The sequence below is a fragment of the Hemitrygon akajei genome, chromosome 1, assembly GCF_048418815.1.
Source record: "Hemitrygon akajei chromosome 1, sHemAka1.3, whole genome shotgun sequence".
In the NCBI taxonomy this organism is placed as follows: Eukaryota; Metazoa; Chordata; class Chondrichthyes; order Myliobatiformes; family Dasyatidae; genus Hemitrygon; species Hemitrygon akajei.
In genome coordinates, this window is record NC_133124.1 from 101,119,152 (window position 1) to 102,272,584 (window position 1,153,433).

Here is a 1,153,433-nt window from a genome sequence, read left to right on the forward strand (position 1 = left end):
TTGCCTCCCTAACAGTTTTAATTGCTCTAGTACGTGGATGTGCTCCACAGCACATACGCCATCGCAACTAGTTCGAGATTATATTAAAAAATACAAGTACAACTTCGGTACATTCAGTTTATAGATCATTTTTATTTGTTTTTCAAACTGTCTGTGTTGTAAATAAATTATCTTGTTTACTAAATAAAGGCTTTAAAATTGAAACGTTTTCCTTCGCTAATGAAAAACACGTGTCTGCGAGACGAAAAAAATAGTGGGCAGGGCTGTAACCGAAGCTTTATAAAACCTCCCACATCTGCTCGTACCAAAACGGTAACAGGCAGAGGGAAAATATACAGAACGTTACAAAAGATAGGTTTGAAAACAAACGGGCTGCGTTTGCCAGCAGGCTCGGCTTTAGTGCAGATCTTTCTTTAACTCGAGGTAAGTTTTTAACAACTTTATTTGACAACTCTTGTTTCTTACAGCGTGTCAATTTTGATTTGTTTTGGGTACATGGCTTTCAACGGACGATGCCAAAAGCGATGACATTCTTTTCAAAGCCGTTAGTATTTATCAAGAGTAAAAGAAGTTCTGAGTATAGTAATCGTGATTTTTCAGGGAAGTCAGCAACGCAATATTTAGGAAACGAGAATGAGATTTGGGGGTGGAGCGAATAAGTTGTTTGTATTTCTTGATGTTGCCACAAGAAGGGTGGTCAGTCACGCTGGGACCTTTTCCAACTTGGTTTTCTTGTTTTAATTAATAAAATTGTAAATGTGGTTTTTAAATAACTCGTGCTTTTCGCCACCTCATTTCTTTAAACACTGCAAAACTCCACACAACTCCTGGTATCTGATCCACCCACGCTCCCAGTAGCACATTACACGGAATGAATATAAATATTGTATATGATTATATAAGCCTTGAAACGTGAAACAAATCTCGCGACTTGTTGCTGCAGAGCGCGTCTTCCCGAAACTTTTATGAGGTGTAATATCCAAGTTATCCTACAAAAGACAAAATAAATCTGAGGGCACGTCATTAATGTCACATGTACAAATAATGGTATATGCTCCGTCATTGATGCTAAACGTAATTTACATGCCGTGGTTTATACAGCACTATATTTTTGTGTACGTGGCTAGTTGGAGAAGGAAGAGATCAATTGATAATACCAGATGAAGAAAAAGCAGATGGCTGCGAATTGATTGCACAGTGCTTCCTAAAGTTTAGACAGATTTCTGGTTCGCTGAAGTTTCAACTGTTAAAAGTCTCAAGGTGTTTTAAAACTCCCCAGAAGCGATAGCTTCAAGTGTTGGTGTTCAGGTATTCGTCGCTGATGATTTATTTTATTATAATGGCATTCATGTTATCGAAAACTGAAATAAGACGTTTATTTTATGGCGAATTATAGTTTCAGTAAGTGTATATATAGTTTCTACCCAGAGATACTTGTAATGGTTGTTTCGCTTCAAGTAGCCTTGCAAACCAGCTGTTGCGCAAATGCCGAGGGTTTGTTTTTGTCGTGCGTAGACGATGCTGACTTCCAGAAAGTTTACCTGCGAACCACTTTTCCCAGCCGGATCTGTTCAATACATGAAAGATTTTTTAGATCTGCAGTTGCTGGAAACTTGAATCGGTTGTGCAATTGCCTCCAATAACAAACTGGTTTCTCCCGCCCATCTTTCCGAACGTTTATTTTGGGGGGGAAAGAAGGTTCTGGTGAAGGGTCTCGGCCCGAAACGCCAACTATTTACTCTTTCCATTGATGCTGCCTGGCCTGCTGATTCCTCCAACATTTTCTGTGTTTGTGAATAACATGTTTTAATAGCATTTACTGTTAGAGACCCGTGCTCCGAGGACCCTGTTGCCTCGGCCTCTTAGTTTCCCACGCCAGTTTGTAACTGATGTTATGTGCGTGTGTGCAGACCTCAGATTTTACAGAAGAGGCAGTTTAACGCTATCGTTGGCAATTTCTCTCTCCCATTAAGGCAACACAATCGTGGACGAAAGCCTTACAAAAAACCACAGTGCTGGGCAATGCGTAGTTTATCAATAAAAGCGTCTATTGTGACTTTCGAATCGGGGGTTGTACTTTGAATGGGTAATTCAGTTCGGGGACGTGCGTGGATCTGGTTTTGTTTTTGAAGGAGCGAGACGTCACTCAAATCCCAGACGCCAATCGGCGTCGTCCGATTCCAACCGTCCTAACCGTGTCGGGTGTCCGGGCTCGCGCACCCGGCCTGTCAGTTAAGCGACAGTCCCGCCCACTGCTCCGTGCCAATTGGTTGCAGGAGGAGCGCCCGCCCGCCCGCCCTCTCTGTCCAGGTGGCAATGCCTATGGCGAGCAACTGGCTTACCTGAGTCCGACGAGAGGGGCAGCAGAGCGGGGCACGTTCCGTGCGAATTGCAGAGTTAGTTGTCACACTTAATCATCACCTATTTCTGACTTTAAAGTACAATTTGAATGAGGCATCATATTAGGTCAAAACAATTTAAAATTTTAACTATTACAACTGGTGTGTTGAGTCCCTATAATTGAAGTTTATAGTACAGGAGGCGGCCATTTGAGGATTGAATCTGCCCTGATTCCATGTAAGTGTTATCCGGATCGTAATACTTCCAGTATTCTGTTTTCTGGGTTTTGATTTGTTTTACTTTTAAATATCTCATTTAGATCTGTCTCCAATAATCTTCCTGCACTTTTTCCCCTTGAATAAACCACTTGCTGGGTTTTTTTGTATAAAATTCACCTTTTCTTATTTAGTTCTTTTTAAACTAACTTGCAAAATCCAGCAGTTAAAACTTTATTAGTTTGTTTATTATTTTTGTTTGTTAATTTATTTGTTTTCAATTGTTACTTGGTGTCCCCTTGTTCTTCTTTCTTCTGCCAGTGGGAACAATTTCTATTGGCAAATATAGACATGCCCCAGAGATTTGTCTGCTTTCATGTGTTTTAAGATGTCCAGCACTTTGTCTGCTGTAAGTGGACTATCCCTAAGGCATCACCTTTAGAAGTTTTGAAGTCTTCAGGTCTTCATCCATGGTATAAACAGGAGCAATATTCACTGAGGACTTTGACAATGTCTTGTGGCTCCACATACAGATATCCACTTTGGTCTTTGAGAGGCCCCATTCTCTCTCTAGTTATTCTTTCTCCTTGATATACTTAAAATCTTATTGCATTCTGTCAATCATCTCTATGAAAGTTATCAAGAGGACTTCTGATTTTCTAATTGGGTTTACTCCTACATCCTTAACTGTTTGCTCATCCTGCCCTGGTACATTCAGAAAGCAGTCGATTCTCATAAAATAGGGGTCAAATGTATCATTGCTTCAATATTGTCTGTACCTAATTGCAGAAAGAGCTGGGAAATTTCCCTTTTCCAAGAGATGGGAAGGGAACTGAAGCATAATACTCACGACTGGCTCTTGCTGTGTATAAAGGTATTAGGCATTTGACAGTGTCCTGAAGACTTTCTGAAATGGTTGACTTGGAAACCATGTTATGTTGGGTGTGATTCCAACTATGTTTTCCATTGACCTCAATTTGACTGGGCTCCTGGTTTGGGGATAGTCATTTTCTAGTCTTCCACATTTTTTGGTATTCATAATACTTATGGAAGCTATATCTGTCATATTTGAACAAGTTAATTATTGATAGCATTACCCAAAACATCACTTATGATTGAGAGTGACTGGATGTATTGATTTAATCCAGTATATTCAGGCTACTAGAACAGCTGGATTGAATGTATGGCTAATTATGAAATACATCTTGCATCAATTCTGTCAAAATTCCCTCAGGCTTAGTCTGGAAGCTTTGTCCTGGTCCCTTTCATCCAATTTTTTCAGCACCAATGTTACCAAGTCAAGATAGAAAATTTTAGCATCCAGAGTATTCTTGTTTCCACTGTGCTTCACTTCTTTTGAGTGATGTTCTACATAGATTACTGATTAATTAACTGAGGAATAGTAGTGGTGGTGATCAGATTTTCTTTCCTCGTATTTGATCCTTGATGCAGTTTTTAGTCAATATTGGAACAATGTTCAAGTGTGCCTCAGAGGTGAGGCAGAATGTACAACAATTGAGATACTGGTTGAAAGATGTGAATCAACTTTGTTCAACTGAACTATCTCAGCTCACAAGAATTTTGGTGTTCATGCGCACTCAACTCAGTGACTTGTTTGAATCTGATATCTGCATAGTCTGTAGGTTTTTTTTGGCAAAGTGAGTGCCCTTTCAATCCATTTTTAGAGCAATTAAAGAGCCACTTTGTTCTGGATCTGAAGTTGCATGTGGCACACAGGGTAAGAATGTCCCTATTTCTTTACTTTAGGACAGCAGCAAAGTAGTTGGGTTAATTCAGTAATTTGGTAATTTCATCATACACTAGATTTTTTGTGAAGTTATTTTTGTGTAAGTCAATTTTTCAGTCACTAGTGGATTTTATTTCAGACCAATAATCATTACTACAGGTCTACTGGATAACTATTCATATCTTAACTGACTGGTTTATTCCTCTCTATGACCATTCCTCAATGGTATGAAAATGAGAAGCAAAAGATGTCCTAAAGCACAGAACTGAAATCTGGTACACATTTACAAGGCTGATAGAATGAGGAACTTTTGCTTCCTCAGGAAATTATCAAGTCAGACAACTTGGGTCATTTTGAATGGAAAATGGTCTTAAGGAAGATGTGTTGAAAATGAAGCAGATAATTTGTAATGTAATTAATGTGCAGTGGTGTAAACAACACTGACAGACTGATGAACTTTCAAGATGGGAGAGGGGAGAATTAAAATGTTAGAGACAACCTTCCTCACTGCATCAAAAAGAGTTTAAAAAAATGACTTGAGAGTAAACTGCTAGTACACACTTATAAACAATGAAATGTTATAAACTTGTGTTAACTTAGATAGTGTAGAAACCTTGAAAGTTAATCTTAATTGGATGTTTAAAATGAATTGCAGTATTTAATCAGTACTTGGAGATCCAAGATGAGGGCAGGACAGAATGTAGATTTGAAAGCAGTGAAACAGTCTTAGTAGTTTTGAGCATTATGGCTTTGAATGATGAAATGCACTCAACCTACTCTGTTAAAGGAAGAGTTGTAGACAATGCTAAATTACCAACACAGCAAGTCCTTTTGCTGCAAGACCAAATAACATCAAAAAGTCACCTTTTAGAAATTTAGGTTTGATACCATGGTATATGTCTTGTAGCCTTGTGCTTTAGTTGACATCAAAAATAGGCAATAGACACATTGGTAATCCAGCAAATGTTTATGAATCAACAGACCGAGTACAAAATTGACTTATTTTATTTATTGTCGACTCTTTTATTTTGCAAAGAGAATTCAGTGACCCAAACTCAACTCTTAACATGATTTTATCAACACTGGTTGTTGTTTACAATGTTTAATATGCACGTGCAAATCTCTAGCAATGCAATTTATTACAGCAGTACAAATGAAATGTTGGACTTGCTCATGAACTCTTGTGAGTGTGGATAACTAGCATACTCATCAGATACCTGAATGAACAATAAACCAACCCAGGAACAGTACACATTTTTTTTAACTACCTAATGTATATATTTCTTATTGTAATTCATTGTATTTTTATGTATTGCTCTGTACTGCTACCAGAAAACAAATTTCATGACGTAAGTATTAAACTTGATTGATTTTGGGCTTTAATTTAGCTGAACCTGATGAACTGGTACATTTGCTGGTGAAAGTTGTAGACACCCATCTTGTGCTCTTTTGCGTCTTTGTAACTAATTATTCGTTACGTGATCCCTTTTGGCAGGAAATGCAAGAACATCTGCAGGGGAAGTTTGACCTCACAAGCACAAAAACAGCTCTGGAAGTATCTGGTTGGGCAGTATCTGTGAAGAGAATGGGTCAATGACACTCAACTTTTCAAATTCTTTTAGTTGCTGTTGACATGGAAGTGTTAACTGCTGTCTTCCCACAAAAAAAAACACATGGGAGTTTACGGAATTTTGTATTTTAATTTTGACAGAAGACCAATATGATATTGAACAATAGAATGTGTCATTTACTGCCAACTTCAACAGCAGTCATGAGTAATTCAGCCTAGTTTCTTTGCCCCACCTGATCCAATTATCTTTGTATCTCTTGACAGCTGGAGAATAGGGAAACAGTTATCTTATTGTCTTCTGTTACAATATTAAATTGTGCACTTGTGTTGGAGCCCAGAAGGTGAGTATCAGCAAGTTAGGGGCGGAGTTTACAAAATTGCAACTGATTATGCCTGGATTGCCTTTATAAACATTTGGCAGATGTTGCTGCATGATGTACTGTATGTCCATAACAATAACACTGGATGAAATTTTTCTCCAGTCTTTACTACAAATGTTAAAGGCCAGTTTCACTTGTTTTATTTATCTACTAATAATAAAATAAAAGCTCCACGTACCTATCCAAAAGTCTCTTAAAAGACCCTATCGTATCTGCTTCCACCACCGTTGCAGGCAGTCCATTCCACACACTCACCACTCTCTGAGTAAAAAAACTTACCCCTGACATCTCCTCTGTACCTAATCCCCAGCACCTTAAACCTGTGTCCTCTTGTGGCAACCATTTCAGCCCTGGGAAAAAGCCTCTGACTATCCACATGATCAATGCCTCTCATCATCTTGTACATTTTGAGCATCTAAGGAATAGAGAAAAATGTTTACTGTTGTTCAGAGATAGTTTCTTTTTCACAATTAATCTTTTTGCATCCAAAACAAAGCTTTTGGTATTCATTTTCATAGAGCTTAGAATATTCCAGCCCAGTAAAGTCCATTCTACATAGTCCTCTTTTTTTTTAACATCTTCATGGCTCTAAAGCAGAGGTCACCAACCTTTTTTGCACTGCGGACCGGTTTAATATTGACAACATTCTTGTGGACCGGGTTGGGGGGGGTATGCGGTGGGGGTGTTAATCACGACTGGAATATAGGTGATAGGTCAACTATAAATCACTTACAAGTGGCTAATACACGCAATTTTGTTTCTAAGAGGGTTTATCTAACAAATTTAATATTAAGCACACAGCACATATTTTCCTCGAATGAACATATAAAATCATTGCAACACACTAATGTTGCTTAATCAGTGGGAGCCCTGGGCTTGTTTCCCTACAGCAATACTTGAAGTGGGTTCCTTATGTCCAGTCTATTCTGCAATTTAGTTTTCATGGCTCTCAGCACTTGCTTCTGTCCAGCTTGCTCACGTTTTTTCTGCTCAAAAAACTCAACAGGTTTGTCTTTAAGTGCAGGGTGCCTGGACTCAAGGTACCAAAGCAGTTTTGAGGGCTTCATTGCCTCATTAGACAACCTCCGGGCCCAAACTCCAGCCTCCTGCCTGCCCGCCACCAGACTCCTTGGCCAGGTGCGGCTGGTCGTGGGTGGGGTGAGAGGACAAGGTAAGGGCTGGAGGTCCCCGTGCCGGGGCCGCGGCGGTCACAGTCCAGAGAGAGTGAGTGAGGAGGAGTGCGACAGGCTGCGTGCCCGCCCACCCTTGTAGGTAGTAGATCTATCAGCCGACAAAAGTTTGACTTGAGGGATGACTTTCAGTAGATCACAGCGAAGTAGCTGCTCTACTTACGAAACCCTGAGCCCGAATTAGGTGATCTGCGAATATTTTAGCACCGGGTTCCCCATGAACATTCGGTGTGCTAAGCAGGTTTAGAGGCAACGCCCATCTGTCCGCGCTCCAGGCCAGTAGCAACGGCACTTATTGCTGGCCGTGCAAGGCGGCCGGTTACCCAAGACCAACCGGTGATCCCTGGCGCTAGGGTATCACTGCATTTATGCGACTGATGACCTCGCGTGCGTTCAACAGTGGGCGTACAGTGAATGAGGAAAGGTGCAGCTGACTTATTTCATATTGCCAAATCATATTGTTTCCTCACGGCCCGGTAGCACATGCTTTGCGGCCCGGTACTGGTCCGTGGCCCTGTGGGAACCACTGCTCTAAAGTACCGGACTCTACAGCCATCCCTGCCAGTGTGTTCTATGCACTTAATGCTGTTTTTTTAATAGAAAATGTAACTCTGAAATCCCCCTATATTTTCCCCCAGTCATCTTAAAATCATGCCCACCCCCCCCTTTATTAGCCATTTCCACCATGTTATTTTCTCTGGTTGTAAATGAGCAACAAGCAGTTTGATAATTCAATGAGGAATATGTTTCTAAAACTGAATTACATTGCGAGGATGGATGGGGAGAATGTTTCTTGTTAAAGCCTCTTAATATTTTGCATCATGTAGGGTTTATAATTTGTTCTTGATACTGCAGTATTTTGGAGTTAACATTATTTTGACATTGAATTGACTTTATTACTTATATCCTTCATATACATGAGGAGTAAAAATCTTTACATTATGTCTTACTGGATTTCTTTTTGAACTCTAGGTTTCTATTTTAATTTTCCTTGAATTCAGAATTGTATCTTCCTCAGTTCAGTTGCCCTAATGTCATTCCCTGTTGTGACTCAGTACCTTTCCTCACAAATTGTGGTCAATGATTAAAAGCCCTTAACTATCCTGCTTGCTTTTTAATGCAAGACATAGTTGTAAAAAAGATTCATAAACAGCCAGTAAAACTCTTGGTGTAGATGGGAATCTCAGCTTTCATGTGCTTTTTTTTTGGCGGGGGCGGGGGAAAATTCAAATGGAAGCACATATTCTTCGTAGACCATTGCAGCTCAGCACTGGTCATCGTTCCATAACTTGTTACTCTGTGAAAAAGGGTAGATTGGGGTAAGGTTTGAGGATTTTAATCTTGCCTTGCATTTTAAATTTCTTTGCAAAATCTTTGTTAGTCCATTTTCCAAGTTACATGGAATCCAAATACGAATATAGATGTTTGAGACTAAACAGTAGTTGCAAGAAAAAGTTTGTGAGCCCTTTGCATTTACCTGGTTTTCTGTATTAATAACTCAAAATGTGGTCTGATCTTCATTTAAGTCACAATAATAAACAAACACAATCTGCCTAAACTAAACACACAAACAATTGTACACCATTTAAGCAATCAGTCTAGGTTCAATAAAGTATGTGAAGCTCTGGGCTAATGCCTTCTACAAAAGCTATTTGGAGTCAGGTGTTCCAGTCAATGAGTTGAGATTGGAGGCGTGGGTTTTAGAGGAGCCAGGCTCTATATATTAGAAAAAAGGCATAGGTTACTGACTGACAGAACCTGCTCTTTAGGAAGATCTGTTTATGTGCAACATGCCTCGATCACAACAACTTTCAGAGGACCTTAGAAGGATTGTAGAGATCCTTGAAGCCGGAAAAGGCTACACTGGCGACCCACTTCCTAGCGCACTTGAACCGGCTCACAAATAGCCAGTGTGCCGGCATAAAGGCCAGTCCCAAAAGGGCGCCAGGTCTGCTTCACCAACAAAGGGAAAAGCTCGCGCGGGACTGTGAGTACGTGCCCCCTACAGCATCCGCGCCCGGGGAGGGCGGGATCAGGGAAGCTTTAAAGCGAAGCTGCGAAGTTCGAATAAAATCTTCTTTAACTGCAGTTTACCAACTCCGTGTCGTTATTTCAGCGCTGCGTGTAGCACACCACTACAACACAAGCATTTCTGAAGACCTGTCACATTAATGGCTAGAAGATCTATCCTATTGAACTGGAAAAAAATTAATCCTCCAACTATATTTCAGTGGTTTTCTTAAACTATTTCTTGTTGGAGTTTAGAAAAAATTAGAAGTGTTGTCGTCGACCCTTCAGTTAAATTTGAAGAAACTTGGAGACCATTTATTCAACATTTACATATGAGCTAAACTGACTTCCTAAACATTATTCTTATCATCTTTAATTATTTGGATAGAGGTGCGGAGTTATTGACGCTACTGTGTATATTTGATAATAATGCAATAGCCTATGTTGGTTAGATTTTTTTTCTTGTTTTTTGGGTTTTTTTTTTATTTTTTCCATTTCCTGTAACCACTATGAGTTTGGGAGGTTATTATATATGGATTATCATCTATTTGTATTTATACCTTACCCTATTAATTATGTACTCTCAAGCTCTTTGTACTCAATGTTGTGGCGACCCACTTACTAGCACACTCGAACCGGCTCACAATTAGCCAACACAAAGGCTAGGTCCACAACAAAGGGAGAAAGCCTGAGGGGGTGTCAGAACGTGCCTCTCGAAGCATCCGCGCGGGGGAGGGCGGATGGAGGGGGGCTTTAAAAGCAAGGCTGTGAAGTTCGAATAAACTTTAACTTTGACTGCAGTTTACCGACTCCGTGTTGTTATTTTCGCGCTGCGTGTAGCACACCGCTACTATTGGTGACCCTGACGGTCCAAACGATTTTGGACCGGAGATGACCGATGCCGCATCTGTTCATGTGGTTTCGTTGACACTGCCAAGCTTCTGGACGCTACGACCCCACCTATGGTTCCAGCAAGCAGAAGCCCAATTCCACATTCAGCAGATAACCTCAGGGGACACCCGTTACTACTACGTGGTGAGCTCCCTCGACCAGGACACAGCGGCCCAGGTTGCGGAGTTCGTACAGTCTCCCCCGGCGGACGGCAAGTACACGGAATTCAAAGCCCTGCTCCTAGAGACTTTTGGACTCTCATGCTGCGAGCGAGCTGCCCATTTACTGCACCTGGATGGTTTGGGAGACAGGCCTCCAGCAGCTTTAATGAATGAGATGTTGTCTCTGGCCGACGGACACACACCCTCCCTCATGTTTGAGCAGGCATTCCTAGAGCAGCTGCCTGAGGACATACGCCTGCTGCTGTCCGACGCGGATTTCAGCGACCACCGGAAGGTGGCAGCCCGGGCGGACTTGCTGTGGAACGCCAAGAAGGTGAGTGGGGCGTCCATCTCACTGATCACCCGGCCACGCTCCCAGCAGCAGACCAGTCCAGGCCCGGTCGCAGAGCCCGCTAACCCCAGAGGCAAGGGTGTGGAGCCCAACGAGCAATGGTGTTTCTACCACCAGCGGTGGGGCGCAGAAGCCCGCAGTTGTCGCCCGCCCTGCCAGTTCCCGGGAAACGCCAGGGCCAGCCGTCGCTGATGGCTACAGCGGCTGGCCATCGGGATAGCCTCCTGTATGTGTGGGACAGCAGGTCGGGACGCCGGTTTTTGGTCGACACCGGTGCCGAGATCAGCGCCTTACCTCCGACGAGTTACGACACCCGCAACAGGGCACCGGGTCTCCCCCCCCCCCGAGGGCCGTGAACGGCAGCACAGTAAGGACCTACGGCACCCGTACAGTGTGGCTACAGTTCGGCTCCAGCCGGTTCACGTGGGACTTCACACTGGCTGCCGTAGCCCAACCGCTTCTGGGTGCGGATTTTTTGCGGTCCCACAGCCTACTGGTCGACCTGCCCAGGAAGAGACTGGTTCACGCCGAGACCTTTCAGACGTTCTCCCTGGGCCAAATGCCAGTTTGGGCTCGACACCATTGACTTCCTGGGCCACAGGATTACTGCAGACGGGGCAACCCCTCGGCCTGCTAAGGTAGATGCGGTCCGCCATTTCCCCTGACCCACCACGATCAAAGGCCTTCAGGAATTCATAGGTATGGTCAATTTCTACCACCACTTCCTCCCTTCAGCTGCCCAGATCATGCGCCCCCTGTTCGCCCTGCTGTCGGGTCCGGGCAAGGACGTTACCTGGGACGAGGAGTCCGCCGCCGCTTTCATTCAAACGAAGGAAGCCTTGGCGAACGCCGCGATGCTAGTGCACCCCAGAATGGACGTCCCTACCGCCCTCACAGTGGACGCATCTAACACGGCAGTCGGTGGGGTACTGGAGCAGCTCATCGCGGGCCGCTGGCAACCCCTGGTGTTTTTCAGCAAACACCTGCGGCCACCCGAGCTCAAATACAGTGCTTTCGACCGGGAACTGTTGGCGCTATACCTGGCAATCCAGCATTTCAGGTACTTCTTAGAAGGTAGACCCTTCACCGCGTTCACGGACCACAAACCGCTTACCTTTACGTTCACAAAGGTGTCCGATCCCTGGTCGTCCCGCCAGCAGCGCCATCTGTCCTACATCTCTGAATACACGACGGACGTCTGGCACGTCTTGGGTACGGACAGTGTCATGGCGGACGCGCTCTCTCGCCCTAACATTCACGCCCTTTCCCAAGGGGTAGACTTTGAGGCGCTGGCAGAGGCACAGCAGGCAGACGAGGAGATCCCGAGTTACAGAACCGCAGTCTCTGGTTTGCAGCTCCAGGACCTCCCCGTAGGCCCAGGTGAGAGGACCCTACTCTGTGACGTCGCCACCGGCCAGCCCCGTCCCGTCGTCCCAGCACCTTGGCGACGACGTGTTTTCGACTCCATTCATAATTTGGCCGACCCTCCATCCGCACTACTGTCCGGATGGTCTCCAGCAGGTTTGTTTGGCACAGACTCCGCAAGCAGGTCCGTGAATGGGCCAGAACGTGCATGCACTGCCAGACGGCCAAGGTGCAGCGGCACACCAAAGCCCTGCCACAGCAGTTCCACCCCTCCCACCGGCGTTTCGACCACATTCATGTGGATATCGTGGGCCCCCTGCCAGTGTCATGCAGGGCGTGGCACTTCCTGACTATCGTGGACCGGTTCACAAGACGGCCAGAGGCGGTCCCGCTCACCGACACCACCTCTGAATCTTGCGCCCGGGCACTGATCGCCACCTGGGTGTCCCGCTTTGGTGTACCGGCCCACATTACCTCCGACAGAGGCGCCCAGTTCACCTCCAGCCTGTGGTCAGCGATGGCCAGCCTGTTGGGGACACAGCTGCACCACACCACTGCCTACCACCCACAGTTGAACGGACTGGTGGAGCGTTTCCACCGTCACCTGAAGTCGGCTCTCATGGCCCGCCAGCGAGGAGCTAACTGGGCGGATGAGCTTCCCTGGGTCCTACTCGGCATCCGCACAGCGCCCAAAGACGATCTGCATGCTTCGTAGGCCGAGTTGGTGTACGGCGCACCCCTGGTCGTCCCCGGGGAGTTCATACCAGCCCCAAGGGGGCGAGAGGAAGAACCTGCAGCAGTCCTGGGCAGACTACGTGAGAGGCTCGGTGCCCTGGCCCCCATACCCACTTTGCAGCATGGGCAGAACCCGACCTGCGTACCCAAGACTTGCAGAACTGTACGTTTGTGTTTGTATGAAAGGGCGGGCATCAGCCACTGCTGCAACGGCCCTACGAGGGGCCGTTCACGGTGCTCAGGAACAACGGGTCCACGTTCGTGCTGGACTTTGGGGGGGGAGAGGAGGTTATCACGGTGGACCGACTCAAACTGGCCCATGTGGACTTGGCGCAACCGGTCGAGTTTCCGGCACCGCGGCGCAGAGGTCGACCTCCCAAACAGGGTCCGGCCCAGACTGTGGACATTGGGGGGTGTATCGCCAGTTCTGGGGGGGGGGGGGGTTATGTGGCGACCCAATTACTAGCACTCTCGAACCGACTCACAATTAGCCAACACAAAGGCTAGGTCCGCAACAAAGGGAGAAAGCCTGAGGGGGTGTCAGAACGTGCCTCTCGAAGCATCCGCGTGGGGGAGGGCGGTTTGAGGGAGGTGTTAAAAGCAAGGCTGTGAAGTTCGAATAAACTTTAACTTTGACTGCAGTTTACAGACTCCGTGTCGTTATTTTAGCGCTGCGTGTAGCACACCGCTACAATGTTTCATTTATGTTTGTTTAAAATCAATAAAAAGATTTAAAAGGAGCATTTCTAAAGACCTAAGTGTGAGTCCACAGAATGAGAAATTATCTGCAAATGGAGGAAACTCGGTACTGTTGCTACTCTCCGTAGGAGTGAGCATCCTGCAAAGATTACACCAAGAGCACAACGTGGAATGCTGAAGGAGGTGAAAAAGAACCCAAGGTTAACAGCAAAAGGCTTGCAGAAATCTCTAACACTTGTTAAACTCTCTTCACGTGTCCACTATAAGAAGAACACTGAATAAGAATGGTGTTCATGGAAGGACACCACGGAGGAAACCACTGATCTCAAACAAAAAAACGTTGATGCATGTCTCAAGTTTGCAAAAGACCCCCTGGATGTTCCACAATGCTTCTGGGACAATGCTCTCTCTGTGGACAGATGAGACAAAAGTGGAATTTCTGGCAGAAATGCATAGTGCTATGTTTGGAGGAAAAAGGGCACTGCACACCAACACCGAAACCCCAACCCAACTGTGAAGCATGTTGTAGCTGCTTTGCTGCTTCAGTGTCTGGGCAGCTTACACTTGCTGAGGGAAGAATAATTCAAAATTTGTATCAACACATTTTACATGAGAAGGTTATGGCAGCGGTCCACCATTTGAAGATTAACAGGAGTTGCATGATGCAGGAAGACATTGATCTGAAACACGAGCAAATCAACAACAAAATGGTTTAAAAAGAAAAGAAAATTGTGTTTTGGAATGGAGAAGTTGGATTCCACACCTTAACTGAATTGAGATGCTCTGGCATAAACTAAAGAAGGCTGTTCATTCAAGGTATCCCAGAAATATTTATGAAATGAAGCAGTTTTGTATGGAGGAATGGTCTAATATTCCTCTGTGCCGTTGTGCACATCTGATCAGCAGCTACAGGAGACGTTTGGTGGAGGTTGTTGCTGCGAGAGGAGGTTCTATCGGTTAGTGAATAAAAGGATTCACATACCTTTTTCTGTCTTGGACTGTGAATGATTACATTATGTTAAATAAGAACATGAAAAGTACAGTTGTTTGTTACTAGTTTAGGCAATTGTGTTTGTCTATTATTGTGACTTGGATGAAGATTAGACCATGTTTTATGAGTAATGCAGAAAACCAGGTTCTTGCAGCTGTAGCTATCTGAGAAAGGGTATGGAATTACAATCAAAATTATCTTTGTATTATACAGTCTATTCCTCCACGATACGGTCTTCATATCTCTCCCCTTTATTCAGAATTGGATTTTTTAAAATAAATTATGTTGTAATTTATGTTACGACATAACTTGTTTTGCAACCACAGTTTAATGCAAAGGCAAAATTACCATAATTTACTAAATAAATAGTGTAAAGAGCAAGGGAATATTGAGGTAATGTTCAGAAATCTTAACAAGGGAGGAAGCTCTTCCTGAATTACGTGGGTCTTTGGGCACCTGCACCTCCACCTTGATAATAATAACAAGAAGTCATCTTGACAGTGAGAGTCCTTAAGGATGAATGCAGCCTTTTTGAGGCACTACGTCTTGAAGGTGTCCTCAATGGTGGAGAATACATCCAGACAGAATGCTATTCTGTATAAGGTATAAGAGCAGAATTAGGCCCTTGTGCCTGTAATAGAGCTAGCTGTGATAGAGCAACCCTCTGTCTCCAGCAATGCTGTGCATTGAAGCCTCCATTCTAGGCTTTAATGCAACCAGTAAGAACACTAGCTATAAAACATAGTCACCAAAACAACCAGCAAGTTAATAAGACCCTTTTGGAATTTGATGAGTTGGGAGCAAGGGGAAATTTTCTGCTACTGAATTATTAAGGTGTGCCTAATGGAGGGGCTAGTGCTGAATCATTATCTCGGACACACTAAGCCAAGTCAACATGCAGTAACGTTATAAAAGCTGTGAGGGACACTTTGTTAATCAGATATGTTGCATAAGCATATTTCAAATATAGTTTTCAAACCAGTAGCATGTATTGGTTTGGTATAATGTTTGCTTGTAGAGATTTGATACCCACATGATTTGTGTTCAGTTAATCTAAACTGCAGATAATCTATTTGGAATACAGTGAAGTCCAAATTTTTATTTGTGTTAGAGCAGTTGTGCTTTGTGTGCAGTGTACTTCGTGTTTATGTGCTGTGTTTTGAAATAATTTCCTTGCCTTCAGAAAGGAGAAAATTAAAAACTATTTTAAGGGGCAATGTGGGTATCTGAAGCTTCATTCAATAAGATCATGAACCTTCTTGAAAGCACTTCCTCCAAGATCTATAGCAAACTTTTCACAAGGAAATTGCAGATTTACGGACATAACTCAGCACATCAAGGAAACAAGTCTTGCCTCCATGAATTCTGAATACAATTCTTCCTTTCACTGTAAAGTAACCAACATAATCAAAGACACCACCCACAATGGACTTTCTCTCTTCTCACCTCCCATCAGGTAAATGATTAAAAAAACCTGAATGCATATGCCTCCAGGATCAAAGCTGTTGTCTATTCCATTGTTATATGACTATTGAATGGTCCCCCACTATAATAAGATAAACTCTTGGCATCAAACTCTACCTTGTTGTGGCCTTGCACCTGATTGAGTGCCTGTACTGTCTTTGTAACAGTAACACATTATTCTGTGTTCTGTTAATTGTTTCCCGTGTGTTACCTCAGTGCCCTGTTGTAATAAAGTTAACTGATGGTATGCAAAAGTTATTTGCCGCACTTTGGTACTGTGACAACAACAAATCAATTTACCAAACATGCCCCTTTACACTAACAATTTTGCTTCTCCATCTTAAAATATGGATGAATGAAAAGTATGTTACATGACTTGTCACAACCTAAATTGTCAGGACATAGCTAAAATTGAAGTACTTTAAATATGTTACATGCTTTAAATTTCTGAACAAGTTTTTTTGGGGAGAACTGGGACCTTGATTCTTTTGTGCCAAGAAAATCCATTAAAACAATGTTATCTGGGTAGTTAGTGCCTGTAGCGTTCTCACTCGGGTGTAACGGAACCCGAGTTAAATGCCGAGGTAAACCGTCGTTAATGAGAGCAGGGTCGCAGTAAGATTAACCATTTACTGTTCACTCTTCCACATTAACGTATGGTGAAAACTGTTGATAAAACAATACAAGATTTGTACAGTATTTGTTTCCTTCTAGATATCACATTTACATCGTGAATACTTGCAAAGGTAAAACTACAACAACTACATTACATTAAAGTGCAGCATACAGTCAGAATCTACCTACGCCATTGACTGCTTTAAATACACTTCAACACAAACTATCCCGCAACTCTTTAACTAACAAAAACATAAACCTTATCGACTCGTTACTTTTAACAGAATCAGCGTTAACATTTTAATTCAACATATCGATTATCTATGACTTGCAGCGTTGCTTTCACTATGTTTCTGGTGCGTAGAAAGAAAACTTTTCTGCGCTGGACTGGCACATGTCTGGCCCCCATCTTCCCGTTTCTCCAAACCGGTATTTTCCCACAGGACGCGGCGAAACCGGATGTGACGTCATCGCATGCCGCAATATATTACAGACAACTAATTTACTTAAACAATCCTAACTTTAACTAAAAAATGCTAACACACGAATTACTAAGAGAAAATATTATAAACTAAATAACTGCCATAAAGGCAGCACAGTGCCATATCCAGATCCAAGGAGATTCGTACAATTGAATGTTTTTAATTTGAAAACCTCAAAGCCCTGTCTATAGCTGTAGCCGTTTAGGAAGGCAGTTGGGCAAATTACCAAGAGGGAGTAGAAGCTCTGTGTCTGGAGTTGGATAAATGGAAGGATCATCTTCTGTTTGTTGTTGGCAAGGGGTGTGATTAGATGTTGAGGGTAGTATGTTGTAACAACGTCAGTGGAGGTGGGAAGCAAGCAAATTGCCATTAGGACTATTGTAGGATATTATAATTCCTCTGACTTGCAGAATCAGGTTTATTATCACCAGCACGTGTCGTGAAATTTGTTAACTTAGCAGCAGTTCAATGCAATACATAATACAGAAAAAAAAATAATTACAGTATGCATGTATTGAATAGATTAAAGATCGTGCAAAAATAGAAATAATATATATAAAAAAATGGAGGTAGAGTTCAAGGGTTCAATGTCTATTTAGGAATTGGATGGCAGAAGGGAAGAATCGTTGAGTGTGTGCCTTCAGGCTTTTATATTTCCTACCTAATGGTAATAGTGAGAAAAGGGCATGCCCTGGGTGCTGGAGGTACTTAATAATGGATGCTACCTTTCTGAGGCACTGCTCCTTGAAGATGTCATGGGTACTTTGTAGGCTAGTGCCCAAGATGGAGCCGACTGAATTTATAACCGTCTGCAGCTTTTTTTGGTCCTGTGCAATAGCCCCCCCCCCCCCCCCCCCCCACCAGACTGTGATGCATAACCAAGTAATTATGGGCTATTTTACTCCTGAAGCAGGCCTTTATAGAATTCTGCTATCAGATCAGAGTCTGATGGGACTAGTCAGAACCTACCTCCGTCAGATTAAGCAGGCTATTGAGTTGGTTGGAGTTTGATTATGGTATAATGTTTTAATGTCTCGGTTGGTAAATACCCTTTATTGGTACTGTGCTTTTCTTATAAAAGGACAGTTGTAAATCTGATTTATTGGTTAACTGGTGTGGCCATCCCAGTGCTTCCAAGTTTAAATATAATTTGAAGGTGCTTTGTGGCTTTATTTCTCATAATTTCAGTCTAAGTTGCCTGTCCTAACTTCATGTACACCTCTATGCTCTACATTGGTCAGATGAGCTTGATGATAATTTATGCATTAAGCTGATTAAACCAGCAATATTACTTTAACTTTTTAAAGTTAATAACCTAAAATTTAATGACATTTTTTATACCGTCTCATTATATTGTACTAACTTTCAAACAATCTTGTAGCTAGATGTATGTAGCAGTGGTTAAAGTACAAATTATGAATGGTTGCATTTTGAGTTGATAAATTTATATCTGGGTATTGATTTCTCTAACTTCATGAAGTAATTTTTATAGGAATGTAAATACTGTAGAAATTCAATTTCATTTAATTGCCATCCATCTTATTCTTCTGTAGTTTCTCTAGAAAGTGTGCACGATGGCTCTACAAGATGTCGCCCTCTCTGAAGTCAGACAGCTCCTAGTGGAAAATTCTGGTTTCTCTGAAATGGTAAGCAAGTGCTCTTCTGATGGCCTTTTTGGGTAAATAAAATCTTGCAGATGACAACTGAAGTAGTTTGAAGTTTCTCCAGTGCCTCTGTGTTAATGGAAGCATGTACCAAGTACAATATGCTGTGTTATTATCCAAGGTTTAAGATAGAAGCTCAAATTGCAAAGCATTAAAAAAAAATTAGTCTTGATGGGGAAAAATGTATAGAGTCTTGTGCTCATGCAGCACGAGGGCATTTGGACCATGCCATCTTAGAAGTGAACTTTTAAGACTAATACTGCCTTTCAGATCTTGGACACAGCATTACAATACCTCTAATGCTCATTTGGGGGTATTTTAAATATGGTGTTTTCACCTAATGCTTTTTTAACAAATTATAAATTCTAGAGCTTTGCTTGTACTGTAACCCTTCCCCCTTGTTCCTTTAAATTTCTGCTGCTCAATCATTGACTTCTCTGCGAAAGGAAATAATCTTAATTTTGTGATATCCAGGGCACTTGTATTTATGCACCTTAATTCAGACTCCTATTAGCCTCAATTTCTGAAGAAGATAAATTCTACCTAGCTCTCCTTTGCTGTGATAACTAAACTTTTCTGACATTAAATAATCTCAAAGCAACATTCTCAGATTAGCTCTTTACCCTCCTTGTAATTTGACATCTTTCCTATAATGTGGTGACCAGAACAGTACAGTGTACAATGGTGATCTAACCACATTTTCCTCCACTTGAGGTTAGTGATCTTGTATTCTTTGCTTTTTCATACAAGGACAAATCCTTTATTCTGTAAGCACCTCCCTGTCTTGGCTATCATCATTGATTTGTTGATGATTTGTTGATTCTGATTTTGCAGATTCTCCCAACCTGGAAATCGAAGACAAAAATATTGAATATTTTGTGTCTTTTCCCCACTGGAGCTTGTCCGTAGAGATCCTTTGGGTGCTTGCTTATACACCTGTATGTTGAAGTGCAGAAGTCAAAGTCTGTTTGGAGATTATACAGTATATTTGTGGAAGTGAGCTGAGGAGCCAAATGTACTTTATGCTCCTTGACTTTATGCTATGGTTAGCCAGCATTAGTAATGTGAACCTATTCCTTTGGGTAGGATTTTGATTTTTTGTTTGAGATTTATTACATAGGGGCATTGGTCAGCTTACACCTAGGGTATTGTGTGCAATTTTGTCTCCTTGCCCAAAAGAAGGATATATTTGCCAAGGAGAGTGCAGAATGAAAGTGCACCAAACTTAACTACTGTTGAACCAGGAGAAGGTGCAATAAGTAGGCCTCTTGAGTCAGGATATTTAGAAGAAATAACCAAGAAGATTGAATTATCCTTTTAAGTAAACTTTCAACAGGAATTTTGATGACACGCCTTCAAGTGTTTCTGCATCTTGCTCACAACCTTATTTCTGGAACCTGTGTATTGAAATAAACCTTAAGTATCAACAAGGTTTGCTCTTTTCTTCAAATTCAATATTGCTTCTCACAATATTGTTGAGTTAATTTTATAAGTTTAACTGATCACGATGCTAATTTGTACTTTGTGTAAGTGGTGATTAAATTGAAATCCTGGTACTTATCTGAACTGCTTTAGAAGATTGCAGTCAAACATAATTCCAAGTATGTAATTTGAATGTGGATCAACCCCAGAATTCTACATATCCGAGAAATCAGTGCAATCATTCTCTCAGGTCTTTTAAAGCTTGCACTGTGCCAGACATGTTTTGTCTTAACGTGGAAGTTCACGTGTTTTGTAATTAAAATCTCAAATGTTGGATTTGCTGATCATTTATGAATGGCAAATGACTCCAGTTATCTAAAAGCTTTCTGTTGAAAACCCTTGATCTATTTGAAGAATGGATTTGTACTTTACAACAAAGCAATATTTGAAAGAATCACAAATGGGAGAAAATTTCAATCAAGAAGTAATGTTTTCATGCAGAAAAGGCTAAAGAGCTCTCTAGCTGTTTTGATATTCCAGAGAATAAATTTCTAGTAGAAAAATGTGAATTTCAACACTTGGATTCTGAGAGAAGATTATGTAGAACATCATATTTAAAGATCAGAAGATGCAAGAATCTTTGGAAGCTCTAATGATAAAATAAGCAGACTAAGATGTTGGCGGAAAAAAGAATAGAGCAAAGAGCTAGGTGTTTATATTTTGCTTCCCTCATCTTCGTACTGAATGGAAATTTCTAGGCTGGGAATAGACTTTCAAATTGTATTACTACTAAATCCTACTTGAATTTGTGCTGAGAGTGAGCAAGTGTTCTTGACAGAATCTTTAGAGTTGGGATTCATTCTTTTAAGGATGGATAAATAGCAAGGCCAAGAATGTTCTTCTTTGAATTACTTTGTTGAATTTCTTTCAGTGTGAATTGATGATTTTGAATACTTCCAAGGCATCGGTAGATTGATTCCTAATTCTCCAGCTGATTGCAAGTTACGAGAGAGAGAGAGTGCGAGCATAAGTGGGAATATGTTGAGGTTGCAGTCAGATCAACTGTGAACTTACGAATCATAATGAGGGGTCTGTTGTTTGCTCCCTTTCTCCTGCTCCAAATGTGTATGTTTATTTAAGTCATCAAAAGAACAAATTGAAAGAAACCAGTTCTTTCTTTGAACAGAGCAAGCCATTGTGATTCTATTATTATTGGCGAAAGAAGCTGTCATGAACATGGAGAACAAATAATCGAATGAAAGTTTTATCTTAAATAGAAAAATATCAACAGCAAAAGGATGAATATTTCTTGAAAGCAAATGAGGAAGGTTTTACTTTGAAGAGTAGGGGAGAGTAACCGAACACATTGCACTGGACCAAATGTCAGAACTATTTACATTGTGGATGACCAGGACAAATCAAGATTGATCCTGGGACTGTAGGTTCTCATAACCAAATCACTTCATCCAGGAGCTTTGTTCCTTGTCTCTTATGAATTCTCCATTATTTTTTTCTTTTGCAACAGGCAAATACTAACAGCTTCTACGCACATGATATTAAGGTAACTTTATATTTGAAGTACATGTGGCATTTGAATCAGATAATTATGTGTATGTAAAAATCAAAAAAAAATTCAGATGCTGTAAATCTGGAATAAAAATGAAAATATTGCAAGTACTCTAAGCCTAGCAAGAATCTGTGCAGAGTAAAACTAAATTAATGTTTTTTATCGGAAGATCTTGCTGAGTATTTCTAATATTTTCTTTTTTATATTAAAGTTTTGCTGATTGCTTATAGTGAATATGATATTTTTAAAACCTCGGCTGCTGTAGAACAAATCAGTAGTTTGTGATCATTAGACCATTAGTGAAATTTACTTTTGCACATACTTTGGTTGCATGGATATGTGGTTTTATTCAGTATCTCATTCAAAGCAACTGTACGTCATATTAACCCATGTTGAATATCAGCTATGAATGAAAACCAAAGAACTGTTGATGCTGGAAATCTGACATGGTAACAGAAAATGCTGTAAACATTTAATATGTCACACACATCAGTGGAAGGAGCATCAGTTTGTCATTTTGGTTAAAGATTGCATCAGGTATTGTTTCTAGTACTGGAGAATCATAGAACAATATATTACAGATACAGGCCTCTTGGCCCAATGAATCCATGCTAACCACAATGCCCACCCAGCAAGGCCTAATTTTCCAAGCTCTGCCCATATCCATCTAAGCCCAGCCCCACAAGTATCTATCGTACCTGTCTCAAGCACTTCCTCTGGCAGCTCGTTCATATACTCACCACTCTGTGTGGAAAATGTTGTCCCTTAATCTTTACTCTCTCACTCTAAATCTGTGCCCCAAGTTTTACCTGATCCAAATGTCCAACTTTTTGTAGGTCCCTATTCTTGGCCAGTGGCACACAACTAGTTTGTTTTTGTCTTGAAATCAATTTTTGTGTTATCAGGTATTTTTTTGGGAGAGATTTTATCTTCCCTTCTGCAGTTCTGAAGTAAAATTGTTCCTGCCTAATTTTAAATGCTGAGAAAGGCATCTGTTTCATGAAGCAGCATGAAGGCAACTAGCTGCATTTTCATGATGAACTTTGCCAGGCTGACATGGGATTGTTGTATAGAAATGATGAAAAAACATTAACCATAAATTAACCGTGAAAGATGGTAGAGCAAAAATTATCTATATTGGCAGCTTCACTGCTGATCCCAAGCTGACAACAAATACTTAATTTGCAAAAATTTTGCTTTAATTTTGGATATGGATTTGGCTATTCTGATTTCCATTTCTTGCTGAACTGGAATCCATTTAGCATTCCATTTGGGTCTCATTTGAAATTCTTTGCCGGCATATCAGTCTAGATTGCACTTTTTATCTTTGAGGATTTTTGGGAACAGATGGAAGTGAGTTTCCTTTCTTTACATTGGATTGTTGCCCTTAACACTTCCTACTCCCAAGATAATGCTGATAGTGATTAGTGTGGTAAACAGCCTAACATAAATGACATTTGGAAGCTGCCACCACATGTTCACCCTTCTTTGTGTATACAATTTGGTAGTCTGTAATTGAATAATGAGATTGGGTAGTATAAACTGATTTTACAGGCTGGTTAGTTGGGAGCGGAATTGGGAAGCAAAAGCTACAGATCCTTAATTGACCCAGACAGTCAACACTTGGTATTTGTGATTAAGTGGCTTAAGATGTTTATCATATATTTAGCAGGACATGCTAACTACAACTCTTTATTTTCATTTGAATATTCTACAATCTTTTTGAATTGGCAAAATAGTAGACACGGGAGACAGTGACTAAAGCCATTTAAAGTGGAGGTGAGAATAACAAGTGTTACAGCAGCTTATTCCATCAGAATGGTCCTGAAGCAGAAGAACAAATGATTGAGAATGGGAAGGATGATGAAAGGTTGGAGCAAAAGCTGCAGAATCTGATGGGATGTCATGAAATGAAAGCTGAGAGCAACATCGAATATGGGTGATATGAAGAGTCAACGCAGAACAAATTTTGCTCAAGATTGTTAAAGCAGAGTAAAGCACTGGCAATCTTTATCACAAAAACATCAAATTTTGTAAAAAAAAATTTAAAACAGACTAAAAATTTTGTTATGCAGTCTTTTGACATGCTGTTACAAAGCATTTCTATCAGTTCACTGATCACTGACATATGATTTTTGTTTTGTGGCAGCAGTTTCAAGAACTTGAAACTGTTCACTCTTTCTGCTGCATATTCCTCATTGAGGACAGGTGTGTGTTTCCTTGATTCCCCTTCCTGAAGTCCAGTGGCATTGTTGTGACACTACTCAGCCAGCCAATCTTTCACATTCCTACACCTCATCATCTGAGATTTTGCTGACAATTGTTGTATCATAGCAAATTTATGTGTGGTGTTTGTATAGTGCCTATGCACACAGTCATAGGTGTAGAGAGAGTAGAGCAGCAGGCTAAGCACACATCCTTGAGGTGTACCTATGTTGTTAGTCAGGTAGAAGATGTTAGTTTCGATCTGCATTGATTGTGTGGTCTCCCAAAGGAAGTCAGTTGCAGAGGGAGGTACAAACACCCAGGTTTTGAAGCTGATGGAAATACAGAAGCAATGAATACTGAGCTAGAATCGATAAGCAGCAGCCTGACATCAGGTATTGCTGTTTTTCTAGGTCGTCCAAAGCCAAGTGGAGAGCCAGTAAGATTGTATCTGACATGGGCCTATTGTGGCATAGGCAAACTGCAGTGGATCCAGGTTTTTGGGAAGGAGTTGATTTCTCGCCATGTTAAATTCTCAGAGCACTTCACAATAGATGTGAGTGCATCTGCATGATAGTTGTTGAGGCAGCTTGTCCTGCTCTTGGTATGATTGATTATGGTAGTAACGACTCTTATTGCTTATGTGTCTACTTCCTTTAGCACATTAACATCGTGGTTAGTTCCAGTTGTAAGATTGGGGTTCAGTTCCTGCCGCTACTTGTAAGGAGTTTGTACATTCTGCCTGTGACTGCATGAGTTTCCTCTGGGTGTTCCAGTTTCCTCCCATATTCCAAAGACTTATCATAAGACCATAGGGCCCCATCAATTCTGCTCTGCCATTTCACCAGTCTCCTGCCTTCCCTCCTGTATCCCTTCATGCCCTGACCAATCAAGAATGTACTAACCTCTGCCTTAAATATACGTAAAGACTTGGCCTCCATAGCTGCGTATGGGAATGAATTCCACAGATTCACAACTCTATGGCGAAAGGAATTCTTTATCTCTATTCTAGAAGGACACCCCTCTATTCTGAGGCTGTCTCCTCTGATTTTAGACTCTCCCACCATAGGAAACATCCTCTCCATATCCACTCTGTTAGGGCCTTTCACCATTCAATAGGTTTCAATGAAGTCACCCCTCATTCTTCTGAATCCTAGTGAATGCAGGCCCTGAGCCATCAGATGTTCTTCATATGAGAAGCTATTCAATCCTGAAATCATTTTCGTGAACCTCCTTCTGTGGACATGCTATGTTGGTGCTGGAAACATGGCAGCAATTTCTGCACAGCACAATCCTAGCTGATTTGATTTGATGCAAGTTAATACATTTCATTGTATGTTTCATTGTACATGTGACAAAGCTAATCTTTACCATTTTTTAATCTTTAATTAATACTGTTAATTATTTTGTCCATGTTGATGACTGCTTAGGAATTCAGGTACACCCGGACTATATAGAAACATCAGATTCAGTTTTGTTGGGCAGGAGAGTGGCATATTTTTGCATTTGAAAGCGTGTTTCCCAATCCTTTCTGACCTGGCTTAGTAGGTGGAAGGCATTGTATTTGAGAGGCAGTGGGCAGCTGGTGAAAGCCAGGAGATTTATCCCACTTCCTAATATGCAGATAGTGGAGGTTGGGAAGAGAGAACTGAGGACTGGCAGCCCACACTGAGCATGGGTGTAAGCTCAGATTAGTAAAATCAGGGAACAGATGGAAATCGAGTGTTCGGTGAATTCCAGAGCACGGCTGGTTGAATTCTGAGGATGTAGAGGTACATCTTCCATGTTCCTGTCTAAAAATCTCTGAAATGTCCCTAATTCATGTGTCTCTACAACCAGTCCTAGCAGTGTGTGCCATGCCCACTTCTGTATGTGTGTGTGTCTCTGCTCCCCAGCCTATACTTTCCAATTCTTATAAATTATGCCCTCTCATATTACCCATCCCCACGCTGGGGGCTGGGAGGTGTTGGCTCACTGCTCCATTTATGCTTTTTCAATCAGCTCTAGCTATACTAGATGTCAGATGGAAGAAGTTATTCAAAGTACATTTTGTTATCAAATTATACTATATGCAAACTCAAGATTCCCCTCTTTACAGACAGCCACAAAGCAAATAAACCAAAGAGAACCAATTTTTTTAAAAAAACTCTCGATGTGCAGAAGAAACAAAAAATTGTGCAAACAATAAAAAGTAAGCAAATAACATTAGAACTAAGTTCACAAGAGTTCACAGCCATAAAGTCAGTCATCACTGCAGCCAGGAGTCTGTTAGTGGCAGGCCACAGCCTTAGTTCAGCTTAAATGTTGCTGAACAGTGAACTGAATAATGGCCCCAGCACCCCACCATCTTCTCTCTGGTCTGGCACTTAATCTGGCCAAACTTTAATTCAATCCTCCCTCTGACCCAGGGCCTCTCACTTGAATATGTTCTCAGGCCCGGGGTCTGCTGCCTCACCTTGGATCTTCCGCTTTGAATTGGCTCCAAGTCTGCTCCAACAATGGTTTGTTTTTTGCTCACTGGTCTGGGCCCCGCCACCTCAATTCGGCCCATACATGCTGTGCCACAACTATTGTGCACCTTTGAGACTTCAGTTCACACCATAAAAATGACAGGTCATACAAGTAGTTCAAAAGCTCAACTCTGAAAATGGAAGGTCTTGATTGTATGCTCATTCTTCAAAACAAATATTGACCTCTTGGCCAAATTGAACAATTCTCAATATAGTGATATATTAACAATTGAGTTTTATTCATTTTGGGATATTTCAGAATTTTATGGACTTTAGTAAAAGTAATGATTGGCAGCTATGTATATTTCTTTCACAGGAGCATGACGTTAAAACATCATTTGGTATTATTCGTGTTGCAGTGCGTGGTGCATCTAAAGGAGTTAGGCCAGTCCTATTCACTCTTCATGACATTGGGATGAATCGTAAGTAGTGTAAACAGTTTCTACCCATTCAAGTAGTTCTTCCAGACTTTCGAAAATTTAGCAGTTGCAGGTGAAAACTGTAACAAGCTTTTTGCCAAATTGGGTTTGGTCTTATTCTGAGACTTGAATGAACCAGTTTTAATTGTGCCTATCCAAACAACATGAATTTCTTGCTGCAGATACTTTTCAGTAGGTTGCTTAAAATTTTTGATATATTAGAAATAATGGGATTTTTTTCTAAATGATATATTTCAGATCTGTCCACTGATATTAATGAAACTTGTAGGTCACATTTCTGAGTTTGCGAATCTGTTAAGAATGAAAGCTCTGAATATATATCATATTTGAGCTGTCTTAAACTTTACAGAATTCAAGTTCTTTGCAATAAATTGTATCTGTATCTATAGTCCAAATTACCTAAGGATGAAAAGTCAAAAACTTTAAACTATACATTCTTGCTATTTAGTCTTCCCACAAGAAACCTAGAACATCATGGGATAGAATCTGGTTCTTTGGTCCAACATATCCACAGTGACCATGATACAATTTTAACTAATTTCAGTTACCTGCACATGGTGCATATCACTCTGCTCCCTGTCTGTTTATTTGTCTCTGTAAATGCCTCTAAACATTGTTATTGCATCTGATTCTATCACTTCTCCTAGCAGTGTGTTCCAGGCAGGCTCTTGTGTTTCTTTTAAAAAAACAAAAATCGTGCCTCTCAAATCTTGTTAAACTCTCTCTTTCTTTCTTTAAACTTCTAGTTTTTCTGGTATTTAACACTTCTATTCTGGGGAAAAGATTATTTACACAATACGTGTCTCATAATGTTATTCACTTCTATCAAGTTGCCCCTTTAGCTTCTAACACTTGAGAAAACAGCAAAAGATTGTGCAGCACCATATCCAGTTAACATCCTAGTACAAACAAGAGCCTACCAGTGACCTTTTCAGAGCATTAATAGGTACAGATCTACAGTCAGAAAAATTACTCTCTACCTCTTCCCTCTTTTTTTTTGAATTAGCCAAATTTGAATTAGAGTTTGCCAACTCACTGTTGATTCCATGTGACTTAATCTTTAGTCCATGTAGACAACATCTACAGTCCAGACTTTGTCATTCATCACTTCAAAAAGTACAGGGCTTTCCCTGTGCAAAGCTATGCTGTTAATTAGTTAGTATGCATCAAGTTAGTCACACTTTTCTAAATGCAAATAAATCCTGCTCCTAAGAATCTTAATGATATCCCTCCCACTATCAGGCTCACCAGCCTATATTTCCTGGTTTGTTCTTGTTCTTGACTATTCTCCAGTCTCCTGGGAAGTTGCCTACAGCTAAACTCCCAGCAATCCTTTGCTTCCCTCAGTATCCTGGGATAAATCCCATCTGACTTGAGGGTCTTGTCCACATTTAATGTTTTGCAAGATGCCCGACTCCTGTTCCTTAATGTTGGCATTGCCTTTAAAATATCAGCATACCCCTCACTAATTCTGCCACTATCGATTTCCTTCTCCTTGGTGAATGAAGATGTGAAGGAGTGGGTTATTAAGTCAACATTTGATTGGTGCATGGGTTTCTAATATTATTGCAGAAGACTGGTTGCAAAACCATGCGCCAGGTCAATCCTTGCAGGTCAATCCAGAGTGCCAGCAGATTGAAGATGGGATAGCTGATGTTGGTGTAGTTATGCATCATCTAGACTGACTTTCAGAGCTAATCGTTAAATGTTTAGTGTTTATCTGGCATTAAGGTTTCTGAAGCAGCTTATGTGTTTTTTATAAACTGACAACAAATTGTTGGCCGAGTTACTATTTCAAATAGGAGTAAATGGGTCACATTAAGATCAATCTAATAGTTTTATTAGCACACTAATCTGTGATTAATCTGTAATCTTAAACAGATGCTGCTGTTAAGTCCCACATTTTTGGCTTTTCAGTTAACTGTTTAACAGTTTTGATTTGATGCTGAACTCGGAGCTGCAGATGGAACAGGATTTAAGACTCATTCAATGTAGAATGATAGAAAGGAGAGGTCATAGAGTTATAAAGAATGGAAATAGTATTTTTGCCCTAATTTGTCTGTACTTACCTGAGCTAGTCCTGTTAGCCTACATTTGGCCCATATCCCTCTCCTTTCCTACACATGTATCTATCTAAATTAAAATTTTCGGATGTTCCCAGCTCTACTTTTTTGTGACAGCAAATTCCACATACACACCACTCTTAAGTGGAAAAAGATTTTCCTCAATTCCTATAAAAACTTTCTCCTCTCATTTTAAAGGAAAGCCTTTTAAATTTAGACTCCCCTACACTGGCCATTCATCTTATCTATGCCCCTCATTAATTTGTGTCTAATTAGGTCACCTCTGTCTCCTAAGTCCTGGGGGGGGGGGGGGGGGGGGGAGGAGGAGGCGAAAAATACAGCCTGTCTAATCTCCCTTTATAACTCAAACCCTCCAGTACTAGTAACATCCCTGTGAATATTTTCTGCACCCTTTTCACCTTGATGATTTCCTATAACTAGGTGACCACAACAGCACACAATACTCCTAATGTAGTTTCATTGCTTTGGAGAGTTGTAACATCACACTCCATCTGATCCATTTGCAGGAACAGTTATTATCCTACAGCCATCAGGTTCCTTAAACAGTGTAGATAACTCATTCACCACTACTTGGAACTGATTCTACAGTTGTTATGAAACCAGTAACTGGTTTCACTTACCAGCAAAGATAGATATGTCAGTTGAAGTCCAATGGTACTATTTTCAAACGTTTTATTCAATAAGGGCACAAACGTATGGTTAATACAAAACATTCAAATCGTCAAAACTCAATCTAAAACACCGGTGTAACCATAATCAATCAGAAATAAGCTCTTTCGTTGTCTAGGGTATATAATACTGAGTCCAATTGGAAATATAAAGAGTCACTCTGAAGTCTGCAGGCTTTTCTCTTTTGGTTTCACGTGTTGGAGAGAGAGAGAGATAAAACGGAAAAACTTGCCGTTTACATCCGTGGAATCAGGGGAGCGATCTTCCCCGTTGTTAGTTAAAAGCGATCTTCCGTTGGTTCCAGCCACAAACCCCGCATTCGGAATTTAACGCACGTGGCTTATTTCAAAATGGCTTCCCGTTCCCACGGGAAGCGTTATCGTGCTTCTTGATGTCTCCTTGGTGCGTCTGAGGGTCGTCCTCTTTCAGACCCTTCTTTATACTGCCTCACGGGATCTCAGGTGTCAATCAGGTTGCAGGTGATGCAATCTCTCTCTCAACCAGCCCACTTTGCCCGAGGGCTTTACAATGTCCCTGCGAGTTGGCACGTCTGCAGTTCCCAGGTGTCTCCTGAGAACAATGCCACAGTCACCAGCTTTTGTCCCAGTGGAATGTCTTTCCATTTCCTGTGTCCATTCAGCCTGTCTCTCTCTCTCTCTTTTGGGTCATTGACCCCCCTTTTACTAGGGCTCTTGCAATTCTCACAAAGGAGGGGGCTGGTATCATAACACCTCCCCTCTTAAAAAGGTTTTTACCAGCGGTTAAAACCCAGAGTGGTACAGTCTTACAGAAATTTTGAATCTAACACAATACAGAAGCTTTTCTTTTCACTACAGAGTAATACAGTTATACATTCAAGTCAGCATCTAAACAGTTAACAAGTACAGTGCCCCTTTAGTTAATATCTTAACATCTTAATATCTTAAAGTCTTGTAGCATCAGACTTCAATTCAATAACCACCTATTTATTTATTGTTTTCAGCAACAAAACTGCGGAGGTGTGATCTTAGCTTAGGTGCATCTACAAAAGTTTATGCGAATACTAATTGTTTCGGTCGGTTTACTTCGCCGGCAGGTCTCCAAAGGTCTGTCTTTATTATTCACAGGCTTTGGCGCAACCCGTAAAACCTGCTTTGCTGTTTAAAAAAAATGGCATCCCCATTAACCGTCACCTCTTTTCTGGCGAGAACTCCCGCCCGCCTCGTTCATCAGGGCTATTTTTTTCAACACCATGCCCCAAACTGTCAAGACCCTTCAGGCTATTTGTTTTTAATTCCAACTCCTCTTTCAGGTAGCATTTCGAATGCAACCTCTTCACACCCCACCCTGGCGTAACAATAGAGTGGGGGGCCCCGCTATTTCCCGACTCACTCTGTGAGCGATCTGCCAGGTTTAAAATTTCTTCCTTCGACTTGGGAACTACAGACTTCCCGTTTCCTTCAATAACAATCCTCATTCCCCCCTTAAATTCGGCATTAACCTTGGCCCCACTCTCGAATACAAACACCGTGGAACTCACACTTCCCACGGTTACCAAGGTTAACCCTTTTCCTACTGAACCAACCCTATCTGATCCACAAAGACGGCCGCCCCGTCCCCCTGAATCAAACACCTCAGACTTCCCCTGAGCTCTGTTACCAGGTTCAGCACCACGTGCGCCCCCATCTTGGACACACTCAAACGGGACATTGGCCCCTTCCAGGCTTTCAATACCCGTACCTTTTTCAAATTCTAACGTCCACCGATCCTTCCAGTTACTCTCTAGGCAGCCCCCCGTTGGGGAAGGCGCAACCCTGCGAGCTGAAACAACCTCCTCGGCCATTTCAGCTGACTTCTCCACAGCAAGGACACCCTTCCTCTCTAAGACTGCCCTCATTTCACTCTCGAGACCATCGAGAACACCTTTAGAACTCTGAACTTCTTCAAACAATTCTGCCAAACCAGACAGATTAACCATGTCCAACTCTGGACATTTTAACAACTTTATCCGTTTCTCAACTTTAGTTCCTACCTCTAGGACCTTTCTCTTCACTAAGGGCAGGGCTATTTCCTCTCCCTTACCCCCTTTTACTTTACTGCTTTCTGTTTTACCACCCTCGGAACCCTCATGGTACAGGGTCGGTAAAAACATCTTGGCCAGATCACCGCTGGCTTCATTTAAACTGTCCTCTTTCTCAGCCGCTTTTTCCGACAGGCTGCGAGTGACCGCGCATGCGCGATAGCTTTGGTACTCCAGGGGCGGGGCCACCGCACTCGCCGGTCGGCGGGTCGGCATCATGGCTGCCCAAATCCTCCCTCCTGCTAACACACTTTGTAACAACGCGACCCACTGCTCTTGTGGCCACTTCTGGTTCACTGCCACCTTTTCAAAAAGCAAGAAATAACTATCAACATCCGTCTCTTCGAACGGAGGTACTACTCTCAGCTCCCGACTAACATTAAACCGCTCTCTCCTTAGCTCCTCCCTCTCTCTTTCTCTCCCCGCTGCCAACTCTCTGATCCGAATTTCATGCTGTCTTTGCCTCTCAGCTTGATTCTGCTCGTTTTCCATCTCTAACCCCTTCGCCAAATTTAACAAGTCTGATTTGGTGCTCACCTCTAGCACCGCCACAGTCGCGTTTTTCATAAATTCACACACGTCCATCTTTGCTGGTTTTTCTGTCTGGCTACCTGCGTACCAGATCCAAATTATTTTTTTTTTTGACTTACAATCCCAATTGACTGACCTCCCCCTTTTTGGTGTCAAATCCCGGACGAGCCCCCACTTGTTATGAAACCAGTAACTGGTTTCACTTACCAGCAAAGATAGATATGTCAGTTGAAGTCCAATGGTACTATTTTCAAACGTTTTATTCAATAAGGGCACAAACGTATGGTTAATACAAAACATTCAAATCGTCAAAACTCAATCTAAAACACCGGTGTAACCATAATCAATCAGAAATAAGCTCTTTCGTTGTCTAGGGTATATAATACTGAGTCCAATTGGAAATATAAAGAGTCACTCTGAAGTCTGCAGGCTTTTCTCTTTTGGTTTCACGTGTTGGAGAGAGAGAGAGATAAAACGGAAAAACTTGCCGTTTACATCCGTGGAATCAGGGGAGCGATCTTCCCCGTTGTTAGTTAAAAGCGATCTTCCGTTGGTTCCAGCCACAAACCCCGCATTCGGAATTTAACGCACGTGGCTTATTTCAAAATGGCTTCCCGTTCCCACGGGAAGCGTTATCGTGCTTCTTGATGTCTCCTTGGTGCGTCTGAGGGTCGTCCTCTTTCAGACCCTTCTTTATACTGCCTCACGGGATCTCAGGTGTCAATCAGGTTGCAGGTGATGCAATCTCTCTCTCAACCAGCCCACTTTGCCCGAGGGCTTTACAATGTCCCTGCGAGTTGGCACGTCTGCAGTTCCCAGGTGTCTCCTGAGAACAATGCCACAGTCACCAGCTTTTGTCCCAGTGGAATGTCTTTCCATTTCCTGTGTCCATTCAGCCTGTCTCTCTCTCTCTCTTTTGGGTCATTGACCCCCCTTTTACTAGGGCTCTTGCAATTCTCACAAAGGAGGGGGCTGGTATCATAACACAGTCTACAGACTCCTTAAAGGACTTGTGTTCTCAGTATTAATTTTATTTGCAGTTTTTTGTCTTTTACACATTGGTTGTTTGCCAGCCTCTGAATATTTTTTTGTAGAATTATATTGCATTTCCTTTTCCTGTAAATGTCTGCAAGAAAATGAATTGGCAAGTCCACAGAACACCTTTACCACTGTCTGCTTGTGTTGCAACTCTTGGGGATCTAGGTACTTGTATCCTTTGAATCTCTCTGTGCAACACTCTGCAGAGTGCTAGAATCTCTGTACCAATTTTACACTGGTTTAATTTCCCAAGCTGCAACACGTGGCTCTTGATAAAGTTAAATTCCATTTGCTATTTCTTGACCCATTTTCCCAGTTGAGCTAACTCCCCGATTTAATTTTGGATAACCTTATTCCTGGTCATGGCAACCACATTTTCATCCAAATTGATAACATAGATTCGAAAGATAGTGTTGTCCTAGGAGTGTGCAATGTATGTGTTCCAGAACATCAAAAGCACATGTCCGTCTCTGATGCTGCAGGGCATTATTGTATACAGGATCATGTGAGAATTGCATCAGAGTCAAAAGCCTAATACATGCTTGGTTAAATATTCAGAGTGTATAGAAAGATGCAAATAGTCTTATTTCCTGTGGTGTGTGAAGAGGATGAATGGAAAAAGGTTTAATGCTGAAAACAGATATATGATTATTTTGAATTTCTTGGCATTGTTGTTTAATAGCTACAGTGAAGTGGAAAGTAAACTGTATAATTTGGAAACTTCTTGAGCTTTATGAAGTTTCATGAAAGTAGCCGTCTTGTTTTTACTTTTGATAGTTTGTTCCCAATCAGCCCTGCATTTAGGAAAATTTGAGGTACTAAGTATTTTGAGGGTTTTCTTTGAATGGGAGGTCATTTGTGGCTTTCTACCCAAATTTTGTGGGTAGATACTAAATGATGTTCCCTAGCAATTGGTCTTTGTAAATTTAACTGCAATATCTGAACCACCTTATGTAACCATTGAAGTATGGTGTTCTTTTTACAGATAAATCATGTTTTGACACTCTTTTCAACTCCGAGGACATGCAGGAAATAATATTACATTTTGCAATTTACCATATTGATTTACCAGGACAGCATGAAGGAGCTCCATCTTTTCCATCTGGGTAAGGATGACTACTCATGAGTAAATAATGACTGTTTTATGAATTTGTTACTGTTGGTGCTATGCAGCACAGAGCACATGCATTGACCAGGCACAGCCATGATCACGGTACTGGCAGACTTTTCCATAGGTAAGAGAATATCTTAGAGGGATTGTCCAGTTAAGTCATGAAGGTACAAAAGAGGGGCAAGCATTATAGTGTAGGTCTCCCAATAATCAGCAGGAGTTAGAAGAACCAATATAAGAAAATTTCAGAAAGGTTAAGATCAATACAATTATAGTGGGGGGGATTTTAACATTCCCAATATTGAACAGTGATTTCTTTAGTACAAGAATTTGAATGCTTCCACAAGGGATTCTTTAAGTCAATTTGGGAGTCTCAAGATGGCGCTTATAGAGTGAAGCGGTTTTAGGCTTCGCTCCAATCCTTTTACTTTTTTCTACCTACAAGCACCCCCTAATTGACCTGTTTATACCTATTCTAAAGGGGTTTAGACGTATGAAGTCTTTTTCAACTGTTTGAATCATTTCCTACTCGTTGAAATGTCTAAAGCAAAGGAATTGAAACAGACGAAAGAACCATTAACTTTGGAAGCAATTGCGAAACTTATGGACGACAGACTTGAAAAACTGGAGAATAAATTAACCTCAAAGCTTTCTATGTTCGATTAAATTTTAAAGACACGACGCAAAACTTCAAACACACACTGAATTCACAACAACAAGCAAGTATTTTAGTTCTTGAAGATGCCGCTCGCCAGAGAGATCGCATAATTGAAACTTTGCAACAACAGCAAGCTTCGACTTCTCAACTGCTGGATTGTTATAAATCTAAAATCACTGATCTTGAAAACCACTCTCGAAGACAAAATCTCCGGTAATTGGGCTTCCGGAAAATTTTGAGAACGGTGATCTCACTGTATTTTTCTCCAAATTTTTAATGGATGTCTTCGGCTCAGAAGTACAATCAGCTTCAGGTTTGAAACCACAACAAGTAATTCTCCAGATCCATTATCCTCATACCAAAGAACGTTTGATTCGGGCTGCCCGGAAAAAGGGTATGATCAACTTTCAAAATTTTAAATTCCGTATTCTGGAAGACTATAGTCCCGAAGTTTTAAGGGCAAGAATGGCTTTTAAATCAACCATGTCTGAAATTCATCAGGAAGGCTACAAGCAAGCACTGTTATTTCCAGCACAATTGAGAGTTACTCTCAAAGATGGGACATCGGCTGATCAAACCTCTAGCGGATGCTCAAAGATTCCTTGAAGAATAATACTTTTTTTTACTACGGGTTGACTAATGTAATAATTAGTTTATAGATTTGGATCTTTTATAAAATGATGATTTTTTTTTACATGATGGCTTACACGTATTTCTTACACATGGTAAAAGTCCATTTTTGGTTTATCCTGAGTTCGTTCTTTTTATATTATTATTCTGTTAGTTCTGAAAGTAACTCATTAGGGTTTTCTTTTAAGTTCATATACACTTTTTTATATTTTTAACGTTTAAATATTAAGATTTTTTAAAAATAAAAAACTTTTCTAAGATGTCGTTTCTTTTCCCCCAAAGACCTTAGTGCTTGGATACGTCACATCTGTTTTGATGTGTCTGAATAAGTTTAAGGATTTTCTTTTAAAACACTAATACAATATTATCCATTTATGGGTTTTATCGTTTTAATTTTTAAAAAAAATCCTTTTATATACATATATATATACTAATTTTATACTTTAATCTTTGTTATACTAACCCTTTCTTATAATATGGATGGTTTGTATCTTTTTTTTTGTTTGAGTTGCCGTCTTGAGACATGGGGGTATTAGATCGCTTGCTTGCCTCTTTTTGGCTTTTTTCCTGGGTTTTGAGGGTGGAGGAAGGGAGATTTTCTTTTTGCTTGCTTCACGCTTAGTTTTACTTCATGGGCTGACTCGAAACTACAAAAATGGTTGCAGTGTCATGACTTCCGGTTCCTCCTTGAACTTACTTCCCTCTTCCGGAGTCATGAGTTCATCTTTTTTTAAACCTTGTGTGTTAATTGTAATAAATATTGGCAATATGGATAAGATTATTAATTTTGTTTCTTGGAATACTAATGATTTAAATCATCCGATCAAACGGAAAAAAATATTCAAAGTATTCCACAGAATGAATGCTAATATTATCTTTGTACAAGATACTCATGTGAGGAAGGTGGATAGTCAACGTTTTTTTTAGGTTTTGGTAAGGCCAACAGTATCACTCGAATTCCCAAGCCAAAGTAAGAGGCGTTATCATTTTTATAGATTCTTCAACCTCCTTTATACACTATGAAACAATTTAAGACCCACAAGGTAGATTTTTGCTTATTACTGGTTTACTTTTTAATCAAAAAGTTGTTTTAGTTAATGTTTATGCTCCAAACACTGATTGTCCTGAATTTTTTAAGTGTCTATTTACATCCTTTCCTAATTTGAATCAGTACATGCTGATAATGGGTGGGGATTTTAACTGTTGCTTAAGCCCTTCGATGGATAGATCTAAGCCCACCCAAGCTCTTCCGAATAAATCGGCCTCTCTTATTAATTCCTTTATGACTGATTCTGGAATTTCCGAAATTTGGCGTTTTTTACACCCCAGTGACAAAGAGTTTTCATACTTTTCTCATATTTATCTTAATTATTCAGGAATTGATTACTTTTTTATTGATCACTGTTTACTTACAGATGTTATTGATTGTAAATATGACTCCATTACCATTTCTGACCATTCACCTTTGGAGCTATCTGTTAAGACAATGGACTCATCTTCTAATGCTAAATCTTGGAGGTTCAACTCTATTTTATTGCAGGACTTAGACTTAATTTTATTAAACAACAAATTGATTTGTTTTTCTCAACAAATTCTACAGCAGAGATCTCTAGTGGGATTTTATGGGACACTTTTAAAGCATTTATTCGTGGACAGAATATTTCATACTCTGCTGGAGTTAGGAAACGAACTAATTCTAAAATATTAACATTGGTTGATAAAATCAAAGCAATTGATAAGATTTATTCAGTGACCCCCAGCAAAGAACTTTATAAAGGAAGAGTTGAACTTCAAATGGAGCATAGTTTGTTATTATCCTCTTCGATTGAAAATCAGTTAATTAAATCTAGAACCCAGTTTTATGTACATGGAGATAAGTCTGGCAAATTATTGGCTAATCAATTGAAAACTGCTTCGGTTAAACGACAAATTACTAGTATTCGTAAACGAGTTGGCACTCTGACGATCGACCATAAAGAAATAAATAAAGCCTTTCAAAATTTTTATAATTCTTTATATCAATCAGAATTTGTTGAGGATTCTTCTATAATAGATGAATTTTTAAGAAAATTGAATATCCCAAAATTAACAGAAGATAGTGTATTCCTAGATGCACCTATTACGGAAACTGAAATAAAAGAGGCTACTTTTTCAATGAATTCCAGTAAAGCTCCTGGTCCAGATGGCTATACTGTAGAATTTTTTAAATCCTTTTCCTCTATACTCCTTCGCGTTGTAAAATTTTTAAAGATGCGTTAACTATAGGTAAATTGCCACAATCTTTTTATGAAGCCTCTATTTCTTTAATTCTTAAAAAAGATGAAGACCCCACTGAATGTGCAACCTATCGGCCTATATCCTTGCTGAATACGGATTTTAAGATTTTTAGTAAAATTTTGGCCACTAGATTAGAAAATATATTACCTCGAATTATTTCTGAAGATCAGACTGGATTTATTAAAAACCGTTACTCATCTTTTAACATTAGAAAATTAATTAATATTATTTATACTCCTTCATCCAAAATACCAGAATGTGTCATTTCCTTAGATGCTGAAAAAGCATTTGATAGAGTTGAATGTCCATATTTATTTAATACTTTGCAGCATTTTAATTTTAGTTTGAAATTTATATCATGGATTAAATTAATATACTATAAACCCTTGGCTTCGGTTTTTACCAATAATCAAAGATCTCTTTTTTTTCAGTTATTCCGTGGTACAAGGCAAGGCTTGTCCTTTAAGTCCTTTACTATTTGACATTGTTTTGGAACCTTTAGCTATAGCTATTCGTGAATCACCTAATATTTTGGGTATTACTCGTGGGGAAGGGACGTATAAGTTATCATTATATGCTGATGATTTGTTACTATACATATCTGACCCTGGGAGATCTATCCCTGCTGTTTCGTCCTTGCTTGCTCAGTTTAGTAACTTTTCTGGTTACAAATTGAATTTTAATAAGAGCGAATTATTTCCATTAAATATGCAAGTTCCAATTTATAAACATTTACCATTTAAAGTTGTCACAGATTATTTTACTTATTTGGGTATTAAAATTACCAAAAAACATAAAGATTTATTTAAAGTTAATTGTTTACCTTTAATTGACCAAATTAAGCAACTTGTTACCAGGTGGTCTCCATTATCTTTATCATTGGTTGGTCGAATTAATGCTATTAAGATGATGGTATTACCCAAATTCTTATATTTATTTCAAGTATTACCAATTTTTATTCCTAAATCTTTTTTTGATATTATTGACTCCAAAATATCTTCCTGTGTGTGGCAGAATAAAAATCCTAGACTAAGCAAAAAATATTTACAGAAGCCTAAGAAGGAGGGTGGTTTGGCTTTGCCAAACCTGAGATTTTACTATTAAATATACGATATTTAATATTTTGGACACAAGAATCGACTATAGCAGCTTGCCCACAATGGGTAAATTTGGAATGTAAATCTGTACAAGACTTTTAATTGTTTTCAATTTTAGGATTTTCACTTCCTTTTTCTTTATCTGAATTGAATAAACAAATAACTAATCCTGTAGTTAAACATACATTGCGAATATGGTTTCAATTTTGTAAATTTTTTGGTTTGAATAAGTTTATCTTATCAAGCCCTATAATATCTAACTTTCTTTTTCGGCCCTCTTTTATGGATCAAGCCTTTGTTTTATGGAAAACAAAAGGTATAACATGTTTTCGTGATCTATTTTTAGATAAATAGTTTTATGTCCTTTGAACTGCTATCTAATAAATATAATTTACCTAAAATTCATTTTTTTAAGATATTTGCAAGTTAGAAATTTCTTGAATAATAAGTTAGTCTTTTCCGAAATTATGTCCATCGGACATTATGGAAATTTTTTTAGCTCTGAATCCTTGTCAGAAGGGTTTAGTAGCCACCATTTATAATATGATCATGAAAATACAGCCAGAAGTATCAGAAAAAATTAAGAAGGAATGGGAAAAAGAACTTCATTGTCTTATACCCACTGAGCAGTGGGAGAAAATTTTACAATTAGTCAATTCTTCTATTTGTGCTAAACATGCCCTAATACAATTTAAGGTTGTACATAGAGCTCATATGTCTAAGGATAAACTTGCTCGATTTTATTGTTATGTTTATCCAACCTGTGACAGATGTCATTCTGAAGTTGCTTCATTGACCCACATGTTTTGGTCTTGCCCTTGTTTGCAAAATTTACTGGAAAGATATTTTTGGTATTATTTCAACAGTTCTGAATATCAATTTCCAACTGCATCCTATTACTGCAATTTTCAGTTTACCAATGGCAGATAATAGTCATTTATCCCCCTCAGCTCGACGGATGATTGCATTTGTTACATTAATGGCTAGAAAATCTATTCTATTGAATTGGAAAGAAATTAATCCTCCAACTATATTTCAGTGGTTTTCTCAAACTATCTCTTGTTTGAGCTTAGAAAAAATTAGAAGTGTTGTCTTTGATCCTTCAGTTAAATTTGAAGAAACTTGGAGACCATTTAACCATATAACCATATAACAATCACAGCACGGAAACAGGCCATTCTGGCCCTCCTAGTCCGTGCCGAACTCTTAATCTCACCTAGTCCCACCTACCTGCACTCAGCCCATAACCCTCCACTCCTTTCCTGTCCATATACCTATCCAGTTTTACCTTAAATGACACAACTGAACTGGCCTCTACTACTTCTACAGGAAGCTCATTCCACACAGCTATCACTCTCTGAGTAAAGAAATACTCCCTCGTGTTTCCCTTAAACTTTTGCCCCCTAACTCTCAAATCATGTCCTCTCGTTTGAATCTCCCCTACTCTCAATGGAAACAGCCTATTCACGTCAACTCTATCTATCCCTCTCAAAATTTTAAATACCTCGATCAAATCCCCCCTCAACCTTCTACGCTCCAATGAATAGAGACCTAACTTGTTCAACCTTTCTCTGTAACTTAAGTGCTGAAACCCAGGTAACATCTTAGTAAATCGTCTCTGCACTCTCTCTAATTTATTGATATCTTTCCTATAATTCAGCGACCAGAACTGTACGCAATATTCCAAATTTGGCCTTACCAATGCCTTGTACAATTTTAACATTACATCCCAACTTCTGTACTCAATGCTCTGATTTATAAAGGCCAACGTTCCAAAAGCCTTCTTCACCACCCTATCTACATGAGACTCCACATTCAGGGAACTATGCACTGTTATTCCTAGATCTCTCTGTTCCACTGCATTCCTCAATGCCCTACCATTTACCCTGTATGTTCTATTTGGATTATTCCTGCCAAAATGTAGAACCTCACACTTCTCAGCATTAAACTCCATCTGCCAACGTTCAGCCCATTCTTCTAACCGGCATAAATCTCCCTGCAAGCTTTGAAAACCCACCTCATTATCCACAACACCTCCTACCTTAGTATCATCGGCATACTTACTAATCCAATTTACCACCCCATCATCCAGATCATTTATGTATATTACAAACAACATTGGGCCCAAAACAGAACCCTGAGGCACCCCACTAGTCACCGGCCTCCATCCCGATAAACAATTATCCACCACTACTCTCTGGCATCTCCCATCTAGCCACTGTTGAATCCATTTTATTACTCCAGCATTAATACCTAACGACTGAACCTTCTTAACTAACCTTCCATGTGGAACTTTGTCAAAGGCCTTGCTGAAGTCCATATAAACTACATCCACTGCCTTACCCTCATCAACATTCCTCGTAACTTCTTCAAAAAATTCAATAATGTTTGTTAAACATGACCTTCCACACACAAATCCATAATGGCTACTCCTAATCAGATCCTGTCTATCCAGATAATTATAAATACTATCTCTAAGAATACTTTCCATTAATTTGCCCACCACTGATGTCAAACTGACAGGTCTATAATTGCCAGGCTTACTTCTAGAACCCTTTTTAAACAATGGAACCACATGAGCAATACGCCAATCCTCCGGCACAATCCCCGTTTCTAATGAGATCTGAAAGATCTCCGTCAGAGCTCCTGCTATCTGTACACAAACTTCCCTCAAGGCTATTCAACATTTTCATATGAGTTAAACTGTCTTTTCCTAAACCTCACTTTTATTATCCTTAATTATTTGGATGGAGCTATGGAGTTATTGGCACTACTGTATATATTTGACATAATGCAATGGCCCATGTTGGTTAGTTTTTTTCTCTTTTGGGTTTTTTTTTACTTTTGTTCGTAATTACTAGTGAGTTTGGGAGGTTATTATATATGGATTATCATCTATTTGAATGTTTATTTTAACTATTAACTATGTACTCTCAATCTCTGTGTATTCATGTTTCATTTATATTTGTTTAAAAATTAATAAAAAGATTTAAAAGGAAAGAAAGGAAGTCAATTTGCAGGTAATCCAGCTGGAGACTTGTTAGTAAATGAAACTAGCCAGGTGGAAGAAGTGTTGATGGGCAAGCACATTGAGAATGCAAGTTCCAAAGTGGTTACAGATAAAGATGATCCTCAAGTTAAGATTCTAGATCATTGAAAGGCCAACTTCAATAGTATAAAAATAGCAAAGTAAGTTGTATCTGGACAAAACAATATCTGACAAATGGGATTCTTAAAGTCAATAAAGAGTTTAGGGCCAGTGTGTTCCAGTAAGGGTAAAAGGCAAAGGTGAACGATAGAGGAAGCAATGATAATAAAAGATAGTGAAAGTTCGATCGGGATGGGAGGTGGTTGAGTGAGGTCCTTGAGGAACATAAGAGAGTGTTGGATAATAAAGAAATTAGAAGGCAAAAATGGGCCTATGAAAATTTAAGATTTTAAGATTTAAAGGGACATTCTAGTCGGAGCAAGAGTAGCAGTGGAGGAATAGATCACTTTAGTAATCAAGTGGGTTATCTATCTATGGAATCAGGATCTGTGGGTGAAGGCCTAAATGAATATGTATTACTTGTGTTCACCAAAGAGAAAACATGAGAGGTAATGAGTTGATGGGAGGTGTAAGTTGATTGTGTGGTATTGGAATGTCCATGTGTAGATAAATCCCCAGAGCTGAATGAGATCCTTTGCAGGAAACAAGGGAGAAGATTGGATCCCTGACAGAGATCTTTCCACCTTTGTTATCCACAGGTGAGGAACCAAAAGAGTGGAAGATAGCAAATTTTTTTCCTTCCTTATGAAGGGCAGCAGGGATAAGCCAGCTTCCTGCACACCAGTGACCCTTGCATCAATGTTCGGCAAATTGATGGAGAAATTCTGAAGCATACGATTTAGTACATTTGGAAAGGCAGAGGCTGTTTAGGAATAGTCTGTCTTAATTTTGCCTTTTTTTTTTGGAGGAGGTTACTAAAGCGACTGAAGGCTGAGCAATAAATGTTGTCTATATGGACTTTAATAGGCATTTGACGGTATCCCGTATGGTAGAATGGTCCAGAAAGTTCAGTCACATGATATCCAACATGAGCTGGAAAACTGGATTCAAAATGTGGCTTGGTGTAAAGGAGATGACCTTTACCGATGACCAGTATAACCAGTGGTGTAATGCAAGAATCAGAGATGGGACCTTGGATCTTTTTTAATAAATATGACCATCTTGGATGTAAATGTTTCAAAGGTTTCAAAGATACATTTAATATCAGACAGATGTAGACAATATACATCCTGAAATGCTTTTTCTTCGCAACCATTCACAAAAACAGAAGAGTGCCCCCAAAGAATAAATGACTGTGAAATGTTAGAACCCCAAAGTCCCCCACAACTCCCTTCCCTCCTGCGTGTAAACAGCAAGTAACAATCCCCTCCTCCCCCACCGGCAAAAAAAGCATCGGCACCCGCTACCGAGCACTCAAACGTGAGCAAGGCAACAGCAAAGACACAGACTGGCAGTACTCCAGAGACTATGTTGCTCACCTGGCATTCGACATACCACAGGCTCTGTCCCTTCCTAATAAGAGAGAAAGAGGTGTCTCCATTTGTGGAAGGTACAATTAGTAAACTTCTGAATGACATGACAATAGGTGGATTTTAGCATGGTCAAGAACACTTTCCAAAGCTACAGCAGGATATGATCCACTGGAATGTTGGGAGGAGCACTGGAAAATGAGGTTTAATCCTGACAAGTGCAAGGCCTCCAAACAGTAACCAGGATATGCGGTACAAATTACAACGAGAGATAGAAAAGGCAGGTAAAAAGGGCAATGTTACAGTCATGGGGGATTTCAATATTTAGGTGGATTGGGGGTAATCAGCTTGGTGCTGGATCCCAAGGGAAGGAATTTGTACTAAATGGCTTTTTTTTTTAAAAAAGAGTAGCCAGTGGAGGTGTAGATATTGTTTACTTAGGTTTTCATAAGGCTTTTGTTAAGGTTCCACACAGGAAACTGCTGAACAATATGAAAGCACATTTTAAAATTTTTTTTGAGATATAACATGCTAACAGGCCGTTCTGGCCCAACGAACCCTTGCTGGCTAATTACATGCATATGACTGATTAAGTATACGTCTTTGGGATGTGGGAGTACCTGGAGAAAGTGCAAGCTCCTTACAGGGAATTGCTGGAATTGAACCCAGGTCACTGGTGCTATGAAGCAATGAGGTAACTGCTATGTGCTGTGCTGCCTGCGTATTACAGGAAGGATGCTAACGTGGATAAAATCTTGCTGACTTGCAGGAAGCAGACTGGAAATCGAGGGGTCTTTTCAGCTTGACTGCAAATTATTTGTGTTCCTAGGGGTCAGTGTTGGGTCCATGACTCTTCACATTGTACGTTAATGATCGGGATGACAGGATTGATGACTTTGTGACCAAGAATGCAGATGATACAAAAATAGTTGGAAAGGCAGGTAATGTTTGAGGAAACAGGGAGTCTGTAGGGGAATTTAGACAGGTTAGGAGCGTGGGCAAAGTAGTGGCAGATGGAATATAGTGTAAGGAAGTGTTTTGTCTAGCAATTGGGTAGAAGGAATAAAGGCCTAGACTATTTTCTAAATGGTGAACAAATTCAGAAATCAGAGGTATGACTTTGGAGTCCTTGTTCAGGATTCCCTAAAGGTTAACTTGCAGGTTGATTTGGTTGTAAGGAAGGTTGTATTCATTTTAGTATTCAATGTTAGTATTCATTTCGAGAGGACTGGAATATAAAAGCAAGAATGTAATGTTGAAGCTTAATAAGGCATTGGTCAGTCTGCTGCACTGAGTATTCTGAGCAGTTTTTGGACCCTCTAAGTAAGGATGTGCTGGCATTGGAGATGGTCCATAAGTAATTGATGCAAACAATCCCAGAAATGAAAGGGTTATCTTATGAGTATTTGGCTCTGGGCTTGTACTCGCTGGTATTTAGAATAATGAGGGAGGGGAACTCATGGAAACCAATTGAATATTGAACGGTCTGGCTACAGTGGATGCAGAGAAGATGTTTATAATTGTGAATCTTGAACGCAAAGACACAGCCTCAAAATAGGATGTCCTTTTAGAACAGATGAGGAATTTCTTTCGTGAGGGGGTGAATTTGTGGAATTCATTGTCACAGATGGCTGTGGAGACCACGTCATTTGGTATATTTAAAGTGGGGGTTGATGGTGTTGTTTATTATTGAGAGATAGTATAGAACAAACCAGGATGCCAACATGCAGGATACTCAGCTGAACTTTATTGACAACCCTGCTTGTGCAGGATGTGAACTCCTCCCACGTGGGAGTGACTGACTGAGTAGCATATGAATAACTCTATTGACTACCGCTATAGCTTCCCTTCTTTAAAAATGAGGTATGTACCGTAGATGCCGGATTATAAGCCGCTACTTTTTTCCCACGCTTTGAACAGCTTTGAACACTGCGGCTTTTACTACGGTGCGGCTAATGCATGGTTTTTTTTCATGCCACCAAAAACATTTTGCCTCGTAACAGTAGACCAATAAAATTGATGAGTAGTTCACAGAGGTCCAGTGAAATTGTACGATAAATCAAGCGCACTTTCACAATTAAATTATTGTAAATCAGTCATTTGTACTCACCCTCATCAGCATGGAAAACACTCGAAGAAAAGCAATGTGCTGCCTTTATGGCAGTTATTTAGTTTATAATATTTTCGCTTAGTAATTCATTTGTTAGTATTTTCTAGTTAAAGTTAGAAGTGTTTTAAGTATATTTGTTTTCTGTACTACATCCCGGGATGCTATGACGTCACATCCGGTTTCGCCGCGTCTTGTGGGAAAATACCGGTTTGCGATAAACGGAAAGGTGGGGGCGAGCGCATTAGACCCGCGCGAGAACGCTGCTTTTAAGTTAAAGGCGATCAATAACTTTTCCTGGTAGGCTGCAGTATATATTTTTTTACCAATCGTTAGGAGATATTGGAATGTTGTTCGTGCACTGCTCAGTAAAAAAGTATACGCAACGTAATTTGTGTGTTACCGATACGTATGTATATTTAAAAGTTGCCGTGTTACAGGCACGGTTTGAAAAAAAGCATTTGCAAAATGTATTTGTTTATGTTACCATACGGATTTAATTAAAAGTTAAAAAATCCTCACGTGTAATATCTTTCTGTGTAAATATCTCATATTACAACGTGGGACACCTGCGGCTTAAAATCCGGTGCGGCTTATACAAGTACAAAATTGATTTTCTTTCTAAAATTAGAGCCTGCGGCTTTTAATCAGGTGCACTCTGTAGTACGGAATCTACGGTACTCTCTTTACTCCTTTTTTTCCAATAATTACTTTTTTTTTAAAGAACAGTCTCATTTTGTGAAATGTTTTCAACATTAGAACGTATTTTATTAAAAACACTTTTAAAAAAAATGGAGGTCAGGGTAGACTAACTGAATGCTCTGACAACGTAAGAGTGTTATTCTGCCTCTTTAGTCACACTCTAAGCTTTTAGGCTATGGAGTATATCTCTGGTGGGATAAATAGTCTGGTTTAGCTTCCTGGAAGTGTTGGAGCTGATGGAGATTCTTGAACAGATTTGTCCACCTTGGATATGTGGTTCTCATTATTAGGATCAGGTCACTCTGTTTCTTTCTCTAACTTTTGTGGACTTGAAAACGCACAAGAGCACACTTATTTTGTCTGATTTCACCTTCTGATGTTTTGATCACCAGCAATTGACGTGCATGTTGCTAAATCCAAACAGTTTCATCACTCCTGAGCAGTGACGAAGATTTCCTGTGAAATATTGTTGGAATCTGTCCTGCACTGTTTTGTACTCCTTTTTCTGAGCATTTGTCAGTCTTAATCCACCCATAATGTCATCTGCTTTGTCACCCATGCAACATGAAGTGTACTTACTAGATGCTCTTCTGAAGCTGGAGTGAGAGTGCTTGCAATCCTAAATCTCGAAGTTCCCTCATTTAGAGAAATCACATAACTCGGGTGGGGTGGGGGGCTTTATTAGAAAAGTAGATGTAGGTGCTGCAATTATTTGCACCATTTTACTGTTTATCATCTTTTTTGGACTACAAAGATAATCTTTTCTCTCTCCTGAGAGTTTGACTGACTTCTCTGCTGTGTCTGTGTCTCTGCATACTTTCCCAGCCTCATGGCCCACTGATTATTACATGTGTCCACTTTCGATGTAGCTTGAAGGTTGTTGCCTAGCGACCCTGGCCCTTTCTCAGCTCATGCCTGATGGTGCAAACAATTAGCAACTAGCATAGGCAGTTTAGGTTGATTAGTCTCTAAATATTTTAAATAGATGTATGCGAATCAAGAACAGTCTTGTAAATCTTTCTTGATGGGGTCTCACGTGGTCTGTACCACCAATTCATCAATGATCAACCACTTCTGGCACCATGTTCTGTTCATTATTGAGAGATAATGCAGAGCACATCAGGACACCAGCATGCAGACGACTCAACTGAACTTTATTGCCAATCCTGCTTGTACTGTATGTGAACTCCTTCCATGTGGGAGTGCCTAAGTGACTAGCATAGGAATAACACTATTAACTACCACTACAGATTGATTCTTGATTGGTAAGCGCATCAAAAGGTTATGTGGAGAAAACAGGAAAATGGGATTGAAGGAGGAATATAAATCCATCATGATTGATGAAACAGACTTGATGGGCCAAATGACGTAATTCTGATATTAATGTCTTAGCCTTATGGAGGTGATGTATTTTGAGACATAAAATAGAAGTAGCACATGGTGGTTCTGCATTAATGAATGCTGATGAACAAAGAGACCTTGGAGTTGAAGTTCCCTAAGTGTACACTGTGGGTGAATAGTATGATGAAGAAGGCATGAGGTTTGCCTGCCCTCATAGGTTGGAGCACCGAACTTAAAAGTGGGTCATTTATTGCAACTTTACAAAAAAAAAACTTAAGTCCAAACTTGGCATATTATGTGCTTTTCTGTTTGGCACTCAATGGGAAGGATAGTAGTGCTGGAGATGCTGAGATTCAGCACCTAGATTGGAGGGCTTTATCTGTGGGGAGAAATCATATAGGCTGGTGCTTGTTCTCCTTGGACTGAGGGATGCTGTGGGTTGTCCTGATCAAAGTGTATAAAACTATGACAGGCATAGATAGGGTAGGTGGTCAGAATCTTCTATGAGAAGAGTCAAGAGGCTGTAATATTAAGATGATAGTAAGGACTTTTACAGAGTGACTGTGTATCTAGAATATGCTGCCAGAGGCAGTGGTGAAATAAGATAATTTACTGTGTTTAAGAGACAGTTTGGGCACATGAATTGGCAAGGCATGTAATAATACAGAACAGATGTGAGCTCATGTAAGGTAGGTAAAGCTGTCATCATGAATGAGGCAAGCTGGTGTGTCCATTTATGTGCTGTATGCCTCTTCACTTCAGTCTTGTGTCCTCTTCCCATTGTAATATTTTTTAAAAAAACTGGTTTGCTTTCTGTTTTTCCTAATTCTGAAGTGTATTTTGCTTTACTTGAGAAAAGGTTATTTAGCTAGCATGACAGTTTGCTTCATCTCTAAAGTAGCAAAGCCATTGGTGCAAGTTCAGGTTTAATTGTCATTCAATTATACATGAATCCCTCTGGGGCCAAGGTGTAAAACACAGTACTAACAGTAATACACAGCACAAGGCACATACAGCACATATAAGATAGCAGTTAACAAGCAGTCATGCAAAAATATATACTATAGCCTCAGTTCCTGAGTGTCATGTCCTGTAGATTGATGCTGCATGGATGTTTGCAAGAACAAGCCTGTAGCAGTCCAATCATCACGCACTGCTGCAGCCACAGGTGAACACTGTCCTGCCGAGAGAACACTGGAGGGCAGCACCAATGGGAGGGGCCAACCCTGGACTCCAGCGCACCTGTACCGTGTCTGCTGTCTCCCACACATTCTCCAGTGTTTCTCTGCTGGGCGGTTACAACAAGCGACTCAGCAACATTGGGGTCTGGTCTGCACTAAAATCAAGGCCACATAGCTCCCCTGCCGTTTGGTCTTGCAATGAACCAGTGAACTGGGCTTGCAGTTTCCTGCATTACCAATGTCCAACAGAGTCTTCTGATCACAAAATAATGTCCGAGGCAATCACTCACTCTGTTAGACTACACACCTCCTCCATGCACTATGTGTGTTATATATTCAAGATGAAAACTTCTCATGTAGACAGGCAATGCCCAGGTACAATAGGATTCTAATCCTAAGAACTGTTCATAAACAACTATTCATAAGTTGGAATGTACAAAATGTGTGTGTGGGTGGATCAAAGAAAAAGCTGTTACGGAAGAGCAGATGCTGTTAGCCCCAGTGAATGACTGAGTGGGTTTGCTCTGCATGTCTGGTTCTATTCGGTTTGACCCATCTCCCATTTTGGGTGCAGTGGATGATAATGAACAGGTAGAGAAAGGACATGGAATTGCTTAGTTCCCACCCAGTAAAAGATTACTGTGGGCTCAGGGCTGTTAGCAAATCTATCCCGGTGGTCTCCCAAATGTTTGTATGTATAGGATGTCCATATGTCAGCAATTTGTAACCTTGGAAGGATCTGTAAGTATTTCCTAAAATCAGCTAATTTTATTTCACAACATTCTAATAAGCGTGCTTATTGCTGTTTTCACTTCAATTTTGCCTAGTATAAAGAGGCTTGTCTGTTAGATGAAGAATAATGCTATTTTGAGTAATGATTGAATGCTTGAAACATTGTATAAGGCATGTAGCTTGCATATTTATTGTGCAAAATCTATTTATTTCATATCATTTTACTGTAAGATGTAGTTCCAGTCCAATTTCTAGATGTATTCACCTGCTCTCCAGTGATCTCTTAGCAGCTCATTGTAACTTGAAGCAGATTTCATATTTGACACATTCAAGGCAAATTACTATATAATTTCTGATAATATTGTTTCATAATCCTGGTTTTATATGAGAGTAGATATTTAACAGCTGTTCACAAATAATTTCCAACTTTGCATCTGGTTTACAGATATGAATACCCATCAATGGACCAAATGGCAGAGTTAATTCCAGCTGTTTTAAAACATTTTGGGTAAGATTATACGCCTACAATATCTATAATGCATTTAATCAATAATACAATTAGCAACAACCTAGTTATACGCTGCAGTTTTTGCCCGTCACTGATTTAGAAACATAGAAAATCTACAGCACAGTACAGGCCCTTTGGCTCACAAGGTCGTGCTGAACATACCCCTACCCTAGAAATTACTAGGCCTACCCATAGCCCTCTATTTTTCTAAGCTCCATGTACCTATCCAAAAGTCTCTTAAAAGACCCTATCGTATCTGCCTCCACCATCCCATTCCATGCAGTCACCACTCTCTGAGTAAAAAAAAAACTTACCCTTGACATCTCCCCTGTACCTACTCCCCAGCACCTTAAACCTGTGTCCTCTTGTGGCAACTATTTCAGTCCTGGGAAAAAGCCTCTGACTATCCTCACGATCAACACCTCTCACCTCTATCAGGTCACCTCTCATCCTCCGTCGCTCCAAGGAGAAAAGGCCAAGTTCACTCAACCTATCCTCATAAGACATGTTCCCCAATCCAGGCAATATCCTTGTAAATCTCCCCTGCATCCTTTCAATGACTTCCACATCCTTCCTGTAGTGAGGCGACTAAAATTGAGCACGTTACTCCAAGTGGGGCCTGACTAGGGTCCTATATAGTTGCAACGTTACCTCTCAGCTCCTAAATTCAATTTCACGATTGATGAAGGCCAATACACCGTACACCGCCTTAACCACTGAGTCAACCTGTACAGCTGCTTTGAGTTCCCTATGGACTCAGACCCCAAGATCCCTCTGATCCTCCACACTGCCAAGAGTTTTACCATTGATACTATATTCTGCCATCGTATTTGACCTACCAAAATGAACCACTTCTTACTTAGCAAACACAAGGAAATCTGCAGATGCTGAAAATTTAAGCAACACACACAAAATGCTGGTGGAACGCAGCAGGCCAGGCAGCATCTATAGGAAGAAGCACTGACGACGTTTTAGGCTCTTTTGCCAATCAACTTTCAGGCTCTCAGCTTCACTCTACCCCCTCCGGTCTTCTATCATTTCGCATTTTCCCCTCTCCCTCCTACTGTCACATCTCTTATTATCTTTCCTTTCAGTTAGTCCTGACCAAGGGTCTCGGCCCGAAATGTCGACAGTGCTTCTTCCTATAGATGCTGTCTGGCCTGCTGCATTCCACCAGTATTTTGTGTGTGTGGCACTTCTTACTTATCTGGGTTGAACCCTATCTGCCACTTCTCAGCCCAGTTTTGCATCCTATCAATGTCCTGCTGTAATCTCTGACAGCCCTCCACACTATCCACAAAACCTCCAACCTTAGTGTCATCAGCAAACTTACTAACCCATCCCTCCACTTCCTCATCCAGGTCATTTATAAAAATCACGAAGAATAAAGGTCCCAGAACAGATCCCTGAGGCACTCCACTGGTGACCGATCTCCATGCAGTATATGACCCGTCTACAACCACTCTTTGCCTTCTGTGGGCAAGCCAGTTCTGGATCCACAGAGCAATGTCCCCTTGGATCCCATGCCTCCTTATTTCTCAATAAGCCTTGCAATGGCGTACCTTATCAAATGCCGTGCTGAAATCCATATACATGACATCTACTGCTCTTCCTTCATCAATGTGTTTAGTCACATCCTCAAAAAATTCAATCAGGCTTATAAGGCATGACCTGCCCTTGACAAAAGCCATGCTGACTATTCCTAATCATATCTCTCCAAATGTTCATAAATCCTGCCTCTCAGGATCTTCTCCATCAACTTACCAAACACTGAGATAAGATTCCCTGGTCTATCTCTGCTCCGTTTCTTGAATAAAGGAAAAACATTCGCAACCTTCCAATCCTCCGGAACCTCTCCCATCCCTATTGATGATGCAAAGATCATCGCCAAAGGCTCAGCAATCTGCTCCCTCACCTCCCACAGTAGTCTGGGGTACATCTCATCCGGTCCCGGCGACTTACTCAACTTGGTGCTTTTGAAAAGCTCCAGCACATCCTCTTTCTTAATATCTACATGATTTGATTATTAAAATACTGATGCATGATTTTGCAATTTTCTTAATGTACTTTTTTATTTGAATTGAGTAGTGATATTAATGTTGGTATTTATTGAGAAAGTATTGTGTTGGATAGAATTTAAAATTCAGTGATGAAGGAATGGTGATATATTTACAAGTCCAATACCGTTATTCTTTGAAGTTCTGCAATCTTGATTTGCAATTAGTACTAACTTTGCAAATTTTAGTCTTTTAAAGCAATATTCAAGAGAATAGTGTTTAAAAGCTAGAGAAGTAGTTGACTAATTTCTCGGCGAATGTACACATTGAATTATTCCATTAACAACAATGTGGCCATAATTCAGAATAATTTCATTCTGAAATGTCCTTAATAAAAACAAAGTACATTCTAGCTAACTGTTAAAACCTTGTTTATATTGTGTGTTCTTACTATGCTGCAATAGAAGTACTTTCATTTCTTTACAACACTGTGATGTATTTTAACTAATTCTTTGTATAGAGCAAGAAGAATGTTGACCAATTTTAGGAGCCAACATCTTTCAGCTGTTGCCTAAAACAGCCTAATTTCTCTTTCAGTTTGAGGAGCATTATTGGATTAGGAGTTGGAGCTGGTGCTTATATCCTGACCAAATTAGCTGTAAGTTTGACACCACTTCCCTAATAGTAACTTCATGGGTGTTGTCAGCTATAGTCTTGTGCGCTCTCATTAAAACTTGTGTTTGAATAGGATTATTTATTTGATTCTCATTTCATTGAGAATAAAACAAAAATGCAAAAACTTCAACTTTTTTCTTTTCCAGTTGGCTTATCCTGAACTTGTTGAAGGCCTCTGTCTCATTAATATTAATTGCAATGCTGAAGGATGGATGGACTGGGCAGCAACTAAGGTAATACAAGACCGGAGGCTTTAGGCAGTAAATTCTAACTTCATGAACCACTTGTATTATACCAAATATTTTAATGAAAGCATGTGATCTGGTACAATTTGTGTGTGTTGTGACTACACAAATAGAACACGACACCAAGTATAGAACGTCATTAATAGTTGTAATTCTATTAGCAGCACTTCCTGAAATAGTTTTAAATTTTTAGAAAAATGTACAAATGTATGAAACCCTGAAATAGATTGTCTCAACGTGTTTAAAAGTTGAAGATTTAGAGCTCTTCTTTCATTCAACCTTTATATTAAGGTCAAATTGGAAGTGGAGTGATGGTGGAGGTAGGAATGGTCATGACTATTTTAAACTGAGGCTTTTGTTTAATAATCTGTATAATTATCAGAGCTGCCAGGGTCCAGGAAAGATAGCATTATACATTCTGTCTCCTTCCATCAATTAAAAAGCATGGTAGAGGAAGAGATACTGATAATAAATAGGGCACTAGAGAAAAGGACATTGAGCTAAATAAATAAAATGTTATCCAAACATGACAGAAGATGGGTAATAATCTGCTGACTATATTAGATCCTTAAAGGATGTTTGTATTAGTTTGGTTTTAGTCGTAGTCACAGACACTATAGCACAGAAACAGATCCTTCAGCCCATTGTCCATGCTGAACTATTAATCTGTCAGTCCCATCGACCTGCACACAGGCCATAGCCCTTCATACCCCCTCCTATCCATGTACTTATCCAAATATCTTAAATGTAGAAATCAAAGCCCGCATCCACAATTTCTGCTGGCAGCTTGTTCCATCTCTGAAGAAGTTCCCCTTAATATGATTGAGTTCAACTTGAAATTTGGCAGGGAGAAAGTAAAGTCTGATGTTGCAGTATTTCAGTGGAGTAAGGGAAATTATACTGGTATGAGAGAGGAGTTGGCCAAAGTAAATTGAAAGAAGCTGCTGGCAGGGATGTCAGCAGAGCAGCAATGGCGTGTGTTTCTGGGAAAAATGAGGAAGATGCAGTACATGTGTATTCCAAAAGTGAAGAAATACTCAAATAGCAAAATAGTACAACGGTGGCTGGCAAGGGAAGTCAAAGTTAATGTAAAAACAAAAGAGGGCATGCAACAAAGCAAAAAGATAGAGGATTGGGAAGTTTTTTAAAACCTATAGAGAGCAACTAAAAGAATCAGAAGGGAAAAGATGAAATATGAAAGCAGGTTAGCAAATAATATCAAAGTGGGTAGTAAAAGCTTTTTCAAGTATACAAATAAATAAATGAGAGATGAGAGTGGATATAGGACTGCTAGAAAATGAGGCAGAAGAAATAATAATGGGGGACAAAGAGATAGCAGATGAACTAACTTAAGTATTTTGCACAGTTCTTCACTGTGGAAGACACTAGCAGTGTGCCAGATATTGTAGTGTGTGAAAGAAGAGAAGTGGGTGCAGTTACTATTCCAAAGGAGAAGATGCTCAAAAAGCTGAAAGACCTAAAAGTACACAAGTCACCCGGACCAGATGAACTGCACCCTAGGGTTCTAAAAAGGGTAGCATTAGAGATTGTGGTGGCATTAGAAATGATCTTTCAAAAATCATTGGACTGGAAAACTGCAAGTGTCACTCCACTCTTTAAGAAAAGGAGGAAGGCAGCAGAAAAGAAATTATAGACCAATTAACCTGACCTTAGTGGCTGGGAAGATGTTGGAGTCAATTATTAAGGACGAGGTGATGGAGTACTTGGTGACACAGGACAAGATAGCACAAAGTCAGCATGGTTTCCTTCAGGGAAAATCCTGCCTGACGAACCTGTTGGAATTCTTTGATGAGATTACAAATAGGATAGATAAAGGGGATGCAGTGGATTTTGTATATTTGGGCTTTCAGAAAGCTTTTGACAAGGTGCCGACATGAGGCTGCTTACCAAGTTAAGAACCCATGGTATTACAGGAAAGTTACTAAGATGGTTAGATCATTGGCTGATTAGAAGGAGGCAGCGAGTGGGAATAAAAGGATCCTTGTCTGGTTGGCTTAAATTGGTTATTGGTATTCCGCAGGGGTCAGTATTGGGATCACTTCTATTTATGCTGATTTTGAGACAGATAGCTTTGTCGCCAAGTTTGCAGATGATATGATTGGTGGAGGGGCAGGTAGTGTTGAGGAAACAGGTAGGATGCAGAAGGGCTTAGGAGAATGGACAAGAAAGTGGCAACTGAAATATAATGTTGGAAAATGCACAGTCATGCACTTTGGTAGTAGAAATACAGTTGGCCTCCTTATCCACGAGGGATTGGTTCTGGGACCTCCCGCGGATACCAAAAAACGCAGATGCTCAAATCCCTTATATAAAATGGCGTAGTATTTGCATATAATCTACGTACATCCTCATGTATACTATAAATCATCTCTAGATTACTTATAATACCTAATCCTATGTAAATAGCTGTTATACTGTAATGTTTAGGGAATATTGACAAGAAAAAATAACTACTTGTTCCTCTCGCTCTCAACACAAGCAGCGAACGAACGAGACGCGAAGCGAACAATGATCAAACAACGAGTAAAACTTGTAATACCTGTACGGTAGTTGTTACACTGTCTTGTTTAGGGAATAAGGACGCTTTGGAGGAGGCTCAATGATACTAAAGTCAGGAAATGTGGAAGTTGAGGGCTGAGGATCTTCAAGCATTGAACGTCTGGACTTCAGAATTGCAGCTCCTCTGGGAAAACTGCTGCGGCCTCAGCATTAGCCGATGCCGATTCTCCCGTGATCTTTACATTTTTGAGGCTGTAGCTTTACATAGCCAGCCAGCTAGCCATCCCTTACTAGCCTTAAACAATGCTCGAACAACAAGTGCTGGAAGAGCACTTCCAGGTTTTCTCAATTCACGGTTGGTTGAATTCGCGCATGCAGAACTCACGGATAAGGAGGGCCGACTGTAAATGTGCGGACTATTTTCTAAACGAGGACAAAATCCAAAATTCTGAGATGCAAAGGGACTTGGGAGTCCTTGTGCACCCTGAAGGTTAACTTGCAGGTTGAGTTTGTGGTCAGGAAGGCAAATGGAATATAGTATTCATTTCAAGAGGTCTAGAATACAAGTGCAGGAATGTGATGCTAAGGCTTTATAAGGCACTGGTGAGGCCTCACCTTGAGTATTGTGAACAGTTTTGGGCTCCTCATCTTAGAAGAGATGTGCTGGCATTGGAGAGGGTCTAGAGGAGGTTCGCAAGGATGATTCCAGGAATGAAAGGGTTATTATAGAAGGAATGTCCGATGGCTCTGGGTCACTACTGGCTGGAATTTAGAAGGATGAGGGGCATCTCATTGAGACCTTTCGAATGTTTAAAGGACTAGACAGAGTAGATGTGGAAAGGATGTTTCCCATGGTTGGAGAGTCTATGATAAGAGGGCAGAGCCTCAAGATAGAGGGCTTCCATTCAAAACAGATTCAGAGAAATTTTAGCTAGAGGGTGGTGTATTTGTGGAATTTGTTACCACATGCATCTGTGTAGGCCGGGTCATTGGGTGTATGTAAGGCAGAGACTGATGGGTTCTTGATTGGACATGGCATCAAAGATTATGGGGAAAAGGCCAGTAAATGGGGTTGAGGAGGAGTAAAAAAGGATTAGCCATGATTGAATGGCGAAGCAAACTCGATGGGCCAAATGGCTAACTCTGCTCCTATGTCTTATGGTTTTAACCATTTCACCTTTTATTCTTAACCCATGACATATTGTTCTAGTCTTACCCAACCTCAGTGGGAAAAGCCTGCTTGTATTTACCCTAGTTATACCCCTTATAATTTTGTATTCTTCTATCAAGTTTCCCCTCATTCTTCTATGCTCTAAGAAATAACGTACTAACCTATTCATCTTTTCCCTATAACTCAGTTCCTAGAGTCCTGCAACATCTCTGGAAATTTTCTCTGCACTCTTCCAATCTTACTGATATCATTCCTGTAGTTAGGTGACAGAAATTGCACTCTGTACTCCAAATTAGGCCTCGCCAACTTTTTTTTTTACAACTTCATAACATCCCAACTATTGTATTCAGTACTTTGACTTAAAAGGCCAATGTGCCAAAAGCTTTCTTTACAACACTAACTACCTGTGACACCACTTTCAAAGAATTATGGATCTGCATTCACAGATACCTCTATTCTACTGCATTCTTCAGTGCCCTACCACAAACCATGCAAGTAAATCATACCCTTGTTTTTATTTCCAAAGTGCAACACCTTACATTTGTCTGTATTAAATTCTATCTGCCATTTTTTTTCAGCCCATGTTCCAGCTGCTCCAGATCCCCCTTGCAAGCTTTGATAGTCTTCCACGTTGTCCACTACACCTCTAAACTTGGTGCAAATTTACAAATCCAGTTTACCACATTATCTTCTAGCTTGTTAATATAGATGACGAACTACAACAGACCCAACACTGATCTGATCCCTGTGGCACATCACTAGCCACAGGCCTTCAGTCAGACAGGCAACCATCTACTGCTACTCTCTGGCTTCTCTTGTGAAATCAATGTCTAATCAAATATACTATCTCATCTTGAATGCCAAGTGACTGAACCTTGTTGACGTTCCTTCCAAGCAAGACCCTCTCAAAAGCCTTGCTAAAGTCCATGTAAACAACATCCACTGTCTTGCCTTCATCCTCTTGATAATGTCCTTGGAAAAACTCTTAAGATTGGTAAGACAAGACCTATCATGCACAAAGCCATGTTGATTATCCCTTATCAGTCTCTACCTATCCAAATACTTGTATATCTGGTCCCTCAGAATACCTTCCAATAACTTTCTCACTACCTGATGTCAGGCTCTATAATTGATAATTTTCTGGCTTATTCCTAGAGCTTTTCTTAAACATGGAACAATATTAGCTATTTTCCAATATTCTGACACTTCACACATGGTTAAGGATATTTTAAATATCTCTGCTAGGGTACCTGCAATTTCTGCACTAGCCTTAAGGTCTGAGGGAACATCTTGTCAAGCTCCAGGAATTATCCACCCTAATTTTCCTCAAAACAGCAAACAACACCTCTAATATCTATATGGTCCATGACCTCACTGCTACTTTGCCCCACTTCTATAGATGCTGTGTCTGTCTCCCGAGTAAATACAGATAGAAAAATTCCATTTAAGTTCTCCCCCATATCTTTAGGCTCCATACATAGATGACTGCTCTAATCTTCTAGTGGACCAATCTTGTGCCTTACTATCTATCATACCTTGCTATCAGGTATGGGTAAGCATGCCTGAATAGGGTCACCAGTTGGGAAAAAAAAGATGGTAAGCCACAACAGCGTATTAGTGCAAGGGGTTTTATTTGGTGCCAGGTGAAAAAAATACAAAATCTGACCAAAAGTTGTGAAGAAAAATGTATTTACAAATAGACAAATGAAAACAAACATGTACATACCAATATACAGAGGCTTTCTCCACGACACACTCTTTAAGTTTCTAATTTAACTATTAACCATTAAATCCAACCTCCTACACCTCTCATAAAGCCCGATTAAGCGTTTAAATCTGCCTCCACCTGGCCTAGAACGGACAGGAAGTTCTACTGCTGTTCTGGTGTTGTTGGGGTGGTGGGGGGTGGGGGGGGGAATCACATGACCAGATCATAATAATTAATTCAGATGCAGATTTAGGCGAATCTAACATCCTACAGTTTTATTACACAACAAATGCCTTAGTTAAACCCATGGATCAGTGTTCACATGCTCCAATGAATATAAAAGAATAATGCCTCCCCACCAGTAGTGTTGCCTGTCCCACTAACCCAGGCATTATTTCAGGACACCCCAAACTGTCCTTCGGGGGTTAACAGTGTGAGTGAAAATAAAAACTGTTTGGAATGCCTGTGTCTAGAATCCTTATTTTTGAGTTGCAAATCAGTAGAGCACCTTAACTGAAGGGATTGTTTTGATTAGTTGAGATAGCTATTGGTAGGTGTGTAAATAGTGAACTCCCAAGAACTGCAGAACGGGAAGGCAAATTGTGTGCACTACTGGGGAAACTAGACCAAGGGCAGAATGAGGAAGAGTGACTAACTGGGCAAAGAGGCAAAGTTAGTTGAATTAGCATTGCCAATGTTCTGTCACACTATCCTTATGCTTTTAATGCATCTGTAAAAGCCTTTGGGATTCTCATTCACCTTGGCTGCTCATCCTTTGTAGCCTTCCTGATTTCAAGTGTTTTTTTTTGGATTTCTTATGCTCCTCAAGTACCATATTTGTTCCTTGCTGTTTGTTTCTTCTATGTGTCTCCTTAAAATAGTATTTTTTTCTTCAAAAAAATTACATGCAAAGCCAGAAGATGACAACAGTGTTCAGTAGCAAAGCAATCGATCATGTTTTGAGTAATTTTTAAAAAATGGCATTCTAATCTACACAGATCCAATATTTTTAACATGTATAAATAAGATGGGACCACTGGAAGGACAGTGATCTAATTTTCTGTGTGTAAAACAACAAAATTAATTATGCATTGGTGAAAGGATCAAACAGCAAGGCAGCGATCTGCCCAGTCTGATGTAGGTGTACTTTGTAGTGGATCATGTTGCCAGTTTACAGTAGGTATATTTAACTGTCTAATTCTATGGAAATTCCCTGGATGACTGAAAACTCCCATATTTGCCATGGTAAATCATTTTGTCTCCAAGACTTGATAATTTTCTGAAGTGTGGTGCTGAGAAATGAAAAAATAGCAAATTAGGTGACATGTATGCTGTATTTTGTAATGATCATAGTTCAGAAGTATATCTAGTAGTTTAGTGAGTTGCCCTCTTAACATTGTCATGTATCACCAGTGTCATCTTGACACTGAAGGATGAAAAGAAACCTTGATAACAAATTTGAACTTTGAATGTTTTAGGCCATATAGATGAGCTTTTAAAAATCTGTGTCACTGTTTATCAAGCCTTATAAGATTTGGTTTTAATAACTTCAAGAATTTGCTCTTTATTCCCTTACTATTGCCTTCCTCGTGTGTATTGTTTTATGATTGCTATAGGGTGTTGCAAAACATCTTAGTGAGTGGTTGGTTTTCAGAGGGAAAAGTAATAGGTGTAAAGTTGAGAATTCAGTTCTTCTTGATTTTAATTTCAATTTTCTCCTAGTTGACTGGCTGGACCTCTAATTTGACAGATGTTTTGATCAGTCATCTCTTCAGTAAGGTAAGTTCAATATTCACATTTCATTTGCATCAAGGTATTCTCCTTTAGGTAGAGTGGAAGTTAACATAATTTAAATCCTCTGGTGGGAATCCTTATTTTCTTTGGATATCCTGCAGATATTAGTTGGGTGTATTAGCCATTTACTGAAGGATATAACTGACCCTGCACATGAAGTTATTAATGATCTCATCAATATATTTGTTGCATACTAGACTGTCTAATGGATTTAGCAGAAATGACTGCAGCAGTTCTTGTGAATATTGCCTTCAGTTTGTTCACTGTTACTGGTGCTTGTGTCAAATACTGCAGGTGAGAACATTTGTGTACCAGCACCATCCATCATTTTGCTCTTCATCAACAGTAATGTGATCATTGTTCTGCCAATCGGTTTGCCATTAATTGCCTTGGCATACCTAAACTGATGTGCCAACCTAATAAAGCTACAGTGCCAGACCCTCTGTGTGCTACAATTTTTATGAAAGTAGAAGGCCCAGTGGTTTTGAGCAAATCTCTAGCTTGACTGACACATTCAGTGGAGAACTTGAGTGAACTAGTAGAAGAATGTTCAAATGAAGCACCTTTTCAGAAGCTTCTGTAAGAAATCAGAATGACATGACTAATGACATCAGCTACAAATGCCAGCTTGATTTCCATTCATGAAAAGTGTAATCAAGTTACTAGCAGCCAGTCCAGCCAGAGTAGTTGTGCTCCAGAGCAAGTCCTTGCATTGATCAAAGTACAATTGCAATGTTAGTAACTTTGCTCCGAAGTTTTTATAAAAATACTTTGTGCCTCGAAGTGTGCAGTGCAACAGTTTTAAAATTGACAGTAATGGAGAGGCAGGTATCTTTCTGTTAACTGGTGATCTGGGTCCCTGAGAGCAGTTTTGAACTAGCAGATACTATTATTATATCTTATATTATATATATATATATATTATATTATTATACAGTTATTATATCCTAGCAGATACAATAACTTTAGTCCCTTGGCTGATGGGTCCCACCTTAGAACATAATGATAACTCTGAGGCCTTTCCCTCAAACAACTGGAAAATGATACATTGTCTGTACTTATGATGCTAATTTAACAAATCCAGTCTGCCTGCACAAGGTCTCTATCCCTCTATTTCCTACCCATTTGTGTGGTTGTCTGTCTGCCTCCTAAATGTTGCTGTCATATCTGCTTTTGTCACTTCCCCTGCATTAAGTTTCAGGACCTACTGTTCTGTGTACAAAATAAAACTTGCCCTGTGCTTGTCCTTTATTTCTGTGACCATGCTCTTTAGTATCTTGTCAGTGTTAACCCCTGTGATATTATCAATGGATAGTAATTCTATTGAATACCAAAGGCAGATGACTAGACTTCCATTCACTGGAGATAATCACTTCTTGGGATATTTGTGGCATGTATTGCCACTTATCAGTCCTGCCTGAGTGCTGCCTGTCTAGCTGTGTACTAGAATGCTTGCTTGCTTTCTTTGAGGTCTAGTGAGTGCAATTGAATATGGGTGATTGCTTTTTAACTATCTCCTCTTCTGACTCTGATGAAGGGAAGATCATTGTAACAGCTGAATATTGTTTGGCTGAGGGCATTACACCAGAATTCCTGCAGTGATGTCTTTGGATTAGAGGATTTATTTCACAGTATTGTATAACACTAAAGTAGGCCCCTTCAGTCAATATCATTTATGTCCTCTCTCGACAACCATAACTGACTTTGTTTTTGCAAGATATGACTTCAACCTCCATTTCAGCCTCTGTTTTATCAATTTTTTTGAATGCCATACTTGGTAAAATGCCCTCTCTTAAAGTTGAAGAACACTCCGTCCTTCCCTCTGGAATTCAGCTTTTTTTAAAATCCAGATTTGATTGTACTGATGACAACTTGTATCACTGTAGTGATCTGAACATTCAGTGCTATTGCTCAATGTAACTAACATCAGCTAACCATGTGACCATGCACACCAGAAATCTGTTGTCAGCATTTCTCCAGTGTCAAAGTTGCCTTTTCCCTATTTAAATTTGGATGGACCATAATGGTTGAGTGAATCTTATGCTTCATACTTTATTGCCTGCATCCAACCTCTTGAGCATTTTGAATTATTTGACGAATTCAAAATCGCTTTGATTCAGTGATTTAAGATGAAGAACCATGTCCAGCGATCAGTTTTTCTCCTCCAAGGGGAATGACTTTTTGTCATAGTACAGTCAAGCCAGGGAATTCGCCATACATTTTCCCCATTGAGAGTATCACCAAAGCTAAATGGAATTTTTTTTATCAGATATGGCTGCACAGCAACCATGTTTGCTGCTGACAGCAAATATTTGTCCAAATTTATTTTCTCATTTGTGAATTCTTAAACCTTTGTGACCACTCCTCTCTCTTTCTAGCTTATGTGCAAAGTAATAACATTATCAGTGATTAGGACCATTATGATTATAGTTTGCATTTGTCTAACAACAAACATGTATGTAATCCAACTTTAGGATGAAATAAATTCTAATCCTGAATTGATCCAGACATACCGTAATCACATCTCTGCTGGGCTTAATCAACACAATCTGCAGCTTTTTGTTGACTCATACAACAGGTAAAGTAACACTGGATCTCTCTTTACATTACTCTTTAAATAATTATGTTTGTTTTGGATCGTTTCAATCAATTACAGGGCAATTCATCAAAGGAAAAATTAGGGAAAACGGAATTATAGATTGATTAATGTGACATCTGTGGTGCAGAAAATGCTAGTCAGTTATAAAAGATGTAATAGTACAGTACATAGGGAAGAGTGATAGGGTCAGACAGTTGACAAGGACTTGTCAAAGGAAAACATGTTTGACAAGCCTAATTTTTTTTGGGCTGTAACCAACAGAATTGCTCAGGGAGAACCAGTAAATATGATGTATTTTGACGTCCAAAAAGCTTTTACATTCAGTGTAAGAATGGCATGCAAAATTAAAACAAATGGGATTGAAGGCAAGATACTGGTTTATGGATAGACAGCTGGTTGGATGACAGGAAACAAAATACAAGTAAATAATCTAGCTTGAAGACAGCTTGGAATATCACCACTAGGATCAATGCTTGGTCCACTGCTCATGTTAGTGGTTTTCAGGAGCAAATTGTTAAGTGTAATATCCCAAGGGTTTGTGGATGGCATCAAAGCTGAGTGGAAAGGTGTACCTGAAGAGGATGCAGAGAAGCTTCAGCTTGACGTTTTGGCCAGATGCCCGGCAGATAGAGTATAATGTGGATAAATATGAGGTTATCCACAGGAAGGCAAATTATTCACAAGAACAGAAGACAAAGGAGCAGAAGTAGGCCATTTGGCCCATTGAGTCTGCTCCACCATTCCACCATGAGCTAAACTATTCTCCCATCTAGTTCCAATTTCCAGCTTTTTCCCCATATCCCTTGATACCCTGACTAATTAGATACCTATCAATCTCCACCTTAAACACCCTCAATGACCGGGCCTCCACAGCTATATGTGACAACGAATTCCATAAATCCACGAGCCTCGGGCTAAAAATATTTCTCCTCATCTCTTTTAAATGGGTACCCTCTAATTCTAAGACTGTGGCTTCTTGTCCTGGACTCACCCACCAAGGGAAACGGCCTTTCCACATCTATTCTGTCCAACCCTTTCAACATTCAAAATGTTTCTATGAGATCCCCTCTCATTCTTCTATACTCTAATGAATACAGTCCAAGAGCTGACAAACGCTCCTCATATGTTAGCCCCTGCATTCCAGGAATCATCTTTGTAAATCTTCTCTGTACTCTCTCCATCAGTACATCCCTTCTAAGATAGGGGCCCCAAAACTGCGCACAGTATCCCAAATGAGGTCTCACCAGTGCCTCATCAACACCTCCTTACTCTTATACACTATTCCTCTTGAAATAAATGCCAACATAGCATTCGCTTTCCTTACTGCCGATCCAACCTGGTGGTTAACCTTTAGGGGATACTGCACAAGGACCCCCAAGTCCCTTTGCACTTTCAATTTTTGAATTTTCTCCCCATCTGAATAATAATCTGCCTGATAATTTCTTCCAAAATGTACAACCGTACATTTCTCAACATTGTATCTGCCATTTCTTTGCCCACTCTCCCAAACTGACCAAGTCTCTTTGCAACCTTTCCGTTTCTTCAACACTTCCTGCTCCTCCACCTATGTTGGTGTCATCCGCAAACTTAGCCACAAAACCATTTAATCCATAATCTAAATCATCGATATACAGTGTTAAAAGTAGCAGCCCCAACACCGACCCTTGCGGAACACCACTAGTAACGGGCAACCAACCAGAATAGGGTCCCTTTATTCCCACCCTTTGCCTTGTGCCTATCAGCCAATGTTCTACCCATTCCAATATCTTTCCTGTAATTCCACGGGCTTTCATCTTATTAAGCAGCCTCTTAAGCGGCACCTTATTGAAGGCCTTTCGAAAATCCAAATACACAACATCCACAGTCTCTCCCTTGTCAATCTTATTTGAGATTACCTCAAAAAATTCCAATAGGTTGGTGAGGCAGGATCTTCCCTTCATGAAACCATGCTGGCTTGGGCCTATCTTGTCTTGCACCTCAAGATATTTCATAACCTCGTCCTTGAGGATTGACTCCAATAACTTTACAACTACCGATGTCAGACTAATAGGTCTGTAATTTTCTTTTTGCTGCTTTCCTTGCTTAAACAGCGGAACTACATTTGCGACCTTCCAGTCCTCCGGAAACCATGCCAGAGTCTGTTGATTCCTGGAAGATCATTTCCAATGCCTCCACAATCTCCAAAGCCACCTCCTTCAGAGTGATATCTTATTATTAGAATGACAATAGATTGGGAAAGATAGGAGCAGCAAAACTGAGGTTAAGAAGATAAATTTTATGCTGGTTGTTGTAACGAGAATTTGAGTAAGGAGCAGGATGTCTTGCTGCATGAGTATTGTGTGCAAGTGCTGATTTCCTTTAACTGAAGAAGGATGGTCGTGCATTGGAAGGCATTCACTTAACTGATTCCTGGGATAAAAGGACTGAACAAAGATTGTATTAATCAGTAGGCTTATTCATTAGAGCGTGGAAGATTGATAGGGTCTTGTAGAAACCTACAGAATTTTAATGGGATTTGAAGATGACATCCAGGAAATGTATTCCTGATTGCCAGATTGTGCAGGACCGTGGGTACTGTCTAAGAACAAGGAAATTAGAGCTTCTATGGTGAAAGAAACTGATAATGTTTTGGGGTCAGTGGTCTTGTTGCAATTCTGCAAGATTTCATATTTCTTGGCTACAAAGATAAAATAAAATGTGAATTGAAATATGTCTCAGCAACATCTGAAAATGTAGCATTGTACATAAAACAGCATCATTAGTGTATTAAGTACCATTGTGCACATTTCTGAGAGTTTACACTGGTGGTTAATGTTCTATAGATTTATGCTGCAAAAGATTTCTGTTTTACACTCCCTGCACCCTCCCCCAGTGTTTAGCATGCCCAAATATGTCATGATTCATGTCATGTCCAACCTTTGGCTCTGAGTTTGTCAATGATTGGAGCTGTTCACGCATGAAATACAACATTTACTTAAGATGTTTCCAAGGCAGCTTAATTTAAAGGGTTGGATATGTTGCTGACATTTAGTGGAAGAGTCCTGCTCAACTTGTCTCAAAGAGATTTCAGACTTCCCAAGCTAGGCTTCCATTTGCCACACTCAGATGATTTAAATAGCTTGCTTCAGGATTGTGCTCTTATTCGGAGCCTTGCAAGACTTGAGGTCGGATAGGAATTCAAGACACAACAGTGTGTAGAGTGGTCAGAGGGTTTCACTGCACCAGTTTAAGGTTAACTGTGCAGTTGCAGGAAAGTTTGTTCATCTTTTATTTCATTTGCCTCAAGTTAACTCCACTAATTTTGTTAGCTGCTCTTCTCTCTTGTAACAGTTTCTTACAAACTGGTTGCTGTATGTTTGTGAAGTGAGTTACAGAGATCAGTTTGCCAAACAGTAGCAGCACCCTAGTCAGCAGATTTGATGACAATATCAATATTGATCTTTTGGAGCTGAGAGCTGTAGGTTAGAATCAGTAAGGTTGTTAGAGGTTTTTGCAGTAAATGTCACTGAAGCAAATAGCAGTGAATAAGTGTAGGAAAGGTGAGAGGCCACAGAAGGGGTCCAGCTAGGTCAGGATTTCTGAACACCTGCAGCTGCAAAGAAAGCAACACACGCTCATCTTACCATACAAGTAGCCACATCCCACACCAAAATTCCTTAGGCAGCACCTTCCAGACCCATGACCACTACCATCAAGAAGGACAAGAGCCAGTAGGTACCTGGGAACACCACCCCTTTGTCACTCACTATCCAAGTCTCCGTCCAAGTCGCTCACCATCCTGACTTGCAAATATATTGCCATTCCTTCATTGTCACTCGGTCAAAATCATGGAATTCCCTCCTAACAGCATAGTGGGTGTACCTACACCTCGGGGACTACAGCAGTTCAAGAAGGCAGCTTCACTTTAACCATCTTCACAAGGGCAACTAGGGATGCGCGATAAATGCTAGCTTAGCTGGTGATGCCCACATCCTGTAAAAGAATATGCTACATAGTCTTTCCATGTGAGATGCTGCTTCACGTTTATATTTAATTTGGCGCTCAGTGAAATGTACAAGATCTTCTGGGGTAGTGCTGGTCTTGATAGGTTGGATGGGAGAATGGGGTAGAATGTTTTTGTTCTTGTGGGATTCCAGAACCTATTTACTTTAGATGAGGCTAAACTTCTGAGAAGTGCAAACTTTTGGAACTTTAGTTGAAAGAGCAGTGGAAGAGTGATTAAATACTTCTAAGGCAAGAGTAACTACTTTAAGCATTAGGGTGAAAGGTGACTGAGAAAAGACAATGTGGACTTGAGGCTACAGTTAGGTCAGTCATATTATTAAATGGTAGAGCAGCTTGCAGCACTTCATGTTATTCACTTCAGGTTCATCCATGTTCCAAATTTTTATGTCCATTATGTGATCCTTTTTTCATATTTATTTGAAAAAAGATCGAATGTTCGCTGAGTAACTGCTCTGCAGTAAAGGTGATCCCAACTTTCCAGTTTCCTGCCATTTTAGTTCTCCATCCCACTCCCTGTCTGATCCCTGTCTTTTGCTGTTTGTTTTCCATCAAAGTGCAGCATGTGGTCAGAACAGTAATCTCTTACATTAAGACATGCAGGGCTTGAAATAATCTATACAGTTTCAGAAAAACCAACCTTTCTAGTTCAGAGCTGCCCAGTTCTGATCTGATAAAAGGTTATCAACTAAATTTACTCTCTTTCCTCAGCAGTTGTTTAATATACAGAATGTTCATAGTAGTGTCATTTCATATTTGCAGTACCTGCCGTGTTTTCTCTCAGTTCTAATGTTGCTTTGTCTCCTTTGATCTGTTGTCTCTTCTTGAGAGATTACCTGTAATTGAGAAAACCTTCACCACTCTTTAACAACCAAGATTGACGCTGTTTCTCTTGATCCTCATGCTATTACAGATTTTATTTATTTATTGAGATGCAGTGTGAAGTAGGCCCTTTGAGTCACACTGCCCAGCAATGCCCCAGTTTAATCCTAGCCTAATCATGGGGCAATTTACAACAACCCACTAACCTACCAACCGGTAGGTCTTTGGATTGTGGCAGGCCACCCACAGTATATTGCTTGTTCCCGCCACCCATCCACCTCTGTAATTCAAAACGCTTACAACTTTTCCTAGTTTTAATCATAGGTCATGGACCTAGCAGTTCAGCTGTTTTTTTCTCTCCACAGCTGCTGCTTGACCCACTAGTATTTCCAGCAGTTTTGTTATAAATTCAGATTTCTAGCATTTTTATGGCTTGATGCTTTTCGAATGATTTCATGGTTTTGGTTACAGACGTTACAGTAATGGTCAGCAGTGTCTCTTCATGGAATTTGAGGACCTGGAGACATGTTCTCCTGACCCTCATCTGAGCCATTTCCATTTCATCTTATTTTTCAAATGTAAACAACATTCACTGATAGTGATTAGCTGTCATGTTGAATAGTTGTCTATACCTAAACTAAGGTGTAGGTGTCATATTTGCAGTTGTTTCAAATACAAGAATGACGTAAAGAACACGACACCAGACTGAAGATGCTGGAATATGGAGCAGCACCTGCATGGGGAGCCGGTGGGGGTGGGAGGGCAGAGGCAGGTCAAAAGTCACACTCATTGAAGAAACTGACTGACTTAGAGCTTTGTGATCATCGCCAACTCTAGACATTGTATGCTTCCTCTTCCTGATGATGTCTTGTTCTGCCCTACTTTTTCTCCCAAGGTCTGTGAATTGTCTGAAACTATTATTTATATTAACTTTGTTAGCCTCTTGAAGAGTCCAGAGCACAAACTATTTGTAAAGAATTACATTAGTCATAACAGAAATAGAGCTAAAATTGTGAGTGATAAGTACCAGTTAAAGCCAGACATTGGAAAATGCAGTTTGTGGTTGAATGGATTCTGTGATTCTAGAAATAATAAAGCAGGTAAAGTCTGTTTACTACTCAGTGGGAAGAAACCTACACGTATTTTTGGTGGTCTTTGTGTGTGACGGGGGGGTGGTTTGTGGGATAAACCATCAAATGTTCCACCAAATGCTCTATAATTAACTCAGTTTGTTTTTCTGCAGTCGAAGAGACTTGGAAATTGGACGACCTCTTCCTGGACAGCATCATCAAAGAACTACTTTAAAGTAAGTTGAAGTCAATTTATAACATCTCGTGCTAAGCTTAAAAAAATTCTGGATGAAAGTTTATGTATGTTTTGATTTATAATAGTGTTGGATATTTGGGATTGTCAGTGGTAGAAATGAACATGGGATCCAGCTAGATATTTCTGTATCCTGCTTTTCATGCTATGACCAAAATAACTGTCATTTAGAAGTCCACTCTATTGGAAGTGGTTAGGGGATGCTTAAGGCTGCTAGTTGACTTAGTGGTGAACATCCCATTCTATTGCTAAAATTAGAAAAGCCTATATGTCCAAGTCCAGTGGGGGTTTAGGATTTCCCCAACAATGCCCTAAAAGGAGCATTACACAGTAATGTCATCCCATGGGTCTGATGTGGAAAATGTATAAGAAGAACATGGGTGAATTGTGGCTTATGTTTTCTCCATTAAGATGAGAATAACAATGAGAAAATTCGGCATCACCATGATGTAGGGTTTCAACCTGAAATGCCGTCACTTTCTTTCCTCCCACAGATGCTGCATGTCCAGCTGAGTTCCTCCAGAGCATTGTTTGTTGCTTCAAATTTTAGCACCTGCAGTCTCTTGGCACATCAGCACTGAAAAAATATTGCTGTCATGTTGTGGTCTGTTTGGGGATTGGTGAAGCAGTGTGAGGAAATCAGTAATATGCAGTTAAATTTCAGGACACAGGTTTTAGAGTTTAATCAGGATTTTTGTTGGTATTCTTTAAGACGTCAAATAATAGTGAAATGATGATCTTGGCATTTATTGGTCTCAGTGAAATAATTAACAATTTATCTTGTAGATGTCCCACATTATTGGTGGTTGGAGACAGTTCACCTGCAGTAGATGCTGTGGTATGTTTGTATTCTGCCTGTATTTAATTAAGAAACAAAATGGAGTACATTCATACTTCATTCAAGTTATATTTAAAGGACTATCCAGAATTGTGAACCACTTTAATTTAAATAGTCTTATTAACTTCTTACTCATTAGATCATTTAAATACAGTGGCTCAAATATTGTGGTATTCTTAGAGATTAAAATGATTGTCGAAATGTGCATTATATTAAAATTCATGCTTGGGAATCTTGGAATTCTGTGGCCATATAATGAATAGGTTTAGTGGTGCAGCACTTATCTGTTACTATTTTATTGTTCCAGAACCCCAGGATTGATCCTGAACTTTATGTGGTTTTATGCAATCTGCTTAGGACTGTCTGGGTTTCCCCCGCACATTTTGGTTTTCTATCATACTGTTTGTTTAAAGAATCTGGAATTAATGAGTAATGGGGAACTGAGATCGCTCTGAGACTAACAGATGACAGATTGTGAAGCTGACAGAGACTCAATGGGCCAGATAGACCCCAATATAAGACCATAAGTCATCGGAGCAGAATTGGGCCGTTCAGCCCATCAAGTCTGCTCCCAGATTCCACTCAACCCCATATACTTGCCTTCTCACCATATCATTGATTCCTTCCCTGACTAATCAGGAAACAATCACGTTCTGCCTTAAATATCTTGTAAGAGAATGAATAAACATACATTTGCAATTTTAAAGAGCTGAAAGCATGCAGGGTTTTTTTCTCTCCACCAGTCATGTCTTGAGCCATGTGTTAAATATCAAACATTGGTTCACCAAACACAGTGGAAGTAATTTTGTTCACTTAATCTAGAGGCCAAGAACGTCTCCCATGGAGGGAAGTAGATTTGACCCAATACTGTATTGGCACTCACTAAACCCCCCCCCCCCCCCCCCCAATCTCTGGGTTGCTCATTTCAATAGTCCAATGGGCCAAGGAGGTCCCAGTTAAGTATGTGATTGTGAATTGAGTTGAGTAAAGAGACATCTGCATGCTCAAGAGTCAGTTGTGCTCCACAAGGATGGATCCTTTGACTTGTCCATGTTGACTAAGTTGCCTATCTGGGCTTGTCCATTTGCATCTGTTCCGCTCATATCCCTTTAAACTTTTAGTTCCATGCCACTTGTCCAATAGTCTTTTAGATGTTTTCTATCAGTCTCTACCTTTTCCTCTGGGGATTTGTTGCATATACCCACCACCATCTTTGTGGCAAAAGTTGCCCTTCACATCACTTTAAATTTTTTTCCTTCCCCAATCTATTCCTGTAGCTTTAACCCAGAGGTTAAAGACTGACTTCATTTTAGCTGGGCCCCTCTGGATATATCCTACTTAGCAAAATAGTGTAATCCCTCTGTGTTCATTTTTCAGTGCTGTTATTTTCATCTCTTGAGATTGGACAAAATACTTTTAAATATCTTTCCTTTTTAAATATCAAGCTCGCTTTCCTGCATGCTTGTAATACTGTTCATTTTATAAGTGCTAAATGTTGAAATGCTTTGTTTTCAGGTTGACTGTAATACTAAGCTTGATCCAACAAAAACTACTCTGCTAAAGGTAACAGACAGTATTACTGACTTCACACAAAAAGTATTGCATTTAGACAAATAGTTTGAACTAAGGGAAGCTTTCCTTGCTGCAAAACTTAAGTTTACAGAAAGCCATTGTCGTATCTATTTGAACCAAAGTGCACAAAACCTATTCTTTTGAAGAGAAGTTCTAATGCTAATGCTCTCTTTAATATAGAAATCTTGAGCTTATTTCAAAATTATATCTATTAGTTTTGGACTTCCAGGTGAACAAAATAGTACAGGCTGTCTTCGGGTAATGAAAGCATTCCATTTACACAGATGTCCTTAAGTTAGTTTTTTTTCCACAGGTCTCAAAAATCACTCAAATGTACTTGTCTAGTAAGCATACTTGTGTACTTCTGAGGCCATTCATGAAGACCAATGAGAACAATACTAAAAGTAGGGAGAGAGAAGAAACTAGTTCTGCAGACTATTGAATTTAATAATATTATGGGATCTCATTCAAATCATTCTTTTAGGTTTGATAGTGATTCTCAAAAGTCAATCCTCCAGGTGGAATTGTTTTGAATCTAAAAATGAATGACATGTTTCCAGCAAAATATTAGATTATAGGATTTTCCAGGACTGGCAAATTAAGCAAATGTACAGATTTTCACTGACAAATCCAGCTCTTGTCATAATTCAGTAATAATGTAACCTAATTGAGCTATATAGGCCATTAATTTTAGTGTGCCATTTTGACTTAACTATTTTCTTTATTTAAAATAGATGTCTGATTGTGGAGGACTGCCACAAGTTGTTCAGGTGTGTTTGCAATTCTCTGTAAAATAAGTGTTTACCCATAATTGCTCTAATATCTGTTCTCTCAGCTTACAAACTCTCAACTTGTGTACAGCTTAAACATAGGAATAAGTGTTTGGTGGAATGGATTTGCTAGCTGTTGCAGGACAGCAGTCAGAAAATCCATATGGCAGCTCACTTCGCAGCCACGTTTGTGACTTGCCAATTAGACCATGAGACATAGGAGCAGAATTAAGTCATCTGGCTTATCGAGTCTGTGCTGCCATTCAATCATGGCTGATCCTTTTTTTTAATCTCCTCAACCCCGGTTCCTGGCCTTCTCCCTATAACCTTTGTTGCCTGGGTTACAAACATTTTGCTGCTTTGCCCCCTCCATAGGGTTGCACTCATTATGGATTTGCATCCTTGTTTTCTCCAAGGGAGAAAAATGGATAGTTGCAAGTGCATTAATACTCTTACTTAGCACAACCATGCAGAGTGTTGATTTATTACAGTATTCTTAGTCCTGGAATTTGAACGTTTAGATGGAGATGTATACTCGTATTTTAAAAAGATACCTGTTTTAGTAGTGCATTAATATGCTGGGAGCCCAGCTTGGACCCCTGCTCTTACATGCTCCTGCAGTAATTAAATGATGCCCTCATTGCCACATGGTTTGATTCCTTAGTGGTTCACTTAAATTCTACAGAACTACTTCTTGAGGACTGGTTGTATTGGGTATCTTGAGGTGACTGGTGCTGCTCAGATTGAGGACTTGGGCTGCAATTTGTGGGGCAGTGGCCACCATTGATATTTTTACCATAGAGAAATCTCAGGGGTGTAGCCAAATGGAAGGGTGAGACAGCATAAGACATAGGAGCAAAATTAGGCCATTTGGGCCCTCCAGTTCTGTTCTGCTATTCAATCAAGGCTGATTTATTTTCTCTCTCACCACCATTTTCCTGTTCCTTCCTGTACCTTTTGATGCCCTTACTAATCAGGAACCTATCAATCTCCACTTTAAATGTACTGAATGACTTGGCTTCAACAGCTGCCCTTGGCAATGAATGCCACAGATTCACCATCCTCTCTCTGGCTTAAGAAATCCCTCAATCTCTGTTCTAAACTGACATAGTTCCATTCTGAGGCTGTGCCGCCTTGTCCTCGACTCTTTCACTATTGGAAACTTCCTTTTGCGTTTCTACTCTATCTAGGCCTTTCAATATTCTGTAGTTTTGATGTGATTTTTTTTTTTCCCCCTAATCATTCTACTAAACTCCAGCAAGTACAGGCCCGGAGCCATCAAATGCCCCTTATACGTTAACCCTTTCATTAAAGGATTGCTCTCGTGATCCTCTTCTGTAACCTTAACAATACCAGTACACCCTTTCTTGTATGCGATTCCCAATGTGTCGAACAGGAGCTAATAGAAAGACTTAGTTCAGTATGTCAACGCATTGCTTCCTGAACAGTGGTTCACTCTCACTGCATTCAAGAAGCACTTCTGAGCCCTGCACCTCCTCATTGAGCGGTGGCACTGTAAACACCAGCCTATTTAATCTTGATGCAGTCTCTGTACCTTGCCTCGGTGTTTTGTTCCACTCAGCTTGGTACTGGCACTTTTCTGTAGCAAAGAAAATGTTATCACAGCTTCTTTGCCACAATAAAGTGCCATGCACAGCTGTGCACTCAAATAGGACCCCGGCTTAGCTGTGTGCAATAGAAGGGAGGCCAATGATTCATGTCAGGTTTTTGGCATATAATGATCTGTTTGCATTCATTTTTTAGTACTGTTATTTCTAGAAACATGTCCTCGGTGCTAAAGTATTCAGATTCACACCCTGTCCCCGAAATTTAAACTTGGCAGCATTATGGAAATATTCAATCTATGATCATGATGGATTATTTTTTAAATACATAATTTACTCTCTCACAGCCAGCAAAACTTACAGAAGCTCTGAAGTATTTTGTGCAAGGAATGGGCTATAGTAAGTAGAATGAATATGCCTTTTCCATATGGTACAACAGTGCTGTACTGTAATATACCTAATGCTATTTCTTTGCTGTCGCCAATTAATAGTGCCTGCAGCCAGCATGACCCGACTAATGAGATCCCGTTCAGCATCAGGATCCAGTGTAACATCTGGAGAGGGTAACAGAAGCCGAACTCACACTGGCGAGGCTGCGAAGTTTTATACTCATCCCACGGGTGGACTGCACCATAACACAAATGCTAATGCAAACCCAAATGCTAATGTGGGAAGTGTCGAACACTCTGGCCCTCAGTCGACAGAGATTTCATGTTGAAGCCTTTCTCACTACCACCCTAAAAAAAACTGAATGTGTTATAAAGTTACCCTCAATGCATTCAATGGGCACGTTGTAGAGGGCATGTGGAAAAAATGTAGAAATTAAAACTTTTGTGCATACTTTCCTGTTTGGGACATTTCAATTGGTGCCATATTTGAATACCAGGGTTCCAAAATTGCATGATATAACAAAATCAAACTTTCTTTGAAAGCAGTGCATTCTGGGTAACTATTCTCCAAACATGCCCATTAGTCTCATGTCATGTGAAGAAGTTAAATGTTAAGATGTGTATATAGTTCAATTAATATCTTAATTAAGAAATGTTAAATCTTAGGTGCTGTAACTTTTTGTAAAACTTTAATTGTCTGTTGACTTTCCACTTTGATGTGCTGTTGCTTTTTAAGCCCTAAATATAAACATTGCTTTTTTAATGATGCTGTTACTTCCTGCTGCAAACTTGCCTTTAGTCTGCTTATATTTGTAACTAGGCAAGTAAAATTTTGATTTTTTAAAAAAAATTGTGTTTAGAATATTACTTCATAGTTTCAGATTATTCTAAAGAGTTTGTATTACAGTAACTTTGTACTTTTCGATTCCCTTGCAAGAATCCTTTTGAATGACATTGTGATTTCTAGCAAATTTTTGATGCTTTGAGTTCTAAAAGTTGCAGCCAAAATATGAATTCTGATTGAGTGCTCAGTAATATGGTGTATATTTTCATATTCCAAGGTTTTTCTTCAACTGGAATTTTTTTCTGAGCATGTTTCAGTTTACAGTATCCTAAAATCTGTGGACAAATAGGAATGCCAAGATAAATGATATAACCTGAAAATGTTATACAATACTTGCATTTATTTGCCCAGAAATGTATCATGCTTTCCCTGCTACTTATGATCCTGTTTTCTAAGCACAGCAGGTTATGCATATTACATGAAGCTTATTAGCCAAAAGGCTCACTTAACATGCTGTAAAATTTCATGCCTAAAATTGTATTAAAAATTCTGAAGAAAATGGCTAACATTTCATTTTGATAATATTCCTCTTCAGTGATGTGACCTGTGTCATTTTTAGACTTCCATTTTATTTGTTTTAAGGTTCCAACATTGGCAATCTATGGATATGTTGTCCATACAAAAGCATTGTGTCCATCAATGTGAAAGTTGAATGTAAGAGTAGAAGAAACAATACAAAGGTGTGAAATTGTCATTTAAACACTAAACAGTTACTTAATTAGATATGTATGTTCTTTAAATGCACACTTTTTCCTGTACTACTGCTCTTCAACTAAATTTTACCATTTTATGTGATCTAAGTTGTATCTAAGTCAGCCTAGTGTGACTACTTGTGTCATAAAAAGAACATACTAGAGGCCTGTTTAAACACTTGCGTTGAGGAAGGTTGTTCATTCTATTCACAGAACTATACACTTTCTTTTGCATAGTATGTTTGGTTCTAACAGCAAGCTTAGCTGGAAGTAGTATTACTGAATTCCAACAGCATTGCACCAAAGTGGTGAAACTCTTGGGGGGGGGGGGAAGAAGGGAATAAGTGCTGCAGAATGTTAATTTTAAAGTGTAGTGATATCAAAGATAAATTACAATTATTATTCATTGGTTTTGGCGTTTCACTTTTAGCTACAAGATAGATGGGTCTCATCATATTTAGTAATGTTATTGTTCAGTCTTTAAATTGGGTATTAACTGCTGAAATTTTGGGTGGCAAGTACGGTATCCTTTCACCTCTATTTGCATCATTGAAGTTTGAAGGCATTATCAGGTATGAAATGCTGTTTCTGACCTTGTAGTTTCTGGGGCTGTATTTGCTATCTATATTGAATTAAAATGGTTTTCTAGCTTTTTTTGTCACCATCTATATTGGTATGTACAATTTATAAACAGATTTTGGCTTGAAAGATTGTGATCCTTTTTGATTTCACAAAGGGCAGCCTGGAACGATTTTGAATAGTTAAACTGACAATGACTTGCACATGTGTATTTATTTTGAAATTAAATTCTTAAAACTGAAATTTATTTTCTATGATTTTTAAATTCTAATATTCTTTCTTTGCTGTTTTCTGAGTTATAAATAGATTTTGAATAATCCAGAAATGATTTATAGCATTTGTTGATGACTTTGGAATAATGCGTTCAGATTGGATTGTGAAAAGCAAGCTTCAACATATCAGGGGTTGATGAAATCATAATTCTGACTGAGCTCAATTGGGTTTTAAGTGACATCTACTTATCAGCAAGATATCAGGATTTCTACATTATCTGTTTGGTGAAAAACAACAAAATAAATCTTCACTATGAATGCTATACACTTCATTGAATTCAAGTTGTCTGGAGTATACATTCTGCATAAGATTTTAGTTTTAAGTTGGGGACCCTGCTAACATCAATGTTAGTCAGTACACATGGAAATAAATCCAAGCATGGTTTAAGAATGCTGTTACTATCTACTCTAGACTCCTACAGTTACTGAAGTGATGTGAAGTTGATTCTGATTATACTAAAAGAAAAATACGAGTTGGTGGGCAGCCTTACCAAAATTTGAAAGGTACCAAAGGAGCTTGATCAAGTTGAGGTGGCACATCTGGTAAAATAAATACCTCAGATACCCAGAGGATAGCTAAAAGGTGATGGGTGAAGCCAGATGAGGTGGAAAGGTAAAGGGTTAGAGATAAATGAATCTGGTACGAGAGGAGAGTGGACCATAAGAGGAGGGATACTGGAGGAAGTGATAAGCAGTTGAGAGGTTAAGAGGTCAGAGTGGGGCATAGAAGAGGGGAGTGGGCAGGAAGTTTTTTTTAAACAGAGAAATCAGTATTCATGCCATCAGGTTGAATACAAGGTGTTGCTACTTCACCCTGAGGTAGTGAGGGTTAAGGATACTTGGATAGATTTTTAATGCAGAGGGTGGTGGGTACATTGAAAATGCTTTCAGAGGAAGTGGTTGAGGTGGATACAGTCAGATACATGAGAGCTTTAGAGGGCAATAGGTCAAATGCAGGCAAATGGGACTAGCTCAGCCAGGCATCTTGATCTTTGTGGACAGGTTGGGTTGTAAAGCCTGTTTCCATGTTGTATAAATGTATGAGTGACTGATGATTAACTTCGGACACTTCCAATGCTCCAAAAAGAATATTGTATAAGAGGACTGGTGACACACACGAGAAATTGACACTGAAACCATGTTGTCTTTGAAAGGGTAAATAATCTGCAATATTACTTGAAATAAAATTGTAGTCACGTTTCACTTAAAATGCTATAACTGTTGGCTAGAGCAGCTTTTTATCACCCAAGAAGCAGGTTGACGGCTATTATGAAATGGATTTGGTGTTACTTTTTGCCATTGGTATTTGGCATAAAGAAAATTAGTTGTCAGAATTTAAGCCTAGGTGTTGTAAACTCAAAAGGTGTTTGGAACAATTATTGGATCATTTCCATTCATCTTAAGCTGTTTCAATGACTTCTCCCATTTCAAGGGTACACATTTTGCTGTACACATCTGTCACAATGGGATTTTATCTAAATACAGGTAGGGACTATCAACAGGCAGCATGATAAATCTGCAGTCTCAACTAAAAAGTGTTTTTAGTACCACATCCACAAAACATTGACTTTGATTAAAGGATTTGTTTTGGTTTCATTCTCTAAAATTAGTTTCTACATCAATGTATCATCAATCAGGAGCTGAATAGGTCTAACTATATGGGGGGAATACTGTGAGAAAGGTCTGCCAGAATTTAGAATGGCATGGTGGACTAACTGGAATAGTCAACATAAGTTCATGAAAGGAAAATTGTCTCCAACATGGGGGCAACAAGGTTGAGGAGCAGTTAAGAAATGCTATTGCAGCGCCAGCAATCTGGGTTCAATTCTGCAGCTGACTCTAATGTTATGACCTCGGCCCCCTCCTTTGTGAGAATCGCAAGAGCCCTAGCCGAGGGGGGGGGGGGGGGGGTCAACTGACCCAAGAGAGAAAGAGAAGTGCTGAATAGACACGGGAAAATGGGAGAGAGAGAGAGAGAGAGACGTGCGGAAGACCACGTTCTCCCAAGGAGCAGAATAAAGGCGACATTGACTATTGTCTCATGGAGACCACGTGAAAAGCCCTCGGGCAAAGTGGGCTGGTTGAGAGAGAGATCGCATTACCTGCAACCTGATTGACACCTGCGATCCCGTGAAGAAGTATAAAGGAGGGTCTGGGGGGGGGGGGGGGGGAACCCTCAGACGCACCAAGGAAGCACGATACCGATTCCCGTGGGAGCGGGAAGCCATCTTGAAGGAAGCCACGTGCGTTAGATTCCAAATGTTGAATCTGTGGCTGGAACCAACGGAAGACTGCTTTTAACTAACAACGGGGAAGCCTGCTTCCCTGATTCCAAGGATTTGCTCTGTAAAGACAACGGGCAAGTGTTTATCCTTTCTAAATCATCTCTTTCTCTCTACAACGTGAAAACCCCAGCGGTTCCCAAAAGGGAAAAGCCTGCAAACTTCTGAATGACTCTTTATATTTCAATTGGACTCAGTATTACCCCCTAGACAACTATAGAGCTTATCTCTGATTGATTATTATTACACCGGTGTTTTAGATTGAGTTTTGACGATGTATATGATCTGAAGGTTTTGTATTAACCATACGTTTGTGCCCTTTTTGAATAAAACGTTTGAAAATAGTAGCATCCGACGCAGCTGATCCCGCTATCTTTGCTGGTAAGTTACCTGGTTATGGGGTTTCGTAACACTAAGGAGTATGTACATTCTACCCCATGACCGCATGGGTTTCTTCTGAGTGCTCAGGTTTCCCTTCACATTCCAAATATGTGTGGGTTAATTGGTCACGAGGTGTAATTGGGCAGTACAGGCTGTTTTTTGAAGAAATGAAGATGGGTGAGGGTAGAATCGTAGACATCTATGTGGATTTAGCAAGATCTTTGACAAGGTGATAGGTGAATCTAAAATATTAGATCATAAGCAGTCCAGGGTGAACTAGTCAATTGGACTTAGTGGCCCACACTCCCAATGATGTTATTCACTAACGTCCAATAGCTGGAAAATAAGATGGATTACCTGTATCTGTCCCTGGACCAGTAGGAGGTGAAGGACTGCTGCACAGTTGCCCTGACAAAATCGTGGCTCCAGGGCACCACTCCAGACTCAGCCATCTTGCTGGAAAGCCTGATGTTTTCTGGGTGGACAAAAATATTGTGCTCTCTGGGGAGAAAGGAGTGTGTCCTCAGAAAATCAGATATAGATAGGCCAAGCAGGCGTCTGGCAGGTGGAGTACCATGTTGGTGAATGTGAGGTCTTCCACTTTGGAAGGAAAAACAAAAGAGCAGATTATTTAAATGGTAAAAAAAAAATTGCAGCATGCTGCTGTGCAGAGGGACTTGAGAGTATGAATCACAAAAGGTTGGTTTGCAGATGCAGCAGGTTATCAAGAAGGCAAATATGTTGGCCTTCATTGCTGGAGGGATTCAATTTAAGAGCAGAGAGGTCATGCTCTTTGTGTGCCATACTCTGCCAGAGCCTCGCAGACCACATTTTTCAAAGTGGTTGTCTTGGAGTAAAGATTCTGTGAGTGGTCCCCCACGTCCTTCTCACAGTGCAGTTTTTTTTAAACGAGGCTGAGTTGCGAGATTGACACTCAAGCTAGCACAGATGGAAAACGTGTCTGGGAGCGGCCCAACTGGATTCGAACTCAGGAACCTTTGCTCCAGAGTCCGGCGCTGATGTCACTGCACCACCAGCCGGCACCTGGAGTACTGCATGCAATTCTGGTATCCTTACTTGAGGAAGGATATAGTGGCTTTGGAGACGGTGCAGAGGAGGTTCACCAGGTTGATTCCAGAGAGTTAGACTGTGAGGAGAGATTGAGTTGCCTGGGACTGTACTCACTGGAATTCAAAAGAATGAGAGGAAATCTCATAGAAACATATATAATTATGAAAGGAATAGATGAAATGGGCAGGAATGTTGTTCCACTGGTAGGTGAGACTAGAACTAGAGGACATAGCGTTGAGTCAGGGGAATAGATTTAGGATGGAGATGCGAGGGAACTGCTTTTACCAGAGATTGGTGTATCTGTGGAATTCTCTGCCCAATGAAGCAGTGGAGGCTACTTCAGTAAATAAACTTAAGACCAGGTTGGATAGATTTTTGCATTGTAGTAGAATTAAAGGCAATGGGGTAAAAGCAGGTAGCGGGAGATGAGCCTATGGCCAGATCAGCCATGATCTTATTGAATGGTGGAGCAGGCTTGACAGGCCAAATGGCCTACTCCAGCTCCTAATTTTTATGTTCTTATGCAAGCCCTGCCACAACTTTAAATTCCTCAGTGTTATCATTTCAGAGGACCTTTCCTAGGCCCAGCACATAAGTGTGATTACAAAGAAAGTACTGGAGCTCCTCTATTTACAACTTTGCAAATATTTGCCATGAGATCTAAGACTTTGACAAACTTCTATTGACATGTGAAGGAAAGTATGTTGGCTAGCTGCATCACAGCCTGGTATGGAAATTTCCCTTGAATGGCAATCCTTCAAAAATTAGTGGATATGGCCCAGTCCATCACAGGTAAAGCCCTTCCAACCATTGAGCACATCTCCACAGAGCGTTGTTGCAGGAAAACAGCATCCATCATCAGAGACATTCCTCTAACCAGGTCATGTTATCACGAGGAAGGTATAGGAGCCTCAGGGCTCATACCACCAGGTTCAGGAGCAGTAATTACCCCTCAACCATTTGGCTTGTGAACTAGTGGGGATAACTTCATTCACCCCATCACTGGAATATTCCCACAACCTATCGATTGACTTTCGAGGACTCCTCATCTCATGTTGTTGATATTTATTGCTAATTTATTTAACATTATTTCTTTTTGTACTTGCACAGTTTGTTCTTTTTTGCATACTGGTTGAATGCCCAGTTGGTGTAGATTTTTATCAATTCTATTAAGGTTATTATTCCATTATTGGTTTGAGTATGCCCACATGTAAATGAATCTCAGGGTTGTATATGGTGACATATATGTATTTTGATTATAAATTTACTTTCAACCTTGAAGACCACCAGAGGAGGTCTGTGTGTCTACATAATGAGTACTGGAGTATGAATGCCTTGGTAGTAATGGTCCACTGCTCACCGCTGATAGAGTTTTTACTGGTGAAGTGTAGGCCCTTCTGCTTACCGAGGGAGTTACTGCCATTGTGATAATTGCTGTTTACATCTCCCCACATCCCCCCCATCCAACGTCAGTGCTGGGGGGAAACTACGGTGTCATTTGTGACTTCAAAGGCACTTGTTCCGATGGTTCCTTCATTGTTGCTGGTGACTTCAATCACGCCACTCACAAACCCCACCCCACCATCACCTAAGACCACATATCCATTTTGCTACTCCCTGCATACAGACCACTGGTTAAACGAATCCAATCCATTTGCAGGATCATCAGGACCTGGGCAGAAGGTGCCACCTCAGTGCTGCAGGACTGTTTTGAAAGCACGGACTGGAGCGTATTCAGGGAGCCGGCTACCTACGATTATCATGTCAACATTGTGACACTAGGGACAGATGGCGCATGTGGCAAGGTATACAAATGGCAGAGGCAACTCCCTTCCTGATGGGCTGACTGATTTCTTTGCACGATTTGGTGCCACAAATGGACATCAAGGAAAGACCCCTGTCCCCTGAGTTTGTATGTTCTCTCCATAACCACGTGGACTTCTTCTGGGTGCTCTGAGTGGTAGGGGTAGGTACAATTATATCTAAAAGATACTTGGGCAGGTTGAAAATCAGGAAAGGTTTAGAGGGATATGGGCTAATGCAAGCAAATCGGAATAGCTTGGAGGGCACTTGGTTGGCATGGATGAATTTGCCTAAAGAACGTTTCCATGTTATAATTGTGACTATGAAGTAAGTCTGTTAGATGAAATATCATGATTAGATCTAATGGTGGGACGAGTATGACCAAATGACCCAAGTTTCTTTTCCTCATCTCTGTTCTTATTCATTTTTAGTATCATAAGAACTCATACTGTAGATTTAAATACATTTTTGTTACTAAAGCTTTCCTGTAATGCATTCCTGATAAATTGTACATATTTCATTTTGAGCAAGGCAACTTATTCTTATTGTCTATAAGGAGAAGTTAACATTGGGGAATGGAAGAAACACCACAATTTAAAACTTTCACCCATAGCTCAGGTGTATTACAATATTTCCAATTATCTTTGTTTAACAAGCTTCTACAGATGTGCTGTTGAAGTTATCATGACTGCTTGTATCAGGCTCTGGTACTGCAAATTCGGGCTTGCAGGAATATAGGAAGCTGCAGAGAGAAGTAGATCCTGCCCAATACATCACAGGTGGCATCTACAGGGGCACGTTGCCTCAGGAAGGCAATATCCATCATCAATGATCCCCACCATTCGAACCATGCAACCTGCTTGCAGTTACCATAAGTTGGTGGTGAGGAAGGCAAATGTGATGTTAGCATTCATTTCAAGGGGACTGGAATATAAAAGCAAAGATGTAATGTTGAAGCTTTATAAAGGACTGATGAGGCCTCACTTGGCGTATTATTAGCTGCTTTGGGCCCCTTAGAAAGGATGTGCTGACACTGGAGAGGGTTCAAAGGAGGTTCACAAAAATGATTCCAGGATTGAATGGCTTGTCACATGAAGAGTGCTTGATGGTTCTGGGCCTATATTCACTGGAATTCAGAAGAATGCACATCTTAGACCATGAGACTGTAAGATATAGGAGCAGAACTAGAACATTTGGCCCATTGACTCTGCTCTGTCATTTCATCATGGCTGATCCATTTTCGCTCTCAGTCCTAATCTCCTGCCTTCTCCCTGTATCCCTTCATGCCCTGACCAATCAAGAATCTATCAACCTCTGCCTTAAGTATATGAAGAATGAGGGGTGATCTCATTGAAACCTATTGAATGGCGTGAAAGGCCTTGATAGAGTGGATGTGGAGAGGATATTTCCCATGGTGTGAGAGTATAAGACCAGAAGACACAGTCTCAGAATAGAGGGGCGTCCTTTTAGAGTAGAGATAAGATGGAATTTCTTTAGCGAGAGGGTGATGAATCTGTGGAATTCTTAGTCAGCGGCAGCTGTGGAGGTCAAGTATATTTAAGACAGAGGTTGATCAGGGCATGAAGGGATATGGGGAGAAGGCAAGAGATTGGGGCTGCAAGAGAATATGGATCAGCCTCGATGAAATGGCAGAGCATAGTCAATGATCCAAATGTCCTAGTTCTGCTCCTATACCTTATTGTCAAAGGTGCAGAAGCGTGAATTCCCACACTACCATGTTTGAAAATACACACAAAATGCTGGTGGAACACAGCAGGCCAAGCAGCATCTATAAGGAGAAGCACTGTCGATGTCCAAGACATCGAGTGCTTCTTCTTATAGATGCTGCCTGGCCTGCTGTGTTCCACCAGCATTTTGTGTGTGTTGTTTGAATTTCCAGCATCTGCAGATTTCCTCGTGTTTGAAGTCTGAAAATAGCTACTTTCCATCAACCATTTGGTTTCTGAACAACTACCATAAGATCACTAGAGTTTAGCAACACTTTGATCACGTTGCACTAAAATTGACTTTCTTTTGCTCTATTGTTTTCTTCTAAAATTTGTCTTTGTTTGTTTTTCTTGTGATTTTCTTCTTACATGATGCTGTGCAACTGTCAAGTTTTTCATTACGCCTGTGCATGTGACATGAAACCTGACTAATTTTTTTTACAAATTAAAATTGTGTGCATATAATACCTCTGCTGTCAGAATTGCAATGTACATCACTATTCTTTTACAGGAGACACAGCTTCAACCTTATGCATTTCAATTATTTATTATTCCATACTGTCTTTGACCTCACACAAGAACAACCCTGATAATGGATTGGTTTGGCCAGGTAATAGATAACTAGTTCAAGAAATTTTCATTTCAAGGGAAGAAGTGCTTTGTGATGTGAGTATTGCAGTAAGTGATATAACCCATTTCTTCCCACTCCCTGCCTGTCAGATGTCACAAATGAAGCTCTTACACTTGTCTTTTTTCATTCTTTGTTTCGTAGTGACTACGTCAGTAACAGTAAGATCTCCATAACTCTCTTGAAACATTTCCATCCTGTACTCTATATGATTCACAAGCACAATTCATGGTACATTGACAATATTTATTCTGCCTCCGTTTTCCTTTCACTTTTCAAATTGATGATTACAAAGTTGTGGCTGATCCTGAAACAATATCAACCAGGACATGCATCAAATGGCTTGATGACTTTATCCTTTTGTTCGACTTGAGAAAACCTGTCAACATATGACAAATTTTCATAAAGTTAAGACAGCTGATTTAAAAAATGTCAGGAAAGGAAGAAGTTACTTCTTACTTTCAGTGACAGTTCACTGTGACAATGTGTCAGGCAGACTCCCATAAATCATTAAAGTCCTAAACAACTCTACATGTCAATGACAAGGCTAATGTGCAATTTCCTTTAATTGTCCTTGAGGATGAGATGGTGAGCTTGAATCAACTGATCTATGTGAACTAGAGAGGATAGGTTTTTGGATGCTTCAATAAATGCTTTTATAAGTTATTTGTAAACATCTACAAATTAATGAAGTTACAAGAGACTGCGTGTAAGAAAATGTAAACTGCTGGAATAACTCAGCAGGTTCAAGCAGCATCTGTGGAGGGAGAGGAGTAATTGATGTTTTAGGCTGTGACTCAGAATCAGGACCAATTAATACTAGACATTGAATGTATTACAGAGATGAATGTGACAGCAAGGTACACCACACTGTTGAATGCATGGCAATGAAATGAGCGGCCAAATAATACTGGGATATTTTTATGTTGATTGAGGGAAGAATGTTGGCAGGGACATCGAGATAATTTCTTTGTCCTCTTACAAATAATTGCAATTGCACAGTACATTTTAGTACTTTGGAGGATCTCAAATAATCAACAGTCAATGGAGTACTTTTAAAGTGCAGTCGCTTTATCTGAGATAATTCAATTTGCAGACCGCAATAATAGGAAAATTTGTATTTAAGTGTTGAGGCATATATTTCTCTGGGACTATCTTTGGACTTCTACAGAGTAGTAGAATATGGTCTTTGATGTCCTAAAGGTTGGATTTTTCACAAGAGAAATAGCACTTCTACAGCGTTCTTGTCCATCGTTCTCTCAGTGAAGTGGCAAGCTGGAGTGCACACTACAGCAGGTGTGGCAAACATTTTAGATACTGTATGCCCAAATGGCGATATTCTTCTGAAAGCTTGTGTGCCGTGGTAATTTAATGCATACAGTATCGCTGATTACTGAATAAAAAAATGATTATGAGCTTTTTTGAAGGAAAAGTAATGTCCTTTTTTATGTATATCAGTTGTTTTAATATTAATAAAAGTATAGCCGACAGCTAGAAATAAATGAAGCACTTTAGAAAACCTATTAAAATTATTATTATTAATCTAAGGAGTATTGTTATTCTAACCATTTACCATCCAAATGCTGATGTATATATCAGGTTTGCGAGGATTTCAAAGTGTATTATCCAGTGTCCTGTGTTCTTGCAACCATCCAGCTGGTACCAAACCAGTTTGAGAAGTTTACTGTGAAAATGTTTCACTGTTCTTATGTTGTTAAAAATATTTGCTGCTTCGTTTGGCAGTAAAGATAATTATGCATTTTTTATGGGTGGGTTGTAAAGAATCAAGAGATAGCACCGCATGCCGCATGCTAACAGATTTTTGCGTGTGTCTTAGATTTGCTGCAGCTACGTTAGAGTGCTGCTTGAAACACATGATACCTTGGAGACAGAGGTGGAATGAGCAAACCACAAAAAACACTATTGGAAACTAATATTGCCATTGGATCTTAATCTTTTGTTTGACAAGAAGAAAACAAATCAGTTTAAATTCAATGTAAAAGGAATGAAGTTGCTTTGATGATGCTTGAATTTTTTTCCCCTGACTTTTGTATCTTTTTGTGATACTCAGATTGGTATCAAATGAGAAAACCTGAAAAAGAGGCTTTAAAACACCAGCTATCTAATTATCACTCTAAATGGTGGAATGCACATTTTCGGTACTGTCATGAAAAGTAGTATCGACTGACTGAACTTCCAACACCTCAGTAAATAATAGCTTTTAATATTCTATTGAATATTTTAATTCACTAAATAAATTTATTTTATTTTGTCAAAAAATGATAATTCCTCAAAGCTGAGATACGGAACATGTATCTTTCTGGCAATTGATGACAGGTACATGATTTGCATTGTTACTTCAGGCCAAAATCGTACTTATTCTCCAGTATTCTTGCCATTCTCGTCAGCAGTTAGTCAAAAGGATGTACTTTTTAGCACTTAGTTTGCGATTTCAGAGTAGTCAGGATAATACAACAGATCTGCAAAGATGTCGTTTAGTTTCTTGCACTTTAGGTTGCAGAAACAGGAGTTTATCCACATCATGTTCTTGGAGAAGCCCAGACCATCAGGGCAGTCAAAATTCACCTTAATGGTCTTTGATTTCTGGGGAGTGCAGCATCGGTCATCTGTGCAGATGCCACAGTATTTGGGTCGATATGTGCGTTGGCTCACACACCCAGACAAGGTAAAGTTTACGGGTTCCACCTGCTTCAGGACACTGAGGCACTTTTTCCCCTCCTGCAAGGAGAACAAACAAGAAATGTTCAACTTGGTCATTCTACTCACAACTCCAAACCTGAGATCATTTTAATGCTTTCCATGAGGCCATTTCCTGTATCCACTGCTCTGGCATTGCGGCATGTTTTATAAACTAAACTGATGAGGTTAGTCGGTCTCAAAGTAATGGGTCTTTGGAAACAGTTGGGGAGTCTCTGTTTTTATATTTGCATGTTACTGTATTACAAGTACACTCTAGTATGGTGATTTTTAATTCTGTTGCGTTTCTGTTTGTGAATGCACATATATTCAGATCAGGTTATTAATGGATGCAAGATGACCTCTTTTTAGTTCAAAATTAGATCAATAAAGCAGTGGTTAGGAACTGTGCCACAGGCAAACTTATGTCCAGTTAACTGCTGAAGGCTTTCTATTCCATTTGAAAAACTAAGATAGCTTCTGTATGTCTACACAGTAAACTAAAGTTACAGCACTGAAATGTCACCAACTGTCCTCTGTACATGCAAACACTTCACTTCAGAGGCATTCTGAAGGCAGCTATGTTTTGTTAAAATAAGCACCTCCTCTCTCCACTCACAAATATCCTCATTAACATTCCATCTTTTTTCATTCTGATCATGTTCCTCCAATTACCACTGGACACAAAAAACAAGCTCATGATTTTCTTACAAATTGTGATTGAAGGAAACAATCCAACATTGTTAAATGACCAGCTGAGCTGCCTAGAAGGTCAAGCATTATGGAGAATTTTTATGTACTTCGCAAACAACATACTTCACACACAAAAGCAGAGAAAGTAAGTATTAAAAGTCTAGCATAACAAAATTAACAATTCCATTATAACTGATGCCACATGAGCTGTCTTCCTGTCACGGTTTGGAGCCCACAAGAAGGTTGTGCAATCCAGGATTCAGCACTATGTGTTGACGCTTGATGCCCTTGGTATTTGGAGGGGATGAACATTAAGCAGACTTTATATCCAATTATAAATCAGAAATCAAACTTGACTTTAATTCCCTGTCAAGATCACCTACTCCTTTCACATTGAACCCAATCACCAAGGTGATGGGTATGCTTCTTTACTTTAGGGGGTCACCCTGAGTGCCCCGGAATAAGAATTTAATAAACGTACTAAAGACCAAGATTACCTTGATATGCTTGGTAATGTCAACGTTGCACGGCCTTAAGTAACAAAGGCGTCTTTCGTTCACTATCTTACACTGGCGATTTTCATTTGAAATCCTGGTTGAAATCCCCATTCCACAGGATTTGGAACATTCACTCCATTGTGTAGTTTGCACTAAGCAGTTCTGGTGCCACACTTCCGATTCCCCTTGGAACGCTAAAACAATGACGAAGCAATGGTTAGTCCAAGTAATCGCCATTCTTTCCAAATCAGCAAAAACTTAGGAACAAGTATTCTCCTAGGGTCAAAATGTTGTGCAATTGATAGCACTAAGTTTTGTACCTTATCTGGAGAAATACTGCCTCTAGTTTTAGCATTATGAGGTACAAAATAATTTTGCTAATTCAGCACCAATTGTTCATGGGTTAGAATTATACATTACAGAAGGAGGCTTTTTGGGCCTTTTTCTTGCGGTGGTTTTGATAAAGTTGCGCAGTTAGCCCTACTCCCTTCCCTTTCCCACAATCCCTAATTAGAATAGAACATAGAATAGTACAGCACATTCTTGCTCTTAATTTTACCCAGTTCAACAAAGCATTTTTCTGGAGGGACTCAGCATGTCAAGCAGCATCTGTGAGGGCTGTGAAACTCTAAAAATTTCAGGTCAAAACTCTGCATCAATGCTTCCCTCCTCCCACCAGTGAGCTCTTCCAGCATTTTGTTTGTTGCTCCAGATTCCAGCATCTACAGGGTCTTGTGTCTCCAATTACCCAATTCATTTATGAGTGAAGAGGAAAAATCCAAGGTATTTTCTCAACTGAGGACTTCAAGAATCATTGGTGACTAATGAAGAACAAGATAAAAGTGAGTTTGTGGAATCTTCCACAACATTTGAGGCCAAAGTGACTAAAGGAGACATCGATAAATGGGAAATTCAAAGCAACAGAAGAAGGGGTTGAATGAGAATAGGCTTCTTCAATGTTCACGTCTGCTTCTTTCACACTTCACTGCAGAAACAAACCAATTATTGATCCTCCACTATTTCCAAACCTACAGTCTAAAGTTGAATAAAGTTATACTAACATTGCTGTCATTCTCAGAATCTGCTTTTGACAAGAATTGTTCCAGACCTTCCAAAAGGCATTAGTTGATAGGGCCTGAATGAATTAACAGGGAATATATTCCACACGTTTGCCATTGACTTCATTTTAACCACAAGGACTTTACATCCCAAGTTAGTGGCTGTAGTCCAATGAATTCAAACTGTGGTACACAAACTGGGAAGATGTGGGTTCAGTATCAAGTCTTTGATAAATTAGCTGACCTCACCTGAATGAAGAAATAAATGACAAAACTAGTCCATGTGCACTTGGTTGGAGTTATTTTCATTTAACATTTCTAATCAGTAACGAGTAACAGATATTGATATGCTTGCTTGCAAGGTTTGCAGTTATGCCCAACTTGGCTAGAATTACCCCAGCACTACTCATGTTGTCAATTAGTGTGCTGAGAAATTTGTTGTACTTCACAAATGAAGGCCTGAACAAGGTCTGTCATTGGGAGAGCCCTCAGGAGAGAAGAGGAGGAGAATATGGGACAAAGGATCACAGAAAGATGCATCCTGAAGTACAAAGGCAGCTTGTTTGAAACAGTTATCTAATGAGTCACTGCTCAGTCCTACAAATCTGCAAGCTTTCTCCTTTCAGTTATTAAATTGATATCCTTTTGAAGATTATTATTGCAAGTGCTTCGCTTACCATTTCAGGCAGTGGCTCAGTTTACAGGGTTCTGTAGGACCTCCAGACCATGAGAACTGCCCTTTACGGTCAAGTTGCCCTACCTGACATGGACACATGGCGAGGTGCAGCCTTCCTCAGCTTTGAGTCATCACATATCCACTGCTCGCAGCACTTTCCTGGTATTTTTATACGTTTGGGATTCTGACACCAGATGAGTGGAGGACGGGATTCCCTGCACACTGGAACGCAGCCGATTGCACCATTCATACATGTACACTTGTACTTGCAGCTGGGTTGAAAACTTTGGCCATTGTAGTACCTGGCTCCATTGAGTTCACAACCAATTCCACCCATATCTAAAAACATTAAATATTAAAGATTTGTTCATATTTCAAATATTATCTAATATATGTAAAAAGCTAGTTTATTTGACATGATACTATTCAAAGGTCATTTGAACAATAATAATCCCTGCTATTCTTACTTTATCCACGGGATGGCACTGCTGCCAAGATATCCAGCATTCCTTAAATGCTGGAAACACTAACCACGCAGAAAAACAGAGTTAATGTTTCAACTCTGAGAATTTCATGAGAACTAGTAAGAGTTCTCTTTCCTAGTTCTGAACAAATTTCCCAGACCTGACACCATAACTATTTCCCTAAATGGAGCAATTCTTGATTTTATTTCAGATTTCCAGCATTTACCATTGTTTATTTTCGATTTGCACGACCAGAATAACATCATCCTTTGTCACTGCATAGGTGGCGCTGAAATCCCTTTCATTTTCTTGCTATGGAAACACCTAACGCATTGCTACTGATATTTCATTCTGTCCCTCAACATTTCCATTTTTCCCTCACATTATCTGATCAAAGTATCCAGAACTAGCCCAATTATTTGTAGATTCAATTCAATGTGCCTCTGGCTGCATGGATATCTGGACGCATAGAAGGGGAGTAGAAAGTCAGTTGCTAATAAGATTTTAACAAAAGTCACAGTGTAAAGAACTCCTGCAAAATACATTAATCCTATATTGGAAAAAGAGATGTTCATCCCTTGTTTTCCCACCTGCCCTTCTTTGCTTCTCCTCCCTGAAGGAAGTCAAAGAACTTAAAAGCTGCCTAATTGATAGAACACACATAATTATAGAGGAACTCGGCTGGTCTGGCAGCACCTATGCAGGGAAAAAACAATCAAAGTTTGTGCTGAAGAAGGGTCCCAGCCTGAAATGTTGACAGCTTATTCCCCTCGACAGATGCTACCTGACTTGCTGAGTTCCTGTGGTATTTTGTGTGCGCTGCTCAAGGTTTCCAACATCTGCAGAATCTCTTGTGTCTAAAGTTGTTGAGAAAACGTTTCTACCCATGGGGAAACCAATCCCAAATCTGGGGTTGTCACTAGTAAATCTACTAAAGGAGTTCAGGAGATACGTCCTTACCCAAAGTAGAGTAATGATTAAGAAGCCATGACCACAGGAAGTAGTAAGATGGAGACAAAAAGAACCACTGATACAGGTTTTTGAACTGCGATGTCAACATCTTCTTTCCATGCACAGATGCTATTTGTCCTGCTGAATTCCTCCAGCAGACTATTTGCTACCACATGAAAAACATGAGAATATAAGAAATATGCGCAGAACTAAGCATGAGCATGCTCAGCCATTCAGTAAGATCATGGCTGATCTGGCCATCGACTCAGTTTCACCTACCTGCCTTTTTCCCATAATCTTTAATCCTCCTTCCATGCAAAAATTAATCCGTTTGTGTCGTAACTACATCTAATCAGGCATCCTCTCCTGCTTCCCTGGGCAGAAAATTCTACAGATTCACTACTTTCTGGCAAAAGCAGTTCCTCATCATCTCCATCCTAAATCTACTCCTCCAAATCTTGAAGCTATGTCCCTTGTTCTAGTCTCACCTATGAATGGAAGCAACTTTCCTGCCTCTTGTCTTATCTATCCCTTTCATCATTTTAAATATTTTTTATAAAATCCCCTCCCATTCTTCTGAAATCTAGTGAGTATAGTCCCAGGTGACTCATTCTCATCTCTGGAATCAATCTAGTGAACCTCCTCACAATACCTTGAAAGCCAGTATATCTTTTCTCAAGCAACACACACAAAATGCTAGAGGAACTCAGCAAGTTAGGCATTATCTATGGAAAAGAGTAAACAGTCGACATTTCGGGCTAGCACCCTTCTTCAGGTCTTCGGTTCTGATGAAGGGTCTCGGCCCAAAACGTCGATTGTTTACTACACTTTCCCATAGATGCTGCCTGGCCTGCTGAGTTCCTCTAGCATTTTGTGTGTATTGCTTTGGATTTACACTATCTGGAGATTTTGTTGTGTTTACAGTATCTTTTCTCAAGTAAGGAGACCAGAACTGCATCCAGTACTCCGGATGTGGTTGAGATGAAATTGACCAGCTGAGGTGAAAAGCATTCGTGCATTAAAGGGAGAAGTTGGATAACCAAAATATAAATGTATATAAGGTAGGGTTAGACGAAGAAGAGTGCAGGTTAGGCTCTGAGGACTAGATGGGCCAAATGGCCCACTTTTGTGAAGAATATTCTATGGTCAATGCATGGTTTTTGATTGTTCTGACTCTCCTAACATCAGTCACTTCAGTCTCTTCAGTGGTTTATTGAACATTAATCATCAAGTCAATTTTTCCTTCCAATGTGTTTCTAAGACCTAATTGTATTCAGATTCCAGACATAACCTCTCCATGAGAATATCTCTTCTGCCAGAATTTACACCATCTTCCTCCTTCTTCCTCTCCTTCAATTAATTCCTAATATATTGACAATAATGTAGCAAGTCTTTCATTTGGCATTCATTGAATACTTTTAGAAAGTTAGATGGTAATTTAAAGTTGTCACAGCCTTTCCCTTGAATCCATTAATTGAGTGAGCAAACCTTGCCCCTCCCCGTCACTCAACTTCTCACAAATGCATTTAATTTGTGCAAATTGCCAAAATATGTATGTCACTTACATGCACATATTCCTACTTCGTACCTAGGGGCATCCCCACTATAGTCGCAGTACAGTCCTCTGTGGTAATCACAGGTGTCTGCCTCCGTGCAGTTCTCTCTCAGCTGCTTGGCACATGACTTGCAGCATTCACAGCCATCCATCACCAGGCTAATGCCAGGTGGGCACCTGGGCAACCGCTTTGGACACTGGCAGGGCCAGTGGCAGTACTGGGTGCGGTTATTCGGGTGGACAAAATCCATCAAATTCCCGTCCTCCTTTGCAGATTCCTTGGAGTCCTGGGTGAGGGTCTGTGAGGAAAACATAACAGATTTACAAAAGAGGGCAGTGGTGAACCCTTGCAAAGAAGTCAGAGGTGTTTCGGCTGATAAAATAGAGTCAGGCAGCACAGAAATAGCCCGAGCCCTTGCAATTGACCCCTCATTTGCACCAATCCCATGTTATTCCCTTCCCTTTTTATTCTCCACACATTCCCATCAACTACCTGTAGTTCCTATCACTCCCCAACACAGTAGGGGCAGTTTACAATGGTGAATTAACTTGCCAACCTGCAAGGTTTTGGAACATTGAAGAAAACTGTAACACCCAAGGGAAACCCGCATGTGCAAACTCTGCATGGTCAACAACAGAGGTCAGGATTGAGCCTGGTTCTCTGGTGCTGTGAGGGAGCGGCACCTGTGATAGCAGGGGACGTTCCAGGTTGCATTTGTGGTTTTCTTGCTATGTTTACTAATATCAATATTATCAATTCAGTACATTTTGTAAACTATAACTTTGAATGTAAATTTTAAAAGACAGCTGGACAGTTAGATCCCTCAGATTCCAAGGAGTGGAAGTTAATGGTAATTTGTGGTCAGAATTCAAGGAACTCCTTTGGAAAGTGAGGACATTGGAGAAGCAATGGGTTCAGATTCTGCTGTGACTCATTCACAACCAATTAGTCCGCTGTGGCTCAAAATAAGAATGATCATTTGACTAAGGTATCAAAAATACGGTCATCTTCTCCTGCTGGAGAGGAAGGGACAACACTTTAACAGGAGTGAAAATGAAACAGAGTATCTAAGTCAGAAAGGGCCAGTACTCAGCATTGGTTGGTGGGTGACACTCTGAGTTTAGTGTCAAATAGCTGTATGTTCAAGTCCAATTGAAGCAGTGAGAATCCACATCACCAACGATCTCCACCACCTGGACCAGGCCATCTTCTTACAGCTTTGGTCAGGAGATAGGTTTAGAACCCTCAAGTCCCACCCCACTTGGGCTCCACCGTTCTGTTCTTGAACTGGCAGAATCAAGATCACTACACTTTGTCAACATTATGATCACTTTGTAATAAAATTTGTTTTTTCCTTCTCCTAAATGTGTTTACTTGTTAAAATTATGCATGATTTATCTTTATGTTTTTCCTGTGAATGCTAGTTATATGATGGGGCTGCAAGAAAGTTTTTCATTGCACCTGTGCATCCATGCAATTATGTTTATGACAATGAATTTGATTTTGACTTTGAAGGCAAACATGCACAGTCAGGGATGCAAATTCTTCAGGTAAGACATTTTACTGAGACTCTAGTAATCCAATTTGATTTCAAAGAAATGGTGAAATCACCACAGTTTCCTGTCCAATATTTACTTTCCTAGCAGCATGTATGAGCCTTTACTTTTGGGAGGGAGAGGGAGACATACTGGGCTAATATATTGCACTTTCACCTTAGAGTTCAAAATCTAACCCTTACATTTTCTACCCATCCTATATTAAATAACTGCAATCTCTATGCAATCTTAATATCATAAAACTGTCCTAAATTTGACAATTTTGCTATTTCAGAGGATTATATAACTTCAGGTGACCATACCGTTTTGCATAATTGATGTATAACTTATGTTCTGACTGTTGTAAGAATCTACATGCCAATGATGCCACTACAAGCAAGTTTTCTCATTGTGTCTGCACATCACCGTACTCAAGCATAGGACAATAAACTCAACTTGACCCTTTTGTTCAAATATCATTTCATAATATTCCCTGGGTCATTTTTGACTCACACAACTTCAGGAAATGTACAGCTAGTTTAAAGCTTCATTTATTACTTACTTCCGGTAAGAAGACAGCACACTCAGATGCAGTGGCATCTATGGGGTCAACCAAAGGTTTTGTTGTCTTTTTTAAACATACTTTTTATGATCACAAGACCCCGCTGGACATTAAGAACTTAAAGTACTGCAGGTCTCCCTCATCAGTGTGTTGCTCGTTGGTGGAGAAACTGAAGGAGCTAGATCTGGTGCAGACCGTGGTGCTGCCTGCAGCAGAGATGTGACGGTGAGCGAAAGAGATGTGCAGTTTAACTGCCAGCGATCATCTAAGTTGCTTTTCTTATGATTGATTGTAAGAAACTGTTGGGTATTAGTGGTGTGAAATGTTACAAGTCGAATTCATGTGTTTATTGGTGAATGGCGGGAAAGCTGCATGATCTTGGTTGTTGTGATTTCAAGGCCTCAAGCCATGGTATCGCCTGTTTGCAGCTGCCCAGGGGAGCCATTGGAGGCGATGTGGCACGGTGTCCATGCTGGAATTAGTGCTGCCCCCCAGTGTTCACTCAGCAGAAGGCAAGCTGTATTGTGTTTGCAGGCATTCAAGACTGATGCTGTTTTGTTTGGCTGCATTCGTGGGTATGGTTGAATGACAACTAAACTTGAACTTGAACTCATATAGATACTGTACATCTACTGGATGGAATTCTAAACACTAAATTGTTCTGGTGAACTTTGTATTCTTCGCAGTAAAGATGTTGGAAAACGTTTTTTTAAGTTCTACCGCAAGTGGTATTTAGTGTTAGAACTAAACCCTCTGAACAAATGCTTCTCAACTTTATTCTAAACCATGAACTCAGAAGATCTCTTCTTGCAGTAATTGATAATTTCCCTGATTAACGCAACAGTGTTCCAAGCTATTCAGACTTGTGAAATTAGTGGTAAAATATTTCAATAAAATGCAATTACCTTTCAGCACAACTCTGAAGCCATCAGTCCACAATGAGTTACATTACTACTTTAGTCTAATTGACTCCAATAGTTCTATACACTTACACCTCAAAGGGGATGAATATGGAATGTTAAATCACTCATTTTTGGCATCACTAGGCACAAACTGAGATCTCTGTCATGAAGGACAGCAAACAATCTGCTGGAGGAACTCAGTGGGTTCAGCAGCATCGGTGGGAGGAAAGGAATTGTTCATGTTTTGTGTAAAAACTCTGTCTTTGCATCCCTTTCCTCCTACAGATACTGTTTGACCCACTGAGTTCCTCCAGCAGGTTGCCTGCGGCTCCAGATTCTAGCATCTGCAGTCTCTTGTGCCTTGACATCACGAGGGAAGCAAAATCATACTCTCACTGCAGTAGGCAATGTATTACGGGCACCATGGTAGCATAGTGGTTAACGCAGCACTATTACAGCTCAGGGAGTCGAAGTTCAGAGGTCAATTCCAGCACCTTTCTGTATGGAGGCTCTATACGTCCTCCCCGAGTAATGTGTGGGTTTCCCCTGGGTCCTCTGGTTTCCTCCCACAGTTCAAACATATATCGGTTAGTAGGTTAATTGGTCATTGCAAATTGTCACATGATTAGGCCAGGGCTCATCGGGGTTGTTTTAAGGGGTGGAAGGGTCTGCTCCATCTTGCTTCGCTAAATAAATAAACAAACAAACAAATAAATAAATAGGGTTTCAATTAATCCTGGTAGTTATATTTGGCCAGGGAATGGTTGCCAAAGACACTGAGTTATCAAAGAGGAAAGAATTCCATTCCTTGGCATCTACATTCATAATGATTCCAACAAAAAAGTGCTTGGTTGTTTTTTTTTGGAAAATTTATTGCTGTAATTCTACTCTCCCTGTTTATAATAAATTTATGTCAACAACAATTTTGTACATCATTTATTTCACCAGACAGAAAAGCGAAGACAATAGTGTATGAAGATAAAAAAAATAGGAGTGAAGGAAAGTTGAGAGTAATGTATTTTGCTTGTGTCCTCTGGCAATGCTGTCTTGTGATTGGATATAAAATCATTATTATAACCCACTTGGAGTTCTGTAATTGACCTATTAGCTCCTTATACCATGAAAAACATGCACTCATTTGTTTGTTATCCACAGACCAAACTTGCACATGGTTAGCCCAAATGCCCAGCAAGCAGAGCCTGGTGAGCGTAAAAACTGAGGGATGATTGAAGAGGGAGAAGGAGAAAACAGAGACCCAACACCCACAAGGACTCAGGCCTAATTCCTATTATGCAGGCACTTATGCAAATGGAATTCTGCCAGATAGACATTCGGCTCCAGGCAGTTGTGTGATAAGGTGACATTGGAATGCACATCAGGACTCAGCAAATTTAGATGGGCAGTAACCTGATATTTCTCTTCATTGTGCTGTCCAAAAGAAGTTTGAGAAATAAAGGCAGAAAAAAAACAGGTGACCTGCAACCAAATAAAACTTAGAATATACTTGCTAGGAAAATGTTGGAATATTAATTTAAATTGTTGGATGACCTCACTAATGGTTTGTTTTCAAATTAGAACTTACATAGATGTTGAAACTTCAAACTCCTCTACTGACCTAGAATTCCATTCATTGTTATAATACTATAAAGTCCACACCAGTTCAAACATTCAGGACTTGGTATTGCAAGACAGACAGATTTTCTAGTCTACTGCATGCTATTTTCATAAATACACCAACACACACTCAATTCATTATCTTTATTACAATAAATCTTCCAGTTGTTGGTTCTGGTGATATTAATCCAGAGGTTCTTTGGACATCAAGAATGAGGCATGAAGCTTGGTGGTTACGGCCATTCTATTAAATGTTAAAAGAACAAAGAAAAACAAGTCATGGTCATCTCATGCTGAAACTAGAGTAAAAGAACATTCCGTTGATAAGGTGCAACTTATGAAATAGCCAGATTCAAGTGACATGATACCTGCTACTGAAAAACTGAGAAGCCTCTAGAAAATAAGGAATCAGCTATACTACAATTGCTAGAAAATTTACTGAACAATTACACATATATAGGTAATTATATAAAAATTATAAGAAAGTATTGGAAAGTTAAACTAGAAGGAAAATGTAAGAAAAAAATACAATTCTACACTCTTGTCCAACACAATGAACCTGAAAATGTAAAGGGAGCCCCAGTGATCTGAAAGCTCAGCATCTGGGGCTCTGGTAGGCTGAAAAAGAATGAGGTCCTGGTGGTTTGAAAGTGAGCAGGGTGAACTTCACCTGGTGAGCCAGGTGCCTAGTTTTGATTTATGACTGGAACTAATTACGGAAAAAAGAACAGTGAGATGGAAGATTTTTTTTTAACAGCAAATATTTATGAGCACTGTCAAGAAGTTTGATTCCATACTTATCTTTGAAAGATCAATTACCACTGGGGCTTTTAGGACCAATTACTGTTGGCACTACAAACTCCATTTATACCTGGTGCATGTCAATATAATTGAATTTTCTGTGAATAACATCTTTATATAGTCAACACATTGCTAAAATTCTACATAATGTATAACAAGCTATGCCATAAATTCCTACTACTTTGGATATTCATGTCTGTCGATCCAGATTCGGTGATTTCCACACCAAGAGATGGTATGAAGTTTGCATTTCTTAATTTATGTCTATGTTCATTTATGTCTATCTCATCTACATCAACCTGTATTTAATTAAATGGCAAAAATGCACAGATTTAAATATTGGAATGATACCACCTCTTGGAATACAGCATGTGCATCATTGCCAGCAATGTCATCAGTATTATTTATTGTCCACTGCAAATCAAATTGTGATGTCCTTTCTCCTTGAAATAATCCAAAGAAATCAGTGAGTTGTTCCTTGAAAACTTCTTTCTGGTGTGACTTCCATCTTACCTCATCCTCTATAATTTCCCTTTTACCTTTCATATCAACCACATTATGCATGTTCTCATCCTCTTGCACTTACTAACACATTGCTGTTTGAGATCTCCAAGATATCTACCACTTCAAAATATCTGTCATAGTCGTGGGTTTGGAAAATCCATGGCAGGGACTGCATTAGAGAGCTACTTTTCAATCAGGATGGCGATTGAGATTTTAAAGGCAGAGTTTTCTGACAATTTACAAAAAAAAGCTTTGACCAGTGACCATTCGGTGTTTGGGATTGATAATTGAAGGCAGTGGCAAGCACAGTGGCCATCGTTAGAGCGGATAGAGTCAGAGTGGTCATCTTCAGACGTTAGCTCTTCAAGGCTTCATTGAAGAGAGGCTTCAGTCAGAGAAAGCAAAAGAAAAGCTCAAGCCTAAGTTTATTTTTCTCTTCTTCCCTTCTTTAGTCAGCATGGCTTTGTCAAAGGCAGGTCGTGCCTTACGAGCCTGATTAAATTTATTGAGGATGTGACTAAACACATTGATGAAGGTAGAGCCGCAGATGTAATGTATATGGATTTCAGCAAGGCATTGATAAGGTACCCCATGCAAGGTTTATTGAGAAAGTAAGGAGGCATGGGATCCAAGGGAACATTGCTTTGTGGATCCAGAACTGGCTTGTCCACAGAAGGCAAAGAGTGGTTGTAGACAGGTCATATTCTGCATGGAGGTTGGTGACCAGTGGTGTGCCTTAGGGATCTGTTCTGGGACCCCTACTCTTTGTAATTTTTATAAATGACCTGGATGAGGGAGTGGAGGGATGGGTTAGTAAATTCGCAGATGACACAAAGGTTGGGGGTGTTGTGGATAGTGTGGAGGGCTGTCAGAGTTTAGAACGGGACATTGATAGGATGCAAAACTGGTCTGAGAAGTGGCAGATGGAGTTTAACCCAGATAAGTGTGAGGTGGTTCATTTTGGTAGGTCAAATATGATGGCAGAATATAGCATTAATGATCAGACTCCTGGCAGTGTGGAGGATCAGAGGGATCTTGGGGTCTGAGTCCATAGGACACTCAAACTGCTATGCAAGTTGAATCTTTGGTTAAGAAGGCTTACGGTGCATTGCCTTCATCAACCATGGGATTGAGTTTAAGAGCCGAGAGGTAATGTTGCAGCTATATAGGACCCTGGTCAGACCACACTTGGAGTGCTGTGCTCAGTTCTGGTCACCTCACTACAGGAAGAATGTGGAAACCAATGAAAGGGTGCAGAGGAGACTTACAAGGATGTTGCCTGGATTGGAGAGCATGCCCTATGAGAATAGGTTGAGTGAACTCGGCCTTTTCTTCTTCGAGCGACGGAGGATGAGAGGTGACCTGATAGACGTGTTCAAGATAATGAGAGGCATTGATCATGTGGATAGTCAGAGGCTTTTCCCCTGGGCTGAAATGGCTGACACAAGAGGGCATAGTTTTAAGGTGTTTGGAAGTAGATACAGAGGAGAAGGAATGACTTGATCAAAGTTTTTGAGTTATTAAACAGAAATGATAAGACAGGTCGATAGAGAAAGGACAAATTGCTAGAATTACAGCTTATAATCTGGAGCTATGTCTTTCAGATTTTTAATTAGCACATGCTTCTGGTTTTCATCTGTTCTGTGTAAAAACTGTGCAAGTTGGAACTGTCATCTGTAAATGTAAATTAATATTAGGTCTGCTGTTGACTCTAAATTTGTGGTTGAAAGATTTTTTTAACTTTATATATTAAGGGATCTGGATAAAAGATGGGCATGGGGTTAGTGAATAGGTTCATTATTATCTCAATGCTGGAACTAAATGTTCTAATCCAGTGGTTCCCACCGGGCTGTGAGGAAACAACATGATTTGGCGATATGAAATGATATGAGTAAGCTGCACTTTTCCTCATTTCCTGTCACATCCACTGTTGAACTTGAACGCTCGTGAGGTCATTACCCACGCAAGGTCATCAGTCGGTCATTAACCTACAACTACTTGATGAGTAAAAAACAAATGTCGCTTGAGAGTTTATTTGGAAGAGGCGGTAGGTGACATAAAAGGCCTAACCATGATGATATCGCAGAGACAGCTGAGGCCGAGACTGCAAAATAAAAGAAAGTTTCCTTCAACAGAAAATACGATGAGTCATACATAAAATATGGCTTTAATGCAACCGTTGACTTGCATGCTCCAAGCCCCCTGTGTGAGATATGTGGAGACAAGCTGTCTAATGAGGCAATGAAACCCTCAAAACTGCTTTGGAATCTTGAGTCCAAGCATCCTTCCCTTAAAGACAAACCTGTTGAGATTTTTGAGCAGAAAAAACGTGAGCAAGCGGGACAGAAGCAAGTGCTGAGAGCCACCACCTCCACAAATGCTGCTGCTCTGAGAGCGTCGTACTTAGTGGCTAGCCGTATTGCTAAGGCTAAGAAGCCTTTCACTGTTGGTGAAGAATTGATTCTGCCTGCTGAAGGACATATGCCATGAACTGTTAGGAGAAGCTGCAGCTAACAAGATGGCACAGGTTTCTCTTTCAGCTACCACAGTTTCAAGGAGATAGTGGAAGACATCGAAGCACAGCTGTTGAGTCACCATGGTTTTCTATCCAGGTCAATGTCGACAACAAGGCAATACTGCTGGTTTATGTGCGATATATATTTCAAGACGATGTGCACGAGGATATGTTGTGTGCACTGTCACTGCCAGCTAACACAACTGGGGCAGAACTATTCAAGTCTTTGAATGACTACATGTCAGGCAAACCGGATTGGTCATTCTGTGTTGGAACGTGCACGGACAGGGCGGCCACTATGACTGGACGGCTACCTGAGTCAAAGAGGTTGCTCCTGAATGCCAGTCTACACACTGTGTCATACACAGGGAAATGCTGGCTAGCCGAAAAATGTCACCTGATCTTAACAGTGTATTGAGTGACGTTGTTGAAGTTATCAGTCACATCAAAGCAAAAGCCCTTGTCTCACGTCTGTTTGAGCAGCCTTGTGAAGAAATGGATGCAGAGCACAAAGGCCTTCTCTTACACACTGAAGTCAGGTGGCTATCAAGAGGGAGAGCCCTGGCCAGGGTTTTTGAGTTAAGAGAGCAGCTACAGAGATTTCTTTCAGAAAAAAAGTCACCACTGGCAGCACACTTCAGTGACGAGGAGTGGATAGCAAAACTCGCTTATCTGTGTGACATCGTCAACCTGCTCAATGAATTCAATCTGTCACTTCAGGGGAGAATGACAACTGTCTTCCAAGTTGGCAGATAAAGTGTCTGCTTTCAAAGCCAAACTGGAACTGTGGGGATGGCGAGTGGACAGAGGCATATTTGACGTGTTCCCAACATTAGCTGGGATTTTGGGAGAGACTGAGGCTGCACCTTCCTTCTCACAGCTGGTGCGCGATCACCTATCTTTGTTGTCAACAGAATTCGAGTGCTACTTCAATGACCCAAGACATGCAAAGGAATGGGTCTGTGATCCATTTGTGAATGTCCCCGGTGAATCATCCATGTCAGCGCGGGATGAATATCAACTCCACAAACTTGCAAATGACGGTGGGCTGAAAAGTATGTTTGACATAACATCTTTACTAGCATCCTGGATCAAAGTCAAGGCTGAATATCCTGAGATACCCACAAAAGCACTGAAAACATTGCTTCCATTTCCAACATCATATCTCTGCAAAGCGGGGTATTCTGCAATAAATGCAACAAAAACTAAATTGCGGAATAGACTGGACATAAGGAACCCCCTTCGAGTATCGCTGTCTCCCGTCACCCCTCGATGGGACCGTTTTGTTGCAGGGAAACAAGCCCAGGACTCCCACTGATTCAGCGATATTGGTGTGTTGCAGTGATTTTATATGTTCATACGAGGAAAATATGCGCTGTGTGTTTAATATTAAATTTGTCAGATAACCCTTTTAGAAACGAAATTGAGTGTATTAGCCACTTAAAAGTGACTTATAGTTGACTTATCACCTAAAATCCTGTTGTGATTAACACTCCCCCTCCCCACCCCCCCCACCCGGTCAGCCAGTCCGCAAGAATATTGCCAATATTAAACCGGTCCACGGTGCAAAAAAGGTTGGTGTCCCCTGTACTAATCTTTGTGTTACAGAGCTCAGAAAAGGCTCAGAAGCTGTAGTATAATTCCATACCAGAGGCAAGGAGAACCAGCCTAAAGGCAACCTCCCCTTCCCTACACGCCCCCCCTCCCGAGGAGGAAATTCTATTTGGCAGGTTTGGAGAGCAGAATGGAACAAAATTAAACACAGACGGTAACTGCTAGTAAAGCACAGCATTGATGGTAAGGGTAGAGAATTAGAAAAGTGAAACCTATTAGCAGCTGGTTAAACTCAGATGTCTGTGCAATTTTTTTTGGTAGCATCAGCACAAAATTTCAACCACATGGGAAGATTAATCATGAGCAAAGGTAGTACTCCTATTGTATATCCGAGCAGGCTGGTAACAGCTCAGAACAGTCCAGTGTAGTTTTCCATTCAGTTATTTCTTATGCCCACAAAGACAAGTGGCAAGAGATGGAAGACTTTGAGTAATCCATACACTGGAATAATGGCTGAAAGGTATCAAAGCCAGTGAAACAATCACAACAACTTGTATTCCGACAATGCAGACAGAAAAACTTTGACTTCAGGTGACTGATAAAAATAGATGGAAAAATTAGCCGTTGATCCAGTATCAAGATATTAAGTGGAAAGAAAATTTTGGATGTAGCATCAGGTTTTGGGAGGAGGATCTTGAAAAAAATTAGTGAAATGGAAAGATAAACATTTAGGGGAATTCAAAAGCATAGAACTGAAGAAAAAACAGCTAACAATGGACTGAAGGGATTAAGGAACAGAGTGGGTTAGGGTGATGGTGATATGTAATGGGCAAGAGTCCATGGAATAGAGTGTTCAGTACGAGTAAATTAGTAAAGCTGAATAAGAGTTTGGTAGAGGTGAGTCCAGGAAGAGCTTAAATATGAGCAGGGTTTTTAAACGAAGCCAGTTGTGGAGTAGGAATTCAGGAACAGAGCCCAGCAGAAATTGGTGTGGGTAGGATACAAGCTGGAGAATTTTAAGAGAAGACAAAAGACTGGAAAGAATACAGAGAGGAGAATATGCCAATTGTTAAACCTCATGAATGCTGCTTACAGTTCCTGACAGACTAAAGCAAAAGCGGCAGTAGGATTTGTTAATAAACAAGAAGCAATATTTAACAAAACCTCAAGCACTTCTTAAATTATAAAACCAATATAAAACTATAATGATGAAACTATTAAAACATCAGTTCAGATGTTATTATGGTGACAAAACCACTCAACGCCAATACTAAAATAGCAAGATCACTTAACCTGCTGACTTCTCAAATATTTAAGTAACAGACATTAGGAAGAACAATTTTTAAATTAACATTGACTTTATGAAACGCACAGATGATCATATTAAAACTATGGTCAATGCTGACATTTATTGTTACTTTACTTTCTTGTGCCCACCATCCTCATGAAATTCTGCTTTTAATTGTCATATTAATTTAAATTATTTACTATTTTCATTGCTTTTGAACCATGTTAGTTTTTATCTTTCTTCACTCCCGTCCCACTATTTTTTTTTCAGAAGTTATAGCATGTTCTTTGACACATGGCTTTTCGGATAACTACATTTGAAAGCTAATTTTCCAATTCTGATAGTCTTGAAAACTGAGCTTTACTGCTGACTTTCAAGATTGATATGAATGTTTGCCTTTATCAGTCTTTAATTCAGCTAAAATCCTCACTGGTGTTCATCATTAAGTACAAGACTCACCAGGCCACGCAGCTCATTACTGACTGAATTCACCCTTTGTTAACAACTTAATCTTTATTTTCTTCACTGCCCTGTATAATTGTGCAACGTGCACATAATTGTTGTTCTGAGTGTTGTTCCCTCAATCTACGAGCTATTGGTGCTGGTGCAAGCAAGTATTTCATTATACTTGTACCTCGCTGTACAATAAACTTCCCTCTCTCTATATTTCTCATACTCCAAGTATTTTCTCTAGCTGTAGTTGGCTCTGAGATTCCTCAATTTGATGTGCCTTGGTTTCTCATTTTGTAAAGTGCTATAGCACATCGCAAATAGCAATGACACTGTAAAAACCTTGAAAATTCATGTAGGCCTTTAGATTCATGCCTGTGTGACTTGGGTAGTTTTCATGTCAATTTGTTTTCCTCATGGGAGCCCTCCACCCACAGAATATCCCATTCCTGCTGTATGGAATGCCACAAAGGAAAATGATGGAATGTGCTTTGCAAATAAAGATGCTGCAGCTATGGACAAACAAGGAACTAAAAATCATTTTATGTATATTTCATATTTCATACCAACATTAGAGATCATTCAGCCCATTGAGTTAATGCAACATCTCAGAGTACTCAAAGCAAATTTATTATCAAAGTACATGTATGTCACTATATACCATGTTAAGATTCATTTTCTTCCAGGGATTTACAGGAAACAAATGGAAATACAACAGAATTTATGAAAATTTATACATAAATAAATACTGATAAACTACCAATGTGCTAAAGAACATGAATTGTGCAAATAAATAAAATAATACTGAGAACGTACCCCATTCATTGCTGGGGTATTTGATAAGGCACCCCATGCAAGGCTTATTGAGAAAGTAAGGAGGCATGGGATCCAAGGGGACATTGCTTTGTGTATCCTGAACTGGCTTGCCCACAGAAGGCAAACAGTGGTTGTAGACAGGTCATATTCTGCATGGAGGCCGGCGACCAGTGGTGTGCCTCGGGGATCTGTTCTGGGACCCCTACTCTTGTGATTTTTATAAATGACCTGGATGAGGAAGTAGAGGGTTGGGTTAGTAAATGTGCTGATGACACAAAGGTTGTGGGTGTTGTGGACAGAGTGGAGGACTGTCAGAGGTAACAACGGGACGTTGATAGAATGCAAAACTGGGCTGAGAAGTGGCAAATGGAGCTCAACCCAGGTAAGTGTGAAATGGTTCATTTTGGTAGGTCAAATATGATGGTAGAATATAGCATTAATGGTAAAACTATTGGCAGTGTGGAGGATCAGAGGGATCTTGGGGTCCGAGTCCATAGGACACTCAAAGCTGCTACGCAGGTTGACTCTGTGGTTAAGAAGGCGTATGGTGTATTGGCCTTCATCAACCGTGGGATTGAGTTTAAGAGCCAAGAGGTAATGTTGCAGCTATATAGGACCCTGGTCAGAACCCACTTGGAGTACTGTGCTCAGTTCTGATCGCCTTACTATAGGAAGGGCATGGAAACAATAGAAAGGGTGCAGAGGAGATTTACAAGGATGTTGCCTGGATTGGGGAGCATGCCTTATGAGAATAGGTTGAGTGAACTTGGTCTTTTCTCCTTGGAGCGACGGAGGATGAGAGGTGACCTGATAGAGGTGTATAAGATGACGAGAAGAATTGGTCGTGTGGACAGTCAGAAGCTTTTTCTCAGGGCTGAAATGCTAGCATGAGACAGCATAGTTTTAAGGTGCTTGGAAGTAGGTACAGGGGAGATGACAGGGGTAAGTTGTTCTTTTTTAAAAAACAGAATGTGGTGACTGCATGGAATGGGCTGCCGGCAGCGGTGACGGAGGCAGGAACGATAGGGTCTTTTAAGAGACTCCTGGATGGCTACATAGAGCTTAGAAAAATAGAGGGCTATGGGTAAAGCCTAAGTAGTTCTAAGGTAGGGACATGTTCGGCACAGCTTTGTGGGCCGTAGGGTTTCTGTATTGTACTGTAGTTTTCTATGTTCTATGTTTCTAACATGAGGTGTAGCATCCTACACAATAAGTCGGTAGCTGTAGAATCACTTCAGAGGAGTATTAAGATATCCACGCCAGTTTGGGAGCCTGATTATTGTTCCAATACCCAGTAGTGTGGGACCAAAGGCTCCTGTACGTCCTTCCTGATGATAGTTGAGAGAAGGATAGTTATTCTGGATGATGGGGGTTCTTGATGGTGAATGGTCTTTCTTGTGGCAATGCTCTTTGTAAATGTGATCAATGGTGCGGAGGTCTCTTTCTCCACCGATTTTCCTGTAACCTATTCTCAAATCCCCGTCAAATTATAGTTCTCAATCCACCCACAGTAGCGACAATTCAGAATAGCCAATTAACCTGCAAGTAAATTACTGGGACATGACAGAAACCCTCCAATAATGAGAGAGAATTTGCAATCTTCACTTAAACATTACTGCAATCAAGATTGTACCTAGGTAGCTGGAGTTGTGCAGCACAGTTATAACACTGCAGCTGATGGTGGGAAAGGAACATGCACTTGAGATCGTCGTCAGCAAGGCAAGAGTCCACCATGTGGCAGTGATCTTCCTCATCAAATAGAGGTATGTTATCTTAACCATGAAGGAAAAATCCTTCTCAATCAGCTAGTTGAAACCTGAACCAGTCATCACCAATGTTGGAGTCTATCCCTGATGTCTAGATATGCATTCATGGCAATTCTTCTCAGCAGATATGTGCCTTTCAAGTGTTCATCAACACAGCTTTTCCTGATTTTGACTTTTGCTGGGAACAATTACTATATTTATAAGGAATTTAGACAGGTATGTGGACAGTTTTAGAAGGATTTGAGCCAAACACAAGCAAACAGAATTAGCTCAGGTAGGCAACTTGGTTGCTATCGACAAATTGGACCAGAGGACCTGTTTCTGTGCTGTATGACTCTATGACTTTGGAAAAAGTGGCAGAAGTTCCAACCCCATGGAACTATATTGAGTTTCTCTGCTGTGTATTGAATTGCTAATTTCTTGTTGCTCCATCACTTGATTCTTATATTTGATTGACAAGGAATTTGACATCTCATGACCTGTTGTAGAATCTCCTGCAGAATACGTGTTTTTGTTTGGTCTAAAATAAAAGGCTTCCAAGAAAAAAGCCAGTTCTAAATGAAAATGTATGCTTTCACATGTAAAGTATGATGTGTAAAATATTCCTACCAATATTCCTCCATCTCTAAAGTGAATATGCCTCCTGGCAAAGTGGTTCTTCAGGAGCTGGGCATTGCTTTGCAGAGAGATACTGTGGAGAGTGAATCTCAACAAGAAATACAATAGTGGGAGCAAGCTACCTCCCTGCATAAGAACCCAAGACCATTGCAGCTTTCCGCTTGCTAACGCAGAATGTTTAACCTCTGTGGATGAAAAACGAAACCTTAACAGAGACTAGTCAGTTGATCTAACCACTTCACTAAGCAACCTCAGTGAACAACTGATCGATTAGAGCAGCTCTATTTTAACAAGACTGTCATCTCTGCACCGTCACTTTCCACTTCCTGTGGAACAACACATGGTCATCATTTGGGTGACTGATAAGACTGAATTGTCCGTGATCAAAAGCTCTGTATTTAGAATACGCTAAAATATCTATCATTCCATGACACATATGCTAAGGTACCTTAATTTCAGAGGTCATAATATGCAAGGCACTTTACTTTTTTCTGATTTTCTAGTAGTCTTGCCTCAGATTCATTTTAATATATAAATCTGTGATTCCCTACGAGTAAAAGTGCAATTCATGATCGTTGAGTCACCGTTGATATTTGCCCTTGGAAAATGTGACAATGTACATTTGCTGAAATCTGTAATATCAGCAGTCAAATTGTATGCATATTTTACTTGGTCAAATTAACTTAAAAGGACTAGGCATCTGCAATTTAGAAGTTAATGCCTTGGTATTATAGAAGAAAATTTGACAAGTGTCCAAGTTAAACAGATGTTTAAATATTCACAGTAATTTAAGTAATTCAGAAGTTTTGCCAAATTCCTAGAATCAGTAGAACATATAAATCTTGTTGTGTAAAACACACTCACAGTCAGAAAAAAAAATCACTGTATTTAGTAGCACAAGACATATTTGCCAGGTTATGATAAATAAATTCTAGTTTTAATAGTTGGAAAAATGAGCTGGTTTCTGATTCTAATTGTTCTATTGAATGCTTGCTTGCTCTGTTTTTGAAGTTCCACTCTGACAGATCATTGCCTGGGAGCTATTTTGCTTTGACTAAGGGCATCCCTGTGTTCTGCAGATTCATGCTCGTTAGAGAATGATTTCAAATTTCCTCAAAAAGCCCCAAAGCCATCATAGGAGAGTTTTATTCGATGAGTTTAGTATTAATTCACATTCGATTTCATGAATGAAAGGATAGTAAAAACAGTTTCCTCGGTAACTAAATGTTTATAAAGCAGCTAGAAAGTCTTGTGGATTTGTGACCTCCAAAACTGTTGGTAAGGTCAACCAGTTCTCTTCAGTCACATGTGAAACAGAGTTTTAAAGCAGTTCATTTTGTAATTCATTGCTGCCTAATTCAATAATAAAACAAAATCATTCTGGCTCAGGCATTATGTCAGAATATGTCCTTTTCATTGACCTGCTACTGAAGTGTGCCCCTGGGAGTTCTCAACCTTCATACCAGACAGATAAAATGTTTTGGTCTTGGTGGGCTAGGAGTGAATGTTGTTGGAGTTGTTGGGATAATTTTCCTGGATTTTTTTTCAGCAATCATTTAAGTCCAACTTATTTTCACAACATCTGTAGGAAAAAAACTGTCTGTCCAACAGTATTCTGCCAATGTGTAACCCAGGTTATGCACTCTTGTTCCTGATGGGGAGCTCGAGCCTACAGCTCTGACAGAGAAAAAGGTACTATTACTGAGCTATAGCAGATGAATGCATGATTGCTATAGCTCCTGGACACCACAGTAAGCATAATCAACACAGCTTTCTACAGCCACTTTGTGTCTTAATATATATGGGAGCTGCTTACTTAAAGAAATTGAATTGTCTTTATTACTTACAATCTTCACATGCATGAGGAGCAAAAGTCTTTATGTTACACTTCCATCTAAATATGGAATGTGCAATTTATAGTAATTTGTAATAAATAGTACGTACAACAGGACAGTCAACATAGCATAGAAATATAAATGTATCAGCGTGAATTAATCAGTCTGATGGACTGGTGGAAGAAGCTGTCCCGGAGCCTGTTGGTCCTGGCTTTTATGCTGCGGTACCGTTTCCTGGATGGTAGCAGCAGGAACAATTTGTGGTTGGGGTGACTCAGGTCCCCAATGATCCTCCTGGCCCTTTTTACACACCTGTCTCTGTAAACGTCCTGAATAGTGGGAAGTTCACATCTACAGATGTGCTGGGCTGTCCGCACCACTCTCTGCAGAGTACAGCAATTAAGGGAGGTACAGTTCCCATACCAGGCAATGATGCAGCCAGTCAGGATGCTCTCAATTGTGCCCCTGTAGAAAGTCCTTAGGATTTGGGAAACCATACCAAACTTCCTCAACCATCTGAGAGGTACTGTTGTGCTATTTTCACCAAGCAGTTGGTATGTACAGACCACATGAGATCCTCGATGATCTCGATGCTGAGGAACTTAAAGCTGTTCACCCTCTCAACCCCAGATCCACTGATGTCTATAGGGGTTAGCCTGTCTCCATTCCTCCTGTAGTCCACAACCAGCTTCTTTGTTTTTGTGACATTGAGGGAGAGGTTGTCTTCTTGACACCATTGTGTCAAAGTGATGACTGCTTCTGCCTCATTATTTGAGATAAGGCCGATCAATTAAATATTGTCAGCAAATTTAATTAGCAGATTGGAGCTGTGGTTGGCGACACAGTCATGGGTATATAGAATAAAGGAGGTGGCTTAGGACACAGCCCTGACAAGCATGTGTTGAGGGTCAGAGGTGAGGGAGCCCACTTTTACCATGTGCCAGTGATCTGAGAGGAAACCCAGGATCCAGCTGCACAAGGTGGGATCAAGGCCAAGGTCTTTGAGCTTCTTGTCAACCCTGGAGGGAATTATGGTGTTGAATTCTGAACTGTAGACCAATAACAGCATTTTTCTCCAGATGTGTAAGGGTGGTATTTTGATCTGTGGCTATTGCATTATCTGTCGATCAGTTGTGCCAGTTGGGGAATTGTAGGGGGTCCAGATGTAGGCCTTCACCAACCTTCTCAAAGCATTTGCTTGTTATTGAGGTGAGTGCAACAGGACACCAGTTGATGCCAGACATGTTACCTTGGTCTTTTTAGGAACAGGGACAATGGCGGATGTTTTGAAGCCAAAGGGTACTCTACACTGGGAGAGGGAGAGATTAAAAATGTCTGTAAACACACCGCCCAGGTGTGCTGCACACATCCTGAGTACCCGCCTTTGGATGCCATCCGGTCCCACAGTCTTGCAACTGTCTACTCATTGGAAACACCTGTGTACTTCAGCCTCAGAGATGACAAAGGTGCAGGTCGCTTTGACAGCTCTCCTCGGGGGCTCAGTGTTGGCGATATTGAACCAAGTGTAAAAAAGATTTAGCTCATCTGGGAGAGAGGCAGTGATGTTAGCAGCACCACTGTGCTTAGCTTTGAAGTCTGTGATGGTGTGCAGTCTTTACCATAAGCTGTGTGTGTTGTTAGTGGAGAGTTGTGTCTGGATCTTGTCTCTGTATTCTTTTTTTGCTTCCTTGATGACCTTGCCCAGATTGTAACTGCATTTCTTGAGTTCCTATCAGTTACGGACAATATAAGTTCTATGTCGTGTGATAAGTGCTGCTCACATGGAACTGTTGATCCAGAGTTTCTGGTTTGGGGTAGGCCCCAACCGCTTTCTGGGGGACAACATCTTCGATGGATGAAGCTTGTGACCCCTTCCTTGAACTCAGAGACATCCTCATCATGAAAGACATTATAGTTGACATAATCAAGGAGGTTCTGTAGCATGGAGACCAATTGGTCGGACCAACAGTGAATGGTTTTCAGCTATGGCCGCCTCTTGTTTCAGCTTCTACCTGTACTTCGGCAGAAGAAGGATGGAGGAGTGATCTGACTTTCCAAATGGTGGACAGAGAAGCACTTGTAAACATTGTGGAAACAGGAGCAGTTTTGCAGAAAGTGAAAAGTACCAGAAAGGCACCTCCCAATCTAAAAGTAATTTGAATCTAACAGCTATTCTTTTTTTTAAGGCAAATTCTGTCTCCTTCTGGTTGTCAAACTTGAGAAATGGGCCAAGGAATACAATGAAACTTTTTAAGTTATAACACACAAGTACATCCAAATTTAAAGTATTAGATAGCTATTTAATATTGCCACAAAAAACTTGCTGATGGAAGCTAGGAAGTTCAGTTATCAGAGAAAAGTTCCTTACAACATAAAGACCCATCCCACTGCCTCATACTAACTGGCATATAGAACACATCTACAGCTTGCTGGAAGTAAAGATAATTTTGTGCTGTTCTGATGCAGTTGCGACACTTTGTCATCCTCACCACAGTTGGCTAAAATGTATCTCAAAAGTTCAAAGTACATATATGCCACCATATACCACCCTGAAATTCATTTTCTTGTGGGCTGTCACAGTAAATACAAGAGACACAATGGAATCCATGGAAGACTGCACCAAACAGGATGGACAAACAAACAATGTGCAAAAAAAAGACAAAGTGTGAAATAACAAAAAGAAAGAAAGAAAGAAAGAAAGAAAGAAATAGATAGATAGATCGATTAATAAATAAATAAATAAATAAATAAACAAGCAAGCAAGCAAGCAAGCAAGCAAGGAATAAATATCAAACACATGAGATGAAGTTACCTTGAAAGTGAATCCATGGTTTTTTGGAAACATTCAGTGATGGTGCATGTGAAGTTGTGTGAAGTTAGCCCCTCTGGTTCAAGAGCCTAATGGTTAAGGGGTAATAACTATTTCAGAACCCGGTGGTGTGGATCCTGAGGCTCCTGTGCTTCTTCCTGATGGTAGCAGCAAGAATAAAGCATGGCCTAGATGGTGGGGATCCTTAATAATGGATGTGGCTTTCCTGAGACAGCGTTCTCAGTGCTCAGTGGTGGCGAGGGCTTTACCTGTGATGGTCTGGACCATATCCACAACTTTATGTAGGCTTTTCCATTCAAAGGCATTGGTACTACCATATCAGGCCATGATGCAACCAGTTATACTCTCCACCACATATCTATAGATGTTTGTCAACGTTTTACTTGGCACGCCGAAACTTTTCAAACTTCTAAGAAAGTCGATGTGCTGCCATGCTTTCTTTGTAATGGCATTTATGTGCTGGACGTACAACAGATCATCAGAAATGATGACACTGAGGACTTTAAAGTTGCTAACCCTCTCCACCTCTGATCTCCCAATGAGGACTTCATGGACCTCTGGTTTCTTCTTCCTGAAGTCAATAATCAGTTCTTTTGTCTTGCCGACGTTGAGTAAGAGTGTGTTGTGGCGCCACCCAGGCAGATTTTCAATCTCTCTCCTTTCTGCTGCTTTGTCACCACCTTTGATTTGCCAAATGACAGTGGTGTCATCAACAAACAAATATGTCATTGGAGCTGTGCTTAGCCTCACAGTCCTAAGTGTAAAGCGAGTGGAGCAGGGGGCTAAGCACACAGCCTTGAGGTGCTCCTGTGCTGATGGAGATTGTGGAGGAGGTGTTGTAGCCAATCCAAACTAACTGTGAGGAAGTGAGAAAATCCAGTTGCACAAGGAGGCCAATGTCTTGAAGCTCGTTGATTATTTTTGAGTGGATGATAGTATTGAATGCCCAACTCTAGTCAATGAAGAGCATCCTGAGGTATGCATCTTCACTGTCCAGATGATCCAGGGTTGAAATGGCACCTGCTGCTGAAACTGTTGTGAGGGTAGGCAAAGTGGAGCGGATCCAAGTCACTTCTCAGGCAGGAGTTGATATTCCTCTGAATGCACTTCATCACATTTCACCTGAAGAATAATCCATGTTTATGAGGTTCCAGCATGTCACAGGCTATGCCCCTGTGATTTTGCTCTAAATAAGTTTTCATTGTGCCTGTACATAAAAGAACTTGTGCATCTGACAATTAATTTGACTCTGACTTTTGATTTAAGTAGTGGTCAATAATGTTGCTGTTACATTCTGTAGCCACCAGATGATGCCACAATGCAGATTTCTACAGCCGTGATCTCATTGCCCACTCCTGATCAGCGTGAATTGTATTCCTTTAATTCTTTCAAAGTGGGGCTTTAGTTCTTGGACAGTTCATGGATTGTTTAAGTAGGATGCTATCTACATACCTTTAAATAAATGGTGGTTCATAGACCAGACAATTTATTATTATTTGGCAACATGTGTGAACCATGTAGTTAACGCATGCTTCATGGGCGCCACCGTAGTGCAGTGGCTAGTGTGATACTATTACAGATTGGGGCATCAGAGCTCAGAGTTCAATCCTGGCATCCACTGTAAAGAGTCCGTATGTCCTCCCAGTAGAATGCATGGGTTTGCCCAGGTACTCCATTTCCCTCCCACAGTCCAAAGGCGTACTGGTAGATTAACTGATCAATGTAAATTTTCCTGTGATTAGGTTAGGATTAAATTGGGCTTGTCGGGTGTTGCTAAAATGGCATGGCTCAAAGAGCCAGAAAGGCCTACTCTGCGATATATCACTAATTACACAAATTAATTAATTGAAGTGAGTTGCCTGATGACCTAAATCGTACACGGACTTATTACACAATGATCATCATGTGCAAGTTACTTGTGCCTCTGCATGCTGGATTATCTTCCTGATCTTTCTGCCCTAATCCTAACTCTTGCTCTCTCAGTGCCCTTTACTCCCACTGCATGCTGTGCTAGCAACACAGGTACACTGAGGTCTGGACCCAACCCATTCTATGGGCTGTACATGCTCCTAACAGGCTGAAGGAAAACAGAGAAACATATTCAGTACAAAAAAAGCTCAAATAACATTTAACACAGGATGTTGCTTTCTGATTTAACCTACAGTACATTAGGGAAGAGTCTGTGAATCCAAGGGCTGAATATACTTGAGAAAATGAAAAAGAAAAGCAACATTCTTTCTTAATTCTGCTTTTCTGAATTCAAGCCATACACCATTCCCAATTTTCTCTACCCCACCCAGAAATAGTGCATAAAGAACAAGACTTCTGTAGTTCTTAGAACATAAAGGCAGCCTTGAGAATATCTTGATAAACAGGAGGGCAAAACAGTCAGGAAACAAACTAACCAAAATCTATATATATATATAGGGAAAACAAAAGTGCACATTAAAGAAGGAAATCAATTTACAAAAGTAGGACAAGGTATCTCATCCTGTCCCTCTAACCTGCACAGAAGATCTTCCTCAGCTGCTTTTATATAGCAGCTGAAATTCTTAGTTTCAGCCTGGTTCACTTGTTGGATGGTCCTTTCAAAAGATCAGTGCAGCAGTGCATAATTCATATCACAGCTGTGTTCTGCCACATTGGAGGGAAAGGGTTAATTTACCTCTAATTAAACACTGTAAAATCTAGACAAGATGACCTTTCTAATCACTAGTTTTGGAATGGAGTCTGAAGAGCTGAATTTTTGCAACATCTTCAGCAAATACATTTTTAGATTTATCTGCGAGGGTGTCATTTTCTTTAAAAGCGGAGATGTTGTCATTGTTGAATATTGTGATTTGGATGAAAGATTTCCCAAGTAATGGTCTCCCTTCTTGCTCCAATTGCAACACAACTTTTCAGGTCAAGATGGAGCCTGCACAATGTTTCTTTGATCTCTCATGATGCACAACAGCAAGTGGCCAGAAGCCTGTCAACAGCACCTCCTAACACCCAGTAGGACATTGTAAGCAGACACATATGATAGTCTCCACCTACAAGTTCCTCTGCAAATCTCACACCATCACTTCTTGAACATACATCCCTGATCATCATCAACAGGCTGAAATCGTTGAGCTCCTCCATGCCAGCATTATCAGAATACCTTCACCATGTGTACTTCAAGAGGAATGCCCATCAACCTCTTGGCCATTTAGGGTGCTCAATAAGAGCCTGAAGTGCTGGCAACACCTATGTTCTGAGAATGAATCTGAGGAAGTGCAATGGTCATGCTCTCTTCTCACTGCTGCCATCAGGAAGGGGGTATGGAGCTTTAGGTCCCACATCACCAGGTTCAGGAACAGTAATTACACTTCAACCATCAAACTCCTGAATGAGCATGGACAACTTCATTCATCACAGCACGGAACTGTTTCATAGCCTATGGAATCTCTTTCACGGACTCTACAGCTCATGCCATCTATTTATTATTTATCTGTTTATTTATTTATCTATTTATTTATTTTAGTACTTTTTTTGTATTTGCACTGTGAACTTTGAGCTGGCTAACCTGGATAGTGGGAGCATTAAAAACAGAAGATTAATGAGCTGCACCAGTGGTTTTACCATAAGCGAAGCTGCTTGTTGCTGGTAATCTAAGGTTCAATGGTTCAAAGGTTCATTTATTATCAAAGTGGACAACTCTGAAATTCTCCAATTCTCCAGGGAACCATGAAACCAAGAAAGAAAAGAAAGGCAGCATAATCATCATCCCCAGATCTCATCCCCTGCACAAAAAGATGAACAAAATAGATCAGGCACATCAACCCCTAAATTCCTCCTCCTGAACGAAAGAAATGAACAAAACGGATCAGATGAAAAAGATCAGGCAAAAAATAACACAGAATATACAAAACCGGAAGACTGAAAAAAGTCCATAGTACAAAGTTCAAATCCAAAATGTAGAAAAAGCTGGACAACACTCTCCAAGTGCAGGGGCAGGCTCTCCCCTCTCCGGTACAGAGCAATCAATCATAAGGCAAGTAGCCAGTGCTCACCCTCTGCACTCCCTTCAATGCTTCAATCTCCCTCGTCACTCGGAGAACAGTGAAATCTATATTCGGCGAAATGGAGCCAAACATCGGCTATCGCTCTGTCCCGCAGCCCACCCGCTACAAGGTTCACACACGCTGCTTCTGCCTCAGCCTCTTGGAATCCTCTCAGAGACCGCAGAGCAATGGAACACCCAAACGATCTCCAAACAGCAAAACACAGGCTCCAGCAGTTTCAGAATTACATTCCGCACAAAACAACAAACGTAAAAGACATAAAATAAGTGAAATATACAGTTTCATGATCTATCCAGTGGAGAATTTGGCAATTTAAGGTGATGGTTGGTCACAATGAAGCACGATAGGTGCTTCTGAAAGTGCTTCTTGCACGTGATCTGTCCTCACTAAGATGAAAATCCTTATATACAAAAACTCCACCCCTGAGCAACATGTCATGAATACCAGTAGTATGAAAAATGGAATATGTAACAGTAAAAAATTACCAGGGTTTCATAAAGAGCATGAGCAACCTGGAGGCCTTCTCTTTGCATATTTCCTTGTAGTTTTTCACACATTGACAGATACATGTCTATAGTTCTTTTGTTGCTTGTTATGTTCTGTTTTGTCATGTCTGTGTTGTTCTGGGCATACTACGTAAGCGCTAGGATGTGCAGCGACACTTGCGGGCTGCCTCCAGCAGATCCTTGGGTGTGTAGGTTGTTAACACAAACGAGGCATTTCACTGTGTGTTTCAATGTACGTGTTGATAAGTAAATTGGAATTTTTGAATCCATTAATATTTCACCAACAATTGAAACATAGAATCATACAACACAGCACAGAAACAGGTCTATTCGACCTACCTTGTCCATGGTGCCTTTCTATGCTAAACTATTTTCCTGCATTAGGGAATGACTAGGTTTGAGGCTGGCTTTCTTCATTTTCCTTTAATTTTTACAGATGATCAATAAGAAATTCTCATGCATCAGTCTGAAATAATGATCATAAGAAGCCTTTTGACTCTGTGGCACCTTGCCCATACAAATCCAAGAGTCTGGTGTTTTGTTCCAGATTCTTGCCACACATGGTTTTAATGTTACAGAAGAAACAAACAGAAGTCAAGGCAGATTTGAAAAATTGAAGAAAAACACATGAAGGAAGCTTGATTTAAATCCAACATGCTGGTGTGATAAAAAGGTTCTTGGAAATACAAGTTATTGAGTTTGGGAACAGAAAGGCCCCAGCTTACAAATATTTCATAACTGAACAATTTAACAATATATAATTTTTCAATATATACACAATGCTGGAGGAACTCAGCTGGCCAGGCAGCATCTATGGAAAAGATAATGTTTTGGGCTGAGACCTTCAGCAGATCCTGATTTAATTTTGCAATATACTTTGTTAGGAATTTGAGATTTGGTACAGCACCAAAGATATTTGCAAATTTTTATAGAGAGCAATGGAAAGCATGGTTCTATCACAATGTGGTATAGAGGCTCCAATGTACAGGACTCAGCCATTTCCACGGCAGACACCACTCTCTCTGCCATCAAGAACATCTTCAAGAAGACATGCATCAAGGCGGCAGTATCCATCATTAAGGACCCTCACCATCTGGAACATGCCCTCTTCTCATTACTGTCATTGGGGAGAAGGTACTGGAGCCTGAAGACCCCACTTAACAATTTAGTAATAGCTTCTTCCCCTCTGCGATCAGATTTCTGAATGGTCCATGAATAGAAACACGTATGACATAGGAGCAGGATTAGGTTATTCAGCTTGTTGAGTCTGCTCTGATGATTTTATTTTTCCCTCAACCTCGTTCTCATGCCTTCTCTCTGTAACCTTTGACACCCTTACTAATCAACCTCCACTTTAAATATACAGCGCATTGTAAAAGTATTCAGACTCAACCCATTGTTCACATAAATGAGTATTACAACCCGTGATTTTGATCAATTTAACTGAGAATTTTCACAGTAGGGCAAAAAAAAACTGGGAAAATTGTAAAGTGTGAAGAACTAAAAATTCAAAAACTGATGTGTCAGCAGTTCAAAAATATTCAAAAATATTCATCCCCCTTTGCTCAGTACTTAGCTGAACCACCTCTCTCAGCTATTACAGCAATTAGTCTTTTTATATAAGCCTCTGTGCTTTGCACAATATGATGGAACAAGACTTGGCCATTCCTCCTTGCAAAATTGCTCAAGCTGGACCATGTTATTTGGGGAGCGGCAGTGGACAGCAGTCTTGAGGTCTTGTCAGAGATTCTGACCAGGCCACTCAAGGACTTCAGTTTTCTTCATTTGAAGCCACTCCATCGTTGCTCTGGCAGTGTACTGATGAAAAATGAACTTCCTCCACAGTTTATGCTTTCTGGCAGAGGCAAGCAGGTTTTAATCCAGGAGCTCTCTGTATTTAGCAGCATTCATCTTCCCATCAATCCTGACCAGACTGTCAGTCCCAGCTGCTGAAAATCATCTCCGGAGCATGATGCTCCCTCCACCATGATGGTGTGACCTGGCTGATGTGCAGTATTAGATTTACACCATAGTGTTGAGGCCAAAAAATTCCACCTTAGTCTCATCCGACCACAAGACATTCTTCCACATCCTTACAGTATCTTGAAAGTAATGCTCTGCGAAGTCCTTAGGGGAAAGGATATGCTTTTTATTTTAACCAGGGCTTCTTACTTTGCCACTCTTCCATTAAAAAAGCATATTTGTGCAAGGCCTTAAAGATTGTTGGGCCTTGAATTTCTTCCCCAGTTGCAGCCACTGACTTCTGCAGCTCACTGAGAATGGCTGTTGGCGTCACAGTAACTTCTCTTACAAATGCCACTCTTACCCAGCAACTAAGTTTAGAGGGGCAGCCTGACCTTGGCAGAGTTGCTGTGGTTTCATACTCTTTCCACTTTTTCATGATGGAAAGCACTGAGCTCCAAGGTAGATTCAATGACTTTGAGATGGTATTTTTCACCCTTCCCCAGATCTGTGCTTCTTTATTATCATTTCCCTGACTTGTCATGAATGCTCTTTTGTCTTCAATTTGGTTTGGTCTGTTGAAAATCTGCCATACTGTTAGATCTTAACGGGGGTGGGGGGGGGGGGGAGGTATATATTCTTATGAATTTATTGAAAACAAGTGATCCTCCAGTTTTCTACATAAACACATGGGGTGAGTGGCTATGGTAATACAGTGTATCGCACATGATGAACATTAGGGGATGAGTACTTTCTCAGACTCACAATTTTGGGTTTTAAAGTTTAGTAACATGTTGACAGGTTTTGAATTTTTCTTTGGATTTGATATGATGCACAATATTTGGTAGAATGGCTCAAAAGTCCTACTTCAATATATTTTTAATTTAGAAAAAAAAAACAGTAAAATATAAAAATAGTTGTTGGGGCTGAATGCTTTTCAAGGCACTGTACCTAATGAATGGGTTGCGGGTTGGAGATACGTCTCTACCAAAGGAGGTGTTAGGCCATCCTTCCCTCCACTAGCCTGCATGTCACCCTTCATTAAGGTGTAGCATCTGCTTATCCCCTCCCATCAGCCAAGGGAGCAGGTAGTGGATGGTTGTATAACCATCTGGTGCATATCGTAAGTACTGGTTATGCAACCAGTGACACTGAGCAGATAACTTCTGAAGAGTATTGAGAATGGCCAGGCTCACTCATCTTATAAAGACACTGCCTAGAAGAAGGCAATGGTAAACCACTTCTGAAGAAAAATTTGCCAAGGACAATCATCATGGAAAGACCATGGCTGCTCACATCATATGACACGGCACATAATGAACGAATGCACAAACAAATGTAAGCAAAGACCCTCCACAGCCATCTATGCCAATGAATTCCACAAATTCACCATACTCTGGCTAAAAAAAAACTGCATTTTTTTCTTTTCAATTTTTGCACCATAATTTATTATAATTTAATGTCTTTGTACTATACTGCTGACAACAAATTTCACATACAGTATACACTGTATGACAGAATCCCGAGTTATTACAATATTTGTAATTTTGCAACATATTGTAATATATGTACAACAATGTTCAGTATTACTCTTCTATATAATTTCAGCTAGGTAAACAAGAAAATTAAAGGGAATGAAATTACTTCAAGAACGAAAGTCTGTTTTGCTTATAAAGTCTAATTCACGATATTGTGGGAAAATAAATTCTTGAAAATTAGGAAGAATGCAGAATTATTAGCAAACTGTTAATTCTACAACTTTCTTTTTCATTTTTATTAAAGAAAGAGTTTTACTCCTGTGTATCTATTGTAAAGGTGCATTTGATTATGCTTGGGGCTTTGTTGTGTGCTGTTGGAAGCTGGGGTTTCACATTTTCCGATTAACACTATTTCACACAAATGTTAATATCTGGAACAAATACTGCAAAGAAACAAACAATGTTATAAATCTCCTAGAGGTGATGGTATATTTTTGGCAGATGATTTTATTAATAATATGCAAGGATAGGAAATATAATACTTTTGAAGTGGGAATATTGGATTGCACAAACATTTCCTTATTCATAGAAGTGTTTTCTTCCTAAGAACAATGTGAAGCAGTGGTGGACAAAACTTCTGTGGAACGAACACAGTACTATGAAACCTGGCTCTTTTGAAACTGTTTTGCATTTTAGGTCAATGCATTCCAGAGAGAAAATAGGAATAAAGGGAAAAACTATGGCAAATTAATACTTTAGAAGGATTTGTTGCCCTGCGCATTATATTGAAATATTTTTTAATTTGCTGAAGTTCACTTTTCCATTTAGTTGGATCTTCCTATCATTCCCTAGCACTTAGAATCTTCTCCCACTGAGCTGGAGCCTTGATGCACCATCAATAACTCTCGGAGATGGGAGGCAAACGATAGGCTTTTATTAGCTGCAAGAGACCACGATTAGTGGCAAGAGACCACCACACAACATCCTGGAGACTGAGGGAGGAGCAGTGCCTCCAACCACCTTTATACAGGGGTCAGTGGGAGGAGTCACAGGAGCAGTCAGCAGAGGGGCGTGTCCAGACAGGTATATGTAGTTCACCACAAGCCTCATGAATGTAAAGCAGCTGGAGAGTCATCTGACGGTCCCTATGGGTTAGTGAGGTTTCAGTTAGAACTGAGTCATAAAAATATCGCAAGTTGGAGTGATGAAAAGAAGATCTCCTTCGAGGAAATGGAAATAACCATGAATACTTCAAATGTCAACTTTATGAATGAAAGGATGATTTTGAAATTGGTCAATATCTTGTGATAGAGAGAAAAATATAGTCCTCAGTGAAAGAAACAGCCTTTGATTTTGTTTGGAAATGAACTCGGATATCCTGATGTAGCCACTATCGATAAATATGTACACTAAAATAACTTGCTATTTTCCGTGTTACCCTCAGCAAATTCATTTAAATATAATTTAATATATTAAAAATAAGTGAAATAGGTTTGGATACCTGGCTGCATTGAATGCATTACTTTTAGATGGAAGCATTAGGGTTACAATTGGTTTTAACTCTCCAGACTTGGAGATAACAAAATAATTGTCACATGACACTTCATCACTTCTCCAAATAACACTTTATGTAGAAGTGCAACTAAGCTAGAATTTACTGCACTTTAAAATAATCTCTATACTCTCTCTCCCTCTCTTTCTCCCTATCTCACTCTCTCTCTGTGGACCATTTCAAACTCTACTGCATTGAATGGAGCCATATTTGGTTCAGAGTAAAATAGAAACCAGAAAAGGCCATGATTGTCCTTGGTAAATTTTTCTTCAGAAGTGGTTTCCCATTGCTTTCTTCTGGGCAGTGTCTTGACAAGATGAGTGAGCCTGGCCATTATCAGCACTCTCCAGAGATTATCTGCTCAGTATCTGTGGTCACATAACCAGTACTTTTGATACGTACCAGCTGGTCCCATGGCTTCACATGACACTGATTGAGGGGTGGGGTTTAAGCAGATGCTACATATTAATCAGAGATGTATCTCTACCCCGTCACCCATTCATTGGGTACAGTGCCTTGATAAGGTAGTCATCCTCCACAACTATTTCACATCTTACTGCCTCCTTTTCTAAATGTAAAATATATTGAAGTAGGATTTTTTGAGCTAACCTGCAAAATATTGTGCATAATTTGAAAAGCAATGATCTGATGGGCTATTACTTAATCAGATGGATTTCTTTTTATAAACAATCTGGTAACTTTACAGTCATCACTATCAAGAATCTTTTTTTTTAAATTCTTGATTTTGATCTGAATTTAAATTCCACAGCTCCCATGGTGGGATTTGAACAGTTGTCTAGATTGTTAGTCTGGACCTCTGATCCAATGCTTAACCCGCCCATTAAAAATGTACCGAAGTGAATGGAATCTGAGACCCAAAAGCCCCACAGTGGCTGTTGAATAATGGCTTAGAAAATTTAATCAGGCAAAGTTTTAGTGGCATGAATTTGATTTCCAAGGTAGGACATCAATTCCTTCATACACCCTGCACAACTATCATTCAGTAGCCAGCCCCCAGTTTCAGTACTGAGTTGTGCAGGGCAGTCCCATTGCTGAAGTGTCCTTTGATGGAAGTGTATGACCCCGCAGATGTTGCCTGACCAGCTGAGTGTTTCCAACATTCTCTGTTTTGAGTCCATCTCTTGTAATGCAGTTTCTGCCTTTTGAAAGGAACACATGCATCCCGTAATGTCATTGCCTAAACCCAGCAATACAGGTTTATAAAACAAGTGCCTTTCCTCCTTGTTGTAGGTTTCTATACTTGGTACTGGTTTTAGGGCTTAATTGTTTGCATTCCTAACTTTAATTCAGAATACAAGTGGTGCTGGTGCTGGTTGTGAGACAAAAATCTAGATTAATGTTTTAGTACCATCTTTCATATAGCACCTCAAACTGAACCCGTCACATTTATCTGATGGATGCAAGAGATTCTGTGACATCACTTCAAGGGGACGAAAGGATTCCTTCCTGGATCCCTTTACATTAATCAACAACAAATCACCACGCTGTGTCATGGTCTCTTCTGGCAATCCCCCACCTTGCTATTTACCTCAGGAATTGGGCCTCAATCTCCTCGTTTAGTTTCCAATCATTCCCAGGTTCCACTAACTACACACACCTACTTTCCATCAGAAAATGCAGGATAAAGACCCTGTGATCACAGCAAGGAGTTGGTTGACTCTGGTGTGAGTAACTTTGTTTCATGGTTCTTAGGACTGCCAGTTCTAGCATTGCTCCTGGATACTGATTCCATGCTTGCTATGTCAAGAATGCCCCCTGACTCTGCCTCCATGCCTATGTTCTGCATCTGGGTTTGTCCACTGCCTCACTTGTGTAACAACTTGGTCATTTTTATGGTGCAATTGGTGGGATGCTGCTGTGTACAAAAAGCTCTGGAGGAACTCAGGGTGTTAGGCAGCACTTAGGGTAAGAAATGGATGTTTCAGGCTGAGACCCTCTATCTGGGCTTACCCAAGGTACAACTGAACCTGTCTTGACATGAAACATTGACTGTTCACTTCCCTCCAGTAGATGCTGCAGAAACTGTTGTGTTCCTCCAGAGCCTTCTATGCGGCCCCAGATTCCAGCATCTGCAGTCTCTAGAGTCTCCAGTTGGCTGCTGAATCAGCTACTTTATGACAATTTGCTGATGGAATACTTGCTCTTATTAGTTGAGGCACTGAGTTCAAATGTCATGAGGTTATATTGCAACTTTATAATAGGCCACATCTGGGGTATTGTGAAAGTTCTGATTGGATGTTGGGGCTTTGGAGAAGGTGGAGAAGAGGTTCATCAGGATGCTGCCTGGTTTAGAGAGGGAATGTGCTATTGCAAGAGGTTGGATAAGCTTGAGTTGTTTTCTCTGGAGTGTCTGAGGTTCAGGGGAGATCTAATAGAGGTTTACATGATTATGAAGCATAGATAGATTGGGGAGAGTGTGTCTGTTTCCCAGGATTGAAATGTCTAATGCTAAAGGGAATGCATTGCAGGTGAGAGGGGGCAAGTTCATCAGGGGGATGTGAGGGGTAAGTTTTTCACTCAGAGGGTCATGGATGCCTGGAATGTGCTGCCTTGTATGGTAGTAGAGGCAAATGCATTAAAGGCTTTTAAGAGACATTAAGCACATGGAAGTAAGGAAGATGGAGGGATATGGGCATTGTGTAGGTAGGAAGGATTAGTGTTTGGATGTTTTTGATTTGCTTTTTAGCTGGCTCGGCACAACGTTATGGGCTGAATTGCCCTGCTTTCTATGTTGTACTGTTCTATGTTCTAATTTGGAACATAATTCACTAAGAGAGTCAGTCTGCTATTCAAGTTCCAACAAAGATGGGATCAAGATTAATATTCAAATGTAGATTGAGAACTAGTGATTGATTGGGAAGCAAAGAATGAGAATAAATGAACCCACAGGTTGGGTTCCTACAAGAATCAATGCTTGAGCCCCAGCTGTTCACTCTCTATGTCAATGATTGACTGAAGACGAATGCTATATTGTCAGTTTTGCTGGCAACACTGAATTTGACATGCCTAAGGGGTTGAATGTAAAGAAGCTTCAGGGTATGTGGATAGGCTGAGTGTCTGGGAAGGATGTGATAGAGAAGTGTGGGAAAAATGTGAGGTGACTCACTTTGGTAAACAATGGAAAGGAAGAGTATTTGTTAAATGGTGAGAAATTGGGTAAATATGATGCTCAATTGGACCGGCCTGTACTTAAATGTGAGTCACTGACTGCTGACATTGAAGTGCTGCAGGGGACCATGAAGGCAAATGCTATACTGTATTGTTCTCATATATTAGGAAATTACATCTTCTTGCCATGATAACACCATACAGTTTTAACCTTTCCAAAGAGAATAATGTACTTGCCATGGAGGGAGTGCAGTAAGAGTCACTGTGATGGTTCCAGGAAAGGAAGGTCTGGCATATGAGGAGAGATCGGATAGACTGGGCCTGTTTAGAAGTATGGGAGGAGATCTCATTGAAACTCCCATATAATAAAACTCCCAATAATAAAAGGGCTTCACTGGCTAAATGCAGGGAGGATCATTTCCTTGACCAAAGAAATTAGAAACTAGGATACACAGCACAGATTGAAAATAAGGGGCAGGCCATTTGGATCTAAGGTGAAGAGAAATTTGTTTACTATATGTGGTGAGCTATTGGAATTCTCAACCCAAAGAATAGTTCATGAAGTATATGGCTGAGATACTGGGATGGAAACTGCTGTTTCTTGGAGTAGATGAGAGAAGTTGGGAAGTCTATGATAAGACACCAACAGAATCAACAAACTTATTCGTAAGGTCAGTGATGTTGTGGGGGTGGAACTGGACTCTCTGACGGTGGTGTCTGAAAAGAGGATGCTGTCCAAGTTGCTTGCCATCTTGGACAATGACTCCCATCCACTCCATAATGTACTGGTTAGGCACAGGAGTACATTCAGCCAGAGACTCATTCCACCGAGATGCAACACTGAGCGTCATAGGAAGTCATTCCTACCGGTGGCCATCAAACTTTACAACTCCTCCCTGAGAGTATCAGACACCCTGAGCCAATAGGCTGGTCCTGGACTTATTCCACTGGGCATGATTAACATTATTATTGAATTATTTATGGTTTTATATTGTTATATTTCTTCGCTATTCTTGGTTGGTGCAGCTGTAACGAAACCCAATTTCCCTCAGGATCAATAAAGTATGTCTGTCTGTCTGATCACATGTAAATTCTGAATGGGGTGGCTTTGATGTCTTGAATAATCACTGTTCAAGCATTCTCACTCACATCATTCATACTTCAGCGCAAAGCAGTGTGTTGCAGAATGGAACATCACACTCACCCTTTAACAGAATGAATACATTTCCGAAATGTGGTCTTTCTTTCTAACTTTGAATAAATTACTAATGACCATAAGTAAACGCAAAGAAAAAGGTGTAGTTATAACCTCAGAAGTTCTGTCACTGACTTCTAAAGTACACATATACTGCTTTATAGTGCATAAAATAAACCTCTGTGCTCTTGGATGAATGAAAAGCTTTTTGTAATCGGCAAACACCTTGGCTTTGGTTCAGATTAACAAAAGTATCTCCATAGAGCCAACAAGAAAGTACTGAAAATACTGGATAAATAATAAACTGCCTACTGAGAGAGGTTATGGAATAGTTTCCTTCTCATCCTAGTAGGCTGGTTTTTACTTTAGGGACTGCAGATACAACTGTATTCTTAAAATTGCACAACCTTGACCAGCTGTGAAGGACTCACCAGCTCCAATTTCAGAACGTGGAAGGCAACTGCTGACTCAGCTTGTGCTTTCACTCCCAGGACCTCGCTCCAGATTTAATTTTGTCCAGGATGTGGAAATACTCCTCAGCCTGATAGCTATCTTGATTTAATGCTGAATCAGGTTTTTGAAACTCAGTATAGTTCCTGGTGGCATAAACTTTTTATGTTTCTGTATCAAATGGCAATATTGTCGAGAGAAATTACATTGGCTGGTGAGGCAAATAAATTGCCACTAAGTGTTCAATATGCACTAAGCAATGCTAATGAATTTTAACATGTTAGATAATTCATGTGTTTCATTCTTGTCTTAACAGGTTGAATTTCAATCACCAGGAAAGCATAAGTTCTCCCTGCATTCATTCTACACTAACAGAGAATTGTTAATATTTTTTCTTCTTTCAAAAAGCTACAGCACATGTAACATATTAGCTAGAATTTTTCATTCTCTACATTACTTTGTTTTCCCATTTGGATAAAGGAGAGCCAAGTGGTAGTATGGATTTGGTATGTCTAAATGAGAGAAATACATCTATTATTTTACTGTTGAAACAAAGATTTGGATCCTGTTTGGATCAGTCTTTTCACAGAGTTACTTACAGCAGATAACTATATTAACATGTCAAATTTTGCCAACTAGAGGAGTGATGCCCATTTCAAGCACCTGAAGAACAGCCCTGCCGCACCCCCCCTCCCCCCCCCCATTAACAATGCGCTCTGAAATTCGTGCAACGCCTCCATTGTAAAGGTGTTGACAAAAGCAGGAGTTCTCAGGGAACACTAATGAAAGATCATAAACATTGGCATTGCCAGTGACACTCATGCACTGAAAATGGATAAAGCAAAATACCAACGGGATCCTTACATCTGTTGTAAGAACATTGCAAGCAAAATGTATGAGCACACTGATAAATAATGCAAAGCACATATCCAGAAAAAGGGCAATATACATCTGAGTTCACAGTAGATGGAAATGTTGAAATAAATTGTGCAGCACCCACTCTACATCACTCAATTGTTAGTCATTGTTCATGATGTTTCATGTCTTGGAGCTTCCTAGCTGATAAATTTTGTTGCATAAAAATTGAGCTCATTCAGCACTGCTAACTGATGTATTGACAAGAAGCAACTGGACGTGGTGGCACCTGGTAAAAATTCAGATGTTATCACTTGTTACGTTTTGATTTAAAATTGAATGCAGGTTTATTTAACTTTCTGAAGGTTAACTGTATTGAGTTATTTTACAAAAGTAAATTTCTCAATAACAGATGGGTCTCATTAGGTCAGTAGTCGTAAGTAAATCCACTTCACAACTCATTGGGCAATCCTTCATGTTAACACCAAATATTAAACAATTACACCAAAAATCCCTTGCGTCATAAAAATAAAATGAAATGATAAAGATCATCTTCCAAGCTTTAAAAGAAATATAAATGGTTTAAAGAAATTAATGAAATTAGGCAATAATGGGAGATCATGTGTACTGGCCATAATAATTGTTATGTTGAAAATTATCACTATAACATTGAACTGTACTGGCCCTTCAGTCCACAATGTTGTGCTGACCTTTTTATCCTACTCTACCCTCCCCCCCTACCTACCCCTCCATTTTTTCTATCATCCAAGTGACTACCTAAGAATTTCTTAAATGCCTCTATCACCACTCCTGGCAGGCATTCCACACAATCACCACTCATTGTGTAAAAAAAACATACTTCTGACAACCCCACTAAATGTTCCCCCAATCATCTTTAAACTTATGCCCCCTGTTATTAGCCATTTCACCCTAGGAAAAAGACTCTGGCTATCCACTCAGTCTATGCATCTTTATCGTCTTGTACATCTCTATCAAGTCACCTGCTCTACAAATAAAAAGCTTGAGCTCACTCAACTGATCTTCATAAAAAATGTTCTCTAATCTAGGCAGCATCCTAGTAAATCTCCCCTGCACCTTCTTCAAAGCTTCTACATCCTTCCCATAATGAGGCAATCAGAAATGAATGCAATATTCCAAGTGTGGTCAAAGCAGGGTTTTATAGAGCTGCTCTTGAACGCAATCCCTCAACTAATGAAGGCAAACTCACCACAACCCTCTTTACCACCCTACCGACTTGTGTGGCAACCCAAAAATCAAAATATTTGCATTGATTGACAGAAGGAATACAAGGTTAAACTTCTTTTCAATTAAGTTACCACATTCTGCATGCTTCTTGATTTTCCATTTGTCATGTTAATACAAAACAATTAAGCCAGAATGTTGATTTAGATTGACGTGACAACATTTCTAACACAGGTCAAACAAAGCAAAGCTTGCTTCATCTTTGGTTACAATATTTACTTGCTGGTTACTTAGAACTGTAAATAATTTATGAGCAAATAGGCGGAAGAAACATGGATCATGAAAACCAGATGAAAATGTGATATTTCATTTAAGAAATGACAAGAGAATTGCTCATCATCAGTATCTATTTAAAAAAAACAAGTCACTGTCTCTCCCATTATTATACAAGTTTCCATCCAATAGTCTATTAGGTTTTCAATATGGCAGCCAATTCTTTTGTTGTGCAGCTGCATTGGTATGGCTTTATTTAGAAATCTAATTACAGCAATAATGAAAAGGAATTCTCCCTTTAGTAGTTTTTTTAAAATAAAATTAATTCCTTAAATAGAGCATCTGAAAACAGATGTACAGTCTGATGTTTAGAAGAATAAAAGGTAAGTTCACAAAATCATATCAGATTCTGACAGGATAGATGCAATGTGGATGTTTCCTCTTGAGGGGGAGTTTTAACTAGGAAGGATGCTATCACAGTAAAAAATCAACTTCGTTATAACTGAGTTGAGGAGGGGTTTCTGTGATTGCCCTCCTATGACAATTTTCTTACTCGCTCCAGGGGTGGTGAACCTATGGCACATGAAAAATATTTTGAAGGCCCACAGCATGCAGTGAAGCCCCTCAACTTTTAAACTTCACCCTTAATAAAAAGACACATAATGATTATCTTTGCTGCTAAATGAAGGAGGGAATGATTTGTTAACAAGCCGAGAGCAGTGAGATGGTTTGGCGCCAACTGGGTGATTGTGAGAACATGTGATGTTGGATCATACATTTGGAAATCCTTACAGACCTGGTGTACACAGCAACATTTAGACAGTTGGGTACATTGCATTTGGTTTATCTCTGCTCATATTTCTCTTGTTGTTTGTGAGTGAACACTGGGCTTTCAATGATAATAATGGTAAATTCTGCATATCATTTAGTGTCTGCAAGAACATATTTTAAACTATGAGTTTATCAGTGTGCTAGCTTTAAATTGTGTTTATCCTTTTCAGTTTGTTCAGAATAGGAATGCATTTTCCAATAGATGATCTTTATAACCTCTAATAGTAAAGTAGATCCATTCTGCTCAGAATTAACATGGCACACTGGAGAATTTTTTAGGTTATTGTAAGGTTGGGTATACACTCTCAAAAAGGTTCACCACCTGTTCCTGACTTAAACTAAAGGAGCTATACAAATGCAGTGATTTGACTTCATCATGTAGCTCACTAGCAAATATATATTTACGTCAATTTCCTTTGCGAGCTGCTTCAATCAAGAATATTTCATAGCCATAGATATTTCAAAGCCACTTTTAGTTGTTTCTGCATCTAAATAAAGGGCAGCTATTTATTTATTTATAGATATACAGTGTGAAATAGGCCCTTTCGACCCTTCGAGCTGCTACGCCCAGCAGCGCCCTGATTTAATTCTAACCCAAATAACCTATCAACTGGTACGTATTTGGATTGTGGGAGGGAAGTGGAGCACCCGGAGGAAATGCATGCGGTCACCAGGGGAACATACAATCTCCTCACAGGAGGCAGCGGGAATTGAACCTTGGTCGCTGGTACTGTAAAGCGAATAGGTTCTTCACGTTTGGACCACGCCCACTTGGTAGGTCTAGACTTTTTTTCGGAGGATTATTATCCTGTAAATAGAAAGGGGGACCCAATTTATTTGCATAAAGGCCTGCCTTGTAAACGGGCCTTTATAACCCATATTTCACAAATTTTGGTATCTAAGTAGCACAGCAGAATACAGTATTAGCATAATCGGTTGGGAGACTGTAGGTCTGACACGGTGGTCAGCAGCACAGGGGCGCCGCAGGGAACCGTACTCTCTCCGGTCCTGTTCACCCTGTACACATCAGACTTCCAATATAACTCAGAGTCCTGCCATGTGCAGAAGTTCGCTGATGACACAGCCATAGTGGGGTGTGTCAGGAATGGACAGGAGGAGGAGTATAGGAAACTGATACAGGACTTTGTGATATGGTGCAACTCAAACTACCTGCGTCTCAATATCACCAAGACCAAGGAGATGGTGGTGGACTTTAGGAGATCTAGGCCTCATATGGAGCCAGTGATCATTAATGGAGAATGTGTGGAGCAGGTTAAGACCTACAAGTATCTGGGAGTACAGTTAGACGAGAAGCTAGACTGGACTGCCAACACAGATGCCTTGTGCAGGAAGGCACAGAGTCGAATGTACTTCCTAAGAAGGTTGGCGTCATTCAATGTCTGTAGTGAGATGCTGAAGATGTTCTATAGGTCAGTTGTGGAGAGCGCCCTCTTCTTTGTGGTGGCGTGTTGGGGAGGAAGCATTAAGAAGAAGGACGCCTCACGTCTTAATAAGCTGGTAAGGAAGGCGGGCTCTGTCGTGGGCAAAGTACTGGAGAGTTTAACATCGGTAGCTGAGCGAAGGGCGCTGAGTAGGCTACGGTCAATTATGGATAACTCTGAACATCCTCTACATAGCACCATCCAGAGACAGAGAAGCAGTTTCAGCGACAGGTTACTATCGATGCAATGCTCCTCAGACAGGATGAAGAGGTCAATACTCCCCAATGCCATTAGGCTTTACAATTCTACCGCCAGGACTTAAGAACTTTTTAAAGCTATTATTAATGCTTTTTGAGATGGTGATTTAGATGCATATCATATTTTTTTTACTGAGTTAAGTATTGTATGTAATTAGTTTTGCTACAACAAGTGTATGGGACATTGGAAAAAAGTTGAATTTCCCCATGGGGATGAATAAAGTATCTATCTATCTATCTATCTATCTATCTATCTATCTATCTAATCTTCCAGTTGCATATTGCTCAATGCTCCTCCTTAGGCATGTTAAATAAAGCACCTTCCCATTATCACATTGGATGTTAAACTCAAGAGTGATGTTGAAATTAGCTTGTCACGTGGCGCTACCGAATAGGTACCGGACAATACGTTTGCACAACCCGTATCGCTTCACATTTAACGGCAGGTTCCACGGCAGCTGGGATAAGCAACATTGTCCACGTGAAGTTGCTTTTAAGTTACAGATGTTGAGAATTTTTTATTGATACAAGTTCCCAGCAGCAAGAATATACCAGTAAACCGGGTGTGGGCGGTGTCAGACCAAATATTAATCCCACGATTAATATCGCAAAATAGATTATCTGCTCCTCACATTGCGTTTGTAAGAGTTCACTGTATTTAAATTGGCGATGCTTCCTACCTTACGATAGTGATCGCACTTTTACTTCAAAGGACACTACTAAACCTCCTTTGCTACCTTACACGGTTTATTGGGATAGTAATGAGCCAGAAATTGGAGAGCTCAGAGTGAGACAGTTTTGGCCGGAGCTCTGATTCCGAATTATGGAATGCATCCAGCGGGATTTTACCGCTTACTGAATCTGAATGAATCACTCGCCATCGTCCCGTCCGTAGAAACCCAATAAGCCTCCAGTCACAAACTGCTCACTGCTCTATCGGCAACGCACCGGTAACCACATCCACGAAAGCAGCGACATCACAGACTTTCACACCTTTTCCAAAAGTGTGACGTGAAAGATTAAAACAAAATCATAAAGTTTGACAAAAAGATAATATAGACGAACCTCATGCCAAAGTGTCAATTATTAGCTAATATACTGATGACACGTGTTGAAGGACTACATACGTACGCTTTGCCTCAAGAAGGACCCAAGAAACCAATTATTTTGACGTGCCTCAATGCCCTTCCCCCTTTTACATCCTCAATCTTGCAATCTGCGCTGTTACCAGTAGCAACACCCCTGTCAGTAGCAGCGAGCTAACACGAATTTGCTGCGCATCTGCTTTAAAGAGGCGAAGCGTTTGTGGAAAAGTACCTCACGAAGACCTTTCAGCGCTCTTTACAAACAGTTGGCATCGTTCTTAAAACCTATTTGTTCTGGGAATGGTGGACCAAGCTGTCAAGGTCCAGCCTATCACTAAATAAACCGTCTCACAGCAAACAACACATCGTGACAAAAAAACATACAATTTTTGTCCCCACCAGAAAGATCTTTGCCACTCATTTCACTTTGCCCTCGGAGTTAATAGACCTCCGGAGTGCATCAACCGCACTCTCTTCTGGTTTTAATTCATCTGCTGAACATTTAAAATCCATATCCCCAGGCTCCCCCTCCCCTCCCCCCCGCCCCCCGCGGCATCTTCTATTATTAATTTAAAGTCAGTCTTGTTTGAAACTTTAGGCATTAAATCATTCCTATTTCAACAGCAGGAAGGCGGGTTCAAGTTTTCAAATTTAGCGTATTAACAGATGTAAGTGTTACCGCCTGGCACATCGGAGGAATCTTCACACATCTTTCCGATACACTTGTTCAAGTTCTCCCAAATCCCTTCCTTCCCCCACTTTCCATTCGCCCTCCAACCCACACCATCAACACTCGTTCCAGTGTCAAACATTCCACATTCGTAGAGCGACATCTCAATCAGAAATACAAGAATAATTTGCTATAATTAATATTTCAGTTACGCCTTCCCAAATAACTTTGCCACGTATTTAGTCTAATTGAAGCAATTCTCCAATACCGCCCGTTCTAACACAACACCTTCCCGTGTACTACACAAATGTCAGATTCACCCAGTGACGTTAACTTCCTTAGCTCTTTCCCTGCTTTCATCGCCTTCCCCCAAAACATGCTGCCTTTCCCTTCTCTCCGTAATCCCCTATTACCTGCCTGAAAATATGTTCTTATTCATAAAAATGCGCTTTTTAAATTTATGCTCTTTCGCATCCCTCCTTGTTTTCAGCCTAGCTCCTCACCGGTTCCCTTTTAACTCCGGGTTGTCCTTTCTCAATCATTACTTCAGCAAACTTTTCCTCTCTCTCTCTCTCTCTCTCTGGCAGAGAAGTTTAAAAAAAACGAACCGACACTCTTCACCTGAGTTGTGATGCCTGCCACGAGAATCCAAAGCAGCAGCTTCTTCATCTCTGTAAAACCGTTGAAAATTCATTTAACCTTGAAGTTGAGGGGTTTGCAGATTCACAGGCTAAGGATTCCACCAGTCTGCATTCCTGAACACGTAATCCCAGCTAGTTCCATGCCGTCCTCCCTAAATTTCCCCTCAGTAAATCTAGCCTCTATAATTTCTCCTGTGACGTCAGGATAACTGACAATTATAACGCCCCCCCCCTCCCCAAACTCTATCTCTCCCTGGGTGTTTGTCCCAGTGTAAGCATCCACTGTGGCATTGCTCAGCAGGAAGTTTTTAAAGGCACAGAACACTCTCCAAAACGTGAGTGGATTTGGAAGCCAAAATATCTCTCTATTTTACATGTTCACCCTGATTGAAGAGACAGGAATTGCTGTAAGAGTTTCATCATAGAAATAATGCTGCCAGCTGCAAAAAGGATTAAAAAATAAAAACGGTTCTCTGTTGACAAACCAATGTCTCTAGGGAATCTGCACTTAAAATACATCAGGTGAAGGTATACCAACATGTGTAATTTCTGAATACAGGTGTCCCCCGTTTACGAATGTTCGATTTACGCCACTTCACTTTTACAAAAGACCTACATTAGTAACTTGTTTTCGCATTACAAAGAGGATTTTCGCTTTTACGAAAACTTTTCCTCTATAAATTAACAGTTCTTCGCTTTACGCCATTTCGGCTTAAGAAAGGTTTCATAGGAACGCTCTACCTTTGTAAGGGGCGGGGGGAACACCTGGTAGTTAAAATATGAACTTAAAGAAAGAGCAGAAATTCTCTACATTCACAGTGAATCCTGTAAACGCCAGCCGACCTAAGTCCCAGGTCATCTTTGACCCCCGTAAGCTGTGACCTGACCTTCCTTATGGGTTTGTGGATGGTATTAATCCAGTATTTCCTCAGGATCCTTGTGATCCTTCCAGAAACTGTGGAAATATAGGAGATGTAATTGGTGTCAAAATGTTTTTTGTGATGCGTCTAGTGTGGTAGGTTGTGCTTGTCGCTCTTACAGCTTCCACCACTGCTAGCAGTTTTGTGAAAAGGAGAGCTGAGTGTGTAAGTCTCTCCCTGGCAGTACACAGCCTCTCCAACAGCAAGCCTCACGTAGTGCCTCCTCACTGGCGACACATGGAAACTGAACCCCTTTCGGACTCAGGCTGAACTACAGAGGACGGGGAGGAGGTCTGGTCCCTGCACACAGAGCACACAGGCCCACCAGTGTGGACACGCTCTGGTGCTTGTGAACCAGATCCCCAGCTATGGGTAAGTAGCCCCATTATCTTGTGGGCAGCCTTGGGAGAGATGAAGGCTTTGGGAGTAAACCCAGACAGAAAATCCAGAGCGGAGCCCCTGAGGTGGTTGGACGTCATTGAACATCCTTCCGGGAGCTTCTGCAGCCAAGTTAGCGCCAAACGTATTGCTCCATAAGCTTTTCTTTGGACTACATTGGTGAGGCAGAGAGGGAGATCTTGGCGACTGGGCAGCTCAGGATCTCATACCTTCTGCCCAGCCTTGAGATGATGATCATCACCACCCATTGTCCTTTGAGACAGGTGGATGCCCAACAGTGAATTAGGGTATTGATACGGTTTTGATTATTTCTCCAAAAGGTCGACAGGGTTTTGCAGAGATATGATGATGTGCTGATATGATGTGCTGCTCTCTGGTGCTTCGAGGTGCCTGCTGTACTCCTTAGAAGGACACAGGAAGGCAGAGATCGCTGCTGTGCGGTAAACCACAAGGTTTTGATCTTTATACACCCTATTCCGAAGACAGTCAAAGGCTTTGTCTGTACAATGGAGAGTTTCATCAACAAAGTTCAAAGTTCAAAGCTGAATCATTGGCAGCTCAACATATTTAGGCAAAGGAGATGGTGATGGACTTTAGGAAGACCAAGCCTGCACTGCTCCCTGTTACTATTGATGCTGAGGACGTGTATGTGGTGTGGACCTACAAGTGGATGACAGACTTGAGTGGAGCACCAACACAGAGGCTGTGTACAAGAAGGGCTAGGCTAACCTCTACTTCTTGAGGAGACTGAGATCTTTTGGAGTATGCTGGCCTCTCCTTCGTATTTTCTACCAGTCTGTTTTTGCCAGTACAATCCACGGTGGTGTGCTGGGGCAATGGTATCAACGTCTGTGATGCCAACAGGCTCAATAAACTGATTAGAAAGGCTGGCTCTACTATAGGAATCAATCTGGACATACCGGAGGCTGTGATAGAACGAAGGACCCTACAGAAAATCCTGGCAATTCTAGACGCTGTTTCTCACCCTCTGCATGCCACTTTGGCTGAACAGAGGAGAACTTTCAGTAAGAAACTAAGTCAACAGTGCTGCTCCAAAGATGGCTATATGAGATCATTTTTACCCTCAGCCATTAGACTCTATAATGAATCAACCTACAGCTGGGGAAGTGACGAACCCCTCCGGTTTGGTGAAGATCTGGGCTAATGGTGATTCTACTAAGTCCATGGTAGTCGCTGCAGGGACAATGATTCCCAGCTTTCTTTTCCACAGAGAAGAATCCTGCAACAGCTGGGGACCAGGATGGATGAATGAAGCTGTGCTTTAGCACTTCTGTGATATAATTCATGACTTGGGTCTCAGGAGGAGAGAGAGAGAACAGACAGCCTCAGGATGTGATGATACCTGGGAGGAGGTCAAGTCATGTGGACTGTGAGATGGTAGGCTACTGGCTTCCCTTTTACTGAAGGCGATGGCTAAGTCATGCTATCCCTGTGGGAACTTGATAGGGCTAAGGATTTATGGGGGGAGTGGAAAGTCAACTGAGGTTGATGGCAGATGGTCCTGCAGGTGGAATCTCAACTCAGCAGTGAACAGGATGACCAGGCAAACAAGGATCATGATTGCAGGCCCATAACCAAACATGAGAGGAGTGTTGCGTTGAGTCGGTCAGGAGGAATTGGATGGACTTGTGGTGCTTCCTGATGCTCATGTGTGCAGGTCGTGTGCATGCTCGGACTAGCCCAGACCCCAAGGGATGTCTGTCAATGGCTATGATGATGAAGGGGTGAGAGATAAGTTTGGTAGGAGGTCTGAGCTGCACATAGAATCCGATCCTGAAAGTTATATGCTGTAGGGGAATCCACCAGACCCTTTTGTGTGTGCAGAGCTGATGGGGTGTAGAATGAGATGGCCTGTAGTGCTGAAAAGAGGGGATGGGGAGAGCTTCTCTGGAGGAAGGCCCCTCTTCTCTAGCCGGCATTGGTTTCTCCACTGATGCTCACGCTCGTGGAGGGTTACCCCTAACAGTGGGAGCTCTGGTGGCATTGGTGGTGGGGGAGGGGATTTGCAGTCTAAAATAGTTCTGGGAACTCAATCGGAGTTCTGGCTGATAATCTGGAGGGTCATTCCATATGATGCTCGTCAATATGATGGGCCAGAACGATGAAGCTTTCGAGGTCAGTGGACAACTCCAGAGCAGACAGTTCATCCATCAAGTGCTCCGACAGGCTGTGACGGTTATGGGCCAGCAGTGCTTCTGCACGGGCATCCGGGACTCAGAGGGAGGAAGTGTACCAAGGTGGAGAGTTGCAAGAGTCTGGCAGATTTCCTGCAGCTTTGCAATCATGTCCTCCTGTCGGCGGACAATGTTCCTCAGGTGAGCATACTCTGTTGGGTGAATTGTTGGTTTCACTCATCCTGTCAGGAAACCTGGAGGAAGTGTTTTGACACAAAAGCAGAGCAGTAAATTTGCTGATCCAGTTTACCACATTATCATCTAGATCATTGATATGGATGATAAACAACAGAGACAGCACCGATCTCTGCGACACACCACCAGTCACAGGCCTCCAGGCAGAGAAGCAACCATCTGCTTCCACGCTCTGTCTTCTCCCATGAAGACTCTAAAAAATCAAATTTACTGCCTCATCTTGAATGCCACTCTCCCATGTGAGACCTTGTCAAGGCCTTACTAAAGTCCATGTAGACAACATCCACTGCATTGCCTTCATCAACTTTCCTGGTAACTTCCTCGAAAAGCTCTACAAGGTTGGTTAGGCATGATCTACCACACACAAAGCCATGTTGTCTATCCAAATACTCATATATCTGGTCCCCTAGGATAGTTTCCAATAGCTTTCCCACTACTGATGCCAGGCTTACTGACCTGTAATTTCCTGGCTAATTCTTAGATCCTTTCTTAAACAACAGAACAACATTAGCTATGCTCCATTTCTCCAGCACCTCACCCATAGTGAAGGATGTTTTAATTATCTCTGCTAGGGCCCTGCAATTTCTGCACTTGCCTCCCACAGGGTCTGAAGGAACACCCTGGGGATTTGTCTACCCTAATTTGCCTCAAGACAGCAAAGCCCTCCTTCTCTGTATAGTGTTCATGGCCTCTCTGCTGCTTTACCTCACTTCTAGAGACTGTCTGTCTCCTGAGTAAATATACGGATGCAAAAAAAATCAGTTTAAGGTCTCTCCTGTCTCCTTTGGCTCCATGACTAGATTATCATTCTGATCTTCCAGTGGACCAATTTTGTCCCTTGCTATCCTTTTGTTCCTAGTATATCTGTAGAAGTGCTTAGAATTCTTCTTCACTAAGAGCAACCTCTTGCCTTCTTATAGCCTTCCTGATTTCCTTCTTAAGTGTTCTCTTGCATTTCTAATGCTCCTCTAGTACCTCATTTGTTCCTGCCTGCCTATGCCTGCAATGCACCTCCTTCTTTTTCTTAACCAGGGCCTCAAAATCTCATGAAGGCCACGGTTCCCTAAAACTGTTATTCTTGCCTTTTACTCTGACAGGAACACACAAGCTTTGTACTTCCAAAATTTCTCTTTGAAGACCTCCCACTTAACAAGTGCAAATTTGCAGAAAACAGCCTGTTCCAATCCACATTTGCCAGATCCTTTCTGATACCATCAAAACTGGCCTTTCTCCAATTTAGAATCTCAACCTGTGGACCAGACCTATCCTTTTCCTTATTTATCTTGAAACTAATGGCATTATTGTCACTAGATGGAAAGATTTCCCTACAGAAACTTCTGTCACCTGCCCTGTCTCATTCCCTAATTGGAGATGTACTTTTATGTACTGATTAAGGAAACTTTTATGAACACATTTGGCTACTCTTTTTCATCCTGTCCTTTTACAATATGTGAATCCCAGTCAATACATGGAATGTTAAAATCACCTCTTGATTCTTGCAACAATCTGTAATCTCTCTACAAGTTTGCTCCTCTAAATGCTGCCGACTGATGGGTGGTGTATATTATAATCCCAATATCATGGTCATATTTTTCTCTGTTCTATTCATAAAGCCTCATGAGATGAGCTCTCCAGTTTGTCCAGTCTGAGCACTGCTGTGACGTTTTCCCCGACTAGTGATGACAGCCCACCCTCTGCTCTATCACATCTAAAGCAATAAAACCCCAGAACATTGAGCTGTCAGTCCTGGCCCTCATGCAACCAAGTCTCACAAATGGCTATAATGTCATTCTATGGCTATAAGGTCCTTCATGTGAGACACATCCAGAAAGTCATGAGGCCATGGGATAAGTGGAACCTTGTCTGTTTGGATAAAAAATTGGTTTAAAGGAAGAAAGCAGAGGGTAGTCGTGGAAGGAAAGTATTCTGCCTGGAGGTTGGTGACTAGTGGAGTGCTGCAGGGATCTGTCCTGGGACCCCTGCTATTTGTGATTTTTATAAATGACCGGGATGTAGAGGTGGAAGGATGGGTGAGTAAGTTTGCGGATGACACGAAGATTGAAGGAGTTGTGGATGGAGCTGTAGGTGGTCGAAGGTTACAAGAGGATATAGACAGGCTGCAGAGTTGAGCAGAAAAATGGCAGATAGAGTTCAATCTGGACAAGTGTGAGGTGATACATTTTGGAAGGACAAACCAGAAGACTCAGTACAGGATTAATGGTCAATTACTTAAGAGTGTGGATGAACAAAGGGACCTTGGGGTTCAAATCCATACATCCCTCAAGGTCGCTGCACAGGTTGATAGGGTAGTTAAGAAGGCCTGTGGGATGCTAGGCTTAATTAACAGGGGGATTGAGTTCAAGAGTAGAGAGGTCATGTTGCAACTCTACAAATCTCTGGTGAGACCGCACTTAGAGTATTGTGTTCAGTTCTGGTCACCTCATTATAGGAAGGATGTGGAAGCTATGGAGAGGGTGCAGAGGAGATTTACCAGGATGTTGCCTGGATTGGAGAACAAGTAATATGAAGCAAGGTTAGCACAGCTGGGACTTTTCTCTTTGGAGCGTAGAAGAATGAGAGGGGACTTGATAGAGGTCTACAAGATTATGAGAGGCATAGACAGGGTGGATAGTCAGTACCTGTTTCCCGGGGCACAAATAGCAAACACCAGAGGGCATATGTACAACATTAAGGGAGGGTAGTTTAGGGGAGACATCAGGGGTAAGTTTTTTTACACAGAGGGTTGTGAGTGCCTGGAATGACTTGCCAGGGATGGTGGTGGAGGCTAAAACATTAGGGGTATTTAAGAGCCTCTTGGACAGGCACATGGATGAAAGAAAAATGGAAGGTTTTGGGTAGAGTGGGTGTAGTACTTTTTTTAAGGATTATATGGGTCAGCACAACACGGAGGGCTGAAGGGCCTGTACTGTGCTGTAGTGTTCTATGGTTCATAATTCTACATGCTGATCGATGCCCTAAGCTCATCAGCTTGTGGAGCACTCAATACAAGGAGTACAATACTCCTTGCATTGAAATATACAGAACATTAGTCCTACCATGCTCAACCTTTTGATTTTTGACTTTGTATGTAGGCTTAACAACATCATTCTCCTCAACCACTCCACTATCTGTTCAGATGATTTGGTTCCCCCCCCCCCCCCATAACTCTAGTTTAAACCCCCTCCCCTCTCCTTGCAACACTAGTAAAACTTCCCGCTTGGATATTAGTCCCCCTCCAGTTCACAAACCATCCCTTCTGCACAGGTCCCACCATCCCAGGAAGAGAATCAATGATCCAAAAGTCTGAAGCCCTCTCTCCTGCATCATCTTGCTAGCTTCATGTTAAACTGTATGATTTTCCTAATCTGTTATCACTACCACATGACACAGATAATAATAGAGATCACAACCCTGGGAGGTCCCGTCCTTGAACTTAACACCTAGCTCCCTGAACTTACTTTGCAGGAGCTTGACACCCCTCTTACCCCTGTCATTGGTACTGATGTGGAGCACAACCTCTGGCTGCTCACCCTCCCATTTCAGAATTCTGTGGACTCGATCCTAGATTTCCCTGACCTTGACACCTGGGAGGCAACACCTCATTCTTGTCCTTTCTGTTCACCTAACCAATGAATTCCCTATCACTACAGATCACCTCTTCTCTCCCCCCTCCCCACCTTCCCTTATGAGTCACAGAGGCAAACTCAGTGCCAGAGACCTGACTGCTGTGGCTTTCCTCTGCTAGGTCATACCCCTAACAGTATCCAGGGGTATTCTACACTGGCTGCCTGTCCCCTTCCCCTTCCTGCCAGTCACACAGTTAGCCATGTCCTGTAGATTGGGTGTAACTACCTCCCAGTATAGCCTGTCTATTAACCCGCAGCATTCCAAATGATCCAGAGTTCATTCTGTTCCAGCTCCAACTCCTGAACACAGTCTGTTAGAAGCTGCAGCCAGAAAAAGACTCTTGTTTGAAAGTGAAAACAAATCTCTACAAAGTGATCTAAATTGATAACAAATATAAAACACAAAATAATTGATTGTTTAATTGTTCACCCCCTTTTATATGACACAGTAAATCATCACTGGTTCAGCCAATTGGTTTTAGAAGTCACATAATTAGTTAAATAGAGATCACCTGTGTGTAGTCATGGTGTTTCAATTGATTGTGGTAAAACTACACCTGCATCTGGAAAGTCTAACTGCTGGTGAGTCAGCATCCTGTGACAACAGAAGAATATTCCAAGCAGCTATACAAAAGGGTTATTGAAAAGCACAAGTCAGGAGATGGATACAAGAAAATTTCCAAGTCACTGAATATCCTTTGGAGTACAGTTAAGTCAATCATCCAGAAATGGAAAGAATATGGTACAGCTGTAAATCTGCCTAGGACAGGCTGTCCTCAAAAACTGAGTGACTGTAAAAGAAGGAGACTATTGAGAGACCCATGACAGCTCTGGAGGAGTTACAAGTTTCAGTGGCTGAGATGGGAGAGACTGTACTTACAACAACCATTGCCCTGGTGGTTCTCCAGTTACAGCTTTATGGGAGAGTGGCAAAGAGAAAGCCACTGTTGGAAAAAAACTTCACATGAAATCTGAACTAGAGTTTGCCAGAAGGCATGTTGGAGACTCTGAAGTCAGCTGGAAGAAGGTTCTATGGCCTGATGAAACCAAAATTGAGTTTTCTGGCCATTAGACTAAATGCTATGTTTGGCATGAGCCAAACAATGCACATCATTAAAAACTCACTATTCTTACTGTCAAACCTGGTGGTGACTGCATCATGCTGTGGGGATGCCTCACTGCAGCAGGCCCTGGAAGGCTTATGAAGGTAAAGGGTAAAATGAATGCAACAAAATACAGGGAAATTCTGAAGAAAAACCTGATGCAGTCTGAAAGTCAGCTGTGACTTGGGAGAAGATTTGTTTTCCAGCAAGACAATGGCACCAAGCATAAAGCCAAAGCTATAAAGGAATGGCTTACAACAGCAAAGCTAATGTCCTGGAGTCACCAAGTCAGAGTCCAGGCCTCAATCCAATTGAGAATTTATGGCTAGGCTTGAAAAGGGCTGTTCACTCAAGATCCCCATACAATCTGAAGGAGTTTGAGCAGTTTTGTAAAGAAGAATGGGGAAAAATTGCAGTGCCCGGATGTGCAAAGCTGATAGAGACCGATCCACACAGACTCAAGGCTATAATTGCTGCTGAGGGTGCATCATCTAAAAACTGACCTGAAGGAGGTGAGTAATTAAGCAATCAATTATTTTGTGTTTAATAATCACAATACATTTAGACCAATTTGTAGAAATTTGTTTTCATTTTGACACAAAAGAGTCTCTTCTGTTGATCAGTGTCAAAAAAGCCAAATTAAATCCATTGTGATTCAATGTTGGAAAACAACGCAACATGAAAACTTCCGGGGGGTGGGGGGTGATTACTTCTTATGGGCACTATATATGTTTTTCTTATCTCAGTTTCCTGGTCACTGTCCCATTAGAGGAAGTTGTTTGATGCTGAATCAGGTAATTTACAGATTCAAAGCACTTGATACGGTATTGAGCATTTGGTCATATATTTTTGCCATGAATAGGACTTATTTAGGACCTCCCCAAAGCAACAGGTGTCAGCACTGCTTCAGCACATTTATGGTTAAACTCATTGCTTTGTTATCTATACATTCTTATTCTGATAGGCTAGCCTCTTGACTTGTACCTAACATAATGCATACAGTCCTAAAACACCACTGTACCTTAACCTTCTCATTGCTGTCAAAGTTCCATATAAATGTAAGTTTCTGTTGTCTCCAAGCAAAGTATGGTGCTTTGTAGAAATAACTACAATCTCTTGGGTTGTTAATTGTTCTTTTAAATAAAGGATATATATTATATATAGCACATTTTTTAATGATAAAATGCTGCTGTTTTGCTTTAATCGTAAATTATTCATATTTTGTGGGCCAGATCAGGTATCAGCCCCTAGTCACTATTTTACCACACTCTGAGAAAGGGAGGAATGCTGTGATACAGTTCAGATAACAGTTTATAAATGTTTTCTGAATATTAACAATGAAAACTGAACATACGAAAAATTAATCCTTTTATTCCTGGTCAAGAATGCATATCCAATTTGATTATTTGCCTGTCATAATCTCATATTTACAGAATACTGCTGAACTATTGCAATATCTGGTTGCGTTCTAACAAAGCCAACTCAGCAAGTTCAGTTGAAATAAGTTGTCATTGCTACAGTGTGTTTAGATTGTATCCACATACTGCATAATTATGGTCGGTGAGACATACTCCAGTCTGAGGGCAAACCAGAGAGTATAATTCTTAAAATCAAAGGATTAAGGTACAAAGATGATTAAAATCCTGAAAAACCCTTGTTCCTTAAAAACAGTGCCTGAACTGCATTAAGACATGTAGCAATAGAGCAAGCTGGGGAGGGAGGTGACATGTTTCAACTAGATGAGAGACAAGAAATTTTTCATATGGAAGGATGTCCACAGCTGAAATGTAGTCTTCGAAACTGAGATGAATCAAAAACATTAGAATTTACGTCTGTATTTATTACAAGTGGTTGGTGACCCATTGTTCTTTTCTGGATGGGTGAGACCAGTTAGGTAAAATAACATTGCATATTCCTGAAGTTGTATCCCAGTTGCAAAATAATCTAATACACTATTATAAATCATTTGAATATTTTGATTGGATTACAGTTTGGAACTAAACTCCATTATTACTTATAGTCACACAAACGTCTCTTAGGATGAGAAAAGGAAATCTGTATGGGCCTTGGTGTTTAAGTTCAAGTTTATGGTCATCTGACTATATATACATAAAATCAAACATAACAATGTTCCTCCAGACCAGGGTGCACCACAAGATATATATATATCACATAAAACAAAATATTGTCATATTTAATTTAATAAAATATAATTCAAAATGCATATAGTGCACAGCACAAGTAAGCAGTTCACTGTCTCAGTGATGAGACCTTGGTGGTAGCAGGGTATTCATTAGTCTCATAACCTGAGGGAAGAAGCTGTTACCTAGTCTGGTAGTCCGAGTCCTGATGCTTCAGTAGCTTTTTTCTGATGGTACTGGGAAGGTTTTGTTTATTAACTTTGGGAAAATCATAAACAACTTCATTACTCAAAGCTAGAAAATGTGGAAAAATGAGTATTTAGGCCATGAAGTTCTGCTAGATGGTCGCCCAAGTTTCTCTGTCATCATGGTATAATTTTGCTTGGCCTGCAGGTTTGTGAATATAATAAACTAAACTATAGGTATATTACACAATAGGAACAGTATAAGATGAAAAGAAATTCATCCAGACATTAGTTAAATATTCTATATTAGTTGAACCTGTATGGATGTGCCTCAAGTTCACTCACTCTCAGAAGAGTACTTTTCCCCAGAGATTTTAATGGATTCTGTAAGTCAGGGCAACCCTCCAGGCCAAGATTATACTGGATATTTGGTTTTCTCCAGGCAATAGTTGAATAAAAATATCTTCTCCAAGTCTGTTCAAAGAAATGGAAACACAAGGGACTGAAGATTGTAGAATTTAATCGGAATGTCAGGTCCTCTTATCTACACTCAGTGGCTACTTTATTAGGTACAGGAGTGAATCCGCTGTGTTTTTCTGCTACCACAAGCCCACCCACTTCAAGGTTTGACGTGTGTTGCCAGCACGTAAATGCAATCAAAAAGAAAGCACAGCAGCTCTACTTAGAAATTTGCAAAGATTTGACATGACATCTAAAACTTAGACAAACTTTTACAGATGTGTGGTGGAGAGTATATTTATTGGTGTTTCTAAACCAGGCTGCGAGGTAGCCAATGTCCTTGAGTGGAAAATCCTACAAAATGTAGTGGATACAGCCCAGTCTATCACAGGTAAAGCCCTCCCTATCATTAAACACATCTACACGGAGCATTACTCAGGAAAGCAGCATCCATCATCAAGGACTCCCACCACCCAGGACATGCTCTCTTCTTGCTGCTGCCATCAGGAAGGTACAGGAGTCTCAGAATCACACCACTAGGTTCAGGCGCAGTTATTGCCCCTCAGTCATCAGGCTCTTGAACCAAAGGGGATAATTTCACTCAACTTCTCTTTCCCCATAACTGAAATGTTCCCATAAGCAATGGATGCGCTGTCAAGGCCTCTTCATCTCAAGTCCTTGACACTTATTCCTTTTTATTTATTATTATTTATTTATTTTTGTAATTTGCAGTTCATTGTCTTTTGCACACTAGTTGGTTGCCCAAGTTGTTGTGGCGTTTCATGGATTCTATTATGGTTATTGGATTTATTGAGTATGTCTGCAAGAAAATGAATCTCAGGGTTGTATGTGGTGACATATATGCATTTTGATAATAAACTTACTATGTTAATGATGTTACTTTGAAATTTTCAGAAATGCTCACCACTGTTATAACTCATGGTTTTTTTCAGTGACTGTCAGTCTGACTAGTTTCCTCTGACCTCTTTCATTAACAAGACATTTTCAGAAAAAGAACTATTACTCACTGATTTTTTAAAAATTTGTTTTTTACATCATTCTCTGGAAACTCTAGAGACTGTTCTGCATGAAAATCTCAAGAAATCAGCAGTTTTTCAGATACTTAATCCACCGCATCAGCAATCAAATTCACCTGGATCACATTTCTTCCCCATTTTAATATTTGGTCTGAACAACAACTGAACTTCTTGACTGTATCTACATGCTTTTATCCATTGAGTTGCTGCCACATGATTGGCTGATTAGAAGTTTGCATTAATGACAGGTGGCATTTAATAAAGTGGCCACTGAGTGTATATTGCTGAAGTAGATTAAGAGCACTGATACTCACATTCCTGACTGAGTTCTTACAACATTTTGTGTATATCCCTGACTGGTTACTGCTTCCTATAGATAAGTTCGTCGACAATTCCTTTCCTCCCACAGATGCTGGCTCAGCCCATTGAGTTCTTCTAACAAACTGTTACTGCTCAACAAAGCTGCTAAATTTACCTCTTTAGTTAATGTACTTTGGAAAAAGGTTGAAGCTAAGTTGACTCTCAACCATCATAATCAATGTTGTAAAAAAACAAACTATCATTGTTTATTACAGCATAGATTATAAATGATTTCCACAGACTGAAAGGTAGCAATATATCCCTGCTGTTAAAGGCTATTAAACTATACTACATCACAAGGAATAGGAAGAAACATGCAGGTCTGGATTGGGAATTGGTGGATGTGCAGATAAGAGAGTGGGAATAAACTGATCATTTTCAGGTTGGGAAGCTGTTTCCAGTCAGGGAAGAAAGGATCGGTGCTGGGCTCTGCTGCTTATAACCTACTTCAGCAATTTAGATGAGAGGATTAGTTATTCCAATGACACAAAACTAGGTGCCATTGTGGACAGTGTGGAGGTTGCAGAAAGGTTTAATTACAAGTGACTGGGAATTTAATGGGCATATAGTCAGGCTGAAGGAAGAGAAAGCGATGGAAGATGAAATAGCAAGTGAAAAAAAAATGTGATGTCCCACACAAAGTAGTAAAGCAGTTTTTTTTTAAAAAAATGGTACGTGATTGTTAAGAGACTGGTTGTCCTCGTACCCAGAAGATTAACATACAAGCACAGCAAACAATGAGGAAGAGAAATGGAATGTTGGATTTTATTGTATATGTCCAACCTGAATACAGGAATAGAATGATAGTGATCGAATTATAAAGAGCTCTTGTGAAACTGCATCTGGAATATTGTGTATAGGTCTGACTTGAGTAAGGATATGCTTGGGAAAGTAACACACAAAATGCTGGATGCACTCAGCAGACCAGGAAGCGTCTTTGGAAAAGAGTGAACAGTTGACAATTCAGGCAGAGATCCTTCATCAGGACTGGGAGAGAAAAAGAGATAGGGTCGGAGTAAGAAGGTAGGTGGAGGGGAGGAAGCAGTACAAGAAGGTATCACAGGTGGGGATCAGTGAGAGAGAGTATCTCTGAACTCCTGTTGAAGGGAAGATTTAAACTTCTTTAAAGTAGGCATCCCTCAGAGAGACTTTGCTGTGTTGTAGTAGAATCACAAACACGAGAAAATCTGAATTTTCAGCATCTTTGGGGAAAAAAGTAAACAGTCAGCGTTTTGGGCTGAGATCCTTCATCAGAATGGGAAAAAAAAAGAGTGGAAGTCAGAGTAAAAAGATGAGGTGGGTTGGAGGGGAGGAAGAAATACAAGGTGGTATCACAGCAGGAGCAGATTATCACACTGAAAAATGGAGTGTAACAAATCTTTCCCAAAAGAGTAAGAGATGATTAAGTTGAAATTTGTCAAGTTGCTATGAAGTTTGACAGGCTGGATAGAGAAGGATGCTTTCCCTGTCCGGAGTACCCAGAACTAGGTTTCAAAGTTTCAAAACAATAGGCACACTATTTAGGTTAACCAGGTGTCCTTCACTCTTTAGAATTCACTACACAAGAGGTTTAAGTGTTGAGTGTATTCAGGACATGGATTTAGAGATTTCTGGATAATAGTGGAGCGCAGTGAAATGGCTTTCAGAGCTGGTTAAGTTAACTAACAGTAATCCAGAAGCCAGAATTCATAACTACCTTGTCAGTTGTGGAATTTGAATGAAATTAATTGGAATTTTAAAAAAAATTGAAACTACTGGATAATTGTAAGCCCTATGTTAAAAGACCTGGTACATGTGCACTTGTGTGTGATTATCAGCTGTAAGCATGAGAATCAACTGCTTGACACAACTATTGTTTCTGTTTGCTTTAAAACTGCATTTTGCCCACGTCTGGAGTCAATGGAAGCAGCAATTGAAAATACTTCATAACCCTGAGCAGTTCTGACCTGTGCAATCACCCAAATTCAGTTGTTTACTAATGTTGACAACTTGGCTTCCTTACAGGCTAAGAATATTTTTGTAGTTTCAAGTGTTTTATTTACCCTGCGTGCAATTCTTACATTAACTAATATATACAAGAGACTGTGCAGATGCTGGAAATCCAAATCAACGCATACAAAATGCTGGAGGAACACAGCAGATCAGTCAGCATCCATAGAAATGAAAAAATAGTCAACATTTCAGGCCGAGGCCCTTTTTCAACGTTGGGGGAGTCCTGCAATCCTGAAGAAGGATCTTGGCCCAAAGCATGCTGCGTGACCTGCTGAGTTCCTCCAGCATTTTGGGTGTTTAACTAATAAATATCCACATCTGTGGAATTAATTTTTTTTAGGTCCAGTGGTGTGGAGCCCAGTTCAGTACTGTGTATGATTTTTCCAGTCCATTACAGGAAATGCCCTCCCACCATTGAACATATCTATAAAGACCCCTGCCACAGAAAGCAGCTTTGATCATCGAGGACGCCATTCCCTCCCCCAACCCCCCACACCCAAATCCAGGCCATGCTTTCTTCTCACTGCTGCCATTAAGGAGGTGTAGGAGTCTTGGGTCGCACAGCAGGTTCAGGAACAGTAATTACCTTTCAACCATCAGGCTCCTTCACTCAGCTCAACACTGAATAATTCTACAACCTATGACTTCACTTTCAAGGACTCTACAACTCGTGTTCTCAATGTATTTTATTGTTTTTTTTGTATTTGCACAGTCTGTCTTTAACACATTGCTTATTCACCTATGCATGTTGATTTTCATGATTTTATTGTATTTTCGTGAATCTACTGCAAATGTCTGCAAAAATCTTGGTAGTACAAGGTGACGTATATGTACTTTGATTAATAAATCTACTTTGAACTGTTTTCATGTGGACTGTATGTTTATCAAGGTGTGTCATTAATGTTAGAGTACTGTCAGTGTGTGGCCTCATTCTTGGATTGTGGATTTCCAAAGTGCAGGTGATTGGCAATGGGTGAGACCTGATTTGTGACATGGGGAAATGATGTAGAAGGAATTGATTTGGATTGCTCTGTCAAGGACAAACGTATTTGGGATGTATCAAGTGCCCTATATCTGTGCTGTAAGGATATTGGTTTCTGGAGCCTTTGAGCAGCTTAAGGACTAATCTTCAGAGTTCACAGCACAGATTAGGTGAAGCATAGTAGGGATATTTAATGGAAATCTATCAAAAATGACTTGTACAGCATTTGTAGAAAACATAATCAATTTAAAACCGTTTTTATCAAGTATTTCCAGATCAGTTGGGATGTTAGTGTTATATTGACATCTCCGGTACAATTTGTTTTAATATTGTAATTACCTCAGTTTTAAATTGCGTATGAACATTGATATGTATGCCCTGGAAATTAGATAAATCTTTATTGCTATTGCAGAAAAGCCTTATTTTAGCTAGGAAAAAGATACAGACAGCAGTTTACTCTATGCTGCTTAAGAGTCAGTGTAATTTGGGATGGGACATCTATCTGCTATCCAACACCACTGTGACTCCAGCAGCTTAATTTGCGTGCATGATTTCCCATAGACACAGACTGAAGGGAACCTACGCTCAGTAGGAACTTCACTAATAAAATGGCTAATTAAGCATGTGTAATAATGTTGTCCATGGTCTTCTGCCGCTGTCGCACATCCACTTCAAGGTTCAACATGTGCATTCCGATATGTTCTTCTGTACCCCACTGTTGTAACACATGGTTTTTTCAGAATCAGGTTTAATATCACCGGCATACATGAAATTTGTTAACTTTTGGCAGCAGTACAATGAAATACACGATAAATGCAGAGGAGAAAACTGAGTTACGGTAAGTATATATGCCTATTAAGTAGTTAAGTTAAAAATAAGTAGTGCAAAAAAACCCAGAAATAAAAGTAGTGAGGAAGTGTTCATGGGTTCAATGTCTGTTTAGAAATTGGGTGGCAGAGGGGAAGAAGCTGTTCCCGAATCAGAGTGATTTGAATTAATGCTGCTTTCTTGTCAGCTTGACCAGCCTGACTATTCTCCTCAACCTTTCTCATTAGAAAGGTGTTTTGCCCATTGAACTGCTGCTCACTCGATGTTTTTGTTTTTCGCACCATTCTCTGTAAACTCTAGAGACTGTTGTGTGTGAAAATCCCAGGAGATCAGCAGTTTCTGAGATACTCAAACCATCCTGTCTGGCATGAACAATCAGACTGTGGTTAAACTCACTGAAATCACAGTTCTTCCCCCATCCTGATGTTTAGTCTGACAACAAATGAACCACTTGAGCATGTCTGCATTCTCTGTGCTGAGTTGCTGCCACATGATCGGCTGATTTGTATTAACGAGCAGGTGTACCTAATAAGGTGGCTATCCTTGACATGCACCAACAGGTAGTTTCCAAATTGATCTAAGAAATTGCAGAATTGTGACCTACGATTATATAGGACTTTATTATAAAGTATGCCAAAGGGCTTTTAAACTGTAAATTGCAAAAAGTGATATTAGAATAAATGGATCAACCATTATCAGATTAACCCCATCATCTGAAACTGACGTGCAGTCTGCCTTCAGGAGGGCAAATCCAAGGAAGGCATCCAGCCCAGACGGAGTACCTGGCCATGTACTAAAGACCTGTGCTGACCAACTGGCTGGAGTGTTCACTGAGTTCTTTAATCTCTTACATCCATGGTGATGAAATGCTTTGAGAGGTTGGTGATGGAACTTATCAGTTCCTGCCTGATTGACAACTTGGATCCACTCCAACTTGCCTAGCAGAACCTCAGCAGATGCAATCTCATTGGTTCTTTACTCAATCCTGAAACATCTGGACAAAGATGCATACATCAGGATGCTCTTCATCAACTACAACTCAGCATTTAATACCACCATCCCCTCAAAACTAATCAATAATCTCCATGCCCTTGGGCTCAATGCCTCCTTGTGCAATTGGATCCTGGATTTCCTCACTTGTAGGTTCCAATCCGTTTGGAAAGGCAACAACATCTCCTCCACGATCTCCATCAGCACAGGAGCACCATAGGGATGTGTGCTTAGCCCCCTGCTCTACTCACTTTATACCGGTGACTGTGGGGCTAAGAACAGCTCCAACACTGTATAAAAGTTTGCTGATGACACCACTGTTGTGGGCTGTATCAAAGGTGGTGATCAATCAGCACACAGAAGGGAGATTGAAAATTTGGCTGAGTAATTTCAAAACGACAACCTCTCACTCAATGTCAGCAAGACCAAGGAATTGATTGTAGGCCAGGAGAGGAAAACCAGAGGCCCATGAGCCAGTCCTCATCAGAAGATCAAAAATGGAGAGGGTTATCAATTTTAAATTCCTGGGTGTTGCTGTTTCAGAGGACATAAATGCAATTGTAAAAAAGCATGACTGTACCTATACTTAAAAGTCTGCGGAGATATGGCATGACATATGAAACATTGACAAACTTCTATTGATATGTAATGGAGAGAATATTGACTGGCCACGTCACAGCCTGGTGTGGAAACCAATGCCTTTGAACAGAAAATCCTTCAAAATGTAATGGCTTTGGCCCAGCACATCATGGATAAAGCCCCCACCCCTCCCCCAATCACTGAGCACATCTGCATGGAACAGTATTGTAGAAAGCAGCACTCCTCATTAGAGATCTCTATGTCATGCTCTTTTCTCACTGCTGCCGTCAGAAGGTACAAAAGCCTCAGGACTTGCACCACCAGGTTCAAGAACAGTTAGTACTCCACAACCATCAGGCTCTTGAACAAAGGGGGTAACTATATTCACTTGTCCAGCCATTGAGATGTTCCCTCAACCATTGATCTCACTTTAAGGGCTTTATTTTATTATCTCATGTTCTCATTATATTGTTTGGCTTGCCGTGTAGGAGGTCACTTGCATATATGGCCTCTCCTACACTATCGTGCCCATAGCAACGCCTTCATTTGGTGTCCCTGTTCTTACTGAGTTTGCTAAGTCATGGCATGACCGAGGGTCCAGTGGTATAACTGGGCAGGCAGGCTGGGCTCACTAGCCTTAGCTGGCAGCCAGCTTAGGAGAAGGACAACTCTGATTCCAAACCCAGGTAGTTGGAACTTGTTAACCTTGCCAGGGAGTCTGTCTAGGAGAAGGAAATCTCCGATCCTCAACCTACAGATTTGTGGTTATCACAGTCGTAGCAGCTCTCTGTATCATTGTAGAACATCCCCCAGCCTTGAGAATGCAATCTGTCTGTGCACAATGATCCTCGCTATATAGAAGAAAAGTCCTACAGCAATGGACAATGGGTGAATATGCTGTCCCTCCTGAGGACTCTTCCCTCCTGATCTTCACAAGTGAAGAACTGGCCATCATCATTTGAACTTTGACCTGAATAATGAGGAAGGATTAAAGGAAAAATTTGAAAAAAAAAGTTAGGAAGCGAGGAGACTTGAGGAGTTTAGGGCCTTCAGAGCCAAAAGCACAGTCAATATCAGTGAAGTACCTGGATTCAGAAAGGTGTACCTGGAGTTTGGAGATAGTAGGGTTGCTGGGATGGATAGGATGAGGGTAAGATATACAAGGAATTGAAGCCAAAGATCAGAATTTTAAACTGAAGCATCATTGAACTGTGAATTAATGTAGGTCTGAAAAATTGGTGACAGAAGATTGAAACTTCATGAGTTAGAAAACAGTAGCAATGTTGCTGAGGAGACCAGTTGCAGAAACAGGCAGAAGTGACATTTGAGCAGGAGATAATCTGAGACCACGTGGAGTCGGGTAAAATTACTGGGGTGGAATTAGTGGCAGCGAGGACAGCTTTTTTTAATGAGATCATTGAGGATGGATATCAGGGACCAGGATAAAGTCAGTTACAAGGGTTTGGGCTGAAGATGAGTGGGGGAAAAATCAGGAAAAAATGATAGATAAGTAGTGTGATTGATCAAAGGTGAGTTTATGCCATACAACTAGATGTCACCATCTTACCTTGGCATTTTGGTTTCTTTAGCTTAAGACTGCTTCAGTAGAGTCATGGAGCAAAACTGCATGGATACAGATCATTCGGCCCATTGAATCCATGCTGTCCACAGTGCTCACTCAGCTAGTCCCAATTTCCTGAAATAAGCCCATATCCCTCTAAATCCCATCCCTCCATACACCTATCCAAGTGCCTCATAAGTGACATGATGTACCTGTCCCAAACTGGCAGCTTGTTCCGTATACTCTCTACCCTCTGTCAAAATGGAGCTCCTTAGAAATATTTCCCCTCTGAGCCCTAATTTTGGACTCCCCTACCCTGGGAAAAGACTGCTACCATCCATCTCATCTACGCCTCTCATAGTTTAAAACATTTCTATAACGTCGCCTCTCATTCTCCTGTCAATAAAGATTAGCCTGGCAAGCCTTTCCCTATAACTGGGGCCCTTCAGTCCTGGCAACATTTTCTGCACTCTTTTCAGTTTACCACATCTTTCTTGTATCAGGATAACCAAAACTGTACACCGTGTGGTCTCACTAACAACTTGTACAATGACAGCATAATTTCACAACTCCTATGTTCAGTGCCCTGACTAATGAAGGCCAGTGTGCCAAATGCTTTTTTTCACTCCCCTGTCTACCTGTGACTCTGCTTTCAATGACGATGCATTTAAACTCCTGGGTCCCTCTGTTTCATTACACTCCCTAGTGCCCTACCATTCATAGTACGTCCTAGTATAACCGGTTTGACTTTCCAATTATTTTAACACTTGGTAATTAAAATAATTGCTGCTCTAGCTGTTTCCTCATGTTATTATTCTACATGTTTTAACAATGTTTTATTCATTGACCTTTCTGCAATTAAATTATTTGTGGGATACAGTTTACAGCAATTGCTTATCCAGCTTTCAGTTATCTATTTTTAACTATTAAAATAATCCAAGGGCAGATTTCAGCACCCACCTCAAAACCTCATCACCAGCTCTGCAATACTGTCTTAAACTGAAGTAGGAGGAGGTTTCTCATTCAGTGTCCTATTTAACCCCCAGATGAATTTCTAAACCCATGTCCTTTCCATTTGGTCTGAGAGGAAGAAAGTGACAAAAAGTCCAGGTATGATTTCTGGAAAGCCAGATCACAGGTGAAATGGACTAAACTTGCATCAATGAAGGATGCTCAATAGCTGTGGCAGGGCTTGAATGCCAATTCCTCTTATGAAGTGAAATCAAGCAACATGGGTGACAACAGAGCTTCACTTCCAGCCGAGCGCAATGCTTTCTATGCTCGCCTTGACTGTCAAAACATGGAGGAACCATCATAAACTCCCACTGCGCCCTGTGATTTCAGCCTCTGAGGCCGCTGTGAGGGCCTCTTTCATGGGGGGTGAACCCTCAGAAAGCATCTGGCCAAGTACTAAAGATCTGTGCTGATCAGCTGGCAGGAGTGTTCACTGAGATCGTTAACCTCTTGCTTTACTAGTCTGAGGTACCCACCTGCTTCAAACAGGCTTCAATTATACCTAAGAAGGATGTGGAAACCGGCCTCGATGACTATTGTCCAGTAGAACTTGCATTCACAGTGATGAAATGATTTGAGAGGTTGCTGATGAGGCATATCAACTCCTGCCTGAATTTCGATTCCGATCTGCTCCAACTTGCCTACTGGCATATCAAGTCCACCGCAGATGCCATTTCATTGGCTCTTCACTCAACCCTGGAACATCTGGGCAGCAAAGATGCCTACACCAGGATGCTGTTTATAGACCACAACTTGGCATTCACTACTATCATCCCCTCAAATGCCAATTTTCCTTCATTCTGTTCACCTCAACCACTGGCAATAAAAGTATTGTCACCATTTAATTTATGGAGTTTTTCCTTCTTCAGTTTTCTTTGTGTCAAATGGTTTTTGTGATAGGTGTAGTGTGGTGGATAGTGCCTGTCAGTCTAGTTTTCAGCTTCCAATAAATACTGGCTAGCAGTTTTGTGAAAAGGAGAGCAGAATGCGTAAGTCTCTCCCTGCCAATAAAAAGCCTCTCCAACAGCAAGCTCCGTGTGCTCTTGAACCGGATCCCCAGCTATGGGCAAATAGCCCCACTTCCTTGTGGGTGGCCTCGGGACTGCTGAAGACTACAGGAGTAAACCCAGACAGGAAAATCCGGAGGGGAGCCCCAAAAGCAGCTGGACGTCACTGCGCATCCTTACGGCAGCTCCTGCAGCCAAACTGGCTCCAAACATATTGTTTAACTTTCCTTTGGACTACACTGGTGAAGCTGAGAGGGAATCTTGATGGGCATCCCAGCATCTCCACCCAGGCTTGAACCATAGCGCACACCCATTGTCCTTCGAGAAAGACGGGAGCCATCGTCGTCATCATTTTTCTCTCCTTTCAATTTACTGTGGATGTAATGCATTCCCAAAAAGCATTACTGGTTTATGTCAGTGACTGTGCTGCACCTGCAGGTTAGCAAATCTCTAACATTCATCCTTACAGAAATGGTCCCTTTTGTCCACCATCAAATATTAATCCTGTTTCACAGCATTTGACCTGTGGCCTTCACTGCCTTGGTGACTCTTTAGTGCTTTTGAAATATTGCTAGAGACTCTGCCCTCATTAATATATTTCAGAATATACCACATGGATGGCTGATTTTAAATTCTTGTCACTGCACAGTCCAAAGGTGTAGGTTAACGGGTCATTGTAAATTGTCCCGTGATTAGGCTAGATTAAATTGGGGTATTGCTGGGTGGCCTGGCTTGAAATAAATTGTTGTCTTTAATGAATATTCAGAAAGCCTTCCTTGATTGCTCATCACCGTCCTCCCAGTGGAACGAATTGAATGAGGCTAATCTAACATTTTGGGCATAATTTAAGAGACTATGATGATGTAATAGCGATCAATTGCCAACTTGTGTAAAGCATTATTTGCCTTGCTGAAGCTGAAATTTCTGATTGACCGTGAATGCCTCCTGTATGCATCATGGCCTATGGTCTCAGATTGGTAGGGCATGCAAAACTTACACTTGTATCGTTTATCTTGACTGATCCTAGTAGGCCAAGGAGATTTTTTTTGGGGGGGTGGTCAAATATAAACTGAATTTAACTTAGTTTTATCATAAAAGTAAATGATTGGTCATAAAATCAAAAATCCCAAATTGTGACAATTTCCATGGATGTTTTTTCCTGTGAAGCACAATGGTCGGTTTACTATCTGGTTGAACAGAACTAAGGCAAAACAGTAATAGGGCAAACTTGTGAAATTAGTATTAGCCAGATCCAGCATTGAAGTATCTTAAGAGAAGTGCTCTCTTGTGACACGTGAAACAGTACTGAGATTCCGAATAGAGTTGGATTCCAACAATGGGTCCTAATGATGAGGAATGTTGAGATTTGTGAGGTGTTTATCGTTGCTTGAACACTAACTCTTAAAGACTTCGAGTCTAATTTGAGAAGGAGGTAATACAAGTTGCATGTTCCCTGAGATGTGGAATTCTGAATCATCATGCTTAGTTATGTTTCTGTTCTTGTCTCCAACTAGCCACAATGGAATATTTCTCATTCTTTTCTCAGCTTTAGCTATGAGTAACTGAGACAGATGAGGCCCTGTTGTAGTACAGGAATTTGGACTAGCAGTGACCTCATTCTTGGTTTGAACTCTTGCAGACTTGTAAGCCAGCTTCCCTGCCAGATTTTAAACGCAGAATAAATGAGGCCAGTCCACATAAACATACAAGACAAAAAATGTGAATTCCACTTCAATCGGATATTTATCAAATCTGTTGGAACTTGTATTTATATGCAAAAAGTTTAAGAAAAGGAGAACTTTGTTAAGGGAAGATGTGTCTTATTTGAGATATTCAAGCATGTAAAGACAATTAACAAAACTGATGTAAACAAATTACTCACGTTGAATAAGCTAATTGAATTGGCTTATTAAATTATTTATTATTGTCACATATCAAGGTCCAGTGTAACATTTGTTTTGATGCCTCCCATACAGACCATTTCATTAGAATAGTGTATTGAAGAAGTACGAGGGAAAATAACAGCAGAATGCAGAATAAAGTGTTGTCGTTACAGAAAAAGTGCAATAAGGTACAAGACAAAGGGGTAGATTGTGAAGCCAAGAGTCCATTTTATTGTGCCGGGGACCATTGAATGGTCTCTTGACAGAGGGATATAAACTGGTTCAAGCTTTTGTATCACCTGCCTGAAGGGAGTGAGGAGGTGAAAAGAGAATGTCTTGGGGTGGGTGGTTGGTAAGCTCTTTGGTTACGTTGGCTACAGTGAGAAATTTGAGGTAGACAAAGTCCATGCAGGGGAGGCTGGTTTCCATGGTCTGCTGAGCTGTGTCTACAACTCTGTAGTTTCTTGTGGTCATGTACAGAGCAGTTGCCATACCAAGTTGTAATGCATCTGGATAATGCTATCTATCCTGCATCAGTAAAAAATTGGTGAAGGTCAACCTGGACATACCAAATTTCTTTTGCCTTCTGAGGAAGTAGAGGCACAGGGAAGCTTCCTTAGCTATGATATCATAGGTGCTGTCCTCCCTAAAAACCTGAAGCTTTCAACCCCTTTGACTTCAGCACGATTGATATAAACAGATGGACACCACCCCTTCTCTAAAATTGGAAACTTCTACGACGCAATTTCTCTGAATGAAGCAGATTGTCACCATACTGCACCTGTCATGACAGTGTTGTAGATAAAACTGAAGCATTTCTTTGCATTGACGTCATCCTCCCAAATCACCAAGAAAATAACAGGTAGTAATTTTAAATAACCTGACTGATCTATAGTGGTGTCTAGAATAAAGCGCACACAAGCTACTTTTCCACTGCATGACTTCCAAAAAGTTTGTTTCCTTACTGCCGTTGCTTGTGTGGCTTCCTTACTATGTCATTCTGAAACCTGTTATTGGTGCTTCAAACCATATATCTAATACCAGTGTGTGGGTATATGAGTTACACCCACGTAATTGACCAACAGATATGTTGCTGGGAAGCAAGCATGCGTCATTAAAGATTAACATTGTGAATGTAAAACAGCTTCTTCGGCGACTGCTGGTACAGATGACATCTGCTCAATGTCGGCAAATGACCAATACTGAAACCATCAGAATAAAAAGGCTTTGAATAGTGCTAGGTTTTCTGTTCTTCCTGTTGAAGGTTGATTTCCTCTTAGACACTTTGTCCTTCTTGTGTCTTTGGTATGTTGAGCTAATAGCCAAAAGCTAAAGTTGTGGGTAAAGCGATCTTTTTTTAAAAAAAAAATCAACTTGAAAGGCAAGATTTTATTAAAAAAATTAGAGGGAGGAGGAGATAAATGGAGAGAGAATGGAGGAAATATGAAAACTGAGGTCATCCTGTGGTAAGGTGAATTTCTAGTCACACACTTTACTTCAACTATATTAAGTCAATTAATCTTTTAGATACAGTCACAGAGTTTTAGAGTCATACAGCATTGGAAAGGGTCTTTCGGGCTATCTAGTCCATGCTGACCAAGGTGCCTATCTAAGCTAGTCCCTTTTATATGCAGTTGGCCCATATACCACTAAACTCTTGTTATTTATGTACTTGTCTAAGTACTGGTTGTGTTATTAATGTACCTGCCTCAACCATTTCCTCTGGCAGTTCACCCTCAAAAGGGTGAAAAGTTGCCCTTCAAGCTTCTATTGAATCACCCCTTTCTCACCTTAACCCCATGTCCTACACATCAGAATGCAGGATGGATGCAGATGATGGATCCCTGATCAACCCCACATCAATAATGACTGCTAAAAGAAAGAGGGTAAGAAGTGAGTTCTGATCTATTTTACTACATGGACACTCATTTCCTGCCCTAAAATCCACTCTCTTCAGTTTGCACCCCGACCCTACACACTTCCTGGCTTTTCTTCCAACCTTCCATTTTATGATGCTGAAACATACAGTCCAGGGATCTACTCAGTAATTTGAATCTGCTGCCTTTTGGACAATCATGTGCATATCTCCTTAAGGTTGTGTAGTCCAAGCCCGGCATTCTGCATGTTATCTCTGGCAGTTAGTCAGGTGGAGTTGCTGTGCTCCTGCAGATGCCCTAACTCCCCTCAACCTGCCTATGATAAACCCTGCATCAGAAAATTTGGGTTTACCCGCAGCATTGACATAGAAATAACGGTTATTTGTCCAGGTGTTGGATATTATTCAAAATCTCCAGTCATGGAGGCAGAGAAAAAGAAAATAGGCACGGGAAAAACTGTGAATAAATAAAGTGCTGTATTATTACAGCTTTAGTTTGAAGGTTCAATTCTATCAATTTCCAAATCAAACATCTACATAAGAACATAACAAAATAGAAGGCAGGAAAAGAATGTGTAAATAATTTTTTTTTCCCTCTGCACTTGTGGCTACATTATGTGGTTCTGGAGATGTGGCAGATGCACAGAGAGGAACAGTAAACTGAACTGTTACCAAGATCAGCAAAACTTGAGCTATAAGAATTTGAAGAGGTGGGATTGTTCACTCTGAGGAAGTGAAGCTATCAAACTCTAAAGAGCATGAGATTTGCTTCGGGCCCATACCCTTTGTCAGGACTAACTGAAAGAAAAGATAGTAAGTTCTTTCAGTTAGTCCTGATGAAGGGTCTCAGCCCGAAATGTCAACAGTGCTTCTCCCTATAGAAGCTGCCTGGCCTGCTGTGTTCCACCAGCATTTTGTGGGTGTTGCTTGAATTTCCAGCATCTGCAGATTTCCTCATGTTTGAGATTTGCTTGTTGGTTTATTGTCACTTGTGTCAAGATTTGGACAGACATAATTACATTGAGGTAGAAGGAAGAAAACGAAATGCAGAAGTGTTCTAGTTACACAGAACGTACAATGCAAGTAGAAAAATAAAGTGCAAGGCCTACGATGAGTTAGACTGGGAGCCCAGGAGGTCATGAGTTCATTCTTTAGCATACAAGAGGTCAATTCCAAAGTCTAATTAACAATGGACTAGAAATTGTTATTGAGTCTGGTGGTTCATGATCTCAGGCTTTTGCATCTTTTGCCCAAAGGTAAAGGGGAGAAAAGAAAGCAGCTGGGATGTGAAGGGTTCTTGATTACACTGGCTGCAAAGTAGCTGGAAGCAATGGATGGAGTCGATGAAAAGGAGGTTGATTTGTGTGTTGGTTTACACTGAGGATGTGGACTTATAAGAACTTAGTGTCTGGGATTATTTGCTCTGAGGAAGGGAAGACTCGTGCTAGATTGTATTTGTGATTAAGAAAGTCAGTGGAGGTTTCAGTTACATTAAGAAATGTTAGGCCACAGCTGAATCTATGTGCCCAGTTTGGTCTGCTCACATGGAGGCTTGGAAAAGATGCTGAGAAGGATCACTAAGGTTAGTTTCCACGTCACAGCATCAAGGAATAATTTGTTTCACTTAACATTGAATTATGGATGATTTAGCTGACAATTTTTCAAAGATGATTGCATTTGATTGTGTGTGTGTTACAAGCTGCCCCAAATAAATGTTGGGAAGGCCAAGAAACACAATTTCAAGTTGTAAGGAAGCAGAGTTAGGTTTAATTGCTAGGAAGCGCCTCTTTCTACAGAGAATAATGCAACTCTGAAATCCTGCAGTATACTTGACTATGTTGAGTACCTATTAATGAAAGCTGGATGCCTGTCCAGAGATAGTAGTGCAAGAGGTGCTATCTCCAAATAGTTTTAAGAGCTTATACATTGTTACCTTAAATAACAACCTGAGTCTCAACATGGAGAAGACAAAAGAGATTATTGTGAACTTCAGGAGGTCGTAGGTCAAACGCTCTCCATTGCACACCAGTGGTTCTGCAATAGAGAGAGTGAAGAGCACAGAGTTCCTTAGTGTGTTCATAATGGACAGTCTAACATGGATTCATAACACTTCCTTACCAGTCAAGAAGGCACAGCAGTGTCTACGTTTTCTGAGGAGATTGAGGCATGCAAGGCTCTCTAACCCCATTCTAGCAACTTTCTACAGGGGCACCATCGAGATTGTTCTGTCTGGCTGCATCATTGTGTGGTGTGGTACGGAGGCTGCATGGCATCAGACTGAAAGAGTCTACAGAGGATAGTAAAAACTATCAAGAGGATCATAGCATTCTCCCTCCCCCTCCCCCCCCATGTGTGACATTTATTGGGAGAGTCGTATATGAATGGCCCAAAACATTGTGAGGATCTCTCCCACCCATCTCACAATCTGACCCACTACCATCAGGAAGGAGGCACAGGAGCATCAGGACTAGGACTGCTGGACTGAGTAACAGCTTCTTCCCTTGGACTGCTTGAGCATTTAGATATTACGAAAGGGGATGTGCTGGAGCTTTTGGAAAGCATCAAGTTGGGTAAATCACTGGGAATGGACAAACTGTACCCCAGGCTACAGTGGGAGGCGAGGGAGGAGATTGCTGATCCTCTGGCGATGATCTTTGCATCATCAATAGGGATAAGAGAGGTTCTGGAGGATTGGAAGGTTGCGAATGTTTTTCCTTTATTCAAGAAACTGAGCAGAGATAGACCAGGAAGTTATAGACCAGTGACTCTTACCTCAGTGGTTGGTAAGTTGATGGAGAAGATTCTGAGAGGCAGGATTTATGAACATTTGGAGAGGTATAATATGATTAGCAGTAGTCAGCATGGCTTTGTCAAGGGTAGGTTGTGCCTTATGAGCCTGACTGAATTTTTTGAGGATGTGACTAAACACATTGATGAATAAAGAACAATAGATGTAGTGTATATGGATTTCAGCAAGGCATTTGATAAGGTACGCCATGCAAGGCTTATTGAGAAAGTAAGGAGGCATGGGATCCAAGGGGACATTGCTTTGTGGATCTAGAACTGGCTTGCCCACAGAAGGCAAAGAGTGGTTGTAGACGGGTTATATTTGGCGTGGAGATCAGTCACCAGTGGAATGCCTCAGAGATCTGTTCTGGGACCCTTACTCTTCGTGATTTTTATAAATGACATGGATGAGGAAGTGGAGGGATGAGTTAGTAAGTTTGCTGATGACACAAAGGTTAGAGGTGTTGTGGATAGTGTGGAGGGGTGTCAGAGGTTAAGACGGAACATTGATAGGATGCAAAACTGGGCTGAGAAGTGGCAGATGGAGTTCAACCCAGATAAGTGTGAAATGGTTCATTTTGGTAGGTCAAGTATAATGGCAGAATATAATATTAATGGTAAGACTCTTGGCAGTGTGGAGGGTCAGAGGGATCTTGGGGTCCGAGTCCATAGGATGCTCAAAGCAGCTGCGCAGGTTGACTCTGTGGTTAAGAAGGCATATGGTGTATTGGCCTTCATCAATCGTGGAATTGAATTTAGGAGCCAAGAGGTAATGTTGCAGCTTTCTAGGACCCTGGTCAGACCCCACTTGGAACACTGTGCTCAGTTCTGGTCACCTCACTACAGGAAGGATGTGGAAGCCATAGAAAGGGTGCAGAGGAGATTTACAAGGAAGTTTCCCATATTGGGGAGCATACCTTATGAGAATAGGTTGAGTGAACTTGGCCTTTTCTCCTTGGAGTAAAGGAGGATGAGAGGTGACCTGATAGAGGTGTATAAGATGATGAGAGGCATTGTTGTGTGGATAGTCAGAGGCTTTTTCCCAGGACTGAAATGGTTGCCACATGAGGACACAGGTTTAAGGTGCTGGAGAATAGGTACAGAGGAGAGGTTAGGGGCAAGTTTTTTACTCAGAGTGTGGTGAGTGCGTGGAATGGGCTGCCGGCAACCGTGGTGGAGGCGGATATGATAGGGTCTTTTAAGAGGCTTTTAGACAGGTACCTAGAGCTTAGTAAAATAGAGGGCTATAGGTAAGCCTAGTAATTTCTAAGGTAGGGACTTGTTTGGCATAACTTTGTGGGCTAAAGGGCCTGTAATGTGCTGTAGGTTTTCTATGTTTCTATGACTGAGACTAATGGATACTTTGCCTCCACTGAGCTCTCGTCACTAGGACATTGAGTTGTTCACTGTTTAGTTGTGCTGCACTTCACATGCATTTTGAATTATATTTCATTAAATTATTTGTGGTAGTATTTTGCTTTTATGTGCTGTGATTATACAGTATGTATTGTGGGTATACTGTGGTCCAGAGGAATGCTGTTTCATTTGGTTGTATATATGGATAGTCAGATGACAATGAACTTGAACTTTAATTCCAACGGCATGTTCCTAGTTGCTCCAGATCCCAGCCTCTGCAGTATCTGGGGTAGGGTGAGACAGAATGACCTCGGGTGGAAGTTATGGGCAGTTAAAACCAGTTGAGTCCTCTTTGTAATACAAAGTTAATCATTAGGCTGTGGGGGCTGCACAGTAGGTTTGACTGTATAAGGAAAAAAAAACAAAAAAACATTATCCATGTCTCGTCATTCAGCTTGTGTTGGGGAGTTTGGACAGGGGTAAAGAAATGACCAGTAGCAAAGAGTCTTCTTTCAGTCTTCAAAGATGTCACATCTTATCCGGACCTGTCTGACGAAGAATGCATGGTTGCTCAGGTTATCACTGAAATATGTGATATTTTTATTGATGTGCCATAGAAAGCATTCTATCTTGATGCAATACAACTTGTTATGACAATGGATCTGCCTTTGATCCCAAGAAACTTCAGAGTTGTGGATGCAGCTCAGTACATCACAGAAACCAGCCTTTCCTCCATGGACTCTGGGTACACTTCTCATTGCCTCAGTAAAGTATCCAGCACTATCGAAGACCCCACCCATTCTGGACATTCTCTTTTCTGCCCACTCCCATCAAGCAGAATATATAAGAGCCTGAAAGTACATATCACCAGGCCATTTCTATCCCCTTGTTATAAGTCTACCAAACCGTTCTCTAATATGAAAAGATGGACTCTTGACCACATCATCTACCTTGTTGTGTCCTTGCACCTTGGCGTCAACCTGCACGACACTTTCTCTGTAATTGTAACACTTTATTCTGCACTCTGTTTTTGTTTTACCTTGTATTACTGCAATGCACCATTGTAAGATTGATCTGTATAAGCAAGAGCAGTTTTTCACTGTACCTTGGTGCCGTAATATAAACATTTATTTACCAATATTCTATGTGAATATATTCCTCCACATATTTGTGCCTAGTTGCTCTTTCTGTGGAGGTCAAAGCACTGTGACTCAACTTTTTTGTTCCTGGATCATTCCATGCGGCTGAAACAGTTTCTAGCCTTGCCTCACAAATTTCTGCTCACAGGTGCAGCAGGGAAGTTACTCAACTCTGTTATCTTGGGCAACATTTCACTGCCTTAACTTTCATTGAGAATCAGGTGGCTTTTTGGTAATGGAATTTGCCTCTACTCTGAGAAGTTTTTGTAGAGTCCACATTACCAGATATTTTCAGTGTCAGACACGATGGAGATGGATGGATTTTTAGGGGTTTTTTCCTCTTGTGCTTTCTGTAGTTTCTGATTTTATTTATGTTGTCCTATCTACACGGAAGTTAAGCAATGTCTTTTAACTAACACCACCCCCACAGTTTGTGCCATTTACAATGAAATTACAAGAGATGCAAAACCTTACTTACTCCCTTCCTGTAAGCTGGGGACCCAAAAACTTCCTTTAGGTCAAAGAGCAATCTAATTGTATTTTTTCTAAATTGACTTACTGTATTCCATATACCCTCATCTTCACTCCTGGTTTTATCAGTTACTTAAAGCATGCTTCACTGCCAATAATTCGCAAATCTAACTAAGAGCCACTTTGATATGCAAAGTATCCTGTTTCTCTCCTCCAAGATGCCACTCCACCTGCTGAGTATTTTAAGTCTCTTAATTTCTTCCTATCCGTAAGTACAACATGTATCGGAAAGCTGCTTTTCACAGACTTCAAACAATTCTGTTCTTATCTGTTTACAACTGTTAAATTCACTTGTTTTTGGCTATCGGCTGAACAGTAAAATTAACAAATACTACGCACAGTGTTGGAGGAACTCAGCAGGTCAGGCAGCATCTATGGAAAAGAGTACAGTTGATGTTTCTGGACGAAACCCTTCAACATTTTGTGTGTGTTGCTTGGATTTCCATCATCTATAGATTTTTCTCTTGTTTAAAATATACACATTTTACAAAATAATCTAAGGAAATTATGACTTGTATACTAGTCAGTTGTGGATTTTTCTCTTGGTAACATAACGTACGTTCGAATAATGCTGATGGTTAGGCAAAGGAACCACACAGGAATAACATTTTTCCTTGATTATTTTATTTCATTACTTTCTATTCTCTCAAGTTATATTAATTTTCTTCCAAGGTTAATCAGAAAGAATGGGTTTGTCATTGAAGACTTCAAACATTACATGTTATTGATAAGATTCTCCTTGCGTTGGTTGTCTTTGTGTAACTAGCAGTTGGAATACAGGCTCATGTTGAACTATGCTTGTTTTATTCGCGGAGGCACCGCCTGAAATACAAAACGTGGATGAAAGTCTCAGGCACAGTGCAGATGCATAACATGGATAACAGTCTAAGTTTGTATGAAATTTAGATCAGGTAAGATTAGAAATTCTAACTGACAACAGTGATAGAAAACGCTGGTTAATATTAAAACTGAACATGGGAAAATCATTGTAAGTGGTATGACACGTGTGCACACAGCTGCCAGAATTACAATTATTCATTACAGTCAGACAGTGCCCCACAATGATACCTCTTAACTAAATCCAAACTTTTCTTTCCTCCTTTTACAAGCATCAATTATTCATAGTGAAAATCAAATGTTAGTCGAATATGTGCTTTTTTTTTGAAAAAACCATCTTCACAAAGTTCTTCCTATAAAAGGTGTGAGCTGGAATTTGAACCTGTCCCCACTGAAGGGGCACATATACACATAAAAATGTCTTTAATTTTTTACTGATCCCAGGAAAAACAAATACCCTGACCCCCCCTTGTCACATACTGAGTTCCAGATAATGAATAAGAAAAGGCCATTTAGTCCTTGAGTTCATCCCTTTCACAATCCAGCTTTAAACTTGCATGTCACAGATTCTGCCTGACTAATTATAATCTACTGAAGGAAACCACTGCATAAACAATTCCTTGTGGACTACAATTTTCCAGCAAACTTTTCATCAGCAACTGGCTTGAGGATATAGAACCTTGAACATAGAAGAGTAGGAACAGGCCCTTCGGCCCACAATGTTGTGCTGAACCAATTAAATTAGTAATCAAATGGCTAACTAAAATTTCTCTTCTGCCTACACAATGTCTATATCCTTCCATTGTTCTCACATTCACATATCAGAAAAGTGGCAGATGGTGTTCAATCCAGATAAGTGTGAAGTGGTGCATTTTGGAAGGGCAAACCAGAAGGCTGAGTACAGCGTTAATGGTCGGTTACTTAAGAGTGTGGATGAACAGAGGGTCCTTGGGGTTCAAATCCATACATCCCTCAAGGTCACTGCACAGGTTGATAGGGTAGTTAAGAAGGCCAATGTGATGCTAGGCTTCATTAATAGGGGGATTGAGTTCAAGGGTAGAGAGGTGATGTTGCAACTCTACAAATCTCTGGTGAGACTGCACAGAGTATTGTGTTCAATTCTGGTCACCTCTCTATAGGAAGGATGTGGAAGCTATGGAGAGGCTGCAGAGGAGATTTACCAGGATGTTGCCTGTATTGGAAAACAAGTCTCATGAGGCAAGGTTAGCAGAGCTGGGACTTTTCTCTTTGGAGCGTAGAAGGATGAGAGGGGACTTGATAGAGGTCTACAGGACTATGAGAGGCATAGACAGGGTGGATAGTCAGTACCTGTTTCCCAGGGCACCAATAGCAAACACCAGAGGGCATATGTACAACATTAAGGGAGGGAAGTTTAGGGGAGACATCAGGGGTAAGTTTTTTTTTTACACAGAGGGTTGTGGGTGCCTGGAATGACTTGCCAGGGATGGTGGTAGAGGCTAAAACATTAGGGGTATTTAAGAGCCTCTTGGATAGGCACATAGATGAAAGAAAAATGGAGGGTTATGGGGTAGTGTGGGTTTAGTACTGTTTTTTAAGGATTATATGGGTCGGCACAACATGGAGGGCTGAAGGGCCTGTACTGTGCTGTAGTATTCTAGTGTCTAGTAATGCTCCCATAATTTTTCCTACTCCAATTTAATACTTGCCCACAAGGTCCATACTTATCCTGATTTATAGCTCTTTTAAAACTTGAGGAGTTGTGTTCACTGTTCCATGACTGTTCACCCACTGAAATAGCCTTCAGAATCAGAATTTTTCACAAAGTTAAATTTGAGGTTTCTTGCCCTTTGACTTGACAATCTATATGCAAAATCTGTAAAATGTTGGCCTGAATATTGGCCCGAATATTGGCCCAAGTTACGTTTCAAATCAGTAAGAACATAACAGGAAATTATAGGCTAGTGAACTTTGAGGAATTTATTGGAGACTATAGTCAGAGATAGGATCTACTTGCATCAGGAAAAACAAAGACATTTAGAATAATTAACATAGCTTTGTGTAGGGGAGCTCCTGTTTTACAAACTTTGAGATTTTTGTAGAGATGATGAAGAGGAGTGATGAGAGCAGGACAGTGGATTTGTATACATGAACTTCAGTAAAGTATTGATAAATCTCTCATCATAGGCTGATCCAGAAGATTAAACACATGGGACTCATGGAGACATGTTAGACTGGATTCAGCATGGGCATAGTGGAGGACTGTTATTTAGACTAATATCTGTGACCAGTGATGTTCTGCAGGGGTCATTGCTAGTAGAATTGTTGTTTTTAAATGAATTGGACTAAAGCTTAGGCTGGCTGATTAGTATATTTGCAGAGAACACAAAAATTCAAGGAGTTTGATTAGTGAGGAAGGATTCAGCAGAATAGAGTCCAGTTGGCAATACCATTTGAGAATTGGCAGATGGAGTTCAATGTGGACAAATATAAGTTGCTGCACTCTTTGTGAGGAAAGTATGCAGTAAATAGCAGGGCCCTTAGAAGCACTGAAGTACAGATGGTCTTCTGGTCCAACACCATAGCTTCCAGAAAATGACAACGTAAGTGGATAAGGTGCCAAAAAAAAAAGCATATGACATCCTTGTCTTTATCAGTCAGGATGCTGCATATAAAAGTTGGGAAACATAACTTTTACACCTGGCATATTGTGTGCGTTTCAGATCAATATATTATAGGAAGAACGTTGACACTTTGGAGAGGGTACAGAAGTAGTTCACCAGGAGGTTGCCTGGATTAGGGGATTCGCTACAAGGGGAGATTGGATAAACCTAAATTGCTTTATCTCGAGCATCTAAAGACAAGGGGCAATTTGATCAGAGTGTATTAAACTTTATGAGAGGCATAGTGAGGGTAAACAGTCAGAGCTTTTTCTCCAGGATGGAAATGGCATTTTATTCTCACACGTCAATGAATCTGTTGTTTTTAAAAAAAATCACTCCCTACTTGTACATAGTTCTTTCCTTTGACTTTTTTTTTCTTTCCACTCTTTTCTATAAGTTTATACCTCAGATAAATACTACGTGGAGATTTGTGATATATGATTATATGATATATATGTACAATGTTTGAAATACATCTTATGGAAATGTTTGTTTGATGATGAACTTCAATAAAAAAATTACAAAAAAAAAGGAAATGGCATATCGAGGCCATGGGTTTCAGGTGATGGAGGGCAGATTTGAAGGAGATTTGTGAACATGTTTAAGTAGTGATTGGTAGGTGCCAGGGTAGATGGTGGAAACAACATTTAGGAGGCATTTAGACAGACACATGAACAGACAGAGGAGGGAGAAATATAGATCATATGGTAATACCAGTTGATAGACTCTTAACTGGTCAGAGCACGAGTGGGTACAGGGGAAAGGCAGGAAATTGGGGCTGAGAGGAAAATTGGATCAGCCATGATGAAATGGCAGAGCAGACATGATGGGCCAATTGGCCTAATTCTGCTTTTATATCATCTGGTCTTATGACCTTACCTTGTATGTAGGCAGATGGGGTTAGTTTGCATTGGCATCAATGTTGGCACATGGATTGTAGCCCAAAGGGCCTGTTTCTGTACTGTATTTTATGTTCTATAGGAATGTAAGATGTGGTAGATGATTGGACTTCCAGATAAACGACCCCAGTTTCTGTTCCTCCTGGTTCCAGATCCTGCAGTCTCTTGTTTCTCCAATAATGGAGTAAACTTCTATAGCAGAACCAGAATACAGGATGTGGTGGAAATATTTGTGAACTAGTAGTTCGTGGGCACCCATTGCTTGTTCAGCTTGCTGCTCTTACTGGAGTTCATATCTAAAATTTCTTGGGCTGATTGCACAATATTTTTTCATAGATGTTTTACATTAAGTTGAACAAGACAGTGGTAAATTCTTCCATTATCTTCAAGAGGGGTTTGCTTCAAAGTTAACCACTTGCTCCCTGATATGAATTCAAAGTTGGCTTTTCATAGAGCAGGATTTAGATAAATTGGAGCAATGGTTGAGCAAATGTGAGGAGTTGCACTTTTTACATCAAATTGCAAGGGAAAAGTAGATAGTACGTGACAGGACCCTTAACATCATTGAGGAATTTTAGGGTCCAAGTCCACTGTCCTCTGAAAGTGGAACACAGATTGAGAGGATGGCAAAGAAGGCGTAATTCCCCAACCAATGAAGGCAAATGAGTACATGTGTCAGGAAGTTGTTGTACAGTTATATAAACTGATGGCTAGGCTGTGCTTGGAGCATTGTGCGCTGTGCTGGTCAACAGGATATTGCCTGGGTTAGCGAAGATTATGTTCTATGAGCATCAACTCTACATGGATTAGGCTAACAAAGTCTCCTTTTGAAATTTCTGTTCCCATCTTCGTAGACGTATGAATCAGGCAAGAAAAGAGTTGTCTTTTGAGAGAATTGGATAAGATATGAATGGGTTAGGGTGATGCCTAGCTTGTTTGAATAGCCTATTGATATTCGCATTCTGCACTTGTATGTGAAAGTTTGGCACATTGAAATATCTCGCAGCATGAATCAAAGATGAGAAAGGAAAGTAAAATCTGGTATGAGGAAAGGTGGGAAGGAGAAGGAGCAACCTGATCCATCTGTCTTTTGACAGAACAGTGAAGCCTCTGAAGTTCTGAGGATGATTATTCCTTTGGTTTCTAAATATACATCCAAACAGCCCAGAGTGAACAAAAGGCAGCTGTTTGCTCCTTAAATATTCTAGATCTTTTGTAATCTGACATCCGTAAGAATCCTCAATAAAAACATGTGGTACATTTTTTTTTCAACAGGATGTGTGGGGAACTGAATAGATGCAGTCTTTCTGAAGAAGTGAGTTAAGCGCAGGAATTGTGTTCTACTCTGATTCATTTCATCTACTAAATAACTGCATAGATTAAATGAGTACCCTAACTTTCTACATTTTAAGCAGGATATTTTCAGCTCTCTCTTCCTTTCCAGCCATTATTGATTCCTTAAATAACAAACCATTTTGAGAGTTTTAGAACTCGTCAAAATGAATGCGTTCTAACACTCAAAGGATAGTAGGCTTTATAAACATATTTGGCTTCCTGATTGAGACTGCTTCTGTCTGTGTACATTATGAGTTTACACATACAAGAGGAATGTAAACACAGGATGGACATTTTCATTCCCTACTCAGAAGGGATAAACAACATTTTGGCATTTGTAGCTATCAATGCATTCAAATAATTATCAATTTTACTATTGGGTAGAATGGACTTTCTTAACTACATGATCGGTTTTATTTGGTTTCATTTTAAAGCAAATGCAACTTCATGTGAATTCCTTGCAGTGTGGAAGCAAGGAGAGGTGACCAATAATGTTTTGAATGGAAAAACTGCAAGGCAGAAAAATGGATGAATACAACTTCACTTCTGTGAGTTCCTGACCTCATTCAGGATAACTGAGAAAAGCAACCTATCAGATAAAATGAAAGAACTGTGAAGACCACACCACCAACAACAATAGAATAGTTCTTTACGTACTATCATTCTGAATCACATTGGCACTGTGCTGGAAGCAGGGAAGGATAATAATAAGATTGGAAGGAGACAGTAATAATCATGGGGCACAAAGATTGGACTTTGATTTAACAACACACACAAAATGCTGGAGGAACTCAGCTTGTTATTCAATATTTTGGGCCAAGACTCTTCATTTGGTCTAAAAAGAAATGGGGCATGGTCTATTGACATCTCCTATGAGATTCCTTTGACTTCAGCCCTTTTCATCTTTCATCTGTTATCTCCTAATTTCTCACATCATTCACTCCTGCCATGCCCTCAACTTCCTACCATCCACCAATTCATTCTCCCCCACCCCCATCCTTTCATTTTGGCTTCTGACCTTTCTTTCCAGTCCTGATTTTAAAAAAAAATCATGGCCCAAATCTCAACTGTTCACTTCTCTTCATTGATGCTGCCTGACCTGTTGAGTTCCTCCAATGCTTTGTGTGTATTACATCAGATTTCCAGGATTTGCAGTCTCTCTAGTGCCTCTGCTTTGGTTGAATACCTACAATTTCAAATCTCACTTGTATTCACCTGTGGATGGCTGGAGCATCGGAACATAGTCAGACCAGAATGAGCACTCCGCTTTCTTCAGACCTTTTTTATTTTCCAGGGAATTTGCAAATTCTTTATAGTTGCTGCCATCCATATTATCAAAAAAATTGAGCCACAGTGGCAGAGTCTCATCAGCAGATTTTCTGGAGAAGGTGAAGGGGTAGTTGGGATTGCTGATAAAACAGAAATAAATAAGTACATTTAAAAATACAATACAGGGTTAATTTGTTGACCTTAAACTACTCTGGGGATCCTTGCCCATGAAGTGTACATGCAGAATTTGAAGAAAGATCATCTCATGTTTATGAAATATTATCTGCGTTCAGCATTGTAACTAAGACTATACACAGGAGATCAAAGTTACCGATTAAACAAGTGGAATTTGTGATTGAATGATTTGCATATTCAGTAGTTGGTACTAAAGTAATATGGGCCTGAAGAGAGTGTAGATTGTTTGATCCAACTGATTGAGTTCTAAAATGGACATTATCTTCTATACTACTTAATCTCCTGTTAGATTACAAATGTGAAGTCAACAGGAAAAGCTTCTCTAAAATTCTTATGCCAAGTTAAACTGAGGAATTACTGAATCACGACTGCTAATTAGAGCCACCCAATTTTACAGTGGAGTTTCCATTTTAACTTTTGGCATATTGTTTTTATATTGGATGAAAGTCAATTAAAAATAACATGGCGAATAAGCCACTGAATTTAAGGTGGGGGTTATAAAGGAGGCAGGGTTTAAGGGTTGGCACAACATTGTGGGCCAAAGGGCCTATACTGTGCTGTATTGTTCTATGTTTGTTAAATTCTAAACAATAACAACAACTGGTTAAATGTAATAGATTTAATGCAGCAAATCTTCACTGAAGTGCTTTTAGAAAGAATTAGTATCTAATCCATAAAAACTGATATTAGGACAGAAGAGCCAAAACTTGCTCACAGAGATGGGTTTTAATGGTTTTCTTAAAGTGGGGGGGGGGGGGGGGGAGAGTGAGAGATGTTTAAAAGAAGTAGGGAGGGAATAATGGAATCTAGGGCTTTGGTAATTAAAGGCAAGGCTAGCAAAAGAAGAATAATTACATTTAAGAACGTTCAAGGGACCAGAATAATACAAATTTCAGATACACAGCGTAAAACAAAAATGTCTTTACATTTAACATAATAGTCCGCAAAGGCAATTCAGTGGGGAGATGCGATAGATGAAAACATAAGTAGAGGATGGATTTTAGAGTACTAAATTGGTCTACTTCTTTAAAATGTAAAATAAAACACATGACTGCATTGTTTGTTACTAACAGCAGTGTAACAAGAAGTTTGAAAGTCACTGCATTAATGCTGATGTCCTGTTATGAAGAGTATCAAAACTTCACACTTTTTTCCCCACTTTTTCTCTCTTATTTTCCTTTTTATTCTAGAACTTTGTATCTCTCTCTCAATGTCTTTCATGATTCATGGTCCCCTTTAGTCCTCATGGTATTTATCCCAGGAGTGGGGTTGTAAGATAAAGAATCACTACTTACCCTGATTTGACAAAGTTGGCAATGTACTGGATTATAGTGAGTGACAAGCTTTGCTCTTGTACCGTGAACATCTGTTCTGAGTCAGGATGGAGAGGCAACCCAAAAACAAACTGAACCTCTGAGGAAAGACTTGCACTGAAACAGGAAGAGAAGACAACCTCATGAGTAGAGATTAAAAGTTGACTCTACTGTCTATTATGGAAGTAAACCAAATAGTTATTCTTTGGTGAACCATTAATTTACCTTGGTACCTTAACACCATAAGGGAGAAGACACTTCTAATCATGTGTTTCTGTACAAGGAAAATTCAGAGTGAATTGATTATCTTGAACCCATTCATTGGAAGCGTGTAGAAGCCAAACATAAATAACAGAAAGAACTCACTCACTCCCCATCTCACCAAACATCTACTGCACCAGCTGTGGCAGAGGGCTGCAGGTCTCAAATTACTCAGTCACCTCAGAACTGCATTTGGGAAAGGAGAAGACTGGGCCGAGTCATCAGTAACACATGGTTCTAGAGCTTCATGAAAGCTCTTGAATATTAAACACATTCACTGTTTAATGTTACACAACAGATACTGGATTGTGGCTGTGGAATATTAGATGTACTGTCATTTTCCATACCCTGGACAAGGAGGATGAATCAGCAGTCTGGTAAAACACCAAGGAAAAAAAAGTCAGTGATTAAATAATTCATGTTAAAATCATGGAACTTTATAAAAAGGGTTTCAGATTGATAGCACAAGTGAAAAGAATTAATCCTGAGACTGAAAGTACAAACTGTTGAGGTAATAAATAGAACTTAAATCCCGCCCTGCCACCCACTCCCACACCTGTTTGTAGAACTAGTGCGGAAGTGGACAAACTACTATAAGAGATGGTTGCTAACAGCTTGTCCTCTGTGATTTAAGACCACTGTTTGCTAAAGACGGAGGAGAATGGGCTCTGATTTCAGGCAGCACTGGTGGACAGATGACTCGCGTTAAGGATTTTTGCACGGCAAGTAACAATACCACATGCCAGACACATAGTATTTGTCACAAGGAATAACCAATCAACCTGCATCAGATTTACCATTCACACTACGACATCTGCACAGCCTTTCTTAATCTTTTAGGCACAGAATCATAAAGCCATACAGCATGAAAACAGGCGCTTTGAACCACATCCGAAGGAAGCCCACATCATCGCAAGCTGCACATAGACATCAGTAGAGGACAAGACCAAACCCAGACTGCTAGAGCTGTAAGCATGTCTGATTCTCAGGAACAGACTGACTTGAGATTGATACCTCAGAGTTCAGGTCTTGACAATGTGGCATTGATAGTGTCTTCCTTGGTGAATGTGATCATGTGTCTATTGGGTAAATAACGTCCAAAGAATTCCATGGGAAAGGAGCTGCTTATAGCTCAGTTTGACCAATATATCAGATCCCATTATGGTGAAAATATAACTGTTATTGTCTGAGGCAGTCCCTAAGGTTCAACGATGACCTGATTCCGTTTCTCTTCTGTGGATTCTGTGGTTCACAAAAAAAGAAACCAGGATGTTGTGTTGGTTCCCAGATGCTAGGGTTCAGGATGTCTCAGAATGGGTGCAGAACATTCTCAAGAGGGTGGGTGAGCAGCCAGAACATGTGGTGCACGATAGAACCAATGATACAGATAGAAAGGGGCAAGAGGTCCTGTGCAATGAGTATAGGGATCTAGGGAAAAGGCTGAAGAACAGAACCTGCAAGGTAGTAATCTTTGAAATACTCCCAGTGTAACATGCTAGTCAGGGCAGGAATAGGATGATGGCACAGATGAATGAGTGGCTGAGGAAGTGGTGCAGAGGGCAGAGTTTCAGATTTCTGGATCTTTGTGATCTCATCTGGGAAAGATCTAACCTGTACAAAAAGAATGGGTTACACCCGAACCTGAGGGCGACCAAGATTCCTGCAGACAGGTTTGCTAGAGCTGCTGGGGAGGGTTTAAACTAATTTGGCAGGGAAATGGGAACCAGAGTGATTTTGCTGAGGATGGGGCAGTTGGTACACAAGTTAATGCAGTGTGTAATTAGAGTGTGAGGATGGAAAGACCAATGATACTGCAAAATTGCAGTTAGTGGGGTGAAATGTAACATCAGGGCAAAATCAAACTGGGTGATGAATACAGGACTGAAGGTGTTATATCTGAATGCACACAGTATGAAGAATAAAGTAGATCTTGTAGTGCATTTAGAGATTGGCAGGTATGACATTGTGGACATCACTGAGAACTAGCTGAAAAAAGATCATAGTTGAGAGCTTAACACCCAAAGATACACCATCTAACTAAAGAACAGGCAGGTAGGCAGAGGGGAGTGGTGTGGCTCTAATGGTTAAAAAATGAAATCAAATCCTAAGAAAAAGTTGACATGGAATTAGATAACGCAGAATCCTACAATGTGGGATATACATCTCAACAGGAAATAGAAAAGGAATGCAATAAGGGCAATGGAGATAGACACGGGGGATTTCAATATGCAGGTAAATTAGGAAAATCTGGTTGGTACTGGATTCCAAGAGGGGGAACTTGTAGAATGCCTCTGAGATAGCTTTTTAGAGCAGCTTGTGGTTGAGCCCACTAAGGGAGGGGCAATTCTGGATTGGCCGTTGTGTAATGAATCAGATTTAATTAGGAACCCTTGGGAGACAGAGATCATAATATGATATCATTCACTCTGCAGTTTGAGAGGAAGGAGATAAAGTCAGCTACATCAACATTACAGTGTAGTAACGGGAATTACAGAGGAATAAGAAAGTAGCTGGCCAAAGTTGATTGGAAGGAACACTAGTAGGGATGATGGTAAAACAGCAATGTCTTGAGTTTCTGGGGCAAATTGGAAGGCACATGATAGATGCATCCCAAAGATGAAGTATTCTATAGGAAGGATGGTGTAATTGTGGGTGACAAGGGAAGTCAAAGACAACATTAAAGTAAAAGTGAGGGTATATAATACAGCCAAAATTAGTGGGAAGTTAGAGGATTAGGAAGCTTTTAAAAACAGCCAGAAGGCAACTAAAAAGAAACATAAGGAGAGCAAAAGATAAATGTAAATTAGTTAAAAAATCAAAAAGGATACCAAAAGTTTTTTTTTCATATTTATAAAGAGTAAAAGAGAGGTAAGTGGATATTGGACCACTGGAAAATGATACAGGAGAGGTAGTAAGGAAAGAAATAGTAAATGAACTAATATGTATTCTGCATCAGTCTGCACTGTGGAAGACGCTGGCAGTATGCCAGAAATTTGAGAGTGTCAGGGAGTAGAAGTGAGCATCATTGCTATTACTAAGGAGGTGCTTGGGAAGCAGAAAGTTCTGAAGGTAAATGAGTCACCTGGATGAGATAGACTACACCCCAGGGTTCTGAAAGGGGTATCTGAAGAGATTGTGGAGGTATTAGTAATGATCTTTCAAGAATCACTAGATTCGGGAATGGTTCCCGGAGGACTAGAAAATTGTGAATGTCACTCCACTCTTTAAGAAGGGAGGGAGGCAAAAGAAAGGAAATTATTGAACAGTTAGCCTGACGATTTCTAAACAAGAAGAAAATTCAAAAATCAGGGGTGCAAAGGAACTTGGGAGGTTCTAGTGCCAGATTCCCTAAAGGTTAATTTGCTGGTTGAGTCGGTGGTGCGGAAGACAAATGCAATGTTAGCATTCATTTCAAGAGGACTGGAATACAAGAGAAAGGATGTGATGCAGAGGCTTTATCAGGCATTAGTCAGATTTCAGAGTATTATGATCAGGTTTGGGACCCTTATCCAAAAGATGTACTGACATTGGAGAGGGTCCTGAGGAGATTCATGAGAATGATTCCAGGAATGAAAGTGTTAACATATAAGCAGCATTTGATGGCTCTGGGCCTGTAGTTACAGGAGTTTAGAAGAATGAGGGGGGAACCTCTTTGAAACCTATCAAATTTTGAAAGGCCTAGACAGAATGGATGTGGAGAGAATATTTCCTATAGTGGGTGAGTCTCAGACCAGAAAGTACAGCCTTCCAATAGAGGGACATCCATTTAGAACAGATATGAGAAAGAATTTCTTTATCCAAAAGGTAATGAATTGTGTAATTCGTTGACATGCATGGCTGTGGAGGCCAAGTCATTGAGTATATTTAAAGCAGAGGTGGATAGGTTTTCGGTTATCAGACCTTCAGCAGTTACAGGGGAAGGCAGGTAGAAGGTGAAGGAAATCCATTGGGTTCTTAACAGGGCTGATAGAAAAACCAGGAAACCTAACAATGCAGAGGAACCTGTCGCTACACCTGTCTTCCCTATATTTCCACTGTTTCTGGAAGGATCGTCAGGATCCTGAAGAAACACCAGTTTAATACTATCTATAAACTCTTAAGGAAGCTTATATCACAGCTTATGCGGGTTAAAGATGACCCGGGACTCGAGTTGGCTGTCACTTACAGGATTCCCTGTGAATACGGAGTGGTGTATATCGGTCAAATGGGATGTACAGTGGAAACCTACATCAAGAAGCACAGGAGGTGTATCTATTTAGCTTACCCAAAGTAATCAGTGGCAGAAAAACACTGCATTTGCAATAGTCATAGAATTGACTTCAATGGTATAAAACTACTGTGCCATGCCAATAGATTTTGGGACCACTGGTAGTAACCTAGAGAAAAATAATTTTAATAAAGATGAAGGTTTCATTTTAAGAAAGAACTGGAAATCAATTGTAAATTAGGATGGAGAGCAGAAACCTGATTGGATTAGGACTAGCCAATCAGGAGGGATTGTCTAGGGGGGGGGGAGAAGAGAGGGGGGTATAAATACCACCAAACTAGACATACCCAAGCATCATCCTGATGAAGATGGCAGAGTTTGTCATCGAAATGTTGGCTATAATCAATACCTGCACCAGGCTAGAAATCTGAGAAACCTGAGAATCATAACTTCTACAACCATGTCCAGATCATTAATATATACAATAAACCAGGGTCTCATCAGTAATCTCTGTGAAGTACCACAAGCTTCAAATCACAAAAAAAAAAACCTTCAACTGTCTTCCTTTGCCTTCTATTACCAGTCCTCACTGAGGTGTCTACCTTGGAAAGGATGAGCTGATTAAGTTCCTCTGTCAACATCAGGAGGATCTGTCCTGGGTGTGACACGTTGATTCAATCACAAAGAAGGCATGCCAGCAGCTCTAGTTCATTACAATTTTGAGGAAATTTGACATGTCACCAAAAATGTCTGCAAGTTTCTATAGACATACGGTGGAGAGCTTTCTAACTGGTTGCATGAGAGCCTGATATGGAGGTTCTAATGTACAGGACCACAGGAGACTGCAGAGGATTGGAGAGTTAACCAGTTCCCTCAGGAACAGCCATCTGCACCATCGAGGGCAGCTTCAAGGAGATGGCATCCATAATTAAGAGCCCTCATCCACAATTAAGGGCCATTGCCAACTGTGATATGCCCTCTTTAGTTATTGCCATTAGGAAAGTAAAGTAGCCTAAAGACTCTTACACAATGTTTCAGGATCAGCTTCTTTCCCTGTCAGATTTCTGAATGGCCAATGAACACCACTTTACTATTCCTTTTATTATACAATTTTTGTAATTTATAGTAATTTTATTTCATTGTACTGGTGCAAAATAACACATTTCACGTCAAAAGACAATGAGAATAAACCTAATTCTGAGTTTGATTCAGTTTATGTTGCCAAATTGTCCTCAGTCTATGGGGTCTTAACTTTTGGAGCTATGTCCCATGTGTGGCCTTGTAAAATACTTTACTGAAGTCCCTAAAGGTACTTCGACTGCACTCTTTGAAAAAATCAGTTGAATAGATGGATAAAATCTCCTCAAAGTCCTATCGGTATTCCCTGATCGACCCCTACTTTTCCAAGTGGAAAATAACCCCGTTCTTGAGAACCCTTCATGGGTAATGATGTTTGACAGATGGGCCTAATGTCACCTAGCTTATCCTTGTTGTTCTTGAATAAAGATACCCCATTCACTGGTATTTTTGATAATATTCTCTAGAATTCCATCAAGCTGTTCCTGAATTCTTCAAAAGTGCAATGTTCTTCTCAAAAGTGAACATAGTAGATGAGAAGTATTGTTTAAGACCTTGCCCTTGTCCTTATGGCTTAGCATATAGTTTAACTATTTTGTCCTAAATGGGCTCTTCTCTTTACTTTATATGCTAACAAAATTGCTTTTAAACATTCCGTAAACATGCCAGACTTTTTTTTCCCTCGTCTTCGTAACTGCTTTTTAAGTACCACCCTACAAATTTCGTACTCCCATAGGACCTCTTGATTTTGATCTCTAAGTGTACCACAAGGGACCCCTTTTTTTATGGGACTCACAATATCCCTTGACATCCAACATTCCTTGGACTTGTTTAAATATACTTTTCATCATCACTAAACCACACCAGCTCTGAACTTTCCCTAATTCTACTTTTGACTGGCCTTCTGGTCATATGTGGACCTATCTGCAAGTAGGAACTTGCATCAACTTTTGGTAGGTCTTGCCATTTGAAATCAGTCTTTCCCACACTGTACCTTTAATTATTTTCTATTCCTCTCCATAACAAGCTTAAAGACTGATTGATTTGAACTTTTTCTTTTGAAAAGTTATTGGGAAGGGCTGCTAATACAGGTTAATAGAAATAACAATGTCAGAAATTACACGTAAGAACCAAAGGAAAATAGGAGCAGGAGTAGTCTTTGCCATCACTTGGTTTTCAAACATTTCTCTCATGGCAAAGTTCTCAAAATAGCGAAGTTCAAAAACATATTAGAAAAATACATTTGTCACCATGTACTACTCCAAGAATCATTTTCTTGCAGGCATTCACAGTAGAACAAAGCAATACAATAGAATCAATGAAAAACTACACACAAAGACAGACAAACAACCAATGTGTAAAGGAAGACAAACTGCGCAAATACCACATAATAATAATAATAATAATAAATTAAATAAAAAAATACGAGTTGTAGATCCCTTAAAAGTGAGTCTGAATGTTGTGGAAATTAGTTCAGTGTTGAAGTAAGTGAAGTTCTTGAAACTGGTTTAGGAGCCTGATGGTTGAAGGGTAACAACAGTTTCTGAACCTAGTAGTGTGTTCTGTGCAGGTCAGTGTCTGACATGATTAGTGGTTGACTCAACCTCCTGCCATTCAGTAACAGAACTATTGAAGTACATGATACTTTCTTTACATTGTTGTAAAGCAAAGTCACTAGTACTTCATTGTCTTTTCTACCAATTACTGGGGATCTGCTTTACCATTTTTCCTCCTTATAAATTATCACACTCAACACCATCCTTGAATGGTAAAGATGGGTTATTGCATTCCACCATTCTGTTCCAATAGGAGTATTTCTCTAAAATATCTTCCCTCATGAAAAATCATAGCCATCCATGCTAATATGAATGTTCAAATTGGCACCTTGGCCCTGAGTGAAAATAGAATGGCCTTGGCACCATCCTAATTTCAATCGACTTAAAACATATATTTACCATTATCTATTCTTCCAGACTTTTATATCATTAGGATTTTTCTGAAAGTCATATACTGATGGCTCTGCCACCTTGGAGCTTCTTATCCTTGGACCATCATACTACTTATCTGTTCAAACAAGTGATTTTCATCCTTCACAATTTCAGCTTCAACCTCAACTCTTTGCTTCTTGACCCCCATTATACCCCATTCACATACTTCACCAGTGTGAACTACTTCTTTCACATAAATGCTCTCTTCCATGCTTATGGTTATCTTCTAAGGAAGGTAAATGAAATGTTAGCATTCATTTAAAGAGACTAGAATAAAAAAGCAAGAATATTGTGAGCTGTTTTGTGCCCCTTATCTAAGAAAAGAAGTGCTAGCATTGGAGAAGGTCCAGATGAGGTTCACAAGAATGATTCTGGACATGAAAGGGTTAATGTATGAGGCGCATTTGATGGCTCTGGGCCTGTGAATACTGGAGTTTAGAAGAATGAGTGGGTATCTCATTGAAACCTGATGAATATTGAAAGGCCTAGATAGAGTGGACTTGGAGATGATGTTTCCCGTAGTGTGAGTGTCTAGGACCAGATGGCATAGCCTCAATAGAAGAATGTCTATTTATAACAAAGATGAGAAGCAATTTTGTTAGCCAGTGGGTGGTGTATCTGTGGAATTCATTGCCACAGATAGCTGTGGAGGCCTAGTTATTGAGCATATTTAAAGTGGATTGATAAAGAGTTTGATGGGTTCTGGCTTAGTAAGTGTGTCAAAGTTTATGGGGAGAAGGCAGAAGAATGGCATTGGGAGTGATAATAAATCAGCCATGATTGAATGGCAGTGCAGACTCAAATAGCCCAGTTCTGCTCCTATGTCTTACAGTTTTATGGTTGTATTCCTGTGGCATCAAATGTTAACCTGCCTGCTGCTGTTCAGTTCTTTGTACTCGCCACTGAGATCACACACAAAATGCTGGTGCAACACAGCAGGCCAGGCAGCATCTATAAGGAGAAGCACTGTCAACGTTTCGGGCCGAGACCCTTGGTCCGACACGTCAACAGTGCTTCTCCTTATAGATGCTGCCTGTCCTGCTGTGTTTCACCAGCATTTTGTGTGTGTGTTGTTTGAATTTCCAGCATCTGCAGATTTCCTCGTGTTTGCTGTTTATTTCTGAGATTCTCTCTGGGGGAAAAATATCCTCTCTGAAGTCAATTCAATTAGTCTCTGAAAGTCTTCATAGGTTGGCCTTTGACACTTCATTCACTTCAGCACTTGAATGCTCAAGGCATCCGTCCATTATACATTCCATCCAGTTAAAATCTGCATCATTCCTTGTAATTACCCCTTGCACAAGAGGCATTAACAATGGACTATCTAGCTAACTTTTTTTCTTGGTGGGACCTGAGCTGCTGGTATTCTCTGTCTATCACTGAGCATAATTTTGTATGAATGTTGCCATTTCTCCAACACTCTCAACACTAATGAAAAGTGAAATGGTCTTCCCCAGTCCAATTTTCAAATCTTGCTCTCAAGCCTGACACTTTCTACTTTTTACTTGCCTTCTGTTCTGTTAGTTTCAGCTAATTTTATCCTGGATCATCACCTATTCCTTTAATCACATTTCTATCAAACATTTGCCTCCTGTAAACTGATGTTATAAAAATGTCTTGATCATGCATTCCTTTTAAAATTGCCACATCATCCTTTTTTTTTGAAGTAAAGTGTTGACTAAAGTCTTTTTACAAAATACTTGACTCTCTCCACTCTCATTGTCCTCCTGTAAGACAGGTATATAATGAGTTCTGCTGCTCAATGATAAGAAGAGATGCTTCAGAAGCATTTTTAACTGAGAAGTTATAGTTCAATCATCACATCAGTTAGCTTGTCATATCCAACAGCATTGCAGGAATTTAAAGCAGATACATGCTCAGACCCATCCAGACTCAGTAAGGATCAAGAGTGGGGAATAGAAGAGGGGAGGGTGAAAGAGTATTTTTTAACAGGAAAGAGAAATTGATATTCATGCCATTAGGTCGGAGAGGACCCAGATGGAATATCAGGTTTTGCTCCTCCACCCTGAAGGTGGCCTCATTGTGGCAGAAGCAGAGGCCATGGACTGATATGTCAGAACAATTACTGCACAATTGCAACTCGTCATATAAACATTCTATACTATCCTGATACAACATAAATAGCCCTAATAGTGTTTCTTCTTTCAGTTCCATGTTAATTCCTCCCAGATAGGATCATTCAAAGCAGATGTTACCCCACCCATAGTATTAAAAGACCCAAACTAAAGTCATAGACAAAATTCTCTAAGGACATCAACATAGGGCATTTTCCCTCCCTTTTTGCTTGTTCTTTGTAATGTTTAAGGCTGTCTGCCGTACATACCTCCTCTAATACTATACTGCAGCTTAATGGGACTGCCCTAATTTAGGCTCTCATTTATACACCCAGTGCAACTGTCGCTATTCAAGTCCATCTCCGAGAATCTTCTTTGATCCACTTTCCCTATGCGTTACACCCGCACTGACATTGCACCACAGAAATGAAATGATTTATTTTCTTCATGCCCTTTTTCACTCTATAATCCCATACAACACATACAAAATGCTGGAGGAACTCAGCAGATTAGGTAGCATCTATGGAAATAAACATGCAGTGGATGAAGACCCTCCTTCAGGACTGGAAAAGAAGGTGGGGGGGGGATGCCAGAGTAAAAAGGTGGAAGGGGGAGGGGAAGAAGGATAGCTGGAAAATGATAGGTGAAGCTAAATGGGTGGGAATGGTAAAGGGCTGGAATCTGATAGGAGAAAAAGGTGGACAATAGGAGATAGAGATGGAGTGGCACCGGGGGGGGGGGGGTGGGGGGGGTTGATCAGAAGGTAAAAAGAGGTAAGGGACAAGAGTGGGGAATAGAAGGGGAGGGCGAGATAATCTTTTTTTTAAAACGGGAAAGAGAAATTGATAATCATGCCATGGGGTTGGAGGCTACCCAGACAGAATTTGAGGTGTTGCTCCTGAAGGTGGTCTCATTGTGGCACAAGAAGAAGCCATAAACTGACATGCCAGAACAGTTACCGTACAAGTGAAACTAGTCATATCCCATGAATAGTTTCAGTTACGCAGTAATTTCCTTCAGTTAAACACTGAAGACTACCCAACAGTCCTAGGGATTTAGAGGAACAAATTTGTAAAGACATCACAGACTGTTGCAAGAAACAAAGTTGTTACAGTAGGTGATTTAAACTTTTCATGTGTTGACTAGGAATCCTGTACTGTAAAAGGACTATATGGGTAGAGTTTGTCAAATCTGTTCAGGAGTTTCCTTCAGTACATTTAAGTTCCAATGAGAAAGCATGTAATACTGGATGAGACAGAGCAGTTGACAAAAGTTTGTGTAGGGGAACACTTTTTGCATCTAGTGACCATAATACCATTAGTTTTAAAGTAAATATGCAAAAAGATGAGTCTGGTCCGCAGGCTGAGATTCTAAATTGAAGAAAGGCCAATTTTGATGGTATCAGAAATGATCTGGCAAGTGTGGATTGGGAGAGGCTGTTTTTTGGTAATGGTGTAGTTGGTGAGTGGGAGGCCTAAAAAAAAAATGAAATTTTGAGAGTACAAAGTTTGTATGTGTCTTTCAGAACAAAAGTTAAAGATAACAAGTGTAGGGAACCTTGGTTTTCAAGAGATATTGAGGCCCTGGTTTAAAGAAAAAAGGTGCATAACGGGTATAGGCAGTTGGGACCAAATGAGGTGTTATGGACTACAGGAATTGCAAGAGAACGCTTAAGAAAGAAATCAGGAATGCTAAAAGAAGGCATAAAGCTGCTCTAGCCGACAAGGTAAAAAAGAATAGTACTGGATTCTACAGATACGTTAAGAGCAAAAGGATTGTAGGACACAAAATTGGTCCTCTGGCTGACCAATCCATGTGTGGAGCCAAAACAGAGAGGGTAGATCTTAAATGCATTCTTTGCATCTGTATTACTTGGGAGATGGATAGAAGTCAGTAAAGTGGCAACAAAGTCATGGACCCTGTACAAATTACACTGGAGGAGATGTTTGCTACCCTGAAGTAAATCAGGGTGGATAAATCCCCAGGGCTTGACAAAATGTTCTCTTGAACCTTACGGGAGGCAAGTACAGAAATTTCCAGGGCCCTGGCAAAGATATTTAAAACATCCTTAGCAACAGGAGAGAGGTACCAGAGTATTGGAGGACAGCCAACATTGTTCTGTTTAAGAAAGGCTCTTAAACATAAACCAGAAAATTATAGGCTGGTGAGTCTGACATCAGTTGTGGGAAAGTTATTGGAAAGTATTCTAAGATTGGTTATATAAACATTTGGATAGACGTAGTCTGATTAAGGATAGTCACCATGGCTTTGTGCATGGTAGGCCATGTCTAACCAATTTTAGTTTTTTGAGGAAGTTACCAGGAAAGTGGATGAAGACAAGGCAGTCTACGTGGACTTTAGTAAGGTATTTGACAAAGTCCTGCATGGGGGGCTGGTCAGGAAGATTTAGTCACTTGGTATTCAAGATGAGGTGGTAAATTGGATTAGACATTGGCTTTGTGGGAGAAGGCAGAGAGTATATGGTGGCCTTTCTGTTTGGAGGGTTGTGACTAGTCATGTGCCATAGGGACTGGTGCTGAATCCTTTGTTATTTGTCATCTATATCAATGATCTTGATGAGAATGTGGTTATCTGGATCAGTAAATGTGGTCAGCAAATCTGCGGATGACACCAAGATTGGGGGTGTAGTGGACAGTGAGGAAGGCGATTATGGCTTGCAGAGGCACTTGCGTCAGCTGGAAAAATGGGCTGAAAATGGCAGATGGCGTTTAATGCAGACAAGTGTGAAGTTTTGCACTTCAGTAGGACCAACCAGGATAGTTCTTGCACAGTGAATGGCAGGGCACTAACGAGTGTGGTAGAACAAAGGGAACTGGGAATACAGGTACATAATTTGTTGAAAGTGGCACCACAGGTAGATAGAGTCATAAAGAAAGCTTTTGGTACATTGGGCTTCATAAATCAATGTACTGAGTAGAGGAGATGGGTTGTTATGTTGTACAAGACATTGGTAAGGCCTACTTTAGAGTATTGTGTGCAATGTTGGTCACCTGCCTACAGGGAAGTTGTAAGCAAGATTGAAAGAGTGCAAAAAAAATGGCTAGGATGTTGCCAGCTCTGGAGGACCTGAGGTATAAGTAGATTGAATTGGTTAGGACTGTATTTTTTGCAACATAGAAGATTGAGAGGAGATTTGATAGATGTATACAAAATTATGATGGGTACAGAAAGGGTAAATGCAAGTATGCTTTTTCCACTGAGGTTGGGTGGGACTACAACCAGAGGTTATGGGTTAAGTGTGAAAGGTGAGAAGTTTAAGGGGAACATGAGGGGAAACTTCTTCACTCAGAGGATCATGAGAGAGTAGAATGAACTGCCTGCTTGAGTGGTGCATGTAAGCTTGATTTCAATGGTTTAGAGAAGTTTGGATGAGTACATGAGTAGTATGAGTATGGAGGGCTATGGCCCCAGCACAGGTCGATGGGAGTAGGCAGTTTAAATGGTTTTGGCATTGGGTCAATGGGTCTGTTTCTATGACTCTATTGATGAGGTTGAAGTCACTTCCCATTAAATATCTATGTTCACCATTAACTTTATAAAACTTTTAAACAACAGATGCAGGATGAATACCACTTTCTTGTCTGTTTTCCTTCTTTTGAAACACTCTATCCTTTTGAGAAAGCTTTTGATCACATTTCTTATTTTTACATTCACTGTCTCATAGGAGACAGAAAAAGTAATGGAAGTTGGAGAAATGGATGTTAAGCTATCAGGTTGGAGGCTACCCAGAGACAATATGAAGTGTTGCTTCTTCAACCTGTTGCCCCATCATGGAAGTACAGAGAGTGAGAGATAGAGATTCCTGCAGAAAGCAAAGAGTTGGGGGAAGGTAAATATGTGTTTAGTGATAGGAACATTTTGAAGATTGATCCATCTAAGTTCCTCCAGCATTTTGTAAGTGTTACTCTGGATTTCCAACATCTGCAGAATCTCTTATGTTTATGGCCCCATTTCCTGAAGCCCAACCCTCTGCTGAGTCATCTCAGACACTGCAATCCTTTGAAGCTCCCAGTGCAGACCTTGAAACATAAAACAGCCATTAGTTGCACTTTGGCCAATTATTTGGGCACCATGTAGCGTAGTGGTTATTGCAATGATGTTACAACCCTGGCAATTGGAGTTCAGAGTTCAATTCCAGCACTATCTGTAAGGAGCCTCAATGTGTCCTCCCCATGGAAGATGTGGGTTTTCATTGGGTGCTCCAGTTTCCTCCCATGGTCCAAAATGTACTGTGTAGGTTAATTGGTCATTGTAAATTGTCCTGTGATTAGGTTAGGATTAAATCGGGGTAATCTGGGGTTGCTGAGGCAGCATGGATCAAAGTGCTAGGAGGGCCTACTCCATGCTGAATCTCTGATTTTGGACACATCTTCCTGATCCTTGGCTATTAGCCCTCTTCACCCATTCAGTTCAAACAAATCACACTCTTCCTCTCCCTCCCAATGTTTGTTTGAAGTACTTGATAAGATTTTTTGTGTTTCAGCTTCACTATGGGAAACACTAGCAATATGCCAGAAATTCAGGATTGTCAGGGGACAGTAATGAGTTTAGTTGCTATTACTAATGCCAAGGTGCTTGGGAGCTGAAAGGTCTGAAGATAGTTAAGCTACATCGCCCAGCTGGTCTACACCCCAGGGTTCTGAAGGGGGTGGCTGAACAGATTGTGGAGGCATTAGTAATGATCTTTCAAGAATCACTAGGTTCTGGAGGACTGGAAAATTGCAAATGTCACTCTACTCTTTAAGGAGGGAGGGAGGCAGAAGGAGGGCAATTATAGGCCAGTTAGCATGACTTCAGTGGTTGGAAGATGTTGAAGTCCCTTATTAAGGATGAGGTTTTCATATACTTGGAGGCACATGATAAAATAGGCCAAAGTCAGCATGGTTTCCTTTAGGGGAAATCTTGCCTGACAGATCTGTTGCAATTCTTTTGGGAAATATCAGGCAGGAGAGACAAAGGAGAGTCAGTGGTGTGATCAACTTGGAAGGCCTTCAACAAGGTGCTGCACGTGAAACTGTTTAACAAAATAGAAGCCCATGGTACAATAGAAATGATAATACCATAGATGGATGATTGGTGTACTGGCAGGAGGCAAAGAGTGGGAATAAAGGGGGCCTTTTCTGGTTGGCAGCCAGTGACTAGTGGTGTTCCGTAGGTGTTGTTATTGGGACCACTGCTTTCATACTATATGGCAATTACTTGAGAGATGGAATTGATGGCTTTGTGGCCAAGTTTGCAGATGATATAAAGATAAGTGGAGGAACACATAAGCAGGGAATCTGCAGAAGTGCTTGCATAGATTAGGGGAAAAAAGGGCAAAGAAATGGCAGATGGAATATAGCATAGGGAAGTGTATGGTCATGCACGTCGGTAGAAGGAATAAAGATGTAAACTGTTTTCTACATGGGGAGAAAATTCAAAGCAGAGGTACAAAGGGAATTGAGAGTCCTTGAACAGGATTCTGTAAAGGTTAACTTGCAGGTTGTGTTGATGGTAAGGAAGGCAAATACAATATTAGCATTCATTTTAAGAGGACTAGAATATAAAAACAAAGATATAATGCAGAGGCTTTATAAGGCATCCATCAGACCACATGTAGTGTATTGTGTGCAGCTTTGGAAAGTATGTTATGGCATTGGAGAGGGTCCAGAGGAGGTTTATGAGAATGATTCCAAGTTAGAGAGCTAATGTATGAGGAGCATTTGATAGCTATGGGCTGTTCTCACTGGAGTTTAGAAGAATGATGTGGGGGGGATCTCATTGAAACCTCTTGAATAGTCTAGAGAGTGGATGTGTAGAAGATTTTCCTATAGTAGGTGAGTCTAGGACCAGAGGGCACAGGTTCAGAAAAGAGGGATGTCTATTTACAACAGAACTGAGCAGGAATCTGTCTGGCCAGAGGGTGGTGAATCTGTGGAATTCATTGCCATGGATGGCTGTGGGGGAGCCAAGTCATTGAGAATATTTAAAGCAGAAGTTGATAGGTTCCTGATGAGTCAGGGCATCAAATGTTACAGGGAGAAAGCAGGAGAATGTGATTGAAAGGGATAGTAAATCAGCCATGGTGGAATGGCGGAGCAGACTCGATGGGTCAAATGGCCTAATTCTGCTCCTATGCTTTATGCTTTTCTAACTAAACAGTAATTGTTAGAAACAGTTAAAGTGCTGAAATTGTGGTTTTATGAGCGACCACTGCATGGCTAAAATTTATTTTGTCAGGGATGTTAACTGCATGATCAGATCTTAAAAGTTATTTCAGTACAAATCCATCATCCTTTAGAAGCCGCAGTTCCAAGCACATCCATCCAACCTCATAAGGAAAATACTAATTAACTTTACTTATGGTTACTCTTTAGATATATTTAGATATCCTTTCACCATCCTTTATGGCAGGAATAGATCTTGTTGAAATTTGCCCCCAAATAATATTTACTTTCTGGCTTTCTTTCAATGGCTGCTCACTCATTAGGTTAGATATTCCCTGTTAATGGAATATTCTTTCTGATAAAGTAAGATATAATAATAATAAACGGTGCTAGCTGGCTGTGGACAGTACTAGATGCCAGCCAACCTGGAAGTGCTATCTAGAACTGAGAAACTGAAAATGAGAGAAGAAATATTCTATGAAGTAGAGCAAAAGAAAACTTTCTTTCAGCTTAATATCTGACTAATATTTATCTCTCAACCAACATACTTAAAATAAGTTGACCGGTTATCAGATTTTGATGTATAAATTAGTTGTGGTTTTTCATGCAGAAGAAGTTTGATCCATGTTACACCATTCATCTACTTCTTTATAAAGAATAGTATTATCTCTGTCACCTGTTCATTGATATAGTGAAATGTGTTATTCGTGTCAAATTAAATTAGCGACGATTGTACTGGGCAGCCCACAAGTGTTGTTACACTTCAGACACTAACATAGCATGTCCACATAACTCGGTAACTCTAACTGCAAGGAAACTGGAGCACCTGAAGAAACTCGGTGATCATGGGAAGTATGCATGAACTCCTTATAAAAAGCAGTGGCAATTGAACTTCAATCGGAGATGGCTGGCACTATAATATCGTTATGCTAATATCTACCCTACTTAATAGATACCCTACTATATCTACCCTACCCTAATATCACCCTTATTTGGTGAACTTCCACTAAGTCTAAATCCCACTTGTTGATCAGAAAAAAATAGAAGATGAAAGTCTAACAATTGCATTTTGAAATCATTAATGGACTCTAAATTTGCTGCTGTTTGCCAAGAACATTTAGATTTCCTCTAGCTTTTAGATTTATTTTAAAAAAGACATTGTCTTGTCTGGATTTCCATTCAGGTGACATATCATGTATTTGAACTCCAGGAATTCATTTATTATTAAGAATACTTTGACTTGCATATAGAGTATAATTTTGCAGCACACCAAGATTTTCACCTGGAGTAGCTCTAGAACAGTTCTGGATAAGGACCACAATGAACCCAGGACATTACCTTTCCACTCCTGATAGAGAACTGGAAGGGTTTCGGCCCTAAATGTCGACTGTACTCTTTTCCATAGATGCTGCCTGGCCTGCTGAGTTCCTCCAGCATTGTGTGTGTTGCTCAGACTTCCGGCATCTGCAGATTTTCTCTTGTTTGTAAATGATTTGCAGGTTTCTTTATCTACCAAAATAGCTTGTAATTAAAACAAAAGATTCAAGTCCTGACCTGTTCCCAATTCCCTTCCTCTTCCCCTGTCCATTGTTGCTACAACACCTTACTAAAGTTAAACCATGAACTCTCCTCTTCAGCTCAGCTTCTATGTAAGTTCCTGACCGCTCAATCCTACTGTATGGGCAATGCAGAAAGAGACGGAGTGTTTGTTTTAAATTGTCACATTTGCCAAAAAAAGAAATGTTTCCGAAGTGCTTATTTATAAAAGAAAAACCTGTGGAGTCAGTTCTGTCAACAACACAACTTGGGCCACAAGTTGAATATTTTAGTCAGAGTCATAGAACACTACAGCACAGAAAAGACCCTTCAGCCCAATTGGTCCATGTTTTGTCCCATCAAGCTGCACCTGGACAGTAGCCCTCTGTACCCATCTCATACATGTACCTAACCAAATTTCTCTTAAATATTGAAATGAAATCTGCATCCACCACTTTCGCTGGCAGGTCATTCCAGACTTTCACTACCCTGAGTGAAGAAGTTTCCTTCATGTTCCCCATAAACATTTCACCATTAACCCATGATCTTTAGTTTTGCTCTCAGCCAACCTCAGTGGAAAAAGCCTGCTTGCACTTACTGTATCCATACTTTTCATAATATTGTATAACTCTATCAAATCTCCCCTTATTCTTCTATGCTCCAGGGAATAAAGTCCAAACCCATTCCACCTTTCCCTATAATTCCAATCTTCAAGTCCTGGCAACATCCTTGTAAATCTTCTCCACACTCTTTCAATCTTATTGAAAGAATTCCTGTAGGTCGTCATCATTATCATTATGTGCCATGTCGTATAACGCGGGCCATCATGTCTTCCATCTGTCTTTAATCTGTTTATTCCTTTCCCTATCCATGACCATAGTTGTTCTTGGCAAATATTTCTACATAAGTGGTTTGGCATTGCCTTCTGGGCAGTGCCTTCACAAGACAGATGACCCCTGCCTTTATAAACTTGATAGACTGTCTCACTGGTGTTAGTGGTTGTATAACTAGGACTTTTGCTCATATAACCATCCACCACCTATTCCCATAGTTTTGCATGAGGTGCTAAGCAGATGCTACACCATGTCCAAGGGTGACCTGCAGGCTAGCAGGTGGAAGGAGTGCCTTACATCTTTTAGCAGAGACATATCTCCACTCAGCACCTGCACACAATACTCCAAATCATATGCATTTTTAACATTGCATCCCAACTCCTATACATAATACCTTGATTTATGAAGGCCAATGTGCTAAAAGCTATCTGCCTGTGATGCCACTTTCTAGGAATTATGAATCTGCATTTCTAGATCCCTTTGTTCTACCACTCTCCTCAGTGCCCTACCACTCATTGTGTAAGACCTCCCCTGGTTGGTCCTCCCAATGTGCAACATTTTCTACTTGTCTGCATTAAATTCCGCCTGCCATTACTCAACCCATTTTTTCCAGCTGGTCCAGATCCTGCTGCAAGATATGGTAGCTTTCCTTGCTGTCCACGACACCTACAGTCTTGTAATCCACAAGATTTGCTTATCCATTTTACCACATTATCATCCAGGTCATTGATACAGATGACAGAAAACATTGGACCTAGCTTTGACCCCTGGGTCACACCACTAGTTACAGACCTCCAGTCAGAGAGGCAACCACCTACCACCACTCTTTGGCTTATTCCACAAAGCCTTTGTTTAATCCAGTTTGCTACTTCATCTTGAATGATAAGTGACTAATCCTTCTTGACCAACCTTCTGAGTGGGACTTTGTCAAAGGCCTTGCTAAAGTCCATATTGACAACATCCACTGCCTTGTGTTTGCATATATATACCTACTGTAATTCATAGTTTTTATTATTATGTATTGCAATGTACAGCTGCTGCCATTAAACAACAAATTTCACAATATATCCCAGTGATATTAAATCTGATTCTGATTTAGTGTCACACTTTCTAGCTGAGATCCCTTGTGTATAGCTTAAGGACACTTTGCTGAACATATGTGACAAACCCCATCCCAACGAGTTTTTACAAAATGGGTGTCAGTCAATTGGTTAAAAGTTAAAATCACCTACTATCACAACATTGTTTCTTGCAACAGTCTGCAATCTCTCTTCAAATTTGCTTCTCTAAATTCTGCCAGCTATTGGGTAGTCTATAATACAATCCCATTAACGTAGTCATCCATTTCTTATTCCTCACTTCCACCGATTGGAGATCTTATCTACTGAGGTTCAGTCTGTCCTGTTTGAGCACTGCCATGACCTCTTGCCTGACTAGTAATGCCATCCTTCCTCCTCTAATCCCTCCTGCTATATCATGTCTAAAACACCAGAACCCTGGAATATTTAGCTGCCAGTCCTGTCCCTCCTGAAACCATGTCACACTATTGGCTACAATGTCATAATTCCACATGCTGATCCCTGCCCTTGGCTTATCTGCTTTTCCTATAATGCTCCTTGCATTGAAATATATGCAACTCAGAACATTAATTTCACCATGTTCAACTTTTTGATTCCTCATTTTGTATGTAGGCTTAACAACATCTTTCCCCGCAACCTCTCCTCTAGTGGCTCTAGCACTCTATTCCCAGACGGAATAGAAGGCGTTGCTCTACCACCCTGAAGGACTGACATGTTAGAATGGAAATGGGAATCAGAATTAAAATGTTTGGCTAACAGGAAGTTTTGCTTTTGGCAGATAGAGCAAAGGTGCTCAATGAAGCATTCCCCCAATTTACGAAGGGTCTCACCAATGTAGAGGAGAGCATGTCGGGAACACTGGACACAACAGATGATCCCATCAAATTCTCAGGTGAAGTGTGACCTCACCTTGAGGGACTGTTTGGAGCCCTGAGTGGAGATGATGGAGGAGGTGAATGAGCAGGTGTAGCACTTCATCCACTTGCAGGGGGTAAAGATGGAAGGTTATGTTCCCTAAATGACAACCTACCAGAACTGTAAGCTGAATTCATATTTTCCATCTGCTATGTTAGGATTTGAACAATGTACACTGGCCCTAATCCAATAACATAACTAAGCATGTGCTAGTTTGCCTTGCTGTTCCAGCCAACACAGCACAGACTTGGCACTGCACCAGAGATTGTGTGTTCTGCAGGTTGTCGTTTTATCCAAGACGAGTGCACTTACACAATGAACTGAAGGGTATATCCAACCATGTAACACCCCCTGCTCACGTGAACATGCCTGGAATTCACAGGACAGTTTAGTAGCAATCAGCCATGAAGTAGGTATCGCCTAAGTGCTTTTTAAATGAAAGGACAGAGTTGCTGTGTTGCTCAATAAAGCAGGAGTCTGAATAGGTATCAACAGAAAGGAAACTCACCATTTGAAAGGTTTATATAGAATGAAGAATAGACATGTTACACCAACAATATGATTTTTAAAAAAATGCAATCTATAGATCTTTAAGGATATCTAATTCATGGCTGTGTTTCTACAGTAGATAAATCCATTAAATGATTACTCCAAAGATAATAAAGTTAAATTATTGGCAATGGGTTTATAGAAGCCTTTTCAGGCATTTTTTGAATTGTATCTTTTCATAGAAACTTCCTGTTTCAGGAACTTGAATGGGTACAGTTTACAGTTGGAAGAACTTTGTGTCCAAGAAAAGGCTTTGTTTATTTGAGCATTTTGTTCTATGATTTATTATTTTACACAAGATTATGTTTCTCTTCAATTATTGAATGCCTTATTGTACTCTCTATTCAGAGCCGGAAACATCCAACCAAATCTGTTGAGCTTGTCAGTGAGCTTCCTGCAGTCTTTTGCATCGGGGCAAAGGGAGCTAGTTAACATTGGGAAGATGTTAAAGGGTACAGCTGAAGTCAGAAGTTTACATACACTTAGGTTGAAGTCATTAAAACTCATTGTTTAACCACTCCACAGATTTCATATTAACAAACTACAGTATAGTTTTGGCAAGACATTGAGGACATCTACTTTGTGCATGACACAAGTAATTTTTCTAACAATTGTTTACAGACAGATTATTTCACTTTTAATTGACTATATCACAATTCCAGAGGGTCAGGAGTTTACAAAAAAAATCAAAAGAAATCAACCAAGACCTCAGGAAAAAAAAATTGTGGACCTCCACAAGTCTGGTTCATCCTTGGGAGCAATTTTCAAATGCCTGAAGGTACCACGTTCATCTGTACAAACAATAGTACACAAGTATAAACACCATGGCACCACACAGCCATCATACCGCTCAGGAAGGAGATGCATTCTGTCTCCTAGAGATGAACGTACTTTGGCACGAGGAGTGCAAATCAATCCCAGAACAACAGCAAAGGACCTTGTGAAGATGCTGGAGGAAACAGGTAGACAAGTATCTATAGCCACAGTAAAATGAGTCCTATATCAACATAACCTGAAAGGCTGCTCAGCAAGGAAGAAGCCACTGCTCCAAAACCGCCATAAAAAAGCCAGACTACAGTTTGCAAGTGGACATGGGGACAAAGATCTTACTTTTTGGAGAAATGTCCTCTGGTCTGATGAAAAAAAAAATGGAACTGTTTGGTCATAATGACCATCGTTATGTTTGGAGGAAAAAGGGTGAAGCTTGCAAGCCAAAGAACACCATCCCAACTGTGAAGCATGGGGGTGGCAGCATCATGTTGTGGGGGTGCTTTGCTGCAGGAGAGACTGGGGCACTTCACAAAATAGATGGCATCATGAGGAAGGAAAATCATGTGGATATATGAAGCAACGTCTCAAGACATCAGCCAGAAAATTAAAGCTCGGTTGCAAATGGGTCTTCCAAATGGACAATGACCCCAAGCATGCCTCCAAAATTGTGGCAAAATTGCTTAAGGACAACAAAATCAAGGTATTGGAGTGGCCATCACGAAGCCCTGACCTCAATCCGATAGAACATTTGTGGGCAGAACTGAAAAAGTGTGTGTGAGCAAGGAGGCCTACAAACCTGCCTCAGTCACATCAGTTCTGTCTGGAGGAATGGAACAAAATTCCAGCAACTTCTTGTGAGAAGCTTGTGGAAGGCTACCCAAACGTTTGACCTATGTTAAACAATTTAAAGGCAACGCTACCAAACACCTAACAAAGTGTATGTAAACTTCTAACCCACTGGGAATGTGATGAAAGAAATAAAAGCTGAAATAAATCATTCTCTATTATTATTCTGACATTTCACATTCTTAAAGTAAAGTAGTGATCCTAACTGACCTAAGACGGGCAATGTTTTCTAGGATTAAATGTCAGGAATTGTGAAAAACTGAGTTTAAATGTATTTGGCTAAGGTGTATGTAAACTTCTGACTTCAACTGTACATCACAGAGACATAATTCCTGGAGTAATTATCTGGAGTGCAATTTTAGTTATAGCTAAACTGCAAGCTTGGAGGAAACAAAGAGTTTTACACTGGAGATGCTCAAAATACAAGGCTATCCAGATCAGAAGTTAGCATATTATGAAATGCTGGAATATAAACTGCAAAGAGGAAACTGGAAGAACTTTGGGTGCAGAAATCTCATGTAATGGAACTTTGGTCTTTCTGCTTTGCTGTCAGTTAGGCATAACCAGTTGCAAAATCTGTCCTGATGTGGAACCACTCCGGAAATCAGAGAGCTGCATTCCGAAGGTGAATGAAGGAGGTCTGTATGCGATTACAGCTCGCCAAGGGGAAGGGATGAGTTAACCATGTAGTGTCTTTTTTATACTGCATAACCGCAGTGAAGTTCAGCTATGAAGGGCAGTTTAGAGGGTAGCATTTTATTCATGGCAATAAACAATCTGCTAGAGAAACTCAGCAGGTCAAGCAGCATCTGTGGAAGTAGAAGAATTGTTGGTGTTTTGGGTTAAAACCATATAGAGAGTGCAGAGGGGAAGATGGGCAGTGTAAAGGGAAGAGGGTGAGTGGAGAGCCATGGCCGGAGATAATTGGTGGACTGTGCTGCTGGTATTCAAGCCACATAGATGAGGGGGAGGGTGGAGTTGGGGACTGAGGCGGGTAGATGATAGATGGAGGCAGACAATAACAAAGAGGAATATGGAGCTAAGTAGAGTGAGGGATGATTAAGATGGAGACATCTGCTGGAGTCCTTCCTCCCCACCCCCACCCATAGGTGCTGCTTCACCTACATCAGATTATCTGTTGCTCCAGATTCCAGCATCTGCATTCACGTGATTCGGCCTCTCATTTATCCTTGGGTTCCTAATGAAACAATTGTGTGCTCACATTGATATTCAGCATCATAGCTCCTTTACTGGGTAAGGTGCGTAAGCATGCAAACATAGATAATCTACAACTCGTGCATTGTCACTGATACGGACAGCATGTATCTCCTGGGCTCAAGACCTGTATACAGCATCTCATAAACACACTACTGAATTGAAAATTCATTGCTGTTTGTGAAAAACACAGGGACTGTGAGATATAAATACCTCTGCTTAGGACGTGATGTTGCACAAAATGTATGGGTGTGACGCAGCCACAGATTGCCAAATAACTGTTTACTCTGCTCAAAGAGAACAAAAATATATTGGAGGGTTTTGCTATTACAAACTGCATGGCTCAGTCAGGCTGAAAAAGGAGCAGTTATATCATCTGTCTGGATAGATCTCACCACCTGTTTGGTTTGTGCAAACCGTCTGTCTCACTCATCATTCGTTTCAGTCGAGGGCATAGATTTAAAAAAAAAATCTGTTTATTTCATTGCAAATTAACTGAAGATGCTCTGATCCTGTAAACAGACATTAGGTTATGTTTATAGTTCTATAAATGTTGCATGGTTTGTTTTGTGAGTGGCCAGATTTTGACTGAGACTTCTTTGGGCTTACAAAGGGCAGTACTGATGAGATTCTTTAAGGTTTATGACTCTTCATTATACCATTCGTCTCATGTAATATCCAGCTTTGTTTACTTATATGCACTTTGCTATCATTTACTGAGAATTAGATTTTTGTCTGTCCTGCTGATCAATATTTATGGAAATAGAATATATATATCCAGATCATACCACCTAGGGATTGCAAAATTCACTACTGAAAGAAGAGGTTACTGAAGAGCTCCCAGTTCAGCAGTAGCGATCTGACTCAATAGATGCCTTTTAATACAAAACGCAATGGTATAGGAGCAAGAGGAGACCATCAAGACTGGTCTACCATTTAATATGATCCCGGGTAATCTACGCTGAATGTAATTCTTCTGTGCACTTCTATTCCTCGATCCAACAAATATATATTCACATCCACTTTAAATAATTTTGATGATCCAGTTTCCACCACTGTCAGTCCTAGGAGCTATCTATATTAATGACTCATTGATTGCAGATGACAAACATACTACTCACACTATACAAGTACTATTAAGTCCCTATCATCAGGGACCCTTGCCACCCAGGTCATGCACTCTTCTCACTGTTGCCATCAGGAAGGAGGTACAGGAGCCTCAGGACTACACCACCAGGTTCAGGAATACTTATTAGACCTCAAGCTTCAAGCTCTTCAACCGGAGAGGATAACTTCACTCAACTTCATGATTGAAATGCCCCACATTTCATGCCCCATGATTGAAATGTTCCCACAACCAGCAAACTCACTTTCAAGGACTTTTCATCTCATATCCTCAATATTTTATTGCCTATTTATTCATTTTTGTGTTGCACAATTTGTTCTCTTTTGCACACTGGTTGAACATCCAAGTTGGTGTGGTCTTTCATTGATTCTATTATGGAGTTATTGACTATGCCTGCAAGAAAATGAATCTCAAAGTTGCTTATGGTGATAAATATGTACTTTGATAATAGGTTTGCTTTGAGCTTTGAAATTTAAGTCCTATCTCCACCTCAGGCAGCACCTTCCTACCATGGTTGTGAATTCATCTCTCTACCCACCAATCTGTTCACTGTTGTCCAATACCACCTCTCCACAAATACTGGTCTACTCCAACAACAAACTTCTTCATCTCTAAATCAGCCCCCATGAACTACAATCCCAAGCCATAAGTACTAATTCTTCCACCAATACAACCTATTGCTTCATCACAGCCTTTAATCTTTCCTCCAAGGATCCTTGGCCCCCTTATCTTCACACACATTCCCCACTAACTTAAATCTGAACCTTCTATTTATGAATTGGTTTCTATCCCTACCCTTCCAAAATCAGTCACAATCACTATCCTTCTCTCCTGTACTACCCACTTGGGACCAAAACTGCCTAAGTCCCATACAGGAGCATAACCAGAGGGAGAGGGGGAGAGAGGGAAAGAAGAGAGGGAAGGGGGGAGAGAGAGGAGGGGAAGAGAGAGAGGGGGAGGGGAAGAGAGGAAAAGAGAGAGGGAGATAGATAAGACAGAAGGGGAGAGTGGGAAGACAGATGAAAGAGAAAGATAATATGAATAATGCATGTGTGGAGACAACAGATCAGTGTGCATGTGTAGACTCCAATCCATACGTGGGGGGTGGGTCATTTAAAAGAATAGATCTATACATTACACTTCCTCCCCCTTTAATACAATATAAAACTGTATATGTACAAAGCAGTCAATGTCCCTTTCATAAACACAAATTCCAAATAAACATGCTTTCCCTATAACAGTCCATAACTAACTTCACTGATTTCTAAAGAAATCAGTCTTTTGGGTTGTGCTGTGTTTCTTTCAGGACAGCGCCTCTGGACCTGTGGGGTGGCATCAGTTTTGGTAGGTGTCTTGTCTAAGACAAAGTTCTCAGTCTCTGGTGTAATGTTGCTGTCAGTGACATCATCACTGAGAGCCAATTCCAGCGACTACAGTGTTGGTCTTGTTGGATGCAGTTGACTCAGGTGTGTTCTTCAGTTGAGCATCCATTATCTGGTCCGCATGTCTGATTGTAATGTCTAGGTTGTTGACTTCATTGGTATATCCTCCAGCCACTTCGAATGAGCATTCACATCAATCAGAAACATGGAGTCCATGAATGACCCAACAAAGTCGATATGTACTCTTTGTCGTGGAGACAATGGCACCCCCATGGGTGTAATTGTGCCTGTGGGGGAAGAAAGGGGTGCATTTTGATCTTTTTAGCATCCTGAATAACTTTTGGTGAAGTGTTCAATCTGTTTATCTATTCCTAGCCACCACATGTAGCTCTGGGTGAGACTTGTCATCTTGACGGCAATCTGGTGTCCTTCATGCAGATTTTTTAACACTCTGGTGCTCTATTTAGAGTGAACCTCAGCACAAGATCCACACATCACTATTCTTTGACAAACTAGCAGTTTTTGTCTTGCTGAGAACTCTGGAAACACAGGCTTACCATGAGCTGGCCATCCTTGCATGGTGATGTCATAGACTTTTGACAAAGTTGGTCATTCTTTGTTTCCCCTTGTATTTTGGAATTTGTTACCGGCAACTGGTCCACCAATATGGTGTGGAACACTTCTATTCGGTCACAGTATGAAGCCTTTTCTTCTGTTGCCAATAGTGGAATTCATGACAAGCCATCAGCAACGTTCTGTTGTTTGGTACCCTTGAACTGTCATAAGAGTGGGCTCCTAGGAATAGTGCCCAGCGTTGTAACCAGGTAGCTGTCATCACTGGAATTCCCTTCCTGGGATTGAAATTGACACAAGGGGCTGGTGATCTAGTTGCATTTTTCGCTCCTCCGTGATCTTAAAGCAACTGCATTCAGATCCGTCTTTCATAATGTGTGACAAAACTGCTCCAATTCCATAAGGGGACTCATTGCATGCCTGTCTGATGGGCAGCGATGGGTCATAATGGGCGAGCAGTTCATCGTGTGTTATTAGTCTCTTTGTTTCCTTGAATTATTTTTCCATTCCCACTTTGTTGCTGTTTTTAACAGTGTGTTCAATGGGTGCAGCACTATAGCAATGTTTGGGAGAAACCAGTGGTGGTAGTTTATAAGGCCCAAATATGACCTGAGTTGTGACACATTTTCTAGTTTGGGTCCCTGCAGCACTGCTTCAATCTTCTCTTGTGACTTAAATAAGCCATGCTTGTCAATGACATGTCCACAATGAGATTTGATTCTTGAAAATCCCACATTTCTCTCTTGTTGCACGCAGACCATATTCATTCAGCCTGGTAAGCACTTTACCAAGGTTCAGGAGGTGTTCTTCATCATTTTGCCAGTCACAATAATATCATCAAGGCCAAATTGCTGGAGCTGGTGTGATGTTAAAGACGAGCCAATAATACTGGAAAAGCCCCTTGTCCTTTGAGTGTTGATTGTGAGTAACTTCCTGCTTGACCCCTCAATCTCCAAAGATAAACTTGTGATAAGTCAATCTTTGAAAACCTCTTCCCACCTGTTAAACATATCTTCTATTTGTGGCAGGGGATACTCCACGGTACGCATCACCAGGCTGATGCTCACCTTGAAATCCTCACGTATGCGAACTGCTCCAGCCCTCCCTTTCATGATAATCAGGACAATGGGCACGGCCCAATCACTTCACTCAACCTTGGAGAAAATACCAGACGCCTCCAAGCTCTGCAGTTCAGCATCCACTTCAGAACGTAGTACGCAAGGCACTGGACGTGCCTTATGGAATCTTGGTGTTGCTGCTTCATCCACTTCAATTCTGGCCTTCATGGCTTTGAGTTTACCAATCCCTTTCTCAAACACCTTCTCATCAGCATTAAGCAGCTGTGACAGTCTCTGGTTAGTGCTACTATTTGGACTGCCATTGTTTGTTGATGACGCACTGATTGAGTGCCAATCTAGATGAATGATCAAGAAAAATCCATGTCTGAAAAGTGCCGGCCCACCACTTTACGATACAAAGTTCTATCCTCTTTATCTGTGTAGGTCTTTAGCATCACTGAGGTCTTCTCTAATGGAATCTTAGAAAACAGTCTGTTGTCAGCCTCTGGAATTATGGACAAAGCTGACCCTGCATCCAGCTCTATTTTTAGTTTTACACCAGATACGTTTATTGTGATCCAGATGATTTTGTGTTCTGCCTCAGTTCTAGGCATGACAGTTCACCTTTGTCAGACTCTGTTGTCTGATTCTGTTGTACATTTGGTAACTTTAAGCATTTGCTTAGTTTTGTGTTTGAGACTTTTCACTCAATTGTGTTTTTTGTCTGCCTTGCATAATCTCTCCATGTGACCTTGTCTGTGACACTTTCTGCAGATCTTTGAACCAACAGTTATTTGCATCATGGGAGGATTTGCCACATCAATAACATCTTTTGGCTTTTTGCACCATTCAGGGACTCTTTGTGCATTTCACATTCTAACCTTTTCTGTAGTTCTGCTACATCTTTTGCTGCAGTCTAACGATACTGCAATGGTCTACATCCATTCTAAGGTTAGGTCTCTTTCTGCCAGTAGCCTCAAGTGCTTTGACTATGCATGCCACATACAAGACTGTCCCTTAATGCATCAGAAAGCCCATCTCTGAAAGTCACAGTACTGGGAAATTTTAAGCAATTCTGCAATATATTCAGAATGGCTTTCAATTTAACAGATTCCTTTTGTAAAATCTGACTGTCTCAGCTATTACCAGCAGTTTAGGGCTCAAGTGATTTTGTAAAATTGTAGCAATTTCATTGAACGTCTTGCTAGCTTTTCAGGGGTTACTAAGTTGCATAAGAGATTGAATGTCCTAGGAGCCATTAAACAAAGAAGTGTAGGGGCTTTCTTTTGCCCCTCCACATTGTACAGTCTCTCTCAATATACAGCTCCCAGCCTTCTCGTGCTGTCAAATTCTTCAATTTTCCAGATTGAAGCCATAATCACATTATTTTCACTTTAAATTCAAAGTGTCTTTCACTGTTACCCACGTATTCCTTTTTTAGTGTCTGTGACAGCAGAGAGGGATAATTTAATGGAGGGAGCTGTATCTAATAATGCAAATTTTCATTTGATTCATGGTTGGACCACATTAAAGTAGGTCGACAAACACAGAATTCTTAGAAGAGCAATACTTAATGGTGAGTGAAAAGACTTTGCTGCTTCTTTAAGTAATTAATTAATATAAAGTGTGAAATTATACTCCTAGTAAGTCAAATGCAAAGTATGCCCATCAACTTGGCAGTAATCATTGAAGTGATAGGATTCATGTAAAGCAAAACCTCCCTATCACTATGCAGGATCACAAATGGTATGACTGAAGGAAGAAAAAATTGCAGAAACATCCACATGAAAGATCACAAGTTCTACTCCTTTCCCTTCGAGAACTCATGAAGGGTCTCAGCCCAAAATATCAACTACACTAGACAACAAAAATTTTGCTTCCTAAATATCTTTGGGTGCATCTTATAGATTTTGGGCTGCTGATCATGAAAATTACTGAGATTTCCCTATCACATACCATTTTTTGAAATTGTCTATATGTTAGTTCAATTCATAATTCAAGCCAAGATTGCATTTTACTTGTCTACAAATCAAACAGATCATCAATGAAAGGCAAATCAAAGAACTTCTAGTGGGACCAGAGAAGAACACATGGGAGGCAATCAAGGATATAATTGAAAATTTTCTTGGCAGCTACTGAGCATCAAACTATATGCTGACAACATGCTTCAAACATACAAACCCACGAAGTGCAACATGTCAATAGATTTTTTTTCTGCTTTCCCATTTAGACTTCTTTCCTGCAAATCTTGGTACTGTCAGTGATGAGCAAGGTTTCACCAGGACAATGCAGTCATGGAGAAATGGTATCAGGGCAACTGGAATCCATCAATGCTGGCAGATTATTGTTGGACACTTAAGCGAGAAGCTTCAGACACTGAGTACAAATGAAAATCATCAACAAAACATATTTAACTTATTTGAACTGTTGGAAATTGTCGGTACCATTATGCAATTAAACACATTATGATCAATAAAAGTTAATTTCTTGTTTCATCAAATTCCTACGATACGCAAGAGTTTGAACTTATATTTGTGTTCAGTTTCAAGCTGTGTATCATAAACAAAACGAAGTACGGAAGATGCAATGCTTTCGAAAAAAATTGTTGTCTTCCCAAATGACTGGCAAACTACTCAAAGGAGTCAATTTATTCATTTCAGTTCTTCTTTACTAAAGTCACTCTGTTGATTAAAACAGCTGTTTCAAGAGAAAGACATTCCATGGTCTTAACTAGGAATTAGGTAATGAATACCAGACTAAAAATGTTCTCATCTCTTAAATTAATAATAATAAAAAAAAGAGTTTGGCAGATTCTTTAAAAGTCTTGCCATAGATTTCTTACCCAGGCTGAGAAAAACTTCTTGGAATGTGGTACATGAAGACATTGGCTTGTGTGCTATTAGACATCCGAGTAGCCATCTTTATCACGGGACAGATGATGAAAGAGTCCCTGAGAAGAAACAACAGAAAGATTAGATCCCAAGCCTTAGAACTGTATAGGAATATAAACATTATTGTCACAGAAATTAAAAAAAAACATACATTAATTACAGAGAATACAGAGTAACAAAAGGGAAAGAGATTAAGAGAAAAGTTAAAATTAAATCAAATAAAATATTTTTGTTTTATAGGCACGTAAATAAAATGAATGAAGTAAAAGAGTGGCGATGAAGGCACTTGGAGTGAAGGGGTTTAAATAATAGGGAAGGTTACAAAGATGGAATAATTACTTTGATCAGTGAGGGTCTGTAGGCTAACATGACATCAGATGAGTTTAGAAATAATAAAAATATTTTACAAAGTGACTTTGTTTAGAATAATAGAAGGCAGTGGTAATTAAAATCTATGTTCAGACAGATTATATCTATACTTCTAAAGAATGTATATGACAGAGGTACATAATTAGTAATTCTAAGATGAAAGTGTATGATCAGTGAATGCCTGATAGTATATCCATACTTAAGAAGAAAAATGTCTATGAAAAACAACTAAAAACTAAAACATAATAAAAAGAATAATCAACATGGATTTCACAAGGAAAAGTCTTGCTTGACCAATTGCAAGAAATTCTAAAAAATGTAGAGATGAAAAATGTGGCCATAGGGTTCAACAGTATGGAGATAGGCACTTCAGAACAACTCATCAAGGCACCTACCTGAGCTTGTTCCATTTGCCTGTGTTAGGCCCATATCCTCCTAAACTTTTCCTATCCATGTACCTGTCCAGTTGTCTTTTTAACATTATAACTGTACCTACCTCTACCAATTCCTTTGGCAGATTGCTCCAGAAACTCACCACCCCTTGTGTGATCAACTTGTCCCTCAGGTTTCCTATAAATCTTTCCTCTCTCATCTGAAATCAATACCCTCTAGCTTTAGACTCCCTACACTGCGAAAAAGACTGCATCTACCTATCTGATCAAGGTTTGTCACGATTCTATAAACCTTCAGCCTCCTTTGCTCCAAAGAAAAAAGTCACAGTCTATCCTGACTCTCCTTAAAAGTCAAGCCCTCCTGATGCATTCTCTGTATGGACTTTGATAAGATTTAACATACAGTAAGACTTTGATAAGCCATCCATTTGTAAACCCTGACATGTCATTGTGGAAGATTCCTGTTCACAAAGTAACTATGACCCTTTCATTCACTGTGGAGCTAAGCAGACAAACATAGCGTCACCTGGCTCCACATTAAATCCACAGGTTACTTGCTCCCCTTCTGTTCTGTCCCAAGGCTTGGTCAGTGTCTAAACCTCCTAATCTTTCTGCCCCTATATGATTGCAAACTGCGTCAGGAGCTGCAAAAGTACTACGTATATTGAATTGTAAACTTTATGGGAGGTAAGTTTGGCTGGGGAAGTTATTTTTAATACCATCATCAAGTAAGCAAAACATTATATATAATCCTGGAAAACAGTTCCTTCATTGACTTTAAACAAATTGTCTTTCGCATAAGACACAGGACTGATTACAGTCAAGGAGAGAGGGGCAAATGGCCCCCAGGTCACATTATAATTGCCACTAATCTCTACAATTAAACCTATTTTGCTTTTCAGTGACAAAAATGAAGAGAAATATTTGTATTTATTCTAATATATTTGCTTTCTGTAATCTTTCAGCACAAAGTTGGCACAAACAGCTGTACAATAATGAACTAGTTCTTTGATATTTCTCTTTGAGAGAGGAATGCTGATACAACCATTTGTAAAATTCATTGGTTTCCTCTGTTCTACAGACCTCTTACATTCACCTGGACGCTGAATTAATTGTAAACAAAAATGAATCATTGTTTAACCAATAACTAACAATGCTGTCAGTCTGGAGCATCAACCTAGATTGAGGTAAATACCAAAACCCAGCAAGGTAATCTCTAACATGATAGGATGTTGAGTTATGGATGAGATGTTTATTTCAGCAATTTATCCTGGATAATCTATGATTGGAACTCTTCAATAGTTATTAGATTTATACATTGAATCTCAATGACATGGGATGAAATTGCATTTGTATTCCTTGATAGCACATACAACAGATACTGAACCAGACAAACTTCTATTATCTGCAATGACTTTACATTCTAGGTTACTCTCATCCAAATTTTAATATTTATGAAGTGTCCTTTTGTTAAAGATGAAAGATCTTTTATTCCCCGAGCACCCTTTAAACTTGCAATTCAAATAGGCATAGTAAGTATAAATGAAACACAAGGATGGAAATATCATGGTAATGAGGATGCATGCTGCTTCTGATTACAGCAGCACTGGGTTTGGCACAACTACAGAGGGTAACTGGGGCGAGGCATAAATAGTTCCAGCTGAATGGTCCTAGTGATCACCGGTCTTCTATGGCAGTGATTTGACACTAAATGCAAACACTGGAGAAGCATGGATTTCAAGGTTTTTTAAAAAAAAGCACAGGTAATGGACAAACAATATTACTGAATTATACACACAAATGTTCCAACAATGACTTGAAAATTGATCAACAGGTTAAGGTTGCTTGAGCAACTTCAGGGTGGATACATGAGGAAATCTGCAGATGCCGGACATTCAAACAACAACACACACAAAATGCTGGTGGAACACAGCAGGCCAGGCAGCATCTAAGGCCAGATGTTGCTGTTCAGGGTGGATAGTTACTTTTACTGTCTGATTGATCTGCTATATGCAGGGATCAACATCAATTCCACTATCAAACCCAAAGCCATTGTCCCCTCCAGCACTACTGCCCTACCCCATAATTATTGCACAGGACTACTCTGTGCCCAGCTCCAACTCCGGACCTAAACTGAGTAATCAGTAAGCAAGCCATTAATAAATAAATGCCACTTGATAACATTGTTAATGACACCTTCCAGCACTTCAGTGATCAAGAGCAGGACTGACTTGGTGGTGTAAGATCTGGAGATGACATTGTCCAGAAGGTTCTCTGGAAGCCAAGAAAGAGGCCCAAATCTTGTGGTTACAGCCATTCTATCAGATGTTCATAACAAAATAACAATAATACAAAGAGTAGGGATTAACGGGTCCTTTTCAGAATGGCAGGCAGTGACTAGCGGGGTACCACAAGGCTCTGTGCTGGGACCACAGCTATTTACAATATACATTAATGATTTAGATGAAGTGATTAAAAATATTAGCAAATTTGCAGATGACACAAAGCTGGGTAGCAGTGTGAAATATGAGGAAGATGTTAGGAGAATGCAGGGTGACTTGGGTGAGTGGGCAGATGCAGTTTAATGTGGATAAATGTGAGGTTAACCACTTTGGTGGCAAGAACAGGAAGGCAGATTACTATCTGAATGGTGTCAAGTTAGGAAAAGGGGAAGTACAACGAGATCTAGGTACAGCAGGCAGTGAAGAAAGCTAATGGCATGTTCGCCTTCATAACAAGGGGAGTTGAGTATAGGAGCAAAGAGGTCCTTCTGCAGTTATACAGGGCCCTGGTGAGACCACACCTGAGGTATTGTGTTCAGTTTTGGTCTCCAAATTTGAGGAAGGACATTCTTGCTATTGAGGGAGTGCAGCATAAGTTCACGAGGTTAATTCCCAGGATGGCGGGACTGTCATATGTTGAAAGATTGGAGCGACTGGGCTTGTATACACTGGAATTTAGAAAGATGAGAGGGGATCTCATTGAAACATGTAAGATTTCAATTCTTTGTGGTGGCGTGTTGGGGAGGAAGCATTAAGAAGAAGGACGCCTCACGTCTTAATAAGCTGATAAGGAAGGCGGGCTCTGTCATGGGCAAAGTACTGGAGAGTTTAACATCGGTAGCTGAGCGAAGGGCGCTGAGTAGGCTACGGTCAATTATGGAAAACCCTGAACATCCTCTACATAGCACCATCCAGAGACAGAGAAGCAGTTTCAGCGACAGGTTACTGTCGATGCAATGCTCCTCAGACAGGATGAAGTGGTCAATACTCCCCAATGCCATTAGGCTTTACAATTCAACTGCCAGGACTTAAGAACTTTTTTTAAAGCTATTATTAATGCTTTTTGAGTTAGTGATTTAGATGCATATCATATTATTACTGAGTTAAGTATTGTATGTAATGAGTTTTTGCTACAACAAGTGTATGGGACATTGGAAAAAATGTTGAATTTCCCCATGGGGATGAATAAAGTATCTATCTATCTATCTATCTATCTATCTACTCAGCATCATGATAGTGTCAGAGAAAATGAGGATGAATGGATACAGGTCTTTGTCTCCACTAACCCTATCATAGGTAGAATAACCTGCAACGAGTAGATTGACAAGGATTAGATCAAGGAGGTTTATGGTTCATGTTTCATTTCAGCTCATTTTTTACCATCTGCTCACATGATGAGATAGCTTTGCCCTTTAGGTTTCACAGCTTAGTCAATTGTGCTCCCAACAGACTGCTCTTGGTTTTGTGCATTGAAGTCCCCACCTTGAGACTATTTTGTACTGTTGCTGCTGTCGACTCATTTTTCAAGCAGAAGAGGTATAATACTTGCTGTGCTGTTCAAGGTGTTGTGAAATTTTCATAACTTATTTATCTCTTTATCTTCAGCTCTTTATTTCCTTTTTTTTAAACTTCTCTCTCTTCTTGAGACTTAATATTTATTTACACCCTGTGCATGTGTGTGTGTGTAAGTGTATGTATGTTTGTAGCCTTGAACAGAATGTTCAAATCACTAAGCTTCGGTTCTAGGTTATCCTTAGAATCTCTGACTACCCTTGAAGACAACAAAGTACACTTTTTAGCAACAGGCTTTAGAATGTTGGGCCTTATTATATTCACAACACTATCCCTCTGTGGTAAACTGTAAACTTGCTTAAACTCAAATTTCTTTAATCTATTATGAAGTTACCTTTTTACCATGATATTTCCAGTTTTACTTGCATATGATTCTGCAAAATTTAGTAAGATTAAATAGGATGAACTCAACCGACATAAACATCATGAGCTTCCACAGCCTCCAATGACCCTGTAATTTCAGTCGCTGAGGCTGGAGTGAGACCAACCATCAGCAGGGTAAACCGAATGAAAGCATCTGGCCCAAATGGGGTACCTATTCGAGTACTAAAGACCTGTCCCAATCAACTGACTGAAGTGTTCACCAATATCTTCAACTTTTGCTGTCTGATATACGCCCCTGCTTCAAGCAAGTTTCAATTATGCCAGTGTCTTAGAAGACAATAGTAACCTGCCTCAATGACTGTCATCCAGTAGCACTTACATCCACTGTAATGAAATGCTTTCATAGGCTGGTGATGAAACATACAATTCCTGTCTGAAAGTCAACTTGGATACGCTACATTTTGCCACAAATTCACAGGAGAAGCCATTTCATTGGCTCTTCACTCAACCCTGGAACATCTGGACAGTGAAGATGGAATATATCAGGATATTCTTCATTAACTGCAGCTTGACATTCAATACTATTATCTCCTCAAAGATAATCAATACGCTTCAAGACCTTGGCTTCAGTAACTCCTTATGCAATTGGATTTTCAACTTCCTCACTTGCAGACCCCAGTCAGTTTGTATTGGCAACAACATCTCCTCCACGATCTCCATCAGTACAGATGCACCACAAGGTTGTGTGCGCACCCCTGTTCTCCTCACTTTGTACTTATTATGAGGCTAAGCAGAGTTCCAATGCCATATGTAAGTTTGCTGATAACACCACTGTCATTGGCCAAATCAAAGATGGCAATGAATCAGCATATAGGAGGGAGATTAAAAATCTAGCTGAGTGGTACCATAACAACAACCTCTCACTCAATGTCAGCAAGACCAAGGAGCTGATTATTGACTTCAAGAAGAAGAAATTGGAGGCCCATAAGCCAGTCCTCGTCGGGAGATTGAGATGAAGAGGGTCAGCAACTTTAAATTCCTCGGTGTTATCATTTCAGAGGACTGGTCCTGGACCCAGTATGCAAGTGATATTATGAAGAGGGCACAGCAGTGCCTCTACTTCCTTAGAAGTTTGCATGACATCTAAAATTTTGACAAACTTCTATAGATGTGTGTTTCTATTGACTGCTTGCATCACAGCGTAGTATGGAAACACCAATGCCCTTGTATGGAAAATCCTACAAAAAAATAATAGATACAGCTCAGTCCATCACGGGTAAAGCTCTCCTCACCATTGAGTACATCTACAAATTGCATTGTCACAGGAAAGCAGCACCCATCATAAAAGACCCGTCCCACCCAAGTCAAGCTCTCTTCTCACTGCTGCTATCAGGATGAGGGTACATGAGTCTTGGGCCTCACACTACCAGGTTCAGGAAAAGTCATTACCCCTCAACTATCAGATTTTTGAACCAGAAAGTATAAATTCTCTCAATTCCATGGCCCATCACTGAAATGTTCCTACAACCTATGAACTCACTTTTAAGGACACTTCAGCTCATGTTCTCAATATTTATTGCTTACTTATTTTTATCTATTGTATTTGCACAGTTTATTGTCTTTTGCACTTTGTCCTATTGAGTGTGGTCTTTCATTTATTCTATTGTGTTTCTTGGATTTACTGTGGATACCACAAGGAGAGTCTCTGGGTTGTATTGGTGACAGATATATACTTCGATAATAAATTTATTTTGAACAAATTTACACTAAGGAAGTGATGCAATGGAATTAATAACCAAGTGATATCAATCTTTTCTATAATGATAATAAGCTTTGATCTGCAAAAAGTGAAACTGATTTTATTTTTGACAAGTAAACCACAGCAAAAAGCTATTCTAAGTATAGCTATAACATTTCTCATAAACGGATGCAATTTTGGTAGCTTTTCTGCTGGAAAATTTTTCAAATGACTGTTTTCCAGTTTTCATTTCACTGAAGTGTTTCCTAGAAAGAACATGATGGCATTGTTAGCAAAGATCATTGGCTGTTGCTCATCCATCAATGTGCCTGAGGGGTAATGGTCAGTGAGCTGATTTTGAGCGCAGTTTATTAGTTTTACTTTCAGATAGTGGAGTTAGGAAGAGAGTTCTTGGATTTTGACCGAATGATCAGTCTCCAGCTCAAAATGATGTGTGATTTGGGTTGAACTTGGAATTTCAGTGTCCCTAACACTCCCTAATAACACTACTTATTAGTAGCAGAAACTGCAGGTTTGGAAGGTGATATACAAGAAAATTTAGCAAGGTACTATGGCACATACTGTAGATGTTATATTCTGCAGCCATTTTGCTACATCTGCATAAAATGTGAATGGCAATTACCACTTAGCAATTTATGTCTGAGTTTTAACCAGATCTTGGACAAAGAACTTGGGCAAAGAATTGTGTCACAATCCGGAGAGCTGTGATTGAATTGAAGCACAATGCAGTCAATAGTCAGCAAATTCCACATATAATGGAAAGAGTCTTGTAGCAATAGCCTGGGTCAAAGTGAATAACACCCAATGATCACAGCCATCTTCCTTTATCTGATTACGTTGTAGAGTCATTGAGCATAGAAACAGTCCTTTGAGTCCACAAAGCACACATTTACACTAATCTCATTTTATTTTCCAGTCAGTCCTATCAGATCCTCCTACATTCTGCTATTTGACTACACAGTAGGGATAATTTATAGTGGCCAATTAACCTAAAAATCTATAAGTCTGTGAGATTTGGGAGAAGATTGGTGCCCTGTGCAACCACAGTGGAGAAATGTTGTCCTGGTTTTCACTGACTTTACCTTCATGATTTCACACATGGCTAAATTCTCCTTTGATGTCAAGGGAAAACCCTCTCAATTCGCTTCCGAAATTAAACTCTGTTGTTCAAGTTTAGAAAAATATATTTATATGCTGGCCAGCAACTTTTCAACTCTTCGTCAATAGCATTTCCAAGTCGCAACCAACGAGTAAATTCACAATTGCAAACCCATATAAACAGAACCATTAAAAGCACTTAGCCAGGTAGGACTTCATCCAATTTGTGGAATTTGTTGCCTTAGGCAGCTGTGGAGGCCAAGTCATTGAGTATATTTAAGGGCAAATTCCTGAGTAGACAAGGCATGAAGGGATGGTGCATGTTGACAGGAGTAGGCAGTTTAAATGGTTCAGCACAGACTAGATGGGCTGAAGGATGTATTTCTGTGCTGTGGTTTTCTATGACTCTGCAGCCATCAATTTCATCAAGGAAATCTTTGACATAGAAACATACAGCACAATACAGGCCCTTCGGCCCACAAAGCTGTGCCGATCATGTCCTTACCATAGTACTACCTAGGCTTTACCCATAGCCCTCTTTTCTAAGCTCTATGTAGCCACCCAGCAGTCTCTTAAAAGACCCTACCGTTTCTGACTCCACCATCGCCGCTGGCAGCCCATTCCATGCAGTCACCACATTCTGTTTTTTAAAAAAGAACAACTTACCCCTGACATCTCCTCTGTACCTACTTCCAAGCACCTTAAAACTATGTCCTCTCATGCTAGCCATTTCAGCCCTGGGGAAAAGCCTCTGACTATCCACATGATCAATGCCTCTCATTATCTTGTACACCTCTATCAAGTCACCTCTAATCCTCCGTTGCTTCAAGGAGAAAAGGCTGAGTTTACTCAACCTATTTTCATAAGGCATGCTCCCCAATCCAGGCAACATCCTTGTAAATCTCCTCTGCACCCTTTCTATGATTTCCACATCCTTCCTATAGTGAGGTGACCAGAACTGAGCACAGTACTCCGTGGGGTCTGACCAGGGTCTTGTATAGCTGTAACATTACCTCTCAGCTCTTAAACTCAGTCCCAGGATTGATGAAGGCCAATGCACCATATGCCTTCTTAACCACAGAGTCAACTTGCGTAGCAGCTTTGAGTGTCCTATGGACTCGGACCCCAAGATCACTCTGATCCTCCACACTGCCAAGAGTCTTACCATTAATACTATATTCTACCATCATATTTGACCTACCAAAATGAACTACCTCACACTTATCTGGGTTGAACTCCATCTGCCACTTCTCAGCCCAATTTTGCATCCTATCAATGTCCCGCCGTAACCTCTGACAGCCCTCCACTACTATCCACAACACCCCCAACCTTTGTGCATCAGTAAATTTACTAACTTATTCCTCCACTTCCTCATCCAGGTCATTTATAAAAATCACAAAGAACTGGGGTCCCGAACAGATCCCCGAGGCACACTACTGTCACCGGCCTCCTTGCAGAATATGACCCATCTACAGCCACTTGCCGATGTGGGCAAGCCAGTTCTGGATCCACAAAGCAATGTCCCCTTGGATCCCATGCCTGCTTACCTTCTCAAGAAGCCTTGCATGGGGTACCTTATCAAATGCCTTGCTAAAATCCATATACACTACATCTACTGCTCTTCCTTCATCAACGTGCAGGCTCGTAAGGCATGATCTGCCTTTGACCAGGGCATGCTGACTATTCCTAATCATATTATGCCTCTCCAAATGTTCATAAATTCTGCCTCTCAGGATCTTCTCCGTCAACTTACCAACCACTGACGTAAGACTCACTGGTCTATAAATTCCTCTACTCCCTTTCTTGAATAAGGGAAAAACATCCACAATCCTCCAATCCCCCGGAACCTCCCCATCCTCATTGATGATGCAAAGATCATTGCCAGAGGCTCAGCAATCTCCTCCCTCACTTCCCACAGTAGCCTGGGGTACATCCCATCCAGTCCCGGTGACTTATCCAACTTGATGCTTTCCAAAAGCTCCAGCACATCCTCTTTCTTAATATCTACATTCTCAAGCTTTTCAGTCCACTGCAAGTCATCCCTACAATCGTCAAGATCCTTTTCCATAGTAAATACTGAAGCAAAGCATTCATTAAGTACCTCCACTATTTCCTCCGGTTGCAAACACACTTTTCCACTGTCACACTTGATTGGTCCTATTCTCTCATGTCTTATCCTCTTACTCTTCACATACTTGTAGAATGTCATGGGGGTTTTCTTTCATCCTGTCCACCAAGGCCTTCACGTGGCCCCTTCTGGCTCTCCTAATTTCATTTTTAAGCTCCTTCCTGCTAGCCTTATAATCTTCTAGATTCCTATCATCACCTAGTTTTTTGAAAGTTTTGTAAGCACTTCTTTTCTTCTTGACTAGATTTACAACAGCCTTTGTTCACCATGGATTTTGTACTCTACCATCCTTTCCCTGTCTCATTGGAACGTACCATCTCAGAACCCCACGCAAATATCCCCTGAATTTCTTCGGTACATTTCCCTGAGAACATCTGTTTCCAATTTATGCTTCCTAGTTCCTGCCTGATAGCCTCATATTTCCCCTTACTCCAATTAAACGTTTCCCTAACTTGTCTGTTCCTATCTCTCTCCAATGCTATGGTAAAGGAGAGAGTTATGATCACTATCTGCAAAATGCTCTCACACTGAGAGACCTGACACCTGACCAGGTTCATTTCCCAATACCAGATCAAGTACAGCCTCTCCTCATGTAGGCTTATCTACATATTGTGTCAAGGAATCTTCCTGAACACACCTAACAAACTCCACCCCAACTAAACCCCTCACTCTAGGGAGATGCCAATCAATATTTGGGAAATTAATATCTCCCACCACAACAACCCTATTATTATTACTCCTTTCTAGAATCTGTCTCCCTATCTGCGCCTCGATGTCCCTGTTAATATTGGGTGGTCTATAAAAAACAACCAGTAGAGTTATTGACCCCTTCCTATTCCTAACTTCCACCCACAGAGACTCCATTGAGAACTCCTCCATGGCTTCCTCCTTTTCTGCAGCTGTGACACTATCTCTGATCAACAGTGCCACGTCCCCACCTCTTTTGCCTTCCTCCCTGTCCTTTCTGAAACATCTAAAGCCTGGCACTTGAAATAGCCATTCCGGCCCCTGAGCCATCCAAGTCTCTCTAATAGCCACAACATCATAGCACCAAGTGTCGATCCACGCTCTAAGCTCGCCAGCTTTATTCATGATACTCCTCACATTAAAATAGACATATAATGTGAAAAGAAGTGATCTCTGTGGAACACCATTAGTTACCAGTAGCCAAAACAGAATAGCCGCCCCCCTTATTCTGACACTTTGCCTCCTGCCAGTCAGCCAGTTTTCTGACCATACTAGTATTCATGAAACATTATTGCGTTATCTGCTGAAAATGAGAATAGGAGCCACATTTCAACGTGTAGAAACTTCAGCACAGTACCTTCTACAACCATGTACGTTATGTGTTACTGTTAAACATCAGATGTTACATATCTATTGTCCTTATTACCCTTTGGAAAGGCTTTTTTTCTTGAAGTAATGCAGTCCATGTGCTAACAAAAATCAATAAACTTTTAGCTGTTTGATACTTAGAGATGAATTGAAGAACCAGTGTGGTAGAGTATGGCATCCCAATATCCACTATGATAAATTTGTAAAGATGCTCAGATGTCAGTCCATAGGGTCATATTATGTTAAATCTGGGATCTCACTATGGTACTAAATTTTCTAATTTAAGTTCATGATTCTACTGTGTCTAAAATAGCACCTGAATAACATCATTCATTTCATTTATGTGTAATTTGTAAAACATTTTGGAAATCCATTTCTTTTTTTAAGCTTGGGGTAAGTTTAAGGCATACACGTGTCAGGATCGTTTGTTGGAATGCAGAAGGATTATGTCAAACCATGTTCCTGATGTTTGATACTGACAGTATTCTCGTATTTACAACATTCATGCTGTGCATGTCATTTACATTTGGAAACACTAATTAATGATCACTTTGCCTGAGTACCATGCAAGATAAAGCCAGGAATGGGGAAAATTTCTATGATATCATACTTGCTTCCAAGTGGAAAATTGTTATGTTTACTGCAACTTTGTAAAGGTTTCCATTTTTAGTTTCCATTCCTTCTCAGCTAATAAACCACTAATAGTTGCTACTCTAGCAAATCAGAGACCTGCATTAATAATCCACAGAATTAACATTTAAAGCCCCACACAGCCTGTGTCAGAAGGTTCTCATTCTTTCCAGGAACCAAGAAAAGGCAACCTGATCCACTGGTCCTTTGTTTTCTTTGGTTAGTGACAGCTTCACAATCTTAAGCAACTATTAACAGAATATGATGTCAAAAAAATTCTCCCCCCCAAAAAAATCAGAAATTTAACATCATAGGACACAGAACAGTACAGCACAGGAATAGGCCATTCAGCCCACAATGTAGTGCCGAACCAGCTAAAAAGAAAATCTAAAACACCCAAACACTATCCTTCCTACCTACATCACACCCATATCCCTCCATCTTCCTTATATCCATTGCTTATCTAAATGTCTCTTAAAAGCCTCCAGTGTATTTTCCCCTACCTCCATACTAGACAGTGCATTCCAGACATCCATAACTTTCTGAGTAAAAAAAAACTTACCCCTCACATCCCCCTTGAACCTGCCCCCTCTCACCTTCAATGCATGTCCTCTGATATTAGATATTTCAAACCTGGGAAACAGATGCTCTCTGTCCACTCTATCTATGCCTCTCATAATATTGTAAACCTCTATCAGATCTCCCCTCATCCTCCAGTGCAAACAACCCAAGTTTATTCAGCCTGCTTATGATAGCTCATGCCCTCTGAACCAAGCAGCATCCTGGTAAACCTCTTCTGCACCCTCTCCAAAGCCTCAACATCATTCCTATAGTGGGGCAACCAGATCTGTATGTAATATTTCAGATGTGGCCTAAGCAGAGTTTTATAAAGTTGCAACATAACCTCTTGACTTTTGAACTCAATGCCTTGACTAATAAAAGCAAGCATTTCATAAGCCTTCTTAACCACCTTATCAACCTGGATAGTCGCTTTCAAGGAGCTATGAACCTGGATCCCAAGATCTCTGTGCTCAGAGAAACTGTAAAGGATCTTCTCCTTAACAGTGTAGTGTCTCCTTGCATTTGCCCTACCAAGGTGCAATACTTCACATTTATCTGGGTTAAATGCCATCTGCCATTTCTTTGCCCAAATCTGGAACTGATCCATATCATACTGTATTCTTTGCCAGTCTTCTATACTATACACAACTCCACCAATCTTGCTATCAGTCTTCAAACTTACTAACCTACCCATCTACATTTTCATCCAGGTCAGTTACATACATCACAGACAGCAGAGGCCCCAGCACAGATCCTTGTGGATGATTGATTACAGATCTCCAGCTCGAATAAATTCCTTCAACCACCACCCTGTTTTCTATGCTCTAGCCAGTTCTGAATCCAAACAGCCAATCTGCTGTGGATCCTATGTATCTTAATCTACTGAATTATCCTTCCATGAGGGACTTTGTCAAATGTGTTACTAAAATCCATTTACACAATGTTCACTGCCCTACCTTCATCCATCTCTCTCATCACCTTGTCAAAAAACTCTTTCAAGTTGGTAAGGCACAACCTGCCACACACAAAGGCATGCTGGATCTCCCTAATTAGACCATGGGTTTCCAAATGCCTATATATCCTATCCCTAAGAATTGTCTCCAGCAATTCCCCTATGACAGATGTGAAACTTACTGGCCTATAGTTCCCAGGATTTTTCCTCGTCCCTTCTAAATAAAAGTACAACATTAATCACTCACCAGTACTCCAGAACCACGCCCATGGCTCAAGAGGACTCAAAAGTAGTCATCTCTCATCTCCTGCCTCCCTCAGTAACCTGGGGTAAATCCCATGAGGCCCTAGGGACCTTAATACTCATTAGGAAGCCCAACACTTCCTCTTTGACCTCTAAATGTCATTATGTATTTATACACTCAGCACTGATCTCCTGGTCCTCCATATCCATTTCCTTGGTAAATACTGAAACAAAATACTCACTAAGTACCTCACTCACACTCTCAGCATCCAAGCCAAATGTTTCCCCCTTTATTATTAAGTGGTCCCAGCCTCTCCCTAGTTACCCCCTCAATCTTGATGTATGTACAGAATGCTTGGGATTCACCTTAAACCTCCTCACCAAGGAGTTTTCATGGCCCCCTCCTGGCATTCCCAATTCCCTCTTTTAGTTCTTTTCGGGCTTCTTTATACTCTCATGTGCTTTGGCTGATTGTTACTTCCAAAGCTTTACATACTTTTCCTCTCTCTTCTTGACTAAACTCATCACTTCTCTGGACATTCAAGGTTCCCTTAGCTTTCTATTCCCATCCTTCCTTTTAACAGGGTCATAACTTATCTGTACTCTGTACAATTTATCTTTCAGTACCTTCCATGTGTCTGATGTGGACTTGCCAGAGAAAAGGTGTTCTTAATTAAAGCTTCTTGTCTGCCTAATGCCCTCATAATTTTCCCTGCTCCAATTTAAAACTCTCCCACAAGGACCATGCCTATCCTTATTTATAACTATCCTGAAAGTTAAGGAATTGTGATTACTGTCCCCTAACGGTTCACCAACTGAAAGATCTGTCACCCAGCCAGGCTCATTATCCAACACCAGGTCCAGTATGACCTCTCCTCTCATTGGACTTGTCCACACATCGATTGAAGAAACCTCCCGGATACATTTAACAAATTAAGCCACATTTAAACCCCTTGCACTAAGAAGGTCCCAGTTTCAATAGATAGATATTATATTGATCCAGAAGGAAATTACAGTGTTTCAGTAGCATTACAAGTGCACAGATACACAAATATTACAAGAGAAGTAAAAAAGAATAAAAAGTAAATTACCTGAAACAGACTAACAGGTGGGGGAATCATCACTTCCCTGGCTAAAGGTTGACTCATTATAGAACCTAATGGCTGAGGGTAAGAATGACCTCATATAGCGCTCTGCATTTGGTGCATCACTCAAGTCTGTCATCCATGTGCAATCCCTGGTACTTGTAGGTCCCCACCATCTTCACATCCTCACCATCAATAATAACAGGGAGCAGTCCTCCACTGTCCTCTTGTGTTTGCTTTATACACCCAACAATTGCTGAGTCATCAGAGAATTTCTGCAGATGACACGAATCAGTATTGTAGCTAAAGTCCGAGATATACAGGGTAAACAGGAAGGGAGCCAATACAGTCCGGTGTGAGGCCCCAGTGCTGCTTATAGCCATGTCTGACACACAGCTCTAAAGCCATACAAACTGTGGTCTGCCAGTCAGGTTGTCCATTATTCAGGATACAATGGAAGTGCCAACCTGCAATGAATGGAGCTTTTTCCCCGGCGATGAGGGCTGTATGGTATTGAAGGCACCTGAGAGATCAAAAAACATGATTCTCACAGTACTGCCCTGCTTATCCAAATGGGAGTAGGCTCTGTTCCGTAGGTAGATGATGGCATCACCAACACCACTGTTCTTCTTGTAGGCAAACTGCAGAGGATCAAAGGTTCATCTGACCAGGGGTCAGAGGTGCACCAGGACCAGCCTCTCTAGGGTCTTCATGATGTGGGAGGAGGGGGCTACTGGATGGTAGTTATTCAAGACTTTCAGTTGGCCCTTTTTGGGTACTGGGACACGTGATGTTTTCCACGCAGTCGGGACCCTTTTCAGACTGAGGCTTGGATTGAGAATGAACTGGAGAACTCCACACAGATGCTCAGCACCCTCCCTCAGGACCTTGGGTTCACGCCATTTGGTTCCAATGCTTTACCGCGTCTGGGTTTCCCCAGAGCACTTCTCTCCCATGAAGATGAAATATATTAGGGAAGTTGAAGACCCCCATGACAACAACCCTGTTATTTTTACACATTTTCTTATATATCTGTTCCTCAATGTCCCAGTGGCTATTTGGGGGGAGGCGTCATCAGTGTGATTGCACTCTTCCTATTCCTGAGTTCTACCCAAACTGACTCAGTGTCTGATTCCTCCATTATGCCTCCCCAGATATTGTTTCTGATTAGTTGGGCAACTCCCCACTCCCCCGGCCTCTTTTACCTCCTCCTCTATCATTTCTGAAACTTCGAAAACCTGGGACATTAATCACCTATTCCTGTCCCTCTCACAACCAAGATTCGGTAATGGCTACAACATCACAGTTCCATGTATTAATCCATGCTTGAAGTTCATTACTCTTCCCAAAAATACTCCTAGCATTAAAATATACAGACTTCAAACTGTCTGATCCAGCAAACCTGTTATTTTGATTTTTCCTTTCAGTATTTTCCCTGACATCTACCTTCTGGTCCAATCCTTCCCTTACTGACCTGGGACTCCAATTCACAGCCCCCTGTGAAACCAGTTTAAACTCTCCCAAGTAGCATCAGCAAACCTCCAAGCCAGGATATTGGTTCCCCTCCAGTTCTGGTGCAAACTGTCCCTCTTGAACAGGTCACCCTTTCCCCAGAAAAGGTTCCAATGATCCAAGAACTTGAAACCCTGTCCCCTGCACCATCTCCTCAGCCACTTATTTATCTGTGCTATTGTCCCACTCCTACCTGCACTAGCCTGTGGCACAGGCAGTATTCGAAGATTACTAGCTTGGAGATCCTTCTTTTCAGCCTCTTCCCTAACTGCATAGGACCTCTTCCCCTTTACTACCTATGTCATTGGTGCTAATATGCACCACGAACTTCGGCGGTTCCCACTCCCCCTTGAGAATACCCTGTAGCCGCTCCAATACATCATGGACTGTAGCATCCAGGAGGCAACACAGAATCCTGGTGTCTTTGTATTTATCATTAAAACTAATAATATCAACTGATGAGAGATACAAATAGGATAGAAAGTCTAGAGTCTATTTCTCAGGATGGAAATATCAAATACTAGAGGGTATAGGTTTAAGGTAAGAAGGGGAAAGCTTAATAGAGACTTAAGAGGCAAGCTTTTGCATTGAGAGTGGTAGGTGTCATAGCAAGCTGCCAGAGAATTGGGAGGCAGCAGATACAATAGCAAAGTTTCAAGATGCATTTAGACCATGTGCCAGACACATGAACAGGCAAGGAACAGAGGGCGTGGCGTTTGCCACAGATGATGTGGTCTGAAGAGCCTGTTGCTGAGACCAAGAGGAGTAGGTACACTAAACCTTTACTCTTCTCTGAAAGAGCTGCCAACTAGTTCTATTAATTTACTCCTGACAAATAATTCTTCAAGTGTTTCCTTTTCAAGGGTATGTCTCATTCTTTGTTGATGAATGGCTCACAACATCTTGCAGCAATGCATTCCGAATTTTCAGAACTTGTGCAGTAAAAATAAGTTTCTCCTTTTGGCAATTACAAGTCCTCTAGTGATTAGCGTTGCTCATGCTCAAAGCAGTTTCTCCTACCTAATTTTAATTTTTTTTTTATTATTACATCATCAACTTTATACCATGTATAAATTCACTAACTAAACCACTGTTAAACAAACCCTTCTCGGGTTGGGTACGGATATCGATTATAACCGATGATTCGATGACTAACTCTGCCATCTTCTTCACGGATGATGCCTGGGTACGTCTAGCCCAGAGGTATTTATACACCCGTTGTCCATCCCTCCTGATTGGTTAGTCCTCATCCAATCCTCATCCAAGCTCTCCCACCTTGTTTACAATCAAATTCCAGTTCTTTCTTAGAGTGAGACCTTCGTCTTTGTTAAAATTCTTTACTTGTAGTTTTATTTCAATAGATTTCTTTACCAGGTGGTCCAAAAGCCATTGGTGTGGCACAATAGTTTTGTACCATTGAAGTCAATCCTATGGCTACTGCGAATGCAATGTTCTCCAGGTAACCCAAATGGATACATCTTCGTGCTCCTTGATGTGGGTTTCCACTATGTATCCCATCCGGCCAATACATGTTGCTCCACATTCACAGGGAATCCTGTAAACACCAGATGACTTCTGCCCCAGGTAATCTTTGGATCCTCCCCATCCCATAAACTGTGACTTGAGCTTCCATACAGATTTGTGGATGACATTAATCCAGTATTCCTGGTGATTCTTCTACGGGAAGAACTATGGGAATATAAGGAAGACAGGTGGTAGCGATGGGTTCCTCTTCGTTGTTAGGTTCCTGGTTTTTCTGTCAGCCCTTTTAAGCACCCGATTGATTTCCTTCACCTTGTAGCCATTGTGTAGGAATGTTGTTCTTATGCACGCTTGTTTCCTTAGGGAAACTCCCCGGGTCCAAAGAAGTTTTTGCACAGTTAATCAAAGCAAAAGGACCACTCTATGTTGGAAGACGTGATGGTTGCCATTATCATTTGGGTGGGGTGGAGTGGAATAAGCAGTTTCAAATTCCTGGGAGTTAATATTTTGAATGAAGTAGCTGAGCACGTAGAGGCAATCACGGAGAAGGCGCTCTAGCACCTCTCCTTTCTTAGAAGCTTAAGGAAATTTGCTATGTCGCTAAATATTCTGACAAACTCCCACAAGTGCACAGTTTTCATAACTACCATCGGACAGGAAATACAGAAGCCTATCCCACATCACCAGGCTCCAACCTTTCCTTCAACCATTCAGTTCTTGAACAAACTGATACAACCCTATTCATTACAGTGACCGCTTTGATCTCTTTGCACTAAAATGCTTTTTTAAAAAATTTTAATTGCATTTTTTCTTGTAAAGATTGTGTACAATTTATATTTGAACTTATGGCTTTATTGTGAATGCTGATTATATAATGCCTTGTGCGTGTGATGCTGCTGCAAGTATATTTTTCGTTGCAAATGTGCATGCATGCACTTATGTATATGACAATAACCTGTACTGTACTTTGGGGCAGCATTGTAGTGTAGTGTTTAGCACAATGCTTTACAGTACCAGCGAACCAGGTTCAATTCCTACCACTGCCTGTAACACCGCTGTATGTTCTTCCCCATGACTGCGTGGGTTCCCTCCGGGTGTTCCAGTTTCCTCCCACAGTCCAAAGACATACCAGTTGGTAGGTTAATTAGTCATCGTAAATTGTCCTGTGATTAAGCTCGGATTAAATCCAGGGTTACTGGTTAGTGCAACTCAAAGGGCCAGAAGGGTCTACTCTACGTTGTAGCTTAATAAATAAATAAAATAAAAATAAATTTGAATTTTAGTGTTGAAATCATCCTGACTGGTTGATCATGGAATAGCAATTTCAATGCACAGGAGTTTAGCAGAATAAGGAAGGATCTCACTGAAACCTATCAAATATTGAAAAGCCTAAATAGAGTAGATTTAGAGAAGATATTTCCTATAGTGGGGGAGTCCGGGATCAGAGAGCACAACCTCAGAACAGAAGGATGTCCCTTTAAAACAGAGATGTGGAGATTTTTTTTTTAGCCAGAGGGTGGTGAATCAGTGGAATTAATTGCCACAAACATTTGTGGAGGCCAAAGCATTGGATACATTTGCAATGGAGATTAATAGGTTCTCGATTTGTAAGAGTGTAAAAGGTTATGCAGAGAAGGCAGGAGAAAGGGGTTTAAAGCAAGGGTTTCCAAACTTTTTTATGTCATGGACCAATACTATTAAGCAAAAACCAGGTTGGAGACCCCTGGCTTAGAGGAATAATAAATCTGCCATGATGGAAAGGTGGAGCAGACTCAATGGGCTGAAAGGTCTAATTCTGCTCCTATATGTTATAAACACAAGAGACTGCAGAGAGTAGTCCATCACAGCTCTCCCCACCTTTAACAGAATCTACAGGCAATACTGCCTCAAGAAGGCAGCATGTATCATCAAGAATCTAGGGTAATACCCATTTCTCACTGTTACCCTCAGCCAGGAGCTATAGAAGCCTCAAGTCTCACACCACTAGGCTCAGGAACAGCTATTTTCCTACAACTCTCAGGTTCTTGAATTGACCTGCACAACCCTATCCTTGCCTCAGCAATGGAACATTATAGATCTCCTTTTGAACTACCATGGACTTGTCTCTGATTGTGTCTTTTTTCCATAAAGTTCTTTCTTTCCTAGCCTTTTTTTCCTCTCTCTTCACTGTCTTGTACAATATATGTATAAGACACATGTTGTCTACAGTACATGCCCATGATACTGCTGCAAGCAGGTTTTCCATTACACCTGTCTCTCGCCCTATTTGAGCGTATGACAATAAACTCGATCTCACTTGACACCGGATGCTAAAATGGGTCAAGTATCACAACTTTACGTTCTATGAGCAATGACCTGAACTCAGCACAGCTAAAAATAAATGCAATCATACATGTCATATAGGTACAAAAAATAAGTAATTTCAGTTTCAGAAGTTTTAAATACATCTGTGATGAGTTTAAGCACAGTACTTAATGTTGGTGCATCTGAGTCTTTAAACTAATTCCACACTCAGATCCCAGCTGAAAAGACTTGGCCAGCATTGCGTCGATCATAATGTGATCTCAGCCTAAAATAACACGTTGGCAATTGCACAAAATTGTCCTGGATCCATGATCTAGATTTTCAGGTGAGGTGACACTTGCAGGCGAGCTCAATTCCTGGAAAAATGTGGCAAGAAAAAAGCTCTTCCTGTAGATTTGCTGGCACAGATCCACTGATTCCACGGCACAGATATTAAAACTTTTTCTCTTTGCAAATCCTCGGGAATCACAAAATATTTAAATCTAAACCTTTTTAAATTTGCAATTATCTGTGTTTAAAAAAATCTTCTGTTCCCAAACATGGTATATAATTTTATTGCACTTAGAGCCACTAACTCTGAATCTCCCATGTAGAAACATTCTCCCTGTATTTAACAGCTTTGAAAACTAACTGATGCCTTTACTGAAGGGAAAAGTTGCATTATTTCAAAGTTTTCAGCTGTAGATAATCCCTGTAAATGATTTCCATACCCTCACATGGGCTTCTACTGTATGTACTTTTACTAATATGGAGATTAAAAGGCAGGTGTAGCCTGTCAAAGATACTACGGAAGTAAAGTTCAAAACTTCTCTTTTTGGGCATAGAAGCTGGGAGCTGCTGGAGAACACTCAATGGGTCAGGCAGCATCTGTGTGAAGAAATGGGCAGCTGATGTTTCAGACAGAAACATTTCATCTGGATTGAACAATGCAGGAGAGAGAGCCAATATAAATAAGTGATAGGAAGGGGTGAAGCAAGAGCTGGCAAATGATAGGTTGATCCACATGATGAGAGGTGACAGTCAGATGGAGGAGAAAAGAATAGAAATAGCAACAGAGGCTGAGAGTTGGTAGGTGGAGACAAGGAAGGTCTGTAGGTGATGGACTGTAATAGACAGGAAGGTGGAACATGGACCCAATAGGGAAAGTGGAGTGGGAGGATAGGGACAGTAGAAAGAGGGCATCCAGTGGGTAGAATGTGTGATTGATGAGCTGAGAGTGGGTGGAGATAGGGAAAGAAACAGGGTGTGGGGCTCTGGGCAGATCTGGAGGTGAGAGAGGGAGGAGGCTGAAGACAGACAAGTCTCTGTGGGGATGGGGAGGGGAATTAAGATAACTTAAAATGAGGAATTTCAGATGGCCATTATGGACAGAGTGCAGGTACTTAGTATGCCTACTCTCTATTTGTTCATTGACGCAGAGGAGGCCATATCAATGTACCAAATACACAAACTAGATTGGAGGAGGTGTATGTGAATGTCTGACAAACTTAGAATGGTTGTTTAGGTGAAGGGTCTTGACCTGAAACACCAAATATCCATTTCTTTCCACTGATGTTGACTGACCTGCTGAGTTTCTCCAGCGGTTTACCTTTGCTTCAGATTCCACCATCTGCAGTCCCTTGCGTCTCTAGCAAAAATGGCCATTTCATTTTCCTTTGGTGGAGTTTTGAATGAGTAAGAAGACAGAGCATCCTTATATTACTTCAAATAGTACCACGATAAATTTTGCAATTAACAGATTGGAGGAATTTTGTTCTGTGTTCAATTAAGAGATTGGGGGCTCCCTGATGACCCTCTTTATGTCACTGTGACGTAATTCAAGCTCAGGAAGCATTGAAAATGAAAGACTTTCAAACATTGCCTTTCGGGATCCTAGATTGTCTTGGATTAGAAGACCATGAGAAATTGCAGAGAGTTGTGCATGTGACCCAGTCTGTCAGAAAAACCAGCTTCCTCTCCATGGACCTGTCTACACTTCTTGCAGCCTCAGAAAATAAAGACCCCTCACACCCGAGACATTCTCTCTTCTTGCCTCTTTCATCGGGCAGAAAATACAAAAGTCTTACAAAAAAGCTGGATAAACTCAGCAGGTCGGGCAGCATCCGTTGAAAGGAGCAGTCAAAATACAAAAGTCTGAAAGCACATTCCTCCAGGCTCAAAGACAGCTTCTCTCCTGTTGTTGTAAGACCATTGTACAGACCTCTCATATGCTAAAGATGAATTCCTGATCTCACAACCTGCCTTATCGTGGCTCTTGTACCATATTCTCTATCTGCACTACACCTTTTCTGTAACTGTAATATTCCATATTCTGCCATTGTATTTATGTTTTGAAATTATCTGAATGGATGGCTTGAAAAGTTAGTTTTTCCACTGTAATCAGCACGTGTGACAATAATAAACCATTGCCAATATCAATGCCCAGTGTGGTTCATGTACAAGGAAACAAATATTGGCCAGGACTGGGGAGAATTTGATGTTCTTTTTTCAAAGCAGTGCCCTTGGATCTTTTGTATTCCAAGTAAGCAAACACAATTCATGACAGAGATTATCACACACTGTTCACTTACCGTGTTGCATTCTCCAAAGCCCTTGAAAAAGCGGAGTAGTCAACCAGAGATTGCTGTAGTGAGTAGAACCAGGATGCTGCATCCTTGATGAGTGAATTAGAAGCTTCTCCTCCCAGTGCATTTTCAAGAGCTTGATAGAAAGCTGTCTTACTTTCTGATTTTCCAGAAGTTTCTTCAAATTTCTGAATAGTGAATCAATAACAAACAATGAATGGCTGTACAATACTTCTATCATGTGAAAATAAATGTGGAGGTTTCTAAGTTCGAAAATAACCTTGTTATTAATCAACTGAGAAATGTCAAGTTAAAACAAAATTAAGTCATATGAGCCAGATAGAAAAAAATAGCAAGAAATAAGATCCATTCATGGACAATTTTCAGATGAAAATTTTTATGGAGATCAGATTATCAACAGAGAAGAAGGTGAATGACTGGAAATAAGCAGCCAGAGGAAGTGGAGGCAGACAAAATTACAATATTAAAAGGCATTTGGATGGGTACTTGGATAGAAAGGGAACATGGGCTAAATGTAGGCAAATGGGATTAGTGTACTTAGGCAGCAAGATTGACATAAACGAACTGGGCCAAAAGGACTTGCTTCTATGAAAACTGGACATAAAATATTTTGCTGTCAAGCAATTAGGAAATCCAACAAGTTATTTGCCTTTATTGTAAGGTCATTTGAGTACAAAAGCGAAGATATTTCACTGAACTTATGCAAGGCTCTAGTGTGACCACATCTGGTACAGATCAATTCTTCCCTTCCGAGATTTACTTGCAATAGAAGAGGTGAAATAATTTCAGAGAAAACATCCTCCCTGTTTCATCCCTTTGGAATTCTCAGATAATTTTGAGAGAAATCCTGAAAAATAAATACTTGTGGATGGCAGATGAGAATAGAGTCAGAGACAGTTCATACATTTATCTTAGGAAGATTCTTTGGATGAGTTATGAATCAGTGATTCAGCAAAAGAGTAAGGAGCAGCAGTAAATAAGTTATTTCCCCTCAGTGCCTTTGAGGAATAGAAGGAGGATATCTTGGTCACCAAGGAACTGACAAACAAGCAATTGTGACACTGAGCGAGGAGAAAAAGATACCATGGCTAAAATTTTCTCAGCAACTCTCAAGACCAGCCCATGTATACCTGTGGCACATTGCAACAGAAGTCCCAAAATAGTCATCTCAGTTGCAGGCAGCTTTTCATCAAGGAAATCAAATTAAATAACTAAAGAACCAAAGTAAGATAACTATCATCTACCTGTGAAAGGCACATGTCATTAAAATGTTATGCTTTCAATAAAACTTTTGAACATCCTAATATAATCATATTTCACACTGAATTTACAGTAGATATTGCAACTAACACACCAAATTAAAAATAACTGGTGCTTTTTCTCCAGTTTTTCTCCTGTTTCTCCCTTTGCATCCTCTGACCTTATCTTGCCAATGGTTTACACATTTTCTTCCCTCAATATTCTACCTTACCAACCGCAACCTCCTTCAAATCTGTCAAGATAAATTCTCAATACCTTAAAGAGTTTAATTTTTTCACTAATGGCAATACCAATACCAAGGAAACCAAAGTTCCTTCCAAAACTTCTCTACAACTCTTTCTTGACAGGTTCTGAGATACTCCTGATGTCTCAGGGGTCTCTGGATTCATTTAGTATAAAACTTAAGCACTGTCAGAATCTGGTTTATTATCACTGACATATGTTGTGAAATTGTTTTACGACAGCAGTACAGTGCAATGCATACTATAGGTTACACAAAAATAAATAAATAAATAGCGTAAAGGAGAGCTAAATAGTGTTCATGGGTTCCTGGACTGTTCAGAAATCAAATGATGGAGGAGAATAAGCTGTTCCTAGAATGTTGATTGTGTCTTCAGGCTCCTGTATTTCCTTCCAGATGGTAGTAATGAGAAGAACACATGTCCTGGATTTTGAGGGTTCTTAATGAACCCTTATTGAGCCACCATCTTTTGTGGCATCAAAACAATAGTCATAAAAACACACTAACCATCTGTGGTGTGTTCTTGTATATTTTGATCTTTAGGGGTTGCTGTTAAGCTTCCCTTGTACTGAACACAATGTGAAAGGGCTTTCTGGATAGATGGCTTACAAGTAAAATAACCAGCTGCACATTTGTTCCTCATCTCTACATCTCTCGTTTGTGTTATTCATGGCCACTTGGCTTCCCAGTACCACAAAATAACAACTAGAGATGAGGTGACAAGTTCTTACAAGATATCTATTGTGTTGTTCCCTTGGGCCCGTAAAGTCCGTGTGCAACAGTGGTGGGGTTCCACAGTGTAATGTGAGTGAGATAAAGGAAAACGGCCCACAGGAAGCAGAGTGAGTGGAGAATCTGAGGGGAAAAAGCAGAAACGGGATAGCTAAATAAAGCCAATTTAGAGGGTTACATTTCATAAAAGGAATCAAGAGGAAGGCTAGTCGATTTCACAGTTTGTGGTGGTGCTGAAGCAATTGTCTGAACAGAGTAAGGTATTGGAACCAGTGTGTGTAAGTAAATGGGCAAATCCACTAGTACCTGCCCTAAAAAGGGATGAGTCTTTAAGGCTTTGTGGAGACTCAAAGGCAATCATTAACAGGGTTTTTATGGCTGCTTTTGGGCAGTCGTTGAATGGCATGTTATGTGAGACTCATATGCAACCTCCGTAGTGTGGCGATTAGAGATGTTTACTTACAGAATACAGACTAATATAACAGAAGGCAATGGAGATGAGTAAATCTATGGAGATGGCAGCTAAAGTAGTACAGCAATTAGGCACATCTTCCCAAGCTAATGAAGTTTCTCCTGACTTTTAACAATAAGATATTTATTGGCAATCAATATTACTGTTCTGGCAAAACTGGGAATTCAGCAAAAGAATGCCTGTATAAGGACTTAGATTGCTGAATTTGTAACATAAACCTTAAGTCCATAAGACTATATGATATAGAGCAGAATTAGGCCATTTGGCCCTTTAAGTCTGCTCTGCCCTTTCATCATGGCTGATCTAATTTTCCTCTCTGCCTCAATCTCTTGCTTTCTCCCTTTATCCCTTCATGCCCTGACCAATCAAGAAGCTATTAACCTCTGCCTTCAGTATTCACAAAGACTTGGCCTCCACAGCTGCCTGTGGCAAAGAATTTCACAGATTCACCACTCTCTGGCTAAAGATATTCCTCCTCATCTTTGTTTTAAAAGGATGCTCCTCTATTCTGAGGCTTTGTCCTCTGGTCTTACACTCTCCCACCATAGGAAACATCCTCTCTGCATCCACTCTATCAAGGCCTTTCTCTTTTTGATAGGTTTCAATGATATCACCCCACATTCTTCCAAATTCTAGTCAATACAAGCCCAGAGCCATTAAACACTCTTCATATGACAAGCCATTAAATCCCGGAATCATTTTTGTGAACCTCCTTCGTACGGTCTCCAGTTTCAGCACATTGTTTCTAAGATAAGGCGCCCAAAACTGTTCACAATATTCCAAGTGAGGCCTCATCAGTGCTTTATAAAGTCTCACCGTTACATCCCTGCTTTTAAATTCTAGTCTTCTTGAAATCCCTGACTCAAACCTGCATAGTAACCTTTATGAAATCCTGCACAAGGACTCCCAAGTCCCTTTGTGCCTCAGCTTTTTGTACTTTCTCTCCATTTAGAAAATAGTCAACACTTTCATTTCTTCTACCGAAGTGCATGACCATGTATCCAAAGGATAGGCAGAAAGGCAGAGGGGGCAGCTTTGTTCAGCTGGTGAACAATGAAATTAAATCATTAAAAGAGGTTACATAGGGTTGGAAGTTATTGAATCATTGTGGATAGAACTAAGGAACTACAAGGGTAAAAGGACCCTGATGGAAGTTGTTTACAGACCCCCAAATAGTAGTTAGAATGTTGCCTACAAATTACAATGGGAGACAGAAAATGCATGCCAAAAGGGCAATGTTACAATAGTCATGCGGGACTTCAATAGGCAGGAAGATTGGGAAACTCGGGTTGGTGCTAGATTCCAGAAGGGGAAATTTCCAGAGTGCCTACAAGATGGTTTTTTAGAGCAACTCATGGTTGAGCCCACTAGAAGATCAGCTATTCTGGATTTGGTGGTGTGCAATGAGCTGGAATTGATTAGAGAGGTTAAGGTAAAGAAACCCTTAGGGGAGTGATCATATATGATTGAATTAGAAACATAGAAACATAGAAAACCTACTGCACAATACAGACCCTCCAGTCCACAATACTGTGCACTTACTTTAGAAATTACCTAGGGTTACCCATAGTCCTCTATTTTTCCAAGTCCCATGTACCTATCCATGAATCTCTTAAAAGACCCTATTGTATCCGCCTCCACCACAGTCACCAGCAGCCCATTCCATACGTTCACCACTCTTTGTGCAAAAAAACTTACCCCCTGACATCCCCTCTGTACCTACTTCCAAGCACCTTAAAACTGTGTCCTCTCGTGTTAGCCATTTCAGCCCCGGGAAAAAGCCTCTGACTATCCACATGATCAATGCCTCTCATCATCTTATACACTTAATTCATCCTGAAATTTGAGGAGGAGAATTTAAAGTCAGATGTATTAGTATTACAGTGGAGTAAATGGAATTACAGAGCCATGTAAGAGGAGTTAGCCAGAAATGATTGGAAAAGAACACTGGCAAGGATGGTGGCAGAGCTGCAATGGCTGGAATTTCTGAAAGCAATTTGGAAGGCACAGAATATATACATCCCGATGAAGAATAAGTATTCTAAAGGCATGATGACACAACCATGGCTAACAAGGGAAGCCAATGCCAACATAAAAGCAAAGAGAGGGCATATAATAGAGCAAAGATTAGTGAGAAGTTAGAGATTTGGGAGCATTTAAAAACCAACAGAAAGCAACAAAAAAACGACATTAAGAAGGCAAAGATGGAATACAGTACAAAAGGAAGCGAACCAATAATATTAAGAAGGACCCCAAAAGTTTCTTCAGGTACATAAAGTGTAAAAGAAAGCAAGAGTGGATATTGGACTGCTGGAAAACAATTCTGGGGAACAATGTTTTAATGGGGAACAATAAACCAGCAAACTGAATAAGTATTTTACATTTTATTGTGGAAGTTACTAGCAGTATGGTGGAAGTTCCAGCTGTCAGGGGCATGAAGTTACCATAAGTAGAGAGAAGTTTCTTGCGGAACTAAAAGGTTTGAAAGTAGTTAAGTCACCTGGACCAGATGGTGTAGACCACAGAGTTTTGAAAGAGGTGGCTGAAGAGATTGTGGAAGCATTAGTAATGATCTTTCAAGAATCACTAGATTCTGGAACGGTTCCAGAAGAGTGGAAAATTGCAAATGTCACTCCACTCTTCAAGAAGGAGGGAGGCCAAAGAAAGGAAACTACAGTATAGGCCAGTTAGTTTAACCTCAGTGGTTGGGAAGTTGTTGGAGTCAACTATTAAGGTTGAGATCTCAGAGTATTTGGAGGCACATGATAAAATAGGCCATGGTCAGCATGGTTTCCTCAAGGGAAAATCTTGCCTGACATATCTATTGGAATTCTTTAAAGAAATAACAAGCAGGATAGATAAAGGAAAATTGGTTGATGTTGTGTATTTGGATTTTCAGAAGGCCTTTGAGAAGGCGCAACACATGAGGCTGCTTAACAAGCTATGAGCCCATGATCTTGGGAGGCAAAGTGGGGGAATAAGGGGAGCCATTTCTGACTGGCTGTCAGTTTCTAGTGGTGTTCCACAGGGGTCTGTGTTGGGATCGATTTTTACGTTGTATGTCAAGGATTTGGGTGATGGAATCGATGGCTTTGTGGCAAAGTTTGCAGACATTATGAAGATAGGTGGAGGGGCAGGTAGTTTTGAGGAAGTAGAGACGCTACAGAAGGACTTTGACAGATTGGGAGAATGGGCAAGAAAATTGCAGATGGAATACTGTGTCGGGAAGTGTATGGTCATGCTCTTCGGTAGAAGAAATGAAAGGTTAACTATTTTCTAAATGGTGAGAAAATACAAAAAAACTGAGGCACAAAGGGACTTGGGGGTCCTTGCACAGGATTTCTTAAAGGTTAATTTGCAGGTTGAGTCAGTGGTGAGGAAGGCAAATGCATTATTAGCATTAGTTTCAAGAGGACTAGAATATGAAAGCAAGGACATAATGTTGAAACATTATAAAGCCCTGGTGAGGCCTCACTTGGAGTACTGAGAGCAGGTTTGGGTCCCTTCTCTTAGAAAGGATGTGCTGAAACTGGAAAGTATTCAATGGAGGCTCACAAAGATGATTATAGGATTGATTGGCTTGTCGTATGAAGAGTGTCTGATTGCTCTGGGCCTGTATTCACTAGAATTCAGAAGAATGAGGGGTGATCTCATTGAAACCTATCGAATGGTGAAAGGCCTTGATAGAGTGGATGTGGAGAGAATATTTCCTATGGTAGGAGAGTGCAAGACCAGAGGACACAGCTTCAGAATAGAGGGGTGTCCTTCTAAGACGGAGATGAGGAGGAATTTCTTCAGCCAGAGGGTGGTGAATCTGTGGAATTCTTTGCCACAGACAGCTGTGGAGGCTTAGCCTCTGTGTATGTTTAAGGCAGAGGTTGATAGATTCCTGATTGGTCAGGTGATGAAGAGATAACGGGGAGAAGGCAGAAGACTGGGACAAAGAGGAAAATTGGATCAGCCATGATGAAATGGCAGAGCAGACTCAATGGGGCCAAATGACCCAAATCTGCTCCTGTATCTTATGGTCATACTGTATTCCACCTTCCATTTCTTTGCTCATTCTCCTACCTGTCTAAGTCCTCCACAGCATCTCTACTTCCTCAAAACCACCTGCCCCCCTTCATGCCTTCTGCAAACTTTGCAACAAAGACATCAATTCCATCAACTAAATTATTAACATGTAACGTAAAAAGAATTGTTCCCAATACAGACCCTTGTGGAACACCACTAGACACTAGCAGCCAAACAGAAAAGTCTCCCTTTATTCCCACTCTCTGCCTCCTGCCAATCAGCTACTGCTCTATCCATGCTAGAATATTTCCTGTAGTACAATGGGCTCGTAGCTTGTTAAGCAGCCTCATGTCTGGCACCTTATCAAATCCAAGTACACAACATTAACCGATTCTCCATTGCCTATCCTGCTTGTTGTTCATTCTTGAAGAGCAGAATGATATTTGCAATTTTGCAAAAAGGGACATACAGAACCTGCCTGTAAAAGTAAAGGGACACTGAAAACCAAAACTGCTGTACTAAAGAAAAATGACTTCTGGGAAAGCAAAAGAATAATTGTGAACACGATGGAGCAAACTGAGAACAGACTGAGTGACTCTCAGACTGCGGTTGAAGAAGCTTTGCGTGTCTTATCTATTTCGGGACACAATAATGGCTATTGGGGTGACCGACGGTTGGATGGGGCCACAGTGAGGATGCAGTGGACATGGGTGCTGCAGTATCGCTGGTGTTGGAGTTAGTTTACAAGGAGAAATTGCAGTATGTCACCTCAGAATGGGCAAGGTTGATTTTAAAGCCTTACACAGGTGAGGTTGTTTCAGTAAGAGGAGTAGTACATCTTACACGCGAGATTAACAAACAGAGAAAGAGACTTCCGCGGAAAATTGTTAAAGATTGTTATCCTGCGCTTCTGGGCTGCTTGTGGTTGGAGCAGCTGAAACACAACTGGTACTAACATGCAGATGTATTGAATGGAGGACTGGGCAGTATGAAAGGAATTACTGTTAAGCCCAACACAACACCCAAGTGCCTGAAAGCAAGGCTTATTCCATATATCATCAAACTAAATCTACAGGTTGAATTAGAAAAACTGGTCCAGAGTAAGGTATTGAAACCAGTGATTGTAAGTAAATGGGCAACTCCAGTAGTTCTTGTCCTACAAAGCGATGGGTTTTTAAGGTTTTGTGGAGATAGTTTTTATGGCTGAACAATAAATTTTTCCCCTCATTGACCTTTTAAGAATATTAAGCAAGGCCTAAAGCCACTATACCCAGATTGGATGGGAAGCACTCAGAGTTGTCTTAGGAGTTAACAAATTCCGCTAATTCTTCTTTGGTCAACGATTTACACTACTGACAGGTCATCGCCCCTTGACATCAATTTTTGATCCTTACGTGGGCACTCCTTCACTGGTGAATGCAATGTTGGGCTGTGTTATTATCTGCACATCAGTATGATATAAAATAGAGGAAGTCTGAGTATCATGTGAATGCTCCTGGACAATCCAGATTCTGTTACAGCTCCAGACCCATCTCTGGAAGAATCCTTTTGCTTCAAGAAAGTACCTACAGCTCCGATAACTACAGTGTAAATCCGCGCTGACCCTGTTCTATCTGAAGTGGTGGACATGGTAATTAACTCATGAATGGCAAGGAAAGCCAACCATAGAACTGAAACCTTACTAGGCTTGATGCAAGGAGATCATAGTTGAAGCAGAATGCTTGCTATGGGGCTACCATGTTGCCATTCCTCCACCATTAGAAAGCAAATGCTTGACGAACTACATGCTGGACCCTGTGGCGTAATTATGTGTGAAAGAAATCACATGCAGCTACAGGTGATGGCCAGGACTATACGTAACCATTGAAGAGAAAACCAAAGCATGCCATATTGTCAGCAAGTGAAAAAATTTCTTCAACTTGCTCCTTTGCATCCATGGGAATGGTCTGAAGAACCGTGGCAGAGGATTCACATAGATCTTACTGGACCCGTGGAAGATCACATTTCTTGGTTGTAGTGGATGTACACAGCAAATGTGATGAGCACTACATCTAACAATATGCAATGAGGAGCAACATTCCGGCTTTAGCCGCTTTGGACATCCTCATCAGCTTGTGAGTGACAATGATCCACAGGTCCTGTCTGAAGAGTCCAAGGCATTTATGGAAGCAAACGGTATTCAGCACATCAAATCAGCCACTAAAGGTCTTGCTGAATGATTCGTACAAACAATGAAACAAAGCCTCAAGACATCAGTGGGATGTGGATTCCTCAACAGCATCTTAGCTCCTTCTTGCCGACACACCACAACACACGTCACACTACCACCAAAATAGATCCAGCCGCAGAACTGATAAAAAGACAGCTCAGCAACCAGTTTGACCCAATTAGACCTCCAAACACAAAACAGATCGTGCTCAATGAACAGGAAACCAAAGCAGAGAGATGTGCCAAAGTGAGGTATAAACATTTCACAGCAGGAGAGAGAGTACTTGCCCAGAACTACATCTCTGAAACAAAGTGGATACCTGGAATGCTGGTGGCACAAGCTGGTCCTGTGTCATACAGTGTGGAAACTAGTAACCATGACATCTGCATGTTGATCGGCTGTTGCCTACTTCTGAGGCTACTGAAAACCAACTCAAACTGACCAATCCAGATCTAGCTGTAGAAATGGGACAGGGTTCTGAAACATCGACTGCAGAATGTCCCTTAAGATCAAACGACACAGCCAGCGCTCCTCTATCACCTGTGCTTTCTGAGGTGCCCCCCCAATGACAATGCAGTATCCAAGCCAAGATCTATACATACACCACAAAGCGATAAAATGACTTTGGCGTCATCCCCATGCCGTCTGTACCCTCACAGGAAAAGGCGGCCCCCAGACAGATTAAATCTCTGGTTTAGTGACTAACTCTCAGTACATGGGGAAGAATAATCCCAGAGTTATGTCTGGCAATAGAGACAGTCTACCTTCTTTCACTAGTGTAGGAAAAAATGTTTTTTTGTTATTGGTTGAATTTGATGATTACTCCATTGAATTTTATTAGTTCAACAGCTGGTCTGTGTGTAGGAAGGGGGAGAAACCTTTAAAATAAGGGGGGAGGGATATTTTATGTATTCTTGTATATTTTGACCCTTACGCATTGCTGTCAAGCTTCCCTGTGTGTTACGTATTGAACCTAAAGTGAGAGTGCATTCCGGGTAGATGGCTTACAAACAAAATAAACAGCTGCACATGTGTGTTATTCACAGCCACCCGGCTTCCCAGTACGACAAACACAACACCGTCGTTATGTTACTAAATTAATGAGTACTAAATTAATTATATGAACTTGAGAAACATCAACTTTGAATAAAAATAACAATTAGATAACTGATATATTTTAATGCTATATCAGTTTTTTTTGTTACCGAGAATGTCTGCTTAACTGTTCTGTTTTTATTGGAGATGGAGTCATTTCAGTTTTTAATAATCTGAACTAGATTTAGATCCTTGAACCTCTTGCCATGGTTTAATTGTGAATCATGAAGCTACTTATTGAAGAGGGCTGTTAAGAGAAGGGGTGGGAGGAGATCCATTGCAGGCATTCTCTCTATGTTTTCTGCATTGGTATGAGGCTGCAGCTCAAATGGAACAGCTTTAGTGCTACAATGCAACCACGTGATGGGGAGTGTCTTTTCTGGTGGAGAAACACTGAGAAATCACCCGAGTGAGAGATCTAATGACCACATAGAGACTAAGTATGATGTAGAGTAAGAGCCCAGCTGAAGAAATGCAGGTTGAAGAAACAAATTAGAGCAAGAAGTGTACTAGAGAACATGATAGTCTGATTCAGAGTCAGTAAAAGATAGTTAATCTTCAATGGCCAGAATCAACAGTATGACCTGAAGAGTGACTTGGTAATTTCAAAACAATGAGACTATTTGCAAAGCTGAAAGGTAGGCAGTTTGGAGGAAGAGTGTAACATTGCCCTTTGCCATTTGTAATTGTATGGCAACGAACGTAGCCAGTGGTTCATAAAATTTAATAATTTATTTGCGAATCTGTATATGGCAATCAATTAACCCCTCATTCAGTCTGTCTGAACAAAACGTACTTCCCATCAAAGGGATCTGATATATCTTGTTTAAAGTTAAACACTAATAAGGCATTATTGAATACCAGGTTATTTTACTTATTATTAAATACAATATTGTAGATATTGGAAGTAAATAATTTGTCACTTGGTCTAACAAAATGTTTGTGCAAATCAGCTGAACATAGATCTACTGAACCTATAACTCCATGGAAAGCCACACTGAAAATGGGCACAGGCTGTGAAATCAGCACCATTATGCTTGAATGTCACCTCTTCAATTGTATAGAAAGATTATAGTGATAAAGCCTATTCTGTGCTATGTACACTGTGTGCACACTAAATTCAGCAGTATAACTTTTAGCAACTTTTTAGAGAGCTTGAAATTGAAAAGCATTTTGTTTCATTAAGCTAATCACCCACATTATTCCCAAGTAAATCTGTTCCATAAACTAGCAATGGCATGACAGAGGCTTTGTGTTTTGTCAATTATTGGCTGTACTTGACCTATCTGACTCCAACAACAATAGTTTGCAGCTATATATATATTTAATAAACTTTCCTGAAGCACATGTATGTTTTTAAAAATTCTAAAACAATACCACAGAAATAACTATCCACGAACCTCAGTCAAAGGGGAAAATATTAATGATTATCCTAAAGGTGTAAGGAAAATGGAACCAAAGGGTGAATCCCAGAGCTTGGGACCAAGTCAGCTGAAAGCATTGTTGGAAAAGAGTAGCAAGTTAAATCAAGAGTTTGCAAAATGCCAAAGAAACTTGGCAATTTCAAAGGTTTATGTGGCTGAAGGATGATACAGAGATCAGGAGGAATGAGGGTATAGAAGAGGGGTTCCAACCAAGGGTCCACAGAACCCTCAGTTGATGGTAAGGGTTCCTGGCATAAAAGTTGGGAGCCCCTTGGATAGAAGGATTGAGAACAAGAATAAGCATTTTCAAACTGAGTTTTGTAAAATCCAGTCTGCACAGGGTGTCAGCTGAAGGAGACTTGCTGGGAAGGGTAAAACACAGGAAGCAAAATGCTGATAGAGAAAAAAATTATGTAGGAAGGAAGAAGAGAGAAAAGCCAGGAAAAGGTTGCAATCGTCAAGCCAAAAATACCCAAGCCAAGCATGGGTAAGGCAAAAATAGGTGAACTGTGACAAGGGAACCAATACACAAGTCTTGGCAACAAAGAATATATGAAGCTGTGTACTGTCTGGTTCTGCTTCATTAGGTTGCAAAGGAGAATGATGGACATAGTGGTCATTGAACTTACAGGAAGAAATAGACCATTCACCTCAAAGTGTTTAAATTTGAGCTCTGAAAAAAGTTAACATCTGAAATATAAACTCTGCTTCTTCCTTCATATGTCCAATATTGCCTGGGGAATTCTGTACCTAAAGTTCCAAGTGGACTTTAACAAACTTCTCAATATTTTTCTAAACTTACCACCTGCTTTTTGATAATATTCTTCTGAAAGTGTATAAAAACCTCGTTAGTTTACATTGCTACTAGTAATAACATCAGAATCCAAAGTGTTGATGTTCTTTTCAAATGAGCTTTAAAAAGGAGAGTTTGCTGACTTTCAGTGATTTTCCAGCAGCCCAATCGAATTGGGAGGAAGAGAGAAGGCAACTCACAGTTCCGTGAGTAAGATTTAAAAAGACGCACGTGTGGGCTTTCAGCGTCGAATTGGGAGCAAGAGAGGAGGCAGCTCACAGGTCAGTGAGTGAGATTTAAAAAGGAGCACTGGTGGCCTTTCACATTCTTCTGGTGGCCCAATGAAATCGCGATTCATTAGCAAGGGCAAATAAAAATAAGGCAGGGACAAATGGAGCGGCCATTGTGTCAGTGGGCCAGTGTTGGAGTGGGGAGGCTTTGGCTCTTCAGGCTTTGGCGATGAATCCGATAAGTTTCTTTCTTCCTTCTTTTATAGTTATTGCATGGCTAGTGCAGTGAGGATGTGTTGCGTTCTTTGTGTGAGATGTGAGAATTCTAACCTCCCAGGTATCCACATCTGCACCAGGTGCACCAAGTTGCAGATCCTCAAAGAACATGTTAAGGAACTAGAGATGCAGCTTGATGACCTTTGACTCACACAGGAAACTGAGGTGGTGATACTGGGAGGGAGTCGGTCCTAATCTGAAGGGGGCAGGTAATTGGGTGACTGTCAGGAGAGGGAAAGGAAATAGGCAACCAGTGCAGACTCCCCTGTAGCTATTTCCCTCTGTATTTTGAGAACTGTTGGTGGGGGCAACCTATTAGAGATAAACCATAGTGATCAGGTCTCCAACAGTGTCTGGTGCTGTGGCTCAGAAGGGAAGGGGGAAGAAGAGGACTGCAGCAGCATTAGGGGAGACCATTGTTAGAGAAATAGACACGTGATTCTGTGGAGATGTAAAGTTCTCAAATAGGCAACTGTGGCTGACAAGGGAAGTTAGGGACAGCATAAAAGCCAAGAAAAGGGCATATAAGGTAGCAAAAGTGAATGGGAAGTTGAATGGTTGGGTAGATTTTAAAATCCAACAAAAGGCAACTCAAAAAACTATAAGAAAGGAAAAGATGAAATATGAGGGCAAACTAGCCAATAATGTAAAGCAAAAGAGAAAAAGGGAGTTGAGAGCTGATATTGGATCACTGGAAAATGATGCTGGTGAGGTAGTAATGGGGGACAAAGAAATGGCAGATGAATTTAATGGGTACTTTGCCTCAGACTTCACTGTGGAAGACACTTAGAAGTGTGCCAGAGGTCCATGAGTGTCAGGGAGCAGGAGTGAATGCCATTGCTATTACAAGGAAAAAAGCGCCAGGCAAACTCAAAGATCTTATGGTGGATAAGACACCTGGATCAGATGCACTACATCCCAGAGTCCAGAGAGGTTGCTGAAGAGATAATGGATGCATTGGTCATGATCTTTCAGGAATTACTTGATTCAGGCATGGTCCTGAAGGACTGGAAGATTGCAAATGTCACTCCACTCTTTAAGAAAGGAGGAAGGCAAAAGAAAGGAAATTATAGGCCAGTTAGCCTAACCTCAGTGGTTGGGAATATGTTGGAGTCTATTATTAAGGATGAGGTTTTGGGGTACTTGGAGACTAATGATAAAATAAGTCAAACTCAGCATGGTTTCTGTGAGGGGAAATCTTGCTTGACAAATCTGTTAGAGTTCTTTGAGGAAGTAACACGCAGGGCGGATAAAGGAGAGGCAGAGGATGTCATTTACTTGGATTTTCAGAAGGCATTTGATAAGGTGCTATGCATGAAGCTTTTAAATAATATAAAATCCTATGGAATTACAGGAAAAATACTGGCCTAGATAGAGGGTGACAGGCAGAAGGCAGCAAGTAAGAATTAAAGGGGGCCTTTTCCGCTTGGCTACCAGTGACTAGTGGTGTTCCTCAGAGGATCAGTATCAGGACCACTACTTTTCACATTTTCAATTATTTGGATAATGGCATTGATAGCAAAGTTTGTGGATGATATGAAGATAGGTGGAGGGGTAGATAGTGCTGAGGAAGCAATGTGATTGCAGCAGAAGAGATAAGTTAGAAGAACGGGCAAAACAGTGGCAGATAGAATACAGTGTTGGAAAATGTACGATAAAGCATTTTGGTAAAAGGAACAATAGTGCGGATTATTATCTAAATGGGGAGAAGGTTCAAACCTTCAAGAAGGTTCTTGTGCAAGACTCCCAAAGGTTAATTTACAGGTTGAGTCTGTGGTAAAGAAGGCAAATATAATGTTGGCATTTATTTCAAGTGCAAAGGAACATAAAGGCAAGGAAATAATGCTGAGGTTTTATAAGATACTAGTCAGGTTGCACGTAGAGTATTGTTAACAGTTTTGGGCCCCATTTCTCTGAAAGGATGTGTTGTCACTGGGGAGGGTCCAAAGGAGGTTCATGAGACTGATTCTGGGAATGAAGGGGTTAACATATGAGGAGCGTTTCGCGGCTTTGGGCCTGTACTCGCTGGAAATTAGAAGAACACATGGGGATCTCATTGAAACCTACCAAACGTTGAAAGGGCTCTATAAGATGGATGTGGAGAGGATGTTTCGTATGGTGGTGGTATCCAGATCTAGAGGGCACAACCTCAAAATCGAGGGGCGGCCATTTAGAATGGAAGTAAGAAGGAATTCTTTTAGCCAAAGAGTGGTGAATCTGTGGAATGTGGTTGAGGCCAAGTCCATGGGTATATTTAAAGTGGAAGTTGATAGATTCCTGATTGGTAGGGTCATCAAAGGATATGGCAAGAAGGCAGGTGTATGGGTTTGAGTGGGATCCGGGATCAGCCGTAATGGAATGGTGGAGTAGACTCGATGGGCCGAATGGCCTAATTCTTCTCCTGTACCTTATGGTCTTATGGACACTCAGACAGTATTTTGCCTCCCAAGTCAGGGTCAGGGACATCTTGGATTTGGTCCACAGCGTTCTAAAGGGGGAGAGTGAGCAGCCAGAAATGTTGGTACATATTGGCACCAATGACAAAAGCCACCAGGTTCTAAATAAGACCCCCAGGGCAGACCAGTCTGGATTTCTGCCTGTGCCACTCCCCATTAAGAGTAAGAACAGGATGATTTTGCAGATGAATGTGTTGCTGAGGAACTGGTGCAGGGAACGTGGTTTTAGATTCTGGATCATTGGGAGCTCTTCTGGGGAAGTTACATCTGAACACAAGGGGGACCTGTATCCTTGCAGGCAAGTTTGCTGGAACTACTGGGGAAGCTTTAATCTAACTCTGCAGGGGATCAGAAACTGAGTGATAGGGCTGAGGATGGGGCAGTCGGTATATATATATAGGCAGTGTGCATTGAGACTGTCAGGAAGGACAGGCTGATCTTAGGGCAAAATTAAAGTCAGTGGGATGAGTTGCAGTGTAACGGGGACAAAATCGAAAAGTGTGATGAATACATGACTGAAGGGGTTACATTTGAATGCACAAAGTATGCTGAATAAGGTAGCTGATCTTGTAATGCAGTTAAAGATTGGCAGATATGAAGTGGGCATCACTGAGTCATGGCTGAAAGAAGATTTTACTTGGGAGCTTAATATTCAATGATACATGTTGTATTGAAAGGATAGGCAGGTAGGCAGAAGGGGTGGGCATGGCTCTGTTGCTAAAAATGAAACCAAACCCTTATAAAAAGGCGATATAGGATCAGAAGATGTAGAATCATTGTGGTAGAGCTAAGTAATTGCAAGAGTATAATGACAATGATAGGGCTACAGGCCTCTGACCAGTAGCAAGGAAGTGAGCTATATATTACAACAGTAGATAGAAAATGCATGTCAAAAGGGCAATGCTACCATGGTAATAGGGCATTTCAAAATGCAGATAGATTGGGAAAATCAGGTTGGTGCTGACTGTGGATCATAAGAGAGAGAATTTGTAGAATGCCTACAAGCTGGAAGGAAATGATGGGTGAACTGTTTAAGTATTTTGCAACAGTCTTCACTGTGGGAGACACTAGCAGTATGTCAGAAGCTGTAGAGTGTCAGGGGACAGTAGCTAGTGTAGGTGCTTGGGAAGCTGAAAGGTCTGAAGATAGATAAGTCACCTGGACCCCTAAGGGGTCTGAAAGAGCTTGTGGAGGTATTAGTAATGATCTTTCAAGGATCACTGGATTCTGGCATGATTCCAAAGGAATGGAAAATTACAGATGTCACTCTACTCTTCAAGAAGGGCGAGGCAGATGAAAGAGAAGTATAGGCCAGTTAGTCTGACCTCAGTGGTTTGGAAGATGTTGGAGTTGATTATCAAGGATGAGATCTCAGGGTACTTGACAGCACATGATAAAATAGGCCATAGTCAGCATAGTTTCCTCTAGGGAAAACCTTGCCTGATAAATCTGTTGGAATTCTTTGAATAAACAAAAAGCAGGACAGACGAAGGAAAATTGGTTGATGTGTAATTGGATTTTCAAAAGGTTTTTGTAAAGGTGCCATACATAGGGGTGTAACAAGTTAAGAGCCCATGGCATTACAGGAAAGATACTAGCATGGATAAAGCAGTGGCTGATTGGCATGAAGCAGAGTGGGAATAAAGAGAGCCTTTTCCGATCGGCTGCCGGTGACTAGTGGTTTTAGGCAGGGATCGGTGCTGGGACCGATACTTTTTACATTATATCTCAATGATTTGCATGATGGAATTGATGGCTTTGTGGCCAAGTTTGCAGGTGATGCAAAGATAAGTGGAAGAGCTGGTACTGCTGAGGAAGCAGGAAGGCTGCAGAAGAACTGAGACAGATCAGGAGAATAGACAAAGAAGTGACAGATGGAATACAGCGAAAGGACATATATAGCCATGCACTTTGGTGGAAGGAATAAAAGCACAAACTATTTTCTAAACAGGGAGAAAATTCAAAAATCTGAGGTGCAAAGGGACTTGAGTGTCCTTGTGCAGGATTCCCTAAAGGTTAACTTGCAAGTTGAGTCACTGCTGAAGAAGGCAAATGTGAGGGGACTAGAATATAAAAGCAAGGATGTAATGCTGAGGCTTTATGAGGCACTGGTGAGGCTGCACTTGGAGTACCGTGAGCAGTTTTGGGCACCTTATCTGAGAAAGGATGTGACAAAGAAGTAGAGAGGGTTCAAAGCAGGTTCACAAAAATGATTCTGGGATTGAATGATATGAGGAGCGTTTGATGGCTCTGGGCCTGTACTCATTGGAATTTAGAAGAATGGGGGGGGATCTCATTAAATCTATCGAATGTTGAAAGGCCCAGATAGAGTGGATGTTGAGATGTTTCCTGTACTGGGGCATCTAGGATTAGAGGGCAAAACAGAATAGAGGGATTCCATTTAGAACCAAGATAAGAAGGAATTTTCTTTTAGTCGGAGGTTGTGAACCTGTGGAATTCATTGCCACAGGCGTCTGCAGAGGCCGGGTAATTGGGTGTATTTAAGGTAGAGATTGAGAAATTCTTGATAAGTCAGAGCGTGAAAGGATATGGGGAGAAGGCAAGAAAATAGGATCGAGAGAAATGTGGGTCAGTCATGATCAAATGGCAGAGCAGACGTGATAGGCCGAATGACCTAATTCTGCTCCACTGCCTTATGGTCTTTTTCATTGTTGTAAATGTGTTATATATCAATTAAAATTAAAATTATATATCAATTAAAGAGCATGAACGATAAGATATCATCTTCCTATTAACGTAGTAAGTTTCACATCCTGTTTCTACAAACGTAATTAGATGCCCTCCATTACTTAAGAAAATTCTCATATAAGCTACTTCTAAAACTGTCACTAACACTACTAACCCAATTGAAAGAGGATAAGTAAGAAAATACCACGTTGATTCGTCTCCACTTCAGATAGAGCAAGGTCCTTACTTGGCATGTTTTCTTGAAAACATGGGAAAATAGCTTGTTGCATAACTTTATAATGCCAAAGGCACAATATCAGCATTGCATTCTTTCCATGACCACTATCTTGATTTATTGTATGATAACAGAGACTATTTAAAACTTTCCTGTTCCAAATTTACTACTTACTGCCAGCTCACCAGAACATAACATATTGCTTATGATTATCTCTGGCAGGAAGGAGTTTATCGGCACCTTGCTGAGCAAGCATCTGTGTATCTTAATTTATAAAGCATCAAAGCCTTCCTGTAATGAGCAAGTCTAATGTCTCAGCTTTGTTAATAAGCAATACACATGTTTCTCCACAGGATCTAAAAGCCAACATTTACAGTGTGCCAAATTGACAAAAAAAGCTAATTGAGGAGACTTTTCCAATGGAGTATAGTACACTTGGAGCTGTTGTTAGGCAACCGGCACAGCATGTGGGCTAGAGCTACCCCTCAAGTGGAAATGGGAAAAACAAGATGAGCAGTAAACTTCTTCAAGTGGAAAGAACACGCGTTTTCCAAAGATATTGGCAAACAGCACAAGACAGATGGAAATATATATCTAAAAAATATATATGCATGATGACATTCAATATAGAGAAACTTTTGATTAGAATTTATTAAAATCTTGCCTTGTAATTAATTGGCTACAGTTTTTTCAAATTATTTAGTATTCAAATTAGCCTGGAATCAGATAAATTTGCTGGCTGACGATCAGGAGAATTCTATGGAGATAAAGCAGAAATGCTGCTTGACAGATTCACATTTAATTATAATTGAGAATAACAGATTTGCTGGATAGGATGAGATTATAGGGCAAGTCTGGTCTTCCCATGAAAACCATAGTTTCAGAGAGGAAATATGCAGACCAGATCACCCAGCTTGCATCCTTTGGGACAGAGTTCCTTTTTGGGGCTACGAGAGGTCTGACATTTAAGGCACTATGAAAAACAAAAATGAAACTGAGTACAACAGAATAAATGGAAGTTCAGCAAACTGAGGCTTTGACTTTCTTCCTATCCCTATAGATGCTCTTTGGCTTGTTGTGTTTTCCTGGTGCTTTCTTTTTGTATTGCATTTAAAGACTGAAACAAAAGAGCATAGATTAGTTGAAGGAAAGGAATGAAATTTTAAAAAGTTGGATGGAAAAAAGGGAGTGTAACAGATATCACTGGATGCTCTAATGTGCCTTTAATATTGTTGGAAGTAAATTTGTCATTGCACCTGTGCGTATATGTACTTATGCTTTTGATAATAAAGTCACCTTTGACTTTGAATTTGATTGTATAGTTATTCTACAAATCATTGGAATTATCTTTAGATTAGTGAGAAAATGGACAGATTGTTCAATGAATAGGCCTTTCACTTAGTGCTAAGTTCTGACTTTTGGAAGGACTGGCACGGGTTGGGTCCTGAAGAAGGGTCTCGTCCCTAAACATTGACTGTTTATTCATTTCCATAAATGCTGTCTGACCTGCTGAGTTCCTCCAGCACTGAACTGTACAACTGTTTTTTACCAAATACTCTGATTCTCATTGTGTTCTGCTTCAGAACTCTCCCATACCTTGCCAAGACGTGAACAACTTTGACTCTGATGGAGGTGAAAGTGGTAACTTTTTCTTTGTTGTCAGCTGATGTCTGCACATGGCACAAATATTTCAAGTGCAAGCAAATATTCACGCACACGCTTTATATCTGTGATTCACTGGACAAAATAGTCAAACACAAGAACTTGGTTGATTTACAGCAGGGGTTCCCAACCTGGGGTGCCTGCACCCTCAGGGTGTGTGAGATGGAATTTCAGGGGGTGCGACAAAGAGTAGCTTGTGTGCTTGAGTGACAAGTCATGAGTCATCACTCAGCCAGCTGCCAGTGTGCCTTGAGAAGTGGTAGTGACGTTTGTCCCAAGCACATTCCAGTCTCCCGCTGCCCGAGTTGAGAGAGATGTAAACTCACTCCAGTCTCCCGCTGCCCGAGTCAGCATTGAAGATTCTCATCAGTGTTACCTGGGAAGTTACACCTCAGAGTTGAGGAGTCTCATCAATTTACTGTTTACAATTTTTTTCTGAATAAATTAGAATCTAATTGCTCAATTTATATTTGCATTTTATGCACTGAGTTAAAAGCTTATTTTTTAAGTTTAATTTGTTCACCTGCAGTATTGTATGTGGTTCAAAAATTAGAAATTAGACTTCAGCTTCAAATGTGATATTACTTTTGTAGGGGGTGCGAACATTAATCAAACATTTCCTAGGGGTGTGGGGCATAGAAAAGGTTGGGAACCACTGATTAACAGTATGGTATACCCGAAGTAACAATGTGTCCAAACAGAAAGTGAGGACTTCAAATTGTCACTTTATTTCTGTCCCACTACCATGTGGAATGCTCTACTGTCCCGATGAGGCCAAGTGTAAACTTCAGGAATTATATTTCATTTTCTGCCTGGGCGCATCAGAGTTTTCAGGATTCAATATCAAACTCAAAAATATCAAGTAATTTGCTTTCATAGTTTGATCCAGAAATGGTTCTTCATCAGTAATATTAATACTTTATTTCTTCTTTCTGATAACACTGATTTGCTGGCCATTTCTTACAGCAGTGACGACATTCCACAGTTTTTACACGTTCCTCTGTCCTCTCTCTCTCACCGCCTTTATAATCCAACAGCCAGATAGCTTCAGCAGCCTATTATCACCGTGGTAAACCTATCATCATCCCCTTTCCCTATCGGTACCTTCCCCACTCTCTATGCAACTTAAAATTTTCTTATTTTTCATTCTATCCCAGTTCTTCACCCTGAAACATTAACTCCCTTTCTCATTCTACTGAAGTAGACCAACCTACATAGTGCTTCCATTGCATTCTGGTTGTTTCCAGACTCAGATAAATACAGTTACATTTCTGAATACTTCACATATAAGATCCCGAGGATGAATGACGAGATGGATGGAAAGAGGGTACTTCCCCTGTGCCCCCTAATCCCCTCCAATCTGGAATTAGAGGACATAGTTTCAGAATATGTGACCACACACTCCTGACAGAGATAAAGGAGAAATTTACTCTCTCAGTTTCATGAGCTTGTGGTACTTTTATTTTACCCCATAGAGTGGAGAAGGCAAAACCACTGAATATATTCAAGGTAAAGATTGTCAGACATCTAAACCCTATGGAGGATAATATATTTGGGAGAGTGCAATAAAGTGGCTTTGAGATGAAGACTTATTGAATGGCAGAGCAGACTCAAAGAACTACGGCCTACTCTTGCTTCTGGTTCTTATGTTAGTAGAAAAGAATACTGGTGGCACTTCTTAAACCAAGATTCATCTTACCATAATTGCTTTCGACCTTCTGACAAGCCCGTCCTCCTCTGCACTCCCAATCATTAAGTCCACTGCATGGAATCGTCTGCTAGGGAAGGCTGTGAGAGGGCTTTCTCGTAGGTATATCCCATCAACTATTGGGCCCCATGCTTGGAATGGACCACTGATTGATAACAGCTGTGGAATCAAACAGAAAGAAATGTGCAGGTGAAAACTTTGCCTGAGCATATTACCTTGTGAAACACTGAAACAGTGTGGAGTAGGCCCTTCTTGCCCTTTGAACCACACAGCCGGCAATAACCAAATTTAATCCCAGCCTAATCAGGGGACAATTTACAATGACCAATTAACCTACCAACTTGCATGTCTTTTGGCTGTGGGAGGAAACCAAAGGACCCAGATGAAACCCATGTGGTCACGGGGAGAACATACAAACTGCTTACAGAAAGCAGCAGGAATTGAGCCAGGGTTGTAAAGTGTTGATTTCACAGGAACCACTGGATGACAAAAGGTAACAGTCTTTATTCTCCTTCATCAGACTGTTAGTCAGTCACGTAATGCAACATAAAAATCTCGTGGTACCTATGAGTCAATGCCTAAGTGATCCAATCAATCTTTACTATGCATCCAATTATCTGTAAGGAAAATTCCAGAAGAAACTTTGGGAAAAGGAGACTTAAAGCTATCTTTACCCTAAAATAAACTAGATTCAGGACATTAATGATATATTGTTTCTTATACTGTTAGGTTTTTCAAGAATGCATTAAGTTTACATTTGAATGTATCAATACTCTTTCAAGGGACTATGGATATTTAGAAAACCTACAGATGAAAATCATCCTTCAATATACTCAAATAAAACAAAAAGGTAAGTGAACAATTCTGTGCTTCCGCGATTGCGGCATGACATCAAGATTTATAAATTCTCATTTACTCCAAACGCAGTTTGATTCATAAGCTTGTGGTATTTTAAACTTCAGGTAAGTCCAACATTGCTTCTTCTCAGGAAGTAGGATAGTTTGCTTCCATGACAGATCTGTGGGCTGAGGCGGGATGTGTCATGAACCTGAAACATCAACAATTTGTTTCTTCCCACAAATGGTGCTACACTGGTTGATTTCCTCCAGAAGATTGGAATCTCCAGATTCCAGCATTTGCAGTCTTCATGCAGCAAGATGGGTCCAATATGGGATCTGTAAACTCTGCCATAGGTTGGACAGGTAGAAGTAGACAGGCCAGTTGAAAGGATTGATAGTTTCTTACATGGTGCTTCCTTTGCTATGGTGCCCACATGTTCTAACCTTCGTGTGTTTCCATCCTAGATAACTGAAATACCTGGAATCTTTCTGGAAGCTCCATCACTTTAAATGGCCCAGTGACTCCCATGAGCTGATGGGGTGCTTTTCTTTATCAGTAAGGCATTGAGGATGTTCTTGAAGCAATTCTTTGTTTATTTTGAAATCTCTTGCTGTTAGACAGATTGGAGTAGAGTGCTTTCTTAGGGAATCTGATATCAGGAGCATTAATGATGTGGCTTGGCCACTGAAGCTGCTTCACCATGATTAGAGACTTCATTAAAGCTTCAATGCTGCGAATATTGCCTTGAGATGATGCCAGTGATAGTCCCCAAATCCTGCACTCATACCCCTTCTCAGTGCTTAAGCTTCTTACTGTTTGTTGTCCATACCATATCTCTAGGAAAGCCATGATCACTGCTAGTTGGTAGGCCATGAACTTGGTGTCAGGCCTCTGGCCTTGGTTCTTACCTTTTCTACAATGGCTGAAGACCATGCTAGAACACTGGAGGTGGTTGTAAACTTTGTCACTGATGATTGCCTTTACTGAGAGGTGGCTCCTGAGATAAACAAAGTTATCCACATAGACTTTCCTGCCTCTATCTTATCTGTCGCTTTCATAATTTTATATGTTTCTATAAGATCTCCTCTCATTCTTCAGAATTCCTGCGAGTACAGTCCCAGGCAACTCAATCTCTCCTCATAGTCTAACCCCCTCATCTCTGGAATCAACCTGGTGAACCTCCTTTGCACCACCTCCAAAGCCAGTTTATCCTTCCTCAAGTAAGGAGACCAGAACTACATGCAGTACTTCAGGTGCATCCTCACCAGTACACTGTACAGTTGCAACGTAATGTCCCTGTTCTTAAATTCAATCTCTTTAGCGATGAAGGCCAATACTCCACTTGCCTTCTTGATAGCCTGCTGCACCTGCAAACCAACCTTTTGTGATTAATGCACAAGTACTCCCAAGTCCTTCTGCACAGCAGTATTCTATGACTTTTTTTATCATTTAAGTAATAAACTGATATTCCATTTTTCCTTCCAAAGTCAATTACCTCGCATTTACCAACATTATATCCATCTACCAGACCCTTGCCCACTTATTTAACCTATCTATATGTCTCAGCAGACTCTCTGTATCTTCTACACAATTTGCTTTGAGTATCATCAACAAAATTAGATACACTACACTTGGTCCCCTATTCCAGATCGTTAATGTATATCATGAACAATTGCAGGACCAGCACTGACCCCTGCAGCACACCACTCACTACTGATTGCCAACCAGAGTAACACCCATGTATTCCAACTCTCTGATTTCTATTAGTTAACCAATTCTCTATCCATGCTAATATGTCACTCCCAACTCTGTGCATCCTTATCTTATGGGTAAGTCTTTCATGTGGCACCTTATCGAACACCTTCTGGAAATCCAAGTAAATAATATCCATCTGTTCCCCTCTATCCACTGCACTCGTTGTATCTTCAAAGAACTCCAGTAAGTGTGTCAAACAGGACCTGCCTTTGCTGAATCCATGCTGCGTCTGCCTGATGGATCCCATTTCTTTCTTGATGCCTTACGATTTCTTCTTTAATGCTAGCTTCAAGAATTTTCCCCACTACAGATGTTAAACTAACTGGCCTATAGTTATCTGTTGTTTGCCTACATCTTGTTTTGTACAGTGGCATGACATTCACCATCTTCCAATCCACCGAGACCTTCCCAGAGTCCAGAGAATTTTGGTAAATTACCACGAAAGCCTCTACTATAAAATCTGCCATTTCTTTCAGTACCTTGTGATGCATTTCATCAGGACCAGGGGACTTGTCCATCTTCAGGGCCACAAGTTTGCTCAGCACTACCACTTTAGTGATAACTATTTATATCGAGGTCCTCACCTCCTATTGCATCCACAATATTTCTCATTGTCATGTTAGACATGTCCTCCACCATGAAGACCCACACAACATAGTCATTCAAAGCCTCGGCCATTTTCTCATTGCTCAATATCAATTCTCCCTTCTTGTCCTCCAAGGGACCTACATTCACTTCAGTCACCCTTTTCAGCTTTATATAATTGTAAAAACTTTTACTATCTATTATATTTTGATGTAGTTTATTTTCATACTCTATCTTCCCTTCTTTTTCTGCTCACTTAGTGGTTCTTTGTTGCTTTTTAAAGTTTCCCCAGTTTCCCACTGCTCTTGCCGACCCTTAGCGACTTTGTGCGCATAAACTTTTAGTTTGATGCCTTCTTTTATTTCCTTAGTTATCCAAGGCTGGCCCTCCCCACCCTTACTGTCCTTGCTTTTAACTGGAATATACTTTTGTTGAGCACTGTGAAAAATCTCCTACTGTTCCTCAACCATCCCACCATATAGCCTGTGTTCCCCAGTCAAATCCTCCCTCATCCCATTGTAATCACTATTGTTTACACACCAACACACTGGCTTTAGATTGAACTATTGCACCCTCCATTTGTATGATAACTCAATCATACTGTAATCACTCTTTCCAAAAGGATTCCTAACTACAAGATCACTAATTTTACCTGTCTCATTGCACAGGACCAGATCTTATGTATCATTTGCACATAATACATATTAGGATATTAACTGTCAGGGGTAGTGTTCTGATTGTGAGGAAGGGAAGGGAGGCGGTTGTTAGTTGGGTGAAGGATCAAGATCATCAGATATTTATAATCCAGTAAAGAATTCAACAACAGTTTAGAGCTCATTCGCTAATAATTCAGTAATTGAAGTCCATCTGATGTTGGTTCCGGAGAGAAGGCAACAAAGGAGGAATGATTTTCTGCATATTCTGCAGATTTGCTCCACTGCAGAACTCAGTTTGTTGGAGTGGAGGTAATGGTGCGATGATAGAGCCTTGCTTGACTGGACGTCACAGATCCAAATCACAAAAGCTCCCTTACTCTCTTCTCCTTAGCTCATAATACACCATTGTCTACATTCCACCCAATTATGCTGACACGTCCTTGGCTCTCCCACAGCACAGTTTGCTCCAACTGTTTCTCCCTGTGCCCTCTCTGCTGATCGCAGCTTATGTGATCTTAAAACCCAAATGCTGATGTCCAGATTAGTCATTGGCGCATATGCAGTGGAGTGTTTCAAGGCACATAAATCATTTTAATTTTTCTTCCACTAATTTGTAAGAGATATCACTGCTTGGTATGAATTCCTTATGAATGAGATTAAGCCAATCCAGGTGCAGTTTGGTTTGACAGAATCTCTCCCATGTAAACAAAGAACTAGATGGATTGAATGCCCTTTTTATTCCTTTCTAATGTTCTTAATACTCAGTCCAAAAGCATACCTTAAGCTCAAAGCATTGCAAAGGCACTCAAGAGTGATCATATGTTTTTTTTTAATAATTCCAAGAGCTTAGATGCAAGCTTTATGTTTTGGCACAGAGCTTTGCATGACAGAAGCATTAAATTGTAAAACTGAGAAGTTTAGTGTGCTGATTTTTACATAAGTTATGAGTTCTTTTAATGCTATTTTCTGGAATCTGATTGAGACTGTCCAGACTCACTTTCCTTAAAAAGCTTCCATTTGGCAGTTTTGCATCCTATAAGTTTGTTTTGGATTTGGATGCAGTAATCAGAAGTGAAAGGTTACTGCTCTTTCTCTAATCATCCAGTCAGAATCAAAATAAAACTTAGGATGACTCTTTGCCTCCCATGGTTTTGTTTTTTCCTTTTCAACATTGAGCATTCTTTCTCCCTCAGAACGATGATACTGGAACTTGTAGCCATTCTCTTCTGCAAGCAATTAATATTTGAGCAAAAGCTAGCTGTGTGATCAACCCTGGCACCTTGTCAATGGGATTATTTAGTTACCAAATGCCTTGCATCAAAGTTTCATAGAATCATACAACATGAAAGACCCAATTTTGGCTATTTGAAAACTATCTATTATTGCACAGCCCTGCCTTTTTCCAGAACTCTACAAAATTTTCCTATTCAATTTCTAATCCAATCTCCTCATGAAATTTATTATTGAACCTATTTCCACAGGTGTTGCAGACAGTGCATTTTGGGTCATAAGAATTTCAATGGGCAAGGAATATATTTCTCAGCATGTTGCCTTCTGCTTGGCTGTTTGCACACACGACTGTTGGAAAAATTTTCATATCTTTGAGACAGATGTCTATGCAAAATATAACTAACGGGAAGTGTTTTGCATGGGAGATTCTATGAATGATTGATGCTATACAGTAATATATCTTCAAATATTATTTAATGAATGATTACCAACCTTAGTTTGTGCTGTGTTCAGAGTCAATGCAGGAATACCACGAAGGCAAGACAAAAGGGTGGTCTTGTTATCAGTTGGACAGCCAACCTCTTTAGCCAAGTTGATTACTTGTTCCTGTGCTCTCTTCTTACTCATCACTGTACTTGGAGAGAGGGCTGATCCTCCCTTGAAAACAATGAAGAAATTTAAAAATGTGAGTTAGTGTTGAAAGTGAATTGTTATCAGTATGTTAATTTTCATCAACTACCTTCCTAACAATTTGCTCAGGAGATGCAGAATCCATAAGAATACTGTGTTACAGTAGCTGCATTGGAGGTCTCCAAGCTGCAATTGCAGAAACTTTAATAATTTGGAAAATGGACAGAGAAACCTCAGCAGGTTAGGCAACAATGGTGAAAAGAAAAAGGAATTAATTTTTCAGGTGTGTGCTCTTTCACCTGCTAAATTATCCTAGGTAAGTTTGCTGCACGGTATGCATAATATCCTAGCAGTAGAAGGAGTGAACATTTAAAGTGCTTTAGTTTGAATAATGTTAAATATCTTTGGCAATACTACAGATTGTCTGAGTGAGTGCATTTCCAACTACATTCAAAAAACTTGGCAACATCCAAAACAAAATAGCTCTCATGTAAGACATAGAATTTGTGACCTCAAACTTCCATACACTCCATTATTGATTGAGAGAAAGATCATACTTCTGAGAAGCAACAACCAAATTTAATCCATCATAATGTCAGCAGTTTCAGGAAAATAGTGCAGTGCTTTGTTTCTGAGTTAAATACCCAGGTCATTCATTGATCTGACCATATTAGCATGTGAAAAGTCCTACAGGCTCACGGACTCTGGAATACTCAATGTGTCAATTAGAATGCCCTCCATTTCAAGGCAGCTTCTGTATTTCTAAATCATATTCCCAAATAATGTAGCATTGTTTTATTGAAGTTTTGAATGAGATATTTAGCCTACAGGAACACACCACTTCAAATCACAGTTTCTATGCCTTTGTAAAACAGCACTAGCCGATCTCAAACACCACATATTCGGGGACAGTATAATTATACAGAATGCCAAATGAGCTGGTTATTGACTTCAGAAAGAGGAACAATGCGTATGCTCATGTCTACATCAATGATGCTGAGGTTGAGATCTTCAAGTTCATACATGTGACTATCACCAATATCCTGTTCTGGACCAACCATGTAGACTTCATGGCCAAGGAAGCTCACCAGTGCCTCTACTTCCTCAGGAGACTAAAGAAATTCAGCAAGTCTCTATTGATTCTTAGCAATATTCATGGATGCACCATAGATAACATTCTGTCTGAATGCATATCAGCTTTATATGGTAACTGTTCTGCATATGACTGCAAGACACTACAGACAGATGAAGACACAGCTCAGCGCATCACAGGAACCAACCTTCTCTTGATAAAATCTGTCCATACTGCTTCACTAAAGCAGCCAGCATAATCAAAGACCCCACCCACCACAAGAATTCTCTTTTCTCCCTTCTCCCATTGGGCATAAGGTACAAAAGCCTGAAAGCATGTATCTCCAGGCTGAAGGATTGCTTCTATCCCACTGTTATCAGACTCTTCAACAGACCTCTTGTAAGATAAGATAGACTCTTAGCCTCACATATACATTGTTATGATTTTGCACTTTATCATTTACTTGCACTGCTCTCCTTTGGTAGTTTGTCTACACTTTCTTCTGCATTGTTATTGTTTTACCTTATTCTAGCTCAATGAGCTGTGCATGGCTTTGATCTGTGTTAACAGTATGTAAGACAGGTTTTTTGCTGTATCTCAGTACAGTACATGTGACAATAATAAAACAATACCACAACCAATACCCTCAAATATTATGCAAGGTACATGGTAGGTGTGGACTGGTTGATGGTAGGCTGGGACTAATCTGTATTTAACTGACCAGCAGATGAACTGGGGGTTCCTGATCAAGTTGCCCACACACTTGATGCCAAACACATATATAGAGAAGAGTTAACTTATCTTCTACCTTTGCCCAACTCCGAATGCTTCTATAGTCATAATCTCCAAGACTACTCTCACTTTGAATTATCAGTTGACTTTATATCCTCTCTCATTCATTGAAATTTCCCAGATGAGGAACGACCGCTCCAGTTGGATGCCTACTTGAAAGTTTCATCCTTGCCCTTCTGCTCCAACACAAGTCGAGGCATACAACCATCCTCATTAATCACTGTTTTTGTATTCAGATTAAAACATAATTAACAACTTCATCTGTGGTCAGGCCTAATCCATTCAGGAGTATCTTCAATTTGAAATGTTAATGGCTTCTATTACCTAACTGCTAAGCTTTCCCAATATTTTCTGTTTTATCTCAGATTTCCAGAATCTGTGTTTCTTTTTAATTTTTACCTTTGGTCTGCTGTGCAATATTGTTGCTATATTGTCACATTAGCACATTGTAATTTGCATTTACTATTCATTCTGTCAAAGTAGGGAAAGGAGTTTTTGAAACAAGAACACAATATACTGATGTGACTGTATCATGTGTCTAGCAAGACCAAATGGGGTGAAACTTCTAAGCAATTAACTCTATTACTCACCTCAATGAATGCCTGACAGCATTTTTTTTCATCATTAACAATCCTGGAACTAATTTTAACCCTGAAACCCCAGTTGAAATCAATCAACCATAACATCTGTAATAGTTATATCCTAAGTAAACTAATTGTAAGATAAATTTATTGAAGTCTCAGTAGAATAATGGTTCTGTATGAGATAAATGTGTTTTACTACAGAGTAAAGATAACTCATTACAATAATAAAGGGCATGGCTGTGACCTTACTTGAAGTACTGACAGTTCCTGCATTATGGGGATATTGCATTCATAGAAATGTGTCAGTCTAATGATTTTCCATAATGGAAAGCCACATCATCTACACATACTTTAAGAAACATGAGCTGAAAAATAAGTTAAATTTATTCTTTTTCACATTAGTTACACAAGAGCAAATCTTAATCCATATCTCAAATTTTGGGTACCAATTTGTGAATTCCATAAGGGGAAATTCCCACAACTAAAAAGCCCATAACCCAGGGGCTGCCTATGATACGTACGGTTTTGGTTTCCTTGCCTGAAGGGTACACTTACTGTAGAGGAAGTGCAGTAAAGCTTCCTGCGATGACAAAAAAAAATCTATGAGAGATTGAGTAGGTTAGACCCTTAATTCTTCAGAATTTAGAACAATGAAATTTAGATAGCTTTACAGTAAAAATTTAGGGAGGATGTTTTCCTTGGATATTGGGTCTGGAGTTAAAGGTCATACTCTCAAAATAAAGATAGACTATCTAGGATTGAAGTAAGAAGAATTTCTTCGCTTGTAAGGTGGTGAATTTAAAAAATTTTCTAACCTAGAGGCTATAGATGCTTAGTCATTGGGTTCATTCAGACCATTGGTATAAACATTTCAGAACATTAAACACATTGATGACGGAAGAGCAGTGGATGTAGTGTATATGGATTTCAGCAAGGCATTTGATCAGGTACGCCATGCAAGGCTTATTGAGAAAGTAAGGAGGCATGGGATCCAAGGGGACATTGCTTTGTGGATCCAGAACTGGCTTGCCCACAGAAGGCAAAGCGTGGTTGTAGACGGGTCATATTCTGCATGGAGGTCAATGACCAGTGGTTTGCCTCAGGTTTGCCTCTGTTCTGGGACCCTTACTCTTCGTGATTTTTATAAATGACCTGGACGAGGAAGTGGAGAGATGGGTTAGTAAGTTTGCTGATGACACAAAGGTTGAAAGTGCTGTGGATAGTGTGGAGGGCTGTCAGAGGTTACAGCGAGACACTGATAGGATACCAAACTGGGCTGAGAAGTGGCAGATGGAGTTCAACCCAGATAAGTGGGAAGTGGTTCATTTTGGTAGGTCAGATATGATGGCAGAATATAGTATTAATGGTAAGACCCTTGACAGTGTGGAAGGATCAGAGGGATCTTGGGGTCCGAGTCCATAGGACACTCAAAGCAGCTGCACAGTTTGACTCTGTGGTTAAGAAGGTGTATGGTGTATTGGCCTTCATCAATCCTGGAATTGAATTTGGAAGCGAGAGGTAATGTTGCAGCTATATAGGACCCTGGTCAGACCCCACTTGGAGTACTGTGCTCAGTTCTGGTCATCTCACTACAGGAAGGATGTAGAAACCATAGAAAGGGTACAAAGGAAATTTACAAGGATGTTGCCTGGATTGGGGAGCATGCCTTATGAGAACATGTTGAATAAACTCGGTCTTTTCTCGTTGGAGTGAAGGAGGATGAGAGGTGACCTGACAGAGGTGTATAAGGTGATGAGAGGCATTGATCATGTGGATAGTCAGAGGCTTTTTCCCAGGGCTGAAATGGCTGCCACAAGGGGGCACAGGTTTAAGATGTAGGTACAGAGGAGATGTCAGAGGTAAGTTTTTTTTACTCAGAGTGGTGAGTGCGTGGAATGGGCTGCTGGCAACGGTGGCGAAGGCAGATACGATAGGGTCTTTTAAGAGACTTTTGGATAGGTACATGGAGCTTAGAAAAATAGAGGGTTATGGGCAACCCTAGTAATTTCTAAGGTAGGGACATGGTCGGCACAACTTTGTGGACCAAAGGGTCTGTATTGTGCTGTAGGTTTTCTATTTTTCTATTAAAGGCACCAAGGGATATTGGATAGAGCATAAATCTTAGAGTGGTATGTGATGACATATACATATTTAGTTAATTACTTTGAACTTGAACTTCAAATGACATTTGAGGAAAATGATCTTGGTCAGTGGCAAAGCAAGCACAAGGGGTTGAATCAACAACACACACAAAATGCTGGTGGAACACAGCAGGCCAGGCAGCATCTATAGGGAGAAGCGCTGTCGATGTTTCGGGCCGAGACCCTTCGTCAGGACTAACCGAAAGGAAAGATAGTAAGAAATTTGAAAGTAGTGGGGGGAGGAGGAAATGCGAAATGATAGGAGAAGACCGGAGGGGGTGGGATGAAGCTAAGAGCTGGAAAGGTGATTGGCGAAAGTGATACAGAGCTGGAGAAGGGAAAGGATCATGGGACGGGAGGCCTCAGGAGAAAGGGGGGGAAACGGGGGGGGGGGGGGGTTGAATACATGCTTATACTCTTACTTCTTAAATTACTATAGTTTCTCTTTAAAATGAGTTGAGCACATTCGTTTTGATAGCTCTCATTTCCCTGCCCTTTTCTGTACAACTGGTTCTAGCAGAGGATCTCCAAATATTTAGAGCTGCTTTAATATTTGCACAGTACATCAAATTTCAAGATGATTAGTGAAGCAAGGTTTAATATAATCTCATTTATTTCATTTAATAGAGCTATCCTCATGTTGCAATGATTGCCAGCTGCAGAAATAAGTGACCTAAAGAAATCAAAAGATTCAACACCCTCCTTATCTACATGGAAAAAATATGCTGTTTATGTAAAGGTGTACCTTCTAAAGTCACTTCATTCTAATAATAGTTATTAACTGAATGTAACAGCCTCAGTCAAAATTTGATTACTGAGGTAAGATTTACACTCAATTAAAGAACTTTGCATCAAATACTTCCTCTGTAATCTGTTTCTTCCTTTGCCAGTCACCATCACATTCCTGTCAATCAAATTCTCTCCAAAGTGTAAGAGAAATTATAAAGGAGGCTTGTGAGAATTCAGTGAAATAAATTGCTAGCATTTAGTGCTCCTGTTTGTATTGTGCATTTAAACTCTGTTTGAGAAAATGGAAAACAATTTTCCATTGGCAGAAGGTAAGAACAGGGAGAGGTCTACGCCAGATTGCAAATTATTCTGCTTCATTTCATACTCAAAACTGAAAATTCATTTAGTTTAGAAAGTTCTGGGCAAGCAGTTTTTATAGAGGGTTACAAGTTGAGCAAAATCTTACTTCCTCTATTTCTGCTGTATGCGTCTCGACCATTTTCTGTTTTCATTTTTTTTTTAAATGTCATGTTCTGGATGCTGATATTTATAGCCTAGCACTAGTTAGAAAACAAAGGTGATGGTGCTCTTTGACACACTGCTGGAACAGTTTTGCTGGACTAATTTAGAGGGAAGTTAAGAGTCAAGCAACAGAGCAGAACTTGCATTTTGACCAGTATGAATAGGGATGCTGGACTTCCTTCCTAAAATTATTTTAGCAAATCATTCAAGTTTTCTATTTAACAGATTCATAGACACTTTACCTTAAGTAGTTTTTTATCTTCCATTTTTTAAAACTGAACTCAAATTTTCTCAGTAAAGTTTTTAGTTGTGTTCTTTGATTATTAGTCCATTGATATTAGGTTGGACTAAACAGGGTAAATGTCATTTTCTCAAAGCAGCCTGTATTCGTCAGGCTCTACTTGTGTAATCTCTTATCTTTCTTCCTCTAGGTCCATCAGTACAACCCTCCATTACCTGACAAGTTTCCTTTCATATGTGTGCCGTTTGCTCAAATGGCAGTGAACTTCCATTTAGGAAAATACATTTCTTCTTAATTCCTGATTGGATACATTGGTGATGATCTTACATTAGTATATTATACCGTTGTCAAGAATTCCAACAGATTCGTCAGGCAAGATTTCTCCTGCTGACTTTGAGACCTCTTTTGTCGTGTGCCTCCAAGTTGCTTAAAACCTCATGCTTAATAATGGACTCCAACATCCTCCCAACCACTGAAGTTAGGCTAACTGACCTATAATTTCCTGTCTGTTGTCTCCTTCCCTTCCTTAAAGAGTGCAGTGACATTTGCAATTTTCCAGTCCTCCAGAACAGGAACTTAATGTAGCAGTTCAGAGAAGATTTACAAGACAAATAGCTCGAAAATGTGGATTGTCTTACAGGACATGACTTGTATCCATTGAAGTTTAGAATATTGAAAGAGGACTTGATTGAACTGAATCAGAATGAGATTAAATATTACTGGCTTATTTAACATGAAATGTGATGTTTTGTAACAGCAGTACAGTGCAAAGACATAAAAATTACAATAAATTAAAAAATGAATAAATAATACAAAACAAATATGTATAAGTGGTTATGACAGGCTGGAGCAGAAAATCATGCCTCATTCTATCAGAGAATTTAAATCACGCTGTCAAAGTAAGCAGTTGCTCATTTAAAATGGGGGGGGGGGGGAGGCTGGTAAAACATTTTTTTTCTGTCAGAGAGTCATCAGTCTTCAGAACTCTTTTCCATAAATGGAAAGGTGGGTTATTGTTAGGAAACAGCATTAAAAGTTACCATGCACAGATGGAAATGAATTGAAGATGTTACAATCACATCAACTATGATCTCGGTGTATGGCAGAGCAGGTTCAGCTTGGAGGGCTGAGCGGGGGTCCAATCTTGGTCACATTTCATATGTTCATTGAGAAAATTCTCTCTCATCTCCGAATTAAATGGAGAATCTCTCATTCTGAAAGTATACCTTTAACTTCCAGTATTATTTCCTGTGAGAGTCTAAGTATCATGGTATCTGCATTGATAAGTACTCTCTGAAGCTTGTATGCTTCGATTTCTTCAAAACTACATACATTAATTGCTGACACAATCTGCTAAACTATTCTTGTAAAGTATCTCTTTAATCCCAGGAAAGAAACTAGTAAACCTTCCCTGAATCACTTTTGATTCGTGTATACTCCCCCTCAAGTAAGGAGAACATAACTGAATGCAGGACTCTCAATTTGCCCAGCCATGTATATTTTTTTAACTTTTGTCGTTTCTGCAATAAAATACAAATGTGCCCCAGAAGTAACATCAAGACAGTACATTTGAAACCACACTACACTGCTGAGAGATGATGCCTAAAAGTGGATGCTCTAACAAATCAAGTGCGTTCTGATGTGGATTTTATCAAAGCAGGTCTTGAAGATATCGCACCCATGGTTGAAAGTAGCATGGATGAACAGACGGGACTGAAATAAATACACATTGCCAACACCATAAAGACTTTATCAACATAACACACAGATGAATATGTGGTCATTGTTTTTGTTTTTACACAGAATGGGGAAATTAGAAGGCAAAAACCACCAGCTTCTAAATAAGAGGAAGCAGATGAAAATACAACCTCTGGATATATTCCAGTGGCTCTCAAAGAAAAGCTTGAGCCAGTTTGATCAGGATGACTAAAACATAAATCGTGGTCATGCTAGACACATCTGGTATCCTGCTTGGAGAAATCAAGCTACAAAGCTAATTCTCCAGTACTCCAGTTTCCTCCCACAGTCCAAAGACATATTGGTTGGTGGGTTAATAGGTCATTGTACATTGTCCCATGATTAGACCAGGATTAAGCCAGGGGATTGATGGGTGGCATGGATTGAAGGGTGGAATAAAATAAATAAATTGCCGTAAAATGCTGAACAAAACAGGAAGAATTTCTAAGTTCTACAGCAGTTTTCACAGCTTCAGATCATCTGACACAGTCAGTAATTCTGAAAATAAGGGAAATAAGATAAAAATGACTGGTCATTATGTATCTTCAGACTATTTTTACCAGGATGAGACTCAAAGTCTGGTCTAATTGGGTGGCAATTAGTTTCTATCAATATTCTGAGATTGTGAACCCTGGTAACCTCATTTCCTTTCCTGTGATAGGGAACAGGCTGAATAAATGTTCTATTCCACACACCATCTATCCGTATATCCTCTGCTTGGCCTGTTTTTGAGTTTACCAGATTGCAAATGCTGGTTCCCACTTCACAACAATGGCACTGAAGCATGTATCACACCCTTCGTTCATCTGTTAAACTCAAGGCTTTAGTCACAGCTACTTCCAAAGTGGTTACATTTTAAATTGTGTATAATTAAACTACTATCATGGCAGTCAGTTGTTTGACTGAGGCAGTCAGATTTTTTTTTGTCTATTAGTGAGAGTGGGTGCAAGGTTAGTAGCATGTTTCTGTGAGATCAACGAATTTGAGAAACACCCAGTTTTCCTGATAACTACATCTGCACAAAATGCACTGAGCTGCATCTCCTTAGATATCATGTTAAGGAAATGGAACCTTTGGCTTATATGGAAAAATGGATCTACAGGGTGGTTAGTTAACCCAAAGCCACAGTAGACAGGTTCCTGGGTGACTATCAGGAGAGGGAAAGGGAATAGGCAGCCAATGCAGAGTGTAGATGTAGCTGTTCACTTCAATGATGAGCATATCCCTTGCATATCTAAGGAGCTGCAGCACAAGTCATTTCGTGCAGATGTAGCTATCAGGAAAAACTGGGTGTTTCTCAAAAACTGGGAGAAGCCACAGCAGTTGGGTCTCTGGCACTGAGTTGGTCTCTGTGGCACAGGGGAGAAGGGGAGTGCAGCACTGATAGGGGACTCCACAGTTAGAGGAACAGGCAGGAGGTTCCATGGATGTGAAAAAGACACCCAGATGGTATGTGGCCTTGCAGGTGCCAGGGTCAGGAATGTCTGAGATCGAGTCCACAACATTCTAAAGGGGGAGTGAGCAGCCAGAAGTCATGATAATATTGGTACCAAAGACACAAGCAGGAAAAGGGAGGTGTTCCTGAAGATAGAATATAGGGTGTTAGGCAGAAAGTTGAAAAGCAGGACCTCCAGGGTAGTAACAGATTGTTGCCTGTACCACTCATGAGTGCGGGTGTTGACAGAAGAACGAGTGGCTGAAGAATTGGTACAAGAGGCAGAATTTCAGAATTCTGTAATTCTTCTGGAGAAGGTATGACCTGTACAAAAAGGAGGACTAATATCCTTGCTGGCATGTTTGCTAACCCTGTTGGGGAGGTTTTAAACAAATTTGGCAGGGAATTGGGAACCGAAGTGATTGGGATGAGAATGGTGCAATGGGTATACAGTTTGATGCAGTGACTAGTGCAGTGAGGCTGCGAGGAAGGACAGGCAGACGATAGGGCAAAATTGCAGTCAGTGGGATGAGTTGCAGTGTAACATGGGGACAAAATTGACAAGGGTAATGAATACAGGACTGAAGGTGTTATATTTGAATGCACACAGTATATTGAATAAGGTAGATGATTTTGTAGCGCAGCTAGCAATTGGCGGGTAATGTGTTGTTGGCATCACTGAGTCGTGGCTGAAAGAAGGTTATAGTTGAGGGCTTAACATCCAAAGATACACATTGTATCGAAAAGACAGGCAGGAAGGCAGAGGAAGTGATGTGACTCTGTTAGTAAAAATCGAAATCACATCCTTAGAAAGAGGTGACATAGAATCAGAAGATGCAGAATCCTTGTGAGTAGAGTTAAGAAGTTTCAAGAGTAAGGCAGCCCTGCTGGGAGTTATATACAGGCCTCCGAACAGTAGCCAGGGTGTGGCACAAATTACATCTGGAGGTACAAAAGATGTTACAATAGTCATGGTGGATTTCAATATGGAGGCATATTTGGAAAATCAGGTTAGTGTTGGTTCCCAAGAGAGGGGAATTATAGAGTGCATAGGACTTGGCTGCCCTAGTTGACCCACTAGGGAAAAGATAATTCTGGATTAGGTACAGAACCAGATTTGATTAGGGAGTTTAAGGTAAAAGAACCCTTAGGATGCAGTAACCATAATATGGTAGAATTCACCCTGCAGTTTCAGAAGGAGAAGATAAAGTCAGATGTATCAGTATTAAACTGGAGTAAAAAGAATTACAGGTGCATTGGAGACAAGGTGGCCAAAGTTGATTAGAAGGAGGCACTAGCAGGGATGACAGCAGAATAGGAATGGCTGGAGTTTCTGGGGGTAATTCAGAAGGTGCAGTATAGATACATCCCAAAGATGAAGCAGTATTCTAAAGGGAGATGATACAAACATGGGTGATAAGAGAAGTCAAAGACAGCATAAAAGCAAAAGAGGGGAAATAAAATGTAGCAAAAATTAATAGGATTCGGAAACTTTTAAAAACCAACAGAAGGCAACTAAACGTCATAAGGAGAGAAAAGATGAAACATGAAAGTAAGCTAGCCAAAAATATAACAGAGGATACAAAGAAGTTATTTCTGATATATAAAGAGTACAAGAGAGGCAAAAAGGAATATTGGACTGCAGGAAAATGCCACTGGAGAGGTAGGAGTAGAGGACAAAAAAAAAGGTGGACAAACTTAACTATTTTGTGCCAGTCTTCACTGTGGAAGACACTAGAATGTCAGGGGGCAGAAGTGAGCGTAGTTGCTATTACTAAGGAGAAGATGCTGAAAGGTCTGAAGGTAGATAAGTCACCTGAACCAGATGGTGTACACCCCAGGGTTCTGAAAGAGGTAGCTGAAGAGATTGTGGAGGCATTATTAATGATCTTTCAGTAATCACTAGATTGTAGAATGGTTCTGTAGATCTGGAAGAGTGCAAATGTCACTCCACTCTAAGAATGGAGGAAGGCAGATGAAAGGAAATTATAGGTTAGTTAGCCTGACCACAGTAATTGGGAATATGTTGGAGTCCATTATTAAGGATGAAGTTTTGGGGTACTTGGAAGCGCAGGATAAAGAGACCAATGTCAGCATAGATTCTTTAAGGGGAAATCTTGCCTTACAATCTAGTGGAATTCTTTGAAGAAATAACAAGAACAGATAAAGGAGAGTTAGTGGATTTTGCTTATTTAGATTTTCAGAAGGCCTTTGACAAGGTGCCGTACATGAAGCTGCTCAACAAGGTAAGAGCCAGTGGTATTACAGGAAAGATGCTAGCATGGATAGCAGACTGGCTGACTGCAAGAGGCAAAGATTGGGAACAAAGGGGTCATTCCTGATTGGCTGCCAGTGACTAGTGGTATTCTATAGGGACAACTTCTTTTCGTGTTGTATGTCAATGATTTGGATGAGGGAATTGATGGCTTTGTGGCCAAGTTTATGGATGGTTTGAAGATTGAGGAGAATCAGATAGTGTTGATGAAGCAGGGATACTAAAGAAGGACTTAGACAGATTGGAAGAATGAGCAAAGATGTGGCAGATAGAATATAGTGTAGGGAAGTGGTCATGCACTTTGATAGAAGGATTAAAAGCATAGACTATTCTCTAAATGGGGAGAAAATTAAAAAATCAGAGTTGCAAAGGAACTTAGGAGTCCTCATGCAGAATTCTCCAAAGGTTAACTTGCCGGTTGAGTTGGTGGTAAAGAAGGTAATGTTAGCACTCATGTTGAAAGGACTGGAATATAAAAGCAAGGATGTAATGCTGAGAGTTTAAACGGCATTGGTTAGAATGCACTTTGTTGTGAGCAGTTCTATGCCACATATTTAAGAAAAGATTTGCTGGCTTTGGAGAGGTTCCAGGAATGATAGGTTTAACATATGAGGAGCATCTGATGGCTCTGGGCCTGTATCTGCTGGAGTTTAGAAGAATGAGAAGGAATCCCATTGAAACCTATTGAATATTAAAAGGCCTAGATAGAGTGGATGTGGAGAGGATATTTCTTCTAGTGGGGGAGTCCTAGAACCATCGGGCACAGCCTCAGAATAGAGGAACATCCCTTTAGAACAGAGATGAGGAGGAATTCCTTTAGCCAGAGGGTAGTGAATCTGTGGAATTCATTGCTACAGACAGCTGCGAAGGACAAGGTATTGAATATATTTAAAGTGCATATTGATAGGTTCTTGATTTGTCAGGGCATCAAAGGTTACGGGGAGAAGAATGCTGTTGAGTGGGATAATAAATCAGCCATGATGGAATGGCAGAGCAGACTTAATGGGCTGAATGTCAAAATTCTGTCTCTATGCCTTATGATATTAATGGAGAATCTGGCAGTTCATTAATATTAGGATGGCATGGTGACACGGCTGCCTACTCACGCCAGAAACATGGGTTCAGTCCTGATGACAGCTGCTATCTGGATAGGGTTTGTATGTTCTTCAAGTGACTGTGAGAGTTTCCTCCACATGTTCCACATCCCAAAGTCATGCTGATTGGTTAATTACAAACCAGAGAAAATCAGCAGATGCTGGAAATCGAAGCAACACACACAAAATGCTGGAGGAACTCAGCAGACCAGGCAGCATCTATGGAAAAGCATACAGTCAACATTTCGGGCCGAAACCCTTTGGCAGGACTGGAGAAAGGAAGCTGAGGAGTAGATTTAAGAGGTGGGAGGAGGGGAGAAAGGAACACCAGGTGATAGGTGAAACCTGGAGGGGAGGGATGAAGTAAAGAGCTGGGAAGTTGATTGGTGAAAGAGACAGAAGCCATGGAAGAAAGAAAAAGGGGGGAGGAGTACCAGAGGGAGGCAATGGGCGGGCAAGAAGATGAGGTGAGAGAGGGAAAAGGGGATGGGAAATGGAGAAGGGGGGGCACAGGTTGGGGGCATTACCAGAAGTTTGAGAAATCGATGTTCATACAGGTACATTACTGGTGGCGGAGAGGGAATCCTGGAATTGTGGAAGTGACTGGGATAGGGACACCAGGATCCTCATCAGTTAACCTCCTGGTTAATTAGTTGGCCATTGTAAGTCGCCCCTGGTGTGCTGGTAGGTGTTAGATCTTTTTGGGAATTGATGTAAAGCTTGGGAAAGTAAAAAAGATGATTAGTGTAGGCTTGGTGCCCAGCATGGATTCAATTGTAAATCTGGTGAAATATTCATGGAGAGAATAGAGAAAATGTTAAAGAAATGAAGGGAAGTGATACAGGGATGGTGCATGAAAATTGTGCTTGAGGTAGATGATCAGCAATTTGCAGTGGAAGACTACTTCTGCTTCTTTTCTTATTTTCAAAGTTCCTCTTCTATCTTATTGAAACAGAAAATTTTTATGATGTTCGAGAGAGCAGATGTAGGCTGAGGTAGTTAGTGTAGGTTGGGGGAGTAGGGTAGGGAAGGAACTCAGAATAAATGGCCAGCCATTTAGTACCGGAGAGAATAGGTTTCTTCCAAGGCTCTATCCTTGAAAACATTCACGTAAGCTATTTACGCTTACTTAACTACATTATTTGTGAAAGCACTATATTTGCACATGGGAAAGTGCATTCAATGGCCACTTTATTAGGTATACACGTACACCTGCTTGTTAATAAAAATATCTAATCAGCTGATCAGCCAAACTGAATGCATAAAAACCTGTCGACGTTGTCAAGTGGCTCAATTATTGTTCAGACCAAACATCAGAACGGGGAAGTAATGTGATCTAAGTGACATTGACCACGGAATGATTATTGGTGGCAGACAAATTGGTTTGAGCACCTCAGAAACTGCTGACTTCTCGGGATTTTCATACCAAACAGTCGCTAGAGTTTACAAAGAATGTGCAAAAAAAAAACAGCCTGTGAGCAGCAGTTCTGTGGGTGAAAATCCCTTGCAAATAAGAGAGCTCAGAGGAGAATAGCCAGACTGGTTCAAGCTGACAGGAGGGTGGCAGTAACTCATTCGACCACACATTACAACAGCTGAAGAACATCTCTGAACGCACAACACATCAAACCTTACAGAGGATGGGCTACGGCAGCAGAAGACCACAAACATACACTCAGTAGCTACCTTATCAGATACAGGAGGTACCCAATTAAGTGGCTACTGAAAGCACAAAGCTTACATTCAACAGATAGACATAATGTTATCCATAGGCTTCTATATACAAATGTAATAAAGAAACTTACTCTTGGGAACAAGATCGAACATAGAATAGTTTAAACTTTGATGTTTTAGAAAAAAGCAGAAAAATATTGAGAATTGTCTCTTAAAAAGGAATTTAAAAATATTTGACATATTTCTACATGTATCTTTGTTAGTGTAAAAAGATGTCTGAATTGAAGAAGTCTACTGGATTATGCAATTAATTCCTTGTATCTATAAAGCGGTTTTGTTGGAGTAATCTAAAACCATTCTTGGTGTTTGCAAGATCCTCTTTCAAAATGGAGCCCCTTTAGCCAATTCTGCTTCTCTGTCCATGTGAAAAATGTTGACTTTTATCCTTCCATCCACAAACATTTTCATCTTCTCAGCTTAAAATTACTCCTTCCTATAATAGCTCTTGTTAGTTTATCCCCCTGCTTTAACTCTGTGTTATTCTTGCACATAAACCTGAAACCATGCACAATGGCAGTGGAACAAGCTATTTATTCTTTATCATTGACATTACCTCCACAGTGGATTTCTGTCTCACTCTGAGGTAAAACAACAAGATGTTCACCTGAAGTGAGCATCTCAGTAATAGAACAGTAAGCGATTAGGTAGTGCAAGGCTCATAAAAAGATAAAGTAGAACTATAATCCATTCTTTCCATTAATTTGACAGGTAATTTTTCATGAAATATGAAATTTTCCATGCAATAATGACAACATTCGTCTGTGTCAGCTCCTTGAAACAGTTATTCCGTTTGTTCCACCTAGTTGCTTCTTTCACAGATGAAAGCAAACATTGCCTTTCTAATTCTCCTTCAAAAGTGGGTGCTGATTTTTGTCTCCATTGCCCTTACAGACTTTATATTCCAGATTATAAATAACAGGTTCTACATTTTCCTCATCTCTTCCTTTGTGCTTCTATTTGTCATCAACTCTCCTGCCAATGTTTACCCCAGCTACAACAAACCTGATAATTTTGGGCACTTCCACATAATCTCCCTGTAATATCCCTCTCTTATCCAAGGGGAGCAATAATTGATGTCTACTTGCTGAGTATTACTAAGTTCATTATTTTAGCTGCTGTTCCTAAATGTTTATTCTACACAAACTCCAAGCCCTTTTGAGCCACAGCCAAAGAATTATAAAAGTTTAACAAAACATTCTTTTGTTTCTGCTCTATCCTTGTAGCCAAGATTTCCAAATGGTTTTTAACAGGTTCAGCAACCTGTCCAACTACTTTCAAAGCTTAATGTATGTTAACTTCACGTTCAATTGTTCTTCAAAACCAAGCCACCGACCTAGTAATTCAACTGTGCTGCACACATTTTAAATGGAATGTGATTGCCTTTTAGTAAAACATCTATTATGAAATGTCATTGTAACCATATAATCCATTCAGCAGGTAATAAAACTTATAATTGTATGCTTGGGGGAGAGATACACCCACACAAGCATGGAGTGATGTCAATCCAAGTGCAACTGGCAGGCTACCTGCAAAATTAAATTGTAAATATGTAAACTTGGACCATGCACAGGAAAATAACTGAAGACTATTTGACACACCCCACTGAATCCCTAATGATGTTAACAATTATTAAAAAGTAAGAGAGAAAAGGCACATGGACGATGGAAAGAAAGTCAAGATCTATCTGGGAGGGAAGGGTTAGGTTGATCTTCGAGTAGATTAAAGATTCATCACCAGACCCTGGGCCTATGATTCTTTTCTGTGTTGATGTGTTCTATGTTGTATGTTCTAAATGAATAAAACTGAAAAGTGACAAATTCTAGACCCAATGACTTTGGAAGAGGTCAACATACTGATCTAGTATCTCAAGTCCATTATTGGTCAGTATGATTCAGTTCTATTTGCCTTTATGTCATTTCATTCATATATAGACAACACTAAATTTTGAGGTGATGTCTTCTCTTACAGACTTTCTCCTTCTAATCAAAACCTCAGAAACATTAAGTCCAGAACAGGCTATTTAAGTATAAATTGCTTGATCTCTGCAGCCATTCAACATCACAGTTATCTCTCTAAATTGCACCGTGCTTTGACTTTAACACACATCGTGAACAAGACAATTAGAAATACGATAAATTCTATTGAAAACAACAATACCAATGATTACAAGTCACTGACAAATGGAGAATTGATACTCTCAATCAAAATCTGCATTAAATGTCTAGCTACTAATAAGTTATAGCAAAAAGTGGAGGAGTGTTGATGAAGATCCAAAATAGCGACAAGAATAAAAAGCAAAGAAATTCTGCAATGCTTGTGTAACAGTAACATGTACTGTACATCATGTACCCTAGACCTAGACTGGGGCTTGATTCTACAATATTTAATTGCCCAATGTTGAAAATAAGGAAGAAAAACACTTCCTTATAATTTAAAGTTATTTAATTATTCTATTTTTTTTTCAATGCAATAGATTCCCATTTTCCTGAACTGATTTGCAGCAAGGTTAATTTCTGAGGGGTGAAGAACATCCTCAAAAACATTAACTATTTGGTAACTGAAGTGTAAAGGGAAGTCTGCTTTTTATTATAGTTGCCTTCCTCCTTCACTTGTGCAATTTCATTATGAGTAAACGGTTGCAATCTGATTCAAGCACATATATGTTTTGCTGAAACTATAACACAACCAACTGTTGCTTTGAACTTCCAGTATCTGCAGGTTTTCTTGTTTGTTACACAAGCAGGACTATTAGTACTATGTCTCAGAGGAATCAATAATGCAAAACACTAATTAAATTTACATAACCATAGAGAACTAAGCCCTTCTACCCTACTCATCCATGTTGACCAAATTTCTGACCTGAGCAAGTGGCCTGAATTTAGTCCATAACCCTCTTAATCTTTCCCATATATATACCTAGTTACATGCTTCAGATGTTATAGTTGTACCCAGTTCTACCAGTTACTCTGGCAGCTCATTCCACAGACTCGCCCCCTTCTGTGTGTAAAAAAAAAATCGTGAAAAATTGATTAGGACATATTTGTTTCCCCTGAAGAAAAGGAGTTTGAGAGGTGACATGATAGACGTATATAAAAATACAAGAGGCATAGACAGAGATTCAGAAACAAGAGGGAATAGTGTAGTTTTAAAGTGAGAGCAAGGAGTTTAAAGGGGAATTTGTGGGTAATTTTTTTTAATATAGTAAGTTGTCTGGAATTTGCTGCCAGTCGAGTCAGTGGAGTTAGTTACAATGACTACATTTAAGAGACATTTAGGCAGGCAAATAAAAGGCAAGGCACAAAGGATGTGGACTTCATATGGGCAAATGGGGTTGAAGTAGTTGGCTGAAAAGGTTAGCACAGATATGATGTAGTGAGCGGTATATTATAAATATAGATACACACATGAATACCTTGGTTTTCCTGCTGTGTGCATATCAGTATGCTCGTCCATTTCATATATACATACTACGGTGCATAAGTCAGGAACCTTCTGTAGGTCAGATTTGTGTGCACCTGACTTCCTGCTTCACCCATAAAGTCACTGTGAGTTCAGGAACATGTCATAGGTTGTTGTACAGGGAGGGGAGGGCACAGAGTGTTTCCAGAATTTCTGTTTTTATTTCAGAAGTTCAGCATCAACACTTCTTTTGATGTACATATTTGATTTGATTTGTACATGTAGTATTGGATAAATGTTCCTTAATTTTACTGTCAGTTTATGCTTTTAACTAATTATTGGTAGTTTCATGGCTCTTTTATAGTTTGTTTTTAACTTTTCATCTATTATTTAACAGTTTTGACCAAGATGGACATTATAAAGCAGTGAAAAACTCCACTGAAGCGTGAGCCAGTTGCACTTCATAAAGACCCACTCACGAGGAAATCTGCAGGTGCTGGAAATTCAAGCAACACACACAAAATGCTGATGGAACACAGCAGGCCAGGCAGCATCTATAGGAGGAAGCACTGTCGACGTTTCAGGCCCAAACCCATAGTAAAGACTCACTACTCACTTCTTAAACCATAAGACATAGGAGCAGAATTAGGCCATTCGGCCCATCAAGGTTCTTTGCTATTCAGTCATGATTGATTTATTATCCCTCTCAACATCATCCTCCTACCTTCTCTCGGTAAACTTTAGTGCCCTTACTAATCATTCTTGCAGCCCACTATGATTAAACAAAATGGCTATGGAGATACGATGTCATGGCTATTGGGAACTACTCATCCAAAAAGAATAGTGTAGCTTTGGAACATACAGAGGCAGAGCTAAGGGTGGAAGTATTACTGGGCTTTGGACAACACAACCCAGGAGAAAAGGAAGCTTGCAGACAGCAGTAATTATGGCTCATGTCCCTCTAGAATAGATCAAATAGAACTGAGTGGCAAGTGGAAGTAAAATAAAAAACTGCTGATGCCATAAAAAGTTTCTGCTCTGAAATGTAATCTCTATTTCTCTTCCCACAAATGCTGCTTTGACTTAATGGAGTGCTTCTAGCATTTTCTGTTTTAGAATCAAAGAGAAGGCCAAATGGATGCAGTTCCCCTATAAAGTAACAATGTTTTGTTGTGTTTGTGTTTTTTTTTAAATTTACATATGACATCTGAATTGCACCAGTATTGGAGAAAGCAATTTCTGCACCATAAGCCATCACCTTCAGGCAGAAGAGCATCAGGGAAGAGATCTCAGAATCAGATTTATTACCACAGTTTTATAGGGCAGGAATTTTATTGCTTTGCAGCAATAGTAAAGTTGTAAGACATAAAATCACTATAAATTACAAAATAAATAAACAGTGCAAAAGGAAAAGAATAATCCTGATGGAGGGTCTGAGCCCGAAACGTCAACTGTTTACTCTTTTCCATAGATACTGCCTGTCAACACTGGTGCAGCTCAGGGGTGTGTGCTTAGCCCACTGCTCTACTCTCTCTATACCCATGACTGTGTGACTAGGCATAGCTCAAATGCCATCTATAAATTTGCTGATGATACAACCATTGTTGGTAGAATCTCAGATGGAGACAAAAGGGTGTACAGGAGTGAGATATACCAACTAGTGGAGTGGTGTCACAGCCAACAACCTGGCACTCAACATCAGTAAGATGAAAGAGCTGATTGTGGACTTCAGGAAGGGTAAGACGAAGGAACACATACCGATCCTCAGAGAGATCCAGAAGTGGAGAGAGTGAGCAGTTTCAAGTTCCTGAGTGACAAGGTTTCTGAGGATCTAACCTGGTCCCGATATATCGATGCAGTTATAAAGAAGGCAAAACAGTGACTATACTTCATTAGGAGTTGGAAGAGATTTGGTATGTCAACAAATCTTCTATAAATGTTGCATGAAGAGCATTCTGACAGGCTGAATCACTGTCTGGTATGGAGGTGGGGGGGGGGGGGGGGAGGCGGGGGGTGCAGATGCTACTGCACAGGACCGAAAGAAGCTGCAGAGGGTTGTAAATTTAGTTGGTTCCATCTTGGGTACTAGCCTACAAAGTACCCAGGACATCTTCAAAGAGCGGTGTCTCAGAAAGGCAGTGTCCTTTATTAAAGACCTCCAGCACCCAAGGCATGCCATTTTCTCATTGTTACCATCAGGCAGAAGGTACAGAAGCCTGAAGGCACACACTCAGCGATTCAGGAACAGCTTCTTCCCCTCTGCTATCCGATTCCTAAATGGACTTTGGACTCCTGAACACTACCTCACTTTTAAAAAATGTTACTTCTGTTTTTTGCACGATGTTTAATCCATTCAATATATGTATACTGTAATTGATTTACTTATTTATGTTGTGTATGTGGCTGTTTATGCAACAATATCATTAATAAAAAGCGCTGGTGACTGGAGCTACATTAACAGAGTTCTTTACTAACTAAAACCGAACTGAACACATATATACAGATCAATACGTGCCCAATAGCGCATGCTCAATAACATCTTATACAGTAGGCTATATGATACACTCCTCCCCTTCTATTTAAAAAGTGTATCAACTTTTTTTTAAGGTTAAACAAATACTGTATGTGTACTCTTAATATGCAAATGCCCACCAATGTTCACTTAATAACTTAATGATATGAAATTATAACAAAGTAACGTAATAATAATAATAATTATAACTTAAGTCTTTGGGGGAGGTCTTCTCAGCCTCTCCGGGTAACGTCTCCCCTGCAACGTTTGCTTTGGGGAATTAGTCTCCACAGGTACATCAGGTGGGTCCTCAGCACGGATGACAGGCTTATCTGTGGGCGAGGCTGATCGATGTGGTCGCATCAGGAGTGTTTGCTTCTATGTCTGGGGAGTCCAGGCAAGGTGTTGTTGAGTTTTTCACCTGAGCATTCAGGATTTGATCCGCATGACGTCTCCATACGTTCTCTCCACCTGTACTCTATACATCAGTGGCCCGTCAATGATGGAAATTATACCCAGCTGCCGCTTTCAGTCCGGTGATCCTGTGCAAGAACTGACAGTCCCACATTGAAGCTCCATGTGGACTTAGCATTCAAGTGTTTGAACTGTCTGTTCTCTACATCAGGCCGTACATTTGGTTTGAGAAGATCTATGCGGGACCTCAGGTTCCTGTTCAGAAACATCATCACTGGAGTCTAGTTAGTGGTTGCATGTACTGCATTATGATAGGCAAGGAGGAAGTTGTCTATCTTGTGTTGTAGTGGTCAATTTTCAAGGTCCCTTGCCTTGAGGTCCCTTTCTTGAATGTCTGTACAAATCTTTCTGCCAAGCCATTTGTGGATGGATGGTAAGGAGATGATGTAAAGTGCTTGATTCCATTGTTCTTCACAAAACTTTGGAATCCTTCAGACAAATTGTCATACATTGTCTGTGTCTATTTGCTCTGGTATGCCATTCCTGGTGAACACGGCCCTCAGAATTGTAATGGTCTTTTCCGATGTGATTGTCTTCATTTTGATGACCCCTGGCCATTTGGAATGTGCACCAACGGCGATTAGAAACATAGAGTCCATGAATGGTCCAGCAAAGTCGATGGGCACTCGTTGCCATGCTGTTGAGGGCCACTCCCACGAATGGAGAGGGGCTTGTGGTGGTTTGTTCTGGATCTTTTGACATCCAGCGCAGTTCTTGGTCATGTCCTCAATTTGTTTATCAATTCCTGGCCACCACACATCGGCACGGGCAAGACCTTTTATCTTCACAGTACCCAGGTGCCCCTCGTGCAGTTCTTCCAGCACTCTGGTGTGTAGTTTGGGAGGAATTACAACTCGTGAACCACCCATTAGTGTTCCCCGACACACTGACAACTGCTCCTTCCTCACTGAGAAGGCTGGAAACTGTGTTACCCCGCGCTGGTCATCCCTTTACTGTGATGTCATACACTTTTGACAACGTAGGGTCATTACTCGTTTCCCTTTCAATGAGGCTGTTTGTTACTGGTAATTGTTCAACTATTGTTGTGTGAAAGCTCTCTGCTGGATCCATTTGCGTACTTACCTCGGAAGTGGGCAGTGGTAAACGTGACAAACCATCTGCGTTACCGTGTTGCTTGGTCCCCTTGTGTTCAATGTCATACCTGTGACCTCCTGAGAAAAGGGACCATCGCTGCAGCCTTTGTGCTGTCATCACTGGAACGCCTTTCCTTGGGATGAAGATTAACATGAGCAGCTGATGGTCAGTCAACAGAGTAAACTTTTGGTCATACAGCCAGTAACTGAATTTCTTGACTCCCCACACAAGACTTAGGGCCTTTCTGTCAATTTGTGCGTAGTTGCATTCAGTTGAAGTTAGCGTTCTTGAGGGAAAGTTTGTTGGTCTTTCTGAGCCCTCTGGAAACTTGTGCAATAACACAGCTTCTATCCCATGGGACAAGGCATCACAAGCTAGTCGGATAGGTAAGGAGGGGTCAAAGTGCACGAGCATCCCGTCTGAAGTTATGAGTCTTTTAGTTTCCTGAAACGCTTCCTCACAGCTCTCAATCCACTTCCATTGTGTCCCTGCCTGTAATAGTGCATTTAGTGGGTGTAGGACTGTGGATAGGTTAGGCAAGAGCTTGTGGTAGTAGTTCACTAGACCAAGATATGCTCTCAGCTGAGACACATTTTCAGGTGGTGGTGCCTTAAGCACTGCTTCTAGCTTGTCTTGAGACATGTGTAAGCTATCTTCATTGATCACATGCCCACAGTATGAAATTTCCTTTTTGAAAAACTCACATTTCTGTTGATTAGCTCTGAGTCCATATTCTCGTAACCTGGTGAGCATTTGTTTTAGATTAGAAAGATGTTTGTCGTCATCCAGGTAACACTGAGTGCTTGGAATCCTCTGCAGGACCTGGTCCATTGCCCTTTACCAGATTTCAGGTGCTGATGCTATCCCAAACGCCAACCTGTGGTACTGATAAAGTCCTTGGTCTGTATTTATTGTCAGGTATTTCTTAGATGCTTCCTCGATTTCCATTTGGAGGTAAGCCTGGGTCAAATCAATTTTTGTGAAATGTTTCCCTCCTGACAGGGAGGCAAAAACATCCTCAATATGGGGTAGGGGGTACTGTACTGTGCGGAGCACTGGGTTAACAGTCACTTTATGCGCACCTTGCTTGGTTTTCCTGGTTTTGTGCTGGAGGTTTTCTTCACCACTAGAACAATGGGCATGGCCCATTCACTCCAATCCACCTTTGACAGGACCCCAGGCTGCTCCAAATTTTTCAGCTCAGCCTCTACTGTAGGACAGATTGCATATGGCTCTGGTCTGGCTTTGTAAAATTTTGGACATGCATTTCCCTCAACTTCAATCTTTGCCTTCATGCCCTGAAGTGTTCCTATTCTTTTCATGAATACTTCCTCAGAGTCAGCAAGTATTTGTGACAGTCTCTCAGATGTGGCCTGCACATGTGGATGTGTATCCCATCCTCGTCGTGAAATTGTTGTGTATGCCCCCATTTACACAACAATATCATTAATAAAAAATGCTGGAGACTGGAGCTACATTAACAGGGTTCTTTACTAACTAAAACTGAACACATATTTACAGATCAATACATGCCCAATTGCGCATGCTCAATAACGTGTTACTACGGCATAACATAGTCCCATATTATATAGTAGACTATATGGTACACTTTATAACTAGTATTATATATTTTTTCTTCTATATTATGTATTGCATTGAACTGCTGCTGCTAAGTTAACAAATTTCACGTCACATGCCGGTGATAATAAACCTGAATCTGATTCTGGCCTGCTGAGTTCCTCTAGCACTTTGTGTGTGTTAGTTTGATTTCTGGCCAATCTGGAGATTTTCTCTTATTTGTGAAAAGAATAATGAGGTAGTGTTCATGGACCATTCAGAAATCTGATGGTGGAGGGGAGGAAGTGGAGTGTAGATCATCAGTTTTCTGTACCTCCTCCCTAATGGTAGCAATGAGAAGAGTGTATGCCCCAGATAGTGAGAGTCCTTAATAATGGATGCCTCCTTCTTCAGGCTCTACCACTTGAAGATGTCCTTGACGGTAGGGAAGGTTGTGCCCACAATGGAACTGGCTGAGTCCATAACCCTCTGCAGCCTCTTGTAATTCTGTTCATTGGAGCCTACATACCAGGCCTGGTGCAGCCAGCCAGAATGATCTGCACCATACATATATAGAAATTTACAAGAGTCTTTCGTGATATACCAAATCTCCTCTTAATGAAGTAGAGCTGCTGGCATTCCTCTTTCATGATTGCATCAATGCGTTGAGTCTAGGACAGGTCCTACGACATGTTAATATCCAGAAAATTAAAGTTGTTCACCCTTTGCACCAGTGGGCCTCAACGGACTTCTGAAGTCCACAATCAATTCCTTGGTCTTGCTGATGTTGAGTGCCAGGATGTTTTAGCAAAACCACTCAACCAGTCAATCTATCTCACTGCATAACAACTCATCACCATATTACATTTTACCAATAGTGGTGTCATCTGCAAATTTATAGATGGCTTTTAAGCTGTGGTCAGTCACGTGTGTAAAGGGCAACAATTTATCAAGGCATCAAGTAGTGCCTTGGAGACTTATTATTCAAGTCAGAGGATCTAGGTTTTAAAACACAGCTGAACACAGCACATTGACCAGCATCACCATTAATCTCAAGCAATGGCCCTACACTAAGGTTTATGTCTTTGAGCGGGTTTTGAACTAGCTTGGAGGCCATTTCTGCTTGGGTTTTACAAACACACAGTGTTCATAACAACATCACTGGACTTAAATAAGGTATGAGCATGCTTAGAAGGATGGCAGATATTTCCTGTCCTTAGGTGACTTAAAGTGAAACATCTTTTTACTGTGCTTAGAGAACAAGGTTCATCACCACATTCTCAAGAAAATCTAAGGACAAGTAATAAATGCCATCTTTCTCTTTAAGACCTGAAATTAATTAAAAGATGTCAAAACACAAATCAGGAAGAGAAAAAAAATAGATGGTGAACGTAACTCATTGTCTGGCTGTTTGCTAACATGCTTCCTGTTACATTTCTATTTCTGCCTTTCCAGAAAAACTGAGGAGAGGAACTATTAAAACTATCAAGTGTGGTTAATTTGCACAAGCTGCACTGCATCCCATGACATGCAAGTTTTATTATATTGAATAGGCTCAGTATATTTAATACTGACAAGTGTGTTGCTGTAAGAGCTGTTCCAAGCACCTGATCCTCTAAACCACATTATAGACTTTTTGGAATTTAATTTTATAGGATGGATGTGTTGGCAGTGTTTATTGTCCATTCCAAATTGTCAAAAAACTGGAAGGGAGGTCCATTTTCAAACTGCTGTACTTGCTGTAAAACTACCTTGAGTGGAAGTTTCAGTATAAAAAAGACAGATGTACTTCCATGTAGGAAAGGGAAAGTGTGTAAGCGGAACCTTTTTAAATGCCTGCTGCCTTTGTCTTTCTAGTTAACAAAGATCACAGGTTTCGGTGGTGTTTTGAAAGAAGAAATTATTCTAATGCATTTTACAACTGATGCTCACTGGAACACAGTGCTCTGAAGGAGGAGGGAATGAATGTTAATGGTAGCAGACCTGTTAACATTGAAGAGGACTGACTTGCCCTGGATGATGTCAAGGCCCTTGAGTAATGTTGAAGCTGCCCTCATCCAAACCAGTAGAGAATCATAGTCATATAGGACAAGAAAAAAGTCTCTCAGCCCAGCAAGTCCATGCCAATCATTAAGAACTTATTCATATTAATCCCATTTACCAGTATGTTGTTGGTTGACTTCTATGCCTTGGCAATTTAAGTGCATGTCTAGATACTTCTTAACTGTGATAGGATCTTGATTCACCACCCACTTAGAGGGTCCCAGATACCAGTCACCCTAGAGTAAAAAGGTTTCTCATTTGGTTCTTCTAACCTGTTACCCTATCCTAAAGCCAAGTCCTCCAGTTTTAAGCACCTATGCCATGACAATATGTTCCTGTATACTATCCTCCTATGCTCTTCCCCCTCAGGCTTCCTCGTTTCCAAGAAGAAACAGCTTGTTTTGTTTCTTCTTGTTGTGGAAATACTCCAGCCAAGATAATGTCCTGATGAATTTGCACTGCTCCCTCACCGGTACAATCCTATTCTTCTGATAATATGGTGGCCACTGCAGTACATAGTACCCATCTGTGGCCTTACCAATACTTCGCGAAGTGGCTTCATAGCCTTCCTACTCATATATTCTGTCCACTGACTGATGCTGACAGGTATCCCATCCTCCATCATATCAATCTCAGAATTTACACTGGGGTCCCTCTCTTTCCCAGAGCTCCCTAGGAACCTGAGATTCATTGTGTATGTCCAACCCTCATATCTGCCCCCCCACAAAGGGTGTCATCTGCCACATCTTCCATTGCTCTGCCAGTGTTATCCAACTGATCAATATCCTCCAACTATCCTCCTTGCAGTCAACAACTCCATAGGTTTCATGTTTTCTGACAAGTTTACTTTTCGCACCTTCTATGTTCATAGACATTTTGACAAGTCCCAGCACCAATTCCTGTGGACACGAAAGCAACAGCTCACCATCATCCTCAGCCTTTAGCATCAAGTCAATTTTGAATTCAATTTGCTAACATACCGTGAATTCAATGAGCTCTAACCTCTAATCTTACCAAAATTGTAGATAACATTGAGTGCACTACTCTCAACATTAATCTTTGTTCCTCCTTTGAGAAGTTCAATCAGATTGGTCAGACCAGATATCACCAAACAGAGTTGTTCTATTTTTCCATTAATCCCTGACTTTCTGGTATGGATCAGTTCTGTTACTCCCATTTTATTTCAATAACTTCCCCATCACTGTTTCCTTTTTTTGAATAAAGGTACCATATTTGCTGCCATCCATCCCCCTTGTACCTCACTTGCTATGTTCCCTCTAAGCTGTGCGTGTGTGCGCGTGCACACATTTTTCAACCAACGCACAAAGGAAATTAATGTGCGCACAAAAGGTTAGTTATCTAAAATAATGTAGTAATTAAGCTTATTGAAAATAATATTTTAGCTAAATGTTTCCGTTAACTAGTTAGTCAGTTTTTCAAATACCACAATGCACATCACTAATTGACGTCACCTCACCTTTCCTGTTCTGGTTTGTACAGCTGCATTGTGGCTGCAACCATCTTTGGCGGACAGTGTTCATATCGTAAAGTTTACAAAGATCTGTTTCAAATCCTGTAGATAGCTTACTAAGTTTTTATTGAAAAAAATATTTATTCACTATGTCGAATTCAAAAGAAGCAAAGGGCGTGAAGCGCAAAAGAACTGCAAATTTGTTTAAAGTTGAATGGCTTAACAAAATAGTAGAAACTGCTACACCGAAAACATCGCAATAGATAAAAGTTCGCTGTTGACTTTTATAAATCATCTTTATGTTCATTTAGAAGAAAGGTTTCCTGAAGATGAGGCACAAAAATTGTCAGCTTTTGATTTCTCCGCAATTGCAGATTGTGACTTCACATTTGGCGATGAACACGTTAATCCCTTATGTCTAAAATATCATGATTTTCTAGGTGAAAATATTGTAATAGTTAGACAGTTTAATGATTTCAAATGTTCCGTGCAAGAAAAAATTAAATCCAAACTGATTTCAAATTTTGCTCAAATACTGGCTTTTGTACTTCAGAATAAACATTTCTGAGACCTTGCACAGTTGATAGACATTGGGGGAACCTTTCTTGCATCTAGTGCGGACTGTGAGCGAGGTTTTAGCCTAATGAATCAACTCAAAAACAAGCTGAGAAACTGTTTAGGTGAATGTCATTTGGATATGTTAATAAGAATCAAAAGCTATCAATTGGATGGAAGTTCTATTGGTCTAGATAGAGTTTACAAAGAATGGGTAAATGCCAAAGACAGGAGAGAGAAAAAAAACATAACTGAGTGACTTAAATATGTATGTTATTTTATTGTTATTCTGTGCAGTTTTATGTCAAATATTTTGTAAACCTACATAAACTGCCATGTGTGCATTCAGTGCGCACATACTTTTGTCACAGGAAAACAATTTGCACAACACTGACTACTAAAAGTTAGAGGGAACATTTCTCACCCATGGCCAGTGAAGAATTAAATAAGAAAACCTACAATCTCCTTCCCTCCAATTCCCTCTCCAATCTTGGAGATCTACAATCTCCAATTTCCCTTGGGATCAATAAAGTATGTCTGTTTGTCTGTCTTACTTCCCACAGCAGCCTACAATGCATCTCATCCAAGTCCTTGAAATTTATCCACTTCTAAGCCTGTGAAGCCACCCAATGCCTCCTCCTAAAATGTTCTAGTGTTTCACCTATCAGCTCCATAAATTCTCCAACTACCACATCATTTGCCTTAGTGAATACAGATGGGAAGTATTTTAAGGCTCATCTGTATTCTCGCCACTTTGTCACTAATGGTTCTTTATTTCCAAGTTAGTTATCCTTGTATCCTTTGTACATGTGATATGTTTTGGAAATTTCCTCAACCGGGGCCACCAGTGATATCTTATGTCTCTTATTTGCCCTCCTAACTTTGTGGGTTTTTTTTTTTAACTTATGCCCCTCTCTACACTTTCCCAAGGGACTTCCTTAGTTTGCTGACACATTCCTGCCTTGCCTTGTCAATGGTGACAAGACTTGAGGATGAGTTGAGCACTGTAGGATACACAATCTCTGATGTGCTTTTAATGTTTACTTAAGTTTGTGTCACTGAGGGTTGAGGAGCAAAGCAAGTTTCTCTTTTTGCAGATAATGAAGAACTGCTTGTTCATTAATCTTGACAATCTTCACCACAATACACAGACATGTATCGGGGTGTACAATCTGGAAACTCTCTAGAGTTACAATATTTTGTTAGGTGATTGAGTGTGATGATATAGCACCCATGCTTTCTTCAATCTTTTTTATGTCTGTGCCAAACTAACGGTATATCTCACCTCTATCTTAAACAAATTTTGCTTGAAGCATTTTCTAACCTCACAATTACCTATTCAAATCTTTAGTTTTCTGTTAAGTTGATAAACATCTGAAGTACCTTGGAGCCAACTTTCATGCAAGTACAAACACGAGAAATTCTGCAGATGCTGGAAATCTAAAGCAGAAAACACACAAAATGCTGGAGGAAATTATCTCGGCCTGAAATGTCAACTGTTTATTAATTTCTGTAGATACTGCCTGACATGCTGAGTTCCCCCAGCATTTTATGCAGGTATGATTATTTTATGTTCCCACAGTGTAGCTTCCAACAGAGTTCTGTTCAACTCAAGAATATTACTGACCATATAAACATTTTAATACTCTCCATATAACATAAGAACATAAGAAATAGGAGCAGGAGTAGGCCATCTGGCCCATCAACCCTGCTCCACCATTCAGCATGATCATGGCTAATCTGGCCATGGACTCATCTTCACCTACCTCCCTTTTCCCCCATAGCCCTTAATTCCCCTAGTATGCAAATATCTATCCAACCTTGTCTTAAATATATCTACTGAGGTAGCCTCCACTGCTTCATTGGGCAGATAATTCCATAGATTTACCACTCTCGGGGAAAAGCAGTTCCTCCTCATCTCCTCATCTACTCCCCCAAATCTTAAAGCTATGTCCCTAATTCTAGTCTCACCTACCAGTGGAAACAACTGTTCTGCCTCTATCTTATCTACCCCTTTCATAATTCATGAATCAACACCAGACTGCCTTAGGGGTTCAGACGCCAGATTGCTTCCTCGTGGTTTACTCCCGAAGCCTTTCCCATAAGTGGGTATAGCCTCAGGGCAGCGGAGGTTTTAAATCAGAGTTTTCCCTTCTCCTAGGTGAGCTGCCTTCCCAGGCTAATGAGCCCCACTTGGTTTTAAGGTGCCAGTGACCTGCCTTCGCCCCTTTTCCTGTCAGTGTAAACAGTTCTGCCGTGTAAAGGCCAGGAGTTGGACTTGGTTATCAGAGGCTAATTTGAGACACGCCATTGGGAGCTCTTTGTAGGGAGTGGGGGCTTACCCCCACTACCACCCCAGATATGACAGGTTAATAATGGGCAACGGAGTGTTCCACAAAGCTTGCCAGCCTCGTGACCAACAGAAGCTGCTTCGCATTCACAATTCATGTGGAAATTTCAAAGCTGTACAGATCTTCTTTGAAAATCTTCTGGTCACCTCATTATAGGAAGGATGTGGAAGCTATGGAGAGGGTGCAGAGGAGATTTACCAGGATGTTGCCTGCTTTGGAGAACAAGTCATATGAAGCAAGATTAGCAGAGCTGGGACTTTTCTCTTCGGAGCGTAGAAGAATGAGGGGGGTCTTGATAGAGGTCTACAAGATTATGAGAGGCATAGATAGGGTGGCTAGTCAGTACCTGTTTCCCAGGGCACCAATAGCAAACACCAGAGGGCATATGTACAAAATTAAGGGAGGGAAGTTTAGGGGAGACATCAGGCATAAGTTTTTTTTACACAGAGGGTTGTGAGTGCCTAGATTGACTTGCCAGGGAATGTGGTGGAGGCTAAAACATTAGGGGTATTTAAGAGCCTCTTGGACAGGCACATGGATGAAAGAAAAATGGAGGGTTATGGGGTAGTGTGGGTTTAGTACTTTTTTTTAAAAAAAGGATTATATGGGTCAGCACAACATGGAGGGCTGAAGGGCCTGTACTGTGCTGTAGTGTTCTATGGTTCTATGGTTAATGTCTCATTTGTCAGAGCTCTGAGTTTGTGTTTTGGCTATATAATGCAAAACAAATATCAAGACTGAGAAATGGAGTCGTAAAGATATAGACAAAGATACTGCCCTTGCGAGACTCCAGACTCAACTGGAGGCTACTGACTGGAATGTGCTTTGTGAACCAGATGGGGAGGACATTAATGGACTTACTGATTGCATCACTGGCTACATCAACTTCTGTGTGGACACTGTAATACCACCAAGGACTGTTAACTGTTTCCCTAACAACAAATCATGGGTCACCAGTGACCTAAAGGCTCTTCTCAACCACAAAAAGAGAGCCTTTAGATCAGGAGATGGGAGGAACTGAAAAATAATCAGAGGGAGATAAAGGAGAAGATCAAGGTGGCTAAAGAGGAATACAGGAGAGAGATGGAGAACAAGCTTGCATGGAGTAGCACATGGGAGGTGTAGAAAGGCATGAATTACATCAATGGATTCAATCAGCCTATCCGTAGAGCCTTGGAATGCAGCCATGAATGGGTAAATGAGTTAAATCAATTCTTCAATTGATTTGACAATTTCCCTCCCGTTCAGACCCTGCTCAGCACAGCAGTTTGGGTGCTGAGGTACCCATTGCTCCTTAGCACCAGTGCCTCCCCTCCTCCCTCCCCCACTCATCATGCAGTTGAACAACACAGGCTACCACTGTCTACTTTCCCTCCTTGCCCTGCACCTACCTCCACATGGCAACTGCTATTGTCCCAATCTTCAACCCCACTGCCCTCCACAGCACCCTGGACTCACTTTCACTACTAAGCAGATGAGAAAGGACATCTGGGGAAACCCAGACGCGGCAAAGCATTGAGACCAAATGGCGTGAACCCAAGGCCCTGAGGGAGTGTGCTGAGCAGCTGTGTGGAGTTCTCCAGTTCATTCTCAATCCGAGTCTCAGCCAGGAAAGGGTCTCGACTGTGTGGAAAACGTCATGTGTGGTCCCAGTACTCAAAAAGCGTCAACCAAAAGTCTTGAATAGCTACCGTCCAGTGGCCCTGACCTCACACATCAAGACGACCGTAAAAAGGCTGTTCCTGGCTCACCTCCGATCCCTGGTCAGATCAGCCTTCAATACCCTGCAGTTTGCCTACCAGGAGCACATTAGAGTCGACGATGCTGTAATCTACCTACGGATCAGAGCCTACTCCCATTTGGATAAGCAGGGCAGCAATGTGAGGATCGTGCTTTTGATTTCTCAAGTGCCTTCAATACCATACAGCCCTCATCGCCGGGGAAAAAGCTCCATTCATTGCAGGTTGGCACTTCCATTGTATCCTGAATAATGGACAACCTGACTGGCAGACCACAGTTTGTATGGCTTTAGAGCTGTGTGTCAGACATGGCTATAAGCAGCACTGGGGCCTCACACCGGACTGTATTGGCTCCCTTCCTGTTTACCCTGTAAACCTCGGACTTTAGAAACAACACTGAGTGATGTCATCTGCAGAAGGTCTCTCATCAATCAGCAATAGCTGTGTGTGTTAAGGGAGGATGAATACAGGGCTCTGGTGGAGGACTTTTCAAATGGTGCAAGCTGAGTCATCTGTAGCTCAACATCAGCAAGACAAAGGAGATGGTGATGGACTTTAGGAAGAGTAACCCTGCATTGCTCCCTGTTACTACTGATGGTGATGGTGAGGTCGTGGATGTGGTGAGGACCTACAAGTACTTGGGGGTGCATCTGGATGACAGACTTGAGTGGGGCATCAACACAGAGGCTGTGTACAAGAGGGCCAGAGTTGCCTCTACTTCCAGAGGAGACTGAGATCTTTTGGAGAATGCAGGCTTCTTCTTCACCAGTCTGCTGTCGCCAGTAACGTGCTGGGGCAATGGCATCAACACAGGTGATGCCACAGGCTCAATAAACTGCTTAGAAAGGCTGTCCCTGTTATAGGAGTCAAACTGGACCCACTGGAGGCTGTGGTCGAACAAAAGACCCTACAGAAAATCCTGGCAATTCTGGACAATGTTTCTTACCCTCTGCATGCCACCTGGGCTGAACAGAGGAGCATTTTTAGTAATAGACTAAGGCAACTGCACTGCACCAAAGAGCGCTATATGAGGTCATTCTTACCCTTGGCCATTAGGCTCTATAATGAGTCAACCTATAGCCGGGTAAGTGATGACCCCTCCTGTTAGACTGTTTGAGGTAGGTTATTTTTTTTTAATTCTTTCTTACTTCCCTTCTAATATTTATATCTGTGCACTTATAATGCTACCATGACACTGTAATTTCCTTTGGGATCAATAAAGTGTATCTATATCCAAGTTATAGCCCATATATTTCAACAGCCTCTTAGTTTCAAGATGTATTATTACAGAGTGATTATGCACAAGGGAGTTAATTTGACTGATCAAGTCCTTGCTGGTTTTCTGAGCAGTTTAATCAGTGACATTGCCCAATTCTAATCTTGTAAGTGTAATTCCTTCAAAGACCTTTCAAATTTCCCTTTGCAATTTTTGCTTACTTCTGCTTCTTTTGCAGACATTAGGTTTCAGCTAATTCCACTTATTATTATATAGTTCTTCTTCACTTCCTTTCTTCATCTCTTGCCCAAAGTGTTAAATCTTTGTTCCCTAGTCCTTCTATCAGTGAAAATGGAAACAGCTTTTGTGTATCTATTTGATCTCACTGATATATATTCACATTGAATACTTCCTTCTCAAACTCTTGCACCAGGAAGAATAATCATAGCTTCTCCAAACTAACATTCTGCCTATAAGCCATCATCTCTGGACCCATTCTAGAAAATGTCCTCAACACCTTCTCAAGGACATTCATGTACTTCCAAAGTTGTGTTAACCAGAAAGTTATAAGATTAACTTTATTTGTTACATGCACATCGAATCATACTGTGAAATGCATCATTCTGCATGAAAGCAAATCAATGAAGATTGTACTGGACAGCTTGCAAATGTCGCCACCCTTCCAGCACAAACATCATATGCCCACAACTCACTTACCCTAATCACAGATCTCTGGAATGAAGGAGGATACTGGAGAACAGAGAAAACCCACACAGTCACGGGAAAACATACAATCCTTTACAGTCAGTGGCGAAAATTGAACCCCGATCAGTGATCACTGGCACTGTCATGCCACCCCTTGGATGCAGTTCTCTGGTTATGACTGTACATAGCCTTATTAAAGTTCAGCAGCATGATTTCCCTGATTTTGTAATCATTCTCTCCATGTATAAAGCCCAAGATCCCATATATTTTGCCAACAAGCTTTCTCACCATGTCTTACCACATCCGGAGGTCTATACACACTGTACTCACACACCCCTGCATTCCTGAACACTCTCTTCAGGATGATATCATTAAGTCCACAGTGTCTCTTCCCACCCCTTCCATCTTCTATTCTGTCCTATATAAAATTCCACCTTCCTCTTTTCAGCTCCAGTGCAGTTCATTGGCATCAATGTTTTTTGCCATATCCCTGAGATTTTTTTTATGATCATCAAATTTCAAAATTTTATGCTGTATCCTAAGAACTAGTCATTTATGACAAAAAATACTAAACACATACAGAGCACCACTGTTGAACATCAAGAGTGCAAAAGAATTACTCATTAAAGATTACTTTTTGCCCTGCTTGTCAGACCCTATCATGCTAGAAGCCTCAAATTTGTTAACCAGCCTTTTATGTGGTACTACATCAACCTGATTGTTGAGATCCATGTGGAGCAACATTCCAATATTTGATCAAGAGATTCAACTGAGTCATGTAAACATGATGTGCCTTTCATGCTTCCTCTCCTCAAAGCTCTTCTTGTGCCCATTTTTTTTTCTCCCCAGACTATTGCTACTACAACAGGGAGAATATAGAAAGCCCCTTTGTCCTGCCTAGATCAAGAGTGTTACAATTCCATTTTCTAATCCTCTGGCACTTCCAATGTATCAGTGGGCTGCAATCAATGTGAAAGATCATTCTCTGGTGATGCAGTGCGGGGTTTAATAAGAGCTCAGGTGCTTTCAGGGCTTTTTGGTGGGCTGCAATCATAACAATCTATTAGTCAATTAGGCAGGAGTAAATAGGAGGCAAGATGTGGGCAGAGCAACCATTGTGTGAGTGGACAGTGTTGGAGTTGTCAGGCTTTGGTTCAATAGGCTTAGGTGAGAACTGGATTGGGCAAGCACAGGCTGTGGTTATAAGTCAGTTTCTAATAAGTTTTTTTTCCTGTTAGTACACAGCTAGTGTGCTGAGAACTGGCTTAGAATTAGTGGTATGTTCCTTGACTGAGATGTGGGAATTTTGGGAGACCTCCAGTGTCCCTGATAACTACACCTGCACAAAGTACACTATGCTGCAGCTCCTCAGATTCCGTATTAAGGGACTGGAGCTACAGCTGGATGACCTTCGGCTCATACAGGAAAATGAGGAGGTGAGAGGTAGGTGGTCACCCCCAAGTTGCAGGAGGCAGGTCCCTGGGTGACTGTTGGGAGAAAGAAAGGGAATAGAGAGCCAGTGCAGAGTGCCCCTGTGGTCGTTCCTCTTAATAATAAGGAGATCACTTAGGATTTTGTAGTGGAGTGGGGGAGACAACCAACTAGGGAGAGCCATAACAACCTGATCTCTGGCACTGATTCTGTCTCTGTGGCTCAGGGGGAAGGAGGGAGAAGAGGAGGGCGGTAGTGATAGGGGTTTCTATAATTAGTGGAGCAGACAGCCGATTCCGGAGGCGTGAAAGTATACCTGGATGATCTGATTCCTCCCAGGTGCTAGGATCAGGGATGTCTCAGGTCTGGTTTGCAGCACTCTGAAGGAGGAAAGTGAAGAGCCGGCAGGGGGAGGGGTCAGTGTGTGTGTGTGTGTGTGGTTTGATTAAGCAGTATTGGTTGTTTAAGTAATTTATTACAGGTTTATATGTAAAATATGTTAATTGCATATGTTATCATGCGACTATGTGATGCGTGTGTGCTTCACTTAAAGCAAAGACCAACTCAGACCCTCATTCCTGGACTCCAATGTTTACCTTTGAATTACTTTAATGTTTTCAAGTTACAAAACATAAAACACTACACACCCAGTCTCGGGGTCAGCCGCTAATTTGTTGATGCAATTTACAACATTATTATCCAGATCAGTGATGTAGATGACGAACAACAACAAACCCACCAATGATCCCTGTGGCACATCACTAGTCACAGTCCTCCCATCAGAGGGGCAAATATCAGTTACTACTGTCTGGTTTCTCCTACGAATGAAGGATTGGGATGATAAGATTATTGGAACTTCAGACTTTGAGAATGTGGTGAATTTAGACAAGAAGCGAAAGAAAGCTTATCAAGTTAAAATCTAGCAGAGCACCGGAGGGTTATAGAGAATCCAGAAAAAAAAAACTTACGAAGGATATCAGCAAAGTCAGGGGAAGTGCATGAAAAGTCCTTGGCAAGTAGGATTAAAACAGAATCTATACATTCATCTAAACAAGACAATAACTCAGGACCACGTAGGACAAGGATAAAGGAGGGAGCATGTGCTTGGGGGTGAAGAACGTAGCACTCTGCATCAGTATTTACCAAGGAGAAGAAATTAGATGATAGGGAGAGCAGTGTGGAGCATTCTAATATGCTAGAGTATTTGGAGGTGCTGTAAAGGAGCAGGTAATGTTGGGTCTCTGAAAGAACATTAAGGTTGACAAGACTACAGGGCCGAATAGAGATTTCCCAGGTTACAAGGTTACTGAGAGAGGCAGATGAGATGAGATTCCTGGGACCAATATCTAGCCACAGGCATAATTTATTATTGTCACATGTACTGAGATACAACAAAATACATTGTTCTACATACATTGTTGTGTATTTAATATTTGAGTAATATTGTAGATATATTATTTGATTAAGCATTCCATGCTTAAATAATTCATTATGGTTTATATGTATAATTATGTGAATGGCATACATCACCCCATCATATTTGTAGTGTAAACAAAGTAAGGTAAAAACAAAACAAAGACATGCATCCCTGGCTCCACGTCTTTGCTTTCAATTGGTTTTATGTTTTGGATTTACAAAATATAACACTGGCAATGAAGAAGTTTTAAAACTAACCTGAGATGACTACCTATTTGTTGAAGCGCAGCGATACATTTGAGTAAAAAAACAGCACAGTATGTGCTTCTTGGGAAGGAACAGAGACAGTCAAATTTTTTAAAATGCAGAAAATGGACAGATTCACAGGTTCATAACAGTGAGTACTGAGCGACAATAATAATAACTTTTTAAGACAACAGAAATGGCTAGCTACACTGGAAAGATGGATGCATTCAATTGCACATAAGATAACTGGCTACTGTATATGAAACAAATGGAACAGTATTTGAAGCTAATGAAATAGCCAATGAGAAGGGAGTGCCAGTTGTGCTTCGTGCATTGGGTGGAAGAGCTTATAGTTTGCTTAGAAGCAAACTCTTCCAACCAAACCAGTTGAAATAGGCTTTGCTGATATCATGAAAGAAATGAAGGAACATTTAGAACCTAAATCACTCATTGCAGAACCCTTTAGATTTGTCAAGCAGAATGAAAAGGATGGACAATTGTTTAATTTGTGGAATCTTCCAAGAACGTATTCAAAAATAGCTCCTAACTGAAGGAAAATTTACATTTAAAAGAGCAGTTGAAATAGCTGTGTCAATGGAAATAGTGGGCAGAGATGCAATTGAGTTGCAGTCAGGAATGAAACTGAGCATGAAAAAAATTGCAACATCTAAACAGAATCCTGCATGGCTGAACAAATTGTGTTACTGTTGGGGCAGGGGCTCAGATACACCAGACCAATTCAGATTTAAAGGCATAACTTGCAGAAAATGCAACAAAATAGGACACATACAAAAACCATGTCAGGCAGACAAAATAAATGCACTGTACAGGGAAGAGAATAATCTAAAAAGTCAAGTTGCAGTTTCAAAAAGAGCACCAATCTGTATGCTGTTAAGTAATCTGATAATGATGAGAATGACACAGGATCGAGTAGCCTTAAGATTTAGAATGTGAAAACTCACAATACACAAAAAATATGGCTTACAGCAGAGGTGAATGGTAAATTAATGAAAATAAAACTGGACACTGGCTCAGGCATATCAGTCATTCCACAAAATAAGTTTGAATGACATATCAAAGATACTGAACTAAAGTCCAAAGATATCCAGCTAAGAACTTATACAGGAGAAAAGATAACTCCTGTGGGAATGACATTCATAACAGTGAAATACAACAGCCAATAAGCTACATTGGTAAAAACAGAGAGCCAGCATTGTGGAGACATAAGTGGCTGAGAACGACTACAACTTGATTTGAGATCGATCCACCATTTTTATGCCACATCCCCTACAAAAGAGTCAACTGAAAGTGAATTAAGAAAGGTACTGGATGAAACCACAGTAGCTAGTGAGCTAGGTTGCATGGAGATTGAAGAAATTCTTTCCAAGGCTGAGTAGAGTCCATGGGCAATGCCAATGGTTCCAGTAGCCGAGAAGAATGGGTCTACCTCGATCTGTGATTTTAAGGTCACCATCAACCCCAGCTCTGAAAGTAGAATAATACCCACTGCCCAGGATAGAGCATATCTTTGCAAATATTTCTGGAGGAAGCTACTTCAATAAAATGGACTTAGCCGAGGACTACCTACAGACAGAGATGGAAAAAGAATCCAAAGTATTCATCACCATAAACACCTCATAAAGGCCTTAACTGCTGTAATAGTCTTAGGCTACATCCACACTAGACCGGATAATTTTGAAAACGCCGGTTTTGCGTAAAAACAATAGGTGTCCACACTATGCGTTTTTGAAAATATCTCTATCCATATTGAAACGGAGATTTCAGCAAATCTCCTTCTACTGGGCATGCGCAGGACACATCTACCGAAAACAAGCGACATGTTTGGTGTTGAATCTCACCATAATAGTGTGTGTTTGTGCAGTTACAGACTAGAAAAACTTAAAACGACAGACAGCTGTTGGCTCTCGTGCAGGAGAACGTAAAAGTAAAAAAAAAACAAATACTGGAGAGTACGGAGGCAACGGACAGGGAGTTCACGGACAGATTGACCCGGCTGACGACGAACATTGAAAAACTGACCAACTCCATTGCATTAATAAAGCACCTTGTTAAATGTGTAAAACATGTCTGCATCAGTGTTATCTTGTATTTCCATACAATGTTACATTAGGCTGTTGCACATCTATTGTCAGAGAAGTACTTGCATAAATAGGTAAACCACCTTCATATGAGCAAGGACAGAAAACAGGGCAAAGTGAGTATACTTATTTATTCAGTAAGTTATGGGTCAAAGTATTTGGTGAGTACATTTCTAACTCTTCTGGCTTCAGTCTCGTTGCCGTCTGTTCTGAAATTGTTAGGTTGCATTCAAGAAAACAATGAAATAGCGCGCTGCCGTCTGATAGCGTTTTCAGAAGTCTCCGGCTACCTGGTCCACACGGATCTGCCCAAGCAGCGTTTTCAAAAACACCCGCCCTGGAAAGCGTTTCTGAAAAGCTCCGGTTTCGGGGGATGAAAACGCCGTTTTAGTGTGGACGGAGGGTAAAAACGAAGAGAAAAAGCTTCGGTTACGGATTTATCCGGCGTAGTGTGGACGTAGCCTTATTTTTGAAGTAGCATTTGCACATGTACTGTGGCAGAAAGCTATGGACCAGGTACTGCAAGGCTGTCATGACACTCATTATTATCTGAATGACATCATTATTACTGGTAATGATGACAAGAAACATTTCCAAACTCTCAAGACATTGTTACAAAGAAACTAACCATCACTTGCTATGGTCACACCAATGTCCAAAGATTACACAAGTGTGCTGATAGAATTCAAGCAGTGGTGTGTGCCTTAAGGCCAAAGGATGCATCACAGTCGTACTCCTCTTTAGGACTTGTCAATTAGTACAGTAGCTTCCTGTCGAACCTGGCTACTGTGTTCTACCCCTGGAGCTCATTACTGCAGATCAGAAAGCAACGGCAGTGGAGAAAGCACTATGAGGTGGCTTTCCAAAAGGTAAAGAAAATGGCGATGTTGGACCCTGTACTCAGGTGTTTATGATCCGCATCATCTAGTAAAGCTTGCCTGTGACTGCTTGCCTTATGGTACATGTGCAGTAATATCACATGTTTTGAATGATGAAAGTGATCTTACAGCCTTTGCATCGCATTCCCTTGCCACTGCAGAGAAAAATTACAGACTTTGACAGAGAGACCCTGAGTCTGGTTTGTGGTGTAAGATGCTTTAACCAGTGGTTCTATGGGAGAGAGCTTACCCTCATTACTGATTGTCAAACACTAGTGTCTATATTCAATCTACAGGAGGGTGTTCCACCTACAGCAGCAGCATGAATGTAGAGATGGGCTCATTTTCTTGGAGGACACAATTAAAAGATTAAATTCAAAAGGATGCCCAATCATGGAAATGCTGATCGACTGTTGTGTTTACCCTTGGAAGAGGAAATACTGGAAAAATTTACAAAAGAGGCACACCTCTCGATGTATTCTCCCGAACGCAAACTACAAATCTCCTTATTATGGTAGAGATGATCCAAAGGGAAACCAGAAACAACCCCACACTGTTTCAAGTCTACATGGCTACTGAAAATTGCTGGAATGTGCAGCAGAAACTCCAGTTTCCCTACTTTTAACAGCACCAGGGTGAAGCTGCCCTTGACAGAGGTTGCCTGATGGGGGAATTGAGAATTGTTGTACCATCTAAGTTGGGAGCTAAAGTGATGGAGGAGCTACACGCTGATCCTCTAGGCATGGTGTAATTGAAAACATTGGCTCAAAGTTTTGTCTGGTCCAGGATAGATCAGCAGATGGAGCAACTTGCTATGCACTATCAGGATGCCAACATATCCAGAAGAAAAGTAATCAGGGGTGCCAGAACCACTTCCTACATTCCCAGAGTCAACTCCTACAACCACCATGGAGGAAGCCCCAGAACCTGAGATTGTTTCATAGCCACAAGTTTCCCCTACCAAGCAGAGTGACAGCTCTGGTCAGGAAAGATATTACCCCACAAGAGTAAGAAACCTCTCCACAGCAATTAAATCTTTAGGCCTGAATGGGACAATTAAAATTTACTAAGCAAGAGCAATATGTTACATATTTTTGAGTTGGAGTTTATAGCTAAGCAGGGAGAAGTGTTGCATATTTAACATTTCAGTAATATTTGAGTAATATTCTAGATATATTGACTGATTAGTCATTCTTTGTTGTTTAAATAATTCATCGTGGGTTATATGTAAAAGTACATACGTGCATAGCATATGTCGTCACACCAATGTGTCATATTTGCTTGTCTCGCTAAAGTAAATGCAAGTTTAAAGCACGCATTCCCTGCTGCATGCTTTTGCCTTCAATTAGTTTTTCATGTTTTATGGAGTTAGTTTTCAATTAGTTTGGAGTTAGTTAGTTTTCAATTAGTTTTTATGTTTTGGAGTTACAAAACATAACAAGTACCACATCAGATTATTTCATCATATCAGTGCGTTGAGGTAGTACATGGGAAAAAAACAGCAGAATACAAAATGAAGTGTCACAGTGTCAGAGAAAATATAGTGCAGGCAGACAAGCAAGTGCAAGGGCATATCAAAGTAAATAGTGAGGTCAACAACTTAACTGCTGCTGTTGTTTTTTCACAGGTTCCTCCTTTTGGTTGGTTGAAGGGTCCATCAGTTCCCTGTGGCAATCTCTGAATATGTTAATCAGGGTTCCTACAGTGTTAGAAATGTCTCATAAATGTCATCTGAGGTGTAATTTTTCCTGAAGTAAAGGTGAATTTTCTGAATTATGATATCTTGGGATCATCTTTCTATACCTAAGGTGATGGAAAATCTCAATTTAATAAAATATCTGTAGTGAGCTCATCTTTCCCGGAATCATCAGAGTCATATCAGCTTTAGTTATTCATAAAGCTTCTCCAGTTGCTCCAAGGAAATAGAGCTGACAACTATATATGAATACTTTGGTAAAGTGAAACCCCATAGATGCTGAAAGAACTCAGATGGTTAGAAATCATTTGTAGAAAGAGAACCCAGTTAACATATTGGGTCAGGAACCCTTACTATATGGATCCTGTTTTGGCAAATCAGATACCGGTTATGATTCCTATCACTTGAAACAAGCAGCAGTAACGCTGTGTAGATTGCGAACAGCAAAACAAAATTTAATGAAAAAACTATTTTTAATTGGTTGCACTGGCACAAAGAAGCATGAAGAATGACCTACAGATATTGAAAAGACGTGGCGAAACTCAGAGTTATCAACACATGCACCAACGAAAACCACCAAAAAAAACCCACTAATTAAACTAAATACATAGAAGTATGCTATTTAGTGCAGCACCTAAATTCAGAAAGTCCTCGAGCTAAAAAAAAAGGAAAAGGAACCGACTGAGAGCTTCTGCTATCTGCAACAGGAAACACGTGGAAAACAAAATAACCACCAACCAATCTGACATCACAACTTCAAATAGTACTAGCTGTTCTGCAGCAGCTTGCACTGACTGTTGTTACAAACTTCGTCAGTCAAAGAAGGCTCACGCCATCAAGTATCTCGTCAGGAGTTTAGTTTTACTTCGGGAAATTTGGCTACAAAACTAAAGCCAGCAGGATAAAATCTCCCTCATGAAGAAAGCAAAACACCTGTAATGACACAAGAAGGTGAACTACTTAGAAAGTAAGTAATTTTTTTTGTTGCCTAAAGAATATATTAAAACATTATAAAATTACTTGCAAAAATATCAGTTGTATCTTCATCTATAAACCAGGAGAGATTTTTTTAAGAATAGATATTTGGTTTGGATTCATTTTCAAATCCCTTCAACGTCTCACCTCTCCCAGACTCTACCACCTCCTCCTGTCTGCTTCCCTCCACTCCCAAACATGAGCAATTTCAAATCTCAAGCTCAGGCTCTCATATTACCTCCCTAAACACCTCTACCTCACTATCTTTCAAGATGATCCTTATAGATTGGATTCTTTTATCAAACGATGTGCCCTGAACTGCTTGTCCTGTAGCTTGTTTTATTGACCATCTTTCCATTTAATGTCATGAGACACTCAATCCAAACTTTTGTTATTGTTTCCTGCTTTTATCCAAAAGATGCCGACAGCTTCTGGGGTGCAGCTCCATGGCTACCAGCTGTATACACTTTTACACCAAACAACAGTTGCAATCCCCAATATAAGGTATTATTTTCCATTTGTGTCATACAGAGTAATAAAAAGATGAAGGCTTTCTTTGGTTCATTGTGCAGGGTTAGAGCTGGCAGCTTGCTGCAAGGTAAGCAACCATCTTTCCCAGCTTCTGCCTCTTAGCACACTCTTGATGCTCTTAGCCGAGGATCCTGGGATCCGAAACATTTACTTTGCAATAAAAAAGGAAAAATTATGAATAGAAATCCCATCAAACAAAAATCCCATTTGGATTAAGAACTTATGATTCCTATTTTGTACAAAAATCCTTGCTCATTTATTCTGTGTTCCAAATCATTCAATTTGTAAATTCTCAACTTTGTTTTCAAATGCTTTCAAGACCTCTCCTCTCCTCTCCTCTCCCCTTCCAGCCATCTGAGATAACTCTGCTCCTAAATTTCTTGCGCGCATTGCCAGTTCTAGTCTTTTTACCACTGGTGGCCCAAACTTCACCTACAAACCTTTAAACTTTCAAATTCCTCCAGTAAATATTTCCACTTTTAATCTTTTATTTTGCCCTTTAAGGCAATACTTAATTCTACTTCATTAGCCATTTTCCAAATAGCCTGTCGATGTGTTTTGGTATCCAAATATGCCACATAATGTTCTAATGATGTCCCATGGATTACTGTATAATGGTAATGAGATTGAAAATTGTCTTGTAGTTTCTATAGAGTCAACAAGGTGGTCTGGATGGCATTATTAGTGCATTGGCCAATACATAATTGTTGGCTTAAATTGTTTTTATAGCGTCGCATAGTTTTTGGTTTTAGTTTATTCTGGCAGTGCTGGAGTAGTTTTCAAAGTAACTTCTGAACTTTTACTCTAGGGCTAATTTAATAGATTATAAAAACATTTTCCAATTGGCAATTGACCAGAAGCATTGACTTCTTTTGATTCTCCACAGATACTGGCTGAACTGTTAAACATCCAGAATTTTCTGTTTTTATTTCAGATCTCCAGCATTTTGTTTGTCCAGTGAAGTGCACTACAAAAATTGACATTTCTTTGTAGCACTCATAACCGATATATCTAAGCATCTGAATCAGATTCTACATTTTACTAAATAATGAGTCTCTTTCCAATCCTTCCAAAAACTGGTAGCAAATAGAATTTTGATTGAAAATACAGTTAAAATATAACTTTTTATCTGAGTTTATTTCTTTACCGCTCTCCTGTCGCTGGTATTAGCAGACAAGAGAAGATTTATTTTAAACTATAAGAGCATGCCAGGACATACTCTCTTCATATTCTGTTCTGCAAAACAACAAATTTCACCACATTGTCAGTGATATTAAATCTGATTCCTATTCTGAAGTTTCCAAATAACATTTCAAACTTATTCTGCAATGAAACTTATTTAAAAGGAAAGGTTCGGCTAAATTCATCACGACTTTTAATAGTTCCCTCCTTAAAGACAAAGAATCTCTTTACCAAAGACATCTTCATGATTTCAACATGCATCTGAATTTATGTTCATCTCTGAACTTTATTCACAATGCTAGAATTTATTGACCATCCCCAACTGTCCTTGATTGGTGGTTGAATTTCTTGTTGAACTGCTATAGTTGATGTGGTACAAAATTCTCCCATTGTGCTATCAGGGAGCATATTATGAATTTTGACTGGCATCGCTGGAGTAGCATTAATATAACAAAATCCAGCTGCGGATCAACAAACTGCAGGAAGAACTCGGTGCATCAAGCATCATCTGTTGAGGCCAAGGGGCCGTGGACTTTTTGGGTGATGTCTTGGCATCAGGACTAAGATTAACAAGTGAGAGGGAGCTGAAGCAGATGTCAATGGGTGATAAGTAGGAACAAATAAGGAAAAAAAATAGATGGAGGAGATGGGGATGAGAGAGACAGCGTCTGGAAATTGATAAGTACCCAAGTGGAATCTGAGATGTTGTTCTGCAAGTATCTGTTTGGCCTCACCTGGGCGGAGAGAAGGTCAATGACAGACAGGTGACAGTAAAGGTCAGGAGGGGAACATGTGACTAATGGTGGAATTCCTTTTCACCTGGAGGAAATTGTGAAGGATCGTATGCAGGATGTGGAGGCTAGTGGGGTGAAAGGTGAAGACCAAGAGAATTCTATCTCTATTCTGTCTTGGGGGAGAGAGATAGAGCAGTTTGTTTTATGCTCTAGATTCTAGTATCTGCAGCCCCTTGGGCATCCAACTAAGAATTATATACTTTGTAAATTATATACTTTTTAAAAAAAACACAAAAACACAAAAAAGCTTCCTTTGAAAAATGGCATCATCTAAATGGGTGCCGTGGTAGCGAGGCAGTTAGCATGACACTCCTACAGCTGGAGGCATTGGAGTTCAGAGTTCAATTCCAACATCATCTGTAAGGAGTTTGCACATTCTCCCCATGAACGGCATGGGTTTCCTCCCTCAATCCAAAAACATACCACTTAGTAAGTTAATTGGCCATCGTAAGTTCTCCCATGATTAGGCTTGAGTTAATCCGGGGCTCGAGTTCGAATCGAAGGGCTGGAAGGGCCTAGTCTGCCCTGTATCACTAAATAAATTAACAGACATTTTCCTAAATATTTGTGACTCATTATCTGGATCACACTGAGACAGTTCCCCACCTACATATCCACTTTGACCTTAATTATTTGTCCTTCCTTTTCTTTATTTGCAAGACTCTTTATCAAATACCTTCGTTACATTTAGATATCCATTTCTATGTCCTTCACACAGTATTACCAGCTGAGGGATCTTCAGTAGGTAGATCGGACTGCAGTTTTAGTTCCCCATTCAGCCCTAGTGCAGTGCCCCGTTCACATCAGATTAGAAAAAAAAAACATTCCAAGCACTGGATATCAGAGAAGATTTGCAATCACATCCTTCTAAAATTAGACAAAAATTCCTCAATCTATCTGCATTTTAGCACAGTCTTTTTTCACCAAGAGATCTGTTACTGATAATCTTGTATGCTTAGAGTTTATGAGGAAAGTTGTTGAGGATGATTGCTGTCTTTCTATGGCACCAACATCGACATCTTCAAGGAGCGGTACCTCAGGAAGCCAGTGTTCATCATTAAGGACCCTAGGACATGCCCTCTTCACACTGTTACCATCGGGAAGGAAGTACTGAAGCCTGAAGACACACACTTAGTGATTCAGAAACAGCTTTTTCCCCTTCTGCCATCTAACTTCAAAATGGTCATTGAACCCGTGAACACTACATTTTATATTTTTGTTTTTTTGCGCTACTTATTTTAACTTAATCTACTTAATAGACAGTAACCATCTTCTTTTCCTCTGGATTTATCATGTATTTCACTGTACTGCTGCTGTAAAGTTAATAAATTTCATGACATCTGCCACTGATATTAAACCGGATTCTCAAAGTTCGTGACATAAAAAAATGTCGGCTGATCTGCGTAAATAAATTTAGCTTTATGCAGTTTGAAGAGCGTAACCAGCATCAATATATTGTTTTGTGACAGGAAAACAGGCCAGTGTCAATATTAACTGTCTCATAAAATTATCATTAGTCCTTCCTTTGTCCAAACATTATTGCACTAAAACCCCTTGTAAAGATGAAATTCTCACTAAATTCTTTATAAAATGAGTTATTCCAATACAATCCAACAGCACCACGAGGTCCTTGACAATTGTGCTTGTGCCTAGTTCTCAAAGAACTATTGAAATCAACCCTTTCTTCTGTTCTTTTTTCCTCACACTGGAACTCTGCGATGTTTTTCCCCTTTCAATTACTGTATATGTTCAATTCTGTTTTGAAAGCTGTTGATGAAATAGATGGTGAATTTTAGTAAATTCAGGAAATTCATAGGAATTTGCTGCTTAACTGAATTTCACCTGACCTCATTTCTGGTAAAGATTAATCTTGTTCTTTGTTCATCAGCTCTTCTACCAGTGTGAATTGTTTCCGTTTATTTATTCATTAAAAATTCCACAATTTTCCACTCCACTATTCAAAACTTGTTTGGTCTTAAAACAACCAACAAAAGCCCCCAAAAGTCCTGCACCATTGACGTATTAACAATACATTTTGTCTGTGTCCTACACTCAAAACCAGAAAATCTACTACCGTGGGCTTGATTATGTTGGAGTACCAACTCCAACATAATCAACACCTGGACTTGTAAATATATTTTTTCGCCTTCAATAGAGTGTTGTTTGATTTGGAGCTCACTATTTAAAGCACTACTTTGAAGGTTTTATAGATTGGGCTGGCACAGTAGTGTAATAGTAGGTGTATTACTAATACAACATCAGCAACCCTGGTTGACTACTGCTGCTATTTATACGCGGCTTATACGTTATCTTTGTGACTGTGTCAGTCTCCCCGAATGTTTTGTTTTCCTTGTATGTTCCAAAGACGTATGTATGTTAATTGGTCACAATGGTCTAGGTGGTCCATGGGCTTGTTTGACTGGAGAGGCCTGTTACCATGCTGTGTCTTTAAATACAAATCAATAAATAGAGATTTATTATTTCAAGTTTGCCATTATTTTCTTAGGGTAATTAGGAATGGGCAACATTGGTTTGTCAACACTGAATGCATTTGGCAAATCAGGTTCTTGGTCTGTGATTTATCGGCAGTTAGCATGCCTTTGGTCTGACCACACTTGGAGTATTGGGAGCAGTTTTGAGATTTTATTCAAGAAAAGATGTGTTGGCATAGGAGAGGGGCCAGAGGAGGTTCGTGAGAAGGATTCCAGGAATGAAAGGGTTAATGTGTGAGGACCATTTGCTGGCTCTGGGCCGATACTTGCTGCAGTTCAGCAGAATGAGGGGGGGATCTCATTGAAACCTATCAAATATGGAAAGGTCTTGCTAGTGTGGATATGGAGAGGATATTTCCTCTAGTGGGGGAGTGTAGAATCATAGGGCACAGCCTCAGAACAGAGAGATGTGCATTTAGAACAGAGATGAGGAGAAATTTCTTTAGGCAGAGTGTGGTGAATCTGTGGAATTCATTTCCACTAATGGCCATGGAAACCAATACAATGGATATATTTAAAGCAAAAGTTGTAAGGTTCCTGAGTTCTTGATTTGTGAGGGTGTCAAACGACAGTGACATTTCACTTCCTGATAGGCTGAATGCCTTTTATGCGAGTTTCATGCATGGAATCATGTGCCAATGAGGATGTCCGGATGGTGGGGGCCACCTTAAAGCCTGAAGGCACAGTGGGCTGTTCCAGAGAGATATTGATGATATCTGTTTGAACCTCTTAACTGGGCTGCACAGTTCATCTGCATCCAACAGGTACGCTCTCAGACACCACAGCTTTACATGGGTTACTCAGGCTAGGGGCTTCCTCACATCAGCTGCTGGCAGATAGACAGCCTTCTCTAAGGGGGGAAAAGGGGAGGTATATAAAATTATAAAGGGTATATATAGGGTAGATTGCAGCAAACCACATTGGAGGCAGGTGATGCACCATCAATTACTCTCTGAGATGTGAGGCGAGAGATAGGCTTTTATTATCTGGAAGAGAGCACTATCAGCAGCAAGAGACCATCACACAACATCCTGGAGACTGAGGGAGGAGCAGTGCCTCCAATCACCTTTATACAGGGGTCTGTGGGAGGAGCCACAAGAGCAGTCAGCAGGGGGGGGGGGGCGTCAGACAGGTATATGTAGTTCACCACAGCAGGTAATCCAGGAGGACACAAATTTAGGATAAAGGGTAGGAGTTTTAGAGGAGGTCTGAGTGCAATCTTTTCTCACCCAGAATGTAGTGAATACCTGCAATGTACAGCTATAGAGCTTAGTGGAATCTGAGTCACCGACAACATTTAAGAATTGTACAGTTGAACACTTGAGCCTCCTGTACACTGAAGGCTATTGGCCAAGTGATGGGAGATGGAATTAATTATGTGTGGGTGCCTACTGGTCAGCATAGATGAGGTTGGCCAAGTGACTCCAGAACCCTGCTAACATTGCAATGTGCCTTTTTTGCTATGACCATCCACATCCGGGGCCCTAGTCTGACTGTGAACAGCCAATAGTCAATCACAACCACAGGCACTACCCCAATTCAACACACTAACTCTGACCCTCCTAACTGCTCACAAGATAGAAGCAATCAAATTTAACAGAGGCAAGGTTAAATACTGGGTGCTTCTTAAGACATCAGAATCTATTGCTGTTGAATAAGAGCTGAATTAACATGTGAAGTGACAACAACTGGAACAAATGCAAAAGGTTGGAGTTAGAAATTGCATTACACAATGGAAATGGGAGGCTTATGCACTGTGTCACACAAGTCATGTGGATGAAACACTAAATCCCATATGGGAGGTTACGGAAAGTAGCCTCCTCGGTATTACACAGGGGAACTTCTCAAATAGAGAACACTGAAGCAGAACCACCTCAGAGCAAAACATTATGTGCCTCTTTTTTTGTCTTTTAGAAATGCAAGCACACTAGTAGTTGGCTCCCACACCCACAGATATCATAGATTTTCCATTTCCGTTTGAGCTTAATTTACATCCTTAAGACGAGCACAAAGAATTTATGTTATGAATAACGTATCACCAAGCACAAGATGGGTGGGACACTTTGAAATTTTGCATCTTCATTCTCTGCTGGAAGATAGAAGCATTTTGCTGAAAACATACAAATGAGACTCTGCTGACAGCATGGGCCCCCAAATGAATTTTTAACCATAGGTTCCGCCAAAGAAAATTGTGCGACTTCCCCAACAAACCACACTGGTGGAAAACAGCATTTCAGTCAAAAACTTGAAATTGTTTCCCACTTTTCTCTGGGTACAAAACAGATGAAGAAATACTTTCTGAGTGGGGAAAGCAAACTTCTGAGAATTGCCATCTGGCACTTCCCAACCCATCTGCCCACTTTTCACTAACATCATTCCTTCCTCAAATCAACAATTAGGATGTAAAATCTTGACATAAATGTGGTCACGTGAGATTGCTCTAGTACCTTGCACATGTGATTACAGAAAAGGAAGAAAGTATGGGTGATTAGAAGTGACAGAATTGTACAAGGTTGTGAAGGATTTAGATATATTTAAAGTTTGAAGTAATATTTGATACCAAGTACATGATGCCTATACTACCTCGTGATTCATTTTCTTGCATGCATTTACAGAAAAAAATGTAATACTTGAAAACTTATACATAAGCAGACAATGACTGACAAACAAACAATGTGCAAAAATAGATAAACTGTACACATAAAAAGTACTGAGAACATAAGTTGTAAAGAGTCCTGGAAAGTGAATCTGTTGGCCATTAGCATAGGGAGTTTCTATTAGCAAATAGTGCAGATTTAAAGGGCAAGTTATTTAGGAGAATTAAGAGACAAATCAATTTTACACAAAAAGTGGGTATAGCCTGAAACTTCAAGCTAAAATGGTTGGAACAGAGTCAACTAGGCTTTCCAAAATGTAGCAGGACAGTCATGTGCAGAAACAGTCCAGGGTGGTAGGGAAAACAATTGCTCCGTAAGATCATTTCAATACCTCTCCCACATTCTCACACTGATCTGTCTATTCTTAGCCTTATCTACTGCCAGGATGAAGCCCAATGCAAACTGAAGGAGCATCACCTTATATTCCATCTGGGTAGCCTATAACCCTCTGACATGAATATTGAGTTTTCCAATTTCACTCAACTCCCTCCAACTTTTTCCTTTTTCTGACATCTCCCTTCCGTTTTCCAGTATACCTATGTTTTGCTCCCCTTTCAACCCCCCAAACCTCCTTTCCCCAATCCATCAAGTGACTTCATACACAAGCTCCTCCACACTGTACCACCAACCTCCCATCTAGTTCCAACCACCACTTACCTTTCCTTCTCCCTGAATGGTTCCCATTCTCACCTCTTTTATATATTGGATTCCAGCATGACTTTCCTGCTCATCTCCCCCCAACATTTTGTGTGTGTTGCTCTGGATTTCTGGACGACCAGTATCTGCAGAATCTCTGGCTTTCCTGCTTAGCTCTCTCTGACAGCCGCCTCACATCTTCACACACTCCTCTACCCCCCACTTTGCTCCCTCTATTCTTTGTTCCCCCTTTGTCTGACCCCTACAACTCTATCCCTGCTCACCTCCCCTACCTGCTTGTCATCTTACAGCCCTCCTCAGTCCACCACTAGCCCTGGATGACTCCTCATCACTCCCTTCTCCATTTTCTGCTGGCCACCTCTCCTTCGCACTCTCAATCTGGATACAGGGCTCCAGCCTGAAATATTGACAAATTCTTTCCTCCCGCTGATGCCACTTGACCCCTGAGTTCCTCCAGCAGATTGTGTTTTGCTCTGTAAGGAGTTGTCATAGGCTTGATAGGCCAACTGGTCTCCTTCTATGCTATACAATGAGTGTCAGATGGAGAGGTATAAGAACTGAGAGACTTAAATCAGTGTTAGAATCAGTTTAATATTTGAGTTACAAGTATAAACAGAATGGTGCTTTTAAATGAGACTTGGATCAAGGTCCACCCTGGGAGATTAACCAGGGAATAGGGAAGCATTTAGACTAATTAGGTAGTGTGAGGAGTATTAGAATTGCAGTACTTGAGAGAAAAGACAAGCTACACTGAAAATAAGAAAAGATTAGAAGAATACTGAATTGTTCAGGTAAAACAAGAAGATGAAACCAAACAGCCAATTAGCACAAATGCATATTATTAATGAATGAGGAACTCAGCAGGCCAGGCAACATCATGGCCAGCTGAGTTTCTCCAGCATTCTGGATTTTTTTGCATCTGTAGATTTTCTCATTTGTTATTAATGAATGAATTACATTGATGAAAGGACAATTACAGATAATCTTGATGTTTAAACCATTGAAGGCAGTCTACAACACAGTGAATACAATAAATGCCTGGCATTAGCATGGAGAGAAATGGAGTGGAGGATGAGGGGTGGGGAGAGATGAAGAAATACCCGGATATAGTGTATTTGGGGAGGGTAAGGCAAAATTATTAGTGGTGTTGCACTGATGCTCAAGGATAATTTCTGCTGGACAACATTTTAGAGTTATTCTTGAAGAGCGGCACTGTAGTGTAGTGGTTAGCGCAACACATTTCAATACCTGCGATTAGCATTTGAGGTTCAATTCCCACTGTTGCCTGTAAATGATTTGTACATTCTCCCCGTGACCTCACGGGCTTCCTCCATGTGCTCCAGATTCCTCCTACATTCCAAAAACGTAGGATTAGACTAAGTTGTTGGCATGCTATGTTGGAGCAGGAAGCACGGTGCCACTTTCTGACTGCGTCAGCACACTCTCGGACTGTGTTGGTCATTGATGCAAATGATGCACGTTTTGATGTTTCAATGTACATGTGACAAATAAAGGTAATCTTGAAGAGATATTTACTAGAGTTAAGGAGCAGAGTGGAGCTGAATATTTTTCATGAAAAAAGTGAGAAGTTGGGGAAACAAGTTGTTGGCAACTGTCAGGAAAAATACAAAATGGGTAAATATACAAAAATAGAAATATAAACAAAAATATCCTATGGCAAAGTGGTAATTTCATTGATTATCAGAAGGATTTTGATTAGAAACAAGTATTATCCAAAGTCACAGCAGTTAAGTAAGATCAATCCTTAGAGATGGGAACAGTTCAGATAAATAACAAACATACATTCACAGTTTAAAAAAAATGGACTATACTGGAAATTTCCAACAAGTCAGGCATTGCCTGTAAACTAAAAAGAAACAATTGAAACTTAAGGTCATAGCCTCTCATCGGAACTAGGTACAGACAGAAATTGCAGGAAGTCAATATTTGAATTTTTAAAAATTTATTTAATAAATACTACATAAAAGACTTGTTATAGAAACAACATCAATGTGTTTACCCAACGGGTGATGATGATTTGTGGTGAATATGTAAGAGGGAAAGACACTTTGCTGGATACCCCACACTGGGAACTACAACAGTGCTTTGCAGAAGTTACTCGGAAATGAGGGAGCTCAGCCATGTGGACAGATTGCAAAGGATAAGGTGGTAAAGCAGAGAATATTAAAAGTGGTATTCAGTATTATCAGTGGTCTTGAAATGGGAAGTATAGAGAAATGGTTTCCATTACTCTGGATCATGCGATTAGTTACCCACTCTTACTTGAGGGAGATGAAGAAAAATAGAGGACTGTTCAGATTTTCAAATACAATGCATCCATCATTGAAAGGAATTTTCAACAATTCCAATCATCACTGTTCTACACTGCAGTCATTGAGTCTGTCCTGTGCACCTCCATCGTTGTGTGGTGCCGAGCACATTATTGGAGCCTCCCTGCCCTCTATTGTGGACCTGTACTCTTCCAGGTTGAAGAAGAGGGCGGGGAACATCATAAAGGACTCCTCCCATCCTGCGCATGGACTGTTTGATCTGCTTCTGTCTGGTAGGCACTTCAGATCCCTCCAGACTAAGACTAATAGGCACTGGAGAAGTTTTTTCCCTACTGCGGTCACTTTGCTGAACAGTTAACTGCCGGTTAACTGTCGGCTAACTATTACTTGGATTGCACTACCTGTATGTATAATCTATATTTTCATTTATATTTATCATTATTATTGTTATGAGCAGAGAGACAACATCTGCCGGAAGTAAATTCCTTGTATGTGCATAGGTACTTGGCGATTAAAGTCTGATTCTGATTCTGATTCTGATCTGTAGGGTGATCTGTAGATGCAATGCGAGATTAAAGAGTCACCATACTCAAGATGTATTATTTGGACTCCTTTATGCCTTGAGATTAAATAGGGTAGAAATTAATCCTTGATTGTTTGGGCTTTCAGAAATATATCATAGCAATATATTTTCTCCACTTAACAACATTCCTTCCATAGAAACCAGTGGAGCTGAATTTCAGAAGCAAGGCATGCCACAGAGTATAACTGCTACTTGACATACATTTGTAATATACATGTCACTGTGGGTGAATTTCCACTAGTGATTCTTCTTCTGAGACTAATGAATACCCTGCCACCATTGAGGTCTCATCACTTAGAAAAATGGAAAGCCTCCAGCACAATACAGGCCCTTTGGCCCACAAAGTTGTGCCAAACATGTCCATACTATTAAAATTACCTAGGGTTACCCATAGCCCTCTATTTTTCTAAACCTCATATAGCAAGGAGGGGAGGACTATGGCTTTATAGACCCAAAGCTTAGTGTTGGTCTTGATATCCCGGTCTTCAAAAACTCTTGTTCTCAGCCTGGCAAAAGCTCCACTCACACCGCCTGTTCTGCAATTAATTTCAAGGTCAATATTGGCCCTTAAAGAAAGAAGGCTGCCAAGATATGGGAAATGATCAATGTTCTCCAAATGGATGTTGTCAACTTGGATGGTTGGAGGTTTAGGAGCTTGATCTGGAGAAGGTTGGTGCAGGACTGGGTTTTCTTGATGTTTAGATCAAGTCCCAGGAGCTTGCATACTCTGGCAAAAGCATCCATTATGCACTGCAGATCCTCCTCAGTGAGCTACAATAGCATTCTCGTCCACATGTTGGAGCTCTGCGATGGAAATAGTTGACACCTTGCTCTTTGCCTTGAACATGTTAAGGTTAAGGAGCCCCATCTGTCCTATAGAGTATCTGGACTTCTTGCAGGTGGTCTTGACTTGTGTTGTGAAGAATTGTTGTAATGAAAATGGCAAACAGAGTTGGGGCAATGATGCACCCGTGTCACCCCAGTCTCAACCATAAAGGTGCTGTTTCAGAGCCAATGTTGCTGATAACCATTGCACTCATATTTTTCTGGGCATCCAATTTTGGATCGTACCTGTCAAAGGGCAGGACGATTTACAGAGTCAAATGCTTTTGTAAGTTCTACGATGGCCATATAAAGTGGGTGATTTTGGTAAATTAGTGTCTCCGGAATCTCAGAACTATGAGGACCACCACAACAGCTGTGAAGGCGGAGGAAGGTTGTAGCAGAAGAGGGCCCCCAATCATTTTGGTTTCCATGCCATTTGATCCTAGCCCTTTGTCTGTCTTGGACCATGTGGTGCATGCTTGCACATCAGTCTCCCCACATTAAAAGAACTCACATATAGGCATTTCTCCTGGTTTGATAATCCGCTCAACCAATTTGGAAAAATCCTATGGCCATGAAGAAGTGGTGACAGGAGCAGGACAGTGAAATCTGGGGGCACCCAGCCACAACCTGGCACAAAGGTGGTGGATGTTAAATACAATTGTCTTGCTCTTGGACTGAGGCAGATGGAGCTTTTCGGCAGCTACACCCGTGGCTGAGGAGCCTATTCAGGACCTGCTCTGCTCACCCCACATGGGGAAGGGGCTAGAAAAGGTGCCCTAAAATTAGCCTGCCTCCTCACTCCTAACTGGATTATCACGTCCAATGGGATCAGCAAACTGTGGTCTGAAACAAATGTATATGCATTTTGGAGTCTGGAAAGTGTGGACACTTGCAGACAGCGAAACCAACGCTCGCCCTGAAAGATATACTGCAAATCTTCGCAAGAGAGCTGAGAAGATTCCAAATTGAATTGCCACTCTCCCTGAAACGTGATTGGCTGAGGAAGAACAATTGAAGGAGGGGAAGGGTGGATACAACTTTTTCTGGAAGGGGAAAATCAGCAGATGAATCCAGAATCCATGGAGTTGGATTCGCCATAATGAACAGCATCATCAGTCACCTCACCGAATTGCCTGTTTGTATCAATGAATGCCTCAAACCATGCAATTAAACTCACTAATAACCAAATGGCTACAGCTGTGAGTGCCTACGTTCCAACCCTAGATTCACTAGACGATGTTAAAGAGACCTTCTACGACGAGCTAGACCACATACTATTAGATATTCCCAAGGAAGATGAGGTCTTCTTCTTAAAGACTTCACTGCTCGAGTTGGCAGGGTCAGGGATTTCTGGAAAGGCACAATTGGGAAGTGTTGGCAACATCAACTCCAGTGGAGTGCTCTTACTTTCCAAGTGTACTAAACATGACCTGATCATCAGCAATACCTTGTTCCACTAGAGAAATAAGGTGAAAACATCGTGGATGCATCTCCGTTCAAAGACTTGACTTCCTATAGATTATGTCACTGTTCGGAGGAGGGATCACAGAGACGTAAAGAATACAAGAGTCATGATTAGTGCTGATGATAGCTGGACAGACCATTGGCTTATTCACTCACAAATGACCATCAAAATCATCTGGAAGAACAGAGTGCCAAAGAAGCTGAGCCATCCGAGATTCAACATCAAGAATCTAAAAGACAACAAAGGTACAGCATCTCTGGGGTGCTCTTTCCGTAAGACTCCCAAAGCAGTATAGAGGACAATAAAGCACACTAGACCACACTGAAGACCACCATCCTTGATAATTGTAAAACCATCATCGAATACAAGACCAGGAAAAACAAAGATTGGTTTGATGAAAATGACAATGAATTTGAAGAGCTAATCAACAACAAAAGGAAAACTTTCTGTGCTTGGCAGAAGGACACCAACTGCAAGGCAAAATGAGAAGCCCACTCCAAAGCTAAAGCTATAGTCCAGCATAGAGTAAGGAAAATAAAGAATCAGTGGTGGACCGAGAGGGCCCTAGAAATACAGCAACCTGCTGACTCTGGTGATATCAGGGGGCAAAAGCTGCTAAAGGACAATGATACCATCAATTCTCGATGGAAGGAACACTTTCAGGATCTACTTAAACATAACACCACCGCAGACATCATCAACCAGCCCCCACAATGACCCGTGAAAAGGACATGAGTAAGCCTCCTAGTATCAACGAGGTGCAGATGGCTTGCAAGAAATTGCAGAACAACAAGACCACTGGGCTTGATGGAATTCCAGCAGAAATCCTCAAGGAAGGTGGCATGGAACTTTTAAATCATATTCAGGACCTGCTTGTCGAGATCTGACAACAGGAGAAGATTCCAACTGAGCTCAGGAAAGCCCTGATTGTCACACTCTTCAAAAGGGGTGACAAAGCTGACTGTGAAAATTATAGCGACATCTCCCTCCTCTCTACAACAGGAAATGTACTCATCCGAATTTTATGTGACCAGCTTTTACATCCGGCAGAAGATCTCTTGCAGCTCAGTGTGACATCCATCCAGTCAAAGGAATATCTGACATTGAGGTCATACAAAGTAAAACAGTAAAAGAGTGCAGAATAAATTGCAATAGCTAGAGGAAGTGCTGATGAAGCGTCTCTGCCCGAAACACCAACTGTTTTGTCATTACCAGAGATGCTGCCTGACCTGCTGAGTTCCTCCAGCATTTTGTGTGCTTTGCCTTGGATCTCCAGCATTTGCAGCTTTTTTCATGCTTGAGAAAGTGCAATGCAAGTTTGGGGGCGGGGATCAGGGTTGTTTATAATTAGGCAGTAAGCATTCAGGGAGCCAGGCAATTGCAGTCAGGGAAGTTCATTTGTATCAAGTCTAGAAGTGAGTTAGGTCATGTTGCTGGGAGTGTGAAAATGGAGGTGCTGTTGAAGAAATAAAGTAAATAACATGACTGATTTTAGTGATATTATATTCATGCAGTGTGGAAACAAGCCCGCAAGATCTGTATTAATCCTGTCTGGTTGTCCTGGTTCTTCCTACATTGACCAATGAAGGTTAGCCCTCAGGCAAATCAGTCTTACACTCGCAGGCCACTTTATGAGGTACACCTATGCACCCGCTCATTAATGAATATATCTAATCAGCAAATCATGGGGTGGCACAGTAGCGTAGTGATTGGCACAATGCTTTACAGTACTAGTGACCCATGTTCAATTCCGACCACTGTCTGTAACAAGTTTGTACAGTATGCTCTCCCCATTAATTGTCTATTGTAAATTGTTCCATGAGTAGGCTAGCGTTAAACCGGGGGTTACTGGGTGGCACAGCTCAAGGGCTGGAAGGGCCTATTCCACGCTGTATCTCAATAAATTAAATAAATGTGGCAGCATTTCAATGCATAAAAACACACATAAAGGTTCAATTGTTGTTCAGATCAAACATCTGAATGGGGAAAAGTGATCTAAGTGACTTTGACCATTGAATGATTGTTAGTGCCAGGCAAGATGGCTTGAGTATATTAGAACAGCTGATCTCCTGGGATTTTCATGCCCAACATGCTCTAGGATTTACAGAGAGTGACAGTTCTGATGGCAAAAGAACCTTGTTAATGGGAGAGGCCGGAGAAGAACCAACAGACTAGTTCAAGCTGACAGAGAAGCCATATTAACTGAAATAACCATCATAACAGTGGTGTGCAGAGGAACATCTGTACATTAATCACATCGAACTTTGAAGTTGATGGTTGACGACAGTAAAAGACCACAAGCATACACTCAGTGGCTACTTTATTAGTACAGCGAGGAACTTAATAAACTAGCCGCTGATTGTACATGAAATCAAAATGCCAAATGTGATTTAAACCAAGAAGAGTAAGAGAAAAATTAGGAAATAGGTAGCTATTGAGCTTTACTCTGGAAAAGGCCGTTTGCAATATCGTATTGCTAAATAAATGCCGATTGTGAAATTGAATTTTTAAATGTATGGCTTTACTCATTAGGAAATTTGGGAGTGATGTTCCTTGCTCCTCTCTGTATTGAGAAAGTAGGTGCCATCTGCAAATTGTTCTCACATATTGTCAGCATTTAGTCTCACATGTATTTTGAAATAGAACCCAACCGAAATAACAAATTGTGAAACATTTTGCCAGGAAACCCATGTTCCTCAAAGCAGATTCTATTTTAGTGAGCAGGCAGACTGACCTTAACATTCTGTAACTCTTTCACATGTTCTCTGTTGCTCTAACTGACTGGTGGCTCTAATCTTTTTTTCTGTAATTTGCATCTTCATGAATCATTTTGTACAACAAAACTGATTGTATAACACGCAGAAAAGGACACTTGGGAAACTCAAGGTCACCTACAATCTGAAAGTTGATTAATAAATGATTTGCATACATCTCAGTGTTAGGAGTTAATGACACATGAAAAATGCAAAGCTGAATTCCCTGCCACCACGCAAGGCTCATCACATATGAAGTGCCAATAGCTTTATAGTGTTTACTTTTTAAACTTATGTCGTAAATGCAAAGTATTATTTGTTAAGTTGTTTGTGGTAATATTACTTTATGTGTTGTTTATGAGTTATATGTACTGTGCTGTGCACATTGATCCGGAGGAAAGTGGCTTTGTTTGGCAGTATACATGTATATGTTTGTATGACAATAAACTTGAACTTGAATTAAAGAAAGGTAATAGCTTAATATCGTATTTACCATTGCAAAGTTCATAGATACATAGGTACCAGTAATATTGTAGTTAGGTTACTTGCCCTACAAGGAACCTGCTGGAGGAACTCAGTGGATCGAGCTGCATCTGTGGAGGAGAGGAATTGCTCATCGTCTGGTTGAAACCCTACAACAGGAATATTACATTCCTCCCACAAATGCTGCTTGGCCTGGTGAATTCCTCCAGACTCCAGCACCTGTAGTCTCGCATCGAGGTACCATTTGCTTGACGCTGACAGTGTTAATCAATGAAAATAGAAATTCAATTATTTTGTACTTTGAAATAATTTCAAATGTGTAATAAGTGTACAACTGATAACAGTCACCATGAAGCTGCTGGATTGTCACAGAAGTCCAAATGCTCAGTGTCTGGAGGACCTGAGTTATAAGGAAAGATTGAACAGGTTAGGATTTTATTCCTTGGAACGTAAAAGATTGAGGGGAAATTTGATCAAGGTATACAAAATTATGAGGGGCATAGCTTGGGTATACGCAAACAGGCTTTTTTCCACCGAGGTTGGGTGGGACTACAACTAGATTAAGGATGAAGGGTGAAAGGTTTAAGGGGAACTTGAGGGGAAACTTCTTCATTCAGAGGGTCATGAGAGTGTGGAATGAGCTGTCAATGCATGGTACATATGAGCTTGATCTCAACATTTAAGAGAAGTTTGGATAGATGCATGGATGGTAGCGGTATGGAGGGCTATGGTCCTGGTGCCGGTCGATGCGAGTACACAGTTCAAGTGGTTCGGCACAGACTAGATGAGATGAAGTCCTTTTTCTGTGCTGTACTTTTCTATGACTCCATGACTTCAGCAAATGTGGTTAGGTTTAGCTGGCAATATGGCCTATGCATGTTGCTAATCTGAATCAACGTGGCTAGCTTGTAACTCGTTCTGAAGTTATACAGCAAGCCCCTTTAACTCTTCCATTATTACCACAACTACCATGAGCTAGATAAGAAACACATTGTGTTCTCCTCTAAAAGCCAAATACAGATCGGGTGATTGTTTGCAATGCATCTTGTTCCAACCACAAGACTGACCCTGAGCTTCCAGTTGTCTCTCACTTAATTCCCACTCCCACTGTGGTCACTCTATTGTTAGCTTCTTGCATTTTTTAAAAAACGAACCTAATGTAAGCCTAACCATCAGCATCTGATCTTCTGATAAGGTATAGGATGCTCACAGAACTCAACACTGAACTTAAAAAGTTCAGTTAAGCCAAGACCTCTGGTCTGAATGAGAACTGTTGAGCTCTGATGAATAGTCATCACCCTATAACATTCTCTTTGTCACTTGTTCCACAAGTACAAAATGTTCATGAGATAAAGACTAGTGATCAGATATAACCAAAAGATTTCTCAAGACTGTGCAGGGTTTAGAACAAATTCTGTTAGAGTACAAAGAAATGCTCATAACATCTTTACACAAAACAACCAGGGGAACAGTATGGCAGGGGAGGATGGCGGGGAATTCACTCTACAAAGCAGCCATGTTTGACACTGACACCAAATGTACCAAACACAAAATGGTTGTTCCTCAATATTAATATTTGATTGTTCATTTTAAGCTTATATTCTGCTTATGGAACCAAACAAATTCAAAATTATTATTATTTTTTTAAAATAAAGAGAAACAATGCCCCTGCGATGTAACAGCCGATTTAAAATCTTCTTGTCACAAGTTTACAAGCAAAGCACGATGATCGTATCCCCAAAAGATAATGTAATATTTGCCATTACTTTGAAATCTTCATGAAAATAAGATTTTGGTATCTGAAGTTTGCATGTGTGGATTAGCAAGATGTTTTTGTAAGAGCTGAGCTAATGGAAACTTTGGTCTGAATTTCAACCCCAACTTCCCTATTTTGAGGTTCAGTTGATCAATCTAATAGCACACGATTTGGTTGGAAAACCGTCATGAACTTTATTTTTAAAAACAAACATTCCTACAACTTCAGAATTTTCTTAAATGTATTTTTTGTCTGTTGTTTATTTTAACAGAATTTTTTATTCACTGTTAGTAAGGTCATGGTGGTTGCTCTGGTGGCTAATTAGTTGGTCACTGGCATTTATATACAGTAACAGCTTTCACAATCTTAGGGTAGACCAAAGTGCTTTATAGCCAATTAGGTGTTTAAGAAGTCTTGTTGTAACTAACATGGGGAACGCAGAGTAAATTTGTACATTGCAATGCTCCATAATCTGCAATGAAGATGAACTTCTTTTTTCAGTCGTGCTGGATGAGGTAAGAAGAATGAGTCGGATAACAGCGAAAAATCTCTTGCTATTCTGTGGAATAGTCTTGCAGGAACTTAAAGGAGGATATGGGTATATGGTTATGGCTGAAAGACTAAGCTCCTGATTGTCATGCACTTCCTTGGTGCTGTACTATGAGGTTGGCCAAAGTTAATATAATTAAGAAGCTGAAGGGGACCACGACCCCTTCTAATTCAAAGAGAAGAGTGTTGTCATTGGCCTAAGGCTCAAAAAGAATATTTGTAAATGAGCTGGCCAAAAAACATGAAAGAAAGTGGCTTTATAAGATTTAAATAAAATACGCTTACAATTTCCGGGGTGCATCTGAAATTATACTTTGGAACTGAAAGTATTGTATTTAACTGTGTCTGACATAAAAATGGTGATCACACAGAAATTCACAATGCCGTCTCCTTGACACTGGAGAAAAGAAACTCACATTGGGTGGCAGCTCTATGAAACACATACTCAGTCCTCAGTCCATAGGGTCCTTCGGAGTTCCCTGTTGGTTGCTGTTTCACTCCCACACTGTCTCAACCACCTACATCCTCCTTTACTGCTATAATGGTGCCAGAAATAAACCTGAGGAACAGTATCTCATCCTCCACCTCTGCACATTACAGCCTTCCAGAAGCAATAATGAATTCTACAACTCAGAGTTACCTGCTTTGTCTGTTTATATCATGCTGAACAGAGCATGTAAAACATCCATTTGTGATATTGCCTCAGTTTTTCTTCCTGCGTTAACAGAAGCTGAGCGTGAACTATAGCTTTGTGTTTCACATTCTCTCTCTGTATTCTCACATTCTTGTTATCTTCCGAAAGGGGTTGGTGCTTGTTCGCTATCTCTAATTGCACATATAACATCATTAATGGGAGAACCTCTAACATATCCCCATAGCAATCTTAGCCTTGTCAAAACTCCCTTTTCCTATCAATCTCTTCCCAACTCACTCTGCAACTTAAAACTAATTCATTTTCTCTTTCTCATCACTGGCAAAGAGTCTTCATCCTGAAAGGTTCATCCAGTTTCTTTTCACTGCGAAGTATTTCCGGTATTTTCAATTTCCATTTCAAGCACACCAGTTCAAATACAGCACAATTAGATGTTGAGTAAGGCTTAAATTCGGGGTCCTCTTCAACCAAAGAAATTGGAATTTTTGATACCCAAGTCTATTGCACAAAGAGTGGTGTATACATTTTGAAAGTTCTTAATTTTGAAAAAAAAAATAACCGAGGGACAGATAAATGTTCCTCATCACTTTTTTATTCAATGTGTTGATTCAGCCTAACTGTGTTAAGGAATGTTAACATAGTGAAATGGAATATTTAGTCGTTGAGTACTCCAGCATGGAAACAGGCCCTTTGGCCCATCTGGAATTTGTCAAACTATTATTCTTGCTAGTCCCATCGACTGGCACCTGAACCATAGCCCTCCACAACCTTCTCATCCATGTACTTATCCAAATTTTTTCTGAATAGTGAAATCAAACTTGCATCCACCACTTCCACTGGTAGCTCATTCCACAGTCTCACCACCCTCTGAGTGAAGTAGTTACCCCTCAGCTTCCTCTTTCATCCTTAACCAATGTCCTCTAGTTCTGGTCTCATCCAACCTTTGTGGAAAAAAGAATGCCTGCATTTACCCTATCTATACCCCACAAGAACTCACTGTAAGTTCTGTGTGTTTAAAGATCAGGAGCAACACATATTGAAAGCAGGATAGTCTGAAGAATGTAAGATAATCCCTCAAATCTACCCAACATTCATACTACATCTGCATGACATTTTCACTTTCTACACTTTTGTACAGCAACTCTTAGGACTTCAGAATATCTCAACCTGCTCTACAGCTAATATACTTTTGAAGTGTAGTCACTGTTTTAGCATAGGGATGTGTGACTCCAGTTTGTCCCCAGAAAGCCTTGACTATGCATATTGATGTATACCACTCTGCTTCTGTATTCATCTAGAGTGATGGATAAGTATTGTTCAGGCCACGCACTTCTTTTCAGATGGTGCCATAGGACGGCTTATGTTCACCTGATAGATTAACCACAGATTATTCTGTAAATTATAACCTCTGACAATGAAGTGCTTATTCAGCCAAGGTCTTACTCATTTGTTTCTGTACTAGACTTGAATCCACAACTTCCTGATTCAAACATGAGAACATTGCCATCAATAAAAGTAACTTTCTCCTATGAGCACAAAATGGTTTATAACTATCATAATTCATAAAAGAATAGCATTCTGTAGAGAAGAATAATTTCTCCTTAAGCATCATATAACATGGGATCAAGCTCTTCAGCTCAACATAACTTTTGCCTGGTGCCGTTCCAATCTGCTCTAATCTAACTTTTTCAGCATGGCCAGTAGCCTTCTGTTGCAAATCCTTCAGATGCTCATCCAGATACTTACAGTCATAGAGTTATGGAATGAAGCAACACAGAAATGGCCTTTCAGTTCACTATACCAATCATCAAGTGCTTAACTCTACTAGCATTTATCAGCACTTCATTGCCTTGGCAATTCAAATACTTGTCCAGGTGCTTCTAAATGTTATGAGAGTATCTTCCTTACCATTTTCTCACGTAGATTATTCCAGACTTCAACCACCATCTGTGTCAAAAAACACATTTTCCTCTAGTTTCCTGTAAAGCATTAACGCGTGACCTTAAACCTACATTCTCTGACTTACACGCTTCAGCCTTGGGGAAGGACTTTTTGAAGTCCACCCTATTTATGCCCTTTTAAAGAGGATGTTTAAAATATGTCTCCATTATCCCCCTGGCCTGATTTCACAAACCTCCTCTAAGTCTCCCACTTCTTAAGTGAATTCCAGTCAAGAGCATTCCTGCTTAGGGAGAAAGTTTATGGCAGGTTTACCATACTTGTACCACACTTAATTTTATATACTTCTTTCAAAAACTCTGTCTCTTCCTTTCCAAAGCAAAACTATCCATTCTCTCCTTCCTACTAAAGTGCTCCATTCTAGGCAACACCCTGAAGAAACTCTTCTGCAGATGGATGCAATCACATCTTTCCTATAGTGCGATGACCAGAATAGCACACAATACTCCATTGTAGCCTAGCTAATGTCTGAAATAGTGGGACCATAATCTCATTTTCTATGCCTGGGTTAGTGAAGACCATTATCTCAAATGCCTCTTTAATCGTTTTATCTACCTGCACAAAATTAAAAAAAAAAATGCAGAACCTGAAAATCAAATTAGAACAGAAAATGCTGAAAAGACTCAGCAGACTGGACAGCATCAGTGGAAAGAGAGTTAGCTAACATTTCAGTTCTAAGTCCCTTTGGCCATTTTAATTCACCACCCTACTCCACATTTGCCATTGCTGTTGGTAACTTCTTGCACAGCTTCAGCAAGCCCAAAGGCAACTTAAGGAACAACACCTCTTCTTCCATCTGGACCCATTGTGGGACTCAGGACTGAATCCACAAATTCAGTCCTTCTGGATGTTACAGAAAGGGGCAGCACAGTACAGTAGTGATTACCATAATGCAACCTCAGCGCCAGCAACCCAGGCTTAAATCTGCTTCCATCTGTGAGGAGTTTATATATCCTCCCTGTGGCTATGCAGGTTTCTACCGGGTGCTCCAGTTTCCTCCTGCACTCCAAAGATGTACAGGTTCGTAGGTTAATATGTCACGTGGGTGTTATTGATTATTGCAGGCTTGTTTGGCCCTAAGGGACTATTACCGTGCTGTATATAAAAAAGTGGCCAATTCTCCTTGTCATCACTTTGGTTCTGACCATCTTTACCCCATCTTCTCTGCTACTGAACTTGAACTTGCTTTTCTCTGTTTCCCAGTTCAACGACCTGAAATATTAACAGTTTTTCTTTCTACGTATGCAGAGTGTTTTGAGCATGTTTGTTTCATCTACCAGCTTCATCTATGTCTTCAGGCTTTGTAGAATCATACAGCATGCAAAGATGAGTGACCTTCCATGCTGACAGTCAGACGCCCATTTACACTAATCCTGCTGATCCTGTTTTATTCTCCTCATGCTCCCTTCAGATCTTCCCAGATTCTACCAGTCAGCCACACATGTCAGGCACATTTTATAACCAACCAACCTGCACATTTTTTGGGATGTGGGAAGAAACTGGTGTCCAGGGAGGGAGGTACCTCACAGCATGACAGGGACAACATGCAAGGCCTATATGGAAGTCAGGATTGAACCCAGGTTGTCGGTGTAGTGAGGCAGCAGGTCATACCACATTGCCTTATCTTGGGGAAGCTTGCAATCCCAGAAAATCCTTTATCTACTCATACTCTGGGCCAAAGAGAAGATAGAGTGTACTTTTACCCTTGAGAGTAGATCTTGACTATCTTGTGAGATGTGGCAGAGATCAGTGTTAGGAGCCTGGAATGATCATGAGGGTAGGAAGTTGAGAGTGATGGAAACCTTGTTTTCTGTTAGAAAACTTGCTGCATATGTGTGCCTGTATTTGACTTTGCAAAATAGCATAAAGTAAAATGATGAAACAGTGTTGAAGAGTCTGTTGAGAGGTGCGTCTTCTGAAGAAAGACCATGGGTGAAACCTGGGTAGCTAAGGTCTTGGTTACCCTTCTGCGTTTTCTCTCAAGTAGACCCTATAGCTGCCTGTGGTGCCTGTTGTACAGATTCATGTCATACAGCAAGAGGAATTTTAAGTGTAGACCAATAGCCATTGTCGGTAAGCTTTAAAGACAAGTAGGGTTAGAGGTGTAAGAAAGTATCAGTCTTAGGTGTGAGCAGTTTATAGAGAAAGCAATGAGGTTGGGAGTTCTGCTGGAAAGGCTGGTAAAGAACATTGTTTGAATTTGATTGTCACTGCTTTAAAGGGAAAATAGCATTCGTCAAAGTTGATGTTCACTGAATAAACAAAGACATTTCTTTTACAGATCAGTGAGGTAGAGAATCAAAATGCAAAAACACAGTTGTTGCACTGTGGCTGACATCACTGAGAGAATTTCACAATAGAATTGCGTTTCTGGTGCTAAAGAAATTTCCATCAAAACATCAGAGGTTGAATTTCATGCCAGCACTGAATGGCTATGTTGGGTGCAATTTTACTTTATACTCTGAGTTAAACCCGTTTTTAACTGCTTACATTTATACTTTTCAGTTCTGTGAGAACAAATATTTCACACGTACAAACAAGCTGGATGAATTCAGCAGGTCAGGCAGCATCCAGTGAAATGAGCAGTCAACGTCTCGGGCCAAGACCCTTCATCAGGACTGTGTTAGCAGCCCTGGGGAAGGGTCTCAGCCCAAAACGTTGACTGCTCATTTCAACGGATGCTGCCTGACCTGCTGAATTCATCCAGCTTGTTTTTACGTGTTGATTTGACCACAGCATCTGCAGTGTACTTTGTGTTAAATATTTCACACATTGTTCCCGATGTTTCCATCTCGAGGTCGTCAGACGCAAATTGATTGCACAAGCTTCCAGCTCCACTTAGGTTGCAGCATAAAACTACCAGAAATTTAGAAGGCAAACTTCATTTAATTTAGTCCAGCAATTTCAATGCTCATAGTCTACTATTTTCAAAAGACTATGTGAACCTAAGGCCCAGGCCATCACCATCCAGGCTCACAAATATCATCGTCTTGTGTGAAACAACAATGGATTGCAATTTGAAAAATGCCAGCTTCATTCAGCACCATTATTGAATATAGCATGTTTTCTTATCCACAGTTTTTATACATAAATGCTAAGGATAACATCATGGGCAACACTCTTAAATCTGCACCAGCTGAGTCAGCAACTGCTCCAGACTCCAATACAGGTAAGATGTGTTTCTGTGGTATAAACGAATGCTGATGAGGAACGTTACAAGTTACCAATAGAAAAGTGAAACAAAGTTGTCTAATACAATCTGATTACACCGGGGCTGATCAATTGTATCTGCAAACTTCAATATGACAAATGAATTAATGAAATATCTTCAATCAGAAATTTTTTAAAAACTTTAGCATCCTCTCCCTCAGCACAGATAATCCAAAACGAGAAATTATCAGGAAGAAAATAAAACCAAAAATAAAAGCAGGTTTGGTGGTAATGGTTTTGCTTGTTTTGCTTTTTTTTGATCATTTTCAATAGTTATCTGATATTATATTTATGCAATTTTTGTTTCTGTAGGCACTGGAGAGAAATTTGCTTTTGGTTGCCATTGCTAAACACAATTAACTATCAGTACTTAATCTCACATATTTACAGTAGTTCTATTATACAGCAATCTGCTTGCAATGCTTATCCATTCTTGAGCCAACATTTACAATTCATCTCTTTCAAAACTATTCAAATATTTTGAGCTTATTTAATTCCTCTTTCGTCTTCAAGGTCCCTGCTTCTTTAGTTTTTCCAGCTAACTATCCCTGGGATTCTTCCAGCAAATCTCCCTTATACCTTGTTCAAGGCCTCAACATGCTTCCTGAAACATAGTCCCCAGATTTTTTTTTCATAATTTTAGGCAATTCTCTCGTTATAAAACCAAAAAATTTAGTGATTATTTGATCAAACAATGATGCAGCCTTCAAGGTAATTCTCAGCTTTTTCCTTAATTGAGCTGCTTAAAAACTGACTTGTTTGGTTTAGTTTGGCTTTCTTTTTCCAATACATTTTATCACCCTTTACAGCATTAACCTCCGGCTGTCTTTCAGCCTATTTCACTGTGTCTACATCACCAATACTTCTCAAACTTCTTTAGTTTTGTATTATCCACTAATTCTGATATACATTAGCTTTGTCAATGTATATTAAAAAGAGCAGGGTTTAATAAGATCATAGACAGAACCTCACTTACTGTTCAGATAGAAAAAACAAAAGTTCACTACTTTGATTTGCCTTTCCATCTTTTAGCCAATGTATCTTGGCTGTAATCCCCTCCTGGTAATTCCATGAATTGTAACTGATCTGCAGAACTTTATCCACTCTCGTGCTTTGGTTGCAGTACCAATTGCATCTTTCAGATGAAAAATAGGAAAGATCTTGCCTGTCCTTTCAGGTCCCATTACACCATTCTTAGAATTGCAAGAGACTTCTATAGTACATAGAAACAAGAGAAGGAACAGTCCCCTCAGACTCTTCAAGCCTGCTCTGTCAATCATTTCAATCATGGCTGAACAATGAAATTCATTATTTTCTTCTTGATTTCTCCCATTTCTTAAACTGTAAGTACATGCAACTCAGTACAGTCGTAGTGTCAAAGAGTTATATAAAAAAACTGCACAGGAACAGGCCCTTCAATTCAGCTAGTCCATGCCAAAACTATTTGGATTTCCTTCTCCCATCGACCGGCACAAGGACCATCGCCCTCCATGCCCTTACAATCTGTGTATCTAACAGAACTTCTTTTAAACGTTGAAATTGAGCTCACAAACACCACTTAAGCTGGAAATTCATTCTGCACTCTTGTGACCCCCTATGTAAAGAAGCTTCCCCTGATGTTCCCCCTAAACTATTCATCTTTCATCCTTAGCCCACGACCTCTGGTTGTAGTCCCACCCAACCTCAGTGGAAAAAGCATGCTTGCATTTACCCTATCTATACCCCTCACAATTTTGTACACACTCTCTCAATCTTCTACGGTCCAAGGAATAAAGTACTAACCTAATCTATCTTTCCTTGTAATTCAGGTCCTCCAGTCCTGGAAACATCATGGTAAATTTCCTCTGTACTCTTCCAACCTTATTTACATTCTTCCTGTAGGTTGGTGACCAAAACTGCTCACAATACTCCAAATGAGGCCTCACCAACATCTTACACAACTTCAACACAACTTCCTGTATTCAATACTTTAATTTATGAAGGTCAACATGCCAAAAGCTTTCTTTATAACCCTCTCTACCTGTGATACCACTTTCAATGAACTATGAACCTGTATTTCTTTTGTTCTATAGCACTCCTGAGTGCTCTACCTACCCGGTAAACCACATTATCATCCAGCTCATTGATACAAACAACAACAAACCCAGCACCGATCCCTATAGTACTTCACTAGCCACAGGCCTCCAGTCAGAGAGGCAACCATCTACTACCTTTCTCTGGCTTCTCCCACAAAGTCAATGTCTAATTCAATTTACTACCTCATCTGGAATGCTGAGAAACTGAGCCTTCTTGACCAACCACACATGCAGGACCTTGCCAAATGCCTTCCTAATGTCCATGTAAACAATATACACTGACTTGCCATCAGCAACTTTCCTGGTACCAAGGAAGGTGAATCTTTCCTCATTGAATCTCTTTAATAAGTTAGCCTTAAATGGTTTCTTTGGTAGAGAATTCTTCAGGTGCATTGCTCTTTGAATGAAGATTTTTCTCCTCATATTGGTCCTAAATGGTTTTCCTCATATACTTAGGGTATAATCCCTGGAGCTGGTAACTCCCACCATTATCCTTCACCATCTGGAACATTTTGTATATTCTGTTCAGTCTGAAAATGGAATGAGTTATTTTCTTATTCTTCCAAATCCTAGAGAACATGAGACCAATATTCAAAATCTCCCTTTATGCATCAATCCTCCCATTCCAAGAACACTCTAGTGAACCTTCAGTTTACTCTTAGCAAGAAAATCCTTCCTCAGAAAACAAGATAACAACTGCACATGATCTTCTAGCTGTAGTCTCACTATGGTCTTGTACAAATGCAATAAGACATCTCCACTCCTGTATTCAAATTTCCTATGAAGGCCAACCTACCACTTACCTCCTGCAAGATTACTTTCATCAACTGCTATGCAAAGACAGCCATGTATCAGTGCACATCCCCCAATTTGTCACCATTCAGATAATAATCTACCATTTTGAAAATAATCTGCTTTCTTGCCCTTACCTAGGTATTTCGGACAAAAGACATGTATTTCCTAAAATCTTCACAAAAACAGATAATACAAGCATATTCTTACAACTGATTGTGGGATCTACCTATTTAAAAATTGGTTGTCATGAATTATTGGAATACAACAACGACAACATTTCAAAATGGGTACGAAGTTGACAGTAAATTAACTTGGAATAGCATTAAATCACAAAAAGCAACTGATAAAAGCAAGTATCTTTTCACTTTAATTATGTTGAATATCAAGTCCATCACAAGTTTGATACAGGTTTTCTATTTATCAAACAGCAAACAGCAATGATGTGTTGGTTGTAATTTATGATTACCCACCACCAACGATAAGCCAACCAGTCTTCAAAATGGGGGAGAAGCTGCGCATTATAGCTGAGTAAGTCAATTCTTGTCAGCTTGATACTTAAATATTACTGGGAATATTCAGCAATGCCGGGGGGAGGGACACAAAGCCAACATTTCAGATTAACAATTTCACAACATAACTGGTTAAGGGAGTAAACAAGTGACGTTTACATTAAGAGGTAGCAGATACTTTGATCGAGGGAATGTCTGTGATAAGTTACTGACCACAATGATCAAGATAACAAGCAATTAAAAACATCATAGTTAGAGGCGAAGCAGCAAAGTGAAACAGAGAAGTACAACCACTTCTGTCGATAGAAGTAAAAAAAGTTGTGTCAAAGAATTATAGTTATATAGCATTGAAACAGGCCCTTCAGCCCAGCTGATCCATGCTAACCAAGATGCCACAAACCAACTAGTCCCACTTACCAGCAATTAGCCTATAATCTTCTAATCCTTTCCAATCTATGTCCCCCCCACAAATATTTATTACAAGTTTTTATTGTACCTGTCTCAACCATTATTTCTGCCAAATCAATCCAGATACCACTCATGTAAAAAAAAATCATGAAGTTCCTATTAAATCTTCCACCTCTCACCTTAAATATATACCCTCTAGTTCTTGACTCCCCAAAACTGGGAAAAAGACTGAATGCATCTATCCCACCTCTTTAAGATTACCTCTCAGTCTCCTACACTCCAAGAAATAAAGCAACCTCTTCAGCTTCCCCCTATGACTCATTTGGTAACATCGCATTCCAGTTTTCTGCATTCTTTCCCATTTAATGACATCTTTTCTATAACAGGGTGACAGAACTGAGTGGGGTACTTTCCTGAGCTGCAACATACACAAATACAAGATGTTCTGCTGTTCAGCAGGTCTATTTTGGGCCTCATTAGAGTAACATAGGAAAAGTGGAAGACAGTGAGATCAGAATATGAGTGAGATAAAGAGCTTAAGTGACAGGTGACTGGAAGTTCAAAGTTAACCTTAGTGAACTGCAAAACAGTTGATTGAATCAAAAATAAATCACACCATTAAGCATTAAATGGTCCACAAAATAAGTTGACCAAATTAATTATGGTGAGCTGTGATCATTTTGAGCTGTGACACTCTGCACCAATTGAAAAAGTCCAGACCTGGTATGAACACACTAATTAGAGTTGGGGCAAGGAGAAGATGTGGAACAAGGGCAGAGGACATTATGCATAGACAGCCCCAATCAGTGGTTGGAGAGATCAAGTCCAGTATCAGGAAAGGGCTTGAATATGACAATGGCTGGTTTCAAAGGATTGTTATTGAGAAGGATCAAGGAGTTGGTGTTTGGGGTAGTCACTAAATAGAAGAAATGGACTGGTGTGGGTGTTTGGGATGGATGATTGGTGATCCATGAGGTGAGGTGGTGGGGAATAGTGAACAATGTGGAAGCAATTGGTCAATGGTGTGGTGTAAGCGAGGAGCTTTCTGTCAGTGGGCAAGACACTGGGATGGAGGCATTGCTCTCAGAACATGGTGAGAATAGTAGGGGCAGTCACAGGGTTATGGTGGAGGGCAGCATGCTGTAATGATGGGAAGCAGGTAGGGGAATTATCACAGGAGAGCTGAGCACATTACTTAAAGGGAACACCTGAAGCAGATTGCCAAGGGTGAACTGGAACTTGTTCAAGGAAGTGCACTTTAAGGCCACATGTGCTTTAAGGTCACATATGCATGAGGAGGGTCAATCAAGTTTGCATGCTTCTACAATGCGTAGTGTAGATGATGAACACTGAAGCTGGAGTGCAGTGACAAGGAGGAAGGCAACTTTCATGATTATGGCCACTTTAAAGTAATATTCATCCTAGCAAATCATGAAAATTCCATCATATTCTTAAGTTGTACCTTGTAGATGGTAGAAAGTCTTTGGGAAGTCAGGAGTTAAATCATGTATCACTGAAAAACACTTTTGTTCTGCTCTCACACCCATAATATTTATGTGGCTTCTCTAGATGTCAATATCTCTGGCACCAGAGGACATGGAAGGAAAATCATTGAAAAAGCTGATTTCCAGTTCAAAGTAGACCTCAATTTTCCATCGTTTTATTTTGTATTGAAACTGAATCAAAAAATACACGAAACATGATGACATGCTCCAAACCCGAGCTAATGGATACTAAAGTGGCTAGGATTGTTCACGAGCAGGTTAGGGTTATAGAGCTCAAAGATGGTACACATATAGAAAAGGCAAGACCGTGGTGAAATTGGACGTATTGCATAATTCATGTCAGCGGTATGGGTGTGATAGGTAAATAGAGTCTTGTGCAAGGCAAGGGTTGTACAGTTTTGTAAGGCCTCAGGTTTTCAGAAGGTATAAACTGGGAAGTCAGAATTGGAATTATGTTTGAAAACAACAAAGGCATGGATGTGGGTTTCAGCAACATCAGGCTGAGGCAGGGCACTAGGTTGTTACAGAGATATTAACTTCCCTTAATAAAGTGGATGCCCTCTCATTTCAACACTTTACCTTTCCCAGAGAAGGTGATTGGTGGAGAGCAAGGTCCATTGCTGAGGGACATGAGAACTACATCCCTCGTACCTGTGTAGCTCGAGTTTACCATGGGTAAGTTTGTTAAATGCAGTTCAATTTTTGAGTTTCTCTTTCTCGGGGTTTCCTTCTTAAATAATTTATATGAAGAATTCATTGTAGAAAAAGGGTGCCACTAAATAAAATTTGAGGCAGAGCCACATAAATTTAGCCAGTTAATGAACATTTGCTCATAGAAGCAGACCCAATGAAGAGGTAATAGTAGAATGATAGATTTGGGAAGGGAATTCTAGAATCTGAAGACAAGGGAACTGTAGGCAAAGCTGCCAGTCATGGATTATTCAACATTGGGAATACAAAAGTATCCAGACTAGGAGGAACACAGAATCTTAGGATGAATTCATTTAGAAAGTATGGAGAAGTCATACAGCTCTACTTTCATTATGGTGGGTAGCGGTTAGACAATTGGTTTTGGAGGAGCACAGATCCCATCACATGTATCGGCTCCTCAGATGTAAGAAGACCTAAATCTTCAGCCTTGAATCAAGGACTGATCTCAAGAGATGTTGAATTGAGGAAGGTTGAAATCTAGCCTAGACCTTCAGTGAGGGATGAGCAAAACTTAAAGTGAACCTACCTTAAAAAAAAGTGGCTCCTTATTTTGAACTCCTGTGCCTCAGAAATAGTTATAGGTCTAGTTCAGAATGTCTCTCGAAAGCCTTGCTGAAGTAGGTCTGTATCTACATGTGCAAAACAACGTCGCTATCTTGGCATCTAGCCATGTGTTAAACACACATATTTTATGCATGGAGTAATTTAGTGTCAGTTGTGAAACAGTAAATGCTAATATGGTTTTAACAATGGGGTTCCTGGTAATTTATTTTTACATTGCAGCAAGACTTTCTTACGTCTGTACTCTAAATCCCTTACTAAAAAGCTTCCCATACTTGCGTGCTAACTTTCTGCATGTCATGAACTAGCACACCATGATCATTTTCTGAACCATTTTCAATGTGCTCACCATTTAAAAACAACTTGTTTTTCTCTTACCATCAAAATGAATAACCACACATATCCTCTATCATACTGCATCTGCTGTCTTCTTGCCCACTTGCTTAACACGTCTGCATTCCTTTGCATTTTCCCCGTGTTCTAACAGCAAATGTATATGATACAGTTAGTTATTTCGTGCAAGTCATAATACAGACTGTAAACAGATGGGAGCAAACAATTTATTTCTATGGTACCATAGTGATAACAATATGCCAACTTGAAAAAAGTAATATTTATTCTGATTTGCTCTTATCTCTCCTGTAACCAACTTGTTATCTGCACTAATGTTTCCCATTGAGACCCTTACTTTATGTAACAGAGTTTCAAGAGGTACTTTGAACAAATAAATTTTGAAAATCCATATTGACTCTGTTCTTCCTTATTTATCCTCTGAGATATACTATCAGCAATATCTGTTAGATTTGCTGAACATAGATTTCCATATATAAATCCATGTTGCTTCTGTCTAATGTCATTAATATTTTACAAGTGTCCTAACACCACTTCCTTGTAACAAATATGTATAGGTTCTTTTCAAAACAATGCTAACTGCTCTTCCAAGATAGTTTGATCATGTCGCACGGCACTTCCAGTAATTGAAAGACTTTCAAATCATAACTTAAAATGCTCCTTCAGGTGATGAAATACTGGTATTTTATAATTTTTTCTGAAATAATAAATGAAACTAATTGAGCATGAAACACTTCCTGGCCCCAGTTATCTCGTAAGTGATCTCTGATACTGTGTTCTGTACACAGCTGGCTCTTTGAAGGAATCGGAAGAGGAAAGGCAGAAGAGTTGCTGCAGATGCCAGGCAACCGAGTGGGTTCCTTCTTGATAAGGCAAAGTGAAAGCCGAAAAGGTAAATGTTTCTGTACAATGATATGCAAAAATAAAACACATACAAAATCAGCAACACTTTAGCCAGATATTAAGCTATTAACTCTGAATAGATTTCTACTGGTGATTTCCAAGGCATAACTCACCTAATCTGTTTGGACTTTGCTTTATTTCAACCAATCAGATCTTGAAAGAACCTGCACACTTCAGTATAGCAACACTATGTCCACTTTGCATTACAATGGACTTTACTTTTTATTTGTTCTAAACATGCTCTTTCCTGTATCATTTATATTTAGCTAATGTTTTTCTTGTGAGTGGTGCTTATATGACGCTACATATCTATGATGCTACAACAAGCAAGTTTTCCATGCCCTTGTGCATATGGTGATAAACTCCACTTGATCACGCTCTCAATTTTCATTTCGATAATTTTTGTTTGTCTTCTGCTTCAACTCTAGATTATGACGGAAATGACACATTTTTACCAAACATACTGTATGCTCATTATTATATTAAGTTTGTGCCATATTTCACACATGTGGGTACGATCAATCATGATTAATGATACCCTTTTATCTTTTTGTATTTGTCTAAGAGAATACTAATGCATTTTTATCAAGTAGGATTATTGACAGAAAATTTATAACACACTTTTAGGTTTATGTGTGAAGACATCTGTTATAAAATTCTGCTCACACCCAGACCCAAAATTATCCAGAAGCACAAGACTTTCTCATTAGTTTATTTCTGCAGATATTCTGTCAATTTCTACTGACACAAGCATAATAGCTTGAAATAGACCTTATTGAAATTCAGGGTCTGAATCATCAAATTATCAAAGGCTACTCTGCTCAAGTTAGTGTTTGATGCAACTTTCAGAACATAATGTATAAGAGCAAAGAGATGGAGATAGATAGATAGATTCTTTATTGATCCCAAAGGAAACTGCAGTATCACAGAAGCATTACAAGTGCACAGATATAAATATTAGGAGAGAAGTAGAAAGAATAAAAATGTTACCACAAACATTTTAACAGGAGTGGGTCATCACTTCCCTGGCTATTGCTCGACTCATTAGAGAGCATAATGGCCAAGGGTAACAATGACTTCCTACAGCGCTCTTTGGAGCAGCTCAGTTGTCTGAATCTATTACCAGAAGTGCTCCTCTGTTCAGCCAAGGTGGCATGCAGAGGGTAAGAAATATTGTCCAGAATTGCCGGGAACTTCTGTAGGGTCCTTTGTTCTACCACAGCCTCCACTTTGTCCAGTTTGACTCCTATAACAGAGCCAGCCTTTCTAATCAGTTTATCGAGTCATTTGGCATCACCCATGTTGATGCCATTTTCTCAGCACATCACCACATAGAAGATTGCAATGGTGATAACAGACTGGTAGAACATGTGAAGGAGAGGCCTGCATACTCCAAAGGACCTTAGTCTCCTCAGGAAGTCAACTCTAGCCTTTCTTGTACACAGCCTCTGTGTTGGTGCTCCACTCCAGTCTGTCATCCAGGAGCACCCCCTCACCACATCCACATCTTTATCATCATTAGTAACAGGAAGCAGTGCAGGTTTACTCTTCCTAAAGTCTATCACCATCACATTTGTCTTACTGATGTTGAGCTGCAGATGATAAAGCTCACATTGTAAACATCTCAACAAACTTAAAACTACCTGGTAGCACCAAGTTTACCTCCTCTCCCATTGGTTCGAACACAGCCATTGGATGTAAAACAGACCCTGTTTCCTGATGGTATTTTACTAGTGGAATATTTTTCTCTGTTGCTCACCAACACATTATATTTATCATGGGTTAAATGAAGTTTTTTTTGTAACTGTGTGCTGGTTCTTGCAGGTACATATTGCCTCTCTGTCAGGCACTACAGTACTCTACATCAGAAATATGTGAAGCATTACCGGATCTTCCGTTTGCCAAATAGATGGTATTATATCCAGGAACGCCTCACCTTTCAGTGTCTAGAAGATCTGGTAAACCATTATTCTGGTGAGTATCACAATTTCCAGTGCACTTACATCCATTTTTGGAAAGTGTTACATCAAATGGGTGAACAATCCAGAATTTGCAATTTCAAAGATGGCTACAATGTGAATTAGAAACATGCTCTATCAGAAGACGGTGGGAAGATAATTCATTATTGTTAGGAATTAAACATTCTAACATAACATTCACTCTATTAGTCAGTCTGTTAAAGATCTTCTTTAAAATGATCAATTGGAATTGCAGGCAACAGTGCTGATGATTCATTTGTCTCTCATTTCAGAGGTAGCAGATGGTTTGTGCTGTTTGCTGACCCACCCTTGTCTCGCACAGCTCAACCCTGAAAGCCCTCCTCAAGAGCCAGTTGTCCTACGTAATAGTAACTTCAGCTGGAGAAATGTCAACAGGTAACTGAACTAAAGCATTCATTAACTCCTCTTCCGCAGATTCTCTGAAACTGGGGGTTTTCAAAGACAAAACAATTTAAAGACAAGACACAAAACACGGCAGTTGCTGGTATCTGGAACAGCACACAAAAACTGAAGGAACTTAGGCAGCATCCAAGGAGCAAAAGAACAGTTGCCATTTCAGGTCTAACACCAGATGAAGGGTCACAGCTCAAAAACATTTATTGTCAATTTCTCTCCTTAGATACTGCCTGATCCATAAAACAAATTAATTCTGGAGCATTCAACGCATTAACTCATTTGATAGGAGTTTCCTACAAATTAAACCAAACTGGCTTTGTAACTTAGATATCCCAGTTTCCATTTTAAGCATACATGTTCTACCTAAAAAAGACTTCCAATACTATTGACCTCTGTATCTTTGAAAGTTTAATATCCTGCAGGGGCCATTCACCCATTCTTGATATGATATGTGACCTATACAGTATACAAGTGCTTCCAAATTTTAATCCCTCTCATGGTCTTAGTCACCAATATAAATTATAAACAAGCATGGCAAATGGATAAATGTTGCACAATAATATACATATTAATTTAAAAGTTTAAAAGTATAAGTGCAGTGTGCAAGACAGATGAGAAGAGGCCTTACCAAAACTTTATAGAACTATTTATAAATTCTTTCATATTCAGTTACATCCTTAAAATAAAGTTTTCATTTTCACAGCAAATTTAATTACTTCTTTGTATCAACCATTTTTTAACAACATTTGTACGCAAGTATCTAAACTGCATTACTTGACCATAATTCCTACAACTATAATGAAGATGTTCTGATGTGCCTTTCTCTGAAACTAATTTGTTGGTCTCTTTTTTTTCTTCAATTCATTCTTGCTTCAATATTTTGCCCTATGCACGTGGTCTAGTTACATATTTCAGTAAACACTTAGCCCAATTAGTTAATAGAAAACAGAAAAAAAAGGGTCATTTAAACTAATATGTATTTCATGATGCCTTCCCTTCCATCACTGGAACATCGTGCAGTCATTGTGGGGTAGCTTCCATTGCATTCTCTATCCATTAATGGGACACTTAACATAGACATAAACACAAAAGCAGAATTAAGCCATGCTGCCCATCAAGTCTGCTCCACCATTCAGTCATGTCTGATTTACCATCTGTCTTCTCCCAATAATCTTTGACACCCTTACTAATCAAACACCCATCAAGTTTCACTTTAATATACAAAACGGTCTCCAAAGTCATCTGTGGCAATAAATTCCACAGATTCACCTCCCCATGGCTAAAGTAGTACACTGGTTAATGGTCATATGCCAGTAATCTGGAATACATTCAAGCCTCCTCACCTCACATTCTCTCACCAAGTCTTTTACAAGTGATCTGAAAATCTTCTGAAGAAAATAGCAACCTTTTTAGGCAATCTTTTTAGTCATCTCACACATTTTCTAACCTATTGCCAACAAATATCAGCTATATCTCACTGTTAACAATAACTTTCATGAGAAATTTTACCACTAAATGAGCACAAAATAGTATTGGATAACTAATGACTGGAAATCAATTACAGGATACATAATAATTTGAAGAAATTCGTGTCTGAAGGGGTAGTAATTCTTTTTTTTCTTCTGGTTCCCTGATAGAGCTGAACTGCTGAACGACAATTTATCAGCAAAAAATGATACGTTCCTCAGTTATGGGCTGCGACACAGTATTGCATCGTACATGAGCTTATCACAGTTTGAGGACAACTCAATTGACGGTAGCAACAAGAAGAGATGGCATCAATCTATCAAAGCCAATGCTCAGGCCCGGCACAGCTGCCTGCTTACTTCACCAATGGGAGATATATACGAGGATGACTTTGAATAATGTGTGCTCCCTACCCACTTGTGAATTACTCATCCTTAAGTGAGCCATTAAGTGTTGTGCCAGAGACTTTTGCCATTCATCATAAAGCACAGTGTTGTGCACCAGGAGATGTGACTGCTCTCTATATCTTTTCACTAATCTTTACAACAGCTTATTTGCATCTTCAGGTAATTGTGCACAAGTGTTCACACAAGACCTCTCCTCTTGTATACTGAGATATCTGCTTTGTAAATATGATTATTTAAGTTGCATAACATAATATGTTTTCCATGTCAAGATCTTATTTGAGGAGGGGCATCCTGTTCAATGGGAATAATTCCATGAAAGTTTTGAGACAGTGCAGAATCTTGTGCCTCACCTTTATTAAATGCTGAATCTTACAGCTATCCCGAGGAGTTGTGCAGTATGTGATGTTTCCTGTCCTCTTCTGAAGGGGCTTATCCAAATTTTAGACTAGAAAATCAGCTATGGTCACATATAAATTCTAGTGAAATCTTTATATTCTTCTAACATTCGATGGGTGAAAACTTAAATTATTTAGATATTGGAAAGAATGTTCTACTGTCAAATGCTCCACTGTCAATTAGCTTGATGACACACATTCTGAGCATTGTCAGAGGCCAAGTTGGACGTAAGGGACCTTGTCGAACAAACAATGCAAATTTTCACATTAATTCTTCAGACCTTTATCCATTAAGGCAACTACAAAAACAGACAAGGATGTAACCGTATACATGGGAAACACCAAGTCCAAAAAATTAAAACTTCTTTTTAAAATGTGGTCAATAAAAAAGTATTGGACGATGGAAGCATTGCTTACACATTGGAGTCTGACCATACCATCCAAACTAGTTTCAGTTTAGATACTTAAAAGTGATTGGCTGTCATTCTTGTGGTATTCAGTTTTTTCATCAGCCTACTTCATCCAATCAGGCTCTTACTTCACCATCCATGAGTCATGGGCATACAAGCACAAGGACCCACATCAATACTAATAAATGTCTACACACACGAATAGATTAAGATACAGCAACAAGTATACTGATACACAATGTGCACATACTGCGTACATTGTCCTCAGATGAACTGTAGTATCAATGTGTGTTTCAATAATAGAATTAATGGGTTGCACTCTGCTTCCAAAAGGAAGTTCCATGGCCTAAATTTGTTTCTAGAAAAGGGGGTGATGTGCTTATCAGCAAATGATTGACAAGGTAACAAAAAGGTCAATATTCTTAATTTAAATATATGTGTTCACAAACACATGAAAAAAACTATATTGAATTGTTGTTGTTTATATTGCTCAGTTTCTACCTTGTAATATTGTAAAATAATTAAAATTCTAAACATTGTGAATTGGTTCTAGATTCAGAGATGTGCTAATTGACTGGAGGTTGAATGCATAACACACTATACATAAAACTCATACTTCAATAGTCCTGATTATTTACCAAAGATCACTCTTTGTTGTTGTAGTGGTAAGAACATCTTAAAGAAATTATTGTATTCATATTTGAGTACAATCAAGGTGTACAAGATAAAGAGAGGCATTGATCATGTGGATAGTCAGAGGCAATTTCCCAGGGCTGAAATGGCTAGAACAAGAGGGCATAATTTTAAGGTGCTTGGAAGCAGGTACAGAGAAGATATCAGGGGCAAGTTTTAAAAAAAAATGCAGAGAGTGGTGAGTGCGTGGGATGGGCTGCCGGCGGCAGTGGAGGTGGAAACAATAGGGTCTTTTAAGAGACTCCTGGATGGATACATGGAGCTTAGAAAAGTAGAGGGCTATGCGTAAGCCTAGGTAGTTCTAAGGTAGGGACATGTTCAGCACAGCTTTTTGGGCTGCAGGGCCTGTATTATGCTGTAGGTTTTCTATGTTTTTATTTGACCACCTTCTCTCAGAAAAATATCACAATATTGCCTGGAAGTCAGTATTTCTCTAGATTTAAGTCCATGATTTCTTTTAGAGTGATACTTTTGCCAGCAACTCTATTAAATATCCATCTTTAAATGTGTTTCTTGGGTTAATTCTCTAGCATTTCCACTTTGATGCTTCATTTATAGTTTCATATGTATGAAATATCATTTTTTGAAATCCACCTTTGACAACGCATCCAACAAAGGAAAAACAAGAGCAGTTCCAGCAATTTTGCAGCCTTGATGACTTCCACCTTTGATTTTGTCGAAGAGGCTTTGTTGTGACTAACCATCTTAAACAAAAAATCTCATGGAAGCAACTATTTTGTTACAAAAATCAAGAAGTCCATTTTAAGCAGAAGATTATTCCAGCCTTCCTCAAGACCCCAATAAAATGGTCTCTTACCAGAAGCAAAGCTCGATGGAAAAGTTTGTTGCCGGTCACTGCGATAAGGTTCATGCTGGTGATATCAGCATCACTGCGGTCCCCAGCGATCGTGACACTTGATGGAGATCCACCGAAGTAACCAATGTTCCTCTGCAGCCACTGCAACGCAGACATCTGATCCAAAAGGCCCCAATTACCAGTGATCGCATCAGTACCTGCATTCATCAAAATCATTTTAATTTTTACTTCCCCCGTTATCTCTTCACATTTCTCTTCTAAAGCTGCAGCAGGGAATGGGGGAAACTGTTTCCTCATACTAGTGGCACTTTTGCACAATATCCCACTCCATAAATTTGCTTTTGTCTGTGTGCAGGTGTGTGCGCGCATCAGGTGATGAGATTGCACCTATGTAGCAGTTTGACAAATGATAATGTCCCGAGATCCATCTCTGTGCTGTTAAGGCCTCACCTGAAGCTCAAACCCATACTTAACATGTGGAAGAGGTTTTTGGTCAGGTGAGTTTGGCTCAATGGCTTGTATGGGTGCTATATTAGGGAAGACCCCTAAACACCCACCAGAACACCCACCAAGTTGGATGTTCATTGGGCTTTGTATACAACCCCAATGTCCCTGATAATATAGATTAACTCCCACACTCACACCGAGTAATTGCTGCTGCAAGGCAATTAGCTCTGAGAACCTTGCAGATACTTATCTTCTCCTGAATTTAAAGCTTGGCACTTTGAGATAAAACTGATAGTCAGAATATATAGATCTGACCTTGAGACAGCTTTGGCAGAATGAGCCCTTCTGTATTGAAATGTTTGTCGTTTGTGCAGTACCATTGTGACAGATAAAGAATGAAAGTGTTAAGAGAGTTCAATTTTCGATTAGAAAAGATTGCTAGCCATATATTTCATATACAGTGGTAAACAAAAGTTTGGGCACCCCTGGTCAAAATTTCTGTTACTGAGAACAGTTAAGTGAGTAGATGATGAACTGATCTCCAAAAGTCATAAAGTTAAAGATGAAACATTCTTTTCAACATTTTAAACAAGATTAGTGTATTATTTTTGTTTTGTACAATTTTAGAGTGAAAAAAAGGAAAGGAGCACCATTCAAAAGTTTGAGCACCCCAGGAGATTTGAGCTCTCAGATAACTTTTACCAAAGTCTCAGACTTCAATTAGCTTGTCAGGGCTATGGCTTGTTCACAATCATCATTAGGAAAGGCCAGGTGATGCAAATTTCAAAACTTTATAAATACCCTGACTCCTCAAACCTTGTCCCAACAATCAGCAGCCATGGGCTCCTCTAAGCAGCTGCCTAGCATTCTGAAAATTAAAATAAATGATGCCCACAAAACAGGAAAAGACTAGAAGAAGATATCAAAGCGTTTTCAGGTAGCCGTTTCCTCAGTTCGTAATGTAATTAAGAAATGGCAGTTAACAGGAATGGTGGAGGTCAAGTTGAGGTCTGGAAGATGAAGAAAACTTTCTGAGAGAACTGCTCGTAGGATTGCTAGAAAGGCAAATTAAAACCCCTGTTTGACTGCAAAAGACCTTCAGGAAGATTTAACAGACTCTGGAGTGGTGGTGCACTGTTCCACTGTGCAACGACACCTGCACAAATATGACCTTCATGGAAAAGTCTTCAGAAGAAAACCTTTCTTGATCCTCGCCACAAAATTCAGTGTCAGAAGTTTGTAAAGGAATATCTAAACAAGCCTGATGCATTTTGGAAACAAGTCCTGTGGACTGATGAAGTTAAAATAGAACTTTTTGGCCACAATGTGCAAAGGTATGTTTGGAGAAAAAAGTGTGCAGAATTTCATGAAAAGAACACCTTTCCAACAGGGAACATTTCACTGGTAGAGGGAAGAATGAATTCAATTAAATACCAGCAAATTCTGGAAGCAAGCATCACACCATCTGTAAAAAAGCTGAAGATGAAAAGAGGATGGCTTCTACAATAGGATAATGATCCTAAACACACCTCAAAATCCACAATGAACTACATCAAGAGCGCAAGCTGAAGGTTTTAACATGGCCCTCACAGTCCCCCGAACTGAACATCATCGAACATCTGTGAGTAGGCTTTAAAAGAGCAGTGCATGCAAGACGGCCCAAGAATCTCACAGAACTAGAAGCCTTTTGCAATGAAGAATGGGTGAAAATCCCCCAAAGAATAACTGAAATACTCTTAGCTGGCTACAGAAAGCATTTACAAGCTGTGATACTTGCCAAAGGGGGTGTTACTAAGTACTGATCATGCAGGGTGCCCAAACTTTTGCTTCAGGCCCTTTTCCTTTTTTGTTGTTTTGAAACTGTAGAAGATGGAAATAAAAAAGTAATCTTGCTTAAAATATTAAAGAAATGTGTCATCTTTCACTTTATGCCTTTTGGAAATCAGGTCACCTTTTACTCACTTAGCTATTCACAGTAACAGAAATTTTGACCGGGGTGCCCGAACTTTTGCATACCACTGTATCTCCATTTTGAAAATTTACTGTCATGTCCTTCCATCTGGACTCCCAGTGCATACTCTTAAGGTACATGGAGGTTTTCACCTATAAACCCACACAGCAATGTTTTCAGCAAAAAAATGTGCCACTTTTCTTCTCCACTCAGGGGTATAAAACAGCTAGGTCAGAATGGCTCACCATCACTTAAGAATCCAAAGACTCCAACCCTATAGTTTGCTGTCACAACGACAATGTTTCCAGCCGATGCAAGGTAGGATCCATCGATGTTGCTTTGTCTCCCGTCTTTGTAATCTGCTGCACTGTTGTGGAAGAAGATCAAGACCGGGATGTTCCCCACCTGTCACACAAACAGTATCAGGGTTATGATGTTGACAAGTGTTGATGGGTCTTCAGCAACATGGCAACAACCTTTCTTGAGGATCAGAGTGATTTAACCACCTACTCATATAATTGGGTGTGAACACGAGGGCTGGAAGTTTAAAGGTCCTTTGGTCAACAAACAGCTGACAAATCATCACAAGAGATTTATCCCTTGCAGAATGCATTCCTCTCCTGTGGACACATTATATTTACACAGGGGTGCATGTTGCCACAGGAGAAGACAGAGGGCCAAGGAAAGCACAGGAGTTAACCAGATGAAACTTAAGGATGAGATCAGGGCGATTGTGAGAGATGATACAAGATCTACGGAGCAGAATGCTGAGTCCATCTGGGTAGAGATTAAGAATAGTAAAGGGGGAAAAAAAAATCACTGGTGGGAGTTGTCTATAGGCCACCTAATAAAAAATTTTGCTGTGGCAGAGGAGATTAACCAATAGCTGAGGCTTATAAGAACGGAACAGCAGTTGTCATGGGGGATTTTAACTTCCACATTGATTGGGTGAATCAAGTTGGTCAAGTCTTGAGGAGATCTTAACAGAATGCATCTATGATGGCTTTCTTGAGCAGCATGTTAGTGAACCTACAAGGGAAAATGCTTTCTTAGATCTAGTCCTGTGCAATGAGACAGATAAGATTAACGATCTTGTAGTCAGAGATCCTCTTGGAAAGACTGATCATAGTATGATTGAATTTTGCATACAGATGGAGATGAAATAGTTAGATCTAAATCTAGTGTACTATGCTTCAACAAGGGAGACTACAATGGGATGAGGGAGGAGTTGGCTAATGTGGATTAGGAGCACAGGCTATTTGGTAGGACAGTTGAGAAACAGTGGAATACTTGCAAAGAGATTTTTCGCAGTGCTCAACATTGTATTCCAGTCAAAAGTAAGAACAGTAAGAGTGGGGAGAGCCAGCTTTGAATAACTAAGGAAATAAAAGATAGTATCAAATTAAAAGCTCATGTGTACAAAGTCGCAAAGAGTAGTGGCAGACTGGAGGATTGGGAAAACTTTAAAAGGCAACAAACTAAACAAGAAATAAGGAAAGGGAAGATAAGGAAAGAGTACGAAAGTAAATTAGCACAAAATATAAATGCAGATAGCAGAAGATTTTATAAATATATAAAGTGGAAGAGGGTGGCTAAAGTCATCATCGGTTCTTGGAAGATGATAAGGGGAAATTGATATTGTGTGATAAGGAAATGGCTGAGGAATTGAATGACTATTTTGTGTCGGTCTTCATGGTGGAGGACACATCTAATATGCCAAAGAATGATGTTATGAACGAAATGGGAGGTGAGGACCTCGATAAAATAACTGTCATTAAATAGATAGTGATGAGCAAACTAGAGAACCTGAAGGTAGATAAGTCCCCTGGTCCTGATGGGATGCATCCCAGGGTGCTGAGGGAATTGGCAGAGGTTATAGTAGACGTGTTGGTAATCATTTGTCAAAACTCTCTAGACTCTGGGCAGGTCCCGGCGATTGGCAGACAGTAGATATCATGCCACTTTTTTAAAAAGGATGTAGGCAAATCATGGGCAACTATAGGCTTAACATCTGTAGTCAGGAAAATACTCAAAGCTGTCATTAAGGAAGAAATAGTGAAACATTTAGAAAGGAGTGGTTCCATTAGACAGACGCAAAATGGATTCAGAAAGGGCAGGTCCTGTTTGACAAACTCACTGGAGTTCTTTGAGGACATAATGAGTGCAGTGGATAGAGGGGAACAAGTGGATGTCATTGGATTTCCAGAAGGCGTTCAATAAGGTGCTGCACAAGAGACTTATAAATAAGATATGGATGTGTGGAGTCAGAGGAAGTGTATTGGCCTGGATAATGGATTGGTAACCAATAGGAGGCAGACAGTTGGTATAAATGGGTGTTTCTCCAGTTGGCAGTCTGTGGTGAGTGGGGTACCACAAGGGGTCGGTGCTGGGCCCACAGCTGCTTACCATTTACATTGATGATTTGGAAGAAGGGACTGAGAGTGGCGTAGCAAAATTAGCTGACGACACTAAACTGAGTGGCAAAGCAAATTGTACAGAGGATGTGGAGAGTCTACAGAGGGATATAGATAGGTTAAGTGAGTGGGTCAAGGTCTGGCAGATGGAATACAACATTGGTAAATGCTAAATCATCCACTTTGGAAGGAGTAATAGAAGAGCAGATTATTACTTAAATGGTGAAAAATTGCAGCATGCTGTTGTGAAGAGGGACTTCAGAGAACTTGTTCATGAATTGCGAAAAGTTGGCTTACAGGTACAACAGGTTATTAAGAAGGCAAATGGAACATTGGCCTTCATTGCTAGAGGGATTGAATTCAAGAGCAGGGAGGTCATGCTGCAACTATACAGGGTACTGGTGAGGCCGCACCTGGAGTACTGTGTGCAGTTCTGGTCTCCATACTTGAGGAAGGATACACTGGCTTCGGAGGCGGTGCAGAGGAAGTTCACCAGGTTGATTTCAGGGATGAAGGGATTAACCTATGAGGAGAGATTGAGTTGCCTGGGACTATACTCTCTGGAATTCAGAAGAATGAGAGGGAATCGTATAGAAACATACAAAATTTTGAAAGGGATAAATAAGATAGAAGTAGGAAAGTTGTTTCCATTGGTAGGTGAGACTAGAACTAGGGGACATTGCCTCAAGATTCAAGGGAGAAGATTTAGGACGGAGATGAGGAGAAACTGTTTTTCACAGAGAGTGGTGAATCTGTGGAATTCTCTGCCCAGGGAAGCAGTTGAGGCTTCTCCACTAAATATATTTAGGATACAGTTAGATAGATTTTTACATAGTAGGGGAATTAAGGGTTATGGGGAAAAGGCAGGCAGATGGAGCTGAGTTTACGGACAGATCAACCATGATCATATTGAATGGCGGGTCAGGCTTGATGGGCCGGATGGCCGACTCCTGCTCCTATATCTTATGAAACTGCTGAGTCTATAAGATGTTCATATTGATTGGACTAATGGGGCTGACCTGTTCTTCATCTGTATTATCAAGGACACTAGGATCATATATGAAGGCAAATGAAAATTCAACTTGGTGGGTGGCCTGGTGGGTGTTTAGGGTCTTCCATAATGCAGCTTCCATAAGAGCTTTTGGGCCAAAATCATCTGACCCAATACCTCTCCTACAAGTTCAAGTTGAATTGTCATCCAACCATACGTGAATTTCCATAAATACCACCAAAGGAAACTGTGTTGTTCTTAAGTCCCTTACAGTGGCCTCCGAATCAATTCATCTCCATGCTGGGTAGCTACTTTCAGTCATTTTTGATAAACTGTTTTAACCATTGCATTGATATTTTGAAAGGCCAGATTAGTTCCAAACAGACTCAAATGTTCAACAGAGAAATAGGAAGAGGATGGCATAGAAGTGATATTTGACAACTCTGGATAAAAACTTGCAAGAAAAACAGTCATTTTGCTTAAGGCCATTTCGTTGCTGTGGTAGGAGATTCAACCATGGAGTCTTAGGAAAGACAGGCATGGATTGGTAAAGAAATTTGATCTATCTGTAAACCTAGGTTGTGGCTTTATATTCCAAAGTGAAAATAATCAGTTGAATAGCATTTCTGACCACTGGAGATTATATCATCTGTTGTATGTAAGAGATGAAAAGATCTCCCTGATTTACATCCACTATGTCATACTTTATGCTCTTGCAGATTCCAGTGTATGTTGATGGGAAAACAATGGCTTACAGAATTCTTAAAGTTTATCAACATTCAGTTTACAATTTTTTTTTCCTATAATGCCATCTATTCTCTGGTGAACATTTTCAATTCACAAAGAATTCCTTCACATAGCACTTCACTATCACTTCAGTCTTCATGCAAAGACCAGAGTAGTTATGATGCATTTTGCCAAGAAAATTTCACAAAGATCCCCCCCCCCCCCCCCCCCAGGAATGCTTTGAGGCATTGAAGGATTGAGTAATTGCTATACATCTTAATTTTCCTTTTGTGGAATTGTCTGTTTTTTGCTCCTTGCCATTCTCTGCTCACACTGCTGAAAAATATCAATACAAGTCCGCATTGTTCTATCCTCATTCAAAAGGCTCCTACCTAACTGATGTTAACATCATCTCCAGCAGCCTCGCAAGTCATTTAGTATATTACCAATTCCAAAGAGTCAATAATTCAAGAAGGTAATCCTCCACCATCTTGAGGACAAGTGGGAAAGGGTAGTAAATTTTGGCGTTGCCAGCTATAACTACAGTCCATGAAATAAATGTGCTTCTCTGCTTCTGAGAATAAAAATAGATGGTCTGTTTTTCAACATCCATACTTACCATCCATTTTGAACAAACTAAAACTATCTACAAACTAGTATCTACCTACCCAGGAAAGGAGCATTAGTTTTCGTGCATGATTTTACACTTGCTGATACAACTGAAATTTATAATTTTGTGCACAAACTCACCATGAAATGACACAACAACCCCTTTGTATAGCCAGATTATCACTACTTACACTGCTTTTTGGGACAAAAATGTTCAGATAGAGGCAGTCTTCATCCACAGTGGAGTAAACTGCTTTTGCATTCCCTGGCTGCAGGCAACTGGGCCTGAAACAAAAGAGGAATGAATATCGTCTTTTATTAGAAATATTTTGGAGTTAATTTTAACTTTAAATCAGTGTAAAAATAATAGATGTTTAATTGGCTTCCTGTTGTACAATTGCCTGATTTTCTATTTTCTACCTGGACTATTCGTCTTCCCACCCTGTCTCTTATAAAAATGCTATCCCCTTCTCACAATTCCTCCATCTCCACCGCATCTGCTCTCAGGATGAGGCTTTTCATTCCAGGACGAAGGAGATATCTTCCTTTTTTAAACAAAGGGGCTTCCCTTCTTCCACCATCAACTCCACTCTCAAACACATCTCTCCCATTTCCCACACATCTGCCCTCACCCCATCCGCTCACCACCCCACTCGGGATAGGGTTCTCCTTGTCCTCACCTACCACCCCACCAGCCTCCAGATCCAACGTATAATTCTCCGTAACTTCCGCCACCTCCAACGGGATCCCACTACCAAGCACATCTTTCCCTCCCCCCCTTTCTGCTTTTCGCAGGGATCGCTCCCTACGCGACTCCCTTGTCCACTCGTCCCCTCCATCCCTTCCCACCAATCTCCCTCCTGGCACTTATCCTTGTAAGCGGAACAAGTGCTACACCTGCCCTTACACTTCCTCCCTCACCACCATTCAGGGCCCCAGACAGTCCTTCCAGGTGAGGTGACACTTCACCTGTGAGTCGGCTGGTGTGGTATACTGCGTCCGGTGCTCCCGGTGTGGCCTTTTATATATTGGTGAGACCCGACGCAGACTGGGAGACTGTTTTGCTGGACACCTATGCTCAGTCCGCCAGAGAAAGCCACACATTTTAATTCCACGTCCCATTCCCATTCTGGCCTCCTCTACTGTCAAGATGAATCCACACTCAGGTTGGAGGAACAACGCCTTGTATACCGGCTGGGTAGCCTCCAACCTGATGGCATGAACATTGACTTCTCTAACTTCCATTAATGCCCCTCCTCTCCTTCTTACCCCATCCCTGACATATTTAGTTGTTTGCTTTTTTCTCTCTCTCTCTCTCTGCCCATCACCCTGCCTGTTCCCCATCTCCCTCTGGTGCTCACCCCTCCCCCTTTCTTTCTCCCGAGACCCCCCGTCCCATGATCCTTTCCCTTCTCCAGTTCTGTATCACTTTCGCCAATCACCTTTCCAGCTCTTATCTTCATCCCACCCCCTCCGGTCTTCTCCTATCATTTTGCATTTCCCCTCCCCCCACTACTTTCAAATCTCTTAGTCTCTCTCCTTTCAGTTAGTCCTGATGAAGGGTCTCAGCCTGAAATGTCGATAGTGCTTCTCCCTATAGATGCTGCCTGGCCTGCTGTGTTCCACCAGCATTTTGTGTGTGTTGTTTGAATTTCCAGCATCTGCAGATTTCCTCATGTTTGCCTGATTTTCCAATTGCTTTGGCTTATTTTTTGTACATTGTGTTAAATATACCTATTGTCTAGTAAGTAGCCAGACAAATGTCTAATGGAGACACATGAAACTACAGGTGCTGGAATCTGAAGCAAAAACAAAATAACACAAGAGATAGAAGAACTAAATGGGTCAGGCAGCACCTGTGGAGGAAAAAGGACAGTCAAGGTTTTGGGTTGAGATACTTCATCTGGACTGAAAGATAGAGAGGAAATAAACAGTATATAAAGGTGAAGGAAAAGGGTCATGTGCACAAGCTAGCAAGAATTTTTTTGTCAAAAAGCGGGCCCTCCCTCTCCCCTATTGTTACTGATAGAGTCCTCATCTGTATCTTCTCTACTCCCCCGCACTTCTGCTTTTATTTCATCTCCCAAGACAAAATAGGGATAGAAATGCCCTGGTCCTTACCTATGACCACACCAGACTACGCATCCAGCACATCATTCATTGCAACATCCACCAGTTACAATGTGATTCCTCCACCAGACAAATCTTCCCTTCCCAGCCCCTTCTACTTTTTCAGCCCTCATCCCATCCATCGCTCCCCATCCCTAGGCATTTTACCCTGTAACTGTAGGTGTAAAACTGTCCCTGCACCTCCTCCCTCACAAGTATCCAGAGCCTTCAACAGCTTTTCCAAGTAAATTAAAGAATGGCATGCAATTCAGTTGGCTTGGTTATTGCATCCAGTGCTCCTGACACGTCCCTATTTTGATGAGACCATGCACAAACCAGCTGATCGCTTCGCTGAACATCTGCACTTGAACTGCATGGCCATATGGAGTTCCTTGTTGCTAGCAATTTAATTCTTCTCCCTGTTCCCACACCAACCCGTCTATTCTCAGGTTCCTCCACTGCCAGGGTAAAGTGGGAGGAATGACGCCTCATATTCTGCCTAGGTAATCTACAATGTGACAGCAGGAACAAGAAATTCAGCTTCCAGTAAACCTCTAACCCTCTTCACAGCTGCCATGATCAAATCAGTATCCCGACACCCACTCCAGTGCCACCAGTGTGTCTCTTACCCACCTTGTACTCACTTCATCTGTCCTTCTCCAAAACACTAATCCCACTGGTTCTCCTCCTTCAATGTTCCCATCCGCCCTCCCCATGATTCCATGTTCAATCTTCCTCTCCTATTAGATTCCATTATTTTCAGCCCTTTGTCGCTCCCACCTATCACTTCCCAGTTTTTGTCACTATTTCCACTCTTTTCTCTCCATCTACGTATCACCATTCCTCACAGGACCACCCATTGCTTTTTACTTCTTCTTCACCTCTTCCCTTCACCTTTTTATGCTGAAGAGTCTTGACCTGAAATGTTGCATTTCTATTTCCCTCCATAGATCTGCCCGAATGATTGAGTTACTCCAGAAAATTGTTTTGGGTGATTTTTTGCAGACAGATGACTGAACCTAGTATTAATACATTTTGATAGTCTTCCCTGGTAATTTATCACATTACCACATTACCCTTTGCATGTAACAAATCAACCTTTTCTCTTGCCTTCATTTACTCAATGAGTTGTCTGGCTCATTTTTTTTTTCCAAACTTCAACATTACAAATTTATAATTTTCCAGAGAAGCTCAGCATTTTGTATCAATTCCTCATATTCGGCTAACTGCCTCTCAAGGGCAAAATTATCCTTTAGAAGATTAATCATCAGAACTAGACAAAATTCAAGCAATATTGCTGCCAGCTGTATTGTTGATAAAGTAATGTTCAATCCACAAATGAAATAACCAACAGGTAAGGCTTTGCTCACCTGTAGAAAGTTGCATTCCATTGTCCTGTCCAGTTAAAGGATGCTGGGGCCTTAAATCGGCCTTCGCCAGTGGGCGGAGCTGCATATGGAACCCCCAGGAAACGATTTACAGCCTTCCATTCCACACCAACACGGGTATCTTGAGATTCTCCAAACAGAATTCCGTGACCAGGAATTAATATGGAAGTCAACTGCGGCTGCGTTTCTAATAACAAAGTATCTGAATTGGCAAGAAATAATTATCTGTCAGTACAGGTGGAAATGTGTGTTAGGAAATAGAACTGACGAGCATTAAGAGCATAACCTTCACAGAACATTTGTGAGAGGAATGCTTTTGACAAGCCAGGTAATTCTTGTAATGGGTTCTCACTTACTGCCGGAATTCTCATGAAATTTGTTTGTTCACTCACCAGTACAGGTATGAATGTCGGGACAGCAATCTGCATAATCCTCACACTTTAAGTTACACTGACAGGCCTCGTCAGGTTGATAGTTCCCACATCGACCTGCACATGACCCTCCTAAAGCTGGGAAAAATCAAACAATATTTAACTTGCTTAAAAAGTAAAACTGAACATATGGCCGCCTATTGTGCTTATATTTTTAATCACAACTCAGCATTCTATGGTTCTTAGTGAGTTTGCTTTTCGCTAAAATAACCAGATAAGTTATCCAAAAGCAAACTACTACAGCTGATTGAAAGCTGAAATAAAAACTGAAAATTCCAGAGATATTCAGCAGATCAGGCAGCATCTGCAGTGAAGAGAGAAAGAAAGTTTTTGGCTTAGGCCAATGACCTTTCCTCAGAATTGGAAATTTGAGAAAACAAGCAAATTTTAAGGACAAGAGAAAAGAAAGGGCGTGTCTGTGCTAAAGTGAAGCAAAAAGGAATCTTAGGGGCACAAATACTGTCTGTCCATCTAAGGGAGGGTGATGAATGTTAATCATAGTGCTCTGTTTGGAGAAGTAGAGGTGAAATGAATGAGGATATCAAGAGACAGAATAAACTAACTGCTGGAACTGGCAGATTCAGAACACAGATGCTGCTGGAAATTTGAAACAAAAGAAAATGTTGAAAATGCTCAGCTGGTCAAGTAGTTACTGTACAGTTCCTGGGCAGTTATAAAAGCCAATTCTGAAATTGTGAAATTCAACGTTGTGGTCTGAGGTCCAGAATGTCTTTTTAAGGAAGATACACTTCTAGTACTTGAGTTTGTAATGCTCTTACTGCAGAAGGCCAAGGATTGGGACATCAGAGTGGGAGTGGAATGGAGATTTAAAGGTACAAGCAGCTGGAAGCTCAGGATTAACCTTATGGTCCATTTGGGAGTCTTCTGTAAAGAAGGCACCCAACCTGTGCTTACTTTCTCCCATGTAGAAGGGATCACATGGTGAACACCGAATCTGGTACACCACATTGGAAGAAATTCAGGTAAGTTGCCATTTTATTTGGAAGGACCGCTTGGATCATAGGAAGGGAAATGGTAAAAAGGCAAGTGATACATTGCCTGCAGATACATGGTAAGGTGCAAGGGGAGTGTGTATTAGTGGACATGAAAGAGTGAACAAGGGAGTTGCAGAGGAGATAGACCTTGCCCAATCCTGAATGGAGAGGGAAGTTGAGACTGGTGATGGCATGTGATCAAAGGCGGCAGAAATTCCAGAAGATGATATGTTGAATGGGAATGGTGTTAGGGTCCATGTTGAAGACAAGGGGAATCCAATCCTTGCTGTGAGAGGAAGGAGAACAATGGAGAGCAAATGAGAACAGAAGTTCAGGAAATGGGCCAGAACTAGTTGAGAGGTCCATAAACATTGGTAGAAGAAAGCCAGAGTCAAGGGGAAAAGGAGACATTTCAGAAGCAGCAGTGTCATCAGAACAAGATCTGGATAGAACTGGAGAATTGGAAAATTCCTTCAATAGAGTGGGAGAAAGTGTAGTCAGACAAGCAGTCCTCATTTCTGATTGGCAGCTTCCCTTCTCACGCTTTGTTACCAACACTGATTCCTCAGCACTTTAATTACTCTGCACACTACTAATGTGCCATTCAGATCAGGAGAGACTGCCAAACCTTAACCTAAGGTTGCGTTAGTTACTTGCAGAAAGCAATCATGATAAGAGTGCAATGGTTATCTTCAGCATCAGTATACTACGGAAAAAAAGCTTAACTATTTTTAACCAAGAACTAATCACTTGTTGTTAAAAACTGCCTGGGTTTCAAAATGTGCAGACTGAGACTATTTTTGATAAATGATCAATTTGCAAGTTCCAGTTAGTTGCTTACATCAGTGACACTGTACACAGCATGAGTATGCACATGCTTAGAAGGAAGATGTATGCATCTTGGGTTGGGGACATATATAAAATAATTATACAAACCAAATCTCGAGAACTTTGCTAATACTCACGTTTCCTGAGATAAACCACATCTGCAGCTTCCTTAAGCAGTGTTCGACAGCGATGGCCTCGTAGTCTGAGTTGACAGCTGTGTGTGTCAGGATAAAAGATACATCTGATCCCTGATGACTGACGATGAAGAGAAACTGTGGCACAAGTACGATTGGAGGCACAAGCTATATGAGAAAGAAGCATAAACAGGTGCCCAATTAATATCCCCCCTTCATGGAAACAGTAATTGGGGCTTCTACACCTGCTGGAGCATCACTGAGCAAATCAGCAAGAGTGGCAAGTCATCTACACTTGCATGAAAACTAAAATTACTCTTTTTGGTTAGTAATATAAGAATCAAAGTAACCTAAACATTTAGTAGATAACAATGGTAGGCAAACAAAAATCATTCTCTCTGGACCAGAACAACATCAGAATAATTTAACTATTTCCAGGGTCCAGTCACACCATTCCAGGAACACCATAAAACACAGGAGCAAAATTAGGCCATTTGGCCCATCAAGTCTGCTCTGCCATTCAATCATGGCTGATCCATTTTCTCCCTCCTCAGCCCCACTCCCCAGCCTTCTCTCCATAACTTTTGATGTCATGTCCAGTCAAGAACCTATCAATGTCTGCCCTAAATACACCTAATGATCTGCCTTCCATAGCGACCTGTGGTAACAAATTCCATAAATTCACCACCCTTTGGCTAAAGAAATTTCTCTTTAAATGGATACCCCACTATCCTGAAGCTATGCCCTCTTGTCCTAGACTCCCCCACCATCCTTAACACATCCATTGTCTAGGCCTTTCAACATTTAAAAGGCTTCAATGAAATCCACCACCCCTCCCCCACCCAGCCTTCTGAATTCCAGTGAGTACAGATCCAGAGCCATCAAACGTTCCTCATATAATAACCCTTTCATTCCCAAAATCATCCTTGTGAATCTCCTCTGAACCCTCTCCAATGCCACACATCTTGCCTTAGATGAGGAGCCCAGAACTATTCACAATACTCAAGGTGAGGCCTCACCAGTGCCTTATAAATCCTCAGCATCACATCCCTGCTATTGTATTCAAGACCTCTTGAAATGAATGCTAACATTGCATTTGCCTTCCTCATTACCAACTCTACCTGCAAGTTAACTTTTCGGCCTTTGCATCTCAGATTTTTGGATTTTCTCACTCTTTACAAAATAGTCTGAACATTTATTTCTACTACCAAAGTGTATGACCATACATTTTCCAAAATTATATTTCATTTACCATTCTCTAGCCCATTCTCCTAATTTGTCTAAGACCTTCTGCAGCCTACTTGTTTCCTCAACACTACCTGCCCCTCCACGAATCTTTGTATCATCAGCAAACTTGGCAACAAAGCCATCTATTCCATCATCCAAGTCATTGGATATACAGCATGAAAAGAAGCGGTCCAAACACCATCCCCTGTGTAACACCACTAGCCACTGGCAGCCAACCAGACAAGGATCCTTTTATTCCCACTCACTGCCTCCTACCAATAAGCCAAAGCTCTAACCATGCCAGAAACTTTCCTGTATTACCATGGGTACTTAATATAATGGGCCTTGAATATTCCTTGCTTATAGTTCTTTGGGCTTGTTTCTGTCCCATTGCTTCTCTTCTTTCCTTTGAATCAAAACCCAATCCACCTACCAGTTTCAAACCACTTTTCCCTCAGTTAGCTTGAACCATGAAGCTAAATATCTTAATGCTTAATTGTTCTGACTCCACAGTCAAGGCCTGATCCTCCCTCAGCATAAAGTAGCGATCTCTGGCAATCCATGGAGTAAATAGTGCAACATTAATTCAGTAACACCCGAGGCTTTGAGTTTACTAAATATTGAAGGTTGCAATAGCATGCCCATGGCAATAGTACTGAACCGCTCCCTTTGTAGTACAAGGTCAAGTAATTTTGGAGACAAGTGGGGTCATTGTTATAATATCTTGCTGCAGTTACATAAGACTTTGGTCAAATGAGAGTCAGCATAATTGGTGAAACTTTCACCTTCATATCTAAGGAAGAGTATACCTACCTTAGAGGGGTGCAACATAAATCACTAATTGATTCCTCTCATGAAAGAATTATCCTTCAGGAGTACGTAGAATGAGAATATGCTTTGTGGAATTTAATAGAATGAAATGATAAATGCCCAACTGAGCTGCTTTGCCCTAGATGGTATCAATCCACTGGAGAGTTATTGGAGATATATAGAACCCATCCAGGCACGTGGGGGCATTCCATCTAACTCCACAGGTGTGTGCTTGTTGAGGTTGTCTGAGTCTATATGTTGCCGAAGACTCATTATATTAGGGCCCGGACTACTTTATTGGCTGAGGAGATTCACATGGAATTGTATAGCATGAGTAAACATCCATACTTCTGACCTTGGGAAGGTCAATGATGGTTGAGCCCAGGACACTGCTATGAGGGACACCAGCAGTAATGTTCTGGGGCTAAGATAATTATTCTTCAATATCTACTGTATAACCATCTTCCTTGATTTGAGAAACATTTCCAACAATTGGAATATGTTTCCATGATGCCCATTGAATTCAATCTTTCCAAGGCTCCTTTCTGCTACCCTGGGCCCAAATCATGGCTTGCTGTCAAAGGCAGTTAGGGTATTAGATTCATAAAGCACAGAAATGCAACGTTTGGCCTATCATGTCAAAACCTATCATTTTGCCTGTCTATGCTTCCATGTCATGCCTATTTAAGAATCTGTTTGAATAGCTCTTCAGCATAATATTTTAGATGATTCAAACATCACCTCTGAAAGCATGTTCCAAAATTCACTCATTGTGTAAAATAACTAATCCTTCAGATTCCTGGCAAAACTTCATCTTCTCATCTTTAACTTATTGATGCACCATCAATAACTCTCTGAGACGGGAGGTGAAATATCGGCTTTTATTGACTGGAAGAAAGAACAAGCAGTAATTGACCATCATACTACATCCTGGAGACTGAGGGCAGGGCTCAGGCCTCAATCGCCTTTATACCGGGGTCTGTGGGAGGAGCCACAGGAGCAGTCAGCAGGGGGGCGTGTCCAGACAGGTATATGTAGTTTACCACATTTATGCCCTCTTATTTTTGATATTTAAAACATGAGATATCTACTTGATCTGTACCTCTCCTACCCTTTTATATTTCTGGAGAGAGTTGTGGCCAAAGCTCAAAACATCACAGAAAACAATGTCCCTTTCTAGGGATTCTGTCTAAACTTCTCGCTGCCTCAGTGAAGCAGCTAACGTAATCCGTCCCAGCCTGGGACATATGAACAGTAGGCCAGACAAGCTTTTCACTGTACCTTGGAACATGTTTCAATAATAAACCAATTCCACTTCCAGTTCTTCAGGTCACTCCTCAGTCACTTTTGCCTCAGGAAAATAAGCCTAGTCATTCCAATTTCTTCCCATAACTCTAATTTATCTAAATCGGGCAACATGCTGGTAAATCTCCTCTGCACCCATCCATCCATCTGGCCCCACACAGTTTCTTGTGTCTGCGTTGTTGAAGACTATTACTTGCTATAACATTTGATGGAAATCTGTGGACACATTAAAGACAGCCCTGCTGGAAGTCTACATGCATTTAGGGCTACAATGCTCTACTCATTAAATCATTTTAGTGAATTCAGTAATAGACTGTATTGTAAGTGTTTTGGATGCTCTGTATTTCAGCAGCATGGTGTGTTTACCTGACAGGCACCAGTCTCTGGCATTGTTCATGAAGTTTTCAGTCACTACAGGAGTATAGCTGCTGATGTGTAAAATATCAAAGGAGGTCATTGCCGAGTCAAGAACTGGAGACACCTTCAGCATTTGCCAATGATTCAGTGAAACTGCAACCAAAATATAGTCATAATAAAAATAGCAATAATGATAACAACAGCAAACGTCAACATCATGATGTGGAAACATATAGTCACTTCACTCACAATGTCTTAAGTGATCTGAGTGAGAATAGTATTGAGTGTGTGTTCCCTTGTCCTAATTAATTCTTAAGTTCTGAAATGCAATACCTCTACTTCCTCGGGAGGCTAAAGAAATTTGGCACATCACTGTCGACCCTTGACAATTTTCTGGATAAGATGGGGTATGCATATTCCAATTCCAAGAATGTTGTGACAAAAAGGTGAAATGAAAGATAGAGAGCAGGGGAAAAGAAAGGGAGATGAATAAAAAGAGAAGTTTTTAAAGAAATATATCTTCCTGCCTAAAATACCCATAGCTTGCATTACTGTACACAATAAAATTAACATTTCTAGCTATGTCAGCCATGGTTCAGTAGTAATCAAAATTGAATCTGAGCCTGATGGCTGTGGGTATGTGTTTTGCTCTGGAAAATTGAGCATAAAGATCTAGACTGGAACTCTAGTGAGAGTGCTGTGTTGCTAGAAGCTCTTTTGGTTAAAATGTTAAAATCAAACTCCATCTGGTCTCTCAGACTGATATAAAAATCATTTGAAAACATCTCAGAGAAGTCAAATTACAGTCCACCCCCTGACCCATATTGATCCTTCGATCAACATTACATTATCTAAGCATATCGGGCTCCCATTGCTGCTTATGGAAGCCCAGTATGTTTAAATTTGCTTATTTCCTTCATTGCAATTAGTCTACAAGATAGCTTCACTGACTGCACATTGTGACCTCCTGAAAGGGATGGGAAGATTGCTATTGAAATGCAAGTCTTTCTATTTAGTTAACTCAGCTGGTAAACCACTCAGACAGGAAGGCTGTCTGATGGCAATTGTTACCTCTGGCAACTAAAGGCCAAATGTGTTGATGCAGGAAAGGCTAGGATTGTATGCTCCAATAATTCGTCTGAGGGGTTTCAGCAATACTTCGGGTAAGGTGGTAAAACCTACAGTGCTTCCCATGCCAGGAAGCTGAGACCATCTGAAATAGTTAACATTTCATAAAATAATGGCATACAATTGGCAACAATTAGATATGGCTGTAGTCATCCACCAGAGCTTTATTACATAGCTGCAATGCTACAGACTGATGATTTGGGAGATTATGAAACAGTCATAAAAGATGGAATCGAGCCATTCTTCCCACCAAATCTTTGCTGACCAGTGGGCATCTATTTGTATTAATCCCTCACACAGAACTTGGCCTGTAGTCTTCTAAGCCTAAGTGATTCAAGTGCTCATCTAAACACTTCATAAATACTGTCATCGATTCCGCTTCCATCACTCTTTCAGTCAATGTATCAGGGCTTATCAACACTTTTGGGTGGAAAAGGTTCCCCTCCCCGATCCCCTCTAAATCCCTCACCCCTTCCTCTACTTGTATCTACCTCTGGTAGAAAGAATTTTCCACAGTCTATCCCATCTGTATCCTTCATAATTTTAAATTCCTCAATTACCTTCACTCCAGGGGAAAATGACCCTCCATGCTTTCCTCATAACTGAAATGCTCAATCCCAGGTAAGATCCTGGTGAATCTCCCCCACACCACCTCCAGCAATGTAACACTTCCCATACTGTGGTGATCAGAACTGTACACAGTACTCCAGCTGAAGTCCAACTAACGATTCATAAAGTCAGAGTAAAACCTCCCTGATCTTGTATTCACTGCCCAAAGTAATGAATGGTAGTAACTCAGAGGAAGCCACCCTGTTGTTTCACCTTTTCCTTATTAAATAGACACTACCAGATGGTCATCAGTACCATTTTGGTGGAGTCTGCAGTGGGAGTGAACCACCATTTCAGGGTTGTATCAGGAGATAGCTGGGGCTCACTTGTAGCACTTTTACTTCTAAATTAAAAGTTACGAGTCCAAGCAATTATTAATTTCAGAGACAGACACATAATAAATACCAAGGCATATGCATTGCTGCTCTGCCAAAGGTCTCACTTTTCCTTGTGGAAGTTAAATTAAGGTTTTTTTTAAAACCACCATCTCACGTGGTCCTAAATAATCATAATGGTATTCTCTGAAAAGTGAAATGATTCTGCTGTGCTGCTGGTGAATAATTGCCTCTTAGTTCACATCACTGAAACACATAATGATCTCCTTACCATCTGCAAATTGGAGACATTCCAAAAAACGCACCTTAGAAGATAATTTATTAGTTCTAAACTGCTTTGGAAGTTCTAAGGAATTGAAATTAATTTCTTCTCTTTTATACATTATTCAATATTGTAGATGTCAGACCAGAAAGATTACCTTTAACTTAACTTTGGGATTGACTTTGGGATCTTAGCTCATATACAGTATTTAAAATTCAGAGAACTATTTAACAACCCAAATAGACAAAAGAAATTAATGGTGACCATTCAGATCAGAGCAGCAAATGCTAGACTTCACTCTTGTGGTTTTGCTATGTACCTCATGGTATTATGGTGGAACCTTTACCAGAAAGCGGTGGTTTTCTTTTGTGAAGGTAGATAATGTACGCATTGTCTGTGGTATATCAGATTGTTACAGTGGGTAGGAACTATTGTTTCATGTGGTTTCTCTAAGAAAGGTGGAGCCATAATCAAAATGAAAGCTGGCAAAGTCTATAGAGTATAACTGGGAGGCTTCTGACTTTCTTTCAGAAAATGTTTCATTTCCTTTATGCACTTCATTTCATAAAATGAATGTATTCAAACAATTATCTGATGGCATAAATTCATTGCTACATTCATTGCGCTCATGTTTAGAAGGTGCTTGTGAAATTTCTTGCAACAATTCTCTCACGATGCTGCTGCGAATCGAATTTCAGAATTTTGGCTTAATGATAATGACAAACAACAGCGTCCCTTAAAGTTGGAATGCTCTGTAATTCAAAGTGAAATCTACATCTGGATGCTGAGAAGTTGTTTAACCAGTGTGGCTGGTCATTGGTATCAACCATAAATAGAAAACCAACACCTTGATTTAAGGTCTCCCACCTGAAGTAACTGTCAAATCATATTTACTTGTAATGTTTCTGTCTGTCTAATTTGGAGTGCAGACTCCTTTATAAATACTTTTTGTTCACCCTTATGCTATGGAGCTTGTAATGGGAGTAGCTAACAGGGACCAGAAGTTCACTATAGATCATCATCCCACAGTAAGCAAAGCATTGCCCAGAAAAAGAAATCGTGCAGCAACACCATGAACCACATTGTCTAAATAACGGGATTAGACCAGATTGTGCATCATGTATAACATTTCTTTCTCTCTGACTTTAATTTTCTTTATCCCTCAAATCTTTACATCAATTGTGTAGTTGAGCAAGGAAAGTTGGCAAATATAAAAGTTTTTGAGTGTACCTTTTTGAGGAAGTGGTGGAAGGCTAACTTCAGGGCACATGTTGAGCACAGGATTCCATTGACTTACTGCAAATAAAAAATTGGAGGCAAATTAATGCATTGTTCATAACCCAAGAGACTGATCTTTACAACTCTGATTTTATTCCCCTCCCCACCATGAAGTCACCAGCTATTTTGAAGATGCTATATGCAATGCTCACCCATGCAATTATTTGGCTTTCATGGATTCAACAGTGAGTGCCAACAGATAACACTTCTGTAGTTGTAGAAGCATAATTACTACCATTTTGGATTCTCAACCAAATTCCTCTTGGATGCATTTTCTAACAGAGCAATAGACAAAAAATGGAACTCTGGCTGATTTTACTCTTGTATCTCTTTACCTTTCACTCAAATTCCCACTTAGCTGAAGTTGAACATACAGTTCAAACTTCACCTTTCCTGATCAATGTGGAATAGTTCCATTGTGCAAGATTCCTTCAGCAGTCTTTTTCACCATAATTCAGGAAAAAAACAGTTTTCCAAGTGTAGGACACATTGCCAAACTTGTGGCACATTTAGCAGTAGACAGCTGAGTTGAAGGTGCATTCTAATATTGTAGTTTAATTCAGAGTTCTATCAAAAGTGGTTCATTCCTTTGACCAAATTTTGGACCTCTGTTATGGTATCAATGGAAACACAATTGGACATACTGAAGTTTTCCAGATCTATAAATCGTAAATATTGTCCCTTTCAAAGTGGTGATGTAAGAGCTGTCAAGAACAGATGGAGTAGCCAGTAAATACAGAGTATCTCTGCTTCACAGTGAATGCAAAACACTACCAGATGCTCCTGTCAGATCAGTCAAGATGAGCATTAAAAGATACGAAAGGATGGAATTTCCTGTGTTTGCCACCAGCAGAGTGCTATTAAGGATGTAAAATATATCATCAAAATTAGAGTAAAAATCAGACAAGCTTTCTTTGCTGTTTGGCAGCTATTAATCCTTGTAGTGAATACAATATCCCCAAATTACAAAACACATTAGAATTTCTTAAATTTACTTTGGTTCAAATAAATTATAAAGCTTAGAATTAGGAATAATGTCAATGTGTTGGAGTTTTCACACATCTTTGAACCATTCATAGAAAATTAATCTGTGTTGGGATTTGCTCTGTAATTTCTACTTCCTTAAATTCAATCTCTCTTCAGTAAAGGACAAAATGAAAATACAGTGGGTTCCTGCTAATTGGGCCATCAATTATTCAGGGCAGCAGTTTATTTGGGACAACTCTTATAGAGCAAAGACTAATCAAGAAACTAGCCAGAATTTACTTTGTTTATTTGGGACAGTATGCAGCTTTACTGAGACTGGAGACTGTTGCCAAACAGTTTCTAACTAACATTGCACTTCTGTGGATGTTGGACACTACTCCATGCTTAGAGTGAACAATTTTTAAATAATGTCAATTGCGGGCGTTTTTATTCAAAAAGCAGATATCTTTTTCACTGATAGTTGGCAAGAAATAAGCATAAAGACAATTCTGAACAGTTTTGCTCACTGGGATTTCAGGTATTCAGGCTTGGAGATGCCAGAAATGGCCGGGAGTAAAAATGAAACGATTTCATTAGTTCAGCAAGATAGAAGATATGAAGATTTTGAAGGTATCGACAATCATCAAAGAAAAAGATTTGGAGGATGCAGTTGCCAAAAACATTGCATGAAGGCAGTGATTTTGTTCATTTACAATTACTCAAAAGAACACAGTAGCCGACAGTAAATGAATTCCTCCATCGGGAACTATTAGGAACTAATACCCTGTAGTATTGGTAGTATTCTAATTTGTACTGTGTTTCATTCAAGTATATAATTTGTTACTCAGTTAAATGGTAGTTTGCATTTTTAATATCTTTATATCTATTTCTGTGAAATTTTGACTAATTGGGACAGCAGCTTAATTGGGCCAAAATTTTCTAGTCCCAATGTGTCCTAATTAACCAGAATCCACTGTATATAGGCTTCCAGAAAGGTTTGTTTTCGTAAAGGTTGGATCTAATAGTAGTTGATAGGCTGAACATTTTAATTTTTTACTTAAAGGGGGAAAAAGGTGCAGTTATTTCCACTAACTTGTGCTCATGCACATGCCAATTAGATTGCAGAAAGTGTACATGTACGTGTTGAATATAAGTTACCATACAGATTTGTTTTATGATCTCATTTTAAATGTCACTCCTTGAAGCTAAATTGTATATGCTGAAAGAGAAAAAGCATTCTTATTATTATACCAACATAGGGGATTGAAGGGGAATTGTGGCTGATTTGATACATATGGATTTTCAAATGATGATTAGCAAGGTGCCATCATTTAGACTTGTTATCAACATTGAAGGGTATGGAATAAATGGATAAAAATTGGCTAAGTAATATGAAGTACAAAGTAAAAGTGATAGATTGTCTTTTGGACGGGTGGTGGGGACAGAGGAGTTCCCCTGAGTTCTGTACTAGAACAAATGTTTCTCTTAATATGTATTAATGAGATAACTTTGAGTGTTCTGGGAACAATGCGCAGATAGATGATAAAATTTTGAAGCACTTGAACTGTGAAGAGAATAGTAATAGCCAGGTGGCTAGAATGGGAAAATACAAAACAGATGAATTTCATGCTTAGAAATCTAAAGCTTTACAGTTTGGGATGAAGCACAAGGAGAGACAATAAAAATTAGAGGACACAATTTTGAATGAATACAGGAACTGAATGGTCTGAGATTATACAGGATATGCAATTTTCTTTGAAGGCTGCAGGGCAGGTTAAAAAATGATTAAAAAACATCACGGAATCCTGGTTTTCATAAGGAGCACTGAGCGAGGAAGCTATGATAAAACTATTAAACACATTTTTGAACAGAATTGGAATATTTTAATCCCACCCTTGGTATCCGTCTGCAACCTCTCCAAAGCGTTTGCATCTTCTAGGAGATTAGTTAAAGTATTTCCAGCATTTAGGGACTTTATTTATAAGGATGGGTTGAGTATCTTCTAATAGAGGCGTTTAAAATGATAGATTACACAGAGAAATAAAGAGGGAATTTCCCCATTGACTGGGGGTGGGGTGTCAAAAACCAGGAATCATAGGATGAAAGTGATTGGCAAATTGACAAAAACTAATAAAAGGACTTTTTTTATTGCAACCAGTGGCTAGTTCTGGAATTCATTGCCAGGCATTGCCAAGGAAACAAATTTGATTGCAGCACTTAAAAGGGAGCTGGATAAGTATCTGAAAGGATTGCAGAGCAATGGGAGAGGGGTCACATAACTTGCTTCTGTACTGTAATCATTCTGCGATTTGGCTATTTCATGTATTTTAAATTTTTTGGAGTGATGTGATTTTTAGCCCAGACTTGAGGGGGTGAATGGCCTTCAATGCTGAAACCACTCTGTAATACGGTGGCTTAATTTTAATTATTTTTGGTGGCATGTTTGGATTGAGTATCATAGTCATCAAGAAGAAGGATGTTAGGACAAGAGGATGGAACACTTGCTCACGTTTGGGAACCCAATGTCAGCTCCAGGTACGTTCAAGTTCCACAAACAGATCAAAAATTAAAATGCAGTGAGGATTGCCAAATAATATATTGGTCTCCCATCTGTGGGACATGAAATTGTAGTAAGATGAATGTAAATCCTTTTTAAAAATGAAGTGATGAATCTGGAAATGGAATACTTACCAGGCTTTTGGTACCATCCAAATGGATAGATTAGAGGGTCCACGTCAGCTGATTCACATTCCAGGATATTCCAGCTCTGTACTTCCTCACTGCAGTATTGCACTCCAAAACTATTCAGTGTAAGGCAAGTAATCTCTGAATCTATCACAAGTGTTTAATGAGAAAATAAATATCGATAAAGTCCTCCTCATTCACTTTTGCCAATTATAGAGGCAATAATCACATTCATTATTATCAGAAAGCCAAAACAAGCAATGCCTATTAGTCAGCTGACAACCAATCCCAGGCTGAATTTCACTAATTGATCATTTTTCCAATCAATGTTTTAAATTTTCTTTGGTTAAACCATTTAAATAGTCCTGCTATGGGAAATACAATTGAGTTTAGAGTTTGAGATTTGGTAGTTGTGTGGTTTTACTGAATAAAGGAATATTTTGATTTTCCAGCTTTGTCCTTTCTCGTAGCTTCAGGCTCATCAGTAGTTGTAGGCGAGCAAACACAACAATTCTATTACCATGAAGGTAATCATTCCTACAGTAACACAGACATACAAAGCTTTCCATCTACAAATTATCCACCATAATTATGCAAGTACATGCACACACAAACACACGCGCACACACAGACATTTCTTGCAGATATTGCTAGCAATACTCAAGAACATTGAGTAAACATTTAGCACACACTGCTAAAGTCAGTCAGTCAACAAGTCCTGGGATTTTCCAGATCTTCTTGGTGAATAATATCTGTACATACTTGCTTTACAGGGAGTGGAACAAAATTCACTGGAAAGATTCCTGACATGGCGGAATTTAGGTTGAGTAGGTTTGTATTCACTAGAGTAGAGAAGCATGAGAGGGCCTCTAATTGATACCAGCAGATATCTACTGATTAGATGTGGGAAGTATATTTCTCCAGTTGCAGTATCTAAAATGAGGGGTCACAGTATCAGATTACAGCACAAGGGATTTCAGCGAGGTAAGATCCTGCTCTCAGGGGATGGGAGGGGATAAGTTTAAGGGAGATATGTGGGAAAAGATTTGTTGATACCTGGAATGGGCTACCAGGGATAGTGGTGGAGACAAGTATGATGGAGGTGTGTAAGAAACTTTTAGATAGACACATGAATATGCGCGATATGGAGTGATATGGATCTTGTGCAGGCTGAAGACGTGTAATTTAATTTTGCACCATGCTCAATACAAAATTCATTGGCTGAAAAGCCTGTTCCTGCACTGTCCTATTCTGTATTCTATGTTGTAACAGTTCATGTAGTGCAGTGAGGCAAAATGGATTAAATAGCTTAACAGGAGTTTAACCTGTGAGGTGACTGATGAGGGTGCATATTTAAAAGCATAAATTTAAGGATTTGTGATTCATCTAATCTGTTTTAGGATTACTGTGTTGGAAGGCAAGATGGAACACTTGACTTCATCTGCTTTGGGAGTTAAGTGTCTGCAGAAATTTGAACACTCCTAACAAACAGGACTAATTCAAATTAAAACAACTGAAACAAAGTTCTTTCTGCTCTTGAATAGCAACTTACAATTGCTCAGCCCTAAATGTCTAATAATTAATTTTGTTTTTGATATCTATAGGTCAATTTCTGATGATATATTGCTTATCAATTTCTAGTACCAGTCAATGAATTTGGTCAGGTGACAGATCTCTCAGTGGGAGAGCATTTCAGAGACAGTGATCATAACTCCCTGACTCTTAGCAAAGCCTTGGACAAGGATCGGACAGTTAGCATGGAAAGAAGTTAATTGGAGGAAGGCTGATTATGATGCTATTAGACAGAAACTTGGAAGTGCAAATTGGAAACAAATGCTCTCAGGGAAATATACAACACAAGTGTGGAGGCTGTTTAGGAAGCACTTGCATGGGGTTCTGGTTAAGTTTATCCCATTGAGGCAGGGAAAGGCTGATATAGGTAAGTCACAGATAGAATGGACAGCCAGCACCTTATTCCCAGTGTAGCACTGGCCAATATGAGAGGACATAAGAGCTTTGGCTTCTTCTAATCTTTATGCCACAACAGTTTTCCAGGTCTGGTATCTTCTGCCATATTTTAAATAACCACTACCCAAGTGTCTATGATCAGGTGAAGCAGGGGGGCTAGGAATTTATATTTTAGCTATTCACTGTATTTACACAACCTCTTCTGCCCCTTTATCATTTATTCAATGGCTTCTTCCCTTCTCTCCACAAAATGTGCCACACTGTTCTCATTCATTCACCATTAACTAATACCTGGTGCCTGCTGGCCTTTCAGAAATCCAAAGCCCTTGCAGCAAGAATCTTCATCACATAACCGTTCACATTCAAAAAACCTTAAGTTAAAAGAAGCAAAAAATTATTAAACAATATTCTTTAGAGCAATATTTATCAAACTTTTTGCTCAGAGGTTCAAAATCCAAGCCAATTGTTTACACCCAGAAGATGGGAGGGAGAAGCACGCAGCCTGGAGAACCTCACAGGGAGCTCTTAGATTTCATTACAGCTCCATGACTATTGTTTGAAAAAAATACAGACATGCAGGAAATGGATAGTTTTAACTTATTGAGTCAGCTTCAGTTGTTAACTGCATCAGATATATCACTCTTTCCTAAATTATAGTTTATTCACTTTTCTTTTGCAGAAGATTAATAAACAGTGGGGAAAATTACTCAAAGTCTGAACGTTGGTTACTATTCCACAGCTGTGCTTGGAGGCTTGAGATAGAAGGTTTGATGAGCCCCATCAATGAGAGGGGTATTGATATGTATTGTGAATTCTTCTAAGTTGCTCTTGACAACTGAAGATCACCGTCTCTGTTTCACTCACTGAATCATGGGGATCAAAAAAACTCCCGATGCATACAATGTAAGAATAATTAGTCATGTATGCAATTCTGTAAAATCAATGTGATCCAACAATCTTAAAGGAACATCTATACACAACACTAGTATAAATATACAATAAAGTGGAACACAATTGACCCACAGCTTATACTATTTTATGACGTAGGGATTGATCAAAGATCTTGCAAAGTTCCTGGACTGTTACCAGAGCCTTAACATTGACCAAGTGAACAGGGAGGTGATGGGAGGTGGAGGATAATGGAAGGAAGTGTTTTCTGCACTCGTGTACTGCTGGGGTTGGTTCTATATATGACTTAAAGGAAATAAACGACTAAAGGAAATAATGACTAATTTAGCAGATGAAAATAATTGGTGGAGTTGCAGGCATTGAAGAAGGGTGTCTAATGGCACAATGGGTAGATCAGTTGAAAAGTTGAGCAGAGTGATAACAGATGGAATTCTATTCCAGTCAAGGATGAGGTAATGCACTTTGGGTGGTCAAAATCTGGTTGGGTATAAGAGTACATGTCAGGAACAGAGACAGCACAATTGGCAGGGACAAGGTGGGGCAAAAGGGCCTCTTTATATGTTCTATTTTTCCTTGAACAAAATCAAACCAAATACTAACTCAAGAAGCGTGGCTTTAATCGAGACTGAACCCAACTACAGTACTGCACTAAGCTCTTAAGATTGGACTGCAGCTGGGTTTGCTTTCCTTTTATGGTAATGTCACACAGATTTAGCAAATTGATACCAGTACTTAAAAAATTTAACATGAAGACAGATTGTGAAAATGGCCTGTGCATAAAAAAAACCTGATTGGGAAATATAATATTAGAAAGTTACTTTCTTTGGTGGAAAAACCTTATAAAACTTTAAAATTAGAGCTTGCTTTCTGCAGTGAAATCAGGGGCAAGTTTTGTACAGAAAGGGTCTTAGAATTTGAAAGTTTGCTTCTCAAAATACTTTTGCTACCAAAACAATTGGAGCATTCATGACTGGGACAGGTAGGCTGTTGTTAGGTAATGTCATGAAGCTGTATAAACGAAGGCAGGTGAATGAAGTTAATCAGAAATGGTGGAGAAATCTCAAGGAAATAAGAAAACAAAGTGTGAACCCAAAGAGTGCTAGCTCTTCAATATAAAAGTGACTCAGAGGCTGAATACTTACCCAGCTTGGACTCCTTGTCTCATATTCAACCATTTTCTTACTGAGAACCCCTGCAGCTGTCGAAATGGCAAGCGGGTGTAGAAGTTTTTCACTGCGCCTTTTAGCACATCTATAGGATAGAAAGTGTTATTCAAATCCACTGCTGATTGTTAATCTGTAGCATGGTGTGAAGTAAAGCACTTCCCTGAAGAGCTTAGGGACTCTTTTGCCATCTCACATTATGAAAATTATGACCATTGCAAGTTATTAAACCATATCACTGTGTCTTCTCAAAGTGCCAATTATTTCATTCCAGTCAGTGTCTAGGTAATAGTGCTAGAAAATACAGGCCAAGACAGAAGATCAAGTGCATTAAAATCTTCTAAGGTAATCAAAGAAAACTAGCTTTTGTTCACATTATAAAACATAATTTTTTTTGCATCTGCTTCAAGTATAATTGATCACTTAGCTAAAACTCTGTCAGCAGTGGATCACTGGCCTTAACATCATGTCAAATTCTACTTCAGACACCATTTTAGATTGTGATATATTATCCAGACTGGTGATACAGAAGAAGTGCTTCACAGTTGGAGGCACACTCTTTTGGATACGATGTGAAGCAAAACATCTGTTTGTACTCTCAGCCACAACCTCAAAGAAAACTTAGAACCCTCTCTGTGACTTGCTTATGTCCGAACTTAAACAACACGACACACACGTGTTGTTTTCTCGTTGCTATTCACGTAGCCTTATTAGGCACAGGCCTACATTTCTGACTGTACTTCGGGGAAAAACACAAATTTTTTTAAATCTGCAGTACAAGATCTCCTTTCTGAGACTAGTGTATATTATCTTTCATGGATGTACGCGCATGGAAAAATTGTCATTGCCAATCTCTACGTTCCATGAGAAGGTACTGTATGGTTTCTTTGTGGGTGCAAGATTTTCAGAATGCACTGAGGCACAGCAGAGAGCAATCCCAAGGAGGAAATTTTTACTTTACATCCAGCTCACACATTACAGATACATTGAGCTTCTGAGCTGTGGCCATAACCTGAATGCCTGTGAAAGTTTCATTATTGGGAAGCTGGAATACTATGTGACATCACTGTCTGATCAGTTCATACCAGAGGGTCAGGAAAAGCAATACGTCCCATTCCTTAGGAGTCATTACATGGGGGAAAATTACGAGTTGCCTGAAATTGCAAGTCTGGAGTCATATGCAGTAATACCAGGAAACAAAAGAAAACTTCCTTCCTAACAGAAATTATAAAATATATTTTTATTTACTTAGAGATACTGCATGGGACAGGTCCTTCTGACCCAATAAACCACACCACCTAGCAACCCACCCATTTAACATCAGCCTAATCACAGGAAAAGTGACATTGACCAATTAACCTATAAACCAGTTTATCTATGGAATATGAGGAGAAACCAGAGCACCTGGAGGAAATCCACACCGCCTTGGGGAGAACATAACAAACTCCTTACAAATGCTGCCAGAATTGAACCCTGAACTCCCCAATCTGTAATAACACTGCGCTAACCAGTACGCTACTCTGGTGCCACAATTTATTCTATCCCAAGATTCTCCAGGACAGCAAATCATAAATTTAAATTGTAAATATATCTGCACTCAAATTTTCTAGATTATTAAACCAGCCTCTATTAATTAAATATCCTGCACCATTACTTTTCTACTGTCTGAAATTTTACTGTCTATTAAAAGTCTAACAGTAAGAAATCCCAGACACAATGTACTTGAATCTTAGCATAATGTTGATGATGAAAACTGCCTGATACGTTGATAGTTCAGATGTTTCACTAATATCCCTTTGGAAGAGGACCCCGCTGTTCCTACTTAATATGGCAATCACAGGCCAACAGTGCATCGTTCAATGTTCTGTACATGTGCCTGGGCTTGGGCGTGCAAAGTCAAAGTGAATTTATTATCAAAATGCATACATGTTACCGTATACTTCCTTGAGATTCATTGTCTTGCAGGCATTTGCAGGGAAATAAAGAAATGCTGTAAAATAGAATTTATCTAAAACTATGCATAAATAAAGACTGATAAACAACGTGCAATGGACAGACTGTGCAAATGAAAAAAAAGAGATTGTGAGAGTTCTTGGAAGTGAGTCTGTAGCTTGTGGAATCAGTTCAGTGTCGTGATGAGTATAGTTATCCACATTGGTTCAGGAGCCCGATGGCTGCCGGATAATAACTGCTCCTGAATCTGGTGGTGTGTGACCAAAGGCTTCTGTACATCTCGCTTGATGGTAGTAGCGAGATTAGACCACGGGCTGATTGGTGGGGGTCCATGATGATTGAAGGAGCTTTCCCGGATGTTCTCAAAGGTGGGGAGGGACTGGGCTGTATCCACCACCTTTCCATTCCTGGGCATTGGTGTTTTGTAAGGTACATTTTCCAGTTTTGACTGTGATGTCAGTGAGAATTCAGTGAAGGGCTGGTGGAAAGGTCAGTTTGGTGAAGATGAAAGATAATACTGAGAAATGTAAAGTGTCGCATTTTTAGGAATAAAGAGAAATGGAAACAAACTTTGAGATCAATTCTATATGATGCAAAAGCAGAACGAACTGTAGCTATATGTGCATAGTTTGTTGACAGTTGAGAAAAGTGGTGAAAATTACTTTTGTTGCTTTTTTTTTACTTTGTATATTGCACGATGAAATCATGTTGGAATTGTATAAAGTTGTGGCTAGTTCATAAGTGGGGTAATTTCTGTGTGCATTGCTTGGCAACGATGCAAGGGCTTTGGAAAGGAAGCAGAAGCAAACAGAAATGAAATTGGCTTTGATGTAAAATGACACAATCAGAATCAGGTTGAATATCATTTGCATTTGTCATGAAATTTGTTATTATGTGCCATCTGTGAATTACCATACATAAAAATAAAAATTGTAAATTACAGCAAACATATATACTTACTGTAATTCAGTGTATATATAATGTGAATATAACTTTATATAGAAAGTTAAATAAGTAGCGCAAAAAGAGAAAAAATGTAGTGCGGTAGTGCTCGTAGATTCAATGTCCATTCAGAAACATGAAGACAGAAGAAATAAAGCTATTTCTGAATCACCGAGTGTGTGCCTTCAGGCTCCTGTACCTTTTTCCCGATGGCAGCTATGAGAAGGGGGCATGCCCTGGGTAACGAGGATCCTTAGTGTTGGATGCCACCTTTTTGAGACATTGCTCCTTGAAAATGTCCTGGATAAAGGGAAGGCTGGTGCGCATGATGGAGCTGAATACTTTTACAAATTTATGCAGCTTTTTTCAATCCTGTACAGATCCCCCCCACCCCACCCCCTGCCACCATACCAGACGGTGTTACAGCCAGTTAGAATTCTCTCCAGGGTACACAGTTCACAGTGATTCAATATGAGCCCGTTTCAATTATATCAGCTAGAATCGATTTCCTGCCTCATAACAAATTATACAAAAGTATACCAAGTGCAATTCTTTAAAAAATTTCTGTTTTTTTTTACAATTCTACAGTCCATAAGTAGTTACTATAATTTAAGCAACTTTACTACTGTGTGGTATGGAGAATTCAAAGACCTTGATAAAAGAAAACTTTGAAAAGTGGGATTCACCTCAGGCAGTCTCTCGGACAGACTTTGCTGCATTTTTTCCATCCCCTCTAATGTGACCCAACTCTTTAACCTGAAACTCACAGATGGAGGAATCAACTGTTGTAAAGTGTTATGTATCATAAAACCTCAGATGACGGCAACTGAAATGTAGATTGTTATCAGACCTTTCCTGAGTTACATGCCTCTGGTTTAATGATACCAAACTCTTGTGTTTGGGGGAGGGGAGGAGAAGTGGTTAGAGCCTGTGATTTGCAACCTTGGAATCCAAATTTTACCCAAGTCATCAACAATGAGCAACTGACTCAAAATTGGCAGAATGCAAAGGGGTTTTTTTTTTAGTCATCACTTCAGCCCAGGAGATTTACTGAAGTATCTACTTAAAAATGTGGCAAGAAAAGTTTTAAACACAAGAGATGCTGTAAATCTTGAGCAACAAATAAAGAACTCTACAAGTCAGTCATCATCTATGGAGAGGAATCAACATTCAACATTTTGACTGAGGTTCTTCATCCCAGTCCTAATGAAAGGTCTCAGCCTGAAACATTAGCTGTTCATTCCCATCCTCAATAAGGAAAGTTTATACAGATTTCCAAATGTACTATATTAATATCAGCAGTGCAGTGACAATTGTTAATGCAATGTCAGTAACAGTTTGATCCAGAAGTCCCAATTGTACAGGCAATAAATTATCATGAGAAATCTTTGCATTGCTAACTTGTAAACTATTTATACAATTCTTTTTTTCCTTTCTATCCTTTTTTCTTTTTTTAAAAAAATCCACTTTTCAGTCTCATTCAACTTATTTCGCTTTTTCCCTCCCTTAAAATGTCTGAGATGACAAGAAATGCAGTACTATGGGACAGTCAAACACCTACTGTATCAGCATTTCAGTTCCTTTGAGAACTGATGGTAGCAGAGGAACTATCTGCTCTCTCAGTCGGCACTATTCTGAAGGAGTCTGAACCTATAGGTATTTCTTAACCAATATCACTATAATAGATAGCTGTGTCATCATCATTTCAATCTTGAAAGTGATTATTTTATTTCTCTTTTGCAGCATTGATTGTAACTAATCAGATTCACTGGCTGTAACACACTATTAACTCCCAGAAGTTTTAGATACAAGTATTCCTTCAGTTTCTGTGACTTGACATAGTTATAACCTAAAGCAACTTCCTTCTCAATGGTTTTCTATTTCTTCATGAATCCTTAAACCTTATAGAACAGGGGTTCCTAACCTGGGGTCTACAGACCCCTCAGAGGTTCATGGATAGATGCCAGGGCATCCATGAACGTGGATGGGAAAAACTTTACCTCTTTATTTTCACTAACTTCTAACTGAGATTTAGCATTTCCTTCAGTTATGAATGTGGGCAACAAACCACAATAGTACATGTTAGCAGTACGTGGGAGTTTACATTGCAATTGCTCACAGCACGTTCATCACTACTTCAAAATTACGGTAGTTTTGTCAAAGACCACTCCGCCGTTTAATGTTCTTCTTCAAGCTAAGCATCAACAGCTTTCACAATGATATGACTTTAAAAAAATAAAATTTAATTGTAACTTGCCTGTATTTTAGATGTAATGTAGTCTTGTTAGTTAATGCATTAAAGAGGCACATATTATTATATCACAAATTTGATTTTTTAATATTTTGATAACTATTTCAATATAATTGTTTTTTGTAAGAGTTCGGCACGGACTAGGAGGGCCGGAATGGCCTGTTTCCGTGCTGTGATTGTTATATGGTTATATGGTTATATGGTAATCCTATGTATTTGATTTTATATATGTAACTACATTATTCTGAGAAGGGGTCCAAAGGTTTCTTCAGACTGCCAAAGGCATCCCTGGCATTGTAAAACATGAAGTGTCCCTATCGTAGATTGAGGAGATATACTGTTGATCCCCTCATAGTGCCAGATGCAATTGTAAGCAAAAAGTGGATGACAATCCAAAAACAAACTGGATGAAATCTACATAAAATAGCTAATCCTCTTTCTCAAGAAGAGAGGTCAAGCTCTCTTCTTGCTGCTGCCATCAGCAAGGTGGTTCAGGGGCCCCAGGACCTGCACCGTCAGGTTCAAGAACAGTTATTACCCCTCATCCATCAGGCTCTTGAACCAGACTACTTTCAAGAACTCTGCATTTCATGTTTTTTTAGATTTATTGCTTATTTATTTATTATCATTTATTTTTTGCTTTTTCTTTTTGTACTTGCACAGTTAGTTGTGTTTTTTTTGCACATTAGTTGTATGTCCAACCCACTGGGCATTGTCTTTCATCGATTCTATTGTGTTTCTTGTATGCACAGTGAATACCCGCAAGAAGATTAATCTCAGGGTTGTATATGGTGGCATATGTATGTACTTCAATAATAAATTCACTTTGAACTTTAATCAAATTTATCAATATTCAGCTCACAGTCAGTAGTAAACACAGAGATAAGATACATTAGCTGAAATCTTTATTTTTCATTTGTGCAGCTCACGGGATTTTCAAGCTGAAGAGTACCTGCTGCTAGCATCTAACTAACGATTATTCCAAGAAAACTGGTTCCAGCTGTTAAAATAGAAATGAAATGCCTCTCTGTCTCCATGGGCAATGCACTAAAATGAAAGTTTGAGTTGAATCCAAAGGGCAGGGATTCCTTTCATCATTGATCAGCTTGTTTAATTTGCAACAACACAGCACGAGAGAGATTATAATGACGGAAATATAAATTTTTAACCTTGTCCAGTAACGTTCCAATTAGACAAATGGTAAGTGAAAAGAAGGGGAGAACATTGGGATGGTAATAATAATCTTCAAACATTTTATGGCCGTTTTTAAGATTTGAGGGCTCAGAAGCTGGAATGGGCATAAAACCATGCTCCATATGATATTCACCTCAAAGGCCATTAAATTTAGGAATTTAATTTATGAAGTTCAACCAAGAAAAATAATAAATTAGTTTTAAGTTTTGTCCATTGTGCTTTAAAGGAGCAGCATATTCACAGGAGAGAAGTATTTGGCATAAATTGTAGGCCTGGCTCACTGATACAAAGCCTTAAAACACCTGTAGGTGTGTTACTGAATCGCACTCATTCTAACTGATGAAATTCTGAAGGTGCATAACCTGTAGCTCCTAAAATACTAACAATGGTAACAGACACAATAATATGCAAGTCTCTGAAACCTTGCTTCATTTCTTGGTTCTTGGAAATGCTCATTTCCTGTTGACCTTCCTTTCTCGCCTCCTTCTGCACTGGGATGACTTCTCTTTCTAAAACATCTCCATCTGCTTCAATTTCCAATATGCATTGATTTTGTGTTAGCTAGTCTAAGACTTGTCTTCACATTCTGCATAACTTAACATCTTCAATGCCAACACTCTGCCTTTCTGATCCGAGATGTTGCTTGCAATTCTCAGTTGTAGGAAGTAGGTTCATCAGTAATCATAAACACAAGAGATCCTGTAGATGCTGGAAATCCAAAGCAACATACACAAAATGCTGGAGGAACTCAACAGGTCAGGCGACATCTCTGGAAGTGAATAAATTGTCGCTGAATTCCTCCGGCATTTTGTGTGGATAGATATCAGCTGATTGTTCATTTTATTACAAGGATAAAAGGGAAAGCAGCCAAAGTCTGTGCATTACAGATGCTGAACAATTCTCTTAATCCATTAGAAAATCAAATACATTTTACCACCTTTGTCCCATATTGTTTCTTACCCATGCCTAATTTTCAGAGCACAGAATGTGGTGCTACTTAGAATAATATATAAATGCCCTTTCTTTCTGTGTATCTTTAGAGCAGAGGAATTGCTAGACTGAAGTATATCCAGTCTGCCTTCTATACCATACAATGCAATAATAATATTACTATTATGGCAATCAATTTACACTGATGGGGGAACTACACGAAAAATGTCCCCAGAATTGGAAAAGTCAAGTCTAATTGGAAAACACCAAGTCTAATGCCATGTTTATAGTTAGATCACACGACATCTCTAATAATAAATAATGTATCCAACACTTCCACAGCAGTCTATTTCATGGCACTGCCACTCAATGAATGAACTATTGTTTCCATAGCAACTTCTGAACACCTTCCTGTCCTGTACACTCCACTACTGCAAGTGCAGTTCATATCCATCAGTTCTACTGCTTCATAGCTGTGCAGCACGTTTACATCATATAGTTAATTAGACCCAGAAAACAATGATAATTTCTTTAAATTTTTAAAATATTTTTCAACCTTCTTCAGCGAGGTTCATTCTTTATTTGATTTGACTATTAATATTTTGTAAAGCACCAGTGAGCTGTCTCTGTTACTTCATTCCAAAGGAAAATATTTGTGCCCAATTTCAAAATCAACTTTATTTTTCTATCTTTTTGATGGTTTAGTTCTTTAAACTGTTTTTAATCAATAACTTTTAAAAAAGTGTTCTTTCCTTTGAAATAAAAAGACAGCTTCAACAGAGACATTATTCTTGACAGAGAATAGTATGCAAAATGCCATTAGAACAAAATTAGCCAAAATACAAATTAGCAGGGATTTCCTTTCCCCACATTGTGAGTAAACACGTGGAAAAGAAGGCAGAAACTCTTCTGACAATAAGTTTTAAGAATTTAGCACATTTTCCCAGAGAGGGAATGGATCATATCTATCACATGCAAAGTATCTGTGTACAGCTGTTTATACTGAGGAAAGAGAATTTGAAATGAGAATTATTCAGCAGCAATAGTCAAAATTGACATAAAGCATTGTGAAAATTCAAAGGAAAGGCATTTCACACAAAAACAAACATACACCTAGTTCTTGTTCAATATATTTCCTTTTGGATCAACATCTCTGGGCTGAAGTGGACTCAGGAACCAACAATTGTCCAGTAATGTGAGTGATAGCACATCCCTGCAGTGCTCTTTGTGATTTTTTTTTACTGCAGTGCTGCTGGGGATTTCTAGAAGCATTTTAATCTGAAACAGCCTCTTGACCCTGACTCAGCAAGCCCTAACTCAAAGACCGGTGAAGTTGAAATCTCAGGGAAGAGGAGAGATGGAAGTACGTGGCACATGTGAATGGTGAGAAACCTCCCTTAAGGCCTCCACAGTTTTATGTGCTCTTTTAAGTGACCAGTTATTATCCCTTTGAATGATTTGTAAAGAGTACAGTTTTCTGCATGATTTTTAGATTTAAAATATTGAAAAATGTTGCTGAACAAAGCTGCAGAAACATAATGAAAATTAGTTTATTGCAATGTACAGGGAATGAAAGAATAGAGTCAGTCTTCCTGCTAAGTAAGTTATCACAATATACCTGCTATATCTTTTCTAATTGCAATCTGGGTTATGGAAGCACATTATAGTTTAATACTCTGTCATGTCATATCCAGACACAGCATCATCCAGCAAGAGTCACTGGAAAATAGCTGAGTGAGAGAACTTTCACTAATTTAATTGGTTCTACCACATCTTCTTAGCCCAAGGACAGATTAACAATTGCACTGCACCTGCCGGCTGAGATGAGCACAGCCAATTTAGCATCAATGGAATTACACAGAAATTAAATAGAATTACATGTAATTACAAACAATAACATAGAATTATAAACTGATTCCATACAATTTCAACCTGTAAACAGGTCTTTTGGGTCATTGAGACTGTGTTGATATTTATCTTCAGGCAACCAGTTTTCTAAATCCTATCAGCTTGAGTATCTCTTCATTTCATTTTTCTTTAACTATCTAGTCATGGGTGCCGACAATAATTCATGCCCTTTGTCTTAAATAGAAACAAAGTCTTGTAGATATTTTCCCTTATTCTAACAACCTAAACTTCCTACATATGTCTACGTCTGGACTACCCTTTTAATTATCATTTCTATGATTTTCTCTATAAAAGTGCTGTCATCTTTGTCCAGAACTGAATTACTCACCTTTCTTTCTATATACTGCTTGTGGTTCCTCAGACAGAACAAGGCTACAGTTCACTGCAGATGATTCAGGATCAGAACTGGGTTGGCAAAGCTGTGTATCTGGGTAAAGCGTGCACTCATAATGCAAGGCACCACTGTCCTGAAAAGAAATCACTTTGCAAAAGTTCTCTTCTGTGCAGCCTGGAAAACAAAAAGGTGGCAGCTCTGTCATAAATAAAGTAACTTGTTTGCTCAATTCCACCACCTTAGACACTCAAAAGAGCACCTCATAACCTAGCTCAAAGAAGAGCAACCTTGAGTCATGTTACATTGCTCCATCTAGTGTGTCACTTTCAATTGTGGAGAACATTGACCTTTGAGTCCTCGAACTGAGTAGTTTTCCTAGTGATCTGGACAATATTTATTCTCCAACCAGTATCAAAGAAACAAATCTAATTATTAGTGTACACAAGAGATACTGTTTTATTTCTCTACATTGATGCTGGCAGACCTGTTAAGTTCCTCTAGCACTTTGTATGTTGACCCTAATTAACTGGACGTTGTCTCAGCATTATTTATGGGATCTTGCCTGTATTCAAACTGGCTGTTTATTGATCAAGTGAAAACAGTGATTGTACTTCAAAGATACTTCACTGGCTATAAAAAATGTTTCAGGATAACAAAAAATTCTGGAAAAAATGTTATATAAAATGGAAGTATTTGTTAAAGTTTTTCCTTTATCATTGCCAGTTTTACAACAATGTTTCGGCTTTGAATAAAGACACAGAGACAATGGAATTAATCAATTAAACAGGGTTACTTACGCTCCAAGCACCACAGCTCAGCCTGTGCAATTGGAAACTGATGCTTGAAGAGCTGGTAGTGTTGGTTCAGAACCGACTTCTTCTGATCTACTTGGACAAGCTTTGAGTCCACCCATGAGAAAAATTCTTTGGTGGTTTCTAATCAACACAGAACACAAGTTTGAAATCTGCACTGACCTATAAACCAATCAACAAAAGCACATAAATTGGGAATGACCCATCTTTTTCATAATCATAAACAGTTTCATTTATGTGAATAAAACAAAAAATTCAAAGCCAGAACTATATCTAAGGACAGCTATATTTTTGGGGTTTCTAAGATCTCTTTGGAGCTCATTCCTATGCTTCCTCACAAATTCATAAATGCTGGGATGTATTTATTTACTATTCCAGTGAAGATATTAATTGATTCCTTTCCTAAACCTTCAATATCAAACATTTGCAGTCACAAGATTCAAAGTTCACACATTCATAAAGGATATAAATAATGTTAATAAGCAAAAAAAATCCATTTGTTGTTGTATGTAACAGAAGAGACAAATGTGGATATGACAACACTTCTAAAGTTGAGATGTTGGATCAGATTCTATGAATCCATGCATCACTATGATATCCCATTATACTCAGAGGCCAGTTTTTTTAAGTGCACCTGCACACCTGCTTATTAATGCTAATATCTAATCAGCCAATCATGTGACAGCAATTCAATACACAAAAGCATGCAGACAGAGCCAAGAGGTTCCATTGTTGTTCAGACCAACCATCAGAATGGGGAAGAAATCTGATCTAAGAGACTGACTGTGGAATGATTGTTGGTGACACAGCCATTGAATCATGGCTAACGGATGGTTGTAATTGGGAGCTGAATTTCCAAGGTTACATGTTGAATCGGTTGGATAGGAAGGTAGGCAGAGAGGATTGTGTGGCTCTGCAGGTTAAAAATGGCATCAAATCAGTAGAAAGATGCAACATAGGATTAGAAGGTGTTGAATCCTTGTGCGTTGAGTTAAGAAACTGCAAGGGTAAAATAGAAGTTATATACAGGCCTCCCAACATAAGCTGGAATGTGGACCACAGATTTCAATGGGAAGTAGAAAGGGCATATCAAAAGGGCAAAGTTATTTTAGTAATGCAAAATTCCAACATGCAGGTCAATTGGGAAAAATAGGTTGGTAATGGGTCTCAAGAAAGAGAGTTTATTGAATGTCTATGAGATGGCTTTTTAGTGCAGTTTGTCATTGAGCCTACTAGGGGATCAGCAATAATAGACCAGGCTTTCTGTAATGAACTGGAGGAAATTAGGGAGCTTAAGATAAAAGAACCTTCAGGAGGCAGTGATTGCAATATGATTAAGTTCAACTTGAAATTTGATAGGCTGCTGGACCAGACAACATCCCTAGTAGAGTGCTCAGAGGATGTGCAGACTAGCTAGCAGATGTTCTCACTGACATCTTCAACATCTCCCTGAGCAGCACCACCATTCCAACTTGTTTCAAGGCCGCCACCATCGTCCCCGTGCTGAAGAAGTCTTCAGTGTCCTGCCTAAATGACTACTGTCCCGTTGCACTCACATCCATCATCATGAAGTGTTTTGAGAGGCTCGTCATGAGGCATATCAAGACCCTGCTGCCCCCCTCACTGGACCCCCTGCAGTTTGCGTACCGTCCCAACTGCTCAACAGATGACGCCATTGCCACCACCCTCCACCTGGCCCAGACCCACCTGGACAAAAAAAAGACACATACGTTCGGATGCTGTTCATAGACTTTAGTTCAGCATTCAACACAATCATCCATCAGAAACTGATTGGAAGGCTGAGCCTATTGGGCCTGAACACCTCCCTCTGCAACTGGATCCTAGACTTCCTGACTGGGAGACCTCAGTCAGTCTGGATTGGGAGCAGCATCTCCAACACCATCACACTGAGCACAGGGGCTCCCCAGGGTTGCGTGCTCAGTCCATTGCTGTTCACTCTGCTGACCCACGACTGTGCTGCAACACACAGCTCGAACCATATCATCAAGTTTGCCGATGACACCACCGTGGTGGGTCTCATCAGCAAGAACGACGAGTCAGCTTACAGAGAGGAGGTGCAGTGACTAACGGACTGGTGCAGAGCCAACAACCTGTCTCTTAATGTGAACAAAACAAGAGAGATGGTTGTTGGCTTCAGGAGGGCACGGAGCGACCACTCCCCGCTGAACATCGATGGCTCCTCGGCAGAGATCGTAAAGAGCACCAAATTTCTTGGTGTTCACCTGACAGAGAATCTCACCTGGTCCCTCAACACCAGCTCCATAGCAAAGAAAGCCCAGCAGCGTCTCTACTTTTTGCGAAGGCTGAGGCAAGTCCATCTCCCACCCCCCCCCCCCCACCTCATCACATTCTACAGGGGTTGTATTGAGAGCATCTTGTGAAGCTGCATCACTACCTGGTTCAGAAATTGCACCATCTCGGATCGCAAGACCCTACAGCGGCTAGTGAGGTCAGCTGAGAAGATCATTGGAGTCTTTCTTCCCACCATCACGGACATTTACACTATCCGTAAAGGAAACAGCATTATGAAGGACCCCATGCACCCCTCATACAATCTCCTCTCCCTCCTGCCGTCTGGGAAAAGGCCCCGAAGCATTCGGGCTCTCAAGACCAGACTATGTAACAGTTTCTTCCCCCAAGCTCTCAGACTCTTCAATACCCGAAGCCTGGATTGACACCTTGCCCTACTGCCCTGTTTATTATTTATTGTAATGCCTGCACTGTTTTTGTGCACTTTATGCAGTCCAGTGTAGGTCTGTAGTCTAGTGTAGCTTTCTCTATGTTGTTTTTATTACGTAGTTCAGTCTAGTTTTTTTGTACTGTGTCACTTAACACCATGGTCCTGAAAAACGTTGTCTCATTTTTACTATGTACTATACCAGCAGTTATGGTCGAAATGACAATAAAAGTTGACTTGATTTGACTTGAGAGAAAGTTAAGTCTGATGTAGCAGTATTTCAGTGAAGTAAAGGAAAGGACAGTTTGAGAGAGGAGTTTGCTAAAGTAAATTGGAAGGAGATGCTGACAGGGATGACAGCAGAGCAGCAATGGCTTGAGTTTCTGGGAAAAATGAGGAAGGTGCAGGATAGATGTATTCCAAACACAAAAAAACACTCAAATGGCAAAATAGTAAAACTGTGACTGACAAGGGAAATCAAAGCTAATGTAAAAGCAAAAGAGAGGGCATACAACAACACAAAAATTAGTGGTAAGACAGAGGATTGGGAGGGTTTTAAAAACCTACAGAGAGCAACTTGAAGAATCATTAGGAGGGAAAAACATGAAATATAAAATCAAGTTAGCAAACAATATCAAAGTGGATAGTGAAAGCTTTTTCAAGTATGTAAAAAATAATAGAAATGAGAGTGGATATAATGAGGCTGGAGAAATAATAACAGGGCCAAGGAGATGGCAGGTGAACTAATAGAGTATTTTGCATCAGTCTTCACTGTGGAAGACACTAGCAGTGTGCCAGATGTTGAAGGGTGCAAAGGAAGAAAAGTGTGTATGGCTACTATTATGAGGGAGAAGGTGCTCAAAAAGCTAAAAGACTTAAGGGTACATAAGTCACCTGGATGAACTGTACCCTATGGTTTTGAAAGAGGTAGCAGTAGAGATTGGAGGCATTAGTAATGATCTTCAACAAATCATTGTATTCTGGCATGGTGCCAGAGTCAGGAAGATTGTAAATGTTACTCCACTCTAAGAAAGGGGGAAGGCAGCAGAAAGAGAATTATAGACCAGTTAGCCTTGACTCAGTGTTTGGGAAGATATTGGAGTCAATTGTTAAGGATGAGGTTATGGATATTTGGTGACACAGGACAAGATAGGACAAAGTCAGCATGGTTTCCTTAAGGGAAAATCTTGCATCATGAACCTGTTGGAATTCTTTGAGGAGATTAAAAGGTTAGATAAAGGGGATGTTGTGGATGTTGTATATTTGGACTTTCAGAAGACCTTTGACAAGGTGCCACATGTGAGGCTGCTTATCAAGTTAAAAACCCATGGTATTACAGGAAACTTACTGGCATAATTAGAGCATTGGCTGATTGGCAGGATGCCGTGAGTGGGAATAAAAGGATCCTGTTCTGGTTGGCTGTCAGTGACTAGTGGCGTTCTGCAGATGTTGAAATTAGGACAGCTCCCCTTTATGCTGTCTATCAATGATTTAGATATTTGAATAGATGGCTTTGTTGCCAAGTTTGCAGATGATGTGAAGATTGGTGGAGAGGCAGTTAGTGTTGCAGAAACAGGTAGGCTGCAGAAGGACTTAGACAGATTAAGAGAAAGGATAAGAAAGTGGAAAATCAATTATAATGTTGAAAAAATGCATGGTCATGCATTTTGGTAGAAATAAAGGTACAGACTATTTTCTAAATGGGGAGAAAAACCCAAAAATCTTACAAGCAAAGGGACGTGGGAGTCCTTGTGCAGAACACCCTACAGATTAGCTTGAGGAAAGCAAATGCAATGTTAACATACATTTCAAGAGGTCTGGAATACTAGAGGGCCTGAAGGTAGTTAACTCCCCTGGTCCTGATGGGATGCATCCCAGGGTGCTGAAGGAATTGGCAGAGGTTATATTAGACACGTTGGTAATCATTTATCAAAACTCTCTAGACTCTGGGCAGGTCCCAGCGGATTGGAAGACAGCAAATGTCACGCCACTTTTTAAAAAAAGGACGTAGGCAAAAGACAGGCAACTATCGGCCAGTTAGCTTAACATCTGTAGTCGGGAAAATGCTCAAAACTGTCATTAAGGAAGAAATAGTGAAACATTTAGAAAGGAGTGGTTCCATTAGACAGATGCAGCGTGAATTCAGAAAGGGCAGGTCCTGTTTGACAAACTTACTGGAGTTCTTTGAGGACATAGTGAGTGCAGCGGATAGAGGGGAACAGGTGGATGTCGTATACTTGGATTTCCAGAAGACGTTCAATAAGGTACCACACAAGAGACTTATAAATAAGATATGGATGCATGCAGTTGGAGGAAGTGTATTGGTATAGATAGTGGATTGGCTAACCAATAGAAGGCAGAGAGCTGGTATAAATGGGTGTTACTCTGCTTGGCAGTCAGTGGTGAGTGGGGTGCTGCAGGGGTCGGTGCTGGGCCCACAGCTGTTTACCATTTACATTGATGATATGAAAGAGGGGACTGAGTGTAGCGTAGCAAAATTTGCTGATGACACTAAACTGAGTGGAAAAGCAAATTGTACAGAGGATGTGGAGAGTCTGCAGAGGGATATAGATAGGTTAAGTGAGTGGGCCAAGGTCTGGCAGATGGAATATAACATTGGGAAATGCAAGATCATCCTCTTTGGAAGGAATAATAGAAGAGGAGTTTATTATTTAAATGGTGAAACATTGTAGCATGCCATTGTGCAGAGGGACTTGGGAGTGCTTGTTCATGAATCACGAAAAGTTGGCTTGCAGGTACAACAGGTTATTAAGGCAAACAGAATGTTGGCCTTCATTGCTAGAGGGATTGAATTCAAGAGCAGGGAGGTCATGCTGCAACTATACAGAGTACTGGTGAGGCCGCACCTGGAGTACTGTGTGCAGTTCTGGTCTCCATACTTGAGGAAGGATACACTGGCTTTGGAGGCAGTACAGAGGAGGTTCACCAGGTTGATTCCAGGGACGAAGGGGTTAACTTATGAGGAGAGATCGAGTCGCCTGGGACTATACTGTCTGGAGTTCAGAAGAATGAGAGGGAATCTTATAGAAACATACAAAATTTTGAAAGGGATAGATAAGATAGAAGTAGGACAATTGCTTCCATTGGTAGGTGAGACTAGAACTAGGGAACATTGCCTCAAGATTCAGGGGAGAAGATTTAGGATGGAGATGAGGAGAAACTGTTTTTCCCAGAGAATCTGTGGAATTCTCTGCCCAGGGAAGCAGTTGAGGCTTCCTCACTAAATATATTTAAGAAACAGTTTGATAGGTTTTTACATGGTAAGGGAATTAAGGGTTATGGGGAAAAGGCAGGTAGATGGAGCTGAGTTTACAGACAGATCAGCCATGACCTTATTGAATGGCAGGGCAGGCTCGACGGGCTAGATGGCTTACTCCTGCACCTATTTCTTATGTTCTTATGTATAAGAGCAGGGATGAGATGCTGAGGCTTTATAAAGCACTGGTGAGCCCTCACATTGAATATTGTGAACAGTTCTGGGCTGCTCATCTAAGAAAAGATGTGTTTGCCTCAGGAAGGGTTCAGAGGAGGCTCACAAGGATGATTCCGGATATGAAAGGGTTATCATACGAGGAATGTTTTCTCTGTGTCTGTTGTCACTAGAATTTCGAAGGATGAGGGGGATCTCATTGAATCCTTTCAATTGTTGAAAGGCCTAGACAGGGTACGTGTGGAAAGAATGTTTCCCATGGTGGGAAAGTCTTGGACAAGTGTACACCGCCTCAGGATAGATAGATGTTCCTTTAAAACAGAGATGCAGAGAAATTTCTTTAGCCAAAGGGTGGTGAATTTGTGGAATTTATTACCACAAGAGCAGTGGAGGCCAGGTCGTTGGATTTATTTAAGGCAGAGAATGATAGGTTCTTGAATGCACACGGCATCAAAGGTTACAGGGAGAAGACTGAGGAATGGGGTTGAGGAGAGAAAAAATATGATCAGCCATGATTAAGAAGCAGAATAGACTCAATGGGCTATGTCTTATGGTGTCTGACAGGTAGGTTTGAGTATCTCAGAAACAGATGAACTCCTGGGATTTTCATGCACAACCATCTCCAGAGTTTTTGGAGAATGGTGCCAAAAAGAATAAAACACCCAGAGAGTGGCATTTCTGAGGAGAAAAATGTCTTATTAACAAAAGAGGGCAGAGAAGAATGGCCAGAATGTCTGAAGCTGACAGGAAGGTGACCGTAACTCAGATAACCACAACAGTGGTGAGCAACTCTGAATGAATAACATGTCAAACCTTGAAGTGAATGGGCTACAGCTGCAGTAGACCATGAATATATAATCAGTGGCCACTGTATTAGATACCACCTGTACCTAATAAATTGGCCAGTGTATATGCATCTAAATGCAACTATAAAGCGCAATTTCCAGAGCAAAATGTACTGGGAAGACAATGATTGCTTGGATGGTCGGATAACCAATTGCATTATACAAAACACCTTCTCTATACAAAATGCTTTAAGATGTAAAGTGGAACCTAGTACAGCCCAAGTGCTCCCTCACCAGGAGACAAAGGAGAAAAAGTAGAGGCCTTGTCAAAGCAAGATTCAAGTTAATCATGCTTTGTCTACCATTGTTGGGATGTTCTCATTAAGAAAAGAAAAATCACTTACACAATTTAGGAATCAAAGGATTATGCAAAAAAACTGTAAAAAATTAAGCGTTCCTTAAAAGTGTCCCTGGAACCTTTTTTTCCTTGGACAAGATCACAGTCCAAAGGACCCAAGATAAGTTGGAAAAGTGAATCCAATGAATATTTGACTTGGTAATAGGAGATGGAGGTACAGGATTGTTTTCATGACTGGAAGCCTGTGACCAGTTGTATACCAAGATGTAGGTGGTAAGCCGAGGCTCTTATTATTTGTCTTATACAGGAATGATTTAGATATGAACACAGGAAGTACGATTAGTAAATGCAGAAGACACAAAATTGACCATGTTGTTGATAGTGAGGATAACACTAGGTTACAGAACCATATTAATTCACTGATAGGTTGGATGAGGCAATGGTAAAAGGAATTCAATGCCAAAAGACTAAGGCATAGGAGTGTAAATAGGCCATTTGGCCCATCGAGTCTACTCCACCATTCCATTGTGGCTGATGTATTATCCCTCTCCATCCCATTCTCCTGTCTTCTTCCTCACTAAGAACTTATCAACCTCCATTTTAATTATACCCAATGATTCAGCCTCCATAGAATCCATCATATAATCCTTGCTTCTGCATTCTAGTCCTCTCAAAATTCCCTGTTTAGAAAATATTCTTCTACCAAAGTGCATGACCATACACTTTCCTACACAGCATTCCATCTGCCATTCCCCTAATCCATTGAAGTCCTTCTGCAGACTCTCTGCTTCCTCTTCACTACCTGCTGCTCCATCTGCCTGTGCATCATCGCAAACTTAGCCACAAAACCATCAATTCTAACATCCTAATCATTGACATATAACGTGAAAAGAGCAGTCCCAAAACTTCATAAAACTCTGATTTGAGCATGGCTGGAATAAGATGTGCAGTTTTGATCACCCTACCACTGGAAGAAAGTGATTTTTCTGGAGAGGGGCAGAGAAAACTTATCATAGTGCTGCTTGGGAATCAGTTATGAGTAGTGGCTGTATTGACTGTGTTTGTTTATACTTGAGAAAGCTGAATAGGGAATTGACAAAGGTATACCAAATGTGAGAGAGAGACAGTGTAATAGTGAACCATTTTCCCCCCTATAATGAAAACTTCTAAAATCAAAAGGACACAGGCTTAAAGTGAAAAGTAAGAGGATCAGAGGGAGCTGAGGGAAATATAATCATCTAGAGGGTGGCTGCAATCTGGAACACAGGGTGATGGAAGAAAGCACTTTCATAACATTTTAACTATCTGTACTAGTATACAAATTGCCAAGGCATAGAAGGCTGTGGACCAAGTGGTAGTAAATCAGATTAGCACAGATGGGTACTCGCCGATGGCCTTGGATATAATGGGCTGGAGGGCCTGTTTCTGTAATTTCAGACACAAAATATAGAACGGTACAGGATAGGAAGACTTTAGCCCAGAAAGTCTGTGCCAAACATGATGCCAAATTAAACTAAATCTCTTCTGCATGTATACAATCTATATCCCTTCATTCTCTGCGTATTCATGTGTCTATCAAACATCCTCTTAAACACCACCATCCTATCTGCCCCCACCTCTACTTCTGGCAGCCCATTCCAGACATTCTCTGTGTAAAAAAAACCTGCTCCACACATTTCCTTTAAACTTTCTCCCTCTGACTTTAAATCTCCTTGGCATTTTTACTTTGCAAAATGATTCTGACTATCTACCTTATCTATGCCTCTCATAATTTATAAACTAATATCAGGTTTCCCCTCAGCCTCCAAAGAAAGCAACACAAATTTGGCAAACCCCCTCCTCGAGCTCATACTCTATAAGCAGGGCAGTGTGCTTATAAAAGGTTTTGCTAATTCTGCTCCTATCATTATGGTCTGAACCTCTTCTGCATTTTTTCCAAAGCCTCCACATTCTTCCTGTAAGATTGATGACCAAAACAGCACACAGTACTCCACCTGTGGCTCAACTAGCTTTATATAGCACAGCTCATACTTTCAATGCCCTGACCAATTAAAGCAATTATGCCATGTGAATCTGTACTAACTCATCTCCTTGCATATGGACTTGGATCCCCAGATCACTCTGTAAATCAATGTTGTTAAGGCTCCTACCAAAAACTTGATACATTTCCCTTACACTTGCTCAGATTAAACTCAATCTGCCATTCCAATGTCCATATCTGTAATAGATCTATTTCCTGCTTTTTTTTTCAGCCCACCACTCTTGGCACTCCATCAATCATTGTGTCATTGCAAACTTAATAACTTGTCCATTTTTATCCAAGTCGTGTGTAAATACTGTATCACAAAGAACAGGGTCCATAACACTGATACCACTGGCCACAGATTCCCTCCTCCCTTCCACCATTACTCTCTATGGGCAAGCCTATACTGAATCATGAGGGAGGACTACTCTTAACTATCCTCTGAAATATCCTGACATGCTATTCAGTTTTAGCAAGCTTCTCAGGTCATCTAGGATTGGAGAATTTATGTCAATTTGATGAAAGTTGCACAATCATATTAGGAACAGAAATCATAATTTCAGTTTATCAGACCTAATTGTTGAATTGATATTCCATTTCATTTATCAACCATTACCTGATAAGAAATGATTAATCTCAGTATTAAAAACTTCAGTTACACCATCCACAATCTGCAATTTGTATAATGATTTGTAAGTACCTGGTAGTTTGGGAATCCACTGGTCCTGTGGAGTTTGACCAGAACATTTAGATTTGGAGTTGGTGGAATTTAGCCTTTTGTTCATGTCAGAATCTGAAAATCAATTGAAACAAAAAATTTAGTTCAAACATCAAAGAAAAACCTGCCCGATAGAAAAAGTCAATGTTGTAAATACAATTGATATGTCGTGAAGGAATGCCAAGCCTTTTATCATTATTATCCCATAGATTGATATTCTTTGTGATATCTGATATCTACAAACGTTTGTAGTTCTTTGTACAATTAAACAGAATTTCTATCTCCTTAAGAGACCATCAGTTATTGTCCTACTCCCATTAGGGAAGAGATTGCACAGCATCCATGCCAAGACCACCAGATTCAAAAACAGTTTCTTTCCCCATGCCATCGGACTGATCAGTGCCTTCACCCATTAACCCACCCCACCACCACTACTTTATTATATCCTGTCAGTCACCTTATGTTCAGATACTCAAGTACCTACCATAATTTTTATATATGTAAATCAGTCAATGAACATAACATAATCTGACGTATTTAGGTGTATTGTGATTTTTATTGTGTTCTTTATATACTGTGTGTTTTTTATATACTGCAGAGGATCCAGAGTAACAATCATTTAATTTTCCTTCACACCTTGTACTGGAAAATGACAATAAACAATCTTGAACGTTGAATCTTCTCATTGGCCCAGGTGCAAGCTTTCAACCGGAAAACCTCAACTCCTTTCCTCCACAGGTGCTGCTCAACCCACTGATCATAGATCAGAACCTTTTGACCCAATTTTTGTCAGCAAGCGAGAAACACGTACCATGATTTTAGGAGACATCATCATTTGCAAAATATGACAGAAAATTGAGTCACAGTAGGAATTATACATACATTTTCCTAAAGGGCTGGACATTGATAGAAGAGGATCTAAAATTATACTTGGATGATTTCTGAACAAAGTAATTCTACACAAGAAATTCTGCAGATGCTGAAAACACAAAGCAACACACAAAATGCTGGAGGAAGTCAGCAGAAAGGGAAACTTCTTTTGAAAATCAAGAAAAAAAATATAAAAATTAATGTCACCAGGTTGTAGTCTACCCAAATGAAATACAAAGTTTTGCTCCTTAACCTTGAGCATGGCATCATTGTGGCACAAGAGGTCGTCAAGGACTGACAACTCAGAACAGGACTGGGAATAGGAATCAGAATTAAAATGTTTGGCATCCAGGGAGTTCCTGGATGCGATTGGAGATTGGCGATTGGAGTGGAGGTGCTCAACAAAGCGGTCCCCAATTTATGATGGGTCTTACTAACATAGAAGAAGCCACATCTGGAGCATCGGACACAATAGATGACCCCAGCAGATTCACAGGTGAAGTGTTGCTTCACCAGTGGCCCTGACTGGAGGTGAGGGAGGAGCTGAACGGGCAGGTAAAGCACTTTGGCTGCTTGCGGGGATGAATGCTGGGAGGGAGGTTAGTGTGGAGGGATGAATGGACAAGGGAATCAGAGGGCGCGATCCCTGGGGAAAGTGAGGGAGGGGGGAGGTAAAGATGGTTGTAGGATTCCATTGGAGATGGCAGAAATTGCGGCGAATATGTTGGATGTGGAGGCTCGTGGAGTGATGGATAAAGACAAGAGGAACTCTATCATCGTTAAGGAAGAGGGAAGACATTTGGGAAATGCCAGAAGTGCAGACGAGAGCAGCATCATTGAGGAAGGGAAACCCCATTCTTTGGAGGAGGACGACATCTCAGATGCCCTGAAAAGGAAGACGGCATCCTTGGTACATATACAGTGGTGACAAGGAAATGAGAAATGAGATTAGTATTTTTTTTAAATTTTTTTTTAAAACAGGAAACAGGGTGGCAAGAGTTATAGTCAAGATAACTGTGGAATAGGTAGATTTATAAAAGATGTTGGTTGACAGTTGGTCTCCAGAAGTGGAGACAGTTCAAGAAAGGGAAGGAAGGTGTCAGAAATGGACTAAGTGAATTTAAGGGCAGGATAAGAATTGGAGGCAAAGTTGATGAAATTGATGAGCACAGCATGAGTGCATGAAGCATTACCAACACAGTCATCAGTGCAGCAAAGGAAGAGTTGGGGAGTATTACCAGGGAGGTCTTGGAACATGGACTGTTCTACTTAGCCAGTGAAAAGGTAAGCATAGCTGGGGCCCATGTGGGACCCATGGCTTGTCCCCAAGCCTGAGGAAAGCGGGAGGGTCGGAAAGCAAAATTGCTGAGGGTGAGAATCAGTTCTGCCAGACAAAGGAGAGTGATGGTGGAGGGGAGCTGATTGGTTCTTTTATTGAGAAAAAATTGTAAGGTTTTGTTTTTATACCAACCTCCAGACTATGGAATTGTCAATCCTAAAAGGGGGCCACTAACTGACCTCTTAATGAATAAACATTACGTGGGGAAGAGAAGGGGAGAAATTTGAATCTTAACACAGATTGCATTCAATGCACACGAAATGCTGGAAGAACTCAGCATTCAACACCATAGTTCCATACAGGCTCGACAAGAAGCTCAGAGACCTCAGCCTTGACCCTGCCTTTTGCAACTGGATCCTGGACTTCCTGTCAGGTCACCAGCAGGTTATAAGAGTGGGCTCCCTCACCTCCAATCCTATGACTCTCAAACAAAGGAGCACTTCAGGGCTGCGTACTGAGTGCCCTCCTTTACTCCCGGTATACCCATGACTGTGTCTCCACCCACAGCTCTAATCTGCTAATTAAATTTGCCGACGACACTACATTGATTGGCCTTATCTCGAACAATAACAAGGAGACCTATGGGGAGCAAGTCATCTCTCTGACACAGAGGTGTCAAGAAAACAACCTGTCCCTCAATGTCACAAAAACAAAGGAGCTGGTTGTGGATTACAGGAAGAATGAAGATGGGCTAACCCCTATTGACATCAATGGATCTGACATTGAGAGGGTAAACAGCTTCAAGTTCCTTGGCATTCACATCACAGAGGACCTCACGTGGTCTGTACACACCAGCTGTATGGTGAAAAATGCACAACAGCGTCTCTTTCACCTCAGATGTTTGAGGAAGTTTGGTGTGGGCCCCCAAGTCCTAAGAACTTCCTACAGGGGCAGAATTGAGAGCATCCTGACAGGCTGCATCACTGCCTGGTATGAAAACTGTACCTCCCTTAATCGCAGGACTCTGCAGAGAGTGGTGTGGACACCCAGAGCATCTGTAGTTGTGAACTTCCCATGATTCAGGACATTTACAAGGACAGGTGTGTAATAAGGGCCCGTGGGATCATTGGGGACCCAAGTCATCCCAACCACAATCTATTCCAGCTGCTACCATCCGGGAAATGGTACCACAGCATAAAAGCCAGGACCAGCAGGTTCCGGGACATCTCCTTCCATCAAGCTATCAGACTGATGAACTCACACTGACTTGAGTGTACTCTATATTACACTGACTGTTCTATTTATTATAAATTACTATGATTACACATGGCATATTTAGATGAAGACATAAAGATTTTTACTCCTCATGTATGTGAAGGATGTAAGAAATAAAGTCAATTCAGGCCAGACAGCATCTATGGAAAACAGTAAACAGTTGATATTTCAGGACGAGACCCTTCATCAAGTCTGGACATAAATTGCATTGCGTTTTCTTTTACACTTGAAGTGGTGCTTAATAAAAATCAACATTGCTGCAAAAGTAAATTCAGGATCAATGATCATTACTTCTTAATTAACTAGTAGCTCAACTTCAGTTTAAATAAAAAATAGCTAGCCAAAATGATTTGGTGCTGGGGTATACATACAGGATATGCCAGAAGGCTCTTTTAATTCAGTTTATCTCAGATGTTAATGCAAGAGTTTCACCTTTACCCAAAGAATACACAGATATAGAAATATAGAAGCATAACCAGTGCCTCCAACTTTTCAGGTCACTAAGGAAAAATAAAATGTTCCTTTTGACCCTCACCAGCTTTTAAACAGATTGCCATAGAAAGCATTAGATCCAGATGCACCAGAGCTTGTTATTCTGGGTTGAGATCAAGGCAATTCTGGACTGGATCTTGTGTAATGTACCAGATTTGATTAGGTAAAGGAACCCTTAGGAGGCAATTATCAAACTATGCAGATTAAGAGAGAACGTATAAAGTCAGATGTAACAGTATCACAATGGAGCAAAGGGAATTACAGAGACATGAGAGTGGAGCTGGCCAGAGTTGATTGGAAGGGGACATGATCAGGGATGGTGGTAGCAGAGTAGAGTTTTGAGGGGCAATTTGGAAAGCACAGGATCATGATTTATGTCCAGATACATCATCACTAAGATGATGTATTCTAAAGGAAAGACGAGGCAACTGAGGATGACAAGGGAAGTCAAAGACAGCATAAAAGGAAAAGAGAGGGTACATAATATAGGAAAAATTAGTGGGAAGCTAGAGGATTGGGAACTTTTAAAAACCAACAGAAGGCAACAAATAAAGCCAGTGGGAAAGAAAAGATGAAATATAAAGGTAAGTTAGCTAATAAAATAAAAGACAACACCAAAAGTTTTTCAAATATATAAAGAGAAAAAGGGAATCAAGAGTAGATATTATATTACAGGAAAATGACACTGAAGAGTTAGTAATGGGGACAATGAAATGGCCGATGAACTTAATAAGTATTGTGTATCAGTCTTCACTATCAGAATGCTTTTGTCAGGGGACAGAACTGAGTGAGGTTGCTATTACTAAGGAGAAGGTGCTTGAGAAGCTGAAAGCTCTGAAGTTAGAAAAGTCACATGGACCAGATGGACAACACCTCAGGGTTTTGAAAAAGGAAGTTGAAGTGATTGTGGAGGCATTAAAGATCTTTCAAGAATCACCAGATTCTGGAGAACTGGAAAATTGCAGATATCACTTCAATCTTTAAGAAGGGGGAGAGGCAGAGGAAAGGAAATCATAAGCCAGTTAGCTTGACTTTAGTGGTTGGGAAGGTTTTGGAGTCTATTATTAAGGATGAGGTTTTTGAATACCTGGAGGCACATGATAAAATAGGCCAAAGTCACTAATACTTCATTAAGGGAAAATTGTGTCTGACAAATCTGTTGGAATTCTTTGAGGAAGTAAGAAGCAGAATGGACAAAAGAGAGTTAGTGAATGCTGTTTACTTGAATTTTCAAAAGACCTTTGACTAGGTCTGTGCATGAGGCTGCTAAGCAAGATTAGAGCCAATGGTATTCCAGGAAAGATACTAGCATGGATAGAAGATTGGCAGAAGCAAAGAATAAGAATAAAGGATGCCTTTTCTGGTTAGCTGCCAGAGACCAGTGGTGTTCTGCAGGGGTCAGTATTTGGACTGCATCTTCTCACATTATACGTGATTTGGATGATGGATTTGACGGCATTGTGGCCAAGCTTGCAGATGATACAAAGATAGATGGAGGAGCAGGTAGTGTTGAAGAAGCAGGGAGTGTGCAGAAGGATTTAGATTGGGAGAAACGGCAAAGAAGTGGCAGATGGAATATAGTGTGGGGAAATGCATGGTCATGCACTTTGGTAGAAGGATTAAAGGTGTACACTATTTTTTAAAATGTGGACAAAATTCAAAAATCAGATGAGGAAGACAAATACAATGCTAGCATTCTTTTTGAAAGGACTACAATATAAGTGCAATTACTGCATGTAATGCTAAGGTTTTATAAGGTAGTGGTCAAACCACATTTGGAGTATTGAGAGCCAGTTTTGGGCCCTTTATCTAAGGAAAACTGTGCTGGCACACGAGAGGATCCAGAGGAGGTTCACAAGAATAATTCCAAGAATATAAAAGTTAATATATGAGGAGTATTTGATAGAATTTAGAAGAATGAGGGGGTATCTCATTGAAACTTATTGAATATTGAAAGGCCTAGATAGAGTAGAAGGACGTTCATTTAGAACAGAGATGAGGAGAAATTTCTTTAGCCAGAGGGTTGTGAATCTGTGGAATTCATTGCCATGGATGGTTGGAAAGACAATGTCATTGAGTACATTTAAAGCAGAGGTTGATAGGTTCTTGTTTGGTCAGGGTATCAAAGGTTATGGGGAGAGGAAGCAGAATGGGGTTGAGGGGGATAATAAATCTGCCATAATGGAATGGTGGAGCAGACTTGATGGGCTGAATGGCCCAATTCTGTTCTATGTCTTATGGTACGGCAACTGCTGTGCCCAATTGGCAACTCTGTCTACATTTTCTGCTGCCTAGGGAAAGCCACAAATATAAAGAATCATTTGACTTCTGATCATTCTCACTGCTCTCTCCTCCTGCTGGGCAGAAGATACACAAGCTTGAAAACATTTACCACTAGGCTCAAAGACCGCTTTCGTCCTGCTAAGTAGTGTATGATAAAGAACTCTTCATTTCACAATCTACCCCATCATGGCCCCTGCACATTAATGTTTATTTGCACTGGATTTGCTCTGAAAATGTAATATAACACAATATTCCACATTCAGTTTTTTCCCCTCGGTGCTACCTCATTTTTATGTACATTTTAAATGATTAGGAAGACAACATGCAAAACAAAGTTTTTCACTGTTTCTCAGTGCACATGATAATAATGAACCAACTACCTTTGGAATAGACATACCAGAGAACTACTGGCATTCAGAAACCAGATCAATGTGATATGCAAATTGTTTGAGTCACAGAAAAGATGTTGGATGTCAATGAAGGTGGGCAATGGTGGAAAAAAAACATGATAGCTGTAAAATTAAACATTAACAACAGGATATAAAACTCACCTTGCCAGAGGTAGACATGCTGGAAACTATTAAACGTTCTCTGAAAAATTTCCTTCAAATCTGGCGTCAGTTCATTTGAGTATTGAGCATCTTTAAAGCTTTCTACTAGCAATGCGTAAGCTGCATGAAAATAAAAAAATAAAATTCCTTTCATGTTACACTTGCTCATTTCAAACTTTCTGTACGAGATAAAGACAACAATAATCTTTCGGTGTCCTGATTTAGACTTGCATAAGCACAGAGAATGCAATGAAACATTAGAGAAAAAAGAAGGAACTTGAGGATGTCCTAAAAACTACTAAGTGCTCTGAAATAGCCTTGGGAAAGAATTATGAAATAACTCACACCCTTCTATTTTATCAGTATGACACAGAAAATGAAGGGCGTGATAATCCTTTAATTAACTTCCCTTCTCACTCTTTCTTGCATCTCTATTGTATATAATGTACCCTAAACTTCTTGCCTGTATGGGTGATTTGGTGACACTGCCACATATCTCCTATGGGTTTAACCCTGACCCTCAATGCTGCCTATGCTGTGTTTGCCCAATCTCCCTGTGATGCATAGCTTTCCCCTGAGTGCCATGATTTTCTCCCATATCCCAAAGCTGTACAGATCTGCAGATTATTTTGCTCATGTACATTGCCTTGTGGAATCAAGGCAAAATTCATGGTTTGTGAGTGAGAATAGGTAAAAGGGAAATAACCAGGGATTTCCTTAGAGTTGATGGAAATGCTATGTACTAGCATAGTACATGATGGGTCAAATGGCCTTAAAAGCAAAGTTTTTAATTCAAAATCTTTTGTTTATCTGAAGCTTAAATATTCCTTTCTTCTTGACTTGCTTCATTCTGCATAACCGAAGTCGCAAAACATGGGCACAATGGTGCAGAACCTGAAGTGTGTTTACATTTATGCATGGGAGACATAGGAAGCTCAGACAAGGTATATGTGACTCTGGCACTCTCAGCATGCATTGCTGCAAGTTACATGGCACATTATCCTTAAAGGGAAGTAGCAGCCTTAAAATAAGTTATTCCGATAATTTTCTCGGTTTTAAGTGTAAATTGAATTCACTTATTTACAAATTTAACCAAGTTCCAGTCTGTCTGAGATTTCTAAGTCGCAGTCCAAGATTCATCAGATGCTGTTGGAATATTATCCATTCCTGGAAGCAAATAACAAAGTCTCTAATTGAATTTCATCATAAACATTACATGTTGCTTCTTCTTTAAAAAAGGCCGTGGGATTCATTTCAGGAGATTTTTTTGATATTGCTGTCTTCTGCTCTCCTCACTCTTTGTCTGATCCAGGCCAAAAGACAATTCTAATAGTCACTTTCTATATTCATTACATTCAACCCTAATGCATAGAATTTCTTTACATAACTTTGCTTTATAATTCTTTCAGTAGCATTAACTTGTGTCCCTATTTTATGCTACATAGTTGGTAGATAACACATGGCCTCTAGTGTTCTATTTATAGCCTCATTTCAACCTGAATGGGATCCACCAATCCACTTAATCTTGCTCAGTGACTTGCTTCAAAATCAGGCCTTTGTATTTTTAGTAGCTTCAGCTGGTTTACTGTTCTGACCAGAAAATTTCCTTCTCTTGCCTGTAATTTTCATTCTTTATGTCTTTTTCATTTTAAATGTTCTTTCTTCAAATGCTAGAGTTGTATTGAGATAGTAGGATAGCCCATCTCAGCTTTGCTGATGCTGCCATTGTAAGAATAGTGGGTTTTGGTACCATATAGTATGCAACAGTGGCTTGTAGCCAGTAAATAGAGGGAATGGCCTTCTGAGAAAGAACTAGTGAAACATGGCAGCTCCAGTTATAATGTCAAAAATTCCTTCTCCATTCAGTATTTTCACTGTATTTTTGGTCAGTGTGTGAACAATATGTAAGAAATGGTCTTCTCATTTATTCACAGACCTAAAACAAATAAATTATTTCAAATTTCTTAGTGGGAAAGGAGACCATTTGGTCAATAAAGTCTTAAAGTAAAATGTAAGCTTACACAATTATTGCATAAAATATATTAATCTGAGATATTGAATCAGTAAGGGAAAATTAATATAAACATATAACAATTACAGCACGGAAACAGGCCATGTTGGCCCTTCTAGTCTGTGCCGAATGCTTACTCTCACCTAGTCCCACTGACCTGCACTCAGCCCATAACTCTGCATTCCTTTCCTGTCCATATACCTATCCAATTTTACTTTAAATGACAATAATGAAATCTATAATATGACCATCTGGGATAATGAGAAGTTTGGTAGTGAAAACCCATTAAGGTTTAAGGTTTACCTTCTAAACTTTTTCCTCTGCAAATGGTCTACTGATCAAATGAAAGTTAGTGCAACACTTTCATTGAACTGAATCTACTAGAGAATGAAGCAGAGCTAATTCTGCACGGACTAGAAGGGCCGAGATGGCCTGTTTCCATGCTGTAATTGTTATATGGTTAATCATATAACAAGTGATATTCCAATGCTGTGTAGCTGTGAACTAGAAAGTTTTCAAACTTCATCCAAATCTCTATGAAAACTGAATTGTTTTTTTAATTGATAAGTGTTTGCATCTATCTTTTTGCCAACATATTTTTTCTGAAAGATCCACAAGAATTTATCAGGAAAATTGCTATTTCCAATATTTTGTCTTGCTGTAAGAAGTATGACAATGTGCATGTACTGCTGTTCATTGTGACGTATTCAACAATGGAAATATATCCAACATTTGGAAATTCAAAAATGTATGATATTATAAATGCAGCCTCATACTAAATCACTGTATCTCACACTGGATTGATGCCTCAATTCATCCAATAAGAGCCTGGCTATGATATTCTTCTTGATCAGGTCTGGACAGAGACAGGCTATTCAGTAAGATAGAGGCTAGGTCATGTGGTCAGCTTACTGGTTTCTAACCCAAGAGCTGAGATAAGAACTGTCCTAATTTTATACATCGCATATGAATTCTTGGAAGTTTCAAGTCCTAATTTCAAACCTGGCATTGTTTCTGCTTGAAGACCAGGGTGATGACCCTAGTACGAGTTAGTATTAATCTCTCAATCAGCTTATCATTAGTTAATTGCTGCTAATAGAATTTAATGTGTTTATTTTGGCTAATGCTTTCACAAAATTCTAATGAAACTCAAGTACTAAAGTAAATTCTGTGAATAAAGTTTGGTGCTTTGTTGAAGTATGAATTTCAAAACTGTCATCTTTCAAACCCTGCTTTCCTTTATTTAAAACTGAACAACTGAATGTGGCCGAGTAAATAGTAGATCAGGAACTTACAGCCACCAAACTCCTGCCCTCCAATGTTGAACATGAATGTCTTCTTTTGTTTGTTGGACTTCACACCTCTACAAGTGCCATCTCCAAGCGTCGACGTCATCTGCCAGGCTTCAACATTACACAGCTGTATATTTGGAAAACTGACCTGACCACAGAGAAGGGTGCCTGAAAACCAATCGTACAATGTTCTATCAAAAATGTACAGTGAATGTCCTGCTGCCCCACAAAATGGCAAAACAGTTCCCAAACAACAGATCAGTAACACTTAAGGACAGAAAACATTGGAAGGGTCTCTTCTTCACCTTTGTACATTTGATTCCCATCACAAGTTTAATTTCATTGTGAAAAGCAAGCAAGAAGCACAGAAACTGTAAGCACATTATTATAAGTAAAACTATACAATTAAAGAACTTAATTCAATAAGCACACCTATTTATTTTATCTATGCACAATGTCAATGGGTATTTATGCTATGGTTTTCTTGCCTTTGGAAAAGCATGGAAATATTGGAAATAGCAAGCGTAGATTTGTATTGGTGAGGTCCTTGTTCACAAATTTGATAGAGTTCTTTGATGAAGCGATTAAGATCATTGATCAAAGTAGGGCAATAGACGTTGCTTTCTGGACTTAAGCAAACCATTTGACAAAATCACTCCTGGTAGGTTGATCCAGAGATTAGGTCACATAGGATTCACGTTGAGTTGACAAATTGGATCCAAATTTGGTTTGATCGTAAGATAGAGTGTAACAGTGGAGGAGTGTTTTTCTAATTGAAGGTCTGTGACCAGTGATATTCTCCAAGGATTAGTGCTGGGACCTTTGCTGTGAGTAACATACGTTAATGATTTTGATAAGTATGTAAATATGCTGACAGAAGATTTGGATATAACATGAAAATTAGTGGATAACATGAAAACAGCTCCTATCACACTAACAGCAAGTGGGCTGATTTGGGGTTGGGAATCTTACCAGTTGTCAAAGGGATTCTATAAAAGCAATTAGCTGTCTGTGCTGAAGGATCCTCTTTGCTGTGCTGGGCAACACTAAGCAGATAGAAGCTGAGATGCCAGCGGAGAACTGCACCGGGAAATGAACTGAATCAAATAGTTTAAAAAGATAGAGACTACAGAATGTTGCTGACTAGATGATCTGGAAGAACTCACAAATGAGACATAGAAATTTATCCTGTGGTTAAAGCAAAGACAAAAGGAATGTTGATCTTAATAAATAAATAAATAAATAAATAAATCTGGCATATAAGTGTTTCTACCTCTGAAATAGATGTTGTTAAATACACAGCTGAACTGTAGCCTATAGTTTTGCTCTTTTTCAGATGGGATAATCTTGATACTGGACACAGCTCAGAGAAGATTCACAAGGCTGACTTTTGGGGTGAAGGGATGGTATTTGACCTAGTGAACATTTGGAAGATGGCGGTGTGATGCAGCGTGCAGCGGCCACTCCAGGAATGAATATCTGTTATCTGTAAGTAGGGGCCGTGTACAATCCTGATTTGATGGAGATGGACGTGTGAAGCACAGAGGAACATCTGGTGAAATTTTTGAAATGCCTGTTTCGCTGCCGCTGCTACAGTGCGATCGGAAAAATCTCCGGGAGGAAGGCCCCGAATCCTCGGCTTTGCCTGTTGCTTGGCAGCTGGTGCCAGGGTTGAAGTGCTCGGCAGAGATGGTGCTCGGTGTCGGAGGCTCGAAGTTTTCAGACGGACTCGGAGTTGGCTGTGGTCGAAGCTCCCAAAGTGCTGTATCGGCAAGCTGCGATGCTGGAGGTTCATGGCAGGAAGAGTTTTTCTTCCTTCTACCATCTGCGTGAGATGATGGGCTGTTGGGACTTTGAGACTTTCCTTTAAACCGTGCCATGGACTGCTCTTTATCAGATTATGGTATTGCTTTGCAGTTGAAACTATGTGTTATAATTATGTGGTCTTTGTCAGTTAGTCTTTTATCAATTATGGTATTGTCTGCACTGTTGAAACTATATGCTAACTATAACTATATGTAACTATGTGGTTTTGTGTAGGTCTTGTAGCTTTAGGTTTGTCTGATGGGTTTGTAGTTCCTTTCCAGGGAACATGCTAAGACGGTAGCGTGATATCAATATGCAGCAGCCTCTCCGGACTCTGGATTGGGGATTGCCAAACGTTATGTGGTTTTTCTTGTGTGGTCTGTTTTGTGCTTTTTCGTGATATCATTCCGGAGAACGTTGTCTCATTTTTTAAACTGCATTGCATTTGTGGTTTATAAATGACAATAAACTGAATCTGGATCTGAAATTAAGAAGAGTGACTAAGTGATTGGGTGTAAAACCATTGAAGTTGAGAAGAATGGAAGGTGATCTAACTAAAATGTTAGCTTCTGAGGGTGTTTGATAGTGTAGATGATGAAAAGCTTTTTCATTTAGCTAATCATTCTAGATCATCTAGAATTACAGTGTTATTTCAGAGTAAGAGGTCACACAGATAAATTGGGAGTATTTTTTTCTTTGTTGGTTATAAATGCTAGGAACTCCTCATTCCAGAAAAGTGAAAATTTAATCATTGTTTTTGTCGATGATTGCAGTAGACAAATTCTTGAACCATCAGAGCCAATGGTTGCAGGAAACAACCAGGGAAGTAAAACTGAGGGCAAGTTCAGATCAGCTCAAGAGTCTATATGTTTTAGTCCTTCTATCTTGTGCTTATATACTTTGTATTTTCATACTGCCATTGTTTAAAATTTATGAAAATGCAACATAAATAAAATGTCATTCCAAAAATATTCACATGATTATTTTCTTAATGGCAAATTACTCCAATGCATCTTATGCTAAAAGTCAATCTTTTAGAAAAATATTATTTGTTAATTTATTTATGGTAAAATTACATTATGTATTGTTGCCTGAGTTAAATGTACTGTATTGTGCACCTTTGTCCAGAGGAACATTATTTCGTTTGGCAGTGTACATGTATACAGCTCAATGAGGATAAACTTGAACTTAGACTTGAACAGTGAGCTGCTAGATATCAAATGCAACAGCCACTGATCCATTGGATAAAAGCTGGTGCCACACTTTTACTGAACTGTAACTTCATGAGAATGAAGCAGATCTGATTACATAAATCAAACTGTTCAGTGCAACTGAGAGCTGGAAAGTTTTCAGAATCATCCAAAACCCTATGAAAACTGAGCACTGACTTAATTAATTTTCACATTCAAGCTATTAAAGCTCAGTTGACTTTTCACTGAATCTGTCTTCACTGATTTTTTTGCCAACATATGCTTCTAAAAGGATCCACAAGTGTATATCAGGAACAATGCTTTTCCAACATTTTGTCCTCGCTTAAGGGATGTGACAGTGAGCACATACTGTTCTTCATTGTGATATATTCAGATGTGGAATTCAATGATGTGTGGAATTATAAATGCAAACTCATGCCAAACCACTGCACTGTTGTTCCATGTCGTCCTCAGAATATTGGCTTTGCTGTCTCCTTGTCTGTGACTATACCGTGATAGACTGTTCAATAAGATAGAGGCAACGTCCTCTCGCCAGCTAATCCTTGGTCAGCTTTCCTGAAAGGCCCATTTCTAGAGCTGAGATAATAACTGTTTTAAGAAATTACATCTCCTGCTAGACTAAGAACCAATTCTTGAATATTCCTAGTTCCAGTTTCAGACTTGGCACTGTGAGTATTGTGCCAACCATTCTGCTGTTTCTATCTGGATCATAGAAAGTGAGCTGGCCCCAGTCTGGTAGGTAGTGTTAATCTCTCATCTATCTGTTCATATTTTATTGTTGCTAATGGAAACTTACTGCGTGTCTTTTAGCTAAGCCTCTCCTATATTCTAATATGGTTACAGTTTAAAAGTTAATTGTGTGTAAACTGTTTGATACATCTTGAGGTGATGAAATGGAAAACAGTAATCCTTCATCCTTTCCTTTACTTTACTTGAAACTGAACATTGCTGAGTAATTAATAGATCAGGAAGTAATCACACCAACAAATTGTTTACTTACAGCCACTGAACTCCTGTCCCCCAATATTCGACGTGAGGATCTTCTTTTGTGTGTTTGAATTAACACCACCACAAACACCATCATTGAGTGCAGTTGCTGTCTGCCAGTCATCAACGTTACAAAGTAGTACATCTGGATAACTGATCAGACCACAGAGGAGGGTACCTGAAAACCAATCATTCACAATTAAATGCTATAAATACCATGCTATCCCTTTTAACCATATAACAATTACAGCACGGAAACAGGCCATCTCGGCCCTTCTAGTCCATGCCGAACACTTACCCTCACCTACTCCCACTGACCCGCACTCAGCCCATAACCCTCCATTCCTTTCCTGTCCATATACTTATCCAATTTTGCTTTAAGTGACAATACCGAACCTGCCTCTACCACTTCTACTGGAAGCTCATTCCACACAGCTACCACTCTGAGTAAAGAAATTCCCCCTCATGTTACCGTTAAACTTTTGCCCCCTAAGTCTCAACTCGTCCTCTTGTTTGAATCTCCCCTACTCTCAATGGAAAAAGCCTATCCATGTCAACTCTATCTATACCCCTCATAATTTTAAATACCTCTATCAAGTCCCCCCTCAACCTTCTATGCTCCAAAGAATAAAGACCTAGCTTGTTCAATCTTTCCCTGTAACTTAGGTGCTGAAACCCAGGTAACATTCTAGTAAATCTTCTCTGTACTCTCTCTATTTTGTTGACATCCTTCCTATAATTCTGTGACCAGAACTGTACACAATACTCCAAATTCGGCCTTACCAATGCCTTGTACAATTCATCTGACCCAGTGTAACAGCAAAACAATTCCTGAACAATGGATGAAAGGGTAACGCTATTAGCATAGAACAGACATTAGAAGGGTCTCTTCTGTGTCATTGGAGCTTTCATTCCCATCATTGGAAGTGTATTTTCAATGCAAAAAGGAAATATGTAGAAGCACAGAAACTGGATGTGTAGTATTACAAATTAAACCATTCAAAGAAATGAACCTAATTCAATAAGCACGCCTATTTATGTTATCTACACTAAATGACAATAGTTATTCATGCAAAGTAACAGGAAACTAAGAGTGAGGATAAATCATTTTCAAGTTGGCAAGCTATAACAGTTTATATGGTTCAGGATCAATGCTGAAGCTTCAAATCACTTATTATGATGTAGATGGATGGAAAAGCTAATTGTGAGGGAACAGCTTTGGTAAGGTGAATAGATGAATCGTGTAGATGGAATATAATGCTGAAAAATGTAAGGATCTCTACATCAGCTGGAAGAATAGTAAAGCAGAACTTTGGGCAGATCTAATCTTCACAGAATTTCAGTTTCCAAAGCTGGTTCCTGTACAATCATTTTCTTCCATACAACTTATGCAACCAGCTGCCCGATATAATTCTTCCTGCAGCCCAATAGGGCATAGCGATTTTCCACATATTGTCCTACACGTAGCTGCAGCCTTTGCTTGCACACCTATATTGCATTAAACAGTCCAAGCCTGGCAGTCTTTATTCAAAAACATGGAAGAAATCAGTTCTTGGGGGAAAGTTAAGTAATTGTCTTTTCTTTATTTATGTCAGACTTTTATTTTTGATTGATTTTTTGGTATGCCTTCCGGTTCTGAAAAGAAAAAGAATATTCTAATTTTTTGAATGATATTTTATGTTTATTTTACCGGCCAGGAAATTATAGGCTGGTAAGGCTTCTATGGAGAGATGGTTAGGGGCAGTATTTACATGCATTTGGAAAAGCATGGAAACATAGGGATAGTCAACTTGGCATTCTGCTGGGGAAGTCCTCTCTCACAAATTTGATTGTGATTTTTCAGAAAATAATGAAGATGATTATGAGGGTAGGGCAACAGATACTGCTATATGGACTTTAGGAAAACATTTGAGAAGGTCTGTCATGGTGGCATGGTCCAGAAGATGAGGTCACATAAGATCCAAGGTGAGTTGGAACACTTGAGGAACTCAGCGGATCAGGCAGCATTAATAAAGAGAAACCGAGTCACTGATTTGGGTTGAGTCTCTTTACAGAACTGGAAAGATAGAGGCTCCTCCCCTCCATGTTCCTATCCAATCGATCCTTAAGTGATACTACTGTACTTGCTAATTGTGGCATCTCATTCTGCATATTTACCAACTTCTGCATGAAAAGATTCTCCTTCAGGTACATTTTAAATTTTTTGACCCCACCCTAAATCTATGTCTTCTAATTTTGGACTCCTTACCCTGCAGAAAAGGCCTTATATATTCCTCTCACAATGTTAAACACTACTATGAAGGCTGCCCCTCATTCTCCTTTGTTCCAAGGAATAAACACCTATACTGGCCAACCTCTACCTATAACTCAGGGCCTCTCATCCTGGCAATATCCTTGTAAATCTTTTCTGCAATCTTTCCAGTTTAACAACAAAGTGATCAAAACTCTATACAGTACAGCTTCATCAACAACTTATAACCTTCAACATAATGTCCTATAATAACTCCTGTACTCTGTGCCCTGACTGATGAACGCCAACGTGCTAAACAACATCTTCGCCACTATATCTACCTGTGATGAACATACTTCAATGAACTCCAATGAACAACATACTGCTACTCCCAAGTCACTCTTTACATTACATTCCTCTATGCCCTACCTTTATAAATAGAAGTCTTACTCTGGTTTGATTTTCCAAAATACATCACCTCACAATTAAGCTGAAATCCATTTGCCACTCTTCGACCCACTTCTGTAAGTGATGAACTTAGAACATGGATCAGTACATGGAACTATGATGGAACCATTACAGAGACTTGGTTTAAGAGAGGATGCTTAATGTCAAGTGTCTCAATGTTTTAGAAAAAGATAGAGAGGGAGTTAAAAGAGGGAAAGAAAGTTGCACTTCCAAGAAGATAAACTGGAAGGCACATCCACTATATAGATAGAACTCAGAAATAAGAAGAGTGATTGCACTGCAGACACCCAACAGAAAAACAGACATGCAGGCAGATTAAGGAAAGGTTTCAAAACAATCAGGCTGTTGTCATGGGGGACATCAACTTTCCTAATATAAATTGAGACCTTCTGAGTGCAAGAGGATTGGATGAGGCAGAATTTTAGGTGCATCCAAGAGCATTTCTTGAATCAGTCTGTACTGTAGATGATGCAACAAGTAGAGGGGCTGTACTGGGACCTGGTGTTGGGTAATAAGCCTATTAAGGAGATTGATCATTCAGTAAGTGAGCAGTTAGGGAATAGTGACCACTACTCCTTAAGCTTTAAGATAGCTATAGATAAGGATTGGGTAGCAGGTTGGAGATACATCTCTACCAAAGGAGGTGTAAGGGGCTCATTCACTCTGCTCACCTGCAGGTCACCCTCGGGAAGGTGCTTTTCCCCCCGATCAGGGTCATATGAAGCCATGGGAGCTGATGATGGATGGTTATATGAGCAGCTGGTGCATATCACAAGTCCTGGTTACGCAACCACTGACATCAGGCAGACATTCTCAGACATATTGATAACGGCTGGGAACAATGCTAATGCCCAGAAGGCGGCAATGGCAAAGCATTTCTGTAGAAAACTTTACCAAGAACAATCATGGTCAAGTGACATGGCATGTGATGATGAATAAATATGGACCTTGCAGGAAAATATTAAATTAAAGCAGGGAAAATTACAAGAGCATTAGGCAGGAACTAGGGAGAGTTAATTGGGAACAGATAGCTTTTGAGCAATTCCATATCTGACATATGGAGGGTGTTTAAAGACCAAATGCACAGAGTACAGAATAGGTATATTCCAGTCAGAAGGAAGAACAAGTATGGCAATGTAACAGAACCAGGATGTCAAGAGATGTGATGAATTTAGTCAAGAAAAAGGAACATTAAGTAAAGCTTAGGAAGCTAGATTCAAATAGAACCCTTGAGGATTATAAAGAAGCCAGAAAAGAACGCAAAATGGGAATTAGGAAAACTACAGGGGGGCATAAAAAACTTTGGCAAGTAGGATTAAAAAGAATCCCAAGGCATTCTATACGTATATCAAGAGCAAGAGGAGAACCAGGCAGATTGAGACTACAGAATGTTGCTGCATAGAGACATCTGGAAAACCTCACAAATGAGAAATAGAAATTTATTCTGAAGTTACTGCAGAAAGCAATCTTGACATCAACTCAAAAGAGTTTGTGTACAAATGTATTTTCTACCTCTGAAATAGGCATTGATAAATACATTCCTGGACTACAGTATATAGTTTTGTTCTTTTTCAGCAGAGATAATCTTGATACTGGACACAGCTCAAATAAGATTCACAAGGCTGAATACTGGGATGAAGGGATAGTATTAAGAGTGATTAAATGGTTGAACTTAAACCCATTGGAGTTTAGAAAAATGAAAGGTAATCTTATTAAAACATGTTGGATTCTGAATGTGTTTAATAATGTAGATGAAAAAAATATTTTTCCTCAAGTGAAGTTAGCTACAAACGTAATAAAAAACACAAAATGCTGGCAGAACTCAGCAGGCCAGACAGCATCTATGGGAGGAGGTAGTGACGACATTCCGGGCCGAAACGTCATCACTACCTCCTCCCATAGATGCTGTCTGGCCTGCTGAGTTCTGCCAGCATTTTGTGTTTTTTATTTATTTCCAGCATCTGCTGATTCACTCGTGTTATCTACAAATGTAGATGTATGAAGTATAATATCAGAATTAGAAGTAACACATAGAAATGAGGAGGATTTTCTTCTCTCAGATGGAACTCCTCATCCCAGAAAACAGTTGAAGTTCAATTTAAGAGAGTCAAGAGTTACGGGTGACTGGTAGGAAAGCAAAGCTGAGGTCAAGATCAGAATGGCTGTAAACTTAATGAATGCAGAACAGGCACAAAAGGTCATAAGTTTTCATCCTTCTCCTGTTTACTATGCTTTTCCATTTTCATACTCCCTTTCAAAAATATTTTTTTTAAAGCATCAGGAATAGTATGTTATTCCAAGAATAATCCCACAATTATTTTCTTGATGTTACAGACTATGACAAATTACTTCAGTGACATGAGCAGCCAGAAATTTTCTGTACAATTATTAAGTACTAGACCACATTCTTTCAGCATGCCTGTATTTTCTTGGAATAAATAAGCTGCAAGTTAATGCTTTAAACTAGCAACTCTGAACTTCACTATCATTTGACTCTAATGCTCCTAGAATAGCTGATGACTTGAGCTGATGGCTGATTGTCGTATGAAACTGTGTATTGAGTCATTGAATGTAGCATTAATACAGGCCTTTCGCCACAACTTGTCATATTGACCATGCTAGTCCCATTTGCCCATGCTTGACCCATATCGCTCTATGCCCCTCCTATCCATGTACTTATCCAGGAGATTTTGACTCTTGTTATTGAACCTGCCTCATCCACTTTCACTGGCTGCTCATTCCATATATGCAACCTCTTCATGAAGAAGTTGTACCTCAGGACTATTTAAGTCTTTCACCTCTTATCTTAAACCTATGACCTCTAGCTTTTAGACTCCTTTCCATAGAAACAAAGACTGTGTTTACCCTATTTATCCCTCACGTGATTTTATGCATCTCTAAGGTCACACCTCTGCCTCCTATTCTGCCTAATCTTGCCCTATAATTCAATCCTTTGAGTTTTGGCATCATCCATACAAATCTTTCCTGCACTTTTTCTAGTTTAATGATGTCATTCCTACGACAGGATGACCAAAACTGTACCCAATTATCCAAATGCAGTCTCAACAACATTTGGGATAACTACAATACAATGTCCCAAATCCTGTGCTTCATGTCCTGACCAATGAAGGCTATGCCTTCTAATCTTCCAGGCTAGCCTGCCATACAGAACCTTATCAAAGGCCTTTCTAAAATCCATAGAGATAGTTCCTACTATCCCACCCTCATCTATCTCTGTCACAACTGTAGCATCTGTATCCTGGAACATCAAACTGTCAGTCCTGTCCTTCTCTCAGCCATGTTTTCGTTAATGCAATAATATCCCAATCCCCAGAGCCAGTCTACAACTTGCATTCATCCATTTTAGCCAATAAGCCTCTTGCATGGTAATAAATGCAGATTAAACCATCAGTATTTCCTCTTCTTTTACCATCCTCCTAGCTAGCCTGATTTTTAAAACTCGCTGTTGTGGGCTACAATATTTTTCCAGTCTTCTCAACTTTTCTACTCCACAGGGTCCGATATGCCTGCCAATCTAGTTTAAAGCTTCTCAAGTAGAACTTGTAAATTTCTCTACCTGGATATTGGTTCCCCTCCTGTTCAGGTGCAGAGGTTACCCCCTCCCAGAAGCACAGGGATCCAAGAACCCGAATCCCTACATTAGCTCCTCAGACAAGGATTCAGCTTGCCTATCATTCTATTCCTGCCTGCACTAGAATATTGCACTGGAAGTAATGAAGATATCACTTCCTTTTAGTTCCTGCTTTTTAACTTCTTTCCTAACTCTCTATACTCAGTCCATAGGACCTTGTCACTTTTTCTAAATCATTTGTACCAATGTGTAAAATATCCTCTAGTTATTTGACCCCTCTCTTGAGAATATTCTGTATCCACTCAAAAATATCCTTGACCTTGGCATCCATGAGGCAACATATCATCCTGGTGTTTCTTCTGTGGCCTCAGGATCTCCTGTCTGCCCCTTAACTAAGCAGTCTCCTGTCACTGGTGCTCTGACAGCACCCATTCCTGCTGAGCTTCACAGGAAGTCACACATCCACAGACCTGAATACTGCTGCTACCCACTGAAGGATAACACCCCACCCACCCCCCAGCAGTATTCAGAAAGGTGGACCTGCTTGTGAGGGCAATGGACACGGAAAAATCTTGCTGTATCTGCCTCATCCCCTTGCTTCTTTTTAATTTTATCCCAACTATTGACAGTACCTTAAGCGTGACCACCTCACTAACATTCTTATCCATGTTTATCTTAGCATGCTAAATGATCCTGAATGCATCCGGCTCCAACTCCAGTTCCTTAATATGGTCAGTCAAAATCTGCACCTGGGTGCATTTCACACAATTTAGTCTTCAGGAATGCTACATCCTACATCCCATATCCCACAGGAGGAGCATACCTACCCTAATATTAAGCTGATCTTACCAGCCTTACCTGTATCTCTGATCAGTGTCATCCCAGGAGTCAAAGCAGCACTCCCACTTAAATGTTGGCCTCACTCACAAAAAGATGCTCCAAAATGGTCACTCAGCTAGAAGACTTCCTTCCTTTGACTGATGTGCCTCACAATTACTCAATTGGAGAAGCTTCTTCAGCCCTGTTCTACCTTGGCTTTCTTTTCAATCATCCAGTTATGGATTGAGCTAAGAAATCACAAGGGTAAAAGGACCCTGATGGCAGTTGTATAGAAGCCTCCTAACAGCTGTAGTGATGTGGACTACAAATTACAACAGGAAATAGAAAAGGCTTGCCAGAAGGGCAGTGTTATGATAATTGTGGGGGATCTTTACATGCCAGTGGATTAAGAAAATCAGGTCAGCACTGGATCTCAAGAGAGAGAATTTGTAGAATGTCTATGAGATGGTTTTTTAAAATAGCTTGTTGTTGAGCCCACTAGGGGATCGGCTGTACTGGATTGGGTATTGGGCTATGAACCAGAGGTGATTAGCGAGATTGAGGTGAAGAAACCCTTAGGAAGCAGTGATCATAACACAATTGAGTTCACTGTGAAATTTGAGAAAGAGAAGCAGAAATCTGATGCATCAGTATTTCAGTAGAGTAAAGGAAATTTCAGTGGCATGAGGGGGGAGCTGGAAAGGGACCCTAGCGGGAAGGACGGCAGAGCAGCAGTGGCTGGAGTCTATGAGAGAAGTGAGGGGAGTTTATGCGAGAAGTGAGGAAGGTGCAACACATATATTCCAAAAAAAGAAATTTTCGAATGGAAAAAGGATGCAACCATGGCTGACAAGAGAAGTCAAAGCCAAAGTAAAAGCAAAGGAAAGGGCATACAAGGAAGCAAAAGTTAGTGGGAAGTCAGAGGATTGGGAAGTTTTTAAAAGCTTAGAAAAGGAAACTAAGAAGGTCATTAAGAGAGAAAAGATGAACTATGAAAGGAAAAGACGAAGAAATCTGCAGATGCTGGAAATTCAAGCAACACACACAAAATGTTGATGGAACACAGCAGGTCAGGCAGCATCTATAGGGAGAAGCGCTGTCCACATTTCATCCTGACAAAGGGTCTTAGCCCAAAACATCGACAGCGCTTCTCACTATAGATGCTGCCTGGCCTGCTGTGTTCCACCAGCATTTTGTGTGTGTTGCAGGAAATTATAGACCTGTTAGCTTGACATCAGTGGTTGAGAAGTCATTGGAGTCGATTGTCAAGGATGAGGTTATGGAGTACCTGGAGGCATATGGCAAGATGGGCAGAACTCAGCATGGTTTCCTTAAAGGAAAACCCTGCCTGACAAACCTATTGCAATTTTTTGAGGAAATTACAAGTAGGCTAGACAAGGGAGATGCAGTGGATGTTGTGTATTTGGATTTTCAGAAGGCCTTTGACAAGGTGCCGCACATGAGGCTGCTAAACAAGATAAGAGCCCATAGAATTATGGGAAAGTTACATACGTCGATAGAGCATTGGCTGATTGGCAGGAAACAGAGAGTGGGAATAAAGGGATCCCATTCTGGTTGGCTGCCGGTTACCAGTGGTGTTCCACAAGGGTCCGTGTTGGGGCCGCTTCTTTTTACGTTGTATATCAACAATTTGGATTATGGAATGGATGGCTTTGTGGCTAAGTTTGCTGATGATACAAAGATAGGTAGAGGGGCCAGTAGTGCTGAGGAAACAGAGTCTGCAGAGCGGCTTGGATAGATTGGGAGAATGGGCAAAGAAGTGGTAAATGAAATACAATGTTAGAAAGTGTATGTTCATGTACAAGGGTAGAAGAAATAAACGGGCAGACTATTATTTAAATGGGGAGAGGATTCAAAGTTCTGAGATGCAATGGGACTTGGGAGTCCTCATGCAGGCTACCCTTAAGGTTAACCTCCAGGTTGAGTCGGTGGTGAAGAAGGTGAATGCAATGTTGGCATTCATTTCTAGAGGAATAGAGTATAGGAGCAGGAATGTGATGTTGAGGTTCTATAAGGCACTAGTAAGACCTCACTTGGAGTATTGTGTGCAGTTTTGGGCTCCTTATTTAAGGAAAGGATATGCTGACATTGGAGAGGGTTCAGAGAAGATTCACTAGAATGATTCCGGGAATGAGGGGGTTAACATATGAGGAACGTTTGACCACTCTTGGACTGTACTTCTTGGAGTTTAGAAGAATGAGGAGGGACCTCCTAGAAACATTTCGAATGTTGAAAGGCATGGACAGAGTAGATGTGGCAAAGTTGTTTCCCGTGGTGGGGGAGTCTAGTACGAGAGGGCATGACTTAAGGATTGAAGGGCGCCCATTCAGAACAGAGATGCGAGGAAATTTTTTTAGCCAGAGGATGGTGAATCTGTGGAATTTGTTGCCATGGGCGGCAGTGGAGGTCAAGTCATTGGGTGTATTTAAGGCAGGGATTGATATGTATCCGAGCAGCCAGGGCATCAAAGGTTATGGTGAGAAGGCGGGGGCGTGGGACTAAATGGGAGAATGGATCAGCTCGTGATAAAATGGCGGAGCAAACTCAATGGGCCGAATGGCCAACTTCTGCTCCTTTGTCTTATGGTCCTGCTGCTTCTCCATCTGCCTCGTAGGTCTGTAAGCACTAAAGTGTGCAATCTGGAACAGATCTCCAATGGTTTAAGTGCTATATACAATCTACCCAGTCTGGGATTTCACATTACGCAATGTAACAACCACTCTGAGCTCCAGGCTATATAATGGCATATCCTATACTTACCATATTCCGTAATGGAAAGTATCAACCAATCCAACAGCTCCCTGCCATGTAATGCAGGTAATGCCTTTGCAGTAAAATTTATTTCAAAAAAATTCCCCTTTTAAAACATAGAACTCCTTAAGCTTGATTACTATTTAGGTATTTTGTTATTTATAGTAACTTTGTCTGTACTGCTGCTGCAAAACCACAAATTCCATGACATTTGTCAGTGATAATAAACCGGATTCTAATTCTGATTCTAAATCTGATCTCTCCATATAATGTGGTATCCAGTCCGAGAGATATCCCCTTCTAATATAGTAATGAGGATTGAAGCCCTTTAATTTTTAATGTATCATCTAAGACAGCTGAAGACATCTTTAATGCAGCAATGAAGGTTTCAGGGAATAGAAAGATACAGAACAAGTGCTGGTAAATGAGAATAGTATGGACTGATGATTAATAGTTAATACGTCGGTCCAAAGGTCTTGTTTATATGCTGCATCACACTTTTCTACATGACTGTAACCAATGACTGCAGAAAATTAAAAATACAGTACTGCCCGTTGCAATATTTCTTGGAAATCTTTCTTAGAGTTGCTGTACCTCTGTCAAGAGACAACTGACTCAACACAAATCCATCACAGCACTGCTCCTCCCCGCAGGTCTGCCGACAGAAGTGATGTACATTTGTTAAGCTTGAAGCATCTGCAGAAAATGCGATAGTCTTGTATACTCCTGTATTGACATTACGATAATCTGTCCGCACAAAGGTCTTGTGAAACGAAGTGGTGAATTCTTGACCTAGAGAAAATTAAGAACAAAACATTGAATTTTGCAGTACAGAAGGCGGCTATTTAGTTTATTGCTCTTATGCCAGTTTTTCAAAACAGCTGCACAATTCGTAGCTTATCCTTCTATTTTCCTGTTCTGTTCTTCAACTCACTTCTGAAAAATAAACATTGAGTTTCTTTTCACATGGCTTTCAAGCTGAGCAATCTAGGTTATAACATAAAATCTACACAGACTAATATCAAATCATTCAACCTCAATAGACCTGTTTGTTCAAGAATCTGCTTTAGAGGGAACAAACACTACATGAGACTATACTCAATGTTGAGGCAATTAAGTTCAGAAGTTATTGTCTGTGTAATTTGATAAGCTAATAATGGTGATCACCTTCATATAGTACAGTACCTAGTCCAGGGGATAACCTGCAGTTCCCATTCCAATAGATTTTTCCCATGTAAAGTTATGTCTAATGCTAAACCTCTATCCTTGATATGATAGAGAAGTGAGGTATCATTCAAAGGGAGAGATCAAACTCACTGCGTAATGGGGACTTTCCACTTTCTCATAGGAGGATTTGATGACTCTATAGAGAGCGAGCAACTGCTATGAGATGCTTAAACACACTAAATTTCCCAAAGTTTTTTCTTTTCCTGAAGTTTCCCACCTGGGAGTCAGAGTGGTACAGCATACAGATCTGGCCTATGGCCCACCACCTCCATGTGAACCAGTTTGCCCATCTACATTCAATCCTATTTATACACAGTTGATCCTGTTGGACAGTAAGGTTAGTTAGGAAGGTTCAATCGTTAGGTATTAATATTGAAGTAGTAAAATGGATTCAACAGTGGCTGGATGGGAGATGCCAGAAAGTAGTGGTGGATAACTTTGTCAGGTTGGAGGCCGGTGAGTAGTGGTGTGCCTCAGGGATCTGTACTGGGTCCAATGTTGTTTATCATATACATTAATGATCTGGATGATGGGGTGGTAAATTGGATTAGTAAGTATGCAGATGATACAAAGATAGGTGGCGTTGTGGATAATGAAGTAAGTTTTCAAAGCTTGCAGAGAGATTTAGGCCAGTGAGAAGAGTGGGCTGAAAGATGGCAGATGGAGTTTAATGCTGATAAGTGTGAGGTGCTACATTTTGGTAGGAATAATCAAAATAGTACATACATGGTAAATGGTAGGGCATTGAGGAATGCAGTAGAACAGAGTGATCTAGGAATAATGGTGCATAGTTCCCTAAGGTGGAATCTCATGTGGATAGGGTGGTGAAGAAAGCTTTTGGTATGCTGGCCTTTATAAATCAGAGCATTGAGTATAGGAGTTGGGATGTAATGTTAAAATTGTACAAGGCATTGGTAAGGCCGAATTTGAAGTATTGTGTACAGTTCTGGTCACCAAATTATAGGAAAGATGTCAACAAAATAGAGAGAGTACAGAGGAGATTTACTAGAATGTTACCTGGGTTTCAGCACCAAAGTTACAGAGAAAGGTTGAACAAGTTAGTCTTTATTCTTTGGAGCATAGAAGTTTGCTGCGGACTTGACAGAGGTATTTAAAATTATGAGTGGGATAGATAGATTTGATGTGAATAGGCTTTTTCCATTGAGAGTAGGGGAGATTCAAACAAGAGGACATGAGTTAAGAGTTAAGGGGCAAAAGTTTAGGGGTAACACAAGGGGGAATTTCTTTACTCAGAGAGTGGTAGCTGTGTGGAACGAGCTTCCAGTAGAAGTGGTAGAGGCAGGTTCGATATTGCCATTTAAAAAAAAATTGGATAGGTATATGGACAGGAAAGGAATGGAGGGTTATGGGCTGAGTGTGGGTCAGTGGGACTAGGTGAGAATAATGCTACATCCACACTAGACCGGATCATTTTGAAAACGCCGGTTTCACGTAAAAACGATAGGCGTCCACACTATGCATTTTTAAAAGTATCTCTGTCTACATTGAAACGGAGATTTTGGCGAATCTCCTCCTACTGCACATACGCAGGACTCATCTACCGAAAACAAGCAACCTGTTTGGTGTTGAATCTCGGTGTGAAAGTGCACATTTATGTAGCTACAGACTAGAAAAACTTAAAATGACGGACAGCTGTTGGCTCTCATGCAGGAGAACTTAAAAGTAAAAAAAACAAATACTGGAGCGTATGCAGGCAACCGACAGGGAGTTCACAGACAGATTGACCGGGCTGACAACGAACATTGAAAAACTGACTAACTCTGTTGCATTAATAAAGCACCTTGTTAAATGTGTAAAACATGTCTGCATCAGTGTTATCTTGTATTTCCATACAATGTTACATTAGGCTGTTACACATCTATTGTCAGAGAAGTACTTGCATAAATAGGTAAACCACCTTCATACAAGCAAGGACAGAAAACAAGGCCAAGTGAGTATACTTATTTATTCAGTATGTTATGGGTATTGAAAGGGGATGGATGAAGGCAGTGATCTGAAAGAAGTATATAAGATTATGAGGGGCATAGATATTAAAATTCATTTTCCATCAAAGGGATATCTAAAATAAGAGGGCATGTAGTTAAGGCGAGAGGGAAGATTTCTGAATGAGTTCTGAGGAGTAAGTTTTTACAAAAAGAATAGTTGATACCTGGAGTATGCTGCCATGGAGGTGATAATTATTAATTATTAACTATTCTACATTTCTAACTCTTCTGGCTTCAGTCTTGTTGCCGTCTGTTCTGAAATTGTTAGGTTGCGTTCAAGAAAACAATGAAATAGCGCGCTGCCGTCTGATAGCGTTTTCAGATTTCTCTGGTTACCCCGCCCACATTGATCTGCCCAAGCAGCATTTTTAAAAATACCCACCCCGGAAAGCGTTTCTGAAAAGCTCCAGTTTCGGGAGACGAAAACGCCATTTTAGTGTGGACGGAGGGTAAAAACGAAGAGAAAAAGCTTTGGTTACGGATTTATCTGGTGTAGTGTGGACGTAGCCTAAGTGTTTGGCACGGACTAGAAGGGCCGAGATAGCCTGTTTCCATGCTGTAATTGTTATATGGTAGCACAGCAGTCAGCATAACACTATGACATCAGCAACAAAATGGGTTCAATTCCTGTCACTCTCTATAAGGAGTTTGTACATTGTCCCTATGACCTTCTGGGTTTCCTCTGGATGCCTTGGTTTCCTCCCACATTCCAAAGATGTACAGATTGGCAGGTTAGTTGGTCACATGGGTATAACTGGGTGGTGTGAGCTCATTGGGTCAGAATGTTACTATGCTGCATCCCTAAATAAAGTCCATATCTTTTTATGCCTTGCCTCCCCTAGTGTGTATATAGAAACATCTCTTAAACATAATAATCAGATTAATAATTATCACCTCCTTGGCAGCATACTCCAGGTATCAACTATTCTTTTTTGTAAAAACTTACTCCCCAGAACACATTCAGAAATCTTCCCTCTCACCTTAACTACATGCCCTCTTATTTTAGATATCCCTTTGATGGAAAATGAATTTTAATATCTATGCCCCTCATAATCTTATATACTTCTTTCAGATCACTGCCTTCATCCATCCCCTTTCAAATTAGTGACACAGGATAGCCCCTTCACAAAGACATGCTTACTGTCCCTGATCCATCACTGCCTTTCCAAATATACACGAGTCCTGCCCTTTTGATATATTCCGATAACATTCTCTCCACTGATTTAAGGCTCAGGACCTACAGTTATGTATCTCATCCCTGCTGCCTTTCTTAAATAAAGTAACAGCAATAGCTGTCCCAGCCTATTGCTGACAAAGATGTAAAAATCACTGTTAGGGGCCCAGCAATATCCTCCTTTGTTTCCCATCCCATTTTGGGATAGAGCACATATAGCCCTGGGTATTTATCCACCTTGATATGTTCCAAGAGATCTAATACCTCCATCATTTTAACATGATTTTCTTCAGAGTACCAGTATATACTGCCATCTCTGGACTAATTATCCTACAATTCTTTCACCCAGGTGAATACAGATAACTAATATTCATTTGGATTCTACTAACCACACTTCACAAATCGATTAGCCTGTTAGTCCCAAAGGGAACTCATTCTTTCTTCTACCTTTTCACTCCTAATATAGAATAACCTGGGGTTCTCCTTATTCTTTCCTACCAAGGATACTTCGTTGCTGATGCACCATCAATACCTCTCTGAGACGTGAGGCGAGATATAGGCTTTTATTGGCTGGAAGAAAGAACAAGCAGCAATTGACCACCATGCTACATCCTGGAGACTGAGGCAGGGCTCAGGCTCCAATTGCCTTTATACCGGCGTCTGTGGGAGGAGCCACGGTCAGTGGGAGGAGCCACAGGAGCAGTCAGCAGGGGGGGACGTTTCCAGACAGGTAAATGTAGTTCACCACAGTTGCCTTTTTATTTTCCTCTCCCAATTTCTTTCTTAAATGTTCTTCTGCATCTTCCCAAAAATCCCACTTTGTCTGTACCAGCAGATTTTTTTGAGTCTTAAATTTATTGCCATATAATCACCAATACCAAATTCACATGATCACTAAAGTGAGTACTTGTCCTGAATCTTGAACCTTCATCGGTTTAAAACAAATTGCTGTGAGCATGCAGTTAGAAAATTGGACAATATTGATTGCCAAAACTTGATTGCTAAAACAAAATTGACCTCAGTTAACTTTGAACTTCAGTATGCCCATGCCCATTTATCTGATTTTAATATAAACATTCCTATCTTAACTGCAGAAACCTTGTTTCCAATCCACTTCCTGACAAACTGCATTTGCTCTTTTGATGCTGGTATCAACAAAATAAATGTTTCTAACATAGGAATGTTTCTTTTAAGCACTGAAGCATTTTCAGACCGTTCAAATGCAAGTTGCCCTACCTTATTGTTCCAAGCATTCATGCATGACAACCCAAAACATTCCATTTGCAAACTATTTCAGAAGCAGCTGGATTCTTCCCAAAAAGCTGAATCAACAAAAGCTGGCTCTAGCAGAACACTCACAAACTAACCACAAAGGGAACACAGCTTGTGAGAGATCAAGGAATAAAGAGGAGAGGAAATATCATAGTTTCATCCTTCAAAATATCCCAAAGCACTTCCACCGATGAGATCATACTTTGCTACCAAAAGATTGAAGATAATGGAATACAAGTTGCTGCTGGTAAAGTTAATGAGTAAATTCCAAAAATGTAACAAATCTAATATTTTTACAGAGCTGTTATTTTATTTTAAACAGGTTAGTGGAGCAAAAATTAATTATAAACTTGATAACTTTTAGCTGTTTGTTAAAGAGTAATATAATTCTGACAATCTGATAGTGATTGGAACACTTAGGTTCCATCACAAAAGCATTACTCCTTTTCCTTCTTATCTTCCAATCTGCAGATAGTGAGCTTGTAATCTTTCCCAGCCCTGCAGCAGTCACGTTAACCATATTGCAACATTTCAAATGGAGCAGAGGCTGCCCCTCTAATTTTCTTTGTACGGGTGCCAAACACACACACAGCAACCCATCACTAAGACAATTATGATTTTTACTGTACTTCCAATATGAATGTGGCTAGATGTGGAATATCTGGAATGTTTTGAGCACAGCTCGCTCAGTTGCCAAGAGAGGCGTTGGTCAAATGATGCATTTAGCTTTATGAGCACACTCTCCACTGTCAGAACACTAAGCCTTTGTGTCATCGATTTCTACAACATTGGAACAACATGTCAATGTGGACCAGCATGTCTATTTATATAATCCCATTTTCCTGCTTTAGTTCCATATCCCTTTCATTCTTGCTCAGACATATTGTCTCTTTAATGTTCTTCCCATTTCTGCCTCCACCACCTCCTCTGGCAGCTCATTCCAGAACCACTTTAAACTCCCTTCATCCTCATCTTGAACCTATGGCCTCTACTGTTGGACAACCCAGCCATGGGAGGAGATTTTGACTATAAACCCCATCTATGCCTTCTGGAATCTTCAGCAAGGAAATGCAAAACCACATTTAGAAAAAATGAACAGTGGGCAAATGTACCCAAGGGTAAAGATGCAAGAATAGAAGATTGAAGCATGGTTGTAAAGGATAGAAGGAAGTAGTCAGATACAGTCCTGCCTGTGACCATCTGAAAGGAAGCAGGAGGAGTGTGAGAGAGAAAATGACTGAGATGGTGATTATGAAATTAGATTTGAGAAGTGGCTGAAGGGATATTGGAAATGAAATGAAAAAAGGAACAAGGCAAGTTGAGATGGGAACCACTGATGGTGAAGACCCATTCAGGGCAAATACTGAGAAATAAATGAAGGAAGAAGTCTATGAGAAACCCAAGTGGTACAAGGGAACAAAAATTTCAGAAAACAAGGTGACATATGTAAAAGCAGTGAGCTGGTTGAAGGAGGAGGTAGCACCAGAGAATTAGGAGAGTAAGCAGGGATTACTTTAAAAAAACATTTTGCTTTGGAATTAGGCTAAGACTAAATTCTGCCTCTGGGTATTTTAACTCTTGCAGAAAAGAAAAACTAAGAATGAGGTATGGAGATGAAGATGCGAGAGACTAGAGATGCTGCTATAGAGCAACACAAATGCTAAGTTGGTAGGGGAATAGGAACTGGAGTGATAGGACTGAGGATGGAGCAATTGATACACCAGACGATGCAGTGTGTAATGAGACTGTAGGGATTGATAGACTAGCTGATAGGCTAAAAATTGCAGTCAGTGGGATGAGGTGAAGTGCATCTTGGGGCAAAGTTGAAAAAGGTGATAAATACAGGACTAAAGGTGTTGTACTTGAATGCTTTGAGCATACGGAATAAGGAAGATGATCTTGTAGCACAGTTAGAGATTGGCAGGTGTGACATTGTGGGCATCACTGAAACATGGCTGAAAGAAGATCACAGTTAGGAAGATCCAAAGATACACATGATATCAAAAGGATAGGAGGGTAGGTAGAGAGGGTGAGTTTTAAAAAAAAGAGTTGACATCAGATTGGAAAATCTAGAAACCTTGTGGGCAAAGTTAAGAAACTGAAAGGGTAAAAAGACCCCGATGGGAGTCATATACAGACCACAGACAATAGCCAGAACGTGGGATATAAATTTCAATGAGAAATACCAAAGGTACAGCATAAGGGAAATGTTATGACAGGCATGATGGATTTCAATAGGCAAGTAGATTGGGAAAGTTCAGTTGGTGCTGGATCACAAAAGGGGGAATTTGTAGAATGCCTATAAGATCTTGTTAGAGCAGCTTGGGGTTGAGCTGAATAGGGTGCTGTTTAATTAACCAGATTCGATTAGGGAGCTTAAGGTAAAGGAATCCTTGGGTGTCAGTGATAATATGATTGAATTCATCCTACAGTTTGAGAGGGAGAAGATAAAGTCTAATGTATCAGCATTACAGTGGAGTAAAGGGAATTACAGGGGCATGAAAAAGGAGCTGGCCAAAGTTGATTGGAAGGGGTTACTAGCAGGCATGATGGCAAAACAGCAATGGCTTGAGTTTCTGGGGACAATTCAGAAGGCACAGGATAGATACATCCCAAAGGTGAAGAAGTATTCTAAAGGGAGGTTGAGGCAAGCGTGGGTGACAAGGGAGGTCAAAGATAAGCTTAAAAGCAAAAAAAAGGCATATAATATAGCAAAGATTAGTGGGAAGGCAGAGGATTGGAAAGCTTTCAAGAACCAACAGAAGGTAACTAAAAAAATGTAACATGCTGTAAGGTTTCACTGATAACGTAATGGTTTCTCTGTAGCAGCAATGTTTGGGTTATGACTTGGGACAACGGGGTTTGGAATGCTGTTGTTCTTTCTTGTGAATCTGGAAGAGATATTTTCACAGTCTTTTAGCCAGTGAGAGATGAAGAGAAAAGACGCAAATAGAGAGAGTTGTTAGACTGCCTGACGGGTGAACTTGGAGCGAGGGTCCGAAGGGCAGCAACGATCGGAGGAGGTCATATTTGTGAGCTCCAACATTGCACAATAGACTGTTTAATAAGATTGGACCCTTTTTTAAAACTTTTTTTCTTTCTTTACTAACCATACAGTCAAAGTAAGAGTTATAAAGCTTAATCGTTTAATCGCATATTGTGTATGTTTGTTATTTCGGGGTAACTGATTTGTAACAGGGGGCACATTGCACAGCATCCACCCAAACCTTACTTCAGTGGTTGGTAAGTTGATGGAGAAGATCCTGAGAGGCAGGATTTATGACCATTTGGAGAGGCATAATATGATTAGGAGTAGTCAGCATGGATTTGTCAAGGGCAGGTTGTGCCTTATGAGCCTGATTGAATTTTTTCAGGATGTGACTAAACACGTTGATGAAGGAAGAGCAGTAGATGTAATGTATATGGATTTCAGCAAGGCATTTGACAAGGTACCCCATGCAAGGCTTATTGAGAAAGTAAGGAGGCATGGGATCCATGGGGACATTGCTTTGTGTATCCAGAACTGGCTTGCCCACAGTAGTCAGAGTGATTGTAGACGGGTCATATTCTGCATGGAGGTCACTGACCACTGGTGTGCCCCAGGGATCTGTTCTGGGACCCTTACTCTTCGTGAATTTTATAAATGACCTGGATGAGGAAGTGGAATGATGGGTTAGTAAGTTTGCTGACGACACAAAGGTTGAGGGTGTTGTGGATAGTGTGAAGGACTGTCCGAGGTTACAGCAGGATATTGATAGGATGCAAAACTGGGCTGAGAAGTGGTAGTTGGAGTTCAACACAGATAATGTGAAGTGGTTCATTTTGGTAGGTCAAATATGATGGCAGAATATAGTATTAATGGTAAGACTCTTGGCAGTGTGGAGGATCAGAGGGATCTTGGGGTCCAAGTCCATAGGATGCTCAAAGCAGCTGCGCAGGTTGACTCTGTGGTTAAGAAGGCATATGGTGTATTGGCCTTCATCAATCGTGGAATTGAATTTAGGAGCCGAGAGGTAATGTTGCAGCTATATAGGACCCTGGTCAGACCCCACTTGGAGTACTGTACTCAGTTCTGGTCACCTCACTACAGGAAGGATGCGGAAACTATAGAAAGGGTGCCTAGGAGATTTGCAAAGATGTTGCCTGGATTGGGGAGCATGCCTTATAAAGACAGGTTGAGTGAACTCGGCCTTTTCTCCTAGGAGTGAAGGAGGATGAGAGGTGACCTGATAGAGGTGTGTAAGATGATGAGAGGCATTAATCGTGTGGATAGTCACAGGCTTTTTCCCCAGGGCTGAAATGGTTGCCACAAGAAGACACAGGTTCAAGGTGCTGGGGAGTAGGCACAGAGAAGATGTCAGGGCTAAGTTTTTTTACTCAGAGAGTGGCGAGTCCATGGAATGGGCTGCTGACAATGGTGGTGGAGGCGGATACGATACGATCTTTTAAGAGACTTTTGGATAGGTACATGGAGTTTAGAAAAATAGAGGGCTATGGGTAAACCTAGTAATTTCTAAGGTAGGGACATGTTCAGCACAACTTTGTGGGCTGAAGGGCCTATATTGTGCTGTAGGGTTTCTAGGTTTCTATGTTTCAAACGAGATTACTGAAGTTTGGCAGGGCCAGGGGCTATCACTCCCTATATTAAGCCGTTAGCTGAAGCGAGAGTTACAACAATGAGCTAAAAGATTAAATATGAAGGTAAACTAGCCAAAAATATCTAAGAGGACACTGAAAGTTTTTCAGATATATAAACAGTAAAAAAATGTGAGTATAGAAACTACAGTGTATAACTACACTGGAAAGGTGGTTATAGGTGACAATTAAATAGACTGACAAACTTAAGTATTTTACAATAGTCATCACTGTGGAAGACACTAGAATGCAAGAGTGTCAGGGGACACAAATGAGTGGCATTGCTTTCACTAAGGAGAAGGTACTTGGGAAGCTGGAAAGCATATAAGATCAGTGACCTGGACCAGATGGCCCACATCCCAGTGTTCTGAAAGAGGTGGCTGAAGAGATTGTGGATGTATTAGTAATGATCTTTCAAGAATCACTGGATTCTGGAATGGTTCCAGAGAACTGGAAAATTGCAAATGTCACTCCACTCTTTAAAAAGGGAGGAAGGCAATTATACGCCAGTTAGCCTGACCTCATAGGTTGTGAAGATGTTGGAGACCATTATTAAGGATGGGGTATTTGGAGACTCATGATGAAGTAGGCCAAAGTCAGCATGGTTTCCTTGAGGGGAAGGCTTGCCTGACAAATCTATTCTATATTTTTTTAAGGAAATATCAGGTAGGATAGATAGAGGAGAGTCAGTGGATGTTGCTTACTTGGATTTACTGAAGGGTTTTCACAAGGTGCTGCACATGAGGCTGCTAACAAGATAAGAGCTCGTGTATTACAAGAAAGATACTAGCATGAATAGAAGACTGACTGATTGGCAGGAGGCAAAGAGTGGGAGTAAATGGCCAGTGATAAGTGGTGTTCTGCAGGGGTCGTTACTGGGACCACATTTTTCATGTAATATATCTACAATTTGGATGACAGAATTGATGGCTTTGTGGCCAAGTCTGCAGAAGAAACAAAGATAGATAGAGGGCAGGTAGTATTGAGAAGCAGGTGCCCTGCAGAAGGGTTTAGACAGATTGGGAGGAGAGGCAAAGAAATGGCAGATGGAACATAGTGTAAGGAAGTGGACATGCACTTTGGTAGATGGAATAAAGACAGACTATTTTCTAAACAATGTTTCAAAGGTCCAATGTAATGTCAGAGAAACGTATACAATATACATCCCAAAAAACAGGGAGCAAATTCAAAAATCAGAGGTGCAAGCAGACTTGGGAGTATCTGTGATGGATTCTCTAAAGGTTAATTTGCAAAGGTGAGTCGGTGGTAAGGAAGGCAAATGCAATGTTAGCATTCATTTTGAGAGGACCAGAATACAAGAGCAAGGATTTGATGCTGAGGGTTTATAAAACATTGCTCAGACTGCACTTGGAGTATTGAGGGCAGTTTTGGGGCCCCTTATTTTAGAAAAGATATGCTGGCATTGAAGAGGGTCCAGAGGAGGTTCATGAAAACGATTCCAGGAATGAAAGGGTTAACATGGAAGGAGCATTTGCTGGCTCTGGGCCTGTACTCACTGGAGTTTAGAAGAATGAGGGGAGAGCTCATTGAAACCTATCGAATATTGTAAGGCCTAAATAGAGTAGATGTGGAGAGGATATTTCCTATAGTGGGTGAGTCTAGGATCAGAGGGCACAAATTCATAATAGTTGGACATCCATTTAGAGATGAGAAGAAATTTCTTTAGCCAGAAGTGGGTGATTCTGTGGAATTAATTGCCACGGATGACTGTGGAGGCCAAGTTATTGAGTATATTTAAAGCAGAAGTTGATAGTTTCTTGGTCAGTCAGGTTGTCAAAAGCTTCTGGGAGAAGGCGGAAGAATGGGGTTGAGCGAGTAATAAACCAGCCATGGTGAAGCGCGAAAAAACTTGATGAGCCAAGCGGCCCAAATCTGTTCCTATATCTTATGGTCTTAAGCTGAAAGAACTCAGCAGGTCAGGAGGCACCTTTGGTTGGAAATGGGCAGGTCATGACACTTAATCTGGATACTGCCTAATCTGCTAAACTCCTCCAGCATTTGTAAGAATAGGATCTTTTGGAAGTACTTAAAATTAGGGAATGTTTGGATTTGTGCCAAGGATCCAAACATTAGTAATAGTGATGTTAGGCACAGAGAGAATCTGTAATTACTGACAAGTACCTTTATTCTCAACGGAAAAGCACATGAACTTACACAACCGAATACCCGGTTTCAGGTATTAGCTGATTAACTCTGTTTTCTTTCTCCCTTGATGCTGCCCACCCTGTTGCATGTTTCTAGTATTTTACATTTTCTATCAGATTTCCAACATCCGCAGCATGTCCCATCCCTGATGAGTTCTGTTGCAGCTCAGTTTTTCTCTCTGTTGCAAATTAGACGGCCAATTAAAACACACCTGACTTCTGAATTTTCTCAGGCTAGTAACCTGAAATATTAACGTTGTTGCATTCTCCTCAGTCTGACCTGCTAGTGAGTCCAGCATGTTCTCTTTCTATATTACAATGTCAGCTGGGGAAAATGGAAGTGTCTTTACGAATAGTGACTTTTGATCCATTGATTCAATAGATACTTAAAACTATTGGCTTGGCACATTGGTAATACGGTATTACCGTTGCTTCTGTTTCATGATTACGTAGATTTTAAATCCTTTCCAAAAAAAGCACAGAAAATAATAAACATCCTGTCCCTGTTGTAGACAGGTGCTTAACTACTGATCATTCATGTTATTAGTTTTCAATTAGTACTCACCCTTTTTCCTGTAAACCTTTAGATTCCCCTCACCACTGCTGTTGATCCGGAGCTCACAACTGATCCCTTCATATCTGACTGTAGCCGAGTTCCCCAGGAAACCTCGACTCTAATAAAAAAGCCAAATAAAGTAAAAATATGATAATAAACAACCAACAGTGAACTTAACATTGCATACAATACCACTAAGGATTATTAAGGTTAGTAACTGACGTGCAGTGAATTACAGAACTGGATAACAAAGGCTGAAAGTGCACACGGAGGACCATATACAGCTGGCATAACAAACCCTTCTTTCCCCTTCTTCTGAGTTGCCTGTCAGTCCCCCTCTCTGGTCCCCTACCCTTTCCCATTCTCCCATAGTCCTCCCTCTTCTCCTATCAGACTTTCTTCTTCAACCCTTATCGCCCTATCTCCTCCATGCTTCTCACTTCATCCCTCACTTGGCTTCGGCTGTCACCCTCTATCTTGCATTCTTACCCCTCCCCCCACCTTCTTATTCCAGCTTCTTCCTTCCTTTCCAGTCCTAATGAAGGGTCCCGGCCCGAAATATCAACTGTTCATTCTTCTTCATTGATGCTGCCTGACCTGCTGAATTCCTCCATCATTTAGTGTTTGTTAGCGAACAATGTTATGTTTCTGCCCAGATAACTTTATTTTCATCCTGTTTTCAGATTTCTCCCCGACGTCAGCACCCTCCTAGCTGTGACCTCTCGCAGCTCTACAACCCTTTAAGAGTACTGCGTTTTTTCAATTAGTGCCTCGAGTACCCTGTACTTCCTTTATACTATCAAAGACAGTCATGCCTTCAACTGTCTATATTCTGAGATGTGAAATACCATCTCTGGTTAAAGCTGGCAAGGCCACATTTGATCCTTATCCCCTAATGGCTCTGAGGTGATTTCAAGAGCCAATAGCAGTAGCTTGATAGGGCAGAGAGGCATACTGGGATACTTCAAAGTACAGTTGGGGAGTCAAGGACACAGGCTTGGGACTAGAGCTATGAATAGCCCATAGAGTTGACATGAGAGGGGTATTTTCATTGAAGAACAATACTAATGGAAGCCTATGTAAATAATGGTGCATAATATAAGGAAATTACTTCAGGAGAGGGATTGGAGGTAAAACCTTGGAAGTAATTTATGTAGATGCTATGGAGTAACACATGAATCATTGGATAGAGAAATGCTATGTTGTGAAAACCTCCAGACAAAAACTCCAATTCAACTTAGTAATTACAGGTTGGCCACTATGTCCATGATAACATGAGCTGCTTAAAGAGAATTACCAAATGCAAGTTCCTTGGCCAAATTCCTGAAGGCCATTCATTGATTACCTTGGCATAATCTAGTTTAAACAAAAGGATTTTCGTAAATAAATAAATCTTCTGTTCAGTCCAGTTTCTAGGCTTAAATGTTATTAAGCATATCACAGAGCTGGGGTGGTTTACTTTCAACCTACATCTTTATTGTGCTTGCATAAAGCCTCACCGAACTAACTCCTGCAGATATTCTCTTGTTTGTGAATGAAAGTAAGTGCTGGAGATCCAAGCATCACACACAAAATGCAGGAGGTCATGGACAGACATGTTGGAATAGGAATGAGAAGTGGCTACCCATCTTAATTCTCCTTCCCATTTCCATTCTGAAATGTCTATCCATGGCCTCCTCTACTGTTGTGATGAGACCACATTCAGGATGGATGAGCAACAGCTTAGTTTCCATCTGGGTAGCCTCCAACCTGATGGCATGAACATCGATTTCTCGAACATCCGACAATGGTCCATTCCCCCACTATTCCCCATCCCCTCTTTCCCCTCTCACCTTCTCTCCTTGCCTGCTGATCACCTCCCTCTGGTGCTCCTCCCACTTTTCTTTCTTCCATGGCCTGTTCTCTCCTATTAGATTCTCCTTTCTCCAGCCCTGTATCTCTTTCACAACCAACTTCCTAGCTCTTTACCCGCTCCCCCCCCCCCCCAGTTTCACCTATCACCTTGTGTTTCTCCCTCCCCTCCCGCCACCTTCTAACTCTGACTCCTCATCTTTTTTTCTGCAGTCCTGCTGCAGGGTCTTGACCCGAAATGTCGACTCTACTTTTTTCCATAGATGCTGCCTGGCCTGCTGAGTTCCTCCAGCATTTTGTGTGTCCTACTTTCATTTTTTCTAGTTCCTCAAACTCAAAACTGGTTAAACTTTATTCTCTGACTATCTACGGATTTTCAAAAGTAAGACCAGTTGCACTAACTGTTTGTCATATTCAATGCTTCCAATATCTTCCACATTGATTTCTTAGCTTAAAATAAGTAAGAGGAAATTGATGATTGTTTCTGACAATATGCTACAACGATAGCAGAATTGATGGTGGAGACATTTTCCTATGTCTTGCCCCTAATGATAGTGCATTATATCATTCACATTAGCATCAGATTTGTTAGGGGTATCAAGAATTTGGATCAAAGAGCAAAACTGACTTCCCTTACCTGCCCAAATGTTTTACAGAGGAAGTTCGATTCTGAGCTATTGTAAAGTTCACACATGTACTGGTCTCCTATGCTGACCAACGTTAAAAAGTTGCACATATCATTTCCAGAACATTCTGCAAAGGGAAATATTTATTTTTATACTTATTTTCTTGAGTTTAATTTCAAATAGTAGTAATCTTTCAATGGAAATACAACATGGAATGTAAAAAGGCTCATTTATCCAACCGATTATATTAAGAACACATTTGAAAACAACTGTATGTGGAGACTGGGTATTCCACTATTTTAAAAACAGTTTTCACTCATCTGGCAACTGCAGTTAATTCAAACACAATTTGATACGCTGAAAGTCTCCCAAGAGTGCTGACTGTTATGGCTAATTGTGTTCAAAGTTTGGATGTGGACAAAAGCACCACGAGTGTTCTTATGCAGCAAGTTGTTATGATCTGAAATACACTGTTTGAAATGGCGGTGAAAACAGATTCAGTAGTTAAATTCCATTTCTGTCCTGTGAAGTCTATGTAACACATAAATGGGATGACAGGAGAGCATGAGAATGGGGCAAATTTGAAGCTCTTTCAAAAGTGAGTTATTTATGTGCTGTGGTGTTTCTTTTGAGAACCAAGTTTCTGGGAATAATTTTCTGATATGGATGGGACAGTTTTAGAAAATACATTTGTCCCAAAAGTGCAGTAATTTAACACAGAAGCAAACAAAGTTTCCAGGTTCCAGGAAATAATCAATCCAGTTCTTGGAGCTACCACAGCTCAAATTATGTGCCTCAAGGACTACATTTATTGAATTCTTCAGCGAAAACTTGCAAGAAGCTGATCAAGGTTATTTGTTTGGGTTTTCTCCAAGATAAAACGTTCCTTAGCAACACTAACGTCACAGGCAGTAGTTGGTGAAATCCAGAAAAAAAAAATGCATGGAGACTACTGTGCAGACCAGTTTTTCTGAAAAAGGATGTTGTGAATATTAAAACCAATGAAAATTTTGTTATTTCATAAGAACATAAGAAATAGGAGCAGAAGTAGGCCATCCAGCCCATCAGGCCTGCCCCGACATTCAATAAGATCATGGCTGATCTGTCCGTAAACTCAGCTCCACGTACCTGCCTTTTCCCCACAACCTTTAATTCCCCTACTATGTAAAAACCTATCTAACTCTTCCTTAAATATATTTAGTGAAGAAGCCTCAACTGCTTCCCTGGACAGAGAATTCCACAGATTCACCAGTCTCTGGGAAAAACAGTTTCTCTTCATATCAGTCCTAAATCTTCTCCCCTGAACCTTGAGCCAATGTCCCCTAGTTCTAGTCTCACCTACCAATGGAAACAACTTTCCTACTTCTATCTTATCTATACCTTTCAAAATTTTGTATGTTCCTATAAGATCCCCTCTCATTCTTCTGAACTCCAGAGTATAGTCCAAGGCGACTCAATTGCCTCTCATAGGTTAACCCCTTCATTCCTGGAATCAACCTGGTGAACCTCCTCTGCACTGCCTCCAAAGCCAGTGTATCCTTCCTCAAGTACTGCACACAATACTGCAGGTGCGACCTCACCAGTACCCTGTATAATCGCAGCATGACCTCCTTGCTCTTGAATTCAATCGCTCTAGCAATGAAGGCCAACATTCTGTTTTGCCTTAACAACCTGTTGTACCTGTAAGCCAATTTTTTGCGATTCATGAACAAGCACTCCCAAGTCCCTCTGCACAACAGCATGCTGCAATCTTTCACTATTTAAATAATAATCTGCTCTTCTATAATTCTTTCCAAAGTGGATGATCTCAAATTTACCAACATTATATTCCATCTGCCAGACCTTGGCCCACTCACTTAACCTATCTATATCCCTCTGCAGACTCTCCACATCATCTGTACAATTTGCTTTTCCACTCAGTTTAGTGTCATCAGCAAATTTTGCTATGTTACACTCAGTCCCCTCTTCCAAATCATCAATGTAAATGGTAAACAGCTGTGGCCCAGCACCGACCCCTGCAGCACCCCACTCACCACTGACTGCCAGCTGGAGAAACACCCATTTATACTAATTCTCTGCCTTCCATTGGGTAACCAATCCACTATCCATGCCAATACACTTCCTCCAACTGCATGCACTCGTATCCTATTTACAAGTCTCTTGTGTGGCACCTTATCGAACGCCTTCTGGAAATCCAAGTATACGACATCCACCAGTTCCTCTCTATCTACTGCACTCACTATGTCCTCAAAGAACTCCAGTAAGTTTGTCAAACAGGACCTGCCCTTTCTGAATCCATGCTGTGTCTGTCTCATGGAACCACTCCTTTCTAAATGTTTCACTATTTCTTCCTTAATGACAACTTCAAGCATTTTCCCAACTACAGATGTTAAGCTAACCGGCCTATAGTTGACTGCCTTTTGCCTACATCCTTTTTTTAAAAAAAAAAAGTGGTGTAACACTTGCTGTCTTTCAATCCATCGAGACCTGCCCAGAGTCTAGAGAGTTTTGATAACTGATTATCAACGTGTCTACTATAACCTCCGCCAATTCCTTCAGCACCCTGGGATGCATCCCATCAGGACCAGGGGACTTATCTACCTTCAGGCCCTCCAGTTTGCTCATCACTGTCTCTTTAGTGAGTGATTTTATCGAGGTCCTCATCTCCCATTTCATCCATAACATCCTTCTTTGGCATATTAGACTTGTCCTCCACCATGAAGACTGACACAAAATAGTCGTTCAATGCCTCAGCCATTTCCTTATCACTCAATATCAATCTCGCCTTATCGTCTTCCAAGGGACCCATGTTGACTTTAGCCACTCTCTTCCACTTTATATATTTATAAAAACTTTTGCTTTTTCAGGTGCAACATGCATTAGGAAAGACAGCAAATGTCACGCCACTTTTTTAAAAAGAAGGATGTAGGCAAAAGGCAGTCAACTATAGGCCGGTTAGCTTAACATCTGTAGTTGGGAAAATGCTTGAAGTTGGCATTAAGGAAGAAATAGTGAAACATTTAGAAAGGAGTGGTTCCATGAGACAGACACAGCATGGATTCAAATTTAGATCACATGCTTTTAGCAATATCTATTCAATCCATACTTTTTTTTTGCAATAGGAATGACATTTAACCATCCTCTTTCTAGCCTCGGTCCTGTAGACTGCTTCAATTTTATTTTCTGCATAAAAGTAAATTATTGTAGATATTGAAAATCAAAAATATTTTTTTTTTAGCTACATTCTATACATCAGGCATCATTACTGGTAAGTGATACAGATTGATGATATTTCCTCCTCTCTATATTAGCTTGTATCTCTAACGTTCCTACAAAATGTCCAAAAGATTCATTGGCAAAGTTTTCACTTATGTCTCTCCCCAAGAGATCAGAGCAAAATAATATTTGAGCGTTTATGACTGGAACTCACGGTACTGATTTAATACAAAGCGGATGGGAGGCTGCTCTGAATCAATCTCTGCTTTTGTCTTAGTGGGGCCGTATACTCATAGCGGTGCAGCAGTTAGTACTGATGCCACACAGCTTACAGCCCCAGGGATCCAGAATCAATCGTGACTTCAAGTACTGTCCGAGTGGAGTTTGCATGCATCCTCAGGACTACGTGCATTTTCTCACAAATAGTCCAATGCTCCAAAACCATGCTGGTAGATTAACAGGCTACTGAATACAACCTCCTTGTTTGGTTAATGAAAAGGAATCACAGGGGAATTGATGGGCAGATAAGAAAAAGTGTTTCACTGGAGTGGAGAAATAGAGAGCTGCAATGGAACTAATAATTTTGGACAAATAGCCTCCTTCAGCGTTATTAGAAGCACAAGTTAAGGCATGTTAGAGTGACTAAAGACAGTGAGTTGCCTTTCCTCAAGAATATGAGTGAAGTAATTGGTTTTTACAATCCACATTGTTGCTTTTATTAATACATTAATAGCAATAATTATCCAATTTCCAGATTTGTTTCTAATAAAAATCTACTTGTCACAAGAGGACACAGGTTTAAGGTGCTGGGGAGTAGGTACAGAGGAGTTGTCAGGGGTAAGATTTTTTACTCAGAGTGGGGAATGCATGGAATGAGCTGCCAGCAATGGTGGTGAAGGCAGATACAATAGGGTCTTTTAGGAGGCTTTTAGATAGGTACATGGAGCTTAGTAAATTAGAGGGTTATAGGTAGGCCTAGTTATTTCTGAGATAGGGGCATGTCCGGCACAACTTTGTAGGCCGAAGGGCCTGTATTGTGCTGTAGGTTTTCTATGTTTCTATGTTTTTTCCCCAATCTGCTATAGCGAGTTAGCAACTTAATTCTCATTTTTAAAAAATATTATCTGTGTTAGTTTCGTCCTGAAGGTGTTAGAGGAATACTTCCAAACTATAGTTGAACTATAACTGGATTAATGTAATAAAAAGCAGATTTAATCAATCCTGATGAAAGAGACCCTCAGCTAATAAATTCTCTCCAAATGTATAAAAATATTCTTAAGCTGTGGACTACTGTTGCAAGGAGATGATTTTTACCCATTGTTGTGGTACTCAGAAGATAACGGAGGTCTTTTGACTTCACTCAGTGCAATGCTTTATGGAGTCAGCAATGCCTTAGTAATAATTTTATTTATGTAATCTATTTGATCAAGATGGTGGCTGACTTCAATTGGAAACTATAATTGGTGATTTCTCATGCATCTGTTATCTCTGCTCTTTTTTTGTAGCCAAGTCACAGATATGAGAGGTGGTGTGAAATAGTCTGTGTTAGCAACTGCAATGCACTTTCTGCATGATGCTCATTGCTACAGTGGTAGAAGGTGTGAATGCTGAGAGTGATTTCAGGTAGCCTTATCTGCTTTGTGCCAAGTTTCTTGAGAGTTGTTCAAGTTGTGCTCACTCCAGAAAGTAAACAGTATTCCTACCACACTCCTAACTAGTATCCTGCAGATGGCGAAAGGCTTTTGGGTGTCTGGAAGGGTAAAGGTCACAGAATGACCTCTGACCTCTTGCAACATCATCAGTTATCTGGCTGATCCAATTGAGTTTCTGATCAATAGTACCCACAGGGTATAAATGATGACGATTTGACAAATTGGTAATGCCATGGAATATCAATGGCAGGTATTTATACTCTTTCTTGACAGAGATAGACATACCCTGGTACTTATGTGGCACAGGTATAACTTGCCACTTAATAGCCCAAATGTTGCTTAGGTTTTGAACAGACAGGAATCGGTTGCTTGATTCTCTGAGAAACTACAAATGGATTGAATATAGAGCAAGATCACCATGTCTAACATTATGATGAAAAGTCATTGATTAAGCAGATGAAGATGATTAACTTCAGATAAGAGTCGGCAGCTCTGAAGAGCTCCCTTGGAGCCATTTGACTTTGGCAGTGGTAATATTATCAGAGGAATATCGACATTAACTGACCTGAGAGACAATCTAGAAGGTGCCTCTGGCGATTAGACTGAGCTGTTAAAACTTTAATTACTTCCGTGTTTTCAGAGTTCAGAATGAGCTGGGATTGATCGATGCTGTCAAACTGTCGGAAGACTGCAGATAAGAGAAAGGAAAGTAATTCTAGATCTGTTAATTGAAAAGTTATTACTCATTAATATAGGCATCTGACACAAATATTAAAGTTACAAATATTAAAATTGAAGTTACAAATATTGAATGGAATCACCACCAAGTCTATTGACAAATGACACATTTGCAAAACTTCACTTTTTTAAAAAAATATCCTTGATAGAGGAATACAGAGAAGCAGAAACAGACCATAGGGAAAATCTTGGGAAGATTTAAGAGGAAACAAAATTGATCGGTTTTCTGCTCATTGTAATATTAGACAAACGATCCCTGACTCTTTCTACAATAATAAATGACAATCATTGAAGTAACAGATGCTAGAAACCTGAAAAAAAAGCAAAAAATGCTGAAAACACTCATTGGATCAGGCAGTCTCAAGTAAATATGCTTCAGATCTGAATTCTAAAGAAAAATCTTGGACCTGAATTATTGACTGACTTGCTGAGTGTTTTCATTGTTTTTTGTTCATATTTCTTTATCTAGCTGTTTATTTCTACCTGATGACATTCCGAGATATTTACCCAAGTTTTGTTGTTCTTCCTGTGACTATGACCTCAGACCTCACATTGGGCACTCAATGCATGTTGCAAGATACATAGTTAACTACATCAGGATCTAAACCTCACTTCACCTGATTGCTCGTTTCCTGGTGCAGTTTGTCAAGTAATGTCTCAATAGTCAGAATCAAATCTATCATGTTTCCAGCCACAAAAACTCTGCTGTGACTGGATTGCTTGAACCAACAACTTGATAAGGGAAATAATTTTTTTGTCTAACTTAATGAAGATAGCACCAGGACCTATCTGTTACCAACTTTTTTTAAAATATTGTTTTAACGATGAAGCAGAATATAGAAACTGTAAAGTTCAGCCTTGAGAGGACTACCTCAGCAGAGTCTCTATAGGGCATCATCAAGAGCATCCTGACTGGCTGTGTCACTGACTGGTACAGGAACTGTACCACCCTCAATTGCAGGCCACTGCAGAAAGTGGTGCGGACAGCCCAGAGCATCTGTGGATGTGAACTTCCCTCTTTTCAGGACATTTACAGCAGCAGGTGTGTAAAAAGGGCCCGGAGGATCATCAGGGAGTCCAGCCACCCTTACCACAAACTATTTCAGCTGTTTCCATCTGGCAAATTGTACCACATTGTTAAGGCCAAGACTAACGGGCTCTGGGACAGGTTCTTTGACAAATTGATCAATCATCAGATTGATCAAAACACATTGATTTGATTGCATATCTGACTATGTTGTATTTGACTATATATACAAACAATTACATATACAATCCTAGTGTTTGGGCAATATACTCTCATATTTCCCTTCTTTATTGCTTGTTATAGCGACAGAGATGCAACATAAAGATTTTAACTTCCTCATGTTGTGATATGGATGCAAGAAATAAAATTCCAAATCTAAAATAATTATACATTTGAATTAAACTTCTGGAAATAGAGTCACAGAATCATAGTAATAGAAAAGTATACCACAGAAACAGGCCCTTCAGTCCATGTCGAACCATTTATGATACCTAGTCCCAATGACCTGCACCAGACCATATCCATCCATACTCCTACCATCCACGTACCTATCCAAACTTCTCCTAAGTCTTAAAATGGAGCTTGAATGCACCACTTGTGCTGGCAGCTCATTCCACACTCCAAGTGAAGAAGTTTCCCTTCAAGTTCCCCTTAACCTTTTCTCCTCTCAACCTTAACCCATGACCTCTAGTTGTAGCCCCACCCAACCTCAGTGGAAAAAGCCTGCTTGCATTTACCCTATCTATACCCTATATAATTTTGTATACCTATATCAAATCTCCCCTCAATCTTCTAGATTCCAAGGATTAAAGTCATAATCTATTCAATCTTTCCTTATAACTCAGGTCCTCCAGTCCCAGCAACATCCTTATAATTTTTCTTTGTACTCTTTCAACCTTATTTACATCCTTCCTATAGGTAGGTAACCAAAATTGCACACAATACCTAAATTAGGCCTCACCAATGTCTTGTACAACTTCAACATAACATCCCATGTCCTATGCTCAGTATTTTGATTTATGAAGACCAACATGCTAAAAGCTTTCTTTATGGCCCTATCTACCTATGCCACCACTTTCAATGAATTATGGACCTGAGTTCTTGGATCCCTTTGTTCTAGCATACACTTCGGCGCCCTGCTGCTCACTGTTCAGCCTATTTTTCCACTGCAAGCTCTGATAGTCTTCCTCGCCTACAACTGCACCCCCAATTTTGATGTCATCCACAAATTTGCTGATCCAGTTAGCTGCATTATCATCCAACTCATTGATATAGCTGACAAACAACAAAGGACCAGCACTGATCTCAGCAGCTCTCCACTAGTCACAGACCTTCATTCAGAGAGGCAACCATCTACTACCACTTTGTCTTCTCCAATAAAGCTAATGTTTAATCCAATTTACCACCTCATCTTGAATGTCAAGGGACTGAACCTGCCTAACCAACCTTCCATGCAGGACCTTGCCAAATGCTTTACTGAAGTCCATGTAGGCAACATTCCCCCACCTTGCTTTCATCAACTTTCCTGGTAACTTCCTTAAAAAACTCTATAAGATTGTTTAGACTTGACCTACCATGCACAGAGCCATGTTGACTATCCATAATCAGTCCCTGAATATCCAAATATTTATATATCTGGTCCCTTGGACTCCCTTTCAATAACTTTCCTACTACCAGCTCACTGGTTATAATTCACTGGCTTATTTTTAGACTTTTTCTTAAACAGTGGGATAACATTAGCTATCTGCCGATTCTCCAATACCTCGCCTGCTGCCAAGGATGATTTCAATATCTCTGCACTTGCCTCCCATAGGGTCCACGGAAACACCTTGTCAGACCCTGGGCATTTATCCACCCTAATGTGCCTCAATACAGCAAACACCTCCTTCCCTGTAATCTGTACAGGGTCCATGAAGTCATTGCTGTGTTTCCTCGCTTCTACAGACTGTGTCCATCTCCTGAGTAAATACAGATGGAAAAAAATCCACTTAAGATCCCTCTATCTCTTTTGGCTCCATGCATAGATCACCATTCTGATTTTCCAGAGGACCAATTTTGTCCCTTGCGGTCCTTTTGCTCTTGGCATACCTGTAGAATCCCTCGGGATTCTCCTTCACTTTCTCTTAGTCCTTCTGATTTCTAAGTGTTCGCTTGCATTTCTTATGCGACATAAGTACCTCATTTGCTCCTACCTGCCTATACCTGCCATGCACCTCCTTTTTTTCCCCTTAACCAGGACTTCAATATCTCTTGAAAACCAAGGTTCTCTTTATCCTTTATTCTGACAGGCACATACAAGCTTTGTACTCTCAAAACTTAACTTTTAAAGGTCTCCCACTTACCCCCTTTGCCAGAAAACAGCCTGACCAAATCCACACTTTCCAGATCCTTTCTGATACCATCAAAACTGGCCTTTCTCCAATTTAGAATCTCAAACCATGGACCAGTCCTATCCGTTTCCATATTGATTTTGAAACTAATGGCATTGTGGTCACTAGATGCAAAGTTTTCCCCTACACAAACTGTTGCATCTGCCCTGTCTCATTCCCCAATAGCAGGTCAAGTTATCACACACTTTCTCATAGGGACTTGCATGTACTTATAAAGGAAACTTTCCTGAACACATTTGACAAACTCTATCCCAGCTAGTCTTTTTACAGTGTGGGAGTCGCTGTCAATACACAGAAAATCAAAATCATTGTCTAAAATAATCCTACGTTTCTAGCAACAGTCTGCAATTTCTCTACAAATTTGTTCCTCTAAATCCCAAGGACTGTTGAGTTGTCTATAATATACTCCATTAATATAGTCATAACCTTCTATTTCCTCCGTTCCACACATAAAGCCTCACTCCACAAGTTCTCCAGTCTGCTTTGATTGAGCACTGCCGTGACACTTTCTGTCTAATAAAACCAACCCTCCCACTCTGTCACATCTAAAACAATGGAATCCCAGAATATTGTTCTTCCAGTCCTTCCCCTCCTGCAACCAAGTCTCACTAATGACTACAATACCATAATTGCATGTGTTGATCCATGCCCTAAACTCATCTGCCTTTCCTACAAAACTTCTTGCATTGAAATATACACAACTCAGGACACAAGTCCCACCATCTTGAGGTATTTCTGGAATTGTATGTACTGCAACAGAGATACTTCACAGTTAATTAGGACCATAAAGGTAATGAAAAGCAAGAAGCCTTGACTCACAAATTTCATGATTGATAATGGGAAGGGCGTTCTTGTTCTCCATATCTTTGATAAGCACAACTACCAATAAGAATTCATGACAGCATCTCAAAAAGGTATTGAAATTCAATGTAATAAACACACTCACCAATACAATCTGACTCAGAGAGGTTTCCGTTGATCTCAGTCCAGACCAATCGCACTCCAGTCGTGGTGACGCAGAAAGATTTCTGTTCATTGCTGTCTTGTTGTGCTGCTTTGTATTGTCCTTGCAGGTCACACTGCAAACTCAGTGGACTGGTTTCACATTCTGTTAAACCTGTTACAGTCAGATGATTAATATATGGAAACTCAGCAGAAAAGAGCAGAAAATACTGCACACCTAGCCGTGTAAGCTCTTTGCTCCTCTACAATGAGGAAAGTACTCCATTCACCACTCTTTCTGAGAGTCAGCCCACTTCAAGGGTAAATGAGACTCCCCTTTGATATTTGCATGATCCTCATTATTCAAAATTAATCAATATATTATGACACTTATGAGAACCCAATGGCAGATTAAGTTGCATCTTACAGAGTGCACCCCGCCCCCCAATCTGACTTGGTAAAAAAAAGTCAGGATCCAAGTTACAATTCCTCCAGAGAGCCTGGAGAACAGAGAGGTCATTCAATGGCAGGATTTTTGCTTCTTGAAGGCTACCACCTGAAATTTTCAGACAGTGTCACCCAGGGAGCTTAAACAGTATTACGTTAAAATCAGAGTGTAATCGTATACGTGCACGTCGGAATTATCATCGGGTCTGACAAGTCCAAAAACACTTGTGGTACAGTCTGGATAGGTGAGGAATATAGGGGTTAATTTATTTTTCTTTTTTAAAAACTACGTGAAATATGCAGAACAAAATTTACATTTCAGGTTGAAGACTCTTCAACAGGACTCAGCAGCTCACCAGAAACAAGAGGAGAAAATGAAACCATTGAGAGAAAGCAGGGGAAAAGAAACAAATAGAAATCTTGTCAGAGGAGCAGAGAATCTTCAATGCAGATATTCCTAGAGGAATAATGTAGAACAATATAGCACAGGACAGGCATTTCACATGATGACTGTGCTAACCACAATGCCAACTTCCTTAATCCCATCTGCCTGCACGGTTCCTCTTCATTCTTTGCCTGTTAAAACGACTTGTAAACATGGCTATCATACCTACTTCCACCACTTGCTCTGGCAGTGAATTCCAGACACCTACCACTCTTTATCCAAGAAAAACTTGACTTTTATCCTTCCTTTAAACTTTCCTCATCTCAACTTAAATCCATGGACCGAATTGTTGAAATTTCAGAGCAAAAAAAAAAGACTCTGACCATCTATTCTATCCATGCCTCTCCTAATTATATACAAATCCCTCAGGTCATCCCTCAGCCTCCAACAGTCCAGAGCAAACAATTCTTGTTTGTCTAACCTTTCATTTTCACTACTGTAATACATTACAAACCAGCAATATTATGTTGACCCTCTTGTACACCTCTCTAAAACTCCACAAACTTCCTCTTTTTTCCAGGAAGCAGAAATGCATGCAGTGCTCTAAATATAGTCTAACCCAATTTCCGTACAGTTTCAACATAACTTCCAGCCCTTTATACTCAACTGATAAGGACAAGTATGCTATAGAACTTCTACATGCACCCAACCTACCCAATAGGAACTTGAAGGCCAATTTTGTTTTTTTTTATAAATAAAATACAAAGTGTGATATCTTTGTGATTCAAGTTCTCATCCAGGTGCTTCAAAAAGGATTTTACAAAACAAGTCTGACGCAAGTCTTTGTTTGCCTTCACTGAATGAAGATGGTGAATAAACACGTTCATGGAAAAAGAAGCAGGATCAAAGAGTAAATAACAGATGGATGCCCCTTGCTGAATATGTCATATGTCCACTTCTGGAATCAACACCATTGTAGGAATTCACTATATTTAACTGCAAAGGAAGAAATGCTTTACATTCCCTGTGTTGTCACAAACCACAGCATCAGATGACAAGGTTTCTGCTTCCAGTTTTTAAAATCATTAGTAAAAAAGCACTGACATTCTTGCACACTATGAGCTTGGGTTTTGAGCAAAATGGAGAGCAGAATTTTGAGCAGAATATAGAAGCAATGCACGTGGAGAGATTAGTTGCCAAAGACGGGAAGCAGACACGAGGCCAGGACAGGGAAAGAGAATGCATACTGTGAACGCATGAGGTTGGAAAGAAATGCAACATGGAAAATTGGGAATCAGAAAAGAGATAAACGTATTGAAAAAAATGAATCAAAAAATATACTTACAATGGTGGGCCAAAAAAGCTCCAGGAGATACTGTTTTCCTTCCCAATGGGCACTGGTTACAATGTAAGTTTCCTGCAGTCTCCTGGTAAAACCCAGGGGGACACAGAATGCACCTCCCATCCTGGAAAAAGCTGCCAGCGGGGCATACAACTGTAAAATGAGAAGATCACGATTATCCATCACTTTGCAGACTGGAAACAATTTGCTTCAGCGCTGTACAATGAAATGAATAACTAAACTTGAGATCACTTTTGATTTTCTTTTTTTCCCCAAGTAAAGGAATATCAATTTTCACACTTTCTGCTGAAAAGTTACATCAAACCTGCCTCTTAGCTTCTCACTTAGAGTACTCATTGCTGGGATGACATCAATCTTATTTAGAATAATCATTACTTTGCATTAAGAGAGCAAAAAGACTAGGTGTGGTGATAATTAAACCCTCTTTAAACTACCTCTACTTCATGGGAATGGAGAGACTTTAGAACAGCTACTGCCCGAGAGATGTGATGATGGCACTGAAATTTACTTTCGAAATTTGGTTCCCACGTCATTGTACATTTCGTTCCTTCAACAGAAGATAAATTTCTATCCATTAATCTCTAAGTTCTGGGTGTCTGTATAGCATGCTTCAACACATCCAATGCTGAACTTGTGTGATCATGGTTTATATTTAGCCTATTGACTAAGCTGTGGTTTGTTAAAAATCCAGAAACTCAAGTGTAGTTTTCAAAAAGAGGTCATGCTTGACCAAACAGTATTTAAACAAAAAAAAACACTAAGAGACAATGACAAGCGTAAATGATATAATATATGAAGATTATCAAATGTATTTTATACTTCAAAAGAAATTTAGCCAGAGACAGGGAGCAGTAGTGGAAAGGCAACAAAAATATTTTACAGGGAGTAAAAACAAAAGATAGATATTCAGCTGGGAAAATTAATTACAGTGGATGTTGTCTACATGGGTTTTAGTAAAGTGTTTGACAAAGTCCCTCATGGGAGGATCACCCAGAAGATTAAGATGCATGGGATCCATGGTGAATTGGCCGTTTGGATTCAGAATGCCTTGTCCATCTAAGACAGAGGGTAGTGGTGGAAGAGATTTATTCTAGATTATAGTCTATGATTAGTGGTGTTCCGCAGGTATCTGTACTGGGACCTTTGCTGATTGTGATGTGCATAAGTGATTTGGATGTAAATGTAGATGGGTGTGTTCACAAGTTTGTGAATGATACAAAGATTGGTGATACTGAGGATACCATAGGAGACCAGCAAAGAATGCAATGGGTCATAGATCAGTTGCAGATATCTGTGCGGTAATGGCAGATGGAGCTTAACCCAGACAAATGTGAAGTATCATACCTTGTAGGATAAATGTAAAGAAACAGTACCCTTAACAGTGTTGATGAGCAGAGGGATCTTATAGTCCAAATTCATAACTCCCTGAAAGTGGCTACACAGGTTGATAGGGTGGTTAAGGAGGCAAATGGCATGCAACTCTTTATTAGTTGAGGCAATGAGTTCAAAATATATTATATAAAAAAGTCTTGGCCTCCGCAGCTGCCTGTGGCAACGAATTCCACAGATTCACCACACTCTGGCTAAAGAAATTCCTCCTCATCTCCATTCTAGAAGGATGCCCCTCTATTTCAAGGGTGTGTCTTAGACACTCCCACCAAAGGAAACATCCTCTCCACATCCACTCTATGTGATTTCACCATTCACCTTTCACCATTAGATAGGGTTCAATTAGGTCACTCCTCATTCTTCTAAATTCTAGTGAATACAGGCCCAGAGCCAACAAATGCTCTTCATTTCACAAACCACTTAATCCTGGAATCATTTTTGTGAACCTCCTTTTGAATCTTCTCCAGTTTCAGCACATCCACTCTCAGATAAAGGACCCATAACTGCACAGAATACTCCAAGTAAGGCCTCACCAGTGTCTCAAAGTCTCAACATTACATCCTCACCTTAATATTCTAATCCTCCCAGCATTATAGTTGGGTGATTAACTTCCAAGGATACACAATGTATTGAAATGAAAGGCAGGTAGGCAAAAGACTTGGGGTGGCTCTGATTTTAAAAAATGAACTCAAATCATTAGGAAGAGGTGACATGGGGTTGGAAGATGTAGAGTCATTGCTGATAGAGCTAAGAAACTGCAAGGGTAAAACAAAATCCCTGATGGGAGTTATATACAGACCCCCAAAACAGTAGTAAAGATGTTCTCTACAAGCTACAACACAAGAGAAAATGCATGTCAAAAAGGCAATATTATGATAGTCATGTGCAGGTAGATTGGAAAGATCAAGTTGGTGCTGGATCCTAAAAGGGGGACTTTATAGAACGCCAACAAGACAGCTTTTTAGAGCAGCTCATGGTTGAGCCCATTAGGTGATCAGCTAGATTGGGTGTTGTGCAAAGAACTAGAAATAGTTAGAGTGCTTAAGGTAAAGGAACCCTTAGGAGACAATGAACATAATATGACAGAATTCACCCTGCAATTTGAGAAGCTAAGATTAGATAAATCAATATAACAATAGAGTAAAGGGAATTACAGAAGCATGAGAGAGGAGCTATTCAAAATTGATTGGAAGGGAACAATATCAGGGATAATGGCAGAACAGCAATGACTGGAGTTTCTGAGAGCAATTAAGAAGGGACAGGATAGATACATCCCAAAGTAGTATTCTAAAGGCAGGATGATGCAACTGTGGCTGACAGAAGTTGAAGCCAACATAAAAGTCAAAAAGAGAGCATATAATACAGTAAAATTTAGTAGGAAGTTAGATGATTAGGAAGATTATAAAAACCAACAGAAGGCAGCTTGAACAAAACTCTTAAACAAGAAAAAAATGGAATACAATGATAAGCTAGCTAATAATATTAAAGAGGATACCAAAAGTTTCTTCAGGTACATAAAGTGTAAAAGGGAGGCAAGAGTAAATATTGGACTGTTGGAAAATGATGCTGGAGAGATAGTAATGAGGGACAAGGAAATGGCAGATAAACTGAATAAGTATTTTACATCAGACGTCACTGTAGAAAGCACTAGAAGTATGCTGGAAGTTCAAGAGTGTTATGGGGCAGAAGTGAGTGAAGTTACCATTTGTGGGGAGAAGGTGCTTGGGAAAGCAAAACGTCTGAAGGTAGATAAGTCACCTGGACCAAATGGACTATGCCACAGGGTTCTAAAAGAGGTAGCTGAAGAGACTGTGGAGGCATTAATAATGATCTTTCAAGAATCAATGAATCTGGGCATGGTTCCAGAAGAATGGAAAATTGCAAATGTCATTCCACTCTTCAAGAATGGAGAAAGGTGGAAAAAAGAAAATTATAGGCCAGTTAGACTGACCGTAGTGGTTGGGAAGATGTTGGAGTCCAGTATTAAGGATGTGATTTCAGGGTGCTTGAAGGAATGTGATAAAATAGGCCGCAATCAACATGGTTTACGTAAAGGAATATTTTATCTTATAAATCTGTTGGAATTCTTTGATAACAAGCAGGATAGACAAAGGAGAATTGTTGGATGTTGTGAACTTGGATTTTCAGAAGGCCTTTGACAAGGTGTCACACATGAGGCTGCAAAACAAGTTAAGAGCCCATGCTATTGCAGGAAAGATACTAGCATGGATAGAGCATTGCCTGATTGGCAGGAGGCAAAGAGTGGGTATAAAGGGAGCCTTTTCTGGTTGGCTGCTGATGACTACTGGTGTTGGAACCACTTCTTTTTACATTATATGTCAATGATAGCCTTCTATGGAAATGCTGATACCCTTGAATGGTAATACCTACAAACAGTAGTGGATTTGGCCCAGTGCAACATGGGTAAAGCTCCCTCAACCATTGAACACATCTACGTTAAACACTGTTATAGGAGGGCAATGTCTATCATCATGTCATGCTCACATCTAACTGCTACTGTAATCCGGTAGAAGGTGCAAGAGCCTCAGGACTCGCACCACCAGGTTCAAGTACAGTTACTACCCCTCAACCATCATCTTCTTAAACAAAAGGGGATAACTTCACTCAACTTCACTGGCCCCATTATTGAAATGTTACCAGAATCAGAATCAGGCTTAACAACATGGGCGTATGTTGTAAAATGTGATCACTTAGCAGCAGCAGTACAATACAGTACATGATAATATAGAAAAAAATTACATTATGTATATTAAACAATTAAATTAAAGAAAAGAAATAATAACACAAAATGAGGTAGTGTTCATGGGTTCAATGTCCATTTAGAAATCTGATGTCAGAGAGGAAAGAAGGTGTTCTTGAATCACTGAGTTTGTGCCTTCAGGCTTCTATACCTGCACCCTGATGGTAACAATGAGAAGAGGTCTCACTTTCAAGGACTCTTCACCTTATGCTCTCATTATTTGTTGCTGCTTATTTATATTTGCATTTGCACAGTTTATTGTCTTCTGCACTCTGGTTGAACATGCTAGTTAGGTGGTCTTTCTTTGATCCTATTATAGTTACTATTCTATAGATTTGTTGATTGTGCCCACAAGAAACTGAATCTCAGAATAGTAGATGGTGACATATATGTACTTTGATAGTAAAAATTACTTGCAACTTTAAACTTTGATTTGATTGACAGAATTGATGGATTTGTGGCCAAGTTTGCAGACAATATGAAGATAGGTGGAGGAACAAGCAGTGCTGAGGAAGCAGAGACACTACAGAGGACTCAGGCAGTTTAGGACAATGGGTACAGAAGTGGCAGATGGAATATAGGGTTCGGAAGTGTATGGCCATGCACTTTAGTAGAAGTCATAAAAGTATAGACTGTTCTCTAAATGGAGTAAAAGTTCAAAAAGCTGAGGTGCAAAGGGACTTAGGATTTTTTGTGCAGGATTCCCTACAAGTTAACTTGCAGGTTGAGACAGTGATGAGGAAGGCAAATGCGATGTTGGCATTTGTTTTGAGAGGGCTAGAATATAAAACCAAATATGTAATGTTGAGACTTTGTAAGGCACTGATGTTACCTCAGTTGGAGTATTGTGAGCAGGAGGTGGGAGATTGAGGCCAAGAGGGAAATCAATCAGCCATGATGAAATGGTGGCACAGATGTGATGGGCCAAATGGCCCAATCCTGGTCCTATATTCTATGGCCTTTTGGTCTCTGGAAAGGCGGAGGCTGGGGGAAGTCTAATAGAGGCTTATACAGTAAAATTATGAGGGATAGAGTAGATAGACAATATCTTTTCTCAGGATTGAAATGTCTAATACTAGAGGGCATGCATTTAAGGTGAGGGGGGCAATTTCAGAGATGTGAGGGACAAGTTTCTTTGGATTCCTGGGATGGTGGCACAGGGATCTTTAAGAGATGTTTTTTTAGGCATGTGAATGTGAGGAAAATGGAAGGATATAGATATTGTGTAGGCAGAAAGATTAGTTTAGTTGGCCATTTGATGGCTAATGTAATTGATACAGCACAATTTCTGGGCCAAATGGCTAATTCCTGTGCTGCACTGTTCTATGCTCTGTAGTGTTCAATAAGGATTAGCACTGGGCCACTGCTTTTCACAACCTAAATTCAGAATTCAGACTCAAGAACATGTACTTCTAAGCAAGCAAATCTTACCAAGTTGGACATACTTAATTAGTTAGCAAGATTACAAAAACTAACTTTAAGAATGGCTGTGTTATTTGTAGATTAATTTTAATATTACCAAGAGTGAACTGTTCAACTTCTGAAAAATCCAGGACATCGGTGGCATATTAATTATGAAATGGTGTTTTCTGTTAGTACTATGTAACTGCACTAGCAATCCACATATTTGAACCAATGATCAGAAGATATGGGTTCATTTTGTAAAGTGGCAGCTGAAGAAATTAAATTGTCACTTCTTGTTGCCCCATTATCAGAATGATGTGGAGGCTTTAGAAAGGGCACAGAAGAGGTTTACCAGGATGCAGCCTGGATTAGAGGGCTTGTACTGTAAGGAGTGTTGGATGAACTTGGGTTGTTTTGGCTGAGGGAATAGCTGATCGAACTTATAAGATTATGAGAGGCATGGATAAAGTAGGCAGACGGTATCTTTAACCCCAGTGCTGAAATATCCAATGCCAGAGGGCATACATAATGCCAGAGGAGGAAAGTTCAAAGGAAATGTGCTGGACAAGGTTTATCGTGCTAGGTACTTGGAATGAGCTACCTGGGATGGTGGTGGAGGCAAATACAACTGAGGTATTCAAGAGCCTTTTAGATGGGCACCAGAATGTGCAGGAAATGGAGGGATATACTCCAAAGAGATTAGTTCAGTTGGATAATCGATTATTAACTCTATTGGCACAACATTCTGGGCAGAATGTTCTGCTCATGTGCTGTATCGTTCTGCGTACTAAGTTCCAAATGTACCTGGAATTTTAAAATAGCATGTTAGTTTTGTTAATGGGATGAGGAAATGTATTGATTTGCTGCAAAAAAAAAAACCCATCAGATTGATTATTTTTCTTTAAGGGAGGATAGGTATTCTTCCCTGGCCTGGGATATTATGAACCAGGATCCATATGTGTACAATTGACACTGAAACACTCTCTGAAATAACCTAAAGAGCCACTCAATTTAATGGTGATGAGAGTTGGACAATACATGCTGATCTTGCTAGCAATGCCAATACCCTGGGTGCAAATAAAAATACAATATTTTAAGGCAGCAAACAATTTAATATATTTGCACAAGGAATCGCTCTATGGCCAGGACACCAGCAGAACTTTGCTCCTTCCTCTAAAATGTTCACAATGAGCAATATGTTCAGAAATCCACCAGATGTAATTTCTAATTCAGTCATTTTGCCGTTGGTAAATTGATGCATTAATCTGCATTATGTTATTAAACCTCGGGGATCAGTCTGATCCTTCTCCCACACCAGCTTTACTGTGCTCAGCATTGCGCAAATTAGGACTGACTCAGTAGCTTTGAGTTGTAAACCTGCTTGTGTTTGTCCAGCACTTTAATAACCTCATCTCCTTTTAAGATGTCACAACACAAAAATGAAGGTAGAGCGCCTTAGTTTGTTCATTTGGAAAATAGGCAGAATGGGGTGGAGGGAGAAGAGAGGTAAGGTAACTTCAGATTTTTAGGACTAAATATATTGAATTTGGTTTAAAAAAGATAAGCTTACTAATGTTGGCGATCAGATGGATATTCCTTACCAGTACAGCATTTCCTGTATTCCTACCCTACATGGCAGGGATCAAAGGTACAATAAGGCCGGGAATAAACAGCGACAGTGGGAAGTGTGATTAATACGTTCCAAGGAGATTTTATGCAAGTATTTCACCCACATAGAGACCTTGGCACAATTGGCTGGACTGCCCCTGTCAACAAGCCAAGTGTAGTTATCATTCCTTTATTCACCACCACCCCCACTCAGTTTGCAATAAGTACTAAAAAGTGCAAGGAAAATGTTTAGTGTAGAAAAGCTGAAGAGTTAAGATGCCACTTATTTCTGTGCTACAATGAAAAAAAATCTGACTGCTGGGTTATTAACTTGCAAGTAATGACTTAAATGACATTAACACTTACTGCATCCATTAACATCATTCCTGCCTCTCTGAGCAGCTGAAAATCTTTGGTAGCCATCAGTGCATCCAAGCTCCATGAAGGGTGAAATGTTGTGGCCTTTGTTCATAGGATCACCTGTAACATTCGCTGCTGGAAATTGCTTGGAGTTCAAAATGATGTGGTACTTTCCACTGTTAATTAGTTCAGTGAAACGCTTAACTAAGCCTTCCCCCAACAGGGCATTTTCTGCAGATGTAAACAGAAAGTCATTAATTAAACACTTCCTCAAAGTTATCTGGTCTATTATGCCCATTGTGCCTCCTGTTAGAACACATAATTAACATCACTTTCCCCCACTTTGCCCATTTTTCAGGCAGTGCCTTCCAAATCAATGACTTTGTGCACAAGAAATTTCTCCAATACTCCCCTCAGGCTCTTTTATCCATTATCCATACATGTCCTCCAGCTACCAGACACTGAGCCAGTTGAGAAAAAAATCCTACATATTCAGTGTTTCAGTAAAAAAGGAGAGGAAATGAAAAGGATGTATATGGCCTATGCAGAACTCAAAGGCCCTGCTTTTATTCACGGAATAAGCCTACTTGAATCCTATTGGAAACCTTGGACCGTAAATCAGGATTGAAGCCAGAATGACTGGCCCTGATCCAGGAGAGCACATGCTGATCAAGTACCGAGGAGAGTAAGATCTCTGCGGTATTTGATTGAGAGATCGCTGAACTGAAATATCAACTCTGCCTGTCTGTTTTTATTTAATTAGTGTGATACAGAGTTGACCCGATTGTGTAGAGAGAATTGGAAGCTATCTTTCAGTTTAATAGCAAGCTGCTATATTGTATGTTGTCCAGGACCAACTTTATGGTACTTCCCTGAAATCTCTCATACCCTCATTCCTATTACAGTTATTATGTGCCTCAATTTAATATGAAATGTGTAGAATACAATCCCACCCAGAAACCATCTTTTTAGATGGAGTGATCATCAAGTATAATATACAGCTCTCTGGAAGTGTCATTTATTTATACATGGTGGAGAGGGTGGCTGTTGAACACTTGCCTTCACCATTCAGGGCATTAAGTTGGAAGTTATGAAGTTGGGATGCTATGTTGAAATAGTACAGGACTTTGAAGTGCCCACATTGGGAATATTGTGTTCAGTTTTGGTCACCCTGACATAAGAAAGATGGCAATAAGCTAGAAAGAAAGCAGAGGAGATTTACAAGGATGGTACTGGGACTCAAGGGATTGAGTTACAGGGTGAGATGAAGGTGGTTTTTTCTAGGGAGCAAAGGAGAATGAGGTGTGGATGTATAACATTATATGGTGCATAGAAAGGGTGAATGTGCAGTTTCTTCCCCCCACAGCATAGGTTTAAGTTGAGAGGGGGAGAGAATTTATAGTGATTTAAGGGGCAACATTTTCAACTAGTGAATGGTCAGTTTATTTAATGAACTGCCAGAGGAATTGGTTGAGGCAGGTATATTAACCACATTTGAAAGATGCTTGGACATGGGCCAAACACGGGCAAAAGATACCAATTTAGATGGGAATCCTGGTTGGCATGGACCAGGAGCTGAAAGACTTGTTTCCATAACGTATGACTCTGTGACTCTACGATTTTTCCTCTTCACTGGTAAGAATGTCACTATCTTGAGCTCCAACTCAACAAATGTGCTCAAATGGAGTAATTTAATTGTTCACAACTTCTCCAATCTCCAATCCAACACAGGGTCTATTTTGCAGATAACTATTTTATTTTCATTTACTTTATTGGAAATTAAAATTAGACAGTGTTTTTGGTTAGTAATCTTAATCTGACCAGCATGATGCATCCTGAATACAATGGATATTAAGAAATGTGTGAAATTGAAGAAAATATAACAGAACTGTAGAATATAATAGTATCCAGTACAACACTGAACACTGTTGACACAAGAGATAGCAGATGCTGGAATCTGGAGCAATGAATAACTTGCTGGAGGAACAAGGATGAATTTAATCTGTGATGTAAAATATTACTACTATTTTAGAAATGCGAGTGGATTATAAAGTAATGGGAATGAGCTGCACAATAATAATTTGTAAATCTAAAAAAAAGTAAAATAATTACCCAAAGGAGGAAAACCATATACCAATTACAACATGGAAACAAGCCACCTCGGCCCTTCTAGTCCATGCTGAACGTTTACGCTCACATAGTCCCACTGATCCACACTCAGTCCATATCCCCTCCATTCCTTTCCTGTCCATATACCTATCCAATTTTACTTTAAATGACAATACTGAACTTGCCTCTACCACTTCTACTGGAAGCCCATTCTACACAACTACCACTCTGAGTAAAGAAATTCCTCCTCGTGTTACCCCTAAACTTTTGCCCCCTAACTCTCAACTCATATCCTCTTGTTTGAATCTCCCCTACTCTCAATAGAAAAAGACTACCCACGTCAACTCTATCTATCCCCCTCATAATTTTAAATACCTCTATCAAGTCCCCTCTCAACCTTCTACGCTCCAAAGAATAAAGACCTAACTTGTTCAACCTTTCTCTGTAACTTAGGTGCTGAAACCCAGGTAACATTCTAGTAAATCTCCTCTGTACTCTCTCTATTTTGTTGACATCTTTCCTATAATTTGGTGACCAGAACTGTACACAATACTCCAAATTCAGCCTTACCAATGCCTTGTAGAATTTTAACATTACATCCCAACTCCTATACTCAATGCTCTGATTTATAAAGGCCAGCATACCAAAAGCATTCTTCACCACCCTATCCACATGAGATTCCACCTTCAGGGAACTATGCACCATTATTCCTAGATCATTCTGTTCCACTGCATTCTTCAATGCCCTACCATTTACCGTGTATGTCCTATTTTGATTATTCCTACCAAAATGTAGCACCTCACACTTGTCAGCATTAAACTCCATCTGCCATCTTTCAGCCCACTCTTCCAACTGGCCTGAATTTTCAAAAACGGTGCATAGCTTAGTAAAGGCCATCTGCAGCCACCTAGTTCTTCCTGTACAAGAGGGAATATTGATATTGGATAATGATACACATACAATGAGTGCAAATGAGTGCAAATAATCAGTACAATTTACCTATGTCGCGCAGGTCAGGAAGAGAAGCTGGAATAGCTGAAAGGTTCACTTTCCAAGTAACATTCACTCCTAAACGATCCATGCTTAAGCATCCCACCGACACAGTTGAATTATCACAGACAGGAACCAACACCATTTCCCCAAGGCCAGAATCCTAGAAAAGGAGTAAAACCATCCGGCTAAGGATTTCTAACTTGATATATTCCTCATCATGACCTTGCACTTTATTATCTACCTACACTACACTTTCTTTGTAACTGCAACACTCTATTCTGGATTCTGCTATTACTTTTCCCTTTCCTTCCCTTTGCCCTTACTTGATACACTGAGGCTTTAAAATGATCTGCATAGATAGCACCCAAAACAGAGTTTTCATGTGACGATAATCAACCAATTACCATAGTCTCCTGCATTGAACGTTTCCATTATTTTCTGGTTATTTTATATCACTCAATACCCATTTTTATGCTACGTTTACCAATATATTCTCATCTGACCTTTCTTTATGCTAATTAAGAGAAGCTGTAGTACATCTTTTGCAGATATTCCATCTCCATTGTCCTCAACTGAATATACCAATGTCCGTTTATTTGAAAATTATGTTCTCTTTACATTCTCAGATTGCCTGCATGACTGAAAGGTCTATGACCTGTTGTCCTATAACTGAATTGTTTGCTTAGATGTTGCAAGAGTTACGTGTTAATCACCTGGGTTTGGATTTGGAGTCACATATTGGTGAGATAAGGAAAGGGAGCTGGTTTATTCCACTATCAAACTGATTGTGTACTAAGTGGATATTTACGATGATGAGTAATGCTATATTCTATGTTACTAATATCAGCTCTGAAGAAAGAAACAATATTTTTACAAAATAAGATTAATTTAATATTCTCTATTGCCTCTTTGAGATTATAACTCAGAATCTGTCTAGTAGTCCAGAGCTATAAATTTCTCATCCAGCAATAGAATTGCTTAAAATTACAAAATTCAAAAATACTGCAAAATATTGATGGGTTCTTTATTAATAATGGCATCATAGAATATAGGGAGAAGGCAGGAGAATGAGGCTGAGAGCTATGATGGAATGGCAGAGCAAACTTGATGGACCAAATGGCCTAATTCTACAATGATCTCATGCAGATGCTGGAAATCTAAAATAAAAATATGAAATTGTAGAAATTCTCAGTGGGTCAGACAGCATCTACAGAGAGAAAGAAAGTCGTCCTCATTCAGATTGATGACCTCACTAAATAGTAGTTAGGGAATGCCCAGATTTAAACTGTACTTTACACTAGATACCAAGTTAAACAATGGTATCTTTAAAAATCTAACTGATCATTAATTGGAAATGTTAACTCTTTCTTGCTCCACAGATTCTGTCCGACCTGCTGAGTATTTCAAGCATCTTTGTTAAATTTCAGATTTCCAGAATATGCTGGATTTGCTTTTGAATTATTTATCAGCCCATATGACCTGGAAGAACTACAACCTACTGTCATTCTGAGGAACATTCACTGACTTGCTTAGCCAGAAGGGGGCTGGGGCTGACTAGACTGAGAGGTCCAACAATTTTTAGTTAATAATAAAGCACTTGATGTTTACAAGATAAAAATGAAGCAAACTTAAGCTGTCTCCTGCAGCTGATCATTATCTGGTTTCTTATGCTGGTCAATATGAACGCTTACATATGGAGAGACAGCAGGCCCAAGCTCACATGTCCACTTTAACACTCAGCACCCGGATCTTTGTGGAAGATATTTAAGAGCTGCCAATACTTACATGACTACATCCAACTAACACCATCAGGAGAAAGTCAGAAAACAGATGGACAATTTGTATACACAGACCTGAAGTTGACAGAATCCTCTAGCTGTCAGATCATCTGTGATGAAGGTGTTAAATGCCTTCAATAATCCTGAATAATCACCGCTACAGGCTTTCCCAGAAGGCAAGAAGAGCTGAAATTGTGTCCGAACCTGAGCCACCTGAAATATGTGGATTCCTGCAGAAACAAAAAATGCAAAGTCTACATAAAATATAATTTCTAATAATCCTACTCTAAATGAAAGTAAAAAATTTAACCAGCTGTCAGACCTGCATAGGCAAGCACTTCCCAGTCTCCACCCAGCTAACAGGAGTCAACAACTGACAGCGCTAAACTGAACTGAACTGATCATTCCTAGATTGTTTCAATGACTCTGTGGCTTGATGTTTTATATTCTGTGTTTTTCACTCCTTTTTTGCCACTTGTGCAATTAGTCTTTTTTTTGCGCATTGGGTGTTTGATGCTTTCTTTGAATGGTGTTTCTTTTGTTCATGGCTGTCTGTGGGAAGATGAATCTCAGGACTGTATACTGCCTACATACTTTGATAAAATGTCATCGAATCTTTGAGTCACCTATCACTCCTTTCCAACTCATCACCTGCTGTCTAAACCACAGTTCAGCCATCAAACCAGCCAGCCTCAACCAGTAGCTCCTAGCCTCCAGTTACCTCATTGCCTGTGAGTTTAGTTTCTGTCCTCTGGTTTTGTGGCTCCTCATGGCTTGTTATTTTGAAGTTGATTTTTGAAGTTATTGCTCACCACTAAATCAGTACTGCTGCTCTGCTTTTGTGTCAAGCCTGCTCTATGTTTCCTGACACGAGCAGATGCTGGAAATCCAAAACAAAATCAGAGAATGCTGGAAACAGCAGGCAGAATCTGTAGAAAGTATAGTTAACATCCCAGCTGTAATGAAGGATCTCTCAGACTTGAAATGTTGACCATTTTTCTTTCCATGATTGCTGCCTGAACTGCTGAACGTTTCCAGGATCTTACTTTTAAATCACTCTCCTAAAGTAACCATTATATTTCTCAGTTTTAAATGAGCCATCTCTGAATGCTCCTTTTTCTTTCACCATCTTTGCCTTGGGATAGGTTAGTGACAAATATTTATCAGTAAAGGTTTAATATCACTGGCATATGTCGTGAAATTTGTTGCTTTGCAGCAGTAGTACATTACAATACATATTAAAGCTATAAATTACAATAAGTATAAATTCAGTTAAAAAAAAGGTATGCAGTGCAAAAAGAGAGGGGAAAGTACTGAGGTAGTGTTCATGGATTCATTGTCCATTCAGAAATCTGATTGTGGAAGGGAAGAAGCTGTTCCTGAAACTTCAGTGTATGTCTTCAGCCTCTGTACCTCTCCCTTCATGGTAAGAAGGGCATGTCCTGGGTGATGGAAGTCCTTAACGATGGATGCTGTCTTTTTGAGGCATCGCCTTTTGAAGATGTCCTTGATTCTGGGAAGGCAAATGCCCATGATGGAACTGGCTGAGTTTGCAATAGTCTGCTGCTTTTTCCAATCCTGTGCAGTGGCCTCTCCATACCAAATAATGATGCAACCAGTTAGAATGCTCTCCACAGTACATCTATAAAATTTGCTAGAGTCTTTGGTGATATACCAAATCTCCATAACCTCCTAATGAAATATAGTCACGTTAGTGCCTTCTTTGTAATTCCATCAATATGTTAGGCTCAGGGGAGGTCTTCTTACTGCTGATCCCTCGATGAGGACTGCTGTGTGTTCTCTAGACTTCCCCTTCCTGAAGTCCACAACCACTTCTTTAATCTTACTGACATCATACGTGTGTTATTATGTGTGAGCGTAATAAAGAACTTCAGTTCCCAGTGGGTAAAGCGAGCAGTTCACCCAGAATCAGAAGCTCTGATAGTGACCTGGTTGTACGTGCTCAGTGTTGAGCTGGAGCCGTTCAAAGTAAAATGTTCTAGCATTTACCCACATCAGGTTTGTCCTCATTAAGAACAAATGTAACATGTCGTGAACATGTCTGGTCTAATCTTGGAGAGTAAATGAATACCATGCATGGCTGAGATAGTTACTGTGAAATGTACAAAAGGACAGCAAGGTGAGAGAGCACATTGGTCCCAAAGTTCAGCAGTTCAATGGATTCACCGAAAATTCAGTTGAGAGGCTACAAAGCGTGGATAAGCCAAGTCCCCAACCCCTCCTATGCAGTGTTCCGGCAGTCTTGCTGATCCAACTGGAAATGCTTCAAACAACAATTCAGTATATATTTAGCAGCTACCAGAGTGGTAGGGACCGATGAAAAAATTGAATGTGTCCATTTTCTACGTATAATTGGTGAAGATGTTTGGACATCGATAATAGCTTCCAAATTGATGAGACAGCCTTTACATTGGACACTTTAATAGCAAAATTTGAGGAGAATTTTGTCAGAGAGGTTATGGAAGAGAAGCACAAAACTCCACCTCCTATAGACAATCGTACCAGCTACATCAGCATGATGGTCAGGATGCCAATGCTGAACCGAGTGATCATGATGAAGAAGTTTCCAGTCTTGCTTCCACATCACGCAGCTGTGGTTCAAAATCTGTCTCTCACCAGCTTCCAGTTAAAGTCTGGAAATCAAAATGATCTCCACAATCATCTCCGGTTGAAAAGGAAAAATAAAAAGGAAGATGGGGAGATCTCACAGATCCAAATGTCAGAACAGCAGCAACAATTCAACACAAACCAACAGGAGTTGCAATCTATGACACACAGTCCACAGAGAGAGCTCTATGAATTGAGACAGAATCAGCTGTAACTTATGCAAAGACTCACTGATCACATATTCGAATGTAGTCCAGGGCTCCATTATGGGGCATGTAGAGTGAATTATGGTCACACAGTAAGAAAAAGAACAGATGAACAGATTGGATCTTGGCAGAAGGATGTGAAAGAAATGAACATATTGATCAGAGTTCTTAGAAAGTCACTAATATTAACACAGCAAATGAAAACAATCCATCTGTGGAAACAAGTAGCAGACTAAAAAGGACATTAAACCACTTCAGAGACTTATTGAAAGTTGATGAGTGGATAAGGGACTGTATTTACTCATTACATTTGAAGTTAATGTAGATATCTTTGTTGGAAAGGATTATTGTGTCTTGCAGGTTTATGAGGACATAGTATTGTGTTTGTTTTTCTTTAAAGGTAGATGTGTTATTATGTGTGCACATAACAAAGAATTTCAGTTCTCAGTGGACAATGCAGCCAGAAGCTTTGATAATAACATGATCGCACGTGCTCAGTGTTGAGCTCAAGCTGTTTAGAATAAAATGCTCTTGCATTTACCCAGGCCAATTTTGTCTTTATTAAGAACAAACATAACAGTGTGCAAGGTCGTTGATGCAACATTACTCAACTAGCCGATCTGTCTCACTCCTGTATGCCTCCGCACCAACTGAGATTCTGCCAAAAACAGTTGTGTCATAAGAAAATTTATAAATTGCATCTGAGAATAATTTTAAAAAGTGAATGACCTTTAAAAAAATCAAGCCAAAATTACCCACTTGTGCTGGAATAGGAAATCCAAAATAACTCCTGACACTTTCTTCTTCTATTGACCCATGCGAGTTTCCTGCACAACTCTTACCATTGTTCACCAGCACACTTTCCACAACCCTCCACACTGAACTCTGCTGCTCAGGGTGTCTTTCCTGGCATGAATCTCACAGATTGTCTCTGACCAATAAAGGAATTTTTAGAGGGAAACCAAACTACCATGCAGCAATGTGTTATAACATTACAAGAGGTAAAATCTAATATTCCCTACCACAGTGTTAATGTTGACATAGAAATAGAAGTGGATATAATATGCCACACAAAAACTAATTATTTACTAGTATTGTCACTGCTCACCTTCCATATTATTAATGGAGTTACTTGCATTTATTTACCATTTCCATATCCTTTCAAGCACTGTTGATTCATCCACCTAACTAATTTAATAACAAATATGTCTACCTCAACTGACCTTGCACAACACTTTCAAAGACAAAACACTTAGTGCAATGTGTTTTTCCTGCCATCTGTTTTAAATCCTTTATATTTAATCCTTTAGCAATAATTGTCAGTTGTGTACTTTGATTGATTGATGGCTTTGGATTTCTGTGGGCCTGTGTCAAAAAATTTGTTTTCTTCTTTTGCAACTCTACTGCGCTCTCTCCAAGTCCAAGATGTCCTTCCTATGGCATAGTTCCCAGAATGCAGCAGTGTTCCAGCTGAGCTGTAATGTCAGGGCTTTGTACAGCCAACATATTACTTATAATGCATGGAATTACAGTTCTATTAATACATAGATCAACATTCCATTCCTTTTTATCTTTTTTGTACCTATTCCTGACAGATTAATGATCGATTTTTATGGTTCCATAAGATTCCATGGACCATAAAATGGACTCCATGGACTCTCTTTTAGTTCTGATCTTTCCCATTACAAATGGATGGCTTAACAGAGCCTATTGAAATCCATTTTTATTTGTATTCTGTTACCTAGTTTTGTAATATTACTTTACAATTTTAATCTTCCTTCCAGAATGCTTATAATGCCAATAAAATATGTCATTAATAAATTATGTGGAGCTCTATCCTAATCTCAGATTTTAGCAAGTGGAGTGAATATTGGATGCCCGACAGAAATAATTGTATCAATCTGAGTGTTTTCCAATTGTCCTTGTTATCTGTTTCAAGTAATTTCCTAAAATGGCCCCTTCATGAAGTGCAATCATATATCAAATCCATACTGCCAAGCTGAAATTTCAATATGTTTCTTTACTCTATCTTAATTATAAATTAATTCTAATTTCAAAAATTAGAGGTTAGCTACCCTGATCAATAATTCCTTTGTCTCTTTCTCACACGTTTCTTAAATGGCAGAAATTGTCTATACATTTTTACACCACAATAGCGCAGTTCCTAATTGAGCAACTTTTAGTCAATCGTAATTAGGGTGTTGTTGCATCAGAGTTGAAGACATCAATCCCTGACATTATGAAATTTGTTAATTCTCCCTGTGACTGTGGATTTCCAGCAGGTCATCTTGCTTCTTCGCACATTCCAAAATGTGTACAGCAAGTTGACTGACTTATCCCTTAGCATGGATAAATCCAAAAAAAACATAATACAAAAGTTGAAGGCGTGATGATAGAAAATAAGCTCCAGTGCTATGGAGAAATATGAGGTAGGGATTGAACTGATGGGATTTCTCTATTGGGAACTGGCATTGACTGAACTGGTCTTTTGTTTCATCCCTTGTTAGAAGGTAAATAACCTGCAGTGTAGTCACCTACTGGTTTTTAAAATAATAGAATAAGCTCCTGGAGATCTTCCATTCTTTACTGCTATTACTTTGCTATTCATTTATATTATTTCTCTTGTATCATAGCTATCCCTTCATAAGTCTAAAATCTTTGGAGCTGATCTGTGATGTTTCCCATTCATGCACAAAGAGCTCAATTATATTATGGCTGCTTTTCATCCAGTCAGGCAGCTCAATAAAGCCGGCTTATTGTGCATCAATATGTCTGTTCCACTTTGACATTTCGTTAAAAAAAGAAAGGGCCATGACACTCTTCAAGAGATTCTCTAACATTTGTAAGGTTATCTGTCTCAATTTGAAAGTCAAAATTTCCCATGTAAACAACGCTATCAGTGCCATGTTTGCAAAACATTAAAACAGAATGTCATTCTTTAATTATTACCACTTCACACGAACAGAAAGTACAGGACTGTTTATATGAAGTAGTCAAGGAACCAATTAAATGGCTAAAATCAAATTTGTTCAGTAGGTCGACGAGTTAGGCCATAGATATAATGAAATCCTGTGACAAAAGATCTTTTGCTTTTGGTTGACTATAAACTATGATGACATGGTTAAGACTGGAAATTTCATTTTTTTTTAGGGAATGAGAAACAATAGTTATTATTACAAACAAGAGCCTAATGCTATATTTCAAAATTGCACTTTTGCCATTATTTACATGAACGCAGCAAAGAATGCTCAAAATAAAAACTAGTAACTTTGACTCCTCAAAGATGACAAAAATCAGATCTAGTAAATGTTCAATAATCCTTCCAATTTGTCATAACTGATATTAATATTGCCTCTTTACAACTCTTCATTTGTTTATGGGATGTGGGCATCACTAAGAGAAGCTTTTTTTTTAAAAAAAAGATGCATTACTGCTTGGAATTGAGAGAATGGTGATGGGTCAACTTCCTGAGCCACTGCAGGACATCTAGTGTGGGCACTCTCCCTGTGCTGTTGGGTGGAGAACTAGGAATAGAGACAAGGTAGGCTGCTCCACCCCTCACACTTGCATTGACATTTAATAAGATAATGGAAATCCATGACCAAAATGCCACTTCCTTGTACTAACTTTATATTCCTTTATAGCCAATAAGCATGATGATTTTGAGAGCAACAAAAGCCACTGCCATTCTCTTTAATGCAGTAAATTGCTCCCAAGATTTGGGGTGGCATGGTAGTGTAGTGGTTAGCACAACACTTTACAGTACCCAATGACCTGGGTTCAATTCCACCACTGCCTGACCTTGTTCTCCAGTTTCCTCCCACAAAACAAAGATGTACCTGTTCGTAGGTTAATTAGTCATGGTAAATTGCCCTGTAATCAGGCTAGACTGAATTGGGGTATCGCTGAACAGCACAGCTCGAAGGGCCAGAAGGGCCAATTCTACGCCGTATCTCAATAGATAGATAAAGACTTAATAGAAATGTAATCAGGCAAAAAGAGATAATATGTCCAAGAAAGAATGTCTTGAAGGAGTGCAGAACAGTATAGACAAAAGTTAAAGGGAACTTTGGGTCTAGATAACACAGGATCAATGATACTTACTCTGACAGGACTCTGGATGTGGGAATTCTGTAATCCAGCTACCATTCTGTACATTGCACACAAAGCTTCTCCTACCAAATACACTCTGGTAGCCTTGACGACACTTCACCTGGCAATGCTGCACAAACTGGCCACTGGGCACATCATCACATAGGACAATGCCATTTGTTACCACAGGTGCTTTGAAGGGTAGTACACAACGTGGGCCTAGGAAAACAAAACTGTGTGAGTTCAGGATCTATTTAGTGAGGTCTCTAATTAAAGAAAAACATATTTGAGTAACATTCATGGAGAGTTGGGCGGTCTCCACTTTCCACTGGCAATGCCATTCAATGCAAACCTGCAGAACTGGAGCAGAGGGGGACCACACAGCCTCTCAGGGCTGCTCTTTTGTTTAAAACAATGGATACTCTGACGGTAATCTTTCATTCCAATGTAACAACTGCTGAATGACATTCAAATAACACAAGATTTTCCACAGATATGTTCTACAAAGGACTCTGAAATTAGTAGAGTCCTTGTATTGAATTCCTGACCAACACCAAAGCCTCATGAGCTGTTTCGCATTCCTACACTACATCTTTTTTGGCTGCTTTCCATCACTGGAGAACTCTAGATTACTTACGTTTGCAAGCGGGTTTTAATCCAGTTGTCGTATTGACTTGTGTTTCAGGAACCTCGTCTCCATTTTCAAATACACACCAACACCTCTCATTGTCCTGATCACACTGTATGGTTGAGAAGGAGCCATCAAAGTTGTCACAAGATGGTATATAACCTGGCCCTGCTTCCTGCTCCATCGTGTCAATTTTCAGAATATCACACTTACTTAGACCTAGCGGTTGGGAAAGGACAATGTTAGTTCTGATAGTTTATTACAGTATTTATGAAATCACCAATAGGATTGTACATGACAACAGTGATGGTCACGTTACTTTAAGATAAATGTTCTAAAATAATTGCCAACACACACACACTAATGGCATTTGATTTGATTTACTGCAATGTTCACTTTAAGTGCTTGCCTTCTCCTACTAATCTGCACACGTATAGTTCACTGGGATGGTCCTTTAATTGGATCATTAATAGGCAGCCATTGGTCCCAGGGGATCATGGGTTTACACCTCTGGTGGACTGTGTCCTCTCCAGGGCACAAGCCCGGGCAGGAAGATTTGAAGAGCTGGCTGTTGCCCATGCAGCAGGATCCCCCCATCCACATCACTGATGTAGTCCAAGGGAAGGGCAAGCGCTGATACAGCTTGGTACCAGTGTCGTCTCAGAGGTTGTCAGAGTGAAGTGTAAACAACATCAAACTGCCTTGGGGACCCAGGCTCCGGATTTCTTCCTCCGGGTTTACTCCTGAAGCCTTTCCCGTGGATGGGTATGGCTGCAAGGCAGCAGAGGTTTAAAATCAGAGTTTTCCTTCTCTTAGGCGGGCTGCTGTCCAAGGCTGACGACCCCCACCTTCCTGAATTTAATTGGATACTCCAAGGAATAATAACACTTGCAAGGCAGAATGTTTATATATAAGCCTTCAGCAACCATATTTGTCTGTACTTAATTCAAATAGGTAACCAGGAACTGTGGGATATTTGTGGAGAATGCCAAATTGAATATGTTTAAAAAGTCTAAAAGCATATAAAACATTCTCAGTATCTGGATAATGGAATTGACCCCTTTGGCCAAGTTTGCAGAAGGACTTAGATTAGAAGAATAGGCAAAGGAGTGACTGATGGAATACAGTGTTGGGAAGTGTATGATCATTCACTTTGGTAGAAAGGACAAAAGCATAGACTTTTTTCTAAACAGCCAGAAATTCAAAAATCAGAGGTGCAAAGGGTCTTGGAAGAACTGTGTAGGATCCCCTAAAGGTTAACATGCTGGTTGAGTCAGTGGCAAGGAAGGCAAATGCAATGTTAACGTTCATTTCGAGAGGACTAGAATATAAAACCAAGGATGTCGTACTGAGGCCTTACTTGCAGTATTGTGAGCAGTATTTGGCCTCTTATCTAAGAAAGGATGTGCTGACATTGGAGAGGGTTTAGAGGAGGCACGTCAGAATGATTCTGGGAATTAACGGGTATCATATGAGGAGTATTTGATGGCTCTGGGCTTGTACTCACTGGAATTTAGAAGAATTACAGGATATCTCATTGAAACTTACAATATATTGAAAGACCTTGAAAAAGTGGATGTGGAGAGGTTGTTTCCTATAGTGGGCAAGTCTAGGGCTAGAGGGCACAGCCTGAGAATAGAGGCTCAAACAGAACATAGATGAGGAAAAATTTCTTTAACTATGGAGTGGAGAATCTGTGGAATTCATTGCCACAGGCAGCTGTGGAGTCCAGGTTATTTGGTGTATTTAAGGCGTTGGTTGATTGGCTCCTGATTATTCACAGCGTAAAAGGTTATGGGGAGAGGACAAGAGAATGGGTTTGTGAGGAAAAAAATGGATCAGCCATGATGAACTGGTGGAGCAGACTCAATGGGCCAAATGGCCTAATTTTTCTCCCATCTCTTATAGTCTTATGGCCTTACTGTCTTCCTGCACAGGTCAAGAGTTGAATTTCCCTCTTTCCATGCATAAGCTGAGACATTTGATTATTTGAGGGAGAAGTAACTAAATATTGGCCTCCAGACCCCAGGAAAATATTCTGTGCCCAGTCTTGATTTCCAGTTAAAGATTTAGATTAGAACTATAGGATAAATCATGTGTTTAGTGTTGATAGGACAAATAGCTGATTTGGTTATAATCCAGCAAGTACCTGTTGGATATTCCACCATGAGATGGCATCATAAATGCAATGCTAAAATATACAAATTTCAAACCCACGACTGGATACGTTGTGATGAATTTTACCATACACGAGTATGTGTTTGGGAGTAATAGGCTGGAATGAACAACAGAATCTATATACAGTAACTCTGACAATCTCAGGAGAATCAGGGTTTCACATCTCAGCTACTTTAAGCCAGCTGAAGCAAAATATGCTGCCCACTGTGACAGGGTTTACTGTTGTCTATCAAAGACACCATTATTCCCAAATATTTTGCCCCAGGTCCTTCCTTTGGTTCTGTTGAAGACAATTGCAGAACCTTACTGTATACATGGCTGATAATTCTTAATTTGGTTATCAGAGCCTGACAACGTGTGTATATCTATTGATGCGAGGCCTGTTAAAACACTCAAGTTTGCAGCTTGGGAAGCTCAAAATAAAACCTGCAGAAGCTGGAATCTGGAGCAACACATGCGGTGCTGGGATCTGTGGAGGAAAATTGTCACTCAATGCTTCAGATCGAAACCCTTCATCTGGACTGAAAGATAGAGGGGCAATAGCCAGTATTAAAAAATATGCCGGGAATAGGTGGAGCAAAAGCTAGTAGGTGATTGGTTGATAAACATAAAGAGCGATGATGGGCAGATGGAGGAAGGGTGCATACGAATTGTGCTAGAATCTGCACTTGTGCTGTACTGCTAGTTCGTAAAATGCCAACCGGGTTCCCTCAGACAGTTATACTGCTTCTTGGGCTTCTGCAACTTTTCCAGCCATTTCATCTGAAACCACAGCCAAATCACTGCTGCTCCGCTCACCCCTCTCACCAAGTCATCCTCCTCACAGACAACCTGGTCTGCTGGCAGGGACAATGCTTTTGAGAAGCGCAAAAGACACTTCATCACTGCTTCTATTCTTCACCATCCCAACCCCTCTGGATCTTTTTGTGGTACAGGTGGATGCATCTGAGGTGGGCCCTTAGGGGCATCTCCCAACAAGGACCTGTTGGAAAGTCACAACCTTTTGCCTTCTTCTGCAACAAGCTCAACTCTACAGAGCACTATTATTGATTAGGAGACTGGGAGCTACTCGGCCTTGGAGAGATGGAGACATTAGCTAACTGGAAACACCATGCCTTTCCTGATCTGGACTGACCATTAGAACCTCATACAACAACCCATGTCAGGCTTGCTTGGCTCTCTTCTTCAAACAATTCAATTCCACCTGTCCTACTGACCTAGCTCCAAGAACACCAAGACAGACACCCTGTCATGACAGTTCAATCCAGCTGCAATGGAGATCAACATTCAGCCCATCATTCCACCCTTGCAGATCCTCACCCTGATCATCTGGGATCTTGAAAGCCAGATCCACCAGGCCCTACAGCACAAACCTGTTCTGACCTACTCTCCAGACAACTACAAGTACTTGAAGGCATCCATGACACTCCAGAGGGCCCACTGTTCATCCATCTCTAGCCATCCAGGTAATCAGTTTCTGGGTTTTCTGTCCCACGTCACCATGGATTTCACCATGGTTTGCCATCTTCTGATGGGCCATGGCGATCATAACAGTGGTGGAACGGTTCTCCAAGCAGCCCATTTCAATGTCTTCCCTAACTTCTCTCAGCCACTGAGACTGCGGACTTGGATGTTCAACAAGTAATTCACCTCCACTGCCTCCCTCAGAACATTGTGTCAGACTGGGGCCCATGATTTGTCTCCCACTTCTGATGAGCCTTCCATTCCTTCCTCCACAACTAAGTTTGTCCTCTGACTGTCATCAGCAGACCAACGGGCAGTCAAAAAGAGCCAGTCAGCAAGTGAAGAAGTTTCTGTGACGCATTGTCACCTCTGAACCTTTCACACGGAAGAAGCTGCTGCTCTGGGCCGAACTGTCCCACAATCTACACACCTCTTCTGCCACGGGTATGTCTCCCTTTGAAGTGCTTCATGGCTACCACCCTCTATTGTTCCTCATGGAGTAGCCAATGATGGAGATCATGTTCACTAGGGCCCTAGTTTGTCTCTGCTAGGAAGCTTGGAAGAGGGCACAGAGGGCCACCCCAGCTGCCAAATGCACCAATTGCCACAAGGCCAACCGCTGGCAGTGCCCAGCCAGACTGCTCTGGCCCGAGGACTGTGCCTGGCTGTCCACCCAAGATCTGCCGTGCACCACCTCCTGTAAGATCACACCTCGGTTCATTGGCCTCTTCAAAATCACCCATCACATTAATCTACTCACTTACCGTCTGCAGCTACCACTGCCCCTCAGGATCAAACCCAGCATGCACGTGTCCTGCCTCAAGCCTGTTGTCCATAGACCACTCAACTCACCTGAGCCTGCACCTCCATAAACTAAGATGGTGGAAGGTGGTCCAGTGCACATGGTTCGCTGGTTGATGGTTTCACATTGTTGTGGATGGGGTGTGCAGTACCAGGTCCACTGCGAAGGTTGCAGCCCAGAGGAGAGATCTTGGATACCCAGTTTCATCATGGATTCATCACTCATCAAGGAGAGCCACCAGACCCATCCAGATTACCCTGGACCATCATGTGGGGAGGATCCGGTCAGGACTGGATAGGCAGACACCTACCTCCCAGTCTCCACCTAGCTAACAAGAATCACATGCCTCTCATTTCCAACTCATCACCTGCAGTCAATTTAAATAAACCCAGCTCTCATTCACTCATTGAACCAGCCAGCCCCAACTAGTTGCTCCTAGCATTCAGCTGTCTTGTTGCCTGTGGTGCTTAGTTGCTGTTCTCTCTTGTTTTGTGGCTCCCTGCGACTATTGTTTTGCAGATTATTATTAAAATTATTGCTCACTGTTAAAATAGTCTCCATTGCGCTGCTTTTGGGTCAAGCTTCCTCTACATTTCCCAACACATGGAATCCCTGTAAAATCTGCAAGCTGCTCAGATCCCTGCTGTGAACTAGATTTGGTATTGGCTTATTATTGTCACATACTGTGATACAATGAAAAGCTTACTGGTCATATAGATTAGACCATGCCACAATGCATTGATGGAGAATGAAGTAAAACAATAACAATGCAGAATAAAGTGCAAACGCACAAAGAAATTGCAGTGCAGGTAAACAATAAAATACAAGATCATAACAAGGTAGACTGTGGGGACTAGAGTCCAACTTATTGTAAATAAGGTTGAAAGAATACAGAGGAAATTTACAAGGATGTTGCCAGGACTAAAGGACACGAGTTATAGGGAAAGACTGGATAGGTTGGAACTTTATTCCCTAGATCATAAAAGATTGAGGGGAGATTTGATAGAGGTACACAAAAATATGAGGGGTATAGATAGAGTAAATGCATCAAGCTCTTTCCACTGAGGTTGAGTGAGACTACAACTAGCAGTCATAGGTTAAGGATGAAAGGTAAAATGTTTAAAGGGAATATGAGACGAAGCTTCTTCACTCAGAGGCTGGTGAAAGTGTGAAAAAATTGGCCAGCGCAAGTGATGCATGCGATTTGGAATTCAACATTTAAGAGAAGTTTGGATAGGTACATGGATGGGAGGGGTTTGAAGTATTATGGTCCGTATGCAGATCGATGGCACTAAGCCTTTTAAATGGTTTGGCATAGATGAGATAGCCAAAAGGCCTGTTTCTGTGGTGTAGTTTTCTATGAACCTCTACACTGGGAAATTAAAATCCACTCCAAACTCCTTACACGTCCTTACAATTATTTCCATCACTATTCCGAATATGTTCTGTTGACTCTTGCTTCTCTTCAATGATATTGTTGGTAAAGCGTTAATCTCAATTATGTAAACTCCCATCCTGTCCATACTGCCTTTCTTGGAAACTCTTCAAGCAGTTCTACAAATTTTATTAATAACAATGGCAAAAAAATTGGCAGCAAAACTGCAAATGTGGCTACACCAATGGTATTTCTCTGAAGATACAACTTCTTCATATTTTCTGTTTCAATCCAAGTTTCCATTTGCCTTGGCAATTTCTAATATGCAATTTAACAACACTTCCAATACTCGACTAACCAGCAGAGCAAGTATTTTGTATTGTACCTAATTTAGAAATTCAGCATTATTCATAATGAGTCAAAGTTCACTTGCTGCATTTCTAATTTGTGGAAATCCCCCAGGTAAATGGAAGGATAAAAAATATCTCACACAAGACCATAAGACATATGAGTAACATTGAGTCTGTTCTGCCATTCCATCATGGCTAATTTATCATCCTTCTCAACTCCATTATCCTGCCTTCTCCATGTAACCTTTGTTCCTCTTGCTAATCAAGAACCTATCAACCTCTACTTGAAATATACCCAATGACTTAACTCCACAGTCATCTGCAGCAATGAATTCCACAGATGTGCCACCATCTGAATGAAGAAATTCCTCCTTTTCTCTGTTCTAAAGGGACACCGTCTACTCTGAGGTTGAGCCCTCTGGTCCTAGACTCCCCACATAGGAAACAACCTCTTCATAGCCACACTATCCAGGCCTCTCAATATTCAATAGGCTTCAATAAGATCCCCATCATTCTTCTAAATTCCAGAGTGTACAAACCTAAAGTCATTAAAAACTCATCATACATTAACCCTTTCATTGTCATGAATCTTTTCTGGATTCTCTCCAAGACCAGCACTTCTTTTCTCAGATAAGAGGCCCAAATCTGCTCACAGTACTCCGTGTGGCCTGACCAATGTTTTATAAAGTCTCAACATGACATCCTTGCTTATATATTCCAGTCCTCTCAAAATGAATGCTAACATTGCAATTGCCCCCCTTTGTATTGTCTCAACCTATAAATTAACCTTTAGGGAATCTTACACAAGGATGCCCAAGACCCTCTGCACCTCTGAAATCTGAATTTTCAACACATTTGGAAAATAGCTTACACCTTTATTCCCTCTCCCAAAGTGCACAACCATACACTTCCCTACACGGTATTCCATCTGCCACTTCTTTGCCCATTCTCCTAAACAACATCTGGTGACTCTCCCTTGACTATCCTGCCCGTTATTCCTTCAAAGAATTCCAATAGATATGTCACGCAAGATTTCCCCTTAGGAAACTATGCTGATTTTGGCCTATTTGATCATGTGCCTTCAAATACCCCGAAACCTTATCCTTAAAAAAAATGGACTCCAACATCTTACCATCAACTGATTAGGCTAACTGGCCTATATTGCTGTCTTTTGCCTCCCTCCTATTTTAAACAGTGGAGTGACATTTGCAATTTTACAGTCTTCCAGAACCATTCCAGAGACTAGCGATTCTGGAAAGATCATTACTAATGCCTCCACAATCTCTGCATCTACTAATTTCAGAACCCAAGGGCATAGTCCAGCTGGTCCAGCTAGTTAATCTACCTGCAGACATTTCAGTCTCCCAAGCACCATCTCCTTAAAAGTAGCAACTACTTTTTCTTCTACCAACTGATGCTCTTGAATTTGTGACACACTGCTGTCTTTCCAAAGTGAAGGCTGACAGAAAATGCTTATTGTGTTCATCTGCTGTTTCTTTGTCCCCCATGATTACCTCTCCAGTGACAAGTTCCAGCTGTCCAATATCCACTTTTGCCTCTCTTTTACTCTTTACATTTCTGAAAAACTTGGTATCTTCCTTTATATTATTGGCTAGTTTACCTTCATATTTCTTCTTTTCTCTCCTTGTGCTTTTTAATTGTCTTCCATTGGTTTTTAAAAGCTTCCCAATCCTCTAACATTCCACTTATGTTTGCTATACACTATGCCTTCTCTTGTACTTTTATGCCATCTTTGATTTGCTATGCTAGCTACAATTGGCTCATACTTCCTTTAGAATATGAGCTCTTCTTTGGGATGTATCTATCATGTACTTTCCAATTTGTTCCCAGAAACTGCAGCCGTTGTTGTTCTGCCATCTTCCAATCAACTCTTGCCAGCTCGTCTCTCATGCTTTTGTATTCACCTTTACTCCACGATAATTCCAATACATCTGACTTTAACTTCTCCCCTTCAAACTGTAGAGCAAATTCTGTCATGATCTCTGCCTCCTAAGCTTTACCTTACACTAACTAATAAGATCTGGTTCATCCAGTTCAGAATGGCCTTTTCCCTAGTGAGTTCAACCAAAAGCTTTTCGAAAAAGTCACGTTGTAGGCATTCTACAAATTCGCTCTCTTGGGATGCAGAACTAACCCAATGTTTCTAATCTACCTGCATACTTAAGTCTCTCATGACCTCCTTAATATTATTTTACATCACCTTAGGGAACAAAAAAAAAATTTAAGGATAATTCCTCCTTCTCCTTTCCTCTTCTTACCAAGAGCACCTTTGACAGTTCTATAGCAATCTATGGAAAAATAAGGTTAGATATTAGAGCCATAAGGCTTGTTTGACTTTCTCATCCACAAGAACATTGAAAATCTGATGACTAATTAGCCTTAAACTTGCAGGGAGAACAGGTGGGCTAATGTTGCAAAATGTCATCAATAGACATTTAATTAGTATTGATCTAATACATTTGGAAAGCAGTTCTAACATTATTATACATAAAAGCCCTTGCACCTGTTGAAGATATGCTGACAGTTATATTGTCCACATTATTTTGATGAAATTTTTCCTGGCTCTAACAACCTTTCCTCTGTAAAAGACTGGAAAATAACTGAGAAAAAAAAACTAGTACAATATTAATTTGAAATTGTGACTGGAAAAAAAGTACTATCAATAACTGCTTTGTGAATAATTTGACATGACCACATTTGGTCAAAGCAAGTCTTTCTGCCTCATTCATGATAATTACAACCAGTGATAAAATTAACTGGTTAATTCAAAACTTATTCAATTTTTGGAATGTGGTCATTGTAGAAAAGATTGACATTTACTGTAAGCATTCACCCCTTTCAAGTCAGTATTTAGTAGATGTACCTTCAGCAGCAATTACAGCCATGATCTGTGTGGATCGGTCTCTATCAGCTTTGCACATCGGGGCACTGCAATTTTTCCCCATTCTTCTTTACAAAACTGCTCAAGCTCTGTTAGATTGCATGGGCAACCTGAATGAACATCCCTTTTCAAGTTGAGCCACAAAATTCTCAGTTGGATTGAGGTCTGGACTGACTTGGCAACTCCAGGACATTTACAACAGCAAAGTTAACCATTCCTGTGGTAGCTTTGGCTTTATGATTGGGGTCATTGACTTGCTGGAAAATAAATCTTCTCCCAAGTCACTGTTCTCTTGCAGACTGCATCAGGTTTTCCTGCAGGATTCCCCTGTATTTTGTTGCATTCATTTAACCCTCTACCTTCACAAGCCTTCCAGGGCTTGCTGCAGTGAAGCATCCCCACAGCATGATGCAGTCACCACTATGCTTCACAGAAGGGATAGTGTGTTTTTGGTGATGTGTGATATTTGGCTTATGCCAAACATAGCATTTAGTCTGATGGCCAAAAAGCTCAATTTCTTGCAGCTGACTTCAGAGTCTCCCACATGCCTTCTGGCAAAGGCTAGCTGAGATTTCATGTGAGTGTTTTTTCAACACTGACTTTCTCTTTATCACTCTCCCGCAAAGCTGCACATGAAGCTGGGCAACAGTTGTTGTACGTGCATTCTCTCCCATCTCAGCTACCAAAGCTTGTAACCCCTCCGGAGCTGTCACAGGTGTCTTGGCAGCCTCCCTCACTAGTCCCCTTCTTGCACTGTCACTCAGTTTTTGAGGACAGCCTGCTCTAGGCAGATTTACAGCAGGGCCATATTCTTTCCATTTCTTGACAATTGACTTAACTGTACTCCAAGGGATATTTAGTGACTTGGAAATTTTCTTGTATTCATCTCCTGACTCATGATCTTCAATAATCTTTTTGTGGAGTTGCTTAGAATGTTCTTTTGTCTTCACGGTGTAGATTTTGCCAGGATACTGACTCACTAATAGTTAGACTTTCCAGATGCAGGTGTTCTTTTTACCACAATCAACTGAAACACCTTGACTGCACACAGGTGATCTCCACTTAACTAATTATGTGACTTCTAAAACCAATCGGCTGCACCAGTGATGATTTGCTGTGTTATCTTAAAGGGGAGAATACTTATGCAATCAATTATTTTGTGTTTCATATTTGTAATTAATTTCAATCACTTTGTAGAGATCTGTCTTCACTTTGACATGAAAGAGTCTTTTTCTGTTGGTCTGTGTTATAAAAACCAAATTAAATCACTGTGATTCAATGTTGTAAAACAATGAAACATGAACACTTCAAAATGGGTGAATACTTTTTATAGGTATTGTATTGTTCATCTAAAATTTCCCTTAAGAATGGATAGTGAACCATCTTCTTGAACTACTGCTGTTCATCTGATGACAGTACTACCAGAATGTTAATGGGGCTAATGTTCCTGAGTTTAGGTCCAGCGACAATGAGGAATGGTTATAACTTTCCAAGTCTGGACAGCTGTTGTTTGCACTTGAGCTAGAGGTCTTTTTATGTAACTCTACCTTTATCCTTCTTTGTAGATGCCATAGTTCTGCAGATGGTAATGGAACAGTCTGCATGAGAGACTGCAGTACACTTTGGAAAAGATACACATTGATGCCACAATGGGCTTGGAAAACGGAGAAAATGGATGCTCAGGGTTATATCAATATCATAGGAGCTTTGTCCTAATGATATTTGTGTTTCTTCAATCTAGTTAGGGCTGGATTCATCCAAACTTAGACGGCATTCCATCACTCTCCCAAGTCATCCAGATACAGTAAGTCCCCACTTACTATTGCATAGTCAATATGTTTACTAGTTCCTTTCCTCAATCATCTAATTGTCTTCTAAAATAATATCAAGATTTTGTATTAACAGGAATTTGTGGCAGCAAATTATAGATTCTAACGCAAGATGTTTGCAGATTTTTTCTGAACACTTCTGAATAACCCTAATATCAAATAGTCCATCAACGTGATTCTATGTCCCGGCACTCATTAATTGTTAGTAATTGTCTTTATCAAAATATTCTGTGGGCAATATCAGAAATTATTCTGAAGAGTTCCTCTTTCATCTCCAGGTGGCAATGAAGTTGAAATTTCTCCTCCCCATCAAGCTTTCTAAGACTTCATATATAAAGAGAATTATTCCATTTTGCCATAATTATTCTAATTGCACATAGCTCTTTCAATGGTCATAACTGATGCACTGAGGTGAATACCCCTTAGCTGGTCAAAAAGAGATGATACAGGCCAAAACCTAACCTTTCTGGACTCTTATATAGGGTCAGAGATTCATGCAGCACCAAAACACACCCTTCAGCCCATCGAGTCTATGCAGACCATCAAGGAACCATTTGCACTCCTATATTAAAGTTACTATATTTTCATTACACTCCCATCAATTGCCCCAAATTCTACTACTCTCCTCTAAATTTGAGGGGCAATTTACAGTGGACAATTAACTAAACAACTGCATATTTGGGATGTGGGAAGAAACTAATGTAGTTTGAGGAAGAACATAGAAACTTCATGTAGTAAACATCAGATATCAGGATTGCACCAGATCACAGGAGCTGGGAGGCAGCAGCTTTAGCTGTACCGTTGTGTTAGCTTTGCCTCTTGCATCAACATCAGAGAAACAATATTATATCTGCTGACAAGCCACAACCTGACTCCAAGTAGAAATTATCAATGAATTCCACAATTTCATGAAACCAGTTCTTTCAGTTTATATCAGAGCTGGGCACTTCTTATGAAAGCTCATCAACCTGAAACTTTGAATCTTTCTCCATTGATGCCCGCTTGTCAGGCAGCATCTATGGAACAAAATGAAGAGTCGATGTTTTGGGTCATCATTTACAATTCTTCTACAATGTACTACTTTTCAGAGTGTTTTGCAATGTGTAGATTAAGAATTTTCAAGTTTATTTTCAGGATCTGGGATCACAAGTGAGGTCGGTGTTTATTGGCAACCGCTCTTCATTAGCCACCTTTATAAACTGCTGCCATACTTCTGGTGAAGGTAATGATATTAACATAGAACAGTACAGGTCCTTCTGCCCATGTTCTACTAATCTCTTAACCTACTCTAAAATCAATCTGACCCTTCACTCCTACACAGACCTCCATTTTCTATCATCCACATGCCTACCTGAGAGTTTCTTAAGTGCCCCTAATGTATCTGCCAGTATCTGTACTGTGGAAGGAATTTCAGGATTTAGACCCAGTGATGATGAAAACCGAGTGATATACTCCAGAGATAAGCAGAATATGTAAGTGGCGGTGCCCCTATGTGCCTGATCTCCTTATTCTTCTTGGTGGCAATGGTCATGGGTTTGGGCCCTGTACATCCAAGCGGGAATTCCTGTGGTTGTTACTTGGTAATTCATTTGATCAGACATGACCTCACTCCAGTCAGCAGGTTCTCTACACCGGATGAAGGAAGTGCCGTATAATATTATCAATAAATTCCAGTATTCTACAATTCGGTAGAAGATCGCTGATTGGATTAACATAACATAGTAGTAAGGAGTGGTTGAAAGCGAATCCAGTCTGTCATTTATCATTATCAATAAACGCCTGATCTCAGCCATAGAAGCAAACAGTACTAAAATGCCTCTACAAGGCAGTTCAAAGCAACAAAATGTGAAATTATGCATTTCATTTGATATGAGGAGCCGAGAAATAAGAATGAACATGAAACCAAATGACAAATCAGCAGCAAACTAAGTTCAATAATATCTCCTTAAACTCGCCGAAGTCCCACCGACTGTACTCACATTGTGGATTCCCATCCAATTCTATTACAGCCATTTGTAAAAATTCCTTTCTGTCGGGGTGAATGCACCAGGCTTTGCCACCCTCGGAATCCGGCCACTGCAAGATATTGTACTCTCCCACCTGCAATCGCAACAGACACATAAAATATGAAGCACTCTAAATTTTGAAATTTGCTTTGGTATAATTTCTAAGCAAATTGATATTAATGCATTTGGTGTTTGTATGTAGTTTCCTACTTGATTTATAACAATAATATTATATAACAACAATATATTTACATTGTTCATACAATAACTGTGATTATCTCATTTCAGAACAAACATATTGTGTGTCTTTGTTAGGGATCTATGTACTCCAATGAATACATTTTTTATTGAGCGAGGAACTGACTAAGATAATGAGGTAGCAGTCTTTTCATCCAAGAACTGTTATGTACCCCATTCAGAAGGAATCCATTTATCTGCAAACCATGAAAGTTTCATGTGGGAACAGCACTGGCAGACATTTAAATTTCAGCAATCAGCTGAAAAGTGTTCTCAATTGACAACAGAATGATAAATACAAAACAGAAGAACACTATGCACAAACCTGTTGGCCTACTTTTTATCTAAATTCTTCCTGTGAGAATTTTCAGGGTATTTACTGAGTATGATGCACAGTGGCATGGTATTGGGATAGAGAGTATACATGAATGAACTTGAGTATCATTTGAAATAACATGATACCCATCAGGGTTCCATGATGGTAGCAAAGACAATTAGTGAAAAAAGACAAATTGCTGGAGGATTTCAGCAGGTCAAGCAGCACCTGCAGGTCAAAACCATGCACCAACATTGGGAGTGGGGAAGGGAGATGACAACTATAAAGAGAGCAAGGGGAATGGTAAAACAGAATTCTGAGCTGACTGATGGACTGTGGAGGGCTGACAGGTGACAGATCATGTTCACCCCTTCTAACACCTCCCCTCAGGTGTTTCTTCACTTCCCCCCCCCCCACCCCTGATCCTCCTCTGACTCCCATTTTTGCCCTCTTTCCCACCCACCCCTCACAACACCCCATACTGACTCTCATCCCTCTCCCCTTCCTGGGTCAATCCACACACTATGAAAACATTTCACTCATAGGCTTTCCTTCCTTCACCCCTCCACCGCCAACCCCCCCCCCCAACACACACCACTAAGCCCCCATCTATAATTCACCTGCCAATTCTTCCCCAACCTGGTGCAATCTGCCTCTCTTTTTCACCCCTTCTCATCAACAGTCACCTCAGACTCCTGCCTCGTCATTCCACTTCTCCTCTTTGGAAGGACCATCGTGCCTCTCCACCTTCCGTCCCAAAGCAGAGTTTCGACCTGAAACATTGCCAGTTCCTTTGTTCCCACAGATGCTGCTCAACGTGCAGACCTGGAGCTTCTCCAGCTGATCGTTTTTGCTCCAGATTCCAGCACCTGCAGTCCCTTGTGTCTTAAAATCTGTTGTTTTGCTTTAAAAAACTGCCAGCATAGAATCACTAAGATATCCTTTGATCTGCATTTACTTCACCTATGTATTGCCAATTACTGATTTTAGCTGTTATGATTTCACGCAGACTATTGGAAAATTAATGTTGAGTATCCATCAATTTAATTAATTCTGTCAACTTGCCATCATATTCAATGCAAATGTTTGAACTTCATTTAATATTTGGATTGCATTACTATTAATGTCCTTTATAGTACTTGACCAAATGAAGTTCCATTCTGAACCATGGTTTTTTGAGTAATGATAATTGTAACTCTGTTATAATTTTAATTTCAATACAAAATATATTTCAGAATAATGAAGAGGGACTTCACTTAAAGGGGTCGATAATGATGCATGAGGGTTATTTTGATGTAGTATAGAATGCAAAAATTTTAATGGCTTTATAATGGTCATGCTGGTAGTCTCTTATTAAAACAGGCCTTAATGACTAGGTTCCTTCCTTCATAGAGATGCCTAAAGATAAATCACTCTTTAATTGCAGGTCTTGACGATGGCATCCTTTTAAAAAGGATTGTAAAGGAATTAATCCTTCTGTAATGGAGACTCCTTATAGATTAGTTTCCATTTCAACAGTGACTCCTAATGATCTTACTTCCAGTATAAAAATAATAGTAGTGGTTATCCGTCAAATTTTATTTCAAATTTACCTCATTGCAAGTTGGTTCAAATACATTTGTGGCAGTGGTATTAAGCTGGGGACCCATTAGCTTCCATCCAGCAAGAGCTGCGTTTGTTTGAGAACGCTGACACGGTGTCAGACCTGGAAAAGGGAGAAGAGTGCACTAATTGTAATACTTTAACAACGGGCAACACAGAAGTGTGAGCCCCAGACTTTCAAGAGACACAAAGCTCGAACAGATAGGAAGATGAAGAGGAAGATCTGCTGGTAGTATGCAGTGGGGCAAACTGATGATCTGAACTCAGCCACGGAGAAAAGAAGTGGATGTTGACGGCAATGCCTGGTTACTAGCTTTATATTCACCTTATTATTACTTTATTTTTACTTGGAGATACAGCATGGAATAGATCCTTCCAGTCCTTCGAGCCACACCTCTGATAACCGCAATGCTAACCTAATTATGGGACAATTTACAATAACCAATTACCTACCCGATACATCTTTGGATTGTGGGAGGAAACCAGAGAACCCAGAGAAAACCTACAGATCCATGGGGAGGACATACAGACTCCTTACAGAGGATGCCAGGATTGAACTCCAAACTATGACGGACTGAGCTGTAAGAGTGCCACGCTAACCTCTGCACTACCATGGGGCCCTTGTGTAACAGGTAAGGAGGCAAGAAAGGAAAGTGGTGAAAACAGCTTACAAAAGAAAACATCCTAAGCAGTTCACATCACAGAATTTAATTCAGCTCATAAGATAACACTTAAAAATAGAAATAATGGAAGGAGTTCCAGCCTGTCATGTCTGTTCCGCCATTCAGTAAAAACAAAGTTAATCTTTTTATCTCAGGCCCATTTTCCTGCACTAAGCCTGATTCCCTCCTATCCAATTATCTATCAATTTCTGTTTTGAGTATAATCAGCAAACTGAGACTCCACACTCTTCTTTGGAAGAAAATTCTGAAGTTTTACTAAGCTCTGAATGAAGAAATTTATTATGTCAGGAATGAATGCCTTATTTTGAGACAGTTAAAGTTGGCTTGAAACATCATCCAAGTATCTGCCCTATCAGGCACCTTCAAATTCTGTATATTCTAATAAGATTCTAAACTTCAAAAATTTAAGTAGCATTAGCCCAGCACATAAGCTATTCTATTTGGAATTAATCTAGTGAACCTTTGTGCATTCTCTCTGTCACAGGTATATCCTTCTTTTGGCTGGGAGACCAGATCTGTCCACAATAATTTAAGTGCAGCTCTCTCTATCAGGATGCTTTCAGTCTTATCTTCCTATTTACTGTTCCTGAAATTTACAAGGACACTTGCACACCCACCCTTCCTCCCTGAACACCAACACATTTCAACCTCTCACTACTTAAAAGTATTCCTTTATTTTTTAATATAATACTGAGTCTCCTCACATTTTCCAGTTAATAATTTATCTATCTTGCTCTGCCCACTCACTTAGCCTATCCCTGTCCCATTGAAGCCTCTCTGAATTCTCATCACAATCCATAATTCTACTCAGCTTTGTATCATCATATAACTCAGATGTATTATACTTAGTCCAATCTACCAAAATCATAAATATAGGTTGTAAACTATTCTAATCTCAATGATACCCAATGAGTCGTAATGACAAGCTCCAAACTGACCCATTTACTTGTAACTTTTTTTCTGTGCATTAACCAGTTCTCAATTTATGCTAGCATCCCAATTCCATGTGTTATAAATTTGATTAATCATCTCTGAAATTGAAATCTATCAAAGGCTTTCTGAATATTCAGATACACTACAATCATTGGTTTTCCAGATCCATACTGTGCCTTCAAATTACAGCCTAGAAATTTCTAATGAGTTTGCCAATCATGATTTCCTTATCACAAATCAATGATTGTTCTATCCAACCTTCTTTTGCTTTATTAATACTCTGCTAGCACACTTTCAGCATTACCTTTAAGATTTATATGTTACTCTTTCCTAACAGGCTTGGGTTATTTTTACACCATTTTCTTATATTGCACTGTCACTTTGATGTTTCTCTTTATCTTTTTAAATTCTCTTGCACCAGAACCCTATCCCATCCAGTTAAAAGCCTTATCTACAGCCTAAGCACTCAAGTGCCCAGAAAAAGTGCCTCACCTGCCCCTACACCACCTCACTCACTACCATTCAGGGCCCCAGCCAGTCCTTTCAGGTGAGGCAACACTTCATCTGTGAGTCTGTTGGGGTCATCCACTGCATCAGGTGCTCCCGGTGTGGCCTCCTGTGTATCAGTGAGACCTGACGTAGACTGGAGGACTGTTTAATTGAGTACCTTTGCTCTGTCCACCACAAAAAGCGGGATTTTTGGTAGCCATCAATTTCAATTCTACTTCCCATTCCAACATGATGAGGCCATACTCAAACTAGAGGAACAACTCACACAAAATGCTGAAGGAACTCAGCAGGCCAGGCAGCAGCTACAGAAAAAAGTACAGTCAACATTTCAGGCCAAGACCATTCAGTAGGCCTTATACTCCATCTGGGTAGCCTCCAACCTGATGGCATCAACATCGATTTCTTGAAATTCTGGTAATTAACCCCCAGCTCCACTCCTTCATCATTCCCCATTCTCATTTCCATCTCACACATTCTCTTTTTACCTGCCCATCACCTCCCTATGGTGTTCCTCCCTCCCCGTTCTTCCATAGTCTTTTATCTTCTCCTATCAGATTCCCCTTTCTCCAGCCCTTTATCTCTTTCGACAATCAACTTCCCAGCTCTTTACTTCACCCGCTCTCCTCTCCTGGTTTTACGTATCACCTGTCTCCATGTACTTCTTTCACCTCTCCCCCCCATCTTCTTAGTCAGACTCCTCCCTTCCTTTCCAGTCCTGGTAAAGGGTCTTGCCCTGAAATGTTGACCGTTTACTCTTTTTCATAGATGCTGCCTGGCCTGTTGAGTTCCTCCAGTACTTTGTGTGTGTCGCCTGACTATTTGATTTGCTAGGATACTGACCCAGCTTGTTTTGGAAAGATAATGAAACCGTTCTCTCTTTCCCCAGTTCCACTGCCAGTGGCTTAACAACTGACATCATTCCTCCCACATCAAACTTTGAGCCATGTAGTTAACACTCTGATCTTAATTACTCATGCTAATTTGTGTATGGGTCAGGTACTAATCCACATATTTTTACCTTTGTAGTTTGAGTAGTAAAGTCGGGTAAAGATAAGATGGAAATCTTTCATGATGGCCTCAAGATCAAAATACCTTTTTGATATGTAATACCTAAATTTGCATATAAATTGCCATCAAGGCACAAGTAACATCACAACAGAGAGGAACCAATTAGTTAGCATTTCAATCCTGGTTCGCAATGTTTGCCTGTTAGTAATTGCAGCAGCACTTCAGAGAACTACATCAGTTTGTCGCTAATGTAAGGCAAGCTTAGTGTCACAAACAAACAATTGAATTGAATATAGGAGTTGAAAAGTTAAATTCAGTCACAGTTAGAGTATCATGAACCATTTTGGTCACCCTGCTGTAGGAAAGATGTTATTAACAGAGGAACAGTGTGGGGAAAAAATTATGTTGCCTTAACTTGGAGGGGTTGAGTTACAGGGAGAGATTGCATAGACAAGGACTTTATTCCTTGGAACATGGGAAATTCAGGGTTGACATAACAGAATACAGGTCATGAGGAACATAAACAGAGTGAAAGCACATAGCCTTTTATCCCCACAGAGAGAATGCTAAAAACAAGAAGACATATGTTTAAAGTCAGAGGCACAAAATTTAAAAGGAACATCAGGGGCAACTTCTTCATGCAAAGGAAGGTGTTTACTTGGAATGAGCTGCCAGTAATTGTGGTTGTGGTGGTCATATTAACAACATTTAAAAGACAGCTAGCTAAGTACATAGACTGAAGACATCTGAAGGGCTATGGGCCAAATGCAGGTAGGTGAGACTAGTTCACAGGGCAAGACATTCAGCATGGACCAGTAGTGCCGAAGAGCCTGTTTCCATGGTGTATGTCTCTATGACTCTAAATACCTAACACAATGGCTCCAAAGATGGCCCCTGGATTCCACTGTGGTTTGCTATTTACAATAACAAATACTTGATAAAGGACATTTGGACAGGACTGCTTATCATAAATCTAGTGAAATCAAAATCCTAGTTTTAACTCAGGACAGGTTTCCTGGGTTTAGGAGGACATAAGATCAGCTGTAGAGATCATATTGGTGAGGTCTTAATGTTGGTAAGTCCATAACAGGGGAAGCTCTTCACATTCAGATTCAGTTTATTGTCATTTAGAAACCACAAATGCAATGCAGTTAAAAAATGAGACAACGTTCCTCCAGAATGATATCACAAAAGCATATGACAAAACAGACTACACTAGAAAATCCACATAACATAATTCACATGCTTGTGAGACTATGAACAGGGTTTCTGCTAATATCAGATACTCATTTCCAATGTCTCTAGCTATCAGGAATTTCACTGCGGTTCCACTTAGATCAATAAATTCTTTTTGCAAACTGAGTCCAACAATAATTTAAAAATTGCATTTCTACAAGACCATAAATGCCATACAATAACCAAGGAGTGATGAGAAAATGTGAAACCAAGTCACATTTGAAGAAATGACCAAAGGTTTGACCAAAATAGTAGATTTCAAGAACGACCTTAATACAAGAGAGATAGAAGACTAATTCAAAAATAGAGGTGGAATTCCTAACCATTGTCTACAGAGCTGAAGGCATGGGTGGAATTTATTAATGAAACATGCAACAGCCAGACTACTGGGAATGCTACAAACTTGTCAGAGATTAAAATGAGGAGAGACCAGACCACTGCAGATTGTTACACATTGTTGAGATTCTTAAATATGAATCAATGAACAGAAGGATAATGGACAATATTAGAATTTGACATGAGTTAGGATTTGGTCAGCAGGTGTTTGTGCCACTTTCAACTTACATTGTGGCATCTCGGTCAAGCGGTTGACCAGCGAACCAGGAATATAACTTCCAGTCTCATCTACACACCAACAGTGACCTGGATTGAAGCAAAGAAGCAATTCAGAGCTGTACAACACAGTGTCAAACAATGTCAAATCAGTATGGAGGACGATGATAGCAGGCTGCAGTCTCTATAAAAAGGCATTCAAAAAGCACATAGAAATAAACTAATTAGAAGTGAGTTACAAACATTAATCCAATCAAAGGGTAAAGAAAGTTCAGATGTTACCATATCATTGCTCAATCCTTTCCACAATTCACTTATATCTATCTTTTTTATTGAGTTTCAAATAGATAAACATAACAATGATAATGATACAAAGAGATCGGGGTTACATTAATGGACGGTTAACGTAAACAGACTCCGAGTAACATGTGTAATCTAAGCCTCCCAATCTCTTAGAAACTAAACATGAGAAGGATTCAAAGAAAAAAGATTTTTACAAGAGAGAAGAAAGAATCCCCCTAAACTAACAAAACAAACAAAGTAAAAACAAAACAAAAGCTGGGCTGCCTTGTTTCATCGGTTAAAATAGTTATTTGTCATTAACTCCGCTCCTCTATACATGAACAAGAAGTTATTGAGAAGGATTTGGAAAAGGTACAATTTCACTTTTTATCAAATCCCATTGATTTTTTGACCAATACTTAAATTCCAAATCTGAATGCTCCATAGACTCGCCCTGTTTAAAAAAACACCAGCATTTTCACAGCTCAGTGGTGGACATAGAAAATAGAAGAAACACATACTGTTTGTGCTGATCCTAAAGATCTATTGTTTACTAATAGCAACTAGCCCATTACAAGCCATTTTTTAATGATCGTTCAGTCATTAGAACACTTCCAAAGCACCTTGGATTCACTCCCACTCCTTTGAAAGCCTGTTAGACTAAACATTGTATTTCTCCTCTTAGTCAGCGAGGTGCAGAGGCAACAGAGTGGAGGAGCAGTTAGCGCTGCTGCCTCACTGCCCAGGGGCTGCAGATTAGAATCTGACAGGTTCTGCAGATTCCCCTGGCATAGGTGCTTCATTTGCCTCCCACAACACAATGATGTGCAGAGAGATGGATTACCTCATTTAAACTATATTTGATTGTTGTTTTGAGCAGCAGCCAATCGGAGATCTGAAGCATGAGAAGACATAACTCAACTCAGGTTCACCAGTTGCATACGTAAGGCATCGACTCACAGCAGTTTCATGTTTTGAGCAGTGGCCAATCAACAACTGGGACTAATTGGCAAGAACAGATTAAAGTAAGGCAAGGCCAAGTGGAGTGACCATCACTGGGTGGAGATTTTCAGGCTTTAGCTCTTCAACGTTTCAGTGAGGAGAGACCGGTGATGGAAGGCAAAAAAGTGTAGGTAGAAGTTTTTTTCTCCCACAGTTTATTTATTGTATGCCGTTTTGGTCAACTACCTACAGGAAAAATAGACAATAGACAGCAGGTGCAGGAGTAGGCCATTCGGCCCTTCTAGCCAGCACTGCCATTCACTGTGATCATGGCTGATCATACACAATCAGTACCCCGTTCCTGCCCTCTCCCCATATCCCTTGACCCCGCTATCTATAAGAGCTCTATCTAACCCTCTCTTGAATGCATCCAGAGACTTGGCCTCCACTGCCTTCTGGGGCAGAGCATTCCACATATCCACCACTCTCTGGGTGAAAAAGTTTTTCTGCATCTCTGTTCTAAATGGCCTACCCCTTATTCTTAAACTGTGGCCTCTAGTTCTGGACTCACCCATCTGCGGGAACATACTTCCTGCCTCCAGCATGTCCAATCCCTTAATAATCTTATATGTTTCAATCAGATCCCCTCTCATCCTTCTAAACTCCAGTGTATACAAGCCCAGTCGCTCCAATCTTTCAACATATGACAGGCCCGCCATTCCAGGAATTAACCTTGTGAACCTACGCTGCACTCCCTCAATAGCAAGAATGTCCTTCCTCAAATTTGGAGACCAAAACTGCACACAATACTCCAGGTGGGGTCTCACCAGGGCCCTGTACAGCTGCAGAAGGACTTCTTTACTCCTATACTCAATTCCTCTTGTTACAAAGGCCAGCATGCCATTAGCTTTCTTCACTGCCTGCTATACCTGCATGCTTGCTTTCATTGACTGATGTACAAGAACACCTAGATCTCGTTGTACTTCCCCTTGTCCTAACTTGACTCCATTTAGATAGTAATCTGCCTTCCTGTTCTTGCCACCAAAGTGGATAACCTCACATTTATCCACATTAAACTGCATCTGCCATACATTTGCCCACTCACCCAACCTGTCCAAGTCACCCTGCATTCTCATAACATCCTCCTGACATTTCACACTGCCACCCAGCTTTGTGTCATCAGCAAATTTGCTAAAGTTACTTTTAATCCCTTCATCTAAATCATTAATGTATATTGTAAACAGCTGCGGTCCCAGCACCGAACCTTGCGGTACCCCACTGGTCACAGCCTTCCATTCCGAAAGGGACCCGTTAATCGCTACTCTTTGTTTCCTGTCAGCCAGCCAATTTTCAATCCATGTCAGTACTCTGCCCCCAATACCATGTGCCCTAATTTTGCCCACTAATCTCCTATGTGGGACTTTATCAAAAGCTTTCTGGAGGTCCAGGCTCTTCACTGAGTAGTCAAGCATGATTTTCCCTTCATAAATCCATACTGACTCGGACTGATCCTTCTACTGCTATCCAAGTGTGTCGTGATTTTTATAATTGACTCCAGCATCTTTCCCACCATTGACGTCAGGCTAACCAGTCTATAATTCCCTATAAATGTAAATAAGGTTGAAAGAATACAAAGAAAAATTACAAGGATGTTGCTGGGTCTGGAGGACCTGAGTTATAAGGAAAGATTGAATAAACATGTACAAACAAGCTGGAGGAACTCAGCAGGTTGGGCAGCATCCGTTGAAATGAGCAGTCAACAGATGCTGCCCGACCTGCTGAGTTCCTCCAGCTTGTTTGTACGTGTTGATTTGACCACAGCATCTGCAGTGTACTTTCTGTTTAAGATTGAATAAGTTAGGAATTTATTCCATGGAACATGGAAGATTGAGGGGAGGTCTGATAGAGGTACACAAAATCACGAGGGGTACAGATCATGTAAATGAAAGCTGGCTTTTTCCACTGAGGTTGGATGGGACTACAATTAGAGGTCATAGGTTAAGAGTAAAAGGTTAAAAGTTTAAGGGTTTCAAGAGTGTGGAATGAGCTGCCAGTGCAAGTGTGCATACGAGCTCAATTTCAATGTTTAAAAGAAGTTTGGATAGGTACATGGTTGGTAGGGGTATGGAGGGCTATGGTCCCAGTGCAGATAGATGGGAGTCAGCATTTTAAATAGATCAGCATGGATCAAATGGGCTGAATGGCCTATTTCTATACTATACTTTTCTGTGATTCTTTGACTCTGGAATAGGCAAGTGGCAGTAGAATCAAAAGGTATTTGATGGACATGTAAAATAGGATAGCTTGCAGGGTTGCAGGAATAAAAGGAGAGAAATGGAAATGATATTTCTCTGATGGAGATTGGCATGGAGTTCAATGGCCTGTGTCACTGCTGTAATAAGTAAATACGTAAATAAAGTAAAATTTCCAACTTCTCATGTGCCTCTCATCTGCACATCAAACAATTATATTTAGAGATTTACTCCCTCAAGGTGCTTTTTAGAACAATATTGCTTTAACACTATTCTAGAATTATAATTGTGTTTGAAGAGTTCAAATATTTGTCACTGTCTCTTTTTGCTGATTCCTATCGAAAGATCTTGGCTCTCTGCTTGTAATATTTTGAAGTTAAACTGTTGAACTCACCCGTTCTCTCATAACACTGGATAGGCTCCCAGTTTCCAAAACCATTACACTGGGGAATGTAGGGGATGTAACCTTTTAGAATTGACTCGCCATTGTTCCTCTCCTTTGTCAGTTGATTTTTCTGGTAGAATTCCAGGGCTGTTAGAAGATGAAGTAAAAGTTTGATATAAACAGATCTAGCAGAGAAATGCCAGAACAGTTTTACAATCCAAGGTGCTTTTTCAGAAATACAGCTCTATAAGAATTTCCTGGAAGTAATCTAAAGATAGACAAAGCTCCAGATTTGGAAACCAAAAACCAAAAAAATACAGATGCTGAAATCTGAAATAGAAGTGAAAATTACTTAAAATACCCAGCAGGTCAGACAGCCTCTGTGGAGAGGGAAAGAGAGCTAACATTTAAAGTTGTTGATCTTACATTAACAGATTCATCAGCATTTGTTTTCCCTTTTATTTATTTCTTTTCCTGTGTCACACATTGCATGCAGCCATTCTAACTTACTAAACCCTATAAAATTCAATATAGATTCCAGATGCCCAGTCCCAGTTCTCCCTAAGACCAAATGTCAGTTAGCAAATTCAATAATTTTCCACAGTTCTTTTAATTGAAAACCTAAGGTGAAAATTTAAGGCTAACTAATGGCAAATACTATTCGATGCAAAGCTACAAGCAAATCATGAATGGGGGGGAAGTGGTGGTGGGAGATGAATGAGCGCTTTGGGGGTTCAAGGTGATACATTTTGGAATTACAACATTATGTTGTATACAATATCTTTAATGCAGCGAAATACTTTAAGATACCTCAGTGTAGAATAAAAATAACTGGATGCAGAGTCAGTGAAGATACCATGAAGGCTAATCTAAATAAGCCTTAAGCTTGGTGGGAATTTCCTGTACAGTCCTAAGGTGGATTAAACCATACTCACAGGACAGGGACTATTTTGTATTAATTGGTAGCTGCATGTCTGACTGAACAAAAGTGACACGCAGAGTGCCTCAAGGGTCCATACTAGGGTTTCTTCTGTTTAACATGTACATGCTCCCTCTAGCTCAGATCATGGTAAGCATCAGAGTATCTTACCTTAATTATGCAGATGACACTCAGATTTATATACGTGTCATCAAGTGATTATGGTCCCATACAGTCACGGAAAAAAAAAACAGTATTGGACAAATCACTGATTGGGTGAGCCAAACTTTCCTCCAGTCAAACAAAGAGAAAACTGAAATAACGTGTTCTTGGTGCCAAAAAAGAAGTCTGTGCTCAGTTAGAATGCCTGTCGTTAAAGATGACAAACCAAGCCAGAAACCTTGGTGTTGTGATAGACTCTGACTTAAATTTTAACTGCCACATTCAGACAATTACAAAGCCTACTACTGTTTTAAAAATATAGCCAGAGTTAAAGGACTTATGTCTCAGCAAGATCTAGACAAACTCACCCATGCATTTATTTTTAATAGGCTTGACTACTGTAATAGTGTTTTCACAGGTCCCTGTAAAAAAAAATCCCTCAGACAGTTGCAACTCATTCAGAACGCTGCTGCTAGAGTCCTCACTAAGACCAAGAAATAAGTTCTCAGATCACTACACTGGCTTCCTGTCCCTCAGAGGACTGACTTTAAACTATTACTACTGGTTTATAAAGCACTGGGGCCAAAGTACATCTCCGATCTCTTGCTACATTACGAACCTTCCCGAGTTCTCAGGTCGCCCGGGGTGGGTCTACTTACTGACCCCAGGGTCAAAATTAAACATGGTGAATCAGCTTTTAGTTACTATGCTCCACATATCTGGAGTGACCTTCCAGAGGATCTGAAGTCTGCCCTAACCTTAAGTTCTTTTAAACTGAGGTTTAAAATATTTCTTTGTGCTGTAGCTTTTAATTTGGATCTCCTGAACTGTAACCTCTATTTATCATATCTATTTTTTGTGTGATTTTATTCTCATATATACAGTCGGCACTCCTTATCCGCGAGTTCTGCATGTGCAAATTCAACCAACAGCGAATCAAGAAAACCTGGAAGTGCTTTTCCAGCACTTCTTGTTCCAGCATTATTCAAAGCCTCCGTGTCACCTGAGGGATAACAACATGCCTACAACCTCTGCAAGATTTGTTTGATGATGCAAAGAAAAAGAAGAGACAGCTTCTTATAACAATGTTTCTAACTAAAGCATCTAAAGTCTCGACATTCAACGCTTGAAGATCCTCAGCCCTCAACCTCTGCAGTTCCTGACTTTAGTATTATTGATTCTCCTCTAAAGCGTCATTCCCTACACAAGACAGTGTAACAACTACTGTACAAGTATAACAAGTTTTACTCGTTGTTTGATCTCTGTTCGCCTCGTGTCTCGTTTGTTCGCTGCTTGTGTTGTGAGAGGAACAGGTACAGTATTTTTTCTCGTCAATATTCCCTAAACATTACAGTATAACAACTATTTAGATAGCATTTACATTGTATTGGGTATTATAAGTAAATTAGAGATGATTTAAAGCATATATGTCAAACTCAAGGCCCGCGGGCCAAATCCGGCCCGCGGTGGAATTATCTTTGGCCCGCGAGATAATATCTAATTACTAATAAAGCTGGCCCCAGTAATCGAAGCACCTATGGCGTATGATATGGCTAATGCTGAGTTTATTCAGGTACCAGGTTTTCAGGGTTTTTAGTGTTTATTCGGCAGTCTTGCTCGGCAGTCTTCTTCATAAGAAACGGAATTTGTAAAGTGAAACACTTTGTAGTTATAGCAGAGACTGAGACACATGAGAGCAGGCTGAAAAAGCGGAGGCAACGAAAGCTGCGTTCACGCGCGTCCGACTGATCCGGCCTGCATGAAGCTGCATTTTGCTCAATCCGGCCCGTGACCTAAAATTAGTTTGACACCCCTGATTTAAAGTATACGGGAGGATGTTGGTAGATTATATGCAAGTCTATTATATAAGTCCCTTTATATAAGGGACTTGAGTATCCATGTTTTTTGGTATCCATGCGGGGTCTCGGAAATCAATCCCTTGCGGATAAGGAGGGACAACTGTATTGTCTGAAATTTGAATTTTCATTTTTATATCTTGTGCTATGAACCGCCTTCTGTTTGAAAAGTGCTATACAAATAAACTTGCTTGCTTGCTTAAGGGGGAAAAAGGGGTGGGGGGTAAGTTTAGGGAGTATATTCCAGAGAAAAATGCTTTGTCTGCTAAAATCCGTTTCTGGTGGTGAAGCAAAGGAAATAGTAATCTGATAAATTGGAAGAGCAAATAGATTAATTAGTTATGATTGTAGGAAGTATAGGGATTGAAATAGATTCTGGCCACCTTATTAGGTACCTCCAACTCTATTTTTTTCCTGTACCTTGATGCAAAAAGATAGCAGAAGTCTGTCAAATCTACATCACAAAATGTCACTTTGTTCATCTTGACTTCCTCTGGGAGGCTGGGATGCAGATTTCCACCTCCCTGTGCATGAACACGGCTTTCTGATTTCACTCCTAGATGGCTTGGTTCTAAGTGGATGGGAGAAGGGGCAATGGGGATAAGTAATATTTGAGGCACTGGAGTCAACGTACAGTATGTCCTGTCAGATACTGAAATGTCATGATTGGGAAACACTGTGCCTTTGGTTTAACTCATTAAATTTATACATTAACATAGACTTTCCTACAGAAACAGGAGAATGAAATAGTGAATCATGTTATAAAATAGATTAATTCACACACATTAAATAAATGTACTTACTAGATTGGGCAGCCAATCGAATAGCGTAGTCAGATCCACTCAGCAATTTTTCAAAAATGGAAATATCTGACTGTGAATTCTCAGAGAAGTGAAGCAGCTCACTCTCAGTCAGATGTATACCACTTGCTAAGAGGAAACCCTGTGTAAAAGGAATTTTGGAATTGTTGGAAGCAAAGATGAGTTCATCGGCCTCATCAATAAACTGAAGGACTTGTGCAGTAGCAAGAGCACATGATCCTGGACCTGGAAAAAAATAGTAGCGGTGTATCACACAGACACAATCCAAATAAAACATAATAACTGGACATTGTAGTAGAATTTTTAAAGCTCCACTAGACCCGTACCTCAATACCTCAAGTCTCCTCCATATTTTTTTCAGAATAATGGTCAATGTATTTTACCCACAAGAAACTATAACATGTTGAGCTGAATCATACGTGCCAATCAGGAGAAAGAGGGAAAATAGAATTGGATCTTTACCTCAATAGCATTGGGATACAAGTGGAACGATTGGTTTCAAACACCTCAGAGAGACCCCATGTGGAGTCATCCTTTGAATTATGGTTATGATATCTCTGGGAAGATACCTTGGTCATTTACGATGTAGTATGCAGATTCACCAGAATGATGAAGAGTCTTAATAATGAAACAAGTCATGGCACTTGGCCCTGCATCAGAGTCATTAAAGCATACAGCACAGAAACCTACCCATTAGCCAACCATCAAGCATTCATTTACACTAATAACATACTAATCTCATTTTATTCCCTCCACATTCCCATTGGCATGTCCCAGATTCTACACAGGCCTACACCACTGGGTAATTTACAGTGGCCAATTCATCTACCAGTCTGCACAATTTAAAGATAAACTGCAACAGCCAGAAGAAACCCATACAATAAAATAAAGATAGGGCAATATAACACAGAATTCAGAGGTCAGGATTGAAACCTAGAGCTGTGGTACAGCACTGTTATTGCGTTACAGTACAAGTAAAGCATTTCTAACATTTAGCTTCATTCCCATCATTTAGTCCAGTACAACATTTAGTCAAGAACATAAAGCATATTTGGAAGAGTTGGGTGGAATTGGCCTTTTCCCAGTAGCATTAAATAAAATGTCCAAGGAATGAGAATCAAGGTAACATCCAGAAAGTCAGGAGGAAACTTGACTGTGTGGGTTCAGAATTGGCTTGCCCACAGTAGGAAGAGGGTGGTCAATGTATTTTACTTGGAGCTCAGTGTCTAGCAGTTTTTTCCAGGGATCTGTCGTGGGGCCCCTGCCCTCTGTTGTTTGTAAAGATGACTTGGATGACAAAGTGGAGTGGTAAGTTAGTAAGTTTGAAGATACATTGAAGTTTGGAGGTATTGTGAATAATATAGAAGGGTATTGTACGTTACAGTGGATTGTAGACAGGTTGTAGAGTTGTAGAGTTTTATAGACAGGTTGGAGAAGAGGCAGATGGAGTTCAATACAGAAAATTGTTAAGAGATACACTTAAACATAGAAAAGAACAACACAATACAGGCCCTTCAGCACATGATGTTGTGCTAATGTCCATAAACCTACCCCACAATCAATCTAACCCTTCCCTCCTATACCACCCATAATCAACCATTTATTCTTACATCCGTGTGCCAATCCAAAAGTCTTTTAAATGTTCTTATTTGATCAGCCTCCACTATCACTCCTGAACATGGGTTCAAGGCACCTACAATTTTCGTGTAAAAAAACAACCCCTGATATCTCCGCTAAACTTTCCTCCACTCACTTTAAAGGAATTTCATCTGCCCTGGGATAAAGGTGCTGACTGTCCACTCTAACTATGTTTCTCACATTCTTATACACATCTATCAAGTTGCCTCTCATCCTCCTTTGCTCCAAAAAGAAAATCCCTAGTTCACTCAACCTTTCTTCATAAGACATGTTCTCTAATTTTACCAAAATCCTGCTAAATCTCCTCTACACTCTCTCTCTTCTCATAATGAGGCAACCAGAACTCAACACAATGCTCTAAATGTGGTCTAACTAAAGTTCCATAGAACTGCAACATTTCCTAATGGCTCTTGAACTCAGACTCCCAACTAATGAAAGCCAACACCCCATATACCTTTTTAACTACCCTATCAACTCACTCATCAACTTTGAGGGATCTCTGGACTTGGACCCAAGACCTGTCTTTCTCCATACTGTTAATAATTCTGACATTAATATTGTACTCTGCCTTCAAGTTCAATTATCTGGGACCCCTGCTCTTGATAATTTTTATAAACGACATAGATAAGGAAGAAGAAGGGTGGGTTAGTATGTTTGCAGGTGATAAGAAGTTTGGTGGTGTTAAGGATAATGTTGAAGTTTGTTGTAGGTTACAAAACAACATTGAAAAGATGCAGAGCCGGGATGAGAAAAGGTAGATAGAGTCCAATCTAGAAAGGTGTGAAGTGATACACTTTGGAAGGTCGAAGACGTTCAAATTCAAAAATGAAAAATCATGTTCAGGTAAGCCATGAGCTAAAAGGATGGGCAGGAGTGACTAAATGAGCTACTGTGGTTGAACTCAATGGAAAAGGTCATTTGCAGTTTATGGATTCACTGCAAATTATCACAGCATATTGGTGAAGACTAAGAATGAAAGTGAATACCCATACAATATGGATAGAGAAGGGGATAAGGAAACCAAAGTATGACAGAAGAATGGAAGAACAAACATGAAAGAGAAGAGGATTTATGAGGTATAGCCCATAAACAGTGGGATAAATATCAAAAGAGAGAAACAGCAAAGAGGGGTTGAGGGAAAAGAGAAGGGGAGGAAACTAGTATGTATGACTTCTTAACGGTAGTATTGCTTACATTGTGGAGTCTGATTAAGTTCAGCTTTTGTTCCTGGCAGCTCTTGCCCTTTTTCATCAACACACCAACATTTCCGCAGCTCCAGGTCACCTATCTCTACACTGAAATCAGAATACGAGCCAGGGTAGTGATTTACATGGCCAAACAACAGCTGCCAAAATGTGTAAGGGTGCAGTAGAACATTGACATCCAGTTCTGAATTGGCAAGTGCTTCAAAATCATCAGCAGAAATAGAATCAAATGTTGGGTATTGAGAGAGCACTGGAAAGACATGTTGATGCCCCTTGTCATATAGTTCCTTCAGAAACAGCTCAAAGCTGATGGATGCTTGAGATGACCTATGGTAGTCAATGATTTCATCCATGACAGTTGACACATTCCAGTTTCCTTTATTCTCAGAAATCCAGTGATGATAAAAGGAGATGACCTGAAAAGGGGGGCCATCACATTGGACACGTCTCCAGTCTCCATTTTCTCTGCATTGGGGAATGTAAGCTGCAGGCGTTGAAAATGGGCTTGAGTCTCTCAGTATTGTCTCAATTGTTTGAATGAACTTCTCAGCTGCTAGCAACTGGCAAGCACTGGGGCCTGGTAAGGTTAAAAAAAGAATATGAATATAAAGTTCAGAACAAGAATGTTCAGTCTTGGCTTAATCAGGTACCTAATTTTTTAAAAAATCTATAAACAAGATTTGAGTTTCTTTGGCAAATCTAACATATACAGTATGTAGCATTTTTCTACTGGTCCTAACAGAGTGGTTTGCTGGAGCTTTTTGGAATGCAGTCATGAATCAATCACATTGGAGTAGGATTGGACATATATTGTAGGTAAGAAAAGCAAAAGGGAGAAATACCATCGATATAATGCCTTTTAAAATTACTTTTAAAACATTCCTTGAACTATACTTGAGGAAACATAGCAGTGATTTTTTTTTTGTAATAGCGTAGCATTTAGCATCACACTATTACAGCTTGGGGTATTGGAGTTCAATCCCGACATCCATTGTAAGGAGTCTCGGAATGTCCTTTCTGTGGAAAGCGTGGGTTTTTTTCAGGTGCTCCAGTTTCCTCCCAAAATCTAAAGATGTACTGACTAGGATAATTGGTCCAATTTTACATTGTGCCATGATTAAGTCAGTGTTAAATCAGGGTTGATTGAGGTTGCCTGGGCAGTGCAGATTGAAGGGCCAGAAGGACCTATTCTGCATTGTATCTTTAAATAATAAATAAATCATTTTTAATAATATAATAAGATTACTTAGACTACAATGCTCAACTACAAACAAGAGAAAATGTGCAGATGCTGGAAATCCAAGCAACACACACAAAATGCTGGAGGAACTCAGCAGGCCAGGCAGCATCTATGGAAAAGAGTATAGTCAATGTTTCCAGTCGAGACCTTTCTTCATCAGTGCTGATGAATGGTCTCAGCCTAAAATGTCGATTGTACTCTTCTCCATAGATGCTGTCTGTTATGACCAGCTAGTTTGTTTTGGTTAAGTGGAGGGAGTGTAAGTATTGGCCAGGGCATCAGAGACAGCTTTCTTCAATACTACCATGGGACTTTTCAACTCAGAGGGGAAGGAAGAAAATATTTGTTTAACGTTTTAAATTGAGAACCAATTCTTCATTACTGCACCAAAGTATTAGCCTAGATTGTAAAATCGAATCTTCACAATGTGACTGGAGTCCACTATCTTATTGCTGGAAGGCAAATGTCACCAATTAAGCCAGGCTGATGCATTTTAGTGCAATCATTAAAACACTGCTTTTTATAGCATCACAGACACTTCTCTACCATTTTTAAAAAAGTTCGATGTTCTTTTGTTAAACTGAATTCAAATTATCAACTTCAAATAAATTTTAAACTCACATTCGTAGAACTATTATTCCAGGTCTCCTGATTTTGATAAGACATAGGAGCAAAATTAGGCCATTTGACCCATCGAGTCTGCTCCACCAATCCATCTTGGATCACTCATTATCTCTCTTAACCCCATTCTCCTGCCTTCTCCCTGTACCCTTTGATGCCCTTACTAATCAACAACCTATCAACTTCCGCTTTAAATATATCCAATGACATGGCCTGCACAGCCATCTTTGGCAATGAATTCCACAGATTCATCACACCCTGGCTAAAGAAATTCCTCCTCATCTCAGCTATAAAATGATGTCCTTGTATTCAGAGGCTATGCCCTCTGGTCCTGGACTCCTCCACTACATGAAACATACTCTCCATGTCCACACTATCTAGGCCTTTCAATATTTGATAAGTTTCAATGAGATCCCATCATTCTTCCAAACTCCAGCAGGTACAGGCCTAGAGTCATCAAATACTCCTCATACATTCACCTTTTCACTCCTAGAATTGCCAGCCCATCTTTTCTTAGCTAAGGAGCCCAAAATTGCTCAGAATACTCCATATGGTCTGACCAAAGCCTTATAAAGCCTTGGCATTACATCCTTGCTTTTATATTCTGGTCCTAATGAAATGAAAGCTACATTTACATTCCTTACCAGCAACTCAACCTAAGATAACCTTTAGGGAACCTTACACAAGGACTCCTTTGCACCAATATTCTTCCTGTTTTTTAAAATACTTCTGCCAACGTGCAGAATGATACACTTCCCTGAAATGTTTTCCATCTGCTATTTCCTTACCCATTCTCCTAATCTAAGTCCTACTGCAGGCACCCTGCTTCCTCCACACTACCTGTCCCTTCACGTATCTTCACATCATTTGCAAATCATTGACTTATAATGTAAAAAGAAGTGGTTCCAACACTGTGGAACACTATTAGTCACTGGAAGCGAACCAGAAAAGGCCCTCTTTATTTCCACTCTTTGGCTCCTGCCTATCAGTCAATCTTCTATCCATAATAGTACAATTCCTGTAATATTATGGGCTCTAACCTTGGTTAGCAGCCTCATGTGCGGCACCCTGTCAAGGATCTTCTGAAAATTCAAGTAAACAACATCCATAGTCTCTCCTTTGTCTATCCTGCCTTTTATTTCTTCAAAGAATTCCAACAGATTTGTTAAGCAAAATTTCCCCTGAGGAAAACCATACTGACTTTGGCCTATTTTGTCATGTGGCTCCGAGTACCCTGAAACCTCATCCTTTACAATGGAATGCAACACTTTCCTAGTCACTGCAGTCAGACAAACTGGCCTGATATTCCTTTATGTTGTCTTCCTTCCTTCTTAAAGAGCGCAGTGACATTTGCAATTTTCCAGTTCACTGGAACCATTCCAAAACACAGTAATTATTGAAGTATGACTGCTAATGCCTCCACAATTTCTTCAGCTACTACTTTCAGGATACTGGGATGTTGGCCATAAGTCATTGAAGCACATTCAGGCCATTTGGCCCATTGAGTCTTCTCCACCATTCCATCACGGCTGATTTATGATTCCTCTCCACCCCATTCTCCTTCTCTCTCTCTGGAACCATTGACACTTCTATTAATTAAGAACCTATTAACTTCTGATTGACACACACCCACAAATACTGTCTGGCTAAAGAAATCCCTCTGCATCTCTATTCTAAAGAAATGCCCCTCTATTCTGAGGCTGTGCCCTCTGGTCCTAGATTTCCCACTAATGGAAGCATTCTTTCTACATCCATTCTATTCGAGTCTTTCAATATTCGATAGGTTTCAATGAGATTCCCCCTCATTCTTCTAAAATCCAGCGAGTTCATGTCTAGAGCCATCGAATGCACCTCGTTTGTTAACCCTTTCGTTGCCAGAATAATTCTTATCAACCTCCTCTGGACACTCTCTAATGCCAGCGCCTTCATTCTTAGATAAGAGCCCAAAACTGCAGACACTATAGTCTATCTGTTCCTGGTGACTTATCTACCTTTAGATCTTTCAGCTTCCCAAGCACCTTATCCTTAGTAATGGCACCTTATTCTTAGTAATAGTAAACACTTTTGCTCCAATATGCTCTCATTTCAAGGCCATAGTAAGGTTGGGCAAGCACAGTAAACAAAATATTCAGCACTTCAGTCTGAAGCATGTTTCTTTAATGTAAAGAAGATGTATGCACACACTTTGGTAATCCTAAAATGAATTCCGGAATAACCCTGGAGACATTTTAATGCTCAATTAAAGCTAGAAAAGTATTCTGAGAGGTAGCCGAAGCTGTTATAAGTTTATATTAGGTTACTATTAGATCTTCCATCACTCTTTTACTTAGCATATTTCAGACAATAACAAGCCTGCTTATAAAACTCTGACTAGGCTGCATCTGGAGTATTGCTCTCAATTCTGGTTGTTTGCTATAGAAAAGCTGTACTGGCTACAGAGAAGGTTCCAAAGAAGTTTACGAGAACACTGTTTAGGTTAAAGGGCATGTGCCTATAAGGAGACATTAGATAAAGTAGAGTTCTTTTCTATGAAACAACAGAGGCTGAGCAAAGATCTGATAGAAGTAAATAAAATTATGAGAGGCCTTGACATTTTCCCCAGGACTGATGTGTTTCATTCTCGGGGGACATGCATTTAAGGTCAGAGGAGGAAAGTTCAAAGGAGATAGGCAGGGTTAGTTTTTTTTTAACAGAAAAGTGGCAAGTGCTTAGAATGTGCTGTCAGGAGTTGTAGTGGAGACAGATACAATATAAGTAGTTGGATAGGCTCTTAAACATAGAGCATGGAGCGATATGGAATATGTACAGGCAGAAGGGATTTGGTATCATTAGCTTAATTAGTTTAACACAGTATCTTGGGACAAAGGGTCTGTTCCCATGCTGTACTATTTCATGTTTTAATGTCTATGACTAAGTCAGTGAGTAAATAAACAGCTTCTTTTCTCCCTGGTTCATTAGACAACTATCCTAACTCTGTGGCCTTGGTTACAACACCAACCCGATGAAATATTTTTCATTAAATTATTTCACCAAAACTCCCCATAACTTTGAACGCCCCTTTAAAATTTCTTAAATTACCATTTTAACTTTCCTGTTCCAGGAGAATAATCCCAATTTCTCTGGACTACGTGAAGCAATTTGACAGAATTTATCTAGCCTAATTTATCACTTGTGATGTTGAAATCCATCAGTAATTATCAAAATGTTTAGTTTAATTGATTTTTTTTTGTTCCTAGCTATTCTTGTGTTCATTTTTTACATTAATTTATGTTGTGGATTATTTGTTCTTTATAGAATCAAAGGGGTCTTCATTCTATTGATTTCAATTAATGTTCAGAACCTTTAGTAAGATTTCTTTTCTGGAAGAAGCCTGACAAATCAACTCCATCTACTTTATTGTCCTGAAACTGATTACTCAAGATTAATGTAGTATCTGTGCAGATGCAAATTTTGATAGACAAACCACCACTGAAGTAATGAAACTTACACTTCATGCTTTTTCCATCTGGTTTTCTTATTCCAGGAGTCTTTCTGCCCTGCAAGTCCACACAGAAGCAATTCATCCCATCACATTGCATGGATAGAAAACCACCATCTGCTCCACAGGAAGGAACAAACACATCAGATCCAGCTGGCTGCTGTTCTTTCATGAGTATAGAACTCTTACGTTGTTGCTCACATGGGGTAGAACATTGTGGCCTTTGACCCTGAACTCTTGTGTTTGGAACCTCCAATCTTTGATTGTCCACACATGAATCAAGGTATAAGCCTTGACACTGGACTTCCTCATAGTGACCATCTCTAGTGCACCTGGGAACAAACAGCTTTGAGTTCCGATGGTCACAAATTCCTAATCTGGCACTTCTTAAAATTAGCTGGATGATTTCAGATAAACTGCCATCATCTGCATCAAAAAAGCTGATGATTTCGTGCAATATCCTGAGAACATTACGTTGCTCAAAAAGTGATGCCATAAGTCTTACAATGTTCTGGTTCTCCTGTAAATTAACTGCCTGTCCAAAGTTGTCCAAAATTGTCTGATTCAAATTGAAGGCGTCCCTGGAGAATTCTGCTGTTCCTTTTGAAAGGTAAGAATCTTCGAGGGGTGAAAACAACTTGGCAAGTTCCACAAAATTCCCTCCATTGTACATTCCTGTTAAGCCAATCTGCTGGAAGAACTGACTGAAATTAAAAGTTCCCATGCTCCCAAGACTTCCAGTGAAATTGAAGTGACCCACATTTTTCAGAAATTTGCCCCCAAACATATTTTCTATGAAGAATTTGGAGGTGGCAGAGAACTGAAGAGCAGTAAGTGCAAGGTCCTTAGATAGAAACATTTGTTCCACAAACTCACCCAGAATCCCTTCTAGATTGAAATTGCCCGTGTCTGACTCTACAGCCTGGAGCATGGAAACCAAAAAATCTGATTTTACCAACAGCTCTTTCAGATCTGGGCTGCAGTGGCTGAGAGCCTTGCTAATTTTTTCGAGAACCTGAGGTGGAGATGCAGGCACAGTGAAAATATTGTTTTGACTGAAGTGACCAACCGGTCCGTAGAAAAGCCATGACAACATGCGTTTCCTTTCAGATTCACAGTCACTTCCTTTATCCCCTGGAATTTAAAGAGATCAGTTACAGATATATGAAATTGGCAGCATGAACAGGCCGATCAATATTCAGTTAAATGTTTCTGCATCTGTACCCTGAATCCCATTTAGCAACTTTATAGTCTTTGATATCCTTATATGTTCTTACAAGTCCATCTTACTCAAACTTGAGTAGCTTCTCGAAGAAGCAAATTCCAAATAGAGGGTTCGTGATTTCAATATTGAAATGCTTAATTCTAACAAATTCCATTACCCTTGTTTTCTGAACCAATTAAATTTAGTTTATCAATTTGTTACTAAAGAAGTATTTCTTGCAAAATTTGGCTGCGGTTGCTGAAACCCAACAATCATTTATAATACAGGTTACTATTTCCATGCCATTATTCACATATTGAAAAACTTGATGCCAGAGCTCACCTCTGTTCCACAAGCAGGATTTATCTTTCTCAAGAATGCAGTGTTGACTTGTTACCTACGCCTACCAATCCAAATCCAAAAAGATAAACCTCAGATACAACAGGCTCTCAGGCAATATAGTGCCATCACTTTAGCTACAGGGATGCGTAGAACAACTTGAAGTGTGAAATATCTCAAGCTGTCTTTGACAGCTTGCTTAGTCATGTTCTGGATAGAAGAGGCTCCATCAGACAGACACAGCATGGATTCATGAAGGGCAGGTTCTATTTGATGAACTTACTGGAGTTCTTTGATGATATAATGAGTGCAGTGGACAGAGGGGTACGAGTGGATGTTGTATACTTGGATTTTCAGAAGGCATTCAATAAGGTGCTGCAAAAGGACATTTATAAGATGAGGATGCATGGTGTTAGGGAAAACATACTGGCATGGATAGAGGATTGGCTAACCAATAGAAGGCAGAGAGTTGAGATAAATGGGCGTTTCTCTGGTTGGCAGTCAGTGGTGAGCAGATTGCTGCATGGGTTGGTAATAAGCCTGCAATTGTTCATGATGTACATAATTTGAAAGAGGAAATCTGGTGTAGTGTATCTAAATTTGCTAATGACTCTAAATTGAGTGGAAAAGCAAACTGTATAGAGGATGCCAAGAGTCTATAAAGAGACATAGCTAGATTAAATGACTGGGCAAGGGTCTGGCAGATGGAGTACAATGTTGGCAAATGCAAAGTTGTCCACTTTGGAAGGAAAAATAGAAGATCAAAGTATTATTTAAATGATGAAAGATTGCAGAGTGATATTGTGCGGAAGGATTTGGGAGTGTTTGTGCATGAATCACAAAAGGTTGGTTTGCAGGTGCAATAGGTTTTCAAGAAGCCAAATGGAATGTTGGCCTTCATTGCAGGAGGGAATGAAATTAAGAACAGGGAGGTTATGCTCTAACTTTATTGGGTAATGGTGAGGCCACACCTGGAGTACTGAACAGTTGGGGTCTCCTTACCTGAGAAAATATGTACTGACTTTGGACATGATGCGGAGGAGATTCACCAGGTTGATTCTAAAGATGAGGGTGTTAGCCTATGAGGAGAGACTAGGTTGCCTGTAACTATATTTGCCTCAATTCAGAAGAATGAGCGGGGATCTTATAAAAACACATACAATTATGAAAAGACAAATAAGGTAGAAACAGTGAAGTTGAATCCACTGGTAAGTGAGACTAGATCTAGAGAACATAGCCTCATAAGTTGGGGGAGTAGATTTAGGAAGGAGACAAGGAGAAACTGCTTTTCCAGGGAGTGGTGAATCTGTGGATTTCTCTGCTCCGAGGAATAACAGAGGCTATCTTAATAAATATATTTAAGACACAGCTGGACTTTTGCAAAGCAGGGGAATTAAGGGGAATGGGGAAATGCAGGTAAATAGAGTTCAGTCTACTGCCAGATCAGCCATGATTTATCAATGGAGGAGCATGCTCGACAGATCAGAAGGCCTCTCCTGCTCCCTTTTTTAATGTTATTATGTTCTTATATAGTTTTTGACTGTTTTCAAAATGGCTCTTGAAATCTTTTGACTTAGAAGCATATGTACTATTAGTGAGCTGCAGCTAAAAATGAAATGAGGCCATGTACCAGTTACAACAGGGAAAAAGATGAAAGATCAGGTACAATATGATTCCAGCCTTTCTGCTCATTGGTGGAAGGACAGTAGAATGGGAGAATTTCCAGGGACATTCTAGACCACTGGAAATATAAGTAGTGATAAAAGTACCAACAAAAACTTACCACAGTTAGGTTTTCTGTCCTGTTGCCTTGTTCCAAGCAATTCCTCTCCATTGGAATCTGAGCACCAGCATTGGCCCCCCTTCTGGCATTGTATGGGCAGATAGTTCCCATTGTCATCACATGATGGAGTGAAGACATCATCAAATGAAGCTGCTGTAAACCTCTCTATTTCACATCTCGTTGGGCCTATAACAATGGATATGTAAGCATCATTTCAATGTTATGTTTTGATCTTTTCTCATTTGCTTTTAAAAAAATTTTAGTTATGATGTCAGAAGACATACATATGTTGCTTTTATTTGTTGGGGCATTGGTTGGAAAGTCATCCTGCAAGTCTATAAAACTTTGAACTAAGTCACATTTGGAGTATTGTGTCAGTTCTGATCACCACATTTCAGAAAGGATGTAGAGGCTTTTGAGAGGGTTTAGAAGAGGAGCACCAGTTTGAAAAAACTTGGATTATTTTCTACAGAGTCTTAGAGACTGAGGGATAACCTGATAGAAGTAGATATAATTGTTAAAGGCATGGTCAAAATCAATTCCACAAGGTGGAAATGACAACAATAGAGGGCCTAGCTTTAAGGTGAACAGGAGAAATGTAATGTGTGAGACATTTTTTTTACACAGGGAGTAGTAGGTGCCTGAAACGCACACACTGCCAGAATTGGTGGAAGCAGATAGGATGCCAATGTTTAAGAGGCACTTGGACAAGTGCATGACAAAATCGAGGGATATAGACCATGTGCAAGCAGATGAGATTAGTTTAAAACAGCATCTTGTTTGGCCCAGGTATTGTAAGCTAAAGGGACAGTCTGTCCTTTTCTGTTCTGTGTTTTATGATCACTATTCCCAAATTCCACAAACACTTCTACCTGTTTCTCATCCTCAGTCCCTAATACAAGGTCAAGTACAGCCCCCTCCTTATTAGGGATTCAGTTTACTGTATTAAACTTTCATCCCATCTAAGCCATTTACATAAAGCAATCTCAGCCAATATTAGGAAAGTTAAAAACTGCAACTACCACTATGCTTTTGTTTTCACACCTTACTGTGATCACCAATATATATTTTGACTACTAGAATTATTCATACTGCCTATTGTATAATCCCATAAAATTGTAACTACACTCTGCCCATATAGCCCAACTGGCCGATCGCTCTAGAATATCATCCTGAGCAAAGGTGAAATATTCCTTCTCCAATAATAATACAAGTTGGAGTGTAAGCTTCAGGAGCTTGTGTCTAAACATGAGAAAAAGCCTTTGAGTTTATAGGTAGAAAATTAATGCTTTTTCCTCAGTATGCACCTTTCCTGAGTGCTCCTCCTGGTCCACATCAGTGTCAAAAGCCACTACTGACTCCCTATTGATATCTTGCTTTCCTTTCTATGACTTGCCCTCACATGTCAGGGTGTGACGGTAGCACAGCGGTTAGCTCAATGCTATTACAGCTCGGGATACTGGAGATCGGAAGTTCAATTCCAACACATTCTGTAAGGAGTTTGTATGTCCTTCCCATAAATGCATAGGTTTCCTCCCACGTTGCAAAGTGGTTAATTGATCATTGTAAATTGTCCTGTGCTTAGGCTAGCATTAAACAGGTGGGCTGCTGGGCTGGAAGGGCCTGTTTCATGATTGATAGAAGATTAAATAAATAAATAATGGATAAGTGAATGCAATAACTTCCAATCCTCAAGCAGAAAGATAACCCTGGTACGCAGCACAATAGGACAACATATATATTTTGTACACTGTATATTCTTTAAAGTTTGGTTTCATAGAAATTGGAATCCTAGGTTAAATTTCAGTGCCAACTGCACTGGTCACCTCAGAGAAAGAACAAAACAACTAGGAAAGACCAGTTTGCTTGACAAAGGACCCAGGATGCCTTCCTTCCTTCATCAATACGTATGATGCACAGGAGTTACTGGAACAACCACATACATAATTTTATGAAATCTCCAACTCTCAACATTTCTCTAAGAATGTTTCATTGTGAGCTAGACAAATGCTGCCACTAATTTTCTGTGCCAGTACGTTGGAATTCACAGTAGTGTGAGAAGGCCATCAAAACAAACCCTACAAGACATCTTTAAATGTGAAATACTCTTGGAGAGTAAGACCATATATTTTGGATATATACCTCAAGAATGGTTGAAAAGAGATAAATATTTAATGAATATACTGTTGGTGGCTGGTAAAAAGACTCTTACTAGGAAATGGTTATCACAGGAGAGCCCAACTTTAAATACATGGATGGAAATTACTATGGACATTTACAAAATGGAGAAGATAACAGCATCTGTTAATCATAAGCTGGAACAATTTGATTCATACTGGGAAAAATGGTTTAACTACATAATGCCTCATAGGCCTGATTTTATTCTCACAAATCAATAAATCTGTTGTAAAAAAAAATCACTCCTTACTTGTACATAGTTCTTTCCTTTTGCTTGTTTTTTCTTTCCACTCTTTTCTATAAGTGTATACCCCAGGTAAATACTTTGTGGAGATTTGTGATATATATGATGTACATGTACAATGTCTGAAATACACCTTATGGAAATGTTTGTTTGATGAACTTCAATAAAAAAATAAATTACAAAAAAAAGAAATATAAAATATAAAGGCCTAGTTCATTTCTTTAGACAAAAAAGACACTATTGTTGACGATGCAAGAACAATTTGCTTTTAGAATTCAGCAGGAGAAAGAAGGATAATTTTGAGTCAGAGGGGCCAGAGAAACCGTCAAGTCACAGTCATGACTAGAGATCACAAAGATTTACTTTTCACAGGTCAGGAAGCATCACACAAGGTCCAAATTTGATCACAGCTATAGCATTTCATTGCATCCAGGTCCAGTACACAATTGGATGATAGTGCCCAAAGCTCTTTTAATGCAGACCCCTTACAGCCAGAGCACAAAGGAGTCATGTATCAAAACAAAGGCGCAGGACCATTGCAGTAAGACCACACAAATATATAATACATACATACTGTGCAATAGTGAATGGGTTGTAAATCTTTCTCCATGAGAACTCACATCTAAACCTGCCAGTAATCAACAACTGTACCGCAAGGAATCTCCTTCTCAGGATTCGGTAAATACCGGTTTCTGTAAAAGTGTGGCCAGTCTGTGGGCCAGTAAATATACTGTCATATATTTCATCCAGTAGTAACTCCAGACCTGACAAATGAAAAGAACAAGAATAGTCAGAGATATCAACTATGTTTCAACATATTCAATGTGCTAAAAGGCTTGAGCATTGGGAAGGTGAAGGGTTGGGAAATATTCTATGGCATTCAGCTGGCATAAAGCATTTTGTGGAATTGGCCATCAAACTAACAAATTCAGAGCTGAGCAGGCCTTAGCTTTGCGCTAATGTCAATTTTTTAGGTAGAGATGCTTTCTCTGAACTGAAATGAGGCAAAAGAAGTTTGTAAAGCTGCAAGAAATACAGGGGAGATAAAACATCTGTGACCTTGGAGATGGGCTGTATCATCAGAAGATCCCCACAATCAGGCCAGAGCGAACAGTGTCTCTTGTTTTCCCTCTGCAGTGCTGACTGTGGAAGCTGTACTGTCCTTTAGGAAGCAGAAATGACTTGAGAAAATATGGATGAAGGATAATATGTATGCTTGCTGTTCCAGTTGAATGCAGGCAAAAGGAATAGTTACTGAGGAACCACATCAGTGATTACCAGAAGGCCTCTGGCGTAAATGGTAATAATCGAAGGTTGGTCAGTAAGTCAGTAAATTTCAGCAGAGGTGTCAAGAAAAGGCTCAACTTTGATGTAAAAACTTGGGTGATATGGGCCACAGGTAACTATGTCAGGAAGAATCAAGGAAGAAATAGCAATATAACTGAATTGAAATGATTCCATCAGACAGACTCAGTATGGATTCATTAAGGTCAGGTCCTCTTTGACGAACTTACTGGAATTCTTTGAGGATGCAATGAGCACAGGTGCCTGCTGCATTGTTCAATTTACAGAAAGCATTCAGTAAGGTGCCACATAAAAGACTTATCCATGAGATAAGGATGTATAGATCTGGGGGTAATGTATTGGCATGGACTGAGGATTGGTTAACCAATAGAAAGCAGGAAGTTCAGATAAGTGAGTGTTTCTCTGGTTTAAAGTCAATGGTGAGCAGAGTGCTGCAGGTGTTAGTGCTGAACCCACAACTGTGCATGATAATACATTAATGATTCGGATGAGGGGGCTGAGTGTAGCATGTCTATACTTGCTGATGAAACTAAGCTGAGCGGAAAAGCAAATTGTGCAGAGGATATGGAGAGTCTACAGAGAGATATACAGTAGATGGCTTAAGTGAGTGGGCAAGAATTTAGCTGATGGACGTTGGCAAATGTAAAATCATCCATTTTGAAAGGAAAAGTAGAAGATGAGATTATTATTTAAATAGTGAAAGATTGCAACATGCTGTTGTGCAGAGGGGCTTGGGATTTCAAAAGGTTGGTTTGCAGGTGCAACAGATAATTGAGACTGCAAATGGAAACTTGGCCTTCATTGTTTGGGGAATTGAAATTAAGAGCAGGGAGATTATACTTCCACTGTGCAGGGTACTGGTGAGGGTACACGGAGTGCTGTATGCAAATCTGTTCTCTTAATTTGAGAGGCTTTGGAGGTTGTGCAGATGAGGTTCACCAGGTTGATTCCGGAGAGGAGGGGGTTAGTATATGAGGAGAGATTCAGCCGCCTGGGACTATACTTGTTGGAATTCATGAAAATGAGAGGGGTTCTCATAGAAACATATCAATTATAAAATGGATAGATAAGATAGAAGCAGGAAACTTGTTTCCACTAGTAGGTAACATAGAATTAGAGCATAATAGGTGATTAGAACTAGGAATATAACCTCAAGATTTGGGGAGCAGATTTAGGTTGGAGATGAGGGGAAACTGTTTTCCCAGAGAAAAGTAAATCCGTGGAATTCTCTGCCCAGGAAACAGTTAAGTACCCAATTAAATATATTTACAGTTTGATAGATTTTTGCATAGCAGGGTTATGGAGAAAGGGCAGGTAGATGGAGCTGAGTCCATGGCCACTTCAGCCATGATTTTATTGAATGTCAGAGCAGGCTCGACAGGCCGGATGGCCTACTCCTGCTCCTATTTCTTATGTTCTTATGTCTATTGTAAAGTAGTCATGTGGTTTCTGCATTTTGGGTTTTTCCTATGCAAATAAATTGATGAAAAAAGGGCTTCAGTGTCAACTGATTATTGTGGGTAACACTTATAGTATATTCAGAAAATAATTTAAAATATACCTGGAGAATAGAAAAACAGATTTAAAGTATGATTAGACCATAGGAAAACTGACTGGTCTTTGGGCATAAAGTTCCTTTCCTGTTTATTTCAATTATCCTGACAAGACATATTCAAATCAACTCCAATTTGTGCTAGTCTTTGTACTCTTTAAAAATCAACTCCCAATCTAGATTCCACAGCTCAGCCTTTCAGCATATCTTTCTGTTCTTTTTCTCCCACCTACTGATCAAGTTTCATTATGAACTAATGTCTTCTGCAACTTTCTGTGATTGTAAGATGCTCATTCTAACCAGTCAGTCTAAAAAATATAGTCTTAATTTAATATGATCTCACTGCTCTTGGATTCTACATCCTTAGATATAATGATGAAAATCTACTTGTCTGCAGCTCAATCCAGATGAATTTGTATTCCTTATTGTTAGCTATATCCCTTTATTAATTGTATTTTTATCATTTTTAACTAGTACATCCACATTCACCTTTATATCCTCCCTGTCAGAAAGACCTCCATTTTATCGCCCTTTCTGTCTCTGCCTCAGCTCACGGTCACAGAAACCTCCTGTCATTTCAGGGCCTCCACATTTCCAATGCACTAAGCCAGCCTCTCTTTTTTCCGCTCAGTAAGCAAGGATGGGGATTTTTAAATAGAGCTACTGCTTAGTTGGAAGCTAGTCTAGGTCAGTAAGCATGCAACATCAGGCAGCATCTATAGAGGTTAGCAAACAGTCGACATTTCAGGCTGAGATCCTTCATTAGGATTGTTGACGCCCGAGTCTTGTTGAAGGGGTCCCAACCTGAATCATCAACTGTCCTCTTCCTTCCATAGATGCAGCCTGACCTACTGAGCTCCTCCAGAGTCCAGCATCTTTGGTCTGTTGTGAATACCAGTTGTAAACTCAACTATACTACTGCAGCACAGAGCTAGAAGAGGTGCAATAATAGTCTTGACTTCTACCTCCGTAAAGACCAAATGGCAAGAGAAATACATGGGCAATTTAAGGGGAATTGAATATTAATGAAATTTATTTTAAATGCTGTTCGGTAAAGACTGTTCACTCACCAGTACCCTGAAGCTCGCGCCCTAATCTATCAGCACAGTAACAGTAACCAGAAACATTAGCAAATTTCTGCCTGAAGGCACTGAATGTACGGAATGTATCAGGAAACCTGAGAGAAAAGAACACAAACATTTTTATCAGTATCCACAATCTTAAAACAGTTCAAGAATGAAAACACTGTTCAGACATTTAATTTCATTAAAATATGTACATTTTTGTAAGAACATTGTATACTTATCCAGGCTAGTCATGGTTGGCCTATTCTTTAAATGACTAGCTTTCATATTTGGATCTCTTGTACTATTCCTGGTCCAGTTTGAGTGTTTTAACTAACTGCTGTTCCCAGTCTTTTCCTTTCCACCTCTGCCAGGAGTATGATGCATGGCAGCCATGGCAACTCAATTATCTTAAACAGAATAAGCAGGAGTGAACCCAGAGAGAGAGAGTTTCAAGGAAGAGGAGGATAAGTAGTTGTTAATAATAGAAAAACAGAAAATACTGCAAATACTCAGTATGTCAGCCTGTATAGATGGAAAGATTTCAGGTCATTCCTTTACTCTTTTATTTCAGATTTCCAGCATCTACCGTTTTTCTTTTGATTTTGAGTTTCCCCTCAGTGTCCCAATCAATATTTAGTCCTCATCCAGCATCATTAAAATAGGTTGATAGTCATCATTTTACCTATCTGAGAAGCACGGCTGAATGGAAATTTGCTGTCCATTTTTTCCACAATCTGACAGCTGTGATTTAAAAGTACTTAACTGGCTTTAAATTGGAATTTTGGATGTTTAGGCAGATATAATGAAGACCGGGTGCTTTCTTTGTTAACCAACCCCAGGAAGCATGGCAGAGCTTGAACACATCTCTTAGAATCTGCACATGCATCCTCTCCAAATTCCTGTCTTAGATCAGCAGCAGCACCCAGCTGAGAGAGAATGTCCAAAGTAAAAGAATCAAGTGATGGCCAAAGTCTTTCAACAAGGAAATCCTGGTGCAGTTCTTAAGCGAAAATGCTCTTGGTTCATTCAATGGTTTGTACAGACATTAGCGCACGGCAATGGCTGTACTTGTTCCAGATATCGGTAAGAGGACAAAAAATTAATAAACCGGGGTTGTTGATCTTGACTGCCATCAAGTGGCTGGTGTTGGTACTACTGAAATTGAAAGCATTTGTCTTCAATTTAATTCTCGTATGATCAAACAACCTGCTAACATCAGCAGTTAGGATCATGTCATAAATAACAACTTGATAACCATATCTGAGGACATCTTCAGTAGCTTGTTTGTGGGGATGAACTCATTTTTAACACGTAGCTCGACAAGCCTCATCCCAAAATAGTGTACAGTCACTAGGTGGACCGTGTATCCTGAAAGGCAGCAGGTCATCCAGGATTTGAAATGAAGTTCCCAGAAACTTGATAATATTTAAATCCTTATGGGACTCTGAGTCAAATATACAGAGTTTTTCAGATGTTATTCAAGAGATGTTGCTATAGAACACAAAACATAGAATTCAGAACATAGAAGAGTACATGTAACAGTTTCTTCCCCCAAGCTATCAGACTCCTTAATACCCGAAGCCTGGACTGACACCTTGCCCTACTGTTTATTATTTATTGTAATACCTGCACTGTTTTTGTGCACGTTATGCAGTCCAGTGTAGGTTTGTAGTCTAGTGTAGCTTTCTCTGTGTTGTTTTTTTAATTACGTCGTTCTGTCTAGTTTTTTGTACTGTGTCATGTAACACCATGGTCCTGAAAAACGTTCTCATTTTTACTATGCACTGTACCAGCAGTTATGGTTGAAATGACAATAAAAGTTGACTTGACTTGACTTGACTTGACTTACATGGCCCTTGATGTTGTGCCAGCCTTTTAACCTACTCCAAGATCAATCTAATGCTTTCCTCCCACATGGCCTTCAAATTTTATTTCATCCATATGTCATTCTGAGAGTCTTAAAGTCAATAATGACTTGTATGTTCCAATTATACATCACTCTGTGTAAAAGCTCTACCTTTAACATTCCACCCTATACTTTTCTCCAAACACCTTAAAGTTATGCCTTCTTTTATTAGCCATTTCTACTTTGGGGAATAGATGCTAGCTATCCACTCAATCAATAGCTTTTATAATATTATACACCTTTATCAAGTCACCTCTCAACTTCCTTTGCTCTAAAGAGAAATGACCTAGCACACTAAAACTTTCCTCACAAGACATGCTGGTAAGTTTCCTCTCTAAAGCTTCCACATCCTTCCTATAATGAAGTGACCAGAACTCAACATGATGTTCCAAGGGTGGTTTAACCAAAGTTTTATAAAGCTAAACTTTACCTCAAAGCTCTTGAACTCAAACCCCTGATGAATTATGGCCAACTCATCATATGACTTCTTAACCATCCTATCAACATGCATGCCACATTTGTGGGATCTATGGACATGGATCCCAGGATCCCTCTATTCCTCTACACTGCTAACAATCCTGCCATTAACCGTGTACTCTACCTTTAGGTTCAACCTTCCAAAATGTATCACTTTACACTTTTCCAGATTGAACTCCATCTGCCATGTCTCAGCCCAATTCTCCATCATATCAGTGTCCTGCTTTAATCTATGACAATCTTCTACACTCTCCACAACACCAGCAACCTTTGTGTCATCTGCAAACTTATGAACCCACCCTTCCAATTCATCATCCAAGTCATTCATAAAATTCACAAAGAGCAAGGGTCCCAGAACAGATCCCTGTGGAACACCACAGGTCACCTACCTCCAGGTAGAATACACTCCATCTACTATCACCTTCTGCCTTCTGTAGATCCACGCAGTGAATTTCCCCTGGATTCCATGCCTCCTGACTTTCTGAATGGACCTACCATGAGGAACCTTGTACTAAAACCTTTGTACACAATATCCACTGCTCTACCTTCATCGATTTTATTTTGTCACTTCCTCGAAGAGTTCAATCAGGCTCGTGAGGCACAACCCACTGCTCACAAAGCAAAGTTTAAGGATGATGTAAACACTCTGCCAGTGGATGAAGACAGATTAAGGGAGTCTATAAGAAGTAGGCAGATGGAGAAAATGTGAGTCGATTATACTTTGGTAGGAAAACAAGAAATAAAAGCTAAAATATTATTTTTAAAGGCTTGTTTACCAATTAATTTCAATGCACAGAGGTACCCTGATGGGTACAGAGAGAGAACTGCATAGGTTAGGCATGTAGGCATGTGGGCCTAGCACAAATGAGTAAGATGAATGGCTTGTTGGTACTCTCCAAGGGAGCTTGGTGATCAGTTTGAAACATATAAAGCTCTTTGGTGGCTTGGCATATCAGCGTTTAGTTGACGTTGCCATCTAAAGCTGATGTTCACCATCTTAAAACTAGGGGTCAGTCTTTCAAGACAGTGATGAGTATCTTCTCCCCTTAAACATCAGTGAACGGTAGGGCTGTGAAGCTCAGTCACACTGTAAATTAGTATATTCTGGACAGAGATTGATGGAGTTTTAGATTAAGTTCAAGTTTATTATTGTCATAGGCATACACACACAGGGGTTAAATGCCATTGCTTTGCAGGAGCAGAGTACATGACAAGACGAGGACAAACATAACATAAACGTAAGTTAACATGAATTTTATGTTTGGCTCACAATGGACTGCTGAAGTAATCATGCTAATGATACATAATTAAATTAATCCCTTCTGCCTACACATGGTCCATATTCCTGGCACTGAGATAAAATCTCATTGAATGGTAGATAGACCTAAAGGTCAGCTGGCCTACTCATGTTTCCATTTCTTATGTTTTTACATTTTTAGGTATGAGCAAATCTTCCTGCAAATTCTTCGGGTCCTGGTCAGGCCATATGTGGTCTTCTGTGTATAGTTTCTCTCTCTGTGCCCAGTGGTGGATAGGGGATCATGTTAGATTTATCTGAAAAAAAATGAGGGATTGTCCTAAAAGAGATGGTGTGAAATACGCTTGAACTTTCCAGAATTTAGCAAAAATGAGAAGTGACCTCATTGAAACATATAAGAAATTGATAGGGTGGATGTTGGGAGACTTTTTAGGATGACTAGACATAGAAGATTGCTCTCAGAATCAGAATGAGGTTTAAAAGAAATTTATTTTCTGATTGAGCTGCATATCCACTGAATTCTGTGCTACACATATTTATTCATTCATTTTTGTTATGTTGACATTTAGGCATTTATTACCCATCGCTAGCTACCATTGAGAAGCTGAAGGTAAACCATTTCCTGTTTTCCAGCAGTCCAAAAGGCCGTAATATCGTAAGATATAGGAGAATTAGGCCATTCAGCCCATCAAGCCTGCTCCTCCATTCGATCATGGCTGATTTATTTTCCCTTTCAACCCTATTCTCCCCATTCTTACTAGTCAAGAATCGATCAATATTCATTTTAAATATACTCAAAAACTTGGCCTTCACAGTTGTTTGTGGCAAAGAATTCCACAGATTCACCACCCTCTATCCTGCCAGTGTATGTTCTAAAGAGATGTCCTTCTACTTGGAAACTCTGCCCCTCTGGTTCTAGAATCTCCTACCTTTGGAAAAATCCTCTAAAGGCCCATTCAGCCTGGGCCTTTCAATATTCAGAAGCCTTCAATGAGATCCCCCTTCATTCTTCTAGTCTCCAGCAACTAACAGGCCCAGAGGTATCAAATGCTCCTCATACTTTAACCCTTTCATTCCTTGGGTCATTGTCATAAACCTTCACTGGATCTTCTCCAATGCCAGCACATCCTTTCTTTGATATGGGACACAAAACCGCTTACAATTGTGATCTGACCACTGCCTTATAAAGCCTTAGCATTAGAATCTCATGTTTATATTGTAGCACTCTTGAAATGAATGCTAGCATTGCATTTGCCTTGCTTGCTACTAACACAGCCTGCAAGTTAACCTTCAAGGAATCTTGCTATAGCACTCCCAAATCCCTTTGCTCCTCTGATTTCTGAATTTGCTCCCCCTTTAGAAAATAGTCTATGCCTTTATTTCTTCTACCAAAGTGATTGATCATACAGTTCCCTACATTGCATTCCATCAGCCACTTCTTTGCCATTTCCCTCTTCTGTACGTCCTTCTGGTGAAGGTGAAGTTGAACCCTTGCAGGGCGTCAGTCCCTGATGGTGTACCTCAAAGGGCAATGAAAGCCTGTGCCAACCAACTGTCTGGAATGTTCAAGGACATCTTCAATCTCTCACTGCTGCAGTCAGAGATTCCCACCTGCTTCAAAAGGGTGACAGTCATACCAGTGCCCAAGAAGAGCAGGGTGAGCTGCCTCAAGGACTATCACACAGTTGCACTCACATCTACTGTGATGAAGTGCTTTGGGAGGCAATCAACTATTACCTAAGCAGGACCTGGACCCGTTGCAATTTGCCTATCACCACATTAAGTCTACAGCAGATGCAGTCTCACTGGCTCTCCACTTGGTCTTGGATCAGCAGGACAATTGCAATACCTACCTCAGGCTGCGCTTTATTGTTTACTGCTGTGCATTCAACACAATCATACCCTCAGTTCTAATCGACAAGCTCCAAAACCTGGGCCTCTGTAGCTCCCTCTGCAGCTGGATCCTTGACTTCTTCATAGGAAGACCACAGTCAGTGCAGAACAGAAATAACATCTCCTTCTCGCTGAAATCAACACTGGCACACCTCAATGAGGCGTGCTTAGCCCGCGACATATGCCAGTGATATTAAACCTGCTTCTGAGCAGACCAACAGAAGAGGTCATGAAGAAGCATCAATAAGCTGAGGTTTATCAGGCCTCCTAAACTCGGCATCTCTGCTCCTCACCGCAGAAGCTCTGGCTTCACCTTTTCATAGATATTCCCCTTTTTTCTTATCAATCCATTAATTTGCACAGCTTAGCAATTAAAACTTTTATCTCTTTCTCTATTCTGACAAAAGGTCTTTGACCTGAAACATTATTTCAGTTTCTCTTTCCACAGATCCTGCCTGACCCACCGAGTATCATTTTATTTCAGATTGTTAGCATTTGCAGTTTAGTTATTAACATTTAATGATGGGCTGATAAAGTCAGAGAGCTATTGAATCAAACAGCAGAGAAACCGATCCTTTGGCCAACTGCATCCATGCTGATCATCAAGTATCTATCTATACTAATCCCATTTTTCTCACTTGGTACACAGCTACTGTATCCCTGCCTTGGCAATCCAGCTGCTCACCGATATCACTTTATTAAATGATATAGAAAGGAAATGCCTTTGCCACAATCTCAAACGTTGAATTGCTAAGAGCAACTATCCCCTTTAGTTTCAGAATCTCCATTAAGGGGAAGATGTTTGCAGCTACCATTCTATTTTGGCTCTAATAAATTTCTTAACCTCTATCAGGGTCTCCTTAGCTGCCTCCACTTCAAAGAACATACACCCTGCATTATCCAATTTCTTCTGATAACATCCCAAGCAACATGCTGGTAAATCTCCTCTCCATTTGCCTTCTTCACCATCTTATCTACTATACTTGTGTTGCTACCTTTAGAGACCTAGTCTTGTGCTCTGTCCATAGGTTCCTCTTTTCTTTAACATTCCCTATGGTCCTACCATTCATGATATATATCCTATTAAACCTCCCAAAGTATATCACTTTGTACTTAACAGGATCAAAATCCATCCTGCCATTTCACTGCCTAGCTTACCAGCTGATCAATTTTGTTGTGTATGTAGCCTAAATCTATTCTCCTTACTGTCATATCAGCAACTTCCTAAACTCATAACCTCTACCGCCAAGAAGCCTCAAGGAAACACAACCACCCCAGGCTGCCCTCCATGTCATGCACCATTCTTATTTGGAAATATATCACCCGTCCTTCCTTGTTGCTGCATTTAAATCCTGGAACTTCCTGTCCCGCTGTATTGTAGAAGTACTATCACCGAAAGAAAACAGCATTCAAGAAGGTAGCTCAGCCCTCAAGCATTGGCAATAAATGCTGTTTTTGTAAATAATGCCCAGATCGTGAAAATAAAGAGCAAATTCTGCTGCTTGTCCCCAACTATCTGAGAGAGAGCCTGTGGTATGTTGAATACCGGGTGAACAAGTAGTCTTTGGGGTAACTGCGTGTCTGTGTCTTTGTTGTTGCTTTGCTCACGCTTGAGAGCTTGGTGGTGGGTGCTGATGCTTTTTTCGCTGGTGGGTTAGGGGGGGATCGTTGCTTGCCACCGCTTATGCGCAGGAGGGAGGGGGACTTTGGGGTTCTTACATTTAACTGTCATTCATTTTTTGGGGGCACTCCTGTTTTTTGTGGATGGTTGCGAAGAAAAAGCATTTCAGGATGTATATTGTATACATTTCTCTGACATTAAGTGTACCTTTGAAACCTTTGAATACCATACTGCTCATTGACCCACATTGCCTCCCTGAACTATAGCAACTTTATTTCAATTTCAAACTCTTCGATTGATTCATTAACTCCCTTTTCCCTTGCAGCCTCAAAGTTATTTAAGATGTCTGTGTATCTTTGCATACCTCAAGAGATTTTCAGCCCAGGTCTGAAAGTCATGCCTATAACTACTGTATATGGGCCCTGAGCTCTGGAATTGCTTCACAATTGCTGATCATAGATTCTGCTGCAAGGTTTACATACATAGAATGCAGGACAATGCAGGTCTAAATTCAGTTTGTAAGAACATGAACATGCTTTATTTTTTAATAGAAATTAAACACCAACATGAGAAAGATTTATGAGAGTAAAATCACATTCTTTGTATAATTTGTTTTACCCATAGAACCATAGAACACTGCAGCACAGTACAGGCCCTTCAGCCTTCCATGTTGTGCCGACCCATATAATCCTTAAAAAAGTACTAAACCCACACTACCCCATAACCCTCCATTTTTCTTTCATCCATGTGCCCGTCCAAGAGGCTCTTAAATACCCCTAATGTTTTAGCCTCCACCACCATCCCTGAAAAGTCATTCCAGGCACTCGCAACCCTCTGTGTAAAAAACTTACCCCTGATGTCTCCCCTAAACTTCCCTCCCTTAATTTTATACATATGCCCTCTGGTGTTTGCTATTGGTGCCCTGGGAAACAGGTACTGACTATCCACCCTATCTATGCCTCTCATAATCTTGTAGACCTCTATCAAGTCCCCTCTCATTCTTCTACACTCCAAAGAGAAAAGTCCCAGCTCTGCTAACCTTGCTTCATATGACTTGTTCTCCAAACCAGGCAACATCCTGGTAAATCTCCCTTATCCTTATCACAACTTTTAAAGCTTGTCCCAATAAAACTAACAGAGCTTTGAAATGAGGGTTTTTATCTCATTTTATCATTTATTTCTTATGACAAAGAATGTAAGAGCACGAAGAGGCTACTTAGCTCCTCACATCTGCCCTGCCATTCTAAATGATCATAGCTGATCTACCTCAAGCCTCATCTTCTGTGCCATTTCATCATTGCCCTCAATCCCTGATTTTTAAAAAAAATATCATCTGCCTTCTCTATAAGTGTCTCCAGTGGCCTCCACTACCACCCAGATGGAAAATTCCAGATATTCATTACTATTTTCAAGGAAGTAAATCCCTAACACTTCAATATTAAATGACTGCCCTCTTATCTAGTAACTATGTCGAAATCTGTCTTTTTAATGGAAACGTCAACATTCACTTTTTCAGGCCCCTTTGGAATCAATAATATCACTCCTAATTTGTGAAAATTACAAGCAATACAAATTGAATATTTTTAGCCCCTGTTTCATATGACAACTCTCTTGGCCAAGGAAATAGTCTTTAGTATCTTTTCGTAACAGTCTCTAATGTTAGTTTATAGTTTCTAAAATACGGGGACAAAAACTGAAAACTTCTTTCAATTTACACCATAAACATCCATTATAGTTTTGAACATCCTCAATAAATCTCTTCTTAATCTGCTTTACTTTATTCTACGTAACTGAAATCCTTTAGCCCTATTCCACTCTGTCAAAATAAAAACTGAAAATGCTCAAGCAAAATCCATGGAGAAAAAGTTATTTTCAGGTCATTGCCTTTTCAATTGAACAGGTAAAAGACAGAGTCTTGCAGTGTCTACAGCTTTTTGGCTTTGGAGACATTCCAGATTTTCCCATCTGCAATCTCTTCAGATATTAAAGTACAGTTGACTGTCCAGCATGAGGTTTACTGCTAAGTCCTCATATCTCTCAATGTTTTGGAAATTTCTTCACTCAGTTCCCATTCCAGCCCCCCTGACTTTAACACAAACATGGCTGAATCTGGTGATCATGTATGTGAGCAGAATAGGCACCAACTTGTCCCCACCTCAATTTCCATGAAATTATGATAATGAGGCACAATCAGCTCCATGGAAATTCTGGCTGCAGTTTGCAATCAATACGTGCTAACAGACCTTCTGCTGATTTGCATTGTTTCCACTTTTAACTTCTGAATGATATCATTTCCAACTTTACTTAAGTTCTTTTCCCCTTCTTACCTGTTGAAGTTATTGACCAAGTCAAAGATTGTCATGTCTGCTGTGTTGACAAATCTGCACTGGACATCAAGAAAGCTCCTGTCCCTAGAACATTGGGGTGGTGACTTTATCCCGAAGCCATGGAGCACCTGCCGATCTCGAATCTCACAACTTGAGGGACCTTTATTGGGTACAAAACCACACAGTTAAGAAAATAAAACCTTTATATGAACGGCTTTCCCCACAATTAAGAGTTTCAAGATTAACAACCCGTTGGGACTTCATCAACATAGACCTGGTTTGCCTTCTCACCATCACCTGAGGACATGCTATTATGGTATTAAGGTTAGAGGGGGAAGTTTAAAGGTGATGAGAAAGGCAGTTTTTTTTAACAGAGTGTGATAAGTGCTGGATAGGTTACAGGGGAAATAGAGCTACAGAACCTGGGCCTCTGTACCTCCCTCTGCAACATGATCCTCGACTTCCTAACTGGAAAATCATAATCTGTTTGGATTGGTAATAAAATCTCCACCTCGCTAACAATCTCCTTAGGGATGTATGCTTAGCCCACTGCTCTACTTTCTCTACACCCATGACTGTGCAGCTAGGCATATCACTAATGCCACCTATTAATTTGCTGATGATACCACCCATTGTTGGCAGAATTCAGGTGGTGATGAGAAGGCATGCAGGAGAGAGATATACCAGTTAGTGGAGTGGTGTTGCAGCAACAACCTTGCACTCAACATCAGTAAGGCCAAAGAGCTGATTGTGGACTTCAGGAAGGTTAAGACAAAAGAACACACTCCAGTCCTCATAGAGGGATCAGAAGCAGTGACAGTGAGCAATTTCAAGTTCCTGGGTGTCAATATCTCTGAGAATCTAACCTGATCCCAACATATCGATACATCTGTAAAGAAGTCAAGTATATTTCATTAGGAGTTTGAAGAGATTCGGTTTGTTCCTAAAACATTCAAAAATTTCTACAGATGTACCGTGGAGAGCATTCTAACTGGCTGCATCATCATCTGGTATGGTTGTGGGGGGGGGGGGGGGGGCACTGCACAGGATAGAAGTAAGTTGCAGAGTGTTGAAAAGTTAGTCTCCTCCATCATGGGTACCAGACTCAGTCATATCCAGGACATCTATAAGGAATAAGGAATGGTGCCACAGAAAGGCAGCATCCATCATTAAGGGCATGAGCTCTTCTCATTGCTACTATCAGAAAGGAGCTACAGAAGCCCAAAGGCCATTCAGGGACAGCTTCTTCCCCTCTGCCATCCGATTCCTAAATGGACATTGAACCCATGAACACTAACTCACTACTTCTTTAAAATTTTTGTTTTTGCACTACTTATTTTGATTTATAATATACAAATATACTTGACTCTGGCATGGTCCTGGAGGACTGGAAAATTGCAAAGGACACTTCACTCTTTAAGAGGGGATGAGGCAGAAGAAAGGAAATTATAGGCCAATTAGCCTAACCTCAGAGGTTGGGAAAGTGTTGGAGACTATTATTAAGGATGAGGTTTCAGGTTACTTGGAGACTAATGATAAAATAAGTCAAAGTCAGCACGGTTTCTGTAAAGGGAAATCTTGCCTGAAAAATCTGTCAGAGTTCTACAAGGAAGTAACAAGCAGGGTGGACAAAGGAGTGGCAGTGGATGTCATTCCTTTAGATTTTCAAAAGGCATTTAATAAGGTGCCACACGTGAAGTTGCTTAACAAGATAAAATCATATAGTATTACAGAAAAAAATACTGGTATGGATAGTGGAATGACTGACAGGCAGGAGGCAGTAAGTGGGAGTAAAGGGGGCCTTTTCTGGTCAGCTGCCAGTGACTAGTGGTGTTCCTCAGGGGTCAATATTGGGACTGCTACTTTTCACATTGTTTGTCAAAGAATTTGATGTTGGAATTGGTGGCTTTGTGGCAAAGTTGGTGGGTGATATGAAGATAGATGGTGGGGTAGGTAGTGCTGAGGAAGCAATGTGATTGCAGCAGGACTTAGACAAATTGGAAGAATGGGCAAAAAAGTGTCAGATGGAATATAGTGTTGGGAAATGTATGATAATACATTTTGGTAAAAGGAACAACAGTGAAGATTATTATCTAAATGGGGAGAAAACAAACATCAGAGGTGCAGAGGGATTCATGCAAGACTCTCAGAAGGTTAATTTACACTTTGAGTCTGTGGTAAAGAAGACAAATGCAATGTTGGCATTCATTTCAAAGGGACTAGAATATAAAAGCAAGGAGATACTGCAGAAGCTTTATAAAACACTAGTCTGGCCACACTTGGAGTATTGTCAACAGTTTTGGGCCCCGTATCTCAGAGAGAATGTGTTGTCATTGGAGAGAGTCCAGAAGAGGTTCACGAGGATGATTCCAGGAATGAAGGGAACATGAGAAGCATTTGGCAGCTTTGGACTTGCACTCATTAGAATTTAGAAGAATGTGGGGGGGGGGGGGAATCTCATTGAAACATACTGAATGCTGAAAGTACTAAATAGGGTGGATGTGGATAGGATGTATCCTGTGGTGGGGGTATCCAGAACCAGAGGACACAGCCTCAGAATTGAGGGGTGGCCTTTTAGAACAAAAGTAAGGAGGAATTTTTAATAGTCAGAGAGTAGTGGATCTATGGAATATTCTGCCACAGTCTGCAGTGGAGGCCAAGTCTTTAGGATATTTAAAGTGGAAGTTGATAGTTTCCTGATTGGTCAGGGCATCATAGGATATGGCGAGAAGGCAGGTGTATGGGGTTGAGTGGGATCTGGGATCAGTCTTGATGGAACACGATGGGCTGAATGGCCTAATTCTGCTCCAATGTCTTATGGTCTTACCTTTCTGTAATTTATTGCTTTTCTGAATTTATCATGTATGGCATTGCACTGCTGCAGCAAAGTGAACAAACTTCACAACATATGTCAATAATATTGAACCTGATTGTGATTCTGGAATGCTTGCTTCACTTTCCTCTGTCCATCTGCAGAGGTTCCCATTCTCCTGCTGTTTTACTTCAAACTCTCCCCAGGAGCATTACCAAATACACCTCCTGAGACATTGTACATACAGCTTTGAACATCAGTTCTGCCACTGAGCTAAATTGAAGGAAAAGAATGGAGGAGTTTAAAGCTTGTAAGTGAAATTGACAGAACCCAGGGTGATGTTGAAAAAAAGGAATAATTGAACTGGTGCTCTGAAAGAGCTCTTTAATTAATACCACAACACTACATTTACAAGCAACATTGCGAAGTTTCCATTCCCAAATACTTGTCTAATTCCATCAATAATTCTGTCAGATTTTCCAGTTCACAAAATCCTGGACAATTTTATGATCCTCACTTCATCCCTGTTTATTTCATTGGCTACTTTGTATCTCTGTCCTCTGGATACCAATCCTTCTTCCCTCTTCTCATTATCAAAATCTGTCAAGAATTGAACACCTATTAAATCCCTAAATTTGTAAGGAATATAGCACTGCAGTAAGTGATCAATGGCAGAAGGTAGTTACTAAAAAGCTTAAAATGTCATGAAACTTCGTTAAAAATCTGTCACTGGAAGGTTCAACTCTTCACCAATGACGATAGAAACGAGCCCTGTGTGATATTACAGCTTCTTAACTTCCTTTATTCTGTTGGTCCCACCTGCCCCAGAGCCGGTACAACATCCCAGGAATTTGAATCCCACCCCTTTACTCTGATTTGTATGTGGATCCTGAGATCTTTAACTCCTTTTAACTTCTTAACTTCCAGTGTTGGCTTTCAGAATAATCTTGATAATCACATTTCCCCATTTAAAAAAAACATTTCTTGTAATTTTCCTGTCAATTCTGCCTTAATTTCTGGAAACTCCAAAACATCTAAAGAAGTGGTAACACACTATGGTCTCCCAGCTGGGAGAGCAAACACTAACACCATTAGTTTCTAAACTAATTGTAAAAAATATGATTAAATGCATGCATCGACTGATCTTGTACATTTTTTCATCTATAAAGAAGAGATGTCATACAAATTAAGGCATCTTTCATGTTGATTTTAAGCCACTGCTTGATTTTATTATGCCAGTGCATAAACAGTTATTACACTACCTTTCATGGCCTTAGGTTTAATTTCCAGTCTCTGCTTTTCTAACAGGGCCTATCAAGAAATTACAGTTCTAGCAATACCAGTGACGTCAGGAAACAGATGAATTGTGGATGATAGTGGGAAATCAAGAAATCCCTGTCAGGAGGCACAGTGCACATTCCATTTTTGATTATTACACTGCTGGATGGCCAAAGGAGTAGTACCCTCTGCACTGTTGTCATCCAGTTGAAAACTGTACTTTCAAAAGAGAATGGCGAGAATTGCATTTGGGTTCTGCACTCTTTGCTCTGCTGAAACACTTTGGTTCTTTGTTTTTTGGCGGAAAGTAGTACTCACAGTGATCTGGATGCTTGTTTTGACGTGTTCCATAAATCTCCATGCCGTCACTGTCAACACACCAGCACTGACCAGTGCCAGCACTGCACTGCACAACTTCATACTCCCCTGTCTGTGTGCACTGAGGGATATAAGGCGTGCTGTGGCTATTTACATACCCACTCAACAGTATCTGCTGGCGATGGAGCTGGCAGAAGGACAAGCCTGAAGAGAAAGAAATGGATCATTAAAATAAAATTATGACTTTGGGGAAAGCGATAACTTTGCAGGTACGATGTACTGTGGTGTGCACTGGGATCTAACAAATACTCCTAGGCTTATAAAGAAAGGAATATTTACCTGGCGATGAGTTGCATAAAAATAATTGTTATCTGTGAAGAATAAGTTATCAACTAGAATCTACACAAATGTTTTAAATTTAATTACAGAATAGCAGCTATCGTGGAGCAAGTTAATAGATAAAATCTCTTCCAGGGAATCAGAGGAATAGTCTGTAGATCTTGGCTGGGATAAGTTCCAACCTGGGATAAATTCCGGCCAAATGTTCCAATAATTGTAATATTTATTATCAGTATCATAGAAATTGACTAATTAAAAGGAGCCTCTATTCTTTGAATTGAAATATTATAAAAAGAGATTATTTTACAGGGCCAGATATCTGGGAATTTAGAGGTGGGACTGCACGGACATCTGCTGGAATTCTCAGTCAAGGGGCCCCCTTAATCTTTGTCCATCCAAATCATATGGTTTTCTAATGACTGATGATTTCTACTGCTACATGAGCCACAAACTACTATGGTAATTAAATGGAATTACCAAGATTATGTCAACATTTGCAGGAGTCTGTGCTGGAACTTACCCAAACTCCCAAGTTTTGAATCAATACTTGCAGGGGATTATCAGGATTATGTCAATCAGCATCTCCCCAGGATTATGTTAATATTTATATGGGGGAGAAAACAGGTGGTGGGGAAATTTCTAGGAGCTTATGAACCCTTTTAGAACTTTTCTTCGCTATGTCAATTTTTGTTGGCCGTTTCTCAGAGTATATTAAAATATACAGGTATTTTACTGATGCATTCAAGTGAGGTTCTGGCAATGGGTCAAACTGTCCTGTAAAGTATACCGTGAGAGTATACCATAAAGATTAATTTTTGCATTAGTATTGTAAAAATAGCAGGGGTTCACTGGAGACTACAGTGAATGAGATTGTGTTAATATAGGCAGAATTGTATAAATATGCAGTGCAGATAGTCTCTCCACACAAAAGTGTATTGAAGGTTGTATTAGAATTTGAAGAGTAAGAATAAATCTCAGATTTTTAGGTGACAGTTTAATAATAGCAAAGTGGAAATTAGAATATTTTTAAAAGATAAAGAAGAACATTGTTAATATTCTGTTGACTAATTATGATAATGATTAGTATTGCATACTTACAGGCAATTGCTGTTGTATTTTGGTTGCTTCCTGTCACCATGTCACCCTCACTGTTGACACACCAACAGGATCGTCCATCCTTAGTGCATTGTATATTCCTGCATCAACAATAAGTTATTAAAGCCCGAATAATATCCATGGAAGAACTCTTGTGGAAGGTCATGTCCCCAGATTGTAGGAACCTGCTTGTCTGAGACTTGTCGGCCTGAGTTACAGGGAGAGGTTGGCTACACTAGGCCTCTATACTTTGGAACCTATGAGAATGAGGGATGGCCAAGTAGAAGTTCAGAAAATCATGAAGGGCAAAGACCAGGTGAATAGTTGTTGTCTTTTCCTCAGCATGTTCCTCAAGGCTGAGGGACATAGACCTAGGGTAAAAGGAGAAAGATTAAAAGGGACCTGAGGAGCAACTTTTTCATGTGGAGTGTGGTAACTATATGGAATGAGTTACCAGAAGAAGTACTTGATGCAGGTACAATAGTACTTAAAAAGCACTTACCGGTAAATAGGAACATGGAGGGGCGGGGCTTAGCAGGATATGGGCCAAACGCAGGGAGTCAGGATTAAGGGGTGGCCATCATGGTCAGCATGGACTTGTTGGGCTGTAGAGTTTATATCGCTCTACGGCCCTAATGCAGAATAGTGGATCTGTGTGAGGTTAATATAGTATCATGGAGCTATATAGCACAAAAACAAGCCCATTGACCTGCTAAATGTGAAGTCTATCAACACTGATCTCACTTGCCCACATTATGGCCTTACACCTTTACACTAGAGTTTCCCAACCATGGATCCCTTGTTTAATGGTATTGTTCCATGGCATAAAAGGATTGGGAACCCCTGCTTTACACCTTTCCCATCCAAGTACAAATTCAAATTCCCTTTAAGATTGCAATCATTGCTGCCTCAAGGCCCTGTGAATCTGAATCAAGGCCCTTTCCCCCCATTTATTGTAACACTGGTTAGAAATCAGCAGGGTAAGATCTACAGAATAGCCCACCTGTATTTACCATCCAAGGTGCACTGGGGAATATAGGCGTCTTTCTTCAGGGAGCTTTTTCTTTTAAGTTCACAGGAACTCAGATGCTGCGAGTCTTGCTGGTATTCTACAGTATAAGACAGTTAAAAATCAACTCAGATTAGTTAAAGAAGAATGAGAGAGCATCAGTGATACATCGTGGTTTATAAAACATGACTCTTGCCTATAATGCTTCCCTTGTTTGCAATGGTGAAAGGCTAGGAAAGACTAATGTCAACAATTGGACAAACACATTTTGAGTTCTCGTCTGGTCTCACTTTTTTTTTCTTGCAGAGATTGTCTTCACAGTTATATTTTTCACTTACTACATATTCCTAATTACCCTGAAAAGGGTTTTGGGCACTTTCAGGAAGAACATAGGAATAGCCACAGAAGTGTAAACCTGGAGTGGCATTTAATCCAGACCAGTACGAACTGTGGAACAAAAGACAAACGGCTGTAAGAAGTCATTGGGTAGTTACAATCTGTTCAGGCAAAGGGATTAATCAACATTTCAGGTCAAGATGCTGTATCAGGACAGAGTGTAGAGGAATGCTTGTCGGTAATACAGAAGCGAAACGAAGGGATGAGATAGAGGGTGATAGCTGAGAGGTGAAATTCAATAAAGAAGGGATGATGAAACTGAGCGTAGGAGGGTGTTAAAAACAGAGGTTGAGATAACGGCATGAAATTGAATTTGGGATGGAGATTTGAATGGCAAGTTGCTGAATGAATATCCATTAAGGATGGAGCAAAAAGAATGAAGAAAATTTCTGTCTTATAGAAGTGGTTAGTGTTAGAGTAAGGTTCCATGACAGAGGAGTGGGAAATGGATATCGGCAAGGTTAAAAGGAAATTGCCAAGGTTCAGTCCCGTGGTGGGAAATAAATTTAAAAATGGAACTAAAACAAACTAGGAAGGGTTGAAGCAGATAAGATGCAGTATCTAATGCATATAAGGACATGTACAGCAAGAAATGGGAGAAGTAAGTGTGTGAGGCAGCTCAAAATTTAAAAGTCTAAATCCCAAGGAGGAAAAGGTATAGACTGCCAGCATGGAATGAAATAGGTTGGTGAATGCAAGATAAATAGTAAATAAGTTATTTCAGTAACAGGCCAATAAGAATCTGAGCTTTAAATGAAACAGCATATCATTTGTTCAATAACATTTGATTCAGATTGCCAGGAGGAAGGTTGATGTCTTTAATATATCTGTGGAAAATGCACTAAAAGCACAAGCAAAACAAAGGATATGACACAGAATTATCACTTCCAATACTTAACACGGTTTTCTCACTCTACTTTCCACAAGCTAGGTAACTAGGTCCACCCTGGGAGTATATGTCCTTTGAACATAATTGCCCCAGTGCAGATGCCTCATTTAACTACATGAACTGAACAGGTGTCAGATTTTAATTTAATCATTCCCTTTTCCAGATTATTGAACCCAGGAAAAGCACTTCCTGCTATACCGATCTGATTTTGCAGTTTGTGCAACTCTAAGTAAAATTTTCAGCTTGGCACTGCACTAGGGAGAACTTGGGCAATGAAACTCCATGCAACACTACCTGGTTGCAGGATGCCCCAAAATGCCCTCTCATGCACAATGGCCATTAACCCTGTTGTAGCATGGATGAAATCACGGGAGAGCGAGTTACTGGTAGATACAAAGCAGCTTCTTTATTCATCACAATAAGGTACAGCAAGCATCATACGGAGACCCTTTGGTGGAAAAGGTCTGCCAGCCCAATGTGGGCTCGATATTTATTTGCCAAACACAAAGAGCAATCCCTATTTACAAAGTATAGACAATGCCTTCTTTTGAAGCTACATACAAAAAATCACACCTTCTCACTTCATCCCTTCCTCTCAACGCCAGCATGTCTAGGTTGGTATTCACAGCCTTTCGGAATGCAAGTTAAATCCACAATACATTTATTTGGTATTTTACGTGCTAACATAGAGGACAATTCATATTTATAAAGTATAGATAATATTGTCTTCAAAACTACAGCATCTGGTCAAACTACAGCATCAGTAGTGTCTGGTATTCACAGCTTTTAGGAAATGCACTGTTATGAACTCAGTCCACAGTACTTTGTCAAACAGAAGACTGGTGGCCAAAGCCATTTGCTAAATGTGAATGACCTGAACACAAAAATTCACTCTAACAAACCTCACCATTCCTGAGATTACTGTAAATCACAAGTGAAGAATCTGGTTAGCTAAACATGCTCCTAGCTCAAAAGAACAATAATTCCATTCTGACTGATAGAATTACAGAGAACGATCAAAATTAGAACATTCCCAGATGATGTAGCTTGCCACTACACTTGGAAGCAACCATAATGGGCAACCATCCAGGCAGCTCTGACTTCAGTAATTAAAAGTTAAATTTCCTTTAACTTCCCTGTAAGTCAAAAGGGGTTAGTTCATCCTTACCAGAAGACACAGCTGCTGCACTGCAGATGCAGTGCAGGGCAAATATGATAGCACTTATGTGCCCCATTGCTCCTATGAAGCAGCTGTCCAACTGAGCCCAAACCCTCCTTTTTATTAAGCTCTCATGTTATTGTGGTCCTTTCAATCCAAACATGATTTTGAACGCATGAGGGGCATCCAGATATTCAGAGTGGAATACAAGAGCTGTTTGACGTGAGTTCTGTGACTTGAAACCAACAAGATTTCTTTAAGTGGTATGCATAAAGCCTCTTGAAAACTCACTGATATCAAATAAGGCTTCATCTTATTCATTTATCATTTTGAAACTTGATGTGATGAATCATTTTTTGAAATATCTTACAATAGACACAAAATGTTTAAGATATTGGCTATCCTGTGATCAGTGGATAAACACAGCGTTCTCAGGGCAGGTATAATAAAGTTAAACCACTATGATTCCCAGTCTCACAACAATGCCTCCTGTGGGACAATAAAAATATTTTAAATCCAGCCCATATCAATAGGACAAAAGTCTCTTCTATCTTTTGGGTCTAAGTGCTCAATAGTAAAACAGGGTAAGCAATTTTGATCTCATTTCTAATAAATAAGCATCAATGACATAAAATTGTATTGGAAATAAGTTAGCCATCTTAAAGAAAGATTTCAGGATATCTATGGAGAAAGATCAACAGTATCAGAAAACAGTGGAATACTCTATTGATATCAAAGATGATAGAAAAAGGTAAAAATTATCTTGGCTCAGTGGTGGCAATTTAGCTTTTAAAGTTGGAGAGGTTGTAGAGTCATAGAAAAGTACAGCAGGGAATCAGGCCATTCAGCCCATCTAGTCTATGCCAATCCATTTATGCTGCCTACTCTCATCAACCTGTACCAGGACCATAGTCCTCAATAGCCTTCTCATCCATGTACTTATCCAAACTTCTCTTAAACTTTGAAACTGAGCTTGCATGCACCACTTGCACTAGCAGCTTTTTCCACATTCTCACGACTCTGTGCGAAACTAAGTTTCCCCTCATGTTCCCCTAAAAAAATTTTAACTTTCACCTTTGACCCATGACAACTAGGTATTTACCCTATCTATATCCCTCATAATTTTGAACGTCTCTATCAAATTTCCCCTCAATCTTCGATGTTCGAAGGAATAAATTGCTAACCCAATCAATCTTTCCTTATAACTCAGATTCTCCGGTTCTGGCAACATCCTTGTAAATCTTCTCAGTATTCGTTCAACCTTATTTATATCTTTCCTGTAGGTCAGTGACCAAAACTGCATACAATCCTCCAAATTGTGCCCCACCACCATCTTATAAAACTTCAACATAACTTATAAAACTTCAACATAAAATCCCATCTCCTGTACTCAATACTTTGATTTATGAAGGCCAATGTGCCACAAGCTTTCTTTATGACTTTATCTACCTTTGTTGCCACTTTCATGAATTATGGACCTGTATTCACAGATCCCTTTGTTCAATCACACTCCTTGGTGCCCTGAAGTTCACTGTGTAAGACCTACCCTGTTTGGTCTGACCAAAGAACAACACTTCACACTGGTCTGCATTAAATTTCATCTACCATTTTCAGCCCATTTTTCCAACTAGTCCAGATCGCACTGCAAGTTCTGATAGTCTTTTTCATTGTCCACTACATCCTCAATTTTGGTGTCATCCCCAAATTTGCTGATCCAGTTAACCAGATTATCATCCAGATCATAATGGAGATGACAAACAACAATGGACCCAGAACCAACCCCTGCCGCATAGGGCGCCAGTCAGAGAGACAACAATCTACTACCACTCTTAGCGTTCTCCCACAAAGCCAATGTCTAATCCAATTTACTACTTTATCTTGAATGCCAAGACTGAACCTTTCTGACCAACCTCCCATGTGGGACCATGTCAAATGCCTTGCTAATGTCCATGTAGTCAATATCTACTACCTTGCCTTCATCAACTTTCCTGGTAACTTCCTCGAAAAATGATAAGATAGGTTAGATAAGACCTACCACATACAAAGCCATGCTGATTATCCCTAACCAGTCCTTGTCTTTCGAAATACTTATATATCCAGTCCCTTAGAACACCTTCCAATAACTTTCCCATTACTGATATCAAGCTCACTGGTCTATGTTTTCCTGGGTTATTTTTATAACTTTTCTTAAAAAGTGGAACAACATTAGCTATCCTGCAATACACTTGCACCTCAGCTGTCACTAAGGATAGATATCTCTGCTAGGGCCCCTGCAGTCTCTGCACTTGTCTTCCACAGGGTCTGAGGGAACACTGTCCTTGGCAGACCCTGGGGAGTTATCCACCCTAATTTGCCTCAAGAAAGCAAGCATGTCCTCCTCTGAAATCTCTAGAGTCCATGACCTTGATACCACTTTTCCTCACATCTGTAGACTCTGTATGTTTCCTGAGTAAATACAGCTGTAAAATAATCCATTTCAGATCTCACATATCTCTTTTGGCTCCACACATAGATTACCATTCTAATCTTCCAGAGAACAATTTTGTCCCTTGGTAATCTTCTGCTCCTAACATATTTGTAGTATCCTTTAGGATTCTCCTTCACCTTGTCTGCTAGGGCAATATCATGCCATCTTTTAGGTCTCCTGATTTCTTTCTTAAGTGTACGAGTATCGATTTTATTCCTGCTCCAGAAATTAGTGGAAAATCCTGTCAGGGAGTCAAAGTGCTTTATTAAAGAAGTTGTGAGTTAGACATGCTGTCTCTCAGATATGACATTAAACTAAGACACTGTCTGCACTATTTTGACCCAAAATATCAACTGCTTATTCTTCTCCATTGATGCTGCCTGGCCTGCTGAGTACCTTAAACATTTTGTGTGTGTTTTACAATGAAAGCGGAGATTTGGAGAATGCAACAGTTCTTAACTAGCGTCAGTCATGTGCACCTGTGTGGCCCTTAGACACCATACGGTGTTTAGAGTGAACAGTTTTTAAATAGCATCAGTTACATACGCTTGTGTTATTCATTTGGATCAACCGATGCCGAATTAAAAGGCAGTTATTTTTGACACTACTTCACGTTGGAAGACAACGAAGGCAGTACATTATCTGCATTAGGTGTCTGCGCTGATTTTGTTCAGTTACAGTCAATCGAAGAACATGGCAGCGTACACTGGATGAATTCCTCCATCAATAAGTACACTGTTTTATAGTACTCTAATGATATTGGTAGTGTTCTAATTTGTTCTGTATTTCACTTAAATACATAATTTGTTCCTCAGTTAAACAGTAATTTGTCTTTTTAAAAATATTTCCATGGAACTTCGGCTAATTGGCGAAACCGCTTAATTGGGCCAAAATATACTTGTCTTGATGTTCATCCCAAGTGGCAACCACTGTATACAGATCCTTGCCAAGGTTCCAATTCTATGATCTGCTCATAACCCGGGTAGTTCACAAGTCAGAAGTAGGGCTGTGAACCAAGTTGCCAAATGGCAGAAGATGCCTGCAGTCTTGTAGCAACAAGCAAATCTATCCTGCTGATCACCCAGATGCTTGTTCATATTTACAGGATGCATATAAGTCAGGAGTTCATTACCTGGGGGGGGGGGGACCTGCATGCGAAGAAAGAAGGAATATTAAGATACCAATCAGGTACCTCCAGGTTTTGGAATGTCAGAAATATTCCGTATTTCAATTCTCCTAATTTAGAAGAATTAATTCTATTGAAAGAGTTAAAATTTTATGTAGAGTTAAAATGATCAGAGAAATTGTTTATACTTTGAAAAGGTAAAATTCACCCCATCTTCAGGAAAATGCCAAACTACTTATATAAAATAAATGCTTCTAGGTACATCTAGGTACTAAACATTGAAGCAAAGTGAATTCCTTATGCATACATTTGTTTGGATTTTAAACATGGTATCACAAAGTTAACAAAGAACACACAGAACTATACTACTTGAAAGCTCAAGTATCTGTTTGGCCATGGACTCAAAGGAGCAATGATGCATTTATACACAGACTCTTGATCTTTCAGTTTTTCTAGAAATGCTCCAGTGAATGGCCTATCCACAGATTGCCCAGCGTGTAAATGCTGAATAAATAAGCTACTGGCAATCCCTAGGTGAAGACAAGGCAGGAAGGAATATGAATTAAATTTGCAAAAAAAAAACACTGTATAATAATAAGTGCCTATAGAAGGATTGATAGATAGTGGCTGAAAAGTAAAGCTTTCTTTGGAACACTGTTTGAATGGCAACTTCATTGACATATTTCAAATTATAAGGGAGATGAACAGTGCAAACACAGAGGACCTATTTTTCTTCATCGGGGGCCAAAAACCAGGCAACATAAAATTAAAGTAACTGGTAGAATAGGGGTGTAGAACTCACTGTCTGAGAAAGTAATAGAGGTACAAATCTTCATAATGTTTAAAAAGTGGCTGGGTGTGTCTTTGTAAAGCTATGGTTTGCAAGGACGCACATACAGTACCAGAAGTGTGATTACATTGGTTATCTCTTGATAAACATGTATGTGATGGACTGGATTTCCTCCTTCTGAGTTGTAAAGTTTCATTGATTCAGACTGGATGACTCCAGATGAGCAGAACCGGATAAAAAAATAGACAAGTACTGATGGGGTAGTGGTTATATTCTGGATGGAAGGAGAGGGGGAAGAGTTCGTAATAAGATTGCTAGTGTTCAGAGTCAATGCCACATTGCTTCTCAGGCTAACACACACAGAACACCGGAGGGGAATAGGCTGTTGTGTTTGAGGCCAAGACTCCTGATCAGACATTTTGTGTGAGTTACCTTCAACTGCCAATATCTGCAGAATCTCGTGTTTATTATTGCTTTGCAGGTGCTAACATTTGGCAAAGACAAGCAAGGTTCTAGAATAGTGGCAAGTGAAGGAGCAAATAACAAATAAAAGCAGACTTTAAGATTTTAGAAAGTGATCACAAGGAGCAAAATTTAAGATTAATGAGCAAAACCTCCATAGATTGTCAGAAAGCTTTAGAGTCCACATGTCTATGCTGGCCATTAAGTAACTATCTTTACTTAACTATCTTATGGTCTTTAGTTTACCCGCATGTAGTTTATATCCTTCTATGCCTTGGTGATTCAAGTGCTCATCTAAATACTTCTCAAAAACCATTGAAGTCCAGATTGCAACAAAAAAAAATCATCAGATCCTTTTTAAACCTCTTATCCCTTACCTTAATCCTATCTTGTCTAGTTTTAGATACCATCCATTTTATCTACGTCCTTCATAATTTTGAATACCTTTATCAGGTTCCCCTTTCAGCTTCACAGCTTCAAGGAAAACAAGCCCAGCTTTTAGTCTCTTCCATAAGTGGCATGCCCCATGCTTAGCAACAACCCAGTGAAAACCCCCTGGACATTCTCCAGTACAATCATATCTTTCCTAAGCATTGGTTTATTAATTAATTATTGTCACATGTATCAAGATATAGTGTGTATTGCAACCCATCCAGACAGATCATGCCATACAAGTAGTAAAAACAGAATACAGAATACTGTACCATGCTCCATTTACGGAGAAAGTGCAGTGCAAGTAGACGAGCATAGAGCAAGGATCATGATGAGGTAAATTGGGAGAGTTCAAGAGTTCAGCTTTTAGCGTATGAAAGGTTCTTTCAAGAGTCTGACAACAGCAGCATAGAAGGAATTCTTAGGTCTGTTGGTATGTTCTAAGCTTTTGTATTTTCTGCCTGATGAAAGAAAACAGAATGACAGGGTTGGAAAGGTTCCTTGGTTTCCCAAGCTGCTTCCCCAATGCAGTGGGAGATGTAGACAGAGACAATGGTTGGGAAGCAGAATTGCTTGATGAACAGGGTTGTGTTCACAACTTTCTCTAATTTCTTGCAGTCTTGAGCAGAGCAGTTGCCTAACCAAGCTGTGACGTATCCAGATAGAATGCTTTTGGGCTGTGCTGATCATAACCTTACAAAGTACTCCGACTGTAGCCTAACAATTGTTTATTAACCTCTTTTCATACTGTTGCTAATGATATCAAATATCCCATGGGTCTTCTTCATTGCCTTATCTAGCTGTGCTGCTACCTACAGGGATCCTTGAACTTGTGTACTTAAGTCTCTCTGTACCTCAATGTAGCCATTTCTTACCAGTCCTCCAAAACTGCACTACTGCACAGTCACAAGAATTAAATTCCATCTGTCGTTTCCTTGCCAGTCTTATCAATTGATCAACATCATCCTACTGGTCAAACATACGACATAAGATATAGGAGCAGAATTAGGCCATTCAGTCCATCGAGTCTGCTCTACTATTCAATCATAGCTGATTTTGTCATTTGAAGTGTCTGTGGGCAGTCCATTAGAATGTTAAAGTCAACTCTCCCCTAGCCTTTTAAAAATATAATTCTTTCATATGGGCATTTATTAGCTATTAATTGTCATCCTTGAAAAGGTGAACTGAGTCCTTCAGCATGCCTTTTAGTTCACCTCATTTGTGTCAACAATCATACACCCAAATCTGCTACTTCCACTTCCCCTCACACATCCCATTCAACTTCAACCAGCCTCCACCTAATATTATCCTTCCACCACTGTACCAGAGGAAATTCACAGTAGCCATGTGAACTACCGCCTAGCACATCTTTGGCATGTGCATGGAGACCACGGCGCCTATGGATAAATCCACACCATAATATGAAAAGTGCACAAATGCTGAATGAACAATCAGGATGTGACCTACATCTCTGGGGCTCTGAGGCAGCAGCATTAGTTTCTGAAACTTTCTGCATGCATCTTTGCTATTGTTGCAGTGGTTGTAATAAGGCTTCTGCCAGGTTTGCCTTCTGGATTTTATCTTTGCTATAATGAAGGAACAATGACATACATTCTTGTTGGGCGACTGAAGGTAAATCAGCAAATAAGGTTTCCAATCATCTCTAAACCCAATGGACATTGGATTTTGGTGATGTGATTTGAAAGTTGTCAGTACACTCTGTATACAGTATCCTTACGGTACAATATGCTTCTGTGAAGTTCAAGTGCGTCTACAACTCATAACTTTTTACTTTTTACATAAACAACCCTACCTGCTGAGAGTTTGCAATTTTTTTTTGTTTCAGATTTACTGCATCTGCAACTTTTTTGATTTTTTTAGTTCATCTGAAACAGATTGTTGCTTGTTTCCAACAGTCAAAGATGTTTCTTGTTTTTAAATATTTATTGTCTATGAAAAACACATTTTAATGTTTTATACACAAATGAAATGAAAAGGGAACTTAAGCTTCCAGAATTTTATACACTTAAGGCAAATATACACTTTTTTGATGTATACATTTAGTCAACGTACATTCTTTTGGCAAATATATTTGCCTAGTACAATTCTTTTTTTATTATATTTCATACTTTTGAACAACAGCAGCTGAGTATTTTAGGCAAGTAAAAATATAGTGAGGCCCTCCACCACAGCAACAGCTTACAAGCTGAGTCTATTTGCATTGACATTATTTTTCATACACTTGTTTTAATAGAATGCAAACTGCTACACAGAGTATGATTACAGGTACTGGTACTAATTAGCTGTTTGTGCAACAACTACTCACCATCAAACCCTTACAATACACTGCCCACAATTTAATGTATTTTCTTGACTCCTCTTATTTTCCACACCCTTAAATTTTGCACCAACTCAAGAAGTATTTTGCTTTTTTGCCTCTCTGTCCAGGAGTGGAAGAGAGAAAGAATGATGGGAGATCTGCAGGATGACTTAATTTGCTTCACATATTCCTTAACCAGCTCGTGAGTAGCTTTTACCTTCACTTGAAATTGTGAACGTTTGTTCTACAGAGTGATGGAACACCTGAAATTGACTGGGAGTACTCAAAAATTAACATCTTGGTTTAGGCTCTGCATAGTATACTGTTAACAACTGCACAGAATACAACAGAGAAACTTAAATCCTTGGGTTTCATAAAGTTTTAAGAACACATTTCAGATCACTGGTGGGTGCAAAATATTGAAGCTGCTGCACAGAATATCAATTACTTGCCATTACAAATCCAGCAAGATTCCAGTGGTTATACAGTGCTACTGAACTGAATGATTCATTGGTCAAATTCAGCAATCAATTCTTGTACTTGACCTTCAATGAAGCTGTTTCTGCCTTCTATCCTTTAATCGTAAAAGGCCAGAAAATGTTGAACTACTTCATCTTTCCTTGCTCGCAATCGAAGTAAATACTTACTTTATTTTTCTCGTCAAATAACCAGTTGTATGATATGGAGAAGAGGTTGAGGTTTAACCACTGGGAACTCGCACAGAGGCCAACTCCCATGTTGTGGAATAATTACTTCTTTCTCAACTAATCCTGCAGCAAGTGGTCTGAATCTGTACTTAGTCAATCTATCGCGAGAATATAATGAACACCAGCTCAGTGATTTAAAACTATCTCCCTTTCACTCCAGTCCTCCCATGTCTGTGTTATTTCATTGATATCAGACAACGAAGCTGTCAACTGTCAGTACCTGACCTGAGCAGCAGATCTGATCTTCTTCTAGCATTCGCAGTAACAATTGCAGTTGACCCCTCCTGCTCTTTCATCAACCTAAAACTTCTTCCACAACTCTAACAAAGTCATAAGAGGTTATGAAAGAGCATGTGAACACATTATCAGAGACCTTGATGCTCCTTGAATGATATGCACAACATCATGGGGTCACCTTATTCCAACAAGAACTGTAAATGAAAGTGAAGGTGTCTAAAGCTTGATACTGAAAGATATCTAAAAGTTCAATATTTTTTTCAAGTCTCATTTATTGGTTCAAATATGCTACTAGTATTCTTGTTCTTCTGTCTACCAAGATGTTTCTCAATGTTTCTATCGTTTCCTCGATGTGATTTTCACCCCGCTCCATTACTTTGCCATCATCCGGTGCTCCCACATCCAACATGCCTGTTAAAGTTAATGTAGCTCCACCTTCCACATTCTTCTCCCCCATCCCTATCGATCGATCATTTTTCTTCTCAAAGAGAGCAGCAGTAAGCCATTTGCTGCACTTTTCCCAAATCCGTCAGGAGTTGTTTGATGTGGCGTTTCAGCTGTGGAAGTCTTGCAAGTGGCTCTGGTGGTTCAAGTTCCCCGGAAAAGTCCAGCCAGCTTTCCAGAACTAGAAGATTGCACAGGAAGAAACAAAAGAAAAGTCACCAATTCACTACAGTCAAAGATACAAAAGGGAACTGAAAAACTGACACCATTAATTTTTCTCTGCTGAATACTTTCAGTTAGACTGCTCTGTAGAGTTTTACATCAATATCAATCCTGAAAGAAGTAGCTACCATCAGGATGACTTAGCTGTTGGAACTGTTTAAGATTGGACAGAAGGGTTTTACAAGGAAAATGGGAATAGATTATTTTGGTAAATAAGGCATCATCCCTATCTACCATTTCCACCCATGCACTACCAGATCAGCCAAGTCAGCATATTAACAACACACATTTCTGATCTTTTGTGGTGGAGTGTATTTAACCTCAATCATATACAAGGTGAACTACCAAAATCATAGACAGAAGTTCTATAGCTATTCAACTCTTCCTTGCCTGAGGAATTGGTGCAGAGGGCTGGGTCCCAGATTTCTGGATTATTGCAATCTCTTCTGGGGAATGCATCACCTGTACAAAAAAAGACAGGTTACACCTTAACCCAAGGGGGACCAACATCCTTGCAGGCAGGTTTGCTAGAGTTGTTGGGGAGGATTTAAATTAATCTGGCAGGGGAATGGGAATCACAGTGATAGGGCTGAGGATGGGGCAATTGGTGTACAAGAACCAATTGCACGGCTTGGAAGATGGCACCTCCGGGGTGCAGCCCAGCGCAGCCCTGAGGACAACCAATTCCGTGCTAGTGTTGCTGACTGAGGCGTCATGGGAAAAGGAACATGAGGACTTCGGTGTGGCAGATATGCAGATGGATGCTTTTGTAGTCGAGTGATTCTCTCTCTCTTTCTCTTGATGGTAGGGGAGAGTCTGCTGCTGATGCTCAAATTGGAGAATCTCAGAATAAAAACGATGCAGCAGACTGTAACATCATATCAGCGGCTGTTAATTTCCCCTTTCGCTGTGAAATGGATAACATTTCTCTGTCCCTTGTTGGTGAGAGAGGGCCTGTGGCATGTTGAACTGTGGGGTAAACAGTAGTTTTTGTTGACTGCAGGTTACGGTCTCTCCTTGGGTGCTTTGCGACTGCTTGGTGGGGGATGGCTGCTGATGCTTTCAGCTGAAATTGGTGGGGGAAGGGGGCAGTTGATGTGTTGATGCTGCTTGCACAGGGAAGGGGAGAGGGAGCATTTGGGTTCTACTGGTTTTTAGGTCATTCATCCTTTTGAGGTTCTACTATTCATGGATATCAATGAAGGTTAAGCATTCAGATTGTATACTCTATACATTCTCTGATAATAAATGGAACTATCTGAAGTAAATGCAGTGTGTGGATAGACTATGAGGAAGTCAGGCAGATGATTGGGTAAAATTGCAGTCAGTGGGATGAGTTGGGTGTAACATGGGGCAAAATCAAAACTGGGGATCAATGCAAGACTGAAGGTGTTATATTTGAATACATGCACTATGCAGAATAAGATAGATGATCTTGTAGCGCAGTTAGAGATTGGCAGGTATGACGTTGTGGGCATCACTGAGTTATGAGTGAAAGAAGATCATAGTTGGGATTTTAACATCCTTGGATACACATTGTATCGAAACGACAGGCAGGTAAGCAGAGGGGTGGGGTGGCCCTGTTTGTAAAAATGGTGATCAATTCCTTAGATGGAGGTGATATAGGATTGGAAGATGTAGAATCCCTGTGGATAGAATTAAGAAATTGCAAGGGTAGAAAGACTCTGGTGCGAGGTATTTAAGGTGCCATGCCTGTGGCTCCTGGACCAGCTGCAGTGCTGGACTGGCTCTGTGGCTCTGGATTCACTTTCAGGTTGTTGTCTGTGTGTTTTTTAGTGGGTCCTTTGGTGTTTCTTTGTTTTGTGATTGCCTGCAAAAAGACAAATCTAAGGTTCTGTATGGTATACATACTTCAATAATAAATGTACTTTGAACTTTGAATTTTGTAAAAAAGGGCAATGTTATGATAGTCATGGAGGATTTCATTATGCAGGTAGATTGGGAAAATCAGGTTGGTGCTGGATTACAAGAGTGGGAATTTGTAGAATGCCTGCAAGATGGCTTTTTAGAGCAGCTTGTGGTTCCCACTAGGGGAAAGGTAATTCTGGATTGGGCATTGTGTAATGAACCAGATTTGATTAGGGAGCTTAAGGTAAAACAACCCTTTGGAAGCAGTGATCATAATATGATAGAATTCACCCTGCAGTTTGAGAGGGGGAAGATAAAATTAGATATAAATTACAGTGGAGTAAAGGAAATTATAGAGGCATCAGAGAAGAGCTGGCCAAAGTTGCTTAGAAGGGAACAATATGAGGTGGGTGGAGTTTCTGGGAACAACTTGGCAGGTGCAGGGTAGATCAATCCCAAAGATGAAGTAGTATTCTACAGGGAGGATGACACAACTATGGTTGACAAGGGAAGTCAAAGATAGCAAAAAAGCAAAAGAGAGTGCATATAATTAATGAAACATTAGTGAGAAGTTAGAGAATATGGAAGTTTTTCAAATCCAACAGAAGGCAACTATAAAAAGCCATAAAAGATGAAATATGAAGGTAAATTAGCCAATAATATAAATGAGGATTGACTTCAATGGCACAAAACTAACCTGCTGCACCAAGGGTTTTTGGGACTGCCTGGCGAAGGAAGCAGTTCTAAACTAGAGGAGAAGAATTTTAACAAAGATGCAGATCTCATTCAAAGTAAGAACTGGAATTCAATTGTAAACAAGGTGGGACAGCAGAAACCTGATCGATTGAAGACTAACCAATCATGAGGGATGGACAACGGGGGTATATATAGCACCAGACTAGATGTGCCTGGGCATCATCCCTGATGAAGATGGCAGTTTGTCATCGAAACATTGGTTAAAATTGATACCTGTATCCAGCTGGTAGCCCAAGAAGAGTCTATTTGTCATATACGTTGGGAAAGCACTGGATCCTTTTTCGGGATACCAAAGGTTTTTTCAGATATATGAAAAGTAAAAGAGATGAGAGTGGATATCGGACCACTGGAAAATGATGCCTGAGAGGTAGCAATGGGGAACAAAGGCCTTCTGAGAATTCAAGTAAACATGATCCACTGACTCCCCTTGGCTATCCTGCCTGTTAGCTCTTCAAATAACTCCCACAGATTTCCGCTTAAGGAACATGAGGCTGCTGAACAAGTTAAGAACCCAAAGTATTACAGGAAAAATACTAGCATAGATATAAGATTGGCTGATTGGCAGCAGGCAAAAAATGGAAATAAAGGGGGGGCCCTTTCTGGTTGGCTGCTGTTAACTAGTTGCATTCTGACTGCTTCTTTTCAGGTTGTATGTCAATGAATTGGATGGCGGAATTGATGGCTTTGTGGCCAAGTTTGCAGACTATATGGAGATAGCTGGAGGGACAGGTGGTGTTGAGGAAGCAGGGATTTTGCAGAAGTACTTAGACAGATTTGGAGAATGAACAAAGAGGTGGCAGATGGACTATAGAGTAGGGAAGTGTATGGTTGTACACTTTGGTAAAAGGAATAAAGCCCTAGACTATTTTCTGATGAGGAGAAAATTCAAAGTTTGAGGTGCAAAGTGACTTGTGAGTCTTTGTGCAGTGTTCCCTAAAGGTTAACTTGCAGGTTGAATTGGAAGGTAAAGGCAACACGAGCATCCACTTTGGGAGGACTAGAATATAAAAGCAAGGTTATAATACTGAGGTTGTATACAGTATTGGTCAGACCGCATTTGAAGCATTGAGAGCAGTTCTGGGCTCCTTATCTAAGAAAAGATGTGCTTGCATTAGAGAGGGCCCAGAGAAGGTTCACAAGAATGATTTCGGGAATAAAAGGGTTAATGCATGGCTCTGGTCTATACTTGCTGGAGTTTAGAATGAGGGGGGAATTTCTCACTGAATACTAAATGGCCTAGATAGAGTGGATGTGGAGAGGATGTTTCCTGTAATGGGGGAGTCTAGGACTAGAGGGCATAGTGTCAGAATAGAGACATCATTTAGAACAGAGATAAGGAGGAAATTCTTTAGCCATCGGGCAGTATATCTGTGGAATTCATCATCACAGACGGCCGTTGGGTATATTTAAAAGGAAAATTGATAGATTCTTTATCAGGCAGGGCACCGAAGGTCATGGGGAGAAGGCAAGAGAATGTGGTTGAGACGGACAATAAATCAGCCATGATGGAATGGCAGAGCAGACTCTGTGGGCTAAATTGTCTAATTCTGCTCCTATGTTTTACGGCCATATGGTCTATCGTGTTCTTTCTGTGCTCATCCATCTTCCACCTTTAATTTAAGGATGGTATTACCTTCATTCAGGATTTCATCACCAAGTGGAAAAACCTACCCAACCTTTTCTCTGAGTGGTATACTTCTGGCACTAAACTCCCATACCCTTTTCAAAACCTGAATTAAAGCATAACTTATGAAACTCAAACGAATAAAAGAAATCTTGCAAATTATATCACTACAGTGAAGACTTGGATTTGTTTTTAATAAGACAATAGGAACAAAGGTATCATGGTAGCCACTGGCCTTACCATCCAGCTCCTTCTCAATAAGGTCCATTCTGTTATTGACTTCATTTTGCACGGCCTCAATGTGAGTCAGTAGGTTCACCTGCCATGGAAATTGCGGGTTGATGTGTTCATCTTCCATTGTCTTGTCACAGTTGCCATCATTTAAAATCATAAATGTTTCTTTAAGGTCAGTAGTCCCCTGTTATCAACATAATTGTATAAAACAAAAATAATGTATCATGCAGTATAGCCCAATATAAAGGAAGATCTTTGTCCTGTTTATTGATGAGGTACATAGTGAATCAGTTCATTTCAAATTAATGAATTGCTTTGTTGCAATATTAAATAACAACCAGATATCTGAATTTACATTCAACACACTTAGATTTTTTTTAATCATTGAGTTACCAAATGGCTTATCTCAGGCATTGGAGGACTGGCCAAAACACTTGAGGTTAAAGTGAGAGAATGGATAATACGCCCACTCTTCACTGAGACATAAAGATATGAAACAACTGTGCATAAACAATTGTTTCAACAGGAAAGGCCAATACTGCAAGCCACTCCCACAACTCCAATCTTAAAACAGTTAGCTGGTACTCAGTGCCTTAAAGAATGAGCACCTGCAGAACCAAATATAACCAAAAGAAAAGAAAATTGGCAGGGAAAAGCAGAAAACAAAATCACCAAAATTCAACATGGAACTTACATGGTACATGAAATTTACTCTCAGGCCTCTTCTGACATTTTAAAGGAACCAAGGACACAGTAACAGAAAATGACATTTTAAACATTAAAAGCTACATCTATCATTTCTTTGAAGTAGTGCAGAATGAGTTGGGAACTCAACCGGTCAATTATCATCTAGTTTGGGATGATCACCAACTGGCTTTAATATTGCTTATACTTACTATCCCAAGCCTGTCTAGATCTTATAAACAAAGACCATGCAACATTATTTAAGGAATTGATAATGAATTTGAACACTACAATTATCAGACCTACCACCAAGAAACAAGTCATTCAACTGAAATGGCCTCCTGTGTTTCAAAATATCTCATAATTAGAAACATGACCATATAGAGGCAAGGTTGTTTTATGCTTTTCATGTATTTAGAACATTAATTTGAAAGAAATATATTTATTGGATGTGGGAATTGCAGGCAATTCAATACTTGTAGTGTATCCCTTGAGGAAATGTGAGAACGGGATTTCATTGCTGCAGTCTGTCTGGTAAAGGATGAGAATCAGCGATGTTAAAGAAAGAGATATTTTTTCCATCTAATAGTTGTGTAGTTTGGAGGGAAACCAGCAGCTTAGAAATATTTTATTTCTTTCTCTCATCCTTCTCCATTCCAAAAGTTCTGACCTAAACACTTGACCAAAAAAAATCTTAATGACTAAAATGCAATGGGCTGTAACAGTCGGCTCCGAGCCTAACACAAAGTTTTTCACAAATATTTAAAATACTTTTAGTAATTGAGTAAAGCTAAGATTATAAGTAAATCTTTACAAGCAAGTCAATTGTTTGGCAAATTCATAGCAACAGGAACAGATCAGAATTCAAGATCCATTTCCTAACAGCTAATATCTTAAAATCATTACAAAAATTCTGATGCACTTTTTTCAAGGGCCATGTTTAGTTCATCCCTCTAAAACTATCTATTTGTCAGCTGAATCCATTAATAGAGTGCCTTACAATAGCCTTCTCTTGTAGCTTAAAATCTAGTTTGGCTAACTTGATGGTTTTGTCAGATTTGAATTAAACCTCATCCAAATGTGATACTCCAGTGGAATTGAAGGGTTTCATTGTTTAGAAACACTGGAATATGAATTGTTTATTTGATACTTGTGTTTAACGATTCAATTAGATTAGCAAATTAATTCAATATACCCACATTTGCCTCAGTATGTTTATTTAACAAAATACTTATCAATCTTAGATTTGAAATTAATGACTGGCCATTCACTAACTGCCATTTCTTGCAGATAGTTCCAATCTTTACCTCCGTTTGCATGTACAGTATTGCTTAACTTCACCCCTGAAAGGCTTAGCTATAAGTTTAAGCATGTTTTCTATTCTAAGATTTCCTAATCTCTAGAAGATAGTTTATCTCGATCCACCACAGTAGTTTGCTTTTCCATTTTGAAAACATTCCTCAAATCACATTATAGTTATTCTTCCTTCCCAACTTCAGTTTTAAAAGATAGATTAGCTTTATTCACATGTACATCACATAATAAAATGTGTCGTTTTGCACCAAATCAATCAGCGGGGATTGTGCTGAGCAGCCCACAAATGTTGGCATGCTTCCAACACCAAACAGCATACACACAACTCACTAACTCTAACAGTACATCTTTGGAATGTGGGAGGAAGCTGGAGCACCCGGAGGAACCCCATGGGGTCACGGGGAGAACACATCAATTCCTTACAGCTAGCACTGTGAAGCACTCTGCTAGCCATGCCACCCATTTTGAACACTTGTTCTATATTTGTACTGCTCCTTTGTTACTGATTCCAAAACCAGTGTACGTGATATTTTCTAATTACATTTTCAATCATTCTAAGCAATTGTACATTTATAACATCCAAAATATTTCATTCTTAGACAGTGGTTTCCAATTTCTCACAATCTACAATAGGAAAAAGTGTTTCTGGGTGTCTAAGTTTCTCTAAGGCCTCACCTATTATCGTGTCTGAAACCATGTTAAGCCCCAAAACCCCTCTCTAACTTGTTATACATTTTTATCTGTTTACAACTCTATAAATTGTCTTGGGACACTTTACTATACATAGGCCACTGTATAAATTCAGATTGTTGCTCAGAATAGCAGTTGTATTAAGAGGGATATAGAGATCTTTTTTTCAGTATAATTCCTTTCAGTTTTTGCAGATAACCTGAAAATCCTTGCTTAAAAAAAAAGCGAACGGAACATAAAATCATGAGCTACTTTAAAAAAGTAATGCAAAAAATATACCTGTTTAGACAGATTATCCGCTTTCTGCACCATTTGTCTTTCAGTCCTCTTGAACACAGGACTCTTGTCCCCTGATCTACTGGTTTCCTCATCTTCTGAACTTTTGTGGTCTATTGTAGTCTTCTTTTCTAGGCTGTAGCTCTGAGGTTTCTGGTAGCTGTGCTCATTGGTGATGTAGGTTCCTGCTACTTTCTGGGTGACTTCTGATCTGCCTTTATGACTCTGACTGTGGTAGACCTTTTCAGGCTTCTTGGGACCATCCATACATTCTTTGATCTTTTCTCCTGTAGGTTGGCCTTGTGTAGATTTGACGCAAGATTGGGCCCAGAGATGCAGATCAGGGTGTTTTCTGCTCCTTCAGGTGGATAGGATAGGAAGACGTCAGACCATGTTACTTCGCAGAAAATATAAGAAGGCTGTCAACACCAGAATAAAATCTTCTGTGCATTTTGTGGCCCCAGTCCACTCAAATGCAGAGTCAAAAAGTCATAGAATAATATAGAATGGAAGCACATCTTTTAGCCTAACTGACCCATGCTGACTACTTGCTGGTCCCAGCTGCCCTTGCTCAGCTCATAATCCTCCATGCCTCTTAAATATTGTAATTTGTACAAACTTGACCACTTCCTCTGGCAGCTCATTCCAGTTACTCACTACTCTCTCAGTAAAGAAGCTACCTCTCAGGTCTCTTTAAAATTTCTCTCCTCTTACATCTTTGCCCTGTAGTTTTGCTCTCCCCAACCCTGGGGATAAGTCTATACCCATCCACTTTAACCATTTTTGTGAACTCCTATGAGGTCACCTCTCATTCTCTTATGCTCCAAGGAACAAAGATCCAGCGTGGTCAATGTCTCCCCATAACTCATGTCCTCTAGTCTAGGCAGCATCCTCGTAAATCTCTTCTGCACCCTCTCCAGCCTGACAACGTTGTTCCTTCAGTAAGGTGATGAAAACTGCTCACAATACTCCAAGTGGAGTCTCACCAATCACATATATAATTTCAACATTATGTCCCTATTCCTCAATACGATGCCCTGATTAATGAAGGCCTGCATGCTAAATGCTTTCTTCACTACCCTGTTTACTTGTGTGACTACTTTCAGTGAACTCCACAGTTGTATTACCAATTCCCTCTTGAAACAATGATTCTAGTTAGATCTGTCAGTGCCCTATCATTCAGTGTAGGTCCTATCTTTGTTTAAATGACCAAAATGCACCTCCTCAAACTTAACTAAGGCTACGTCCACACTACACCGGATAAATCCGTAACTGAAGCTTTTTCTCTTTGTTTTTTACCCTCCGTCCACACTGAAATGGCATTTTCATCCCCTGAGACCGGAGCTTTTCAGAAACACTTTCCAGGGTGGGTATTTTTGAAAACACCGCTTGGGCAGATCAGTGTGGACGGGGTAACCGGAGAAATCTGAAAACGCTGTCAGACGGGAGCGCGCCATTTCATTGTTTTCTTGAACGCAATCTAACAATTTCAGAACAGACGGCAACAAGACTGAAGCCAGAAGAGTTAGAAATGTACTCACCAAATACTTTGACCCATAACTTACTGAATAAGTATACTGTACTCACTTTGCCCTGTTTTCCGTCATTGCTTGTATGAAGGTGGTTTACCTATTTATGCAAGTACTTCTCTGACAATAGATGTGTAACAGCCTAATGTAACATTGTATGGAAATGCAAGATAATACTCTTGCAGACATGTTTTACACATTTAACAAGGTGCTTTATTAATGCAACAGAGTTAGCTAGTTTTTCAATGTTCGTCTTCAGCCGGGTCATACAGTCTGAGAACTCCCTGTCAGTTGCCTCCATACGCTTCAGTATTTGTTTTTTTTAACCTTTAAATCCTCCTGCGTGAGAGCCAAAAGCTGTCCGTCGTTTAAGTTGTTCTAGTCTGTAACTGAACAAACACGCACCGTCTTTCACAGCGAGATTCAACACCAAACATGTCGCTTGTTTTCTGTAGATGTGTCCTGCGCATGCGCAGTAGGGGGAGATTCGCTGAATTATCCGTTTCAATGTGGACAGAGGTTTTTTAAAAACGCGTAGTGTAGACGCCTATCGTTTTTACGCGAAACCGGCGTTTTCAAAATTATTCCGTCTAGTGTGGATGTAACCTTAGTTGAAATCCATTTGCCATTCCTCAACCCATCTCCCTAATTGATGAAGATCTCTTTGCAGTTCATTGTTACGTGTTTCACTGTCAGCAGTGAAATCTAATGTCTTCAGCAAACTTGCTAATTGTGCCATCTACATTCACATTCAAATAATTTAGATGAGTAGTCAAGAACAGAGGTCCCACCAGTGAACCCTGGGGCACCTCACTAATCACAGGCCTTCAGTTGGAGAATCGACCTTCAACAACCTCTCTGCTCCCTGTCATCAAGCTAATTCTAAATCCATCTCGCCAACTCCCTCTGAATCTTATGCAAACTAACCTTCTAGCATCAGTCTGCCATTAACATGAAGATGTGGAAGCATTACATAATAATGTCCAGTTCTGCATTAATTTCCCTGCATATCTCTACGATATGCTTCACTAAGGACTACTCAGCAGTGTCAGACAGAGATTTGATAGGCAGTAGGGTGGAATTATTCTGAACCCTTACCAGACTATATATGGGAGTGCACTTTTACAAAGAAGCATACATATGGAGCATAACACTATGATGACTTGCATATATACAGTTAAAAAACTTAAAATTCATATGCCATGTCCACATATCATAAGAAATACTCCCAATATTCACTATCTGTTCAAGCTCTCCATTACCCTGCTTCATCTTTACTACATAAATTTACACTGATTAAAAGCCATTTGAAATTTATATTAAACTTCAGAAGAGCAAAGTGGAAGCGAAGGAGCAAGATTACAACACAAACTGGAGCAGGAATTCCTCCTTGTAGCATCAGGTGATGTCTTGATTCCAGAGTCAGGGACCATTAAAATTAAAAAAGAAACAGAAAGTGCCAGAATCTCTCAGCAGATCAGGTAGCATCTGTGGAGAGGGAAACTGTTAATGTTTTAAAATCCATGTCCCCTCATCTAAATTGGAAAAGTGAGAAAATTAGTATGGTTTAAGTTGTAGGAAGGGAAAGAGTGAGGAGACCAGTGGGAATGTCAATGATGGGGTACAAACTAAGTTGTTGAAGTAACCACTTTGTTAAATTCTTGCAGAGACTGGAGAGATAAGGAGAGGAAAAATTGAAATATCTAGCAAAAGAGGGGTGGCTATCTAAAATATTTAAATTTTATACTGAGTCCCAGGGGCTGTAATGTGCCCTGACAGAATATGAGCTGTCGTTCTTTGAACTTACATAGGGATCACTGGAATGGAATAGGAGACCAAATACAGAGAGGTTGGAAAGGGAGAGGTGTTAAAGTGACAAGAGAGTGGATGCTCAGGGTCACCCTTGCAGTCTGAAAGGTGGTATTTTGCCAATGGAGAGAACACTCTATGGGCACAGAATGAAATGTACTAAATGAGAAGTCATCCAAATTTATTAAAACTATAGCTATAGCCTAGTTTTAAAAGGAAAACTACTTTACACTAACACTAAGATAACTTGAGTTCTGTGTAACTTTTGCTCGAGGTCACACATACTTACTGGAGAATATTAATCTTCAGTTGAAGGCCATGGAGCACTTCAGTCACACTATAAACATCAGCCAAGAGCTGGTGCGTTGATATTATTTTCTTAGCATTCTGCTGGGAATAATTCTCCTTCAAGAATGATAGACCATACATATATCCATTTTTCAGCCATTCTTTATCATAACAATATTTGGCACTCCATCTCTGACCTACAGGAATCAAAATCATGTAGCACAGTTCTTAATTCCACAAGATGCTTTACTTCTAATGAACTATTTATAAATTAAGTAATTTATTGGTTACAGTTGGTTGCTATGCCCAAGTACTTCTTGAATGTAATTGGTCACGTAATGAAGGAAACAGCACCCAATCTGCATCCAGAAAAGTGATAATCACTGAGTGATCTGCTTTATTAGTAATATTGATTGTATAGATCAGCTTCTGTGGGTAATTACTATAGCAAAATTTACTGTCACCCCTTATCTAGTCCTTTCCCACAGACATCCAGGATATACATGCTCTTACGAGCAAACACGAGGAAATCTGCAGTTGCTGGAAATTCAAACAACAACACACACAAAATGCTGGTGGAACACAGCAGGCCAGGCAGCATCTATAGGGAGAAGCGCTGTCGACGTTTCGGGCCGAGACACTTCGTCAGGACTAACTGAATGGGAAGATAGTAAGAGATTTGAAAGTAGTGGGGGGAGGGGGAAATGCGAAATGATAGGAGAAGACCGGAGAGGGTGGGATGAAGCTAAGAGCTGGAAAGGTGATTGGCGAAAGTGATACAGAGCTGGAGAAGGGAAAGGATCATGGGACGGGAGGCCTCAGGAGAAAGAAAGGGGGGGGATCCCCATCCCTGACATATTTAGTTGTTTGCCTGTTCTCCATCTCCCTCTGGTGCTCCCCCCCTCCTTTCTTTCTCCTGAGGCCTCCCGTCCCATGATCCTTTCCCTTCTCCAGCTCTGTATCACTTTCACCAATCACCTTTCCAGCTCTTAGCTTCTTCATCCCACCCTCTCCGGTCTTCTATCATTTCACATTTCCCCCTCCCCCCACTACTTTCAAATCTCTTACTATCTTTCCTTCCGGTTAGTCCTGACGAAGGGTCTCAGCCCGAAACGTCGACAGCACTTCTCCCTATAGATGCTGCCTGGCCTGCTGTGTTCCACCAGCATTTTGTGTGTGTTGTTATACATGCTCTTCACTATTTTGACAACTTCCAATTCCCTGGCCTCACCTGCTTCATATATCACACTCTGGATCTTTTATCACTCATTGTCCTCTGACAATTTCCCCTGAAACTATGTACCTCCTCCAATCTGGTATGCTATATTTGGTGCACACAATGTTTGTTTGTTTGTTTACATATATATAAATGACTTGGATGAGTTAATGCATTTGCAGTTCACACGAAGTTTGTTGGAGTTGACGGCAATGAAAAGGTTGTTGAAAGATACAGCAGGATCAATCACAGATAGGATAGTAAAGGATGTGTATGGCAGGTTATGCAGGCTGAGGAATTGAGTGTAGGGCTTCGGATGCTGTGTTACAGTTCCACAAAACATTGGGTAGGTTCATCCTTAGACCATTGTGTGCAGTTCAGTAAGAATGTAATTCAGCTAGTGAGGGTGCAGATTGACAAGGATGTTTTTTTTGAATTGGAGGGCTTGACTGTTCAGGAGAAATTTGAGGCATTTGGACAGATATTTGAAAAAGAAGAGCATAGAGGGATATGTAATTACTGCAAGCACATGGGATTAGTGTATGCAGGTAGGATGGTCAGCAAGAATACAATTGAATAAATTTTATTCTGTAAAAATCTATGATTCTGAATGGAAATTGCTGTTGTATAGCTCTTTGAATAAATGCAAGTCAGCATATTCAAAGAACACATTTACCCTGACAACAGATTCAGAAGGCATTGAAAACATACTTGTCAAAAAGAATCATCTGGAAATAGAGTCCAAAAAAGATGCTTAAAATATTGAATAAAAATGTGAAAATTTTATCTGTCAAGAAAATAGTATTAATTTGCTTTTTTTTTAACCGGAGCTTCATTTGATTTCAGTCACAAAGGATTTTGACTTTGAGAATCATATCAAGAATAACTAAAATAATTTACAATAGATTTTCAGTCATGGAGAGAGAGAGGAAAAACATTCCTCCCATTGAATTTAACTAACCAAATTATTTTTATAAATTTAATACATTTCCACAGAAATATCTAATATGTCTTTTGCCGAAGTAAAAAGTGGTCATGTATATAGCAGCAACAAATTAAAACAGATTTTAAACGTTAACTCGATGATTTCCAAATCAAATGCAAATACAAGATAGGATCATGTTATTTTGTATAAAATAAAAACAGAAAATGCAGAGAAGACTCATCAGATCTGGTAGCATCTATGGGAAGATTCCAAATGAAAAGAAACAATGATTCTGTTTCTTCTTCCATGGATGCTGTTTGACCTCCATAGATGCTGCCTAGCTTACTGAGTTCCTCCACCATTTTGTGTGTGTTTCTCAAGATTTCCAGCACCTGCATGATCTATTGTGCTTACGATTTACTGCTTGACCTGTTGAGGGTGTCCAGTATTTTCTGTTTTACTTCACTGTTCCAGCATCTGCAGTTTTTTTTTATTTTCACTTACGTTATTTAAATTGTACTGAAAGCTTAAATATAGCATCAGAAGGTGGCCAAATAAGGTACATTACCTGGAGGATCCCGACAGATGTAGCAAAAATATTGGGCTGGAATGTTGTCTTCCAGTAACCCCATACAGATGCCGTGCTGCCAACAAAGGCACTCTTCACACTTCAGTGAGAGTGATGAAGCAAAGTGATCAAAAGAAACAGAAACAATGATTAAAAGGGGATAAAAGAAGAAAAATAAATTAATTCATAGTACTACCTTAATGATGTAAACACATTATTGTTCCAATAAATCAGTGCTAGATAGTGTTTAAGGTGCGAGATTTTGCTGATGTTCTTGTCTCCCCATTACTCTGGAGTTTGAAAGGTTGCTTCATATACTCAAAAGAAAAAAATACAGAGCAAAAATTTTTTTAAAATCCACAGGTACGGACAAAGGTCGGGGGAGTGAAACAAATTTGATAGATCTTATAAAGAGCCGTGAGGAACTGAAAAGACTGAACTACACACTGTCCTGTGCTTTAGGATTCTCAGAACATAAGAACTGGAAGCAAGCACAGGCTTTGTTATCCCTCACTATTCACTGCAATCGATGCTCTTTCTTGCTTGCTCTCATAGCCTCTGATTTCCTTGGTCCAAAAAAATATACTAAACTCAGAAGCAAAACATACGCAATGATGGAGGTAGAGATTTCCAAAGGTTTACAATACTTTACATATGAAGAAATTTCTCTCTAGCTCAGGCCCAAATAGTCAATCCATTTACTTGGAATCAAGCATCCTAGCGGCTGTTCCTTGAGTTACAGCAAACAGCCTTTCGGACGTGTTTTTCTTAGTAGGAACCCCTTTCATCCCTCTGATCTCCAGTGAGTGCAGACCAAATCTCCCCAGGTTCCCATTGTCAGAAAAAAATGCTCATCATCGGACCACAATCAACCCGATAATACCGCCTTGCAAACTCTTCAATGCACTAATTATTGAATTTCCCAATGTAGTGCATATCATACGCAAACATATCAAAGGAAATTAATGCAGTAAAATTAAGCAATACCTTATCTTTGTATATTCACTTTTTATAAACATTGAACATTTAAATAGTCAACTCTTCTGTCAACTAGTCATTATTTGCATCACTCCTGTGATCAGTTCAGGCTTTGCTGTGTGCCTTTCTCCTGGGTCTCTTTAATTCTCATGGCCAGCCAGGCACCTTTTGCTCTAAGAGATCACTCCACAACGTAAGCACATACTCAAAGTTGACACCTCAGTAACTACTTAATGGAGTGTTACCACTTCAAAAGTGTAGTGTTTATGTGACACATTGAAGTGGGGCTCTGACCTTCTTGTTCAGTGAACATAAAACAAGCAATGATGCAGAGGGAACAATGGCTGCCCATTACATTACATGAGATTATTCATCATGTTGGCAATTTCTGGAACATTGCCACTCAAAAGCCAGTTTCAGGGTTTTCTTACGTACTCTCACTGGCTGTGTGACATACTTCGTGATATAGAAGGAATTTTTAAAAATATAGCCCTCTCAAGCAGTTCAGGTGTGTCCAGAATCTGCACCCGAATTATTTCCCTCTCAACTCCGAAGTTCATATACAATCATGAAATTAATTTTCTTTTTTTTGTGGACCTACTCAATAAATCCAATAGCCATTATAGAATCATTGAAGTTCTTCACCAACAAGGTGGACAACCAGTGTGCCAAAGAAAACAAATTGTGCAAAATCAAAAAGAAAGAAAAATACATAAATAAACAAAGAAACAATAAATATCGAGAACATGAGATGAAGAGTTCCTGAAACTGAGTTCTTAGGTTGTGAGAACATTGCAGTGATGGGGCAAGTGAAGTTCAGTGAAGTTACCTCCTCTGGTTTAAGAGCCTGATGCTTGAGGGGTAATAACAGCTCCCGAACGTGGTAACAGGAGTGCCAAGGCTCCTGTACCTTCTTCCTGAAGGCAGCAGCAAGAAGAGGGCATGACATGGGTGGTGGGAGTCCCTGATAATTCTGTGACAAGGTTCCATGTAGATGTGCTCATTGGTGGGGAGGGCTGGGCCATATTATATAGTCCACAGAACGTCGCCGTGTTTCACCAGCTCTATTTTGAACTTACATGTAAAACTCCCAATCACTATTCATGTTTTTAAGATCTGACTAGAAAGCAGACTTTCCAAGGGGTATTTACAGTTTACTCTTTTGTATTGTGCATAGAGAAACAATTAACACAACAAACAAAAAATGAAAACAAATTAAAATAGGTTTTAAGTTGTAAAATTGTTTAGACTACCTGAATCATGAACCCATTTTCTTTATCCATTTCACAGACACAACGGACTACTGCATTGCTATCATCCTCCTCTTGAGACTCCTCTGGATTTGAGTTGTCCAGATCCTGGTCATAATCTTCACTCATTAATGCACTTTCCGTTGATGAATCATCAAAGGACTCGTCATTAGAAAGAGATGCTAGAAAAGTAAAAATCCTATCAATATACTTAAATATTGCCCATCCTTTTAGGTCCTAAAATGCTATATATGTTGCTCAAATTCAATTAAAGAGCAATGTGACAGCAGAAATACTTTAACCACTTTAAAAAGTTATTGAGGTTACTTCTTGACAGAAATCAATCCCTTGCTATCCATCTTCACATAATTTTCTTCAAGCTCTACTCTGACCAGACTTTTCAAAGCCATTTAGGCTTGAGTACCTCTTTCAAAAATACATACTCCTAATAACCAAAGCTCTACTTTGAAGGGTATAAACACCCCACTCTCCCCCTAACTTCCCTCCCCACTCTACACCCCCTAATTCTGCTCCCAGATTTTATGGTCTAACTGTAACGTGGTTTCTCAACCTTTATACGTACTGCCCCGGCCAAAAAATTCAAGATTGCTTAATGTAATCTCCTACATGCAAGTGTAAAGAAAAACAATGTAATTGTCACTCTGGATCTGATGCAGCACAAAAAAACCCCACAAAAGATAAAAAACACAATAATAATAACAAAAACGATAACTATAAATACATAAGGTAGCTTATATACATAGACTGAATATGTGAATATATCTTCAACACCTCTAACTACCTATATTATTACTTTCAGAGAACTATGTACTTGTCACCCAAGATGTCTCTGTTCAACAAAATTCTCCAGTGCCCTGCCATTCACTGAGTATATCCTGCTCTGGTTTAACTTCCCAAAATGCATCACTTTGGACTTATCTAAACTCCTTCTGCCATTCCTTTGCCCACTTTCCCAGTTAACCTAGATCTGTCGTAACCAGACAAACTTCTTCACTGTCCACCTCACCAACAATTTTTGCGTCTTCTGCAAACTTAATCATGCCACCAACATCCTCAACCAGATTATTAGTATACATGACAACAGGGCTGCAACAGCAATCCCTGCAACACACCACTAGTCAGAGACCAACAGTCTGAAAAGCAATGTTCCTTATCACCTTCTGACTTTCACTACCAAGGCTCATCCTGGATCCCATTTATTTTAGCCTTCTGGATCAGCTGACTTTGTGTGCCCATGTCAAAGGCCTTGTAAATATCCATGACAACATCTACTATCCTACCATGATCAATCTTTTTGGTCAACTCTTCAGATTAAGATTACTATAACCTTTTAACCTCAAGTAAAGGTATTTCACACAGAATAATAAATATTTTTTCAAGCTATTACAGGGAAACTATTTCCACTATTTGAGGAGAAGGAGAATGGTAACTATAAGAATTATAGCTTTTCCAACGATAATAGTCACAACATGGACTGTTGAATATTCTTGCTGAACCAAAAATCTGCTCAGTCCATATATTCTTTAATACTTACATTCAGATCGAGATACGTGATCTATGTTCAGCTCCAGCAATGATCCAGAGGACAGGTGAGATTTTGGTGATAAATATGCTGGTTTCACCATTGATCCACTTCGCAAAGTGAGAGAACTTCCAGGTTTCATTACAGGAGAGCAACATTTTTCCAAAGATTTCTCAGAAATACATTTGAATCCTTCACAGTTTGTCAACTCTGAACAGAAAGCAAGACCAGCCAGTTAAAAATAATGCTGAAAGTAGTTCATTCAGGGACACATGCAAAATTTCAATCTGAATGAAAAATGTTAGGTCGTGAAGACTCAACAATACAGAAGAATAGATCATTTAGCCTTTTGTTATGAAGAGACTAATTCTTCAGATACTCAAGGTCAAAATATGGAATTATCAGTCACATTAATATCAGAAGATTAAAAGTGTAAAACAATATCCATCAGGGAGATGTATTAATCCCATTAATAAAAGGAAATTCATGATACATAATAAAATTTATTACACAATTAAAATTATGCAATAGGGTTCTCCTCTGTTGATTTGCTTCCATCTATCAAGCGGTTAGTAGAAATGGCTGTAGCATGCTGTTTATTCCTCAACAACTTTCTGTACTAGTATCTTTCATGAATGTCCTCAGGCTAAGTAAAAACTTGCATTGAAACTCAGAACCTTGCTTACAAAGTCTTTAAGTATACCTGTACAAGTAAAGAAACAGAAGAAAACACTGCTTTTCCCGTTTTTTGAAGGCCATGGTTTTGATTCACCTCATTTAATTTTGGACTCTCACAGCTCACTGACAGAATGGAGTTTATCACAGTAAGGCTAAATTAACACAAGAGCTTTGATAATATGCTGAACAATTTGCTAGCAATTCCCACCAGTCCTTGGAGACTTACAATCATATTATAGAATTACACAGCATAGAAAAGGGCCCGATCGGCTTACCTCAGTCGTGCTGATTGTGATGCCTATCTACACTTATTCCACTTGACTGCATTGGGCCCCTATTCCTCTACACCTCTCACACATAGGTATACTTCCAAACACATTTCAAATTTTGCCACAAATCATCTTCTGCTGCAGCTTGTTCCAGATAACCCCCAGCTTCTGTGTGGTTAAAAAAAACACACCTTTCACATCTCCTTAAAGTTTCTCTCCTCTCATCTTAAACCTGTACCCCTCTGCCATGGGAAATGGACCTCATAATTTTATAAACCTCTGTAAAGTCACACCTCAGCCTCCTACGTGCCTGTGCAAATAAATCTCTTCTTCTAACTACTATCTTCTATTCCAAGCAACATCTTCGTGAGTCACTTCTGTGCTCACTCTGTTGCTATCACATACTTCCTCTAGTGTGATGCCCAAAACTGTACAACTATTCCAAGTGCAGTCTAACCAATGTAAAGTACCACAGCAACATGACGCCCCAGCTCTTATACACAATACCTTGGCCTCTGATGGCAAGCACACCAAATCAATTCTTCGTTATGTTGACAACCTGTGTTGGAACTTTCAGAGAGTTGTGGACTTCTATGTGTATCATCACACCTCTGATCTCTGCCATTTACTCTGTATGTCTTATCAAAATTTGATTTCCCTATGTGCATTACCTCAAGCATATGTGAATTAAATTCCATCTGCTACCATTCTGCCTAACTTTCCAGCTTTACTCTTAGACAACTTTATATTTCATACTAGAGACAGTAAATTTCAAAAGGCATGGAGCAAAGTTCCTAGCATCCATATTAGTGTTCCCAACTATCTCTCTCTCTCTCTTTCTCTACTACTCCATTTTTACCTCTCCACCTTTGATCATACTTAAACAACACACACAAAATGCTGGTGGAACAAAGCAGAACCAGGCAGCATCTATAGGAGAAGCAGTCGACGTTTCGGGCCGAGACTGAAACGTCGACAGTGCTTCTCCTATAGATGCTGCCTGGCCTGCTGTGTTCCACCAGCATTTTGTGTGTGTTGTTGTTTGAATTTCCAGCATCTGCAGGTTTCCTCATGTTTGATCATACTTAAAGCCTGTCTTTTACAAAGCTTTTAATTTTTGCAGAGATTACTTTTTGCTTATTATCAATTTTATATTTGATAATACTGTCACTAGACAATTAAGTTGTTTAAACAGCATTTGTGAAATATGACCAGCTCCCCTACCATTCTTGAATTTCTTTTTCTTCTTCTTTCTCTGCTGTTTTAGTTCATCATGTTCCTTGTCTTTATACTCTTTACTTTCTGTTTTACCTTTTGGAATATGAAAATACATTTTTGTTTTCTGTTTTCATGCATTATTCAATGAAGAGTTAATCTGTTCTACATCCCTTCTTCCTTTTCTCCCTACTTTACCGTAACAAGTGAGAAAAGTAAACAGCCCAAAATCTCTACATACAATACTCAGAGGTAGTTTCTGTCAGCTTGCAACCCTTCCATAAGCCCACTTGTCTTTCAAAATTGTAGAGAAGTCTTCTACAGGTGATTATAGCTACTTGTAAAGGTTAGTCAGGAAGAAAATTGGAACTGTTTGCAAAATTCAAAACCCAGATCAATGTCTGGACATAATTTCTTTTTTTAAAAAAATATCATTTTGTATTGGGAATGTTTTGAACTATGATATTCTGATGACATTTTCCTCTCAGATTAATTATTGGATGCAGCAAGCTTGCCTGAAATGAAAGGCCTGCAGATTATATTTCAACTTTAAGATTCTTTATCTAAGGCAGCCCCTTTCAATCAAAGAGGAGTCACTTTTACTCTGTCTTCTGAGATGATTGCTGAAAGCATTATAGGATTAGACACTCTTTCATCAATGAAACAGCAGGTGGATGAATGGGTAGGCAGGTCGATAGTTTGTAAAATGGTAAAGTTCTTTTCTCCTTTACACACCCTTGTGTGCTCACAATGCTTGGCTTTGAGGTTTTCAGTGACCATCTAAAAGCTCATTTTTCACTTACAATAATCATGGGCAGAGATTCCTAGGAGCCAGTAGGATATTACATTTTCTCAAGCATATCCTTGAATCTTTTGTTGTCCAGTAATCTTTTTCCATAGGAACATTTAGGACAGACCATCCTTTTCAGAAGTCTGGTCTTGGGAATGATGAAGCCTGTCCTGTTTAGCTGACTGAATATAACTATTGGTGTTGGCCTGAGAGGGAATACTAAAATTAGTTTCTGTGTTATTCCAGTGAATTTGGAGGATTTTGGATAGGAAATGTTGGTGGTATCTTTTCACTGCTTATGCTCCTGTACATTTCTCTGTAATGTACAGGAACATAAGTATAATTCCTATTACATTTTGGATTATTTCATCATTTCTACTTACATCAAGAGATGGTTCTTGAGCTATGGAATTTCCAACATCTTACCAGGAAGCTTCATTATTGGAGGGTAGGCTGGTGCAGCAGAGGCAGGAGGTGGAGGTCATTTGATTTGTTGAGTATAAGGCCCATCCTCTCATACTCTTCAGTGAAACTTTCTACAGTATGGAGGTGCATATAAGGCAAATGGAACTTGCATGCAAATATTTCCAACAGCACTAATATCTCCACAGACGTTTAGGTTCAGAAGGAGTTAAAAGTAAGCCAAATTGACATTCAGCACTCAGAAGGGGCAGGTGATAGTGAGAACCTAATTGGAAATGAAAACATAAGATGCAGGAGTTTCCTGTGAAACATTACTGCTTTAGGCACATACCTAACCCAGGTGACAAAACTTTATGAAGGCTGAAATACCCCTCTTTCCCTCTTCTTAGCTCTTGATGAATTTAATCTGAAACTTCTGCTATTTTCTTATGTTATCCCAGTTTTCAAGGATTATATCTTGTACGAATTTGTTAAAGTTTCAAGGCAAATTAAGCATGCCTTAATAAAAAAAAACTAGAGAACAAGCAGAAAAAAAACTGCTCCATAGTCCTCTTTGGAAAATTGAATTAACCAGGAATAAAGCTTCTGGTCTTCATAAGTCATTATAAGTCTCACCTCTTGTTGGTTAGCACATACAGAAACAATACATAAATGACAATACAGTCTTGAAAAGACTTTAGCATATAACATTATTTCATACCAAGCAATAAGCTCTTCTCTTCATTCTTCATCTTCTTTTCAGTTTTTATTCCTGTTGGAAGTTTAACATTCTTCCTTCAGACGTAACAAAAAGTAAAAAGTAACAAAAATCCTACAAAGAGTAGTGGATGTGCCCCAGTCATCATGGGTAAAGTCTTCCCATCCATTGAACACATCTGCACAGAACACTGTCGCAGGAAAGCAGCATCCATCACCAGGGATCCCCACCACCCAGGTCTTGCTCTCTTTTCACTGCGGTCATCAGGAAGAAGGGACAGGAGCCCCAGAACTCACACTAACAGGTTCAGGAACAGTTATTATTCCTCAAACACCAAGCTCTTGAACCAGTGGGAACAATTTCACTCGCCCCATCACTGAAATGTTCCAACAACATATGGACTCACTTTCAAGGACTCTGCATCTGATGTTGTGAGATTTATTGCTTATTTATTTATTTATTCTCTTTTGTATTTGCACAGTTTGTTGCCTTTTGCACATTGATTGTTTGTCCACCCTGTTGGGTGCAGTCTTTCATTGATTCTATTATGGTTCCTGGATTTATTGAGTATGCCCACAAGAAAACGAATCTCAGGTTTTTATGTAGGCATATATGTGAGTTGATAATAAGTTTACTTTGAACTATTTAAACATTTACAAAAAGTTACTATTAGAACGCTAATCATTTTAAAGCATTCTGAAATATTCCCTCAGTCTACCACGATTTTATAAAATATTAAATTGCAACATCACTTTCTCATCCAACACTGAGCAAGAAAAATGACATTAAGTATTACTCAAACACCTAGTTATTTACTGTTTACTGCAGCAATCGAACTGTATTAGCCCTCATACAATGAGAATTAATGTTAAAGAATTTTAGCTATGATTGCTCTCCACCATATCTGCTAGAAATGCTTGTGTTCTTGTAAGAAAAGGACAGGATTGGCCTCAGCTCCCTTGCTCAGCGTCACATTCACCGAGGCTTCCAGCACTCACTAACACAGGTCACACAAGATGAAAGGCCACTTAAGTAAATTACCAAAGTGCCATTGCCCTCCTAGGATAAAACTTTGGCAGATGAGAGAGAAAATTAAAGTAAGCAAACTTAAAACAAAAACAATGACATTAAACCGTAAGATCCAAAATTCTGAATGCATCTCTAAACTTAAAAGCATGGAAGTAATTGTTTCATTTACTCCACAGATGAAAGAAAAGTTCGTTCACTTTTTCACCTGTCTGCAAAACAGAAAAGAAAAATATTAACTATCTCAGAATTAATATTTTGAACATGCAAGGACCCTCAACTAATGTCAGCTCAGTTAATCTCTTATAATGAATTTACTGAGTGGGAGTTAACATTTCCAAAATCGGTCTGTCTTTTAATCTGATGCTTGCTCATTGTTCCATCACAGATGCTCAACATATCAGATTCCTGGTCAGACAATGTGGGCCAATCACAGTGTTATTGAAAACTCGAGTAACTTAATCACTCTGCTTAATTTCTTGTAATGCAATAATGCACCTGAGCGCAATGGTGAGTACCAGTAGGTACCAAGACAACGGTGGTACTGGGAACTTACTCTAGCAAGATCTCTTTGCTTTGCCTCCTACACTACCGGAGACAAGTTGAACTGCAGTTCAGAGGCAATTTTAGTCATCTCATTTGTGCTTCAAAAACAGTAAATCAATGCAGCAAAAAATAAATACAGGGTGGAACAGTAGTGTAGGGGTTAGTGCGACGCTATTTCAGGGCCAGCAATCCAGGTTCAATTCAGCCACTGTCTGTAAGGAGATTGTACGTCTTCTCGTGACCGCATGGGTTTCTTTCGGGTACTCCAGTTTCCTCCCATGGTCCAAGAACATATAGGTTGGTAGGGTAATTAGGTGACATAGGCTTGTTGGGCCAGAAAGGTCTGTTACCTATGCTGTAAATCTAAATAAAATAAAATAAAAATACAATAAATGCATTGTTGGCAACTTTGTGTGCCAGGAGTAAATGTTACCTGGAAGAAATTTCCAGATATAGATTCATGATGAATGGTGAAAATTCCAGTTACTAATTAATTTGGAATTTTAAGCAAGGTTAATCACCGTAAGTCTGTTCCTGCTTCTATGGAATAACAGAAATGGTTTTTACCAACTTCTGCATTTCTGTCTCTGTCAACACATCTCCGATCCACCTTCTCAGTCACGATCTCTGTGTTCTTCTCCTTCACAGAGGGTATGGGATGAGTGTCTGCTTCGTCTGTACCGAATGATGCAGATGATCGCTTTTTCTTGCAGACTTTGGAAGATCTGAGGCATATATCGTCAGACTTCTCTGGCTGCAAAGCAGGGAGATGGGACGGTGGTGCTAAGGGATTAGAAAAGCGCACAGCTGTAAAATCCAAAGTGATATCTCTTTACTGCTAAATGCAATAGATTAAAATGTCACCCATTTGAACATACATTAAAGTGGAACATAATGACTAACAATTCTACTTTTGCCAAAAAACACACACATTCTCCCTACGAATATAGCAAAAGTCACCGAGAAATTTTTGCTTAAGTACTACTGTTCTCACATCAGCATTACAACTCTGAGAGCACTGATCTATTCATCTACAGATGGAATTTAGCCTTGAAAATTAACAAATAGTAACTAGAATAGGAGCAAAAAAAACCATTTATTTTTCCCAATAAGAATGGAAAATATATTGGTTCTATGGGCAATGAGGTTGGGTGGTAGTGACAGGGAAGTGGTGATGGGGGGAAGAGAAAGAGTGAGGAGGTAAAAGTATCACATGCAGCAGGGCATACAGTAACTGAAACCTAAGTACACACGAGAAGTGAAACTGCTCAATGCTGATGATATAAAATAAGCTTATAATCATTGCAAAGAAAATGGGGTGTGGAGCAAAATGATTCACTATAAACTCATTTCATGTGATAGAATGGCATTGGTTTTGGTTTATAATCATCACAAGTACCAAGATACAGTGAAAAACTTGTCTTGCTTTTGTTGAACAATTTCTTTTTCCATTGACTCAGTACAAATAAGCACTATCTCTTATGAATTCTAAGCTACGATACTGCTTGCAGTGGCTGGAGCTGCATACAACTGGACCAAACATTGGTGATAAGAAACAAGACTTAGCATTGGTTAAACTGGCTGTTCTATTAGTAATCTCATGGTGGATCCACTACGGTGTTATGGCTAATATGGCACACTATAATGTACAAGCTGAAAGAGAAGGAGCTAATGGAGCTTATTTTTATTTAGGATACTTTTACATTTACTGAAAAAAAAAAGATGCTGAGGATCAAAAAGACAATGATGTAAGGCAGCAATACACAAAGTATTTCTCCACTTCACACTGCACGGTTAGGAATTTGCAACCACTTGAGCTGAACTGAATAATAGTAATATTATTTTTCACCTGTCTGCAAAACAAACATAATAGTAGTTTTCTACCTGCACTTTTTAGCACTGTATCAGATGCTTCAATGCAGGCACGTAACACCTTAGTTTTGAGAATTTACCACACTTATAGACATCACCAATATCCCTGAATATGCAAAACTGAAAGTTAAAGACAATGAACATTCATTGATTCAAAAGTCATATACACTTTATTTTGTCACATAGCAAAATGGTAATATTCAAATGATCATCATTTTAATTTTAGAATATACTGGAATCAATTAAGAAAAAGTTGAATACAATTATAGGGCACAATTGGTGCTATTTCAAGGAATGAATCAGGCCTTCTTTATCTGTACTTAAGGCATTGCTATGGCACTCACAAATCAGGAACAAATTAAAGGAGCTTCAGTATGGGATTAAGAATGCAGGAATTACTGAAGCAATGATAAATCATAGTCCCTATCACAATGACGATAAGGAGGTTAATGCTGATGATGAGGATGATGTCTAATAATACTGATTGATCTCTATTAATTAATATACTTTTGACCAGAAATCATGGACAATCCCAGCAATTGAGAGCTTTGCAAACCATAGCATCAGTTGTCTTCTGGTTGCTCTCAAGACAACTAGATATATTTATATATTATTATTTATTTTTATATATTTTTTTATATATTATTTTTACCCTGCTTTTCCACATCTATTACATTCCTTAATCTGATGTTCTAATGTGCATCATCTGCTCCATATGTACTCTGATGAATTAAGATCCATGACAGCAACCTGTCTTCAATTTCCACCAATATCCCTTTGTTATTGGACAATTGATCTGATATTAAATAGAGGATGACAAACACTTCTCTCAACACAGCTACAAATTCTTACAGAGAAAGGAAATTTTGCAAAGGAATGGTAAAGCATTGAACTGCTGCTGCTAAGTTAACAAATTTTCATGACACATGCCTGTGATAATAAACTTGACACTATTTCAGTAATTTTACTCCTCTAGCTTAGACTAGAAAACATAAGTTCCTTTTTTTATTTTACTTACATTAATGTTTTTAATTGTGTGTTTTAAATTATGAGGTAATTATTTTTTACCTCAAAAAATTCTGAATTTTAAATTATTTACGCATCAATTGTTTTTAAATACCACAATATCAGAGAAAATTTAAAAATGTTTGCAGAGTCTTGCCATTTTCACAGGAGTAATGTTTTGGCAACAACTTCCCTTCCCTGTTGCAGACAATCAATGTACTGCAGAGCTGTGACCTCCTATGTACATTTTCACTATCAATGTATTGCAGAGCTCTGACCTCAGAAGTATATTTTCACTTTCAACGTACCGCAGAGCTGTGACCACAAATGTACATTTTTACTATTCACTCATGTGATGTCTTTTGGTGCAGAAAATCTGCATGCTCAGCCCTCCACACCAGGTCAGGGGTAAGTGCATCTGTTACACTTAGGCTGCAGATTGAAGCATGTTTTTTAGTTTCCTCTGTCAAAATTGGCCAATATGATACATCAATTCAGTTTAACTTTCTCCAGAGATACAACTGTATATCATTAGGAGGAGCTATGATGGCGCCAGAGAGCGATTTCTTCCGAGCTCATCTACGAAACATCTTAAATTCCTCTTAATGTCTCTTCTTTCCTTTTCAAGGTGGGTGGGGTCCTGTCGGAGCTCATAATCTACAGCTGCACTCAAACTGTGGTTCTTCATGCAGTGAGTTCCCGCTCCCTGAGCTCACCGACCAGCCACTTTTTGATCTCCAGTAGCGGCCTAGAAGACATGCGCTTTTGGTAGCCCTCATGGATGACCCCATTCCTTGTTAGTGTTGCCAACTGAAGCATCACGGGAGATTGAAACATTGAGACAGCGGGTGGAATAACTGAACAATTAATATGCTGAATATTTCCAGGATTTTTTTTATTACTTCAGATTCCCAATAACTGATGAGTTCTGCATCTTATAGCTCCAGCATTTGTTCTTATTCCCTCTACAGTCCTCATTCATATTCCTCCATTTACACTCCTCCAGACAGATCAGCTATGATTCACCAATATTCATCTTCCTCTCTCAGTATGTACCAGCAGCAATTTGATCACTTGGCTACAGCACCTGTATGCACTTTATCATAGACAGCCCTTTATTCTCTCCATCTCTTGCTCTCTGCAATTTTAAACACATATCTTTTCTCCTTTTTCCAACTGTGATGAAGGTTCATCGACCTGGTGTGGTGAACTACATATACCTGTCTGGACACGCCCCCCCCCCCCCGCTGACTGCTCCTGTGGTTCCTCCCACGGACCCCGGTATAAAGGCGATTGGGGACACCGCCCCGGCCTCAGTCTCCAGGATGCAGTGTGGTGGTCAATTGCTGCTTGTTCTTTCTTCCAGCCAATAAAAGCCTATATCTCGCCTCACGTCTCCAAGAGTTATTGATGGTGCATCACCTGGACTGTTAACTTTAATTCTCTCCCACAGATGCTGCATAACCTGCTTCCTTCAGCACTTTTTGTTTCTATTTCTGCATCTTAAAACTTGTTTTACTGCTGTCTTTTGCGAATTATGCTGAAAGGGGCTTTAACTTCTACTGTTAACTTGCTCTTCCCCACAGATTCTGACTAGCCTTCTGAGTATTTCTATAATTTTTTTTCTTTCTGGGAAATGTACAGCTGAACATATTGGAGTCAAGTTCTATGACAATTCCTTTGTCATATTGGGAGTGAATGGATCTGCCATAGTATTTTAAAAAATGTATTTATGTATTCATATAATTTTGAAAATTGACAGATTCAGTACTTTGTAGCGCCAGACAATGTTGCATGGATAAATGCTTCTTAATGGAAGCAATAACATGAACATAAGAGAAACTGGTGCAACATTTCCCTAAATTGCTTTGAATAAAAAATCTATACATTTGCTCTTTATGTTGATTCCTGCAATGATCATCTCTACAGATCCAAACAAATCATCCATACTTACAAGTTACGGTTAGCAATGGCCTTCCTCTCTTCAGCCCTAGGCTGTCCTCTTTTGATGTTAGTGTGCCCACAGAGGTAGCACGAGTTTGCATCCTGCTCTCCGGGTATCCGACGTTAGGGTCAAATCCTTTCTCTGCACTGTGGTAATACTTAATGTGGTAATCTAGCAATTTGGCCTTACGAAAAGTCTTGAAGCACCTGGGAAACATGCACTTGAACTTGTTGCAGTCAAGTTCTATGACCATTTCTTTGGGAGCTAATGGATCCTCCATTTGTTTGGCATTAGTTACTGGGTCAAGAGCAGAAAGAAAGTGAGCACCATATTAAAATGTAAGAAAATAAATATTTAAAACCACAATGAGAATTCAAATGAAGGATGATGCCTCTAAATTCATTTGTTTTCAACTGTGCATCTTTTCTTACAGCATTCTGTTTTTCTTCATGAAGTTAATGCATCCTGGCTTTATTAGTGATCAACCTCTCTTATAGAGTTTTCTATCATTAAGATTCAAACTTCTCCCTAAACTTACTACATCAATGTATAGTTTTGATATATTTTTTTTCTATCCAGCTATCAACTCTGTTAATTTTCTGAATTAAATTAGGGCAATTACTCTCCTTCATTGTTAATGCATGCTTATTAACCTGAAAGGTTAACTGTTTTACTTCTGCCTGAACAGCTCAGCAGTTCCAGTATTTGTGCTTTTATCAACTTTCTTTCTTTCCGACAAAGGGTGTTGGATTGAAATATTAATTGTTTCTGTTTGCACAGATGCTACCTGACTTGTTGAGTGTTTCCAGCATTTTATATTTCTAGCTGGTTGGGAACCTGCTGGCATACAAAAACATCAATCCTGAACCATGGTTTTAATTTCTGCACTCATATTTGTATTGTTTTAGTTTGTGCATGGAAGGCTGTGGTTGTTATTCCTTTTACTTTACAAAATTGATAACACTGTACTTCATACAAAACCAAATTCAGTACTGGAGGATTCCTCACAGTATACATGAGCTTGTGTTTAACTGGCACCTCAGTGAATTTTGCAACTTGACATAGTCGAAACCTAAATGGAAACTTCTGTAGCACTTAAGGTTTTCAATTGTTATGATACATCAAGAGTCCACTCACGTCTATGCAGACTCTGTAAAGAGATAACAAATCCCTATTTTCAATTTTACTCTTCAGAATATCATTAACTAAGTACAAATGTAATAAAAAAATCTATCCTATTAACAAATGTCCTCTATATATTTCAGTGGTTAATACTCACAAGTAAGTAATGACTTTGTTCAGTACAGGTTTCTGATTTGTGGACAGTAGCTGACGACACTAAGTACCCATTGGTGAAACAAGAGACGGCAAATGTTTGAATCCAAAACAAAAGATAAACCAGTAAAGGAACTCGGCAGATCAGGCAACGTAAGTGGAGGGAAAGGAATGGCTGATGTTTCAGGTTGACACCCTGTATCAGGACTGACAGCATAGAGAGAGGACTTCCAGTATGAAAGAGAGGGGGGTAAGGCAAGGGCTGGTTAGTGGTAGGTGGACCTCACCAGAGGGAGGGATGATAGGCAGGTGGAGCCAAGTAGGAGAGAGTGATGAGTGGAGTTGGGAGATGGAGGCTGGGTGTGATTGGTGGAAACAGACAAGGTAAAGGAGAAAAGAGCAGAAGGAGAGAGGTGATGGGAGAGGAGGGTGAAGGTAGGGGCAGCAGCTGGAGGGTGGAAAGTAGAGGCCCATGAGATACAGATGCTGGATCTGATAAGTAAATCTGATTTGGCCAACATGCTTACTTACTGCACTAGGTATTTATTACTTGATCAGGTAGCTAAACCCCAAGGCCAAGTAGCCATGGAGGGCAAGGGAGGAGATTTCTGGAGTCTTTATGGAGAGCTAAATCTTCTGTGGTGAGCTGTCAAATGACTTGACAGCTTTTATGAGAAGGCATAAAATCTGGTGCCCTTATTCAAGAACAGCAGCAGGAAAAAGCAAGTTAATTACACTGACTTAAATAGTCAGAAAAAAATTAAAGAGATAGATTAATCCATACTTGGAAAGGCTCAGGGTGCATGAGGAACATGGTGCAAAACTGGCCCTCTGCTGGCATTCCTGCAGCAAGGAATCACTCATGGTTAGGTAAGGAGAGGGTGTCTAAGAGAGCTGGTGCTGCAAATCTCAGTGCTGCGCCATTCAGTACTGAGGTGAGGGGCTCAGAGTTGCACTATGTCCAGTTGTGTTTAGCAGGGGCTATTACTGGAGACTTGCTGCTCCATTTGTTGACCCGCCTCTTCGATTGCATGTTCTCTCAATTGGCAGTGACCGCCGTGAGCTTGTTAATCATGCTCACCAAGCTGAGCTTTGCTATGCGGATAAGCTGAGGCAGTAGTTGCAGTTTCTATCACATCCAACAGAAGACAATCAAAGAGAATCCAACCGGTCTATCAATACTTGGAGTCAGTCCCTGGCAATGGCTTGCACTCAGCACTCAGGTAGGGTGCAGCCATACTGGTGAGTGTTGAGTGGTGATCCCATATTTTCCAAGTACTTGGTTGGGTTGAATTGTTCTCTGATTTTGGCAATCCACTTGCAAACGTTTTGTTACCATACAATTGCCAAGATTGGAGAACAACTCAACTCAACCATCAACCACCCAAGCTACACATTTTCCGAGTTACTTCCAAATTCTTGTAGAGGCAGTGTCTTCACATTGGGCGAATCACTGTTGTGAAAGCACAAACAGAGGGGGGAAATTTGTGCCAGAATTTCCAGCACAGAAGCACTGTCAATAGTGCATCTCTATTTATACAAATTTAGTTATTATTAAAATCCTTTTAGTACTGGTTACATCAGCGCTCTTATGCTGGGAATTCATCCTAGTCATCAAACACAAAAATGCAACCAACCCTCCTACACCCCTCCCCAACAACTCACTTCCTAGTAACACCAACCTGATGATGAAGCAGCCATGGTTATTGTTTTAGAATGTTTCATTGTTTGTTCTTCATCATGGCGTTGAAGAGAAGAAACAGACGCTGGGATCTTGTGCCTAGAATTCTGGGAGAGGTCAAGAGGCACCAAGTCACTGAACTCAAAGGAACTGGACCCTCCATGTAGTTGCTGGCAAATGTCAGATCCTGAACCAAAAACAGAAGCAGCACAAGTGAATGATGTGTATGCATCGCAGGAGAATGTTTATTTATCACAAAATTACATAGGAACAGAAAATTGCTTGAAAATTCACAATGACTACTAATATTTTAAGAATGCTTGCCTAATAAGAATGAATTCTAAAGCAATAGCACTTTTGGAGGTCTCAATGCTGTAATTATATAAATGTAGGTATTAAGCAGCTGATAATCATTGATTCCGTTATGGTTATTATAGCTGGGAGTAGTAGTAGGGATAAGCTCCCACTATCTATTAAATGCTCCCAATGGTGTGTGTATCAAACCAGGTCCATCTCCTGGCTTTCATATGTGGCTCAGCTACTACTGACAGGAAAAGGGGCAAAGGCTGGTTACTGCCGTCTTAAAACCAGACACTTTGGGCAGATGGGGCTTGTGAGCAGTGGTCAGCAGCTTATCTAGAAGGAAAATTCTGGTCTCAACCTCCACTGCCTTGTGGCTATAGCCATTCACACGAAAGACTTCAAGAGTACACTCCAAGGAAAAATCCAGAGCTGAGACCCTAAGGCAGTTCTACGTTGCGTTCAACACTGACTGGCAACTCTCGGAATGCTGCTGGTGCCAAATTGTATTGGTCCCTGTCATTCCTTCAGCTTCATCAGCTGCATGGAGAGGGGGAGCCTACTACATCAGCAACAGCTTGCACTCCATATCGTACTTCCCCGACTTGTGTGTCATGTAGACAGCTGGGACACAACACCCATGGTCGGCCCTAACCAGTAATAATCATTTAAAAAGGATCAACTCAGAACATACATTACCCACAATATTGAGACAACAATGCAAAACTTCGCATTGGTTGGAGAAAGGAAGACTCCAACTCAACAGATCACAGCTCTACAGCTGAGGAGCAAAAGTAATCAATAAAACAGAAAACAACTGAAATCTATCAGTTACCATAATGTCCTGAAAGCAACCGCTGTAATAAGAAACTCCATTTTAAACACTGACTAATGAAGGTCATATTCTAGTTTATTTTTGCAGACATTTAGCATTAATATTTTCTGTATTCATCATTAAACTTCCAGCATCAGTTGAGCTGATTGGTTAGAGCATTAGAACATGTGAATAGTTCAAAGATAGAACAATATTTATTACAAATAAAATTGAAATAATATAGAAAAAAACATGAGAATCAACCTCAGACTGCTGATATTATAAAATAATCATGCTGAAAATTTAAGTTGATGAGTAGAAAATTGTATGAACTACTTGATGGAAATTACTCCAATTCATCACACTAATGGAATGAATCAAACTTCTACATTTACCATAACAACAGCCAAGTTTTGTAAGCTCATTTTCTTTTCACATTCTTGCAATTACTTTGTAACAATACTCTAGTTCCAAAAATATCCAGCTCATCAACAATTAGGCAACTGCTCCCTTATCTAGAAGGCATCTAACAATACACAGAAGCACTTCAAACTGACAAGATAGTCCAAAACTCCTCACTCTTTTTCTGTCACGTTTATAAATAATCTACTGCTTTAGTTGTAGACTATATCTTTGTGAATTCTTCATACTGTGATAGAAATTCTTAACAAATGAAACAGAGGATATTACACAGCCAATATATCATTGGCTGTGAGGTACCCTTACATATCTTGAGAACATGGATTTTTTCCCCTACTCTTTACCTGGCCTTTTCTAGAGAGGATCTTAATGCTACAGAATTCTATCTTCCTTCAGTTTCCTTTCTTCCTAAACTCTCTCAAAATTTTAAGAACTCAAACTTGATCTCACCAACTCACCACATCCTGCTGCTCCTCCCTTTCACATTTTGAGTAGGTTTCTCAAAACTTATTGTGTTTCCTTTGCTGGTGAGCCATATTGTAGCATCCAGTCACCACCATTGTCTGAGACTCTAATGGTGAAGCATTTATTCATCTGATTATTCATTAAATTATCCAAAAAGGCATGCCATTATTCTTATATAGACCTGTGCAAAACATCAACCTCTGTATTGTCTTAGCTCATAACATTTTTCACATTAAAAGACCCTTCACTCAAGGGTCTGTGCAATTAATTGTTCAACATTTATATTTACTTGTTTTACACTGTAGTTTGAAATAATATCACAGGGTAAACTCTCCATATGGGATTGACAAACATCCTCTGAAATAAGGGCAAAGTTCAAAATGTCCAGTCATCAGCAAGTACTGCTAAAGTCTATTCCTCAGGGGAACTCCAATAAAAGATGCAATCTAAAATTATTACTTATTCTTTTCTTCCAGATTAATTCTTTTTGCTGTTTACCTCTAGCTGTTGTATTAGCTCACCCACCTGCTTTACACATCAGCTTTAATCATTTACGTGAAATGACAACTGATCAATAATATTGATAATAGCTTAAAAGAAGGCACATTTGAAGCTAGGAATCCTAACAAGAGAGTGTACAATAATGTCTTTTCCAGAGACAGAATTAATTTTTTTTGAATATAACAAATGTGAGAAATAAAGAATTTGTCTATTACAGTGAATGGATTACATGGGTAAATCACTGGCTAGAAATGCCTTAAATAATGTAAGGCCATGAAAAAAACAGTACTTAAAAGCAAGTTCAATGCATGTCAAAATAGATTCAATAATCTTTCTACCACATGATGCTTACAAGAATCTTAATTTTTACCATATCAACCTCCATTTAAAGCCACCTGCAGTCTTGACAGTAATCAAAATATTTCAAGCCACTGGCAGAAAAGTCGAAGAACAGTTAATGCAGACAGATCTTTACTGTTCCTTTCAGGAAGTTTCTCAGAATGGGCACTGAATAATTACAAGGAAAAGAAACATTGGGAGGGTTGGATCTCATTAAAAATAAATGAGGGAAGAAGCTAAGAGTTGTGCAATTTGTAGACTTTCCAATGTTTCACATCTGCCTTGCTCATTAGCCCAGGGTGTGATACAGTGAGGTTCAGAGGGCAAAAAGAGTTCAGGCCAGGTGCTACCTAGTGTTCAGACTGCACACCAGGGATGTAACTGAAATACGATTGAGAACACCCAGTGTTGGTCAGGATCAGTAATAGGCTGTAGTTGGAGATGGTGTATGAATTATGTATTGTTTTGATAAGCTATAGTTTACTTAAGAAATAGGAGCAGGAGAAGGCATCTGGCCCATCAAGCCTGCTCCGCCATTCAATAAGATCATGGCTGATTTGACCATGGACTCATCTCCAGCTATCTGCCTTTTCCCCATGACCCTTAATCCCTTACTATGCAAAAATCTATCCAACCTGTTTTAAATATATTCACTGAGCTAGCCTCCACTGCTTCATTGGGCAGAGAATTCCACAGATTCACCACTCTCTTGGAGAAGTAGTTCCTCCTCATCTCCATCCTAAATCTACTGCCTCGAATCTTGAGGCTATGTCCCATAGTTCTAGTTTGCCCTACCAGTGGAAACAACTTTCCTACTTCTATTTTATCTATCCCTTTCATGATTATATATGTTTCTATAAGATCTCCTTTCATTCTGAATTCGAGCAAGTACAGTCCCAGGCAACTCATTCTCTCCTCATAGTCTAACCCCCTCATCTCCGGAATCAACCTGGTGAACCTCCTCTGCATCACATCCAAAGACAGTATATCCTTCTTCAAGTAAGGATGCCAGAAATGCACAGTATTTCAGGTGCGGCCTCGCCAGTACCCTGTACAGTTGCAGCATAACCTCCCTGCTCTTAAATTCAACCCCTCTAGTAATGAAGGCCAACATTTCATTTACCTTCAGTTTTCTAGCTGAAAACTGTATTCTAGATTGTCCTGTTTTTAAACTCTCTAAGCTTGGTTTACAGCTCACTTTGTACTCACCAGGTTTACCATAAAAATCAATTATACTACATGTGCAAAAAGTGAAGAGTATTGGGGTCCAATTGTCCAGAAAATTGCCACGTGCTCCAAAGGGGCCACATTAAAGGACGCTAGCAAGGCCGAGAAGGTCAAAAAGGTTCAGTCACTTGGTACTCAGGATGAAGTCATAAATTGCATTCAACATTGGTTTAAGCAGGGGAAGCTAGAGAGGAGTGGTAGCAGATGGTGGACTCCCTGACTGCAGGTCTGTGACTAGTGGTGCACTACAGGGTTCGGTGTTGCACCTGGTGTTGTTTGTCATCTGTATCAATGAAATAGATGAAAATATGGTAAACTGGATCAGCAAATTTGCAAATAGCATCAGACACAGCAAGGAAGACTATCAAAGCTTATAGTATGATCTGCACAAACTGGAAAAATGGACAGACAAATGGCAGATGGAATTTAATGCAGCCAACTGTTAGGTGTTGCACTTTGGGAGGACAAACCAGGGTTAGAGTTACATGGTGAAACGCAGTGCACTGAGGAGTGCAGTAAAACAAAGGGATCTGGGAATACATATCTATAATACCATAGAAATGGCACCATAGGTAGATAAGGTTGTAGAGAGCTTTTGGCACACTGGCCTTCATAAATCAAAGGACTGAGTACAGGAGCTTGAATGTTATATTGAAGTTGTATAAGAAATTGGTGAGGCATAACTTGGAGTATTGTGTGCAGTTCTGGTCACCTACCTACTGGATAGACATCAGTATGATTGACAGAATACAAAGAAAATTTACAAGAATATTGCTGGAACTTGAGGACCTGAGTTATAGAGAAAAGTTGAATAGGTTAGGATTTTATTCCCTGGAGATTAGGAGAATAAGGGGAATTAATAGAAGTATACAAATTTATGAGCTGTATTAATAGGGTAAATGCAAGGCTTTTTCCACTGAGGTTTAGTGAGACTATAAGTTATAGGTGAAAGGTGAAATATTTAAGGGGAACATGAGAGGAACTTCTTCACTTAGAGGGTGGAGAGAGTGTGAAACAAGCTTGCAGCTGAAATAATTTCAACATTTAAGAGAACTTTAGATAAGTAAATGGATGGGAGGGGTATGGAAAAAATTGAATTTGAGAGTCCTTTCATCATCAAAATAGAAACTGTATGGAAGATATAAAGCAATTGTATGCATCATTAAGAATACTTGTTTTCATGGATATATATTTTGTTTCATCATTGAAAAACCAGTTACAATTTGAGTTTATTTCTATTTACCCATAAACTGACTTTTTTGTTTTCACTCCTGAGCCAAAATCATTCCCCAAATTCACCTAACCTTTTCCTGACCATATCAAATTTCAATATTTCTCTGTTCTTTTTAATCAGTCAGCTTCCTTTCCCATGTGTATGATTTGTTTCTACATTAGTTTGTTTTCCATCTCAGCCTTACTAGTCCATGCTACCCTGAAACTATTCAGGAAAGGAAAATTTCCGAACAGACCTTGCGGCATTGCATGCTTATAACATTTTGGTATATATATTTTTTTACAGATATCCCTGCTGTGACCAAATCACAAAGTAGTTATCATTAATGATGACCATATAACCACAAAATATCCTCTTACGTCAGCTTCCAGCTATGACTTACAAAGCTTCAGAGACTTTAATCTCTGCAGCTTTTCATGGAATCCATTTTATATGTTCCTGTAAAGCATTTCCTGTCCTATTTTTAGCTTTTGCAGGTTTGAGTACATATTGCTTTGCCTTACAATTTTAAATACTACAGGTTCACTTCATCAATTAATCTGTTAATTTTGTAAACACTACTAATTTTACTTTAAAATTTTATATTTTGATCCGTATGCCTTTCTTCAGCTTGTCAAATTTGCCTTGGTTTTTAAGCCCTGATGTGCTTGTCATGTTACTTAGTGTTAAGCCAATTAACCATGGATGTTGCAACCAGAAAACACCCTACTACTACACTCCACTATGTGTTAAATTAATCCCTCTGCCATCAAATGGTACATCTCCAGCATAAAAGCTGTCCACAAGATTTTCTTATCCAGGTTTAAACACATCCTTCTCATAACTCACACTAAACAGCTTTTATTGTAGTCATAGATAACTATAGCACAGAAACAGGCCCTTTGCCCATCTAGTCCATGCTGAACTATTATGCTGCCTAGTTCCATTGACTTGCATCCAGACCGTAGCCCTCCAATTCATGTACCTATCCAAATGTCTTTTAAATGTTGAAATCAAACCAGCATCCACCACTTCCGCTGGCAGGTAATTCCCTCCTAATCACGAGGACTCAATTGGAGGTGATTATTCATTAAACTCTAGTTTTCATCATTCATTTTCAATTATAAACATCTTGCTGGATGTCATGGTGACCATTCCTCTGCATTTTCCTTCATTCGCCTTTGCATCACCAATGAACATATTTAAATAGCCTAATTCAGCATTTCCGTCTCTCTTACATTTAAAACAAAGCTTGAAATCTTACAAATCAATTCCTGTTTTCCTTTTATTTCAATGGTACTGTCCTAGATAACAACCCCAGCTTTCAATCTTAAGAAAAATGATAAAAGCTTTGAAATATTCATGACCCTTTTTCAGTAAGAGAAACAAAATGGATCGCCAGCTAGTTGTCCTTTTTGGAAAAAGTACAGTTCTGTTCAAATACAGCATATCATTCATTCAAAGGGAAAATATTGTAGATTTAGTAATTTATATATTAAAGTTAATTGTTGGGAGCCATGCTGCAATTTGACACTTAAAAAAATTGTACAGTATAATTGCTGTCATATGGTTCTATTAAAGGAACTAGTTATGTCATAAACATGGATATCATCTTCATGTTGCAAAATTAGAAATTAACATCAGAAATTTCAGCCACGCCAGTTAGGTAGAGTTTTTTTTAAAAAGTTTACATGCATAAATAGACACAAAGTGAACTTAAAGCTCGAGAAAGGTTTACAAGTTACAGAGTTTAGAGATTGCATAAACTAGATGCCCATTGTCTATTACAGCCATTCAGTAATGTGTAGTACTTTTATCCCCAATCCCTACTGTGGTGGTGTTCAAGCTCATTATGCAAGTGATGCAATAGGGAAAGGGAAAATCATGTAAGTTATAACTTCTGGATGTTGTGTGCACAATGCAAACATTTAATCATGGAGGTCTACCTGTGCTAATTACTTATAACAAGGTTTTGTTCAAAAATAAAAATCGAAAATCCAATTATTGATTTCTTTTAAGCTTTTGTGGCTAAATTTGATCACTGACTGCTTGTACTTTATTGCTGACCCTAACATTAACAATAAGGATATCAAGTGTTGCTACCTGACTTAAAGAAAACTCTAGGCTTTGATGACACCAGTGACTGGAAGAGAAAGTTTTAATTACAATATGTCATAATAATTTAAATAAATGAGTCAATTAGACCAAGTCCTCAGTATGAAAACTATGGTATTTTCATTTATGTATTTAATTTAATTACTTGGATACAGTGCAGAATAGGATTTTCCAGCCACGCCACTCAGCAACCCCCGACTTAACCCTAGCCTAATTACAGGACAATTTACAATTAGCTTACTAACCGGCACATCTTTGAATTGTGGGAAGAAACTGGAGCACCCAGAGAAAACTGGCACTTATTACTCCCATCTCCAACAGAGGGGTCTAGTTCCATAGCTCAAACTCCTGGTCCAACCTACAAAATCTGTTAATTTGTTTATTTTTGAATTTCCAGCGATATCACACTAATACATTTGAAAGATAGAGGGGTAAAAAAAACTTTGCACTGGGGAGAACAAGAACCCTGATGTTGAAGCCATCCTTTTGACTGCCAGAATTTAATCCCACATATATATATCTATATATATATATATAATAGGTGGATACCATCCAACATGTGATGTATTTGTGTTGTTTTCAGATATATAATGAGGACCTCAAGCTTTAAACAAAAAAGACAAACAGCACGGGTTCTGCAATCCAACAAAGTCATAACTTTTATTTGTTTCCTTTGTTTAGCAAGACAGTATTTTCCTCTTTTACAAAAAAAGTGTAGCAGAATAAGTAATTAAAGTTTTCTAAAAAAAAATTCTTCATGAGGTAGTGTAGTTGGCAACAAGGCTCCCTGCACTACTGTATACACACTTGGTCCCGAAGCACATATCCAGCCGTTTCCTTTCAGTGAAATGAAACACTACCTCGTGATGGATTTTTTTTAATTGCTTTAAAAAAGATGTACAACACATTGCATAAATTTCTTGACAAAACAACCTCCTCTTTTGCCACTAACACGATCGATAGCTTACACTTACTTGACGTCAAAGACATCATGCGACTTATAGCCTTCACGCACCGACATCAAATGGCACGACTTATAACATTGCTCAACAACAATCAGAAGAGTACATTCAATTGAAGTAAGCACCAATGGCACTGAGTGAGTTACAAGGCAGTTACACCAATCGTAGGCTTCAGATCAGGGTTCTTACTAGGAATTTTATATTTTCTTCCCAAGAAAGGAAAATGGCTTATCTTTAGCTCCCACATAGAAAAAGAAAATAAAACTAAACAACCTTTGGTCACAAATAATCTTTCAATCAAAAGTTAATCTAATTCTATTATTTCTCTTTTTCTCTACTTTCAATTTACCCCAACAATATCAACTAAAATGTTACAGTAGTGGAGTGCATAATTTTAGCTTAGTAGCTTTAAGAGAAGTGAGCAAATTACACACAATTTTGACCAAATCCAATTGTCAAGTACTCAATAACAATAATGAGAGTACTTTGAAAAGATCACCTGCCTGTCCTCAAAGCCTAGAAATAGTGCTAGGCATCGAAGCTGAAGAAACTAAAAGGAACATGGAAACATATTAAAGTTCTAAATAAAAGAGGGACTTAGTTAAAATTGAGTAATACACAAATGGAAATTCCATTAAAACAGTGAAAGAAGCAATAATTTAAAACATCAAGCCTGATTCATATCATTAATGCCACTCAACCTCATGATTTGGGTAAGTATTCTTCTAGCTCACTCTGAGCCATCCTACGATTTTCTGACAGCTTTTCCATTTTCAGTATTGAAAATCACTATATGATGGGTGGCTCCTTTGGAAGGAGGAAGATGAGAAAAATAATAGCAAGAAGAAAAATACTGGCTATTTTAGTATATAGTAAGATTTTTTAAAACTATTTACTGATTTAACAGCCAAGGGATACTGACTGATGTACAGAGATGTAATTAAGCCAGTTCTAGAATTATGCAGGTGGTATTCCTGTTTATTTATCAAATCAACAGACTTTCTGTTCAAGTACTTTTAGAGTCTAAATCTTATTCCAGACTTTTGATTAACACTTTCTTAATTGGCTGAAAAAAAGTCCATCCACAGTACATATAAAAAAAGTGAGCTAGAGCCATGCTCTCTGCTCTTACCATCTTGGAGATGACTGCAAGTACAGTACATAAAGCCAGATATTGCCACTTATCCACTGAACAGATTGCAAACTTTCAAATTCATCTAGAAGTTGAGCCTAGAGACTCATCATCTGGAAAGTTCTCTGAACCGCCACTGTTTTTATGTCATACATGATCACACCACAAGCCTATTTCAACTTACAGTCAGGAGCTCCTAATGAGATGGTGTCCTACTGACACTCAAAAAATACTACCATTTGGAGCTCCAATGCAGCTATGCCACTGAGCGCTATTTTACTCAACAAATGCCAATCTGATACCATTCAAACTTCAGCAACAACTGACCCCCTTGCCAAGAACTGATCCAGTCCTCCCATCTCTGTCATTTCATTAAAAAAATATATATTCAAGATATAAAATTTTAAAGGCAAATTTTCTTACAGAATAGGAACCACAGATGATCAAATCATGTGTCAGTGTTCCAAATGATACAATATTTTTTCCCAAAATATAACGGGTTTGATTGAGTAACGCATGTGCAACTTGGTCACCCTATGCACTTGTATTTGGTTTGGGAAATACCCGTCAGATAAACACTACATCGAATGGAACTCAGATATTTACCTCTTAAGTACGACAGGCTGAAACATGTTAAGTTACTTTTACTTGGACCCTAAAGCATGCTGCTGTTTGTCAGTTAAATCTATCTATCCTGTCATACTACTGGATGGAAAGGTCAGTGGAACCATAATTCCCTGTAGAATATGCTAATTGCAAACAATGCCACTTGGAATTTTCTAACTAGATGGATAAGCTACAGGACTGAGAAGGGATGCTCAATTAACCATTTTTTGAAATGGTTTTAGTTACTCATATTCTTTCATTACGGTAGCTTATTTTAGTGTCAGCTTTTGATAATATTATACAATAGTGAATGGAATAGTTGTGCTGTACTCTTTTCGATCCCCTGGTGTTTATAAAGAAACTTATAAAAGAAACACATTAGGGTGACCCATTGGCTGGTTCTGTCAGACTGACTAAGTAAATAAAACTAACATTAGTAGAAAGTTCTTTGAAAAACAAAATCACTGTTTTATATCAAGGATGATATGCAATCCTGAGTTAAGAAATCTGACTTGTTTCCTTCATGAGCAAATGCGGACCAATCAAGAAATTAAAGTCAAGCTTCTATTTTCATCAGCTGTGCAGATTTATATGCATTTTTCAGCCTAAGTAGGAACCATGATCTCAGCAGCTATGGTGCAGTCCAGCCCATGAGCAGTAAAGTGGAGGAACTAGCATGCATCACATCACTTAAAGTTACGGAAAAGGTTAAAGGAAAAGCTTTACATAACTAAACATGCTGACATACCTGAAAATACCAGTTTACATGTGGTTTTCAAAGAAAGACAACAAAATCTTCAAAATTCTTTCAACACAATTGACAGCCACAACTAGAAGCTAAATAGCTTTGTTTTAAAACCCCTCTAGGCAAGACTCACTAAGCAACGCACTAACCAGTCTGAGGGATATCTGAAGGTGGAGGTGGGGGTAATGTCTGAGGAAATTGTATATTGTGGAACTCCTTGCCCTGAGGTACAGTTGGGATAGGAGAAGGATCTGAAGCCTTTATGTTCCAGGATGGATTCTCGGCCTTTGTCTTCCCTGTTTGGAGTTTAACCACAGATGGAGTTGAAGAGAGTGGATCTCTTTTTTGATTCAGAGGACAGGATTCATCACTGCTCACTTCAGCCTTCAGCTGGTCAGAGGTAAGAGAGGGCAACAGCTGTAAAAAAAATTAAAGGCAACAATTAATTATGTGATAATCTTCTCGGAATAGCAACAATAATACCACATCTTATGATGTTATTTGTGATAGCTTCACTCTTAAAGCACCAATTCAAGTTAAACTAGGCATATTAAAAGGAAAATCAATTTAAGTTGCCGGTACTGTTTTTGTGCACTTTATGCAGTCCAGTGTAGGTCTGTTGTCTAGTATAGCTTTCTCTGTGTTTTTTTAATTACATAGTTCAGTCTAGTTTTTTGTACTGTGTCATGTAAACCATGGTCCTGAAAAACGCTGTCTCATTTTTACTATGCACTGTACCAGCAGTTATGGTCGAAATGACAATAAAAGTTGACTTGACTTGACTTGAAGTTGTATGCCAATAGTACAAACTGGATTAATCTTAACTATGCATTAACATTAACACTAACATTAAATTATGGAAACATTTTCAAATTATATTTTGGGTTAAATGTGAAAAATTGTCTTTTTATAGTAGAAAAAATAATTACTTTTGGATTAGATAAATAGTAAAGCAAATATGATTCAATTTGTAAGACCAAATGCTATTACACACCTCCAATTTTTTAAAATGGAGGATGTAATGTTATGCATCTGAGTTGGCATTTTTAACCATGTCCAGATATTTTCACTCTCACACATTGATAAATTATTTATCAGGACTGCGAACCTTGGGTACTATTTTTCTAAGACAATCACCATTGAGGCCAATCGTAGCACCCTAATGTTGCATTATTCAGCACGGAAGTAAAATCAAATTCAAGAATATTTGCAAGGTATTGCCACCCTGGATTATGGTATTTACAAATTAGACCATGATCTAGTGTTCTTGTTTTAATAAAGAGCCACACAAAAAATTAAGATCACAGCACGTGGATTGGGAAAATATAACGAAATGCATTAAAGATTGGTTAATTTATATAACAGATCACTATTATGTTACATGACAAGTGACTGATGCTGAGGCCCTGAAATCACTGTAGCAAAGATTTAATGGTGGAAACTAAGTAAAATATATCCAAATTAGTTGAAGCTAAAAAGATGAACAGCAATCTGAGTTGTGAAAAGAATGCAAAAAAAACCTCAAGTATGGAGGAATAGGGATAGGGTAATTCATGATAACCATACGGCAGGTGGAAACATAATAAGGAAAAACGTATGGTGATTCACTTTGCTAGGAAAGTCTACTTGAGCCTAGTATTTTTTGTTGCACCCCAAGTGATATATTAGATCAGATAAAATAGTAAGAAATAGATTGCTAAAGACTGGTAGTATTAAGAACCTAAGAAATAATAAGAGCAGAAAAAGGTTATGTGGCCCTTAAGTCTGCTGAGCCAATCAATAAGATCAAAGGTGCTTTGATCAGGACTTCAGGACCATCTCGTACCTGATTTCTGTGAATCTCTTCACGTCGATAAGCTACAAATATGGCCCTTAAGTAATATCTAGAAGTCTTTAAGGCAGAAAATACACAATCCTCTGCAGGAAAGGTTTCTACTCATATTCTAACACTCCTTTCATCACAGGAATCAAGCTAGAAAAAGTCCCTCTCGTACAAGTACATTGATTACATAAAAGAATCAAAGCTGCATACTGTTTTGTAGGAATGGTTGCATTCATGCCCTGTAAAGTGGGAACCAAACTTCATTATATCTTATACTGTGAACCCCCTTGGCACTAAAGAGCAATGCTCTATTATCCTTCTCAATTTTTTTCCATATTATATATTTGCATTTTATGTTCACGAATATCCACATCCTTCTGCATACCAGCTTTTGGTAGGTGATCTTTCTTCACTTGAATGATATATTTTTTTAATCCTTCTTACCAAAGCAACCTCACATTAACCTGCATTTTCCTTCAATTGCAATCTTTACCCATTTGCTTAACCTTGTGGGTCAGGACCCTTATTCAGTCCCAAAGTCCAGACACCATCTTGCACAAGCACTTCAGAAATTGAACTGGGAGTGCCAAATGCTACCTTAAACTCAATGGAATGTAAAACAAAACAAGTTAAAGAGAAGAGTTTGTTAAATGGTTCAAATTTGAATCATCTAACATTTAGATTTCAGGTTCCTCAGAGGTGCCAGCACATTTTGAAGATCTGTCATTGAGCAGACATAATTTGTCAGTTCCAAGTCTCAACACAGCAGGGTTACTGGCACATTTTCCAGCATTGGCAAATGTTCCAGGAACATTTTTTTTGAGTTGTAAAACAACTGAAAACCAGTGGAATCAAACCATTACTGTTAACCACCGCTCGTATCCTCTTCCAATCAACTTTGGCCAGCTCCTTTCTCATGCCCATGCAGTTCGTTTTACTCCACTGTAATACTGACACATCTGATCTTAACTTCTCTCTCTAAACTGCAGGAAGAATTTTATCACAAACGAGAGAAAATCTGCAGATGCTGGAAATCCAAGCAACACACACACAATGCTGGAGGAACTCAGCAGGCCAGGCAGCATCTATGGAATTCTATCATATTATTATCACTGCCTCAAAACATTCTGCATTCAAGGGACTAGAAATTTAAAACATATTTTCAGAGGGAATTTCATATCAGTACTCACTCTAGTAAACAATCAATGTACTACCTGGCTGATGTAAAAAAAATAGCCAACTGGATAATCCTCCCCTTCCCCTGAAGCACTCTGGAAGGTACCAGAAGAAACTGAAGGCCACGCTAATCATGCATAACCAATAAGTCCTCTCAGTAGTTGTGTTTAGAACCATGGGTCACATCCTCAAAATACGGGATTAGCCACTCAAAAGAGATGAAGAGAGATTTATTCAACCAGAATATTGTGAATCTGTTATTCACTACCTAGGAGGGTGGTGAGGCTTAGATGCAGAGTAGATCAATACAAGATTAATAGACTTGCAGAAATTAAGAGATATGGCTTAATGCAAGGAAGTGCCACTAAGGTACAATAACATCCATGATCTTATTAAATGGCACCAGGGACCAAACTAAATTAGTCATTTGCCAACAACTCAAACTGTAATAAGTTTAATTCAGACTTCCTTGTCACAAACCCTTAAATATTTAATAGAATCAGCCAGAAATGAGCACATTTATTTTTGCCTGATTCAAACTTTACTGCATCCATTTCTGAATCTAATGTTTCTTAAAAGATCACTCAAAGTCTCCACAATCTCTTCAACTACACCCCAGTATTTTTCAGAATACTGGGGTGAAGTCCATCTGGTACAGGTGATTTATCTACATTCAGACCTTTCAGCTTCCCGGTCTCCTTCTCCCCAATAACAGTGACTACACTCACTTCTGTCTCCTGACACTCTCGAATTTTTGGCATGCTGCTATTGTCTTCCACCACAAAGTTCTTCATCTGCGAGGTCGAGACATGGTTGAGACAGAGTCAGGGTGTGTGAAGATGAGAAAAGTCAGAGCAGAGGAGTTTCTGAGCCCATCCACCTAAACCCACAGCGAAATTTGATCGATCCAACCACCATGCTGATTTGAAAAAGTCAGATGCGGGCCAAAACATGGTGGCAGGGTCTTTGTTGCACCAAGCCTGAGGCTGTGGGCCTGCTCTGGGCTTCGTGTCTATGGACTCATTTTCATTCTGAATGCTGTTGCTTCCTTTTATTGCTTGCACGATTTGCATTTTTCTTTTTTCTCTGCATTTGACATTTGTTGGTCTTTTTAAAAATGGGTTCTTTTGGGTTTTTTTGTTTTGTGGGTACCTGTAAGGAAACGAATCTCAAGGTTGCATAATGTATCCATACTTAGATAATATATGTACTTTGGACTTTGCTATTACTTTGTCCTCCATTACTATTTCTCCAGTGTCAGCTTCCAGTAGTCTAATGTCCACTTTTGCACCTGTTTTACACTATATCTATCTAAAAACTTCAGGTATCCTCTTTTTAAAACTAAAAATCAGCTAGCTTATCTTCATATTTCATCTTTTTGCTTCTTATTGCCTTTTTTAATTCTTCTGTTGGTTTTTAAAAAAGCCTCCCAATCCTCTAGCTTTCCACTGGATTTTGCAATACTGGAACATAGAACAGTACAGCACAGAAACAGGCTCTTTGGTTTTCAATAATATGCTGAACCAATTAAATAAATAATCAAATAGCCAACTAAATTAATCTGTTCTGCCTACACAATGTCCATATCCTTCCATTTTCCACACATTCATGTTCCTATGTAAATGTCTCTTAAAAGTCCCTACGCATCTGCCTCCAGCCCCACCCTAGGCAGTGCATTCCAGGCACCCACCACTGTGTAAAAAACTTGCCCCTCACATCTCCTTTGAAATTACCCCCACTCACATTACATGCCATCTGGTATTATACATTGTAACCCTGGGAGAAAGTTACTGCCTGTCAACTCCTATGTCTCTTATAATCTTATAAACCTCTATCAGATCTCCCCCTCAGCTTCCACCATTCCAGCGTAAACAACCCAAGTTTGTCCAATGTCTCATTACAGCACATGCCCTCTAAACCTGGTAAACCTTGCCCATACCCTCCCAAAGCCTCGACATCTTTCCTATAATGGGGTGACTAGAACTGTACGCAATACTCCAGATGAGGTCTACCTAACTAGTGTTCCATATGGCAGCAACATAATTCCTGACTTCTGAACTCAATGCCTCAACTAATAAATGCATGCAAGCATACCCTATGCCTTCTTACCAACCTGTGCAGCCACTTTCAGGGAATAAGAACTTGGACCCCAAGATCTCTCTGCTCATCAACACTTAAGAGTCTTCCCTTAATAGTGTACTTTCTGTTTACATGTGACCAACCAAAGTGCAACACTTCACATATGGCCGGGTTAAACTCCACCTGCCATTTCTCTGCCAGATCTGTAACTGATCTATAACCTGATGCATTCTTTAGACTGCAGATGCTGGAAACATTGTGCTGAAGGAGCTCAGCAGGTCAAACAGCATCTATGGATGGGAATAAATAATCAACATTTCGGGCAGAGATCTTTCATCACAGCCTGAAACGTTAAATGTATTATTTGCCAATCTTTTAAACTATCCATAACACCACCAATCTTAAAATCATCTGCAAACTTACTAAACCACCCAGCTATATTTTCATTCTGTATTCCCCCTCTTATGCTTTTATACTATCATTTAGAATGCTGCTTATTTGGGATGAAATTATCACGATTTTCTGAATTACTCCCAGGAATGCTTCCATTCCTGCTCTGCCATCATCTCTGCTAGAGTCCTTTTCCAACCAATGTTAGCCAGCTACTCTCTTGTGCCTCTGAAGCTACCTTTATCCAAATCTAATACTGACACATTGCATTTGAGCTTCTCCTTTTCAAATTGCAGAGTGAATTATATATTAAGATCATTGTGTCCTCAGGGTTCCTTTACCTTACGCTCAACTTGGTTCACTGCACAACACCAAAGCCAGAATTGCCTTTACCCAAGTGAGCTTGATTACAAGCTGCTCAAAAAAGCCATCTCATAGGTATTCTACAAATTACTTCTCTTGGGATCCGGTGCCAACCTGATTTTCCCAGTTTAACTGCATACTGAAGTTGTCCATAAACCCATACTATTGCTTTTCTTACATGCCTTAACATAATTTAAACTTTACATCTTATTTGGAGGTCTGAATATGTCTATCAGGTTACTTTTTACCCTTGAGGTTTCTCGATTCTACCCACAAAAATTCTGCATCTTCTGACTTTTAGCTGCCAGCTGTGATCTTCTTTCAGCCACACCTCTGATGCCCACATCATCGTACCTGTCAATTTCTAACTGCACTATGAGCTTATACACCTTGTTTCATAAACTGGTTGCATTCAAATTCAATACTTTCAGTCCTGTATTCACCACTCCTCAAATATATCTCCAAGTTGCTTGAAGTTAAAAAGTTAAATTATATCTCTTTATATATTTTTCTTTTTTTTTTATTCTGGAGATGTAAGTAACCTCTCTTGGACTCTTCTCATTTATGTTATCCATACTTCTCCATACTTTTTTTATTTAGTCTAAAGCCCTATCTACACCCCTAGTTATGTGATTTATAGGACCCAGTTGAATCACAGTACATGTCCACCACAGAAAATTCACAAATTGGGAAGTCAAAAATATAACTTCTCGTGGATTTTGAAGAATATAGAGAAAAATTAAATAATTTTGAGATTGATACAGGAAGCTCAATACTGCTTAAAGGTGGCTAGAAGTACCAAGCAGGACTTCAAAGGTAAAGCAAGTTCACAAAAAATATGGGCTGGTAGAAGAAAACACTAACTTATTTTTTAACAAATGCAAGGGGAAAGAAGAAATAGGGGATATTAGAAATCAAAATGGTGAAACAAATTTGGAAGTACAAAGTCCAAATGGATCCCCCATCAGGAAGACCTCAAAGCCCTCTGCTTCTTTCTGGACACTAGACACAGCTGGTTCCCCTTCAACACCACTCTCCTCTGTCTGGCAGAACTGCTCCTGATTCAGTTTCTCCTTTGGCTCCTCTCACTTCCCTCAAACAAAAGGTGTAGCCATGGGCACTCACATGGGTCCCAAATACATATACTTGCCTTTTTGTTGGCTGCGTGGAACAGTCTATGTTCCAAGCCTACACCAGTATCACTCCACAACTTTTCCTACACTACATCAACGACTGCATTGGTACTGCTTCCGCACTCTTGCCCAGCTTGTCGACTTCATCAACTTTGCCTCCAACTTCTATCCTGCTTCAAATATACTTGGCCCATTTCTGACACCTCCCTCCCCTCACTTGATCTCTGTTTCTATCACTGGAGACAGTTTATCCACTGATATACTTTATAAACCACTACCTCTTCCCACCCTGTCACTTGTAAAATGCCATCCCCTTGTCTCAATTACTCTGTCTCCACTGCATCTGCTCTTAGGATGAGGCTTTTCATTCCAGAACTCATGAGATGACCTCCTCCTTTAAAGAAAAGGGCTTTCCTTCCTCCACCATCAACACCGACATTTCCGGCAGAAACCGTTTAGCAGGACTGGAGGAAAAAAGGTGGAGGAATAGGTTTAAAAGCTGAGGAGTAGGCAACAATTATACCAGTACCTAAGAAGAATAACATGAGCTGGCTTAATGACTATTGCCCGGTAGCACTCACATCTACAGCAATGAAATGCTTTGAGAGGTTGGTCATGACTAGACTGAACTCCTGCCTCAGCAAGGACCTGGACCCGTCGCAATTTACCTATCGCCACAATAGGTCAATGGCATATGCAATTTCAATGGCACTTCACACAGCCTTAGACCACCTGGACAACACAAACACCTATGCCAGAATGCTGTTCAGAGAGTTGTGGATCTGTGGAATGCTCTGCCTCAGAAGGCAGTGGAGGCCAATTCCCTGGATGCTTTCAAGAAAGAGTTAGAGAGAGCTCTTAAAGACAGCAGATTCAAGGGATATGGGGAGAAGGCAGGAACGGGGTACTGACTGTGGATGATCAGCCATGATCACAGTGAATGGCGGTGCCGGCTCGAAGGGCCAAATAGCCTGCTCGTGCACCTATTGTCTATTCATCGACTATAGCTCAACATTCAGTATCATCATTCCCATAACCCTGACAGAGAAGTTGCAGAACGTGGGCCTCTGTACCTCCCTCTACAATTGGATGTTCGACTTCCTAACCAGAAGACCACAATCTGTGCGGATTGGTGATAACATCTCCTCCTCACTGACGATCAACACTAATGCACCGCAGGGGTGTGTGCTTAGCTCACTGCTCTACTCTCTCTATACCCATGACTGTGGGGCTAGGCATAGCTCAAATACCATTCTCGTCAGGTGGTGACAAGAGGGCGTACAGAAGTGAGATATGCCAACTAGTGGAGTGGTGCCGCAGCAACAACCTGGCAGTCAACGTCAGTAAGACGAAAGAGCTTATTGTGGACTTCAGGAAGGGTAAGACAAAGGAACACATAACAATCCTCATAGAGGGATCAGAAGTGGAGAGATTGAGCAGTTTCAAGTTCCTGGGTATCAAGATCTCTGAGGATCTAACCTGGTCCCAACATATCAATATAGTTATAAAGAAGGCAAGACAACGACTACACTTCATTAGGAATTTGAAGAGACTTGGCATATCAACAAATATATTCAAAAACCTCTATAGTTGTACCGTAGAGAGCATTCTGAAAGGCTGCATCACTGTCTGGTATGGGGAGGGTGTCTATTGCATAGGACCGAAAGAAGCTGTAGAAAGTTATAAATTTAGTCGGCTCTATCTTGGGTACTAGTCTACAAAGTACCTAGGGCATCTTCAAGGCGTAGTGTTTCAGAAAGGCAGCCCTTTTTTCACTGTTACCATCAGGTAGGAGGTACAGAAGCCTGAAGGCACACACTCAGCGATTTAGGAACAGCTTCTTCCACTCTGCCATCCAATTCCTAAATAGACTGAACCTGTGAACATACTTGATTTTTTAAAATATATTATTTCTGTTTTATGCTTGATTTTTTAATCTATTTAATATACATATACTGTAATTGATTTATTTATTATTATTTTTCTTCTTCTATATTATGTATTGCATTGAACTGCTGCTGTTGAGTTACCAAATTTCACGACACATGCTGGTAATAGTAAACCTGATTCTGAAGAGGTGGGGGGAGGGGAAAGAGAAACACAAGGTGATAGGTGAAACCTGAAGAGGGAGGGATGAAGTAAAGAGCTGGGAAGTTGATTGGTGAAAGATACAGGGCTGGAGAAAGGAGAGTTTAACACAGGGGTCACCAACCTTTACTGCACTGCAGACCGGTTTAATATTGACAATATTCTTGCGGACCAGCTGACAGGGGGTGGGGGGAGAGAGGGGTGGTCGGGGAGTGTTAATCACAACCGGAATATAGGTGATAGGTCAACTATAAATCACTTAAAGTTGCTAATACACTCAATTTCGTTTTTAAAAGGGTTTATCTAATGAATTTAATATTAAACACACAGCGCATATTTTCCTCACATTAATACAGTGATAAGTTAATTATAACTCACTTATAAGTCAATAGCATCATAACATTTTAAGTAACGTTTGGATATTAAACACACAGCGCATATTTTCCTCGTATGAACATATAAAATCATTGCAACACACCAGTGAGAGGACAAGGTAATGCCACAGTCCGGACAGTGCGACCGACCAAGGAGTGCAACATGGCGCACACCTGCCCTCCTTGTAGGTAAGTAGGATCTATTAGCTGACAGAAGTTTGGCTCGAGGATGACTTTCAATAGATCGTAGCGAGGTTGCTGCTCTGCTACTTACGAAACCGAGCCCGAATTAGGTCATCTGTGAATATTTCAGCAACCGGTTCCCCACGAACATTCGGTGTGCTAAACAGGTTTAGAGGTGGTGCCCATCTGTCCGCGCTCCAAGCCAGTAGCAACGGGTACTTCTCGCCGCAAGGCGGTCGGTTACCCGAGGCCAACCAGTGATCCTTGGCACTAGGGTATCACTGCATTTAGGCGACAGATGACCTCGCGTGGGTAATGACTTTGCGTGCTTAATGACCTCACGTGTATTCAAGTTAAACCGTGGGTGTGGCAGGGAATGAGGAAAGGTGCAGCTGACTCATATCGTTTTATATCACTAATTTATGTCGTTTTCTCGCGGCCCGGTGGTTGGGGACCACTAGTCTAACAGAACAGGACAGAAGGCCATGCAAAAAAGAAAAGGGGGGGGGGGAAGGAGGAGCACCAGAGGGAGGCAATGTGCAGGCAAGGAGATAAGGTGAAAGAGGGAAAAGGAGATGGGGAATGGTGAAGTTCAAAAAATCAATCTTCATGCCATCAGGCTGGAGGCTACCCAGACAGAATATAAGGCGCTACACTTGCCCCTGCAACTCCTCCCTCACTATTATTCAGGGCCCCAAACAGTCCTTCCTGTTGAGGCAACACTTCCCTGTGAATCTGTTGGGATCATCTACTGTATCCAGTGCTCGCAGTTTGGCTTCCTCTATATCAGTGAGACCCGACATAGTTTGGGAGACCACTTAGCCAAGCACCTATGCTCTACCCGCTAGAAAAAGCAGGATCTCCAAGTGGCCACCCATTTCAATTCTACTTGTCATTCCTGTATGTCAGTCCATAGACTACTCAGATTGGAGGAGCAACACCTTATATTCCATCTGCATAGTCTCCAACCTGATGGCATGAACATTGATTTCTCAAACTTCGTAATGCCGCCCCTCCCCAACCCCTCACCTTTCCCCTTTCCCTCTCTCACCATATCTCCTTACTGTCCATCACCTCCTCTGGTGCTCCTCTCCCTTCCCTTTCTTCTGTGGCCTTATTCTTCTCCCATCAGATTTCTCCTTCTCCAGCCCTTTATCTCTTTCACCAATTGAAGTCTCAGCTCTTTATTTCACCCCTCCCCTTCTCCTGGTTTCATCTAACATCCTATCATCTATTACCAGGTACTACTTCATCTCCTACTCCCACCTTCTTATTCTGACTTTTAATTTCTTTTCAGTCTTGATGAAGTGCCGCGGCCTAAATCGCCGACTGTACTCCGACTGTAGATGCTGCCTGGCCTGCTGACTTCCTCCAGCATTTTGTGTGTGTTCCTTTGATTTCTAGCATCGGCAGAGTTCCTCTTGTTTCTTCCTCATGAATACTTTGTCAGTTTCCAGATAGGTTAAGGATTTCTGACATTGACATTGAGGAAACATAAGAAATCTTGTGAATGATAAACACAGATGGGGAAGACATAATAAATGTCTTTGTCCTTTAAAAGTTGATTTAACACTAGGCCCTGATATTGTGCAGGCCAGACTCAGAACAGGTAAGTGCCAAAGCTCCATTATCACTTTCCAGTTGCAGAGACAGTGGCAAAAGAATGGAAAACTATAACCATTGTTAATTTAAAAGGCAAGAAAGATTTGGACCATGAAACTGCATACAAGTCAAGTTAACATTTTTCATGAGTCAATTGCTGGAAAAAATCCCAAAGGGTTAGCATTAATTAGTATTTTAAAAGACAAATTAATCAAAGAATGTTAGGGAACCTTATATTTGATAAGTACTTCTGTTAAGATGCAAGGAAGGCAGTGCATATGATGCATGTATTCTCCATGAATATAAGACTTTTAACAAAATCATACATACATATTGGCTATAATAGTGACACCCAATGGATTCAATGGGAAGTAGCAGATTTATTTTGAATCTGGCTCAGTTGGAAAAAGTAATAATGGTAGTTTTAGTAATAAAACACTGTTCAGTTCTGCTTTTATTTGATCTCTTGTTTTTTTGCTATTTTTATTAATAATCCAGAACCCAGAACTTTTGGGGGACATGAGGCAAATGATACAAAATTTAGCAGTGTAAATTTTTAGAAGGAAATCATGGACTCCAGTAATGAATATGATAGACAAGGAAAGAAGGGGGGCATTAATTTTTAATTTGCCATTTAATGCCGAGTATTTAATGAAGGCAAACACAATAAAAGGGAGCATAAAAAACAATGTAAAGAAACTGAATGTGTATTCCTCATATCTTAAGAAAGCAGGAGTACAGAGATACAAGGAAGTTAATAAGGCGTCAAGGGTACTTGTTTTTATAACCAGAAAGCACACACAATTATATAAAGCATCAGTTATGCCATAGCTACCATAATGTGCACAGTTCTGGTCATCACTGTCCAGTAAAGATGTGAAAACAGTACTAAGGCAAGATTATCAAGGAGGTTACTTGCTTTGCTTTAATTATGTGTGTTAAATTATGAGAAACAAAGGGATCGATAACTTCAGGAGATAGATTTAAATTATTCCTTGGAAGGAATAGAAAGGAATTAAGAAAAACACTTTGAGGAAAATTCAGACTGAGGAAAGACTCCATGAGCTGTAAAATGCTGAGGCAATGAAAGCGCATAAAAGCATATCCTTTTGCCATAAATTAAAGAAAATGCATGTGCATTCTCCCATGCTAGCACCCCACCCCCTCTCCCCCACAGAATCAAATTAAGAACTTTTTGTACTGAAGATGAAGACAGTATTTCATCTAAAACTGAACATAGCTTGTAAAATACTTCAACAATCTAATATTAAAATCAAATGAGAATTTTTTGTGTTAAATGCATGAAAAAATCTGGAAAAGAGGCGGACACGTGATGTTATGTTGCAGATCGGTCATCATCCCACTAAATGACAGAACAATCACAGAGAATTATATTGTCATTTCAGTCTTTAAGTTCACTCTCAAGGCATGATATAAATCAAGCAACTGCAATAAATTGATGTATTGTCTGTTCAGTGAATGAAAAAAAACACTAAATATAGCAGTAGATATTTAAAATATCAAGCATTTATTGCTGGTCACTCAAAAATCTGAGGGCTTTTAAAACTCAAATTTCGCATCATGATCCCATTCCTACCTCAATATCTCTGCACCTATCTAAAGTAGATATAGAAACAATTTCATACCTGATCAGGCACAGGGTGGCTTCCAATCCTATCTTCTAGCAATTCAGAACCATCACCACTCACAGCTTTTGACGCTAAAAGGCCTACAGAATAGATAATTTACCAAACAATATCACTGCTAGAAGTGAACAAATATGACAGTGCAAGAAGTTTTTCATCTCAAGCAACTGCTGATGAATGCTAGAATATAAGGGCTTTGCCCATTAGATTCTCACTCAATATCCATTTAGAAATACAAAAGAGTCTAGTATTATGTCATTAGAAACAAACCCTTCAAATAACAGCAAATATTTATTCAGCAGTTTAGCTTTCTAATGTTGATGGATGTGAAAAATGTCTCAAAAAGCTAGTTTTATCAACTGCAACACTTTTATTCTAGACAGCAGTAAATAATAAACTATTAGTGGAACAAAAATTAAAAGAAATTCACTAACAAATGATACAGACCTACAGTTTACTGCAAGTGACAAAATTTAAGACTTTTTTTGATCACAATAGAATGGTTATTGTTGTGTATAATTAAAAGCTTTTAAAAATTGTGTAACATATTAGGTTCACCAAATTTGCAATGAGTCTTTAACTTTTTAATAGATTATTTCTAATTGTTCACATTTTACTTAGAAATCTAGATAGAGAACAACCTAGTTTCTGTAGATTACACAGAATTTGCAAAGCAAAAGTTGCCCTTACAATCCAAAGTATGCTCCTATTTGTGTTCAACATGCCATAACACCATTTCACCACCCAATTTCCTTCATGTACTTCTCTATTGCATTTTTTTTGTGCTTGCACTATGTGCCTTAACTACACTGACAGTGGAGAAGGTAATAATGTGGGTTAAGAAGTTTATCCTGAATTATTTGATACATTTATTAGTGATTACCTTTTATTATGACTGTGATTTTGGCATTTCTACACAAAAAGAATGCTGCTGCTTCAAAATAAGGCAAAGAATACATGGCTACGAACATAATTGTGATTCACGAAGTTGTACACCATGGTCTACATAACAGGTTGCTCAAACTATATGACACTGACCAACTGATCAAGCTACTGTAATCTATACAAATATTCCTCATAATTGTGATTAATATAATTTTAATTCCAGTGTTTTGGTGGATCTTCAAGTAATCTGTATGGCATACTTGCAGCTCCTGTTTAATTTTGTATTCGGTTAAGAATTTCAGAACAATTAATATAGAGTAATCCTCTTGTTCCCTCAGGTCAGTTGTGCCATTCAATAAGTTCATGGCCAATCTTTTACTTCACTATACTGACCCAATATATCACAATACTTAAAACATTCAAAAATTTATTAAACACTTTTGAATGTACAAAGTGAACTATGGCCAGGTCACATAATTAAATCAATCTTAAACATATTAAACTGCTGGAAGAATCAACAGGTCAGGCAACATCTGTGGAGGATAAAGGACTGTTGAAGTTAATTTCCGTCTGCAGGTGCTGCCTTCCCTACCAAGCTCCGCCAGCAGTTTGTTTCTAGTTCCAGTTTGCAGCAACTACAGCCACTTCAGAATCCTTTCAATTTAATCTCCAACTGCAGAAATGAATAACAAAAGCCAAACAGTAAGTGTTGGCCTCTGGTCAAAAAGCTAAGCAAAAAGAAAACAAAGGATACAAATGTATATCTAAATATTTTTAAATTATGGGAGAATCCAACGGGCAGCCTGCAGGATGCTTGCCATATGAGAGGGAGAATATTTATCATATGAGAAGGGAAACATTAAGGTAGAATAGTAAAAATGTACAAAGGAATACCAACTGGGAAGTGGGAATTCAAATACATTTGATCAGAATGATCAATACAAAGACAAACTCATAAGACTATAAGATACAGAAGCAGAATTAGGCCATCCAGCCCATTGAGTCTACACTGCCATTCCATCATCATGGTTGATTTATAATCCCTCTTAACCACATTCTCCAGCCTTCTCCTCATAACATTTGACACCCATACTAAACAAGAACCAATCAACCCTGCTTTAAATATACTAAATGAATTGGCCATCAGTCATCCATGGAAATTAATTCCACATATTCACTGCCTCTGGCTAAAGAAATTCCTCCTCATTTATTCTAAATGGACATCCCTTTATTCTGAGGCAGCCTCATGTTCGGCACCTTGTCAAAGGCCTTCTGAAAATTCAAGTAAACCACATCCACTGGCTCACCTTTGTCTATCCTGCCTGTGTCTTCCTCAAAGTATTCCAGCAGATTTGACAAAGCAAAATTTCTCCTTAAGGAAACCATGCTGACTTTGGCCTGTTTTATCATAAGACTTTAAATACTCCGAACCTCATTCTTATTAATGGACTCCAACATCTTACCGTCCACGAAACTGGCCTATAATTTCTTGCTTTTGCTTCCCTCCCTTTTTAAAGAGTGACATTTGCAGTTTACCTGTCCTGTGGAACTCTTTGAGAATATAGTGATTCTTGAAACTACTAACTGATTACTAAAACAATTACTAATGCTTCCACAATCTCTGAAACGACCTTGTTCAGAAGTCTAAGGTGTAGTCATCTGGTTCAGGTGACTTTGCTACCTTCAGATATTTCAGCACCTTCTCCTTAGTAATGGCAACTAGACTCGCTTCTCTTCCGACACACTCAAATTTCTGGTATATTGTAGGCATTTTCCACAGTGAAGACTAACACAAATTTTTTCAGTTCATCCGCCATTTTTGTTCCCTATTACTACCTCTCGAGTGTCCTTTTAAAGCAATCCACTTTTGCATCTCTTTTACTCTTTATGTATCTGAAACAACTTCTGGGATCCTCTTTTATGTTATTGGATAGCTTACCTTCACCTTTATAGCAAGTGTAGCTGTCTTCGATACATTTTTAAAACCTTCCCAATCCTGTAGTTCCCCACAAATTTTTGCTCTCTCTTTTCTATTTATGCTGTCTTGATTTCCATTCCCAGCCATGGTTGCCTCATTCTTCCTTCAGAATACTACTTCTATGGATGTATCTATCTTGCACCTTCCAAACTGCTTCCAGAAACTCCAGCTTTTGCTGCTCTACCATCATCCCTGCTCGTGCCCCCTTCAAATCAACTTTGGCCAACTCACCTCTCAAGCCTCTGTAATTCCCTTTACTGCACTGTAATACTGATAAAATTTTATTTTGTCACACTCAAGATTCAGGATGAATTCTAACATATTATGATCACTGCCTCTAAAGGGTTCTTTTACCTTAACATCCCTAAGCAAATTTGGTTCATTACATAACACCCATTCCAGAATTGCCTCTTCCCAAATGGGTTCAACCATAAGCTGATCTAAAATGCCACCTTGTAGGCATTCTACAAATTGCTTCTCTTCAGATTGATTTTCTCCAACCTACCTACATATTGAAATTTTCCCCATGACTATCATAACATTGCCCTTTTTACATGCATTTTCAATCTCCTGTTGTAATTCATACTCCACATCCCAGCTACCATTCAGATACCCATATCTAACTCCCACTAGTATCTTTTTACCCTTGCTGCTTCTTAACTCTTCCTACAAGGACTCAACATCTTCCAATCCTAGGTTACCTCTTTCAAAGGATTTAATTTATTTTTTCCCCAAAACAGAACCAGCCTATCCACTTTACATATCTGCTTGTTCTTTCAATACCTTGTGTATCCTTGGATGTTGAGCACCATGACCATCTTTCAGCCACACCACAGTAATGCCCACAACATCATGCCTGCCAATTTCTAACTGTGCTACAAGATCATCTACCTTATTCCATATACTCCATGCATTTAAATACAACACCATTATGTTTCATCATCCTTGAGTATTTTGCCCCCATGCTACCAGAAGTTAAATTATTATCCTTTTTCTAAACTTTTGTCTTTTTATTTATTCTGGAGAATTTTGCAACCTCTCCTGCACTGTCCCCTTTACTCTGTGCCATTTTTATCAAACTGTTGAACCTACTATTTAAAGAAACACTTCAACCCATCCCACTGACTCTAATCTGCCTATCCTTTCTCACAATCTCACTACACACTGCATCAATCCTCTGCCTTGTCACTCTGGTTTCCATGCTCCTGCCAAATTAGTTTAAACCCACCCTGAACTGCTCTGGAAAATCTTGGTTCGTTTTGAGTTCCGGTGTAACCTGTCCTTTGTACATGTTATACTTTCCTCGGAAGAACTCCCAAAGATGCAAACATCTGATACTCTAACCCCTACCCTTAGCAATTCCTTAGCAATGCAGTCATCTGCCAAATCATCCTATTCTTAACCTCAATGGCATATGGCAAAAGCAGCAATCCAGAGATCTTTTGAGATCCTGCTTTTCAGCTTTCTACTTAGTTCCCCATATTCTCTCTTCAGGACCTCATCCACTTTCCTACGTATGCTGTTAGTACTAGTATATACCACGACTTCTGGATATTCCTCCTTCCCCAGTAGAATGCTGTGGACCCGATCAGAGACCCTGGCACCTGGAAGGCAACATACCTTTCACATCCATGGAATCTCCTATGTAATTCTCTATCACTACTGCACTAATCTTCTACCACCACCCCCTCCATATTATACCATTGTGAATAAAGGAAAGGTATCTGGTGTTCTGCATACAAATGTGCTTGTCTCCATGAAGAAGAAAAAAGCATAACAAACCAGAAGCCCCTTGTGAACTTCTTCGTAACTTATCAGAATTTTTAAGGTGGTAAAGAAATTTTGGCTGCAACAGTCATGGGCTGTCCTGACACTGAAATCACTTTAGCCTAGAAAGGTTTCATCAACTCCTCAAAACTCTCATGCAGGTTAGTAAGACACAACTTGCCCCATAAAAAGCCATGCTGTCTGACTCTCCAGTAACTTCCCTACGACTGACATGAAACTCACTGTACTCTGCATTGACATAGCTTCCAGGATTATCCCCATCTCCCTTCTTAAATAATCAAACAATCTTAAACTACTCACCAGTTCTCTGGAACCTTGTCTGTGTAAAAGCTATTGGTCAAGGCCTCAGCAATTTCATCTCTTGTATCTGTTAAAGACTGGGGCATATCCCATCTGCCTGTGTGATTCTCTAAGCTAGAGGGTTCATCAAAGATATGTTTGTGCCAACATGATGTGACTTTTCAACTAAATTCCAACCTGTAATTTTGTTGAGACGTGCTCTTTTTGCTTGAAATGAACAGATAACACTGGCCTTCCTCTTCCTAGTTCCTGATGTCTCTGCTTGTGCGGAATTCTGCTTTGGCTCAAGGATCAATGGCTCAGAGTTTCCTGGTTAATAAAAATGAAAAATCATTAAAATTCACATCTGGACATGCCACTACAGTTACATTATTTCAAACTCAACTTTTGCTTAAATGAACATAGTTTATAGGAACAGGACCTTTGACCTGATGAGCCACCCAATTTCAATCATGAAGTCTTATGTCAATAACTTAAACAATGAACTATCCAAACAAAGGCAGTAACATCAGAGAATACCATAAATGCTGAGTTAGGCTACATCTGTGGAGAGACAAACAGAATTAATGTTTCAAGTAACTTCATTTTTAAAACCAAATCCAGAAACAGGTTTTGGCAAGTCATAAAATATAGAGAAAGGAAAAGGGAACAGAAGGGAAGACCTATGAAAGATTAGAAGGCAGCTGAAATTAAATTTAAAGTTATGAGAGAACAAGGCAAAAATAAAGAATTCTGAGAATTACAAAATTAAAGATCATGAACACAGAACATTGAATAATACAGCATAGTACATGTCCCTCCACCATGATTTTGTGCTGACCTTTTAACCTACTCCAAGATCAATCCAATGCTTCCTTCCCACATTGACCTCAATCTGCCAAAAGCAGCTACCAAGTTAGCAGTCGATAAATTGAGTGCCATGATTAACAAACAAGAAATTGCCAACTCTGGTGCCTTTCTCATTCTTGCTAGGGACTTCAATCAGGCTAGTTTGAAGAACACTCTGCCCAACTACCATCAGTGCATTACCTGCAGCACCGGAGGATACAACGCAGTCAAGCAGTGGTACACTATCATTAAGAATGCCTACTGTTCTATCCCTCGACTGTATTTCAGTAAATCTGAGTATCTGGCTGTCTTCCTCCTACCTGCTTATAGGCAAGGAAAAAAGAGCAAGATACGAAGAGCAAGATACTAGAAGAAAACACAAAAAAGGTCACTGGAGGCAAAGGAGCAGCTACTAGGCTCGCTTGAGTCGGTGGACTGAACCATGTTCATGGACTTAGACCCGATCTGCTCTAATTTTCCTACTGGCACAACAAGTCAACAGATGCCTTTTCATTGGGCCTTCGCTCAGCTCTGGAACATCTGGACACTGAAGATACAAACATCAGGATGCTCTGCAATGACTGCAGCTCAGCACTCAACATGGTCATCCCCTCGAAACTAATGACAAAACTCCAAGAGCTAGACCTTGATAACTCCCTCAGAATCAGGTTTATTATCACCAGCACGTGACATGAAATTTCTTAACTTAACAGCAGCAGTTCAATGCAATACATAACCTAGCAGAAAGAAAAATAATAATAATAATAAATAAAAGTAATAATAAAAAACAAGTAAATCAATTAACACACACAAAATGCTGGTGGAACGCAGCAGGCCAGGCAGCATCTATAGGAAGAAGCACTGTCGACATTTCGGGCCGAGACCCTTCGTCCTGACGAATGCTGCCTGGCCTGCTGCGTTCCACCAGCATTTTGTGTGTGTGTTGCTTGAATTTCCAGCATCTGCAGATTTCCTCATGTTTGCTAAGTAAGTCAATTACGTATATTGAATAGATTTTTAAACACGTGCAAAAACAAACACTGAATATTTTTAAAAAAGTAGTGTCCAAAGATTCAATGCCCATTTAGGAATCAGATTGCAGAGGGGAAGAAGCTGTTCCTGAATTGCTGAGTGTGTGTCTTCAGGCTTCTGTACCTCCTACCTGATGGTAACAGTGAGAAAGGGGCATGCCCAGGGTGCTGGAGGTCCTTAATAACGGACAGTGCCTTTCTGAAACACTGCTCTCTGAAGATGCCCTGAGTACTTTGTAGGCTAATACCCAAAATGAAGCTGACTAAATTTACAACCTTCTGCAGATTCTTTCGGTCCTGCGCAGTAGCCCCTCCATACCAGACAGTGATGCAGCCTGTCAGAATGCTCGCCATGGTACAACTATAGAAGTTTTTGAGTGTATTGTTGACATACCAAATCTCTTCAAACTCCTAATGAAGTATACTCGCTGTCTTGCCTTCCTTATAACTGCATCGATATGTTGGGACCAGGTTAGGTCCTCAGAGATCTTGACACCTAAGAACTTGAAACTGCTCAGTCTCTCCACTTCTGATCCCTCTATGAGGATTGGTATGTGTTCCTTCATCTTACAATCAAATCAGCTCTTTCGTCTTACTGATGTTGAGTGCCAGGTTGTTGCTGCGGCACCACTTAGTTGGCAAATCTCACTCCTGTACGCCCTCTTGTCACCACCTGAGATTCTACCAACAATGGTTATATTGCCAGCAAATTTATAGATGGTATTTCAGCTATGCCTGGCCACACAGTCATATGTGCAACTGGATCCCTGTATTCCTCATTGGCAGACCCCAGCTAGTACAGTTTGGCAACATCAGCACAGGTGCAACACAAGAATATGTGTTTAGACCCCTGCTTGACTCACTTTATATCTGGACACTGTGTGGCCAAGCTTAGCTCCAATGCCATATTTAAGTTTGCAGATGATACTACTGTTGTTGGTCAAACCAAAGATGGTGATGAATCAGCAAATAGGAGGGAGATTAAAAAACTGGTTGAGTAGTGTCACATCAACAACCGCTCATTAAATGTCAGCAAAAATAAAGAACTGATTAAACTACAGGTGAAAAAAGTCAGAGATCATGAGAGAGTTCTTATTAGGGGATTGAGACAGAAGGGAGTCAGTAACTTTAACTTCCTTGGCATCATCATATCAGAGCAATAACTGGTACTAACATGTAAATGCCATCTCAAAGAAAGCATGATAGCACTATTTCTTAGAAGTTTGCACTGATACAGCATGTCATTTAAAACTCTGACAACTTCAATAGATGCACAGTTGGTTTCATGGTCTGGTATGCTTGAGGGGACAAAGGTATCTCTTAGATGAGTCTCCAAAGTAAAAGAAAGATTTCAGTCAGGCTAAGGGGGTTTATGATGTTAAGAGTTCTGGGAACCTCCATTTAAGAATGCGAAGGACCTTCAGCTCATTCTAATTAACTACAGAAGTGTTGAGATGGGGAGGTGTAGGGGACAGGAAGAGAATTGTGTCCAAGGCAAATATGAGCTGGTTGGGACTAGGACATTGTCAAGATGGTGGCGGGCATGAGATGCATCATGGATGAACATGGAAAGAGACAAGTCAATGGGAAAAAGAACATATCAGTCTGCAAAGATTTATTTTAATTTAATTTTCCATCCCACTTCACTGTTTTTGATCATCCCTCAGAGGCTGGAGCTTTCGTTGGGACTCAACACCCCTTTCTGTAACTGAACATCAGACTTCTATACAGAAAGAACCAGTCAGTCCGAGTTGGCAGCAAAATCACAAGTACCAACACATTGAGCACTGGTGCCTGCAGAGTCTTGTGCTCAGTCTGGTGCTGTCTCATGACTGTGCTGCCAAATCCAGCTCAAACCGTATCATCAAGTTTGCTGATGATACAACAGTGATTGGACTCATTGGCATCAAAGATGAGTGGGCATACAGAGAGGAGGTAGAGAAGATAGTGAACTAAACAAATACTGAGTTTAAAAATGACATCCAGACGTGCAGAAAATAACTAAAATTATAAATAGGAGCAGTTATTTTATTTTTAAGACTAGAATGTGAAGTAAAAGTGATGCTCATGTTTCACCTCATGCTCCCCTTAAACATTTCACCTTTCACCCTTAACCTGTGACCACTAGTTACAGATTCAACAGGACTTTATCAGTTCTAGAAACTATTTCTTATGAAAAGATTATTCTAGATTGGGCACAATGCAGATTTATCATACTTTTGGACATTCTTCCTAAAAAGAAGTGGCTAATTAAAATCAAGTTGCTGTTATACCAACCTGAGATAGCAACAGTTACAGGTTCTTCTTGATCTTTTTGTGCTTCATCCTCTTTTACTTTAGCATTTGATATCCTTCGTTCTTTTTTGAAATGGGATCCTCTTCCCATTTTTCTCTCCTCCTTTTCTTTATTAACTCGGTGCTTAGCAACTGGCTTACTCTTTGCAGCGGCAGCAGCTGCTGTAGCAGCTTTAACAAGGGCTAACCAATCCTGTAACAGAAGTCTCAATTAGAGCCATTTCCAACAATTTTTAAAAAACATATCCCAAATACTATAAACAAGAGAAAATCTGCAGATGCTGGAAGTCCAAGCATACTAAACCTGGTTACATTTCAATAGAGATTATTGGGCTTCACTCCTCGAGTCTCAACAAGCTTAATTTCCAAAGTTACAGCATTCACCAAGAAATTTAGCTAGCACTGAAGCAACAGGTTACACTGGCAGAGGTAAAAACAAAAGGCCTCTGTAACTGCCTCAACACCAAATCAGAAGGTAATCTTTAATCTAACTACATGTCACAGGTGTCAGTAGATTTGGGCTCTGCTTTGCTATTTAATATTTTACTATTTAATGAACAGCGGCTCTGGAACAATACTTCCAAATAACAAACAATGTTAATGTTCAAGATACTGGAAGGAAAAAAGACCATTATATTTTTGATAGCTTAATAACCTGAATAAGGTTCAGGAAGTTATTATCCCTCAACCATCAGGCTCTTGAACAAGAGGGGATAACTTCACACATCCCAACACTGAATTGTTCCCACAACCTACGGACTCACTTTCAAGGACTCTTAATCTCATGTTCTCGATATTTATTGCCTATTTATTATTATTCTTTTGTTTGCTTTATTTCCCATTTGGAATTTGCATAGTTTGCTGTTCTTTGCACACTGGTTGTTTGTCCATCTTGTTCTGCGTATTTTTCTCATTGATTCTATTGTGTTTCTTAATACTTACTGTGAATACCTGTAAGAAAAAGAATCTCAGGGTAGTATCTGGTGACATATACGTACTTTGATAAATTTAGTTTGAACTTTGAACTTTTAATTTTTGAAAAAACCAAGTCACCCCAAAAAAATTTAATTTCTGGTATTACCCAAAATGTATTGGATATAAGAAATAACAACAAATTACTTTCAATGTTGAAATCAAAATCACATCCACCACTTGGACTGGCAGATTATTCCACACTCTGACCACCCTGAGGGATGAAGCTTCATCTCATGCTCCCCTTAAACATTTCACCTTGCACCTTTAACCCTTGACCACCAGTTCCAGTCTCACCCAACCTCAGTGGGAAAAGCCTGCTTGCATTTACCTAATCTATACCCCTCATCATTTCATATACAGTCATCAAATTTCCCCTCAATCTTCTATGTTCAAGGGAACAAAGTTCTAACCTTATAAATCATGTCCTCCAGTCAGAGCAATATGCTTGTAAATTTTCTCTGTATTCTTCCAATGTCATTTTACAACTTTCCTAAACTGCAGACAATACTCCAAATTTGGCCTCAAACACTTAAACAATTTCAACATAACATCCCAGCTCGTGTACTCAATCTGAACAACCTGTTACACTTCTCAACTCTTCCTCTGCTATACTGACAACTGCACTGGCACTGCTTCATGTACCCATGCTGAGCTCATCAATTTTATCAATTTTGCCTCTAACTTACACACCCTGCCCTTAAATTCACTTGGTCCATCTCTGACACCTCCCTCCCATTTCTCGATCTCTTTTGTCTCCATCTCTAGAGACAAACTGTCAAGTGACAACTTTTATAAACCTACAGATTCCCATGGTTATCTCGACTATACCGCTTCCTACCCTATCTCCAGTTATGAGTGAGGTTGATGTTCTGGAGCATGTTGATTATTAAGGGAGAGGAGGTGTTGGAGTTGTTAAAATACATTAGGACGTATAAGTTCCCGGGGCCTGACGGAATATTCCCCAGGCTGCTCCACGAGACAAGGGAAGAGATTACTGAACCTCTGGCTAGGATCTTTATGTCCTCGTTGTTCACGGGAATGGTACCGGAGGATTGGAGGGAGGCGAATGTTGTCCCCTTGTTCAAAAAAGGTAGTAAGGATAGTCCAGGTAATTATAGACCAGTGAGCCTTACGTCTGTGGTGGGAAAGCTGTTGGAAAAGATTCTTAGAGATAGGATCTATGGGCATTTAGAGAATCATGGTCTTATCAGGGACAGTCAGCATGGCTTTGTGAAGAGCAGATCGTGCCTAACAAGCCTGATAGAGTTCTCAAAGGAGGAGACCAGGCATATAGATGAGGGTAGCACAGTGGATATGATCTACATGGATTTTAGTAAGGCATTTGACAAGGTTCCACATGGTAGGCTTATTCAGGCGTGGGATCCAGGGAAGTTTGGCCAGGTGGATTCAGAATTGGCTTGCCTGCAGAAGGCAGAGGGTCGTGGTGGAGGGAGTACATTCAGATTGGAGGGTTGTGAGTAGTGGTGTCCCACAAGGATCTGTTCTGAGACCTCTACTTTTTGTGATTTTTATTAACGACCTGGATGTGGGGGTAGAAGGATGGGTTGGCAAGTTTGCAGACGACACAAAGGTTGGTGGTGTTGTAGATAGTGTAGAGGATTGTCGAAGATTGCAGAGACATTGATAGGATGCAGAAATGGGCTGAGAAGTGGCAGATGGAATTCAACCAGGAGAAGTGTGAGGCGGTACACTTTGAAGGACAAACTCCAAGGCAGAGTACAAGGTAAATGGCAGAATACTTGGTAGTGAGGAGGAGCAGAGGGATCTGGGGGTACATGTCCACAGATCCCTGAAAGTTGCCTCACAGGTAGATAGGGTAGTTAAGAAAGTTTATGGGGTGTTAGCTTTCATAAGTCGAAGGATAGAGTTTAAGAGACGCGATGTAATGATGCAGCTCTATAAAACTCTAGTTAGGCCACACTTGGAGTACTGTGTCCAGTTCTGGTCGCCTCAGTATAGGAAGGATGTGGAAGCATTGAAAAGGGTACAGAGGAGATTTACCAGGATGCTGCCTGGTTTAGAGAGTATGGATTATGATCAGAGATTAAGGGAGCTAGGGCTTTACTATTTGGAGAGAAGGAGGATGAGAGGAGACATGATAGAGGTGTACAAGATATTAAGAGGAATAGACAGAGTGGACAGCCAGCGCCTCATTCCCAGGGCACCACTCACTGTTCAGTACAAGAGGACATGGCTTTAAGGTAAGGGGAGGGAAGTTCAAGGGGGATCTTAGAGGAAGGTTTTTCACTCAGAGAATAGTTGGTGCGTGGAATGCACTGCCTCAGTGGTGGAGGCAGATACACTAGTGAAGTTTAAGAGACTACTAGACAGGTATATGGAGGAATTTAAGGTGGGGGGGTTTTATGGGAGGCAGGGTTTGAGGGTCTGCACAACATTGTGGGCCGAAGGGCCTGTAATGTGTTGTACTATTCTATGTTCTTTATCTCCTGTAAGAATGCTATAATACCCTTTTCTCAGTTTTTTCACCTCCACTGTCCTCCTTCTTTAAACAGGGGTTTCCCTCTCTCTACTACTGATGCTGCCCTCACCCGTATCTCCTCCATTTCCTGTACATCCATGCTCATCCAATCTTTCCGCCACTGTAACAGTGATAGAGTCCCCTTGGTCCTTACCTACCACCCCATCAGCCTCCGAATCCAAAGTATTATCCGCCACAACTTCTGCCTTCTCCAAAGGGATCCTACCACTAAACATATCTTTACCTCCCTGCCCCATCCACTTTCCACAGGGGTCACTCCCTCCACGATTCCCTTGTCCATTCATCCCTCCCCACAAATCTCGCTCCAGGTACTTATCCCTGCAAGTGGCCTGAGTGACCTGCCATATACCTCCTCCCTCGCCTCCATTCAGGGCCCCAAAACAGTCCTTCAGGTGAAGTAACAATTCACCTGTGAATCTGCTGGAAGCATCTATTGTGTCTGGTGCTCCCAATGCAGCCTCCTCTACACTGGTGAAACCCCTCACAAATTGGGGGACAGCTTCATTGAGCACCTCCGCACTTCCCAGTGCCAAACATTTTAAAATCCAACATGTTGATTCATCCTTTTATGCCAAGATGAGGCCATCCTCAGGGTGGAGGAGCAACACCCTATATTCCACCTGGGTACTCTCCAACCTGATGGTATGAATATTGAATTCTCTTGCCTGTAAACATTGTCCTACCCTGGATTGTCCTCCCAAAGTCCAACGCCTCACACTTGTCTGCACTGAATTCCATCTCCCAATTTCAGCTCATTTTTCCAGCTGGTCCAGTCCTCACTGCAAGTTTTGATAGTCTGTCTGCTACACCCAAAATCTTGGCATCATCCACAAATTAAATTAACCACATCATCATCTAGGTTATTGATACAGAGGACCCAACAGCGATCCCTGCTGCATCCAGTCAGAGAAGCATCCATCCAGTACCACTCTCTGGCTTCTCCCACAAAGCCAATGTCTAATCTAATTTACTACCTCATATTGAATGCCAAGCGACTGAACCTTCTGGACCAACCTCCAATGCCTCCCACTCTATTACCTCTAAAACAATGGAACCCCAGAATATTGAGCTGTTAATCCTGCCCCTCCTGCAACTAATAATGACTACAGTATCATAAATCCATGCCCTGAACTCATTTGCCTTTCCTACAATACTCCTTGCTTTGAAATATACAACTCAGAACATTAGTCCCACCATGCTCAACCATTGCTTCCTTACTCTGTCTGAGGTCTTAACAACATGTCTCCACACTACTCCACCATCTGCCCCACTCCTCATGCAGTACTAGCAAACCTTCCCGTTAAGATGCATCCTCCTCCAGATCTCAAGGAGAATTATTTTCTTTAAAAACGATGACAAGTATTTCATTTTCTTATGAAAATGCAAACTTACTTCTGGATAATACCTGCTGGATTTTGTGGCGATCAATCAAAATACTAACACATTTCCAGGAGCTTAGGTGGCATCCCAAGCTTAGAGAAAGCATGTGAAATTGACAAAGAAAGGTGCCATAATAGCATGAAAATTAGAGAGAAGTGTGTGATTGACAGGCTATGTTGAAAACCTGATGAGTGCACATTCTCTGTAATGATGGGCAGGAAATGTGAACATGAGCACCAGGAAGGGAAATGAGTGATAGAAAGAGGGATACAGCACTGTCAGAAATAGTAAAAACCTAAACTGAAAAGATAATTATCCCAAATTTTATCTTCAAACATAGATTTTCCAACACATTACGCATAGTGGGATGCTCTCACAAGAGAATAGATGATGGAGTGTTTCTATTATCAAAAGCACACAAAAATAATAGTCATTTAGTTGAGGTTCAAAAAAACAGGCACAACTGTCAAACTATTTTATCTCCAAAGCAACAATACTGAAACTAATTATTTGGTAGCTATAAAGGTGTTGTTTGTGGGAAATTATTTGGTGCAAATTGGCCGCTTTATTTTCTACATTACACCTGAAACCACATTTTAAAAATGAGTGTTAAATGCTTTAAAATGCCCTAAAAAGGATGCAAAATACACTTTGCAAATGTAAGTCTGTCTTTCTTTCAAACACCAAAACTTCAAGATAGGAATCCATGAACAAAAATCACTGAAACAGGAATCATGTCCCTCATCTATAGACAGCAATGATCTCCAAGTACCCTTGGCATCTAAATGATTAATAGCTTACCTGCCCTTTGGCATCTTCTGGCATTGACTTTACATGTATTCGCTTCAGAGACCGTATAACACCATCATAAAACTGCACTGTGTAGGTGCCTGTTAAAGTCAATAAAAAGAATTAGATCTAGTACATTCTTAGAGGATACAAGACATAAGTAAGGATTTTATTAGGATGCATTTATGCCACAAACCTAGAGCAATACAGCATAGATACAGGCTTTTTGGTCAACGTCCACACTGACCTCGACGCTCACCCAGCCAGCCCTAATTCCTTGTGCTCAGCCCATATCCATCAAAGGCCCATGCCTCCACGTATCTATGCATCTCTCCAAGTGCTTCTTAAAAGATATTATTGTCCTATTTCAAAGCATTTCCTCCGACAGCTTGTTCCATATACCCACCATCCTCTGCGTGAAAAGGTTGCCTCTTTAAATCTTTCCTCTCACCCTAAACCTATGCTGCCTAGTTTTGGACTCCCCTAGACTGTTACTGTCCATTTCATCCATGCCTCTCATAATTTTAAGCATTTATATGAGGTTACCTCTCATTTTCCTACGTTCCAAGGAATAAAGACTTGGCCTGGACAACCTTTCCATGTAACTCCAACCTTCTAGTCTGGTAAGATCCTTAAATCTATTCTGCACTCTTTACACTTTAGCCACAACTTTTCTATAACAGTGATCAAAAGTGGACATAGTACTCCAAGTGCAACAACTTCAATTTGAGAAAAGCTCTAAAAAAAACAAGATGTTCATGGTTTACACACACAAAATACTGGAAGAGCTCAGCGGGTCAGGCAGTACCTATGGAAAAAAGTGCAGTCGATGTTTCGGGATTTTCTCTCGCTAGTGGTTTACTCTGCTTTATTATTATAATAAGATAAAGGAACATTAATCAGGACACTGAAGAGAACAGACTGTTCATCTTGCAATCATGTCAGAGATCTTAAAGGCCTTCTTAACCATCACACAATTTGAGCTCTGGGTCAGTGACATGCAGCACAGAAAGAGGTCCATGGAAACAGGTATTATCAGCACATTAAGGATAAATCCACAGAAATTATGAGTATGCATCCTCATACTTCGTGGGAGGTTGAGGTGTTTGCCTCACCATCGGCTACTGAAGTTCCTTAGGTCTGAAAGATGGCTGATGTTGTCCTGTTGTTTAGGAAGGTAACAAGGACAAGCCAGGGAACTACAGGCTTGTAAGCCTGATGTTAGTAGTGGGAAAGGTACTGGAAGGAATTCCAAGGGATAGGATCCAGCAACATTTGGATAGAAAGAGTCTAAATAAGAGGAGGCAGCATGGCTCAGTGTGTGCAAAGTTATGCTGATGGATCTTTTAGTGTTTTTTGAAGAGGTAACCAAAAGGGTAGATAAGGGTAGGGCAGTAGATGCTGTCTATTTGGATTTTCAAGGCCTTCAAGAAGGTCCGACATGTTAGGCAGTTGTGGAAGGTTAGGTCCCATGGAATCCAGAGGGAATTAGCAGATAGATTCAAAAGAGAGAGATAGTTAAAGGTTGGTGTTGAAACCCTTATTATACGTTATTTATACAAATGTTTTGGATGCAAATACACAAAGCTTGATCAGTAAGTCTGCAGATGACAGAAAATCAGATAGTGTTAATAGTGAAGAAAGCTACCATAGATTACAGGGGAATTTTGATCACCTAGGAGAGTGCGTTGAGTGGCAAAAAAGTATGCAGTGATGCATTTGGTAAAGTCAAACCAGCACTGGCCTGACACTCAGTGGCCATTTTATTAGGTACACCTCCACACCTGTTCATTAATGCAAATATCTAATCAGCCAATCATGTGGCAACAAATCAATTCATAAAACACAGAGACATAGTCAAGAAATGCAGTTGCTATCGAGACCAAACATCAGAAATAGGGAGAAATGTGATCTTAGTGACTCTGACCATGAAATGATTGTTGGTAACTGACAGTGTGGTTTGAGAATCTCAGAAACTGCTGATCTGCAACAGTCTCTAAAGTTTACAGAGAATGGTGCAAAAACCAAAACCATCCAGTAAGTTGCAGTTCTACGGGCAAAAACACCTTGCTAATGAGGAGTTAAGAGGAAAATGGCCAGGTTGGTTTAAGCTGACAAGTCTTATTCACCCTGTAAACAAAAAGATGTTGTTAAACTGGAACAAGTACAGAAAAGATTTAAAGGATGTTCAAGGCAAAACACACAAATGCTGGAGGAACTCAGCAGGTCAGGAAGCATCTATGGAATTGAATAAACAGTCAATGTTTTGAGCCGAGACCTTTCATCAGGACGCGTTTCATGTTTGTGGCTTACAAGGATGTGGCCAGGACTACAGAGCCTGAATTATAGAGAGAGGTCGACCAGGGCAGGTCTTCATTCATAGAACAAGGAAGAATGAGATGTTGCCTTAGAGGTTTATAAAATAATGAGCAGCGTAGGTAAGGTGAACAGTAGCAGTCTTTTCCACAGTGTAGGATAATCCAAAAACAGAGGCCATAGATTTAGGATGATAGGAGAAAGATTTAAAAAGGATTTGAGAGGAAAACACTTTCACGCAGAGGGTCAGAATCAGGTTTATTATCACCTGCATGTGTTTTGAAATTTGTTGTCTTTGAGGGTGGTGATTATATGGAACAAGCTACCAGAGGAAGTGGTTGAGGCAGGTGCAATAGGAAGCACTTGGATAGATACAAGGAAGGATGGGGCTTAAAGGAACATGTGCCAAATACAGGAAATTACAACTCGAAGGGTAGTTACTATGGTTGGCATGGACTGACTGAACTGATGGGCCTATATCTGTTTTATTGTTCTATGACTCTGGTCCACCTAGTCTATGGCTGACCCATCAATTGCCTGTTTTTACAACTTATACAAATTTTACATTAATCCCATTTTTATTTCCCCCATATTCCAACAAGCATTCTTAGTTCATTCTCCCTATAGTTGCAACAACTACCACCAGATTCTATCACTCAATCACATACATTGGACAATTTTCAACCCACCATACTAATCTATCGGATGTGGGAAGTAACTGAAGGACATGGGGGATACTGATATTGTGATAGGGAGACCGTGCAAACCAGACAACGACTGCACCCAAGGTCAGGATTGAACCCAGAACTCTGGAGCTGTGGGGCAGCAACTCTACCAGCTGTGAAGTCCTAGAAAACAAGTTGCTCTTTTCCTCATCCTGCAATGGAAGCCCAAAGTAAATTTATTATCAACGGACATGCACGTCTACATATACAACCCTGTGATTTGTTTTCTTGCAGGCATAATCCGTAAATCCAAAAACCATAACAGAATCAATGGAAGACTACATTCAATAGGGTGGACAAACAACCAATGCGCAAAAGAGAACAAAAAAAGAAAAAAAGAAAATAAATAAGCAGCAACTATCTAGAACATGAGATGAAGAGTCCTTGAACGCAAGTCCATAGATTGTGCGAACAATTCTGTGATGGGGCGACTGACATTGAATGAAGTTATACCCACTGGTTCAACAGCCTGATGTTTGAGGGGTAATAGCTGTTTCTGAATCTGGTAGTGAGTGCTGATGCTCCTGTACTTTGTTCCTGATGGCAGCAGTGAGAAGAGAGTATGACTTGAGTGGTGGAGGTCCCTGATGATGGATGCCGCTTTCCTGTGACAGTGCCCCATGTAGAGGTGCTCAAGAGGTGAGAGCTTTACTGTGATGGACTGGGCAGTAGCCACTACTTTTTGTAGCATTTTCCGTTCAACAGCATTGGTGTTTCCATACTAGGCTGCGATGCAACTAGTCACTATATGCTCCAATACACATCTATAGAAGTTTGAAAAGTTTTAGATGTCATGCTGAATCTTTGCAAACTTCTAAGGAAGTAGAGGTGTTACTGTGCTTTCTTTGCAATTAAGTGCTGGGCCCAAGACAGGTCCTCTGAAATGATAACACTGAGGAATTTAGAGTTGCTGACCCTCTCCACCTTTGATTCCCTGATAAGAACTGGATCATGGACCACCAATGTCCTCCTCCTGAAGTCAATAATCAGCTACTTTGCCTTGCTGACGCTGAACAAGAGGTTGCTGTTGTGGCACCACTCAGCCAGACTTTCAATCTCCCACATATATGCTAATTCATCACTATCTTTGATTTAGCCAATGACAATGATGTCATCAGCAAACTTAAATATGGCATTGGAGCTGTGCTTAGCTACAAAGTCATAAATATAAAGCAAGTAGAGCAGGGGGCTAAGCACACAGCACTGTGGCGTGCCCGTGCTGATGGAGATTGTAGGGGAGCTGTTGTGCCAAGCCTAACTAACTGGGATCTGCAAGTGAGAAAATTAAGGATCCAATTGCACAAGGAGGTATTGAAGCCAAGGTCTTGAAGCTTATTGATTAATCTTGAGGGGTTGACAATGTTGACTGCTGAGCTGTAGATGATAAAGATGTACGGTGTCCAGATACTCCAGGGTTGAATAAGAGCCAATGAAATGGCATCTGCTGTGGACCTGCTTTGCCTGTAGGCCATCTGTAGTGGATGCAAGTCACTTCTCAAGCACATTTCATCACCAACCTCTCAAAACACTTTATCACAGTGGATGTAAGTGCCACTGGACAATAGTCGTTGAGGCAAGTTACTACGTTCTTCTTATGCACCGGTATGACTGAGGTCTGCTTGAAGCAAGTGGATACCTCAGACTGCTGGAGCGTGAGGTTAAAGATATTGGTGAATACTCCAAGCAGTCGATCAGCACTGGTCTTTATACTTGGCCAGGCAGTACATCTGGGTCAGATGCTTTCTGTGGGTTCACCCTCATGGCAACTTCAGAGATTGAAATCACAGGGTCAAATGGGGTTGTGGGAGTTCATGAAGGTTCTTCCATGTTTTGATGGTCAAAGTGAGCATAGAAGGCATGAAACCCATCTGGAAGTGAAACCCTGTTTCACTTATGTCACTTTATTTTCACATTGTAGGAGGTAAGAGCATTCAAGCCCTGCCACAGCTATCAAGCATCCTTCACTGAGTCAAGTTTAGTCTGAAATTGCCAATTTAACCATGAGATGGCTTTCTGGAGATTGCATCTGATCATCTTGCATCTTACTAGGTTGCCAGATCTGAATGCCTCTCATCTGCTCCTTAGCAGATTGCAGATCTCCTGGTTCATGCAGAGTTTCAGGTTAGGAAGACCCAATGATTTTGTGGGAACACGCTCGTCTATGACTTTTTTTTAAACAAAGTCCATGATAATCATGGTGCCTGATTACAGTCATCTACTGGTAGTATGTGAAATATGTGATCAGGATGACAGAGGAGAACTCTCTTGGTAAATAGAATGGTCGACACTTAACTATTGTGTGTTCTGGGTCAGGAGTACACAACTATGACAAAACTGTCAAATTGGAGCACAGAGATTTTATCATGAAACAGCCCCCCCAACATTTTACCTTTTCTGAATCAGCAGTTAGGTCCATCGTGTGTATCAAGAACACCTTGGGACTGATCGCCAAATATGGCAAGCTGTGAGTAAGCCATGCCTCATTAAAACACAGAGCACAACAATTTCTCATTTCCCTTTGATACAGTAATCCTCAATCCTGTTCTCCAGTGATTGCACATTTGCTAACAAGATACTGGGTAGAGGGGGTCTCATTCCCATATTTCTGTCTGGCTTGGAGTCCCCACTCCTGCCTCAATCCTGGCCATGGTGATGAAACTTCATCCACTTAAAAGGTCCCACACTTGCTTGAAAGTTAAAGATATTCAAAATGGTGCCGGTGAACCACAGTCATGCTTACCATGAAAGGTTGTGAAATTAAGTACAACAGCCCTGAGGTAATAGCTGTCAACTGAACCAGCTAACAATATATGACTGTGGTGCCAGAAAGCTTGTGAACTCTGTATAATTTCCTCTATTTCTGCTTAAATATGACCTAAAATGTGATCAGATCTTCACGCAAGTCCTAAAACTAAATAAAGAGAACCAAATTAAATAAATGAAACAAAAAACATTACACCTGTTCATTTATTTTTTGAGAAAAATGATCCAATATTACATGGATTTGTTGGAAAAACTGTGTGAACCTTTGCTTTCAGTAACTGGTGTGACCCCCCCCCCCCCTTATACAGCAATAACTTCAACCAAACATTTCTGATAATATACTGTGTTCAGTGCTTCCAGTGTGGCTCTTTGTAAAACAAGTGCTTCACAGCTTCTGCACCTCCTCCCTCACTACCATTCAGGGCTCCAAACAGTGCTTCCAGATGAGGTGTCACTTCACCTAGGAGTCTGTTGGGGGTCATATACTGTATTCGGTGTGGCCTCCTGTGTATTGGTGAGACCCTACGTAGATTGGGAAACCGCTTCATCAAACACCTACGCTCCATCCGCCAGAACAAACAGGATCTCCCAGGGACCACCTATTTTAATTCCACTTCCCATTCTGATATGTCCATCCAACTGTCGGGATAAGCCATACTTAGGTTGGAGGAACAACACCTTATATTCTGCTTAGATAGCCTCCAACCTGATGGCATGAACATCAATTTCTCAAACTTACAGTAATGCCTCCACCACCCACCCCCCTTCACCATTTCCCATCCCCTTGTCCCTCTCTCACATTATCTCCTTGCCCGCCCATCACTTCTCTCCTCTTTCTTCTATGGCCTTCAGCCTCTTTCACCAATCAACTTCCTAGATCTTTGCTTCATCCCTCCCCCTTCCAGGTTTTGCCTATTGCCTGTTTCTCTCTCCCCTCCTTCCACCTTTCAAATCCATACCTCAGCTTTTTTTCTCCAATCCTGCCAAAGGGTTTCAGCCCAAAATGTCGACTGTATTTTTTTCCATAGATGCTGCCTGGCCTGCTGAGTTCCTTCAGCATTTTGTTTGCGTTGCTCGGATTTCCAGCATCTGCAGATTTCCTCTTATTTCTGGGAACTTGGACAAATTTTAGGCCATTCCTCCTTACAAAACTGCTTCAACTGAGAGGTTGGTAGGCTTCCTTGTATGAACTGCTTGTTTCAGGCCTTTCCACAACATTTCTATAGAATTAAGGTCAGGACCTTGACTTGGCCATTCCAAAAAACAAATTTTCTAATTTTTAAACCATTCTGTTGTTTATTTACTCCTGTCTTTCAGATCATTGCCTTGTTGCATGATCCAACTTCTATTAAGCTTCAGGTGATGGCCTGCTACCCTGACATTCTCCTGTAAAATGTCTTGATACAATTTTGAATTCATTGTTCCCTCAATGATTGCAAGCTGTCCAGGCCCTGAGACAGCAAAGAAGCCCCAAATCATGATGGTCCTTCCATCATGCTTCACAGTTGGGATGAGGTTTTGGTGTTGTTGTATAGTGTCCTATTTCCTCCAAACATAGCAATGTGCATTTCTGCCAGAAAGTTCAACTTTTGTCTCATCTATCCACAGAACATTGTCACAGAAGCATTGTGGGGCATCCACGTGTTCTTTTGCATACTTGAGACATGCAGCAATGTTTTTTTGTTGGAGATCAGTGGTTTCCTCCCAGGTGTCCTTCCATGAACACTGTTCTTATTCAGTGTTGCTCTTATAGTGGACACATGAACAGAGACTTAGCATGTTCTAGAGATTTCTGCAGGTCTTTTGCTGTTACCTTTGGGTTCTTTTTCACCTCCTTCAGCATTGCACATTGTGCTCCTGGTGTGATCTTTGAAAAACGCCCACACCTAGGGAGAGCAGCAACAGTACCGAGTTCCCTCCATTTGCAAACAATTTCTCTTATTTACTGTGGACTGATGAACATTCACGTCTTTAGAAATGCTCTTGTAGCCTTTTCCTGCTTCATGTATCTCTACAATTCTTCTGCTAAGGTCCTCTGAAAGTTGTTTTGATCGAGGAGTGTTGCACATAAACAGATCTTTCTTGTAAAGTGGAGTCTCTGTCAGTAACCTGACTTTGTATGTCTTTTTTTTTAAAAAGAGGGCAAGGCACCTCTACAACCCACACTTCCAATCTTATCTTATTGACTGGAACACCTGACTCCAAACAGCTTTTGTAGAAGGCCTCACCCCAGAGCTTCACATACTCATTCCAAAAAATACATGTAATACTGGATCATTTTCTCAAAAATAAATGAACAAGTATAATGTTTATGTGTTATTTATTTAATTGGGTTCTCGTTATCTAGTTTAGAACTTATGTAAAGATCTGATCACATGTTAGGTCATATTTAAGCAGAAATATAGAAAATTCTGCAAGGTTCACGAACTTTCTAGCACCACTGTAAAAAAAGAAATAACATTACCAAGGTGGTTCAGGTTCTAATCGTTAAGTTAGTACACATATTTAAATTAGCAACATTCATACCCTTATTTGGACAACAGACACATGGACTTGTAACTCAGTGGAAACGGAACTTTCATTAGAGATTGGAAACAGATAAATATTCTTAACACCTACCCTCCTCATTGATGTATTCTATTTTGGCAGGATAATAACGACAATCTGTCCAACGAGCCAGAACTTCATCTCCTTTTTTGAAATCCTGTACAGGGGAAATATTTTTACCTCAGTTTTCATAAATCAATGAGTTATCTTTGGAACTGAATCCAAGAAGGTTTGTTCCTCTCCTATTTTCTTTAAATTTAAAAATAAATAACTTGATAAAGTTTTACTGAAATTTGTCACACCGTGGGCAACACATTCATATGCTCAACCTTTTGCCTAATTCCTGCATCAGCTTGTGAAACACTGCACAAAACTCTTTAGTCAGCTCTCACTGAATGAGATGAAAGGAAAAGAAACAATCTGTAAACAGAAATAAATGGGAGAGATAGTGAGCTATCAGGGCAACCATAACAAGAGGAAGTTGCAGAGAAGAAAAGGCTGCAAGAGACTGTACAGTGGAATAAAAGGTACCCAGGTACATTCAGAGAGAAAACTGAATTTATATAGCTGTTTTCATTATCGCCATATGTTCAAGACCTCTTCATAGCATTGCACAAATGTGAAATACTGAACTTTGTGATAAGGTTTGCTGCAATTTCCTGATTGTGCTTTCCATTAGGCGAACTCAGTGGTGGAACAGGAGTTTGCTGTGATCCCCAGGACTTACACAGAAGAATTTGTTTTTAGATCCAGCAGAAGGTTATGCCTGACAAAGATCTGCAACACATTCATTTAAATTTGGCAGAGGGATGGGAACTGGAGTAACAGAGCTGAATGTATTAGGCAGTTGGTTTACAAAGACAGGCAGTGTGCATTGAGACTGACAGCAATGAAAGTCTGAAGAAAGGGTAAAATTGCAGGGAAAAGGATGAGTTGCAATGTAAAAAGCAGAAAAAAATCGAAAAGGGTGTATATAGAACTGAAGGTATTATACTTGAACACGTGCAGTATATGGAATAAGGTTGATGAACTTGTAGCACCGTTACAGATTGACATGCAAGATGTTGTGGGCATCCCTAAATCGTGGTTTTAAGATTATAGCTGGGAGCTTAACATCCAAGGATATACATTGTATCAAAAAGACAGGCAGGTTAGGCAGATGGGGTTGGTTTTGCTTTGTTGGTAAAAAAAAATTAAATCAAATCATTAGAAAGAGGTGACATAGGGTCAGAAGGTACAATATCATTGTGGGTAGAGCGAAGGAACTGCAAGGGCAAAAAGGCCCTAATGGGAGTTATATACAGACCCCCAAAACAGTAGTAAAGATATTGTCTACAAATTACAATGGGAGATATAAACTGCATGCCAAAAGACCACTGTTGATGCTAGCTATGGTGGATTTCAATATCAGAATCAGGTTTATTATCACTGGCATATGTTGCGAAATTTGTTAATTTAGCAGCAGTTCAATGCAATACATAATATAGAACAAAAAAATACACAAAATAATAATAGTAAATAAGTAAATCAATTACAGTATATGTACATTAAATAGAATAAAATTGTGCAAAAAACAGAAATAATATATATTTAAAAAGTGAGGTAGGGTCCAAGGGTTCAACGTCCATTTAGGAATTGGATGGCACAGGGAAAGAAGCTGTTCCTGAATCGCTGAGTGTGTGTCGTCAGGCTTCTGCATCTCCTACCTGAGGGTAATGGTGAGGAGAGCAGACGCTGCCTTTCTAAGACACTGCTCCTTGAAGATGCCCTGGGTACTTTGCAGGCTAGTATCTAAGATGGAGCTAACTAAATTTGTAACTTTCTGCAGCTTCTTTCAATCCTGTGCACTAGCCGCCCCCCCCCCCCCACCCCATACCAATGCTGCAGCCTGTCAGAATGCTCTCCACAGTACATCTATATAAGTTTTTGAGTGTATTTGTTAACATACCAAATCTCTTCAGACCCCTAATGAAGTATAGTCGCTGTCTTGCCTTCCTTATAACTGCATCAATATGCAGGGAGATTGGCAAAATCAGGTAGGTGCTGAACCCCAAGAGGAAAAATTTCTAGAAGGCCACTGAGATGGCTTTTTAGGGCAGCTTGTGGTTCAGCCCACTAGGGGATCACCTATTCTGGAATGGGTGCTGTGCAATGAACCAGAATTGATTAGAAAGCTTAAGGTGAAGAGCCCTTATGGGCCAGCAATCATAATATGGTAGAATTCACAATGCAATTTGAGAAGGAGAAGCTAAAGTCAGATGCATCTGTATTACAGTGAAGTATATGAAATTCCAGAAGCATAAGAGAGAAGCTAGCCAAAATCGACTGGAAAAGAACAATGGCAGGAATGACGGCAGAGCAGCATTGCCTGAAATTTCTGGAAGCAATTTAGAAATCATAGGATATATACACCCAAAGAGCAAGAAGCATTCTACAGACAGATGACACACCCATGGCTGAAAAGAGAAGTCCAAGCCAACATAAAAGTCAAAAAGAAGGCATATAATAGAGTAAATATTAGTGGGAAGTTAAGAGGATTGGGAAGCTTTTAGCAACCAACAGAAGGCAATGAAAAATGTCTGAAACAAGGAAAAGAACAGAATATGAAGGTAAGCTAGACAATAACATTAAAGAGGATACCAAAAATTTTCTTCAGTGTAAAAGAGAGGTGAGAATAGATATCGAACCACTGGGAAACGTTGCTGGGGAGGTAGCAATTGGGGACAAGGAAATGGCAGATGAACTGAAAAAGTATTTTGCATCAGACTTCACTGTGGAAGACACCAGCAGTATGCTGAAATTGACAGTGTCAGGGGGCAGAAGTGTGTGAAGTTGCCATTACTACAGAGAAGGTTTTTGGAAAACTGAAAGGTCTCAAGGTAGATAAGTCACCTGGACCAGATAGTATACACCCCAAGGTTCTGAAAGAGGTGGCTAAGGGGATTGTGGAAGCATGAGTAATGATCGTTCAAGAAACAACTGATTCTGGCATCTTTCAGGAGGAATGGAAAATTGCAACTGTCACTCCACTCTTCAAGAAAGGAGTGAGGCAGAACAAAGGAAATTATAAGCCAGTTAGTCTTACCTCAGTGGTTGGGAAGATGTTGGAATAGACTGTTAAGCATGTAGTTTTGAGATACTTGGAGGCACATGATAACATGGGCCATAGTTAGCATGGCTTTAAGGAAAACCCTGCCTGACAAATCTGTTAGAATTCTTTTAAGAATTAACAAGCAGGATAGATGAAGAACAATCAGAGAATGGTGTGTAATTGGATTTTCAGAAGCCCTTTGAAAAAGTGCCACACGAGGCTGTTTAACAAGTTAAGAGGCCACGGAATTACAGAAAAGATAAAAGCATGGAAAAAAGCATTGGTTGATTGGCTGGAGACAAACAGTTGGAACAAAGGGAGCTTTTCTGGTTGGCAGCCGATGACTAGTGGTGATCCACAGGGGTCTGTGTTGGGACCACTTCTTTTTATGCTATATGTCAATGACTTGGATGATGGAATTTATGGTTTTGTGGCCAAATTTGTGGAGGATATGAAGATAGTTGAAGAGGTAGATAGCTTTCAGGAAGTTGGCTATAAAATGACTTGGAGAATGGGCAAAGAAGTGGCAGCTGGAATACATTGTTGGGAAATGTATGGTAGAAGAAATAAAAGCATATGCTATTTTCTAAAAGGAGAGAAAATTCAAAAACCTGAGGTGCAAAGGGTCTTGGAGGTGCTCATGCAGGATTCCCTGAAGGTTAATTTGTGGGCTAAGTTGGTGCTGAGGAAGGCAAATACAATGTTAATATTCATTTTGAGAGGCCTAGAATATAAAGGCAAGGATGTAATGTTGAGGCTTTATAAAGCACTGGTGAGGCTTCACTTTTAGAGTACTGTGAGCAGTTTTAGTCCCCTCATCCAAGAAAAGATTGCTGACATCGGAGTGTTCAAAGGAGATTCACAAAAATGATTCTAAGATTTGTCATATTAGGCACATTTGATGACTCTGGGCCTCTACTCACTGGAATTCAGAAGACTGAGGGGGTGACTTTATTGAATGTTGAAGGGCCTCCACAGAGTGCATGTGGAGAGTATGTTTCCTATGGTGTGGGAGTCTAAGACCAAAGGATACAGCCTCAGAATAGAGGGACATACTTTTAGAACAGAGATGAGGAGGAATTTCTTTAGCCAGAGAGCGGTGAACCTGTGGAATTATTTGCTACAGGTGGCTGTAGAGGCCAGGTCATTGGGTATCAAGCAGATTTTGATATATTCTTAATTAGTCAGAGCATGAAAAGATATGGGGAGAAGGCAGGAGATCAGCACTGAGAGGGAAAATGGATCAGCCATAATGAAAAAGCAGAGCAGACTCAATGGGCTGAATGGCCTAATCCTGCTCTTATGGTCTTAAATGAGAACAACGGAGATATACGAAAGTGATTTTTGTTAAAAAAAAAGATGCTATTTGCATTTGTTTTAATCTAAACATGTTTATTCATTTTATTCTAACTTTTGACACTTTCCCCTCCCTGAACAGTCCGTAAACACTACCTTGTAATACTTTAGTTTGCATTAATTTTGTCTTTGCATTTTAGTGTTGCCACAAACAGCATGCAGTACCTATAAAAAGTATTTACCCCTCCCAACCCCCCACTGGGAAGTTTTCATGTTTTATTGTTTTACAGCATTGAGTCACAATGGATTTATTTTGGCTTTTCAACACTGATCAACAGAAAAGACACTTTCGCATCAAAGTGAAAACACATTTCTACAAATTGGACTGAATTTATTACAATTATTAATCACAAAATAATTGTTTGCATAATCCCTTCAAGTCTGTATTTAGTAGATTTACCTTTGGCAGCAATTACAGCCTTGAGTCTGTGTGGATAGGTCTATCAGCTTTGCACATTTGGACACTGCAATTTTTCCTCATTCTTCTTTACAAAACTGCTCAAGCTCTGTCAGATTGCATGGGGATTATGAATGAAAAGCCCTTTTCAAGCCCAGCCACAAATTCTCAATTGGATTGAGGTCTGGACTCTGACTTGGCCACTCCAGAACATTAACTTTGTCGCTTTAAGCCAGCCCAGTATAGCTTTGGCTTTATGCTTGGGGTCATTGTCTTCTCCCAATTCACAGTTCTCCTGCAGACTACATCAGGTTTTTCTCCAAGATTTTCCTGTATTTTGTTGCACTCATTTTACCCTCTACTTTTACAAGTCTTCCAGGGCCTGCTGCAGTGAAACATTCCCACAGCATGATGTAGCCATCATCATGCTTCACAGTAGGGATGATGTGTTTCTGATGATGTGCAGAGCTTGGCTTACACCAAACATAGTGTTTAATCTGATGGCCAAAAAGCTCAATTTTGGTTTCATCAAACTATAGAACCTTCCTCCAGCGACTTCAGTCTCTCACATGTCTTCTGGCAAACTCTAGCCGAGATTTCATGTGAGCTTTTTTCAACAGTGGCTTTGTCTTTACCACTCTCCCTGAAAGCTGTGACTGGTGAAGTACAGTTATTGTATGTGCAGTGTCTCCCATCTCAGCCACTAAAGCTTGTAACTCCTCCAGAGCTGTTTCAGATCTTTTGGTGTCCTCCCTCACTAATCCTCTTCTTGCAAAGTCACTCAGTTTTTGAAGATAGCCTGCAGTAGGCAGATTTACAGCTGTGCCATATTCTTTCCAGTTCTTGATGATTGACTTAACTGTACTCCAAGGGATATTCGGTGACTTGGAAATTTTCTTGTATCCATCTGCTAACCTGTGATTTTCAGTAACCTTTTTGCGGAGTTTCTTGGACTGTTCTTTTGACTTGCCATGGTATAGTTTTAGTCAGGATAATGACTCACCAGCAGTTGAACTTTCCAGATACAAGTGTATTTTTACTACAATCAACTGAAGCACCTTGACTGAACAAGGGTGATCTCCATTTAATTAATTATGTGACTTCTAAAACCAAATGGCTGCACCGTGATGATTTGGTGTGTCATATTAAAGGGGGTGAATAGGTATGGAAGCAATTATTTTGTGTTTTATATTTGTAATTAATTTAGATCACGTGTAGAGATGTGTTTTCACTTTAACACGAAAGAGTTTTTCTTCTTCTGTTGATCAGTGTCAAAAAAGCCAAATTAAATCCACCGTGAATCAATGCTGTAAAACAGTAAAACATGAAAACTTCCTTGGGGGGGGGGGGGGGGTGGGATAAATAATTTTTACAGGCACTGTATTTTACGTAAAATATCAGTGACAGTTTTGATTGTTTACTTTGGAACAAAGTACAGCATTTATTTTAACTGTTTAACTTTCAAAAGACATTCAAAAACAATGAAAAAGCTCGACAGCTTTGACAGGTAGTAAGGAGTTTATCCATTTCTCAGAGGCTCCAGAAATGCTTCATAGGTGAGGCGTATTCAGGCCCAACCACCCTACTTGGTCATATCATTCATAACCCTAATACCACTTAGGGCCTTAACATCTGGTGCCAGGGAACACTCTGCAAGCAAAGTTGGCCTTATACAGATGTAGAACAAGCAAATTCAGGACATTTGCAACTCCAAACAACATGCGTGGTCTGCAAATCCCAGAAAAACAGTTAATTTGTAATTGGTTATAATCAGCTGCAATGTTCAGAATTTCTGACTTGCCCTCTGATTGCCAAATTTGCAGTTAAACAGGTAGAACTTGAAAGCTGGAAGCTTCAGGTGCAATTGCCAGTTTCCAGCTGAAAGATCTGGAACCTTTTTCCAAATTTTGTAGACTGTAGTAAGTTGACTAGAAAAAAAAAAAATGGGATGACAAACAACAACTATTTCCTCAAGTAATTCTATTATACAATCCACAATGTTTGGTTAAAAAAATGTCCACTGGCAACCTAAAATGATTCAGGAAGGAATCAACTTGGGGCAAATTATTTAAATCCAAAGCTTTCACTCACTATAATCTCTTCCTCATCTTTAAGTGCTTCTTTTTGTACTGAGTTCCCCTCAAGAGGTCGTAGGCGATGACTGTCCCAGTAAATCCATTCATCATACCGATGGCTCCATCTCTCAAAGTGGATCAGCATTTTTCCTTGCTCATAGTCAATCTTTTCGATTCGTGATGCATACCTCCAGGTGAAATAACACAGACAACAGATAACATGATAATTATGAAACAAATCAATGCAAATTTATTCTTCTTCATAATCTGCTCCCAACTGAATTTGAACAAAAGGCTACCCTCCTAAATTCACATGCAAGTCTTTCCCCAAATAACTCATCGGACTGGAATAGCATCAATGAACAAAAGAATCATGATCAATTCTTTCTCATGTTTGCTCAGCGGAAATTCACTGGCGTAATAGTAACACAGATAGAACCAACTCAGTTGAAGAGAATAAAAAATACAACATGTAAACCTTAGAAATAGGCTCCTAAGTGGACATGGAACAGTGGCAAAGAAACACAGGAGGTCAGTGACTAATTCAAATGTCATTCCTCATCGTTAAATACGCCCTGAAATTTTCCAGTATGATTGTATGTGAAGCAAGTGGCAAAGGACCAGAATTGCTTTCAACATTATTTAATCCTAATCTTGCAGAATCACTGCTTCCAAAAAGGGAACGGATAAAACATTTATTACTTATTTTACCATCAATTATACTTCCCTCAATATTATTTCCATTTCAGCCCATAATTAACAGCACTAAAATTATTAAATTATTTAGTTGAATGGAAAACAATCAATATTTTATTTCTAACATGTAAAACAAAGATAACAATTTTGATTGTTTGAAATGTTGCATGATATCACTCAGCTCAAAGATTGTTATTTAAATAATCCTCTCGATTCAGCAAAATTCACATATCAATACGTGAAGCACATCAACTGATTCATCAGTGTGTCATCAAAAGTAGGCTGTTAAAACTTCTGCAGAGTTCAGTTTCATTTGTAATTCAGATAATGAACAAGTTTATGCCTCTGTGCAGGAAGACTCAAACCACATCCAGGATTTGGCTTATTTGTAAGTAGCAGCATTTATTTCACAGAAATACAGGAAAATTATTATCTCTGACAAAGGAGAGCAAAATAACTCCTTTCTTGACTCTTTCTCAACCGACACAAACATTAAAGACCAAATTTTCTATGACTGTATCTGGCCAAAAACACAACTGAGCTTGCCTCCAGGTCACACAGCATCCTATCACAGATATACTATAGTTCAATCCATTGCCAAGGCAATTTCTATTGTATTCATTTTTCAACATTTGGCATTCATGGCAAGACCAACATTTATCCCCTATCCTAACAATCTTTGAAAAAAGTGGTGGAGAGCATCTACAACCCTGGTAGCGCTCTTGGATAGAAGTTTTCCGAGATGTAGACCCTATAATAAATGAGGAACAGCAATACATTTCCAAGCCAGAATGGTTTGCAACTTGGAGGTGAACCTGCAGGTGATTGTGCTCAGATGAATTTGCTACCTTTGACTTTCTTGCTGGCTCAAAAAGAGTTATCAGTACCTTCCCAAAGACAAGCAGAAATGACTCATTCCCTTTTCAGTGATGTCTAAATTTTGAGAATGTATCTTTAAAACCAACTTGAACAAAAGGAACACACATTTTAGGAGAATTCAGTTCAGAATTGCTCCTACTGTGCATGAAACACCTAGATTTGTTGAGCCCTGCTTCATTCAAAAAAATGTTCTTTGCAGTAAAGGGGTAAGAAACAGTCATACAGATTACAGCACAGGAATGGGCCCCAACAACCAATGTCAATGTCAATCTTTAAGCTATATATATTAATCCCTCATCTCGTCTCTGGAGCAACCAGATAATAAAGCCACCTTCCTTAGACTATTAGCTAACAGCTCAACCATAATTCCAAGCAAACTCATCTCCAAAATCCTAGATATAGGACTCAACAACTCCTTTTGCAACAGGATCCTTAACTTCCTGACCACAATCAGTAAGGATAAGCCAAACACCATCAGAATTAACACTGGTGCCCCACAAGATTACATCCTCAGCACTCAAACTCAGCTCCCTGTACACTTATGACTGTGTGGCCAGATTCTGCTTTAACACTATCTACAAGTTTACAGACGACACTTGATAGAAAGCTAGAGAACCTAGCTGTAGGGTGTCACAACGACAACAACTTTTTCCTCCACTTGATATAGCAAATGCTCCTCCCATAACAGCAAGAAACTGCACAAAGTTGTGGACACAACTCAATACACATGGAAACCAGCCTTTCCTTCATGGGCACTGTCTACACTTGATAAGCAGCCAACTTAATCAAAGACACCTCACCTTGGTCAATGGGCACAGAAGATAGAAAAGCCTGAAAGCATGCACAATCTGGCTCAAGAGCAGCCACTATCCTGCTGTTACAAGACTACAGAACAAGAATCCATCTTATATGATAAAATGGATTCTTGACCTCAGAATCTACCTCATTAAGGCCTTGCAACTTATTTGTCTGCCTGCATTGCTCTTACTCTGCAACAGTAACACATTATTCTGCATTAATATTATCTTCCTTTGTACTATCTCTAAGCAGTGCTAAGCAAATTACCTGTATGGACAGCATGCAAAACAAAGATTTTCACAGCACCTCAGTACATGTGACAGTTATAAACCAAGTTACCATTTGCTCTCACCTGGTGCGTATCCTTCCAAGTTTTGTCTATTTAAGTGCATATCTAAATGTTTCAAACAGTGACTGCACATGACTCTAAGACCTCTTCGTCAGAATTCCAGATTTCAACCACACTGTGTTATGAAGCTTTCCTTTCATACTCCTTTTAAAATTCCTTCCTCACACTGTGTCCTTGTCTTTTTCATATCCTATCACGGAAAGAAAATTCTGACTATGTAATATACCTATACCTCTTACAATTTTAAATACCTTTCTCAGTTCACCATTGCTCCAAGGAAAAATAGCCTATTCGTTCTCTCCCCATAACTACAAACAACATATTGGTGAAACTCTTCTGCATTCTCTCCAGCACAAGCACATTTTCCCTCATGTGGCAACCACTGTTTAGTAAAGTTGAAACAGATGTCCCAACTTTTATATTGCATATCCAACCTATGAAGGCAAGCATGTCATACACTGTCGATCTGTGTTGGAACTTCCAGAAAACTAAAGACCTTTGACTTCTAAAGTCCCTTTGTTTATCAACATTCATCTACAACTGGAGATTAAAAAAGGCAATGTTATGGTAGTCATGGGAGACAGCAATATGTTGGTAGACTGGGAAAATCAATTTGGTGCTGGATCCCAAAATAAGGAATTTGTAGAGTGCCTAAGAGACAGCTTTTTAGGTTGAGCCCATGAAGGAAAAGGCAATTCTGTGCTTCGTGATGTGCAATAAACCAGATTTGACTGCGAAGCTTAAGACAAAGGAATTCTTAGGAGACACTGATCATATTTTGATAGAAATCACACTACGTTTTGAGAGGGAGAAGCTAAAAATCAGATGAATCAATAATACAGTTGAGCAAAGTTAACTTCAAAGGCAAAAGTAACTATAGAGAGCAACTGGCCAACACTGATTAGACAGGGATCTTAGCAGGGATGATGGTAGAGCAGCAATGGTAGGAGCTTCTGAAAGCAATTTGGAAAACACAGGACCATTTAATCACAAATAAGCACTCTAAAGGAAGGATTAGGCAACCATGGCTGACAAGGGAAGTCAAAGACAGCACAAAAGCAAAGCAAAGGGTATACAATATTGCAAAAGGTAGTGAGAAATTAAAGAATTGAGAAGTGTCTAAAAACCAACAGAAGGCAATTAAAAAAGCAATATGGGGAGAAGAGATTAATTATGAAGGTTAGCTAATAATATAGAAGAGGATAACAAAGGATTTTCCAGATATATATAGTACAAGAGGCATGAGTGGAATCAATGGAAAATGATGTTGGAGAAGCAGCAATAGGAACAAGTAAATGGCAGACAATGTGAATAAGTATTTTGTGTCAATCTTCATTATAGAAGATACCAGCAGCTTGCCAGGTTCCTGACGGTCAGGAGGCAGAAGTGAGTTTGGTCGCTATTACTATGTCGAAGGTGCTTAGGAAGCTGAAAGGTCTGAAAATGAGTAAGTCACCTGGACATGACAAACTATAACCCAGGTTTGTTGACAAGATTGTGGAGGCATTAGTAGTGATCTTGCAACAATCAGCTGATTCTAGAATGGTTCCAGAGGACTGGAAAGATGCAAAAAAAAAGTCACTCCACTCTAAGAAAGGAGGGAGACAAAAGACAGGAAAATATAGGCCAGTTAGACTGACTTCAACTGGATTTTAAAGTCCATTTTTAAGGATAACGTTTTGAGGTACTGGAATCACAGAATAAAATAGTCCAAAGTCAGCATGGATTCCTCAAGGGGAGATTTTGCCTGACAGATCTGTTGGAATTCTTTGAGGAAGTAACAATCAGAATAGACGATCAACAGATTTACTAAGATTTTTAGAAGGCATTAAAGTGTTGCACGTGAACCTGCAAAACAAGATAGAAGCCCATAGTATTACAGAAAAAGTACTCGAATGGATAGCAAATCAACTGACTGGCAAAAGACAGTGTAGGAATAAGAGGGAGAGGTCCTTCACTGGTTGACTGTCAGTGTCTAGTGGTGGTCCCCAGTGGCCTGTGTGAGTTTCTTTTCAAGTGTTATGACATGGATGACAGTATTGGCTTTACGACCAAGTTTGCATAGCTGGAAGGGCAGGTAATGTTGAGGAAGCAGGGAGTCTACAGAAGGAATTAAACATGTTGGGAGAATGGACAAAGCGTAACAGATGGGAAGTGTATGGTCACTGGTCACTCACTTCAGTAGAAGAAAAAAAGGCGTAGACTATTTTGAGTCTTTAAACCCACAGGTCAGACCACAAAAGTATGGAGAGAAGTTTTGGTATTAAGGGAGGGCATTGGAGAGGGTCCAGAAGAGGTATACAAGTATGTTCTTTAGATGCAAGAGTTAACGCATAAGGAGCATTTGATGGCTCTCTGGAGTTTAGAAGGATGAGAAGGATCTCATTGAAACTTTCTGAACATTGAAAGACCTGGATAGAATGCACATGCAGAGGCTGTTTTGAGCGCTCGGAGAATCTCAGACCAGAAGGCACAGCCTCTGAATAAAACGATTTCCCTTTAGAACAGAGATGAGGAGGAATTTCTATAGTCAGAGGAAAGTGAATCTGTGGAATTCATTGCCGTGGAGGCCAAGTCATTAGGTATATTTAAGGCAGAATTTAATAAGTTTCTTGATTAATAAGGCCACAGGGAAAGGTCAGGAGAACAGGGTTGAGAGGGAATAATAAATCTGCCATGATTGAATGGTGGAGCAGATTCAATGACTCAAAAGTCTTATGTTGTATCCTTTAATATTCTGCCATTTATTATACCTGACCTACTCTTACCTGGATTCTCAAAAGGCAACACCTCGCATTTGTTTGGATTAAATTCCATCTGTTAATGCTCCAACCCAACTTTTCACTTGACCTATATTCTACCTTTGACAAAGTTCGCTACCTCAAACACCACCAACTTTTATGTCATCAGCAAGCTTATTAAACATACCTCGTACATTCATATCCAAATCATTGATATATAGCAAAACAACAACAGTCTTTGTCCTTATCCCACTACCATACACATTGTAAGCCTGGCAGAGGTGGTCTTAACCGTTGCCTGCTGATCCATCTGAGGAGCACTTTTAATGGAGTATTAATTTTGGATTCCTTGTGTAAATTTCTTATGTACCAATCATGATGCAGCACAATACTATTTTCCTTTCATGAGAACCCTCATCCTATTGTCTTTTTACCTCTTGATCATTTAGTAAAGTTCTATGAAAGCATTCATTGTTACTTGGCACTAGTTTAAAGGATTTTTACATCTGAATTAAGACTATCAAAACAAGCTTCACAGACATGTGTGAAGTTTATTTTTATTATCATGGATAAAGTCGGATGAAATTAATAGAAAAATCACATTTATTCCACAAATGGATAAATAAGACCATAAGACATAGCAGCAGACTTAGGCCATTATGTCCATCAAGTCTGCTTCGCCATTCTGTCATGGCTGATCCTGGACCCCATTCAACCCCATATACTGGCCTTCTCTCCATATCTTTTGATGCCCTGATTGATCAAGAAACTATCAACTTCCACCTTAAATATACCTACAGACTTGACCTCCACTGTAGTCTGTGACAGAGTATTCTAGATTCACTACTCTCTGGCTAAAAAAAAATCCTCCTTACCTATGTTCTAAAAGGTCACCTTTTTTCTTTCTCTTTCTCCTCTAGTTCTGGATACAGCACAGGAAACATCCTCTCCACATCCACCCTATCCAGCCCTTTCAACATTCGTTGGGTTTCCACAAGATCCCCCCACATTCTTCTAAATTCCAGTGAGTGCAGGCCCAAAGCTGCCAAACACTCCTCATATGTTAACCCTTTAATTCCAAAATCATCCTCATGAACCTCCTCTGGACTCTCTCTCAAATGACAACATGCCCTTTCTGAGGGATGAAGCCCAAAACTGTTGACAATAAGAGAACATACATACCATTTCTGCAGATAATCCTGGGCCTCCAAACGGGCTCCCACTGCAAACACAATTCCTGGGCGATTTGGAGGAATTTTGCTCATCCTTAACTCTCTCCTCTAATCAATTACCCCTTTCTATTGCCTATCGAAAAAAAATTTATCATTAAGCATTAAGGTAAGTTTACTTTATTCCTTGAGAGCAAGAACCCATGAAGAGCTCATGGAGATCCTGAGCTAAATATAAAATAGGTTAGAATGGCTTGAATTCCTGGTAGGAGGAAGGAAGGAAATTATACACCAAGCCAAGCCAAGCAAGTACACAGTCACAAAAGAGCAACATCTAAAGTTGTGTTTTCTAGAACGGTCAATTATTCCATGCTGTGCAAAATACTGAAAGAAATGAATGGAATAAAGTGTGGTGGGGGCAAAAGTAGGAGCAGAGAGGAAAAGCCTAGAGCAGAAGCAGAAAGGGGAGAAGGCAGAATGAGAACAGGATGATAACGTGCGGGTATTATTTTTCTTTGTGGGGGGGGGGGAGAATACTTGGAGATGGAACTCAGCCCACAGGTTGACATAATCAAAGGATGAAGCATGATGAAAACAGAACAAAGAAATTGCAATGGTCAGACTTTACTGCAAGTACAACAATCCTATATTATTTTCTGAGCACAAAGCTTCTGCACTGATTTGATAATTGTTACAGCAATTTATTTTGTCAATCTTACTTATTCTGTTATTTAATTAAATAAGTATTGAAGGTTCTATGAATGGCACATTGCCAATATGCGACACATTTGAACTTTCAGCAAAATTAAGGCCATTCTTAGGAAACAGAGAACAATAAAACAGATCATGCACTACCTGGCAAATTTTTTGCTAAAATTAATATTCTAATAACTGAACATTCTTACTTACATCCAGTCAATCCATTCTGACTGAGTGTGAAGATAAAACATTGGCAGGGAAAAGATTTGTATCAAACTAAGAAAATGATGAAAGAGACATCAAGAAACAGGTGACTAGACATTGGAGTTCAATTTTTTTTTGCCATGTTAAATGTGACTCTTGTGTAGTACTAGTATCCAAACACCTAACTTGGGGGGGGGGGGGGGGGGGTTCAGGGGGAAAGAAAAAATTTGTGACACCCAAGCAGAAAAGTATTTAGGGCCTTTTCACCCTTATTTGTTGAAATGTGTTCTGATTATTTTCTGATACCTGCTGCCCTCAACAACTAGCAATGTCATATCTCATGAAGATAAGAATAAACAGGTGGGGGAAGAGCAGGGGGAGGCAAGTGCAACTTTCAAGCATGTCTGGACACCTTCCACATAGCACTATCCTGACTGACCCAAGTGTTGCAAATTGATGAGTCAGAAATATCCATTTCACCCTTGATTTTAATAGAAGACCAAGAACCATTCATCTGTTTCAAAAAGTTATATACATAGAAATTCATCCTTGGTTCAGAGTGCTAAACAAGAGTGTATGTCTACAAAATACATTAAAGTTGATAGAATTAAGTTAAGAATAGAGTACAATGTACATCTCAAAGTCCAATCTACATGCCAGTCATGAGAGGCAGAAACAGGCAATTTTGGCCAACAGAGCTCTGGTGAAGCTGTGTAGGCCAATCCCCTGTACAGTGGATGCAACGTTTTGCAGAATCATTGATGAATTCCAACCATACAATCAACTTCAGATGATGATGGAAACAGGAAGCCAATGCGCCACTGGGAGCTAAAGGCCCAACTAAGTAAGGATACAATGTGGTATTGCTGCCATTTAAAATAAATTTTAAGGATGAATTTCTAGGCAATATATACATTCTAACTCTTGTTCAGAGACACTTGAGCTTGCCACCTCACATGACATAGTTTCTCCTAAAATCTCTGTGGGACTGTATCAGATGTCCTCACTGTACGACATATCTTCATATCTCCTTTTCTCCTGATAATACCACTATATTTATTCCTGGGATTAGTTCTCTATCCAGCTTGGTTATACCTGTACATTAAAAGTCTTGATTGTCCAACTGGAACATGTGCAACGTTGAGACATTTTGTGGCCATCACCATCATCATCATCATACCTTAAAGTTTGTTCCCCACCTGGGATCTATGGACCTGTATTAATGGTAGGAGCCCATGGCATAAAAAAAGGTTGAGAACCCCTGCCTTAAACAATCTGATGGAGGAACTCAGCAGGATGAGCAGCAACTTTTTTTTTATTGGTGAGGAGATGCGGAAATGTTGACATTCTGAGTGGAAACCCTACATTAGGACCCTGTTGCTCTAGATTCTGTGCTCTTTTATTTCCTAGATTATCATCTGTTCTACATTTACCAGCATCACTTTTGATGGGTTTAAGCATTTTTTTCATCACCTGCACATCTCTTCCATGTCTCAACTGAGTACACATCAAAATATAATTTGGAATACTCATATGAAGTTTATAGTAATTCAATTAGTAGAACTTTTGAATTGATGCAAAAACGAGTCTTGGATATTATGAGTATGTTTTGATTTAATAATGGATTGTAATATTCCACATAGATTGTTAATATCTCCAATGCTATTTTTAAACTAAAGTTATCTTCTTTGAGCTTATTATGTAGTTCTTTGTAAGATATTTGTTAATTGATGATTTTCTTATACCAATATAATTTCTGTTTTAGTCTATAAGCAACCCACAACTTGTCTCATTTTATATAACTGTGGAAATTCCAACATTCTGTTTTAATGCTTCTCAAACAAATACTGTATTCTATTTTCCCTTCCCTCAGCAATCTGTTTGTCTCATAGAATCATCTGTCATGGAATCAGGCATTTGGCCCAACTAATCCACAATGACCACTGGGTGCCCTTCGAGATTAATTCCATTGCCCAGTACATGGTCCTTTGCTGAAGCCTGACATTTTCCCAGTCTTCATCCTTACTACTTTGCAGCAAGATTGTACAGCCCATGACCTAATGCTGTTTTTAAAATTCTGGATAGGCGAAGACAGCTTATTTTCCTCTTTTGGGTATTGTCTTATGAATTGTAAGCTACAGTTTAATACGGTTAATATTGACTGTTGTTTACTTGCTGCCATATTCTTTAAGGAAGCTTTCAAGCTAAGCAGGCAACTCATGCCCTCATGAATTGCTGAATCAAATTTAAGACCCTGGTTTTAAACTGAATTAAATCACCTTTGACTATTATATAATCACACTGCGATAATTAAATCTGTAAGCCTCTTTAACCACTAAATCATCAATTAACTTTCAACTACATAATAATACATCCAAAATAACCTCCTCCCTCTTTGGTTCCTCAGTTTTCTGATTTGGAACACATCTCATACACTCCATGAATTCATCCTCCATATTATTACTGATCACTTGAATTGGCAATTCTACATGTAGACTAACTCCCTCTCCCACCCCCCCCCCCCCCATCCCCATGACTCAACTACCCTTGTGACTTAGACTATTTACTTTCTGATTTCTATTATGTACCTATTTACTGCCAGAGGCCCTTTTCACATCTCCAATTAATGTTTTCTACCTCTTCATTGTTCCTTAACTTTAGTCTTAATTTCTTTCAGCTAAGTATCTTCCTTTCCACTGCCAGTCAATGATAAAACATTGTATTCTTAAAATATGGCTCCTTTGACAATTTCATGATATTGAGTCATTCAGAAACCTATTTTCCAAATAATCTTCATTCTTAAGCCAAAATTATTTAATTTTCTAAATTTCTTACACAGAAATGCATTTGGTCTATTTGATCCATGCTAGATGCCAGATGAGCAGTCCCTTTCCCCTCTCCCCATTTCCTTGTACCCCTACAAGCTTATTCTGCAACACTCATCTAACAACTTCTCTTTTGATTCTTTTTTCCCCATTACCCTAATCTACACTAAGGGATAATAACTCACCAGCATGACTTTAACATGTGGGAGGAAACAAACATGAGAGAGTCCCTATCCCACACAGACTCCAACACGGGTCCATATCCTGCAGCTGAGAAGCAGCAGTACTAACTGCTGCACCTCCATGATGCCCACGGTACAGCTTTCATCAAACATCAGTCAAATATAACGGGGGGGGGGGGGGGGGGGGCGGCACTGTAGTGCAGCGGTTAGTGTAATGCTTTCTGGTGCCAGCGACCTGGATTCAATTGCTGTCGGTGTCTGTCAGGAGTTTGTATGTTCTCCCTGTGACCACATGGATTTACTCCGGCTGCTTCAGATTCCTCCCACTTTCCAAAATGGTATGGGTTAATAGGTTAATTGGTCACATTGGTGTAATTAGGTAATTAGGCTGTGTGGGCTCAATGGGCTGTAAGGACCTGTAGCTGTACTATCTCTAAAACAAAAACTAGTAAGTGTTGCCCCAACCCTTATTTAGCAACAAAGTGAATAATGAGAAAAAAAATAAAAAAAAATTGTTAAGAACTGTTAATGAAAGGTCACTGACCCAAACTGTGTTTCTTAGATCTGCCTAGCCTGCGTATTTCCAGTGTTATCTATTTGAATTTGTGAATATGTGTAACAAATTCATTATTTTTTAAATTTTATTATCAAGAAATACAGGGTATATTTGCCTTTAAAGAACTGGAGGCAGAATGGCCTCAATTAAAACAAAAGATCCTAAGGGGTCTGAACAGGGTGGCTATGGAGAGGATGCTTCCTCTTGTAGGAGAATTTAAAGTCAGGGATTACTATTTAACAAAAAAAGTCACACATTTAAGAAAGGTGAGATGAGAGGTTTTGCCTCAGGATTCCATGGAACTCCTTCCAAAGTGATGGCAGCAAAGTGTTTCAATATACACTCAGCCCCTGTACTAAATACAGTGGCCATTCAGCGCATGTTCATGGTCTTCTGCTGCTGTAGTCCATCCAGTTCGAGGTTAGACATGTTGTGTTCAGAAATGTTCTTCTGCTTTTATACATTAGGTACTGCCATGATCTGCTGATTAAACATTTGCAATAAAGAGGTGTACAGGTGTACCTAATAAAATGGCCACTGAGTGTATTTAAGGTGGTATGGGCTATTTCTGCTACCAAATAGTGTTTATATACCAATTATGGTTTTCACAGCATCTCCAGATCTCGGATTATGTGAAAGTAGAATGAAAAGTAACTAAGGTAATTAGCCTGCAAGCTAAAACTACACTAAATTATATTTTTAATAAATTGTGAACAATGAAATGTTGAGTATTGAAAACTAAAAAAAAATTGAAAAACTGTAAAACTTAATGCAAGCCAGACAGCATCTGAGATAGGCTTAAGTTCTGAAGCAGGGCTTTCAACCCAAACCAGTAACTGTTTCCCTATCCACAAATGCTGCCTGATCTGCTGAATGTCTCTAGTACTTTATTTTTACCTCATACTAGACATCATATACTGTCAAAGTCAAGTAACCCATTCTACTTATAGCAATTAGAAATGACAAAATGACTTTATTTTACCAAGCGTGTGCTAAATGACGGAAGGCTTTAAACAAGAAAAGAGAAAACACTGGCAGAGTATGAATTATATTACAAAGAAAGAAGCTGATCAACTTATAAACCAGGTATACACAAAAAAAAATGAACTTAAGAGCTTCAAAATACAGAGCATCACAAAGGAAAAAGCAATTACATGCACAAGAATGGATCCTTAGAACTGTGGTTTAAGTCATCACTATACTCACCAATCCCTCTATCTTCATTTCCTATTTAACATTATTATCTCCATCATACATCAACACTGCAGCAAATGTTGGCTATGTAGAAAGACATCCCTGAAAATAATAAATGTTACAAATTTGTTACAATTTGCTAAGTAATAATAATGCATATCATTCAGTGAACATTATAGTGTAGATTTAGCAATAAATTAAAAATATTTGGACTTCCTATTGACAATAATTCACTTAGTATTTTCCCCACTATTTGGATTGAAATATTCACACCATATTTCATACGATTTTTGCAATACTATGATTTCAAAAGTTTGCAATAAACCTCAGCTCCATAGACACGTACTATCCAGATGTGGTCCAATCATTTTACATTAATTAAGTTTTACAGTGCAGTCACTGGGGTCGAAAGGAAAAGACTGCTTCTTATCATTATTCCAGACAAAAAGAGTAACAATCTTTCAATAGTCCCATTTTTTTTCTGTCACATTTATTTTTCAATGTTGATATGGTCTATGTAAAATGTATTCCATAGCTTCAAAACTCTCCGTGGGGGAGGAAGATTACAGTCGTTATCTTTTGCCTTCACCCCATTCATTCTGGGCCTCTTGAACATATTTTCCAGCCAAAACACACAAAAATTACCAGGAGAAACACACAGCAAATATGGGAGGAACTCAGCAAAAAAAATGTCTGATTGCACAGCGTCAACTTGCTCCTAAGAAGTGTCCCAGTCCTCCCTTAATAGCAAGGCCAAAACCTCCACACAGGGGTCGGGAAACAGAACAAACCACCCATGATTGAACATCTGAAGAAAATAGTTGACAGTTAGCCAAATTAAATCTCCTCTATCATAAATAATGGAGAACCATTATTTGATAAATATCCAAACACAATGTTAAAATACAAAAACTAAACAAAAAATATTTCAGAATACTTAATAAACACTAAAATAATCTTTTAATTTACATGGGTTTAACTAAAGAAGGTACCTAATACTCAATCATGCCTTTGACAGCCATTTGTCTCCATTCAAATCAATGTTACTGCACTTCAACTCAACTGGAGCACATGAAGTGGGCAGATTCCCAAGTGCAATGGCTGGATAACAGCTGCAAATTTGTGTTACTCCACTGGAGGACATCACAGGGATCCCAAGTGCAGAGGAAATCATAAGCAACAGACAGCATTAGGATTCTCAATCAAAATCAATCCCAAACTAGTTCGCAATTACATGGAAAAGAACGTGTTCAAATAAATGGTACTGTCTTTTCTTCCTCCCATAATGGAGTTCTAATTTGTTTTTGTCCATACTGTCTCATATCATAATTATTCTTAACCACCTTTGTTAAAATATGTTTTAACACAGACATTTCTACAACTCTTTGAAACTACTAGAAAGCAGCAACTTCTCAAATCTAATGTACCCATTTTGATTCAACGTTCTTCCAAACCAGGATAAAGCATTCCAGCCTTGGTCTATTTATACAGATGATTCACTGCATTTCAATTTTTGTATATTCTTACCCAAAACCAAGTTTCTTTTTCCAATGAATACATTCACAGATCTGGTTCTTAGTTTCATGAACTTGTCTCAATTCCTCTGTCCTTTCACTTCACCTGGTTTTCCTTGAAAATTCAATAACTGTGAAATGAAAATCTATACTCAAATTTACCATCACTAATTGCTCAAATGAAGATATTGAGCTGCTTTCTGAAACTACCAAGGTCAAGTAAGCTGACAACAGTAACTGAATGGGCCCACACAAAGTACGGTACTAACCTTACTAACAGCATGTCATTTTTTCAGTCTACATCACCTAAATGAGTCAGTCAATGCTCTGTTGTGAAAATTCCAAATTCAGTCGTCTTAAATGAGTTGCTTGATATCACTTGAAGTCACAACATTGTTATCACATTTAACTCATAAACTCCTCAATGGAACATCAGTGAAGTGGATATGTAGTGTTTTTTTTCTTACCCTCACAGGGTGGAGGTGATGACACTCAAAACACTATTCAAAAACCCACTATCCTAATTTAAACATGAACAATGGCTACTATCAATGGTAGATATTCAAGAAAAACTCCAGGTCTTGATATGCTATGAAGTTTGAGAGGCTGGGCAGATCCATAAAAACAAATCTCAGAGTTCATAACAACTCAGTCCTTATCCTGCCTTTATTTTCAGCGACAAGTTTCAATAAGCGAGAGGTCACGTTATCCATTCGCCCTAAATAAAAGCGAATGAAGTGACTTATTAAAAAGAATCCTTCAAATCTTCCAAAGAATCTCTGCAGTTAAGAGCACACAAATATCCTCCAGTGTACAGGTACGTCCCACATTACAGCAGCTCCTGTCCCTGTGAATACTTCATAATCCACAGTTCGCAAGTCAGAAATGCAGAAGTGAACTGAGTTCTAACTTAGCAAATGATGCCTGAAATAGTTGGCAACGTCAGTGTCACTAATGCTCATATGTACAAACTGTATGTAAGTTGGGCTTTTATAAGTCAGAGAGGACCTGTACATGTGCATCTACATGATGAAGGGTATCACACCAAACACCTTTAAGGGATTTGTGTGTCAATGCACCAAAAACCACTCTACTTCAAATACTTTACATATAAATTGATATTTCACATTAGTCCTATAATTTGTAGATACAGTTTATTTCCAATTGATACTTTTTCTTTACACTGGGTTCAATTTCATATCCACAAGCCTGCTGACACATCCCATCATGAAGCTAACTACCTCGAGTTCAAGCAACCACAGACATATCTATAACAAATTTCATGAAGTTTGCTCTTAATATGTTATTCTTACTAGGCTTTAGGTACACATTTTATTTTTGATTTTCAGCATTTTCATCCTATTCCCTTTGTCAAGGGGTTATGCTGTTACTTGCTTCAGAACATACATTCATCTGTATATATTTTATGAAAGTTTATAAAATACTGTATTTACATCCTTTACAATTTTAAATGCAATTTGCATTTACAGCAGATATTTATAATCTCTCATATGTGGCATTTGCCACATGATCCTGTACTTTCCTCTGCAATACATTTGTAAAAGATCTCGCTCTAGATTTTCCACTCCTACTTATACAGGGTAATTTTCTGAGAAATATCCATGACTCAAACTTCAGTTGTAATTTTGAACTGCGAACATTACAGGAATTTACTTTACAGTCAGCGTGATTTTAATTGTTTTAGAAGTGGGCGACTTTTGATGTGCGGCGTATGGTGTTCAGCAGGTAATCCTGTGGGATGTGGTGCCCCAAATAGTGGGTGCCCGCTCCCCCATGAGCTGAGCCAGGCTGGCTGAGGCCTTACCTTCCCCCCTCATATTTCGCCCGACCTCTCCCGCTCACACAGCTACGCGGAACGAAGCTCGACTACCACTCCCCGCCCCTCGCTGCCTTCGAACTCGGTTGCCTGAGCTTGGAGCGGACCTGGCGATGGCTGAACGACATTTGCTGCCCATCAATCGCCCACAGAAACCGCCCTCGCTCCTCCGTACTGCCGCCCCTACTCCTCTCTCCTTCTTCCTCCTTTCAAAACACCGCGACGACAACCCTCACACCATCTCCGAGCGCTGCCCGTGACGTCAGCGCGCACACCCAGCGTCCGCTCGCTCTGCCTGACTGCGCTGGCCTGCTGGGGCTATTACCTGTCCGGAGGGTGGCCTCACAAAATGCTGGAGGAACTCGACAGATCAGGCAACGGAGGGAAGTCATAGTCGGCATTTCGGACCGAGACCCTGCGTGAAGAGTTGTGTGTGTTGCTCAAGATTTCCAGCACCTGCAGAATCGCTTGTGTCACCTGTCTTATGATGGGGGCTCATTGGCTCCATCCAAAAATCTCAGAAGAAAATAGGAGCAGGAGTAATTTGCCTGTCCCACCACCCTATTGAACATTGATAATCTACCCCAGGCTTCCTTTTCTGTACCAGATCCCCCCCCCCCCCCCAGCACCCAAATTGTTTAGAAATGTATCTAATTCCTTGTTAAGTATCTCCAGTGGGCTAGTCTCCACTACTTCCTGGGGATTCAAACAGATTCATCACCCTCTGAGAGAAGAAATTACTCAACACTTCAGTTTTAAATGACTGCCTTTTAATTTTCCAATTTTGGCCCTTTGTTCAAGGAATGGAAACATCTCAACATTTAACCTATGACTTTCCATAGGATCTATGTATATGTTCAAATGAACACCCTTCATTCTAAAGTTGTAAAGGTTGTGTATCCTTTAAATATCTAAAGTCTAAAGAATACAGACCTAATGCTTGTATTCCAACAAACCTCTCATCCCAATAATCAACCAAGTGAGTCTTTTCTCCTCCAAGAGGACCACAACTTTGTTGCTGGAGGCTTGTATGCTTCAGTGAGCCACAGAGCTATGTTGGCTGGAGTCAGGGCTGTATGCTTTGTCTCTTGGTAGGGTCACCCATGCCAAACAGGTGAAAGGGTAGAGGCCAGACTGGTCCACTGGTCCTTGGGTTCAGGGGTTCAGCTCAGGACTAACAAAAAGACTGGTAAAACAATATCGTTATGGAAACAGCAATGAAGAATCTTTCTAGATCTGAGTGCGACGGTATTCCTGAGTCTTCACCTGGAACTGATATTAGTTGAATCCGAGCTACTGCCAGAATGAAGGAAGCCCCAAACATTGCCAAACATGGAGGACCTTCATTGCTGCCCTAAATGCCAGCAGTGTAATGGGAAGTAGGGAGGTAAGAGTCTCTTCTAGACTGTTTCCAATGACTCTCTTTTACATAAAAGGATGAAAACTCTACACAGTTCTTCAAGTGTGGCCTGAACAACACTCTATCAAATTGTAGTGACATTTCTCCACTTCTAAACTGCCGCCTGTTTAGATTAAAATCCAATATGCCAATTGCCTTCCAAACTCTTGCTGAACTTGCAAGTTAGCTTTATGTGTTTCATGCACAAAACATGAGCGTGAAGATCCTCTGTCCTACATTCATTTGCAGTCTCTATTTTGATATTAGTCTGCCTTTTGATTGGTGTACATGATCTCATACTTTCCTGTATCGGATTCCTTCAGCAAGTTCTCAAATGGTTCTACGGTATTTATTATCAGAGAATGTATACCAGTAAACCTGAAATAGTTAGTCTTCGCAGACATTTGTGAAAAACAGAAGAACCTCAAAAGAATGAATGACAGAAAAATGTTAGAACCCCAAAGTCACCCCCCTCCCAGTGCAGGCAGCAGCAAAGCATCAACCTCTGCCCTCCTCCCCCACCCATTTCAGCATAGAGCGTCAACACCCACCATCCACCAAGCAACAGCAAAGCACCCAAAGAGAGACCATGATCTGCAGTCAACAATTGTTTACCCAACTGTTCAACATGCCACAGACTCTCTCTATCTCACTAACAAGAGACAGAGAGATGTCATACATTTCACAGCAAAAGCAAAAGGGAAGATTAGCTGTCGCTGTTACGATGTTACAGTTTGCCATGTCACTTTTTATTCCGAGATTCTTCGACTCGAGAATCAGGAGCAAACTCTCCCTGCAATTGAAAGAGAGAGAGAAAGAGAGCAATCGCTCAGCTAGAGTCCTCCGTCCACACCATCAGCTGCCACAAGATCCTGATGTTCTCCCGTGACACCTCAGTTAGTGGTACCGGCCTGGAAATGGTCATCCACAGGGCCGCACCTGGTATCTTCCATGCTGGAGAATGTTAGAAAACGGCCAGTCATTGAGGGAGCTCCAAGAAAGGGAACTCATTGCCATGAAACCACTGCAGTTTTGAGTGCTGTTGCAGATCAGAGAACTCGATAGAAGCCCAGTCACCTTGAAAAAGGAAAAAGAAACATTAAAGAGAGAAATCTAAGCTGTTTCCGCAGATGAACTAAAAGAGGCAGTCATTTGGCGCCATCTTAACTTCACCAAATAATTTAAAACTATCACTATCCTGTAACAGAGATCAAAATTTTCTGGAACTTCGAGAAATTGATGTTCATAGCCATCAGGTTGGAGGCTACCCAGACAGAAAATAAGGTGCTGCTACATTCAGGTTGGAGGAGCAACATATTCCATCTGGGTGTCCTCCAACCTGATGGCATAAATATCGATTTCTTCAAATTTCTGGTAATTCTGGATTATTGCATGTGGATCTGTTTATGACGGCTACATTGTGTTTGGAGCGAAGGTTCTGTTTATTTCAGAGACTGGCTGATTGAGCTGTGCAAACTGATGCTACTGCCAGAGTGTGGCCCGAGATCCTGTGGGAGTTTGGGAGATAATGCTGAGGCGGCAGGGCCAGAGCTAAGGTTAAGGCTAAGAAGAGGGAATATAAACCTTCTATCTCCGCAATCAAATTGGGAAATGTGAGGTCCCTGGGAAATATGATGGACGAGCTTGGCGCACTGATTAAGACCCAGGGGGAACTCCGGGAGTGCAATGTTTTTGTGCTTAACTGAGACCTGCTACATGCGCATTTCCCGGACCATAGTGCTACCATACCTTGCTTTAAGTTTGTCCAAGCGGACAGAGATGTGTGCTATTATCCTGTACTTTATTGTTAGTTAAGTCTGCACACTGCTAAGTGTGTTTTTAAATGTTGCTGCTGTAATGAAAGAATTTGCTACTTGGGATTAATAAAGTACTTACTATTATTAATAATTCCCTCCCCCATCATTTCCCATTCCCATTTCTCTCTCTCACCTTATCTCCTTACCTGTTCATTTCCTCCTGTCCACTTTCTTTTGTCCATGGCTTTTGTCCTCTCCTATCAGATTCCTCCTTCTCCAGCCCTATATCTTTCTTCACCAATCAACTTCTTGTCTCTTTACTTCACCCCTCTTCCCCCACCTATCACTTTGTGTTGCTTCCCCTCACCTTCTTACTCTGACTCCTTTTGTTCTCCAGTCCTGGTGAAGTGTCTTGGCCCAAAACGTCGAATATACTCTTTCCTATAGATGCTGCCTGGCCTTTTGAGTTCCTCCAGCATTTTGTGTGTGTTCCTAAGTATGTTCATACTGTATTACTCCGAGAAACAATCCCTCAATGCACTCCACAAACCCATCTCTCACAGTGCCTGTTTGATATATCTAAATAATAAGCAGATTAAAACTACCATTGATAATTGCAAAACTCTTCTTACTTTAATATTTCCCCATTTATGTTTTGTCCTATCTAGAGATAGTTTTGAGAACCGAATTACTACTCCCATCTACCATACGTCTTCTTTCCAATGTGATTCTTTAGTTCTATAAGATGATAAGATGTAAGGGCAGAATTGGGCCATTCAGGCCATCAAATCTGCTCCAGCATTCATCATGGATGTTTTATTATCCTTGTCAACCCCGTTCTCCTCTCTTCTCTCCGTAAACTTTAACACCCTTACTAATCAAGTACTTATCAACCTCCACTTTAAATATACACATTGACTTGACCTCCACAGCCATATGTGGCAATGAATTCCACAGATTCATCACCCACTGGTTAAAAAATTCCTCCTCTGTTCCACAGAATGTCCTTCTATGCAGGAGTCCCTACTGTATGAAACAGCCTCTCCAGGGCTTTTAATATTGGATAGGTTTCACTGAGATCCCCCACCCCACCCCCCTCCATTGCATTCTTTTGAACTCCAGCAAATACAGGACCAGAGCCATGAAACATTCCTCACGTTAACTCTTTCATTCCTGGAATGATTCTCGTGAACCTCTCTGGACCTTCTCCAAGTCAGCACATACAATACTTTGTTAGATAAGGGGTCCAAAACAGCTCACAATACACCACATGCAATCTGATCAATCCCTTATAAAACCTCAGCATCACATACTTACTCTTATATTCTAGTCCTCTCAAAATGAATGCTGATATTACATTGCCTTCCTTACTACTAACTCAAACTGCGAGTTAACATTTAGGGAGTCATGCACAAGGACTCCAAAATCCCTTTGCACCTCTGATTTCTGAATTTTCTCCCTATTTAGAAAATAGTCTATGCCTTTATTCCTTCCATGAAGGTGCATGACCATGCTCCTCCCTACACCATGTTCTATCTGCCATTTCTTTGCCCATTCTCCCACTCTGTCTAACTTCTTCTGCTGACTCTTTGTTTCCTCAGCACTACTAGCCCCTCCACCCCGCTATGTATCATCTGCAATCTTGGTCGCAAAGCCATCAATTCTGCCATCCAAATCATTAACATACAATGTGAAGAGAAGCGGTGTCAATACCCACCCCTGTGGAATGTCACTCATTACTGGCAGCCAACCCCTTTATTCCCACTCTTTGCCTCCTGCCAATCAGCCAGTGCTTTCTCCATGCTAGTATTTCCCGTAATACCATGGGTTCTTATCTTGTTAAACAGCATCATGTGTGGCACCTTGCCAAAGGTCTTCAGAAAATCCAATTAAACAACATCAACTGGCTCTCCTTTGTCAATCCTGCCAGTTTTTCCTCAAAAAATTCCAACAGTTTTGTCAGGCAAGATTTCCCCTTAAGAAAACCATGCTGACTGTTGCTTGTTTTATCATCTGCCACCATGTAACATGAAGCCTTGTCCTTAATAATGGACTCCATCACCTTCATAACCACTAAAGTAAGGCTAATTGGCCTATCATTTCCTTTTTTCTGCCTCTCTCCCTTCTTAAAGAGTGTAGTGACTTTTGCAATTTCCCAGTTCACTGAAGCCATTCCAGAATCTAGTGATTCTTGAAAGATCATTACTAATGCCTCAACAATCTCTTCAGTTACTTCTTTCTGAACCCTAGGATGTGGTCCATCTGGTCCATGTGACTTATCAAAATTCAGATCTTTCAGCTTCCCAAGCACCACCTTCTTAGTAATGGCAACTACACTCATTTCTGCCCCATGACACTCTTCAATTTCCAGCATACTATTGGTGAATTCCACAGTGGACTAATGCAAAATACTTAATAAGTTTATCCACCATTTCTTTGTGCCCATTACTATCTCTTCAGTGTCATTTTTCCAGCAGTCCAATAGCCACTCTCGCCTCTTTTTTACTCTTTATATATACCTGAAACAAAATTTGCTATCCTCTTTTGTATTAGTGGCCAGCTTACCTACACATTATATCTCTTCTCTCTTATGCTTTTTTTTAGTTGCCTCTGTCAGTTTTTAAAAGCTTGCCAATCCTCTAACATCCCACTAGTTTCTGCTATATTGTATGCCCTCTCTTTTCCTTTTATGCTGTCTTTAACTTGTCAGCCATAGTTATCTCAACCTCCCTTTAGAACAATCCTTTCCCTTTGGGATGTATCTATCCTGCACCTTCCGAGTTGCTCCAGAAACTCCAACTATTGCTGTCCTGCTGTCATCCCTGCCAATCAACTTCGGCCAGCTCCTCTCTCAAGCCTCTGTAACTCTCCTTACTCCACTGTAATACTGACTTTATTTTCTCCCTCTCAAACAGCTGGGTGAATTCTAACATGTTATGATCTTTGTCTTTTAAGGTTTCCTTTACCTTAAGCTTCCCAATCAAATTTGATTCATAACACCAACCCATGATTGCCTTTTCCCAAATGGGTTCAACCATAAGCTGATCTAAAAGGCTTTCTTGTAGGCATTCCAGAAATTCCTTCTCTTGGGATTCATCACCAATCTGATTTTCCCCAACCTACCTGTATATTGAAATCCCCCATGACTAATAACATTCTATTTTCTGTCTTATGTTGTAATTTAAATCCCACATTGTCTCTACTGTTTGGAGGTCTTTATATAACTCCCATCGGGGTATTTTTACCCTTACAGTTTCTAACCTCTACCTTCACGGATTCTGCATCTTCTGATCCTATATCACGTCTAAGGCTTTGATTTCATTCTTTAGTAACAGAGCCACCCCACCCCCTTTGCCTACCTGTCTGTCTTTTTGATCCTTGGATGTTAAGCTCCCAAATACCATCTTCTTTCAGCCATAACTCAGTGATGCCCACATCATACCTGCCAATTTTTAACTGTGCTCGCAGATCATCTGCTTTATTCTGTACACAGTGTGCATTCAAATATAACACATTTAACCAATTTTGTCTCCTTTTACACTGCAACTCATCCCACTGGCTGCAATTTTGCCCTGCCATCTGCTTGTCCTTCCTGACAGTCTCAGTACACAATACCTCTGCTTGTAAACCAAAAGCCCTATTACTGTGGTTCTCATCGCCCTGCCAAATTTGTTTAAACCCTTCCCTCAGCATTCTCTGATGCATCATTAGCAAATGGTGAGAGTCAAAGGGGATATGCCAAATTTCTTTAGTCTGAGGAAGTAGAGCTTTCTTGGCTGGGGCACCTATGTCATTGTAGCAGGACACACTATTGATGACATTCACTTCAAGGATCTTGTAGCATTCAATCTCTCGATGTAATGACCATTGATGTAAACGGAACCTGTGCACAATCCTTTCCCACTTTTGATTAAGTAAATGACCATCTCTTTTGCTGACAAAATAAGTTATCCACTTTGAAACAAAACTTCTTTTTTAACTGGTGCAAGATTGGATATTGTTGAACTTCAGTACTAAGTGTAGTTGTACACAAGACTCTGAGAGCCAACATGTAGTTTGTATTGGATGCTCGAGCGGATCGGTAAGCAAAGCTGTTGCCTCACCACTGTAATGACTCAGCTTCAATCCTGACCTCTGGTTTTGCTTGTTCAGAGTTATTATTTTATTTCTGTATCTATGTGAGTTTCCTTTGGTTTTTACCTATTTCTTCCCACATCTCAAAAACACATTGGTTGCTAAATTAATGGGCCACTGTAAATTCCCGAGGTTGTGGAGTTGTTGTAGAATTTGGAGGAGTTAATGGGAATGTGTGACAAATAAAATGGGAATGATAATTGGTCAGGGTGAATTCAATGTGTCAGAGAGCTTATTTCCATAATATATGATTTTGCAGCAAATAAGTCAATGAACAATTGATTAGAAAGGCAAATGGAAATGGTGTGTTGGTCTTCAATATGAGAGAATTTGAAATCTTTGATTTCAAATTCTCAAAATTTCAGCTGTCTCAAAATAATAGTATAGGTCTTTTGCAAGACTGTATTTGGAGTATTAAGCAGAGTTTTGTTCTCTGTACCTTCTTGCTGAAGAGGGAATGCATTGAAGATTCGTTCCACTCGTTCTAGGAATGGTAGGTTTGCCACTAAAGGACAAATTATGTTGAATGGACGTGTATTCTCTAGAGCTGAGAAGAATGAGAGTGGATCTCATGAAACTTACAAAATTTTTATTGGACTTTACAGATTTCTCCTTTTTGAGGTGTCTTAGACCTGCAACGGAGTCTCTGAATAGGGATTAGGCTTTTTAGTACTAAAATTAAATTTCTTCACTCAATGGGTGATGAATTGTTGAAAATTTGTATCTCACAGTATGAAAGATATTCATACTAACGATAAAACAGTTTCATAAGGACAGAAAACACAGCTTTTCTGAGAAACTTGAGATACTAAGCAAGAAGGGTAATTAAGAAAGCTCTATATGAAAACTTTGACAGAATGAAGAGAACAGTTTCCTCTGGTTCGGAGACGTTACTGCACACACACATTGCCGGAAGCACTGAGTGGCTCACCAATATGAGCAGCTCAAGCAGCAACTTGTCTTTTCTAAAGGAAAAGTGGGGAACAGTTTGAAATAGCATCATGATAAGTAATACATGGGATTAGTTCTGGATTGCTTTAGCAGACAGATGTCAGAATGACAATGGGATGAATAGCCAGCCTCATTCTGTGCTGTGAACAAGTACTGTTCTATGATCAATAATCCATTGACATTGTATGACCTATAAAGTTTCAATTGTGACATTATCAATTTCAGGGAAAAGTAGAAGTTCTTCGGCTTCCATTGGAAGATGACTTTCATCCATTGTGTTTCTTCAGTCGGATGAGTGTTTAAAAACTGGATTCATTCTCTTAATAGCCAAAGGTACATTTGTGGATCTCTTCTGACTCCATCCAACATCGAGATGCTTTCTACATATGAAAGTGCTGAAAGTATTTTGCGCTGAAAACTGATTCCTTGCATCCTACTCTTCCTTCATAGTGTGTTGTTATGTATGAATATTGTTCTTAGGCTACTTGAGATGCTCCTGCCATTTCTTTAGAGCATGGTTTCAAATGATTCTGGCTTCAGCCCACTTCCTCTCCAGTTCTGATGAAGCGTCTTGTCTTATAATGTCAACTGTTTATTCCCCTATATAGATGCTGTTTGTGTTCCTCCAGCATTTCAGGTATGTTGCTTTATACTATGATTATTTTTCATTAATATAAATTACGTGTCCTTAATTACCTTACTGAATGAAAATCTGCCTGTCTCAGCCAATAGGCTACGTAACACCGACCATAGTCAGTATTTCAAAATGGAACCACTGGCTCTTGAAATAGAACCCAGTCTTTGTTTTCTGAACATATGTTGTTGGATCATTGAAAATCAAGCACTTTTCAACTGATGTTGAATTTGTCTGACACCTTACTCCGTTGCTTGACTTCTCACATCGATCCTGCTGTGCCAGGTGAGAACTGGCTCAGGATCAAATTCCCTGATGATCTGTTGTTATTGGCCTTAAGGTTAGGAGACAAAAGGAAAGGCAAGCTTCTTCAAAATTATTTTGCTTTAATGTTTTAATGTAGTGTGTGTTTTTATTTAACTATTTTATTTACATTTGGTATTGTTATTATTTTAATAATTGATTTCTTTCCTAATAGCTTTTCAATGTGTGAATGTCAGAGGAGTAAACACTGTTAAAATCAATGGCAGCTCTGACAGAGGCTAAGCTGCAGGTTTACATTCTGTCAATGACTTCTGGGTACTGTGCCACTTGCAGCCCAGCTGAATGAGTCCATTGTATCTAGCCCAGGGAAATGCAGGATGTTAGTCCAGTTTGGAAGATCAGGTCACTAAGATCTGGACTAATAATTTTTATATTGATCTCTTATTGTTTTGGTTCCGGAAACTTTATCATCAGACAGTTGTTTATTTTTAATCCTATCAGATGACATGAGCCAACACCTCATTTTACACTATTATTACCAGTGTAATAATAACCTCATTAATTGATGACCATTTGTTCTGTTTTTGACACTGCCCTGATTAGTGGTTAATGGATACTAAGACAAACTAGTTAGGGCCATGAACTATGGGTAAGACTTCAATGTGAGATTCAAACTGAGTGAAGCAACACACACAAAATGCTGAAGGAACTCAGCAGGTCAGGCAGCATCTATGGAAAAGAGTAAACAGTTGACAATTTGGGCCGAGACCCTTCATCAGGACTGGAGAAAAAAGATGAGAATTCAGAGTAAGAAGGTGGGGGAGGGGGGGGGGGTTGGATGGGAAGAAATACCAGGTAGTAGATGATAAGTGAAACTGGGAGGGGGGAGAGGTGAAGTAAAGAGCATGAAGTCGATGGGGAAAGAGGTAAAGGGCTAGAGAAGGGGGAAGGCAGAAGGCCATGGAGGAAAGGGAAGGGGGAGGGGCACCAGGGGAAGGTGATGGGCAGGTAAGGAGATAGAGGGAAATGGAAACGTTGAATGGTGGGGTGGGGGGGTCATTATCGTAAGTTCGCAAAAGCGATATTGCGATTCATATAATCAGTTCGGAGGCTACCCAGATGGAATACAAAGTGTTGCTCCTCCAACCTGAGGGTGTCCTTATTGTGGCAGTAGAGGAGGCTATGGACAGATGTGTCAGAATGGGAATGGGAAGTAGAATTAAAATGGGTGGCTACTGGGAGATCCCGCTTTTTCTGGCAGACAGAGGGTAGGTGCTTGGTGAAGTGACCTCCCTATCTACACTGGGTCTCACCAATACACAGGAGGCCGCACCAGGAGCACCAGATACAGTAGATGACCCCAAAAGGCCATCTGGGGCCCTGAATGGTGGTGAGTGAGGAAGTATAAAGGCAGGTGTATCACTTGTTCTGCTTGCAAAGATAAGTGCCAGGAGAGAGATCAGTGGGGAAGGATGAATGGACAAGGGGGTCCTATAGAAAGTAATCCCTGCAGAAAGCAGAAAATGTGGGGGGGGGGGGGAAGGAGAAGATGTGCTTGGTGTGGGATCCTCTAAGTTATGAAGAATTATGTGCTGGATGCGGAGGCTGGTGGGGTGGAGGTGAGGACAAATGGAACCCTATCCCTCTGGGGATAGTCTCTGAGGATCTCCCATCCACTGCCACCATCCTCATAGTTCCCACACCCCGCATCTCCTGTTTCTGCCTCCTACCCAAGATCCACACACCTGCCTGTAAAGATAGACATTATCTCTGCTTGTTCCTGCCCCACTGAACTACCTCAACTCAGTTTAATCCCACCCTGGTTCAGTCCCTTCCTACCTACATCTGTGCCACTTCTCACAACTCTTGATCTTTTCAATGATTTCAAGTTCCTGGCCCGGACCATCGTATTTTTACAAATTGGAGCAGATCTAAGCCGTTTCTCAGGCAAGGGTTGATATGTTTCATCACTAACCTCTCAAAACATTTCGTCACTGTGGATGTAAGTGCTCCTCGGCGATAGTCATTGAGGCAGGTAGCCACACGCTTTTGGGCACCGATATATTTGAAGCCTTCTTGAAGCATTTGGATACCACACACTGACAAAGTGAGAGGTTGAAGATCTCAGTGAAGACACCAGATAGTTGATCAGCACAGGTCTTTGGTCTTTGGCCAGGTACCTCATCGGGGCCAAATGCTTTTAATGTGTTCACCCTCCTGAAAACTGCTTTCACATTGGCTTCAGAGACTGAAAAAATAGGATCATCGGGGAATGTCAGAGTCCGTGATAGTTCCTCAATATTTTGATGGTCAAAGCGAGCATAGAAGACATTGAAGCAACACATACAAAATGCTGGAAGAACTCAGCAGGCCAGGCAGCATCTATAGAAAAGAGTAAACAGTAGAGGTTTCGGGCTGAGACCCTTCATCAGGACTCAACAGTTGCATTTCAGGCTGCGACTCTTCATCAGGACTGATGAAGGGTCTCAGCCCGAAACATCGACTGTTTACTCTTTTCCATAAATGCTGCCTGGCCTGCTGTGTTCCTACAGCATTTTGTATATTGCTCAGATTTCCAGCATTTGCAGATTCTCTCCTGTTTGTGATCAAACTGAGTGAATGCGGTATTTAAGAGCTGATCTCCAAATGAACCAATAATTGAAGCTAAGTCTGCAGTTTTGTCTTTGTGCATATTTGGAATCTCATGACATGATTGGAAAAAGAGCAGGAGGCTCTCTGAGTACCTGCCTAACAACCCCCCGAACAAATAATTCAAATGACTGATATTTGCAAAACTTCATTCAATATCCTGTCCATTCTCATCACCTGGTATTAAGCAGAGTCACCTGAATGAGGTGAACATCCTCTCATTTAGATCTTTGTACAAGGTGAAAATTAAAAGTAAATGTAACACAAACTACAGTAAAGTATTAACATTGTTTATTGAGTCTGCTTGTTCTCATTGTAGTCATGTAATTTTATGTCAACTTAAATGCTGGGCTACATAGTTTCCTTTACATTTGTTATTTATGATTGCTAGTGCTCAGTTCTACCTGGGTGCTGGGCATTACAAACCCTTTTTCATTTTGTACAGTTGAAACCTGGAAAAATAAAATTTTATTTAAAAAAAAAATCCATTCTTGCTCGTCTCCCAGCAGTCCGTCTGAGAGCACCAACTGTGGCAGGGAAGGAGCCTGCCACCAACCCCCAGCCTGATGACCATAATAGCGGATGGCAGGATAGGGTGGGTGAACTTTTAACTGGAATAAACAAAAAAAAAACATGCTCCCATAAGGGAGATACTTAGCAAAACAACAGATTGAAAAGTTTCTTTCAAAAAAACTGTCACTTTTTTCTGTACAGACTGTGCCCTGATATTCCAGGACTAAAGGCTCTAATGCTTGGAACAAATCCTCCCGGTGAAGAAAATGATAACCAACAGCAATATCCTCAGCTGTATATGCATAGTTCCTTGGTATATTAAATCACCATTTTTTGTATACTGGCAGGTCACCCTTGGCATTTCAAAACAGGGATATTATTCTACAATGCATGATGAGGAAAGTATTATAGAAATTAAATGTGACACACTGAAAGAATGTGTCATACACAGAACTCCAGACAGAAGTATAGATAGTACGGAGCTGAATCAACAAATGAGGCAGAGAAACTATTACCACACTTCACCATGCTTGCATGAGCTTTACTCTGCCGAGAATTGTGTGGTGCTTTCAAATCTAATGAGAATGCACTTTTTCCTCAATAAGACCTTAATATTGACACATTTTAAAAAATAATCAGTCATCTGCGAATGTAACATGTTGAAAAGGGAAATTAAAAAAAATGTAAAAAGGCACAGAGCTGAATCATTCGTCTCTGAAATCATCTCCATAAAGCTTAGGCTAGCTTGCACCATATGCTAAATGGACTTCTTAAGGATCTTGCCAGGACTGCCTGAATGTAGGCCGAATCTGCAGAGGGTTTCCATGGAAACCGATAGACCTTAGCGATCTGCAGCTTCAGCGCTGCCAGAGTCATGTGAATCTTTAGTTCCTCTTGTTCACCATTTGTTGTCGTAGTCTGTCCCTCTTTTTCTTCTCTATGAGTCTAAAAAGGAAAAATAATGGAACGAAATAAAAGATCACTGAAGTTATGTAAATGTAAATTACTGCACATTTGAAAAATTAAAAGGAGAATGAAGTGCTTGAACTACTCAACATACTAGGAGACAAAAGAGATTAATGTTTCAGGTTGGTTTTTCACCAGAATTGATTTTATCTAATTTGCTTTGTAAAGCATTAACAAAGTGAGTTGGCCTTAAAGACGTCAGTCTAAACATTGAATTGGAGGCGGTTTTGATGCACAAAACTGGTGTGGATATAGCCCTTATGCAAAATCCAGTCAGAAAAAATTTCACTGAATTGGTGCATTGCTGGTTTCAGAAATCAATGTTGGAACTTGCTGCCCTTGAAGAGTGCTAAACGTGACCCACACATTTCACAGACAGTGTTTCTTGTTGGACAGACAGCATCTTTTGATTGTTGACCCATGAAAAATAGGTCAGTGCTCTTGACAGTAGCTTTATGGAAATAAGAAAGAACAGAATTGGGGGAGTCACAGGAAAACTGTGAGAGGTAGCTTGATGAACGGTCTTGGCCCCAAACACTGACTGTTTATTTCACTTTACAGAGAAGTATATGGACCATATACAGTTAGATGGGGTTAGTAAACTGGCATCATGATCCATACAGACATGGTGGGCTGAAGGGCCTGTTCCTATACTGTGCTTTTTTATGTTTATTCATTTTGCTTGTCTATATCTCCTTAATGCCTCTTTGCATTCTCACCAAAATACAAAGTGCTTCTAGTTTTGTATCATCTGTAAATGTAGATACACTTAGTGGCCATTTTGTTAGGTACCTCCTGTACCTCATAAAGTAGTTACTGCGTGTATATTTATGATCTTCTGCTGCTATAGCCTATCCGCTTCAAGGTTCGATGTGTTATGCATTCAGAGATGCCCTCCTGCCACTGTTGTAGCGTGTGGTTATTCAAATTATTGACATTTTCCTGTCATCTTGGATCAGTTTGGCCATTCTCCTCTGACCTCTCTTACTAACAAGGTGTTTTCACCCACAGAACATTTTTTTTTGTTTTACATACCATTCTCTGCAGACTTTGGTGCATGAAAATCCCAGGAGGTTTCCTGAACATGTCAGTATGCTTTTACACCTTGAGTTGCTGCCACATGACTGGCTGATTAGATATTTGCATTTATGAGCAGTTGTACAGGTGTACCTAATAAAGTGGCCACTGAGTGTATATTGATTGTTAACAGTTGGGCTCTGCCCTAAACCCAACAGCACTCAGCTAACTGCAGCTTGCCGACCTGAAAGTGATGAGCTTGTGGAAGGAAATCAGAGCACTCAAGGAAAATCCATAGAATCAAAGGAAGAGCATGCAAACTCTGCATTTAAAGCATCTGAGATCAGGATTGAATCCTGGTCTTTGGCACTTCAAGGGTTCCATTGGCTCTGCCACTGTGTGGCACCAAGAATGGTCACCTCCTCTGGAGATGATGGGATGTGTCCTAGGCTGCTGTGAGAAGCAGAGTGCTGTCAGAAATGTTTAAAATTTTGCTGAGAGGTGGGGTTCCAGACGATAGTTAAAAGGATAAATGTGGTACTTATACTTAAGAAAGGAAGTAGCAATAAGCAAGGTTAAATGAGTCAAATCCAGGTGTTAAGGAAATTATTGGAAAAAAAATCTGTAAGGCAGGATTATTCTGCACTATATTTTTTTTGTTATTCTAATCCATTTCAGTTTTTAAAGCCTATATATATGTGTGACATTTGAAACAACATGCCTCTGATGCCAGCCAGCTGTAAAAAGCCATCAGCATGATTTTGGAGATGGGCTCCTCAGAATCAGTTGCCTGAGGTCCAATTGACACTATGGGCCTAATTCATCTCACTAAAGAGCAGTGGAGTGGAGGTCCTCAGCATGGTCCAAACTGCGACAGTGCTGCAGATAAATGTGCTGCACGATCGCGGGGAGGCGATGGGGGTAGTGCTTGGGTGACGACATGTCCAATCATCATCTACTCTATTTGTCTCTGGAAAGTGGTTACTTGGTTGATGGTATTAATTACAACACTTACATCAGAACATTACAACAGAACAACACTTAAGTCTCTTCGATGCATCTGCTCACAGTTGCGTTTCTTTCATTATGGATTGCTCTCATTTCTGTGGCCATGTGTTCTTGTGGCACTTAAGGTAGATAACCAGCATATCTCATTCTCTACACATTTTCTCAGTTTACCGTTTGTTGCGGGCTTCTGTCAACTCCATAAGCTGATCCTGCACAACACGTAACTCATCCAAACGTTGCTGGTAGCGGGAATCACAGCTGTTGTTCCGTTCAAAACTTGACACCTGACTAGAAAGCTCACTTGTCCGATCACGTAGTTGCTGGATAGATGAGTACAGATTCTCATCATCTTCCTCCTGTTTGAAGATCACATACAGGGTATAAATGAAATCTGGTTTGATGTCAAGGCCCCATATGAATGATCCCAAACAAATATCATTCTCAGATGTAACCCTATTCTTTAGGATAAAAATCACCCAAATTATTTTCTTTTGACCTCAGGCAAATGCAGTAAAGAGCTATTGTAGCTGATAAGTTACAAGGAAAACTTCATTGTGATTCTGGAAAATTGGTCTAAATCCATGGTTAATCACAAATGCCAATGATTGGGTGTAAATAGGCAACCTAATCTAAAAGGCTAACTTTCTTTTGCAGGTTTCAAAAGGAAATTGGTTAACTCTGGATCCAGATTCAGGAGATTGTGGAATAACACGTTTTAGAGGTTGTTGTGGTGAATAGGTCAGGATTTGGGGCTAAGGTTGAGGGATAGGGAAAAGGATTAGGTGTCCAGAGATCATGTGGAGTGGAAGAGTAGCAGTCTGGGTAGTGTTAGTAAAGTGTTTAATTTTGGGGGTGTTATTTTAGTGCTCTAGTGGATTTTCTTGGTGACAAATGTTGGGGGAATATGAAAAGATAATATTTGGTTTAGCCTTGCTAATCAGGGATGTGGCTTATGTAAGTTACATGCTTGATGAAGCAGGAACAGATAGGAGGGATAGATGCTGTTAGAAAGAAAATGGGATCCTCAGTGGGCCTAAAAGATAGACAAATGGGCCAATCAAAGCTGAGATTCCAGGGGTTGACTGGGACATGGTCATGCAGACCCCCATGAAGTAACACTGCAGCATGGGTGACAGATGCTACAAAGGTTTGCTAATGCATGTTGTCCATGGATAGCATGGACCACCAATGAGTAGAGATTCTCAACATCTTTCTCTTGTTTGAAGATCACATACAAAGTATAAATGAAATCTGCTTTTGTCATGTCAAGGCTTCACATGAATGATCCCAACTAGATAATGGAACCAGGCATTCATCAACTAGGATGAAGTCTGCAATTTTCAATAACATTTCATTTTGCACTTACATTTGATTACAGAGTGTGAAAACATCATGTTGTGAGATCTAATTTACAGGCCATTGGGTGGGTTTTGACTTGTCAACATACCAGCATTTAATTTTAGGCAGATCTTTTCTTGACGTGATTGAGTTGTTGAGATCTACAAAGAGGAGGGCTTATTGGCATTCCATGATGTTAAACAAAACTGATTGAGTGAAGCAGTGTGTCACTCTCTCTACCCAAGATTGACTGTAGAAGATTATGTATGGTTTCCATTCTGTTTGCATTGTATAGAATGAATCTCCATACATATGATCTTTTTTTTTGCTGAATATACTATCCAGGGGTAAATAGTTACATTGTTTGCAGAAGGTTGCAGGTTTTTTTATGTGTGGGATGGAAAATAGGTCAACTTTCTGCTTTAAAGCATTGCTATACTCAAAGTGTAGGCAGACTGATTTCTTGCAGTGTTTTTGCAAAGTTTCCTTTTAACTGTTTCCTGTGCACCTCTGGTCCCTTCTGCTAAAGGTCAGAAATCACTCAAACTATCAAAGCAGATCCACAGAAAAAGGCAAAGGGGTGGGGAGGTGACTTTGAATATTCCCCATCTCTGCCATTGGAGAGAATGAGAACATGGGGCAGAAGTTACAAATGCAAATCAGTCAGGGATATCCAAAAGAAGGTCAGTAGATCTAGATTTGAAAATGTGGAAGGACACTTGACCATTTTATATCTTCTCAGTATAAAGGGGGAGAAAACATTAAAATGTAAAGGTGAGAATATACCCTAAAATACTTAGAACACAATTACACCCTTTTTTCAGGATTGGGCAATGAGATGTATAAGTGCCATCATCACATGTAATAATTATGTTTTAATAAAAAGAGTTTGTTGGTGCCAGTCATGAACAATGGCTTAATACTGGATTTTCACTACACCTTTGAAATAATGAGCAGCTGGAGCATCATGTGAAAAAGTAACTTTGAGTGCTTTAACATACAGTAAAATTAAAATAAATAGTTTAAAAGCTTGATTCCTAAATAGCTACAGGTCAAGAGTACCAAGATGCTTGCTGCAGTGATGTCATAATGTCCAAAACACATAGCAGGAAAGGAAAGGAATGGAATGCACCTAGTGATGAAAAAGATGGGCAATGATTCATCTTTTGTACCTGATTACTTCCTTAGAAACTATTCTTGATGGTTGAATCAGAAAACAGTTCTAAAACTATTTTTATTTTTAAAAGAAAACTATTCTTTTAAAAATGAACTGCCATTTTCACATAGGCTATAGAAAAGCCTTCTCCTTCAGCAAATTAACCAAAAGGTGAAGAGTGTTCATTATGTTGTCTGTAAGCATTAAACAGTATGCTTAAGGTGCAGTTCAATTGTTACGATGGACTTTATAGGCACATTATCTATCAATTATTGATCATAGACTTCAGGAACAAGGGCATTAGTGATGGATATTCTGAGTGCGGACTTACTACCCTGTAACTAAGTTAGATAGAAAGGCACTCCGGCAACTATAGTGGTTAATTTCTATGGGTAACTACCGGGTACTTATCTGTGAACAACTGCATATCATTATTACATTTTGGAGAAGAATCTTCCAGTTGAGTTGGATCAAGTAGTTAAATATCTTTCTGGAAAGGACTGTATAAAGACGTATTGCTAAATAAGTTAACACAAGTAAACTTACACTCCTGGTCCCTGCTTTTGGGCACTCACATTGTGGTAGGACACCTGAATGACAATGGTATCACATTTCCTTTTGTTCTAAGGACAGGGTCAAATTCAGTTCACCACAGGGAATAACTATGAAGGACACAATATATAAAACTGCTAATGGATATGATTAATAGATGAACTCCACATAAGTCATAAATGTTAAATGATTGAGTAAAATTGAAATGAGTCAATTGGATGAATAGTAATTGGTGAATATTTATGATTATGTAGTCTTTTTAAAGATCTATTTATATCCAAGCTACTCCAGCATTATCCAATTGTATGTTCTGTGGACCAACACAATGATTTACCTTTGCATTTACAATCTCAATGTGAACAAGTAAAGAGGCCAGCTCTAACTCCTCACTGTAGCTGTTTTTCAGGGGCACAGATCTGTAACCTGTAGAAAGAATGACATTCTGACATTCATTGTGATAAAGTGGCATTTAAGATAGATACTACCAAACCATTTCAGAAATATACAAAATAATTGCAACATACACAGCTAAAGTGGTCACTTACTAATTGGGAACCCAGCCTGTCATTTAATGCCGGATTCAGGACAGGAAGATGGAAAACATTATAATAGTTGAGGTTTAAAGGCTGACAGTACATAATTCAATAGGCTAGCTTCATTGCAATCATAAGATTTGATATTACAATTTTATTTAAGCTCAAGGACAAATGATTGGTAGATTCCATAGGTAACTGTTGAATGGATGTGAGAATTCTGATTGCCTTTCTGTGAAGGTCTCAATTGTTATAGCTATCATTGCAACATAGGTATCAACACAACAGTAATGTAACCCCTTAACATAGAAGCTAAAATTCATTGTCAATATTCTTTTTACCATCATGAGACTGAATGGAATGAGTGCATGACCCTGATTAATAGAGACATGAACAATTTGGAACCACACTTAGACATGATGTGGTGTGTTCTGCCAGCACTGGGTAGATAGTCTCGAGATAGTTTGAGGATAAATTTTAAAGGTTCAGAGATGGACTATATTAATAAATGTCTCTCTGTGATTATAAGGTGTAATGATATAAGAGGAAATGTCATCTTCCTTCATGCAGAGAGTGAACACAGGATAGATTTTCATTGTGAAGATACCCTATAGTTTCAACATCTCTATTACATCTGTTGTATATAACTTGTAAACCAAAAAGATAGAGTCATTAAAAAGTGGGGGGAGAATTGCGCGGACTGAAACTTATTTAAGTTACTTCAGTGACACATTCCCTTTGAATACATGGCTGTGAAAGTTTAAAAAAAGAATATTTAAGTCAACAAAACTGCAGGTGCTGAAATCTGGAACAAGAAAAAGAGCAGAATGCTGATGAACTCAGCAGGTCAAGCAGCATCTGTGGAAACAAAAGGTACAAGTTGACATTCCTGGCAGGGTCTTGACTTGACCTGCTGCGTTCTTCCAGTGTTCGCTTTTACATTGAAAAATAGTGATTTCTGGATTCCAGCATTGGTATCAAACAAAATTAGTGAATCCATAAAGTAGGAAAAGTGCTGTACTGGCTTCTCTACTGGCGCCATTTGTGACTGGACTAAGATCCAAATACTGTAGTGATCCAAATTCATAAAACAACCTATATTTCATTGACAGTCATGCTCAGACAGTGACAGGAAACTTTTAACAAGTAGATTGAATCGTGATTGGATCTCTTCAGCAGCAGCCCTGGGACAAAGATCATAGAATTACAAAAAAAAACTAACAGCAGGAGAATTTGACAGATCAAGTAGCATTTGTGGATGCAAATGAGTTGGTTGCTGTTTTGAGTCTCAACTCTGAATCAGTCTTGACCTGAAAAGTAAAGTATCCCTTTGCCTCCACAGACGTTGCATGACCTGCTGAATCCTCCAGCATTTAGTTGCTTTGCTCGAGGTTCTAGAGTCTGCAGTTTCTTGTGTCAGCTTAAAATTAGACTTCGGTCCTGGGAGTAGAGCAAAGGAGAGGGACAACTTCTCATGTCCAATTCATGATGCACTTGATCCAGGTACGCTTCATGTTGACAGTGGATATGCTTTCTCTACAAACAATACTCATCTTACTAAGCAAAGTTAAATAATTTTCTGCTTAATGGACTACTACTTACCTGTTTTAAGTCCTTTCACTGGGTAAGTTGCTTGGGCCAGGAAGTTGGGATCACTGAACATGTCCTCATCATACACAATGAACTTCAAAAAGGCAAACTCAGGATTATTGATATCAAAGACAAATTGCTTGAAAAGCCAGACAGGATTCAGTCCATTATCCGCTGGAACAAAAATAAAATGTAAGAAGAAGCAACAAAAAGATGATTTTTCTAACATTCCATTTGATTATTTTCTTAATTTCATTTTTTCAAAAGTTCCAAATCCTCCTGTAATCTACATCTAGAAGCTACTTCTACCACCAGTTTCCGGACGTAAAACATCGGCTGATTTTACATCACCTTTGAGGTCATTTGTAGCCCACACATTGAGCTCAGATAACAATGCATATTGTAACTACGTTACAACAAGAATGCTACTGTATATTTAGACACTGTACACTGTGGCTTAGTTGTGAATTGCTACTTTCAATTAAGAATATTCTACTCAGAAATCCAATACTGTGGGTTTGCTTGTGCTTGTAGCAGACCAATGATGAGATGAAGTTTTCTGGTGCAATGATGATGAAAATAGGTAATGTTTGATACTTGAAAAAAATTGAAAGCCACAAATGCTTTCCGCTATTCCCTCTGTATTTGGAATGGATGGAATATGTGGAAATCTTTGTAAAGAAAAGACAGCATTATTGAGATCTTGGGAAGCAAACAAACAAAAAAATTATGACAAAAGGTGCAAATATAATAACCAGAGATGTGTAAGAAATTGGCCGGTCTACTGGCACTGCAAATTAGAGAAGAGGTCCTATTGAGGTGATAGCAAACAACTAGAGACCATTTTAATCTGATGCCATCAGAAATTTGTGCAATCAAAACAAGAGGAATGGTTGGCAGATAGTTGGTCAGGGTAAAGGTACTAGCAAAAGTGTAATTTCCAGACTTGCTTAGAACGAGCAATGCTTCATTGTTTTATTTTTTTAAATTTAGAGATACAGCATGGTAACAGATCCTTCCAGCTCAACGAGAACTTGCCACCCAATTACACCAATGTAACCTACCACCCTGGATGTCTTTGGAATGTGGGAGGAAACCAGAGCTCTGGAGGAACGCCGCATGGTCACGGAGAACATACAAACTGCTTACAGGTAGTGACGGTTAATAAACCCGGGTTGTTAGCTGCTAAACTACCATGCCACCATTGTGTGTGGACTGGTGAATGAAAAACTATTTTAACATAAGTATATAACAGCTGGTGTCTATCACAAGTCCTGGTTATGTGACCACTGATGCTAGGCAGACAATCTCTGAAGAGCGTCGACAATGCCTGTGGTCACCCCGTCCTGTAAAGACATTGCCCGGAAGGCAGCAATGGCAAACCACTTCTCTAGAAAAATTTGCCATGAATGATCATGGGTATTCATGATCACCCATGTCATAATACATGGGGCATAATGATGATTGACAATAACATTTGAGAGAGTACATAGAATAGCTACCAGCATAGAGTGGTTACTGGAAAATGCGAGACATTTTTGATCAAGGCACAATTTATGTGGATGGAGCTCATGTCCTCAAAAAGCTAACTGCCCCTAAAGGTGGTAGTCCCCAAATAGTTCAGCCACAAAGAGGTGAGTCTATTGAACAATCTTACCGAGATCATGTAAGATAAAATCATATATAGAGGAAATGAAAATGCTATCTAATGGACAATTGAAGAGCATTAAGGACAACACAATTAGTACACATTGACTGTGATAGTTATGCAGATTAATCCTGCAGCAATTACAAGGCATGGATCTGAAATATTTCCATTATTTTCTGTTGAGATGGAACTGGACATATATATGTAGAAGTAAACTTCCAGGTAAGGGGATGTGAATTGCCAAGTCTATAATAGAAATGGGTGGTTGCAGCTGCCTTTCATTGTAATAGACTATGAATGTGCATCAACAATCATGGTACACTAGACTGAGTCAATCAAGTGTTGAAAGGATCGGAGACTTAGGAAGGGAGGGCGATCTAGAAGCCATACACAGTCCTGTCAGATTGGCTTGAGAATTGCCATGGAGTCTTCCAGCTAGCAGACATTTACAGGAGAGGGGTATATTTTTCAGTTTAATCAAGATGACTATTGATAACAGTAGCTGAATGGTTACATTGTAACTATTCAGGACAACGAAAGAAAGTACAATCAGGATAAGGGTGCAGTACCATTAGAACCAATGCAGATGAAGTTTGACAATAATGCATCTTACAGAGATTGTGAGACTTGGGAAGAAGAGAAAACTAGCCAAAGGAATGGGAGTCCTTCCTGGGAGAGTAAAGCAGTGACTTGGTGCAGACTAGCACACTTAAGATATTGATAGTACCGAAGGAAAATTTAACAGCAGTCGGTGGGTATATTTTATCTTCGAATAACATGGGTTGGCCATGGCCAAGGTATGGAACCTGATTTGTGTCAATGGGATTAGTGCAGATGGGTGCAATGGGTATGACTTGGTACACCTACTGCGGTGGACCAGGTGCTGCTTCTGCACTGTTTGATTATATGCCTCAGCAGTGGGTTCACAATGAGAGTGGATGATATTAATGAAGGGGATAAATTCAGAACCATTAAAAGTGTAGGGAAGGCATTCTTTGATAGACATGGATTTGTAGGGCTGGCTGTTCAGGTGGGTGTGTATTTGCTTGCCGGTCAACGAGTGAAGTAGGTATTGCATCAAGATGTAAGTAAAATACCAGGACATATGCTATCAATTACAGGAAATCCTACCAAGGTGACCATGAGGTCAAGAAGCAGAGCTGTGCAGCAAGGAAACCTAGCTGGTAAGAGAAACAAACCAGTGATGAGGTTTCCCGGAGGAAAAGATATCTCAAGATCAGGGCAGTTTATAATATGTAGCACAACTGTGATTTGAAAATATTGGCATTCAGAGCAGTTCAGAGGAAGCATCTGTGAAATATTTGAATTGCATGAGAGCATTTCTCATAAGTTCTAGGAAAACAGTCTTGACACTTTCCTTGGAGAGGCTGGATTTTACATAATGGGAGAGAGATTTCAAAACAAGTGAGCAGGAAGCAGAACATTTTGCATGCCATAGTTGCCTTGGAGGTGTTGGATTGTGTGTAGCGGGGGAGAGATTTCAAAACAAGCAAGTGGGGAGGGGGGCAGAGTCAGGACATTCTGCCACAGTCCCCATGGAGATGTTAGATTGTATGTAGCAGGAGAGAGATTTCAAAGGAAGGTTCAGTTACTTGGCATTCAAGATGAGGTAGTAAATTGTATTAAATATTGGCTTAATGGGAGAAGCCAGAGAGTGGTAGTAGAAGGTTGCCCCTTTGACTGGAAGCCTGTACCTAGTGTAGGACTGCAGGGAACAGTGCTGGATCTGTTGTTGTTTGTCATCTATTTCAATGATCTAGATGATAATCTGGTAAAATAGACCAGCAAATTTGCGAATGACACCAAGGTTGGGGATATAGTGGACGGTGAGGAAGATTATCAAAACTTATAATGGGATCTAGACCATCTGGAAAAATGGGCTGAGAAATGGCAGATGGAATTTACTGCAGTCAGGTGCGAGGTGTTGCATATTGGAAGGACAAACCAAGGTAGGATTTACATGGTGAGTGGTAGGGCACTGAGGACTGTAGTAGAAGAGGGAATACACAACCATAATTCCTTGAAAGTGGCATTACAGATATGGTCATAAAGCATGCTTTTGGTACATTGGCCTTTCATAAATCAAAAAGCATTGAATACAAGAGTTGGGATGTTAGGTAGAAATTGTACAAGACATTGGTGAGGCCTAATTTGTAGTATTGTGGCAGTTTTGGTCGCCTTCTTACATGAAAGATGTCAAAAAAATTGAAAGAGTGCAGAAAAAACTTACAAGACTGTTGCTAGGATTGAGGACCTGAGTTATAGGGAAAGGTTGAATAGGTTAGGACTTTGTTCCCTGAAGCATAGGAAAATGAATAGAGATTTAATAGAGTATAAGACATGTAAGACATTAGGTCATTCGGTCCATTGAGGCTGCTCTACCATTCCATTGTGCCTGATTTATTATGCTTCTCAAACCCATTCTCCTGCCTTCTCCCCGTAACTTTTGACACGCTGATTAATCAGAAACCTATCAACCTCTGCCTTAAGTATATCCATTGACTTGGCCTCTATAGTCATCCATGACAATGAATTCCACAGATTCACCCCCCTAGGTTCACTCACTACAGGAAACATCCTTTCCACAACCACTCTATCTAGGCCTTCCAATATTGAATAGATTTCAATGAGATCCCCTCACATTCTTCTAAACTTTAGTAAATATAGGCCCAGAGCCATCAAACACTCCTCATATGTTAACCCATTCATTTCTGGCATTATTCTCATGAATCTCCTCTGGACCGTCTCCAATCGCAGCACATCATTTCTTACATAAGGAGCCCAAAGCAGTACACAGTAATCCAAGTGCAATCTGACCAATGCCAGATAAAGGCTCAGCATTACAGGCTTGCTTTTGCGTTCTAGTCCTCTTGAAATGAATGCTAAAATTGCATTTGCCTTCCTCACCACCAGTTTGCCTTTAATCCTACAAAAAGTAGTGGGTATTGTCCAGTCCATCACAGGAACGTCCTCCCCACAAATGAGCACATCTACATGGATTGCTGTTCCACAAAAGCAGCATCGATCATCAAGGACTGCCACCCAGGCCATGCTCTCTTCTCACTGCTGCCATCAGGAAGAAGGTACAGGAGCCTCAGGATCCACACCACCGGGTTTAGGAACAGTTATTATCCATCAACCATCAGGCTCTTGAACAATTAGGTATAACTTCACTAACCCCATCACTGAACTGTTACAACAATCTATGATCTCACTTTCAAGGACTCCTTGTCTCATGTTCTCAATATTTATTTATTTACTTTCTTTTGTATTTGCACAGTTTGTTGTCTTTTGCATATTTGTTGTTTGTCCGTCCTGTTGGGTACAGTTTTTCATTAATTCTTTTACATTTCTTGGACTTATGGAGTATGCCCGCAAGAAAACAAATCTAAGGGCTGTGTATGGTGACATATACAATATGCACTTTGATAATAAATTTACTTTGATCTTTGCCCCTATGATTTCTGAATTTTCTTTACATTTGGAATAAAATCCGTGCCTTTATCTCTTCTGCCAAAGTGCATGACCATGCACTTCCCAACACTACTACTATAATCCATCTGCCATTCATTGCCCATTCTCGCAAACTATACAAGTCCTTCTGCAGACACTCTGCTTCCTCAACACTACCTGCTCCTTTAGCTATCTTTGCATCATTTGCAAACATAGCCAAAAACCATCAAGTCCTTCATCCAAATCATTGATAAACTAGCAAACTGTGAGTGTCTTCCATAGTGAAAACTGTTGTAAAATACTTATTAAGTTCATCCGCCTTTTCTTTGGCCCTCCCATTACTATCTCTCCAGCATCATTTTCCAGTGGTCCAATATCCACTCTCAGCTTTCCAATATGTACTCTTTTTTTAATTGACTCTATCTGAAAAAAAAACTTCTGGTATCCTTTTTGACACTACTGGCCATCTTACCTTCATATGTCATTTCTTTTTCTCTTTGTGGCTTTTTAAATTGTTCTTTAGAAGCTTCCCTGTCCTCTACCTTCCCACTATGTTTTGCTATTTTATATGCCCTCTATTTTGCTTTTATGATGTCTTTGATTTCTCTTGTCAGCCACGATTGCCTACACCTCCTTTTAGAAAATGTTTTCATCTTTGGGATGTATATTTCCTGTGTTTCCAAATTGTTCCCAGAAATTCAAGCCGTTACTGTTCTGCCATCATTCCTGCTAGTGTCCCCTTCCAATTACACTTTGCCAGCTCGTCTCCCATGCCTCTGTAATTCCCTTAAGTTCTCTATAATACTGATACACTTTATTTTATCTTCTCTTTCTCAAACTTCAGGGTGGATTCTATCAGATTATCATCACTGTCTTCTCTGGGTTCACTTCCCTTAAGCTCCCTTATCAAATCTGGGTCATTACACAAAACCCATTCCAGAATTGCCTTTCCCCTAGTGGACTCAACCACAGCTGCTCTAAAAAGCTATCTGGTAGGTATTCTACAAATTCCCTTTCTATGATCCAGCACCAATCTGATTTTTCCAATCTATCTGCATATTGAAATCTTCCATGCCTATCGTAACATTGCACTTTTTACGTGCCTTTTCTATTTCCATTGTAATCTATTCAGAGGTCTGTATTTAACACCCATCAGGGTCTTTTAGCCTTGCCATTTCTTAACTCTACCCAGAAGAATGCTACATCTTCCAATTCCATGTCACCTCTAAGGATTTTATTTTATTTTTTACCAACAGAGCCACCCCACCCCCTCTCCCTACCTGCCCGTCCTTTGGATGCAATGTATATTCTTGGATGTTAAGATCCCAGCTATGATCTTCTTTCAGCCACAACTCAGCAATGTCCGCAACATCATACCTGACAATCTCTAACTGCGCTACAAGATCATCAATCTTATTCCCATTCTCAGCCCCGTCACTCTGGTTCCCATCCCCCTGCTAAATTAGTCTAAACCTTCCCCAACAGCTCGAGCAAACCTGCCCACAAGAATACTGGTCCTCCTCAGGTTCAGGTGTAACACATCACTTTTATACATGTCGTAGCTTCCCCAGAATAGATCCCAATATTCCAGAAAACTGAAACTCTGCCTCCTGCACCAATTTTTCAGCCATGCATTCATCTGCCAAATTATTATATTTTTACCTTCACTAGCACGTGGGACAGGAAGCAAGCAGACCCTGGAATCCCTGCTTTTCACCTTTTACCTAACTCATTAGATTCTCTCTTCAGGACCTCCTCCCTTTTCTTACCTATGTCGTTGGTAGCAATATATACCACCTCTCCCAGCTGTTCACCCTCCCACTTTAGAATGCTGTCGACCCGATCTGAAACATCCCTGATCCTGGCACCTTGGAGGTAACATACCATCCAGGTGTCTCTTTCACATCCACAGAATCTGCTGCCTGTTACTCCTGTTATGGAATCACCCAGTTACCTGCCCCTGCGACAGGGGTGACTAGATCCCTGTTGCTCCTACCTATCACTTTCTCATTTTCCCGTATGAGCCGAAGGTCATCTGGTTGCAGCTCCAGTTCCATGGTCTCTAAGGAGATGCAGCTCGGTGCACTTCATGCCGATGTAGTTGTCAAGGTGACTGGAGGTCTCTCAAAGTTCCCACATCTCACACAAGAAACATACCAGTAACTCTGGACCCATTCTCAGTGCACTAGCTATGTATTTACAGAAAAAAAACCCAACTTACCAGAAACCTTCTTACTTACTTAAAACCTCTGCCTGTGCTTGCCCAAGCTCATTGGCTTTGCCTGACCACTCTATCACTGTCTACACACACAATGGCCACTCCTCTTACACCTCACTTCTTTTCATTGCCCCCTGCTGAATGCCTAATATATTGACAATAGAGGTATACAAAATAAAGGTCTATAAATGCCTGACAGAGGTTTACAAAATTATGAGTATAGATATGGTAAATATAAGGTAAATTTTTCCACTGAGGTTGTGTGAGACAACAACTAGAGGCCATGTGTTAAAGGTGAAATGTTTAAGGGGGGACATGAGGGGGAACTTCCTCACTCAGAGGGCGGTGGGAAATTGGAACAAGCTGCCAGCAGAAGTGGTGGATGTGAGTTTGATTTCAACATTTAAGATAAATTTGGATAGGTTGATAGATGAGAGGAGTATGGAGGGCTATGGTCTGGGTACTAGTCGATGGAACAAGGCAGATTGAGAGTTCAGCATGGACCAGATGGGCCAAAGGGCCTGTAGTGTTCTGTGACTCTATGCTGAGCCAATTACTTCTATGAAGTAATTGATTCAGCATAGGGTGCTGCAGTGTGGTGTTATTGATTGGGTTGAAGAAGGATGGTATAGTTGGTAAAGATGAGTCTGTGAGAGTTCTGAGGAAAAATTCTTATTCATGGAATTGTCTCAAGGGCCGTATCAAGCACAGCAGCAATGCCACATGGAAGCTGCTCAAAACTCTGAAACTCCAGCAAAAGATGTTATATGTCATTTACTCATTAATGTCCAATGGAATAGATTCAAACTGTGATAGAACAGTCACATCAGCGCAAACGGCCTTCTTGAGAAGTGATGAAGTAACGTTGGAGGAAATGTCAGAACGGAAGAAAGGTTCAATGCCTACAATGAGTCAGGGTAGAAGCTCAGATGCAACACGACATAAAAGCAGAGGCACAAAGGCAGAGAGCTATGATATCCACTCCAAATACAATGTACAATTGTGACTTGTGTAGTTGTTGATAACAGTTATTGAACTCTCTATAGGTAACATGAAGGGTGTGATCCAAATTACAGCGTTTTCAAAGTAATTCAAACCAACTATGTTCAGGCAACAGTTGCACAACATAATGTGAGACAAGAAGTATGGGAGATCTACCTCGTGAATTGAAACACTGAAATTAGTCATCCCTGGGAGGCATACTTCAGAAATATCAAGTAAAGCTTGCAATGCAAATGTTCAGTGAAGGAACGTGTGAAAAAAAAATGAGCGAATTCATAATTAATTAATTGTAGACTTCCATGTGTATAGTTTAATTGTGTGAGTTTATTTCATTTTTTTAAGGGAGAGCAACTGAATATGTGTGTAGAAATCTTAAAGAGCCAGTTTACTGTACTGTAGGATTCATGATATATTGTTGCATTCAGATGGTGCAGTTTATTTCAATGATACTGCCTTTGATAAAATATGTTCTATTTATAGCTCTTCTTCTGACTATTTGCAATGGAAGAAAAACCACATAAAGCAAATAAAGCAATGCCTTGTGCTGCTTCATGCAAAAATTTGCCAAGAATCGCACTGTAAGTCACTTAAGGGGTCCCATAGATTATGTGTTTTAGCAAAAGACATGCAATTTAACAGAATTTGTTTAATAGCTGATCCAACCTGAGGAAATAAAGGCACTTACAGTGTAACATTAAAACATATAGAAGATCTCAGATGCAATTGTCAGCCAATGTTCAGTTAGCCAATACACAAATAAAATACCATGGATGCTCCATGTCTGAAATGAATTTTAAAAATGCCAGAAATACTCAACAGATTAGTAATGCGCAGCAGAGAGCAACATGAATGTTTTAAGTCAATTATATTTGGAACTCTATCTCCTTTAGTTGCATTTCAAGGTGCCATGAGAAAGGGAGATGCTTTTGGTGGTGATGCAAAATGAGCTGCAGCTTCAAAGGGGCATTCCTTTTGACATTCTTGGATTAATTCCCCTCTCCTTTCACTGAACGCACTTTCCTTTCTCTCACTATTCAGCATTCCCAAGGGAGTGCTCCCTTCATGACACTTTGATTTTGGCCTCAGCACAGCAGGTCTCCTTCTCATGGTACCCTTCTGTGCAAGTGCAGAAGCTGCAATATCTGTGTTTTTACCTCTTCCCTCCCCACTGCCTGGGATCCCACAAGCTGCTTTCAGACAAAGCAGAAATTTATTTATCATGAACACAAGCGGTTCTGCAAATGCTGGGAATCTTAAGCAACACGCACTAAATGCTGGAGGAATTCAGCAAGTCAGGTAACATCTATACAGGGTAATAAACAATTTTAATGAAGGGTCTCGGGCTGAAACGTGAACTGTTTACTCCCCTCCATAGATGCTGCCTGACTTGTTAAATTCCTCCAGTACTTTATGTATTTTGCTAGAGTTATGCTTACAATCTTTCAATTTGGTTGGTGTAACAGAGACAGGGTGAATGCTTAGGAATATCTCCATTCAGCCCACAAAAGGGTCCTGCCACTTGTTTCAATTCACTGTTCCACTCGGACTTCCCTGTCCTTGAATCCCTAAACTGCTCCTCTGAAGCTCGAGAAACAGCACCTTCCCTCTTGGTTAGGCTTCTGACAGCCTTCCAAACTCAACAATGGGTTCAACAATTTCAGATAATGACCTGACTTTCCATTTACACCTCCTCTCAACACATCTTTTGATACTTTACTTGCCATGTTAACATCCTCTTTTGTCTAACATGTTTATCGTTTAATCTCTTCTTCCAGTTTATCATAATTTTTCTTTTAATCTCTCCTTTATTTGTATTTTGAAACTTATCTATCCCTGTATTTTGTTCAGTTCAGACGCAAGGTCATGAGCCTATTTCTTTAAAAGTTTAACTATATTTCTCTCACAGATGCTGTTTGAACTTTGTATCTAATCAATACTGCACTCACCTTTGACCATTTTGAGTAGAAATTCTTCTCAAGCAAACAAACAGAGAAAACATGACGTTCGAATTATTGACAAATGGTTTCTTTCTCCACAGATGTTGCTGACATTGAGAGTTCTCCACGTAATCTGTTTTATTACAATTTCCAACATGCAACATGTTTTATTTTGAGTAGGATGTTGATCAAGGTAAAATGAATCTCACCCCACATCTGAACCTGACTGTGTGCGTCAGATGAGGATGTTATTACAATCATGCAACATGGAGAAGGGTCCTTCACTCTAAATTGTTCCACGCTGGTTGTGTTGCCCTGTGAACTAATCCCATCTGTCCACATTTGGCACTTAGCCCTCTAAATATCTCCTGTTTATGTACTTATTTAGATGGCTTTTAAATGTTGGGTATGTGCCACTTCAACCACAACCCTGGCAGTTCATTCCAAATATGCACTACCCTTAATATGAAGAAAATGCCCCTGATGTCCCTTTTAAATCTCTCACCCCTGATCTCTCTTGTTTTTAACCACCCCCTCCCTGGGAATAAGACTATTTGCTTTCACCCTGTCTATGTCCCTTATGACCTTATATACCTCTATCATGTTACCACTCAGTCTCTAGGGAATAAAGTCCTACTTTAAGCAATCTCTCTTTCTAACTCAACCTCCAAATCTAGGCAGTACTCTGCTAAATATTTCTGCATTTTTTTCCAGTATAATAACACTTTGTCTATAACAAGGTGACTGAAACTGTACAGAATATTTCAAGTGTGGCCTCACCAATGTCTAGTATAATTGTAACGTAACTTCCCAACTCCTCTCCTCATTGCCCCAAATTGATTTTATCAGTTGATTTTAATCTTCAAGATTAACATGATGAATTCCTGAACGATGTATCACAACTCCCTACCACCCTTTCCCATTACTGCTTGGAATTAGCTGTATTAGTATCAATTATGAAGGGAGAAATCATGAGGGTACAGAAGAGACTCACTTGGAAGTTGCCTGGGATGTAGCAATTTGGCTACAAGGGGAGCTAGGATGGATTGAGTTTGTTTTGCTTGGAGTTTAAAGGGGATCTGAGGATGAATTCACTCAAGAGTGTTGGTGGAATGTGGAATACACTGAGGGTGTGGTCGAGGCAGATGCTACAACAACATTTAAAAATTATCTAGGCAAGCAGTTATATTGCCTAGGTATAGAAGATTATGGATCAAGAATTTATATAGATGGGCACATGACAGATGGGTGTGTGATGATTGACATGGGCATGACTCTTTAAAAAAAAAGTACAGGGAAGAAAAGTAAAATGTGTTGCCACATGATTCAAGCAGAGGTCTCACTTACCCACCACCTCAGTCTTGTATTTGCTGTTGTCATACTCAGCTCCACAAACCTCCACCTCAACAAATGGACAAACGATACTCCTCCCGTTCTTGGGCAAGTGTCGTGCTCCCAAGATCTGTCAGTTTAAGAGAGAGGACTTGATAAAGACTCAGTCCACAACTTATTCTTTTTAATAGGAGGAAGAACTCCAAAATTACTTCAACTCAGTAAATATTATACCCCTAACAGGTATCCAGTAGCTCTCTGGTAAATGCAGTCATTCAGCGTAAGACAAAAAAAAAATTCCAGTCAGTATATGGTGCAATAGTTTACTGAAGTCTGGACTAATGGAGAAACATAATTAATAGTTCCCATTCCTAATTCAAACCCGTGATCTCTGAGGGATTATAGATAAAAATCTTAATTTAAGTTATTTACTTGGACTTCAATAATTGCAAATGAGAAAAAAATGCAGAAAAATTGTTTTATACAATGAGTCAATATAATTTAAAATGCATGAACTGAAAGGGGTGAAAGCATATTCAAAAATAGCTTTCATCAGGGAAAATGTTCAGGATAGAGGAGAATGAGAATTACATGGGATTAATTGAAAACATTCGTGCAGAGATGCTGCAGGGTAAATGGTCCAAGTCTGCAATGTATTGTTTTAATAATGGTACGGTAGACAGAGGATAATTGATTCTCATGGGGGTTGGTGGGGGCAGAAAACTACCTTGAGAAGGATTATACCTTGGTATAAAGTGGACAAATCTGGTTCCTGTAAATATCTGATTTTATACATTTCAGGCATACTCTGGACAGCTATAATATGTAAGGTAGGAAGAACATCACTCTTTCACTACTGGATAACAACCAGGCATCCAAAAATTGTCTCCCTTGCTGCCTCACTAATTTCAGATAATGAACAGAGAAAGCTAAAGGGCAGAGGGAATGAAGCAGACTTTCAGGAAAAGGTGAAGTAGATTTTGTAACTTGTGCATGGTACTATCCCAGAGAATTATGCATTTTTGCAACCACAAAATTTTGTGCATAAAACATGACTGTGCATGCCATATGATTATGTCATATTGCTGTGTCATCAGCTTAATGTGACACAGAATGCCAAACAGTCCAGCACAGGAACAGGCCCTTTGGCTCAAGATGTCAGTATTGAACAAGATGCCAAATTAAACTAATTTTGCCTGCACATGATCCATATTGCTCCACTCCCTGCATATTCATATGCCTATCTAAAGGCTCTTAAATACCACTATTGTATTATTGTTCACCACCAGTACTCCTGTTCAATGGCGACTGCAGATATTGTCCCTGCCTCATCCCTCCTCCATACTGGGCCTTAGTCTCCCCCATCCCCTCCAATGCATCACTTCAAAAGCTCAAGCGATTTTCTTCTCCTGACCTAAACTGCTGAAGTTCTCCCCAACTTCAAATCTGCTTCAGCTTAACGAGAAGCTCCTCAGCTGTTATCTGACAAAGCCTCAGTAAATTAATGTTAGGGTCTTTTAGACATCCCACTAAGAACATAACCTGAATTTAACATTTCCCTCAAACACCGGTAAAACAGAAGTGTGAAAATTAGAAGTATCAGTGTGGATAGAGCAGGTAATAGAACTCTCTTGTCTTCACTGTTAATGTGTTCTTCTCTTTCTAACATGCAAGTTTAGAATTCTCTCTAAATATTCCATTTTCTTTCAGGATACAGTATCAAGATATGGTAAAATAAAATGGTTGGTACTTGCCTGAAGCTGTATGGTGATTGGTTCCACACCCTTGAGAGTGCTTTTGTCAAAAGGATCAAAGTTTTCATCCCTCATGATATCAGGATGCAACACGTACCCACATCTCCCATTCATGGTGAAGATAGCCTGGTTCAACTGCATTGGTTTGTCTACAGAGAAAAATAAAAAACAATCAAAGCTTCAACATAGGAGGACCTTCTTCATGCCAACATGGGTCTCCTACAAAATTTCATGTGTTTACAATATCTCTACTTTATTTAACTGTGATCTCCTCAGGCTTATTGTAGAACTTGTATAAAGTTCACAGTTTTCAGAAAAGAGAAAGATTTTACGATTTTACCCCATTCTCTTATTCAGTGACTACAAATTCCCAGATGGTGCTGGTGATACATGCTGACATTTTTCAGGCAGCTCACAAAACTTCCAGAAATACTCCTTCTGAACTACCATTGCTGCAACCTGCATCCTGCAATTTCCCTTTAAATAACTGGCAAACTAGAAATTCCACAATCTTCTGAAGGACTTAGTAGACTTGAATCTCGGGAATGCAGGTATGACACTTATAAACAGACGAAGGTAAATTACCATGACCGGAAGGGAAGTCTGCGAGGATCTTCTCAAAGATCAGCAGACTCAACTCTCGGGAATGAAGGCATAGCACTTTTGAGCAGAAGAAAGTACATTACCATGGCTGGAAGAGAGGTCGGCAGGGGAGGACTTCAAGCCAGACTAAAACAGCGGGGTGTAAAACTTCCTCTGCCCGGTATCTTGTTAACAAATGTACAGTCACTGGAAAAGAAGATTCGAGGAACTAAGGGCAAGATTGCTGTATTGGAGGGAAACGAGGAATTGTTGCGTCCTGTGTTTCACAGAGACATGGCTCACTCAAGACACACTGGACATGGTGGTCCTGCCTGAGGAGCTCTTCGATCTACTTAACGGATCAATCTGCAGAACATTTGGGGAAGGCAAGAGGTGGGGTGTCTACGTTTCATGATAATTTCTTTGTTGTGCTCAGATGTAGCGGTCTTGTCACACTCTTATTATCCTGACCTGTAACATCTAATGATTAAGGAATGTCTATTCTACTGATGGAGAGAGTTCTCCTCCATGATCCTGATTGCAGTTTACTGCCAAAGGCTGATGTTAAGCAAGCAATTGAGATATTGAATACCACGACCAGTAAATAAGAAACAGCCTACTTGAAGTTCTTAATGTCCAGCATTGTCTTGCTATAATAAAAAAGACAAAGACACCTTTGGTTGGCCCCATGAGGCCATTGTGTCTGAGTGTACCACTATCCTACTGGGCAACTGAGGGTGACGTGAACCCACAGAAAGCATCTAGTCCAGATGGGGTACCTGGCCGAGTACTAAAAACCTCTGCTGATTAACCGGCTGGAGTATTCACTGATAATGTTTAACCTCTTGCTTGCCCAAAAAGAATGTGGTAACCTGCCTCAATGACTATTGTCCAACAGCACGCTTATTCAGTGGGATTAAGTGCTTTGAGAGGTTGGTCATGAAACTTATCAACTCCTCTCTGAGGAATGATTTAGATCCACTCTAATTTGCAGACTGTTACCAGAGGTCAACAGCAGATGCCATTTCACTGTCTCTTCACTCAACTCTGGAACACTTGGCCAGATGCCTACATCAGGATGCACTTCATTGACTATAGCTCTGCATTCAATACCATCATCCTCTTAAAACTAATCAATAAGCTCCAAGACCTGAGCCTCAGTACCTTCTTATGCAATTGGATCCTTGATTTCCTCACTTACAGACGCCAGTTAATCTGGATTGGCAACAACATCTCCTTCAGCACACGTGCGCCACAAGGCTGTGTGCTTAACTTTCTGCTCTACTTTACACTTGTGACTGTATCGCCATGCATATTCAAGTTTGCTGCCACCACCACTGTTGCTGACCAAACCAAAGGTAGGGCTAAATAGGCATATATGAGAGAGACTGAAAATCTAGCAGAGTGGTGTCACAACAACCTCTCACTCAATGTCAGCAAAACCAAAGAGCTGATTATTGACTTCATTAGAGGGAAACAAGATTTCCATGAGCCAGTTCTCATCAGGGGATCAGAGGGGAGAGAGTCAGCACCTTAAATTCTTCGGTGTTATCATTTCAGAGGATCTGTCCTGGGCCCAGCACATAAGTGCCATTACAAAGAAGCACAGTAGTGTACCTTTGAAATAGTTGTGCAGGTAAAGCCCTCCCCAATGTTGGACACAACTACAAGGTGAGTTATCGCTAGAAAGCAGCATCCATCCTCAAGGATCCCCACAATCCAAGACATTCTCTCTTCTCACTGCAGCCACCAGGAAGGAGGTACAGGAGCCTCAGGACCCACACAGGTTCAGGAACAGCTATTAACTCTCAACCATCAGGCTCTTGCACTCAAAGGGATAACTTCACTCAACTTCACTCGCCCCATCACTGAACTGTTCCTACAACCTATGTACTCACTTTCAAAGACTCTTCATCTCATGTCCTTGATATTTATTGCTTATTTATTATTAATAATAATTTTATTTGTTTTTTTCTTTTGTATTTGCATAGCTTGTCTTTCGCACATTGGTTGTCTAGTGTGCAGTTTTTCATTGATTCTATTGTGTTTCTTTGTATTTACTGTGAAAGCCTACAAGAAAATGAATCTCAGGGTAATATATGATGGCATACATGTACTTTGCCATTAAAACTTTGGACTTTGAAATTTATTGTTTAAATGGCTTTACCCACTGACCACTGAAAATGTCTTTCAAAATTGCACTGGGAGCTGATCTCGAATCAGCTTCAATCCTCTGCCCAGCCTAGAATTGCTCAGTCTAATTGAAATATCCCAAATATCTCAAATAACTAGACAAAGCAGATCAGTCCATTCAGTGTAACCCAGGCCAGTTCACTCAGACGATTACTGTGTATACTTAAAACCTTGCCTGCAGAAATAGCCCTGATGCAACTTTAGCTCAGAGTAAAATTACAGAATCTTTTCACTCATTAGATAAATGGGAATGAGCAGTAAAAGCTGAAGGTTGTGTTAGAGTAATTTATAGTGTGTAGTGTGCCAGTTTTGAATGCTAACCTATATGCTGTTAACACTTCTAAAAATGCTGTAATTCCCAGAAAATCCAGGAGGGGGGGTAGCAGACTCATATCACATATGCTTACAGAACTAAGTAAAGCACCCTAATGTTGAGAAAATAGTGCAAAAAATGTCACAAATACAATTGTCAAATGAAGTGGGGTATATTCTTTCTGCTGCCTTGAACTGTCCCCATCTTCCTGATATTGGGTGATTTTGAAAGGCAAACACGAGGAAATCTGCAGATGCTGGGAATTCATTCATCACTGGCAGAGGCTTCGCAGTCCTGACAAAGGGTCTCGGCCCGAAACATCGACAGAGCTTCTCCCTATAGATGCCGCCTGGCCTGCTGTGTTCCACCAGCATTTTGTGTGTGTTACTTGATATTGAGTGATAGTGGTTTTGATTGGAGGAGAGTGTCTCCAAATGTTTCTGATCTCGAATGCACTACCTTACACACTAATTGGAAAATAAATACAGTCGGCCCTCCTTATCCGCAGGTTCCGCATGTGCTGATTCAACCAACCACGGATTGGGAAAATCCAGAAGTTCTCTCTCCAGCACTCATTGTTTGAGCATACTGTATTGTTTAGGGAAAAATGACAAGAAAAGAAGTTTTTTTTCTTGTCATTTTTCCCTAAACAATATGGTATAACAACTATTTACATAGCATTTACATTGTATTAGGTATTATAAGTAATCTCGAGATGTTTTAAAAGTACAGGCAGTCCCCGGGTTATGAACGGGTTCTAGTCCTGAGTCCATCTTTAAGTCGGAGCAGGTACATCCGGTATTATGTAGCCTCAGTTAGTAAAACGTTTGTCTTAGTATATAGTATATATTTTACCTTTCTATGCATACAAAACACTGAAAAACCATATGTATTTCAATAATTAAACCAATGCGTTGTTTAGTAATAATTGTAGCTTTCATCGGGGCAGGGCCTTTCAAATGCTCAATTAAAATTGTTTCGATTGTTGACTGACTGTAGTCTAACGCTTTTCCATTGACCAATGGTGTTACACCTCTTTCCAATCGCTTTATTACTTCCACTTTATTTTCAATCGTGATCGTGATTATTTTCATGAACAGAAACCCTGCGGATTCAGAGCTGCACCAGGACCTAAAGTCCACCGCACTGAGATATATTAAATAAAGGCCAGTGTTCCGCTGTGTCCTAAAGACCACCGCATTCAGACAGGTTAAATAAGGGACTTGAGAATCTGCGTTTTTTGGTATCCGCGGGGGGTCCCGGAACCAATCCCCCGCGGATCAGGAGAGCCGACTGTAGTCTTCATTACCTAATTGACCAATTTCAATTTTCCCCACAGGTAAAATATTATTAGAAACAGTAGATAATTTGTTTTCAATTATGATTAACAAAAATAAAGTTGCCCTAAAATTGGTTTTAAACTGAGCCCTGTGTCTGTTATTTCAGATAGTGCAAAAGATCCCATGGCACGTTTTCAAATATGAACAAATATGAATGGCCTAAGTTTTTGGCAATTATTTAACCTTCAATTAACATGATCAGAGAAAGGTAATTGGTTATTATTGCATTCCTGTTTTGAAAGCTTGATGTGTGCGGATTAGCCGTTGGTTTTCTATGACAATGACTAAACCTAAAACTATTTAATTTGTTATAATAAGCACAGAGAATGAGAATGTGTCTAATGCAGGAATGATTAAGCAGACATTGAATTAAGATAATCTTGGTCATAGAAATTTGCATGTTCTTATTTTTATGAGCCTCAAGACAATGCTAGTGTGGGTGAAATGACTGGGTGCAGGTGAGTATAGGTGCTGCACTCATTGCCATTAAGTGAATGCAGATCTGGAAACAAGTTGTATTTGAATATAACTCGGAAGTTACAAATGCTTAGTGTATCAGGTTTGATTGCAACTGTCTCTCACAATGTCTCTAAGATATATATTCTAATTATAGCACATCAGTAAAAACCTTAACAGTTCACAGATCTGAAGTATTTCTCCAGTAGACAATGTAACATTCTAATTTTGTTTGCACTGGGCACACTGCACCATGTCAACAAGAACTCACTAAGTATATAAAATAATATACATGAGACCAAAACGTTCTAGATCAGAGATACTTGGAACTCAGTGCTGGAAACCTTTGCTTTTCTTTTGAAATGTTTGAACAAGTTCTGAAAATATTTTTTGAATTTATAACATAGAACATATAACAGTAAAGCACAGTATGACACATTCTCACGCTACTCCATGATCAATATAACCCTTCCCTCCTACATACCCCATAGCCCACCATTTTCCTTACATCCATGTGCCTATCTAATCATCTCTAAAGGGCCCCCGTTTTATCAGCCTCTGTAACCAATCTCAGCAAAGCATTCCAGGCACCATCACTCTCTGTGTAACAATCTACCTCTGATATCTCCCCTAAATTTTCCTCCACCCACCTTAAACTGATGGTCCATAACTTTTCCCCCACGCTATCTATGCTTTTATAATCTTATACAGATCTATCAATTCGCCTCTCATCCTGCTTCACTCCAAAGAGAAAAGCCCTAGTTCTCTCAAACTTTTCTCATGAAACAAATTCTTTAATCCAGGCAGCATACTGTTAAAGCTTCTCTGCATCCTCTCTAACTCTTCCATATCCTTCCTAGAATGAGGTGATCAGAATTGAACCCAATACTCCAAGTGCAACCTAACCAGAGTTTTACAGAGCTGCAACATCAACTCATAGCTCTTGAACTCAAATCCCATTAATGAAGATCAACATATCATCTGCCTTCTTAACCAGACTATCAACATGTGTGGCAAATTTGAGAGATCTATGGACTTAGACCCCAAGATCCCCCCGTTAAGAATTACTACAAAAAGACCTGCCATGGATATAGTACACCACCTTCGAGCTCAATCTTTCAAAATGCACCATTTCACACTTTTTCAGATCGAACTTCATTTGCTTATTCTCAGCCCAGCTCGGCATCCTGTCTATATTCCACTGCAACCCACAACAACTTGCTATACTATCCACAATGTTATCAACCTTCATGAGTGTCATCTACAAATTTACTAACCCACCCTTCCACCTCCCCATTCAAGCCATTCATAAAAATCACAAAAAGAAAGGGTCCCAGAACAGAACCCTGTGGAACACTACTAGACACTGACCCCAGGTAGAATACGCTCCGTCTACTACAACCCTCTGCCGTTTGTGGGCAAACCAATTCAGAATCCACACAACCAAGTTTCCATGGATCTCATGCTCATGGGAGAGGTTTTGATGGGTTTTCTCAAACTTAACAAATCAAGGATTTAAAACTGAGAAATCTGAACCGTGGACCTTTCTGAATCAGAGCTGAGTTACTGTTAAGGAACGTCAGCAAATGATTGAGACAAGGTGATTCTTGGTGAGTTGTGTGTGCGGATGGAACTGGAGCCTTGTCTCCTCTGCTTTTAGTTGTGTTTAAATACTCTCTTCTGTAGCTTGTTGCAACAAGGATACCTGGTGTCTGGAAGTTGAGGGCCACCAGTTGGCTGCCACAGATCCACATGGGCAGTGGGTCATAGTTGGAAGAATCCAGACGTTGTCCCCTGGGGTATACACGGCTCAGTTGCCGGTGGTTGTACTGAAGAAACTTCTTGCCTTTACTTTTGTTGGCGTATTTCTCTGCCTTTGTTTCAGGGAAGGATGACATGTCTCTGTAACAGGCCTTGTCTGTTCCGATCTCTGCAGACAAATAATGCAATGTCAGTGAGGAACCACTAATTAATAGCAGGTAAAGGAAATGCAGCAGTACTTCTTTCCATTGATTCTTATGCTTATCGATGGAATAGAGTTTTGCTACCTGCTTTTGAGATAAGGAGAATTGCTAGTATTGCACAAATGCTATCATGCAAAATTCACCAAATCCAGATGCAAGAGAATGAAATGGAGGCCAATGTCCTCTAAAATTGTATACTTACGTACAGCCGTGCCTGACTATAGTCTCTTCAAACAAACGCTCCATTTTGAGCTCTGTCACAGCAAGAGATTACCAGGCAGATAGAAGGATAGGTTCACGGGTATGTTGGATATTCTAAGTCTCCTTAAAAAGTGCAACACTTACTCTGATTCCTGGGACTCCATGGACCAGGATCACTCAGACCAGAGAAGGAGCATTCTGGTTAGCATTTAGAACCTGGAGGACCATGCAGGAGTCCACAATAAATGTCACTAGCAGTACACTACCTCACAAATCAGTGCTCGCTTGCCTCATTCAGCAACTCATGCACCATCTGTGAGAGGTTCAGGGGGTTGCACTTTAGCCATATCACCCCACCTCGGAAACCACAGACACAAGGGTCTACCTAAGAATAAAGAAAGTCTGGACCCTTAAGCATTTATTGACAACTTTGGAGTACCTGAAACAGAAAACAACTTATTCATTGGTTGGAAATTTATTTTTCAGAATGTAACATCACAGAGACATTGGTGTAACTCCACTTACATGTGTTAAGAACTGTTTCTGACCAAACTCAACAGCGGAGCAGGAGTGAGCCATTGGTGATTCACGAATTAGAGAAATTTGTGATCATCAGGTGTTCTGGACAGATGAAGACCACTGGTTTGAATGCTCACCATCAACACCAAGCACACCAAGTGTAGGCAAAACACTGGAGTGAGCAGAACAACATTCTCCCAACATACCCCAAGAATGCTTAAAGTTCAAAGCAAGCTTATTATCAAAAAACATATGTGCTACCATATACCACCTTGACATATGTTTTCTTGCAGTCATTTACAGGAAAAAAAATACAACAGACTTTATGAAAAACCATACTCAAACAAAAACTAACAAACAATGTGCAAAAAAAAAGACAAACTCTGCAAATTAAGAATGATACCAAGAACATGAGTTGTAAAGAGCTCCTCAGCACTACTCCTACCCATGCGTCAATTCCCAGCCCATTCAAGTGGTGCTTTTGGCAGTTTGGGTGCCAGCCCGATACTTCAGTAGTTTCCTCGAAAGAAAGATATTAAGATGACCTTCGCCTAGTCAGGGAGATCGAGGAGGTGATAGAGAAGAGTTACAGACAGGTAGTCACACCGGGGCCACAGGAGACAGAGAAATGGGTCACAGTCAGGAGAGGGAAGCGGAAGAGTCAGGTACTAGAGAGTACCCCAGTGGCTGTACCCCTTGACAATATGTACTCCTGTTTGAGTACTGTTGGGGGGGCACAGCCTACCTGCGGCAAGTGGCAGTGGCCGTGCCTCTGGCACTGAGTCTGGCCCTGTGGGAAGGGAAGAGGAAGGCAGTAGTGATAGGGGACTCTATAGTTAGGGGGTCAGACAGGCGATTCTGTGGACACAGGAAAGAAACTCGATGGTACTTTGCCTCCTAGGTACCAAGGTCTGGGATGTTTCAGATTGCGTCCACGATATCCTGTGGTGGGAGGGAGAACAGCCAGAGGTTGTGGTACATATTCGTACATAGGCAGGAAAAGGGAAGAGGTCCTGAAAAAAGAGTACAGGGAGTTAGGAAGGAAGTCGAGAAGGAGGACCGTAAATGTAGTACTGTAATCTTGGGATTATTTCCTGTGTCACGCAACAGTGAGAATAGATTAGAATGAGATGGAGAATAAATGCGTGGTTGAGGGACTGGAGCAGGAGACAGGAATTCTGATTTCTGGGCTGAGAAGTGGCAGATGGAGTTCAACACAGTTAAGTGTGAAGTGGTTCATTTTGGTAGGTCAAATATGATGGTAGAATATAGTATTAATGGTAAGACTCTTGGCAGTGTGGAGGATCAAAGGGATCTTGGGGTCCGAGTCCATAGGTCGCTCGAAGCAGCGGTGCAGGTTGACTCTGTGGTTAAGAAGGCATATGGTGCATTGGCCTTCATCAATCGTGGAATTGAATTTAGGAGCCAAGAGGTAATGTTGCAGCCAAATAGGACCCTGGTCAGACCCCTCTTGGAGTACTGTGCTCTGTTCTGGTTGCCTCACTACAGGAAGGATGTGGAAGCCATAGAAAGGGTGCAGAGGAGATTTACAAGGATGTTGCCTGGATTAGGGAGCATGCCTTATGAAAATAGGTTGAGTGAACTCCGCGTTCTCTTCTTGGAGTGAAAGAGGATGAGAGGTGACCTGAGAGAGTTGTACAAGATGATGAGAGGCATTGATCGTGTGGATAGTCAGAGGCTTTTTCCCAGAGCTGAAATGGTTGCCACAAGAGGACACAGGTTTAAGGTGCTAGGGAATAGGTACAGAGGAGATGTCAGGGCTAAGTTTTTACTCAGAGTGTGGTGAGTGCGTGGAATGGGCTGCCAGCAACAGTGGTGGAGGCGGATATGATAGGGTCTTTTAAGAGGCTTTTAGATGGGTACATGGAGCTTAGTAAAATAGAGGGCTATAGGTAAGCCTAGAAATTTCTAAGGTAGGGACATGTTCGGCACAACACTGTGGGCTGAAGGGCCTGTATTGTGCTGTAGGTTTTCTATGTTTCTATAATACCATTTTATGGTCAGGAAGGGAATCCAGTATCTCCAAGAGCACATTGATGGTGTCAGTCTCAAAAGCTTTCGGGGCTGAAAATCCAATATGGATAAAATACTGAATCAGGTTCAAGAACAGTTGCTACCCCTCAACCATCAGCTTTTGAACAAAAAGGGATAACTACACTCATTTAAGGATTCTATATCTTGTTATTTCATGCTTGTTATTTATTGCTATTTATTTATTATCTGAATTTGCACAGTTTGTTAACAGTGAGAGGACGTAAGGGGCAAGAGTGGGGAATTGATGGGGGGAGGGGGATTTTTTACCGGAGGAAAAATCAGTATTCATGCCGTCAGGTTGGAGGTTATCCAGACCGAATAGAAGGCATTCATCCTCCACCTTGAGGGTGGCTTCACCTTGGCACAAGAGGAGGCCAAGGACTGACATGTTGGAATGGGAATGGGAATTAAACTGTTTTGCTCCGCTTGTGGCAGATGGAGTGGAAGTGCGCTACCAAGCACTGCCCCAATTTACGAAGGGTCCCACCGAAGTAGGGGGAACCACATCACGAGCAGTGGACGCAATAGTCGACCCCAGCAGATTCGCAGGTGCAGTGTAGCCTCACCTGGAAGGACTGTTTGGGGGCCCTGAGTGAAGGTGAGGTAAGAGGGGTATGGGCTGATGTAGCATTTAGGACGCTTCCAGGGATAAGTGCCTGGAGGGAGATTAGTGGGGAGAGACGAATGGACAAGGGTGTCACAGAGTGAGCGATCACCGGCGGAAAGCAGAAAGGAGTGGGGAGGTAAAGGTACATTTCGGGTGGGATCCATTTAGAGATAGCGGAAGTTGTGGAGGATGATATAGTGGATGCGGAGGCTGATGGGGTGGTAGGTAAATCTACTGATAGCTCAGATATGAACTGTGAGCCCCATTGATATTGTTTTAGATTGCCCATATTGCATGAGATACTTGTCCATAATTTTTCTGTTTCTAACTTAAAGAGAAAATTAATCTAGCCAAGCAAATTGCAATAAGATACATAAAGATAATAGACTGTTTCCATCTCAGTGGGAAAATGCAAAAGATCAAACTTACTTTCTTCATCAAAAGGGACCGGGCGGCAATAGACGACCAGCTCCGACAACTCCAGTGCAATCTTCTTTCGCCTCTCCATTATTTTTCCTTCCTGCATCTGTTTCAAAGAGGAAAAAGTCATCCACAACACAAACTACAGTGTTCCAAGTAGACCCATAGATGATAAAGGGTAATTAATGCTGCTGATATTGGTTTTGACAGCTACCCCATTAGAGTAAAAACTAATTATCCTGTCTTATTGGATTTGACATTCTGGGAAACAGTTCACAACCTCTGCCCATGTGACAATCCTATTCACTGAGCCTCGACAGGTTACACAGCCTCAGAATTCAACACTTTGAGAGCTCGCAGTTCACCAATAATTTGCGAGCAGCCTCCTATAAGCAAGGAAATATGGCTGACTCTTCCCCTGCCAAAGTTCAAGCACAATATCCTCCAGACAAGCTACAATTCCCAGGATTACCATATCCTAGTGAAATACCTGACCATTATAGTCAGTACCAAACACTATTCGCAGTCAGATGCACAAGAGATTCTGCAGATGCTGGAAATATTGAGCAATGCACACAGACTGCTGGAGGAGCTCAGAAAATCATGCAGTATCTATGAAGCAGAATATAAACAAATGAGATGAAGGGTTTCAGCCCAAAGTGTCTGCTGTTTATTCCTTTCCATAGATGCTGCCTGACTATTCACAATCAGATACATTCACATCATTTTTAAGGAGGTCAATCACCCCGGCCTCAACTGTCAGGAACATGTCACTCCTGCACATTCCATATCTTCTAACCTTCAGTCTTGCATGAGGACTGTTCATTTTAAATCCACTTCCTCCAATTCAGTGTCTTCATTTATGCCCTTCAATACATCTATGTTTCTTTAAGTACACAAATTGTGGTTTACATTCTGCAGTAAGGTGGCACTCACTATTTGAAAAGGCCATTTCAGATTAAGGCACTATTAACGAGACAGGTAAAGAGTCTCGATCCGAAATGTTGACTGTCCATTTCCCTCCATAGAGCTGAATTCCTTCAGCAGTTTTGTCTTTTCTTTTGCTCCGGATTCCAGCATCTGCAGTCGAGGGAGCTGACATCATGTAATGCAGAGTTCTTGGAGGATTGTGAGCCTGCAGGAGGTACCAAACAAAGATTTTCCCAACACCCCTCACTTACCCTCGCATCTGCATTCTGTGCTGCTTCGCGGATCTTGGCGACCCAGTCATTCAGGTCCTCTTGACTATCTGCAGCCACGTCCAGCAGCTGTGCAGGGTGGGACATTTGTTGGGAGTTGATCGTGAACACATGCTGCTTGCTTCCCTTCCCTTCCTTCTGAATTACTGTCAAATAAATCTGAGAATGTTGAGATGGCGCAGGCAATTCCTTGTCAGCAATTAACAACAAAATCTACGGCATGTTTAGAAAAAGGATGACTGGCTCCAGCCCTAACTGTACCTATCCGGTAGCACCTGTACATTTGTTGGGATGGGTCAGTGGCACTGGTGAAGTAGTAAATGGGAGGGAGGGAAGAGAGAGAAAGGGGGGGAAGAGAGGGGGGGAGAGAGAGAGAGAGAGAGAGATATGGGGAGTAATGAGATCTAATAAAGCAGAGAATCTTTGCCCTGGAATGACCATCAAATGACATTAAGAATTTAAGACCTTTATGAGGCAGAAAGAAAAGAAAAAATGAAGTCCTGATGAAGGGTCTTGGTCCAAAACGTTGACTATTTATTTATTTCCATAGATGCTGCCTCACCTGTTCAGTTCCTCCAGCATTTTGTGTGTTTTGCCTCGGATTTCCAGCATCTGCACATTCTCTCGTGTTTAAGAAAAACATGTTTCTTTGGAATCCGCATGGTAGCATTGGGCTTCCAATATTCCAGGCTTCACCAACATGATACAGGCTTCACCCTTCCAATAACTGAGAAGGTCTGCTCACTTAGATTGTTGGTGCAGCTTCCTGTTCCCACTCACTGGGGAATTAGCAGGTCTGGACAGAGTGCTGGCAAGTTTATGCAAGTAGGGCTTAGCTATTCTAATGGGCCAGCATCCAAATTCCAGAGCTCCCCACTTTACATCCTACTCACACTTCAGTAGAATCACAGCTACGGAGTTAGCTTACAGCTTTCTGAGTGTGAGAAACCAGAGATCTGTCTGGTTCTACAACATAGGAATTCATCCACCAAAATTTGTATTAAAATTTGTTAATCTGCTGCTATTATAATCACTTATAATTTATGTTTCATGTATTTGCAAGGATTACTATCTAACAAGAAGATTATAAATGTGAATCCCTATTTAGCATAGAGGGTTGTAGAACACTGCAGCACAGAAACAGGCCCATTAGCCCTTTGATCCCATGCTGAACCATTAATCTGCCTAGTCCCATTGACTTGCACCCGGACCATAGCCCTCCATATCCCTCCTATCCACCTATCTATTCAAATTTTTCTTAAATGTTAAAATTGAAACTAATCCACGCTTGCGCTGGCATCTCATTCCATACTGCCCCACCCTCTAAGTGAAGTAACTCCTTCTCAGGTTCCCTTTAAACATTTCACCTTTCAGCCTTAGCCCATGACCTTAGTTGTAGTCTCATACAACCTCAGTGGAAAAAGCCTGCTTGTATTTACCGCATCTATACCCCTCATAATTTTGTTATACTACTACCAAATTTCCTCTCGATCTTCTGAGTTCTAGGAAATAAATTCCTAACCTACTTAACCTTTCCCTATAACTCAGGTCCTCAGGTTCCAGCAACATCCTTGTTAATTGCTTCTGTACTCTTTCAATCTTATTTACAGCTTTCCTGTAGGTGGGTGACCAAAACTGCACACAGTACTCCAAATTAGAACTAACCAATATCTCATAGAACTTCAACATAACATCCTGATTCCTGTACTCAATATATTGATTTATAAAGGCCAATGTGCCATAAACTTTCCTTATAACCTTATCTGCCAGTGATACCACTTTCAAGGGATTATGAATCTGTATTCCCAGATCCCACTGTTCCATCAAACTCCTCAATGGCCTACCACTCCCTGTGCAAGACTAACTTTGGTTGGTTCTCCCAAAGGGCACACCTCACACTTGTCTGCAATAAATTCCATCTGGTATGTTTCAGCTGATTTTTCTAACTGGCCCAGATCCCACTGCAAGCTTTGATAGTTTTCCTCGCCATCCATTACACTCCCAGTCTTGGTGTCATCCACAAATTTGCTGATGCAGTTTAGCACATTATCACTGATACAGATGATAAGCAGCAACAGACACAGCACCGAACCCGGCAGCACACCACCAGTCCCAGAGGCAGCCATCTACTACCACTCTCGGGCTTCTCCCGTAAAGTCAGTATCTAATCCAATTTACAACCTTATCTAGAATGCCTCATCTTTATTTCGGGTGTAAGATGGCGCTCTGAAACACAGCAACACCATACTGGCAGTAACCAAAATTACTAACTACACTGTTAACGATGATTGATCTTCCTGACCAATCTCCCATGTGGGACCTTGTCAAATGCCTTGCTAAAATCCAGGCAGACAACATTCACTGCCTTACCTTCATCCATGTTCCTGGCAACTTCCTAAAAAAAATCTTATCAGATTGGTTAGACGTGGCCTACCATACACAAAACCATGTTGACCATCTCTAATCAGTACCTGTCGATCCAAATACTTAGATATCTGGTTCCTCAGAATACCTTCCAAAAACTTTCCACTACTGAACTCAGGCTCACCAGTGTATAATTTCCTGGCTTCTTCTTAAAGCCTTCTGAAACAACAGAACATTAGCTATCCTCCAAGCCTCTGGCACCTCATCTGTGGCTAAGATGTTTTTAATATCTGCTAGGAGCCCTGCAATTTCTACTCTAGCCTCCTGCAGGGTCTGAGGGAACACCTTGTCAGGCCCTGGGGATTTATCCACCCTGATTTGCCTCAAGACAGCAAACACCTCCTCCACTGTAATCTGTACAGGATCCATGTTTTTACTGTTCCTTTACCTCACTCTGTGTCTGTCTCACACGGAAATACAGATGCAAAAACTCCATTTATGATTTCCCCCATTACTTTCAGCTCCACACCTCTTTTGTCCTTTGCTATCTTTTGCTCTTAATATATTTGTAGAAGCCCTTAGGACTAGTTCCGGTTTAAAATGGTGCTCTGAAACACAGTGACACCATACTGCCAGCAAACAAAACTACTAACTACACTGTTAATGACTCTTTTTCTGGACAACTATCACTGCAATCAATAGCCTGTAACTTTCCTTTCGGAACTGAGCTTTTGAACTACCTGCACGACCTGCCATTTTTGTAGTGTGAACTGAAGTCTCAATGGTGCAGGACGGTTGCCGCATGGCGTATACGGCCCAAATTGAGGTGGAGGGTGCCTGGACCTGAGAGCAAGGAATAGGCCAATGTTGGCCATTGCTGGAACAGACTTGGAACCAATTCAAAGCAGCAGATCCAAGGCAGAGTCAAGGCAGCAAGGCCTGGGGTCAATAGTGAGGAACGAGCTGACGTTTGACGGATTTAAGTACCGTACCAGATTGGAAAGGTTGTGTACAGGCCGAATCAATACGCTGTCACGTGCAGGCAATGGGACCCAGATGTGAGAGAGTATCGAAGTGGCAGGACCCTGCTCTGAGAGTGATGAATAAGCCAATGTTTGGCTGATTTAAGTGGCAGGCCAGATTGAAAAGTTCAGGGTATCAGGGCTGGAGATGAGGGATGACCTGGTGATCACCTTGTTGCTTGGCAAGGTTTACTCATCTCTGCGTCGAACTAAGGTTGTGGTCTTGATGAGCCAAAGCCTCAAGTCCCCACACTAATACTGTCCACTCACACAGTGGCCGCTCCCACAATGGTCACTCCACTTAAACTATCTTCTTTTTATTGGATTTTGCCAAATAAATACAATCCGATGTCTTCTCGGGAACTATGGTGCACAAAATGTGCTGACTGACCCCGTTCACTTCTTTTAAACTCCCTCTCCCTCTACGCAATTCAATGTCTCCTCAGGAACAGTGTCGTACAAAATACGTGCATAACTAGTTTCCTATTTTCCTGAAATACTGCTTATATTAAATCCTATCTATGGAATTTAGTGAAGCAGCTGGCTAAGTTTTCAACAGCTCCTTTAAACTCATCAGGAACGATAAAATTTCATAGGAACATTTCACCTCATACTGAGTTCTATTCCAATTCATATATCATCCCAGCATGAATTAACTTGTTTTTTTCTTCATTTTCAAGGGAAAAAAATTTGGAGTAACCTGACCTATCAGCATCTCAAGGACTGCAGCTGTCAAACTCAATGTTTCATCTCACACCCATGCCCAACCATACAGTCAAGAGAACTCAGAAGTGCACAGTAAAATGATTTTGCCTGCATATATCAAAAACCAGTAACATTAATAGAAATGTTTGCACTTGCTTTTCTTTCAAGAGCTGATTGATTATTTTAACAGACACAGTTGTTACAGTACCTGATAGATGTTAATAGATCAAAAACTGGCCTGTAAGAGAAATATCAGCAGCATATTTTTGGACCAGTATAAACACAATAGGCTAAATCAGGTAACTGAAGAAGTAGTGATGTGGTGTTTGGCCCTCTGTATGAGAATGCCGGTTCTAGCTTAGGCCATAAGACATAAGAATAGAATGAGGCCATTCAGCCCATCAAGTCAGCTCCACCACTTGATCATGGTTGATTTATTTTTCCTCTCAACCCCATTCTTCCACATTCTTCCCATAAGCTTTGATTCCTTACTAATCAAGAACCTATCAACCTCTGCTTTAAATATACCCAGAGCATGTTTCTCTGGCCTGCTCATTTTTCCGGTGGTCTAGCCATTTAAATCTACCGTTTGATTTGATGCAAGAAGTAAGGTCTGTTTCCCTTTCCCTTCGTTTGGACATATAAAAAGGTGAGATTGATTACAAAGATGCTCCCCAGTTCTCTTCCACCCTGTCTGCTATATGAGACAAAGAATTGGAAGGATTATGTGAACAGTCTCACAAAAGGTTTGCATAAGTTACAGTTTTGATATAAAAAGGCCTTTGGGTGATTTCAGAACATACTTTATTTTTTTAAATGTCCTGTTAAAGCATACGTTCTGCCTGATGATCTATTTTATTTCTGTAAAGTTTCAGTCTCTTGTCACTTGTTGGTCTATGCTCATCTTATATTTGATGCACGTATAGAGCTCATTAACTCACTAAGCCTCAGGAACTTTATTTGAAATTTGCTTCCATATCCCCTCTGGCTCTATAACTCCTCTTAAGAAATGGGTTAAAGGATAGCCATCACATCACCCCTGTCATACCCCAGCCACCTGCATGCACCAGCCTCTCCCTGTACAATGACTTACAACCCCTGGATGTGCATGCGCCTGATTTTAGAAGCTGGATTTTCCGTGGAATACAAATGAGAAAATATTTCCAGAAACAATTTGAACTCTAAAGCTGAGCACAGGCAGCGCTCTATCAGAGGTAGCAAACCTTTTAGAAAGCATGAGCAGAAACTGGCAATAATATTCCAAAATATTCTCTTGTGCATCGTGGTATTTTAAGTGGAAAAAAATCACTGATTAATGATTTGGTAACATTAATTATGGACTTATTTTTAAGGAAAAATGATGAGTCCTATTGCTTATTTACTTGTATTTATTATTTTACTATTAATAAAAGCAGCTTGAAATAAATGAAGCTTTTTAGACTCTACTCAAATATTAATATTAATCTTTTAAAAAGACAATTGAAAAATATAATTTCTAAGTAATATTGTTAATGTATCCAGTTAAGATCTAAATACTGTTGTGTATACTAAGTCAATGAGTATTTCAATCTAATATCACATGTTCTCACAACCATCCAGCTGGCGCCAAGCTAACATGACACATTTCATGTGAAAACGTCTCATTGCTCTTTTGGGTTTAAATAAAATCTTTCACTGCTTCATTTGGCAGTAAAGATAATTGTTATTTATCTTTTTAATATGGGTGGGTTTAAAGAATTGAGCGGCAGCATTGCGTACCATGAGCCAACAAAAGTTTTCGTCTATGCTGTAAGTTCACCAACCTGTCCAACACTTGCCTCCTGCTTTAACTTTATACTTATGATTGTGAGACTAAGCAGAGCTCCAGTTACATATTTAAGTTTGCTGACGACACCACTGTCTTTGGCTGAATGAAAGCTTGTGATAAATCAGCATATAGTAGGGAGACTGAAAATCTGGCTGAGTGGAGCTACAACAATTTCTCACTCAATGTCAGCAAGACCAAGGATATGATTATTGACCTCAAGGAGAGGAAAATGAAGGTCCATGAGCCAGTCCTCATCGGGGAATCGGAGGTGGAGAGGGCCAGTAATTTTAACTTCCTCGGAGTAATCATTTCAGAGGATCAGTCCTGGGACCAGTACGTAAGTGCCATTACAATAAAAGATACGGCAGCACCTCTACTTTCTTAAACATTTGCAAAGATCCAGCATGTCATCTAAAACTTTGACAAGCTTCTATAGATTTGGTGGAGAGTATGTTGACGGGTTGCATCACAGCCTAGTATGGAAACACCAATGCCCTTGAATGGAAAAGCCAATAAAATGTAGTGGATACAACACAGTCCATCATGGGTAAGTTGTTTTTGCTTTTTTATCCTGTGATATTATATCCAGACAGTTATTATGAATTGTCCTGTCTGCAATATTGGATCGATGATAATATAAATTGTAGGACTCTTAGACTCTCAAATGTATCAGGCCAGTATGTATAGTAAGGTATCGTGTTATTATGAGCTTGTATTTTAAAGAAAATTTGCCACTTGATTGTGCCTGTGTAAGTAGTCAGATTGAGTTAAACTGCTGCAGGATCTTGTAATGTGTTGGGATAGCTTCTCTTTGCATTTTCTGCATTTATTGCCTTGAATTTGTTGGTCTTCTATTATGAATTTTTGTAACTTTCTGTGTTAACATCCTGGTCCTGTATTGCCGCAAGGAACCCCTCTGTTTCTGGGAAGAGGTCTCCAACTCCGAGCCAGGCATCCGATGCTTCCTTGTCATCATCTAGTCCACTTAGATCATGGGGATGTTTTCCATGGAGGGTCATGGTCTTCCATTGGTTAACTTTTTCTTCAAGAATGATAATTGCTTCATTTCTCTGGGTTATGCTTTCACTTAAGTTTAGTGATGTGTACTTCTTATCAGAATTGCATATGCTCACATGGAGTGCTGAATCCTGTTTTCATGGATGAAAATGTATCCTCGGAAGGTTTATCTGACTGTTGTGTCAATTTTTAATGTCTATTATTTCTCATCCTCCATTTGTCCAGGGTAATGTTAATCGAAACGTGTTCGAGTATATACAAAGTTTTCTAAAATTAGTCATTTCAGTTCTTGATTTTCTTTGTAAATTTTCCAGATCAGTTTTGGACCAAGATATTATGTCAAAAGTATATGTTAATATGGATATAGTGAAAATGTTTATTGTTTTTTTTTACTATTGAGCTCTGTCTGGCAGATCCCCTTAAGCCTTTAAGTAAATTCTGTTGAAAAATTTTCCCTTATTCACACTGTGATCTATTTCCTTTGCATGTTGACATCCCAGATACTTACAGTATATGTTTCATATTCATCCATTTGTTGTAATGTATCCTGCTGTTCTGTTTTATATTCTACTAGCTCTATTGTACCTGTCTTTATGATTAATGTTCTGCACTTATCTAAAGTTCATGTTTATATCTTTAGAAAATAGTTCTACTATTTAAATTAATTGTGTTAGCTTTACTAACGAAGGAGCATATAATTTCAAATTGTCCATGTATAGAAGGTGTGTCAAGGTATAATTCATTTAGTTGTTTCTGATTTGATACCCTATTTATGCCCAACTCATTCAATTAGATAGTGAGTTTAAAGCTGGACAAAACCATAGTGGGCTTAGATTGAGAGTCGCCTTGAAAAATGCCTTGGTTTATTATGATATCAGTGGTTGTTTTTTCTTTTGGTTGTAATAGAAAGTGGTTATTATAGTACACCAATGCTTCATCAGATGTAGGAATGTCACAAGTATTGGGTGTAGTTTATGTACAATATGAACTTCTATTAACCATGAGTGTGGGACAGAATAAATGCTTTTTGATAGTCAATATAACAACATGAAAGATTTCTGTTTTTCCACCTGGCTTGATTTAGAATTACAGAACCTATTATCAGTTGTTCTTTACATCCTTTCATACCCTTATGGCATCCTTTCTGTATATTGTGGTTGAGTGAGTGGTGATTAGTTGTTAGATCCATTATGTTACAATTTTATATATAGTTTGTAAACAAGTAATAGGGCGATATTTTGATGAGTCATTTGTCATTTCTCCTTCAAGTAAGAGATATGTTTTACCTTCTGTAAAAAAATTTGGGCACTTTTCAGAATTTTAAAGAAAATTGTTGATATGTATTAATAGGCATGGATGAAGGCAAGTACATTTTATACCAATAATTATGATTATTACCATTGATGGTACTTTTCCAGTTGTGGGTATTTTTATATATCCACTTATAGCATATCCATTGTAACATCATGTGTTTGCATGTCTTCAATTATGTGAGTGCATTCTTGTTTGTTTGTTTGTTTTGTTTCTTGATTGTGTGTCAGCTTGTTTGTTCATAGATTAGATCAAAACTTCATTATCTCTATGTTTGTTGGTAATTCTATGCTCAGGTTGGTGACACTTCAGTGCTTTGAATTTAGTTTCAATGTCCTGTATAAACCTTTTACATTGTTCCCCAACTGAAAATCCTGTTTTCTACATCTTAACACATTTTATGTATCTATTTAGTCTGGCTTTGTATGCAACAAGCTTTTGTTTTAGTGTATCTACAAACTTTACAATGTTTTTGTTAGATTGATTGTATCACGTATAGACTTTGTACTTCCTTCGTATTTCTTTAGCTTTTCTCTTAACTTTCCTGCTTGGGTTATTCATTTTATACTCTGCTCTTAAGGTTTCAATTTTGTTTCTTAATCTCTTCTGCCATTTCGCTGTTCTCATTTCATTACTCAGTTTTGAGTTTCTATCAATGAGTGCCTCTATTCTGGAGCCATTGGACTGCACTGCTGATAATGTTGCACTGTATGTTATTCTGTGTAGTTCTTCAAATGTTTCAAGTTTTCCTAAATATTGTGGTAATATGATATTGTTGAGTGTATTAACAATTTTTGCAAATTTTGATGGCAGGTTTTGTTTTACTACATAGGGTCTTTTTGTTCAGTCAGTGCCCTTGTGTTCTGTTAGTGTGATGTTAAAGATTAAGATAATTTTGACTGTAAGCTTGGCTTCATCATCAGCACTCTGGGGAGGCACTACATCTGTGTTGTTGCTATTACTGCCATATTATATTTTTATTATCATTTTTTTCCCCTTTATTTTCTGTATTTGCAAAAAATTGTTGTCTTTTGCATATTGGTTATTTGTCTGTCCTGTTGGGAGCAAGCTTTCTTTGATTCTGTTGTGTTCTTATATCTACTTTGAATGCCCGTAAGAAAATGTATCTCAGGGTTGTATATAATGACATATATGTACTTTGATAATAAATATACTTTGAATTTAATTCAGAGTAGGTTGTGAACTTAATCTTCTGACTCAGCTGTAGTGTGCTACCATAGAACCAAGTTGAAAAGAAAATGGACAAATCCCTAGACTGTTACTGTGAGGAATAGTTCACGGGAATTGTAGTAAACTACATTTCTGGGGCATGGTAAGGAGAGTTCAACTGTTACATACCTGAATGCCAGTTCCACTTTGACATAGATGTTTACAACACAGCAAGACAGTATTTCATTTTTAAAATGTTGTTTGTTTCTTTTCTTTGGGTATGTAACAATTTATTTATATGTGCATTAAGTTTCCTTATTCATTATTTTAGTACAGCCATACGTCCCCATATGAAATATTTTCACATGAGTTAATTAAGCAGCACACAGTCAAAGATTATAAGTGAATGTACATTTTGGTGTTGAAGTTAATGCATAGTAAATTTAACAAGTATTTGAGAATAATGTGAGATCGTTGCAGACAACTCACCAATGTAGCATGTTGGAACATCAATAAATCCCTTGAGGAAACTTCCCAATGGGCTGTTTTCCACAGACTGCGGGAACAGGAGAAAAAAAACAGGAATTACAAAAGCTTGTCAGGATTGATATTATTTCATAGATTTGGTTTGTATGATGCATTCGTTGCATTTAAATTTCACACTGCCACAAATGCAAATTTATGAGTCTGGTTTTAAAGAGGAGGGCATTTATTTCCAGAAAATAGAGAAATTACTGAAAATTGGATGTGGGATAACTCCAACAAAAGAAGCCATTAGAGTTAGTGAGTGATCAGCTCCCAGAGTCCCAGCAATGCAAATCTCAAACCTTTGGTGGATTGCCTGGGCTGTGTATAGCCCCTTCCAACTGCAGCAGGGCTGAGACTAAGAGCTCGGCTTGTGCTGAACTGGCTGGATTCCACTCACTCCCATTCCACTGCAGTGGGATTCAGAGTGCGAACACAAGCTATGGAGGACCAGGTGCTGAATCCTTCTCCTCCAACGTCTCCTTCTGATCCACTGAAATGAAGGAATGGTAGCGGTGAGTGGGGAAGCTCTAGGAACACAGAGTAAGAGACAAAACAACAGGAAAACATGGGCCTAATCAAGAGCCAGTCTTTGTAGAGGGACGGCTTCAATAATATTGTTTAATAAAGTCTGCATTCTCCTCTGTTATTTATTCAGGGAGTACATTCCCTGGCTCTGGAATGTTCCTTTGCCATCACAGCCAGACTTTCTCCGGGAAAATTGGAAGTGTCAGTCATGAATTGCTCTTTTAAGGATTGGCACAGAAGAAGAATGGGGGTCTGGGGGAGATCAAACATGGTCATGTTGAGTGGTGGGGCAGGCTTGAGGGGCCGAGTGGCTTATACCTGTTTCTATTGTATGTTTGAATGTTCGACCCAATTAGTCACACTCCATCGCTTCATCCCTACTGGTCTGCAATGTTTCAATTATTGCACAGCCCCTTTAAAAGGTTACAATTGAATTGGTTCCTCTTATAGTTTCATCCAGTAATTTCCGGAGCACAATTCCATGCATGAAGGAAAATGCTCTCCATGCTTTTTGACAACCAGCCTTACAGCCAATGGTAAGATTTCTCACTACTTCATGATTTTGACATTCTCTTCCATTGATTAGGGAAATTAATGCAAGCTTCTTCATTTTTCCCATTTAAGAAACTCATCCTTTCTCTATCTCTTTGCATCCTCTAAATCCATTTATCTATCATAAATCAACATTCCCAGAATCAGACACAGTAAGTCCAGCTGAGCATCCTTAAGAAGTCACATTCAGGGATTTAAAACAATTCCTTTTGTATTTAATTCATTTATTATAAACCTACCACCTCCACATCTTATGGATTTTAAAATGCAAAATGTTTTAAGTTTGTTCCACAAAACAAAAATTAAAAATGCTTATGAGAATTGCATCTTTGCAGATTGCTCTCTACTGGTTTCAGGCACTCGATACTATCAGATGCAAAACTCCTGCTTACCGCTTCATCCTGCTCAGCTACTGGAGTATTTGTTATCTCTTCCACGTAATTTGCCGGAAACCACAGCTGCTTTTTGCCTCCATAATCCCCTCGCCACCTGATTGTGTTTGGAGAAAATATTCATGATGAGGAAAAGAAGACCAACAGTATTTAAGAAGTGATCCATCTATGAAAGCACACTTTCCATTTTATTAGCTTCTTTCTTTTCTTGGTCTTTTTGTTCAGTTCTGCTCTGTCACTATCACGATAAATTCAAAGCAGCTAATCAATATCCAGTCAGTCTGCCTTCACTCATCAGTGGGGAGATGACAGTGTGTCAATGGGCCAATACCTATTTATTCACTGATGCACTAGTATGAGTTTGACAGGACCACATGACAACCTCAGTCCAGACATGAACCATGAAATTGAATTCAAGGAGTAAGTTAAGAGTGACTACCCTTGGCATCAAGGCAATTGCCCAAATGTGTGTAACAGATTGGCTGGTAAAACTGAAATCAATGGGGATTGAAGGCAAAGCATTCCAGTGATTGGAGTTACAAATAGCACCAAAGGAACAGGTTTCAAAGACATTAAAAAAACTGTAAATTACAAACAAATACAGAAAAAGGAAATAATTAAGTAGTGTTCAAGGCTTTATATACCATAGGAGATTCTGCCACCCTCATGGCAAAAGTCAGGACTGTGATAGAATAATCTCTACCAAGAGGGTTGAGCAGGCAGATCAATGTGAGTACTTAAAGAGAAAGAACATTTTTAATATAAAGATTGGGAATTTTATGGCTCTTGGGAAATGGTACAGTACAGTTATAGAGTTAAACAGCATAGAAAAGGGCCACCTGGCTCACCATGTCCACACTGTTGAGTGGGTACCCATTTCTGATTTATTCCATCTTCTAGCACTTGGCCCATAACCTTCTATGCTTAAGTGATTCAAGTGTTTATCCAGATGCCTAGTGTTTCTTTTTACCACCCTCCTAGGCAGTGTACTTCAAGCACTCACCACTCTGGATTAAACCCTTGGATCTCCTCTGAATCTTTTACACCCTTATCCTAAATCTTCTAGTTTTATCTGTCTCCAGTATGGGGAATTTTTTTTTAGTCTACGCTACCTATAGCTCTCAGAGTTTTATACACCTCATTTATGTTACCCCTTAACCTCCAATGGTCAAGAGAAAACAAACTTATCCTCTGCAATGTCTCCTCATAAGCGAAACATTCCATGCCGTTCAGCATCTTGGTAAAGGGGAGATGAGGTCTATATGAAATCTGCCACAATTATATTGAATGCTGGGGCACATATGAGAACCTGAGTGGCCTAACTCCTGCTCTAATTTTCCTATGTTCCTTAAGTTTTTATGTTGGTCCAATGAGTAACAATACTCAAGAAACTCAACATCCTCAAAAACAAAGCAGGCCACTTCATTAACTGCCATAAACATTCATTCCATCTCATCACCAGTGGCTGTGGTGAGTACCTTCTATAGAAATGGCGTCATGTTCCAAGCTACTCTGATAGCACCTTGTAAACCTACAACCTCGACCCCTCTCCACTCCACCCACCCACCCACCCACACAATACTGATACAGAAATATATCACCAGTGGTTCATCCGCACCCCTCTTAAATATCAAACCATCAGATTAAAACCTGACTTAGAAGGATTAATAAATTATAGATATAGCTCATTATTAGTTTTAGTTTGAATCACTACATTATTTTGAAATGTTGCCATAGGTTCAGTTGATACTTATACAGACACGCACACACACAGATACCTAGTCAAATGTGCACGTATATGCTCGAGAATGCACAGTCCAGTAAATGTTCATGAGACCATAAAACAAAGGAATAGAATTAGGCCACTCAGCTGATCGAGTCTGCTCTGCCATTCCATCATGGCTGATTTATTATCCCTCTCACACCATTCTCCTGCCTTCTATCTGTAACCTTTGTCGCTCCGACTAATCAAGAACCTACCAACCTCCTCTTTAATTATACTCGATGACTTCGCCTCCACAGATTCAAATTTCCTCCTCATCCCCGTTCTAAATTGATGTCCCTCTATTCTGAGGTCATGCCCTATGGTCCTAGACTCACCCACTATAGGAATCATCCTCTCCACGTCCACTCTATCTAGGCCTTTCAATGTATGATAGGTTTCTAAGCGATCTCCCCTCACTCCTCTAAACTCCAGTGAGTACACGCACAGAGCCATAAAATGCTAATCACACGTTAACCCTTTCATTACTGGAATATTTCTCATGAAGTTCCTCAGGACCATCTCTAATGCCATGCATCTTTCCTTAGGTAAGGGGCCCAGAACTGTTCACAATGCTCCAAGTGTGGTCTGGTGAATGCCTTATAGAGCCTCAACATCACATCCTTGCTCTTATATTCTAGCTTTTTCAAAATGAATGCTAACACTGTATTTGGTTTCCTTACTACTGGCCCAACTTATACGTTAACCTTTAGTGAATCCTTCACAAAGACTCCCAAGGTCCTTCTACACCTCTGATGTTTGAATTTTCTCACCATTTAGAAAATAGTCTACATCTTTATTCCTTCCACCAAAGTACATGACTGTACATTTCATACACTATCTTCCATCTGCCACTTCTTTGCCCATTCTCCTAATCTAAGTCCATCTGCAGACTCCCCTTTTCCTCAACACTACCTGCCCCTCCAGATATCATATTTAATGCCAATTCTGTCATCTAAATCATTGACATATAACGTGAAAAAATGTAGTCCCAACACTAAGCCCTATAGAACACCACTAGTCACCAGCAGCCAACCTGAATAGGTCCCATTTATTCCAATTCTTTGCCTCCTGCCAGTCAGCCAAGCTTCTATCCATGCTAGCAGCTTTCCTGTAATACCATGGATTCTTATCTTTTTAAGCAGCTGCATGTGTAGCAGCTCATCAAAGGCCTTCTGAAAATCCAAGCAAACAACATACACTGACTCCTTTATCTATCCTGCCTGTTATTTCCTCAAAGAATTCCAACAGATTTGTCAGGCAAGCTTTCCCCTTGAGGAAACTATGCTGACTTTAGCCTACTTTATCATGCACCTCCAAGAACTCCAAAACCTCATCTTTAATACTGGACTCCAACATTTTCCCAGTCACTGATGTCAGGCTAACTGGCCTATGATTTCCTTTTTTCTGTCTCCCTTCCTTCTTAAAGCGTGGAGCTACAGTTGCAATTTTCCAGTCTTCCGGAACCATTCCAGAATCTAGTGATTCTTGAAAGAGTGTTACCAATGCCTCCACAATCTCCTTAGTAATAGCAAATACACTGACTTCTGCCCTGACACTCAAACTTCTGGCATACTGTTAGTATCTTCCACAGTGGAGACTGACACAAAATACTTAATAAGTTTGTTTGTCATTTCTTTGTCCCCCATTACTATCCCTTCAATGTCATTTTCCAGTGGTCCAATATCCACTCTTGCCTCCTTTTTACTCTTTACGAAGCTGAAAAAAACTTTTGGTATCCTCTTTGATATTATTGGCCAGCTTACCTTCATATTTCATCTCTTCGCTCCTTATTACTTTTTTAGTTGCCTTCTGTTGTTTTTTTTAAAGTTTCCCATCCTCTAACTTCACACTATTTTTTGCTATATTATATGCCCTCAATTTTACCTTTATACTGTCGTTACACTGTCCCATCACACACTCCCGGGGTCAGATGCAGAGTGAAGCTCCCTCCACTTGTCAGCCGTGGATGCCTCATCCTCCCCTTAGAAGACTTTTTCACCTTTAGGATGTATCTGACCTGCGCCATCTGAATTGCCTCCAGAGAGACCAGCCATTGCTGTTCCACCATCATACCTGATTGTGCTCCCTTCCAATCAACCTTGGCCAGCTCCTCTCTCAAGTGTCTGTAATTCCCTTTACACCACTGTAATACGGATACATCTGACTTTAGCTTCTGCCTTTCAGACTGCAGGGTAAATTCTAACACTATCGAGGTAGTAGTGGTTATCTATGTCACAGTAATGTAGTGGTTATCGTGATGCTATTACAGCCTGGGGTGTTAAGAGCTTGAAGTTCAATTCCAAAGTTATCTGTGAGGAGTGTGTACATCCTCCCTGTGGAACAAGAGGGCTTTCTCTGGATGCTCCAGTTTCCTCCCACAGTCCAAAGACGTACTGGTTGGTAAGTTAATTTGCCATTGTAAATTGTCTCATGGGTTAAGCTAGGGTTGAACTGGGGATTCCTGGGGTGGCATGGCTCAAAGGGCTGGAAGAGTGCTGTATCTCTAAATAAATATTATGATTATTGCCTCCTAAGGATTCATTTACCATAAGTTTCCTAATCAAATCTGTTTCATTACACAGCACCCAATCCAGAATCACCCTTCCTTTAGTGGGCTCAAGCACAAGCTGCTCTTAAAAAAAGCCAATTCGTAGGCATTCTACAAATTCCCTCCCTTGGGATCTAGCACTATCAACCTAGTATTCCCAGTCTACCTGCATATTGAAATCCCCATGACTATTGTAAAGTTGCCCTTATTAGATGCCTTTTCTACCCACATAATTTATATCCCACATTCTAGCTATTATGCAGGGGCCTGTATATAACTCCCATCAGGGTCTTTTTGCCCTTGCAGACTCTTACCCAAAAGGATTCTACATCTTCTGACCTAACGTCACCTTTCTAAGGATTTGATTTCACTTTTTACCAAGAGTCACCCCACCCCCTCTGCCTACCTGCCTATCCTTTTGAAACAGTGTGTATTCCTGGATGTTAAGCTCCCAAATTTGATCTTTCAGTCACTCAGTGATGCCCAAAACATCATGCCTACTAATCTCTAACTACACTACAAGATCATCTACTTTATGCCATACACTGCGAATATTCTAATATAACGTCTTCAATCCTATGCTCATCACCCTTTTCGATTTTGCCCACATGTTACACTTCACTTCATCCCGCTGACTGCAATTTTGCCCCATCACTTGCCTGTCCTTCCTCACAGTCTCACTGCACACTGCATTGACTTTTAAACCAATTGCCCATCAATTGTTTCAATCCCCCTACCAAATTAGTTTAAACGCTCCCCAGCACAATATAAATGTGCATATATATTGAGCAGATATGAAGTGTCACTCAAGAGTTTAGGACCAGACTTGAAGGTCGAAAGAGCATTAGTCTTTAATATTTTGGTACAGGCACAACGACTCAATTTCATCACAGTAAAATGAGATATCTGCACTCTCTCTACTGCTTGTGCATGTCCTAATAAATTACATGGCCTCCATATACAGTGACCCGTGTGTTACGGCCCATCAAGGAAATTTGTCCATATAGAACTCATCAGTCACTATCCAAAGATCTGAGATACGGAAATAAAATTCAAACTCTCAGAATTTATGTGAAAAAAGTAAACAAATAAACACAACTTTTTCTTGCAAGTTGCTTTTCTTCACACATGCATATGATGTTGCTTCATGTTATAAAAAATTGTGATGTATTTTTCTAGGAACAAGTGACCCCTGTAAAGAGGGACTTCTTGTAGTTTCAATTGATCAGACATTTTTTCAGGAATCAAACAAGTGGAATGCGAACTGTAAATTTAGAATAATATCAATACCAAATCGGAAAAGTCCTTTCAAGTGTAAATTATGTTCAACTTCAAGTATTTTCTTATTCCATGATTCCTTATGTTATGATTGAGAAACCTATTTGCTAGTAATTTAAACAGGATAAAGTCTATATGCGTTCAATGAATATTAGATCTATAGTGTTTAATTCTATGTTCCCAAATGTGCATTTTCTTGCTCCAAACCTTCAGTCTTTTACTCTCAATTCCCAACCACCGGTCCTTCAGTTCATAATTAAATTCCCACCTGTCAGGATCTTACACTGGGGCCTCAGTCTGTAATGTTCCACATCTCCTCAGTTTCCATTTTCCCAGCTGTCAGCCCCTGCCCCTCCCAGCCCCCCATTCCCCTTCTTTCTTCTTTGCCCATTCACACGATTTAAATTTCCCACATCTGCTTTTCAAAGTTTGTTATGATCGATCTTCGTTAGCAATATTCTACTCTGCTTCATTATTGTCATTAGCAATATGAGCTGGCATCACATCCAAATTGACAAAACAAAAATCTATTTCAAGTCGAAAATCAGCAAACTCACCATCCACCTTCCTGCTTGTCGACATTGTGAATAATGGCCTGCTTGCAGAAGGACAACTCATCCTCTCGCTGGGCTTTGTAATCGTACAGAGCTTTAACTGTGCACTAGAAGGAAGGGAATATTAAGCTTCATTGAACTGAACTATATACTCACATAGAAACCAGGATCAAGCAATCTCGCATTTTCGCTTGAAACACAGACAAAATGCTGAGGGAACCCAGCAGATCAGGCAGCATCAATGGAGAGGTGTAAACGACACCCTTTAATTTTTCAATCTGGCATTAAGCCTTCTGTATAAACTGTAGAGGGTGGCTAATCATATTAAACTCTTTAGCCTGTGGCAGGGGTCAGTGAGGAGAACCAGCTCCCTGAAGGCAGGTTGTCAGGGCCTATACCCAAACAAAATACAAAACATCCACTGAGATGGGAGTACATTTAAATGCCTGCCAGCGATGCAAGGGTTTAGCAAAAGGATAAAGTTCTCTTACCTCCCCCAACAAGTGTCTTAAACAACATTAGAAAGGCACTAACAAATGTACATTTTGCATTTCCCACATTGGACACCCTATAGTCTGAGTAAAGCTACCATTTCAGTGTCCATTTGCCTCTGCATACAAGGAACTTAATTAAGATGTCAACAGGCTCATTTCAAATTATCACTCACAACTAAGAATGAAAGGATCCAGCCTGACTCTAATACTGAAAGGAAAATTCTCCCGTTATCATCCAACCCTGCAGACTAAGACCTTTATCTTACCCTTGCTGTAGGCATCTTATTTGCTTCAACATAAAAATGAGGAGTCCGCATTTCATACAAGGCTCCATAGTCCAGTTCCTGGAAAAAAATTAAATCGTAGTCAGTAGGAGAACAGCTGGAGACTCAAGAGACTGTGGAGGCTGGAATCTGGCGCAACCAACAATCCGTTGGAGGAACTCAGCAGATCGAGCAGCATCTGTGGGAGGAAAGGAATGCTGATGCAGCGTTTTGACTCAAAACGTACAATTCCATTCATCCCACAGACCCGCTGAGTTCATTCAGAAGATTGCTTGTTGCCAAGAAAAACAGACTGTAAAGTAAATGTCCACTGCAAGAAGAGCAACAACATAAGACTGAGATTGTCCTAATTCATTTTTCATTAATACTTCTTTTTATCTTCATCTTGATCATAAGCAGCTGATAGGCGAATTGACCCCAGTTCTGTTTTGTCTAAGTAAGGTGAATTCTTGTTCTTGCCACTGTTCCCCTCAGGAAAAACATCAACAAACAAGAAAAATAGGGTACAAAATTGCCTTGTTGAAAACTCACCCAGCTATTTGTTCTCATTTCATTTATTAAGCTGAGCAACCTTGTGGCAGTCTCCTGTTTCTTAGGGAGGATGTTAAATAACATAAAGTAGTAAATCTGCCCACATTCATGAAAATATTCCTGTCTCCCAATGGTGAGTCAGGTCATCTCAAGATGTCGATAATACTCTCAGATTTACAACATTACTTGCTCTGCTCCACATGTGCTCTCCAGTGTATCCCAATGTTCTCATATATTTGCATAAGATTAAAAATCTTTCGTCTGTTGAACAGTGTAGCTAACCTGCTAAGGAGACCCTTCTCATTTTCTCCATGGGATATGGGCAATCTGATATGACAGCTTGTTTTTTTTTGAGTTTAGTTATTTAGAATATGTGCATATTCACATGAATGTGTGTGTATATTACTGTTCACAAGTTACAACAAGAGGGTTAAAAGTTTTTGCATGGCAAGTCCTTAAACACTAAAGGCACTTCCCTGCTGCTCTAATCAGTAGCTAGTCATCTGCCTGAAGGTTGCTTGGCCCGTTCTTCGCACAGAATGAGAAAATGTAGCCCAGTACCAAACAGCAGCAGGAAAGCAGGAAAGCAAGTAAAAAAGGAAAAATAAAGGAATATATTGCTCATTTTCCAGACTTACTGTTGTGCCCATTTTCTCCAACGTTTCCTCATTGATTGGATATCGCAGTTTCATTTTCCGGTACAGAGAGTGCTTTTCGTAATAATTCACCAAGTCGACCAGGCTCTCAAATTCTGCAGAGCTTCCCAGCATGAAAAGGCGTCCCTCCTGCTGGATACGGCAGTGTTTAATTTTTCCCTCTGCCCTGAAAATCACAAAGCAGATGGGTTCAATAAATAACCTTAGAAACTATTTTCATTGATTAGGTACATGATAAGTGTGACTAATGACAAGAGAAATATAGATCTCACAACTCACTAGATTAACTTACAAAACATTTTTGAATAATTCTACATGTATTCAGTGAATTTTCTGCTCAAGATGAAGGATCAGCATGGATTCAGAAAGGGCAGGTCCTGTTTGACAAACTTACTGGAGTTCTTTGAGGACATAATGAGTGCAATGCATAGAGGGGAACAGGTGGATGTCATATACTTGAATTTCCAGAAGGCGTTCGATAAGGTGCCAAACAAGAGGCTTGTAAATAAGACACGGATGCATGGAGTCGGAGGAAGTGTATTGGCATGGATAGTGGATTGGTTAACCGATAGAAGGCAGAGAGTCGGTATAAATGTTTGTTTCTCCAGATGGCAGTCTGTGGTGAGTGGGGTGCCCCAGGGGTTGGTGCTGGGTCCGCAACTGTTTACCATTAACACTGACGATTTGGAAGAGGAGACTGAGTGTAGCATAGCAAAATTTGCTGATGACACTAAACTGAGTGGAAAAGCAAATTGTACAGAGGATGTGGAGAGTCTGCAGAGGGATATAGATAAGTTAAGTGAATGGGCCAAGGTCTAGCAGATGATATACAACATTGGTAAATGTGAGATGATGCACTTTGGAGGGAATAATAGAAGAGCAGATAATTATTTAAATAGTGAAAGATTGCAGCATGCTGTTGTGCAGAGGGACTTGGGAGTGCTTGTGCATGAATCGCAAAAAGTTGGCTTGCAGGTACAACAGGTTATTAAGAATCTTAACAAAATGTTTGCCTTCATTGCTAGAGGGATTGAATTCAAGAGCAGGGAGGTCATGCTGCAACTATACAGGGTACTGGTGAGGACACACCTGGAGTACTGCGTGCAGTTCTGGTCTCCATACGTAAGGATATACTGGCTTTGAAGGCAGTGCAGAGGAGGTTCACCAGGTTAATTCCAGTGATGAAAGGGTTAGACAATGAGGAGAGATTGAATCTCCTGGGACTGTACTCACTGGAGTTCAGAAGAATGAGAGGGGATCTTATAGAAACATACAAAGTTTTGAAAGGTATAGATAAGATAGAAGTAGTAAAGTTGTTTCCATTGGTAGGTGAGACTAGAACTAGGGGACATTGCCTCAAGATTCAGGGAAGAAGATTTAGGACGGAGATGAGGAGAAACTGTTTTTCCCAGACAGTGGTGAATCTGTGGAATTCTCTGCCCAGGGAAGCAGTTGAGGCTTCTTCACTAAATATATTTAAGAAACAGTTAGATAGATTTTTACATAGTAAGGGAATTAAGGGTTATGGAGAAAAGGCAGGTAGATGGAGCTGAGTTTACAGACAGATCAGGCATGACCTTATTGAATGGCAGGGCAGTCTTGATGGGCTGGATGGCCTACTCCTTCTCCTATTTCTTATGTTCTTATGATTTTATTATTGGGGCTGCAGCATTTTTCTTCAGGTGTACTTCAAGCTCAGGGGTGTTCCACCTAGTGGGGTTTTATAATGGCCTATAAGTTTACAAAAAGTGTTCACATCCATAACTGTGCAGGAATATGGCTGAATGCAGAAGACCCAAGTATCAATGTGGCTGTCTGCCCCTGCTAAGCTTGTCGTGCTCTGACATTGGAGTGGACATTTAGCAGTGAAGCACAAACCTCTGTAATTTCCCAATGGGAAACTTGTCCTGAAGCTTACAACAAGCACTTGTTCAGCAATCCCATTCATACATTTAGGATTTACAACTGAAAGGTGTTGGTTTTTCAAATTAGCACTACTTCCTTGATGAACTGCTCATCCAAGGAATTGCTCAGGTAAGAACAGGGTTTACAGGAGGTAAACAAAGGCAGGCAGCAAGCTACTCTGAACCAATTCTGGATGAATATTTTCCCTCTCCTCAGATCAATCACTGGCCTAGCTAACCATATGTATCATTACTCCTAATTTGGGACTATTTTCCCTTTGTCAATGAAACAAAATTCATACTAGTAGACTTAGATTTGAAATAGATCACCCAAGTGAATATATTATGATCCTTCAAAAGATAGAAAATTTTGTCGTTTGCTTACATTCATGGTCAACTTATGCAGGAACTCTTTCTATACTGCCGGAATGATCGACCATTTCATCTGCATAAAGTCTCTAAAATAAAATCTGTGTAGCTTATAAAAGTATTAATTCAGACATAAAATTCATCATCACTCACCGGAATGATATAGCATAAGAGGTGGGCTCGTTCCTCATTCGGACGAGGAAGGCTCCATCCCGTGGCACTCTCATTAACATGTGCTCAGCCTGTAACCGCGTTAAGTTGGCATGGTACCACCTAAAGGAACAATTTATCCTTAGAATTATGATCCTATATCACAAAGCACTCTCTTCTCAATCAACATGTATCCCCACATTTTCACACTTTGGATTCAGTAGTTTCTTTTTTTGGTTCCTGGAACCTGTGATCTTCATATCTCAGAGGGCAGGCCCGTGGATATTTTAGTACACCGAGTCCTTTTTCCAATTCATACAACAGCCCAATTTGAACACACTGTACATCACTCATCTTTCACTGTTTGTGGGTTAAAAACAGGTAACTGCTTGTCTAAAGCTATTGAAGGAGCACCTCACCACAAAGATTTTCAGCAGTTCATGAATGCCCACCATTACATTTACTGGGCAACATTAGAGCCAATAAATATCCACCTTGGCAGTATCTCCAAGATGAAAGCAACTACAATGATGGTCTCCCATACCATCACTGCCCTTATCAACTCTGGAGACCTTCCATCCTCAGCGAAAAAACTCATAATTCCCATACCCCGCATTGTTCCCTTTTACCTCCTCTCCAAGATCTATAAGCCTGACTGTCCTGGTAGGCCCATAGTTTCGGCCTGCTCCTGCCCCACCGAACTTGTATCTGCCTACCTCGACTCCATTTTGTCACCCATAATTGAGTCTCTCCCTACCTACATCCGGATACATCCCATGCCCTCCACCTCTTCAATAACTTCCAGTTCCCCGGTCCCGACCGCTTCATTTTCACAATGGATGTCCAATCCTTATACACTTCAATTCCCCATCCAGAAGGCCTCAAAGCCCTCCGCTACTTTCTGGACAATAGACCTCACCAGTTCCCCAACACCACCACACTCCTCAGGTTGGCGGAACTGGTACTCACACTTAATAACTTCTCTTTCGGCTCTTCCCACTTTCTTCAGACCAAGGGTGTAGCTATGGGCACTCGCATGGGCCCTAGCTATGCCTGCCTTTTCGTGGGTTATGTGGAACAGTCTATGCTCCAAATCTATACTGGTACTACTCCCCAACTTTTCCTTCGATACATTGATGACTACATTGGTGCTACTTTCTGCACCCATGCTGAGCTTGTTAATTTCATTGACTTTGCCTCTAACCTCCACCCAGCCCTCAAATTCACTTGGTCCATCTCGGACACTTCTCTCCCCTTTCTCGATCTCTCGGTCTCCATCTCTGGAGATAAGACTGTCCACTGACATCTTCTATAAACCCACTGACTCCCATAACTACCTTGATTATAGCTCTTCCCACCCTGCCAAATGCAAAAATTCTATTCCCTATTCCCAGTTCCTCCGTCTCCGCCGCACCTGCTCCACGGATGAGGCTTTCCGTTCCAGGACATCCCAAATGTCCTCATTCTTTAAGAATCGTGGTTTCCCTTCTGCCATCATCAATGATGCCCTCACCCGCATCTCCTCCACCTCCCGCACTTCAGCCCTCACCCCATCCTCCCGTCACCACAACAGGGACCGTGTCCCCGTTGTCCTCACCTATCACCCCACCAGCCTCCGGATCCAGCATATTATCCTCCGCAGCTTCTGCCACCTTCAACAGGACCCCACCTCTAAGGACATCTTTTCCTCTCTACCCCTCTCTGCTTTTTGCAGGGATCATTCCCTCCATGACTACCTGGTCCACACGTCCCTCCCCACAGATCCCCCACCTGGTACTTATCCCTGCAAGCGTAAGTGCTACACCTGTCCCCACACCTCCTCTCTTACCACCATTCAGGGCCCCAAACAGTCCTTCCAGGTGAGGCAACACTTCACTTGTGAGTCTGTTGTGGTAATCTATTGCATCCGGTGCTCCCAGTGCAGCCTCCTCTACATCGGCGAGACCCGACGCAGATTGGGGGACCGCTTCGTCGAGCACCTACGCTCCGTCTGCCACAACAGACAGAATCTCCCGGTTGCTACTCACTTCAACTCTCCCTCTCATTCCCATTCAGATATGTCCATACACGGCCTCCTCTACTGCCATGATGAGGCCAAAATTCGGTTGGAGAAACAACATCTCATATACCGTTTGAGTAGTCTCCAGCCCCTTGGTATGAACATCGAATTCTTCAACTCCGGTAATTCTCTCCCTCCCCCTTCCCTATCCTACCTCCGCTCTGTCTCCTCTTCTAGCTGCTTATCACCTCTCATGACCCTGCCTTCTTCTACTACCCATAGTGCTTTCCCCTTAGATTCCTTCTTCACCTCTCCTGCCTATCCCCTCCCTGCTTCCCCTCCCCCACCCCTTGATCTTCCCTCTGATTGGTTTTCCACCCTCCCCCCACTTTCTTTATAGGGCCCCTGCCCCCTCCTTCTTTAGTCCTGATGAAGGGTTTCGACTTGAAACGTTGACTGCTTCTTTCAACGGATGCTGCCCGACCTGCTGAGTTCATCCAGCTTTTTTGTACATCTTGATTTTACCACAGCATCTGCAGTGCACTTTGTGTTTACAATGAAAACCCCTGCACCTGCTTTTTTATGCTCTGAGCTTGGTAACACTGAAGCACTATTTGGTTCGACTCACATGGCTCCAAGGCACCATCCCGTGCACCATTAATCTTCAGGCCATGCCACTCAGGAACTTGTGCTAATATTATTTTCACGACTGTATGTGCTTTTGTAACTAAATGTACTGTGTGTGACTATATTTTGCACCTTTGCCCCAGAGGAATGCTGTTTTGTTTAGCTGTAAAGATGTGTGTAGTTGAATGACAATTAAAATTCAACTTGAACGTTTTCTCTTACACTCCTCAGACTTGATACTACCTCATTTGTGGACCTTAATTAGATTTCTTAATCCAGAAAGAAAGGTATAACAGCAAAGCACAGGGTAAGGCAACATATTTGAAGAATTTTTGTGGGGTTTGTGCACAGCAGAGTTCCCGCAAATGCATTAATACGCCTCCCCCTTTCCATCTATGTGTAACCTTATTCTGCATAATACTCACTCTTTACTTTCATGAGCATTTGGCTGTGGTACTGGGTCAGTCAATCTCATTTCAAATTCATTACAACGCAGTGGAACCTCCCGGTAATGACTGATCAGTGTATAAAGGCTGTCAAAGACCAGATTGTCAGTCAGGTAGAACTTTGTTGTGCCAGCTTCTTGTCGAGAGTGGATACGGCAATGCTGAACCCGTCCTGATCTCCTGTATAAACAGAAAATGTAGGTTACATAAAAACCAGTTGATTATAGAAAACAGGTAAAGATTCTGTTTTATAGTGTATCCAGGAGTAGTAATTCTCAGGGCAATTAACTTTTTTGTTGAGAATCCTAACCAAAGGTCATTCTCTTAAATGTACTGAGCAAAATACGAAGGGAGTATGCTTATTCTCCTTATTTCATTTTGCTTCATTTTAATCATGTCATTATTGGTACCTTTTAAATTCTGGTCAGAATTAACTCTAAAAGAGAGGAGAAAATATTTCAAGATGAGCTCACTGGCTTTTTGTCAACTTTGATGACCTTCCTTCTCCTCATGGAAATAGGTTTCTTTTTTGTAATTTATTTTTTTATTGAATTTCATCAAACAAACATTTCCATAAGATGTATTTCAGACATTGTACATGTATATCATATAATCATATATATCACAAAATCTCCACAAAGTATTTATCTGGGGTATACACTTATAGAAAAGAGTGGAAAGAAAAAACAAGCAAAAGGAAAGAACTATGTACAAGTAGGGAGTGATTTTTTTTTAAAACAGATTCATTGATTTGTGAGCATAAAATCAGCCCTTTGAGGCATTATGTAGTTAAACCATTTTTCCCAGTATGAATCAAATTGTTCCAGCTTATGATTAACAGATGCTGTTATCTTCTCCATTTTGTAAATGTCCATTGTAATTTCCATCCATGTATTTAAAGTTGGGCTCTCCTGTGATAACCATTTCCTAGTAACAGTCTTTTTACCAGCTACCAACAGTATATTCATTAAATATTTATCTCTTTTCAACCATTCTTGAGGTATATATCCAAAATATATGGTCTTACTCTCCAAGGGTATTTCACATTTAAAGATGTCTTGTAGGGCATTGTGTATCCCCCTCCAATAGTTTTTGATAACAGGGCAGTCCCAAAAAATATGATAATGATTTGCATTTTGATTTCCACAATTTCTCCAGCAAACAGGGAGGTTACTATCATAATAGGATTTCTGAGAGGGTGTAATAAAATATCTTATCAAGTTTTTCCATCCAAACTCCCTCCATTTCTGTGAATTGGTACACTTCCATTGATATCTCCATATTGTTGTCCATTCTTCCTCAGATATAATTATCCCTCCTTCCTTCTCCCATTTTGTTTTAATGTATGAAGTCAAATGTGTTTTAAGATTTGACAACCCCTTATACATGCTTGAAATGATTCTACTGCCATCATCTGAATTATATGCTTTTCTAAAGAGCTCTATCAAGCATGTATTTGCCTTGGTGACATTTTTAAGTGTCTTATTAACATATTGTCGCATCTGTAAATACCAATAAAAATCTTGTTTTTCTAATAGGTGTTTCTCTTTAAGCATTTCAAAACTGAACAGTGTTCCTTCTTTCATTATGTTGCAAAGAACTGTTATTCCTTTAGCTGTCCAGTCCTTAAATCTAGCATCCAATTTATTTGGTGTAATATCTGAGTCATATGCACACCATTTAAGAATTGCAATATCTCCCTCTAGATTATATTCTTTTATAGTAGTTTTCCATATTTTAAAAGTCAATTTCACCCATGAGTTATCAATAGTATTTATGTACCTTTGCAGGTTGTTATCAGCCAAAATTGCTTGTATGGGGATGGGAAGTACCCGCTCCTCAATGTTTTTCCATTGAGCGTCATATGATGGGTTGCACCAACATATCACAGCTCTCAACTGTGCTTCAAAATTATAATCTCTAAGAGAAAGCAAGCCCCATCTCCCCTTTTCCTTTGCTAATTGCAAAGTTTTGAGTCGAACTCTAGGCCTTTTACCCTGCCAAATATACCTTGATAGCATCTTGTTCCATTCATTGAATTGATTTTGATTAATCTCTATTGGTAGGGTCTGAAAGAGATATAACCGTCTGGGCAGTATATTCATTTTAATAGACTCAATCCTTGAACTGAGACTGAAAAAAGGAATCAGGCTTCATCTTGCCACATCTTCCTTAATTTTTTTATATAAAGGCTGATAATTACATTCTGATAATTTTGCCAAACCTTTTGGCATAATGATGCCCAAATATTTGAAAGACTCTGTGTGCCATGCCCAGGGGTATCGACTTTCAATTTCTCTTGGTGGGCTATAGTAATATGAATGTAAGGTCACCCTTCATTCTTCTGAATTCTAGTGAATACAGGTCCAGAGCTATCCTACGCTCTTCATAAGACAAGTCATTCAATCCTGGAATCATTTTTGTAAACCTTCTTTGAACCCTTTCCAGTTTCAGCACATCCTTTTTAAGATAAGGGGCCCAAAAATGCTCTCAGTACTCCAAGTGAGACCTCACCAGTGCTTTATAAAGTTTCAACATTACATCCTTGCTTTTATATTCTAGTCCTCTCGAAACGAAAGCTAACATTGCATTTGTCTTCCTCACCACAAGCTCAACCTGTAAGTTAACCATTAGGGAATCCTGTACAAGGACTCCCCAATCCCTTTGTGCTTCAGTTTTTATTTCAATTTTCTCTTAGTCAACCCTTTCATTTCTTCGACCAAAGTGCATGACCATACACTTCCTGACACTGTATTCCATCTGCCATTTCTTTGCCCATTCTCCTAATCTGCCTAAATCCTTCTGTAGCCTCTTTACTTCCTCAGAGCTACCTGACTCTCCACTTTCCCCTAAGGGTTCTTTTACCTTAAGCTCTCTAATCAATTCTGCTTCATTGCACAACACCCAATCCAGAAGTGCTGATCTTCAAGTGGGCTCCACCACGAGCTGCTCTAAAAAAAATCAGCCCTTTCAGCATGCATTTTCTTTCTCCCATTGTAATTTGTAGGCCACATCCTTACTACTGTTTGGGGGTCTATATACAGCTCCCGTCAGTGTCTTTTTACCCTTGCAGTTCCTTAGCTCTATCCATAAGGATTCAACACCTTCTAATTCTAGTCACCTCTTTCTAATGATATGATTTCATTTTTTACCATCAGCACAATGCCACCCCCTCTGCCTTCCTGTCTATCCTTTTTGACACAATGTGAATCCTTGGTCATTAAGCTCCCAGCTATATTCTTCTTTCAGCCATGATTCAATGATGCCTACCATATCATACCTACCAATCTACAACTGAGCTGCATCCATCTACCTTATTCTGTATACTGTGTGCATTCAGATACAACATCTTCGGTCCTGTATTCACCCCTTTCCATTTTGTCGCATCATGCTCAAACTTTTAACTCTTAACTTCGTCTGAGGTCTTACCAACATCTGCCTCCACAACCTCTCCACTAACTGTTCTGGCACTCTAGTTCCCATCCTCCTGCAACTCTAGTTTAAATCCCACCGTGTAGCATTAACAAACCTTCCTGCCAGGATATTAGACTTCCTCTAATTCAGGTGCAAACCATCCCTTCTGCGCAGGTCCCAACTTCTCTCGAAGAGAACCCAACGATCCAAAAATCTTATGCACTCCCTCCTACACCATCTCCTGAGCCATGTATTAAACTGTATAATCTCCCTCTAGTTCTAGCCTCACTAGCATGTGGCATGGGTAGCAATCCTGAGATCACAACCCTTTAACTTAGCACCTAACTCCCTGAACTCCCTATCCAGAAGCTCGCCACTTGTTCTACCCATGTCATAGGTACCTACACGGACCATGACTTCTGGCTATTCACCCTCTCACTTCAGAATGCTGAAGTCTCGATCCAAGATATCCTGGACCCTGGTACCCAGGAGGCAGCATATCATCTCATGGAATCTCGTTTTCGCCCATTGAACCTCCTGTTGGTTCTCCTAACTAACTAATCCCCAATCACCACAGTGTGCCTCTTTTTCCCCCTTACCGTCTGAGTCACAGGGGCAGACTCAGTGCCAGAGTCCACACCTCTGTGACTTTCCTCTGTTAGGTCATTCCCCCCCGCCCCCCAAAAGTATCCAAAGTTATACATCTGTTGTTGAGGGGGATGGCCACAGGCTCCTTAACCCCTTTCCTCTTCCTGTCACCCAGTTTCCAGTGTCCTGCACCTTCAGTGTAACTACCTATGTCCTATCTATCACCGCTTCACCCTCCTGAATAATCCAGAGCACATTGATAACAAAGCTTATTGCTCAGTTAAGTAGCTGCTAATCACTGTAATTGAATGGAAAGAACATACAGTACTTGAAAGTGATGCCTGCCAGTCTAGAATTATTGCATCAAATTGAAGTGATGTCATTTTACAATGAAAGTACTTTTCCTAAATTAAAATAAAGGCCACTTGCTTAGCAAGAGATCAAATCAGCGAAGCTTTGCTTGTTTCCAAATAATCAGGGTATATTAAATTTTGTGGGAATTAATTTAGGGAAATGCCACTTTTTTTGAACTTTTGAACCTCTCCCTGAGGTCCTTCAGGCTGTTCATGTCTGTGACTCATTTCCAAATCACAATTGTACTTATTTGCATATACAGTATTGAATTCCTACAGTACTACAACCTGGAGTTCTAAGATTCTACAAACTCATTTCATTCAATACGATGAAGGTTGTGAATGATAAAATGCAGGTATTACTAATCATAGTACAAAGATTCAGAAATGTGACAATCTGAAGAGTTTTACTGCTGCTTTTGTCCTTTACCCAGAGTGGTATTTTCTCAAGAAACCAAAGAAACTCAAGTCATTGATAGAAGGAAAGGAGTTATTAACTTCAAATTTTCTGCATAATCACTCAAAGAGTTGAATTGCACATGCACTTAATGAAGGCTGTATAACTCATCTCCTTCTTCCTTAGGCCGCAAACTTAACAATCACTCCTGCTATGGACCACTTCTACAAAAATCAAGATTGCTGTGGTTTTGTAAGGGATATTTGTTTAGTCACATTCCTGAGATAGAGAGGGAGATATCCAGAAAAGGAATGGAAGGCAGAGAGGGGCGATTCATGAAAGTGAGAGCAGTATGGAAATTGCAGGATCGGTAATGACGTATGAATTTAGGAAGCATGCAGGTACTGATGTACAGGAAAATGAATTGAAGAAATGGGCCTCAAAAGGATTGAGACAAAAATAGCTCCTTAATCCCAGAAAAAGACAGGTGTACCTTGGGCCCATCTAAATGCTCATGGCCACATATCTGATCTGTAAAGGCAAGTATAAAGTATGTAAGTGTGGGTGGGACACCAGGGAAGCACATGAAGTGTGTCCAGTAAATTATTACGATACTCATGATACTTTCTTGAAACTGAGCCGTTGAGGCTGGCAGTCAAGTCAGCACATGAACCAGCCAACACGCGGTGACTTCTGCTGTCAGCTTCTCAGTGCGTCTGGGGTCAGATAACCTGTGTATCTGTAGAAACACATATTTCTTCCATTTTTCCCCATTTTGGCTCTATTTGCTACCTTTCCCTCTAGTCAGTATTGACATTGACAATGAAATGTTTAGTAAGACGTGTAGCGACACTCTTTGACGGTGAAGTGCATGAACCAAACATTATTCCTTTCAGGATTCAAGACTATTTAATGTCATTTCTAGTAGACACAACTGTAGAGGAGAACACATTAATTGTTATTCTGGATCCAATGCAGCCCAGATAAAAACTCAATTAGATTAAGAACACAATAATAAAAAATGCACAATAAATATACATATAGCTTATATACAGAGATTGATTGTTGATTTTATGTCCATAAAGCGACCCTAAGCACAGGAGTGTTTGTATGTGAGGTGACTCTGATAAGAAGTGATAAAATAGTGGTGGTGAGGGTTGTGGAGGGCTGGGTTAATGAGTAGAGATGTTGATCAGCCTTACTGCTTGGGAAAAGTAATGGTATTTTGAGTGATACCCTGGTGTGGATGCTGCTAGCCTCCTCCCTAATGGGAATGGAACAAACAGTCCATGAGCAGGATGGGTGTGGGCTTCATGATGGTGCCCTCTTCTGGCACCTTTTTATATTCTGTATATATATATGTCCTTGATGGCAGGTAGGTAGGTAAAAATCATGCATCGGGCAGTTTTGACTACGCATTGTCGAGCCTTGCTCTCTGAGAGCATGTTAGGATACTCTCTACTGTGGCCTGTTGATTAGATTGTTGTTTAATGATATAAAAGTGGTTCTAAATCACCATATAGAAATCCCTTTAAATAGCCCATCTGTTTAATATTGAGATTTGTTTAACTACGTATCTAGTTGCTACCTACCAGAAAGACAGGGTATAGTCTCCCACAAATGTTTCACTCTCCCGGACAAGGAAGGTGCCGTCTTTTCCTCCAGTCTCTGTGCAGTACTCATGGAGAAGCTTCTCCGCTATCTGACGACCATCTCGCCCTCCACCAAGTTTTCCATGAAACCACTTTTCACTGAAGTGCAAATCATTGTTGTTGAATTCCTGATGAGAGCCACAAACCAAAATGTGTAAGCGCCTGATATCTGTGTTGAATATATTAAAATCGCCAGCTAGCCAGAGCTCTTGCTACCTTTTGGTGGAGAACTATAACAATTGTCTTATTTGAGAGTGGTTCTCTATAATGTTCTTCCAAAGCAATGCAGTGAATTTCAACAAAGAACAGAAAAAGAGGAGAAGCTGGGCTTAATTATTTTATCAGTTAATAATATTTTAATGGGGCTGCTACAGACAAAATTCTAACTGGGAAGACCATCGCACCTCTTTGCACTTCTGCCTCAAGTATTATTTGTTGTGCTTACTACCAAATTTCACAAACGTCTCAATCCATCCATACAGTGGCATGCAAAAGCCTGGGCACCCCTGGTCAAAATCTCTGTCACTGTGAATAGTTAAGTGAGTAGAAGATCAACTGATCTCCAAAAGTCATAAAGTTAAAGATGAAACATTCTTTTCAACATTTTAAGCAAGATTAGTGCATTATTTTTGTTTTGTACAATTTTGGGGTGAAAAAAAGGCAAGGAGCACCACGCAAAAGTTTGGGCACCCCAAGAGATTTGAGCTCTCAGATAACTTTTACCAAGGTCTCAGACCTTAATTAGCTTGTTAGGGCTATGGCTTGTTCACAGTCATCATAAGGAAAGGCCAGGTGATGCAAATTTCAAAGCTTTATAAATACCCTGACACCTCAAACCTTGTCCCAACAATCAGCAGCCATGGGCTCCTCTAAGCAGCTGCCTAGCACTCTGAAAATTAAAATAAATGATGCCCACAAAGCAGGAGAAGACTATAAGAAGATAGTAAAGCGTTTTCAGGTAACCATTTCCTCAGTTTGTAATGTAATTAAGAAATGTCAGTTAATTGGAACGGTGGAGGTCAAGTTGAGGCCTGGAAGACCAAGAAAACTTTCCAAGAGAACTGCTCGAGGGATTGCTAGAAAGTCAAATCAAAACCCCTGTTTGACTGCAAAAGACCTTCAGGAAGATTTAGCAGACTCTGCAGTGGTGGTGCACTGTGCTACTGTACAGCAATACCTGCACAAATATGACCTTCATGGAAGAGTCATCAGAATAAAACCTTTCCTGCATCCTCACCACAAAATTCAGCATCAGAAGTTTGCAAAGGAATATCTAAACAAGCATGAATAAACATCTAAACAAGTACTAACAAAACTGGAATGGAGTCCATGGAAACAAGGCAAACAAGTAGGGAGGTCATGGAACTTAATACTGATTAAAGAGGAGGAGGTGCTTGATGTCTTGAGGCAAATCAGAGTAAGTAAATCCCCAGGACCTGACAGGGTATTCACTTGGACCTTGAAGGAGACTGCAGTGACCCTGGCAGAAATATTTAAAATGTCGATATCCATGGGTCAGGTGCCGGAGGATTGGAGGATAGCTCATGTAGTTCCATTGTTTAAAAAAGGCTCAAAAAGTAAGCTGTGAAATTATAGGCCGGTAAGTTTGACATCGGTAGTAGGTAAATTATTGGAAGGAATACTAAGAGATAGGATCTACAAGTATTTGGATAGATAGGGACTTATTAGAAAAAGTCAGTATGGTTTTGTGCGTGGTAGGTCATGTTTAACCAGTCTATTAGAGTTTTTCGAGGAAGTTACCAGGAAAGTGGATGAAGGGAAGGCAGTGCATGTTGTATACATGGACTTCAGTAAGGCCTTTGACAAGGTCCCGCATGGGAGGTTAGTTAGGAAGATTCAGTCACTAGGTATACATGGAGTGGTAGTAAATTGGATTAGACATTGGCTCAATGGAAGAAGCCAGAGAGGGGTAGTGGAGGATTGCTACTCTGAGTGGAGGCCTGTGACTAGTGGTGTGCCACAGCGATCAGAGCTGGGTCCATTGTTATTTGTCATCTATATCAATGATCTGGATGATAATGTGGCAAATTGGATCAGCAAATTTGCTGATGATACAAAGATTGGAGGTGTAGTGGACAGTGAGGAAGGTTTTCAAAGCTTGCAGAGGGATTTGGACCAGTTGGAGGAATGGGCTGAAAAATGGCAGATGGACTTTAATGCGGACAAGTGTGAGGTATTGCACTTCGGAAGGTCAAACCAAGGTAGAACATACAAGGTAAATGGTAGGACACTGAGGAGTGCAGTAGAACAGAGGGATCTGGGAGTACGGATACATAATTCCCTAAAAGTGGCTTCACAAGTAGATAGGGTTGTAAAGAGAGCTTTTGGTACATTGGCCTTTATAAATCAAAGTATGGAGTATAAGTGTTGGAATGTAATGGTGAGGTTGTATAAGGCATTGGTGAGACCAAATTTGGAGTATTCTGTGCAGTTTTGGTCACCGAATTACAGGAAGGATATTAATAAGGTTGAAAGAGTGGAGAGAAGGTTTACAAGGATGTTGCTGGGACTTGAGAAACTGAGTTACAGAGAAAGGTTGAATAGGTTAGGACTTTATTCCCTGGAGCGTAGGAGAATGAGGGGTGATTTGATAGAGGTGTATAAAATTATGATGGGTATAGATAGAATGAATGCAAGCAGGCTTTTTCCACTGAGGCTAGGGGAGAAAAATACCCGAGGTCATGGGTTAAGGGTGAAGGGGAAAAAGTTTAAAGGGAACATTGGGGGGGGGGGGCTTCTTCACACAGAGAGTGGTGGGAGTGTGGAATGAGCTGCCAGATGGTGAATGCGGGCTCACTTCTGATATTTAAGAAAAACTTGGACAGGTATATGAATGAGAGGGGTTTGGAGGGATATGGCCCAGGTGCAGGTCAGTGGGACTAGGCAGAAAAATGGTTTGACACAGCCAAGAAGGGCCAAAAACCCTGTTTCTGTGCTGTAATGGTCTATGGTTCTATGATGCATTTTGGAAACAAGTCCTGTGGACTGATGAAATTAAAATAGAACTTTTTGGCCGCAATGAGCAAAAGTATGTTTGGAGAAAAAAGGTGCAGAATTTCATGAAAAGAACACCTCTCCAACTGTTAAACACGGGGGTGGATCGATCATGCTTTGGGCTTGAGTTGCAGCTAGTGGCACGAAGAACATTTCACTGGTAGAGGGAAGAATGAATTCAATTAAATACCAGCAAATTCTGGAAGTAAATGTCACACTGTCTGTTTTAACAAAAAAAGCTGAAGGTGAAAAGAGGATGGCTTCTACAGCAGGATAATAATTCTGAACACACCTCAAAATCCACAATGGACTACCTCAAAAGCTGAAGGTTTTGCCATGGCCCTCACAAACCCCGACCTAAACATAATTGAAAATCTGTGGATAGACCTCAAAAGAGCAATGCATGCAAGACAGCCCAAGAATCTCACAGAACTAGAAGCCTTTTGCAAGGAAAAATGGGTGAAAATCCCCCCCCAAACAAAAATTGAAAGGTTTTTAGCTGACTACAGAAAGCATTTACAAGCTGTGATACTTGCCAAAGGGGATGTTACTAAGTACTGACCATGCAGGGTACCCAAACTTTTGCTTCGGGCCCTTTTCCTTTTTTGTTATTTTGAAACTGTAAAAAAATGGAAATAAAAAAGTAATCTTGCTTAAAATATTACAGAAATGTGTCATCTTTATCTTTATGCCTTTTGGAAATCAGGTCATCTCGCTTAGCTGTCACAGTAACATAAATTTTGACCAGGGGTGCCCAAACTTTTGCATGCCACTGTATATCTAATTCCATGGTACTAATTATATTGAGCCAGGGATCAAACAGTAAATGTTGTCACAGAATTTGATGTACTAGTTATATCACATATTTTTCTTGGCTTTTGGAAAGCTTATCAGAAGCACTTTATAAGGCTGTTGGTTAAGCTAAAGCTACCAAATAGATTAATGAACTGGTCCAGAACCACAATCATTATGTAGTATTTTTCTATTCCCTAACGTACCAGCCAACTACTCAAAAATGATGTATCTCGATTAAAAGTGGAGATAATAATCATAAGAAAAAGCCTGCAGCTCATATCATGAAATGAACAGTTGGGTTTTATTCTTTAGCCTAATGGTATCCATGGGACATTCTTAAATTGCAATAGTGCCCGATAATTCTACTGCAGCAAATATGCACAGCGAATTCCCAACAACAGTCTAAGTAAATTAATTTTACTTTTTAAAGTATCGTGATGCAGTTCACCTGATGTGTGTGATATGATAAAGTGGCAAACGAAGCTGTACACTGAACTCCTATTGCAGCCTCACCAGTGATGTATACCATTGCAACACAACTGTCTCCACTCCTGTGCTCAGTGCCCTGACTGATGAAGGCCAATGTGCAAAAAGCCTTTTTCACCAACCTGTCCACCTGTGATGCTGCTTTTAATGAGTTAAACACCTGTAGTCAATTGTCCCTTTGTTCTAATACAATCCCTAGTGCCCTACCATTTATTGTATAAGTCTTACACTGGTTTGACTTTCCAAAATTCATCTCCTCACATTTTTCTGTATTGAGATCCACTTGCCACTCCTTACCTCACTTCCTGAACTGATCAAGGTCCTCTGTTAACCATGATAACTATTTTCACTATTCACAACGCCTCCTAATCTGCAAATCTACTAATCAACCATTGTCCATTCATGCCTAAATCAGTTATATGAATCATGTTTAACAAGGGAAGTTATAGTAGGGTACAGGAACTGTGGTGTACGAAGGCTGTAATAAATCTAGTCAAGAAGAAAAGAAAAGCTTACAAAAGGTTCAGAGAGCTAGGCAATGTTAGAGATCTAGAGATTATAAGGCTAATAGGAAGGAGCTTAAGAAGGAAATTAGGAGAGCCAGAAGGGGCCATGAAAAGGCCTTGGCGGGCAGGATTATGTGAAGAGCAGGAGGATAAGATGTGAAAAAATAGGACCAATCAAGTTTGACAGTGGGAAAGTGTGTATGGAACCAGAGGAAATAACAGAAGAATGAATACTTTACTTCAGTATTCACTATGGAAAAGGATCTTAGTGATTGTAGTGATGACTTGCAGCAGACTGAAAAGCTTGAGCATGTAGATATTAAGAAAGAGGATGTGCTGGAGCTTTTGGAAAGCATCAAGTTGGTTAAGTCGCTAGGACCAGATGAGATGTACCCCATGCTACTGTGGGAGGCGAGGGAGGAGATTGCTGAGCCTCTGGCGATGATCTTTGCATCATCAATGAGGACGGGAGAGATTCCGGAGGATTCGAGGGCTGCGGAAGTTGTTCCTTTATTCAAGAAAGGGAGTAGAGATAGCCCAGGAAATTACAGACCAGTGAGTCTTACCTCAGTGGTTGGTAAGTTGATGGAGAAGGTTCTGAGAGGCAGGATTTATGAACATTTGCAGATGTATAATACGATTAGGAATAGTCAGCATGGCTTTGTCAAGGACAGGTCGTGCCTTACGAGCCTGATTGAACTTTATGAAGATGTGACTAAACACATTGATGAAGGAAGAAGAGTAGATGTAATGTATATGGATTTCAGCAAGGCATTTGATAATGTACCCCATGCAAGGCTTATTGAGAAAATAAGGAGGCATGGGATCCAAGGGGACATTGCTTTGTGGATCCAGAACTGGCTTGCCCACAGAAGGCAAAGAGTGGTTGTAGACAGGTCATATTCTGCATGGAGGCTGGCGACCAGTGGTGTGCCTCAGGGATCTGTTCTGGGACTCTTACTCTTTGTGACTTTTATAAATGACCTGGATGAGGAAGTAGAGGGATGGGTTAGTAAGTTTGCTGATGACACAAAGGTTGGAGGTGTTGTGGATAGTGTGGAGGGCTGTCAGAGGTTACAGCGGGACATTGATAGGATGCAAAACTGGGCTGAGAAGTGGCAGATGGAGTTCAACCCAGATAAGTGTGAAGTGGTTCATTTTGGTAGGTCAAATATGATGGCTGAATATAGTATTAATGGTAAGACTCTTGGCAGTGTGGAGGATCAGAGGGATCTTGGGGTCCAAGTCCATAGGTTGACTCTGTGGTTAAGAAGGCGTACGGTGTATTGGCCTTCACCAATCATGGAATTGAATTTAGGAGCCGAGAGGTAATGTTGCAGCCATGTAGGACCCTGGTCAGACCCCACTTGGAGTACTGTGCTCAGTTCTGGTCACCGCACTACAGGAAGAATGTGGAAGCCATAGAAAGGGTGCAGAGGAGATTTACAAGGATGTTACCTGGATTGGGGAGCATGCCTTATGAGAATAGGTTGAGTGAACTCGGCCTTTTCTCCTTGGAGTGACAGAAGATGAGAGGTGACCTGATAGAGGTGTATAAGATGATGAGAAGCATTGATCATGTGGATAGTCAGAGACATTTCCCCAGGGCTGAAATGGTTGCTACAAGAGGACACAGGTTTAAGGTGCTGGGGAGTAGGAACAGGGGAAATGTCAGGGGTAAGTTTTTTACTCAGATAGTGGTGAGTGCGTGGAATGGGCTGTTGGCAATGGTGGTGGAGGCGGATACGATAGGGTCTTTTAAGATACTTTTGGATAGGTACATGGAGCTTAGTAAAATAGAGAGCTATAGGTAAGCCTAGTAATTTCTAAGGTAGGGACATGTTCGTCACAACTTTGTGGGCCAAAGGGCCTGTATTGTGCTGTAGGTTTTCTATGTTTCTATGTTCCTAACGTACACCACTAGTACACCACTTACAGTACACCACTAGTCACTGGCCTGTTTTCAGACAAAGGATACTTTAGTTACTTCAATATGTGTATGTGAGAGGATAAATTTGGCATTAGCAAAACTGAATACCACTGACAGGCTGTTTTGCGTGGATCTCTGATGACAGAAATGGCACAATTAACTTCATCTCTCAAGCTCAAGTATCACCACACAAAGACAGCCTGTTGTTGACAGTGCATCTGCACTTCAGAGTAGGTTGGTGCCCTCAAAGTAAGGAACCAATAAAAACTGCTTGCAAACCTCTTTCTGTTCTTCTTCCTCCTCATCCTCATTGTTCTGATACCTGGATGTTTCCTCAGAGTAATAGATCTTATTACTAGTCAGGACAAAGTAATGAGGACTCCAATTCTGCAAAGAATGAACACAAGTCTTTGTAAGATTACAATTCTGATTCTGTGTGCTCCAGTTTCCTCCCATATTCTTAAAGACATACGATTAGGGTTAGTGAGTTGTGGGCATACTCTGTTGGTGCTAGAAGCATGGTAATGCTTGCAGGCTGCCAGCACAATCCTCACTGATTTGATTTGATGCAAAATGACACCTTTCATTGCATTTTTCAATGTACATGTGACAAATAAAGCTAATTTCGCTCTCTGTTTTTGTGTCTAGGGTCCATACTGACATTATTTGCCCCACTATGTGACTTTATCAGCCACAACTACATTTCTAGTAGTTACTAGAGAGCTCTTGAGAATAATTACCTTCTAACAAATTGCACTGTGGACTGTTTTTTTGCTTCTTTTCAGTGAGTCAGTGCAGGTGTTTATTGAAATTATGAGCACAAATTACTGATGCAGAAATATGTGCATGATACTTATCCCATGCACTCTGTCAGGTTCTTCTGAGTATGGGAACTAATGTCTTTAACAGTGCTGGGAAAGTGATTGAACATGCTTTTCAATTGCTTAATATATTGTGATCCTGACAGGAATACCACAGATATTCTGAATCTGCCCAGTGATAAAATATGAATAGGATAGAAGAAAAAATTGCCCATCTTTCAAATCCAGCCCTTTTCTCTTTTGCAATGAGAATTTTTTTCTGTTAAACCTTTTTCCTCTAAACTCTGATTCTGTGCACGTTAATGCTTTCCCATATTCTAATGATAGTGAAATGAAGACTTGTAACACTGCACTAAATCATCATTTCAATTCGCTCTCCTCATCTTAACTTGCTTCTACAATCTTCAAGATTCAACATTTCCTGTATTATTCTCTGTGCTTGCACAACAAACCATAAGCTAATTCTCTCAAACAAATGCAAGTTCTTAGGAATGGAACAAAAGAATAATAGATTAATACCAGCAAAGAAAAGGTGGTGGTGCTGGTAAATGTGGGTTGTACTTACATGATCAATGGGATCCTCCAAATACAGGATTCCATTTTTAATGGAGTTGCTGATGTCATTTTCTGAATAGCTGGTTGATGAAACCTCTTCGTATAGGTTACCTTCCACCAGCTTCTTGTGCTTTATGTCAGAAGTAAAGAAAAAAATGAATATTATTATGTAAGACTGAAAGCCAACTGGGTAAACTTAAAGCACACAAAAGACTGCCGCATCTTCAACAAATGATATTTTTTGATTCACCAATCTAACAAGCTAAAGAAAATTAAGAAGCTGTCGTTCTGAATTAGATCAAAGGAAAAGGAATAGGCCATTTGCTCCTGTCAGCCTGAACCATTACTTAAAGAGATTGTGGCTGACCCACAACTAAATTTCATTGAAAAAAAATCTTCGATCTCAACACATCAAACAACTATCAAGTTTTACATGACAAGGTGTTCTTTCTCAACTTCTGTAAAGCTTGGTGCTATTTTTTATTGTCTGTATTCTACCTCTGTACTACCAGTTGAAATACCTTCTTTCCATCCATGATAATAATTCCTCTTAATACCTTGAAAACTTTGAGTCTATTGTCCCTTAACCAAATTCCAGGCAATAGACCCCCTGCTAGGTGGAATCTCTTTGTAATTTAACCCCTGGAACCCAGGTATCACTGGGTCAATAAGACCACCCCAGGGTGTGATGCCATTCACATTACCCTTGCTGTTATGTAACAGGGATTAGTATAGATGTAGCATTCTTCCACGCATTCATACCCAAATCCGTTAGATACACAGCCATAATTCTATGAGCCTTGCTGAATACTCTTAACATGAAGATGAAGATTAGCCCATGTGGTTCACTAACTCTTCAGATTTTCATTGTTTCTTGACTATCACCATTTAGAAACTCTTCTGTTCTATTTCTTTGAGTTCCAAGGTGGGTGATTTCACATTTAGCTATGCTAAGTTCCTTTACATATTGCTGCTGTTAGTATATTGTTAATGTTACCAAAATAGTGTCCAGAGGTGATTAACAAACTTGAGTTCAATGCAGCATCTTTCCGACCATTTACTTATGTTGGCATTTTCAATGAGTAATGGACTTGCACCCCAAGATCTTTCTGTACATCAATTCTCCTAAGTGCCCTGCCTTTTACTGTATAGCTTCAAATTACATTGATATCCCAAAGTGCAACTCATACAATACCTCTGGATTAAACTGCATCTTTCATTTCTCATATTTTACTGATCTATATTCTGCTATATCCTTTGACAGCCTTCCTCCATATCCACACCAACAATTTTTGTGTTGTCTTCAAAGTTACTGATCAACCTATCTACATTTTCATCCTAATCATTTAATAGGGAGCCCAGCTCTGGTCCCTATGGAACACCACTGGTCACAGCCCTCCAACATCACTCTGTGCCTTCTTTGGCCAAGCCAATTTTGAACCCCATCTGCCAAGTCTCCATAGATCCCAGGTGCTACAACATTTTGAATCTGCCTACCATGAGGAACTTTGTTGAATGCTTTACTAAAGCCCACGTATACCACATCTGCTGTTTGACCCTAACTGAATCATCTTCCTCAAAATCCTCAAAATATTCAACCACGTTTATAAGATTTGGCATTCCCCGCACAAAGCAATGTTAACTATCCCCAATAAGCCGTGTTCGGAGTACAGCATTCAGTTCTGGTTGCCCCCTTGTAGAACGTCAAGGTTTTGGGAGGGTGCAGAAGAGGTTCACTATGATTAAATGGCATGTGCTATAAAGAGAGAATGGGCAACTTTGGGTTGTTTTCTCTGTAACGACAGAGGCTGAGGGGAAATCTGATAATTTTATAAGATTATAAGTGGCATAAATAGAGAAGGCTGCCAGTATCTTTTTCCTGGGATTGAAATATCAAATACCAGAAGGCATGTATATAAGGTGAGCAGGGAAACTTCAAAGGAGATTTTTTTTTACACAGAGAGTTGTGGATGCAGGCAATGGACTGTCTGGGGTGGTGGTAGAGGCAAATATGGTAGAAACTTTCAAGAGTCTCTTAGACACATGAATCCACAGGAAATGGAAGGGTATGCACACTGTGTAGGCAGAAGGGCTTAGTTTAGTTGGGAAATTGATTACTGATTTATTTAGTTCAGCACATTATGGACTGAAGGGCCTGTTCTTCTGCTGAACTCCTCTATGTTTAAAGCTGGCACAAGAAGTCCCAGCAGTCCTGTTAAAGAATGTAATGCAACTCAAATTCAACATTACAGACAGATTAAGTCACACAGTATTTCTGCCACCATGCAATTATTTCAACTACCTTTATCAGGATTTTCTTCTTCAGCTGATTGGGTGATGGAAGTTCATCTGCGTTGATGTCCACAGGTTTGGTCAACAACATGTCCCCAAAAACCTTCTTGAAATAAGATGCCATATTTCGCTGCTGCACAACACTGCAATGGTCTTCAATGGAGAGGATTATGGGATACCTGGAAGTATGCACATGGCAACTAATATAGTTTTGGTTCAGATTGGACGCATCATTCTCATTTCAGAAAATAAAAATTAATTACCAAAAAAGGTATTATCAAAAAGACACTTGTTTGCAAACACTTGACTATTGAAAGATTCCTACTCTAGAGGACCAGATGTGTTGAAGCTGCGAAAGAATAGTGTTCTGCCAGTAATCTGGCATTGAGTTATCACTCAACCAAATATAGATTAACTGATTATTCATTGCTCTTTCCACATGTAACTAGCTGTACAATTTGCAACAGTTTTTGTCTGTGTGCTGACATAAGAATCTTTACTTTGACTTGACTGACTTGGAACTTGGATAGACATGAAGATGTGAATACACCATATAAATGAAAATTATATTAATGATATGGATTGCATTAATTTTGAGCTTTTTTTTAGGTTGAGCAAATAAATAAGCTTAGTTTACCACCTGCTGAAAGGTCTCACTCCTTTCAATTGGGAATGAAACTTGCATCAGCCCTTTGTTTTTATCCTTGAGATAAGAATCCTTGAGACCCCAGACCACAGACATTCTGGGAATTAAAATTGCTTCTGAAACCCAAACACTAGCAATATCTGAAGTGATATCCAAATGCAAATCAAAGAGGATGATTTTCAGTGAGGTGAGAGAGGAAATTGAGGGTTTACTTCAAGTATTCCAGTCCATGGAATAGACGTGGAAATATAAAATAATCCAGGGTGATGAAAGGGGTGCAAGATAAAAAATAATCAGAGGCTATCATTTTTAACTTGACAGAAAAGTGATCGGGGATTTAAGAATTAAGGTTAACAGCAGGGAAGGAAAAAAACAGATTTGCGAAAATATCTACAAATAATACTACCTGTAAATGGTATTGAGATCAGGAAAAGAGAGGACCAAGTTTGGAGGGTTGAGAACCCTAAGACGGTGGAGGATAAAAAGGATGTGTGAACAGGACTGTGAAAGGATTGAACAGAAATAAAATGGGAATAATGGGTAAAGTGGTCTCGGTGCTGTCTGAACTCCTAAAGAGAAAGGGGAAATGGAGACAGAACAATTTGGGAAGGATAGAACAAGCATGGACATTTTGGTCTAAAGGAAATTGAAGATCTTGATGCAATTTATAAAGAAGAATTACTTAGAGAAACTGAATAATTGAACCACTTGTTTGCAATCTTATACAGGATGACTGTCTAACGCGTTGTAGTAACTTACTCTGAGGTAACGAAGGCATGCTCCTTTATTGTATAAAGCACATCCAAGAATTTGATTTTGGAGGTAAGTGTGTGCCCATGATAAATAATTGGCAGGTCATCTGGGCCGTCCCAGCAGTCCACTGCAAAGCAGATAATCAATTAGTAACAACATAGATTTATTTCAATAGACCTTCAATCTTAGTGAGTGAGCTTTTCAGAATCTCCACAAGAGGGTGCATTTTATCTTCTGGTAAAACAATCTCAATCTCAGTAAACTGGAGATGTCATGAAGAAGCAGAGAGTGTTAAAAGGGCACCTACATATAAATTAACAACTGATGATAGGCTTGAACTATAATAAAATGTAATTTAATTGGGATCTTGTTTTCTCATCACTTTTTCTATCACCAATTCATAGCTTTCTTTCATTGTCACAAATTAAGTGCATAATTTCTAGTCATAAGTTAGCATTGACAAGTAAACGTTGCAAGATTCACCCCTTTTGTTAAATTTCTTCCATCACCATCCAGAAATAAAGGACACTCTTTAATTTTAAAAACTATAAGTACCCTGAGCCAGATCTTATTTTCCACAAATGATATTATTTTGTTTACTTCCTGCCAACAATATTTATACAGAAAACATGTAAAAAGCGAAGATAAAGTAAGGACAATGTTTCAAGGTCACTTATTGCTGAATAACTCAAGACAGAACATATATTTCATTTGCATTTGTCATCACTCTAAGGTAAGTGGTGGAAAATCCACCAGCATTTGTACTTCTGAACACTACAAAGCAGTCTAGGCGGAAGACAACTCACAGAGTATATAGGTGAGAGCAGAGAGGCTAAGCTAATGATCTAATCACAAACAAGCTTGGTCCTAGCCTTACTGACTGTCATAGAAATTCACTGTTCAAGCCGAAGTTTAGAGGAAACACATCACCACTGGAGTAGGCATCAAAGGAAGATGAAAATCTAAAAGCTACATTGATAAAGGAGAGAAGATTTACGTTCTATACAGCGGCATCCCATCCTCAAACATCGGGCATAGGCTTCTAATGACGACTCACTGGAAAACTGGTCTCCGGTCAAATACCTGGAAGAGATGAAGAGCAATTCAGCCATTCTTTCAATGTTACTCTTAACTGAAATGATTACAGACAGGAGCGTTAGTGAAATCCAGGGAAATGTACAATATTGAAAGAATTTACCATTGAATATCTTTATCATTTCCTTAAAGCATAACTCTCCAGGCTGCTGGAGAAAACAGGCATGGACCATTTGTTTACTAAGAAATAGAGGAACAGGATGAGAATGAAACAGAAGTAGAAGAGATTAGGGAATGATTGGTGGCTACCAAGAGATCACAGTAAAGAGGGGAAGTGTGGCAGATTTTAGATGCAATTTCTTTTTAATTTTGCTGTTAATCCCAAACATCACAGCTGCTTAAACACCTGGTGTGAGGCAAGTGATAATTAAACCTCCCTCCATTAGCATAGAGGGATGTCTCGAGGTAATGAAATGTGTTGGATCAATTCAGCATTTCTTTCTTTCTTACATTCAATGCTCTAACATTTATAAAGGTCCACAATTGTTTGTTCCTTTTCTTCCACTATCCGCACTCCCACCAGTGGTTTCCCATATTAAGTTTTATAGCATCAATAAGATCAACCCACATCACCAAACAGTTTCTCAAAGTCCTGCTTGTTCACTGATGAGACCCATAGCTCTGATTCCACACACTGACACGTTAGTTTCGACCATGAGCCCATTGGGACCTTCCATTCTAAAAAGATAGAAATCAGATGGACCAACTTGCACAGGTTCTTACAAATGCTGTGGCAAGAATGATCCTGGCAGGATCCTCAGGGTAACCTCACATCCAAAACTTCCACCCACCTCCACGTCTCAACCAAATGAATATTGAATAGTAACGGCAAATAGTGAAGTCTCCAGACCTTCTGTGGATGGTTGTTCATATGGGCTGACTCAGTACACAGAGAAAGGAAAATTCAGTCTGAACTGGGCCAGACTGTACCGTGAACTTATGAGCACACCTTGTGTATACTTCCTCTTCTCTGACTAAATTGCTTTTCTGCACCCAATTTATAATCTCAGGATTCGGCTCCCAGAGGCTAGTTTGTCAAATCTGACATCACATCACACTTCAAGCTAAAGGACAGGTGGGAAACATCAGGTTTCATCAATGGTATTTTAAAAATATAGAGCGTTACTTAACGTGTTGTGCGAGGAGGAGATCCAGTAGTTAGAAAGAGGGTGGTTCATTTCCTCAGGAGCCACTCGTTCAAACCTGGAGTCCAAGATCATGTTCTCTTTAGAGAACAGATATGCCAAGAACTAAAAGACGAAAGAAAAATATACCATCATTCTATATAGGAACAATAGCAGTTTTCATGCTTTACCCATCTTAAAAGCTTATTCTTTTTTCACTAAAAGTCAAGTCCTTTGTGCAATGGTTAGAGATGGAAGAAGACAATTCAAAACTTCTGTATTACAGGAGGGAGGAGAAGACTGAAGGATTTAGATAACACTAGAGGCGTGAATTCCCCAAGGAGAATGAGTTAGATGAGGAAATGGCGTGTAACTGCTTGATTTTACCACAGGAGGCTGGAAAAATTGATGTTCTGGCTGTTTCTATGGAGAGAGAAATAATTAATCTTTCAGGTAACAAACAAGGGAAAATGTGCAGATGCTGGAAATCCAAGTAACATATACAAAATGCTGGAGGAACTCAGTAGGTAAGGCAGCATCTATGGAAAAGAGTGCAGTAGACATTTCAGGCCTAGACCCTTCAGCAGGACTGGAGAAGAAAGATGAGGAGTCAGAGTAAAAGGGTGTGGGAAGAGGATGGGGGAAATACAAGCAGATAGGTAAAACTAGAAGTGCAGAAGGGGTAAAGAGTTGGGAAGTTGATTGGTAAAAAAGATACAGGGCTGGAGAAGGGGGGATCTAATAGGAGAGGACAGAAGGCCATGGAAGAAAGAAAAAGGGGGGAGGAGCACCAAAGAGAAGGAATGGGAATGGGAAGTGGAATTGAAGTGGAATTAAAATGGGTGGCTACTGGGAGATCCCTCTTGTGGAGGAGCGCAGGTGCTCAGCGAAGCGGTCTCCCAATCTACGTCGGGCCTCACCGATATACAAGAGGCCATACTGGGTGCACCAGATACAGTAGATGGCCCCAAAAGACTCACAGGTGAAGTGTCACCTCACCTGGAAGGACTGTTTGGGGCCCTGAATAGTAGTGAGAGAGGAGGTGTAGAGGCAGGTGTGGCATTTGTTTCGCTTGCAAAGATAAGTGCCAGGATGGAGATCAGTGGGGAGGAATGAATGGATAATGAAGTCACGTAGGGAGCGATCACACCTTTCCCTTTCCCCCACTTTCTGCTTTCCACAGGGATTGCTCCCTAAGTGACTTCCTTGTCCATTCATCCCTGTTGGGGTCACCTATTATATCCAATGCTCTTGGTGTAGCCTCCTGTAGACCCGACATAGATTGGGAGACTGTGTCACTGAGCACCTAGGCTCCATCCACCAGAAAAAGCAGGATCTCCCAGTGGCCGTCCATTTTAATTCCACTTCCCATTCCCATTCCAACATGTCCATCCATAGCCTCCTCTACTGTCGCGATGGCACCACACTCAGTTTGGAGGAGCAACACCCTATATTCCATCTGTGTAGCCTCCAACACGATGGCATGAAGATCAATTTCTCAAACTTCTGGTAATTCCCCCCCCCCCTTCCTCTACTACCCATTCCCATTTGCCTCTCTCTGGTGTTCCTCTCTCTTTTTTCTTTCTTCCATGGCCTTTTGTCCCCTCCTATTAGATCCTCCCTTCTCCAGCCCTGTATCTCTTTCACCAATCAACTTCCCAACTCTTTAATTCACCCCTCCCCTCCTCCCGGTTTCACCCATCACCTTGTGTTTCTCCCTCCCCTCCCCCCACCTCATCTTTTTTCTCCAGTCCTGCTGAAGGGTCTTGGCCTGTGACGTTGACTATACTCTTTTCCATAGATGCTGCTTGGCCTGCTGAGTTCCTCCAGCATTTTGAGTGTGTAACTTTTCAGGTCCTTGAGCCTTCAGGAGAGCTCTCAATGACATTACTGATGAACAGCCACTGAATTAAATGTTACCTCTGTTACTCTCTACACAGTTGCTGGCTGAACTGCTGTGAATTTTCAGCATTTTCCATTTTTATTTTAAATGTCCAGCATCTACAGTGCTTTGTTGGTCAGCACTTATGACTGCAATTGTTTGTTGAATTTGTACCGATGAGTTGGAACTTCTTAGATGGAATATCACTTGAAATATGATTGGATTCAACAATAACCTCAGTTATCCAACTCTAAACTATGGTATATAACCATATAACCATTACAGCACGGAAACAGGCCATCTCGGCCCTTCTACTCCATGCCGAACACTTACTCTCACCTAGTCCCACCTACCTGCACTCAGTCCATAACCCTCCATTCATTTCCTGTCCATATACCTATCCAATTATTTTTAAATGACAAAATCGAACCTGCCTCTACCACTTCTACTGGAAGCTCGTTCCACACAGTTACCACTCTTTAAGTAAAGAAGTTCCTCCTCGTGTTACCCATAAACTTTTGCCCCTTAACTCTCAACTCATGTCCTCTTGTTTGAATCTCCCCTACTCTCAATGGAAAAAGCCTATCCACAACAACTCTGTCTATCCCCCTCATAATTTTAAATACCTCTATCAAGTACCCCCTCAATCTTCTATGCTCCAAAGAATAAAGACCTAACTTGCTCAACCTTTCTCTGTAACTTAGGTGCTGAAACCCAGGTAACATTCTAATAAATCTCCTCTGTACTCTCTCTATTTTGTTGACATCTTTCCTATAATTCGGTGACCAGAACTGTACACAATACTCCAAATTTGGCCTCACCAATGCTTTGTACAATTTTAACATTACATCCCAACTCCTAAACTCAATACTCTGATTTATAAAGGCCAGCATACCAAAACCTTTCTTCACCACCCTATCCACATGAGATTCCACCTTCAGGGAACTATGCACCATTATTCCTAGATCACTCTGTTCTACTGCATTCCTCAATGCCCTACCATTTACCATGTATGTCCTATTTTGATTAGTCCTACCAAAATGTAGCACCTCACACTTATCAGCATTAAACTCCATCTGCCATCTTTCAGCCCACTCTTCTAACTGGCCTAAATCTCTCTGCAAGCTTTGAAAACCTATTTCATTATCCACAATGCCACCTATCTTAGTCTCACCTGCATACTTACTAATCCAATTTATCACCCCATCATCCAGATCATTAATGTATATGACAAACAACATTGGACCCAGCACAGATCCCTGAGGCACACCACTAGGCACTGTTCTCCAATCTGACAAACACCACTACTCTCTGGCATCTCCCATCCAGCCACTGTTGAATCCATTTTACTACTTCAATATTAATACCTAACGTTTGAACCTTCCTAACTAACCTTCCGTGCGGAACCTTGTCAAAGGCCTTACTGAAGTCCATATAGACAACATCCACTGCTTTACCCTCGTCAACTTTCCTACTAACCTCTTCAAAAAATTCAATAAGGTGTGTGTGTGTATATAAAAATGGTACATGATGATACATATCATAGAGCTCATGAGAGGGAACCTGCTCTGAGACGCTACATTAAAATGTGTGGCCCAAGCTCCTGACAGGGCCAGGCTTCAATTGACAGATGCAGGGTAAACCTACACGACCCACAAAGAACACCCAGCAATTTAATAATTTAGTTCAGAATAACTTGAAAAAATACACGCCATTAGGGATTAAGATAAGGTGGTATTAGAGTCACGGTCTGATGTTTTCTTACATATTAAAATAACAAGATAAACTAAATATCAAAATACTAACAGCACTTAATAAACAGAGCAACGGTCTCCTTCCATTGAGATTTTAAAACAAATTATTAAGTTACCTTCTGCTTAAGGAAGACAATATATATAGGTTGGAAATTTGTATGGTAGTTGGAAGGGAAATTTTGGATCTGGATATTTTGTTTCTAGTCTCTAATCATTTCATTCAGTATCAGACTACCGTAATTGATATCAATTTTCTGCAAGTGTGCTACTGATATTAAAACATTCAACATCGACTGGTCCACTAATATTTTAGAAGGAAATAGCATGTTTTGATGAGGCTACAGAAGTGAGTTCTACCATTTAGTGGTCAAAATCTTTACCAAAAATGGTTAAAGTGATAGCAATTTTTTAGAATAAGGTGCAGAAATTGTAGCATAATTAACTGTGAATGCCGAATAGCACTTGACTGTAAATTCAAATTGCTCAATGCCAAAATTAACTTTAAATCGTAAATTGTAATGGCATTTTTAGATATTCTATTAGAATCCCTAAATTATTGTTGTTTTCGCTAACATCTTAAGCCACATAGAAAACAATTCTCACTATTGTTTTTTTAATACAGAAACCTCCCCACATGTTTATATTTTTAATTCCTAATGTGAACTGATGTATACCCATCCTTCAAACCAACAGTGTTTGTTTGCAAACCTATCATCTGTAAACACACAGAACTAAATAAATTGGAATCAGCAGGAAAATCCTTATTTAAATACCATGTTGTCTTCTTCTACAACAGGATGGTGTATGTTCAGGATTCCATGAGGTGCTTAACTAGAAATATTTTGAAGGAGTGTTCAGGAAACTTGTCTGGAGGTTGTCAATATAAGAATGGATACATGGGGATAGTCACTCAGGTAATTATTGATTAATATGAATTGGTTACCTCATTTACTTTTGGTAAGATATTTGCCCGCTCACATGTAGCTTCTACAGGGTCAACCAAAGGTGTTCCTGTCTTTTTTTAAACTTATTTTTGTGATTGCAAAACCCTGCTGGACATTAAGAACTTAAAGTACTGCGGGTCTACACCATCAGCGAGTTGCTCATTGCAATTGCGACAGAGAGGTGATGGTGTGCAAACAAAGTGTTTAGTCCAACAGCGAGTGATCATCTTAGTCACTCATCTTGTGACTGCAAGACCCTATTGGACGTAGGTGGTGTGAAAGTCCAATTCATTGCTTTATTAGCAAACGAGGGGGTGGGCGGCAGGGGAACTGCATGGCCTTGGCCATAGCAAGAACTAGCCCTCAAGCCATGGTGTCGCATGTTTGGAGCCGCTCAGGCCAAGGCATCAGAGTTGGGTGCTCCACTGGAATGCCGGAGGTGGTGAGGCACTGAGTCCATGCTGGAGTCGGTGCTGTCACCCAGTGTTCACTTGGCAGAAAACAAGCAGACTGCTGCAACATTCGTGGACTCACGGACTTCAACTATATTTTTTCGCCTCACTATATTTTGCAGGAATCTTATACATTCTCGCTATCTTACATATGCCCCCTGTTTTACATGTGCCTTGTGCTGCGTATCGCTGTTGGTACTGTGTTTTGCACTTAGGCCCTGCAGTAACATTGTTTATTTTGGTTGTATTCATGGGTGTTCATGTATAATTGAATGACACTTAACCTTGAACAAACTTTACATGATATAACGATACAGCGGCTTCAAACTTTTCAGATGCATTAGTTCACATGCCAATGATATAGCACATTATTTCACTGCCATTTATTTCATCTTGCCAGCAGACTTGTTTATAACTCAGAAAGGATGAAGAAAAGAAAATCTTGTGCAATCTACAAAATTGGGTTGAATCCATCCCTGAGTCAGGGCAGTAAATTTCAGCTCATGAAACTCAGTTCACAATATTGCTCAAGCTACATGAACATATAGAGGAATCACTTAAATTTCTGTGGTGAGTTCTGCATCTCTTGTTGTGAATGCCATAATTAAGAAGACAGCATGTTTCTTTGGTTAGTCGAGAAGCACAAAGCATATATGCCTTCTTGTTCAGATGACATCAAATGGAGTACTTCATGCTAAAAGCATTTTAAATAAAATGAGTGGTCCTCTGAAGTGAAAGGAAACGTCAGATGCAAGAAGTGTGCACTTTTGGCATGAAACAATGTCCATTGTTGTGATTCTTTGATGAAAATTTGCTCCTTTAATTCTTGCATAAAGAGACACTGTGTCATCGAACATTCATCAAGTGTTCCAAGCATTGAAAGCACAACTCTCAAAGATTAAGTGGTGTTTTTCTTAGCCTACTGACTCCCAGTAGATGAGAGCTGTTTCCCATGAATCCTCTAACCAGTTAGGAATTGAGAAAAACTGCCAGTTTTCCCATCCCATTCCCTCAATAAAAGAACATTTTAATTCCAAGTATGCCTTTGCTAAAGATGAGCTATTTGCAATTATCCTATAAAGAAGAATGTACACAGTTTGACATTTACCGAAAGCTGAGATAATAATGCAAATCTATATCTACCTCATCAAGTTGTAAAACAGGGTCTGAAGTCTCCCGTAAAGGGTCTTTAAAATAATTAAAGATGCATTCTCGAACTTTGTTAGTGTCATTTGCCCAACTTTCCTAAGGAAACAAGAGCACATAATTAATGAAGTCTCATTCCAGATCTATAAATAAAAATGCAATTAAATTAATGTAATCCATGTAGTAATGTATTAAATCAATGCATTTGAACAAATTAGGTACTTACCAATTGTAAGGATTATAATTTGAAATTAAAAATTTATCCTGCACATGCTGCTAACATTTTTTTAAATATTCACTTCTAATAACTTCAAACCATATTAATTTTTTCCCATTTACCATCAGAAAGTAGAATTCCAAAACTCCACACGTTTGGTCATTCAATTCTAAATACTTTCATTTCAATAGCTCAAACTTTTGTTTTCCAATCACTGCTTTATTTGATTCTCAGAAAGAAAAATTGACCAAGCAAAGCCAATGATAAGTCATCAATTAGTAAATGCCACCTGCTATTGGGTGCTTTGACTTGAGGGAATTCACTCCCTCAACATCTTTTTCTCTCCTCCTCAACTGAACTCCTTGGCCACCTATCCAAACATCACCTTTGACGTGATGTTAACTATTGTCTACTCTCCCACTGAGGAATTTTATTACCTTAATAGGACGATCAAGGAAGTTATAACTGGGGTTGTCAAAGTCAGTCAAGTTGATAGTCATACGCACAAGTACATGTATGCACAGGGCAATCAAATTCCTACTCAGTGGCGCAAGATTCATAAGAAAAGTATAAATTAAACATAAACTATACACAATTTTAACAAGAAAGATCAATGTGAGAATTTTTATAGAAGTCCATTGTAGTGCAAAATAGTTAAAATGGTCATAATATTGTTATACTAATTAGGGTTGTGCAAGTTGGTTCAAACCCCAAATGAATGAAGGGAAGAGTAGCTTTCCTTCAACTGCTGGTGTTGGACTTCAGGCTTCTAAACCGCCTACCATTGTATCAAGAAAGTTGTTATTGTTACCGTGTAAAATGTGAAAAGTATTCCCTCGGTTTTCACTAGCCCAAAACCCACTCTCGACGCACCCCTAAAAACTAGGTTTTGGTATTATGAACCTTAAAATCAAAGTAATTGGCCTAAATCATATTGCAGGGCCCAATATCTAGTGCTACATAAAATAGTGCCATTTAGTATATAAACCCCCCAGCGTGCCAATGGCTCTCTAAACAATTATGATTCCAAAATGATAAAATGGCAGAGATCCATGCTAAGTTGGTTTGCTGGATTCACTGTCAAACCTGCTGTAATGGCCAAGATACTTCAAAGACTTGTGTTTTATTTAATAATCCCTTTCACAACCTTGGAACCTTTGCAGACAATGAAGTATTCTGAGGTGCATTAGAGCACAGAACATAGAACAGTGTGCACAGTACAGGTCTGTCAGCTCAAGGTGTTGTGCCAATCAATATAAACCTACTCCATAATCAACCTAACCCTTATCCCCTCCATAGCGCATTACTTTCCATTTTTCCTACATCTAAGAGTCTCTTAAATGTTCCAATCGAATCAGTCTCTTCTACAAATTCCAGCAGTGTATTCCAGGCATTAATCGATATAAAGTAAGAATAATCCATCTTCAGGTTGCTTACCTTTTGATCATATTGCAAAAACTTCTGGAAATCAAACAGTGTTATTTGGCAGAGTTCAGGCCTCTCCATATTCCTGTGTGCAATAAAAAGGCCAAACATGAGCAAAAATTTACATTATGAATAGCACTATTTGACAAAAAAACATAAAATGTCAGGAAAACTTAGCATATCAGGCAGCATCTATAGAGAGAGGGGCAGTTAACAAGGTATACCTCCTTACTAAAGATATCGTGGCAAGTTTGATCATATTTTTTAGTTATGATTTTAGAAAGGAAACATAGCAACTTTTGTTGTTCCCAGAAACAACAGCAGAATACTGATCCAATAAATTGACTCATTCATTTTTTAGTACAGGATAATTTTTGATTACAAGATTTTTGATCAGGAAATCCTTACTCTTCAGAGTGTCCCATGAGCTCTTCTACAATAATCTGAGAAATTGGAAAGAGTTTCACTTTAACTTTTAAGCTGTAGCACTAATTATTTCCACATGGCAATGTCAGCCTTGCTCTGTGCTCTATATATTTATCAATGATTCAACAGTTACGATTTTTCTAAAAGACCTACGCCAAAAAATGTATTAGCAGAAAGAAATCACAATAAAACACAAGGATGACCGATCATATCTAATTTCATTCTAGGCTTAAGAAAATGAGAATTAGTTTGTCATTTTTAAAAATAAATTTATTTTTACATGGAGTAAAAGTAGAAAGTGAAAATTAAAAAAAAACTCAGGATAAGGCAATGAATATTTCCTTACCTTAGAGGAAAAGACAGCTCCAGCTGCTCAATTACCTGTACACCAAAAACAAAACAACAGGTATTTAGAAATAAGTGTGATGTAATCAAGCCATGACTTATTAACTACTGAACTTCTGGGAGAATTTAATTGATATAACTCTATGGATTTGTGCAAACAATGGATAACCAGGGGTGATTAATAAAGATATGTACAAACTTATAAATCTCAAATTTTGGCAGCAATTCACCAGTATGTTCTCACGTGTGCTGCACCACTTGAATACAAAGTTGTGGCAATACTTCACCACTTATGCTGGGAGCTTGTGTAACCAATCAGACCAAGGTAGGATCTAAGAGGAAGAGCTACAAAGGGCAAAGGTAACTTTTAGTTAATATGTTTTGGTGGCTTCAATTTACTTTTAAAGCAATTAAAATTTAAATATTTTCAAAAAAATACTTAATTTTCAAGTACTTTGAAAGCATTTATGCTTATTGAAAAATAATAATTAAAATATCTTTCAAAAGTTCAGAGATTTCTGAAAGGTCAGTTATTTAAATTCAGCTTCTCTCTCCCCAGATGCTGCATGACTTGCTGAGTATTTCCAGCATTTTCTATTTTATTTGCTAAACATTTAGCGTTTTGATAGCTTTGAAAGTCAGCCAAGCTAGCGAGTCCTTTCTTGGCATTAGCATGCTTGAGATTTGTTCTCATTGTGCCCTTCACCAACCACCCTCCCCCCAAGTCCACCTACCCTACCAAGTAGCTGATTTACATCCCTGAACCCCCAGCCACAGACAGGATCTTGTCACTGAAGTTGCAGTCAACTTTATTCAGAAAACTAGCCACAAGGTACTGACACCATAAGAATTCAGTGGGGATCAGAATGTATCTGCTAATGTTTATTGCAGCTATGAAGTCAAGTCATTTTAAGGAACTCTGGGACAGAAATGGGCTATTTAGTCTCTCCGACTTCTTCCACTATTCAATAAACTAGTGCCTACTCTGTGACTTAATTCCACATCGCCATCATTTTTTCTGTTTCTTCAATAACTCTGTTTAACAGGAATTATTCAGTCGTAGTTTTGAAATAATAGTTAACATTTTTTGCAGAAATGTCTGTCTGGCAAATGGTTTCATAACCTCATTCCAAAAAGACTTGTCTTTGACATTCTATATAACCTCCTTTTCTGGAGTCACCTACAAGCAGATAAAACTCTCAAAGTTCAAAGTGAATTTATTATTGAATTCCATATACAATACTAAATTCAACCCAGAGATTTGTTTTCCTGTGGACATACACAGTAAATCCAACAAACATGATTGAATCAATGAAAGACCACACCCAACAAAAAAGACAAATAGCCAATGCACAAAAGACAACAAATTGTGCAAATACAGAGTGAGAGAAAACAATAATAATAAAAACAATAATAATCATAATAATAACTAAGCAATAAGAATCAAGAACATGAGATAAAGTGTCCTTCAAAGTGAGTCGATAGGTTGTGGGAACAGTTCAAAGATGGGGTGAGTTAAGTTGAGTGAAGTTATCCCCACTGGTTCAAGAGCCTGATTGTTTAGGGGTAAAAACTATTTCTGAACCTGGTGGTCTGGGTTCTGAGGCTCCTGTACCTTCTTTGTGATGGCAGCGTCAAGAAGGGGGCACAACCTGGGTGGCGGGAGCCCTCAATGATGGATACTGCTTTTCTGCGACAACACTCTGATTAGATGTGCTCAATGGTGGGGAGGGCTTTACCTGTAATGGACTGAGATGCATCCACTACTTCTTTGTAGGATTTTCCAAACAAGGGCACTGGTGTTTCCATACCAGGCTGCGATGTAACCAGTTAATATACTCTCAACAACACAGCTACAGAAGTTTGTCAAAGTTTTCGATATCTTGCCAAATCTTCACGTAGAATATTTACAGAAGGTGATGTAATCAAGCCAGGGTTTGATTATATGAAGTATCTCAACAATCAATAAACATTCTGTGCTGCATTGCTTCCAAAGCAAACATATACATCCTTTTTGCAGTGTCTAGAAATACTTACATAACTAACTATAGCCTTGCACAGTGGTGACATTAGTTTATATCCTTATGTCCTAGTCCTCCAGCTTTCAGTAACGTTAGTGATCATTTTGTTTAATTGCCCAAGGTATCTTAATAATTCATCTGGTTTGGAACCTAAGTCTCTTTTGGATCCCATTCTTATGGATTTCATCATCTAAGAAGAACCCAGATATATCTTTTTAGGGTCCAAATGGGTAACTTCAGCTTCATAGAAATAAATTTGTCACATATCTCCCTACTTAGTTAATTGATTAATTTCCCCTAAAGGCCCAATTTCATTTACTGTACATGCAGCTAGTAGGCTACATTGTCAAACTGGCATTCTGAAGAAGTTACCAGTTGGGGAGAGCTGATTAACCTACTTCAACCTTCAACAGGGCAGGAGTCTGGGCTTGCAGAAGTGGAAAGTGATCCCACACATCAGCAGCCGTGCAAAAACAAAAGATGACATCAGTCTGAGCTTCTGGTGTTTCCTTATGGCCTGCAGGGTAGGTCACTCAACGTCAATAGAAATTGGAGGCACAGAATTTCAGATGAGAGAGTCAAGTGATGCTAACAGCACTTGCTGCTGATCGCTCTTGTGTGCTCTTATCCTCTCTGGCATTGGTCACTATCAAATACCAGCTCATAATGATTTTTGGCATCCTGCAGTTAGAATATCACCAAGTTGACTAATACTGTAAGAATTACTCACACACAACAAGCCAGGAAAGAAAAAGCTAAACTATATAATTGTCTAAAAATTAAGATAGAAAAATAAACCTTAATATGAAATAGACTGTTTCAATGGTGCATTAATGTCCACCAAATTAAATAGCCATATTTAACATTGCAACTCACTTCCCAAATTATAGAAAATAACAGGCCTAAGATTTACCATAGGTAATAGGAGCAAAATGTGTAGTAGGGAAATTGCTTTGTTAAAAGAAAATAAAGATTGTCAACAGATCAAGGATTATTGGATTGTTTATTGTAGAGGGTAGCGAACTGCATATAATGATAGAAAACAATAGTGAATATGTATTCTAGTAAAATAGTTATGTAATTATTTTATAAAGAAGAAACTGCATGAAGTATAGTAAATTTCATATTCATTGATCAGTACATCAATTTTGCAGTTGATCCAACTTTTCAAGTAAATACTCACTGATTTTTGTGCGTCAAACATCAGGTTTCTGTAGAATTGAACAAAGTGTGCATAGTTTATATCCATCCTCGTGTCCAGTTCCTGTCAGGAAGATGAACAAAGAACAAGTACTATGAATCTATAGCCTGTCTCATATTCACCAGCAGAGGCACCATTGTGCTTAAAGATTACTGGAAAGAGCTGCAAATAATTTAGCTCATCCAATTTGATCTTTGCCTGCAGGCCAAGTACAAAATGCCTCTTCATGGATGCTCTCATTTTATTAAATCTAAAGATAAAATCTTTTTAAAAATTACTGATCCCAGATCTTATACAGCAAATGCTTCAGGGTATCACTGTATCATTACAATCCATATTATTGATTCTCATGCAATTATGTTCTGCACACGATATTCCCAGAGTTTCAAATGTACTGGATTCACGGTGAGCCAGAGAATTTGAGCTGTTTGCATGTGTTACAATAACCTTCAGTTCCCTAAAGAACAAGCCCTTCAGCTTGCTGTGACTTTTTAGAAGTAAAAAAAAGTTTTTTATGTTTCACTATCTCATACTGGAAATAGTTAGCAATTTGGCTTCAGCAAAGATAGTTTATTGATGATTGAGATGAAAGATCCAACCAACAACCTTCAGAGTGACTTTGTTTCCATCCACCTCAGTCTGGAATTCATAGACATTAAACCTTACCCAGACGCCAGTCACAACATTCAGGATAAAGCAGCCCACGTGACTGGTACCCCATCCACCGTCCCGAAAGTTCACTCTCTCGGCCATCAGAGCACAGCGTGTGCACTGCGTACCATCTCCAATCCGAACAGCTGTTATCAGATCATAGAGTACTACAGCACAGACGCTGAGCCTTCAGCTGATCTGCCTAGTCCCATCTATCTGCACCCGACACTATCCTTCCAAATCTCTCTCATCCATGTACCTATCCAAGCTACTCTTACAGTAAGTGTAATCATTGACCCCATATCCACCACTTATGTGGGCAGCTTGTTATACATTTGCACCAGCCTCTGAATGAAGACATTTCTCCTCAGATTCCCCTTGGACCTTCCAATATTTACTCTAAAATTATAGCCTCCTAGTTCTAGTCTCACCCAACCTGATGGGAGAAAATCCAGAATGGATTCACCCTATTTGTACCCCTATCTATAATTTTGTTACTCCCACCACACATCCCAATTTCAAGCCACCTTTCATGAACTCTGATAAGGTACCTTCACCAGAGAGTGAGACTGCCTCACTCCACCAAGAGTTCACTTAGCTTTACCAAGTGATAATGAGACTACACTGTGTGTAGCTTCAATCCTCTCACCTAAGAAAGGAGTACAGTGAAGATTCCTGAGAGGCAGGACAACTGTATGAGGAGAGATTAATTTGACCAGAGGAAAGTTTGCATTCAATACAGCTTAAAAGAATGAAACTTACAAAATTCTGACAGATTCAGACAGACTGGATGTGAAAAAGATGTTTACCCTGACTGCAGAGTTTGGAACAATAAGTGATTGTCTTGGGGCAAAGGATCTAGGACTGACATCCGGTTAAAACTCTTCCCTAAGAAGGTGGTGAATCCATGGAATTCATCACCATTGAAGCTGTAGAGAACAAGTTTCTGAATATTTTTAAGAAGAACCTGAATAAACTTCTACAGAAGGCATCAAGGGAAAGAATAAGAGTGGATTAATGAAATGGTTAATCAGTAATAATGATATAATACTGAATAGCACAGCACACTTAAAAGTTTGAATGGCCCCAGTCTTGTTCTTGCTTTCTTCTTCTCTGCAGTTAAAAACAAATCTAGAGATACTGTAGGAGAGAGTATGAACTCAGCTCTATTCAAATCGGCATCTGTTCTTTCAACTTTCTCTTTTCAAGTTATGTTAAAACAATAACACAACGAACACATCTCAAAACCTGGTGCCATCAGCAGTGACACACTGGAATCCAATTTCCTCAAATTGCCCTGTGGAAGTATAGAATTTACTTTACATTGCTGCTAAGGTTTCAATGTTTTGTCAGCATTCAGTAGCAGTTATGGCCATTCTATGCCCAACTTCTATTTCCTACATGGCAAAATCTATAAAATGGATTCGTTGGATTTGAGAGTGTTTTTGTGTCATTGTCTTAACTTGGGAAGAGAAGGTTGAACGACAAACTACGGAGTTCGCACTCTCTCTCATAAGAAGAGTGTATAGCAGTGAGGAGAAATGGTACAGGCATCATGGGTTTCATGTGCATTATGGCAAGGAAGTTAAAACAATGGGAATGATCAGAGATTACAATAGAATGTTAGTACTGGGAGATTTACATGGTTCTTTCTGCCACAAGGGAACTGCAGTAATGCATAATATCTTGGCAACCATTATCCAATGGCAAGCTGACATAATGACAGAATGGCATAAAGAATAAATGAAAGGCCTTTGTTTATGTTAATAGCTTATCATATCCTCAAGATATCCCAAAAAAGAACTACATCTGAAATATGGGAAGTGTTACATCAAACAACTTGCACGCAATAACTCTCATAAAAATACTTAATGAATGGACACTTAATCAGTGTAGAGTCAGTTTGACTGAGAAAACAATGTCGTTCAAGGAAAACTGCCTCCTGTCCTCAAATAGTGCAATGTGATCTTTTGCAATACCTAAGCAAGCAGAATAAAAGTTATGAAGTCTCACTGATATCCCCAAAATTCAGTTCCTTTTTTTATGAAATCACGAACGCATGAGATTCTGCAGATGCAGGAAATCCGGAGTAACACACACAAGTGCTGGAGGAAAAGCAGATCTGACATCATCTATAGAGAGGAATAACGAGTCAAAGTTTTCATCAGGGTATCGACTCCTTATTTCTCTCCATTGATGCTGCCTGACCTGCTGGTTCCTCCAGCATTTTGTTTGTGTAACTTTGTTATGAACTGTTCAGTAGACCTGGGAAATATCCCTCATTTAACAGGTTGCCTATTCATGGTCCAGGATTTTAAAGGCACAGACATGCAGCATACACACACTCAAAACTGAACTGAACTTGTCATTATTATCAGGTTGGGTTATAACAAGATTCAAGGTTGTTTGTGATTTCTAGTACACAAGTATAAAGAAGAACAAAATAATTGTTACTCCAGATCAAAAAACACAAACAATAAAGAACCCAATAATAACTTAAAACGCACTAAATATAAACACTGAAGTTATCTTGGTAGAAATAGAATGATTGTATGTCCATAAATTGATGCTAAGCTGTACATAAGGTGACTGACAGAAAATAATAATTTAGTAGTGAGTTAGTGGGTGGAGGTGTTGATCAGCCTTCCTGCTTGGGGAAAGTAACTGTTATTGAGTCTGGTAGTCCTGGCATGGATGTTACATAGCCTCCTCTTTTATGGGCAGTCCATGAGCAGGGTGGGTGGGCTCCTTCACTGGCACTTTTCCTGCTCCTTTCTGTATATACTGTATGTCCTCAATGATGGGTGACCCAGTGCTGGTGAAGCATTGGACAGTTTTGACCATCCACTGTAGAGCCTTTCTGTCTGCCACAGGGCAATTTCCAAACCAAGCAGTGATGCAGTTTGTTAGGATGCTCTTTATCGTGCATCTGTAGAATGATGTGAGTATGAATGTGCAAGATCCAGTTCTCTTCAACCTCCTCAGAAAGCAGAAACCTTGATGAGCTTTCTTGACTGTGTAGGATGAGCTTTTGGGACCATGGGAGGTCACGTGTGATTTGCACATCCAGGAGTCTGAAACTGCTTGTAGTGCCGCCGATGTAAAAGGGGCTGTGATTGGTGCGAGTTCTCCTGAAGTTGATAACCATCTCCTTTGTCTTGTTGACATTAAGGAAGATGTTATTTGACTGACACCAGGGCCTCGAGCTCTTCCATCTCTTCTCTGTAAGCCATCTCATCATTGTTGTTGGTGATGAGCCCCACCACTGCTGTGCCTTTGGAGAACTTGACAATATGATTGCTGGAGTGGTCAGCTGTGCGGTCATGTGTGAGCAGAGTGCACAGCAAATGTGCTTGGCGCACAGCTCTAGGGGGCACCCCTTGAGAAGGCTGATGGGGAGGAAGGAACGGCTATGCATCCTGACTACCTCAGGTCTGTTCGTTAGGAAGTCCAACAACGGTGCATTTAGACCAAGAGATAGGAATTTGCTCACCAGAGTCTGCGGGGCAATAGTGTTGCATGCTAAACTGAAATCCAGAAACAGCATTCTGCTGTAAGTGTCCTCGTTTCCTGGGTGTGTCAGGGGCAGGTGCATGGCAGAAGGCATGGTGGTGACTGTCCAATGTGGCAGGAATGGAGTTTTGGATATGTGCCATTATCAGCTGCTCAAAGCACTTCACTAGGATGGGTGTCCATGCCACTGGACAGTTGTGCTATTAAATTCAATTCTACTGGAGCCCTGTTGGTAATGAACTCATTGCAATATGTGGGATTCTGAGGATGAGAGAAAGGGTAGGTATTTTGGGGAACCTTCATCTGGTGAGAAGGGAGGTCTTGAATCAGTAGGTGCAGTGTCAGAGTAATGAAATGAATCCTTTCTCTCAGAGGATTATAAGTCTTCAGAATTCTTTCTGAATTCCCCAGAAGCTATGAATGCTAAGTCATTAAATATAATCAGATTGATGCAGATAAATTTGACGGGATTCACAGGTTTATTAAGCCAGCCAAGAAAGTGCTGAGGCTAAAGGTTGGATTAGCCGTGATATTAATGATCATACAAATGAGTCCAAGATTGAACGGTATGTCACATGAAGAGCATTTGAAGGCTCTTGGCCTGTATTCACTCGAATTCAGAAGAATGAGGGGTGACCTCATTGAAACCTATAGAATGCTGAAAGGCCTTGATATAGTGGATGTGGAGAGGATGTTGAATGTGGTGGGAGAGTCTATGACCAGAGGACACTGCCTCAGAATAGAGGGGCATGCTTTTAGAACAGAGATGAGGAGGAATTTCTTTAGCCAGAGAGTGGTGAATCTATGGAATTCTGTGACAGCTATGGAGTCCAAGTCTTTGTGCATATTTAAGTTTGATTGATTGTTGATTGGTCAGGGCATGAAAGAATAAGGGGAGACGGCAGGAGATTGGGACTGAGAGGAAAACCGGACTAGTCATGATGAAATGGCTGAGCAGACCGAATGGCCTTAATTGGCTCCTATATCTTATGGTGTTAAAGAACTCTCCAGCAGGCTCAGTGAATTGAATGGCCTAATACATTTTATTAATGTTGTTATGTTTAGAAATGAATCAACTTCTCAGTAGAGGGCTTTTTCCTGAGGTAAGGGAAATAAGAGTTTTTGAAACTTGCTTGGGAGCTTCCTGATTTCAAAAGTTCAGTACAGCTGCACTAAATTGACAAGTCAAAGAGTCTGGTTTACTAGGAATTCTTTCATAATGATAATAAAACTGTTCTGTTTCCAATATTGCGACCACTATTGTGCATTCAGCATTTTGATATAAGTGTCCTTGTTTGCTAGGCGGGTCAGGGCCAGGTGCATGACAGATACTATGGCATCTATCGTAAAGCGGTTCTGTCAGTAAGCATAATATTAAATGTCAAAAATATAAAGCACATTTATAGGATTACATTAAGAGACACAGTTTCTGATAAATAGAACAAATTCAAAAGCAGTGGTTGAATTACTTTTACTTACCAACAACTTGTCTCTCAGGAACCGCATATTTGGAACTCTATAGTTGACTTGAGGAAGCATGGTCTTTAGATCCTTCACAGTGATACTGTTCAGAGGAAAGCATCAAATAGATTACTGAGCATAACTATATCAAACAAGAGTGAAGGAATGAATGAAAATTAGTAAAATTTAGTGAAAAACAGCAGAAAGAACATGAAAAAATAGAAGAGATAAATAAATGAAAGGGAGAGGGTTGGAATGAATTGATGTCCAAGGAAAGAATGAGCACAGTTAGGAGGACTAAGAGAAAGCAGAGAGGGGAGAAGGGAAAGGGTTATGGCAAGCATCAGTAAATGGCTCAAGGATGCAATGGGGAAACAGGAGAATTGACAATACATGAGGTTGAGGCAATAAAAAGTAAAACAGAAAGAGAAAACCTGTAGCTGACTTCATTATCATTAAAAGAAAGTTCCAGGGGAAGATTACTAAATGGCAGAGGTAGGACTGAATGAATATCATTCTAATGTGGGCCCTTGAACAAGCTCAATCATTCAATAAGATCATTGCTCATGCTTCAATACTTTATTGCCCAATCTCAGTATTATTGTATTTCCTCAATGCCTCAAAAGCTATTAATCGCAGCCTTGAATGTATGGAGGAACTGAGTACCCACAGCCTTTCCTATGGAGAATTCAAAATATTTTCAACCCACTGTAAAGAAATTTCTCCCAATCTCAGTTCTAATGATTTACCATTTATTCTGAGATCATACCTCTATTTATAAAAGTGGTATCCAATACAGAGAATAAAACTTCATCTTAGAACTTAACCTTATCTTCCTGCTCCTGGTTAAAATGTAAGATGCTGAATGAATTGAGAATTGTTCAAAAGCTTTTCAACCACCATACGTCAATCAAAATCCCTTACGGAGTCATTGGAAAGTGTTTCATTACATTTAGGGCCATAGATGAACTATCAGGGAAAAGAGGAGAGATGGCACACCACAAATTCTAATGATGTCATCTTAGGAATTACTGAGTTCATTTGTAAGAGGAAAGGAGATAATTTGTATCAGTGTATATTGCAATATCAAAATCAATTAATGTCAGATACTATGCCAGTCTTGCTGATTGGTATTGAAGTCAAAATGTAATGCCGATCAATGATACAAAGAAAATGGCACAAACAATCCAGTTTCAATAAAAGCATGTAAATATTGCCATCTTTCTCCAGTAAGTTCCTCATTATATGTAAAAGTGACAGTAAAATTATCAAACCATCATTTATACCCATTATGTCAGCTTTTCAATTCCTTAGCTAACAGTTTCAGATTCCTTAAACATGTTCTTAAAGATGTAAAAAAAGATAATGAATCTAAGAAAGAAAAACTAATAGCATGGCCTACTAAAATCAATACATTAATCATTTTGGGCTGACCCTCAGAGATTTGATTCCACTATAGTTCTGTGAAGTCAGCATGGGATGCAAAGAAGGGACAGGAGATTGGTGATGCATGGGTACTTTGTGAGATTGGGGGGGGGGGCTCCTTCTACCATTTACCTTGGACTTTCTTGTGCTCTCTCTCAATGAGCTTGAGGTTCTCAATTCCATCCTAGATGCCCCTTTCCCTGTTTTGAGCACTCACAATCCAGCAGTGAGTGCAGATGTTGCATCTTTTCTAAGCGCCTTTGAGAAAGCAGTAGCAAGTGCCAGGCACATGAATGACATGGCTGGTCGGCAAACGAGTGTAGTCAGAGCCTCAGCAGTGGTGGGAACCCTAGCCTGGGTGAGAATGATGACACTTGTTCATTTATCCATCCAATGAAGCTGCAGGACTTTGCAGAGATAATGTACCAATGGGTACTGCAGTAGCAACAAAGCAGTCCTGGGGAGATTCATCAGGCTAATTCTAGGGATGGAGTGTTGTTCCACCAACAGATGCTAAACAGTTTGGGTCTGTGTTCCCTGGAGTTCAGAAGAATAAGGGGAGAACATATTCAAACAAACAAAATTCTCAGGGGGCTTGGCAGGGTAAAAACGGAGATGTTTTCACTAGTTAAAGAGCTTAAGCAAGGGGACATAGCTACAAAATAAAGGGCTGTTCATTTAATACTGAGTGTTTGAAAATTTCTGCTTTCAGAGGATAATGAATCTCTGGAATTCTATGCCCTGGGGGTGATGGAGGCCAGTTCATTATAAATAAATTTGGATCAGCCATGATCATATCAAAAAGGTGGTGGGAGCCCAGGCTTGACCTACTAGGTGACCTACTCCTGGTCTAAATTGCAAAGTATATTCTTGGGTTAGTTCTGTACCTAACTACTACATTTTCGTGGTGAATGTTTATGAATATTTTATAACTCTTTGGAACCCCTCTTTTTCCAGATTTTATTCCTTAAAATGGATGATCTCACATTCACCTGTTACAAAAGTATTTCATCTAACAATTATTTTTGTAACATTATTGTGTTATCAGTCATTCATGGATATATTGAATAGTTGGCGTCACTGCATAAATGCTCAAAATGGCACTGCTAGCCATGTACAGAATGGCCTTTCATCTTCATGTTGAGTCTTTGCAAAAGCAAAGCCATTGTTTAAAGATGCTGGTTTATTAAACAGGGCTACAATATGTTCAAGAAAATTGTTTTATTAAGCAATTAATATCAAGCAAAAAAAAAGCAGACTGTCCCATTACAAGTAAACTCAACTCTCATAGGCCTTCTGCTGGTGCAGACCCTTGCCAATAGCAAATCTCTTTAATAAACCCTTGACACCATATGTGACCAAGGTTCAACAGGGAAATTCACTCAATTAACCCAAGAAACAAACAGTTTCTTGAGCAAAACAATGTTCTTTCATTTCTTCTACTGTCAGGGGCTCCTGGCAACAGTGAATATAAAAGTATCTTCTCTGGTTTAAGGCAATTGACACCACTTACAATACCAACCTAAAAGTGAAGTTCTCTCCATCACTGGAAAATCTTTTATACACATAATCAAACAACTTTCTGCTGCCTGACAGATCACCATAGCAACTAGCTTTAATTAAGTTGTTTAACACATGACCCATTACCACACTAGTAATAACTGCTCAAATCCCAAAGATTTAATAAAGTATAATGTATAACATCATTGCTCTCAATCAATTATGAAGTTTTTATAGGTTATAGAGTCATAGAGATTGCAGCACAGAAACAAGCTCTACGGCTCATGTAGTCAATGCCAAACTATTAATCTGCTTAAACCCACTGACCTGCACCTAGACCACGGCCCTCCATATGCCTCCCATCCATGTACTTATTGAATCTTATCTTAAATGTTGCAATCAAAATTTTGCTGTCTTTCATGTCACAATACTGCTAGCAGGTCCAATTCCTCACATTTTCCCATAGTCCTACAATTTACTTTCAAATATTACTCCAGTCTTCTTTTGAAGGTGGTGATTACATCTTCCTTCACACTCTGTCAGTTGCTGCATCTTAGGTTCTGTACACAACACTTTTCACATTGATGCATTTAAATCCTTTTAGCACAATTACCAAGAACCTTTCTCTTTTGACACAAATGTCTGAAAAGATGCACTAAGGTCTCAACAGACCTCTTGCACATTAAGATGAACGCTTGATCTCTTAAATCTACCTCGCCGTGGCCCTTGCACTGTATTTGTATACTTGTTCTGCACTTTCTCTAACTATAAAACTATATTTTGCAATTTATAGTTGCTTTTATCTTCTGTACTACCTTATATTTGGAATGATCTGTATGGATGGAATATAAAAATCCTTTTTCACTGTGATTCAGCTCATGTGAGAATAATAAACCAAATATTGATTACCAGTTTTGATAGGAAAGATAAATTAAGGGAGTTTCAGAGCTCTGAGATGCAGATAGGTGTTCTACAGACAAGATTTGCAAAATGCTAGCTAGGTAAAATAGTACATTAATCAGGAACGCTTACAGAATATTAATGTTTGGAATAAAATCCAAAAGTAGGGAGTTATGCTTCAGATATATATGGTATTGGTGAAATAAAATCTGAAGTGTACAATTTTGGTCTCCTAATTTAAGGAAGGATGCAAATGAGCAGGAAGCAGTTCAGACAAATTTATCTGATACCTGGAACAGGCAGGTTGCTTTATGAGGAAAAGTTGGATAAGCTAGGCACATATATTCTGGGGTTTAGGAGAGATGTGAATTGATTACAACATGTTACAGCATTCTGACCTATTGTTATAAGATTACTGAGCAAACCTCTTGTACAATAAGATGGATTCTTGACCTCACAATCTACCCTGTTATGGCCTTGCACCTTATTGTCTGCCTGCATTTGCTGATTTTCCCCGTAAATGTCATCACATATTCAGTATTACTTTCATTCGTACAACCTCAATGTATTGATGCAATGAAATTATCTTATGAATGGTATAATTTTTCGAGGCCTCATAGATGGGACCTACTGCTCCTCCACAACATAAAGTGGCATTACACTAGGTAAATCTCACCACTGACTTCTGAATTTGCTAACTATTGGAGCCCAATATTGATCTTTACCATCGTTTCTGTATGCTTCCAGAAAATTCTGGGTCTTGGTTCATTTCTGCTGCTGTGTTTTTTTTCTCAGAGGGATTTTCACTCCTTGTTATGAACACAGTTGGTCAGCAGAGGGCAGCAGCAGCAATACCATTTCCCTCCACTCCACCGCACCCCCCTCCAACCATCTGTAAGTCTTGTGTAACTGGCCGGAACACAGCCCCAGTGAACTGAGCAACACTTTGACAGAGTTTCCATAAACAGGACAGATGACAGAAGGCTGATCTTAAAGAAGCAGTGCCTGCAGTATCCATCCCTTAGAAGTGAACATCCCTGTATGCAAACCACCCGAGAAAGGAATTCAAATGTACCTAATTTTTTTTTGACAGTGATGATTGCAGTGAGACCTCGCATGTCTAATAAGAACCTAATGTTAAAAAAAAAATTCAATCCCCTGCCCTTTTGGCTTGATCTCCTACATGCCTGCATTAGGCTGATAACTCCCAGCATATTTCCTGTTTTCTGTAATCCAGCAGCAGCTCTAATGCTTGGAATCTAACTCTGATTCAATTATGAAGTGTTTCCTAATCCCAATTTTAAGCAAAAACACAATCCCGTGCTTTTCAAGATAATCTGTGATAATTCCAATTCTTTCTATTTCCATTTAAATCAAATGCTAACGATTCACTTGTCGTTCCTGTTTCACTCACGATTGCCCAGCAGTTTTAATAGAGATTTTCCTGCCTGTTTGCATGTTACATCCAAATATGCCAGTACTTTCTCCCGCTCCGAATTGTTTTGTAATCTTATACCTAGCTATGCTTGGAACAGAGGGGAAAAAATTGGAGATGGAGAATGGAAAAGAAGGTCCTGAGGTGACATGGTGGTCACACAGCTCTGGGATTTAGGGTGTGACGTGGAAGTTGAACATTCAACCCGTGAATGTGTGGGTTTCCTCCCACTTACCAAAGATGTGCTGGGAGGATTATCAGCAAAGATGAATTGGCCCCAGTGTTTGTGGGTGGTGGGAGAGTTGGGGGGGGGGTGGCGGGGGGAAATTCAGAGGCAAATGAGAGAGAATAATCGGGGAATGGTAACAATAGGATTTCTCTGAAAGCTGGCATAGGATGTTGGGCTTCCCATGTTGTTAGAAAAATGCATATTGGTATGAATTACTTTGGGAATATTAATGAAACATAGTCTCTATCCACACTTTCGGCTGCTTTAGTAAAGCAGCCAGCACAGTCAAAGACCCCACCTACCCTAGACATCTTCTCTTTTACCCAATTCCATTGTACCCTAATATTTACCTGCAATGAACCTTCTCTATAATGCTAAACATAACATAATCTGCATTCTGTTATTGCTTTTTCCTTGTAATATCTCAATATAATTATATTTTGTAATGGTCTGTAAGGATGACTTGTAAAACTTTAATTTCATGTATCGCGGTACATGTGACAATAATAAACCAATAAACACTAAGATATTCTCTCGCAGAATCAGGTTTATTATCACCGGCGTATGTCGTGAAATTTGTTAACTTATCCATTCCCAATCGCCCTACCCCAATCATGGCTTTTTCTTCCCCTTTCTCTATTTTGTTGTCTGTTCTTCCTCCTCTCTCACAAACAATCTTCAACTCTCTTGTGTCAGATGAGTCTCAGGGCTTGCAGTGTTGTGTGATAACAGTAAAAAGCCAAACACCTCAATGTAACGTTGACTAGGTGCTATATTGTTGGGGATGTTGTCTTTTGTGTGCGATGATAAACCAAAAGGCTTTCCCTGTTCTCTCAAGTTATTGTAAGTGTTCCTAGAGCACAACTTAAACAAGAGAAAAGAGCTTTTCCTGTGGTTTGACCAGTATCTATCAAACATCTAATAAATAAGATATATATTTGATGATTTATTCAAATTGTTATGCAAATTGATTTCCAACACAGTCAAGAAAGGCAATGCAGTATATTTGTCTAAGGACATCTGAAAGCCTTCTGACACAGTATCAGTGCAGGCATAATCAGAAAACAGAAATTAGGGCTTTGGAAAATCATGCCATAGGCTACAGAATATAACTCAGGCTAATTAATGGATAAGTGACACGAGATTCTGAAGATACTAAATGTTCAGTAGACACACACACTGCTGGAGGTACTCAGCAGTTCAGTCAGCATCTATGAAGGGATATGAACAGTTGATGCTTCAGGCTGAGATTAGGGATAAGGGACAGAGAGTTTTCTAGAGCAGGAATAAAATAGATAAAGGCTAACCGTCAGTCACAGATTTTACAATTTCCTGGGATGATAAGCAGAGAATCATAGTAAATTGTTGTTTTTCTGACTGGATAGTGGTTCACAATGGTACTCTCCAGGGACTGATGCTAGGATCAATTATTTATATATTTATGATTTATTTGTACATGGACACGTGGCATAACATCTGAAAAGGTATAGTAGGCTTGCAGAATGGACAAATAAGTGACAGATGAAATGCAATTCTGATGTGTGAAGTGAACATTTTGACAGAAGAAAATGTGGGGAGATAATACAGTGTCTTAATTGTAGAGCTCTAAAGTGCATGCAGGGTGAGGGACATCAATGTGGGTGTGCATAAATCTTTCAAAGTAACATGTTGAGGAATGGGCTTCATGAACTGAGGTGAGGAGTATAAAAGGAAATTAAGTCAATTCTTTATGAAACTCTGGTTTGGCCACCTACATCCAATAATTGACACTACAGTTTAGGAAAGATTTGAAAATTATGGAAGCATACACACAAAAATGTGCCCTTTCGGCTTCCCTCATCCACGCCTATATACATCTGTATCAATCCTAATTACCCACACTAGGCTGGCAAACCTACAGCTTTCTTATCCAAGTTCCTGTCAAGACGCCTCTTAAATGCCACTTTCCTCCCACAATCCAAAGACGTATCGTTTAGGGTTAGTCGGCTGTGGGCATACTACGTTGGTGCTGGAAGCGTGGCAATACATGCAGGCTGCCACAGCACATCTTGGACTGTGTTGGTTGTTGACACATAGTTCACTGTTTGTTTCAAACGTACACGTGACAAATGAAGCTAATCTCTCTCTAATTACAGTATAGTCGGCCCTCCTTATCCAGGGGTTCCACCTGCGCGGATTCAACCAACCGCGGATCGGGAAAACCCAGAAGTTCTCTCTCCAGCACTCGTTGTTTGAGCACGTACAGACTATTTTTTCTTGTCATTATCCCCTAAACAATACAGTATAACAACTATTTACATACATTTACATTGTATTAGGTATTATAAGTAATCTAGAGATGATTTAAAAGTACAGGCAGTCCCCGGGTTATGAACGAGTTCCGTTCCTGAGTCTGTCTTTAAGTCGGATTTGAAGTCGGAACAGGTACATCTGGTATCATTTAGCGTCAGTTAGTCAAACGTTTGTCTTAGTATATAGTATACATTTTACCTTTCTTTGCATATAAAACACTGAAGAAACGTATGTATTTCAATAATTACACCACTGCGTTGCCTAGTAATAATTGTAGCTTTCATCGGAGCAGGGCTTTTCACATGCTCCAATAAAATTGTTCCGATCGTTGACCAACTGTAGCCTTACGCTTTTCCAATGACCGATGTATTTCATCTCTTCCCCATTGCTTTATTACTTTCACTTTATTTTCAATCGTGATCGTGATTTATTTTCGTGAACAGAAACACTGCGGATTCAGAGCTGCGCCTGCTCCTAAAGTCCACTGCACTGAGACAGATTAAATAAGGTCCGGGGTTCCACTGGGTCCTAAAGACCACCGCACTGGTCAGGCTAAATAAGGGACTTGAGCATCTGTGTTTTTTGGTATCCATCGGGGATCCCAGAACCTATCCCCCGCGGATAAGGGGGGGCCAACTGTATCTGCCTCTGCTACCTCCTCTGACAGCCTGTTCCAAATTGAACACCACCCACTCTGAAAAATTTACCCCTCCGCTCCCATTTAAACCTCTCGCATTAAACGTGTGCCCTCTAATTCTAGACTCTCCTGCACGCTTTGAAAGGGAGAGCACAACTACAGCTGTGAAGATCCCTGCTGCACCTGATGACCCTGTGATCTCTGTCTCAGAGGCCGATGTTAGACTGCCTTTAAAGAAGAATGTTAATGACTTTAACATTGAACCCTCGCAAGGTGGAAGGTCCAGATACCTGGTAAGGCTCTGAAAACCTGTGCCAACCAACTGGCGGGAATATTCAAGGACATTTTCAACCTCTCACTGCTATGAGCAGAAGTTCCCACTTGCTTTAAAAAGGCAATAATTATACCAGTGTCAAAGAAGAATAATGTGGTCTGCCGTAACGACTATCGCCCAGTAGCATTCACATCGACAGTGATGAAATGCTTTGAGAAGTCAGTTATGACTAGACTGAACTCCTGCCTCAGCAAGGACCTGGACCCATTGCAATTTGCCTATCGTCACAATACATCAATGGCAGACACAAGCTCCATGGCTCTTCACACAGCTTTAGACCACCTAGACAACACAAACACCTATGTCAGGATGCTGTTCATCGACTATAACTGAGCATTTAATACCATCATTCCCACAATCCTGATTGAGAAGTTGCAGAACCTGGGCCTCTGTACCTCCCTCTGTAATTGGATCCTCGACTTCCTAACCAGAAGACCACAGTCTGTGTGGATTGGTGATAACATATCTTCTTCGCTGATGATCAACACTGGTGCACCTCAGGGGTGTGTGCTTAGCCCACTGTTCTACTCTCTGTATACACATGACTGTGTGGCTAGGCATAGCTCAAATACCATCTACAAATTTGCTGATGATACAACGTTTGCTGGTAGAATCTCAGCTGGTGACGAGAGGGCGTACACGAGTGAGATATGCCAACTAGTGGAATGGTGCCGCAGCAACAACCTGGCACTCAACGTCAGTAAGACAGAAGAGCTGATTGTGGACTTCAGGAAGGGTAAGACGAAGGAACACATACCAATCCTCATAGAGGGATCAGAAGTGGAGAGAGTGAGCAGCTTGAAGTTCCTGGGTGTCAAGATCTCTGAGGATCTAACCTGGTCCCAGCATATTGATTTATTCATAAAGAATGCAAGACAGCTGCTATACTTTATTAGGAGTTTGAAGCAATTTGGCATGTCAGCAAATACACTCAAAAACTTCTACAGTTGCACTGTGGAGAACATTCTGACAGGCTGCATCACTGTCTGGTATGGAGGGGCTACTGCACAGGACCAAAAGAAACTGCAGAAGGTTGTAAATCTAGTCAGCTCCATCTTGGGTACCAGCCTACAAAGTATTCAGGACATCTTTAGGAAGCGGTGTCTCAGAAAGGCAGCGTCCATTATTAAGGACCTCCAGCACCCAGGGCATGCCTTTTTCTCACTGTTACCATCAGGTAGGAGATACAGAAGCCTGAAGGCACACACTCAGCGATTCAGGAACAGCTTCTTCCCCTCTACCGTCCGATTCCTGAATGGACTTCGAAGCTTTGGACACTACCTCAGTTTTTAAATATACAGTATTTCTGTTTTTGCACAAATTTTTAATGATCTATTCAATATATGTAATTGATTTACTTGTTTTTAATTATGTTTTATTTTATTTATTATTATTTTTTCTCTCTCGCTACTAGATTATGTATTGCATTGAAGTGATGCTGCTAAATTAACAAATTTCACAGCACATGCCAGTGATAATAAACCTGATTCTGATTCTGATTCTGATAAAGAAGTCATTCCTATACACAGATCCAATCATTGGAGAGGTGACTGAAAAACAAAAAAAAAATACAGGGCTTTGGTTATAGAGAAATGAAACAGTATACATTTATATATTGGGAAGCAGCACAGACTTCAGGAGACAAATGTCTCCATTCTTTAATGATTCTACAGAGTTAATTGTCAGTCAGTTCTCCTAGGGGTAAAGAATGGAACTCTTGCTATATATATTTGAGCAGATGTAGAGAGATAAAACTGAATGCTGATAAGCCTGAAGTGGAACTATTTTCTTCAGTTGAGAAAATGGTTAGAAATTTGCAAGATGCATAGGAACTTCAAATGGCCGTCTTTCTCCCTGGTTTCCCTGTATACTTTTATGATTAGTCTGGACTTCCCTCATGACCTTCCTCTTAGTGACGCCCACTGAGCTACAACCTTTCAACCTTGGCACTGCTTTCTTCTCACCAGCCAGCTCTGAGCTGCCTCTGACATCGAGAACACTGACCTATTTTCACAAGCCTCTTTCTCATCTAGGTGTATCAGCACTGAAATAAATTGGAATCTTTAACAGAAGGCAAGGAAAAGCTGTGGAATCTGCTGTGGGCATACAAGCCTGTGTATTCACTTCACACTATGTTAAGTTGATTCTTTATGTTTCATTTTTAAAGCCACACAGAAAAACCAATTAATCCTCTCATTTCTAATCTCTGTTCACTTTATTGCCCGTTTCTAGAGAATCTGATGATACTTTCAGATCAAGATTCAGTGTTGAAGGGCTTCTTTCCAATTACAGCCACTTTCTACAGGCACAACTGCTTGTTCAGCAGTCCTCAAATAAAACTTTTCCCTGCATACATCCCAATGATTATATATGAACAAACATCAGCGCAGACATTTAGAAAGGTCTCATTTCCCATTCCATAGCATGAGGACAAAAATCTTTATTGGGCTAGAGTGGGAACCTGTCTTAATGTGTTGTGATGACGTACGGCCACAATCACATCTCTGCACTTCTTTTCCAAACTGTTATCGTACTTTCCGTCTTCCTGCCACTCTACTATTTGACCAAGATCCAGTACTTGGCCAAGAACTTACAGTTACTCAAAAAGGTGCACTAGATGGTCAAAGCAAAAGTATGCTGTTGAGTATGTGAATCATGGATACTTGGCTGCATATTGTAGGTAACCGGTCAGGAAAGGAAAGGAAAGACAGGGAGAGGGTGGTGAACAGAAAAGTGGCAGTGGGGTGATTGTGTTGAATGGCAGTAGTGATCAGGTAACTGGCAGGGCTTGTGGACAACAGAGACTCAACAGTATGCTTGAATCTTAGGGGGTTCAGGACTAAGAATAGGGAGACAGCCCCTGGATCTCAACAGGGGTTGAGGTCAGAAGTGAGTTCAAAGGGATGAGGGGTGTTACTCTCATTTTGGATGGTGTGGGATTGATCCAAGGCTTGTAAAGAACTTATCTTACAGTCTTATCTTCAATGAATTTATCCTCATCAGAACTGGAAATCTCAGTTCTGATAATCATGGACCTGAAACAGCTTCTTTCTCTATAGATACCCATGGCTATATTCCCAGCATTTTCCTATCTCTAATAGCAAGACTGCATTCTCAAATCCCATTCAAAGACTCTCTAACATTTATTGAGTATGCCCACAAGAATATAAATCTCAGGGTTGTATATGGTGATATATATGTACTTCAATAATAATTTTACTTTGAACTTTAATTTAAGACTTGATGCAGTAATGTCTGGTAACACTGTAATTAGGCTGTGTAATTAAAGAATCAAAACACTGGATATCCAGAGGCATAAGTTCAATTCTCACAATGGCAACTGAGGAATCTAAATCAAATTAATTTAGTAACAACCAGAAGATCTTAACTGCATCCTGAAGTGGATTATGAAGGCACTTCACTGTCAAGCTGACAGCTATTATTCATCTTGTTAAGGGTCAGTAAGGCAATAAAATGCAATAAATGCTGGCACATCTAGTGATATGCACATTGCAAACAAGAATTTAAAAATACTTATTTTAAAACTATGTTAATATTCTAGAAAACTGGAATAGCTTTCTGCTTAACCAGCTCCAGCATATTTGCTGTACTCTTGGTTATGGTTGACAGCACTGCAAAAGTTGGCTCCCATTTTACCCTACGTAACAACACATCTGCATTTCCTAATGCAATTCATTGATGGAGAAATGTTTGGGGAAATCCTAAGAATTTAATATATTACAGAAATTGAACTTTCTTCCTTTATTCATTCTTCATTAAGTGACACAACATCATACCTTGCATTTTGACCAAGTCCCCAGCTGGTTGCTACAGTCTGAATGACTTTAATTTTGCAAGGGCATCATTTCCTGACAGAAATTGAAGCCAGATATAGGAATAAAAACATAATATATATGAAATATAAGGAAGAATGGAAAACAAATTTAAACAGATTTACAGATTGATAGAAAAAAATAGTAGCAAAATAAATACATAAATAAAGAGAACAACAACACACACAAAATGCTGGTGGAACACAGCAGGCCAGGCAGCATCTATAGGGTGAAGCGCTGTCGACGTTTCGGGCCGAGACCCTTCTCGGTCAAGCAAACAGAAAGGTTTGTAGATAGGAAAGTCAAATGGGATTGATAGATAATTAATCTGTTTCTTAGAGTTGGTTGAGGAGGAGAAAACATACATCGGACATCAGTGAGACTTCAAGGAGTGTCATGGCTCCGTTGCCTAAGAAGACAGATAGAGTCTCAGTTTGTGCTGATTATTTCTGTTTCTGCAGTGAAGTGTGAAGTCTGGTGTATGGTGGCTGGAGTGTGATAGTTGGGTGTAAGATAAACAGCATGGCATCCTGAGCACCATGTCTGCAGCAGGATTCTATGTGTGCAATGTAAACGTGATAGACATATACTGTACGAAGATCCACAAACACTCTGCAAAACCAATGAAGACGCAGCTTCAGAAGCCTTCTACAATTTATCGAGGCAAAGCAAAATTTTCCTTGGCATCCTAAATGTCATTGTTGAAAGCTGAGCACACTTTATTAATTTTACATTTTCATTAATTATTAATTTAGAAAATGCAGCATTTTCCTTCAGTAACGGAGAGGCTGTTAATTGATCATTCTCTTCCTGGCAATCAGGTGTAATGGTGCAAAGAAGCTTTAGCATTGTAGAGTAATAAAGTCAAAGAATTATCATAGAAGTCTAATGAAAAAGGTGGGAACACTTAGGAGATGCTGCAATTTATAAAAAGAAAATATTTTGAAAGGCTACGGCTTAGGACACAGAGATACTACTAAATTGAATCCCGGTGGCATGCTGTTCTCCTTTTTCAAAACCCTGCTGCTGCCGCCCCAGAGTGCATGGAGCTCAGCAACTCTGATGACATCAAGCTGATTGAGTAGCCAATCATATTAAAGATTTATCAGATACAGACGAGGAAGCAAACCACACAGTACTTAACAGCCTTTTCAAAAGTTAAACAGTGTTAATAATTGGGATGTAGTTGATTAAAAATAGAAGCTAAAATATTATAACCATTTGAAAGTTATGTTTTAAACCCCATAGATTTTGAAATATTGATTTGAGTGAAATATTGCACACACTCACACGACTGGCTTTTTAGACTGTCTGCTAAGCTGTGATAATGAACCATTATGCCATGACAGACTCTTCTGGACCCTTAAGTAAGATGTTCAGACTATTAAAAAGCAGAACATTTGTGTAAATGCCAAAAATTCACATGAGGTTAATGGTGGTTTCCCTTGAAAAGGCTGCAAAATGCCCTGCCTGCAGTGATGCACTCATATGAGAGTAACTGTGGAATTTCCAAATTAAACTCGGCACAAGTAGTTTCAGTTAGTTTCACAACGAAACTTACATCTAACGCTGTTTCATTTCCCAGCTTTACAACAGCATAACTCTGGCCCAGCGATCAGAGGAGTACATCCTGATTTACCACATCTCATTAGAAGAAATAACTATAGGCTGAGCTAATTATCTCAGTTACCACTGCAGCATAGAACAAGTTGAAATTTCTGCTGACACATACAGCTCACTGATAGGAAGCAACTTCATAATAACCAGTGTTCAGAGCACATATTCAACACTGAGAAGTCTCAGGGGTCTACTAGAATTCCTACTCTGACCTTTGATGCTACTGAAAGCTCCATTAAGGCCCTTCAGAAGACCGAAGCGGGTAACCAGACACCATTTCTGAGACTCCTTCCTGATCGAAGACAGTGGGATTGAACCACAGCCTCTACTTTGTCAGTCAGCTAAGCTAGCAACATCCTAAATCATTCCAGTATTCAGGTGTAAACCTACACCCAAGGCTCCAGTCCTCTCCATCTACAGGAGGACAGTGTCTCCAGCCTGCATTGATTTTGACATCTGGTGAAACATTAAAAGGAGATATCCATTTCCCTCAGAGCATTTATGGCATTGGCCGAACTGCTGCACGTAAGTGATTAAAGACCACCGCTCACTTCCTGGAACGGAAAAGACTGAATTACCCCAATTTAATTTATGCAACGGTGTAAAGGTGCCAAATGGAGACAAATGTCCTTGCCACACAAGTAAAGAACTACAGCATTACTTATATTGAAAAGTCATTTACAAAAATACTCCTGATCACTTAGGCAGTACACAAATTTTGACCCAGAATACTAACACTGGAGATCAACAGATTCCAGTTCAACGCCAAGTTAGCTGATTGACAGGGCAGTGGTGGGGCACATTACAATTAGCCCCAGAATGCCTGTGGCAGTGTGGAGTCAACCATGGTAGGGAATCCCGATCGTGATCCACTGATCCACATTTAAAGATGATGCCAGTGGTATCACTTGAGCCTCAGCTCCACTGTGTCCTCCCATACACGTTTAGCGTGTTTCACAGAAACTGGGAGAAGAACATGGAGAATTCAGACCCATCTTTTCACTCTGACATATAAGGAAAGGATAACAAGTTATTAATTTCCCATCAGGCTACTGATGGAAAAAGCTCCAATTATCTGCACTGACTGTACAGTGGGGAGCATTCTGACTGGGTGCATCACCGTCTGTTATAAGAGCTCCAATGTGCAAGATTGAAAGAAGCTGCAGAGGATTATAGACTCTGCCAAATCCGTCACAGGCACAACCCACTTCATCTTCTTCAAAAGCCGGTACCTTGAGAAGGTGGCCTCCAGCATTAGGGGTTGTTACTATCTGGGAAATGCCCTCTTCTCATTCCTACCATGGGGAAGGAGGTACATAAGCCTGAAGACGAAACTCAGTAACTTAGGAACAGTTCTTCGCCTCTGCTATCAGATTTCTGGTTGGTCTATTAACTCACGAATATTACCTTGCTACTCCTCTTTTGGTTTATTTATTCATTTATGGTGGAGAACATTCTGTCCAGTTGCATCACCGCCTGTTACGGAGGCTCTAAAGGACAGAAGCTGCAGAGTATTGTAGACTTAGCCAGCTCCATTATGGGCGTAATCCTCCCCACCATCAAGGATGTCTTCAAAAGGTGGTGCCTCGAGAAGGCACCATCCAGCGTTAAGGACCCTTACTATCCAGGACAGGCCCTCTCTCTGCTGATACTATAGAGAGAGTGCAGAGGAGATTTCCCAGGATGTTGCCTGGATTGGGGAGCATGCTTTCTGAGAATAGGATGAGTGAACTTGGCCTTTTTTCCTTGGAGTGACGGAGGATGCGAGGTGACCTGACAGAGGTATGTAAGATGATGAGGGGCATTGATCGTGTGGATAGCCAGAAGCTTTTTCCCAAGGGTGAAATGGCTAAAATGAGGGGGCATTGTTTTAAGGTGCTTGGAAATCAGTTCAAAGGGGATGTCAAGAGTTAAGTTTTTCACACAGAGAATGGTGTGTGTGTGGAATGCACTGCCAGTGATGGTGGTAGAGATGGATGCAATAGGACCTTTTAAGAGACTCTTAGATAGGTATATGGAGCTTAGAAAAATAGAGGACTATGCAACAGGGAAATTCTAGGCAGTTTCTAGAGTAGGTTACATGGTCAGCACAACATTGTGGGCCGAAGGGCCTGTAATGTGCTGTAGATTTCTATGTTTGACGTTCTATGTTCTCATTATTACAATCAGGAAGGGGGTTCAGAGGCCTGAAGACCCACACTCAAAGTTTTAAGCACAGCTTCTTCCCCTCCACTATCAGATTTCCAAACAGACTATGACCCCATAAACTCTATCTCATTACTCCTCTTCTGCACTATTTGTTTATGTATTTATTTGTGTAGTTTTATGTCTCACACTGTACTGTAGCCCCAAAACAACAAATGTCATGACATATCTCAATGACAGTAAACTTGTTAGCCCCTCTTCATCATAAAACAATCACCCTGTGTTCACAAATACAGAATGAGGGATTATAGAGGATCAGCTGGCTCCTGTGGAACCAAGTTCCCTGTGGAGTTGGCATCTGCGGCAGGATGTAGGGACAGGGGAGCATGGGAAGTTACAGAATATTATGCACTATGTCAAAATGACACAGATGGATGGGAATTCGAGACGACGAGAGGTATCAGGAAAGGAAAGAATCCTGAAAATCCACTGGACTTCTATAAAACCTTGTGAAATGATGGTAGGCCGAAGACACTCACCTGTTTTCTTTGTTCCTGTCCATCATGTTGAACTGCTTCCTGAGCCACCTGCAAACAGAACGCAGACCAGTGACAGCAATGTTTAAGAGGCATTTAGATAAGTATATGATTGGGCAGGGAACAGAGAGTTGTAGGCTATGTGCAGGAAGATGGATTTAATTTAAACTGGAGTCATGGTTGGCAGAGAGAGAGAGTGACCCAAAGGACCTGTCCCTGTGCTGTTCTATATTAACATTTGGTTCCTTTCAGAGGAACAGGTATAGAGTAATGTTGTTTTTTGGTTTATCTAGCTAAAGCCATCAATACAAATTAATTAATGGTTACGCACATTCAGGCCTGATCATAGGTCTGCTAAACACTCTCCTTGGTGGTTGACAAGTTCTGCTCAGATTTCAGTAGTTTTTGAGGTAGAGCTTCCAACAACTAGTGGGTTGCTCAAACTCGCAGTTCTATATTGCGTGCACTCATAGAGATGGACAACAAACCGTGTGCAGTCCTGGTCGCTACACTATAAGAAGGATAGGAAGAGGGTGCAGAGAAGATTCATCATGATGTCACCTAGAATGGACAACTTGAGTCATACCGGGAGACCAGATAGACTGCAGCTTATTTTCACCAGATCAAAGCAGCCTGAAAGGTGACCTTACAGAGGTCTGTAAGATTATGAAGAGCAACAATCTGGTAGATAGTCACAGTCTTCCTCCCTGGATAGGGGAATCTAAAACTAGAGGGAATAGGTTTGATGTGAGAGGAGGAAGATTTATGGGGCAAGGTTGATTCCCCACATACAGTGATGAGTATATGGAATAAATTACCAGACCAGGTGGCAGAGGCATCTACAATTCTAACATTTAAAATAAGATTTGGGCAGGTGTAGGAAAGACTTAGAGGGACATGGACCAAACAAAGGCAGGTATTTTGGACTGTTTCTGTGCTGAATATGCAGTAATCATCAACCACTCATTGATACGAATCCTATATAAATCATAATTCTCCCCATGTTCTCACCACTCTCCACAAAATGTACCATTGACCTAACAGTCCAGACAACTCTACTGTGGCCAATTAACCTGTCAACCTACTCCTCTTTGGGATGTGGGAAAAAATTTCCTGTGTAAGGTCAGGTCGAAGACACTTCAAATTAATCAAATTAATGCTTCAGGTCAAAGACACTTCTTCAAAACAGAGGAAGAAAGAAGGCAAGCTGGACTAAGTTACAGGAGAGTAATGGGTGAAACAAAGACACCATCAATGACGAGGTAAAATGATGCATTGAATAGATGGTCAAGCAAGTTATCTGAAGTTGGAGAATTCATCATTGAGTACTGCAATCTGCAAAATGCTGAGACAGAGACGAGATGTTAAACCTTGAGCTTACATTGGACTGCATTATAACAAGTGACTACTCTGAGAGTTTAATGGTGAATTAAAATGGCAGGGAAATGGAAGTTTACGGCCATTTTGCAAAGTGGTCACCCAGTCTTTGGTTTCCCCAATGCAGAGGAGGCTACATTGAAAACCCTGAATGCAGTGAATTAGACTGGAAAATCAAATCTAGATTGTAAAACGTGTAAGTGAATCATTGCTTCATCTGGAATGATTATTTGGGTCCCTAGTTGGTGAGGAAGGAAATAGTGAAAGAGCAGGTGTTGCATCTCCCTCCAATGCCTAGAATGATGCTGTGGGCAGGGGAATGCAGGGTGGGGATACAAGAAGGACTAGGGAATCACCAAGTGAGTGGTCCCAATGCAATTTAGAAAGATATAGCGAGGACAGGATGTGAGTGGTAGTGGGATTATGCCACATCTGGCATAAACCACAAAGGACAATACATTGAATGCGAAGGCTGTAGGAGTGGAAAATGAGTATGTGAGGAATTGTATCCTTGTTCTGTCCTGGGGGAGAGGCAGTTGAGAGCAGATGTGCAACAAATAGAGGAAATGTGGTTTGGACCTCCATTCACAATAGCAGAGAGCAAGCCACATTTTAGGAAGAAGAAGGATATTTCACAGGCCTATAGTGAGAGGCTTCATCATTGGAACAAATGGGTCAGAGAAAGAGAAAGTGGGAAAAAGGAACGGTGTCCTTACAGGAGGCAGGGTGGTAAGATATACAATTAGCTGTGGGAGTCTACACTTGGATGATAATATCTAGTCTAACTCTTGAGATGGAGACAGAGGTATCCATCAAGGGCAGTATCAGAGGTGGACCAGGGAAGTGTCAGGAAAGAAAATGATAGAAGCAGTGAAAGAGTTTTTCAGTGGGTGCAGGGTATTGCTCTGATGTTGTTGTCAATGTATTGAAAGAAGAGTCTGGGGAGTGGTCCCAAATGAGCCTAGCATGTGGACAATACCGTGTACCCAATAAAAGACAGAAGCAGCCAAGGCTGTGAGAGTTCCCATATTTAATTTGAATTTGGTGAGTGAAACGGAAGGAGAAGCTGTTGAATGCTAATCAGGTGAGTAAGAAGGAACTCCGTCTGTTTGAGGAAAGAACAGATTGCTCTTATACCCTACTGATGTGGGTGGAGGTGTAAAGGCATTGAACATCCATGATGAAGATGAGCTGGTTCAAAATGAGGAATGGTGAAGAGGATCAGGGGTATCATGGATATAAATGGCAAGGGACCGCAGCCAGTTAGAAGTGAGGAATAAGGAAGGGCATCAGAGGTATCATTGATATAAATGATAAGGGACTGCACTGGGGGCAGTCAAGTTAAGGAAGAACTATTTTGGTACTTGTTTGGTACAACAAGATCAGGCTGAAACAATAGGTCTACTGAGATAATTTTGTCTGTGGATCTTTGGTAGGAGGTAGAAGTGGTAGTGTGGGATTGAGGCACCACCAGGTTGGAAGCTGAGGACGTAAGATGTCCTGATGAAATAAGATCTGTGAGAGCCTGGGATACGTTGACTGGTGGGATCATGGGCCACAGGGAGGTACAAGAATGTGTCTGAGAGCTTGAGGTTAGCCGCTGCAAGATTGTGTTGGGTTGGCCAGTCTCCATCAGCACCGCCTTGATCTGCAGGAAGTACTGTATGTTCAAAAGGAGTAGGTTGGAGGAGAGAAGTCAAGACGGCCAATGTCAGGTTACTAAATTACAATGAAGAGAGGGTAAAAGAAAGAAAAGAGCAAGGGTTCATGGCAACAGTAGCATTCAGGTGGATCAGGAGACAGAAGTCGGAAGACAGAGCCATCAGTCTGAGATGAAAACTCCTTCCCACAGATATGAAGAAAACTTAGACATCATGTTAGGCCCAAAATTCAATAAAATGTGGACACGAGGGTATGAAGCTGAGGCATCTGCTGAGGATTGATTGCTTGAAGTTGTGGGGGTGCAACTGGAGGGGTGGTGGTGGAGATGGTGAAAATTAATGGGGTCAGAGGGAATCAAAGAGGGAAGAAAGCGCAGGTCGGGGATCAGAAGTCAAGAGCTTGTTGGCTTCATGGTTTTTTTACAACAGAATGTCACATTGCAGCAACAGATGTAGCAAAAGGTACTGAGGACCACAACACTTTTTGGATAGATTTCAACCTATCAGTTTGAAATTTGCAGCAATGTTGGAAACCTTGGAGGTAAAAGTAGGAAAATCACACATTACCTTTCTACCTGGAGAGGTGTGGGGGACTTCTGAGTGTCCTGCACCAGCCAGTTCAAACCAGTTATCCACATATTGGTGTCATCTTCATTGAATGCTGAAGATAAAGAAATTCATTAACATCATAATGCCTTTTTTAAAATTTAAAAGCAAAAAATTCAAAGTTCAAAGTTAATTCATGACCAAAGTACACACAGTATGTCACCATATACTACCCTGAGATTCATTTCCTTGCAGGCATTCACAGTAGAAAAAGAAACACAACAGAATCAGTGAATCTAGACACAAAGAAAGGTTGACAACCAATGTGCAAAAGACAAATGGTGAAAATACAATAAATAAATAATACTGAGAACATGAATTGTACAGTCCTTAAGAGTGTGGAATCAGTTCAGTTCAGAGTTGAGGCGAGTGAAGTTATCCAGGTTGCAAATGTTAGAAAACAGAAATAAAATTAAAAATTGCTGAAGCTACTCTGAAGATACTCAAGCAATATCTGTGAAGAAAGAAAGAAAGAGATTTATGTCTCAGATTAATGATCTTTCACAGAAATGGCTCTGTTTCTTATTTTAGATTTCCGGTATCCAGGCTTATGTTTTCTCAGATGAAAAATCGCCAGTCTGGAATAAAGGTGATCCCTGTATTACAGGGAGTCTGTATTCCTAGAAAATAGTCCATGTCACTGTTTTCCATAATGCAAAGCCCTGTTGTCTGTGCATGCAGCAAGAAATGTGAGCTGACAAAAATGAAATCAAAAGTTTGTTTTCTTTAATTTACAGTTTCTCATATGAATTTCATATTTTTATTTTGTATCAAATATTTTGGTAGAGAATTGTAAATTTCATCATGGCAAATTCCATTACCTGAACTGATATAACACGAGGTCACCTATATAAAAGTTTTTCTTTCTCCACATTTGCTGCCTGACCTTTGGAGTATTTCCACTTTTTAACATTTTATTTATTTAAACATTTTTAGCTTTTAATTATTAAAGGAAAAATAGTAGTGGATTTGAATAGAACAATCTACTTTGGCCACTAAACATCAGGGATAACATCTGCAGTCACAGATCTCAGTATTGTTTGTCATTTGCAGTCTGTCATCTTAATTCATCGGTGTTTATCAGTCTTTGTCTAGTCAGGTTTTGTTTTTCATCAAATTCTTGTGAATTTCTTTTTTTCCTTGTAAATGCCTGAAATAAAATGAATCTCAGGATAGTATACTTTGATAATAAATTTACCTTGAAGTTTGAAATTTAAGTTCCCTCAACTACATCACAAATGTAAGTCCTAACATCCATTCTTCATCTGAGATGATCTTCAATAGGTGGCATTAATTCAATATACAGTATTACATTAATGGTAACAGTTTTATAAATTAAAAAAAAACTGTAGATGCTGGAATTATAAGTTAAAAGAGGAACGCTGGAAACACTCGACAAGTTGGGCAGTATTTAGGAAAAAAGAAATAGGATATCTGACGTAGAGTAAGACCAGCTGAAAAGCATTTAACCATTGCATAAGCCTTCAGATATTCCTATCCTTTTCCCTGCCACCCTCCCTGCAACTGAAAATCATCTTATTTTATCTTTTTTTTACCAGTTCTGACAGAGAGCCATTGTCCTGAAACTTCAACCGTGCTTCTCTTTTCAAACACCCTTCCTGACCTGCCAAGTGTTTCTAACATGTTCTGTAATTATTGCAGGTGATTTTTAAATAGCTTTGAGAAGGAGGATTCCCAGCCTGGTGGAACATATTGCCCACCTTTGGTTGCCGAAATACAACGCAATGGCTGAGATTTCAGTAAGGAGTCAACAGCCTAAAAATTAATCCAGTGCTACATGGCAACAACTGGTGTTCATTTCCACTATAACACATCTAATGCTACGATCGAGGGATAAACTTCTTGGGAAAGGAAGATCGTGCAGCATTGGCTTCATAGCTAAGGCGAGCAGACCAGTTTCTCAGAGTGTGTACGAACCACATGGGTTTTTTACAACAACCCTCCTGCTTTATGAACACTTCTACTGACACCATATTTTTATTTTCAGATTTTTAACAACTGAATTTAAATTTGGAGGCCCAGAGCCAGTTCCAGGCGGCTTTGTGTATTTTCACACTTCCCACACATTAAGCAAAAAACATTCTGAGAAGGTTACTAGCAGTTTTGTCATAAATTCATTGATTGGAACATTTTATTTAAAAGACATTACTGCATTTTAATGTACTGTGATGTCCCAGTGTAATTATCAGGAGTGTAAACAGCTAAAAGGTGGCATTAAGCCAAAGAAAATGGCATGAGGACCAGCAACCAAAAGCTTGGTCAAAGAAGTGGTTTTAAAGAGCATCTTAAAAAAAAGCAAGCTTGTGGAGATGCGTAGGTTGAAGCAGGAAATTCCAGAGTTTAGAGGCTAGACAGTTGAAGGCACAGATATCAGTGGTAAACAGAGGAATTAAGGAATGCACAAGGGGCCAGTGTCATAGGCATCGAAAGTACTGGGAGTATTGTAGGACTGGATGAGATTACAGAGTTAGGGTTAGGGAGGAGCAGCGTTACAAAGGGACTCCAATAACAGAGTGAAATTTTTTTTAAGAGTGAGGCATTGGTCAATGAAAGTTAATGAGCAGTATACTGGATGAACTGGTCTTGAATGTTATGGTGCAGCTCACAGATGGTTTAACATCTTCCTTAGTATAGGATTTAGCTATCATAAGAGATCTTAGAGCTTAAGACGGCTGAAATACTTTGTCAGAAATTGAAGTATATTCCATTTATCACTAAGGAATCCCCTCACATTAGTTTCCCAAAAATAAATTGGTGGAGCCATGATAGTTAAACTTATATTCAGAGATATAGAACATTAACTGATCCTTCTAGACCAACGAGCTTGCACTGCCCATGTACAGGCATGTAACCAATTGATCTACTAACTGGGAAGATCAGTGGTCACAGGGAGGTAAGAGACAGCGAAGAGAATTGAACCTGGATCACTGGAGCTGTAATATCATTGCACTAACCACTAAATCTAATATTTCAGTAATATTTGAGTAATATTGTAAAAATATTGTTTGATTAAGCATTCTTTGTTGATTACATAATTCATTACAGGTTATATGTAAAAGTACGTGAATGGCATATGTTATTATGCCACAGTGTCATAAAGTAAAAATGAAGTACACACGTTTATCCATTGGTTCCCCGTGTTTTTCTTATGATTAGTTTTGAAGTTATAAATCACAACAGCAGTGATGAGGCAGTCTTAAGATGAACACAAGACCACTACCTACCTGTTGAAGCACAGGAAGACATTTGAGATTTTTTAAAAAGTGCAGTGAGACGCTCAAGTTTTTTAAAAAGCGCAGCACATTTTCTTTCCTTCAGAAAATGGACAGCGATGATCAAATTTTAAAAAAGGCAGTAAGTGGACAAAATTCATGGGTTCATATACAGTGAGAACAGTGTGATGATCATCCTAAATTTTAAAAAAAATGTAGAAACGGTTGGCTACATCAGAAAGTCAAACCCATTCAATGACACAAAAGGTAACTGGAGTGACGTAAAATGTGCAAAAACAGCCAAAATGACCTTTGCTCATATTGTGAAAGTACTGCAGGAACATTTCGAAGTGAAACTATTGTCGATTGCAGAACACTTCAGGTTTCATAAGTGGAATCAAAAGGAAGGGGAGTCTATTTCAGCACACCTGGCCAAATTTAATACATTATCGGTTCAGAGATGGTCTTAATGATGCACTGAGAAATTGGTTAGTTTGTGGAGTCTTACAGCAAACATTCAAAAGCGGATCCTAACTGAAGCACAACTCACATTTAAAAGAGCAATTGAAGCCACTATCTCAATGGAAACAGCAGACAGAGATGCAGTCAGGAGTGAAAGTAAACATGAACTAAATTGCAACGTTTAAACAGAAATCCGCCTGGCCAAATAAATTGTGTTACCATTGTGGCAGGGTCTTACATATACCAGACCAATGCAGGTTTAAAGGCAAAACTTGAAGAAAATATAACAAAGTAGGACACACATAAGCATGCTGGGCAGACAAAAATAAATGGACTACACCAGGAAGAGAAAAAGCGAAAAAAGTCAAGCTGCAGTTTCAAATACAGCAACAATCTGCATGCTGTTGATAAAAAATCTGATCATGATGAGAGTGACATAGGACTGAATAGCCTTGAGATGTACAATGTGAAAATTAACAACAGACAAGCATTAATTAAAATGGAATTAGACACTGGCTTGGATGTTTTAGTCATTCCACAAAAAACAGTGTGAACAGCATTTCAAGGATAACTGAATTGAAGGCTGCAGACATCCAGTGAAGAAGAACCTATACTGGAAAAAAAAGCCTCATTCATAGCAGTGAAATACAACAACCAATGAGCCACATTGAACTTGTATGTACTAAAAGCAGGAGGGCCAGCATCGTGGGGCCAGCATTGTGGGGCCATGACTGGCTGAGACAACTACAACTTGATTGGTAATCCATTCACCTTTTGCATGCCACATCCCCTGCAATCAAGTCAAGTGAAAGCGAAATAAGAAAGGTACAGAATGATACAACAGCAATGTCCAAGGAAGACATTGGAAAACTCAAACATATCAAGGAGAAAATAATATTAAATGAAAATACCACACACAAGTTTTACAAAGCCCTTCTGGCTCTTTATACCATTGAGCTAGTTGCCAATGAGCTAGATTGCTCAGAGGCTGAAGGAATTCTTTCCGAGGTTGAGTGGAGCCAATGGACAACACCAGAATTCCCAGTAGCAACAAAGAATGAGTCTGTCAGGATCTGAGGTCATTTTACGGTCACTATCAACCCAGTACTGAAAGTAGATCAATACCTTCTGCCCAGGAGAGAGGACATCTTTGCAAACCTTTCTGGAGGGAACCACTTCAGCAAAGTGGACTTAGCTGTGGCCTACCTATAGATGGAGTTGGACAAAGCGTTTCACACCATAAGCACTCACAAAGGGATTTATCACTAAAATAGGCTTATTTTTGGAGAAATATTTGTGCCTGCTTTCTGGTAGAAAGCTATGGACGAGGAGCTCCACAGCTACCCAGGCACTCAGAGTTTCCTAGCTGACATCATTGTTACTGGTGAGGATGACAAGGGACATCTCCTAAATCTCCAAGATAGTGTTAAAAAGATGAGAAGATTATGGGCTCAGAGCACAACGCCGACGAGTGTGAATTCTTTAAACCAAGCACCACTTACTGTGGCCACACTACTGAAGCACAAACATTACACAATTGAGTTGTGAAACTTCAGTGCTGGATGCCCCAAGGCCAAAGGACATGTCAGAATTATGATCCTTCTTTGGATATTTCACTTATTATAACAGGTTCCTGCCCAACCTGGCTACTGTGCTCTATCCCTTGAACTCATTACTACAGATCAGGAAGAAATGACAATGGACAAAGTTGTATGAGGTGGCTTTCCAAAAGACAACAGAAATGGTGACATCAGACACTGTATTCACACACTATGATCCACATAATCCAGTGAAGCTTGCTTTATGGTATATGTGCTGTTATGTCACATATTATGAATGATGGATCTGAATGTCCCATAGCCTTTGCATCATGATTCCTTACCACTGCAGAGAAAAATTATGCACAGATTTATAGAGAGGTGTTGAGTCTGGTTTGAGGTGTAAAGCATTTCAACCAGAACCTGTATGGAAGAGAGTTTACCCTCATTACTGATCATCAACCACGGGTGTCCATCTTCAATCCACAGAAGGGCATGCCACTAAGAGCAGCAGCATGAATACAGAGGTGGGCTCTGTTTCTTGAAGGACACAATTACAAGATCAAATTCAAGAGGACAACTAATCATGGAAAGATTGTTCCGCTTACCCTTGGAAAAGGAAGTACCTGAAAAATTTACAAAAAAGTACACCCCTGTTGACGTACTCTCACTAATGCAAATTGAATGTCTCCCCCTTGGGGCAGAGACAATCCAAAAGGAATCCAATAAAAGGCCTCGCACTGTCTCCCAAAGTGGCTGGAATGTGCAGCAGAAAGTCCAGCTGCCCCAGTTTTACCAGCACCGGGATGAACTTGCCTCAGACGGGGTTTGTCTTGTATGGGGGTTGAGAGTTGTTGCATCGTCCAAGCTGAGAGAAGCTACATGCTGGTCACCTTGGTGTGGTCAAAATGAAAGCATTGACTCCAAACTGCCTGGTGGCTTGGGATAGATCAGCAGATCGGGCACTTTGTCATACACTGTTCGGGATGACAACACATCCAGAAGATGCCAAGAGCAGTGCCACTCCATCCCTGGGAATGATCTGCAATGCCCTGGCAGAAGTTTCATGTAGATTTTGCTGAACCATTCATGGGCACAAATTTCTTGGTGGTAGTGGATGGAGCTACAAAGTGGCCAGAAGTTTTCCCGATAGCATCCACTACAGCATTGCACAGTGTTGATGTGTTGAGAAGGCTCTTCTCAAGGACTGGTGTTCCAGAGCACTTAGCCAGTGACCATGAACCACAGTCTGTGGTGGAACAGTTTCAGTCATTCCTGAAAATCAATGGCATTAGATAGATTACACCTGCACTGTACCACCCAGCTACAAATGGCTTGGCAGAAAGGTTTGTCCCAAGTCTACAGAATGCACTGCAAACAATGTTAGCAGAACACACTACACTGACACTGAATCAGAAGCTCGCCAATTTCCTCCTTGCATGTATCGCAATGCAGCACACTCCACAACCAACAACTCACCAGCAATGCTGTTCCTCAATCATCCCTTGCACTCCTGCTTGGATCTCCTCAAGCCCAATCTCAGAAGGAGTACATAGGACAAACGGATGACTCATCCGATAAGGAGGTTTGATGTTTCACTCCTGGACAATCAGTCTTGGCAAGGGACTACAGAGATGATCAAAAGTGGACACTTGGAAAGACTAAGGACAGAACTGGACCACTCTGCTCTAAAGAGGAGATGGTGTCTGACGTCATTTGGAGACGACACAACAATAAGGCGAGGAAATCTGAGCCAATTTTTAAGGAAGAAAGGTGTCCCGATCTGTCAGAACCACTTCCTGCAGTCCCAGTCAACTCCTACAACCACCATTCAACCCAATACCTGAGACTGTTTCACAATCATTAGTCTCACCTACCAAGCAGTGACCACCCTGGTCAGGAAAGACGTTATCCCACAAGAGTAAGGGATCTTCCACAGCGATTAAATCTTTATGCCTGATGGGGACAATTTAAAACTTATTATGCTGTCAACGGCTATATAGTAGTTGTTTATAACAGTATACTGTGTTCTAGATGATTAGAAAGCATTACATCACATATTTGAGTTGAGATGAATTCTATATTGAGCTGGAGATTATAGGTAAGCAGGGAAGAGTGTTGTGTATTTGCAGTAATATTTGAGTAATACTGTAAATATATTGCTTGATTAAGCATTCCTTGTTGTTTACATAATTTATTGCAAGTTATATGTAAAAGTACATGTATGGCATATGTCATTATGCCACTGCCTCACTAAAGTAAAAATAAAGTACACATGTTGATCACCATGCTCCCAGTGTTTTCCTTTCAATTAGTTTTGGAAATACGAAACATAACACTGCCCCATTGGGAAGTTCTGTGGCAAGTACTTTGTATGATTGGGTTTTTGAAAGGCATCAGACAAGGAGCACACTCACAAAATGCTGGAGGAACTCAGCAGGCCAGGCAGCATCTATGGAAAAGAGTACAGTCGAGGTTTCGGGTCAAGATAAGGAGCACGTGCTGAATTTGCGAACAAAATTAAAGCTTTTGCAGTTAAAGGGATTCTGTTTGCAAGACTATATTACAGTGGCTAATGGCAGAGCAATAAATTATGTAAACAATAGAAGAATGCTTCAAAGTGTTGTACAACGGTGTTGAAAATCAAAAATCTGCAGGTGCTGGAAATCTGAAATAATAAAAAAACAAAAACTGCTGGAAATGCTCAGCAGGGGTCAGGCAGCAACTGTGGAAAGAGAAACAGAGTTAATATTGGAGGTAACAGGTTCTTTGACTCAAACGGTTAATTTAAGTTTCTTGTACAGCAGTATTCCTAGCCAACAGTTTGATGACTACTTTTCCTTTCCATATAACCAGGGATGGGCCGTAATTTTAAAGTCCAGGAAGGATGAAAATACCTCGAATAGGCAACAAACAAGGAGAAGGCTAGACACAAGCTGCATGAAGATATTGACAGATGGTAAAATGGGCAGACATATTGCAGATAAAATGTGATGAACACAGCTGTGAATTGATACACATCGTAGGAAGTGTGAGGAAAAATAATATTATATTAACAAATCAACTTAAAGGAGATACAGAAAAGGAGAAACCTAAAGCGTCTGCAATCAAATCAGTGAAAATAAGGCAAGTTACAAAGTCTTTTTAAAACCAGAGAGGGCCATTGGCTTTGAGAGTTTAAAAACAAGGAAGAGATGCTAAATCTTTATAAATATTTATTTATTCTTAAAATAATAGAATGGAATTCTGAACATTACATATTGAGATGATTCTCAAGGCCTCACAGGGTACAGTAGAGATTTACTGAAAATATACCAGGGATGAAGCTGATAGTTTCCAGACTGGTCAAGGCTTCAAAGAACATGGCAAGAAGGCAGGTGTATGGGGTGAGTTGGATCCGCGATCAGCCACGGAGGAATAGTGGAGCAGACTCAATGGGCTGAATGGCCCGTCTATTCCTATGTTTTATGGTCTGATGAAACCACAGAGTACTCAGCCTCAGCCAGCTCCATCATGGGCATGAGTTCCCCAGCATCACGGACATCTTTAAAAGGCAGCATCCATCATTATGGATCCCCATCACTCTCTTCTCATTGCTTTGTGCAAGAAGGAGGCACAGGAGCCTGAAGACACACACTCCCTCTACCATCCGATTTCTGAAAGGACAAGGAACCCATGTACACTACCTCACTATTTCTTTTACTCTCCACTTGCACTATTTATTTAATTATATATATTTCCTTTTGTAATTGATAGATTTTTAAATGATGTATTGAACTATACTGATGCTGCAAAACAACACCTCTCACGACATACTGTATGCCAGTGATAATAAACCTGATTCTGATTCTAATTTCTACATTCTTGAAAAATCCACGGTCCATATGCCAGTATGAAACAAAGTGTTACTTTGACGCTTGAGTGGGAAAGGATAAAACACTCTGACACAGTGTGATTTCCAAGGTGGGAGAAGGGAATGTTACTCCTCAATAGAGTCCTTGTCCTGCCAAGGAAGATGGCGTTAGCATCAGTTTATAATTGTCACAGCACCAAGATACAGTGAAAAGCTTGATCTGCATATTGTTTAGATCAATATCTAAACAATCTCTTAGATCAATATCTATTTTGATCAAAATCGTTACACAGTGGCACGAGGAAGAACAAGGCAAAGTGACAACGCAGAAAAAAGTGTAAAAGCTACAGAGTAACTGTAGGGCAGGCAAACAATAAAATGCAAGATCACAACAAGGTAGACTGTGAGCTCAAGATTCCGTCTCATCGTGCAAGAGGTCCATTCAAGAGTCCAATCATAGTGGGACAGAAACAATCAGGCTTCTACCCAATGGCAGAGGTGAGAAGGGAAAATGTCTGGAATGGCTGGGATCTTCAATTATGCCAACTGCCTTGTAAAATTTCCATCCACCTATCTATTCAGACATCCCCTACTACAAGTGTTGTACAGCCTACATTATTTGAATGCATTGGGCATAGTTAAGGCACTTAACGTATGGTTACTAAACTTGCCGGAAGCAGAAACAAAAGTAAGGAGGGAAGAAGCCATAGATAGGAGAGGATAGAGATAGGTTGAGAAAGTGGGGTGAAGATCTTCAGATGGAATATAATGTGGAATTATCCACTTGGTCAAGAAAATAACAAGGAGGTGGTGCAAGATTGCAGAGAGATCTGGCTGCCCACAAAATGCTTGGATGTAGGTACAACAAACAATCAGGAAAGCTAACATAATGTTATTGTGAGGAAACTCAAATCCAAAAATAGATCATGCTTCACTATAAAGGTCATAAACGTAGATAACACTACATCTGCAATACTGTATATAATACTATAATACGATTGTAGCACATCCGGCAGCAGCCTTGCCAATCCTTCAGCACTTTTTTCTGTTTTTACGACACTCTACTCAGCACAGACGGAAAGCATGCAAGGAAACAGCTGGATTCAAACCTCGGACCACTCACCTCGACATCCAATCTAGATGCCACTACAGCACCGGCTGGCTTTATGATTTAAGAAAGGGTATAAATAGGTTGGAAGCAGCTTGGAGAAGGTTTACGAGACCTAAGCAATCCTTGAATGTGACATTTGATTATCAGGGAAAGTCAGGCAATCAGGGTTTGTATGGACTGTGAAAGGGGGTTTCAAACTAAACAAATACAACCCTGAGCTGCCTTCGCATGGACAACGTGGAAATGATGATTCACCTGAGGTAAAATCCATAACTAGGGGCTACTGCTGAAAATAAAATGTTGTCTATTTAAGTCAGTGTAGTGAGTCTTAGAATTCCATTCCTCCGGAGGAAAATAGAATGTATGAATACTTCTAAGCAAGAGCTAGGTTTCTGGTGGGTAAATGAATCAAAAATTGCCTCATTTAAACAGGAATGTCAAGATTATAATCAGATGAGCCATGATCTTATCGAGTTGTGGAGCAGGCTCAAAGGACTGAAGAGACAATTCCCATTCTCACTTTGTATCTCTGTATGGCTGCATCAATCACCTCAGGTCCCATAGAACCAGGGTGGAAACACGTTAGCCTCAATCCGGAAGGACCATCCAAGAGTAAGAGAAAATGAGGGATGAGGGAGAGCCTGACAGACATTAAGAATCATTCCTTTTTCCTGAAAATTGTTGTGATCTTGAACATAATACCTGAATATAATATAGAATATTGAACATAACAGCATAGTACAGGCCCTTCAGCCCACAATGTTGGGCCTACTTTATTATTAATCTAACCCTTATCTCTTAGATAACTCTCCATTTTTCTGTCATCCCTGTGAGTTTATTAAATATCTCCAGCGTATTTACCAACCCTGGCAGCACATTCCATGTGCCCAATAATCCCTGTGTAAAAAACTTACCTTTGACACCCCACCTATATTTTCCTCAAATCATCTTAAATTATGCCCCCCCCCCCCCATTAGTCATTTCACCTCTGGGGAAAAGTTTCTGGCTGTCCTCTCAATCTATGCTTCTTCTCATCTTACATACCTCTCATCCTTCTTTGCTCCAAAGGCTTGCTCAACCTTCCCTCATAAGACATGCTCTTTAATCCAGGTTCCGTCCTCATACATCTTCTCTGCACCCTCTCTAAAGCTTCCACATCCTCTCTTTAATGAGGCAACCAGGATTGGATGCAATGTTCAAAGTATAGTCTAACCAGAGTTTTATAGAGCTGCAACATTACCTCACGCTTCTTGAACTCAGTCCCCTGACTAATGAGGGCCAACATATCATACGTCTTCTTAACAACCCCATCAACTTGCACAGCAACTTTAAGGATCAATGGATTTGAACTCCAAGATCGTTCTGTTCTTCCACACTGCTAAGAATCTTGCTATTAACGCTGTATTCTGCCTTCAAATTCGATCTCCCAAAGTGAATCACTTCACACTTCCCTGGGTTGAACTCTCTCTGCCATTACTCAAGCCTGGCCCTGCATCTTGTCAATGTCCCATTATACAACCCAGGGCAACCTTCCACATTATCCACAACACTGCCAACCTTGAAGTCATCTGCAAACTGATAGGTGGTGGAAGCAGACTAAACAATATCAATTCAAAGAGATGTTGAAACATACATGAAGGGGAAAAAAATACAGAGTCATATAGGGCAAGTCTAAAAACCAGGATTAATCCATACAGTCAGGACAGCTAAAAACTGTCGTATCATTCCTTGATTCCACAAACCTATTAACATTTATGCAGACAATCTAATCAACGCCCAGGAATAACTTTACATACGATGTGTTGTTGCCTAATCTACTGTTATCCAGTAAACCAGTAAAAAAAATTCCATATAATTGTAAAGAGAATTAATTAAGATGGAATCAATACAAAGGAAAAATGGGGTATTCCCAAAATATATTCTTTCTCACTCACATAATTTAAGCACCTAATTGGTATTAAATTTATCTACTCTTGGCTGCTTCCACCGACTCCCTGGGCATTCAACATATCCCAACCCCCATGTACAATATTTAAATTTAAATTGCCAGCGCAGCTTCTATCTGCTAAATTGAATTACTTTCCTGATTCTAGAATTTGTGGAAATCTCAAATTATCATTTGCTCTATCCCCTTGAGAACCTTTAAAATAAATAAAGAGTAAATAGCTTCAGATATTGATTCATTAGTCACAGATTGAACATCAATTTGATTTGTCAGAGCTATACAGTTTCCAAGATTACGATATTCTGTATTAGGACCGAGAGCAGAACAGAGAAGCTATTTCAAATAATGCAAATTATTTTTAAAACTAAAAAGATATGACAATAAGATTTGGAAAAAGAAACAATTAAAGCAAATATTGAGGGGAGCAATTGAACCATTACAACATTTGAATTCATACAGACTGTGAATCATATATTGTATGGTCAAAAGAGACCTTTATGCAGACTCTTGGTTATATCTTGGGTCTTATCCTCTCTCCCTCTATGTCATGTACGTAACAGAGTCTCTCCTTATTACTACTTCAGATGGTGCTATTGTGTGACACTCATAAACTCAAGTCCATTCTGCTGTGGGGTGGACCAAATCCCCCCTGAATTGGAATATCTCTTGGCACAATTGCTTGTGCTTATCTTGCTAACATTATATCAAACTATCACTCCAACAAATTAGATATGGAAGCGAATAAATGCAGATTGAAAGGCAGTAGGATATTGTGTATCTAAATGAAATGGAAAACCAAACCCTCTACTTGTTTAACTAATCTCTGAAAAACAAATAGAGAAAACAGAGTGAATTGAAGCGGAATTAGGTACAGATAAATAAGATAGGACCAGCTTTATTTGTCACATATCTATCGAAATATTGGGTGTACAGTGATATACAGTGGAATACAGTGTCGGGAAGTATATGGTCATGTACTTTGGTAGCAGAAATGAAAAGGGTTGACTATTTTCTAAATGGTGAGAAAATACAAAAATGTGAGGCACAAAGGGACTTGGGAGTCCTTGTGCAGGATTCCCTCATGTTTAATTTGCAGATTGAGTCTGTGGTGAGGAAGGCAAATGCGATATTAGCATTCATTTCATGAGGACTAGAATATAAAAGCAGGGAAGTAAGGTTGAGATTTTATAAAGCATAGGTGAAGCCTCACTTGGAGTATTGTGAGCAGTTTTGGGCCCCTTGTCTTAGAAAGGATGTGCTGAAACTGGAGAGGGTTCAAAGGAGGTTCACGAAAATGATTTCAGCTTTGAACGGCTTGTCATATGAAGAGCGTTTGATGGCTCTGGGGCTGCATTCACTGAAATTCAGAAGAATGAGGGGTGACCTCATTGAAACCTATCGAATGGTGAAAGGCCTTGATAGAAACCAAACCCTCTAAACTTGGATGTTTCCTATGGTGGGAGAGTCTATGACCAAAGGTTACAGCCCCAGGACAGAGGGGCATCATTTTAGAATGGAGATGAGGAGTTCAGCCAGAGAGTGGCGAATCTGTGGGATTTTGTGGCTGCTGTGAAAGAAAAGTCTTTATGTATATTTAAGGCAAAGGTTGATAGATTCTTTATAGGTCAGGGCATAAAGGGATACGGAGAGAAGGCAGGAGACTGGGGCTGAGAGAAAAAATGGCTAAAATGACAGACTTGATGGATCAAATGGCCTAATTCTGCTCCTATGTCTTATGGTTTTATATGTGTCGTTTGCATCAACAACTAATACAGTCTGCGGATACGCTGCATGCAGACCGCAGGTCACCACGCTTATGGCACTAACATAGCACGCCCACGACTTAATAACCTGCTTGTCTTTAGAATGTGAGAGGAATAGGAATACCAGAGGAAACCCACGCAAGTCACAGGGAGAACATACAAACTCCTTATAAACTGTGGGAATTGAACCCCAATTGCTGACGCTGAAAAGTGTTATGCTAACTACTACATGATTATACAGGAGCAAAACTGTTCGACATAAATGAAAGTAAGAACATCACAAATAGTAAAAAAAAAAATTGCAATTTAAAATTTCCATCATCAATTCACCAGACAGAGACACTGAACTATTGTTCAGTGACTATTGTTATGCACTGGATATAAAAGACTAGTTAAGCAATTAACTATTAGACAATTTCCTGTGGAAAGTTTAACAGGGGATTATTGAGTAAATTAAAGAATATAAAAGTATAGGAGAGGTTGAGGACATGCTGTTATTAGTGCAATGTTAATGGTAGAACAGGAAATTCAAAACACTGAATCAGCTTTATTATCCATCTCTTATACTGTATGATGTAAAATTTGTTATTTAGGTGTATTTTAAAATAAGATCAATTTGCTGGTTGATCTATGCATTACTGAGATGAGCTGTGTAAATAAATAGCATTTTTAGTAAGTTTGGTCTCATTTACTTTGTGTTGTCATGAACTATTTTATGTCTTCCTGTTAATACATTTCCCTGCATTTTATTTACCATATGTCTAAGTTCTTGTTAATTTCTTATTAGTTTGAGAGAAATATATATATTTTGTTATTCATTTATATCACAAACAAAGAAATAATATTTAACAACCATACCCGTCTCTTCTGGATAAGGTGTTTATGGGTCAGGTATGGGTATTAAATATTGTATTTGTTCACTGTGTAAATGAGTAACAAAATATACATTTCCCCCTTACTATTAAGAAATAAGCAAGTATTTAAACAGATTGTTGAATAAAATGAATTACAGGAAAACTATTTGATACTTTGACAGAATTTTATCCCAGAATCCACAGAGGCTGATTACATACATTCTTCTCAGTTTGGAAAGGTGTACGATTTGGAGGGAAGACCGGAAGTGGTGATGTTCCAAGTTCCTATTCCCTTTCTCTTTCCAGCTGATGCAGTTTGTGGATTTCAGTAGTATCCAAGAAGCCTTGGTGAGTTGGTACACAGAAACCTGGAAATCAATCTTTACACATTGACAGACAGACTGACATACTTTATTAATCCCGAGGGAAATTGGGTTTCATTACAGCTGCACCAACCAAGAATAGTGTAGAAATACAGTAATATAAAACCATAAATAATAATAAGTTAATCATGCCAAGTGGAAATAAGTCCAGGACCAGCCTACTGGCTCAGGGTGTCTGACACTCCGAGGGGGGAGTTGTAAAGTTTGATGGCCACAGGCAGAAATGACTTCCTATGACGCTCAGTGTTGCATCTCGGTGGAATGAGTCTCTGGCTGAATGTACTCCTGTGCCTAACCAGTACATTATGGAGTGGATGGGAGACATTGTCCAAGATGGCATGCAAATTGGACAGCATCCTCTTTTCAGACACCACCGTCAGAGGGTCCAGTTCCACCCCAACAACATCACTGGCCTTACGAAACAGGTGATCTTATTAAGTTGGTGATCTTATTGAAACATTAGATTCAGAAATAGAATGATGCTATAGATGCTGAGTGGGTGTTTTCCCTCATGGAGTAACTCAGTACAACAAGTCCACAACTTACCTATTTAAGATAGAAATGAGGAGAAATTTCTCCCAGAGTCATGAATCCTCATAATTCTTTTCTCCAGACAGCTACAGAGGTGAGTAGCTGAACAGATTCAAGATGGATACATAACTATTTGAAATATAAAGGAATAAGGACAATGGAAAGTAGAAATTTGGTAAAGATCACACTCACTATGAATGGCAGACCATCTCATTTTGTAGAGGTGGTGTATACACAAGTTAGTTGTTGCTACTTCACATCAGCGATTACACTTAAGAATTTTTCATTGGTTGTCTAATACTTTGGGTTATCTTGGCAGTTTGAAGGGCAGATTTAATTGTCATATCGGCTTCTCCTTGTTTCACACTGTAAGTGATCCCCTGTCATGTCGAGACTGTTCCATTTGTTAAGTAACCTTCACTCAAATTTCAGTTTATCTTACCAGTTTGCTACCTTGTGAACTAATCACTCATGATATAGTCTCAAAACCTTTGTTGAAAATGAACCAAATTATAAGATTACAGCTGACACCATCTTGAAGAATTTGGCCCCATTTATTAGACAAGAACTTTCTTGCTGGTTACATAGATTCCCTCTTACTATACTATGCTTACTTCGATACTTCACTACTTAAAATAAATTCCACATTACTTAAAGTGAAAGTTGGGCTGAATAGTTTCAAGTCTGTTTCAACCTTTTACATTACAATACAAATGATACAATTTTAACTATACTTCAGTCTTTGAACCCTCCTCCCATTTTGAACAACATCCGCAGCCTCTGTGGTGAAGTCGCCCAGATTATGAATACCAAGATAAGGCTGGAGGTTTTCAGTCATGAATTAAGTCAGAAGTAGAGTCAGATCATTCATTGTAATCTCATCTGCCACCTCAGATTAACTCAGAGGACATCTGGGTTGTGGAAAAACTGAAGTGAGGATCTGATTGCTGTTTGGATTTTGTTGCAATCAACAAAAATGGTGTTATTAGAAAGGGAACAGCTCAAAGCACTGGACTTTGCAACCATTATAGAGACCAACAATACTGAGTCTTCAATACTTAAGTTGAGCTTCAGATCTCACTGTACCTCTGACCAAACTGTTCCAGTACAACTGCAACACTGAACATTGCTTAGGTATGCCTGCTTGCATAAGGAAGATCAATTCAGCTCAATTTACCAACTGAGCAACTTCCCTGAAGTCACAATAAAGCAGTGACTGGCTTGGTTAACAGTGTTAACAATTGGCACTTGCTCTTCTCTAACCTGCTTACAGATGTTCATGTTGTGCTCCAAGCCCCATTACATGATGTGATGAGGAAGAGTTTCTTCCCTTGAAATCAATGAAGCATTTAACTCGGTGTAGCATAAAAACCCAGAGAAATGAAAATCACCTTCTCTGGCTAGGGTCACACCTAGCACAATTAGTTAGGCCCCAGAGTTTCTGCAGGGCAATGCCTACAATGAGCTCCCTACTATGAGATGTTCATAGATGATTGTACAACGTTAGGATCCAACACAACTCCTAAGTAAATGAGGCCTGGATGCAGCAAGGTTTGGACAACGTTCAGGTTTTAACTTAGCCAATTATGGCTCTGCCACATACATTCTAGGACATAGACATCTCCAAAACAAAATTCTAAATATTTGCTCTCACTTTTACTGAGGGAACCCAAACATTAACTTCCTGGAGTGGGGTGCAGGTCTGGAGATGGTCTTCACGATGAAATTAAATGGAACAGTAATAAATATGGTGGATCCAACAGCAAGTTAGAGGCTGTGTATCCTGCTTCGAGTGCTTTGCCTCCTGGCTTCTCCAAACTTTGCATTTACAAGGCATAATCTGGAAGCGTGATGAAATAGTCTTCATATCACTGTCAGTATGTTCGGATGTGGCACAAGGAGGGAGGGAGAGGGAGAGAGAGAGGGACTGAAGCGGGTCAATAGTTCACAGACGTCAATGCGAACAGAGTTAGAGGGAAAGGAAAACAATAAATGCCAGGCCAAACAGGACTATTAACTATTACTCTCAAATGGAAAATGAAGCCAACACTGCGGCTGAAAGGAATCACTAAATATAAAACAAATACCGCACGTCTTCAGAGTCAGTTGACTCGACAGTCCAATTTCTCAGGCAAAGCCGCTTGCAAGCAGGCAGCAAAACATTGCTGTGCTTTGCTCAAGTCTCGACAAGCACTATGAAAAAATGAATGGAGTTAAATACCATCAAAATGAAATAATAATTAGCTGATGCGTGCATATTAACAAATGCAATTGCCGTATCTGCTGCGCTGCCGAATCCGTGATTGTGACAATCACCTGGTGATAGTAGCTCCAAGATCACTGAACGTATTCAACATTGCCACAGCAAAGCAAGCTCCTTGATAGTCTCCCTATCCATGACCATTATTCATTGTTTTCATGTTGGCTGTGCATTAATCTGTAATGTGCTTTACAACATCAGAATCAAATTTACCATCGCCAGCATATGTTGTGAAATTCGTTAATATGCCAAGGCTTCTTCAATATTAGAATTACATGTCAACTACCAACTAGAAGAGCAAAGACAGCAAGGCAGAGGTTGCCTCAAACAGCGACTTCCTCACCAGCTTATCTTGAAATTGGAAATATCCTTCATTGTCAATAGCCAGCATCCTCAAGCCCTTACCTAGCAGCTCCCTGGCAATATATTTTCATTTCCTTGACTTCAGAAGTTCAAAAGGCAACTCTCAACCAAGTTCACGGCACTTGGAGATGGGGATTAAATGTTGACTTTGCCCGTGATGTACATGTGATGTCAGAGAACAAAATAAAATTTTAAAATACTCAATACTTCGCTGATTTTACAAGTAATTTTACATGAGGTTGGTGCTATATCTTCAACTGTTGGCAGTCTAACATTGATTACATATGTGACGGACATCAACAGTACATCTGTACTAATACCATCACTCCATGAATCTCTATCACTCCGTCAGGCACTGACCTCCTCCCCATCTCTGATCTGTAGTGATCATCTATCATGCAGCTCCATGCTTTCACCTTTTTTAACATCTTGTATAAATGTCTGAATAAATACTTGCAAATTCCTTTAATATTCCTTTCTATCTCATAATTCTTCATGCTTTCTTCTAACATAAAAGGAGGCCATTTGACCCATTGAGTCTATATTGGCTCATGGATTTCTCCCATCAGTCCCATTCCCCATATACTTCCTCTTCTCATTTTATATTTTAGCTTTCCTGGCTAAATTTCATTTTACTTTTGTTTAATATTAATGGAGTGATGGTATCAGATAATTTGGAAAAATGCTGTTTGCCCCCAGTTCTGTATTGATCATCAAGCACACATTTATATGAACAGTACACTAATCCCATTTTACTCTCCCAATGTCTCCAACAACTCCCCAAACAAGATGTTGTTAATTACGGTAACTCCCTCTACAGGCTACTAAGTTAATATTCAATATTTGAGCTTTCACATTGGCTTTGACTCTTTGACCGTATGGTTAATGTAACATGCAATATACTGACTCCAGGGTCACACCTGTATTACATTTTATCCCTATTAATACTTGTCGGATCCATAGGCCAGGCAGGCATTGTGCAAAGCTTCCTTGCTCTCATTACTCTTATCCCCAACCATTGTTTACTCCTTTATCTATAAATGAACCAAATCTCTGCTACAGACTATTTTCACACAAGATATTTCATCCATATCAGTTTGCCTTTTCCCCAAACTGGATTGATGTTGGTATCTTGGGCTAAAGTTTTAAGTTTCTGATGTGTTAGCCTCTTTCTTAAGGCTCCCTCTGTCAACCATTTCACTCTGAAAATCCCCAGCACTTGTAAATAATTTTGCAGGAAGATGTCATCCTATTTCTTTGTTTGGTGACAGCTCGCTAGGAGACGAATCTCAAGGTTGTATAATGTATACGTACTATGGTAATAAATGTACTTTGAACTTCGAACTTCTTTATTGACAAGTTTGGTTATTTTCCCATGATTTCTCCTTACACTGTATCATATTCTCATTTGAATTAATATCTGTTAGCATCATAACAGTTTGCTTCTGAAACACCCAACAGTTTACTCAGCCCTTTTCTATTTGTTTTATCACATCATCCATTAAGTTTATATCCTTGGTCATCTCTTCATTTATTCACTTTGCAAAGGTTTTATACTAGTCCAATCCAGTAAAATCTATTTTTTTCTGTTCAGTTCAGATATACCACAGATTTTAACTAACACTTTCTGGAAGATTTAACCCCTTCTTTTCCTATCACCTATTTAGCTAATTTGTAGACCGCAATGGGATTAATTCAAAGATGTTTATATTTATGGTCTGCTTTAGTCATAGGGTCACCCAGCAGGGAAACGGGCCACTCAGTTTACCATGTACATGGTAAATCAGCATTAACCACTCTAATCCCACTTCCGAACACTTGATCTGTATCAGGACCCCATCGACCTCCTTCACTCCATGGAAAACACCCCCAGCCTCTCCATTCTCTCTTCAGAACTGATAGACCAGGAAACATCCCGGTAAAGATCTTAAACACCTTCACCAGTGCTATCTCCTCCTTTATAGGATGTAGCAACCAGCACTCCTCATGTCTTCCTTATCATCTTATCTATCTGTGCTGCCCCTTTAGAAATGTGTGCAATTAGACAATAATGTCCTTCTGTTTCTCAGGGCTCTATATTCCTGGTGTATGTCCTACAATTATTAGATCTTTCAGAATACATGAATTTCAATTATTGAGTTTAAGTTCAGAGCCAGTGCTCCACCTAATTTACCAATTTATATATCTACCAAAAATATCTCATTGTAGCCCAACACAACCTTCCTCACCATTATTTTCCAATCATTTGCAGACTTATTAATCCTACTCCTGCATTTGCATTCCAAGTAATTTTTTAATATACATAACACACACAGATTTCTGTGAAACAGTACTGATCACAGGCTTCCACTCACAGAAACAGCCCTGCACCTCACATTACCAAGCCAATTTAGGATCCAACATGCCAGCTGGATCCTATGGGATCAGCTTTCAAACCGGTGAACAATGCCAACAGCTGCACAGTTCTCTTCATTGTAATATGTAACTTCAAAAAACAATTAAGTTAGTTGGACAGGATCTTCCATCAACAAATCCATGCTCAATGTTCCATACTAATCCCAGCCTTTCCAAGCTTCCTGGCCTGTAATTATGTGACAAATCCCTGCTGCACTTCTTATAGAGTCATTTGGTTATACAGTTCAGAAAAAAAGGTGCTTCAGCACAATTCATCCATTCTGACAAACTGTCCAAATCGCTTTTAAATGTGGTAATGGTACTCATGTCTACCTCTGGCAGCTCATTCCACACACTCACCATCCTGTTTTGAAAAAGTTCTTTCCCTTCTCACTTTAAACAGTGACCACTTTATTAGGTACACCTGCATATCTGCGCATTAATGCAGATTTTTAATCAGCCAATTGTATGGCAGCAACTCAATGCACAAAGGCATGCAGACCTGGTCAAGAGATTCAGTTGTCATTCAGACCAAGCATCAGAATGGGGAAGAAATGTGATTCAAGTGTTTTTGACCATGGAATGATTGTTGGTGCCAGACAGGATAGTCTGAGTACATCAGAAACTGCTGATCTCCTAGGATTTTCACACACAAGTCTCCAGAGTTCACAGAGAATGGTGTGGAAAGAAAAACATTCAGTGTAAAGCAGTTCTGTGGACAAAAACACCTAGTTAATGAGAGAGGCTAGAGGAGAATGGCCAGACTGGAAGATGACGTAACTCATATAATCACATGTCACATGATGTGCAGAAAATGCATCTCTGAGCACACACGTTGAACTTTGAAGTAGATGGGCTACAACAGTGGAAAGCCATGAATATACACCTAGTGGCCACTTCATTAGGTACAAGAGGCACCTAATGAAGTGGCCACTGAGTGTATGACATCTAGTTTTGGATTCTGGCTATTCACCCTGTGTGTAACCCTTATGATCTTATAAACTTCTATAGGGTCACCCCTCAGCCTCCTTTGCTCCACTGAAACACTGATGCCTCACAGTGCCAGAGACCCAGGTTCATCCTGACCTCTGGTGCTGTCTGTGTGAGATTCGTACTTTCTTACTGTGATCGTGTGGGTTTCCTCTGAGTGCTCCTATCCATTCACAGATCTAAAAGAGCGATATGTTAATTTGCCACTGTAAATTGTTTGGTGAGAATAGGTGATTGGTGAAATCTGGGCAGAGCTGACGAGTATCTATGGAGAATTTAAAGGATGGAATCAATGTACAAATAGCGTGAAGGGGCGAATGATGGCTAGTGTAGATTTGGTGGGCCGAAGAGTCTGTTTTCCTGCTCTATCAATCTATGACCCAATGACCAACGTCGTGCCGGGAATCTGGACTGTCCCCAGCTCTCACCGTGTCAGCCGGGTTGCAATCCGGAGCTTGCCCTCTCCGAGCTGAACAACCCTTGCTGGGCCTCCCAACACCAGCCCCCAGAAGCAGCCTGTCCACAGTGAGCTGTGGGCTGATTCATTGCTAGCAAGTGTGAAAGCAAAGGGCAGGGATTTGCTTTGGATTCTTGACACTCAGATTTCCAATGCAACAATTGTGGTGAACTACATATACCTGTCTGGACACGCCCCTGCTGTCTGCTCCTGTGGCTCCTCCCACACACCCCTGTATAAAGGCGATTGAGGCCTGGGCCCGGCCTCTTTGTCTCCAGGATGTAGTGTGGTGGTCAACCACTGCTTGTTCCTTCTTCCAGTCAATAAAAGCCGATATCTCGCCTTTACGTCTCAGAGTGAGTTATTGATGGTGCATCAACAATGCACCGTCCACAATGCACCTTCTTATTACTAAAGGCATAAAGGTACCTATCGGCCCAGATTCCATTACTGCTCTTGTTCCCGGGAAATAAATCTCCAATGTTCAGATTCATTTAGTTATCGCATGTACAGTATACTGTAACATAAAATGAAATGAGTCATTTGTGTTCATAATCAGCACAACTGCTGGGGGCAGCCGCAACAGTTGCCACACATTCCAGCATCAAAACAGCATGACCATCTTATTCAGCAAAAGAAGACAAGCAACAAGAACAAAGCAATACTGGAACAAACTCCTTTCCTACCTTCCGACCCACCTATCCGTTTACACAGAAAGGCCTCCAATCAAGGGCTGGCTTCCTCCGGGCTCCAATCTCTAGACCTTGGCCCAGAACTCTCAGACTTGCAGACATCAGGCCTTAGGTCTGATTAACCTGGGAGCTAAATGGGGTGCATAAACACTTCTAATGCTATATTGACTCATTTTAGCATTGATTCTACTGGTAATGTTTCTTGACTATCCAATATGAATTAGATGATACCAGAATGCATTTAGTGCAAACACCTAGTTTGGGGATAAACTAATCTACATCTTTCTCACTCCAAGGCAAAGTATAAAGGCAGATGGCAAGGTTTGCTCTTGAACATAACACACCTTCGTCCTCACTCACAGTGTAACTACTTTTTAACATATTACCCTACTGTGATGCTTTTTCAGAACTTGCCGTAAATGAAGCACAACATGTTTTTCCAAGAATCACAAATTACTTCAAGGTACCTGGCATAAGTTGCAGACCATGTCTTTCTCTAAGGGCCCAGCTGCTGGTGGATGAATCAAAGTGGAACTGAGACATGAGGTATTTACAGTACTCAACAGATTTTCTGCTCAACAAGTTCATCATCAAACAAGAACAATTTTGCAACCAGCTGATCCTTTCTTAACTTAGCTCACCTCAGCTCAGTTGCTGTCAAGATTTTACAAGTGGTCTTGGACTTGCTGGGTTAGGAAGAGGGGAAAGTTAAGCAGTGTTTCTGATGGTTTGGATTGAAAATGAGGGTTGAATCTAATTAACTTGATGTCTTCTGGCCAAATAGGAGTGCTTGGAGCGTGATTATAAGCTGATGATAGGAAAAAAGCACTAGATTTATTTAATGAGTAGCTAATAATGAGGCCACAAACCAGGCACGCCCGGGATCCTCTTCAGTTTGCGTATAAGGAGAAGGTGGGAGTGGAGGATGCAATCACGTATTTGCTGCACAAATCCCTCTCTCACCTAGAGGGGGTCAGTTGTGCTGTGAGGATTACATTCCTTGACTTCTCTAGTGCCTTTAACACCATCCAGCCCAAGATCTTAAGGCACAAACTAACGGAGATGGGAGTAGACTCTCACATGGTGGATTGGATAGTGGACTACTTGAAAGATAGACCTCAGTATGTGCGGTTGGGAGACTGTAGGTCTGACACGGTGGTCAGCAGCACAGGAGCGCCGCAGGGAACCGTACTCTCTCCGGTCCTGTTCACCCTGTACACATCAGACTTCCAATATAACTCGGAGTCCTGCCATGTGCAGAAGTTCGCTGATGACACGGCCATAGTGGGGTGTGTCAGGAATGGACAGGAGGAGGAGTATAGGAAACTGATACAGGACTTTGTGATATGGTGCAACTCAAACTACCTGCGTCTCAATATCACCAAGACCAAGGAGATGGTGGTGGACTTTAGGAGATCTAGGCCTCATATGGAGCCAGTGATCATTAATGGAGAATGTGTGGAGCAGGTTAAGACCTACAAGTATCTGGGAGTACAGTTAGACGAGAAGCTAGACTGGACTGCCAACACAGATGCCTTGTGCAGGAAGGCACAGAGTCGACTGTACTTCCTTAGAAGGTTGGCGTCATTCAATGTCTGTAGTGAGATGCTGAAGATGTTCTATAGGTCAGTTGTGGAGAGCGCCCTCTTCTTTGTGGTGGCGTGTTGGGGAGGAAGCATTAAGAAGAGGGACGCCTCACGTCTTAATAAGCTGGTAAGGAAGGCGGGCTCTGTCGTGGGCAAAGTACTGGAGTGTTTAACATCGGTAGCTGAGCGAAGGGCGCTGAGTAGGCTACGGTCAATTATGGAAAACTCTGAACATCCTCTACATAGCACCATCCAGAGACAGAGAAGCAGTTTCAGCGACAGGTTACTATCAATGCAATGCTCCTCAGACAGGATGAAGAGGTCAATACTCCCCAATGCCATTAGGCTTTACAATTCAACCGCCAGGACTTAAGAACTTTTTAAAAGCTATTATTAATGCTTTTTGAGATAGTGATTTAGATGCATATCATATTTTTTGCTGAGTTAAGTATTGTATGTAATTAGTTTTGCTACAACAAGTGTATGGGACATTGGAAAAAAAGTTGAATTTCCCCATGGGGATGAATAAAGTATCTATCTATCTATCTATCTATCTAATACAGCAGTTCAGCTTGGATTGTACAACATTAGATAATCTTCGGGCGATGGAAATAGACAATGACGGGTTTCAGTGTTCTGTGAAAAATTAACCAGGGGTTATGTTTTCCATCAAGCATTGAAAGATGGATGCACATTCAGGAAATACTGTAGGTCATGGGCTACATATAGTTCCCCAACAGCCAGCCCATGTTTTTTGTCAAGGCTGCTATATTATTAGGAGCCTCTAATCTATGCCTCTATAGTTACATGTCTATAACTTCATACTGTAAATGAAAATGTGTCATATCATTTAAACTTCTTGTCTATTTAGGTGACTTTTTAATATTTTTTATAACTTTCTTCCTTTTATTTTTTTCTGAGTTCTGGAGTTCTGCTCCTTATTAGGCCAAAGTTAAAGGACCTTTATTCCACAGATCTGAGTTAATCTAATCTGATTTATTTTGCAATTGACTCTAAACCGCTTGTTTAAAAAATGAGGAATTCCTAATCTTGTGGGTGGATGGGAGTCAGCCTAGATAACAGTCTTATAATCAAAACAATTTACCTGAAACGCTTAGTGTTTTCAATCTGAATTCCATTCCATAGAGAATGACAAAACACAGGTTGCCATCCAGTTTCCGTGCTTCATCTGGATAACGCTCAAAATCTCTCGAGTTCTTCCCAGGTCGAATTTCCTTAATTTCCCGTATGTCAACTAAATAAAAAAGAAAAGGAACATTTTCAAGTTATTGTAAAATTTGAGTGAATAGCAGTATAGCTCTTGACTCTGCAAATTCTTAATGTTTGTTTTTGCAAGGAATTCCTTTGTCCATGTCATCTCCCAAAGTAAAGCTTTGTAAATTGTGATCATTCCCTCTATCTTTAGATGTGGTGAAAATCTTTTCTTTATGCTGAAAATCCCAAGACACAGGGTATAGTTACATGATGCTGCGCATACACTAATAATTGATATTATAAAGGTGAAAAGGGAAATACTGAATGAAAACATTATGGACCAGAATTTGTAGTCAGTCATAAGCTGCTAACACTTCCCAATAACCCACAGAAAGATTTTACATTCACCTTGCAGAACTTTCCCTATCAGAAGTTGCAGCAAGTGTTACCACTAAAGTTGTGGGATCCTGCATCATTGCATGGATTTCCACTGGTAAGGGTAATAGATAGTTACCCCATGTAAATATATTCACATTTTTATTAAACTGCTGTAAGGCTACAGTACATGGGCTGTGGCATCAGGAAAACGGGCATTGTTTACATTACAGCCAGCAGTGAGCTAATCACAGGCACAAGAGCTAAACATTTACAAGCTTGTTTATGAAACGGTTTAAAGAACTTTTAACAGCTGGATAAGCTGTGGCTCTTAGATTAGCAAGTTTTCAAAGCTCTCAAAACACTATCAATAGAGACTCAAGAGATTTTGGCTGCTGGAACATGGAGCAAAACACAAACTGCTGGCAGAACTCAGCGGGTCGAGAAGCATTTGTGGGGGAATAGAATTGTTGACATTTCGGATTGAGATTCTGCATCAGGATATCACAAATGTAACGTAACACTTCTACCAGAATATCCTGAGCACTTCAAAATTGTTCCAAGTCAATGGAGAAAATCTCCTGCTGCAGTCTCTTCAAGCATTCCAGATGAGGAAGTTTGCCAGAGCTTCCTGAGCAACTTCTAGTCTCCATGAAGTCTCTGATTTTAAACTGTATTTGGGTAATCACTGGTAACCTCCTGTCAGAAAATTAAGTGTAGGAATCCTTACAGCTCTATAGACAGTCACTAATATGTCCTCATTAAATCTTATTCTAGAATGAGAGAACCAATTCCCAAATGCCCACTAACCTCGTTTCACCTGATAAACAGGAGCATAACATAAACTCACAGGAAATAGCAGAAGGTATAGGCCATTTGATTTTGCAGCTTGCTCTATCTTAATGCCATATTACAGTTCTCTTCCTAACCTCTTGATCCCATTTATATTTATAAATATATAAATCTCCCTCTTAAATTTATTCAGCACAGGCTCATTGGTATCAATTCCACAAGTTCATCATTGTCTTTTTCCCCTCACCCTAGCCTTAAACTTCTTGCCCCCATAATCTCCAACTTATTCTAGACTTTTTAACCAAGGGCAACATCATTCTTGCATCCAGTTTCTCAAGCAGTGTCAACATTTTGTAAATTTTACTTAGATCTCCTCCCATTCTTCAAACTTCTAGTGAAGGCAGCCATGTTGACCTAATTTCCTCTGATATGGCACTCTCACCAAGCCAAGAATCAGTCAGATGATGCCTTGTTGCACTCCCTCTGTGGCACATTTGTCCTTTCCTAGGTAAGAAGGCTAAAACTAAACGTAAGAATAGGATCACTAAGGCCCTGTGTAATTGTAACAAGGTATTCTGGCCTTTCTTCTCAAATCCTCTTGCTATGAAGGCCAACATACTACTACTTGTTTCATCTGCATGTTTACTCTCAGTGACTGACACAGAAAGTCAACTTTCTTTGTACGTCAACACTCATGTCATTTACAAAACACGCTGCCTTTTACTTTCTATTGAAGTGGCTAGCTTCATATTTTTTTGAGATCTCTTTTGATGTGTCATGCTAAAAAGAATGAGCTAACATCATATTGAATTTCTTGTGTATGTGTGTACTTCCTGACCTGACCGCAAAACTGTATTCCCCTTGCTAATTTTTGTCAACTTATTCCATTATATATTCCGAGTTACACATGTAGAACACAGGCTTGTCACACATAAATTATGCAGCAACACAAAAGGGACTGGAGGAACTCAGCAAGTCAGCTAGCATCAATGGAGGGAACTGTACAGTTGACATTTTGGGGCAGGACCCTTCACCTGTACTCATCATTCATTTCTCTCCATTGATGCTGTCTGATTCTCAGAGTTCCTCCAGATCCTTTTGTGTTGACCCAGATTCCAGCATCTGCAGTCTCTTGTGTCTCCACACTGTAATTATGCCTGCAATGTGCTAACAAACTCTTACTATTCTGCTTGCCAGATTTTTAGTTTTTATGCTGAATACTACCTCTTTGCACCCCAAAATATATTGTTGTGGTATTCATGATATTAAAATTTTATATTAAAAATCAAAATAGCAGTTAAGATAAAATAAAAGTAAGCAAAACTATGCCTTGGCTTAGTTTATTTTATACATTTCATTTGAAGACTATACTAGCTTTTAATACCAAAAATTAACAGCGACTCCTCTGCTTGCATCTACTATTTCCATTTTTAGTATCTCTATTTTTCCCTTTCAGAGTTCTTTTGAAGACCCTGACCTGGAGTTACACGCTGACTACAGTTCTTTGCTGGAATGGGACCCACTCTCGGGGTTCCACGATCAAGTCCGGCTCGAATTCGGAAGCTCAGATCTCTGGGCTCTGGAGACAGGTGGATCGGTGTCATGACAGGAGACCCGTGTGTTGCCCGCTAGTCGGGTTATCTGCGACTGTGCGCCTGGAGACCCGGGATCTTTGTAATCTTCAGGCACAGAGTTTGAAAAAAGCGACGTAACGGACTTTTAACATCGTAAACCTGCGAGTTGTTTGTTATGTCTCTCTTTTTGCTGGGAAAATGGAGACACCTCTTTCTCCCTTATTAGGGAGAGAGAGAACCTGCGGTATGTTGAATGCCGGGTGAATCGCAAAGTCTTCGGGGTAACTGCATTTCTGTGTCTTTGCCGTTGCTTTGCCCGCTCACACGAGTGCTCAGTGGTGATGCCGATGCTTTCTTTTGCCAGTGGGGGGAGGGGGGATTGTTGCTTGCTACCTCTTATGTGTGCGAAGGAGGGAGCTGGGGGGGACTTTGGGGTTCTAACATTTAACTGTCGTTCATTCTTTTGGGCACCCCTCTGTTTTCGTGAACGGTTGTGAAGAAAGTATTTCAGGATGTATATTGTATACATTTCTCTGACATTAAATTGTACCTTTGAACCCTTGAAATTGTTTAAATGACTTACTTGTATGTCACATACCAATTTTTTTAGCAGCTGAAATTTTGAATGGATATTGAAAATGAATATTTTGAATAGATTGGCAAGGTAGATCTGAAGAACAGAATTCCACCCATCTAAGTTATTTAATGAGGTACGGTATTTCACACTCTATAACCACTACCTGAGTAAAGTCTCTAATTTCCCTACATCTATGACCTCTGTTTTTATAGGGAATTCATTTCAAGCAACTAGAGAAAATAACATTCCTCGGGTAGTGGTTAGAAAGTAGAGCTCAGTACCACAATTAGTAACTTATTAGCTTAGAGATGATTTCAGAAGGAAATAGACACGGAAGAAAAATTAAAATACACTCTGTAGCTATTTTATTATGCATCTGTATACCTGCTCATTAATTTAAACAACTAATCATTCAATCATGAGGCAGCAACACTGCCTAAAAGCATGCAGATGTGGTCAAGAGGTTTGGTTGTTGTTCACACCAAACATCAGAATGGGGAAGAAATGTGATCCAAGTGATTTTGACCGTGGAATGATTGTTGGTGCCAGACAGGGTGGTTTGCGTATTTCAGAAACTGTTGATCTCTTGGGATTTTCACACCAACTCTCCAGAGTATATGGAGAATGGTGTGAAAAAGAAAAAACAACATGCACTCAGCATCAGTTCAATGGGAGAAATCAGCTTGTTAACGAGAGAGTCAGCGAAGAAAGGCCATACTGGTTCAAGCTATCAGGAAGGCAACAGTAACTCAAATGTTACAACATATGTTACAACAGTGGTGTTCAAAAAAAAATCTCTGAATGCACAACACATTGAACCTCGAAGCGAATGGGCTACAGAAGCAGAAGACCACAAACATACACTCAGCGGCCACTTTATTAGGTGGAGGAGATACCTAATAAAGCAGCCACTCAGTGTGTGGTAACTATAAAGGAAAAAAGTAATATGTAAATGCCAACGTTTTATGTTCATTCTTCAGAGCTTGAAGCTCTCAACCCTCCTGACCTCAGGACTGTTGATGGAAACAGGAGCATGTGCATCACACCCCTCCCTGAAGTTAATGACAAGCCCTTTTGTTTTGCTGATACTCTTAGAAATGTTGTCATGACACCCTACCACCAAGCTCCGCCTTTACTCCAACATCATTATTTGAGATACAGCCCACTATGGTGGTATCATCTGCAAAGTTGTAGATGGAGTTAGATCGGAATCTAGACATACTGCTGTGGGTAGAGTAGGAGACTAAGGACACAGCCTTGTGGGGAAGTGCTATTGAGAATACTTACTACCCAACCTGCTGAGTATATCAAACATTTTCTGTTTTAATTTCAGATTCTCCTGCCTGTCACTGCAAGCTACTAACATGAGAGTTAATCTGAAGATGGTTGGGACACGATTAGGCTTGGTAGTGATCATTCCTATAACTTAGAAACCCCGTGACACTCAGCATTAAGACTGAAACGTAGGATCACCACTTCAATGAGAACCTGTACAATCGTCCTCAAGGTAGCAGGCAGCTTTCTCGGGAAAGGGAGAGAGAAGTAGAGAAGTGGGGAGGGGAGGGGTGGAAGAAACAAGCAATGCCAGCAGTGCCTGGCATATGAAGAAAGCAGATCAAGTGAGAACCATATGTGACTGTGGGCTAGTGCTGTGAATAGCTAGGGCTTGAGAGAGTGCCTCAAAATTTCATCACCTAGTTTTATACATATTTAAAGGCAACACGAGTGAATCTGCAGATGCTGGAAATAAATAAAAACACAAAATGCTGGCAGAACTCAGCAGGCCAGACAGCATCTATGGGAGGAGGTAGTGACGACGTTTCGGGCCGAAACTTCGTCACTACCTCCTCCCATAGATGCTGTCTGGCCTGCTGAGTTCTGCCAGCATTTTGTGTTTTTATTTATACACATTTAAATGTTTTCGATTTAAGTAAAGCTCTCAATTATTTTTTTTCATCTTTATAAAAGGGTTGTTGCTAATGGAATAAATGGTATAAGCAACAGATTAGGCCTACCCCAAAGAAGCAAGGGTTTGAATCAATTAGATCCATTACCTTATTACCTTGGTTAGTCTCAGAGGACTGTGTACAAACTGGAAAAATTAATATTAATGCAATGTTTAGAATCTAGGATTGAGGTCAGTAAATGGAACAGCTTTTTTTTAACTGCTTCAGCTCTGGTAGCATTTAACTTCAGCACTCAATGTCTGTCTTAATGCTGAGTGTCATGAGGTTTCTCAGTTACAGAAAGAACTGCCATCACAAGTCATATACCAACAATCTCCAGTCTAGCTTGTATACAAGCAGGTTGCAATGATTATGTTCCAGCTATTGTTAGTGCAAGTTTTGGGCAGAACATAGGCTAGTCCTGATCTGCATTGCTCAGTGCAAACTTGATTCTGAAATTATCCTCAGAGCTTATAGGGGAGTTTTCCTACAATTTAAAGAGAAACCATCATTTCACAGTTTTTGCATCAGTTTGAAAAGGGACAGCCTGAGAAGGCTTAACAGTGGGGCAGTGAGAAATATGCACTTAAATGAGATTTTTGACAATCTCAGGACATTCCAAAGTACTTTGTTGTCTATGAAGTGTGGCAGCTGATTTACGCAGTGTGTGAACCCACATAGAGCAATGAAATAAAGAGCAGATAATCTATTTTCCTAATGTAGTTTTAGGGACGTATAAACCACAAGAGTGATATACCCAAGATCTGCTACAAAATGACACCGGGGGAATTTCTACTCAACCCAAGAAGCCAGACAGGACCTTACTTTAATGCTTCATCTGAATGAGGGCTCAGTCAACTTTTTGAGTTCGACTTGAAGACAGAAATATCCGACTCAGGTGAGAATGTCTTCTGAATGCAGTTTTGGGAGGTTGGTTATGTTTGCATGATCATGCACTCCAAGTTCTTAATAAAAAATCTGAGTTTAACAATTTCTTTATTATCCTACATGAATAAATGTAAGACAGAGAAAGTTTGGTGAGCAGGAGAAAACAATAAAAAGAACAGGCAAAAAAAAATTAACCTTTAAGTAACAAGGTACTGCTCTATTGAATTCATTGAACTACAGGGAACTCTTCATTCCTCGCTAGAAGCTACACTTGTCCCTAAGATGATTCAGATCCAATCATTTGTTTGAATTAAGAGTTGTCACTCCCATTGGCGATCAATATAATTACTGTTGTAAATAATAATCCCAATTTAAGCCACTGTGGTCCCAATGCCATGCATTTCTTCTAGGCATTGTTCATTAACCAGCACAACCCTGCATGTTTTTAACCTTCACCGTAACCCATGAGTTGGAGGTTAATGTGGTAAACTTTGCTTCCAACCTGCTCAGCAGTAGCTTATTTTTCAAATGTGTAGATCTGGCTTGTGACCTACTTGATCTGCCTGTGGCTCAGCCATTGAGTATTTAGGTTGTCATGCCAACAGTTGAACAATGAATTACAGCAGGAAGCAGTTGACTCTTGTGGAACATCCAGAAGAATAACCCAGTGCTGCCAAATCAGGAAGCAGCTGATTCTGAGTATGCCACCTGATCCTTGTGCAAACCATGTCCGAAACAGAGCAGATTTGTGCCCTTTTACAAAGGGCGTGCAACCTTTAGCATGTATTAATGTGGCTGGATACATTCTAATGCTCCCTGTTTGCAAGTTTATCTTTCCTTTTTTAAATTCCCTTGGATTTAAGAGTATCAGAGGCTAGGAATTAGATGGAGGTAACAGATAATTCCTAATGTTAAAGGAACTGCTAATTGTGAGTCTCAGGCATTGAAATTAGGAAGCCTTAGATCAGGGTCATGTTATCTGATCACAGCAGCAGGGACACTACAATCATACTGTGAAGAACCAGCCTTCCTGGTTAACTAGTAATCTGCTTCGTACTGGAAATCACATGTACAGCCATCCCTTTCCCATCACTAGAGTTATTTTTTTTCAGCCTCACGCATGAGTAACACTAGCAAAAGTCAAACTGCTGGAGCAACTTAGAAGGTCACACAGCATCTGTGGAGGTAGAGTGCCAATTTGTGTTTCAGGTTAAGACCCTGCATCAGTCCAGAAATGCTGATCATCTCTCTTCCTCCATAGATGTTGCTCAATTCACTGTGAACCATGGAACTTCAAGGATGCCTGAAGGCAAAACAGGTTAACAACTGTCTTTTGCTTCATCAACCAAATTTCGAGAAAGGGAGCAAATTGATCAAATAAATAAAAATACTATTTCTTAAAAGTTATCCATGGCATGAATACTCAATAGGTTTCACAAAGGTGTTAACCCCCATAAAAATAGTCTTCATTAAACTTAGTGTGCAGAAAGCTGTCCAACAAAGAAGTTAAACATTCAACAGCCTATGGTAGTAATTTCTAGCTTAATATCAAAAAAATGAAACTCATGAGAAATAGCTTTAAATATTTAAACTATTTTTTTGAAATTATTCCTGTTTGTAACATAGTGAGTTAGGCTGCCTGCAAACCACGGAATACCCTTCTGTGTAGAACATGTCCACTTGCAGGATGCTCTGTATTACTGATCATAGTATTTGAATCCCTCTGATTGCTGAGAGCCTCATCTTGCAACTCAGGGCCCCTGCCTTGATAACAAGGAGAGTGGAAAGCATTTCCAGGAGGTCAGTCCTCATCTGTTGCCAGTCTGGTTGCCTAGGAAACTGTGGAATACTGTCAGGAAATAGTTGACATCATCTGCACCAAGCTGCCAAATTTTGCACAGCCTCCACAGGGTATCACAGCTTTTGCTTGGTATTGCTACATAAATCAGTCTTTAACCTGACTCCTTCCATCGTTTCATTCAACCTCTACAGACCGAGTGCAGGGCATGATCAGGATTTGTTATCTCAAGGGGGATGGAATAAAAAATGGGAAATAATTTATGTTACAATTACATGAAGTTCTGGATAGAGTGCAACTAAAACATTCAGTTTTGACAACCCCACCTCAGGGAGAATATATTACAGTATTCAGTGCAGAATCCCCAGAATGATACTGTGACTAATAGGTTTTAATCAGAAGGCCCTGATGTATTTACTAAACGTATCCATTTTAATGTAGAAGACTAGGAAGTCATCTCATTGAGGTCTTTAGGATATTTGAAAGAAGGGAATAAATTGCACAGGATCAAGGTGCATAAATAATTGTTCCCAATCAATCTAAAGCAGGCAACATACAAAGTTTGTGCTGGCTGCTCATTTGACATTAGTGCAGTGGCCATCAGTGCTATTAAGTGACTGGATGCTTTCAAAGAGTGGTCATCACAGTTTAATGCAAGCTTGCATCAATTACAGCCAGCCTGTGCCTTGAAAAACCCAAGGGAGAAGGGTGGACTTCGGCTGCTGGAAGTAGTCTCCAACACATTCTGATCTCGGAGACGATTAAACTCAGAGGTATGTGCATCTGTGATTCACAATGGAGGTACTATCGGAGGAGGTGGAGAAAATAACAGATATTCACCTTTCACAGAAGGACAAAAGCACCTCCACACCATTGTCCCCACAGACTTAGAACAGAGCCACTCGAGCAATCATCAAGAGAGCCATCCTAAAGATCAGCTGTAGTACTGAGGCAACCTTAATGGACTCACCGGTAGGACTGAACTGAGCGACTGTTTCTTCAAATATCACATCCCATCAACCACATTACTAGTCAGCGCATTTGAAATGTGCTATAAACAGGACTTCTTATTCTGTTATCTCCTGTCATCTCATCCCTTGTGATTTCCCCTCAAAGGAAACCAAAGGCTCTGACCTGGCTGGGCAGCGATGAAAGAGCCAGTAGAAAGTGAAAATGAGGAGACGCTACCATTCGTTTTCACAGCTGTAGGCATGATGGCAGGAATTGACGCTGTGCATTGAGGATGGCTTAACTGTGAGATCTGGACACAAGTATATCACTGAGCAAATCTGGCCTATTATAAACATAAGCAATAATGATGGAACAAGAGTCAGCTCCCTAAATGGCTTGAACTTGTGTACCATTCCAGAGGGCAGTACCCATTTGAGATAGAGGACCTGCTTGTAAGGTGAGAGGGAGCAAAGCTAAGGGATATAAACAACCTGTGGGGCAGGTTGTTTACACAGAGAGCGGCAGGTGTCTGGAACAGGCTGCCAGGGCGGGTGGTGGAAGCAGGTACAATAGAAACATTTGGGGCTTTTAGAAAGATACATAAATATGGACAGAGTAGAGGGAAATTGCTTATGATTGGGTTGAGTTGTTCTCTGATCTTGGCAATTTACTTGCAAACGGTTTGTCACCATACAAGGAGACACTATCAGTGCGCAGTAAATTGTGGTGCATCTTCTGAGTGGTTGGCCTTTATAGATTTATCAATCAGCTGATTGGTCGTCATTATGGAAACTCAGTTGTGGTGTAGGGATGAAATCTGGTCGCTGACTGGTTGTGCGGTGAACTTTGTGCATTGTGGTCATAACTGGGATCAAAGTCTACATGCCTGTTTACAGAACTGTTTGTGGAAAACCATGCTTCTAGGAATTCTCTAGCATACTACGTGTTCGCTTGTGTGAGGACAGGTAGGTTTAGTTTTAACTTGGCATCACGGTTGGCACAGATATCATGGGCTAAAGGGTCTGTTCTTGTGCTGTTTTCAAGTCCAAATTAGAACTGGTGGACAACTCCATCAGCATAGATATGGGCCCCATCCTCATGCCCAATGACCCGGCTAATCCTTCAAAGCCAAATGCAGCCTTCAGCCAGTCATATTGGAACTGACTGGGATAGCAATGTGCATAACCAAAACAGGGAAAGGCATGAACAACAGGAGTGCACAAAAATGATTAATTTAATGATTCATTATAATATGTAATGCTATGCTTTTTAAACTCGGTTTGCAACATTTATTTTGTGATTTTTTTTGCACTGGAGCCAAGGATATGATGGACAGTCATTAACAGAGGGAATCTCAGATATGAAACTGCTGATGAAGGGAAAACTGGAGTTGGATTTAATTGGATCACAGTCATGCATTTTTTTGGTCACAGATTTCACAGATATGTTTTAGGTGACTCAATCTGTCCTCCTCTTCCCCACTTCTTTAGTTTCATTAGTTGGAAGGACAGTGTCCAAATCCTGGCAAGGTTATGCAGTAAATAGTATGATTCTTTAAATGTCATCTGCTGGATATTACAGGGTGGCTCCAGCATTGTCAGATTCCTGTTCTGTTTCAAGGTGTAAATAGGCTCAAGAAGCTTAAGTTTTATTCATAAGGTCTCATGACATGGAAACCAATCAGATTACCCTGTTGTGCTACTGGGAAATTGTGATTGCTTTAGAAAAACTAAAAAAACTCCAGATTTAATCCCTGGACTACTATTCTAGATAATCCCAGTTCAAAGAAAGATGAAGTAGCCACACTTATCCAGAACATCAATGAATTAGAAATAGGGGAAGGGCTTTAGTTCTTAAAACTACTTGTTATCCATGGCTTTTTCACATTTGGTAGCCAGATGGGAATGTGAATTGGCTCAACTGTCAACTCACTCACAGCAATAACAGACCCTACTTCCCTATACAGCCTATCCCTGCTTCCTGTCAAGGCTAACATCTGAAGAATGACTGTGGTTGATGCATTCAAGATTCAAGATCGTCTGTTGTCACTTCCAGTATGCAAGTGTAAAGGAGAATGAAATATTTATTAATCCAGATCCAAGGCAGCAAATAAGATAAAGAAATCAATAATTAAAAATACAAGAAATATAAATACAAAACCTAGCTCATATACATAAAGTGACGCTAGGCGGAGCAGTGTCTGTGCATATGGTGACTCTGACAGGAAATGATAAAGTAGTGGTGGTGGGTGGAGGTGTTGATCAGCCTTACTGCTTGGAGAAAGTAACTGAATCTGCTAGTCCAGGAGTGAATGCTATGTAGCCTCTTCCCTGATGAGAATGGGACAGATAGTTCAAGATCAGGAAGGGTGGCTTGTGATGTTGTTGGCCTTTCAACAGCACTTTTCTGTATATATGTCCTTCATGGTGGAAAGGCTAGTGCTGGTGATGTGTTGGGCCATTTTGACTATCCATCATAGAGCCTTCCCGTCAGCAGCAGTGTAGTTTATGTACCCTACAGTGAGCATGTTAAGATGCTCTCTACTGCACACCAGAAGAACGTGACTATTGCTGTGCATGGTCCAACTCTCTTCAGCCCCTCAGAAAGTAGAGGCGCTGGTGAGCTTTCTTAATTTTGTAGGATATGTCCTGGGACCATGAAGGTTGTGTGAGATGTGCTCTCCCAGGAGCTTGAAACTGCTTTCAGTTTCCACTGTTGTGCCACCGATGTAACCAACAGTATGAGTGGAGTGATTTCTCCTGAAATTGATAACCTTCTCCTTTGACTTGTTGACAGTGGGGAAGTCCATCATGATACTCTATACCACAGAGCCACAGCTTTAGGAAAGAAATGCATAGCAATAAAAAGAATCAATATTATATGTAGATAAACTGAACAAATGTCTTATCGATTCATTTATTTTGATTCCTTTAATTTTTACATAGAAATTGGAATTTGTATCAAAAAATGAAATTTTATGCTGTTTACCAAAATGGTCAAATAGTTCGATAGCCTGCTCCTTGCTATCCCTTCATCGAGGCTGCCAGAGGAAAACATAGAGAAATCAAAAGTAAAACTGAGGAAGTGCAGAAGTTTAGGTTTTGGACTTCCCAAAGCTTCCTTTTGAGCTTTCCATTTACGAACATTAGAGTTTCCAGAGCTAATACTATCCAGAAAATAATTCCTAGAAGCAGAAAAGCAGTGACTATATGTAAAACAGCTTCTCAATTTATAGACTGAACTTTGGAAATGACTGCAGTCTGGAGGGGCCAGAACCATTTTGACCATAATTTTTGTCAACAAGGGCTCTTCCATTAGCAGTAGGAAGTACATTTTCTAAAGTCTTTTGCTCACATTGCACTGTTGTGACCTTGGCTACATTACAGATGGACTTTATACTTGGAACTGCCTGACTCTATTGTATTAGCAGCAGCTGTACCCTGATAAACTGCACAAACAAATTTGCCTGCCTGCAAACCTTTGTACTTCTCCAGCCTTGTTCAGTCACTTGAAATACAAATCACATCAAATAAATCAACCAAATAGGGCATTTCAGACAGTGGAGGATGGGCTTCACTCCAGGTGCATTAGTGGATTCTATCATATTGACTCACTTGGAGAGGCAATTGCTCATATGATTCAGTGACCTTATACTGTAAGTAGGTGAGTCAGACTACTCGGAGGGTCTGGTGCCATCTCTAGTTTGTGATGTGCAATTTGATCTTGATACGATGTAAGCATTAAAGTTACACCAGTTAGCCACCACAAAATTAGCTCAGTTCCCCATGTTTTTAGTCAATTATCCCCATGTTACAATTGCTTATGTTTAGACAATGAGTACTGGCTGTGATAACATTCAATTATTTGCCAAAGAGAAAAAAATTAATAGTGATTTGAGGGAAAATAAAATCAGGGATGTGGGTAAAAAGCAGGGAAATGGGACTGATGGAACTGTTGCACAAGGAAATGGCACAGATCTGTGGGCTGAATGGCCTCTCTGTGCTGCTATGATTTACTGTAAGTAGGTTAGCAATTGTTAGGTTCAAATAGTTTAGGACAATTATGCAAATTAAGCCCTAATAAATGCCCTATTGCTGGGATTCAGCAAAGACACCAATTTAGTTAAGGGGATGGGTGGAGACTAGACCTTAAGTTACCACAAGGTCTTTCTCTGCTAGTACTCTTGAAACATTCTTGGAAGGGAAGAATGGATCTTTTCAAGGGTTTCTGTAGCTCTCTTACCCTAGTTGCAGTGGTGAATGATGTGAACTCTCTTGTAAATCCTTTGAGCCATTACATCCCTGGAGATTTCTCTGAAATGACTTGCAAATAAATTGATTCACTGAAGCTCTGAATAATTGAAGTGAGTGGGGTGATGTTTCATTCCATTGACCGTCTACGTTAGTAAAGCCCAAACCTTGGTGCAAACACCATGGCATCATCTTTGAGGGGAACATGGAGAAATTATTGAAAGGTGGAATTGTAAGTCTATGGAGGTTTGGAAAAAGGATGACAAAAATGGTGGTCAGAGAGAGAATTCGGAGAGGTCATGGGAAAGAATTAGTGATTCGGAACTCAACACGTAATTAAAGCAGAAGGTTGGCATGTGATGTATCTAATTAGTATTTAAGATATTAAGACAAAAAAATATTGTGGAAGATCCCCGAAAGTTATCTGCAAGTGGGTACTCAATAAAAAAAAATAAGGAATCACTGATCCATATAATGGGAATGAATGGGCATGGGTTTGATACACTGCAATGTGAAAGTGCATGCTCATTCTTTTGAATTGTTCCCTTCTACGTTCTTCACTTGGTATCTGTCCTCCCTTTGTTTCTTTGCCAGCTCTCCTCCTTGAAGGAACTAATGTCCCTTTGATGCCTGGCTCAAATGTAATGCCCTGGTTCATATTTTTACTGTTATGCTGTATGTATTTCATTTAACAGTTCCGTAAGAGCAGTCTGTTCTGTTTTCAGCTTGTTTGGGTTATTGTTGAAGACTTGTGCACATTTGACTGTTTAATTAAAATGGGACTTTTCTTTTAGTTTTTCTTTACTAACCCTTTAGTTAAGATTCATGAATATAATTCCTCTAATCGTATGCAATGTGCTGTCTGTTATTTCATGGCACTGATCTATAACAGGGTAACGAATTACACAGCATCCACACAAACTGGGGTTTAGGGCAGGAGAGTCGTCTCAGTCTCAGGAGTTTAGTGGGACCAGAGAGTGTTTTCCCTAGATCTATGCAGCCAAGGAAATCAGGGGGTTTCACAAACACCAACTGGGCATCTACCTGACCTCATCCAAACTTGGTATTGGGTGAACTTTGGATGATTTCTCCCTAATTCAACAGAAGTTATTTGGCATTTATTTTATTGCTGTCTTATTCCCCCCCCCCCCCAAGTAGCAGAATTCCAAGGACACGGCAGCATTATCAAGAAGTATGAAAATGCTATTGCTTCTCGGGATGGCAGCATTCACTGCCAGTCCATCCATGCAGCCTGTCAACCCTGAATGTTGCCAATCAGTCCGAATCCGACTCTACATTATCAAAAGCATCGTTCACGGCCACTTGCAGTGTGCTCCAGTAACGCAGTGGTGTCCCACCAGTGGTGCACTCTACAGGAACAGTGAAGCAAGAAAAGATACAGGGTCTCTATAACATTCAGACGCCTGTGGTCTTCATGCAGCAATATGTGCACTGTTGCCCTGCAGCTTTCTTCCAAGAGTTGGTTTAGTTATTTTCTCCTCGACTATATATCGTTCGTTGTTTCATGCAGTTATGGACTAGAACACAAAACATATTAAGGCATCCAAGTCCATGGCCAGCATTACATTTTACTAGTTATTCAAGCTTGCTCAGCCATTGCTGTTACTGTTCCAACATATCAGACAGTACCATTAGAAGCACTCTTGCAATGAAGACTCTCCTACACATTCCCCTCAGTTTAGTGATGGTTTTGAAGCGCTCTTCCTTTAATATGGGCAAATAGGCTCCCTCCTAATAAAAGGAGGAGAAGCAGAGGAGCGAGGGACTATCTTGCCTCATGCACCCTCTCTATAATTTCCCTATCCTACCAAAGACCAAGAGGAAAGGTTACTAAAGCCCCCAGATCTAGCAGCAAGAGCTTTGCTAAATTTTTGGCCTACCTTCAGTTGTGATGCCAAGATCTGGACACTTCCACCATGTCCTTATATTGCACGACACTTCTCAATATGATGGGCACCATGAGTGGTGCCAAAAATAGATAATATATTCCAGCCACATTGGCATCAACAATGCGCAAATATTGAAGATGAAGATAACCCATTGCCAAATGTTGTCAGCTGTGACAATTCTTGCCTACAACAGAAAGACAAAGAAAAGCCTACATGCATTCAATTGTGGACTGCAGGCATTTTTGCCATGGTCACAATCTGGGCACAAACTTGCACCAGTGGACCTTCACTAAAATTGCAGGCAGTGCTTCCCTTTTTGCGAAAGGGATTTGAATTTCATTGGCAATGCCAGAGGTTCACAGGAACCACAGATTGACAGGCACTGCCTGGCTTATAACTAATATTCTGTCTCAAAGACTGCATTTAAAGCAATAGTATGTCGCCATTACAATGACGCTCATCTCCAGCTCATCTTCCCTTGCCTGAAGTATCCTTCCCAGGAGGCTCTCACATAAAGCAAACAGGTTTTGTTCCAACTCTTGCATGACGGCCCTCTAACCGTCATCTCAAAATTCAAAATAAATTTATTTTCAAAGCATGTGCATGTTACCATACCTTGAGATTCATATTCTTGCAGGAACTGAGAGAAATACAATAGAATTTTATGAAAAACTATAAATAAACAGATAGAGACTGACAAACAACCAATCTACTAAAGAAGAAAAACTGTGCCAATAAAATACGACTGAAAATATGAACTGTAAAGAGTCCTTGAAAGTGAGTCTGTAGATAGTTGAACTTAGTTCAGTGTAGTGATGAATGAAGTTATCCACACCGGTTCAGGAGCCTGATGGGTGTAGGATAATGACTGTCCCTGAACCTGGTGCTGTGGGACCTAAGGCGTCTGTACCTCCTGTCCATGGTGGGAAGAGGGCATGGCCTGGATAATTGGGGTCTTTGGATGCTGCTTTCTTGTGACAGAGCTGCATGTGCCTTGGGGAGGGCTTTGCCTCTGATAGACTAGCCTGTATCCACCACTTTCTGTCCAACCTCAACATATCAAAATTTTACATCAGTCGGCTGCAGTTGAGCAAAAGCTGCAATAAAACACTGCTTGTTAGTTTTGCTGACCTGGCAATTCAGGCTGTGTGAGGTGAAAGTGCTGCATTTACAAGGATACTCTCAACACCACATCCCATGACAAACATTCACTCAATTCTCACTTCAGTGTTGCACAGGCATTTTCAGGACTTGATTCTAGTGTTGCTTGTTTAATCAGCCGTTGAGTTTCCACAATAACAATATTCAGTTCTGTGTGGCCACAATAAATCAAAATAGTCAATCCAGTATTAAGTTCATACAAAACAACTGTATACATATTAACTCAAGATAACCAGCAAAATTTTATCTTGGAATTAATGCTTAAGTTACGACCTTAATTTTCATGTTCATAAATCACTATTCAGTGGTATTCATAGCTTAACTCTGGACCTCTGACAACCAATTCCAATAAAACCTCTGGCCAGACTTTGTTCATTTTTTTTGGGTTTGCATTCACTTATCAGGCAACACAGTCAAACGTCCTATTGTGTTCAGAAAACATTCAATTTTCTGTATTACTGACTGCCTTTGAATAATGATACAGTTAGGAATGTGAACTCTGCTTTAAAATGCTCTATTTTAATCTTTGATTTTTGGATTGATAACATTTAACATATTAGTAAGCTTAAAAACTAAACACAGCTGCAAACAGGAAATAAAGGTGTGATTGTGATGAAAATGTAATACCTTTTCCTCTCTCAGCATGTCATATTTTTGTTTTAAATGAATTGTTTTTCATCTTTTCAATACTTAATTAATGCTTCACTAATGTTAAGATAATATTATCCTTTTGATCTCTTTATTCTCCTCTTTTTTTTCCCTCCAATCTCAATTTAAAGTTCAAATTACTTATATATCACCATACACTACCCTGAGATTCACTTTCTTGCAGGCATTCACAGAAGAACAAAAATATACAACAGAATCAATGAAAAAACTACACCCAAACAAAGACTGAAAACCAATCTGCAAAAGGAAACAAACTGAGCTAATAAGTAAACAAACAAACAAATAAACAAACAATATTGAGAACACGATTTGTAGAGTATTTAAAATGAGTCCATACTTTCAGTGTTGAGGTGAGTGAAGTTACCCACGCTGGTTCAGGAGCAGGATGAATGAAGGGTAATAACTGTCCCTGAACCAGGTCATACCGGAACGAAGTCATACAAAGAAATTTGCGAAGGGTTACTAAATGTCATGAGTTCTATCGACCAATGACTGGTGAAGGTTACCTTTAAAGGTTTGAGAATGGAGAGGCAGTGGATAGGGACCCCTTAGTAGCAGTCTTCACTCCGCTGGGAGTTAAGATTAGTGGAGTTTTGCTGAGGTGTTGCCTGACGACTGTAAAATTTCTCCTGTTCTTCATCTGTATCTCATGTCCCCCCGGGTTTGTTCCTCTTACTGCTCTTCCTCCAGCACTGACTTTTCAATGCAACAATAAAGTGTCGGCACGTGTATGGCTGCAGGATTCCTCACACTGATGCAAGCGAACATCTCACTTTCCGAAGAACAGCACTTTCCTCAACTACTCTAGAGGTCAGCTAATCACAAAACTAATTTGTTTGCTCGGACTGTGAAGATGAGCATATCCATCATGTGCGCTTTCTGTAAATGTAATATTGGACACCAGAAAAATCTTCAAGATGATCCACAACCTCCTGAACACTGAGGGAGTGGAAGCCTGTGTTTAGTGCACACACTTCCCTGGGATCTTGGTTTTTCTGGCATTCTTAAGGGTACTGTGAAGTTGGTGGCGAGCTACCATTGAGAAAGGCTGCAAGTCCTCTGGATTAAGATACGGTATATCCACAATATACTTGCCAGTGGTGAATGAGCAGTGGAAAACTTCCAAGTCAGGATGTTGTGATATTTAGAAGGAAACCTGTTAGTAACTCAGGGAAAGAATGATGGGTCCTTGGTCAACTGGAGAATGTAGAGCTTCGAGAGTTGCTGGAGCTGCTCTGATTTGGTCAGCCAGGGAATATTCCACTGAACTGTTGATTCATGGAATGTTCTTCCACGAGCAGGAGATGGATCAATTACCTCAAGATATCCTCTGATATATTCATGTAATCACAGTACTGATGGTGGTTCATCTGGCCAATGACAACTCCAAAATGGTGAAGGTGGATGACTTTGTGATGGCAATGTCATGAATCTGAAGGTTAAGGAATACAGGTTAGTATCGGCATGAGCTGCTGAGGTAGAAAAAGCAGCCATGACCTTATTAATGGCAGAGAAGGCAGGAGGGGCCAAGGGGCTTACTCTAATTGCTACTTCTATTACTACTTATGTGCTCATTGATCCACATTTGAATCCAGTCTGTAACGACATCTAGAGCCAAATGTGGCTGGTAAAATCAAAAATTGGGCGTCAGTGTGCAGATTGTTGTTGAGCAACTACCACCTAGAAAATTGTCATTGAGAGCGGACAAATTGGGATGGCCATTAGTCTGAATGGGCTGGTTTTATTTTTCTGACATTGCTTTGAAATTTTTAGGCAATTTCCAACAGTCATTGGACTGCTGTAGCTGGACTGGAACAGCTTGGTTGGAGACACAGGGATATCTATTTCATCTTTGCTATATCCAGTGATTCAGGGAGTGAATCAAATAGCTGAAAATGGGCTTTTCTGTTAGTGGGATCTCAGGAATGAGTCACGATCTGTCAATTACAAGGACAGGTGTGTAAAAAGGGCCTGAAGGATCATTGGGGACCCGAGTCACCCCAACCACAAATTGTTCCGTTGCCATCATTCGTGAAATGGTACCGCAGCATAAAAGCCAGGACCAGCAGGCTCCAGGACAGCTTCTTCCACCAGGGCATCAGACTGATTAATTCACGCTGATACAATTGTATTTCTATGTTATATTGACTGTCCTGTGGTACACACTATTTATTACAAATTACTATAAATTGCACATTTAGACAGCAGCCTGATGTAAAGATTTTTACACCTCGTACAGTTGAAGTCAGAAGTTTACATACACCTTAGCCAAATACATTTAAACTCAGTTTTTCACAATTCCTGACATTTAATCCTAGAAAACGTTGCCTGTCTTAGGTCAGTTAGGATCACTACTTTATTTTAAGAATGTGAAATGTCAGAATAATAGTACAGAAAATGATTTATTTCAGCTTTTATTTCTTTCATCACTCTCACAGTGGGTCAGGAGTTTACATACACTTTGTTAGTGTTTGGTAGCATTGCCTTTAAATTATTTAACTTGGGTCAAGCGTTTTGGGTAGCCTTCCACAAGCTTCTCACAAGAAGTTGCTGGAATTTTGTTCCATTCCTCCAGACAGAACTGGTGTAACTGAGTCAGGTTTGTAGGCCTCCTTGCTCACACACGCTTTTTCAGTTCTGCCCACAAATGTTCTATCGGATTGAGGTCAGGGCTTCAAGATGGCCACTCCAATACCTTGACTTTGTTGACCTTAAGCAATTTTGCCACTGATGCACCATCAATAACTCACGCCGAGACTTAGGTAGTGAGATATCGGCTTTTATTGACTGAAGAACAACACTACATCCTGGGGAAATGAGGGAGAGCAGCAGGCCACAGTCGCCTTTATACAGGGGTCTGTGGGAGGAGCCACAGGGGTAGTCAGCAGGGTCTTGGGAGGAGCCACAGGAGCAGTCAGACAGGTATATCTAGTTCACCACATTCACCCCTCCTTTGTTTAAAAAAAAATTCCCAAGTATATTTACAGGTTAAGTCGATCAGGTGGTCGAATCGTTCGCTGCGATCTACGGAGCTCCGGCTGCAATTGCACAGGAGCCGGAGGTGATGACGGCACAGGTGCCGGAGGTGGTGTGTGCTCCGAAGGCGGAGAGTGGGTTAATTCTGTCCCAACAGGAGGTGTCAGGGATCCCTCGCGTGTGAGCGAGGGCCCTGGAACAGACGCATACGGAGTCTGTGTGGGGCACGGTGCGCGCGGAGTCACTTCGGGTACAGGGTGCAAAGTTACCGTGGAGTGCTCGGGGTAGTGGTCTGCTGCTCCGGCGGGCGCCAGGTCGCGGACAGAGACCGTGTCCTCCCGCCCATCAGGCAAGACCACGTAGGCATACTGGGGATTAGCATGCAGGAGGTGAACCTTCTCGACCAGTGGTGAGTACTTATTACTCCTCGCATGTTTACGCAGCAGCACTGGCCCCGGGGACGTCAGCCAAACTGGCAGGGTGGTCCCAGTGACAGACTTCCTGGGAAAAGAGAATAAGCGTTCGTGAGGGGTGGCATTAGTGGACGTACACAACAGGGAGCGGATAGAGTGGAGTGCCTCAGGGAGGACCTCCTGCCATCGGGAGACCGGCAACCCTTGTGACTTAAGGGCTAAAAGTATGGCCTTCCACACCGTGGCATTCTCCCTCTCCACCTGGCCATTCCCCCGGGGATTATAACTCGTGGTGCGACTAGTAGCTATGCCCCTAGCAAGCAGGAACCGGCGCAACTCGTCACTCATAAAGGAGGACCCTCTATCACTGTGGACATAGCAGGGATATCCGAACAGTGTGAAGAGCTGGCGCAGGACTTTTATGACCGACGTGGTAGTAGTGTCGGGGCAGGGAACGGCAAAGGGGAATCGCGAGTACTCGTCAATAATACTGAGAAAGTAGACATTGCGGTCGGTGGAGGGAAGGGGGCTCTTAAAGTCAATACTCAGTCGCTCAAAAGGGCGGGTGGCCTTGACAAGCTGCACAGTGTCAGGACGGTAGAAGTGCGGTTTGCACTCAGCGCAGATCTGGCAGTCCCTGGTCATCGTCCTGATGTCCTCCAGGGAGTACGGCAGGTTCCGGGCTTTAATGAAGTGATAAAACCGGGTGACCCCCGGGTGGCAAAGTTGGGCATGAAGGGCATACAGCTGGTCGAGCTGGGCACTAGCACACGGTCCCCGGGATAGGGCATCAGACGGTTCATTGAGCCTGCCAGGCCGGTACAGGATATCGTAAGTATAGGTGGAGAGTTCTATTCTCCATCGCAAAATTTTATCATTTTTGATTTTGCCCCGCTGTTGGCTGCTGAACATGAACGCAACCGAGCGCTGGTCGGTCAGCAAGGTGAACCTTCTGCCGGCGAGATAGTGCCTCCAGTGCCGAATAGCTTCCACTGTGGCTTGGGCTTCTTTCTCCACCGTGGAGTGCCGAAGTTCAGAGCCTTGAAGGGTACGAGAAAAAAACGCCACTGGCCTGCCTTCCTGATTGAGGGTAGCAGCCAGCGCGACGTCAGAGGCGTCACTCTCTACTTGGAAGGGAATGGTCTCGTCTACCGCATGCATCGTTGCTTTGGCAATGTCCCCTTTAATGCAGCTGAAGGCCGCGTGGGCCTCGGCAGAGAGGGGAAAGGTGGTAGACTTGACCAGGGGGCGGGCCTTGTCTGCGTAATGGGGAACCCATTGGGCGTAATAGGAAAAAAAACCCAGGCACCGCCGGAGGGCCTTGAGAGTAGTGGGAAGAGGGAGTTCTAACAGGGGGCGCATACGGTCGGGGTCAGGGCCAATGACCCCGTTCTCCACGACATACCCAAGGATAGCGAGTCGTGTGGTTCTGAACACACACTTGTCCTTGTTATAAGTCAGGTTCAAAGCATCGGCCACCTGGAAAAAACGTTGGAGGTTGGCGTCATGGTCCGACCAGTCGCGACCACAGATGGTGATGTTATCTAGATAGGGAAATGTGGCCGTCAGTTTGTACTGGTCCACCATCCGGTCCATCTCCCTCTGGAAGACCGAGACCCCATTTGTGACACCAAACGGGACGCGCAGAAAGTGATAGAGCCTGCCACCCGCCTCGAAGGCGGTGTAGGGGCGGTCCTCTGGGCGGATGGGGAGCTGGTGATAAGCGGATTTCAGATCAATTGTCGAGTACACCTTGTACTGAGCTATCTGGTTGACCATATCCGCGATGCGGGGTAGGGGGTACGTGTCAAGCTGCGTGAATCTATTGATGGTCTGGCTGTAGTCCACAACCATCCTATTTTTCTGCCCAGTCCGAACAACGACCACCTGGGACCGCCATGGGCTTGTGCTTGGCTCAATGATCCCCTCCCTGAGCAGCCGCTGCACCTCTGAATGAATAAAGGCCCTGTCCCCCGCACTGTACCTCCTACTTTTAGTTGCCACAGGTTTACAGTCGGGGGTCAGGTTGGTGAACAGCGATGGGGGAGGGATCTTGAGGGTGGAGAGGTTGCAAATAGTGTCAGCAGCACAGCTATCGACATGGTGCTGGGCGGGATGTGGGGTTCGGGGTGTATGTGCGTGTGGTAACGGAGTATATGGCGAAGTCCCACCAAACTGAGGATTCCTGACAGTGAGTGGTGGGTGGGGCCCGTCATATGCCATAGTCACACTTTCGAGATGGCTCTGGAAGTCCAGCCCCAATAGCACAGGTGCGCACAGTCGAGGCAAGACCAGTAGCGCAAAGTTCCGATATTCTGTGCCCTGCACCACCAATGTCGCTACACAACCCACCCAGATGTCTGTGGAATGCGACCCTGAAGCCAAGGTGATCTTCTGACGGACCGGCCGTGTAACGAGTCCGCAGCGTTTCACTGTGGCCGGGTCAATAAAACTCTCAGTGCTGCCCGTGTCAAACAGGCAGCTAGTCCTGCGCCCCTCCACCAGGATGTCCATCATCGACCTTGCGAGCTGGTGCGGAGCGCTTTGATCGAGGGTCACGGAAGCCAGCGTTGAACGGGGCGTGTCGGGGGCGGGGCCTGGTGACGCCAGCAAAGATGGCCGCTCACATCCGGGCATGCAAGATGGCGGCTCCCAGGTCGCACACGGGTAGGTAGGGGCGGGGCCTGGTGACGCCGGCAAAGATGGTTGTCCACATCCGGTCATGCAAGATGGCGAGTCGGGGGCGGGGCCTGGTGACGTCGGCAAAGATGGTTGTCCACATCCGGTCATGCAAAATGGCGGCCCCCAGGTCTCAGACGCGGCGCTGCTCGACCCCGGGCGCGGTTTAGATTTACAGACCTTGGTGAAATGGCCCTTCTTCCCACAGCTGGAACACGTTGCTTCGCGCGCCGGACAGCTTACCCGGGCATGTTTCCGAAGCCCACAAAAGTAACAGAGTTTCGTACCTGGTGAATTCGTGGGGTTTGAGATACCGCGACTGGCAGCGGCGTTGGCGAATTCGCTCGGAACCGGGGAATGGCTCGGTTGGACTTCTTCGGCGTACAGTTGCGCAGCCTCCATCGAATCGGCCGTCTCTATCGCGGAGCGTAAGGTAAGATCAGCTTTTTCCAGCAGCCGCTGGCGGATACACACTGACCGAACCCCAGTCACAAAAGCGTCTCGGACCAAGAGTTCCTTATGCTGTTCCGCTGTGAGCGCTTTGCAGTCACAGTCCCGCGCTAGGGTCAGTAACTCGCGGAAAAATTCAGCAGTTGACTCCGTAGGCCGCTGTTTTCGCGTTGCCAAGCGGTGCCGTGCATAAACTGGATTTACTGGCCGCAGGTACTGTCTTTGGAGGGCGGCAAGCGCCTCCTCGTAGGTGGATATGTCCCTGATGAACGAATAAACTTTTGGGGCGACCCTCGAGAAGAGAAGTTTGTGCCGAACAGCCGAGTCGGTGGCACGAACCTCCTCTAAGTACGATTGGAAGCACACCAGCCAGTGTTCAAAGGCAAGAGCTGCTCCTGGGTCTTGGGGGTCCAAGTCCAGGCGTTCTGGGCGTAAAGCGGTTTCCATGTTGTAACTTTCAGTCAATAAAATTGATGCACCATCAATAACTCACGCCGAGACTTAGGTAGTGAGATATCGGCTTTTATTGACTGAAGAACAACACTACATCCTGGGGAAATGAGGGAGAGCAGCCTTTATACAGTCGCCTTTATACAGGGGTCTGTGGGAGGAGCCACAGGGGTAGTCAGCAGGGTCTTGGGAGGAGCCACAGGAGCAGTCAGACAGGTATATCTAGTTCACCACAGCCACTACTTTCGAGGTACGCTTGGGGTCATTGTCCATTTGGAAGACTCATTTGCACCCGAGCTTTAACTTCCTGGCTGATGTCTTGAGACGTTGCTTCAATATAGCCACACAATTTTCCTTCCACATGATGCCATCTATTTTGTGAAGTGCACCAGTCCCTCCTGCAGCAAAGCACCCCCACAACATGATGCTGCCACCCCCCATGCTTCACAGTTGGGATGGTGTTCTTCGGCTTGCAAGCCTCACCCTTTTTCCTCTAAACATGATGATGATCAAGCAACAAACACAAAATGCTAGTGGAACACAGCAGGCCAGGCAGCATCTATAGGGAGAAGCGCTGTCGACGTTTTGGGCTGAGACCCTTTGTCAGGGCCAACTGAAAGGAAAGATTGTAAGAGATTTGAAAGTAGGAGGGGGAGGGGGAAATGCAAAATGATAGAGGAAGACCGGAGGGGGTGGGGTGAAGCTGAGAGCTGGAAAGGTGATTGGCAAAAGGGATTCAGAGCTGGAGCAGGGAAAGGATCATGGGACGGGAGGCCTAGGGAGAAAGAAAGGGGGAGGGGAGCACCAGAAGGAGATGGAGAACAGGCAGAGTGATGGGCAGAGAGAGAGAGAGAAAAAAAAGGAGGGAAAAAAACTAAATATATCAGGGATGGAGTAAGAAGGGGAGGAGGGGCATTAACGGAAGTTAGAGAAGTCAATGTTCATGCCATCAGGTTGGAGGCTACCCAGCCGGTATATAAGGTGTTGTTCCTCCAACCGGAGTGTGGTTTCAATATCAGAATGGGAATGGGATGTGGAATTAAAATGTGTGGCCACTGGGAGATCCTGCTTTCTCTGGCGGACAGAGCATAGGTGTTCAGTGAAACCGTCTCCCAGACTGCGTCGGGTCATTATGGCCAAACAGTTCCACTTTTGTTTCATCAGACCAAAGGACATTTCCCCAAAAAGTAAGATCTTTGTCCCCATGTGCACTTGCAAACTGTAGTCTGACTTTTTTAATGGCAGTTTTGGAGCAGTGGCTTCTTCCTTGCTGAGCAGCCTTTCTGGTTATATCAATATAGGACTCGTTTTACTGTGGATATAGATACTTGTCTACCTGTTTCCTCCAGCATCTTCACAAGGTCCTTTGCTGTTGTTCTGGGATTGATTTGCACTCCTCGTGCCAAAGTACGTTCATCTCTAGGAGACAGAATGCATCTCCTTCCTGAGCGGTATGACGGCTGCGTGGTCCCATGGTGTTTATACTTGTGTACTATTATTTGTACAGATGAACGTGGTACCTTTAGGCATTTGAAAATTGCTCCCAAGGATGAACCAGATTTGACATAATTTTCTGACCTCAATCCGATAGAAGATTTGTGGGCAGAACTGAAAAAGCGTGTGTGAGCAAGGAGGCCTACAAACCTGACTCAGTTACATCAGTTCTGTCTGGAGGAATGGAACACAATTCCAGCAACTTATTGTGAAAAGCTTGTGAAAGGCTACCCAAAACGTTTGACCCAAGTTAAACAATTTAAAGGCAATGCGACCAAATACTAACAAAGTGTATTTAAACTTCTGACCCACTGGGAATGTGATGAAAGAAATAAAAGCTGAAATAAATCATTCTCTCTACTATTATTCTGACATTTCACATTCTTAAAATAAAGTAGTGATCCTAACTGACCTAAGACAGGGAATGTTTTCTAGGATTAAATGTCAGGAATTGTGAAAAACTGAGTTTAAATGTATTTGGCAAAGGTGTATGTAAACTTCTGACTTCAACTGCATATGAAGGATGTAAGTAATAAAGTCGATTCAATTCAATTCATCCACAGGGAGCTTCTGACTGAACATGGTTAAAAATTATTATTTTTGTATTGGAGATTTTCCTGAAGCCACCCCCACATATTAACCCTTTAATTGTTCACCTGCTTTAATGACCAGAAATGCAGGGCTATGATCTAACCTTTTGCTTGTGAAACTCTGGGCTTTTGCTGATGAGCAGGTATGAACTCCTACTGGCAGCTAAAAAGAGGAGTCAACGGGGTGAAGCTACGCCTGGTGCTGCTCCCAGCATTACCTCTGCACTCCTCATTGAACCAGGGGTTGAGCCACTGGCTTGGCTGTAATGAAAGAGTGAGTTTTACAGTGGCCCATGAGACTAGAGAATATGGTCGTGTACATAGCTGCTGACGTTAACGCTGAACCACACTTCATGGATGCCAGCTTAGAGAAGCCAGATATTTCGGAGTCTAAACCTCTTAGCATTTCTATAGTGCCATATAGTGCTCCCGTTGTAAAGAAGAGGCTATTTATTTCTACCAATGCTAGCATGGACCAGAGTTCCACAACAATGGACTAGCAGGACGAGGTCAACAGGCTTGACCAGCACATTTGATCACTCACTATTTGCCACAGGCACAATCTGGCATTTTACGTTCTTCACAACCTGATCAGTTTATTCACCAAACCATTCATGGTGACGGATATTGAAGAGACCACATACCCCTCCCCCTACAACAACACTCCCAGACTATATTCTGTATTTAGCACTTCTTTCACATATTGTGCAAAACAGGGAAGCACTGATTGATCATTTAGGGGAAGATAGTAGATTGCAGGAAGTATCCTTGCCCACAACACTTTGTGGGGTCTAGAATGAATGTTTGAGACTTTCAGTGATACTTCCCTCTGTGTGTACTCCGCTATACTGCTGCTTCATCAGGAGATAAAAGCTGGCTGTTCACCCAGGACTATGCTGGAAAATGTTAATTATCCAGCACAGTGCTCATTTTACTTGCTCCAGGAATGTGCTCCAATTTCCTTTAATGGAGTCTGCCCTGCAGATGAATCAGATCATACCTGTGGATTGCAAATCCCGCACTTTGCCTTTGAGGCATGATTCTGTGACAATGACATCAGACATTTGCTTGACGTCTCTGGAGCAGCTCTTCCCAATATAGTCTTGAATCCTATGTTTGTTGGGGGAATTCTACAAGGTTAAAAGGATTGGGAATAACTTTGCTGAATCAGAATTCTATGCCGCGGCCACTGCTGGGTGGTCTGTCCTTCTGTTTCCCTCGTGTTGTTTTTTTCCCACACTACCCTTTCCTCGTATACTTCGAAAACCGGGGGCAGAACTGTGAGAAGCTGAAGAAAAACATTTTCAACACCACTGAGTTTAAGTCCCAAAACATCTTGGGAATGTCAAGACTGTATCAGCTCAAACTCTGTTGATTGTTATTAAAATTTAAATGAAGAAAATGAAAGGCACAAACAAAGCTTGCCTATATTTAAAAAAATCAAACTATAATTTATTGTGTTTTAATAAATTTTAGTTAACGTTATCTTCAATATTAAACACCAGTTACTCAGTGAAATATGATTATAATAAATAATTTATATTGCATTGAGACTACTGTAAAAACTAATATCAGTTCCAAGGAGTTGGGGACTGCCGAGACCCCAAAGTGCAAGTAATTTTTCATTATTATTACTATGTATGGACAAGACAGCCAACTTGATTGGTGCCTCACAAAACAGTAAGTATTAATTCCTATTGACACAGGAGCATGAGGCTGCAGTTTGTGCTAGCTACAAAATACACTGTTGTTACTTGTCTTGCCTTCAATAGCAGTGCCTTTTGCCAGCAGAAGAGCAAGAGCTTTGCGCACTTGGGAACACCTTCAACTGCAGATTCCCTTTCAGGACATACTATCCTAATTTGACCCTTCATCATCATTGGATCTAAATTTTGGATCTTTGGCCCTGCAGAACTTGGGAGTACCTTCACCAAGATTCATTCAGCAAACACATTTTCTACACCCCTTTCAATCTTCTGTAGGAAACATTCAGTTAGTGACTTAAAGTGTGACTGTCACCAATGTCTCCCTTTCATATGGTACCTTCCTGTGGAGCAACTGGAATGAATACCTGTTCTTCTGCCGCATGCAATCCGAACGGTCCTTCGGGTGAAACAGTGATCCAGTTGTACGTCTTCCAGTCTAATGATTGCATTTGGTGCTCAAAAAGCATTCTCCTCTACATCACAGAAATCCCAATCCCAAAGCCCTTTATCCAGTCCAGAGGAGGATACAAACATTCCGTTAGTTGCATCTCACTATAATTCTCCATCCCACTCCCCCTCTGACTTGGTAATGGTTCCCTGCATTATTCCAAGTCAACCAATACAAGCTTGGTAAACACCAAACACAAAATGCTGGCAGAACTCAGCAGGCCAGACAGCATCTATGGGAGGAATTAGTGACGACGTTTCAGGCTGAAACCCTTCATCAGGAGTGAAGTAACATGGGATGGTGGAGAGGGGATAAGAAGTGGGGGGAGGGATGAAGAAGAGAGCTGGGAAGTGATAGGCTGAAGGGAAATGGACTAGGGGGAAGCTGGAGAAATATGGGAAATAAAAGAGAAAGAAAGGTAGGGCTGGGGGGAGATTATAGTGAGGGGGGAGAAAGAGAGAGAAAGAGTACCAGACTAAAATTATAGATAGGGATGGGGTAAGGGGGGGGGGGGGGCATGGGTATCAACGGAGGTCTATCTCCCACCTAGGTAGCCTCCCACCTGCCGGCATGAACATTCAACTCACAGACCTCTGTTGATAGAAAAATCTGATGACATATGCCAATGATATTAAACTTAATTCTGATTCCAATTTAGAAAATAGTCTTCACCTTTATTCCTTCTACTGGTGTATGACCATACATTTCCCTATACCATATTCCATCTACCACTTCTTTCCTCATTCTCCCAGTCTGTCTAAATCCTTCTGCAGAATCCCTGCTTCCTCAAAACTATCTGCTCCTCTACTTATCTTAGCATCATCTACAAACTTGGTCATAATGCCATCAAATCCGTATTCCAAATCATTAACATATAATGTGAAAAGAAGCCATCCTAATATCGACCACTGCAGAACACCACTAGACAATGGCAGCCAAACAGAAAAAGCCCCCTTTATTCCGATACTTCATCTCCTACCAGTCAATCTTCTATCCATGCTAGTATCTTTCCTGTAATGCCATAGTTTCTTATTTTGTTAAACAGCCTTATATACAACACCTTGTCAAAGGCCTTCTGATAATTCAAGTACACAACATCCAGTGACTCTCTGTTGTCTATTGCGTGTGTTACTTCCTCAAAGAATTCCAACAGATTTGTCAGGCAATACTTCCCCTTAAGGAAACCGTAGTGACTTTGGCCTATTTTATCATGTGCCTCCAAGTACGGTGAAACCCCTTGCAAAATAATGGACTTCAACATCTTCCGCCAAAATGGCCTATAATTTCCTTTCTTCTGCCTCCCTCCCTTCTTACAGAGTGGAGTGACATTTTTAATTTTCCAGTCCTCCGGAACCATTCCAGAATATATTCATTCTTGAAAGGTCATTCCTCCAAGAGGGTTACAATCTTGTCATGGTTTGGTGGCTTGTGTGCCTTAATGACCCAGAGACGAATGCTGGTTGGACTCAGGGTTTTATGCTCTGGCTCTTGTTAGGGTCACCCATGCCAAACAGGTCAAAGGGTAGAGAGCAGATTAAGAGTGGTCCATCAATCTTTCAGGTTTGGGGATTCAGCTCAGGGCAAACAACCCTGACGCATAAAAACAAAATTGTTATGGAAAAAGCAATGAAAAATCTTTCTACATCTGAGTGCAATGGCCTTCCTGAATCTCCACCCGGGACTTGCACAACTGACAGTAGTGAAAACTGATTGGAAGCTACTGACATGATGAAGGTGGCCCTGAACACTGCCAGAGGTGAAGGACCCTTCATTGATGCCCTAAATATCAGTGGTGTAATGGGCAGTAAGTAAAAGATCATTGCTCATACCTCCACAATTTCTTCTGCTACCCCTTTCAGAACCCGGGGGTGTAGTCCATCTGGTTCAGGTGACTTAACTACTTTCAGACCTTTCAGCTTCCCAAGCATCTTCTCCTTAATAACAGCAACTACTCTCACTTACATCTTCTGACACCTTCAAATTTCTGGCATAGTGCTAGTGATTTCCGCAGTGAAGACTGACACAAAATAATTATTAAGATAGTCCATTTCTTTGTCCCCCATTACTACCCCTCCAGTGCCATTTTCCAGTAGTCTTATTCTCTTCATATTTCTGAAAAAAACTTTATGTAACCTTGTTATATTATTGGCTAGATTACCTTCATATTTCATCTTTGCTCATGGCTTTTTAGTTACCCTCTGTTGCTTTTTAAAAAGCTTCCCAATCCTCTAAACTCCCTTTCCAAATTGCCCACTAAAACTCCAGCCAATGCTGTTTTGCCATCAATCATGTAGTGTCCCCTTCCAATCAACTTTGGCTAGCTCCTCTCTCTTGCCTCTATACTCCCCTTTACTCAACTGTAATGCTGATACATCTGACATTAGCTTTTTCCTCTCAAACTGCAGGGTAAATATAAAATAATCACTGGTTCCTAAGGGTTCCTTTACCTTAAGCTCCCTAATCAAGTCTGGTTCATTACACAACATCAAATCCAGACTTGCCTTTTCCCTAGTAGGCTCAACCAAAATCTGTTCTAAAAAGCCATCTCATAGCTATTCTACAAATTCCCTCTCTTGGGATCCAGCACCAACCTGGCTTTCCAAATCTAAAGGCATATTGAGATTCCCCATGGCTATCATTCCATCACCTTTTTAACATGCATTTTCTATCTCCCTTTATAACTTCTATCCCACACCCTGGTTACTGTTCAGAGGCCTATACATATCTCCAATCAGGATCATTTTACCCTACCAGTTTCTTAACTCTACCCATAAGGATTTTATCGATCATATGTCACGTCTTCTTAAGGATTTGATTTCATTTTTAGCAACAAAGCCATCCCAATCCCTCTGCCTACCTACCTGCCTGTCCTTTCGATACAATGTGTATCCTTAGATGTTAAGTTCCCAACTATAATCTTCTTTCAGCCACAATTCAGTGATGTACACAATGTCATACATCTAACTATGTTACAAGAACATCTTTCTTTTTCCATAAATTGTGTGCATTGAAATACAACACCTTCAAGCCTGCATTCATCACCATTTTTGATTTTGCCCCAATGTTACACTTCAACTCATCCCACTGACTGCAATTTTGCCGTCATCTTCAGGTTACTCACTTTTTGTGTATCAGAACTGACTGAGAGCTGATCCATCAGTAATATTAGCTCAATTTTTCATCTCTCTAACATCTGATCTGTTGGTAATTTCCTACAATTCTGACCTTTATTTAACAGCTTTTACATGGCCCTTTGTGTGGTTTCCCTCTTTCTAACATGCCTTATTAATCAACCAAATGGCTTCATGAGCAGCTTAACTGCAGAGCAATCCTAGTCCTACCCTATCAAAAATATTCTAGTTGTCATCTCTATCTCTTAAAGTATGGTCACTATCTCTTGGTTCCACTGAGAGATCTTTGGCTTGAAATGGTAACTCTATTTCTCTTTCCAGATGCTACTTGATCTGCTCTGCATTTTCTTCACTTACAATTTTTACACCATTATTCAAGGATCAGTTTACTCCTCTCCCCCCCCCCCCGCCCCTTACTTAAATGATTTGCTGGGGTGGGGTTCTTGTCTAAAGGAATCATGTTGGCAAGGAAAGTAACGAGATTGGAGAGTAAATTTTGAATATTTTTGTGATACTTTGGAACACTCAAATCCACTCACACAGAGGTAGCACTGGCTAATAAAATCCTGTCACCACATGGCAGCAGAAGAAGAGAGAAATGGCTTCATTTCTTATCATAAAGGCAATATCTGAGAGAAGGTAATTAGAATGCGGTTTCAGGGCCATTAGCTGAGTGAAAAAACTCACTCGTTGCAGGCACTTTACTGGCTTATACTGACTATTACTATTCTGACTCTGGAATGAAGAGTTAAGAACCATTTTACATTTGAGAAATGTGTACAGCTAAATTCATTTTTTAGTCATAATGGCTTCGTCAAGTATTTGAAAGCATTCCACTGGTCAAAAAGATAATGCAATATGTCCATTTTTGTATAACCTCAATGGAACATGATTACAATGATCTCCAAGCAGATATACACAATCCCAGAAATTTGGTCAGGTACTTCCAGTACTAAATTGTATTTGCACCAATAATGCCTCTTCAGTTTTGAATTCACAGAGAAAAAATACATTCCCATAAGAGGGCTGTCATGAGAAAATATTCTACATTGCCTTCTCCACAATCTTCAGTGTGCAGTCATCTGTGACACACTGAACATCAGTCCTCATCCTGACACCAAATGACACTGTAATTGGTCACGTTGAACACAGCCAGGTTTACAAGAGCAGCTAGATGGAGAAACTTAAGGAAACCCTTTCTCAGCAATTCACAGCACAGTACTGGGAGCACAATCGGTCTGATCTCTTTTGGCACCCCAACCCAGAATGGTATCAATCCAATCCCGTTCCCAAGCTAATGCTCTCACTTGAAACACCCCCCACTCATGAATTACTCAACAAGTCGGTGACAATCCTCCATCACCCATGTTCTTGAGTTTCTGATTTGATCCCAATCACTGTTTGTTTGTCCACATCCTGGCAATCTTGCCCTCACACTGACTGTCCTGAGATTGATCAACTTCTAACCTGCTGATCTCTCACCTTCTCAACGATTCAGCAGCTACCTCCATTCAATCACCATTCAGCCTCTCACCAATTGCTCTTGAGTCAACGACTTTCCCCCCTCAACCTCTGCTTGACCCCCAAACTCTTCATCATCACCACCAACCCCCTGAAACCATATCCAAGACTTTACCCTCAGACTTACATTGACATAGCACACAAAAGGAATATTTTGTTTTTGTGCTGGGCAGTTAATACCTTGACCCTCATGATACCCAAAGCACTGTTGGCATGTCCACAAGGTAACTAATTAAATTGAAGCACTGATGCATTTCTAAGCCTCCACATGATGTAAACATAATGATTATCGAACTAAGCATTATTGAATACGTTAGCATGCACTTTACGATTTTGGACTATATTCCTTGATCCCCTCATTTAATATTAACTTCCTTAGTTCAATTGTAATATTTAAGAAAAGATTGGGTAGGTACATGGATGGGAGGCATTTGGAGGGATGTGGTCTGGGTGTTGTAAGATGGGACTGGCGGATCAGGTCAGCATGGTCTAGACTGGCCAAAAGGCCTGTTTCTGTGCTGTAGTACTCCGACTAAAAACCACAACACAGCAGATCAACAGTTTTTTTCTATACTGTAAATATTTCAATGACTTTTTCTGGAAACTTAACTTACTGCTAAATGCATCCCAAGACACTGCTCATGTTTCATACCACAAATCAGTATAATTGATCATTTTCAGAGATTTATGATGAGTCAGCACTTTAGACATGGTCTCAGATTTTCCACAAGAGCCTGGAAGGAAATGGAGGTGGAGGGGGTGGTCAGTGGGAGGAAGGGAGGAGTGTCCATGTTTGAACTGATTTTTCAGCATTCTATTTTTGTACAATTTCAGGAAACAACAGAAGGGAGTGTAACAGTCAGTTGATCGGGAAAGGCTCAAGCTGACGGAAGCTCCCTAGTCTCAATCAGCACATCCTGTCTCTGTTTCCAGATATAAAGGGAAAATTGTTGCAAAGCTCTGCTAGACTTAGCACGAGTGGCAAGAAGCTCTACTTTGCTCACCAGACGTCTGCCTTCCCAGCCGAATGCAAGAGACCAAGTCTCCGACAGACCCATACAATTAATCCCAGTCCAAAGCTCATTCTATATATACACTTTACCTTTCAAGTACTGCCAAGTTTTCTTTAGTAAAGTGTATCTGAATCTATTAAGGTTCAGGAATATATTAAAGAGTTGGAGCAGGCACCAGATGAATTCGGGAGGCTGAAGGATTGATAGTCTGAACATATAGAGAGGTAGTTCCACCCAAGGTGTAGGGCACGGGTAACTAGGTAATCGTGAGGAGAGGGAAGAGGGATGGGCAGCCAGTGAGGAGTAACCCTGTGCCCAATCCCCTTGACAAGTATAATACTTTGGATACTGTTGGGAAGAGGAATGACCTAGCAGAGGAAAGTCACAGTGGTCAGGACTCTGGCACTGAATGTGACTTCATGGTTCAGAAGGGAAGAGGGGGGAAGGGGCATGCTATAGTGATAGGGGGTTGGTTAGGGGAATAGAAAGGATGTTCTGTGGATGAGAACAAGTTTCCCAGATGTTATGTTGCCTCCCTGCTGCCAAGGTCAGGGACATCTCAGATCGAGTCCACGGTATTCTTAAAAGGGAGGGTGAACAGCCAGAGGTCGTGATCCACGTTGGAACCAATGACATGGGGAGGAGAGGTGACAAGATCCTGCAAGGTGAGTTCAGGGAGCTAGGTGCTAAGTTAAAGGACAGGAGCTCCAGGGTTGTGACCTCAGGATTGCTACATGTGTCCCTTGCTAGTCAGGCCAGAAATCGGTAGATCATAGAGCTTAACACGTGCCTAAGCAGTTAGTGCAGGAGGGAGAGCATCAGATTTTTGGATCAAGGGGCTCTTTCCCAGGGAAGGTGCAACCTGTAGAGAAGGGGCAGTTTGCGCCTGAACTGGAGGGGCATCTAATATCTTTGTGGGAAGGTTTGCTAATGCTACACGGTGGGGGGAGGAGGGGAAGGGGTGCGCGGATTTAAACTAGGTTTGCAGGGGGATGGGAACTAGAGTACCAGAACAGATAGTGGAGAGGTCGTGGAGTAAGATGTTGTTAAGCCTACATACAAACTCAGGAATCAAAAGCTTAAGCATGGTGGGACTAATGTTCTGAGCTGCATATATTTCAGTGTAAGGAGTATTGTAGAAAAGGCGATATGCTTAGGGCATGGATCAGCACATGGAATTATGACATTGTAAACTTGATTGCAGGAGGGGCAGAATGGTTCCAGGGTTCCGTTGTTTAAGACCTGATCGAGAAAGAGGGAAGGTGGGGGGGGGGGGGAAGAGTGGGTATCATTTCTAGTTGGGGAAAATGTCATAGCAATGCTCAGACAGGACAGACTGGAGAACTCGTTTAGTGAGGTTTTATGGGTAGAACCGAGGAATAAGGAAGGTATGACCAGCCAACAGTCCACGGCATCCTTAGCCACAGGTAAGGTGCCAGAGGGTTGGAGGATAGTTAATGTTGTTCCAATGTTTAAGAAAGGCTCTAAGAATAAGCCAAGAAATTATATGCTGGTAAGCCTGATATCAGTAGTGGGCAAATTATTTGAAGGTATTCTAAAGGATAGACTGTATAAGCATTGTATCAACAGGGATGATTAGGAATAGTCAACATGGATTGATACGTGGTGGGTTGTGTCTAAAGGCAGCAGAGTATCTTTCTCCAATTTTCTATCTGCAGAAATTAGTCTCCATCATGTACCTGTACGATAGCATGCAGGCCACGATCAGAACCACAAAGTCTAAAACAGAATCTCTGTTCAGACCTGTAGTGAGTTGGGCTACAGCATAACCACCTCATGTTTCATCACCTTGCTGATGCCAGTGAATGGAAAACTGTTCAATCTATGGCACCACCACTCCAGGACAAAGTCACCTGAACTTTGTCACCAGGCTTCATCACACAAATATTTGCACAGCACATGCTTGTGCTGAGGGGCAGAGCTACAAGTTACAGCCAACACTTCTACAGTGTCTGCACATTAATATTCAGTTTTTAAAATCACTTTGGGATGTCCTGTTGTTGTAAAACACTGTATTAATCCAAGCATGCAATATTAATCCAAGAAAAAGGGTGTCTGCAAAAGAATGTTCATCTTTCTCAAATATTCTTGTCTCCTACAGTCTTTAAAATCTACATCTGGGAACAACAAATTATTACATAATTTGCTTGTAAATCCTCATGATCATCAGTCTTTAGAAGAAGGAAAACTGCGGTCCATGAGCCAGTGCTCATCGGAGGATCAGAGGTGGAGAGGGTCAGCAACTTCAAATTCCTAGGTGTTATTATTTCATGAGAACTGTACTGGGACCAGCACACCAGTGCAATTATCAAGAAAGCATGGCAGCAACTTGACTTCCTTTGGAGCTTACAGAGATTCTGCATGACATCTAAAATTTTGACAAACCTATATAGATGTGTAGTGGAAAGTATAGTGACTGGCTGCAGCACAGCCTAGTATAGAATCACCAATGCCCTTGAATAAAAACTCCTATAAAAAGTAGTGGACACAGCCCAGTCCATCACAGATAAAATTCTCCCAACCATTGAGCACATCTACATGAAACACTGTTGTAAGAAAGTAGCACCCATCATCAGGGACCCTCACCACTCAGGACATGCTCTCTTCTCGCTGCTACCTCAGTCAGCAGGCTCTTGAACCAGAGGGGATAATTTCATTCAACTTCATGTGCTCCATCATTGAAATGCTCCCACAACCACTGGACTCTCTTTCAAGGAATCTTCATCTCATGTTCTCGATATTTATTATTATTATTTCTTCTTTTTGTATTTGTATAGTTTGTTGACTTTTGCACTCTGGTTGAACACCTTTGTTGGGTGGTCCTTCATTGATACTGTTATGGTTATTATTCTATAGATTTATTGAGAATGCCCAAAAGAAAATGAAGCTTAAGGTTGTATATGGTGACACATATGTACTTTGATAATAAATTTACTTTGAACCTTGAACCCTGTTCTCTATGCTTATGATTCATAATTTGACTGCTTTGTGGTTCAGGTGTTTGAGATTGCATTAACAAAGGCCACATAATGACAGGTCTCTTTTCAGGTTAGCTTTGTTTACTATTGTTTCTTTACTAAAATACAAGTTAAAACAGGATGTATTGCAGTTTACAGAATTGGCCAGACCCTGACCTGGAACACTATATACAGTAAGATCATCTAATTAGAGGAAAGATATAAATGTTTTTGGAGGTGAGCAACTAATGTAGTTCAAATATGATGAATTTAACTGTAAGGAAATTATAAGGAAGTTAAGTTTGTTTTTTGTGGAAAGGCAATTTTAAGATATCCAAAGCTACAGAGTAAATTCACTAAGTTTATCTAGGCACACTGGGAAATAACCCAAATGTCATTGAACACAATGTGGGAGTTAGAATAAGAACCAGAATCAGATAGAATATCTTTTTATAGCTTGTTGGAAAGGTTACAAAGAAAGCCAACTAAGTGGCTCCTAGGTGCAATTATACCTGCTTTAGCAGAAATAAAGGATTGAGGAACACAAGAAGAATCCCAACTCAGTCTGAACTTCCAGTGCTTAAACTTGTTAGAGGCAAAAACAAAGATTGACAAATTAAGGTCATAATATGGATTTCAGCAAGGCATTTGATAAGGTTTAAGGCATGCAAGGTTTATTGAGAAAGTAAGTAGGCATGGGATCCAAGGGGACATTGCTTTGTGGATCGAGGGAGAACTGGCTCGCCCACAGAAGGCAAAGAGTTGGTTGTAGACGGGTCATATTCTGCATGGAGATCGGTCACCTTGATCTCTTGGCACTGTGGGGGATCAGAGGGATCTTGGGCTCCGAGTCCATAGGACACTCAAAGCAGCTGCTCGGGTTGACTGTGGTTAAGAAGGCATATGGTGTATTGGCCTTCATTAATCTGGGATTTGAATTTAGGAGCCAAGAGGTAATGTGGTAGCTACATAGGACACTGGTCAGACCCCACTTGGAGTACTATGCTCAGTTCTGGTCAGGAAGGATGTGGAAGCCATAGAAAGGGTGCAGAGGAGATTTACAAGGATGTTGCCTGGATTGGGGAGAATGCCTTATGAAAATAGGTTGAGTGAACTTGGCCTTTTCTCCTTGGAGCGACAGAGGATGAGAGGTGACCTGATAGAGGTGTATAAGATGATGAGAGACATTGATCATGTAGATAGTCAGAGGCTTTTTCCCAGGGCTGAAACGGTTGCCACAAGAGGACACAGGTTTAACATACTGGGGAGTAGGTACAGAGGAAATGTCAGGGGTAAGTTTTTTTTACTCAGAGAGTGGTGAGTGCGTGGAATGGGCTGCCAGCAACGGTGGTGGAGGCTGATACGATAGGATCTTTTAAGAGACTTTTGGATAGGTACATGGAGCTTAGAAAAATAGAGGGCTATGGGTAAGCCTAGTAATTTCTAAGGTAGGACATGTTCGACACAACTTTGTGGGCTGAAGAGCCTGTACTGTGCTGTAGGTTTTCCTTTCTATGTTTCTAATATTCGATGGTGCTTCTAATATGCTCCTGTTGACCAAGGATAGCTAATATGATTTATATGATTCTCCTCTTCTTCAGATTGAAATGTACCATCATCTCACTCTTTCAAATGAACACATTTATACAATATACACATGCAGCACTGTTTAATTGGCTTTTTGGAAGTTTGAACATAAGAATCAAATGTTGGAGGCTGTCAATCAATCCCATGTAACTGATCCACTATTTAATGAAATTATCCTCAGAATGACTTTCAAGAGGACTTACAAAGTTGGAGTGAAAAGATTTGGGTGCAACATTAAACTGGACAGCCACTTCAAAGAGCTAGGATGGAGAGAATAGGGTAAATGGCCCATTATAAGGTTTGTTTTTGTACTATTACTTCTTTCTGAGTTTCCAGCAGGAATAAAATCCAGATTAAACAGTGATCTATAAATTGGCACATTAGAAATACCTGGTGTGAAAAATCAAAATGTTAAATTATTGCACAGTTTGTGATTTACACACAAAACCAAGAGCTTTGCTCTACATTTCGCAGTGGCAATGTCTAAATAGAACTCCTTGTTCCACTACATTTTCATGTGATTCCGACCAATGAAATTCAAAACATAGTTTATTATCTGACATGCACTCTATATAACTTCTCAACTTCTATATAAGTGATAGAGTAATACATGCTGGCCAAGATGTCTATCTAAGCAAGTTCCATTTGGCTGTATTTAGTCCGTAATCACTCAAAACTAGGGGTTCCCAGCCTGGGGTTCATGGACCCCTTGCCTAATGGTATTGGTTCATGGCATTAAAAAGGTTGGGAACCCCTGCTCTAAACCTTTACTATCAATATACTTGTCCAAATGTAGTTGTACCTATCCCTGCAGCTCCCCCTGGAACTCATTCTATATACTCCCCCAGCCTCGATAAGAAAAAGATGCCTCTTAGGTCACATGCCTGGCTTTGCCTAGGTACCAAGATTTAGATGCTCACTTTGTGAAAAATCCTGCACATGAACAAAGGTCTCATGGTCTAGATAACAATCAATTTTCTTTGCATGACAGAAATTGCTATACATTACAGGAGTTATAAATTAGTCAGAGTTATCAAGCACCCAAGCAGGAAGGCCAGGACAATTACAGCAAGCTGCAATGAATAGGATAATTCTAACTCTGGTTTGAACACTTTGCAAATGATCTTCTATGTATGTGATTTAAGGATATCTGTGATCAGCATGTAGAAGTAAAAGAATTCAACCCTCCTGCCATTCACAGAACCAATTATTCCTTTTAGTGAGTATTCCACCGTCTAATGTGTTCTTAGGAATGAAGATGGTTTAGAATTAACTTCCAGAATGCTAGTAAGCACTCAGATTTCAGTACTGAAGTATTGACTGGAGGTTGATCTCTTAGTGTTACAGGGAAGAATTGACTATTGTTTTCTCCCCTGATTCCACTGCAATGATTTCTTTTGGAAAGGGGGATGCCAACAAAATTGGGCTCAATAGTGATCTACTCTGCCATTCCTACACACCAGGCTCAGATGAGGTTTAATTGAGATTTACTCACTCAGATGATGCAAGAGGAACAGAGACTTGGACAAATGATTGAAGATCATATGAGAATTAATCCTAAACCAAGTTCTTAAATATAGTCACCAATACAATCAGGAGTACTGCTTGCCTGAGAAGATGCTGAAGGTAGCTGCTCTCACAACATTTAAGAAGCACCTGGACAAGCACTAAAATCACCAAATATATTAAGCTGACCAAGTGTTGGTAAATGAGATTAGTATAGATATTTGATGGTCAACGTTGCCGTGGTGGGACAAAGGGCCTACTGCTATGACTCTATGATAAAGAATGATTAGAATGTGGAACTAGCTAGTATGTAGATTGGTTGGATTAAGTAGAATAGATGCATCTAGGAAAACCTAGACAGAAGCAAGAATGAAACATATGAGTGATTTATAGTAAAAAAGTAGATGCCTATGTTAAGCATGTTTCTCCCTTTCAGTTGAATATTAAAATATCAGATGATTATTTCAAAGAACAGAGATTTTTTCCCCGGTGTTCTAATATTTAATCCCAACCAACAGCACAGAAACATTATTTGGTCCCTTTAACGTTGCTATTTATGCAATATTATGAAATGTAAATTGCCACATCTCCCAATATAGCAAAAGCTGGAGTTACGATTTACTTTTTTAACTTCTTCTGCAGCCAATAATACTTTAGATCAAATATTTATCTAGTTTAAATGTTTCTTTTCAAGTAGCTAAAAGTAAAGAGATGGAGTGACCCAGAAGCTTTGGAACTCCTTTGCACAGCTTCAAAAATTGGGCCTTGCAATTAAACATTTGTTAATCCAGGTTAGAGTCGTGTTGCACCCACTTCTGGGTGCTTTTTGCATCAGGAAATAAGATCCATTATTTCAGACAAATACAGTAGAACACAGAGTGCTGAACGTGACATAGAGTTGCATTAGGATTTAGGATTAGCTTTATATGTCACATGTACATTGAAACATACAATGAAATACATCGTTTTGCTCTGTATTTGCCTTTCAGTATCCACCATCACCCATTCCAAGCCCGGGTCTTCTAAATGATGTCAACAGCCCAAATTTACCTCCTGTGTGATTTACAATCACCACTGTCTGTGCGACATCAATTCTCGTTTATTGGCTGACAAGTTTTAACCATCAAGCTCAAGGACAGTGTCTCTACTGCTGCTAACAGACCTCTCACACATTAATAGATCAACTCATGATCTCCCAGTCTACCTCGTAATCCTTGCACTTACTTACTCTACCCAAGACTCCAAGAAACTTCAGAGATTTGTGGACAGAGCTAAGCCAGCCTCCCTTCTGTGGACTCGATCTACACTTCTTGCCCACCTCAGTGAAACAGCCAATGTGATCAAAGACATTCGCTCTACTCCTCCCTTCCATCAAGCAGAAGATTCAACATTTTGAAAACACCCACAGTGCGTTCTTTGGCAAGGTCTCCCCAACCCGCATTGATTACCTCTTCTCCCATATTCAATCCTCCTCCGCTTCTTCTTGGACATCCCAATCTGGTCTTCTGCCTCCTCTGAATCTTTTTAAACCGTTAACTACTGATGAGACAGCAACCATCTCGGCTTTAACACTCCTCTCTCTAATTCTAACACCTCTCCCTTGGAACAAGCTGCTCTCCACTCTCTCCGCACCAAACCCAACCTCACCATCAAACCCGCAGAGAAAAGAGGTGCTGTAGTAGTCTGGTGAGCAGACCTCTACCTTGCTGAGGCCAGGTGGCAACTTTCAGACACTTGGTCTTACTTAACCCTTGAACAGGATACACTAAGGAACATCAGGCCATTATCTGCCACACCATCAACAACCTCATTGACTGAGGATCTCCCATCCACTACCATCAACTTCATAGATCCCTTGCCATGCACCTCACACTTCTACCTCCTATCCAAGATCCAGAAACCTGACTACCAGGTAGACCCATTGTTCCTGCCTGCTCCTGCCCACAGAACTTGTGTCTGCATATATCAACCTTGTTTTATACCCCTTGGTTCAGTCTCTTTCTACCAACATCCGTGACATTTAACACGCTCTCAATCTTATCAACAACTTCATGTTCCCTGCCCCCAATCTTCTCATTTTCACTACGGATGCCCAGTTCCTGTACACTTCTAACCCCAGCAGGATGGCCTTAAAGCTCCTTGCTTCTTTCTGGACAACAGACCCAACCAATTCCCATCCACCGCCACTCTCCTCCATTTGAGCTGGTCCTCACCCTCAACAATTTCTCCTTCAACTCCTCCCACTTCCTTCAAACCCTAGGTATAGCCATGGGCACTCGGATGGGTCCCAGCCAAGCCTGCCTTTTTGTCGGCTATGTGGAGCAGTTCATGTTCCAAGCCTACACTGGCATCACTCCCTGATTCCTCCCGAATTACACTGAGTACCGCATTGTGCTGTTTCCTGCATCCATGCTGAGCTCGTCAACTTCATCAATCTTGCCTCCAACTTCCACCCTGTCCTCAAATTTACTTGGTCCATTTCCGACACCTCCCTCCCCTTTCTCGATCTCTCTGTCTCCATCTCTGGAGATAATCTATCTACTGATATGTTTTATAAACCCACTGACTCTCACAGCTATCTGGACTATACCTCTTCTCACCATGTCACTTGTAAAAATGGCATTCCTTTTTCTCAGTTTCTCTGTCTTGGCCGCATCTGCTCTCAAGGTGAACCTTTTCATTCCTCCTCCTTCAAAGAAAGTAGCTTCCCTTCCTCCATCATCAATGCTGCCCTCACCACATCTCTTCCATTTCATGCACATCTGCCCTCACCTCATCCTCCTCCCACCACATCAAGGATAGGGTTCCTCTTGTCCTCATCTAACACCCCACAACCCTCCGCATTCAGCACATAATTCTCCATAACTTGCGCTATCCTCAACAGGATCCCACCACCAAGCACATCTTTGCCTCCCCCCCACCCCTCCCACTTTCCACAGGGATCACTCCCCAAGCGACTCCTTTGTCTTCTCGTCCCTCTCTGCTGATCTCCTTCCTGGTACTTATCCTTGCAAGCGGAACAAGTACCACACCTGCCCCTACACCTCCTCCCTCATTATCATTCAGGGCCCCAGACAGTTCCTTTAAGTGAGGCAACACTTCACCTGTGAGTCTGTTGGGGTGATATACTGTGTCCAGCGCTCCCGGTGTGGCCTCCTGTATACTGGTGAGAAACGATATAGATTGGAAGACCGCTTTGCTGAGCACCTATGCTCCATATGCCGGAAAACAGGATTTCCCGATGACCACCCATTTCAATTCTACTTCCCACTCCCATTCCGACATGTCAGTCCATGGCCTCCTCTACTGCTGTGATGAGGCCACATTCAGGTTAGATGAGCAACATCTTATATTCTGTCTGGGTGTCCTCCAACCTGATGGCATGAACATCGATTTCTCAAACGTTCAGTAATGGCCCCACCTCCTCTCCTTCACTGTTCCGCCTTCGTGTTTTCCTCTCACACCTTCTCTTCTTACCTACCCATCACCTCCCTCTGGTGCTCCTCCCGTTTCCCTTTCTTCCATGGTCTTCTGCTGTCTCCAATCAGATTCCCCCTTCTCCAGCTCTTTATCTCTTTCAGCAATCAACTTCCCAGCTCTTTACTTCACCCCTGCCCGACCAGATTTCACCTATCACCTGTCACCTTCACCCTCTTCTTCCCCCTCTCTCTTCCTCTTCTTGTTCTGACTTCTCCCCTTCCTTTCCAGTCCTGGTGAAGGGTCTCAGCCCAAAAGTTGACTTTAATGCTGCCAAGTTCCTCCAGCATCTTGTGTGTGTTGCTTTGGATTTTCAGCATCTGCAATTTTCTCATGTTCGTGACTCTCTTGTCATACTTTGGAACTCCAAAACATAAAAAGTGATTGAAATATAAACAAGGGAGTCTGGAATAACGTATCTAAATTGGCAATTATTTCAAAAAGGCATTCACATATCACATGGTAGTGTCGTGACATATGCAATTCGCTTATTTTTTACATTTAACCCAAAATGAATTATTTAAACAATCGAGAATGCTTAATCAAACAATATATTTACAATATTACTCAATGCTACCGAAATATTATTGACACAACACCACTCAAGGACAGCTTCAATCCTGCTGTTATAAGGGTCTTGAATGGGCCTCCTGTACATTAAAGATGAACTCTTCACCTCACAATCTGCCTTGTCAAGCACTTTGCACCTTTCTGTTACCTGCACTGCACTTCCTTTGTAAATGTAACAGTATATTCTGCACCCTTTATTTTCACTACTCTGATGTAGTTACGTATAGAATGATCTATCTGTGGCATGCAGACAAAAGGCTTTCACTGTGTCTCAGTACATGTGACAATAATAACCCACACCATTCCCACAAAGCAGTTATTCTTAAAAAGCAAGTCTCAGATTGCTTTTTGTCCTCACTGACTCCCAGCCTGTCAGACAGAGCCTTCTGTTGGCCTGGATCACTTTGCCCATCGTGACAAAGATCACACTCATTCTCAGCTTTTCAGCCCTAGGAGCCTTGATCTCTGCCACATCTCGGAGTTTGCTGTTGCATTAGTTAGATCACCAGACTCAGCGAGAGGAGACCTCCACTATTTTTCTTTCAGCCTGTGGGAGCAGTCAGGGTGGGCATATGGATTTTCCCACATTTTTGGCTTCCACACAGTGTCAGCATTCAAACTCCTGCAGAGGGTGTCGGGAATAGCACCACTCACAAGGTGCTATCCTAACACCCCCTGCAGTATCCTGTTGGAGCACCCGCTTCTGGTGCTAGAGACTCTCTACAGTCCTCTTTCACTAAGAACATATATCCTGCATCATTTTCTCTGGAAAATTCAGACCCACTCCACTTCTCATACTTCAACATCTACTCATGATACAACAACGTTCCCTAGGAGCTTCTCGTACGCTGGTACATCCTTTTCAAGACTGGTTGTAATGAACATATCTGCCTGGCCCGGCAGCCTGAGGAACTTGCATTAGATAATTGAACATGCTGCCCTGCAACCAACAGAGAAAACTGACATGGTTCTAAAAATTTCATAAGCGAACATCCCAATCTCCAGTGAACTTTCACAAACAGCACTAGGTGACGCACAACATTGTTTTAACACCATGAAAAGATATATAATATTTTTATCTGTTATGATCATTCCAAATTTTTCTGTTGGACCCAAGAGTCAGTCGGGAGCAATGCGCATCTGGATATAAATGTACAACATGGTAAGTGCCCTCCCCTCCCTGCAAACACTCCCACGCACGTGGCTAAGCATTACCACAAGGAAACGATGCATGTTTCAATGGCAGCTAACGACACAAACCTTGCTATTCAAAGGCGGCCCACTGGCATTCAGCCTGTCCTCACTCTGTGATCATCAAAGGTACTCTTCATATTCACTCTGTCCAAGCTGTGGTTTATTTATGAAAATAAATAACTCAGCACTGCAACTTCTGAGCTCACACTACTTCTTCAGTACTGGTTTTCATTTCGAAAGCAGAGCCATGTTTCACACTTAAATACAATTAAAGGCCTGTGTCTTAGAGTCTGACTCAGCCGGGGACTTGAAACTTGGAAGCCATACAGACTGAACCGAAAGAGCTGACTTCACTAGCATGACCAGCATCTGAGGCACTGGCTCAGGCCAAGAGGCTCTTTCGAGACCAAGGTTCAAAAAGGAGCCATGCAAAACGAATATTATTTTATTAATGATGTGATTTGGTGTTCAGATGCCATCTTGACTGGGAGGTGGATTTGATATCCAACCTGTCCAGAACAGACATATTTCAGAAACAAGGCTTGACACCTTCACCAGAAACACGTAACTTAACCCCTTTTATGCTGCTATAGAAAATAGGATGGCTGACACTACACGGCAGATACAAAGCTGTTTTTTTCCTCCCAATCTCCAGTCTTTATCCCATCAGCTACATTCAGCCAGTTTTGTTATTGAGGGAATAAAGGTGCCTTCAACAGCTAACTCAGCCAGGCAGTTTTTAAAATACTATTTGTTCTCTGATTAGTATATTGGAATAAAGGGCACAGATTCAGGTTTAGCTGTGGTGCCTATATAGTTAAATAGTCCCCATATAAGTAAGAAGCACACAAGCAGGTTAATGAAGATCTCCATAGCAGGAGTAAGACTGCTGGAAAAAAAAGGAATAAATCATTACGTTATGGTTTTGGAATAACCAGAGTCCAATAGAACAAATTACAAACAGGAATGGGTCACTCAGTCTATGAAATTTATTTAATCATTTAATCATGTCAATGCTGATCTGTGTTAAACCTCAAATTCAAGTTCCCATTTATTGAATTGAATTGACTTTATTCTTACATCCTTCACATACATGAATAAAAACCCTTGCTTAACATCTCCAGTGAACTGTGCAATATGCAACCATAGTAATTTATAATCATTTATAATAAATAGAACAATCACTGTAACATAGAGTACACTCAAATCAGCGTAAGTTAATCAGTCTAATGGCCTGGTGGAAGAAGCTGTCCTGGCTTTTATGCTGCGGTACAATTTCCCGGATAGTAGCAGCTGGAATAGATTGTGGTAGGGGTGACTCAGGTTGCCAATGATCCCATGGGCCCTACTTACACACCTATCCTTGTAAATGTCCCGAATAGTGGGAAGTTCACAATTACAGATGCGCTGGGCTGTCCGCACCACTCTCTGCAGAGTCCTGTGATTAAGGAGGTATGGTTCCCATACCAGACAGTGATGCAGCCAGTCAGGATACTCTCAATTGTGTTCATGTAGAAAGTTCTTTGGATTTGGGGGCCCATACCAAACTTCCTCAACGGTCTGAGGTGAAAGAGGTGCTGTTGTGCCTTTTTCACCACACAGCTCGTGTGTACAGACCACGTGAGGTCCTTGGTGATGTAGATGCCGAGGAACTTAAAGCTGTTTACCCTCTCAACCTCAGATCTATTGATGTCAATAGGGGTTAGCCCGTCTCCACAAGCATCTCCTTTGTTTTCGTGATGTTGAGGGAGAGGTTGTTTTCTTGACACCGCTGTGGCAGAGAGATGACTTCTTCCCTGTAGGCCACCTTGTTATTGTTTGAGATAGGCTAATCAATATAGCGTTGTTGGCAAATTTAATTAGCAGATTAGAGTTGTGGGTGGTGACACAATCATGGATATACAGAGTAAAGGAGGGGACTTAGTACACAGCCCTGAGGGGCTCCTCTACTGACAGTCAGAGGGTTGGAGGTGAGGGAGTCCACCCTTACCACCTGCTGGTGATCTGACAGGAAGTCCAGGATCCGGCTGCACGAGGCAGGGTCAAGGCAGAGGTCTCTGAGCTTCTTGTTGAGCCTGGAGGTAACTATGGTGTTGAATGCTGAACTGTAGTCCAAGAACAGCATTCTCACATAAGCATCCCTCTTCTCCAGATGTGTAAGGGCAGTATGTAGAACAGAGGCTATTGCATTGTCTGTCGATCAATTGTGTTAGTAGGCGAATAGTAGGAGGTCCAGTTTGGGTGGCAGCAAGCTGCAGATATAATCCTTGAGCAGCCTCTCAAAGCATTTGCTTATTATTGAAGGGAGTCAGAATGACGCCAGTCGTTCATGCACGTTAGGGACAGTGGTGAATAATTTGAAGCGGGGGGGCACTCTATACTGGGAGAGGGAGAGATTAAAAATGTCAGTAAACACACCTGCCAGTTGTGCTGCGCACCTCCTGAGTATCTGCCCTGGGATGCCGTCCAGTCCCGCAGTCTTGTGACAGCCTCAGAGATGATCAGGCTGCAGGTTGTAGCGGTAGCTTTCCACGGAGGCTCAGAGTTAGCCTTTCACCTTCCAGCTTATCAGGTATCTGTGTACTGACCTCTTCCTTAGAAATACTCATAAATAATTCCTCACAGGGCATTGGAAGCAGAGATCCCCAAGAATAAATGACCATCTGGTAATGTTCTTCTAAGAAGGACCATTAGGCTAGGTAACAGCTTCTACCTTCCAGTTTTGTGACATCTGAACAACGTGCTGCACATTATTTATGACAGTGCCAGTAGCATTATACTGTTGTAAATTTTACCATATGTTGGTTTTGCACTTTATGTCAATTTGTATATCTGAAGAATATTTTCATTTCCTGTGAATATTATTGTGTTAATATTGTTTATGTGTTGTATGTGATATATGTATAATGTTATGCACTTCAGTCCCAGAGGAACATGGTTTCAGTTTATCTGTATATATGCTTGGATGAATGACAATAAACCTGAACTCAAATTTTCTCAGCCAAAATGGAAATATCACACCATTATGATTAATTTGTCACAACTTTGTCCAGTCACTGAAACTACATCTGATCATTTTGTAGCCTCCTTGTGTCCTCTTGACAACTTTCCTATCTACCTTGGTGTCATTGACAAACTTAGCAACCATACCATACATCCAAGTGATTTATACAAATTGGTAAATGTTGAATCCCCAGCAACAACCCCTCTAGCATTCTACTCACTAATCCTGCCAGTGATGAAAATCATTATGCCTGCTCTTGATCGCATCCCTTTACTCTCACTCACCTTGTAGAACAAAAGCACCAACTCAGGAATAAGTGATCAGAGTGCTGCAGTACACATACTCATGTCTTATTCCTGCCCGACAAACTTCAGGTATAGCTATGCAACTCACACAAAACGCTGGAAGAACTCAGCAGGTCAGGCAGCACCTATGGAAGAGAGTGAACAGTCGACATTTCAGGCTGAGACCCTTCACCAGGACTGGAGAATAAAGATGAGAAGTAAGGAATCCTATTTACTCTTTTCCATAGATGCTGGAGTTCCTCTAGCATTTTGTGTGAGTTGCATGGATTTCGAGCGTCTGCAGATTTTCTCTAGTTTGTGATTAGTTAGAACTATACTCAGTTAGGCAGATACTTTAGTTGTGTTGTTGAGGTAAAGGCTCAACAATTCATCTTTATTATGGGGATAGCAGTACAAGGAGTGTAATTATGACTGAAAGAGTACATGTCTTTGTGAATGTGCAGAAGCAGTTCGTTTAAATAAGAGAATGACTAGCGCAAGTACACAAATCTTACAAAAATCCTCAAGAATGCAAGCCCATGTGTGTCCTCTGTTGCAGTCAATCATGTCATGGTTCTCATTTTTCCTTAGCTGTGTGGGAAAGCATGAAAATACTATATAGATGATATAATTCAAAGATTTATACTGATGTTGGGCCACCATTAAAACACAGGGAATGAATAATATAATAAGATGAATACTTTTGATACAATGCTTCATTTGACAAAATGGGAATTAATATTAAATATCTGGGCTTGCCCAGATTGTGGCCCAAATCATACTTCATCTTTCAAAAGAATTGGTAATCTTTCTACATAGCAATACACTAACCCCTACTCCGCAGGGAAGGAGAAGGAAATAACAATGAAAAAATAAGGATAAGTAGGAAAGAGAATTGGAGGAAGAAGTGACTATACCAGCACAGCTTGACTGCACGCAGAAGCAATGACAGATGCAGCTTGCATTTTTTATCTGCTGCTATTGGTGTGAGAATTAGTGCAATGTCTCAGGCACACTGAGTGAAATGATGCGTAGAATGACTGTACATCTCACACTTAAAACGAATCAAATTTTAACAACTCTTCGGCTTCCTTTTCTCTTCTCCTTCACAGAATTAAAACACAAAAAAAACCCTCAGATTTACCTAAGCTTTCGCTTATGGAAACTGTGCCCTCTTCATTTATGAACATGAAGTAGAATTCAGAAAGGAGCGGTGTCTCAGAAAGGCAGCATCCATTATTGAGGACCTCCAGCACCCAGGACAAGCCCTTTTCTCACTGTTACCATCAGGCAGGAGGTACAGAAGGTACAGCGATTCAGGAACAGCTCCTTCCCCTCTGCTATCCAATTTCTAAATGAGCATTGAACCCATGGACACTACCTCACTTTATTAATATGTATTATTTCTGTTTATTGCACAATTTTTAATCTATTCAATATATGTATACTGTAATTTATTTACTTATTTATTATCTTCTATAATATTATTACATTGAACTGCTGCTGCTATATTAACAAATTTCACAACACACGCCGGTGATAATAAACCCGATTCTGATTCTGAAAATATACTCAATGTCCACTGTATTAGGTACACTGGTATACTTGCTCGTTAGTGCAAATATCTAATCAGGCAATCGTGTGGCTGTAACTCTAGGCATAAAAACATGCAGACACTGTTGTTCAGAGCAAACATCAGAATGGGGAAAAGTGTGATCCAAGTGATATGGACTGAGGGATGATTGTTGGTGCCAGATAAGGTAGCTTGAGTATCTCAGAAACTGCTGGTGTCCTGGGATTTTCACACACAACAGTCTCTATAGTTTACAGAGAATGGTGTGAAATACCAAAAAATATATAGTGAGCAGCAGTTCTGTGACCAAAAACACCTTATTAATGAGAAGTCAGAGGAGAATGACTAGACCAGTTCAAGCTGACAGGTGAGTGACGGTAACTCAAATAACCATGCATTACAACACTGGTCTACAGAAGACTATATCTGACTGTATAACATATTGAACCCAGAAGTCGATGGGCTACTGCAGCTGAAGACCACACTGGGTTCCACTCCTGTACCTAATAAAGATACAAGTGTAATATTTAGCAATAAGTGTAAATCTTATTATTACTTTTGTCTTAATGATCTGGCACTCAATTAGAAACTGACCACCAATTATATCCCAGCCACAATATAATAAAGAAATTATTGTACAGAAAAGAATAAATTACAAAATTTCCCTCTCTGTCTCCAGTCAACAAATTTTATTAACACAAGAGTAGAATTTGGACTGTAACGACCCCTACAGTTAACCCAGAAAGAGCCATGTGACTCTGATGTCCATGGCAGCGACATGGGCAGCTATTTTGGCATTGGAACATGCTATGACACCAGTGAGTTGATGAACCAGTTAAATGATGTTTTATTTTGTAATTTCAAAGAGGCCAATGGAGGTAAATATAATCATGGAATCTTTAATGTACACCTGCAAAAATAGATGGATTGCCTGTTCAATATTTCTACAAATGGACTACAGCACTCCATCATGAATATATTAAGAAGTCCTGTAGAATTATGTCAAAGAATCTCCAGAGATCAACATATGGAATTTTGATATCTGAACCAATGGATGGAAAATACTACCAGCTCCAAGAATTGCATTTCACCCATGGAATTAGAATTCAACAATTCTTCTAATTCCTGATAAGAATAGGTATAAACCAATTGAAGAGAATGTGTTCGAGAATACCAACACCCAGACCACTTTAATCAGCTACAACTGAGTTTTTCAATGCTTTGCCTCACAAAATTCATCTAAGCATTCAGAAATGTAAATTGTGAAATGATGACACCTTAAGCCACTATACTGATTGGACATCACAGTAAGGTGCAGAAACACGGCTGGTTACTTGCAAGCGGTTCATGTGACCTTTCAGAATACTCATGTGGGATAATTCAGCAAGGCAGCTTTAGGAGGATTTCTGAGTTGAATCAAGGCCTTGAGGTATCCATTGGGATAGCAAGGTCCCTCTCTGAATGTTTGCTTAGTCGAATGAAATGAGCATTCCATTGTAAAAATATTAAAATAGGCTTAGTGTGTAACACGCTGTAAGGCTTCACTGCTAATGTAATGGCCTCTCTGTAATGTTTCACTGCTAGGGTAATGGTTTCTCTGTGGCAGCAATGTTTGGGTTATGACTAGAGATAACGGGGGCTTTGGAATGTGCACCATCCAGTGAGAGGCATGTTGTTCTTTCTTGTGGGTCTGGGATTTCACGGTCTTTTTTGTCAGTGAGAGATGAAGGGAGAAGACGCGAATGGGGAGGGTTGGTAGACCGCCAGACTAGGACAGGGAGCGAGGGTCTGATGGTCAATGACACTTGGGGTAGGTCGATGGGGAACGAATGGACGAATCCGTGAGCTCCAACATGCACATTAGATTGTTTTGTCAAAATGGGCCCTTTTTATTTTCTTTACTAATCCTGTAGTCAGATTAAGGTTTATAAAGTTCAATCGTTTAATTGCATATGGTGTACTACCTGATATTTTATGGTTCAGATTTGTTACCAGGCAACACATCACGCAGCATCCACACAAACGAGATTTCTCAGTCTGGTGGGGCCAGAGGCTGTCTTCCCCTAGACAAACATATGCTGGCCGAACCTGAGGGTTACGGGTGTAATCAGGTTCCTAAAGTGCATGCCTTCAAATTTCTGCAGTAAAGCACAATGAAGCACAATGAAGTCTCCAGACCATTGGCTGTGTATGGTGGGATGTCCCACACTGGTGCAGAGACTGGAATTGGCTGTTCAGAAAGCCAGCAATGCTTTCAGCATAATCTGTTTGCATCACTTTTATTGCCATGATGTACAGCAGCTGTAGTAGTGTCAGTGACAATTGATGTGAAGATACAGGGAAGCACAAGGCTGCTTCACTCCTCCCAGATCAATCCCCTTGAGCAGCTCTGACAGTTCGATCTGCACAAGGGTAATGCTTCATTTTAGAGTGACATTTACCATGATGAAAAGCTCCTCATGATCCAAATGAGGATTTTGGAGTAGAAATCCTTTCTTGTAAGGAAAATGTCTGAGTTATAAAGAGGTTGGGGGTAGGGAGGTAGGATTGAAGGATTTTGAACATATGGCAGTAATCAACAGCTGCCTGGTATCATCAGAAGCCAGCAATGCTTCCAAATCCCAGTGATGCCATCTGTTCCTCATTGAAATCAAAATAGATGAAATCATCTCTGTGTGAGCAGAGTGCACGTGGATTATCTTTCTGTCACTGTAATGAGGGTTAAATTGCAAGATATACCAGAGTGTCGCTGATACAGCTTGGGCAGTTCCTGAAGCAGTGAGGAGATTCCAGCTCAAAGCAACTTTGACACAAACAGAAAGTACATCCAAATGTAAGAGCATACCCAAAGGTTTCCCCACAACTTCAATCAGGGAACCACATCGCACAGAAATGGGCCCTTCAACGCAACCTTTACCTACCAAGGTGCCGATCTAAGTTGGCTGCATTTGCCCATGTCTGTCCCATACCCCTCTAAACATTTCAAATCCCCGTACATGTCCAAGTGTACTTCCTGCAAACACTTCCTCTGACTGCTCATTGATATACACACCACCTTCTGGGTGAAAAGGTTGCCTCTCAGGCTCCTAGTAATTCCCTCCCTTCTCACCTTAAATGGGCTTTCCAGTTCTTGAATCCCCAGCCCTGGGAAAAAGGCTATGTGAATCCACCACACCTATTCCTCTCAGGGTTTTATGCATCTTTGTAAGATCGCCTCTTGTTCTCCTATGCTCCAGTAAATAAAGATATAGTCTGCACAACCTCTCTCTACAAGTCTCTCAGGTTCTGGCAACATTCATCTCTGCAGTCTTTCCAGCTGAATGGTATCTGTCCACAAGCAAGATGACCATAAATAATCATAATATTACAAACAAGAGAAAGTCTGCAGATGCTGGAAATCCAAGCAACACAAACACAAAACGCTGGAGGAACTCAGCAGGACAGACAACATCTAAGGAAAAGAGTAAACAGTTGATGTTTTAGGCAGGGACCCTTCCTCAGGACTGGAAAAACAAATAAGAGAGTGGAGTTTGGGGAGGAAGAAGGTGGCAGGTGAAACCAGGAGAGGGGGAGGGGTGAAGAGCTGGGAAGTCAATTGCTAAAAGAAACACAGGGCAGGAGAAGGGGAAATCTGATAACAGAGGGAAGAAGACCATTAAAAGAAAGAGGGAGAGTGATGTGCAGGTAAGAAGATATGGTGTGAGAGGGAAATGGAAATGAGGACTTGGCAGGGTGTGGGGGTTGGAATTCTGGAAGGTCGAGAAATTGATGTTCATGCCATCAGGTTGGAGGCTACCCAGTAATTCCAACTGGAGTGTGGCCACATTGTTGCAGTAGAGGAGACCATGGGCTGAGGTGTTAGAATGGGAACAGGAAACAGAATTGAAATGGGTGGCCTCCGGAAATCCCACTTTTTTCAGAACGTAGGTGCTCAGTGAAACATCCTCCCAAACTACATCAGGTTTCACTGATACATAGGAATTAAGTACATTACAAATGCAGTCTCCGTGACAGGGACGTGGTGGGAAGAACGAACCGAAGTGCAGGACTCTGACACAGAGGCAAGATCAGGAGGCAGAATCTCCCTAGCGAGTGTAGAATCAGGACCAGGCTGAGTCAGGACCTGGGAGACTTGGTTTACAGAGAGATATGGAGTTAGAGACTTGGAGCAAGGTTCCTCTCTCACTGAGAGTTGACCAACAATCTGGCAAGGGCTGACCGGAGCTGTCGGGGTCTTATCCTCTGGTGGCTAATGGAAACCAGGTGCTGGTGATTGAGAGGAATTGGAAAAGATTGGGAATCAAGTGTGGGGATTAAGGACCAATTAGGGAGGAAAGGGAAAAGGTGGGAAATGCCAGCCAGGACCATGACAGTCTCTCCTATATCCTGTACAACTGCAGTTGATTACAGCCTTGGAAAGCCTTAACCTGAAAATATACCATTCAGAGGTCCAGAAAGGACATGGTATCACAAGAAGTTCCACATGAGTATGGGCAGGTCCTCAACCCATCCTTTGTGGCCATTCACTTCCATAACGGCAGCTCCGCTAATAGATTGCAGTCAGCAGTATTACAACACAGGCTCCATTGAATGAGCACATCAGGAAATGAGAGCAGGAGAAAGCATTCACTGTTAGTTACAGCACACGCTGTGGACTTTGGAAAGTATCTGAGCAGCCCACTTTGGGTTGTCAACAGAAGATCCTCCACATAACTGAAAAGAAAAAGTTGTACAATGTGCCCTCATTGCTCTGTAGAGGTCCGCTTGCTTCCAGAAGCTCCAATTTATTCTGGTAAAAGTGAAAATGGGCTTTCTGCTAAAGTTACTTGACACCAGAGAAAACATCAGGCATCCCAACGTGAACAGTTGGGATGGAAGGGCCCCCTTTCCTTACCTGAAGTGTGTTTCTTTCAACAGGTTAAAAAAAACTGGAGAAATCTTATTCTGGGGTGATATATGCATCAAAAGCTAACCACTCGAATTTCTAGGCATAGATTTTTTTTACTGCTCTTGAAGGGGTGGGGGGTGCCTGAAATAGTGCATGTATTAATATCCACCCTAAAATGGTCTTAATAATCATTCCCGTCCCCCTGCCCCATCTCAGCCCTTTTGCCTTTAGGAGAAAGGGATCAGCAGAGTTATGAACTAACTCAATTCCAGTAATATTTCAATAGCTGTCAGTACTCACCTTACTCGCAACATAAGAGAGACTGCAGATGCTGGAAATCTGGATAAACACACACAAAACGCTGGAGGAACTCAGCATGTCAGGTGGCATCTACGGAGGAAAATGAACTGCCGACATTTTGGGCCAAGTCTCCTTATCAGGAGTGGTCTGTTTTAATCTGTCAATTGAAGGGAATTAACTGCCTTTTTGCATGTGTCACTGGAGGACTATAATCAGGATTAACTGTAGTGTTCATATACCTTATTCAGATCTAATCGTGTGCCTTCTAGACATATCAGAGTAGCTGTATGAACATTATTGATCGCTTTATTTAATGGGACAATAGTCTAATCTTGCTTAAGGTATTTTCAAAACAGCTTCAATTTTAAGTGAATGTGATGCCAGTAATGAACGTCTGCCTCAAACTATGAAGAAGACTGCAGGCTCTCTAAGCAGCTTGTCAGTTTGGCTCAGCTGATTGACCTGCAACCCCAGAGTCAGAAGGCGAAGGGTTTAACTCCCCACTGCATAATGCTCACAGACAATTACATCTGTTATTTCAGCAGAGGTACACAGCAGTATAGGGGGCACCATCCATTAGATAAATCCTTAGATCCTGTTTGCCTAATCATTTGCCTTCTATCATTCAAAAACATCTACCATTCACTTTAAATATTTCTAATGATGTAGTCTCCTCGACATGCTTGGGTATGACATCTGGATCCTCTATTCTTCACTTATTTGCATTCTCTTTCCATTTCAGTGACTATCTGCCTTTAGATTCTTCTCAGTAAAATGAATGACCTCGCCCTTCCTCACATTAAAATCCATTTGCCACTCACTCAATAAATCTCCTGTTGCAGAGTCACAATATCTCCAACAGAACTTTCACCTCCACCTATTTCTGTGCCTTTAGCGACCCTGAAGACCTTACATTTTGTCTCCTCATCCAGGGCATCAAAATAAATAGTAAATAATTGAGGCCCAAGAACTACTCCACTAATCCCTGAGCTACTCCACTCGATCCAACCTTCAAACCCAAAAAAACTTCATTTATTTCAACTCGCTGGGTTAACCAATGTTCAAAGAGGAATACCATTCCCTGACCTGTTAAGATGACCAAGAAACTCAACTTTTATGTATTTGCCTCCTTCTAGGTTAGAGTTCGAGACATTTGCAACATCATGGAGATTCATTTATGCCACTCAAAAGGAATAGGTAATTCAAACAAAAATTGCTGGAGGAACTCAGCAGACCAGGCAGCATCTATAGAAAAAGGTACAGTCAACATCTCAGCCCAAAATGTCAACTTTACTTTTTTCCATAGATGCTGCCTGGCCTGCTGAGTTCCTCCAGCATTTTGTGTGTTGCTTGGATTTCCAGCATCTGCAGATTTTCTCTTATAGGTAATTCAAAGCTAACTTACAGGGCCATGGTGAGTGGGAAAAGCCAGATTAGTCATACAGAGACCCAGTAAATACTAAATGGGCTGAATGGCCTTCTTCCACACTACAAACATTTTATGATTTTGCTATCCACTAATGAAAACTAAGGGCACTGACACCATCCTAGTCATAACCAGATTGGCTTTAACTGGACCACACAATTATAACTAAAAAGGGGCAAGCCCAATTGAATTCAGCCACTAGTACACTAACACACACTCCTACTCTGCTGAATAGCAGTAACTGGACTTAAAAGTTTTGTGATTCGGCTCAATATGTATATAGAAATCCATTTTCCAGCTTATTTTCACATTCAGTAAAAATATATATATAGATAAGCAGAGACTATTTCAAGGTAAATCATTTTCTAAAGTATAAATAAACCAGACAACAAGACCTGCACTTAATGAGGGCTTAATTCAAACGCAGAAGCGATGGGCCAAATGCTCCGAGTTCTACCTGCAGCTTGAACTCACCACATATGATGCCTATCTGCAGAAACCTGTCCAGCTACAAAAACCCAGCCCTAAAGACTCTCCCTGCTCAAGAGTTAATCTGCAAAATTGTTTACTGTGTATGCCCGCATGAAAACAAATCACAGGGGTGTATAAGCTGACATACATCTACTTGGATGATAGATTTGCTTTGAAGTTGACGTTGAACAAAGCCGAGTCACTATAAGCAACAAACAGGCAGGAGGTCTCAGATCCTGTGACAACTCTCCTGCTGTACACTGACAGGTGGTTAAAGCTTTTGATTTTTTAAAAACATTTCCATCAGACATTTAAATCAGACATTCAAAATCTGCTCAAAAATAAATAAATAATACAGCAATATATTTAAAAAATAATAAGTTTACTAAAACCACATAAGGCAATGAAACTAAGTTAAACACAGTCAGTACAATAAATAATTTGTCTGAACTTCCTGTCTTATTCTGGACCAGCAAACCAATACAAATAATGGGGTTTCTAGTTACACAGTCACTTTCCTATAAAGCTGAGGGACAGGATGTGAAGTCGATTTGGACATTCTCTTCAATCCATTTGTGCCCTGCTGCTAGACTTTTTGGCAAGGCCAGTGGCAACGCACACACAGTACAGTAGCTTGTCTCAGACTTGTGCATTTCAATGCCCATGTACAGACAAGCAGAACACAGAACGAGGATAATGGGCAGTTGTTTTTTTTAAACAGAACCATCAGCCAATGGCAAGTATGCTCCAGACCTGTTTCATAAATTTCAGTCTGGAAGCAATAGCTTTATGGGAAGGATGTTGTGATATTGAAAACTTTGGACGATTAGGTTCCCAAGTGTCCTACCGAAAATAAATTCTGTTGGCCTTTGAATGGGGTCCAGCAACAGGCAGCCTGTTTAGCAGCATTGGGGAAACAATCTGTAAGAGTGTAGGGTAGGGTGCTTGGATTGCTGGGTAATGTATTGGGGTATTCCTGATTGTTATGGATGGCCTGAATGCAGGGAACTTGGCTGAGGGTGGGAGTAAAGGCTGATTTATACTTGTGCTTATGGGCTACCCCGTAGCCCACGTCATAGCCCTGATTTTCACTTCTGCGTAGGCTCTATGCCATAGCGAGCATGCGTGGGTGTGCGCCAAAACGCTAGTTGGCAGTGGGGTTTCTATGCCACTGCGTTGAGTTTCTTCATGACAGATATGGTCGAGGAAATGCATTTCAAACATTTTCGCATGTCGGCAGGTAGATTTGACGATTTGGTTAATCTATTTCACATCAGTTACATGGCGGAGAAGAAGCAACCGGAAGTGCGTAGGAGGAAATGCGATGCTACCAACCACAGTTGTTGCGATCTGCGTCACATGACTCATGAGTTACTTTTTTGGGGAGGTGCACGTCACCCTACGGCATAGATGCGACGCACAAGTATAAATCAGCCTTTAGGCTCTAAAAGTTCTGCATACAAGAGGGAGCTTATTTTTCATCCAAGCAGAGCAATAGTGTTTCTGGTGATCAGCAGCATGGAGCTGACCACTGAATTTCCCAGCAAGAGTTCACCCACAAAGACAACATCCACAGTCACACACTGGGTTGTAGAACAAATCAGCCATTGTCATATTGAATCATGAGGGCCTGAATAGCCTATCTCCATTCTTATTTTCACTCTTATGCTGAGGAATACAGGTTGGCTTGAGATGGCCTTAAACAGCTTGCTTATTGCAAGAGGGAGGGATGTGATTCAGAGTTAGGAACGGTGGAAGATGAGTCAGTCATGAGTTCCAACGTGAGGTGCACAGTTGACTTAAGCTGTACATATAAACACAGAACAAAGAGGAGTATGCAACTCAGTGACCCAAACCAACCCCATTTAATAAGATCATGGTTAGTCTAATTATAACCTTAACTACACATTCCCATCTACATATGGTAAACCTTACACCTCTTACCATCGAGTAGCTATCAACTTCTGCCTTAAAAATATTCTAAGACTCCACTTTTACTGCCCTTGTCAAAGGTCCAAAACTTAAAATCCTCAGAGAAAACAATTCCACCAGATTTCTGATTTAATAAACGATCCTTTATTTTTAAAACAGTGATACCTCCATCTATATTGTCTACTTCCACCTGATCTCATTTTTCTAACTCCAGCAGATACAAGCTTAGCCTGTCTTAACTACTTCTCAAAATATATATTAATTCTTTCAAAGTAAATCCTCTGAAATGTTCCTTATGCTTTAACTTTCTTTCTAATATAGGAACAACAGTGCAATACAATGGATGTGATCCCCTCCATGCCCTTGATATGCTAGTACTAATCTCCCTTGGCAATAAATAATAATGCTCTGTCAGATTTCCTACTTATCTGGTTGCCTTAATATTCCGTCTGAATATTATGGCAACCAGATACTTCTGCATTGTAGCTCAGGATTTAGGTAACACGTTTCTGTTAGATTCCATGTCAAAATGGATAATTTAATGTTTTCCCAGTTTATATTCCATTTGCCAGATCTTTATCCACTTATTTTACCTAGTAACCTCTTTACAGGTTCTTAACAACTTTCCTATCTACCTTTTTATCATCAAGAAGTTAAGTAATCATTCTCTTGATACCTGGTTCCAAGGTCCTTGCAAATGAAGAAAATGGCGGCCCATCATCACTGCCTGTGGTACACATCTTGATAAGCAGAAAAAGACATATTTATGCCTTATTCTTTTATTTGGCCAACTTTCTATCTGTGCTTTTACTTTCTGTAATACCTTTCAATGTACAATACATCTCATCAAATGTTTACAGCGTGTTCCCAGGTAACAAATGGGTTCTGTTTCTCCAGAAGGCCAAAAATCAATTTTGTCCACAAGTTGGAAGTTATGTAAAAATCATTTGAAATAGTAATCTTATCCCTTTAGTATTATAGTGATTGGAATCAATGGCACACTAGAGAGATAAGGAAGAACAATCACCATAAGTGGTGAGAGGAAACTAGTTCTGCAATTCATAGGAATGGATACATGTTGGACTTTTGAATTTAATAATATTATGGGAATTTGTTCATATATAGGGCTGTCCGCAAGTCGGGTGTTCCTAACCCAGGAATGGTCTGAACAGGAAATCTAAACACCATTGATTCTGCTTTATCTGCAGTGCATATTACTTCTTCAACAAAATCCAATAAAACCTTCGCAAAACCATATCAACTTTGCCTAATTACTCCATCATGAAAGACTTTCACCATCCGGGACATTATTCCTCATTACTACCATCAAGGAGAAGGTACAGGAGCCTGAACACTCACATTCAATGTTTTAAGTTTCTTCCCCTATGCCATCAAATTTCTGAACGGTCCAAAAACTCATCAACACTATCTTGCTATTCCTATCTTGCATTATTTATTTATTTACTCTTTTCAAAATTTTGTAATTTTGTAATTATTATAGTTAGTTATGCCTGCACTGTATTGCTACCATAAAGCAACAAATTTCTGACGTGTCAGTGACAATAACTCAATTCTGATTCTTAAAGGCGCTTTGCCTCTGCCAAGCATGTGACTATCAACGTAGTTTGCACGTAGAGATATAACAATTGATACTGATGGTTTCCAAGCTGATGTGAAGCAATAATGTAAATTCAAGCTGTTCAGTTTGGAATTAGTGAAGACCAGGTTCCTGGTCATCTTCTAGAGACTCCAAATGCACAAGTGAAAATTTTAATTCAGCCTCAGGATTCTGATGACTCCGGCACTGTCTGAGTAGAGTGGTGTACTTCTCAAGGGAGGGAATGTAAATGAGGCAATAATCCCAAAGAATAGCCACAACAAATACTCAGCCTATAGCTCTACAAAACTGATAGTGACCGACAGTCGGAGCCAGACAGTAGGTGAGAAGGTTGCAGTTGGAGCAGCTTACATGAATGAAATGGTTCTGCTTTTCCTGGTCTACACATAGTGGAACAAAAATATTTAGATCAAGGATTCTGCCTGACTGCCGTATCTAAAATTAGAAAATCAATGGGTTTGCTTTAGTTAAATGGTTCCCTTGAGTGACTTGGTTACCTACCTCTCATTGTATCTTCATTAAAACAAGGTACAAGGGTTTGAGGTGGGTTCATACTTTATTTCTGATTCGGTCCTCCCCCACATTTTGACCTCATGTATTACTCCAAATTGACTGCTTTTCGAGTTAATATTCAGCTCACACGGTGGTCAATCTATGGAACAGACTCCCCATTGTGCAAGCAGAGAATGTTGATTCATTCAAATGCAAATTGGATAATTTCTTTCAAAAAAACTATCATTTTTGTTTCTGTGTCACAATCTGCATTCAAGAAATTCACCAAACTGGTTTGCCCAGGAGATAGGAATTTACCTCATTCTGCTTGTCTTCTAAAGATAATATCCATAGGGTAGGCAAAGGGTGATATTTAATTAGTGTAATATTTGGTTTTGAACAAAGCATGTCAAGCCTTGTCCTATGAGACTGTTGGATGATGAATCTTTACATTATTTTGTTATTGCCCCTGTCATTTTTCAATTGAGGAATCAGGTCATTACATGTACCTCTGTTTTTGCAATCTTACTAAATTATCAATTTTATTGATAATTTAGTCATTACTCCTCTGAACATTATCTGGAACTTTGGTGAATCAAGGGAATAAAGCCTCACACATTATTCCTCTTCCTTATCCAGACCAATATGATCCAAAAGCTCAAAGTTTTGAGCTTTCAGAAGGTTAATGTCAGCCAAGTACCATGCAGTGCCTGATCTTCTTGAATGTGCTCATATGGGGAAAGTTTCAATAAGCCGATCAGAAAACAGGCTCAGTGTTTGCTAAGTTCTCCTCCTTCCCTTCCACGTTTTTCACTTCAGGAGTTTAACTACTATACAATATTTCTACTTCTAGTAAAATATTTTCCCTCTCCCTCCCCTCTTCTTCTGTTCTCTTCTCCGGCCTTTTACCTCTTCACACCTGCCTATCATTCCCCTCATCCTTCCCTTTCTCCTATGGTCCACTCTCCTCTCCCAACAGATTCCTTCAATTCCAGCCCTTGGTTCACCCATCACCTTCTACCTAGCCTCCTCCCCTCTCCCTCACCCACTTTACTCTGACATCTCCCCCCTTCCTTCTCTGTCCTAACGAAGAGTCTTGGCCTGAAATGCCAACTGCTTACTCTTTTCCATAGATACTGCCTGACCTGCTGAGTTCCTCCAGCATTTTCTGTGTGCTGCTCTGGATTTCCAGCATCTTTAAATAACTAAACCACTGCGTTGCTTAGTAATAATTGTAGCTCTCATCAGGGCAGGGCCTTCACATACTCTATTACTCTCACTTTATCCTTTAAAATTGTTCTGATCTTTGACCGACTGTAGCCTAACACTTTTCCAATGACTGATGGCATTTCATCTCTTTCCAATCTCTTTATTATTTCCACTTTATTTTCCAATCGTGATCGTTTTCCGGAACAGAAACACTGCAGGTGGCAGGTCCCGAGCTTTGCCAGGTCCTAAAGTCCACCGACTTGAGCTTCCACATTTTTTGGTATCTGCAGGGGGTCCTGGAACCAATCCCCCACGGATAAGGAGGACCGACCATAGAGGATTCAATGATGGTGATACCACTGAATGTCAAGGGATGATGGTTAGAGTCTCTCTTGTTGAAGATGGTCATTGCCTGGTACTTGTGTGGCTCGAATGCTACTTGCCACTTGTCAGCCCAAGCCTGGATATTGTCCAAGTCCTGCTGCATTTGGGTATGAACTGCTTCACTATCTGAGGAGTCATAAACATTGTGCAGTAATCTGCAAACATCCCCACTTCTAAACTTATGATGGAAGGAATGTCAATGATGACGGATGAAGATGGTTGGTCCTCAGACACTTCCCTGAAGAACATCTGTAGTGATGGTTGACCTCCAACCACTACAACTATCTTCCTTTGTAATATACAACCAGGATGAACAGAGTAATAGTTGCATGCACACCTAGAAAGTCATTTGTGAAAAGGTCTTCCATTGTACCAAGCCACACAATGATGCAGAACAGTAGCTTCAATAGAAACCTGAGGTTTAGAAGAATTTTGGAAACAATCTGGGATCAGTTGCAAGAGCAAAACCAAATTCTATGAATTAGTAGACGTTTTTCAGGTTAGCAAGAGATTATCTGTGGATTTCCACAAAGATTAATGCCGATACTTCACCTATTTATATTTGACATCAATATCTTAGATGATTATCAGCATATGGTACATTTATCCAAGACACTTTACACCAAGAGATTAATGCATTGTCTGGTGTAAAGAGGAGAAAGCAGCATAATTATCTTTAGGTTTGCTAACTCAAACATTTCCCCCCGATTGTTATACCTTAATTGCACAGATTGAACTGTGAGGAGCAGGATGTCCCTCTATTCTGAGGCTGCGCCCTCTGGTCTTAGACTCCCACACTATCGGAAACATCCTCTCCATTTCCACTCTAACTAGGCCTTTCAATATTCAATAGATTACAGAGACGGAGAGTCAACCCTCGTTCTTCTAAACTCCAGCGAGTACAGGCCCAGATAAAGCACTCCTCACGTTAACCTTTTCATTCCTGGGATCATTCTCCTGAGCCTCCCTGCGACCCTCTCCAATGTCAGCACATTTTTTCCTCAGATAAAAGGCCCAAAATTGCTCACAATACTCTAAATGTAGTCTGACCAACACCTTATAAAGCCTCTGCATTACAACATTGCTTTTGTATTCTATCCTCTTTAAATAAATGCTAACACTGCATTCACCTTCTGGCTCAAACTTTACGGAATCCTGCAGAAGGACTCCCAAGTCCCTTTGCACCCCATTTTGAAAATAGTTCATCCCTTTATTTCTTCTACCAAGGTGCATGACTATGCACTTCCCTGCACTATAGTCCATCTGCCACTTCAATGCCCATTTTCCCAAATCATATTGGTTAAAAATCCAAAATATTATTTCCTCAAAGATAACAATAATCAACAAATACAAGTGTGCAGAGATAACACTTGTTTTTTTCTTGAATGCAGATTGTTGATATGCAGGAGCAACAAGGATTAAAGAAGATTTACAAATCGTTTGGCATTTGTTGGAAGGGAGTGAAAGTATGAATAAATTGTGTGCTTGCTTCAATTACACAAAATCTCAAGAGGAGGATTGCGTGCAGTTTTTGTGTAGCTGGTGCTGTGTACATTCAGCAGAGTGACCCTCGATGGTGAGTGTGGAATTGCAGTTAGAGGAAACGGACCAATGAGACACCCGCACTTTAAATAAGAGTCAAGAACAGTAGTTACTATACCTTTCCAGCTACTTTATTTCAAATTCTCTTCTGATATACAGTTCCTTGAAACAGTATTCAGTCTCCACAACTATTTTCATATTTTAATCTCTCATTTTCTAAATTTTAAATATAATGAAGTAGGATATTTTAAGTTAATCTACAAAACATTGTGCAACATGTCAAATCAAAGAAAACTTCTAAAGCCTGTCAACAATTTACTAAAATTTAAACCAAAGTTGTGAAGCTAAAAAAAGTATTCACCCCCTTTGTAATTATGACCAACCCAATTGTTGATGTATAAAACTGAAGCATCACACTTTTTCAACAAATTCATAAGAATAAATGTACCCCCTCTCTGTAAGGTACAATAGTAGGGCAGATTTTCAACAGACCAAACCAAAATTAAGACAAAAGAGCATTCAAGACAAGTCAAGGAAATGATAATAGAGAAGCACAAATTTGGGGAAGGGTACAAAACCATTTGAACATGCCTTGGAGCTCAGTGCAGCTCATTGTGAAAAAGTGGAAAAAATATGAAACCACAGCCACACTTCCTAGGTCAGGCTGTCCCTCTAAACTTAGTCATCGGAAAAGAATGGCACTTGTAAGAGAGGCTACTGTGATGCCAAAAGTCACTCTAAGTGAGCTGCTGAAGTCAGTGGCTGCAACTGGAGATGAAGTTCATGGCTCCACAATCTCTAAGGCCTTGCACAAAAAGGGTACTTATGAAAGGGTGGCAAGGAAGAAGCCCTAGCTAAGACAAAAAAAAAAGCATATCCTTGTCCATAAAGACTTTGCAAAATGTCTCTTCAAAGGTGCTGTTAAGATGAAGAAGGTGATGTTGTGGTCGGATAAGATTAAAGTGGAAAACTGCCAGAGCAACCATGGAGTGGCTTCAAATGAAGAAAATTGATGTCATTGAGTGGCCCAGTCAGAGTCCCGACCTTAACCCTATCGAACATCTCTGGCAAGTCTTCAAGATTCCTGTCCACTGCCACTCCCCAACTAACCTGGCACAGCTTGAGCAATTTTGCAAGGAGGAATGGGCAAATCTTGCTTCATCACATTGTGCAAAGCTAATGGAGACTTATTCAAAAAGACTACAAGCTATAATGGTTGCCAGAGGTGGTTCAACTAAGTACTGAGCAAAAGGGGGGGGGGGGGAATACTTTTGAAGTGCTAACATTTCACTTTTTGAATTTTTAGTTTTTCATGCTTACAATTTTCCCTGTTTAAGAGGTCTATTGTGAGAAAGGAACTTGTGTTTCACAAATAAAGAGTTCTCAATTAAATTGATTAAAATCCCTAGTTCTAATACTCATTTATGTGAACAACGGGTTGGGGGCACTATAAGAGGCTGCTACACCAGCTCTCACAGCATTCCCAATTATCCCTTTGCTCCACTTACTTCAGATGCCCTGATTTCCCACCGTACACGATGAGCCTTTTAAACAGCTAATTAATCAGAATCAGAATCAGGTTTATTATCACTGGAATGTGATGTGAAATTTGTTAACTTAGCAGCAGCAGTTCAATACAATACATAATCTAGCAGAGAGAAAAAATAAATAAAATAAAACATAACAATAAATGAACAAGTAAATCAATTACGTATATTGAATAGATTTTTTTGAATGTGCAAAAACAGAAATACTGTATATTAAAAAAGTGAGGTAGTGTCCAAAAATGCAATGTCCATTTAGGAATCGGATGGCAGAGGGGAAGAAGCTGTTCCTGAATCATTGAGAGTGTGCCTTCAGGCTTCTGTATCTCCTACCTGATGGTAACAGTAGGAAAAGGGCATGCCCGGGGTGCTGGAGGTCCTTAATAATGGACACTGCCTTTCTGAGACACCACTCCCTAAAGAAGTCCTGGGTACTTTGTAGGCTAGTACCCAAAATGGAGCTGACTAGATTTACAACCCTCTGCAGCTTCTTTTGGTCCTGTGCAGTAGCCCCTCCATACCAAACAGTGATACAGCCTGTCAGAATGCTCTCCACGGTACAACTATAGAAGTTTTTGAGTGTATTTGTTGACATGCCAAATCTCTTCAAACTCCTAATAAAGTATAGTCACTGTCTTGCCTTCTTTATGACTACATTGATATGTTGGATCAAGTTAGATCCTCAGAGATCTTGACACTGAGGAACTTGAAGCTGCTCACTCTCTCCACTTCTGATCCCTCTGTGAGGATTGGTATGTGCTCCTTGATCTTACCCTTCCTGAAGTCCACAATCAGCTCTTCTGTCTTACTGACATTGAGTGCCAGGTTGTTGCTGTGGCCCCATTCCACTAATTGGCATTTCTCACTCCTGTACACCCTCTTGTCACCACCTGAGATTCTACCAACAATGGTTGTATCGTCAGCAAATTTGTAGATGATATTTGCGCTATGCCTAGCCACACGGTCGTGTGTATATAGAGAGTAAAGCAGCGGGCTAAGCACACACCCCTGAGGTGCACCAGTGTTCATCATCAGCAAGGAGGATATGTTATCACCATTCCACACAGACTGTGGTCTTTCGGTTAGGAAATCGAGGATCCAATTGCAGAAGGAGGTACAGAGGCCCAGATTCTGCAACTTCTCAACCAGGACCATGGGAAATGATGGTATTAAATGCTGAGCTATAGTCGATGAACAGCATCCTGACATAGGTGTTTGTGTTGTCTAGGTGACCTAAAGCTGTGTGGAGAGCCGTTGAGATTGTGTCTGCTGTTGACCTATTGTGGCGACAGGCAAATTGCAATCAATAAATTAGAAAGCCTAAAGTAAAGATGCTTTCTTTTTACAGTCAGAAGGACAACAGTAGAATGTAACTCCATTCAAATACAATTCATGGGCAGACAGATTTGGGGGCACTCGTTTAGATAACGCCATTCAGGGGAAGAATCCATTGCTACGGTCAGACAGAGTGATAGAATTAACCATTCGTTTAAATCTAGAAAGATGGTCCATAGCAATTGTCAAAGTCAGGGAAACTCAAGTGGATAGATTTTCAAAGGAGTTTTACACCTTAATGCTCCCATTAGGATTTTAAAATACTCTTTTTTTCCCCTCCCTCCATGAGCCTGAAAAAGTTCTGACCACCATCAGTAAGCTGTCCCAGAGGTCAGATGAAAATTAAATATCTTCTTTCATGTCTCAGCAATGCTAATCTGATAAAATTCATCTCTCTTCTACAGGAATGAATTTTTAACAGCACCTACTACAGAGATTTTCATGGCCTGTTCTAAAGTTTGTTGCTAAATTGGAGTTGTGGTTTCATGCCCAGTCAAACTTTGATTAAGATTACACAGATTTTTCCCAGATAGGGCCTTCACAGTCACGGTAGAAAGGGAAGACCTTATGATATAGGCTCACAGCACAGATGGAGGATATTCTTTCTGTCAAGCTGTCACGTTAGGTTATATTTGATTCTATTTGCCCAAAGGAAAGATAAGTATCTGAACTATTAAACTATGGATGGTGTTTTGTCTTTCATTCAGCAAAGGTTTCGTCAGATCTCCTACATTTGACATTTTAAACCTTTACTTAAATAGCTGTAATATGTTTGACTAAAGAGAATTCTTGTTTGCTCTTTAGCTATCCAACCCCTACCCCACCTTTCAATGTCGTTACAGAGAGAAAATGACAAATAGCCAAGGAATTCACTGAATGCATTAGCAATGGGATGATTCTTCAGAACAATCAAAGTCTGCTGTGTCTAACTCATTCAAACGTGGACAATGGCTCCCTGAAACATACACTGCACCTCCTTCAACTCAGTTGTCTCCAGGGAACCCTTATGTAACCCAATATGCAAGATGCATATTCTTCAAATCATTGACAATTTGACTGCCATTCATGCAAATTAATAACAAGATACTTGGTCCTTCCTGTAGTAGCATACTTTCCCAAAAAACGCATACATTCCTGGCTCCCTGATCAATACACAAGCCGCAACAGCCACTTAAAGCAACAATATTCTCTGATATGCCACTTGCTCTCCACTTACATGCATTTTTTATGCCTTCTTCATAATAGAATATTCATTCAGTGCAACAATTACTACAACTACAACATACTGCTCCAAAAGTGAAATTTCTCTTCAAACCTGCATTTGAAAACACATTATCTATTATTTCACAATTGATTTTGAAAAAAAATTGATGAGTTATAATTTATTTCACCAACTCAGGATATCGCAATGTGAAGTGTAATAACTGTTGTAAATCAGGAAATACAGCAACCAATTTTGACAGAACCAAGTCCCATACATCCTGATAAACAGGTAATCACATTTGTTCATGAATAAACGTTGGTTTGAGCATTACATGATGTGTGCCTCCTGTGAAATCTTGCAGTGCGATCTAGAAGACAGATTAAAAATTCAATCTCAGTCGAACACGTCAAGCAGAAAGTCAAGACACAACACCGGAGGACTCAAAGGCAAGTGCCACAGTGACGGGACAAGCACTCTGCTGAAGGGACTCAGTGGGTTGAACAGCATCTGTGCGGGTGGGGGAAGGTAAAGAACTGTTGACATTTTGTGTTGAAGCTCTTGCACGAAACTAGAAGTGGCTTATTACTGTCATGTGCACTGAGAATCAGTGAAAAGCTCATCTTGCATTCTGCTCATACAGATCAAATCAGTACACAGTGCATTGAGACGGTACAAGGTAAATCAATAACACAATGCACAATAAAGTGTAACAACCACAGAGAGGGTGCAGTGTAGGTAAACAATAGGTGCAAGGAAATTGAGGTAGATTATGAGGCAAGACTCCAATTTATCATTCTAAGGAACCATTTAGTAGTCTTACAAGTGCAGACTAGAATCTGTCCTTGAACCTGGTGGCATGCATCGTCTGCTCAATGGGAGAGGTGAGGAGGGAGAATGTCCTGGGTGAGCGGAGCTTTTGATTATGCCGACTGTTTTACTGTGGCACTGAGAAGTGCATCAGCATATATGATGGCTACTGGAGATAAATGACAGCAAACTTAGGGAATTCTTGGGAAGGAATAAGTACAGGGACGTGATTCAGTGAGGCAGGCTACACCTGCCCATAAACTTCCTCCCTCACCTCAGTTCAGGGCCTCAAACAGTCCTTCGTAGTGAAGCGACACTTCACCTGTGAATCTGCCAGGGTCATCTATTGTGTCCGGTGCTCCTGATGCGGTCTACTCTTCATTGCTGAGATCCATTGGAAACTGGGGGAAGGCTTTATCAAGCACTGCTGGACCATCCGCCATAAGCGGAACTTCCTGTTGGTCAAACATTTAATCCATGGCCTCCTCTTGAGCCAAGATAGGGCCACGCTCAGGATGGAGGAGCAACACCTTATTCTCCACAAAGTACACTGCAGATGCTGTGGTCAAATAAACACGTACAAACAAGCTGGATGAACTCAGCAGGTCGGGCAGCATCTGTTGAAAGGAGCAGTCAACATTTCGGGGCGAGACCTGGCCTGACGAAGGATCTCGGCCCGAAACGTTGACTGCTCTTTTCAACAGATGCTGCCCAACCTGCTGAGTTCATCCAGCTTGGTTGTACCTTATTCTCCATCTGGGTATGAATATCGATCTCTCCTTCCAGTGAACAAATTTTCCCCACTTATTCTCACCTATCATTTCCATCTGGGTCCCCTACTCCTTCCCTTTCTACTACTATCCACTCTCCTCCCCTATCAGATTCTTTCTTCTCCTGCCCTTGACCTTTCCCACCCACCTGGCCTCACTCATCACCTTCCAGATAGCCTCTTTCCCCTCCCCATCTTTTAATTCAGGCATCTTCTCCCTACCTTTTCAGCACCGAAGAAAGGTCTCAGCCTGAATCATTGACCGTTTGCTCTTTTCTATTGATACTGCTTGACCTATTGAGTTCCTCCAGCATTTTGTGTGTGTTGAGTTGAAAAACATACGTGCTTGTGTTGTTCAAGATTAAATATTTAATGTCATTTCCAGTAGATAAGTGTTATTTCAGAATCAATGTAGCTAAAAAAAAAACACAATAATAACAAAAAAACACAATAAATAATAATTATGTAAGACAGCTTATATACATAGATTGATTGTATGTCCATAAAATGATGTTAGGCACAGGAGCATCTGTACATACAGTGCCAATAAGAAGTATTCACCCTCCCCCTCCCCCAGAAGTTTTCATGTTTTATTGTTTTACAACATTAAATCAGAGTGGATTAAATTTGACCTTTTTGAGTCTGATCACCAGAAAAGACACTTTGTGTCAAAGTGAAAACACATTTCTACAAATGGGTCCAACTTTATTACAATTATTAAACACAAAATAATTCATTGCATAATTACTCACTCCCTTCAAGTTAGTATTTAATAGATGCACCTTTGGCAGCAATTACAGCCTTGAGTCTGTGTGGATAGGTCTCTAGTAGCTTTGCATATCTGGACACTGCAAGTTTTCCCCATTCTTCTTTACAAAACTGCTCAAGCTCTGTCAGATCGCATGGAGATTGTGAGCATTCAGCCCTTTTCAAGTTCAGCTACAAATTCTTAATTGTATTGAGTTCTGGACTCTGACTTGGCCACTCCAGGACATTAACTTTGTTGTTTTTAAGCCATTCCTGTGTAGCTTTGGCTTTATGCTTGGGGTCATTGTCTGCTGGAAAACAAATCTCCCAAGTTGTAGTTCTCTTGCAGACTGCATCAAGTTTTCCTCAGAATTTCCCTGTATTTTGCTGCATTTATTTTACCATCTACGTTCACAAGCTATCCAGGGCCTGCTGCAGTGAAGTGTCCCCACAGCATGATGCAGCCACCACCATGCTTCACAGTAGGGATGGTATGTTTTTGATGATGTGCAGTGTTTGTATTACACCAAACATAGCATTTAGTCTGATAGCCAAAAAGCTCAATTTTGGTTTTGTCAGACCATTGAACCTGACTTTGGAGTCTCCCACATGCTTTCTGGCAAACTCTAGCCGAGATGTTTTTCATCAATGGCTTTCTCTTTGTCACTTTCCCATAAAGCTGTGACTGGTGAAGCAGCTGGACTACGGTTGTTGTATGCAGAGTCTCTCCTTCTCAGACACCGAAGCTTGTAAATCCTCCAGAGTTGTCACAGATCTCTTGGTGGCCACCCTCACTAGTCCCTTTCTTGCACAGTCACTCAGTTTTTGAGGATATTCATTCCATTTCTTGATTGACTTAACTGTACTCAAAGGGATATTCAGTGACTTGGAAATTTCCTTGTATCCATCTCCTGACTTTTGCTTTTCAATAACCTTTTCACAGAGTTGCTTGGAGTGTTCTTTTATCTTCATGGTATAGTTTTCCAGGATACTGACCCAATGATAGCTGGACCTTCCAGATATAGGTGTATTTTTGCCACAATCAATTGTAACACCCGGACTGCACACAGGTGATCTCCATTTAACTAATTATGTGACTTCTAAGACCAATTGGCTTTAGATGATGATTTGGTGTGACATATTAAAGTAGGTGAATATTTATGCAATCAATTATTTTGTGTTTTATATTTATAATTAAGTTAGATCACTTTGTAGCGATCTGTTTTCACTTTGGCAGGAAATGTCTTTTTCTCTTGATCAGTGCAAAAAAGCCAAATTAAATCCACTGTGATTAAATGTTGAAAACAACAAAACATATAAACATCCGGGGGAGAGAAGGAGGTGAATACTTTTTACAGGCACTATATATGTCAAAGAGGAAATGTTAAAATAGTGGTGGTTGAGGGAGCAGAAAGGTGGGTTAGTTGTTGGAGGTGTTGATCAGCCTTACTGCTTGGGGAAAGTAACTATTTTTGACTCTGGTGGTCCTGGCATGGATACTATATAGCCTCCTCCCTGATGGGAGTGGGACAAACAGTCCATGAACAGGGTGGGTGGGATCCTTCATGATACTATTCACCCTTTACCAGCACCTTTCTGTATATATTGCATGTCTTTGATAGTGGGTGGGCAATGAGCAGTTTTGGCTAACTGTTGTGGAGCTTTCCTGTCTGCCATAGTGCAGTTTTCATTCCGAGCAGTGACGCAGCTTGTCAGGATGCTCTCTACTGCGCATCTGTAAATAACGTAAGTATAGATGTGTGTACACTAGCTCCCTTCGGCCTCCTCAGAAGACAGAGGTGAGCTTTCCTGATTGAGTGGAATGTGTTCTGGGACTATGAGTGGTTGTAGAACTCCCAGGAGTTTGAAACTGCTTTCAGTTTCCACTGCTGTGCCAGTGATGTAAAAAGGGGTGTGAGTGGTACGAGTTCTCCTGAAGTCGATACCCATCTCCTTTGTCTTGTTTACACTGAAGAAGGGGTTATTTGCCTGGCAGCACACCTCGAGCACATCCATCTCCTCTGTCTTGGCTGTCTCATCGTTGTTGGTGATGAACCCCAGCACTGTTGTGTCATCGCTGAACTTGACAATGTGATTACTCAGGTGTTTGGTCCTGCAGTCATGTTTGAGCTCAGTGGGGGAGGCGGGAGGAGAAGATGTTCATCCAGACTATCAGAGGCCTGTTGGTTATGAAGTCCAACACCCAGTTATGTAGTGGCGTATTTAGACTGAGGAGTAGGAATCTCTTCACCAAGGTCTATGGGACAATAGTGTTGAGTGCCAAAATTTAAAGACAACTTCCCAGGTAAGGCTGCTTCCTACCTGAAGCAAGTGTTTGGCTACTTGCATCTTTATTGGAAGATATCTGCTGGACTCTTCCAAGTGAAGAATTACCAGTTCCTCACACAGCAGAACCAGTGGTACATGCAGATCCCAAGTAAGCGCATGACTCCAACTTATTTGAGGACAGTGAGACAGTTGGTGTGAACTGTTCCTCAATTAAACTAATTTTGGGGTGAGCCTCAGCCGAAGTTCCCGAAGTTAGACAGATAGATAGATAGATAGTTATCTCTCTTTCTCACTCTCACTGATGAAAATATCGAAAGAATAATCACAATTTCAGCACCATAGATGGAATGTTTGTGTAATATGACCTCAGAAAAAAAGTACAGAGAAACACAATCGGCCCAGGCTTCCTCTTTTCTTCAACCACATAAAACCTATTGCCAAATTCATGAGAAGAAGATTTCCTTCTTAGTGTCATTCATTCAAAACAGATGCTTCATAAAGGTCCTCTTCCTCCCCTCCCCCAACGTTTTGCTCTCTCCTCATCTTTTTTTTCCAGTCCTGATGAAGGGTCCCGGCCCAAAACATCAACTGTTTACTCTTTTCCGTAGATGCTGCCTGGCCTGCTGAGTTCCTCCAGCATTTTGTGTGTGTTTCATAAATATCTATTTTTGGTAGAACTCAACAAACACAGTTGATTTATTTGATTAATACTCTTCTCTTGGCCAACTATTAATTGAAAATTAAATCCACCTGTCAGAAAATTAAATAATTACATCCAGTCATATTAATGGTGAACGAACATGGCTTGCTGGAGATATATACATAAAGCATGTGTTATTTATCCTGCTTGAGTAAACAGAGTGACACAAAGACTTTGTCTAACATTAGAGTGTGCCTGGTAACACAAAAGATCATGCATTATACAGAACACTGGAGATACGTTCATGCACTTTGGTGGAAGAAATAAATAGGCAGACTATTATTTAGATGGGGAGAAAATCCAAAGTGCAGAGATACAAAGGGACTTGGGTGGCCTTGTGCAGGATACCCTAAAGTGAAGAAGGTGAATGCAATGTTGGCACTTATTTCTAGAGGTATAGAATATAAGAGCAGGGATGTGATGTTAAGGCTCTATAAGACACTCATGAGACCACACTTGGAGTATTGTGTGCAGTTTTGGGCTCCTTATTTTAGAAAGGATATACTGACATTGGAGAGGGTTCAGAGAAGATTGACAAGAATGTTTCCAGGAATGAAAGGGTTACTGTATGAGGAACGTCTGGTAGCTCTTGGGCTGTATTTCCTGGAATTCAGAATGAGGGGGGAATCTCATAGAAACATTCCAAATGTTAAAAGGCCTGAACAGATTAGATGTGGCAAAGGTACTTCCCAAGGACAAGAGGGCATGACTTCAGGATTGAAGGACGTCCAGTTAGAAGAGAGATGCAGAAAAATTACTTTAGTCAGAGGGTGGTAAATCTGAGGAATTTATTGCCACGAGTGGCTGTGGAGGCCAAGTCATTGGGTGCATTTAAGGCAGAGATAGATAGGTTCTTGATTAGCCAGGGCAGCAAAGGGTATGGGGAGAAGTTAGGGGAGTGGGAATGACTGTAAGATTTGGATCAGCCTATGATTGAATGGCAGAGCAGACTCAATGGGCCGAATGGCCTACTTCTGCTCCTATATCTTATGGTCTTATAGTCTTATACCATATCTCAAGTACTACATACAGGACTGGATTCATTTAAAAATATTAATGTATTGGAAGTATTTCTGAGAGGTCTTACTTGTCCAGTACCGGGAATAGGCAAATCAAAGAAAGTTTAGACCAACTAGGGTGGTGTCCACTGGATCTTAGGAGAGTAAGCATAAACTTTAACTAAATATAATATATCCTGAGGAACACTGAAATGGTGGATGTGGAAAGAATGTTAGCCTTTGGCAACCTAGAACTAGGGGTCACATTTAAAAATATACATAGGCATCCATTAGTCTCGTGAGACCATAGATTTGCGCCTTGGAAGGTTTCCAAGGCGCAGACCTGGGCAGGGTTATATGGGAGACCAACCTGCAATTGCCCAAGCTGCAAGCCTTCCCCTCTCCACACCACCGATGTTGTCCAAGGCAAGGGCACTAGGACCCAAGCAGCTTGGCACCAGTGTCGTCGCAGAGCAATGTGTTGTTAAGTGCCTTGCTCAAGGACACAACATGCTGCCTCAGTTGAGGCTCGAACCTTCAGATCAGTAGACTGATGCCTTATCTACTAGGCCATGCGCCAACACAATTTAAAAATAAGGAGTTATCATTTAAGAGAGGTGAAATGTTTTCCCTCAGAGCATCGTATATCTTTGTACTGACTTCCTCATAGGACAGTGGAAGTAGGGCCTCTGAACATTTTTTAGGCAGAGTTAGAGTGATAGTTGATAACCAATGCGTCGGGTGTTAGTGGTGCTGAAAGGTTGCTGTAGGTGATAGGACTACTCTGAGTCCATTTGAACTGCACTTGAAGACCAATCGTCCTCAGTTCTTCGGAATTTTTTTTGTTGTAGACGACTGGTGGGTAGGTGATCTGTTAATTTTTGTGTGTATGAGTGGAGGCTGGGGGTTTGGTGCTACTGTCGCTCTTCTTTGAGTGATGGAGTTGGGATTGTTATGTGTAGGGGGTCAATGATTGCTATTAAGAGTGTTTTTTTGCTGTGGGGGGGGTTAGCATTCTGTTTCTCATCTTTCATCAACACTCATGGTCTTTCTGTATTTAATGGTTACCTGGAGTAGACAAATATCAGAGTTGTATCGTACATGGATACTTGGACAATAAAAGTGAACCTTTGAACCTTTAGGCAGACACCTGATAGGCAATGGGTGAGGTGGAATGGTAGTGGTAGAGGTGGTGTGAGGTAGCTGTCGGTGATAGTACTGCACTGTGGGGTGACATGTCAGCATTGCAGTTCGCATAACACTATGACAGTGCCAGGTAAGGAAGATTTGGGTTCAGGTTCCACCGCTGTCTGAAGGAAGCTTGTATGTTCTCCCTGTATCTGCGTGGGTGTCCTCCCACATTCCAAAGGTAGTACTGTACCTTAGGGTTAGTAAGTTGTGGGCATGCTATGCTGGCAACATAAACGTGGTGACCCTTGTGAGCTGCCTAGCCAAACCTTCACTGATTTGTTTTGACAAAATGATGCATTTCACTGTACGTTTCAAAGTACCTGTGACAAATAAAGCTAATCTATACCTCTCTCTGTCCACTCTTTATATTGTCACATCAGTCATGATTTGGCCGGCTGGTGGTGCAGTGACATCAGCGCCAGACTCCGGAACGGAGGTTCCCGAGTTCGAATCCAGTCGGGATGCTTTCCATCCGTGCCGGGTTGAGTGTTGAGCTCGCAACTCGACCTCATAAAAATAAAGAAAATTACTGCGAAATGTCTGTGTGAGGAGTGGCGCGCCACACAGTCTCTCATTCCGCGCTTTGTGAGGCATAAAAATGCCCGACGTTGGCCTCTCAGGCCTGAGTCATGATATAGTTAGTGCAGCATGCTTCAGGAACTGAGTGGCCTATTGCTGTTCCTGTTTTATCTCTGTGTACATCAATATGATGTTCCAGGAATTAGAATTGGGGTAGGATTTGCACCAGAGGGAATTTCCTCCTTCACAGTCTTTAACTGAGTCAGCTCCCAACTACACTGTGAACGTGCCCACAAGTTACTTGAATGGTTTTTGATTCAGGAAGTGAATCACTTGTAGGCTGCCCCAGCACATCCTCAGACTGTTGGTCATTGATGCAAATAATGCATTTCACTGCATGTTTCAATGTACATGCGACAATGTACCCAGTTTGAAACTGAATCACTTATACAGAGCTGGATCCGGGTTTGACTCACATCTGTGTCCAGTTAAATATTTTAGCTTGCATGCTCTTTGGAAAATCTCAAATTTATCATGGAGCCTCCATTCCGAGGACTGTAAAGGCGTGGCACCTACAAATCAAATGGACTTTGTGCCAGTAACCTACTGATTGCAAATTGCATCTCTCACCATGTCACCGAGCTTCCAGCATTCTTTTCAATACACTATTCTGTCATCCAGTTCCTGTGCTTAAAAGCATTGCACTATCCCATCCACACATACTTCGATACTATTCAAAAGAGAAAGGGGGACCTAATCTCTTTCCAGTCAAAAATACATGCTTGTTGACTTCAGAAGTCACACTTTAAAGATTATACTGAAAGAAAATAAGGAATGATTCTGGCTGAATGGTAGCAAGGTCTGTTCCATTGTTGGACTCACTATTGAACCCATTCATGGAGAATTGCTTCACTAAGGAGGGATTCTGAATACACTATGCATCTCATCGCAGAAGATTAAGAATAGGCTGCTAGGACAAAGTCTTTGTGATTGGTTGGCACTATACTTCTACTGTCCTCGGAATATCTGATAATAGGCATTTACTTTATCCCAGCCAAATCGCAACTAACCTTCAGTAGCTGAAAATTAACTACTGCCTTCTCTCTTTTCCAGTCCCGACAACGGGTCTTTGACTTGAAATGTTAAATTGTTTTCCCTTTCCACAGATACAATCTTCACCTTTCAATTTAGTGCCCTGCTATTACACGGATATGAGGTGCGATTCTGTGCAACAGTACACTCCAGTAGGGCTCCAGACTTAAAAACTCTTAATTTTTTTGTTTAGGTTCCACAGAACCCAAACATTTTGTAGCAGAACCTGCCGCAAGTCATAAGGTAGGCCATGGGCTGAACTGTGCTGTACCTCACTGGTGGTCCGGACTTGCCACCTGCTACTTTCTCCTTTCCACAGATTTATCCTCCAGACGTGGAGGCCTGGATGAATCGAACCCCTCCCCCACCCCCCCATCCAGGACCTGCTACCAAACAGACATCTGGATAGACAGAGAGGAAATAAAAGATGTCTAAGCCTCTGAGACACTGCTCTGGAATGTCCCAACAGCCTTTGAAGCCCAATAGCCCTCAGGAACATTTGAAATGCTTTCAATATTTTAAGGAAGTTATTAAAAACTATTCAAATAGATTTAAAGGATTTTTTATATTAAAAAAAAGCACACTGACACACTAACAATTAAAAAAAAAATTAAGATAAAATAAGTAAAGCGTTTACCTTTATCCGGTGTTCAGTAGTTGCATTATTTTATAGCAACGTGGATGCAAACCACACAATGACCATCACCACTGTGCAGACAAGAGTCTGATAGCATTGTACCACCAGACTCAAGGACAGCTTCTATCCAGCTGTTAACAGACCCCTGAACATAACTCTGGATCTCCAAATCTACCTTGTCAAGGCCCTTGCACTGTCCCGATCCTGCACTTAATCTGTATCAGTAACACTATTAATACACATTTTGTTTCTCCCTTTTACTACCTCTGTGTACGTACATGTGGAACAATTGTCTGGATGGCATTTCACTATATCTTGATATATGTAATAATAAATCAAACCTATTATAAATAAAGACCTAATAAACTTCATTAGTAGAGTTCATACACAAAGTGTCTGTACCACCATACTGTGTTTAGTGTACACAAGAGAAAAAAAGTTCTGCCCCACTATCTCTAAGAGTCTGGGGTGAGAAGTAAGTGAAAAGAGAATTGAAATGGGAATAATGCACAAAGGGGATTCACATGGCTGGTCAGCTACCACACAAGAATTTCCTCTCTCTCCCCTCCCCAGCCATTACATCGAAGTCAGATCAATCAGACTGGTCAATATTTGATGAACAAATCTATCCACTGATACAAAATACATTTTCACACTTTACGTTTCAGTTGACCTCCATGAACTGCTGCCAGCTCTACGTGTGACCCTCTAAGTTCCATTGTACGATTTTGAGGTGCAAGATTGGAAGGTGCAGCTGACCCACTGACAATATTTGAACAAGCACCAAATTTGAGCACACGGAATTTGATATACCTTCATTTATTCATACCTGCAAATTGGTGGCGAGAGAGGGTGGGGGGGAGCAGGTGGCTGAACTTTATAGTATGCGCACCAGTGACTCGGTTCAAATAACTAGAAAATATCATTAACATTCAAAGCACCTAAAGCTGTGGAGACAAAAATCCATCCTCTTTCATAACTGACAATGCTGGCCTTGACTGTTGTTCCAAAGTGGCTGTTGAGTAAAAGGACTGGGTTTAAAAGCCAAAAGTCTACACAACAAGAATAAAGATTACAGGAGCCAGGTACAGCACACGGCACTGACAAAGGTGGCCATTTATATGTCTGACCTTTAACCTAACAGCAAAAGAAAGATTTCTTGAGGTGGGATATTTCAATGCTTGTGACTCTCGTGAAGTTTTAACTAAAATACAGCAATAGCAAAGTTATAATCCAATATGGCTCTGTAGAAAAATAAATGGCTGGGAAAAGGCAACATCATTGCACAATTCACTCTAGGGAACGTAGGAATAGGAGGTGGCTCTTCGTCCTCCCAAGCATGTTCTACTACTGCAAATGGAAACTTCTATTTATCTCCATTTGAAAAATAAAATCACTTAATGGGATGTGAACATCACTGCAATAGCTCATCTCTAATTGTCCTTAACGGGGATTCACTTCAAGCCGCTGCAGCCTCTCTGAAGGCAACCTCACTGCTATTTCACAGTGAATTCTCGTAATTACACCCAAGGATTGACAATATATTCTATGTCATGGTGGTAATTGATTCGGAGGGGAAACAGCAAGTATTGGTCCCATGAGCTCGCTGCCCTTTATTTTAATTTCAAATATAAACATTATTGATAAAAAGTACACTGGATTCCAGTTAAATTGGCACACATCGGGACCAGTAAATTTTGGCCCAACTAAACAAATGCCCCAATTAGCTGAAGTTTCACAGAAATAGTTAAACAAGGTGTAAAAAAGACCAACTACCATTTGACTGTGTAACAAATTATGTATTTTAATGAAATTAGAACATTGCCAGTACTACTACAGCACTATCAAACTGTGTATTGGTTCCTAACGGTTATTGAGGGAGGAATTCATCCAGTCTACACTGCTGTGAATGGGGTGACTAGGGAGGGGTAGCAACTCTTGTGAAGGGAACTTGTCATGTCCATTCTGGGGTAGCTCACTCACCCTTGGTCCCCACCAGCCACTCAGTTCTCACCTGTGGCTCAAAGTAGCTGTTTGCATGTGACAGTTTCAACAGGTGAGCGAAACCTGGAGAAGGTAGCTAGCAGACCTCATACACCAGTGAGACAGACACACCTGTCCTAGCATGCGTAGTCAGCTTCGGCGGCTGGGCAGATGAGATCAACAATGAGATTCAAGAGCCAAGAAGACAGCTCTGCAACACCTCATGGGGAGTGAAGAGCATGACAAGGCACAAAACAAGTCATGGTTTTCCACTGCAACCAAGTTTGTGGCCCCAGTTTGTGATGACTACTCATACCACTGCACCTGTACTTCCGAGCTAGAGAGTGGAACTGTCCCAATGCAATGGCTCTTCCACTTTAAACACTCTCCCGCACAAGCTTCACTGTCATCATCGGATACAATGGACAAACAACACATGTTCTTTTGATTAAATGAACAACATTAGTGTAGTCTCCAGGGGCAGATAATGGACTGTTAAAAGTTTTGGAGCTGTTTCATTTTCACTCCCGGACTTTTCTGGCATTTCCAAACCTGAATGCTTGAAATTGCAGTGAGCAAGTCAGTTTTGAATGGTCTTTCTGCTTATTTCTCGCCAACTTTTAGTGACAAAAATCACTGCTTTTTGAACACAAGCATACGTAACTGATGCTATTTAAAAACTGCTCTAAGCACGGTGCAGTGTCTAACAGCCACACAAGGGTAGCCTATGTTAGTAAGAAACTATTCAGGGATTCAGATTTCTGGACAACGGGAACTTCTTCTGGGGCAGGTGTGACCTGTATAAGAGGGATGTGTTGCACTTGAATCTTGGAGGGCAGGTTTGCTAGAGCTGTTGGGAGTAGTTTAAACTAAAATGGTTGGGGAATGGGAACCGGTATGATGGAGCTGAGGATGAGTCAGCAGGTTTAAAAGTAGATGATGTAATTTGTAATATGAATGTAAGGAAGGACAAGAAGATGATTGGGTACAACTGCAGACAGAGCAAAGCGTTAAGCTGTTCCACAGAGACAAAATTCATAAGAGCAAAGAATGCGGGACCGAAGGTGCTGTATTTAAGTTAGCGTAGCATTTGAAATAAGGTGGACAAACTCGTGGTGCAATTGGAGATTAGTTGGTATAGCAGTGATGTGGCTCCGTTGGTAAGAAGTGGAATTACATCTTTAGAAAGAGGTGACATGGGGTCGGGGAATATTGAACTTTTGTGGGTGGAGTTAAGAAACTGCAAGGGTGAAAAAACCATTATGGAAATCATATTGTAGCCAAAATGTGGGGTTGAGTGCAAAGGGCATGAAATAAAGGCAATGTCACAATTGTAACATATGTGAGGGGATTGGGAAAATCAGGCTGGTATCAGATTGCAAGAGAAGGAATTTGTTGAATGCCTACAAGATGGGTTTTTAGAGCAGCTTGTGATTGAGCCTACTCAAAGAAAGGCTATCTTAGATTGGGTGTTGCGTAATAACCCGGATCTTATTAGGGAGTTTAATGTAAAGAGCCCTTAGGAGGCAGTGATCATAATATGATTGAATTCATACTGCAGTTTGAGAGGGAGAAGCAGAAGTCACATGTATCAGTATCGCAATGGAATAAAGGGAATTACACAGGCATGAGAGAGGAGCTTGCCCAGGTGGATTGGAGGAGGATACAGGCAGGGAGGACGGCAGAGTAGAGATGGCTGAAGTTTCTGGGAATAGTCCACAAGGCACAGGTTAGATATGTCCCACAGAAGATGCAGTTCTCAGATGACATGGTAAGTTAAGGGAAGTTAAGAACTGCATAAAAGACAAGCATATCAGGTAGCAAAAGTGAGCGGGAAGTTGGATGATTGGGAAGTTTTAAAAATCCAACCAAAGGCAACCAAAAAAACTATAAGAAGGGAAGAGATGAAATATGAAGACAAACTAGCCAATAATAGAAGCAGAGTGCTAGAATTTTTTTCAGTTATATAAAGAATAAAATGGAGGTGAGAGTTAATATTGGACCACTGGAAAATGGCTGATAAACTTATTAAGTACTTTGCTTCAGTCTTTACTGTGGAAGACACTAGCTGTATGCCAGAGGTCCATGAATGTCAGAGAGCAGCAGTGAGTGCCATTGCTATTACAATGGGAAAAGTGCTAGGTAAACTGAAAGCTCTTAAGGTGGATAAGTCACCTGGACCAGATGGACTACATCCCAGAGTCCTGAGAGAGGTTGCTGAAGAGATAATGAATGTACTAATCATGATCTTTCAAGAATCACTTGATTCTGGCATGGTCCCGGAGGACTGGAAAATTGCAAATATCAGTCCACTATTGTAAAAGGAACAATAGTGCAGACTATTATCTAAATGGGAAGAAAATTCAAACATCAGAGTTGCAGAGGGACTTAGGAGTCCTTGTACAAGACTCCCAGAAGGATAATTCACAAGTTGAGTCTCTGGTAAAGAAGGCAAATGCAATGTTGGCAGTTATTTCAAGGGGAATAGAATACATAGGCAAGGAGATAATGCTGAAACTAGTCAGGCCATACTGGGAATATTGTCACAACACACACAAAATGCTGGTGGAACACAGCAGGCCAGGCAGCATCTATAAAGGAAGCACTGTCGACGTCTCGGCCCGATACGTCGACAGTGCTTCCTTTATAGATGCTGCCTGGCCTGCTGTGTTCCACCAGCATTTTGTGTGTGTTGTTTGAATTTCCAGCATCTGCAGATTTCTTCGTGTTTGCTGGGAGTATTGTCAACAGTTTTGGACCCCTTATCTCAAAAAGGATGCATTGTCATTGGAGAGATTCCAGAGGAGGTTCACGAGGATGATTCCGTTAACATATGAGGCGGGCCTGGCAGCTTTGGGCCTGTACTCACTGGAATTTAGAAGAATGTGTGGGGATCTCATTGAAACCTACTGAATGTTGAAAGCATTAGACAAGATGGATTGGAAAGGATGTTTCTTTGTGGGGTATCCAGAACCAGGTATCACAGCCTCAAAATTGAGGGGTGACCTATTAGAAGGAGGTATTTTTTTAGCCAAAGAGTGGTGAATCTGTGGAATGCTCTGCCACAAGCTGCAGAGGAGGCCAAGTCCGTGGGTATATTTAAAGCAGAAGTTGATTGTTTCCTGATTGGTTGGAGCATCAAGAGATATAGTGAGAGGGCAGCTGTATGGGGTTGAATGGAATCTGGGATCAGCCATGATGAAATGGCAGAATGGACTCGATGGGCTGAATAGCCTAATTCTACCCCTATGTCTTGTGGTCTTATGGTCTTATTTGACAACAGTCTCCTGCCCCTATTAATCATTGGACCTATGAACTGGAATCGATTGTATAGAATTATAAAACACATTCCATGGCCCTTTTTACATTTGTGGCATTGCTCAGTTTATACATTCAGTGCTACTAGTTCTATACATCGGTAGTGTTTTGCACATTTTCTGTACATTGTACCACTGCCACTCATCTGGCCCTCTGGGATGAAACAAAATTTCAAGTGTTTGAGGGGCTACCACACCAGCCCCTTAGGGTCAGTATGCAGGAGGACCTGAAACTGAAATTCTTCCACACAAAGCTGGTGCATTGGCTACAGCATGTCCATCAGTCTGCAATGTGTCTAAGGGTAGCATTCCCTTATGGACATCTCACTGAGCAGGAAGTCTAACAAGTTTTGGCCAGACCAACAACTGTCTTTCACCAACCAGCAGCACTTGATATCCGTATTAGTGAGCATGTGATTAAAAATAAGTTAAAGCTGGTTATGGCTCTAAGCAAATGTGAGGTGAACAGGTAGAGACTAGAACTTAAAGCTAGAATGTTACTCATGACACAATTTGGGTCTGGATCTGGGTCTGTGGCTTAGTCTGCAGCAGGGCAAATTTCCCTGGATGATGACAAATGGGGAGGTGCATAGAACTGCGAGGGAAGCAGAAGAATGAGACATATTAAAAGACTGAGAGGAAGGAAAGAAATGAGAAGGAAAATAGAGACCAGAAGTTGAATTGGTGGGTTAATTGTTATTATTTCAATTACCTACACTCAATGGCGTAAAATGCAATCCAAAAAGCCATGGTACCTTGAACATGGTACAAATCTGACAGTCCTGCAGACATTATCATGGTAAGTAATTCCTATGGTTCTATATGTAAATAAATAATGCTATAAAGCAAAGTACTCCCAATCTACATTTGCACAATGTATTAGGAAGAATTCCTGATGTAGTTCTTGATGGCAGAATTGTGCACTGCAAACAGGGAAACACAGTAATTTTAGTTTAACAGAACAAGTGGGTCATTAAAATTTTAAACATCTCTAGGTTGGCATCAGCCCATCACCAACATGCCCCCTCTCAGTATGAACAAAGGCAAAATCTGGGTCAGTCAACCGTTCTGCTCCCAGAAGGCAGAGTATCTAATTTAAAAATTTGATCAGTGGTTGCTTGCTTCATATTTAACCCATAAAACAGAAATATTTGCATTCCTTTTAAAATGTCACAAAGCAATTAACATCAAATGAGACAATGTTGAAATGCACCTTCTGTTATATTTTGGAACTTAAGGGCACAGGAAGTGAAAGCTATAGGGGCTGTGGTTCTTAAAGTCTGTTCTACCATTTCAAAATTCAAAGAAAATTTATTATCAAAGTACATATATCTTACCATATACAACCCTGAGATTCATTTTCTTGCAGGCTTACTCAATAATCCATCACAGAACAGTAACCATAATAGAATCAATGAAAGACCATACCAACTTGGGCGTTCAATTAGAGTACAGAAGACAACAAACTGTACAAATATAGAAAGAAAGAAATAATAAATAAATAAATAAACAAACAATTAGTATCGAGAACATGAGATTAAGAGTTCTTGAAAGTGAGTCCATTGGTTGTGGGAACATTTCCATGATGGGCATGTGAAGTTGAGTGAAGTTATCCCCTAAGGTTCAAGAACCTGATGGTTAAGGGGTAGTAACTGTTCCTGAACCTACTGGTCTGAGTTCTGTGGCTCTTGTACCTTCTTTCTGAAATTAGCAGTGAGATGAGAGCATGTCCTGAGTGGTGGGTGTATCTGATTATTGATGCTGCTTTCCTGCCACAATATTTCATGTAGATGTGCTCAATGGTTGGGTGGGCTTTACCTGTGACAGACTGGGCTGTATCATCTCATTTTTGTAGGATTTTCCGTTCAAGGGCATCAGTGTTTCCAAAGCAGTCTATGACGCAGCCAGTCAATATAGTCTCCACCACACATCTATACATGTTTGTCAAAGTTTTAGATGTCTTGCCGAATCTCCACAAACTCTTAAGGAAGTAGAGAGGCTTTCTTTGTAATTGCACTTATGTGCTTGACCCAGGACAGGTCCTCTGAAATAATAACATCAAGGAATGTAAAACTGCTATCCCGCTCCACCTCTAGTTTTCCAATTAGGACTGGCTCACTAACTTCTGGTTTCCTTCTCTTGAAGTCTTGCTGACATTGAGTGAGAGGTTAATTGTTATGACACTACTCAGCCAGATTTTCAGTCTCCCTCCTACAGTGCCTGTAAGAAGTATTCACCCCTCTTGGAAGTTTTTGTATTTTACAACATTGAATCACAGTGGATTTAACTTGGCTTTTTCTGACACTGATCAACAGAAAAAGACTCTTTCGTGTCAAAGTGAAAACAGATCGCTACAAAGTGATCTAAATTAATTACAAATATAAAGCACAAAATAAGTGATCACATAAGTATTCACCTCCTTTAATATGACACACCTAATCATCACTGGTGCAGCCAATTGGTTTTAGAAGTCACATAATTAGTTAAATGGAGACCTGTTTTTGGAGACTCTGTGTGCAGTCCTGGTGTTTCAACTGACTGTAGTAAAAATACACCTGAATCTGGAAGGTCCAACAATTGGTGAGTAAGTATCCTGGCAAAAAACAACACCATAAGGGCAAAAGAACATTCCAAGCAACTTCACAAAAAGATTATTAAAAGCACAGGTCAGGAGACGGATACAAGAAAATTCCCAAGTCGCTGAATATCCCTTGGAATACAGTTAAGTCGATCATCAAGATATGGAGAGAATATGCCACAGCTGCAAATCTGCCTAGAGCAGGCCATCCTCAAAAACTGAGTGACCGTGCAAGAAGGGGACTAGTGAGGGAGACCACCAAGACACCTATGACAACTCTGGAGGAGTTACAAGCTTCAGTGGCTGAGATGCAGAGGCTGTGCATACAACAACTGTTGCCTGGGTGCTTCACCAGTCACAGCTTTAGTCAGAGGCTTGTGAAGGTAGCAGGTAAAATGAATGCAGCAAAGTTCAGGGAAATCCAGGAGGAAAACCTGATGCAGTCTGTAGAGAACTGTGAATTGGGAGAAGATTTTTTTTCCCAGTAAGACAATAATCCCAAGTATAAAGCTAAAGCTACACAGGAATGGCTTAAAAACAACAAAGTTAATGTCCTGGAGTGGCCAAGTCAGAGTCCAGACCTCAATCCAATAGAGAATTTGTGGCTGGGCTTGAAAAGGGCTGTTTACTCTGGATCCCCATGCAATCTGACAGAGTTTAAGCAGCTTTGTAAAGAAGAATGGGGAAAAATTGCAGTGTCCAGATGTGCAAAGCTGATAGAGACGGATCCACACAGACTCAAGGCTGTAATTGCTGCCAAAGGCGCATCTACTAAATACTGACTTGAAGGGGGTGAGTAATTATGCAATCAATTATTTTGTGTTTAATTGTAATAAATTTAGACCAATTTGTAGAAAAGGGTCTTTTCTGTTGCTCAGTGTCAAAAAAAAAGCCAAGTTAAATCCACTGTGATTCAATGTTGTTAAACAATAAAATGTGAAAACTTTCAAGGAGGTGAATACTTTTTATAGGCACTGTATATGTTGATCCATCACCACCTTTGATTTGACCTATGACAGAGGTGTCATCAACAAACTTGAATGCGGCATTAGAGCTGTGCTTAGCCAGTAAGTCGTAACTTAGTTGTAAGTGTAAAGTGAGTAGAGCAGGGGGCTAAGCATGCAGCCTTGTGATGCACCTGTGCTGTTGGAGATTGTGGAGATGTTGTTGCCAATCTGAACTGACTGGGGTCTGCAAGTAGGAAATCCAGGATCCAAATGCACAAGGTCGTACTGAGGCCAAGGTCTTGGAGCTTATTGGTTTGTTTTGAGGTATGATGGTATTGAATACTGAGCTGTTATCAATAAAGAACATCCTGTTGTATGCATCTTTGACAATAGACAGTAGGTGCAGGAGTAGGCCATTCGGCCCTTCTTCCAGCACTGCCATTCACTGTGATTGCTGTCCAGATGTTCCAGGGTTGACTGAAGAGCCAATGAGATGGCATCTGCTGAAGACCTGTTGTGTCAGTGGGAAAAATGGAGTGGATTGAAGACATTTCTCAGGCAGGAGTTGATATGTTTTATCACCAACCACTGGGCGATAGTCATTGAGGCAGGTTACCACACTCTTCTTGGGCACGGGTATATTTGAAGCCTGCTTGGAGCAGGTGGACACCACACACTGCTTAAGTGAGAGGCTGAAGGTCTCAGTGAACACACCCGCCAGGTGATCAGCACAGGTCTTTCTTACTTGGCCAGGTACCCCAGTTGGGCCGAATGCTTTTAATGCGTTCACCCTCCTGAAAGCTGCTTGCACATCAGCTTCAGAGATCATCGGGCTGTATGAGAGTTTGCAATGGTTCCTCAATGTTTTGACGGTCAAAGTGAGCATAGAAGGCATTGAGCTCATTGGGATGTGAAGTCCTGCTGTCTCCTATGTCGCTTGATTTAACTTTATAGAGGGTGACACTATTCAAGCCCTGATACAACTGTTGAACATCTTATGTTAATTCAAGTTTGGTCCAGAATTGCCACTTTTCCTATTAGATGGCTTTCCAGAGATCATACCTGGACCTCTTGGAATGCTCTTGGTCATCAGCCTTGAATGCCTCTGTTCTGGCTCTCAGCAGATTTCAGATCTCATGGTTCATCCAGGGGAAGACTAAGAATGATTTTGTGGGGACACACTCATCTATAGCTGTTTTAATAAAGTCTTTCACAACCACGGTGTATTCATTCAGATCCCTAGTTAAGTCGTTGAACACGGCCCGTTCCACTGACTTGAAGCAATCCAATATCTCCTCCTGCGACCACCTCTCTGGAGCTTTGCCCTTTAGCCTCTGTCTGTATGCAGGTAGAAGTACAGCCAAGTTATTACATTTCCCAATGTGGTCTGGGCATGGAACAGTAGGCATTCCCTATCTTAGTACACAGTGGTATAGTCTGTTGGGACCACTGGTGCTACAGATTATATGCTGAGGGTAACTGGGCAAGATTTTCTTCAAACATGCCAGGTTGAAGTCTCTGACTATGATTTGAAATGCTTTGGGATGGACTGTTTCTTGTTTGGAAATGGCATCGTGCAGTACCGCGAATGCTTTATTATGGTCAGCCACTGGCGGCATGTCAACTGCAGTCAGAATCATGAGTGAAAACTCCCTGGACGAGATTAAGCAGGAAGCACTTGACCATTAGGTGTGCCAAGTCGGATGAACAGAATTCCACCAAACCGCCACATCAGAGCACCACCGAGAGTTTATCATGAAACACACGAGGAATAGTTGCTGACCCTCATGAGGACTAGCTCATGGACCTTTGCTTTTCTCCTCCTGAAGTCAATAATCAGCTCCTTGGCCTTACTGATATCAAGTAAGATATTGTTGTGGCACCACTCAGCCAGATTTTCAATCTCTCTCCTACATGCTGATTCATCACCACCTTTGATTTAGCCTGCGACAGTGGTGTTGTCAGCAAACCTGAATGTGGCATTGGAGCTATGCTTAACCACACAGTCATAAGTGTAAAGCAAGTACAGCAGAGGGCCAAGCCCACAGCCTTGTGAAGCACCTGTCCTTTTTAGCAATATCCTCACGAAAAGGACATTGCTAAACTTTTACATCAACATTACTCCGCTGCAATGTTTTCAAACTTGTTGATCATGTTCCATTCAGGGGCCACTCCACAGGATTGGAAAAGGCTGCAGAAAGTTGTAAGCTCAGCCAGCTTCATCATAGGCCCCAGCCTCTCCAGCACCCAGGGCAACTTCAAAAGGAGATGCTTCAAAAAGGCGGCATCTATCATTAAGGACCCCCATCAACCAGGATATGCCCTTTTCTCAGTGCTACCATCAAGGTCAGAATCAGGATCAGGTTTATTAACACCAGCATGTGTTGTGACATTTGTAATGTAATACATAATATAGAGGAAAAAATGTAATAATAAACAAGTAAATCAATTACAATATATGTATATTGAATAGATTTAAAATCATGCAAAAACAGAAATAATATATATTTTAAAAATGAGGTAGTGTTCAAGGGTTCAATGTCCATTTAGGAATTGGATGGCAGAGGGGAAAAATCTGTTCCTGAATTGCTGAGTGTGTGCCTTCAGGCTTCTGTACCTCCTACCTGATGGTAACAGTGAGAAAAGGGCATGTCCTGGGTCCGGGGGGTTCCTTTGTAATGGCCACTGCCTTTCTGAGACACCACTCCTTGAAAATGTCTTGGGTACTTTGTAGGCTAGTACCCAAAATGAAGCCGAATGAATTTACAATGCTCTGCAGCTTCTTTCAGCCCTGGTAACAGGAGCCTGAAGACACATACTCAGTGTTTCTGGAAGAGCTTCTTCCCCTCTGCCATAAGATGTCTCAATGGACAATAAACCCACAAATATTATCTCAGTATTTTTCCCTCTCTTTTTGCATTACTTAATTTTCTGTTTTTATACATGCTTCTTATTGTATTTTAGAATTTTTAAATTATGTATTGCACTGTGCTCCTGCCACAAAACAGCAAATTTGACGACATATCCCAGCCTTGAATCCACATCACTTAGGATACAGGATTCCCAAGATTCATAGATTAATGAATGAAAAGTGTCTCTTTTTCTCAGTTCTAAATAGGTGATTTAATTGACATGTACCAAATTCATTTGGGATTTGACAGGGAACATGCAAAATTGATGCTTCCCCTGACTGGAGTGTCCAGAAGAAAGAGTCACCGTCTCAGAATAAGAAATTGGCCATTCAGCACTCAAGTTTCTTTACTCACTGTGCAGTAAATCTTTGAAATCTTTGAAGGTACTCTGAAGGCTCAAACACTCTGTCAACTCAAGATAGAGATCAACAAACATTCAGCTAGTCAAGGAATCGTGGTAGTGCAGGAGAGTGCTGAGGTGAAAGATTAACCACAAACTCACTGAATGGCAGAGCTGGAACAACTGGCTGAATAGCATTCAACAGTCTTCAGCCAAGTGAAATACTTCAATATCTATCCTGTTATGCCCTTGAAAAATTAGATATGTTTCATTAAGATCATCTCTCATCCTTCTCAACCTTAACTTTACTTGAATTTTCAGAAGGGCTTTGACATGGTGCCACATGCGGTTGCTAAACAAGATAAGAACCCAGGGTATTACAAGAAAGATACTAGTATGGATAGAAGATTTACTCACCGGCAGGAGGCAGGGACTCGTGATTCGTGATGTTCCACAAGTGTTGGTTTTGGGACCACTTTATTTCATTTATACGTCATGATTTGGATGAGAGAATTGATGGCTTTGTGGCTAAGTTTGTGAACAATATGGAGTAGGTGGAGGGGCAGGTAATTTTGAGAAAGCATGGAGCCTTCAGAAGGACTTAAACAGATTTGGAGACTGGGCTAGGAAATAACAGATGGAATATGGTATAGGGAAGTGTATGGTCATACATTTTGTTATTTTCTAAAAGAGGAGAAAATTCAGAAATCAAAGGTGCAAAGGGACTTGGGATTCCTGTGCAGCAGTCTCTAAAGGCTAACATGTAGGTTGAGTCGGTGGTAAGGAACACAAATGCAATGTAGGCATTCATTTCAAGAGGACTAGAATACGAAAGCAAGTAATGTAATGCCAAGGTTTTAAAAGGCATTGATTAGGTTGCACTTAGAGTAATGTGAGCAGCTTTGAGATCATTATCATAAGGACATGCTGGCATTGGAGAGGATTCAGAAAAGTTCACAAGAATGATCTGGGTAATGAAAGGTGTATATGTCTAGGCCTCCTGTACTCACTGAAGTTTAGAAGAATGGGGTGGGGGGGGGGGGATCTCATTGAAACCCATTGAATATCGAAAGGCCTAGATATGTGGACAGGATGTTACCTGTAGTGCGGGAGTCTAGGCTTACAGGGCACAGCCTTAGAAGAGGGATGCCCATGTAGACCAAAGATGACGAGGAATTTCTTTAGCTAGAAAATGGTAAATCTGTGGAATTCATTGCCACTGACAGCTGTGGAGGCCAAGTCATTGGATATATTTAAAGCAGAGGTTGATAGGTTCTTTAATAGTAAAGACATCAAGGATTATGGGGAGAATGCAGGAGAATGGAGTTGAAAGGGATAACAAATCGGCCATGATGGAATGGTGGAGCAGACTCGTTGGGCTGAATGGCCTAATTCTGCTCCTATGCCTTGTGATCTGAATCAGAGGACAACAGCTCTTCCAACTCACCTATTGATGCCCTTCAATCCCAAGAATCAATTTAATAAACGAGCATTTCAGAACCTTAAAGTCAAGATTACATGTCTATCAATGACTATCTCAGTTGTGCATGAAATTTGAGGGTTAGGGTGAACATTTTATAGATTTGTCCTGTGGGTGCTAAGACTGCCCCGCTGCCTCACTGACAGCATCAGAAATTTGACTATGCTGCATCAAGTGCTCATTCCCACCCTGCCAGCTTCAAACTTCATTGCCAGTGAAGTGTGAGGGGGAAACTATTTCCAAACTGAAAAAGTACTTACTGAAACTTATACTATTTTTCTTTTACAAAATGGCACCAAGTTGCTGTCTCAGTCATGATCATGGCTCAGACTTCAATGTTTTCTTTTAAGTTTGCACAGATGGTTTTGGGGACAGAGAGGGGTTAAAGGTCAGATTACGGTTTAGGGACAACAACATGGAGGAGTTAGAAGTCAGGCTTCCATTTCATACTCGGTCCAGTGACATGAACGGGTAACAAAGAACATCCACAATCCAGGCCTCTGCAGCATGCTCGGCAACCAGCGACAGTGCAAGCAGTAGACATGAGGCCCAGTCAGTCCTAGATCTCAACGTCCCATTATCAGCTAGTACCAGAGGGGTCAACAGTGAAGATCGGAGCCGAAAGATCATTCAGTAGTCTGGAAGTCGACAACCAATGGCCGAATCCTTAAGTTCAAGGACTGTCCATGTGTGTGGGTGATAGGAAGGGAGGAAAGGAGCCTCCTGTTGTTGTTTTGTTGCTTGTTGTGTTCTGCTGAGCATTCTGGACATGCTATGGTGCCGCCAGACTACACGGCAACATTTTCCAGCTGCCCCTAGCTCATTCCTAAATTGTGTTGGTTCCTAACTCGGTTGACACATTTCATGCTATGTTTTAGTGTACATGTGATAAATAAATTTGAATCTGAATCTGAATCTGGAACTCAGGCTAGAATTCGCTCAATCCCATACAGCAAGGTCGTGTACACTGGAAGGTCTTTCCTTCATGCAACATGAGAAAATTAGGGGCAAGTGAATTATAACAACCCCACCCCACCCATTTGGCTTCTCTACAAACCTGCTTTTGAAAAGTCCAAAAGGCTTCCTTTATCCTTTTGCAAAGATACTTTCATCAGCCCTATTTGTAGCCATACATCTTAATTCTTCTACATATATACCCTCACATATAAAAACAGTAACGTACTGTTGACTGGTTACTGTAGTTGCTAGCTTAATTGGAGCTGGCCAGATACCCCTGTCACAGGTAGACTAGTCTTTTAAAACAGAGGTGGGGCAGTACTTCGTGAAAAAGGCAAGTACCATTACAGAACTGCTCAGTGGTCAAGCAGAACAAGAGTTCTTTTAAATGTCCTACTTCTTAGGCCATATTCTAGAGTTAGGGTTTATAGCAAATATTAACTTCACAACCAATCTTCAGACCTGATTGTGGATTGTAGATTAAATCTAAAATGCAGCCTTAGACAATAGTTTCATGGAGCTGTAGATATCAGTTGACTTCAAACCAGACAATGCTGATTAGCATTCATTTTGGGTGTCCGGAGTGTGGGTGTGAAGAAGCAGGTGAGAAAATTATATTAAATTCAAAGGAAGCATTGTAGATACATTGTAGTATAGAATTGTCCTGCTGTTTGATCTTTAACATATAAAATGTCATGTAATACTGGATTGAACAAGAATGTGTCATCTTGAATAAAATACTTCTGTACCCGCTAGCTTCAGTGTCTCTCTGGTGACTTGTTCACGTTACAACATTTGGGGGCTTGTCTGGGATACCTTTGTGACTCATTTGTGTGGCCAGCAATCTCAGCAGTCTAAGTGGGTGAGTACTTTTAAAATTAACTCTCCCACTTAGACCTGTTCGGGTCGGTGACTACGGGATCATGAGGTATCCCGAAGATGGCAGAGAGCTGAACAAATAGATATAAAAGTAGTGTGGTGTGTGTGCGTGCAATTGTGTTTATGTAAGAGATTAAACATTTGTGTGTTAATCTGGTGCCAGCAGTTGCAAAGGGTGGTTACTCACCATTAGGGATGCCATTGAAGTGCGGGTATGCTCGTCTGGGGAACTGCATAGTAGCACACACATTTGTGAGCGTGTTTGTGTGTTTTAACAAGAAGTCTGTAACCTTGGTGTAATAGTTTTAAATGAAAAGGAATACAACAGGCATTATGAGTTCAGACATACTCAAGTGGTAGATTGCAGAGTGCATACTCTGGTTTTTAGCATGTACTGTTTAATTTTTATCCATCATTTATATTTTGCATAGTGTGGGCATATTTGAGGGAGATATACAGATATACAGATATACAGATATATCTGTTGGGATGGCATCGATTGAGGTTAGACAACATCAAGTCAAGAACCTTGACAACCCGAGCAAGGCCTTGACCTCGATCACAACCATTCATAAACCCTTCAACCCCAGGGAGAAACAGAGCATTTTGTCAGAGTTGCCCTCACTTACGGTCCTTGCAGAAATGCAGAATTCTGGCACAAGCTCAAGGAAATGATAGGAATTCACCAGAAGTACCTTAAAGATATACACGTGTTGGTAAAAGCAAAGAACCAGAGGAATATGTGGGACAGAATAGCCCAGGGGGCACAGGATGGTACATGGACAACTACTAGAGGGAATGGCAGCAATGAAGAGAGATAGGTGAAGGTAGGTAGTGACTGGGAGAAGTGAGAGTAACTGGGGAACGATATCGTCAGTGGTTCAGAGAGCTGATGACCCTGCCATGGATTATGCAGAATGTAAATATCAAATATATGAGGAGTATTCACAGTTGTAATCCAGGGAGGGATGACCCAATCTTCCTAAAAATGCTAAAGGAAGGCCTGAGCTCAGTTCACCAGAAAGTTTTAGATTTAAGGGCACCCTAAGATCAACCTACCCTGCGATAGTACCATGGGGCAGTGAGATAGACCAGAGGGGGAAGAGGATTTGTAAAGTGGCTGTAGTGAATTTACCTTTAGCTGTTGTGACATCACAGAGAACTTGCTTTGTGTGCTAGCAGCTGGAGCACTAGGCAAGGAAATTCTGGAATGGATGTGGCAGGGTAAAGGGGATTATTTGTTACAGCTGCAGCTTCTCCGGCCAGGGTTGGAGGCAGTGTCTTGAAAAGAGAGCGAAGTCTGAAGATCACTCATCAAAGCAGGCAGAATCCGCAGCAGTGCCCTCTCTTTCTGACTTGGCTGCTGACCAGATTATAGAGCTGATGAGGTCAGACAAGCAACTGATGGCAGCCTCTGTTGTAGTGGTAGTCTACAAATGTACACAAGAAGCTTATTAGGGGACTGGCAATCTGAAATGTTGGTGGACATGTTGATAACTGATCTACCCTTGCCCACGACTGGAGAGAGGATTTACATTACCAGTCCAGGAGGTTAAACAATGAGAGTGGAGAGAAGTCGGTCCCAGCTACTTGAGATTGAGGGATTACAGCTTCCTGTAGATTTTTTGGGTGTGTCCAAACAATGAAGGTACTATCCTGGGGACTGACACACTGAGTGAGGCAGCTGCTACCATCAACTCAGGAAAAGGAGAAATAACAGGGACAGCAAACGTGTGTGACCTGCAAAGCAGCTATCATGGTCCAGAAAGAGACAGCAGCCCCAAGCAGGGAGGAGAACCAGGGCAATGGGTGGGAATCATGTCAGGAGGTCCCAAGGGAAGGGGCAAGCACAGTCAGGAGCTGTCAGTAGTGCAGCTGCCTGAGGGGGTAGCAGTGATTAAAGTAAAGGCTCACCAGAAAGGGGATAGTAAGGAGCAGAAAGGGAACGAGTGGGCAGACATCTTTTGCTTCTTGTTCCCCTGCTGAGGAGGGCAGCAGACGAACAAGAAGCAACAAAAATTACAAGTGTATAGGAAGAAAATACAAATGTCAATTCAGGAAGAGTGCTTGGAGATGTGAAGGTCCCGGTAACCACGTCATTGCAGAGAACCCAAATGATGAACACAAGCCGGCTGCATCAGTTCTGACCGTAGCTGACGGAAGCAGACCCACAACCAACCCAAAGGCCAAGGGCACAGACAGCGTGCGACAGCAGACCATGAACAGCATGTCAAAGTACATCAGTAACTGTACTCTGTAATGAAGTCTGATTGCTGAAGGCAGGTGATTAGTTGTATAGCTCAGTATAGAAAAATATTTTGGAAAAATAGATGGGAAGGGATCCCATATTACCTGCTGTATATTTATGTTCAGCTTCACACTGAGAACATGGGGCTCCTCGTTATCTTATGGTGCCAAATTTTCTCATATTGGCGTCACTTATTCTCACTTATACTGATGTCCACACATAGTATTAAATAATTTAATAGAGTTGATCTTTCAAGGTGAGAGATCATAATCTATTTTCCTCCTGTGGTTGTACTATCAGCCTAGATTTTTACCTTATTGTTTACAAAGCATTCTTTCCATCAAGTGCACATTCTGACAGACAGCTTTAAGTGGCCCCACGATAACGCTGCCCAGAATGTCGGGGCTAAATGTAAATGAGGTAGAGGTGGGGAGGGGATAGAATTCATAGAAACAGTGATCTATATTAGGTTTATGAAGCCTCCAATATAGGCCAGACTGGGTAGTGACAAACGATTTTCTTCATTACTGAACTAGTTTGTTTCTTCACAATAGTCCAACAGTTTTGTAGTGACTGCTCCACTGAATTAGTTTTGATTCCCACTGATTTGTAAACCAAATACAAGTTCTCATTCTTTCACACTGTTACCTGAATTTAAATTAATGATGAAATAAATCATCAACTAACGATAATCTTTCCTCACTCAGTCAACATGGAGTAAAAATGTACCATTGACGCATATTTGTCGAGTTCTGTACTATTTGATTCATAAAACCATTACATATTTGTTTTATCTATATTTATGAAACAGTTTCTTCGTGGCATGCATTTCCTTTCCACCAACATTAATTCCCAAAACACCGCCAAGTCAACATTTAGGAAGGAAACTTCCTTTACAAATATTTATGATCCGATTGAAGTTTGTAAACATTTTATATTGAAAAATATACATAAACATTTAATCATCATGGCTCCTTATATGCACCAATAAAAATGATTTTTCACTTTTCTTCTTGGTAACTGAAATTTCTTTTGGCCAGAATAAGGCTGCAATAAAGTTTCAAACTTGATTAAATTTAATATTAAATTATGATATACCTTTATTTAAATGCTTTTAACTTGAATAAGCTTCTATTCAGATTTAATATTTTTGTGCCATAACTCTGAAGTTAAATCCTATATTCATTTATATATTTTAGAAAAAAATTAGTGATGCACTTACACTTATCAGTACCCAACAAAATCGCAGATTCACCCTCTCTACATAACATTAAAAGCATGCTATATAGTAGTGGCTACAGATATGTAGTCAAAAATTAGCACAGGAGTCCACTTGGCCCATAGTTGCTACCCTGACTCTAATTAGTACCATTCCCCTGTCTTTTTGGCCAAGCTGGAAAATTCCTCTTTAAACATGTTTCCAATTACCATTTGAAAGTTGATATTGAATCAACCAGTGCAAAATATTTTTACTCCACTCCAATAATTACTTCAATGGAACATGGTAAATTGTATTGAGGGGGGAGGTGGGGGGAGGGTGGGGCAAAGGAGAGAAGTATTCAGTTAAGTAAGGTGAGCAACAGGACAGAAAAAAAATGTTTCCAGAGGTGCAATCATTCACAGAGAGCAAAATCTGCAGTGTATTTGCAGTACAACATCATGTTTCCCCACCCTCTTTTCCTTGTGCACTAAAGCTGCCTTAAAAGCATTCAACAAATTTCAAAAATTATTCAAATTATATCCGTGTTGCTAATTTAACTACTGCCCTCCCACCTGTATGTGCTCAGCACCATGTTAATATTATAGCCAAAGACTAACAATAGCTTAAGATTGAAAAAATAGGTCTGCTGCCTTTAAAGTAGTTGTATGATCATATTCAGAGAAAATCTGTTACTGATTTTATTTTATTAATTTAGCATTAGATAACCTGACACTTAAGATAAGAATGAAACAGATAGATAAAAGTAGTTAAACAACAAACTGTGAGACCAACCAGGGTAGGTGTTACACAGTGAACAGTAGGGCACTGAGGAATGTGGTGGGAACAGAGGTACATAATTCATTGAAAGTGGCATCACAGGTAGATAGGGTTGTAAAGAAAGCTTAGGCAAATTGCCCTTCAAACTGTAAATCAATGTATTGAGTACAGGAGATGGGATGTTATGTTGAAGTTTTATAAGATGTTGGTGAAACCTAAACTGAATTATTGTGATGAAGGGTCTCTGCCTGAAACATCGACTGTTTACTCTTTTCCATAGATGCTGCCTGGCCTGATGAGTACCTCCAGTATTTTGTGCGTGTTGCTCGGATTTCCAGCATCTGCAGATTTTCTCATGTTTGTGATTGGATTATTGTGTGCAGTTTTGGTCACCTACCTACAGGAAAAATGTAAACAAGGTTGAAATGGTACAGAAAAAATTTACAAGGATGTTGCTGGGTCTGGGGGACCTGCATTGTAAGGGAAGATTAAATAGGTTAGAACTATATTCTTTAGAACATAAAACATTCAGAGGAGATTTGATAGAGGTATACAATCTGCCCTCCTTATCCGGGGATTGGTTCTGGGACCCCTCACGGATATCAAAATTCACGAATGCTCAAGCGCCTTATTCAATCTGTCTCAATACGGTGGACCTCAGGACCCAGCGGAACCCCAGACCTTCTTTAACCTGTCTCAATGCAGTGGACATTAGGGCCTGGTGGCAGAAATCTGAATCTGCAGTGTTTCTGTTCGCGAAAATAATCACGAACATGATTGAAAATAAAGTGAAAATAATAAAGCGATCGGAAAGAGGTGCAACACCATCAGTCATTGGAAAAGCGTTAGGCTACGTTAGTCAATGATCGGAACAATTTTAAAGAATAAAGTGAGTAAGGCTCTGCCCCGATGAAAGCTACAATTATTACTAATCAACACAGTGGTTTAATTATTGGGTTTTGGGTTTTTGATCCTCCACATCAACCCACATCTTACAGTGGAGAGCGCACTCGGAAGCAGTTTATCCCAAGTCCTAAGAATTTCCGTTCCCGAACCGGTGCTGAAGTGTTTTATATGCATAGAAAGGTAAAATATATACTATAGACTAAGACAAACGTTTGACTAACTGATGCTAAATCATACCGGATGTACCTGTTCCAATATACTTAGTAAGAAAACTTCCGATTTTTTTCGACCCCAATCCATGATAACCCACGTATATCCTCTCGTATACTTTAAATCATCTCTAGATTACTTATAACAGCAAATACAATGTAAATGCTATGTAAAATGGTTGTTATACTGCATTATTTAGGGAATAATGACAAGAAAAAAAGTCTGTACATGCTCGAACAACAAGTGCTGGAAGAGCACTTCCGGGTTTTCGCGATTCGCGGTTGGTTGAATTCGCGCATGCGGAATTCGCGGATAAGGAGGGCCGACTGTACAAAATTATGAATGATATGAATAGGGTAAAGCAAGCAGGCTTTTTCCACTGAGGTTAGGTGGGACTACAACCAGAGGTCATGGGTTAGGGTGAAAGGTGAGAAGTTTACGGGGAACCTGAGGGGAAACTTCTTCACTCAGAGGGTCGTGAGAGTGTGGAATGAGCTGCCAGCATAGGAGATGCATGTGAGCTTTATTCAACATTTAAGGTGAAGTTTTGGTAGGTACATGGATGGTAGGGGTATTGAGGGCTATGGTCCCGATGCAGGTCAATGGGAGTAGGCAATTTAAATAGTTTTGGCATAGACTAGATGGGCTGAAGGGTCTGGTTCTGTGCCGTACTTTTCTATGACTCTATATCAATAAAGCTAATTTATTCCTATAACATTACATCCAAAGTATTAAATTGAGAAGGGACACACTTAAATCCATCAATATTAATTGGTTTATTCTGGCTACATAACCTAATCAGTATTTGCATCTTGTAATCATCATTGATCCTGAGGTGGAACTTAATGATGGATGCTTTCTTTCTGGTTTGGATACTATGGAGGCTGGTACCCGTGACAGAGCTGACTAAGTTTACAACTTTCTGCAACTTATTTTGCCGCAGAACCCCCCCCCCCCCCACACACACACACACACCTCCCACACCAGGCAGTGAGAATGCTCTCCACAGTACATTTGTAGAAGTTCCCAAGTGTTTTTAGTTGAAAGATCAAATCTCCTCAAACTCCTCATGAAATACAGTCGCTGTTTTGCATCCAGGTTAGGTCATCAGAGATACTGACACGCAGGAACTTGAAATTGCTTGCTCTCTCCACATCTGATCCCTCTATGAGGATTGGTTTGTGTTCCTTCGTCTCACCCTTCCTCAAGTCCATAATCAGCTCTTTGATCTTGCTGACATTGAGTGCCAGGTTGTTGCTGTGACACCACTCACTTAACTGGAATATCTCACTCCCAAATGCTCTCCATTACTATCTGAAATTCTGCCAACAATGGTTGTATCATCAGCAAATTCATAGATGGCATTTGAGCTATGCCCAGCCACACAGTCATAGGTGTAAAGAGAGTAGAGTAGTGGGCTAAGCACAAATCCCTGTGGAGTACCAGTGTTGATTGTCGGCAAGGTGGAAATATTATTTCCAATCCGCACAGATTGTGGTCTTGCAGTTAGAAAGTCAAGGATCCAGCTGCAGAGGGAGGTATAGAGGCCCAGGTTCTACAGCTTTTCCATCAGGACTGTAGGTATGATGGTGTTAAATGCTGAGCTCTTGTCAATAAACAGCATCCTCACATAGGTAAATGGTTAGAGATCTAACATCAAAGATCAAGGTGAAACACAAAATTCTTCAGAAAAGCAGGAGTAAAAATGCTCATTACCTCACAGAATTGCTCTTCACTGCTGCCTGGGAAAGCAACGTACATAACCAAAGACCCTTTCCACCCTGGTCATTCTCTCTTCCCTCCCCCGCCCCACCCACCCCTCTTCCATTGGGCAAAAGACACAGAAGTTTGAGAGCATGAGGCTCGAGGACAGCTTCTATCCTGTGAATAATAGTCTCCTGAAATTCTGATCTCTCATTCTACCTTCTCATGTCCTTGCACTTTATTTTCCTACCTGCACTATACTTAACCTGCAACTCCAGCTTTCTACACTCCAGGTTCCAGAATTTCTACTTTCATTTTAAATCCACTTCACTCCCATTACTTTCTGCTTTGACTAAGGCACCCCTTTTCATATAACTTATGAGGTTTTGCATTAAATGTTCTTTAATTAGGTACTCCTAACTACTCTACATAAATAAAAATTGTTAGTCTTATGATGGTTAGTGACATAAATGCTTCTTCGTCAACCTATCATCAGCAACTACTACAATTCAGTTGACGACATGTTGATCTACAAGTTTGAAACTTGTTGAAGTCCCATTCTAAAGAGTTTTGCATGAAGATCTGGGCTGTCAGGCAATGTTTGTGCTGCACCAGCTTCCAGAGGATGCATTAAGGTAAATTGGAGCTATGATACATTCACAACTTTTAATAGTTGCTACTGGTGTTAATAATTGATAAAGGCGAAAGTGGGACTACTAATTGGAGTATCTGAGACTACTAAATAGAGGATGTAAGGTTACTAATTGAAGTGGGTTGCTAATTAGAGTGCAGGGAAGGGGACGTGTTCATTAGAGTAGGTGGGAGTGCCAATTTTTATTTTAAGTAAATGGTCTAAATAGCTAATAGTTGTTTGTGGAAGTGAGGCTGGTAGTCTGTGAATAGAGATTTTAATTTAAAAAATAAGGCTTCTTTTTGAATTTTGAGCATCTTTGCTTGTTGTAAAATTAAGTCACATCCTTTCTCCCTTGTCATAAACTGTGTGTACTGTTTCTATAGAAAGACCTAGGAACCTGAGGAAGACATTATTGGAAATAAATATAACTGCACCCAAATCTCCAATTCTGTTAAAGCAAAGGACCAACATAACATTATACTGTTGTTTTAACTCAATTGAAGAGTAAAATATTGGTTACTGTCTGATTATAATTCCAAGTATTTTTGAGGTTGATATAATTTGATAGTAAACCACTTAAAAAGAGGCTTGACGAGAGATGAAGAGAGGGATGATGGAACAGGGAAATAAGAAAAACAGAGGGAAAGGAAAGATGAGGATAATAAAAAGAGATACTATTATTGTGAATGAAATAAGAATGCAAAATGGATTTCTGATGCTAGGATTAGAACATTGTCTGTTATTTAAGTAGAGTCCCATTTCCAAGTTAAAATGCTTATGATATTGCAAATTATGGTGGATTCAGGTCTAGTTTGAGACATTTTTTGACTAATTAGTTAAATAGTTTTAAAAAAACTTGCCCCAAGGCAAACCCAAAGTTTCTAAGTGCAATGGCGATGCTGAGGTTTGGCTGCTATCTTTGTTTGCTCAGTTATCAATCACAAAAAGTGAGAAGGTTTTGCTTTTGCTAATGCTTGCAAGTCAACAAATGTAATCCCTGAATTACATTAATCAGTTACTTTTACAAATGTAAGATTGAATATTACAATCCTTATTCTTTAGCAAGAGAATTGGCAGAGATCTTTAACTAACCTGAAGCATAAAAAATCTCCAGTAATGAGAATTGAGTTTACAAGTTTTAAATGGAAGCTCTTAATTGATATTGGACTAAAGGCCAAAATATTTCCTTATCTTGGAATACATTAGGCACATAAACAGTCATATACATTATTATGTCAATCTTATTTGAGTTGAAAGAAAGTCACCAAGGTCTAAGGGGTTTTATGAATTCGCGGAGTTTTGTATTTAAAACATAACAAAGACTGTTTGTATTTATAATTCATCTATTTAATAGATTTTAAAGTCCCAGTTTATTTCCCTTTATTTGGCGTGAGTTAAAGAAAATATTAAGATGGTAACCAACTTCTAAGTCAAGGACACAGTTGAGGAGGCAACTCTGGAGACTGGCACACCTAAACCTAAATGAGGTAACTGAAGGAGGACGTGAAGAAGAGGACAGTGTGGGAAGAAGAGTTGTTAGTGGTAAAGATATGAACTCCATAGATGGCTTTGAGGAATGTAAAGAAAAGTAAGCATCTTTGATCAGGAACCAATGGGAGTAGAATTCACCAGGAAAAACTGAAGAATCATGCAAAGTAAGTGATTCTGCTGGATTTAAGATTCTGCAACCATCTTCAATGGGATCATGCCACCAAGCATATCCTTCCCCACAACCCGCCCCGCTTTCCACAGAGATGCTCCCTATGTGACTCGCTTGTCCACTTGCCTCGCCCCACTGATTTCACTCCTGTCACTTATCCTTGAAAGAGTGACAAATACTACTCCCTCCCCTACACCTCTTTCTCCACCACCATTCAGAACCCCAAACAGTTCTTCCAGTTGAGGTAACACTTCACCTGCAAGTCTGTTGGGGTCATCAATTTATCAGTGCTCCCAATTCGGCCTCCTTTACATCAGTGAAACCAGACACAGATTGGCAGAACACCTGTTGAGCTGCTTCACTCTGTCTGCTGTAAAAAGAAGGGTTTCCCAGTGGTTACTCATTTCAATATGACCTCACTTTCCCATGTCTGTCCAGGGCCGTGACGAAAGCAAACTCAGGTTGGTAGCAGCACTGCGTATTCCATCTGGGTAGCCTCCACCTGATGGCATGAACGTCAATTTCTTTAACTTCTAGAGAGTGAGGGAACAGAAGTGAGCTAGTTGCTATTACTAGGGAGATGGTGCTTGGGAAACTGAAAGGTCTGAAGATAGATAAGTCACTTGGACCAGATGGTGTACACCCCAGGGTTCTGAAAGAGGTGGCTGAAGAGATTGTGGAGGCATTAGTAATGATCTTTCAAGAATCATTAGCTTCTGGCATGGTTCCAGAGGGCTGAAAAATTGTTAGTCCACTCTTCAAAAAAGAAGGGAGGCAGAAGAAAGGAAACTATAGGCCAGTTAGCCGAACTCAGTGGTTGGGAAGATGTTGGAGTCGGTTGTTAAGGATGCGGATTCGGGCTACTTGAAAATATTGACCAAAAAAAGGCCAAAGTCAGCCTTGGGGAAAATCTTGCCTGACCAATCTGTTGGGAATTCTTTGAAGAAACAAAAAGCAGGATAGACAAAGGAAAATCATTGGATGTTGTGTACTTGGATTTTCAGAAGGCCTTTGACAAGGAGTCACATGTGAGACCGCTAAACAAGATAAGAGCCGAGGGTACTATAGGAAAGATACTAGTATGGACAGAGCATTAACTGACTGGCAGAAGGGAAAGAGTGGAAACAAAGGGATCCATTTCAGATTGGCTGCCAGTGACTAGTGTTGTTCAACAGGGGTGTGTTGTTTTTTTTACATTATATGTCAGTGATTTGGATGACAGAATTGATGGCTTTGTGGCCAAGTTTGCAGATGATATGAAGATAGGTGGAGGGGCAGGTAATGTTGAGGAAGTAGGGATTCTGCAGAAGAACTTGGACAGATTGGGAGAATGGGCAAAGAAGTGGCAGATGGAATATAGTGTAGGGAAGTGCATCACCATACACTTTGGTGGAAGAAGTAAAAGTAAAACTATTTTTTAAAAGGCAGAAATTTCAAAAATCAGGGCTGCAAAGGTACTTGCAATACATCATGTAGGATTCCCTAAAGGTAACTTCGAAGGTTTAATCGATCGTAAGGGAGGCAAATGAAATGTTATTGTTTTCATTTCGAGTGGACTAGAATACAAAAGCAAGGATGTAATGCTGAGGCTTTATAAGGCATTCGTCAAACCGGACTTGTAGTGTTATGAGCAGTTTTGGGCCCCTTATTTAAGAAAAGAGGCAGTGGCATTGGAGATGGTCCAGTGGAGGTTGACAAGAATGATTCAGAGAATGAAAGGGTTAACATATAACGAGCATTTGATGGCTCTGGTCCTCTACTCATTGGAGTTTAGATGAATGGTGGGGGGGGGGAGCTTATTGAAAGGTCTAGATAGAGTCAATGTGGTCAATGTGAAGAGGAAGAGACACCCATTTAGAACAGAGATGAGAAGGAATTTCTAGTTTAAACAGAAGGTGGTGAATCCGTGGAATTCATTGCCGCAGATGACTGCAGAGGCTAAGTCACTGAGTATATTTAAAACAAAGGCTAACTAGTTATTGGTTAGCCAGGGTGTCAAAGGTTATGGGGAGAAGCAGTAGAATGGGGTTGAGAGGGAAACTAAATCAGTGGTGGTGGAATGGCAGCACTCGGTGGGCCGAATGGCCTAATTCTGCTTTTATGTCATATGGTCTTGGCCTCTGGCATGTGCATTTCTCGCTTCCTCACAACAGCAAGACCAAAAATTCTTAAATTCCCTTTCCAAACCACTTCATCTGTGCTTATTCTCTTCATTAAGGTGCTTACTTACAACCTGTCTTTGTTGAGTTTATTTTTTGAAAACTGCTGGACACTTTAGTATGTTTGAGGTACCTTAGTAATCCATGTTGCTGATGACCCATGCAAATGCATCAAGTCTTGCTGAGGTGTGTGCTGTCCTTTTTGGTTAGTTTAACTAGTCCATCTGTGACTTGCAAACTTCAATGCATGTTTTAATGTTAACAGGTCTGTCTGCAATGCCTGTGACTCACTTTTTCCTGCTGTCTTGCTTTAATGTAATAGCGCTGTCTGACATGTTTTGTCCTGCTGTCTTGCTTTATTGCAAAGTATCCTTATTTGATATGCACTGTGTCCTGCTGTTATCTTTTAATCATACCTCAAGGGCACAGTTCGTTTGAACCCTTCTAGTGTGACTTCTTTCATACTTAGCAAAACCAGATTACTTAAATTTGGAAGTATTTCCAAAAAATTGGTATAAGAGAAAGTATGGAAATACAGCCACAGACTAAGAGATGGAGAGACAGGCCAAGAGGGGGAATTTAAGAGACAGTTGTGCACTTAATTGAGAAGACTACCTGTCTTTTTAATTTTTCTCCTTAAAAAAAAACTGATTAACACATTTACAATATTTTTTTTCTCATTCTCTGTTCAGTATTTACAACATATATATCAAATTAAAACGCCATTTTCCATTACCCAGTTCTAGAACTGACTTGGACTTATTCTTTGAACATTCCACAAATTAAAACCATGGTTCAAAACATGAGATATCCCCATTTGACATGGGTGCAACATCTGGGAAGGTTTCATCTTTAAGTGTTCTGATTTTCTGACTATAAGCCCTATCAGATGACCAAAAGAAATTCTACGGCACTAATGTCAGAAGATCAAGGAACTTTCATTGGCAGTTAATGAAATATTTTCATTGATTATTCATCTTTTTCTATCTCTATTTCTCTAACAAGTTTTATAGCCATATTCAATGCATTTTTGTTTTCCTCAACAGAAAGATATCACTTCAAAGCCTGCCATTATAATTCGTGTTCCTAGTTCCAAAAGTGTTACTTATAACAGTTTGTATATCTGTAAATAGAGACTTTAACTCAGACATTTATATTTTCCTCAGAAGCTACTCTCTTCCTTGTGTTAATTTTACTTTTATTCTCAATCTTGATATCTCTTCACACAACCACTTGAGACATTTTAAATTGTATTCAGTGGCAGGATATTTGTTAATTCATTTTTTATTACTATGTATGAACAATTACTGTGAAGGTAGTTGTAAGCAATTTTCTTGAACCAATCCCATCCTTGTGCCAAAGGTAATCCCAAAGTGTGATTGGGTAAGGTAAAAAGAGTATTTCAAAGTTAGACGGTGTCACAGTAATTGTAGAACATTTTTTATGTAGAGACAATTGTGTTCATGTCAGTTGGAAAAGAGATACCAAACTTTACAGCAACCTCCAATACTAGCTGCACAGCCCTGTAGTTTATGGCTTTCCAAGTACATATCTAAGCATTGTTTTATTCTTTTCCTGCTTCTTCAACCCTTTTGGGGAAACGTGTTCACATCATTTCACACCCCTTGTTTCAGAGGACTTTGCTTATCTCCACACTAATCCTTCTATTGATGATGTTAATTTAATGCTTCCAAGTGTGTAACTCATCTGGTAAAGGAAATAGTTCTTTCTCAAGTATTCTAAGACCCTCATAATTTAATACACCTCAATTAAATCTCTCCCCAGTCTATTCAATTTCAAAGAAAACAACCTCAGCCTTTCCAATCTTGACAATCCTCTGCACGTCCTCCAGTGCAATTGTGTGGCTCATTTAAAACTGGATAACATCTCACTTACCTTTTTAAACGGGTACACAATTCATAGACAAAATAGATGTGATGATCTATAGAGAGGTCTGCTGCCCTTTTCCCTCCACAAAGTTAGACAGCATTACAGTAATTGAAGAACATTTTTGATGTAGAAAGAGACAATTATATCAGGTTCTTTTGAACCCTTCTAGGGTGACTTCTTTCATACTTAGCAAAACCAGATTACTTAAATTTGGAAATATTTCCAAAAAAATAAAGTATGTTTGGTATAAGAGAAAGTATGGAAATATAGCCACAGACTAAGAGGTTAAAAGATAGCAGATTGAAAGGTTTACTCATTTCACAAATTTGGCTTTTTGTTACATATTTGTAGCATCTAGTATAGTTCCTGATAGCCTTTAATAATATAAAGTTTATCTGTAGGATATTAATGCTAGTTCAGTTCATTTAAGACCATCCGTTGTGGCTTGAAGCATTGTAAAATTTTTCTATGTCCACCATCTGAACACACATCTTGACACATCTATCCTGACCTATCCCTACTGGATGAGCATATGGCCAGGAGTAATTCTGAAATTAATGCTATTGTGCTTCTACTTCAGATCAGAGCAACTCACAGTGACCAAAAATCAAAATGTGTTTCACAGAAATTTGTGGCACAGAAGGAAGCCATTCAGACCACGATGCCCTTGCCATTCAAAAATAAATACAGAACCTACTCAAACTTTAAAAAAATCAAATCCAGTTTCCAGGATTCTAAGCTTATCCAGGTAATTTTTATAGGTTTGGATGAAAGCTCAACAATCTAAAATGTTAACTTTACTGCCACTCTGCTGAAACCATCTGAACTGCTGATTGCCCAGAACTTGAGGAGGGGAAAAAAGGATCAGCCATGATTGAATGGCGCAGCAGACTCAACAAGACAAATGGCCTTATTCTGCTCCTATGTCTTCTGATCTAACTTCCTTTATTACTTCAGATTTCTCATCATCTTCATTACATGGAAAGATCTTAACATTTTTTCTGACTGTGGGGTCCAGACCTCCATGCACTGAGCAAAACGAAATAGTTTCCTCAGCACTTGTCTAAACTTTCTGCCAATTTACTTAAATCCAGGATGATTAGGCACTGAATTCTGAGCAGAGGAATAAGCCCTCTAATTTATTCCATTTAGGCCACTCATAATCTTAAACACTTTCTTTAATGTCCCTTCTTTGTTTCAAATAAAACAAACTCAATCATAAGTAACATTCTGCATTTCTGTAATTATGACTCCACTTTGCATCCTCTCTATTGCAATCAGATCCTTTCTGCTCCATGATGTACTGCACCACTCTAGTCTAGCAGGCATTTAATATTCCACTAGTTTGACTAACCTGCTCCTATTCTATGCCGCAACAAAGAAAAGTAAGTATTTTGTGTATTTTCCTGGATGTCTCATCTACCTGCACTATTGCCTTCAGGGACTATGATTGCCCTGTTCCTTCTCAGTTCTTAGTATCCTTTCACTATCTTGTCCTGTTTGCTCTCTACAAATGCATTAGCTCATATTAGTCCAAAATAATTTGCCCTCATGACCTCAATTGTGGATGATTTTAACATATGAAAGATTATAAGAGGACTGAACAACTAGAGACAGAGAGGAAGCTACATGATAAACTACTTTTCAGAGCTTCAGGTGCAGCAGAACAATTAAAAAAAAAGGACATAAACTTTAATATTCATCCTGGAAGAGCTGCAATGAAAGATTGGAGTCGGCCACTAAAATATTAAGAGAGGTGTTAAGATGTAACGTCAAGGAATAAAAGGAAAGATGCACTGAATAACTTGACTAACATCACTGTCAAATGCAACTTAGTTTTCTAGCTGCATTTTTACTGAGAAATTCACAGTTGACTGATTAAAGAGTGGAAATATGTGGCTGTGGATTCCATTTGAATGTGGCAAGAAGTGTTGTTAAACTTGGATGTTTGTAATAGTATATTAATAATAATAAACAACTACTTTATAAATACATTTCCTGGATGTGCTCTGGAACAACTTATGAATCCACTTTCAATCCGCAATCATGTATGGCTACAAACTACTGCAGAGAAAACATGAGAGAGGCTATACAAAGTAAACATTTATGAGAGGAACAAGAGACTTCTATTATATCCAGTATCATATGTTTACAACATCCCTTACAGCCACAAAAGAGTATTTTAACCATCATCACTCCAAGCCCTCTCACTGTGGGGTTCATGTGCCTATTAAATATGTGTTTGCATGAGAAAATTTAAATACAGAATACTGGAACAGGGAGTATAAATAAACTTCTATAGTTGTACCGTGGAGAGCATTCTGACAGGCTGCATCACTGTCTGGTATGGAGGGGACCGAAAGAAGCTGCAGAAGGTTGTAAATCTAGTCAGCTCCATCTTGGGCACGAGCCTACAAAGTACCCAGGACATCTTTAGGGAGCTGTGTCTCAGAAAGGCAGCTTCCATTATTAAAGACCTCCAGCACCCAGGGCATGCCTTTTTCTCACTGTTATCATCAGGTAGGAGATACAGAAGCCTGAAGGCACACACTCAGCGAACAGCTTCTTCCCCTCTGCCATCCAATTCCTGAATGGACTTTGAAGCTTTGGACACTACCTCACTTTTTTAAATATACAGTATTTCTGTTTTTGAACATTTTTTAATAATCTATTCAGTATACGTAACTGGTTTACTTGTTTATTTATTATGTTTTATATTATTTATTATTTTTTTCTCTATCTCTGCTAGATTATGTATTGCATTGAACTGCTGCTGCCAAGTTAACAGATTTCACATCACATGCCGGTGATAATAAACCTGATTCTGATTCTGAAATAACATAAATTGAAGGTGGAAATCAGAAGAAACAGTTCAAACCATGTGAGTGGTGAGAATGCAAAACTGGACAGCACAAGGTTGTCCCCATCTTTGCAGGCATCTTTGGCTTCAAGAGGTTATAGATCTGTGCCTTCAATCTGCAGGAGGACTGCATCACCACCTATGGGGGATCACATGGAATGAATGGTTAATGAAAATGGCATTTAAGGGGAGCTGAAGGTAGAATGGAACATATGGATACAGACTGAAGAAAGGTGGTAAATGCTTTTATTGTGCACTGTCCCCTGTATGGACCTGTTGGGAGGTAAATACCATGAGGTCTGAATCTTTCAGATGTTGACTATTTAAATACACTGCTGGCATCGATTAGCTGTGTTCAGAAGAAACATGGCCACCCTAGTAGGTAACAAGGGGGAAACCATTACTCATGAAACCAACCAGAGTTGGCATCTTTAGAAGAAAGAAAATTGAATCATTCCTAATAACAGGAAAAAGAATGTTTAAATCCAACTTTGATCTTTTACATTAGAATTATGTTTCCAAATACAAATATACTCTTCATGTTCTAAAAAGCAAAATCATATATAGAGATCAGATGACTGCTTTTACAAAATGAACTACTGCAAATAATGGTTTGGTAAGAACAATTAGTGGTTTAAATTCCTCCGCAATTTGAATGACTGATTCAGAATAAACCCATGTATTTGGACTTTACACTAGAAATAGCTAATTTCAGCAAAGATGTCAAAGCAGGATATAGCATTTATTTACCACATGCAAACACAGATTTAGGGGAAAATGTGAAGTCTATTCTCTTCCAGCTCGTCACCGCCATGTTGTCAGCTTTTCAGCCATAGTACCTGTGACATCTCCGCCGCACCCCCCTTCCCAGTAATAAAAGAAGAAAATGTGTGATGCAAAGTTTGAACGAATCCCACACTGGGCCATTCTAAGGCATCCCGTTCCTCTGACTTTGACGCCTCCATCTCAACTCTTAGATGCTTAGCACCTGCAGTCTATCTGTTACTCAACACCTCATTGGAGAAAAAAAAATCCAAATGTTTTTACTTACTCTCCCCTTCGGTCTTTTCGCACGTCCTGCACCAGGTGATCTGTCTAGTTTCCAGTTTAACCTGAAAAGTTTTCCTCTCCGGTCGTTGAGATTTTTTCTGATAATATATAGTCATGACAGTTCCCATTTCCAAGTTCCGGGTGATCCTGCTAACTTCAGCCTCCATCCTCCAATCTTCCAGCAAAAATCCATTTGGAAAACCGACTATGGGCACTGACATCTTCACAGCATCATCCAAAATATTATTATTAGAAATCTGGGAAAAGTGAACAAACCCGAGCTGTTTGATCGAAAACAACAGGAACAGGTTTATGCTTAGGATTCTGAACTCCTCTTCTACTTGCCTTTAATTGCCGCGGTAAACTGTGCTCCTGTTGACCAGGGTGAGGAAGCAGATAGTGGGGTCCACCCCACCCACACTACTAATATATATTCATAAAATCAAACGTGCACCAAAAAAAAAATCCAATGAAATTGTTCCAGTGCTGCGGCGTTGGATCCTTGCCTGGATGTCTGAACCTTTTTTCCCCCGTTTCTGTCAAATCCGTGGTTACGCACGGAAGATGGCTGAGTACTGCTGGAAATTATAGATGCACAAAAACAAATACCACCCCCCCCCCAACCTTTTTTTTCGTCAGTTATAAGTCCACGTGAAATCGACACGGTGGAAAGGCAGAGCCGAACCCAGAGGAAATAGCCTAAACACATATAGCCGGAAAGGGATCAGAGACAGGAATCTGAAATATTACAGGATCGGGGAGGAAGCAGGAGAGGGGTGGAGGGAGGAAAAAAAGTTGAAAAGAACGAAAAACAGCGACATCTAGAGAGAAAGGATGAATACTAATAAAATAAGGAGGACTGGGAAGCTATTAGAGAGAATATAAAGCCAAAACGAATGCTAAGTAGGAAAACTAGTGGGAAAATGGCGAGTCACACTGCAGGAGGCAGGGAATAGAAGCAATCATTACATAACGCATGCATCTATATCCCGCCTTATTATAAGCAAATATCTCAAAATGATACGCACAATGGATTAAAATCATAAAACCATAAGACATAGGAGTAGAATCAGGCCATTCGGCCCATCGAGTCTACTGTGCCATCCCATCATGGCTGATTTATTCTTTCTCTCAACCCCACTCTGCATTCTCCCCGTAACCTTTGAAGCCCTAATTAATCTAGAATCTGACAAACTGTGCTTTAAATATACCATATGAACTGGCCTGCACAGCTGTCTGTGGCAATGAATTCCACTGATTCATCTCCCTCAGGCTAAAGATTTTTTTTCCTCATTTCTGTTTAAATGGACGTTCCTTAATTCTGGGTCTGTGTCCTCTGGTCCTAGACACCCCACTATCAAAACATCCTCTCCACATCCATTCTATCTAGGCCTCTCAATATTTGATAGGTTTCAACGAGATCCCCCTCATTCTTATAAACTCCAATAAGTACAAGCCCAGAGCCATTAAACGCTCCTCATATGTTAGTCCTTTCATTCCTGGGATCAATCTAGTGAATCTCCTCTGGACCCTCTCCAACATCAGCACATCTTTTCCTAGATAAGGGGTCCAAACCTGCTCTTAATACTCCAAGTGTGGTCTGATCAATGCCTTATAATGCCTCAGCATTACATCCTTGCTTTTATATTCTAGTCCTCTCAAAATCAATGCTAACATTGCATTTGCCTTCCTCACCACCGACTCAACTTGCAAGTTAGCCTTTAGGAAATCCTACATGAGGACTTCCAAGTCCTTTTACACCTCTGATTTTTGAATTTTCTACCCATTTAGAAAATAGTCCATGCCTTTATTCCTTCTACCAAAATGCATCACTGTACACTTCCCTGCACTATATTCTATCTACCACTTCTTTTCCCATTCCCTCAATCTGTCTCAGTCCTTCTGTAGTCACCCTACTTCCTCAACACTACCCGCCCCTCCATCTATCTTCATATCATCTGCAAACTGGGCCATAACATCATCAATTCCTTCATCCTTCTCTGATGGTGGTGTCTGAAAAGAGGATGCTGTCCAAGTTGCATGCCATCTTGGACAATGACTCCCATCCACTCCATAATGTGCTGGTTAGGCACAGGAGTACATTCAGCCAGAGACTCATTCCACTGAGATGTAACACTGAGCGTCATAGGAAGTCATTCCTACCTGCGGCCATCAAACTTTACAACTCCTCCCTTGGAGTGTCAGATACCCTGTGCCAATAGGCTGGTCCTGGACCTATTTCCACTTGGCATGATTAACTTATTATTTAATTATTTATGGTTTTATATTGCTATATTTCTTCACTATTCCTGGTTGTTGCGGCTGTAATGAAACCCAGTTTCCCTCGGGATCAATAAAGTATGTCTGTTTGTCAAATCACTGAAATATAATGTGAAAAGAAGAGGACCCAGCACCAGCCCCTGCAGCCCACCACTAGCTGTGGGCTGCCAACCAGAAAAGGCCTCTTTATTCCCACTCTTTGCCTCCTGCCAGTCAGCCATCTTTCTATCCATGCTAGTATCTTTCCTGAAATACCATGGGCTCTTATCTTGTTAAGCAGTCACGCGTGTGGCATCTTATCAAAAGCCTTGTGAATATCCAAATAATTAACATCCACTGACTCTCCTTTCTCCATCTTGCCTGTTATTTCTTCAAAAAATACCAACAGATTTATCAGGCAAGATTTCCCCTTGAGAAAACTATGCTGACTTTGACCAATTTTATCATGCGCTTCCAAGTACACTGAAGTCTTGTCCTGAATAATGGACTCCAATATCTTTCCAACCATTGAAGTCAGACTAACTGGTCTATAGTTTCCTTTCTTCACCTTTCTCCCTTCTTAAAGAGTGGAGTGACATTTGCAATTTTCCAGTCCTCCAGAACCATTCCAGAATGTAGTGATTCTTGAAAGATCAGTACCAAAACCTCTACAATCTCTTCAACTATCTCCTTCTGAACCCTAGGGTGTAGACCATGTGGTCCAGTTGACTTAACTACCTTAAGATCTTTCAGCCTCCCAAGCAACTTCTCCTTAGTAATAGCAATGACAATCACTTCTGCCCAGATATTCTCACATTTTTTGCATTCTGCTAGTATCTTTCACAGTGAAGACTGATGCAAAAGACTTATTAAATTTGTCTGCCATTTCTTTTGTCCCCCATTACTACCTCTCCAGCATCATTTTCCAGCAGTCCTATATACATTCTCATCTCTCTTTTACTCTTGATATATCAGGAAAAAAAGCCTTTTGTATCCTCTTTAATATTATTGGCTAGTTTACCTTCATATTTCATCCTTTCTCTCCTTATGGCATTTTTAGTTGCCTTCTGTTGGTTTTTAAAAGCTTCCCAATCCCCTAAGTTCGCACTAATTTTTGTCATCTTCTCTTTAGAATCTGTCTTCATCTTTGGGAAGTATCTTTTCTGCACCTTCCGACCTGCTCCCAGAAACTCCAGCCATTGCTATTCTACTGTGAGCCTTGTTAGTGTACCCCTCCAATCAACTTTGGCCAGCTCCTCTCTCATGCCTCTGTAATTCCTTTTACTCCACTGTAACGCTGATACATCTGACTTTCTTCTCTCTCTTTTTCAAACTGCAGGGTGAATTCCATCATATTATGACCATTGTCTCTGAAAATTTTGTTTATCTTAAACCACCTAATCAAATCTGGGTTATTACATTACTCCAATCCAGAATTGCCTTTCCCCAAGTGGGCTCAACCACAAGCTGATCAAGAATGCAATCTCATAGACATTTCACAAATACCCGCTCGTATTTCAGCACCAACCTGATTTTCTCAACCTACCTGAATATTGAAATCCATCGTAATTATTACAACATTGCCCTTTTTACATGCCTTTCTATCCCCCTTTGTAATTTGTAACCCACATCCTGGCTACTGTTTGGAGAACTGTATATAACTCCCATCAGGGTCTTTTTACCTTTGCAGTTTCTTAACTACCTACAAGGACCTACAGCTTCTGATCCTGTGTCACCTCTTTCTAAGATTTTAATTTTGCTTTTTTTTTTACCAACAGAGCCACCCCACATCCTCTCCCTACCTGGGTATCCTTGGATGTTAAACTTCCAATTATGATCTTCTATCAGCCACAACTCAGATACCCGCAATATCACACCTGCCAGTCTCTAACTGCACTACCAGATCATCTACCTTATTCTGTATACTGTGTGCATTCAAATATAACACTTTCAGTCCTGTATTCATCACCCTTTTTGATTTTGAACCCGTAACACTCTAACTCATCTCACAGTCTATCTACATACTGCATCTACTTGTACACCAGTTGCCCCATCCTCAACCCTATCACTCCAATTCCCATCCCCCTGCCAAATTAGTTTAAACCCTCCCCCCTCCCCCCCAGAGCACTAGCAATGATATCTATCTGACATAAGCAATGCTAACCCCAAGGGTTCAAGTGTAACCCATTCTTATTGTACAGGTCATACCTTCCCCAAATGAGATCCCAATCTGAAATCCTGCCCCCTGTACCAATTCTTCAGCCATGCATTCATCTGTCAAATCATCCTATTCTTACCCTCACTGTCACGAGGTACAGACAGCAATCTAGAGATTACTAGCCTGGAGATCCTGCTTTTCAGCTTTCTCCCTAACTCCCTATATTCTCCCTTCCGGGCCTCCTCTTTTTTTTTTGCTTATGTCGTTGGTACCAATATGTGTCACGACTTCTGCCTCTTCACCCTCCCTCTTTAGAATGCCGTGGACCTGATCTGAGACATACCTGGGAGGCTACATACCACCCGGGTGTCTCTTTCAAGTCCACGGAATCTGCTTTCTACTCCTCTAAGTACTCCTCTAAGCCCTTATCACGACTGAACCCTTCTCCTCCTTCCCTTCTGAGCTACAGTCTCAGTCTCAGTCACTGCAGCTTCCCCCGGTAGGTCATTCCCCTCCACCCCGCCCCCCAAAGTGCCGAAGAGTATCCAAAAGAGTACCCAAATATTGAGGGAAATGACCACAGGGAGATTCTGAACTGGCTGCCTATTCCCTTTCCCTCTCCTGACAGTCACCCAGGTACCTGCTACTTAGGGGTGACTATCTCCCTTGTAACTCCTATCCATCACCTCCTCTTCTTCCTGTATGAGCCTAAGATCATCCATCTGCAGCTCCAGTTCCTTAACACAGTCTCTGAGAAGCTGCAGCTCAGTGCACTTCATGCAGTTGAGGTTATCAGGGAGATTGGAGGTTTTCCAGAGATCCCACATCTTACACAAAGAACCCATTATCAGCACACTAGCTATGTATTAGCAGAAAATAAAAACTTTCTAGAAACTTATTTAGTGAAGGGGGAGCAATTACAGGAAGTTTGAGAAATTGATGTTCAACCTTCCAGTTGTTACCCCCACTCACTTCCCATTCCCCCATTCCTGTTTCCCTTTCTCACCTTATCTCCTTAGCTGCTCATCATTCTCTCTGGTGCTCCTCTCTCTTCCCCTTCTTCCAATGTCTTCTACCCTTTTGCAGCCCTTTATCATTTTTACCTATCAACTTTGCAGCTCTTTACTTCACTCCTCCCTCTCTCCTGATCTCACCTATCGCCTACCATCTTGTATTTCTTCCTCCCCTCCCCCATCTTCTTGTTCTAACTTCTCATCTTTTTTTCCGGTCCTGATGACAGGTCTCAGCCCAAAATGTCGACTGTTTACTCTTTCCCATAGATGCTGCCTGGCCTGCTGAGTTCTTCCAGCATTTTGTGTGTGTTGGTCAGAGGACTCTAGAGCAGTTTCATCAACGCCCTATGTAGCTGAGGCCCATCCAAAATGCTTTTGTAGTCAAATCTGCTAGTCAAAAACAATGACATAACGTTCGTTCTTTTAGCTGCCTACGGCCACTGAATACTTGACTTTGCAAAGCACACACCGGGAAAGCTTTGCATCTTAGAGCAGTCTGAGAGATGATTTTTGGCCTCTGCGAGACAGAGGTCTGTTTGTCTGACCCCAGCTGAAACACTTGTTGACAGGTTTGATGACATTATCAAGGTTGGTGCTTAGTGAATGGAGAAGGGAGCAGACGAGAGTGAGTGAGGACAGCGGAAAAATCAAGATGGCTAATGCAACCATTGACAGCAATGAATCGATTTTACAGCATGGGAGCAGGTCATTCAATCCAACATGTCTGTGCTGACTATGATGTCAGTTTAAACTAATCCTACCTGCCTGCACATGATATGTATCCTCCTCTATTCCCTACTGATGCACCATCAATAACTCTTGGAGATGTGAGGCGAGATAGGCTTTTATTAGCTGGAAGAAAGCACTGTCAGCAGCAAGGGACCATCACACAACATCCTGGAGACTGAGAGAGGAGCAGTGCCTCCAATCGCCTTTATACAGGGGTCTGTAGGAGGAGCCACAGGAGCAGTCAGCAGGGGGGGGTGTGTCCAGACAGGAATATGTAATTCACCACACCTACCTGTCCATGTGTCTGTCAAAATGCCTTCTACCACCTCACCTAGCAATGCAAACCAGACACCTACCACTACGTTAAAAAAAACTTGCCTTGCAACTCTTCTTTAAACTTTTCTTCTCTCACCTTAAACCTCGAGTATTTGACATATCCACCTAGGAAAAAGCCTGACTATTATTGCCATAAGTTTACAAACTCCTAACATATCGACCCCCCCCACCCACCACTGCCAACCAACAACACTGGAGAAAACTATCCAAATTTGTCCAATCTGTCCTGGTAACTAATACACTGCAATACAGCAATATCCCGGCAAATCACATGGAAACAGACACTTTGGCAGAGTAAATCCAATCTGATAATCAAGCACCCATTTACATTAATCCTATTTTTATTCCCGTTGCATTCATATCAACTCCTTCAGATTGTACCACTCACCAAGCAGCAGAATACAGGGATTGATTAACTTTTTGATCTCATGCTTTATCTCTTTGGAATATTGAAGAAAATAGTAGCATAGACAGTGAACTCATGCGCTCAAAAGGAGAGTGCATGAGCACAGAGGTCAACCGGCTGGTTGGTGCGGTGAGACAGCAGTTTCATCAGCTGTGCTACTCTGTTGGCCTAACCAAAGCATTGCTTGTGAAATCTATTTTTTTTAAAAATCAATCTTTAAATCAATGATAATGTTTCTACACATTACAGTCAGATTAACTCTTGATGAAAAGAGAAATCCTATTATATTTTACAGTCAAAAAAACCCCAAATACTTCGGAGATGATGGCACCTAATGGCGGCTCCTTTGCTTGCATCTTCGGAAACAGCTCTATTTCTATCTTTAATATCTCTATTTCTCCCTTTCAGGGTTCTTTTGAAGACCCTGATACTGACTTCAGTTCTTTGCTGGAATGGGACCTGCTCTCAGGGTCTCACGACTGGCCGTTATTCGAGATACCAAGGACGCGGCCTAGAAGATTAGCTCAGCTTCGGAGTTCCGGGATTTTGGGGCTCTGAATCCAGGCGGACTAGAGGTCGATGGCCCTGCAGGAAATCGGTGTGTTGTGGGAGATGGAAGATGAAAAACAACGAGCTGGCTGCTGGCTGTGTGCCCAGAGACCCAAGTTCAGAAAAAGCGGTGCAACGGACTTTTAACATTGTAAATCAGCGTGTTGTTTGTTATGTCTCCCCTCTCACTGTGAAACTGAGTCATCTCTCTTTCACTTATTAAGGAGAGAGAGTCTGTGGTATGTCGAGTTACTGGGTGAACGAGTGCTTGAGTGCTCAGTGGGGAGTGCCGATGCTTTTTTTTCTGGTGGGGGAGGGGGGGGGTTTGTTATATTCATTTCTCTGACATTAAATGTACCTTTGAAACCTTTGAAAATACCAATGATGAAACACTGAAGAAGAAAATTGAGACAGAGGATCATCATAAAGTCAAAGCTGACACTGGTTAAAAGAAATAATCTACATGCTGGAAAACACTTAGTGGTCTAAATAGGGATTATCTTTCAAGATAAATTCACTGTGCAACGGTTGCAATGGACCTATAATATAAACAAGACACTGGAAGAACTCATCGGGTCAGGCAGCATCTGTGAAGGGAAAATACACAGTTGACCTTTCAGTCATCCAGATGGGATGTCTTGTCCTGAAACAGCAGCTGTCCATTTCATTCCACAAATGTTACCTGACCTGCTGAGTTCCTCCAGCATATTGTTACTCCTGATTCTGGCATTCTGCAGTTGGCAGGGAGCATTTTAGTTGAACTAGGATTTTTAAAACTTATTTGTTTTGCCTCTTTGGTCAGTGCTATTTTCTCTGTTTTTCTTGTCTCTTGTATTTTGTCTCCTTAACTTTTACTTCAGTTTCTCTTTGCCCTCCCCTATTCCACACCCCCCCCAACTTTTTCATTGTTCTTTCTTCTGAAGATTGACAAAGACCTACTGGAAAAGTAGCTACCAACATTTACAAGTGGTACTTGGTATCAAAGTATCCAAGAACAAGTTCATCTGATCACTTTCCATCTCAAGTGATGTCTGAATCTTTACAATATCTTGGTTTGTTCATTCCAATTATTTTCCTCCATTCCTACAGCTCTTCCTTCCCCTCAGTAATCTGAAACTCCTCCCTTTAATTATTTACTCAATTCCAAGCCCTTTCAATTGACATCAATTTGCTTCTCTCACAATTAAACCTCTGGTAACATAACTATTCTATCCAAGTGCAGGTGATACTGAAGTGAAAGCCTTCTCTTACTCAGCCTGTTTGTCTTCTAGTCCCTTTCATATTGTTTCTTTCCATCTGTATTTTTGCACCTGTATTAGAAAGGACATACATCAAAGTCTTAATGCTTCAGAATACTATGGCTTACAACAGTAGTCAAAAACTAGGTAATCTGTAGTGAATAACTCACCTCCTGATTCCCAAATCTTTTCCATCATCGAGGGGGAATAAGTCAGGAACTTAATGAAATTCTCTCCACTTGCTTAGATGGAGCAGCTTCAATAATATTCCAAAGGCTCAATACAAAGGGAGGCCACTTGATTGGCTCTCAGTCACTCACCATAAACGTTCACTCCTTAAGCCACATGTACACCAACGTGACTGTGTGTACCTTTTAGAAAATTCACTTTCTCAATTTTCCTTTAATTGTATCTTTGAAATCTGCACAGGGCACCTGGAAACACTGCCATCTACAGGTTTGTTTCTTCATGACTTGGAAACACATCACTATTCCTACATTTTCTAAATACAGTAGAGTGAATTTAGTTTAATAGGCCATCATTTAGTTGAGACAGCTGCTTATTTGGGACAACTCTAAAAAAACAAAAACTAATGGAGAAAATAGCTTCCTTTTATTTAGGACACTATGCCTGTTAGTGGGGACAGAAGACTGTTGCTGAAGTTTCTAACTAGCATCTGTTGCATGCACTTTTGTGGCTGTTGGGTATTACACCTTGCTTAGAGTGAACAGTATTTAAATAGCAGCCGTTATGAGTATGTTGTCACCACGGTTCGGAAATGGCCCTAGTGCACAGTGAGAAACACTGAAGCAGGTCGATAGTTCATAGACTTTGATATGAACAGTGTTAAAAGGAAAATAAAACAATAAACGCTAGGCCAAACAGGGCCGTTAACTAAAACTCTCAAAGGAAAACAAAGCTACACTGCAGCTGAAAAGAATATCTAAACATTAAATGAATGCCACTAGTCTTCAGAGCCGGTTGATTTCAAAGTCCAATAACTCAGGGACAGCCGAATACAAAACAGCAGCGAAGCATTGCTATGCTCTGTCCAAGTCTTGACAAGCACTACGATGACAAGAATGGTGTTAAATATTGTAACAATTAAATAATAATTACCTGACACGTGCAAATTCACAAGCGCAATTGCCGTATCTACAGCGCTGCCGAACACGTGGCTGCGACATATGTATGTTCGAAAAGCAGTAATTATTGTCACTGATCCTGACTGCAGTTTACATACCACCAAAAGCCAATGTTAATCTGGCACTCGAGGTATTGAATGCTGTCATCGTCAAACAAGAAACAGCCCACCCCAATGTATTTCAAATCATAGTTAGGGACTTCAGTCAGACTTGTTCGAAGAAATCTCTGCCCAGTTATCATCACCATATAACCTGTAGCACCAGGGCACCTAACACACTCGATCACTGCTATACTACAATTAGTGATGTCTAGACCGTATTTTGGGAAATCTGATAACTTGGTTGACCTCCTCCTCCCTGCATACAGGCAGAGGGCAAAGAGCAAAACTCCAGACATAAAGACAACAAACAGGTAATCGGGGAAGGCAGAAGGTCACCTACGGGATTGCATCGAGTTGGTAGACTGGGCTGAACTCAGAGGATCTGCATGAATATAATGCGGTTGTCATGGACTTTATAAAACAGTTGTGGGTGACTGTGTCCCCACAAAATCTTCCCCAAGCAGAAGTCCTGAATGAACCTAGTATCTGCAATCTGCTGAGAGCCAGATCAGTGGCATTCAGGTCTGGCATCTAAGTAAGATACAAGAGATCCATGTATGTATGATCTTTGGAAAGCCATTGCATGTGTAAAGTGGCAATTCCAGACCAAACGTGAGTCACTGGGGGTGTTCGACATCTATGGCAAAACTTGACAAAGTGAAACCAAGGTACGTATTCTAGATGACAACAAGGCTTCGCTCCCAGATGAACTCAATGCCTTATATGTTCACTTTGAATTTCAAAACATGGAGGAACCTTCACAATCTCCCACAGCCCCTGATGAGCCTGTGATCTCAGTGTCTGAGGCCAACATGAGAACACCCTTCAGGAGGGTGAAGCCACAGAAAGCATCCAGACCAGAGAGGGTACCTGGTTGAGTGCTGAAGACCCATGTTGATCAACTGGCCAGCATGTTCACTGAGATCTTTAACCACTTGCCTGGCAATCTGAGATGCCCACCTACTTCAAGCAGCTTTCAATTATACTGGTGCCTTAGAAGAACATGGTAACCTACCTCAATTACTGTCATCTAGTAGCACTTACATCCCCTGTAATGAAGTGTTTTGAGAGGTTGCTGATGAAACATATCAACTCCTGCCTGAGAAACATCTTGGATCCACTCCGTTTTGCCTACCATCACAATAGTTCAGCAGCAAATGCCACTTCATTGGCTCTTCACTCAACCCTGGAACGTCAGGACAGAAAGGATGCAGACATCAGGATGCTCTTTATCAACAACAGCCGGCATTCAACAATATCATCCCCTCAAAGCTGATCAATAAACTCCAAGACCTTAGCTTCAATATCCCCCTGTGCAATCGGATCCTCGATTTCCTCACTTGCAGACTCAGTTCGGATTGGCAACATCTCCTCCACAATCTCCATCAGCACAGGTGTGTGCTGAGCCCCTGCTCTACTCATTTTATATAAATGACTATGAGGTTAACCACAGCTCCAACATTTAAGTTTGTTGACGACATCACTGTTGAAGCAAAGCTGGTGATGAATCAGCATATCGGAGGGAGATTGAAAATCTGGCTGAGTGGTGCCACAACAACAACTTCTCACTCAATGGCTGCAAGACCAAGGAGATGATTATTGAATTCAGGAGGAAGAAACTGGAGATCCATGAGTTAGTCCTCATCGGGGGATCAGAGGTGAAGAGGGTCAGTAACTTTAAATACCTTGGTGTATTCATTTCAGAGGATCTGTCCTGGGCCCAGCATGTAAGTGTAGTTAAAGAAAGCATAGCAGTGCCTTTATTTCCTTAGGAGTTTGCAAATATTTGGCATGACATGTAAAACTCTGACAAACTTCTATAGATGTGTGCTGGACAGTATATTGACTGTTTGTATCACACCCAGGTACAGAAAAACCCATTCCTTTGAATGGAAAATCCTACAAAAAGTAGTGGATATGCCCCAGTCCATCACAGGTAAAGCCCTCCCCATCACTGAGCACACCTGCTCAGATTGCCGTCACAGGAAAGCAGCGTCCATCATCATAGACCATTACCGCTGTAATGTGAACTAAGTCAACAGAGGGATGCAGCTTTAGTAGATGTAGCCTTTTATTCGACAAAATGAGACACTCTTTGAAGGAAAGGGCCTGTTGAGCGCAATATTACATGACATTTTATATGCAAAGATCAAAGGACAATTCTATATTTACAATGTATCTACATTGCTTCCTTTGAAATTATATAACTTTCACATCTCCTTTGCACCCATATTCCAGATACCCCAAATGAATGTGAGTCAGCAGTGTCTGATTTTTCAATTACGTGCTGTCCACAACTCTACATTTTAAAGTTAATCTACAATCCACATTCAGGTCTAAAGATTGGTTGCTAAAGTTAATAAGCATGGAGAGGGGAGACTGCCTTTTTATCACTGGTGAAATCACTCTGACACAGAGAGGGGAGACTGCCTTTATCTCACTGGGAGATCACTCAGATACAGAGGGGAAGACTGTTTATAATTGCTGGGGGTTTACTCTGCCTGGAGAGAAAAATTGCCTTTTTATTACTGGGGGATCACTGCATGGAGAGGGGAGACTGTTCTTTTACTGTTGGTGAGATCGCTCTGTTACAGAGAGCGGGAATATCGTCAGGTTTTCTGTGTTTTGGATGTGAACTTGGACTGTGGACTTTCCTCAGTCATTTTTTTGTCTTCTGTATTTTTCACCAGACCTTTCTCATTTTTTCTTGTGTACGGGGAAAGGTGATTTGGTGGTCGATGTTCCTGCTGGATTTTTGTGGGTTTTTTTTGTGCGGGGAGGGAGGATTTGGGGGTTGATGTTCAAGTTGCCTTTCTTTTTTTCTTGATATTGTGGCTATCTGGAGAAGAAGAATTACAGAGTTGTATACTTTGATAATAAATGGACCTTTTTCCAATATACCCTGAGTCCAAAATGCGCCTTAATGGTCCCCCCTCTTGGCCCTCCTGGACAAAAATAAATTTGTTCCAGGAAAGGCCAAACCTAAAATCAGATCAAATAGGGTAGCAAAAACGCTCTATACGTCAGAGCCCCTTCCTCAATTACTCTATGTACATCTACTCTATCATCCCCTTTACATGAATCATCCCTTGTAATAATTATCAGTGAGGCACAAAGAATCTTTATTTACCAACAAGTATCTTCATTGTCTCAACTAAAACAAACATGTGAGTTCGCAAGCTAACTACCTGTGTGCACAGCCACTAGAATTCCCTGACTCTCCATGAACAGACAAAGAAGAGAAAATGTATCACCCGGGAAGGGAGTCTATGCTAGCCAGGCATTCCTCATGGTCCCCATCTCCATGTGTTCATGGGGTCCTCCTCATCCACGATGGTTGGTCTTTGGTTGCTGGAGAGTTATCGGAGCTCCTGACCCTTATAGTGTTCTTCATTAGTTGAACTGGTGAATCTCCAACCTGACCTACACGTGTCACCTTCTTACTGGTTCTAGTTCAGGGCTACAGACAACATTGTTTCATGGGTCTGTCCCCCAGGCTTGGGTATTTGTGTCTTTCAAGTCTGACTGGTCCAAACCAGACAGAGTCTAATGAGATTACAAATTGCTTCTTTGGTAGGTCTGGCACTTCTTGTCTGAGAATGGTCTCAGGTATAGCAGCTCATTACCGGAAGCTGCTTGTGTTCACATTCAATTGTTCTGATTAGATGATCTCAGAGCAAGAATCATTTCAGAGTCCATGACAAAGGGGAGGGAGAACAAAGACAAATGGATTGTCTGCTTCCCCTGTACTTGATTCATTCAAATCCAGTAATTTATAGACTGTCGTTCCTACTGGCCAACATCTTCCTCCTCTTGATCCGAAGATATGTATCTGAGGATCATTATCCTCCTCTCATTCAGTTGACTGCCCATAGGGTTGCCATGGAACCCCAGTACGTGTGCAACACCTACATTCGATAAATAATACTAAGGTTAACATACTAACTTCTCCACTTTATACTGACAGTCATCTCTGCTATTTCATGAAAGCATTATTCTCTTTTTTCCATTATTTCAGCCTTGCACCTTCTCAGTTGATATACACTAAGCAATACAATTATCAGGGTACATAAAGCAGTATGTGATGTTATTGTCACCCATGGATGTACTTGAACATTTGTTCCCCAGTTCCAAAACTTACTCCAAAAGCCTGGGTCACTCAATATTTCACTTGCCTTACCCGTTTTAATTATTTTAGTGTGATTAGTCCATTTGGCCATTGATTACCTCCCTTTCCTCCTCTACAACACATGTCCAGTCTGCAGTAAAGTGAGGAATTGGTGGCTACTCAGTAACAACATAGTCTCACAGATCTCTATCAGTGCATTGGATCTTGAATTTCTTCATTACTATGTCTCCTGCTGGCTGAGGCAAAATTTGTTCTCCAATTGCCAGATCTAAAGTTACATTTCAAATCTCTTTTATTCCCTTTCAAGGTTCTTTTGAAGACCTTGAACTGGAGTTACAAGCTGACTTTGGTGCTTTGCGGGAATGGGACCCGCTCTCAGGGCCTCACGACCGGCTGCTTTTTGATAAGCTAAGGATGCGATCTGGCAGACTAGTGTGCCTTCAGGGTGCCGGCCGGATCTTTGTGGCTCTGGAGACGGGCTGATTTGAGGCCGTGCTGCCTCCTGATGTGTCGTAGGAGCACACGGAAGATCGAAAGCAGCGAGCTGACTGCTGGCTGTGTGCCCAGGGATCCAAGTTGTTTGGGCACAGAGATTGGAAAAAGCAACACAACAGATTTTTAACACCATAAATCAGTGAGTTGTTTTGTTATGTCCCCCCTCTGACTGTGAAACGGGGTCACCTCTTCTTCCCTTATTAGGGAGAGAGAGAGCCTGTGGTATGTCAAACACCGGGTGAATGAGTAGTCTTTGGGGTACTGCAAGACCGTGTCTTTATTAATGCTTTGCTGCACACTTGAGAGCTCAGTGGGGTAGTGATGCTTTTTTGCTGGTGGGGGAGGGAGTAGGTTATTGCTTTGCTGCTGCTTGTGTGTGGGAGAGGGAGCTGGGGGGGCTTGGGGATCTAACATTTAACTGTCATTCATTCTTTGGGGGCACTCCTCTGTTTTCATGGATGTTTGCAAAGAAAAAGAATTTCAGGATGTATATTGTATGCATTTCTCTGACATTAAATGTACCTGTTGAAATTATTGAAACTATTGAAACATGCCCTATGGCAACATTATGACTTTCCAGAGGGTGCTGTTTCCATCCCTTGGTATAATTTTTGGCCACTGTCACTATATATATCACATAATAATGTGCATATTGTAAGAAGAACTGATTATTCACAGGCAAAATAGACAACAAAAAATTTTCACAAGTACTGAAACTACAATTTGTAAGCTCCTGCTTTGTAATTTCTTCTGGACAAGACCGGTGGTCTTCGCCTTGATGGCATCATGATAAGTCTATCCCTTTCCCAAGACCATTCAAAACAACAGCATGCCTTGGTGGGTTACTTAAGGATATCAATGTACTCTCATGATATTACCAACACTGTGAACCCTTTTCAAAGGGTAGTTTGAATTATTTCCATGTTGGGGAATGTGAAATACTCAACCAACATAAAATCTTCCTTTACCATCATCACAGGTACCCAGTACTCTTGATTATTGTAAGGCTTCTAATATGACACAATGATGTCCTTTCTCCGACCCATTCTTTTAGCTGCTCATCTGTTTACCCAATTTGTGCATCGTTTTAATAAATTAGTGCCAATCCTGGTAAGCAACCGACTAACGTATGCAGCACAGATCTCAGATTTATGCATTTCCTTAGATATGTGGTCTATGTGGTCAATAATCAGATTTGTTGCATCTTGGAGGGGCCTCAGAAATTTAACTCTTTCCAGTTACTGGGGATGCATCTCGACAATCGGATTAATCTGTACTTGATTTTGATAATTTTCTCCAGTAATATCCCATATTTTCTGCTGGAGACACTGTATCTGGTTTTCTGATTCTACTATATCTAGTGTGTTGACCGTTGCTACCCCGATACATAACCTGCTCCCATTAATTCCAACAGTCTTTTCCTTCTATTTTTGACTGGCTTAAGCTCACTCCTGCTTAATTGTCTCCCTAGAAGGATAGTAAATAATTGTTTCGTTGTAGGTGAGCACCTTTTGGGCACTGTTATTTCAGGTAGATTAAAATTTCCCTGCACATGCTGGGACCCTGGTACCAAAGTGACAAATCCTCTTGTATCTTCTAACACTAATCCAACCCTGTATATATTACACAGGGTCTCACTACATTTAGGCTCCAGTGTAGTTTCCATCACTGGATGGTGTAGGATTGTGGTTTTTCTAAAAGTTTTGAAAACTTGGAAAGGTCCTAGGCGCTAACAAAAACTCTTCTCCATGTCCTTTAGTCCCTTTCCCATTCTACTCTCCCCATGTACTATATTCTCCTTGGACAGTTTCTAATGATGGAAACAACCTTCAACAAATGCTTGTGGTGGCCATCCCAGACAATATATCTCTTATGTAGATCACTGCCCCACTAATATTTACGAGTGTGATCCCACAGAACTGTAATCTTAACATGGCCATCATTACCTAAAGGCTGCTCAATAATTGGACCTAAAGACTGACTTATGATTATCCCCTCTGGAATACTGAATAATGTCACCGCTAGAATTTTATTGCATAGGAACTACCTTTGTACCTTCTGGAATACCTAGGGTTTTTCATGCATGTCAAGCCATCTATCCCAGTATAATACAGTTTTAAGTTCTCTTTTCTCCTTTGTTAGTCCACGTTACTTGTGTCTGTTGTGATTTGTTTTTATTTACTAAGTGTTCTCCAAGCAATAACTTCACTGTTGACACATTTGTCCATTGTAATGGCTCTGGAGCAAGACTGACCATGGCACCAGTCATGATTAATTCCATTGCAACAAAATACATTACTCTCTTCATGTTGAATTAAACCTGTAACACATAAGAGTAATCACTGCTCTTATTTCCAGTTTAAATCTTAACTTATTTTAAGTCCATATTTTCTATTTGTTTTTCTAGACCATCCAATCTGGACTTCCAATTGTCTTCAGACTCAAGGCATCTATTTTTCCTCACCCAATTTTGTTCGGGATGGGAGAGACAAGCACTGGCATATTTTCCTTTTCTTTTGATTTTTTTTGACAAAATTCCCCTGGTTCTCAGGATGAGGGAACTGAAAATCACCCACTTGCTAGGACCTGTTGCCATTTTTTTGGAAAAGTTGTTCCATTCTCAAGTCTCCCAAATCAGGGCTATCCTGTCCATCAATTGTTATGTATTGATGGTGTCAATATTCCTGTTTCTCCCCCACCAATTTTAGCTGGTTGATATGGTACCATCCACTTTAATCCGGACAAGTCAGTACTTTATCCACTGAAGGACCTGTTTTGTCTATAATTTCCTAGGGCTCTGCAAACCTTGGATTTAAAAATGAGGTGTTCTAATCATCACTCTCTGTCCTGGGCTTAATTCTATGGGACTGACTTTGGAGTCAAAGTAGGCTTTACTCTGTTGCTTCTTCTTTCCTATTTGGTGAGCTGCCACATAATTGACCTCTTTCACTGTCTCTATTAATTGTTGTTCCCACTTTGTTGACACAACCACATTGATTTTTTTCCGACAAATTAAATCCTTACAACTTCTCCAATCTTCTCATGTTCCTTCTGGTCCTGAGTTTATAAGGGTGTAACTTGTTGAAAGTGCTACTGTATTCCTTATTATCATCACAGCATGAGGCAAAACTACCTGCCATGTTGTTCCATGTTGCTGCACCATTTTTGCAATCTATTTTTTAGTGTTCGATTCATCTTTCCACAACTCTACTAGACGGGGGTCTGTAGGGTATATGAAGTCTCTGATTGATCCCTAAAAGTGCCATGGTATCTTGCACTATCTGGGCTGTGTGTAATGGCTACCTACAAAACTCTAAGAGAGTTTGTTCCAGGCATTTGACTAACAGTCTTTAAAATACAGCTTCATCATTCGTATGCCTGTAGCCTTTTTCCCCACTGGCCGATTGCAGTTTGCTCACATTCTTTATCTTCACCTCTTCATTCTCTGCAAGCTTAAACTCTGCAGTGGCTACCAGCAGTTACTCTCTTTCCAGAGACACCATCAAGGTAAATTATCAGGCTTACAGTCCCTCTCACTGATGCACAGGAGGGGTTGCGGTGGTCTCTATTTGAATGAGTGCAAGGACCTCTTCCCGGTGGCTCCCCAGTCCAGACTGTCCGGTCGATTGCTGGCCCAGCCGCTGAAGGACCCAGTTCATTTGTATTCACTCCACATTGAGGCTGGGGTGACAGCTTTCAGATGCCCTGTACAATTGCTTCTCTTTCTCAGCCTGTCACGCCACCAGAGTTGTGGAACCTGATCTCTCTGCTGTAACTCAGATCCCTTCCCATCTGTTTTCCCCAATATTGTTTCTATTCTGATCTATACAACTAATCTGACTTCAGCAAGCAGCCTTCATTCCAGAGTACCACTACCATTAGAGTTTAACATACGATTCACGGTTTGCTGTCTCACTCTCTCGGCATTCTCTGCCTGTGTGTTTGCTGTGGCCTGCTTCCATCAGCTGTGGACAGAACTGATACAGCCGGCTGCTGTTCTTCACTTGGGTTTTCTGCAATGTCACTGTCCCGGGTACACTTGATCTCCTGCTCTGTCTGTGAGGGCGACAAGAGGGTGGGTCATGGTTTAACCTGAATCCAGTGTTTCCACTGGCTGCCTCACCGGGACTGCACACCAACACAGGCGCCATTCATCCGGAGCACCACCTGAGGTTCTTTCCACTGGTGGGTAAACCTGTCCTTTCAACCAGCTCCCTCACCAGGACTTGGGAGGAATATCTCCTCTCCCTCTGGCTCTCTCTGATCTACAGTATGTTTTGCTTGATCCCTCAATGTGCTCTCTGATTACACTGATCCTCCACATCTTCATGTACAGCAATCTTACTAAATTGGCAGTTGTAGTTTCTTCCTGTGCACCTGTAATTTCTTTTGCTTCTTGATCTTCCGCTGCCCTCCTCACACCGACGTCTGCCCGCTCGTTTCCTTTCTGCTCCTTACTATCCCCTTTCTGGTGCATCTTTACTTTGATCACTGCTACCCCCTCAGGCAGCTGCACTACTTCTAACAGCTCCTGACTGTGCTTGGACCCTCCCCTTGGACCCCCAGACTTGATTCCCACACATTGTCCCATCTCTCCTCCCTGCTCGGGGCTGCAGTCTCCCTGTTGGCCACGTTAGCTGCTTTGTGGATCACACGTTTACTGTCCCTGTCTCGTCCATGTTATTTCTCCTTTTCCTGAGTCGATGGTAGCACCTGCCTCACTCAGTGTGTCAGTCCCCAGGATAGTACCTTCATTGTTTGGACACACCCAAAAACCTACAGGAAGCTGCACTCCCTCAATCTCAAGTAGCTGGTGTTGACTTCTGTTCTCCCTCATTGTTTCACCTCTTCCACGGGTAATGTAAATCACTTCTCCAGTTATGGGCAAGGGTAGATCAGTTGTGGATACTGAAGACCCTATCTCCACTAATGTTTACTGCAACATTGCCCACTCCCTAATAAACCTCTTGTGTACATCAATGGATGACCACCAATAGTAATAGAGAATGGAATAAGCCGTTTGTCTGACCTCACCGACTCTATGATTTGGTCAGCAACCAAACCGATCGAGGTCAAGCAACATCAGGTCGAGAACCCAGATGACCCGAGCCAGCGCTTGACTTTGATTATGACCATCCATAAGACCTTCACCCCTGGTAAAAGTGAAGTGCACTGCCATGGATTCTGCCTGCTTTGACGAGTGATTTTCACTCTTCCCACTTTTTTTCTGGGCATTGTCTCCAACCAAGGCCTGAGAAGCTGTGGCTCTATCAAATCTCCTTTACCTTCTCATATCTATTCCAGCATTTTTGCTGCATGCCTGAGCTGCTGGCATAAAAAGCAAGTTCTCTGTGACGTCACAGCAGTTACATTCACTAAAGTCATGTTATCACTTCTCTTCTCCCTCCTCTGGTCTATCTTACTGGCCCATGACACTAATCCAGAGTAGGTCATTCCCATCACATCCCCAAATCTAAAACTTCCTGGTGGGCTGAGGTCAGGCCTTCCTTTGGCATTTTCAGGAAGATTGGGCCATCCCTCCTTGGATTATCCAACCCTGAGTACTCCTCATACACTTGATATTTACGTTCTGCATAATCTATGGCAGATTCATCAGCTCCGTAAACTACTGACATTATCATTCCCGAGTTACTCTCAACTCCCCCCAGTCACTGCTTCACTCCCTCCTAAAAGAAGTGATATCTTGCTTCATTGTTGGAATTCCTGGTAGTTGCCCAGGTACCATCCTGCAACCCCCTGGGCCATACTGTCCCACATATCCCTCAGGCACTTCACTTTTACCAACACACGGATAACTTCAGGATGCATCTGGTGAATTTCAATCATTTCCTTGACCTTGCACCAGAGTTCTGCATTCCTGCAGGCAACTCCGAGGAAATGTTCTGCTTCTTCCCAGGGGTGAAGGTCTTATGGATGGTCATAATCAAAGTCAAGCGCTGGCTCGGGTCATCAGGGTTCTCGACCTGACGTTGCTTGAACTTGACTGGTGCCATCCAAACTGATCTATCTGGGTAAAATCTCTCCCTGAAATATCTCCATATTAATTCCCACATTACACAAAATATGAATGACAGGTACAAATTAAACTGCACCTTTCAAATCACTGAGAATGTTCTCTGTAATCTGCCACTTATATGTGCTTGAATTCATAATGTCTGTTCTATTCCTTTGCATCTAACTGTTACACCAAGGTTATAGATGTATTATTAAAACACGTACACTCTTGCAAATGTGTCTGCTAAAATACAATTTCTGGTACAGGTAAATACACTGGTATCCCAAGCCATCAGTAACCACCCTTCATAACTGGTGGTCTCATCTCATCAAACTAACACACAAAAGTTTAGACTCTGGCATAAACACACATGCACGCACACACACACACACACACACACACACACACACACACACACACACACACACACACACACACACACACACACACACACACACACACACACACACACACACACACACACACACACACCTTTTATTTCTATCAGTTTAGCTCTACACAGTGTCTCTGATACCTTGTGATCCTGACTTGAACAGGTCTGAGTGTGAATGCTAATTTTAAAAATACTCAGTCACTTAAACTGATGAAATCTCTGGCCCACTATAGGCCACACAAAGGTATCCTGGACAAGCTCCCAAATATTGTAATGTGAACAACATCACCAAAAAGATGCAGCTCTGGTAGATATAGTCTTTTATTTGACAAAATGAGACACTCTCTGAAGGAAAAGGCCTGTTCGACCCAATATTACATGACATTATACATGCTAAAGATCAAAGGACATCTCTATATTTACAATCTACCTACACTTGCTTTGAATTACATATAATTTTTACACCTTCTTCTTCGCACCCACACTCCAGACTCCCAAAATTAATGTTATTCAGGATTGTCTGGTTTTCCAATTACTTGCTGTCCATGTTCTAGGAACCTATTGTCAAAGGCTGCATTTTAAACTTAATCTATGACTCACGTTCAGATTGAAAGATTGTTAGTTGCTTAAGTTAATATTTTGCTCTATACCCTAAAACCAGAATATGTCCTAACACCTATGACCCAGACTATGCTCTCTTCTCACTGATGCCACTAGGAAGGTGGTACAGGAGCCTCAGGACCCACACTATCAAATTCAGGAACAATTATTACCCCTCAACCATCAGCTCTTGAACTGGGGGGGGGGGTTAATAACTTCACTTGCCCCATAACTAACTGTTCCTATAATCTATGGACTCACTTTCTAGGACTGTTCATCTCAGGTTCTCATTATTCATTGCTTGCTTATTTATCTATCTATCTATCTATCTATCTATTTATTTATTTATTTATTTATTTATTGTTTTTTCTCTTTCATATTTGCACAGTTGTCCTTTCTGTACTGGCTGCTTCTTCATCCTTTCGGATGTTGTCTTTCATTGCTTCTATTGTGTATTTCCAAAAGAAAATGAACCTTGAGGTTGTATATGTACTTTGATAATAAATTTACTTTGAACTTTGATAGTTGGCAAGAAATAAGCAGTAACACAATGCAGAACTATTTTGTTCACTGCAGTTTCAAGCATTCAGGCTTGGAGATGTCAGAAATGCTGGGAGTGAAAATGAAACAATTTCACTACTTCAACAAGTTAGAAACTACAAAGAATTTGTTGGTATCAATGATCATCTTGATGCACCATCAATAACTCTCGGAGACGTGAGTCAAGGTAGGCTTTTATTAGCTGGAAGAAAGCACCGTCAGCAGCAAGAGACCACCACACAACATCCTGGAGACTGAGGGAGGAGCAGTGCCTCCAATCGCCTTTATTCAGGGGTCTGTGGGAGGAGCCACAGGAGCAGTCAGCGGGGGGGGGGGGGGGGGGGGGGTGTCCAGACAGGTATATGTAGATCACCACACATCTTGAATGTTACAATGAAAATGAAGATTTGAAGGATGCATTTTTTGAAAGCAGTCCATTAACTGTACTAAGTGTCTAAAATGTTCTTTTACAGTCAATCAAAGAATGCGGCAGCAGAATAGTCAATAACTATTAGTAACTAATAGTTGTATGGTCCTGTCATGTTTTAATTTGTTCTGTATTTCATTTGAGTATACATTGTTACTCAGTTAAATGGTATTTGTGTTTTCTTTCATACATTTTTAACTATTTCCATAAGTGATTGCCCCAATTCAGTGAATTGGAGCAATCGCTCATTTGGGCCTAAATGTACTGATCCCAATGTGTTCCAATTAATCTGAATCCACAGTTTTCCAATTCTTTATCCAAAAGTATCTTCAAGGTAGTGGCTCTCCACCATGACTGAATGGGAATTTGAGAATGGCATAACTGTTAGCCCTGGAAGTGACACCCACAAGCCACTAATAAATAAGAATAAATGGATACAAGCTACAGGTACATGTTGTGGTTGGTTTATCTGCTCTATTTTAGTGCTATTTACTTTTCAGGATTCCTTCAAAAATGGTCAATTGCTACTGGGAAGGAGTAGGAACTATTTTGCAGAAGGAAAGTGGTTTGTTTATTTCATCATTTAAACATTGGAGAATTCAATGATTTAAAAGTGTTTTGTCAGAAAGCATCAGAATATTCTGCGGGAGAGAAAATCCAGTAGTTAGTTCGGGGATTGCCAGGTTGACAAGTTAATATTGGCAAATTCCTTCATAAACTGGTGCTTTTTATATTCTATATTGAAGGCAATGTAGAAGAATATAAAGAGTAATCCAAAATGCAAAATAAAATTTAGAACCTCTTGTAAAATATTGTGGATTAAGTGTGTACAAACCAGTAAACCAGCTGTGGTTGAGTAGGCAGCACCAATGCTTCTGTGTCTGAATATTCTCAGTTTAAATGCCACTGCAAAAATATAGTATGACACACTGATGCAGTACTGAAAGTGTTGCCTTTTGTAATGTGAAACAGAGGTTCCAAGCATCCTCTTGATGGGGGTGGATGTAGTCCCATCGATTGAAGGGGAAAAAAGAATCTTGTTGTTTTGGCCCAGCCAATTATCTCTCAATCTCCAAAAACAGTTTATCTGATCTCTACTACATTGCTGTAATGGGAACTTGTTGTTTGCAAAATAGCTGCGTAATTACTTTAAAACAATCAACACTCCAAAGAACTTTATCAGTTATAAAGGATTTTGTCAAGTTCTTAAGGTCTTTTTATGTTGTCTGAGGTTGTTCTCACACGAAGTCACAGGGACTGGGAGATGTGGGAGACAGGATCACAAAAGAGCAGTAATTCTCAAGATCTCAACTAAAAATGTCAATAATTCCTTCCGAACCGACCTCTCCCCCCACACACAAAATATGATTGAAATGTGAGTTCTTCCAGCAACTTGTTTGTTGTTCCAAGTTCCAGAATCTGCAGTTTTGCGTCTCAACTATGTAAAGCTACAGGTTAAAGAGTACTATTGTTCCTGTAAAACTAACTTTGTTAAAATATATAGAAATGTCAGTTTATAAAACCTATGCTATCCAACCAGTGCATGTTAGTGTTTGTACTTCCAGACTAACAAAATCCTAATGACCTTGCACAGATCCTACTTTTTAAACTATGCATATCTACAATATTGGAAATTAACCCAATGGCTGAATGAACAGATTTTCCTCATTTGTTTTAAACCTCAGATTTAATTTTAGAATTACGTTTCTTTGTTCTAGATCCCTCCTTCAATAGAAAGTATATAAATCTATTACATTTACAACTTTGCACACATCTAGCAAATCAGCCAGAATTATCCTGTTTTAATGCTCTACCCTCTCTATACTCACCACTTTGTGGCTAGACACAGCTTAAATGCCATCTACGAGATTGCTGATGACCCCATTGTGGTTGGCATAATCTCAGATGGGAATGAGGTGGCATTACAGAGGCGAGATATATTGGCTGTTTGATTGTTGTTACGACAGCTTCGTACTTAACACCACCAAGACCAAGCAATTGATAGTAGATTTTAGGAAGAGGAAGTTGGGAGAACATGCACCTGCCTCACTGAGGGTTCAACAATGGAAAGGGTGAATAGCTTCAAGTTTCCGGGCATCTTGAGGGTCTATCATGGGCCCAGCATGTGGACGCAAGATAAAGGCATGCCAGTGGCTCTACTTCGCCATAAGTTTGAGGTGATTTGGTACATCACCAAACATTTACAAATTTCTACAGATGCACCAGATGAGAGCATTCTGACTGGCTACATCATCACCTGATATGGAGGCTCCATCGTGTGGGATTGAAAGAGACATCAAAGGGTTGTAGACTCAGTCAGTTCTAGCACAAGCACAACCCTCCCCACCATCAAGGATTTCTCCAAGAAGCAGCGTCTCAAGAAGGCAGCATCCGTCATTACCTGGGGCACGCCCTCTTCTCATTATTACCAATTGGGGATGAGGTACAGGAGCCTGAAAACCCACACTCAACCTTTTAAGAACAGCTTCTTCTCTTCTGCCATCAGATTTCTGAAAGGTTCATGAGCACTCCGTCATATTTCCAAATACAGATGCAGAAAATCTTGAGGATCATACATAAATTGCTGGAGGAATTTAGGAGGTCATTCAATATCTATGGAGGGGAATAAACAGTTAATGTTTCAGGCCAAGAGCCTTCATCAGGACTGGAGAGGAAGATGGAAGAAGCCCAAATAAGGTGGGGGAGGAAAAGGAGAACAAGCTGATACCAGGTGAGAGGGAAGGAGAGTGGGTGAGTTTCACTTAACACCTGCCAGCATGTCCTTCTCTTCCCCACACCTATTATTCTGGCTTCTTTACCCTTTCTCTTCAGTCTGGATGAAGGGTCTCAGCCCAAAATGTCAAACGTTTACTGCCCTCCATAGATGCTGCAGGACCTGTTGAATTCCTGTGGGTTGGGTTAAGAAACCACAAGGGTAAAAGAACCCTGATGGCAGTTATATACAGGCCTCCCAACAGTGCCTGGGAGGTGGACCACAGATTACAACAGAAAATAGAAAAGGCGTGTCAAAAGGGCAAAGTCATGGAGATTTTAACATGCAGGTCGATTGGGAAAATTAGGGGCTAATAGATCTCAGGAGAGTGAGTTTGTTGAATGTCTGAGAGATGGCTTTTTAGAGCAATTTGTTGTTGAGCCTACTTGGGGATCAGCTATACTGGATTGGGTGTTATGTATGCACCAGAGGCTATTAGGAAGCTTGAGGTAAAAGGACCCTTAGGAACCAGTGATCACAATATGATTGAAGTCAACTTGAAATTTGATAGGGAGAAAATAAAGTCTGACGTAGCAGTATTTCAGGTGGAGTAAGGGAAATTACAGTGGTATGAGAGAGGAGCTGGCCAAAGTAAAATTGTAAGTTGCTGGCAGGGATGTCAGCAAAGCAGAAATGGCATGCCTTTCTGAGGACAATGAGGAAGGTGCAGGACATTTTTCTCCAAAAATGAAGAAATAAATGGCAAAATAGTACAACTGTGGCTGACAAGGGAAGTCAAAACCAATGTAAAAACAAGAGAGGGCATACAACAAAGCAAAAGTTAGTGGGAAGATAGAGATGGGAAGTTTTTAAAAACCTACAGAGAGCAACTAAAAGAATCATTAGAAGGGAAAAGATTAAATATGAAAGCAAGCCAGCAAATAATATCAAAGTGGATAGAAAGCTTTTTCAAGTATGTAAAAATAAAAGAGATGAGAGTGGATATAGGACCACTAGAAAATGAGGCAGGAGAAACAATAATGGGGGACAAAATGAGTATTTTGCATCAGTCTTCACTGTGAAAGACTCTTGAAGTGGGTGCAGTGACTATTACAAGGGAGAAGGTGCTCAAAAAGCTGAAAGACCCAAGTCACTCGGACCAGATGAACTGCACCCTAGGATTCTGAAAGATGTAGCGTTAGAGATTGTGGCAGCATTAGAAATGATCTTTTAAAAATTATTGGGCTCTGACATGGTCCCAGAGGACTGGAAAATTGCAAATGTTACTCCACTCTTTAAGAAAGGAGGAAGGCAACAGAAAGGAAATTATAGACCAGTTAGCCTGACCTCAGTGGTTGGGAAGATGTTAGAGTCAATTGTTAAGGATGAGGTGATGGAGTACTTGGTGACACAGGACAAGATTGGACAAAGTCAGCATTGGTTCCTTAAGGGAAAATCTTGCCTGACAAACCTGTTGGAATTCTGAGATTAAAAAAAGGATAAAGGGGATGTTGCATATTTAGACTTTCAGAGGGCCTTTGACAAGGTGCCACACATGACACTGCTTAAGTTACTAACATGGTTAGAGCAAAGGCCGAGTTGGAAGACGGCAGCGAGCGGGAATAAAAGGATCCTTTTCTAGTTGACTGCCAGTGACAAGTGGTGTTCCATAGGGGTCAGTGTTGGGACCACTTCTTTTTATGCTGTATATCAATGATTTAGATGATGAAATAGATGGCTTTGTTGCCTAGTTTACAGAGGATATGAAGATTAGTGGAGAGGCAGGTAGTGTTGAGGAAACAGGATGCAGAAGGATTTAAGACAGATTAAGGGAATGAAAGTGGCAAATGAAATATAATGTTGGAAAGTGCACAGTCATGCACTTTGGTAGTAGAACTAAATATTTGGACTATTTTCTAAACGGGGAGAAAATCCAGAAATCTGAGATGCAAAGGGACCTTTGGGAGTCCTTGTGCAGAACACCCTAAAGGTTAACTTGCAGTTTGAATCAGTGGTGAGGAAGGCAAATACAATGTTAGCATTCATTTCAAGAGGTCTAGAATACTAGAGCAGGGATGTGATGCTGAGGCCTCAGCTTGTGTATAGTTTTGGGCTCCTCATCTTAGAAGAGATGTGCTGGCATTGAAGAGGGTATAGAGGAGGTTCACAAGGATGATTCCAGGAATGAAAGGGTTTGCCTTACAAGGATGGAATTTAAAAGGATGGGGTGGGGGGGGGGGGATCTCATTGAAACCTTTCAAATGTTGAAAGACCTAGAGAATAGATGTGGAAAGGATGTTTTCCATGGTGGGAAAGAATCTATAAGAGGGCACAGCCTCAGGATAGAGGGCGTCCATTCAAAACAGATGTGGAAAAAATTTCTTTAGCTAGAGGGTGGTGAATTTGTGGAATTTGTTGCCACATGCAGCTATGGAGGCCAGAGCACTGAGTGTATTTAAGGCAGAGATTGATAGGTTCTTGATTGGAAATGGCATCAAAGGTTACGGGGAGAAGTTTGGGAAATGGGGTTGAGGAGGAGAAAAGGATCAGCCATGGTTGAATGGCAGAGCAGACACCATGGGCCAAATGGCCTAATTCTGCTCCCGTGCCTTATGGACCTGTTAAACAGGACCTTTATCCATCCAGATTGTGGAGAATACCCAAAATACTCTGCATGAGTGAGTGCTGGAAACAGTCAGTGACAGCATTTAAGTGTCTAGCAAGCACTTACAATGTCAGCATAGAAGGCTATGGGCCAAGTGCTGGAAGGTGCATATGGATGGCCACTAATCAACATAGCTGTGGCAGGCAAAAATGGCTGTGCTCCACGACACTATGCAAAGGCATGCTCCCTGTACAAGGGGTAGGAATTAGAACCAATATCCTCCAAGACTGCAGCTTTACTTGAATACAAATCCACTTCAGCACCAATCTATTGACATACTTTATGCTTCTTGTTTTATAGTACTTTAACTTTGTTTTGAGCTATGCCATTGTTTGAAATGCAGCTGATTATTGTGGGATACCCTGGCCAAGATTTCTCCTGCTATGATCTGAGGCATTTTATTTTAGCAGTTTTCTGGCAAGAGTGTTTTGGTTTGGGCTAATGAGAAGGAGCTATAATGTCCAACTTTGGCTGACACAACATTCTGATCAGGTTCATGGGATGTAGAGCAGTTTCTGGAGAGTTGGGTGGGGAGAGATTTCTGAAGGACAGTAGTCTGGTTTTAGAGTCATTTTGGTGGGAGCTGCAGCGCGGGAGACAAGGGAATATGCCACAGAATGCCATTGGAAGTAGAATCCCTGTTGCGAGAAGTGCTTTGTACAGATTAATGGCCCCAAGGAGGAAGGGCAAATACTCCCAAGCTAGTTGTTCAAGATGGTCTTCAAGGGAAATTCACATTGGTGTTTTCACGCAGACCGTGGGTCCAGTGTGTGAGTAAAGTGATACACCCCCAACTACTCCAGAAATAAGCTCCAATGATTTTTGTGCACATTGGACTGGTTTAACTGTAATGGGCCCTTTCAGTTTTATTTTCTGTTTTCCTGTAACTGTAAAGTTGGTAAATATACTTTTATAATTTTATGCTAGTGTATGATTGGTCATTTCTGGGCCACCGATCACTGTATATGGGCAGTATTTACACAGCATTCACTCATAATAAGGTTCCTGATTGGTTGAACCTCAAATCGTACCGACCCTAGACATATATAGCTTATGAAAGGCAGCTTTCTCACCGCTGAGTATGTAGCTGTTAGCTAACGAGCCATATTGGTGTAAGAACCCCATTGAGAGGGTTACAGTTATATACGATATTCCCCTGCAACGGCAGTGGTTGCATATTTTACATGTAACAGCTCAAGAATTTTGAATGCGACTGAGATATTAAGATGATGAGAATGAATTTATTTGTTCAGAAGGAAATCATTCCCTGTGTATACTCAAGAATGTGTTCCACAAAGACAAATGTAATTTTCATTAGGCTTATATACTCATTACCTCTAATCTTACTTCTTTCCACATTTCCTACCAAATGTGCACAATGCAAATTTAACAAAAAAATTGTATAATATATAAATTTAACGAATACAAAATTAACAGAAACATTCACTGAAGTGTTTGAGTACAAATCTTTATAATGTAACATTTCTTTTAACTCCCTGAGGTACAGAACAATTGCTTTGAGTTGAGCATTGTTTTAGAATTCAAAATCCTCCTCAGTCATATCAATAGCCCAGGCAAATTTCTCTCTCTGTGTCTTATTGTAGATCTTCTCAATGGGAATGTTCCATTTCTTGCACCTTCAAAAAAGAGAAAATGGATTGGTAACCAAATTGTACAATTTCATGCTGGGAACTACTCAACTGCAATTTCATAAATCAGCAGGATACTAAAGATTACGTTGACCAAATTAGAAAAGATGAAACACAGTTTTTAGAAAGCATTATAAAGAGCAAAATAATAAAGGCTATTTGAAATTTGTAACTGCTATAAATTGAACAGCATCTGGAAAAATAAAAATTGAAGTCTTGAAGGGAAAAACTATTTGTGCCACCCAGTTAGCCCTTCAATATCTGAATTTGTTGGATGTGAATGAAGCAACATTGATATTCAAAAACTTCTTCTGCAGTAAACAGTCACTTAATATGCAACTCCCATGCTTTATTAATACTTTTTTCATAGAATGTATTATTCAGTAGATCAAATTCCATTCTTTCCCATTTCTCACTGCAATGGCTAAAACAATTTTGCATTTCAACATTAAAAAAAAAATCAGTATTATTCTTGCTCACCAAGCCACTGTGATTCTAGGATCAAGATAGTTCAGTTTGGATGTGCCCAATGCAATCTGCTTGTTCTCCTCTCTGTCTGTTGCTTGAACCTCCAATTTTTTCAATTGTTCTTCTAACTTTTGGACAAGTTTCTTCTTCTTTTCAACCACACTACACAGAGAAGCTTCAAGTTAATTCATTTAGAAAAGCATTTCAGGAAGTTTTTTTCCCCCCATTCTCACCCTTCCTGCATCCAACCAACCAAGACATCCGAACTTCAGTCTGTTGTCAAAATTTCACCGGTCTTTCCACTCTTTCCCTCTCAACCTCTTCCTCCATATTCTAGGTGCTTCTTGCTTCCTTACCAAATAATGCATTTTTAACATGTCAATGCCTGAATATTATCAGAGCAATTGGCTAAAGAGTGCAACATAATTCTGTCAGATTCACTGTAGATTTTTCACAAGACGATAATGGTCTACAAACTGAAACAATATGATGGGAAATGAAGGATAAGGTTAAAGCTAAAACTAGCTGTTTCATGGTATTACCAAGAAATACTGCTACAGCAGGAGGGTATCAGAAACCTGGATATCCGTCTTGGAATACCTGGCATGGCTAAAATTAATGCTAGTTAGGGAAGAATATTAAAGGTTATGCAACCATAGTTGACAGATTCAGAATAGCCATGAACCAATTGAATGGCAATTCAGTTGAGAGCTGAATGGCCTCTGCCTGTTCCTGGCCTATCAATGCAGGAGTCAGTTTGATATGAGCATCCTGTTACTATCAGAGTAAGCTGGGAGGAAAATCCTTTGAAACAAGAGTGCATTAATGCTGTAAAAGTGATTTCCTATCAGCTCAACAGAGAGAAAAAAAACAGATTTATACACATTTCATTGCTTCCTATTGAATAATTAATTTTAGTAAAAGATTGTTCAATGATTTTTCAGACTTACTGTTTAGATTTTTCATCTTTTTTCATTTTGCAATCCACCTTGGCACTTTTCAGATCTTTCTTAGCTGCATCAAGTTGCTCCATTTTTGCTTCAATCTGCCAACAGAAAAATGTGAATTTTAAATCACACCTGATTTATTCCTACCAAATTTACTGATTCCCAATCAAGTGATAAACCACAAAATTGTCACCCTTACTAATGAGATAAACTGTGGCATCCAATGTTAAAAAAGTAATCAATAAAATAAGGATTAGATGGGTGATGAAGATACTATTTTCATCTGAGTAAGTGTGTGAAGGCAAAAAAAAAGACCATATAAAGGTAATCGATAGGACTGCGGAATGAAGAGGGAAGCTCCCATTTTTGTTAACATGGACACAATGTCAAATGAAATCATCTGTGTCATAAATTTCTGATTCTATAGCAGGCCCTCAAGTTACTTACCTGTGAGGTGAGTAAACCACCCACTTCACTAACAAGACCTCAGTTAACGTTTAAAAATGAAGGGTTCTTTGAGTAGCAATAGAATTTATCTGACTGACTTTGAGTCGCCTGACATGGAGATGAACTGTGCCAGCAATCATGGTTGAAGCTGGAAAGGTTTCTACTGCAGCTTCACATCACAAGGCAAGTTTTATCCAGATAAACAGCACATCCTTCAGATCTCATTAAGCACTACACTGTGCAATGCACCTGAAAATATTTAATAGACAAAACTTAACCTTTTAATTTAACCCAACTTTGGTATTAGTTGAACTCATGTTTAACTTCCTTTCATAATTTGAAGTTAACATACATTTCTGAAATTAAGTTATACCTATAATGAAGTTAAAAGGCATAAAATATTTTAAAATTTTCTTTCTTCTCTAATTGCAATGTCTGCAAATGCTGATCCTTGAAGTGGATAGATGACAACTTAATATTTTTCAGTGGGACAGGATATGCAGGGAAACTGAAAACTTGGGGAAATAATGAACAAGACAAATCAAACAAATCAATTTTTTTGAAGAGCCTAGATGGAATCATATTGACCATACACATATAGGATTGGTGATTACTGTAGGATTGATGGAGGCCAACTTAATTCAGTCTCAGGACGTGAATATTCTAAGAAAAGCTGGCAATTAATGCTCATCCCTCAGAAAGGTACCCTGACTGCCAGAACCCATCTGGTAAAGGCACTCTCATTACACTTTTAGGATAGGGAGCAGGTGGATTTTAATCCCAGGATAATAGGAATGGTAATGTACTTCCAAGATACAATGGGGTGTGATGAAGGAAAATAATTTTAACTGAATTAATTTTAAACAATTCACTTTAATTAACAGAAGATCTGTCTCCACTTCTAAAATGATGGAGAATGTAAATAACAAACCTGATGAGAGGGCTTTTACAAATGGTAACTGAAAACACTGATGACTGATTTAAAATGTGACCCCAGTTAAGTTTATGTTAGCAAATTAAAAACATCCAGACAAGTTGTTAATTAGAAATCTCTCCTTGTAGTAAAAAGTCTGAATAGAACTTATAAAACAAAAAGAATGTTGGGAAATGTAGTGAAATTCTGTGGAAAATTGCTAGCTTACAATAATGGGATTTTCAGACACGTTATCAGGAAAAGCTGGCAAGTCACATGGTGCCTATAGTTCTGTAGCGCAATATAAAATACTTCCAAAATAGACAAGTTGCCCATTAAAAAGGAATACGTTCACTTGTGTAAAATGCTTGGTTGCATTCTTCTTAAAAAGCATTACACTGACTAATTGCTAGTCCAATCTACAACCCTAGCTCTGTAAATGCACATTTCAGTTTTATTTTCTGTTTTGGTTATCAGGACATTGTACCTTGGCCTGCATATTTTTCATGGTTTTCTCAAAGGTTTTCGGGGGTGCCCTCTGGTGGTTGCACAGAACGGCCACTGCTCTGTTAGCTCTGTTATAGGACAGGATTTTTTCTGCAACACTGTCTTCGGCTATAAAGAAAAATGTAAACAAACCAGGTCACTGAAAAAAATTGCATTACAGTGAATTCTACAAACTATTTCAGCTGCACAAGGATCCAGAAAACCCTTCAACACCAACTTTCAGTCACAAATGACAAATCATAGGAACAGTTATTCACGTAAACCTCTTATTGGCTAATTTATGTCAAACTCCATTAGATTCTTTATTCCTGACTTCTTGAATTCAACAATAATGCTATTTTTGACCTGAAAGCTTCGATTGCCCAGCGTTCATTATCAATCAGGAGACTGTTCCAGATATGGATTCACTTTATGCAATTATGGGCTTCCTGATACAAATCCCAAATAATCTTATTTTAGGATTGACCCTCACAGCTACGTTGTTCTGGAGTGACCCACTTCAAAGTTTTTCTGTATCTGCACTACTTAATTTTTTAACGTGCTAACTTGCTTCTGTACTCAAGTTTGCTCAGGAGCCTTCTTGGAAATGATATGACAATTGCTTGGGGCTAAACATGGCAACACTTTGTGGGCAGCAAACAAAACGGCTAATTATTTTATTAAACAAACGTTTTCTGGACTACGATCACTGGAATCCACAGCTTTCGGGAGGTGAGCTTTTGAAATGCAGGTATAACCAGGTGTTTCTGTTGGCAAACTGGTATGGCCGCGGCAGCCTTTGCTGGAGCAGACTTGACCAGATTGGAGCGGTGGAGCCTGGGTTCCAAGAGCAGAAAACAAACCGATGTTTAGCTGATTTAAGCACCAAGCCAGATAAAAAAGGTCAAGGTGTCAAGGCCAAAGGATAAGGACAAGCTGGTGTTCAGCTCTACTCTGAGGCTTTGCAGCGGTGAACTGACTCTGCAGCTGTGGCGGGCAGCCATCAGCACTCAACTGGCTCCACGGCTGTGGACTCATTTTCGGGTACACTGCTGTTCATGTTCAGTTATTTGTTGTTTTTTTTTAAGAGTTTGCACTTGTTCAGTTTTTTCACACATTGGCTGTTTGATGTCCTTTGTTGTGTGGGGTTTTACGTGGATTCTCTTGTGTTTCTTTGTTTTGTGGCTGCCTGCAAGACGACAAATCTCAAGGTTTTATATCTTATATACACACTTTGATAATAAATGTACTTTGAGCTATAAACTTTGAACTTTTGAATTGGCTCGAGTAAGTGTTCCTGCTCAAGGTACTTGCATTTCAATACCATTACTATAAGTATTTAAGGGAGTTTGGATTTCTTCTGTGGATGCTGAAGAACCTATTTCAATGCTATGCACACATCAGAACTGCACCCATTTGTTTTTAGAATCAGGTTTCCAGTCTAATTAGATAAAATTTTGAACATTTTGGAGACCAAGTAACAGTTCAGAATCCCAAAGTATCCCTTGTCACACTCAATACAAAATAGTTGCAGACAAGCACCCACTGCCATAAAGCAAACGTGCGCAAAGAGAATAGAAACATTTGTAATAGTAAACTGGGATCTTTATATCGGTTGAAGTCATGTTGAATATCTAAAGTGTAAGATAAATTTGATCAAAGAAAGAAAAAAATAAAGGTGCTAAAAAGTCAGCTAAAAACCTGAGTGGGTTTTAATTGCCAGCTAGTTTCTAAAACATTATTTTATTTAACTTAACAAGGAATTTCTTCTTTAAAAAACCTAACAAATAGTAAAAGTCAAAGGAACGAAGATACTGGAAAAATGAAATAAAATCTGAAAGTGCTGGAAACATTCAGCAGATAAAGCAGCACATGAAGAAAATAAATGTTAAATGCTTCAGGTTAAAGAAAGGCCAACCTGAAACACCAACTCTCTACAGATGCTACCAGAGCTACTAAATAAGAGCAAGGTTTTCTGATGTCTAATAGGTGATGTGCATCTGCTGACTGCTTTGAACACTTTGTGCCTGACTCCATTTCTCATTAAAGGATTTACTCAATGTTAAGTCATTGTATCTGCATATTTTGAACACATTTTGTATATTTTATTCAATGAGAGAATAGCCACTTACGGTTTGTTAGTTCTGCCAATTGTTCTTGCAGTGTAACGGAGGCATTGCATGTCCGAAACACTTTGGCTGTGAGTCCCTCCATTAACTCTTGAAGATGCTTGTTCAAGTCTGAGGTCTATAGTAAAATAATAAAACAAATGTTTGTTTACATGCTCAGCTCCAGAGAAATACATTGCTTTCACTACAGCAAACAAAAGTTAGCAGAATTCAATACATACATTGATGTATTAAAACAGGTTTTCAGTAACAAGAACCTGAATTTAGATAAATCTGTACCAACAAGAACCATAAGAAAAACATACATTCAATCTGTCAAACAAGTCATCTGTAGGATCCTTATTGTCCATGAATAACTTTAGATTCTTGAACACCTATGGAAAGAATAAGTGATAGTTTACTCAAAATTAGTGTGTATTGCACAGAAATGTACAAATATAGGAACACCAAATAAAGAATCGGTATTTATATATAGTCTGTTTCATGAATCAAGGTAATCTCAAACCACATTACCAGCAAATTGAGTCCTTCTGCTTTGTAGTTATTATTGTAATGGCGGGAATGTAGCAGCCAAATTGTGTAAAGTCCCTCAAATAACAAAAAAAACCCAAATAATTTGTTTTGGTAAAAATTAATTGAAGATGAAATTGCACCAAGATTGTGGAGAGAACTTATTTGCCTTTCTTCAAATGATTCTCTGCATCCAAGGATACAGATGGAAGCTTAATTTAAAGCTTCATAAGTACTTCCCTATAGTACTCCTAAAGTATCAGCCTGGATAATATATTTAAATTCTTAGACTGGGCTTGAACTCACAATTAATTGGGACAAAAACAATATTCAATGATATCGTGAAGCTTGAGTAAATAAGCAAAGACAATGTTCATCATAATTCTGGATCAAAAAGAAGCACAGGTCTCAATTTTTATCAACACTTAAAATACAAACCATAGACTAATATATCACTAGGGTTTCAATAATATTCAATATTATTCAAATGGAATATTTTTATCCCATTTGAACTACACAAAAGTAGCCAAAGTTTATTTTTGTTTGGGGTAACTTGAGGTTCACTGAGGTGTTGAGGAAGCCAATCAATGTAATGACTCAGAAGTAATGAACTACAGAGACCTTAAAGACTGAAGATTTCAGCAGCGTAATAAAATTAACAAACCAGGAAGACCTGTCACACCAAAACATGACTTACTCAGTATGCAAGTAATGAACAATGGTCCATGCCTTCCAGGGTTTTGCCACGAGCTTTATTGACAGGGGACAGTGATGTACAATCAGGGTAGGTTGGCAGAAGTCCTTTGCCTTGTGGAAGTTGAATGTAAAATACATCTTGTATGCGTTAAGAAAGTGAGCTAACAATGGCATGATTTTGGACTCCAAATGCACGTGAACACAAACATTATCTGCATTTTGTGACTCAACTGCCTTGGTTCTGGAATCTGGCCACTGTCAGTTATAATCTCCTTCTCTGAAAATAAGCTCTTGTCTGAAGCACTTATTGAAGATGGTGAGCAACACGATTGAGAAATGGGGTTGGATATAATAGTTTATGTACTCATCCTTAACCAAACAATTAAACCGGGGTTCCCATCCTTTTTATATGACATGGAAAAATACCATTAAGTAAGGAGTCTGTGGACCCCAGGTCAGGAACTGATGGAATGTAGGTCTCAGCTATTGCTACTTCACAGCTTTTGCAATTTTAGTTTTGACATTCTATGATCACGTCTTGCTCTAGTCCAAGGCAATTAACTTACAATTTGCTCTGGTAATAAGGCTAGATAATCTAGAGTTTTGCCTAAATGGCCTTTGAGATGATGCAGTACTAGGGATAAAACTTACAGAATCCTACAAGTATCAAATTGAGTTCACAATGGAGTAAATTGATGCAGTTGGCTAAAGCAGGGAGTAAGTAAGTAAGAACTTTTTTGCCTTGCAAAATCTGAGTTTTAACATACAAGGATTATTTTTCCATTCAATTATTCAATAAATTCTTTTAATTTATTATGAAAATATAAAATAGCTAGTTTGATACCAATAATTTGGTCATTGAGTATTAGGACAGAAAGTTGCAATGTAGAATGTGCTTTCAATTGTACCCAACAACAGGTTCACAACCTCAGCCATGTTACCCAGCATGGGTTCAGGATTTAAGCAGGTATAGTAGCAAGCTGCACAGATCAGAAAGGTTTTGTGTTTGAACCGTGGTTCAACTCAGATAATCATAAATACATAAATTAACAACTAGCACAGGCACCTTCACATTTTTGGACATCCTTAAAGGCTTCCTAATATTGAGATTTCCAGTAACATTACTGAGAATTCCTATGTGAAATTTAGCTAGTGTTTCACGTTAGCCAAATAATTCGCAGATTGGTGTACCTAGTAGATATGCTAGGGCCCAGGTTTGATCCTCGGCTCCAGTGCTTTCTGTGTGGAGTCTGTAAATTCTCCTGGGGTCCACATAGGACTTGGGAGGAAAGCACCTCACCTAGAGGAAACTAAAGATGAAGGATCTCGGCCCAAAACATCAACTGTTTACTCTTTTCCACAGATGCTGCCTGGCCTGCTAAGTTCTTCCAGCACTGGGTTTGTGTTCCTAACGATGTGGCAGCTAGCAGGTTAATTGGTTGCTGTAAATCAGCAGTTATGTGTTGCTGAGTGGCAGAGTCTAGGGTCCGTGACTTTCTGATGTTCACAATGTCAGTCAAAACAAATTATGTCATTGGTAAAGAAACAGATTAATTTCATTCAAGATTCTCATTTTCAGTAACAGCAACAACTGGGAAATGACAACAGTTTCTCTCTCACATCAAGGCTATTTTAGCAACATTATTGCTGCTTTCTATTAAGCTCGATATAGATCACTACTGGTATCTGCACAATTTGCTGCTTTCACAAATGAATTTGTAGAAATGTTTAAAGTGCTCTTTTTCATTCTAAGCAGTGATTACTGAAATAACTGAATTACCAACATTAAAGCAGGCTAAGATGTTAGAGGCGCTTTGTCGTGTCTTTGCATTTCTGACTAGATGGAGTTGAAGACTATACCTTTTTCTCCACTGCTACCTTATTGTAGTATCGGATCGAGTCTTTTCCCAGGAAGTCAAATTCTACCACACATTGCTGTCCATCACAGTTATCATGCAAATTAATATGTTCAACACGGAGTGAACAGCAACCAACTGTATCAGCAGTCTCCCCTTCTTCCTTCTCATTCCCAGCTCTCAAAGCCAACTGCAAAAGCACAGAAAAAATGTGCTAATTAAAGCCCAATTAAAAAAATACATACGTACTAAATAGTCAATTGAACATCAATGAACTAAATGAACATCAATTCTTATTACATTATTCTAATCACAAGAATGTGACAGTTTCCATAATGACTTGGCCAAAAATGTCTTCAGTTTTCATTAGAAGGGTCACATGCAAGACTTACGAGGGCCAAACAGCTTGTTTCAGAGTTTTGCTTATATAATGCTTGGGACCCATTTGAAGTTTTGAGCCAATAATTTGTAGATACCAAAGGAATCACCATAAATGCTTGATTTGCTGAGTTCCTCCAGCATTTTACATTGGAAGCAATAACCAATACAGGAAAAGGGTCAAGGACATAATGATAGAGTTTGAGGTGCAAGGAAACAGATTAAAGAAGTGGGCCTTGATGGATGGATTACTAGCATGTAACACTGGATATTAAGTATAGAAACAGGAAAATAATGCAGGATGCCTGCAGAAATGATGTACGTTGAAGGGCTTTGTATTTCTGGACATTACAACATGGTCTTGAGCAGGAAGAATTTCCATAAGCCTAGCTGGTTCAAACCTAATCAAATGAACCCTATGTCCTTACATGAAGAAATGTTCTGATAATGATTTAAACTAATTTGTTAGAGGAAGGAGGTCAGCAACAAGTGCACACATGGAAAATAAAATTTAAAAAAAAAACACCGAGACCAAAGCAGGAAAAATAAAATTGTGAATTTCCATAGCAAATATCAAGATGTTCCAATGCACTTTACAGTAAATGAAACACTTTGTGAAGCATGACTAAAAATTTATGGGGAAAGAAGTGGCAACTAACATGCATCTTAAAGTTCAGGAATACTTCCTGTACCAATAGGATCTTCACCTGAAAATGCAAATGTAGTCTGAGTTTAAGCTTATTGCTGTCATAGGTACATATACAGATAGTATACAGTAAATGCCATGAAAAATCAGCCTTCGTCTTGCAAATTAGTCTTGGTTAAAAATAAAGTAAGGTGTGAAGTTTCTTAGTATTAACTGAAAGGCAGCACCTCTGTCAAAAGTGTACCCTCTCAGAACCATATTAGAGGCTTGCTTTGGATCTTTTGCATGATTCTCTGGATCCACAACCTCCTAAATCAGAAAGACAAGAACATACAGGGAAATGTAAAGTTATCCAGAATGCTGTACTGTGCATGAATTAATTAAAAAACAAGATTGAGAAGCAGCAAGCAGAAGTTGCCAAATTGGGTTATGCCATAGTGACCAACAGAGATCAGGCTTACATACAAGCAGGAATACAAAATAAATGCAACACGTACAAAATGCTGGAGAAACTCAGCAGATCAGGCAGCATCTATGGAAATTAATAAACAAGTCGACATTTTGGGGTGAGATCCTTCATGAAGATTGGAAAGGAAAGGGGAATAAAAAGGTGGGGAAAAGGGAAAGACGACAAGCTAGAAAGTCATAGATGAAGCCAGGTGGGTGGGGGTGGGGGGGGGGAATGAAGTAAGAAGCTGAGTGGAAAAGGTAAAGTCTGGAAGAAGAAATCTGATGGGAGAGAAGAGTGGACTATGGGAGAAAGAAGAAAGGACATGAGGAGGTGGTGATAGGTAGGTGAGGACAAGAGATAAGGGGCCCGATTGGGGAATAGAAGAGGGGAAGGGGAGGGAAAAAATTGCCAGAATGAGAAATCGATATTCATGCTAACAGGTTGGAGGCTACCTAGACAGAATATGAGATGTTACTCCTTCACCCTACGAGTGACCTCACTGTGGTAGAAGAGGAGGCCATGAATCGACATATTGGAATGGAAATGGGGATAGGAATTAAAACGTTTGGTCACGAGGAAATTCTGCTTTATTACAGATGGGGCAGAGGTGCTCAACAGAGCAGATTCACAGGTGAATTGTTGCAGCAGCTATAAGGACTGATGAGGGAGAAGGTGAATAGGCAGGTGTGGCACTTATTCCTCTTGCAAAGATAGGTGCCAGGAGGGAGATTAGTGGAGAGGGATGAATGAACAAGAGAATCATGGAAGGAGCGATCCTGCGGAACGCGGAGACCGGGGGTGGGTGAAGAGGTAAAGGATACGCTTGATGCTAGGGCTCCATTGAGGATGCCGGATGTTGTAGAGAATGATGGGTTGGACACAGAGGCTCAGGGGGTGGTGGGTGAAGACAAGAGCAACTCTATCCCTGTTAAGGCGGCAGGAAGATGGGGTGACCACAGATGTCCGGGAAATGTAGGAGATGTGGGTGTAGGCAGTTCAATGGTGGAGCAAGGCAAATCCTGTTCTTTGAAGGAGGACACCTGCTATGTCCTGGAAAGAAAAACCTCACCCCAGGAACAGATGCAGCAGAGATAAAGGAACTAAGAAAAAGGAATAACATTTTTACAGAAAACTTGGAGAGGTATAGTCAAGATAGCTGTGTGACTCTGTAGGTTTACAAAAAGATACTGGTAAATGGTTCATCTCTTGAGGTGGAAACAGTATGAGAAAAGGGATACAGTACTTTTATTTTGTCTGAAATTAACACATAGAAAGTAGCTATTGGATTACTAGGTGTTTACTATACACAAATGGTAAGAGGGACCTGGTGGAAGATCAATAGAAAAACTACAGAGAACGATAAATTGTTAGAATAGTAAGAATTTTAATTAATCTCATGGAGTCAAGTAGGAAAAAAATGTAAGGAAATTTTGATTGGTCACATTTTATTCAAAAACTTTCTGAATCAACAGGCTGCAATTTGTGGGAGTAATGACATGAACTTCAAGTTTTCCAGTGATGATTCAGTTAAGTGTATTTCCCAAGTTTATATATGCAGTTAGTCATAGAAAAAAATAGCTCAAAATGAGGCCCTCATTTGTTCTCTGCTGAATCTTTTAAAATGTCTACTTCCTACGACCTGCTCTCCATACCCCTAATAATGCTTCAGATGATGGAAACGGTGGCTTTGTTGCCAAGTTTGCAGATTATAATGAAGACTGGTGAAAGGGCAGGTAGTGTTGAGGAAACAGGAAGGCTGCAGAAGGATGGGGTATATCTGGAGAATGGGCAAGAAAGTGGTAAATGAAATACAATGTTGGAAAATGCATGGCCATGTACTTTGGTAGAAGAAATAAATGCGCGGCCTATTTTCCAAAAAATAGGAGAAAATCCAAAAATTTGATATGCAAAGGGATTGGGAGCCCTTGTGCGGAACACCCTGAAGGTTACTCTGCTGGTTGAGTCAGTGCTGAGGAAGGCAAATGCAATGTGAGCATTCATTTTAAGGGGTCTAGTATATATGTGCGGGGATGTGATGCTGAGGCTTTATAAGGCACTGCTGTGGCCTTACATTGAGGTATTGTGAACACTTCTGAGCTCCTTATCTAAAAGATGTGCTGGCATTGGAGAGGATTCAGAGGTAGTTCACAAGGATGATTCCTGGAATGAAAAGGTTATATGAGGATTGTTTGACAGCTCTGGGCCTGTACTCTATGGAATTTAGAAGGATGATGGGGATCTCATTGAAACTTTTCAAACGTTGAAAGGCCTAGACAGAGTTAAAGTGAAAAGGATGTTTCCTATGGTGGAGGAGTTTAGGACAGGAAGGCACAGCCTCAGGAAAGAGGGGCATCAATTTAAAACAGATGTGGAGAAATTACTATAGCCAGGTGTTGAATTTGTGGAATTTATTATCACAAGCAGCTGTGAAGGCCAGGTCACTGGGTCTATTTAAGGCAGGTTCTTGATCGGCCATGTCAAAGGTAACTGGGAGAAGGCTGAGGAAGGGAAAGAAGGATCAACCATGATTGAATGATGGAGCAGACTCAATGGGTCGAATGGCCTAATTCTGCTCCTATGTCTTAAGGTCTAACATTCATGTACCTATCCAAAATCCTCCAAGCTCACATGCACCACTTGCACTGGCAGCTTGTTCCACACTCTGACGACCCTTCACTCAAAGTAGTTTCTCCTCATGTTCCCATTAAACTTTTCACCTTTCCTATTTAATCCATGACATCTAGTTGTGGTCCCACCCGACCTCAGCGGAAAAAGCCTGTGTGGATTTACCCTATCCATACCCTTCATAATTTTGAATTTTCTATGTTCCAAAAATAAAGTCCTATCCTATTCAATCTTTTCCTCACAATTCAGATCCCCCAATCCTGGAAACATCCTTGTAAGTTTTCCCTGTACTTTTTCAACCTTATTTATTTCTTTTCTGTAGGTAGGTGTCCAAAACTGCACACAATACTCCAAATTAGATCTCAATGTCTTATACAACTTCAACATAACATCTTATCTCCTGTACTCAATACTTTGATTTATGAAGACCAATGTGCGAAAAGCTTTATGACTATTTACCTGTGATGCCACTTTCAATCAATTATGACCCTGTATTCCCAGATCTTAGTTCTGCCACACTCCTCGGTGCCATACCATTCACTGTGTAAGACCTAGCCTGGTTGGTCCTCTCAAAGTACAAAGCCTCACTTGTCTGCATTAAATTCCATCTGCCATTTTTCCAGCTGGTCCAGATTCAACAGCAAACTCTGACAGTCTACCTTGCTGTTCACGACATCCCCAATTTTGGTGTCATTTGCAAATTTGCTGATCCAGTTGACCACATCATCTAGATCATTGATATAGATTTCAAACACCAGACCCAGCACTGATTCCTGAGGCACTCCACTAGTCACAGACCTCCAGTCAGAGAGGCAGCCTTCTACTACTACTCTCCAGCTTCTCCTGCAAGCCCAAGTGACTGAACCTTCTTGACCAACCTTCCACGCAGGACCATGTCAAATGCCTTGCTAAAGTTCACTTGGAGACAATTCACTGCCTTGCCTTCATCAACTTTCTTGGTAACTTCCTCAAAAAGCTCTACGTGATTAGTTGGACACGGCCTACCATGTACAAAGCCATGCTGACCATCTCTAAGCAGTCCATGTCTATCCAAATACTTATAGTACCGATCCCTTAGAATACCTTTCCCACTACTGATGTACAATCCAACCTCGCACCTGTGTTAGGTGGATGGGCATCAAAACTCTTCCGCACCTACTCCTCTCCAAATCGCTCACTCCATCTCTGGCAGCAATACCACCAACTCCATCTGTGATCACAGCACGGCTCATCTGTGAGCCAGCGTCGCCTCTACCTGCCTCCTCACTGTCTGCGGCAATAATTCACGCCATTTTTCTTTAGAAAAGATGTTATAATGTCTTTAGTTGAATTTTTTGCCTTCTGAACTACTGTAAGCTGTCTTAAACCGGAAGCTGTAAATACCCCTGCGACTTCTGCACTTGCTTCCCCCAGAGTCCGAGGGAACACACTGTCACACCCTGGGGGCTTATCTACTCTAAATTGCCTCAACACTGTAAATACCTCCTATGCAATCTGTACAGAGTCCATGAAGTCGATGCTGCTTTGCCTCACTTCTAGAGACTATGCCCATTTCCTGAAAAATACAGATGCAAAATTTAATATCTCCCCCATTTATTTTGGCTCCACACTTGGATTACCAGTCTGATCTTCCAGAGGATCAATTTTGTCTACTAGGGCAACATCATGCCTTTTTTTAGCCCCCGATTTCTTTGTTTAAATTGTTTTTTGCACTTTAGACTCCATAACCTCATTTGTTCCTCCCATTTATGCACCTCATTGATTCCCTTAACCACGGCCCCAATACCAATTGAAAACCAAGGCTCCCTAAAGCAAAAACCAAGGCATCTGCAGATTTCCTTGTGTTTGCTCTCTAAAACTGTTACCTTTACCTTTTATTCTGACAGGCCCATACAAAATTTCAATTTGAAGACCTCCCACTTACTAAGTAGGCCTTTGCCTGAAAACAGCCTGTCCAATCCACACTTGCCAGATCTTTTCTGATACTATCAAAGTTGGTCTTTCTCCAATTTAGAATCTCAACCCAAGGACCTAACCTAATTTTTTCATATTTACTTTGAAACTAATGGCATAATGATCACTAGATGTAAAGTGTTCCCCTACACAAATTGCACAAATTTTGTCACATTCCCTGTCTCATTCCCTAACTGTAGATCCGGTATAGCATACTCTTTTGTTAGGACTTCTAGGTACTGATTAAGGAAAATTTCCTGAACACATTTGACAAACATTATCCCATCTAGTCCTTTTACAGTATGGGAGTCTCAGTCAATATGGAAAGTTAAAAATCACCTACTATAAGAACCTTGTTTCCTGCAACAGTCTGATCTCTCTAGAAATTTGTTTTTTTTCTAAATTCTGCAGACTTGGGTGGTTTGTAATACAGCCCCATTAATGTGATCATATCTTTATTCCTCAGTTCCCCCCATAATGCCTCACTAGATGAGTCTGTCCTGACTGAGCAATGCACTGACATATTCCCCGACTAGTAACATCACCCCTCCTCCTTTAATCTCTCCCACTCTGTCACGTCTAGAACAATGGAACCTCAAAATACTGAGTTGTCAGTCTTGCCCCTCCTTCAACCAAGACTTACTAATGGCTACAGTATCATAATTCCATGTATTGATCCACACCTGAGCTCACCTGCCTTTCCTAAGATACTTCTTGCATTGAAATATTGGCAGCTCAGGGTATTAGTCGCACCATGCTCAACCTTTTGATTCCTGACTTTGTCTGAAGTCTTAACAACATTTGTCTCCACAACCACTCCACTATCTGCTCTGGCACTCTGGTTCCCATCCCCATGCAACTTGTTTATCAAAACCCATCTCCCCAACCCCATGCAGCACAAGCAAACCTTTCCCACCAGGGTATTAGTCCCTTTCCAGTTCAGGTGCAAACTGTCCCTTCCGTATAGGTTCCCACCTTCCCTGGAACAAAGCACAATGACCTAAAATTCTGATGATCTCACTCCTACACTAACATCTTAGTCACAAATTAAATTGTATGATTCCTGTTTCTGGCATCACTAGCACGTGATACGAGTATCAATCCTGAGATCACAACCCTGGAGGTCCTGCCCTTTAACTTAATTCCCAACTTCCTGAACTCACTTTGCGGAACCTCGTCACTCTTCCTTCCTACGTCATTGGGACCTACATGGACCGCAACCTCTGGCTGTTCTCCCTGCCACCCCAGAATGCTGAGGATTCAATCTGAGATGCTCTGAACACTGGCACCCAGGAGGCAGCATACCATTCAGGAATTTTGTTCTCATCCATAGAACCTCCTTTCTCTTTCCCCAACTAACAAATCACCTATCACCACAACTCAGCTCTTCGTCTCCCTACCCTTCTAAGTCACAGAGCCAGACACAGTGGCAAAGACCTGATGATTCTGATTTTCCTCTGCTAGGTTATCTTGCCCAAAAGTATCCAAAGTGGTATACTTGTTGATGGGAATGGCCCACAGTGGTACTCTACACTGGCAGTTTAACCACTTTCTGCTTCCTGTGTCCTGCCCCTTGGGTGTAACTACCTCTCTATACATCCTATCCATCACCCTCTCAGCCTCCAGAACAATCCAGAGTTCATGGAGCTTCAGCTCTAACTCATTAACGTGGAGTTAATGCAAATGGATGCATTTTTTGTGGGTGTGGTCATTAGAGACACTAGAGGTCTCCATGCCTTCCCACATCCCTCAAGAAGAGCATTCAACTATCCTGCTTGGCATCTCTTCTGTTCTAACTGAGCAAATACAAAGGAGGAAGAACAAGAAACAAACAGTAGGAAAAACCTACCTACAGCTTTTTTGCCATCTCTCACTCAAGCCTCTCCATGCTGAAGCCTCAGAGCCTAAGCCTCAAAATTCCCACCAACATGTCCACTCCTCTTGCCCCTGCCTTAATTTAAATAATTCTTGCCAATCAATCCGAATTGCTGAATGGCCACTGCTCAAAACACCAAACTGCCGTGAGCTGATAACTTACTTAATCAATTGGCAAACCCGTGTACTGTGTCTTCTCACACTTCCCAACTCCGATTGGCTGCTTGCTCAAGATACCAAAGTGCCGCGAGTTGATGCCTTATGCAGTGAATTGGCAAACCCAAGAGAGCTACGTCTTCTCATGCTTCGGATCTCTGAATGGACGCTGCTCAAAACTTCTCATCCCTTTCAATGGATTTCTTGAATGAAATATAGTGAAACCACTAAACTGATGTGCATTTCCGCCACTTATGAACTAACCTTGTCAGCTTTGCTGGACAAAGAACAAGCTAAAAACCATCTTCAAAAAAATAAATTCCAGGTACGCAAATCCTCTACTCTTTAAAAAGTTATGAAAATAAATAACATTTGTCCTCAGGTCCTAAAAGAGGGAAAGGCTGATATCAATATATCAATGTATGATAGCATCTGGATAAGGTAGATTGTGTGTGACCATTTGCATAAAGTTCCACCCTGCGCCTTGTTTGGCGCATCAGGCAGCAACCTTTCTGTTCCTTTAGCATTTGTCTGTTTTACAACACTGAACTGCCAGTTCGGTGCTCAACCCAGCATGGATGGAAAGTGTGCAAAGAGCCGGTTGGATTCGAACCTGGAACCTCTTGTTTCAAAGTCTCGATACAATTATACCACTGGCACAGATGTGACAAGGTGCTTAAGGGACAAGTTACATCTAACATTTGTGACTCTTAAGAGAGTAAGAGCTTAGGGCCAGCTTGTTCTGGAAAGATGAAATGAACCTTGGATAAGGGATATTGAAAGCTTGATCAGAAGGGAGAAAATAGCATATAGCATGCAGAAACTGGAACCAAGCAAGTCTTTGAGGAATACTGAGGATGTAAGGAGGAGTTAAAGGAATTAGGAGGCAAAATGCAAACAATGAAATATCCTTAGGGAAAATTCAGAACTCAAAACACTTTATAAGTATATTAAGGGCAAGAACTATCCAACAGTAGTAATTTAACAATTGTGCCACCTGGTCCATCATATCTGTTCCATCATTTCATCATGGCTGATCCAATTTTCTTCTCAGCCCCAATCAACACTCTCTGGCTAAAGAAATTCCTCATCTCCATTCTAAAGGGACACCACTCTATTCTCAGGCTGTATCCTCTGGGAAAGATCCTTTCCATATTCACTCTACCAAGGCCTTTCACCATTCATTACGTTTCAATGAGGTCACCCCTCATTCTTCTGAATTCTAGTGAATAAAGGTCCAGAGCCATCAAATACTCTTCATATGACAAGCCATTCAATCCTAGAATCAGTTTCATGAAACTCCTTTGAACTATCTTAAGTTTCTGTACATCCTTTCTAAGGTAAGGGGTGCCAAACCTGCCCACAATACTCCAAGTGAGGCCTCACCAGCGCTTTTTAAAGTTTCAATATTACATCCTTGCTTTTATATTCTAATCCTCTTGAACTGAATGCTAACATTGTATTTGCCTTCCTTACCAGACTCAACCTGCAAATTAACCTTTAGGGAACCCTGCATAAGGATTCCAAAGTCCCTTTGCACCTCAGTTTTTTGTATTTTCGTTGCTTAGAGATCAGTAATTAGTGTATGAAACCATGGGATGTGAAGTCCTACATGAATAAGCCTTATTGATATTCACCAAGGACATGATGAAAGCAAGTTTGAGAGAGGCATGTTGATAGTCAATGTTAAGGTGAACAGTAAACCTTTGATAAGATTTCACATGGTAGGCTGCTATGGAAAGAGACTGCATGGAATCCAGGGAGAGCTAGCTTACTGGATGCAGAATTGGCTTTATGGTAGAACGTACAGAATGATGGTGTAAAGTCAGAGCAACCATGAGCTGAAGGAACTCAGGACTGATGCAGGTTTTAACCTGAAACATCAACTTTTTTCCTCTCACAGATGCTGCATGATATACTGAGTTCCTCCAGATTGTTGTTTCTTAATACAGACTCCAGTATCTGTTGTCTCTCATGTCGTCATGGTGGAAGGCTGTTTTTCAGACTGGAGTCCCATGGTCCTAGTGATGTTCCCCAAGGCTCGGTGCTAGGTCCAAATCTATTTTTACAATTTTTGTTAAGTATACAGGAAGGTACTTTTGGTAATCATGTCCTCTCCCTCTACATGCCGAACTTTCTATAGGTCCCTAAAAGACAAATACTTTTTTCCCTGGCTATGCCTGCAACTGAATTATTCATATAACCATATAACAATTACAGCACGGAAACAGGCATTCTCGGCCCTTCTAGTCCGTGCCGACGCTTGCACTCACCTAGTCCCACTGGCCCGCACTCAGCGCATAACCCTCCATTCCTTTCCTATCCATATACCTATCCAATTTTAATTTAAATGACAATACCGAACCTGCCTCTACGGGAAGCTCATTCCACACAGCTACCACTCTTTGAGTAAAGAAATTCCCCCTCGTGTTACCCTTAAACTTTTGCCCCCTAACTCTCAATGTCCTCTTGTTTGAATCTCCCCTACTATCAATGGAAAAAGCCTATCCACGTCAACTCGATCTATCCCCCTCATTATTTTAAATACATTATTTTAAATGGTCTGTGGAAATGTTAAAAAGGGAAAATGTCATGCATTAAGTTAATTTAACTTCAATGTGCTAAACAGAAATATAAAATACTATACTTTGTCAATAAAATAAAGTGCCACTGCTCTCTGTCGTGATTTCATTTCCCTTGATTTCCAATCTACACGATATTGACTTCGGATTGCATTAATTCTGTCCTTCAGGCGCCGGGCAATTTCATATTTCTGCAGATCCTTCTCACCCTGTAGATTTCAATAGAAAACAATACAATGTCATTTGTGCTTATTAGTTATTTACTAGAGATAATACCTTTTCAACTGAGATCAAGATCCAGAGGCTTTCAGCATCTCAATAGCTAATGTGGAACTCAATACAGGCTTCCCCCTCTTTACAAATGTTCGCTTTTACAAAAGACCTACATTAGTAACCTGTTTTTCGCATTACAAACAGGATTTTCACTTTTACAAAAAATTTTCCCATATAAATGAATGGTTCTTTGCTTTACATCATTTTGGCTTAAGAAAGGTTTCATAGGAACGCTCTACCTTTGTAAAGGGGGGTGGGGTGGGAACACCTGCATTCCATAAATTCTTGGTTCAACCTCATGTTTGTTTTGGGCTAATCTCAATATTCTATAGTCAGTCATTTTGCACTAAAAGCATGAAGGAACTGATAAAGGATCTTCAGGCTTGGATTTGATGTCTCTGAGGGACCAGAAGTGGACTAAGCTGAATTTCCATAGAAGGGGAGTATAATACAAAACTCACCTTTGAGCAAGTCAGTCTCATCCAGAGAAATTACTTGAATGAGACAGTTACTATCAACTATTCTTTCAACCTTTCAAACACTCAAAGCTGGTGTCAAGAAGAGCTATGAAATTGAAGGAGAAAAAATGTGTGGGGGCAGAAAGGTGTTGGGGGAAATCAGCTTTCCTGATGACACTGAAATACGCTCTATACAAAGGTTAGAGACACAGAGCATTGAAACAACCCCTTCTGCCCAACTAGTCAACCTCAATCAAGATGCCTTTCTAAGCCAGTCTCATTTGCCTGTGTTTGGGCTGTTTACTTCCAAACCCCTTCCTGCCTATGCAACTTGTCCAGGTGTCTTTAACATGTTGTTAGTGTACCTGCTTCTACCACTTCCTCTGGCAGCTCATTCTATATACTGACCATCCGCCGGGTGTAAAAATTGCCCCTCAGGTACCTATTACATCTCATTCCACTAACCATAAACTTATGTCCTCTAATTCTTGACTTTCCAAACCTGAGGACAAAAAAAAAGACACTGTCCAAGGTTGTCATTATTGAATACCGGACGTAAAGATCATTTTGTCCAGGAGCTAGGCAACACTTGACACATTATATTCTTACAGCAGCAGAAATGAATGTCAGCATTTCTATTGCTGATACTGGTCATATCCACTTTCACAACATGTCTAACAAATTCATTGAAGTGCCAGCAATTTTCTTTTCCCCCTCAAAGAAATTGTCTGATAGGTAAAATAGTGCTTAATGACTACAGGATTCTTTAAAGGTCTTAACTGATTGTTCATAATACATTATATCAAGTCAATTCCAGTCAAGTTTATTGTTAAATGCACAATGGAAAACTTGCTTGCAGCAGCATTACTGGCACGTAATCTACAGATAACACCGAACAAATTATATAAGACAGTGAAGAGAGGAGAAAATTGTGTAAAAGCAGCATCTTGACCCAAAAAACCAAAGGCACAATCAGAGACCAGTCCACTGTTGTGTTAGAGTTGGTCCACAGTGCTCCACTGGTTAGTTAGGGTTGTGCAGGGCAGTTCAAGAAATCTGCAGCACCTCCTGCAGATGCTGTACCAGCTAACCCTAACTAACCCATCCATATCTCTAAATACTCATTTTTATACAAAAGATCAATAAAAGGTCATTAGGTGTAAGAATCCCAAATCAATATTTAAGACAATCTAATTGGATGGAGGTAGAGTCAAGGCATTTACAGGAGGTGCTGTCTCAAGAAGGAAGCAACTAACCTAATTCACCTTATAGTCACGTAATCTTGGATAAGCTTGAGTTTTAATAAAAGAAAGACAATTGGTTACTATAAATGTTGGCAAGTCTATTCCATAAAAGTTAATGTTATTCACTTATGACCAAGTTGTAGAAGGCATCAGGACAGAGCTGGTGGGTGCAGTTGTGGTGCAGTAGGGTCTAGAGGCTTGGTAGAGGGAGCACAAGTATGGGGAGAATGCAGGACATCATCAACTTTAGGGACTACAAAAGTTTTCCTACAAAATTGTACTTAGGGGCAGTGGGGTCTCAGCAAAATACTCTTCAGTATTGTCATGTTGTTTAGTGGGTTTGGTAGACGAATGGAACTATACTGGGTAGGATATCAGAAGAGTTTGGGAGTAGGGGATCTGAAATTCAACACTACTGCTGAATTTGCATTTTGACTTGCATATTCTTAATGGACATTTTTAAAGGCTAGTTTATACTGTCAATGTTACTGTTTGTTACAAAAGCCTAAATTCTGTACCAAATCATTCCTGGGAAAGAGCAAATCTGGGGTTGAGAAGGAACAAGTTAAAATAAAGGATAGTGAAATCAATTTTGTAAAGGAATTGCCAAGAAATACACACCTTTAGTTTGGAACTTGGGTTGAGCATGATATATTTATTAAGATTCTGGACATTTTCCACCCATGACGCCAGCCAAGTTACTTTATTATCAAAACGCACTTCCTTCCAATGATGACCTTGTGGAGGTGTTGGGATCTTTGAATCACTGGATAAAATGTTTAATTTAGAAAAATAAAATTAACAAACAGGTAATATGTCTTAACAAAATAGATTACTTCAAATCAAATACAGATCATAAATGATGAAATTGTGGTAGGAAAGCCTTAATTTAATGACTTAATCACTTCAAAGTGAATTGCCACTGCAAAATTTAGCCTCACTTCCTTCAGAACGACAAGCAATTTAACTATACTTTCCTTTAAAACAATAGTATACTAAAGTGCTAATTCAAAAATACTAACTGAAATGCCATATCAGACTTTATTTCCCTACTGGAAAACAGATTAGGGAAATTAATCATTACAGATCTGCGTCTTTGCTTTTCCAACTGCCTACAAAGTGCTTTGTGGTCTTTAACTGATTAAGGAGGGTACTTAAAGTTCAGGACCTCATACAGGGCAGAGAAATCATGGCCTACTTGACACCAATGATGCCTGCTATCAGTTATGCTTCAGAGACCTGGAAAATCTGTAGAAGGCAGTTAGAAAGACATTGAAAAAATGCTGTCTGCAAAATCCCCCAAATTCCACATTTGGATAATAAAATCAATAACAGTTTTCACTATTAGGCCTCATTCCAAGTACATTAAAATTAATCCACTGACTGATTATTTGGAAACCAGCAACTAGTTCAATGGTGATGTTTTGTCACACTCCTTTCAACTCATCAGGACCCTGGTTCCTGCACTTCCTTCCCACATTGCTTGTTCATCAGAAAATTTATCATAATTCAGTGTGGCATTCAAAATAAATTAAATTATTGGAATTTTGTGTTGGGTAGCAATACCATCCAATAGTCCAGAACACCTGTTGGTTTGGCATCACAGTCCTGAGCGTTTTGGACAACAAAGGTGCATACATACATCAGGATGTTCTTTGTCAGCTACAGCACAGCATCATCAATAAGCTTTAAGATACCTCATTTGCAAGTGGATCCTCTGGTTCCTCACCCCAGTCAGTTCAGATTGGCAACAGCAACTCTCCACGATCTCCATCAGCACATGTGCATCACAACGCTTGTGTTTAGCCCCTGCTCTGCTCACTATTCACTTATGACTGCGTGGCTAAGCTCAGCTCCAAACCATATTCAAGTTTACCGATACGCCACAGTCATTGGCCGAATCAAAGGGTGGTGATGCATTAACATACAAGAGGGAGATTGAAAATCTGGCTGAGTGGTGCCATAATAAAATCTTATTCAATGTCAGCAAGACCAAGGAGCTGATTATTGAATTCGGGAAGAGGAAACCAGAGGTCCACGAGCCAGTTCTCATTGGAGGATCAGAGGTGGAAAGGGACAGCAACTTTGAATTCCTTGGTATTATTATTTCAGAGGACCTGACCTAGGCCCAGCACAAAAACAATTACAAAGAAAACACATCAGCACCTCTGCTTCCTTAGGAGTCTGTAGAGATTCATAACGATTTTGATAAACTTCTATAGATATGTAATGGAGAGTTTATCAACTGCCTGCATTACAATCTGGTATGGAAACACCAATGCCCTTGAACAGCAAATCCCACAATAAGTAGTGGATATAGCCTAGTCCATCACAGGTAAAGCCCTCCCAGCCACTGAGCACATCTATATGAAATGCTGTTGCCAGAAAGCAGCATCTATCATCAGGGACCCCCATTTCCAAGGATATGCTTCCTGCTTGTTGCTGCCAGCAGAAAGGTGGCACAGGAGCCCCAGGACTCACCACCACGATCAGCAACTTCAATGGTGATATTTGTCACACTCCCATTCAACTCATCAGAGCCCTGTTTCCACCCTTCAACTATTAGTCTCTTAAACCAAAGCAGGTAACTTCACTCACCCAATCATTGAAATGTTCCCACAATCAATGGACTCACTTTCAAGGACTCTTCATCTCAGGTTCTTGACATTATTTATCTATTACTTTTCTCTTTTTGTATTTGCAGTTTGTTGTCTTCTGCACGCTGGTTGAATGCTCAAATTGAGTGGTCTTCCATTGATTCTATTATGGTTATTATTCTGTCGACTTATTGAGTGTGCCACGAGAAAATAAATCTCAGGGTTGTATATGGTGACATACATGCACTTTGATAATTTTACTTTGAAATTATTATCAAAGTACATAGAGGCCCTAGTTGCACTCAGTTGGCTACACTGGTTAGATAGACCATGTTGCCTACTTGCTCATTACTTGTATACTTGTAACTAACTATTCTGAGCTATCATGGGGAAGGATCATCAAGCAGGCACAGGAAAAGATTCAAGGATGTGCTCAAAAGAAGAAACTCGACATTCCCATCAACTTTTTGGTATTTCCCCACACAAATGGAGAAGGAATATCAGGAAGGTATGAAGAATGTTGAGGCAATGCACCAGAAGCACAACTGCAATAGAAACATTTCACTGTTGGTCAGGAAGAATCACAATCTTCAAATCAGTAAAATTGAATGAATGAGCTAAGCAGTGTGGAAGTTTGTAAACTAAATGTATCTGTTCTTGCCATGCTTTCAAAGGAATTGAGGCAGCCACTTGAATGACTGTTCTTGCAGTCACCATTTTGTGAACGGATTCCTGAACAGTATTGGCTTGATCAGAGCAACTAGAAGTGGCCACAATGAGTGCCCTGTTAATAATTTGCTAAACTTGAGATCATTTCCAAATAAGAAACCGTTCAGTTATGTACTGTGGAAGGACCACTATGTGACCCGAAGTACCTTGAGCATAGTGTTTGGCTGACCTGGCTAACTTGCTTTGAAATGGTTTGATTCAGAAAACAAAGTTATCTGGGGATGAGCATAATATTGCTTGAGGCCATGGGTTAGACACAGTAAAAAGCTGGCACAGGTCAGTCAAGAAAATCTGAGCCAATGAAATCAAAACACATCAGTATGATCTGATAGGAAAGAGGATGGAGGATTTTGGGAGTAGAATCAGTGAAAACTGGAGACCAACCATTGGGGGGAACATGGATGACCCCATGTTGGAAATGTGGAGATTATGTCAGGATCAAGCTTTTCCCCCAGGTTGGTAGACTTCTTAACGCTCTGTTGTCACTTAGCACAATGTACACTGTCTGAATGCCCTGCCACCTCCCCAACTTACAACTCAGAAACACTCTATTCACACACTGATCACTTTTCATCTTCTATTGCTGCAGTTTCACGTTATTTATATTCCAATAGTGTGAGTAACATTATATTGTCTTACATAAACAGGCACTTCACACTTTATGTCAACATGTCAATCTTCAGGCTATGCCACAAAGAGACTTGTGCTATCTTGTGCCTGTATTGGATTGTAACTATGCGTTGTATGTACTGTGTTTTGCACCTTGGTCCCAGAGGAACAGAATAGACTCCTACTCCCAGTATTACCTCTTCTATTCTTTGATTATTCAGGGTCAGAGAAACCTGGTGTGTGCGCATACAGATAACAACAAGCACATAAATAATACAAAACTAGTTAGGTGAACCAATGAAGGTAGATTCTCTCTGTGTCTAACTGATCATTATTCTTGAAGATCGTTACCAGGAACATCGCAATACTTGCCTTTATCTGCAGTTCTCACACGGCCTCAGTAGCCACAAAACCAAAATGGAAACAAGCCATTCCTGATAAACACTGAATACCTAAAAAGTAACCGAATCCAAAGCAACCTGTTTATCACCTAATCCAAATTTTCTTTGCAACACAAAAGAATGCAAAAACAATTTTCTTCATTTAAGGTGCACTTGAATGTTTCCCTTTGTAAACATATTGTTAAACCACAAAGAATATGTGCTCATAAGGAAAAGTGCTTGGACTCATGGCTGAAAAAAGCAAGGTAGAAAGATGAAAAAAAAGGAAGGTATAAATTATATGGTAGCTTCTCTATCAAAAAAAAATCTTATTTTTGGATTTATCATGTAATCCATTCACCTACTACAATTGATGATGACATCTTCAGGCATGATCCTTCTCTTCAGTTTTCCCATCTTCGGATGATCACCACGGCCACGAAAAAGCCCTGGTGGCTCGATTTTGAAGTTTGCGATTCTTTCCCGATGCCCATCCATTATACAGTAGCCGTACACCTCGATGATTGCATCTTGCTCCATCTTTAATTTCTGCAAGGAAAAGCTGAATTTTCACCCGATAACTCATTGGTTTTCACTTATTTTATTAACTTCTTGTGCTGTTCCCATAAAAAATTATCCACCCATTATATTTGGATACTATAAGAAAATGGCTGACATTATAATTATTTTATCAGTATAATTATTTTATTATTTTTTATTTTATTATTTTATCACTAATATTTATCACATTATCACATAATTATTTTATCGCTAGCTTTAGTGTTGTTGTATTTATGTGGCCATAACCTTTAGTTTTACAATTTAGCAAAACTTTCTTAGATTTGAAGATGACCACTATACATCTGTCCAAAGTGAATGTATCTGTGATTTGTGCCCACTACCTTTAATACCCTGCCAAAGAACTTTCTGAACACACTTACTCTAATTACCACTCAGCTTAGCATTGCTTATATATACAGATTGGAATTCAGATATTATACAAAAAATATTTTTCCAGATTTATATATAAAGGAACTAACATTGACTATTTCAGATCTGATATTATGGTAATGAGAAAGGGATGATTAAAAATCTGTTTCTTAGAGGGTCTTTGTGGATCAGTGATTACAACAGGAGTTTAAAAAAAAACTGGAAGTGATTTAGTTTTATCCAAAACTAGCAGAATGAAGAAAACGATGAAGGGATATTTATTTAATGATACAGTATGTAGAAAGCCTTTCTGTCTTTCAAGCCACACCACCACAGCAATCACACAACCTCAATTAATGCTAACCTGATCATGGGGACAATTAACCTACACTGTACGTCTTTGGACTGTGGGAGGAAACTGGAGCACCTAGTGAAAACCCACACATTTAGTGGTGAAGATGTACAGGGACTCCTTACAGAACGGTGCCAGAATTGAACTCTGCACTCTGGAAAGCCCCAAGCTGTAATAGTGTCGTGCTGTTACGCTACAGTGGTGCCCGAAATATATTAGAGATATCAGCAAACAAAGCCAAAAAAATCTTGCAGGAAAAGTGGCTCAGTCGTCGCCATCAAAATAAGTTAATTATAGTACTTTTTTTTTTTTTTACAAAGGAAAAGACAGCCTTTCCATAATAAAACACTTGAACCATAAGCTTTGATTTTTCAGAATTCTGTGGACATTTTCCAAGGCATTGACAAATAAAACAATGAGATTATGGTAGCAGGAAACAAATGTCGACTAGGCAATAAATGTTCTAGATGTGAAACAAGGAAAGGAATAGCTAAAGTTAATAGGGGTACTTTACCAACCAAGGCAGGAGAAATTATATTGGCCAATAAAAGATACAAGCAGTAACCACACAGAGATCTATAAGTATAGAATGAATGACCAAATAAATTAGTGCTAGTAATACAAACTAAACAAGAATTATTATACAAAATTAGACTGCACAGTATTGGTGAGGAGTCTTAAGCCATGTTAGCATTCAGTTCGCGAGGACTAGAATATAAAAGCAAGGATGTAATACAGAGCCTTTATAAGACATTGTCAGGCCACTTTTGGAGTATTGCGAGCAGCTCTGGGCCCTAAATCTAAGAAAGGATATGCTTGCATTGAAGAGGATCCAGAGGAAGCTTACAGGAATGATTCCAGGAATGAACAGGACATTTAATGGCGCAAGGCCTGTATTTACTGGAGTTTAGAAGAACAAGTTGAAACCTATTGCATATTGAAAGACCTAAATACAGCTGATGTGAAGATGTTTCCATTAGTGGGAGAGTCTAGGACAAGAGGGTATAGCCTCAGAATAGATGGGCGTACATTTAGAAGAGAGATGAGGAGAAACTTTTTCCAGAGAGTGCTGAATCTGTCAACTGTGGAGGCCAAGACATTGAGTATACTTAAAGCAGAGGTTCTTGAATAGTAAGGGTATCAAAGGATATAGGGGGAAGGCAGGAGAATGGCATTGAGAGAGATAATAAATTAGCAATGATCGAATGGCAGAGCAGACTTGATGAGCCAAATGGCTTAATTCTGCTCTTATGTCTCATATCAACATCAACTGTGTAATGATTAATGGATAGAATAAACAGGTCCTTGTTCATGAATGTCTGGAAATTAACATATTTGCAGAGTAACAAATTAGGAAGGCAATTAACCCTTATTATAAAAGGATTCAAGTATAACAGATGAAAAAAAAACCTGCAGGTGCTGGAAATCTGAAAAATAAACAGAAAATATTATAAATATTAAGTAGATTAGGCAACATCTGTACAAAGAGAAATGAAAGTTTATGTTTCAGGACTAAGAAACTCAGTAAACTCTGTTCTTTCCACAAAAGAAATGCTTTGCTCCAGTTATATAGATTGATGATTATACAGGATCTGGAATATTATGCACTGGTCTGGTCTCCTTATTTACTTGTGATGAAAGACATGCAAATTGACTGATGGGAGTAGTCAGGATTCATCATAAGACCAATTAATCTGACTAGGTTCAAATTCTCTCAGGTTAGAAGCACCTATTGTCTCATTGCAATGTACAAAATCTTAAAAAGATGTGGAATATGTTTTCCTTTGCTAGAGTGAGTACAACTGAAGATTTAATCTCAAAATAAAGAGCTAGTCATTTAGACCAGCGATGAGAAATTCCTTCACCTTGAGATTTGTGAAACTCTGGAATTTTCCACTCTGTGGAGACCCAGTCACTGAGTCTATCCAAAGAATACTGATAATATATTAAAGGAATCAAGAGATGGGATTAGTGTAGCAAAATGCACTGACACAGAAGCCCAGCCATGATCTTAATGACAGTAGAGAAAGCACAGGGAGCCAAATAACACAAGGAAAAAGGTAGGCTACTTGGCCTCTCATGCTTGACTTCCCATTCAAGATTAAATAAAGTACATATTCTCTTTACATCCTTAATACGGTAATTGATCTACTCCCAATGTGGTTCAGCTAATAATGATTTGGAGCAGGTTAAATACTTTGGATAGTCAAACTCTTCAAGGGCTTCCAGCCGGGTACAGATATCGATTATAACCGATGTTTGCATGACAAATTCAGCCATCTTCACGCTGTTGGGGGGGGGGGGGGGGGAGAAGAGAGAAGATAGATGTCCTAAAAGAGGAAAACCACAATGGTCATGTCTCTGGCACCGAGTCTGGCTCTGCAGCTCCAAGAAGGGGGTGAGGGACGAGAGAAGAGGTGAGCTGTAGTAATAGAAATCTCATTGGTTAGGCACACAGAAAGGAGGTTCCGTGGACAAGAACAAGATTCCTGGATAGTACATTGCTTCTTGACTACCAGGGTCAGGGACATCTCAGATCAAGTCCACAGTATTCTTAAGTTGGGGGCAGTGGGGTTCATGTTTGTACCAATGACGTGGCTAGGATGGGTAATAAGGTCCTGCAAAGAGAGCTCAGGGAGTAAGGCAACACACACAAAATGCTGGAGCATCTATAGAAAAGAGCACAGTCAATGTTTTGGGGCCGAAATCCTTCTGCAGGACTCCACTATCTGTTCTGGCACTCTGGTTTCTGTCCCCCTGCAACTCTCCCATCCCTCCCCCAACCTGTGCAGCACCAGCAAACCTTCCTGTTAGGATACCGCCCCCCCCCCCCCCCCCCCCAGTACAAACTGTCCACTCTGTATAGTTGCCACCTTCCCTGGAAGAGCCCAATAATCCAAAAATCTGGAGCCCTCCCTCCTGCATCACCTCCTTAGTCACATGTTTAAAACTATATGACCTTCCCATTACCAGCCTCACTAGAACGAGGCATGGGTAGCAATCATGAGATCACAACTCTGGAGGCCCAGTCCTTTCACTTAGTCCCTGTGGAGAAGGATATTGTTAAGCCTAAGTACAAGGTCAGGAATCAAAAGGTCAAGCATGGTGGGAACTCAAGTTCTGAGCTACCATATATTTCAATGCAAGGAATATTGTAGGAAAGGTGAATGAGCTTAGGGCATAGATCAGCACGTGGAATTATGACACTGTAGCCATTAGTGAGGGGCAGGATAGGCAACTCTCAACGTTCCAGAGTTCTATTGCTTTAGACATGATAGAGCGGGGAGAGAATAAAGGGTGAGGGGCGGCATTAATAGACAGGGAAAATGTCACTTCAGTGCTCAGTCAGGGCAGATTGGAGAGCTCATTAGTTTCAAGGTAATTATGGACAGAATCAATCTAATTCTTGGGCTGAGATTCTAAATTGGTATAATAAAGGATATGGCAAGTTTGGATTGGGATCAGTTGTTTTCTAGTAAATGCATACTTGGTAAGTGGGAGGCCTTCTAAAGTGAAATTTTGAGAGTACACAGTTTGTATGTTCCTGTCAGGCAAGGATTAACAGGCTTAAGGAACCTTGGTTTTGAGAGATGTTTAAGAAAGAGGAGGTGCATTGCAGGTAGGAACAAATGAGGTACTTGGAGTATAAGAAATTGAAGAGAATACTTCAGGAAGTCAGCAGGACTGAAAGAAGACGTGAGGTTGCTCTAGCAGACAAGGTGAAGGAGAATCCCAAGGGTCTCACAGATACATTTCAAGAGCAAAAGGATAACAAGGGGCAGAATTGCTCCCCTGGAAGATCAGAGTGGAAATATATTCATAGAGTTAAAAGAGATGGGAGAGATCTTACATGGATTTTTTGCATCTATATTTAGACAGGGCACAGACACAGTCTATAGATGTGTGCAATGCAGCAGCGAGGTCATGGATCCTGTACAGATTACAGAGGAGGCATTTGCTGTCCTGTTCCAGTTGATGGGACTTAGCACATTAATGGTTCAGCACAGACTAGATGAGCCAAAGACCGTTTCTTTGCTGTAGTGTTCCATGTCTCTATAACTCCAGATATTCATTACCCTCCAGGAAAGGAAATTTCTATGCAAATCAGTTTAAATGACTGATCCCTTATCTTGTAATATGACATCCCCACAAGCATCTTATCATCTATCTTTTCAAGTCCCCTAAGGAATCATTTATGTTTGAATAAACTCATCCCTCATTCTTCCAAAGTGAGTTGGATAAAAGTGTAGAAGACCTTTAACTTGAGAACAAATCTCCTAAACTAATGATTGAGAAATGGAGTTCTTTTATTTGGCAAACAGCACACGTAATTTACCAGCTTTAAGTTTTTCCACAATCATTTTAGAGCACCATAGGCTCTAGCTGGGTTTTTTTATTATGTTTTTTTTCCTCTCCCTTCTTGAGCAAGCAGAATATTTATTTATTACCTTCTAACCTTGTACAAGTTTCATTTAAAGTCAAAGGTTTGAATTTAACTGAGACTGTATAGACTTTATAGGTTCACTAAAATGGCTTTCCAGGGATGCCGCTAATAGAATTAGGCTGTACCTCAGCATAAATTATCTTAGTGATTGGATAATTGAAATACTTTTCTACTTGACAAACACGCTTCTACCTGTTTTTCTTCCTTGAGCAATCCTTTTCTGGCCTCTGCTTTTTCAGTAAAGTATCGATGGATTTCTGTGAAATCACATTTATTTAGGTCTCTGATTGTCATCCTCTCCGAGCTGCTCATTTCCTGTAACCAAAAGCAAATCCAAAAGTAAATGAGATACAATTATAATAGGATCTACCGCTCAGATCAGGTCAAACATGTAGTTACATTGCTTTCAGACTTGTTATGCCAAAACCTTAGTATCCAGGCACAAATTGTTTTGTGTTAAATGAAGTCATGGAGTAGTGGCATTGCACATCACTTGCAATGACTTGTATTTGAAATTCAGTGACTAATTCACAGCAAATTCAGCAACTAAATAACATACAACTTCAAAAAGAGATTTCAAATGGGACACGAGCACATGAGAAAAAAGGATAGTATCAGGTCTGCCGTAATGACGATGCCCGAGGCATCATGGTTAAATAATTACGTGGCTAGCAGCCACATAATCTACAAGCAACCCCTCCCCCCCCACGAAAATCAATAGGTTTATCAAATTAAAAGGACACACACCTGCTGCCAGTCCTCAAAAAAGTTTCGTCTGAAAATTGCCTTTGTGGTGTACTCGTGATCCAGCATCTTCGCAAAGAAGGAGGCCATTTCTTCTGCTGCAGGAGTCAGCTTCATTTGATTGCCTTTTAAAATTATTTACAAAACAAGCTATCAAAATTAGAGAGGCAAATAACAGCTATTGCAAACTGAAGAGGTGAAATTACATTTAAACTGGAATAAAATTAAGGAAATATCTGACTACCTTATAATTTTATTTTGCAGAACTAGAAACTAATACAGAATCTAAGATCGACAAGCAAATAACTGCAGATGCTGGAAAGTGAAATGCAAACAAAATGTAAAGGACACAGCACATCAGGCAGCAACTGTGGAGAGACAAGACCATCTTTTCAGATCAATAACCCTATATTTATTCTGAAACGTGACAATTTTCCCTTTCCACATACAGTCCTGACCTGCTGAGTATTTCTCAGTTTTTCTGAAATGTATTCAGTCCTGACCTCAGATGATGACTATTCATTTCTCAGGTGTTCTGGCTTCCCTTTGCATCTTAAAAATGTACTGGTAAGTATTTCAGTTCTTTTTAAATTTTTGTTGCAGATCTGATGCCCAATCACCAAACTATTCACAAACTGCCTGCCTTTTCTTCTCAGATACTGAAGTTATGCCCATGCACAATGTGCAAATTAACTCAAATGAGTGCAAATTACTAAAATGAGAAAAGCCTCCTTCAGATAGTGGAATCTGGTCCATGTAAATAAAGCAAAAGGTACAAGTGCAATAAGGGAGATATCATCTATCTGCTGAGATGGATACATACTATCTAGTGGAAATCTTTGAAAAGAATACATTTCTTGTGTCTGTACTGCTGATGATCTTTTTTTAAACTGAAGTATGACAAAGTCAATCATTCGTTTTATCCTGAATACCACCTCAAAAAAAAAATCAGACATAAACAGAGAACATGAAAATACGAAATCTTTAAATAAAAAAGGGGATACAGCTAGATAGCAAAGTTACAAAAAGATCAAGTGGTAGTAGACAGGCATCACCGGGAATAACTCTCCACTAACACTGGGATTCCCATACTCCCTGGCCAGAAGCAACTGTGCCACTCTCACTGGTTAATTCACTGAAGCTTTGAGTCTTGTGGTTCAAATCCCAAAGCTGGGAATGTTGGCCTAAAGGGGGCGGAGGTCACATCATTCACATGTCCCAGTTCCTGAATCCAAAACAGACATTCTGATTTCAATAGATTGAGGGAAAGATTCAAGCACATGCTCAATGAACTGCACTGTCTACTTACACCTATCTGATCAACTAACCTGTAGGATCACAGAATATGGAAGGCAAAAAAATCAGAGCACTCAAAGGAAACCCAGTCACAGGGACAACATTGAAAGCAACAGGTGATCAAATATTTCTTTGAGACACATTTTGCATCATGCAAAATAACCACACTGCATACAAACTATTTGAATTATAACCACTTGCAATCTGAATTTGCAAATATGTCAATTTCATCATTTCCCTAATCTAAGTACTTGAGAAAATTTGAGGAGGATTTTCATTTTTATATTCCACAAGCATAGAGAAAAGCACCTTCCTCACAAATGATTTCATTTGACACTCTGGAATCATTGAGCAATACATGACAGATATGCAGACCCTTCTGCCAAGTCCATACCAAACACAGTTCCAAGGGTTGATCACCTTCAAACTTCTGGTATCATGATGACTTGCTCAGGCACAGCAGCCTCTCTGGGTCCAAACAAAGGTGCCCAGTTCATCCTTTACTTCTTTAATATCACAAGACACTACCTGATATTAAGAGTGTCAAGTATTGCAGGTCTACCCCACCAATGAGTTGCTTGATAGCAGTGGAGCTAGACTCGTTACGTGCCGTGCTGTCTGTTGCCTGCTATAGGAAGGTGTCCGAGGCAGTGCACGGTCTAATGAAACATTGCAAATGATTGTTCCGGATGTTTTTCTTGTGATTGCTAGATCCTGTTGGGCAATGATAGTGTAGAAATACAGGAAATTCAGTTCATTGGTTCTTTGATGAGACTGGCAGTGTGGGAACTGGGCAGCCTTGGCCGTTACGCACACCATGCCCTCATGCAGCAAGGTTGCCTGTTGTAGCCACCCAGGGGAGATTGAGAGCAGAGGCCCAGTGGGTGCGCTGGAGTCTAAATTCATGTATATGGTTGAATGACAATTAAACTTGAACTTGGTACTCACCCAGTTAGCCCCAATTTCCTGCATTTGGCCCATATCCCTCTAAGCCACACCCTCCATGTATGTATCTGTATTTTTTAGATGATACTATTGAATCTGCCTTAACCAGTTCCTCTGACAGTTCATTCTTGATGTTCACCACCAACCCTCTGCATGAAAAAGTTACCCCTCAGATCCCATTTAACTTTCTCCTCTCACCTTAAATTGTCATCACTGTTCTATTTAATGACAAATTCTAGAATATTATTATGAACCAACCCAGACTACGGGTGCATTAAGAACTGGCAGCACAATACTACTCACCATCATAATAGAAATTGACACCTGAGGGAAGGTTCTCATATTCAGGTGCAAATAATGGACCGTTATGTTCCAGAAACATCCATTTTACACCATCTCCATAGATTTCCTCTTCCCACCTGATGATAGAATGTACAAATTCCAGAGGGTGCAGGTTAGATCAGACCATTTTACTCCCCAATAACTAATGTTTAAGTTAAGGAAAAGATCATCAACCAATTAGTATTTCTCAATGCACCCATAAGGAACAATTCCCTTTTGCTTAAGAAGTTATGATGTGAAGGATCCAGGTACATTACTTACTTTATCCTTTTCAAATGCTGGACCATGATACAACTCCTATCCCCAGCCTTTCTAGAATTTCAAAATGTGCTATATTACAAGTTATGAGGCAAGATTTATACCACTTGAACCAATGAAAGCACTTTTCCTCCCACCCCTCCCCCAATTGTGAAACACAGTCGTCCCTCCTTATCCGTGGGGGATTGGTTCCGAGACCCCCCGCGGATACCAAAAAACGCGGATGCTCAAGTCCCTTTATTTAACCTGGCTCAATGTGGCGTGCTTTAGGACCCAGCGGAACCCCGGACTTTATTTAACATGTCTCCGTGCGGTGGACATTAGGACCCAGCGTAGCAGCTCTGAATCCGCAGTGTTTCTGTTCACGTAAATAATCACGATCACAATTGAAAATAAGGTGGAAGTAATAAAGCGAACAGAAAGAGGTGAAACGCCATTGGTCATTGGAAAAGCGTTAGGCTACAGTTGGTCAATGATCGGAATGATTTTAATGGAGCATGTGAAAGGCACTGCCCCGATGAAAGCTACAATTATTACTAAGCAAAGCAGTGGTTTAATTATTGACATACGCATGTTTCTTAAGTGTTTTATATGCATAGAAAGGTAAAATATGTACTATATACTAAGAAAAATGTTTGACTAACTGACGCTAAATGATACCGGATGTACCTGTTCCGACTTCAAATCCGACTTAAAGATGGACTCAGGAATGGAACTCATTCATAACCTGGGGAATGCCTATACTTTTAAGTCATTTCTAGATTATTTATAATACCTAATACAATGTACATGCTATGTAAATAGCTGTTATACTGTATTGTTTAGAGAATAATGACAAGAAAAAAGTCCATACATGCTCAAACAACAAGTGCTGGAGAGAGAACTTCTAGGTTTTCCCGGTCCGCGGTTGAATCCGCGGATAAGGAAGGCCGACTGTACTGTACTTGCTGGAGATTACAGCCCTTAGCCTTTTTATTGTTCATTTATCCTGTTTGTTGATTCAGTGCAGTTCTGTTGCTGCAATAACCAGTTAATGAGATACTCTCTGGACAAGTGTTGGCCCCTGTGATTATACCGGAATGCATCTTTGTTACATAAGTCAGTTCTTGATCCTAGAATGATTGTCATTTAAGAAAACTTGCAGTTCAGATACATTATTTGATTATCAGCTGGCTTGAATGTGAAAACTGTTCCCTAGGCTAAAATATTGTCTATAAGTGTGTGCAAATGCTATGCTCACTGGATACATTCAGAGTTGAATGAAATGTATTCTACTACCATTGAGGAAGATAAAAATAACACTTAGAAATTGGATTTCATAAGGCCTTGATTATGGAGAAAACTGGGGAAAAAAGGTAGGGACTTGTAGAATCCACATAACTTCCAAACTCCTTGGTGCATTTGAAACACCTATGCACAGAAGACTGGACATACACAGTGACATAAAGAACAGAATATTTGTTTGGGAAGCACTTTCATAATTGTCATTTGTGTAATCTATGCTGTCCTTGGGAAATTCATGCAAAAGTAAGCCTTTAAAATGCTTGGTGCTTGTATCAACATTATTTAAGAACTTGCGCCACCAGGTCAAGTAGGTTCTCTGAAGCAAACTCCAGGTTTGTCCATTAAATTAATTTACTGTAATTTCTCAGCTGACCACACCTGCTGCAATTCCAGTAGTAAATACAATACGGTCTCATAATTATTCATCCCACATGACATTCATTCACCAGGACTGAAAACAAAAGCTTTCCGGAGTAAAGCAAAATAATATAGCACAGGAAAAGCTGCTCAGCCCAAAGTGTTATGCTGCCTAATTAAACTAAATCCTTCTGCATATAGACCACATCCCTCCTTTTGCTGCAGGAGCCTCTTAAATGCCCCATCATGTCTGACTCCACTATAACCCTTGACAGCACATCCAGGAATCCACTAATCTATGCTAACAGTTCTCTTTTGAACTTTCCCCCCATTCATTTTGGGCTGAGCAGTGTAACTGTGTGCAAGTATTTTAACCCAGGAAAAATGATACTGGCTGTCTATCTAGGTCTCTCAATTTTACAACTTCCATCAAGTCTCCCCTCAGCTTCTGCCATTCCAGAAAAAATACAAGTTTGTCTAACCTCTCCTTTTAAGCACCTGCCCACTAAGCAGCATTCTGGAAAACCTCTTCTGCACCTCTCCAAATCCACCACATCCTTCTCCTATTATGAGGGGATCACAATTGAATGCGATACCTTTGGTGTAGGTTAAATCAGTTTTATAAACCTGCAACACAACTTCCTGACTCTTGAACTCATTGCCTCAATTAATACAGCCATGCATGCCACACAAGTGAGATTCTCCAAATGCTGAAAATCTTGAGCAACAGGCACAAACTGCTGGTTGAACTGAAGTCAGGAAGCATGCAGGGGAATAAACAGTCTAAATTTCAGGCTGAGACCCTTCATCAGGTCTTGAAAGGAAAGGGGGCAGAAGCCAGAATAAGGTGTGTTGGGGGGGGGGGGGTGGAGAAGTTAAATGCTGGCAGCTGATGAGAGGGAGGTGCATGGCTGGAGGAGGGGATGAAGTGAGAAACAGGGATGGCATAGGTGGAAAAGGTAAAGGGCTAAAGAAGAAACTGACCCTACCTATAAAATGTATTCACCTCCCCCTTCCCCCAGAAGTTTTCATGGTTTATTGCTTTACAACATTGAATCACAGTGGATTTAATTTGGCTTTTTTTGACACTGATCAACCCTTTCATGTCAAAGTGAAAACAGATCTCTACAAAATGATCTAAATTAATTACAAATATAAAGTTAATATAAATACAAATTAATTGCAGAAGTATTCATTCCTTCAGGTCAGTGTTTGGCAGCATCTTTGGCAGCAATTACAGTCTTGAGTCTATACGGATAGGTCTGGATACAGCAAGATTTCCCCATTCTCCTTTACAAAACTGCTCAAGCTCTGTCAGATTGCATGAGGATTGTGAGTGAACAGCCCTTTTCAAGTTCAGCCACAAATTCTCAATTGGATTGAGATCTTGGATTCTGACCTGGCCACTGTTTTTAAGCCGTTCCTGTGTAGCTTTGGCTTTAAACTTGGGGTCATTGTCATGCTGAGAGAGAAAAAAAATCTCTCAGGTCACTGTTCTCTTGCAGAATACTTCAGGTTTTCCCTATATTTTGCTGCATTCCTTTAACCATCTACCTTGACAAGCCTTCCAGGGCCTATAGCAGCCAAGCATTGCCACAGCATGATTTAGCCACCACCATGCTTCACAACAGGGTTGATGTGTTTTTGATGATGTGCAGTGTTTAGTCTGATGGCTTAAAAAGCTCAATTATTGTTTCATCAGATCATAGAACCTTCTTCCAGCAGACTTCAGTCTCCCACGTACCTTTTGGCAAACTGTAGCTGAGATTTCATGCGAGTGTTCCCCCCCCTCCCCCCCAACAGTGGCTTCCTCTTTGCCCCTCTCCTATAAAGCTGTGACTAGTGAAGCATCCAGGCAACAATTATATGCAGTCTCTCCCAATTTAGCCATTAAAGCTTGTAACCCCTCCAGAGTTGTCATAGGTCTCTTGGTGGCCTCCCTCACAAGTCCTCTTCTTGCAAGGTCACCCAGTTTTTGAGGATAGCCTGCTCTAGGCCGATTTACAACTGTGTCACATTCTTTCCATTTTTTGATGATTGACTTAACTGTACTGCAAGGGGTATTCAGTGACTTGGAAATGTTCTTGTATCCATTCCCTGACTTGTGCTCGTCAATAACCTTCTCACGGAGTTAGTTGGAGCCTTACTTTCATGGGATACTTTCTGCCAGGATACTGAGTCTCCAGCAGTTGGACCTTCTAGATACAGGTGTACTATTTTACTACAATCACCTGGACTGCACAAAGCTCTCTGACAATCATCTCTCAATTTAACTAATTATACGACTTCTAAAACCAACTGCTGCACCAGTAATGATTTGGTGTGTCATGCTGATGGGGTGGTGGGTGAATACTTATGCAGTTATTTTGTGCTTTGTATTTGTTACTGATTTAGATCACTTTGTAGAGATCTGTTATCACTTTGAAACAAAAGGGTTTATTTTTCTGTTGATCGGTATATAAAAAAATTAAATCTCCTGTGATTCAATGCTGTAAAACAATAAAGCATGAAAACTTCTGGGGGGGGGGGGGGTGAATACTTTTCACAGGAAGTGTAATTTCTTTACAGACGGTGAACCATGGAAGGAAGGGAAGAAGAAACAGAGGGAGGTACATACACAAAATGCTGGAGAAACTCAGCAGGTTGGATAGTATCCAAGGCAAGGAATAAAAAGTTAATGTTCCAGGCCAAGAGGGAGGTAATGAATAGGGTGAGAGGGTAATCACAATGGGGAATGGGGAATGGAAAAATGGGGGGGGGGGGGGGGGGGGGAGGAAGAAAGGTAGCATCCTGAAAACCTCTTCTGCATCCTCTCCAAAGCCCCCATATAGCTAGAATGTGATATGCTTTCTTTACGACCTTATCAAATCATGCAGACGTTTTCAGGGAACTACAGACTTCAACCTTATATACATGCATACTATACATCACCACTGTCAAATGTCCTGTTATTAACTGCACTGTTTCCCTTTACAGTGACTAGCATAAAATAAATTAGAAATGCTTTAACCAATAAATATTGATAGACAGCATGGTTTTTGAAAAAAATCCATTACTAATCGATTTGCTGCAGAATGGAAAGCTGCAACTTACCTCTTCAATGCAATATGTAAATTCCGAACAAGAGAAATTGAGCTCCTTAAAGTGCTCCAAGATAAGCAAGCATGCCTAACGTCGAAGTTAATAAAGGCAACTTTTGTCAGAGAGCTCACAGCTCTGAACATAACACTGGCTTAGGGTTGATATCCTTATGTTTAGACTGCCTTCAAAGCACTATTGATAAAATACTTGTCATTTTCTGTTTTGAACTTTCAACTAAGAAACACTTCCTGTGGCTCTACTAATTTAGTTCCCCGCACCACACAAAAAAATGTGTGCATCAAAACTGACCCTGCAGACAAAAACTACCCTCACCTTCAGTTCCTATTAAGATTTGTAATCTGAGCAAACAGACAGGGAGATTAAAACATGAGAGATAAGGAACAGCTTCAGTTATTGTTGGTAGTTTCAATATTTTGAATCATTTTGGAATATTTCTTTGCAAAATATCATACATTTTTAGATGCTGCTATTAAAGTGTGAATTTCAAATCTTGTATATTATTTCTACATAATTTCCATGCCACTAAACCTTCCGAAATTACTGATGCAATAAAGCCTGAATTGACAGTTAATACCTGCCTCGATCATAGCACCTTTACTTCAGAAACATGAAGATGCAAGCTCAAGATTCTATGCCGATTACCTAAAATTATTTTGTGTGGTATACATTTCTACTTCCATTGTCATTAAATATGAGGCACAGCTTTGAAGTTTCACAAGCGATATCAAAGTTCAAAGCAAATTTATTATCAAAGTACATATGTCACCATATACAACACATTCATTTTCTTGCAGGCTTACTCAATAACTCCAATAACCATAATAGAATCAATGAAAGACCACACCAAGCTGAGTGTTCAACCCTTGAACAAAAGACAAACTGTGCAAATACAAAAACAATAAATAAACAAGCAATCAATTTTGAGAACATGAGAGGAAGAGTCCTTGAAAGTGAGTCCATAGGTTGTTGGAACATTTCAGTGAGGGAGAAAGTGAAGTTAAGTGACATTATCCACTCTGGTTCAAGAGTCTAATGGTTGAAGGTTAATAACCATCCCTGAATCTGGTTGTGCAAGTCTTGAGGCTCCTGTACCTGCTTCCTGATGGCAGCAACAAGAAGGCAGCATGACCTGGGTGGTGGGGGGTCCTGGATAATGGATGCTGCTTTCCTGTGAAAATGTTACATGAGGATTTGCTCTATGGTGGGGAGGGGTTTACCCGTGATGGACTGGACCTTATCTACTACTTTTTAAAAGATTTGCTGTTCAAGGGCATTGGTGTTTCCATATCGGGCAATGATACAACCAGTCAATAAACCCTTTCAGCACACATCTTAGAAGTTTATCAAAAGTTTTAAATGCCATGTTTAATCTTTACAAGCTTCTAAGGAAGAGGCACTGCCACTTCATAATGCCACTTGCGTGCTGGCCCAGCATAAGTCCTCTGAAATAACAAGGCATTTAAAGCTGCTGACTCTCTCCGCCTCTGATGAGGACTGGCTCATAGACCTCTGGTCTTTCCTGAAATCAATGATCAGCTCCTTGGTCTTGCTGACATTGAGTGAGGGGTTTTGTTGTGGCACCACTCAGCACAAAGGAGGGAGACTGAAAATCTGGCTGAGTCATTACGACCTTTGATTTGGCTTGCGCCATCAGCAAACTTGAATATGGCATCAGCACACAGTCACAAGTATAAAGCAAGTAGAGCAGGGGCTAAGCAGACAGCCTTGTGGTGTACCTCTGCTGATGGACTGTGGAGATGTGTTGCCAATCCAAACCCATTGGGATCTGCAAATGAGGAAATCAAAGAACCAATTGCACAGGGAGGTAACGAGCCCAAGGTCTTTCAGCTTATTGATTAGTTTTGAGGGGATAATGGTATTAAATGCCGAGTTGTAGTCCATGCACCTTTGCTGTCCAGATGTTCCAGGGTTGAACCAATGAGATGGCATCTGCTGTGGACCTGTTGTGCCAGTAGGCAAACTGAAGTAGACCCAATGAACTTCTCAGGCAGGATGATATGTTTTAACCATCAACCTCTCAAAACATTTAATCACAGCTGATGCAAATACTATTAGACGATGGTCATTGAGCTGATTACCACGTTTTTCTTAGGCACTGGAAAAAGTGAAGCCTGCTTGAAGCAGGTGGGTACATCAGAATGCCAAAGCAAGAGGTTAAGGAGCTCAGTGAACACTCCAGCCAGTTGATTAGCACAGGTCTTTCGTACTTGGCTAGATACTTCTTCTGACCAGATGCTACTTGTGTGTTTACCCCACTGAAGGCTGCTAGCACGTCAGCCTCAGACTGAAATCACAGGATCATTGGGGGTTGTGGGAGTTCGTGATGGTTTCTCTATGTTTTGATTGTCAAAAGGAGCATAGAAGGCATTAAGCTGATTTGCAAGTGAAGCCCTACTGTTGCCTATATTACTTTATACAAGGTGGTAGCATTCAAGCCCTGCCACAACTATCGAGCTTCTTTTGTTAATTCAAGTTTAGTCCAGAATTGCCACTTCAACCATTTCCAGAAATTATACCTGGACCTCTGTAAATTTCTGGCCCTCAGCAGAGTACAGATTTTGTAGCTCATCCAGGGCTTTGGTTGGGGTAGACTCTGAATGGTTTTGTGGGGAAACATTTGTCTACAGCCGAGTGATCAGATTCATCGAAATGTGTTCTGGTATGCAATGGTAAACATCCCTTATCTTAGTTTAACAGTAGTCTAGTGTCTCTGGCTCAAGCCACGTAAAGGTATTGATTATAACTGACGTTACGATGACAAACTCCAACATCTTCTTCAGGGATGATGCCTGGGGCATGTCTAGTCTGGCAGTACATGTACACCCCTGTATTCAGTCCCCCAATTGGTTAGTCCTCATCCAATCAGTTTTCTGCTCTCCCAGCTTGTTTACAATCGAATTTCAGTTCTTACTTAGAGCGAGACCTTCGTCTTTGTTAAAATTCTTTTCCTCTAGTTTCACTTCAATTGTTTCATTTACCAGGTGGTCCCAAAAGCCATTGGCACGGCACAGTAGTTTTGCACCGTTGAAGTCAATCCTATGGCCATTCCAAATGCAGTGCTCTGCTACCGCTGATTTCTCCAAGTAACCCAAATGGATACACCTTCGTGCTCCTTGATGCGATCTCCACTGTGTGTCCCATCTGGCTAATATACGCTGCTCCACATTCACAGGGAATCCTGTAAACTCCAGATGACCTGAGCCCCAGGTCATCATTGACCCACATACTTGAGCTTCCTTACAGATTTGTGGATGGTATTAATCCGGTATTCCTTAAAGATGCCTGTTGTCCCCATGTTTCCACGATTTCTGGAAGGATCACCAGGATTATAATCAATACTTGTACAGTGCTTGGAGTCCAAGAAGAGTTTATTCATCATATACTAGATCCTCGTTCCAGTGGTCTACTGTGGTGTGATCTCTGGTGTTACAGATTATATGTTAATGGTAACTGGGCAGGTATTTCTTCAAATAAGCCTGGCTGAAGTCCTCAACTGATGTGAAATGCGTTGGGATGGACAGTTTCTTGTTTGGAGACTGCATCATGCAGTACCTTAAGTGCTTGATTATAGTTGGCTGCTCATGGTACGTAAACACCAGTGAGGATCACAGATGTGAACTCCCTTGGTAAACAAAAATGACTGCATCTGATCATTAGGTGTTCAAGACCGGGAGAATATGATTTTGGCAGAACTGCCACATCGAAGCACCACCAAGAATTTATCATGAAACACACACCTCCACCTTTTGCCCTTTCCGAATCAGCAATTCGGTTCAGCCTGTGAATCAAGAAGCCTTCAGGTATGATCACCATATCTGGCATGCCTAGAATAAGCCATGTTTCCATTAAACATAGAAAGCACCAATCTGTCATTTCCCTGGAATAAAGCAACCTTGCCCTCAATTCAACAACTGCACATTTGCTAACAAGGTGTTGGGTTGAGGGGGTCTCATTCCTCAGTTTCCTGGCTTGGAGACCCCCTCCTGCCTTGCTTTTGACCGTGGCAATGAACCTTTGTCCACTTAAAAATTGTGTACCTGTTTGGTTGAGTGTCAAATCCAGTGGATTTGACAGAAAATCATGAAATCTGTAGTTTGAGAGTTAGTGAGTTAGACCAGTGGGAAGAATTTAAAAGGAGGTCATTTTTTTCTTCAGCAGTTTGATCGAGGCACAACTGTGTAGGTGCATGGACGTCAGCGAGTTAGACCGGTGGGAAGAATATAAAAAGTCAACTTTATAGAGCGAGTGTTGGAGCAAAGGGAGTCACAGTAGGAGGGCTTTGCCTCAATGTGGCTTCGATGATAACTGGTCGAGGTGAGGCAAGTTACTTGTGAAGAATAGGAATAGGAAGCATGTCTGTGAAGCCGGGTGTACTGGGTGTCAGATGTGGGATGTCCGGGAGACTCACAGCCTCCCGGATGGCCACATCTACATCAGGTGCGTCAAGCTTCAGTTCCTTAGGGACCATGTTAGGGAACTGGAGTTGCAGCTCAATGACCTTCATCTGGTCAGGGAAAGTGAGGAGGTGATAGAGAGGAGCTATAGGCAAGTAGTCACACCGGGGCCTCAGGAAACTAAGTGGCTAACAGTCAAGAGAGGGAAGGACAAGAGTCAGAAACTAGAGAGTACCCCTGTGGCTGTCCCACTTAACAATAAGTGCTCCTGTTTGAGTACTGTTGGGTGGGGGGAGGAGAACAGCCTACCTGGGGGAAGCGGCAGAGACCATGCCTCTGGCATAGAGTCTGGCCCTGTGACTCAGAAGGGTAGGGTAGGGAAGAGGAAGGCAGTAGTGATAGGGGACTCTATAGTTAGGGGGTCAGACAGGCAATTCTGTGGATGCAGGAATGAAATTCGGATGGTAGTTTGCCTCCCAGGTGCCAGGGCCTGGGATGTTTCGGATCACGTCCAAGATATTCTTAAGTGGGAGGGAGAACAGCCAGAGGTCGTGGTACATATTGGTACCAACGACATAGACAGGAAAAGGGAGGAGACCCTGAAAACAGACTACAGGGAGTTAGGAAAGAAGTTGAGAAGCAGGACCTCAAAAGGTAGTAATCTCAGGATTACTGCCTGTGCCATGCAACAGTGAGTATAGGAATAGAGTGAGGTGGAAGACAAATGTGTGGCTGAGGGATTGGAGCAGGGGGCAGGGGTTCAGATTTCTGGATCATTGGGATCTCTTCTGGGGCAGACATGATCCGTACAAAAAGGACGGGTTGCACTTGAATCTGAGCGATATCATGGCAGGGAGATTTGCCAAGGGTACTGGGGAGAGTTTAAAATTGAATTGCTGGGGCGTGGGAACCAAACTGAAGAGACAGAGAAAGGGGTGGTTGGCTCACAAATCGAGAAACTTGGGAGTCAGTGCGAGAGGGAGGATAGGTAGGTGATAGCGAAGAGATGTGCTCAGATCGATGGTTTGAGATGTTTCGATTTTAATGCAAGGAGTATCATGAACAAAGTGGATGAGCTAAGAGTGTGGATCAGTACTTGGAGCCATGAGGTTGCAGCCATTACAGAGACTTGGATGGCTCAGGGGCAGGAATGGCTACATAGAGCGCCAGGCTTTAGATGTTACAGGAAGGACAGGGAGGGAGGCAAGAATTGGGGGTGTGGCAATGCTGATCAGAGATAGTGTCACGGCTGCAGAAAAGGAGGAAGTCATGGAGGGATTGCCTACTGAGTCTCTGTGGGTCGAGATTGGGAACAGGAAGGGGTCAGTAACTCTACTGGGTGTTTTATACAGGCTACTCAATAGTAACAGGAGCAGATAGGGAGACAGAGTCTGGAAAGATGCAATAACAGGGTTGTGGTGGTGGAAGAGTTTAATTTCCCCAATATTGATTGGCATCTCCCTTGAGCAAGGGGTTTAGATGGGGTGGAGGTTTCCTGACAGAATACGTAGATAAGCGTACAAGAGGAGAGGCTGTACTTGATTTGGCATTGGGAAATGAACCTGGTCAGGTGTCAGGTCTCTCAGTGGGACAGCATTTTGGAGAGAGAATTGCGATCACCATCTCCTTTACCATAGCACTGGAGAGGGATAGGAACAGACAAGTTAGGAAAACATTTAATTGGAGTAAGGGGAAATATGAGGCTATCAGGCAGGAACTTGGAAGCATAAGTTGGGAACAGGTGTTCTCAGGGAAATGTACAGCAGAAATGTGGCAAATGTTCAGGGGGTGTTTGTGTGGTGGTCTGCAGAGGTACATTCCAACGAGACAGGGAAAGGATGTTAGGGTACAGGAACCATGATGTACAAAGGCTGCTGAAAACCTAGTCAAGAAGAAAATAAAAGCTTGTGAAAGTTTCAAAAAACTAAGTAATGATAGAGATCTAGAAAATTATAAGGCTAACAGGAAGGAGCTTAAGAATAAAATTAGGAGAGCTAGAGGGGCCATGAGAAGGCCTTGGTGAGCAGGATTAAGGAAAACCCCAAGGCATTCTACGTATGTGAAGAGTGGAAAAGTGTGTATGGAATCGGAGGAGATAGCGGAGGTACTTAATGAATACTTTGCATCAGTATTCACTATGGAAAAGGACGTTGGTGATTGTAGGGATGACTTACAGCGGACTGAAAAGCTTGAGCATGTAGATATTAAGAAAGAGGATGTGCTGGAGCTTTTGAAAAGCATCAAGTTGGATAAGTCATCAGGACTGGATGAGATATACCCCAGGTTACCGTGGGAGGCGAGGGAGGAGATTGGTGAGCCTCTGGCGATTATCTTTGCATCATCAATAGGGATGGGAGAGGTTCTGGAGGATTGGAGGATTGTACATGTTGTTCCCTTGTTCAAGAAAGGGAGTAGGGATGGCCCAGTAAATTATAGACAGTGAGTCTTACTTCAGTGGTTGGTAAATATGATGGAGAAGATCCTGAGAGGTATAATATGATTAGGAATAGTCAGCATGGCTTTGTCAAAGGCAGATTGTGCCTTACGAACCAGATTGAATTTTTTTGAGCATGTGACTAAACACATTGATGAAGGTAGAGCAGTAGATTAAGTGTATACGGATTTCAGCAAAGCATTTGATAAGGTACCCCATGTAAGGCTTATTGAGAAAGTAAGGAGGCATGGAATCCAAGGGGACAGTGCTTTGTGGATCCAGAACTGCCTTGCTCACAGAAGGCAAAGAATGGTTATAGACGGGTCATATTCTGCATGGAGGTCGGTCACCAGTGGTGTGCCATAAGGGTCTGTTCTGGGACCCCTGTTCTTCGCGATTTTTATAAATGACCTGGATGAGGAAGTGGAGGGATGGGTTAGCAAATTTGCAGATGACACAGAAGTTGGGTGTGTTGCGGATAGTGCGGAGGGCTGTCAGAGGTTACAGCGGGACATTGATAGGATGCAAAACTGGGCTGAGAAGTGGCAGATGGAGTTCAACCCAGATAAGTGTGAGGTAGTTAATTTTGCTGTGTCAAATATGATGGCAGAATATAGCATTAATGGCAAGGCTCTTGGCAGTGTGAAGGATCAGAGGGATTTTAGGGTCCATGTCCACAGGACACTCAAAACTGCTGTGCAGGTTGACTAAGAGGTTAAGAAGGCATAAGGTGCATTGGCCTTCATCAACTGTGGGATTGGGTTCAAGAGAGGAGAGGTAATGTTACAGCTTTACAGGACCCTGGTCAGACCCCACTTAGAGTACTGTGCTCAGTTTTGGTCACTTCACTACAGGAATGATGTGGAAACTATAGAAAGGGTGAAGAGGAGATTTACAAGGATGTTGCCTGGATTGGGGAGAATGCCTTATGAGAACAGGTTGAGTGAACTCGGCCTTTTCTACTTGGAGCGACGGAGGATGAGAGGTGACCTGATAGAGGTGTATATGATGATGAGAGGCACTGATCATGTGAATAGTCAGAGGCTTTTTCCCAGGGCTGAATTGGCTAGCACAGGAGGGCACAGCTTTAAGGTGCTTGGAAGTAGGTATAGAGGGGATGTCGGGGTAAGGTTTCTTTCCCCACGCAGAGAGCAGCGAGTGTGTGGAATGGGCTGCCGACGACTGTGGTGGAGGCAGATACAATAGGGTCTTTTATGAGACTCCTGGATTGGTACATGGAACTTAGAAAAATAGAGGGCTATGGGAAACTCTAGGTAATTCTAAAGTACGCACATGTTCAGCACAGCATTGTGGGCCAAAGGGCCTGTATTGTGCTGTAGGTTTTGTACGTTTCCATGTTTCTACATGCTGCACATTGCAGTGAAAGTAATTCAAAAGAGGTATATTAAGAAGTATTGTACATTGGCTCAGAACATAACCCTGGTTCACTGGTGCCATCTTGCCTATTAAAAATAGGCAGCTTTTGTACAAATTAAAATGCTACAATGGCACCCAGAATGACAATTTGTTATGATGGTATTGATCCTCTCCTTCAATCTTTCATAAATACTTGCGTTCTTGCAATTTATTAAGAAACATTTGTATGTGTTGCAAATTGTACGTGGAGAAACTAGTGAGATCCCCTGTCCTCTGCTAGCACTTTTACAATAATAGATCACTCATGGAGAGGCTGCCTGCAAAGGCTGACTTTGGGCATGGTGTGAAGAGTGATGTCATTGGGACTATGTCATTGTCCCCATGGCAATGCAAGCCATTTCTGGAAATGGTAGTACCTAATTCATATATTGATAGATCACCAAAATCCTAAAATCTCTCATTATCTTCTGATTACAAGTTGGAAGCTGCCATATCATTCCATTGTTAGGTCAATTTAAATGCCAGCTCAGATAGACTGAAAAGACAGGGTGGTGGTTAGGATTTCACCCATTCTTCATGATGGTCTTCTTCATGACACTGAGGCTATGAAGACTGCCCTGGCTGTTGTACTCCATGCCTGCTAATATGATGAACTGATAAATGAGGCTTTAGGCCTACTCCAGGCTGCTCTGGGGTTCAACATGTACAAACAAGCTGGATGAACTCAGCAGGTCGGGCAGCATCTATTGAAACGAGCAATCAACGTTTCGGGACGAGACCCTTCGTCAGGGCTGAAGGAGGAGGGGGCAGCGGCCCTATAAAGAAAGTGAGGGGAGGGTTGAAGGTGCCAGGTGAAAAACCAATCAGAGGAAAGATCAAGGGGTGGGGGAGGGGAAGCAGGGAGGGGATAGGCAGGAGAGGTGAAGAAGGAATGTAAGGGGAAAGCACTATGGGTAGTAGAAGAAGGCAGAATCATGAGAGAGGTGATAGGCAGCTAGAAGAGGAGGCAGAGTGGAAATGGGATGGGGGAAGGGAGAGGGAGGGAATTTTTGGAAATTGGAGAATTCAATGTTCATACCAAAGGGCCGGAGACTACCCAGATGGTATATGAGGTGTTGCTCCTCCAACCTGAGTTTGGCCTCATCATGGCAGTAGAGGAGGCCATGTATGGACATATCCAATTGGGAATGTGAAGCAGACAAAGTGTCTTGGCCTGAAACGCTGACTGCTCGTTTCAACGGCTGCTGCCCAACCTGCTGAGTTCATCCAGCTTGTTTGTACGTGTTGATTTGACCACAGCATCTGCAGTGTATTTTGTGTTTGCTCTGGGGTTCAGATTTGAAGATTTAATTTTGGTTTGGAATGCGTTGTTCACTTCAATTCTTTGCACAATTTTTTTTTCTTTCTCTTGCGCATTGAGTGTTAGTCTTTTATTTTTACTTTTTTAATTCCTTTTTTCTTTAATTGGATTCTTTCAGGTTTCTTGCTTTGTGGCTACCCGTGAAAATTTCAAGGTTATCCAATTTATACATTCTTTGATATTAGACCATAAGTCCTATGACATTGAGTCTGCTCCGCCATCCAATCATGGCTCCTCAACCCAGTACCCGCCTTCTCTCCGTAACCTTTGATGCCATGTCCAATCAAGAACCTATCAATCTCTGCCTTAAATACACCCAACGACCTGGCCTCCACAGCTGCATGTGGCAACTAATTCCACACATTCACCACTTTTGGCTGAAGAAATTTCTCTGCCCTCTTGTCCTAGACTCTCCCATCATGGGAAACATCCTATCCATGACTTCTCTGTCTAGGCCCTTCAACATTCAAAAGGTTTCAATGAAATCCCCACCCTCAGCTCATCCTTCTGAATTCTAGCAGGTACAGACCCAGAGTCATCAAATGTTCCTTGTACGATAACCCTTGCATTCCTGGAATCACCCTTGTGAACCTCCTCTGGACCCTCCCCAATTCCAGCACATTTTTTCTAAGATGAGGAGTCCAAAACTGTTCACAATATTCAAAGTGAGGCCTCACCAGTGCCTTATAAAGCCTCAGCATCACATCCTTGCTCTTGTATTCTAGAACTCTTGAAATGAATGCGAACATGGCATTTGCCTTCCTCACCACCAACTCAACCTGCAGGATAACCTTCAGTGTGTTCTGCACAAGGACTCCCAAGTCCCTTTGCATCTCAGATTCCTGGATTTTCTCAGTTTAGAAAATAATCTGTATATTTATTTCTCGTACCAAAGTGCATGACCATGCATTTTCAAACATTATATTTCATTTGCCACTTTCTCCATTTCATTCTCCTAATCTGTTTAAGTCCTTCTGCATCCTACCTGTTTCCTGAACACTACCTGCCCCTCCACCAATCTTTGTATCATCTGCAAACTTGGCAAGCCAATGTTCTAACCATGTTAGTAACCTTCCTCTAATACCATGTGTTGTTAACTTGGTAAGCAGCCTCATGTGAGGCACCTTGTCAAAAGCCTTCTGATAATCCAAATATACAACATCCACTGCATCCCCTTTATCTATCCTACCTGTAATCTCCTCAAAGAATTCTAACAGGTTCATCAGGCAGGATTTTACCTGAAGGAAACCATGCTGACTTTGTACTATCTTGTCCTGTGAAACCAAATACTCTTATCACCTCATCCTTAACAATTAACTCTAACATTTTCTCAACCACTGAGGTCAGGCTAACTGGTATACAATCTCTTTTCTGCTGCCTTCCTTCGTTGTTAAAGAGTGGAGTAACATTTGCAATTTTCCAATCCTCTGGGACCATGCCAGAGTCCTATTATTTTTGAAAAAACATTTCTTATGCCACCACAATCTCTGATGTTATCTCTTTCAGAACCCTAGGGTGCAGTTCCTACAGTCTGGTGGACTTATGTATCTTCAGTCTTTCAGCTTTTAGATCACCTTCTCTCTTGTAACAGTAACTGTACCCACTTCTCTTCCTTCTCACACTGCAACAGCAGGCATGCTGCTAGTGTCTTCCACAATGAAGACTGATGCAAAATACTCATTTAGTTCATTGGCCATCTCCTTGCCCCCATTATTTCTCCTGCCTCAGTCTCTAGCGGTCCTATATCAACTCTCATTTCTCTTATTTTTAAACATATTGTATTTGAAAAAACTTTTATTATCCAGTTTGATATCTAGCTTGCCTTCAAATTACATCTTTTCCCTTCTAATGATTCTTTTAGTTGTTCTCTGTAGGTTTTTAAAAACTTCCAAATCCTCCATCTTCACACTAATTTTTTGTTTTGTTGTATGCCCTTTCTTTTGCTTTTACAATAGCTTTGACTTCCCTTGTCAGCCACAGTTGTACGATTTTACCATTTGAATATTTCTTCATTTTTGGAATACACATGTCCTGCACCTTGCTCATTTTTCTCAGAAATGCATGCCATTGCTGCTCTGCTAAAATCTCTGCCAGCAGCTCCTTCCAGTTTAGCTCCTTCATTCTCTGCCAACTCCTCTCTCATACCACTGTAATTTCCCTTACTCCACTGAAACACTGCTCCATCAGACTTTACATTCTCTGCATCTAATTTCAAGTTGAACTCAATCATATTGAGCTCAATACTGATCGCCTCACTATAAGAAGGACGTGGAAAACATAGAAAGGGTGCAGAGGAGATTTTCAAGGATGTTGCCTGGATTGGGGAGCATGCCTTATGAGAATAGGTTGAGTGAACTCGGCCTTTTCTCCTTGGAGCAACGGGGGATGAGAAGTGACTTGATAGAGGTGTACAAGATAATGAGAGGTATTGATCATGTGGATAGTGAGAGGCTTTTCCCCAGGGCTGAAATGGCTAACACGAGAGGGTATAGTTTTAAGGTGCTTGGAAGTAGGTACAGAGGAAATGTCAGGGGTAAGTTGTTTTTTTTTTAAACGCAGAGTGGTGAGTGCATGGAATGGGCTGCTGGCGGCAGCAGTGGAGGCGGAAATGATAGGGTCTTTTAAGAGACTTCTGGGTGGCTACATAAAGTTTAGAAGAATAGAGGGCTATGGGTAAAGCCTAAATAATTCTAAGGTAGGGACATGTTCGGCACAGCTTTGTGGGCCGAAAGGCCTGTATCGTGCTGTATGTTTTCTACGTTTCTATATTCTGATCACTGGTTTCCAAGGGTTATTTTACCTAAAGCTCCCTAATCGTCTCCGGTTCACACATAACACCCAATCCAGTATAGCTGATCCCCTAATAGGCTCAATGACAAATCGCTGTAAAAAGCTATCTCTTGGGCATTCAACCAACTCTCTCTCTTGAGATCCATTACCAACCTGATTTTCCCAATTGACCTGCATGCTAAAATCTCCCATGACCACCGTAACATTGCCCTTTTGACTCACCTTTTCTATTTCCTGTTGTAACCTGTGGTCCACCTCCCAGCCATTGCTGGGACGTCAGTATGTAACTGCCATTGGGGTCCTTTGAGCCTTGCAGTTTCTTAAGTCAACCCACAAGGATTCAACATCCTCCAATCCTATCACATCTTTCTCCTGATTTGATGCCATTCTTTACCAGTAGTGCCACACCAACCCTTCTGCTTACCTTCCTATCCCTCTGATATAATGTGTAACCTTGGATATTCAGCTCCCAACTACAACCATCCTTCAGCCACAATTAAGTGATGGCCACAACATCATACCTGACAATCTATAATATTGCAACAAGATCATCCACTTTATTTCTTATACTATGTGCATTTAGATACAGCACCTTGTGGTACCATATATTAAATGCACCTTTAATCATCACTGCTTGTCTGCACATCAATCCCAAAAGGTGACAAAAGAAAATTTAGGAATCAGATGCTTGTCAATAATGCAGCCAAAAAGACAGCCAAAACAATCACTGCTCCTCAGTACATCCAACAGCAGCCTTAAAACCTAGTTTGCCACATGCAATTCACTGCATGTGGAGTGCTCAAAGAAGGCTGGGATTTCATGCACAGAAACAGGGAGGCCAGATGCTTATATTAAGCTGCTGGCAAATCATCACTGTCAGACCCCATTAGTGCACTTATTACTAGGAATGCACCCTGAACGCTAAGCACACAGTTCCTGCGTACTGTTGTACAGTATAATGATAATCCTGAACTTCAATCTCACCATTTCCACTTCCCTGCATCTTTCTTTTTCTCTTCCTTCTCTTTCAATTGTTTCTTGTTTTTTTCAACCTTCTTCAGTTGTTTCTTCTTTTTCAGTGTGATGTTATTCTTCCCATTCTTGGTTTGCTTTACAGGTCTTTTTCCATTTGCCTTGTTTGATAAATGTTTTGAAATTTAAACAGAATATTAAAACAATGAGCAGTAAGATTTGTTTCGAAACAAAGTTAATTCTGTCTACTTTAATGTTTTCTTTATATAGTGTATATTTCTTGGTTGCTAAAGAAATGTAGTAAAGATTGTGCCAAACTTATTCAGTTGGGATAACCAGTTGCTTGATAATACACTCACCACTCATGCTACTGAGCAGATAATTAATTTAGATAGTTTTCATTTTTAGTTATTCATATTCATTTTAAGTAATATTCTGGTGAACAATACCTTACGACTGGAAGACAGTAATATTTTAACTTAAACAAGGGCTCCCAACCTGAGGCTCACTGACCCCTCTGTTAATAGTAGGGATCCAAGGTATAAAGGTTGTGAAACACTGAATTAAAGGCTTAAGAGTAAACTGCAAAATAAAATTTACCATTAAATCCTCATCACTAAACATAGGCTGACAAGAGGTTACCTTCTCACCTATTCCAACTCAACAAGCAAATTTAAATTCTATGACCATTAGTGCACTTACTATTAGGAATGCATCCTGAATACTCAGTAGCACATGAACTTTTTAACTGAGAAGATTCAAGTACCGCAACTGCTCAGACATACCCAAAATGTCACCTGGTTAAAATCTCAGGATGTGCAGCATATCTCTGCCTTAAAAAGTTAATGCTGGAGGAATTAGTATTTGATCACAAGTTATGCAAATATCATGGAATTTCTCACTGTAAGTAATATCTGTTCCTTCCTTCTCAGTATATTGTTGACATCAGCAAAATAGGTGTCTTAACTTCATTTTTCCTGTGTAATAATCTCAAAAGGATAATCATATTGCAGGATGCATTAAGTTAGTTGGATTCTATTTACTAATCTGGCAACTCTTCCAAATACTGACAAAGAATCCCAAAGTTTTCTTGAAATCAATACTCAAATGCAATATGTAGAAAATGTACAGTACTTTCAATTCCAGTATATGATAGTTACATTAAGCTGCCTACTTCTCCAATGTCTAAGCAAACGGCAAGAGTGCACGAGATCCTGTATGGTAAAGAACTGAAGAGACTCTCTCATAAGCTACACAAGGAAATCGGCCACCTGCAGACTTTTTTTTAATATTCAAATAAGCTAAATCCAGTCTACTTGCCACATTTCTACATCAAGGGGCTTGGGGCCAGAAATGTTTCAGATTTTATTTGAACTTTGTAATATGAGATAGCTTGGGATTGCAATCATTTCCAACCTTTGGTTCAAAACAGATATGTACTTAATAGTAAAAATGATTACATACCATTAATATAATAAAAATATCATGTGTGCAGGGTCACAAAATTAGAAGCAGCATCAGGAGAATACCCCAATCAGGGGAACAACAAACAATAGAAGGCAACACACTCTAACCGCTGGAGGAACTCAGCAGGCCAGGCAGCATCTATGGAAAAGAGAACAGTCGACGTTTCGGGCAAAGACCCTTCAGCAGGACTGGAGAACAAGTCCTGGCAGGCTTTCAATTTCCACCAATGATGTTGTGTTTGGATTAAAAGGTACACTATATTTGTATTTTCTTTTTTTTCAGTTTTATGTAAGGTAAAAAACACAAATAGCATTGTAGACTTCAAAGAGTAGCATTGTAACAGGATTGTGGTGGTGGGAGATTTTAATTTCCCAAATATCGACTGACATCTCCCTAGAGCAAGGGGTTTAGATGGGATGGAGTTTGTTAGGTGTGTTCAGGAAGGTTTCTTGACACAGTATGTAGATAAGCCTCCAGGAGGAGAGGCTGCATTTGATCTGGTATTGGGAAATGAAACTGGTCAGGTGTCAGATCTCTCAGTGGGAGAGCATTTTGGAGATCGTGATCACAATTCTGTCTCCTTTACCATAGCATTGGAGAGGGATAGGAAAAGATAAGTTAGGAAAGCATTTAATTGGAGTAAGGTAAAATATGAAGCTATCAGGCAGGAACTTGGAAGCGTAAATTGGGAACAGATGTTCTCAGGGAAATATACAGAAGAAATGTAGCAAATGTTCAGAGGATACTTGCATGGAGTTCTGCATAGGTACATTGCAGAGAGACAGGGAAAGGATGGTAAGGTACAGGAACTGTGGTGTACAAAGGTTGCTGAAAACTAGTCGAGAAGAAGAGCCTATGAAAGGTTCAAAAAGATAGGTATGATAGAGAGCTAGAAGATAAGGCTCGCAGGAAGGAGCTCATGAAATGAATTAAGAGAGCCAGAAGGGGCCATGAGAAGGCCTTGGCAGGCAGGATTAAAGAAAACCCCAAGGCATTAGACAAGTATGTGAAGATCAAGAGGATAAGACAGGAGAGAATAGGATCAATCAAGTGTGACAGTAGAAAAGTGTGTATGGAACCGGAGGAGATAGCAGGTGAACTTAAAGAGTACTTCACTTCAGTATTCACTACAGAAAAGGAATTGATGATTGTCAGGATGACTTACAGCGGACTGAAAAGCTTGAGTATGTAGATATTAAGAAAGAGGATTTGCTGGAGCTTTTGTTAAGCATCAAGTTGGATAAGTCATCGGGACCGGACGAGATGTACCCCAGGCTATTGTGGGAGGCAAGGGAGGAGATTGCTGAGCCTCTGGCGATGATCTTTGCATCATCAATGGGGACAGGAGAGGTTCCGGAGGATGGGAGGGTTGCAGATGTTGTTCCTTTATTCAAGAAAGTGAGTAGAGATAGCACAGGAAATTATAGACCAGTGAGTCTTACTTCAGTGGTTGGTAAGTTGATGGAGAAGATCTTGAGAGGCAGGATTTATGACCATTTGGAGAGGCATAATATGATTAGGAATAGTCAGCATGGCTTTGTCAAAGGCAGGTTATGCCTTAGGAGCCTGACTGAATTTTTTGAGGATGTGACTAAACACATTGATTAAGGTAGAGCAGCAGATGTAATGTATATGGATTTCAGGAAAGCATTTGATAAGGTACCCCATGGAAGGCTTATTGAGAAAGTAAGGAGGCATGGGATCCAAGGGGACATTGCTTTGTGGATCCAGAACTGGCTTGCCCACAGAAGGCAAAGGGTGGTTGTAGATGGGTCATATTCTGCATGAAGGTCGGTGATCAATGGTGTTCCTCAGGGATCTGTTCTGGGATCTCTATTCTTTGTGACTTTTATGAATGACTTGGATGAGGAAATGGAGGAATGGGTTGGTAATTTGCTGATGACACAAAGGTTGTGGGTGTTGTGGACAGAGTGGAGGACTGTCAGAGGTAACAACGGGACGTTGATAGAATGCAAAACTGGGCTGAGAAGTGGCAAATGGAGCTCAACCCAGGTAAGTGTGAAATGGTTCATTTTGGTAGGTCAAATATGATGGCAGAATATAGCATTAATGGTAAAACTATTGGCAGTGTGGAGGATCAGAGGGATCTTGGGGTCCGAGTCCATAGGACGCTCAAAACAGCTGCACAGGTTGACTCTGTGGTTAAGAAGGCGTATGGTATATTGGCCTTCATCAATTGTGGGATTGAGTTTAAGAGCCGAGAGGTAATGTTGCAGCTATATAGGACCCTGGTCAGATCCCACTTGGAGTACTGTGCTCAGTTCTGGTCGCCTCACTACAGGAAGGATGTGGAAACCATAGAGGAGATATACCAGTATGTTGACTGAATTGGGGAGCATGCCTTCTGAGAACAGATCGAGAGAACTTGGCCTTTTCTCTTTGGAGTGGTGGAGGATGAGAGGTGACCTGATAGAGGTGTATAAGATTATGAGAGGCATTGATCATGTGGATAGTCTGAGACTCTTTCCTAGGGCTTAAGTAGCTAGCACGAGAGGGCACAGTTTTAAGGTGCTTGGAAGTAGGTACAGAGGAGATGTCAGGGTAATTTTTGTTGTTGTTTTTTTTTTAAACGCAGAGAGTGGTGAGTGCATGAGATGTGCTGCTGGTGACATTGGTGGAGGAGAATATGATAGGGTCTTTTAAGAGACTCCTGGATAGCTACATGGAGCTGAGAAAAATAGAGGCTATAGGTAACCCTCGGTAATTTCTAAGGTAAGGACATGTTCAGCACAGCTTTGTGGGCCGAATGGCCTGTATTGTGCTGTAGGTTTTCTATGTTTCTATGTAGACTTGCTCTGGTGTTAGATTTTCATCAGTGAGAATCTTTGCAAACTCTGCTGTTTTATGGTCAGCCAGAAGCTTTATCTTTAAAACTTAAAATCTTTATAAATTTAATGCTGTGCCTTTTCTTAAATTTCTGCAACCAGCCCGCTGAATATTCACAATTACCTTCATTTTTCTGTTCATCATGATAGACTTTTGCTTGTTTCACTCCTATGCCCACGGATCCATTCTTGCAATGCACGATTGAGTATTTAAAATTTTTTTGTTTTTGCAGTGTTTTTCTATTTTTCATTAACTTTTGTTCATTACATATGTGAGGTCACTCCTCAGAACTGTGAGATGTGCAGAGACCTCCACATCACCTGGGAGCCTTCCTAGGGTCAGGTGTAATTTTCCATTTGTGACATTATGTCAGCTCTCAAGAAAATTTCAGATTTCAAAGGGTTTCTGGTTTTGGAGGGGGTACTCAACATGTATATCATTAATCGCAAAACTAAATTTCTGCAACCCATTAGTAGAAGTATTGGCTACTAGATCTGATTGGGCTCCATTCTGGAAAGGAATTATGGTGCCAAATAGATTGGGAGGAATTGAAGGTGCTAAGTAAAAACTTTCAAGGAAGACATCAATCTCCAAACCTGCATGTTCTGTGAGATTGTTATTAATGGGAAATGGTCATAACTGATGAGCTTGACCATGTCTTCATTCACCATTTAAACCCTCAACCAGCGCTCACCAATTTCTGACTGAAATCCAAGGTTATTCAAAAATCAGATGCAACCACAAACCAGAAAATTTTCCTTTTACTTTCTTTAATGTGCTCCTATCTGCATCACTCTGCAGATACAGTAAGAGGAGACAGGTGGCCAGCAGAAAGGGCAGTCAGGGAGTGCACAAGATCCCAAGTGAAATTGGGAGACGGGTGTAGGGACACTCAAGAAGGAACTTAAAAAAAAGGAGATTTGGAACAGAAGTGAGATCACAAGAGATCACTGAAGTGTTTTGTTAAGTAAATTTTAGTTATTAATTTTCCCCCTGCCCTGTTCTTGGAACAGTGTTTAGTTGGCAGTTTTCAAACAGTGACTCCCAGGATTCCGATTCAGTGATGGTAATATTGTTGACAATTAAGGTTTTCGTTCTGGAGATGGTCATTGCTGACCACTTGTATGGCTAGGAGCAGAAATGTTATTTGGCACTTTTCAGCTCATGCCTATAATTTGAGGTCTTCCTGTAAACAACCATGCATGGTTGCAATCTCGGAGGAGCTATGAATACAACTGAATGTTAGGTAGTTACAATTTTACGATGATGTAGCTGGAAGTGAATGATTCAAAGCTACCACCTTGAGAAATCCCTGTTTAACAATATCCAAGGGCTGAGAGATCTAGATAAATATCTTTGAGTAAGATATGATTGTAGTCACTGGAACGCTCTCCCCTTGATTCCAATAGTCAGTTTTACCAGTCCTCCATCTTAACATTCAGTCATAGGCTGCCTTAATGTAGAAAAGTCAAATTAATTTCATCTCCAGAATTTAGTTGTTTAGTCTCTTTGGACTAAGGCTAAAATAAGGTCCTGAGCCAAATAACCCAGACAAAAATCAAAACTAAATCTTGACAAGTATGCTCCAGATCAGTGGTTCCCAGTGTGGGCAATATCACCCACCTCAGGGCAGTGGGAGCTTGAGGGGAAAAATAAAGATAGAGGGGATGTTGGGAAGTGCTTGGTAGCACGGGAGGATTCTTGGGAACCGCTCACTGCTTGAGATGAACTTTGTCAATAATATTTACCATTACTTTTCTGAGAACTGAGCATATCCGACAATTTTCCCACACTGTCAGGAAGTTACCATTCTTCCAAATGCACAGCAAGAGGCTTAACTAGATGCACAGCTAGCTTCAGAGTACAAATCTTGTTTCACTGCCTTTACTGTAGGCCTCATAGGTAACCGACTGAAATAGTTGATGACAGCTTCTGTGATGGCAGGAACTTCCAAAGGCCACAGAAATGGACCTGCCTAGTACTTTACAGCTCAAAATGACTGTTTTTAGGACTGGCATGTGAATTATAGTTAAGGATGGAGATATTCTTGGAACCAGCTCCTTCTGTTAGCTGTTTAATTCTCTGCCATCATTCATAAGTCAATGCAGCAGGACTACAGCACTGAGGCAATCTTTCATTGCTGGAATAACTTGGGCGTCCATTGCATTTTGTGACCAATGACACCATCTCATTAAAGAATAAAAATTGCAAGGGCAGTAGACATCAGCTACTTTAAGATTGGTTTAATTCATTAATTATAGCAGCAAAATCAGTTAAAAATATAAAAATATACCTGAGGAATTTCATCCTCCTCAGCTTCCTCAGTTTTTAACCACTTGGACTTCTTCCTCTTCCTAAAAATAGTAAGAAAATGACCAATGATTTGTTTGTTAAAACAGATAATTGTTGAGCTATAAGCAGAAAAATGTTTCTCTGCTCACATCAACTGAACTATCTGATCTCAGCTCCAAGTTGGAATTTCTGGGGTGGTGAGGAGAATAATAATATAATCCAATGTTGAGATACTATAATCACCACCTAATAATGGGCTTCATTTTGTGAATAAATACAGGAGACAACTTAATTGCAATGCCCACATTCAAGGAGAATGGTGATAATCATTCTTCGACCTCATGCAATCAGTTATACGGCACAGAAACTAGCTCTACAGCCCAAATGTCCCATGCCAATGAAGATGCCCCACACAAACTTGTCCCATTTGCTACTGTTTTGTCTATAACCTAATCTTTTCCAATCTTGGTACCTCTCTAACTGTTTTTTTAAAAATTGTTATTGTAAATGCCTCAACCACTTCATGGCTTATAACTTAGTACTTCATTGTACTGATGGTAGCCTCAAAAGATGAAAACTTTTATTCCTTTCACCAATTTTTGAAAAATACCCAGGTAACTGTTCATGATCTCAAAAACAGAAATTCTCTTGTGTGATTCAAAGTTTAACACACTGCATCATAAAGGAATATTAATGTAAAATGGGTATATATCAGGGAGATTTTGACCACCACAATATACCATTAACCCAATTTGTCCATTCTATGTGGGGAGGGGGAATGATTAACTATCACACAGATCTCTTTATATGGTTGTGCCCATGAAAATTTATGAATGAACTATTATCAGCTTTGTTGCTAAGAATGACATACCTTGACATTTGAATAGATCAGCTATTGCAGAGATCACTTTACTCAGCACTGTTCCCTACAATGCAATTCTGTGACATCGTCAATGGAAATAGAATCCACATTGTCACAAGTGTGACAACACATAACATCACAAAGCAGCAATGACGAAATCAACACACACCAAAAAAAAGAATCAGGACTATTCTTCGAAGGTTTTTAGCATCTCACTCGTTATGGTAGCGGGTTGTCATCCAGTAAGACTTAAAAATGATTTATTTTGTGAAAATGACACCAAGACCCTGAAGGTTCTCAGCCCAAATCATCGACTGTACTTTCCCCCCTCCTGTAGATGCTGCCTAGCCTGCTGAGTTCCTTCAGCATTGTTTGTGTAGCCAAGATCTTCTGCCAGTTATCACATTGTGGTTACTCCACAAAAAAAAATTCATGCAGAGACATCTTCCAGTACTCATAATCGGAGTGACAAGAAGTCCTGAAGGGCTACCAGAAATTAGATAATTAATGGTTAACATTTAAACAGAAAGTAGTTTACACAGAATGAAGGGTGAATTTGATAGGAGCTGGGGTTGGGGGAGGTATGGTATCACAGTGAATGAACAGCAGCTGTTCAGAAAAGACTGGTAGTTAGCAGAAAAATTGATGGTATAGTAAGAACAAAGGGAGGCTAAAGTTTGACAGATAGGTAGATTAAAAGTTTACAATTATAGTTTGAATGAGACTTCAGACAATAGTCATGGCTGTTAAAACTTGAGATGAAATTAAGATCATACAGAAACTATTGAGACTGAACTTCCTGTTGCAAGTTTAGTTCATATTGCAATGATGTAGTAATGTACTTTAAAAGGTGAGGAACTGATATGCTGTACTCACGAACAATCGAGCAGTGAAACTGAGACCATCTTTTAGTCACTGGTGAACAAGTGCACATTTTCTTTTTGCCTTAAGTTGGTGTAATATCGGTACGTAAATTGCAATGAGCATCAGAATATTTAGACAGTAAAATCCAGCTCAACTTCAAGATGCTGAATGCTGCAACATTTTTAATGCAGTGATTTTTTTTTAAAAGGATGAAATCTGTTGTTCACTAAACAAACTATATCCTTCACTTTAGAAGTGCCACATAATTATAATTCCTCTTTCTACACTATTACACGTTGGCTGTTGCTCCTGCCTGGAGCCAACTATTGCTAGTTTTCCTTGAGCATTTCCAGCCTTTTACCATCTTTCTTTTCATTAACCCAAAACCAAACTGTTAAAGAGGAAACTTCAAAGAATTGTGGTGTGGGCTGTGAAGCATAGATATCTTCACCAGTGAGGTATTCATAAGCTTAGAGTTGAGAATGATGAAGACAAAAAACACAGACCGAGGCAAAGGAAATAGGAGTTGAATTTCATTCATTGAATGTGGTTATTAGCATCATTGTCCATAACCATAGTTTCTTGAGAAAGTGGTTTTTACTTGCCTTTTTGAACTTGTCATATACCAGAAGTACATATTCTAGTAACTAAATATAAACGGAGCTCAAATTTCCTCTATGCTGTGGTGATAACTGAACTTTTGTGTATGAAGAATCTGAATTATTGATTATATTCAAATTACTGGATTGCCCATTTACTAATACAACTACTGAACATAGGAGGCAAGGGTTGGAAGAATGTAGTCTTTGCAAGATAACAGACTGAAGGTGATTACAAAGATAATGAAGAGCAAAACTACACAGGGTCTTCATAGAGAAATGAGAATTTTAAAATTAAGGAGTTACTGTTGATTTATACCAATAAATGCTAAAGTGCGGGAAGAAAAGGATTTTAAAGCTATCCATATGTATACAGAGAAATCCCTCTGAAGGTAGTTTAAAAAAAAACTTCCAAGAGATCTGTATTATACTCAAAATATCAACATTAAAGTGAAATTCACACAATCGAAGGGAATCTTGTGTTATCAGTCTGAAATTGTTTACAAGGTATGAAATGTAACAGTAAACAGCTCATTCTTTGGAGAGAGCTTTCCCCAGGGACTAAAGCCTAGATATTTGGCTTTTAATTTTTGTGTAATGAAATGTTTGTCCTTTATGCAAGAACTTTTAATCTTTTAAATAACCAACTATTGGGTTCAATTTGATGCACTTGAAACAAAATTAAATACATTTTACCTTAATTTGCAATGCAGATATACAGTGAGACCCCCCCCCGCCGGCATATGTACATATAACAAAAGGAATTCTAGACACTTTTTGCATGCTTAGATCTGTCTAAATACAGGAGGGAGTGAACTTAAAGGAAATATCAGCTAATATCCAATGATCATCTAGTCATTGGTTAGAGGAAATGTTTGATAATCATACACTTAACCAAGACACTTACTGCTCAGAATTGATATCACAGCGGATCCTTTTCTTAGTACTTTCAACAGGAAATGAGTCTTCATTCATATCTTGATTCTCAACCAGCCTACAAGTTATAAGATTTCTAAATTGTTAGGACAATCATGTCAATTTTTTCTGCTCTCATCTTTCCAGAATTCACCAAAGCACAGTTTTGAAAAAAAAACAGTAGGAGAATGCTATTTGGGCCCTTAAGCTTTCTGACAATCACGATGAAAGCTAAGCTGTTTTGCTTTTTCCCCCAAACCTGTTCTCCAGTTTGCTATATCTCTGGATGACTCAAGAGTTGAAAGGGATGGAGAAAACTTAAACAGAATTGTTTGCATTAATTTCCTTTACCACAGTATTGGAGAGGAATAGGAACAGACAGGATAGGAAAGTGTTTAATTGGAGTAAGGGGAAATATGAGGCTATCAGGCAAGAACTTGGAAGCATATATTGGAACAGATGTTCTCAGGGAAAAGTATGGAAGAAACGTGGCAAATGTTCAGGGGATATTTGCGTGGAGTTCTGCATAGGTACATTCCAATGAGACAGGGGAAAGGATGGTAGGGTACAGGAACCATCGTGTATAAAGGCTGTGGTAAATCTAGTCAAGAAGAAAAGCTTAGGAAACGTTAAAAAAAAAACTAGATAATGATAGAGATCTAGAAGATTATAAGGCTAGCAGGAAGGAGCTTAAGAAAGAAATTAGGAGAGCCTGAAGAGGCCATGAGAAGGCCTTGGCAGACACAAGATTACGGAAAACCCCAAGGCATTCTACAAGTACGTGAAGAGCAAGAGGATAAGATGTGAAGGAATAGGACCAATCAAGTGTGACAGTGGAAAAGTGTGTATGGAAACAGAGGAGATAGCAGAGGTACTTAATGAGTATTTTGCTTCAGTATTCACTATGGAAAAGGATCTTAGCGATTGTAGGGGTGACTTACAGCGGACTGAAAAGCTTGAGCATGTAGATATTAAGAAAGAGGATGTGCTGGAGCTTTTGGAAAGCATCAAGTTGGATTAGTCACCGGGACTGGACGGGATATACCCCAGACTACTGTGGGAGGTGAGGGAGGAGATTGCTGAGCTTCTGGCAATGATCTTTGCATCATAACTGGGGACAGGAGAGGTTCCGGAGGATTAGATGTTGTTCCCTTATTCAAGGAAGGGAGTAAAGATAGCCCAGGAAATTATAGACCAGTGAGTCTTACTTCAGTGTTGGTAAGTTGATGGGAAAGATCCAGATAGGCAGGATTTATTATGAACATTTTCTCCGCTGCTCCAAGGAGGTAAGGCCAAGTTCACTCAACCTATTCTCATTAGGCATTCTCCCAAATCCAGTCAACATCCTTGTAAATCTCCTCTACACCCTTTCTATAGTTTCCACATCCTTCCTATAGTGAGGTGACCAGAACTGAGCACAGAACTCCAAGTGGGGTCTGACCAGGGTCCTATATAGCTGTAACATTTTACCTCTTAGCTCTTAAACTCAATCCCACTGTTGATGAAGGCCATGGCACCATATGCCTTCTTAACCACACAGTCAACTTGCGCAGCATCTTTGACTGTCCTATGGACTTGGACCCCAAGATCCCTCTGATCCTCCACACTGCCAAGAGTCTTACCATTAATATTATATTCTGCCATCATATTTGACCTACCAAAAAGAACCATCTTACACTTATATGGGTTGAACTCCATCTGCCACTTCTCAGCCCAGTTTTGCATCCTATCAATGTCCTGTTGTAACCTCTGATAGACCTCCACACTAAACACAACACCTCCAACCTTTGTGTCATCTGCAAATTTACTAACCTATCCTCTTCCAGGTTATTTCTAAAAATCACAAGGGGGTCCCAGAACAGATCCCTGAGGCACACCACTGGTCACCGATCTCCATGCAGAATATGATCCGTCTACAACCACCCTTTTCCTTCTGTCTGCAAGCCAATTTCAGATCCACAAAAGCAAGATCTCCTTGGATCCCATGCCTCCTTACTTTCTCAATAAGCCTTGCAGGGGGTACCTGATCAAATGCCTTGCTGAAATCCATATATACTACATCTACTGTTCTTTATTCATCAATGTGTTTAGTCACATCCTCAAAAAATTCAATCAGGCTCATAAGGCACGACCTGCCTTTGACAAAGCCATGTGCACTATTCCTAATCATATTACGCCTCTCCAAATGTTCATAAACCCTGTCTCTCAGGATCTTTCCCATCAGTGGTTGGTAAGTTGAAGTAAGACTCACTAGTCTATAATTTCCTGGGCTATCTTTACTTCCTTTCTTGAATAAGGGAACAACATCTGCAGCCCTCCTATCCCCTGGAACCTCTCCTGTCCCCAATTATGATGCAAAGATCATTGCCAGAAGTTCAGCAATCTCCTCCCTTGCCTCCCACAGTAGCCCGGGGTATATCCTGTCCAGTCTCGGTGACTTATCCAACTTGATGCTTTCCAAAAGCTCCAGCACATCCTCTTTCTTAATGTCTATAAGCTTTAAAATCTGCTGTAAATCATCCCTACAATCGCTAAGATCCTTTTCCATAGTGAATACTGAAGCAAAGTATGCATTAGGTACCTGTGCCATCTCTTCCGCTATGTTCTATAATAGACAGAATATAATGTTCTATCTATTATATTCTATGCCCTGACCTATGGAGGTAGGCATACAAAATACCTTAAACTTACTGTCTAACCATGTTGCCACTTTCAGGGAATTATGGATCTGAAACTCAAAGTATCTCTGTTCATCAACATTCCCCAATACCCTGCTATTTACTGATTATACTCTACCCATTACTTGACTTCCCAAAATGTTTCTGCATAGCAAAAGATGGGATTAAATTCCATCTGCCAATGCCCTAACCCAACTTTCCATCTGATCTGTATTGTGCTGCAGCCTTAGTCAATCTTCACTGCTATCAACACCAACAACTTTTGCGTTGTCTGTATGCTTCCTGATTGTAATCCCTACAGTTACATCCAAATCATGGATATACATCATGATCAACAAGAGTCCTAGCAAAGATCCCTGCAGTACTCCACTGGTCAGAGACTTCCAATCATAAATGCACCCTTCCACCACTACCTTGTACCTCATAACATGAATTTAGTACATTGTATATCTAGAAAACAAAACTATTTAATCTTGCACACCATCCTATCAACCATGCACATGCTATGACAGCCAGCATCTGAAACAATTTTCGGCCTTTGAAGTCTGATGATCAGATGTAATTTTCCAGCTATTATTCTAATAAAAATTTTCGAGAACAAATATGCAGCATTTTTGAGAATTTATGGAAGTAGATTATTTATGTTAATTTCAATTATTCCATTTCCAACAAAAACAGGAGATTTTAATCCTGCAAAACATACAGTCTAATAAACAACCATCATGCAATCTTCACCACCATCCCAAAACTTTTATGAAAACTAAATTCTAAGTTGAAACTCACTGTGTGGAAGGATCCTCAACATGGTCAGGTTCCTTTTTTATCTTGCTTTCTTGAATTCCGGCATTGTCTTCAGAGTTCTGCAGCTCTGACTGTACTTTCAAATTAAGCCTTTATGAAAAGAGCAAACCATCGTTTATTGAACATATCAAAGTCCTACCCTAGCACCACTATTTTGCAAAGTAAGCCTTGAAATATATTACTTAACAGCAATACAGAGTAGCACTGGCCAATGGGACAAAGCTTAGGTAGCTAAACATATAGAAGATGGTGCAGAAGAATCCCAACTTCTTTTTTACATAAAGCATATTGGATTCTGTACAAAACTAGCCTCACTATGATACATAAACTCAAGTAAATCAAGCAGCAGATTAGAGGACCACAGTTTTTAATGACTAGAATGCAGCATTGTAAATGAAATGTAAATGTTGCTGTAACAATGCTAAGAGGTAAAGCGACTGCATTGATTAAATACAACTGTTTCAGAGAGGATGATACTAAATATTTGGACAGAGGACTCTAAACTAGTCATTGCAATCAATATCAATAATGTTGACAGTGTCTTAAATATATGTTAAGGGAAATTAATGCAGAGGGAAAAGTGCATTTTTAAAAAACTTCAATTGGGTTTTGTCAGTAGATTTGTTTTGCTTTTGTGGACTTGTTTTTCCTCTTTTGCTTCAACCAGTGTTGGTCAAATACAAAACATTTACATTGACACTCATTTCCCTTGTTTCCAAGCAGAGATAGGATTGAGGAAAGCAGAATCAGTCTCCACAAGACCATAAGACATAGGAACAGAATTCAAGCAACACACACAAAATGCTGGTGGAATGCAGCAGGCTAGGCAGCATTTATAAGGAGAAGTACGGTCGACGTTTCGGGCTGAGACCCTTCATCAGGTCCTTGTGTTTGCTTAGAACAGAATTAGCTCACTCAGCCCATCGAGTCTGCTTCACCATTCAATCCATCATGGCTGATTTATTATCCCCATAACATTTTATTCCCCTATTAAAGGGCAATGAATTCCACAGATTCACCACCCTCAGACTAAAGAAATTTCTCCTCATCTGTATCAAGAATGGACATCCCTCTGTTGAGACTGTGCCCTCTGGTCCTAAGCTCACCCACTACAGGAAATATCTGGTCCACATGCTAGACCTTTCAATAGGCTTCAATGAGATTCTCTGCCCCCCCCCCCCCATTTCTTCTAAACTCCAGCAAGTACAAGCCCAGCCCAGAGCCATCAATTGCTCTTCTTATGCTAACTCTTTCATTCCCAGAAACATTCAATGAACCTTGTCTAGACACTCTCCAATACCAGCATGACCACTCAATACTCCAAGTGCAGTCTGACCAATGCCTTACAAGACCTCAGCATCGCATCCTTGCTCTTATATTCCAGTGCTCTTGAAATGAATGCATTTGCCTTCCTTACCCCGACCAAATTTTCAAGTTAACCTTTAGGGAATCTTGCACAAGGACTAAGTGCCTTTGCACTCATTCGTTGAAAGAGTACAATTTGTCTTTCATAAAACAGAATCTTGAAAAAAAAATCAGTCAGCAAAAAGACAAGAATATTTCAGAAGCAGATTTATTATTACCAGCATGTGACGTGAAATTTGTTAACTTAGCACCAGTTCAATGCAACATATAATATAGAAAAAGATTAAATAAATAATAAGTAAATCAATTACAGTATATGTATATTGAATAGATTAAAAATCATGCAAAAAACAGAAATACTCGTATATAAAACAAAGTGAGGTAGTGTCCAAGGTCTCAAAGTCCATTTAGGAATTGGATAGCAGAGGGGAAGAAACTGTTCCTGTATCAGAGAGTGTGTGCCTTCAGGCTTCTGTACCTCCTACCTGATGGTAACAGTGAGAAAAGGGTATGCCCTAGGTGCTGGATGTCCTTAATAATGGACGCTGCCTTTCTGAGACACCGCTCTCTAACGATGTCCTGGGTACTTTATAGGCTAGTACCCAAGACAGAGCTGACCAGATTTACAACCCTCTGCAGCTTCTTTCGGTCCTGTGCAGTAGCCCCTCCATACCAGACAGTGATGCAGCCTGTCAGAATGCTCTCCACATAACATCTATAGAAGTTTTTGAGTGTATTTGTCAACATGCCAAATCTCTTCAAACTCCTAATAAAGTAAAGCCACTGCCTTGCCTTCTTTGTAACTGCATCAATATGTTGGGACCAGGTTAGATCCTCAGTGATCTTGACACCCAGGAACTTGAAACTGCTCACTCTCTCCAATTCTGATCCCTCTATGAGGATTGGTATGTGTTCCTTCATCTTACCCTTCCAGACATCCACAATCAACTCTTTCATCTTACTGATGTTAAGTGTCAGGTTGTTGATGCAACACCACTCCACTAGTTGGCATATCTCACTCCTGTACGCCCTCTCGTCACCACCTGAGATTCTACCAACAATGGTTGTATCCTCAGCAAATTTATAGATGGTATTTGAGCTATGCCTAGCCACACAGTCATGTGTATATAGAGAGTAGAGCAGTGGGCTAAGCACACACCTGAGGTGCACCAGTGTTGATCGTAGGTGAGAAGGATATGTCATTACCAATCCGCACAGACTGGTCTTCCGGTTAGGAAGCAGAGGATCCAATTTCAGAGGGAAATAAAGGCCCAGCTTCTGTAACTTCTCAATCAGGATTGTGGGAATGATGGTATTAAATGCTGAGCTATAGTCGATGAACAGCATCCTGATGTAGGTGTTTGTGTTGTCCAGGTGGTCCAAAGTTGTGTGGAGAGCCATTGAGATTGCATCTGCTGTTGACCTATTGTGGCAGAAGGCAAATTGCACTGGGTCCAGATCCTTACTGAGGCAGGAGTTCAACTGAGGTAGTCAAAATCTTGAGGGGAAAATGTGAGCTTATGTTCTGATATCTTTTTTTTTACAGTGGAAAAATGTGAAGGGATTTCACACATGCTATTAAATTTTTTTAAAGATTTTAGAAACACACCAGAGTAACGGGCCCTTTCAGCCCAACATGCCCGCAGCATCCAATTACATCCATATGACTAATTAATCTACTAACCCATACATGTGTTAGGAAACCCTCATCGTCATGAGGGGCATGTACAAACTCGGACAGCAGCAGAATTGAACCTGGGTCACTGGTGCTGTAATAGTATTATGCTAACCACTACGCTATTATATTTGATTAGCGAGAAGGCAACAATATATTGAACTTAAGCACCAGTGCCATGTGTCACAGGATGGACAGACAAGAGCGATTCCTTCATTTCACTTGCATCTCTATGGAGACTAAGTTATGTCTCAGTGGGTTGTGGAAAAAAAAAATCCAGTAGATGCTTCTGATGAAATCTAATTTTCTGGGAATATGAAATTTCCACAAAATCATTAAATGAAGAAATCTCATAGCCTTTAAAATTCAAGGAGAATATTAAATTTATTTAGCTTCCATGAATGGCAACTTATGGATACCCACCACCAATCATCAGTAAGAAAATCAAGACTACAAAAGATCGAATATGTCTTAACCTACTCCTCCAAATGCTGATCTTCTGTCTCTGGAGTTTGTTTGCTTGTTAGCTTTTCAGTTATTTTTTCAGTTACGTCCTTATGATCTTTGCTTGCCTCCACTTCATTATCGGGTTTACTGTTCAAGAAAAAAAAAACTTAAGTGTCAGATCACTAAATATGAAGTGTGTAAATTTTTTGCAACATCTGGCAAACTGCCAAATGATAAAATCTCCATGCACAAGACCAATGATTTAAAATTTGCACCACTGACAATTATACAGCAGACTAATTACAAGGAGAACCATTATAGATGGATAATATGGCATTCTACTATTTTCAGTAGAAACAAACGCTAAATACTAATATAAGTGCCTTAATGGGCTTTGTAAATCTGAGGTATGGATCAGTTGTTAAAATTAATACTGTTCATTCATATTAGAAACTGGATGGTAGAGTTTGCACTATGCAAAATTATGAATTTTTAAAATTAAAACTCAGATTATGGCCAAAAAGGACAAAGTTATGAAATGAAACAGAGTAGTTAGCCTACTGAATGCAAGAGATTTGGAAAAAAAGCAAGAGAAGATACTTTGGACTTAGCTTGAGGTTGTAAAATTCCCTTCCAGGGCTAGTGCCTGAGGCAGTGATTGTCCACATTCAACATTATATTAGTGGAAAAGGAGACAAGATAACTGTAGGAGCCATTCATTTATTTTCTATCTGCATTGTATTTTGTGTTGTGCATTTATTATTTTTATTATGGTAGTCATAAGGGTGGAAGTGTAGTAAAAGCAAATAGCTTAGTTACAAATTCATGCTTCGTCAGTCTAAGATCAGAGTAAGAGACTTCTTGTTGACTGCTTAATTCCACTTAAGTACACTTAATTCTGCTTAATATCGCTAGTTTAATTTCATTAGTTTTATTACTTCAAGATTGTTTGTTTTGCTCGTTACTTAAACGGATTGAATAATTTCTTTGACTTTGAACATTATTATTGGGTTGGATCAGTAGGCGCTTCATACAGGATAACTCCCCATGCTTGGTTTCTACAACAGTGTTGGTTTGTTTGAGTAGCTGCTACAGTAACATGTGTGATTAGAGTCAGAGCCTACAGCACCAAAACATCTAATAGGTGTCAAGCGGTTAAGCTACCTATTCCCATCGATCCACACATGAACCATAGCTCTCTATACCTGTCCCATCCATTTACTTGTGCAAACTTCTCTCTAATATTACTTTAGAACATTCATCCACCACTTCCATTACCAACTCGATCCACAGATCCACCACCATTCGACTGAAGACTCCTTCTAACTCAGTTTAAAAAAAGCCTTACCTATAACACTCAATTTTTTGCATCCCTATCAAATCTCCCCTCATTCTACTGCATTCCTAATCCAGTCAACCTTTCCCTTGAAATCATCCTCAAGTCCTGGCATCATCCTTGTAAATTTTTTCTGGACTCTTTCAATCTCATTGATATCTTTCTCGTAGGTAGAAGTCAGAAATGCACAATACTCCAATTTTGGCCTCACCAGTATCATATACAATTCCACGAACCATTCCAACTCCTGTACTCAATACTTTAAGTTTCACCTACCATTTTATAGTCCATTTTTCCAGCTGGCTCAGAACCCACAAACTTTGGTAGACTTGCTCGCTGGCTACATGAGCACATTCTTACTTGCATCTGCAAGTCTGCTTATTCAGTTTACCTCATTTTCATGCAAATCATTAATATTGATGGCAAACTATGGACCCTGCACCAATCTCTGCAGCATATTATGGAGTCCTGTGCAGAGAGGCAACCACTCTGGCTTCTCCTGCTAAGCTTAGTCGAAGTTACAACTATTAAACATCAAGTTACTGAACTTCTTGACCATGCAGAACTTTCCCCAAAGGCCTTGCTGAAGTCCATATAGACAACGTCCACTGCCTTTTCTTCAACAACTTTCCTGATAACCGCCTCAAAATATCAAAGATTGGTTAGACATGACCCATCATATATAAAGCCATGTTGACCATCCAAATACTGATACATCTTGTGTCTTAAAATACCTTCCAATATTTTACCCACTGGCAACATCAGGCTCACTGGACTATAATTTCTTATCAGAATCAGATTTATTATCACCAGCGTGTGTTGTGAAATTTGTTAACTTAGCAGCAGCAGTTCAATGTAATACATCATATAGAAGAAAAAAGTAAAAATAAATAAATCAATTACAGTGTACGTATATTGAATAGACTAAAAATCATGCAAAAACAGATATATACTAAAACAAATGAGATAGTGTTCATGGGTTCAATGTCCATTTAGTAATCAGATGGTAGAGGGGAAGAAGCTGTTCTTGAATCACTGAGTGTGTGCCTTCAGGCTTCTGTATCTTCTACCTGATGGTAACAGTGAGAAAAGGGCATGTCCTGGGTGCTGGAGGTCTTTAATAATGGAAGCTGCCTTTCTGAGACACTGCTCCCTAAAGATGTCCTGGGTACTTAGTAGGCTAGTTATCAAGATGGAGCCGACTGAATTTATGACCCTCTGCAGCTTCTTTCAGTCCTGTGCCGTAGCCGTCCCATACCAGACAGTGATGCAGCCTGTTAGACTGCTCTCCACGATACATCTATAGAAGCTTTTGAGAGTTTTGTTGACATACCAAATCTCTTCAAACTCCTAATGAAGTATAGTTGCTGTCTTGACTTCTTTATAGCGGCATCAATATGTTGGGATCAGGTTAGGTCCTTAGAGATCTTGACATCCAGGAACTTGAAACTGCTCACTCTCTCCACTTCTGAGAACTCTATCAGAACTCCTTAACAATGGAACATTATCAGCTAACCTCCAGTCATCCACCACCCTAGCCATTGCTTAGGATGTTTTAAGTACCTCTGCCAGGGCCCTACAATTTCTACGCTATCCTCCCACAAGGTCCGTGGGGACACCTGGTCACGCCCTGGGGACTTATCACCCTAATTTGCCTCATGACAGTAAGCATCTTCTCTTCCACAACCAAGATACATTTTATGACATCTTAAGCACCACACACAAAATGCTGGTGGAACGCAGCTGGCCAGGCAGCATCTATAGGAAGAAGTACAGTCGACGTTTCGGGCTGAGACCCTTCGTCAGGCCGAAACGTTGACTGTATTTCTTCCTATAGATGCTGCTGGGCCTGCTGCGTTCCACCAGCATTTTGTGTGTGTCGCTTGAATTTTTAGCATCTGCAGATTTCCTTGTGTTTGTGTTTTATGACATCTCTACCGTTTTGTCTCAATTTTATAGATCATGAATCTGTACCAAGTAAATAATCACCTAAATCTTTTGGCTCCATGCATAATGGTCACGCTAAACTTCATGTGGACCAATTTTAAACCCTAAGATATAGGGGCAGAACTTGGCCCATCAAGTCTGCTCTGCCACTCAAGTCTGATCCAATTCTTCCAGTCATTCCCACTCCCCTGCCCTTTCCCCACACCCTTTGATGCTCTGGCTAATCAAGAACCTATCCATTTCTGCCTTAAATATACCCAATGACTCAGCCTCCACAGCTACTTGCAGCAACAAATTTCACAGATTTACCACCCTATGACTAAAGTAATTTCTCTGCATTCTGTTCTAAATGGACGTCCTTCAAACCTGAAGTCATGCCCTCTTGTCCTAGACTCCCCTACCATGGGAAATAAATTTACCATATCTAATCTGTTTAGGCCTTTTACCAATCAGAATGTTTCTATGAGATCCCCCCTCATTTTCCTGAACTCCAGGGAATACAGCCCAAGAGCTGCCAGACGTTCCTCATATGGTAACCCTTTCATTCCTGGAATCATTCTCGTGAATCTTCTCTGAACCCTCTCCAATGTCAGTATATCTTTTCTAAAATAAGGAGCCTAAAACTGCACACAATATTCCAAGGGCAAGGGTGGTCTCACAAGGCCCTTATACAGCCTCAAAATCACATCCCTGCTCTCATATTCTATACCTTCAGAAATGAATGCCAACATTGCAGTCACCTTCTTCACTACTGACTCAACTTGGAGGTTAACCTTCAGTGTATCCTGCACAAGGACTCAAGTTACTTTGCATCTCTGCATTTTGAATTTTCTCCCCATCTAAATAAGTCTGCCCATTTATTTCTTCCACCAAAGTGCATGGCCATACACTTGCCAACATTGTATTTCATTTGCCGCTTCTTTGCCCATTCCCCTAAACTATTTAAGTCTCTCTGCAGGTTCTGTTTCCTCAACACTACCTGCTCCTCCACCTAACTTCGTATCATTGTCAAATTGAGCCACAAATCTGTTAATCCCAAAGTCCAAATTATTAACATACATTGTAAAAAGCAGTGGTTCGAATAATGACCCCTGTGGAACTCCACTGGTAACCGGCAGCTAGCCAGCTTATTTGGAATATATCGGTCTTGCACTTCCTTCATTTTACACAGAAAATCCAGCCATTGCTACTCTGCTGTCCTTCCTGCTAGTGCCCCTTTCCAGTCAACCTTGGCCAGTTCCCCTCTCATGCCATTGTAATTTCCTTCATTCCACCAAACATTTAATGTTACTTAACCTTAACCACTATTATATTTAACCTTTCTCATCCTCTAATTCCTGAATCACTTAGCCATTTTGACTTGGGTATTTGAGAATAGAGACCTGTGAAATCCTGAAGCCTTAACATAGAAAATGTATAGCAGAGATAATTAATCACATTAAATCAAAAGGCACATACCTGTTAAAACCATTTTCTTTCCGGTCTTGTGGCTTATTGGAAACATTTTTTCCCTGCAAAAATACACAATGCTGAATGCACATATATAGTTAACAATGAAACATCAGAACTATTCACACAGTGAAACAGTTCTGCACCATTCCTTATCGGTCATTGACTGAACATAATTCTAACCAAAATAGCAATCCTGCTCTTTTATTTGCTTCCAGCTTACATTCTGCTCAATGACAGTGACAAAACTTAAAACAGTTCAACTAGACAGGATGATACTGTAATAATATAAAATGCTAAAGTGTAATTACAAATTCAATCACCAAGTCCATGCCAGCTCCATCCCATTCCTGTTCTTTTCCTGTGCCATTTTTATTTTTCCATAAGTGTTTTTTCTGGATGCTCCCAAGGGCTATTTCCATCATTCTAACAGGCCACAAGTACCAAATCATAAACCATTAAATTTCGCTCACCTCAGCACCCTACCACACCATGTCTTTTGACCATTATTTTAAATATGGATTCCCTGGCTGCTGAACCATCTATAGTTACAAACCACGTTTCATTTTCTATCTAAACATGAACTAGACTTCTACGAATACCTTCCCTCAGTCGCCAGCTTCTCAACTCAAATCGTGTAGCCAAGTTCCATCCTCTTCCAAACCATTCTAAGTAAATCTTTTCTGTAACCCAATACTTCCACAACATTCCTTAAATGTGCTGACCAGATTAGACGCACACCATCTGACTTGATGTTTTATCAGAAACGTGTGGATGGTGGGCGTGTCTGCTGCAGACAGCACTTCCGTGTCAGGAATTCTGTCTTGCCAATTGATTTTCATGATCAACTATAGGCATGACAAGTGGAAGTAGTTCAGTCTAGGCGCATATCTCACGTACGCATTCCATGCTGCACACGTGTAAAGGAGGGTGAGTACAATGACAGTGTGCTAGACTTCCAGCTCGGTCTTCAGAGTAATTCCACTTCGCCACCCTAACAGTTGCACTTAGTCTCCCAAAACTGATTCTACAGCTGACTTTGTTGTCAATGGGAACTGTTCTTGAGAGAGTGCTGCCAAGATACGTGAACTTGTCGACTGCCTGGAGCTGTTGGCCATTCAGAGATAGATGGCTCCACGGAGGGTTAATTGGGGTTCCTGAGAGCTTGACTTCCGTCTTCTTGGTGCTGATGGTGAGACCAAAGTTGCCACATGCAGTGAAAAATTTGTCAGTGATGTCCTGTAACAGACTCAGAGCTTGCAGTCATCAGTGAATAAGACATCTCTCAGCGCAGTCTCTTTGAACTTAGTAACAGCTTGAAGCCTGTGCAGGTTGAACAGCTTGCCATCCATCCTGTATTTGATGTGGATCAAGTCAACGCCAAATTTCAAACAAGTGTCTGCCGAAAGGCAACTCACAGATCAAATACACAATTTCCACAGCAACCACCCAGGTGTCCACAAGCAAAGCTGTGTCAGGACATTATTCAAATTGGGCACTACACATTGCAGCACAGCATTATGATGGAAGAGTGAATAAGAACATCTCTACAAATTTTTCAACAACAATGGATACTTAAGGAATTTTGTTTGGCACTGTTTGTCCAACCAACAAAATCAAAGAAGCACACAATGGCCAACCAAGCTGGTCATCCTACCTTACATCAAGAATGTATCAGAAATGACCAACAGATTTCTAAGACCATTTGACATCTCTGACGGTGGTGTCTGAAAAGAGGATGCTGTCCAAGTTGCATGCCATCTTGGACAATGACTCCCATCCACTCCATGATGTACTGGTTAGGCACAGGAGTACATTCAGCCAGAGACTCATTCCACTGAGATGTAACACTGAGCATCATAGGAAGTCATTCCTACTTGTGGCCATCAAACTTTACAACTCCTCCCTTGGAGTGTCAGACACCCTGTGCCAATAGGCTGGTCCTGGACTTATTTCCACTTGGAATAATTTACTTCTTATTATTTAATTATTTATGGTTTTATATTGCTATATTTCTACACTATTCTTGGTTGGCGCGGCTGTAATGAAACCCAATTTCCCTCGGGATCAATGAAGTATGTCTGTCTGTCACAGTAGCACAGAACAGCCACACTACACCAATGTTAATCAAGAATAAAAAGACCCCCTACTTACAACGCACAGAATGAACACTATTTGTCGATTTTGCTATTAAAAAAAACCGCACACCAGCCACAGCCCTGCAGACCTTCGCGAAATGTTGCCTTCATCTTATGAGAGACGGCGCACCACACGATCAAGTTTATCTATGCCTGCTCATGCTGTTTCTACGCCTGTTGCAAGAACCTACACACAGGATAGAAGCTTCCTTCACTGTGCTATCACAGCCTTCCAGATGCTGTGGTTGGAAACATCTGCGATGATGGGGTCCAAGCCTTCAAGAGTCAAGTGCACAAACACCTATCACCTCTGGGAGGGAAGTCACATGCTTCTTCATAAGCTGTCATGAAAGGGACCAGGATGGCAATGCTTGGTTGTGGTAGGTAGGGTTAATACCCGACTTTCAAGAGCACTTGTGAGTTATGTTCCAGCTGGACTTAGTCCTTAAACTGCTGGAGAACAGGTGGAAAGATCAGGTGCTGTTTTCTCCCAGTAGGGATTAGTTTTTAGTTCCAAGTGCTCCTGCCACATTTTGTCACCCTGTAACCTTATCCTTCAATCTCTCTGAATTATGGAGGACAGCATGTGTATAAATATCTCTCTCCAGCAGACTTCATCATGATCATCATGACTCCAGTATTTCTATTTTTTTAATGTTTCTTAATTGTACATATGATTTTTTTGTGTTCTATCGCTGAGCAGCAGGGAACCATCTGATTGGCCTATCAGCGTTCTCTTTGGGAACAAGTTGACTTGATCAGCATTTCTGATCTCGCTATTGTTCACAATTGCACTCAGTAATAAAAAAAAATACAAAATTCAATGCACCAACTGTGACAAGCATTATATTGGAAAGTCTGGCAGGAAGCTATCAACAAGCTATCATGAACATCAACTGGCTGTAAACTGTCATGATCACATTTCCCTTATATCTATACATTGTGAGAGCGAAGCACATCAATTCGACTGGACCAATGTCACTAATCTAAGGCCTAGTCCGTCAACGACAAGCTGAGAATTCTTAAGGCCAATTTATACTTCTGCGTTGAATCTATGCCGCAACAACTGTGATTGGTCTGCTTGGCAGCACTGCACTTCCTCCTACGCATTTCCGGTTGTTTGAACCAAATCATCAAATCTACCTGCCCACATCAGAAAATATTTGAAATGCATTCCCTTGTCCATGTCTCTCAGTGGCCGGACAAGCACAAAAAATTCACCCTCCTTCTGCCTCAAACCGTTCAATGGTCGTACACACCATCGCCTCCGATGTCTTCTCTCTTTTCTGCGTTGCAGTAATCTCAATAAAAGTAACTCTTGTTCAACTTTTATTAGCTCCAACTGCAACCTGATGCGTTCATTAGTGGCCATTGTTTGAAGTACACAAAGGAACTCCACACAGTGATATAGAAACCCTACCGCCAACTAGCGTTTTGGCGGTGAATTGCAAAGTGACGCAGACACACCATCGCATAAGTAGAAATGCTCACAACAGTGTAGGCCACTTGCGTAGGCTACAGCGTACAGCCTACGCAGAAGTATAAATCAGCCTTTAGAAGCTTTGTTCTTTAAGCAGAATTCTATCAACAAGCATGTCGATATGAACCCAGTTTATATTCCACTTCAGCGTCAAGTCATCAGTCCAGAGCCAAGAGCCAATTCATACCTGATTACACTTGTTAATCAATGAGGATGACATTAATCCTACATAACGGTCGACTAACACAGCCCGGACAACAATTATCACCTAATCGGATTTTAACGAACCAATTGCAGATTACATAATCAGTAACAGTGATGCAGGTGGATGCTTCCCTGGTGTCATGGATTATTGATTACCTGACTGACAGACCACAGTACGTGCGTTTGCAACACTGTGTCAGACAGAGTGGTCAGCAGCACTGGGGCTCCACAGGGGATTGTCCTGTCTCCCTTTCTCTTCACCATCTACACCTCAGACTTCAACTACTGCACAGAGTCTTGCCATCTTCAGAAGTTTTCTGATGACTCTGCCATAGTTGGATGCATCAGCAAGGGAGATGGGGGGAGTACAGGGCTACGGTGGGAAACTTTGTCACATAGTGCGAGCAGAATCATCTGCAGCTTAATATGAAAAAGATGAAGGAGCTGGTGATGGATCTGAGGAGGGCTAAGGCACGGTGACCTGTTTCCATCCAAGGGGTCAGTGTGAACATGGTGGAGGATTACAAATACCTGGGGATACGAATTGACAATAAACTGGACTGGTCAAAGAACACTGAGGCTGTCTACAAGAAGGGTCAGAGCCGTCTCTACTTCCTGAGGAGACTGAGGTCCTTTAACATCTGCCAGATGATGCTGAGGATGTTCTACAAGTCTGTGGTGGCCAGTGCTATCATGTTTGCTGTTGTGTCAGGGGCAGCAGGCTGAGGGTAGCAGACACCAACAGAATCAACAAACTCATTCGTAAGGCCAGTGATGTTGTGGGGGTGGAACTGGACTCTCTGACGATGGTGTCTGAAAAGAGGATGCTGTCCAAGTTGCATGCCATCTTGGACAATGTCTCCCATCCACTCCATAATGTACTGGTTAGGCACAGGAGTACATTCAGCCAGAGACTCATTCCACCGAGATGCAACGCTGAGCGTCATAGGAAGTCATTCCTGCCTGTGGCCATCAAACTTTACAACTCCTCCCTCGGAGTATCAGACACCCTGAGCCAATAGGCTGGTCCTGGACTTATTTCCACTTGGAATAATTTACTTCTTATTATTTAATTATTTATGGTTTTATATTGCTATATTTCTACACTATTCTTGGTTGGTGCGACTGTAACGAAACCCAATTTCCCTCGGGATCAATAAAGTATGTCTGTCTGTCTGTCAATAGGAATCACAGGACACATAAAAGATGAACAAAGTAAATCACCAACATTTCATTCGAAGTTGCACTGAGGATGCTGCCAAGCTGGGTAACGAAACGTCAGCAAGATAACAACCCAGCATGGCGAGCTACTCATCAGTATCCTGCTTTATGTTGTTGGCTGGTCTGCCCTCAGGTTTGATCTTTTCCCTTCTTATAGCTCTTTTTTTTTTTTTAAAGTTGCCTTTTGTTGGATTTTAAAAACTTCCCACTCACTTTTGCTACCTTGTATGTCTTGTCCTTGGCTGTTATGCAGTCCTCATGGGAGAAAATTGGTTAAAGAGAAGAGTAAAGAGGAAGAAACCCAAGTAGCCAAGACTGAAGTGGAGTGATTAAGGAAACAGAGTTGTGCTTGAAAGGCAGCTCTAACTGTGGTACATAAACAGGTACATGAAAAGAAAAGTAAGACTGGAGATCATAATAAGTGTTTGAAGCAGATACAAAAGTTGCACGGCTAACTTACTGCACAGAGAGGAACAATATGTGCTTTTGGATTCTGAAAGGGGGAGAAGGATGAATATAGAAATATATGGATTGGAATGATTTATTAGGTAATGATTAGCTATATAAGACCTTGGTCAGACCCCACTTGGAGTACTGTGTTCAGTTCTGGTCACCTCACTACAGGGATACTATATATGTGGATACTATAAAGAGAATGCAGAGGAGATTTAAAAGGATGTTGCCTGGATTGGAGGGTGTACCTTATGAGAACAGGTTGAGTAAACTTGGCCTTTTCTCCTTGGAATGTCGGAGAATGAGAGGTGACCTGATAGAGGTGTATAAGATGAGGAGCATTGATTATGTGGATAGCCAGAGGCTTTTTCCCAGGGCTGAAATGGCTAACACGAGGGGGCATAGTTTTAAGGTGCTTGGAAATAGGTACTGACGGGATGTCAGGGGCAAATTTTTCCCACACAGAGAGTGGTGGGTGCATGGAATGCACTGCCAGTGCAGTGGTGGAAGCAGATACAATAGGGTCTTTTAAGAGCCTGTTAGATAGATACATGGAGTTTAGAAAAAGAGGGCAATGCGTTAGGGGAAATTCTAGGTAGTGTCTAGAGTAGGTTACATGGTTGGCACAACATTGTGGGCCGAAAGGCCTGCAATGTGCTGGAAATTTCTATGTTCTAGTCTCTCTTGGCTCATGGTATCAAAGATCTTGGCAAGATCAACAAAGGTACTCTAGAGATGTCTGTTCTGCTCCAGGCATTTTTCTTGCAGCAAAGATTATGTCCATAGTTCCTCCACCTTTCCTGATGCCACACTAACTTTCCAGGAGATGATCTCATTCCTGATGAGCATTTAACCTGTCTAGATTTTCCTACTTACTGCGAATAAAGAGACGCCCCTGGTTGTCACATACTTGGAGGTCTTCCTTACTCTTGTACAGGTGTACAATGGATGCATCTTTCATTTCTTGAAGAATCTGACCATTCTCCCAGAAGGACTGGAAGACCTCTGTCAGTTTACTGGTAACGAGTGAACTACCTGTTTTGTAGACCTCTGCTGGTATAGCATCTGCTCCAAAAGCCTTGCCACTTAACAACTACTTAACAGCTGTCCTATTGCTTTCTTGACTTCCTCTTCTTGGGGAAGAGAGTCCATCTCATGGTTGATGGTTGTCTCCATCTACTTGATTGAGACAATCAATTGCTTCCTCGTTTATGGTGGATGGTCTGTTCAGCAGAGATTCAAAATGCTCTGCTTATCTGTCCAGAATCTTGGCCTTCTCAGCGAAGAGGGTGGTGAGATCCCGGAAGGCTGAGGGCTATACAGTGTTTGATGGCAAAGAATCTCTTCAAGTCATGTTCATTGGCGTGGCCCTAAATCTTGATAGCCTTTTTATGGAGCCAAGAGTCTTGTATCTTTCTGAATTTTGCTTCAACTATTCTGTGTGTATTGGCAAATGGTGTCTTTTTAGAGATGCAGGAAGGATCATTCTGATAGGTTCTGTGCAGCCTGTGTTTTTCCTGTAGGAGAGCTTTTATCTCCTTATCATTCTCATCAGACCAGTCTTGGTTCTTCCTTGTATGGCCAAGAACCTTAAAGGAGGCAGAATGAACACACTCTCTGAAAGCAGCACAATCTTCTTCAACATCCCCTCCAAGACGAACATTGGCAAGCTGTGACTGGAGGCTTTTAACCAGGTGGTCTGCACTAGTATCCGATTTCAGCTTGCTGATGTTGAGCTTCTTGGTAAACTTCCTTGCCTGTGGCTGTTTAAGTTTGGAAACAATCAGACCAGCAGTCTACGCCACACATGCTTTGGCCACTCTCACATTGCGTCTCTCATATCTTCTGGTGATGCAGTTTATCAGGTGCCAGGGCTGGAGAACCTCCGCAGGTCAGGCACCATCTATGGAAAATGGGCAGTTGATGTTTTTGTCCGGATAAACGGTCTTGAACCAGAATGGCAGATGTCCATTTCCCTCCATAGATGCTGCTTAGCTTGCTGAGAGGTTCCATTCTATGTGCTATTTCAGATTCCAGCATCTGTAGTGTCTTGCATTTGCATGGTGGAAACTAAGAGTACAACTTGGTATTATTTACTTACCAGCATAATTTACTAGAAAATTTGTTTCACTTTTGCATTTATCAACATTCTCCCCTGAACACTTGACTAGGGCAATCACTTCATAATTTTCACAAGTCTTGAGTCCCATATTAAGAAAACAGAAAAATGTTCACTTTAACCTGGGAATAAAGTCACTGTAGTATATACAAGGGTTGTCTTTATTGACCAGTATTTTCCATGTTTATTAAAATCAAAGTATGCGGATGGTCTGCCGAAACCAACAAAGCCACGGGTAACCATCGGAGCAGGGTGTGCTCAATCTACACTCATTCTGTTTTACATTTCAGCTTAAGCCAGGTTCCCAGTATCTGTTCAGGCCATCATCTGATGAAAGTGCAGCATGTAAAAGTGATAAAAAGACTCAAACATTTACGTATATTGCTTAATCTGGATAAGGTTTGCTCTCCTGCCGTAAAATACACAAAAACATCTCTTCTCCTGAACAGCAGCTGCTTCTAGGGATATGAATGCGTCCAAAGCTGGAGACATTTCAAAGAGTTTTGTCATATGGTACATGTTGGAAATGGGTTAAAAGTTAATTAAAGCTGGTGCTCTGACAGATGAATTTATATCAATAATAAGGGACATTGGGAGTCATATATTAATAAACTCTCTTCTCCTTGTGAACATCAGAGAAAGCCATCACAGGTGATTAATCCCCAAATAAAGAGATTAAGGGATGGGAGTGAAGGAAATAAATTCTTCAAAAAAAAATCTATGGTCACTGACTGGAATAGATTTGAAGGAGAGATAACCTTCCCCAGATTTTGTTTAGCATTACCCTTTTTTTGTGCTTTTTATCCTTATCTTTTTGTTTCTTGACACAGAGTTCTTTGAGCTGTTCATCCATATCCAAGAGCATATCTTCAAAGGATTCCTGGCATGAAGATCTGTGCAAAATAAAAAGTCCAAAAATAAAAGTCATAGAAGTAACAAAATGTGTGCTGAAATGTATCTTTACTTTAAATATTTAAATTGACAACTGCACCTTAAAGGAAAACAATTAAAAATAAAAACATTAAACAGAAATACTGGACAGGTCAGATAGCATTAGTGGATGAAGAAACATTTCAGATTGATGTCCTCTCATTAGAAATCCCAACCAATTTATCGGTTAGATGTATAGAGTAGCTGATGCACCAACATAGTTAGTAAGGACTTCTAAAAATTCCAGGACTCTTTATACACAAACTAAATTAAATGTGATTAAAAACAATTAAGAGATTTGGATCTAAAGTGATAGACACTACTGCTCAAAAGTCTTAGCCACATATATATAGTAAGGGTGCCTAAGACTTTTGCACAGTACAGTATTTGTCGATATGGAGTGAAGAGTGAGTTCGTAAATATGTCAAGAGCAAAGGTTGTTGGGAATAGTGAGGGTGCAGCACTGTGGAAGGAGCGTGGGGCAGGTGTTAGAGGAAGAGTGCTGGGGCAGGGAGTGGCATGGGTGCAGACACCCAGCCCAGGCACCAGGTAAGGTAATATGATTCCAAACAATTGGTTTATTGATCATTGCAGAATGTCTCCCTGGTGCTTCCCACTCGCTCACCTCTCCCTTCCCCCTTTCCCAACCATGACTCCCCTCTCCTGACCCCCTTCCCATTCAATGCACAATAGAGACCCATATCAAAATTAGGTTTATCATTCACATATGTCATGAAATTTCTTTTTTTGTGGTAACAGTACATAAAGTATGTAATACACAAGATTACTATAGTTCTGTGCAAAAGTCTAAAGCACCTTAGCTATCCATGTGCCCAAGACTTTTGCACAGTACTGTAGATATAGATAACTTTAGTGAATAGGCAACAATCTAGTGTTATGAATGAGGAGCAACTCTGATGGGCAGAAGGGTACAGAATCGCCAATGCTCCCCCCTCTTTTTGGAGAATCGCAAATCGCTACTATTCTGATGCTGTTATCAAGGGAGATGAGAGAGATACAGGATACCAGTAAAGGCAGTTGTTATTGACAACGCAGGGATACACAAAAGTGGAACGGAACCACTGATTACTGCTATTGTCTCTTGGAGAAGGAATTGTGTATTGAGTACTGTTCTATTCATTGAAACCCCTCAGGGGGCAACCAGAGTGGTCTGGTTGAGGGATTGTATCATCCCAACCTGATTGACACCTGAGACCCCGTGAGTGGGGATAAAAGTAGGGTCTGGGGAAACACCCCTCAGACGCACCAGGAGAGACGCTACGAGACCGGTGGGGGCTTGTGTGTGTGTCCACCCTTGCCTGGGTGACGAGTCCTCCATGAAACGGTCTAGCTAAAGGACGGAGGGGTCATACGTGAATGGCCACAACAACAACGCATCGACGGATCAAGATCGTAAAAAGGAAAGTCGGCAAGTTAATAGCTGTTACTGCTTTTCCTCTCTCTCTCTCTCTCTCTCTCTCTCTCTCCAACAATTGCAACACCGCGACCCACAACTACTGCAGCCTGCATGAACTGAACTGAACTTTATATTTCCATCGGACAATTCATTATCCCCTAGACAACGATAGAGCTTATTTCTTATTGATTATTATTATACCCGCACTTTTAGGTTTAGTATCGATGATGTATATTGTCTGTATATTTGCATTGATATTAATTTTGTGTATTTTTACTAATAAATACTGTTAAAAATAGTATCATCAGACTTCAACGGATACTCCTATCTTTGCTGGTAAGATACCTAGTTACGGGGTTCGTAACAACTTGGGGCCTCGTCTCGAGATTTGATACAAAATTGGAGGGCCAGGGAATCGGGCTTTTAAGTCCAGACTTGGATCTGGTTGCGCGGGTAACCAGACGGGAAACCAGCAAAGATGGACGTAGACGAATTTACAAAAAACCCAACTCCAGAGGCGCTAGAGGATGCCACAAAGTCGGACTTGGTAAATATTGCAAAAAGATTAAAACTCACAGAGGTGAAGTCGTCAATGAAAAAGTGGGAGATACAGAGGGCCATAGCTCAGTATTATGTTAATAAGGAGGTGTTTTCAGCTGAGGTAGTGGAACCTACCCCTGAAAAGGTACCAGCTAGTGGGACGGTTCAGTTAGAGTTGGAAAAATTGAGGCTGGACACGGAACAGAGGAAAAGGGAGTATGAGCTCCAGCTAAAGGAGTTAGAGGCGAAGAGGGAGCATGAAATTAGGTTAAAATAGCTGGAAGCAGCTGAAAAGGAGACAGGAAAAGGGAACGCAGCAGTCCCTACAGGGTGTATTGTGTCGATCAGCAAATCGACGAGAAAGCCCCAGGTAGATAAAATACGAGAGGGGCGTGAGAAATTTATTTCAGAAGGGACCATGTCTGTGAAAGAGGGAGAAACACCAGTTCCAGTGCGGATCTGGAGGGATACTGAAGCTGAGCAGTCATTGATTCTCAGTAAGGTACTAGATTTTGGTCCTGAGACTGGAGAGGTAGCTTTGAGAGGCATAGGAAAAGATATAGAAGCTGTGCCTTTGCATAGGATCATTATAAATTGTGATCTGGTATCTGGACCAGTTGAAATAGGGGTGCGATCAGAATTCCCGAGAGAAGGCGTGGACGTCCTTCTTGGTAACGATTTAGCAGGTGGTGAGGTTTGGTCAGCAATGAAGCTGACGAGCAAGCCTGTAAGTGTTGAGGACCCGCCCCTAGGTTCCAAGATCTATCCCGCATGCGCGATCACTCGCAGCATGTCGAGAAAGGCAGCTGAGAAAGAGACCAATTTAAATCAGTCCAGTATCGATTTGGCTGAGACGTTTTTACTGACCCTGTACCAAGAGGGGTTAGAGGGTGGCAAAACGGAGAATAGGGAGGTGAAAGAGAGTAAAGGAGAGGAGGTAGACCTACCCTTAGCCAGGAGGAAATTTATAGAAGCATGGAGTAAAAATGAGAAACAGATAAGGCTGTAGAAGGTCCAGGGTTGGACATGGATGATCTGTCTGGCTTGACAGAACTGCTTGAAGAAGTTGAAAATTTTAAATGTGTTTCCGATAATGAAGTAAGGGCAGTCCTAGATGAAAAGGATGCCATTATCTTGATGGAGTCTGCTGGATTGGCAGATGAGGTTGTTTTAACCCGCAGGGTTGTGTTTACTCTGGAAGGGAGTTGCCCAGAGAGTAACTGGGAGGATCAGGGGAACTTAGAATTTGAAAAGGGGACGGGTATTGAAAGCCTGGAAGAGGCAGATGTCCCGTCTTAGTGTGTTCAAGATGTGGATGCACATGGTACTGAACCTAGTAATGAAACTCAGGAAAAGTCTGAGGTATCTGATTTAGTTGAAAAGGAATGCAGTCCTTTTGGGTCAGATGGACTTGGTTCAGTGAAGAAAGGGTTAACCTTGGTACTAGTGGGAAGTGAGAATTCCCAGTTGGTTGTGTTAGAAGATGTGTTAAAAGTTAGTGAGGAGATGAAAGGTGGTGATATGGATATTATTATTGAAGGAGAAGGGAAAAGTGTAGTTCCAAAATTGAATAAAGAAAATTTAAAGTCTGGATTGGTTTCAGAAGCAGTAACCAGGCTGAAGGAACAATGGCTTGATAACAAGGTGCCTGCGAATCAATTACAGTTTGATTTGGAATGTAAAGGTACCCCACTCGCTAATGTTATTCAAGGGTGTGCTGTGAAGAGGCAGAATTTGAAATGTTGTTTGGACAAAGAGGGATCACTTGCAGATGTTAACCTGAAAACTAATAGAATGAAGGGTCCTGAAGATAAAACTAACGACTTGCTTAAAAATAAAGAATCCTGTGGAAGTTCAGAAGATGGGCTAAGTTTGGAAAACATTGTTGATAAAAATAACTCCTATGAAAGGAGTATGCGAAAGCCTATTCCACACTGGTGAGCAAGCTAACCACGTGAGAGTTAAGTGGAAAAGAGGCGAAGGTTAAAAAATGCCACTTTAAATAACAGGATCTGGTTTTAAGGGATTTCGACAAAGCATGTAAATAATAAAGACAACACCATGGAAGATTGACTGTTAAGTTTAAAAGTAAAATAAAGATTAGTATTTGCATAAATTATTGTAATGTACTACAGAATAATCACACATGTACTGGTTCACATTTTGTATTATATACTTAAGATCACAACCCTTTAGTTTTGTTTTTACTGAAGAAAAGGAATAAAAAAATAAGTGGTTATTAAATTGGAGTCTGATGCTACAGGAATTTATTAGGGTACAAGATATTAAAGGAAGTGATCATGTGCTCGCTGACTGTTTATCTAGATGCTAAATTGAATGTATAACTGTATTACTCTGTAGTGAAAAAACTCTTTTGTATTGTGTTAGATTCTGAAATTCTGGAAGACTCTGTATTAGCTAATTTTCCCGTGGTGAAAATTCTTAGAAGAATGGGGGTGTTACAAATGAGGAGCAACTCTGATGGGCAGAAAGGTACAGAATTGCCAATGCCCCCCCCCCTTTTTGGAGAATCGCAAATCGCTACTATTCCGATGCTGTTATCAAGGGAGATGAGAGAGACACAGGATAACAGTAAAGGCAGTTGTTATTGACAACGCAGGGATACACAAAAGTGGAATGTCTCCTCCTAACAAAAGCGGAACGTAACCACTGATTACTGCTATTGTCTCTTGGAGAAGGAATTGTGTATTGAGTACTGTTCTATTCATTGAAACCCCTCAGGGGGCAACCAGAGTGGTCTGGTTGAGGGATTGCATCATTCCAACCTGATTGACACCTGAGACCCCCGTGAGTGGGGATAAAAGTAGGGTCTGGGGAAACACCCCTCAGACGCACCAGGAGAGATGCTACAAGACCGGTGGGGGCTTGTGTGTGTGTCCACCCTTGCCTGGGTGATGAGTCCTCCACAGAACGGTCTGGCTAAAGGACGGAGGGGTCATATGTGAATGGCCACAACAACAACGCATCGACGGATCAAGATCGTAAAAAGGAAAGTCGTCAAGTTAATAGTTGTTACTGCTTTCTCTCTCTCTCTCCAACAATTGCAACACCGCGACCCACAACTACTGCAGCCTCATGAACTGAACTGAACTTTATATTTCCATTGGACAATTCATTATCCCCTAGACAACGATAGAGCTTATTTCTTATTAATTATTATTATACCCGCACTTTTAGGTTTAGTATTGATGACGTATATTATCTGTATATTTGTACTGATATTTTTGTGTATTTTTACTAATAAATACTGTTAAAAATAGTATCATCAGACTTCAACGGATACTCCTATCTTTGCTGGTAAGATATCCAGTTACGGGGTTCATAACACTAGCAAAAGGGTAGACCACAAGTAGAAAAATGCTGATTTGGCCATAATGATGGAAAAACAACCATCTAAGTGGTTAGACAACCTCTTAGGACCAAAATATTTTGCAGTACCCTAGAGATGGTCTCAAGCGCATTGATTAATTGAAATACAACTTTCCTGCTTTAATAGTCCATGGCCAAAAAAAGAATATGGGTTAAACTCTGATCTCATCACAAAGCTTGGGTGTGGGGAGGTGAAAAGAATAGGATGCCTTCAGAAGAGGGTATGGTAGGCTACTAGGTAAATTTTCTATGTGGTTATGCTCTTCCTCTCATGGGATTGCTGAGAAAACTCTTGGTAATAGCTTGTTGCTGGCCATATCTAGGATGAGTATGTATTCACTACTAGATACTTCCCCATTCTGAAGAAAGACATGACCAAGGAATGTCTCCAATGTTTTCCTTATCAGTCACCTGTGAGGACCAAGTATTACAATTTTTCAATTTATACAGAAACGACTCACTCACGATTCTGTTGTGCTAAAGACTGATGAAATGTGTAAAGTTGACCAGAGGTTTAGTCTGATGAGCCATGGCGATTTACAGCTGGACAGCTAATACACCTTTTATAAATGAACAAGAGTAAGAAAACATCCAAAATAATAAGAGGGCTGGAGAAACAAATTTTTCAGGTTTTACAGAGATCACTTTTCTGCCCTACAAAAGGTGAAGAAAAGATAAAGTTTCTTTAAAAAAAAACCCAAGATTTCTGGAGTAACAAATGCAAAACACTGTTATAAGGCAATTCAATGCAAATTACTGATTAGTCTATAGTTGGCATACACTCAGTGACAGACCACTTTATTACGATAGGAATGGAACTAATGTGATCTTCTACTGCTGTAACCCATCCATGTCAACCTGTGACGTGTGTTTGAGGTGGTCTTCTGCACACCACTGATGTAACACATTGTTATATGAGTTTCTGTCACTTTCCTGTCAGTTTGAACCAGTTTGGCCATTCTCTGCTGACCTCTCTCATTGACAAGTTGCTTTTGCTTACAAAATCGCTGCCCACTGGATATTTCTTTTCGCACCATTCTCTATAAACTGGAGACTGTTCTATATGAAAATCTCAGGAGATCAGCAGTTTCCGAGATACTCAAACCACCTATTTGGCACCATCACTCCACAATCCAAGTCACTTAGATCACATTTCTCTCCCATTTTGTTATTTAGTCTGAACAACAACTGAACTTAACCATGTTTGTACGCTTTTATGCACTGACTGGCTGCCACATGATTGACTGATTAGATATTTGCATTAACAAGCAGGTGTATAGGCGCACCTGACAAAGTAGCCCTTGAGTGCACATGCACGCGTTGGAAGAATATTGTAAAAATTTACTAGGACAATACTAAGATCATATTTTTGGGCAGAAAGAGAAGAGAGGTCAGAAACTTGTTCGAAGAAAAGATGAATTAAAAAGAATTATGAAGAATTTTGAATAGTTAAGGAAAATACATTTTCAATTAACTGATCAGTGAAGTTAGTAGCACAAATGCAAGACATTAAAGAAAAAAGGCTAAGCGTATTTATCCGTAATAACAAAGGCAGAATGTTCTTTCACAACTAGTGATAGAAAGGGATTCTATGTTTGGCACCTAACTAACAATAGACAAATATTTTAACTATTTTTGAAAATTGAGCAAGGGTTGATTCATTTGAATGAGTGTCTCAGAACAGGCATAATGTACAACAAAAACCTTGAAAATACATGAATATTACACATGAATTTTTTTCTTTACCTCTTCAACATATTTCCTTTAATCTTCTTTTCTGTTTTGTTATAGACCTCCTGTAAAAAAAAAAAAGATTTTATACAATGATTGAGACATCATTATTCAATACAGGGAAGTGGATTATATGGACCAGAAGTTGTGTTTTTGATTTACTTAACATGATACATAATACATATAGCTGAGCACTTAAAGATGTTCTTTAATCACTTCCTCATCTTGATCTACCAGAGTTCCTGCTTCCAAAACCCATCTTTTCCAGAAATTCTTGAGTAAATAAACCAAATTGCATAGAACAAAACCGTATCATCCCCGACCAAAGTATTTGTAAACACGTACACAGGTAGATAATGCAGCAAGGTGCCAGGAGCTCTTTGATCATAGCACATGACTACAAAAATGTTGAGTAATTGGAGGTTGAGAATAGCAGCCTGGGTCTTATAAGAATTGTGGTTCGGGAAGGCCCCAAGGATCAATAGTAGGTAACTTGCTTAAAAGGGGGGTTTAATGCAACTGTATTGAATAATGTACTGTGACTATACCAACATTCTTCATTACTCAATGTTGAGGCATGAAGAATGATGCCACATGCATGCCTGATGCAAAATTAACATCAACAGCAGCATAATGACTCATATCAGAATGACTTCTTGAATTCAAAAAAGATGACAACCAATCAGCAAATGATAGTAATCGTGTTTATCTCAGGATAAAGTAAATTTTCGATCTTAGAATATTGAACAAACTTTTAAGATTGGATTTCTAGACCAAGTTTTGATCTATAGAGTATGCTAAATTGACTAATCCCAGCCATTGAAGCATTTTATAAATTACTTTGGCATTCAAATAGAAATAGGAATGCTCACCTAGAATCAGGAAAGGCCAATACTCTCCATCACTGGGTTATGGGAGCTAAATGCCAAGTGCAAAAAAAAAGCAACCCTGATAAAGTAAGGACCATAGGCATAATATTTAGAGGAACTTACGCTTTGATCAATTTTTATTTCTTTGTTTATCTGCTTCTTTGGAATGTCTTCCTTGTGCATTCTGTTCAGGCTATTTTCTACCATGCTATTCTTCCGTTTCCTGCAAACAATATTTTTTAAAGAAAGAAGGAATGTTAGAAAGGATAATGCAAATCATGAATTAATCTTCTAAAGCAAATGCTGCCACAGTATATGCATGTACAAAGTTAACGATTAGAAGGCTAGTGCTAGGTATCTTTGGCAGGATTACAAATATACAATTATGAAAGTGGAATATTAGTGAATTAATTGCAAAAGCATGAGGAACCACAGACTGGGTTCTGGGAAAGAAAAACAGCAAAAAGCTGAGCAATTAGTTACACAAAACAGGTGAAATCAGATGTCATTTTAATGTATTTTTGTCAGGAACGTAGCATTCATGGACAAATACAGAATTTACTGCACATTCTTCATTGCTTCCTCACAGGGTGGGTGATGGAGATTTGAATATTATTTTTTTTTAAAAAGGCAGAGGGACTAAGTACCTTACTGTGTTCTTATGTAGCTCTGCCAGCCTTCACGTAGAAACATTATATGCAGCAAGCATTCAATGAACCACTTTAGAATTAAGCACGTTTATGCAATTAAAGAGAATATGGAAGAAAACTATGCATTAAGATTATACACATGATGCACCATCAATAACTCACGCCGAGACTTAGGAAGTGAGATATCGGCTTTTATTGACTGAAGGACAACACTACATCCTGGGGAAAATGAGGGAGAGCAGCAGGCCACAGTCGCCTTTATACAGGGGTCTGTGGGAGGAGCCACAGGGGTAGTCAGCAGGGTCTTGGGAGGAGCCACAGGAGCAGTCAGACAGGTATATCTAGTTCACCACAACACATTCAATGCTATTGGGGAAGAAAGGTGGTGAAGGCAAAAAACAGGACAACAGACTGTAAGAGAACATTACTGTTACAAATCTCATTCGATTATTACCTGCTCAATTCTTTCTCAGCATTGTTCAGGGCTGGTGGAATGTTTTTAAAAGTTATACTTTTCTCTTCCTCATTGTCTGTTTTATTAAGCGCTTTGTCTTTATCCTTATTTGTTGACATTGCACCTTTCAAGCCTGTTTTAGGTATAAATAAATATATTTGTCAAATTAAACTATTACAGTTGAAAGGTAGGAAACTCTGCAATCATTTCAAAATTGACTTCACTGTTACCATATTGCGAAAATCAAATCTATTCCAATGCTACTACCAAAAGGTTAGCATTAGGATATTTGTCCAAGTCCATATAAATGTTAAAATCAAACAAGACCAAGCCGAATGAAACAATCAGGAAAATGCAGGTCATAGCGAGGTGGATGGATGGTATGATGCAACAGAATTAGAAAGGAAATTATAGCACGCAGGGTATACACACCCATCTCCTGGCCGCAATGCATCCATGCTCTTGCACAGCTGGGCATAGCAGACAGAGGCAGCCTCACAGGGACACAGGTGTGGTAACAAAGTGACTGCAGCTGAGCAAATGAATCATGAAGGTGGTCATGAGAAGACTCCTGATGAGATGAACATCCATCAAAAGATGCAAATGCTGCTTATGCTGAGGAAACTGTGATCAAACTTAATTTCAAGAAAAGAGACTTTTCTACGAATATATGGAGAATAGTGAACAGAATGCTTAGTCAACTTCCACAGCACACAATTTATCTGGTAGAGGAGGATTAGGGCAGCACAGAAAGACAGGCGTGGTATGGTAATGTAGCAGTCAACACAATTGCTTTACAGCACCAACAATCGGGGTTCGAGTCCCACCACTGCCTGTAGGGAATTTGTAGTTCTTGTGTCCACATTGATTTCCTCCAGGTGTAGTTTCCTCCAACATTCCAAAGATGTACAGTACTGGCTAAGGTTAGTGAGTTGTGGGCATGCTACTTTGCCAGCGGAAGTATCATGATAGTGCCCCCAGCACTATCTTTGGAATGTGATGGTTATTGATGCAAGGCAAAGCATTTCACCATATGTTTCGATGTACACAAGTTCAAAGTAAATTTATTAGCAAAGTACATACATGCCACCATATACAATCTTGACATTAATTTTCTTGTGGGCACACTAGAATAATCATAATGGAATCAACGAAAGAGTGCACCAACTTGGGCAGTTAACTAGTGCACTAAATACAACAAACAGCACATACAAAAGGAAAATAATAATAATAAATAAATATTGAGAAATTGAAACCAAGAGTCCTTGATAGTGAGTCTATAGGTTGTGAGTACATTTCAGTGACAGAGCAAGCAAAGTTGAGTGGTTCAAGAGCCTGGTGGTTACAGTTGAAGGGTAGCAACTGTTCTTGAACCTGGTGGTGTGGGTCCCGAGGCTCTGAACCTTCCTCCTGATGGCAGCAGCAAGAAGAGAGCACGGCCTGTGTGGTGGGAGCCCGATGATGGATGCTGATTTCCCACAGGAACACTTCATGTGGAAGTGCTCAATGATGGGGAGAGCTTTCCACTGATGGACTGTGCCATGTCAACTACTTTTTGTAGGATTTTCCATTCAACGGCATTAGTGTCTCCATACTAGGTTGTGATGTAGCCCACCAATATACTTTCTACCACACATCTATACAACTTTGTTAAAGTCTTAGATGTCATATCAAATCTTGACAAAGTCCTAAGGAAGTAGAGACATTACTGTGCTTTTTTCATAATTTCACTTACATGCTGGGCCCAAACACTGAGGAATTTAAAGTTGCTGATGCTCTCCACCTCTGAACCTCCAACAAGGACTGGGACTGGCTCACCTGAAGTCAATAATCTGCTCCTGGGTCTGCTGACATTGAGCAGGAAGTTGTTGTTGTGGCACCACTCAGGCAAATTTTCAATCTGCCTCCTATAAGCTGTTTCATCACCACCTTTGGTTTGACCTATGACAGTGATGCCATCAGCAAACTTGCATATGGCATTGGAGTTGTGCTTAGCCACAGTCACAAGTGTAAAGCAAGTTGAGCAGGGAGCCAAGCACACAGCCTTGTGGTGCACCTGTTCTGATGGAGACATAGGAGCAGAATTAGGCCATTCAGCCTATCGAGTCTGCTCTGCCATTCCATCATGGCTGATCCTGGATCCCACTCAAACCTTTCCACCAGTCTTCTCGCCATTTCATCTGATGCCCTGACCGATAAGGAAATGATCAATTTCTGCCTTAAGTATGCATATGGACTTGGCCACCACTACAGTCTGTGGGAGGTTTAAATCATCTATTATCACAACATTGCTTGCAATTGTCTGCTGTCTCCCCACAAATTTGTTCCTCTAATTTCCACTGACGATTGGGAGGTCTATAATATAGTCCAATTAATGCAGTCAGTAATCCCTTATTAATTCAGCCATATTGCCCAAGTTATTCAAACCCAGCTTGACCACTGCAGTGGCAGTTTTCCTGATGAGTAAAGCCAACCCTACCCCTTTAGTACCATTTGTCAGACTCAAAATAGCCTTCAGAGTACAGTGGATGAATGTTAATTGGGCCATCAGTTAATTGGGGCAGCTACTCATTTGGGAGCAACTCTTAAAGAACAAAAGCTAAATTGAGAAAATAGCTAGGATTCCCTTAGTTTATTTGGGACACTATGCCGCTTAACTGGAGCAGGAAACATTTGCCAAACATATTCTAACCAGTTTCAGTCGCGTGAACTTGTGTGGTCATTAGACACTACACCATGTTTAGAGCAAACAGTTTTTAAATAGTGTCATTTGCGTATGTGTGTGTTCAAAAAGCAGTGATTTTTGTCACTGATTGTTGGCGAGAAATACGCAGGTAACACACCTGAGAACTGTTTTGCTCACTACGTTTCAAACATTCAGGCTTTGAGAGGCCAGAAACGGCTGACAACGAAAATGAAATAATTTCATTACTTCAACAAGTTAAAAATTACAAATTTGAAAATACTGACCATCATCTGGAATGTTACAATGAAAATTAATATTTGGAAGATGCAATCATCTAAGGCAGTCCAGTATCTGCAACAGGTGCCTACATTCACCGTAATCAGAAGAACACAACATACAAATTCCTCCATTGACAACCTCTTAGGAGCCGATAGTTTTATAGTATTGTAGATGAATGGTGGTGTTCTAATTTGTTCTATATTTCATTTAAATACATAAATTATCAGTTGAGCAGTATTTTACTCTTTTTTTTAAAAATACCTCTTTACTATTCCCATAAAACTTCGGTTAATTTGGACAGCTGCTTAATTGGCCTAAAATGTATTGCTCTCAATGTGTCCTAATTAACCAGAATCCACCCTACATTAAAGTTCAATTCAGGGAGATTTTACTGTGTTTCTCCCAGAAGATGATATACAAGGTTCCCTCTGGAATGCCTGCTTGTTATCCTGAATAAAGACCTATTCCATCTATCATGGTTTAATCACAGTCACAACAGTACCTTGGCTCTTTCTGGAGTAAGAGATTGCAGAAGCTGCAATCTGGAGCAACAAGATACCAGAGGAATTCAGCATGTTAAGTAGCATAGTGGGGGCAAAATGGACAGTTAACATTTTGGTTGAGACTCCACCCAAAATGTTGACTATCCATTCCCCTCACACCACCTCTTCTCCCCCCCCCCCCCCCAACAGATGCTGGCTGCAGGATTTTTCCATTACTAATCTGCTCATGCACCACCTAACTATCCATTTTATCTACATCCTGGTGTAGCCTTAAATAACCTTCCTTGCTATCTCCAGCATTAAGTTTTGTGTTATTCAAACTTATTAAATCATACACCTAGATTTTAAACATTAATGCATTTCACAAATAACAAAGATCCCAGCAGAATGTCACTAATTACTCTTATACTCCAAACATTCATCCGTTGCTACCTTTGCTTCCTTTCCCCAAGCCAGTTTTGGATTCAATTACCTAACTTACCATGCATCCTATATACCTTTAACCTTCTTGACCCATCAACAATACCAGCTACAAAATTTCCAAGCTTCAATTAAAAACGTACTTCCAATTGTTGAAATTATAGCATCATATCATTACTCTACAAATCGTTACAAATAACGTTCTGATTACTGCATTCTTTTGGATTTTTTCCTGATCGGATACCCAAAGATGTTACATATGCAATTTCCTATTTCTGAAACATTTTCATAAAATAGCAAAAATTCAGTCAGCATATACAGCCGTCAAATGCTGAACAAATAATCTATTCAGCAGTGTTGGTTGTAAAACAGTTAGGAAGCACACCAGCACCATTGCCATTACACTGAAATTTAGCCATGGAAATGCAGCAAAATACTGAACACATAGTCACATTTTAATATATGGACATGAGATACTGAAAGCTTAATTTTCCTCTATATTACTTAAGTGTTAGACTGAATGGCATAATTGAGTCTTCGGCTCAACACATTGAGGTAATCTAATATACCAAAGGCAACAATTAATCTGCACATTCAGATTTGTTAATTCACATAAAACATTTCTCTGAACTTGTACTTGGAGAGCTCTGTGTTAGGATTTTTTCAAAATTTAAAATGTTCTAGTTTTTTTACTGAAATGCAGCTGAACAAATTTCCTATTTTTTGACATTTTCTTTCACTATCAACTCTTAGCGTTAATATATTCTTCTTCTGATAATGACTTTGACTATTATTGGAAAGTAAAGTTTTGTATTTGTTACCCCAATATTATGACCATCAAGTTATGTTGAATGCATAAATATAACGATTTTCAGACTCTTATACTCTTCTTGCTTTGCAGTCAAGAAGCAATCTTTCATAAATCTAAACTGAATGGTTATCTTTATTCCATAGTTTCATTCTGAATCAATTCCTGCAAGAAACACAGCATTCCATACTATTACAACACTTGGTTTTAACACTCTTCCATTGACATCTGAGTTGATTTTTAGCATAATTTTTTTTGAAAAGTAACATGCATTTTTTATTATCTCCCAGGTTTCTTGCATTAACCAGTTTATGTATTTCACCAGGACATCATTGCTCTATACCAGGGACAGCCAACCTATGGTGCATGTGCCAAAAGAGGCGCATTGCACCCTAGTGATAATAACAAGAAAGCCTACTCATGCAAAAAGTATTAACCAAAAACCGATTTGTAGAAAAAAAATCTATAACAGGAATTCAAGTAGCTTAGAGCTAGAAATGGGTTTTACTGAGAATAAATCTAAAACTTAGCAATTATTTTTAGTGATTTTATTATTTCGTGCACATCTTTTGGCGAATGTTATCTTCTTTCACATTAATCTGTTTTCAATTTAAAAAAATGTTCAATGAGTCAAACTAGGAAAGAAGGACTTTTGTTCTGCAGTCGATCCATAACTGTTCAATACACGTTTGATACTTGTTTGATCCTGAGTCGCCGGGCGTCTGCACCAGCGGTGCGTCGCAGGTTTTTGCCAGTCAGTTTACAATTGACACTCGTGCGCTACGGAGTTGTGCTTTGTTCGTCCTTTGCGAACATTCGAAGTTTTGTACTTTATCAAAAATTAAGCCTTGTTTTTACATTCAGTTACCCATCACAGTGCAAAAGAAAAGCAGAAAGTGATAGTAAGTGTGAATTCAATGAACAGTGGGAAAATTAGTTCTTATTTATAGCGGGTATGTCAGGAAAACTGTTGTGCATTGTTTGTGAAAACATTTTCTCACATAATAGAAGACATAATCTTAATAGACACTATAAAACACAACATCAGACTGAAATAGAAGGAAAACTGAAGCTAGTGCTTGGGTCTGGGTTACGGAAAGAATATGATTAAGAAAAAGGAAGAAATCAAAAGAAGACAAAATATATTTGTTAAAAGTCTCATTAAGGTAAATGTTTATCTTGTTTTTATAGTAAATCAATAGATCATGTAAAAATGCAAATGATGTCTATACTAACATATTTTTACAAGAATTGAATGGGGGTACAAGAGTTGTATGGCGCATCTGAACTCGTGCGTGAAAAAATTGACGCAAAGAATGTAAAAGATTGGCCACCCCTGCTCTATACTGTAACAAGATTGCAGTTTTGAGCTTTTAGTTGTAATTTTACTTCCTCTGAGAATCCAATATCTGTCTTATTCATTTGCTTCACAACAAAACATCAATCATACTGTGACCCGCAAACTAATTCACAATTCAATCCAATTTCTGATTGTGCTCAACCCTCTGCAACAGTGAAGCTCTCAGCATGTTTCACAATATAATTACTTGATAGCATTTCCCATTTTAAAAAATATCCTAATTAGTTCAGAATAGTATTTTGATTGGCTTCTTTAAGCCCTTTTCTGCTCAGTTTTTGTTGTTTTGTAGTTGTTATAATCCTTAAGGTTTTATGCGGACTTAGATATCCCGTAACAGAAGACCTTAACCAACTGCAAGTCATCCATTCAATCTCAAAAATCCATCTGCATTCATTCCTGTACCCCATTTTACTGATTTATAAAACAAAATATCAATGTCAACCTTAGTTGCTTTTTCTTAATACCTATCTGCATCATTAGCAAATTTTAGTTCAATAGATTAGTCTTGAGCAGACCTCAAACTGTATGCAAACTCATTTCACTGATGCATGGCTTCCTAATTGGTTTATCTTTAAAAGAAAAATTATCTCTGCTATTCCCTCAAAGAAAATTATTGATATATTTTTCTATCCCTGTGTATTCATTTACCGCTGAAGCTGTGAACTGTCCTGAAGACTTTGGAACATCTAACAATAGTTTACTATTTCATGAATTTACACTGCTCTCAAGAAACTACTATCATTTTGTTTTAATTCATTTCCCATAATTGCAAGACCAGCATTCATGGCCCATTCCTGTCTTTCCTTCTCTAATGCCTAAAAGTCCACAGCTTTAAGTTATTGCAATCATTTAAAATAAATCCTTATCCCTTTAAGATTTATTGAAACCCCAAAACACTAAAACTATAACTCAATTTTTAAACTTCTCACCCTCTTCCAAATTCCTGCACGGTCTCAATCATTTCGCCCATTTCCCCTATTCTTTCGTCCTAATATTTTGTGATTCAGTGTTCATATATCTTTGAGATCAGCAACATCATTGTCTTTTACTCTTTCACTTGGCGATGTATTAATGTCGCGATGAATGAAAAGAATGAACCGTGCACTGCCGTCAATCACGGAACAAATATCTGAGAAAGATAGGGATAAAGTCAGCGTGACTGGACAACCTGCGGGAGCGTGAACGTGTGAGACAGCGTGCACTTGTCAGCCGGTTTCAATAAGTACTGATGTCCCGTTATGGGGCATAGGGCTGGGAGAAGGTGGGAGTCGGGCACCTAGTTCCCCTCAATGTACCAGGAGGCAACACTTAAACACCGCGTGTTGTCACTCGGCGAGTCCTAGGCTCCAAAAAACAACTCTACTCACCCGTCGAGCAGGAAGCGGAATCGTAAGGTAAACTCTCTCCCTGCCGGGCAAATACAAACAAGCAAGATATAAAATGCGGGGCAAAAGTTCGAAAATAGCCGAGAGGGGTGAAATAATGCATAAGATTTTTTTCTTGCCATTTCTAAGGCCTCACCTCTGCTGGAGTCAGAGCTACAGCCCCGTTCATTATCTGCCTAACGGATTGTAAAGACGTTAATTCGATTTTCAACCGAAAGCAAACGGTTATCCTAGTCTCCCCCTTATAACTTCAACAATGCCGACTGGCCGCAGTGCGCATGTTCTCATTTCACCCACCTCACTATTTGACCTTTCACCACCTGGAACAGTGGTCAGAGTTTGCAAAATTAAGTTTTTTTTAAATTATTCCTTATGATTTTTACTTTTTTGCCATTTATTTAGAATTTGCTTAACATCAAACAATATGAAATAATGAAACTAATATAAACATAATATAAATAAAATTTAAGCTGTATCTCTTCATTGTAACCTTGAATTAATTTTACATCTTCATGTAAATGAAATAAATGTATAAAAAGTGACTTAATTATTAACAATAGTGTGTTTTGAGAATGGGGGAGATTGATGAATATAACACAACCAATTAATTCTTTGAGTCAAAATATGTGTTTCATAATATATTTAAATTTTTTTTGCCATACATAAGCCCAGATGAAATGAGAACCAGTGTCATAGCTGGGGGAGCTAGTGGGGATAAGCTCCCACAACTGATTAAATGCTCCCAATGGCGTGCATCTCAAATAGCCTCTGACAACCAAGTCCAGCTCTTGGTCTTTGTTACATTTTGTAATGCCAAAATATAAAAACTAATTGAAAGGAAAACATGGAGCATCCAGAATGCGAATTTTGTTTAGTTTTTACTCTAACCAATGCACGCACTTATCACGTGAAAACACTCCTCCCTGCTTAGCTATAAACTTCAACTCAATGTAGAACGCACACAGCTCTGCTTGGCAGTGAGACTTGTGGCTGTCGAACAATCTCAGTTTCTGGGGCTCCTGCAGTTTGCGGTTGTAGGAGTTGACTTTGAGACTGCAGGAAGTGGATCCCTTTCTAAAGATTTTCTCAGCTTTTCTCTCCGGATCTACTTTGATCCCTTTCTTTTTCTTCCTCACGTTCCTTCTCTATTTCACACCCTTCTTTCTCGCTATCTCTTCTCTCCTTTTGATTTCTGCATCACAACATCCTCTGGTTTTGTATCTACATTGACTCCTTTCCTTATTGCTTTCCATTCATCTAGCTGGTGTTTGGTCTTTTCATCTACTTTTACAAGCAAGTTTTTGTCTCCCGTTTGATTGCGTGCAAAGTAGATTCTGGTTCTTTACGCTCACAGAAGTCAAATGCTAGCAACTTTCCTGAAGCTCATTGAACTCTCTTCCAGCTTAAACCCAAGCCACATTCCACAAAGAATTGCCTGATTAACATATCAGGGGCTTCCTCAGATACATTACCTATAAAAACTGTTGTAGTCGGACCTGTGCTTTCATTACTTTCAGACATCCTCTGAGCAGCATGGTGCTTCCTTGGTTAAATTTGCTTTCCAACCAGAGGCACATAGGTTGGCACCAACACCTATTTGCCCTCTATTGGGCAATGGTTCATGGTGTACAGCATGGGACAGTGGTGGCATCTTCCAGTACCTTTCTTAATTAGTGCATCATTGAACTGACAATGTTCAGACAATTTCATCAATTCAGCCATGTACGCTGAAATGGACTCCCCTTCCTTATGATTCTGCTTATGAAACCTAAAGCATTCTGCAATCAGCAATGGTTTTGGTTCTAAATGTTCCTGCATTAATTTCACAATATCAGCTCATTTCATGATATAGTGCTCATTTCAGTTGGCTTGGTTGGAGCAGGTAAACTTCAAAGCAAACTGTATGCCTTTAAATCCAATGCACTCAACAAAATTAACACTTGCTTCTAGTTGGCTAATTGATTTGCTTCAAAATACTACTCAATTTGCTCAGTGTACAAAATCTAGTTACTTGTCATGAAATCAAACATGTAAATCTTTCGAAGGTAGCCAGCCATTTCTACTCTTTTTTAATGATTATTATCACCTGGTAGTCACTGTTTATGAGCTCATTAATTCTGCCATTTTCCTGCCTTTTTAAAAAGCTTGAACATCTTCTCTTTTGCAAAGAAACCATGTTTGTCCAAAGAAAAAAAGCTGCACTTTCTTTCAACTGGACTGTCTCATTGCAATTTTTAAAAAAAACTCGAACATCTCACTAAGCTTCAACGGGTAGATAGTAGACTTAGGTTCATTTTAATAAATATCTCATGACCACCACTTATGTTTTGTAACTCCAAAACATAAAAACTAATTGGAAGGAAAACATGGAGGCTCCAGAGTGAGAATCTTAGTTCATTTTTTTACTTTAAGCGATGCACCGACTTACCTCGTGGAAGTATCATGATGAATGCCATTCACTTATTTTACACATAACCTGTAATGAATTATTTAAGTAAACAAGAATGCTTCATCAAACAATACACAAATACTACTGAAATATTAAATACACAACAGCCTTCATATGTGACTTACTGTAGCTACTGACAGGAGAAGGGGCAAAGGAGGGTTACTGGCACCTTAAAACTTTGGACAGATGGGGCTCGTTAGCCATAGATGGCAGCTCATCTAGGAGAAGGAAAACTCTGATCTCAAACAACTTGTGGCTATACCCACTCATGGGAAAAGCTTCAGGAGTAAACCCCATGGAAAAATCTAGAGCTGGCATCTCTAAGGCAGGGTCTATGTTGAGTTTGATGCTGACTGGCAACTCCTGCGATGCTACTGGTGCCAAACTGTATGGGTGTCTGTCATTCCTTTGGATTCATCAGCATGGGGAGGGGGAGTCTGCTGAATGAGCATGAGCTTGCTCTTCACATCATACTGCCCTGGTCGCATACTGGTTTGTGTATCATGTAGACAACTAGAGTGCAATATCCATGTTTGGCCCCAACAAACAGAGTGTCTCATGTAGATCATTTAACCCTTCAAGCTTGCTCTGCCATTTACTAAAACCTTGGTTGACCTGAGCTCAGCTCTGCATATCTGCCTATCTGAAGCTCACCCTCTTATCAAATATCCATTTCTGGCTTTAAGAATATTAAGACTTTGAAGAAGAGAGTGTCAAAAACTCACAGGCCTCTAAGACAAAAGAAATGTCCTTAAATAAAAATACCATGGTAAGTGCTATAGATAGACTCTTTAATGCCCTATATAATTGAACCAAACATCCCTAACTTTGTATTCAATATGCTGATTACTGAATGCAAACTACTGGCTTTTGTAATTATTTGCAATTTTTGCAAATCGTGCAGTAAGACAATCAATAAACAAACTTCTGCCTTTCAGAGCTCTGCACTCTCACCACTTAGATAAAGAGTTTTATTTTTTTCAGTCAAAGTAGAACATTTTACAAGTTACTAAAGAGAATGCAGTCATTGTTGATTTTCAGAGTACCTTTAAGAAAATCTCATGGACAAATGCTGTTGAAGCATAATGGGACCCATGGAAAAAAAAGAGGACGAGTTGTAGCACAGATGAGCAATTGACTTAAAGACAGAAAGCAGAGATATTTGGTGAACTGTTTTTCAGAGTGGAAGATGGAAGCAGGCACACTCTGCAAGGGTCAAATCTTGAACCTTTTATTTGCATACATGTCAGACACGGATATTGGTGTGCAAGCTAAAATTTTGAAATCTGCATATGGAATTGCAGTCTCCCATGGCTTAGATAACATGTGCTTCTTCTTTACTTTTTGTGCCACAATGTACAATTCTACATTTTACCATTGTATACTCTATTTGGGCTAGCCGGCAGCTGGTAGTGTAGTGGCATCAGCACTGGACTTCCAGCCCGAATGGCCCTGATTTCGAATCTGGCCAGGTCCCAACCTGGGCAGCAGCAGTATCTGCGTGGAAGAAAGGCCTGGCAATCTACTTCCATATCTTGCCATGGAAACCCTATGGATAACCACACAGTCCATATGGTCGCCATGAGTTGATGGCGACTCAATGGCACTCAACAACATTAACAATAGTCCATTTACCAGATATTTATATATACACTCATTTGGCCTATCTACAACCCTTTGTAGCCTGCATTTGTCCTCTTTGAAATTTACTTTCTTACCTTTGTGTCCTTGGCAAATCTAGCAATGTACATACATTCCATGCCATCATCCACATTAGTTAAATAAATTGTAAAAGATTGAGATCCAGCATGGATCCCTGTGGCATACCACTTGTTACCACTAGCCAATAAGAAAAAGACCCAGTTATACCTACAATTAGTGTCCTAATTAGCTTGAAAGTCTTAGCCCTAATGTTCCACCTACACTATAAGCTTTTATTTTCTACTATAACCTTTCCTGTGCATCTTCTCAAAAGTCTTCTGGAGAGCTTAATGTTGTAAGTTCCCCTTTGTCCACAGCACACATTACTTTTTAAAAGAAGTGCACTAAGTTGGTCAAACATGATTGCCCTTTCACAAAATCATGTTGACTGTGTGATTACCCTGGATTTTTAAACATACTGCACTATAACAGTAAATAATAGTTTCCAAAATGTTTCTTGTGATAAATGTTAAGCTAACTGGATTGTTGTTTCCTGCTTTATCTCCCTTCTCTCTTGAATAAATGAGTCACATTTGCTATTTACCAATCTAACAGAATGTCACCTAACCTTAGAGAATTTTGGAAAATTAACTATCTTGCTAGCCTCTCTTCTTTAGTGTGAAGTCCACAAGAACCCAGGGATCTATCAGCTTGGAGTTCTGGCAGGATTTACTAAGTACCATTTCCCTGAAGATTGTAACTTGTTTAAGTTCTCCTGCCCCCCAACTGGCACTTCCAATCCAATTTTCCCCCATTTCTTCTCTCTTCTTCCATTCCCCACTCTGGCTCCCCTCTTACCTCGTCTCTTGTCCTCACCTGCCTATCACTTCCCCCGCTGTCCCTCCTTCCCTTTCTCCCATGCTCTAACTCTCCTCTCCCATTGGATTCTGTCTTCTTCAGCCCTTTACCTTTCCACCTATCACCTCCCAGCTTCTCATTTCATCCTCCCCCTCAATCCCACCTGCCTCCCCCCTCATCTGCCTTTACCTATCACTGTCTAGCATGTACTTCTTCCTCTCTCCCCACCTTCTTATCCTGGCTTTCTCCTCCTTACTTTCCAGCCCTGATGAGGTGTCATGGCCTGAAAGATCAATTGTTTATTCTTTTTTGTAGATGCTGACCTACCCTGCTGTTCCTCCAGCATTTTTTACATGTTACTTCAGTCCTAATTGTACTGTCATCTGTTTGTAAATAAATACTATTATCAATATGACTTGTGAAAAATTAGACATTTGAAATAATAACATTTGCCTTTATAACTGTTTAATTATGATAAAAGTCAACTGTGTAATACAGCCAAAACTATATAGTTTAAAACGTTAGAATTCACTGTCACTGAAACTACAAGTCTTATAATAATTTAGTTGCCATGATTGTCTAGTTTCTGCCGTATGCCATGACTCGTATCATTATTTTTATAACATCTGTATATTTCTTTCATACCTATAATTTTTGGTGAATGAAGCCGGGCAACATAAATTATTTTGTAAACATGTAGCTAGTGTATTTTGATGTTGAGAAGTCCATGGGTAAAGTGCAGGTGACACCATTGTGTTTCCTGTTTCAGCTGTTCCCTTGACTGACATGTTGTTAATCATGCTCTTAAATGAAATTAGGCTTGATATGAAGGCAAGTTCCCAAGGATGCACATCCCAGGTGTCACCTGCACTTTACCCATGGCTTACGAAGGTCAAGTCCTTTAATTGGTCACACATGTCTCAAACTCTTTGTATGGCTGGTAGTCTCTGTATGTTGGTACATCACACTTATAGATTCAGAATGGAGTCTGGGTGAGAGCATGGGTGAAGAACTGAAGTCAACAATAATTTTTGCCCTGATTTAGCATGAAGTAAGCTCACCTCACCAGGGCCATTACTCGAGTATCTAGAAAAGGCTTTATGTCAGAACGCCAACATTTAAGTAGGACATTAAATCTTTGTTTTTCTATTAGTTTATATACATATTATATAGATCTGTATATATGAGTAATTGAGGAACATTCCTCTCCACTGCCAGTTTATTTCATCTATTGTCCTGAATTTATGGGCAGTCACCTGAGATCTTGGCTGTTGTGCTCTTCAGTCAATGGTCAATAGTTTTCTTCTCCTAGAGAAAGAATAGCATGATGAATGGTCATATCACAGGCCATTTATTCTGTCAAGTCTGGTCGAGGAATTGGTACTGCACTCCTGTTAGTCCACTTTCCAGCTTTTGTTTTCCATACCTCTGCAAATTATTCTCTCTGAAGTGCACATTCAGTTCCACCTTCAACGTACTGACTGATTTTGTTTTCAAAGAACAATACAGCAAAGTACAGGCCATTCGGCCCACAATGTTGTGCTGACCCTTAAACCCTGCCTCCCATATAACCCTCCACCTTAAATTCCTCCATATACCTGTCTAGTAGTCTCTTTTGTTTTAAATTTCTGCTCATTATTCCTCTATGCTCATTTATTATCCTAGAAATGCCTCACTGTTCAACAGCATTCTCCGAGTGGCAAAATGGCTTTGAGTAGTCACTAATATATTTATGTACTTCCCTGAAAATTCCATATTCATTTACAAAAAGATTTTATCAATGAAGTATCCTTTAGGCTCTATTAGTTAGTTTTGAAATCATATTTGCACAAAGCTTCTATCCATCTGTAGAAAGTGCAAGAAAACAGTTTATATTATAAATAAATGCATCTTACCTTCCAAAAATTACATTGCAGCCCCAAGTGCTAATAGGGATTATTACCTAAAACATATGGTCTCTATTTTGCCAGTAGGTGGCAGTGAAAGATTATACTGTGGTTATCTATGTTACCTACAACTGTATTAATGAAACGTTCTGCTGCTATCGGAAAATAGTTGTAAGCTATTATTATCCAGGCTGTTTTTTATTTGATGCAGTGTGTTGGAGCTCTAGGGGGCACCAATGTTCCACCTTGATCTTCAATGTAGTAGATCACACTAAAAGTTACTTGTGAAGAATGCAGCAACATAGAACAAGCTGAAATTAAGCATCTTTGATAGGGATTGCTGATGAAAGATAAAAGATGCAGATAAATTAAATGACGAAAAAAATCAGCAAGAAAGAGAAACAGGATAAAATGACTGAGAGAATTTAGTAAAAACTGGAGTACAGGGAAAGAGAGCTGGAATGAGAGAATGAGACTAAAATACAGGGAGGTAGAGATAAACAATTAGAGGTAGAGAAACATACAGAAAGTTAAACACAGTGGTATAGCAGCAAATTGTGAGATAGACCCACAGTATGATAGAAACGGTCTACCTGTACCAAATGAAGGAATGCATAGGTAAATAACTTAGCAGAGAAAAAGAATGAGACAGGCAGATAGATCCACAGACAGTTGAAGTCACAATAGCACAAGAAAGTGACAGCGAGCTACGTGGGATCACAGAGGAAAGTTCACTGTTGAAGATTGTAAGAGGAAGGGAACAATATCTTTTCCTTATGTTGGCAAACTGAATGTGTATGTTTAGTTCTAGATGGTTGTAGAGGCCTACATTTCCCATCCCTGCTTCATTGGTCCATCATACCTCGCCTCTCCCTCACCCCTCACCTATCATCTACTAACCCCTGTGTCATCCCACCCAACCTATCCTCTTTATACCAGTTATGTTACCTCAACAGTCTAGTCTTCAAGCAGAATCTCGAACCACAATGTCAAAAATTCTTTTTGCCCCCACAGATGCTATTTGACTCATTGAGCTCCTCCCTCAACTTGAGTTTTGTTTTAGATTCCAGCATCCACGGTCTTCTGTACTTAGTTCCCTAATGTGAGGTCAATAAGAGGGAAAAGATGAACTATGAAAGGAAGCTAGTAAATAATAATGTCAAAGAGGATACTAAAAGCTTTTTCAAGTATATAAAGACAGGTGAGAGTAGATATAGGGCTGAAAGAAAATGATGCTGGAGAAATTGTAATGGGAGATAAGGAGATAGCGGAGGAACTGAATGAGTATTTTGCATCAGTCTTCACTGAGGAAGACATCAGCAGTATACTGGACACTCAAGGGTGTCAGGGGAGAGAAGTGTGTGCAGTCACAATTATGACAGAGAAAGTACTCAGGAAGCTGAACAGTCTAAGGATAGAAAAATCTCCTAGACCAGATAGAATGCACCCTCATGTTCTGAAGGAAGTAGCTGTGGAGATTGCGGAGGCATTAGCAATGATCTTTAAAAAGTCAATAGATTCTGGCATGGTTCCAGAGGACTGGAAGATAGCAAATGTCACTCTGCTATTTAAGAAGGGGGCAAGGAAGCAAAAAGGAAATTATAGACCTGTTAGCTTGACTTCGGTGGTTGGGAAGCTGTTGGAGTCGATGGTCAAGGATGAGGTTACAGAGTACCTGGAGGCATATGACAAGATAGGCCGAACTCAGCATGGTTTCCTTAAAGGAAAATCCTGCCTGACAAACCTATTGCAATTTTTTGAGGAAATTAGAAGTAGGCTAGGCAAGGGAGAAGCAGTGGATATTGTGTATTTGGATTTTCAGAAGGCCTTTGACAAGGTGCCGCACATGAGGCTGCTAAACAAGATAAGAGCCCATGGAATTATGGGAAAGTTACATACGTGGATAGAGCGTTGGCTGATTGGCAGGAAACAGAGAGTGGGAATAAAGGGATCCCATTCTGGTTGGCTGCCGGTTACCAGTGGTGTTCCACAGGGGTCCATGTTGGGGTCGCTTCTTTTTACGTTGTATATCAACGATTTGGATTATGGAATAGATGGCTTTGTGGCTAAGTTTGCTGATGACACAAAGACAGGTGGAGGGGCCGGTAGTGCTGAGGTAGGCCGGTAGTGCAGAGAGACTTGGATAGATTGGGAGAATGAGCAAAGAAGTGGCAAATGAAATACAATGTTGGAAAGTGTATGTTCATGTACATGGGTTGAAGAAATAAACGGGCAGACTATTATTTAACTGGGGAGAGAATTCAAAGTTCTTAGATGCAACAGGACTTGGGAGTCCTCGTGCAGGATACCCTCCAGGTTGAGTCAGTGGTGAAGAAGGTGAGTGCAATGCTGGCATTCATTTCTAGAGGAATAGAGTATAGGAGCAGGGATGTGATGTTGAGGCTCTATAAGGCACTGGTAAGACCTCACTTGGAGTACTGTGTGCAGTTTTGGGCTCCTTATTTAAGAAAGGATGTGCTGACGTTGGAGAGGTTCACTGGAATGATTCCGGGAATGAGGGGGTTAACATATGAGGAATGTTTGACCGCACTTGGACTGTACTCCTTGGAGTTTAGAAGAATGAGGGGGGACCTCATAGAAACATTTTGAATGTTGAAAGGCATGGACAGAGTGGATGTGGCAAAGTTGTTTCCCATGGTGGGCGAGTCTAGTACGAGAGGACATGACTTGAGGATTGCAGGGCGCCCATTCAGAACAGAGATGCAAAGAAGTTTTTTTAGCCAGAGGGTGGTGAATCTGTGGAATTTGTTGCCGCGGGCAGCAGTGGAGGCCAAGTCATTGGGTGTATTTAATGCAGAGATTGATAGGTATCTGAGTAGCCAGGGCATCAAAATATATGGTGAGAAGACGGGGGAGTGGGACTAAATGGAAGAATGGATCAGCTCATGATAAAATGGCGGAGCAGACTCAATGGGCCGAATGGCTGACTTCTGCTTCTTTGTCTTATGGGCTAATACTCTACCTGCTGCCAGGATCATTGGGCTGGGTGCTATTCATTTGTAGATTCTTAGACGGTGTTCTTCAATAAAGCAAGTAACCAGGGCAAAGTCTCTAATTAAACATCCTTCATTGAAAGTGAGCAGCACTCACCTATCACCTGTGGTGATATGAAAATATATCAAAATTAATGCTACATGGCACAAATAACTTTTACAACACATACATGCTCAATATATACTACAGATGTATGGTTCGTGATAATCCAAAGACAAACCTGCAATGATGGTAAAGTCAAATTGCAAGTGGGAGTGGACACGGTAATTGGTCAACAGTTTGTTTGTTGGGTGGGTAGGTTCGGGGAGATAATGGCAAATCAGAGGATATAGGAGTGGAGATATCAAACAGTTGAAGGGTAGGCATTGTTGTTTGTAAAATGGTGGGGGAGTCCGGCTGAAGGTTAGAACTTGGGGTGTAGTGGAATTCACAGTTGAGGGAGCTGAGTAAGTAAATTACTTAAAGGGGTGAGATGGGATTTCATTTCTAGTCTGCATGTATCCTTTAAGAAATAATGAATCAGATTTACAAGCTCAGTAAAGGCTCACTTTGGCATTACTGATCCTTGTCATTCAAAGAACCAAACATTTATCTAGGGAACTCCAAGAAGAGGTGTTGAGACTCACAAAGAAGCAAGAAAGATCTGAAAGGAAAATAGTCATCTCACAGTGCATTTATTATTTCTCTTTGAAAATGAATTGTATACCATACAAAAACATGATACTGCACAGTCTAGTTTTTTGGCAGTCTTTCTGGAGTCTGGAAACTAAACCTGTGCAAAGCATTTTAACACTAGTTTCATTAAAGCCGCCTGCAATCGTTGCTAGATTTACTTACTGTTGTATCCCTATTTCCTGTGAAATAATGCCAACATACAATTGGCTTTACTCACATTTTTTTTCTAGAAATAGCAATCATTCAAAATGTACAATTGCATAATATAGATGATGCATTCCTGGAAATCTAAAAGAGTAGTACAGTAAAATGCTAGTGCAATAAGGAAGGCTGATGATCAGAGGTATGGGTGGCAGGATGGAGATATGTCTTTACCAAAGGAGGTGTACATCCTTCCCTCTGCTAACCTTGGCAAAGGGTAGCACCTACCTATTCCACCCCCCGCCCCTGATCAGGGTCACATGAAGCCATGGGAGCAGGTGATGGATGTTCGTATGAGCAGCTTGGTTATGTGACCGCTGGCACCAGGCAGACAATCTCTGAAGAGTATTGATAATGGCTGCGGCCGCTCATCTTGTAAAGATACTGCCCAGAAGAATGCAATGGCAAACCACTTCTGTAAAACAAAAATTGCCAAGAACAATCCTGTTCATGAGACCACCATAGCCTATGTCGTACAACACGGCACATAATGATGATGTTGATCAGAGAAACCTAGGAGTCCAAGTCCATGACAGGGTAGTGAAAGTAGGCATACAACATGCTTGCCTTCATTTGTTGAGAAAAAGTGAGGCATTATGTTGCAGCTTTGCAAAGCACTGATTTCAGGCTGCACTTGCAGAATTATGAGCAATACACACAATGTGCTGGTGGAGCTCAGCAGGTCAGGCAATATCTATGGATGGGAATAAATGTCGACTATTTATTGCCATCCACAGGTGCTGCCTGATCTACTGAGCTCCTCCAGCACATTGTGCGTATTGCTCTAGATTTCCAACATTGGTAGTACCCTTGTGTTGGGTATTATGAGCAGTTCTTTTCACCACAGTGCAGGAAGGATGTGATTGCAATAGGTAGAACGCAGAAGAGATTTACCAGGATGTTGCTGGTTAGAGGACTTTAGTGATGGGGAATAGGATATTGGGTAGGCTGGCTTCTTTTCTCTGGAGTGACCTGATAGAGGGGTATAAGTTTCTGAGAATCATAGACAGAGTAGATAATCAAAATGGTAGGGGTATCAAAAATGAGGGTATAGCTTTAAGGAAGGAGTTTTTAAGAGGACCTGAATGGGTAGATATGTCTAAACTGTGCTTGAGTATCAAAAATGCTGAGATCATTAACTTTGAAAATACTTGTTCCTATTAAGTATGCAGTGTGCTGACACTTTTGAAAAGCATTTTTTCTAATGTGTTTCCAAAATACCCAATAGGTAAATATTGAACAGCTGACCCTGAGCTGTCAAGTAAACTGAGCTTTAATAAAACAGTTCAATAAAGTGGCTTTGCATGATGGTTGCTATTGTCTAGAGCTCCACGGAAATTAATACAGAAAATAGCTTTGCTAATTAGCACTAGATAACCCAAAAGAAGATTTTAGTACACTGTTAATAACAAGCTAAGAAAAACATGTAAATAAAACTCAAAGTGATATTTTGCACATGCTACTCTTACTGGATATGAATGGTTAAACAAGGAAAAATTTAATAACTGCCAGCAATAGGCAATCTTACATCAGTGGAAGAGTCAAACTTCTTTAGTTTGCTTCATCATTCAAGATATTAATTGCTATTCTTCAACATAAACTCCAGTTTTCTGTGCTATGCACACACCTTTTGATTCCTTTAATACCCAAAATGTGGTCAGTCTCAGTCAAGTATATTGCTATCATTATATTGGAAACAATATAAAAAAAATAATTTTTGTTAAAAAGTTTTGGGATATTATCTGTCCAGAGAACATTTGTATTAAAGGAAAAAAAAGTTAAGAACTGTTACATCAGCTCTAAACTTCCATTGCTTTGGCCCAGAATTTCAGGGATATTTCCCAGTTACTTGGTCTGCATTGTGTTTAAAGCTTTTTCAATGCTACTAGCAATATTCAGCAGTCTTTCCGAAAGCTAATGATAGGAATTTAGGAACTGAAGTAAACCACATTTCCTACTTGGGAAAGTAAGAGATTTGAAGAGGAATAAACCATTTGGCTATTTAAAAATAATCACCATCAATTTAGAACATGGTTAATCTATAATTTTACTCTATACATCCTTACCTTTTAAGATGAACCAATAGGATCATAGAAACAGCCCTATTTGGTATGTTTGTACTCAAATATTTTATACTGTGCTGTGTTATGATGTGTGCTTCGTCATTTCCACATTATAAATTCAAATTCTGGCCATGATAGTTGAAAAGGAATCAGAACAAAGAATAGTCGTCATACAAATATAACTCTCCAACTATCCAACTATAAAATAAGTCAGCAGTGGTGTAGTAGAAGACCTTTTTATCAGGCCAACTATTCTCAATGACACAGATCAGTGCAGAAAATAAAAGTAAAATGGTGATAGTCGGCATTTAATGACCATTCTGCAATTCGCTGTTCTTGAGCTGACAGCAGAGATGGAGAATGATTTGTCAAAGAAATTATTGATCTTAGGACTCCTCCCCACTTCTATGAAAATGCTCAGGAACATGGTTCCTAAGTGCACTCTAAGATTCCTGTCCCTAATTGTTATTGTAAAATGTACCAGCACCTTGAGACTTACCGAGCAGTAGATCAATGCTAACGGATTTAGTCTATTCACTGCAATCCTTATGTCAATGGAAACAAGAAATCAATGAAGATCAGGCAACATCATTAAAAAATAAGAGTTGCCATCAGCACCCCCTTTAAATATCAGGCAAACAGCAATCGGCTTCAGCATTCTTTTGTTAGTTAATGTCCATTTCTGTTAAACTTTTTGATATTTTGTACTTGGGTGCTGAGCTAAGGACAGTTAACCCTAAAATGGGAGCTCCTACTCTTCTAACACTGTAATGTAATTTCTTTTCAAATCTTTTTATTAATTTAAAAAAAAACATAAGTAAAATATAAGTACAAAACATTTGAGAGTACAACTGTAATGTAATTTAATTAATGGAACAAATTTCATAGTGATTAAATTGAGAATGTGACAGCAAGGCTCAATAATAATATGAGTAGTCATACAGGATAAGCCCAAGAGCTTGCAGTACAGAGTCAAGAATGCTATAAAATGTACCAAGCTGAAACACAGGAATTTTGAGGTTACGCAATAATTTGCTTATGTGCACTTTAAATCAGTCCTGCTTTAAATCCACATTGTGTCTTAGCCTAAACTCAAAAGAGCACCGTTTTCTCTATTAGTACAACATTTACATTTTTGTGTCATTGCCACTGTTATTGTGCTGTTTCACACCTCATGATGTCAGGATCTTTGTACAGTATACAGTATTCTTTCACTTTGTTTAAGCATGCATAACTTGAGGGCAAAGCTTAGGAAAATCTATGCCAATAGGTGATGCAGGTAGTATTTTTGTAACAGACACTTAATTAAACTATTGACAACTAGTGGTCCTAGTTTTTTATGCTAATAATATATAATACCCCTTCATATTGCTACCAATGTAAAAACATCTATTACAAAACTGAACTCATTATTAATTTCTTTGTGAAAATAATCAGATCTTAACATCTGATTGTTAAACTTTTCCTGCTCTTCATACTTCCAGTCCCTTGCTATCGTGGTTCAAAGAAAGCATTTCAGCAGATCCAGTTTTTGAATCAAATGAAGTTTTAAGCTGCAGATAATTACCCTTTAATAAATATTATACATTTTGAATATTAGAAATTAGATGATTTTAGTCAAGAGGGAACTAAATAAGAAGGCTGGATTTAGCACACCAAATTGTCATTCATTTTGTTTCTTTTCCCTGATCTAGAATAAAAACCGTGTCCACTTACGGTCAAATTTATAACATTCACTCATGCGCTTAATTTCATTAATGGCATCACCCAGTCCTGTGTTTGTGGCCTCTTGCTCCACAATAACCATGAATACCTACCCCTTACCCCAACTACCTAGTCTTCCAATTCCTTTGACTCATGTCTGTTGACCAAATTCTGTTGTCATCACCTTGCTATTACTTATCCTGCTTTCAGCTATTCAGCCATCAATGGTGACACTCAGCTTTTTGTTTCAAAGAGAAATAGATGTGTTTTGTTATTTTCCAGATACACTGTAGTCAAATTGATTGGATTATGGATTAGAAAATGGATTTTAAAGGAATTAAATATAAAACATTATACATTCTGGCCTAGAACAGTCTGCCAGGGGAGGTGGTGGAAGAAGATACTACCGTAATGTTTAGGAAGCATTTTGGATAGGTAAATGGACAAGGTATAGAGGGGACATGGACCTTGTGTAGGTACATAGGATTCGTTAGATTGGCATTAATTAGTCAGCACTGATATCATGGTCGAAATGGCCTGATCCTGGGCTGTATGGTTCTATGTTCTGTATAACCAAAAGAACAACTATGAAGATAAATTTCCTACAATGTTGATAGGCTTGATGTGGATCACCACTGAGACTGGCTTGTCAAACTACTGCTAGGGCATTAATTGCATTCTACCGTACTATTTGTTATGATTTTGATTTGGAATTATCATACAGACATATTAAATTGATCATGTATTGTAAGACATAATGCCACATGCTTGAAGTGATGAACTAGGTAATTATGATGTGGAGTTGATATTGTTGTACTCACAAAGTTCCATATGAAATATAGTTAATAATAGGATTAAAATGTAAAACTCTACTGAAACAGGGACATTATGAAGCTGACTAAAATGCTACTACATTGAAATTACAAGGATTTTCTGAACTTTAATTTAAACTGGGCCTGTGAAACAAATTTATGCACAATTGGTTGGTAATGTGGAATAATTTACCTCAGAAGACCGTGCATATAAAATGGGGTATAATGATATAAGTATAGTCAGGATTGCAACAAAATTAAATAAAGAATTCCCGCAGCAAAGAAAATATCAGGGCAGCCATTATGGGTCAAACAAATTTTGCTTGTTCCTTAGTTCCTATAACTCTTATTGTTACTATGCAATTATTTTTGAGTCCAAAACAAGTTGGTTGGCATTTCTAGTCATCACTTGATTCAGGCTCTGCTTGATTCATTAATACATAACACTAAAACTACTACTTAATGGAAAAACCATTCTTGCTTGACTTAAACTGATGTGAATACTTCTTTCTTTCTGCAGAACCAAGGAGATGGATGATACACATCTAAGCTCCTAGCTCGCCTCTTTATAGTTTGGTTCTGTGTGCTGATGTCATTCGACTTCTGTAGCAGAGGCTTTCGGTATGGGTCATCACCCACCACCTCCTTACAAGCCACCAACAATCTATCGTTGTCTTATTGCTAATGTTCCTCTGTATCCACAGAGAGTAATGGAAAAGACCACCAAAAAATGTGAACAGAGATAAGAAAATCTGCACATCAACTGCCCAGTTACTTAGTAGATATCTTCTTGTTGCAATTTGGATTTTCAAATATTTTGCAGAATAAGCTCAGACTCTAGCACTTTTCTTCATCAAGATGTGTTGCTTTAAATTCAGTTGAACAAGGTTTTTTTTATTTTAACCTAAAACAAATTAAATGCATTTAAACTTACACTTTTACTCACTATGCTTTGGATAAAAGCTAACGCTTCATTCCAGTTTTGAACCATTAGCTCATGTTTATCTCATTCGCATATCTTTTATATGTGAAAGTTATATGTGAAATTATAGGAAAGATGTCAACAAGATAGAGAGAGTACAGAGAAGATTTACTAGAATGTTTCCTGGGTTTCAGCACCTAAGTTACAGGGGAAGGTTGAACAAGTTAGGTCTTTATTCCTTGGAGTGTAGAAGGTTGAGGGGGGACTTGACAGAGGTATTTAAAATTATGAGGGGGATAGATAGAGTTGACGTGGATAGGCTTTTTCCATTGCGGGTAGGGGAGATTCAAACAAGAGGACATGAGTTGAGAGTTAGGGGGCAAAAGTTTAGGAGTAACACAAGGGGGAATTTCTTTACTCAGAGAGTGGTAGCTGTGTGGAATGAGCTTCCAGTAGAAGTGGTAGAGGCAGGTTCAGTATTGTCATTTAAAGTAAAATTGGATAGGTATATGGACAGGAAAGGAATGGAGGATTATGGGCTGAGTGCGGGTCAGTGGGACTAGGTGAGATTAAGCATTCGGCATGGACTAGAAGGACCGAGATGGCCTGTTTCTGTTCTGTAATTGTTATAAGGTTATATATATGCACTGTACATTGGGTAGAATAGAAGAATTCATTCCGGTCTGCTACTTTACAGTTTATAAATGGGGTACTTACTGGAAAGGGAACAGTTCACTTTTAATGGCATGTCTTGTGTCCATTTCATGGCCAGCCCACTGTATTTTTTTGTATACAGTGGATAACAGACAAGTTAAGGAAATGATTCTTGTGCTCCTTATTTATCTAAGCATATCCCACATCCATGTCTCCAATGTGTAGTATACAGCATACTGGATAAAGGGAGCAATTCATCCTGCTCAGATACTTTATACCTTATTCATAACTTAGCTATTGTATTGAAATGCAACAGCTGAAAAATAAATTATGGCCTAAATTCACCCTGTTCTGAATGGAATCAAATCAAGTTCTCCAAAAATTAGACTGGCAGCAATGATCACGAAGTATGCTAATACCTGTGACATAATTTGCAGGTCAGATGTACATGGAATGAATCAGAGCAAAACTGTAAATCCTGGAAATTGAAATAAAAACAAAGTATTGGCAGCTCACATAGCTAGAAGCATCAGTTTTATATGATTTATATTAATGATTTGGGGAGGGGGATTGAAGGCAGGTGGAAGTGTGTAAGAAATGTAACTTTGCTGTTGACACAAAATTAGGTGGGAAGGCATGTTTGTACGTTATAAAATGCTGTATTTGGATATAAGCAAGTTGAGTGCTTGGGCCTCAAGGTGGCAATTGAAACTTAAAGTGAGAAGTTATATATTTTGGTAAGAGGATTCTGAAGACAGATGCTTTCCTAAATGGAGAAGGAATATAGATGAGTAAAGCATTGAGGGAACAAATTTTGTTGTGCATGAATTGCAAAATGTTAGCAAGCAGATATTTCAAGTGCTAAGGAAGACACATAATATATTGCTCTTTATTGCAAGAGGGTTGGAGTATAGATGTAGATAAGTATAATCAAAAGTATGCAGCGAGTAGTGATGAGGTCACCACTGGAGTCCTGTGCACGTCAAGGGATAAACTGACATTGGAAGCTGTCCAAAAGAAATTTACTATGTTAATTCTTAGCATGAAAGTACTGTTCTGTCATGAGCAGCTAAACAAATTAGATCTTTATAAAGTGGAGTTTGGTTAATTGAGACATATCGAGACCAGTACGTTTTAACCTAATTAAGCAGTGTCCCAATTTGCCAAAGTTTCATAGAAATAGTTAAAAAAGTACCAAAAAGGCAACTACCATTTAACTGAGTAACAAATTATGTATTTAAATGAAGTACAGAATAAATTATAACACACCAATCCTACTACAGTACTATAAAACTGTGCATTAGCTCCTAATAGTTATCGACGAGGAATTCATCCACGTACGTTGCTGTGTATGGAGTGACCAGGGAGGGGTAGCACATCTGGTGAAAGGGTTTGTTGTGTCTATTCTGGGGCAGTTCACTCACTTTTGGTTCACCCCTTCCCCCCCCCACCCCACCCCCACTGGATACTCAGCTCTCACCTGTGACTCCAATTAGCTGTTTGCATGTGACAGTGGCCACATCCCAGTACACCATTTTGGCAGATAGCTTGAACGAGGTGAGGGTAGCTGGCAAGCCTCATACCCTGATGAAATAGGGATATGCCTGTCTTAGCGTACAAAGTCAGCTGCAGCAGATTGGGCAATGAAATCAACAATGAGATCAATGGCTAAGTAGGTGGTTCTACAGCGCTCCATGGAGAGCAAAAGGCATGCTAAGGCACAGAAGTAAAGTTCAAGTTCAAGTTTAATTGTCATTCTGCCTTACATGAATAGCTGTGAATATGGCCAAACAAAACAGCATTACCTTAGAGCCCAAGGACAGGAATGGCTACTTAGAGCGTCAGGCTTTAGATGTTTCAGAAAGGACACAGAAGGAGGCAAAAGAGATGGGGACATGGCACTGCTGATCAGAGATAGTGTCACAGCTGCAGAAAAGGAGGAAGTCATGGAGGGATTGTCTACGGAGTCTCTGTGGGTGGAAGTTAGGAACAGGAAGGGGTCAATAACTCTACTGGGTGTTTTTTATAGACCACCCAATAGTAACAGGGACATCGAGGAACAGATAGGGAGACAGATTCTGGAAAGATGCAATAATAACAGGGTTATTGTGGTGGGAGATTTTTATTTCCCCAACATTGAGTGGCATCTCCCTAGAGCAAGGGATATAGATGGGGTGGAGTTGGTTAGGTGTGTTCAAGAAGGTTTCCTGACACAATATGTTGATTAGCCTACAAGAGGAGAGGCTGTACTTGATCTGGTATTGGGAAATGAACTTGGCCAGGTGTGAAGTATTTCAGTGGGAGAGCATTTTGGAGATAGTGATCACAGTTCTATCTCCTTTACCACAGCATTGGAGAGGGATAGGAACAGGCAAGTTAGCAAAATGTTTAATTGGAGTAAGGGAAACTATGAAGCTATCAGGCAGGAACTTGGAAGTATAAATTGGGAACAGATGTTCTCAGGGAAATATATGGCAGAAATGTAGCAAATGTTCAGGGGATATTTGCGTGGAGTTCTGCATAGATACGCTCCAATGAGACATGGAAAGGATGGTAGGGTACAGGAACCATGGTGTCCAAATGCTGTTGAAAATCTAGTCAAGAAGAAAAGAAAAGCTTACAAAAGGTTCAAAAAAACTAGGTAGTGATAGAGATCTAGAAGATTACAAGGCTAGCAGGAAGGAGCTTATGACTGAAATTAGGAAAACCAGAAGGGGCCATGAGAAGGCCTTAGAGGACAGGATTAAGGAAAACCCAAAGGTATTCTACAAGTATGTAAAGAGCAAGAAGATAAGATGTGAGAGAATTGGACCAAACAAGTGTGACAATTGAAAAGTGTGTATGGAATCGGAGGAGATAGCAGAGGTACTTAATGAATACTTCCCTTCAGTATTCACTGCGGAAAAGGACCTTGGCGATTGTGGGGATGACTTACAGCAGACTGAAAAGCTTGAGCATATAGACATTAAGAAAGGGGATGCGTTGGAGCTTATGGAAAGTATCAAGTTGGGTAAGTCACTGGGACCAGATGAGATATACCCCAGGCTTCTGTGGGAGGTGAAGGAGGAGATTGCTGAGGCAATGATCTTTGCATTATCAATGGGGATGAGAGGGGTTCCAGAGGATTGGAGGGTTGCAGATGTAGTTCCCTTATTCAAGAAAGGAAGTAGAGATAGCCCAGAAAATTATAGACCAGTGAGTCTTACTTTAGTAGTTGGTAAGTTGATGGAGAAGATCCTGTGAGGCAGGACTTATGAACATTTGGAGAGGCATAATATGATTAAGAATAGTCAGCATGGCTTTGTTAAAGGCAGGTCATGCCTTAGGAGCCTGACTGAATTTTTTGAGGATGTGATTAAACACATTGATGAAGGTAGAGCAATAGATGTAGTGTATATGGATTTCTCCAATCGTGCATAGAATGAACATCAGAAAATCAGTCATGGTGCCCATATAAACCGATGCAAAAACAATAATATGGGAGTTTTTCTGTTTTTTGAAAGATTTCAAGTCTGATTATACTCATTGAGAATTATACATTTTACTCTGTAATCATATTTTATTTAATTTTGGTTACTGCTTCTCGTAGTTATATTCAGCAATGCAGAAGATCCCTAAGTGCTGCATCAGGCAGTCTCATTGTCAATTTTCCTAATGGAATGATTAATCAGTACAATGCTGAAGAGAAATTTAATCTATTGTAGATTTCATTCATGTGACTATGTCAACTCCATAAACATCTAAAAATGAAAAGAACTTCCATCCATGATTAATACATAAGTGGCATGGGACCACAGAAATACCACTGAGCACCAGTATGAGCATTGTCTGCACTCGGCAGTCATGAAAGCATTTGGATTATTGTAAGAACTTAATGGACTATTGAAAAAGGCACTTGAATTATCAAAGTATGCTAGGCTATGAACCAGTAAATGTGATTAATATACAGTATATAGGTACTTAATCATCTATATAGTCATCATGGTTGAATGACTTTTTTCAGTGCTGTATGAATTCTTAGTTCATTGGGGTGGCATAGTAGCATGGAGGTTAGTGCATCACTTTACAGCACCAGCAATCACAAGTCAGGATTCAATACCGGCCAGTACCTGTAAGGAGTTGGCATGTTTTCCCCCTGACCACATGGGTTTCCACCGGGTGCTCTGTTTTCTGTTGTACAGTAAGGGTGCGGTGTGGACATGCCACTTTGGTGGGGGAAGACTGGCAACACTTGTGGGCACATTCTTCTCTGATTTGAGTTGATGATGCAAACAGCGCAGTTCATTGTATGTTTTGATGTACATGTGACAAATAAAGCTAATCTCCCTTTAGCCACTTGGGGAATAAAGCTACCACTGTCACTATTGCTGGTAGCATATCATTAGCTTTGATATAACTGCTAGTTTAAAAGAATGAGGGATGATCTGATTGCATCACATAAAGGTGATGCATAAAGGTGCTTGACAAGGTAGCTGTTAAGATGTTCCCACTACTGGTAGAGTCACAAACAAGGTGATGTAGTTACAAGATAAGATGGCATAATTTTTTTTGGAAGCTAAGTCCCTGAAGGTATATAAAAGGGATGTAGATAACTTTTAGGGGAATTTGGGGCCATGGGGAACTGTCATAGAAGAGGAGTTGATGTCCAGAGCAAATCAGTTATGATATTGAATGGTGAGATCTAGTGTTATACACCTACTCCTATTTTCTTGTGTTCATGTGTTCCTTCACTGCTCCCTTTAAGATAATTGGAACTTGAGCACATCATCTAGAATGACATTCCACACTTAGACTATGCTTCATTTTCAGGGGTGCCATCGTCCAGTGTTTGATGGCAATATTTTGAATATACATTTTTAAGCCACAGCTTGAAGCCAGTCATAGCTGACTAATTAATCATTACCCTATTTATTTGAATGGGGCATAAAGTTGTAAGTTTCACCATTTTATATATATATTTTTAATTTCATATATAGTCATAGAGTCACAGAAAAATACAGCAGAGAGACAGGTCCTTCAATCCATCTTGTTAAGCCCATCATCAGCTACCCATTTTATTTCAGTTAATTACCAGGTTAATGTATTAAATACATTCAATTTTAATATTTTTATTAAATTCAGAAACATTTCAAAACAGTGTAACAGATCTACAAAAGCACAAGCTGTAGAAATGAGACATCAGTTACTTGGGGAGTTGCACATCCGCAAATCTGGCCATGAGATCTGTTTGGAGGGATAGATGTAAGCAGCGGAGTGACCCAAACATGAAAAAAAATCATCCTATCTTTTCTAATGATCACTCTGAGCAGCAGTCAAACTGAAATATAGAGCCAGAACCAGAATTACTGGTATGTGGATTAATCTCCAAAGAATTCTTTCTACACACTCCAAAAATGGGCTCAAGATTGTCATCATTTTACCTGTTTAATCTACAGTGCCTATAAAAAGGATTCAGCCCCCTTGGAAGTTTTAATGTTTTATAATATAGAGTGGATTTAATTTGGCTTTTTTTTTTTACACTGATCAACAGATCTTTTTTGTGTCAAAGTCAAAATAGATCTCCAAAAAGTGATCCAAATTAATTACAGATATAAAACACAAAGTAATTGACCCCCTTCAAGTCAGTAGTAGATGCACCTTTGGCAGCAATTGCAACTTTGAGTCTGTGTGGATAGGCCTCCATCAGCTTTGCACATCTGAACACTGCAATCTTTTCCCCCATTCTTCTTTACAAAACTGCTCAAGCTCCGTCAGTTTGCATGGGGATCATGAGGAAGCAGCCTTTTTCAAATTCTCAATTGGATTGAGATCTGCACTCTGACTTGGCCACTCTAGGACATTAACTTTATTGTTTTTAAGACATTCCTGTGTAGCTTTGGCTTTACGCTTGGGGTTATTGTCTTGCTGGAAAACAAATCTTCTCCCAAATCGCAGTTCTCTTGCAGACTGCATCAGGTTTTCCTCCAGGATTTCCCTGTATTTTGCTGCAGTCATTTTAGCTTCTACCTTCACAAGCCTTCCAGGGCCTGCTGCTGTGAAGCATCCCCACAGCACGATGTAGCCATCATAGATACCTTTAATATCATTGGAACTTGAGCACATCATCTAGAATGACACTCCACACTTAGACTATGCTTCATTTTCAGGGGTGCCATTGTCCAGTGTTTGATGGCAATATTTTGAATATTTTTTTAATATTCAAAATATCCACACTTGCTTCACAGTGCGGATGGCGTGTTTTAGCTGATGTGATGTATGGTGTTTGGCTTACATTATAGTGTTCAGTCTGATGGCCAAAAAGCTAACTTTTGGTTTCATCAGACCATAGAACCTTCTTCAAGCTGACTTCCAAGTATCCCACATGCATTCTGGCAAACTCTAGCTGAGATTTCATGTGAGTTTTTTTTCCAAAAGTCTTCCATAAAGCTGCAACTGGTGAAGCACCCAGGCAACAGTTGTTGCATATGCAGTCTCTACTATCTCAGCCACTGAAGTTTGTAACTCCTCCAGAGTTGTTACAGGGCTCTTTATGGCCTCCCTCACTAGTTCCCTTCTTGCATGGTCACTCAGTTTTTGAGAATAACCTGCTTTAGGAGATTTATAACTGGTCTTTATTCTTTTCATTTCCATTTCTTGATAATTGACGTAACTTTACTCTAAGGGATATTCAGTGAGTTGTAAATGCTCTTGTATTCATTTCCTGATTTGTACTTTTCAATAACCTTTTCACAGAGTTGCTTGGAGTAATCTTTTGTTTTCATGGTAGTTTTTGCTGGGATACTGTCTCACCAGTAGCTAGACATTCCAACTATGGGCGTATTTTTACTACAATCAATTGAAACACCTTGACTGCACACTGGTGATCTCCATTTAATTAAGTATGTGACTTCTAAAACCAAGTGGCTGCACCAGTAATGATTAGGTGTGTCATATTAAAGGAGGTGAATACTCATGTGATCACTTATTTTGTATTTTATATTTGTAATTAATTTAGATCACTTTGTAGAGGTCTATTTTTACTTTACACAAAAGAGTAATTTTTTGTTGATCAGTGTCAAAAAAGCCAAATTAAATCCATATTGATTCAATTTATAAAACATGAAAACTTCCAAGGGGGCTGAATACTTTCTATAGGCACTGTAAAGAAATTTAAATAATCAAATTTGGTTTTATTTGATAATGTTTTGCAATATCTTTATTAATTAAACATTTTTTTAAAGATTTCTGTTTCTCTGATAGTCAGTGTCATTTCAAATCTGAACCAGATCTTTGATAACACAAACTGTCAGGAAATGCTGATGCAGGCCTCCAAATTTGAAGATAAAAGGTTTATTGTACTACAGGTTAAGAGCATGGAATAAGAATTGAAAAACAAAGAATAGGAGATGCTTGAAATTTGAAATACAGTGGATTCCAGTTAATTGGGTCACATAGGGATCAATACATTTTGGCCCAATAAAGTGGCTGTCGCATTTATCTGAAGCTTCATGGAAGTAGTTAAAAAGGTTCAAAAAGACAAACTGAGTAACTAATTATATATTTTAATAAAATACAGAAGAAATCAAAACATATCAATTGTACTACAGTACCTTAAAACTGAGATTTCAGTTTGACTATAGTTATCAATTGAAGAATTCATCCACTGTATGCAATGAACATAATCAGCGCAGACACCTCATACAGATAATGGACTGCCTTTATACAATGCTATCGACAATTGCATCCTCCAAATCTTCATTTACGTTATAACATTCAAGATGATTGTCATTACCTTCAAACTCCTTGCAGTTCCTAACTTGCTGAAGTAGTGAAATTGTTTCATTTTCACTCCTGGCTGTCTCTGGCATCTCCAAGCCTGATTGCTTGAATCCGCAGTGAACAAACAGTTTGGAATTGTCTTGCTGCTTATTTCTTGCCAACTAATGGTCACAAAATTCACTGGTTTTGGAACACAAACACACGTAACTGACGTTATTTAAAAATTGTTCACTCTAAGCATGAGGGTAATATCTAATGGCCACACAAGTGTGCATGATGGATGCTACTTAACCTGTTTGGCAACAGTTTCCTGCCCCAATTAAGTGGCATAGTGTCCCAAATAAAAGAAGTGAATCCCACCAATTTTCACGGTTAGTTAGCTTTTGTTCTTTGTGTTGTCCTAAATTAGCAGTTGCCCAGATTAACTGATGGCACAATTAACTCGAATCCACTGTATTAACAAAAATGCTCGACTTCTCAGTGGGTCAGGAGGCATCTGTGGAGGAAGAAGTATAATTACTTACCTGGTCGATTACTTTTCAAAAAACACTTGATTTATTGGTGCATGATGGACTAACGAACTGTTCAGTTCTGATGAAAGTTAATCAGAAATTGAAATATTAACTGTTTCCTTCTCCACAGATGCTGCTTTACCTGCTGAGTGTTTTCAGCAATTTTTTTGGTTTTATTCAGGACATAGGTCTACAACTATTCAAAATGGTTGGAAGCCCGAATAAATTTCAGACTAACGAAAAGAAAAAGCACAAGTAATTCCTAAACTGCCTATCTAACCATTCCAGCAAGCACTTCCGCATCCACTTGTGGCAGGGTCTGTCAATCTAACATTGGCCAGATTAGTCATCTCAGAACCCATGGAACTGGAGTCACTCTTACCGAGGAATGGCTTAGGAAGAAGATGCAACATAGGACCAATTAAATTGTTCTGCTTCACCCAGCAAAGGTGGGGTTAAACAACCTCCTTCTTGATCATAATAATTATAGAAATACCCTTGCAGGAAAGCAAAGAGGGTTTCAGACAGAACCACAGGAGGAGGAAAAATGGCATAAGAAAAAGAAATTGGGGGGGGGAATGAGACACAACAAAGAAGAATATTGCATTTGTCAGTTATTGAAAATTATTCAATTAAGATCCTAATCTGGGCTTATACAATCAGTTCTGACCCATTTATATAGATGAAGATGTTCCATAAATGCATTTTGATCAAAATGCTTTAAGTATCATGGCTGTAAACAATTTAATCTACTGTTGCCCACTTGCTTAAAATCTCTGGAGTGAAATGAGTATGTTTCTTTTCCTTTATGATAGAATAGATCCTTGCTTAAAAATGAGAATTCACCTCTTAATTGTATGCTTTAAACAGTTGCTGCATTAAATATTGTTCTCGATTAGAATTCTCAGTAAAGATTAGAAGTTGTGGGGAAACATGTTTAAAAAGTCATTAAAGTGGTTTTCACTAAGATTCGTGTGTAAAAGCTTCATCTGTTCCCAATATCTTTTCCAGCAGGGATCACAGTTGTTGAATTGATGGTCCTAGTTACCGGAAAGGATAACGCTAACACAGGAGAGGGGAGGCACATTCAGCTGCTATAATCACCAGTAGTTGCACCCGCTTCATCTCCAATTCACACCCAATGGTTCTAAATAGACCTGAATTCAATGCAATGATTAGACCCACATCACTTTGAGGCATGAATTAATCACTCTGGCTGGAATGCAGTGTACATTTTCACTGTGTGTGATGCAGAAAGTCTGCAGTAAGTTATAGTTATTAAATTGTCAGCAATGCTGTTTAAAACATATTGAGCAATATAAAGTGAGACATGTAGTTGCAGAACGCAATATATCGATCGGAAGTGAAGTCCCTTTAATTCACACTTAATTAGCAATCTGACATGGATTATGCTCCTTGTTTCTTTGTGACTGATAACTACTCATTCAAGTTTGTACCTTTAAAATCGAAGTTAGCACAGAACAGTTCAGTACAGGAACAGTCCATTCAGCCCACCATGTTTGCAGCAAACATGATGCCAATCTAGACTAATCCCATTTGTCAACTCATGTTCTGAAATCCCTCTATTCCTTGCAGTTAAAACCCTCGTATCTGTTTCTGCCACTTCCACTGGTAGCATGTTCCAGGTACCTATCACGCTTGGAGTGAAAACACTTGCCTCACATATCTCCCTTTAAATGTTTACCCTCGCATCTTAAGTCTACAGTACATCCTCTAGTATTTGACATTTCCATCCTGGGACAAAGGCTCTATTTACTCTATCTACAGCATGCTTTTCATAATTATATATACTTCTCTCAGGTCACTATTCAGCCTCTGATGTTCCAAAGAAAACAATCCAAGTTTGTCCGATCTCTCCTTATAACCAATACACTCACATCCAGACAAAATCCTGGCAAACCTCTTCTGCACCTCTTTAAAACCACATTCTTCTTATAGTGTGATGACCAGAACTGAAGATAATACTGCACGTGTGGTCCAACCAAAGTTTTATGCAACTGCATTATAACGTGTCAATTGTTATACTTAACACCCTGACAAATGAGGGCAAGCAAGCTGTGTGTCTTCTTCCCCTTGTTTCATAGTGACTGATAGATGTGCATTTGAGTTTGAAGTTTGTATTTTTAAAATCTAAGTTAACATTGGAAATAAGAACAAGAACAAGCCTTTGGCCTGCAGTGATATCATAAAAGAACATCTGTCATGTCTCCATTCAAATTTCCATCTGGTTTATATCCTGTTGAATACTTCAACAACCTTTCTGATCGTCCACAGCTCTGACAACGTGTGTGTTATCTGTAAACTTAATAATCAGACCACCTACATTCACATCCAAATAATTGATATACTGTATAATACAAACAATAGAGGGCCCAGCACCAATTCTTACAGAATGTTATTCATATAAATCTGAGGCATTATAAGGCATAGCTCAGACTGCACTTTAGGTATTGTGAGCAGCTCTGGGTCCCTTATCTAAGAAAATGTGCTGACATTGCAGAGGGTCCAGAGAAGGTTCACTAGAATGATTCTGGGAATGAAAGAGTTAATATATAAGGAGTGTTTGATGGCTCTGGGACTGTACTCACTGGAGTTTAGAGGAACAAGGGTGGACCTGATTGAAACGTGTTGAATATTGAAAAGTCTAGGCCCTAGATTGAGTGGATGTGGACGGTGTTTCCTACAGTAGGGGAATTCTGGATCAGAGGGCACAGACTCAAAATAGAGGGAATTCCTTAAGACCATAAGACATAAGAGAAGAATTAGGCTATTTGGCCCATTGAGACTACTCCGCTGTTCAATCATGGCTGATCCTTTATTTTCTTCTCCTCAACCCCATTTTCCGGCCTTCTCCCCATAACCTTTGATGCCATGTCCAATCAAGAACCTATGACCTGGCTTCCACAGCTGCACATGGCAACAAATTCCATAAATACACCACCTCTGGCAAAATAAATTTCTCCACATCTCTGTTTTGAATGGATGCGCCTCTATCCCGAGGCTGTGTCCTCTTGTCCTAGACTCTCCAACCATGGGAAACATCTTCTCCACATCTACTCTGTCTAGGCCTTTCAACATTCGAAAGGTTTCAATGAGATCCCCCCTCATCCTTCTGAATTCCAGCGAGTACAGATCCAGAGCTATCAAATGTTCCTTGTATGATAACCCTTTCATTCCTGGAATTATCCTTGTGAACCTCCTCTGAACCCTGTCCAATGCCAGCACGTCTCTTCTAAGATGAGGAGCCCAAAATGTACACAATACTCAAGGTGAGGCCTTACCAGTGCCTGATAAAGCCTCAGCATTACATCCCTGCAATTGTATCCTAGACCTCTTGAAATGAATGCTAACATTGCATTTGCCTTCCTCACCACTGACTCAACCTGCAATTTAATCTTCAGGGTGTTTTGCACAAGGACTTATCTCAGAATTTTGGATTTTCTCCCCATTTAGAAAATAGTCCGCACATTTAGTTCTACAGCCAAAGTTCAGGACCATGCATTTCCAACATTATATTTCATTTGCCACTTTCTTGCCCATTCTCCTAATCTGTTTAAGTCCTTCTGTGTCCTACCTGTTTCCTCAACACTACTTGCCCCTCCACCAATCTTCGTATCATCTGTAAACTTGGCAACAAAGCCATCTATTTCATCATCTAAATCACTTATATACAACATGAAAAGAAGTGGTCCCAACACCGACCCATGCGGATCACCACTAGTCACTGGCAGCCAACCAGAAAAGGATCCTTTTATTCCCAATTCCTTTTAGAACAGAGAAGAGGAGGAATTTCTTTAGAGAGCAGGTGGTGTATCTGTGGAATTCATAGCCACAGATGGCTTGGGGTCCAAGTCATTGGGTGTATTTAAAGTGGAGGGTGATAGGTTCTTGATTAATCAAGCTGTTAAAGGTAGGGCAAGAAGAATGGGGTTGAGAGGGATAATAAACCATCTATGATGGGCCAAATGGCCTCATTCTGCTCCTATGTCCTATGGTAACAGAATAACACCCCACTACCACTACTCTCTGTCCAAGACCAAACCAATTTTATATCCACCTTATGAATTCACTTCTGGACCAGGAGACCATGTGAGGCCTTATCAACTACTTTACTAAAGTCCATATACATGGCATCACCTATCCTATCCATATTAATATCCATATTAATACCTCCTCAAAAAAAAAAGCTCATTAGAATTTGTGGGACAGGATTCCCCTGGCACAAAACCACACTGGATATCCCTGATAAATGCACATGTTTTTCCAAATGCTGTTCCTATGAATCTTCTCCAATAATGTCCCTATCACTAACTTAAGTCTCACCAGCCTATAATTCTTCAACAAAGGACAACATTGGATATTCGCCATTCTCCTTGGACCTCAGCTATGCCTACCACGGATCTCTATCAAAGCCTCAGCAACCTCTTCCCTTGCTTCCCTTAGTACTGTACCTTGGGATAGATTCCAACAATCCCAGGCGACTTACTCTGTCGACTGAAAACTAAACAGTAAACTCCAAAACCTGGGCCTCAATACCCCTTTCTGCAATTGGATCTTGGATTTCCTCACTTGAGACTGGCAAAAAATCTCCTCCAAAATTTCCATCATCACAGGTGCACCACAGGGATGTTTGCTTAGCCCCTCTATCACTTTACACCTATGACTGTGTGGCTAAGTACAGCTCCAACACCATATGCAAGTTCACTGATGACACCACTGCTGTGGGCTGTATCAAAGGTGGTGATAAATCAGCATACAGAAGGGAGATAGAGAACTTGGTTGAGTGGTGTAACAACAACAACCTCTCACTCAATGTCAGCAAGATCAAGGGGTCCAAGAGCCAGTACTCATTGGAGGATCAGTGCTGGAGAGGGTCAATAACATTAAATTCTTGGGTTTCACTATCTTAGAGGACTGTCCTGGACACATCATATGAATGTGATTGCAAAGAAAGCACAACAGCACTTGTACTTCTCGAGGAGCCTGCAGAGATTTGGCACGCCATCAAAAACCTTGAGAAACTTCTATAGATGTGTGGTGGAATGTGTATTGACTGGCTGCATTATGGCCTGGTATGGGAACACCAATACCTTTGAGCAGAAAAATCCTACAAAAGGTAATGGATTCAGCCCAGTACATCATGGATAAAACCCTCTCTACCATTGAGCACATCTATATGAAATGTTGCTATAGAAAAGCAGCATCCATCATCAAAGATCCTCACCAGTCAGGCCATGCTCTTTTCTCCCTGCTGCCATCAGGTAGAAGGTACAAGTGCCTCAGGAATTGCACCATCAGGTTCAAGAACTGTTCTTTATTGCTATTTATTTACATTTGCATTTGCACAGTTTGTTGTTCATTGATCCTGTTTGCAGTTACTGTTCTATAGATTTGCTAAGTATGCCCGCAGGAAAAAGAATCTCAGGGTTGTATGTGGTGACGTGTATGTACTCTGATAATAAATTTTATTTTGAACTTTGAACTTACCCACCTTAGTGCTCCCACCTCTTTTACATTCCTCTTCATCACATCTGAACAATCTATCTAAAGCCTGGGGAACTGAGTTGACAGTCCTTTTCTAAAACAAGTTTCTGTAATCCCTACAACATTGCAGTTTCATGGACTGTCCCAGGCTCTAAGCTCATCTGCCTTACCCATAGCACTTCATATATTAAATAAATACATTTCAGATCATCGGTCCACTACACTCATTGATGTAGCTCTGCCTGTCCTATTTATAACATTTACTTGATGTCATCACCACTTTCTTCTCAGTTTCTCCACATACTGACCTACTGCTCTGGTTTGCAACCACATGTCACATTAGTTTAAGCACTCCTGAATAGCATTATTGAACCTTTTTGCAAGTTTAGGGGTACCTATCCCTTTTGTATAGGTCTCATTTGTCCTGGAAGAGAGGTCAACGAGGCAGATATTTGCAACCCCTCCCTCCCCTACACCAGCTCTTTAGCCACCCATTCAACTGTACCGTCTTTCTATTTCTTGCCTCATTAGCTCGTAGTACAGTGGGTAATCCTAAGATTACAGGAGGTTCTACTCTGTAACTTTAAACACAACTTCCAAAATAACCTCTGCAGGACCACATCCTGCTTATGTTATCAGTAAAAATATATACTCTGACCTAACATGAGCCTCCGCTTTCAGAATGGCTTGTGTCTACACAGAGATGTGTTTGTCTCTGGCACTAGGGAGGCAACACACCATCTTGGAGTCTCACTCACGGCCACTGATATGCCTGTCTGTGACCCTCCTATTGAGTTCCCTATCACTATCACTTACCCTCGCCCTTTTCTGCTGTACAAAAGAACCTTTCTTCATGCCACTTATTTGGCTGCTGCTGTTGCTTTCCTAAGGGAATACATTCCTCCACAACAGTATCCAAAATGGTTTACCTGCTTGAGAGGGAATAGCCATTAAAGACTGCTGCACCAACTTGCCAAATAATCTTGATGGTCACCCATCCCTTTCAAGTCAAGTCAAGTCAACTTTTATTGTCATTTCGACCATAACTGCTGGTACAGTGCATAGTAAAAATGAGACAACGTTTTTCAGGACCATGGTGTTACATGACACAGTACAAAAAACTAGATTGAACTACATAATAAAAAAAAAACACAGAGAAAGCTATACTAGACTACAGACCTACACTGGACTGCATAAAGTGCACAAAAACAGTGCAGGCATTACAATAAGTAATAAACAGGACAGTAGGGCAAGGTGTCAGTCCAGGCTTTGGGTATTGAGGAGTCTGATAGCTTGGGGGAAGAAACTGTTATATAGTCTGGTCGTGAGAGCCCGAATGCTTCTCCCAGACGGCAGGAGGGAGAAGAGATTGTATGAAGGGTGCATGGGGTCCTTCATAATGCTGTTTCCTTTGCGGATGCAACATGTAGTGTAAATGTCCGCGATGGCAGGAAGAGAGACCCCGATGATCTTCTCAGCTGACCTCACTATCCGCTGCAGGGTCTTGCGATCCGAGATGGTGCAATTTCCGAACCAGGCAGTGATGCAGTTGCTCAGGATGCTCTCAATACAATCCCTGTAGAATGTGATGAGGATGGGGGGGAGGGAGATGGACTTTGCTCAGCCTTCGCAAAAAGTAGAGACGCTGCTGAGCTTTCTTTGCTATGGAGCTGGCGTTTAGGGATCAGGTGAGATTCTCTGTCAGGTAAACACCAAGTAATTTGGTGCTCTTTACGATCTCTACCGAGGAGCCGTCGATGTATAGCGGGGAGTGGTTGCTCCGTGCCCTCCTGAAGTCAACAACCATCTCTTTTGTTTTGTTCACATTAAGAGACAGGTTGTTGGCTCTGCACCAGTCCATTAGCTGCTGCACCTCCTCTCTGTAAGCTGACTCGTCGTTCTTGCTGATGAGACCCACCATGGTGGTGTCATCAGCGAACTTGATGATATGGTTCGAGCTGTGTGTTGCAGCACAGTCGTGGGTCAGCAGAGTGAACAGCAGTGGACTGAGCACGCAGCCCTGGGGAGCCCCCATGCTCAGTGTGATGGTGTTGGAGATGCTGCTTCCGATCCGGACTGACTGCGGTCTCCCAGTCAGGAAGTCTAGGATCCAGTTGCAGAGGGAGGTGTTCAGGCCCAATAGGCTCGGCTTTCCGATCAGTTTCTGAGGGATTATTGTGTTGAATGCTGAACTAAAGTCTATGAACAGCATCCGAACATATGTGACTTTTTTATCCAGGTGGATAAGGGCCAGGTGGAGGGTGGTGGCAATGGTGTCATCTGTTGAGCGGTTGCGACGGTACGCAAACTGCAGGGGGTCCAGTGAGGGGGGCAGCAGGGTCTTGATGTGCCTCATGATGAGCCTCTCGAAACACTTCATGATGATGGATGGATGTGATTGCAACGGGACAGAAGTCATTTAGGCAGGATACAGAAGACTTCTTCGGCACGGGGATGATGGTGGCGGCCTTGAAGCACGTTGGAACGATGGCGCTGCTCAGGGAGATGTTGAAGATGTCAGTGAGAACATCTGCTAGCTGGTCTGCACATCCTCTGAGCACTCTACCAGGGATGTTGTCTGGTCCAGCAGCCTTCCGTGGGTTGACCCTGCACAGGGTTCTTCTCACGTCAGCCACAGTGAGACATAGCACCTGGTCATTTGTAGGAGGGGTGGATTTCCCCACCGCCACGTCATTTTCTGCCACAAACCGGGCGTAGAAGTTATTCAGCGCATTTGGGAGGGAGGCATCACCTGCACAGTCAGGTGATGTTGTCCTGTAATTGGTGATGTCCTGGATGCCCTTCCACATGTGCCGCGTGTCGCCGTTGTCCTGGAAGTAACTGTGGATTAGCTGGGCATGTGCACGCTTTGCCCCTCTGATGGCTCGGGACAGTTTGGCCCTTGCTGTTGTTAGAGCTGCCTTGTCACCTGCTCTGAAGGCGGAGTCACGGGACCTCAGCAGCGCGCGCGCCTCTGTGGTTATCCATGGCTTCTGGTTAGCGCGTATAGTGATGGTCTTGGACAGAGTAACATCATCAATGCACTTGCTGATGTAGCTGGTCACTGATGCTATATACTCCTCTAAGTTGGTAGAGTCGCCATCGGTTGCAGCCTCCCTGAACATGTGCCAGTCGGTGTTCTCAAAGCAGTCTTGAAGAGCAGAGATGGCTCCTGCTGGCCAGGTTTTCACCTGCTTCTGAACTGGTCTGAAGCGCCTGACGAGCGGTCTGTATGCTGGGATTAGCGTAACAGAGATGTGGTCTGAGTATCCGAGGTGGGGGCAGGGCTCTGCCTGGTACGCATCGGGAATGTTTGTGTAAACCAGGTCCAACACGTTCTCCCCCCTTGTTGCAAAGTCCACATACTGATGGAATTTGGGGAGCACTGACTTAAGGTTTGTGTGGTTAAAATCACCGGCGACAATAAACAGACCATCAGGGTGTGCGTTCTGCAGTTCGCTAATAGCCCCGTACAGTTCACAGAGCGCCCCCTTAGCATTAGCACTGGGGGGAATGTAGACACCGAATATAAGGACAGAGGTGAATTCCCGTGGCAAATAAAATGGTCTGCATCGAACTGCCACAAACTCCACTAGCGATGAGCAGTGTTTGGAAACCAGCACAGAGTTCTTACACCATTCCGTGTCGATGTAAACACAGACACCGCCACCGCGAGCCTTACCGGAGACAGCTGGATCTCTGTCCGAACGAAACAAAGCTAGCCCGTCTAGCTGGATGGCAGCGTCCGAAATCCCATCAGTGAGCCATGTCTCTGTGAAGACATACGCAGAGCAAACTCTGTACTCCCACCGAGTATTACGTTGGAGTTGGATGTAGTCCATTTTATTGTCCAGGGAGCGGACATTGGAGAGCAGAATGGACGGGAAGAGCCGGCCGGCTAGGGTTTGCTTTTAGCCTGGCACGGACCCCTGCCCGTTTGCCTCGCTTCTGCTTCCTCGCACATCGCTTTTGACGTCTCCATCTCCAGCTCCCAGCATCAGGCAAGTCTGAGGATTGTAGGCCTGTTCCCCTCAGCAAACCAACATCTCGTAATTCAGCCAGCAGATCTTTGTGAAGGTTTGTTTTTGGGCGATCTCTGTATTGTAGTAGTATCTGGCGATGGTAGATAGCCGCTCTGTTATCCACGTGCCCTAATCGAAAATTGTGTATCAAACTTAAAATAGAAAATTAAATTAAAGTAACACCAGGTCTGAAAGGCCGCTGCTGCCGTGCCGCGCCTTTGGCTGACCCTTTGGTGTGACCACCTCCCCGAAGCTCCTATCTATAATACTTTCTAACTTCTCTCTGCTTCTCAGTGAGTCCAATTGATCTATGCACTTCGAGAGGAGCTGCATCTAGATCCACTTCCTGCAGATGTCGTTGTCAGGGACACTCGACTCTTCCCGGATCTTCCACATTTCACATCTTTGTTGGTAGTAAATGTGCACTGCACACAAGATGACATCTTTAGGTACGTATCCAATACCAGGCAAGCATTAGCCTGGTGTTACACCTAGATGAACCTGGACTAGTTACCTGATGCATGTTTACATATTACTTTCAGCTGAATCATCAAATGGCATTCTGACTGGTAGCACCAAGTTTATCATTAAATGTTATCTGTTTGTGAAGGTTGGCTACATGGGAAACTGTGCTATTGCTTTGTACAGATTAATTATTTTCCTTTATTATATTACAGCCTTTTGTGATTTGTCCCCAATATTTATACTTTATGGCATATGTTCCTACACAAATGGAAGTGATAGCAGAATCTACAAAGTGAACAGTGGTTTTGAGATCTAGTGAATTGAACACACACCTCTCTACCATAGTCCTGATGCTGAAAGCACCCAAGAAATACCAGCAATAGCTTTGGCAACGTTGCAAATTAGCATGCAGGCTTTTAGTGTAGTTCACCATTAACAATGCTGGAATAAGGATGAAAACAGAATGGAGAGAAAACACATTCTTATTGCTAACATGACAGATGTCCGAACTTTGGTTTGTATTTTACAAATTCAAAAGTTGCAGTTCGTTTAATTGTCATTCACCCATACACAAATGAAAGAGCATTCCTCCGGGGCCAAGGTGCAAAACACAGGAGAATAGTCACACACAGCACAAGGCATATATAGCACATACAATATGATCACGATAGCAGTAGAGCATACAGTCACAGAGAGAAAAAGGTAGTAGCAATATAGCCCAAGTCTCTGAGTGTCATGGTCTGTAGGTTGATGGTGCATGGGATGTTGTCCTGGAGCCATGTTTTCAGCAAGAACAAAAGGAAGTTTTTCATCTCACACTGATGCGGCCCAGGAAGAAGACAGTCTAGCTTGCCTTCCACCATGTGAACACCAGAGGGCAGCACTGATGGGAGGGGCCACCCCTATCCCAGCATGGATGCCCGCCGTGCTACACTGCCTTGGGCATCTCCTCTCCTGGGCAGCTGCAACAGGTAACTGGGCAGCATGAGGACCCAGTCTGCGGAACAGTCGAGACCACACAGCTCCCCTGTTGTCAGTTTCATAAATGAACCAGTGAACCAGACTTGCAGTATTCTACATTAGCGATGTCCACCAGGGTCTTGCTGTGGCTGGCAGCAACAACATGGTACACAACAAGTCTAGTTCTGCCACTTTAATGCAATTTGCTGTTGGGGCAAACCTGCAGTTTTTGAGGCTCTCAATATCTAGCAGTGTTTTGTGATCATAAAAAAGACATAAAGGGTGAACAATTACACCTTTGTTTGGACCCAGTGAAGCTGCTGTCTCAGTGTGTACTGCCATCTTACTGGAAGAAGATTCAGGGTGTTAGATACTTGAGCCAGTGGGGACAATGGAAAACGAGTCTGAGACATTTGCATCATATTTTGTGAACATTTATAGGATGGAGTTATCTCTACTTAGTCTTTAATTTGAGGTCTTTCTGAAATAGTATCTGGGTCGGTGTTTTGTGCATTCATGCTGAGTCTATAAAAATGGATCAAAGTCATTTCCCTTCTATTACAGCAATGATGCGGTATGTTCACAGGGGCAGTCTGCAGGGACTTGGCTCAAGCATCCACTGACCTCTCAGGCACCTGATCAGTCTGTGTCAGCAAAGACTAGGACAACGGGATCATAGAGCAAAGAAAGAGCAGGTCTGTGGCTACCTGCCCACCAGGGATTAAATGTTACACTACAGAGTATATTAATGTAATTAGAATTTGTATAAACAATATTTTCTCTTAAGAAAAATAAATAAGAAAACAATCCGGCTGGAATACTGCCTCCTTGTAAATGCACATGTTCTTCCTTTCCTCACTGAAGTTCTAGGAATTGAAATACAGTGAAATTTGCTCTATCACTTTTAACCTACTCTTCAGATCTCATCCAAATTGCCCAGAGTACAATTGTTTAAGAAAAGGAGGATTTTTCTATCATACTTCCTAGGAATAAGCCACAGACTTTGTTGCAGGAAGAATGTTGATGGTGATAGTGGGTCAATATATTGCAGAGCAAGATTTGATGGTGATAGTGGGTCAATATATTGCAGAGCAAGATTTTCTTAATTTTTCAGCAGATTTTCTCTTTCAACTTTTCATGGAACCACCAAAAAAATGGCAAGAATTAGTGTCTAGGGCTTGGAAGTTTTGGGATCTCTTCTGGTAAACTTTTAAAAAATAAATGTGAGAACTACTTAAAATATTTATTCCCTAACTTTAAAAATAAATCAATCCATTGTGGTTTCATAAATTCAACACCTTGATAAGTTTCTGTTAGTAATAGATACTAAATATTTTTCCATCAATAATGTTTCCCTAATAAGAGGGACATTCTCTTGATTTCTCACAACTCACATATACATGGAAAATGTATAATTTGTGATACTATGTATGCAGATGCAAATGTTTGCTCTATGATTAAGTTCTAATGAAAAGTCTTTAACCTGAAACATTAACTTTTTTCTCTTCCCGCAAATTCTACTTGATCTGGTGAATGTTTTCAGTAATTTCTATTTTATTGCAAGTTTCCAGCATCTTAATGTTCTTGATATTCATTTATTAGAGCCATAGAGTAATATAGCATGGAAACAGGTCCATACTGTTTCCATACTATATTACATCTGTGCCAACCAAGAAGCCCATCTAAACTAGTTCCATTTGCCAATGTTTTGTCAATTTCCTTCCAAACATTTCCTATCCATAACACACACAAAATGCTGGTGGAACACAGCAGGCCAGGCAGCAATTATAGGGAGAAGCACTGTCGACGTTTTGGGCCGAGACCCTGACGAAGGGTCTCAGCCCGAAACGGCGACAGTGCTTCCTCCTATAGATGCTGCCTGGCCTGCTGTGTTCCACCAGCATTCTGTGTGTGTTGTTGTTTGAATTTCCAGCCTCTGCAGATTTCCTGGTATTTCCTATCCATGCACCTTTTAAAATGTCCTTTAATGCTGTTATTATACCTGTCTCAACCACTTCCTTTGGCAGTTCTTTCCATAGATGTACTACCATTAGTGTAAAGAAGTTGCCACTCAGGTCCCTTTTTACATTTTTCCCTTCTCACCTTCAACCTATGCCTTCTAATTTTTGTTTCCCTTTCCTTAGAAAAATGACCATGTGCATTTAACCTATCCATGTTCCTCATGATTTTACACACCTCTCTAAGGTCACCGCTCAGTTGCCTACTCTCCAAGAAACAGTGCCTAACTCCTCCTATAACTCAGGTCTTCAAGCTTTGGCAACGTTCTCATCATTCTTTCCAGTTTAATCATCCTGATAACTGCATAACCAAAGCCATATATCATCTATCAGGTACAGCCTAAAACTGCAACATAATGTTCCAAATCCTATACTCAATGCCTCGACTGATGAAGTCAAAAGCAAAATGACTTCTTCACCATCTTGTCTAATAGTGACTTCACTTTCAGGGAGCTACGTGCTTGTATCCCTAGCTTTCAGTGTTCTATAAATTCCCCAGGGCCATACTGTTCTCTGTGTAAGTCCTAAAATGCAACAACTTGCACTTAGCTGAATGACCGTTCCTTAGTTCACTTACCTAGCTGATCAAGATTCCCTGTAACTTTTGATAAGCTTATTCACTGTCCATGATATCTCTTATTTTGATGTCAGATGCAAATTTACTAATCATGCCTTGTAGTGGTTGTGCCACTTCCCTTGATACCAGTATAGGGGAGAATGTGCCTATGATTTTAGATTCGGCAGGCAGCAGCTCTCAGACCAAGTTCAAGCCATTGTTAATTTACACGTTGTGGAGTCCTCCTTTGCTGACCTTAAGACCATTAGACTATAAGACGTAAGAGCAGAATTAGGCTATTCAGCCCACTGAGTCTGCTCTGCCATTCAATCATGGCTGATATTTTTTCAATCCAAATCTCTTGCATTCTCCCATAATCCTTAGCCCCCTTTATCAATCAAGAACCTATCAATATTGGCCTTAATTACATAGTGACTTTACTTCCAAATTCCACAGATTCACCACCATGGTACTAAAGAAATTCCTCCTTATCTGAATTCCAGAGGGACGTCCCTTTAGTTTATTTTCTGCCCTTCGATCCAAGGCTCTCCTACTAATGGAAACATCCACTCTATATCTATTCTATCCAGGCCTTTCAATAACCAGTAGTTTTCAGTGAGCCTTCATCCTTCTGTACTCCAAATGTGACATCAAATGCTCTTCAAATGTTAAGCGTTTCATTGCTTGTGAATCTCCTCTGGATCCTCTTCAGGGTTCTCAGATTTTTCATTATATTCTGGCTCCAAAATTGATCACAATATTTTAAATGCTTTCTGACTAATAATCTCAGCAGTACATTGCTTCTAACCTTGTTTTTCAGATGATGGTTAAGGTAATACGGTCTCATTCCGATGGCAATGACATAAATGTGGAATTTCTTTCTTTGGTGGCAATGACAATCACTGATGGGGAAATTATGAATGTAAAGAATGCATTCCATAGTTACAAAACAGTATTCACTGCTAAAGGAGGTATGTGCATGAGGCATGTATCATAACCGATACTTTGCTGGTGGAGTTCTATGTTTTTTTCCTATTGCAATGATCAATTGATTTACGTTGTCAGGACACAGGTGGTAGCATACTGCATTAGATAAAAAGAATGGAAACTGTGTGAACTCTTGAACAGGTATATAATAACCACTTGGGCAATACAGATGAAAAGTTACCTCCTTATTTGTAAAAACCTCAAAGAAATTAATTCCTCAGGTACAAAGAAATTTAAGAACTTTAAATGAATGCATAAATTAGAAAATAATTTCCCTCTGTGTTCTTCATAGGCACAATATGCAGCAACAGAATTCCTCCTGCTGGAAGATCGAATCCCATTCACTTTAATCCTCATTTTGTTAGATGGGCAGTCTTTGTTTTCGTTAGCCACCAGGACTATTGTTTTTATCTGTTGTGATTTCCCTTTTTCTGCCAACACTGCACCAGGAAGTGATTTGATGTAACTTGATGTGCATTGGCATCTTTCCCAATGCCATCTAATACTTATTGAATGCCTTGCCATGAGGCACGTATTCATTCATATGTTTTGTTTTCCTTCAATAAACTCATGGCAATTGAGAGCCGGTTTTATATTCTGATTGCCTTTTTATTATTATTTTGTATTCTGTAACTTAAGTCTGTTCTTAGCTGAGATAGAACAGAGATTATCTATGTTTTCCCCATTCAATATATGGACTAACCATTGTCTCTTAGAAGAAAAGAACAGGTAAAAAGAGAACATTTTCTTTTCACCCATTCTCTCCTGAAAAGACTGCAAAGAGGCCAATCTTGGCATACATTACAAAGTGCAGAAACAATGGGAAAAGAACAGGCAGAGTTAGGAGGTGGGAGGCTATAAATTGACTTCTCACTCCTAAGAATATGATTAACTCATGTATTAAGATGCAGGAAACACATGAGAAATGTGCTTCCGCCATCTGCAAAGGAATGCTACCACTAAACATATCTTTACCTCTTCTCCACACTTTAGACTTTCTCTGGTTCCCTTGTCCATTCGTCCCTCCCCTCTCTTAAAGCAGTTATCCCTGCAAGAAGCCTAAGAGCTACACCTGCCCATTCATCACCTTCCTCACCTCCATTCCTGGCACCAAACAGTGTTCCCAGGTGAGGCAACACTTCACCTGCAAATCTGCTGGGGTTGTCTATTGTGCCTGGTGTTTGCCTCCTCTGCATTGGTCAGACCCATCGTAAATTGGGGGACAGATTCATTGAGCACCTATTCTCTATCCACCAAAAGTGGAACCTCCCTATGGCCAGAAAAATTTAATTGCTATTCCCTTTTCCATTAAGACAAGTCAATCCATGGCCTCCTCTTGTGCCAAGATGAGACCACCCTCAGGATGGAGGAGCAACACCTTATATTCTGTCTGAAGAGGTTCCAACCGGATGGCATGAATATCAATTTCTCCTTCTGATAAAAACTGCCCTCTCCCCTTTTCTTCTATCTCCCCACTCTGGCTTTTACCTCTTCTCACCTACCTATTACTTCCCCTTGGGTCTCTACCTCCTTCCCTTTCTCCTATGTTTCACTCTCCTTTCCTACCAGTTTCCTTCTTCTCTTGCTCTTTACCTTTCCCACCTATCTGGCTTCACCTATCAACTTCCAGCTAGCCTCCCTCCCCTCCCTAACCTTTTTATTCTAGTATCTTCCCCCTTCCCTTGCAGTCGTGAAGAAGGGTCTTGGGCCGAAACGTCGACTGTTTATTCAATTCCATAGATGCTGCCTGACCTGTTGAGTTCCTCCAGCATTTTGTGAGTATTGTTTTGGATTTCAGCATCTGCAGACTTTCTTGTGTTTAGAATACATACTGATGTGAAGCCAGGACTTCCTGCTTTATTCAATGACTGCATGCAACTTTCTTAGAGGTGGGATAATATGGCTGAAATCTGCCTGAAAGTTGAATCAGCCATGGAATACTTCAAGGAATGGATGAATATGTGGAATGGGGAGCTATATTCTGAAAATGCATTGAATGCCTTGCAGCAAGGAGGTGGAGGGAGATCATTTAGATACACAGGGATAGTGATGGATAATGGGGCAAACTATTGAAGCTTATTTTGGAGGCAGCAGAAAGCAGTACCCTATGAAGTCAATATCAATAGTGTTGCTCCAAAACATGAATGCACCCCACCTTTCATACCACGGCTATTAGGTCAACACATCAAAAGAGCATAAGTGCAAACAGAAACTTATGGGAGTGAGGGAATCTGAAAAGGCGACTAGGTTTTAAAAAAAAATTATCACACTTTGAATTAATTTAGGAAATTAATTCAGAGAGTTAATTTTTAGGTGGTTTTTATACAGTTGTAAAATAGTTTTATTGTTAGTGGGTAAGTAGTGTGGAGTCACTGGTAAATGGGAAGCTGTGGCTAACATTTTGAATTACTTGATCTCATGGAGTCAGGGACGTCTGCATTGTGGAGTCCCTTCTCGTTCTCAACATCTTGTTATACAGAAGGTGAGGAAGGGATGCGTGGAGCATGGAGGATATCTGATAGTGTGAGTCCAAATGGGTTTACTAAACAGGTATGCTTTATGCTGCTTTGTCTGATTAATGGGTTATCAAAAGCGGTCAATTCTGATATAAACCGAAAGAATGAGTTACCCAAAGGCAGAGAGTTCATCATTGCGTCCAGAGGACAGAAGACAGAATGTTGTTCCTCAGACTTGCGTTGGACCTTGTTGTAACATTGCAGGAGGACTCAGGCATAAAGGTTAGAGCAGTAATATGATGATCAATTTCAGTAGCAGGCAGCTGGAAGCTCAGGGTCATTCTTGCAGACTAATTAGGTTCTCCATAAAGCAATCACCCAGCTTGTATTTTGTGTTCAGTGACTACAAACAGATAATGCTTGTATTCTGGTTTGCCTGAAGAAGGCATACCTATCATCTTTTTCTTTGAGCTAGCCATCTTGTGCCTATCATGACTCAGATTGTTTGTAAAACTGATGTCAAAGTGGCTGAATGTCTGAGATGTAATCAAGCGGCATTCCGATCTGTCACTTGTGGAGTTCTCTATGAGGGTTTTGAGATTCTAGGTCCTGAAGTTCATATTGAGGAATGGAAGTGTCTGTGTATAGTTCTTTCAATGTGGCTTAGCTGTTCTACATCTGAAACAACACAAATCTAACAGAGCGAGGCCTTGATTCACTGATGAGAGATCCTAGATGACTGGAGACCAGACACTGCTGCATGGATATTTGTGTGTATATTTCTGATAGATTCCAGTTAATTGGGACACATTGGGAGGAGTACATTTTGGCCCTATTAAGCAGCTGCCCAAATATGCTGAAGTTCCAAGGAAATCGTAAAAAAGGTATAAAAAAGGCAAATGGCCATTTAACTGAGTAACAAATTATGTATTTACAATAAATGAAATATAGCACAAATTAGAATACTACCAATACTACTACAGTGCTATAAGACAGGAATTATGTTCCTCATAATTATCAACTTTGGAAACTATCTGCCATGTTCTTTTGGTTGACTGTAAATGAACAAAAACAACAGAAACAACTAATACAGGTAGTTGTGAGCCTTCATACAACACCTTCAATGATTGCATCCTCCAAATCTTCATTCTCATTGTAACATTCAAGATGATTGTCAAATTCTTCATGTTTCTAACTTGCTGAAGTAGTGAAATCATTTCATTTTCACTCCTGGCCTTTTCTCACATCTCCAAGCCTGGAAGCTTGAACTGCAGTGAGCAAAACAATTCTGAATTGTCTTACTGCTTATTTCTCAGCAACTAGCAGTGACAAGATTCACTGCTTTTTGAACACAAACACACACAACTGACGCTATTTAATAATTGTTCACTGTAAGCACGGTATCGAGTCTAATGGCTGCACAAATACACCTGATTGATGCTAGTTAGAAACTGTTCAGCAATTAAGCGGCATGGTGTCTCAAATAAACAAATGGAATCCCGGCTATTTTTTCAGTTTTTGTTCTTCAACAGTTGTCCCAAGTAAGTGGCTGTCCCAATTAACTAATGGCATAATTAACTGAAATCCACTGTAGATATGTAGAGAAGAGAGAAAACACACCCTTGTCAGACTGGAGAAGACAATCCTTTTCCTTGTAGGCAGAGTCACCACCATGATGCAAATGATCTGTTGATCTCAGGTCAAAGGAAATTTGCCAGGAATTTCTTTGTTCCTTTGAGATTACCATATACTCTTTATTCTACATGGTTTGAGCTGTTTTGGACAAATAGAGTCATAGAAAAGTAGAGCACAGAAACAGGCCCTTTGGCCCATCTAGTCTGCGTTGATCTATCTGAACTGCCTAGTTGCATCGACCTGCATCTGGACCATGGCCATCCATGTACCTATCCAAACTTACATGAAACATTGAAATTGAGCTTGCATGCACCACTTGCGCTGCAGCTCGTTCCCCATTCTCACAGCCCTCTGAGTGAAGAAGTTTTTCCTCATGTTCCTCTTAAACTTTTCACCTTTCACCCTTAACCCATGACTTCTGGTTGTAGTTTTATCTACCCACCCTAGCCTGCTTGTATTTACTTTATCTATACCCCTCATATTTTTGTATACCTCTATCAAATCTCCTTTCAATCCTCTATGCTTCAAGGAATAAAGTCCTAACCTATACAATCTTTCCATATAACCTTCAGATCTGGCAACATCCTTGTAAGTTTTCTATGTACTCTTTCAACCTTATTTACATCTCTCCTGTAACTAGGTGCTCAGAAACCGCACACAATACTCCAAATCAAGCCTCACCAACGCCTTATACAATTTCAACATAGCATACCATCTCCTGTACTCAGTTCTTTGATTTCTGAAGGCCAATGTGCTAAAAGCTTTCTTTACAACCTTATCCACCTGTGAGGCCACTTTCAATGAATTATGGACCTGTATTCCCAGATACCATTGTTCTATCTCACTTCTCAGTGCCCTATCGTTCATTGTTTAAGACCTACCCTCATCGGTCCTATTGGACCTTGCATTTGTTTGCATTAAATTGCATCTGCCATTTTTCAGCTTATTTTTCCAGCTGGTTCAAATTCGGCTGCAAGCCACAATAGCCCTCCTTGCTGTCCATTACACCCTTAATCTTGGTGTCGCCCACAAATTTGCAGATTCAGTTAACCATATTATCATTCAGATCATTGATACAGAAGACAAACAACAATGGAACAGGCACCAATCGCTGTGGCACTCCACTAGTCACAGGCCTCCTGTCAGAGAGGCAACCATCTACTACCACTCTCAAACTTTTCCCACAAAGCCAATGTCTAATCCAATTTACTACCTCATCTTGAACGCCAAACAACTGAACCTTCTTGTCCAACCTCCCATGTGGCACCCTGTCAAATGCTTTACTAAAGTCCATGTTGACAACATCCACTGCTTTGCCTTCATCAACTTTCATGGTAACCACCTTGAAAATGTGGTGCGGCTGTAATGCAACCCAATTTCCCTCGGGATCAATAAAGTATGTCTGTCTGTCAAAAACTCTCTAAGATTGGTTAGATATGAACTATCACGCATGAAGCCATGCTGACTGTCCTTAATCAGTCCATGTCTATCCTAATACTTATATATCCAGTCCCTTGGAATACCTTCCAATAATTTTTCCACTACGGATGTCAGGTTCACTGGCCTATAAATTCCTGGTTTATTATTAGAGCCTTTCTCAAATAGTGGAACAACAATTGGCTATCCTCTAATCCTCCAGTATCTCACCTGTCACTAAGGATGATTTAAATATCTCTGTTAGGGTGCTGGCAATTTCTGCACTTGCTTCCTACAGGGTCTGAGAGAATACCTTGTCAGGCCCAGGGGATTTATCCACACCAATTTGCCTCAGGACAGCAAACACCTCCTCCTCCGTAATCTGTGTAAGGTTCTTGAAGTTGATGGCACTTTGCCTCACTTATCTAGACTCTGTGCCCTTCTCCTAAGTAAATGCAGATGCAAAAAAATCATTTAAGAAATACCTCATCTCTTTTGCTCTTTTGTTTCCCACATAGATTACCATTCTGATCTTCTAGAGGACTAATTTCATCCCTTGCAGTCCTTTTGCTCTTAACATATATGTAGAATCCTTTAGGATTCTCCTTCACCTTGTCTGCTAGAGCAACTTCATGCCTACTTTTAGCCCTCCTGATTTCTTTCTTAAATGTTCTCTTGCATTTTTTATAGTCCTTATTTATTCCTTCCTGCCATGTACCTTCTTTTTCTTAACTAGGGCCTCAATATCACATGAAAACCAAGGTTCCCTAAACCTGCTATCTTTACCTTTTATTCTGACAAGCACGTACGATCTTCATATTATCCAAATTTCACTTTTGAAAGCCTCCCACTTACCAAGTACACCTTTTCCAGAAAACAGCCTGACGCAAGCAATACTTGTTAGATCCTTTCTGACAGCATAAGAATTGACTTTTCTTCAATTTAGGATCTCTACCCAAGGACTAGACTTATCTTTTTCCATACTTACTTTGAAACTGGTGGCACTGTGATCAGTAGAAGCAAAGTTTTCCCATACAGAAAGTTCTGTCACCAGTTCTGTCTCATTCCCGAATAGCAGATCAGGTATCACACCCTTTCGTGTTGGGACTTCTACATGCTGATTAAGGAAAATTCCCTGAACACAGTTGACAAATTCTATCCCATCTCAGTGATATCGATGAGACCTGCCATAGATTGTGATACCTCTTTACCTGAGAAAGTGGGATCTCCCAGTGGCCACCAATTTCAATCCTACTTCCCATTCCTATTCCAACATGTCAGTCCATGACCTCCTCTTCTGCTGTGATGGAGCCACATTCAGGTTGGAGGAGCAACACCTTATATTCCGTCTGGGTTTTCCCCTCACCTAATCAATAATCATCTCTTTGATTTTGCTGATGTTGAGTGAGAGGTAGTTGTTGTGGCACCATTCAGCCAGTTTTTCAACCTCTCTCCTATATGCTGATTCATCACCACCTTTGATTGTTTCTTACTAGCCTTATCCTTAATCCAGTTCAGTGTTTATTGTCTCTGAAACACATGAGCAGCTTGAAGCTGTTCAAGAGCAGTGCTATGCTACCAAGGAGAAATTTGGCATCATTGCCACATGTGAGCATATTGTTGGGGTCAGTGTGAACACCGGGAGACAATCTTTGAGCTGCTTGTGGTTCTGCAGGATCAGAGTGACTCTGGATGTGAGTAGCTAACTATCTTCCCTGGACAGAGGGAGAGATACTGCACATGAGCAGATCGCTCTTGTGCGTGAGCAGAGAGATGCCAGATATGAGCACATTCCTCACCTATTTTTGTAATTTAGCATATGTGAAGTAATCTCTCACCTGCGAGCACAGAGACATGCACCCACTCATGCCTCTTCATTGTGAACAGTGTCCTACTCAGACTGTACTTAGAGCCAATTCTAAGGAGGCGGGAGGACTTGAAAAGTCTTGTTGTGGCAGTAGAGCACCTTTGCTCTGCCAGACACAAAAGGCAAGTTTTCCTGGTGGCAACCCATTTAAAATTTTACTATCCTTTCCCATTCAGGCAAACTGGTTTAGATAGATAGATAGATAGATAGATAGATACTTTATTCATCCCCATGGGGAAATTCAACTTTTTTTCCAATGTCCCATACACTTGTTGTAGCAAAACTAATTACATACAATACTTAACTCAGTAAAAAAATATGATATGCATCTAAATCACTATCTCAAAAAGCATTAATAATAGCTTTTAAAAAGTTCTTAAGTCCTGGCGGTAGAATTGTAAAGCCTAATGGCATTGGGGAGTATTGACCTCTTCATCCTGTCTGAGGAGCATTGTATCGATAGTAACCTGTCGCTGAAACTGCTTCTCTGTCTCTGGATGGTGCTATGTAGAGGATGTTCAGAGTTATCCATAATTGACCATAGCCTACTCAGCGCCCTTCGCTCAGCTACCAATGTTAAACTCTCCAGTACTTTGCCCACGACAGAGCCCGCCTTCCTTACCAGCTTATTAAGACGTGAGGCGTCCCTCTTCTTAATGCTTCCTCCCCAACACGCCACCACAAAGAAGAGGGCGCTCTCCACAACTGACCTATAGAACATCTTCAGCATCTCACTACAGACATTGAATGACGCCAACCTTCTTAGGAAGTACAGTCGACTCTGTGCCTTCCTGCACAAGGCATCTGTGTTGGCTTCCTCTTCTGCCATGATAAAGCCACTCTTAGGTTGAAGAAGCAACACTTCATATTCCATCTGTGTAGCATCCAACCTGGCGGCATGAGCATTGATTTCACTAATTGCCGATAATTTCTCCACCTTCCCTTCCCTCTTTTTCCATTCTTTATTCTAGCTCCTCTCCTCAACTGCCCATCACCTCACTCTAGTAACCCCCCCTTCCTTCCCTTTCTCCCATGGTCCACTTTCCTCTCTGAGCAGATTCTTTCTGCTTCAGCCCTTAACATTTTTCACCTATCACCTCCCAAACTCCCACTTCATTCCCTCTCCCCCACCCACCTACCTTCCCTGTCACCTGGTTTCACCTATCACCTGTCAGCTTGTGCTTCTTCCCCTCTTCCCACCTTCTTATTCTTGCTTCTTCCTCCTTCCTTTCCAGTCCTGACGAAGGATCTTGGTCTGAAATGTCAACTGCTTGTTCCCCTCCCTCCAGCATTTTGTGTGTGTTGATTTTGATTTCCAGCATCTCCAGAATCACTTGTGCTTATGTGCAATTTTTACTTTTCTTATGGTTGCTGCTTTTATGACGCTGGAGGGCTGTGATGCTGCTGCAAATTTTACATTGCAACTGTACATACATGTAAATATGTCAATAAACTCAGCATTGAATTTAATGGAGCATGTTGAGATGAAATATCCATTTTCTAGGAACCCTCTTTTATTCACAGGTTTGAATTAGTAGGCTTAGATCAAAGAGTGCTTTTCAAGAGTGAGTACCCAGGGAAGTAAGACATCATAGCAATCAGATTGTGAGTTGAGTTAAACATGGTACTCACATTGCTTCTATTTCAGCTACTGAGACTTCATTATTTTTCCCAACTCTGCAGCTTGAAATGATCAATTGAAAGAGTGTCTTAAAAAGCGCTTCACATAGAGCTCAGTGAAAGATTTCCCATTGTCAATCAGTGTGGACTTCATCAACTTCAAAGTTCAAAGTAAATTTATTATCAAAGTACATATATGTCAGCACATACGACCCTGAGATTCAGTTTCTTGCAGGCGAGAATCTGTGAGAGATTGCACCCAAAGGATGGATAAACAATCAATGTGCAGAAGACAACAAACTGTGCAAATACATAAAGAAAGAAGAGAAACCGGGAATAGTAATAATAAATAAATACATAAACAATAAGTATTGAGAACATGAGATAAAGAGTCCTTGAAAGTCACACACACTCAGCAGGACAGGCAGCATCTATGGAAAAAAGTACAGTCGACATTTTGGGTGAAACCCTTCAGCAGGACAGTGAAAGTGAGTCCATAGACTGTGGGAACAGTTCAGTCATGGGGTGGGTAAAGTTGAGTAAAGTTGTCCCCACTGGTTCAAGAGCCTGATGGCTGAGGGGCGATGACTAACCTGGTGGTGTGGGTCCTGACGCTCCCATACCTTCTACCTCATGCAGCAGCAAGAAGAAATTATGGGGGTCCTTGATGATGGATGCTACTTTCCTGTGATGGCACTCAATGTAGGTGTGTTCAATAGTGGGGAGGGCTTACCTATGATGGACTGGGCTATAAGATGGTGGGAAGACTGGACTTTTTGTAGGATTTTCTATTCAAGGGCATTTGCATTTCCATACCAGGCCATGAAACAACCAATCAATATACACTCCACCACACATCTGTATAAGTTGGTCAAAATTTTACATAACATGCCAAATCTTCACAAACTTCTGAGAAAGTAGAGGCACTGCCATGCTTTTTTTTTATAATGGTATCTAAGTGCAGGATCCAGGACAGATCCTCTGAAATGCTAACTCCGAGGAATTTAACGTTACTGACCCTCTCCACCTCTGATCCCCTGATGAGGACTGGCTCCGCTGAGCTCCATTTTCATCTTCCTGAAATCAATAATCAGCTCCTGGTCTGGCTGACATTGAGTGAGAGGTTATTGTTGTGGCAGCCTGATTTTCAATCTCCCTCCTATATGCTGATTCATCACCACCTTTGATTCGGCCAACAATAGTGGTGTTGTCAGTAAACTTAAATATGGGATTGGAACTGTGCTTAGGCTCACGGTCAAAAGTATAAAACGAGTAAAGCAAGGGGTTAAGCACACAGGCTTATTGAGCATCTGTTCTGATGGAGACTGTGGAGGAGATGTTGTTGCCAATCCGAACTGATGGGGGTCTGCAACTGAGGAAATTGATGATCCAGTTGCACAAGGAGGTATTGAAGCTAAAGTCTTGAAGCTTATTGATTAGTTTTGAGGGCATCATTGTACTGTATGCAGAGCTGCTGTCAATGAATAGCATCTTGATGTATTCACTGCCCTGATGTGTTGACCTGTTGTGACAGGAGGCAAATGATAGTAAATCCAAGTCACAGGAGTTGATATGTTTCATCACCAACCTCTCAAAGCATTTCATCACTGTGGATGTAAGTGCTACTGGGTGATAGTCATTGAGGCAGGTTACCACATTCTTCTTAGGCGCCTGTACAATTGAAGCAGGTGGGTATCTCAGACTGCTGAAGTGAAAGGTTAATATTCTGGTGAACACTCCAGCCTGTTGATCAGCACAGGTCTTTAGTACTCCGCCAGCTATCTCATCTGAACCAGATGCATTCTGTGGGTTCACCCTCCTGAGAAATGCTCTCACATTGGCCCCAGAGACTGAAAGCACAGCATCATTGGGGGCTGTGGGAGTTTGTGAAGGTGGCTCCATGTTTTGATGTTCAAAGCAGAAGCCAATTAGCGATCAGAAGCATGAGAACACACAGGTCACTCATGTTTGCCGACTGACTGCCTAAAGCATAAATTTGTGGCAGTTTGGTTTTAGAACAGCAGTCAATCATTGATCAGGATTGAATGGCAAAAACAAATAAAAATAAGCGGAGTGAGCAGACTTTGTTGGAGTGGACAGTGTTAGAGTGGTTATTTGAGGCTTTAGCTCTTTGAGGCTTCAGTGAGGAGAGGCTTGAAAGAGAGAAGGTGAAAAAGCTGTAGGTAGATTTTTTCCCAGTTTATTTATTGCTTCCTTCTTTATATTTACACAGGTAAAACAGTAAGGATGCCAGGCAAGATAGTTGAATGCTTCCCTTGAGGGATGTGGGAAAGCAAGGAGACTTCCAGTCTCTCTACTGGCTTCACCTGCAAGAGGTGCATACAGTTTCAGCTTCCAACACTTCACATTAGAGAGTTGTAGCTGGAACTCGATGAACTCTGAATCAAATGGTAGGGAGAGGAGGTGAGCTGTGGTGAAAGGGGAACAGGAGGAAGTCTGTGGATGAGAATAAGATTCCCAGATGGCATGTTGCTTTCTTGGTGCCAGTGTCTGGAACATCTTAGATGAAGTCCTCAGCATTCTTAAGTGGGAAGGTGAGCAGACAGAGGTCGTGGTCTATGTACTGTAGGTACCAATGACAAATGTAGGAAGAGTGATGAGATTTTGCAAAGTGAGTAATAAGGTGCTAAGTTAGGGACAGGACCTCCGGGGTTGTGATCTCAGGGTTGCTACCTGTGCCATGTGCTGTTCAGGCCAGAAATAGGAAGATCATACAAGTTTGACACGTGACTAAGGAGGGAGGGCATCAGTTTTTTGGATCATTGGGCTCTCCTCCAGGGAAGGTGAGACCTCTACAGAAGAGACAGTTTGCATTTGAACTGGAGGGGGACTAATATTCTAGTGGGAAAGGTTTGCTAGGGCCGCATGGGGCTAGGGGTGGGGGGGTTTAACTAGAGTTGCAGAAGGATAGGAGCCAGACTACCAGACCAGATAGTGGAGTGGTTGTGGAGGCAGATGTTGTTAAGACTTCAGACAAAGTCAGGAATCAGAAGGGTTGAGAATAGTGGGACTGATGTCCTGAGCTGTGTACATTTCAATGCAAGAAATATCGTATGAAAGGCAGACAATCTCAGGGCATGGATCAACACATGGAATTATGATACTGTAGCCATTAGTGAGACTTGGCTACAGGAGGAGCAGGACTGGCAGCTCAGTATTCCAGGGTTCCGTTGTTTTAGATACAACAGAGCTGGAGGGATTAAAGGGGAAGGGGTACTATTACTAGGCAGGGAAAAAGTCACCACAGTGCTCAGTCAGGACAGACTGGAGAACTTATCTAGAGAGGTTCTATAGGTGGAACTGAGGAATAAGAAATGTATGACCACGTTAACAGGGCTATATATCAGAATACCCAAAATCTGCACAATTTAGAGGAACATATCTGGAGAGAGATTGCAGACTGTTGCAAGAAACATAAGGTTGTTATAGTAGGAGATTTAATTTTCCAAATATTGACTTGGACTCCCATACTGTCAATGGAGTAGATGGGAAAGAGTTTGTCAGATGTGTTCAGGAACATTTCCTTAATCAGTACATGAAAGTCCCAGTGACAGAGTGTGGGATACTTGATCTCTTATTAGGGAATGAGACAGGGCAAGTGACAGAAGTTCGTGTAGGGGAACATTTTACATCTTGTGATCATGCTATTAGTTTCAAGGTAAATATGGAAAAAGATAGGTCTGGTCCAATCTAAATTGGAGAAAGGACAATTTTGATGATATCAGAAAGGATCTAGGATAAACTGTTTTCTGGAAAAGGTGTAATCAGCAAATGGGAGGCCTTCAAAGTAAAATTCTGAGAGTACAACGCTTGTATGTGTCTGTCACAATAAAAGGTAAAGATAATAGAGATATTGAAGCCCCGGTTAAGAAAAAAAATAGGTGGATGGCAAGTTTAGGTAAATAGGAACGAATGAGCTACTTATGGAATGTAAGAAATGCAAGAGAACATTTAAGAAAGAAATCAGAAAAGCTAAGAGAAGACATGAAGTTGCTCTCTAGCAGATAAGGTAAAGGAGAAACCCAAGAGATCCTACTGATATTTTAAGAGCAAAAGGATTGCAAGGGACAAAATTAGTCCTCTGGAAGATCAGAATGGTAATCTGTCTGAGAGACAAAAGAGACGAGGGAGATCTTAGATGCATTTTTTGCATCTATATTTACTTGGGGGATGGACGCATAGTCTTTAGAAGTGAGGTAAAGAAGCAGGGAGGTCATGGACTTCATCGACCTTACACAGATTACTGAACAGGAAGTGTTTGCTGTATTGAGGTATATTAAGGTGGATAAATCCTGAGACCCTGTGGGAGGCAAGTGCAGAAATTGTAGGGGCCCTAACAGAGATATTCAAATCATCCTTCACGACAGGTGAGTTACCGGAGGATTGGAGTATAGCTAATGTTGTATTGCCTCTTAAGAAAGGCCTTAGCACTAAACCGGGAAGTTAGAGGTTGGTGAGCCTGTTTATGGGTAGCCAGCATGGTTTTATGTCTATCCAGTCTTATAGAGGTGGTTATCAGGAAAGTTAATTAAGGCAAGGTACTGGATGTTGTCTACAAGGACTTGAGGAAAGCATTTTACAAGGTCCACATGGGAGGTTGGTTAAGGAGATTTAGTCGCTTACCATTCAAGATGAGGTAGAGAATTAGTTTAGACATTGGCTTTGTGGGAGAAGCCAGAGAGTAGTACTAAATTGTTGCCTCCCTGATTGGAGGCCAGTGACTATTGGAGTGCTGCAGGAATCGCTGCTGGTTCTGTCACCACAGTTCGGATATGGCCCAAGTGCGGAGTGAGAGATACTGAAGCAGGTCGATAGTTCACAAAGCTTTAATGCGAACAGTGTTCAAGAGAAAATAAAACAATAAACGCTACGCCAAACAGGGCCGTTAACTAAAACTCTCAAATGGGGAATGAACCCTACACTGCGGCTGAAAAGAGCATCTAATTATTAAACAAATCCGATGAGTCTTCAAAGTCAGTTGACTCCACGGCCTGATTTTTGCAGGCAAGGCCGATACAAACAAAAGCGAAGCATTGCTGTGCTCTTTCCAAGTCTCGACAAGCACTACAACAAGTATGGAGTTAAATACTACCACGATTAAATAATAATTAGCTGACACGTGCAAATTCACAAGCGTAATTGCCATATCTACTGTGCTGCTGAATCTGTGGTTGTGACAGGTTCTGTTGTTGTTTGTTATCTATTGCAATGTTCTGAATGATAGTGTGGTTAACTTGATCAGTAAATCAGTGAAAAGCACTATCAAAGCTTGCAGCTGGATTGAGACCAGCTGGAAAAATGGGCTGAAAAATGGCAGATGGAATTTAATCCAGACAAGTGTGAGGTGTTGCACTTTGGTAGGACCAGCCAGGGCAGGTCTTACACAGTGAACATGAGGGCACTGAGGAGTGTGGTAGAACAAAGGAATCTGGGAATACTGGTCCATTCTTCATTGGAAGTGGCTTCACAGGTAGATAGGGCCATTAAGAAAGATTTTGGCACTTTGGCCTTCTTAAATCAATGTATTGAGTACAGGAGATGGGATGTTATGCTGAAGTTGTATAAGACATTGGTGAGGCCTGATTTGGAGTATTATGTGCAATTTTGATCACCTACCTTCAGAAAAGGTGAAAGATAAGGTTGAAAGAGCACAGAGAAAACTTACAGGAATGTTGCCAGGACTGGAGGACCTGAATTATAAGGAACGATTGAATAGGTTAGGATTTATTCCTTGGAATGTAGAAAATTGAGGGGAGATTTGATAGAGGTATACAAAATTATGAGGGGTATACGTAGGGTAAATACAAGCAGGCATTTCCCACCGAGGTTGGGTGGGACTACAACTAGCGGTCATGGGTTATGGGTGAAAGGTGAGAAGTTTAAGAGGAACATGTGGGGTAACTTCTTCAAAGGGTTGTGAGAGTGTGGAACGAGCTGCAAGAGGTGCATGTGAGCTTCATTCCAATGTTTAAGAGGTTTGGAGAGGTACATGGATGGTAGGAGTATGGAGGGCTACGGTCCTGGTATGGGTTGATGGGAGTAGGCAGCATAAATAGTTCAGCATAGCTGAGATGGGCCAAATAGCATGTTCTTGCAGTACTTGTCTATGACTCTAAAGCAAACATAAAAGGCATTAAGCTCATCTGGGAGCAAAATTGTATTGTCGCCTATGTCACTTGATTTCACCTTATAGGAGATGATAGCATCCTAGCCCTGACACAACTATCAACCATCCTTCAGTGATTCAGGTTTGTTTCTGAATTGCCACTTTGCATGTGAGATGACTTTCCGGAGATCATAACTGCACCTCTTGTAATCTGCTTGGTCGCCAGTCCTGAAAGGCACTGATTTGGCTCTCAGCACATTGCAGATCTCATGGTACATCCAGAGTTTCTGGTTGGTATTCTGAATGATTTTGTGGGGCACTTTTTATAAAGTCCATTACAACCATGGTGTACTCATTCAGATCCTCTGATGAGACCTTGAACATGGCCCAGTCCTCCGAGTTGACGCAATTCCATAGATGCTTCTCTCCCTCCCACAACTAACTACCTCTTAGATGTCCTTACTTCTGGAGCCTTGCTCTTCAGCTTATGCAGGTAGGAGGAGGACAGCCAAATTATCCGGTTTCTTAAAATATGGTCTAGGAATTGAATGGTGTGCATTCCTTATGGTAGTATGGCAGTGCTTGAGTGTGTTGGGATCCCTGATGCTGCAGGTGATATGTTGATAGCTGGGCAGAGATTTCTTCAAACAAGAATGACTGAAGAATCCAGCAATGATTTGAAATGCTATTTCTTGTCTGCTAGTGGTAGCACTCAGTAACTTGAATGCCTGCTTAACATCTTAGTCTCCCAATGCATCTTTACATTCATTGCAATGCTAATCTGATCAATTTTGATGCATTGGCTGCCCCATTGCATTGAGCAACAAAATATTATCGTGTTCAAATTCTCAGACTACGTGTGCAGAGTGAAGGTCATAGAGGACAATATATTGTGTGCAGAGGTTAGTATTTTTTCAGGATATGTAAAGATTTTGTACCTAGACATTTAAATAATCAGGGTTAGGAATTAGTACATTCATACAGAGGAAGGAGATTAAATTTCGTCTTTTATCTTGGTTCTTAGTCTTATGTGTAAATGGTAATAATCAGTTTGGAGAGGATCACTTGGTTTACGCTGGCGTCTATAATTTAGCAGACTACCTAGCAGAATCTTTACTCAATCAAGAGGAGCATTTTGGTGAGAGTGACCACAACTCCCTTAGCTTCAGCATAGCTATGGAAAGGGATAAAATCAGACAAAATTGTAAAGTGCTTAACTGGGGAATGGCTAACTTTGAAGGGATGAGGCAGGAACTAGCAAGAGTAAATTGGAAACAGATGTTCAAAGGGGAAAGCACAGAAGTAATGTGGGAGAAATTTAGGGACCACTTGAGCTGGGTTCAGGATAGGTTTGTCCCACTGAGGCAAGGAAAAAATGGTAGGAAAAGGAAACCATGGCTGATGAAACATGTGAGGCAACTCGTCAAGAGGAAAAAGGAAGCATATGGTAGATACAAGAAGCAGGAAGTAGGAGGAGCTTATGAGAAATATAGGGTAGCCAGGAAGGAGCTAAACAAAGGACTTAGGAGAGCTCGAAAGGGGCATGAGAAGGCTTTGGCATGTAGGATTAAGGAGAACCCCAAGGCATTCTATGCATACGTGAAGAATAGGAGGATGACAAGAACAAAGGTGGGATCTGTCCTGGGACCCCTGCTATTTGTGATTTTTTAAAAATGTGCTGGATGTAGAGGCGGAAGGACGGTTGAGTAAGTTTGCGGATGACACGAAGATTAGAGGAGTTGTGGATGGAGCTGTAGGTTGTCGAAGGTTACAAGAGGATATAGACAGGCTGCAGAGTTGGGCAGAAAAATGGCAGATGGAGTTCAATCCGGACAAGTGTGAGGTGATGCATTTTGGAAGGACAAACCAGAAGACTGAGTACAGGATTAATGGTCAGTTACTTAAGAGTGTGGATGAACAAAGGGACCTCAGGGTTCAAATCCATACATCCCTCAAGGTCGCTGCACAGGTTGATAGGGTAGTTAAGAAGGCCTATAGGATGCTAGGCTTCATTAACAGGGGGATTGAGTTCAAGAGTAGAGAGGTCATGTTGCAACTCTACAAATCTCTGGAGAGACCGCACTTAGAGTATTGTGTTCAATTCTGGTCACCTCATTATAGAAAAGATGTGGAAGCTATGGAGAAAGTGCAGAGGAGATTTACCAGGATGTTGCCTGGTTTGGAGAACAAGTCATATGAAGCAAGGTTAGCAGAGCTGGGACTTTTCTCTTTAGAGCGTAGAAGGATGAGAGGGGACTTGATAGAGGTCTACAAGATTATGAGAGGTATAGATAGGGTGGATAGTCAGTACCTGTTTCCCAGGGCACCAATAGCAAACACCAGACGGCATATGTACAAAATTAAGGGAGGGAAGTTTAGGGGAGACATCAGGGGTAAGTTTTTTACACAGAGGGTTGTGAGTACCTGGAATGACTTGCCAGGGATGGTGGTGGAGGCTAAAACATTAGGGGTATTTAAGAGCCTCTTGGATTGGCACATAGATGAAAGAAAAATGGAGGGTTATGGGGTAGTGTGGGTTTAGTACTTTTTAAAAAAGATTATATGGGTCGGCACAACATGGAGGGCTGAAGGGCCTGTACTGTGCTGTAGTGTTCTATGGTTCTAAGAGTCTAGTCTTGCTTACTTGAATTATGCCTTCGTTCTCTGCTTGGCTGCTGAGGTAGGTTTGAGATACCCCCTTGTAGCTTTTATTGACGTCCTGCTCTTTTTGCTCTTCCTGCTCTTCCTGCTGTTCAGGATGTGCTTTTGATCCTTGGGCACAAAGTCTCCTTGTTGCACTTCCTGTCACCCAGGCTGCCTTTTTCTCTCAGTTAGCCAGGTTATGCAGCATGAAGGATATTACAAAGAAGTCTCCAAACCTGCTTAGCATATAATTCAGGGAACCTCTAAAGCACTGGAGTAAGATTTTGAGCAGACCTATAGTATTCTGAATCCTGGTACTTATGTGACTCACTGTTTATAACTGAGCTGGTAGAAATGTGCACTGGAATCGTTGACCTCTTGGGTTGCTTTATCCCAAAGGGCTGTGCTGACAGCTGAAAGTGTCCTTCTTCAGAGACCACTACAGATTCTGTAGGAGCTGGTAGAAATCCCAGTGATCACTGTCAATAAATACTCATTATCAAAGAACTCTGGTCATAAAATAGATCGTTAAGCAATATGTGCAACTGATAGCTGTGTGCATTTATGAGAATCCAACAATGCTGACAGATTCACTACTTGATATGCAAGGTTTTTCCATTGAAGTCAAACAAGGTGAATTGTTTACTTTGTGAAGCTTTAATGACCTTTCTGATGTTGCACTGAGCAGCAAATTGAGAATTGTGGCATGGATCTGATGTGACTGCTTCGAATGATTTATAGGCCAGGAAGTTGAAAGTCACTGCCACCTTTGACTTCACAGAAAGAGCAGCGCAAACACAAAAATAAGATCACACTGCAAGATTACATATGTCAAAAATACAAGAGATTCTGCAGATGCTGGAAACCCAGAGTAACATGCAGAAAATGCAGGAGAATTTCAGCAGGTCAGGCAGCATCTATGGAGAGGAACATACATTCAATGTTTTGAGCTGAGACCCTTCTTCAGGACTGGGAATGAAAGGGGAAGAAGTCAGAACAGGCACATATTTCAAATGTTCCTATGTTTGCTGAATTTGAAAACCTGAATTGTGTATTCTTTGTTCAGTAGAAGGGTTCAGGTACCATGCATTACTGCTATGATATTTTTGGGTACAGATTCTTTGCAGACAGAATTGTCTAAACCTCCTTCCTGAGGCCATAAAACTTCCCTAAGTGGCCTACCATACTTTTCCTGAAGTCTTGGTGATGGGATGCTGCCGTAGTGGTACCCACTGAATGAGTAGCTTGGCCAGCAAGTGTGAAGAGTTATAATGATGGAAAGGGGGTTGCTTCTGCTCCTCTATGGTGCATCAGTTTTCATTAGACCTTAAGGTACTGGGGCAGAATTCGGCCATTCAATCCATCAAATCTGCTCTGCCTTTCAATCTAGGCTCTCTTTTTTCAGACCCATTTTCCTGCTTTGTCCTTGTCACCCTCAACCCCTTTACCAATCAAGAACCTATCAATTCTGATCTCAAATACATCCAGTGACTTGGTTCCATTACTCTTTGTGACAACAAGTTCAACAGAATTGCTAGCTTCTGGCAGAAGAAATTCCTCCATGTCTCAGTTACCTCGGACTTAAAGGGATATCCCTTTATTCTGAATCCTCAAAATCTAGACTGTCCTACTAATTGACACATTCCCTTCCTGGGTTTTTCAGTATCTGGTAGATTTCAATGGGTCCCCCTCCCCTTCTAATCAGTGCCTTTTGAATTCAATCAAACACAGGGCCTTGAGTTATCAAATGCTCCTCCTTTCATTCTGGGAGCATACTTTGAATCTTCTCTGGATCCTCTCTTTCGGGCTTTGTTTGAACCCCACCCCCAGAGCAGAGCACTATGGCCAACTGATACCAGAAACCCAGATAGCATCAGCTGGAGACTGAGGATTCTCCAGAGCTTTATGGGGAAGTTTAGGAGATCTAGTCGCTGGGTAACTAGGTGAGGCAGATAATTGGCAATTGGGAAGTGCCCTAGAGGGTCAGCAGTAACAGCTGGGTGAGTGGTGTGAAGGAGAATTAAGTTATGTGGAAGGAATTGACAGAGAGTTGGAGACTGGCAGAAGCAGCAAGGAGAGACTGAGGGATTGAGTTAGGAGCAGGGAACTGAGGCAAGAAAACAAAAGATTAGGGTAAGTCTGAAGAGAAAAGAGTAAGTCTGAGGAATCTTGTGCTTGTGCCCATTTCTTGATCATGTTCAGAGTGTGTCTGCATGTGCTTATAACGTGCTCAGTTTTCTGCCTGTGTGTATCCTGAGCCTGTGCAGCAGAGCTTGGTCTCCAGTCATCTGGGACCTCTGTCTATTCAGACTGTGTGGTAGATCTTCAAGAAGGGTATACTATTTATGAAGACTTCATGGAAGTAGGCTCTTTGCCGATGGGCATGTCATAACCTCCTGCTCTGTTGTCCTTGGCCTGACTGGTCAGATATGACCATAGCAACACTAATGGTGAAACCATTCCTGAAGAATCCGTTGAATAAGTATCTCAGAAGCTAAATGCCGGAAATAAACAGACACAATTTGTTGTAGCGCACTCTGTGGATTTTGGAAAGTATTTGCGCAGCCTGGAGTTACTTATAAAGTTGCCCAGCCAGGCTTCTTGAGTGTAGAATGTCTCTTTAAAGAATGAAAAAACAGCACTATCTGCTCCTATTGATACTGTTCCATAGCAGTTGTTGCTTGCTGCTTCTGATCCAATTTCTTTTGGATCAGATTATTACATGATTAATAATGTCAGTTAGTGCACTCTTGATGCTGCAAAATTGTTGGGCAAGCTAATATGAGTCCACATAAAAGTGCCTTTAACCAATTTTGCAGCTTGTGCAAGTTCACCTAAAAATGATTCCTGTGCGATCAATACTAGATTCTTGAAATTGAACTGTGTAATTCCCCAAAAATGTTTGAGTGTGATCCAATTTCTATATCATACCATGCTATATTACTTATTTGATGTCATCTTTGATATTTGGATAATACGTAGAAAGTTGCCACAAATCATCTCTTTTTTTTACAATACACATAAAATATTCTTATAATGATTTCTCCAGCCAAATCTCATTATAATGTTCTAACTGCTGTCCTGGCTGAAACCAGAAGACGTTTAATGGAACGCACACTATGTCAGAACAGTGAAGAACCACACCATGGAGCAGTAAGGCACATAAGGAGGCTTCTTGTATCATGCACGCAAGAACAAGAACAAAGATGAGAGGAAAAGGGAATTATAGTTAAAGTTCTTTTAATTAAAGAACAAGGTAACATTAAATATACATTAAATATAATGAATTGAGGTTCCACAATTTATGTACATCATTACTCACTCCCTGTTTGGGATTCAGGAGTATTGGAATTATGTGAATGTAATAGCCATTAATTCAAACAAGAATGAGTCTTCAGTTCTTTTTAATTCACAGGCAGCAATCAGTTTGATATGAAAAGCATAGCTTTGTAAACAAATAGCATTCCTTAAAGAACACAGGCTAGATAGAGATATGGTTTCCAAACCAACAAGACCACGAGACATTCTTTTATGCATCAACCAAAGACAATGCAGTTTATTAATTGGCCTACATTAAACCGAGCATCAGATACCATAAGCTATCTTGTATCATTGTCATTGCGATCAAGGAAGCTTGCAATCCAGCACATCAAACCGTAGGCATAATTCTTCTATCAATAATTGAGATACAGTGCATATGTAAAATATTCACCCTCCCTTGGAAGTTTTCATGTGTTTTTGTTTTACAACATTGAATCACAGTGGATTTAATTTGACTTTTCTGACACTGATCAACAGAAAAAGACTCTTTTGTGTCAAAGTGAAGACTTTTACAAAGTGATCCAAATTAATTACATATATAAACACAAAATTATTAATTGCATTAGTATTCACCCCCTTCAAGTCAGCATTTAGTAGATGCACTTTTGGCAGCAATCACAGCCTTGAGTCTGTGTGGATCGGTCTCTATCAGCTTTGCACATCTGGACACTGCAATTTTTCCCCATTCTTCTTTACAGAACACCTCAAACTCTGTCAGAGTGCATGGTGATCGTAAGTGAACAGCCCTTTTCAAGTTCAGCCTCAAATTCTCAATCAGGTCGAGGTCTGGACTTTGATTTGGCCAGTCCAGGACATTAACTTTGTTGTTTTTAAGCATTCCTGTGTAGCTTTGGCTTTATGCTTGGGGTCATTGTCTTGCTGGAAAACAAATCTCCTCCCAAGTCACAGTTCTCTTGCAGACTGCATCAGGTTTTCCTTCAGGATTTCCCTGTATTTTACTGCATTCATTTTACCCTCTACCTTCACAAGCCTTCCAGGGCCTGCTGCAGTGAAGCATCCCCACCTCATGATGCAGCCACTACCATGTTTCACAGTAGGAATGGTGTATTTCTGATGATATGCACTGTTTAGCTTACACCAAGCATAGTGTTTAGTCTGATGGCCAAAAAGCTCAATTTTGGTTTTCATCAGGCTGTAGAACCTCTTTCAGCTGATTTCCAAGTCTCCCACATGCCTTCTAGCAAACTCAAGCCAAGATTTCATGTGAATGTTTTTCAACAGTGGCTTTCTCTTTGCCACTCTCCCATAAAGCTGTGACTGGTAAAGCACCCGGGCAACAGTTGCTGTATGCGCAGTTGCTCCCATTCAGGCCACTGAAGCTTATAACAACTCCAGAATTATCATAGGTCTCTTGGTGGCTTCCCTCACTAGTCCTGTTCTTGTATGGTCACTCAGTTTTTGAGGATAGCCTGCTCTAGGCAGATTTACAGCTGTACCATATTCTTTCCATTTCTGGACAACTGACTTAACAGGGCTCCAAAGGATATTCAGTGACTTGGAAATTTGCTTCTATACACCTCCTGACTTGTGCTTTTCAATAACTTTTTTGTAGAGTTGCTTGGAGTGTTCTTTTGCTTTCATGATGTAGTTTTTGCCAGGATACTGACTCACCTGCAGTTGGACCTTCCAGATACAAGTGTATTTTTACCTCAATCAGTTGATATACCTTGACTGCACACAGGTCTCCAAAAACAGACCTCCATTTAACTAATTATGTGACTTCGAAAACCTATTGGCTGCACCAGTGATGATTTGGTGTGTCATATTAAAGGGAGTGAATACTTATGCAATCAATTATTTGGATATTCCTCAGAAGCTTTTAGAGCACCCATATGAATTAATTCGTCCCATTGAAGACATTTGAACATTCAGCGGTGTCATGTCAGTTACAGTATGCACAAATTGTAAATATCCATTTCAATGTTAGTTTTTGTCAAATGTAATATATTGAAATAAACAATATCATTGTAACTACTGAAATTGTATTGAATCAGCTACTGTTTTTGTTTTTAAGAACATAAAAATGGATGTTCTTTGAGTTTGGGAAAATTCTACTGAGAATGTCTCCTCCAGGATGCTAGCTTGTCAGATTTAGTCTCCAAGCGAGTCAATCACAGTTACAACATTCCCAATGAACATAATACAGGCTATCTTCCCTGGTATGTTTACAAATTCAGGTTTATCTAGGAGCACTTTATCTGTTAGCTCATTAACCATAAGATGCATCTGGAGTTTAGGTACAAGAAGAAATGCTCGCACTTATATGGTAGACTTATTTTCCTTTCTAGAACATCCGAGTCGATCACAATTCTAACATAGGACAAATGTGACAGTTTATGCATAGCAAGCTCTCACAAACAGCAGTATGATCATGGCTAGGTAATTCTTTTGAGCTGTTTGTTGAGGGACAAATACTGGCCGAGGTACAGGGCTTAAATCTTCAAAACTGTGCCAATCGATATTCTTTACTTGCATAAGAGAGCAGATGGGCCTTTGGTTTTATATCTCCTCTGACAATGCCACATTCTCTTTATACTAATTGGGAGCAGAAATATTGTGCCGAAGTTTCCAGAGTGGTACCTGAGCACCATTATGAAAAGAAAACCAAGTCATGAGTGAAATCTAAAATGGTAATTAAAAACATTTTGCCTGCAGAACGAGCTACAGTCGGGAAACTAAAATAGTTGGCTGTGTTCAATTTAGCAATTTTTTATATAGTTAATGACTCAGTGTTGCTTTGTCAATTAGAACTGCCTTTTCTCTCTCTGTTATGATTTGGACTCAGTTTTCTTAGTTCTGTTAATTATGGACTTTACTCTTGTGGTTTATTAACATTATGTGAACCATGGTGCAGCATTATTGCCACACATGACAAAAGTTATAACTCACCAGCTTTGGTTCACTTTGGTGCTGATCATTCTCAGTGGAATGATGGATGGGATGAGAAAGCCTATCATGTGGAGTTCAGCATATTGGCTCGTTTTCATTCATAATAATTGTAAACTCCTTTGTAATTTGTAAAGTCCTGATGAAGGGTCTCGGTCCAAAACATTGACTGTATATTCATTCCCATAGATGATGCCTGACTGCTAAGTATGTGTTGCTCTGAATTCCCAGCATCTGCAGAATCTCTTGGGTTTATAAAATCATTCCCTTTTTGCAACTATACAGAAAGTACAGTATTGTTTCCATTCTTACCAATGAAAATATAATACAGTTTGCACATCGATATCACATTAACAGAGGAAAACAAAACACAACCCTTCATACAACTGTGTATTGTTCATTCAGTTGTTTCTTGTTCCCATAATTACTTATTTTTTTCATAACTATTAACAGATATCCCATTCACCAGAGAACTTACTTTTTGACATTACACATTTCTCTAAATCTCTTCCTCAGTTATTATTTGCTTTCCTGTACATTTGACTTCTGGACAGTAGCAGTTAACTATATTTGTGAGTATTGGATCAGCCCAAGTAATTGAACTGGATGATGTAAAGGAATTCAATTGACATATATAAAGATTAACTCAAAGCTTCAAAGAGCTATTGGTGCCATGTATTAATTCTGCAGCCTCAGTTTTGGGCTTTATTCTGTTGAATTCTCTGTTTATTCTATTGAATTCTCTCTTAATTCTGTTGAAAAATCTCTGTTGAATTTCTTGTTCGAGAACCCTGTTTTTCAAATATATAGTTATGCCTTGAAATGACTTGATAGGTTCTCATGTTGATTATAAGTCTATCACTGGACCAGGTGTAGTAACCATTATATTTTTTCTAGCCCTGAAGAAGAGTTTTGACCTGAAACATCAACTGTTCATTCATTTTCATAGACACTGCTTAGTGCCCCCAGGATTTTGTGTGCGTAGCTTTGGATGTCCAGCATCTACTGACTTCCTCATGTTGACAATATACATCCTGCCTTATTTTCCTTCCCATTAACATCATGGAAAAGAGAATCAGGTGTGGTAAGTAATAGCCAGATAATTTTATTTTGCCCATTTTTGATCATCATTAAACATTAAAGCTGTCCCCAGTGCATTCAATTATGCAATTGATGCCAAGTTGAGGCCAAGAAGTTCATTACAAAAAATAATTCCATTAAAAATATTCTGTGTGGAATAAGAATTTGATAACTTTTGCTGGATGTTATGACAGTATTCAGAGCCAGACAGTTGAGCACTTAATTCTAGTGATTGCTAAAATGCAAATGAAAATGAAACAACTATTCTGCTGATTCACTCATTTTCCTGATTAGATTCACTACTTTTCCTAATATGAAAGCAAATTTCATTCTGCATTTTGTAAATTGGTGACATACACTAGTTGTGCTGCCAGAGGAGCATATAACTGTCAGAGGAGCACACATAACTACCTCATAACTACAGGGACCCAGGATAAAACATTGCAGCACAGTACAGGCCCTTTGCCCCACAAAGTTGTGTCCACCTTTAAACATCTATGATCAATCTGGTAGATCTCCTCTGCCCCCTCTCTAAAGCTTCCACATCATTCCTCTAATGGGGCAACCAGAACTGAACACAATATTCCAAGTATGGTCTATCCAGTGTTTTATGGAGCTGCAGCATTACCTCACAGCTCTTGAGCTCCATTCCTTGACTAATGAAGGCCAACACAAACATATGCCTTCTTAACAGCACCATCAACTTGTGTGGCAATTGAGAGATCTATGGACGTGGTTCCCAAGATGCCTCTGTTCATCCACACAGCTAAGAATCCGGCATTAACTCTATTTTCTGCTTTCAAATTCGATCTTACAATGTGAGTCACTTCATGTCTTGTGCAAGGTTACTAACCCATCCTTTCACTTCCTTATCCAAGTCAATATAAAAATCACAAAGAGGGTGTGATCAGGGTTGCAATCCTGGCCTCCAGTTCTGTCTGGGGTTTACACATTCCTCAGTATGTGCGGTTGGGAGACTGTAGGTCTGACACAGTGGTCAGCAGCACAGGAGCGCCACAGGGAACCGTACTCTCTCCGGTCCTGTTCACCCTGTACACATCTGACTTCCAATATAACTCGGAGTCCTGCCATGTGCAGAAGTTTGCTGATGACACGGCCATAGTGGGGTGTGTCAGGAATGGACAGGAGGAGGAGTATAGGAAACTGATACAGGACTTTGTGATATGGTGCAACTCAAACTACCTGCGTCTCAATGTCACCAAGACCAAGGAGATGGTGGTGGACTTTAGGAGATCTAGGCCTCATATGGAGCCAGTGATCATTAATGGAGAATGTGTGGAGCAGGTTAAGACCTACAAGTATCTGGGAGTACAGTTGGACGAGAAGCTAGACTGGACTGCCAACACAGATGCCTTGTGCAGGAAGGCACAGAGTCGACTGTACTTCCTTAGAAGGTTGGCGTCATTCAATGTCTGCAGTGAGATGCTGATGATGTTCTATAGGTCAGTTGTTGAGAGCGCCCTCTTCTTTGTGGTGGCGTGTTGGGGAGGAAGCATTAAGAAGAAGGACGCCTCACGTCTTAATAAGCTGATAAGGAAGGCGGGCTCTGTCGTGGGCAAAGTACTGGAGAGTTTATCATCGGTAGCTGAGCGAAGGGCGCTGAGTAGGCTACGGTCAATTATGGAAAACCCTGAACATCCTCTACATAGCACCATCCAGAGACAGAGAAGCAGTTTCAGCGACAGGTTACTGTCGATGCAATGCTCCTCAGACAGGATGAAGAGGTCAATACTCCCCAATGCCATTAGGCTTTACAATTCAACTGCCAGGACTTAAGAACTTTTTTAAAGCTATTATTAATGCCTTTTGAGTTAGTGATTTAGATGCATATCATATTATTACTGAGTTAAGTATTGTATGTAATGAGTTTTTGCTACAACAAGTGTATGGGACATTGGAAAAAATGTTGAATTTCCCCATGGGGATGAATAAAGTATCTATCTATCTATCTATCTATCTATCTATATAACTGTGTGGGTTTTCTCTAGCTGCTCTGGTTTCCATCCAAATCTTAGTGATGAAATGCTTTGAGAGGTTGGTCATGACTAGACTGAACTCCTGCCTCAGCAAGGACATGGACCCACTGTAATTTGTCTATCGCCACAATAGGTCAATGGCAGATGCAATCTTAATGGCTCTCCACACAGCCATAGATCACCTGGACAATACAAACACGCATGTCAGGATGCTGTTCATTGACTGCAGCTCAGCATTTAACACCATCATTGCCACAATCCTGATTGGGAAGTTATAAAACCTTGGCCTCTGTACCGCCCTCTGCAATTGGATCCTTGACTTCCTAACTGGAAGACCACAATCTGTGCGGATTGGTGATAATATCTCCTCCTCGCTGACGATCAACACTGGTGCACCTCAGGGTGTGTGTGCTTAGCTCACTGCTCTACTCTCTCTGTACCCGTGACTGTGTGGCTAGGCATAGCTCAAATACCTTATATACATTTGCTGATGATACAGCTATTGTTGGTATAATCTCAGATGGAGATGAGAGGGCGTATAGGAGCGAGATATGCCAACTAGTGGAGTGGTGTCACAACAACAACTTTGCACTCAATGTCAGGAGTTTGAAGAGATTTGGTATGTCAACAAATACACTCAAAAACTTCTATAGATGTACTGTGGAGAGCATTCTGACAGGCTGCATCACTGTCTGGTATGGGTGGAGTTACTGCACAGGACCAAAAGAAGCTGCAGAGGGTTGTAAATTTAGTTGGCTCCATCTTGGATACTAGCCAAGTACCCAAGACATCTTCAAGGAGCTGTGTCTCAGAAAGGCAGCATCTAGTATTAAGGACCTCCAGCACCCAGGGCATGCCCTTTTCTTACCATCAGGTAGGAGATACAGAAGCCTGAAGGCACACACTCAGCAATTCAGGAACAGCTTCTTCCCCTCTGCCATCTGATTCCTAAATGGACATTGAACCCGTAAACACCACCTCACTTTATTTAATATATATTTCTGCTTTTTTGCATGATTTTTAATCTATTCAATATACATATACTGTAATTTATTTATTTATTTATTTTTACACTTTTTTTTCTTCTACATTAGGTATTGCATTGAATTGCTGCTGCTAAGTTAACAAATTTCACAACGCATGTCGGTGATAATAAACCTGATTCTGATTCTAAAGTTGTGGGAGCTGTAGATCCATTGGCCACTGTAAATTGATTGTCGCGTTTAGTTGAGGGACAGAATCTGAGGAATTTGATAGAATGCGGGAAGGATAGAAATGTGATTAGTGTAGAATTAATACGAATGAATATTAGATGCTCTACATGGACTTACTGGGCCAAATGCACTGTTTCTGTGCCATATGGCTCTGTGACAAAAGAGTAACAATAATAACAAAAACTTTTCAAAGGTGTTGCTTCTTCAGACTATTTTTGTTTACAATAGACCACTTGAAGCTGAATACACATATAATTTCAGACTACTTGTGTCACGTAGGAATTTGGAGACACAAAAATTAACGTTTATTGAATATAATGTGTTAATTGCATAATGGTGCTGACACTTTGTAATAGTTCAACTAAGCTAAAATGGGTTTTTTAAAGATTTTAATTTGTACTCAGTGTCTGAGGCTTCTTGCTTAAGCGTCCAACAATAATCAGCCATTATTGATGGATTCCAGTTGCCCTGATACCATTTCTCCATAAGCACAATGTTCTGGTGAACTCCTTCCTTCACCTTGCTCGTCATTGACAGCGCCAAGATTTGCAGGGAAGAAGTCTAAATGGGAATGCAGAAAATGAATCTTTAGTGACATGTTGCACTTCATGGCTTTGTATGCTTGAAGCATATTGTCAACCAGCTGCATGTGGTTTGGTGCTCTGTAGTTGCCAAGAAAATTTTCAACAACATCCTTGAATGTCTTCCATACGGTTTTCTCCAGTCCCACTAGACGTTATTCGAATTGCCTGTCATTGATGATTTATTTGATTTGTGGACCAACAAAAATGCCTTTCTTAATCTTGGCTTCAGTTCCTCTGGGAAAAACATCTGTCTCAAATATTGAAATCCCTCATGGAAAGTTTTGTGCCTGGTGACGGCAGATTCTATTCTTGTAGTCTTGCTTAATTGTCCAGTAATTCTGCTTTTGCTTTTGACAAAACCAAGTCTCTGACCAGGTCATTTAACTCAGATTGTGTTATCAGATGAGGGTCACTTGGCATAAAGAGTTCAAAATCTGTATCAGTATCTGTGTCATCTTCCATTCTTGGCTCATGCATCTTAGTCTGCCTCCTCTAGACTCCATGCCTCTGGTGGCTTCGGTACTGGAAGACGATCGCCATGTGGCTCGGGTGTCATGGCTGAATGGATTTCTTATTTTTAGCAGAGAAACCAGACACACTGGTCAGACAGCAGTAGCTGTCTGTCACATTATCCTTCTGCTCTCACCAGGCCAGTAAACGACATTCACTTCCAAGTACTTCTGAGCCAAGCTCTAAGATTGACAATGCATGTTATGCAACTAATGTGAGAAGCCCAGCCTTTACCTTAGTCTCCAATTTTACACCCAAGGTAGAGCTTACGAGTTTTCTTAACGAAGAGTCATGCTCCATCTTTGAGATATAAGCATATACTCACCACAAATATAACAGAAAGTGTTGCTTCTCTTGCAAAATTGGTGAGACATTTTGTTATCACAAATACTCCTGAAAATACAATTACTTTATTATAATGAGTACACACAATATGCTATATGCATAGAGCATTCGCATGAACATGATTGCAAACCGATATACATGTAAACGCAATGCAAAGAATGGTATGTGTGGGATGCCTTTATAGCTTTTCTAAAATCTGTCCTGTCATGCAGCATCTGCCCTGCCTAAGCATGCCCAGACATGCCTGGACAAGATAGGAAACTTTTCAACTTACATTGTGGGAAACATTTTAATTGACTTGAATTATGAATTGAAATAACAAATACAGGTGATTTCAAAAAATGGTACATGGTAGGGAAATTTCACGGTGATTTTCATGATCAGCAGCCAAAAGTCAATAAAAAATTACAAAATTATAATTTTATGCAAAAGCATTGGCTCTGTCATTATTACATTACTTACAATACAGTACAGTAACTTTGGCTCTTCCATTAAGGGAGGGCATGCAATCTCCAGAGAAATTAGGATATAGATTCAAAAGGTCAGTAATAGGGATTGGGTTTTATAGTTTATAGTTTAGACATGATGTATATATTCACTGAAATAATGAGAGGTGTAAAGCAAAGTTTTCCTTGATGTAGAACTGTGTGTGGAAGTGATCCCAGTTTAATTTTGTTCTTAACTGATAGAGGAAAGAAGAATTAGCGGTCTTTGAACAAATGCTAGCAGGGACATGAATTTCCATGACTCAGAAAGGTTGAGATAAAGAAAATTGAAATTTTAGGGGAAAATTATAAATACAGTGCATTCTGGTTAATTAGGGCAGCAGTTTATATGGGACAACTCTTTTAAAAAAAGCAAATTGAGAAAATGACAGAATTCTTTCTCTTTGTTTATTTGGGACAGGAAACTGACGCCAAACCGTTTCTAACTAGTGTCAGCCGTGTGGCCAATAGGCGTGACATGCTTAGAGTGAATAGTCTTTAAATAGGGTCATTTGCATGTGTTTGTGTTTGTAGTGGTTTCTGATACTGGTCGCTGGCAAATTATAAGCACTAAGACAATTCAGAACTGTTTTGCTCACTGCGGTTTTAAGCATTCAGACTTGGAAATGCCAGAAATGTCCAGGAGTGAAAATAAAATAATTTCACTACTTCAACAAATTAAGGAGCTATGAAGAATTTGAAGGTATCAACAATCATCTTGAATGTTACAATGAAAGTGAGATTTGGAAGATGTAATGGTCAAAAGCATTGACTGGAGGCAGTCCATTATCTGCACTAGGTGTCTACACTGATTTTGTTGATTTACAGTCAAATAAAAGAACACAACATTCCTCCATTGATAACTATTAGGAACTAATACACAGATTTATAGTATTGCAATAGTTTTGGTAGTTTTCTAATTTGTTCTGTATTTCAGTTAAATACATAATTTGTTACTCAATTAGAAGGTAGTTTATCTTTCTTATACCTTTTCAACTATTTCCATGAAACTTTGACTAATAGGGCAGCCGCTCAATTGGGCCAAAATATGCTGGTCTGAATGTGCCCCAATTAACCAGATCCACTGCATTTGAATAGAGAATATTGTCAGGATACTTCCTGAGAATACAGAAGTGAAATGACTTTAACAAAGAAGTAATCCATGACAGATAAGGCAAAATCTTTCCACTCCATAGTTAACAGACAACTCTATAAGAAGTCTATGTCTGTGAATGAAAGGGAGTGGAAATCTAGTATTAGACAGTTTGTACTAGAAATGCATGAATAATACCTAGAATTATTTTGTTCAGAAATCTTACATTGGAAAGAACAGAATGACTTTGACACCTTCAACTAAGACTGAATCCCATCCCAAATCTCAAAAATAAAGAATGACCACCCATTATGTCACCCAGTCCACGGATCAAGTAAAAATAATAGATACCTTATAAAAGCAAAGTTATTGAGAACTTATTTAAAACAGCAAAATCGATGATCTTGGGTTTTAATACAAAGCAGGAACGAACTATTAATCTATAAAACAAGCATCTACAATCAACCTCATAAAATTAGTTGATTGGTTTTTGATTGCCACATGTACTGAGATACTTGTTTTGCAAATCAATTCAGCGCATTAAGGTAGTGAGGTAAAAGAACAACAGAGTGCAGAATAAGGTGTTGCATTTATAGAGAAAGTTGACAATAAGGTGCAAGGTCATTATTAGATAGATTGTAAGGTCAAACGTTAATTTTATCAGAGTAGAGGACTGATATCAGCAGGATAGAAGCTGTCCTTAAGGCGGGTGGTACATGTTTTCCGGCTACTGCATCTTCTGCCTGATGGGAGGGTGGAGAAGAAAGAAGTTCTTGGGTGCAGGGGGTCTTTCATTATGCTGGCTGCTTTACCAAAGCAATGAGAATTGCATAGAGAGTCTGTGGAGGGCAGGCTGCAATGAACCGAGCTGTGTCCACTTCTCTCCGCAGTTTCTCATGGTCGCTGCCATAGTAAGCCCTGATGCATCTTTATGCATCTTTATGCATCTCTAACTTGTTGTTTGTTTCATTGTCTATCTTGCAGCTACTGTTTTCTTACAGGTATATTGTTTATCATCCTCTGCCTTGTTCATGAGCATATTACCATTGTTTAGTGGACAGTTTGATTATGCTGTCTTGACAGTTATGTTTAATCTGTTCTTTCACTAAGGTCCAATTCTATTTGAGATCAGAACATTTTATGCTATTTGTTAAATTGAAGTTAGATGACTTGTTGATAATCGGATAAGCCTTTACATGCCGCATTAAGTAAAAATAACTTGTTTTCATCTCCAAACAGAATTTACTGGGATCAAAATCCATTGCAATTAATATTATTTTGTTATACACAGTGCAGTACACTACAGGCCCTTCAACCCATGATGTGTTGATCTATTCCACAATGAATCTAACCCTCCCCTCCTACACAGGCCATGAACCTGCATTTTTCTTACATGCATGTGTTTGTTTGTAAGTATCCCTGTTGTATTTTGTTTCCCACCATCCTCAGTAATGCACACCAGGCATCTACCACTCTGTGTAAAAATCTACCTTTGACATCTCCCCTAAACTTTCCTCCACTCACATTAAATGGATGCCGTCTGGTATTGGCCATTGCTGCCCTGGGAAAATGGCGTTATGCCTCTCATAATCTTATATGCCGATTTCAATTATCTTCTCATCTTCCTTTGTTCCAAAGACCAGAGCACTATCTTAAGATCTTAAGTACTTACTACTTAGAGAAGTTAGCTATTACTCTTTAATTTGTGGTTTAGACTGACACATCACTAGATGACTAAAGGTATTCATTATTACTAAAAGCAATGTCTTATTTGCTTTTCCTGATTTTTCATGGGAATCATAAAATAAATCAAACAGAGCTCTTGTGAAATCTCCTATTTTTCTATGTACAGGAGATGTTGGTGTATATGTATGTCCCAGCGGCATAGAAACATAAGAGCTCCAGTGGATGGTAGTGTGATGTTTTTACTTACATTGCCTTGATCCCTTTCTTTAATATAGTCAGCTTCTGTGAGTCATTGTCATTTCTTTAGTGTAATGACAGTGATGCTGATTGAACTACATCTTCAAGATCGTGTCACTTTTTCAACTGAAATTATTTGACTCAGACTATACTAGTGGACAAAGCAGGGAATTACAACCAAGTATTCTTGTACAGTCATTTTATTACTCTGCTTAATCTTTGCGGAATCAGGGTGGAAGAAATGAACATGGCAGATTCCAGTGTAGCACACAACTGCTTATATTTGAAATAGCTCCATAATGTAAAAGGGACGATTTCAAATTCAAATGCAGATTATAAAACTCCTCCTTCCTTGCCCTCCCCCCAACACACACACATACACATGCACAAACACTTTCATTACAATTTAATTAATTTTTATCAATAGCCACTTTCATTTTCATGCTGCAAACAAATCCTGTTTTACTGCCTGCTTTCAAATTTGACTCTCGTCAGCATGTTTCTCTACGAGCTTTTATTAAGCTGATTAATAAAAATGTTAGTCTGTGAGGTAATTACCAGGTAATTGGCAATGACAAGGAGTGCACCTCAGCGGAATAATTTGCCCTCTTGCATGGTGCACTCTGGATTTGCATTAATTAAAAATCTCTGGACGTTGACTGGGTTGTGCTGATAGAGTCCTGTGTAAATCACACAGCTGGCAGCTTGCAAATGTGGTTCACATAAGCAAACAAACAAAGATAAAATAACTGATTTCCCAGCCCATTAAGTGCATATTGAAGCAAAGTTGCTGTGATGGTGGTTGAAGCCACAGATTTATGTGATATGAAATTCTAAGATTCACAGTTGGGCTTGTAAGCTCCGGGTTTGTGCATTCTGCTGTATTAGAAATGAGGAACAGTTTATTGCTTGAAAGCAGAAAATCTGACAAGGAGTTGATGGGTTAAATATCCCCCTACTAAGTCATAACAATTAAATGATTCTCTGTAACCTAGATCTTCTGGGGTGACTTTTCATAAGTTTTATAGAAAATGGTATGTTACAAAGAATATCCAAATGCAGGACTCCTGGGCAGGACTTTCACTCAGTGACCAAGGCTTAGCTAACTTTAAGTAAAAGGGGTCATAAATATCATTTGAAGGAATGTTCTTGTCTCCAGAATGGATATTTTGATCCTCACATGAAAAGGTCACTGTTTTACTTGCTTCCATATAAAGGTTATCAGGGCTTTTAATTCATTGGAAGGATAAGTGAACAGAGTGAAAATCAAGAAGGAAACTACAGATGTTGGAGATCTAAAATGAAAATGAAAAATTCTGGAAAATATCAGCTGATCAGGCCACACTTGTGGGAAGAGAAAGAGTCACCACTTGCCAGAACTGAAAAGGAGACAAAAGAACCTTTTAAAGCTGCAGGTTGGGGTAGGGAAATGGATGTTACTAGTGGGGGTGTGTAGGGGGGATTGTGAACTGTAGAGCAGGACAGGCCCAGCACCCAGCAGATAAGACTAGGCAGGGTTTCTACTCACAGGGAGAAAAGTAGGTAGGGAAAACAAGAAAACAAAAAACAGGATAATAATATTATAGACTGAGAAATCAGGTGCTAGGATGTGGTAGTTTTGCAAACTCGACTTCCTCCAACCTTGAACACCTACAGATCTAATGCTATCTGTTCTGTTTACCAAGGGAGTTCTCTTCTGTGATTGTAACAGCAGTTTACGTACCACCAGCTGCTGCCTATAATCAAGCATTTGAGATACTCCATGATGCCGTCACCAAACAAGAAACAGTCCAACCCGACACATTTCAAATCATAGTCGGTGATTTCAATCAGGCTTGTTTGAAGAAACTCCTGCCCAATTACCATCAGCAAATAACCTGTAGCACTAGAAGTCCCATGACACTGGACCATTGCTTTACTAAGATAAGGAATGCCTGTCGTTCCATGCCCAGATATCACTTGGCTGTCCTTCTAATACCTGCATACTGATAGAGGCTAATGAGCAAGGCTCCAGGGATTAGGACAACAAAGAGGTGGTCACAGGAGGCAGAGGACTAGCTATGGGACTGCATCGAGTCAGTGAACTGGGCCGTGTTCAATGATTCATCTGTGGGTCTGAATGAACACCCCATGGTTGTTGCTCAACTTTATAAAAACTGTTGTCGATGAATGTGTCCCAACGAGAAACCCTGGATGAACCATGAGAGCCAGATAAGAGGCATTTAAGTCTAGCAACCATGAAAGTTACAAGAGGTCCAGATACAATCTCTGGAAAGCCAATTCATGGGCAAAGTGGCAATTTTGGGCTAAATTTGATCAATGAAGGATACTCAAGAGTTACGCCAGGGCTTGAATGCCCTCATCTCTTATAAAGTTAAATCAAGTGACAGATGAGCTCAACCCGTTCTATGTTTGCTTTGACCAACAAATCATGGACGAACCATCATGAACTCCCACAGCCCTCGATGATCTTGTGATTTCAGTCTCTGAGGTGACATGAGAACATCCTTCACGAGGGTGACTCCATGGAAAGCAAGCAGCCCAGATGGAGTACCTGGCGAAGTTCTAAAGACCTGTGCAAGTCAACTGGCTGGAGAGTTCACAGAGATCCTTAACTCTTGCTTCAGCAGTCAGAGATCCCCACCTGCTTCAAGCCGGTGCTTAAGAAGAACATGGTGAGCTGCCTCAATGACTTTCATTCATAAGCGTTAATATCCACTGCGACAAAGTGCTTAGGGAGGTTGGTGATAAAACATATCAACTCCTGCCTGAGAAGCTATTTGGATTCACTCCAATTTGACTATTGGCACAACAGGTCCAAAGCAGATGCCATCTCATTGGCTCTTCACTCAACCCTGGAACATCTGGACAGCAAAGATACATACTTCCGGCATCATTTATTGACCACAGCTTGGCATTTAATGCTATCATCCCTTCAAGACTAATCCATAAACTTCAAGACTTTGGCCTCAATACCTCCTTGTGCAATTGGATCCTTGATTTCCTCACTTGCAGACCGCAATCATTTGGATTGGCAACAACATCTCCTCCACAATCTCTAACAACACAGGTACATCATAAGACTGTGTGTTCAACCCCCTGCTCTAATCACTTTAAACTTACAACTATGCGGCTAAGCACAACTCCAACGCCATATTCAAGTTTGCTGATGACACCACTGTCGTAGGCTGAATCAAAGGTGGTGCTGAATCAGCATACAGGCGGGAGTTTCAAAATCTGGCTGAGTGGTGCCACAACAACAATCTCTTATTCAATGTCAGCAAGACTGTGGAGCTGATTATTGACTTCAGGAATAGGAAACCTGAGGTCCGTGAGCCAGTCCTCTTTAGAGGATCAAAGATGGAGAATGTCAGCAACTTTTAATTCCTCGGTGTTATCATGTCAGAGGACCTGTCCTGAGCCCAGCTTGTAAGTGCAATTACAAAGAAAACACAGCAGTGCCTTTACTTCCTTATGAGTTTGGGAAGATTCAGCATGACATATAAAACTTTGAAAAAATTCTGTATATGTAGGGTGGAGAGTATATTGACTGGCTGCATCATAGCCTGGTATGGAAACACCAATATCCTTAAACAGTAAATACTATAAAAAGTAGTGGATACAGCCCAGTTCATTACAGGTAAAGCTCTCCTAACCATTGAGCACATCTACACGGAGGAAAGTAGTATCAACCATCCAAGACCCCACTACCTAGGCCATGCTCTCTTCTCACTGCTGCCATCAGGAAGAAGTACAGGAGCCTCAGGACTCATGCATCCAGGTTCAGGAACATTTATTACCCCTTAACCATCAGGCTCGGGAACCAAAGGGGATAACATCACTCAAATTCACTTGCCTCGCAACCAGTGAACTCACTTTCATACTCCTCATTTCATATTCTCAATATTTATTGCTTATATATTAATGCTATTATTCGATTTATTATTTTTCTCAGCTCAAGCTGGTAAAACCCGGTATGGGAATAGCCAAGCACACTCATTTCTCAATCGCAAGGAACTTTCGGACTGTTCTAGTGGTGTTTAGTATTGCGGCTTTCTGAAGATTTACATAGATATTACTGTGTAACACTAATTGTTTAATGCTACTGTGTAGTGTCTTTGGGATGATACCAGTTATCGATATTACTATTGGGACAATGTATACCTTGTTCATGTTCCAAAGTCTTTCAAATTCTTTTTTCAATTCAACATATTTCTGATGTTTTTCACTTACGGATTTCTGTGAATTGTGTGTGTTTGGAATGGCTATATCTATTAAATAAGTTGTTCTTGCCTGTTTATCCCATATTATTATATCCAGATGGTTAATATGGATTGCCTTATCTGTAATAACTGATCGGTCATAATATAATTTGTGGTATTCCGATTCTAAAACTGGATCAGGCTTGCATGCATAGTAAGGCTGATTTCATTTGAGTTTTAATTTTAAAGCAAGCTTTTGATGAGTGGTGTTTGCCATTGATTGTGCCTGTGTAAGTAATCAGATTGTGTTAAACTACAACAGGATCCTGGAACATGTGGAATTCATTCTGGATTTTCTTGGCATTTTCTACATTTGTCATCTTGAATTTGCTGTTTTTTATTATGTATTTTGATTTTTTTTTTTTTGGTGTTAACCACCTGGTCTTGTATTGCCACAAGGAACACTTCTGTTTCTGGGAAGAGGTCTCCAACTCTGAGCCAGGCATTCAACACTTACTGTCAACATCTAGTCTGCACAGATCATGGGGATGCCTTCCACAGAGGGTCATGCTCTTAACTTTTTCTTCAATAGTGATAATGTCTTCATTTTTCTGGGTTGTGGTCTCATTTAAGTTTAGTGGCATATTCTTCTTATCAGAATTGAATATGCTTGTGTGGAGTGCTGATTCCTGTTTGCGTGGATGAAGGTATATCCTTAGGCATTTTATTTGATTGTTGTGCAGGTTTTTAATGTCTGTTATTTCTCTTTCCCCTTCTGTTCTAGGTAGTGTTCATCCAAGCGCATTCAAATGTATATAATACTTCCTGAAATTTGTCATTTCAGTCCTTATTTTTCTTTGTAAATTTTCCAGATCAGTTTCAGACCAAGATATTATGCCAAAAGAATACATTAATATAGTTTTGTTATATTTTAAAATATATTTTTATATTCATATAAATTTGTTGTATTTTTACTGTTGAGCTCTGTTTGGCAGATTTTCTTAAACCTTGAAGCAATTTCTGATTTTGCTTTTATCACGCTGTGATCTATTTTCTTTCCTTGTTGATATCCCAGACACTTCTGTTTCTATTCATCCATCGGCTGTGTTGTCTCCTGTTGCTCTCTTTTGTATTCTATTAGCTCTATTGCACCTTTCTTTCTGTTTAATGATCTGCATTTATCCAGTCCAAATTTACAACTTCCGAAAATAATATTATTACTTGAATTAATTGCTTTAGCTTAACTGATGAAGGAGCATATATTTTCAAATGACCCATGTATAAAAGGTGTGGTAAGGTATAGCTCATTTCGTTGTTTTTGATTTGATACCCAATTTTCATTCAAATTAGAGAGTGGGTTTAAAGCTAGACAGAACCACAGCAGACTTAGACAGTTGCCCTGGAAAATGTTTCAGTTTATTTTGAGAACGGTGGTTGTTAATCAATAAGGTGATTACAGTATGCCGATGCTTCATCAGATGTTGCAGGAATTCCACAAGTATTGGCTGTAGTTTATATATAATAAGAACTTCTTTTAACCATGAGTGTGGGACAGAGTCAAATACCTTTTGGTAGTCAATATAGCAATATGAAAGATTTCTGCTTTTCCGCCGGGCTTGATTTAGAATTACAGAATCTATTGTCAGTTGTTCTTCACATCCTTTCATACCCTTACAGCATCCTCTCTGTTCTTCTGTAAATATATTGTGGTTATCTAAGTGAGAGGTGATTAGTTGCATGATACATGATGTTACAATTTTATTTATAGCTTGTAAACCTGTAATAGAATGTTATTTTGATGGATCTTTTTGTAACTTCCCCTTTAGGTAAAATATACATTTTACCTTCTGTCAAAAATTCAGGCACTTTTTCAGGATTTTTAAGAAAATTGTTGATATGCAATAATAGGTATGGATGGAGGCAAGTTTAGTTTTTATATCAGTAATTATGAATATTATCACTTCCAGTACTTTTCCAGAGTGGGAATTTTTATAATCTTTTTCAGCATATCCATGCTAACTCTAGGTGTATAGTAATTGCGTGTCTTCAATCGTGAGTGTGTGTTCTTTTCCCTCCCAAATCCAGCTTGCTTCTTGATTGTGCATCACCCTGTTTGACCAGATATTAGACCAAAAGTTCATTAGCTCTGTGCTTGTTGGTAATTCTGTGCTGGAGTTGGTGGCATCTTGTTACATAACATAAGAACATAAGAAGTAGGAGCAGGAGTAGGAACATAAGAAGTATTGAGCCTGCTCCACATTCAATAAGATCATGGCTGATCTGACCATTATCTCCACCTCCCTACCTTTTCCCCATAACCCTTAATTCCCCTAGTATGCAAAAATCTATCCAACCTTGTCTTAAATATATCTACTGAGGTAGTCTCCACTGTTTCATTGGGCAGAGAATTCCATAGGTTCACCACTCTTTGGGAAAAGCAGTTCCTCCTCATCTGCATCCTAAATTTACTTCCCAAAATCTTGAGGCTATGTCCCCTAGTTCTAATCTCACCTACCAGTAGCAATAACTTAACTACCTCTATCTTATCTATCCCTTTCATATTTTTATATGTTCCTATAAGATCTCCTCTCATCCTTCTGAATTCCAGTGAGTACAGTCTGAGGTGACTCAATCACTCCTCATAGCTAACCCCCTCATCTCTTTAACCAACCTGGTGAACCTCTTTTGCACCACCTCCAAAGCCAGTATATCCTTCCTCAAGTAAGGAGACCAGAACTGTACGCATAACTCCAGGTGTGGCCTCACCCAGTACCCTGTAGAGTTGCAGCATAGCCTCCCTGCGCTTAAGTTCAATTCCTCTAGCAATGAAGGCCAACATTCCATTTGCCTTCTTGATAGCCTGCTCACCTGCAAACCAACCTTTTGTGATTCATGCACAAGCACTCATACGTCCTTTTGCATAGCAGCATGATGCAATCTTTTATCAGTTCAATTACAATCTGCTCTTCCATTTTTCCTTCCAAAGTGGATGACCTCACATTTACCAACATTGTACTCCATCTGGCAGACCATTGCCCACTCACTTAACCTATCTATATCTCTCTGCAGACTCTGTATCATTTGCACAATTTGCTTTTCCAATCAATTTAGTGTCATCTGCAAACTTAGATACACTACACTTGGTCACCTCTTCTAGATTGTTAATGTATGTCGTGAACAGTTGTGGGCCTAGCACCGATCCCTGTGGCATACCATTCACCATGGATTGCCAACCTGAGAAACGTCCAAGTATTCAAACTCTGCTTTCTATTGGTTAGCCAATTCTCTATCCATGCTAATACATCAACCCCAACTCTATGCGTCCTTGTCTTATGCATGTTTTTTATATGGCACCTTATGGAATGCCTTCTGAAAATCCAAGTAAATAACATCCATCTGTTCCCCTCTATCCACTGCGTTTGTTCTACCCTCAAAGAACTCCAGTAAGTTTGTCAAACAGGACCAATATTTGCTGAATCCATGCAGTGTCTGCCTGATAGGCCCATTTCTTTCCAGCTGCCTTGCTATATTTCCTTTAACAATAGCTTCAAGCATTTTCCCAACTACAGATGTTAAACTAACTGGCCTATAGTTACCTGCCTTTTGCCTACATCCTTTTTTGAACAGTGGCATTACATTCACCTTCTTTCAATCCGTCAGCACCTGCCCAGAGTCCAGAGAGTTTTGGAAAATTATTACCAAAGCCTCAACTACAACCTCTGCCATTTCTTTCAGTACCCTGGGATGCATTCCATCTTGATGTGTTGAATTTAGTTTCAATGCCCTATATAAACCTTTTACATCATTTCTGAACTGATAATTCTGTTTTCATTGTCTGGTGCATTTCATGTATCTAGTTAGTCTGGTCTTGTTTACACCAAGCTTTTGTTTTAGTGTGTCTATAAACTCTACTGTGCTTTTGTTAGGCTGATTGTATCTTGTATGAACCTTATATTTCCTTGTATTTCCTTAGCTTTTCTCTTACCTTTCTTGCTCATGTTATCCTTTTTGTACTCCATTAGGCAGGCTATTTTTGCTCTTAAGGTTTCGATTTTATTCTTTAATCTCTTCTACCATTTTGGTGTTCTCATTTCATTACTCAGTTTTGAGTTTCCATTAATGAGTGTCTCTATTCTGGAGCCATTACACTGCACTGCTGATAATGCTGCATGGTATGTTATTGTGTGTAGTTCTTCAAATGTTTCCAGTTTTCCTAAATGTTGTGGTAATCTAATATTGTTGAGAGTATTAACAATTTTTGTAAATTTTTATTAAGTATTTTGTTTTGGTATGTAGAGTCCTTTTGTTGGTCAGTACCCATTTAATTTGTCTGCAAGCTCAGCTTCTTCGTCAGCATTCTGTGGCGGCTCTAAAACTGTGTTGTTGCTGTTAAAGTCTAATTGTGAAGCAACTGGAGTAATTGTATTTTCATCAGTGGTTTGGTGTGTTGAAGCTTCATTATTTTCTTGCATAGTGTAGTTGTGGTCTTTACGCTGGTTTCTTTCTAACTCTTATGCAACTTTGTGTTTTATTTAGTTTAACATATCTGTAGGGGTTGTTATATTTTGCTGTCACTCTACGTTGACCTGCTATTCATTGTGCATTTACTTCCATAGAGGGATATTGCACTATAAACTGCTAATAAAGTTTGTCCCTGTATCCTCTCGTGTTAGTCTCAAGTTCTGTTACTCGGTAACATACACCCATTATAAATGTGTTTACATCTAACGACCATTTCACACTTGTCTTTCTTCTCTTAACTGTTTGAGCAGTCTCAGTTGAGGGTGGACTGCTCCGCTGAGAAACACTTGCAGCAGTCACAGCCTGTGGTGTTGGTGGGTTACTTTGAATGCTGGCAGTATTGTTTTCAGGGTGCCTGCCTGTTCAACAGTGCACCCACCAATGGTTTGCTTACTGTCATGTCCTGTGCTAGCTCCAGGCATGACCTGGTGATCCCCAGGCAGTGGCCATATCACTCTATTCTGTAGACACCTTTCCATTTCTAAAGTGAAAGGGCATTGCTTTTTATATCTACAGCCCGGTTTTAGTTTCAACCGCCCCCAACATAGGGAACAGACACTGACCAGAGCAACTCCCAATCTGGGCACAGATCTGTCTGGATTTGTTTCAGGACCTGTGGCGGGGGGGGGGGGGGGGTGGTGTCGCGGCTGATTTTACACCAGTGGATGTCCTCTCTCTGAAACTGAGCCCCGGCTCCTCACCTGCTCTCCGAGTCTATGCGGCTGAACGGTTCACTGTCCTACCAGTTCTCCAAATTCTGCTTCCCACTGCCAGAGGCAGGTGCTGTTGTCTCGCCTGGTCTATGGTGGTGCTGCTGCTGGCTGCTCCTGGTTCTGGTCCTTATTATTATTATTGTTACTATTTATTTCTTTTTGTATTTGCACAGTTTGTTGTCTTCTGCACACTGGTTATGTGGTCTTTCATTGATTCTATTGTGTTTACTGGATTTATTGAGTATGCCTTAGTTGTATATGGTGACATATATGTACTTTGATACTAAATTTACTTTGAACTTTGAGGTTACCTGAATTTGAGCAATTCACTATAAGGCTGCATTGTGCCCAGATAGAAAACGAGGTTGGTTTCTTCAAACTTTGTGCAGTAGTACCGGATGCTCCAGACTGCTTGCTCAGAGTGGGAGTATATTGTGGAATCAAAGTGACAGGCAGCAAGCTCAGGATACCCTGGTGAACTTAAAGTGGATGTTCCACAAAGTGATCACCTAATCTGTGTTTAGTTTCTCCCATTAGAGAAAACCACATTGCTAACACTGAATGCAGTACGCGGGCTTGGAAGAAGTGCAAGCAGATTACTACTTCATCTGGAAGGACTGTGTCTCTGGGCAGTGACAGGGAAAGTGCACAAAGGATGAATACTGCAACACCTACTGTAGCAAAGGAAGTGCCGTAAAAGGGGTGGTGGTTGTGGAGAACAAAGGAGAGGACCAGTGAGTCACAAAGCAAACTGTCTCTACAAATTGCTGAAAGGTGAGGGGAAGAGATGAGCCTACTAATGGAATTTTTTTGAAGGTGGCAGAGATTGTGGACAATGATCTGTTGAGAATCAGGGAGGTCATTAATCTACCCCAGAAGAGAGGGTGTTCATTTGTTTACTTTTCAGTTCTGATGAAGGGTCTCTGACCTGAAGCATTAACTGTTTCTCTTACTTTAGATGAAACCTGTCTTGTCGAGTGTTTCCAAAACTTTTTCTGATCTTGTTTATGATGTGACCCAGTGTCAATGTCCACTTCCATGTCTAATTCTGTATTTCTGAGATCCATATTCTGTTGGCCTCTTTAGGCAGGGAATGGCCATTCCATTCTGAGTTCTGTCACTGAAGGAGATTACCTAACAGAAAGAGGAATTGATGCATTCAAAGCCTCTTCGAAAAATTCCAACATTCTCACTGACTGCTGGTATTAGCAGGCATGTCTGCTCAAGATGGAGACAGACTATTCAGAATAGTGTTTAGAATTTTAAATTAACACAGCAAGAGTACACAAATGAACTGAACAAAGAGCAGAAGCAGCGCATGGCTTCCTAAAGTAACCAACAATCTACTGGAAGAGCCGCAGCTAGAGGAAAAGAATTACCGTCATTTAATTGAAACTGCAACAGGACTGCTAATGTGGACAATTTCTTTCCTCTCATACGTGCTACTTGATCTGCTGATTTCTTACAGCAGATTGTTTTGCTGTTCCAGGTTCTGGCATCTGCAGTCTCTTGTGTTCCCACAGAGTACTTAGCTGTCCACCCATTCAGCTATCTCTTGCTCTGTCTGTGGAAGAATCTGCTCTTTGCGCATCGGTCTCAGATGTCTCCTCACAAAGCTAGAATGGAAACAAGCAATCATGGCAAAGGAAGAAAAAGCATATCTATTCTAATCCTTTCTTTTGCTATTCTATTGGTTATAGGGTCTTACTTGTTGATTTTTAAAAATGTAGATGGAAATTTGGTCAATTAATCCAAATTTGTCCTGAATCATTAGATTTTTTTTAACTCTTTTTGCGGTTATTAGACCAGTTGACCATAAGACTTTATAATTAGGTCATTTGGCCCATCAAGTATGCTTTGCCATTTGATCGTGGTTGACTTATTATCCTTCTCACCCCCCTTCTCCTGCTTTTTCCTCATAACCTTTGACACCCTTGCTAATCAAGAACCTTTCAACCTCCAGTTTAAATGTACCCAATGACCTGACCCCCACAGCTGTCTGTGGCAATGAGTTCCAGAACACTATGCTCTGGCTAAAGAAATTCCTCCTCATCTCTGTCCTTGTATTCTGAATCTGTGCCCTCTAGTCTTAGACTCCCCCTCAGTTGGGAACATCCTCTCCAACTCCACTCTATCTAGGCCTTTCAATATTTGATCAGATACAATGATATTCCACCCCCCTCATACTTCTAAGCACCAGCGAGTACATGCCCGGAACCTTCAAACACTCCTCAAATGTTAGCCTTTTCATTCCCGGGTTCATTCTCATGAACATCTTCTGGATCCTCTCTAATGCCAGAAATCCTTTTTTAGATAAGGAGCCCAAGGCTGCTCACAATACTCCAAGTGCAGTTTGACCAATGCCTTATAAAGCCTCAGCATTACATCTTTACTTTTATGTTGTAATCCTCTCGAAATAAATGCCAAATTTGCATTTGCCTTTCTTACTACTAACTCAATCTTCAAGTTAAAATTAGATAATCCTGCACTAGGACTCCCAAGACCCTTTGTGTGTGGGATAGGGAAGAAGGTTGTCTAATGTTACAACAGAATCTATCTCAACTAAGAACATGGGCAAAATAATGATATATGCAGTTTAGCTCAGATAAGAGTGAAGTGAAGCATTTTGGAGAGTTAAACCAGGACAGGATTTGCATAGTAGATGACCAGACCCTGAAGAGTATTGTAGAACAGAGAGACCTAGAAGAACAAGTAAATAATTCCCTAAAAGTGACAATACAGGTGGACAAAGTGGTGAAGGATGTTTATGGCATATTTGCATTTATTGCATATGGCATTATAAAAGATTTGAGATATTGTATTACATTTGTATATGACATGAGTGAGAATTCTACCAAGAATTTTGTATGCAGTTCCAGTTGGCATGCTACAGGAAGCATATGATTAAGCTGGAGAGGGCATTTCTGGGACTGGAAGGCTTGACTTCTGATGAGAGACTGGATAGGAAGGGGCTGATTTCCCTGGAGCAAAGGAGGCTGGAGAGTGACTCAACAGAGAGTATAAATTATGATCGAAATAAAAATATGAGTATAAAGATATGATAGGTGCATAGAAAGGGTAGATTAGCACAGTCGTTTTCACAGGATAGGTGAGTCTGAAACTAGAGGTCATAGACTTAAGGTGAGGAGGGAAGATTGACAAGGGACATGGGAGGAAAGCTTTTCACACAAATGGTTTAGATGGTACTAGCTCCAAGAAGAAGTGATAGATGTGGGTAAAATTACAATGTTTAAAAGACTTTTGGATAAATTCATGGATAGGCAGGATTTAGATCAATACAGGCCAAATGCAGGTAAAAGAGGCCCAGCTTTGTTCAGCATGGATTAGTAGGCTGAGGAGGCTATTTCCATGCTACATAACTCTGTACTTTTTATAATATTCCATTGATACAAAGGATATTTTTTCAATTTACTTTTGCTGAACTGCATTAACCACACGATAAGTTAATGATGAATGATTGCCAGGCAGTAAACAAACAAGTAAGTGGCTCTTGGTGCAGGTGACAGATAAACCAAAGAAAAAAATTAAAAACTTCTTATCAATCAGATCAATAATATTTCTGAACTAAGTTTATTTTTAAGTCTAATATGTGAAGCTGGATCAAAGAGGATCTACACATCCACACCTACACTTCCTGACCCCCGCCCCCAATCCCCGCCATCCCTCCTGCAATGGGACAACCACAATACTCCAAAAAAATCAGTATTACCCAACATAGTCAGGTCTTCTCGGACAACATGAGCCCTTCAGAAGCTGCAGTTTGTCCACAGTTCATAGATTGTCCACGTACACTATAATTGGCACCTGTGTGAATGTAAATATGAGGAAACAAGTTTGAAAGAGGTCTGTTTGCCAATTCCCTCTTATATCCATTTCCCTTTATCTCTTTGCCCATCTTAATGTTTCTTCTAATGTCTATCTATCCATCTTACTTTTGCCTTCTGAAGTTTTCTTTTTATTTCAGATTTATCTATCTTACTTTCAGTTCCATGTGAGGTATTTTTCTGGCATTAGTATTTTTATGTAATCTATTATATTGTTGGTGGAGAAAAGAAAAAAAATAACAGAACCCCAGAGCATTAATAAGGAGTACATGTGTCGGAATATGAGCTTTGGTCATAAGGCCCTAGGGTATCTCACTAAAAATTCACAGGCTTGACTTTTTGGCTGGAATAGTATTTGTGAGAGATGGCCCAAGATGTCTATCATTATGATGTCATCTATTATGATGTCACAGCAAATCTGCCAACAGAACATTCCAAAAGGTTTTTAAGAAGAAATTCTGTATATCGAGATGCTTTAGGTAGTAATTCCACTACAGAATGTCACAAGAGATATTCTTATTTATTGTGTTATTTAAAATGCACTACCTTTTGTTTGATCTGGCATGAAAAACATATCCCACTAATCAAATTATTGTCCTTGTAGTTATTCTGAATTTAGTTTCTTTCTGATGATCTAAATTCTGATCCATCAGAGCCATTATAAATTGACCAAACCCACGCAAACTAGGCTTACTTTTGGTAATGAGTTGCTGTGTATTTTATAGAATATGTAAACATTATTTTGGTTGTAATAATTACAACCACTGATTGCTGTAAGCGGGGAAGGTGCTTTGTTTCAGAATTGTTTTGACTGCCAATTTGAATATAAATAAACCTCCATAGTAATTATGACTGAGTAAGCAAACTTGTTCATAACAAGCTAATTGTCTTCAATTTCTCAGACATTTTTTTGTCCTATATATTTCCTGCTGGCCTTCACTGCTTGCAATGCTACCCTGCCTTCCACTATACTTCCAGTTACTATTTTCAAACGTTAAACTTGCAAATGAGTCACGTTAGGTTAATTAACCACAGAGAGATTATAACTGCCCTCATCAGATATTAACAGGGTTACCTCCTGCAGGGTCACTGGAAACTAGGTGGAAGGAGTGAGGTTATTAAATAATTTTCTCCACCCTGACAGCAAACTGCTGACATCAATTGGTAGATCCATGCTGGTGCTTAGATAACTTGGTAATTGCACTAGTTGCTCAAATCATAGGTTAAACCCTATTTATTCTGAGCCTGATGTTGTTTAGCTACAGATGTTACTGGGAATTATTCTTACTACTCCTTTAATAAACAGAAATATCTATCTGAGATCAATGAATATTTTCCATGTATAGCAGGAGCAAAATTAGCCTAACACCGATGATGAGTAAAATTGACAGATTGTAAACATGGGAAAACATGGATTCCATATCTTTTAAGATGCTCTAGAAAACTAATTATTCTTCAGTCCAATTGCATGATCTCTGTGAATCCCTTTTTTATATGGTTTTATTCCTGTTGAGCAGTTGGAAAATAAATACCGGTAGATACTGTAATTAATTCAGAGACAGTCAATATTCTTGTCATTGCCCAATAACTAAGTGACATGAAGCTCTTCATATTTACTGTATACCCTGTTCCCCCCTATGCACTCTGAGCTCACCATGTTCCTAGTCAATTTAATTTAAATTAATGAAAGAACTGTTGTTGGGATCATAGACACAAGAGATTCTGCAGACACTTGAAGTCTTCAGCAACACATGCAAAATGCTGGAGGACCACAGCAAGTCAGGCTGGATGTCCGGAGGGGAATAAGCAGTCAGTGTCTCTACCCAAAATGGCAAATGTTTATTCCCCTCCATAGATGGTGCTGACTTGTTGAGTTCCTCGGGGGTGGGGGGTGGGGGGGGTGTTTCTGTGTTAACCTTTTTGCCACCTCGGAAGAGTAATAAAAGGCCCCATCGTCTAAGGATCAGCGACACCAAGTTGAGGAAAGGACGCAGCTAAGGATGCTGTTTTTGAACATATTCCTTTTCAGGTTTCAGCTGGAAAGTGTTTTAAGTATTAAATTAATGAAAACTTAAATGAATTTAAATACTCTGCCATTATGTGACAGTTGTAAAGTAATCTAAGGCTCCAGAGAATGTCTGTATCTATGGGATAATTTCAAGGATGTATATATAAATGGCATTTAATAAATTTGTGACAATATTAGAGAGAGTGGAAAAAAAATGTCAAGGATATTTATTATGTTCCAAAGCTTGGTGAGAGCTGATCTTATGAATGTCTATGTAAATTGTTTATAGATCCATAGAGCAGAGTCATAACGTCTTGGACAAAATTTCTTGCAACGTTGCTGAACTCTGCTATGAAAAGCACTTGGTAAAACATAAGCCCATAAAAGCACATGCAATTCTTCTAGCATGTCTCAGAAACAATTAGCTCACACGTTCATTTTAATTAACATCCCCCCCTAAAAGACTGGATAAAAATGGGCAATGCACACATACACATTAATAGTTAGAAGCAGATACAATATTGTATCATGAAGACAGAGTAAAGCAGAACTCAGGTTAAAAAAAAACCTGATATTCGGAGGCAGAGCCAGGAGTATTGTGAGAGAGAGGGCACTCGGAGAAAGATAAAGACTGGAGAAAATACTGTCTGGCATTAATAACAAAGTGCGTGATTGGTGATAAATATCTACACTAATCAGACAGATGAGGGGAAAAAACTTCACATCATCAACTTGTGAATGAAATCCAGCCATTGTCAGTGATTCTACCGTGCACTTGGAGAGTGGGGGCCCGTTGATAACCATCAGATCCAAGCTTTACTCTCAGACAGAATCCATCCATCTTAGTCAGCAGGTGTTTCATGTTTGCAGTAATTGTTGAGATTCATCCCAGTGCCTCCAGGATTTTACAATTTAATCTCTTATTCTGTATTGGAACAACCAATCCCCTGCCCTGATTTGTCATCTATCGTTTGTCATTTTTGCCGTGTGTTCTGTTGATATCTGTATTGATAGAAAGCATGCGTACAAGTAATAAATGTCTGAGAAAAGACAAGTGAAAAGAAAATCTCCTCAGTTACAAATGACAGGCACCAGGGGCAACGTCAGAGTTCCATTTAGGCCTTGATACTGTGATATATGTGAAGCTAAGATGTTAGCAATTTGTACTCAAGGAGTAAGTCATTTGTCAAGGCAAAGCAGAGGTGTCGTGAAAAAATGGTTGCCGAGAAATCCCGGGACTTAAAGAACCTAGCCTGTCAGTGTTGGCTGACTGCCTCAGATTCATAGTAGATTTTAAATGATATGGCTTTTCAATGATGAAACCATAAATTCTGAAGGATAGACTTGATGCTGGGTTACATTTTACTTCATTCACCTAAGTGTTAATCTAGAGGCGGGTTCCCCAGCAGCTATTAACAAATTCATCCAAAATTTACCATCAGTATCCTAACTCGCAATACATTTTGACATCACAAGTTTCCTCCCATATTGGTGTAACTATTGCTTTTGGTTGTCAGCTGAAATCGTTGTTAAAGATTCACAGCACAATGATGAGAGCATCATGCCCCCTTATTGCAGTTTGTGTCTGTGCTGGAGTAGTACTCTGCTGTTACCAGAAGACCTGATTGGGCAGTTTTACAGCTCATTGCAGATGGTTCAAACACATTCCAGAGTTCACCGAGTGTGCTCCAAATAATAGTTCTTTTCCCCCAAGTATTTAGCTGTTGAAATTCTCATTCAATGAATAGCTCAGTGGCAACACTACTGGCAGTGACCTTTCTAGATGAAGCAGGGCAAGACAGTTTAGCAATGCCAGTAGCTGCCACATCAGTACCACCATGAGACACATCTACCTCTATTGTGTAGGCTACAGTGTTCAGTCATTTGTAGAATAAAAATAATCAAACAATGTCAACAACAAAGGTCATTACACAATTACACACCATCATACCTTTCCCATTTTACAACCTTGTATAGGGGTTTCAAAAGCCTAGTGGTATATTGCTATAATCCCCCTACACATGCAGTTGGTTGTTTTTTTACTGACTGGAGGTCGGTGAACTGTGGCGTTCCAAAATATCAGTGCTAGGACCTCTTGTTTGTAATATATATTAATGACTTACATGATATATAGGTGGACTGGTAACAAGTTTGCAGTTGACATGAAAATTGGTGGAGTTGTGCATGACAAGGAAAGTTTTCAAAGTATACAGTAGAAATCAGATCAATTAGAAGTTTGGAGAGAGAATTAACAGAAGTTTAGTCTGGTGATACATTTCGGGAGGTTAAATCAAAGAGGAAGGTATACAGTAAACAGCAGAATCATTAGGAGTATTGATGTACAGAGTGATCTTGTGGTACACTTCCGTAGTTCTGTTGAAGTGGTAACACAAGGGGATTGGTGTTCACGAAGGCATGTAGGCCACTTTTGTAATTTTATGTGTATTTCTGGTCACCACATTATAAAAGGGATGTACAGGCCTTGGAGAGCTTGCAGAAGAGGTTGACCAGGGCGTTGAATGAATTAGAGTGCACTAACTATCAGGAGAGAATGGACAAACATGATAGAAGTTCTTTAAGTTATAAAAACTGCAAATAGGGTAGACAGAGTGTGGAAGTATCAAACATTAGAAGGCTTATGTTTAAGGGGAGAGGGGGAAAGTTTAAAGGAGATTTGTGAAGCTTTTTTTAATACAATGAGTGGTAGTTGCCTGGAACATACATGGATTGTGGTGGAAGCAGGTATGATAGCAACATATAAGCAGCATTAAGACAAGCGATCAACGAAAGATCAGCGAATAGAGGGTGACCATGTGAGACCATGTGAGGCGGATGGGATTAGTTTAGATAGGCAATATGGTCAGTGCAGATGTGGTGGGTTGAAGTACCTCTTCTTTTGCTGTACTGTCCTCTTTTCTATGCAACATGGAAAGCTGCTCTTGCATCAGCATTTTTGATGATCCACCAGAAATCTGGCTTCTGACATTTGCTTGGACCTATTGAAATCTGAAATGTCTGGCTTGGGGACAAGTGTGAACGTGATGTCTAAGAGACCATAATGGGAGGTCCTTTGTCCTAGTATCCTCTGGCTTGTTGTCACTGCTTTATTACTGTCAGACACTATGTACTAAGATACAGTGAAAAACTGTTTCGCATTCCATCCATACTTCCTAAGAAGGTTGGCGTCATTCAATGTCTGTAGTGAGATGTTCTATAGGTCAGTTGTGGAGAGCGCCCTCTTCTTTGTGGTGGCGTGTTCGGGAGGAAGCATTAAGAAGAGGGACGCCTCACGTCTTAATAAGCTGGTAAGGAAGGCGGGCTCTGTCGTGGGCAAAGTACTGGAGAGTTTAACATCGGTAGCTGAGCGAAGGGCGCTGAGTAGGCTACGGTCAATTATGGAAAACTCTGAACATCCTCTACATAGCACCATCCAGAGACAGAGAAGCAGTTTCAGCGACAGGTTACTATCGATGCAATGCTCCTCAGACAGGATGAAGAGGTCAATACTCCCCAATGCCATTAGGCTTTACAATTCTACCGCCAGGACTTAAGAACTTTTTAAAAGCTATTATTAATGCTTTTTGAGATAGTGATTTAGATGCATATCATATTTTTTACTGAGTTAAGTATTGTATGTAATTAGTTTTGCTACAACAAGTGTATGGGACATTGGAAAAAAGTTGAATTTCCCCATGGGGATGAATAAAGTATCTATCTATCTATCTATCTATCTATCTATCTATCTATCTATCTATCTATCTATCTATCTATCTATCTAAACATACATTGTGGAAATGCAAAGGGAAAAGCAATAACAAAATGCAGAAGAGAGTGTTACAGTTTAAGCTTCAGAGAAAACACAGGGCAGGTAAGCCCTGATAGATTAATATATTAGAAGTTCACCTTTATCATGCAGGAGGCCTTATGAAGAGTTTTAGGACATCAGGGCGGAGGTTGTCTCTAATTTTGATAGTACATGTTCTCTGCCCAATGGAAAAGAGGAGAAGAGAGAATGACCTGTGTGGAGGGGGTCTTTGATTATGTTGAAAGGGAGGTTGATTTTTGAAATAGGGTGGGCTGTGTTCACAACTCTACAGTTTCCTGTGGTCTTGGCAGAGCAGCTGCCATAGCAAGCTGTGGTGCATCTATAAAAATTGATGAGGATCAATGGAGACATACAGATTTTCCTGAGCATTCTGAGAAAGAAGAGGTGCTTGTGTGCTTCCACAGCTACAGTATCTACGTTGTTAGACTAGGACAACTATTGGTGATATTCACACCTCAGAACTTGAAGCTCTCAATCAGCTCCAACTCAGCACCATTGAGATATACAGGGCATGTACTCCACCCTGCTTTAATTGATTATAACTATGAAGCACCCCTCGAATGTTTCCCATATTACAGGCACACTGCTATAAGTTACCTACTTTAAATCTTAGAAACACTTGCAATTTAAGGGAAACTGTTCTTGATTCTTCCTTTTAATTCTTTACTGAATTACAGTAACTGCAAGACAATTCCATCTGTTTCTTTTATCTTGATAAAAACAGCACAGCAGCATAGTGGGTAGCACAATACTTTACAACACAGGTGACCAGGGTTCAATTCCCGCTGCTGTCTGTAAGGAGTTTGTACATTTTTCCCTGACCGCATGGGTTTCCTCTGGGTGCTCCGGTTTCCTCCCACAGTCCAAAGACGTACTGGCTGATAGATTAATTAGTCATTGTAAATTGTACTGTGATAATAATAAGACCTCTCCAACGGAACTTGATATTATAATTATCAAACATGTCCTAAGGTATCTTTTAGTAACAAGGGTGTAATTGCAAATCTACATTATTAAGGATTTTAATTCTTCAGCATACCTTAAATAGACAGCGACAGTCAAAATCAAAATTCACTTTACTTACAGTATAAAGTAAATACTTATATATAAATAAACTTAAATATAAAATATATTTATATTCTTAAGTATATAAATATACTTAAATATAAATAAACTAATACTTATATAATTCAGTTAATACATTACCTCGATGTTCTATATCTTCTGCACATTATTACAATTGACTATGAACATAGATTTTTCCTATAATTGATGTCACTTCTATCTTCAGGAATCTAATGGCTGTCTCTCTGGCTTCTTTCTCATGTGGTCCATCACCAGCAGGTCAGTTAATAAAATTGAATAAATTACTCCATCACAGAAATTTTGCCTCAGTGTAGATCCATGGTGAGCTCAGATAAGTATTCCCATTGATAATAGATCTGTATCTTAATAGAACAAAACAAGGTAACACATTATCTATCAGTTATTATGTACTTAAAACAAGGATTTTTGAGACCTTGCTGACTGATGTACAAATTCTTTATTGTTTCATTTCATATTCTATGTGGTTGCAACAAAAAATTAAACCTGTGTAAACCTCCCACTAAACAAGCATCTCCAACCCATCCACACAAAGCGGGATTTCCCAGTGACCCATCATTCTAATTCCTAATCCTACTCCCATTCTGATATGTCAGTGTATGGCTTCCTTTTCTGACATGACAAGGCCACTCTGAGGTTGGAGAAGCAACATGTCATATTCCATCTAGGTAGCCTCCAACCTGATGACATACATTGATTTCTCCAACTTCTGGTAATGTGTTCTCCCTCCCCCTTCCCTCTTCTTCAATTCCCCACTCTGGCCTTTCACTTCTTCTCCTCACCTGCCTATCACTTCCTCTAGGTACTCTCTTCTCCTGTCAGATTCCTTTTTCTCCAGCTCTTTATTTTTTCCACCTATCACCTCACAGCTTCTTAGTTCATCCCTCCCCCCCCCCCCCACCTGGCTTCACCTATCACCTTCTAACTTGTCTTTCTCCCCCTCCCCTCTTGTTCTGGCATCTTCCCCCTTCCTTTCCGGTCTCAGTGAACAGCCTTGGCCTGAAACAACGACTGTAATTCTTTTCTGTAGATGCTGCCTGACCAGCTGAGTACCTCCAGCATTTTATATGTTGCTCAATTTAAACAACCACTTATTCCAAAACCTTTATGGAAAATTGATTAAAATAATGCTGGAGCATGTATGTGAACAAACATCAATGAGCTAGGATTTGAGTCATTCTTTAAAGGATAGTACAAAATGGATGGAATTTAGAGAATGATTTCCATGCTGATGTACTGAGATACCCAAAGCTCCGATGGTGACTGAAAGGAGCACCTCCTGTGGTGTCTGTATGGCAATGCTAATTCTTGTTAAATTAAAGACATTTTTACTTTTTCAGCATGTACCCTTTAGAAATTGAATGAAAACTGGCCAAACTCAATTCATTTGGGACTTTTATAAATAGCAGAGGAAACTTTCTTCTCTTTGGCGTGGACTTGTTTTGAACCCAAATCCTAGAAGTGAAAGCCACTGTATCACCCATTCCCCATATGAAATCAATCTCAATTCAAATCAATGCAGAGGAGCCAGGCATTTATCATCCACTAGGCTAACTTTGTAGATGTCATCCTGAATGTCTGTTAATCATTCATGTAGGGCAGGCTGCAAGCCATTGCTGATCTCAGCCAAACCAACACTCCAAGCTGAACACATTCCAATACCTGCATCAGCAAAATGCAGGCAGAATGTAGGTTGCATTTTTGAAACTGGGGTCACTAAAACTAAACGAAAGACCAAACCGTAATCCAATCCTCAGGCTAATTACGTTAAGCTATAACAAATGCAGAATATGTTGGAAATGCAAAGGAAATTGATTGACATCTGAAAAGAGATTATGTGGAAGCATTAATTGTTTAGGACCATTCAGCCGTTTTTTTTTCTGTTCTTCCTGACTCCTCCATGTGCATAGTCATTCACTTCAAATCTCACAATGATCATAAACACAAGGGATTCTGCAAATGCTGGAAATCCAGTGCAACACACACAGAACACTGGAGGAATACAGCAGGTTAGACAGCATCAATGGAGAGGAATGAGCAGTTGACATTTCAGGACAAGACAAACGAAAATGGGAAAAAGCCAGAACAAAAAGGTTGGGGGAGGGGTAGGAGGACAAGCTGGCAGGTGATAAGTGAAACTAGCTGAGGGGGAATGTGGCTGGGTGGGGGAGGGGTGAAGTGAGGAGCTGGGAGGTGATAGATGGAAGAGAAAACAGCTGAAGAAGAAATCTGATATTGAGGACAGTAGGCCATGGGAGAATGGGAAGGAGGAGGAACACCAGAGAGAGGTGATGGGCAGGTAAGGAGAAGAGAAAGTGTAGGAGGGAAGCTCTAATGGGCAAAGGTAAAAGAGAGAAGGGGGACGGGGGAGAAATTACTTGAAGTTAGACAAATGGATGTTCAACGACAATCACGGACTTGTCCAATGGACATTCTTGCTCCCTTTTTAGATGAGACTGGAACCTGTAGGACGAATGTGCAAACTATCCAGAGCAGCATGATGCAGGGGCATTCAAGTGGAGTGAGAAGGGAAAAACGAAGTAGTCCTATGGGATGGCAGAGTTAGGGGAACATACAATCTCTTTTGCAGTGAAAACAGAGACCACCCTGCTCCAAGGTTAAAGACCTTTATTCTAGGCTGGAAAGAAATTTACAATCGAAGCGGCTAGATACGTTTGTCATGTTCTGTTCAGGAACTACAGGCTAGGTTTAGGAAAAAGCTTTTGCTGAGGGATTATGAGAAGCTCAGGGCCTATTTGAAAAGCAGAATGAAGAAAGTAATTGACAGAGGATTAAATAAGATTAGAGAAGTAAATACGTTCAAACACTGGTACGGGAAAAATGGGTTTTAGTCATGGGGCACTTGCACCCATATTGGAGAAAAAGAAAGCTGATCCATGGGGAATGGCTTCATTTGAAACATACTGAGATCAATGTACTAGCTAATTGCACAAATAGTATAGTTAGGGCTTTAACTGATTGGTTGTGTTGGAATGGGAAGGGTCATGTATGGAAGTATAATAAATCATAAAGAAATAAGAGAGCAATGGCACAAGATAGTGAAAGGGAGAATGAAAACCAAGACATGAGAGGATGGGGCAAAAATATAAGTAAAGTGCCCAGAAAATTGTGTAAGTTAAAACTGGAAAAAGAGAAATGTTAGAAGTTTTATATGAAAACACATGGCAGTTCTAAGATGATAGCTGAGTTGAGAGCACAAGCAGAAATAAATGAGACTGATCTTGTAGCTATGTTAAATCTGATTGTAGAGTGACCAGAACTGGGAATGTAATAGTTCATACTTTTCAATATTCCAAAAGAGTGCACAAGGAAGGAAACAAGGTGAGGTAGCATTTCTAACCAACGTAGATATCAGCCCAGTGGTGAATAGTGATATTGAGGCAGTGGATCATGATCTGGAATCATTTGGATGGAAATAATAGATAAGAAAACACAAGTAGGAGAAGTCTGTATGCCTTCAAAGTTTAACCCCATTGTAGGGTGAACAGGGAAGTGTTAAAGAAGGGAACTTTAATTGTAATGGGTGATTTTACTCTGTATTTTTGATGAAACAATTTGGCAAGGATACTATGAAAGTGAAATTTATGAAGTATATCAGTGCTTGTTGCTCAGAGCAATATATTTCAAGCCTACCTGGATACAACCTACTTTAGATTTGACCACATGCACTGAGGCAGCATTAGTATAACAGAACTTGTAGTTTAGGACCTTCTATGGACTAGTGATTGCAGCATAGAAGAATTCATATACAGTTTGATGGTGAGCACCTGCGATCCCAAACCACTGTCCTGAACTTAAAATATGGAAATTACAAAGATATGAAAGAAGAACTGATTAGAGTGGACTGGGAAAATATAAAGAAGGAAGGTCTGTAGATGAACACTTCCAGGTATTTAAGCAGCTGCTCAGCAGGAACCTATCTCAATCAGAAGAGAGTCTCAGTGAGAAAAAAACCATCTGTGGTTAACCAAAAAGGTCAAGGAAAACATTAAATCAAAAACTAGATTATACAGTGTCAAAAATTAGTGGTGGACCAGTGGGCTGGAATTTTTTCCAGAAACCAGCATTGGTCAATTACGAGAGCAAACTGGAAAGAAATAACAAAGCAAACAGAGTAGTTATAATATATATACAATAATTAATAACAAAAAACAAGGAAATAGAAGATATTTTAAACCAGTACTTTGCTGGTCTTTATGGTGGAGGACATTGAATATATTCAAAGGATAATAAATGGATTAGTTTCAAATGGACTAGTTTCAAATAGGACAGAAGACCTTGTAACAATTCTTGTCATGTGGGACAATATATTAGAAAAATGTATGTGACTAAAAGCAAACAAGTCACCAGGTCCAAATGTTGGTTGAAGTTTCTTAAGGTTCATTGAGGAAGGAATCCATGGACTTCCAAACTCCAAATGTGACTCGTTGTTCAAAAGGGTGGAACAGGAAACTATAGGTCACTAGCTGTAGTTGGAGAAGGTGCAATCGAGGAAGAAAGAGTCATATAAATAGTCACCATAGTTTTATGAAAGGCAAATGATCTTTATTAAATTAGCTAGATTTCTTCCAAGATTTAAAAATAAGAGTTGATACATGGTAACCTGTAGACCTGTCAATGCAGTACATTTGGATTTCCAGAAGGCATTTGATAAGGTACCACATAAAATGCTTTGTACACAATATAAAAGCTCGAGGTAATAAGGGAAATAACATATATTGAAGATTTTTTATTATATAAAATAATAAACATTATTATTCATTGTAGGTGGAATAAATACATGATTTTTCAATAGTGGAATACTCTTAAGATCATCAATTCTTGGCCCTCAATTATTTACCATCTATATTAAAGACTGGGTAAGGGGGCAAGCTGTCTTGTATCTAGGTTCATTAATGACATAATAATGGATGGGAGAGCATTCTACAATGTGGATATTTGGTGATAAACAGGATAAAATCTGGCAAATGGAAATTAATGTAAGAACTTGTATGGTCATTCATTTTGGTAGGAAGAATCAAAAGGGAGACTTGTTTAAATGGAGGGGGAATGCAAATGTGTGGATCACAGGATTTTGGGTGCTCTTGTGCATGAAACACAAGAAGTTATTATGGAGATGAAACAAATAGGTAGAAGGCCAAATGTCATATTAGCATTCAAAGTCAGGGGTTGGATTTTAAAAATAGAGAATATTGTTACAAATGCATAGAATGTCAGAGAGGCTGTACCAAGACTACTTGGACAGATTTGGATTGCTTAGGTAAGAGATGTTATACTAGCACTGGAGGCAGTCCTGAAGAGACACACTGGGTTACTTTCTGGGATGAGGAAGTTGTCATATCAAGAACAATTAAAAATATTAAACCTATATGTTTTGAATTTAGATAAGGCGTGATCTCATTTAAACAGATAAAGATCCTCTGGAAGTCTGAAAATGTTGAAATATTTTCATTAGTGTCAGAATCTCTTGGAGAGAGTCCTGAACAAAGGGACATAATTGCAATTTAAGGAAGCAGTGATTGAAAACTAAGATACATAGAATTTTCTTTTCATATAGAGGGGTGTGGTGCATTTCTGGAATTTTCTACTGAAAAAGGTTGCAAAATCTACATCACTGAAGGTATTTAAAGAGAAGGTACTATATATACATTTTTAAAAAGAAGGGATCAAGAGCTATGGCGAAGTGATATAGAAACAGAGACCTGGAGTAGGATAGCTATGGTCATATTGAACCTTGCGCAGGCTTCATGGGCCAGGTGCCTTACTGCTGCTAGTGTTCTTGGGTCTGTTCTCATGTTATCTAATCAGTAATACCACCTTATAGACAATAGACAATAGGTGCAGGAGTAGGCTATTTGGCCCTTTGAGCCAGCACTGCCATTCAATGTGATCATGGCTGATCATCCACAATCAGTACCCCGTTCCTGCCTTCTCCCCATATCCCTTGACTCTGCTATCTTTAAGAGCTCTATCTAACTCTTTCTTAAAAGCATCCAGAGAATTGTCCTCCACCACCTTCTGAGGTAGAGCATTCCAAAGATGCACAACTCTCTGGGTGAAAAAAGTTTTTCCTGAACTCCGTTCTAACACCTTATCTACTGTTGCCATTGCATTAGTTGATGTGGTTTAGAATGCTGGAGTTAGTGCATGTCCTGATCAGCCTCTCAAAGTACTTTAATGCCAGAGCCACTGGCCAGTTGTCATTAAGGCAAGTTCTCTTGTTCTTGGGTACCAGGATGATAATACTCTTCTTAAAGCAAGAGGAAACCACAGACTGAAGCAGGGAGAGGTTAAAAAAGCCTCTGGCAGCCATATCTATCCTCCAAAGGAGATAGCAACTCTGTTTAAGCAAGTTGCCAAATCAGAATCCCTGAACGTGAAGGGTGTCAAGATGGCAATGGACTCCTGGCTGCAGGCTCCTGGTTCAAACAGTAAAATCCCAATGGAACATTGGTTAATATATCTTTTCCTTCCAGGTACAAACAGACTCTATATGTAAAAGTAACATTTCTATCATAATTTAGTTTGTACATTAACCTAGCTCAAATGGAAACTTGGAATTGTTTGAATCTCAGACTACATCCAAAGTTGAACATATGTATGATTGGGCTTGAAACATTAGCACAAACTGAGAAACTGGGTGTTGTGGTAACAGAATGTACAGGAGATGTTCCATTAAATTGAGGCTCATTTCAGCCTGTCAACCTGGTGCAAAAGATCTCATGGAACAATGAACCAATGGAACCATTCAATCCATCGAGCCAGTGCCAGACCTCTGTGAAAACAATCATTCAGTCCATTCCTCAGCTCTGTCTCCTTGTAACTGTGCAGCTTTTTCTTTAAGTATTTATACAATTACTTTTTGAAAACCATGATTGAAATTAATTCCACAACACTTTCAGTCAATGAACATATGCTCTGTGTAGAAATTTTTTATTATGCCACCTTTTGTTCTTTTGCTATTTGCTATCAATCTGAGTTCTCTCATTCCCAACTCTTCCTAGCTCTACCTAGCTTTTCTTCATTCAGTTTGTTTAGACACTTCATGATTTTGAACACTTCAATAATCTTAGCTGTTGCAGATATGAATGGTCTACCAACTCCTTTGACCATTCTAATTCTTTACTCTGCCTTCTCTCCGTCCGATCTCAATCAGTCTTCGATATGCCTGCAGCTGAAAGAGTGCTTTCTAAACAATGTCATGATTTTGAACTCCACGTGTTTACTGGTAAAGCCTGTCCTTTTATAAAGTAGCCTAAAAGCAGAAAATGATGAAAATATTCATCATATCAGGAAGTATTTCTAGAGAGAGATATAGTTAATATTTCAGAATTGGGGAAAGTTTACAAAACAGGCACATTTAAACTTGCAGAGAAGGAAAGTGATGCAGAGAACAAAAAGAGCAATAGTGATAGGGTGCTTTTGATTATCATTTTAAAAAATTCTAAAGCATTAGAGATTGTGCAACTTTCAAAGGAATGTACATCTACTGTACTCTTGGACTCAGACTGCCTGCCTCTGTTTTAATATTTATATTATATTGGCTCCTCTCATATTTTAACAATATGCATTATGTTTTTCTTTCTCCGACATTAAATTTTATGTTTTGCATCTGGCTAATCTTACTAGGCTGACAATCACTATTCTCCTTAGTCTTCACAGTGCTGCCAGATTCAGCATCATCTGCAGATTTTAAATGTGCCCTGTATAGCCAATGCCATATCATAAATATGTGTCTGAAAATCAGTATCCCCCTGAGGAACATACACAAGAGTTCAGCCAGGCTCATAAACAACTGTTCACCATGACTTCTAGTTTTCTATTCCTAAACCACTTTAGATTTAATTTTGGTTAAGACGGCAATCTTTCGAGAGCTGGCTTTAAACTCTGCCCATTCTATTTAAAGATGTTACTCGATAAGAATAAAGTGATGGGAATTGTTGGAGTGCTCTGTTACCTCTTATGCATCTCAGGGTCAATGCTGCTTAATGATAACTTATTACAGCGCAGGAACAAACTATTCAGTCCATCAGGTCCTTGGCAGTTCCCAACAGAGCTATCCAGCCATCCCATCCGCCTTATTTTTTGGTAGCTCTGCAATTTATTCTTCCGCACAAGCCTTCAGCTTCCTTTTGACTCTGTACTGTCACTTATTTAAACTAAAGTGCAATATACAATAGCAAACAAACCCTTAGCACCTCTTTGGAGTGTGGGAGGACCAACAGAATCCAATGCAGCCACAGGAGAACGTGGAAACTCCACACAGCGAGCATATCAAGACATGATCAAATATCAAATGTCAGTTTACTGGAGCCCTCAGAGTCAGCAGTGCTAAAGGCTGTATTATCAACTGTAAAATTTGTTTCTGTAGTAAGGTGGTTTCCTCTGAACATGTCAGCTCATAGGGTTAGTCGTAGCCAGATATTCATGGTACTACTGGCCCACTTATTTCATGGGCTTTAAGTTTATTTTCTGAGCACTTCATCAAATAATTTTTTAGAAGTTAATTTATATTACCACAAAAACACTGGCATTATTATGGGAGTTTTTGACTAAAAAGGTTCTAGCAAAGAGATTTCACATTTGACAATGCCTATTGTTAAGCTTCTATTTTATAAAATGCTCCCCCTTCAGTGGTGCATTTAGTAAGAGCTAATTAGGATGGTCCCTGAATGAAGCTTTAGTATATGCTGAGAAAGATATTTTCAGCATGCTGCTTTACTACTACAAAAATCAATAGCTCTGATTTTAACTCGGGCTGCAGACATACGAAGGTCTGAGGCTAACATAAAATAATTCAGCTGTAAGACACTAGGAACATTTTAACTCCTGAGCATCACTTACAAAAACTTAGCCAACAGCTGATCTGAAATTGGGCGGTGACAATGATCAGGATAACAAAAGACTTATCTATTTGAGAACAAATCATCAGAGCTGTCTGACAAAAGCCTCATGTTAGGAGGGATGAAACTGATCTAATTTCCCCTCCAGAGCAATCCCGGTGTTTCGGAGCTCAGAGAAATGAAGTAAAAAGGAAATTAACATATCTTAAAGAACTTTTTCTAGCTCTAATATTTCCTTCTGATAGGAGTAGAGCTATGATAAATCTTGTCAGATATAATCAGATCTGATCTGCTTATTAGATGCCAGCTGATTTTGTCTTGATTCCTTTCAAACTCCCCGGGACAGATGGTTAAAGTTGGGCTTCATATAAACAACAGGGCTCTGGAAAGAAGTAGGGGTGAAAAGTACCATTTCCAGCTGTAGTTCCAAATCTCTCACAGCTACCTGGACTATACCTCCTTCCACCCTGTTACTTGTAAAAGCGTCATCCCCTTCTTTCAATTCCCCTTTCTCCGCCACATCTGCTCTCAGGATGAGGCTTTTCATTCCAGAACGAAGGAGATGTCAACCTTCTTCAAAGAAAGGGGCTTCCCTTCCTCCACCATCAACGCTGTCCTCAACCACATCTCTTACATTTCACGCATGTCTGCACTCACCCCATCCTTTTGCCACCCTACCAGGGATAGGGTTCCTCTTGTCCTCACCTACCTCCCGACCAGCCTCTGCATGCAGCACGTAATTTTCTGCATTTTCTAAATCTCCAAGGGGATCCCACCACCAAGCACATCTTTCTCTTCCCCCCCACCTTCTGCTTTCTGCAGGGATCGCTCCCTATTTGACTCCCTTGTCCATTCATCCCTCCCCATTGATCTTCCTCCTGGCATTTACCCTTGCAAGCAGAACAAGTTCTACACCTACGCCTACACCTCCTCCCTCACTACCATTCAGGGCCTCAAACAGATCTTCCAGGTGAGGCAACATTCACCTGTGAGTCTGTTGGGTCATATACTGTGTCTGGTGCTCCCGATGTATCCTTCTTTATATCCATGAGACCAGGCGTAGATTGGGAGACCGCTTCACTGAGTAACTACACTCCATCTGCCAGAAAAAGAGGGATCTCCCAGTGGCCACCCATTTTAATTTCACTTCCCATTCCCATTCTGGTATGTCTTTCCATGGCCTCCTCCACAGTTGTGATGAGGCCACACTCAAGTTGGAGGAACAACACCTTATATTCCGTCTGGGTAGCCTCCAACCTGATTTCTCAAACTTATGGTAATGCCCCCCTCCTTCTCTATTTCCTATTCCCATTTCCCTCACTAACCTTATTCCCTTGCCTGCCCATCGCCTCTCTCGTGTGCTCCACCCCCTTTTCTTTCTTCCATGACTTTCTATCCACTTCTATCAGACTTCCCCTTCTCCAGCCCTGTATCTGTTGCACCAATCAAATTCCCAGCTCTTTACTTCATCCCTCCCCCTTCAGGTTTCACCTATCACCTTGTGTTTCTCTCTCCCCTCTCCCTACCTTTTAAGTCTACACTTCAGCTTTTTTTTTATCCATTCCTGCCGAAGAATTTCTGCCGAAAATATTGACTGTACTCTTTTCCACAGGTGCTGCCTGGCTTGTGGAGTTCCTCCAGCATTTTGTGTGTGTTGCTTGAATTTCCAGCAAATGCAGATATGGTCTTGTTTGTGAGAGAATGTGACCTTGGTGGTGGGGTTCCTGATGATGATTTCCTGTGATAGCACTCTGTATAGATGTGCTCAATGGTGTAGAGGGCTTCCCCCATGATGGACTGGGCCATATCCATTAACTTGTAGGATTTGCCATTGGTGTTTCCATACCAGGCTGTGATGCAACCAGTCAATGTATTCTCCACCACAAATAGAAACATAGGAAACCTACAGCACAATACAGGCCCTTCAGCCCACAAGGTTATGCTGAACATGTCTCTACCTTAGAAATTACTAGGGTTACCCATAGCCCTCTATTTTTCTAAGCTCCATGTACCTATCTAAAAGTCTCTTAAAAGACCTTATCATATCCGCCTCCACCACTGTTGCCCATTCCACGCACTCACCACTCTCTGCGTAAAAAAACTTAGCCCTGACTCTGTACCTACCCTCAAGCACCTTAAACCTATGTCCTCTTGTGGCAACCATTTCAGCCCTGGGAAAAAGCCTCTGACTATCCACATGATCAATGCCTCTCATCATCTTCTACACCTCTATCAGGTCACCTCTCATCCTCCATTGCTCCAAGGAGAAAAGGCCGAGTTCACTCAACCTATTCTCATAAGGCATGCTCCCCAATCCAGGCAACATCCTTGTAAATCTCCTCTGCACCCTTTCTATGGCTTCCACATCCTTCCTGTAGTGAGGCAACCAGAATTGAGCACAGTACTCCAAGTGGGTTCTGACCAGGGTCCTATATAGCTGCAACATTACTTTTTGGCTCCTAAATACAATTCCACAATTGATGAAAGCCAATACACTGTATGCCTTCTTAACCACAGAGTCAACCTGCACAGCTGCTTTGAGTGTCCAATGGACTCGGACCTCAAGATCCCTCTGATCCTCCACACTGCCAAGAGTCTAAAACCTTAATACTATATTCTGCCATCATATTTGACCTACCAAAATGAACTGCATTACACTTATCCGGGTTGAACTCCATTTGCCACTTCTCAGCCCAGTTTTGCATCCTATCAATGTCCCGCTGTAACCTCTGACAGCCCTCCACACTATCCACAAGACCCCCAACCTTTGTGTCATTAGCAAACTTAATAAACCATCCCTCCACTTCCTCATCCAGGTTATTTATAAAAATCATGAAGAGTAAGGGTCCCAGAACAAATCCCCGAGGCACACCACTGGTCACCAACCTCCATGCAGAATATGACCTGTCTACAACCACTGTTTGCCCTCTGTGGGCAAGCCAGTTCTGGATCCATAAAGCAATGTCCCCTTGGATCCCATGCCTCTTTACTTCCTCAATAAGCCTTGCATGGGGTACCTTATCAAATGCTTTCCTGAAATCCATATACACTACATCTGCTGCTCTACCTTCATCAATGTGTTTACTCACATCCTCAAAAAATTCAATCAGGCTTGTAAGGCATGACCTGCCCTTGACAAAGCCATGCTGACTATTCCTGATTATATTATACCTCTCCAAATGTTCATAAATCCTGTCTCCCAGGATCTTCTCCATCAACTTACCAACCACTGAGGTAAGACTCACTGGTCTATAATTTCCTGGGCTATCCCTACTCCCTTTCTTGAATAAAGGTACAATATCCGCAACCCTCCAATCCTCCGGAACCTCTCCTGTCCCCATTGATGATGCAAAGATCATCGCCAGAGGCTCAGCAATCTCCTCCCTCACTTCCCACAGTAGCCTAGGGTACATCTCATCCGGTCCCGGTGACTTATCCAACTTGATGCTTTCCAAAAGCTCCAGCACATCCTCTTTCTTAATATCTACATACTCAAGCTTTTCAGTCTGCTGCAAGTCATCACTACAATCACCAAGATCCTTTTCCATAATGAATACTGAAATAAAGTACTATATTCATTAAGTACCTCTGCTATTTCCTCAGGTTCCATACACACTTTCCCACTGTCACACTTGATAAGTCCTGTTCTTTCACGTCTTATCCTCTTGCTCGTCACATATTTGTAGAATGCCTTGGTGTTTTCTTTAATCCTACCCACCAAGGCCTTCTCATGGCCCCTTCTGGCTCTCCTAATTTCCTTCTTAAGCTCCTTCCAGTTAGCCTTATAATCTACTTGATCTCTAACATTCCCTAGCTCTCTGAACCTTTTGTAAGCTTTTCTTTTCTTCTTGACTAGGTTTATTACAGTTTTGTACACCATGGTTCCTGTACCCTACCATGACTTCCCTGTCTCATTGGAACATACCTATGCAGAACTCCACACAAGTATCACATGAACATTTCCCACATTTCTTCTGTACCGTTCCCTGAGAACATCTGTTCCCAATTTAAGCTTCCAGGTTCCTGCCTGATAGCCTCATAATTCCCCTTACTCCAATTAAATGCTTTCCTAACTTGTCTGTTCCTATCTCTCTCCAATTCTATTGTAAAGGAGATAGAATTGTGATCACTATCCCCAAAATGCTCTCCCACTGAGAAACCTGACACCTGACCAGGTTCATTTCCCAATACCAAATCAATTATAGTCTCTCCTCTTGTAGGCTTATGGACATACTGTGTCAAGAAACCTTCCTGAACACACCTAACAAATTCCACCCCATCTAAACCCCTTGCTCTAGGGAGATGTCAATCGATTTTTGAAAAACTAAAATCTCCCGTCATGACAACTCTGTTATTATTACACCTTTCCAGGATCTGTTTCCCCATCTGCACCTTGATATCCCTGTGACTATTGGGCGGTCTATAAAAAACACCCAGTAAATTTATTGACCCCTTCCTATTCCTAACATCCAACCACAGAGACTCCATAGACAATCCTTCCATGACGTCCACCTTTTCTGCAGTCATTACACTATCTCTGTTGAACAGTGCCACACCCCTACCTCTTTTGCCTCCCTCCCTATCCTTTCTGAAACACCTCAAAACCCGGCACTTGAAATAACCATTCCTGCCTCTGAGTCATCCAAGTCTCTGTAATGGCCACCACTTATACTTGGAGATATAAGTATTGATCCACGCTCTAAGCTCATCCGCTTTGCTCACAACACTCCTTGCATCAAAATAGACACATCTCAAGGCGTTGGTTTGAGCGCATCCCTTCTCTATCACCTGCCTATCCTCCCTCAAACACAGTCTCCAAGCTTTCTCTATTTGTGAGCCAACCGCTTCTTTCCCAGTCTCTTCAGTTCAGTTCCCACCCCCCCAACAATTCTAGTTTAAACTCTCCCCAGTAGCCTTAGCAAACCTCCCTGCCAGGATATTGGTCCCCCTTAGATTCAAGTGCAACCCGCCCTTTTTGTACAGGTCGAACATCTCGGAGACTGAGGGAGGAGCTGTGCCCCAATCGCCTTTATACAGGGGTCTGTGGAAGGAGTCACAGGAGCAGTCAGCAGAGGGGCATGTCCAGACAGGTATAAATAGTTTACTACACATATCCAAAAAGAAAACTATTAGCCTTAAATAAATCTAGGACTTCCCACATCTGACACTGAGCACAGAAAACCGGCCTCACACACATACTTCTTTTCTGCAATTAACACAGGTAAACCTACCTCGCCTAAGCCCATTGAGACAAATCCCCCTCACTCCGCTGCCCACTGGATATGACAGTTCTTTTAAACTTTTCCCGTTCTACTGGCTGACATCGCGTGCCTGCACAGTCTTGCCTCTCTTTTATCCCGAGTAGTAAAATGCCTTCGCTCCGGAAATCCTTAGCCATTCCACTAGCTGCCTCCTTGCTTCGAATCTATATGTTTAAGTCTATAGAAGTATCTATACATATATAGAAGTTTGTTTGAGTTTTAGATGTCATGCTGAGTCTTCACAAACTTCTAAAGAAGTAGAGCCACTGCCATGCTTTCTTTATAATGCCACTTACATGCTGGGCCCAGGCCAGGACCTCTGAAATGACAACACTGAGGAATTTAAAGTTGCTGATCTACAGATGTGGACTGGTTCACGGACCTCCAGCTTCCTTCCCCTGAAGGCAATAATCAGCTCCTTGGTCTTGCTGACATTGAGCAAGAGGCACCACTCAGCCAGATTTTCAATCTTCCTCCAACAGTATTTGCAGATTCGCCACCATCTTTGATTTGGCCCATGGTAGTGGTGTCATCAGCACACTTAATATGGCATTGGAGCTGTGCTTAGCCCCACAGTGATAAGTATGGAGCAACCAGCTAAGCACACAGCTGCATGGGGCACCTTTGCTGCTGGAGATTGTGAGGATCTGAAGAGAGAAAATAATGCAAACACGAGGAAATCTGCAGATGCTGGAAATTCGAGTAACACACACAAAATGCTGGTGGAACGCAGCAGGCCAGGCAGCATCTATAGGAAGAAGTACAGTCAACGTTTTGGGCCGAGACACTTCGTCAGGACTAAAATAATGGTTCCCTTTCTAAAAGGCCTTCATCTGAAATGTCAATAAACATTTGGAACTGTTGTGTATTTCCACCATCTTTTTAGTTGAATTCCGAGCACGCATTCACATTTTTCCTTTCAGAACAAAACAAATAATAGTTTTCCTTGACTTCTGTTAATGGTGTATTCCATGGTCTTGCACATCCATGAATCCTTGCACATCAATTTAAAAAAATATTCTCATGATTTTATATATCTTATGCTAAGCTAATATCAAGCTAATAACATCACGGTAAATTTTAGTGTAACATGATGGGAAAGGGTTAAGACTGTCGGGCCCACCACTTGTGACCAGCTGTTTCATACTGGAGTTCACGTCACTAGCAGGGCTCAGCCTAGTCAGCAGGATAAATTCGACCTTCCAATTGTCTTAAATTCTGCAAATGACTCTGTATAAATCTTTGTCACAAAATACTCCTGTCAGCAGAATCTATAGTGAGGGCAAGGGAAGGGAGGGATGGAAGGAAAGAAATGAAAGGGGAAAATTTCAAGCATTGTACAGTACATGTAATCTTAAAGCTAAAAAGAATAAATTACAGCATTTGTATAATGGTAAATTTGATGCAATAATGATAAGGCTCCAGAGACTCAGTTGATCAGATGACAATTCAAACTGATATGGTTCTTTCCTATGGAGTTAAAAAGGATGGTAAGGATGCCATTTACCTGTACCTTTAATACAACTTTATTTGCCCCTTCATCTGTACCTTAGCCCCTTATGTGTTCCCATCAGAGAACTTCCAGTTTCAGGCGATTGCTTCCAGCGGAAAAAAACTAGCATTTCTTAACTTGTCGGAAAAACAGCAGAACATTCACAGTTTTCATTTATATTTTGAATATGATAGTTGAAATTAAGCATCATTGCAGAGTCTGTTACTTGAACCTATTTTTTTTTGGATCCAACAGCCCAAAATTGCAGACCCTTCACGGTTCACCAGTTTCAGTTCTTTAGTCGCAAGCAGGAATTTAGAACCCAGTCAGCGAATAAAGAGTTCTCATTCACTACATCTCTTCTCCTGTTTTCAGTTTAGCCAAGCTTGCTCCCTGAGCAATATCTTTTGCTTCTCAGTGTAAAATATTAAGGCACTAGTGTCCAGTGCTGAAACATAACTCCACTAACACCTGGATCTGATCAATGCCATTGGTCACACACCTCCTATCAGAATAACACACCTCCATCACTACACTCAGTCTTTTATGTCCAAGCCAATTTAAAATCCAAACTACTAAGTCTCCGAAGACCCCATGTACCTTAATCTTTGGGATCAATTTACCAAGAGGGACCTTATTTATTATTTTACCAAAGCCCATGTATACAATATCTGCTTCCCCCCTCCCATAAATCATTTTAATCATCTCCTCAATATAATCATGCTTGTAAGACATGACCTCCCCTGGACAAACCTATGTTGACTATCCCTAATAAGCCCATGCCTTTCCAGTGGTGACTAAATCCTATCTATAAGAGTTTTCTTCAGTAATTTACTTACCAGTGATGTTAGACTCACTAGTCTATAATTTGCTGGATTATCTGTACAACATTGGCTATTCTCTAGTCCTCTGGATCCTCAACTGTAGCTAAAGAGGATACAAATATCTGTGTAAATCTCCTTTTTTGCCTCTTTCAGAAATTTAGAATGGATCCCATCAGGCGATAGGGATTTGCAAACAGCATGCTGAAAGAACACAACGGGGCAGTCAGCAACTGTGGCGGGTAATGGATAGTTTAAATTTTGCGTTCAGACCTCTCATCTGTACTGAAGATAGAGGGGAGATAGTATAATAAGATGGAGGGAAGGGTTTCAGCAAGAGCTAGTAATCAATAAGTGGATCCAGGTGAGGAGGGGTAATAGGTAGATAGAGGAAGGGGGTGTGGAAATAGCAAAAGGAACTGGACAGTGATCGGTGGAAGCTACAAAGGGCTGAAGATGATGGAATCTGATAGGAGATAAAGGTGGAGCTTGGAATCAAGTAAGGAAGGTGGGGAGAGTAGACATGAATCGTGGCAGAGGGGAATCAATGGAAGGATTGTGCAGAACATTGACCCACGGAGTAGAGGGAAGAGGGGAAAGAAAGGGCTCTGGAATGCATGTAGGATGAACAGAGTAGATCAAGAGAAGAGAGAAAAGGGATAGAGGGGTTGCTGCTGACCTAAAACTAGAGAATTCAATGTGCATGCCATTAGGTTGTGGATTATCCAAGTGGAATATGAAGCAAGTTTCCTCTAGTTTGCATTTAGCCTCACCTTGGCAGTGGAGGAGGCTGAGGACAGACTGTTGGTCTCAGAACGGAGAGCAGAATTAATGTGGCTAGCAACTGGGAGCTCCATATCACCATGTCAGAAGGAGCACAGATAATAGTGACTGTCACAGCAACCTTGACTGCACCACATCCCACCCGGCCTCTTGTAAGGATGCCCATTCCTTTTTCTTACTTTCTCTCTTTCTGCTGCATCTTTTGCCAGTGTAAGCACAATGTCCTTTTTTTTGGAAAGCAGGGTTTCTACCCACAGTTATTCATGGAATCCTCACTTGCGTCCATTTCCCACATTTCTGCCTTCACACAATTTCTCCAGACAGAACTGGGACAGAAATGCCCTGATCCTCACAATCTAAGCAACCAGCACATCATTCTTCATAACTTCCACCAGCTGCAATCATCTACCCCTAGCACAAAGCAGAACCAAATGAGATGCTTACTCAGGTGAGTGTTTGAGTGTATCGGGGCTAATACACAAATGGCGGGTTAGAATGGACAGCAAATAAAATTGTCTATTGTGATAGGCGACCACTCTGAACAACTGATACTATCAGACAAGGGTTGGTGAGGCAAAAGAAAAATGATGTAAGCATTTATCCATCTGATTAGTGTGAGATATAGAAAAAGTATTTAAAATGTACATTTCATCTAAATTATATCTTCAAGTAACTAGTCTTTTGCTCTGCAGTACAACCTCTCCTCTCTGTTTATCTCTCTCACTGGCCCAATGTAACAAACACACACATCTATAAACTTTGAGGCATAAAAATCACAACTAGTTCAATGACAAATTGTGATTATTGTATATTTAACTATATTCATGTATATAACATATAAAACCATATAACGTATATAGAAATGAGAATGTTTCTCCAAATCACCATGTTAAAACACAGTAGTACACATAACACCTGGTAACTCCTGAAGTTAAGGATAAAATCTACAGATACACACATAAATAACAAACTAAAGTGCATTAATATTAAATAGTGTAAAGTACGGAACAGATTAACCAGTGATTCCTTGAATACAATGCGGCAGGGAGTTCAGAAGCCTGATGGCCTGGGGAAAGGAACTGTTTCCCATCCTGACTGTTCTTGTTTTTGTTCCTTGTAGTCTCCTGCCTGATGGTAGAAAGTCAGAGAGGATGCTGGATGGATGGGTGGGATCCTTAATAATACTAAGGGCTTTTCGTGCACAGCGCTGCTGATAAATCTCCCAGATGGATGGTAGGAAGACAGTTATGATCCTCTTAGCTGTTCTCACAGTCCTTGATAGGGACATTGGGTCTGATGCTCGACTGCTCCCATACCAGATGGAGATGTGATTTGTCAGGATGCTCTCAGCAGTGCTCCTGTAAACCATAGTAAGATAATGCATGAAATGAAGTTTGGATGTGGAACTGGCTTACCCATGGAATATAGAGAGTAAGGGTGGAAGGCTGTTATATTTGGTTGGAGATCCATGACTAATGGTGTTCTGCAAGGATTGGTGCTGGGATCTTTGTTGTTTGTGATATATATTAATTATTTAGTGAAAATGTAAATAGGTGGATTTGCAAATTAGTGGATTGCACGAGGATCGGTGGAGTTGTGGACAGTGTATAGCAGGGGTGGCCAACCTTTTACATTCCATGTGTGAACTTTTTCACGCATGAGTTCAGATGCGCCATACAACTCTTGTACCCCCATTCAATTCTCTTAAAAATATGTTAATATAGACATATTTAGCATTTTACATGATATATTGATTTAATATAAAAACAAGATAAACATTACTTACCTTAAAGAGACTTTTAACAAATATATTTTGTCTTCTTTTGATTTCTTCTTTTTTCTTAATCACATATTGTTTCCGTAACCCAGACCCAAGCACTAGCTTCAGTTTTCCTTCTATTTCAGTCTGATGTTTTGTTTTATAGTGTCTATTAAGATCATGTCTTCTATTATGTGAGAAAGTGTTTTCACAAACAATGCACAACCGTTTTCCTGACAGACCCGCTATAAATAAGAACTGATTTTCCCACTGTTCATTGAATTCACGCTATTACTCAGCAGGTCAGACAGCATCTATGGAAATGAGTAAAAGAGTAAATGGATCATTTCTGAAGAAGGGTCTCGGCTTGAAACATTGACTATTTAATCTTTTCCATAGATGCTGCCTGACCTGATGAGTTCTTCCAGCATTTTATGTGTGTTGCTTTGGATTTTCAGCATCTGCAGATTTTCCCGTTTGTAAACACTTCTCTCTTTGTCTTCATTCTTTAGAATGTTTCAGTTCAATCACAACATCCACATTTCACATCTGATAATATGCTACAATTCTGGTACCCCCCATTTGTTGCAGAATGCAGTGATAGTATTGGTACTTATATTGGATTGTGATTGTCACATGCACTGTGAAGAGTTTTGTTTTGTGTGCCATTCGGACAGATCTTGCCATTTATAATTACAATGAGGAAGTGAAAAAAGTTACAAAAGTAAACTGATTTGGTGATCATGACAGCTGTGGCTATAATAAAAACATTCTGAAAAATTATACAAAGCATTAATGGAGATATAATTAAAAATTAAAACACAAGGGCTGGTCAAAGATAGACATGAGTGAAATTTAATTGCATCCAGTAGGAAGCATGAGATTTTAAAAAATTACACTGGTGTAAACAACTATTCATTTCACCTTTATTTCCTGGGCAGCTGATAACTGAACAATTATGTTCTTACTTAGGACAATAGCATATTTTGTGCCAGGCTAGATAAATGAAGGATTTTACAATAACACACATTCTAGTAGTAGCTATCAGCAAACAGCTGTATCTTATGCCATCAATACTTAACAGTCTTTATTCATGAATATTGTCTCAAGTGGCAGATCTCGATGAATCACTTTAAATCATCATTTTCACAATCTTCAATTTTTTATCTCCTCATCAGTCAACGGAAGGTCTAACAGTTTATTTTGGCTAAGCTTTTCAGCATTCTGCTCCTGTTTATTAAGTACAACAGGGCAGAACAGATTATTTTTTTGGTGTAGATGTCTTTTCAAATTTTGTGATCAGAAGTTCATGGGGATATTCAAGGCTTAGCAGCAGTATGGGGGAGAAGAGGTTAATCGGGAGCCAGTAATTAGGAGACATTCAGCTTGGGATTTTAAAAATAGCAAACTAAAAGTGGAAAGGTAGACTCGTAAGGGAAAAGAATATTCGATTAATTAGGAAAGGAATATGTGTGTCTTAAAATAGTATCTCAAAAACTCCGGCTTTTGTTTGGGTTAATGCAGAAAGCTGAAAATAAAAGTGCTGAGGTAAATGATGAGAGGGCTGGAGATAGACTTTTATTGCTCTTCAGATGATACTAGTGCTCAGCAGAATTACACACAAGATGAGGGCAGACCAAAATGCAACAAACAGCCGGAGCTATTTGGTGAATAACTCTTGTAAGATCAGGATTCATGTCAGCAGTCTCTTTTAAGTTCTAATAGACTTCATACATTGACAGAAACTGAGGACTTCTTGTCTGCATGTTACTCAACTGTTACACCATAACTGGTCATCATAAAGTAAACACAGGAATAGACAGGGTTGAACCAGAATATGGATCCCAGTGTAACAAGAAAGTCAGAAAGAAATCTTTAAGCTCATTGCAGTTTGAAGAGACAGTATAGAGGCAAACACAGACATTTCTGAAACATTTGGCGTATGGTTTTGTCAGAGTTAAGTGTGATCATGTGCAAACATCTGATTTACTCAGTGAGTATTTGGGTACTGTATTTTTGGTGTAGAAGTTTCAGAAAGATAAAGGGACATGGAGATGTTGTCACAGTAACAGTTCTCAGCGATATATAGATCAATAGCCATTCACTTCTAATTGTGAGTTAATGGAGTAGGAGCCTGTGGTCTTCCATTGACCACCATGACTTGTTAAACACCCATTCTACAGCTTTGTCAGCTGACAAGGTAGAATAAAGTCAAGAAGAAGCAAGATATTCAAAATTATGTATTCACTTTATCCTGCTGTGGATTAAAATTACAACTCTCAGGCTCTACAACAAACAATGCTGAAAAAATATAAAAGTTCACCAAAATTTAAAAATAAAGACAATTTAATTTTATAGGATGAGATTAAGGGATTAACCTTTCATTTTAACTTGTCTTCCCTTTCAGTGCCACCAGATATATTGTGTATTTTCTTGATTTTGTTCCAAATTAGGGTCATCGTCCAGAGAGAGCTCACATTCTGGAATAGCAGGTGTTGCACGTGGTGGGATCCTGGTTCTGCTACTATTCATAGCAACATTTACAACCTTCTCAGTCTCAGAATGGTATAAAGTTTTATAATATACATTTTAGATGAGCAGTCAGAACAATAAAAAACGTAAGTAACCTGGCAAACTTGAAACTGGTTACACTGAACTGAAATTGAGTGTAAATATTGTCCGAGGAAGCTGGCTTTTTAATGAGCATACTGGGGTTATTTACATTCCCAAGAGCAGACCTCATTTTCATTTTTTGTTTCAAAAACAGCTTCTTAAGATGGTGGAGTGTCCCTCAATACTTCCTTGGAGTTATCAGTCGAGGGTATGTGTTTCATTACTGGACTGGGACCTGCAGCTTAATGACCTCAGAGGTGAGTATTGCTTTGTCTACCAGATAACAGGTACTCTTGAGTTTTGAGCTTCAATGATGAATTGAATGATGTTGATTGATATCTCAATGGATGACAGAGGGTAAATAGGCATAACAACCTTACATTGTGGCTGTTTTGTGGTTGGATTTGCTTATCGTTTAGTTTTGTTAGGACAAAAGTCCTGAAGGCATACTCTCTCTCTGATAGTACATATTAAGCAAAATAAACCCAGGAGGGTTATGGTTAAGGCATCTGAATCTATGAAACATATTAACATTATAAAATAAAAAAGAAAAACTGCAGACATGTTTAACTAGAAACTGCTTAGCTAAGCCTGAAGGAAACTTTTGCAAAATTGAAAAGCAGACCACTTAACAGCAAAAAGAAAGAAAAACAGGGCATTGATGTACTGGAATGTTTGAAAAAGATTTTGAACTCATCATTTTGGTGAAAGGTTGAAACAATCTATTTATTTAGTTAGTGTACACTATAAGTCTCTTAAATCATTGGTGAAATTAGTTGAAAGTAGATTTTTTTCTTGATTGTTTTATGTAACTTCCCTTTTTTTACCATCACACGTCCCCAGTGCACCATCGCAACTCCATCTCAGCTTATTCCTAATATCTGCCAACTGTGAATGCCTGCAAAAAATGAATCTCAGGGTAGTATATGGTGACACAAACATACTTGAATAATAAGTTTACTTTCAACTTTGAGTTTTGATTCCTGAGTGCTTAATGATGAACCTGATGCTAAAATGTGCAGCTGAAGTTGAAGACAATCAGGATTTCAAGGGATAATAATTATGGATTCCTAATTCTCTGTGCATCATCTTATTGGGGTTCCCAGATGAGATCTCGCAGTCTGATGCATAAAATGCCATTAAGGCAATGGTGAATAATGAAATGTGACATAAATTATTGCAAGTTAAAACTCAAGATAACCCAAGGAATTTTATACCTGAAATATAACACTGTTTCAATAAAAGAAATGTGGAAGTATTTATGCAGAGTTTCATCCCGCTAATAGCAGTGGAACAAGTACCGTTGGTATTTGGTGTAAGTACCTTGGTATAAATACCAAGAGCTTGAACGCTATTACCTCTTACAAAGTGAAACCAAGCAATATACCCAACAAGTCTTTGCTCCCAAATGAGCTCAATGCCTTCTATGCTTGCTTTGACTATCACAGCCCTCAACGACCCTGTGATTTCTGTCTCTGAGGCTGAGGTGAGAACATCCTTCAGGAGAGTGAGTCCACAGTAAGCATTCAGCTGTGATGGGATAACTGGCTGAGTACTAAAGACCCATGCTAAACAACTGGCTGGAGTGTTCATTGATATCTTTAACTTTTCATTTCAGCAGTCTTAGGTACCCACCTATTCGAGCAGGCTTCACTTATACCAGTGCCTAAGAAGAACATGATAACCTGCCTCAATGACTATTGGCCAGTAGCACTGAAATCCACTGTGTTGAAGTCCTTTGAGAGGCTGGTGATGAAACATATCAACTCCTGCTTGAGAAGTGACTTGGATCTACTCCAGTTTGCCTAATATCATTACAGGTTCACAGCAGATATCATTTTATTGGCCCTTCACTCAACCCAGGAATATCTGGGCAGTGAAGATGTGTACATCTCTCTCCAGGTTCAGATATGGCCCAAGTGCGGAATGAGAGACACTGAAGCAGGTTGCTAGCTCACAGACTTTAATGCGAACAATGTTAAAGGAAAAAGAAAACAGTATATGCCAGGCCAAACAGGGCCGCTGACTAAAACACTCAAATGGAAATCGAAGCCTACACGGCGGCTGAAAAGAACAACTAAGAATAAAACAAATACTGCTAGTCTTCAGAGTCAGGTGACTCAGCAGTCCAATTTCTCAGGCAAGGCGGAATGCAGATAACGAAGCGTAGCTATGTCCAAGTCTTGACAAGCACTACGACAAGTATGGAGTTAAATATCATCATGATTAAATAATAATTAGCTGACACTTGCATATTCACAAGCACAATTGCCGTATCTACTGCGCTGCCGAATCCGTGGTTGTGGCAACATCAGGATGCTCTTCATCGACTACAGCTCAGCATTCAATACCATCGTCCCCTCAGAATTAATCAATAAGCTTCGACTTGAGTTTCAATACCTCCTTGTGCAATTTTATACTTGATTTCCTCACTTGCAGACCCCGGTCAGTTTAGATTGCCAACTTCTCCTCCTCAATCTCTATCAGTACAGGTGCATCACAAGGGGATATGCTCAGCCTGCTGCTCTCCTCACTTTATACTTATTAATGTGAGGAAAAGCACAGCTCCAATGCCATGTTTTAGTTTGTTGACAGTCATTGGCCGAAATAAAAGTGTGGACAAATCTGCAGTTATTGTAGGAGGGAGATTGAAAATCTGTCTGAGTGGTGCCATAACAACAACCTCTTGTTCAATATCAGCAAGATCGAGGAGCTGATTATTGACATCATGAGGAGGAAACTAGAGGTCTATAAGCCAGTCCTCATCAGGGGATCAGAAGTGAAGAAGGTTAGCAACATTAAATTTCTTGGTGTTCTCATTTCAGAGGATCTGTCCTATGCCCATCAGATAAGTGGCACGATGAAAAAAGCACAGCAGTACCTCTACTTCCTAATAAGTTTGCTGAGTCAGGATGACATCTAAAACTTCGACAAACTTTTACAGATGTGTGGTGGAGAGAATATTGACTGGTTGCATAATGGCCTGGTATGGAAACACCAATGTCCTTGAATGGAAAATCCTACAAAAAGTAGTGCAGTCCATCACAGGGAAAGCCCTCCCCACAGAGGCTCATGTCTACACAGAGCACTGTTGCAGAATGACAGCATCCTTCATCAAGAATCCCCACCACCCAGGCCATACTTTCAACTTGCTGCTGCCATTGAGAAGAAGGTACAGGAGCCTCAGGACCCACACAACCAGGTGCAGGAACAGTTATCAACCATCAGGCTCTTGAACCAGTGGGATAACCTCACTCAGTTTTACTCACCATATCACTGAACTGTTCCCATGCCCTATGGACTCACTTTCAAGGACTCTTCATCTCATGTTCTCAATATTTATTGTTTATTTATTTATGTTATAATTATTTTTTCATTTGTGTTTGCACAGTTTGATGTTTTTGCACATTGGTTGTCTGTCTGTTCTGTTGGGTGTAGTTTTTCATTGCTTCTGTTGTGTTTCTTGCATTAACTGTGTAATCCTGCAAGAAAATGAATCTCAGTGTTGGTATATGGTGATGTATATGCACTTTAATAACTTTACTTTGAACTTTGAACTTAGAAGCCTTTTAATTTGTATTGTGTTTTGTATAATAACTGTTGACCAGGGCACAAGACAAATTCTTCTGTCCTTTGACTAGTGCTGTAGAATATTCTCACCCAAAAGATAATCCTCCCACCAGTGGTCAATGAGTCATAAACTGGTGGTTGTGAAATTAATATTATCAATAAAAGAATGAAAAGGTAAAGTTGAAGACATTTACTTTAGTCCAAAGAAGTATTAGGGCATAAACGGTCTTTCAGAGATGATGCTGGAAACAAAATTAATAGAGTAGTAGTTGAGGGGAAGAAGTTAGCCCATACTAGGAATATAGGATTTGAAGAAGCTGCAGAAGTTGGTGACAACAGTGTAGTCTCTCTCTCAGGACCATGGAGTCATAAAGCAATACAGCACGGAGACAGGCCTTTTGACCCAATGAGTCCACGCCATTCAGATTCTCCAACCAGCTAGTTCCAAATTTCTGGTTTTGGTCCATATGACTCCAGGCCCCTCTCCTCCACTTATCCAAGTGCTTCTAAATTAAACTGTTGTACCTGCCTCAACTACTTCCTCTGGAGGCTCATTCCATATGCTCACCACCTTCTCTGTGATGTCCCTCATGTCTGTTTTAAATCTTTTCCCTCTCACCCTAAATCTATGCTTTGTACTCCTCTACCCTGGGCAAAAGACTGTTACCATCCACCTTACCTAATTTTTTCATAATTTTAAACACTGTTCTAAGTCTACTATGTCCCAGGACCTAGCCTGACAAATCCCTTCATGTAACTCAAGCTCTCTAGTTTAACCACGACTTTCCTATAACAGGGTGACCAAAGCTGTGCACAGTACTCAAAGTGCAGTCTCACCAATGACCTGTACATCTGCAATATAATATCCCAACTCCTACACTCAGTGCCCTGACTGATGAATGTCAGTATACTAAACAAGCTTTTTGTCATCCTGTCTACCTGTGATTCCTCTTTCAATGAACCATGCACTTGTTCCTCTGTTCCATTACACTCCCTAGTACTCTATCATTTAGAGTATTTGTCTACTTCAGTTTGATTTTCCAAAATGTACTTCCTCATACTTCATTGAAATGCATTTACCACTCCTTAGCTCACTTCCTTAACTGATTAAGGTACCCCTGTAATGTACAATAATCTTTTCACTATCACCAACATCTCCTAGTTTTGTGCCATCAACAAACTTGCTGACCAAATTACTTACATAAATAATGAATTACAAGGGTCCCATAACTGACCGCTGTGGCACACAATGGTCACACTTCTCCATTCTGAGAAACCGCTTTCAACCACCTCCTTCTGCTTCCTACCTCTGAGCCAATTTAAAATCCACTTATCTAGCTCTTCCTGGATTCCACGGAACCTAACCTTCCAGATCAGCTTGCTATGTGGGACCTTGCTGAAGGTCTTGCTAAAGTCCAAATAGGCAACAACCACCACCCTACTCTCACCTACCCTTTTGGTTACCTCGACAAAAATGCTAAAAGATTAATCAAACAGTCATGCCATGCACAAACCCTTGCTGACTCCTCCTAATTAGATTCCTCCCATCCAAATGCTTGTAGATCCTGTTCTTCAGAATTCCCTCCAGCATCTTCTCCACCACTGATGTTGGACTGAATGGTCTGTAGTCTCTAGCTCAAGTCAAGTCACTTTTTATTGTCATTTCGACCACAGCTGCTGGTACAGTACACAGTAAAAACAAGACAACGTTTTTCAGGACCATGGTGCTATATGAAACAATACAAAAACTACACCGAACTACGTGAACCAGCACAAAAACTACACTAGACTACAGACCTACCCAGGACTGCATAAAGTACACAGAACAGTGCAAGCGTTACAATAAATAATAAACAAGACAATTGGCACAGCAGAGGTCAGTAGGTTGGTAGTCCGATGGCTTGGGGGAAAATCTGTTACTTAAATAAACAGCTGAATGGCGGCGTCTGGGATTCAGTCTGTTTCTGTACTCCCGCCGAGTATTTTGTTGCCACAGATGTAATCCAACTTAATGTCCATTGGAGAGCAGAATGGACGGGAGAGCCGGCCGGCTAGGGCTTGCTTTTACCCTGGCACGGACTCCTGCCCGCTCGCCTCACTTCCGCTTCCTCGCACACCACTTACAACGTCCCCACCTCCGGCCACCGGCATCAGGTGACTCTGAGGCCTGCAGGCCCGATTCCCTCAACAAGCCGACACTGGAGAGCAGAATGGATGGGAGGGCCGGCTGGGTCATCCTTGCTCCCCTTTTTAAATACCAGATCAATGTTTGCCACCTTCCAGTTGTCCAAAACTTCACCAGTAGCTAACGATGAAGCAAATATCTCTGCAAAGGCTTCTTCACAATGCCACTCATGATGTTGGAGGATATACTCAGTCAGGCCCTGGAGATTTAACCACCTCAATGCACACTAAGGTTGCAAATCCAATATCTACAGTATATCTTAGAAATATTTTATTTCTATATCTTTCCTTTTCTGATAAATGGTAATCGACATGAGGTGTTAACTCTGTGTTTCTCTCTATAGAAACATGTTGTTTATTGAGTATTCTCATTCTTTCTGAATTGTTATAAAGTTACATATGTTGGTTGACAAACTGGAAAGACCAATAAACTCTATTAAACATCCTCTCCTAGTTGGCCAGGTATTCATCATACCTCCCTTTCAGTAATTTGACGTCTTCAATACATATTTCACTGCCATGCCCTTGCAGCATACAAACACTTTGGAAGAAGGCTGCCAGCTGATTTACCGTTATAGTCCCACCTTCCTATTAATTACCCTCCCTATGTATTTGAACCCTTCCTCCCAGTGATCAATTTGTTTACATTTTCCTTCATCATCAACTTTAAATTTGAAGCCGATCACCTTCAGAGGTCTAAGCCAAATTGACTGACACAGAGTTTCTATCAGATTATTCAAAGGATAAAAATAACAAGCTTTTGTAATGAAATCTAACATGATATAGATATCAATATCAGTTCATATGGTAACTCGACGTGATATCAATTTTCCTCTTGTACCGGCAATTCTTAAGATCCTCCAGAGCTGCTGCCTCACAGGTCCAGTGACCTGAGTCCTATCCTGACCTCCAATGCTGCCTGTGTGGAGTTCTCTCTGAGAGCATGTGAGTTTCTTTTGATATGTGGACATAGCAGTAAGGCAAGGATAGCCTGGGGTAGTTGTAGTCAAGAGAGAGACCTGAGAACTGAGACCTGCGGAGATACCTCTGCTTACTATAGACAAGGAATGCTGGTAGTGTGTATTCAAGCCACATGAATGAGGCACCTCTAGTGAGACTTTTCCAGAAAGGTCTTCCTAAAACATCGCCTCCCTTTGCACAATAAGGGATGCTGGAAATAGAAGAGATAACAGAAGGACTTGAAACATACCAAACAACTCCGTCATTACTAATTTCAAAATATCATCTCCTGTCCACTCGAAGTTTCGATTGACTTTAATTCCTCTACTGTGAAGGTTGATTGATCTTGCGAGTAAGGATACAGACGTATACAATATACAATGATGAGTATCTGTAACTGATAAGCCAATAATAATAGCAGTTTTCTGTTCCGACCAGAACAGTGTGTGTGACAGGGGCCATGCTGTTCTCCTTGTGCACAAATAAAAGAATGCTTGAGTGCATGTGTTCCGGCTCCGGTTATTTTATTATTGGCGATGTCAGACACTCTGGTTTACTCCCATATCCCAAAGACATGCAAGTTGGTAGGTTAATTTGCTACTCTAAATTGCCTTCATGCATATGTAAGTGATAGAATCTGGAGAGAATTTACGGGAATGTGGGGAGAAAAAATTGTGATTATTGTAAGTAGGTGCTTGATGGTCATCTTAGCTTTGAGTTTCCTGGAGTGATTTTCAGAAAATGCATACTGTCCAAAAATGGATAGCGTAAAGTCACTTACATCCTAATGAATTCCTGAAACATATACACATGCATCAAAATAAGTCACTATATAGCCCCTCATATTTGTGATAGGTACCTGCTGGAATGGTTTAAAAACAAATTCCGTTGTGCTGCTCTTCCTGATAAGCTCTAATAAACTCATTTTTGTCTGATCAGGCCCTCAATATTAAGTTGATGAATGCAAAGTGCGTTGGTTAGTTGGTCCTGAAAGACTCCTTGAGTGGACTTTGCTTTTCAGATTGGGAAGGCAGTAGTTGCAGGTTGGCAATGAGCTGTTAGCTTTCAATGAACTCTTCATCACTGACCCTACAGTTGAATGCTCTAGTTTGACCTCCCTTGTCAAATAGCTCTTAAAATAACGTAAACAATACATGGAATACGTGACCACCTGCTCCACTAATGGATGCTAAATGACTAGAGAACCCCAAATCAAAGAACACATCAGATCAACGAGTCCATTAAGCTCTGTTACAAGGGATATAATATTTATTGACTTGGCACCTCAGGAAGATTTTCACTAGATTGACATTGGTCAGTGGACTAGTGCAATTGAACCTATAAACTTCATACTGGGGGAGCACGTTGCATTCTATTAAGATCTGTTGCAGGAAGCTCTTTGGCTACCAAGTAGGGAAACAAAACTTGGGGGACAAGTGTGAGGGATACAAAAGAATAAAGGAAACCTTCCTTTAATTAAAATCAGCATTCTAAAAATGCTAAAAATGCTGGCAGAACTCAGCAGGCCAGACAGCATCTATGGGAGGAGGTAGTGACGATGTTTTGGGCCGAAACCCTTCATCAGGAGTGAAGTAACATGGGATGGTCGAGGGGGGATAAGAAGTGGGGGGGAGGGATGAAGTAGAGAGCTGGGAAGTGATAGGCTGGAGGGAAATGGGCTAGGGGGAAGGTGGAGAATTATGGGAAATAAAAGAGAAAGAAAGGTAGGGCTGAGGGGAGATTATAGTGGGGAGGGGAAGAGGGAGAAAGAGAAACAGCATCCCTATCTATTATTTTAGTCTGGTTCTCTTGCTCTCTCTTTATCCCCCCTCACTATAATCTCCCCCCAGCCCTACCTTTCTTTCTCTTTTATTTTCCATAATTCTCCACCTTCCCCCTAGCCCATTTCCCTCCAGCCTATCACTTACCAGCTCTCTACTTCATTCCTCCCCCCACTTTTTATCTCCCCTCGACCATCCCATGTTACTTCACTCCTGATGAAGGGTTTCGGCCCGAAACGTCGTCACTACCTCCTCCCATAGATGCTGTCTGGCCTGCTGAGTTCTGCCAGCATTTGGTGTTTTTATTTATTTCCAGCATCTGTAGATTCACTCGTGTTGCATTCTAAAAATGCTGATTGGTTGTTCAGATTCTTGGAACTTGTAGATAGATAGATAGATAGATAGATAGATAGATACTTTATTCATCCCCATGGGGAAATTCAACTTTTTTCCAATGTGCCATACACTTGTTGTAGCAAAACTAATTACATACAATACTTAACTCAGTAAAAAATATGATATGCATCTAAATCACTATCTCAAAAAGCATTAATAATAGCGTTTAAAAAGTTCTTAAGTCCTGGCGGTTGAATTGTAAAGCCTAATGGCATTGGGGAGTATTGATCTCTTCATCCTGTCTGAGGAGCATTGCATCGATAGTAACCTGTCGCTGAAACTGCTTCTCTGTCTCTGGATGGTGCTATGTAGAGGATGTTCAGAGTTTTCCATAATAGACCGTAGCCTACTCAGCGCCCTTCGCTCAGCTACCGATGTTAAACTCTCCAGTACTTTGCCCACGACAGAGCCCGCCTTCCTTACCAGCTTATTAAGACGTGAGGCGTCCCTCTTCTTAATGCTTCCTCCCCAACACGCCACCACAAAGAAGAGGGCGCTCTCCAAAACTGACCTATAGAACATCTTCAGCATCTCACTACAGACATTGAATGACGCCAACCTTCTAAGGAAGTACAGTCGACTCTGTGCCTTCCTGCACAAGGCATCTGTGTTGGCAGTCCAGTCTAGCTTCTCGTCTAACTGTACTCCCAGATACTTGTAGGTCTTAACCTGCTCCACACATTCTCCATTAATGATCACTGGCTCCATATGAGGCCTAGATCTCCTAAAGTCCACCACCATCTCCTTGGTCTTGGTGATATTGAGACGCAGGTAGTTTGAGTTGCACCATATCACAGAGTCCTGTATCAGTTTCCTATACTCCTCCTCCTGTCCATTCCTGACACACCCCACTATGGCCATAATGACTTGTATGTCATTTAACTACATAAAAACACACAAGACACAACTTTGTTTTCTATATAGATGCATATAAAGATCATAGGAATGAGAATGGACTGTTCATTTAATTTGGTTATAATAGTTTTGTATTTTGACTCAATTTTCCTGACTTGAATCCATAATTATTATTGCTAAACAAAACTCTTACATTCATACTTTTGCAATTTTCTATTAGATTAGTCTTAGCAGCTTTTTGAGGGAGCAAGTTTGATGTTTCCATCCTCCTTTTCTACTTTCCAAATGGGTTAATTTTTACTTTCAACTAATGCTTCTTTGTTCTGATTCCTTCATGAAAGGAAATCATTGTGAACACTTCAGTTATAATATCCTTGTAGTTCATGCAGCTTATCCTCAGAATCAACCGAATTAATCTAAGTATCATTTTCCCAATACGTCACTGTGCCTTTCTAAACTATGCTTCCTGAGGTACTCGTCCAACACCGAAATCTGCAGACGGCACCTAGCTAGATATAAATTCTACTCCTGTATTTTTTCCCAGCCCTCTTGAGAAAGAGGTCAATATTCCATTAGCCTTTAATTATACTTTGTGCCTATCCAGTAGGTTTTAGTGATTTCTGTACTTGGATCCCTAAATCTCTCTGTTCATCTACACTTTTCAGCTTCTCACTATTTAGTAGATACTTCAATCTATCTTTCTTAGGTGAGGTAAATAGCCTTACAGTTTCCTACATGGAACTCCAGCTGTCAACAGTTTTTTGAACTCACTTAATTTATCAATGTTCCTTTGCAACATATTTCTTTCATTTACATTGCTTTTGTGCTGAACTTAGTCTTGGCAGTAAACTTAGATACGTTGCACTGTATTTCTTCATCCATGTCACTTACAAAAATAGAGAAAAGAAATGTCTCTTATACAGATCCCTGTGGGCACCGTTTGTCACATCCTTCCAATTTGAGTACATATTAGTCATTATTCCTATTCTATATTTCCTACAACTTAACCAATTCCCCGTCTGATCAAAGTACTTTTATCAAATCTATGTATTTTACACTGAAGCCCTTTGGATGTTTCTGATGTTGATTGAGAAGGTGCACAAATATTAGCTATTTTAGCATTTGGAAAACTATTACAACATATACAGTATTTTACTTACAGGATCAGACAAATCACTTCTGTATCCTCTGCATAATTCTTTGAAACAAATAGCTAATTGCCATTTCACCTTAAATAAGTTGATTAACATGTGTATATTACTGTTTATCTGTTTTATCTATTTCCCCCTTTGTCTCCATGCATTTAGAAGATCATTTTTCTTGTAATGATTGAGTGGTTAAAATATATTGGATGGTGTGAAGTAACCAATTATATTAATATTATAATTGCCTTTTTAAATCAAGAATATCATTCAATGGATTCTGAACTGTAATATTATAAAGATCACCCATGAATTAAAATGATTCTGTAATGCAGCATGCATTGGATCGTTATCAAGAGTAATGAAGCTCTGTAGCTGAATGGCTCATTGATAATTCACATTTAGCTATAAGTAATGTGGGGGAGAATTTTCTCCTATCAATAAACCAACTTAAATCTTGTTTTGCACCTGCACTAAAAATTAATGCTGAAAATGTCTTTAGGAAGAATTTGACCTCATGGTTTCTGTGATTGTATATTTAAAATATTAAAATATTAGATATAAATTCAATATTTTTAAGTAGACAAATATTAAAGCTTGAAAAAAGAAAATTATCCCATACTATTTCAGTAACTGCTGCTAATTGTTATAATTGGTATGTTAATCAATTTATCAGATTAAAACTGCAGCTTGAAATGAACAATGTAGAGTGGCAGTAATGACATTGTAAATTGGACTACACTTTTCTTTACAGCCAATATTCCAGCACCATCATAAATGTTTTATGCAGCAACTCTCACTAACAGACCAAGCCGCCAGAGGTGATGGAGCTGGCCTTGGGTTTCATCAACATTGACTCCGCTAATTCAGCTGTTCCATGTGTCCACAGCAGCATGCAAAAGCATATTTATGAAAACGTATATTTCTCATGGGATGCCATATTCCATCTACACACAAAACCAAGAAATTGATTGCGAACTTCAGGAAGGGGATATCAGGAGAACACATACCTATTCTTATTACAGCGGTCATTGGTAGACAGTATGAGCTGCTTCATGTAACTTGGCATCAACATCTCGGAGAATCAGTCATGGCCCAACAAAATGATGTCATCTTTAGGAAGGCACACTAACAGCTTTACTTCTTTAGGAGTTTTGAAAGAATTTGATATGTCACCAAAGACACTTGCAGATTTCTATAGATGTATGGTGGAGTGCATTCTGAATGGTTGCATCACTGCCTTTTATGGTGGCCCCAATGCAAGATCACAGGAGGCTGCAGAGGGCTGTAGATTCAGCCAGATCTGCCCAGGCACAACCCTGCCCAACATCAAGGACATCATTGAAAGGGGGTTCCACAAACTATGGGTCATCACTAGGAACCCTCACCGCCTGGGTTTGCCCTCTTCTCATTACCACCATTTGGGAGAGGGTGCAGAGCCAGAAGACCCACATTCCACCATCAGATTTCTGAAGTCTATGAACTCATAGCTGTACTACTATCACAATACAACACAGACTTCATGGCATATGTCAGTGATAATAAACCTGATTCTGATTCTGATTTTGTGATACATGACTATTATGCTCATTGCAATAGACCCTGAACAGACCTGGCAACTCAAAACTTGGTATCCATGAGATATTGTGGGCTGTCAGCTGTCTCAGAATCCTACAATCCTGTGCCCTGTTATTGTTCATTCTACTAACCAGGCCTGGTTCACGGAGAGTGTGGAAGGGTGTGCAGTGATAAGGTGGCAGCTAGGTGAAGCTCTATCATGGGACTATATGCATTATAAGTGGTTACACTGTCATATAATAAATAGAACTAATAGAGTTTGCAACCACTGAAACCAATCAAAGCTCTTCAATGCTTTGCAGTTCTTACCTTTTGTCCTGAAGAATACAGCAGGCTATAGATCAAGTAGAGAGTTGATCAGAGTGATGGTAAATGGAGTTTAAAAGTATAAAGTGGTGCATTTTGATAAGTCAAATAGGGCATGTACAGTAGGGCACTAAGGAATGTTGATGGACAGAAGGAACAGATGATTCGAGTCCATATTTCCCTGAAAGTGGCATGCAGGTAGACATGGTGGTGAAGCAGGCATCTGTAATGCTTACTTTCAACAACCAGGACAAAAGAATATAAAATTTGGGATTTGAGCACCATGTCAGTGTAGCGGTTAGCACAACGCCATTATGGCTCGGGGCGTTGGAGTTCAGATTCAATTGTAATATCATCTGTAAAGAGTCTGTATGTTCTCCCTATGGAATGTGTGGGTTTTCTCCAGATGCTCCAGTTTCCACCCACTGTCCAAAAACATACCATTTAGTAGGTTAATTGTCCCATTATTAGGCTAGGGCTAAATTGAAGGTTGTTGCATAGCAGGGCTCAAAGGATTAGGTTCTATTCCCTGCTGTATCACCAAATAAATAAATAAAATAATAAACAGTCTGATGGAAAACAGTCTATGTGGAACAGTCTGTGTTCCAAGCCTACACTTGTATCACTCCCCAACTTTTCCTATGCTATATCAGAGAATTCATTGGTGCTGCTTCCTGTACCCATATGGAGCTCGTCGACTTCATCAACTTTGCCTCCAGTTTCCCCCCGCCCTCAAATTTGCCTGATCCATTTCTGACACCTCCCTCCCCTTTCTTGATCTCTCTGTCTCTTTCTCTGGAGACAGCTTATCTATCGATGTCTTTTATTAACCCACTGAATCTCACAACTGTCTGGATTATACCTCTTCTCAACCTGTTACTTATAAAAATGCCATTCCCTTCTCTCAATTCCTCCATCTCTGCGGTAAATGCTCTCAAAATGAAGCTTTTGATTCTAGAACTAAGGACATGACCTCCTTCTTAAAAGAAAGTGGTTTCCGTTCCTCTACCATCAACGCTGCCCTCAACCGCATCTCTTCCATTTTGTGCTCGTCTGCCCTCAGCCCATCTTTCCGTCATCCCACTAGGGATAGGGTTCCTCTTGGCCTTACCTACCACCCCAACAGCCTCTGCGCCCAGCGCATAATTCTCCGTAACTTCTGCAATTTTCAGTGGATCCCAGCACCGAGCACACCTTTCCCTCCCCCCCACCACTTTCTGCTTTCTGTAGGGAATTACTCCCTCTGTGACTCCTCTGTCTATTCCTCCTTCCCCACTGATCTCCAGGCACCTATCCATCCTGCACCTGCCTCTACACCTCCTCGCTCACTACAATTCAGGGCACAAACAGTCCTTCCAAGTGAAGCAAAACTCCTGATTGTCAGTGAGAATCAATGCAGATTGGGAGATCGCTTTGCCGAGCACCTACGCTGAGTCTGCCAGAAAAAGCGGGATCTCCCAGTGGCCACCCATTTTAATTCCCTTTCCCATTCCCATTCTGACATGTCAGTCCATGGCTCCTCTACTGTTGCAATGAGGCCACGCTCAGGTTGGAGGAGCAACACCTTGCATTCAGTCTAGGTAGCCTCCAACCTGATGGCATGAACATTGATTTGTGGAAATTCTGGTAATGCCCCCCCCCCCACTTCATCATTCCCCATTTCCATTTCCCCCTCTCACTTTATCTCCTTACCTGCCAATCACCTCCTTCTCAGCTCCTCACCCTTTTCTTTCTTCCATGGCCTTCTGTCTACCCCCCACCCGCCCTCCTGATTTCAGCTATCACCTTATGGTTCTTCCTTCCCTCCCCCCCACTTTCTCACTCTGACTCCTCATCTTTTTTCTCCAGTCCTGATGAAGGGTCTTGGCCTGAAACATCAACTGTTCACTCTTACGCTGCCTGGCCTGCTGAGTTCCTCCAGCATTTTGTGTTGTGTTGCTTGGATTTCCAGCATCTGCAGAATTTCTCTTGTTTGAATTTGGGTTGAGTAACATCTGTGGGGGAAAGAAAATGTTAATGTTTTGGGTCAAAACCCTTTATCAGGGCTGTTTGTAACACTAATTTCAGCATCTTCAGTCTCTGGTGTTTCTCTAAGGTCTGAGCTGTTACATTGCAACTTTACAA

General features: G+C 40.3%; 8 protein-coding genes across 13 annotated transcripts; 2 read left to right on the forward strand and 6 right to left on the reverse strand.

Moving 5' to 3' along the window:
• The first annotated feature begins 269 nt into the window (after nucleotides 1–269).
• LOC140729104 (protein NDRG1-like) lies at nucleotides 270–76,606 on the forward strand. 2 transcript variants are annotated; one of them, XM_073048507.1, is made up of 16 exons: nucleotides 270–423; nucleotides 18,761–18,853; nucleotides 21,819–21,854; nucleotides 26,892–26,997; nucleotides 34,382–34,502; nucleotides 50,196–50,258; nucleotides 52,853–52,913; nucleotides 53,077–53,163; nucleotides 60,297–60,353; nucleotides 62,843–62,946; nucleotides 69,035–69,097; nucleotides 69,901–69,952; nucleotides 71,468–71,515; nucleotides 72,259–72,294; nucleotides 74,207–74,258; nucleotides 74,351–76,606. In XM_073048507.1, the coding sequence occupies exons 2-16, from the start codon at nucleotides 18,782–18,784 to the stop codon at nucleotides 74,575–74,577; spliced, it is 1,185 nt and encodes a 394-aa protein (XP_072904608.1). In that variant the 5' UTR covers nucleotides 270–423; nucleotides 18,761–18,781; the 3' UTR covers nucleotides 74,578–76,606. The 2 variants fall into 2 exon arrangements, with proteins under 2 accessions (XP_072904608.1, XP_072904618.1); XM_073048517.1 differs by lacking the exon at nucleotides 21,819–21,854.
• Nucleotides 76,607–86,739: 10,133 nt separating this feature from the next.
• On the reverse strand, nucleotides 86,740–134,467 carry LOC140729113 (CCN family member 4-like). The gene is made up of 5 exons (XM_073048528.1): nucleotides 134,268–134,467; nucleotides 93,129–93,417; nucleotides 90,233–90,487; nucleotides 88,415–88,608; nucleotides 86,740–87,266 (listed from the first exon to the last, which is right to left on the reverse strand). The coding sequence occupies exons 1-5, from the start codon at nucleotides 134,313–134,315 to the stop codon at nucleotides 86,967–86,969; spliced, it is 1,086 nt and encodes a 361-aa protein (XP_072904629.1). The 5' UTR covers nucleotides 134,316–134,467; the 3' UTR covers nucleotides 86,740–86,966.
• Nucleotides 134,468–166,034: 31,567 nt separating this feature from the next.
• Nucleotides 166,035–519,991, reverse strand: tg (thyroglobulin). The gene is made up of 52 exons (XM_073067481.1): nucleotides 519,925–519,991; nucleotides 517,466–517,571; nucleotides 516,466–516,563; nucleotides 515,029–515,232; nucleotides 510,621–510,780; nucleotides 501,142–501,248; nucleotides 497,835–497,978; nucleotides 494,793–494,978; nucleotides 491,476–492,600; nucleotides 486,117–486,704; nucleotides 483,267–483,509; nucleotides 479,536–479,673; nucleotides 475,678–475,755; nucleotides 470,734–470,846; nucleotides 468,562–468,682; nucleotides 464,131–464,160; nucleotides 460,177–460,380; nucleotides 455,692–455,901; nucleotides 455,067–455,273; nucleotides 448,204–448,358; nucleotides 446,357–446,510; nucleotides 443,255–443,479; nucleotides 435,709–435,858; nucleotides 433,536–433,706; nucleotides 429,000–429,122; nucleotides 423,578–423,693; nucleotides 421,099–421,207; nucleotides 408,649–408,846; nucleotides 398,187–398,351; nucleotides 394,173–394,337; nucleotides 390,867–390,986; nucleotides 384,099–384,191; nucleotides 374,069–374,206; nucleotides 373,266–373,445; nucleotides 363,739–363,847; nucleotides 361,979–362,058; nucleotides 359,726–359,866; nucleotides 356,021–356,086; nucleotides 352,466–352,609; nucleotides 348,761–348,925; nucleotides 346,762–346,878; nucleotides 346,352–346,571; nucleotides 343,064–343,157; nucleotides 338,378–338,537; nucleotides 335,735–335,931; nucleotides 254,138–254,302; nucleotides 248,571–248,738; nucleotides 227,070–227,251; nucleotides 204,423–204,530; nucleotides 173,905–174,039; nucleotides 172,361–172,554; nucleotides 166,035–166,254 (listed from the first exon to the last, which is right to left on the reverse strand). Exons 1-52 carry the CDS (start codon nucleotides 519,989–519,991, stop codon nucleotides 166,154–166,156), a joined length of 8,937 nt encoding a protein of 2,978 aa, XP_072923582.1. The 3' UTR covers nucleotides 166,035–166,153.
• Nucleotides 296,263–334,767, forward strand: LOC140729115 (src-like-adapter). The gene is made up of 8 exons (XM_073048543.1): nucleotides 296,263–296,481; nucleotides 321,200–321,290; nucleotides 324,630–324,729; nucleotides 327,212–327,298; nucleotides 329,035–329,138; nucleotides 330,974–331,123; nucleotides 331,401–331,524; nucleotides 333,183–334,767. The coding sequence occupies exons 2-8, from the start codon at nucleotides 321,230–321,232 to the stop codon at nucleotides 333,409–333,411; spliced, it is 855 nt and encodes a 284-aa protein (XP_072904644.1). The 5' UTR covers nucleotides 296,263–296,481; nucleotides 321,200–321,229; the 3' UTR covers nucleotides 333,412–334,767.
• A 7,126-nt stretch (nucleotides 519,992–527,117) lies between the features above and the next one.
• On the reverse strand, nucleotides 527,118–629,730 carry phf20l1 (PHD finger protein 20 like 1). Of its 4 annotated transcripts, none has more exons than XM_073048578.1 (23): nucleotides 629,464–629,730; nucleotides 626,137–626,226; nucleotides 620,478–620,600; nucleotides 613,849–614,020; nucleotides 606,986–607,070; nucleotides 598,575–598,663; nucleotides 592,880–593,090; nucleotides 588,921–589,052; nucleotides 583,793–583,875; nucleotides 571,086–571,353; nucleotides 560,099–560,284; nucleotides 552,887–553,102; nucleotides 550,751–550,801; nucleotides 548,847–548,933; nucleotides 546,688–546,885; nucleotides 545,136–545,314; nucleotides 542,905–543,004; nucleotides 540,197–540,392; nucleotides 536,573–536,927; nucleotides 533,612–533,789; nucleotides 531,961–532,023; nucleotides 529,513–529,584; nucleotides 527,118–529,081 (listed from the first exon to the last, which is right to left on the reverse strand). In XM_073048578.1, the coding sequence occupies exons 3-23, from the start codon at nucleotides 620,558–620,560 to the stop codon at nucleotides 528,939–528,941; spliced, it is 3,147 nt and encodes a 1,048-aa protein (XP_072904679.1). In that variant the 5' UTR covers nucleotides 620,561–620,600; nucleotides 626,137–626,226; nucleotides 629,464–629,730; the 3' UTR covers nucleotides 527,118–528,938. The 4 variants fall into 4 exon arrangements, with proteins under 4 accessions (XP_072904679.1, XP_072904653.1, XP_072904661.1 ...); XM_073048552.1 differs by lacking the exon at nucleotides 529,513–529,584 and adding an exon at nucleotides 557,151–557,438; XM_073048570.1 differs by lacking the exons at nucleotides 529,513–529,584; nucleotides 531,961–532,023 and adding exons at nucleotides 531,689–531,739; nucleotides 557,151–557,438 and having other exon boundaries at nucleotides 528,953–529,081.
• Nucleotides 629,731–641,539: 11,809 nt separating this feature from the next.
• LOC140729142 (1-phosphatidylinositol 4,5-bisphosphate phosphodiesterase gamma-1-like) lies at nucleotides 641,540–895,631 on the reverse strand. 2 transcript variants are annotated; one of them, XM_073048590.1, is made up of 33 exons: nucleotides 894,888–895,631; nucleotides 784,056–784,205; nucleotides 758,497–758,590; nucleotides 754,895–754,942; nucleotides 738,027–738,111; nucleotides 732,366–732,446; nucleotides 729,163–729,197; nucleotides 728,403–728,475; nucleotides 726,746–726,847; nucleotides 720,578–720,696; nucleotides 719,349–719,434; nucleotides 718,358–718,478; nucleotides 716,963–717,131; nucleotides 714,671–714,790; nucleotides 713,564–713,671; nucleotides 706,493–706,680; nucleotides 700,128–700,328; nucleotides 697,080–697,199; nucleotides 694,636–694,819; nucleotides 693,449–693,526; nucleotides 692,692–692,795; nucleotides 686,544–686,640; nucleotides 685,918–685,923; nucleotides 685,036–685,102; nucleotides 675,133–675,296; nucleotides 673,961–674,057; nucleotides 669,891–670,115; nucleotides 663,302–663,450; nucleotides 661,563–661,677; nucleotides 649,949–650,110; nucleotides 648,148–648,236; nucleotides 644,939–645,123; nucleotides 641,540–642,721 (listed from the first exon to the last, which is right to left on the reverse strand). In XM_073048590.1, exons 1-33 carry the CDS (start codon nucleotides 895,105–895,107, stop codon nucleotides 642,661–642,663), a joined length of 3,903 nt encoding a protein of 1,300 aa, XP_072904691.1. In that variant the 5' UTR covers nucleotides 895,108–895,631; the 3' UTR covers nucleotides 641,540–642,660. The 2 variants fall into 2 exon arrangements, with proteins under 2 accessions (XP_072904691.1, XP_072904699.1); XM_073048598.1 differs by lacking the exon at nucleotides 685,918–685,923 and having other exon boundaries at nucleotides 894,888–895,630.
• A 28,389-nt stretch (nucleotides 895,632–924,020) lies between these two features.
• Nucleotides 924,021–964,138, reverse strand: LOC140729155 (DNA topoisomerase 1-like). The gene is made up of 14 exons (XM_073048610.1): nucleotides 963,902–964,138; nucleotides 958,871–958,986; nucleotides 956,330–956,451; nucleotides 955,775–955,897; nucleotides 950,218–950,405; nucleotides 946,163–946,307; nucleotides 943,632–943,775; nucleotides 932,905–933,090; nucleotides 930,144–930,212; nucleotides 929,842–929,956; nucleotides 927,711–927,838; nucleotides 925,867–925,961; nucleotides 924,929–925,078; nucleotides 924,021–924,436 (listed from the first exon to the last, which is right to left on the reverse strand). The coding sequence occupies exons 1-14, from the start codon at nucleotides 964,030–964,032 to the stop codon at nucleotides 924,334–924,336; spliced, it is 1,815 nt and encodes a 604-aa protein (XP_072904711.1). The 5' UTR covers nucleotides 964,033–964,138; the 3' UTR covers nucleotides 924,021–924,333.
• Nucleotides 964,139–977,266: 13,128 nt separating this feature from the next.
• LOC140739751 (uncharacterized) lies at nucleotides 977,267–1,024,088 on the reverse strand. Its single transcript, XM_073068653.1, has 12 exons — nucleotides 1,023,976–1,024,088; nucleotides 1,023,822–1,023,861; nucleotides 1,016,399–1,016,531; nucleotides 1,015,418–1,015,517; nucleotides 1,014,441–1,014,490; nucleotides 1,007,202–1,007,310; nucleotides 998,812–998,864; nucleotides 994,104–994,217; nucleotides 990,566–990,673; nucleotides 987,097–987,183; nucleotides 983,866–983,926; nucleotides 977,267–977,419 (listed from the first exon to the last, which is right to left on the reverse strand). The coding sequence occupies exons 1-12, from the start codon at nucleotides 1,024,006–1,024,008 to the stop codon at nucleotides 977,267–977,269; spliced, it is 1,041 nt and encodes a 346-aa protein (XP_072924754.1). The 5' UTR covers nucleotides 1,024,009–1,024,088.
• Between the last annotated feature and the right edge of the window lie 129,345 nt (nucleotides 1,024,089–1,153,433).

Excerpts from the sequence above, each read along its gene's own strand:
- LOC140729113 (XM_073048528.1), bottom strand. The coding sequence starts at position 134,315 with ATGAAGAAGCTGCTGCTTTGGATTCTCGTGGCAGGCATCACAACTCAG. Across the intron at positions 90,488-93,128 it reads CGAAGTAGGAATATGTGCAT|ATATGGGTGGAATTGGTTGT; the intron begins GTAAGTGACATA and ends TAATGTTTTTAG. Across the intron at positions 88,609-90,232 it reads TCGCCATGTGTCCATGTCAG|CGTTCCAAGGGGAATCGGAA; the intron begins GTAGGGCAACTT and ends TCATTGTTTTAG.
- LOC140729104 (XM_073048507.1), top strand. The coding sequence starts at position 18,782 with ATGGCTCTACAAGATGTCGCCCTCTCTGAAGTCAGACAGCTCCTAGTG. Across the intron at positions 18,854-21,818 it reads ATTCTGGTTTCTCTGAAATG|GCAAATACTAACAGCTTCTA; the intron begins GTAAGCAAGTGC and ends CTTTTGCAACAG. Across the intron at positions 71,516-72,258 it reads CAAAAACTACTCTGCTAAAG|ATGTCTGATTGTGGAGGACT; the intron begins GTAACAGACAGT and ends TATTTAAAATAG.
- tg (XM_073067481.1), bottom strand. The coding sequence starts at position 519,991 with ATGGGGCACATAAGTGCTATCATATTTGCCCTGCACTGCATCTGCAGT. Across the intron at positions 483,510-486,116 it reads ACTTAATCAGACTCCACAAT|GTCCAGGATCATGTGCTCTT; the intron begins GTAAGCAATACT and ends ATTTTTTTCCAG. Across the intron at positions 448,359-455,066 it reads ACATCCAGAGTCCTGTCAGA|GAATCCACATATTTCAGGTG; the intron begins GTAAGTATCATT and ends TTGTTTCTGCAG.
- LOC140729115 (XM_073048543.1), top strand. The coding sequence starts at position 321,230 with ATGGGCAACACTCTTAAATCTGCACCAGCTGAGTCAGCAACTGCTCCA. Across the intron at positions 324,730-327,211 it reads AAGCTGCGCATTATAGCTGA|AGAAGGTGATTGGTGGAGAG; the intron begins GTAAGTCAATTC and ends TACCTTTCCCAG. Across the intron at positions 327,299-329,034 it reads GTAGCTCGAGTTTACCATGG|CTGGCTCTTTGAAGGAATCG; the intron begins GTAAGTTTGTTA and ends TTCTGTACACAG.
- LOC140729142 (XM_073048590.1), bottom strand. The coding sequence starts at position 895,107 with ATGTCAGTGCCCATAGTCGGTTTTCCAAATGGATTTTTGCTGGAAGAT. Across the intron at positions 719,435-720,577 it reads ATCTCCTCCTCGCACAACAC|GTATTTGACCGGAGACCAGT; the intron begins GTTAAGTAACGC and ends CATCTCTTCCAG. Across the intron at positions 700,329-706,492 it reads GACTATACCCTGTCTTTCTG|GAGATCAGGACGGGTTCAGC; the intron begins GTAGGTAGCAAC and ends CTGTTTATACAG.
- phf20l1 (XM_073048552.1), bottom strand. The coding sequence starts at position 620,560 with ATGAGCAAAATTCCTCCAAATCGCCCAGGAATTGTGTTTGCAGTGGGA. Across the intron at positions 607,071-613,848 it reads AAGATGAGGAAGAGATTATA|GATTTCAAAAAAGGAGATGA; the intron begins GTGAGTGAAAGC and ends TCCCCTGTACAG. Across the intron at positions 550,802-552,886 it reads AGACAGAAATGCAGAAGTTG|GAATAAAAACTGAAAAGAAG; the intron begins GTAAAAACCATT and ends AACTTCCAACAG.
- LOC140739751 (XM_073068653.1), bottom strand. The coding sequence starts at position 1,024,008 with ATGAACGGGGCTGTAGCTCTGACTCCAGCAGAG. Across the intron at positions 1,016,532-1,023,821 it reads TTCCGCTTCCTGCTCGACGG|GCTTGAAAGGTGCAATGTCA; the intron begins GTGAGTAGAGTT and ends TACCTAAAACAG. Across the intron at positions 990,674-994,103 it reads GAAGATCAGCATTTGGAGGA|GCTTAATTTGAAAGTACAGT; the intron begins GTAGGTTAAGAC and ends CTTTTCATAAAG.
- LOC140729155 (XM_073048610.1), bottom strand. The coding sequence starts at position 964,032 with ATGTTCAGAGCTGTGAGCTCTCTGACAAAAGTTGCCTTTATTAACTTC. Across the intron at positions 955,898-956,329 it reads TTTTTGAGGACTGGCAGCAG|GAAATGAGCAGCTCGGAGAG; the intron begins GTGTGTGTCCTT and ends TTTTGGTTACAG. Across the intron at positions 927,839-929,841 it reads ATTGGCAGAACTAACAAACC|CCGAAGACAGTGTTGCAGAA; the intron begins GTAAGTGGCTAT and ends TTTTCTTTATAG.